Consider the following 936,817-nt stretch of genomic DNA (forward strand, 5'->3'; position numbering starts at 1 on the left):
TGCCAAGAACAGGGGACTATTTTTAATTGGTGTATCTTCACTTACACAGAAACTCTGGAATTTTGCTTGGGCCCCATAGATTTAAAAAATATCTAAAATAAGCATTTGTATTGACAATCCATGCCAGAAATGTAGATGGAAAAAAAAAAAAAGCTGTGGTCCTGACGAATATTAGTTTGCTTTCTGCTATTAAGGATTGGCTGGCTGAACATTTAAAGTACCCCTTACAGGCTAGAATGAAGATAATTGCATCTACCATCTGCAAGAAGATTTCTCCCCATGTAGTGGTGGTCCTGTCATAAATGATGCCTTGGGGAAGCTGCTGGGTCAAGTAATAGAATTAATTATTGAACAAAACAATTGGTCCAATTTATCTCTATCTGTCTGTAAAGGAAAGCTTTTCAGTGTCAAATTATCTAGTTCAGGTTTGAACTGTATTTTAGATTCTGAAAAAAATGCAGTCTAGATCACAAAAATATGTCAGTGTAAGTTTTATTTATATAGCACATTTAAAAGCAGCAGCAGCTGACCAAATTGCTATTTAACAGACCTGGAAGCTGCTTGTCGAATACCAACTTCAGTACTTTCAGCCATTGTAGCCACGTCTTCTTACAGCGCTTACACTATGCACAGCACAGGGTGGGGAACTGCTTACCTCCGACTGGATATGCAAACAAACAATTCAAAACTTTTTCAGGTGCCGGTCTGGGCAGTGAGCCATATGGCCCAGATCAAAGTCTGCCTCCGACCCACATGTAATTGAGAGGGAGACTGGAGTACAATTTCTCACTTTAACGCTTAAAATAAGCTTCAAAGAAAGCATCACTGAAAGCGATCTTATAACAGGGTGTTCTACTGAAACCCTGACCAAGGCATCTACAGTAACACATTTATCAAGACGCAAGAAAATTGTACAGTTATGTGAAAAAACTAGGACATCCTATTAAATATTCAGTTCCTTCGAAAGAAATGTACACATATCTATGTAAGGTGGTTCACTCCCTCTGGGATGGGGGTCAGCCTCTGCCTCAAGTGAAGGAGTTCAATTAGCTTGCTAAGTCATTCACAAGTGATGGTAGGTTGCAGCTGGAATAAACGAATGGGGCAACATAGAAATGCAGGTACTGCTCTGGTCTATTGTAGTGAAGAAATACTTCAGACAAAAGTGAACTTTTGTCTGAAGTATTTCTTTTGATTCTTTAGTATTTCTTTAGATATTTCTGAAGTATTTCTTAACTGGTCCAACTACAGTCTGGGCCCTCATCTATGTTAATGAGCTATGGAGCAGAAGGAGATCCAAACGACTGAAATAGGTTTACTCCATAAGGTGGCTGAGCTCAGCCATAGGATGAGGAGCTCCAGCTTCTACGGGGAGCTTAAATAGCTACTCCTGGAAAGAGTGACAACTATGTAAACCATGTAAATTGCGGGGGCAGCAGACTCAGCAGAGATGCCCAGACCTCCCTCTCCCCAGACACATCCTCCAGCTCCTCTGGGGGGAGCCCAAGACGTTCCCACGCCAGCCGAGAGAGATAGTCCCTCCAGCGTGTCCTGGGTCGTCCCCTGGGCCTCCTCCTGGTGGGACGTGCCTGGAACACCTCCCGAGGAAGGCGTCCAGGAGGCATCCGGTATAGATGCCTGAGCCACCTCAACTGGCTCCTCTCGATGTGGAGGAGTAGCGGCTCTACTCCGAGCCCCTCCTGGATAGCCGAGCTCCTCACCCTATCTCTAAGGGAGTGCCTGGCCACCCTACGGAGGAAGCCCATTTCAGCCGCTTGTATCCGGGATCTCATTCTTTCGGTCATGACCCAAAGTTCATGGCCATAGGTGAGGGTAGGAACGTAGACCGACCAGTAAATCGAGAGCTTCACTTTTCGGCTCAGCTCTCTCTTCACCACAACGAACTGGCACAGTGCCCCCATTACTGCGGCAGCTGCACCAATCCGTCTGTCGATCTCCCCTCCATTCTTCCCTCACTCGTGAACAAGACCCCAAGATCCCAGCCGCTTCACACTCGGCTGCGAACCGCCCCAGCGCATGCTGTAGGTCTTGGCTAGAGGGGGCCAGCAGGAACATATATAACAATATATATATATCACACCTGGGAAGGTCTATTCCAGTTTATACTGCCCACAAATTACAGTGTAATAATATGCTTTACATGTTGCTAGATGATTGAGATACAGCAGACAGTTGCAGTCAGCAGCAATTAATTGGTGGTTTAAGTGTGTTGTTGTCATGGTGACTAAGCTCTGAAATTCTGTTTCATTTAAACGCTGCTGCTTTTGTTAGTTTGCCTGCCTCTGCATCCTTAACCTCCCTCCTCAGGTTACCTGTCTCTTGTGTTATCCCTGCATTAAATCTGTCTGTAAAAACATCAAAAACAGCACCAGTTAACCAGCTTGTCTCTTGCACCACCACCACTCTTTGTGTGTCTCTTTCTGTTTCTCTCCCTGCTGTGCCCTCATCCATGTTACCATGTTAGACAGTTAGGAGACATTGTGGCACAAGATGCAGTGGGGGTGGATGATTTGTGCCACAGGGGTTTTACAGTCTTTCTCCCCCACATTTCTAAAGAAAACACTGTGCTGCATTGTTTATCCTGGTGTTCAGAGACACCAAGGTGAATTGCTTTATTTGTGATCTGCCTAATATGAGAGAGAATGACTGACTAGATATGTGTGGGAGCTTTGGAGTGTTTTGATTTCAGTGACCATCCCTTTTTATACAGTCTGGCTCTGCTGCACGGCTATACAGGTAGTAAGCTAAGACCAACAGGCAGACACAGAGGTAGATTCATGAATGCATCCGTCAGGTCCGTGTTTCAGTATTGCTTTAAGTAGGAATTCCTTTACCAAAATTACAGGTGCATCTCAATAAATCTGAATATCTAAAAGGTATACTTCAGTTATTAACTTTTTGCTGTTTTGCTGTCTCCATGTGTTTTTTGCAAGGACTTTGCTGTCCCTAAACTACTTTGTAACTTTTGGTGGCATGCTGAGGATCACTGTATACTTGCAAGACCTATACTTAATGTTCTTTCTTCATGATAGAATCTATGTTCAGCAGTTCCTCCTGCACCAAAATCCCCCTAAAACATGATGCTGCCATTGTTGTACTTTACTGGTGGGATGCTGTTCTCAGGCTTGCAAGTTTCCCTTTTGTATTTAAATGTAGCAATAAAAATTATGTCCAAATAATCAAATTTTAGCTTCACCAGACCAAAGAAAAAAATATCTTTATCTCGACAAACATTTGGAAACTGTACTGCCCATTTGTATTTGTAACATTATAAAATAAAGTCACAACATTATGAAAATAAAGTAGTATTTTTATGAGAACTCCTAAAAAGAAATCGCGTTAAAATGAGGAATGAGCATATTGTGAAGTTATACTTCGGTATTGGTTTCACAAATGAGGAAATACCTCATCTTTTGACACATAAGCATCAAATTAGTTTCAGTATCAGGACTTTTGATAACTCAGTCAAAGCTTTTTTCATTATAGTGCCCTTTTCTTATAATATTATGACTTTTTTCTTGTAGATCTAATATTATGACTTTATTCTCGTAATTCCCTCCCAAAATAATTCTCTTTGTCTGGCCCTAATACTCCATCATACTTTCCTACATGGGATGATGGCTGGGAATTTTGAAGTTCTTTGAATTGGCATATAATTCTTAAAATTTGGGCCTCCAATTGACTCAAATGTTGTGAATAAAACTATAAGAAGCCAAGCCATGTCAATATAATTCAAGTTTTACCATACATATTAAAGGAATTATCTCAGTATCTACACACTTCTGTTTTTGAAGACAGTTAAAAAATATCTCTTATCATTGAGCACCAAAGAGCCTGGGAGGAAACCAGAAATGTCCAAAACATTACATGCACACCATGGAACAACATGCAAAATTTGACAATTACAGCCATTCTACATACTCTTCTTCCTTATCTTAATCACTCCCTCAATGTGTTTGTCTTTTTAGTTTCCAAAATTTATATAAGATGCTAAACAGTTTTAGAAATTAACTGAATGGCAAAATGCCGACAGCAAAATAGATAGAGAGAAGAGAAAAAAAGTTCAAAAATATAAACAAAGTTGATTTCTGTGTTATGGCTCAGGGGAGGCTCAATGACTCAGGTAGGCAGGTGGCATATTGCCTGGATGTAGACAAGTATAGGCAGGTAGGCAGAAATCAAATCAGCCAAAGAGGAGGAGGATGGAGTTGGAGCAGAGTGAGAAGAAAAGAGAAGAGAGACAGATGACGACTTCACAGTCCTGCTGGGTACTGCTGTTATACAACAAGAGACGAGAAGGTGCAGACTAATTACAATACAAAGCACAATACAAGCAAACGATCCTGAAGTTGCTCTAATTGTGGGAACTGTGTGTGTGTGTGTGTGTGTGTGTGTGTGTGTGTGTGTGTGTGTGTGTGTGCACTGCTGTCTTTGCATGCAGGATTTATTTTTGCCCAGCAGGCAGTGTTATGCCATATGGTCTACTGAGTAGATATTCCTAAGGAAACACACAACAGTCATACTTTGACACAAAGAGATGAAGGCTCACACATGGACTCATACACACAGCCACATTCACATGTAGAAAATGTGACAGTGAGGAAGTTGAGAAAGCCAGACACTGGTAAGTGAGATAGAGCCATCTGTCCATGTTGGATTGCTGAGATCCACTAAAATCACAAATCACATTATAATTACACAACAGGCAGGCTAGCTCTATACTAAGAGCTTCAATAAAATCAGATTAAATGAGCATCTCTGCTCAGTTTTATTCTTAAACATGAAGTTTGAACCAGCTGAGAATTCCCCTCAGACATTAGGCACTCCAAGGGGGTCTGGCCAGGAGTCCACTAAGCCCCCAGAGCCCATATGGTCTGCAGGCTTACACACCCAAAATGACTCAAGAGAACAAGCCCAGAGGCTGAAGTCACAGAGAAGAAACAGGAACAATGAAGACTTAATGAGCATTCAGATATGTGTTCTCATGAAGAGCACAATCTGGCAAAAGAATAATGTTTGTGTGCACACATGATAGCTATAAGACAGCTATTTGCTGCATTCAAGGCTAAAAAGGTTTTTCTGGTCAGACTAGCTTTACAAGATAGGCAACATGATGGAAATTATGTGTCCATATGAGTCAGGAAAAATAAATAAACCCTTGTAATGACTCTGTGCCCTTCTATCTGTTAACATGACTGGTGTTATTATGAATGAGAAACCTTTAGCTGTGCCACTTTCTTTTCTTTGTATTTTTTCCTTCCTCCTTTTCTTCCATTGAAATATTTGGTTACATCTTGTTATGGACTTAAGATACATTTTCAGCTATCCAGCCTCCTTAATCAGGTGGCTTCGGAATAGTTACCAGTCTTTATACTAAGTGATAACCCTTCCAGTTAAACATTCTTAAAGTTTGGAAGGGACTTAGCGAAACACTGAAAGATGTTCAAAAGGGACAATTAACATAATAAAGATGATATGTATGTGTATAATAAGCTGGATGTTCTTCTTCTCACTCGCTCTTGAGGCATTTAGGGCAATGATAGTTGCACTCAATACAGATAGAAATATGAGAGGGTTATGACAAGTGACAAATGTCCAACTTATTTGAAACTGAATCACAGCAGTTGTACATTATGCCATAAATGTCTGAACCATTAAACATCATGCAGAAATTCTTTGGCTTTTTTGTTTTTGGGTCATGAGCCACAAGAGATGGGAACAATTTAGATACTGGGTGTCTGTTATGAACAGTAGTACCACACAATCTTTATTTAAAAGGTACTAACTCCAGCTTTTAGAAGCATTAAAGTGGCCCTGAATCAAAAGAGACTTTACTTGTATTAAGTGACTTGTATGTTGTTATATCTCAAAAGGAATTTTATGTGGGTCTGAAGTGAAAGAGTAGAACTAATTATTAAAATGGTTTAAAATGTGCAGTTTGCAATTGCATCAGTACAGTTAGTTACTATGGCCATGTTTTTTGTCTAATGTATACAAAGACTATAAGTTCATCCAACTGGTCTAATAATTGCAAATTGAATAGATCAGCAAATGGGTCAGACTGCCGTCCAGTAATAGCCACTTGAAGCATTTGGCATGCCAAGGTGAGTGAACCTTCATCAGTGCAAACATTATTTGGTCATTGGTTAGACATTTAAGTTGCTCCTCTGTGAATTACTTAGGAGTGGGGCATATGTATGGTATAGACTGTCTTTAAGTTGCAATGGTATGGTACGTACCTTTTTGACATGTCCAAAAATTGTATGACAGCTTGATTTAACTGAAGAACACATTGCATCTATTACAAAAAAAGGAAAAAGGAAATAAGAAAAAAAATAAAATTTACAGTATCAGATGCGTAGAAAGGTGATGCTTGAATATTACTTACTGAAAGCAACAAATCTTTGTACACAATTGAAACCATATAAGATTCACAGCAGTCTGGTGGTTACAGTCTAATGGTTAAATGTTGTGGTTTGGATATTTCCAAGAGTCTATACCTGTGAAGATGAGTCAAGTGTGCAAGGCTTATGAGTTGGTTTAACACATAATCTGTGGTGAAATGTGTGGCCAAAATGAATAGATTATTTTTTACTTGACTTCCTTTGTTCTCAACATGACATTTGTCGTTTAACTTTATAACATAAAAAAGTAATTACAAAGCAGAAGTCAAAACAGAACAGAAACTAAGCTAAGCATTATCACTTCAGTAAACTTCTCCATATGCAAACATATTGACATAAGCAAGTCAAGAGTTTATCAAAGAAGTAATAATAGCAACAAATGAGAGAACAAAAGTCCAACCTCAAGGTCCCCTTTGGGACCTTGAGAGTTTCCAATTTTGAATCCAATTTTCCACTTCTTTCTGGGTTGCTGTTGATGAAGCAATGGAAAGGCATGTTTGATGATTTATACAGCTGATTGCCAAGCATGAGTAATCCACTTTGAGCATTTTAGTGGGAAATGTCTTTTTTTTAACTGGATCGTATCAGCAACCCCCAATATGATAGCAGCAGCTGCAGTAAAGGAATTTGTTTTGATGGGCTAGATTTTTTTGAATAACTGGTTTGTAGTTTTGCTAAATTGTTTATTTTTTTTTAATCTGATAACTACAGAACTTTGCATGTGCATGTTAATCAGAAGACATTTAACATGTGGTTTCAGCAGGTGTGTAATCATGCACGCAGATAGAAAGTGTATTATTTCTGTGATCACTGGAATATTGTCCATCGGTCACCATCAGAGGAGGAATCAAGAAGAAGCAACAGACAATAAATGTCCACTTTTGAAAAGGATTTAACAGTTCTGCTGAGATCAGATATTATTTTAAGTTTTAAGTATTATTTAAAACAAGTAACATAGTTATGTCCTTTTATGATCAGTAATATTTCATTAGTGCACAACATCCTGGTTTCTCCTTCCCTGTCTGCATGCTCAGCCTACAATAGAAAGCTGGTTTAAATTCCTATCAAACAGATATTAGCTTTTTATTCAATGAGCAATTAGGTCTGTTGCAACGAGTTATCAGGTTTGCTGAAAGGATCTCTGGGGCTGACCTTCCCACCATCCAGGACTTGCACAGGTCTAGGATCAGGAAAAGGGCAGCTATCATCTCTGAAGACTTCACACATCCTGAACACAAACTGTTTAAGGTTTTACCTTCAGGTGGGCATAACAGCACCCTTATCGCAAAAACCAGCCACCACAGAGACAGTTACTTCCCCTAGCCTGTCACTCTGGTGAAAACTTTACAGTGATACTGCCTAGATCGATACCATGCAAATTTGCACTATTTCAGCCTTGGCTTCCTCTTTTGTACATATAAATATTTACAAAAAACATTTTTGTCCAACAATTTTTTATGTACATATTTAAAATGTCTACATGGAGTGCAAAACCTAACCTAAGTCAAATTCCTTGTTCGCGTGCACAAACATGGTGAATGGCTTCTACTGCAGACATGACAAGAAGCCATTCACACCTCAAATCATCCCCTCCACATCTCATTCAGGAACAAATTTGACCCGTAAAACAACCAACCCCCTACCTTCAGATCCTCTGACTGCACTAAAGGTATCAGAGGAAGATGTAAACAGGCTCTTTCAGCGCATAAAAACAAAGAAAGCTGGAGGACCTGATAACGTCTCCCCATCATGCCTGAAGGCCTGTGCAAATCAACTTGCTCTGATCTTCACAAGGATCTTCAACAAGTCACTGGAGAAATGTGAGGTCCCCTCCTGCCTCAAACGATCCACCATCATCCCGGTGCCCAAGAAACCCACCATCATAGGATTAAATGACTACAGGCCTGTAGCCCTGACGTCTGTGGTCATGAAGTCCTTTGAGCGTCTGGTGTTGAAGCACTTGAAAGACATCACAGTCCCCCTGCTGGACCCCCTGCAATTTGCTTACCGAGCAAACAGGTCGGCAGATGATGCTGTTAACTTAGGTCTACACTTCATCCTGCAACACCTCGACCACCCAGGGACATACGCCAGGATCCTGTTTGTAGACTTCAGCTCGGCCTTCAACACCATCATACCAGACATCACCAGACCAGTACTGGTGCCCCCCAGGGGTGTGTTCTATCCCAACTTCTCTTCTCTCCGTACACAAATGACTGCACCTCATCGGACTCGTCCGTGAAACTCCTTAAGTTTGCAGATGACACCACTGTCATTGGACTGATCCAGGACGGTGATGAGTCTGCATACAGACTGCAGGTGGATCGGCTGGTACACTGGTGCGGTCAGAACTACCTTGAACTGAACCCACTCAAGACTGTGAAAATGGTGGTGGACTTTCGGAGAACACCACCCCCATACACCCCCCTCACCATCGTCAACAACACTGTATCAGCCGTGGACCACTTCAGGTTCTTAGGAACCACCATCTCTGAGGACCTGAGATGGTCTTCACACATAGACACTGTTCGAAAGAAGGCCCAGCAGAGACTGTACTTCCTGAGGCAATTCAAGAAGTTCAACCTTCCACAGGAGCTGCTGGTCATCTTCTACACTGGCATCATTCAATCTGTCTTGTCTTCATCCATCTCAGTGTGGTTTGGCTCATCCACAAAACAGGACAGGTCCAGACTGCAACGAATAATCAGGAATGCAGAGAGAATAATCAGGGCTGACCTTCCCTCCATCCAGGACTTATACAGGTCTAGGGTCTCGAAAAGAGCTGCTAAAATCTCTGCAGACCCCACACACCCTGCACATAACTGTTCAGAGCTTTACCTTCAGGCCGCCACTACAGAGCACTGTTCACTAAAACCAGCCGCTACAGAGACAGTTTCTTCCCCCAGGCTGTTTCTCTGATGAACATTCAATAGAGTACAGAACAACAGCATACAGATGTTGCAAATGCACCTTTTTATTATATATGTGTATATTGTACATTGTAAATTTGTATATTCTGTAATACAAAAACAAAACAAAAGAGCAAAGTGTACCGGAGTCAAATTCCTTGTTTGTATGTACGAACTTGGCAATAAAGCTGATTCTGATTCTGAATTAAGCTGATTATGACTCTATTTGGTAAAAACATAACTTGCAAGTATGCTAAGAATGTCCTTGCCTCTTAGTCCTGTTAACCTATAGCAGTTGTTTCATCAAATAAACATAAGTCTCGAAATTACTGAAACTTCGTAATGCAGAAAGATGATTCTTGACAAGAGGCTATTTGATCACAACACAGCCAGATGATCCAAGAATAGCTGATGAAGAAAATTAAGAAAAATGTGAGTGGGAGAAATGAAAGGGGATAGGCTGGGACATGCCCTAGACAGGGGAGGACAGAATGAAGAAAAAGTGAAGGGAAAAGGACAAGAGCAGCACAAGGAGCGACACTGAGTCACACGACAGGACAGGAAGTCTTAGATGGAGACACCCTTCCTTCCTGTCAGCACCCTGATCACAAACACTGGACACCATTCAGTCTCACGTCACATGACACATGTGACAAGTATTATGGTGCATAGTACCATGTGTTGTAGTTGTGGTTGTTCCTGTAATGATACTATGAGGGCTTATGTGGCCAATTTAAGTCAAACTCAAATTCCAAATGTCCAAAAGGCAAAGATAGATTTCTTATGAAAAGAGAGACATCAGTTTTGGAAAATGAAAATTGAATCATTATATTTTATAGTGAATATTATCCCTGTTTGGTTCTTTTGTAACTCACAAATCACCATAAACATATGAAACAACTACACTGATGTCACCCACAAAAAAACTGACTTCTGACTCAAGATCTCCATTAACCATCTTGCTTTTAGATTTTTAATTTGAGCTCCCAGAGATTACATTTGCACTACATGTAGAAAAAATTTATTTGAGGTCAAATAATCTACAATGGAATATTATTTCATCTCCTCAGAACAACCTCAAATGTATGGAGCTGCAAATTCTGTTGTTGGTTTAATATTTAATGAAATTACCAAGAATCTACAATACTAGAACCATTTGAAGCATTGGTGTTGGTTATTTTCAGCTTTTACCATTGACTTTTTATGGTACAAAATAAAGCTGTTTGCCTCAGCATGTGTCTTTTCAGCGATGTCTGTATTTGTACCCACCTTGGATTTGTTTTTTACCTACTTTCACAACAAATGGATTCAAGTATTTATTAGTAAGCTGCAACAAAATGCAGTTATATGACTCCAATAAACTAATTTTGAAAACTATTTGGCCTTCCACTTCAAAATTATCCACTACTTGGAGTTGGCACATCACATAAAATCCTATTAGAGTAAATTGTAGTGTGAGGTTGTATTGTGACAGTTCATGGGTTAAGATCATATTTTTTCCTCATTGTCTGACATTTAGGCAGACTAACCATTCTATCATTTAGGGTCAGTTAGTATAACCAAAATTACTTCTCTTTGCTAAATTCTAAAAATAATAAGAGGAATTTTGAATGTTTTCTTCTTCAACCTCTCACAAGCTTTTTTACAATGGTTTGCTCGAATTTTGGTCCATTCCTCATTACAGATGTGTTGTCACTAAGTCAAGTTTGTCGGTGCCTTGCTCACACATACCTCCTCAGCTCTGCCCCGAACACTTTCAATGGGACTAAGATCAGGGCTTTGTGACGGCCTCTCCAAAAACCTGACATTGTCATAGTAGCTCTTATGTTAATTGGTAATTTGGAACTATGTTTAGGGTCTTTGTCCACTTGGTTGACCAGTTCATGCCCAAGCTTTATCTTCCTGGCTGCTCTCCTGAGATGTTACCATAAGATTTGCACATGTTTTTTCCTTGTGATGCAATTTAATTTGTGAAGTTCAGCAATCCCTCCTTCAAAAAAACACCCACAACATTCCCCCCTTTTCCTCAAAATTTAAGAGTGGTCCTAATTGCCAAACAATTACGTTTTCATTTTTTTAAGCTTTTAGAATAATGGCTAATATATTGCTGATGACCCAGAGTTTTGGAGGACCACAACTCTCTTCCTGATTTCTGTGCTGAGTGTCTTTTAATTTTCACATGTTACACAGTGTATTAAAGCAGTGTGTTTGTGCAGTTTAACTTGAATGTTGGGAATTAACCAATTCGAAGCTTACAAAGCTATGACATCATCATCTGGGCTTTACAAAATTATTTAAAGGCACTGTTATCTTAATGGATGTAAACTTCTGAAATAAAAGAAAAGTAATAGAAATTTCTCTAAAAGGGAATCATTGAAAAGGCAAATGATCCAGAAGTTTAAATATTTTTGCTACCAAAAATTCTTGAATTCAATGGCGCTTAATGTTTTTAACTTAGAGGCTACTTGCATAAGGAAGTAACCCATTGTCTGAAAGACCTCAAGAATAAAAAATTATGTGATTTGTAAAGTAACAATAAAGTAAACAACTGGTGGATGTTTACAAGAAAACTCCATGGGGCACTTTTATATATACAGACACCAACAAACAATGTGTTTCCCACTTTTTGTCATCAAAATTACGACTTCCCGTCATTACACTGCAAGTTGGTGTCCACAATGTGAGTGTAATGTGGGTCAGTAAACTGAAGAATTAGTGTCTCACAGGACACTTCCGCTTCCACCAGCTCCAAGCAGGATATGAGCAATTTTCCCAAAGCCTGGCCTCACAAAATTATGAGAAAACTATACATTTTCAAGGGTCACGTGTGGGTCATCTGGGACATCTTTTTGTTAACACTGTTCTACAAGACAAAAGTACAATCCGTCTTTGACTGTACACATTTTCAAAAAATCTTGTCAGCACAAAAACATACCCCTGGTTTTGGTGAAAATGAAACTTGTTTGACTCATGCAGTCATTCCCCAGAAGTGACAACAGTAATTTGCCAGAAAAGGTGTGCTAGTATGATTCTGATTGCTTTGTCATGCTTACTTCCTGTAAAAGCGTTTTGTTAGTGAGTCAGAAACTGTGGCATTCTGGGTGGGGCTGCTGTGTAATTTTACAGAGTGAACTATGTAACCGATCAGCTGTGCCACATGCTGATGTAGCTGAACAAACTTCCTGTCATCACCAAGTATAGAAAAAGAAAGTGCATTTTGGATTCTAAATGGGAAAATAATACAATTTAAAAAATAAAGTTATGGCAATATTTAAAGCATTTTTTGTGGGGGCAGGTCATGATTTTTTAATGCAGTACCTTCTGAAAACTGAGTAACATCATTTTAGTTTCAGCACAATCAATATTTTTTATTTTTAAAGCACTGAATACTCCTGAAGACTGTATAAACATACTTTACAGGAAAGTATTAGCAATGTTCTTTTTCTGCTCCCTGGTTGCTTTGGATTATAAAAGCAATGTTGTATAAACCTGTCTCAGGAGGGCAGTTTGATGATAAATCTGGAGTCCTAGGGTAAAGGAAAAAGGCTGAGGTATAGAAACAGAAGAAGAGAGTAAACACAAGCATACTGAACTAAATAAAGAATCAAAATAAGAAACTCCTGGAGCAACACCAGAGCAATAAAGCAATAAAGTAAACCAGCAGGTATTCAAGAGAAGATAATGAGTAAAAATGATTATAAATGAGAAGTGAAGGCCATTTATGTCATGACATGTTAGAAAGCTAAGTCACCCGTGATGACAGGAGAGAAATGCAAGGGAAGCAGTTGTGATCCTGCGTGAGGCCCTGGAGAAGGACATGACTAACCCTCTGTCTTAGACCACATTTACACCAGACTGGTTGGGGTGACATGGAAATGAGGCCAGGAGAATGAAACTGAAAGCTGATAAGTTACTTATATGAGAAACATCAAAGTCTCTGTTTGTTTAAAAGCTCTGAAAACTGGAGAACCGGGATTGAATGATAAGTGAAGACAGATTTCTCTCACCAGTGGGAGCAAGGTTCATGGCCTTACTGACATCAGACACCCTGTCCTGGTGAAGCATACAGAGCAAGATACCACTTTTCCTGAAGAAGTCAGTAGCACAAAAACTGGCAAAGATACATTTTAACAAATATTTCATTTGACATGTTGAGGTGGAAATTTAGGTGGCGGAATGGATAATCACAAACACCAAGAAGAACCATCAATATCAGTGCTCTCCAGGGGTGTGTTCTCTCCCAACTCCTTTGTCCTCTGTATGCAAATGACTGAACATCAGCCAGACCTTCTGTGAAACTTCTGAAGTTTGCAGATGACACCACTGTTAGAGGTCTGATCCAGGACAATGACAAGTCTGCATACAGATGGGATGGATCGGCTGGTCCAATGGTGTGATCAGAACCACCTGGAACTTAACCTGCTCAACACTGTGGAGATGATGGTGGTCTTCCAGAAAACACCCCCTCCCCTCACCATCCTCAACAACACTGTGTCTACTGTGGACCACTTCCGGTACCTTGGAACCACCCTTTTCCAGGACCTGAGCTGGTTCTAACACATAAACACTGTTAGGGGAAAAAGCCCAGCAGAGAATGTACTTTTTGCGGCAACTCAAGAAGCACAACCTTCCACAGGAGCTGCTTGTCAGGTTCTACACTACCATCATTCAGTCTGTTTTGTGCTCATCCATCACTGTGTGGTTTGACTCATTCACAAAAACTGCAACAAACAGTCAGGTCTGCAAAGACAATCATTAGGGCTGACGACCCGCCGTCAGGAAAATGGTAGCTACATCTCGCCAGACCCTACACATCTCTGGACACAAACTGTTTAGATCGTTACCTTCAGATTGGCGCTACACAGCGCTATTTGCAAAGCCCAGCTGCCATAGAGACAGTTTCTTCCCCCAGGCTGTCATGCTGATGAGCACAATAAACACCATACAGCCTGAGTAGTCAGTTACTCTGCTGGAAACAAAATATGCTTATTTTTTTCTTATACCTGCCTTTCTTTTTATATTTTCATATATATATATTTATATATAATGGAGTTGTATAAGCTGTCAGTTGTACTTTTGCAATTCTTTTTTCATGTCTTTAGCGGCCTTTATATTTACAAAGGGAATCTTTACATAAAGCATTGGTAAAATGTTCTGAAAAGTTGCTATTTTCACAGACACTGAATGACTTGGTTAAACCTGTCTGCTGTGAAAAGTCATTAATTATTAATAAGCTGAGGCATCGTTTTACTATATGTGTACTCCAGAGATTGAACAGAGCGCTAAACAGCTCAATAATGTAGGAGTTTACTAATTTACTAAAATTAAGTCTAATTTATATGATGTTAATGTTTTAAAAAAAATTTAACTACTATTTTTATTAGCAATTAGCATGGTTAGCATGGTCAAGGTAGTTAGCACTGCTGATTGTAACAGTACTTTCTAGATTAAAAATGGAAATATTTAGAATGTTTCACACATCATTAGCAACTCTGTGTAATTCACTTATCCTTCCTGTTATCCACTGAAACTCCTATTAAAGTAACAACTTTTTCCTCTCTAAATGTTTGCGCAAAACACATTTATGTCGCCTCTCTCCTTTTCAGCACAAAGGTTCATACATGTTTTACAAATAAAGATTGCATGCTTTTTGGGATTAAACCTCTGAGATTCATTTACATTGCATTCATTTCAAAACATGAAGTTAACCTGAAGTTCAACATTGAGGAATATACAAGAGTTTTTCCTTTTGCTTGTGATTTTCTTTTGCTTGTGTGGAAGAAAAACAAGCAGCAGCGCAACATCACTGAGTTTGGATCAGTGTGCCCAGCCATAAATTAGATCAAATTATGACATATTGACAAAAGTATTGATCAAAGACTTTCCTTCCATCACCCTAAGAACATTGTTAAAAGCCAACAATTTTAAAAGAAAATCGAATTTGATTAATTACATAAAGCAAGATGGTGGTGGGACATTAAACACAGAATAAACTGTTAAATCAAAAGAAGAAATGCTGTGTGCCCTACATGGCTTTAAGACTGTGCAGTAAAAGTGGATTACGTAAGTACACAATCTTTCAGCTGTCGTGTCAAATGACACTGTATAAATGAAACAGCAGTGCTATGCTGTAAAAAAAATCAACAACTGATTCACTTACTGTTTAAACCTCCAATACATTATTGCTTCTGATTACAGTCTTAAGTGACTGATATATGATGGTTAACATCTGTAATTTAACACAATAAAAATAAGTTTTTGGGCCTAAACTATGTCCTGACTGAGCTTTTAAAAATCTGTAGCCATACGCTAAGCAAGCTTCTTGTGCTATGTGATTTATAGATCAGAGTTAAGACCTTTAGAAAGCTTGAATCAGTTTTGATCAACATTGCTTTGAAGAATAGGCTGAATGGCTGATTGGAACTTAAGTATTAAATAAATTAGGGATGCCTTCACTTTTGTGAAGTGCTGTGACAGCCTACAGTATGATTGTTATGACAAGCAGTTGTTGGTTAAAAAAATGATCTTCATCTACAGAATCAAACAGCTGCAGCACAACAGCAACATGTGGCCTGAAAATGACTCCTGTGGCTATAAGATTCAAATGTTTCAAATTACTTTCTGCAAAGCCCGTTAGATAAAACGGCAGTGTAGCTTGCACCACAGTGTTATATAAGAACACATGCCTCCAACAGGCAGCTGTAACTTTGTAAGTTCTCGCACACTAGCTCACATTTTCTCACCTTGTATAATGTATTGAATTTCTCCTGTAACCAGTAATGCTACCTTTTTCTTGGCAGAACCCAGATGGAACCGTTACAGATTTAGAACAATGTCTCTTTTTAAAAAATAGTTTAAAAACCTAGTTATTCTGCACAATATTGCAGAAATACTCCTAAACTAATCAGTAAACAAGATATTGATATGGTTTGAGAAACGAGTGTTTGCTGATGACAAACTGAACTTCTGAATGGACCATAGATGGTTATAAGTGAAAATAAAATAAAATCTTAAACCAAATACTAATTGTATGCCCACAAGATTTTGTGCACCAATAAATATGCAAGTTGCTACCTTGAAGACAGGTTGAATTGATTTCTTGTGTTGATCAGCAATAAAAAAATTAAGCTCAAAATCCAAAAACAAACTGCACAGTTTTAACCTATCAATTGTTCCACTATGTTTGCTCTATTTATTTCTATCAACTATTTGGAGCTAGAAACAAAGAACAGAAAAAGAATGAAACAACTTGGAATCACAGCCAAAGGAATATCCAGATGCCAGTAACCTAATGTGTGGGTAAGGATGGCCCAATCAGGACTTTGTTTTTTTTTATCCCTGATACTGATCCGTGTCATCTAAAAATGGGAATTTTACCACTATTAGCAAAGAAAACACACTACATTTCATTGTTTGTACAAAGTCTATGTTAAAACTGTGATTGTTTACAATTTAATTAACCCACTAATGACATTTTGGAGGCTTCAGAATACATTTTTTAAGACAGTGATTGATATTTAGTCCAATTTTGTGAGTTTCTGCAGGCTTGAAAATGCTGCTCCAGCTAGTTAAACTAGATTAAGAAAGGTAATATAATGAAACATGAAATATGCATTGCTGTGGTCTTTAATAAACCCAGCTATAGCTCCTGCAGAGCTCCTGCGGGAGGAGAGGTGAGCTAATTCTTGCAAGTTTTCTGTGTTTTGGTATGACCCAAATGCCAATCCACTTCCAATTAATCATGTGCAAACAAAATTTACATGAAAAGTTGTTCTTCTGCTTATGAGCTTAGTGGTTTGCTTTAAATGTCATAAAATGTAATGACTAGTGTTTCAGCTGTTGAGATGCAGGAGCAGCTTTACCAATGGGCTGACAAGAGCCAAATGGACTGGTTGGACTAAAGGAAGCAGACTAGAAAAGGAAAGGGGACTGAAAAAAATCAGACTGAATCACCAGGAAGAAGAAAGACTTGTCTGGATGACAGGCTGATAAAAATCAAGTCAGGGTTTATCTGATAAAATACATCGTAGTGCGTAACTTTGTGCTGCCGAACACTCCTGTGGTGGGAAATCATTTGGCATGTTGACTAAACCCAACACTGATCTGACTCTTTGTCATCGTTACTTGCCTTCATAGTACGTGACTTCGGAAAGATGATTCTGTGTGTTTATGTAGCAAGTTCAAGATTCTATTGATACAAACATACAGATTAATTATCAGTGAACAGAAGTCAACACATTTAACGACCCTTTTTCCTCCTCCATCGTAATTTAAACACTAATAGTAACAGAGCTCAATTACAAGTGTTGTACTTAAGCATTAGTGGTCATCTCTGACACCGATGAACAAAAGCTATTAAGAATTTATGTTTTAATGCCTTTTAAGGCCTAGTTTCCCATTAGATCCAGCTGTGGTGTAAACCAAGACAACTGTGAGGTGATTATCTAAAGATGGGTATAAAAAGCGTGTTCACTGGAGCCCAGTGGGATCAATCTTGTGAGACAGTGAGACGGTGTCTGGAGGCTGTGTAGACAAACTATGTGCTTTGTATTTAATCCTTTATCACAGCTGCTTATACTTTCTCACTGTTGCAGTTTTATGATGATATACCCTTTTGACATGATGGGAACAATCAAAACAAAGAACAGAAAAGATCATAAGAAAAAGTTAATTCAACACATGAAGGGCAAGTGCAAGGCCAAAGCATGTGGTCATGTACAAACCACTTCAAGCTTAACTTTCTCCATCACTCTCCAATCTCTACTGTAGCAAAGCCTAAAGACATGTCCAGACATTACAGTTGAAGGAATGGTAGGAATGAGAGGAATTCGGGGGCATTCACATCTTGGCACAGTCAGCTCAGAGCGGAAAAGGCACTCCCTGATTTTGACTGCACGGGCTGAAGCAACCAAGCAACTGTCAATCATGATCTCTCACAATGGATTCCTATAATGCATATTAGGTGTAAAAGGCTAGTTCAGGTTTTCTGCAGTAAGGTTCTTTTAAAATATTATAAGCACATATCTTATCTGCCTCTTGGTGTTCTCGTTTTTTGTGTGTCTTAATCCAGATTAGTTGATCAATAAGACGAAAGCTGACGACGAATCAGAGAGGGACCAGGACCAAAGTGAACTTCTATCATTTTTAAACGACTCCAATCTCATGATCACCGTAGCGGTTTTAGCAGATGCTGTTTTTTTGGAACTTTAAAACAGTCATCACATTTGCACTATGCTGTTGTTTACACAGATGCAGGTAATTCCTTATACAGGAAGTGGAGCTAGAAATGGCTTTGATTAAAAATCCATAGGTCAAATACTGAAAAATTGGGAAGTTTTTCCCTATTTATTAGATGGCTCAAAGTGGAAAAAAATCACGCTATTTTTGGATGATAAAAAGATCAAACGACAGCATGTATATTAATAAAAATCTGATCAAATTTAGAGGTATATGATACATGAATAGAAATAATCATGTAATTATTGTCTGTTTATGGTTTATTCATAAGGAAATCAAACAAAATTGGAATTAGCAGGTCAGGTCCTAAAAGAACATCAAGACTTAGCATCGGCTTGGAAAAAAAGTCATATATGTCTAGATTTAGGTGGATGCCATTTTATTGATTTCTACACTGCCTTTTCGTTAGTTACTCTGATCGAAAATGCTTTACGTGTTCTGTTCTCTGAAAGATCATTGCTGTTTAACACATTTCTACCTCTACTTCCTGTGTGAATAATCATGGACACAGAAAAGTAGGCACCCCATGAACGCGTGGACCATACATCTATGCTGACACCAAATTGTGGGTGGCATCTTTGAGAAACACAAATGCAAAAAAGCTACAGGAGACTAAGTTAAATGTATGTAAGTTCAAGTGTATTTCATGTACGTTCTGATCCGTAATTTGCAACTATTGTTCCTATTTGTCTCAGTGATCGCCACATAAACACTGTATATGAAACAAATTATGTAAAATTGCTGAACATAATTTTTATTATTAAATAAAAAATTAAATTAATACATTTTTAATTAATTTACTACTACTTTTAAAATAAAAAAACCATTTCAAAGCATATTTGTGTTGTTTTCTAAGGTGAACTTGCCTCTCACAATACGTTGTACGAGCTGATATTGTTTCAACTTTGCAACCAAGCCAATGCTGTGATGCAGAAGTGTAAAATAGCCACCCAATACAACCATAGCAATGATTCAAAGGTTCAGAAAAGAGCATCCTCATAAACTGCTATGAAGTTTTGAGATTGGAGATGTTCCCTTTTCAGCCAGCCAGTGTCTTCAACTTCTGGAAACATCTAACGCCAAACAATTTACTGCAGGAAAAATATAAACTGCTTATAACCTTTTAAGAGATCGCCTTAAAATCATCCCGTGCTATTGCTTTAAGTCTATACAGAAAAAAAAAACTGTCAGGTCTAGTCCAGCATACTGTTTCTCTAAAGGAACCTAGTTATTAAATACTAATGATGAGTGATGACTTTGCTCCTTGCAACTGGATGTCAGATTGCTGCAGTGACCCAAACTGCACTTGTGTTCAGATGTACACACTGCTGCCTAACTGCAGTGCATCTGTGTGTTCATGTGTGAGAGTAAAAACAAAGCTCAACCAGCCTTAAAGAGTAAGACAAATAAACCTCAAATGGATATTTCTGTGTTGTTTTGGTGAGGCAACAGGAATCAACAGTGGCAGAAGACAATAAAAAAAAACTAACACTGCGGTCTATAAACCAAACCTACAAACCAGCATATGGAGTCTTGGGTAAATTGCTGAGGTAGGTATCTGATGAGGCACTGATTGAAAAGTTAAAGCAAAACCATTAGAATCAAACGAATTTCAAAGATTATGCTCTGTGGGATAAATGCAGCACACGACCAGAACATCTGCCAATAAAAATAAGCAAGGCAAAACCAATCTGTTGAACACAAGAGCTTCAAAAATAGTTCCATGACGCTTGGAGAGAAAGAGAAACCTGTAATTCAACAAGGAGCTTGTGTAGTGATTAGGGCTCATGTAAAAAATTGCAAAGACACACCACCCACTCTCGCTGTCTGTGTTGCTACACTTCCTGTCAGAGCAACGGCAGCACACTAGGTTTGAGGCAACGATAGTCAAACTTAAACCTCAAATTTATTTGCATGGGCCTGACTGGGCATTTTTCTTTAATCCTTCTGTTATAATACTATGACCATATATTCTGAAGTGACTGAGAAATCAGTGATCAAACAAACCAGCCACTGCTCCAGCAGTCTCTGATCCACCATAGGTCATGAGGGCACCATGAACACCCATACCACATCCCAACCCCCACACACCATAGCAACCACTATCACATGACCATCTCCCATGACCCAACAACCACCAACATGCTGGGCCACTTGTGAACCTGAGCCTCACTTATTTCCTGTCATGCATAAATGAAGAAAAAAACCCACCAACAAATGAGTAGAAAAAGTCACACAAGGGTTTGAAAGGGATTAAACATGACCCAGAGAAAACCTTAGTTTACTGTTGTGCAACAAAGACATCAGGAAGTGAAAGCTTTGCCACTTTCCTCTTTACTAAAAGACAGATAAAAAGAATCAGGAACTCAAACAGGCCCCCTTTTTCCAAGGGGCAAATTCTTCTGCTATCAGATGTTTATACCACAGCAAGATACTAAAACTGTGCAACAGAAGCAGAAGAACAAAGAGGGAGACTAACATTTACTATAACTGGGGAATTACTGCAGAAAACTTCCCCTTTTCATCCACTTACCAGTCTGACTGGCTTTATTATTTTTTAAGGCAGACTTTGACTCCATCGCTGTTCTTGCCTGATCACACAATTTCTATCAAGGCCTAGAAGGAAACATGCTAGTAGCATTGGCTTCACAGAGATAAACACAGCTGGAAAGTAGACACTGCTTCCAGTGGATGTTAAAGGGAGGGGAAGGTCTGTGAACCGCTATCAATAGTTGGACAAAAACAACAATCCTCAGTACAGAAACCGAACATTAAGTGGTGAGTCTTTCTTTCTGGCTTAAAGAAGCGAGAGAAAAATCAGGCTGCATGTGTGAACATGTACACACTGTTTCTATTTTCTCTCTGACAGGGTTGGCAAATAATGTACAAGATCCTTGCACACACATTATGGATGTGTAAGAATGTAATACTGCTCCTTTAGCAAAACAGCAGAGAACAGCTTCGCCATTACATTAAACTATTTCTCCAGTTGAATTTTACTGCCAATGACAGCAGCGAGTCTGAACCTTTGAGATGGACAAATACATCAGCTAGACTCACCAGGTGACTGATCAGTTGCAAGTACAAATGTCACGTTTCTGCTCAATAAATGCGCAATAGCACTACCTGGTCATGCTAACAACACCCCTACGTGTGGAAGTTCTTACTGAAGGGAGAAAACTCACACAGCTGCATTATGTTCATTCTCCTGATCAGTGAATGCACCATAAATAAGTGCTGCCAGGCTGGATTGATAACAACTCTGGATGGTGTTATTGAGGGAAGAAGACTCACAGTCAGGTGAAGTTCCATAGGGCGCAGACATAAGGAAACTGTACTTTCTATGACGCGTTGAGACATGTCTGCAGTTTATTTAGGCTGTTAGAAAGCAGGACAGAGTAAGACTTTCTGTAGATAACAGGAACTTAAAGTACAGCAAAGTTGATGTTTTTATATTCTTAGGCTTTCAACCTCTTTATGTTTTGGAACATTCTGGATTTTGAAATGTTGACAGTTTCCTGGAGATCCCAGACTATATTTTCCTTACACGCCAAGAATGCTATTTTAGTCATTCTAACCACAATTGCTAAAAAAGTAAGATGCAAGACCGTTTGAAATGTAAACTCAGCAATGATTTTGTCTGTTACCTCTGCTTCTAAAATTAAATAATGACTGCTCACAGCAAGCAGGCTAGAAAAATATTTTGAACATGGTTCTTATGTTATGGTTCTAAAACAGAAATTGAAATTGGCCAAAACAGGTATGGGCAGGTCAAGGCTTCACAAAAGCCAGAGATCAGACTTTCCCCACAAATTTCTGATGAGTTTATCTCCACCCTATCACAACCCTCACCAAGAGCTGCAGTCACATGATACTGTTGCTTACACTGGCTAACAGACACCCAAAGCATGCAGCCCCACACAATAATCTGAGCCAAGGAAGGACACTGACAGGCAGACACATCTGCTCCCAGAAAGACTGGACTCTATTTCAAGTTAATCTTACGTTTGTTTACTCCGCACCCCTCCAGATATACTGTGGTTGGCCCAGTCAGCCGGGTTTAGGTAGCGCTTGAAACTAAACAGAAGCTGAGTATTAAGCTACTCTGTCCTGCCCACCTCTCTGCATCCCTTTACTGCAGCTGGAAGAAGGTCTGGGTTGTTACTGTGCTACAACCACACAGACAAGAGACATTTACCCCAGAGCTGCAGTGCCTGGCCTTGCCTAGTAATGCATCAGGAGATGCTGGGTAGATAGACACGCTTTGAACTTAAGAACAGCTAAGGGACACAACAGAGGCAATAGAAAACAAGGTTGTTGTGCACTTTCAGTTATCTTTACAAGGTTTTCTAAATCTGAAACCTGTAATGGAGCATCCTCAAAATAACCACATACAAAACTCATGTCATCTAAATTCTGTGAAGGAACAAGGCCAAGCTACTAATCTTGTTTTCAAACTGGTCTGAACACACTGTGCTTTTTTTTCTTCTTCAGATTGACATTTTACGTCACAGTGGTTTCAGCGTTAGCCACAAGGAGGGTTTTGTTGTTGTAAGAGACGACAGTGTGGCTCAGCAACGTGAGAAAGAAAATTGAGAAAATTGGATTTTTAAGTTACCAAAAAATGGCTTTGAGGTTTCTCTTAAAGATAGCAGTTTGTTTGAAGGCTTAAAGTGAATCTATGGACACAAAATGCAGCGTAACAACAACAAAGGTGTGGCACTTTTACCTGATGGCCCATTTCCTGTTAGCATGTAGATTACTACACTAACTAAAAACAAAATTTGCAATGTATGTAATTCTGTGGTTTTGGGTTGAAGTGAGATTACCTGTCCAGGCCAGGATAAGAAAATTAAAGTGAAAGATATTAACAAAAAAAAAGCACAGTCTGGTTTCTTTTTTTAAAAATGCAAATTGTATTAAAAGAATTCTCTTTAAAACAGCCCACTGTTGTGTGGTTGATCTGAAATTAAACTTACAATCAGTTTAGATTCGTCAACGGAACATCATCACATTTCCTGTTTAAAAACAACGAAAACAAACAGAACAAACTGGATTCCTTTGAACAAACTGGTCTGAAAGGTAAGCATCGTGTTTTGTTATCACACCGAGGTTGGTTTCAGTACCTGCGCATTTCAACAGAAAGAGATCTGGCCAGACCAAGCAGACACTGAAGAATGCCATTAGTTAAAAAAAGGATAACATAATACAAACAGAAATCTACTCTTTTCACTAGCAACGAAAATAAACCTGTTGTAGTTAGTCAAGTTTTTAGCCTCAACCATTTTACAAGATTATCCCGGAGAGGAGTTCACAAGCTTGTGAATGGCCATGTTGAAGGGTTCTTTTGGTGATACATATAGTATGGCACAAAATCTGAACAGCTGATTTGTTTCGGAAAGGCACTAGACACAAGGGCGATCAGGTCAGCGTCTCCATATCGCTTCAGCTATGGTGAAGAAAAAAAAGAAAAAGTGGCACTCATCACATATACTCCATCACCAAATATGTGGCTTCCTTCTGACTTTGGAAAGGAAGATAAAATAGGGTTTGGAGTGCTGTGGAGAAATTCTCCAAACTGGTTACAGGTACCAAAATCTTTGTCCTTCCCGACAGTGCAGTTATTTAACAAAATATATTCTATCTCCCTGTCTTCTTCTCATACAGAAATATCCATTTGTGAGTTCCTCTAAGTGTTAATCTCTGTATCTTTTCCATTGGAGTTTAGTTCCGGTTGGAAAGGAGGGTTGGGGTTTCTGAAACTCTTGATCCGACTCTGCGTTGACATCGGTGGTGGACGCTTGATTGTGCATTTACTCCGACCCAACAGAATTCCTGAAGAGTGGAACCCTCCCCTCTGTCTCAGTTGCCCTTCTCCTCCTCCTGTCCCCCTGCAGCATTCCTCCGTTCATTTTCCTCCAAGGCCAGGGTGAGACACGAAGAAGAGCCCAACGGTACAGACTCGCTGCAACACACTGCCACAAAACAGGACACAAAATGAAAAGTCGTGAATTCATAACTTCACATAAAATATTGACAAAGTACTTTGCTTTCTAGGTTTGTTCTGGGATGTTCAATAAAAGAAAAACTTACACAACCCTAAATGAGACCCAAGTCCAAGCCTGTGTTTAACCTCATTCATGAAAATACACTTTAAGTGGTTAGGCAACTCCCTACTCCGTGTTAAACAAATTCAACAAACAGGTTTGTAAACCTAATTAGGTCAGCAAGTTCTTGCCCTTGTAGTTCTGCAAATTAGTCCAAAACTTCTCCAATCTGCTTTGTAAAACAATAGGCTACAGGTAACCCATTGTAGGTTTCCAGTAAGAAGTATCCTGGCATTGTTTTAGCAAGTACTGACAAAAATGTTCTAACCTAATGTTTTAATCCATCAGCCCGCAGTCAGCATACATTTGGTATGGTTCCCTTCAGAAATAGGGATTAGGGGATACAAAGGTTTTAAAAGTTATGGTGCTCCCACTCACCCATCCGTAGCTGCACACCTCCAGCCAGCTGGCTGAACATTCCTATTTTCAATCTATAAACAGCAGACTGGCAGAAAGTTGTATGATTCTGCACAACAGACATGTTAGAAACTTCTGTTTACTCTACATTTATGCTCAAGTCTTCATTTATGCTCAAGTCTGCATCAAAATCCAAAAAATAAATATTAAGGACAACATTACCATAACTGTAATGGAGGAGTTTGGCAGCAGTTTTAAATAAATCAATTAGATCCTGTTATCTAATTTTAATTTCTAATCTCTGGAAAGCAGCTGACTGCAGGCTAGCTACATGAGTCGATAGCTCAAGTGATTATCCAGCTAATATCAACCTATCATACTTTATACCATCAGTCCTCCAATTTTCAAATTTCAATTTTCAAAAATCATTTTTTCCCTTATGTTCATGAAATGCATTAAAACCAAGATCTTTCACCATTTCCAGTCTTTAAGCACATCATCCAACTGCATGTTTTTGATGCAATTTTCTGAGTCAGTAAAGATTTAATAAAGGTTTGAAAAGTATTTGTTTTAAATCAAGATGATATTGTAATTGCTTCCCTTTCTTGTGGATTCATACCTACCAACTCTATTGTGAACTATGCTTGTTTTCCATTACATTAGGAACGAAATCTGAATCAGCAGGTCAGGCGTCAAAAAAACTAAAAACGGGAAATCAGCCTGATGGGTACATCGCCAACGATTATTGCTCCAAGGATCAATACACTAAACTGTATTTGCTACATTTTTGTTTTAAACAGACACAAATTGAACATGCTACACTCATAATTTGAGTGTAAAATGGCATAACACCATTCACACGATCAAAAACATAAAACAAAAAAACACGAAAATCACGACGTGACAGCTGATGATGTTGAGACTTACCATTGCAAACTTAAAACCGAGTAGAGAATAAAACTTTGTGATTGTCTTTTTTCTTAAAGTATCACACAAGAGGAGCAGCATTGGTCGTCGCCATTTGGTGTTGTGGCATAGTTCATCTGTCGGACTATCTCTGCAAACAGTTCGTCCACCGAGGTTTTATTTTTGGCTGAGGTTTCCATGAACGGGCAGTTCCACTCGTCCGACAGCGCTTTCCCCTCACCGGACGAGACCTCCCTCTCGCCCTCCAGGTCCACTTTGTTTCCGACCAGGATCATCGGTACCCGCTCGTACCTTTTGACCCGAATGATCTGGTCCCGCATGGGTTTGATGTCCTGGAAGCTCTGCTGGTTCACCAGACTGTAGACCAGGATGAAGCCCTGTCCGTTTTTGATGTAGAGGTCTCGCATGGAGGCGAACTGCTCTGTCCCTGCCGTGTCCAGGATCTCCAGCACAGACGGAGACGAGTCCACTTCGATCTCCTTTCGGTAGAAATCCTCTATCGTTGGGTCGTATTTTTCTATGAAGGAGCCAGTCACGAACTGGACGGTCAACGCGGATTTCCCGACCCCGCCGGACCCGAGAACCACTACTTTGTACTCTCTCATGGCTCTCTCAAAGCAGCCGACACTCCTGCTTCCTATCTGCTGTTGAACCCGCTAGCTGTCCCTGCTGGCTTTCAAACCGCAGCCGCCAGCGCTTTTCTGCGAGCTCTAAAAGGTTAGAAAACGGAGTGTGGCCGTCAACTATCGCCGCTCGGGAAGTAAATTCAGATATTTCGGCTCCAGACTCAGCATTTATATTGTGGCATGCTGAGATCCCGACCACAGTCCAGCCGGTTCTTGTCCGAGCTTCCCCCGTTTTCCTTCACGCAGCCACTGTGCGTTGGTTGCTCTCTTTGGCAGAATCAATTCACCCTCAGCATTAAGCAATATCCTTGCCGGTGCCTTTCAAAATAAAAGCATTTAACTATTGAATAAGTAATGATATTCAAATATATAATTTCGTTTACGTCACAGTCCCTCGATGAATTAAGTAAGTTAAAACGTATTTCAATTAAACTGTTATTTTTGAGTAACTAGCATGATATCGCCGCAATAACATCCACATACAAAGAGCTAGTTGTCTAAACTTCTGGTTCAATTCTTACTTATTTCCGCTACATTGTCGGCAGTTTGTCTCAGCCCTTCCTGCCCTCACTTTACGCGTCTTGCGTCCTACGTCACCGAACAGAGATTCTGACTGGCTCAGTTAAAGGTGCAGCGCGGTTGTTATCTCGCAGTCAACACAGCAACGCCCCCCCCCCCCCCCCCCCCCCCCCCCCACCCCGCTCGAAGACCTGCCACACCTTAGTTTCGACATCACTGCTTCTTGGACTTACTATTGCTTGAGTCATTATACAGCTTACCCGAAAGTTATGCCTGAAGAGATATCTGGAGTCTGCGTGTTGTAATAATAAAATGGATTTGTTGGGTGGGTTTTTTCTCCCACTTTATACCCTGGGATGATTTGTGGAACAGATCCAATTTTGTCCCTTTCGTCTGGCTGTTTAATGAACTTCACTAAATATGTTTTATGTTATTTCATCTTTCTGTTCTGTTCTGTTTACTTGACCCAACTGCCTTAAATATTTATATTTAAGGCCTGTTTCATGACAGCCACCACAGCATAACTATCATTTCTTAATTTGTCCACACCTGACCCTTTTCACATTCTGCCTTTAACATACCTTAACACACATTGAACTTGCCGCAGATTGTATTTTGTTAGACAATAAAGTAAATAATTTTACATTACTTCTTATTTAATGAAAGTAGCTGTTATAAAGTGGTCATTTAAAAAAATAAGAATGTCATGTCATGAGAAAGTGGTGAGTGGATTTGGATGATTTTCAGTTTCATCTACCCTGTCTGGTGACAAGTAGAAAAATTAAAAATCTGATATTTTTTTCTGATTGGGGAGTCCACCTATATCTAAGTGCTAGTAGGTCATCCTGACAGCAACACTCTTCAGTGTGCATGTTGTTACTGACTTAAGAAGACTCAAAATTAGCTTTCAATAACAATGAGGTGTTTAAGAGTCAGTCAGAGGAAATAATAAAATGTAAAAATCTATGTAAAAGAAAATTGTCTTTTTAATGGCATGTTGAGCCATGTCTGTTCATTTAGGCTATGAGAGAGCAAGTGAGAGCAGGATTTTAGTAATAGGAAGGCTGGATTTATTAAAGTAAATTTTCCGTCTTTTATTATTTTGAGATGTCTTACCTATAGAATTGTGATTGTGTTTCTTCAGTTCTACATTTTTTTGTGGTATTTTATTTTTGTTCTCCACAATTTGTTATTTTACTTTCTAAGATGAGCATTTTCTGGTGTGATCGTAAATTGTTTTTACACTTATTCTTTTGTTATTACTTCTTTTTTGTTACATTAGACTATATCAAAAGTTCTCCACAAATAAAATCTGACAGATTGACTAATAAATCAAGCTGCCTTTCAATAAAAAAGTTACTTTGCATGATGATGTTAGGTACTATTTGCAGAATAATTTCACTTGCGTTTTCTGTGGTATAAAAGGAGAAAATATCAGCAAACTAGAATGAGATTACAAGAACTGATGAGACAAAACAGTGAAGCATGACCATTCCTGTGAATACAATCTCCACATCTAACGCAAACCTTTCATCCAAGTAAATGCTTTGTTTCTGCACTGCAACCCAGAATCAGATTGTTCTTTATTACCTTGCTCATTAACTTTAAGCCTCTTTTTGCGTTGACATGAGGAGCTATATTTGACAGGTTCCATGAATAGAAATGTGTTTCTTTTTCACAGAATTAGATGTTGCTCAAGCTTAGCATGAAAACAAATGCAATGACCTTAGAATATAACTATTTCACATATCATCCAATTTCTTTGTTTGTGATGTGTGCTCATCATTATATAGTCTTTATTAGAAATCAACAACTGTTTCCAATCAGTGCCTGAAAGCAGAGAGCTGTAATGATTAAATAGCAGTCTTGACTTCATCACCTCAAGGGATGTCTGTGGAAACTGTTAATACTGCAATATTGGAAGCTTAATTTAACCAGAAATCATCACCGATGATAAAGTACACACTCATGTAGTGTTGATCAGTCATGTGAATGCAGGCATAATCACTGAGTCACAGTGTGTCATCGTGATTTTCTGAGCTGATCGTCACTCTTGGACACCCACGCACAGGTAGAAAGCATATGGAAATGCCAAGCAGGAATTCAGGGGATTTCTTTCAAAGGTCTTTGGATCGGGAAGGGTAACAGAAGATGAAACATGTGGATTGGGTCATCAGTGGACTTTCCAAGTGCCCTGGAGGAGACCCTCCCCGAATCCCATTAAGAAACAAGTCAAAGCCTATCTGAGGACAATCAGCCGTCTGCCCCCATGGGGAGTGATGGGTAATGTGAGCTAAAGCCTTGTGATGTGGACTGTCACATCTGTGAGAGAGATCATTCTAAATCTACGGACCGGCCTGTCCCGTCAGAAAAGACTAGGGTTTGTTTTCACATACAGCCGATAATTAGATAGACACAGTCACCTTATCAATTACGGGTATGCAACCCCCCCGGGTTAGTACTCAACAACTAACTATCAAAGAGTAGAATAATAGGAATGTGTTCCTTCTCACACAGATACTTTGACCGTGAGGCCCCTGGCTTCACTGTAATGTCAGCATGAACAAAAGAAACATCTGTGGGAGATTTTTTAAAGAATAAAAACAAGTCAACCAGTGTTAGGAAAGACTTTAGCGAGTACAAAAATAAAGCATTTTTTACTTGTTGTTAGTTTTGGAACATAACGATTTATACATGCAGAGCTAAAATTCATACTGCAAAGTAGTCCATACTTGTGAAGAGGAAGGAAAAGGACATGATCAAAAATCTTAAAAGTTTGGCTTCCATTCGTATTCTTTGGTACCCTGAAATAAAATCCTGTACAAACTATTGCCTTTAGAAGTTACTTAATAAGTAAAAAGAGACCACCTATGTGTAATTTAATCTTAGAATAAATATAGCTCTGTGAACAAGTTATAGAACAAACAGCATCATAAAGACCAAGAAGCAACATGGGGACTGATATGCCTTTGTAGTTTATAGAATTCAACGCTCTCGGCCCATGTAAACATTTTGTGAAATCTCAGGGATGTGAGTTTTGTGGGATTCTCATATAATAACTATATTTGGTAAAAACTGAAAACTTTTCTACATATCCACCTATTACTGCAAAGTTTACTTTGACACTTTCTAGACGTGCATGACTTGAATGGTGCTGCAGAAACTGGATTGAAGAACTGAAAATACTCGTTGTTTCTAAACTGTTAAAAGTTTAATTTTTTTCTTTAATTAGCATAAACACTTTCATATCATGTTATTGCAATCATACTTGTTATGTTTGCAGTTAAATGCTGAGTGTGTGATAGCTCTGTGTTTTGTAATACACCTAATTTAACTTTTTCTGGTTGTCCACACGGCAGATCCATTGTTGGCTTGTATGTTGTTATCCAACCTAGTTAACTTGTTCACCCACTAAGGTTATTCAGCATTGCTTGCATGATCTAAACCTTCGCTTTCTTTTCTAAACCAGAGACCAGGTTTGTTACTCTTCATCCTTATTGTGCTTTAATCTCATATCATTCACAGCATGTGCTTTGTATAAAGGTAAAGGGGAATTCATTTAACAAACACAATAAGATATAAAGAGACAGTTCTTGTAATCCTCAGTCCTGTGAAACTTCTAGCAGACTAATTAAAATGTTGGCAATCCCTGAGCTAATTAATGATGGAAAGGTCCTTTCCAATGTTTGTAGCCCACAGATACATTTAGAATGTAACATTAAGGCTATAATTTAAGTGAGGAAAGACTTGGTAAATGTTACTTTTTTTTTTAAATTGTGACATGCTGTTTACATTTTTCCTTACTCTGAATTAATTACTTTACTTTAATAATTTGTTTTGCTGCTCATCTTTTGTGCTAAGAATTCAGCTCCAAGGACAGGCTCATTAATCATTCCAGCAGCATAAGGTGCTAAAGCCAGGAAATACAAAGCCATTTTGACCTCAGACTTCACAGGAACTCTATGGTTACATTCATCCTTTGTCTATACCAGTTTATCCTCGCAGGAGGGAGTTGGTGCTTATCTCCACCAGTCACTGGGCGAGAGGCGAGGTACACCCTGGACAGTTCGCTAGTCCATCAGAGAGGGCAACACAGAGACATACTGGACAAACAACTATGCATGCAGACAAAAACATAGCTAAAGGTAATTTAGAGGGACCAATTAACCTAACAGTCATATTTTTGAACTATGGGAGGAAGTCAGAAAACTCACGCATGCACACGGAGAACATGCCAGGTTTCAAACCTGGGACCTTTTTGCTGAAAGGAAACAATGCAACCAACTGCCCTAACATGCAGCCCTCTACGGATACAACTTTGAGAAAATATTGCAGATGCATATTTTCCAGCTTTTCTCTTTATATTTTAAATTGCCACTGGCAACAAAAAGTGGAGCAGTTACAGTACCTTGCAAAAATATACATACCCCCATAAATTTCTCCACATTTTTTTTCACATTACAGCTGCAGACTTCAATGCATTCTCTCAGGATTCCATAAGATAGACCAACATAAAGTAGTGCATAATAGTGATGTGGAAAGGTAATAATACATGCAAATTCCAAACTGTGTCATGCATTTGTATCAAGGCCCCTTGAATCAATACTATGCACATCTACCTGCATTGACAAATGCAAATTTTTTGGGATATGTCTCAGATTTGTACATAGAGGATGGTAATTTTTATCGTTGGATGATTGGATGGGCAACATCTGTTAACAGTGTTTAAATCTTATTACATATTTTGAGTTGTATTGAGGTATGGACTGCTGTAACACATTGCCCAGTATGTAGCTCCATACATATTTCTAAGAACTTTGATCAGCTTCCATGTCCCTGCTTAAGACAAGCCTCCCCACAGCCTGATGCTGGCACCACCATGGATATTCCAAACACACTCCCATTGTATACCAATAGTTCAATTTTGGTCTCGGTTACCTGTCTGCTGTGGTATTTCCGTCTATATAATGCTGTATGTTGACAAATGTTCTCTAAGAGGCCTCTGAGGCCTTCACAGAACAGCAGTATTTATACTGAGATTGTATTCTCACAGATGGGCTCTGTTTTACTAAGTAGGTGGCTACTGATGACAGTAAGCTGCACAAGATTTTATTTAGCAGTAACAGAATAAAGGAGGCTGAATAGAAATACATACAACACTTTTCAGATTTTTATTAGTAAACAGTTTTGAAACCCATGTATCATTTTCCTCCCACTTCACAACTGTGTACTACTAAGTTTGTGGTTCTAACATGCAAAAATGTGAAAGGCTTTGCACTGTGTATGTAATAACTAAATATGTATGTGCAGCAATGAACTAATAAACTTGAACATGTATTTTTTTGTGTGTGTATGTTCTGTCTTCTCCAATCCCCAGTCATAACCCCCGATCATGGCATATTGGCTGCATAACTGAGCCAGGTTCTATTGGAGGTTTCTTCCTAGTAAAATGGAGTATTCCTTTCTGCTGTCGCTATATGCATGCTCACGAGGAGGGATTGCTGCAAGGTCAACAATAAAACGCAAGCGACTGTCCACTGTTTCTACATGCTCATCCAGGAGGAGTGAATGCTGCAAGTCGGGGATTAAATGCAATTTGCTGGGTATCCTTAGATAAAAAGCTTTTTAACCAAGTTGACTAAGAAACTGAGCTTGACTGCATTGTTTGATGACTAGGATATAACAATATATAACAATTGGAATGCATGTGCTTGACTTGAAATCTGTAAGATTAAATTTAATAAACTTTTTTTCAAATCTATTTACTGTCTATTTACTGTAGTGCCTTCAGATGATATGTGTTGTGAATTGGCGCTATATTAATAAACTGAATTGAATTTGTCTGAGACATGAACATCCCTATCTATGCAATGGTATAACTAAACTTTAACCTCGAAACACCTCAATAAATATTTTGCAGTAAGGCTTTTTGTCCGGTGGGGGGCAGCAGACCTACATCCTACTGATGTTGGCATTTCCTGCATACCTTCAGATGTTGATCATAGGCCACTGGCTCCACAGTGAGGTGCCAGAGTCGTAAAATGTCAAGTGTTTACATAATTGTACTCACACAGAATATAAACTTCTAGAGTATCAAGTATAAACAAGAAGGGCCTTTAGTGTGATTTGTGATAATTTTTTAGGTGTCTTTCCATTTTGACCAAAAATATGGAGTACAAATGAAGCAAATTTAAAGTTTTAATTTATGTATTGCTGGATGAGAAGATAGTATTATTTAGGAGGAGTGAGCACAAATAAAGGCATATGGCTGACAGAGTGTCTGAACCTGGAATATAGAAAGTCAAGACTTAGCTGAAGCAGAAAACATAGAGCAAGAGAAAAAAAACTAATATAAGGCCAAGAGCAGAAAACAGAGAAACAGCAGAACAGCGAGGGAGCAGACACAGGGTCTTTCATCCTCCCCACAAAGCCAGCCTTTCATGTGTGGAATTTGGCAGTCATTAATAATACATACAGCTGTGGACTGCTCAATACAGCTGAGAGCCAGGGGTTAAAGTTTAGGGTTGAGAGTCACAGTGACGAGTCTGACATTCTCACTTCCTCACTAACTTCTTCATATTGAGTAATGCTGCTAGCAAGCATATTAGTTTCATGGTTTGGAGCTCCAAAGTTGCCTTAGGAGGCTGCAGCAGATTTTTTGTGAAGTCCTATGGGCGATAGTGAGTGTTCTTGTCATGAGCAGATGTCATTGTGGGGAATGGGAAATGGATGGCTCACTGTCGTGCCAAGATGGACATGAGTGAATGCCAACAGCATTCAGTCATGTCCATCTGTATGAGCAATGCAATTACTGTTGCTGCTCATACAATTGCAGCAATCCATCAATCAAACGTAAGGCATCAGAATGTGGGTGCACACTTCCTCTCTCTGATGTTATGTTTTTGTTAGCAGTTGGTCCTGGAGGGACTCTTTGAGAAAATAAAGAAAGAAAAAGATGAATTAAATCACTTCTGACCTGCCCAATTCTGCCTACAGCAATTAAAAATGAATCTGCATATACTGAATCTCCATATGTACTTTAATATTGTTATATTTGGTTACATATAACATAGAGTAATTTTTTTTCTCTCTCCTCATTTCCAAATTAAGTTACATACTTTAAATAAATAAAAAAATGAAATCTGGGATTTATTTTAAAAATTAAAAGTTGAAATGAAGGGTTTTTCTAAGTTCATTTTTACATGATTATGATAGAAAGTAATTTTACCACACTTACATTTCACAAACAGCATTATAAAGACCAAGGAGCACAGCAGAAATGTTGTCAAACTAAACTGACAGGTCAGGTAAGCAACCAAGAGGCTCATAGTAACTCTGGAGGAGCTGCAGAGATCAACAGCAGGTTGGAGAATCTGTTGGCTGTACAACTGTGAGTTGTGCCCTCCAAAAATCTGGCATCTATGGAAGAGTGGCAAGCATGTTAAATTGTTGAGAGAAATGATTAGAAGTTCCCTTGCTTTTCACAAGGCCTGTAGGGGAGCAAATGTGGCAAATATGTCGATAAAGAAATTCTGTTCATTTGAGACAAAAATTGAAGAAATGTAATGCAATGCAGAATTATATGAATCATCTCTTATTTATTTATAATTTGCCTCATTATTAGCCTTTGACGTGGTCCTGATCAGAACTACTCTTTGCTTTTAAAGGATTCCTTGCAGGACATTATCACATTTTCTTTCACATATTTTCTGTCCAGTACATCGTCAGTGCAATATTTTGTTTTATTCCGAAAACTTTTGACCTTTGAATCTTAAAGGCATATAATGCTCCTAAACTCAAGAGATGAGTCAGTTTTGAGTTTCACATAACAGACAACATGAAAGATCCAATCTTTAGGCCCTTCGTACCAGCAGCTCATATCAAAGACAATTTGCTCCTACATCTTTGCCTGAATCTGTGAAGAATACTGAAGATAACACGATTTCATAGAGAAAGTCTTTTAGCTCCAACACGGTGACTACCAAAGAGTTGAAAGCTTTAACTTGGTTTACAGAAGATGATACAGCTGATAATTAGATTTTCCAAATACTGCTTATATAATGTAGATAGTTTTATTGCCTGACACTTCTTTGTTTTCCACTCCCTTGTTCAGTAGTTTCACTGTCTGTCATGATCAGATACAAGGACTGCAGTCCAGACAGAAAATGACTGTAAAGGTTTTAAGAAAAACCTTCAGAAAGCATAAAAACTCTTGATCACTTGCACTCTAAAATCAGAAATCCTGAGTCCTTGGTAGCAAAGCATAAAGTTGTAAGGGGCTGTATACAAAATTTGTATCGTACCATATTTGAAATGACAAGTCATCAAACTGTTTTTTTTCAAAATGCTGAGTTTTTCCATTCTAATCAAATTACTTTTTTGAGTTTTTTGCAAATTTATAATAGTTTTGGTCAAACCAAATATGATGACCTTTAATATTAATAAAATCACCATGTTTTAAACAGTGTTACTGATGTGGGATTTTAATGACATTGTTTCTATTCTATTGCAACATTAGAATAGATGTTTCACCTACAAGTTAAATCACAAATGTATTGCATTTCTTTCACAGAGTTACAAAAACTTTTTTGGTGGAAAGAGGAATGGAATGAGAAACATTTTACATGAAAATTCTCTGCAAACATGATGTACGAGATTCCAAAGGCAAGTGAAAGGTTTATTTTACCTCTGTGTCTTCACAGAACAAGTTTCCCTGCAAAGACACAGAGTAGAAACTGAATACATCTGCATTAGTTTTGAAGCGACCTTAAAGCGGACTGTCTGCTCACCGCCCGTGATTTACATTGGAGCCTCCCACTGATGTTTTCAGCTAGATCAATACTCTCTTTATGGGTAAGGTCATATGCTCTCAGATCAGCGGGATAAAGCACCATGTGCTCAGGTTGGCCCAATCTGGAAAAAGAAATGTGAATGAACCTTTGTGATGTCGATTCAGTCATGAGCAGAGAGGCCTGTCCAAGTTTAGAAAGGAATCCAGGACAAGTGGATCAGCTTACACACACCCACAGTCATGGTTGGAAACACACACATGAGGTGTCATAGAGGAAATACAATTTTTTGTTGTTTAAGAATAGATCAGTGGGGAGCTGTGTTGGACCATTTTGTTTGCTGAATGTTGGACCATTTGCACGTTGCTGGACGCCACCACGCCTTCTGGCATCATCGGCCATTTTGTATCCCTGGACAGTCCGCTACTACAAATCCCAGTGGGCACCGTGGCTGATAGGATGGGGTCGCAGCTCTGATGCCACAGTCAACTATGGCCCTGTCCCAATACTCGCACTTCCACCCTTGTGTCCCTGAATTGCACGTTCCCGTTGTTGGGTTCGAGTGCTTAGTGTGTCCCAATTCTCCAGAGTGGTCCTTAGCCCCGGACCCTTTGTGCCTTCAATCCAGCCCTTCGGTGAAGCCCGCATCTAAGCGGACTTCGCCGAAGTATATTACCCACAATTTATTGCTGCATATGACGTTCTGACAAAAACCAATCACAACCGTCAATGTAACCAGCCATCAAATCAGAATAATAAGAACTGCGTAAACTTTAGACAGCAAGCCGACAAATTTTTTTTTACTGGTTTTCCAGGCTCAACATTGTAAGATACCACTGGGTTTAGAGTGAGTCTGGGCAGTCATTAGGCCATAACACTGAAGTTACCTTTCAAATAAACACTGGCACGACGAGAGTCTGGTGTATAAGACTCCTTCGCTTCCTGCACTTTCTTCTCCTCAAAACAATTGTTTGTTGCCATTTTAAATAGTTTTTTTAGCAGCAAGACTGTGAAAACAGCGCTGGTTCCCGCCCTTTTTGATGTTGCAGTTATGGTGCAGAGGTGCAAGTTGATGACGTAACCCCTACTGTCCCAATTCTCCAATTTTGCACGCTTGTAACCAGCGCGCTTCAACCCCTACATGCTCTTGTACAAAGTAAACACTTCATAGAGGGGCATAGGGTGTAGTGTGGGTATTGGGACAGGGCCTATATAACAGAGTATGAGGTGGCCCACCATTGCTTTTCAGCTTGGAACCGAGACGCGGTTACCGGCATCTGAAGCGCATCATTCTGGAGAAGGAAATCCCATGTGGACTTTCATTCATTCTCCCCATTGGCAATGAGAAAACTAAGCGAATTAAGCTTACAGGAATAAGAAGGCTTGTAAGTTTTCAACTTTACCGATCGAAGGCATTGATTTAACACGCAACTGTTGGAATAAATGAATATAGATTTATCTTATATTTTCTCCTATTCTTTAAATTAACTATTTGATTATATAACCTTTCATGATGTATGTGTGAGAAAGGATGTGTGAGTTTGTCTGCAGGCAAAGATCATAAATGGAGCTGAACTAGCAGAGAAGGAAGCAGTCCAGTTGAGGAGGTCATAAAGATGAAGGAGGTCATAAAGATGAAGGCTGATTACACTCGACAAAAAGTCACAGCTGACCCTACCAGTTGGAGGAGACTGTGGGAAACGTGTTGTTAATGTATAAAGCTGTTTATGACCTGTTTACGATGCAGCTGTTGTTTTCCCCCATCCTTTAGAGAACAATGTTTTTGTAAACTAGGGACCCCCGAAAGACAATAAAAAGAGGAAGCGGTCGGATAGGCTTCAGAGCGGTGCGGGATCTGTAACTGAGCAAATCTTGACCGTTTCTCCTCGCAAAGCGAGTAAAAGGAACTAATACTTTGTCTCTCTTTTCTTTTTGTGTTGTTATAAATATTGTTAGGTTGGTTAAACCTGACATTAATTTGGTCCTTCGAGCCGGATTCCAACTACGCCTGATGGTTCCAGCGGGTCGGTAGACTCCAGGAAAAGACCGCGCGCACGGCTGTTTTCAACAGGAAGACACACAGACCCTTTCTGGGACTGGATTTCGGCCCGCCCGCTGGAGTCTGATGGCTGACGGAACTCTGAGAGAGAGAAGAGAGGACAAAGTGGTGAGTTGAATCTGGATTTAAAACAAAAGTGTGACGAATGACTGGGGGTCATTGCGTAAAGTAAACAAACCCTGTGAACTTAGGCACTGACAGGTAACAGCAGTGCGCCGGAGTTCTGCTTAAAGTATTAGTGAAAATACTGAAAATTCCGAGGTTATAGGGGATGACAGAGTCCTCTTAAGTATTAAGAAAGTAATACTAAAATTCCGTGTTTCCAGAACGGCGGAGTCTGCGTTTAAGTATTTTAAACAACAAAAAATACTAAGTAAAATCTGCGTTTAAGTATTTTAAACAACAAAAAATACTAAGTAAAATCTGCGTTTAAGTATTTTAAACAACAAAAAATACTAAGTAAAATCTGCGTTTAAATGTGTGTATGTGAGAAATAAATGGAGGATTTAAACCACTAGGTTTTACCTCATACCAAAAACAGTAGGATTGTTAGTGACTAACTTTTGTGGAAGCAAAGGCAAGAATTCTCCACTCGAAAGAGTTGCAGTGAGAATTACCACAAAAGGAGATTTTTCTGTCACCCTACTGAAGAGAAAAATCCAGTATTTAGAATACCCTAGGTATTTATATGCTGGACCAAATTTAAATCAAAACATGGGAAAAGGGGCTAGTAAAAATAAATTGAAAAACGAACTACAATGCAAAGATTGGAAGTTCATAGAAGCACAAGATCCGAGTAAATTAAAATATTTAGATAAATGGATAACCACATATCATTATGATCGTCGTTTAAACTCTAAAAAAAAAAATTAGGTGATCTATAGGATGCAATAATTAAAAGTACATTAAAAGTAAACGTGATTTAAGAAAAATGGACAAAGCAGTAATGTAGATGAGGATGTAGATTATTGCTTAAAAGTAACTAAAAAGAGAGAGATGTGATGCAGGAGAATGGACGTTTTTGTGGAAAGCAGAAAAGGTCAGAGGGCTAAGAAGTAATTTTTGATAGAGTTGCAAAGTGGAATAGCAGGACAGAAGAAAGGGAGTAAAGAGCAGGTGGAAAGTTTTTGTTTTGTACCAAAGATCTGATGAGGTTTGACAGGATAAGATGAGCTAAAATGAGTCCCTTTGGTGAATAAATCCATACCCACCATGGCTGTACCTCATGTATGTTTTATTTGTGTTTATTTTTTATTATTGTTGTTTTGAGATGCTGAAGGCTGTTGATACAGTTTGTCACGGAGGTTCATGGCATGACATGGGTTTTTTCTGTGTAACCTTAGAAAATATTTTACTCTTTTTAATAGCCAGAGTGAAACAAAAAGAGGAATAACCTTTTGAAGAATATAGGATTAGACTGACAAAAGTGTTTAAAATACATAGTGGTCTACAATAAGCAAGGAGCTTATTAACAGCAGTTAAAAAAATGCACTACATGCTGGTTCCAGGGATGCAATTAATACCTGGGTAAGGAGATATTTTATAGGGTTCCCCACAGCAAATCTAGAAAACTATGTAAATCATGCCCTCCATGCAGAAAAAGTTATGAAGGAAAAAATAAATAAATACATAAATAAATAAATAAATAAATAGGCAACATTTTTTTTTTCAGCAAGAAGAAGAAGAAGAGCAGATTTATTAAAACAACAGAGGTAGAGAAAAAATTTAGAGGCAGAGGACAAAAAAAAACCGCAGGGGTCAGAGAGGAGTGAGCAGAGGAGATTACAGACAATACACATCAGGGCGTTGATGTTAAAAAAGGAGTAGGACCACCTTATTACCACTATTAACTGGATGTTCTGAATAAGCCACCCCTAGACGTAGGGACAGCTTTACTAACAGAAGGAAGAAATGTTATTACTCAACTATAAGATCAGATGACACCAGATGATCTACATATTACCATGTGGTATAAAAATACTCCTGGACAGGATAAAATTTATGAAGAAGTATTAAATAAAGTAACCCCTATAAAAGTCATGGTAACTTATGTTTATACAGACAGGAAGAGTACGTCAGTTGCTGAAGTAGTGTTAGAGGAAGACACTAGGAAGCTCTGCAACATGTGGTCACCTCCACAAATATCTTTATTCAAGGATAAAGAACTCAAGTAGCATGATATGGGGAGAATAGTGCAGAGGGGAAAAGATGTCACAGACTGGTTTGTAACAATAATGAATACAGAAACTAGTGCATCCACAGGATTAATTAGAAAATTGTTATTATGGACAGTGACAGTGCAGGAAGGGATACATTTGCATACAAAACAACAATGAGAAATATTCCTTACTGAACAGGAGGAACAGTTTTTGAATGAAGTCCCTGATAAATTATGGTCAACAGACCCAACTGATGTGGGTTTAGTAAAGGAGCATTACCTGTTCAGATTAGAACAAAAACACAATACAGGCCCAGAATAAATAATACCCTTTGAAATATGATGCTCGTGAAGGAATAAAACCAGTAATAAAGGATTTAATAACTGCAGGGGTGATAATAAAATGTGAGGATTCACCATGTAACACCCCCATTTTTCCAGTTAAAAAACAAGCTCCATCAACAGGAAAGATAGGCAGTTCTGGTTTGCATTTACCTTTGAGGGACAAAGATATACTTATACCAGACTACCTCAAGGTTACTGTGAAAGTCCAACTATATACTTTCAGGAAATGAGTGCAAGTATGGCCAAGTTTGACCCTCCAGGAGGTAGTCAGGGTTGATTATATGTTGATGATGTGCTACTAGCCTCTCCTGATGAGGAGATTGGTAAAAATGATACAATAGCATTATTAAAACATTTAGCAGAAGAAGGACACAAAGTTAGTAAAAAGAAACTTCAGTTGTATAAAAATGAGGTTAAATACTTAGGTCATAATCTTAGCGCAGGGGGACGCACAATTGTAGAAGAAAGAAAGACTGCAATATTACAAGTTCCAAAACCAGTAACAAAAAAGCAAATAATGTCCTTCCTTGGACTAACTAATTATTGTAGAAACTGGGTGCCAAATTATGCAGAAATAGTAACTCCATTAAACAAATTAATGTATGAGGAAGAGCTCAAAATGACGTCTGAACTGAAATGGAGTGTAGAAGCTGAAGACGCATTTACCAACATAAAACAAGTTCTAGTTTCCAGTACTGCTTTAGCATTACCAGATTATAGTAAACCGTTTGTTCAGATGGTAGATTGCAAGGGACATTTTATGACTTCAGTTCTGGTTCAACAACATGGAGATAAAATGAAAATAATAGCCTATTTCTTTTCAAAACTAGATAGTGTTGCGTGTGTGCAACTATATTGTGTGAGAGCTGTAATTGCTGCAATAGTGTTGTTTCACCTTTTAACCTTAAGAGTTTGCCATGCAGTTTCAGCAGTAATACTGCAGAATAAGGAAAAAAAAAAGAAAAAAAAAAAAAAAAAAAGAAAAAAAATTTGAAATGATTTGCAGGATCACGAAATAGTTTATGTGAATGATTTCTCTAAAAAGATGAGAGGGAGAAGACACAAACAGGATATGCATTGGTGACATTGGATATAGTGTTAGAAAAGATGCAACTACAAAGCTCACTACAGGAGATAGAAATGTGGAAAAAACATGGAGCTGAATTAAAAGATAAAAACTATATTTGACCAGATAATAAACCTGTCTTACCAAATAACCTATAAATGGAAGCAATATTTGAGCCATCGTGTTTTCATAATGTCTCAACAGGGGGGAATAGTAGGACAGAAATATTAATATTATATAACATATTGATTCAATTCTAAAACATTCTTATTAAAAAAAAATTTTTGTAAAACATGTTAGCATGTGTAAAACATTATCCACAAGGGAATTTAAGACAACGAAGGGGACAATTTGCAAAACTAAGATACCCTTTTCAAACAATTCATATGGATTTTATTGAGTTAAACCACAGTGAAGGGAAAAAGTTCTGTTTAGTCATTATAGATGCATTTTCTAAACGGATAGAACTATTTCCAATTAAACATTACAACTACCTCAGGGTTAACACCCTATGAAATGTTATGTGGAAGACCATACAGATTACCACAGTTAAAAAATAAGTGGGAGTTAGTTGAAGAAGCTAACCTAGTTGATTATATGAGGAGTATGTTAGAAAGCAACAGAAATAAATTTAAACTAATGAGGAATGTTCTATTTCCCAGCAGGAAAACTAACTAGTGAAACCAGGAGACTGGGTGTTAATAAGGAGTGTAAAGAAGAAGCATTGGTATTTCACCTAAGTGGGAGGATCCATATTAGGTATTATTAACCACTGCAAGGGCAGTAAAATAACTGAGAGATGAACCTGGATTCACCTTACACATTGTAAAAAGATCATTTCGGTTGAAAGCTCCGTCAGGGGAAGTGATTTATAGACTGATAATAGGGTGGACCCAGACATTTAGAGGCTGGAGAGATCCGAAAGTCAGTGAAGACGATTAAGACACTGGAACCATTTAGAGGAGTGAAAATTTCAGCCAAAATGACTTTTAGATGAATGAACAATGTTTTCCGATGCTGGGTGGTTATAAATTTTTATTTTATTATTTTTTTTCTTATATTGATTTTTATTTTTCTGGTACTTCTGGAAACCAGTCAAGATGAATTAGAATGTAACAAACATCTGTTATGAGTTATATGAAACAAGTAGCGCTAAATCAAGGAAGGCAAGATAACCTAACTATGTGTACTAAACAAACTTCTTATACTTATGGTATTCAAGTGTGCGTGAAATATAAAACCATAGCTGTGGTGCTGATCCCACTCATTAGCTTGACTAAACGAGGAAGGAAAGGACAGGATTATAGAAGTTATAAATGGTACTTAACTAATGATAGAAGAGACACCTCATGGTCCATGATGGTAGCTGATGAAGGAAATAATTGGACACCAGAGTGGGGCACCACTGCTTATGCTAGTTATTAAAAGAAGTTGTTTAAGTTCCATAAAGCTGATAATGTAATCCAGGTTACAAAGCGAAGAGAGTGAAAATTATGTTAGAAAAGTTAACCACAGATGACTAAGTTCCAGGTTATTACAGGAGTATCAGGAACAAATAATAACTGATTATTGATGGTAGAGCAAGGGCTAACATGACTAAAAGAGATTGTGTTGTGTGTTTGGGTCCCAGGGGTTTATTACAAATAATTCCAGCTGTGATACCACAACTCTGTGTGATGGAAGTAATGAATCAAACTAATCCTAATGAAATGTGTCAGCACAAGGATTCTGTTTTTCCTGTAATTAGAGCAGATAAGGATAAATCAGTTTTCCATAAGCGAATCACCACTGGACACTCTACCTGTATAAATATGACAGAGAGAGGTAATAAATTGGGAAATCTCATTGCAGCATGGTGTATTACAATTGTAAAAGTAAATAAGTGTTTTAAACTAGTCTCTAGAGGAGATATTTGGTGGTGGTTGTTTGATTGATCACCTTCAAAAGTAACAGGACTCTGTGCTTAATTACTTTATGGTTATATCCTATGTTAGTAGATGAAGTAACAGATGGACTATTTAGTGTTAAATCCACATGATTGGTGTGACAGAAAGTGCAGAGAAGCAGCTTGGCAGATTGAGGGAGACTCTACATACATAGATGCTATAGATGAAGATAAATTAACTGATCAAGTAGCTGCAGGATTTGAATCAAGTATCTGTTGGTGATGTACGTTGAACAAAAACGTAGACAGGATCAACTATATTCACTACAATGTACAAAAACTAGGAAATTGGACACAAAGCAGGTTTGAAACTGTCCATGATCAATTGGCTTCAACTTCCCTGATGGCATTCCAGAATAGAATTGCTTTGCACATGTTGTTAGCTGAAAAAGGAGAAGTTTGTGCTATTTTTGGAGAAAAATGTTGCACATTTACACCTAACAACACTGCTGCTGGCTGATGGCAGCCAAATGAAAGCCATAGAAGGTTTGAGATCTCTAAATGGCAAAATGAAAGAGCATTATGGAGTAGACGCCTCGATGTGGGACTCCTGGCTGGATATGTTTGGGAAGTATAAAATTTTAGTATCATGAGTAATAATTTCCTTTGCAGTGTTTGCTTCAATTTTGACATTGTGTGGATATTGTTGAATGCCCTGCTTTGTACTCTGTTAACCGTCTCATCACCACAGCTATTTCTCCTATGGAAAGCAGAGTTACACAACTCTATCTGTTATTTAAACATCAGGATGATGGAGGTGATGAGGATGCACTTTTCTGATGTATACCCAGATCCATTTCTATATGGATCTGTGATTTAAATGTCAGTAAGTACCTCTGAGTGTAATTATATTTGTGCTCATGAAAAATGATCTTGCAGTTAAAAATCTAAAGAAGTGACTGTTAAGTGATATGAGAATATGAGCAGATATAAGATATACAGGAGGGAAATGTTGGAATAATTGAATATAGATTTATCTTATATTTTCTCCTATTCTTTAACTTAACTATTTGATTATATAACATTTCATGATGTATGTGTGAGAAAGGATGTGTGAGTTTGTCTGCAGGCAAAGATCATAAATGGAGCTGAACTAGCAGAGAAGGAAGCAGTCCAGTTGAGGAGGTCATAAAGATGAAGGAGGTCATAAAGATGAAGGCTGATTACACTCGACAAAAAGTCACAGCTGACCCTACCAGTTGGAGGAGACTGTGGGAAATGTGTTGTTAATGTATAAAGCTGTTTATGACCTGTTTACGATGCAGCTGTTGTTTTCCCCCATCCTTTAGAGAACAATGTTTTTGTAAACTAGGGACCCCCGAAAGACAATAAAAAGAGGAAGCGGTCGGATAGGCTTCAGAGCGGTGCGGGATCTGTAACTGAGCAAATCTTGACCGTTTCTCCTCGTAAAGCGAGTAAAAGGAACTAATACTTTGTCTCTCTTTTCTTTTTGTGTTGTTATAAATATTGTTAGGTTGGTTAAACCTGACAGCAACCAAAAAAACCATGTATTCCACCGTATTCCTCTTGTATTTTTACCATAACTGCTGGTTTGATCTCATACACACCCACTGCTGTTTTGTTTTATTTTATTTTGTTAGATATTTTACCCTTTCATGTAGAACTTTGCATGTTTGATTAGGTGAAGATTATTCAATCGGAAGAGCGAGTTGTATCAGGGCTGTTGATTTAATAAATTTCACATAGATAAAGAGAAGGTTTGTGTTTATTTTGTGCGAGAGTGATTTGTCAGTCAAAATAAGGTTAAAGTTCCCCACGTTTCGGCAGAAACAGTTACATTAAATAGTGACATCTAATAATAGTTATCAACTATTCTTGAGAATTTAATAATTGTAATTATCAAGGGCTTTGGGCCACAATTAGTTATTCATGCCCCACGAACTTCTTTTACATTTGGTCACCTTAAAATGCACATTTTAATGGATTGTATGTGCCAGATCAACACAAAGTTATGCCTATTTGTAAAGTGGTAGGAAAATGATACATGGTTTTTAAATTGATTTGAAAACCTGTTAGAGGATGCAAAAGACTTGAGACTGGGGTAGAGGTTCACCTTCCAACAGGACAAATGCCCTAAACACAAGAGCTTAATACAAGAGGGCTAAATACAAATGCAAGCCACACTTTTCAGATTTATTTTCACAATTATGGATAATTATTGTGTTGCTGTTTTTTTTTTTAATAAAATCCCAACAACATACATTAAAGAAAGTGTTTGTATCAAGAAAAAAATGTAAAAAGGTTGAAAGGTTATGAATGCTTTTTCAAGAAACTGTAGTAGTAGTTTCACATTTAATTCATCTTTATAACAACACACAGCTTCTTTCAAATCACATCACTTCCACTTCTTTTTTGCTGCATCCCCTTTCAGTTCCCCATGTGAAACAATCGGCTGAGTGAGACACAACCTTCCAGACAGACACCCTCCTCCTCCTCCTTATGACAAGACAAATACAGGACTCCTGTATAAGGTGAATGAGTGTGTGTGTATATGTGTGTGTGTGTGTATATGTATGTGTGTGTGTATGTACATAAGAGTTGGCGCACATATCTGTGTGTAGCCAATCTTCACCTTGCCCAGCCCAGCCCATTAATCACCTGAAGCTGTCGTATTTGTTACACACCTGCTTTTATGGACAACTATGAACAATCCGAAACACACACACAGCACTGCTAAGATTCATGGAGGGAGGCAGTGAAGCAGCACAACATAATACAATCTAAACAACAAGGCTAAAGTGGAGGAAAGGAAGGAGAAAAAGGAGGCATCTAGAGACTGAGTGACTAATCAAGGAGGAAATTAGAAAAAACAGGGGGAGAGAATTTGAAATGGAAGAGGAGAAGCCAGATTTGGATTCAGCAAAACAAATGCAGGTGTTGCATCATTGATGTGATATTTGTTGCCGTTTTTGTAACCTTTCTTTGATTAACACTAGCTACTCAAATGTGTGTGTGGGGGTGCTTGTGTGTGCGTTGACAGTGGTCCGGTAGATTTGGAAAAAAAAATGTTGTGTCAGCTTTTTCTTAAAAGGCAAAAGCACTCTGCAGCTAATTGTCTCTTTTGCTAATGGATGGAGGCCAATGTGCATTTGCAGTGTGGGATTCTTAATGTTAGCAATGTATATAAGAAAGTAAAACACTCATAAAAAAAGGACACAGTGCAAGAAGGAAATCTGATAAGACTTTTTTTAAGTTGAGGTTTTATGTAATCCAAACCATTCCCCACCTGACTCCGTTTTGACACCAGGAAGCTGACGAAATAGTATCCTGAAGTGGATTTAATGGAGAACAGAAAGACCTTCCCTTGGTACATTTTATCCTCTAAACACTCCTAAACCAATAATAGAGCAGTGGTAATAAAAGTTCTACACACCAAAGAGTCACTGGGTAAGCATGCAAACTGTATCTGTTGAATGAGTAAACAAAAAAAAGATCTCCCTCAGGAGCCTTAGCTCCAGATAATCAAGTTGTATCTCTGGTGGATCATTAACACTTATAGACCATGATGTAAAAGTACTAAACACTTTGAGCCTGGGTACAAGAATGAGCACTAACTGTGCCTCTGGATCAGAAATATATAGTGATATATACAGCTAAGCAGGATACATATCAAAGAATGCAAATTGTCAAAAATAACTTATATTGATACTGATATAATGACATTTTTGAGTTGATGTGTCAAAACGCAAAAAAAAAAGTGAAAATAAAATGCAATGTTGCTTCAGCTCAGGAGAATCACACATCTCAAAGTTGGGTATATTGATTAGATTGAAAGACCCTGGTAAATCAAAACAGATAAAAATCAAACCAAATACGTAATCTTCTTTTATACAAATTTACCACATGTACTGCACTTATGTTGTAATGCTAGAGAATTCACACAAATGCTCTACAAATTTAACAGCAATGACCCAATAATCTAATCCCATTGTACACTATGCAGATCTCTTTCTGCACTGACGAGGATTCACACACCTCAGCATGCCGAATGCTCAAAGTGGCTCCATCTGTGGGCAGCCCAACCTATTTTCTGATTAATACATTTGACCACTTGGGATGCTCAGTGAATGTGTAAAGGGTTTCAGACTTTCAGTCCAAGAATGTCAGGTCACAATTTAGTATGTAAAAAGAAAAACAAATGAGAAATTAACTTAATTTGAGCTTATGAAGAAGAACACCATACATTTAAGAGTTTTCACAATACAATACATGTTGGGCTGCACGGTGGTGCAGTTGGTAGCACTGTTGCCTTGCAGCAAGATAGTCCTGGGTTCAATTCCCAGCTGGGGGTCTTTCTGCCTGGAGTTCTCACTGGGTACTCTGGTTTATTCCCACAGTCCAAAGACATGCCTGTTAGGTTAATTGGTCTCTCTAAATTGCCCTTAGGTGTATAAGTGTGTGCATGGTTGTTGTCTGGTGTGTTGCCCTGCGATGGACTGGCGACCTGTCCAGGGTGTACCCCGTCTCTTGCCCATAGATTGCTGGAGATTGAGACCAGCTTCCCTGTGACCCACTATGGAATAAGCAGTAGAAAATGACTGACTGACTGTTTTTATAAAAGGCTTTTAAAGTGCTTTTAGAGCATATTCTGTTACTAATTTTTACTACCAGTCAAAAGTTTGGACACAACATCTCATTTAGTGGTTTGTCTTTATTGTTTTAATACCTCTAGGAACTCTTTCATGTCTGTCCAAAAACCATTTCAGATGACTGCCTCATGAAGGTCATCAAGAGAATGGCAAGAGTGTGATTACTGCTTTTCAGTAATCACAGCAAAATACAAAATGTACAAAATGCACAAATGTACAAATAACTGCTTTAGAATATTCATATCAGTATTTATAAACATGAACATTTATGGCATGAACTCTGACTTCCTAAATCAACTTCTTAAGCTGAATGAGGACCTCTGACTGAAACACAGTTTCCTAACAAATTTAAAACAACTATAAGTTTTGTCATGTTACTGATTAACATGTTAATGTTTTTTCTGAAAAATATAAAAAAAAAAATAAGGTTCTTGCTATTTGAATTTGTTTTGGATTGTTTATATTGTTTGGATTTAATTGTGAATGTTCAACTGAGGAATCACTCCTTGGATATGAAGTCAGCTTGTGAAAGCCTAAAACATGATGAGTTTCTGTGACCTTTATGACAATATAATAATTACTCTACAGATCAGTGTCTGTTTTCTTTTTATCCTTTATTTAGCCAATATATATATATATATATATATATTTAAAATGACTGGGGACATCCTTTTCAACTGGGGACATAAAACCGTTTATTGAAGTTCTATCCTGAGTTTTTAATTTCTGCAGAGTTGATATGAAATGCTGGGTATTGCTCGGTCAGACCACTGGAACTGACCAGTAGGAATACTTTCTTTCTGTTTTAACAGGAAACGTTTAAATGTGCAGTTAAATGTGCAATTTATACTTTCCAAAGCATTTCACATGGACATTAATAGACTTTCAAAGTTCAACTACATGAAGTCAACATTCTCATATGATAGGCCATTGTGAATGAGTAACTGATAGTGATGGCTTGAGATGGAGAAGGAAAATTGTAAACTTCTAGTGGTATTCCATTTTTAAATGTCAACAGTGTTGATAACTGTAGAAGTTGATGGGACTCAGTTAGAATTTGATCTAAAAAAATGCAAATCTTTCTGGGAGGACTTAAGATCTATTCTTTCACACAAACAGCAGCTCTCCTCCACATTTTTATGGCAGGTTGTTCACGCAGCTTATCAAAAGTGGTGAAGAGAAGTTAAACTCTTTAGGCATTATGGTACATCCATCTATCTATCCATCTATTTTCTATACCTGCTTCTTCCATACAGGGTCGAAGGGGAGCTGGGGTCTATCTCCAGTGGTCTACAGGCGAGAGGCAGGGTACAGCCTGGACAGGTTGCCAGTCCATTGTAGGGCAACATAGAGAGACACAGGACAAACAACCATGCACACACCCAGTCATACCTGAGGGTAATTTAGAGAGAGTTATTATTTTGAACTGTGGGAGGAAGCCAAAGTACTCGGAGTGAATTCACGCATGCATGGTGAGAACAAGCAAACTCTATGCAGAAAGACCCCAGGGCAGGAGTTGAACCCAGAACCTTCTTGCTGCAAGGCAGCAGTGCTACCAACTGGACATCCATGCAGCCCCACACAGGCCTATTTTCTGGAACAGCACCCAATAACACACTGCAGGGATAAAGAAACAGAGAAACCTGCCAATATACTTCTTTCCTCATAGATATAATCAGCCATCTGGCAAATGGGCAGTAAAAACAACTGTTTTTACCTTTGATATGGCATGCACCAGCCACTGTTTAACTGAAAAACAAACAAACCTATTAGGGGGAACTGTAAATATCAAAAAGGTCCCATAAGCTGTTTGCATAAGTGTACACATCCTTTCAATAATACTTTCTTGAATCATCTTTTGATTCATTTGCATTTACTATTTTACACCCTTTAGGTACAGAAAGTTTACAAATCATATATAGACCTTTTCATGTTCTGCTTTTGTCACTGCAAAGTACTTTTTTCATGTAAAGCACTTTGGATTGCCTTGTTGCTGAAATGTGCTATATAAATAAATTTGCCTTGCCTTGCCTTGCTTTATATTATTGGAGCCGGCTCAATCAGGATATGGACACAAAATGTCCACAGAAAAAATAAACAGTTGGGGCGTGGCGCTGGCACAGCATTAGAGCAGGAAACCATTAGCTTCAGCCCACATTGAGGCTGTCCTTGGGTTGGAGTCCCGGCTATGGCAACCTGTACTGCATGTCTTCCCCCACTCTTCACCCGATATCTTGTCTGCCTACTTGCAAGAAATTACAAAAAAAAGGTCATTAGTGCTGCAAAAACAAATCTTATAAAAAAAGAAAGAAAGAAACGGAAACGGCTGCCAGGAGGTCAACAGCAAAACTGACGGAGCTGTAGGAATGTTTGCTGCTCCTTCTGCAAATGCTGATTATGTTTTACATGTATCAACGGTTTCTTGTATTCTCTATGTCTGGAAAAGGGATTAGGATTGCATGACAGAAGCATTTTCTTCCTAAGAAAATATCCAGGCCTTACAAAAATTTACTTAAACCTTGTCTGATAAGGCCAAAGTAGGGCAATTTTGCCACAAAAACAACCCCCCCCCCCCCCCCCCCCCCCACAAGACAAACAAACAACAGTAAAACTATTAACAAACTCCAACTATGCCAACAGTGACATCATAATGGCATGTTTGGGACTGCTTCTCTTCAGCTTGCATAAAATTAAAAGCAGCTCTAAACAGCAGTAAATTTTGTCCCTGATCCTTCAAATGTCTGCTGGAAAGCTATATATGATGACTTGGTTAGAGTGTTTTTGCATGACATTGACCCTAAGCATACATCAAAATTAACAAAAGAATGGCTTCACCAGAATAAAATAAAGCTTGTTGAATGCGTACACAGAGTTTGGACATAAACTCGACAGAACACCTATGGGGTCACCTAAAGAGGGTTGTTAACAAAAGATGTTGAAATCATCTGAAAGATTTTCAGAATGATTGCAAAGTGGAGCTATAATACACAGATTTATTTGCATGCTGAAAAAACTTCTCAAAGGAGGCGGAATGATGAAATTGAATCAGAAAGTCTTTCAAATAATTTTGTGTATAATTTCTTTTTCTTTCATCTGAAGATTTCGTTGCCTTTCGTTCATTTAATATAATTTTCATTTTCAGCTTCTTCTTGTCACACCTTATCTTTTATCTTTCCTATTTTCCAAAGCAGCAGGAACGTCCCATAATTCTTATCATACAGTCTAGCTCATCTGCGCTTTCATTACAAAACACTACCAAGCTGTTTGTAAAACTGTATCCTTGAAATTCAACTAGTTTTACATTGTTTCGTAAGACTCAATGCAATTTCATAATGAATGTAATGTAGTTTGAAAATTAAAAGAAAAAAAGAATCATGTTTGAGTCCAACACCAAGAAATCCAGTTTGAATGTTGGGGTTAAACAACTGGATTGGATCACTGCCCAGAATCAAAGATTTAGGTTGCTGAAAGTGAGCCAGGAAGCCACTTGCTCAAGCTGATCAATGATGATGTCAGGAAGTCAGACAAGAGCGGCTGCAGGGACATTGATCATAAACTGAGTGACAGCCAAAATATGACAGCCTTTCAGTCTCACACACCCTCTTTCTGTTGCTCTTCCACTTCCATTTTAATTTATGCACATCTTGTACACAACAACGGCCTCCTGGTATTGTTTTTAACATCTGACCTAGATTAAAGGCATAAGCGTGACAGTACAGTAAAACAGAATTCAAAACTAGTTGTCTCGGCACATTACTAGGAAAAAGGGGAGCTGTTTGTGCTTGTTCATGGAAGTGTTAAATCAAGATTCTGACCATGCCTGTCTAACAACATTAAAAAGATAATTTCATGACTTCAGATTACACCACAGGCAAAAGCAAGCATGATAAGCAGGCATATCAAAGTTTGATTTCAAAAGTATTTTAATGTGAAAAGCCTCAAGCCTTTAGAGAATTTAATAAGCTGTTATTCTTTCTATGGAGCTGCACTGGTTATGGAGAGATGTAAGTGTAGATATGTAAACACAATAAAACTGATCGAAGGATAAAACAAAAATGGTAGATTGCCAGCAGACCATCAGTTTTATTTAATAACAACATTTATATATACAGATGCTGCATGTTTTTGTAAGTTTTATGTGGTATTTATGCTTTAATTCTATAAAATTCTCCCTGCTTACATTGTTTTTCTTTAAGACATTATAGTTGAGCGAGCAAAAAATAGTAATTCATCTGATGCATGGCATACAGTGCCTTGCAAAAGTACTTATATTTTTTGAGTTTTCTCAGCATACATCCACATTCAAGAATCCTTCATGAGGACAAAAATATCGAGGCACGTGACGTCGCCCGGTACGGCGGAGCCGGGGTACCACCCTGGAGCCAGGCCTGGGGTCAGGACTCGCCGGAGAATGCCTGGTGGCCAGGTTGCTCCTCGCGGGACCCGGCCGGGCCAAGCCCGAACGAGAGACGCGAGGCCATCTCCCAGTGAGCCCACCACCTGCAGGTGGAACCGTGAGGGACCGGTGCAAAGAGGATTGGGTGGCGGACGAAGGAGGAGACCTCAGATCCAGATGCTTAGGCTGGCTCTAGGGAGCCTGAGCTTGTGCGGGAGGTCGAGAGATATCGACTAGAAATAGTCGGGCTCGCCTCCACGCACAACGAGGGCTCTGGAACCGATCTCCTTGAGAGGGGTTGGACTCTCTTCTACTCTGGAGTGGCCCACGGGGAGAGGCTGTGGCCTGGTGTGGCTTTGCTTGTTGACCCCCAGCTCAGTCGTCTCGTGTTGGGGTTTACCCCAGTGGATGAGAGGGTCGCATCCCTGCGCCTTCGGGTTGTGGATAGGTCTCTGACTGTCGTATCGGCCTACGGGCCAAGCGGTAGTGCGGAATACCCGGCCTTCTTGGTGTCCCTGTCGGGGGTGCTGGATAGTGCCCCTCCCGGGGACTCCATTATTCTGCTGGGGGACTTCAACGCCCACGTGGGAAACGACAGTGACACCTGGAGAGGCGTGATTGGGAAGAATGGCCTCCCTGATCTGAATCCGAGTGGTGTTTTGTTATTGGACTTCTGTGCTAGTCACGGATTGTCCATAATGAACACCATGTTCAAACATAAGGGCGTCCATCAGTGCACTTGGCACATTGACACCCTAGGCAGGAGGTCAATGATCGACTTTGTTGTCGTATCATCAGACCTTCGGCCGCATGTTTTGGACACTCGGGTGAAGAGAGGGGCTAAGCTGTCCACTGATCACCACCTGGTGGTGAGTTGGATCCGCTGGAGGAGGAGAAAGCCAGAAAGACTTGGCAGGCCCAAGCGCATAGTGAGGGTCCGCTGGGAACGCCTGGCGTAGCCCTCTGCCAGGGATATATTCAACTCCCACCTCCGGGAGAGCTTTGACCAGATCCCGGGGGATGTTGGTCCGAGTGGACCATGTTCTCCGCATCTATTGTCGATGCCGTTGCCCGTAGCTGCGGCCGTAAGGTCTGCAGTGCCTGACACGGTGGCAATCCCAGAACCCGGTGGTGGACACCGGCAGTAAGGGATGCTGTCAAGCTGAAGAAGGAGTCCTATCGGCTGTGGTTGGCTGGTGGGACTCCTGAGGTGGCTGACGGGTACCGTGAGGCCAAGCGTGCTGCGGCCCGGGCTGTGGCAGAGGCAAAAACTCGGGCCTGGGAGGAGTTCGGTGAGGCCATGGAGAAGTGATTCTGGCAAACCGTCCGGCGCCTCAGGAGGGGGAAGCAGTGCTTCGCCAACACTGTTTATAGTGGGGATGGGAGGCTGCTGACCTCGACTGAGGACATTATCGGGCGGTGGAAGGAGTACTTCGAGGATCTCCTCAATCCTGCCATCACGCATTCCATGGTGGAACAGAGGCTGGGGAGTCGGGTTTGGACTCCTTCATCACCCAGGCTGAAGTCACCGAGGTGGTTAAAAAGCTCCGCAGTGGCAAGGCTTCGGGGGTGGATGAGATCCGCGCTGAGTACCTCAAATCTCTGGTTGACACGCCTCTTCAACATTGCGTGGCGGTTGGGGACAGTGCCTCTGGACTGGCAGACTGGGGTGGTGGTCCCCCTTCATAAGAAGGGGGATCGGAGGGTGTGTTCCAACTACAGGGGGATCACACTCCTCAGCCTCCCTTGTAAAGCCTACGCCAGGGTATTGGAGAGGAGAGTCCGGCTGATAGTTGAACCTCGGCTTTAGGAGGAGCAGTGTGGTTTTCGTCCTGGCCGTGGAATACTGGACCAGCTCTATACCCACTACAGGGTACTCGAGGGTTCATGAGAGTTTGTCCAACCGGTTCACATGTGTTTTGTGCACCTGGAGAAGGCATTCGACTGTGTCCTTCATGATTCCCTGTAGGGGGTGCTCCAGGAGTATGGAATTGGGGGCCCTTTATTAGGGGCCATCCTGTCCCTGTACGAGCGGAGCAGGAGTTTGGTCCGCATTGCCGGCACCAAGTCAGACCTGTTCCCGGTGCATGTTGGACTCCAGCAGGGCTGCCCTTTGTCACCGGTCCTGTTCATAACTTTTATTGACAGGATTTCTAGACGCAGCTAAGGGCCGGACTGGGTCTGGTTTGGGGACCAGTGGATTTTGCCTCTTCTTTTAGCAGATGACGTGGTCCTGCTGGCCCCCTCTAGCCAAGACCTACAGCATGCGCTGTGGCGGTTCGCAGCCAAGTGTGAAGCGGCTGGGATGAAGATCAGCTCCTCCAGGTCAGAGGCCATGGTACTCGACCGGAAACGGGTGGCTTGTCCTCTTCAGGTTGGAGGGGAGTTCCTGCCTCAAGTGGAGGAGTTTAAGTATCTTGGGGTCTTGTTCACAAGTGAGGGAAGAATGGAGCAGGAGATCGACAGACGGATCGGTGCGGCTGCCACAGTAATGGGGGCACTGTGCCGGTCCGTTGTGGTGAAGAGAGAGCTGAGCCGAAAAGCGAAGCTCTCGATTTACCGGTCGGTCTACGTTCCTACCCTCACCTATGGCCATGAACTTTGGGTCATGACCATAGAGATAGGGTGAGGAGCTCGGCCATCCGGGAGGGGCTCGGAGTAGAGCCGCTTCTCCTCCACGTCAAGACGAGCCAGTTGAGGTGGCTCGGCATCTATACCGGATGCCTCCTGGACGCCTTCCTCGAGAGGTGTTCCAGGCACATCCCACCGGGAGGAGGCCCAGGGGACGGTCCAGGACACGCTGGAGGGACTATGTATCTCGGCTAGTCTGGGAACGCTTTGGGCTCCACCCGGAGGAGCTGGAAGAGGTGTCTGGGGAGAGGGACGTCAGGGTGTCTCTGCTGAATCTGCTACCCCCCGCGACCCGGTCCCGGATAAGCGGAAGACGACGAGTACGAGTACATCCACACTTCAATGTACTTTATGTATGTAGTCAAAAGAAAATAATACATGATTTCAAATATTTTTACAAATGGAAATCTGAAATGTGTGGCATACATTCATATTTAGTCCCCCTGAATCTATAGTTTGTAGAACCACATTTCACTGCAATTTTAACAGCCATTTTCTGGGGGTTTCACATGCAGAGACTGAAAATGTTGCACATTTCTCTAGACAACATAGGTCAACCTCAGTCAAACTGGATGGAGGGTGACTATGAAAAGCAATTTTCAAGTCTTTCCACAGATTCTCAGTTGGATTTAAGTCATTCTATCACATGGACATAATTTAATGTAAACAATATTATTGTAACTTTGGCTGTATGTTACAGGATGTGTCCTGATGGAGTTCAGCCTGTGCCCCAGTTTTAATGGGTTTGCAACCCAATACGTTTTCTTCCAGAACTGCCCAGTATATAGCTGCATTTATCTTTGCATTAACTCATAGCTTCCCAGCCCCTGCAGAAGGTTTCAAACTAGGTATTTTATGTTTAGAGGGATATGCAGCCTTAATTTTTGACCTCAACATTTTATATTTATGACAAAGGCTCAGTTTTCTGTTCCATTTTATCACAGGACCTTATTCCACATGTATGCTGTGTCTCATGGCTTGCAGCACATTTGCAAAAGGTTGTCTTTGTTTTTTTTTTCTTTTTCCTCTTACCACTCTTCCATGAAGGCCAGATTTGTAAAGTGCATGACTGATAATTTTCCTGTCAGTTTTAGGTGGATAACAATGTATTTGTAGGTTTGCAGTTTTGCTACACTCTCACCAGTTTCAGAGAAGGGATTGAACAGAGCACTGTGATATTTTCGAAGCTTGCTATATTGTTTTGTTACCATATCCTGCTTTAAACCTCTCCACAATTGTATCCCTGACCTTCCTGTTCCTTGGTCTTCAAGATGCTGTTTGTTTATTAATGTTCTCTAACAAACCTCTGAGGTCTTCACAGAACAGCTGAAGCTATATTGTGTGAACTCTTTTTACTATTAATGACTTTCAGTAACTGGGCCGTAATACAAATGTATGCCACATTTTTCATATTTTAATTATAAATAATAGATTATAAATAAAAAGCATTTATCATTTCCTTCCACTCTAAAACTATGCACTACCTTTTGTTGGTCTAGAACATAAAACCCTCAAAAGATATATTGATATGTTTGCAGTTCTAACATGATAAAATGTGTAAAGGTTCAAAATGAATACTTTTGCCAAACAATGTATATCTTAAATTAATTTTTCCAGGTGAAATTACGCTGAAACAATGGTTTAAGATTCCACAAGTTTTTCACAGAGGGTCAATTTTATCCACACTCCAATGCTTCCGCGTGGTTTTAAATTAGAATATACTGTTATTTATAAATTCAATACAATTCAAAAATACTTAATGGTAAACACACAATTCTTGATACACACTACCAGTCAAGTTTTAATTTTGAAGAATCTAACTTATAAAAATGTTTAGAGTTTTTTAACTCTTTTTGTTTACTGTATAATTCCATGTGTATTCATTCACAGCGTTGATGCCTTTGGTGAGAATCTACAATGTAAATAGTCATAAAAATAAAGAGACCCAATAAGTGGAAAGTGTCTCTAAAACGTTTGACCGGTAGTGTATGAGCACAGAGAAGACAGATTTAAAGTTAAACGTTCCATTCTTACAGCCGACTCTTTTCTGCTGTTTGCCATTCTTCAGTTTTGACAGCAACCATGGTGCAGTGTTTAACAACTTTTGCCTTCAGAGCTGAGGATCTCAGCTGGCAAGTTGATTAACTTCCTTGCAGAGAATTATCTGTGACGTATTTCCACAGAGATCCGCGCTTACATGGACATACTTCTTTGCATTTTGTCAGTCAATAAGGTGTGGGCCTCACCTACCTGACAGCTAGTATTGGACCTTGTTTTGGAGGCTGAATCCTTTCCCTCGTAAACAAGCTGTTGCAGGTGTTTTATTTGACTTGTCATGTTAAAAAAAGTCCGAAAATTTTCATAATGTGTTGCTTCAGTCCAACATTGCCATATAAGAGCAACAGTTGGAACTCTTACTGATTTCTGCAAATGGCAAGTAAACATATGTTAATATTATCAAAGCAGTGCAACAGTGAATTAATGGAACGAAAAGTTTCTTAACCAAATATTTTTCCAACATGTTTGCTAAGCTGCTGCAACTGGAAACCACAAACCGGTTGTGTGACTTTTCCTAAAAAATATGACTCTGTTGCATACAAAAATACAACACAAAAAGAGCCTATCAGTCTTACTAATGCACTTTGCATCCTCAAACTCCTGAAATTTCATCCAATGATGTAACACTGGTGAAATCTAAATCCTAAATTTGATGTAGCAAAAGTATTTACATCCCATAAACTTTTATCCTTGTAGTCACTTTAAATGGCAAATAGCCTGCTTTATCAAAACTCCAAAGTGCTTTACACTACAATCAGTCATTCGCCCATTCATTCACACATTCATACACTGACAGTGATAGGCTACATTGTAGCAACAGCCACCATGGAACACACTGACAGGAGTGGACAAACTTTATAAGTATGGATTTCATGGTATCCTTTACAAATGGCGAAATAGCTATCTTTGCAATAGTCAACAATTTGTTAGCTTTAAGGGATGCAATTCTAACAGAGCTATGATAGTTTGTGGAATACCTCAATGCTCCATTCTTGGGCCTTTGTTATTTCTGATTTACATACATGACTTATCAAATGTTTCCAATATTTCTTCCCCAATCATGTTTGCTGATGATACAACCCTGCTTCTTTGATTCAAATTGAAGAATGCTAATCATGGCCATTGAGGATCTGTAAAAATATTAAAAAATATATCTACACAGATGGTCTCCATCTTGTCTGACTGAGCAAGAGCTATTTTGCAATAGACAATTTCTTAATTGCCACCCAGCTCAGCCGTCTCGTGTTGGGGTTTAACCCCTGTAGATGAGAGGGTCGCATCCCTGCACCTTTGGGTTGGGGACAGGTCTCTGACTGTCGTTTCGGCCTATGGGCTGAGCGGTAGTGCGGAGTACCTGGCCTTCTTGGCGTCCCTGTCAGGGGTGCTGCATAGTGCCCCTCCCGGGGACTCCATTATTCTGCTGGGGGACTTCAACGCCCACGTGGGAAACAACAGTGACACTTGGAGAGCCATGATCGGGAGGAATGGTCACTCCGATCTGAATTCAAATTTTTGTTATTGGACTTCTGTGCTAGTCACGATTTGTCCATAACGAACATATACAGTACAGACCAAGGTTTGGATACACTTTCTCATTCAAAGAGTTGTCTTTATTTTCATGACTATGAATATTGTAGCTTCACACTGAAGGCATCAAAACTATGAATTAACACATGTGGAATTATATACTGAACAAAAACGTGTGAAACAATTGAAAATATGTCTTATATTCTAGGTTCTTCAAAGTAGCCACCTTTTGCTTTGATTACTGCTCCGCACACTCTTGGCATTCTGTTGATGAGCTTCAAGAGGTAGTCACCTGAAATGCACCCACATAGCATCAAGTTAAATACATTTTTTAGGAAGGATTTCATGCTTTTTATTCATGCATCTAAAATCTCCTTGATCTTATAAATGGATGTAAAATCTATCTATCTATCTATCTATCTATCTATCTATCTATCTATCTATCTATCTATCTATCTATCTATCTATCTATCTATCTATCTATCTATCTATCTATCTATCTATCTATCTATCTATCTATCTATCTATCTATCTATCTATCTATCTATCTATCTATCTATCTATCTATCTATCTATCTATCTATCTATCTATCTATCTATCTGTCTGTCTGTCTGTCTGTCTGTCTGTCTGTCTGTCTGTCTGTCTGTCTGTCTGTCTGTCTGTCTGTCTGTCTGTCTGTCTGTCTGTCTGTCTGTCTGTCTGTCTGTCTATCTATCTATCTATCTATCTATCTATCTATCTATCTATCTATCTATCTATCTATCTATCTATCTATCTATCTATCTATCTATCTATCTATCTATCTATCTATCTATCTATCTATCTATCTATCTATCTATCCTTCCTAAAAAAATTATTTAGCTTGATGCTATGCGGGTGCATTAGTACACTGGCCTAAGTAACCTCCTCATCTGTAAAGAAACCATTATTGCTGAATGATGTATTTAGAGGCTTTTAAACAACATATACTGCAATATAGATAAAGCCATTTTCAGATAAGTGTCTTGCAGTGCAGTACCTAAGTAACTAATTTCAATATAAATCTTCAAAACTGATATGCTATTACAATTCTACATGTGCAAATATTTACCCTGATTTACCCTGTTTTTGTTATACTTTGTTTTACAGCTGAAATGATTATCACACCACAGTATAAAGTCTTTATTTGGTTCCTTGTTGCTTGCGGCTGAATGATGCATTAGAATTTGATTCATCACTATGTCACAGTGGTCTTGTGGTTATTTGGACCAAAGAGAACTTACCCAGACCACATATTAAAGTTTTGATTGCATGGAGTTTTTTAGCTCTAGCAGACAGTTGCTCTGGGATCGATATGGATGTGGTCCAAGGAATCCACTGTATATCTCACAGAACAAAGCAGAGCATTTTAATGTAGCTGTCCTGGCTGCAGTCACCACGAAGGTCCCCCACAACCAAGAGTATACTAACTTTCTCTACAGCTGTAACCACTCTTAATCTTCCCTATTGGTCTCTCTATGTTACTGAACCTTTTTTTCTCCAAAGTACGGTGAACAAAAGCTCATTTTTAAGTTTCATTCAGAATAGTTAGAGGATCATGTCAGAGAAAAGAGGTGAAAGGTGACAGAGAAAGGGGGGAGGAGACACTGGCAAGCATCCCAACTTTCTGCAAGTCAAGACTCAAAAGCACATTTGGTTTCCCTGGATCTCACTTTTTTTTTATGTAATAAATTGTGCAAAGAGCACTGAGCATTGGCATTCCACAAATAAATGCAGTCCTGATGCATATCACAGAGGCTGCTTTTTAATAGAGATAACAGCCACCTTAAAAAATGATGACCACAATGCCTTGAGGAACTCTTAACACAGAGACAAACACATATACACACATTCACTGAAGGAGTCAATGCAGTTTTGCACCCCTAAGACAGGAAATCAAAAGCTGTTTGTAGTCATGGGTTTTCGTTTCTCAAGAGGACAGTTTGTTGGCTTCCTGTGCTCACGACTGTTCAGCCGCGGGCTCCTGGCGACAGCTTCACACCCCTGTCTGTATCAATAGCTCCACACCATTGTGACGGTCACAAAGGCTGTCTAAGTATAAGCCAAAAGCAAAAAGATGCCACTCTTTATTCCGCCCTCATCCCCCTACTTCCTCTTGGCTGACTTGAAAGGGAAAGTCAACAGCAGTGTGGAGGTAGAGTTGGAGGGGGAGCTCACAGGTGGACAAAACTCCACAAATGTGTGCCTGTAACATACAGGGATTTGTTTATTTCATAAAATTACTTTTAAACTATAATATCAGGCTTAAAGTTACAATTTTTAAAATATTGTGCGAGTCCTATCACTGCGGATAGCATGTCTTTAAATGGTCCTAGGTAAACTAACCCCTTCACCAATTCATAGCCCCAATTCATTAACATATATTGCCAATTTGTCCCTTAATACTTCCATGTCATACCTGCTAACAAGTCGTTTCATACTCATAAACCATGTGTTTCAGTTTATTTTATAACAAGGTGTAAACAGCTCACATATAATTTAATTTAATTGCTCATTATTTTTTGGAAACCGCTGTTTTACAGCCTATGTTTTTTATCTACAATCTAATCTCTGTTTGAGCCATTTGACTCTTATGAAACTTGACAAATTAGAACCTATTATCAAAGCAAAATAACTGCAAGCAACTTCCTGCCGGTAGGGATTATTTACCTATGTGTAAAACATAGAAAAATACTTTGTACCTTTACGGGGTATGGTTTAAATTGACATGGTTTATACAAACATCCTGTGATACACAGCAGTATTTTGTAGCTGAAAAAGTCATGCACAAAATGACCAAAAATACCTCATTAAATGCTAAAGTTTCCAAGCACCACCATGCTGATAGACAATGTAATACAGAAATACAAAGCAAATTCTAAGTTTTCAAAAAAAAGGAGTAAAAACACAGTTCTTATCCATGTACGTATGTTCTGCCTAAGGTTACAGTTTAGCTGTGAATTTGATTTTTAGTTTCAAGTTCCAGAAATTCCCCTGAAGATGAAATTCCTACAAGGAAAGTTGGAGTTTCACATCAATTACACCCTTGTTTGCTTCACTTCATAATGGGGATTCTTAAAATATTCTTCTATTTCCCCTTACATTTTTGGATGATTTCTGTTTGGAACAAAGATCTATGTGCTTTAAAAACTCATCCTTTTGACAGTTATTTAGCTTTCATTTACCCTGTAAACGCTTACCAAGGTACACCACGGTTTTAAAAAGTAACAATCTTTAAAAATGCAAAATGTTCCATCATAGCGTTCCTACAGTTTAATGTCCCTTTAATGAGAGTTGAAAAACCATGCCGGAGTTTTCTGTAGCAGCAACTGTAACACCGCTTTGCCGCTGACCCTGTTGCTGCAAACATCTGGTCAGCTGGTTGAAAGAAGGCAATATACTTTTTGCTTGCTTAGAACAAATATGAATTTGAATGTTTGGACGTATTTCGGGTTGTGAACACAGAAAGCTGTGGAAAAAAAATTTAAAGAGTGCTACCAATCGCTCATATTAATGTAACGCTGTTTTCAATCCACAGCTGACAAGCTTTATGCAGCATACTTGTTAAGTAACGAACAGCTGGCACTAGCAGAGCAGACAGTCTGACTAATTAACCAGCTAATAGAAGCTTGTAATACTCTTGTTATGCTTTAAACAAGACTATTGTAGAAAAAGAAGAGTAATCTGACCAGAAAACACTTAAAAACTACAAAATTGAGAAGACGCTTGTAATTATGCTTTAGCTTAGCCAAAGTGAAAATATTAAATTAATTTTACAGATAACATTATTTTAAGTGCAATAACCAATAATACCTAAATTTGGACAGCTATACCAGTGATTGTTAGTGTTACATTTTAAATAATCATAAACAATTATACCATGTAAATATTTGCTTAAACCTTTTGTGTAAATACAATGAAACCATTAAGCTGTGGTATTTTACTCATGGTTCCTATACTGTTACAACCTCATACTGGCAAGCTGATGCCAGACAAAAAAACACTAAAGCCTACAAGTACCATCAGCAGTACGTGTACCTCAGTTTGAGAAGCTTGACCTCAGATAAAGAAAAAGTTAACAAAGATGCAAGTGGCCAAAAATGTCTTGCACAGCAGATTTACTTCCTTTTTTGATACTGAAAACAGGCCACAACACAGGAATTAGTAGGCGTCAAACATCTACACAAAACATGTAACACAATCATTTCTCCAGAATGTATACAACAGATACAAAACAAATAAAAAAAATTATTATCTGCCGAACACAGACACAGTGCACGATTCACTTTGAGGTATCTCATACAAACAGGTCTTCAACATGTCGATAGAGCTGCAAAGCAACTAAAGCATTATGACTAATATTTTTTATGTTGCCATGAATGCAAGGTTAGTTAGAACTTGCTGGTGTGACTCACATTTTCATTGTTATTGGTTTCATACTGGACTCATGCACTTTGAAGCTCCAATTTAGCAAAAAAAAAAACGTTACACAGAATGAAGCAAACTAATCCTAACAGTCACAACATCCTTTACAGTACACATAGAAAAAACAACTGTAGCATCAGATACACAAAAATACTGCAAATATTACCTTTATTTTCTGTGACAAACAGGTTAGAAGTGAAAAATTATTGGAAGAAAGAGCCTTTGTAGACTTTGAGTCAACCGCATTCTACTCTCACAAAGGTAAAAGAGGGCGAACAAATTAAGGTGAACAGGTAGAGCAGATAGATACTGCTTATAGGGTATTACAATGTCTGCTGTGCACATTTTTTCATCAACCATAGGCTCAGTGCATTCACTTTTTCTTCTAAAAGCCATTCAATCCTCCTGCACCTTCTCACGCCTGCTAAATAGGTATTGATTAAGCATCAGCTCGTGGCTTGAGAAGATGCAATCCTCACTACGCCCTATATAGCTGAATAAATTGAAGAACAAAGGATTATTACCTGTTCGACAATCTATTTCCCTCAGCTGGTCTCTTCAGGGTGCTCATTTTGTTTGAAGTGTAAGCAACACAAACTAGTTTATAAAAAAATAAAGTAATAGCTCTAATATACTGAGTACAATATGATACAGAACAGTACAATACGATAGCTTATCAATGTTGACAAGCAATGGTCAACACAGGGAGTAATGGAGTAATTATCCAACATTTCTACAAATCATTATCTAATCAATTTTACATAAAGTCCTCAGTCCACATAGTGCATTTATTTACTCCAAGTCTATCTGTTTCAGGATCTCACAGGTGACCAAGTTAGTTAGACCTCCGGTTCCCGTTCTCCACATACTCAGGCAGGCTGTTGAGAGCCGTCTCATCACTCTTGGACTGAAGGACAGTGTCCCCCTTCTTAGAGGTTTTTTTGGTAGCCCGTGACAGCTTCCTCCTGAAGGTATCTCCAGCCAGAAAATAAAGGACAGGATCCACGCAGCTGTTGAGGCTGGCAAGGCCCCGCGTCACCTGGTACGTGGCATAGACGCGGTTGTTGAACTCGCACATATCGGGGCTTTGGAAGTACAGCCTAGCCCGCATGTTGAGGTTTTTCATGACGTGAAAGGGCAGATAGGAGACAGCGAAGACTGCAAGCACGATGATGACCAGGTGGATGGATTTTTGACGCAGGGGAGCATTGTTCATGTCGTTGTAGATCAACGCCTTGACAATCATGCCATAGCAGCAAAATATGATGATGAACGGGATGCAGAACCCAAACACAGTCATAGTCATGCTATAAATGAAATAACCTGGTAACTCATCCTCAGTAGTTGTGTCATAACAAGTGGTTGCATTACGCTTCAAACCTGTCCTGGAATAATAAAGAATTGGGGACATACTTATGATAACGATCAACCACACCAAGGCACTGGTAATAACAGTGTTTTTCTTCTTCAACCTGCCTAGCGATTTGAGTGGGTGCACCACACCAGTGTACCTGTGAACACTGATGCAAGTGAGAAACAGAATACTTCCATAGAGGTTCACGTGGAATATAAAGCGTTGCAACCGGCACAATATGTCCCCAAAAATCCAGTTGGTTTTGTTGAAGTAGTAGAAGATAAGAAAAGGCAGAGAGAGGACGTAGCAGAAGTCAGCCAGGGCCAGGTTGAACATGTAGACAGAGATGCTGCTCCAGGGTCTCATGTGGCACACGAACATCCAGATTGCCAGACTGTTGCCCACCAGCCCCGTAAGGAAAACCATGATGTAAACAGTGGGCAGGTAATAGAACTGGAAACCTGTCTTGGTGAGGTTGCATCCTCTGTGGGAGGTTTCATTCAGCAGAACGGTCAGGTTCAAGTAAGTGGTCATGGTTTCAGGGGCAGAAGCTGGTCCTATTAAATACATGAGAGGAAACATTTCATGTTTAATCTAATGGGCGGTATTCAGTCTTAAACATTTTAAGGATTCGATTAAAAAATCTTGAACGCTTTACCTTTTACTCCATTCATGATAAGATTTGAGACACAAGAGATTAAATATGAGCAGTGATGGACGCATCAGAGCACTTACCGCTGAGAGAGACTTGGATTCCTCATTCCTATATCTTTCACATGTGCAAAGATTTTAGTCAAAACGCGGACAGAAAGGCTTGACTGCCAAATACTACCATTCAGTCTCCTTAACAATGCAGGAAATTGTTAAACAAGTTACGGAATCCTCTTGGGTTAGACCAGGGAAAAAACAAAGTTTCCCGTTGGTTCCTCCATGCGTTACGAAGCTTTCTCACACTAGCGGCAGTGGGACGCGACCCAGACAGCTGCAGGTTCTGGCATGAAGAGCAGGAATTGCAAACTGCCTCCGTAAAAGAGAGAGAGAGAGAGAGAGAGAGAGAGAGAGAGAGAGAGAGAGAGAGAGCGGAGGCTGTTAATGCCTCAATGACAAGAGAAGAGGAAAGGAAAGGAGAGGGGAGGTGCGCTCACTTTCAAATCCGCTCAGCAGCTTCCCGTATCCAAGCGCGTCGTTTCTGTTCCCCCCCGTGGGTCGAGTCTTATCAGATCTGATCTTGTCACGTAGACTTTGCTTTTATTGTTAAAGACGTATGAACAACTTTGAATCAGGAGGAGCCAGTTCAGTATGTGCGTTCGTTAATAATCGATTGGAGCAGAGGCAGTGTCTACATGAATGCCGCCCCGGGCGAGTCCCTCCTCGTTCGGCACACAAGACAGTAAAATCTATCTATCTATCTATCTATCTATCTATCTATCTATCTATCTATCTATCTATCTATCTATCTATCCTGTGTGTCCTTGGTTGTTGGTGCCATCCCATAATAGGAGGTGCCCTGGGCAGGAAGCAACACTGCCGATATCACACGGGACTGGAGACTTTAAACCTCTATTTTTGCCATTTAACATCTGACTCTCATTCAAATGGGGAGTTAAATGATGTCAGTGGAAAGCAATCGTGGATCCTTCAAACTCCTGTGCATTCAATATCAAGATAGCGCTTGAATGTCTTCTCGAAAGGTGAAACAGAGAGCTTGGACTGTGGCACAGCCAAGGACAAAGTGACCATGCACAAGCAGTCAACAGACAGAGAGTGATGAAGAATAGCAAAGGGGTCCAGATATGCTGCTATGGTCAAACATCTTAAAATAGTAGCTGGCAGAGTGAGCCAAGAGTGTTTCAATACTCTAACCCTAACCCTAATGGGTGACACTAGGCAGCCAGAGGATTTTGCATTGACTTGAGGCTATGTAATGGTCACCCAACATATAATTTGCTCCAATTTTTACTGGCTTTCTGTGAAAAATAAAAATGCTTTTATACACCTAAAAATATATTAGTCATTTAATATAACTAACTCAGATAGCCATAAATGTATAAATATACAAAAAAGCTAAAATGATATACTTACTCTTTACATATTTTTTCTTTGAATGCAGAGCTCTGCAAAAGTACTCATAATCCTTGAACGTTTTCACATTTTGTCAAATTGCAACCACAAACTTCAATATATTTCAATGGAATTCTGTGTGATCAACTAACACGAAATAATGAGTCAACATTTTGGTTGTCCATGTTTTTTACAAAGGAAACTGAGATGTGTTTTATGCATTAGCTTTCAATCCCCTCTAATTCAATACTTTATACAAGCACCTTTTGCAGTAATTACATCAGCGAGTATTTTGGAGAATTTGTTTATCACCCTTGGATATCCAGATACCAACTTCTGCATGAGGTTCTTCGCAAAATAGCTCAAGCATAGTGAATTTGGAGTGATAGTATCTGTAAACATCAGATTTCTGGAGATCTCGCAAACTTTCAAGTGGATTTACCTTTGAATGCTGATTTAGCCATTCTCAGAGATTAACAAATTTTAATCCAAACCGTTTCTTTTAAACTATAGCTGTATGCTTAGTGTCGTTGCCCTGTTTGAAGGTAACTTCCCCTGACCTCAGCCTAAAATTTTCTTTCCAATTACCAATTTGGCATAGTGGATCCACACAATTACTCTACTGGAGCAAACCCAGGATGTCCTGCTCAGTTCTAGATTTGCAACTAGCATACACCCATCTCGACCTAATGGCTAATTAAAAAAATCTATATTCAAAATGAAGTTAAACAATTTGAACAACTTTTTACAATGACTTCGAATGGTGAAACAGAGTCTTGAATAACACTGAGATCTTGAAGTTAACTTGGAATATCAAGCTCTTCTCCTGTTAGAAACCCATTGGAATAAAACATGGCATCTGGTTGATGAAAACAGACACAGGTTTTTAATATTTAACAACAGAAAATATTTTAAAAGCCAATCCTGTACTTGATTTAGAGCAGATGTAAGAATAAAAAACAAAAAAAAGATTTGTGTTTGATTTTTTTTGCATGTGTAGAAATTACTGTCATTTGCATAAATCTGGGAAATAACAATTCTGCAGAAATCTGGTAAATCACTAATATGATATAAAGTAAACAAGAACAGCCCAAGTGCGCTTGGGGGCAATTTTCTCTGCCTATTAGCCTGCTAGGAATATTTGCACAGAAAACTGTTGTCAATGGGCAAACAGAGTGCCAAAGAACAGCCTAATTGACTTTACTTGGTACTTGTGCAGATTTTTTCTCCTGTCCCTTGAGCAACACATATACATGAATGAGTCTAGAAATGGAGAGCAGTATCGGTATCTGCTTTGTAAAACAAAACTTTAGTCACAGCAATTGATGAAGTGTATGTACTCACCTATAGCTTGTTACAATGCCAAACAACATTGAAGAATTAAATTATAAACTCACAGAATTTAATGAATATGTCGGGTTTCAGACTGCTCAATAACTGAGAGGTGATTACTGGTGTTTGTTTGGTGGCATATTTATCTAAAAGATTAATGACACAATAAACTTGGATCAGTTTGACAGATCATCCCTTCCTCCAGGTGATACATCGTTCTACCTACAAATATTGTCTCTTTAATTTCATTGCCATACCCATCCCCCACGGCTTTTCAGCACTTTGCTGGCTGCTTTGGAATTAGGCTATGCCAAATAAGTCACATAGAAGATAATAAGCAAATTAATTATGTGGTTATGTAAAAAAGCTTTGGTAGGAAAGCCTGGGCTACATGTATACGATGTGTTTGGGTTGTTATTGTTGCTGTGCTGCTGCCCGTGGTACCAGGGGCGCTTGGGTTATATGGATTAAGGCAGTAGCTGTCTTTGCTTTATCAACAAATGCATGGATTCTTGCATCACAGTAACCTATTTGGTCCTTGCCCTTTTGTAATTTGAACATGTTAATGAAAGTAGTAACTCATCCAAATAACAAATAGTGGCAGCTTTTCAGTTGGACAGTAGAACCCCAAAAAACCCCTGTATACAGGGTTGTGAAAAAATATGTCTCCCCTGCAGATATCATTGGTGACTTCAGTGTCTTCTAAATGTGATGGAAATTCTTGCAGTAAGTGTTCCAAAGTGTATGACCTTTAGGTTACCTCACTCCTCTGAACATCTGTGTTAGAGGAGGAGGCTGTAAAAGCCATTATCAGAAGTGTAATGGTTAAAACCCATTTGTTAGGGTGATGTCTCGGGAAGAGCAGATGGTTTGTTCCTAGATAACTTTGTCACCTCTGAACCCGAGAAGGGTCTAGGGTCATAAAACACAGACTCTTTCAAGTTGAGATAACACTGTCATGTTCTGGTATAAATACTGTGTGTAAATGGTGTTCGTGGCTCTGTTTCACTGACTAACCTCAGTGTCAGGGTATTCAAATGCTTAATGCCTTTGAATAAAACTTATAAAGACAAAGTCTGGATTTTCTCTTCTTGTGAGTCAACTTCTCTACACTTTGATAAGAAGATTCCACAACATAAACAAGAAGGTCCGAGAAGCGTGTCAATTTAGATAAAAGACCCCAATCAGAAATCTTCTATTTTGAAATGTTTGCCAGAATTAAATGCTTCATATAATTAAAAATGCAATATAAAACAAAGAATAACTTCAGTAAAGAAAAAAAATATTAATTTGAAATATTAATTTTATTTCTTATGGGAAAAAAGCTACAGTGACTGTGAAAAGTAACTGACCTCCTTGTTAAATCATGAACAATTTGTGATTAAATTCATTGTTTAATATATTAACCATGCTTCTTTAGTTTTAGTTCTCTAGCCAGGCCAGATTACTTCCAGACCTGCTGAATCAAGAAACACTTAAAGAGAACCAATCTGACATGAAGAAGGCTAAAAGTCCTTTAAAAGCAACCTATTGTGCACCATTTAAACAAATAAACAAACAGATAGGAAACTAAATCTGGAAAGTGTTACAAAGACATTAGCTATGCCTTTGAGATTTCAGGAAACCACAGTGAGAGCCATAATCCAGAAATGGAGAAAACTTTCCAGGACTTACAAGTCTACCAAAATTACTCCAGGAGTAAATTGGCAACTCATTCAGGAGTTTACAAAATAACCCACAACTACATCTAAAGCCCCACAGGCCTCACTTGTCTTAGTTAAGATTAGTGGTCATGATGCATTGATTTAAAAAGAGAAAGACAAGAAAAAGTGGACAAAATGGCAGGTGTGGGAGTATTACATGGTGAAAAGCACAGCTGACTAAAAAGGAAAGCAATGAATGCCTCATATTTTCCAAAACCATCTTGATGATAACCTAGACTTTTGGGAAAATATTTTGATGAGACAAAAGTAGAACTTTTTAAAGGTTATATTTGATGTGAAACTAACACATAATTTCAGACAAACATGGGTCTTCTTGTGTGATTGTCAGAGACTGCTTTTCTGCTTTCAGACCCTGATGACTTTTTATAATTGATGACTTCTGTTCTCTAAAAGAAAATCCCAAAATTCCAAGTGAGCATGTCTGGCCATCAGTTCATTGCCTTAAACTCAAGCTTGATGGGCAGGGTGAAAGTGAGCCGGTATGGTCCGGTACTGCGTACCACTAAAAGATTCTGCGCCGGTACGCAGTACCGGGAAGAGGGAAGAACGGTTGTCTGCTATGAAGCCGTCATCCAGAACCAGTTACGGCTGCCAAAACCCATGAGCACACAAAGAAGATCAGATCCGCTACCAATAGTCAGTCTAAAACACAACTTAATCTGTTTATAAATAGAGTTATTTTCCCCTCATTCCAAATAGTTTCTGAACTGTTCTGATACTCGAACATTCTCCAGTGTGGCTTAATTACAACAATTCTGCAAAACAGTGGGCCAAAACTCCTCCACCGCACTGTAAGAGACTTTTACTAGCTACTTTGCATTTCCTGCAAATTTGATGCTACATTCCTAAATGGTGTCTGTAATTATTTGGTATTTATTAAAATTGGAAGACCAAAATCTGTCTATTTATGTGCACTAAAATTAATTTGCAACTGTGCAGCTTCGAATTAGAGTACAGGCTTATGTAAGGATCAAATTTGAAATTTACAAAATAGCAAGTCTCAGTTTTCAGTTCAAGAAAACAAACAGGGCACCACACCAAAATGCTGAGAGAAACAGTATGCCACTTGTGATTATCATTTTTGTACATTGCAAACACAGCAAATGTGAAGTCCCTGGCACTCATGCATGATTTTAATCAAAACAGATTTTTGAAGGCATAATGAGCAGGTTTGAAACGCTGCAGAATATTGGTTCTGTCTTCATGTACAATATGTCTTTGCTGAAATGTAGTCGTACGAAGCAGACATTTTCCGGAAAGATTTAAATTAAAAGTTCCAGGCTTTTTCTCTAAGTCCATGTTGTTGTTTTGTTTTTGTTTTTTTCATAGTTCTAACTAGATCATTATTCCTTAGCTGATGGAAATTGCATCATACACATGTCATATCAGCTCAAACTGTTGTTGACCACTAAATGACTTTGTCGATTGGCAGTTCTCATACTTTAAGGGTTTTTCATCCAGTTTCATCTACACCACAGAGAGCATCCCAAAGTCATGTAACAAACAGATCCAGTTCATATCCAGACATCTATATTTTAACCAATCCAAAACAATTCAGTCAGATAGACAGAATTGTATTTAATTATAGTTATAATTCAGAACTGTCAAATTTAGTTAGTAATTCCAATTGGGAAAAGCTATCTAGCTAACCAAACCCACCTGATTGTATCCGGTTATATGCCGCAATCCCTCCTCCTGAGTAAGCATGTGTAGTTAATTATTTGCATTAAGTTGTTAACTTTCTGTCACATTAATATTTGTTGTCGGACCAAAGTGCAGGTAAGAGCTGGGCAGCCGCATGTTGTGTGATCTTCAGCTTTATTCAGAGGTATCCAAACGTAACATAAATCACTGTAGGAACATGAAACACATGGCAGTCAAGGATAGAGACCCAGAGTTGAGAGACGAGGAACCAGCAATCAACACATGAAACAGACTAACTAATATACTAAGGGAATACAAAGGGAGGTTAATCAAAGGAAGAGGGAACAGGTGAGACAAGGAGGCAGGGAGACAGAAGGAACAGGTGAAACTAATGCATAGACTAAACATGGGCGAAAGGATTAATTAATAAAAAGACACAAACCAAAAACGACAAAGAAAGTCCAAAATGTCACACCGTGACACTTTCCAGTTATTCCCCATCCTGAGCAAGTATGTGGTGATAGTGGAAAGGAACAACTTACTGCTATAGTAAACTTGTGGCTGAGAGGACATAAAACATTCATATTATCCAAATGCTTTTCACCTTTTGGCCAAAAGTTTTTTCAAGTTTTCTACAAAACCTTTGGTGATAACTCGTTTGCATGCAGGAGGTAAGTAGGATTTAAAATAAGGCTTTAATTAACAATATAGTCTGAAAATCCACATCAAAATACAAACAGGCCACAGACAAGTAATATAATACGGACTGACCATTAGCATGAAGTGTATAGCAACACCTAGGAGGGATATTGGCAACATTACAGGTGACAAACATAGTAAATATGAGAACCAGACAAAGCATTGTACTCAATGGACAGATCACTAGTTCTTTACAGAGGGAAACCAAAGCAAACAAAACACAAAGAACAAAACTCTTAAGACACAAAATGTAGTTAAATCAAACAGGAATCTATTTAAAACCAATTTGTGCTTTTTCAGTTTTAATGGTTTCCTGCTAAAAGTTTTTTGTATGAAAATGAAACTTCTGCAATTTCTTACTGCCTGTGTGCCAATGTGTACCCTCATCATTTATATTGTATGAAGACAATTAATTTTATTTAAGGAAATGTGGTAGATTTACTAGCAGTAGGTCAATAACAGTTATTTTAGTCGGATTAGCAGTCATAATCTGTCTAATTTCATGAGAGTCGACTGATCTATACAGAGATTAGAACCACAACAAATTTAAACAGGCTGTAATAAAGTCTTCTGAAAATAATTTACAAATAATTAAAATTATACATAAAATTTGAGCATTTGATTAATTGCAATGTATAAGAGGATAAAAAGGTTTGTTTACAGGGGAAAAATGAGCTAGACTCTTACATTATTTTTATAGTAAATTATTTTGTTGTCATTTTTGCTTAATAGGGGGCTTTTTCGAGCAACAGCCTCAGTGTGACAAGTAGCTTAGAGTTGTCAAGAGTCAATGCCAACAAAATTAAAAATGTTTTCTATTGAATCAACTCTCTGCATATGTTGTTGCTACATTGCAGATTTGCTTTTACATCACTGTTTTATTTTAAAATGTCATGTTTTTATGATAAATGTAATTTCAACCTGGAAAGACTCACAAAGGGAAGACAGGGATGCAATTAGAAAAGTTTATTAATGAATGTTCATATCTTTGGTGCTCCGACCCCAGTGGAAGACGTTAATGCTGAGAATGACATGAGCTTGAATGAACATCTTAGGGTTAGATTTAGAGATGTCTTCCCTCCTGGGATCCCATCCTGGTGGTGGAGTGGAGGCCTGAGGAGATTTGGAAGGAGTTTGGAAGCCAAATGGTGGAGATGGGTTGGAGGAGGGTCAAAGTTCAGCTGCAGAACTGAGGGTTCCATGGATGAAGATCTTTTAAAGTGGAGCCTTGAAGGATGATTGGCCGGGGAGAAATGCAGACTTGACGCTGATTGGTGGAGCAGAGCCGCATGGAGGAGTAATTAGACGAAGCTGGAGGTGATGGTGAGTCTTCCATGTCGAATTTTTGTTTAAACTCCATAAGGCAAATATAATACTAAATGTATTAAAAATACAATAAAAAATAACTGCAATAGTGCTACTGCTGCTGGACTTTATTTATGCATGAACCTGGTGCGAGTCTTATTTACTGAGCTCATGCTTTTGCACATTTTGGTGAGTCAGGTGTTCCTATCTGAACTACTCGTACTCGTCGTCCTCCACTTTATCGGGTCGCGGGGTCAGCAGACTCAGCAGACGCCCAGACTTCCCTCTCCCCAGACACCTCCTCCAGCTCCTCCGGGGGGAGCCCTGAGAATGACATGAGCTTGAATGAACATCTTAGGGTTAGATTTAGAGATGTCTTCCCTCCTGGGATCCCATCCTGGTGGTGGAGTGGAGGCCTGAGGAGATTTGGAAGGAGTTTGGAAGCCAAATGGTGGAGATGGGTTGGAGGAGGGTCTAAGTTCAGCTGCAGAACTGAGGGTTCCATGGATGAAGATCTTTTAAAGTGGAGCCTTGAAGGATGATTGGCCGGGGAGAAATGCAGACTTGACGCTGATTGGTGGAGCAGAGCCGCATGGAGGAGTAATTAGACGAAGCTGGAGGTGATGGTGAGTCTTCCATGTCGAATTTTTGTTTAAACTCCATAAGGCAAATATAATACTAAATGTATTAAAAATACAATAAAAAATAACTGCAATAGTGCTACTGCTGCTGGACTTTATTTATGCATGAACCTGGTGCGAGTCTTATTTACTGAGCTCATGCTTTTGCACATTTTGGTGAGTCAGGTGTTCCTATCTGAACTACTCGTACTCGTCGCCCTCCACTTTATCGGGTCGCGGGGTCAGCAGACTCAGCAGACGCCCAGACTTCCCTCTCCCCAGACACCTCCTCCAGCTCCTCCGGGGGGAGCCCAAGGCGTTCCCAGGCCAGCCGAGAGACATAGTCCCTCCAGCGTGTCCTGGGCCGTCCCCTGGGCCTCCTCGTGCCTTTAAGACCTCCCGAGGAAGGCGTCCAGGAGGCATCCGATATAGATCCCCGAGCCACCTCAACTGGTTCCTCTCGATGTGGAGGAGCAGCAGCTGTACTCCGAGCCCCTCCCGGATGGCCGAGCTCCTCACCCTATCTCTAAGGGAGTGCCCGGCAACCCTATGGAGGAAGCTCATTTCAGCCGCTTGTATCCAGGATCTAGTTCTTTTGGTCATGACCCAAAGTTCATGGCCATAGGTGAGGGTAGGAACGTAGACCGACCGGTAAATCGAGAGCTTTGCTTTTCGGCTCAGTTCTCTCTTCACCACGACGGACCGGCACAGTGACCCCATAACTGCGGCAGCCGCACCGACCGGTCTATCTGAACTAATCCATGTCATATGGAGCACCGCCGGCCTGCACATGCTTCCAGGTGTGAACTTAGATAAGAATGAAGTTGAAATTACCTTCTGCAGGTCTCACTGTAACTCATCGATCTCCACTTTCAATTACAAAACATCACAGCGGCTCCGAATTTGATCTGAAGTCATAACATGAGATACAGCTGAGACAGTGGACACATCTTTAGCATTAAGAAATCTGGACTGGAAGTATTTCAGTTGATTTTCAGTGGTTGATTTTTAGTGTCCAATTTGTAATTCATTGCAATTTACTTTATGTTTCTGGCCTCTTTTTAAATCCATTCCCCTTCAGAATTGAGATGCAACATTTCTTCCTTTTTTGGTCATTTTTTCCTTAAGTGTGGAAAAATTGGGCTTCTGAACGATAACACAGATTTTGAGGCATATTAGCATATTAAGATAAAGACTCATATCTCTCAGTGGGAAATCTAATTTGACAAATTAGGGGATTTGTGAGAAAACAATTTTCCACAGCGCTTTCAAGTCACTTTTATCTCCTGAGCTCCAACGCATGTAACCTAATTTATTTTTCTAATTTTGTTCTGCTTGTACCTTTGTCTATCATTCTGCTCATTTAATGAATATCCTTTACTTTATTAAGTTTATAGAAACATAAATTTTTTTAACCAGTTCCAGTCTCATCGCACATCCAGACCACTGAACGTTTCGGATTAGCATTTTCATTGGTTTTGATCTCTCTTATCAGCTTTCCAGCAGACTAGGATGGAAAGTAATGAAGTTTTCTTTTGCTTCCCTTCCCTTCCCTTCCCTTTCCTTCCCTCGAAAATATTGGAGTATCATAGATACTAAGGTTGTAGTTGGGGAACATTTATTACAAATTCCAAAGTAAGTATGTAAGTATGATATTTAAAAGACATGTTTTAACAGGTAAACATAAAAAACTGATATCCCAGGCCTGAAAAAGACATTTTCTTGCATGAGTGTAGGTGTTCATTAGACTACAGTGTATAACTCCATACATTGCTCACTAAGCTGCCAAGTTCACAGAATGATTCGTCAAACCCACATAGTGAAAGTGCAAGGTTGTCTGTCTGCAACATAATAAACATACTCAGACAATATGACAAACACTCTAAAAAACTATTGGCCTGATCTTCAAAGGTCCCAAATAAGGAGTACTAAATTGCTTGTGCAAAACAATCTAATTGCATGTGCAATAACTGTGTGTGCTGCGAGCAACCTACAAAGATTGCTTACGTAATGGATAACAAGTGCAAATGAGGTGCAGGCCGTCCTATTTAAATGAGGAAATTGCATGTATTATTGGCTGCCACTATAGAGAGTGTTGGAGAGCAGAGTGGCTGTAAAAGACAGATGAAGTTTGAAGCCATGGAGTTGAAGGTAACAATAACAATAACAATAAGAAATATAATAATAGTAATAATAATAATAATAATAATAATAATAATAATAATAATAGGTATTTATAGTAGTGCTGAAAGTGCTAAAAAAAAGTAAAACCATTTAAAAACAAAAAAATACTAAAAGCTACAGTTAAACCATGAAATATCAATTACAAAACCTAAAAAAGCTGACAGCGACTGTCAGACTTACATCGAAATACATCTCTAAACAGTTTGTCTACCTCTGCCAGCACATACCACCCACACACTCGCCCGCGCACTTCGACAACTCGGTCAACAACCCGCACGCCCCCCACCTCTGTAATGGTGCGTTCACACCAAACGCGGATTCTGCAAATTTTTTGGGTCATTTGTGTGCTGTTGCTCGCTTGACATTTTGCATGCAATCCGCGTGGCCAAATGTCAACAAACGGCAACGCTTCGCCGCATCATCAAATAGGAGCAGCCTCTATCTGCTGCTTGCTGGTTTCAACGGAACATGGCGGACATGGATTTCACGGATAATAATGGTGTTTTACCTGTGGAGAGCCGAAAAACGCCGCTGATGTCGACGTCCTTGGGTCCACCAGATTCTTCAGGGACGGGAACAGTTCGGAGAGTACCACCACCAACTCGAGGAGCTGCGTCTGGATGACGGTCGATTTCAGCGGTACTGTCGTCTATCCAGGACCCAGTTCGAAGATCTGCTGTCCTGCGTTGGGAGATGAATCGGCCTCCGTGACACCAACTACCGGCGCTGTATCCCCGCTGCTGAATGCCTGTCCATCAGATTTTTCAACTTGTCCATCGCTCTCAATTTGCTCGGTGCGCCTTTCGCACCGCGTCCTTCGTTTCCTTCGCACCGCCTCGCGCCGCTCCGCTCCTGAACGCGCCTCTACATAGGGATAACATGTAAATCGGCCGCTCCTATCGCAGAATCCGCGTTCGGTGTGAATGCACCATTATACCTTTCAGCTTCTTTCCATGAAGTCATTAGAATTGAGGGGTATGCCTTGCTTGACCCAGACATTGTAAACCAAGGAAGGCCCATAATAATTTTATACATGAATGTGCTTCGAACAGAGGTGTAAAGGAACATTGAGAGAGAACAAAAAAAAATAAATGATATGTCTTGCGCACAAGCCAGATTTGTTATTTGTTTTTCCTTCAATGTTCCTTTAGCTCTGCGATGGTGTTTTGGTCTCTGGTGGCTGTTAATGTTCAGTGTTTTGGTTAAATAACATGGCTCGACATTTTGCGCGCATATTAGCACCTGCCTTTCACTCGTGTTAAATCTAGATGCAAAAACAGCATCTGCAATCTGTTTCAAGTTTGAAAAAGCACGTTGTGGGTGGTAAAGGACTACATTTGCATATCTAACTCCCAAAAATGTGTGGGTCAATATCATAAACTTTGCATATTTATGAAAGCAACCACACTAAAAAGATTGCGCCCGCTGTTCCGCTCATTTTACACGTGATTTTATTTGCACCTGGTATGTAAATCAGCTTTGCTCAAGCATACAAGTTTGCACGTGGTTTTGTACATGCACGCCTTTTGAAGATCAGGCCCTTTAGTCCTACACATCTGATCAAAATCTCAATGCTAGAAAAAAAGTTATAGGCATTGACATTTTGATCAGCTGTATAATAACCAGGTTGTAAGTTGAGCCTCAATCCAACAAAAACAAGAGCAAGAGGCAAAGCAGGCAGAGAGTGGAATTTATTTAAATCAACATTCAAACTCACAGAAGCTGTTTATTCCCTCATTAAAAGATTAAAATCAAAGCTCAAAAAACCTTAAGTATCGAAAGAGGCCTCAATAGTGAACAGCCCGACTGCTCTTGTTGATGACTTTGAAAATGTGTTTATGCTTGATGCATTTGCAGCAGGCTGATGGCAAAGCTGCTTCATGTGCTGAAGATGGCTTCCTGAAGGACATCGAAGGTCTAGAACTGAAGTCTGTAAACCTTCCTTGCCATCCACACCTAAACGTCCACCAAATGAGTGAGATTATTCCCATGTCAGACGAGCATTATGAACAGCAGTGTCGTCCTATTGAAATACCCAGTCATCACCACGCAGACAAGGGCCCTGCACATAGCCAGCTACAGTTTGATATCCATTTACAACCTGAAGCTCCACTGCAGCAAATAGCTTCCCAAGTGTTTATGGCCATCCTTTCTGCTATCTAGAAGTAATCTCCAAGTGGATCTCCTTGTCATGCCTGTAATGTTTGAAGCCCTCAGGCCTCTTCAGACTAAACTTTTTCTCAACAGGGAATAAAATAATGTGAGCAAAGTATGCAGATCTGGAGTATTTTTCATTATCTCATTTAAAGGTATTATATGTTTCTTCTGCATGATCAGGGGAGCCATTGTCTACCATATTACATCAGTAATTGTCTTGAAAGACCACAGCAGGACCTCCACTTTGAACAGACAGGAGTGGTGTGGAAAAACAGAGGAAATTGGAGAAGTGTTGGAAGACAGAAAGCCTTTTTTCTTTGTCATCACGGGATCATTCCAGTCTGATATAACTGAAAAACACTTGACAGCCAGATGCACAGTATACGTAAACTTTGACCTTTTAAGACTATGAACCTAAACTTTGGATCACCTGATAAACATTTGAGCCTAAGTGCAGTTTTTATAAATGTCCCTGCTATTTATGCTTTTTTCTCTTGTACCTGTCTCGTCTCTTTTATTTTGAAGCCTGGTCACAATCTAGCACCGTGAAATGTGGTTACCTATTTCTTTCCCACTGAAAAGCCATATTAAAAAAATTAGAATATGTGTTCTGATGAGGCTTGCTTGTCAGATTAAAATACATTTTGATGACAACCTCTAAACTGGTATAAAACTTACCTCCAATAACCCCACATTTCTGTATTAAAAATGTTTCTTTTTTATTTACTCTGATGTCATATTCTAACCTTAAATGTCTGGTACTATTAACTGTAAGCAGAAAATCATCATAATTAACAGAAATAAAGGCTTGAGACCACCAGTATGTGTGTAATTAATCTATATAATAATATGTTTCACTTATGAAATGGAGTTATTGAAATAAATGAACTTTTCAGTCTGACTGATACTTGGCATGTGATAAGGTCAAGCATGTCCCTCCAGACAAGATGCCCTACAAAGCATTTAAGTTAAATGTACATTTCAGCAGATTGGTGGCACTTGAACCTGGCACTCAGGTCAGGGGCAATCTGATGACACTTGGATGGTTATTAAACATAAGTGTGACCATTCTCCAGACTGAGGATGGTTTTATTCATACAAAATGGTATAGGAAACATATTTACATTTGCATTTAGTCTGTTTGCATTCCTTCCAAAGAAACACTAAAGGAAAATCTACTGATCAGCAAGCAGCAGAATTATTACTGGGATGTCTCCCAGTTTATGTATTTTTAACAGTTAGAATATGACAGTACAAATAAGTCAAGGTTGAGATGTACCTCATTTTTCAGGTCAAGAGTAGTGAGGAGGACTTTTAGTGAGCCTAAGAGTGTTTTAAGCAGGGAAAATGGCAGTAAGACCGAGGGAAAGGAGAGATGTTTTCCGTGCAATGAACAACAGTGAATTAATAAAACGCCACCCGCTCGATCAGGCAAAGATCCACCCCTTAAACGGTTAAGTAAATGAGCACATAAACTTCTATAACAATCATACTATTATTAATATAGAGATAGGAGGAAATTAAATAGTTTCAGCAGCAGAACAGGTTAAGGTGCACCTCTAGTTGTCACGGAGTGACATTTTGGACTTTGTTTTATGGTTTCTTGTGATGGTTTATTTTGTCTAGTTGTTTCTATTAAGTTTATTAGTTTGTTTTGCTCCCTCTACTGCCTCCTGGTGTTTTGTTGTTCTCCTCTCTCATTAAGCTATTTTATGATTGTTTTCTTATTACTTTGTATGGTTTATTATTATTGTAATTATTATAGTTCTTGGTCTTCCCTGGATTCTCTAGTTTTATTTCTCCTTAGTATCTTTGTGTTTAATTGTGTTATCATTGGTTCCTTTGCACTCTTCTTGTTTACTAGTTTATTTTCTGTTTCCTTTCCAGTTAATCCAGTCAGTGTGGTTAGGTTTGTTTACTTTTGTATTCAGGTTTTCTTTATGGGTTCTTTGTTTGTTCTTAGGTTGTTATTGTTGTTCCTATGTTCCTTCTAGTTTCTCTGTTTACTTTAGTTCATGATTATTCTAGTTTTCTTATTCCCCATTTGATTATTTATCTTTGTCTATAGGTTTGCTTGGTCTGTGTTTCTGTTTATTGTTTATTAGTTACTTTGCCCATCCTCAGCCTTTGTATTTGTTTCAACTGTTCCTTCTGCTTCTCTGCCTCCTTGTCACACCTGTTCCCTGTTCCGTTGATTATCTGCCTTTGTTATCTCACAGTATATACGTTGGTTTTGTGTCTTTGTTCAGTGCTGGTTCCTTGTGTTCATCACACCTCGTTCTCGTCCATGATTATGCTTTGTTTTTGCCACGTCTTGCCTTGGGAAACCTGCAGTGATTTTGCTAAGTTTTTTGACTTTGTACATAAATCGTTGAATTACAAAGATGATCCTGCCGAGCTCTTGTCTGCACTTTGGTCCGATCCAAAACCACAACATGACACTAGTAAGGTAACATTTAGGCAGGATAAATAGCTAACGCGCTGCATGGTGGTGCAGTTGGTAGGAATGTTACCTTGCTGCAAGAAGATCCTATGTTCGCTTCCCAGCCTGGGGTCTTTTTGCATGGTGTTTCACATTCCAGGCTGGTACGTGAAAGCAGAGGGAACAACACATTGATCTGCTCGGCAATATGTTCCCAAGTCTACCTTTTTGTTACCTCTTTGTGATCCTGGGACCAAAGCCACCTTTCAACACTCCTCTGTCCTCCTCCATGAGATGTGCCAGCAGCAGGCTCTGCTCCTCTGTCCAGTTTCTTTTTTTCCCTACTTTTTTTGTGAATGTTTTGCCAAATCAGTCCTCTTTATACAAAGGTAATCACACTAAATGTCTGACAGCTGTGTGTCCACATTAGTATGAAATAGGTGAAGTAGGAAAATGACCCACACGGTGAGTAAACAAATAACAATAAACAAATCAAAATAATGATGAGTGTAAATAAGGTTCAAGTTCAAGTTCAGTTCACGTGCTTTGGTGTTTTGTTGAGCATCGACACGTGTTTCCACCAGTTTTGGGAATCAAGTATAACTCATCTACAGCAGGCATTACACAGCGTGGTAGTGAGACAGCAGAGCTTGCTGAGCTGCGCGCAATGTTCCATTTACTGCAAAAAGAGAACATCCATGAAGTACAGTTAGTACGGAAAAGGAGACAGCGACTCTGTGCAAGAACAATGGTATGTATAATGTTTTCATTGGCATATGTTTGGCATCTGCAAGTGTACTGAAGGTGCGTGGTTATACTGTACGAGTTTAGTGTGTTTTTGCAAACATATAAATAATATTTATACGGGACGTTCTTCGTCTTGGCCGCCGTACTTGTCTCTTCTATTGACTGCAGCTTCGACCTGCCCATGGGTGACCTTGCAGTTCATGCAGAGGAATTAAACCATTTGATGCAGTTTGTGCAGTGGAACCTTTTTTTGTTGGTGGAAACACACATCACTGGTCAGAAATCACGCTAGTGAACTGGAATGGGCTACACACCATTTTGGTGGAAAACGGGTATGCAAATCTTTGAGAATACGGCCCCTGAGCTTTAAAAATCCTTGGTAGTAATTAGATTATTTTGTTCGGATCATATTGTTCATTGTTAAGGGGCTGTATGTTTTCTCTGTAAAAATAAAAATTGCCAGATTTTTTACCCTTAAAAGAGTCTTACAAATTAAAATCATCACAGATAATTTTATGCTCTTTCTTCTCTGTCATTGCACGTAACAACACATTAAAGCTTATTGATTTTTATTATCTCTGATACCTGGTAAAGATCTCTGTTGCATGTGTATGTAGAGTGAGGAAACAGATCTGACCTCCTAGGACAAATTTTGATGCCAGGTGTGAACATCTGTGCCTAAAACCCTCCATTTGTGAGAGAAGGCCCCTTGATAGTGCCAGCTGTCAATATTTGTTTGGTATGCTTTTACTTAAGGCACATTTACACTCTACCTCACTGGCAATTTGTGGAGAGCAGTAATGTTGTGCTTCATATTTGACTTTTATCCTTTTCCACACAAGATCTTTGGAGCTCAGACTGAGCTTAGCCATCAGATTCTTGTCACTTTATTCAATTTAGCTCATCATAAAATGTCCAAAGGACAGCCAGACTATACACACTATGCATACTAAAGAAATATGAAAGTCACCTTGCTTAAAAATAACTGAATTCTGAGTTGAAATTTGCTTTACTGATAAATGTGTTTTCACAAAGTCTGGACACTAAATTTCCACATTAAACCACAAGATTAGACTTTTTATGGCAGTGTGTTTTTAAAACCTTTACTTTTATTTATATCAGTAAAGAGGTTGTTGTCTTTTCATGCACTCACTGAATAGAGTATTGTGTGTAGTTTCCAGCAGGAAAACAAGAAAAAGATTTTAGTATCTGTAACAGGATACTGACATTTAACAATGAGGTCTGGGTGTTTACTATAAATGGGTTATTACAACAGGTAGAATGGTTTTCTTGGACATCTGTTCTCCCTGGCCCACATTCACATCAGGTTAGAAGGCCTTAAAAGAAAGGTCAGTTAAATCAAATGTACTATTTATTTTTCAGTAAACAGTTTGTTGGACACACACACACTCGATCACACAAAGGTTATCTGCTCCCCAGGGCTCCTCTGACTGCAGCTGTGATCAACTGGCTGAACCTTATGACCAACCCTACATGCGGCCTCCGCCACTTGGTTTCATTCTCCTTTCATCTCATTTTCCAATTACTCTATCTGCAATCTACAGGTCCAGTTGTGTCTTACCTAAATGGCAGGATATAATTTACTTTTGATAGACCACATTGAAAATCTGAATGTTTTCTAACATGATAAAAGCAGGGGAACGCCATATAGATGTTCTTTCCTGCCAGTGAAGTCATTTAAAATGGATACTATTTTGTATGCTTGTACAGAGAACATAATACAACAGTAAAAACATTGAGTTGATTAATAAAACAAAGGTTTTTGCAAAAGTTAATGGAGATCATATTTAATGATGCACTTAGAGTTTCCTATCTGTTTTGCCTGCTTGAAACTTTCCATGTTTTGTCAATGTCTTAGAAAAACTGATCTATGAATCAGAAATTGAGTTTTGCAACAAATAATACTTAAGAACCAGAGTCAGTATGATGTTAGCGTCCAGAGAAATGCTGTTAGGATTTCATTATCTTTTCCCACATAATTCTTAATCTATTACCTCATCCCTAAAACCACAAACAATCTTTCTCGATCCATAACTTCCAGAGCACAAAGCTGATGTTTCTGCTTGCAATTCACCTCAGAGGGTTAGAAGTGCAGACAAAAATATCAAAACAGTTCCTGTATTTATATAAATTCAAATCTAATGAAAAGCTTTCAGATGTCGTGACATAATTAACATATCTTCTTCACATTCTACAGTCCCATATTTTATATTTGAACAATAACAAAAATTTAATAATGTTCACTACATGCTATCACAAAACTAATATAAAGAAAATTCAATAGTTATTGGTGTCTGCAAAATCCTCAATCTTATTCTCATTAGACATTTTTGAATCAAGGAAAGAAACATATTTTTCCAGCTGTGCCTCAAAAATAACCAATTGGCATTTGAACCTGACGGTTGTTACAGAGCCTGGGTGACCTCAAGATGACAACCTTTAGCATCTCTCTGACAGTGAACTTTGAAGTTTTTTCAAATTGCTTTACGATTGTTCTCACTGTGCATGGTGGCAAAATTAATATGGGTCCTCTATGTTACAACCTAATTATTTGCAAGGTAAAGAGGTATGGATTACTTTTAAAAGGTCATTTTGATCAATTTAGAAAAGCCAAGTTTAAATAAAAAATGGTTAGCTTATACAGGTCCTTCTCAAAATATTAGCATATTTTGATTAAGTTAATTATTTTCCATAATGTCATGATGAAAATTTAACATTCATATATTTTAGATTCATTGTACAATAACTGAAAATTTTCAGGTCGTTTATTGTCTTAATACGGATGATTTTGGCATACAGCTCATGAAAACCCAAAATTCATATCTCACAAAATTAGCATATCATTAAAAGGGTCACTTTTGAACCAGAAACAGCGGTAGAAGCGCCTGACCTGGGCTACAGAGAAGCAGCACTGGACTGTTGCTCAGTGCTCCAAAGTACTTTTTTCGGATGAAAGCAAATTCATGTAATCGGAAATCAAGGTGCCAGAGTCTGGAGGAAGACTGGGGAGAAGGAAATGCCAAAATGCCAGAAGTCCAGTGTCAAGTACCCACAGTCAGTGATGGTCTGGGGTGCCTTGTCAGCTGCTGGTGTTGGTCCACTGTGTTTTATCAAGGGCAGGGTCAATGCAGCTAGCTATCAGGAGATTTTGGAGCACTTCATGCTTCCATCTGCTGAAAAGCTTTATGGAGATGAAGATTTCATTTTTCAGCACGACCTGGCACCTGCTCACAGTGCCAAAACCACTGGTAAATGGTTTACTGACCATGGTATCACTGTGCTCAATTGGCCTGCCAACTCTCCTGACCTGAACCCCATAGAGAATCTGTGGGATATTGTGAAGAGAACGTTGAGAGACTCAAGACCCAACACTCTGGATGAGCTAAAGGCCGCTATCGAAGCATCCTGGGCCTCCATAAGACCTCAGCAGTGCCACAGGCTGATTGCCTCCATGCCACGCTGCATTGAAGCAGTCATTTCTGCCAAAGGATTCCCGACCAAGTATTGAGTGCATAACTGTACATGATTATTTGAAGGTTGACGTTTTTTGTATTAAAAACACTTTTCTTTTATCGGTTGGATGAAATATGCTAATTTTGTGAGATAGGAATTTTGGGTTTTCATGAGCTGTATGCCAAAATCATCCGTATTAAGACAATAAAAGACCTGAAATATGTCAGTTAGTGTTCAATGAATCTAAAGAATGTTAAATTTTCATCATGACATTATGGAAAATAATTAACTTCACAATATGCTAATATTTTGAGAAGGACCTGTTTGTATTTTATAGAGGTTTTTTTGTACCATATATATGTACTGTTTATATAGTACATTTCAGCAACAAGACAATTTAAAGTGCCTTATAACTTTGCAGTGACAAACAAAAGAACATAAAAAACACATTGAAGTGGCCTGATAAAGGAAATTAAAGAAAAGCAAAGAAAAGTTGTACTACAGACTAAATTTAACTTATTTTAATATGTTAGGGCTGAATGACCTGACCCCCTGTTGGAAAAATTTAATTCTTTAACTCATTCATTTTTGCACTTTTAGGTCCATAGTTATTTCCGTAAAGTCAAAAATCAGACTCCTAAAACCTTAACAGCCGTACTTACATCATAAGAACTTGCGGAAGTTAATTCAATACTTTCACTTTCTTCCTGAAAAGATCAAATGAAAACCAGATTCCTAAGCTCATCATTACTAGAGGCATCAGTGATGATACGTTTTAACATGTTGTGTTGTGTTGCCATTTGAGATCAAATCTCAGCAACCTGAGCTGGCTCTCAATGCAAGTAGGAGCATCTTGAATTGAAAACTCACTGAAAGTGTCGTGATACGACATCTTTGAACTTTGTTGTGGTTTTATGTTTTGACTTTGGTTTGGTTTTGTAGTCATGGTGGTTTGTTTTATTTCCTGTCTCCTAGTGTTTGTTGTTTTCTCCCCCTTCGCTCCTAGTTCCTTTTGTGGTTGCCTTCCTTTTTTAAATATTATTATTATTATTATTATTAATTTCTTTTTTTTATTGTGGACCTTTATTTCCCTGGATTCTCTTGTCTAGTTTCCCATTTAGTAACTCTGTATTTGATTACGTTAGGTGAGCTTAGCTATTGTTTACATCTTGGTTTACTTTTATTCTAGTCTTTGTTTTCACTGCTTTATCCTCGTTTTGTTCTATCAGTGATGGTTTAGGTTTGTTTACTTTTGTAGTCGGGTTTCCCTTATGGTTTCTATTTTGCTAAGTCCTTAGGTTTTTAGGTTGTTGTCTTTTCCCCAGTTTCTCAGTCTCCTCTAGTTCATGTTTAGTCTTGTTTCTATGCTTTATTTATCTTTGTCTATAGTTCTGCTTAGTTTGGTTCACTGTATTGTTTATTAGTCCCTTTTCCTTGCTTTAGTCTTTGTATTAGTTTCACCTGTCCCTTCAGCCTTCCTGCCTCCTTGTCACACCTGTTCCCTGTTTCTTTCAGAGTGGCTTCCTGTAAGTTTTTGGGCTTAGTCCCTTTGTACACCTGCAGTGATTTTGCTACGTTTTGCTTTGTTTTTGTAAACGTTAAGGATTTAGATGATGCTACATTTTTGCAATGTTTTGTAAAGGACTTTGGAATAAAGAAGAAGTTTTCCTTTGACATGCTGCTGTCCAGCTCTTACCTGCACGTTGGTCCTTCCCTAAACCCCACCGTGACAGAAACAGCAAAATTCACTCACCGGTCACTTTAGTGGGTACACCTTTTCAATTGCTTGTTAACACAAACAACAAAACAGCCAACATCTGGCACGAATCCAATGGATTTAAGCATCTTAACATGCTGACGTTCAAACTGAACTTCAGAATAGAGAACAAAAGTAATTTACAGTTAAGCTCAAAACATTAATTCTCCTTCCATTTCAACATGATTGCTTGCACAGTGCTCCTTGGGATGTTTAAAGCTTGGGAAATCTTTTTGTATCCAAATCCAGCTTTAAACTTCTCCACAACAGAATCTCAGACCAGCCTGTTGAGTTCCTTGGTTTTCATGATGCTCTCTATTCTTTGAACATAACCCTGAGACTATCACAGAGCAGGTGCATTAATACGGAGACTTGATTACACACAGGTGGATTCTATTTATCATCATCAGTCATTTGGGACAACATTGGATCATTCAGAGATCCTCACTGAATTTCTGGAGTGAGTTTGCTGCACTGCAAGTAAAGGGGCCGAATAATATTGCACGCCCCACTTTTCACTTTTTTATTTGTTAAAAATGTTTGACACATCCAATAAATTTCATTCCACTTCACGATTGTGTCCCACTTGTTGATTCTTCACAAAAAATTTGAATTGTATATCTTTATGTGTGAAGGCTGAAATGTGGCAAGAGGTTGACCAGTTCAAAGGGGCCGAGTACTTTCGCAAGGCACTGTATGTCTCACCTTCAGTAAAACTGTATCCTTGTTTAATTAGTTTAGTTTATATAATATTACTTGTGTAGTTCAGAAAAATAAAATAGTTAACTAATTAATGATCCACCTGTGATTAATTGCTATGATTTATTTCTTAATTATCTTTAAAGCCAGAGCTGCATGTTTAGAATCAGCATAGAAGATATGAAAGAGAAGAGAGAGGCTTACTTTTGCTCTTTCTACTACATCTTACTGGCACCAGGAGGTATTTTCCTGGTTTATTAAGCAGCTTATGCATTTTAACCCTTTTACCAACTGTAATTTTAAAAGTGTGTTTTTGAGTCTGGTGCTAAGCTATTAGCCTCCTTTGTTAGCATAACAGCTAACAGCTAAGGACACGTGCTTGCTGCAAAATAATATTTACCCAGAAAGGTTTAGTTTTCAATCCAGTAAATAATGTGTCCCTAACATAATTTTTACTAAATTTGATAACTAAGTAAACACCATTAAGCCCCACTTCTCCAGAAAAATTTGGTTTTCCAAAATATTCTCTTAATAATATTTCTTCAAATATTATTTCAATAAATAAAGGCAGCTAATGAGACACTGTTGAGAATTCATCCAGAAGGTTGGTTTTATTCAGCAGATCATTCTTAAAACATTGTTTTATTAAAATAATGTTTTATCTGATCTTGCATTGTGAATGGTTGTCTAAACGTTTGCTGATTATTGCCTAAGTTGGTTCCAAGACTAACTTAACTTCATTTCCAGATTCTTCAAGATAATCCTTGGTTCTCAAACATAAACATTGCATGGTAATGTTGCATCACTCTTTTTGGTCATGATTTCCAATCATCTTTAATCAACTTGTTGATATTGTACATAGCCCTTTAGTCTAACCATTCTTTAATTCTGCTTGGTAGTTTAGTTGAATTGTTTTAGCATAGTAAAGAGTTTGTTGATTGAAATATGTTTGACTTTGAGTTGACTTATTTTTGTTAATAAATTCTTGTATTTTAAGAAATTGTGTGAATTCATTCCATGTGAGTGCAGAGTTTTGCTGTTCAATAATGTCAGAACTCGTCTCACACCTTTCTATTTTGTCCAAATACCATCGCCTTACTGGGCTGGTATTCACAGGACAACCCTTAACAGACCGAAATATTATTTGATAAAATATTAATATTAAATATTAAATAATATTCTCAGATTCATAATCTCAACACAAGTCACCATTCAGGTTTTACCGCTATCTTCGTCTGGTTTATACCGCTTGGCATCCACCTGTTCCTGAACACACACACCCACCAGATTCCCACTCTTCGGTTGTCCAAGCAGTGTTTTTACTGTGGTTCTTCTGATCATTTTGTGGCAACTTGTCCTGTCTGCCCCGGGCCATTAAAAGACAGGGTCCACCGGCTTTGAAGGGAGGGTCGGTGGACTACGCTCAGATTTGTAAAGCCCCCAGATTTAGCTTACCTCCTACTATCATGGTGAACCAGCATACCATGACCTTATCGGCATTGATAGATTCTGACTGTGAACAGAATTTAATAGATTCAGAGTTGGTTAAGCTGGCAGGTATAGAAGTCGAATTACTTGATTCCCCACATTCTGTTCTAACTCTAGACGGTAAGAAGTTGCAGCAAATAACTCAACAAACCAAACCAGTAGAACGTTTATTGTCAGGCAATCATAGAGAGAATACTTCTTTTTTTGTGTTTCCTGTATCCCAAGGCTCATTAGTCTTAGGTTTCCCCTGGTTGCAAGAACATAATTCGCATTTAGATTGGTCTACGTGTCGTATTGAGTCCTGGTCCACTAATTGTCACTCATCTTGTCTCCAATCTGCATTTTCCCCTAGTCAACCTCAACAGGCCAAGAAAGAGGACAAGGTAATTGATCTTACTCATGTGCTTCTTGAATACCATGATCTTAAGGGAGTCTTTAGTAAAAATAAGGCCGTGTCCCTACCACCTCACAAACCCTATGATTGTGCGATCAACCCAGTACGTCTCTGCCCACTAGCAGACTTTATAACATCTCCCGTCCAGAGCAAAAGTCTATGGAGAACTATATAAACGAATCCTTTTCTGCAGTTATTATTCGGTGTCATCCTCACCACTTGGGGCTGGCTTTTTCTTTGTAGGGAAGAAGGATTGTTCCTTACGTCCTTCCATTGATTATAGGGGTTTAAATAAAATCACCATTAAGAATAAATACCCACTTCCTCTCCTCATGTCAGCTTTCAAACTGGTTTATGGTGCCACTATATTTTCTAAGTTAGATCTTGGTAATGCTTACTATCTGGTCAGGATCCGCCAGGGGGATGAGTGGAAGACGGTTTTCAAGACGCCGTTAGGCCATTTGGAATACTTGGTTATGCCTTTTGGATTATGTAATGCTCCTGCTGTGTTCCAGCCTCTAGACAGCGATGTGCTCAGAGACTTTTTGAACATTTTTGTTTTTGTGTACTTGGACGACATATTGATCTACTCGAAGGACATTCAGGAGCACTGCAGGCACGTTCGCCAAGTACTGCAGCGCCTGTTGGAGAACCGCTTGTTTGTTAAAGCCAAGAAGTGTGAGTTTCATCAGTCCTCCATCACATTTCTGGGCTACATCCTTGAGGGTGGACAGGTACGTTCAGATCCAGAGAAAATTAAGGCAGTACTGGAATGGCCGGTGCCGGACTCGCAAATCATTACAGCGTTTTTTGGGTTTTGCAAATTTTTATAGACGTTTCATTAAGGATTATAGTCTCATTGCTGCACCTCTGATTGCACTAACTTCCTCTAAGTCCTCATTTTCCTGGTCATCTGAAGCCGAAGCAGCTTTCCATACCCTCAAAGAAAGGTTCTCCCAAGACCCCATCTTAGTCCATCCGGATTCATCAAGACAGTTCATCCTGGAGGTCGACGCCTCTGACATTGGAGTCGGAGCGGTGTTGTCTCAGAACTCAGAGGATGGGAGACTTCATCCTTGTGCTTTTTTCTCCCGTAGGTTCAGTAACACAGAAAGGAACTATGACATGGGGGACCGAGAACTGCTGGGCATAAAACTGGCTCTTGAAGAGTGGTGCCACTGGCTTGAGGGAGTGAGCATCCCATTCAAGTCTGGACGGATCATAAGAACTTGGCGTACCCACAGTCAGCTAAAAGACTTAACCCACGTCAGTCTCGGTGGTCTTTATTTTTCTCTCGTTTGACTTATACATCTCTTTCAGACCCGGACCTAAGAATACTAAGCCGGATGCCCTCTCCAGACAGTTTGCTACTGATGATTCCGAGAAGGAATCTGCTCCCATCCTGCCACCCAGTTGGATGATTGGAGCACTCAGTTGGGAGATGGAGGACACTGTTCTTAGGGCCCAACAACAAGAACCTGACCCTGGCAATGGACCGCCAAACCACATCTATGTTCCATCGAAAGTACGCTCCCGACTAATCGATTGGTTGCACACAGCAAAATGTTCTGCCCATCCTGTTGTTAGTAGAACTATTGCTCTAGTTCAAAGGCGGTTTTGGTGACCCTCGCTGCATAAAGATGTGAAAGAGTTTGTGCAGGCTTGTGCAATTTGTGCCAGAAAAAAAGTCCAGTAACCAGTCACCTGCAGGTCTTTTCCAACCCCTCAGCATCCCAAATCGACCTTGGTCTCACAGAGCACTGGATTTTGTAACTGGACTTCCCCTTTCCTCAGGTATGACAACAGTTCTCACAATTGTGGACCGTTTTTCTAAGGCGTCATTCCCCTCAGGAAGCTTCCGTCAGCCCTACAGACAGCCAAACTACTCACTAAACATGTGTTTCGTCTTCATGGTATTCCTCAGGACATCCTATCTGACCGAGGCCCACAGTTCATCTCGCAGGTTTGGAAACAGTTTTGTTTAGCTCTAGGAGCTAAGGTTTCTTTGACCACAGGTTATCACCCTCAGTCTAATGGTCAAACCAAAATATTAAATCAGCAGCTGGAGTCCACCTTACGATGTCTCACATCCACAAACCCCTCAGATTGGTGCTCATACCTACCTTGGGTTGAGTATGCATTAAATTCACACGTTTCTTCAGCTATGGACGTTCACCTTTTGAAGCTTCCCTTGGTTATCAGCCACCCCCGTTTGCTGCTGACGAAAAGGATATCACGGTTTCATCAGTTCACCAACATGTCCGCCGCTGCAGATCCATCTGGAACTCCACTATTCAGACCTTGCACCACACTGCTGACCAAAATAAACGTTTTGCTAATTGGAAACGTAGGCCTGCACCTGAACACCAGCCTGGACAGAAGGTATGGTTGTCAGCACGTGATATACCCCTTAAATCCATGTCTAGGAAGCTTTCGCCTCGTTTCATCAGTCCCTATGACATTGAGACTGTAATTAGTCCCTCTGCTGTTTGCCTTCTAGTTACCTGCTAGTCTTCGCATTCATCCTACATTCCACATTTCTCAGATAGAGCCAGTGGTCTCCAGTGACCTATTTCCACCAGTTCTCTTCCCTTCTTTCCATGATTTGGAGAATCATCCGTTACGTTCACAAATATCTTTGTCACAATAAACATCTTCTATATATTTTGTTCTCCAGAGTGTTCTCTGTATGTGGGTCAGATCTATTGCAAACAAAATGACAGTTGACTTACTTTGTTAATAAATTCTTATTTATTGTGTGAATTTATTCTGTGTGTGTGCAGAGTTTTGCTGTTCAATAATGCCAGAGCTTGGCACATCTCTTTGAATTTTGTCCTGATACCACTGCCTTATTGGGCTGGTATTCACAGGACAACCCTTAACAGAGTGAAATATTATTTAATAAAATATTAAAGTGTTAATATTAAATAATAAATAATATATCAATAATCACAACAACATGTAGGATGGACTGAGTAACAGAGAATCTAAGGGAAGAATCCACTAACAAAAAACCAGGAGCTTAAATAGTGAGGCAGCAGTGGAAAATCACAAATGGACCGGAAGGGTCCACAAAGCTACTACTTAATAAGGGGAAAAGACTAACACTGACAACCTACATATATGCACATAATTCGCAAAAGAGGCATGTAAGAAACAAAGATAACTTACCAAATTAAAGGTTGCTGGTGTCTGAACTGCAACTATAGACATAAGCAGGGAGTCTGCATCTGCAGAAATAACACATTTAAACTCACTGAATACAAGTAGACATGTCCAAAGACAGATTTAGACTGGCAGTCTACAAATGGCCTTGTCTATTTGCTAAGCAGATAAGGGCTTAAAAATCATCTTGAATCAGCTCATCTCCTCAACAGGAAACTGAGGACATATTAAGTCATACTTATAGAAAACGTCACAAAGAGCCCACTGAGTAATGAAGAAGCTGATTCATGTCAGAGAATAGCCTTTCTAAAAAGTGACAGTTACAGAAGCACCAGCAGATTAATTATTTGAAACCAACGAAATGCTGTGCACTACATCAGCATTAATGGAAAAATCAATAAAACAGAAGCAGGAGAAAAGGAGAAGAAAAGTTGTGTATTGCCAAGAAGGTTATTTTCAACAATGTGCCTGTTTCAGCAGTGAGCCAGCTCCCTCTCCTTAAATCACAGAGAATTAAATGCAGCACATTGATTTAGTCAACAACTGTTGCAGTGAAGATGGGCTATGTAGATAGCCTCAGTAAAAGTGTATGAGCTAATAGTGCTTGCTGGACATGAAAGAAGGGAAAATGAGTGATGACAGGCATGAATAATATGTTTTACACAAGCAGAATACTGATTTTAGAGAGCAAATTTGTAGAGCTACAGGTAGTTTGTCTTAGGATTGATTGTGTTATTTTCTTGACCTTTTCCTCTCCTCCCAACTTTTAGCAGCCTCAGCGTCACACTATTGCAAAGCTGACTTAAATTAATTTTATTTATTCCTATTTCTTCATTTCATCCCTCTAGCTCTATACAAAGCCCTGTCACAATGATGAAGTTTTGGTGAGACTGAGGCTGTTAAATTTTGTTCTCCTCTTTCTTTCTTCCTTCTTTTTGATCCTACAGTGAGATCCCTGTTTATTCCTCTCAGGCTAGCTTTCATTCTCTGCCAGGTTCTCTTGACTGCAGCTCCATAAAAGAAAAAGACAGGCCAATTAGCTCACATACAGGAAAATCTTACAGTATGCTAATAACGCTCCTTCTGACCTCTTCTTTCTTTACTTTGGTCCTGCCTTTGTGTACCACGCGTAGCGCCAAGGGACATCCTGTCAGTAACTGAATACTGGTTGTTCATCTCTGAGTACAGCTGTGCCCTCACTACCCTCTCAATATGACCCATATCCTACCAGAAACATGCATGGCAACTAGTCAATGTCCTTAACAAGTGCTCCTTCTTCCATTACCTAAGAATTAAGATATTCAGTACTCCACTTCTGAAAATTGATTGATTCAAACTGGAAATTTAAATTTAAAGCTATTATTCACTTGTCTTGCCTTAAATTGCGTTTTAATACAATTCTAGAAAATAAGTGATTGAAAAACTTTACATACCATAGTGAACCCCTGTGGTCAGAATAAATATTTTTTTTAAATTATGATGTTTACCTACAGCGGCAAGAAAGGCAAATAATCAATGTACAAAACTTACTTTATGGAAAAAAGTTAATAGTTTCAGTTTTTTCACATCAGCCATGAAATGAAAGTCTGTCTGACACATTTTATCAAAGAGTAACAAACCCCAAAGGCTTCAAGGGGCAGATAAAAGTCAAGCAGTTAGAAAAAAAGTTTCAGAGTTGGAAAATGCACCAAGAAAAGACTTCAGTCACTTCAATTCAATTTAGTTTATTTATATAGGGTGTCTTCAAAGCATTTGTCAAGACACACAGTTCGACTTCATATCCAGACATATACAATCAATCATACAGGCAGATTCAAATTCAGTTACAAACTAATTATTTGGTCCCAAGTAATAATTCAGTGTTTTTCAATTCAGTTCATAATACTAATGGGTAAAAGGGTTTCTGTCTAAGAAAACCCAACAGTTTGCATCAATTCATTGGTTTTGGAGTTTTTCCTCTTCCTGAGAAAGCATATGGTGACAGTGGGCAGTTAACTGCTGTTTAAATGCTCAGTATCTTTTTAAGTGAGTTTGTAAGAAGGTATATATTTCTAAAGTCCCTTTTAGGTTCAATGAAACTGTGTTTCACTGTGAGGATAGTGCAGCATGGCCCTCTCTGCAGCTTGTCCAATTAAAGTTGGTTTAGGTAGGTAGCCATGCTCTGGTACGTTTCCAGTTATGCAATACTCGTTCTGTTTGGAACATGGATTGAACAGTACTCCGGGAGTTCGGGATGTAGTTTTAAAAGCTAGTGGTGCTTCAAAGTAGACATACAGTATCATACACAATCCCCTTTTTTATCCCTTAAATACATTTTGTTGTTTACTTGGAGACTGTAGGAGTGCAGAGAAGTTGAATTTTGTCTCTCTGGTGCTACATAGATATCTGTATATTCTGTTTGGGTAATATTTTTTAATTCGTTTAGTTTTCTCTATTACGTTTTTTTTAACTATTACGTCACAGTATTTGCTGGGGAATTGATTAACCAGACATCTGGCTACTAATTTCATGAATTTGCAATTTTTATTTCTCCCTGCAATTTTGTTGTCCGAGTTCAAGTATGCCGAAGCTGCAAGTGGATATGTCTAAATGTTCGGTTGTTGGAATTCAGACCAATGCATTGCAGTTCCACTTTATATAGACCACAACTGAATAATTTATGTGTGAAAAAGAAGGATTTGATATGTTTAAGCTTGTAAACTACAATACATTGCAGCTTGTGGTTTTTAAGATTAAATATTGAAAAGCTAAATAGAAAGCTAGGAAAGGAATGATATGTATATATATATATATGTATATATGTACAGCTTTACAGACCATGTTAGACAGACTTTAGCTGGGATAAACTGCTCTATCAGAAGAGTAGGTCTTAATAGTTGTGGATTGACTTCAGCTATAAGAACCCATTAAAATAAACTGAATCACACCGCCTGTTGTCAGCAGTGCAGCAAACTGCCTGGTGTTAAATTCACCTGCCTGATCAATAATTCTCCTGTTTCAACAGGAAATGCAATCAGTCTAACTTATGCAGCCCTTCCACTTACTGTTCCATTAAATACAGGAAACCACTTACACACATTTACTGTAAACAAACACTTATTGCAATTGCACATACCTAGATGGATGCAGATATAATACACATATATATACACACACACACTAACACACACTTCGACACACAGTCTAAGGAAAACTGGATCTCTGAGCCATGTTTCAAGTATCATTCAAGGAAAGTCAAGTGGTGACTCAGCAACCAGATAACAAGAGAGAAGAAAGCAAGAAGCAGAGTGGTGCATAGGGGTAATAAAATTATAATCTTATAATAAAAATGTCAAAATGACCAATAGAGTAGTGTGTTAGCTAGATCATCATCCCTAAAGTCTGTTTCTCTTTGCACATTTGTAAAAAGCCCATTTGATGCATACTTTTCTATCAACTGTTGTTTACCTCATTCTCAAAGGAAACACATCACCCTTATTATTTATTCACAGATTGTTGTGCCATAGATGATTTAAAGACACCTTACCTATTTTTCTTGTTGTTTCATGCTTTATCACATTTAAGATGAGGTCAGAGCATCATACAGTACCCGCTCCTAATCCTTCCACCTAATGGAACACATTTCAGTCATTTTAGAAATAGAAGCATTTTTCTCCCCCTGAGAGGTAATTCGTTAAATTAGTTTTATTGTATCTTAAGCAACACGTATGGCACTTAAGGGTTACGTTTACAATGCAACTAATAATTTTTCCCTTTTTGCTGCATGAAAACTCAGCTGGGAAGTTTAGTGTTATTATGCCCTCACAGAATAATATTCCCATTCACAAATTATTTAGCTTGTTTCTAATGAAAACAATCTAAGTGAAAAAGTAACCACGCTCAGAGGGCTGGGGAATGGAAAGTTAGATTCATGACGTGTTGCGGACATGAGGTCGTATATCATACTTTGTCAGGCAGGCTACGGGAGCTGACATTATTGGATCAGTACTGCTTCATTAGGCCTCCACAGGAGATATTCTGCCACTAATGCTTGTAGAAGGAGAGATGGAGGAAAAGGAGAGGGATGGCAGTGGGGCAAAAAAAAAAAAAAACCTATGACAGAGTGATGAGGAGGAAATAAAATAAAAATGTAGGATAAAAAGACAGAGAAGTAATGTTTAACGAAGCGGATGTGATCTAGTGAATGGAAGTAGTCTTCAACGATTTTTATGAATGAATGCTAATTTATGTAGCTTATTAGCAGATACAGGTTCATTCCAATAAATTTAGATATCTTTGAAAAGTTTGTTTATTTTGGTAATTCAATTAAAAAAGTGAAACAGTTTATTTGCATAGCTACATTTATTACTCATAGAGGTATATATTTAGGCATTAGTTTGTGCTGATTTGGATGAGTAAGGCCTATAGTTAATGACAACCCCAAATATATATTTCTCTAAAAATTGGAGTGTTAAAGGAGAATGATAGAAATAGCATTTAAAAAACAGAAACATCAGCCTACTGAAAAGTATGACCATGTAATAATACATGGACATACATGATAATGACTTGAAATCTGTATGAATCTATTGAATTGACTTAGTAAAGTGCCTTGAGACGACATGTGTTGTGACTTGGTGTTATATAAATAAAACTGAATTGAATGTACTGCGGAGTATATGCACTAAATGTTTAGTTGGGGCTCCCTTTGCTAAAATTACTGCATCAGTGCAGTGAGACAAGGCAATCACCCTTTGGTACTGGTGAGGAGTTGAGGAAGCACAGGTTGCTTTTTCATCTGCCCCGTAGCTTCTCTAAGGGGTTTAGGTTGGGCAAATTTGCTGGCCAATCAAGCAGAGTGATACCATTGTAATTAAACTGTGTATTGGTGCTTTTGACTGTGTGGACATGTTCCAAGTCCTGATACATCAGCATCTCCATAAAGCTTGTCAGCAGACTTTGAACTCAATAAAAACATAAATGTACCAACAGCAGCAAATGACATGGCTTCTGAAATGATAAGTAATTGTGGAAGCTTCACACCAGAAATTAAGCAAGCTGGATCCTGTGCCTCTCCACCGTTCCCTAAAACTCTCAGACCTTGATTTCCAAATGGGATGTTTTCCTTCCATTCAACTTTCCATTATGCTTGGATACAACACTCTGTAAACTTTGTGACCTTGACCCCCAACTGGAAAACTGTCAAGTCAGCAGTCCTCCCTGTGATTGTTGAATAATTTTGTAATCTTCTAATTTTCAAAGAAAGCAAATTTTGGGTTTTCATGAACTATAAGATACAACATAACATAAATAAACATTTGAATAGTGTTGCCTTGTGTGTAATACATGGGTGTCACCTTTTAAATTGAATTACTGAAACCTTACAATGAGAAGTTTTATAATTAATTACCTTTAAATAGATACTGAATCTGAAGACAGTAAGGAAAAAGAACTTCTTGAACTTCTTGAAAATAGATTCAGTATCATAATTTTCTACATTTCCTACAAACTCCATTTCCATCAATCTGTTCATTAAGGTTCAGGTAGAGGTGTGATCATTTAAAGTTATAATGAAAAATAACCCCAGTCATTCAAAATTATCACTAAATATAAATGTATACAAGCAAAGGTTTTCGGAGGATTACGAGGTCATCATAGTTTATTGCATTTAGCATTGACTGTTGAGCATGCTGCTGGAATTCACAAAGTGATGGTGCCATCTAGTGGCTGTACTTCGAGACTCTTTTTTTTAACCAAGAGGCATGTCTTAACACGAATGCTTTGAACCGACTGAACAAATACATGAAGTTTACGCAAATGTTTTGGATGATATGTTTTATGATTCCTTTGAGCAAAAGCAACACAAAGCATCTCTATGGGAGACTAAGTTGTGCAAACATATTGACATTGAATGCTGTAAAGCTCACCCTGCATAAAATAAAAATATTGATGCATTCTTAGCAACTTAATGTGTTTTCTTAGCACACATTCAGATTCAAAACACTGCCACTCTGCTCAGCTAAATGAGGCATGCATTTCTATCTCAATTAAAATCTTTGCTTCTAATGAGAAGCTAAGCTGGTCAGGACAAAATGATGCATCATTCATGGACTTATCTCAAATAGGATTTTAATGAATACCACAATTAGAATGAGGTCTCTGAGGACCTTGGGAAGATGGGAAGATTAAAAACAAGTGTGAAACATATTAGACTAATAAAATTAGTTGCACTTGTTTTTACAGAAAAAAACTAAACATTGAAATTACCATGTATGGCATCAATCATCATAAAGGTTTTTGAATTAAACGCAGCTTTTAGCATCAGCATTGGTGTGTATTGCTTATACAGAATTAAAGATGATGACTGCCCTTTGAAATGCTTAGTGTTAATTCTAGAAGTCATAAATGTTACTGTCTTGATTTACCACAATTTAATCCACATGTATCATGTAAAACATTTTACACATTTTGTATTTAATCAGTTATGTTTGTCAGATTAAAATTTATTCAATGACCTAAAACATTTAATTGTGACAAAAAAGAAGAAAAAAAAAAAACAAAACAGAAGAAGTCTGTGAGGGGGCAAATACTTTTCCACAATTCTGTATGTTACTTTCCCCCAGCATCCATTTAAAATGTGGCCAAATAAGATAGAAGGAGAAGGGGATGTCAGAATCACTTCTGCTCCAGCAATACCTTGTTTGATTTGTACACCAAATATTTATCATCCCCACAGCATGATGCTGCCACAACCATGTTTCAAGGTAGGGATGGTGTGTAATGATGTGCTGTGCAAGTTCAAAATGTGGGCCAATAAATGTCCTTTTGGCCTTGTCTGACCAGAGCACCTTCTTTTACATGATTGCAGTGTCCTCTAAATTAGGAATGCCCTTAGACTTTACAACATGAGGCATCCAGGGTAGGTGGTACCTATCTGACAGATGCTGTAAAATGCAATGTATAGCTGGCGGTCGGTCGGACAGAGAGATACAGTAATACAAACAGAATAAGAGATATGAAATGAGGACCAAATTGCAGTTGTATCTTCTGTAAGAGATTGTCAATATAGGGTAGGATGTGATATAATTAAAAAATAAGGTTTTTAAAATGTTTGTAAATTTCCAATTTCCAAAATACAATACAAGAATATGCAGTTTTTCTTTAGGAATAATTTATTTGAATCAAACTGTTATTCAGCTTGAATATATTTGTTTAACACGGGATATTTCTGTTGCGTTAGGTGTGAATCAGTCAGCAACTCCCATATTGTTGAAAGGCTTTCAGGAGATACTGTGGAAAAATGTATATGGTATAGGTATGGCAAGTAATGATTAAGTTACTCCATGTTTTTATACACTCTATATTAGGTATGACAAAATAAACCTTAACAACACGAATTGCATGCATAAAAGCATGAATCTCTCTCATTGATGGTGTCATTAATATATTAAAGTTTAAATTCTTCACAAAAAACATTGTTCCTATTAAATGTCAAATAGCTATGAATTTACTGTATATGAAGCAAGTTGATGAAATAACAGAAACAAAATATTCATTATTTCAGTTGTAAATTTTATTACATCTTATAAATTCATAACAGCAAGAATATATAGCAATACAGGCCCCATGAAAAAAAATCATTTTCTCACTCCACACAACCTGTAAAGTTGAAACATCACTCCAAATGTTCTATTAAATACTCTTCATGTCTTAAATTAGTGCATGATGTTGTAGTTAGTAAAACCGAGGCATACATACTTCTTCCAATTCCAAAAATGTCCCACACCCCACCTGTTTGTGAGCTCATTTCTTATTTATTTCTGATGATTGAAGTTTATGGCTTAAGACTGTTGCAATCTATGCAAATCATTCTCTGCGGGCGCTTTCCAACAAGGTGGCCAGCATGTAGACATAACAGATTCTTTCAAGGGGCCTGGAACAGTAAAACAAGCAGAAACAAATTGCAGCAGAGGACAGAATACATCATCTTAGCACTACAAGCAGAAAAATCAAACAACAAATAAAAAAAGAACTACAGTTTACATTATATCATAAATTTAAGAGTGCTTGTGGAAGAAGAAAGATAACTGAAATGTTCAGAACAACATTTAATGTGCATGGTTACTTTTTTGAACTAACCCGGATCAATGTGACTTGATTGGTTTAGTAGACATTTGGCTTTAGCTTTGTAAAAATATTTATATGATAGGAAACAAATTATCTTTTTGAAATCTCTCATTCACTATGGTAAAATTAAAGAGAATTGTACCTGTCCTTTCAAACCCACAATACAATACATTTAAGAACTGTGATTCAGTTTGAGCAGTGATAACAATACTGCAAATGTAGACTAGATTTCAGAAGATGAAACATGTTGGAACAGCACTGTGGAGCAAAGTCTGTAGTTTATGTAAAGCAGATGCAGGAAGGGGCTTTGCCTTCTGTTCTGCTGTTCAAGGTGAATACAGCAAGATGACGAGGGCAGATGCTTAAGCTGATCATAGATTCATATGCTGTGGTTTGCAGAGTCTCAATGGACAGTTAAATCCATCCATTCATCCATCCATTATCTATACCCATTTCTTCAGTACAGGGTCATGGGGGTGCTGGTGCGTATCTGCAGCGGGCTATGGGGTACACCCTGGACAGGTCACTAGTCTATCACAGGTCAACACGGTGACACACAGGACAAAAAACCATAGACACGCCCATGCATACCTAAGGGCAATTTAAAGAGACCAACTAATCTAACAGTCACGATTTTGGACTGTTTTAAAAAGCCAGAGAACCAAGAGAGACCCACACATGCATTTAAAATTTCTGACAAAATCAGACCCATTGGAGGCAGGCTTTTATGAAATATAATGTGCACTTCTTTATATGGAGTAATAATGGAGGGATGACTAGAATGTCTAAAGCACAATCTATTGCTTTACACAGAAAACAGATGGGTACGTCGCCAAAAAAGACCCTTATAATGAAAATATCCGGAAATTATGTGAAGTCACTTTTTGGCAACACAGAAAAGTGAGCATTTGCTAAAATAAATTGGTGAAGGTGTTTCTCTGTTTGAAACACTTCTTTTCACAAGATTATGATAGTTATTTGTGCATAAGACATCAAGGAAAGGAACATCAGACAATCCTGAGAGACAATGCACAGGTCACTTCACTGTTCATCCCACAGAGATACCTAATAATTCAAGTGAACTCAGAAAGCAGACAATTGAGCAGACAAATTCTTAGGTAATAAAATGCATTGTTAAACCAAGGTTTTTTACATTTTTTGGCATCCTTCATCAGTCTGTCCCATATCTTGTTATTAAATACATTGATAACACCTCGCTCTAAACTTAGCCCCAGCATCATCTATTCATTTTCCACACCTGCTAAATCTTTGCAGGTTTGCAAAGGGGTTGGTACCTATCTGCAGCAGTCAGAATTCAGTCAAAGTCACCAGTCTATCACATGGGCCTGCGTTGTTTTACCCATGGTAGTTAGCAGCAGCAGCAGCAACATAAGTATAGGCCCTACGAACTAGAATGTTTTGCTGCAGCTGACATCTTGTTTGTTTATCAGTTATGTTATCTTCCCTGCCAGAAAAACGCATTAGCTTGAAGAAAACATTTAATCGCCAAAAGTATTTTGAGAAATCTAACTGAAGACAGACCTTTGTCGCTTGAATGGCATGACATAGAAAATATCCTCAAAATAATATTTTGTGAACTACATTTCTGAGCATATGTGGAGAGGTGAGACTTTAAGCTCTTTCAGCCACTCCTTCTATGTTTTAGATCAACACTGGACAGCTAAGTAATGACACAAAATAAATCACAAATATAATCACAAAACATTTCTGTAAAATTAACTGAGTTTAACCTGAGTTTAAACATTTTGTGGACTGCTCTGTGTAAGGGAATGCAAAGCAGAAAGTACCATTACATTCTGATAAAACTTGGCACATTTCACATGCATGTGAAGGGATGAACGTGGTTTGGGCTCTGTGACTGAACCAGAAATGCGAAATCCTTGGGTTTTTTATCCAAAAAGTCTTTCAAATATGACAGAATGGGTGGTTACTGAACTATTTGGTGGTGATTTTTTGTTTTCAGATAAAAAGGCCTGTATCCTTCTAAAAACTACATTAATATAGAGAAATAATTGGCCTATCAATTTTGGCAAAGTAAAGCCCGTTGTTTGCATCAGATTTTCTTCTGGCAGATTGTTTCAGCAGGGTTTACTTTTGCAGTTTTTGCAGTGAAGTCTTTCCTCCAGATACTTTCGAAACATACACCTAGCAGTGAAAAAGTTATCATACTTCATTCATTCTTAATCCAAACACATAATGATATTACAATGACTCTATGCCACAATTTTTACATATTTAGAACTAAAAAAATATATAAGGAAAATTTATAAAACATCTTGAGGACCAAAGGCTTTAATTAATTTGGCTTCCTTTAAGCTTCTGCCTGATATGCGTTGACATTTCCATTTGATCGGTTTCCTCTACCACAAGCACAGCTTACACAAACATAAAGAAAATACTTACAGCTATGAGTTTGTGTTGCATGTATTTTATCTCCCCAAGTGGTGAAACATTAGTGAGTATAGTCTCTGGAATCTTTTTTAAATAAACCGCTATTCTATTTTTTGTATTTTATATACATATTTACTCCATTACATTGATAGACTATTGTATAGTGTAAATACATCTTTCTGTGTAAATGATTTCTTATTCAATATTACTGTGTTGTGAAGTTTTTTGTAACTGTATATGTATTTTCTTTGACATGCATTCCACTTTGAGTAAGGTAAACAGACAGGACGTATTGTGATAGGTGGGGCCTGGGAGGGCGTGGTCATGGCGCAGGCCTGTCAGTACAGGCAGGTTAAGGGGACCAGACAAACCCAGTCAGGCTCTTGCGCTGCAGGAGGGCCGTGGATGCCCTTTGTCCAGAAGGTTACCGGGCAAACTACAAGCTGCTGACAAAAAAGAAGAGCAACACTTGGCCTTTTTTTCTGAAAGGGGTAGGAGAGTGAAATTCAACGCCCTTTAAATGCAAGCAACTTTTGTTCGGCCTTTCAAAAGATTGTTTTTTTTTTGTTGTCCTAGCAAAATTCCCTGTCATCATAGACATATTTTTTTATTCAAAATAAGATCTCAATATACATGATTCTCTCTTTTTTGACTATGTACAGAAGTGCAAAAAAGTCAACCTTTATTACCTTTATCGCCACAGTATTCCCCACCCCATCCCCTTGTTGTTTGCATTTGGCAAAGTTAGAGATGAGTGCAGTGGACTCAGTTCCCTCACTTGCCACGTTCACCTTCACCCTGCCAGCAATGCCTGTAAAAGTGATTAAATATGCAGCTTGTTTTCCAACATGGCCCAATTTCCAGGGAGAGTAGAAATATTAAAACAATTGTTACTATTTGAAATGGATACAGTAGAAAATAACATCTTTACTCTAAACATCTATGAACTAGACTTTTTGATAATATTTTTTTTTCCTAACAATATTAGCCAGTTATTGACGGTTGTTGCCACAATGACAACTCAGCCTCTCTGTTTCTACTGTTTCAACACTGTTAGATACTCATATAAAACATCTTTGTTCAAAGAACACAAAAAAGACTAGAGAAATGAACACAATGCATACAGTTCAACAATATGCATAATGTAGAAAATATTGAGCTTACAATCATAATCATACTAAAAGTAACATTACATGGAATTTGAGAAAACTCTGGATGGAGGACACACAAACACACACAATGTACCTAATATATTCATTATTATAAAGATAAATATCATCAGCAAAACTAAAAGTAAGAACTATAATCAAATAATTTTCCAAACCAAATAAACACTCCTTGTCTAAGAAAGAAAGAAAGAAAGAAAGGGTTAAGAAAACGTGCACAAAAGTGAAAATCACATAGTGCTCTGTGTGTTATAATATGGTGTGAATTAGGCAGCTGCATGGTTCAGAATGGCATGTGGCATTGTGCTGACCCGATGGTACATTCTAAGGCTTTGGATGAGTAATACAATCAGTTTTTATTTTCTTGCCACTTTAAATCTGTTCTATCCACCAATTAAATATGCCTGAAGAACACCCAAATCACAAGAAAAACAAACAAACAAACAAGCACTTCCAGAGATCTACTCTAAACACCCGAACATTCTTTGGGCTGTGCTTTCTTAAAAAGTCAGCCGCTCTAGCCTACTCATACCACCTATTAACAGTGACACAAAAAGACTTTGGCTGACTATTTGAAAAACAGTTCTCAGGTATTAAACAAACACTATTAAATATATTGGACTATATATACAAACACACACTACACTGACTTTTCTTCGACAACCTGCCTAAGAATACGCATAACCATATATAAGAAAAACAAATCATATTTTTTTTAAAAACAAATCATCAAACCTCCATCAGCAGTTGGTTTCAGGATTTTCCGTTTGGCCTCACAGCAGTTATTTCATTGTTACATCTTCATCCTAGAGAGAATCTTTGGTCTCTCACTCAGGCCCAAATACAACTTGCACTGCCTTGAAAAAGTACTGATAACCCCTCAACGTTTTTCATATTTTGTCACATAGCAATCACAAACTTCTAAATGTTTTACCGGGCTGTTTTTTTGATAGACTTACGCAAAGTAATGCATGACTGTAAAGTTAAATGAAAATAATCTATTGTTTTAATCATTTTTTGAGCTAAATATCAGAAAAGTGTGGTGTGTATTTTTTATAAGAGATATACATTTTGAAAAGTTTTGTGTCTATAGAGAGTTCCCATCATGTAAAGTCCAGTGCAGCCAATAACCTTTTGAAGTCACCTACAGGCAAAATGTGGTGTATGGCTAAAAGCTAACACTTTCATATTACCCTATATACACCATCCTAATTCCGAAACATGGTGGAGGCAGCATCATGCTTTGGGGGTGCTTTTCTTCAGCAGAACAAGAAAGCTGGTCAGAGTTTATGTGGAAAATGGATGCTGTAGTAGACATAAAACTGGGGTCAAGGTTCACATTTCTGCAGAACAACCCAAAATATACAGCCAAAGATATAATCTTTCAGATTAAAGCATATTCAAGTGTTGAAATACTTTAGACCTAAATAACTAAAAACGTTAGGAAACATTCATTCTCTAGATGCGCAAATCTGCTGGAGACATACAACAAAAGACTTGCAGCTCTAATTGCAGCAAAAGGTGGGTCTACAAAGTGTTTAGTCAGGGGGCTATATGCATATGCTTGCAAAACCTTTTAAATTTTTATTTTTTTTAAATTAAATGATGTACTACTTTGTTATGGTCTCCCGCAAAAAAAGAAAAAAACGCCCAAAAAATACATTTCAGTTTCTGGTTGTAGCGTGACAACATGTGAAAAAGGTATAAATACTTTGGCAAGGCACTGTACACATGTTTGCGCAGACAGACAGATCTCTGTGGGTACAGATCCAACCTTTACATATCTAAGCAACTGACATCAGCAAGACATCAAAGAATAATGTAAAAAAAACTATCTTCAATCAGTAGAATATTTAGGGAACTGGATCTAATAATCGGTGGTGCTTAACAGGAATTACAGGTCATGAGGCTGGACACTACATGCTGTCCTAAAAAAAAAAACCCATATACATATGTATTAAAGGGAACTGTTAAGTTTAAAACTTCATAACACTGCTTGAATACAATTTCTGTATATTTTGAGATGTATGGCACTTTACAGGGATCCCTGTAAGGTTAAAGACATGTGCTTAAGAGATAAAAAGGTAGGCTACAAAGGTTTGAAAGACACCTCACAGACATTCAGTTGCTTTCTTGCCTCCAATTGAGTTTGCTCAGGTAAATTCCCTCAATACGGTTAGAAGAATAAAACCAGAAAAAAAAGAAAATCATTGTGCATGCATATGTGGTTCAGTCAGATTATCTGTTTCTTTACCTTAACTGAAATACAAGGTGCACCGTAGTGTAAACAAATGAACACATTGAAATTCAGAGACCAACAACCAATGAATAAACAGACAACACAAGTTCTGATCCTTGATCAGCGAATGTACCAATTCAGTCCCGGCGACTGCTCCACACATTAACCTTATGTTGACATTCAAAATGTGTCTGGTGAATAAAGGTTAGTGGCCTTTGCAAGAGGAGAGGCAAGTCTTTAAATGCAAATGACGCTCTTTTTTATCTGTTGTTGCATGACAGTGCCTTTCTAACAATTTGTTCCTTCTATGCTAACATGCAGATTTACTCCAAACCAGTTTAGCTCTTGCTGTCACTTGTATGAAGGTTGACCGTTAATCTTGGACTTCACACCAGCACACTTCAGCTCCAGTTCCATCTGGACACATTCACAAAAATACAGCACATTAGTCATGCTTCTTAAAAATCTGCTTTATTATTATTATTATTATTATTATTATTATTATTATTATTATATTTTATGTTTATGTTTTTGTTTTTACTTTATTTTATTTTATTTTTTGAAGTCCTGCAATTTTTGGACATAAACACTCAACTGTCTCCAGTCCTAGTCAGGACAAAGCAAATTCCCAACCACACAGGTAGCATAATCAGGTCCTAAATCAGTGAAAAATATGTGCTCTTATGGGCTAGAATTGCTTAATAGAGTTCCTGTCAATAAATATTATGGTCCTTCTGATATGAATAATTCTAGTTTGCTGTTTTAGAAACTTAGAAAGCTTTGAATTTATAAATTTATTCATGACTAATTGTAGCTGTAAATACTCAGTACTGAATAAAACTTGTTTCAGAATGTGAGTCTGTTTTTTTAATTAGTGGAATAATTACATGTTTGTAATAACTTTGTGAGTTAGACTGCCGTGTGCTCTCCAAGTCTGCAAAAGACTTGTAACTCACTTCCATCTGAGAGAGAATTGTAGAACATGTAGTCCAGCCACTGATGGCTGCTGAAAAAGACTTTCTCACTTGAACCATCAAGTCTGTCATCCCAACTCTGGAGTGGTGTGACTAAAGAGCTCAGGTTTGATTATGTTGAAAAATTGTTTTGTCAGCATGAAACATTCATCTATTGTTGTGTAACATTACAGCACGTATTTCACCAATTTCACTTGAAAGACTCCTTCATTTAAGTTTCTTCTTTCGTTTTTTGTTTTTGTTATAATGGGTGTTAACCCAAAGATGCATCCATCTTAGCATCCAACACCTAGGTCAGACAAAAAAGCAGTGCTCCCGTCTGCTATTTGTAGAGGAAACTTCAACCGTTTCAAACAGCTATTTGCAAAGATCTCCAGCCTGTCCTACTGATACACAGAGTGGGGTTTGGGACGCCCCACCTGGCTGAATCCTGGCGGTTCTGTGAATTGTGGCACAACTTGATTTAAATAAGATAAAGTGCTCAAACAATTTCATTATTGTCTGATGAAGGATATGAAATGAAGGTTAAAATTGGAATAAGGCTTAAAAAAACTTTCCTTCTGGTTTTATTGAGAACCCTATAAGCTTCTGCTAATGTAAATAATAATATTTTGAACTTTCCTCTCCTAGTTTAAATGAATCCTTTTACACAATTTGATGTTTATTCTAATGAGTGCAGACTTTCTTTTTTAGTCATTTCATGCCCTTTTGTTTTTTATGGATTCTAAATAAATCTTAAGTCTTCAGATTTATAAGAAAATCACCTGTTTATTCTTTTTAGGTGATAAAGATGGCTCCCTGGATATTAGAGTATTCACTCTTTCAGAGAGAGTTCTGAGAAGTCATGAGAGTGATTCATTTTTAAAGAAAGAAATTAAATGTAGTTTACCTCTGTAAATTATAACTAATACAGGTATAGAACTACAATGATTAATCTATGACATTATTGGCATGAATTAAACATAAAGTAGTGACCACTGTACACAATTTAAAGTACAGTGCGATGATGTTTTTAATTTCCTTACAAACTCTCAAAACCTTTAGAGAACACGTATTAAAGTTCTTACTTATAGCCCAACTTTGGTCGTTTTGTTTTGTTTGGTTAAAATATGCAAACTTATGTGTGTGAGATAGTGTAACAGGAAGAAGTACATACTGTTCTGACTGAGACTCCTACATCTGGGTCACATACTTGTGACTAGTCAGATGGTCTGCAGATATTATTGGAATCTGACACAGGAGAGAAGAGAAACAGAGGAATAGGCAATGAAAACAGAGAGAAAAACTAATGGATGAAATGAAACAACGACAAATAGCACTTAATAAGAAAGACAAGCTTGATGATTGTGTGTTTAACTAAAGATGGTCAGTATAACTAGCAAAAGATCAGAGAAAAGCCTTGTTTGATGTTCATGCATTTTTTTATAGAGAGGCATATCAGAATTCTATCATTTAAAGGACAACAGAAAAGCCTGAGCTGATAAAACCAAACGTGAAACAGAGTGAGTGGAGCCAGGAGTGGAGCAAACCTGATTGGCTGTTGCTGTTGCAAAGGGAACACTTGTGGCAGATGTGGTGGCTGCAGACACAGTGGCTGGAGAAGCACCGTGCATCATGGGTACTTGAAGGAAAGATCACACAGGCAGTTGAACCAGAGAAGATATAAAGCTACTCAGGCTTTGCACCTCATTTTCATGTCTGTCTGTAGCTTGCTAATAAACATGAGAGAAGTGTCCAGTTCTTTTTATTTAAAGCTTCAAGTTTGAAGTCGTAAATGTATTTTTGGTGACAGACATCTTCTACTGAACTTAGCTTGTTCAAAATCATGGACCGACTGTAGCCTCTTCCAGTTATAAAGGGGTGAAAAGATGTTGTCCAAGTCACTGAATTCAACAAACAGACAATCATGCACACTAAAGCTCACAGTCCGGTTAGAATCATCAATGATTAGGATTTTTTCCTATACAGTAAATTAACCAAATGTAAGCCCTACCAGGCTGAGCTAAAAACAGCTCTTTGGCTCAGAAGTACCAACTTAGGGAGAAAGACAGAGTTTTTAAGGGTAATTGAGGTCTTTAAAAATGAAGTTGGAATAAGCAGATAGTTTTAAAACTTATTGAAAGGAAACAGTTTTCTACTGAGGCAGCTTGGCTGTTCACTCAGTCTGCTACAGCTTTTTATAGTCTTAGGTCATTTTTTAACTGACTTTTTCAGGTATAAAAAAAAAAAATTTGGCATTGACATTTAATTATTACCCACCTTAGGGATTTTTGGTTGAATTGGAAAATGAGCAAATTGTTATGGAACCAACTTCAGCTTTCAACCACTGTAATGGAACGTGCTAGATTTTTTAATCCCAGAAATAAGATAAGAAAATCATGCTATTTGTTAATATACTAAGATACTAAAGATGCTAAAATCTTACATGGCAGGATGTTGCCTCTGTTTCTGTCATAAATAATTAAAGAGCTGTCAGGACAGGAAGATTAGAAGGAGATATTTTGAATGCTGTTTCAATATAGATTTCAAAGGGAAATCAAAATCGGAGAAAATCAGTATCAGCAGGTTAGAGCTCTACAAAAACTAGAAATTGAAAAAAAGTCCACAAATTCAGATTGGTGCATCTCTAGAATTAGGTTCTCCAGGTGACCTGTCCATATGTCTTTTGAACATTGTTAGTTAAGAAATGGCTACAGCTTCCCTATTTGTTGTAGCAAATGTGATTCCCTCTAATATATCATTTACAAATAAAAATTATCTCATGTTTCAATGGCATTCACAAGCTGACAGTAAAATGAAGTGCTTGAATGGTTAGAGTGCTTGAGATGGAGATATAATGTAGCAGGGGAATTTAAACTGCAACAAGCATTAGGTGACTTACAGAGCTAAAAAGAATGGACATTTCATTTCTTAAAGATGTACCGAACAGTACGATAAAACATAAACCTTCCAATTGATATTACAAACCTTAATTTACAATTTGCAATTCATGTTGAATCTGAGATTAAGGTACACTATCTTCATTTAGAGTTTGCAAAGTGAAAAATGTGCTAAAATCAAATGGTGAGTTAAAAGCGACAGGAGAGACCACAATGGACTCAAACAAAATCAGTAAGGAAAGTTGGCACCTACCAACACTTGTTGCAGGTGTCATGCACAATATCGAGCCTGCCCATCATGCATTGCAACAGGGATTGGAGTGAATGGGAAGGGGGGAGAAGACATCAAAAAAAGTGTTTTAGAATCAGACAATACAGGATTTCACCTGGATATGAATACATTATGCTCACAATATGGTTAAAGTGCTGTGCTAAATTTAATTGCTTGATCCGACTATTAAACTAACATTAAACAAATTCATTGAATTAAAATTATATACTAGCACTGGCCTCATTTTGCCATCAGCTGCACAGCAACTGTTTGCACCATGAAACATTTGGATGACCTCCTTTTTGATTTCCCAAAGTGGTTTGTAGTGACCTGACAGGCCAACGGAGTGAGACATATGAGAAACTGCTGGGAATCAATGCCAAGCTATTCTTAGGCTGTCAATTGAGAATACTGGCCACACTGTAAGATGACTCTGCAATGCCTAAAGAAGTACACTTCAAATAAGCTGTCCGTGTGTGTGTGTGTGTGTGTGTGTGTGTGTTTGATCACACTACATATATGGATTCACCAGAGGAGTAATGCTCACTCTGTTGGCAGAGGATGTATCCTTCATCCTGTCAGATGTTTAGATCTGGTTAACTAGGCTAGAAGTCAATTTTATAGCCTAATTAAATGATGGTTGAAGATTGTTGAGGTTGCAGGACCTTTCTTTTAAACAACAAACAATTTTTAGAGAAGATGATATATCTAATGGTTGGTTGTGCAAAAAAACACAAAAACATGTTTGTCATTCTGCCACCAAACCTCAATTCCTGCTGTGCCTACACAGTGCCTTGCGAAGGTATTCATACCCTTTAAGTTATTCCAACTTTGTCATGTAACAACCACAAACTTTAATGTATTTCACTGAGACTTTATTTGGTAAACCAACACAAAGTAGTGCATAACTGTGAAGTGGAAGAAAAATAATCCATGTTTTTCAAACGTTCTTACAAATAAAAATCTAAAAGTGTGCCATCCATTTGCATTCAGCCCTGTTTACTCTTATACCCCCAAATAACACCCAGTACACCCAACCACACCTAATTCACAAATAGAGTCTCTCTGTATTTGATCATAGTAGTGTATAAATACAACTTCTTTATAAAGGCCGTAGATGCTTGTAGGAAAACATTAGTGAACAAACAGCATCACTAAGGAACACACAGGCAGCCATTTGAACATCTCACAGAGCACTGTTCAGTCCATTACCCCACGACAGAATCAGTATGGCAAAACTGCAAACCGATCAAGAGAAAACATGGCTGTCCACTTAAACTGGAGTAAACAGCCAAGACACTCACAATAACTCTGGAGGAGCTGCAGAGATCCACAGCTCAGGTGGAAAAATTTATGACAGGACAGCGATTTGTTAGACAATCCTCAAATCTTACCTTTATGAAAAGGTGTTAAGAAGAAAGCTACTATTGAAAGAAAGCTACCTGCCAGAAGCAATCTTTAAATTCCAAAATTCACATAAACATAAGTATATAAAATACATATAAACTCCCATTTTAACCTATAAGCAAAATTCTACGTGTGATAGAAAACAAACACTGCACATCCCTCTGAACATACCATCCCTCCAGTAAAACATGATGCTCATGGTGGCAGCATCATGCTGTGGGAATGCTTTTCTACAGAGGCAGTGAGAAAGGCCAAAGATGGATGGTGCTAAATTCCTTAAAGAAAGTCCGTTAGAGGCTGCAAAAAAACTTGACTCTATGGTTAAGATTCACCTTCCAACAGGACATTTATGCTAAACAAACAGCCACAGCAACAATTAGAGGGTTTAGATCAACTTTATTGATATGTCAGAATGGTCCAGGCAAAGTCCTGACTGGAATCTGCCACAACTCTCTTTGTTCAACCTGACTGAACTCATGCTGTATTACAAAGAAAAATGGGCAAAAAGCTCAGTCTAGATTTACAAAGCTGAACGAGTCATACCCCAAAAGACTTCCAGCTGTTACTGCAGCAAATGGTAGTATTGTCTCAGTGCAGTGAATGCAAATACACACCACTCATTTCTGTTTTTTTATTGCAAAGTTTTTGTCTGAATTTCATTCCACTTCACAATAATACACTACTTTGTGTTGGTCTATCAGATATGGTGCAATCTCAGAAAAACACATTGAAGTTTCTTATTGTTATAGGACAAAAAGTGAAACAGTTCAATTGGTATGAATATTTGACTGAAGCACTGCATGCAATAAAGACCATGCAAGTTTTTTATCGAGTCATTAATACATAAAAACACACTTTCAGCCATTCTTTGGTGACGCCAAAGCATAAATCCAAGAGTAATTAAGGAGCCAGTATAATGACAACATTTGCATAATAAAAGAGAACCAAGGCCTTACCTGATGGTATGAAGGCAGCCTGCTGCTGAAACTGCATGTTGGCCAGGGCCTGTTGGTACTGGAAAACGCCAGCATTGAACATAGTGTTGGCACCGTTGGCTTTTTCAAGTGCAGGTCTCTTTGGTAAAGGAGGCAAGACAGTAGGGAGCCCCTGATAAGGGGGACAACGGCAAAATAAAAGGGATGGGAGTAAGAGAAAACAAAGAATGGTGGCAGTGACAGTCAGATGACAGAAAAGAAAGAATTCCATTAGAAAGTAAAGTTTCCTTTTACTACAGCTAATATAAATAAAAGAAATTAGCAGATGGCTACAGCTATCAGATCAGCACAGAATGTGGTGCTTTCCAAATAGACCAGAAAAACAATCAATAAACATAACAAAATAAATAATGCTAAAAAATTTAAATAGCCTATTTAAAGGAAATGAAAAAGCAATTTCTGTAAAGAGAATAAATGTATAGTGATATTATAGAGATATTGTTCTAATTGTTGGTCAGGCAAGAGTAATGATATAGTTAGAGCTAGTTTCCATGGGGACTCCATGGTAATCATAATGGACATGTTAATATTGTTTTGACATCTCTTCAACAATTACCCATGCAAAATTAGAAGTAACATCAACATGCAAAGACTAACAAGACACTAATATTCAGTTACTGTTATTTATAATATAACAGTAACTGAAGATACTCCAAAAGGCGGTGAACTGAGGTTTTCCATGTCAATAAAAGATTCTGATATTTTAAACAATTACTCAAATGCAAGAGTTTTCTGGAGACTGAATTAAGGTGCCAAATCAGTTCATCACCCTCGGTGTCCCCATAGTTTCCTTAGTTAATTACCAAGTCTAAATTTATATGTTTAACACCATGGCTACATGCCAAGCTAAAAGGTGAAAGGTCATAGTACCAGGTCAAAAGTTGCATCGAGGGGCCGCTTCAGTGATTTGACAGCCGACTGACTCTTAATTAGCAGGCAGCGAGCACATGACGTGGTAATGGGCCAATGGGATTCAAGCGCAATAATATAAACCAGCAAGCGGAGGTGCATCATGGGGGACAGCAGTGCAGTGTGGGTTGGAAAACAAAACAAAAAATAAATAAATAAACAAATCATTGGAATGCAATATATACCACTTACAAGACTATGGCATGCACATAGGGTTACTGAAATGAACACAGGCCTTTTTACTGTTAGAAGAAAATTCATGCTTAGAAACTGCAGCTAAAAAGGTGTTCTGCTCCAGAGAGGAGGATTAGCTGACCATTTTTTTAGTTAAATGAATGGATAAATGAAATAATTAATCAATATCATTGCAGCTTCATCTACAACATATTCCGATGATAGTATTTGAAGTTCAGTGGCTGAAGCCCATTGACTGGACTTTCAGGAGCAAGAGTCAATAGTTATCTGTTTAAGCCTCAAAATCACTTATCCCTCAAAGCCAAGGCTTCCAGCTCTGATCACAGATCATTGTTTTAGCTAAGATGTTGCAGCATTAGGTTTAGATACCAGTGTGGAAAGTAACTGGCAGTTCATTTAATTTTGTTGAACAATAAACTAAGTATTATGTTTTGCCTTACTGTCTACCAACAGTGTTTCTTTTAATTAACCCGCTAAACAGGTTTAAAGAGTGGTTAAGATGAATAGCTCTCAGTGTTATGTCAAATTGAAGGAACAGAAAGTTATATAATACTTAACTTTTTTGATATTCTGGTCAACCTAAAAACATGAAGTAAAACTTACAAAAATACTTAAGTAACAATTATTTCAATGGAATTCTTAGGAGTGCCAATAATAATGGCACCAGCGAGTTTCTCTTCATCTATGCATTGTCTATACCCGCTTATCCTTGAGGGGTCATGGGGGGGCGCTGGTGCCTATCTCTGCGGGTACAACCAGGACAGGTCTCCAGTCCATCACAGAACACCGGTAAGTTTGTCAAACAACTATTTTTTAATGCAGGATTTTCTGCACTTAAAGGTGGGATTTTTCTAAATGTTTCAGTGTGAGATAGTTTTAGTCTTTTTACACATCTTGTGTAAAGTGTAAATGGATGCAAACTTTGGTCAGCTTTTACAGTCTTGCATTATATCTGCAGATGAGGTGAACATTTCATTTATTGCAATGTATTAAAGCCGATTGTGCCACTATAGCCTATGGATGAGCATGTACAGGCAAATTTAAGAAATCTGTGGATTTTCACATGATTGCTTTACATAAACTGCAACCATATTGGTGTTTTGTTTGTCTGAATTGACTCTCTTGAATTTACTTTTAGCATAAATACTTAATAGGGATATAGAATAAACCTCTTGTTTAAATCTAAGACCTAATTAAAACATTAGGTTGCTGTAATATAGGTTGCTCCTATAATTTTAGGAGGATTTTAGATAATTAATCCAGTAACAATTTAGAATGCAAAGAGACAACAATAAGATATGTAGATCTTCAATATTTTGTATTTCATATACAGGTCCTTCTCAAAATATTAGCATATTGTGATAAAGTTCATTATTTTCCATAATGTCATGATGAAAATTTAACATTCATATATTTTAGATTCATTGCACACTAACTGAAATATTTCAGGTCTTTTATTGTCTTAATACGGATGATTTTGGCATACAGTTCATGAAAACCCAAAATTCCTATCTCACAAAATTAGCATATCATTAAAAGGGTCTCTAAACGAGCTATGAACCTAATCATCTGAATCAACGAGTTAACTCTAAACACCTGCAAAAGATTCCTGAGGCTTTTAAAACTCCCAGCCTGGTTCATCACTCAAAACCCCAATCATGGGTAAGACTGCCGACCTGACTGCTGTCCAGAAGGCCACTATTGACACCCTCAAGTAAGAGGGTAAGACACAGAAAGAAATTTATGAACGAATAGGCTGTTCCCAGAGTGCTGTATCAAGGCACCTCAGTGGGAAGTCTGTGGGAAGGAAAACGTGTGGCAGAAAACGCTGCACAACGAGAAGAGGTGACTGGACCCTGAGGAAGATTGTGGAGAAGGGCCGATTCCAGACCTTGGGGGACCTGCGGAAGCAGTGGACTGAGTCTGGAGTAGAAACATCCAGAGCCACCGTGCACAGGCGTGTGCAGGAAATGGGCTACAGGTGCCGCATTCCCCAGGTCAAGCTACTTTTGAACCAGAAACAGCGGCAGAAGCGCCTGACCTGGGCTACAGAGAAGCAGCACTGGACTGTTGCTCAGTGGTCCAAAGTACTTTTTTCGGATGAAAGCAAATTCTGCATGTCATTTGGAAATCAAGGTGCCAGAGTCTGGAGGAAGACTGGGGAGAAGGAAATGCCAAAATGCCAGAAGTCCAGTGTCAAGTACCCACAGTCAGTGACGGTCTGGGGTGCCGTGTCAGCTGCTGGTGTTGGTCCACTGTGTTTTATCAAGGGCAGGGTCAATGCAGCTATCTATCAGGAGAGTTTGGAGCACTTCATGCTTCCATCTGCTAAAAAGCTTTATGGAGATGAAGATTTCATTTTTCAGCACGACCTGGCACCTGCTCACAGTGCCAAAACCACTGGTAAATGGTTTACTGACCATGGTATCACTGTGCTCAATTGGCCTGCCAACTCTCCTGACCTGAACCCCATAGAGAATCTGTGGGATATTGTGAAGAGAACGTTGAGAGACTCAAGACCCAACACTCTGGATGAGCTAAAGGCCGCTATCGAAGCATCCTGGGCCTCCATAAGACCTCAGCAGTGCCACAGGCTGATTGCCTCCATGCCACGCCGCATTGAAGCAGTCATTTCTGCAAAAGGATTCCCGACCAAGTATTGAGTGCATAACTGTACATGATTATTTGAAGGTTGACGTTTTTTGTATTAAAAACACTTTTCTTGTATTGGTCGGATGAAATATGCTAATTTTGTGAGATAGGAATTTTGGATTTTCATGAGCTGTATGCCAAAATCATCCATATTAAGACAATAAAAGACCTGAAATATTTCAGTTAGTGTGCAATGAATCTAAAATATATGAATGTTAAATTTTCATCATTACATTATGGAAAATAATGAACTTTATCACAATATGCTTATATTTTGAGAAGGACCTGTATATAAATTCATTGCACAAAAATATTTGGCTTACAGATAATGAAAACCCAAAATTCAGTGTTTGAAAAAATCAGAATATAAAGTAGGATCAATAAAAAAGATAGTTTAAACAAAAATATCAGGCTTTTGAAAAGTGTGTTCATTTCTATGTCAATATCAATTTTATTTATATAGCACATCTGAAAACAGCAGCAGTTGACGAAAGTGCTTCACCCTTACACCAATAATCAAAAAATACCAAATAGAATAAAACTGTAATAAAAATAAATAAAACAGAGAAGAGCTAAGATTTTTAAGAACAATTTAGCCTATCATAATCCATCAAAGGCCAGGGAAAAGAGATTGAAATGATTATTTCTTACGAAGAAGGCAACATTTGTAGCCCATGTGTAAGATTCATCTGTGCATAGCACAGTGGAATCTTATCTCTACAAGACTAAGGTGTGCTGACTCCAGCCTCACTCCAAACCTTGTCAAGCTCCCACAAATTGTTAAATGGATTTTGTGTAGCAATCTTCTCAAGGCTGCAGTTTTCACTGATGCTGGGGCACCTTTTCCTACCACACATTTCCTTCCATTCATCTTCCTATGAACATGTTGGGACACAGCACTCTGTGAACAAGCGGCTTCTTTTTGCAATGACATTTTGTGGTTTACTCTCGTTGTGGAGAATGTCATGTCTAGACATCTGTCAAGTCAGCAGTTTTTCCCATGATTGTGTAGGCCATAATATGGCCATTGTATAACATTTAGGCATTCAAAATGTTTTTTTTAAACATGTGCTATTCTAAATTTCTAAGACAATGAATTTTGGTTTTTCATCATATGTAAGCCATAATGATTAAAATTACAAGAAATAAAAGCTTGAAATATTTCACTTTATGTGTAACAATCTATAAAATATGAGTTTTACTTTCTGAAATCAGTGACAGATAATATTGAACTTTTCATGGTATTCTAATTTTTAGATGTACCTGTATTCTTCCTCTATATTTACAGAATACAAGTAGGTAAATATTATCTTTAGTTATAGGGAAACATCTCAGTATGAAAGGCTGATTTAGGTGACGCTAATTCTCCTTTCTGGATTACCTGCACTATATCATCTACAGCACTTAGCTAAGCAAAACCTTTCTGTGTCCCTAGAGAGAGTGATCTCTGCATTGCAGAAACAACATTAAACTGAACAGTGGTCTCTACACAGTTGTCTTCTCAGCAAAAATTTAGCACAAGCTAACTATTGACTGTGAACAGCAAAATACACAACTAACGAAGCAGCAAAACAAGGGTGAGCAAAAAGAGGAGCAGAAGGCTCAGTCACATACTAAAACAGCCATGTAAGCACACATACACTATGTATATTTTGTTGCATTGTGAGTTATAGTTGCATCCAGCAGATGTATTGGAGATTTAAATGAGTAGGATAGAAAAGGCTTCCTTTGCATATAAGTAACTGCATATGTAAAAGATTTTGGAACAATTGAACTGTTTCAAATATTTCTTTGCTTTTTGGAGTCTTAGTGGAGTACTTTTTTGGACAGATACCTACCAAGGCTGCAGCAGCCGCAGCCTGGTTGACTTGATGTTGGGCAGCTTTGATTTTGGCCTGTAGGTGAGCCGGAGGGTGAAAGTATTTGCACTTCTCCCTTGAGCAGCGGCCCTTTATGTAGTCCATGCACACAGTAACTGTGTTGTCATTGGTGTCAATCATAGTGCTATCTGCCGGATGGGCAAAGCGGCAATCGTTCTCCCCTCGCATGCAGTTACCTCGCTGGTATTCCCGGCATACCTGAGTAACAAATAGAACAGTAAGCATGTTACAACCTTGGATCCATAGATGCACATAAAGACATGACAACAGAGAAATTAGGAAGGTGCTGTTCCTTTACAGTACCTTGCCAAATGACTCGTGGACCTTGAGCTTCTTCATATTTTGTTATTTAATAACCACAACCTACAATTTATTTTATTGGAGTTTTATGTGATAGACCAACACAAAGTAGAAAAGAATTGTGAAACGGAAGGAAAAGTGTCTATGGTTTTCAAAAACAAATAAAATAAAATCTAAAAAGCATGACTGGCTTCAGTATTTGCCCCACTTCAGTCAATGCTATGTAGAACCTCCCCTTGCTACAATTAGGGCAGCAAGTCTTCTGTGGTGTGTCTAAGTTTTTTAGAAAGTAAAGTTTTTGTCCATTCAGATTGGATGGAATGTGTGTGTAGTTCAGAGGCGCGGCGGTAGTGCAGGAGTTAAAGCACGCGACCGATGCACGAGGCAACAGCCCTCAACCCAGCTGCCACAGGTTTGAGTCCTGGCCCATTAACCTTTGCTGCTTGTCTTCCCCTCTCTCTCTCCACCCCATTTCCTGTCAGTCAACTTACAAAATAAAGGCCACTAGTGCCACAAAACCTTAAAAAAATTAAGTTCAGCAACAGATTTTTATTTGGATTTATGACTTAATCTTTCTAACATATTCTAAGATATATTCTAACCTAAATATGGTTTGATCTAAACCATTTCATTGTACCTCTGGGTGTTTGTTCAGGGTCTTTTTCCTGCAGGAAGGTGGACCACTCTTCAGTCTCAAGTCTTTTGTACTGTCTGACTTTTGTCTTTTGTAGTATCTTCCAGAATTTTCCTATTTTTAGCTCCAACATTTGTCCACTCAATTTGACCAGCTTACCTGTCCCTGTTGCAGAACAGCATCCCCACAGCATGATTCTACCATCACCACGTTCCACTGTGTGAATGGTGTGTTCAGTGTTATGATTTTTATCACCCTGAATACACAAAATATTTTTGCAATGCATAGAATTCTGCATGTATAGAGCAAAAGTAAAATTTTAAAAGTAAAAGTAAAGTCACCATTGGCTTCTCGTTTGCTTCTTCATTAGATGTATCCTTGCTGACCTCCAAGTTTATCTGGACGGCCATTTCCTGGTGGCTTTGCTGCTGTGCCATACTCTATCCATTTTCAGATAACAGATTAAACTGTGCTCTGCGTGATGTTCAAATCTTGGGTTATTGCTTTTAATCTAACCCTTCTTTAAACATCTTTACAACTTCATCCCTGACTTCTCTGGTGTGTTTTTGCTCTTCATGATGCTGACTGTTCTCTAAAGTTTTCTAGCAAACCTCCAAGGCCTTTATAAACAGCCAGAGTTATACAGAGATTAAATTACATACAGGCAAGGCATTTATTCAGAGATGTCAGAGTAATGGGGGCTGACTGAGAATGCAGGATTTAGATTACATTCATTAAAAAAATAAAAAATAAACATTTTACTTTGCCTATGCAATCCAAATAAAATACTTTGGTTTTTGGTGGTAATAGGACAAAATATGAAAAAGTTCAACTGCTATAAATACTTTGGCCATATACTGTACATTAGATTATGGACTTAATCTTTTCAGTTACTTCAGCATTTGACAACCCAAAGCCACCCAATCTCTGTGAAAAGCTTGATAAGTTGCACATAGTTTGAAGAGCGTTCACAGTTTCACCAGTCACACAACTTTAATTCATTATTCAAATGAGCATTTTTGTTGTTGTTCCCAAGACGGACAGAAGGAGGCAGCATCTCCATCACCTCACAGGAAAGTAAGGAGGGACGTAATTGCTTCAATATGAAATTTACTGGCTTAAGTGAGGCCCATGGGAAATATGAGGCTGGTTACCCTCAGGGGAGGTTTTAACTGACGCAATCACCTGAATATACATAATAAATAACACAGAGACACACACAAGCTGGGTACTCACAAATAAACATTTTTTTGATGACTCAAAACAAATTTTGACCCCAGAAAAGGAGGGAAATAACCTCATATATCTGACTGTTTTTCTGAACTGCATTTTAAACATTTATGCTCACAGAATAAGAAATACTTTTATAGTGGGCTAAACTGACCTGAGGTCCTGTGACGGAACGAGGCATCTTTACAAGTCTGTTATCTAGAAATCAACTCTGACATGACAGCCACTTATTTACCAACACTGACTGAAATTAAAGACTGACATTACATACGTATTATTTCTCCTACCTTTGCTATAGTTTTTTTGGCTTGTTTTTCTTTTAAAGAGAGATTGCCTTGTTGTTGGGCAGATGTTGGTGGAGCAGGTGAGGGAGGGAGAGAGAACAGAAGATATTAGCAGGGCTGATGAATAAAGAGTAAGGGACTGACAGATGGCAAGTGAGGAAACAGAGGTGTTGCTGAAAAAAATCAGAAGGCAAGAGAGGACTGAATGATAACAGATCAGGCATTCAGGGGCAGCAGGTGTGAACTGATGAACTTCTCCTTACAGTCATGCATTACCAGGAGTTAAATCAGAAAAACTAATTCACTTGACAAACACACAAAGGGCCTCTTAATCATATTTTTGCCCCCATGGTAATTGTCCCTCTGGGACATTTGCATCACCAGGGCTGCAGGTAAGGAACAAATGATTTAATGCATATTGAGCTGTTGATGTAGTGAAGCAGATTAGGAAGAGTTTGAGAGTCTGAGAGATGGCAAAGAAATATTTCTTAGCAAAACAGTCTGCAGGATTGTTTTCTAAAATTGGACCTTCTGTCAGCCACAATGATTTAACTACTGATTGGTATGAGTGTCTTTCCACAGAATTCTAGCTGTGTTTATTTTAAATGACATACACTAGAAACTAAAATATGGAAGATAAGTCTCTCTCAGATATTTCTAAGAAATCTTGCTCTAAAGGTACAGAAAGAGGCATTTTTTATTTGAGATAAACATTGTATTATTAACTCATAAATACAGAGCAAACGTTTTAATATCCAATGAAGTCATACATTTTGACACATGACAGCCACAAACTTCAATGCATTTTACTTGGTTTATTGTGATAGTTAACACAAGGAAGTGGAAAAAATAGGATACATTATCTTTTTTCTTTTTACAAACAAATGTATCCCCATAGCCTGATGCCGCCAACACCCTGTTTTATGGTTTTTCAGAATGCCATTTCCTGCCACACATAGATCTAAAAAGTTCAGTTTTGATCTCATCTGACAAAAGCAGCTCTTTCAATTTGTTTGCTGTGTCCACTACATGGCATGCAGCAAAATTTTTATTAGATCTTTTTAAGACTGTCTTTCAATAATGGCTTTCTTCTTTACGTGTTTTCATAAAGCCCAGATTTGTGGAGAACTAAAAAAAATGTTACCCTGTCAACAATTCTCTCATCTGAGTGGTGAATCGCTGCAGCCCCACAAGAATCACCATGGGTCTCTTGGCTCCTTGGGATACTGTTTTATAACTTAATCCTGCTTTGAACTTTTCCACAGCTTTATCCCTGCTGTGTTCCTCGGTCTTCATGATTCTGTATATTCACTAATGTTCTCTAACAAACCCCTGAGTCTGTACTCACAACATTTATACTGAAATTAGACGGCACACAGGTAGACTCTGTGACTTATTGAGGGATTTGGTTGCATTAGATTTTATTTAGAGCTATCAGAGTAAAGGGCATTGAATATGAATGCATGCCACAATTCTGTTTGGAAAAAACAAATAAAATAAAATGCATTATTTTCCTTCTAATTTATGATTATGTTCTACTTTGCACTGGCATTCAAACAAAGGATCCTGATAAAATACATTCATATGTGGCTGCTAGTAAGGGCAAAATTTGAAAAGGTACAAGGGGTATGCATACTTTAGCAAGGTAATGTAGTTGACAATCTTTGCCTGTCTACTTGCTTTAATTGTAACTTCTACAGAAAACAGTTTAAGTCCCCATTTTAAATAAAGACATACATGTACCTCCACTGACAACAACGTTTTGTCTGCAATTAAGCTTAATCACTCCTTGGTCTATGAAATCCAGTCTTTGCCATTTCCTTTGTTCCTTTGTCTATGTTTACCTCCAACCCTCCTCTGATGACCACAACAGGTCTACGAATTGATTTCCAATCGCCCGCTCCATTTGTCTTCCCATCATTGACCCATTCACTCACGCTGCATGTCGTCCGCTCATTCACCACATCCAGTGACTTACTCTGCCTCGCCCCCATTAATTACCCAGCTACCAAGTATTACAACTCAAATGCAAGCTTCCTAGCGTTCTCACACGCCTCCTGCCTGCCTCCAACGATTTCCCCATTATTCTGCTGCAAGTGTTTCCCGAGTGCAGCTACATAATGGATGAGATTGACTTACTGTCCAATTAGTGAGCGAGGGGAGGGGCACTCATCAGGTTTCAAATGACTAATTGTTTTCATAGAAGGGAAGCTTTTAAATATAGAAATACACCTTTTGTGCAAAACTACTCGAGATTTTGCCAAGCAATGCTGTCTGCTGCCTGTTAATAGGATCAACAAGCATCATGTTTATTGAGAGATAATCTCATTAGTGTCTTTTTGCCTTTGCTTTCTTGGCAATGACTGAGTTATGGTAATAATGTGTAGTTACTGTGACAGAAATTGTGAACAAGATACATAATTAAAGTCTATAAAAAAATTGTTGAGGCAAAACTTTCCAACTCATGCCTTTATTATTCAAATAGGCATTAGTCTATGTTTCAAAGCCCAGTTTGTTTGCAGCTTCGAATAGATCCTTGACGTGTGCAACGTGTACTGAAGCTTTGCTAATTTATTTCCTAATCTGTGGCTGATTTGGAGCTGACAAAGTAATAATTCAAATCCCTTTCATCTGTGTAATCAACAGCATGGAATATCTGTTTTTTTATTTTTTATTAAATATTATTTTTTCCTTTTTATCTTTCTTTCACATGCGTGAATTTGTTTCTCACCTCCAGTCTGTCTGTCCTCATGAGCTTCTGTGCAGCAGCAGCAGCAGCAGCGGCAGGTACTGGGACGCTGGGGTTGCTGGTGACCAGCACAGGTGCACTTGGCAAGATATCAGCGGGCATCAAGCCGGGTGACACGGGGCCAAGGTAGGGGTTAAACGCAGCGGCTGCTGCTGCAGCGGCATTGGCATTCGTTGCAAGGCTGGGCGTGACTGAAAACATGGGCTGCAGAGCAGAGGAAGAAGTTTGACAAAATTAAACAAAATCAACCAGAAACAGTCATTTTGTTACATCCACAAAATGTAATGTATTTTATCTGGATTTTATTTAATAGGCAAACACAAAGTAGCACGTTATTGTGAAGTGGATGGAAAAGAAAACATGATTTTCCCCCCAAAAAAGAAAAAAACTCAAAATCTGAAACATGTGGTATGCATTTGCATTTCAGCCTCCTTTCCAAACCCCAATTCTACCACCTGCCTAAGACTCAGCTTCTGCATGAATCTGAGGATAAATCCAGCTGTTCTGTCTAAGTTTGTTAGAGAACATCAGTAAGCAAAGGGACACACCAGGCAGGTCAGAGAAAAAGTAGAAAGAGGTTTGAGTCAGGTTGTAAAACAATATCCCAAGTTTTATCCTGGACCACTGTTCAATCCATCACCGGAAAATGGAAAACCTTTGACATAACTGCAAACGTTCGAAGACATGGCCATCCACTTAAATTGATAGATGGAGTAAGGAGAGCATCAATCAGAGAAGCAAACTAAGAGGGCAGTGGTATGCCTGGAGGAGCTTCAGAGATCCACAGCTCCGGTGGATGAATCTGATGATAGGACAACTATCGTGTATACTCCACAAATTTGGCTTTTTATGGAAAGATGGCAAGAAGAAAGCGATTGAAAAATACTCCCCATCAAATTGCAGACCTGAATCCAAAGGTGATATTGTGACTAGACTCAAATTAACGTGTATAGATTGCTCTCCATCCTATCTAACAAGACTTAAGCTATTTTCCTAAGATTTCAGTCTCTAATAGCACAAAGCACTGAGTCGTCGGGCCTAAAACACATGCACACCAAACATTTCGGACTTTCATTTTTAAAAATGTTTAAAAACCATGTATCATTTTCTTACATTTCACAACTATGCAGTACTTTGTGTTTTGTCTGTGACAAGGTCCCAATAAATTAAATTGACGTTTGTGGTTGCAATGGGTATGAAGACATTTGCACTATATATGACATTGTAAATAATTAATAGCTGCATGCAGCTGACAAATGAAGCCTATGTTGGTAAGTTATGTCTCCAACTGTCTTTGATTATAGACTTCCTATACTAGAGTCACACACATAAAAGCAGTGGTAATGATGGATTTCAAGCTGTGAATCCATGCGAGGTGGGAGAGGTGCTCCTCTGCTCTGGCTGTTTGTGCTGTGCAGGAATGTAATAGAGAAAACATCCTCCTTAGATTTCTTTTTCGCAATATTCTGAGAGGGAGGCTAAGACGTATATAAGCAGACACAGAGCATTGAAAGTTTTCCGTGCACGTTTCTGACCTCAGCACCCAGACTGAGACTGTCAGCTGGGAGGACACAGTGAGTAATAGAGAAGCAGCAGCAGCCAGAACAGGACAGCTACATTCTTCTTAAAACCTCCGTGTTGCTCTGGTTTTTCTCAGAAAGTCAGATATGATGTTTTGAACCATCTAATTCCTCTAGGTCCCCGCTCAGGAATGTCTAAAGAATCCTAATAGGTAGACGTGCTAGGATATCCATTTCAGATATTTGCAACTCAAGGTTGGAGCAGTGGAGAGACATGATGTCACTCAAAAGGCTCACAGTCATGAGATTTTAATAATGCACTGATGTCATGCAGCAAGGAGCTATGACCTCGCTTATGGCCTTTTTTGGAATGCATCTTTTATATGATACTGCAGATTCTTTCTACAGCACGACAAGTTAAAAACCACTAAACTAAGTATGAGGGTGGTACTGATGTAATGAATATCTTTTCACGCAAAATATTTTCTGCTTATCATCTGTGTTGGAACAGTAATGTGGTTAAATATACTAAACAATTTCAAAATTGTAACTGAGTACTGTTTTCTTTCCAAGCTTATTCTGTGTTGGCCCTGAGTAAAGAATTGCTGTTACTCTTTAGCACTGTTTCAATAACTTCAGCCATCCTAATATCTAGGTACTTTTATTTTGCATTATAAAAGGTGGAATAAGCATCAGTGTTACAACAAATACATTTTGCAAAAAACTTTTCCTAAGCAGCTTTGGCCATTTTTAAAAACAAACTAGTGACATGTCTAGCTCCTCACTGACTGTAGGAATAATCACAATGTACCCAATTTAAACAAAAAGTCCAAATACCTCCATTTGACCCAATTTATCTTTTAGAAGAAAACAGTTTTGCTGTTGTCCTCATCCCTGAGGGTTTGTTTCTGATTACTGAATGTGATGTTTGTTTATTTAAATTATTTGTATGCAGCCTGTTCTGCTACCACCTGAAAACTCGGTATGCATAATATTTTGAAATTTAGCTACACATTTGATTGACAGCTGAAAATAAATATCAGTGCAGTTAACTTATTGTCAGTAAAATTTATTCCAGGTTCTGGCAGCTGAAAATTTCAATTTTTGTTATGTTAAAGCTTCTTCTGGCTTAGTTGAAAACACTAAGATTTACTGTATTTTGAAATTTGTTCTAATTTTAAACAACAGTATAACACAGAAATATAAACAGAAATGATTAAAAACATACAGAATGTTCATCACATTTGTTTGAATTTGAGTGCCTTGAAATAGCAGTGATGTCAATATATACCAATTTTTTTGTTTGGGAATAACCACAATATATTTACAATGTATTTTATCGGGATTTTATGAGTCTGACCAAAATAAAGTAGCACACAAATTGCTCCATTCGAAATGCTGTGTCACAGAAAGCAATGAACCTAATATCCCCAAAATGAAACATTCTGGTAGCAGTATTATGCTTTGGGATGCTTTTCTTCACCAGGGTCAAAGAAACTGGTCATAGTTGATGGTAAGATAAATAACTTTATGACCTCAAATATATGGCCAGAATTAAAACAGAACAGTTAAGATCAGGATCAGCCCCTCCTTGAACTGCCACCTTAACGTGATGGAGGGGTTTGAGTGCTCAAATGATCCTAGAGGCTATGTTGTCTGGAGCCTAAATGCGGCTGGTAGGGTCTCCCATGGCAAACAGGCTCTAGGTGATGGGTCAGACCACGAGCGGTTCAAGAATCCCTCATGAGGACAAGAATATTGAGGCACGTGATGTCGCCCGGTACGGCTGAGCAGGGGTCCCACCCTGGAGCCAGGCCTGGGGTTGGGACTCGCTCGAGAACGCCTGGTGGCCGGGTTGCTCCTTGCGGGACCCGACCGGGCCAAGCCCGAACGAGAGACGCGAGGCCATCCCCCAGTGGGCCCACCATCTGCAGGGGGAACCGTGAGGGACCGGTGCAAAGAGGATTGGGTGGCGGACGAAGGTGGAGACCTCAGCGGCCCGATCCCCGGATGCTTAGGCTGGCTCTAGGGACGTGGAATGTCACCTCGCTGAGGGGGAAGGAACCGGAGCTTGTGCGGGAGGTCGAGAGATATCGACTATAAATAGTCGGGCTCGCCTCCACACACAGCGTGGGCTCTGGAACCTATCTCCTTGAGAGGGGTTGGACTCTCTTCTACTCTGGAGTTGTCCGTGGGGAGAGGCGGCGGGCTGGTGTGGGTTTGCTAGTTGCCCCGCAGCTCAGTGTTGGGGTTTACCCCAGTGGATGAGAGGGTCGTATCCCCGCGCCTTCGGGTTGGGGATAGGTCTCTGACTATCGTCTCGGCCTACGGGCCGAGCGGTAGTGCAGAATACCCGGCCTTCTTGGTGTCCCTGTCGGGTGTGCTGGATAGTGCCCCTCCCGGGGACTCCATTATTCTGCTGGGGGACTTCAACGCCCACGTGGGAAACGACAGTGACACTTGGAGAGGCGTGATCGGGAGGAATGACCTCCTTGATCTGAATCCGAGTGATGTTTTGTTATTGGACTTCTGTGCTAGTCACGGTTTGTCCATAACGAACACCATGTTCAAACATAAGGGTGTCCATCAGTGGACTTGGCACCAGGACACCCTAGGCAGGAGGTCGATGATCGACTTTGTTGTCGTATCATCAGATCTTCGGCCGCATGTTTTGGACACTCGGGTGAAGAGAGGGGCTGAGCTGTCCACTGATTACCACCTGGTGGTGAGTTGGATCTGCTGGAGGAGGAGAAAGCCAGACAGATTTGGCAGGCCCAAGCGCATAGTGAGGGTCTGCTGGGAACGCCTGGCGGAGCCCTCGGCCAGGGATGTATTCAACTCCCACCTCCAGGAGAGCTTTGACCAGATCCCGGGGGATGTTGGAGACATAGAGTCCAAGTGGACCATGTTCTCCACATCTATTGTCGATGCTGAGGCCCGTAGCTGCGGCCGTAAGGTCTGCGGTGCCTGTCGTGGCGGCAATCCCAAAACCCGGTGGTGGACACCGGCAGTAAGGGATGCTGTCAAGCTGAAGAAGGAGTCCTATCGGCTGTGGTTGGCTTATGGGACTCCTGAGGCGGCTGACGGGTACCGTGAGGCCAAGCGTGCTGTGGCCCGGGCTGTGGCAAAAACTCGGGCCTGGGAGGACTTTGGTGAGGCCATGGAGAAGGACTACCGGTTGGCCTCGAAGCGATTCTGGCAATCCGTCTGGCGCCTCAGGAGGGGGAAGCAGTGCTTCGCCAACACTGTTTATAGTGGGGGTGGGAGGCTGCTGACCTCAACTGAGGACATTATCGGGCGGTGGAAGGAGTACTTCGAGGATCTCCTCAATCCTGCCATCACGCATTCCATGGTGGAAACAGAGGCTGGGGAGTCGGGGTTGGACTCTTTCATCACCCAGGCTGAAGTCACCGAGGTGGTTAAAAAGCTCCGCGGCGGCAAGGCTTTGGGGGTGGATGAGATCCGCCCTGAGTACCTCAAGTCTCTGGATGTTGTTGGGCTGTCATGGTTGACACGTCTCTTCATCATTGCGTGGCGGACGGGGACAGTGCCTCTGGACTGGCAGACTGGGGTGGTGGTCCCCCTTCATAAGAAGGGGGACCGGAGGGTGTGTTCCAACTACAGGGGGATCACACTCCTCAGCCTCCCTGGTAAGGCCTACGCCAGGGTATTGGAGAGGAGAGTCCGACCGATAGTCGAACCTCGGCTTCAGGAGGAGCAGTGTGGTTTTCGTCCCGGCCGTGGAACACTAGACCAGATCTATACCCTCTACAGGGTGCTCGAGGGTTCATGAGAGTTTGCCCAACCGGTTCACATGTGTTTTGTGGACCTGGAGAAGGCATTCTGTGTCCCATTCTGTGTCCCTCGTGATGCCCTGTGGGGGGTGCTCCAGGAGTATGGAATCGGGGGCCCTTTATTAGGGGCCATCCGGTCCCTGTACGAGTGGAGCAGGAGTTTGGTCCGCATTGCCGGTGTATGTTGGACTCCGGCAGGGCTGCCCTTTGTCACCGGTCCTGGAGGAGTTTAAGTATCTCGGGGTCTTGTTCACGAGTGGGGGGAAAATGGAGCGGGAGATCGACAGACGGATCGGTGCGGCTGCCGCAGTAATGGGGGCACTGTGCCGTTCCATTGTGGTGAAGAGAGAGCTGAGCCGAAAAACAAAGCTCTCAATTTACCAGTCGGTCTATGTTCCTACCCTCACCTATGGCCATGAACTTTGGGTCATGACCAAAAGAAAGAGATCCTGGATACAAGCGGCTGAAATGAGCTTCCTCCGTAGGGTGGCCGGGCACTCCCTTAGAGATAGGGTGAGGAGCATGGCCATCCGGGAGGGGCTCGGAGTAGAGCTGCTGCTCCTCCACATCGAGAGGAGCCAGTTGAGGTGGCTCGGGCATCTATACGCCTTCCTCGGGAGGTGTTCCAGGCACGTCCCACCGGGAGGAGGCCCAGGAGACGGCCCAGGACACACTGGAGGGACTATGTCTCTCGGCTGGCCTGGGAACGCCTTGGGCTCCACCCGGAGGAGCTGGAGGAGATGTCTGGGTTGAGGGACGTCTGGGCGTCTCTGCTGAGTCTGCTGCCCCGCGATCCGGTCCTGGATAAGCGGAACGAGTACGAGTACGAGTACGAGTACGGTTTATATCAGAGGCCTCAAAGACCAGTGCCAAATGACTGGTGTCCTGCCACTTTTTGATGTGAACTGCAAAGCCTTTCCTTTTTGTTTGTCATGTTGAGAAAGCCAAAGTCAAAGCAGGAAAAAGACAGCCTGACAGAGGAGGAAGCAGCAGAAGAAGAAACGCGGTAAGTGAAAGCGGCAGGAAGAGATAAAGGGACAAGGTAAAGGCAGGTAAGCAGGAAAAGCAAAGGCAATAGAATGTCAGCAGACCTTTAGACCTGCCCTACAAAGAGAAGTAAAAAAGAGCTTGTGTGTAAAGAGAACAAACGGTAAAGCTGCGTGGACATCTTTTTCAGACATTAGACGTCCCCTTTCCATCCTCCCTTCCTATGAGTGTGTAATTTCCATCCTCTATCTGTGCATCTTGACTGTTATTTTTGCTGTGCCCCAATAATTGTCCTCATTCCCATATTTTATGTCAAAACAATTGCTTTCATTTTACTCTGGAAACTGTGCAAAGCATGAGGTAATAGGGATCCATTACATCTGGCTGTGAATGATGGTGCTCATAATACTTTTTATTGAATAGTTAGCATGCTGAGGTGAGACATTCTTCATCAGTCCAAACAGATCAGCGGATTATATCATCAATAGGACATTAAGCAATATTTGTATCTGCTGGCAGTGACGTTTGCAAACTATTTGTGTAAAATCTGTTCCAGTGGCACATATGTGTTGTATAGGTGGCATTTCTAAATTGTCAAGGACTTGGTCACGGTCTTAAAGTTTTGATCAGTTGATGAACAGTTTGACAAAATGCACTTTTTAATCATTTTTCTACAAATTTGTTTTGTGTTTTTTCTCTCTTGCCTCTCTAGCTACAACCTGATTATGATCCACCAGAACAAAATTCAAACACTAATTTATTTCTCGGCCTTAAAACAGTTCCTGGTGTGTAAAGAAATTCTAATAGAATTTCTATTTAGGTATTTTGAATGACCCTTTACACAATCGATTAAAGGGAAAATCAGGGGAAAAAGCGCAAAAACACAAAACCAGTGTGATGGCAATTATCTCAATGTTCCATTCTGTTTATTATTATCATTATTTTGCACTATTTTGAAGCATTTTCAGTGAATTTACAAAACATGAGCAGGGTTTGATCCAATTGTTGAGTCCTCTGGTACAAAAACAAAAGACTCTGGTCATTGGTTGATTTAATGATCTCTTAGTTTTGCTCATTAGTTAAATCACTCATTTTTAACTTCAGATGTCTGGGATTGCTTTAATCACATTGTAGAAAATAAACATGAAGAACGCTGACTCTGTTGGCCACATATAAAAACAACTCTTTTAATTTGCAATTATTTTCCCACATATTTCAAATTTTGAAGATATGGAAATATGCTTTTACTCACAATTGGTTGTAGCTGTGCTCCGGGGATCATTGCGTTAGCGAGCTGCATCTGTTGGGCCAACATGGCCATGTTTTTCTGCTGGATTAAATTGTTCCTTCCATTTATCTCCAGCTGTGTCTTTAGGTGGGGAGGAGGGTGCAGGTACTTGCAGTTCTCCCTGGAGCAGCGTCCCTGATGTGGTGGGAGAGAGGAACAAGATAGCATGAAAAGAGAAAGGAGGAAGGATGAAGACACATAAATGGCTGACTACAACACTGTGTCTTCTAATTGCAGCTTAATATCAGTAGGAAGGACCTTGACTCAAGTTGTTGTGCTATTATTTAACTGTCATTTGGACCTAGGTTACCTTTAGGAAACAAATCAGTACTGTCTTTTTTTTTTCTTTTCTGTACTGAGCAATTGGCTATGACATCTAATTTTACAAATTACTGCTAGGAGATAAATTAACTGGCCTAAATTAGTTCTCTGTCTGTTTTAACTATAAGATTTTTTAATGTAAAAACTTTGGATGCTTTTAGGAATCCTTCTTTTTTTTTTTTTTGCTAGGGATTATTTTTGATGCATTAAGAGAATTCAAAGCCACATTAGACATACTTAAGCGTTATGAATCCAGTTATGTCTCAATTATATGTAAAACACTTTGCATCAATAATGACTTCATAGAAAAATAAAGACTAGCTAATTTTAATGTTGATGAACAAAGGCAAACTGAGTTTTTGATACTACAAATGCAGTTAATGCATTAAACCAATATTTTTCCAGCTTCTATCAATCTATCAGGTACTTGCGAGGAAAAGAACATCAAAGGTTCAGAGACTCTAAACTCGAGACTTTAGCTTCATTCACCTTCTTATCAACTCTAAGCAGCTCCTCTGTTCTGTCTGAAGACATCCCCATGACACGATTCTGCTGCCATCATGTTACACCGTAATGATGCTGTGGTCAGGATGATGTTAAATCTTAGTTTTATGCAAGGAAGCACTTTGATGGCCAGAAATAAAAATTTTGGTTTCATTTGTTCAAAGCTTATTCCTCTAGATGTGCAGAAAGCGGTCAGTCCTCGTCTTTTGGCCTTCTTGACGAAAAGGAAAAATATGATCTGACCATCAAAGTCAACTAGGGATGAAACACGTTCGTTTCCTCGAACTCCGTGTTTTTAGTTACGTGTTAAACTCACGTCTTCGATCGGCAAAGGGACATTTCTGGCCTTCCTAGTCCAGAAACCTCAGTTATGAATTCTTCGTTGGCCAACGAGAGAGAATAAATTAAATCCACTCAGGACTCTTCTCCAGGTGATGCTTCAGATGTTGGTGATCGGGTCACAATCTCCAGCTGAAGGCGTATGTTCAAAATGGGCGCCTTCCTATATAGTGTCCTGTGACGTCAGACTTGGGACGCCCAGTCATATCAGTCGCAATGCTCGATGGGATATGTAGGAGCGGGCTGTCCTGGATACAAAATGGCCGATGCCATTGGAGAGGCACAGTGACGTCCAACAACGTGCAGATAGTCCAATACTCAGCAAACAAGTGGTCCAACACTTCACTCAAGTTTTATTTCTTGTCTTCCAGTTGAAATTATGTGCTACTTTGGGTTGGCACCAATAAAATACCAATAAAAAACAATGACATTTTTGTTTGTAAGATTTAATGGGTATAAAGACTTATGCAAGGTACTACGTATCAGATATAATATCAAACAGAATACAAAACAAAGGAAAGACAGTGAACCCCCACTTTGATTCAGATCTGTCTAGTGTGTTTAAATCAAAAGAGAACTATTTTAAGAATGTCAGGTCACAATCCTCATTTACTTTACTACCTTTGAGGCTTTCCAACTTGATGCTGGATGTGTTACAAAGCTCCATAAATGACCATTGATTGCCTCCAGAATTAACCAAATGAGTTATGTGTCAATATTTGAGATCATTGCAGAAAAGAACAGGCCGGAGAACTGATGCAGGATCAATACACTATTGAAGTCTTCAGTGAAAGCGACAAATACAAGCACACATAACAGCAGTCTAATATTATTCCAGTGTCTATAGACAGAGCAGTGTGTGCCTGTGTGTCTGTGTGCTTGCTGCTGTGGGTGATTATATTCATCCAGCAGCCTAAGGGGACAAAGAGAGAGTGTAATTTACACTCTCATAATGCTGGCTCCTTCAAATACTCCCCCAGATAGGTGTAATATCTTAGATGTCTCCTCCTCTTTTTTACCATCCCTCTGATTGTTCCCATCTTTCTGGTTCAATCAGTTCAATACACTGAACCCAATGCTGATATAATGACTACAGAGCAGTGCAGCTGCAGTGCTGCTGAGATCTGTTTAGGCAAATGTGGAGAAGGTGCAGAACAGGTGTGCTACTGCTCTCTTTTCTTCTTTTGGCTACCTCATCAGAATGCACCCACTATCCTTTCCTAGCATTACTGGTTTTTATTTAAAAAAACACTAAAAAAACTGAGAAGTATACCTGAGAAGGATCCAGGGCCAGCCCTGTGTCTACACCACAGTGCCACCTCTCATGAGGAATTAAGGGCCTGGCTGTCATGCTCCTGTTTATCTCGGTGCGATTACCTGGTGCTCACTGCGACCCACTATAACACCTGCTTTCACAACCTTACACATCCACTCCCCAACTCCTCTTTATTTCCTAACACTTCTCCTCTTTCTCGCCCCATTCTGTTTAATCTCACTCTATCTCCATTATCTAGGCCTCAGATTTCCTAGGGCTGCCTGTTCTGCCTGGCTACAGCTGCTGAGACTTTGAATTGGAGAGCGGCGGTGTGTCAAGGGTTCTTCCAACATTTTCATTGGCTGGGAGCTGAGAGGAACTGTATTCCCAGCCTGCCTGAGTCTGGCTCTTCCCTGTGTGGCTGTGACTATTGATCAGAGAAAGTTGGTTAATGTCTTTTGATTTTCAGAGTACATTCCCTTTGGCTGACTACACTTATACATGTCAACTCCTGAATGTTTTTGTCTGTGGATATCATTGTATGGCCCACTGTTACATAACATCCTCCATATGCTCTTCACGTGTATTCTCAGTGTTTAGAGTTTAGCAGGTTTAAAACACATACTGAGTAACATAGCTAACCAATCTATATCCAAAAAATGAATGTCAAAACTGACAAATCTGTTCTTGACAAACCTAGTTATCTTAAGGTGGATCCTGCCAATATAAGAAGCTCAGGATTTATATCTCAATACCATAGGTACGTGTTGGAAATTTGGGCCAATAAACAGAGAACTTCAGTTTACTGTTGAATTTTAAATTGTATTTGTGGATGCCATGGCAAACTCTGTCCACTGTCATTGCTGAATTGAGACAGTAGAGTAATTTTCCGGTGCAAAGAGGATTGGGTGGCGGACGAAGGTGGAGACCTCAGCGGCCCGATCCCCGGATGCTTAGGCTGGCTCTAGGGACGTGGAATGTCACCTCGCTGGGGGGCAAGGAGCCTGAGCTTGTGCGGGAGGTCGAGAGATATCGACTAGAAATAGTCAGGCTTGCCTCCACGCACAGCGTGGGCTCTGGAACCCATCTCCTTGAGAGGGGTTGGACTCTGTTCTACTCTGGAGTGGCCCACGGGGAGAGGCGGCAGGCTGGTGTGGGTTTGCTTGTTGCCCCCCAGCTCAGCCGTCTCGTGTTGGGGTTTACCCCAGTGGATGAGAGGGTCGTATCCCTGCGCCTTCGGGTTGGGGAGAGGTCTCTGACTATCATTTCAGCCTACGGGCCGAGTGGCAGTGCGGAGTACCTTCTTGGCGTCTCTGTCGGGGGTGCTGGATAGTGCCCCTCCCGGGGACTCCATTATTCTGCTGGGGGACTTCAACGCCCACGTGGGGAATGACAGTGACACCTGGAGAGGCGTGATCGGGAGGAATGGCCTCCCCGATCTGAATCCGAGTGGTGTTTTGTTATTGGACTTCTGTGCTAGTCACGGTTTGTCCATAACGAACACTATGTTCAAACATAAGGGTGTCCATCAGTGGACTTGGCACCAGGACACCCTAGGCAGGAGGTCGATGATCGACTTTGTTGTCGTATCATCAGATCTTCGGCCGCATGTTTTGGACACTCGGGTGAAGAGAGGGGCTGAGCTGTCCACTGATCATCACCTGGTGGTGAGTTGGATCCGCTGGAGGAGGAGAAAGCCAGTCAGACTTGGCAGGCCCAAGCGCATAGTGAGGGTCTGCTGGGAACGTCTGGCGGAGCCCTCGGCCAGGGATGTATTCAACTCCCACCTCCGGGAGAGCTTCGACCAGATCCCCGGGGATGTTGGAGACATAGAGTCCGAGTGGACCATGTTCTCCGCATCTATTGTCGATGCTGCTGCCCGTAGCTGTGGCCGTAAGGTCTGCGGTGCCTGTCGCGGCAATCCCAGAACCCGGTGGTGGACACCGGCAGTAAGGGATGCTGTTAAGCTGAAGAAGGAGTCCAATCGGCTGTGGTTGGCTTGTGGGACTCCTGAGGCGTCTGACGGGTACCGTGAGGCCAAGCGTGCTGCGGCCCGGGCTGTGGCAGAGGCAAAAACACGGGCCTGGGAGGAGTTCGGTGAGGCCATGGAGAAGGACTACCGGTTGGCCGTCGCCTCGGGAGGGGAAAGCAGTGCTTCGCCAACACTGTTTATAGTGGGGGCGGGGGACTGCTGACCTTGACTGAGGACATTATCGGGCGGTGGAAGGAGTACTTCGAGGATCTCCTCAAACCTGCCATCACGCATTCCGTGGTGGAAACAGAGGCTGGGGAGTCGGGGTCGGACTCTTTCATCACCCAGGCTGAAGTCACCGAGGTGGTTAAAAAGCTCTGCGGTGGCAGGGCTTCGGGGGTGGATGAGATCCGCCCTGAGTACCTCAAGTCTCTGGATGTTCTAGGGCTGTCATGGTTGACACGTCTCTTCAACATTGCGTGGCGGTCGGGGACAGTGCCTCTGGACTGGCAGACTGGGGTGGAGGGTGTGTTCCAACTACAGGGGGATCACACTCCTCAGCCTCCCTGGTAAGGCCTACGCCAGGGTATTGGAGAGGAGAGTCCGACCGATAGTCGAACCTCGGCTTCAGGAGGAGCAGTGTGGTTTTCGTCCCGGCCGTGGAACACTGGACCAGCTCTATACCCTCTACAGGGTGCTCGAGGGTTCATGGGAGTTTGCCCAACCGGTTCACATGTGTTTTGTGGACCTGGAGAAGGCATTCGACTGTGTCCCTCGTGATGCCCTGTGGGGGGCCATCCGGTCCCTGTACGAGCGGAGCAGGAGTTTGGTCCGCATTGCCGGCACTAAGTCGGACCTGTTCCCGGTGCATGTTGGACTCCGGCAGGGCTGCCCTTCGTCACCGGTCCTGTTCATAACTTTTATGGACAGGATTTCTAGATGCAGCCAAGGGCCGGAGGGGGTCGGGTTTGGGGACCAGTGGATTTCGTCTCTTCTTTTTGCGGATGACGTGGTCCTGCTGGCCCCCTCTAGCCAAGACCTACAGCATGCGCTGTGGCGGTTCGCAGCCGAGTGTGAAGCGGCTGGGATGAGGATCAGCTCCTCCAAGTCCGAGGCCATGGTACTCGACCGGAAAAGGGTGGCTTGTCCTCTTCAGGTTGGAGGGGAGTTCCTGCCTCAAGTGGAGGAGTTTAAGTATCTCGGGGTCTTGTTCACGAGTGAGGGAAGAATGGAGCGGGAGATCGACAGATGGATCGGTGCGGCTGCCACAGTAATGGGGGCGCTGTGCCGGTCCGTTGTGGAGAAGAGAGAGCTGAGCCGAAAAGCAAAGCTCTCAATTTACTGGTCGGTGTACGTTCCTACCCTCACTTATGGCCATGAACTTTGGGTCATGACCGAAAGAACGAGATCCCGGATACAAGCGGCTGAAATGAGCTTCCTCCGTAGGGTGGCCGGGCACTCCCTTAGAGATAGGGTGAGGAGCTCGGCCATCCGGGAGGGGCTCGGAGTAGAGCCGCTGCTCCTCCACATCGAGAGGAGCCAGTTGAGGTGGCTCGGGCATCTATACCGGATGCCTCCTGGACGCCTTCCTTGGGAGGTGTTCCAGGCACGTCCCACCGGGAGGAGGCCCAGGGGACGGCCCAGGACATGCTGGAGGGACTATGTCTCTCGGCTGGCCTGGGAACGCCTTGGGCTCCCCCTGGAGGAACTGGAGGAGGTGTCTGGAGAGAGGGACGTCTGGGCGTCTCTGTTGAGTCTGCTGCCCCCGCGACCCGGTCCCGGATAAAGCGGAAGACGATGAGTACGAGTACGAGTAATTTTCCAAATTCAGCCTGTTTACAATGGAGTGTACCCTGAACATCTGATCGCATTCATTTCATGAAAGTTCTTAGCCTTTTCCCATGCGAGCAGAGAATTATTTATTCATGCCAAGAGTTTTTTTTCCTTTTTTAAGGAACCTTTCCAGCCTGACGGCCCCACAGGAGTGGTAAAGTTGCCCCGGTGGCTGGCATAAAATATTAACATAAAAATATCAGTTATAAAAATAAAACAATTTTCTATTTTTTTTTTTTTTGTGTTGTCTATGTGTTGTTCTTAGAATATCTGACAGTCAGTAGAAATGTATGAAAAGCTGTACTAAACTAAAATTCCTGGTTCTCCTTGGTTCAAAATTTGTCTTGTGCTAGCATTTACTAATTACAATCAGAAAGTTCTGCATCTTCACATGCTCCTTCTAATTTAACTATTATTTGTAGCAGTTCTGCTGTCTGAGCAAGCAGTCACACTTGAGCTTACAATCCCTGACAATCACTGCCAGTGATGGTAATGTCCAGGCATTTTCCTGTCCCTGTTCAGTCATTTTCCCCCACTGTTTTAAACAGTGTCGGTGAAGGTTAATGGGGAAACTGTCAGATCTAAAGCAGCAGATCTTCTAAGACTTAAGTTAACTCTGTTCTGCCTTTAGCTGTCTGCCTCTTCTCTAGTGGCACGTTAATGTGTCAACAGACTACTTGCATCTGTCTTTCTCACATTATCACAATTGCTCTGTCCTCTTGTCCTCTTGTCTTATCAAATTGTCTAGTTTCTGCCAGTTTCCTGCTTCCTCAGACACTGTCCCTGAAGATGGAGGGAAGCTAAAAACGCAGAATCATGATAATTTTCTTATTTTGAAGCTATTGGCTCATTTGTCTTTTATCGTAAAGTGCTATCCTTACAAAGTAAGCAACATACGAGTTCCTGGTCAAACAAATTACTTCATAATTATTTTTAAAAGCATTATTGATATCATGACACTTATATTGTAGTATATAAGATGTATAGAGCATTTGTAAAATATGTCAAATATACCAGGAATAAACATTATCTCCTGTAAATGTTTTGCTGATGTTTTTTTCAGGTGGGACTTTCACATTGGGAGAAGGATGTTTGCATGCATTTTTTTAAGTAATGCTAACGTGTATTGGTATTTTCCTTTTCTATAAAGATATTAAGCATAACAGAAAGCAACAATTTTAGATTATACAATGTACAATGTGAAATAAAATGCTTTTATTGTGACTGGTCATCCTTTTTTTTTTCAACAGCTGGAGAACAAAAGTGGAGTACCCAGGCATGGACAAGGAGGATATGCAAATTTCAAACAAAGATCCAGCCAAGATCTGAACCCAGATCAGACAACTAAAAATGACAATATAGTGCAGCCTTAATATAATCCTTTATACTGTATTATTACCAAAGTAAACAGGATTCTAAACTATTGCATACTGAAGGGAATAATAGTTAACACATCTAATGGTTAGATGTTTTTACTACAATTAACAGAATTTGACCAGAACACAGTAATCCTTTTGGCACTTTATATTTCCCTCCTGGAAGACAAAATGCTTTTAAAACTGAAGCAAATAAAATATCATTATATCAAGACAGAATAACCCGATAATGTAAAGTGAAAGGGGTTACTCCTGTTAACAAACGTTTCTACTCACTGTATGTGGTGTCCCTCCACCCTATAGAGCGTTAAAAACCTGTAAACCGTTAGGGCACTATTTCAAAGTCCTATTAGCCGATAAAATGTCACCCTTGGTCAGTTTGCAATTACATGCAATAATCTGGTAGGTCTGCAAGAGGGAAATGTTGTCATTTGACAGCAGGCTGGAGGCTATGTGCAAGACATCCATGTTCAGGGCATATTATTGTAATAAGAAAGGCTGTTGCTGCTGATGTATGTAATATTCTCCCCTTGTGAACTCTAAACATGTCCATAATTTCACATAGTTATTTAGAGCTAAGATTATTCCGGGAAATATGATAATATCACATGATATTTTCCCAATTTCACAGCAGGAGTTGTCAGCAACGATGTGTTTATGGTCAAAAAATGTCTAACTGCAAGTGTAAGGTTTCAGTTTTACTATTCAAAGAAGTAGGACTACAACATAAAAACTTCAATAAAAAATTGCTGATTATAGAAATCTGAATATGCATGCAAAATAATTGAAGGAATATGCATTAGCAGACTTCATTGTACTCTTCAGTGCACTATACGAAAATTTACACGCAGTACACAGAATACACCAATTTGCATTAAAAGGTATAAATCAGGTTATACTTTGTTTACTTTACAAAAAAAAAAAATAATGTTTAGGAAAGCAGCGTTTTTAATTAAGCACATTGAAATGTACATTTATAAAGCTTAAATGTAATCAAAAGCAAAGCCCTTTAAAAAAAGAGCTTTTCTTTGGTCTTAATCGACAATTCCTCAGGATCTGAAGATATTTCAAAGGTGTTCTCTGGACTTTGGCAGCTATTTCACAGATTTTCCAGTCATTGTACCTCACAACTATAGCACATTCTACTGAGTGCTTAAACACATTAACCAAAGGTACAAGTGGAATACAAACCTGAAGGAGTTCTCCGTTTTTGTCCTTCAATATAATATAAAAAAGGAATGCTGCAGATTTAACAGCTCAATGCAATCTTTCTGAGGTTTCTCAAATAAATACAACCTAACTGGCATTGCAGCTACATTTACCTCTATAGTATTATAATATGTATTTAATTGGACTGCATGTTATTAAATACGAATCTGACTAAATGATTTAACTGTGTTGGAATGAACTGGACAGATGAATTAAATTATGATCAAGATGTATTTAATATAATTGGGAGTTAATTTGACTTTTTTGTTTTGTTATATGCCTCAAAATGACATTTGTTGATAATAGGCTGGATAAATAAACTAAATTGAATTGAACTGAAAGCTACAGGTCCTTCTCAAAATATTAGCATATTGTGATAAAGTTCATTATTTTCCATAATGTCATGATGAAAATTTAACATTCATATATTTTAGATTTATTGCACACTAACTGAAATATTTCAGGTCTTTTATTGTCTTAATATGGATGATTTTGGCATACAGCTCATGAAAACCCAAAATTCCTATCTCACAAAATTAGCATATCATTAAAAGGGTCTCTAAACGAGCTATGAACCTAATCATCTGAATCAACGAGTTAACTCTAAACACCTGCAAAAGATTCCTGAGGCCTTTAAAACTTCCAGCCTGGTTCATCACTCAAAACGCCAATCACGGGTAAGACTGCCGACCTGACTGCTGTCCAGAAGGCCACTATTGACACCCTCAAACAAGAGGGTAAGACACAGAAAGAAATTTCTGAACGAATAGGCTGTTCCCAGAGTGCTGTATCAAGGCACCTCAGTGGGAAGTCTGTGGGAAGGAAAAAGTGTGGCAGAAAACGCTGCACAACGAGAAGAGGTGACCTGGACCCTGAGGAAGATTGTGGAGAAGGGCCGATTCCAGACCTTGGAGGACCTGCGGAAGCAGTGGACTGAGTCTGGAGTAGAAGCATCCAGAGCCACCGTGCACAGGCGTGTGCAGGAAATGGGCTACAGGTGCCGCATTCCCCAGGTCAAGCCACGTTTGAACCAGAAACAGCAGCAGAAGCGCCTGACCTGGGCTACAGAGAAGCAGCACTGGACTGTTGCTCAGTGGTCCAAAGTACTTTTTTCGAATGAAAGCAAATTCTGCATGTCATTCGGAAATCAAGGTGCCAGAGTCTGGAGGAAGACTGGGGAGAAGGAAATGCCAAAATGCCAGAAGTCCAGTGTCAAGTACCCACAGTCAGTGATGGTCAGGGGTGACATGTCAGCTGCTGGTGTTGGTCCACTGTGTTTTATCAAGGGCAGGGTCAATGCAACTAGCTATCAGGAGATTTTGGAGCACTTCATGCTTCCATCTGCTGAAAAGCTTTATGGAGATGAAGATTTCATTTTTCAGCACGACCTGGCACCTGCTCACAGTGCCAAAACCACTGGTAAATGGTTTACTGACCATGGTATCACTGTGCTCAATTGGCCTGCCAACTCTCCTGACCTGAACCCCATAGAGAATCTGTGGGATATTGTGAAGAGAACGTTGAGAGACTCAAGACCCAACACTCTGGATGAGCTAAAGGCCGCTATCGAAGCATCCTGGGCCTCGATAAGACCTCAGCAGTGCCACAGGCTGCTTGCCTCCATGCCACGCCGCATTGAAGCAGTCATTTCTGCCAAAGGATTCCTGACCAAGTATTGAGTGCATAACTGTACATGATTATTTGAAGGTTGACGTTTTTTGTATTAAAAACACTTTTCTTTTATTGGTCGGATGAAATATGCTAATTTTGTGAGTTAGGAATTTTGGGTTTTCATGAGCTGTATGCCAAAATCATCCGTATTAAGACAATAAAAGACCTGAAATATTTCAGTTAGTGTGCAATAAATCTAAAATATATGAATGTTAAATTTTCATCATGACATTATGGAAAATAATGAACTTTATCACAATATGCTAATATTTTGAGAAGGACCTGTATTTCTTTACATATTTTTTACAGCAGATGATCTCTCTCTCTATCTCTCTCTCTCTCTCTCTCTCTCTATCTCTGTATATATATATATATATATATATATATATATATATATATATATATATATATATATATATATACTGCTCAAAAGAATAAAGGGAACACTTAAACAACACAATATAACTCCAAGTAAATCAAACTTCTGTGAAATCAAACTGTCTACTTGGAAGCAGCACTTCACATGATGTTGTGCAAATGGAATAGACAACAGGGGGAAATCTTTGGTGATTAGCAAGACACACTCAATAAAGGAGTGGTTCTGCAGGTGGGGACCACACACCACTTCTCGGTACTGATGCTTTCTGGCTGATGTTTTGGTCACTTTTTAATGTTGGTGGTGCTTTCACACTTGTGGTAGCATGAGACGGACTCTACAACCCACACAAGTGGCTCAGGTAGTGCAGCTCATCCAGGATGGCACATCAATGCGAGCTGTGGCAAGAAGGTTTGCTGTGTCTGTCAGCGTAGTGTCCAGAGCCTGGAGGCGCTACCAGGAGACAGGCCAGTACACCAGGAGACGTGGAGGAGGCCATAGGAGGGCAACAACCCTTGAGCAGGACCGCTACCTCCACCTTTGTGCAAGGAGGAACAGGAGGAGCACTGCCAGAGCCCTGCAAAATGACCTCCATGCATGTGTCTGCACAAACGGTTAGAAACCGACTCCATGAGGATGGTATGAGGGCCCGACGTCCACAAATGGGGGTTGTGCTCACAGCCCAACAACGTGCAGGATGCTTGGCATTTGCCAGAGAACACCAGGATTGGCAAATTTGCCACTGGCGCCCTGAGCTCTTCACAGATGAAAGCAGGTTCACACTGAGCACATGTGACAGACGTGACAGTCTGGACACACCGTGGAGAGCGATCTGCTGCCTGCAACATCCTTCAGCATGACCGGTTTGGCAGTGGGTCAGTAATGGTGTGGGGTGGCATTTCTTTGTAGGGCCGCATGGCCCTCCGTGTGCTCGCCAGAGGAAGCCTGACTGCCATTAGGTACCGAAATGAAATCTTCAGACCCCTTGTGAGACATATGCTGGTGTGGTTGGCCCTGGGTTCCTCCTAATGCAGGACAATGCTAGACCTCATGTGGCTGGAGTGTGTCAGCAGTTCCTGCAAGATGAAGACATTGAAGCTATGGACTGGCCCGCCCGTTCCCCAGACCTAAATCCAAAAGAGCGCATCTAGGACATAATGTCTCGCTCCATCCACCACCATCACGTTGCACCACAGACTGTCCAGGAGTTGGCGGATGCTTTAGTCCAGGTCTGGGAGGAGATCCCTCAGGAGACCATCTGCCATCTCATCAGGAGCATGCCCAGGCGTAGTAGGGAGGTCATACAGGCACGTGGAGGCCACACACAATACTGAGCCTCATTTTGACTTGTTTTAAGGACATTACATCAAAGTTGGATCAGCCTGTAGTGTGTTTTTCCAATTTAATTTTGTGTGTGACTCCAAATCCAGGTCTCCATTGGTTAAAAAATTTGATTTCCATTGATGATTTTTGTGTGATTTTGTTGTCAGCACATTTAACTTTGTACAGAACAAAGTATTCAATGAGAATATTTCATTCATTCAGATTTAGGACGTGTTATTTGAGTGTCCCCTTTATTTTTTTGAGCAGTGTATATTTCAGACGAGCTACTGATAGCAAAGTGTGTAATGATCCAATTTAAAAAAAGTTTAATTGTTAAGGTGCAGCATTGTGCAACAGGGGTTTTTGGGAGCGGACGTTATTGAGTGGCAATAATATCTTGAAAAATCTGAGCTTAACAAGGCTGTTCTTTACCAGAAAAAAAGTTACCTAAATGCAGCTCATTGTGGGGTCATCAAATGCCATTGTTGGACCACTTGTTTGCTGAATATTGGACCATTTGCACGTTGCTGGACGCCACCAGGCCTCCTGGCGTTTTCGGGCCATTTTGTATCCAGGACAGTCCGTTCCTACATATCCCGTCGGACATTGCAACTGATATGACGGGGCACCCCAAGTCTGACGTCACAGGACGCTATATAAGAAGGCACCCATTTTGAACACTCGCCTTCAGCTGGAGACCGTGACACGGTTACCAACATCTGAAGCATCACCTGGAGAAGAGTCCCGAGTGGATTTCATTTATTCTCTCTCGTTGGCCAACGAAGAATTCATAACTGAGGTTTCTGGAATAAGAAGGCCAGAAATTTCACTTTGCCGATCGAAGACGTGAGTTTAACACGTAACAAAAAAAACCACAGAGTTTCAAGGAGACGACTCGCCACCGTGTTTTGTCCTAGTCGACTGTGATGGTCAGATCATATTTTCCCTTTCGCCAAGGAGGCCAGAGGATGAAGATTGACCGCTTTTCCTGAAGTTAACTGTGGACGCACAGTAACTTCCTACTTCCACCCCATTCTCTCTCAACCCCGCTCAGAAGGAAGACGACGACAAGTAAAACCCATCCTTTATTTTTATTTCTTTCTTAGAAAGTCTGGGCAGGGTACAGGAAGTTTTAATGCGATGAGATTTGCTATTTAATCTAATGTGTTCTGAATGATATGTGCATGTAACCTTTTTATTGAAACTTTGATGTGCCGTGTTGGATGCCTGGAAGCCGCTGTGCTACCCAGCTTTGTGTGTGTTTTGCGGGGTTGTTTAACACCTGAGAGCAAGCGCAGAGACTGGACTGTTAAAATAACCTCATGGTGAAATTCCCCATTTTCTTTGTCTTCAATCTTACTGCTTGCTAGCTTGCCGCCAAAAGTTTTATAATCCTTTGTCTGCTCACCTCGCAGAGTTGGGGGAGGTTTTATGACTGAGTATAACTGATTTACAGTTGGAGCTGTGCCCCCACCTCCACTCACCACCACACCTCTTTGTCATATTATCATTTTTGCCATAACTGCTGGTTTGATCCCATAACTGCTGTTTTGCTTTATTTTGTTTAATTAGATATTTACTCCTTTTGTGTAGAACTTTGCATGTTTGAGTAGGTGAAGATTATTAAATCGGAAGAACGAGTGTGTCAGGGCTGTGATTTAATAAATATTCACATAGATAAAGAGAAGGTGTTCTGTGTTTGTTTTGTGCAAGAGTGATTCGTCAGTCAATAAAAGGTTAAAAAGTTCCACACATTTTGGCAGAAACGGTCGATTAAACAGTGACATCTCTGGTAATAGTTATCAATTATTACTGAGTATTTAACGGTTGTAATTATCAGAGGCGTTGAGCCACAATTACAACACCAGAAGACATCTCTGGTCTCGATTCATAAATGAGGATTCTGGTTAAGAAATTAATTTTATCAAATTATGATTTTTAATTATAATTATTGATAAAGATTAATTAATCAATAATCATAATTCCAACACCATTGTACAGCTGCTGTAAACTGAAATAACTTCAAGGACAAACACTTGCTATTTCATACATTAAAGAGTTGCCAATATTTCCCTCAAGTACGACTTCTATCTGTCTTCTATTCACCATGGTCAGGTACTTATGGAAAATATGTTAAAGCCTATCTGTTTTTTGCCACTTCTAATGTTTTCTTTCTGAGTATTGTAAATTTAAATATTTCTGAAATTAAAGTAACGTTGTCTTTTATTTTCACAAGTAGATTTTTTGCCAGATGACCTTGCCCTTAAATGAGATCAGGATTTATTTAAAGTATAAAATCAAGCTTGCCGTGCTTTTAAACTGAAGTGATAAAAAAAAAAAAAAAAAAGAAAAAAAAAAACTATCTTAATCAACCTGGCTTTCAAGCTTTCTTTACTTTCTGACATCAACAGTAGGGATCACATTATTGTGGTCTGGCAATAACATTTATCCAGGTTTTTGTTATTCTTGTTTTCATGAATAAATTCCACCGGCCACCCTTCACATCTTTATGTACTTCCATTCACAGCTAAAACTTACAATTAGAAGCAAGTTTTTTTTTTTTATGTTTCCTGTAAGGTTTAATATTAAAAGGTTTATTGTAGCTCCAGCCAAATAAACATGAAATGTAGCCAAATTAAAATGTAGTGTGTCTGAGACCTGACCAGAGGAGAGACGGAAATAAATATTAATAAGATGGTAAGAGAACAAACTGTAAATGATGTTACTGTATGTAACAGATACAATCCCATGAGTTTGGAAGATGTTTATGCCAGAAAAAGGAAATGTAAATTCCTTTAAAACAGTCAAATGTTGAATTATTAATAAGTGGAATAAAATGAGGGAAAAAAGCAAATAATGTCCAAAGAAAACTGTGAACGTTTCTTTAAAAATCAAGAATAAAGCACTAGAGATTTTGGGAAAAAAATACCAGAATGTCAGGCATTTCCAAGACAAGAATTTAAGAAAAGAGGGATGTCTGAAAATCTTCACACAATGCTACAGGCCTGTTTATGTCCATGACAATCAATGGCATGATCAAATATCTCATGCTGTAACTTTGAGCCGGTAGTACCTTTTATTGTATAAAGCCTGTAAGATCCCAGGAAATATTTCACAACAGAATTTATCTTATGAGCTAAAAGCAGAAGCAAAGTCAAGAGCACCAGTGTTGAAACAAATGCAGCTTGAGAAAGCTTTAAAGAAAGAAAGACAACGAGAGGTAGACAGAGACACAGATGCAGAACATGTTTCTCCTATTGCTATAAATCAAAGCTGTCTGTGCAGGTGGTTTCAGCACTGACACTGAAGGTATACCCTCCAAACAGTTGAACTGCACATTGCTTTTCAGCAGAGACTTCTGTTTGGTCACTGCCATAATCACCCACTGATGCAAAATTAGCTTTTAATCTACCCAACCGTAATTGCTCATTCTGACTAAAACTACATAATCCAAATCTGATCTTTTCCGTGTTCTCTCTCCTTTGGTGCTTGGCGTGTCTGAGCTGGCTGTTGCTGCACCATCAACACCGTGACCAGTGTGACAACTGCCGCTCAAGTCTGGACATCCCAAACCCCTGTGCATTTTTAATTCTCTCTCAACAGCTCTGCCTCTCTGCCCTACTCCCAAAGACGACCTTCAATCAACTAAGAGCTGTCTGGATAAGGGCTGTGATGGGAATATGCAAGCATAGATGCTCACGCTCTCAAACATCTATGCTGAGGACGGTGAGTGCTGCCAGACAGGACAATGACACTTACACACACTCATACACACAGATGAATATAGCTATTTTTATTAAGCAATACACTCCAACCATGATGCTGCAGCTAATCATGCAGTGTGTTAGGGAGTACATCTGGTCATGCTCATGTTTTCTCTTTGGCTTTTCCCTCTTTGTCTCTCCGTGTGTGCTTATACAATATGTCTGTATAAGTCTCATTATCTCTTTCCAATCGTTTATCAAATCTGGAACACCCTTGGTGCAACAGTATAATAGCTTGGATCAGTTAATGACCTTAAAAATCTCATTTAAGTGGGCAGAGAGAAAGGCCGCTGGGATGACAAAGATAGATCCACGGACAGATGAATCACAATGAGCAACCAAGGTAATGCTGCGTACAGAGTAGAAACTATATCAGGGATGAAACAGCAGATAGGTTCACAGACGAATACTGCTCCAGACAGTAAATCTACTACGTGTCACAAATGACACACTGTCTGAGAAAAGCTTTTAGCTATAGTGCTCAATTTGCCAAAAGACCAATTACTGCCCCCAACTGCACCACTTAGACTGGCAGAGTTAGCATGTTTAGGGTGGGTGTGGGTACAAAATCGTTAGCCCAGGAAGCTAATAATGGGGCAAAATCATTAACCATAATGACTAATGACATCACTCTGATACAATGGACTGTTCTAGATTTGTGATCCAGTTTTAGATTGCTGATATTCTTGCTCATTTCTTTCTGTCCTTTCCCTGTTTAACTATTTGTAGCTAAAGCATTTCATGGATGCTTTTGCCAAGATAAGTCTCAAGTCTTTAAAGAGCAACTCCAAATCCAGTGTCCTTATTTGAAAGGTCAAGTCCAAGTCAAGTCTCCACTCTTCAGGGGCAACTCTGTTTCAAGTCTTTTATGGGCAAGTGCAAGCCAAGATCTAAGTCTATAAAGGCAACCATGAGGCAAGTCTAAAACATGTTAAGGGATGAGTCCAGGTTAAGTGTCAACTCTTTAAGGGGCTAAGTTAAATTTCATCCAGAATTCAGTTCAAGGGACATCAGTGTGGTCATAATAAGATGCTCCAACAAACATGAACAGGTTATAAGCAATTAATAGCCCTTTAATGCACCCTTTAAACAGGAGGATGTGTGTTTCTTTCTAAACTGTGGATAACATACCGTAAATGTTGCTTAATGATAACATGAAATAAAAACAAAAAGAACTTGGAAGCTGTCATTAACTTACTGGCTCATTCTACCGAAACAAAGAACCCATATGTTTGTCATGTAAGTATGACAATAAGGATGGGTACCTTTCACATTTGAACCGATACATTACTCAACGGTACCAATTTTTGGTACTTATGTGCATTTATGCGGTAATAAATTTTAATTCGTTATGATAATGATAAAATCTCAAAGGTTTTTAATTTAACATATTTATTTCTCAATTTATAAACTTAAATTAATATATCAAAACAACATCCAGCTGTTTGTATTGTAATATCTCAGTTGTTTCAAACGTTTCCTCTCCCATGTTCCAGGCTGCAGATGACAAGTTGCTAACAAATACAGGTGCTAACGGTGCCGAATGTAGGAGTTGTAGCCTTAGACCTGAGGCTGACAAAAATTGTGCACTCTTCAGCTTTGAGAAAAATCTTGTGCTTAACCAGGTGCTCCTTCATATTAGAAATAATCCTGCCGCTGGTCTTGCACTTCACATCATAAATATTACAGCGACTGTAATCTGCATTGCAGTTTAAAAAGTGGAGCCATACTTTTGAGCGCTTTCTATCAGCCATACTTTGTTGACTGTAGCAGCAGCTTCTGACCTCATTACGCTCTTGTGCGTGCAATGCTGTGATCATGGCCGGCATGAAAAATCGCCCACTCTTTCACTCCCTCAGTGTCACAATGATGCGTTGGGTACCGTTTGATTTTATGTGAATTGGTACTTGGTATTACCAACGGCATTTGGTCAGTACCTATAAAAATACCGAATTCGGTACTCATCCCTACATGACAACCATTCCCTTATATTAACTAAAGTACCTCAAAGTGGTTTATTATTATTTTTTTTTCAAATTATCTACTCTTACTTTCACACCTGAATACTTGGTGAGATAAAATTTGTTCAAGAAAGACTTTAGTTACAGACTGAGACAGGTCTTGAGTCTCTAGAATATGAGTCTAAGCCTAAAGTCTTTGTTTTTTCAACTTAAGTACGGCTTGCATTTCAAATGCAGACTTGAGTCTCCATCTCTACTTTACAATAAACTGCGGTTTCCCTTATGAGAAGTTTGGAACATAAAAGTTTGTCTGGAAAAACTTTTATATACGGTAATATAATTTTATATAATATATTTATATGTTTTTACTTTCTTGGATCTCTACATGATGTTAAATTGGCTAAACATTGGCAAGAAAAATAGATTTTTAGTTGTTGAATATGTAACTCCTCAAGAGACAATCTTCTGGACTGAAATACAGGCTATAAGCTTTTTTTTCTTGTATTTGTATTGCATTATGTGCAACAAGTTTATATTGAGAAATCAACACAAGGAGACCTTCACTTCAGAGGCTTTTAGTAGCCATTGGAACTAGTTTTGTTTGAATAATTAGAATTATTTTCCAAATGTGGAAAACACCTAACCCCAAATTTATACAAGATAAATGGATTTCTGATCTCACAGTAACAATTTTTCCTTCTGCACAGTAATGTGCCGGATGGTCGTGACAAGGCACAAGAGCCAGCCGGCTGTGATCAATGATTTTGTTTCTCCAGTACGCTTTACGTGTTAAAGGAAGCATGTGCAATGTCTGAATAGTGCAGGTTCGTGCAAATCTTCTTCTTTATTTTACCTGATATTGTGATAAAGTTCATTATTTTCCATAATGTCATGATGCAAATTTAACATTCATATATTTTAGATTCATTGCACACTAACTGAAATATTTCAGGTCTTTTATTGTCTTAATACGGATGATTGTGGCATACAGCTCATGAAAACCCAAAATTCCTATCTCACAAAATTAGCATATCATTAAAAGGGTCTCTAAATGAGCTATGAACCTAATCATCTGAATCAACGAGTTAACTCTAAACACCTGCAAAAGATTCCTGAGGCCTTTAAAACTCCCTGCCTGGTTTATCACTCAAAACACCAATCATGGGTAAGACTGCCGACCTGACTGCTGTCCAGAAGGCCACTATTGACACCCTCATGCAAGAGGGTAAGACACAGAAAGAAATTTCTGAACGAATAGGCTATTCCCAGAGTGCTGTATCAAGGCACCTCAGTGGGAAGTCTGTGGGAAGGAAAAAGTGTGGCAGAAAACGCTGCACAACGAGAAGAGGTGACCGGACCCTGAGGAAGATTGTGGAGAAGGGCCGATTCCAGACCTTGGGGGACCTGCGGAAGCAGTGGACTGAGTCTGGAGTAGAAACATCCAGAGCCACCGTGCACAAGCGTGTGCAGGAAATGGGCTACAGGTGCCGCATTCCCCAGACCTGGGCTACAGAGAAGCAGCACTGGACTGTTGCTCAGTGGTCCAAAGTACTTTTTTCGGATGAAAGCAAATTCTGCATGTCATTCGGAAATCAAGGTGCCAGAGTCTGGAGGAAGACTGGGGAGAAGGAAATGCCAAAAAGCCAGAAGTCCAGTGTCAAGTACCCACAGTCAGTGATGGTCTGGGGTGCCGTGTCAGCTGCTGGTGTTGGTCCACTGTGTTTTATCAAGGGCAGGGTCAATGCAGCTAGCTATCAGGAGATTTTGGAGCACTTCATGCTTCCATCTGCTGAAAAGCTTTATGGAGATAAAGATTTCATTTTTCAGCACGAACTGGCACCTGCTCACACTGCCAAAACCACTGGTAAATGGTTTACTGACCATGGTATCACTGTGCTCAATTGGCCTGCCAACTCTCCTGACCTGAACCCCATAGAGAATCTGTGGGATACTGTGAAGAGAACGTTGAGAGACTCAAGACCCAACACTCTGGATGAGCTAAAGGCCGCTATCGAAGCATCCTGGGCCTCCATAAGACCTCAGCAGTGCCATAGGCTGATTGCCTCCATGCCACGCCGCATTGAAGCAGTCATTTCTGCAAAAGGATTCCCGACCAAGTATTGAGTGCATAACTGTACATGATTATTTGAAGGTTGACGTTTTTTGTATTAAAAACACTTTTCTTTTATTGGTCGGATGAAATATGCTAATTTTGTGAGATAGGAATTTTGGGTTTTCATGAGCTGTATGCCAAAATCATCCGTATTAAGACAATAAAAGATCTGAAATATTTCAGTTAGTGTGCAATGAATCTAAAATATATGAATGTTAAATTTTCATCATGACATTATGGAAAATAATGAACTTTATCACAATATGCTAATATTTTGAGAAGGACCTGTATATTCAGTCCAGTGTCCTTTGTTCATTGTCAGACTTCTGTCGAGCTGTAAGTCAATGCTGCTTTTTTTGTAGTTGCGTTTTTACCGTTGACTAATTTAATCATTGACCTAATCTTTCCTGCTGCCTTGTATGGTGCTCTGCAAAACTATTCATACCCCTTGAGCTTTAACCCATTTTTGTGACATTGCAACCAAAAACAATATATTTTATTGGGATTTTTATGTGATAGATTAACACAGATTAGTGCATATTTGTGAGTTGCAAAAGGACAACAGGAACATAAAGGAATATAATCCATAATTTTTAACATCCATCCATCCATCCATCCATCCATCAATGTTCTATACTCGCTTCTTCCACACAGGGTTGCAGGGGAGCTGGTGCCTATCTGCTGGGTCTACGGGCGACAGGGGGGGTTCACCCTGGACAGGTCGCTAGTTTATCGCAGGGCAACATGGAGAGACACACAGGACAAATAACCATGCACACACCCATTCATGCCTAAGGGCAATTAGGAGAGACCAATTAACCTGACAGTCATGTTCTTGAATTGTGGGAGGAAGCCAGGGTACCCAGTACAAACACAGCTGTTCTGTGATGGTCTCAGGTGTTTGTAAGATAACATAAGTGAACAATTAACACCATGAAAACCCAGAACAGACCAGTCACGAAGACGGTTGTAGAGACGTTTAAAGCACGGTTAGATTGTAAAACAACATCCCAAGTTTTAAACATCTTGTGTGATACTGTTTAAATAAGTATCCCAAGATGGAAATAATATGGAACAACTGCATGCATTCTATGATATGGCCTTCCATCTGAACAAGTCTGGTCCTGACAAGCCTTATTCAAATGAAATACATTGAAGCTGGTGGTTGCAGTGTGAAAAACTGTGGAAAATTCAAGTGTTACGCACACAAATTAAAGACACTGTATATTCAGCTTAAAGTGCTTCATTTTGTGTAAGATAATTTTTTGAGTTGCCACATATTTTTGTTCCTGTTTTGTTGCTAGGATTATTACCTTTAACTAATTGGCTACAACAAATGAATCTATTACCCAAATCTTCATCTACTGCTTTGTGTCTACTTATTGTGTGTGTGTGTCCTTTCACCTCATCATGTCTTGTCACTCTTACTTTTGCGAAATGCAAGGAATTCATGTAAAAGGAAAATACTGATTAAATTCATAGATGACTATGTTAGATGTGGGTTGGTAATATCTTGGGTTGAGGATATCTAATGCTATCATCAGATATCCTCCACCTCCCTTTATCTGACTGTGTTTGTATTAGGCATCCTCCATATGAAGACAGAAACACCTGAAGCAGAACACTAGAAGAGATCAGTCTCCTATGCATTCCTATTGGGCATGGTGCAGGACATAGGTTGAACACATTGACAGACAAGTGAAATGGGCCACAATATGTAGGTCTGCATATCATGTGATCTTGTCATTATATGATACCTTTGAGCCTGAACCAATCAGGATGTGTTGCTGACTGCTCTAAATGTTAATATCCTCGTGGTTGGAGAAGGGGAGTGAGGAGAATAGGTGCAACATCAAAGTCCCCATCTCAGCAGGAGGACATCTTTTTCTTCTTTGCTCAATAAACTCCTTCATTGACCTGGCTGAGTTTGCACATCAAATACTTTTTCTTTTTTGTTTTGCTTGAAAAAATGCTTGGTAAATGTGCTTTAAATTAAAGTTCAAGTGAAAAAAGGCTCTGCAGTGAGTATTCCTCTCTAGAGGCTGCAGAATACTTGTAGGTACTATGTGCTGTTGTTGGTCTTCTGAGAATGTCACACCGAGTTGCGCAAGGCAGTCTCTAATTAGCCTTGTCCTCATTAGGTCTACAGCGCTATCTCCCCTCAGATGGAAAAAACCCACACAGGCCTGGTCATACATTCACACACACACATATAAAACTGAGAAAGAGAGAGATGGAGAGAGGCCACCCCACAGCCCCCGAGATCTGGCCCTTCTTCTCTTTTCGCTTTCAATTAACCTTCCTTCTGCAGCCTCTATCCATTCATCTTTTCCCTTCATCTGTTCTTTACTCTCAGCTTCACCATCCTCTATTCACAATCTTCAAAGTTTACTGCAATTCAGTTTTATCTCTCATTCACTGGGCCGAAGAGACAGATAGAGAGGAGATCCATTTAAAGCTGCCTTAGTGGAAGACGAGAAAATACACACAAAGGATTCAACAGCTTTTAGGCCTAATTATTTCTAACACTTTGTTGTAACATTCATACTGAAGTACAGCACTGGTGAGAAGTTTACATATAGTCATCATTGAATGAATGCAAGAATAATTTTGGGCTTTTACTGACACAGTGGAAACTTTTTTTTTTAGGATAGAATAATGATACATCATATAACTGCAGCAATTTCTGAAACTAAGAATTGGGTGCAAAAGTTAAAATGTATTGCTGATCTATGCAATTGTACAAATAGACACACTTATATCTGGATAAATGTCTTATTGCAAGCTGCACCTGGTTTCTTTAGCCATCAACAACCTTCTGGCATGATTCTGGCAGGATAGTGATTGTTGGCAAAAATAATAGTGGTAATTTGAATTGGTTGGTTTTCTACCACTTACCTTAATTTAGGCATAGTCCATAAATTTTCAGTAGGTTGGGGTTGATTTCAGAAACTTAGTGTCAGTCTGCTTTGGCCATTCCTAAGCCAGTTTTGATGCTAGTTCAGGATAATTGTTCAGTTCGAAAAGTCGACAGTGACACAGTGTTACTCATCTTGCTCATCTTAAGGAAATTGATCAGGGTGTCCAGAAAGTGTGAGTTTAATTTTGGCATTGACTGCGAAGGTGTGGACCAAAAAAGATCCAAAATCGACACCTTGAAGAATGACTGGAAGTAGCAACTGCCCACATAGACATCTAATTTAGATGAACTTTGCAAGTTTTGAGAAGTAAAGTGGTAAATCTAGCCAGAATTTTACCAGAAACATGTTGTTGTCTAAAAAAAGAATGTGGTCAATGTGTAACCTGCTACGTGATGATTACCAAATATTGGCGGGAGGGGTGAGCGTATGTTTATCCCCACGTGTATAACTAAGTGTTATAATTCTGGCACGTCTGCTCTACCCTGTCTCCCTGGCTGCAATCAGCAGATTAGATGCACCTGGTGGCTGCTGCAGTGTAGTGCAATCTGTGGAATGCCAAGCACCTGTGTCTTCCCTGATATATACTGACTCTGACAAGCAGACGGTGCCAGATTTTTGAAAGCCATCGTGTGAGTAGATATCCAGCGTTCCTTCCTGCCTGATCATTGTTCTTGACCTTGCCTTGCCTTTTGGATTTATGCCTCTGCCTGCCCCTTGCCTGACGACTCTTGTTCCGATTGTTGACCCTGTTTCTGTCCTTGGATTATTGAGCCAGCCTAGCCCTCGGATTATTCAGCCTGGAATCATTTCTTGCCTGTGCTGTGGAGATCACCGCCTGCCACCCACTGAGGTTTCCCCTCTGGGTTTCAAGTTCCACTCAAGACAAAAGCAGGTTAGTGACTTTTCTGATCCCTGCAAAATCTGGAGAGACTACAAGTCACTAATCCCTCTTTCTGCCTCAGTGATTCCTGCAAGCTGTGAGGAGTGTTACCTGTGTGACGTTTTCCTGTGGCTGAATAAACCTTTTAAACTTTCAGTACTGTGTCTGGCTGAATCTTGGGTCCGCCTTTTTCTGATTCATAGCACTAAGAACCATATGTGTTTCAAAAAAATCCGCAATAAATTAAAATTAGTGCAACAAATTCGCTTTTAAAATTAATTTAAGTTGTTTGTTGCACATTCAAACCTGAATCCTGAAAAGAATAGGTCAAATCTATTCTTAAAAGTTCAAAAGTGATTTAACATTCACATCAATAAAAATGCATGCAAACTTCTGACCAGCACTATTGACTTTACTGCGTGGTGGGGAACCATCAGTTTCATTTATAACTGATAAACTCACCCTTTAATCACAAATGTAAAACTTAAACATACTCTGCAGTCACTATGAAGAAGACTTGGTAGATGGACAACAAGACTTCTAAAACTGTTTGCCTGCATCTCTATTTAAAGAATGAAGATAATCCAAGTGCAGAAATAAAAAGATGGAGTTGTCCTTGTAAATGAACAAAAGCTGAAAGTCTAGCAGCTGCCTTTGATTTATGCTGTGATCTTTCACAGACAAACACACAAGTGTTTCCAAAGTGAAAATAAACACAGTTGGGATGCTACTCTCTGTAAACTGTTTGTGAAGGCAAACAACACACAGCTACTTAGAAATGCAAAAAAAAAATGATTAATGTGGGCTCTTTGACATAATGACCTTTGAAGAGATTTGGTATCAAATGGCATTTTTTCCCAATACCTTCCTGATGAAATGAGTCAGGATCCCATGCCTTTTGTCAGCATGCTGGAATGTATAATTGAGTTCAACTTCTGATGAATCATGCTGGTAAGGCAGATAATCACAAGATTACACCCTGAAGCTTCCAAGAAACAAAGAGGAAAAAAAGAAATGCTAGAGTAGGCTTCTTCTCTTACATGGACACATCAACACAAGCACATGCATTCAAACTCCCCTTCAACAAAGGATGTCATCATATTTGCATCAGCAACTAGTGTCATTGCCTTGAGGATGAAGCTAATAAGAGAGGATTAGCATTTGTTACTTCATAAAGGAGTGGCAGTTCAAGCACATGAGAATTTACTTCTTTCTGTAACAACTCCTAAATACGATAACACATGTAGTTGTTTGTATGACCTGCGATATAAAAATGGACAAGCTGCAATATTGGCTATTTCTGAGTGAAAGACAACATCACACCACTAATTACTATTGCATAACATGGTATATAAGGTAATTTGGGACACAGAATATGATTTTTACAATTTTCTCAACAATTCCTGGTTCCATTTAAAATAAAACTGATGCAAAGACAGACAAAAATAAATACATTGCATTAGGCAGAGGCAAATACAACTGCAAAATAGATTCTCACAATGAGGTCAGCAACAGACAGCCCTCTAATAGCCGTAATTCAGAATATCCTGTCACAGGAGGGGATGAGCCAAGGAAAAAGTCCCACCTGCTGAGCTGCCTGTAGGTGCAGAGTGTCCACTCTGGATGGCTAACCAAGACTGGTGTGCTGTGTGCAGGTATAGGAGATTTACATGGAATAATGGCCTTGAGTTTAAACAAAAATGTATAATTGTTTAAATGTATTAATATAATTAAATGATTCTGCACCAAATATGCCAGATTTGTCTTTCTTCTAAACAAAGGGAAGGTGTGTCAGACAGCCATCTCTGGTTTACAAGGAATGAGAAAATGTCCAGTGAGAAGCAGTTGTATGGACAAAAATGTCTTGTTGATGTCAGAAGTCAGAGGATAATGGGCAGACAAGTTTGACGGGCTTGATATTTTCTTGCCATGTTTTGATTGCCTTAGTACCAATTTAGCATTGTTTAAGCACCACAGCCTACCTGAGTATTGCTACCGACCAAACTACATCCATTGATAACCATGGTTACCGATCTTCTGATGACTACATTTAACAAGTTAATGCACCATATCAGAAATCATCTCAATCTTGTCTCCTTAACACACCAATGACTTTAATGTGTTCCAATGGCCTACATAGTCATCATTTCTCAATTTAATAGAGCACTTTTGGGTTGTGGTGGAAACGTGCATTATTTATGTAACAAATCTGGAGCAACTTTACGATGCTATCATGTCCATATGGAAAAAATCTCTGCTAAAACAAATTCCGATATTAAAGTACTGTGGCTCAAAAGGCCCACAGGGGTACTATAAAGATGTAGCTAATAAAGCGGTCTTTGAGTGTAAGATAATATGGCAAAAAAGGAGACTCATTCCCAACCTCAAGCCCAACTAAAAAAGATGAAAGTGGCTGAAAAGAAAATTTCCATCAGAACCTCATCCTCCTGACAGTGAAAAAAAAATCTAAACAAACAAGCACTGTGTTATGCTTCCAAAACAACACGAGAGGCAAACCGGAGAGGAAAAAACTGATTCTGACTCACTTAAAGGTTATGGATATATGGTATTTTCTTAGCACAATACATCATGTAGAGATGTATGACACGAGAGTGTCTTAATTCCCTCCCACACACACATACAGTGTGCGACAGAGCAGAGGGCCATTACCCCCCTTCGCTACGCAGTGTCTTCCGGCAGCACACTCTTCCACATTGATCCACATCGATCACCCTCGGCTTGTACCACTTCAGCAAAGAGCAGGGGATCAGTGGTCAGGGTTATCACCTTCCCTTAGGCTTCTAACACTATGCCTGTTGTTTAAGTCCCTCCAAAATCCAGTTAAACTGACTTTTAAGACAAGTGAAAATATTTTTAATTTGAATAATTTCCTGCTGAAGAAACAAAGGCCTGTATATCCATTAGATCACACATGCTCAGTTAATATCTTGCACAGTTTACACTCTGATGCTATAAGGAAAGCAAGCTGTCGAACAGTTCCTGTACAACGCAGCTGCAGTTGCCATTTCAGCTGAGCCTGAGACTCCTGTAATCCAGTTAGAGCCTTGTGAGGAATCACAATGACCAACAGCAAGCCCTTCAACAAGCACTATAACAATAAAAGGGATATTACAGACATTATTCAATCCTGAATATTTCCAGCTGACGAGTGACACAATTCCCATTCAATTCCACACCCATCCCCTCATGTTATTACTTCTCTCAATCCATACCCTGTCCATCAGCAATCCCTTCCTCGCCATCTGACCATCACTGTCCGAGATTCACTACTGGGTGTCTATGCACTCATCCATCACTCTTTTAGTGTCAATCACCCCTATTGCTGACCATTTTTGTTCAAATGTGTTCTTAATCCACATGGATGAGGCATCCCTCTTGCCTGTCTTTAAAGGGATTGTAGTCTGTGCCTTATATCATTTGTCATAATCTAATTACAGACAGGCATTTCTGTAAACAGCATCAGATCATATTGTCTTTCCAAAGTCGGACTTGCCTTTGCCGCAGCTTTGCATGCAGGGGCACGTGGATATATAAAGTTGTGTAATTTAGGGTTGGTTTATCAGCTTTTTTTAAATTGACATTGGGGTGAGAAGAATAAAAATGCTGAAACCGGACAAAAACATCCACTTCATAATAGTCACGGAGGATCAATATTGGATGGAAAGAAAGTTCTGCTAAACAGTGTGGTTTTATGTTGATTAGCACTCCTTTAAAGCTCTATCATATTGTCAACGTATCACTTTCCAATGTTTTTTTTCTATTAAAAACCTTTTCTCTTTGGCCTCTACACTTGATCCTTCGTATGTCTACCTGGACCAACTAATGTCCTATCTCTGAGCAGAGTAAATAAAGCTGAAACGAGGTATCCGAGTTCTTTTCATAAGCGTGATAAATATCCCACTTCTTCACTTGCGACTGATGGGTCTCAAGGACAAGATTTAATGAAGCTCTTATCCAACTCTGATTCTTTTCTAATTAAAGGAGTGAGTGATGGGTGCAACGACTACAGTCATGAATGCATGTTTATGCCTGTGGGGGGGTGGAAGACACTAACGGAGAACACAACCCTTGTTGGTTTCCCTCCCTTGAGAACTGAAGTCACGTGGCAGAACACGTTACACATTTAACATAAAATGCTGTCGAATGTAACAAAGTAGGATGCATCTGTTGTAAATAAACTTTTAGGTTCATTAGCCAGGCTGTACCTGGTCAGTTATTAAAGATTGTAGCAAATGCACCAAAGTTTTCAAAACCAACTATATACGTGTTGTAAAGCATTGCAATGTGATCTGATGAAGACATTTTTAAATGATTGGTAACCAGAGTCCAAATCCTAATACCTCCTGTTAGTCTAATTTTATTGTCAGCCACAACCTTAACACAACTATTAAAAAAGAAACTCCAGCTTGGTCCACACACAATTAACAAAAACTGCATTCAAATATGTTACGAGGTGACTACTTATCAACGAAGCTGGCTTTAGTCTAGCACTTCAGCAAACTGATCGACATGGAAGAAAAAATCATCATTAAGGACAAGACATGAGTTTATTGTTTGTTGCTGTATGCGTGGAGCCAGATATTTGCTTAAAAACAAAATGCTAACCTGCTGTTCGAGAAAAAATATAAGTTACTGTCAGGAAGGACGAATACTACAGGAACACTATCAGTGAATGAGGTAAGCAAGACACAATCAACATAGTTATCTAGACCATCTAACACTTATATATTGTTTTATTTTAGGGTACTTTAAAGCTATAAACCTAATGTCTAACACTTTAGCACTGGACAAGACAAAGTAGTAGAATGCTGAATGACCAGTGCTGATTCATAACTTTTCTTTTGACTTCCATGTGCAAATTGATTTGGCCATAAGACTAATTTTATGGAACCTTTAACAAAAAGTTGAACCCCAACAATTAATGAGTGAGTCAAAAAGTTGTAAACTGAGGAAATGCAAGTAAGAACAAAGCAGAACAACTGCAAGGACCGAGGTCAAATAATTCACATTGAAAGAAAATAAGGCAGCATTAGAAAAGGTAGACCACAAATGCAAAGTCAGTGATGAGTTGGGACATGTTGTAAAATGCTTCATGATATGTAATGTGATATATGTCACAAAATCCATAGATACAATTTTATGATTAAGTTTTGAGTTTTACCATGAGGCAACTGCATTGCACTGTGGAATAACATAACTTTACAGGTTTCTATTGAAAATGCTTAAGCTTCTTGCTATTGCCAGAGATCCCTCAATTTGCATAGATAAACACTGATCATACTAGTAGCTTATACAAATTAGTCAAACTCTTTTCTTCTTGTAGTTGGGAAGAAAATTCCTCCAAATTCAGTCAGCTGCACCACAATCACACCAACCTCAAATTAGCCTCTGTCTACAGTGTATAATTCTAATTTTTGAAAAAAAAAACACCTAGGGAAGATATGAAAATGGTTCATTAGATGAGAATACTATTTGGAGTGAGATGCAGAGGCCTTTATGAGACCTGCATTAATAATTTTGTCTCGCACAGGTATGTTTTTTGCAATGGGAGTGGGCACATTTGAAAACCTTTCTGCTTTACAGAGAACATTTTCCAGGAAAATGTCACATTTTGTATTCAATTTTACAGCTGTCTGATATCTATGATGTGAGATACAGGCTGTTCACTGAAAAAAACGTCTTTCTTATTTCAAGATTTCCCTTTAAACTCGTTCCTGAAAAAAACCCTGAAGGAATTTATCTGTGATGTAACCTTACACGTGCATACATAATCAGTTTAAAAAGAATGTGATTAAAAACACAGCTTGCCTGTTGCTTATTTTGCTTCTTGTTTTAGTCTACAAAACCATTACAATAATACCAATTCCCCTTCTAACCTGATCCAAAAAGGAATAATAACCCATGACTCCTTGTGACTTCTTCACTTTGCTGAGCTTTATCTTAGTATCTGCCGTTTACAGAAGAAGGTTTATGTGTTTATTCTGTTCAAAGTTCTTCAGGTTGAAAGTGGATGATTACACACCAGAAAGTTGAATTCACTCTGCCTAAGTTTCAGAATTCAGATAAGAACAATTGTATTGTAAAATTGCACTCTGCCTAACAAAGAAAGGAGGAATGCAGAAGGGGTAGTCAACACTATCCAGGATGAATAATGTTAAGCTGCTCTAAGCTTCTTCATTACTTTTTGCTGAAATCTTTTTACACCTTATGTTGTCCAGAGTCTTATTTAAATGTTTATTTTGCTGTCTTAGATTTTGACGAATTGTGAGCTTTAACATCAATAAGAGGATCATGAAGAGAAAGAAGAGGGTGGAAGGGGAGACAGAAGCTCGGGAAGATATGGAAGCTCATGGAGACCAGAGAAGTTATTTCATAAAATGGGGAATGGTGAGAGAGACAGACAAAAAGGGACCGATCCACCTATCGCTAAATAGATATTCTCCTCAGATCAGCAACAACAGCAGGACTGCAATAGCAATGAGACATCACAACTTCAGCCTGTCTAAACCTCTAAGGTCCTTCAGCTTTGTGAGGAAGAGCAGAGAGATTAGTCATATTGAGCGAAGGTTTTAGATGAACAGAGCAAAGTGAAGGATACTAAAAGGTGGGGAAAGGATGACTGCATATGGCAGCAGGCTACTTCTCAATGCCCTTGTATACTTTTTGGTGCTGGTGTTGTCGTGTCACATCTCTATGCTGATACAGCATATCTAAAGATGGATGTGTGTGAGTCTATGCTGATGCAGCTTATCCACAAATGGATGTAGAAATGATGGCGTCTCTAAGGACACAGAGACATTTAGAGGATATGCCTTAGACAACGTTAATAACTGCTGGTGATGTTTTCACTGGTTACTTCACAGCAACATGCTAATAAATGTCTGTTTACATGAGGTAATGTGCATAATAAAATGGATGAACTATTTGAAATATTATATTCTGTTTTGTTCCTCAAAAAGTATATCCTTTATATGGATTTGTACAAAGCTGTATGATTTTAGCAGAGCAGCCATGTAAAAAGCACATAGTAGAAACTACTTTTCATTATGACTGTTAAGAAAAAAAGATGAAAAGCACAATTGATCAACTTTTGCTTGTAGCTCGGAAACACAACATATACCTAGATTTATTAACTTAATCTTTATTTTGCCCCTCTTAAATATCAAAGCAAGTGTTTGCTTAGAAACTGTTGGGACCCAGCCATGGATTTCAACATTAAACTCCAGTACGGACTCTTCTGGAACTTTCAAAATAAATTGCATTTAACTGACTTCCAGCAAATGAGGAAATGGGGGCTAGCAGCAGACTTCCCATGATGCCACTGTCTGAATAAGAGCACCCCTTCTCCAACAAGCCGACCTCTTTCCACTGCTCCTCTGCGGACCAGGATAGGGGAGGCCCAGCGCGCTAATGTCTCTTTGCTGGCAAAAAGACATAACTCTTCAACTGGATCCAAGAGTATTTTAAGAAATTGTGTGAATTCATTCCATATATGTGCAGAGTTTTGCTGTTCAATGATGTCAGAGCTTGTCTCACACCTTTCTATTTTGTCCTAATATCATCGCTTTACTGGGCTGGTATTCACAGGACAACCCTTAACAGACCGAAATATTATTTGATAAAATATTAAAATATTAATATTAAATAATATTCTCAGATTCATAATCCCAACATTGGTATCCTTGGGTGGACATTATCATGAACAGCTTGCACTGTACATAAATGCGAATGAATAAACCACAACTGCACATTATTGATGTACCAAGCTTAAAACCAGCTGTCACTGGTCTCAGTAGGACTCAAAACATCAGAGTTCTAACATCAGATGTCACTGATTATATTTAAGAGAACATTATAACTTGTGACATCCAGGAGTTAACAAATTTAGACTTGTGTCAAAATTAATAACTCCAGTACCTTTGTGCTAGTAACAATCAACTCTGCTACATAGGCAAAATTTTAGATGTTCTGACTCAGTCTGGTTTCTTCTGTGTAAGCAATAACTTGAGACTTGGTTTAACTTCAGTTAACCTCACTGTCCAGACAGTTGCTGCACATCTGTATCCAGAGGCTGTGTTTTGTGTACGACCACAATCTGAAACTGAATTAACTTTGCAGTTAATTTTAGTATCTGACCTAATATTGATGCATGTATCCATTCAGGAACTTCATAGTTTGTTTTATGTTTTGAAACAACAGGATTTATTGCCAGATTAAAGTCCATATTTAATCTAATCCACCCTGCCATAAAGGGGAGAGGTATCAAAAGTGAAATTGCAATTATTACCCTCAGGAGGTGTAGCAATTTTCTTTTTCCTTTGCATTTTTAAACACAATTCCCTTAAAGGTTAAGAGTAGTGTCTAATCACTAGCTCTTCCCGAGAAAGGTGAAGAATTAATGCTAAAATCACAAATATCCTTAGAGAAAGGAGTAGCATTGTAACACTTAGAGCATAGTATTGTCACAAGTCACAGGTTGAATGATCAACTTCTGCGCCCATTTTATAATCATACAAATGTTTCCAATATATGTATAGTCAAATATACAAATATACTTCATCCCATTCTTCGGAACTAAAAGGGGGATGTTGGGACCCAGCCATGGATTTCAACATTAAACTCCAGTACGGACTCTTCTGGAACTTTCAAAATAAATTGCATTTAACTGACTTCCAGCAACTGAGGAAAGGGGGGTAGCAGCAGACTTCCCATAATGCCACTGTCTGAATAAGAGCACCCCTCTCCAACAAGCCAAACTCTTTCCACTGCTCCTCTGTCCAGAGTCTTATTTAAATGTTTATTTTGCTGTCTTAGATTTTGACGAATTGTGAGCTTTAACATCAATAAGAGGATCATGAAGTGAAAGAAGAGGGTGGAATGACAGTCAGTATTGCAATTTAAAAAAGTTATTTTTATAACTTGATAATTATTATCAATAGAAGAAAAACTACTTTTTACTTCAATCCAGCCTTTATATGGTTGAATAAATCACCTACAAGGATGCCTCAAACATTTTGAATCTGCAAATAGACATTTAATCTGCAAAACATCAACAAATCTTTTTAAGATTTGCTCTTGCAGTTTTGAGAGCCAAAGCTTGCACAAAAAAATCATTTTGAAATTGTTGCATGTTCCTTATGTTACATTTCAGCAGGTGTGTAGATTGAGTGGCATGGACAATTGCAATCTGATGCAAAAACAGACCACATTGAACACACCTGCACCTCACAATGGGTGTATTTGCACCAGCATATATGTACTGCTATTTGCTTTGTGAATTAGACCCACTAATTTTATAGTAACATTTGGAATGTGCTATCAGAACAATAGATAAAGAATAAGATGGAAAATATTTTTCCTAAATGTCAGCCAGGGAAAAAAAGAGACTGAAAAAAACAAAACTTTCCACAAAATCTGATGAAATGCTATAAAAGATCAAAATCACCATGAGTAAAATAAAAATGAAAGTGGCTGATATGCCTGGAAGAGAGGAAAAAAGAAGAGATCATTGGGGTTTTGGATAGGTTGAGTAAAAATAAATTAAGAAAAGTAATGAGAGGAAAAAGGATGAGAGCGGGAGCATGACAGTGGAATACAGATACAGGAGATTAACTCAGTTTGAGTGTTTTCCTTACAAAGAGTTCTTATCCATTATATTGCATCCCTCTGTGCAGAGCATGCACACATTCATACTCACACATACTCCTGCTGGGGCTCTCATTTCAGTAGCATTGCATCGCCTATACATTACATTACCTCTTCTGTTTGCTTTCGCATCTCTCTCTCCATCTCTGTGCACTCACACCTTCCTTATTTCTATGCTGTCTTTGAACATTTAAAGCATACTGTATCTGTAGGCCACCAAACATTCAGAGATAAAACGTTATTTATTGCCGTTGCGACTTACATCATCACTATGACAATACATATGGGTAGAATGCACTAAATTATAAACAAAATTTTTAATGGAAGTAAATTTTGAGTGAGTTTTCATCAAAAACGAAGTAACTTGCGTGCCATGTGATGTGAATTTAGGCCAACAAGAAAAAAAAAAACTGTGGTAAACAATTAACAAGAACCTGTATGGTAAAAGGTGCACAACATTAAAAAATAATTGATTATATACAAAAACCATATTTGGAGAAGTGTAGCAGTGATGCTTCAGAAGGTTTTCTTATGTTTGTTCACAGGGTCTTTTCTTCTAGTTCGCACTCTCTCCTTCGACCCAAATGAATATCTCGAAATAGGAAAAATGCCTGCACTCACATCAAAACACTGTTTCTACACTGCTGTTTGACTGATCTTTCTAAACATAGTATTTATTTATTTATTTAATTATTAATAGACAGCTAGGAATGTACCACTTTTAAAATACTGATGAACAAGATTTGATTGTGCACAACTGCACACATGTACTGTTATATAAATACTTGTTTGGATGGTGCTTGTTTTAGATTACATCAGAGCTAATTATTCATAACAAGAGGTTATTTATCATTCATTTGAACAGCCCAGAGCTAAATAGTACAGGTCCAACGTCTATGTACTTTGATACATAGTTTGTTATGATGTTTGTGTGAAAATGATCTATCTGTCATAGGATATTTTGCATAAATCCTTCTTAAATTCATACCCATCACTGGGTTGTTTCAAACCCGCTTTGACAACTGACAATTTCAAGTAATTTTCTATTTCTAAGGAAATGAAGTTATGTGACTTTATTGAATATTATCTACCAGAAAGAGTTCATGCAAAGGAATTTTGGTTTGATCAGGGGATACGTCTTCCGTCTCTCATAAGAGTCCAACTGGAGATCACATCTACGGAAACATGTAACAAATGTCGCAAGAAAAAAAAAAAAACAGCACCTACAAATAGGAAGAACCTTAAAATCCAGATTAATATATTGTGCACTGTCTGAAAAAGAGTGAACGCTGAAGCTTCAATTTATATATTCAACTAATACAAGCATGTATAAAGTAGAGGTAGGCATGGACTAAATCCTGGATTCATACAGCGTCATTCTCCAGTCCGCACCCGCCCTTCACCGCCATTTGTTCTAAAGGCCCAGGTAAAAATCAGCAATGAGGCAAACTGACCCCTGGGTCAAATCAATGTCTCTCAATAACTGTTGTTAAGAATGTGATGTGCTGCTTTTTCACAAGATCTGATGTGAATTGAGGCAAAAAAAAAAAAAAAAAAAAAAGATCGAACTATGTCAGTTTTATTGATTATATTAATTTAATGTGCAAGTTTCCCTAATGTTCTATGGATGAACAAGAACAAATTAAGGGAAATATGTAATGCAAGCTGATTTTAACATTTCACTTGTAATTTAATTGAATATCATTCTAAAACATTCCGAGCAAACAAAAAAGAAAAGTAATAAACACTCCTCAGTATTAAGGAAATATAAGCAAAACACACAGCACTGTAAGGAAATAAGATTGTCGGAATATTACATTCCCATGTGAATAACAGCACAAACTGAATTAGAGCATAATACAGCAAATAAGTTATCTCATACCTCCAAGCCCCTCCAAAAAGACAAATAGATAAGGTTTACCTTAACATTATACATTCTACAAATCTTTTCCACCTTGCTGCGGAGCTGGTCTGAAGAATTTAGTAAAATGGATTTCAATCCTGTCAGACTCATAAATGAAAACACAAAGAAAGGATATTAGAAGTTTATTTATATAAATTTTTCTTTGGCGCTCAGACCCCAGGAGAGAGTATTTTTATAGGATTAAGTAGGGATGTCTTCCCCCCGGGATCCAACTGGTGGTGGAGTGGAGGCCTGAAGAATCTGGTTGTTGAGAGTCCAGAAGGAGTGGATGGGGAGAAGGTGGGTCAAAGCTCAGCGGAAGAGCGAGAATCTTGCCGATGAGGATCTTTAAAGCGAAGCCTTGGAGATGATTGGCTGAAGAGGAGGTGCGGACCCGACGCTGATTAGATGGGCGGACACGCATGGTGAAGCCATTGGGCCGGCTGAGGTAGGAGGGAGTCTTCCGGATTGAATTTTCGTCAAAACTTCATTTTACATTTAAAAAATGACAAATTTAATAACCTTTTTTTCTTTTTCTAGCCTTGATTTAGAGCTGTAGGACCATGTTGAATTCCTTTAAAATTAACAATTACAAACCATGACATTCATGCGGCAGAAAAAAAAAAAGTCTTATTATTACAAACCCAAAAGAACATAAAAGCCCAGTACAGAATATTTTTGATTCACTTTCAAAGGTTTCTCATCACAGCCTAAAATTGTGGGTTTATTGTATTATGTCAGCCTAAACACTAACAGCTTGATTTTTTCATCATTTCAGTCAAACCAGTTGATGCTCTTGCTGTTTATAACAACGTGGTCAATAGAATATCCAAAACTTAACACAAATTACACATTAATTCTGCACACAAATCCGAATGCTTGTATTTTGAAAAAATATATATATTTTACTTTGAACTTTAAAACTTAGAAATTTAGAATAAAGGTACAGACAAGTCTTACTAAATAAAAAAGTTTAAATAGTTTTAATGGCATTTTTACTTCTCCTGTCATCTGTGATCAGACTGATGACTGAAACATAATAAGTTTTATTAAAGAATGTCTTAAAGAAATATTGGCTCAAGGATTTGAATACAAAGAGATGAAAATAGTAAAAAAGCGTTTCTATTAGCCATTCATTAGTCCTCCCTTCTTTTGTACATTGCATTGGCTATGAAAGGAACGTGGTATGACAAATTCTTAGGAATAGAAAGCCACGTCTACCAGCCTCCACCCCTTTACGCTTTTTTTTCTTTAAACAACCTCCTGGTTGTCCTTTCCTTATCCCCTTCCCCTCTCTTCTAGCCAGATATGCATTATGAATTTATGTACAGATAAAGCATATCTATCATTCTGTCATGAAGGCAAGGAAGGGGGGTAGACTGTGGAATGCCCTGGCACAGAGAGCAGGGAAGGGCTCTGTGCAAAGTGCTATGCTTCCGCGCACATTCCCTGCTGTGTCTGCTCCTGCCCTCTCGGATTCGGCATGCCTGACTGTTTTCATGGACCATATTATGCCCCAGCAACCACACTTATCCATTCCTGTCATACCTTGTACCAGCCATGCCCACCCTTGTCAATGGAGCACCAGCCAAACAGCCAATAACACAGTGCCTAGACTAACAAGAAATCCAGCCGCAGGTATAAACCCAGGTAAGCAACAGCTTGAGCTGCTTGACTGACTGCCAGCACTGGTCTCCTGTTACACTGAATAACACCTACTTGCCAATCAGATAGGAGACACATTACAGAATGTGTGCAGACCGTGGAAGAATGAACTATCAGATACCATCAAAAAACACTGAGCTTACTGAACTAAATCACAGCAATCACTTTAGTGATATTGCTGTGCCAAAAACATATATATAAACGTTAGGAATTATAATAAAAATTACTGAATTTTGAAAACATGCTAGAGAATGGGGAGGAGGTTTACTTTACTTCAGGACGATGAGAATGGTTTACATATTCATTGTTTTAAATCCAGACCTAAATCCAATTGAGAATTTGTGACAAGACCTCAAAATTTGCTGTTCAAAAACGATGTAAATCCAACGTGGCTGGGGTTAATCTATTTTACAAATATTAAACAAATATGTGTTAAATTAGGGGGCAAAAATACTGTACATTTGCAAGCAGAAATTTTAATTGTAAAGAGTTGGAACATATTGTCATCATACATTATATATGGTTGCTCATCACAGTGTACACCTATATGCATATTTACATTTGTTCAAATTCTGAAGGTTTTTCACTTATTTTTTGATAAAAACTAAAGATATTCAATGGTCCTTACTCATCCTCCGAGTCACTCATTTGCAAAAGAAAAAAAGATGATTTTTTTGTCCCAAGTTAAAAATGTATTTCTCAAATGTAGAGAATGGTATGTTGACTGAAGTACTGTGGGACAGAGCCAAGATCTGACTGAGCCCACTGAAAGTAGATGAAACGTAGCTAAACAAGTGATCGAATATAAACTGAGAGTTAGCGTAGATTCACTATTAAATGCAGTGAAATACAACCAGATTTTGAAAAATAAATTTCAAGCTGTTTCTCAAGAAGCTGGATATAAAAGTGTTATTTCTCGGTAGAGCCAATATGAAAGCTATGCCAAGGCTTTAACACTCTACTAAGCTGAACATTGACAAAAAAAATTTGGATAGATGTCAGATCAGCAAAACAGTTCAAAAGTTTCACCCTATGATTTAAGCTTTTTTCTGGAAAAATGGGAATAAATATCACCTCCAAAAGAACCAAAAGGCTCCTATTATTGTGCTTTGCAACATATTCACTCTCATTGGCTTTTTACCTGTTTTGTTACATTCCATTGCTTATTTTATTTGATTAATCTGTACAAATTAGTCTAACCTGAAAACTGACATGTGCATATGTATCCGCCCCCATTGCTATGAAGCTTCTAAAACATTGTGGTACAAACAGTCACATAATTAGTGTAATTAGTGTAATGAATAATGAAAGTAGTCCAACTGTGTTCAATCTAAAACCCTGTTTACACAACTACAATCCACTGAAAACTAGATTTTTGCCCTGTTTCTGTTAACACATTTTTATGCCAACATTTTAATTACAACTGCTGTTCACACGGCAACATTAGAGACGTGAAAATAGTGTAATTTAAAACAGTCAGCAGCACAAGTAAGTACTCTGCAATCCCCCATTGTTATTGTTAATATCGACGTCTTCTTTGGATTTTAAACTTGTTGGCAGCTGTTATGCTGTGTGCATGTGCAATAATATCTACTGATTTCAGTCATACTGCACATTAGCCAGGGCTTCCCCATAAGAAAGATTAGATTTTTCCCCTCTACATGACAACTGAGACTGAGGCATTTCAACCCCTTACACTCTGAAACCGGTTCTCAAATTCTGCTATTTTCAGAATAAATGTGCATCATTGTCATATAGAAGAGCAGTAGAAATGCAACAAAACTTTTTAGTTTTCTCCAGAAGAAGTTGTCATGTAAACAGGGCCTAAGTGTCACATGATATGTCAGCATAAACACCTTTTCTGAAAGGCTCCAAAAGCTGCAACACCACTAAGCAAGAGGCATCACACCATGAAGACCATGGAGCTCTCCAAACAAGTCATGGACAAAGTTGTTGAGAAGTACAAGTCAGGGTGGAGTTAAAAAAATACATCCAAATTTTAGAGCACCATCAAATCCATCATCTTCAAATGGAGAACACATGGAACCACAACAAACCTGCCAAAAGTGGGTCTACCACCAAAACTCACAGACTGGGAAAGAAGGGCATTAATCAAAGAGGCAGCACAGAGACCAAAGGTAACCCTTAAGGAGTTAGTGTTAAAAATAGGACGGAACGTTTTAAGTTTGCCAGAAGGCTTGTGGGCGACTCTCCTAATGTATAGAGGAAGGTCCTCTGGTCAGAGGAGACTAAAATTAAACTTTTTGGCCACCAAGGAAAACTCATTGTCTGGTACAAACCCTATATATCCCTTCACAGCAAGACCATCATCCTCCCAGTGAAACATGGTGGTGGCAGCACCATGCTGTGGGGATGTTTTAAGCAGCAGAGACTGGAAACTGGTCAAGCTGAGGCAAAGATGGAGGATGCTAAAGACAGGGATATTCTTAACAAAACGTATCAGTCTACCTCTGATTTGAGACTGGAATGGAGGTTCGCCTTACAGCAGGACAATGACCCGAAGTATACTGCTAAAGCAACACTTGTGGTTTAAGAGGAAACTGTTAAATGAATGAAATGATGGGGAGTTCCCCCCTATTGGCATGAAAATGCCAGGGGGGTGAATAATTTTGCAAGGCACTGCTAAAAAAAGATGCTTTATTGCCAAAGGGACCTGTACTCACTGCTGTCAGTGTAGGGTCCACAAACATGTACTTTTTTGTAATAATTTGTAATATTAATACAAAAACACATTCTAACAAATTAGTTTAGTTTGGTTTATGTGGTTGAGTGGGGCAAGTTGTAACGCAGACTTAATTGTAGCACAGAGTGGATGAAGAGGAGTATACTACCAGGCATTTTGAGACCTTTTCTAAAGAAGATATCATATTTCCAGACTTGCAGAAATTTGTGGAAAAAAAGTGTCATAGCCAAAATATAATTTTTTTTGCTCTACTGGTTTCTCAGAAGATGTACACAGCTCAGAAAAACATAATGATCATTATATAAGCATTAGCAGAACTTCATCAAAATGTGCCAGTGAGGGATAAGTTGTAAGTGTTAAACAAATATGGTGTATAATTAACTATTCCTTACAGTTATTTCTTTATTGAATTAGAGATCTAAAAGCAAAATGAAACAGTAAAGTGAGGAGGAAGGAAATTAGTAGATGAAGGCACAATTATTAAAATAATAGACATGAATCGAAATGAAGGGAGCTTATTAAAAATTTATAACAATAAATTATTGAAAATGAATGTGTTTCATTGTGTACAGTTTATAGAGATGTGATTACACATATTGAGGAAAAGACAATGAATCAACAGATATGTGCAGTTTTACTCATGTCTTTATTGATAAATAAATTGTTAAAAAGAGACTAAATGAGAAGGTGAATAGAGAGCTTCAAAGAGTGTCCATCTATAGTCTGTATATTGAATTGTATTCTGTGAATTGTAAACTGAAACAATATTTTAGCAAACAATTCTGTCGAATTTCAGCAATGTTAAAAAAAATATTCACTCAGTGAAACACGAGTTACTTGTTCATTTGTAGTGAGTATGTTGATAATATAAAAATAATTGTACTACTTAAATATATTCCTCATTCATATTTAAAAACAGTTAGGTCATGCACCACTCTGACTTAAACACTGTACAATGTAGTATGGGAGTATATACAATATTTCCTGGATTGTCATTATTTTCACTAACTGCAGATGGAGAGCAAAGTGTTATAGGTTTATTGGCTTGTCCCATCACTTGGCTGAATGTGGTAATTCACATTGGTAATGGAATTTGTTCTTTTCATCAATGTTCAGGCAGTTGGGTGCCAAGGTGGGAGTGGTGTCAATAGGCCAACTTTTGTGCGTTTCAGTTTGGCTTAGGGATTGGCATGAAAATTGGCAAACACATGGGCTTTTGTCCGTTGACCCACTAAAACTTTGTGTATGACCAAAATGTTCACCAAATTCATTTGTTCACTATTTAAAAGTAGAGTTTGCATGCAAACACACACTTTAAGCAGAAGTGACATAGGCATTGTTACCAAGGCAAGTCCTTCTCAGTCATCAAAAATGAATAAAATACAGGACCCTCCACATTTATTGGCATGCATGCTAAAGATTTTGAAGAAACATAAAAAATAAATGCATATTTTATTGCAGTAGGATAATCTAACATGGCACATTTAGAAAAATCCAACCTTTAATTTGAAACATTTAATTTAAACGTTGAAAAAAAAAATCTCATGCTGAAAAACAATTGTTGTCAATAATGCCACTCGTGCTACACTTATTGGCATTCTTTAAATGTTTTAACAATCTTTAATTGTATTGGTAGATCGTCAGATCTTCAAAAGGAAAAACATAGGAGAACATGTCATTAAATCAGGACAGATGTGTATGTTGCTTTTCATTAGACAAGCTTCTACCCCTTTACATATCTACAGTCAGAGGAATAAAAAGCTTAACAGCTGAAACTGTAACAAACAAGGTTGGGAAAGGAACAAGAAAGTAAAGGAGGTAAAAATAATCTCCAAAGCTTACTGCTAGAAAGGTAGATTGGCATCAAGCGTCTTGGGGTTGAACATGTTTAGATAGCAACCACTTATTTTGAGGTTTTTCCAGTGGTCCTAATAATTGTGGAGGTGCTGGACATCTTGTAATACAAATGTTTTGGTTGTAAAACCCAATATAAACTTACATCAGTATCTCTTCTGTCAAACCTCTGACCCAACATCTGACAATACACTGCTGTATAACAATTTAACAGCATATAAACTGATTTTATATGAGGCTGCAGTGTTGGCATAAATAAAAGCTAGTATGAAATTCAATTCACTAGGAGTTATTATGAACTCAAACATTCACAGTCTATAATGTTCATAAACATTCTAATCAGACAGGCATTTGCCACACTTCATTGCATTTCTTGTCAAATCCCTTAATGTATTTTTATTTTTATTTTCTCCTTAACAGCTCAGTTCAGTCCACTCTGTTTTCCCCACCTCTCTCCATCTCCAATGCTGTTTGATTTTTTATTTTTCTTCTTCCCCGTCTGTGAGAGGAGCTGCATGGTGGGAGTGTGTTGTCTGAGTGCCAGGGCAAAAAATAGACAGAAAATTACAGAGACTTCTGAGAACGCCCCACCATGCAGCATGACCTCAAAATAACACAGACAAACATATAGTCACATAGAAATGTGAAATACACATTACGCTGTCCTACTTCCGGTTCAGCTCGTTGATGTGACGATCACACATAAGTGCCAACCAACAGTCCTACACTGTGTTTGAATTTATGTGCCTCTGGAGGAAAGTCTGAGTCTGATTCACAGATGTTAGTGCGATTACAGCCTCATCTCAGCTTACTATGACACACAAGCACACACCTAAAAGTAGTTACTGCTATATATTAGTTCCTTTGCCAAGATGTATCTTTGTCATAGCTATTTCCTTCACTGCCATGACTGATTTTCAACAGGAAAAGCTTTAAAAATTCTGCTTCACATGGAGAATTGCAACAAACAGTGCAACACCTCTTGATTGTGTCTACATTTTGTCACACATTACATCCACAAACCCTAAGGTTTTTTAATGATACTTTATTGTGATAGACCCACAGAAAGTAATGCATGATTGTGAAGTGGAAGGTTGAAGTTATATCTTTTTAAGTTTAACAAATTTATATGTCAAAGTGTGCCGTATGTTTGTATACAGCCCTCTTTACTCTGATAAACCTGAAGAAAAAATAATACAATGAACATGCCATCACCATGGTGAAACATGGTGGTGGCAGAATTATGCTGTTGGGATTATTTTTTTCAGATGTGACAGAAAAGGGGAATCTTGGAAGAAAACTTCCATAAACGTTCCCTTTGCAGGACAATGGCCCTATGCATGCAACCAGACCTACAATAGAATGGTTTAGATCAAAGCTAATTCACATGTTAAAACATTCCTGATAAGCCCAGACCAAATTTAATTGAGAATTGAAAATGGCAGAAAGGCAGTTCTGCAAAGCCTTAGCTGAATACAAATGCACTTCACACTTTGCAGATTTTTATTTTTTTTTATATTTTTAAAACCATATATCCTTTACTTTGTACTTCACAGTTATGTGCTTTGTGTTGGTCTATCACTTAATATTAAAATAAAGCACATTGAAGTTTGTGATTGTAATTTAGTGAAATAAAAAAAAAAGCTTACAGTATGAGCACTTTTCCAAGGCACTGTATCTAAACCCCTGACAAAGCTGATTTATAATGCAAACACCAGAAACAGAACCCAGTGGGAGTGATGAATGAGTATCACAGGTGTTTGTCACACTCACCTTGAGTGAGTCAAAACAAGCAATGACTCTGCCATTTTCCACTTGACAACTCTTGGCAGGGTGGGCGAACTTGCATTCGTTGTCCGGCCGCGAACACGTTCCTCTCTGAAATTCTCGACACACCTCCAGCGTCAGCCACTTCGTGTCCCGGATTGGTGTCACATTTACCGCCATTTCAGACCAGGCAAGAGGGGAAATTAGATATCCAGCAAAAGGAGCTGTGTGTAGGTTTGTATGTTTCTAATGAAACTCGTACAAATGATGACAAAGTATAAGGACATGAGAAAAAAACAGCTTTACTGGTTGTGCTCCAAGGTTGTCATCTGAAGGAAGTCTGTTAGGGCTCTGGCACTCCTAACACCTGCAGTCCATCCCAGTAGTCTGTTTGTGGCCTAAACAGGAGTAATTCAGAGCCCATCAACCTGGGCCTGTGTTGCTGATGACCATAGAGCTTTGTCTTGTAACCTCTCTCTTAACGCACACACACACACAACATCAGTTCTCTCAATTTGTCCCGCTTGTCAGCTGAACCGTCAGATGAGATGAACAGCAAAACACATTATCGATCAAGCTTGGCCAATGATGTAAGAACGCAGGGCAAGGTAAAGCAGCAGGAGGAGAGGAGGGCTGGTGGAGAGGACAGCAGTGAAACAATTTTCTTCCGCTCGTGGTAGCCGATAAAAGCTGTTTGCCTTCAATATCTGCTTCCTGAAAAGGGGGAAGTGTTTAGCCTCCACAGAGGAGACTTGAGTGGCATGGATGGTAGAAGGAGCAGGACATATAAAGGAGAGACTGGAGGTGTCAGTTGCACAGAGATGGCCTTAGCTGATGGAGCTGGCAGTCATGACAGCCCTGACGCTCTTGCTGGGGCCCAGCAGCTCCGACGAACGGCTTCAGAAGAGCCAAAAAGCCAGTAGGGTTAGCACATGAAGGCACTTCTCTCTGCGGAGAAGCACAGATGACCATCAGGGCTTAGCACATACTGAATAGATTCATGAATACACTTTCAGGAATGTTTTTAATACAGGTCCTTCTCAAAATATTAGCATATTGTGATAAAGTTCATTATTTTCCATAATGTAATGATGAAAATTTAACATTCATATATTTTAGATTCATAGCACACTAACTGAAATATTTCAGGTCTTTTATTGTCTTAATACGGATGATTTTGGCATACAGCTCATGAAAACCCAAAATTCCTATCTCACAAAATTAGCATATTTCATCCGACCAATAAAAGAAAAGTGTTTTTAATACAAAAAAACGTCAACCTTCAAATAATCATGTACAGTTATGCACTCAATACTTGGTCGGGACTCCTTTGGCAGAAACGACTGCTTCCATGCGGTGTGGCATGGAGGCAATCAGCCTGTGGCACTGCTGAGGTCTTATGGAGGCCCAGGATGCTTCGATAGCGGCCTTTAGCCCATCCAGAGTGTTGGGTCTTGAGTCTCTCAACGTTCTCTTCACAATATCCCACAGATTCTCTATGGGGTTCAGGTCAGGAGAGTTGGCAGGCCAATTGAGCACAGTGATACTATAGTCAGTAAACCATTCACAAGTGGTTTTGGCACTGTGAGCAGGTGCCAGGTTGTGCTGAAAAATGAAATCTTCATCTCCATAAAGCTTTTCAGCAGATGGAAGCAGGAAGTGCTCCAAAATCTCCTGATAGCTAGCTGCATTGTCCCTGCCCTTGATAAAACACAGTGGACCAACACCAGCAGCTGACACGGCACCCCAGACCATCACTGACTGTGGGTACTTGACACTGGACTTCTGGCATTTTGGCATTTCCTTCTCCCCAGTCTTCCTCCAGACTCTGGCACCTTGATTTCCGAATGACATGCAGAATTTGCTTTCATCCGAAAAAAGTACTTTGGACCACTGAGCAAAAGTCCTGTGCTGCTTCTCTGTAGCCCAGGTCTGGGGAATGCGGCACCTGTAGCCCATTTCCTGCACACGCCTGTGCACGGTGGCTCTGGATGTTTCTACTCCAGACTCAGTCCACTGCTTCCGCAGGTCCCCCAAGGTCTGGAATCGGCCCTTCTCCACAATCTTCCTCAGGGTCCGGTCACCTCTTCTCGTTGTGCAGCGTTTTCTGCCACACCTTTTCCATCCCTTCCCGCAGATTTCCCACTGAGGTGCCTTGATACAGCACTCTGGGAACAGCCTATTCGTTCAGAAATTTCTTTCTGTGTCTTACCCTCTTGCTTCAGGGTGTCAATAGTGGCCTTCTGGACAGCAGTCAGGTCGGCAGTCTTACTCATGATTGGGGTTTTGAGTGATGAACCAGGCTGGGAGTTTTAAAGGCCTCAGGAATCTTTTGCAGGTGTTTAGAGTTAACTCGTTGATTCAGATGATTAGGTTCATAGCTCGTTTAGAGACCCTTTTAATGATATGCTAATTTTGTGAGATAGGAATTTTGGGTTTTCATGAGCTGTACGCCAAAATCATCCGTATTAAGACAATAAAAGACCTGAAATATTTCAGTTAGTGTGCAATGAATCTAAAATATATGAATGTTAAATTTTCATCATTACATTATGGAAAATAATGAACTTTATCACAATATGCTAATATTTTGAGAAGGACCTGTAGAAGTTGGGAGGATAAATGTGTGCTAAGTTCTCTTGTCAAGTATAAGGCTCTTTTGCATTACTTTTGGTCTTAATCCTCCTATATAGTTATAGGGACATGCAGTTGTAATGTAATCATCATACACCTCAGTAAACTCTGACAAACCATTTTTAAACTTGACCCAGAAATTAATATATTAGTTCTGGGCAAATAATACTACAGTTCACATATAGCTTGCACCGTATGGGTAGTTTACATTGAGTTTTACTCCTAAACTTCTGATTAAGGGTGCAAGGCCCTACAAGTAATAAACATTGTAGCATAGGCAAACTTTGAATAAATGATCTGTGTTTTCTGTTGGTTCTGGTGTTGATGGCAAACACAAACATTCAACAGCTGCAAAACACCAGAGCGTGGTCTAAGAACTATATTAATCTAAGTATTTATATACATTCGATCATACACTCAGCTTGCAAAGTTTTCACATTGATAGCTATAACACTGTTTTTTGTTTTTTTTTATCTAGACTAAAACAGTGGATTCTGGAAACGTAAGCAACCTAAAGTCTAACCAAAAATGACTCAGGTTCTAAGAATATCCAAAGAAGACTGGAAAGCAGATTGTATTTTAACCTGTATAGCTCATGACCTTTGACCAGCTAAAACTCTTAAATATATCCATATTTTTGCAAAGGGTAATTTTACTAACATAAGATCAGCTTAACTGATTGAGTCATGTACACAGTGGCACACTAAAGCACTTAATCTGGAGGTTCTGTAAATTAAGATAAAAAGACTTATACCTTAATGACTGTATTAATCTAAAATAAATATTCATAGAGATCTCTGAAGCACTAAAATTAATAAGACATTTAAAATGTTTTATCTAAAACTAGTGAAAGTTCAGAAAACGAACGAAGGAGTCCAACAACCCCACAGCAGCTGAACACTTTATCTGACATAAACATAGCACAAACTGTTGGATGTCTATAAATCTAGAACACTAAATTTAAAGATATGTCTTACAAAGATGTTGATAAGTCACTTTTTCCAAGCCAAGCCTTTGAGAGGCAAGTCAAAGTCTCAAGTCTCTAATGACTAAATTTCTCACATGTGATTCATGTTTATGGAAGCAAATCGTTACCATATTTCAAATGAAAAAGCATTTTCAGAAATGTATTTTGTTTTGTCGTCTTGTTCATGTTTTGTCAAGTTTGGTTTTCGGATCTGGTTATGCTTTTGTTTCATGTTTTTCTAGTTATATTTCTGTTAGTTTGTTTCCTTGGATTTGCGTTCTGTTCAAGCCATGTTTTGTTCACGTTGTGTTCTCTGTCAATTAAGTTTATTCGGTTCACCTGTCCAAGTTAATCTGTCTCCTTGCTCCACCTGTACCATGCTCCATTTATACACACCTGTTCAGTTAGTCATCGCGGAAACATCTTTCATTCTCATGCTCATGTCTTGTTCTAAAACCAAGTCTTGTTTTTTTTATCATGCCATGCCTGTCTTGCCTGCCCGTTTGTTTTGTTCCTGCCTCCTGCTAAGTGTGAGTTTTTGTAATTAAACCTTTTTTTTTCACTTAAAATCGCGCTGCCTGCTCGTCTGCATTGTGGGGTCCAATTATCAAGTAAACCGTGACAGAACCGTGACAACCTAACCTGCCTTTCCTGTTCTTACTTACATTTGAACAACTTCTGTTGATTGAACTGATAATGCTCGAATAGTAGTGTTGGTATTTGGGGAATATGAATGCAAATAACAGCAGCAAAACATAAAATGACACATTTCAAACATTTTACTGGCATTTAATCTGAATTCTTGCATAAATGCATAACTTTAATCGATTAAACACCTCAAGCAGTGGCAATAAATGTGTGCACAGCTGCATGCAAAAGCCAGTCAGTCAGTAATTTTCTATACCGCTTCTTCCATAGTGGGTCACAGGGAAGCTGGTGCTCCAGCAGTCTATGGGTGGGAGGCGGGGTACACCCTGAACAGATCGCTAGTGCATCACAGATGCAAAAGCCAAAAAGACCATATTTAGGTAGTTTATAAATATGTCCAAAGAATATATAAAATTTTAAATTAAAGTTAGCCCTTCTGTAAGCAAGTCGGCAAAGTCACCTCAAACTCTAGTAAAGCAGTAGTATAAGGGTAAGTGTATGTTTGTGAAGCAGAAAGAATTGGTGAGTTAACAGTTAAGAAAATGCACCCAAGGCTTACCACAGCCGTGCTATTGCTTTCCCTGAGGTCATGCATTTAAGCAGAGAGGAAATGTGAGATCAGAGCAGAAGCCCACAGACTATCCAGTAGCATTTTCATGCACTAAAGTGAAAGAAAAAACAGCCTGTTTAAAGTAAGTGATTGAATTAAACAACCGGAAAATTTTCACAAATTTGATTACAAAAAAATATCATTGTGTCTGGGGGCAACTGCATGCTAGTTTTCTCAAAGGAGTTTTGTTTTCTTTGGATGTTCAAAGGCTCTTATGCAATGCTGTGCTGAAAACAGCTATGTAAAAATACAGGCAATTCAATAAACTAGACTCCACCTCTAAGTATTATTGGTGGCTGTACAACACAGAGGACCGAATGAGGTTCACCCCAAAATAGAAAATGGGAACAAAGTTGTACTAAATGTGAAAAATGACTTCAACATTGGGAAAATATATATATAAAGGCTTAAGCATCTTAGCATTCGTGAATAATGCATGTGGTCATTTCCTATAGCCAGAGGCAATATATATTATTATACCTGCTAATCATCTACCCAGGTAATATGTAGGGGTGTACAGGGAGCTTAAGGGGGCTGCAGAGAATACCCACCAGTAAAAGCCCTATTGCTCTTAATGTGTGCGTTTAACATGTAAAAGAATACAGTACAAAAACTTTCTCTTTGACATCTTTTTTTCTCAATATACCATACAGTATCACATTACAAGCACTAATTTCAATGTATTGGGATTTTAAAGCTGCAGTAAGGAGTTCTGAGAAAACCATGGACATGGACTGAAAATTTGAACTAACAGGTCCCTCCCCTTTGTTCTCTGTTGTGCTACAGCCCTCCGTCAACAGTGTAGCCTGCCATGAACGCGCAGGCTAGTAAGCAGGGCCTTGAATGACTACAGATAAACAGCTATGGGACATTTACTGGTAGAGACAAAACATCAATGATAAAAAATTCCTCCTGGCTTGGATTGGTTGTTTCTGACTGCGAGCAGTATATTTCTGCAAATGGCATTAGGACCACTGGGAGGTGCAGATTATTATTTTTTTATTATTAAATAAAAGATATTACATAAATGATGGTGCACACACCAAAATCACATGGACCAACGGTGGTAATGTGGTCAGTGTTATTTGCATCATGGCAGCATCATGGTGAAGGGTTCTCTTCTTTATTGGCAACAGGGAACATGGTCAGATAACTGGAGCTAAATACAGGACAATCAAGGAGGACCACTTATTAGAGGCATCAGCCTACTTGAGCCTGGGGTACATGTTTATCTTCCAGCAAGCGAACAACATTAACATACAGCCAGAGCTACAACAGAATGCTTTTGATCACATTATAATTATGCATAAGAAAGGGTCAAAGTCTAGTCCTAGATCCAAATCAAGGATCTGTGGCTTGTCTTAAAATTTGATGTTCACAGATACTCTCCAGCTAATCTAACTGAGCTTGAGCTCTTTTGGAGGAAAGATATTTTATCATCTTGATGTGTAGAGACATACTCCAAAATAACTTGTAACTATAATTTCAGTGAAAGAGGAGCCATTTAGAATTTCAAGCCACATTTTCAGATTTTTATTTGGAAATAATTTGGAGAACAATATTTCCATTTTTTTTACACTTTACAGCTACAGTGCCTTGCGAAAGTATTCGGACCCCTTGAATTGGTCAACCTCTTGCCACATTTCAGGCTTCAAACATAAAGATATAAAATTCAGACTTTTTGTGAAGAATCAACAAGTTGGACACAATCGTGAAGTGGAATGAAATTTATTGGATGTGTCAAACATTTTTAACAAATAAAAAACTGAAAAGTGGGGCATGCAATGTTATTCGGCCCCCTTGCGTTAATACTTTGTAGCACCACCCTTTGCTGCAATTACAGCTGCAAGTCGCTTGGGGTATGTCTCTATCAGTTTTGCACATCGAGAGACTGAAATTCTTGCCCATTCTTCCTTGCAAAAAAACTCAAGCTCAGTGAGGTTGGATGGAGAGCGTTCGTGAACAGCAGTCTTCAGCTCTTTCCACAGATTCTCGATTGGATTCAGGTCGGGACTTTGACTTGGCCATTCCAACACCTGGATACGTTTATTTGTGAACCATTCCATTGTAGATTTGGTTTTATGTTTTGGATCATTGTGTTGTTGGAAGATAAATCTCTGTCCCAGTCTCAATTCTCTTGCAGACTCCAACAGGTTTTCTTCCAGAATGGTCCTGTATTTGGCCCCATCCATCTTCCCAATAATTTTGACCATCTTCCCTGTCCCTGCTGAAGAAAAGCAGGCCCACACCATGATGCTGCCACCACCATGTTTGACAGTGGGGATGGTGTGTTCAGGGTGATGAGCTGTGTTGCTTTTACGCCAAACATATTGTTTGCATTGTGGCCAAACAGTTCGATTTTGGTTTCATCTGACCAGAGCACCTTGTTCTACATGTTTGGTGTGTCTCCCAGATGGCTTGTGGCAAACTTTAAACGAGACTTTTTATGGATATCTTTGAGAAATGGCTTTTTCTTGCCACTCTTCCATAAAGGCCAGATTTGTGCAGTGTACGACTGATTGTTGTCCTATGTACAGACTCTCCCACCTCAGCTGTAGATCTCTGCAGTTCATCCAGAGTGATCATGGGCCTCTTGGCTGCATTGCTGATCAGTCTTCTCCTTGTTCAAGATGAAAGTTTAGAGGGACGGCCAGGTCTTGGTATATTTGCAGTGGTCTGTTTAAAGTGGATGTTTAAAGCTTGGGAAATCTTTTTGTATCCAAATCCGGCTTTAAACTTCTCCACAGCAGTATCTCGGACCTGCCTGTTGAGTTCCTTGGTCTTCATGATGCTCTCTATGCTTTGAACAGAACCCTGAGACTATCACAGAGCAGGTGGATTCTATTTATCATCATCAGTCATTTGGGACAACATTGGATCATTCAGAGATCCTCACTGAACTTCTGGAGTGAGTTTGCTGCACTGAAAGTAAAGGGGCCGAATAATATTGCACGCACCACTTTTCAGTTTTTTATTCGTTAAAAACGTTTGACACATCCAATAAATTTCATTCCACTTCACAATTGTGTCCCACTTGTTGATTCTTCACAAAAAAATTAGAATTTTATATCTTTATGTTTGAAGCCTGAAATGTGGCAAGAGGTTGAAAAGTTCAAGGGGGCCGAGTACTTTCGCAAGGCACTGTATATACATCTTTGTGTCAGATTTTTCACAAACTTCCAACAGAACTGTGTTGTCAATGTAACGTAACAAAATGTGAAAAAGGTCAAATGGCATTAATGTTTTTGCAAGGCGCAATAGCTGTTGCCATATAGTCAGAGTGTAATGCCAAGAATTCCACAAAAGTTCATGTAATCCCTCAGTTGAAGAAAGATCTGATCTTGAGCTTATCTGTCCACACTAACCTATATTGACTGATACAACCCAAATATACATGCAGATGCACAATCTTCAAAAATAACTTAGTATTCAATAGGACAGCAAAATCTATAAGAAAACAAAAAAACTCCCTAAACTAAGCATCTGGTTTAAATCATGTCATCATGTGAGTCACAGCTAAAAAGTCCCAGTCTGAAAAGTGGAGCTTTTAACAAGAAAGATGAGTCATAATACATGGGAAATAAGAGTTCATTACCAGTTCAGATAAAATTTCTTTGAATAGTTATAATCTCTCTAACATATGCGGCCAGTGAAACACCTTCTCTAACATATAACGGATACAAGGAGCTGCTGTCATCTATTTTAATTCCATAAAGAAACAACAAATTGGACTGCACATTTAATCTAGGGAAAAAAATCAAACCTTAATTAAATAATTTTGCTTTTTAAATCTCACTAAGCAGTGACAGGTAAAGGAAAGAAAACCACAAAAGTAAGGCCAAATTACCAAAAATAAATACTTATTATGGGATTTAAAGGATTTTTTAAATTATTTTTCTGTAACATTTTCTCTAAAGTGAATAAACCAGGTAAAAATGTAAAGACATTGATACAGATTCTGCCTCCATGCTTCCTGTTAGTGATCATGACCTTTGCATGTGGATAAGTTTGCACACAGTCAGATCAGATGACATGGCATTAATCACAACAGACATTTCCCAAACCCATCTAATAAACCCTTTGTATTAAGATGCAAGCAAACACTCTCAGTCTAATCACCCTATGCTGTTGTTTTATATTTGTACGAAATCCTAGAAACAGTGCAAAACCAAATACTGATGAATTATTAAAAATGCACAGTTCGGTTCGAAGTTGTAGTGTATAAAGCAAACATGAAAGAAGTTTTTTTTTTTGTTTAGATGAGACCACTGTATTAACTAGATACAAAATGCTATGTGTGAAGGAAAACTAACACACATCACCCTGAACTCATCATCCCCACTAGGGAAAATGGTGGTAGCAGCATCACGGGAAGCTGGATGGAGATGATGAATGGAGCTAAATAAAGAAAGAAAACCTGAGACTGGTTTAGATTAAAATATGATTAAAATGTGGTAGAAATGCCCAGTCAAAGTCCAAACCTAAATCCAATTTAGATTTTGTGGCAAAACTTGAAAATTGAGCTGGTAACCCAAAAGATTTGTGGCTGTAATTGAAGTATAAGATTGTTCTACAAGTATTGAGAAAAGGGGCCTTAATACATAGCCACACCATACTTTTCAGAATTTTGTTTTTCAAAATTTTTTAAATCATGAAGAAATCACAATTATGCAGTGCTTTGTTTAGGTGTGTTCACATAAAGTTCCAATAAAATCCAGCAATGTTTGGAGTTGTAATGTGAAAACATGAATACCTTTGCAAGGCATTATACACTACTGGTAAAAGGTTTTAGAACGCCTTCCTCATTTAATGGTTTTCTTTATGTTTATGACTATTTACATTGTATGTAGATTCTCAATGAAGGCATAAAAACAATGAATGAACACATATGCAATTATTTAACAAAGAAAAACTGTAAAATAACTTTAAATGTTATATTTTAGAATCCTTAAAGTAGCCACCCTTTACTGAAATATTAACCTTTAGCCATCTCTCAATGAACGTCTGGGAAGTTATTTCAAGAGTCTTTGGAAAACCATTTCTGGTGAACACCTCATGAAGCTCTTTGAGAAAATGCCAAGAGAGCAAAGCAGCAAAGGGTGGCTATTTTGAAAAAAATCTAAAATATAAGAATGCTTAGTTATTTTACACTTTTTGTTTACCTGTGTTCATTCACAGGTTTGTTGTCTCTGGTGAGAATCTACAGTTTAAATAGACATGAAAATAGAGAGACCCAACAAGTGAGAAAGGTGTTCTAAAACCTTTGACCGGTAGTGTACATACCACCTTTTAGTACTATGCTTTTAGTACGTTTACGGCACTTTAAGATTGAATATTCTGAACTCTACATCTCTATTTTTATCCTTTCACCTCAGGACCATAGCATCCCTACACCACACACTGATATCATTTCTGCTCTATTTTTAAATGTATTGACATTGTCTGGCCAAGAAAACAATATTGCAAATGAATGATTTATCCATGTTAAAAGTCAGACACAAGTGGGGAGTAACGTGTTCGATCTGCTCAGAAAGAGAACTTTTGGGCATTTGCAAAGCAAAAAAACTAGTGGTCGTTTAATGGACCAATAACATTAGATGTGCTAGCATGTGTTCATCAGAGATATACCGGTACATCAAATATTGACACTGTCAATACAACATATTGCCAAATGATTAGGTCAACTGACAATTTGATCTGCTGGGAACATAATTAAATGAAGAACAGACAACAATTCTAAGGAAGTCAAGTTTGAACAAGTGACTTCAGCAAAAAACAGCTAATGTTAGAGAACTGATTTACAAGTGACTAACAATTATTGCCAGTTCCAAAGTTAAAATAAACAGAAATCATAAAGCAGTTTGGTTTTTAAATTAATACCACACGTTTTGTTGTTTTTGCTTTAAGTAGCTGCAAATCTTGAAATTAATGTGCCCAGTTTGGCACCAATCATGTGGAATTCCACAGTTAACCAAAACCACATTTGGGTCTGCATGCATGTGAGAGCAATGTGCAAAGAACGAATGAGAGAAAAATGGAGCAAACAGAAGCCAGAGATCTAAAGAACGTCTGAAAAAATTTTCTTTATGGAAAACAAAAAGATTTTTGGGAAGAGGTGAAGGAAGTTGCATTCTATGTGTCTGATTTCCTTTGACACATTGATCTTTGACACAAAGAGAGTGAAATAGAGATGTGGCGGGGAATGAGAAGATGCAATTTGATTCAAAACAAGGTTTCCCAAGAGTTACTGTGTCAACTATAGTCTGTTTGAATGTCCTGTGACTGGCTGTCTGGCAAAAGGCATTTGTTTTTTTATTTAAAAATGTGATGTTCCTGATATTCCTTATAGCTGTTGTTACATTGTGTCTTATCTTGCCACATACCAGATGTTGGTGTATCTAAAAAGATTTACATAAGTCTACACATAAAGAGATAAAAGGAATAAAACACATTTTGATAAATGTCCCTTATACTTAATAACCAGACCCCTTTGGGTTGAAAAATGAATACTCTATACATAGTCTGTGTGCCTCCAGACCTCTAATAATTATTAGCTGGCATAACAGGTCAGATTGTCCTGCTGTTGGAGTCACATCAAGCACTTTGCATGATGAGCTGAGTGAATCTTTATCAGTGAAGACAGCCTCTGCCAGGCAAAGAATAATGTCAGTATCAGAGAATACTAGATTTGTGTTGCATTCTGTAAATATTAAATCTATATGTTGCATTGCTCATGCCAAAGAATTGTTCCACATGTCAAAAATGTCTGGACAGCCAGGTTTAGATAGAGGTCAAATTACATATGATACTGTGTCAGATGCATAGAGGTGATGGAAGTCGTCAGGCTGAAGAAGGAGGCCTTTAGGACTTGGTTGTCCCTGGGGACCTCTGAAGCAACTAACGAGTACCGAGTGACCTGAAGGACTGCAGCTTTTGTGGTTATGGAAGCAAAAACTCGACATGTCAGAAATTCAGAGAGGCTGTAGAGGCAGACTTTTGGTTGGCCTGAAGGATGTTCAGAGGACAGTGGAGCAATATTGACTTGAAGCCACATATCGTCATGTGCTATTGGAACACAAGACAGATACACAGAAGTATTACGTGGGTTTAAGCTCAGCATGACTAGGCTCTTTTTCATCAAATGCTGAAAAACATTCAGTGGGGATCACTGAGATCAGAAATTGGCTTAAACATATGCATGGCCAACAATAGATCAAAGGTCAGAGTTTGGGAGATGGACAATTTACACAAAAATGAGAAAACAAGAAATGAAAAAGAGGAAGTAAAAATGGAGCGCAAGAGAAGGATATTCAGTAATGTGAGAGGTTAAAGGACGCTGACTGCAGCAGCTGGACGCTTCGTATTACACTGCATCGCCGGCTGACAAGGGTATCATCTATAAACGACCTGAGTTGCCCTTTGGAAGAGTAAAAGCATTGAGGAAAGTTTAGATGGGGGAGCGGAGCCGGTGCCAATACAGGCTGGACTAAGAGTAATGGGACACAAACAAGAGTAATTAGTACAAGCTGGTGAGAGGCAGAAGTTGGTGTCAGGTGGTGAGATGTAGGAAAGATGAGTACAAACCAATAATAAAGAATGAGAGTGGAAAGTAGGAAGGAGAAGGCTTGATTCCCTACATTTCAAAGGCACAGCTGCTGTGATACCATCTTGACACTTCTCATCGCTGTTTTATCTTTTTTCTGATTTCCACCTGTTCTCCTTTTGTGTTTCTCTGTTTTAGCTTTTTGTCTATACACTGATTTATTACTATCAGAAATCTTCTCCCTGTCTTCTAAGTTGCACTGCCCGTATCAGGTGACATGATACACAAGTCTGTGAAAAATGGCTCTTCTTTAAAAAGTAATTCTCTAATTTTATTTACCTATACTGTCTTGCCCTCCCCTATACTTCTCCTTCACGCTGTCTCTAGACTGTTTCTTGTTCACACAGCACCTTATGCTGCAGTATCACCATAATGTGCTGCAAGGTCATCATCACCACAGCAACGGGATTAACCACGCTCAAAGCAAGGACAGAGTGGTTAATGGTGTCAGGTCCAGCCTTATGTTATACTCATATGTTAAAACTGCACGGAAGACGCAGTCTTAAAATGGTGCTGTGCCATAAATGCAGCCTTTTATGAGCCTACAACACTTAGCTCAGATGTTGCAGTTGTAATGGCCAGTGCTTGTGAGATGCAGTTGTTGAAGTTAGGTTGCAATATTTAACTGTGTTATTTTAAGAATTGGTAGCAAAAGACGCAAAATGAGCCCATATTTTCTAAAATATGAGAAAAAATAGCTTGCTACCCATTGCACAGATATTCACAAAGTTAACAAGATAACCATGTTATACTATTGTGTCCATTTGTCTAGTTCGACCCACATTTTGTTTGAATAGTCAGTCACAATATAATGCAGTCTATTCTTGGTTCAACACAGAAAGATCTAGCTGATCTTGAAATGGCAACTGAAGACTTCTCCATCATCCTTGAAAAATACAATTTAATCTACCCAAGGTCTAAATCAACAATTTAAAACATTTATTTCTAAAATTACTTGTAGTTTAATATAACATAAAAAGTATGATATCTTGAATTGATGTTCTATGAATTAATTATCATTGATAGTTTCCTTACATATAGTAGAAACATGTCGCATCAGTATGAGCTTGTTGGAAATTAAAAAGGTCCTCTTGGTGGTCAATGGCTAACACACTGGTCAGACCTACACCCTTTGTTTTTGTGAACTTTCACTTTTTTTTTAGCAGCTCAAACTGAAAATAGCAATATCAGTGGAATATAATGCTATGAAATCTAATGCTAAGACTGTTGTTACTTTTGGTGCTGTTTTATTCAGCTGAACAACATCCATGTTTCTATATGAAGTTACCTTGGTTGAGCCTGCTAGCTGTATTAATCCACCAGATCAGTTATGACTCAACAGTCTGCTCTGCTAGGAATGGAATAAACCTATAGGTTCTCCATTGAAAATCACCTGTCTATTGAACAATTGACAGCTTGATAAAATAGAAGATAGTATTTCAATTACTCATAGCTGTTAACTTCTTGGCAGACTCACAATCAGAAGATCCACTAAATCAGCTGATCAGATGGGATGATCAAACCTAAGTTTGCCTTCACAACTCATGGATTTTCCAAAAGTCTCATGGTCAAAAGACATCTTTCAATTTCAGGAATGGGGACTACTGATAATAACTTCACAAAACCTTATTTCAGAAAGTAATTCTTCAGGTTTAAAAATGCAGTGTGCTAGATTGTAAGTTTTTTGTTTCAGGGGCTAATAATGATGAACTTATGAACTTTTATGAACAGGATTTCTAAGCACAGCCTAGAAATCTGGTATGGGGACAAGAGGATTTCGTCTCTTGTTTTTGCGTGGTTCTGCTGGCCCCCTCTAGCCAAGACCTACAGCATGCACTGGGACGGTTCGCAGCCAAGTGTGAAGCGGCTGGGATAAAGATCAGCTCCTCCAAGTCTGAGGCCATTGTTCTCGACCGGAAAAGGGTGGCTTGTCCTCTTCAGGTTGAAGGTGAGTTCCTGCCTCAAGTGGAGGAGTTCAAGTATCTTGGGATCTTGTTCACGAGTGAGGGGAGAATGGAGTGGGAGATCGACAGACGGAACGTTACGGCTGCCGCAGTAATGGGGATGCTGTGCCAGTCCTTTGTGGTGAAGAGAGAGCTGAGTCGAAAAGCGAAGCTCTGGATTTACCGGCCGATCTACGTTCCTACCCTCACCTATGGCCATGAACTTTGGGTCATGACCGAAAGAATGAGATCCCGGATACAAGAGGCTGAAATGAGCTTCCTCCGTAGAGTGGCTGGGCACTCCCTTAGAGATAGGGTGAGGAATTCGGCCATCCGGGAGGAGCTCGGAGTAGAGCCGCTGCTCCTTCACATCTAGAGGACCCAGTTGAGGTGGCTCGGGCATCTATACCAGATGCCTCCTGGACGCCTTCCTCAGGAGGTGCTCCGGGCACTTCTTCCCACCGGGAGGAGGCCTGGGAGGATGGCCCAGGACACACTGGAGGGACTATGTCTCTCAGCTGGTCTGGGAATGCCTTGGGCTCCCCCCGGAGGAGCTGGAGGAGGTGTCTGGGGAGAGGGACGTCTGGGTGTCTCTACTGAGTCTGCTGGCCCCGCGACCCAGTCCCGGATGAAGTGGAAGACGACAAGTACGGGTATGAGTATGAGTACGGGCTAATAATATGTTGAGCTATAAACGTAAAACACTCAGAAGAGAACATCAGCCACTTTTTTCATAACAAATAAAGTGATATCTTAGTGCACAATAGGAAATTTGCCATTTTATTGTGTTGTTTGTAATTTTGATTTTCTTCCTGCTACATTGGTAACAACGCATCATCTGGCATGGCTACTTCATCTGAACCTATTTTGATTTCATACCTATGAGAACAACATTTCATGGCAATGTACATTAGCATATCATATATTTTTTTTCTTTAGTAATTTGTGTTTAAAATGCTAAATGTCATGTATTATTTATTTTTTTAATTGATCTGGTAGCAGGGGAGGCTGCCGGGCACACCTGGTAAACCCAAACGGGTGGTAAGGATGAGCTGGGAATATCTGTCAGAGGAACCTGTCCGAGTGATCTTCAATTTACACCTCTTATTCCGTGTCCCCAAACTACCTCCTGAGGTAGGTTGGAAGCCATCAGGCTGAAAAAAGATGCCTTTAGGGCTTGGTTGGGTGGCCTGACGTACTGCAGCTTCTGTGGTTATGGAAGCAAAAACTTGACATGGGATGAATTCAGGGATTCTATTCAGACAGACTTTTGGTTGTCCTGAAGGAAGTTCTGGAAAACCACTTGGCGACTTAGAAAGGGGAAACAGGGTCCATCCCAAGCTGTGTACGCTGAGGTATGGGAACTGCGGACCAGACTACGGACATTGTGAGGCGGTGGAAGACTTTGAAGATCTCCTCAATGCACTCCCCACATACTCTGCAAAGGAGGCAGAGCCTAAAGACTCAGGAGATTGGGATTCCATAACTGTGGCAGAGGTCACCAAGGTAGTTAAGGTATTTAGGCCGAATGGCACCAGGTGTGGATGAGATTCGGGGTGAGATCCTGATGGCTCTGGACATTTGGGGCTGATGGTTGACATGGCTCTTCAATGTCACATGAAGGACCAGGACAACACTGTAGCAGCAGATCGGGAAGGTGGTCCTAATTTTTAGGAAAGGGGACCAGAGAATGTCTTCCAGTTGAACACATGGCCTTGGAACAGTGGACCAATGGCTGAGGGGTCAGTGTAGTATGTTTCTCCAGTCTACATGTGTTTTGTGGATCTGGAGAAGGCCTACAACTTTATTCCCAGATATATTTTGTGGGGGTGCTGCGGGAGTATGGGGTATCTAGGTGGGTTTTTAAGGGCGATCCATGTATGCACAAAACAAGAGCTGTGTCCGCATTCTTTGCACAAGGTAGAGCCTGTTTCCAGTGCACGTTGGATTCTGCTAGGGCTGCCCTTTGTCACCGATCCTGTTTGTGGTGTTTATGGACAGGATCTCAAGATGAATTCATGAAGAGACGACTGTCTGGTTTGGGAACTTCATATGGATCTCATCTTTACTTTCGTAGATGAGGTGGTACTGTAGGCTTCTTCAGGCCATGGCCTCCAGCATGCACTGGAGTGGTTTGCTGCTGAATGTTAAGCAGCTGGGATGAGTCAGCTCCTGTAAGTCTAAAGCCATGGTTCTTGACCGGAAAAAGGACGACTGCCCCCTCTGGGTTGGGGGTAAGCTTTTGCCTGAAGTGGATTAGTTTATGTATCTCGGTGTCTTGTTCATGAGTGATGGTAAAATGGAACAGTAAATGGACAGACAAATTGGGGTTTCATCTGCAGTAATGCTTTTCTGGTCTGTTGTCGCAAAAAAAAAGAGCTGAGCCAAAAACCAAAGTTATGAGTGATGGATTGTGACCGAAAGAACAAGATCCCAGATACAAGCAACTGAAATAAGCTTCCTCTGGAGTGTGGCTGGACTCCACTTTAGAGATACGGTGAGGAGCTCCATCATCCAAGGGGAGCTCAAAGAAAAGCTGCTGCATTTTTGCTTCAAAAGAGTTTAGTTGAGGTGGTTCGGTCATCTGATCAGGTTGCTCCCTGAGTGCATTAGGAGGAGGCCCCAGGGAAGACCAAGAACTCTTGTATTCCATGACTTTTTTAACTACATTTTTCAAAGGACCATGTACCTGCAAAATGTAGAGACAAAAACCAATTTGGAAAGATTTATGAGCAACACCACAGAGCATGGATGGCTGAAGGCACCTTCTTGTTTTTAAGAACCTTTCCATTTAAATACATTTATATAGCAATTTTGAGCATTGCTTTTTAAGCTTCTATTTGAAATTATCTTGTAAAATCTGCATAATATACAGAAGAGACACAACTAAAGCCGTGAATGGAAGGTCAGCTAGGGCGTTGTTATTCAAGACATAACCATGTGAGTAGCATATGTGCAAGCTCAAAGCCGTTTCTCATGTACTCTTGTGACGCATGACACACAGACATGCACACACATAAACAAACTCATTCTATGGCTTTCTCCTTCAGCTATAAGACAAACAGGGGATGACAGATGACAAGTGAAGCCAAGTGGCACGTGTGCAATCTGTTGTCTGCACTGTGATATCAGCATAACTGTTTAAAGAGCCTCATGTGCACACTGAACAGAAAGAGAGGCATTTACTGATGAGGTGGGCAAGAGATGCAAGACCACACAAATATGCTATTGGTGTGTGCTGTATGGAGAGGTAACAAAATGATTAGTGTGTGCATGCATACATATTGATATGCAGGTGCATTCTTCTGTCTTCACTGAGGTATGGCTACCTGGCTGTTGTGATGCCACCATGGCATAATGCGGCGCCAGTGAAGGGTGTCACTGAGTTCATGGACATAAACCAAGCCACCGCCAGACTAGTCTGTTCCTCTCAAGAATAGCAATAGAGTAGGTGGGTGCATGAGTATGTGTGTGTTTTAAAGAGTGTGGGTGGGAAGATTGAAAAATATTGGAAAACAGCTACAAAAAAAGAAGATTTGCAGAGACTGAAAGAGAGATCGATGGATGGACGGACAGACATGCTCTGGAGAACAGAGTGATAGATGTCCGGGGGATATAGAAACATTCCAGGTTACAGAAAGAGCAAAAGCACCCACTTTGGAAAAAAGTTTGATTTCACCACATTGGCATGTGGCATTTCACGCATAGAGGCCATTATTGCCCATGAAAAATTGCAAACAGCTACATACACACTCTTATGCACACAGGCTTGCAGAAAGCCCTTTTAAGGTTAGCTCTGTCACTCCTACCCTGACACTAAACCACACATCAACCTGGACAGACATGCAGCCATGAATAAGGGAATTATGTAAACAATGAGAATAAAGACAGTGACAGGCAGATGGACAGACAGGTAGACTGGTGTGAAGGCACAAGTGGCATGGCCTGTGAAAAACAGAGTGAGGAATAATGAGATTAGAGCAGAGACAGGCAGAAGGAAACACAGAGGTTTTAGACAGAGAGCATATGTCAAGATAGGGATATTTTATAAATGATTGCAGTGATGGACAATCTCTGGCAGGGGATGGATTGTTAATAGTGAGATGTTTGCAGATTAGATGCTAATTGGCTAAAATGCTTTTCAGCCATTAAGCTCAATAAATAAAATATATTCAAGCAGAACATGGAGAGAATTTTTTACATTCCAAAGTCTGGAATTTTAGATCCAATCAGGAAATACCAAAGAAGTGGATTTTCCCCGAAAGAAAACATCTCCATATTTCCAAATCTTTCTTTGTCACACACACAAACACAGGGAGTGCAGAGAATCTCTTACTCATCATCAGAAAAGCATTGGGCACAACGGGGGATAATCTGTTCTCTTCAGTCGTCTATGACAAGTGATTCAGTTTGACACCTCAATCTGTGGAAACTGTACTTACTACAGATTACACCTTCCACTTGTGTGCATGAGTCCAATGACCGCTTTGCAGACCGCAGGGAAAACAAAAATAATATACGACTAACTAACTCCTCTGGATTGTGCCACTTACCCAATGGCCTTGTAGGACTCCCCAAAACCCATCTGTGAGAGCGGCTTTCAATCTGCTGCTTTTAAAAGCTCCAAGGTGAATTTCCAGGTTGAGGACTTTCTCCTACTTTAACCTTGAACTACGAATTCACCCTGTTTTCTTTATCCTTGAGTAAGGTAAGGTAAGGTAAGGTAAGGTAAGGTAAGGTAAGGTAAGGTAAGGTAAGGTAAGGTAAGGTAAGGTAAGGTAAGGTAAGGTAAGGTAAGGTAAGGTAAGGTAAGGTAAGGTAAGGTAAGGTAAAGTAAGTTTATTTATATAGCGCTTTTCAGTAATGAGACACTGTACATAATAAGGAAGTAATGCTCGTTCATTGCCGATTCTAGTTTTTCTCACACAGCACAGGGCTCATCTTGATTTGACAGGTGGCCCTGCAAGGAAATTACATTGCTTTACTTTAATGAGACAGAGAAGTTAGAGAATGAAACAGGAAAGGTGGAATCTAAAAGTATTAGGCCAAAATCAGTGAAAAAGCATAATGGTATATGCAGAGATGCACAGAGAAAGTGGCTGCTAACTGAAAGTGGCCAATTTTTAATTCGACTGACCCTAAATGGTGACCATTTTTTCTAATCAATGAATGCTACCATACCTAAGTAACTAACAGGTCTATCTTTGGAGTAGATGTTGTTGCTGAGAAAAGTAGTCTAAAAGTTAGCTTTATATAATAATGAGGTTTTTTTGTCATTTGTTTGTAATGTTTGTAATGGAATCAGTTACAAGGAAGATCTACTGTACATTATTTATGACAAAAATATACAGTTTTTAAAATTCTAGCTGAACTGATAACATTAATGACTCATAAGATTTTAAAGGCATTTAAAAATGTAAACTCTGTAATCATTTTGTCTTTGCTTTGAAATGACAAACTCTGTTTTACATAGATTGTGCTTTCTCACACACAGTGTGATGTTGCCTCTTCTCCTTCTATAAATAATTAATGACTGCTCACATCAGTGTGGTTATGAAAATTTTAAATGCTGGTCTAAAATCTGCCTATATTATATTTCATTAAATTGACCAGGCTGCATTGTGGCACAGTTAGTACCACTCTTGCCTTGCACCAAGAAAGATCTGGGTTCTAATTCCAGCCTGCGGTCATTCTGTAGTTTGCATGTTCTTACAGGTACTCTGGCTTCCACCTACAGTGACTGTTTGGTTAACTGGTCTCTCTAGATTGCTCTTAGGTGTGTGTATGCATGGCTGTTTGTCCTATGTGTCGCTGTCAAGGACTGGCAATCAGTCCAGGGTGTACCCTGCCACTCAGTCAATTCCAGGAGATTGCTGGTGATTGCTGGCACCAGCTTCTGCGCGGAATAGCGGGTATAGATGGAAGGATAGATTAATTAAATTGGCCACAAAAATCTGATCCCTTGTACACAGCTGTTTAGGCTAAGACACGATGTGAGTTTCAGTGTCTCTTTGCTCTTGCTGTCATATACTCTAATTACCTTGTGCATCTGCATAGCCTGATCTGCGGAGAAGAATATTTCTCTTTTTCGCCAGACAGAAAGAGAGAGAGAGAAAGAGAAAGACACTGAATGAACCATAATGAACCCCTAAGACAAAAAATTGGACGGAAAGCTGCAGAGAGAGGGAGACAAAGGCGAGGATTTGTGAAAATGCAAAACTGTGAAACAGAAAGAGAAGTGTTGAGATTACTGTCTGAGAAGGATGTGTACACAAAAACAACAGACATGACAAAATAAAAAGCAGAGCATAATGCAACAGTTTGATAAGTACCTGCATGGAACTGTACAAATAAATGTTGGGCAAAATGTATCTGGCTAGAAAGAATACTTTTTGTGCCTCTCGCAACATGCATATTAGTGGGTTGACCACCCACACGGCTTCATCAACACTCAAACATGATGTCTTCTTTTATAAAATGTAAGTTCAGTTTTTGGAGCTGCTGTCAATTTCTATAACACTGGAGTTACAGACTTCTACTTCATTTATTCCCTCACAGCATAGGAAGCTATGGCTCTAAGAAGTGAGGCTTTAACCTTTTCAGCATGTTGATTCAGCCAGTTTGAATTACAAAACCAAGCTTAGCAATTGACAAACAGTAGAAATTTAACATTTGGTAAATAACATGAATCATGTCCATGTTACAGTTTGTATGAAAGTAATAAAACTCTCATGCAATAGGGCCATAGTGGTAAAAGTTAATGAAAATATTGATTTAGATCAAGAAATCTCAAAGATTAAATAAAAATTATCTGAGGCACTGGTTTTCCTTTCCTGCATCTAAAGCTTGTTTATCTAATCATATGGTTAAAAACAAACAAGAACAGAATGCTTTAAATAGGTCTGGACCCCCTTTTCCTCTAGAAGTTGTTGCCCTTTACATTTTTAGCTCAATAACACCTTTAAATATCTGGAAGAACAGCACCCTCTACATTTAACAGAAAATCTGTTTTATTTGTTGTTTGTTTGTTCAAAAATGTTTTCCCGCTATTGACAATTATTGGCACCCCTAAGAGTTCTTACAAAATAACATAGCTGAAGCATTTTTGTGCATTTTACATTGTTTATTGAACAAAGTCTCAATTCGTAATATATGACCTCCTGTTTTCCTTGGGCATAAATATGGCATGGCAAAGAGCTCAATTTTTAATTCTAAAGAGACTTTAGAAGGTCCTTCCTGTCCCTGCCAGATTTGGGTTTAAAGTAATCTTTGAAATTTGAAATCTGAAAGGAAGTAATGTTTTGGAGTGGTCTAGCCAGAGTCCTGACCTCAATCAGATGAAGAATCTGTGGTGAGAACCAAAGATTATGGTGATAGAAAGAAGGCCTTCCGACCTCAAAGAACTGAGCCTCTTGCCAAAGATAAATGATCAAATAACAAACATTCAAAGGGTTGGTCAGCAAATGCAAGAAGGGTTTGATTGCTGCAATGCCAGCATGTAAACAGTTTTCAACATCAGATATATCTGTCTTGTTTCCTATCAGAAACAGACTTATCAGTTGAATGAAAATAATTTAAAATCTACATCTGCATGGGGTATGAATGATGTTGGACTTAACTGAAAACTTTCATGTATCTATAAACAGAGCAAGAATTAAGAATTATAAAACAACTGGAATACAGACCTGAGATAACCATGCCACCAAGAGCAATGACAAGGATGGTAAGAGAGTTTAAAAAAATATCTAAAATTCACTGTTAGAGTACACAACTGCTATAAAAGATGCATGCAATTTAAGGTTTTTTACACATCTTTACACAGCTGCCAATTAATCTGAATCGGGCTTTGTTTGTTTTCTTATTCTGATGTCTAACAATATATTGGGACACCTTCTGCCACACCTTCTGAACAGCATCAGTGATGCAAAACAAGGCACACCATTTTTAGGCCCATGATGTTCTTGCCCCACATCCTCTGATTACTTCTTAATAGAGTAGCAACAATTTTATAACAGGTTTAAACGGGCATTGTTATTTTATTACTTTACTTCTCTCATAAGAAGAGTTTTTTTTTTTTTTAGAAATGACTGTGCTTTCTGTGCTACAGAAGCTTACTCAGTTATGTTTGTACACTCAGGTCTTTGCTACATTAAAACTGTCCCAAGTCAAACTAACAATGACTGTAGCTGTAAACTAGCGGAAACACAGATACAAAGACACATTTTACTTATTCAGATACATCACTCAGCATCCAGATTGTGAATAAAGAATGTGAAATGACAGAATTTAAGCAAAAAAAGAAAAAGTAACAGCTTAAGCAGCTTTTTTTCCTAACTAAACACATAACCCCACACATATAAGCAGAGTAAACAGCAAAGACTTACCATATCTCTGCAAGGACTCATCTGACTACTGCTGCGGGCAGAATGGAAAGCGAAAACCTCATGCTTGCTTCGCAGCAGTCCTCTCTTTTACTCCCTCTGTCACTGCTCCCTCTCCTCCTTCTCCTTCTTTCCCTTTGCTTTTACCCTCCCCTGCCTCTCTTCCTTCCTCCTCCTTCTTTTCCGCCTTCACTCCTTTCCACTCCCTCCCTCCCTTTCTTGGCAGAGCCTTACTGTATTCAGCAACACCAACCTCCATATAAGGCAGCCCAGCTAAACATGTCACATATAATTTATCTGCAGCAGGCTGCAAGTTCACCTTTCACAGCTAACATTTGGATCGTATGAAAAAAGGGAGAGAGGAAGGAGGATGAAGTGCTGTAGACTAACTTCAGCCACGCTTCCCATAATTTCACACTGTGTGAAAGCGTGCATGCATCTGTTTGAATGCGAATGTCAACAAATGCTCACAATCAGACCGTGAAAATGCTATTGGAGACCAGAATGTGATTCACCTACACCGTGTCCTGCATCCCTGCCATCTGTGAATTTTTACAGATGCTATTTGTGAAAGCTGTCCACCTGCACGCCCACTTCTCTAGCACTCCCCTTGCCTGCGCGACTTTAAAACCTGACTGACAGAGCCAGGAAAAAAACCTGCAAGAAATATGTTCAGTAAGAGGGAAAAAGAGGAGTATAACTTATTTGTTTTGTGACTGAAACATGGAGATGCTGCAAGTGAAACTGCAAGAGAAAGTGAGATAAAAATAAAAGTGTCAACAAACAATGCTTCCTGGTTGTGCCTGTGAGCAGCAGCGCAACTATCTCTGATGATGTGTCAGTTTCTGCACAACCAATTGCTTTAAAAATACATGCCTGCTGACCTCTCCTCTGCCTCTTTCTTTATAACACACTTGCAGAGAAACAAAAAGTACTATACAGACAGCAGTTGCAAAACCTAAAAAAAACAGAGAGTTGCAGGAAAAGACAGATTGGGAAGAAAAATAATAGCAGCTCTTGAGTAGTAGTTCTGGCTGGTATTTTCCTCACTCCTCCACAGCTTTGGTCCACTCACCGACAGCAAGAGTCACAGTACTGTTGCCATGGCGTCTAACTCCATCAAACACTACGTCAGGTGCGTGTGTATGAGTGTGAGCATCTGTGACTGTGCAGTGTTTTGCTTGTTGAGGTGTATGTAAGCACTGCATGCCGGGTGGGTGTTGCCAAGTGAGTCAGAGCCACATCATGGGTTTCAATATACCAGCTTTGTTTTGGATTTATCACTGCATTGGCTTTGTGTGCATGAGATTGTATGTGAGAGTAAGGTGTTGATTGAACAGCAGCCTGCAGCTTCCCCTCAAAAGCACCTATGATGAATCTCTGTGCTGTTCAACTTGTTAATGTTTAGCTCCAGCTACTATAAATATTTATCAGTTCGCTCATAGAGCCAGAGCAATGCACCATGGAGCCTGCTTATGTGGAACTTTTGATTTTCAGTCTGGCATTGTCTTGTGCCCTAAAAAGGTCCTGCGGTGGCCTTGCAAGAATATGCTGAACTTTTAACAGAATGCAGAATCCCAAATGTGTGCATGTTGTATCGTGATCATCTAGAAACAGACATAGCAAAATGTTTTGAGAGAAGCTACAGATTTTATTACATGAACTATTTACTGTTATTCACCTTGGATTAAACATATTAGCAATTTATGCACATTAGAGAAGGGACTATACCAAAGGCACTATATAGGACCCCCCCAGTCAGCCGGAGACTAACCCCATTTTTAGACCTCAAATATTTTTGAATTGCAACATTTTTTACATCCTTATTAGAAGTTCAAATCAATATCTATCTATCCATTATCCATACCCGCTTTTCTGCACAGGCTTGCGGGGGAGCTGGTGCCTATCTCCTGAGGTCATTGGGCAAGAGGTGGCGTACACCCTAGACAATCGCCAGTCCACCACAGTGCCAAAATGTATATATCAGTTGTTGTTATACTAAAAAAGATCAGAGTAGATAATAATTATCCATAATTTAATGTTGCTAGGGTATTCACTTTTGTTGCTTGTGTCAGTGCTGGAGGCATTTTTAATGCACACTGTTATTGCAAGTAATTAAAATAAAAAACAACAATATAGTTTTATGGCCCCTACCACCTAACTTTACTGAGACTGAAATGCTGTACTATGACAGCCAGACCACATGATGTAGCCAGAAGGAAAACATAGTGCACACACTTCATTTACTACTATTAATTTATTAAATAATGTTGAGTTAATGATTTAATAGTCAAACAAACTAATTCTGTAAAACAAATATAGATAGCATGCTTTGTAAATTAGTGGTGTTAAATGTTAAAACTGCAAAAATCAAGCTTTGACAATTATAAAACCTATTGGTTCAATTTAGGCTTAGGCTCTATAAAACACATCCATCCATCTATCCATTGTCTAACACTTATCCGAGAACGGGTCACGTTCCATGGGAGGACCCAAGACATTAATCTCCCCAGCGCCATCCTCCAGCTCATTCTGGTGAATTCCAAGAGGTTCTCCAGGACAGATGGGTTATATAGTATATTAAACAAATTGCCCATTAGTTTGTACCTTGTCAACAATATTTGAAAACAGTGTTTCTATGATAAGAGTAACAGAAGGAGCTCATTTAATTTCTGAATGATTGTGTATCTTCTGTAAGTATGAGAAAAAAGCAGTGCCTTCTTTCAGCCAGCTGACCAACAATGTGCAGCAACAGGTAGTCAAATGGCAAAGCTCTGTTACTCTATGCTCCCTACAGCCAGAGAAAACTCCAGTCTATCTGACACATTATCTGGCATCTCTAAGGACTTTCAACTGTTGGACAATCTAATGAAAAGTTTTAGAGGTGTGTGAAGCATAACTTTGAAAACCTTGCTGCACTTTGGCCCTGTTCTCACTGCAGTCAAATGTGGCTCGGATCTGATTTTTTGGGGGTCATACTTTTTAGAACAAGTGTGAACGCTCATATCTGGTCAATATCTGACTTTTTCAAATCACATTCAAGCCACATTCATATGTGGTCCTGAATCCGACTCATATCTGATCTTTTGGTATGTGACTCCAGTGGGAACGATCAAGGTGGATTAGATGTGACTTTGACGTCACTTTCCGTCGCATTCGTTAGCAAGAGCTAGAATAGTACTGCACAGTGGAGAGACAGCAGGAAGTTGGAGCTCATTAATAAACAGAGATAAAAACGTTATTCAATCCTCATTGAAAGGCTCATAGGAATCGTCTATGCTGGGACGTAGTTCATATTGTAAAATTTGTCTACAACCCTTCAAACGGAGGACTTTAAAATACTATCGAGGTTACCAATCATGTGATGATCTGCCCCTGCTGCAGTCCGATACACTAGATTGCATCAACTTTTCTGCCTGTGGAGTTGAGAGGAGAGGCACTGACAAACGGAACAATAAAGAGTTTCACTCTCCTTTTATTTATGTGCTTCCCACACAGCACCTGCTGACAATAAATGGCTTCTGCTGTGCACTTAAACCATAACACCTATTTCTCTTTGTTTACTGTTGTGCTGTGCTTGATGACACACTTCTTGTTCTTATGCGCATGCGGGTCAGTTTGGAGCCGCAACATTTTCAAAGTAATGGGAAAGCCCACACAAAAAAATCAGATTCCTGAAAAAATTGGAGTTGAGCATTAAGTCTGGAGTGTGAATGCAGCCTTTATTTTTGGCTTTCACAAATGGAGCAAAGGTTTCACCAACTGTGTTTTGAAGAATGTAAAACCAGTATTGAGTAATCCAGCCCAAGTTTGATTAGTTATTTGTCTAATTCTAACATGCTCTAAAAATCCTCTGATGTTTTTTGACTTCACAAATAGAATAACAGTTTGATAGAACTCAAAAACTGTGTTTTATAAAATAAAAAAAACATCCCTGTTGAGTGTGGTATTATCTTTTGCACTGACAGGAAGCACTGTATTCTCACAGTGTTTAGAAATTATTTGTTACTTCTCCGCTACAGTTTCTTATATGTCCTGAATGCTCAAAATGCTGCATGATAAACTGTATAGGTCATTCAGGCTTCTTCAGGGATTAGTAACTGAGCGCTATTAGGAAGCCCAATGAGAAGTTTTTTTAGTCCACTCTAAAACTACTTCCTTCCTTATTTCAAAATAAATAAAAAAATAAGCATAGATATACCAAAGTGTCAAGCTTGAAGCACACAACTTCATATCCAGAGCCTATGTTAACAGCTTTCACTTACTTCACCAGGCAAAACCCCACTGGCAGAAACTAGAGAGGTCTTTGCAAGACAGACTTCAGAGAAATATTCTTGAGTTTTAATATTAGAAATAATTACACATTCACTAATTACCATTATCTTCCAAATCATATAGCATTTCATCAACCAGAATCTTACATTGTATCTGGAACGCTATATTTGTCAGTCGGTCTTGGATGGGTAAGTCTAGATGTGTTATGATTCTGGCCCGTCTGCCTGCTCTGCTCTCACTCATGCAATCAACTCATCTGCTTCACCTGTCTGCTGCGCAATCACCGTCATGCCACACACCTGTGGAGCTGCAGTTATAAACAGTCATCTGACAGGCAGACGGTGCCAGATTTTCGAAAACATTTGTGAGTAGTTATCCAGCGTTCCTTCCTGAATGATCTTGTTCTCTGCCCTTGCCTTGCCTCACGGATTTTGCCTTCTTTCCTGCCCCTTGTCTGACGGATTGGATTTATGGATTTCGACTCTGTTTTCTGTCCCTGGATTTACGCCTCAACCTAGCCACTGGTTTATTCAGCCTGAGCCCGCCTGGCTCTCTAGTCCGCCTGGAATTATTGTCAAGAGGACAATCACAGCTCTCTGTGTTCCTGTCACAGCTTCAGCTGACTCCTAGGAGGATTTGGATCAGTTGGCAATCTGACTTCAGTCTTTTGGACGCTTCCTCATTAACTGTCTGGATCACTTCCTCCTCTGGATTCTGTGCCTCATCCCCAAACTGAGAAGGTTGGTGGCTTTATCTAACTCCTTGCAAATCCTGAGTTTTATTCAGCCACTAACTAGTCTCTCTGTTCACAGTGGTTCCTGGAAGCTGACTGCTGTTCTCCTGCTCTCTGATCCTGAGTTTCTGAATAAACCTTTTAACTTGGCACCAAAATACATTACAGACTTGTTGTCAGTGTATCAACCACCCAGACCTCTCAGGTCTTCTGGCTCAAATATACTCTATATACCCAAAACCAGAACTAAACATGGAGAAGCAGGTTTTAGTTCTTATGCTCCACTAATCTGGAATAAACTCCCAGAAAACTGCAAAAGTGCCAAAACCCTAAGTTGCTTTAAATCAAGATTTAAAAACTTATTTGTTTAGAGTGGCCTTTGACTCTGCCATTTAGGTATGATTAGTTGCATTTTCAGTCCAATTTTCCTTTCATTTTCTTGTCCATCATTCTATTCTATTTATTTTATTTTACTTTTTAAAATTACTTCTGTTTTTATCATTTGATTTGTTTTTCTGTATCTGTGTTTATTTGCTTTGTGATTGTATTGTAATTGTATGTACAGCGCTTTGAGTGTCTCGTTGCTGAAAAGCGCTATATAAATAAACTTACCTTATCACTTTGTGTTTGGCTGAATGTGGGTTCTCTGTCTCTGGTCGTGATAAGATGATTTCCAAACCTTATACCGATACTGAGACAACCGTAAAATTATGACTAAAAAAACAATCAATGACCGAGCAACAAAGAACAATCTAAATCTTATTGTTTTGTTCCTTCATGTTAAGGAATGCAAAAAGATGCAAAAATATTTTTTTAAGCAACAATAGTTAATGTGTAAAAATAATCGGTCAGGTTTATGTTAATTGGTATTTGTTTTAAAATGTGTAGTTAAAAGTATTCTCCCTGTGACAGGCTTTTAAGTCCAAAGCGAGAGACACAGTAATAAGGTACCAAGACACTGTGAAAGGTTTTGAACTTGTACATAATTGCTGCAATTGCAGATAATTTACTGCACACTTAGGTTCCTGCTCATTGCTCTGCTGTCTGCATACCACGAAAAGAAACCAAGGACCTTCTCTCTTTTACATGAATTGATGTCCCTCATTCTGTTCATATCAAAACAAAGACATGGGCTCTTGAACATATGTCCCTTGTGTTCCACACCATTAAGGCAGGCATGAGGAAAAATGCTTCAAAAAAGAACAAAGGCAGGGCTAGTTAGACAAGAACATCTGGTTCCATATATCACCCCTGATCCATTCTGCTAAGCAAAGCCAAAGCTCAACTGAAGAGCAAAAGAAGTTCCACCAGGAGAGTTTACCAAATCTCACGGCATGGAAAATTCAAACAGGGAATCCTGGTGTGATCCTGACACGTTTTCAACATTCATAGCAGGCCAATGCTCTGTTCCTGAGTTTCTAATAATATACACATGATCGTGTAGACTGCCTGTGTCTGTAATGTGAATCCGACCAGCTCTGTGTGCTGAAATCCAACATATTCAGGAGCTTCAATGTATGAGTGTAAAGGAAAATTACTGCATTGGTCCACATATCCCAAGCTACACACCAGCAGCAAAAGGACTGATGCAATGTTTTTCAAAAACTTACATAATTTAGCTTTAAAACTTACCGCTCAAGATATAGGCATGAATTATATTTAACGGTGGAATGCTGGACTGACTCTCAAGACCGGATTCGCTCAGCTGCATTTGCATTTTCGTTAATCTTTACCTCAGCAGAGAAATGAACATGGTTTTTTCTATCATTGTTTCATTTAAAAACACAGCTTTCCTTTACCCTTTTAGTAACATGTAAGCATGTTTAAAGATGCCTGCATGTATCTTTCATAGTAGCTACATAATCTTTATGTTTTGGAGAGGTTTTAGAAAAATCCAACTATTAAGTTAAGAAATATTTGAAATTTGATAAATGAAAACTAGAAGCTTTTCCATTTTGATTTGTGACAGGTAGATTTCTATGGGGAAACTGTGTAAAAAAGGTATGCTCTGTGCTGACTGGTGAGAGAATCATAATTCAAAAGACATCTTATGTCTGACCTGCACTGGGGATACTTTATTTTGCTTTTTTTTCCAGACACAAAGGCTGTTTGCTCTGTCTATTAATGTGCTCGGTGTAAACAGATTCCCATATCAACATGAATCAATCTGTTAAAACATTCAAGGTACAAAGAAACAACTGTCTCAAAGCTTCTCTGTGATGTTTTTTTTAATTTATGAAGCCCATAACAAACACACTGAATGCAATTCTATTTAAAAGCTGGATGATCTTAGAATACAGGTTTATCACTTTTAAGATAACATTTAGTTGGAATAAATCTTTCTAAATAATATAGAAATCATTTGTTTAATTTTTCACTGAGTGTTGAAGCACAATTTTATGACACTGTTCCAGAGGGGGGAGGCCAGATATTTCTCATTTGGGTTTTAGAGTAATAAAAGTCAAGTGTCCCTGCCCTAAGCTGCTGCAATCACCCATCTGTGTCTCTGGTGCAACTGATATGGTCACGAGCCTCAGTGGCAGTTGAAACCACAAAATGACCCATAAGAGATGGCGCGTTTTGCCGATTAGCTCACACTGGCGTCATATGGATGCCTCTAAATAAAAGGGAACAAGTCTATTTCTGCACATGATTTACTGAGGTGGAACCTTTTGCTTCTGTAACTTGGTCTGAATAAGTCTCTTTATGATTATTTACATGAAAGCATATCTTCAATTATATTGCTGAGTAAGACGTTTTTGTCGGTAAAAAGTTATACATTTCAGTTTCTCATATAACTACTTGTTTTCATTATCAACTATACAAACATTGTTTCCTTCATCACACAAATTCTCCATTTTCCTAAAAGTTATTCTGTGACCTGAACCTGTCCTTATCATTAATACTCATGCAAAACCTACTGTGCACATTCATATTAGAATATATTTAAACAGTATCTGCAGTAAGAAAGAAAAGAAAATTCTGAAAACAGATGAAGTGACAGAAAAAATTTTATATTTCTAATACATGCCAAATATTTTGACTGGTCCTTCTTCCCAGGATTAGTGCTTTTCAATGAGACAGAAAGGAAGCTGTCTCGAGCAACAGGCGAGGAAGTTGTCAGAATCATAACATGTCAAACATTAATAACATTGTGACATCTGTGTAGAGCTGTACAGAGCCACTCTCTGCTCTCCTCCTCTCACTGGGCAGTAACAGACACAAAAAGGATCATCTTGTATAATCGGCAGCCGTCTGCACAGTCAAGGCAATGTCTCCTTACCTGCTCGCTTCTCTGTGTGTGTTTCTTCTGCGCTGGCTCTGGCCATATGGGTGTGTGCACGCTCTCACACATGCACACAACCCCTCCAACAGGAACTGATGAATCTGCACGACTTCAGCCCTGCAGCGTGCAGTGCATTATGGGTTTCGCTCTCTCAGTCTCTTCTCTATCCTCTCTCTCTCTGTTGGCAGTGTTAGAGGGGGATGTCCTCACCTCATGTCTGGAGAGAGGAGGGCAAACTCAAACACGCATATCCACACACACAAATATATACACATACACACGCGCGATCACGCAAGCACGATGCAGAAGAAGAGTCGTGATGACGACTGTCGCGACTTTGGTTACCATGGCAACAGCACCCTACCCCTTCATCTATTGCTCCTCTGATGTAGTTTAGCCTCTCTTAAAGTGTATTATGTTTAATTCAGGAAAATGAGTAAAACAAAACAGATATTTTTTTCAGAAAATCCCACTCCTTGTTATTCTATCTACTTGTTTTTACACTATGTTTAGAGCTAAGCTGAACAGCAGACAGATATGACAAAAGACTCTTGTTGACATGTTGATAACTAACTGTTGCTTCTGCCTTCTGAGATAAGAGAAGGGATTATGGAGTAAGAAGGAATAGAGATAGCTGCATTTGTGGGCATACAGATGCATTTCTGTGCTTGTGAATGCCTGCATCCATTTGTGCAGTGGTTCCAGGAAGTGGGTTACAGTTCCTTTCAATGGTTTCTTTCCTCTTCTTAATTGCTTCTTCCAGTGTTGTAACCTGGAGCCCTTTGATAACACTTAGATAAGTGGTTATGTTACCAAAAAAGGAAGCTAACAAGAATGATCAGCAAAGATCCTGGAAAGGTGATGCTGAATGAAATGGATGATTAAGCTTACATAGATTTACTACCTCATCTATCTTTTTATCATCAGTGATAGTCACAAGAGAAATAGATAGAGATGCCGAATACAAACAATTGGAATTATTTTACTCTATATAGTGACTAGGCTCAGCCTAAGAGATGGGGAACTCTATAACCAGAAAGTTAGCTTGGTGAAAGGAGCATGGTGTTGATCCTTTCCCCTAAGTAAAAGAGTAAGCTGAGGTTGTTCAGGCATTTTAATAGTATACCCCCTGGCCGCTTCACTTTGGAGGATTTTAAGGCAGGTTCGAGGCAAAGGAGACCCAGAAGGGAATGCATATTCCTTTTGGCACAAACAGTGGGTGGAAGGGTTGGAGATGCAAGAAAGGCACAAGAGTGAAATAATTATATATAAGGGAATGAGAGTGACTAAGAAATTATGTTGAGATATCCTATCTAGTGTTTCCCTTGGTGACAGAGTGGGTGGGAGGCTGTGGCTGTCCTTCAGGCCTTGCAAATCAGCAACTCACAGCTGAACCCTGAAGAGCAACTTTAAACATTCAACTCTTAGTCTTTCAGCAAGGTATAAGCCTTCTCCCTTCACAAGTTTCCCTTCCTGTGTCTCACAGCCTCCTAGTTTTCTCTAGATTCAAACAGGCCATGCAACAGTCTAGGCTGGTGCTCATGTTTATTACTGTGAAGATATTTACTGTTTATGAAATGATCACACTGCATTTAGAAGCAAACTGACCAAAAAAAATCATGTTTGCATGGTGTTTTCTATCCTACCAGTTGTTATGGGAACTGCTTGCAGTTTGGATTCACTTAAGATTCATTGCTTAAATGGTTGGGAAGATAATTCAGCCAGAACACTTGGCAAAGGAGACACATAGGAGTATACCTAATATTAGAGGCAAAAATTTGGATGGAGTTTAAGGTTTCTAAATAATTTTAATTCGTGGATACCTACCTCAGAAGAAAAAAATCTCAACATTTGTTCCCAGGTATGTTTAGATTCCAAAAATTCTAAAGATGGATTTTATTTATGTAGTAGATGATGAGACTTTACAAACCATCAAAATGTGCTAATGGTGCTTTTCTGTATAAAATTACTCATATGAAGTAGTTGAGTTACTGAGTTTACTGTTGTGTTTTTGTGACATTGCTGAGAAGATAGCAATGTGATGTGTTTTCAACACTGAAACTCTGTTATGGCCACACAAAGGGCTTTTCATATTAATCTTTGGTGCAACTGTGTCAAGCAATGTCTTTGTAAATAAAATATTTAAAAATGTACCTTTTTCTCCTGCATCATAATGTACCAACGTGAGGAAAAAAGCATGAAGTTTTCACTTCAAACGTAAGACTATTTTTAGTCATCTAAGGGAGACAAACCTGAAACAGGTCAATAAAGCTGACTTTTCCCTTCTTGTTTTGTTTCTGAAGGAAACATATCCACTGGGACTCCTGTGGTCCCTGTAGGGAGTAGAATCAGAATCAGCTGTATTGGCCAGGGAAAATAAAAATAAGGATAATATGAACAGTATGTACATGAAGGTATATGTACGCAATTTTTTCATTCAAAGAAAAAAATGTTTCATAGCAGAGCTGACTATTCAGACTGTATGGTGTTCATTGTGTTTTTCTGAGACAGTCTGGAAGAAGAACATGTCTCTGCAGTGGCTGGTTTTTGCAAAAAGCACTCTGTGGCGCCAATCTAAAGGTAGAGGTTTAAACAGTTTGTGTCCAAGATATGTGGGGTCTCTACGCTACCTGTCCTTATCATGACCCTAGATCTGTACAAGTCCTGGATGGATAGAAGGTCAGTCCTGATGATTCTCTCTGCAGACCTAATTGTTTGGTATAGTTTGGACTTGTCCTGTTTTGTGGATGAGCCAAACCACAGTGATAGATGAACACAAGACAGACTAAATTTTGGCTCTGTAGAAGATGACCAGTAGCTGCTGTGATAGGTTTTACTTCTTGAGCTGCCTCAGGAAATACAGTTTCTGCTGGGCCTTCTTCCGAACAGTGTCTATGTGTGAGGACCACTTCAGATCCCGAGAAAGAGTGGTTCCTAGGAATCGCAGGTGACCCGCAGTAGACACAGTGTTGTTGAGAATGGTGAGGGGGAGGCAGTGTAGGGGGAGTTCTCCACCGTCCACCATCATCTCCACACTCTCGAGTGCGTTGAGGTCCAGGTGGTTCTGACCGCACCAGTGGACCAGTCGATCCACCTCCTGTCTGTGGGCAGACTCGTCATTGTCCTGGATCAGACCAATGACAGCGGTGTCATCTGCAAACCTCAGGAGTTTCACAGAGAGGTCCGCTGAGGTGCAGTCATTTGATAATGAATGGTTCTTTAATTTGAGGGACTCTGAGCAACTGGGTCAGATTTGATAGCCAGTATGATTAGACTGTTAATTGGGACTTATAGTAATAGCAGGTGTCCACATCTACTCATTAGGGATATTAATATTAACTACCTGCACACATACACACATCCAAGAAATACCCTCACTGTTGGAACGATTCATTAATGACATGGCAGTGGCCCTTGAGCACAACGACCATTGATTTGGCTTATGCATAATGATGGTGGTGAAATTGCTGCCTTCTGTTCACATGGATTTAGATTTTCATAACTAACCTATAATACATCTTTCTAAAATGCAGAGTTGCAGTTAACCTTAACTTATTACTGCATATGTCTTAGTTTTAAATAAAGTTTTTACTAAAATTATGTCAGTGCTATCAAGTTTTGTAATAATAATTTTCAGAAGGCCTTTTTTTTTTTAAGTATAGTAGACGATGCTTTTTAAGAAATTACTTAGAAGTAAATACTTATCTGAGAAGCACGACTAGTTATAAAGCATTTTATAGTGCTTTATAACTAGGGTAGTCAGAGGACTTGTTATAACGATCCCGCTGATCACTGATGATGGTCAGAGGGATCGGTGGCGCCTGTGTATGGCAGCCTCACTTCTGTTGGTGTTCACCACTGTCAGTGTGTGAATGTTAGCCAGTCTTCATTGATTGCACATTGCACCAGTAAGAGCAGAGTGCGAAGGTTCAATTAGCAGGGTAAGAGCACAGTTTTGCTCAATATATTGAGTCTTTGTGATGTATCAAGAGCCACGGTATCCAGGGTAATGTCAGCATACCACCAAGAAAGACGAACCACATCCAACAGGATTAACTGTGGACGAAAGAGGAAGCTATCTGAAAGGGATGTTCAGGTGCTAACCCGGATTTTATCCAAAAAACATAAAACCACGGCTGCCTAAATCACGGCAGAATTATGTGCTTGTGTTAGATGGGAGTGTCACTGCCAAGGACAACCGAACCATTCTTGAGGACCATGTGCATCCAATGATTCAAACATTGTATCCTGAAGGCGGTGCCGTGTATCATCCTGTTGGATGTGGTTCGTCCTTGGTGGTATACTGACATTACCATGGATACCGTGGCTCTTGATACATCACAAAGACTTGCTGTCTTGGTCACAGATGCGCCAGCAAGACGTGCACCAACAATGTGTCCTCTTTTGAACTCTGGTATGTCAACAATAATGTGTGCATTTCAAGATTTTGAGCAAAACTGTGCTCTTACCATGCTAATTGAACCTTCACACTCTGCTCTTACTGGTGCAATGTGCAATCAATGAAGACTGGCTACCAGGCTGGTCCAATTTAGCCATAAAACCTCCCACACTAAAATGACAGGTGTTTCAGTTTCATTGTCCAACCCCTGTATATATATATCTATAAATTCTGCATTTGTTCTTGCTACCATCAACAAAGAACAGATTTTTCATTGCATGGAGTCTCTTATTTACATGCAAAAACTTTTTATTTATTTTGTTAGTTTGTAGACTTGTCACAGGAAGCAGATTACCAAATTATATTCATATAGAGCTCTTATTGAATAATGGTTAGATTTCATAGGCTTAGCCAGCTTACTCATTTCGCTTAAGCTCTTTCCAATGGCAATAATAAAAGAGTGTGATGCTTGATTTAATTTCGGCAGGCCTAATATAACTCTATAATGCCATAAGGCCTGTTGATTACTATTAGGGATGTGCTGAGAGCATAGATGGGAGTCTGCATGTTAGGAATTATTAAACAAAAATCTGCGCTGTGCTGCTTGGCCACTGTTAGCTGTGAGTTTCTGCAGGAACAGGCTGATAATAAACCTCTGTACCTTCCCATCTTCTTTCATTTATAGACAAGGGAAGATGTGCTTGCAAATAAAACATATTATGTTTTTGTGAGCGGGGATGTCCAGCAAGACTGGTGAAAAATTGGTTTGATGAACATCAAAGTGAAGTTGAACATTTCCCATGGCCTGCACAGTCACCAGATCTAAATATTATTGAGCCACTTTGGGGTGTTTTGGAGGAGCGAATCAGGAAACGTTTTCCTCCACCAGTATCACGTAGTGACCTGGCCACTATCCTGCAAGAAGAATGGCTTAAAATCCCTCTGACCACTGTGCAGGACTTGTATATGTCATTCCGAAGACAAATTGACGCTGTATTGGCCGCAAAAGGAGGCCCTACACCATACTAATAAATTATTGTGATCTAAAACCAGGTGTTTCAGTTTGATTGTCCAACCCCTGTATATATACATGTGTTTGTGTGTTTGTGTATATACCACTCCTACTTGTAGCAGTTCTCATTACGACTCATCAATAACCTTTTCTTTTTTCGACACTCAGTAGTTCTCTTTAACTGAGCTAATAAAGTTCAAAGCAGTTTTGCTCAAAAATTAGACCAGGACTTTTAAAGTCCATCATGCACTTAAAGAGACCGCCACACAGTCCCAGAAATAGATTTTTATCAGTTTTCTTTGTATTGTCAATGAAGTGAGGCAACGGTTTTCAAATGCTCTAATTTTGAAAGTATCAAAGGCCATAAAGCTCTCCTCACATATGGTAGGTTAAACAATTTAACAATATTGCTGATAGCAATGTGTTTTGTTCAGTGACAAGGTTAAAGCATACACTGTCTTTGTTACCACATGGAAAAGCTGTCACACTCGGAGGTTTAGAGGTAGGACCGGAATGCAGAACATGGCGAGGAGGCCGCATGGTGAGTAGTTAGAAGTTTAATGAATTTTAACTCAGACTTACAGGCAGGCAGGCAGGCAGAGTACAGAGTTAATTCGGGAAATTCAAAACACAAGTTCAGGAGACAAACAGAGCAGCAGGAGGATATCGGAAACAACAACAAGGGTAGTTAACATGAGGAACCAGCGAGGAACAATGAAAACCAGGAAGCTAATATACTGAGGGACATGGAGTATGAACCAATGAGAAAGGGAGGCAGGTAACTGCACTTGGGGACACTATCAAAGTTTTCCCAATTGTTTGGACTGACTGACCTTCATTTCTTAAAGTAATGATGGCCACTCGTTTTTCTTTACTTAGCTGCATTTTTCTTGCCATAATACAAATTCTAACAGTCTATTCAGTAGGATTATCAGCTGCGTACTGTATCCACCTCCTGCACAACACAACTGATGGTCCCAACCCCATTTATAAGGCTTGAAATCCCACTTATTAAACCTGACAGGGCACACCTGTGAAGTAAAAACCATTCCAGGCGACTACCTCTTGAAGCTCATCAACAGAATGCCAAGAGTGTGCGGAGCAGTAATCAAAGCAAAAGGTGGCTACTTTGAAGAACCTAGAATGTAAGACATATTTTCAGTTGTTTCACTCTTTTTTATTCAGTATATAATTCCAAATGTGTTCATTCATAGTTTTGATGTCTTCAGTGTGAAGCTACATTATTCATAGTCATGAAAATAAAGACAACTCTTTGAATGAGAAGGTGTGTCCAAACTTTTGGTCTGTACTGTATATAACAAGTAACTCTAGAAAGAAGCAAGTAACAAAATAAATCTAAGGACATGGAGAAAACCTAACTTGGAAAAGTAAACAAATGCAAAACACAGAGAAAGATCATGACAAAAGCTGCCTAAAATGGTGATTTTTCATGTGCTAAGAAGTGATTTTAGCATCCAGTTTGCAAATGAATGAGTCAATTTGCATTATAATGACTTTAGTTCTTTCCTATTGATTATATTATCAACATGAAAGCACATTGGGTCTTTTGCATGATATGCGGTTACAGGTGTGAGCTTGATCAGTTATGCGCGCATTTTGCCATGATCAGGTTTGTGTGCGTTCAGCAGATGATCACTGACAGCGATGTTACGCTGGAATGATATTGCAAGGAGTTTTACAATAGGAGAAATATCATGGCTTTTGATTGTGATTGGCTCCAAATCAGAGCTTAGATAATCCTACATAGAATCCTCTATTCTCATCTATTTTTTATATTTTTATTGTTGACAATCCAAATCTGTTGGCACATGTACAGACTATTCTCTCTCCCTGTCATCTCTCATTCTATCTATGCCTCCTTCTGGCCAAAGTGACAGCAGACATGTTTCCATCCCAGTTAGCACCTGCATTTCAAAAGTGATAAATCCACACACAAAAACTGCGCTCGCATACCGTTTCAAGCTTTGAAAATCACATTGTGGGTGGTAAGGCATGACATCTACATATCCTCCTCCCATGAATTTTCTTATTGGATCATTATCATATGTTTTGCATATTCATGAAGGCAGACACACTAAAAAGTTTGCGCCCGCTTTTCCGCTGATTTTCCACACGCAATCCGATTACCACCTCATTTGTAGATCACCTTTGCCGACGCAAAAGGTTTGAGTGCGGTTTTGTACACACCAACGTTTTGAAGATCAGGCCCTAAGTGTTTTTAATCCTTCTCAAATATGTTGATGATTTAAGAGTGACTCCTCAGCCTTTTGTCACGTGACTTTCTCTTCATGCTTCAATTGGGTCATATGGCTCAGAAATATCAAGGGCCCTGGGAAAGTATTACATTTTAGGACCCCTAACAATACTACGAGTTTGAGTAAATTTTGTCTGGACATGATTAACTAGAGCCGTATTGAAATATATTTTAAGCCATATTATCAGTGTATCAGCTAGCTGTATTTACTTACTGATTTCTAAAGAAATAATAAAGCTATACAAAATTTAGGTGACAATTGTCAGGACATTAAAGGAGCTTTCTTAACTGAGCTTATCTGCATTGGAGCAGCATATTGAACTGCAGCTGGTAGAAAATATCGCTATCAGGAGAAAATATATGAATAAATCTGCAGCGTCCAGAACATCAGTAGTAAGTGAGATAAATGGTAAACAATCACAACAGTAATGTAAATCTTGTGTTGCTGATTGAACATAGTGTTTTATTTTACTGTATACACAGGACATTGATTTTACTGTAAGTATCAGACTGCGATGCGTTATTGTCTGATGCCTACTCTTAAAAGACTTAGATTTGTATCTAGGGGAAAAAATCCTGACCTGGACATCCCCGCTCACAAAAAAATAGTATGTTGTATTTGCAAGCACATCTTCCCTTGTCTATAAATGAAAGAAGATGGGAAGGTACAGAGGTTTATTATCAGCCTGCTCCTGCAGAAACTCGCAGCTAACAGTGGCCAAGCAGCACAGCGCAGATTTCTGTTTAATAATTCCTAACATGCAGACTTCCATCTATGCTCTCAGCACATCCCTAATAGTAATCAACAGGCCTTATGGCATTATAGTTATATTAGGCCTGCCGAAATTAAATCAAGCATCACATTCCTTTATTATTGCCATTGGAAAGAGCTTAAGCGAAATGAGTAAGCTGGCTAAGCCTATGAAATCTAACCATTATTCAATAAGAGCTCTATATGAATATAATTTGGTAATCTGCTTCCTGTGACAAGTCTACAAACTAACAAAATAAATAAAAAGTTTTTGCATGTAAATAAGAGACTCCATGCAATGAAAAATCTGTTCTTTGTTGATGGTAGCAAGAACAAATGCAGGATTTATAGATATATACAGGTCCTTCTCAAAATATTAGCATATTGTGATAAAGTTCATTATTTTCCATAATGTAATGATGAAATTTTAACATTCATATATTTTAGATTCATTGCACACTAACTGAAATATTGCAGGTCTTTTATTGTCTTAATACGGATGATTGTGGCATACAGCTCATGAAAACCCAAAATTCCTATCTCACAAAATTAGCATATTTCATCCGACCAATAAAAGAAAAGTGTTTTTAATACAAAAAACGTCAACCTTCAAATAATCATGTACAGTTATGCACTCAATACTTGGTCGGGAATCCTTTGGCAGAAATGACTGCTTCAATGCGGCGTGGCATGGAGGCCTGTGGCACTGCTGAGGTCTTATGGAGGCCCAGGATGCTTCGATAGCGGCCTTTAGCTCATCCAGAGTGTTGAGTCTTGAGTCTCTCAATGTTCTCTTCACAATATCCCACAGATTCTCTATGGGGTTCAGGTCAGGAGAGTTGGCAGGCCAATTGAGCACAGTGATACCATGGTCAGTAAACCATTTACCAGTGGTTTTGGCACTGTGAGCAGGTGCCAGGTCGTGCTGAAAAATGAAATCTTCATCTCCATAAAGCTTTTCAGCAGAGGGAAGCATGAAGTGCTCCAAAATCGCCTGATAGCTAGCTGCATTGACCCTGCCCTTGATAAAACACAGTGGACCAACACCAGCAGCTGACACGGCACCCCAGACCATCACTTACTGTGGGTACTTGACACTGGACTTCTGGCATTTTGGCATTTCCTTCTGCCCAGTCTTCCTCCAGACTCTGGCACCTTGATTTCCGAATGACATGCAGAATTTGTTTTCATCCGAAAAAAGTACTTTGGACCACTGAGCAACAGTCCAGTGCTGCTTCTCTGTAGCCCAGGTCAGGCACTTCTGCCGCTGTTTCTGGTTCAAAAGTGGCTTGACCTGGGGAATGCGGCGCCTGTAGCCCATTTCCTGCACATGCCTGTGCACGGTGGCTCTGGATGTTTCTACTCCAGACTCAGTCCACTGCTTCCGCAGGTCCCCCAAGGTCTGGAATCAGCCCTTCTCCACAATCTTCCTCAGGGTCCGGTCACCTCTTCTCGTTGTGCAGCGTTTTCTGCCACACTTTTTCCTTCCCACAAACCTCCCACTGAGGTGCCTTGATACAGCACTCTGGGAACAGCCTATTCGTTCAGAAATTTCTTTCTGTGTCTTACCCTCTTGCTTGAGGGTGTCAATAGTGGCCTTCTGGACAGCAGTCAGGTCGGCAGTCTTACCCGTGATTGGCGTTTTGAGTGATGAACCAGGCTGGAAGTTTTAAAGTCCTCAGGAATCTTTTGCAGGTGTTTAGAGTTACTCCTCCTCCTCGCCCGGTATTTTGAGGAATGCGAAAATTTAAATAATTAGTAGGAGTTGACTCGTTTATAGTAGATCTAAATGATCTAATGAAGTAACTAAATGTAGTTAAAATTTGGAGGCTTCAGCATCCATCCCAGCGTAAATACCCTTTTTTTTTTATCCCGTACATGATAGAATTTATTATTTTTAATTGATTCTAACATCACCCCCACCCCACACACACAACCCCTAACCCCCACAGGTCAGGCAAATTATTTCAGGACTTCTGCCAAGACTTCAGATTTTCTTCTTTTTTTGTTTTGTGGGAATCCTTTAAAGTGGAATTTAGAGGTAACGTTATTTCTTTGCAGTCTTAAATTAAAAAGGCAAGATCGCAGCATCTTGCAGTTATTCAGGTTGAATTGGTGGTGCTGGAGGACAGCTATCATAATACAAAGGATCAAAACACACTCAGTGCCATCTTAAAGTTAAAAACTGACTACAATAATATGCTTGGGGATCAGTTTGGTAATTACATCCACAGACTTAAACAAAAACATTTTGAACTAGGAGACAAGCCTGATAGATTGCTCCCCACACAGCTAAAAGGTGCAGTAGCAGATAGAGCAATTTATAAAATGTGTTCCCCCTCTGGCCAACTGTTAACTGATCTTAAACTTATAAATTACACTTTTTTTCAAATATTACATTAATTTGTACTCTTCTAGTCTAGTCTAGTGTCAGTTCCGATACTGTCGTCTTCCTAAACAATTTAAACATACCTGTCCTGGATGATTTAACTAAGGGAGACTTGGACTATGATTTTACTCTTGAAGAAATCAAATCTGCAATCTGCTTATTTACTTGTGGGAAAGCTTGTGGTCCAGATGGGTTTAGAATAGAATTCTACAAAAGTCATTTAGATGTGATTGCCCCACTTTTCTCACGCATGGTAAACTCTTTAGTGAGGGACGGAATGTTTCCTCAGAGTTTGAATGATGCTAATATCTGCTTTCTCCTGAAAAAAGACAGGGATAGTTCCGATGTTGCTTCATACTGCCCTTTAAGCTAACTAAACAGTGAAAAATAGTTGCCAAAGTATTAGCTAATGGCCTAAATAAATATATAGCTCACTTGATTCATCCTGATCAAACTGGCTTCATCCCTAACCATTTTTTTAACACCCCTCGACTCTTGAATGATATATACCAGACCAATCTTCCTTGCTCTCCACTTGTTTCGTTAGATGCTCAGCAGGCATTCGACCAAATTGAGTGGGAGCACTAGTTCGCAGTTCTCAAACAATTGGACTTCAGTGATAAATTTGGTCGCTATTAAGATGGTCTGTGCTCACCCTAAATCTTCAGTTCTTACTAATCTTTAAAGGTCCACTCCTTTTCTATTGCATCGCAGAACCAGACAGGGACGCTGCCTCTCTCCGTTGTACTTGCACTGGCCTTGGAACCCCTTGCTATTGCCAACAGGGCCCATCCCTTGATCACTGTTATTTTGAACTATGCTATAGACAGTCTTAATGGCCTGTATGCAGATGATGTTATTTTACTCTGTCAGACGTCACAGTGTCTCTTACTTTAATAAAGAAATTTGGTCAGTTTTCTGGTTTCACTATTAATTGGGACAAAAGTTTGTTTATGCCTCTTTCAGATGGTCTGGACACTCTTTTTCTTAGTAACATGCCATTCAAATATTTATTTTTTGAGTATCTTGGGATAAATATTACAAGGGATCCAAAGCTCCTTTTTAAACATAATTTTCTGTATCTGTTCAACAAACTTAAATGTATAGGGCACAGGTGGAAACTCCTTCTTCTTTCCTAGATAGGCCGTGTTAATGTTGTCAAGATGGTTGACCTCTGTAAATTCACTTATCTTTTTTCAGAATAAACCCATTTATCTTTCTGCCTTGTTTTTTAAGATAATAGATTCAATTATCATTCCTTTTGTCTGGGCTGGTAAACATCCCCATGTCTCAAAGACACACCTACATAAACCCATTACTGAGGGTGAACTCAACTCCCTGTTTATTGACATTATTTTTGGGCCTGTAATGCCAGATCCTGTGTCTTTTGGAGTCATGTTCATCCAGGGGAGGAAGAGATGGACTCGCTATTGCCCACTTGGCCATTGAATGAAAACCTCGCCTCCTTAGTACTCACTAGTTCCTCTAAATCTACGGCTCTGTTTTCCAAACTTTCTTTACCTTCCCAACGGCTGAGGATAATTTTGTGCTAAAAAATTCATTTTGGATTCTTAAGCCAATAAAGAATATTCAGAATCTTCCTAGTTTCTCTATCTATTGTCGAGTTCTTAAGAACACAGCATTTAAACCACGCACAATGGATGTAGTCTTTAGGCACTGGTTGAATAAGGGCATTGCTTCTGTTAAGGATTTATACATTACTTCAATCAAAATAGCCATGTTTTCAGATACTTGCAAGTTCTTAATTTTGTCAGACAGCAGTTATCCCACTTTGAAACCTTACCTGAGCAGCACAGACTTTATGAGCTCATAAAAAAGCCCCCTGCCTCTAATCACTTAATTCCTTATTTTGTCGATCTTTTCAGCTCGACCCCCATCCCCTAACCATATAAAAGAGGCCAGGACTACTGACATATTAGGTGAGATTTCAGATGAGTTGTGGGAGAGAATCAAAACATGTCGAGAATCAAAACATGTTCCATCAACTCTAGACTGCAACTTATGCAATTTAAAGTTGTACATCGGTTACACTTTTCTAAAACCAAACTTAACAAATTATTTCCCTGTATCTCCAATTTGTGACAAATGTAAATCAGGTAATGGGACTCTGGGTCATCTGTTTTGCTCCTGCCCTAAACTTGTGGACTTCTGGTACAAGATCTTTCAATTTTATAGTAACATTTATGGCAGACAGCTGACTCTTGATGATCATTTAATAATTCTGGGCTGCTTTCAATTTTTGCTTATTCTTCCCAAATCTTTACAGCAGGCTCTTATGTTTGGTTTGCTTGACGCAAAGCGGATTATTCTGAGGGAATGGAAATCCTCTACCCCTCCATGATTCAAAAAATGGCTTAATGATATGGTTTCTTATTTATCTTGAAGATTTGGTACTCTTTGTCAATCATCATACGTTCCTTGAATACATAGGTACATACAGAGGTACATACATAGTAAAGGGTTAAAATGCCTTTTCTGACTGCTTGGATTTGTTTTTTTCTTTTTTGTCTGTTTGACCTACATTGTTTCCTGAACTGTCTGTTGTTCCTTATGACCCTGTCTAGAGCTTGATTATACACTTTGAACTGATGTGCAAAGTTTTTTCCGCCTGTATCAATACTTTTGCTGGCTGACAGTTTATTTTGACTGTTTTATTTGGTTTGTTGTCTCTATTTTTATATATAGTCATGTGGTTCTGTCTGATTTGGTTGTGAGAAATTGTGAGAAAATATAAGTAAAGTATACATAATGTTTTTGTTACATTTAATATATATATTTATATATATATATATATATATATATATATATATATATATATATATATATATATATATATATATATATATATATATATATATATATATATATATATATATATATATATATATATATATATATTGTTTGCCACCCATAACGAAGATGCAATGGATGCAATTTTTCATTGCATTGCATGTTTTCCTCAGAAGGGTTTTACACCATTGCTTGGTCGATAATTGAATAATAATATTTTCAAAAATGTAATGCATATAGAAAGGTTATTTGTTAGTGCCTTACAAAGTGAGTCGAGCAGTGTGAAGGTAGAACCATTAGCTGCTGTATGTATTTACAAAACACTTGTCTAAAACACTTTGCATATGGATTACTGTGGAATACTGTAAAACGTGGGAGGTCTTGACATTTCTAATAACATAGGTGTTCCTCAGGGGTTTTATCTGAATACCTGAGGCTTCCGTGAAGATCAGTGTGTTGAAAATCAAAACACACACACATAGTCAACTGAAATATGGTTGCACACATTGTAAACATAGTAGGAGTGAACAAATCTCAGCAGATTTCCCTTGGTAACTTGCTATTGGTAAATATTCATAAGTGGGATCTCTAGACTCATCATAGCTAGCAGAAATATGTATAAACGTGTGAGACACTGGAAAAAAAAGACATAAAGAAGTAATGAATATTGAACAGAGTGCTGAACTTGGGAACAGATGCTGCAGGGTCTTGAGACAGCAGGGAGACGTATTACAGTGGAACAAAAAAACTGGTTTTAATGAGTATTACGAAATGTGCAAGACATGATAAAAAGTTTAAGCAAAGATGTGCAACACTGGATGAATAAACTGCTATTTGTTTATGCAAAGATCAATATTTCACAGTCACATGAGCAAAGCTATCAGGAAATATCAAGCTACAGTACAGACCAAAAGTTTGGACACACCTTCTCATTCAAAGAGTTTTCTTTATTTTCATGACTATGAATATTGAAGGCATCAAAACTATGAATTAACACATGTGGAATTATATACTGAACATAAAAGTGTGAAACAACTGAAAATATGTCTTATATTCTAGGTTCTTCAAAGTAGCCAACTTTGGCTTTGATTACTGCTCCGCATACTCTTGGCATTCTGTTGATGAGCTTCAAGAGGTAGTCACCTGAAATGGTTTTCCAACAGTCTTGAAGGAGTTCCCAGAGATGCTTAGCACTTGTTGGCCCTTTTGCCTTCATTCTGCGGTCCAGCTCACCCTAAACCATCTCGATTGGGTTCAGGTCCGGTGACTATGGAGGCCAGGTCATCTGGCGCAATAACCCATCACTCTCCTTCTTGGTCAAATAGCCCTTACACAGCCTGGAGGTGTGTTTGGGGTCATTGTCCTGTTGAAAAATAAATGATGGTCCAACTAAACGCAAACCGGATGGAATAGCATGCCGCTGCAAGATGCTGTGGTAGCCATGCTGGTTCAGTATGCCTTCAATTTTGAATAAATCCTAAACAGTGTCACCAGCAAAGCACCCCTACACCATCACACCTCCTCCTCCATGTTTCACGGTGGGAACCAGGCATGTAGAGTCCATCTGTTCACCTCTTCTGCACCGCACAAAGACACGGTGGTTGGAACCAAAGATCTCAAACTTGGACTCATCAGACTAAAGCACAGATCTCCTCTGGTCTAATGTCCATTTCTTGTGTTCTTTAGCCCAAACAAGTCTCTTCTGCTTGTTGCCTGTCCTCAGCAGTGGTTTCCTAGCAGCTATTTTACCGTGAAGGCCTGATTCTCTCCTCTTAACAGTTGTTCTAGAGATGTGTCTGCTGCTAGAACTCTGTGTGGCATTGACCTGTTCTCTAATCTGAGCTGCTGTTAACCTGCGATTTCTGAGGCTGGTGACTCGGATGAAGTTATCGTCCGCAGCAGAGGTGACTCTTGGTCTTCCTTTCCTGGGGCGGTCCTCATGTGAGCCAGTTTCTGTGTAGCGCTTGATGGTTTTTGCGACTGCACTTGGGGACACTTTCAAAGTTTTCCCAATTGTTTGGACTGACTGACCTTCATTTCTTAAAGTAATGATGGCCACTCGTTTTTCTTTACTTAACTGCTTTTTTCTTGCCATAATACAAATTCCAACAGTCTATTCAGTAGGACTATCAGCTGTGTACTGTATCCACCTCCTGCACAACACAACTGATGGTCCCAACCCCATTTATAAGGCTTGAAATCCCCCTTATTAAACCTGACAGGGCACACCTGTGACGTGAAAACCATTTCAGGTGACTACCTCTTGAAGCTCATCAACAGAATGCCAAGAGTGTGCGTAGCAGTAATCAAAGCAAAAGGTGGCTACTTTGAAGAACCTAGAATGTAAGACATATTTTCAATTGTTTCACACTTTTTTGTTCAGTGTATAATTCCACATGTGCTAATTCATAGTTTTGATGCATTCGGTGTGAAGCTACAATATTCATAGTCATGAAAATAAAGACAACTCTTTGAATGAGAAGGTGTGTCCAAACTTTTGGTCTCTATTGTACCTGATTTGAAATATGACTGTGTTAGCAGGGTATGATTTGTGACATTATATATAAATATATTTTTAAAATAATCTTTGTATGGGCTTGTTTTGTAGGCTGCAAATGTCTCAAGAATTTTTATCACGACACCAAACAGATATGTTTGTGGCAATTAAAAAAAAGAAAATAATCACCTGGAGCACCCCTCTGGCAAAACTGTAAAAATGCTTGATTATGTTAAAAATACATCAAGGTGCTACACTGGAACTGATCAATATGAATCTCAACATCTCAACAAGCACACAGTTTTTTAAAGAGCTATTTAACGCATTTTCATTTTATATTTCACAGACAGAATGCTTCTCTGTGTAGGGACATGCTTATCTTTATTGGGTTTCCATAGAGGCAACAACACAATGATTGGTAAGCAGATCATACCATGCACAATATTAAAATAATAATATTTTTTGTCCTCAAGGTAAATCCTCTAAGAAAAACTTTAGTGGTGTTCCTTGCAAGGAATTAAGCGAGTCCAAAAACCTATGTAACCAATTCAATAAATTCAATAATAAAAAAAGGAATATACTAAATGAAAGTTAAACACTCTCAGGGAAAATAATTCTGACTTTAACCAAACTGTCCTTACAGTGCAAAAACAGAGACTAACAGAGTCCATCAGTTAAACTATTGATGATCAGGTTGTAACAAGTCAGGAAAGGAAATTCAGACCTCTCTCTCCCCAGCAACGCTCTCCAGCTCAATCTGTGGGATCCAAGTTGTTTCCTAGTACCTAGTGGGTTATGGGTCTGTCGTGGGGTCTACTCACAGTAGTACATGGCCAGAAATTCTCCAAGAGGAGGCAACCAGGAAACGTTCTGAGCAGACACCCAAGCAACCATAAGGTGAAAGAGTTGTTGAAGTATCCCCTTTAATATCTTTGCCAAACTTGGCTCACTTAAACCAACCAAGTGCCAGGGGTAACAAGTCTACAAACCAAATCCAGAGCTCTTCATAATACCATTTTCAAGCTCATGTTGTGGGATCGCAATGCCTTCCCAAGTCAAAAAGGATAGGGATACTGGGTTCTGTATCTTCCCAGGATTTTTTCCTAATCGCAAAAGCCTGGAAAATCTCCAGAGGGAGTCACCCAAGCCTACACCACTTCAAAAGAACTCCTCTCAACATGGAGAAGCAGCTGCTCTAATTCAACACCCTCTTGGATGATGGGGCTCTTGACCTTATCTCTAAGGCTGAATCCAGCGACCTTACAGGACAACCCTTAACAGACCAAAATATTATTTGCTAAAATATTAAAATATTAATATTAAATAATATTCTCAGACTAATAATCCCAACACAGAGAATAAAACATTTTTCTTCCTTTCAATCTCCTATACTCCCTAGTCAAGTCTAAGAGGGTTTGCTGAGAGAAGGTCTTTCTCTTGCAGATGCTGCCTTTAAACTGGAGTCAGCATTCGAGTCTGTACTTCGGTTGAGGATTGGCCTGTGTCTTCATGTACAGCCAGCTGATCCTCTGGCTCAGCATAGGTCACTTTCTTGAGGATCTACTTGACTTTTTTCCCATGAACCACAGGATCTTTAAAGAATTTTAGAATGTCTGTCATATTGTGCCCAACCTTGGCAGCATTAAATGCCTTTTTACCTTTGCCATCAGGAGGTCTGGACAAAGTGAATGCCTGACAGAACGCAAAATGAAAGCCAAATTTAGGCATAGATTCTGACTACTTAGGTGGCTCATTTCAGCCAGTTACTGTATATCCGGGATCTCCTTCGTTTTTTCATGATCCATATCATGGTTTAAAGGTGTGGTTCGAAACTTAGATGGGCCGGTAAATTGAAAGTTTCACTTATCAGTTCAGTGCACTCCTCCAACAAGTCAGGGGTCAGACTATCTTGAGTAAAGTTCAAGTATCTTGGTGATTTGTATAAAAGTATAAGATGAAGCAGAAGATAGATAGATAGATAGATAGATAGATAGATAGATAGATAGATAGATAGATAGATAGATAGATAGATAGATAGATAGATAGATAGATAGATAGATAGATAGATAGATAGATAGATAGATAGATAGATAGATAGATAGATAGATAGATAGATAGATAGATAGATAGATAGATAGATAGATAGATAGATAGATAGATAGATAGATAGATAGATAGATAGATAGATAGATAGATAGATAGATAGATAGATAGATAGATAGATAGATAGATAGATAGATAGATAGATAGATAGATAGATAGATAGATAGATAGATAGATAGATAGATAGATAGATAGATAGATGGTGTACAAACATGCAAATCTTTGTCACACCCAAATACCCTCCTGCAATGAAATTTTTCCCCTTTTCCTGTTTTCCGTAGCAGACAGTAATCCCCTGCTGCAGCACTAATAGCATTAGGAGAGCATATCCAATCCCTTTAGTACCCCTACAAGGAGCTCAGAGATCAGACCTACCCAGAGTCACACACTCAAAGGGACTACACTACCCATACTGCCAAGGGAAATCAATGCATTTTCCTTAGCTCATTACTGATTTTAGGGAATAAAACAAGAACTAAATAAGAAATAGAAAATACAAGACTTTATTATTTGCTACATGGCCTTGCTGAAAGTATTCATAGCCCTAAACTTTCAACATTTTGTCATTTTGAAACCATGAACCTCATTGTATTTTATATGTGATAGACCAATGCAAAGTAAGGAAAGTGGTATATGCTTTTTAATTTGCTTTTGTTTTTTTGTTTTTTTAAATAGATATCTAAAAAGTCTTCACCCCCCAAGTCATTAATTTTTAGAACCACCCTCTTCAGTTTAGTGTGTCCTCTGCATGGCTTAAAAATTATTTTATACTGTATAGGTCTTGTGACTTTCTTTCCACAGCAGTCTCCCCAATCTCCCATAAATGCTAAATTTGTAGGGTGCACAACTGATAGCTGGTGTGTCTGCAGATTTCACATCTCAGAGTTACCCTTTAATTCTTGGCTCCTTCTGTAATTAAGACTTGTTCTGCCAGGTCTATCATTTTGGGTTGACAACTATGCCTTGATAGGTTGAGGCTGTTTGTTCACTAATGTTCTCTAACAAACCTCTGATATCTACACAGAACAGCTGGATTAATCCTGAGAATAAATCATACACAGGTGGACCAAGTGTAATTGGTTGCACTGGTTTCCATTTGAGGTATCAAATTATCAAAGAAAAAATACAAAGGTGTAACGCACATTTCAGGTTTTTATTTGTAAAACCATTTCAGTACCATTTCAGTATGTATCCATTTACTTCCACTTCACACATTTGCTCTACTTTGTTGGTATCACAAAAAATCTGAATTAAATTCATTGAAGTTTATGGTTGTGCTATGACAAATGGTGAAAATAATTTAAAGCATCAATTAAGACTGGCTACCGCCATACAACAATTCAAGAATAACTACAGTAGTGTTGTTTTCCATTGCTGGTAATACTCAACAAACATAGCAGTGTTTATGGAAGGCTGTTTTGACAAAAAAAATCACCGCACTTACATTCCAGATATCTCTAATTAGTTTTTGACTAGAGAAAATACCAATTTGAGATGTCTCTAATTACATTCTGACTAAAATAAAGAAATAAATGACATCAGATTTACCATTAAGCTGTACGGAGGCTGCAGTACAAGATAGGTGCAATAAATTACTGACTATCTGAGACGTATATTTCAGATATCAACAATTAAATTTTGACTAGTTATGAAGTAAATTTGAGATTTCTCACTTTTGTTGTGACTAGTCATAATTCCAATTAAAGATATCTTAAATGACCTTATTATTCAAGATATCTTACATGTATTTTTAGATATCTAAAACTAAAATTTGACTAGTGCAAATCAAATCACAGATATCTTGCAAGCCAAGGCAAAACTAAGAGATATAGAGATATCTAGAACTGTATTTTTGACAAGTCAAAATTCCCCTAAAGATATCTCCAAAATATCTTGAATTTTTTTTATCTAGAGGGCCTTTCTATTTCAAATTTCTTAAATTATCATTCTGACTAGTCAGAATGACATTACTGATATCTTGAATACTTATTCTGCATAGTCAAAACGTTCCAGATTTATATGGCGTTTTGGCAGCTAGTTTATAAGGCATTTTAGCCTTACTTGCGTTTGCTAGTCAGTGGTCTGGAATTTCAGGCCAGAGGAACTCAAATTCTCGCGTTTTTAACTATTTGTATTGCTGAAGATGTTTATTTTAATAGAACATGCAAGTTTTAACAGCAAAACATGCTTCAATAAATAGACATTGTGTACATGTGAGTTATCTTGTACAGGTTGAGTTTAAGCTCTTTTAATATTTCAGGGACATTTATGACAAAAACCTGGCACTGAACAGTACTGTCGTGTCTGTCGCTGCCACCTTCTGTGGAGCTAAATTGGGGCCATAAAGTTTGTTCAAACGAAAGAAATTTGAAACTGAAAAATAAAAGTTTGTTCCAAAGAAAAACATTTGAATTAGAAAAATTATTTTGAACCTCCCCCCAAAAAATTTGAAAACTGGAAAAAAAAGTTTTGCAACTGAAAAAAAAAACATGTGAAACTGGAAAAAAAACATGTTCAAAACTACTTTTCAGATTCAAGTTTTTTTTTTTCGAACATGCAGATTTTTTTTTCAGCTTCAAACTTTTGGCCCTGTTTTGGTGTGGGGGGCAGGGCCTCAGATCACGGGGGTGCGGAATCATGACTGACAGCTCAACACCGCGGCTGAACAACATATTCCCAGCTGTTGCATTCAGGGACCGTGGGAACTGGAATTATCTGTAATACATCAACGATATTCTATATAATTATGATTGGTTTTGAAACATTTTGAACATGCTTCACCGATAGAAGCAGCTTACGTGAATACACGACGCGCATCTCAGAGGAAAAAATATGATCTTGACAGATTTGCACAGCATTTTAAGTCCATGTTGGAGATTTCCCATGCTCTTAACATAAAGCAAAATAACCGCCAGACTAAGTGGTGGTATGAAACCCCGGTCCACCGGGGATTTCCCCGGTTGCCCCGTATGCCAGTTTGTCCCTGGCTGTGAGTCACTTCACTAAATGGAGACCAAACACGTTTTAATCAAAAATGCACCAGAAACTGATACCCGAGTCCAGTCCTTTTGAAAACAAGTCCAGGCTTAATTAAGCAAGGATATTCGGAAAATACCAGCTCGTTTTGCATCAGGTTTCATACCGTCACTTAGTCTGGCGGTTCTTTTCCTTTATGTTGAGAGCATTTTAAGTCCAAACATGGACTTAAAATGCATTTTAAGTCCATGTTTGGACTTAAAATGCTGTGCAACTCTGTCAAGATCATATTTTCTCCTCTGAGATGCGCGTCGTGTCGTGTATTCACGTAAGCTGCTTCTATTGGTGAAGCATGTTATCTTTCAAAACCAATCACATATATATATATATATATATAGAATATTGTTGATGTATTACAGATAATTCCAGTTCCCACATTCCCTGAATGCAACAGCTGGGAATATGTTGTTCAGCCACTGTGTTGAGCTGTCAGTCATGATTCCGCACCCCGTGATCTGAGGCCCCGCCCCCCACACCAAAACAGGGCCAAAAGTTGGAAGCTGAAAAAACATCTGCAAGTTCGAAAAAAAAAATAATTTAATCTGAAAAGTAGTTTTGAACATGTTTTTTCCAGTTTCACATCTGTTTTTTTTTTTTTCAGTTTTCACATTTTTTTGGGGGGAGGTTCAAAAGAATTTTTCAGGTTCAAATGTTTTTTGTTTTTTTTTACAAACTTTTTTTTTCAGGTTCAAATTTCTTTCTTTTGAACAAACTTATTTTTCAGGTTAAATTTTTTTTTGTTTGAACTAACTTTATGGCCCCAATTTAGCTCCATAACCTCCTCTACCATATTATAAGCATAACATTTGGCATAACATCTTCTTTAAGGCCAAGTTCTAGTATAAAAAAGCAACAGCATCTCCTTGAGTGACAATATACGGTGGTCACAGAAAGATATAATGTGTTGAGAGAGAGAGTAGGTTTCTTAAGCATTCTTTAAGTATCCTCAAGTTGATGTTCTTCATACTTCCCATATTACTGAGCACTTTCAATATTTTGCCATTTTCTGACATTGTTTTCCAAAACAGCCAGCACAATTGCAACAACCCAAAATTCCACAGGCAACAGATTTGACAGCTCAGTGGCAACACTTGGGGGCCTTATGCACAATTGCTTTAATTCAGATATTTAAAAATGTAATTTTAACTAGTCATAATTAAGTTTAAGATATCTTGTATTGTAACTATGGATGTGTGACCCTTCAAATGTTGAATCCAGTGATGTCATTTGAGATATCTTGAAAGGCATTTTCATCTGTCAAAATGTAATTGAAGATATCTTGAATTGTTTTTCTTACTAGTCAGAATGTAAATGCAGATGGACAAAATGTAGTTGTGACAGGTCAAACCGCATTATTAGATACCCAGAATGTAATTGCAGATGGCCAGACGAAGCTGATTTTATGTTAAAACAGCCTGCCATACTGCGTTACATGTAAAACAACAATAGTTCTGGAGAATATTTTATTTTATGATAACTATTTTCTTGCCTTTAATGCACAGTGTAGACATACAGTAGCCAATCAATGTTGAGGCTCAATTTTCTACCAAAGCTAATAGGTTGAGAAGCCTTCAGAGAAAAGCCTTCCTTGTTCTCACTATTCTTTTCCTATTACTAAAAGAAAAAAAAAAGAACCCTCCGTCGGGTGTGTTTAGAATCAACAAACAGTGTAAAACAAATTCAACACAATATTTCAGAGTGGAATTCATTATACCTCCTCCAAGAGCCCTGTCTGAATTTCCCACATGGTTCTGGGATTAGTCATGTCCAGACAAAGCCTTCATGCATTGTCTGTTTGCCTATTTAAAAACAATGCACATACATGTCTCAGCATACAGCTCGTACTGTTTTTCCCTGTGTTGCACTTAAATGCATTTGAATGGGAAAGAAAATTACCCATTAGTTTTACAAGTCAAACAAATGTCAGACCCTCGAAACGCAGCCTTCTAAGGCAGAGCAGCATCTAGCCAAACCAGCAGAAGACTTGTCTGCCCCTGTTCCATCTGATGTAAGCCAGCCGGCCAAACACTGTGCTTTTTGACTAAAGCTCCATTCCTCAGCCGTTACCAATTGCCTACAGTGAGTCACTGACTTGAAACCGGGATGCAGTCTACCACAGCGCTGGCTTACAAATAATCATTCTATGCAAAGTTAATATTGCTTTTTTTCTCTGTCTCTCTCCTTCTGTGTACAAGGGAAAGAAGGAGAAAATGATGTAGACACAAGAAAGGGGAAAAGGGGAAACCACAAATGAATAAACAGGAAAGGGAGATGTGTCTGTCAGACCTATGAATGAGCTGTGAGCTAATGAGTGTAGATGAAAGCTGTCTGTCTGGGCTAACTCAATTCTTTGCTCTGCTAGTCACAGTTTTAAGCTTAATGATGATTGCTCCAGACTATTGATGCAAGAACCAATGCTGAATTGTCTTTTTTTTGGTTTGGTCATTGGTTCTCTCTGTGCGCTTTTCATGCTTAGTGTTGAACTTTGTTCAAGCAGAATGACATCACCCACGCTGTGCAGCAGACATCTGTTTAAGACATGTTTACAGTGCTCAAACCACTGGCATGCCTCTATTCCCGCTCGTATAAACAGAGCATGGCTGACCATGTGTGTGCACTCCTTCGTGTGCATGCTGTTTACACAGAACAGATAAAGAAATATAACAGGGGCCAGACCGGAAAAAGGCGGAGATGTGTGTGGCTGCTGTCAAATATGCAACAGTAACAGAACAACAACAGGGCAAGGGTGTTTCAGGGAGGTCTCTGATGTAAAGTGCGCATGAGATTCAGAGATTTGTAAAGGGCAAGGTGTTGTGTGTACACAGAGGTGAGTGGGAGGCACGACTCTTGCTCAGGAAGGCTTCAAAGCTGTTTGTACAGTCAGCAGGCCAAAGGAAAGACTTAGATGTTGGATACCTGACAAATATTTGATGCCAGGGAAAATGAGAAAAAGAAAATAGAGTGGGGATTGGAATACATAAAGAAATATCTAATGTGTGGTGTCTGTAGAGGAGAGTGTTACATTAATATTGCATGAATATCTGGTCTCAGGTTAATGGAAATCCTGGAAGACCTCCTTAGAATAAGATTAAGAATCCCACCAGCTGAAAGGCACTGTTTCAACTATTTTTATCCTCTCCTGTTCATGTTTTCTCTCAGGATCAGATCTGTTTCACACATAACTTCAATAAGAACCAAGTGTGTGTGTGCAAGTGTGTGTATGCACTTAGAGAGAGAAGGCCATTATCACAGTCACATTAGTTTAGTATTGAGATGCTCTAATGATCCTAATTCTGTTCCCTCAAGACTCAAGGTTCTCTGATTATAACTTGGATTGAAGGAAGGCTGCCAACATGATGGATTCTTTAAAGGCTTAATATTTTAGCTATAGAAATGCTGTAGGATGTATACAGCCCCCACTGCTATTAATTCAGGTTTTGTCAAAAGTTAAGTAAGGAAATTTGTATTTAAAAGGCATGCTGTTAAAATGGACTAATTTCTTTCATTTTTAACTTAGATTATGTTTTTATTTCCATGTTTTTCATTTTCAATATAAATAAAGTAAATACAAAAACATTAAAAAAGAAAACTCTGAAGCAGAAGTTCAGAAATGTGCTAAGAGACACTGCCTTTGGCAAATATCAGAGCTTGTAGGGTTTTTGCTGGGAGCCTTTCACTTCTTCTTTAGGAAATGTATACTGTTTTTTAGTTAATTTAGAAGTGAACTAAAAACGTCTATTCACATGAGGATTTTTGATGATATGTACAAGACTCTTGCACATTTTTTTAAACAAATCAATTCAATCCTTTCCAGACCAACATTTACAGAGTTTTCAGTCCATTTTTGGTCCATTTGTGAAGTATACACAAACGTTCATCCTTTAGCTGCCGTGACACAGATGTTTTTCAAGAAAACTTTACAGGTGCTTCAACCTAAATGGATGTGCGACTATGGGGAATAAATAAGTTAAAAGAGCTAACATTAAGGTAACCCAGTATATCTTTTGCATCTTAAAATAGTGTTCTTTAGCATCTTTCTTTGCTTGTTTCTTTAAAACAAATCACACGTCTCAATGTTTTCAGTGTTCTCAATGTTCAGCAAATTTGTTACCTTATTTTCAGGCAAGAATGCAAGAAAGCGTTTTTTGATGACAGCTCTATGAAAATCAGATTGGAGCAGATGGCTACACAACAAAACCTTGCATAAACACCGCAGAGTCTGCTTTATCATCAGGGAGGACTTTCTGACTCAAGAAGGGATTTTGATTTTGGTTCTGCTCTCTTACAAGCTGTTCGTTTACTAAGTTGTCTTGGTTACAAGCTTGGGTAACGAGTCAGAGCCCTAGCAAAATGATTAGAACCACACACCTCCCTAAAAAAAATAAAAGTGCTTAGATATGTTACTGATTCAATGTTTTTAAGTTAACAACTATTTGCATTTCAGTTCACCCTCGACCTGTTTTGCAATTCAAAGTACAAAGATATGCATAAAGCTTCAAAGCGTTTATTTCATCCTTATCCTTATTTATTTGCATTACCAATGGTTGCAGAGAGGCAACAAATAAAATATAGGATAATAAAACTGACTGCAAAGATGGACACATGCAGGAGTGAATTAAAATAGACTTATGCCCACTTTAGGGGTCTTAAGTCTATTTTAATCTATTTAATCTTAAGTCTATTTAAGTAATCCAAACATGGATTACTCAAGTATAAGTCAGTCAGTCATTTTCTACCGCTTCTTCCATAGTGGGTCGCGGGGAAGCTGGTGCCTATCTCCAGCAGTCTACGGGCAAGAGGCGGGGTTCACCCTGGACAGGTCGCCAGTCCATCGCAGGGCAACACAGACAACCGTGCACACACTCATTCACCTAATATTCATACTGTGCCTGCTCCTAAAGGTTTCTTCCTATTAAAAGGAAGTGGTTATTTTCCACTGTCGCCACATGCTAGCTGAGGGTCAAAGATTGCTGCAAAAATGATTCATGCAATTAAGTCTTCTTAGAAGGATAGGTATTTGCCTAGGTTGTATTATAATTTAGATGGAATTGAACTGTATTTATTTAGATACGAATCTGACTGGATGAGTGAATTATATTTGACTGAATTCAATTTGGGCTGAATCAGATTCTATATAATAAGATATGAATTTGACTTCATTTTGCAAAGTGCCTTGAGATGATGTTTGCTGTAAGATGATGGTATATAAATCATTTTTTGTAATATTTAATTATTTATTTCACTTACTGTGTCTAATTATCCCTTAATATGTGCTTTAAAAAGATATTTCACTTTACTTCACTCATTAAGCTCACAAGAATAGGATTGGAAAAAGAAAGAATTGACAGAAAAATTTAATGTCATCCTTTAAACCCACTGATTGTATTCAATAGATCCATCTAAGGGTTCCATTTCAGTCTAAGACAAACATACATTTGCTTGCTGACACCAATATTCACAGGGCCACACTGACTGAAGTACAGATGATTCTATCCAAGGTATTGCCTGTTCTATCTTTTCAAACAGACAGAAATGTACATTGAATTACAGAGCAAATGAGGGGCACAGAGAGAACAGACAATCTGTGGAGTTTCATTTTAGGTTGGTTTCTCTACCATATGGACACTGCTTGTTGTGCAGCCTAACCCAAGGACAAAGAGTCAGCCAGGGAATATGAGCCTAATCTAATCCATGGTGCTGAAATTTGAGAGTTGGGATGTCAGGGAGGTTGAGACCATCTACCTGCTGAGTGAGCTGATGCGAGGGAGAACAGAAGACTAAACAGCAGTATGCTCACCTTCTCCAAACAAATATTTTGTATTCCTTGCCTGTGTGCAGCTAGGCGCGAAGTTGACAGGTTTGTATCATGTGACTCCCCCTGAAATGAGAAAAGAGAGGGGGGGTTCAGGAACAAACAAACAAAAATAAAAGTGGAATTTGGGCCAAATGCACAAACAGATGCATTTTACAGTTTCTTTCTAGAAGTATCCATAATCCAACACAAATAAGCGTGTAGTGAAGTGGAAAAAAAAAATCTTATTTTGTAAAATACAAAAAATGTGGCTTTCGATTATATTAAACCCTCTGAGTCATTACTTTTTTGAACACCCTTTCACTGAAATCACAGCTGTAAGTCTTTTTCGATACGTCTCTACCAACTTTGCACATCTGGAGGCTGAAATTTTGCCCAATCCTTCTGATGGAGAGCATCTGTAAACATCAAATTTCAAGTTTTGCCACAGATTCTTAAATCTATTTAGGTCTGGACATTGACTGGGTTGTTCTAGCACATGAATATGCTTTAATCTAAACTGTTCCATTGCAGCTGTAGCTGAAGGTTTATTGTTGTTGTCCTGCTCAATCTCAAATCCTTTCTGTATTTAACTCAATCCATCTTATTGTTAAATCTTACCAGCTCCCCTGTCCTTTCTCAAAGTAAGCATCCCAGCAGCATGATGATTCAAGCACCATGTTTAACAGTTAGGACTATGTGTTCATGGTGTTCAGCATTAATTTTCCACCATACATAGTTTTTGCATACAAGGTAAAAAGTAATATTGGTCTCATCTAATCAGCTTGTACCACATGTCTACATCCCTTAAATAATTTGACAGTCTGCACAAATTACGTCCAACTTGCAATTTTGCATTACTTTGTGTTGTTCTATCACATATAACTTTAATATAACACATGGAAGTTTGTGATCTTATTGTGACAAAATGTAAAAAGGTTCAAGGGGTTTAAATACATTTGCAAGGTACTGTATTTTCAGTGTTCCTTTAGAAGCTATGTTTTTTTTTTTTTTTTTAAATAGGACTCCCATATTTCCTCTCTTTATTTTGTGAAAACCAAGCAGGCTGGAAAAATTCCTGTGGGTGTGCTATTGTGGATGACTGTTGATTGCTTAAACAATTGCTGGTAAGCATTTGCAGTCATTTGGTGTTAGCACATACAAACCAGGAAAAAAGAGATCCCACAGAAATAAATCATCATCTGTTGCAGCAAGATGTTCAAACTTTGAGCTCCTAGGGGTTATTTTTGTTAACACAGCTTATTCTATTTTTGCGTCAACATGTTCTCTTTTTTTATTGATATGTATCAACAAAATTATTAATATAAAATTATCAAATTACTTCTCTGTAAATGTTATCCCTTCTGTATTAGAAAACTATTTTGTTGTGGAGACAAATTCCCCACTCAGCACATGCAGCAATAATAAAGCTGGTGCTACGGTGGGTCATTTGTCCAAATACTGTCAATGACACAAAATACATGCATATTACTGTGACAATCACAGTTAAGTGAAAGGAAGCAAAAAGATGAAACAAATGCAACATTAAGTTATGACAATAATTTACAAAACCAGGAAAAATGTAAATGAATGAGCATCTGGCGGCAAATAGAGGATAATGAGGATGCAAAACGAGCAACTTAGATTTTAAGAAATATCACAAGCTGCATCAATAGACAGCATACATTTAATAATAATGTTCAGAGATATCCATAAATAAATGCAGTGAAGGAAAATTAATGACATAATGAATAACGTGGAGAAGTTGCTACTATGAATAACAATAATAATAATGATAAAATGAAAGAGTGAGATAGTATTATTAATGATAAAATGTATGACAAAAAGAACAAAAATGGTACAGAAAGAAAGAAAAAAAGAAAGAAAGAAAGAAAGAACATCATAGAATGTAATTTTATTAGGAATAAATTATTTAAATTCTAAATGATCAATCAATTATTTAATCATTCAACCAATCAAGCAAATAAAATTTTAGGGAGTGGTTAGGGACAAAGACAAAACAGTTGTTAAAGAAGTAGATATTACCCGCTGCAAATAAAAATTATGACTTCGCTGCTTTAGTGGGTTGTTGTTCAAAACATTGACGAAAGAAACCTATTGTTTGTTTTTTTTGTAACCATTGCCGTTTGGAATGGGTAAACAAATAAGATTGCTGAAGGAAGGAAAACGAATATCGAAAGAGAATTGGGTGAAATAAGAAAGGAAAAAGAATCTACAAGCGACCTGCAGGTAAGGTAATTAGCAGTTATAGAACTTCTGTGAAATCAAGGCCACTTTGACATTTCTTGTGTAGGATGATGTTTAACAATCTCCCCGAAGGTTTATAAGACACAAGTCATCTCCACAAACCCTGCTAAGCCATCACAGTCAGTTTCATATAACGCGACCTGTTTCACAGCTCCCAGGTTCCCCATCAGGAGAAACATGATGTCATCAAGTCAAGACACAGAACAGGAGAGCCATTATTTTCTGCTCACTGCTGTAATGCTCTCCTACGTAAAGACCGGGTGATGGCGTAATGAAACAAGAGAAGACTTTGCAAAGGCCCAGAGGTGTGTGTGTGTGTGTGTGTGTGTGTGTGTGTGTGTGTGTGTGTGTGTGTTGCAGTGACTATGCTTGGAAATCAGCTCCTGCACAGAAAACATACAATGCCAAATGAAGGATAGTAATCCACGTGAAATCTGAACATGAATGGGCAAATGCAACCCAGATGTAGCCGTGTGCTGTACAGTTTGCCAGTGTAACACAGAAAACAGGTTTTGTAGTTAGTGGAAAATCTGCAAAGGTTCACTCAAGTTACCGCTTAGGGAACGCATAAGCAGGCACCAGCCGCTTACTGCATGTCAGAGAGTTCACAGTAGGAGAAAAGTATGAGCAGCCTCCTCACATAGCCTGATCTGAAGATCTGCTTCAGGGCAAAAATATAGCAGGGCAGCATTAGAGCAAAGAGTTTGAGTAAGCCTAACACATAGCATCTGGATCAAGCAACAGCTTGACATTATTTGTGCTTTAATGACCCGAAAAGCTGAAAACATGGACTGAGTTCAATGCTAGCCCTCACTAAGACTGCAAAGTCTTAGCTGTGCAGTGTGTCCAGCTGAAGGTTAGCTGACCTGACAATGGTTTTGAATTCGTTTTTCCTTTCTAGACAGCAGAAGTAATCATACCGATAACATTGAGAAAGCCTGACACAGCATATGCCCCTGGTTTGCATAAAACAAGCCTCTGAAGCAGACATGACTGAAAACGTAAAGATCCACAGAATAGGATAGAATATAAGTTATGTAGGAGGGCTGTTACATTCAAGGGGGGTTGGGTAGTAGATAAAAGGACCTCCATGATGTTTCATACAGAATAACATGGTGGTACTTGGGATATAATTACATTTTGCATCAGAACAACCCGATGTTAGTTCCAATTTGACACATGTGGGTACTTAAATTCCACAGTGTCACATTTCAACCCTCAAGGTACCCTGTTAGCATCCTTTTTCAGTGTGCTTGGTAAGTCCAACATACCTAAATAGAACTCCCATAAATCTGAAATGGAAACCGTGAGATGTTACCTAGACACTAAGGGCCTTGATTTTGATGTTGATCTCTCTTTTCACCTTCTTTCCAACCAGAAAAATGTGGTTAAATAGGGTATCTCTAAAGATGAACCTTTTAGTTCAATAAGTATGTTATACCTTCAAATCTATTCATTGGGCTGAAACCAAATGTTTACTCTAAATAGACAGTATAAAAAGACACATAGCCATCTTTCTCCTCTCTGACAAATCAGACCAAACTGTTCCTGTTTGAGGTCAGTTAGGACTAACAAAATTATTTATATTTCCTAAATAAAAGAATAATAAGGTTTCTGAAATACATTTTCATCAGATTCCTATGCCTTTAAACAATTTGGTAAAGCCCAGATAAGTTTGTCATGGCTTTGTAAGCTTCTGATTGGTCATTTCACAACATGTAAGTCAAAGGGAGGCACCTGTGGATATATTTAATAGAAACACACTGCTTCCTTGTGTGACATAATGGGAAAATCGAAAGAAATCAGCTAAGTTTTTAGGGAGATAATTGTGGACCTCTACAAATATAAACATCATGCAGTGGTCCAGCCATCATACCCTTCAGGAAAGAGACGGAACTTGTTTTGGTGTGAAATGCCCAATGAGACCTAGAAATCCATTCGCTGTCCTGTTCTTATTTAGAGTCTTGTTTAATCATTTGCCTAATCTGGACAATTTTATTATTGATGTCCTTGAATCAGTTTTGGATTTTTCTTCAGTAAAATTGCTCACTCAGTTGCGAAACATATGTCAGTTGTCACTGTTAGAGTTAACATCCTGTTAAGAAACTTTGAAGAAGCTTGTCACACAAGTAGTAAGCATTCTATCTACAAAGAGGTTAATGTTGAAAGATGGTGTATTATGTAAACTGTGGTGTTTTCCTGAGGCTGGACTAACAGTGTAAGTACCTTCATTTCACAGAGTTTCAGCATTTTACTGAAAATAGTGCCTTTAACTGTTTTTCTCATCGAATTCAAACTATAACCTTTTCAGAATTCCCCAAAACCTTTTAAACTGTAAACAAATCAATATTAGCAAAGTTCTGTAATTATTCTTGTTTGCTCTTGAAAGTATAAAAATATTCATGCCAAGCCAATAAAATTCCGCCAGCAAAACATATTATTGTTTTATCTTATAACTATAAGACCGCAGTTTAAATATCTATTCTAAAGTTGCAGTAAAATATTCTTTTGTAAATTGTTTCCATTGACATCCTTTGTCAAACCTCCCCTTTGGTAACCACAGACTTAACCAGGAATATCTTCTGTCCTTTAAAAATGAAATATATGTGGTACAGTATTTGAAAACATAAACAATTGACAAATTTGGGGGGGGGGGGGGTCATGTTTTTTTTTAACCCAGTTAGGGGAAAAGATCAGATAATGCCCTCAATCTCACCTCTATCTGAGAGATGTTTACTTTTGCTAGAAAATTCTTGATGAATATAGAAAAACAGATTAATTCAGGTCTGAAAACATTTCCTTCTGCCTAGTTACCGAACAAACATGAAGATAAAGGAGCAATTAAGAATGTGCACATGATCACGGATCATAGAAGATATGGGCTGATGCCAGAAACATTAAGAAAACAAATCTACAGCAGCAGAAAAGATGAAATAAGGGAGACTTGCTGTAGCTAGAGATTTATCTTACAACAAATCTTGGTATTTTGCAGTGAAACAATCCAATCCAATGTGGTTTCATGGCCATTAAACCATTCTAAGTGATCCAATTAACTCACTGTCAAATGTGAACCATGTTAATAATTAGTGCAGAATTGTGGTGATAAAGCTCTAAGTGTGTCACCTTCCAGAAGTAGGACATCAGTATAAGTTACAGGGGCTAACGGGACTCTCAGTTGCTCACCGAGAGCCAGAAAGTGAAGCACAGACATGCTGCACTGAGGTTTTAAAGGGAAAATACAAGGACTACCTTCATATGGCTGTCAGGTCAGATAAGTTATATATTTCATCAGCCAATAAGGTCTTTTGGTTTCTTTTCGGTCACTCACAGCTTTCTTCTTCACTGGAAATATAAAGGTAAAAAAAAAAAAAAAAAACTAACATACGTTTTTTTTTTATATATATATAAATTTTGGTGATTATGATTTGATAAGTGCAATATTTAATGAACAATTTCTTATTAAGTATCTGATTGACAGCAAAAACACACAACAAATGGTGTAATCCAGGACATGTTACTGTGACATGTCGTCTCCGCAGTCCAGATATTGAACTGTTAACAATAAGTTTTCGTCCATATTATTTACAGAGTTCACCAGGGGTTATTTTGGCAACAGTTTATATTCCACCTTTAGCTGTTATCGGCACTGCATGTGATGCCATTAGCTCCATTGTTGCTACAGACACAACACCCCAATGCGTTTGTGGCAATAACCATGCTTCACTCTCTGCTACACTTCCAACATTTCAACAGATTGTCAGCTCCTCTACCAGAGAAAACATAAACATTGGATTTGTTTTATGCAAATGTCAAAGATTCATACATCTCTAAAGCAAGACCTCCTCTTGGCAAAACAGATCACAGTCTTGTTTTTTTCTGCTTGAAATATAAACCCCTTCTTCATAGGCAACCTGTAATAAAGAGAACTGTGAGAAGATGGTCTCAGGAAGCTGAGAAGCCCTGCGAGGTTGTTTTGAGGCTACAGACTGGGATGCAGCCACATAGGACATCAATGCCATGACTGAGTATGTCACCGACTACATAAACATCTGTGTGGATAACACTACGCTTCCCCAATAACAAACCCTGGATCACCAGTGACCTCAAGAAAAAACAAGATAAGATATGACTGACTGATGACTATATATAGAGTCAAGCAGGAATTATAAACTCTGTATCAAGGTGACTGATGAAAATGTGAGACTATCTGTAAAAAAAAAAACAAAAAAAACAAATTAAAGCTGAAGTAGAACTGGGCCTGCTACATTACAATGAAAAAATAGTCCAGCAAGGACTGGCTGACAATTGAGAAAAGGAAAATTGTGGGCTAAGTCGAAGCCCATATCCTAATCTCATTAAAATGCAGTGGGGTGACTTGAAATTAGTCAGGCAGTGTTGTTCCTTTCCACTGTTGCCACTTGTGTACTCAGAATTGCTGCAAAATCAGTGATTTGAAAGAATTGGATAAGCTTGCCTAGATGGATTATTACTGAATTGTATGATCGACTGCGTTTGACTGCGTTTGACTGCATTGTATCATTATTAAGATCAATTTGACTGTGTGTAACTGTAGGTAAAGCAGACCATAAATGGTTATATTAAAATAGATTGGATTTATTTGAATGGAATTTGGACAGAATTGGATTTTATATAATTGGACATAAATTGGACCTGATTGTTTTGTAAAGTGCTTTGACATCTAAGTTGAGTTGATTTAAAAGAAGAATCCTAATCATTTTGGCAAATTAACAAAACCCAAGCATTTTGGTTGTATCTGAATTATTTTGAACTTCAGAATTTAATTTAGAGATTTTCTTTAAAGTAGTAAAAAAATAAATGTTCCTACCCAAGGACCAATTTTTTACAAAACAAGCTATAGAAGGCTTGTTGGATTTCTCTTTTGTGGCTAGTGACTGTGGCTGGCTTTGACCACACTGCCCTCTGCTGGAAAATATTTGATTCACATAGGTCTTCAGGATGATAAACACATTAGATACAGGTGTTTATCAAAGACACCAGTTAAGTAACACAAGGCAATACACATCCATGCAGAAGATTGGGAGACATCCACTTTTTGTACAGACCTTGTTTTTTTTAATCTATTTCTTTTATTATTAGTAGAAGAATTAGTTCTAGTTCTGCTAGTAGTAAGAGTTTTGCCCCATGAAATTAATTGGATAACTGAGTTTCAGTTTGTTTTTCTAAGTTGTATGTCTTTCCATAACTGTCAATAAAGATCTTTTAAAAGTAAAAATAAACAAAACTGCAGCTTTCTGTACATTCCAAGAGCTCAGTATGATGGATTTTAAAGATGTTTTAGATCTTTTTGCATTGTTTCTAATTTTCCACCAGAGGACACTCTTGCCTTACGTGAAAAGGTAAACCTAATTTAATATTTTCTAGTAATGATCAGACACAAACAAGTGTTTTCTGTCTGTCATTTCCTTAACAGAATTTATACAATTTTAAAAAAATTCCAAAAGTCAGAGAATGAGGAAGCACTGTGAACCAAAGAATGTACACTGTAACAATCAGAAATCAGCATTAAACTAGAATTGCCCCACTGCTGACCTCCATTGGCTCAAATCTCCACACTATGCATGCCAAAGAACGTTGAAAGATTATTTTTGATTACTTAGTAACCAGACCAAACAAACCACTAACAATCCCATATCCCTCGTCTCTCGTCTCTTGTGAGACCTTGTCTCACATGTCTCTCAGCAGCAGATCATGTGTTTTCTAAGACCTTATAGACATTGTTGGCCTTGTTGCCAAAATATACTCAAACTCAGTATCCAGTTCAAAACAGTTAAGATCACAATGTGCTATGCAACCACAAGAAAACAGTCCATGAAGATATACACTATATTTCAAAGTAACAACAATGTTATGTTGTGATGAACAATAGTACACATTTTTAACACTCTCCAAGCAACAAGGAGGATTGTTTTTGCTAAACTTTGCTGAGTTGCAAGTAAAGTTATCCTGGTGTGGTTGCACACCTTTTTTTTTTTAAATCAGAAGTTTTCAAAATGTAAAATTCCAGAATCAGAAGTGGTGTATTTTCAAAAACGCCACTAGGTTGTTGGTAGTTCTCCAAGAGATGTGCATGTATGAATTAATTTCATACATGCACACTCGCTTATTAGAAAGGAACACAAATTCTAAAAAACAAGCAGAGATATTCTAATATTACCAGTTAGATAAAAATCGCATCAAGACTTTATTTGTAGCATATTTATAAAGTTTTTGAATAAAAACTCAATGACCAGCTGCTAAAAAATGCCAAAACAATTAAAAGCCGGTGATTTTAAAAAGAAAAAAAAAAACTTAAATGGATAATGCGCACCACAAACAGTGGGAGACTGCTCCATACTTTTGGGGCTGCAGCAGCTGAACGACATTCTCCCCTACTGACTAAACTAGAACAGGATTCCTTATGAAAGGAACTGTTCAGATGACCTGAGGCTTCTAGCAGTAGAAAAGTGCCTCAGCAGTTCAGAAATATTTTCAGTCCTCAAATCAGGAAAAGCTATTAAAATAAACAAAATGAGTTTTCAAATCAATTATATGTTTAACAGGAACCCAGTGGAATGAAGATAACATAGAAAATGTGTCTGGTCTGGTTCCAGTCAGATGTCTGGCAGCATAATTATGCATCAGCTGCAGAGAAGACAACATAGACATGTGGATGCCAAAATAAAAACAACTACAATAATCTAACTTTGCGGCGATTAAAGACATAACTCTCTTCATGAGAATGAATTGAGAATGAGAATAAAGGGAACCCCGCCTCTCGCCCATAGACTGCTGGAGATAGGCACCAGCTACCCCGTGACCCACTATGGAATAAGCGGTAGAAAATGACTGACTGACTGATTTTGATATTTTCTGAACTGTTAGAACCAACTCTTCCCCAGCTGGCCTGTTTGACAAACTTTAACTGGTCATTAAAAGTGTTACCTAAATTTTGGGATTGGGCCAGAACATTTAATTATAGTGCAGTTAAAAGCCACAGAGGGTAGCTCCCCGTAGCAGTCCTTCGGCAGAACCCGCGCAGCCAGGGCCTCAGACCGGCTGGGTGACGGTACGTAGAAAGCATAGTCCTAGATCCCAGCCCACAGGTCACCACCAACCCATCTGCGTTTCTAACAGATTTTCCCTGCTCAGCGACACTCCCGCTGAAAAGCCAACTCTGGTAATTGGCAGCTCCATAGTCAGAAACGTGGCACTAGAGACACCAGTGACCATAGTCAAATGTCTGCCAGGGGCCAGAACGGGTGACATCAAATCCTACCTGAAACTGCTGGCTAAGGATAAGCGTAAATACAGTATGATTGTTATTCACGCTGGCGGTAATGACACCCGGTTACGTCAATCAGAGGTCAGGGTTCAGACCAGGAAGCAGGGTCGTACTTTAACACTCCTCTCTGCAGCTTTTGTACTGCTACCCACCCATTACCCTATTAAAACAGTGTCTCGCCCACGGCCAAAATTTAATAGATTAAAAAGTAATCTAAAACGAGGAAATCAGGAAAATCCAATAAAAATAAACACAACTCAGACTAAAGAGAAACATAAAACAATTAAATGTGGCTTACTGAACATAAGATCTCTCTCTTCAAAGACTTTGCTAGTTAGTGACCTGATTTGTGACAATCAGATTGATTTACTTTGCCTCACAGAAACCTGGCTGCAGCAAGAGGATTATGTTACTATAAATGAGTCAACTCCTACTAATTATTCTCTTGTTCATAGTGTTACTTTGTCATTGTGTGGTGCATTAGGTAATGCAGCCCCCTTGAAAAAGAAGGTAATAATTCATAGGAGGCATCCTCCTTGGTTTAATTCAGAGCTGCGTACTTTAAAGCACAATGTTAGAAAATTGGAGAGAAAATGGCGCTCTACACACCTAGAGGATTCCTACTTAATCTGGAAAAATAGCCTACTGTTGTATGAAAAGATACTTCACCAAGCTAGAACAGCTTATTTCTCATCATTAATAGATGAGAACTAGAACAATCCTAGGTTTCTCTTTAGTACAGGTGCTAAACCTACACAGAGTCATAGCTCTGTTGAGCCATCCATTCCCTTAGCTCTCAGCAGTCATGACTTTATGGGATTCTTCTTAAATAAAATTTATTCTATTAAAAATAAAATCTTTGACATACTCCCAAAGATGATTACTTCATCCTCAACAAGTGAGACAACATTGGAAGTAACTGTAGAACCTGATCTGTGTTTGGACTGCTTTGGTCCTGTGAAGCTTCCTGAGTTATCAGAAATATTAGCTTCATCTAAACCTTAAACTTATATGCTAGACCCAATCCCAACCAAATTATTTAAGGAAGTGTTCCCTCTGATTACCAGCCCCATTTTAGATATGATTAATTTATCCGAAGAAAATGGATATGTACCACAAGCTTTTAAGGTAGCTGTAATTAAAACTTCGCTTGATCGAGATGACTTGAAAAATTACAGACCTATATCCAATCTTCCATTCTTATCTAAAATTTTTGAGAAAATAGTTGCTAATAAAATGTGTGAGCATTTACACAGCAATGACCTGTTTGAAGAGTTTCAGTCAGGTTTCAGAGCTCATCATAGCACTGAAACAGCTCTGCGGAAAGTCACTAATGATATTCTTATGGCCTCAGATAATGGACTTGTGTCTGTTCTGGTTCTGTTAGATCTCAGTGCTGCATTTGATACAGTCGATCACAATATTCTCTTAGAAAGGCTGGAATATGCTGTAGGGATCAAGGGAACAGCGCTAGGCTGGTTTAAATCTTATTTGTCTGACAGACTCCAGTTTGTTCATGTAAATGATAAATCATCTTTAAACTCCAGGGTTAATTGTAGAGTACCACAGGGTTCAGTACTTGGGCCAATTATCTTTACTATATACAGGGGTTGGACAATGAAACTGAAACACCTGGTTTTAGACCACAATAATTTATTAGTATAGTGTAGGGCTTCCTTTGTGGCCAATACAGCGTCAATTCGTCTTGGGAATGACATACAAGTCCTGCACAGTGGTCAGAGGGATCTTAAGCCATTCTTCTTGCAGGATAGTGGCCAGGTCACTACGTGATACTGGTGGAGGAAAACGTTTCCTGACTCGCTCCTCCAAAACACCCCAAAGTGGCTCAGTAATATTTAGATCTGGTGACTGTGCAGGCCATGGGAGATGTTCAACTTCACTTTCATGTTCATCAAACCAATCTTTCACTAGTCTTGCTGTGTGTATTGGTGCATTGTCATCCTGATACACAGCACCGCCTTCAGGATACAATGTTTGAACCATTGGATGCACATGGTCCTCAAGAATGGTTCGGTAGTCCTTGGCAGTGACGCGCCCATCTAGCACAAGTATTGTGCCAAGGGAATGCCATGATATGACAGCCCAAACCATCACTGATCCACCCCCATGCTTCACTCTGGGCATGCAACAGTCTGGGTGGTACGCTTCTTTGGGGCTTCTCCACACCGTAACTCTCCCGGATGTGGGGAAAACAGTAAAGGTGGACTCATCAGAGAACAATACATGTTTCACATTGTCCACAGCCCAAGATTTGCGCTCCTTGCACCATTGAAACCGACGTTTGGCATTGGCATGAGTGACCAAAGGTTTGGCTATAGCAGCCCGGCCGTGTATATTGACCCTGTGGAGCTCCCGACGGACAGTTCTGGTGGAAACAGGAGAGTTGAGGTGCACATATAATTCTACCGTGATTTGGGCAGCCGTGGTTTTATGTTTTTTGGACACAATCCGGGTTAGCACCTGAACATCCCTTTCAGAGAGCTTCCTCTTGCGTCCACAGTTAATCCTGTTGGATGTGGTTCGTCCTTCTTGGTGGTATGCTGACATTACCCTGGATACCGTGGCTCTTGATGCATCACAAAGACTTGCTATCTTGGTCACAGATGCGCCAGCAAGACGTGCACCAACAATTTGTCCTCTTTTGAACTCTTGTAAGTCACCCATAATGTTGTGTGCATTTCCATATTTTGAGCAAAACTGTGCTCTTACCCTGCTAATTGAACCTTCACACTCTGCTCTTATTGGTGCAATGTGCAATCAATGAAGACTGGATATCAGGCTGGTCCAATTTAGCCATGAAACCTCCCACATTAAATGACAGGTGTTTCAGTTTCATTGTCCAACCCCTGTATATGCTTCCAATAGGTAAAATTATCAGGCAGCATAGAATATATTTTCACTGATACGGTGATGACACTCTGCTTTACTTATTCATGAATCCTGATGAGCCCAACCAGTTAGATAGACTACAAGCATGTCTTGAAGACATAAAAACTTGGATTACTTTAAATTTTCTGCTTCTAAATTCAGACAAGACAGAAGTTGTCGTCTTTGGACCGGAGTCTTTAAAAAAGAAACTGCTTAGTCAATCACTTTACCTGCATGGCATTAAATTGACCTCCTGTAATAAAGTAAAAAACCTTGGTGTTACTTTTGACCAGGACATGTCATTTATATCCCATATTAAACAGGTTTCTAGGATTTCCTTCTTTCATCTCCGGAACATTGCCAAAATTAGAAATATCCTATCCAGGAGTGACGCTGAAAAACTAGTCCATGCATTTGTTACTTCAAGGCTGGACTATTGTAATTTGTTACTATCAGGATGTCCACAAAATGAAGTTAAAAGCCTTCAGCTGATTCAAAATGCTGCAGCAAGAGTTCTGATGAAAATTAAAAAGAGAGATCATATCTCCCCTACTTTATCTTCCCTTCATTGGCTCCCTGTTAAATCCAGAAAATAATTTAAAATTCTCCTCCTCACATATAAAACCCTTATGATTTAGCTCCATCATACATCAGAGATCTGATTGTTCCATATGTTCCTAACAGAGCACTTCGTTCTCAGACTGCAGGTTTACTGGTGGTTCCTAGAGTCTCTAGAAGTAGAATGGGAGGCAGATCCTTTAGTTATCAGGCTCCTCTCCTGTGGAACCAGCTCCCAGTTTTAGTCCGTGAGGCAGACACCCTATCTACTTTTAAGGCTAGGCTTAAAACTTTCCTTTTTGATAAAGCTTATAGTTAGAGTGGCTTAGGTTATCCTGAGCTATCTCTGTAGTTATGCTGCTATAGGCTTAGGCTGCTGGCGGACATAATGACCACTTTCACCCTGTTCGCTACATTATCACACTACTCTCCAATTTTGCATTATTTGCTGTTATTTCAGCTTTTGACTTTGTTCTCTCTCTTTTCTCTTCCTAGAAGCTACACCTGGCCTGACTCTGTGTCTACCTGTGACACCTTTCTGGAGAGGGGCATCGTCCAAGCTTCTGCTGGTAACAACTTAATGCTCACCCTCTACAGATGATCCACATAGCCCTGTCTTTCAGTGTTTAACCATTTTTCTCTCCTAGACATGGCAATTGACTGAGCTTTTACTGTGACTAACTCTATGTGCTCTCTTTCAGACTCTAACCTTGAAAACTGGCTCAAAGTTTATCTGTTCTTTCTTTCTTGGTGAAACGACTAAAGGAGCTACAACCATTAACATTTACTTTTCCTTCCCATAGAAAGTACTCCTGGATCAGTGCTTCTTTGTTCTCTTTGTGTCTCTGCTGTGTTCTCTCAAACCCCCAGTCGGTTGTGGCAGATGGCCGCTCACACTGAGCCTGGTTCTGCTGGAGGTTTCTTCCTGTTAAAAGGGAGTTTTTCCTCTCCGCTGTCGCTACATGCATGCTCAGTATGAGGGATTGCTGCAAAGTCAACGCCAGTGACTGTCCACTGTCTCCACATGCTCATCCGGGAGGAGGGAATGCTGCAAGTCACTGACTGGATGCAATCTGCTGAGTTTCCTTAGATAGAAAAACTTTTTATCCAATTTGAATAAATAACTAACTATGACTGCACTGTTCAATGATTAGGATTAATTGGAATGTATATACCTGACTGTTGTGAAGTGCCTTGAGACGACATGTGCTGTGAATTGGCGCTATATAAATAAACTGAATTGAATTGAATTTAAATGAACTGAATTGAAATGAATTGATCATGTCCTACTTGCTATCATTTAACTGAAATGAAATTAAGAAAGTTATTTGCATTTCAGGATCTGACATCTCAGAATTGACTTTACTGCTGTGTGCTCCCTTGGACTTAAGGATTTTAGAAATCTGCTTGCCATCTGCACAACAATAAAATGTTATACTTTTGGAAGATTTGACTCAGATGAGCCATATAAAGAGAGTAAAGCACAACTGTGCCTGGATGGGTCCTTGAGGAACACCATACCTTTAAAGCACCACTGAAGGACAGTAGCACAAATTCAAGCTAGTCCCAGAGGTAGTTGAAATCTACTGTGCAATCTATCATATCGAATGCAAAGCTTAAACCCATCAAAATCAAACAAACAAATCATCATAAGACAAGGATAATGACTTTCAACAGAGCTAATCATCTGCTGTGATGTGTACTGAAACCAGACTTTTTGATTTTTTTCTGTTATTGTTGGTATTTAAAAACAACAACATGATTTATCTAAATTGGGCTTTTTATGAGCATTTAGATAATAGCATATTTAACTCTTTTGATAAGATTGTTTTTTATTATAAGACTGAAGGTCCAAGATGATCTAAGATTTACATAAAAATAATGCTGATAAAAATAATTACAAAATACATTATGATTTGGTATTTAAAATGCACTGTTGTCACACATCAAGTAATTCATGTAGTCCTTACTCCTCATTTTTCCTTATATTTCAACCACTAAAGACAAAGCGATGTACTACCAACGTTTATTGTAAAAACATGGCCCCAATTCTCAGAAAATTGGGACACCCCCAATCCCACAGGTTTTGATACACAGCTTGAATCTGAGCTCTTTTAATAATCCAGGATTTCTGTTGTTCTATTTCCTGGAATAGTCCAGCAATCCCATTCTTCTTGTCATTGAATACCGTTTAATTTGTTTATTTTGATACAGTGAAAACATGTCAGCTTTCTCAAGTCCCGCTATGAGCAAACTGTTTGCTCTCTTATGAAATTCTTCTTTCATTTACAGTTTCACAGAAATCCATTCAGCACTAGCCATTTCCAAAAATACTATCTGTTCTTGCAACTCACTTTTACATATGAAGGAATCAGTTCTGTGAAGCTCATAAACATAATCCAATGTGTAGGCCATACTCAGATTGTTAAATATTGCTTTAATAGTAACAAAGTAAAACTAAAGGGGTGCTTGCGCAGCAGTTGAAATGTTTAGTAGCATGTGCTCTACCTCTTCTGAGTTTCATTAAAATAATTTTGTTCAATAGCCAAACAACAAAAACTGACCATGTCAGATAATTAGTGAAAAACAAACAAAAAAAAAACAGCACCATTTACAGATTAGTATTATAATCGAACATAATAGAGTAAGGCTGTGTTTTCTCCTATACCATTTTACTCGTATGTTTATGAGCCTTCCCTACACATTTTACCAGTAATTTTGAAAACACACAGTCATTGTAAACAGGAACCATAATTTAAATAAATTATCAGGCTTTATGCATTTGGAGATTCTGAAAGCTCATCTGGTGCTTACCACATTTCAGACTTATTTACATACTACCTTGGGAAAACAATATTTGATGTGACATATTACATGCGAAAAGTTTTAATAGTTTGCTGCGGGTGCAATAGTTTGCTGCCATTTATTGATGGAGGCATTACCACACTGTCAAGTAGGAAAAACACACATTAAATGTTAAATGGATTGAAATAAACAATGGCTGATGCCCATATTTAACACACTGACTGTCTCAGGCAGTGTGTTAACAACTGAGTGGAAAGGGAAAAAGACCAATAAAAAGTTTAGCTTGTTTTAAATTCCCTGTTTAGAAAAGAAAAAAATCCAAAAACATTCTGTAAGACAGTTTCTTGATGTATCATATCCTGTTCTGTTAATTTTGGGTATTTTCTTGGCACCTATCTCCACCTCCATACTTTGTGCTATTTCTGCCATTCAACTTTTAAAATGTTCAGCTCATTTAGGACATTTCAGCTATGAATTTTGGTATTAATGCGTTTTATACTCATTTTATATCCATCTTTTTGTGCCAATTTTTAGCTCATTGAAATAAATGGAAAATCTTAAAAATTCCACAAAATTCAGCAAAAAGTGTACACTCTTTCATTGTGTAACGGCCAGTGGCCTTTTTCTTTTGTTTTGTCTTCCTTTTCTCGCACTTGTATAATTCCAGGTGCAGTTGCAGCGTCCTGCTCGCTGGTTCCGCTGTGGGAACATGGCGCTGTCCTCCACCTGTGTTTTGATGTAGTCACTTCATGTGTCAACTTGTTCTCTCCGGATTGCACGTTCACCTGATTGATTGCCTTACCAATCCTTGGAGAGCACTCCTTATTTAAACCAGCATTCCTTCATAACCAGTGCAGCTGTGTCTTGTCTGAGCAGCTTCCCTCGATGCTGGGTGGTTTATCCTTTTGATGTTTTTGGAGGCTTTGCCTTGCTGTAATACTTTGTAAGAGTGGTAAAAGCTGAATGTTGTACTAGCTTGTAGTGATGTCAAAATGAGGCTTTTTGAAGCATAGAATCATTTTTGAACCAACCATGTTATTCCCCCTGCTCCTCTCCATCCTATACCAGTGGTTGGAAAACCTTTTGAGCATATCATCCTCAACTATGTTGGCCCGCTTCCACGTACCAAGTCTGGTAATCAGTTTTTGCTTATGTTGATGTGTGTGTCAACTCGCAGTCCCTCTATGAAAAGTCATGTCTAACTCAGTAATAAAAGCAATGACAAAGTTTTTCTCTACCTTTGGTTTACCTAAAGTAATCCAAACCGAGCAAGGCACAAACTTTCAGTCAAAACTGTTCAAACAAGTTCTTCAAGAGTTGAATATACAGCATGCTTTCTCCAGCGCATATCATCCAGAATCACAGGGAGCTCTAGAACGGTGGCATCAGACATTAAAAGTCTATGTTAAGAAAATATTGTGCTGAAACTAACAAGGACGGGGATGAAGGCATACCTTTTGTCTTGTTTGCAGCTCGAGAAGAGATCTCTGCATTTGTAACTCCAGACCGATTCTTGCAATATACAGTCATGGCTTTTGGCATGTGTAATGCACCAGCCACCTTTCAACGGTTAATTAATATTGTTCTATCTGGGGTGCCAAACTGCAACGCATATCTTGATGATCTGATTGTATATACTTCCACCTGGAAAGAACATATGGATACCTTGAAGCAAGCGTTCATACAGCTTGCCGAAGCATCTCTTACACTGAATCTAGCCAAATGTGACTTCGGAAAAGCAACTGTTACTTACCTAGGTAGACAAGTTGGTCATGGCCAGATATCCCGTGGATGCCAAAATAGCTGTCATCTCTGACTTTCCAGTCCCTGCCACCAGAAAAGCCATTTGATGTTTTCTTGGCATGACTAGTTATTACAGAAACTTCTGTAGAAGCTTTTCAACCGTAGTTCATCCTCTCACTACCCTGTTGAGTCCAAAAGTAGATTTTGTATGGACTCCTGAGTGTCAACATGCATTTGAGAATGTAAAATTTATTTTGTCTCATGCTCCTGTACTCTCCTCTCCAGATATGTCTAAACCCTTTAAGCTTAAGGTGGATGCTAGTGCTGTGGGAGCTGGAGCTGTTTTGCTACAGGAAGGTGAAGACGGAGCTGATCATCCGGTCTGCTACTTTTCCAGTAAATTCAACAAAAGTCAGTTAAATCACTCCATCATTGAAAAGGAAACCCTGGCTTTACTTCTGGCCCTTCAGCACTTTGAGGTATACTTGGGGTCTGGTCCCGTGCCAATTATAGTATACACTGACCATAATCCACTTGTTTTCCTTTGTCAGATGTACAATCACAATCAAAGACTCATGCGTTGGGCTTTAATGGACCAGGATTACAAACTTGACATCAAACACAAACGAAGAGCAGCCAACTTGTTAGTGGATACTTTGTCCAGACTTAAGTTGGTAAAAGTAAAGGAAAGATATGGATCTAATACCTTAACCTTTTGGTTTAGGGTTTAAGGGAGGAGGTGTTACGGCCAGTGGCCTTTTTCTTTTGTTTTATCTTCCTTTTCTCTAGCTTGTATAATTCCAGGTGCAGTTGCAGCTTTCTGCCCGCTGGCCCTGCTGTGGGAACATGGTGCAGTCCTCCTTCTGTGTTTTGGTGTAGTCACTTCCTGTGTCAACTTGTTCTCTCCGGATTGCACGTTCACCTGATTGATTGCCTTACCAATCCTTGGAGAGCACTCCTTATTTAAGCTAGCATTCCCTCACAACCAGTGCAGCTGTGTCTTGTCTGAGCAGCTTGCCTCTTTGCTGGGTGGTTTATCCTTTTGATGTTTTTGGAGGCTTTGCCTTGCTCATCCAGGAGGAATGAATGCTACAAATCTCTGACTCGATGCGATCTGCTGGGTTTCCTTAGACAGAAAAACGTTTTATCCAATTTGAATAAACAACTGAATCTGACTGCACTGTTCAATGGTTAGGATTAATTGGAATGTATGTACCTGACTTTTGTGAAGTGCCTTGAGACAACATGTGTTGTGAATTGGCACTATATAAATAAACTGAATTTAATTGTAAAACTTTATAAGAGTGGTAGATGCTGAATGTGGTACTAGCTTGTCAGTATCTGGTAGTGGGGTTTAGAAGTGACTTGTTGGTTTGTTTTCTCTCTTTTGGTTAAGTGTTGATGCTGTCTGCAGCAGCTGACGTTTGTGGTCTTAAGTAATTTCAAGTCTTGCGTTGTGTTTTGAGGAACTTTAGGGTACATCTTTTTGTATTGGTCTTTGTTTTGTTTTTTGGAGATATTTATATTTGGAACTTTTGGTTAATTGCTACCCTTGCTTGCAGCACTCTGAAAAAGAAAACCAAACAATAAAAGCCTATCAACATCTGGTTGTAAATGTTATTCCCCCCCCTCTTCCCCTAGCTTGGGCCAGGGGAAACAGAGCTGGCCACTTCCACATACTTTCAGCTACAAACTCCATTCAAAGTTTAAACAAGTTACAAGATATTAAGCTATTTTAAATGATTCAGCTTTTTGATATTTCTTCCGTTTTTTTTTTCTAAAATTGTGATTTAAGTTTTATGTAACTTTTTACAAGGTTTCATTTTTAACAATGTAATCCAATGACAGAATTTTCCAACTGTCACAGTGCACACTCTCAGTTCCCAGTTGTTTAAACTTTACTGAGTTTTCACAAACAGATTTCTCTTGTTCTTACAAATTTCACTCTACAGAAGTTTTGCATTTCAACAATTGATTGAACAAGTAGTTCTGAGGTGACTTCAGCTATTAGGCTGTTCTTAGATGGCTGTCTTCCCATTTAAGCAGATTTCTAATATTTCTGCTGATTCATTACATCTCAGTAGGTTTTTGCAGTTTATTTTTGTTTGTTTCAGTTTTCAGCTGAAGAATTCATCTCAGCATTCACATTGCATTTTTGCAGTAATTGCAACTTTTTCTAGTTATAGGTGGTTGTGTCTCCCTTTTTCTTTTTATGCGGGGTTTTGCCTCTTGCTTTAACATGTTCTACTTCCCTTTTTATATATGGAGCTTCTACTTTATGGACATGGGATATATTTGGATTCCAGAATTTCTGACAAACAGATTGTGAATAAGAAATGAAATAGCAGACCATCCCAGGTTGTGTCCAGTAGGTCTAAATTGCAGACCCAGATTGGAAATAAATAAAGTGTCATTTTCTCGACCTGACAAAACTTTTTAAAAATAAGATTCATTGTGATTAAGTGTGACTTTCTGAGGCAAAACAGGAAGATTTCTTTTTTAAAGATTTTCCAGTGGCCTTTATTTCCATTTAGTAAGTGTACAGGAAAAGGGGTGAAGAGGGGACGACATGCAGCAAACTGTCTGGACCAGGAGTCGAACCAGGTCACAGGCTGCATCAAGGACTGAAGCCTCTATGTATGGGTCGTGCCTTTTTAACCCTACACCACCACCGTACCCAAACTGCCTTTCACAATTTTGCTTCAAGGTTTGCCCATTTCTCTTCACAGAACTGGCGTAACTGTGTCAGATATGTAGGCTGCCTTGCTCACACACACCTTCTCAGCTCTGACCACTAATTTTCTATGGGACTGAAAAATAGGCTTACTGAAAAGGCTCCTTACTGAGTGGCCTTTCAGTCCATGTTGGCACAGTAGGAGACTATTTGGCTCAAGAACATTCGCATGTACTAGACATTACATTTCAACAAAACATGATCAAAACTAGTTTAAGTAAGTTGCCTTGATGGTTGACTGAAAATTTCCACGCAACTAAAAATGAAAGCATACCATTTTAAATAGGAAATACATCACCTCACTGTGCAAAACAGGAAGCAACCAGAGAGAATATATAGTAACCTAAGTTTCAAAGAAGCAGTCAGACGCCAAATTATTCTCCTGAGGAAGCTGCATCAGTCTGAGCTAAAACCTTTTAACCCAAGTGTGAATCGTGGACAAAAGTCTCCTGTTAGACATTGTAAGTAATAATCTGGTTTGATAATTCATATTGTTTGGGTTTTTCAATGCAAAGTCCATGTTTTTATACCTAAATACTTTTGCATTTGCATCTATACATTTTCGGAATAGATGTGCTTCAATAGACAATACAGGTTAGACGCTGAATGAATTAAGCTTTGGTTAAATAAAATTATATGTCAGACCAAATCTAACTTGCAGAACAGCTAAAGTTTGAGCAGCAACAATTTTATAAGCTCAGTGAAGGCAGCTACAAAGTAAAGTAAAAAGAACTGACGCAGAAGTTCTGTTCGGCAGGACAATAAATAAAAATTACTGAAAATTAATGTATTTATATCTAAAAGTAGTATTTAAATCCAATAATTTATGTTGCTGCTGGATTCTTTGTTTGTTTTCTCCAATACTGATGATGTAGGATTTTGTGAACTTAAATCAGTATAATATGCATTTTATTTTTATATAAGGTGAATAAGAATAAAACACAAGACAAATATGCTACATTTCCATATATATCTAACTATTGGTTCAATGTGTGTTGATACCCTTAAATGCAAACTAAAATTCCTTTTAAAATAGTTTATGAGGGCTGCAATAGGAGGCCAGATAATAAAAGACAAACACTCTTCCAGTTAAATGAAAGGAACAATGCAAATTTGTTAATGTGGTAACTATGCTCGAGGAAAGTTTATGTGCTTGAACTGTAAACAACACTCACATTTTTTGTGTGTTATCACCATAAAGTTAATGGCCCTTGTAGTCAGACGCACCTTTCATGATGCATTAGAGGGAGTTCTCTCTGTTTACTGTCTCCAGAGTACAAATAGTGGTGGCACCGGCTCATTTTCTCATACCTGTTCACGCCAGCAGAAACTACAGGAATCACACGATGGTAAGTCTCATCTTCACATATAAAAATATGTTTGTTTAAACGAGAATTATGTGTCCTTAAATTAACTCTGTAAGGCTTCTAGTTTGACTCACCTGTTTCCTTTCTCTCTTCCTTCCATATTTCTTACTTCTTTATGTTTTCTTCTTCTTTCTCATATCTCCTCCCTTTTCCATGGCAGGTGTTCAACTGCACACAGACAAATAAAGAGCTGGAGAAATACTACTTGTTGCCATCCTATGCAGTTGAGTTCTGCATTGGATTCCCCAGCAACCTTGTGGTTGCGCTTGGCTACATATTTTGCTTACAGGAGTGGCAGAGCTGTAATATTTACATCTTTAACCTGGCTATCTCCGACCTTGTTTTCCTCTGCACTCTGCCACATCTCTGCTACCTTTATGCAAATAACGCCATCACAAATTCCTCTGTTTGCATTATCAACCGCTATATCCTGCATGTCAATCTTTATTCCTCCATCCTCTTCATGGTTTGGATTAGCATGGATCGTTACCTGCTTATAAAACATCCGATGAAAAACCACTACCTGCTGAGACCAAGAGTAGCCCTGATTGTTACAGGCTTGACCTGGCTGGTTGTAAATCTGGAAGTTGCTCCGATGATAGCCCTGATGGTTCAGGACTTACAGAGACAGAATTCAAGCCTGTGCAACGATTTTGCCAGCCTCAAAGGATATTTTAGTTTACTGGACTACAGCTTGGCCTTAACTATAACTGGCTACATTCTCCCTCTGCTTGCACTTTGTGTCTTTTCCCAGCAAATTTTCCATCTGCTTCATATGCAGGAAAGAGCTGTACAGCACCGGACATCCTACAAGAGGCCACTCAGGGTTGTTATGTCAGCAGCGGTTATGTTCTTCGTCCTCTACACCCCGTACCACGTGCTGAGAAATGTCAGAATTGCATCTCAGAAGCCCTCGGCTTGGTTTCACAGTTGTACAAAAGTTTACATAGAAGCAATGTACATCTTGGCCCGACCGTTAGCATTTTTGCATAGTGTCATTAACCCAGTCTTCTACTTTTTTATGGGTGACACGTTCAGACAGCTCCTAATCTCTAAAATCAGAAAGATAACCAACAGACAGAACTGAAAAGAGACTTGGCCTGAACATGTTTACAGAAGTCTTGCACATCACACTAACACACACTTTGCCATTACAAACACAAGATGTCAGATAGTGTTTCATAATCTTAAAATGCGAATTATGACAAGCATTATTTTGTTACATACAAAACGTTTGATGATTTTGTCTTAAAACAAAGAAATATATTTACATTTTATCCAAGTTCAGAACCCACCTGTAGGTGTTTCATGAGAACGAATGTTGTTGCTTATGTCTAGTAGCCAATGAAACAGAATAACCCTTGATTTCTGTAAATAGAGGAAGTAAGCTCTATGATCCCCAACAGAAAAAGTTGTACATCTGTAGATATAATATCTATTTTCAAATTAAATTTTACAACTGAAAAATAATTGCAGTTGTCATTTTTATAAACATTGGATTTGTGTAAAACATAAAGGGCTTTGTTCATTTTTAGGATAAAATATCATGTAATTGTTATTACTCAGAAAAATGTTTCAATCCCATTGTCACTGACACGTTTTGAATCGAGAGGAAATGTTGACCTTATTGTCATTATCAAACTAATGGAGTGACACAATGTATGAAAATAAAAAATAATTTTAGTCTGATAAATCAATTTGTCAAGAAAGCAGATATTAATTAGCAAAACACATAACTAAGAAAGGTGACAGCCATTAAAGACAAATCACTACTAAACATACAATATATCTTGACTGCCTTGTAAAAGTCTTCATATGCCATGATGTTTTAAAATGTTAAAGCCACAAACCTCAATGTTTTTCTTACTGGGAATGTATGTGCTAGACCAACACAAAGCGGTTCATAATTGGGAAACAAATGAAATACAAATTGCACGTTGTTTACAAAATGTTATAAATAAAAGTCTAAAAAGTGTCATTCAGCCCTCTTGACCCTAATACCCCCAAATAAAATACAGTGCTACTATTTGACTTTAGAAAACAACAAATTAGTACATAATGCTATGTGAAGGATCTAGACCAGGCGTCTCCCATTCCAGTCCTCAAGAGTCACTGTAGTGCATCTTTGCTCCAACACACCTGAATCAAATGACATGTAATCAAGTTGTGCAAAGACCTGGTAATGAGCAATTCAGTTGATTCACGTGTGTGAAAAATAAGAAAAGACCAAAACTGAACTTTTTGACTGCATATAAACATTATATGTGTTGATGGCAACATGATGTTGTGTTGATGCTTTTCTTCTGTAGGAACAGGAAGTGTGGTTAGAGTTTATTCGAAAGAATTTGCATGGCATAAATGAAGAAAACCTTTTTAGTACAGCAATTCTAAATATACACCCAGGGCTACAATGGAAATAGGTTAGATAGAAGCTTAGTCAGGTGTTCAATATAGTTATGTGGCATCAGTGGCTGCTGCAAGGTACATCACATGTTGCTAAACCAAAGTACAACCCTTAGGTGCCATAAACAAAGCCATATTGCTACAAAATTTAATCAAGGGAAATCTGCGGCACATTTGCACAATTATATGTAGTTTTAAGTGAATTTAATTGTACAATATGTCAATTCATCACAGAGACAAACAACCATACCACCACCCACGCAAACCTAATAGCAATTTAAATTGACCACTTCACCTATCAGTCATGTTTTGTGACTGTGGGAGAAAGCTGGAGTAGCAGGAGCGGAGCTAGAAGGGTGGCAACCTTGGAAGCTGATTCCTCCATTTTTACCAGCACATATGAATAAAAATACAGAGGGATTCATTATTGATAAAAGCCTGATAAACTTGTAAAAACTGCAAAAAAATTACACTTATGAAGCTAATCTTTGTAGTTAAGAGATGTATTAGGAATTAACTTCCTCTTTAGACCCTTCCTCTGCTACCAGTTATTAAATACAGGTAGATTTCATGTGCAGCGCCACCCACTGTTTAACATCGACACTACTGTGGTTAAGCTATGCCTCAAGCGCCAAAAAATAGAGAAGTTCAATGAGAACACATGAATGCCAAGTATGCCTGGGCTGAAAACAAAGGTCTTTTCAGAGTAAAAAACGGTGAATGTTACTCTTTAGAGTGAAATAGAAAAAGTTCAGAAAAACTGAAACATAAAACAAAAATAAATAAAGGAGGTGCTACTTTTAATTGCAACACATAATATTGCATAGAGGGTTCATTGAGAATCTGATAACTGACAATAAGGGTAATTTTTTTTTTTTTTGCCATTTTGGATCAAATTGCAAAGCATGATCCCTGTCACTGAGAGAGCGCTATAGATGCATATGACAATCCCAAGCAGAGAAAGAGAGTTGTTAAGAAGGCATGTTGGCAAGTTAGAGAAACAGAATAATTTCCTTCATTAGTATATGGACCCCCATGATAAACTTTTGCCCACCCTCTGGGCATTCCTTGTATGAGTCTAGTTTCGTAACTGCTGGAGAGAACACACAAACGAATGGTGAGAATATGCAAACTCCAGTTTTTATTGTGTCTGCTACAGCATGTTGGCTGTCCCTCTTAAAAATATGTTGTGATTATTAATCTGATAATATTATTTAATATTTTATCATAATATTTCGGTCTGTTAAGGGTTGTCCTGTGAATACCCGCCCAGTAAGGCGATGGTATTAGAACAAAATAGAAAGGTGTGAGACAAGCTTTGACATTATTGAACAGCATAAACTCTGCACACATGGAATGAATTCACACAATACAATACAGTACAAGAATTTATTGACAAAAATAAGTCAACTCAAAGTCAAACATATTTCAATCAACAAACTCTTTACTATGCTAAAACAATCCAACTAAACTACCAAGCAAAATTAAAGAATAGGGAAGACTAATGGGCAATGTACAATATAAACAAGTTGATTAAAGATGATTGGAAATTATGACCAAAAGAATGATGCAACATTACCATGCAATGTTTATGTCTGAGAACCAAGGATTATCTTAAAGGATCTGGGAATGAAGTTAAATTAGTCTTGGAACTAAATTAGGCAATAATCAACAAACAATTAGACAACCATTCACAATGCAAGATCAGATAAAATATTATTTTAATAAAATAAAGTTTTAAATAATGATCTGCTGAATAAAACCAACCTTCTGGATGACCATTTCTCAACGATGTCTAATTAGCGGCCTTTATTTATTGAAATAATATTTGAAGAAATATTAAAGGAGTATTTTGGAAAAGAGCCAAATCTTTCTGGAGAAATGGGGCTTAATGGTGTTTACTTAGTTATCAAATCTAGTAAATGATGTTTAGGGACTGTTATTCACTAGCTTGAAAACTAACAACCTTTCTGTTAAATACTCTTTAGTAGCAAGCACGTGTTCTTACCGGTTAGCAGTTGAGCTAACCGAAGAAGCTAATAGCTTAATACCAGAAACACATACCTTTAAAATACCAGGATTAATAAAAAGGTTAAAATGCATAAGCACGGATGGCGCGTTGTGATCAACGTTCTGTTTAAAATCACCCTTTAAATAAAGTTTGACTTAACTTAAAAACACACAAACACAGAACACAAACAGGGCACGTGTGCTGCAGACAGCCTGCTAGCACTAAGAGAGCCGTGTTTCACACAAACAAAACTTCATAGAATGAAAACGTTCAGATCATTTCATCCTAACTGTTAATCTGCCCAAACCCTAACCTCTGACCATTGTGAGGAAATGTTGTCCAAGTTTGAAGAAACGTCCACAGTCAACAAGCGGTTAGCTTTCAGCTAACCTCGGTAGCTTTGCGGGGGGGGGGGGGGGGTTGAAGGTGCGTTCGCTCTGTGAACAAGGGTTAGCTCCGGAGCTGTAGCTGGGCGCCCGTCCTGTCTGCTGACCACACGGGTTAGAACGATGATGCGGTCTCTGCTGTCTTCCTTACAAACTGGGAGACCGTGTCTTTGCAGGGGTTTCTCTCGAACACCGTTTGCTTCTGCAGGGCTCGGAGAGAAAGTCAGCAATGCTTATACCTTAATTTCCCCTCTTTATGAATGAAATCACCGGGTACACAAACAGTGCTTCACTCATACTTAACTTGTGCATATGATCGCGTGATCTTATGACACTCTTGGATCCAGTTTGAAGAGTTTATGTCTTTTTGCCAGCATAAGACATTAGCGCGCTGGGCCTCTCCTGACCGGTCTCACTAGAGGTCGTGTGGAAAGAGGGCGGATGTAGCAACAGCTGTGCTTTTATTTGGACAGGAAGTCCGCAGTTATCCCGTTTCCTGGCTATGCCGGAAGAAGGTTAATGCACTTTATTTTTGAAAAGTTCTAGAAGAGTTCGTTCCGGAGTTTAATGTTGAAATCCATGGCTGTGGGTCCCAACAAATAAAACCAGGGCTATCATATTAGTTTGAGGGACAGGTTATGTAACCAATGAATAGAATTTACTCAGGTTCAGATAGCAGTTTACTATCAACCAGCTCTGTTTATTACAAAAGCTCTGGATTGAAACACATCCAACTTCATCATACTTTCATACATATCATATGTTACATACATAACATAAAACTTTTACGGTACAAAAAAAATAATAATGTACTCTAGCACTTTGAAACACTAACCGTGCAGGAAAAATAATATATTGTCTTTAGTAAAAAAAAAAAAAAATAAAACAACGATGGCCAGCAAAAAAAAAAAAAAAAAATCGTTTATATAGAGCTCTATATGTGTGTGTTGCATACGAAACAAATTAAGATGATCGGTTTGTCCTGGCTGGAAACGACCACCAGGAACGATGATGGCAGATGCACTCCTGCACAGATGCAAGAAAAGGCTCAATGTCTCTGTCCTTCGCATCCACAGGTAAACCTCAGCCGTCTTCCCGTCTAGCAAGAAAGCATATTAGCAGGCAAAAAAATCAGGTGCAGTGCAGAATGTGAACAGAAACACACACGTCTCGGCTCCGCAGCAGTTCTGATACTGTAAAGCCCGCGGTTTCCCTTAGGAACAGCAGTCGTAAAAGCTGCCGTAAAGTGACGTCGCGCTTAACCCTTAAAGGGACACTACCTACAAAACTGAAACAATACTAGTACGACAGTAAACCCTCATACCACACAGACACATAAACAAAACAAAACACAAACAAAAGTGCAGCTGGGTTACAGTTACGTTTTTATTTACCCTGAACAATTCTCCTTTTTATTGCGTCCCACCATCAGCTCTCATATTTACTTTATAAATATTATGAATATTCAATCTCACATTCTTCTCAAAACTGCAATTTTTTAACTTGGTGGCCAATCATACCATTCGCTTTCCATATTGACATTAAAACCAAATCCTGTCGTCTAAGTAAATAATTCAGACTTACTTATTGAATTGTTAGGATTTGCTATTTTCACCTTACCTTGTTAAGGTTTTGTCCACTATAAAAGCTAATTTTTGTTACTGCACAGAATGAACGTATAATGACCTCAATGATCACTACAGAACTAAATTTAATTTAACATGTTACATGGCTTTAATAAAGCAACAGGATTTTATACTTTAATTATATTATGCCAGGTCAAACCAAGAGCCATCATTGCATTTAGATAGGAATCTCACATGAAACGAACAATGAAAAGAAGCAAAGATGAAATTTCTGATCTGAAGTTTTTTGTGTGCATAATGAAAAGCACATGGATTGCATTAAGAGAGATCCAAAAGGATAAAAACAGCTAAAAAAATATCTGAGAAGAAATACAAAAGGCAAAATCCTATATTAATTTTCATGTGATGTTAAACTGTCTTGTGAAACTTTAGAAAACCAAGCAAATTGAAGCTTCCAGGGTAAATATGATATGTTGTTAAATGTTAAGTCACCCTTTCATATACCTGACCTATATAATGACAGAATCTTCATTCAGTCTTTGACAGACGTTCTCCACTGAACCTGGTAAAATTGTGTTTTTTACCAAGTGCTTATTTGCATTTTACTCTTACAGCCTTCTACATAGATATAGTGTGTATAATATTTTTGTAGAAGGTTCATGCACAATCCCTAAACGATTATTTCAGTTACAATCATTTTTCTGCAGTCCCTCTTATATTATTATTCCCACGTTGGAGAGTTTGGATTCAAAGCCAGAGCAATGAGGCACATGCAAAAAAGGAAACAAAAATACCCTGATGTTTTATGGGAACAGATCCTCGTTAATAAGAACAAAATGAGCTTATAAATATGTACAGTATGTTTTTGTACTCTGCACCCTGGAGCTGTGGAGTATTTCACTGAATGTCACCAAATGAACAAGGCTGACATATCTGAGCTATCTTGAAGTCTAAATGATATATCTGTAATCATGTATTTTTTTCATGTATTTAACCATTCTGGATAGTTGGATTGTGCTGGTGTGTTCAGTGGTAGATTTATTGGGTATATTTTTAAACACATACTGGTTTTGGACATTAACTGTGCTTACCTCAGCTTTACTGTAAATCTCTTCTGATCCAACTATGTGGGTTTTGTATGCCTACATCAGTCTGTACAGGATATTGCCCAAAACTGTTTTGAATGAAGACTCCTTGCCAGACTTTTATATATATATATATATATGTATATATATGAGCCTGTATGCATATCTCTGTGGGTGATAGGAAATCCCCAATAAATTGAAATGTATGCACTCAATTTTGTTATTTAAACAACATTTAAGTTATGTGTTATATTATCAGTCCAACCCCAAAAAACAATGGTTTAAATAAATAATTCAAAGACATCTATTCCTTCAGTTTCACTGCACCATGTTCTGTTCATGTAATATGTGATTATATAAGACAAAGAACAATTATTCAGCAGTGGAATCTTAATACGTTTTATTGTCATTTTACATTAAACAAATAGTGCCCACAAATTTTTCAACTGCAAAACCAAAAAGAAAAATGACAAAGCAGAAAGATAGACTCATATTTACATCTGAGAATGTAAAAGTTTTGAGGCAAAAAGAACAATGACATAGAGCATGTGTTAAATGTTACACTGTTAATATTATTATTAGTAGTAGTTGCATTGCAATTATGGTCATAAATAATATTAATAACCACCAAATGAAAATAAATTTTTCACACTACCACACAATCAGCTATTCATTATATTAATATACAACTTTTTTTTTCCTAAAATGCAAAACATTTACATCCAGTGAAAGTAATGTCTGGGTTTTAGTCAGCAAATGCATAATTTCTGCGTAATGTTAAATTACAAACCAAAGATGGTCATTAAAAAAAATGATTAGCCATACATTGATCTGACTGAACTTTGATCCGTGGTTCAAATATCATTATTAAACTGGTACTTTTACTTGCACCTTTTTCTGACAGACCCACGTTTTGTGTAAATGCTTAAAGTTCCATTACCTTTGTTTTCAGGATGGGGTGAGTACTAAAATATATATCACTAATGTAAATGCTGAAGCATTCTGCTAAATATGTTATGCATTAGGTTTTGTTTTGTTTTTTATCTGGGATGCTCTGTAAAGATTAAGGCTTCATGATCAGTCTTTATCAAATTCCTTCATTAAATTGATCCCTGTCTTTGCCATATCATTACATCACACTTAGCTATGGTAACTCATAAAAAATGTGTAAACAACTGGTCAGGTGAATATAGCTTTTGCCAATAGTCAGATGGAATATGGATTTTTCAATTTCACTGACTTGACATAAGAGAACCAAGTTTTACATCTGTTCTTTACAGGAGGAAAAAATTGATACAGTGCATATAACCCGAGTTTTTGAAATTCATTGTGACTGATTTCTATTTGTGCAGGCTAAGAAAGCTTTTTCAACTTATTCCCTTTTGCCAATCATCAGAAACTACAATAAGTCAATGAGTTGCAAATAGTTAAACTCATTTACACGTACTTAAGTTAAGGAATGTTGGACACCCTGCGATAAATGTTAACTTTGGCCAAAAAGGCTTGTGCAAAAATCCTTTCCTGCTTTGCAAACACGTATAATGAATTCTTCAAAACCCTGCAGGGATAGTTTTACTTCCAAAGGTATGCATTACTGACTATTAACACTAATATTTATACTATAAACATGAGATCTGATGGAAGATCCTTTGTTGGGAAGCAATAAAAAGAAGCACTTTTCAGGGTGAAGACAAAATAACCTGTCCACTAAACTAATATGATAGCCCCAGTTTTATTTTTGCATTAGTTTAAGGTTTGCAGCTAGCACATTGATATAATAAAGATATATGAATCTTATTTTACTCAAGCCACCTTAAAAGTAAAATATCTTCACTACAGTTTACAAATTAGGCAAATTCAATTAGAGAAAGAAAAATAAATGTGCATTTTTACACAAAAATAGCATGACCAAAGAAGTACATAAAAAAGTTAAAAACCACATGAGAAGATTCAACATTAGTGCATTGTGTGAAAAAGCTAAAAAGCTGGAATAGCCACTCATACAGTGTAGAGTTTTGTTTTAGTTTTTCTTATTTTACAAATTTTCCTTGAGCCATTTAATGTAGTTGTCTGTCATGCGACGTGCAATAAGAAAGTCAGTTGGCCACACCGTGAACATCAGTGCTCCATGAAATCCTGTGTCATAGTGCTGGTGTGTCACCTCAACACCAGCTGCCTCGAGTCGTGTGGCGTACATGATCCCATCATCTCTGAGAACATCATACTCGCACGTCAGAATGTAGGCCTTGGGTAGCGAATGTAAGTCTGCATCCGGGACAAGCAAAGGGGATGCCCTTGGGTCGGTGAATGACTGAGATGATCCATCCATCCCAATTGCCTCCCCACCAAGTCCCTGTGCTACAGCGGGAGCACTGTAGTTGTATTCTTTGTGATATGTTTCTGGGAGAAAAGCGCTCCAGTTCACAAATTTCAGCACCCGGGAGGACTCTGGACTGTTGTGTGCATTGGCCATCATGGCTCTGAAGAGGGCTTTATTGCTAGTGAAATACTCACTCCAGAATCGCACCATGAGAGTGCGTGGCAGAATTGGCATGTCTTGATTCTGCTGATATGAAGGTGTTTTTAGGTCCAAAGCCTGCAGCACGGGGTAAAGGAGTGCCTGAGCCCTCAATTTGATCTGCTGCCCAGGCTCTTTTTGCAGCTGTGAAAGGAGACATAAATAAATTAGAGCCTATCTTGATGAATATGCATATAATGATAACAGGTATTGGCCAACTAGTTACCTATAACAAATAGCACAATCCATCCATCCATTCATCCATCCATCCATCCATTGTGTTAAAGTGAGGTAATATCGCATTCAGAATAATTGATCCCTGAGACCAGAGTTGTGAAATTCTCACCAACCCTGTCTAACCCTAAACTATAATAGGTTGTTTGTTATGATTTGTCACTAGATATTTAAAGCCTAATTTAGAAAAAGATATCACAGCCCTGTTCATTACACATTACAATGCAGTTAAAGCAAATTTTAGTTCTTATTCCATGTGTCATATTACTGTTACAATTTCTAGTTACTTTAAACCAGTAGTTCTCAAACCTTTCAGCTTCCAATCCAGAAAATAACAGCAAAAGTGATCTTGTGACCTCGACTGTGGTTGGAGTGCACAAGGATCACTAGTAACTCTTGTAAACAGGAGGAGAATGACAGAATAAACAGCAACAATGAACAATTTACTGTTTACTGTTGCTTATACCTCTTTGTAAGTGCTCTTTTTTAATCTCCCCTAACATTTATACTATGCAAATGCTTCACTAATATTATATTTTTATTTAATTTGATTTCTAAAGAAGACCTTAATAACCCACACATGTTGATTTGTCATCCCCAGTGGGATCCCAGCCCCAACTTAATGAACCGTTCTTTTAAACAAAACTTGAATGGGTTTTGAGGTACAGTACAGACCAAAAGTTTGGACACACCTTCTCATTCAAAGTGTTTTCTTTATTTTCATGACTATGAATATTGTAGCTTCACACTGAAGGCATCAAAACTATGAATTAACCCATGTGGAATTATATGCTGAACAAAAAAGTGTGAAACAACTGAAAATATGTCTTATATTCTAGGTTCTTCAAAGTAGCCACCTTTTGCTTTGATTACTGCTCCACACACTCTTGGCATTCTGTTGATGAGCTTCAAGAGGTAGTCACCTGAAATGGTTTTCACTTCACAGGTGTGCCCTGTCAGGTTTAATAAGTGGGATTTCAAGCCTTATAAATGGGGTTGGGACCATCAGTTGTGTTGTGCAGGAGGTGGATACAGTACGCAGCTGATAATCCTACTGAATAGACTGTTAGAATTTGTATTATGGCAAGAAAAATGCAGCTAAGTAAAGAAAAACGAGCCATCATTACTTTAAGAAATGAAGGTCAGTCAGTCCGAACAATTGGGAAAACTTTGAAAGTGTCCCCAAGTGCAGTCGCATAAACCATCAAGCGCTACAAAGAAACTGGCTCCTCTCGATGTGGAGGAGCAGCGGCTCTACTCCAATCTCTTCCTGGATGGCCGAGCTCCTCACCTTATCTCGAAAAGAAATCTAAATTTAAAATAAAAATTTCTAGGTAAAAACTATAGATATTGGTCACTGCAACAGTCTGGAAAGCCCCGATCAACACTTCAATAAAGATTTTATCTGAGTTCTAGGAAACTTCAGACTGAAAGGCAAATTTATAGGAAGTAAACAGAAGTGCACACAAGACAGTTCATTGTGGGATCATTAAGCTGCGCGAGGATCCTCCAAAGACACAGCTTTTAAGATGCTTCACTGTGATACACCACCAGATAAAGTTCTGTATAAAGATCACAAGCCTCTTTTCATTTCTTTATATTTTGCTTTACACAAGCCACTCTTTCTTAGTCTTTGAGGATTTTTTTCTTAAGGCGTTCTAAAGCTACAGCTCAGTTTCTTTTTCAATGCATGCCTTTTTTATAATAGGATTTTTTACTTAACATATGTACTACTGTCCTATAAAACAAGTTTTATGTCTGCATGTAACATATATGACCTTGGAAATACTCTGATATCAATTGCACAGTCAGTGTAAAATAAAAATATATCCACTTTAAATTACATGTTTTGTACAAATCTATGGTTTTTGAGCGAGTATTTCAAACTTCTTAAATTATTATATGGGGGAAAAAAATGAATTTCTCTTGATACATATTGACATTTTGCAATCTGTGGTGTGGTGTTTTGCACAGTTTATAGTAGGCTTAAATAAGTTTGGAACCCGCTTGATCATTTACATATTACATCCCTACAAAGGACAAAGAGTGTAGTCTCCTTTTCTCTATCATTAGGCATATATTGTGTTGGACCATGTGGCAGTTACATGTTACTGCAAATAAAACTACGAAATAAAACAGTTTCAAAGGCATAAAGATGGTATTATTGCCCATACAAGGTAATTACAAAATCCAGATATAAAAACTTGCTTTTAACTTTAGCAAAGAACCTTGTTTTGTTACAGTTATGATAGTCCATTACGTATTTCTGAAGCTGTCCAATGTACATATTTTTGCTCCTCAATGCAGATACATTTTTAGCCTGAACGTGACATGAAAGCAGTTGAGATTTTACAGTGTGGTGGTGTGTGGTTTAGCTCAGCTTCAGGGGAAGACAGTAGGCAATGGTTCAAGGAAAACTGCCAGACACACATATTTTATAGCTCAGGGTTTCTACTACGTAGTTTCTTGTCACTCGTCGTATTCCGGTTTATCCGGGACAGGGTCGTGGGGGCAGCAGACTCAGCAGAGACACCCAGACGTCCCTCTCCCCAGACACCTCCACTAGCTCCTCCGAGGGGAGCCCAAGGCGTTCCCAGGCCAGCCGAGAGAGATAGTCCCTCCAGCGTGTCCTGGGCCGTCCCCTGGGCCTCCTCCCGGTGGGACGTGCCTGGAACACCTCCCGAGGAAGGCATTCAGGAGGCATCCGGTATAGATGCCCGAGCCACCTCAACTGGCTCCTCTCGATGTGGAGGAGCAGCGGCTCTACTCCAAGCCCCTCCCGGATGGCCGAGCTCCTCACCCTATCTCTAAGGGAGTGCCTGGCCACCCTAAGGAGGAAGCTCATTTCAGCCGCTTGTATCCGGGATGTCATTCTTTCGGTCATGACCCAAAGTTCATGGCCATAGGTGAGGGTAGGAACGTAGACCGACCGGTAAATTGAGAGCTTTACTTTTTGGCTCAGCTCTCTCTTCACCACAACGGAGTAGTTAGATTCTAAATCTCTAAATGCTAGTTTTTAGTTTCAGCCAAAAATATCTTCTGCAAATGATAATGACCAAATCTAATAGGCTAAAATTCTAAATATTACAATTTGACATTATTATTCAAATATTTAAACTTATCCACAATTAGCCCTGAGTCAGCAACGGAGGTTGGCAACTGCATTACTTTCTGAGCTGAAGTGGCTTCTCTAAGTAAAGTTGTTTTGATCATCCATCCATCCATCCATCCATCCATACATACATCCATACATACATACATACATACTTGTCCTTGTAGGATAGAATTACTTTCATAGCTTACACTTTAACTATATGTACTTACCAGTCAGTTAAAAGTATGTGTTAAAGTGAGACAATATCTCAGTAAATAAATGCAGAGTAACAGATCCCTGAGACTAGAGTTGGAACATTCTCACGAGCCCTGTCTAACCCTAAACTATAGTAGAAGGTTTGTGTTGTGATTTGACACTATATATTTAAAACGTAATTTAGACGAAAAGATACCGCAGCCCTGTTCATTACACATACCTCGTACTCGTACTCGTCTTCCGCTTATCCGGGACCGGGTCGCGGGGGCAGCAGACTCAGCAGAGATGCCCAGACGTCCCTTCTCCAGACACCTCCTCCAGTTCCTCCAGGGGGAGCCCAAGGCGTTCCCAGGCCAGCTGAGAGACATAGTCCCTCCAGCGTGTCCTGGGCCGTCCCCTGGGCCTCCTCCCGGTGGGACGTGCCTGGAACACCTCCCGAGGAAGGCGTCCAGGAGGCTTCCGGTATAGATGCCCGAGCCACCTCAACTGGCTCCTCTCGATGTGGAGGAGCAGCGGCTCTACTCCAAGCCCCTCCCGGATGGCCGAGCTCCTCACCCTATCTCTAAGGGAGTGCTCGGCCACCCTACGGAGGAAGTTCATTTCAGCCGCTTGTATCCGGGATCTTGTTCTTTTGGTCATGACCCAAAGTTCATGGCCATAGGTGAGGGTAGGAACGTAGACCGACCAGTAAATTGAGAGCTTTGCTTTTCGGCTCAGCTCTCTCTTCACCACAATGGACCGGCACAGCGCCCCCATTACTGTGGCAGCCGCACCGATCCGTCTGTCGATCTCCCGCTCCATTCTTCCCTCACTTGTGAACAAGACCCCGAGATACTTAAACTCCTCCACTTGAGGCAGGAACTCCCCTCCAACCTGAAGAGGACAAGCCACCCTTTTCCGGTCGAGTACCATGGCCTCGGACTTGGAGGAGCTGATCCTCATCCCAGCCGCTTCACACTCGGCTGCGAACCGCCACAGCGCATGCTGTAGGTCTTGGCTAGAGGGGGCCAGCAGGACCACGTAATCTGCAAAAAGAAGAGACGAAATCCACTGGTCCCCAAACCAGACCGCCTCCGGCCCTTGGCTGCGTCTAGAAATCTTGTCCATAAAAGTTATGAACAGGACCGGTGACAAAGGGCATCTCTGCCGGAGTCCAACATGCACTGGGAACAGGTCCGACTTAGTGCCGGCAATGCGGACCAAACTCCTGCTCCGCTCGTACAGGGACCGGATGGCCCCTAGTAAAGGGCCCCGAATTCCATACTCCTGGAGCACCCCCCACAGGGCATCACGAGGGACACAGTCGAATGCCTTCTCCAGGTCCACAAAACACATGTGAACCGGTTGGGCAAACTCCCATGAACCCTCGAGCACCCTGTAGAGGGTATAGAGCTGGTCCAGTGTTCCACGGCTGGGACGAAAACCACACTGCTCCTCCTGAAGCCGCGGTTCAACAATCGGTCGGACTCTCCTCTCCAGTACCCTGGCGTAGGCCTTAACCGGGAAGCCGAGGAGTGTGATCCCCGTGTAGTTGGAACACACCCTCCGGTCCCCCTTCTTATGAAGGGGGACCACCACCCCAGTCTGCCAGTCCAGAGGCACTGTCCCCGACCGCCACGCAATGTTGAAGAGGCGTTTCAACCATGAGAGCCCACCGTGGAGCTTTTTAACCACCTTGGTGACTTCAGCCTAGGTGATGAAAGAGTCCAACCCCGAGTCCCCAGCCTCTGTTTCCACCACGGAATGCGTGATGGCAGGATTGAGGAGATCCTCGAAGTACTCCTTCCATCCGCCCGATAATGTCCTCAGTCGAGGTCAGCAGTCTCCTGCCCCCACTATAGACAGTGTTGGTGAAGCACTGCTTCCCCCTCCTGAGGCGCCGGACGGTTTGCCAGAATCGCTTCGAGGCCAACCGGTAGTCCTTCTCCATGGCCTCACCGAACTCTTCCCAGGCCCGGGTTTTTGTCTCTGCCACAGCCCGGGCCGCAGCACGCTTGGCCTCACGGTACCCGTCAGCCGCCTCAGGAGTCCCACAAGCCAATCACAACCGATAGGACTCCTTCTTCAGCTTAAGAGCATCCCTTACTGCCAGTGTCCACCACCGGGTTCTGGGATTGCCGCCACGACAGGCACCGCAGACCTTACGGCCGCAGCTATGGGCAGCAGCATCGACAATAGATGCGGAGAACATGGTCCACTCGGACTCTATGTCTCCAACATCACCCGGGATCTGGTCGAAGCTCTCCCGGAGGTGGGAGTTGAATACATCCCTGGCCGAGGGCTCTGCCAGGCGATCCCAGCAGACCCTCACTATGCGCTTGGGCCTGCCAAGTCTGTCTGGCTTTCTCCTCCTCCAGCGGATCCAACTCACCACCAGGTGATGATCAGTGGACAGCTCAGCCCCTCTCTTCACCCGAGTGTCCAAAACATGTGGCCGAAGGTCTGATGATACGACAACAAAGTCGATCATCGACCTCCTGCCTAGGGTGTCCTGGTGCCAAGTGCACTGATGGACACCCTTATGTTTGAACATGGTGTTTGTTATGGACAATCCGTGACTAGCACAGAAGTCCAATAGCAAAACACCACTCGGATTCAGATCGGGGAGGCCATTCCTCCCGATCACGCCTCTCCAGGTGTCACTGTCATTCCCCACGTGGGCGTTGAAGTCCCCCAGCAGAATAATGGAGTCCCCGGGAGGGGCACTATCCAGCACCCCCGACAGGGACGCCAAGAAGGCCGGGTACTCTGTACTACCACTCGGCCCGTAGGCTGAAATGATAGTCAGAGACCTCTCCCCAACCCGAAGGCGCAGGGATACGACCCTGTCATCCACTGGGGTAAACCCCAACACGAGACGGCTGAGCTGGGGGGCAACAAGCAAACCCACACCAGCCCGCCGCCTCTCCCCGTGGGCCATTCCAGAGTAGAAGAGAGTCCAACCCCTCTCAAGGAGATGGGTTCCAGAGCCCACACTGTGCGTGGAGGCGAGCCCGACTATTTCTAGTCGATATCTCTTGACCTCCCACACAAGCTCAGGCTCCTTCCCCCCAGCGAGGTGACATTCCACGTCCCTAGAGCCAGCCTAAGCATCCGGGGATCGGACCGCTGAGGTCTCCACCTTCGTCCGCCACCCAATACTCTTTGCACCGGTCTTTGCACACATACCAATACAGTTAAAGGAAATTGTTAGTCTTGTACTTGCTATGTGTCAGAAAAAGGCGGACCCAAGATTCAGCCAGACACAGTACTGAAAGTTTAAAAGGTTTATTCAGCCACAAGAAAACGTCACACAGGTAACACTCCTCACAGCTTCCAGGAATCACTGCTTTTGTCTTGCGTGGAACTTGAAACCCAGAGGGGAAACCTCAGTGGGCGGCAGGCGGTGATCTCCACAGCACAGGTAAGAAGTGACTCCAGGCTGAATAATCCGAGGGCTAGGCTGGCTCAATAATCCAAGGACAGAAACAGGGTCAATGATCGGAACAAGAGGCGTCAGGCAAGGGGCAGGCAGAGGCATAAACCAGATGCAGGAAACAAGGTTGACAACCATTATCCAAATAGTCCGACAGGGAGCAGGCAGAGGCATAAATCCAAAAGGCAAGGCAAGGTCAAGAACAATGATCAGACAGGAAGGAACGCTGGATATCTACTCACACGATGGCTTTCAAAAATCTGGCACTGTCTGCTTGTCAGAGTCAGTATATATCAGGGAAGACACAGGTGCTTGGCATTCCACAGATTGCACTACACTGCAGCAGCCACCAGGTGCATCTAATCTGCTGATTGCAGCCAGGGAGACAGGGTAGAGCAGACGTGCCAGAATCATAACAGTACCCCGCCTCTAAGGTCCGGCTCCTGACGGACCACAAGGCTGATAAGGATGGAGATGATGAAACTCACGAATTAGGTCCTTATCAATGATGAACCTCGTAGGAATCCAAATCCGTTCCTCAGGCCCATAGCCCTCCCAGTCAACCGGGTATTGCATTCCACGTCCTCTTCACCTGGACCTGAGAATGCGCCGGACCGAGAACACTGGACCACCATCAATGACCCGGGTGGGTGGAGGGGGCCCGGAGATGGGTCTTAGTCGGGGCTCCACGAAGGTCTTGACCTGAGAAACGTGGAACGTGGGGTGAATCCTCATGGAGTTGGGTAATCTCAGTCGTACAGAGACAGGGTTGATGATCTTGGAGATTGGCAAAGGTCCAACAAATCGGGGTGCCAATTTCCGGGATTCTACCCTTAATGGGAGGTCCTTGACGGAGAGCCAAACTTTCTGCCCCACCTGGTACTTAGGGGCAGGGATCCGTCTCCGGTTGGCCGTTCTTGACTCAACCAGTGACATTCTGATCTTCGATCTCCTGGCCTTTCTCCATATTCTTTGGCACCTTAGGGCAGCCGCTTGGGCGGACGGAACATTAGCTTCTCTCTCCTGAACTGAAAACATGGGTGGCTGGAAACCAAACACAACATGAAAAAGGGACAAACCAGTGGCACTTGATTGCATAGAGTTCATGGCGTATTCAACCCAGGGCAAATTTTGTGACCACTTAGTCGGGTCAGACTCACATAAGATGCGAAGTTTGGTTTCAGCTTCTTGGTTGGCTCTCTCGGTTTGGCCATCAGACTGAGGATGAAACCCTGAGGAAAGACTAACAGAAATTCCCAACAAAGAACAAAACTCCTTCCAGAAACGTGACACAAATTGGGGTCCTCTATCAGAAACAATGTCATTTGGAATTCCATGGAGCCTGAAAACTTCTCGGGTCAATATCTCACCCATCTCCTTAGCAGATGGAAGCTTCTCCAACGTCACCAGATGAACCATCTTTGAAAATCTGTCAATTATGGTTAGTAGTACAGAGTGACCATTAGAAACCGGTAGACCTGTCACAAAATCCATTGCAATATGTGACCATGGGCGGGGGGGAATTGGCAAAAGGTGCAACAACCCGCAGGGGGGCGACAAGAAGGCTTGGCTCGACAACATTGAGTGCATTCAGCAACAAAGTCTTTGACATCCTTGACCAGCGATGGCCACCAAAACTGAGTTCGAACTGTCTGAATGGTTCTGCTGATTCCTGGATGACAAAGTAAACGAGAGCAATGACAAGACTCCAGTACCTGAGGCACAAGATGTTCAGGGACAAAACAGCAGTCAGGTGGATATGATTGTGGGATAGGCAGATCTGTAATGGCTTCCTGGACCTCCATTTCCACCTCCACTCGGGACGCAGACAACCTGACGGTTTCAGGAAGGATAAACTCCTCTTCACCCACAGACGGAGATTCTTCAGGCTCTTGAATCCGGGATAGGGCGTCAGGTTTGCCATTTTTACTCCCTGGTCTGTAAGATAGGGAGAAATTGAAACGACCAAAAAACAAAGCCCACCTAGCCTGTCTGGGGTTTAGCCATTTTGCTGATTTCAGGTACTCCAAGTTCTTATGGTCAGTCCACACCATAAACGGCTCCTTAGTCCCCTCCAGCCAATGTGTCCACTCTGTCAACGCCAACTTGACAGCCAATAACTCTCTGTCTCCCACGTCGTAATTCCGCTCAGCCTGTGACAGAGTCCTTGAAAAGAAGGCACATGGGTGAACACGATCATCCTCACCTCTTTGGCTTAATACAGCTCCGATCCCAGTGCTTGAGGCATCCACCTCCACGATAAACTGTCTCTCTGGGTCAGGAGACCATAACACTGGAGCTGACATGAAGAGTTCCTTTAACCTATTGAAGGCCTTCTCTGCATCCTTATTCCACACAAATTTCACCTTGGAAGAGGTAAGAGCGTTTAGGGGAGTAGCAACCAGGCTGTAATTTCTAATAAACCTCCTATAGAAGTTTGCGAAGCCTAGAAATCTTTGAAGCTGCTTGCGATCAGTTGGAACAGGCCATTCCAATACGGCCTTAACCTTGGAGGGGTCGACAAGCACTTGATCGGGGGAAATGATGAAGCCCAAAAAGGAAGTGGTAGTTATGTGGAACTCACATTTCTCTGCCTTGACGAACAACTGGTTTTGGAGAAGATGCAGGAGAACAGCTCTGACATGTTTTCTGTGGGTTTCCAGATCTTGAGAATAAATCAGTATGTCATCAAGATAAACAAATACGAATTGACCCACCATGTCTCTTAGAACGTCATTGACCAATGACTGAAAAACTGCAGGAGCGTTAGTAAGTCCAAATGGCATGACCTTGTATTCATAATGGCCCGTAGGCGTGTTGAAAGCCGTTTTCCACTCATCTCCTTCTCTGATTCGGACCAGATGATATGCATTCCTTAGATCCAGCTTAGAAAATATCTTGGCTCCCTGGATCTGATCAAAAGCTGTGTTCATGAGTGGTAAGGGATATCTATTTTTAACTGTTATCTCATTAAGGCCTCTATAATCAATGCATGGTCTCAATGAACCATCCTTCTTCCCAACAAAAAAGAAACCAGCACCTGCAGGAGAGGAAGAGGGTTGAATGTGCCCTGCCTTTAATGCCTCATCAACATAACTATTCATGGCCCTGTGCTCTGGACCAGACAATGAATAGGTTCTGCCTTTAGGGGGTGATGTGCCAGGAAGCAAATCAATAGCACAATCATAAGGTATATGGGGTGGCAGAGCTGTGGCCTTGATTTTATTAAAAACCTCCTTTAAATCATGGTATTCTTGCGGTATCTTGGATAAATCTGGATAGGTCTCAACCTCATTCTCCACACTGACCTCAGTAGCAGCAGACAAAAGACAGTCAGCGGAACATGACTCAGACCAACCCAAAACTTCTTTTTTCTTCCAGTCGATGTGAGGGTTGTGTTTCTGCAACCAGGAGGCCCCTAGGACTACAGGGAGTTCAGGTGAATTAATGATCATGAAAGTTACTTTTTCTTGATGATTACCTCCAACTGTTTAGGTAATCTCCTCCGTCCTGAGATGTGAATTGTTCATGCTGTGACCATCCAAAGCTAGCACGTTTCTTGTGTCAGATGACGGAATAAGTTTTATGCCGTTCTTATTTGCAAATGTTTCGTCCATGAATTCAGTATCTGCTCCTGAATCAATAAACACGGCCCCCTGGAGAGACAAAGAAGGGGTTTGAAAATGGGCAGGATACAAGAAGGAGGAGGCAGATAGTTGACTTCGGCTAAGTAGAGACCTCCCTTCCTCTGCTGAGCCTGTCCTTTTAGTGGACACCTGAGTGCTAAATGTCCCTTCTCTCCACAATAAAAACAGAGCTTGAATCTTCTCCGATGATCTTTCTCCTCAGGGGTAATCTTGGTTCTGCCCAATTGCATGGGCTCACAATTATCATTTTCCACAGTGAGAGGTGACCGACTCCTTCTCTCATACCGGTGTGCAGAAAGCTGAGTTAATGATGAGCGACCCTTCTCATGGTGCTTCTCCTTCCATCTCTCTGCCAGCCGAATATCAATGCGAGCAGCCAAATCCTCGAGTTGTTTCAGGGAAGTATAGTCACGGGTCACTAGCTCATCCTTGATGTCTTCGTTTAATCCTTTCATGAATGCATCCATTTGTGCTGCCTCATTCCAACGGCTCTCTGCAGCCAACAAATGAAAGTCAATTATATAGGTCGAGACAGGTTCATCACCCTTTTTGAGGGACAATAATCCTCTTGCGGCCTCACAACTTGGAATGACCGGGTCAAAAACTCGAATGAGTTTCTTGGAAAAAGTTTCATAAAGAACACAAGATGCAGACCTGTTATGCCATTCAGCAGTTCCCCACTGTTTTGCCTTTCCTGCCAGCAGAGATATAACAAATGCCACCTTGGAACGTTCAGTGGGAAAGGATGACGGCTGAAGCTCAAAATGAATTTCACACTGAGTTAGAAAAGCTCGACATTGGTGTGAGTCTCCCCTGAACATCTCAGGTGGAGAGAGGCGTGGCTCCCTTACCTCTGCTGTTGTCCGTGTTACTTGGACGTGGTTTCTTTGTGACGGTGGCGGCTCGGCGACAAGATTGCTAGAAGGTAATGTGGAAATTATTTCCTCCATGCCGGAACCCAACCAGGAAAGGGTCTCATCAACGTGGGTACGCCACTGTTGTGCTGGCGATTGGTCCATTTTTGGCCAGATTTTTCTGCTATGAATCAGAAAAAGGCAGACCCAAGACACAGTACTGAAAGTTTAAAAGGTGTATTCAGCCACAGGAAAACGTCACACGGGTAACACTCCTCACAGCTTCCAGGAATCACTGCTTTTGTCTTGCGTGAAACTTGAAACCCAGAGGGGAAACCTCAGTGGGCGGCAGGCGGTGATCTCCACAGCACAGGTAAGAAGTGACTCCAGGCTGAATAATCCGAGGGCTAGGCTGGCTCAATAATCCAAGGACAGAAACAGGGTCAACGATCGGAACAAGAGGCGTCAGGCAAGGGGCAGGCAGAGGCATAAACCAGATGCAGGAAACAAGGTCGACAACCAGAATCTAAATAGTCCGACAGGGAGCAGGCAGAGGCATAAATCCAAAAGGCAAGGCAAGGTCAAGAACTATGATCAGACAGGAAGGAACGCTGGATATCTACTCACACGATGGCTTTCAAAAATCTGGCACCGTCTGCTTGTCAGAGTCAGTATATATCAGGGAAGACACAGGTGCTTGGCATTCCACAGATTGCACTACACTGCAGCAGCCACCAGGTGCATCTAATCTGCTGATTGCAACCAGGGAGACAGGGTAGAGCAGACGTGCCAGAATCATAACAGTCCTCTATGTGCCCCAGAATTCTTATTATCTTACTTTCTTTGTTATAATTTCTATTTATTGTAACCAGTAATTCCCAAATTTTTCAGCTTCCAACCAACAAAATAACAGTGGACAAGATCTTGTAACCTTGACTGTGATTCGAGCGCACAAGGATAACTGGTGACTCAAGTAAACAGGGGCAGAATGACAGAATAAACAGCAACAATAGCCAATTTACTTTATTGAACGTTGAACTGAACAATGGTGTCTTTGACATGACAAACAAAAAGTGAATGCAGCTCATGCTGATGCCATTTAACTGCACTCTTTTTGGGGTTAATGAAATATAATTTTACTGTTTACAAGTTATAAACAGGCCTGAAGGAACCATCTTTCTGAATTCCACGCGGGCAGGGCAATGTATTTAGTAAAATCCTTAATCAGCTGATTCCACATAAAGTCAGCTGTTCAGTTGCACAATCACTTCCTCCAAAACACACAAACGATATCACCATGAAACAGCGTGTTTGGTTCAGAAAATTTTATTACGTTCTTAGGTGAAACACTGTCTGCAGGAGGAGGGAACAGGCACAGCTGCCCATAATCAGACCGTATAGGAACACCCCACTGAATCCGTGAAGCACAAATGTCTAATTTCCAACCTAAAATTAACTTCACCACGGTCAAAAGTCTGCGGTTTTTTTTGCAGTCCTTCTCCTCATTATTGCCATGGCTGAGACAAAGACTTCTTCATAAACCCGAAAATTTTAAGTTCTTCAGGCAAACTTTGAAGGTTTACCAGATGGCAGCGTCTCTCCTCTCTGCTTCTCCTGCCACATCCCCTCATGTCAAAACCTGTGGCTTATTTCTTGCTGGGCTGCATTCCACATAATTATCCCAGTGGATGATTTTATACATGAAAAAAACATATATAAGACATTCTTGCATATAAAATAGTACAAACATCATTTGTATTTTGTTTATTTATGTTTTTGCTTTCTAGTAATGTTTTTATTTAGGGTTTTTTTATTGTTTCACGCAGATTACTTTAATCTGACAATGTCACACAGTAACATTAACAGCACAGCGCACTACATTGACAGCTGGAGGCGGGGCTTTCAAGCCATAGCTCCAGCCGTCACTGAAGGAATGGAAACAACAGGATCCGTGCCGAGTAGAGAGAGACAGAGCGGAGAGGAGCCACACCGCCTAAAAAGGGCCATTGGTGCAATATATGTCCTTGATGAATGCATATGACTACCAAACTGCACAGAACTGCAAACACATTTCAAAGAACTGCATTCTTATTTATGTGTTATTCATATGATTTTGTATTAGCTTGGGTTTTCAAAGGATTTCAAAGTTATTACTTATTCATTTGTGTCAAGATGGTTTTATCCTACAGCTTCAACACTTTATTACATTATTGTGAATGTATTACACTACTGGCTTTATTACATTTAAAATGACCAAAATTACCACTTTATTGACAGGTATTAAGTTACTGGCCAGTATTACATACATGGTTCTGCATTTACTTTTTTGCTTGCTTTCTCAACAGCTATATAACTTTATCTTCACCATAGCTGTGCAACTGCCGGTGCTGATGAACCATACTGAGCCTAAAAGTCTCAGCTCTTTTGGTAATTTCCTAAAAAGGCTTTGGATCTTAGGGAAATACTGCAATGCTGGTTCATCTGACTTTAATTTACAAATGCAAACACTATTGTTGCATCATGATTACATTTCAAATGTTGTTTTTAGCTGACATTTTATTACACATATTTCAAAGTCTATATGACAAGTCTGTACTAAAGCACAAGGAAATGACTTGAGAATTCACCCAAACCTCAACCCAGATCACTATTACAAAATTAAATTCCAAGGAGATTATCTGCATACTTCCCTGCATGCACAAGGATTACTCTTGAGCCCCTGTACTATCTGTTCATGTGCCTGTTGTGCATCGTGGAGCCTAAAGTTTTCTCTGTGTTGACATACCCCTCTCTCTCTAATGGAAATACAAATGTTTTTATGTTCACTCCTCAGCAACCAAATATTAAATGGAGTCAAGTTTTTATATTTTGTTACGTACTTATATTTCATGTAACCTTTACCCCTAAATAAGACAAAATTGATTTAACTACTGGGCACATGGCTCTCACACGGTTCAAAGCCATAAATGTTACTCCCCTTTATAGTGAGATCATGGTTTGTTTTGTGCAATGAGGTATTGCGCATATCTACTTTTATCTCACTAGAAAACAAAACACTGCCCCTGCAATTAAAGGTGGTATTATCAGTATGAGATGGGTGCCTTATACAAACTCTTCTAGAATGGTGTAAAGTTCAGTAAATTAACTAAATCAACCAATTTAAAACTGGAACTTTTAAAAATTCAATTTTTATCATTGTGTAAAGTCATAGGAAGCTTTCAAACTTTGAATGTGAATGCTTTCCTTTATCTGGTAGATGATGACAAGTGTCACAAAAATACTTAGGATACAACAGCCACTGCCCTAAGATACTTATTATTTCTAAACCCATATCTTGTTGACATTTTGCAAACTTAAAGAAGTCTCTTGGACATCTAAACGTTTTTCAGAAAAAAATTAAGATTCACTTTCTATCTTTGGCTGTATGAGGTGACATAGTTACCCCACAACACCACCTCTCAGTGGTTGATTAGTCCCTTATGACGACTCCTCCTGAAGAGGTGCAGCAGCCACAGTTGAGTTTAGAGACTCAGAAAGAACTTGGGAATCTGTCTATAAGCTTTTGTGCCACCAGTTTAGGAAGAATTGATAAATATTAAGAGATCTGGCTGCATTACCTGCGTTTTTATTTTTTGTTCACATTTAAGTTAAATTAAATTATGTTGAGCTATTCTAGGCTGCTTTAGCTTATTTTTGAATAAAGTTCCAGACTTTGTTGTGTTTTTTTCTCATCTAGAGGAGCTTTCAATTTTACTACAGGTAGTTCCCTTCGGTCATGATCCAAAGGGAACTTCCAGACATCCAAAACCCAGGATCAGAAGAGACCAGTACCACCTGCCAATCTCAGAGCCATCTTTTGGAGCTGAACCTATGTAATAAGATAAAAGAGACAGATGTTACCCGGTCATTTCCCTGAAAACGTTGACCCAACAGCTCTTTTTGGACTACAGAAAGACACTGTTTTTTATTGTGGTGGTTCTGGTGCAGAATGATGACAAATCAAGGCGGGTTCTAAATCTTGGTTTCATTTGTCCTTCTTAATCCCTCCCCTTACAGGTTAATGTCGGTATTAGAACTTTATCATCCGTTTCTTTGTGTTTCTGAGAGACTGACAAACTCTTGTTTAGGTAAAACTCTGAATCTTCCTGTCATGGTCACAAAAATATAATCCTGAACAATATATTGATATATATATATCTATAGATATATCTATAGATATATCTATATATTATATTATATATATAGATATATAGATATCTACTGTATATATGTTGGATTAATTGTATATAGATTTATCTTATATTTTTCCTTTTTTATTAACTTTACTATTTGATCTTTATAACCTTTCTTGTATGTGTGAGTAAGGATGTGATCAGTTGTTTGCAGGCAAGGATCAAAGGTGGAGCTGGGAAGGAAGCCGTCACAGTTGAGGATGTCATAAAGATGGTGGCTGATTGTGCTGAACAGAGGACACACAGATCTTAAGATGGTGGAGACTGTGGAAGTGTGCTGTTATAAGATTATGGTGTATATGACCTGTTTACGTTGCAGCTGTTTATCCCACCCTTCAGAGCAGCAACGTTCATGTAACTAGGGACCAACCTAAAGATAATAAAAAGAGAGGATTGGACAGATGTGTTTTCAGAGCGGTAGGAGATTTGTAACTGAAGAACATCTCTGTCCGTTCTCCTCGCAGCGAGTAAGAAACTAATTCATTGTCTTTCTCTTCTTTATGTGATGTTATAAGTATTTTAGGTTGTTTGAACCTGACATTTTCTTTCCCCTCTCTCTCGGAGTTCCGTCAGCCGTCAGACCCCAGCAGGCGGGCCGAGGTCCAGTCCCGGAAAGGGTCTGAGAATATATATCAACATATACTGAAAATGTTCATCTTTACAGATTGCTCTCTAAAACTAAACTATGATTCATCCTTCAAATTAATATTTGATAGATTATTTAACTGACTGTGTTGTTACCATTAATGCAATTTAATTTAGATTCAAATTCCTTAATCAAACTTGTGATTGGTCAAGGTCATAACAAATTGCTTTCCCGGGCATGAAACATTGTTCAGAATCTTATTCATTTTGTTAACTAAAATTAAAATATATTTTTTGTCACTAATGGCCTTTATTGTACAGTAATTAGACAGGAATGAGGGTGGAAACAGAAGAGGAAGACATGTAGCAAATGACACAACCTCAGCCGCGTCGAGGACCATAGCCTCTGCACATGGTGCGTCCGTTCTACCAACTGAGCCAACAGCTCCCCAAAGACCGACATCGTGTCTATGTGTGAACTTCTACCAATTTCTCTTTACTCCACCTTTTATTATGCCCTCTCATCCTAAAATCACCATGAGGGAACCATATAAATAAAATCTAAGGTGACTCTTCACAGCCTGAATCAATAGAGCAAAAGCAGACTTAGTACCTGCTGGGATACTGCAGCTGCAAGGTTCCCTCCAGCGCTATCTCCTGACACTGCAACACGCTCTGGGTCCACAGAGTACTGGGCTAGCACCCCCTTCTGGAAGAAATGTTTGACCACACGGTACACATCCTCATATGGGACAGGGAAGTGGTGAGCAGGGGCAAGGCGGTACCTGAAACAGATAAGAGTTTGCAGATTAAACCTGTAGCAAAAATAAACAAGCGCTTTGGACGTCAGACAGGCAACACTTTAATCCTGGAAACATAAACATGATAAAAGTTCAGGGTTAAAAATGGCAAACACAAGTAAATAACTCACTATGCAACAGTGTTTTTCCACATTGTAGTCAAGGTTATCTTTAAATGACTGGTATGTTAAATTAAAAAGTCAAACTAGAATGAGCTTTTTTAATGTAACTGTACAGTAGTTATAGTAATAGCACTTAGCGGTGCATATTTGCAGTAATCTCTTCAAACATGCTGTAAATGCTTTGTAAAATTCAGTACACAGATTTCATCCGAGTAAGGTTTCTTTATTAAAGGTATAATACACTATTTAAACCTTATCCTGTCACCAAGAATAATCCCTTAAAAGCATAGTTCAGAATTTTTGCAGCAATGTTCTCTTAAAGGTTATAAGCAGTTAATATCTTATCTGAAGTATATACATCTCTTGGTGTAATGATAAATCCAATTAGTTAGGCTGCATAGTTTAATCTGATGGCTAGTTCCAGAAGGGCAAAGACTTATACTGTCTTAAAACAATTCCACCTCCTATTTGCATGTGCTTGCAGTTTTAATCACCACCTAATGGAAACCTGACTGAATTATTTTAAGTGTCATAAAAATTTTATGACACTTAAAATAATTCAGTCAGCCCTATTTAATAGTGCTTGCCTGAACCATAAAGACAGTTTTAATACTGGAATTGTTTTAAGATGGTAGAAGTCCACTTTGGTCTTGGTCCCTGTCAGACTAGCTGTTAGGCTCACTATCCTGAAGCAAGAAATCTGCCTTTACACTTAAGGATGATGCTATAAACTGTATCTACTACTGTTACTACTAAAATAACCTCACTTCAAAAATCTTAAACTGTCCCTTTAACTTCCTCCGCAAAAGCATTTCTGTAACTACTGTCCCCCTGTTGGTGTCGAACTGTTAAAAATACAAGCCACTAACAACAGAAGTTCTGTTTGGGAGGATAAGATAAAGACCACAAAAAATATACTGAGGAAATCTAAGTTTTTAAAGAAAGCCAGAGAAGTTTGATGAATGAACTTTCTGAATAAATGTATGTTAATACCACAGACAGTGAACTTAGGCAAAAACACAAAAAGTTCCTGTTTGCCATATTCTACTGCTCTGAGTAAAAAATACCTTAAAAAAAGAGCTAAATAACAGCCTTTATGGGCAAATTTTGGATGTTTTGATATTGAGACTTTTTGCTTTTGCTGAATTTACATTTTTAATAAAACAACAACAGAACACTTACTCTACAGAGAGTACAACAGCATCTAGCTCGGTGACAATCTTTCTGGCCAGCAGATCGTATGGACTCATTCCTGTATAAGGTAAAAAAGACACAAGAGAGATCAGATAAGCCTTAATAATGGATCCATGGATTCCTTGAACTACATAGTACCTAACATGAATGTAGAAATCCAAAAACCGTTTCTACCCTACAGACTTTGTTAAATATATATTAACTAATTCAACAGAAAAAGCAGCACGAAGTGTATCACGCAGTGGTGTTTTTTTATATGGATGGTGTGGCTCTTTGCCCAGGATACCATTATTCTAGGGGGCCACCCAAGCTTGAACTCAATTATTTGATGTGCAAACGAGATTTTCTCTAAAACATATTGGAATTAGGAAATCTTTTATTTCTTTGTTAAAATCCAAAAAAGTTGCACTTTGTTGTTTTTAATCATCCACACAACCTAAGTTTGCAGTAAATAGAAAGATCAAAGCTCTACCGAATTATACATGATCAGAAAGAGTAAATGGGACAAGCTTTAGGCAGCAACCATGCAAGAGCTGCCACAGTTGTCACATCATGATTTAGCATTAGGCTAAGCATAAAATACCAACTTTTGAGGCTGCCACAGTTCCAACTGACACAATTATTTTTATATTCTTCTCAGCTTGATCTACTCTGATACCTGCTGTATATTCATCTTTCTACTTCTCCTTAACCCTGTATTTTTAGTTCCCTTAAATAAACGCAAAAATAAGGAAAATCAGCAACCTACGGGAACTCCCCAGACACCATCCTCCCCCGTGCAGGTAAATGACAGCTCTCCTCAGATCAGCATCTTCACCCTGTTGCTTTGGCTGGTAGAGCACCACCTCCACCCCATCGAAATTTTCTTCTGTCACCTTTACGTGCTCATCAGACACAGGTACGATCTTTTCTAATAGAGTAATGACATACATTACATCCATGTAGTCCTTCAGACCCACTGATTCACAAAGGTCTGCCTGGAAAATGGAAAAAGATAACAAAGTTGAAAATAATGATCCTATCATAACCATAATAAGCATAAACATTAAGCTGCAACCATGTTTAATCATGAAAACAGCCGTGTAGAACATGTAAATAGGAGAGGGGAAATAATAGTCACATGAATGCAGCTTTGTGTAATGTCAGCTATTTCTAAACAAAATCTATTTTGAGAAGGCACGACAAAGAGGAAGACACAACTACAGGATAACTTTACGTCAGTCTGAAACAACAACACAGAAGTATTTTCCTTGTTTTAAAGAACAAAGCATATCTGGTTATTAACTTAGGTCAAAATACAAACGGGCTCCGTTTACTGTAAAATTAAATAAAGATGTTAAGAACTTAATGTAAACTGTGTGACTTTAAAGAGAGAACACAACCTGTCAGTCTCAAATTAAGGGGAGCACTTTTTTGTAACAGCACTGTAATTTGTGCCTGCCTGCAAATGATTTAGTCAAATAACCAAACAATGCAATTGTAAATGAGTGTACTTATGTTGTACATTGCTCAAACACATCTTTACTATATATAATTTTAAATTATATTCATACATATCTTTTATGTTTTTTTGTGTTTATTCTATTGATAAAATAAAGTTGTGTCTGAGTTATTGGTCTAACAGACTAAAAATGAGGAAATAAAAAGAATAATAATCTTTTGCATTTATTTTACATTACAGCTATGTTCTCAAAAGTAACTAAAAGGTAGAAAAAGTCCAATTTGCCACTACCGTGTTAGGTATTATGAACGACAGGCGTCTAGCCCTCATAAATGAAGGTGAGTTTCCATAATAGGATCTATTATTAGACCAGGTGAGAAGGACTATGCAACACATGGATTAGTATCTGACATAATCTGGTGCAACCTGCATGTATATCCACATCAGCAAAAACAAAGTTTTACCTGCTGTAAAAGAAAAAGCAAAAACAATTCATTTTAACACATTGTGCTATTTAATACATACCAGAATACAAAAACTGCAAAGTAAAAGCCTTTTATTTACAAAGTCACTAAAAATCATCAGACCCAACAAAAGTTGTCTCTTACCAGGTGGCTGAGCGTTCTGAAAAACGAGTTGGTCAGCATGAGTTTCCATCTCTCCTCTATATTTTCAGGAATTGGTTCATAAACATAATAAGCTGTAAAAGAGCAAAGAGCGACGAATAAAATTATGTTTCCCAGCCTCATCTTACAGCGTGCGTCCACCGGCCACTGAGTGCTGCAAACACGGACGGACAACTGGTTGCACTTGTTAAGGAATCGCTCCGGTGAGCAGGAAAGCGTACGCCCATAAATTAAATTTCAGATCCAGTAGAGTTAACTATTACAGCGCGTGGTTGATGTCATTTGGTGCTTTTCAGCCTGCATATTCGGAGGTTTTCTTCACTGTTGGTGCGCGTTCTGTAGAGCATGTCTGTCTCGTGCAGCAGCGGAATTAATTGAGATGTGTGCGATGTGGAGAGCGCGCGCACGTTGTGCGCTCACGAGGCAGCACCGTCCCATCTTGCCCGTTAGGCAATTCCTCAGGTGCTCTCTAATCGTCCGTAGATTAGAGAGGAAGAACACGGCGTTGTACTAAAATAAACCGGCAACACGGATATGAGAGCTTTTTAGACTAAAATATGTAAAGCTCTAACATATGACGTTTTCTTGGTGATGTATTCACCAGTTACAGTTACCCTTCGGATTCTAGAGTCCAGATAAATATATGTGGTTGCAAGGCAGCCTAAGCTAATTATATGATTGGTGTTAGATTTCCCCATCTAGACTGACAGTCAAAAGCAACATGACTCTGGTGTGGGCTATTCATATTTAAAAAATGCTCCTGGAAGACCCACTAAGGGCTGCAGGAGTTTGTCACAGAAGTAGAAACTTAAATTTGTGTCCAGGTAAAAGGTCGTATTTTTGTGTCGATATAATGACGCTTTTTATGATTTGATTCAAGAATGTAAAAAGCTGATGGTCATAACCTTGATTCCAGAGTTTAAACAACAGCTGTGGGTCTTCAGTCTGAAAGTGTGTAGCAACCAATGTAATAATAGCTAATAATTTAATACAGGCAAATAACATAATAATTTTGACCATTTTAAATGTAATAAAGCCAGTAATGTAATACAGTGTAATGTTAGCTTATTATTTTATTGGCAAAGCAGAAAAAGATATCCTTTGAAAATGGGAAAACTGTAGCAGATGTAGGTGACATGACCACATTCTTTTTTATTGGTTTTATTACATTTAGAAAGGCCAAACCGATAAATGTCACAGGGGCAATGTGGTAAAAAACTGTTGACTTAGCCGTAGACACATTCTTAAAACTTCAAAGGAGTTTCAAAGGACCCAAATTGGGCTATTTTGCTAAACCATCAAATACAGAACGATCCAGGACTAAGTTGATTTATAACAGGTTAGGTGTTTGACCTAGAATACAGAGTTGTGCATTCAATCAAAAATAATTAATCACTAAACAAGTTCTATTTTAGGATAAAATCAATTTTTTTATATATGCATTAAAAATAATAAGATACAGCGAATGCAACAATATTAGAATGTCTAATAAAACCTTCATTGACAAACAGTTCAGTTTAAATACTAAAATTTTATGTTTTCCAACATCAAATTAATCAGATAATTAAATAATTAATTGATTAATTAATTTGTTAATATAGCTAAAACAAACAAAAATATTCAGATACAGGTGCAAGAGGAGTTTCAGTTGATATAATTAAAGATTTTTACCCTGTCTATTATGACTTTTTTCATTATAGTAAAAATTTTGTTTTATATTGTCTCAAAAACGTCATGACAGTATTTGCAAGACGTTTTGTCATGTTTCGGTTTGATGAAGGACTCAAATGCAGAGACAAACTGTGGACTTCAAGAATGAAATAAAGAGAACTTACACAATGGTCTTGAACATGGACGGACATGAAGCTCAAGAAACAGAAAGGGCATAGAACAAGCATTCAAACAGGAGAAACCAGCAGTGAACTATGAAAAACAGTGATCTTAAATACTGAGAGAGGTGTGGGGAATGACATAGGGTGCAGGTGAGTGAATCAGGAGATAATGAGGAACAGCTGAGTAAGAGGGATAGAGACTAATTAACATTGATGAGCTGAACACAGATACACAGAAACTAATGGGAAATATCTAACAGAAATCTAACAGGAAAAAACTCGTAGTTCAAAGACTAACCTAGGAAACTAAACACGAATGAACAAATATGAAAATAAACTAAATGTGGCAAGACATAAAAAACATAACTAGGGAATGATCAAAATACAAACACAAAATTGAGCATGGCCCCAAAAGGGCTTAAGAATGATATTCAATGTTTATGTTGTCATTGGGGGGGCTGCACAGTGGCACAGTTGGTTGCACTGTTACCTAGCACCAAAACAATGGGTTCGATTCCCAGCCGAGGGTCTTTCTGCATTGAGTTTGCATGTTCTCCCCGTGCATGCGGGGGTTCTCACTGGGTACTTCGGTTTTCTCCCACAGTCCAAAGACATGCCTGTTAGGTTAATTGGTCAGTCTAAATTGCCCTTAGGTGTATGAATGAGTGTGTGCATGGTTGTTTGTGTGTTGCCCTGCGATGGACTGGCGAACTGTCCAGGATGTATCCCGCCTCTCGCCCGTAGACTGCTGGAGGTAGGCACCAGCTTCCCCACTACCCACTATGGAATAAGCGGTAGAAAATGACTGACTGACATTGTCAATGAAGGCTCTTGAAACTGTGATCTAATATATATTAGATTACTAACTGACTGCACAAGCAATTTGTTGGTCAAAGTGTGAATACATTCAAAGTGTGAATGTTGAATAAATCTAGCACTAGGTTGCATTAGCTGGTAAAAGTACAGGGGTTGGACAATGAAACTGAAACACCTGGTTTTAGACCACAATAATTTATTAGTATGGTGTAGGGCCTCCTTTTGCGGACAATACAGCTTCAATTCGTCTTGGGAATGACATATACAAGTCCTGCACAGTGGCCAGAGGGATTTTAAGCCATTCTTCTTGCAGGATAGTGGCCAGGTCACTACGTGATACTGGTGGAGGAAAACGCTTCCTGACTCGCTCCTCCAAAACACCCCAAAGTGGCTCAATAATATTTAGATCTGGTGACTGTGCAGGCCATGGGAGATCTTCAACTTCACTTTCATGTTCATTAAACCAATCTTTCACCAGTCTTGCTGTGTGTATTGGTGCATTGTCATCCTGATACACGGCACCACCTTCAGGATAAAATGTTTGTACCATTGGACGCACATGGTCCTCAAGAATGGTTCGGTAGTCCTTGGCAGTGACGCGCCCATCTAACACAAGTATTGGGCCAAGGGAATGCCATGATATGGCAGCCCAAACCATCACTGATCCACCCCCATGCTTCACTCTGGGCATGCAACAGTCTGGGTGGTATGCTTCTTTGGGGCTTCTCCACACCGTAACTCTCCCGAATGTGGGGTAAACAGTAAAGGTGGACTCATCAGAGAACAATACATGTTTCACATTGTCCACAGCCCAAGATTTGCGCTCCTTCCACCATTGAAACCGACGTTTGGCATTGGCATGAGTGACCAAAGGTTTGGCTATAGCAGCCCGGCCGTGTATATTGACCCTGTGGAGCTCCCGACGGACAGTTCTGGTGGAAACAGGAGAGTTGAGGTGCACATTTAATTCTGCTGTGATTTGGGCAGCCGTGGTTTCATGTTTTTTGGATACAATCTGGGTTAGCACCCGAACATCCCTTTCAGACAGCTTCCTCTTGCGTCCACAGTTAATCCTGTTGGATGTGGTTCGTCCTTCTTGGTGGTATGCTGACATTACCCTGGATACCGTGGCTCTTGATACATCACAAAGACATGCTGTCCTGGTCACAGATGCGCCAGCAAGACGTGCACCAACAATTTGTCCTCTTTTGAACTCTGGTATGTCACCCATAATGTTGTGTGCATTTCAATATTTTGAGCCAAACTGTGCTCTTACCCTGCTAATTGAACCTTCACACTCTGCTCGTACTGGTGCAATGTGCAATCAATGAAGACTGGCTACCAGCCTGGTCCAATTTAGCCATGAAACCTCCCACACTAAAATGACAGGTGTTTCAGTTTCATTGTCCAACCCCTGTAGCTGCTAGTGAGCAGGGAAAAGGCTAATTTTATTATGAAGAAACTCATTCTCTACTGTCAGCTAAAGTCATCAACTCAAAACGTCTGATTATTAGCATTATCATACAGCATAATTTCACCATCCTATTCCCCCTGTGGAAACCCAATCAGGTTGTTCAAAATGGAGGTCTGTGAAGAATGATGAGGGTATTTCACGTTTTCTCTAATCCAACAAGCTTAGTAACAATGTGTGATCCAATGTGTGGTTAAAAAATCTCAACTTATATCCTAACAGCCCAGCATGTGAGTTAAAGAAATATCCAGCATCTCTTTCTTTGCCAAGAAAATAGCAATGTCTGTTTAAACAATGTCTCAAAAGGAAGTAGAGAATGATTTCAGTTGTGAGCTACAGTATATCTCTTGATGTTTTAGATGAAGAAATTGTGCCACGTAAAGCTTTGAAGGTAAAATCTCTTTTAGACTAATTTAGTGGAAAGGACATGAGTCAGTGTAAACTGGGTGCTGTTCTGCAGTCAGGTTTTTCTGCATACTTAACCCCAGAAGAGCCACATGTCTGCACGTGACTGGGTGTTAACCTCTGTGTAATGACCTTTTAAAACTTTTTATCCATCAAACTGAAAGTTGTAATTGGTTGGTGGCTTGGAGCAGGCATGTGCCTCCTTCCACCACCCATTAAACTGTATTGAGATGTACTCTGCCAGATTTAGGGCATTACAGAGTGTGAAAGCTTCTGTAAGGCTGATCATTGCTGAGCAGTAGAATACTAAATCTCTTCTATGAATGTATAATTATACTTCAGACACACAGGGATTCTCCCTGGAATTCCCTCATTCCAATTCCACTCCAACAGAGGGCCTTCGCTCTGCCTCAGGGAAACTACCTTGTAAATCTTTCATGGCTCTCTCTCTCCAGTCTTGATATTTAGTTAGTGGGGAAAGCTGGTGTCAGAGCATGAGTGGGTGGGAATGTTGACTTCATCTACGTAAAGACATGCTGTGCTACACCACATGGCAGCAAAACACCCTACTGCATGTCTGGATAACTGAAGCAAACAAGAGGAACAAAGGAAATAATTTGAGCAATGAAGTGGGTGAATATGTATTCCTGTATTTTTGGTGACAAGCAGGATTGTCCAGTGTATATTCAGGTATATATAAATGCAGACAGAATGCAGGCCTTTTGTTTTGCACATTCTTGAGATCTGCTAAAGCACGACAAATTCTTATAATTAGGGAGCTCAGTTCAGACCTCTCCCACTAATAATAAGAGTGAGCAGCAAACTTTTTCACATTTTAATTTGCAGAACCCCTGCTGGAGCAAAGTTAGCTGCATGGTGAGAGGCATCTGAAGGCAATGAATTCATATTGAGGCTGAGACGAGCAAAAACTACAAAGAAAACTCTTTAAAAATTAATGGTATTTCATAATTGTTAAGTGAAAAAAATCAGATAAAGCCCACATATATACCAATAAACTATGCTATTAACTGAAATTAAATGCTAATCTTACATAAAATGTTTGTGTCCTGATAATTCCAATTATTGTACAACAAAACAAGCTTGAAGGAAAGACATTCTTAGTATTTCATCCTGGTCCAAATTTATATAATTAATGTACTTGGTTTATAATTTATAAACTAATTTACAATCCTTGAATTACACTGGCTACTTTATTTGGCACAATTGCTGTCTTATAAAGCTAGCAGATCAGCCATACGAATGAAAGTGGCTTGATGGATTTAGGCATCTAACATGATGAAGACCATTTGCTGAAGTTAAAAGCAAGCATCACAAGAGGGAAGAGAGAATTCCAGTTGCAACACCAGAGGACATCTCTGGTTTCGATTCATAAATGAGGATTTTTTGTTAAGAAATTAATTTTCTCAAATTATGATTTTAAATTATAATTCTTGATAAATATTAATTAATTAATTAATCAATCATCATAATCCCAACAGTTTTGAACATCTGAGCGCAGACTCAGGTGAACTTAAAAGTCGGACTGCTAGAACCTCATGGTGGAACACTCACAGTTCCATTGTCTTCACTCTTAGTGTTTTTCCAGTGGTTGCCGCCTAAAGGTTTTACTACCCTTTGTGTTTCACTGAGCTCCAACTTTAGGTGTTTTTTGACTGCAGCCTGGTGGAGGCCGCTCCCAAACCTTTGCCCGAGTACCATTTTTTACTCCAGCATCCTCCCACAGTCCAAAAACATGTCTGTTAGGTTATTTGTTCTCTCTAAATTGCCCTTAGGTGTGAATAAGTGTGTGCATGGTTGTTTGTCCAGTGCGTTTATCTGTGATGGACTGGCAACCTGTCGGGGTTGTACTCCGCCTCTCACCTGTAGACTGCTGGAGATATGCACCATCTCCCATGCAACCCTGTACAGAAGAAGCGGGTATTGAAAATGGTTGGATGGATGTAAAGCATCAAAGAAAAACATGTAAAGATCATAAAATGGGACACCTTTTGTCTGATTGACACCAAAAGACAGACAATATGTCAAATGTGAAAATAAGAGCTTTAAATCTGATGCCAGTTTGAATAAAAAAATTAATTAAAAAGGCAACCACCTCTGATGGAAATAAATAATGGCACAGGGTGAAACCAACTGCTGCATAAATTGCATTAGGTTAAAACTTCTATGCTAAGAAAGAACATTGAGGTACATGGTCCTTTTCAGGGGTGTCTTCTCTTATTTAGAACAAACTGAGGCAATCTGGGAAAACTGTCCATTGGTCGGACTCTTGTGAAACATTATATGAAATTCTCTTTGGATGTGTTTCTGATGTGACAATAAATTGTTCTTCAGGCAATAGAGGATGAAGACCATCCATCTGATAATCAAAACAATGAACCAGCAGGGAACTGAACTTTATGTGTAAAACCATGGTAGAGCCTTAACAAAACCCAACTGGGAAACTTCAAAACATGTGAAGGAATCATTAAGGCAGTCCTACAATAAAAACAACCATTGGGAAAACAGATGTTGCCTTCTTAATAGCACATTTTGTTTTGGGAAACAGCTTGGAGGCTTGGTAAGATTATTTAGATGCCAACTAAAGTATTGAGTCTGACAAGATGGTTTAAACAGCAGACAAAAATTTGCAGTATTACAGAAATTTCCAAATAACTTCCAAATCCATTTCAGTGGAGGAGGAAGTTAAAGTTGCTTTTGTTGTTGAAAATAAACCCCAAAATACCAATTCCTAGAGAAATTAGTTAATGAACAAACAAGTTTTTCAACAAGAGGTTGTGAGACAACAGTAAACCTAACATTATGGGTAAAGGTAAATATTACCCTAATTCAATGCTGTTGTGAAATATTGAATTAAAGTAAAAATATTTGTCTGGATTAGGGTTTTGTCCACATACATGCAAACAAACAAACATGCCCCTAAAATAAACAGTATAGGCTTCCACAAGTAAAGCAATAGATCAGGATATATCATGTTTGAGCAATATCCTTAAATACCTGTGAATATCTGTATTTAAAGCAAATAGCCATAGGTTCATTTCCTTGTCAGCAACTGTGTAAAAAAAAAAATATATATATATATATATATACATAGAGAGGGAGAAAGAGAGAGAGGCAGATATGGGTTTCACAAAGTATGCATTGATTGACAAAGTATTCATTGATTTGTTTACCTTAGGAAAACAATGTGCTGCCTGAGCAACATTTAACAGATTATATCAATTCTGACCATGTTAATCAAGTCTAACAAGCTTTTCTCATTAGAAATACTACTCAGATAGTGTAAAACAACCCCGGAAATTGAGAGGTTCAACATTATATGTTTGAGTCAGAATGGTAAATGGCCTGCACGTTTATAGTGCTTTATCAAGTCTGAGGACTCCAAAGTGCTTTTACATTACAATCAGTCATACACACATTCACACACTGACAGTGGTAAGCTACATTGCCGCCACAGCTGCCCTGTGGCATACTGACAGTAGTTAGGCTGCCATACACTCGGCTCCACCAGGCCCTCTGACCACCACCAGCAGGCAAGGCAGGTGAAGTATGTTGCCCAAGGACACAATGACTGAGACGAACGGAGCAAGAGGGATTCAAAAGTAAAGCAGATGGTGACAATGTCCCTCGTAAACGTATTCTCCTGGTATTGCCTTAACTAGTTATATGGTAGACCAGTACAAACTATTTACAAATCCAATGTAATGGACATTATGTTCTCTGAATAGTGCATAAACAGAGCAGAGGACCTCATTTTGAAATGTATGCATAACAGGATAATATATGTAATTAATTATGTAATTTGTATCATGTGTAGTGGTTAGACTTTAAAAAACATTTTTTTCTTACTTCCACCAGCTGGTCTTGGCTGTAATGATGGTGATGGTAATGACTGTACTTACATGTGGAGGTGTGATGGAGCTCAACCTAACCTATCTTTGGTCTGTCTCCCTGACAATCCATTCCATATAGCTGAAAATTGAAAATAAAGTTTTTCTAATGGCGGCAAAATGGAGGAAAAATATCTAACATGCAGTTTGACTGATTTTAAAGCAAAGTTTGGCCAGAAAGTTTAGGCTTCATAATTATGAAAACTACATTCCTATAAATACAAAAAGCTGCTTCTTTTTTGCTTTCAGATAAACTCGTAATCACTCAATGTTTTGCATTTTGACCAAATATTAAGTAATTTAATTTGATAGGGTTGAGTAAATAGACTGGCTATGATTTCAAGCTCTAGGCCAGAAACATAGCCTGGTTTCTTTGTTAGTCATTCACATTATATAATCTGCAGGTCATTTTATATTATTTTAAGTTTTCCAGTGCTTGCTGTCCTATTTTTTATTTGTTTTTCATTATGTTCATCTTGGTGAATCAAACCGATGTTGCTGTCAGAAACAAGAAATGTTTTGTAATGACCATTCCCACAGGCACCAATGTTTGAATATGGCCAGCCTTCTGATTGTAACAAATCCTAAAATCTTTATAAAAGCATAGCTACTTTGTGCACTCGTCATGACGTATGCAAGTGTTAACTTACAAAATGTAATATTATCACTCAATTCAAGCATTAAAAAAAAAAACTGTGCTCCTGGAGGTAATGAACAATAAGTTATTGAGAGCAGGAGCCTGCAGCAAGTAATTACACCCATAACTGAACACTGAACTGTTTTTGCAGGGCATGTAATTTATTTCCTCTCTGACAGTAATCTTTTCTGTGATTCATTCTCAGATTGCAAAGATCCAACAGTGAGCAGTGTCAAGTACTTTGCCAAACAGTGTAGCATTAATTTAGATGTTTACGAAGATTTGTTGAAATTAGCATGACTTTTGTGCTGTCAACTGGTGGTTTTGTCTTTATTACTGTTAGAAGAATAGAAGAAGAAGAATAGTGTGTTATTTGACATGTCATGTCATGGAAATGTCATAATATAAATGTTGGTTCTGTATAATATGCACAATAAGGAATGTCACTAGTCTATTAGTAAGGCCTGGGTGTGGCTTGAGAAACTGGCAAAACAAATGTGGTTAATCACAGTTAATTCAGGGTTTAGTTGGTTTGAATAACTTTTTTTCTTCAGGAAGTCAGGATTATACAACTATGTCTTAATTCTACAGATCTGGCAGTAAACTCATAGTTTAACAAGGACCAGGTTGGCTTGGATAAGCTTTTTGTCCCTTAAATAATTAAAGCATCTTTTCAAGACTGCATTTTGGTTTTACTTCTAACTTTGTCTGATATTAAAATTTGCTGAATGATCTGAAACATTTATGTGACAAAAAAAGCAAAAACATAAAATCTGTGAGGGGGATGAATACTTTTTCACAGCACTGTAATGGTTGAAGAAGCTCCTACTGCTTTTAAATTGTTTTTCTGGGAGCATATTGGCTACTTTGTAAAAAAAAAAAGAAAACCAATGACAAAGATAAACGAGATACAAATAATTGTTAATTGCTGTTAAAAATACAACAGCTGGCTATATTTTTCCGCAACTGACTAAAATAAAGTCAGTAACGAAGCTTAGTATCTACTTTGAAGTGACCCTATCTGTGCTAAACTAAATGGTGATTTCAGTTTCAGAATCTGAAATAGTTAAGACTTGTCAAGCCCTAACTGGATAATTCTGCACTGAATATATACAGTGCCTTGTGAAAGGATTCGGCCCCCTTGAACTTTTCAACCTTTTGCCACATTTCAGGCTTCAAACATAAATATATAAAATTCAAATTTTTTGTGAAGAATCAACAAGTGAGACACAATCGTGAAGTGGACTGAAATTTATTGGATGTGTCAAACTTTTGTAACAAATAAAAAACTGAAAAGTGGGGCGTGCAATATTATTTAGCCCCTTTACTTTCATTGCAGCAAATTCACTCCAGAAGTTCAGTGAGGATCTCTGAATGATCCAATGTTGTCCAAAATGACTGATGATGATAAATAGAATCCACCTGTGTGTAATCAAGTCTCCGTATAAATGCACCTGCTCTGTGATAGTCTCAGGGTTCTGTTCAAAGCGCAGAGAGCATCAGGAAGACCAAGGAACACACCAGGCAGGTCCGAGATACTGTTGTGGAGAAGTTTAAAGCCGGATTTGGATACAAAAAGATTTCCCAAGCTTTAAACATCCCAAGGAGCACTGTGCAAACAATCATGTTGAAATGGAAGGAGTATCAGACCACTGCAAATATACCAAGACCCGGCCGTCCCTCTAAACTCTCATCTTGAACAAGGAGAAGACTGATCAGAGATGCAGCCAAGAGGCCCATGATCACTCTGGATGAACTGCAGAGATCTACAGCTGAGGTGGGAGAGTCTGTCCATAGGATAACAATCAGTCATACACTGCACAAATCTGGCCTTTATGGAAGAGTGGCAAGAAGAAAGCCATTTCTCAAAGATATTCATAAAAAGTCTCGTTTAAAGTTTGCCACAAGCCACCTGGGAGACACACCAAACATGTAGAACAAGGTGCTCTGGTCAGATGAAACCAAAATCAAACTGTTTGGCCACAATGCAAAACGATATGTTTGGCGTAAAAGCAACACAGCTCATCACCCTTAACACACCATCCCCACTGTCAAACATGGTGGTGGCAGCATCATGGTGTGGGCCTGCTTTTCATCAGCAGGGACAGGGAAGATGGTCAAAATTGATGGGAAGATGGATGGGGCCAAATACAGGACCATTCTGGAAGAAAACCTGTTGGAGTCTGCAAGAGACCTGAGACTGGGACGGAGATTTATCTTCCAACAAGACAATGATCCAAAACATAAAGCCAAATCTACAATGGAATGGTTCACAAATAAACGTATCCAGGTGTTGGAATGGCCAAGTCAAAGTCCAGACCTGAATCCAATCGAGAATCTGTGGAAAGAGCTGAAGACTGCTGTTCACGAACGCTCTCCATCCAATCTCACTGAGCTCGAGCTGTTTTGCAAGGAAGAATGGGCAAGAATTTCAGTCTCTTGATGTGCAAAACTGATAGAGACATACCCCAAGAGACTTGCAGCTGTAATTGGAGCAAAGGGTGGCGCTACAAAGTATTAACGCAAGGGGGCCGAATAACATTGCATGCCCCACTTTTCAGTTTTTTATTTGTTAAAAATGTTTGACACATCCAATAAATTTCATTGCACTTCACGATTGTGTCCCACTTGTTTTTGATTCTTCACATAAAATTAGAATTTTATATCTTTATGTTTTGAAGCCTGAAATGTGGCAAGAGGTTGAAAAGTTCAAGGGGCCGAATACTTTCGCAAGGCACTGTATATGCATTAAAACCGTTTGAGATTCAACAAACGTTTCTTGATTGTGGAAACACAAAAAGAGAAACATTTTTGGCAACAAGCAGAAATGCTGCAACACATAAACAAATGAAACCTGGACTCAATTATTCTACAATGATGACAGATTCTTAAAAATAAAGCTTTTCGATTCTTTAAACTTTTATTTGTGGAAACAAAAGAAGGGTGATTCTTTGTCAACCAAATACATTGCAAAAACGTTCATCTTGCATAACGGACTAAACAAGATGCACCGAGAAATCGGCAGGTGACCCAAGTTGGAGGATTTCAGCTTGACCCGCCCTGATAGGTAACTGGCAACTCAAAAAGTCAGTAAACGCACCATAACAGGTCATGCAAAACTCTTTGGTGTAGAAGTTGCTACTAAAATAAAAAGTTATCTCTTTTCAGTATCAGTGAGGTATCTAACGTGACCTCAGATAAAGCACAAAAGGTGTAAGAAGCCACTAGACAGGAAAAAAAACGTTCTATAGACTCATGCCAGCCTGTCATTTAGGCTTCTACTTATAAACAGAGAGTGAGATTTTAACAGATAACAGAAAAGTTTAATCTGTTAAAGGAGCGTTACTATGTTTTACCCTTTTGAGCTTTTAACCTCTTAGCAACCTGCTGAAACTCTTCAAGTTAATGTAAGGGTATATGTTTTCAAGGGAATAAACACAGACTGCTGTTCAATGTTACTCATGCTAACCACTTAGCTATGAATAAGAAAAAAGAAACAGTGGCTTGAAACACTATTCTCACTCCTCATATTTTATATCGTTTGAAATACTGTTTATGTTTCATTTTAAAATAGTAATTCTTACACATTTTGGATGCTTCTGATGTCAATTTGAGGTTGAAGGAGGCAAACATTAAAGTTCTTTAATAAAGAACATAAGAAAACGTACACAACTCAAAAACCAGAACAGGGCTAGAAACATGGGCAGTGAATTGGGCAGAATAGTACAAAAATGGACCAGGAGGCAGCACATGGACATGGATACAGGAGCAGTTTCACGGAACAAACCAGCGAAGAGACAGGCAACATATGCAGTGGGAAGAGTAAAGAGAGGGCATAGCAAACAGGTGAGTGTAATCAGGAGGAGATGAGGAACAGATGAGACCAATGAGGGGAGAGAGAGATCTGAGGGAAAGGAAAAAATGAGCAGAAACAGACAGTGAGAAACAGGGACAAAATGTAACTGAACATATCTAAATGTACAGAATAAACTAAGAAATAAGTTTAAAAAAATGGGATAAACTAAAACAGTAACACTAAGATAATGGAAATAATAAGGAAAGAAACTGAAATCCAAAGCTCAAACACCTAAGGGTCATGGCATCTAAAGTTTGTATCCCTTTGACTTTACAGTAGGCTTTCCTGCTCTGCATTGTTCTTGCTTTGCATACTCGGGTCTAAAAAATAATATTGCACCTAGTGCAGGGCAAGTTGATCTCAGAACAAATTTGGGTACATTTATCTGGCTTTTTATGATTTTTTTTGATTGACCTGTTGTTTTAATTTATTCTTCAAAAGTTTCCATGTAATGTCTAAACGCATTTTTTCTTGTGGCAGATTTAAAAATAATCCACATTATTGTTTCTCAGCTTTAAACCCTGAATTCTCTACCTGATCTTTATCAAGCAGTTAGTTGTCACAAAGGCAAGTCTCTCCTGCTAATAATGTATTTCTTTTTTATCCAAGCATTTGTAATGATTTAATTTGTTTTTCTCAGTTGTTAATGAAAGAAAGCCATTTAAATGTTTTCAAAAGTTCAAGAGGTCAAAATGTCGTCACGTTGCCTGCTCTCATGCTCCCTTATGCATCCTATTTGACTGCAGTTCATTGTCACTTCTCATTTACAAGTTGCTCCCCAGATGACAACCTTAAATATTTAAATATTTGTTTCTGACTAGGACATATCTGTAAGCCTCCCAAATGCTGAAGGTGGTATTCCTCCAATATTTCTGTGTGAAATGTTGTGAGCACAGCCGGATGTGAAGCAAAGGCAGGAAGAAGGATTACAAAAAAAACATTTCTTCAAAAATAAGCTAAAGTGCTGGCCATATTTATTTGCACCCCTGTTAAAGATGTGCTAATCATTTTAGAATTGACTGCATTTTTATTCACAAAGCACAATTTTAGAAAAACCCTAACTTTACATTTGTTGCAATTATTGATACCCATTAAGATTTCTTTAACATAAATGTGGCCAGATTATATTTTTATTTATATCTTTCCTTTTTAAGATGATAAGAGTTTCTAAGAACTTAGTCCTCAATAACTTCTCGTATCTCTAAGGCACAAATAAAGCATTGATTCTTTCAACCATTGGCCAGTAGACTAGACAAGGATCCGTATTTATCTTGCCACCATGCATAGTGAACAGTATGGCAAATCTCTGATGCTCACTGTTGGACAACAAGTGACATCATTGGGTAAGAAATTCTCCAAAACAACCTTTAGACAGCATATTAATCAGTAGTTTGGAAGATATGCCAGAAAAAAGCCCTCTCTATCTTACCATTGCAAGTGTAAACATGTGGAGTTTATTAAACTCTACTAGCTCTTTAACCAGCACCTCATGCTCAGTGTTAAGTATTGATGGAGGATATCTGATACCGTGGGCTGGTTTCTATTCTAAAAGCCAAGGGAACCTTGGTAGATTCCATGGCTTCATAAACTCTTTGAAATTCTCTGCTGAGAGGGTTGAGTAGGACAGTTATATGAGCTCCAGAGTGGCTTTTACACATGTCACATTATAGTTGCTGCTGATTTAGTAAAGGGCTTATTCATAAAGTTAACACTGAAATTAAATTCATTGCAAAAATAAACAAATAACAAAAAAGTTGCCTGCGTCAACAAGCATGTGATAAAGGTCTGAAGGTTCTCATAGTTTTGCAAGTCACTGATCTCTCTGCACCAAGCAGATCTCAAACACTTCCACACATTTCTATGGGTCTTGCGTAACGTCAAGCAGTGTGTCTATTGAGAGTAGGAGTAGAGTAGGATATTTGTTCCAACTTTAATTTATTTTTATTTTTTTACTATTTTCTAACATGACATTCACTAGTAACTACAGGAAAAAAAAATGCAAACTGAAGCTTGCATTTTTTTTTTTATTCTGAGCAAAAATATGCCCCTACAAGAAAATGTAATTTATTTATTATTTTAAGGCTATTTTCACATCTTTGTGTACAGGCAAAAACCGCTACAGAAATTTGAGAACCATTGTGTTTCATGGTGTTTAGGTAATTTACTTTACACATTAAGCCATGTTATCTTGATGCTCTTTGCTTGACCCTTAGTCGACGCACTATAGCAGGAGTTTTGAGGTTTATTACTGCGCCCTCTGCCTCATGATCATGAGGTTGTGTGTAGAAAACAGCAAAGGATAGGCTCTTTCTCAGTCAATCCCTATGCAACAAATTTGTCATAAGGAATGCTGGCCTCTCACCCTGCAACCACATGGATTTTTTTTATCACCTGATCCAAAGAGACCCAAGGGTGTTTGCTTAGAATAACATATTAACTAAATGAGAACCAGTAAAAATAAGCCAAATTCAACCATTGCGTGTCATAAACGTTTATGGTGCCCAATGTGAGCTCGGTTAAACTTTGAGCTAAACCTTGTAATACACATTCAAATAAGAGTCTACAGGCATACTAGCTGCTCTGTGATGCCATACTTAAGCACATAAGTATGGCTTAACCCCTGATAAAGTCAGCATACAAGCATGCTAATAATGACAATGACAGCAAGTGGAGGTGCTTGGTTTACAAGATCTCTTGGACACATGTCCTTACAGGTTGCCTGTGTCACCTCTAATATGTCTCTCAGGAACAATGTGGTCAAATGTCTTTGAAAGCTCAGTGGAAAGAGGTTTGAGGAAGGAAGGATGGTAGATATAATGGACTTGGAGAAATAAAATCCTACATGGAAACTTTTTTTAAGTGTTCTTAATTGCATGTTTCAATTTAAGTTTTATTTCCATGTAATATTAAAGAAACAAATCTATTAGGTTTGGTTAAGATCATCTTAGCGTTTGCTGCATGTTGTTAAACCCTATTATCCATGTTCGCCTGAGGGCCAACTTAAACTCTACTTACTGTGCACTTTTCCATATCGCCACTAGAGAGAACTTGTTTCTAAACCACATCTTGTGCAAACGGTCTTGGCACAATTAAATTTAGCATTTTAGCCTTCCACATGTAATTGTGGACATGTAGTAAAAATTACTTCTCATAAACTACAGTTGATTTAGGAAGAGTTGATCTATGTGCATAAAAAAAATGTGGTCATAAATAAAACATTTACCTGTAACTTGAAAATGACCAAGAGCTTGAAAAAGGTATTTAAAAAAATCTAACTATGCACTTGAAAGTAAAACATGTGATGCTGCTACAATGCACTCTGGGGTAACATTGTTTATTTATATACAGTATATATAAAAACAAACATTAGCTATTAAGCTTTTAAGACACACTGAGAGTAAAACTGAGTTGAATCTCGGTTCTGTTATGAAAAGAGTCCAATATTCCTGCTGGATATCATTTATCTGCATCTGCTGGAAGCACTTAGCCAAGGTTATTACTGCCAAAGGAGGCTTCGTCTGTTATTAAATCCAAGTGTAATTGGGATGTTTACCGGGTAAGTTCATACAACAGAATTATCCAACAATATATTGCCTTCATAGTTCAAGCACAGTATCTGTCCCTGACATATTTGATGAAGATAAACTTGTTTTTGCTCTTGCTGTTTTTTTCTGGATTAGGAAACCCAAAAAACAAGCCTGAGGCAGAAAAGTGACAATTTTTACCATTTTACTTAAACCTGAACATTGCTGTTCAACACTATTGAACAATGATTAAAAATTAGCACTTTAAATATCTTCAATCGTATAAAGGTAGTTATTTTTTCCCATGTGGAAAGTCATTGTGTAACTGCTGAGATTTCCTCTCCAGCAGATGGTGCTGTGTCCTAAATCAACATCTTTAAAATTTTAGTTCACGCAATGTCCAGCATGCAGTAGTTATTTGATCAACTTGATGGTGCAGACCTTTTTTTAATAATCAAAGTCTTTAAAAACACAAGAAGATGAATTATTTAAACTAATGAGGGAACTACTTAAACTTGGCAACATTTTCATAATGAGGAGCAACATGTTTAAATACAATGCCAACTGAGATAGAAACACAGTGGATGTTCAGCACAGCAACCATTACTGACTTGCTGGTTTGCAAAAACACTTAAGGCTTCTGAACCTCCAAGCTGTTCTGTTTGGTTAACCCCTGTAAGTGAAAGATCAGATATGTGTAAATCAGTCCCAAATCCAGTTACAACCCTGTCAGTCCAAGTCAACATCTTACTAATGCAAAGATATATTTCATGCAAATTCTAGGATTTTCTCTATCAATAAATCAAACTAATCTGGCCTCTACCAGATTCTAATATAGTTAAGATTGTAAGCTAAATTCTTCAGAAACAACCAGTGAAGCAAAGTTTAAGGACATCAAACTTTTATAGGTTTGCAAAAAGTGCAAAATAGCCAGGATGAACCAAAGAATGTTAAGGTCATCTAGCTCATCCAAGCTATGACTGACAGTATGACTGTTTAACCAAATCACTCTGCTGGGACAAGTTAATCTGCTTTTTAATGACATTCATTAATTCTTTAGATGCCTTTTCCATCTTTTCCATCTCTTCCTAGATTTTGAGCTCAGGATTTCACAATAACCAATTTCTGAAATACAGTTTTCTACCACTGACATGACTTAGATTGCACAAGTTTCGTTGTAAAGTGTGTCATTGTTTTCCCATTTTATTTTCATCCTTTTTTCAGTGTCATATGTAATATTCCCCCTTTTAATGGATCCCAGGTGGGTCATAAAACAATGAGAAGAAAGATGTGTCCTTTGGATGTCTGTCTTTGCTGTTTTTAATGTTTTCTCAATCACGTCATGAATTGAACAATGCGGCATTGTTTCTGATGTCAGTCTGAACAGATACTGGTTCTGGTCATGTATAATGTCATAGAGGACAACAGTCTGACTCATCTCTTCCAACCTAAGACTTTGGTGCCTTGTAAATTTAAAGATTTCTGGATGTACTAGGTGTAATTTGTTACAGATAAAATGGAGAATCCTGTGGGTCTCTGTGAACTCACTAAGCCACATGTTTGGATTAGATGAGCTTTTGGCAACATCTAACACAGCATGGGATCATTGAATGTGGAGAGTTGATTTACTTTACAGTTCACCCATATTCAGATGATGCTTTCAGCAAGGTACTTCTGGGAATTTTGCAAAGGGTCTAGCACTATATAAAATTCTAGCTTAATTTTGTAATACTCTGACCTATTTACAATGAAGAATTCAGTAGGTGTTTATTGACACATATTGTTTTTTGTGTAAAATATTTAATCATCTATGAATTCATCCATTGCTGAGATTGTTTAATGGGGGTAACAGACCCAGGAGGCCCAGAGACCCCTCTTCTTAGAGATACTTACCAGCCTATTGTGGGGGTTCCCAGGTAAGAAGGGAAATTGAGTCCCTCCAGTGGTTTCTGGTTCTTCCCCGGAGTCTCCTCCTAAAAGGGAACATGGCATTAGGATCATCTCAACTGACTCCTTTCAACGCAGAAGAGCTGTGACTCTAAAATTAAGGCCCCTGAATGACAGAGACCCTCCCCCTATCTCCAAGGCTGAGTAAGACCACCCTACAAAAGAAAGTCATTTGCACATAGATCCTGGATATACCTGTATCCAGGATCTCGTTTGTTTTTGTCATGATCCATTTCTCATGACCGAAGGTAAGGGACAGAACTAAGCTGCGTTGGTAAATTAGGAGTTTCGCTTTTTGACTCAACTTCATAACAGACCGGAGCAGTACCCACAAAACTCGGTATCAAGTGAAATCCATCTATCCACCTTCAGCTTCATTGCATCATCTCTTTTGATCAACATGACAAGATATGTGAACTTCGTTAACTGTGACAGAGACCTATCTCCTAGCCGAGGGAGCAATCCACCTTTTCAAGACTTAGAGGAGACAGACTCTCAGTCTGGCCGCTTCAGACTATGCTGTCAGCTGCTCCAGTACAAAGTTCAAGGATTGAAGACGTCAGCTGAACCACATCATCGGAAAAATGCAAAGACGAGAAATTTAAGTCCCCAAATCAGACATCCTTCTTTCCATGACATCACCTGGGTATCCATAAACACCGCACACATGTTAAGTGACAAGGGAAAAAACCTTGGTAGAGTCTAACTCACATTGTGAACAAGCCCAACTTTGTGCCAAGGATTTGGACAGTCCTTAGAAGCAACCAGGTACCCTATGTTTCTGTAACACCTTCCACTTGTGAGCCTTCTCAAGATCCATGTGGATCAAACCCCCATGATTTCTGCAGCAACTTAATGAGAGCAAAGATCTGGTTTGCTGCTCCACAGCCAGGATGAGAGCCACACTGCTCCACCTGAAGTTCGACAAGCTGATGCATGAAAGGAGGAACATTCCTGAATAGCTTAAAACGGTTAGTTTTCCTATATTTGAAGTGAACATCTATTGTTGTGACTAAATGTTTTAAATGCATCTGAGAATGGTTATTTGGAACCTTAGCCATTGAACTCACATGGTAAATCACCTTGCTTTAAAATTACTCAATATTTAATCTGTCAGGCAGACATGAGATTATTGACAGTGACGATTGAATTCAGCCAACAGTTAATTCGCAAAGACAAAGAAGTTGCCCTTACACACATTAATCATGACATATAACATAAGTTGGCAATGCCTTCATATTTCTGACTAAAAACAAGAAGGTTGTCTTAAATGTGTTGATATTTTTTATTTGTTACCTCTGTGATTTGTATAACCCAGAGTGTCTGCAACTCCAGCCCTCGATTACGGCTGCCCTGCAACTTTAGATTATTCCCTGCTCCACACCTGAATCAAATAAATGGTTAATGACAAGGCCTTTGCAAACCTTGCTGACATGCCAAGGAGGTAATTCAGCCTTTGATTTAGGTGTGTAGGAGCAGGGATGCATCCAAATATTGTAGGATAGTGGCAATCGAGGAAAGGAGTTATGACCCCGATTTGGAAAGGTCTCATAAATCTCTTGTGGAAAAGATACCCCATTCTGTTTGCTGTATCACTGTATAGCCTGTTAATTGTGTCATTGTATATTGGACAGATTTAAAACCCATGTTGTTGCACAGAAATGTGCCTATATGGCAAAAGTGTATCAGCATGTGAATTTCACAAGGAGATGAAAGAGAGGTGATTTACATAAAGAAAGAGATGCACATGACTGTCAGTAAAACTTTGAGATCCTGTGAAAGTGCTAATGGCATGCATAGTGTTTACCAGGACCATTAGTACTCAAGAGGCCCAATGGAAATATGATGGGAAATATAAAATGCAGACAGAAACAATTGGTTTTTTCAGAGTTCTGGATCATCTATCCCTTGTTCTTGAACATTATATTAAAAACATGCTGCATGGTGCTGCACTCTGATCATGTTCTGTCAATACTGCCTGTGACTGTAACTCCTGGGGTCAGTGAGGGTTACAGTGGCAACACGTGGCAGGAAGTTGTTGAGAGCACAGCCGAAGGCTTTGTCTGTTGTACATCAGAACTCCTCATCTCTGAGAAAAAATACATTATGTGCTGTTCTTGAAATGTCAGCCAAATCACAAGCTTCTTAAACAATCTGTGTGTTTGTTCCTTTTCTCAAATACTATGACACCCTTTGACCTCAAGTTAACTGCAGATATGAGGTACATACAGTACTTGCAAAACAGATAATTTATTTTGAATTGTTTCACACTTTGTCACATTACAAACACAAACTTCAATGTGTTAGAATGGGAATTAATGGGATAAACCAACAAAAAGTTGTGCAAAATCATAAAGAGAAAATAAATTAATATATGGGCTTTTTTACAATTAAAAACCCAAAAAGTGTGATGTGCATTTACATTCAACTTCCCTTGATACCGCTAAATAAAATCTGGCAGCCATGACTTTAAAAGTCAATTAATTAAGATGCACAAATATCACATTCAGAACAAAAATGTGCAAAAGGCCTTAGTATTTCCATAGCATTATGATTAAACCATTTTTTGTTACATTTTGGATATTCCTCCGATTGTCAAAATGCAGCTTTTGAGGTTTTAAAGATAAACTGTTCATAGTAAAATAATGCTCTTTACAGAGATTTTTGTTTTGCTCGCCCTTTATTTAAACAGGTTAATCACAATGAGATAAAAATCTTTTACAAGAGAGACCTAGCCATGAATGCAGCAGCACACTTACATTACTGAAAAACAATAAAGAAATACAATTTACATTAAATCATTGATCATAGAAAATAAGAGAATGATCTTATTCTGCTCTTAATGCATGATGTTTTCAAGATTAAATCTTACCTTTGGGTCGATATGCAAAACATCATGTTCAGGGACAAGAGAGCTGAACAGAATAGATGTGAAGATGCACAGAGCTAACAGGTCTATTCATTTTCCACCTCTTACTGGATTTCCTGAGAGTGCAGAAGCCATGAGACAGAGGCAAAGGATCTTATACTAGCAGAACAACAACCCTCAACATACAACCAGAGCTACAATTTAATCAGTAAGATTAAAACATATGTATGTTTCAGAATGACTCAGTTAACATTCAGACCTAAATGTAATTAGGAATTTGTAACCAGACGTGGAGACCAATGTTTAAAGACACTCTCTAGTGAATCTGACAAAAAACATAAAAAATGTCCCCACAAAGTGTTGGCTCTGAGTAATTAAATAGAAATGCATGTTTTAACAAAATGTATGTATTCTTTTCATTCCACTTTACAATTATTTGCTACTTTGTGCTGGTTTATCACATAAAATATCCATAAAATAAATAGACATTTCTGGTGGTAATGTGACAAAATGTCAAAACTTTGCAAGGCACTGTGTATCAGTAGATTTGAAACTGTCTTTGTATGTCTACACTAAGGATGTTTTGATCATTTTAATCATTGTGCCAAAGATTTCCAGACTGGCCCTTTACTTTTGGGTTGCTATAATCTACTGACTGTTGCAATCACAGGAATAAACAAAGGAGTAAACACAAGAGTTTACAAGTTGTCTAATTGACCTGTTAGTGTTTTTTCTGGCATGTGTATCGAAATAAGGTCAGACAAATCCACATGCACAAACATGCATGGGTATCCTGCACATCAATCACTGGCTTCATAAACAGCACAAAAATGAATGGCCTTGTTCACAACACTCCAAAATAAATAACCTCAAAATTAATATAAACAGTATAATTAGACAAAATGCTTTACTTTGCAGAAGTAACGGGAGAGTAAATTGTTAAATGGGAAATGTACTAGAAAACTATCAGTTGGTTTTCTTTTCTCTGAAGTAAAAATATGTGGCACAGTATCAGAAACTGAGTCATAGGTTCCAGGAAGCACTAAAGTAGGGTTTTCATGAACGCAGATGGATGCAGAAAAAAAGAAAAACAACTACAAAAACAACAAGCTTCCACTTCTATATTGCATGATAATGAAAGTATTCTGAGGTGGAGAATAAAATCTTACCACAATCTACATAAAACCTACACATGGATGAATAAAAGTCAGTTCTGACGAAAGATTCATCTGTGGATTATCGCAGCTGGTGGAATCAGGGTTGGATTCTGTCTTACTTGGCAAAGACCTGGCCAAACACAGAAAAAGCTAAAAGAAAAGCAGAATTTAAGAAGAATGGATATTATGATGACAGATGATGAACTGAATTGATCTGTTGTCTTTTAAAACTGAGAAGATGACTGTGAGAAAAACTCTGTACACCCCATGATAAACAGCTTTTTAGCAGCAAACTTGTTTTTTTATGTGACTTAACATTTTATGTGACTCAACATTGTTGTTAAATAATTTTGGCCAACTCTTTTTTCCACAATTGCCTTAGTTCATTGAGGTTTGCAGACATTTGTTTCTGCACAGTCCACCTAAAGCTCCACCACAGCATTTCAATCAGGTTAGGGTCTGGACTTTCATTGAAACATTGTATGAGTTTGCTGGACCTGCCAATTTCAACTACAATAAAGACAAACTACAAAACCCTGCTTTTTTAAAGGTGGTCACACTTGTTGCAATTGATTAACAGCATCAGGTTGCTACTGTTCTCTCTCTTTTCTCTTTTGTTTTTTTTACACATGAGGTGAGAATGAAATTATTTTACAACCTGGTAAAAACCACATCATATTTATTACGTCCTCATATGTAAAGCCCTATAAAAAAAGAATGCACTTTTAAAAAGCTGCATTTGCTGGTATCTTTTTGCATCAACTGGTCCTGATGTGTAGACTTTTAAATAATACCATCTCATGAAGTTATTTAGACTGTTTATGTTCTAAAGACTTATTAGAGGAAAGGCAGGGGATATTTTAGGAAACAGAATTGAACATGAGACAAAAAATAAACCAACCAGACCCTTCATTACAACAAAATAATAAAATAGGTAAGCCTGTTTTGATATGCTGACAATTTTGTGGAGGACAAAAAAAAAGTGCTGTATACATGAAGTGACTATATGAAGACCTGTAATTAGATGTTGGCCTATAGCATTTTGAAACTAAGTTAACACATTAACTCTATTATTACAATTACTTAACATAATACTCATAGCATTTCTAAAATAAGTTCCATAAATACCTAAACTCAGATGTTCCTCCATATTTGACTAAATGAACTGTGTTCTAACAGAAAAATACTATGCTGTCTATGTAAGACATCTCCATGAAAAATCGATATGTATTCCCTCCTAAATCTACCCTTCATCACAAGTTAATATTCACAGCTGTTTTCCATCCTCTCCCAACCAGCATTGTTCATTTGAATCCTTATATCTATGAAGAAAAAGCAGAAATGTCAAAAGCCTGGACCTTTTTTAATTTGTATATGTACTTTGAAGCAACTGTCTGAAGAACTCATAAGAACAAAACTTTGACAGCTGAAGCTGAGTTCAGAATCAAGCAAATTTTGCCAAGGTAGAACTGAACATGAAGTGTGTAGAAACTGAGCAGTAATAAATGTATTTTGGCAATGTTTTCCAGGCATGTATAAACACTGTTCTAATTTATGGGGCAAAACCATCTGGTTGCAGTTTGTCGTAGTCTTAAAGACCAAAGATATTCAATACTTACACTCAAACACCCACATTGTAATTATTTCAGTTAGAAAAACCTCCTGATCTCAGAAGTGAAAAACAGAGATCTATCATAAACTCATCATGTTGTGCGCTAAAAATCTCCAGTATTCTGTAATTAGCATCCTTATATAATTATAATAACATCAAACTTAGGTAATGTATGGATGAAAGAGGGTGAGGGATGGTGATGTTAGAACAGGAACTGTTTTACCTATCAGTTTGATTTACAATTTTAAGCTGTAGGTAAAATATGTGTTGTACAGATCTAAACATAAGGAAAGACAGGCAATTTTGAGTAACATCAAAGTCCTGTCATATCTTTGAACTCTGTGTAGCTTTTGATACATGTCACTTCTGAATAGTGCATGTTTATTAGGATCAAAGATGTGTTATTCACAGGGAAATGCTGCTTGAGAACTGGGTACTGTATCTGTTGCTCTGTCATAACCATCTTATTCAATCATATTTATTGTTCAGCTGACCATCTGAAAATCTCAGTGCTCTACAAGCCTTCCCAACTGGTCAGATAATTATTAGCTGAATTGACCAGGAAGTAAATCGAGCTATTAGTTTCACCTTTAGTTTCAAGCATGAATGAAATGGAATGTGATGTCTGCAGTGCAGAGGGTCAGGATCTGGAATGTGTTGTGTTTGTGTTTTGTGCTTGCTACATGTGTTCAGTGTTCTCAGACGGTGCTGGAGTTCTCAGGTGTGCTGGGCGACAGGTGCGACTTATTGTACTAATTACTTTGAGGAGTACTTAAGCAGGAGGCTGCCAGCACTTCGATGCCAGAGTGTTTTGCCCACAGTGGTAACAAGTTCAAGCCAAACACTAAGTCTATGTTTTGTTCTTCTGTAACTCGTTCTCGTGTAACTTTGTTTATGCTCCTTTGCAGGCTAAGTAAACCTGAACCCAGGATTTATGTCACCGAATACTGACTACGTGTCCGGAGTTCTTTCTGGATGATCAAGGCTATCTACGTTCTGAGGATTTCATTTCCTATCTACTGTCTTTGTTTGGATTCGCATCTAGCTGGCAGTTTCCTGCTACCTTCGTCTCCTGGCCCAAGCCGTAAGCGTACCCTGTCCACCCTCCAATGTAAACATCTGCACACCGAACTCATTCCTGTTTTGCTCCGAGCTCACACTGAACAGCACCTAAAGAAACTTCTACAAACCTGGATCCTGAATGCCTCTTCCCCTGGCGACCTGACCACACCTATTTAGTAAGCTGTTCTCTTAATTGCATTAATTCCTTGTTCTTAGTTCGACATCATTCAGTTCCCTGTTTTCACCAGTTCTCTTCCCTTCTTCCCATACAGTTGAAGAAGATTCACAATTGTGTCACAGGGGTTTTAATGACAGATGGCACAATTGGTGGCACGCTTAATCAGCCATAAATTTTTCAAAGTTTCATCTGAATGAACCCTAAATCTCCATAACATTCCCTAAAAATATATAGTGCAATATCTGTTAAAACCAAACACAGCATATAAACACAAAGTGCTTGTACCAGTATTGTAGTAGAGAGATGATGATTTAGGCATAGTTTGCAGTCACAAGACCTGGGCTCCTTGCAGCCATTGACCATGACCTCCTCTGTACAACATAGTACTAGAAAGTCAAATGTGAGGCCATCTTACAGACAGGTGGTTCTAGAAGCTGTTTATTCATGGGGTCTTGCTTTTTATTAGGACTGCACTGAGCTCAATGGAATATTTCTTTATTCCCATGAATATAGTACAGTATATTTGTACTTTTTATATTTACAAACCAACTAATCAACATTAATTATCTTTATTTCTGTAACCTCACCTAATTGTGTAAATTAATTTGATCTCCAAGTGTCCTATAGTGTATTTTCTAAATCATATCAAAGCCGTTGTGTTATAAAATACATCTGAAAGTTTGTAACCATGTTTTAGTAAATCAACTACAACTTCTCGCTTTTGGAATGGTTAACAGAACTGGATTGGTGAAACACACCTGTCAAAGCTGATCCATCAGGTCAGTTTTGTGCGGCACCTTCTTTTAAAGAAAAAACAAAGGGTCTTTTATCTATTTCCCCTCAAGTATATTTGTCCAAATATTTAAATTATTCCTTTTCACAAATTCTAACCATTGGCAGACCTTAAATACACTTGTCATGCATTTTGTAAGTCACAATGATGCTCATTATCTTATTTTGGAAATTGTTAACGAGACACTGGCCTGTCTATTTGCTGCTCTGTGAAACATACAGCTAAAGTTGTACTGTTAATGTTTTGGCAAGTAAAAACATTTTTTATGTTTTAGGGTAGTTTTTTCACTTTAATGTATATAAACAGAATGGGAACCCAAAAAATTGACAAGGACTTTTTAAAATGCTCTGTTTGTTTTAGTTACGTCAGTTGTGGTCAAGAAGAAGGTGTGAGGAACTAAAGCCAGCGGCGCATGTGTCTAAATACTCTTCAGCTAGCTGTGATTTTTAACAGCTAATCAATTTCTGCTGAAACTCAAAGCAACACACTTTTCCTTATAAAAGGTGTATGCAAGCCTGAATAAGAGGTGTATACAAGGGCAAATATTCTCACATATTATGGTCAAAACAATATAGTGTCCACTTTTGCTACAGATATCATCTATGCAGGAAAAATGGGTGAGCTCTCTGGAAGCAAATAGGTGAAGAGTATGGATTCTCATCCAACTAAAACAGTTTCTTTGTTGGAATTTTGCCCTAGGGTTATGCTACAATTGGAATCTGGGATTTAAGGGAATGAACAACGAAAACCTGAGAAAATGGAATCAGCAAATTTTATTCCATGGCTAGGAAAAACTGCTTGAGCAGTGAGTCAACAGTCACGCCTTCAAGGCGTTTGTTGTTTGTGAGCATAATGCTTCCTCATTATGTGTCCTCTGTCTGTACAAAACGTCTTGTTTTCCATCTTGGCTAAATGACTCATTGACTGCAGCTGCAGTAGGATTGTATATTAGTATTTAACAGTCCTTTCATTCACCACGTGTAGCATTACCTAAAAGACTTTTTAGGGTCTAACAACTGTTGATGAAAACTCAGAAAGTGCCTTTGTTTTATGAGCTGATACCCTGTCTGACCTGACAAAAGTATTCACATCACCCCCTGCTCCCTCCTGCTGGTCCTCCTGCTCTATTAATCATGTCAGGGCTTAGGCAAATGGCTCTTCAAACGGCTCTGTTTTAGTTATGCAAATAATTCTGGGTCTGTGAAATACAAGATAAAGGAGGAACTTGATGCAGAGTAGCCAACCCATCTGGGGATGAATTACAACAGTTCTCACCTCGGCCTCTCCCAAGGTGGCCCAGGCCTAATGGGGGGTTTACCTTGGAATGCTGTGATGTAGGAAGGCTTTTCTTTTTGGCTGATCAGAACAGTTGCAGCAGAGCAACTGGGCACATATCTGATGCTGTAAACTTTCTTCCTTGCAAGGTTAAATTAATGAAGCTGATTGAGTGATGATCATCGATCTCTTACGTTGGTAAATACAATTTTTTCCACAACACAACTACTACATAAAAATGTTTACAATATCAATGTTAGGTATCCTTTTTTTGAGGACAGCTCCTCCTATATAATCTTTTTTTTTCTTCACATTGACCTACTTTAGTAACATATTGGCTCATATTGTACTACACACCTCCAACATGCTCTGTTAACTGATTCATAGTTGGCAAATATGTATATTTAAAGGTAAAAATTAAATGAAATAAAAGTATAGCACAACATTTCCCATAACAACCTTTATGCTTATTAGTGTCGCTTTTGCTTTGTCAGCTGCAACTCTTCAAAACAAACTAAATAAACATGCAAAACATGAAACATAGACAATAGAGTGTATTCAGCTCTTTAGAATTAGTACATAACTTTACTCATTCCTGTTCAGATAAATAGGGGGGGCTAAATATTGTGCCATCACTGTATTTATCATTTCCCCTGGCTGACTTCCGGTTACGTTAATATTTGCACCACCTGGTACAGATCGGATCTCTTGCGGTATATTCATAACAAAATAGTTTCAGCTAATTTGACTGACAGATATCAAAAGAAATGCCAGACCTGACCATTTCATCCTATCAAACCTTTACACAAGCATACATACTTTTGGATGGTGTGAGCATACGTTGTGCATCAAAGGGTTAAATTCCCAATGGAGTGCCAGTTTCTCCAAGCAGCTGTTCTCAGACCAACTTTCTCTTGACATCTTCCTCCTTACTGGATATGAGATTAAATTCCAGCTGATATCACCTCTTTGTCTTGAGTTTACAGTGTGCTCTGTATTGTTGCTCTGGCGTTCCAAACATAACATCATCACTCTTTGGCAACAGTTGACTGCTTTCTCGGCTGACTTGTGCTTCCTTTCTTTTCTTCATGCTTTATACATATTTCTCTCGATTTCTGTTCTGACGATGAATACAAAAACCATTACCTACAAGCCTAAAGATGGCTGTTAAGGATTCAAAAGATGCATTCAACACAATTAAATATATTCAAAGCTAATAAAAATGCAAGACCTCAGTTTGAAGCCATAAGACAATAAAATACATCTAGAGCGCATTTAAGTCAATATGAAAACAGTATCATTTGCCAGAAAGCAATTGGACAAGACTTGAATTTTATGATCAGCAGAATCACAAACAAATAAACCACACAGCTTAAACCACTTAAAAATGCACATGCACATAGACACTCTTAAAACCTGGTGGAAGCTATCCTTGTACCACCATCTTCTTTCCTTAACCCCATAATCCTCTTATCACTGCAATTGTCCATCTCAAGAGGCTTAACCCTGCCATACTGATGACTTGGATCAAGACATACTTAACTGTACTATGTGTTGGCCTTAATGAAAAATTCTGCTCTGTTAGCAGATTAAACCTACTCTCATTGGAGTAAGAAAGAAATCCTACATAAATGAGTTAAGAACTGTTTTCATAAGATCAGTTGTAAAAGGTGAGAGTGGCGCCTCAATAACTCCTGTTGGCCCAGACGTTAGAGAGTAAATCAAAGTGTTTTGCCATTGGATTCCTGTGGCTAAGTTTAGTATTCAAAGTTTGCTTTTGGCCCCATGGTATATTTGTCTTTTTCTTCTTACGTGTCTTGGTCCCTTCCATCACAAACTTTATCAAGCTCAGGAATTTTGCAGAGCATTGACACCGCTGGCAAAGAGAAGAAAGTGTCATTGTCAGCATGTGTTGGTGTGGTATCCAGATGTGCAAGTAAACATCAGATGTTAACGTTTTTCAGTCAGCACATACGACAACACAACATTTCAGACCCAGAGGTGACAGCTGCGTATGTCAGCTTTGACCACATGATTGCTAAACATTATAGAGCTGTGTAAATATCAAGGTTAAAATGTCTAAAATGAATAAATAAGGTCAGTGAATCAGCTAAATATTCCAGGCTGTGGTAGTTTCTATTTCTCTATTACACATTTATGTTACCAATGCCTTCCCATCATAAAAAGATCTGTCTTCCATTTCACAGAGAAACAAAAGAAATAAAAATAAGCAAAATAGAAAAAACAAATCCTGCTTCGAAATGTGACTGTGATTTGGGCAGATGTTAACACTGTGCATCAGTCGTGATCTGCTGAACTTGGGTATTGTTTTGTAACACTGGTTCTTCAATTTTTATATTGTTGCTCTTTTTGCCCACTGTTTTTGAGTGTGCATCATTGTTCACCAGTGAGTCAGGGTGTCAACACCTCATCATCATTCCCTGAGAGTCAGTGATCGCAACGTGCAAGCAGGAGTGTGGAGGTTGCATGGTGATTAGAACACCTTTTTAATTATAATTGCAAAAAGCAGGCTTACAGGTAACAACAGGATTCAAAAACGCCAGAAGCGGGTAGAAAAGAGAACAGGCATGACAACAGTAGGAACCAGTAGTGAGCCATGGAAGCTATAGAGTATAAATACTGAGGAAGGATGGAGACTAAACCTTTGAACAAGGGGAGCTTATCAGAGGGAAATCAGAAACAGCCGGTGGGAGAGAATATATGCAGGCAACTGAAGGAAGGAGGCTAATTGACACAGATGAGCAGGGAATCTAGGGGAATAACAAAACATCTAGGTGAACAGACATTAGTGAACAGCAGAACTAACTAAAAAACATTAACAGGGAGGAACCAGATCTACATTGAAATACAAACTAAGAATATCAAACACAGGAAACCAAGAGTAATCTAAACACAAGAATAAATGATGGATCTAATTAACATAAACAAACTGAAATAATAACAACTAATGAACATGAGCAGAGAAAACAGACAAGGAACTCAAACTCAAAACACAGGCATATCATGACACCAAGGGTCACACTGCCTCATTCTTCCCTGAGGGTAAGAATGCCAATGCCTCATCTGAATTTAGCTCCTCTGCACATGCAGTACCACCAGCTGCCAGACCGAAAGGCAATGACATCGTCTCCATCAGCTGCCGTGTCCAGAGCCGAGCCCCAACCAAAGCCATGGTACAAGTCATCAATCTCCAAAGACACCATCATAATCTCGGTGCAAGTGGCCTTCAGCATCATCCTCAGCAGCAGCATCAATAACATTGTCTTCTTCATCTGTTACAACTCCTAAATGAAAGTCTAGGAGTATCAGGAAACAACACAAAACTAATGAACTAAATTCTACTGGGAAAAACTCAGCTCAGTGTAAAAGACAGCTTTATTTCCTCAAATTAGAGTTCAGAGTTCTAATCAAAACAAAAGTACTATACATAAACTGCCTGGCTGGCCATAAAGCAGGAGAAAACTTAGCCCAAAGAAATGGCAGAGAACCCCTATCAAACTTTCCATCTAACACAAGATCTCTAACATCCAACAATTCACCAAAACAAGAAGATTAACCACAGCATTATTGTCAGACAATCAGTATACCAAATTAAGCTTCTCAGTCAACCAACATCAGATGCTTGTCTGGGTGGGGGGGTGTCTGTTAGCCACACTAAGACGGCTTCTCTTGAAATGATCTGTTGGGAATTTACTCTTGTTACTTTGGCTTTGGATTTTTAAGGTTCTTGTGATGTATTTTTGTAAATTCTTGTCTGCCTGGCAGCCTGGTCTTCACCACACTTAAAATCCTGATAGTATGAGATAAACCATGACCTTTTTCTGATGATATACAAGATTTAAAAGAAACAAAACAAACGCAAAGGCATTTAGAGCTTTTACAACAAAAAAGATTTCTTTAAAATAGTATCATAAATGAAAAGCCACAAAAATCACATTAAAGCAGTTGCCCAGCTCTTTTATTAGTTTGTCAGTTCAAACCAATAAAAAGTATCTGTCTTGTACTTTTTAATTATCCTTCTCATTCTTCCTTCTTGCGAAAATGCCAGGGTAGTTATTTAATCTTTTACAAAGATTAAATAATATTAAAAATACTTTTTCAAAGTATTTAGTTTTCATTTTACAAGAAAGAATTTGTAGCTGTTGTGACAAAAAGTCTTCATTGGTCTGACGTTACAGCATCATGCAGAATTTCACAGCTGCATGTGCAAAGGAGGCTTTTAATTTTTTTTAAATAAAGACACAACAAAAAACGGGAGCAAACTAAATTCTATTTTTCATGGAAAGATCAATGTAAACTGATAATAAGATCGTGTGTGCTGTGTGTCACCAAGACCATCTCATCAATGTGGAGTTTTTGATGGTTTGTTATATTTGGTTTAATTTGAATCATGAACAGCTTACTAAAAGAAAAAGGCAGGATCATCTAATGCATAAAAATATTCTGGACCTATCTGATAAAATACATCTAAGCTCTTCAAGAAATCTGTGCTTCTGTTTAGAATAGTTTGTCTGCCTAGTTCTAAGACTTAAAAGAATAAAGAAGACATAAAGAAGATTTTAATGTCTTGGCATCAGTTAATTAGATTTCTGTCTTCAATCAAAAATCAAGAAGGGCATAATTCAATGTTTTTATGGGTCTTTCACGGTCTATCAGATGGAGAGTATTTTGTGCAACCCGACTCCTTGAGTGTTTCATAGCTCCAAGATTCCTTACAGCAGATTACTGGGGGTGGAGGAGACCGAAGTGTGCACTCAGCTGCAGACACGAACACAGAAATGACTGGTACCAGATTTGTTCTTCAACCACAGTAGACTTTAACTGGAGAACTGCTGAAATTGAATGTGGACCTTTTATAAGGATTTCTGCAACTTTACATGTGCAGCAAGTCTGTTTTCATCAGCTGTCTGTAACTGAGGTGAGGAAAATTGAATCTAGAACTGAAAAGGTATCTGTTTTGGATGCTTAAATATTTTTTAAATTGTGTGTAATTTTTACCGTTAATTTAATTAGATTAGATTAATGTTTTGTAAGGCGTAACTAGTTTAAAAAAATTTACTTTTATAACAGATTTAGAGCAAACATTCTTCAGAATTTACTTTTCCCATAGCAAGCTAATTTTACTCCACTACATCCCAAATGGAAAGTGTTAAGGTTAGTAGTAGTGAATTCATTATTTCTACACACAAGGCATATTATAAGCTAAATATAAAAAGATGTGGCACAACACTTGCCAATACTAACAATACAATAAAATGTGTTTCAATGCCAGTATTTGTGTGTTTATTATTTCCTTTTAGTTTTCAGTTCACATTGTGATTATATTATTTTAAATCCTGAACTTTAAAGCATGTTTAATGTAGAAACTTTAACTTTATTTGTGTACTTGATGATGACTTTCTCTCAGGAGTATTGGTCTAAACTTGCAAACTGTCCTTCCTTCAGGTTTATTTCATTAATGGATCAGGTCAAAGGGTTGTATCCCCCTTACTGAAGCCCCATCCACATGACTGGCCAATGCACCATGAGTGTGTGTAATTGCAGTGCTTTCTACCTGCGTGGGTGGTTACTGGGGGCTCTCTCCCTGCTGGCTGCCATGCAGCTGTCGTCTGCTGACTGCCCCAAATCATGTGTGTGTCATATTCCCACTGAAGTGCACTGCACCTTCAGATATCTGACCACAGTACCTGACCATTTCCCACCAGATGTGGAAAGAATTAACCTCGGGTATGTGTTTTTTCCTTACAACTTTCCACAGGTTGTACAGCTGCGTTCCATCAGAAAATACATTATTCAAACTTTAACCACAGACTAGAACTAGTGAAAACGTCTGCATTACAAAGAAACTACTGTTTGCTACTACATTTTCAGTTAACTGCTCTGAACAAAACCAAACGTTGTCTTGCAATTTTTTTACCTAACTACTGGCTTGATGTTCTTTAACCATTGGATAAACAAGTTAATGACTTTAACATGTGTAATAATTTGAACAGCCAACAGCCAACACCAGCTGATGGCTATCAAAACAATCCATCCTAGACAAAACAATGTGTTGAATGATCCTTAAAATAGGTAAGAAAGCATTCAGCTATTCCTGGCTTCCCAGTTCAGTTTTAAAAACAATCTGTTTTGTACATGACTGAGAGCTGTTATAGGAACTTTTTTACGACATGCATTTTCTATTTTTCTTGCAAAGGAAAACAAGTATACAGAGAATGCAAAACCCATCGAGCTGCACTTGTTTTGATACCAATGTAAATTGCCTTTTTGAGTTGTGTCTGGTGTTAAAAACTAACAGTAATCCTTATTGGCACTTACCTTAAAGTCTCTTTAAAGCTTGGCCATGCCACATCTAACTACACATATTCTTGTTGTTTGCTGTTACATCTGAATAATATTTAACTTAAGGACACTCAATTCCGAGGACGTGTCATGTTTTACCAGAGTAAAGCCAGCATCATTACTGTTATTAGGAACATCTGTGTTTTTCCAGTAATGACAAGCTGATACATGTTACAAAAATGTGTTAGGAAGCTTACAAAAAGCTGCTGTCTTCTCTTTAACTATATGAGTTTAAAGCTATTTTTAGTCTGATCGCACCCTCAGGTTGGTGTGGTCCTAATGAGTCCTGCCTGTTGTTGCATGTCAAGGAAAAACCTAGAAAAGTTAACATCTTAACACGATTAATGTTAGAGTCTCTCTCTGAAACTTGTCATACAAAATGTTGCCCTTTGTGTGCCACATATATTCTCTTGATTGAGCATGTGAATGTTGTTCTTAGTTGGAATGTGTTTTGTTATCATTCTTGATTATTATATATATATATATATATATATATATATGCATAAGATGTGCCACTGCTTAGCCATATAATAATCTCCATTAACTGACGCTGAAGTTTCTCATCTATTTCTTTGATATCAGGTACAATGGTATAACTTTCTTGAGAGAAAATGATTTCTTGAGGCTTGAGAAGTTGCAGCTGCTGATGCTGCACAGCAACACTATGCACAGTATTGAGGACAGAGCCTTCAGAGACCTCAGGTCTTTACAGGTACAATTACGTGTATTTTAAAAAAAACTAATTACTATCATTAAATGTTCTAGAAGACCAAAATAACATTGCCTCCTGACAATCTATTACAAATGATATTGTTCCATTTGAGATTAATAATAAGAAATTATATCATCCAAACATATTTTGCAGTTTATAGACATTTTTCTGGGAGTTGTATGACAGGACATTATGGAAATTTTGTAACCTTGCAGGACATTTGTTTTATTATCAGGTTGACATTTATGCATCACAAAGACCCAGAAAAAAGTTTTAGCTCCCCTCAGACACCATGCTAACAAACCTTTATCACAGAAAAATTCAAAGCAATTTCATGTCTGTGTGACTTTTCCAGCAAAGCTGTTTGATATCAGCTTTATTTATTTATTTCATGTAAATCATCTCCAGTAACAAACTATGTGAACTTTTTCAGAATAGATAAACTATTGGAAGGCAAATAACGGTATGTGTGAAATGGGCATTTTTATGTGTTGAAATCATACTCATGAATATTTTTTGTTTAAACTGATTATTTGTTGCAGGTCCTGAAGATGTCACATAATAAAATAAAGGAAATAAATAAAAAGATGTTTAAAGGCCTGACCAATCTACAGAGACTCCACATAGACCACAATCAAATAGAGTTTATCAACCCAGAGGCTTTCTATGGCCTGACAAATTTGCAGCTGGTCCAGCTGGAGGGCAACCAACTACAGCAGCTCCACCCAGACACATTCATCACATTGAGACACAGCCAGCTTTTCAAGGTGTCCTCACTAAGAAGCATCCACTTGTCAGACAATCTTCTTAGCACTCTGCCTGCTGATATTTTCCTAGGCTGCAGTCAGCTAGAGAACCTCTTCCTCCACGGCAACCCATGGAGATGTGATTGTAGGATGAAGTGGTTCTCAGTTTGGACACATAGGAATACTGGTGAGTATTTGGCTGTAAAAGTATGAGGTATTTGGAAAACATATTTTGGGAACTTAGCTTGTAAGGGTTATGTATAATTTTTACTTTGATTTTTTTGACTTGTCCCTCATTATAATTGTATTAATGTCCATGTCACGATACTGAGAAATGTGTAAAGAAAATAGCATGAGAGTAAAAAGTAAGCTCAAGAGAGCCCTGAACGCAGCGTAATTTGATGAGGAGCAATGATTCACACATCCACATAAGAAAGTAGTAAGAGTGAAGTTTTCCAGCTCCAATTTAGGTTAAGGAACTAAACACTTGGTGATTTATCTAGTGAGGAAGGAAGGTGAAATGTTTTTTGAGACCATAAGCTTCGCACTCACACTTTTCCCAATTATTTTGCTACCGCAAAGCTGAAGCTAATTATCATGAGAAATCTTACAGGAAGAATGTTTGAAGAGCACAGTAAGTCAATTATTGTGATCAGAAAAATCTTGTACAAACAGAGAACACATAAAAAGTAAAAAATGCTGGAAAAGAAAGCAATTTTCATCTGACAGATGTCGTCATTTCAGTGGTCTGGCTGTTTACTCCTTGCTCCAGCTTTCTGTCCTAGCCGTGGCACTTTTTTAGCCGTAGACAGTTATATGCTTCAAGGCACAGCAGTAAAAATGCTAAATTAATATCCATATGCATAAGTCAAAAGGCAGTTTTTTGTGTTAGAAAGTCAGTATCAAAATGACTTTTTGTTTTTTTTAAAACTGGCCATTATGTTCCATACCTTTAAAATTTTTAGGTTGTTTGGCTATAAAATATAATGTTTAGGCTTTATGAATGCCTCAATAGTTTTTTAAGGTTTTACTATTTTCTACTTATCTCATCATTTTTGAAGTATTTTCTTCATAGAAATGGTAGTGCATTGAATTGTAGGCATGACCAAAAACAAATCCAAATAAATCATATTTACAAGGGAACATAAATCTTTTTAGAAACATTACTTAATGCAGAATTTATTCATGACTTGGTTTTTGCAAAAGTGAATTCCGAACTCATATGTTTTGTAGCATGATTTAAATTTTTTTCTGGTTCACAAGTGTTACTGTCCAGTTTCAACTTGACTGGCCTATAATGTGGAAACTGTAAATGTTATTTTCTTCTATGTAGCCAGCTAAACACTACACCACTTGATAATTGTTTGCAGGTGTGCTGAAGTGCAAGCGAGACAGGCAAGGCCAGCTATGTCCTGTTTGTGAAACTCCTGCCCCTCACCGCAGTCAACTTCTATTCATTCTCCACCGAGATGCTTTTACTTGTACCAAGCCCTGGATTAATTCACATCTCAAACTGAAAAACATAAGCTTGGAGGAAGGAGACTGTATTCCAGTTTATCCCAAGGACTTTATTGCCCCATTAGGGTCCATACAGATGAACCTGACCGACCAGTTTTACAAAGATGCCAGGTTAATGTGTACAGTCCAGATGCCTACTGCTTTTGAAAACCTGACACAAACTGCAACAGAGGACAAGGAAAAGAATGTGACAGGGCTTTCCACAGGTATCACTACTTATTTGGTGTGTAACGTTGACCATGAAGACATCCAGCAGCTGTGGCAGATCTTGGCCACTTACAGTGACTCTCCTATGAGGCTCGAGAGAGGTATAATGCTGGCCAGAACACCTGAAATGGTCTATAGATACAGTCAGAAAAAAGATGGAGACAAAGAGATTACAACAAACATTAAAGCTGATATTAAAACGACTCCTGCATGGTTAATGCAAGGAGAAGTGAGCCTCCAGCTTGACCGCACTACAACCACCTTTTCTACATTGCATATTAAGTACCAGTCTATAGTCAGCTTACATTTTGAAGCTATACCCTCAAAGAAGGATCCCTTTTCTTGGACCATGATCAAAAGAGACAATCAAACCAAGACGGAGCACACTGTGATTACAGGTCAGCTGATCTCCTATATGAACTTCTTCAAAACTCGTGCGTTGCACATTTTAGGTGTTGTTAATGAAATAGAGCAGTCCAAAGATTGATAATGATAACTGATATTATCCTTGTGTGTAAATGTTCTTGCTTCTATAAAATATTGTACTTTAGGTGGTGTGGCAAAGCTGAGCTGTCAAATCCAAGGTGAGCCAAAGCCTCTGATGGAATGGATTTTACCAGATGGAAGTAAAGTACGAGCTCCTTTTCACAGTGAGGACAGAAGAATCATAATCTCTGCTGATGGGGTACTAACTCTTCGTGGTGCTGATGCCTCTGACACTGGCCTCTACTGGTGCATTGCCACAAACTACTTGGATGCAGATGTCCTCACATTTCGGATCACTGTTCTTTCTGTCAACGTGGAAGAATCTGAGATTAATGGTCTTTGGCTCTCAAAGTCAGTTGGTGAAAATCTTAAACTTGACTGTAGTTCCTCTGGAAGTCCGGAGGGCTCTGTTTCATGGATTCTCCCTGACCACTCAGTACTGGAGAAGTCTCAAGCAAATAGAAAGGTGTATGAGAATGGTACATTGCTGATTCAACACCTCACAGCCAGGGACCGAGGATTTTATAGGTGCTTGGTTGCTAATCCCTTGGGAATTGATTTACTTGTGTCTCAGTTGATGCTTTCCGAAGAAAGGATTGAGGCTGGGACAGCTTTGAATAGCGAAGGATCAAGTAAGTTAATGGACACCAAGATGGATTCCAGCTTGGAAGATCATCAGGTCAACCTCAATGAGAACACTTCTTCTGCTCTTGTGGAAATAATGAGTCAGGAATTCAGGACTGTCACCTCAGCTCATCCCCACCCTAGACTACGATTACAGGGAAGAGGAAATTCTCAAGGTAGAATGGGACAAAGAAGGAGGGGAGCAGGTCACAACAGACACATCTGGAGTAGTAGGATGTTTGGTAAAGCTTCCAGGAGGGTAGACCCACATAAATTTGCTGAATTTATGAAAAAAGCTCATAATGGACCAAAAATAAAGACTAGCACAATAAATGAGATTGCCAAAAATGACATTCGACACCCTGGTTCTTCTGGTGATGAAGAAATCGGTTCTGGTGGGGGCTATGAAGAAGAGCACCTCATTGTTGCCACATTGACAGTGAAACCAACCACAAAAACTGTGGAGCCATTTAAGCAGTCTGATTCCTCACAAATAAAGCCTATGTTCACACATCTACCAAGTCAATTTGAGACAACAGAGTTTTACCCACCGGAAAGAACCAGTAGGCCACCTCCAAATCTGGACCATGTTACCCTGCAGCTTAGCAGGCCTGATAATAAACAAGTAACTCAGCTGAAGTTTTTGGGAGAACAAACTGCAGAGAGAGAAACAGCCACAGATGTAGCAATCCAATCAACTACAGACCCCAATGTTACTCCAATATTGGATGATCTGGATCCAGTGGGCCTTGTCCTACACACAGACACAGAAAGCCAGATGACATTTACAGCAATTACTACCACAGACAAAGGGAAAGACATAATCACCTTTCATACTACCCAAACAATAAAGTCCCCACAGCTGTCTGCAGGCTCCACTATTATCTCCCAACAACAGATCCAGATAATTCCACGCAAGAGCAACCGAGGAAAAGGTGGCAGGAGGACTCCGTATGGCCGGAGGAGGTTAATTAAACCCAACAGGATCAATGACATACAGCATTTTATCAATCGATTTAAACAGCCAACTGTAAAGAAGGAAGAAAACACCACAGGTAAGACAGCTCCTCTAATGTTAGCAGTTTTTACTGCGATATTGACTTTATGTAGGATTCCTAGTCTGGAAAAGTAAGGAAAAGTACGAAATTTGATTTAGGAATTTTTCAGGTATGAAAAAGAATCAAAAAAGAAAATACTGAATGCAAAAATATTTGTTTCCAGACTTCTTATCCTATCTCATTCTCTAAAAGCTATAGCTATCGATCTGTTCCTCCATCAATTCATCTGTTTGTTCATTACATATCATCCACCTGTTCCTTCAATCCCTTTTACCAATATCCGTACATATATACATCACTCCATCATTGTCCATCCATCCATCCATCTATTTTAATCTATTACTGTCCATCTGTCCATCTGTTTATTCATCCAATTTCATAAATACAGTAGCTTGTAAAAGTATTCATACCCCTTGAACCTTTCCAAATATTGTCACACTACAACTATAAACATAAATGTATTTATTGGAATTTTATGTGATAGGCGAACACTAAGTGGTATATAATTGTGAAGTGGAAAGAAAATCATACATTATTTTGTTTTGGTTTTTTTGGTTTTTTTTACAAAGGAAAACCTGAAAAGTGTGCTGTGCAACAGTATTCACCCTCCTTTACTCTGAGTGCAACCAATTGCCTTTAGAGGTTGCCTGATGATTGCTAATGACTAAATACAATCCACCTGTGTGTAATTTAATCTCAGTACAAATACAGCTGCTCTGTGACGGCCTCAGAGTTTGGTTAAGAGAATATTGGGGAGCAATCAGCATCATGAAGTCCAAGGAACACACCAGACAGGTCAGGGATAAAGTTGTGGAGAAGTTTAAAGCAGGCTTAGGCTATAAAAAGATTTACCAAGCTTTGAACAACTCACAGAGCACTGTTCAATCCATCATCCAGAAATGGAAAGAGTTTGGCACAACTGTAAACCTACCAAGACAAGGCCGTCCAGCTAAACTTACAAGCCAAACAAGGAGAGTACTTAACAGAGATGCAGCCAAGAGGCCCATGGCGATTCTGGGCAAATTGCAGAGATCCACAGGTCAGATGGGGGAATCTGTCCACAGCACAACTATTAGTCGTGCACTGCACAAATGTGCTTTTTATGAAAGAATGTAAAGAAGAAAGCCATTGAAGTGAGAAGTTTGCAGGAGGCATGTTGGTGAGGCAGCAAACATGTGGAAGAAGGTGCTTTGGTCAGACGAGACCAAAATTGAACTTTTTGGCCAAAATGCAAAACGCTATGTGTGGCAGAGAACTAACACTGCATTTCACTCTGAATACAACATCCCCACTGTCAAATTTGATGGTGGCAGCTTCATGCCCTGCTGTTGTTTCTCTTCAGCAGGGACAGGGAAAGTGTTAAGAATTAATGGGAAGATGAAGGGAGCCAAATACAGGGCAGTGTTGGAAGAAAACCTGATGAAGTCTGGAAAAGACTTGAGAATTGGGCGGAGGTTCACCTTCCAGCAGGACAACGATCCTAAACATACAAAATGTATTTATTTGTTAGAATAGCCCAGTCAAGACCTAAAACCAATCTAGAATCTGTAGCAAGATCTGAAAAAGGCTGTTCACAAACGCTCTCCATCTAATCTGACTGAGCTTGAGCTGTTTTGCAAAGAACAATGGGCAAAAATTTAAGTCACTAGATGTGCAAAGCTGGTAGACGAATACCCTAAAAGACTTGCAGCTGTAATTGCAGCAAAAGGTGGTTCCACAGAGTATTGACTTAGGGGTGCTGAATACTTTTGTACACCGCACGTTTCAGGCTTTTGTTTGTAAAAAAAAAAAAAAGAAATCATGTATAATTGTCTTTCCACTTCACAACTGTATACCACTTTGTGTTGGTCTTTCACATAAAATTCCAAAAATATATATTTATGTTTGTGGTTGTAATGTGTCAATATGTAGAAAGGTTTAAGGGATATGAGTACTTTTACAAGCCAGTGTCTATACATACATACATACATACATTAATAAATAAATGTCTGTTTTTGCATCATTCATTCATCCATCTGTTGGAATAATTTTTTTTTCAGGTTTCATATCAAAATCTTGACCTCTGCAGAAATACAGGTACATCTAAAAAGGTGAATATCGAGAAAGGGTTTAATATTTTTTGTCACTCATTTCAGAAAGTGAAACATTTAGATTCATTGCACTTAGAGTGCAACATGTCATGTCTTTATTTCTTGTAGTTTTGGTGATTATGGCGTACAGATAATGAAAACCCAAAATTCAGTGTCTCAGAAAATGTGAATATTTTAAAGATAAATAAAAGAAAGGATAGTTTAAACAGACATGTCAAGCTTCTAAAATGTATATTCATTTCTATGTACTCAATACATAGTTGGGGCTTCATTTACTTAAATTTCTGCATCATTGATGCGTGGCCTGGAAGCAATCAGTTTGAAGCTCTGCTGAGGTGTAATGGAAGCCCAGGTTGTTTTGATAACGGCCTTCAGGTCATCTGCATCTGTCTCTCATCTTCCTCTTTACAATACTCCACAGGTTCTCTATGAGGTTCAGGTCAGCCCAGTTTGCTGGACAATCAACCCAGTAACACCATGGTCATCACACTTTTTCCTTCCACTCAACATTCAAGGAATATGATGAGACACAGCACTCTGTCATCAACCAGCTTTTTTAGCAATGTCGTTTTGTGGCTTACCCTCCCTGTGAAGGGTGTCAGTGACAGTCTTCTGGACATCTGTCAAGTCAACATTCTCCCCTATGATAGTGTAGCCTACTGACCTAGAATGAAAGGCCATTTAGAGGCTCAGGAAACCTTTGCAGGCATTTTGAGTTAATTAGCTGATTAGGGTGTGACACCATGAGTTTCTAATATTTTAGTTTTTTGTAATATTCAAATTTTCTGAGACTTTTAGGGGGTGTTTTAGGTTTTCATTATCTGTAAGCCATAATCATCAAAACTACAGAAGAAATACAGGTTTGAAATATTGCACTCCATGTAATAAATCTATATTACATATGAGTTTCACTTTCTGAAATGAGAAACAAAATATCTTGAATTTTTCATGATACTCAAAATTTATCAGATGTACCTATATCTGCTCTAAATTCGTGGTGAACTGTATTTAAACTTAGAAAGTTACAATTAATTTTTATCTAAACATATGTATCAATCCTGTTTATAAAAAAAAACCTTTTACATAAACTGATCTACAATATTTCCATCTTCCCTCAGATTGTGACTGTGATGAAAACAGGAAGGCAGGGATCACTCATGTGCAGCTCAGCGCTCCAACACCTTCTTCCACTTCATTTTTAAGCAAAACAGAAAAGCCTACTTCTACACAAACTGCAACTTCTCTGACAAATCGTTACATCACTGCAAATGCCCCCTTCAGACGCGACCAGTCTAGATCAGAGGCTTCCACTGAGTATATTGCATCAGCTGAGGCCTCAGAAATTGATCCAACAATCGGTCCATTTTTCACCACAAAAAAAGAACAGTTAATTACCACCACAAAGCTTACCCCAACTAAATATAAGATTTTTCATGGAAAGATTCCATGGAACAGGCTATTTGAACGCAGAGAAAGGGGAAAGATCCTGAACAAATTAAAAAAGCCATCCATTTCACCAAAACCAACAGTTCAGACTTCATCTGGAACTACACCACCTGCTGATGTGACCACCACGATGACAATCTTAAAAGGCATTATTTCGACTATGTCACCATCCAAAAGCACAAACAGCAAAGGGAGGTTATTAGTTGACTATGAAGGTTTACCATCTGGAGATTTTGAGTTTACAACACTTGGACTGAACACAGCTGAAACGGCAGCAAAAATACAGACCCTTCCTTCTCCTCCTACTGTCGACCAACATTTAGTTGACAATTCTGATGAAGTGTTAACATCAGGGTCTGGAGGCTTTTCTGATAATCAATATGTAATCAGACAGAGCTCTGGTGGGAGAAGAAGACAACACGGACGAAGAAATAAGCCTTTTGGGGGCAGGCGGGTTTTCAGGAAACCAAAAATTACTAAAGGCATTTCTAAGACATCTGTGGCTTTGACTGCAGATATTACAACTCAGAAAAATGCGATTGATGAAACCACCCAATTTGTATCATTTTACAGTTCCATTTACACATTTCCAAACGCTCACCCTACAACTACTTTGATACCAAGAACCACCAAACAACCACATACAACCGCTCAGACCAGAGTCAGCAATGTCACACCCCCAATGAGGGGAAATAATACTAACACCCCTCGCAAGACACTAGACAGGATAATCAAACCTACAGCGTATAGTAGCAATGCAAGGGGTAATGCAGAGAAAGAACATATGACCATATTTACAGCAGAGGAAAATTATGCCTCCGCTGCAACAGCTCCTCGACTAAAACCCACAACAGAGCCCATGAGGAGCAAACCAAAGATAGTCGGGGGAAATGCAGCAAGCTTTACTGTTTTGTCCAATTCAGATGCTTTCCTCCCCTGTGAGGCTGTTGGAAACCCACATCCAGTGACAACCTGGAAACACTTCACAATTACAGGTACATATGCAGTTTTATATGGATTTATTGTCTTTTGAGAGATGCCTGCCACATTTCCCACCCGAAATACAGCTCTTGGTTGAATAAAAACAATTTAAAATCTAATTCTGCCAGAGATATAATTAACTTTGTCCTTTAATGTAACCGTAGACGTTTACTATAAATTCAATTTGTGACATAGATTTCTTAGAGTAGGGGTCTCCAACTCCAATGCTCAAGGGATTATTCCTGCATATTTTATATATGCCTTTGATCCAACACAGCTTATTCAAACAGCTGGAAAACCTCCAGTAAGGTCATTACTTGACAGCAAGTTCTGCAGAGGACTCACAATGACACATTTACTTGAGCCAGTTGTGCTGAATGAACATCTGAAACAAACAGGACACCGGTCCTTACATTGGAGGACTGATATTGGACACCATATTTGAGCTAGGAACAAAAAAAGATTTTGTGATTTATATAGACATCAAATTTGAATAAATGATAAGGAGTAGACTTTGCCAAATTCTTTTGCTTGAAAGGTTTTGAATAGATTTCTAATTTTTGTTAACTTGAATGTTTCTTTGCTTTTTGTGTCTTAGGAAAGACTATTACCATCAGTGAAAAGATGGGCAAGTTTGTGGTGTTGAACAATGGAACCCTAACCATCAAAAATGCTAATATTAAGGACCAAGGCCAGTACCTTTGTCTAGCTGAGAATGGTCATGGATCGGACAAACTACTTGTCACTCTCTCTGTGGTAGCCTACCCCTCACGCATCCTTGAGCCAAAAATGAGAGAGATGAAATCTCATACGGGTGACAGAGTGGAGATGAAATGTAAAGCTGAAGGCCGGCCTTTGCCTATGATTTCTTGGATCTTGGCAAACAGGACCCAAGTTAGGGGTCAAAACACAGAGAAAGGAAGGGTATTAGTATCTTCTGATGGAACTCTTGTTATAAACCATGTGTCTATTTATGATAGAGGCTATTACAAATGTATTGCCAGTAATCCAGCTGGAGCCGATACAGCTGCTGTACGCCTGCAGGTGGTTGCAGCACCACCGGGAATTGTGGAGCAGAAACGTCAGCAGCTGAAAGCCAGGTTGAGTCAAAACTTGTGGCTATCTTGCACCAGCTACGGCACTCCACATCCCAGCATTCATTGGGTCCTCCATGATGGAACAGTGGTCCGATCTAATAAACATACAAGTGAAAAAAGGATATCAGTGTTTGAGAATGGAACCCTGTTCATTAAAGATGTGAATCCAGAAGATAAAGGAAAATATGAATGTATTGCTACCAGCTCCACTGGTTCAGAGCGAAGAGTAGTTACTCTGTCAGTAGAAAAACAAGAGTATCCGCCTGAGATAGTGAAGACATCTCAAAATATGACAGAGCTATCTTTTGGGGATCAGTTGAGACTTAACTGTTTAGCAACAGGAGACCCTAAACCGAGGATTCTCTGGAGGCTACCTTCTAAATCGGTTGCTGACCATTGGCACAGGTAAGAAAGACCTTGGCAATTAGATAGCCTACATACCCATAAAATAGGCATTTACATTTTTGAACATATTGATTAACCTTTCAAGCCCAATCCCCAGTACTGGGGGCAGAATGTAACATTCTACTACTTTCTTTACTGCACGTTCCATTTGTTAAACATAAACATATGTCGAATCCACAGAAATAGTAGAATCTTGGCTAAAAGCTGATATAAACCCTTTCAACAAACACCAAAAACAGTTAAAACTAAAGGCAGTTGAATCAGAAAACTAACAAACTGCACAAAATGACTTAACTGCAAAACTCGGTCTCAGCTGTTCACCACACGGCTTGTACACACACAACCAGCATGTTTGCTGTAAGCAGAGAGCTCACAGATTCTAAAAAAAATACATTTTTACTCAGGTTTTACTCACGTTTTACTCAGGTTTTACTCGACCAGCAGCAAAGGAAGGCCAGAATCACTCCCATTTGAAAAACATAATTATTAACATAATTATTGTTTAGATAGAGTATGTCAATTCTCACAAAAAATCAGTTAGATTTGCACATGTTATTTTAAGCCCAAACTTCACAAAACCCCTTTGGCCTAAGGAAACAATTAAACCCATATCTACACTATAACTCTGGCTTAATAGTTTTATCTCTGTAATGCAAATCTGGCCTGCATTTCAATGGCATTAGACTATATGCAATATTCAGAAGTGAGCTTTTCAGAAACGCCTTCCGGTGCATTTGACACCATGAGTTGATCACCAGCTATTCACGGTTTCCACACGGTTTCCACACATCACAGTTGAGATGCCATAAATACCACAACTATGCCTCACTCCTGCTAAGTGCGTTAGATGCTAAATGTCACACTAATGACCCACTAATGCCACAACTTAATCCTATGCTACACTATGCAGGCACTCTGTAGTGATGAAGATCCACTCACCTTTATATGATGAACTATTAAATTGGCGGCATACAAAAACCACTTGAGTATTTTATCTCATAACTGTTGAACACTTAGTATGGAGGACCGATCCTGACAAAATTAAAATTAAAGCAGAAATATATATATTTTGTTTTTCCTTTTCCTTACACATGCGTTTTTCATCAAGAAATGTAAATGCTTTGTTTTTCCTTTTCCTTACACATGCGTTTTCATCAAGAAATGTAAATGTTTTCTTTTTTCTTTTCCTTACACATGCCTTTTTTCTTTTGACATTTCCTCGTCTCTCTTTTTCCTTTACCATATGCATTTCTGCTTCATTATGCAAATGAGGAGGGTTGCTTTCTTCTCTCAAGCTCATCTCCTATTGGTCAATATACAGGAAGGAGGAGGATCAATGTGCAGGCCGAGGGTGTGTCCCAATTCAGGGGCTGGATCCTTCCAAGTGCGTACTTGTGAGCTGATTACGTTACAGCGCGGCGCGTAAGGTCTGTCAGATGCTGCCGACAAATGTGTCCTTCTTTTGCCCGATTTGAAGGATGCGTTGTGAGCATCCTTCGCGGTCCATCTTTTCCCATGATTCATTGCGGGTCGAAGCGGTTTGGTCATACAGGGGCAGCCATGGTGGGCCAGTGTGGTCCACCATGGCACTTACACTTTCTGTGGCACAAATTAACTTTTACAATGTTTTTAGTGCGGGAATATAACTGTGTAGACGTGAAAAATCTGCTTGATTTATCAAGACATCGCTTAATGTCAAACGTGCTCCGACGTGTTTGGAGATTTCCGCTCCCACCGTAGTAACTCCCGGTTTGCTTCGCCAGTCCTACCGGCGGTGAGGCGAGCTAGACCCGGTAGAGATCTGACCGGACTATCGGCACTGAGCTCCTGCTGCCAGTCATCACAGTGAACGTTAAACACAAGTGTTAGTATTGTTTTAATGTATTGTGTCATTTGTTCATGGAAGTCGATTTGACATTACAGGTGATATTAAAGTTAACCTGAATAAATGGACAATTTTATGTAATCCTATCGTATCGCTGGAGAGTGTGATTAAGAATAAATAAGCTTTTAAATATTCATATTTGATGAAGAAATGTGCTATACAGGTCCTTCTCAAAATATTAGCATATTGTGATAAAGTTCATTATTTTCCATAATGTCATGATGAAAATTTAACATTCATATATTTTAGATTCATTGCACACTTACTGAAATATTTCAGGTCTTTCGTTGTCTTAATACGAATGATTTTGGCATACAGCTCATGAAAACCCAAAATTCCTATCTCACAAAATTAGCATATTTCATCTGACCAATAAAAGAAAAGTGTTTTTAATACAAAAAACGTCAACCTTAAAATAATCATGTACAGTTATGCACTCAATACTTGGTCGGGAATCCTTTTGCAGAAATGACTGCTTCAATGCGGCATGGCATGGAGGCAATCAGCCTGTGACACTGCTGAGGTCTTATGGAGGCCCAGGATGCTTCAATAGCGGCCTTTAGCTCATCCAGAGTGTTGGGTCTTGAGTCTCTCAATGTTCTCTTCACAATATCCCAGATTCTCTATGGGGTTCAGGTCAGGAGAGTTGGCAGGCCAATTGAGCACAGTGATACCATGGTCAGTAAACCATTTACCAGTGGTTTTGGCACTGTGAGCAGGTGCCAGGTCGTGCTGAAAAATGAAATCTTCATCTCCATAAAGCTTTTCAGCAGATGGAAGCATGAAGTGCTCCGAAATCTCCTGATAGCTAGCTGCATTGACCCTGCCCTTGATAAAACACCAAAACCAAAACCAGCAGCTGACACGGCACCCCAGACCATCACTGACTGTGGGTACTTGACACTGGACTTCTGGCATTTTGGCATTTCCTTCTCCCCAGTCTTCCTCCAGACTCTGGCACCTTGATTTCTGAATGACATGCAGAATTTGCTTTCATCCGAAAAAGGTACTTTGGACCACTGAGCAACAGTCCAGTGCTGCTTCTCTGTAGCCCAGGTCAGGCGCTTCTGCCGCTGTTTCTGGTTCAAAAGTGGCTTGACCTGGGGAATGCGGCACCTGTAGCCCATTTCCTGCACACGCCTGTGCACGGTGGCTCTGGATTTTCTACTCCAGACTCAGTCCACTGCTTCCGCAGGTCCCCCAAGGTCTGGAATCGGCCCTTCTCCACAATCTTCCTCAGGGTCCGGTCACCTCTTCTCGTTGTGCAGCGTTTTCTGCCACACTTTTTCCTTCCCACAGACTTCCCACTGACATGTTTACCAAGCTGCTTGGTAATTGCTCCGTAGCCTTTTCCAGCCTTGTGCAGGTCTACAATTTTGTCTCTGCTGTCTTTGGACAGCTCTTTGGTCTTAGCCATTTTAGTAGTTAGAGTCTTACTGATTGTGTGAGGTGGACAGGTGTCTTTATGCAGCTAACGACCTCAAACAGGTGCTTCTAATTTAGAATTATAAGTGGAGTGGAGGTGGACCTTTAAGAGGTGGACTAACAGGTCTTTGAGGGCCAGAATTTTTGCTGATTGGCAGGTGTTCAAATACTTATTTGCAGCAGTAACACACAAATAAATTATTTTAAAATTCATTGTTTTTTTTTTTTAGATTATGTGTCTCACAGTGGACGTGCACCTAAGATGAAAGTTTCAGAGCCCTCCGTGATTTCTAAGTAGGAGAACTTGCAAAGTTGCAGGGTGTTCAAATACTTATTTTCCTCTCTCTCTCTATATATATATATATATATATATGTATATATTTATACACTGCTCAAAAAAAATAAAGGGAACACTCAAAGAACACATCCTAGATCTGAATGAATGAAATATTCTCATTGAATACTTTGTTCTGTACAAAGTTGAATGAGCTGACAACAAAATCAGACAAAAATCATCAATGGAAATCAAATTTATTAACCAATGGAGGCCTGGATTTGGAGTCACACACAAAATTAAAGTGGAAAAACACACTACAGGCTGATCCAACTTTGATTTGATGTAATGTCCTTAAAACAAGTCAAAATGAGGCTCAGTATTGTGTGTGGCCTCCACGTGTCTGTATGACCTCCCTACAACACCTGGGCATGCTCCTGATGAGACGGCGGATGGTCTCCTGAGGGATCTCCTCCCAGACCTGGACTAAAGCATCCACCAACTCCTGGACAGTCTGTGGTGCAACGTGACGTTGGTGGATGGAGCGAGACATGATGTCCCAGATGTGCTCAATCGGATTCAGGTCTGGGGAACGGGCGGGCCAGTCCATGGCTTCAGTGTCTTCATCTAGCAGGAACTGCTGAGACACTCCAGCCACATGAGGTCTAGCATTGTCCTGCATTAGGAGGAACCCAGGGCCAACTGCACCAGCATATGGTCTCACAAGGGGTCTGAGGATCTCATCTCAGTACCTAATGGCAGTTAGGTTACCTCTGGCGAGCACATGGAGGGCTATGCGGCCCTCCAAAGAAATGCCACCTCACACCATTACTGACCCACTGCCAAACCGGTCATGCTGAAGGATGTTGCAGGCAGCAGATCGCTCTCCACGGTGTCTCCAGACTCTGTCACATCTGTCACATGTGCTCAGTGTGAACCTGCTTTCATCTGTGAAGAGCACAGGGCGCCAGTGGTGAATTTGCCAATCCTGGTGTTCTCTGGCAAATGCCAAGCGTCCTGCACGGTGTTGGGCTGTGAGCACAATCCCCATTTGTGGACGTCGGTCCCTCATACCATCCTCATGTAGTCGGTTTCTAACCGTTTGTGCAGACACATGCACATTTGTGACCTGCTGGAGGTCATTTTGCAGGGCTCTGGCAGTGCTCCTCCTGTTCCTCCTTGCACAAAGGTGGAGGTAGTGGTCCTGCTGCTGGGTTGTTGCCCTCCTACGGCCTCCTGCACGTCTCATGGTGTACTGGCCTGTCTCCTGGTAGCGCCTCCAGGCTCTGGACACTACGCTGACAGACACAGCAAACCTTCTTGCCACAGCTCACATTAATCTGCCATCCTGGATGAGCTGCACTACCTGAGCCACTTGTGTGGGTTGTAGAGTCCGTCTCATGCTACCACGAGTGTGAAAGCACCACCAACATTTAAAAGTGACCAAACCATCAGCCAGAAAGCATAGGTACTGAGAAGTGGTCTGTGGTCCCCACCTGCAGAACCACTCCTTTATTGAGTGTGTCTTGCTAATCACCAAAGATTTCCCCCTGTTGTCTATTCCATTTGTACAACGTGCAATTGATTGTCAATCAGTGTTGCTTCCTAAGTGGTTAATGTTTGAGGGGTATAACTAATTGTCATATTTTGTGAGCACCATCTTCTAATTCTGTATATTCCTGATTACATTCCTGATTAGTGATGTGGTCCAGCCAGCCCTTTAAACTTGATGACGTGGACAGCGGAAAGATGGTATCACAAATATCTGCAGACCACCTGTGTGATGCTTCGCTCACCATCCAGAAAGACAAACCACAGGTCTCAATTGCAGCTTCCCATCCATGTCTCTGACCTTGCGAGAGATTTAGCCACATCACCAGAGACTTTCTGTTCAGAAAGACATCTGCTGGTCACTCAGGTTGATCCTGCTGTCGCCATTATAAATACTTGTACATAGTTTTATTTTATGCCTTTTGTCTTGTAATCTTGAGCTGTTTGAATGTTGTTTTTTTCCACATTCTGTTTAAAATGTTATTTGTAATTTTCAAAATAAACTGTTTAGAAATTTAAATGAAGTTGATGTATTGTTAGATCAAATGGAAATAAAATACATTGGTGACAAAAACAATTTAGAAATTTATTAAAACAGCTTAAAACTTTAAGAAACTATCTGAACAAAACTTAATATTATTTCTTATATAGCACCTTATTTCAGTACCATTCTTTCTAAGATGGAAAACAGTCTTTTCCATTCTCTGCCCTCATGTCCTCCCTGATCAACTCCATCATCTCTGTCCCTCTTTCTTTTCTGACCCCTTCCTGCTGGCTCATTGTCTTCCTTCTCCGTCTGGTTGACCACCGCTCCGCTTGGCCCTGGAGTGTCTTCAGGGATGGAGGCAATTAGGACAGGAGGTGTTGTGGAAGGCCTCTGTCCCACCATGTCATCCATACGGACAAACCAGGGCCAAGTAGCAGCAGTGGGCTTTTCACTGACTCCTTCTCCTGACCCTGGATACTTACAATCCTAAAGTTAGAAGGAAGAAAAGAAGAGTTGACTAAACAGAGAAACCAATAAGACTTTGAGAAATATTTTTTATTTGTGTGTGACATGAGAACTTCTGAACATACTTTATATTTCTTTTTCATATTGTCCCACTTTTTTTTGGCCTGCAAGGGGGTGACCTTCCCCTGTTGGCCCATCTTCTCCAGAATTGTCCTAAACAAGCAAAAAGAAAGAGGGAAAACCAAAAGAAGTATGTTAATCACTGGATGGATATTTATGAAAGTTAGAAAGATAGGAGTTTTTGAAACTGGACAGAAACTGACTGCAAAGAATGTTGTTATTGTACCTCCAAGCCACGGTGGCTGAGTTTTTAGCTCCAGTAAAAAGGTGGTGGTTCTCACCCCTGAGCTTAATAAACTGGCCCGTCTGCTGCTTTGTACCTAAAAAAAAAAATCTTGCTTAATATCAGTGTAAAACAAGTCTTTTTTTTTTATTTTACATTTGTCTTAATTTGCAGAACATATTAAAATATTTATATGCAAATGCCTAGAACAAGCTCTTTCAAACTTTTCACTTCTTTACTGAGATTTGCTTGCATTTGAAAGTGTATTTCTCTTCAGCTGTACCTGGAATCACAAATTATAATGCTAGCTGAATTATAAATATACTTTTAAAAACACACAGCACATTTCTTCATCAAAAATAAATATTTAAAAGCTTATTTATTCTCAATCACACTCTCCAGCGATACGGTAGGATTACATAAAATTGTCCATTTATTCAGGTTAACTTTAATATCACCTGTAATGTCAAATCGACTTACATGAACAAATGACACAATACATTAAAATAATACTAACACAAACTGTTAGAAATCACTTGTGTTTAACGTTCACTGTGATGACTGGCAGCAGGAGCTCAGTGCCGATAGTCCGGTCAGATCTCTACCGGGTCTAGCTCGCCTCACCGCCGGTAGGACTGGCGAAGCAAACCGGGAGTTACTACGGTTGGAGCGGAAATCTCTGAACACGTCAGAGCACGTTTGACATTAAGCGATGTCTTGATAAATCAAGCAGATTTTTCACATCTACACAGTTATATTCTCGCACTAAAAACATTGTAAAAGTTAATTTGTGCCACAGAAAGTGTAATTTTTCACAGTTTACTCACAGCTTTTGCCTGTGTGGTCCGCCGTGGCTGCCCCTGTTTGACCAAACCGCTTCGGCCCGCAATGAATCATGGGAAAAGATGGACCGCGAAGGATACTCACAACGCATCCTTCAAATCGGGCAAAAGAAGGACACATTTGTCGGCAGCATCTGACAGACCTTACGCGCTGCGCTGTAACGTAATCAGCTCACAAGTACGCACTTGGAAGGATCCAGCCCCTGAATTGGGACACACCCTCGGCCTGCACATGGATCCTCCCCTTCCTGTATATTGACCAATAGGAAATGAGCTGGAGAGAAGAAGGCAGCCCTCCTCATTTGCATAATGAAGCAGAAATGCATATGGTAAAGGAAAAAGAGACAAGGAAATGTCAAAAGAAAAAAGGCATGTGTAAGGAAAAGGAAAAAAAACATTTACATTTCTTGATGAAAACGCATGTCTAATGAAAACAAAAAAGAAAACATTTACATTTCTTGATGAAAACGCATGTGTAAGGAAAAGGAAAAACAAAACATTTATATTTCTTGATGAAAACGCATGTCTAATGAAAACAAAAAAGAAAACATTTACATTTCTTGATGAAAACGCATGTGTAAGGAAAAGGAAAAACAAAATATATATATTTCTGGTTTTATTTTTAATTTTGTCAGGATCGGTCCTCCATAACTTAGGGGGACTCGCAGAGAATTCTAATTTAAGTTCCAGATACTCAGTTGATCCTTAAATCTATAAAAAATAAAAATAACAAATTGGCGATATCACTGTAGAAGTAACATACCCCATTCTGATGCAGTTAACACTGTGAGTTTTATCATTTTCATCCTAATACGTATTATAGAAAATGGAATAGATCAAAAATAACAAATAAACTCCAAAGTTGTATTTTGTGTTTCACAAAATGCTGTTCATTTCCTCTCGTTTAAACTTACTGAAAAGGTGATTACTAATGCAGCAACATAAAAGATAGGAAACAGAGTTCCAGCATAATGCCATCTATCATGCTGTATCTCTTGCTTTTTTCTGTTGTGATTATTAAAACAGCACAAATTTTGTCCTTTTTCTCAACACTGTGATAGTACTTTCTTCAATTCATCCAAGTATATTGTTCACACAGTCCAGATGTGGATTTGTTTATTGGTATTTGCTCTTTAGTGAAATTCCCAGTGACAGCTATTGAGCTCAGGTAATATTTCGCACAAAAGAGACAGAGTATGTGAGTGCAAAATTAAAAATAAAAGGCACCTCTTGCATTGGTCTTATTTGTAATATTTTACAATGAATTAAGCCTTCAAAATCACAGTTTTAAGATAATACAATGACAATAGCATATGTGTGATCTGTGATGTGTCTCTTGATATTTATGTATTTTCTCAGGATTGACAGCAGAATTCAGGTCTTGGATAATGGAACTCTTGTTGTCAACACAGTAAGTGACAACGATGCTGGAGATTATCTTTGTGTGGCACAAAATACAATTGGAGATGATCTTCAGCTCATGAGGGTCACAGTATCGATGAAGCCAGCCAAAATTGAGCCTAAGTTTAATAGGAGAAAACAGGTTCACTATGGTAAAGACTTGAAAGTAGACTGTAAAGCCTCAGGAGCACCAAAGCCTGAAATCTCTTGGGGCCTACCAGATGGTACTGTGGTCAACAGTGGTTTGCAGGCTGATGCTGGACATGGAGGAGGACGAACACGTCGCTATACATTGTTTGAAAATGGAACTTTGTATTTGAACCAGGTATACCATTATATCAATGAGTCTGTACAAAAAACTCAAAAACTAATTTTAACATGAATTTTCATATTTCTCTAGGTTAGCCCTTCTGAGGAGGGTGACTATACTTGCTATGCTGAAAACCAGGTGGGAAAGGACGAGATGCATGTTCACATTACTGTGGTGGCAACTGCACCAAGAATACGTCTGCCAAGCCAAACTTATGCTAGGGTGAAGCCTGGAGAAAATATTCGCTTTGACTGTGAAACATTCGGGGAGCCCAAACCAAAGATTTTATGGAGGCTACCTAACAATGATGTAATAGCAGCATCAAATGAACGCTACTTAATACATGTCAATGGTTCACTGGATATAAGAGATGTGAAGCTTATTGATGCAGGGGAGTATGTGTGCATGGCTCGCAATCCTGGTGGAGAAAACCGAAAGGTTTATAAGTTAGACATTGATGGGAATCCCCCAGTCATCAATGGCTACCATCAGAACAGGACAGTTATCAAGGACGTGGCCTTGAAACACTCCAGGAAACTTTTAGACTGCATTGCTGAAGGTGACCCAACACCAACTGTCACTTGGATTATGCCTGATAATATATTTCTTTCAGCACCATACTTTGGCAGCAGGGTTAATGTCCATCTTAATGGGACGCTAGAGATTCGGAATGTGCGACCCACTGATACTGCAGAATTCATTTGCTTGGCGAGGAATGATCGGGGAGAGGCAGTTATGGTAGTGCAACTGGAGGTTACCAACATGCTCCGTAGGCCAATCTTTAAGAACCCTTTCAATGAACGTCTTGTGTCTCGGATTGGAAAAACAGCCATTCTGAATTGTTCCGCAGATGGACAACCAATGCCTGAGATCATTTGGACTTTGCCTAACGGAACACGAATTACTATTGGATCCAGGCACAGCTTTCGTCATCAACCAGGTGATGATGGGACTTTAGTAATTTATAGCTCTCGTGAAGAAGATTCTGGAAAATACCGCTGTGGGGCCAGGAATTTACTGGGTTATATAGAGAAACTAATCATTTTGAATATTGGGGAGAAGCCTTACATTTTTACAAGGCCCAAGGGCATCATACGCAGTATTTCTGGGGAACCCCTGTATCTTCACTGTCTATCTGATGGAAGTCCCCGACCAAGAATCTACTGGACAATTCCTGGTGGTCACACTTTTACTCATCCTCAAATACTTGGTCGCTACCATTTGCTAGAGAATGGTACTCTGGTTGTTCATGACTCTAGTATCCATGACAAAGGAAACTACATCTGCAGGGCTCATAATAATGCTGGGGAGGCACAGATTACCGTTCCTGTTTTTGTCATTGCTTACCCTCCACGGATCACTACAGGACCACCTCCTAGACTGAGGGCATTAAGTGGAACACCTTTAAAGCTCAACTGCGCTGCGACTGGAATCCCAAAGCCAGAGATCACCTGGGAACTTCCAGATAATTCAATTCTTTCAGCAGCAAAGCAAGGACAGCCTATGGGTAGTGAGCTGTTTCACCCTCAGGGCACACTTGTCATCCAGAAACCATCTTCTTCAGACTCTGGCCAATATAAATGCTCAGCCATAAATTACCTAGGTGCAGACTCAAAAGTCACAATTGTTCTTATACTTTGAGGGAAAATGGTACATTTAAATCAACACTAAGAAAAATCAAACCACATATTTTTTCTGTGCTTAATTACGGGTGGATTGTTTGAGTCTTTGAGCCTAGGAAATATTAATAGGGCTCGAAAAATAAAAGAATACAGTTTTTTTTGTATCAATTAAGTTTATAAGTCATGTCTTACACTGGAGACATATCTGCGAGGGCAGACCACGTTTTCAAAACAGAATTGGATTTCTTTAGGTTTTGTGTTTTTTACATATATAAATGACTAATAATGATTGCCGATATTTAAAAATAACACACAAGAGAGCAACAGAAAATTACAGTATTACCTACAATAACAGTATCTTTCAAAAAATCTCAGAACAATAAATTGAAGCATAAACATGGCCAATGTGTTATTTCTTTTTTATGGGTTCCATAATTAACTTCTGAACTTCATAGACTGGGATAATACAAACATTTAATGAAGGTCTTAACCTTTATCTGCTGATTTTACTGTGTTCCTGCAAGCTAAAACAGCCAACAGAAATAGGAAAGAAGGACAAGCCAGAATTGTATAATATAGATATGTTTATAAATTAATAAAAGCTTTTATTTAGGTATCAGGTACCAGGGTCCCAATCAGAGCATTTTTCTGGAGAAATTCAGCTCCAGGTGTCTGTGGTCAGCTGCAACCCTAGGGAAATGCAGTAGTGTTTTGCTTCCATAGTTGGTATAGGCTAGTGCCTCTTCTTAAATTACTTGAATCATTATCATATCACTATAAAACAGTTATATCTACTCTATTGTTTAGGACTTAGACAAAATGTGTTTTTTTAATATTATTCTTTCAATCATTTCTTAAAGTTGTATGTAATATCATGGAAGGTTTCTCTCAGAAATATTGCCCTCCTTTCTACAATCCCTACTAAGCATGTTTCAAAGCTTGAAGGATGCTAAATACTGTTACTATGTTGGAAAAAAAACTAATATACATTGACTTGACCAATGCTCATCAGCTGTATTGAGCAAACATCTGGTCAGCAGTAACTTATCAAATGTGCATTTTCCAATAAATCAGTTTTTGATGGGTCAGGCAAAGCTTTATTTCCAAAGTTTTGTGTCATTCCAGAGCAGTGCCTAATGAGCCAGGCAAATAAAGAGAAAAGGGGAATTGACCTCCATAAACTGTGGAATGCAGAATACGTGCTTCAAGATTGGCAGGAAAAGTCCTTTCATTAGCTGAACAATATTCAGACAAAAATTAAAGTAGTTAACCAGGCATCACATTGTTGCAGATAGTTTATTATTCACAAAATGGGGCCTCTTTGGAGAGCGTTTAGTTTATTTCTTTGGTTCTGTAATTTCATTTCTTAAGGTAGGATGTAGTTTATCTTAGCATGACTTGAATATTTATGAGAATTATTTACTGGTATATTTACTACAACTAAAGAGGCAGATATTTTTAAAAAGCTATACCAAAAGCTGGAATAAGCTTATGTTTTTCAACATCTTACTACCTCTTACTACTTTCTTGACATAAGTTAAGTTAAAGTGCCGTCTCTCCTTGGTATTCTAGCGAAAGCACATGTACAGTTTTTCATTATTGAAGCAGACCTTGAAGACTGTTTAACAAAACTTTAGAGTGTCTGGCAAAAGTATTAAACTGTTTTAATAAACTGTTGAACTGTTTCACATTTTGTGAAGTGAACAGAAATGTGTACATGATTTAAAAACAGTATTTTACAAATAAAAATGTGTTTGTATTCAGCCTAGACCAATGTGGATGAACAGCTGTTTCTGGCACTGTTTTTTAGATTTGTTTGTTAATATTTACATGTAAATAATTCATACTAACATTTCTTTGAAGTACTTCTGAGTACCACTAGTCGTGGTACTTGAGTAGCTACTCAAAGTAGGCATAGTGTGTTCAGGATTTATTTGTGTTCAGGTTTATTTTCTGCTATACATAGCATGTAGGCCAAAAAGTTCAGTTTTAGTCAAATTTGACCAGGGTACCTTCTTTTACATTTTCCATGTCGCCTACATGGATTTTTATGAACCACAGATGAGAATTAATTTGGCTTTCTCTCAAAAATTCAGCAACTCCTTCATAAAGGTCACATTTTTAAAAGTGTGCGACTAACAACTGTCCTGTTGACAGATTATTTGCCTGAGCTGAGGATCTCTGCAGCTCCTCCAGAGTTCTGATGGGCCTACTTCTTGCCTACTTCTCAGATTAATGTTGTCTTTGTTCAGCCTGCAGTCTACAAAGGTTTTACAGTTTTGCAATACTATTTACATTTTCAGATGTTACAATGAACAACACTCTGTGAGATTCCCAAGTTCAGTTTCAAGGATCAAGTCATGCCAAAGATTTCTAATTGGGCCATTCTAACACATCATTGTGCTCCTGGAAGGGGAACCTCTCCACCATGTGTCAAGTCTTTGGCAGAATCTCACAGATTTTGCTCCAGGACTGTCATTTTTTGTCATGGGCCTCTTGGCTGCTTCTTTGATTCCCTTGCCTTACCGGTCAGTTTTAGGTGGAGCGAAGTTTCAGTAGGTTTGCTGACTTGTCATACTTTCTAATTACGGATAAAAAATTAAACAGTGCTCCATGAGATTTTCAAAGTTGTGGTATTGTCATATAAGCCTACTTTAAACACCTCCACAACTTTATCCCTGCCTTGTCTGCTGTTTTTCTTGGGCCTAATGATGCTGTTCATTCACTATTGTTGTCTAACAAACCTCTGAGACCTTCACAGCTGATTCATGCTGACGATAAATTACACACAGGTGAACCCTATTTATTAATTAGGTGACTTTTGAAGGTTGTACTGGATTTTTTTAAGTGGTAAAAAAGAAAAGGGGCTAAATACATACGTATTATAAAATGTGAAAAAGTTCAGGTTTTATGAATATGCTTGCAAGGCCCTGTTTTCACTTTACCACCATGATACAATAGAGCATTAACAGAACTTTAATTCTTAGCTGATATTTCCGGGAAAAGTAGTAGATAACTTACTAATAATTATTTCTAATCAAATCTATTATTTTCAGTCATGGGCGGTTCTAGACAGGGACCTTTGCCCCTGTAGAACTGGTCCTGGCCCCTGCTGGCCCCTGTACTGGAGACATAATACTAAATCAATTTCTTATGATGATAGGCACTGGCACTGAAACCTTGACTGATTGGTACCTTGGACAAATTCAATTTTTCACCTTTACAATTTTACTTTAACAATGTATTAAAAATTAAGGTGTTGCACTTTTAGATTTAGTCGTATTGAGATAGGATCACAGTTTTCATCTGCTAGATCAGGGGTCTCACATATTACACAATAAAATATTGCCCCGTTTGTATTGTTTTATTCTTTTATTCTGTGCCCCCATTAAACAATATTGGCCCCAACCTGCCCCCCTGGTAAATTTGGTTTAGAATCACCAGTCTAATCATATGCTTGCTAGTTAACTAGGGCATTTGGCTGTTGTTAATTTTTTCAAAGTGTACAGCAGCTTCATTTGAGTTTTCAGCAATGGCACTATCTGTCAGATTTGCCGACCTGTAAATTGAGGTCACGTTGTGGTTCATTGTTATTCTCATCTTGCTGACACAGAAACTATGTCTCTTCCTAATGTTCTGCTTTATTTGCATTTCGGTTATACTGTCCTCTGCATTGAGATCTGCTTGTTCCTTTATTTCAGCTTCTCTGGTTTTAAAATCAGGTTTGTGTTTTAACCGCTTCCCTTTTCATTACATTAACAACACAGATTTAAGCTAATAGGCCCACCTACAGTTTCACTCAGTATGGAATATTGTAAACAGGGGAAAATGTTTTAAGAAGAGAAAAGGACCTGCCAACAAACAGAAAAGGAAGAGAAAAGTTGATAGACAGGAGAAACCAGAATAGAGTGAGACATACCTTTGGGTTGTGGCATGAATTCCATATATAAAACGTTTGTTGTGTGAAGATGAAAACCAATACCTTAGGAAGCAGGAAGCTTGCCAGCAGTGGTTTTCAGACAGAACTCCTTTGTTAGCATGGCAGGCTGGCTTTTTTTCTTTAAAGCCCACAAGCCAAAGTCCCCAGCGGAATGTTCATAATATTAAAGGCTCTTTCAGTACTGTCAGCTTTGTAAATACATACATACCCTTATGATACATATTAACCCTGTAAAGGATCTGCATTTCTGTCTGTAACAGAGATCCTGCTGGAATTTCTCACTGACTGTGTAAAATCCACACCTCTGACTTTCAGCCGCAAGTTACACCAATCTATCTTTGCACCTCTCTTCAAGGTCGGAACTGTCAGTCTAGGATTTTGGTTTCAAGTGACTTCATCTTTCAGTTGGAATGACAGTAAACAATATTTACATGCTAGCAAAGGCTCACAGAATATGTTTGCAACCCTAACTGCACATTGAAGATAACAGCTAACGTCCAAGTAAAACTACTCCGTACCACTTTCTCAGATATTAGATGTATATTTTAATAACAAGAGAAAAAGTAGACCTCAATACAATGGTTCTCAGATTAAATGCTTCTATCAATTATTTACAATGTAAAAATTAACAAATTAACTTTGATACAGAGCTAATAAGCATTAAGAACCAGAAACAGGAGTAACTCAGGCATGGTAAAAACGGTAAATGGCCAGTACTTGTATAGGGCTTTATTAGGTCCCCAGAGACACCAAAGCACTTCACACTACATTCAGTCATCCACCCATTCATACACACATTCTTACACTGACAGTGGTGAGCTTCATTGTAGCTACAGCTGCCCTGGGACACACTGACAGAAGTGAGGCTGCCATACACAGGCACCATCGAGCCCTATGACCGCCATCATATTGGTCTTTACTTTAAAGAGAAATGCAATGGAGAGAAGTTTATATGCTCCAAGTAGGACCTGTAGTAGATAGAGACCCAGTGTCTGAGGCCAAAACTTAGTTTTTGGGCAATATTATACCTGGTTTTGCCATGTTCTTCTAACTGGATGGAGGAAAAGGGAAATTTGTTGGATGATGTGCTGATGTGTTTAGTGACCAGGCTTACAATTACAAGTAGAAGTCTTAGCTAATGTCTCTGCTCTTTTACTTTTAAAAACTGTAGCAACATCCATCCATTTTATATACCCACTTATCCTTTGCAGGATCCCAAGGGGGCTGGTGATTATCTCCAGCAGTCATTGGGCGAGAGGCGGGATACACCCTTGAAAGGTCGCCACTCCATCACAGGGTAACACAGACACACACAGTACAAGCAATCATCCACACACAGTTATACTCAAAGGCCATTTAGAGAGACCAATTAACTTTTGACAGTTATGTGTGTGGACTCTGTGAGGAAGCCAAAGTATTTGACCAAAGAGCTTTGTGCTGCAAGGCAACAGTGTTGACAACTGCACCACTGTGCAGCCCCTCTGGAGCAACATGTTACTTAAATTATGTTGCACTGTGCTGTATATAACAGATATGGTGAGATGCAATGTGTGACTGAAATGAAGTGTGTATTTTAAGTTCATATGTGAAGAGTTTTGTTGTTTTTTTTTTTCAGAAAGGACTACTTGGTAACTGTGTAAAAGAAACCTGTGCACTAATTTTTTTGCTAAAAATTTAGATAGCTGACAGATATTCAGGTAGAGTTATAACAGTGTTACAAATTAATTAATTCTAAGAAATACAGTGAATTTTTGTATGCTGCAGTGAATGATATTTGCATTTTAGAGAGGATATTGTATATACTGTACCCTGGTCCCAATTCTGGAGACAGTGGAAGTACTTCGGCAGGGGGCTTTTCAGTTTGATTGGGTGCAGATGTGGTCTTTGGTTCCGAAATATTTTCCAGCTGGACTGGTAGACACCAGTGTTTGTACATCTCATTAAGGTCCCTTCAGTCACATAGGAATTGTACTAAAAACATCAAAGTACTTCTTAATTATTTCAGCTCCAGATTTGTAGAAACCTTGTAAATGAACCAAATGTGTCCAATTAGACTGCATCAACAAATGCAAAAGCTCACATGTCTGCTTGATAGTTCTGCCTGACAGCTTTATCTGTTATAAGAATCTTCTCAGGTGGCCTGCAAGAGGCCAGAAGTAAAATTGTAGTAATCAACACCACACTACAAGAGCAAAATAAGCATTGCACACATTTTAATATTTCCAAGTGTGGTTTAGTTGATAGATTTCCAACAGTCACACCAGCATTTACATGTTGGGAATGTCAATGCACAGAAACCTTATATAACACAAACTGTTGTGAAAATGGATTTGTTGGCTAACTACATTCCTTTAGCCAGGCATGCTTCCAGTCAGTAATTCCTCCATGTTTCTGGAAACAACATCTAATTTAGCACCTTGCTGTAAAACCAACGAGTAATTTAGATGCAACATGAAGGACATGACAGACACAGCTGAGGAAACAGTGAACACCAATAAATAAAAACAAGACAGCAATAGAAGTCTGTTTTTGGAAGGCTCAATGCAAATGCATCCTCCATTTCCTTTAAACTGAGCTTTTAAATATTCAGATCATAGCAGACATCAAAGACATCTCAGCATTTGTACGTTTTGATGCTGACAACCTGTATTTTTATATAAAATAAAGCCTTGCATGTTATGTTATACTTGGATGTAGCCAACAGATGGCATCAAGTGTTCGGTCAAAAACATGCTCTCCTGTAACTGCAAACAAGAGGTTGAAATTATACTAGTTTAATAAGATTGACACATGGAGTTTAAACAAAAATTCAACATGGAAGACTCACCACCCCTGCCACGTCCAATCACTCCTCACTGGCTGCTCCAATCAACGGCAGGTCCGCACTCCTCCTCAGCCAATGAAACTGAAACACCTGGTTTTAGACCACAATAATTTATTAGTATGGTGTAGGGCCTCCTTTTGCGGCCAATACAGCGTCAATTCGTCTTGGGAATGAAATATACAAGTCCTGCACAGTGGTCAAAGGGATTTTAAGCCATTCTTCTTGCAGGATAGTGGCCAGGTCACTACGTGATCCTGGTGGAGGAAAACGTTTCCTGACACGCTCCTCCAAAACACCCCAAAGTGGATCAATACTATTTAGATCTGGTGACTGTGCAGGCCATGGGAGATGTTCAACTTCACTTTCATGTTCATCAAACCAATCTTTCACCAGTCTTGCTGTGTGTATTGGTGCATTGTCATCCTGATACACGGCACCGCCTTCAGGATACAATGTTTGAACCATTGGATGCACATGGTCCTCAAGAATGGCTCGGTAGTCCTTGGCAGTGACGCGCACATCTAGCACAAGTATTGGGCCAAGGGAATGCCATGATATGGCAGCCCAAACCATCACTGATCTACCCCCATGCTTCACTCTGAGCATGCAACAGTCTGGATGGTACGCTTCTTTGGGGCTTCTCCACACCGTAACTCTCCCGGATGTGGGGAAAACAGTAAAGGTGGACTCATCAGAGAACAATACATGTTTCACATTGTCCACAGCCCAAGATTTGCGCTCCTTGCACCATTGAAACCGACGTTTGGCATTGGCATGAGTGACCAAAGGTTTGGCTATAGCAGCCCGGCCGTGTATATTGACCCTGTGGAGCTCCCAATGGACAGTTCTGGTGGAAACAGGAGAGTTGAGGTGCACATTTAATTCTGCCGTGATTTGGGCAGCCGTGGTTTTATGTTTTTTGGATACAATCCGGGTTAGCACCCGAACATCCCTTTCAGACAGCTTCCTCTTGCGTCCACAGTTAATCCTGTTGGATGTGGTTCGTTCTTCTTGGTGGTATGCTGACATTACCATGGATACCGTGGCTCTTAATACATCACAAAGACTTGCTGTCTTGGTCATAGATGCGCCAGCAAAACGTGCACCAACAATTTGTCCTCTTTTGAACTCTGGTATGTCACCCATAAGGTTGTGTGCATTTCAATATTTTGAGCAAAACTGTGCTCTTACCCTGCTAATTGAACCTTCACACTCTGCTCTTACTGGTGCAATGTGCAATCAATGAAGACTGGCTACCAGGCTGGTCCAATTTAGCCATGAAACCTCCCACACTAAAATGACAGGTGTTTCAGTTTCATTGTCCACCCCCTGTAGATGTTAGCATGATGAGATCATAGCTATTGCTACTCAATGGTAAATGATGCATAAGACATTACGTAATGCATTTTTTCCTCTAATGCACGATAAAGCACAAAGGCTCAGGTTAACCAATTAAAAATGTCTCTGGATTCAGAATAATTTTAAGGTCTGCAAACTTTATTCATTGCTTTAAATCCTCACTCCAAATGACTTTTTGTGCAGTGAATTTACTGAATGCATAGTTGTTGAAAGTGACTTCTGCTCAGTCCCCTGGCCTTTCCAATGCTCGCTATGTGCACACAGGTCTCTGCTGAGCACACATTGAGACCCTGTCAGATATGCCTGGTATCTCAAAAACAACTGTGCCTCAAAGAGTGCTGTTATCTTGTTTTCCACTGCTCATGCTACAGATATACTGTTTTCTCAGCCTACCCCTAACCTTTTTAATGTGTTGTGACTATGAATCTGAATATATTGTTTAATATTTATACTTTAATATTTTATCAAATAATATTTTGGTCTGTTAAGGGTTGTCCTGTGATTACCAGCCCAGTAAGGCGGTGGTAATAGGACAAAATCGAAAAGAGTTAGCCAAGCTCTGACATTATTAAACAGCAAAACTCTGCATACACATGGAATGAATTCACACAATTTCTTAAAATACAATAATTTATTAACAAAAATAAGTCAACTCAAAGCCAAACATATTTCAATTAACAAACTCTTTACTATGCTAAAACAATCCAACTAAACTACCAAGCAGAATTAAAGAATAACGAAGACTAATGGGCTATGTACAATACAAACAAGTTGATTAAAGATGGTTGAAAATCATGACTGAAAGAGTGATGCAACATTACCATGCAATGTTTATGTTTGAGAACCACGGATTATATTGAAGAATCTGGAAGTGGAGTTTAGTTAGTCTTGGAACTAACTTGGGCAATAATCAGCATACCTTTAGACAACCATTCATAATGCAAGATCAGATCAAATATTATTTTAATAAAATAATGTTTTAAAGAATGATCTGCTGAATAAAACTAACCTTCTGGATGACTAATTCTCAACGGTGTCTCATTAGCTGCCTTCATTTATTAAAATAATATTAAAAGAAATATTATTGAGGAAATAGTAAAATATTTACGGAGGTATTTTGGAAAAGAACCAAATTTTTCTGGAGAAATGATCTTTAGTAGCAAGTACGTGTTCTTAGCTGTTAGCAGTTAAAGCTAACAAAAGAAGCTGATAGCTTAGCACCAGAATCAAACACACACCTTTAAAATACCAGGGTTAATATAACGGTTAAAATGCATAAGCACGGACGGTACGTTATGATCAATCTTCTGTGTTTAAAATCATCCTTCAAGTAAAGTTTGTCTTAACTTTAAAAACACACAAACAGAACACAAAACTGAGCATGTGTGCTGCAGATAGCCTGCTAGCACTAAGATAGCTGAGTTCAACACAAACAAAAACAAACTTCATAAAATGAAAAACATTTAGATCATTTCATCCTAAATATCTCTCTGTCACTGCCCAAACCTAACCTCATGAACCGTGCTGAGGAAACGTTGTCCGGGTCAACGAAGTTTGAAGAAACATCCACTTTGAATGAAGGTTAGCTTTAGCTAACCTCCGAAACTGGCGGCTCACTGTCGGGCCGACCACGCTGCACATTACCATGGTGATGCGGTCTCTGTTGTCCTCCTTGAGACCGGGAAACTGCTCCACTCGGCATCGTAGAGGCAGCGTCTCTGCAGGGAATTCTCTGGAACACAGTCTGCATCTGCAGGCCTCAGAGAGAAAATCGGGCAATGCTTGTACCTTAATTATTCTCGTTCTTGAACAAATACCGGATACACATACAGCAATTCATCCGTACTTAACTTTATGCATATGATCGATGATCGTATGACACCCTTGGATCCATTCAGCTTCCGGCACTTATCTAACTATGTATCTTAAACCTACTGTGTGCATTTAACAATAGTCAGATTTGTCACTGCATGTCGACTCTATGGGTCAATTTGTATTGGTCCATTCACATGTGAATATTAGTTGACAAGACAGTATAAGTAGCCCAGTATAGTTCTTGTTTAGCTTTTCACTTTTCACACTAAAGGTCCATAGATTTCAGAACAATTAAGAGACCTAAACAATCCCAACAATTCAGAACAGAAAATGAATCAAACTTAGTAGTAATAGCTAAAAAACAAATGCACTCCCATCAGTAGGCCTATTTTGAAACAACACTACAGTCTATAAAGTGCATCATTGTAATAATTTTCAGGTTTGCATTGGTCTCTGAATGCTAGAAATAAGAAGTGGTTGCATTCAAGGATTACATTGTGTTTTTTGGGTCATTCTCTGATGCACATGCCAGACATCAGAAGTGAGTTCTGCTCAAACATAAGCTGTTGCCAAGAAAACATCTTTGTGAGCAGCAATCTGGAGCAGCTATGATGGAATCAACAAGGTTGTTTGCCAAAAGACACCGAGGTCCAGGAGCTAGTTGGATCCTCTGATGGACCTGTGTGCATGCATCATTGTCTGTGCTTATATTGTTTTGAAATAGATAGTCAGCATACCCTTATTGGACACACGAGATTAATAAGAGAGGAAGGAATGTTCTTAGTCAGACGTTACTAATGTTGAACTAACATGAAGGTCACCAGAAATAAAACTAACAGCTGCAGCTGGACAGACAGTGAAATTTGGTGAAGATTAAATCTAAAAAACATAATGATGCTCTACACTAAATGGTGCACAACAGAAAATATCGAAGAAGTAAACACAAGAAACTTTGGAGCTCCCAGTATTTATATTAACCTTCACTCCTTAACCTTCACAGTACGACTATTAATTTGTCAGCATGGATCCATATGGAAGGCAGACCTGCTGAGACATACACTGAACAGAACACCAGCAGCAACAGTAGCTAAAGAAACCTTTCACTGTCAAAACAAAGCTTGGCTAATACATTTTAATGGTGCATGAATAAACAACTTTGAAAGGCTGCCAGAGGAATTGTATAAACATAAACTTGCACACATTGAGAGTCGCAAACAAACCACAACCATGGGCCACCTTATTGTTCTTCCATTTTCTTTATGCCCTTATTTCAATCCCGGACACGATGGGCAAATTAATGGAGGAGCAATCTTGCCATAGCTAAGGATACATACAGAAATGAAAAAAGTAATGAATCGATAATATAATTACTGGACCAAAAAGTAAGACAGGTTTGTACAGTTATTGGTGGGAGATGCAGGTCCATCCTTTGTGAGGTCCAAAGGTCTGGTAATCAAACCTACAGAAGAAATGCTTCAGATCCTCAGCCAGGAGAGTTGTCATCACAGCATGGGGGTAGGGATCCTATTGGTTATAGTCAACAAACTCCTCCCCACTGCTGTTGTTCGCTGATAAGTTGTTGTTTTTTTCTCACTGTAGGATCTTTAGCTAGTTTGATCTCTTTTGTCAGTTTGTTGCTTCTCTGCTTATACAGTACAGGGCCTGGTTTCCACTGTGGTTAGCCTCATCTTTGTTCCGATGCAGCCACCTCAGATGTAAAGAAACCATGGTTTATTGTTGTTGAAAGTGCGAAAGCTCTAGGTCTGCACAAGCATGTCCTCACATAGGCTGGTGTATGAGGTCAAAACATCAGTTAGTTGGTCTAAGTCAGAGGCAGAAGCTTCAAAAACATTCCAATCTATCTACCAAGGCAGTTGTCATCTGTTTTGACTCATATGTCCACTTCCTAACAGTCTGAACCACAGGCTTAGAGGTTTTTATTTTCTGGCTGTAAGTTGCCATGAGATGAAACGGGCAGTGATCAGAGAGTCCTAACCCTGCATGAGGGACAGCACTGTATGCATCTTTTACAGCTGTATAACAGTGGGCTTTTTTTAACATAAGGAGCCAGGATCCCTCCATACCACACCAAGCCAATGGGCTACCCTACCTGCACAGTGTGCAATCCATACAAGGACTTAGTAATTTTTTCTGACCTTCATGACATTAGTAAGGAGAGCTCAGCACTTTGTTATTTTTCCAGCCTTCCTGCAAGACCATGGACAAGGGGCTACAACTGCCTCCTGCCTCCTATCCATAAGAAACATGTCCTTTTACTGAATCCAAAATTGATCATAATGTTAAATTCCAATTTCTAGTTTTGATTCCTACTTTACCGACCAAAAGAAGAAGCCGCCAAACTCAAAGAAGAGGTGTGCACGTAGCCATGGACAGTGTGCACTGACGATCGAAACTGTTGCTTAACTTTAATGAAAGAAATGACCAGTCAGCTCAATGCAACACTTGCAATATGATTTTATTGTGCAAAGGAGGGTGCTTGACCAACATGAATAAACATCTCTGGATTCATGGTGCAGAAGTAACAGTGCCCCGTCATTGACACACTGCACTGGTGTTACACCGGCCATTGCTTACGTTAGCTTGACAGTTGACCAGACTTTGCGATGTGCTACTCCATTACAGGTCCTTCTCAAAATATTAGCATATTGTGATAAAGTTCATTATTTTCCATAATGTCATGATGAAAATTTAACATTCATATATTTTAGATTCATTGCACACTAACTGAAATATTTCAGGTCTTTTATTGTCTTAATACGGATGATTTTGGCATACAGCTCATGAAAACCCAAAATTCCTAGCTCACAAAATTAGCATATTTCATCCGACCAATAAAAGAAAAGTGTTTTTAATACAAAAAACGTCAACCTTCAAATAATCATGTACAGTTATGCACTCAATACTTGGTCGGGAATCCTTTTGCAGAAATGACTGCTTCAATGCGGCGTGGCATGGAGGCAATCAGCCTGTGGCACTGCTGAGGTCTTATGGAGGCCCAGGATGCTTCGATAGCGGCCTTTAGCTCATCCAGAGTGTTGGGTCTTGAGTGTCTCAACGTTCTCTTCACAATATCCCGCAGATTCTCTATGGGGTTCAGGTCAGGAGAGTTGGCAGGCCAATTGAGCACAGTGATACCATGGTCAGTAAACCATTTACCAGTGGTTTTGGCACTGTTAGCAGGTGCCAGGTCATGCTGAAAAATGAAATCTTCATCTCCATAAAGCTTTTCAGCAGATGGAAGCATGAAGTGCTCCAAAATCTCCTGATAGCTGGCTGCATTGACCCTGCCCTTGATAAAACACAGTGGACCAACACCAGCAGCTGACACGGCACCCCAGACCATCACTGACTGTGGGTACTTGACACTGGACTTCTGGCATTTTGGCATTTCCTTCTTCCCAGTCTTCCTCCAGACTCTGGCACCTTGATTTCCGAATGACATGCAGAATTTGCTTTCATCCGAAAAAAGTACTTTGGACCACTGAGCAACAGTCCAGTGCTGCTTCTCTGTAGCCAAGGTCTGGAATCGGCGCTTCTACCGCTGTTTCTGGTTCAAAAGTGGCTTGACCTGGGGAATGCGGCACCTGTAGCCCATTTCCTGCACACGCCTGTGCACGGTGGCTCGGGATGTTTCTACTCCAGACTCAGTCCACTGCTTCCGTGGGTCCCCCAAGGTCTGGAATCGGCCCTTCTCCACAATCTTCCTCAGGGTCCGGTCACCTCTTCTCGTTGTGCAGCGTTTTCTGCCACATTTTTCCTTCCCACAGACTTCCCACTGAGGTGCCTTGATACAGCACTCTGGGAACAGCCTATTCGTTCAGAAATTTCTTTCTGTGTCTTACCCTCTTGCTTGAGGGTGTCAATAGTGGCCTTCTGGACAGCAGTCAGGTCGGCAGTCTTACCCATGATTGGGGTTTTGAGTGATGAACCAGGCTGGGAGTTTTAAAGGCCTCAGGAATCTTTTGCAGGTGTTTAGAGTTAACTCGTTGATTCAGATGATTAGGTTCATAGCTCGTTTAGAGACCCTTTTAATGATATGCTAATTTTGTGAGATAGGAATTTTGGGTTTTCATGAGCTGTATGCCAAAATCATCCGTATTAAGACAATAAAAGACCTGAAATATTTCAGTTAGTGTGCAATGAATCTAAAATATATGAATGTTACATTTTCATCGTTACATTATGGAAAATAATGAACTTTATCACAATATGCTAATATTTCGAGAAGGACCTGTATGTCTAGGGACCCTGTTGCATGATGGTGGAAGTAGCGAAAGAATTATCATTTGCTGACAACTAACTTCTCATATTTATGCGTTCAAGGTTCTATTACACCCAGCAAACATTTATTTTCCACTGCAGGAGACATTATCTGTCCAGAACACTCACACATACTGCCTGAGAAGGCAGATATCATTTTCCTCAACAAGAACCATTGAGGAAAGAAAGTGTGATTGTCAGAAAGTGAGAGAAGAAGGTTAGCACTTAAAGGCCAAGGGTGACACTGGGGCCAAAATAAATAGTGCATTAATAGAGTGAAAGAAAAGCATGCGTGTGTGGGAAGCTTAAAGTGGTTTAAATGATAAATTTAGTCAGAATGGGGCGAGGCACGTGGCATAGCGGAAGAGCGCGCGACCCGTATACGGAAGCTCCAGACCCTGGCGACCTGTGCTGCCTAGCTGAACAGCCTTAGTTTTAGGAGTCCAGCAATTAGCCTTAGCACAAGGTTAGAGCTGGTAAAGGAGCCTTCTCCATAAAATTGGCCTGGCTGCAGTATGGGGATCTTCTCATCACATGTTTGACACTGATCATCGACACTAGATTAAAGGGGTTAAGCCGCAAATTGCACACTATATTTTGCAAATATGGTAAAATTCGGTTATACTCTTCTTCGCCTGGTGGTCCTACAGCATTATGTTAAGGGGTTTCAGTATCAAATAACGTGGCACAGCCAACTGATAAGCTGCTGTCAGTGTGGGTGCTGGGGTGTCTACATGGTATTTAAAGTTTCCAGTGGATGTAGAAATGTCACACGGGGCATAGAGGCTACGGTTCCAGCACCACCATGGTCTCGGTACAAATGGGCTAGAAACTCACCACAAGCTGCTGCTTGCTGCTTAGCCAGTGTTGTAAAAAGGTTTTAGTGCCTTGATGGCGGCGTGACGAGCTGCCATGGCGGGGTGCTCATTGGGTCATATAAGCCAGCATAACCTTGTACAGTTTCTCCTACATCTGTCAAAAAGCAATTTGAACTTACTCTTAGACTTCTTCCCTCTGCGTATGTGTTGATACTGCAGCAGCAGCGTATGTGTGAAATGTAGCCATCTTGGAAGTTTCCAGAGAGTTCTTTCATCTTCCTTCACTGATTCATTGCTCTTTTCTCCATCTTTAGCAGAGTGATCCAGGACAAGCCCCCATTGTTACCTTTTCTTGTGTGGAACGGGTGTCTCTTAACTAATAAGAATTGGCTCGTTTGTTGGCAACAAGCTCGTGTCTGGCCCCACTCCCCCGACAGAGCAATAGCATAGAGGAGGTAGCTGAACTCGTTAGAACATTGTTGTTCTTCAGCAAAGGGGAATCAGGTACAACTTGCTTGGCAACTGGTTAACCCGTGATAGCCACTGCTGTTCCACAAAAAATTGTGAACCACACGCTCTGCTTTTCTACTCTTCTTCTTGTCTTTCCAAACAAAATATATTATCACCTTCTACTGCTATTGGATATGAACATTCCCTTGATTTTAATGCTGATTTTCATATGGCACTACATAAATAAAATGAATTAAATTGAACTAAATTAAGCTGAGCAATTACAAATACAAGCAATAGGACCAAGCATTAGTATGAAATTAGTCCTCTACTGGATAATTTGTGCTTGATTCCCTTCTGGTCTGAAGCAGATGTGCAGGGATCACAGCTGTGAAAAACATGACTGGATGTACAATAAACGTGGGCAGACAGGAAATTGATTCCAGATACAAAATATTAATTATAATAAAATTTTGCTGACATTCAAAATTACAAGTAAAAAAATTATATACACTGAAACATTTAGATAGGCTTTCACTAAGGAATTTAATTCATCTTGGATGTACCAGTCTCTGCATCGGTATTTCACAAGAAGTTAAGGGACACAAAGACACAAGTGTCATGTGAGAAAAAGAAGAAGTGAAAAGCAACAAGTTGAGGAACTGGTCCTTAATTTGTAAATAAATAAAGGCTTGTGCGCATCTGCAATTCATCTAGACTTAAACATTAAATCAATGTAGTTAAAGTAGAATGTAATCTGGTTTTATTTTTGTTTGAGTCTTGATTATTGTAACATTTAAGTTACCTTTGGTCATTTAGAGATAAGAATAAGTTAGAAGGAGCACTGTGCAAGAGTTTCCACATATTTAAATGTACATGAGTACCCTTTCTAATGCTTCCTTTTGAAGCATTAGAAAGGGTACGCATTCCAGATTGCTGCTACTTACATTAAAAACTGATAATACTTCAAGAAATAGAAGCCAAAAAGTCCTAAAATGTAAATGACTAGCTTGGTTTGACATAGCCATTTATGGCTTTTACAACTGAACGGACTTGGAAAGAATCAGAGTAGAGAAACGTTTCACAGGTCACAATGGGGTGTATTAAAAACACGTTCTCTGAATTTTCTGTTTTCCACAGGGATGGGTTTTGTCCTCTCTGTTAATTTCATGTTTTTTCTGAGCTAAACTATTATTCACAAGACTTATTTTAAATAAAAAACAACAATGACAGCATTTTTCTAAGCCTAAATAAAATCAAAGACCTGTGCCTGAGAAGGAGGAGGGAATTACTGCTACGGGATCTGCATTTAACCCAGGAATTATAGAAAACCTAGTGTATCAGAATATTAATCATAATTCCCAAGTATTTAGGGTAAGGAAAATCCTACTTGCAAACCATACTTCTAAACATTTAAGACAATGACTATTTACTGGCATTGTTCTCTCATTTAATATAACATCCTTGTATGGTAATCAAGCAGTAAAACATCAAAAGAAATGGGATCAGGCCAGTAAGATTATTAGCCAACCTCAGCTCTCACAATTATATGAAGGATCCAAACATAGAAAAGCTATCCAGGTCTACAATAACTTCATCCTCTTCATTCATTGTTTCAGTTGCTGCCTTCCTGCAGCAGAACACTCACACATTGTCACACTTGGATGGGTTTTCTCAAGCTTGCAGGCTTCCACCTTTTTCCTCCAAAAGGTAGTGATGGGTATTATGGCAAACCATGTCAGTTTTAGTTTTGTCTGGGCAGGTGTCCAAAAAATAAGGTTCTTGTTCTGACGGTAATTGTAAACTGTAATCTGACTTTTTTTGTAACATCTTCTTCTACACTGAGAGGCCTTTCAGCTTATGTCATTACAGGACTTCATTTCTTATGGATAATGACATTTGCCAGTATCTTCGCCAAAAGATCTTGCTTTTGTTCTGGGTTGATTCGCACATTTGCAACTCCAACTTCTTCCTAAACTGTATGATGCCTGGACATTGTTATGCTGTTTATACCTATGTGTATTTGTTTAAATAGCCAGACTTGCAGGGTTCCACAATTCATTCTGTGAAATTCTGCACAATTTCTTCAGATTTTTCCAATGATGTCACACAAAGGAGTTGTGTGTTTGAAGTGTTGCCTTAAAATACATCCACAGGTGTAATCTTATTTTAACTCACATTTGTGGAAATTTGTGGAAAGTATTAAAAACATTTAAAATCTCTGAAAACAAAATTGTTTCTTCCATTATTCTGGCATTTAGAAGTTTCATAAACCCTAACTTAAAGTCAAAAGTTTGGTTGAAATAGTTGAGAGTTCAGTTGTAAAAGCACTTAATAAATTAACTTTTTTTAAAAGAAAAAGCAACTGAATGAGACAATGGAGGAAAGAAATGCACCACGGCTTTCATAAAACTTCAAGGAGTTTATTTTTGCCCTGAACAACTGGAACCATTGGTTGTGTCTATGTTTAAATAATTTTGTATAAACTTAAAAAAAATAAAATGATTTAAAATGTTTAAATTGAGTTAGTTGTTTATTAAGTGTTGCAGTATTATTGGATCCGGCTTCTAATGTCTAAATCTTAAACAGTGCATCAGGAACTACATTACCTAAACACAGTCATAATGCACAATTGTTAAAAAGGAACACAGTTACAAAAGAAGAAGCACATGTCTGTATAACAGAAGGCAAATGCTTTAAATAAATATTGTAGGAATGTGATTGAAAATATTTTTGTATTTGACAGACACTACAGCTTTCATGTTTTTGAAATTCAATTTTAAGAGATTCCGGGTAACCATACTCTACATTAGAAACTTAGAAAGGTCTTATAATTAGCTGTTTTTGTCATTACAGGAAACAGAAAGGAGAAACGAGAGTGTTTTCCTGTGATGAAACAGACACAAAATCCTGTTTAAAACACTAAGGCAGACATGAACTGACAGAATGCCTACAGAACATGACATCTGGACAGAATTCTGAGGAGAGAGAGCAAGAAATCATACTGATACACATCATCAAAACTATCAGGTCGCTTGCAGAAGCTTACAGAAAATATTTTTCAGAAAGGAACAGATCCTGCAGGATCCTGCAGGTAATTAAGGCATTTCAACTCTTGACATAAATAAAATGCTGCAGGATGCTGTGTTTAATTATTTTCTTTATATACTGTTAAACTGAATTGTGTTAAATAATGATGTAGCTTTAAAAAAAATATGAAATTATATCTGATTTTGTCATGAAAAAATATTGTTTTTTATTTGTTGCGTTATATTTTAGGTGACCCAGATTTATTTGTTTCTATTTTTAGCCCCACATATGGATGGAAATATAACCTCAGCCCTATTCCTCAAAAATCACAGCCACATCAACAGCAGCTGCTCCCGTAATAACTTTTTTAAGATGATTATTTTACCTGTTTTGTACTCCTGTCTTTTTCTGGTGGGACTCGCTCTTAATTCTGTGGCAGTGTGGGTGTTTTTTCGCATCCCATCTCGGTCTCACTTCATTATTTACCTGAAGAATATTGTTGTTGCAGACGTCGTCATGACACTGACGTTCCCCTTCAAGGTGTGTTTTCTTTACATGCCGTAGCTTCTGTAAAACGTCTGTGGATATTATGTATTTTACATGTATTGGCACCCTTGGTAAGGGTGTTAAAAAAACGAACTAATTAAAATATATTCATCTTTGGTTGCAAAAACAAATTATGAGAATTTCAACATTTACTATTTTTAACAAAATCATTGGTGCCACTCTTTAATTTCTAATTAATATGTTTTACATTGATAGGAAAAGAAAATGTAATTAGCAACCAATTCGAAAAAGTAAATTTGCATTAGATTGAATTCAAAAGTGAAGCTTATATATTATCTACACTGATTACATACAAAATCATACATTTCAAGCTTTATTTCCATTAATGTGTAATTATTATGGCTTACAATAATGTAAAACTCAAGATTTAGTTTCTCATTGACAGCCTCCAAAAAGGGTAAATCAGGGTCAATACTAAAAATAAAAAACAGATTGTTCACAGAGTGCTGTATGCAAAGGATATTAATGAAGGTTGAGTGGAAGGAAAAACTGTGGTGAAAAGGTGCATAACCATCTAAATTACCAGAAAAAAGCTTGAAATATGTCAGTCTGCATGTATGGTGCCAATAATTGCGGAAGGACTGAATAAGTATTTATTTTGTCTTTAGGTTTTCAGGATTTATCTCCTGTTAAGTTCCAATTCCAGAAATATCGCCACTCAATGAAAATATTGCTCAACATGTACCAGATTCAGAAAAATCTGTAAATAATAATAATGCCTGGAAAAAGATTTTGTTCAATTTATTACCTAAGACCTAGTAACCCCTAATGAACTCAGATTGTGTAAGTGTAAAATGGAGGTCAAAAAGCAAAACCTAAAGGAATGAACATTTTATTTTTGCAGGTGCTGTCTGACTCCAACATGGCGCCATCTTACATGAGGATTTTTGTATGTCGAGTCTCCTCTGTGTTGTTTTACCTCACAATGTACATCAGCATTCTTTTCTTTGGGCTCATCAGCATCGATCGCTGCAGAAAGACCCTGATGCCGTTCAAGGGCACTAACTCTGCTCGGCTGACCCGCAGGAAACTCCTCTCATGTGCTATCTGGAGCTTTCTGCTGATCCTTTGTCTGCCGAATGTGATTCTTACACAAAAAATTCCAACTTCTTCACATTTCAAGTGCAGTGACCTCAAGACAGAAGCTGGGCTCTTTTGGCATGAGGTGGTAAATCATATCTGTCAAGTAATTTTCTGGGGGAACTTTATTACTGTAATAATATGTTACACTCTAATTTCCAAAGAACTGTACAAATCCTACTCCCGCACTAAATCCCACAGCACGGAAGGAACAATATCATTAGCCACAAGAAGAGAAACAAATCGGAAGTCTCCCCAAGCCAAGAGAAAAATGAATGCAAATGTATTCCTGGTGCTAGCAGTGTTCTTTGTGTGCTTTGTACCATTTCACTTTGCCCGAACTCCTTACACAATAAGCCAGACCAGAGGGGTTCTCTTTGATTGCAAGCTCAGGCTTTTTTTTTTCCAGCTAAAGGAAAGCACACTTTTCCTCTCTTCCCTAAATGCCATACTGGACCCTCTGATCTACTTTTTCCTCTGTCGATCCTTCAGGACCACTTTGTTCAAGACCCTGCGTCTACCTCCTGGTATCTGCAGCTGGTTAACAGAAAGAGGGTCAGATACAGATACAGTCAGAGACTCATCTGCAGCTACATAAAACCACTGCAGTACTGAAAATTTTAACTTTATGTTAACAGACTGCAGGGCCCTTTAAAATGTTCTCTTGCTGAGAAATAGATCACAGTTAACATTGGGACACGAGAAGATGTATGGTTTGTAGAAGAAAAAGAAATATAACCAATTATAATATAACCATACTATATGTAACCAAAGGCATCCAAAAGTATAATAATTTACACTTTCTGGCTTTGGGTTTTTCCTGAAAAAGGATGCATTGGGCATATCAATTTCAGTTCCCTCTTCCTATTTATAACAAACAAGAAGTTTCTCTTCATAAGAAATAAGAAGTGTATCTTTTATTGTGTCATACTAACTAATAATCAATAGAACAAATGTGAAGCTCATTTTAAGGTGTGTGCATATGTGTCTTATATAAGTGCACTCTTGTGAGTCACATATTTCAGATTTGTGTTTATAAATCATATTTTGTGTCTTCTTAAGTTCTAATATTCATATATCATATATATTTTTTGTTTTCTGTGTGAGTTGTGTCACCAAAAGTGAGCCTTTTGTTGATTTTCCAAAATATTTTATTAAACATCGAAGAAATTAAAAGTGGTCAGAATCCAGATATATGTGTGCGTGTTCACCCTAATTGCGACTCAACCAACCATACGGCAGCAACTCAGTTCATTCAGGTATCTGAATGTGGTAAAGACAACTAGCTGAAGTTCAAACTGAGCATCAGAATGGGGAAAATAAGTGTTTAAGTGACTTTGAATGTGGCATGGTTATTGGTGCCAGAAGGGCTGGACTGAATTTCAGAAACTGCTGATCTACTGGGGTTGTTTTGGTCAATAGAGAATTGTCCAAAAAGTATTCAGTATCCAGTGAGGAGCAGTTGGCTGTACAAAAATGCAATGTTGATGTTAGAGGAAAAAGGGCCCGACTGCTGAGAAATGATAGAAAGACAGTTAACAAATCCACTTTTTTAGCCCTTCAATAAATTTTTGTTGTGTACTTGGAGTCTGTAGGAGTGGAGAAAAGTTGAATTTAGTCCTTCCAGGTGCTGCATAGATATCTTTCTTTTCTGTTTGGGTCAAATTTTTCAAGCTGTTCAGTTTTCTCTATTACATTTTTTGAGCTGTTACATCATAGTATTTGCTGCAAAACAACTAAACAAGGTCATGGACTTCCGGCTATCAGTTTTGTGTATCTGCCTTTTTTTTTTCCTCGCTGCGATTTTGTAGTCCTAGATTAAGTATAGTGAAGATGCATGTGGATACGTCTAAATGTTAGCTAATTGGGTGTATTAATTAACACAATTCACACCTTTCACACCTTTCCCCGGCATCACAGCCTCTTCAAAGTGGAGCAGCTTTTCTTCCATATTTAACTCCATGTTGCAGCAGCATATTAGCATATGTCATGCAGAAACTCTGGGTAGGACAAAATATCAAGAGAATGCAGATGTTCTGAGTTTGGGTCGGACCAAAGCGCAGACAAGAGCTTGGCAGCAGCATGTTGTAGAAGTCTTAAGCTTTTATTCCACGGCTTTCCAAAACGTAGCAAAACATAGCAAAATCACTGCAGGTACAAACAAGAGTCGAAAACCAAAACTCACATGAGATCTTATTGCAGGAATGTAGCAAAGCAGAACTTAATCATAGGTAGTGAACGGAACGAACAGAAGGAACCAGCGAGGAACTAAGAACACAGACCAACTAATATACAGAGTGACAAGAGAGGGTAACAAAGGGCAGATAATCCAAGAAAACAGGGAACAGGTGAGACATGGACGCAGGGAGACAGAGGGAGCAGGTGAACTTAATACGAAGACTAAAACATGAGGAAAAGGACTAATTAACAAGACAGTGAGCAGACCTAAACGAAACTATAGACCAAAATAAATAAAGCATAAGAATCAAGAACAAACATGAACTAAAGGAAACTGAGAAACTGGAGGGAACACAACAACCTAAGATCTAAGGACTTAACAAAATAGAAACCATAAAGAAACCCAGACTACAAAAGTAAACAAACCTAAACCAACACTGAAAGAACAAAACGAGGATGAAGCAGAAGAAACGAGGACTAGAATAAAAAGTAAACAATAACTAAAGCTAACCTATAAGGGAGGCTGGAGCTATAGAAACTAAACTAGGAGTGTGAACAAATACCTAACATAAATAAACACAGGGATACTAAATGAGAAACTAAACTAGAGAATCCAAGGAAGACAAAGAACTATAATAATCACAATAACAATAATAATAATAATACCACACAAAGTAATAAGAAAGCAACCACTAAGAAACTAAGAAACTAACGAGAGGAGGGAAAACAACACATACTAGGAGGCGGTAGAGGAAACGAAACTAACAGGGGGCAAAAGGAAATAAACAAACTGCAAAACCCGAACTAGAAGACACCTGGATGAAAAGTAAACAAACACAAAAAGTCCAAAAAAGTCCAAACCCTGACACAGACAGGATACTGCTGTACTAGATTAGGACTCAGTATTGCAAAGGTCTAAACTTAAATTATTACAATCAGTATTAGGGACCATATTTGATTTGATTGGAACATCCCTCAAGAGAAAAAATTGCATTGGTGTGTCTTTTGAGGTTGTGTAGAATTGTTACTTGTGGTGTCTGTATAGAGTGGGAAACTTAGAATAACAATAACAGAATTTCCATTGCTTAGTGTCAGGAGGGGAACTATCAGGTTCAAATTTCAGAATGCATTCAAATGCTCCGGTTTGACACTGCAACAAATGTTTTTTCACCTAATGACAATTGCAAATCAGATATGGCTAGGCAACCTGGAATAAAATGTAAAGCAGAAGTCATTCCCATCCTTAATATATCCAAAACGTGTTCCAGTTAATTTCAGAACCCGGTCCTGACCCTGTCCTCAGTTGACGTAAGTGCAGTCAAACTCCACTTATTTGATTTTAGTTCGGTCAACATTCTTGTTGCAAGGACTAATTAATTGCAAGTTAATCAAAGATGCTCAAGAGATGCAAATCAAATGTCAGGGTTTTGCTATTTTATATATTTCTTAAGCTTGTTGATACTTTAATGGTTTCTAACAGATCCCAAGGATGTACAGCAATGTATCAAACATTTCTGAATGCACCACTTCAAGCTTTGAGACTGTGAATGTTGTTGTCGCCTCTCTTTTCTTCATCATGTTCCCCTTTGCATTATTGCTCAATGGAGTTGCAGTGTGGGTGTCTTTTCATCTTCGATCAATCTCCACCTTTATAGTGTATCTCCAAAACCTTGTGCTGACTGACCTGCTCATGACAGTAACCATGCCTCCACTGGCAGCAAGGCTGCTTCCTGTGGCAAAATTGTAGATTAAAGTCTTTCATTGTCGTTACTTGGCAGTCATTTTCAACACTAGTTTGTACACAATCATTTCCTCAATGGTCTTATCAGCCTGGGCTGCTTCTACAAAATTGTTAGGCCTTGTGGAAAGACACTGGGACAAAATGTAATGTTCAGTAAATTAAGGTCTATCTTTGTTTGGGCTGCGCTATTCGGTGGTACAGCTACTAACTGATGAAACTCCTCATAATGACCCAGAAGATCTCTGCTTGTCCCTGAAGGGTCCAGTTGGGTTGAGTTTTCACAGGTATGTGGTAAGCTCTATAGAGATACTTCCGATTTTCCTGTGTGCTGATTGTGTCTTGCTAAATCTGCATCACAATAAGAGTCCTGCAGTCCTTCAGATACTCTGGGAGAAACAACAGCCAAGGAAAGAAGAAGACCAAACTGTGGGTCTTCCTGGTTCCTGTTGTGTTTGTTGTGTGCTTTGTACCCCTGTACTTACTGTGCATTCCTCTTAATGTGCATCAAATTAATGTCTGCAATCAAAAATGGGTGCTGATATTGCATGAATTAACCCACTAGGTTGTCTTCACAAATGTCTGCCTGGATCCATTTCTCTATGTACTCTTGTGGAAATACTAGAGACTGAAATGATAAAAGGAATGAGTATCTGTATAACGAACAAGTGAAAGAAAGAACATTAGGTACTTGTCAAAAAAGGGACTTCATCAAGTTTAAATATGGTTTATAGAGAGAACAAATCCCAGAAACTGTTGATTTTAAATTTTGTGTTGCACAGCCCTCTTGTGACCTAATGTGGATCAACATCTTTTAAATTTAAAGGCTATTTGCACAGATTAGTGGCTCTAAATCTTTTTTTTAAGTATCACCTAGGTAAAAACCAATGTTTTCCAAAGGCCACCACACTGCATCTTTCTTCATTTTTAGTGTATTGTGTTTTTTAGCAAAAAAAAAAAAAGGCAACAAAAATATATGTTTGGGTGAAGAATAACATTTTTCGTTCATTAATTGAGCTAAAAGCCAAGAAGTGCAACAGAAGTGTGTGGATCGGTTCCACAGGTTTGAGGCAACCTCTGAAAAAGCTTGGGCACCTCTACTTTTGAGCAATCTGTGAGTGTCTACAATGGTTGGTTTGTGGAACTTAAAGCTTTGGATGGAGTATAAAAGTGCAACATTCAGACAGATATGATGGTTCCCTGCCATTAAGACTCTTAATACAACGACTCAAATCTGTAGCTAGGCTAGCATTTAGAGCATTTTGTACAACTTGCCAACATGAAGAGAGTCACAGTAATCCAAGCACAATGTAATAAAAACATGAATTCCTTTTTTAAGGTCCAATGATGGAATGCATGATTTGGCTGACTAAGAAGTTTTAGCTGGAAATTGCTCTTCTTTACCACTGAGCTGATATTATTGTCAAGAATCTAATGAACCGTGGGTTTATTGAAGTAAACTATAACTATTTGTCGCCAGCGAGACCAATTTAAAGAGAACAAGAGGGGACATAGAATGAAGCCTTTAGGTACCCCACAGCTTAAATCAAACAAAGGAGAAGAGTAGTTTTCTAAATGGACTGTAAAACTCCTATAACTCAGGTATGACTAGAACTAGTTCAAGGCTGTAGCTTTAACACTGACAAAGCACTCAAGACCTGAAGTAAGGATACTGTGACCTATCGTATCAAAGGCAGAACACAGGTCCAAGAGCAAAAGGACGACCAGTTTTCGAGAGTAAGCTTCATAAAGGAAATCTCTAAAAACCCTCAAGAGAGCTGTCTCCATGCTGTGATTTAAATACAGACTGGATTTTTCCCTAATACCATTTAATTTCTATGTAAAAAAAAACTTGAATATTTGAACGCAACATATTTTCATTTCTAATGCACCAAATTATTTCCTTAGTTATAGAAATAGATATGCATAGCAGACTGTCATTAATTGTTCTTGAGGAAGGAATTTGTACCTTCGCAAGAAGCAACAGGAAAAATTAGGCCTTTACGAATGGTATGTTAGTACCAAGATTAGGGACTTACCCATGCTAATCACTCACAGGGTGATAAATATGACATGGTTAAAAGTAAGTTCATTATAAACAACAATAAATTACATAAATGTGTCAGAGAACGCTAACCCATAAATGATGACAAATGACGTTCACGTGTGATTAAAGAAAAAAACAGGAGACCTGAATTATATCATTACCCCGCAGCTTGAGGCATAGGTCTCCGTGTCAGCTGAATGCTATGTGTCTGTTTTGTTTTTGGAAAACAGCATTACGTTTTGCCTATTTTTGCATATGTCCTGAAAATTTACCAGTCTTAATGAAGCTGGAAGTTTAATTTGTTTGCTAGGAAAATCTGATGTTGTTCTTAAGCACCTACAATAGCATGTCACTCTCAGACTGATCCAACTTCTACCTGCATGCTTGAGAAGAAAGTGAAGTCAACCTCCGTAAGTTTCTTTTGTTATTATTGTTAGAAATGATTGATGCATATTTATCAGGATGGTCAATGAAGGCTTGTGAGGATGTAATTTGTAACTGCTGATTAAATTTCTTATAGACAATGAAGAAAGAAATTTTACAAGACGTTAAACAAATTGGTTTGCTGAGAAAAATTCAACTTTTAGAGTTAAATAAATGTTTTTCATGCTTTGGAAAGTGATTGTTTAGTTTGATTTACAGTAAAACCCAGTACAGTATATGTTAAATGGTTCAAAATATGTAACAAGGGGTTGAATCTTTTCCTTTTTTTAAATTAACAAAGAGCATTTTATATGAAAGCATATCCAATATTTAATCAAAAGAGGACATGTTCACTATAATTTTCCCTTGTCATTATTAGCAGGGTGATTTTTTTTTTTTGCAGATATATGCTAGTTAAAGTAATTTCCTTAATCTGTAAAGTATCTCACTGTAAAGCCCTTATGTGGTGCTGCCAGATAGCAGAAGTCACCCAATGCATATGAGTACATTACAAGCATAACATGTTTACTGAAAAGACTATACTGAAAAAAATAAGTGTAGATATTCAGAGAGATAATGTCTACATCTATTATGACACACTAAATAAAACTGTGGTCTAGACACAGGCAAATTAACAGCTATTCATTTCGGACCAGTAACATGATGCAGTTACAACTTACAGAACTTACAGTTGATATTTTTCTATTTAAGCAATGTGTTGTTGATATATGGTAATTTAATGTAAATGAATCTCTGTTGCTACCATTTTCATTAGGCTGCCGAAAAATTAAGGCTTAGCTTTCAAAACAAATGACATAAAATCTGGGTGTGACATTTTTGTGACATGTTTGACACATTGAATTATTTCAGATCATCAGACAAATTTAAACATCACACAAAGATAACCAAGGAAATAAAAGATCCAGCTTTTATTGATAATGTCATTTATGAGGGGAAAAAGCTATTCAAACCAATCTGCCCTCAAGCTTTTGTGATATGGGGTACTGAATTATTTATTCTTTTGTGAAGAGTCTTTGGCCAATCTCTTTTTCGCAGAATGATTTTATTTTAGCCAAACTGCAGAGTTTTCAAGCACAAGCAGTCTGATTAAAATGCAGTGATATTTCCTTCATTGGATTGAAGTCCAGACTTTTAGTAGACCACTCCAAAACCTTCAGTTAGGTCTCTTTGAGCCATTTGCAGTGAACTTTCTGACTGTGCTTCAAGTAATTGTCTAGCAGTGTAACCCAAGTACACCTAATATAATGCACATAACCTAAGTGCAACCTAAGGTCACAAACTGAAGGTCAGGCATTCTCCTTCAGCATAGAGAGCAAAATTCCTGGTTCCATCAATTACAGGAAGTTGTCAAGTTCCAGAAGCGGGAAAGCAGCCCCCAACCCTCACACTTATCTTGTTCAATTAGATGTTTTTTAGCAAATGTAAGTTGAGTCTTTGTGTTCTTTTTGGTCAGCAGTGATTTTCACCTTGGAAAACTCCACTGATACCATTTCTTTTCAAGCATCTTTCTTAATGTTGATTCTTGAATACTGACATTAACTGAGCCTAGTGAGGCCTGCAGAGCTTTAGACATTGCTCTGTGTTCTTTTGTGATCACCTGGATAGGTTGTGATGCACTTTTAAGGTAAAGACATTAGGGTGGCAACTCTTGGGAAGGTTCACCAACCTTTCATAATTTTTTTATTTGTGAATATTGGCTCTCACTGTGGTTTGCTGGAGTCACATGGCTTAAAAAAATGTTTTGTAACTCTTTTCAAACCTGAGAGATAACAGTAACTTTGTTTCTCACTGATTTGAATGTCATTAGATGTGCTACTTTTTTAACCCTTTTTGCCAACTTCATTTTGTCAGACAGGTTCTATGTAGACGATCCTTTGATTTTATACATCAGGATTTAATCAGACCTGGGTGTAGCAAGTGAAATAGTATATAAGATGTAGTTAATCACAATTAATCTATGATTTCAGACTGCCATTTACGCAACGGTCCTGGTTGATTTGGATACCTCTTTTCACTTAATAAATTAAATCATCATTTGAAAACTGCTTTTTAAATTTACTCAGGTTAACTTTGACTGATATCAAAATTTGTTTCATGATCTGAAAAATTTAACTACTAGAAATGTGTTAGGGGCAAATGTTACACATCTATCCTGAATAGTAAAAATATGAGCGAACATATTTTGACACAGCTAATGTAAACAAAGTTTTGACAATAGTAAAACATTAAGTAATATTTTTAAAACAGACTCATCTTTCTTAAAATCTATTGTTGCTTGATAAATTCAGTTCCGCTCAGTTTGGAGCCAATTCAGAGCAAATGACATCTCAAGGCAAGTAAAACAGATCCAATTAATATCAAAATATATAAAACTTAGTCAATGGGATATAATCCAGGCATATAGACAAATTCTAATTCATTTGCGTGTATTACAGTTTGATCGTAGTTATAATACAAGCAGTCAAATTCTGTTTATAATGGTAATTGTTAAGAAAATATCTATCTGAGGAAGGCCAGCTGATTACATTGACTTAAATAAACCAATTTAAGCACATTAAAAAAATTATCAAGGCATATAAATTGATTTGTTACCATATAAAACCAAAAAGAAAAACCTTCTGGCAGCCATAAAAAATTTTATAACGACCCAATAAGTAATTCAGGAAATATAGTTTAACTTTCTAAACTTGATATTTGGTATTAAAAAAACTTAAAAAGAACATAAAAAGATTAATTATGTTTGCAAATGTATGAATAAGAAAAGAAATATACAAACACCAATATGGCTAACTGGTGGCTTTAAAAAAACATTTGTTGTTGTTTCTTTTCGTTCAGTGCAAACGTTGCATGGAATAAATAACAGATGATGGCTGATTACTTGGATCTACAAATTTATGCTAATCAACAAGGTGAGTACAGAGTTAAAATGAGCTCCATCTATCCCACTTGATAGATTCTTATTTGTCTTGATTTACCTGCCTATGTTAAAATATGTGTCATTAAATTAATCATTTCTATCTTTGTTTTTATTTTCCTTAGATGCAGTGGACCATTCTCTCTATACATCTCTCAATCAATCAGAGTGTGACAGTTTTACCTACAACGCTTACATAGTTCCAACTCTCTTCTTGTTGATGTTCCCAATAGCCTTGTTGTTGAATGTTGTGGCAGCATGGGTGTCTGTGCATCTGAAGTCTACCTCCACTTTTGTCGTGTACCTGAAAAATCTAGTAGCTGCTGACATAATTATGACCCTGATGATCCCAGTCAAAGCTGTTGGAGACTTTCCTGGCACATGGGAACAACTATATGGACCAACATGTCGTTTTTTCACTGTCATTTTCTACAATGCACAGTACACATGTATCGCACTGTTGGGACTAATCAGTCTGGATCGCTTCTTTAAGATCATGATGCCACAAAGCAGATTGCTTGGGCAAAGTCTGACCATGAGCAAAGTGATATCTGCCACAGTCTGGCTTGTTCTGTTCGGAGGTACAGGTTTGCCAAATATCCTACTGACGAACAAATCAGTAGCCAATATATCATTAATCACCACGTGTGTTGTTCTGAAAGGACCAGCAGGAGTAAAGTTCCATGAAACAACATCTCTCCTCCTGAACATATTCTTTTGGCTGGTTAGTTTGGTCATCATGGTTTGCTACATCTGCATCGCAAACAGAGTCATCCAGTCCTACAGAAACTCTGGTAGCAACAACAGCAATGGAAAGCAGAAAATCAAACTGCGCGTTTTTCTCGTTGTCATTGTGTTTTTCATCTCATTTGGTCCATACCACATGATCAGGATCCCGTACACGTCTCAGCAAGTCAGCTATTCTAAAACAGACTGCTCTCACACCTATGAATATTTAAGGTTTGCCAAGGAACTCAGCCACTGGCTTGCTACAACAAACATCTGCATGGACCCCCTGATCTATGTCTTCCTTTGTCGAGAGTTCAAGGAGAAACTAATGTCAATGATGAAAACCGGCTTTATTTCTTTTAAAGGGAATTCAAAATAAAAACTCAAAGACTATCTGCCCCATTGAAGCTACAGTCAAATATGTGGCCATATCTCTAACATAGATCTTTTTTTGTTTTTGTTTACATTGGTCTAAAAATAAAGAAATGAAGAGAATTATGTGAAACATCAAGTTCTGGCCCATTTATGGAGTTTATATAAATAAATATATATATATATAGATGATGGCCCCCCTTTATATACAGTCTATGTTTAATGGGATGAAGGGTGTTAAATCTACATAAGTGTATTTGATTAAGGATACACTTCTGATAGGCTTCAGTCCTATAATCTGTTCTGTGTCTGCGAATTTCACCAAGAGCCGTCCCGTGTATGCAAAAATTATTTTGGACAAGGAATACGGACTTATGTCCTCATCCCTGACCATGACAACATTGTAAATGTAAAATTTTGATTTTAATTATCTACTAAATTTACTCCGGGTTTGCGTTCTGATTCACCAATTTGTAAATTTGTATTTCAGACCGTGCCAGATTTAGGTCTTGAGTGTGTTAAAGGGGACCTATTATGCAAAATTAAGTCTTCGATTGTTTTTATAGTTCCATTTTGGGTCTCTAATGCTTCTACAAACAGTCCAAACACACACAAAAAAAACTTTCAGCCGTTTTTTGGCTACAAATGAATGTTTTTTTTTTTTTCTGGGGGGCTGCACGGTGGGGGGGCTGCACGGTGGCACAGTTGGTAGCACTGTTGCCTTGCAGCAAGAAGGTCCTGTGTTCGATTCCCGGCCCGGGGTCTTTCTGCATGGAGTTTGCATGTTCTCCCCGTGCATGCGTGGGTTCTCACCGGGTACTCCGGCTTCCTCCCACAGTCCAAAGACATGCCTGTTAGGTTAATTGGTCACTCTAAAATTGACCTTAGGTGTGTGAATGAGTGTGTGCATGGTTGTTTGTGTGTTGCCCTGCAATGGACTGGCGACCTGTCCAGGGTGTACCCCGCCTCTCGCCCATAGACTGCTGGAGATAGGCACCAGCTCCCCCGCGACCCACTATGGAATAAGCGGTAGAAAATGATGATGATGATGAATGTTTTTCTTTTTCTAGAAAACGCGCGGTTTCAAAAGCTGTGTGATTGTGACGTCACAATTACACTGGCACCTAGCAACGAGTCCCGCCCCTGACTAGCAACTGAAGCGGAACTCCACCCACTTGATTTTCAGTAGAGGATCACGTCTCGCCGGCTGGTTTTACCTTACACGTGTTTTACAATACCTACCCACACAGGCAGATGTTCTGTTGTTGGCCGCAAAGACCCACATGTGTCCATGCACATTCTCCCGCTGTCGGATAACAGAGATTTGTTGCTTCATTTTATTTTTAAGGGCAATGTTCCAGTCACATTGACGAAGACAGTACTAGTTTGCACGAATTAATTCGCCACGGACTGCTTTGAGAACTTAGATCAGTACACATCAGGATTTGCAGAAAGACTTAGACTGAAGAAAAATTCAGCCCCTACAGTCCGTGGCAAATCTGCAGATGACAGATTTGCCATGTAAGTAGTTATTGTGCCTTATAAGTTTCGGTTTCATTTCCACATGTATGAAGTGCTGATTGGGGGCGCGGCCATATACGGCTATATACATTAAAGTGACCGAGTCCTAAAACAGCTAATTCTGAAAGGAGCTCAAAAAAGGGGAAACTGAGGAGGTGAAATCTCATTATCTGAGAATGATTTTGTGCAAAAAATGTTAACATGTTTTGTGTAGCCATTAGACCTATCCCAAATGTGTAAAAGGAAGTATAATAGGTCACCTTAAGGTTTTACTTTTCAAAGCAACACTTTTGAAATAACGCTTTTTCACAAAACAGTTTCAACATATAGCTGCAAAGAGAAGACCCTCTTTTACCCACTTTAGTTTTCACAAATAATCCACTTGAGCTGGCTACATAGTGTAGTTAACACTTACATAAATGAAGTATGTCATACTGAGCCACCTTATCACACCTGTTCACCTCAGAGGCATAACAGCAACAATTCAGTTTAAACCAACCACTTGGTCATTAAATAAGTCACACCAGAGTAGAAATAAGCCATCTCAGTGCACTTAGGTGAGTTAAAAGAACCAGTGGAGGCTTTTTTACAGACAAGATACGCTGTGGCACTTGTGAATCACTTTACCCCTAAGTACCTTTTGATGTGACATCACTGCAACATTATTTTTCTTATTTTATTCTTAAAGATTGCCTGACTAGCTTTTGATAACATATTGCCTGTCTATGAATGACCCCAAGTGGTCAAATAATTATTTGCTGAATATGAAAATGTCAGAATGTTAGGGCCACTGTAAGCATTCAGCAGGTTGAGTTGGGTGAATCTTTATTGCTGCTGACAAAGATTCTGCAAAAGGTATGTTGTTTTCATGTCGCTGATGCAACATTTAGCACTGGAATAAATCCCATAGTTATGTGTAGTTGCTACATGCAGTATATATAATGTGCTTAAGTTTCAACACTCACGCAGCCTGGCTTAGCTGGAGATAAATTTGTATATGCTTCAGTAGCAGAACTGTAGAAAGGTGATGTTGGAGCATTGTTTATTTAAAGTAGCATATTTTTGTACAGCATTAAAACACAAGACAGATTTGCAATAGATTCATAAAGAATTAATTTCACATGATGTTAATAAAACCATGATTTGAGCTCAGGTATAAAGGCAGTTTGTAGATCATATCAGGTTGTTTATTATGCTTACATTATTTTATATTAATAACATTCAGCAGTTTTGAAATGGACTCTCATGTTCTGCTAATGTGCAATATCTATCAGCAGCTGTAATCATTTTTGCAAGAATAAAAGGATGTGTGCAGTGTGACTTCAGCTTCAGTTTCGCTGCTTTGATTATTTCTCCTTAAAGCTATATAAATCACATAAGTATATTGGAATGCTCACATTGTACAAATCCAATAAACATCATAAATGTAATAAGTTTCCATTTTATTTTTTAGAACAGTGCGATGGATTTCAAATCATAACTAAGATGTTAAACTCAAAGTCTGTGCACGTTAAAAAAAAAGACAGATATCAGTATCATTAACCAAAGACTGACTATGGAGCAACATTCATTACAGGCCGTGGTCATAGAAACGTGCATACTATCTCTCTCACACGTTCTTTCCATCTGTCATATTTTCTGGCTCAACTCCAAGGAGAATCACACAGGAAGTCATTTGGGAAGTTCTCAGAAAGAACTTTTTGTATTTTCCTCACAGAGGGGAATTCAGCTCTTAAAGCAAAACTTCATTTCAGTGCTGGGAAATATAAGGTATGTATTGCATTTGACAGTAGTTACAGGTCATATTATTGAAAAAACACAAAGTGTACACAAAAAACAAAATTATTTAAAATTCTTTAAATATTTTTGGAAATAGCGTCATGTGTACTGGTGTTTTTAAAGAGGACAAGTAAATGTGTCTGTGATTATCTTAAAATGTCACTCTCCTACCGACCAAAACCAAATTTTTTTGACTGACATGAATATACAGCATGTTGTGGTGGCAAAGGAGGGGCTTTTAGTTTGAGAAAAATGTTCATGGCTTTGGCATTCGACTGTCAACAGCAAGTGAGGCTGACAGAGGCAGAGGGACTGGCACGAACTGGAACAAGCCTCTCAGCAGACAATTGGAACAGGAAGCAAGGAAGGAAAGGGTCTTTCACCCGGAGGAAGACTAGCTAACTCATTGGGATTGAGACAAGACAGCCCCACAATAACTCCAGAGACCACCCATTGTAAGATTATCGCACACATACACACACACACACTTTTAAAAGCAGAAAAACAGCAAGAGGAGAAAGGTTTAGAGAAACAGGCAGGCTCAAACCTAAGATCAGAACTAGTTTGTTTTACTGAGAAGACAGCAAGCATCAGGAGGTATTTTGGATATTTCACTTCTCTATTTTTGTGAATCACATTTCCTTTTTTATTTTTATTGTTCTTGTTATTCTTCCAATGCCAACTGTCACAAAAGAAGGTAAGAGTCAACTTTTGGCTTAAGCTCATTAAGACAAAATATCAAAATGTCAAGAACCTTCAATGCAATTTTTGACCAAAGGATGTTTTTATCATATACTTAAGTTGTCACCGCACCTGCTCTTGGCACATGCTCTTTGAGGTGGGTTAAACACCACAGTCTGTGTACTTTATGTTTGTATCTCTTAACAAAAGCATTTAATAATCTTCCAAAAATATCAAAAGACATTTATGTGACAATTTGGAGACAAAATGACTGCGTGCACTTAAAATGAAAGAACACAAACCAAATGAAAGTGTTGTTTTAAAATGTTAGCTATTTCTGTGAAAGAAACTTATTTTAATTGAAAAAAATGCTGTGTTAGTATTAAATGTCTTCTATATTCAGATTATTAAAATTACTTCTCCACACCTGTTTTTGTTTATTGGTCTGATGGTCTCATATAAGGTAATTTTTTTTTCTTTAGTGTTTGCCATCTTGCATTTGTTCACAGAAGTAAGTATTACGTTTTACACCCAGCAGACACATCAAATACAAATTGTGCATGTAAGAATAAGGAACATACATTTTAGAAAACTGATAAAAAAAGGAACAAAAATTGCATGTAGAGTATGCACTTCCTATAAATGTTTTTCAGTATGTTGGATGTGACAACAAACACGTTAAAGCAACTTTCTGTGTGCTGCACAATGTCTACATCAATAAAATGTGGTAATGTGACACCCACAGATTGTTCCGCAGGTAGTTTAATAATTTTTAATAGAGCGTGACCCAAATAGCGACTGGAACCAAAAAGATATGACTAAAGTGCAAAACAAAGTTTTCAGACACATTAATTAATTAATTAAGTAATTAGGAATGGGTTTGTTTAAAGGTGCAAACTGGAAATAGGACCAGATGAAACCGAAATGCATAGGTGTTAAATAGGGGGACATATTGGAGAAGTGTAGAAGTTTAGGTGGTACATCCTATAATTCCCAGCAATAAGTGTTGTTCACTTCATCTGCAAGGGCATCTGATGTTGAAACTGAAATAGGGTTTCATGCTCACTTCATAACATCTTTAAAAATCTGTTTATGTCATCTTTTCAAGGGTGACCTGAGCATCAGAAGATGAACACCACACTTTTGAACACCTCCATTAGGTGTATAAGAGATACGAGTGTGACATCAGTGATTTTCCCAGGTCTATACAGTATCCTTTGTATAGTTGCCCTTGTGCTGAACGCCTTGGCTGCATTGATCTTCTTCAACATTCCAAGCACCACAACATTTGTGGTATTTTTAAAAAATGTGGTAAGCTCTTAAAAAAGAACATAAGTTACTAATGATGCAGACTGGATGAAAGCAATAACAACAAAATAATTACATGTCACGCTTTACCAACAGGTGGTGGCTGACTTGCTGATGACTCTTACCATTCCTATAAGAATCTTAAGTGATGCAGGGGTGGGTTTCTGGCAGCTACGTGCCTTCCATTGCAGATACTCTGCTGTTCTCTTCTACATCACCATGTACATCAGCATTTTGTTGCTGGGGCTCATCAGCTTGGACCGGTACCTGAAGATCGTAAAGCCCTTCGGAAGGTGTGCCCTGCACAAGGTTCGGGTCGGCCAGATGCTGAGTGCAGCCATATGGGTTGTAATGTTATCTCTGGCACTGCCTAACATCATTCTCAGCAACAAGCCCCCTGAAATCTTGGGAAACAAACTGAAGTGCTCCTCAATGAAGAGCAAAGCTGGCCTATTGTGGCATGAGGGATTCAACTACTTCTGTCAGGTAGTCACTTTACAAACTTGGAAAACAATTTTTATTTTGAATATAACATATTTTAGAGCATTCAACTAAAAACCATGTCTGTACGTTTGCTTCAACTTAGTGTATAGGTGGGGTATTAATCATCTCATCTACTGTAACACTTAACTAGAAGATGCTTTTTTCACAAAAACATTAATCAAGACTGCATAAGCTGGGAACTACTTTCAGTGACAGTTAATCTACCAACAGCTCAGCAAACAAAAAATTTACTTCAGATTTTTAATTTTGCTTCATGACTTGTTTATGTGTATTTTAGGTCATATTTTGGGGTACGCTTGCCTTGATGGTGTTTTGCTACATGTTCATCAGCAAGAAGGTCTATGAGTCATACAAAGCATCAAGAAGCAGATCTCATGCTGCAAACCGCAGAACCAAAGCAAAAGTCTTTGTGGTGGTGGGGGTGTTTTTTATCTGCTTTGCCCCTTTCCATTTTGCACGTGTTCCATATACACTGACTCAAACCCGCAGCACCAGTCCCTGCCGGGCACAGAACGCTCTCTACATCGCCAAGGAAACCACACTTTGGCTGTCAGCAACTAATGTATGTCTTGACCCACTTATTTACATCTTCCTGTGCAGGGTGTTCAGGAAAAGGCTGATGGCCACATTCTGCAAAACAACCAATGAATCTCCTAAAGCAACATCAACGCAACTTGAGATGTCACAAATGGCCCAAACTATCAGACTGTCACACAATGACACGTCCCATATCAAACAATGCACATCAGATTCAAGTTTTGATTGTTAATGTCCATCTAACCTGAAAGAACGTTTGTTGTCCTTGTATGTAGCAGTTTATTTTTTGTGTAAGATTTGCACAAACTCTTAAAATGAGCAGACAATAACTGGACTCAGACAAATAAGATGCCATTAGTTTCAGTGCACATCACGCCTGTTATTTTTTTGTGAACCAAGCTCTTGTGCAAAATGTTTGCTTACTCATTCAACACATTTCCTTAACTTAATTTACTGTCAGTTTTGGCATCCTGTGGTTTAATCTCTCTCAAACTGTACTTTCCCTATTTGTAAGACTTAGTGGAGTGGAAACATGTCAACAGAACAAATTTTGAAATTATACACTGCCGGTGAGAAGTTTTAGATACACTTTCTCACGTAATAAATCTGTTTATTTTAATGACTATTTAAATAGTAGATTCTCACCAAAGGCAACACGACTATGAATGAACACACATGGAATTATATAGTAAACAAAAAGTGTGAAATACCTCTAAACATTTTAATATTTTTTTATTTTTTTAAATAGTCACCCTTTCCTTTAATTACTGCTTTGCACCCTTAGCATTCTCATGAGGAGGTCACCTAAAATGGTTTTCCAAAGAGTCTTGAAAGAACTTCCCAGAGGTGCATTGAGAGACAGGGGTTAATATTTCAATCACAAGAAAGGGCAGCTACTTTAAGGAATCTAAAATATAAAATATATTTAAAGTTATTTTACCATTTTTTGTTTGCTACCTAAATGCAATTGTGTTCATTCACTGTTTTGATACCTTCAGTGATAATCTACATACAATGTAAATGGTCATAAACATAAAGAAAACCATTAAATGAGAAAGGCGTTGTAAAACGTTTGACTAGTAGTGTACAGTATACCAAGTAGGAGAAAAACACGAAGATGTGTTGGGGACCAGAAGCTTTTGAGAGTAATCTGATTACGAACAATATTACCACTGATAGCGTAATTACTAATATTTTTACATAAGTGTTATTTATGCCTTAGTTGCATGGTAGTTATTTTAATGCTAGAATCCTAATGTGAATGTCAGACTTTAACATGTGAACTGAAAATCACATTCCACTTATGTGACATTTACTGTGCATGCAGTTTCCAGATCTGATTTTTTTTTGGACATAAGCAGACGGGTCAGATCACCAGCTGTTTTGAGGTGGCTGCAAGGCTATACAGTATGTCAGAAAAGAATGCATCCACAGGCCTTCTGAAGTTGCGCTTACATAGATATTGGTAAATATGATAACATAGTCTTTCAGCTGGTTTCTGCAGAAAGCACTGATGAGACCATACTTCAGGGTAGATGATCAATAACCTAGTTCTGGTGTCATGCCAGTATGTAGTGCCATTTCAGTGCAAGTGTGGTTTTACCATAGACTGTAAAGATGATGACACAAATCAACAGTGGTATTTCTGTATTGGTACCACTTTTGTTGGGGTAGTTGTTTCCTTCTACCACAGAAATTTTTTGAATGCCGAAAAATGCACTCTCTCAGTAGTAAACTATAGCACTTTTAGATTGACCATACATTCTCACTTATATAATAAATAAAAACTGATTTTTTTAATGTTGTATGTAACAGTTAAAGACTGAGGTGAGTTTTGACCAACTTTAAATAATAAAACTTGCCTTTACTAAATAGCGCAAATACTCAAAAAATTATACCAAAATAACTGTTTGGTTGGTAAACTAATCTTGAAAGATCTTTTATCTTTACAGGAAAGTTTTGTTATTTTCTTATTACATAAGCATCTTTAACATTTGTAAAGAAATTCTGACTTTTTTGAGTAAAAACCCTTATGTTGATTTTCCTGATCATAAGGAACTCAATATGATTCATGACAATTTATACCAAAATTGATTTGTGCATTAGTCTTGTCATTAAAGGTAAATAACATCTTCTTCAAAACTAAGTTCCAACTAATAATAAGTTGAAGCAAAATTTTGGAGAACTAGGTAATCCATTGATCATGGTACTGGATCTTATGCTTCTGCTGTTCCACTCTATATTGGAGTGTTTTTGTGTAAACTTTCTTTCTGATTGTACTGCACATGTGTATTTCATGTTTGTACATTAATATCTTTATACCTATGGATTATTACTTTTTCATAACCTTTTAATTAACACTCTTCACAAAAAGCAATAAGTGGGAATGAAAACCCTAATTTGTATGTCTTTGTCCAATGAAACTTGAAAGGAGGGATGTTTTTATCAGCACAGTTTGATTTACATACTTTGAAAAAACTGTTAGTAAGGAAGGAACTGGTCATGATTTGAGAACTTGTTTGATGCATGAAATATGCGGCTAATTGCATCAGTGGGTGACTTGTATAAAGTATGAAAAAAACACGTACACATACACGTGAAAATTAAGATCTGAGGCTCCTACACTCCAATCAATATACCAATTATTTATACCTTGGATAATTCGACAATCTGTCACAGCAGTTGTTGGTTGATTATGTAGCCATTTTAAAATTGAAGTAACTACATTTGGCAAAGAAGGTAAAGATAGTTATGATGTAAACTAGGGCCTCACAATATACTACAAGTTGACTGCCATCGTAACATAAGTGTGTGCAATATTAATATCGCAGAGGTCTTTGGAAATGCCCACATACAGGGTGTTAGGGGTTATGATTATTGATTGATTAATGTTGATCAATAATTATAATTAAAAATCATAATTTGACAAAATCAATTTCTTAACCAAGATCCTCATTTATGAATCGAGACCAGAGATGTTTCTGGTGTTGTAATTGTGGCTCAACGCCTTTGACAATTACAACTGTCAAATACTCCGTAATAATTAATAACTATTGCCAGAGATGTCACTGTTTAATCGACCGTTTCTGCCAAAACGTGTAGAACGTTTAACCTTATCTTGACTGACGAATCACTTTCGCACACAATGAACACAAAACGCTCTCTCTTTATCTATGTGGATATTTATTAATCTTCACCTACTCAACATGCAAAATTCTACATAACAAGGGTAACACATCTAGTCAGTCAGTCAGTCATTTTCTACCGCTTATTCCATAGTGGGTCGCGGGGGAGCTGGTGCCTATCTCCAGCACTCTATGGGCGAGAGGCAGGGTACACCCTGGACAGGTCGCCAGTCCATTGCAGGGCAACACACATACAACCATGCACACACTCATTCATACACCTAAGGGAAATTTAGAGTTACCAATTAACCTAACAGGCATGTCTTTGGACTGTGGGAGGAAGCCGGAGTACCCGGTGAGAACCCACACATGCACGGGGAGAACATGCAAACTCCATGCAGAAAGACCCCAGGCCGGGAATCAAACCCAGGACCTTCTTGCTGCAAGGCTAGGTAACACATCTAACTAAGCAAAAATAAAGAAAACAGCAGTGTGTGTGTATTGAATCAACCAGCGGTTATGGCAAAATTGAGAATATGACGAAGAGGTGTGGTGGTGAGTGGAGAGTGGGGGGCGCAACTCCAACTGTAACTCAGTTATTCTGACTCATAAAACTTCCCCCAACTCCTGAGCACAAAGGGTTATAAAACTTTTGGCGGCAAGCTAGCGAGCAGTGAGATTGGAGACAAAGGAAAATGGAGAATTTCACCATGAGGTTATTTTAACAGTCCAGTCTTACCACACACTTGCGTTGACTCTCAGGTGGTAAAACACACACAGAGCTAGCACAGCGGCTTCAGACATCAACACAACACATCAAAGTTCCAATAAGCAAGGTTACATGCACATATTGTTCAGAACATATGAGATCCTAACTAGCGATTCTGATCGCTCTACAACCTCTGACCCTGCCCAGGCCTTCTAATAAAGAAATAAAAGATTAAAATAAAAGATGGGTTTTACTTGGTGAAGTTTCCTTCTGGGGCAGCGAGTGAGAGGGAAAGAGGTGGAGGGTTGAAGCGTTGCTGCGCGTCCGCAGTTAAACTCCAAGAAAGCGGTCAGTCCCGTCGTTTGGCCTTCTTGACGAAAAGGAAAAATAGGATCTGACCATCAAAGTCGACTAGGGATGAAACACGTTCGTTTCCTCGAACTCCGTGTTTTTAGTTACGTGTTAAACTCACGTCTTCGATCGTCAAAGTGAAATTTCTGGCCTTCCTAGTCCAGAAACCTCAGTTATGAATTGTTCGTTGGCCAACGAGAGAGAATAAATGAAATCCACTCAGGACTCTTCTCCAGGTGATGCTTCAGATGTTGGTGACCGGGTCACAATCTCCAGCTAAAGGCCTATGTTCAAAATGGGCGCCTTCCTATATAGCATCCTGTGACGTCAGACTTGGGACGCCCAGTCATATCAGTCGCAATGCTCGATGGGATATGTAGGAGCGGGCTGTCCTGGATACAAAATGGCCAATGCCATTGGAGAGGCACAGTGACGTCCAACAATGTGCAGATAGTCCAATACTCAGCAACAAGTGGTCCAACAAGGGGTTGGACAATGAAACTGAAACACCTGGTTTTAGACCACAATAATTTATTAGTATGGTGTAGGGCCTCCTTTTGTGGCCAATACAGCGTCAATTCATCTTGGGAATGACATATACAAGTCCTGCACAGTGGTCAGAGGGATTTTAAGCCATTCTTCTTGCAGGATAGGGGCCAGGTCACTACGTGATACTGGTGGAGGAAAACGTTTCCTGACTCGCTCCTCCAAAACACCCCAAAGTGGCTCAATAATATTTAGATCTGTGCAGGCCATGGGAGTATTGCACAAGTATTGGGCCAAGGGAATGCCATGATATGGCAGCCCAAACCATCACTGATCCATCCCCATGCTTCACTCTGGGCATGCAACAGTCTGGGTGGTACGCTTCTTTGGGGCTTCTCCACACCGTAACTCTCTCGGATGTGGGGAAAACAGTAAAGGTGGACTCATCAGAGAACAATACATGTTTCACATTGTCCACGGCCCAAGATTTGTGCTCCTTGCACCATTGAAACCAACGTTTGGCATTGGCATGAGTGACCAAAGGTTTGGCTATAACAACCCGGCCGTGTATATCGACCCTGTGGAGCTCCTGACGGACAGTTCTGGTGGAAACAGGAGAGTTGAGGTGCACATTTAATTCTGCCGTGATTTGGGCAGCCGTGGTTTTATGTTTTTTGGATACAATCCGGGTTAGCACCCGAACATCCCTTTCAGACAGCCTCCTCTTGCGTCCACAATTAATCCTGTTGGATGTGGTTCATCCTTCTTGGTGGTATGCTGACATTACCCTGGATACCGTGGCTCTTGATACATCACAAAGACTTGCTGTCTTGGTCACAGATGCGCCAGCAAGACGTGCACCAACAATTTGTCCTCTTTTGAACTCTGGTATGTCACCCATAATGTTGTGTGCATTTCAATATTTTGAGCAAAACTGTGCTCTTACCCTGCTAATTGAACCTTCACACTCTGCTCTTACTGGTCCAATGTGCAATCAATGAAGACTGGCTACCAGGCTGGTCCAATTTAGCCATGAAACCCACACTAAAATGACAGGTGTTTCAGTTTCATTGTTCAACCCCTGTATATACTGAAGTGCTTGAGTTCACCTATTTCTTACCTGTTCTGTATAAAGTCAGCTCAGTTTCAAGTATTCCTATGTTTTGGCCCTGTGGTGTTGTCATGACCTGACCCCCACCTCTGACATGATTATTGCTGAAAACGGTTCACTCCCCCCCATGATGGTGAAAATAATAAAGCAAGTTCAGAAAGTGGTTAGATAGATGGACTTTGTATTTTGTGAAATAAGTTGTGTCTTTCAGAATAAGGTAGTATTAGAACCAGAGATGTTTTGGTCACACCTTTAAAGTGTTATTGCATCAAAGGAACTTCCTTATTAGCTTTGCAACTCTGGCTTTTTTAAGCAACTTGAATGCTGAAGAGTTCTTGCACCAATGAGGATCTAATGTCTAAAGGTCTGAAGTTACATTTAGTTCACCAGTCCTTACCATTCCTGCGTGCTTTTCCAAGTATAGCACTTCCCCATTCACGTTACTACATCAGTGTCTGATTAAACTAGGAGGGGAAAAAAATGCAAATGTGAAATAAATTTACTTTCTCCAACTCTGCCACAACCAATAAGATGGGTTTCAAAGACATTCACAAACTAGTTCTGCAGGATTAATGTTACCTGCTCTATGGTTTATAATTGAGTGTGCATGTGAGTTTGATTAATGCAATAATGAAATATAATCTCTCCCCAGCTTTCTCCTCTGTCACTTATGACAGAAGCTGATATTTGGGCAGGAAATTAATGAGCTACAGTGTGGCGAAGGCAGCGACCACAGCTACAGGAAGCACCGTTTGTCACCCTTAGATTAAATTCTCTGACAAATGACCCTGTAGTAGTGAATTACCAGGAATTTTAGGTGACATTCACGGAAATTAAATACACCATGTAGAGAGTCCAGACTGGGTGAATTCAAAGACTCAGGATAGGAAGAACAATTAAAAGAAATATCCACGTAAGCTAGTAAGAAGGACAGACAGAGTTTACTGCAACTGAGTGTGTGGTGAAACAGTTTAAATGTCAAAAAGACCAGCAGTATTTGCGTGCCAGAGAAGCAAATCAGAAATGTTTCTTCATGCTTTGTGCCAGAATGTCCCAGATAGATGGCTGAATGAACGGTAGCTTAAGAGATCTTAATAAACATGCCAAAAGTGACAGTGATTCTGTCATATAATGTAGTTTTTTTTTTTTCAACTTTTCAGAATAACCCCCAAATTATAAATAAATCTTTATAAAAGTTTTTTTAAGTCACAAAACAAATAAATGTGCGGATTTTAAATATGGAGCTCACCTGATGAAGCAGTTCAATCCAATAAAGCACATTTTGGATGTGGTGGAACCGGTAATTTGCACCATGGTTTTGTGATCAATCAATCAATCAATTGATCAATCAAGCAATTATTCATTCAATCAAATAAGCAAGCAACTTTATTTTTTTTTGACTGATTAAAGTATGCATGCTTTGTGCATAAATCAAACTGTGCTGATATGCAATGATCCTCTGCTGATGTTATTCGCCCCCAACTTTTCACCTTCCTCCTTAGCGACAGGCAGAAGCTGCATTTCTCCACTTCCTCAGCCAGTTATTTAATGGCTTTCTGACACGCTGCAAATGTAAATCCTATGACACAGATCAGGCAAACATGTGAGGACCTGACAAAGCCCTACAGTCCGCAACAAAGATCATTTTAATTAAAGTTATGTGCGATGGTGTTTCATAGTGTTTGTCTGTGCATATCTTCTGTATATGTAACCATAGTCATTAATTTGATCTAGTCAAAAAACTGAGGTATTTCGCCTTTTTATAGATCTAAAGAACATTTACTGGCATTAGATTTAAATCATGTTGCAGTCTTCATTCAGTAAATATATTAGGGAACTGCTGTAAATTAGCTAAATCTAAAAACTGCCAGGTCATCTGCATACATTATATGGTTGTTCAGTGTTACATCTTCAAAACATTCTACCACAACTGAGTGATTCTAATACATTTTGAATATCACAAATGGCACAAGAACATTCAATACAAAACATTTACCTGATCTAAGTTGAAATATATCACTTAAATTCAGATTTTATCTGACAACTAGTCACCAAGTTGTGAAACAAATATAATATAATTTTGTTTTGAAATAATCCATGTCAACCACGAGGGGGCAGTGGAACAACGAAAAAGATGATCGATGAATTGACTAAAATTTGCACAGTCGTTTTACTTCATGCATTAAGAAGGATGTGTTTTTGTCTGTTTTGTACTGTGATATCTACTGAACTACCCAATCTGACTTTGTGATATCACTGGATTCTGGTTAGAGCATTACAGTTACATAGGTGAATTTCATATTTTGTTTCATTCACACTCATTAGTCAACTGCATGGAATGGAACAAATTTAGGTTTTAAATACAGTGAAAAGTATTTTTTGTGTTTGTTTGTAAAATGTTAGTATATTATGTTATAATCAAATTAACCTTTGATGGCATTGCCACAAACACTGTAATTGTAACTTAATGGTACATCTACTTTTTTTTTTTTTTTCCCTTAATGATATTCTGCCAGGCAATTAGTTTCTGTGTTTTCTAAATGTGCATATCCTGCCTTAAAATATCAGCCTGCACAAGGGAGTTTTGCTATCCTTTAGTGTGACAGTCTTTTATTACACACAAGATTAAAATTCTCATGGTTTCTCATCAGTTTCCATTTGTATTTGCTCACTGAACCCACTTCTTCCAACAAGTATTGCACTGTAAAAGTTATAATTAGCTTTGCATCTATCTATCTATCTATCTATCTATCTATCTATCTATCTATCTATCTATCTATCTATCTATCTATCTATCTATCTATCTATCTATCTATCTATCTATCTATCTATCTATCTATCTATCTATCTATCTACAGGGGTTGGACAATGAAACTGAAACACCTGGTTTTAGACCACAATAATTTATTAGTATGGTGTAGGGCCTCCTTTTGCAGCCAATGCAGTGTCAATTCGTCTTGGGAATGACATATACAAGTCCTGCACAGTGGTCAGAGGGATTTTAAGCCATTCTTCTTGCAGGATAGTGGCCAGGTCACTACGTGATACTGGTGGAGGACAACGTTTCCTGACTCGCTCCTCCAAAACACCCCAAAGTGGCTCAATAATATTTAGATCTGGTGACTGTGCAGACCATGGGAGTATTGCCCAAGTATTGGGCCAAGGGAATGCCATGATATGGCAGCCCAAACCATCACTGATCCATCCCCATGCTTCACTCTGGGCATGCAACAGTCTGGGTGGTACGCTTCTTTGGGGCTTCTCCACACCGTAACTCTCCCGGATGTGGAGAAAACAGTAAAGGTGGACTCATCAGGGAACAATACATGTTTCACATTGTCCACAGCCCAAGATTTGCACTCCTTGCACCTTTGAAACCGACGTTTAGCATTGGCGTGAGTGACCAAAGGTTTGGCTATAACAGCCCGGCCGTGTATATTAACCCTGTGGAGCTCCCGACGGACAGTTCTGGTGGAAACAGGAGAGTTGAGGTGCACATTTAATTCTGCCGTGATTTGGGCAGCCGTGGTTTTATGTTTTTTGGATACAATCCGGGTTAGAACCCGAACATCCTTTTCAGACAGCTTCCTCTTGCGTCCACAATTAATCCTGTTGGATGTGGTTCGTCCTTCTTGGTGGTATGCTGACATTACCCTGGATACCGTGGCTCTTGATACATCACAAAGACTTGCTGTCTTGGTCACAGATGCGCCAGCAAGACGTGCACCAACAATTTGTCCTCTTTTGAACTCTCGTATGTCACCCATAATGTTGTGTGCATTTCAATATTTTGAGCAAAACTGTGCTCTTATCCTGCTAATTGAACCTTCACACTCTGCTCTTACTGGTGCAATGTGCAATCACTGAAGACTGGCTACCAGGCTGGTCCAATTTAGCCATGAAACCTCCCACACTAAAATGACAGGTGTTTCAGTTTCATTGTTCAACCCCTGTATCTATCAAGTTTAATGTCTTCATATGGACCTTTAGTTTAGAAATGTGCTAAATAAGAATACCTTTGAGTGAGTTTTGTCCCAATTTGCACAAAATTCATGCTGGAAAAAAGGACAGCTTAGTTTTATCAAAAAATATAGTAGATTTAGGTCATATTCCTATGTGTATGAGGCCTTAATTTAGAAATCGTACATGATATATGAACAAAACATTTTTGAGAGACATTTGTAGAAACTGAACTCCTGGTAAGGACAGAAATCATCCTTAAATGAAAAAGATTATTAATATGGTGATTAATATGTGTCACATTTACCAGGCTTTATTTTTGAAAAATGTAGCCTATATTTGAATATCTTTCAGGAAGTATCATTGTAAATGTTTAAAGGCGCAAATTTAACTTTGAAGTTCTTAAAATATGTTTGCACTGGTAGATTGGAAAAAGTCTTTAGAGTCATGCTTTTATCTTGAAAGTGGGTCAGTAAACGTGAATGTAGTACTGTCACTGTTCTCTCAGTCAACAGGATGCAGTAAACTATCCAAACTAACAGCGCTGTCTACTACAAAATCCATAACGCGCCTAACTACTTTAACAACAACATGACAGAAGATAGCCGCAGCTACCTTTTCTTTCTAAAACTAAACAGTCCGGAATCGCCCTGAAATGAGGCTCACCACTTACTTCCTAGAGGTTTAACCACAGCCAATAAGCGAGAACCTCAGGCGGTGACGCTTTTTCAAAGAACGCCTCCTCCCTCTTTGTGCCGCCCCGTTTGTTTTTTTACATTTCAACATATTGTTGTAGAAAATATATCAGTGTTTAAAAATTAAGAGGACAGTAAAATAATTTGAAAAATAAAACAGAAACTAATTTCACTTGTTAATTAATTCGATAACAACAAAGGAAACACATTCAGGAAAAAAGTATGATTAAAAATTTGTGTTTTGAAAACAAAATAAGCATAATAATAATAATATTAATAATCATCACCTTTGTTGGTCATTGCACATGTAGATTACAACGAAATTTGTCCTCTGCATTTAACCCACACAGGGTAATAGCACAGAGATCATTTGCAACACTTAAAGATTAAAGTACAAATACATATTTATATCTGATTTACTGATCGATTATGGAACTAATCACTTTTTAATATTTTTATTCCATTTAATGGCGCACTAATTTATATGCCTTGCTACTTTTTGGCCCAGCAATAAGTTTATTGAGTCATATATTTATTTCTGTATGTTTTCTTAATTATGGCCGGTTTGATCCTCCATATTTAAAACCCAATAAATACAATAGTTTATTTCGACATTAAAAACACATTTTCATTACTTTGTCATCTTTAAAAACCCATAGATATCAATCTAAAATCAAGCTGCTTATGTTTCAATGCGCGCCCCCGCGTTAGCTCTCCACGCGCTAAAAGAGCGCTGTAATGTCACGTGACATGTCTGGTGGGGGTCATATGATCTTCTTCCTGCTTGGGGTCTGCTTTCCTCTAACAGCAGCTGAACATGGCGGATTTTGACGAGCGGCGGTCTCTGTTGGGAGACGGGGATGAAGGTTCGTTCAGCGGCCGACAGGTAGCCAGAGAACCCGGCAGAACAATGCCAGCCATCTGCGACCCAAGCCATCTCCTGCACCGAGTAGTAGTCCTGATTTTTATGTGTTTCCTGGGATTCGGTGAGCAGGATCCCATCCAGTTGTTTTTAGATGACATAAAGTGAAATGATGTCTTAAATATTTTCAGAGGGCTTGGAATGTGATCATGTATTTTCGGAGGTTGAATACAATGTATCCTTATTATCTTTAACGTTTTTGGCGTTTATTCCAGGAAGCTATTTCTGTTATGACAATCCAGCCGCACTTCAAACTCAAGTCACACAGGTAACTCAGTCTGTTAACGTCCAACATTGAACACTGTGAAAAAAAATGTCAGTTTTTGATTCATTCCCTATTAAGGTATATAAGTCTATATTTATCCTGTTTTCTACACTAAAAACACACTAGACTACCTGTAGAGCAGTCCAATCTGATATGTCAATTAACTTCATTTTGCATTCACACACTACACGATTGTACTGCGCGATTTTTACCTGATTCATAGTCGGGCAAAGTCCTTGTTAATCTGCAATTAGTTGTGATGAGTCAGTACAAAAATCTGAGATGGGATTAAGCCTGGAGTCTGCAAGTGTGTAAGGGGAACTGACCCCATCGGACCTGATTCGCAGTCAAACAAACACTTTTAAATTTCAGAAGCGGATCTAGACACAGGCGGGTAGTGTGCAGTGGGATCGGTGCGCTCCTCGTTCTAAATTGTCAGTTTAATAAAGTAAGGAACTCCAGATGAGGGGAAGGATTTGTGCCTGACCTCCAATTGCAAACCCATGTTACCAACAGCCAATGGAAAAGAGAGGCTTGGACACCATATTGGCTGCCTCACACAAACTCAAACCCTCAAATATATGTTCCAAACTCTACATGCATATAACAACAAAAATAGTTTACACCATCCAAATCATTGCATCGCTTTAATTTTATGGGGAGTGGAACAGAAATAAAGACGTCTGAATTCTTCTGTTCCCGCCATCTACCGGTTTTTGTTTCTTCAGACTGTTCCATGAGAGTGTGATGACTCGGGTGACTTTAGTTGGTCTGAAAAGTCCAGTAGTCTGTTATCCCTCAGCGGGAAGAGTTGTTACGCTTGTGATCCTCAGTGTTTCAGTTGTTACACAAAAATCAGTCTTAGTGTGAAAAGCTAGTCTTTTTGAAACCTGACTACTGTGAAAGTCGTGTAGTTTGCTCCCAGATGTACGAAAATGACTTTAAATCTAAGATGGCTTTATTACTAAGAAACTGTTGTTTTTCTTCCCTAATGTTTCCAGGATCTGAACTTGAACACTGCGAAGTTCATGCAGCTGTATGCCTGGTACTCCTGGCCAAATGTGGTCCTCTGCTTCCTGGGGGGATTTCTGATTGATAGGGTGTTCGGCATCAGGTACAAAAGAGGACTAAGTTTCACTGGTCTTGTGCTAAATCCATTCTCAAAATGAAAGAAGTGCAACCTGCCATCTTCACCATTGTTTTGCATTCCTGTTTCTATAGGCTTGGAACCATAATCTTTTCCCTTTTTGTCTGTGTTGGACAGGTTGGTTTGTGTTGAAGTCTAGATGTAAAATAGATAACATTTTCACCAGAAATGCACTTTTTAAGCTGACTTTTTTTTCCACATGTTTACAGGTTATATTTGCTGCTGGGGCATTGTGCAATCGTTTTTGGCTGATGGAAATGGGACGTTTTGTATTTGGGTAAAACATTTAGCTTTTCAAAATCCATTTTACTCTCTATGTATGCACACTCGGTTTTTCACATCTTTGCCACACTCAGCACAAAATCCAACATCCTTTAGATCTATGGAACTGACTGATCACCTCACTTAAATTATCGAGTTCACTCATATCATATCTCATAAATGAAGTGTAGTATGACAAAATACAGTATTTCTTTATGCTAAATGTATGCCTGTCTTCCACTTTCCATGTGTTTTGATTTAACTGTTTTCTTTGGCAGTATTGGGGGAGAGTCCCTAGCTGTGGCCCAAAACACGTATGCTGTGAACTGGTTTAAAGGCAAGGAGCTTAATCTGGTTTTTGGCCTTCAGCTGAGCATGGCCCGACTGGTATGGACGCAAATTATAAAAAATTGCACATGCTTCTACATAGTGACATTTTTGCACATTTTTCTTTGTAACATTCCTGAGATTTAGTCAGTTTGGATGGAGATCATCTGTGGACATAAATTTTCACATCTGGCTACAGATTTTGTTTTTTTATGTGTCTTAATGACCATATTCATAAGCTTTTAAATCAAACCCTTTAGATTAAACCCTTCCATTGTTGCTCTGGCTCTAGGTTTTTAGGTTCATTGCCCTGCCCTTTCTTGCAGCTTCCAACAGTTTTTTTTGTTTCTCCCTCTTTCTATCACCTCTGACCAACTTCTTTGTCCCTGCTGAAGAAAATCATTCCCACAGCATTATGTGCCAATGGTGCATTTACATTGATGTGTGGTTTTAGTTTTCACCACACATTTCTCCTCTCACAAGAGCACCTTCTTCCGCATGTTTCCTGTGTCCTCTATGTGGCTTCTGGCCGCAAACTTCAAATTGGATTTATTATGGCTTTCTTGCTAGGTTTGTGAAGTGCATGAATAATAGTTGTCCTGTCCTTAGATTCTCCCACCTGAGCCATGAAACTCTGCAGGTCCCTCAGAGTTAATATGGGCTTCTTAGTTCCTTAGTTCCTTCCCTAACTTGTGTTCTGTATTTAAACTTTTGATTCGAATGTCATAAAGATTAAGGCGTGTGATTAATTTTGCAAAGTGCTGTTGATGTAAAGGTATGTTGCTGGTGCAGTGAACTTGGGTCTCCTCTCCTTTTCTGTAGGGCAGCACAGTGAACATGAACATCATGGGCTGGGTGTACAGTGAAGTCGCAGTGGCTGTTGGGTCCTCTGGATACACCACGCTCGGCATATCACTCATGATAGGTACGTAATATACACTGGTGCGTAAACCGCTTACTTCGCTCGAGTAGATTAGAGAGTTTAAATGTAGCATCTGGTTACAGATGCTTCATCTTCTGGGATGTTCTCAGATAACACAGCCAAGCAGAAAAGAAGAGAAGTAGGACAGGGAACTAAAAGTGCTACTCAGCATCTCAGATGAATTATGGTCATGTAAATCCCTGCCAGAAGCTTTTTCTTAGTCATGTAAAAGTGGTTTTACTTTTGCTTATCTTGAAGTACTTTAGCTTGTATGTCACTGTTACTTAAATTTTAATCTGATCATTTGACCATCAGTCAGTTGTTGTCACAAAATGTGTTAAAGGAATATTTCATGTTAGGTTGTTTAATTTATAATTCACTTTTTTGTCCTATTAGCTGCTGGAACCTGTGTGTTTTCTCTGTTGTGTGCCTTGGTGCTGGCCTTTTTTGATAAGAGAGCAGAGAGGATCCTCCAGAAGGAGCTGGGGAAAACGGGTAATGTTAAGACATTGCTGTTGTTTGTATAGCTTGGTATAGTTGTGTTTTTAGTCAAGTTTTTGCAGACAAGTTATTGCTATAATAAAATTATTTTCTGTAACCGATATACATAATGCTCTTCTGTTTTAGGGGAAGTTATAAAGCTGACTGATGTGAAAGATTTCTCCACATCCCTGTGGCTCATCTTCATCATTTGTGTGTTTTACTATGTCGCCATTTTCCCATTTATTGGACAGGGCCAGTAAGTATTTGACCTGTTCTCTCATTGAGATACACAAACAACATATTTGATGCCTTGGTATCATCTATAGTCAAAGAACTGTCTCCTTAGTGCTCATTTAATTTCTCAGGAGATAATGAAGAAATCACTCAAACGTCCTTATTTATTAGGTATTTATAATTTGTATTATCTTTAGTTTTCTTCATAAAAAACATGCACTGATAATGATGCTGTTTTCCCTTGTATAGCATAAATTGTTTTTAAGTTTTCTAAACATTTCTAATGTCAACAAATCACTAAGACTAGAGACATTTTTAGTGCTTTGTATCCTAAGTCACAACCCACCTGATTCCAGACAAAACCCCTAATATATATTTTGCTTCTTTACATGGTATATAATATCCCAAAAGTGTATTATTGACAGCTAAAGGTGCCACAATCTAATAAAGACGTTAAACATTTAGAGGATAAAACAAGTATAGAACATCACCAGCTTTCTAAGTAAATATAGTTCTTAAGGTGCAAGTGACATGAAATTATCACCAGATCTCTGTAACAACCCATCCAGTCCACAAATGCTACAAAATGAAACCTATCGATGTCCATAATATATGTGTGATAAAATTTAAAGAAACGGGGAAATAGTGTTGAACACATAAAGAATCTGAAGTGTATAAGGGCATGAGAAGTTATGATGCCAGCCTAAATCTATCAGTAATTGGAAAACAATTCTGCCTCTTAGTGTAGATTAGTATCAGCTGGTTCAGGCCCAACTGATAGAACTATAAAAAGTTGTCTGATTACTAAGGTGTGACACAAGGAAAATATAATATGGAGCAAAACCAACACATTCTCTTAAAACCAACATTATTGTTGAAGAAAACACTGGTGGTGTTTGTAGAATAAATACACATCTACTAAGTATTCCTATGAGCACTGTTGGAGTCATAACCCTTAAGGGGAAAGATCATCAGAACGTGAACCGTCCATGGCCAGGTGCTCCCTACTAAATATCAAAGAAACAAGAGCTATCCGAAGAGTTTTTACAAGAGCCAAGGACTACTTGTAGAGCTTGGATGTGGAGCAGATAGAATTTTTGAAAGAAAACAATTTGGAATGTGCTAAACCACCATGGCTCGTATGCACACTTGCCATTTAAAACTCCAATATTGAATAAAAATCCTGTTCAAGCGTATTTAGGTCGTGGCGACCCATATACAAAGGCTATAGTCCTCAACGCTGCTACAATGACAGAGTCAGTCACCTGACCTGAATCCTATAGAAAATCAATGGAAAGAACAAAAGCTCAGTTTATAGAAGAGGCCCAAAGTACTTGCAGGATCTGATTACTGTTTGTCTGGAAGAAAAGATAATCACTCCTGAGTAATGCATGTGACTAGTTCCTCCATACAGGAGGCATCTTGTAGTTGTCATCCCCAACAAAGGCTTTTGTTATAAGGCAGTAGATACATTCCAGTAAGTGTGCTCAATACATTTCCTCTGTATCATTCGATTTTATTACATATAGCCTAATTTGTGGACATGTAGGGTTTGACTTCTTTGCATGTGTGGACCGGATGGGTTGTTACAAACATCTGGTTTGGATTTTACTTCAATCTCACCTTTTAACAATATATTTACTTAAAAAAATCAGTGACACGTTCAATACTTATTTTACCCACTATAAAAATGTGATAAAATAAATGGAACTGTTGGAAGTCCATTAGATAAAAATATATAGTAATGATCTGAAGGTGTCAGATTAACGTTTCAATTATTTTGTTAAATACACAAATTAAAAATGTGTTTGTTGGTGCTACGGTTCATCATGATAAAACATAAGCTGTCACTATTTCTTCCCCTAACACAAGATTGGTCAAACATGCTCACTAACTTTGATGGGTAAAGCTGAGAGACCAAAAAAAAATTACTGCATGCACATGGTTATCAAATAAAATACATAATGAAGTTATTATATTTGCTTATATCGTATGAGTAAGAAACATATGTATTTCACATTTAATTAATTAATATTTATTTTAGTTATGCATTTAATCATAGAAATATTTACATTTAATCTAATATATTTATTTAACATTTCATTAAATCATCTGATATTTATTTAAGAGCCTATGTAGGTATTGCCTTCTTCTGAAAATGTATTGCCAAAAACACTTATATTTTAATGTCAATTCTTTGTGTATCACATATTTTAAAGTTCAGCTTGGATTATTGCTTTACATGTTTTATTCCAATGCAGATGGTGAGATAAAGAGTTCACATGTCAGTTAACCTTTCATTTTTGTTACAGTTGTTACCAACCAGCAGTGCATACTTCAATTGATTGCCAAATGGTACTGCTTCAGTTAATCAATTGCAGACTGAAAAGAAAAATCAAAATCAGTTCTTCACTTCTGGTGCAGCTGAAAATCTAATAAGCTTCCTACATATCTGTTCCTCCTTTTTTGGATGATTCATTTGATCATTAGCTAACTAGTCTTTTCATAACAAAATGTTGCACCTTTTTATTTGTGTTCTTTGTTTTGTTTCTTATGGGATGAGGTCTAGTTTCAAATTAGATTACAAAAACAATAGTAACAGTTACAAGATAAAGTGTAACTTCTGCTGTGAAACTGCTTCTAAAGCAAAGTAAACACACATTCTTTGGCCACTAAAGCAGTTACTGTCTCTCAATGATTCCCAAAGAACCGTCCCAGTTCCTCATTATTTAAAACCAATTTAAGACCTATAGTTATGTATTTGAGTAGTTTAAATCAGTGTTTTTTTCTTATTTGAAGGAACTAATTCAGCATATGAGACCTACTAATTGCCCACTTGACTGCCTTCCTCTCAAATTAATGAAAGTGGTTTTTACTACTGTTTGTCCTGCACTTGTATTTTTTATGAACTTCTGTCTTAGCTAATTAACTATGCCAATTGCTTTTAAATATGCAGATAGGCATCTTCTTAATAAACCCCACCTGGACCTCTTTAAAATTGTAGAAAATGTTTTTCTACAATTACAACTTTTTTTTTTTTTTTTTATAAACAAATGGCATTTTATGAAAAATTTCAGTCAGGCTTTAGATCACAACATAGCTCTGAGACCACCCTGCAATGTTGTATATTGACATAGCCATGCCTGTTGATGATAAGTGCCTTATTGTTATGGTTGTGTTGGGCCTAACAGCAGCCCTTGACACAGTGGACCATTCTGTCCCTCTGTCTCATTTGAACCACTTTGTTGGTATCTGTGGCACTGCACCGAAGTGGTTTACTTCTTATCTGACAGACACCTAATCTGTCATGACCAATAATCTATCCTCCTCCAGTTCTCCTCTTTTTTTTTTTTTTGGTGTGCTTCAAGGCTCCATTCTAGGTCCCCTTCTCTTTTCTCTCTTTTTGCTGACACTCAGAGAAATTATAACAGCACAACAACTGCCATTCCATTCCACTTTTATGCAGATGACCTAAAAATGAACTTTTCTTTAAAGTCAGGTTGCAGTAATGATCTTCTCTCTTTCTTGGACTGCATTGCTGCTGTCTAACAGTGGCTTTGAAAAAACATTTTAAACTTAAACGAACAAAAGACTGAATGTATTTTATTTGGTGACAATGCCACCATAGATATCTGTGCTTTGTTTTTTAACTTAAACGGTACTGTTAGGAACTTAGGGTAATGTTTGATCAGGGGTTTAAACTTAAACAAATCGACTCTGTTGTCAAATCGTGTTTTTTACCATCTGCGTCTTCTGGCCAAAGTGAAACCTTTTTTAAACCGTTCTGACTTGGAGAAGGCCATTCATGCTTTTATTTGCTCTAGACGTGATTATTGTAATAGACTCTATCGGTGTCTCTCAGTCTTCCCTTTAATGTCTTTAACTTGTCCTGAAGGCGGCTGTTCGTCTTTAAAACCAACATTTCTAGAATTTTGCACATCACACCTGTCTTATCCTCTTTACACCGACTTCCAGTCCTTTTCAAAACTGATTTTAAATTTTTGTTTTTTAAAGCTTTTTAATGGCTTGGCCCCACCTCACTTATATGAACTTCTACATCTTTCTGAACATGGCAGGTTGGAGTGACTGGTCATTTTTAGTGGCAGCACCCTGAATCTGGAACCAACTAACCTTGGACTTTTGATCCACCACTCGCCCAGGCATCTTTAAATCTAAGCTTAAGGCCTGTTTTTTTAGGCAGGGTTTAATATCAAGTAGTATGGTGGTATTTTATCTAGTTTTTAATTTTCTTTAGTGGACTCTACATTCTCTGTGTTCTTTTTTTTTTTTACCTAAGTACAATCTCAAAATACGGTGCAAGTATCTTTTTTTCCTAACTAGAAAAGAACTCTTGCAGCTGTGTCGAAAATGGTATTGCATATTTTTAAGTATTGGAATCAAGTTAGAAATTTTAGGGGGGCATGTTCCAACTGGTCAACTCACCGGTCTACAAACTGCCCTTCTGGTCCCACCCTTTGGAGAAGAAATCAAATCAAAGATACATTCAATTAGTTGGCTTGCCCTAGCTTAAAGTTTAGCAAATAAGGATGTTTGTTAGGATGAACTTTTATAGGTTTTCATAGTGATGTTCATCTACAGACAGTTTTTTTTTCACACCAAAATTGTGTTTTGGGTTTTCAGTGTGCAAACCCTTTGCTGTCTCAAAGCTTCTAAAGCAAAGTAAACACACATTCTTTGGCCACTAAAGCAGTTACTGTCTCTCAATGATTCCCAAAGAACCGTCCCAGTTCCTCATTATTTAAAACCAATTTAAGACCTATAGTTATGTATTTGAGCAGTTTAAACCAGTGCTCCTCTCAGGGACCAGTCTTTTTATTATTTGAAGGAACTACTTCAGCATATGAGACCTACTAACTGCCCACTTGACTGTTTTCCTTTTAAATTAATGAAAAAGGTTTTTACTACTGTCTCTCCTGCACTTGTATTTTTTATTACCTCTTTAGACTACTTGGGTAATTTTAACGTACCCAAGAAATGTTTGTTTTCTATTTTGTTGCTTTATTCTTTATTTTAGTGATGCTCAAAAAGACATCCTCAAAGCAAAATTCTCATGATTTCTGTTTTTTTCCACTACCATCCTTTACTTCTTCCCCTTTATACTGACTTTGTCACTTTTTTTAATACAGTTGCATTTGCCCCAGGCATCAAATGTTGCCACAGCAGGTGCTTTATTGCTGGGATGCTTAAGCCCAATATGTGCATCTCAAAGATGGTCCTAGTTTTAACCAACCTTTTTTTTGCCTTAGGAATGAAAAGCCAGTTCAATCACACCACAAGGAAAGGCAATGGGGCCTAAAAATGGTAATAGGTTTGATGGATGGATTTGTAGTGCAGTAAAAAAAAACTTTGCCCTCAAAGAAAGGCACAAAGAGGATTCGGCAACAGCTGTGGCTTTTCCACAGACTTTCTGTGCTAATGCAAATGGGGAAAGAATGTATGGGAGGCAATTTACTGTTATGGAACTAAAATCACTTTCTTCTCCCTTTGTGTTCATATAAGCATTAAACATGCATGGATGTTTGTACTGCTAGTCTTATCACTGTATCTTTTGCTTTTCAGAGTATTTTTTATTGAAAAATTCAACTTCTCCCCAGCTCAAGCCAGAGCCATCAACAGGTAATTTGGCTTTTATTTGTTTTCCTTATAGAGGAATATATGCATTTTCTTTCTTTTAGTAGAGTAGGTTTTTGTCTTGAAGAGGCCTGTCATATAAATTTATTTATTTTTGTTTCTTAGGATCACTTGTTTAAAGCTACAGTTCAATTTTGAAAAGAGATATGGCTTATCCCCAATTTGTAATCTTCCATCATACGGATTTTATCGTGCAGCACAATATTTGGAACATTTATTGGAATTTCTATGAAATGCCACTTTTCCTTGGGCTCTACATTGGCCAGCTCCAATCCATTGAGCCCGTTTTGCGACCAGTTTCCATTACTGGCTTTTCCAGCCCGCTACTGGCTTTCTTGGTACCTGTTCGTCAGTAGGTCCCATCGGGGTTGCACAGGGTCGAAATGTGACGTGAACAGACTGCTGTTCACTAATTGGCTATGGACGTGGTCTCCCATTTGTCAGTGGCATGAGAAAGTGTTAGCTGAGGTAGCAGAGAGGAATATATTATGACAAGCCACATATTTTACCGCATACCGTAGTGTTGGGAAAGGCTCGAAAAACCCAACAGCAACTACTAAAATATTGTGGCAAGCCATATGGGTGTGACTGAGTGAAGACACACTCTAGCTTAACTTTCACTTGGCTGCTGTTGTACAACTGTAAGAAAGCTGTTTTATTATTTTAAGCACAAAACAAACAGTGGAGGTCACTAAACAGAAATACAAACTTAACTGAGTCGCTGTTTTCCGCTTTATGTGGGACTGGGTGGTAGGGGCAGCAGACTTAGTAAAGACACCCAGACTTCCCTCTTCCTAGACACCACCTCCATTTCCTCTGGGAGGAGCTCAAGGCATTCCCAGGCCAGCAGAGAGACATAGTCCATCCAGCATGTCGTGGGCCATCCCTTGGGCCCCTCCTGGTGGGAGGTCTCTGGAGCACCTCCCGGGGATCCTTAGTCGGGAACTATGGCCTCAGACTGAGGAGCTGATTCTCATCCCAGTCGGGTCACACTCTGCTGTAAACCTCCTCAGGGCATGCTGTAGGTCTTGGCTAGAGGGGGCCAGCAGGGACATGTCATCTGCAAAAATAAGAGACAAAATCCACTGGTCCCCAAACCAGAACCCATCTGGCCCTTGGCTGCGCCTAGAAATCCTGTCCATGAAAATTATGACCAGGACCGTTGAGAAAGGGCAGCCCTCCTGGAGTCCAACATGCTCAGGGAACAGCTCAGACTAAGTGCCGGCAATGTGGACCAAACTACTGCTCCGCTTATACAGAGACCGAATGGCCCCTAATAAAGGGCCCTTGACTCCGTACTCCTGGAGTGCCCCCCCACAGGGCACCACAAGGGACACGGTCGAATGCCTTCTCCAGGTCCACAAACACATGTGGGCAGATTGGGTAAACTCCCATGAACCCTCGAGCACCCTGTAGAGGGTGTAGAGCTGGTCCAGTGTTCCACATCTGGGACAAAAACCACACTGCTCCTCTTGAGACTCAACTATTGGCTGGACTCACCTTTCCAGCACCCTAGGATAGGCTTTACCAGGGAGGCTTAGGAGGGTGATCCCCCTGTAGTTGGAACACACCCTCGGTCCCCCTCCTTGTGGAAGGGGACCACCACCCCAGTCTGCCAGTCCAGAGACACTGTCCCCAACTGCCACGCAATGTTGAAGAGGCATGTCAGCCCCGACAGCCAAACAACACCCAGAGACTTGAGGTACTCGGGGCGGATCCCATCCACCCCTGAAGCCTTGCCAAAGTGGAGCTTTTTGACTACCTCTGTGACTTCAGCCTGGGACAAACAAGTCCAATTCCAAGTCCCCGGTCTCCACTTCCACCAGGGAAGGCATGACAGCAGGATTGAGGAAATCCTCAAAGTATTCCTTCCACGGCCCGATAATGTACCAAACAGTGTTGGCAAAGCACTGCTTCCCTTTCCTGAGGCGCCGGACAGTTTGCCAGAATTGCTTCAAGGCCAACCGGTAGTACTTCTCCATGGCCTCACCAAACTCCTCCCAGGCCCAGGTTTTTGCCTCTGCCACAGTCTGGGCTGCAGCACGCTTGGCATCACGGTACCCATCAGTTGCCTCAACAGTCTCGCAAGCCAACCACAGCCTATAGGACTTCTTCTTCAGAGTCTGGTCTAAGCTCTCCCGGAGGACAAAGTTGAATACATCCCTGGCTGAGGGTTCCATCAGGCGTTCCCAGCAAGTCTTCACTATAGACTTGGCCCTACCAAGTCTGTCAGGGCTTCCTCGAGAGAGGTTGTACTCTCTGGAGTGGCTCGCGTGGAGAGGCAAAGGAATGGGATGGGTTTTCTTGTTGCCCCCCAGTTCAGCTCTCCTGCATTGGGGTTTCCACCTGTGAATGAGAGGGTTGCATCCCTACGCCTTCGGGTTGGGTAGAGGACTTTGACTGTTGTTTGGCCCAAGGGCTGAGCAGTGGTGCGGAGTACCCGCCCTTCTTGGCGTCCCTGTCGGGGGGTGCTGGACTGTGCTCCTCTCGGGGACTCAGTCATTCGGCTGGGGGACTTCAAAGCCCACATGGGAAATGACAGTGACACCTGGAGGGGTGGGATTGGGAGGAATGGCCTCCCCGAGTGGTGTTTCATTATAGGACTTCTGTGCTATTCAGATTGTCTATAATAAACACCATGTCTAAGTGCACTTCATCAGGGCTCCAGGACACCATAGGCAGGACGTTGATAATCAACCTTGTAGTTGTGTCTCCGGACCTGCAGAGCATGTCTTGGACACCTGGGTGAACAGAGAGGCTGATCTTTCCATCGATCACTACCTGGTGGTGAATTGGATCCGCTGGAGGAGGAGGAAGCCAGACAAACTTAACTCATGCTGCAGAATTGTTTCTGTCTTACTTTGCCTCCAGCACCTCTACGCCAATAAAAAGATAGGAAAAGAAAAAGGTGTACACTAACCTATAAAACAGTAATAATTAATAGCGTCACAACGCTGATGGCTGGGGGTGGGGCTTCAAGCCATAACTCGTTGTGTCAATGAAAACGCAACAGGTTGAGTGCAGAGTAAAATGAGAGTGGAGCCTTATGGTGCTGTTACGTGAATGGAAAAGAGGCAAAAGTGATGATTTAAAAGTAGTAAATATTCCTCATTACATACAGAAAGCACAGACATTAAGTTTTGAAGGGGATGGAGTCATTAGTGGCCTTAATTGCCCAAAATGATCTGAAATGAAAATGGCTTCAATGGCAGGCTAGCTGAATAGTTAGTTACTTTTACCTTACTTTTAGACTTGTTACACATTAACAATTACAGTGAGTTCAGCATTGCCTGAATGAAGTGGACACATTAATAACACAGCTACACAAAGGACTAATGATGGCTCATAAAGATCAACAATTCTACATTTTTCTTCTTATTGCAACTCCTTTTTCCATTCCTCAAAGCAACTGTAAATAAATCTGTTTTGCAGTATTGTATACATCATCTCAGCTCCTGCATCTCCAATTCTTGGCTTTATCGTTGATAAGACTGGGAGAAATGTGGGTTGGGTCTTTACTGCCGTCATCGCAACACTTGCCGCTCACATGATGTTGGCCTTCACTTTTTGGACCCCATGGATTGCTATGGTATGCATCTAGTAGTTGTTTTTTTTTTTTTTTATGCAAACTGAAATAGGTTCCTACATACATAAACAGTTGTATATTATCAAATAAAGTGCACATACAAGATGGAGGAACAAACGGGCGCTTTAATAATTTGGGATATTGTCAAAGTTAATTTATTTTAGTAACTTGATTCAAGAAGTGAAACTTGTATATTATATAGATTCTTTACACAGTGATATATATATATATAGTATTTATTAAATGTAATATTAATTTTCATGATTATGACTTCCAAGTAATGAGAATATTATAAGACTAATGAAATGGGTTTTTATTAGTGAAATGTTACCTCTAACTGAAGGAGCTACCTGTTCACACTGCTGTAGCCTAGCATGTTGAGTGTAAGTAAAAGGTGTGGCAAGGATGGTGTGCAAGCACCAGGAAAAACTGCAGCCATGAGATGATTATGAAGCAAGGTCCATTAAAGAGTTTTGGGGAAATGTATCTAGTGTTGATTAGCGCTATATTAAATCAGACTGCTATATAATTAATTAAATTGGTAAATCAGCCAACTATAGGTCTTATACAAACCAAATGGCAACCAAAGTGATGTAAAGGTGAATAAGAAACTCAATGCAATATGCAATAAAATACAAGGTTGACAATATAGGCAATAAAATAAGCAATAAAAGGCATAGAAGAAACAAGGACTGGACTAATGGTCATGCTCTCTGGAATTAAAAGCCAGTGTTTAAAAGAGATTTAAAATCATCTAAAGGTCCAGCAGACCTCACAGAAAGAGGAAGACTGTTCCAGAGCCTAGGAGCTCTCTTTTTCTCCTGGTCATAGACTGTGTCCTGGGAACAACCAAGAGCTTCTGGTCTTGAGATCTTAAGAGATCTACTGGGGATGTTTGAATGTAAAAGTTTATTATGGTAAAGCGATGCCAGATAATGTAGACATTTAAAAATTTCACTTTTAGTTTGTAAAACAATTCTGACACCCAATAATCATCAAAATGAACAAAAATAAAGATTTGATATATCACTGTGTCTTTACGAGTTGCACGTTTTGAATTTATATACTACAAAATAAATTATCCTTTTGATGACCTGTGAAAGCTGTGTCTGCATGACCTTTCCTTACTCTAAAGCACTTAACAGTTGAATGTGCAATCAAAAACAAAGCTTTAATTAAAGTTCTAGATTTACATCTCAATTGTTTTGCTTGAACATTTAACGCTCCATAATTAAATGCTTCATAAACCCCACTAATGTACATCATTAGCCTGCTGTGCTCTTTGACTGATGAAATTAAGCAACTCTCCAACTATCAAACAATTAAGACTAAATCATTTCATGAGTGCAAATAACTATGATGTTATATAGCTTTAATTTACAGTTTTTATGTAAACTGCCAGCCATTAATCTGATATTAAATCATCCCTTGTCTTCCAGTCCCTGCTTGGTGTCTCGTACTCCCTGCTGGCCTGTGCACTGTGGCCCATGGTGGCCTTTGTGGTGCCTGAACATCAACTGGGAACAGCCTATGGCTTGTATGTGCTTTTTCAGTTTAACATATTATGTGTAATATTCTTTTGTTGGATTATTACGGTTGGCTTTGCATTAGTATTGATTTTTGTAAAATTTTGTAAAAAGTATTGACATTGTGCATCCTCTTTGGTTTGCCCACCAGCATGCAGTCCATCCAGAATCTGGGCCTTGCTGTCATTGCGATTGTAGTAGGAGTCATTGTGGATTTAAGAGGATACCTGGTGTTGGAAGTGTTTTTCTGCGCCTGTATTTGCAGTCAGTTGGTTTCAGTCTGTCTTCAATATTTGAGGTTTAAAGTCCTGTTGGACTATTTTTAATGCCATTTTTATTTTTTCTCAACATTAATTTCTCTCCACCTGTCTTGCAGTCGCGCTGATGGCAGTGGTGGCGCTGTACTTTGTGGATTATCTCAAAGGTAGATCAGAGCCTGAAGTTTTTTCCACCTCTTCTCTTCTTTCGCTCCTTGTTTTCTCTTGTTTCCTCCTTGCCTTTCTATTCTCCATAAACTCAAGATATCTCTTTATTTTACTCTGTCAACTTTCATTGAGCTCCACTGCGAATTACCAGACTCACTACTTTTCTATATCTTGCCATCTTGCTCTCTTTTCCTCCAGGTGGAGGTCTGAACTGGTCAGCTGCAGCCAGAGCCAAACTGCAAAAGGAGACCTCTCCAGATGCAGAGTGAGTAGCCTTAGTCCTTCATTTCTCCCATCGACATAACCAGTATTTAAACTGAATGACTTACTCATGACCTTTAGTGACATAAAATGAATCTGAAGACTAATGAGCTTTGTAAGAGCTCTTAGGCGGATTCAGCTGAACCATTTTTTATTATGATGTGAGTGAAATATTTTGTAATTTCTGAGAGTAAAAGAACTGCTTCATCAGTCTTTGCATGATTATCAAGTTTTATCCATTAATCATTGTATCCGGGCTACAAATTCACACCCAAACCACCAAATGCATGAGTCACACGCAGAGCTGCACAGTCATAACAAAAGCCTGAGTTTTAATGAGTGAACACTAAGTTTTACAAGGCTCAGAAGTACACTTCAACACCCCTGAAAATGTTGTATTGAATAGGCTGGATCATTAGACCTTATTGTGCTTTTAGGTGGCCGTTATGGCAAACTTGCTAATAGCCATCCTTTTCATCAACAGAAACATGTTTATTATATATGTTGATGTTTATGGACTAAAAACAAGCAGCAACTAACTAGCAACCTTAAGGTCTGTCAGATTTCCAAAGTGAATAAATTAGTAATAATTTTCCTATTTGGCAGGGTCAATAATCCCCCTGGAGGCATTTTGTTGAAGGTTCAGGATGTAAACAGACAGGGTCCCTGCACACCTTGTGCTTTGTAAAGTTTGAATTTCACCCCGTTGCCTTTGGGTTAAAATTGTAATATTAGTGATGGGTTTTTCAGAACAAACATAACAGTAGCTTAGCACTTCACCAAACTTCTCTGAAGCAGCAAGATGGGATTCCTTTGTTTAACAATAATGCAAAGTTTTGAGGCGACATGTTAACCTGTGTCGGAGCAGCATATTAAGGCTGTCCTGCAGAAACTCAGGTTGAAGATGTCAAACAGAAGAATAAGAGACACTGCAGCGTCCAGAGTATCATGGCTGGGTGAGCTGTCTTACAGATGCAATGTCAAGATGTGATGAGAACTATAAAGGTAGTTTTCAAACACATATATATATATTTCTTATATATATTTCATCGATTTTTGTTAACTTTAATGAAGTTGAACCAGACAGACTTTAACTCTTTACTGGCTGATGTCTATTCCTAAATAACTCAGATGGTATCAGGGACAAAAGTCCTTATCAGGACATCCCTGTTGAAACACTCAGATTATTGGGGAAAAAACAGACTCACTGACGATGCAGTTTTGCAAACAGCGCACATAAAACCCAGTACATAAACAGCAGGTTTCAGAAGTTAGGTTGAGTCAGGCACACAGATGCCAATTTACTGGGTTGCACATCCAATACACGGGGTTAGATTGGAACATCCCTGTTTAATGCCCTTAGACATCATGCAGGAAATGCTTTTTTGTGTGTTTCCTCCTGACTAAGCTACTATTTTGGAGTTTCTTAGATTTCCATTCAGGATGATGCATGCCACTGCTACACTTCCTGTGCATGTGCTCTAAAAGGTTGCCATGACTGCTTTTGTTCATTCATTGCATGAAGATTGTCAGTTACCAGTAATTCAGGTTGCATCCATTTCTGCATTTTCACTCCATCCAGGGTTTTTTATTTAATGTGTCTAACCTGAAATGTTCTGTATGTTGGACATGGGACTTACAGAGACTGACTAATATCTTGTGACTCATGCTGTGACTGATATTTTCCAGATGATGGTGATGAGCGAACACACATGGTCCTGGGTTCTTCAGAACCAGCATGCTGCAATGTCCACCCCAGAGCTTTCAGTCTACGGCCAATGGGGCGGGACTGCGGTTCTGGCTCTGCCCAGTGATGTCATCTGTGGCTCTTCGAACCTGAACTGACTCTCTGGAATTGGCTGCTGCTTAACCCTGTGTTGATATAAGGACACTGACACATGACAAATCTCACTTTGGACATAACTTCTTCTCACCTGACATTAATTCTACCTGCTGTTGCACACAACTAACTCATAGCAGCATGAAGTTTTAAGTGCTAGAATGTTTTTAAAACTGTCAAGAGGAATGGTACCCTTATTCCTTCAAAATCCTTGAATTTTATTATATTCCATTGTAACTCTAAATCTAGGGTTCCTGTTTTAGTTTAGGTAAACTCTGTGGGTATTATTTTGTTTCCAGATTGACTTATTTGAGTTATCACATGTCAGCATTATCAATGACAAGCCAAACTCTTTCATAATGGAAGAAGCACACTTACTTTCCCCGTCAGCTTTAATTAAATGCATCATTGACCTTTTACTTGCTGGATAATCTCCAACAGAGCATAGTTTTTACTGTTTAGGCTTTATTGCTCAATTATTCTATTTCCTAAACTCTTTAACTGCTTTTCAGTGATATAGAGTTCATAAGAGTTCATTTTCTTTTGCATCATCAAATACTATATTAATGTATCAATCTAAAAAAGTAGGCCCACTTATGAATGCATTGAACTGTGTAATGGTACTCAGCTTTAGTTTTTTTTAAACTTAATCCTTAACGTGACCTTTTTAAAAGATTTAAATGTTTTATAGATATTTCTCGTTTATTAAACTCAGGTGATTAACTTGGTCAAAGCCCTTCCCAAAATTGCTGCTTGCTTCATTTGAGCAGACTCTTCATGCACTATGCTTTAACAATTAGCATTTCACTAATGTAGTTGGAGATTAGTATCCATATGCTTATATTCTGGTTTGCAGACTAGGCATGAGCTGTTACGAGTTTCTCACTGTATCACTATATTAACTCACCGTAAGTTTGAAATAAAAAATGTATTCTTTGACAAAATTGTTCAATAAATGCCTGCTAAATTTAATAGTAGGCTTGCAGGTGTGTAATACATAAAATATTACAATTCTTTGCAGTTCTGAGCTTTAGAGTAATGCAAATATCACAAATCATTCAAACTTTCCTCGTACGGCATTTTTCAAAAAGACAAGTGTAACAAAGTGCTTTTTGGAGGCGAACCACTCATGGACGAAGCAACACTCTTGAAATGATCATATTAAGTTGACAAAAAGAAAAACACCTAAAAGAAAATTGAGAAATTATTTAAAAAAAAACATTATAAAAACATATGTGATTAAAATTTTAAAATCAATAAAATAGCAAAGAAAACAAATATATAATTCTAAATTTCATCTAAAACTGAATAAATGTATTCAAAATCAAAAAATATATATCTTAATGAATCAATCAGACATCAAAGTTTTACTGAAGTAAAAAGATAAAAAACAGTAGTAGTAGAACAACTGGATTATTGATGAAACTCAGTCATAAATGAGGAAACTCTAGAGACAGAAAAAATATAACATTCACTTCTTTGTCTAATTAAAACAGACAGACTTAATCATTAGATGAATTTAATTTCCATCAAGAAATAAATCATTTTCAGTCTAAAATAATGCTAAAAACTAGACTGGATATTTGTTTTAAACATTAATCAAATTTGACACTAAAACATGTATTCAAAAAAGACAAAATTTCACAAGTAAAGCCAGGCTAAAAAGAAGAGTTTATCTTTTTTTTTTTTTTTAATATCAGCACTCTTAGCTGTTTAGGGCTAAAAGAATGATATGTGTATATATCTTGTTAAAGGTAACCAACCCATGTCTTTTTTTAGGGTGTAGAAAGTTAACTGACTCAGTAAGGCAAATGTGTCCCAATCAAAGGACGGAAAATATCAGAATTTAAAATTATCCCTGAAATTGCACATTAGAAGGGTGAGTTTGGTGGGGCAGAACCCAAATGATCTTATAGGTTGTACTTATTTCTATTGAGTTATGGTGGCTGTACCATTTGTAACATTTTGTCAAATGTAGCTAAATTTTGATTTGTTTAAATTATGTGATTGAGAGGTACTGATTTATTCAATGATTTAAGCTAATTATATTTGCAACCAAGTGCTATGACATTATGATAAACATAAATTATTTGTATTAAACTTTTGAATTCCTTCCTTGTTACTGCAGCATCTCTCTCCGCTGTCATGTGAGGCGTGCTTCTTTACCTTCTCTGTCCATTGTTTGCATTCGAATGCTCATGTCAGTACGGCAGCAAGCATGTTTATTGTGCGCACGCTATTCCTGCAGGCCTAAAAGGCAGCCCAGTACGGTGACGCAGGGCGAGCATGCTAGACTGGCACCCATGTCTGCTTTTGGCTTGCGTAACAGGTACCTCTCCAGGCTGGGAGCACAGGTATGATCGTGATTAGTGAAAAATCCATTTGATTTCTCTTTATAATCTGTTCTTGCATTTGTTTTTTTACTACAGCAGTGGTGCTGCTTAGCCTGTGGTCTTGCGTCTCTTTGTTCTGCTTGATTTTTTTTTGTTCTCTCTGCTCTCAGCTCCCAGATCACTGTTCTACCCATCTGTCATCACTTGCCCACAGGAGTGTTCTGAAATGACACCCGTCGTTCATCTGTCTGCTCCTGCAGTGCTGTAAACGCTAACTTTGTGGTTTCAGACAAGTATGCACAAAAATAGGACGGTGCTTCAAAAGTGTCACGTTTTGTACAAAATGTTTTTGCACTTTAACCTTTTAAGGTTTTCATGGTGTTAATATTGACGGTTGAATATTTGGTTTTTTTTTTTTACTTTTTGGTTTTCTTTGGTTCATCGTTTATACCACTTGTTTTTATTTCTCACATTCATCTATGTTGGATTTGCTGCACACTCGGTGCCTTCTACTAAAGTCAAACCAAAGTTGTTTTTTTTTTCACCAAGATCTCAGGTGATCACTGAATGTTTTTATCTGTTTTAGATGTACAGCCTTTATAAACAGCAGAGGGCGCCAGTTCACTCCACTCGCCATAGAATTGCTTTGTTTTAATTAAGCAATCAATATTTACGGTTACATTTTCTAAGTTACCACATGTTACTGGGATAAGGGAGAGCTTAAGAAATGTTTTAAAGGATTGTGAAGTTTTTTTTTTGTTTTTTTTTTACATGTTACATTTTTTTAGATTTGAAATAATACAACTTTTAAAGGCAGTTAAAGTTGTTAGTAGAATCTTTACTCACAGAGACCTTCTGAAATAAGTTACTGCTGTCTAAAATGTACAATTGATGCCTTTTTGTGGTTTTGTTTGGAAAAAACAGAAATTCCTATCTTAGTGAGGAGGTGTGGTTTACCTCGTTGCTAAGTGTGACAACGTCTTCTAAGGGCTGTGATTGATTGTTGGAAGAAAAAAAAAACGCACACAAAAAAAGCAAATGCGCTCCTTGTGATCAATGGAGAGAAATTAACCATGATAGAATTTAGACTGGATTCTGAAATGTATAAATCATGATGATGAAACTTAGCAAGGTTAAATTATTTATCACACAGCATCAGCATGTTTATTTACATGCTCATTATTTTGATCTGCTTATGTTTACTCGCCATGCTGGTCATTTTCATACTGAATCTATTTCATATTAATATTAAAATTCAGCATTTCACTGTGATTTTTTTTGTTTTTGTTTTTTTACTGGTGTCTTCTTGGATAATGAGGTGGAGTTTGGTTAAAAAAAATGGTGGAGAAAACCGAACTGGACAGAGGAGCAGAGCCTGCTGTTGGAGGAGAAGAGAGGATTGTTGAAAGGTCGATTTGGTCCTGGGATCACGTTGCCAACAAACAGGCTTTGCTGTGGAATCAGTGTGCCTTTCCCTCTGCTTTCAGCACCAGCCTGGAGTGTGAGCAGCTCTGGTTCCTGCTTGAGTCAGAAGCTGCAGAGGAGATTGTAACACACCAGAGAACTTCTCCACAGATGGAGTGCTGTAGATGACCATTTAGGCTTAGGCTACTGACATCATCATGTACAATACAGCAAATACTTACCTCATTTACATCTTTCTTCTAATCTAAGCACATGCAGTGCTTAGATTATTGTACTTGTCTAAAGTATGAACTTATTTTTTTTTAGTTTTTAAAAAAATGTTTTTTATATTTTTTGAAAACGTTTTGCAATCCGTAAATATTGGAATAATTCTGTACTACATTGTTTGTAATTTTGTTAACTTTTTATTCATGGTTACTCATTATTCCTTTACATATTTATTCTTGCTAATATTACCTAACTAGAGGCGCACCTTTAATCTGTCGTGCTGCTGAAACTATTTAATGTTCCCTTAGGGGAATGATAAGGTTAATTTTATCTCTATATTAATAATTGTACTATTGTTATAGAAGTTTATGTGCTAATTTACATGACTATTAAGGTGCTGGATCCCTGCAGGATCCATTGTTCATTGCATGGAGAATATCTCTTTTTTTCTCGGTCTTTCCATCATCTTCTCTGCTTAAGACATTTTTAAGCTCACAAAGTCCTCCTCACTACACCGAAAATGTATTCACCTTAGGATGGTTACATTAAGGCCAAAGTTGCTTCGTGAATCACTTTTAAAATTCTGAGAAAAATCTTAGAGTTCAAGAATTTCAAAGATTTTTCTTAGAATGACATCGCTAGGAGCTACTTTTAGTCTTAGGATTCTATGCCCAGGTCAGCAAGGAACCAAGAGCATGCTAAAGTTTCTGACTGTTCAATTAGAAAGACTGAACAAGTTTTACATGTCTGGAAGGGTTCTCAAGAGACAACTTAATCACTTTTTTCCAGATTCATTGATCAATACAGCTCAATGTTATCTGCACAAAACAGGTAGGATATGCTATGAAATGTATTAATGATCTGTACAAGTGGGCCAATATATGGCAAAAACAAAGAAATTTGACGTGGTATTGTTTATATGGACACTGAAGCTTCTATTTGAAAGGTACGATCCACCAAACTATAATCTGTTAACTAAGATACTGTGATAGACTGACAAAGGCTGCAGAATGGTCTGAGAAAACTAAAACCTTAAATATTCTTGCGTCTACGGCCATCATGATGTCACTCTACAGTTTAAGCAACAGTTTCTGTTTAATGCATTTTACAAAAAAACGGACTGGTATTTATCAGCACAAATTTGTTATGTAAACTGTTAAATTAGGGTATTGGGTTGGCGATGATTTAGGATTGCCCTGCTGCCCCAGCATCTAGGCACCCTGCAGTGTTTTAGTGATAAGAGTTTCGTTCCACAGTATGCCAAAGTATTCCAGAGTCAAATGCGAGGTAATCTAACTGCTAATGTTTGGATTAACAACCAAATTAATTATTACAACCACAGTAAAAAATCTGCAATGGAAAGACTATGAAATAAATTTAAGTGAGGTGTGGTTGTTGGGCCCAAATTCTTTTAGAACAGGGTTCTATAAGTCATTAACTTATAGTTTACTTACCTGTATTGAACATCATGAAAACTTTATTTTTCTCAAGATTGTGCAAAAGGTATATTTGAATAGGAAGAAAAACACAAGATATGTCTGCAATTTTGTCAAATAGCTTCAACACTTGACAGAGTGAGGCTAAACTGCTCTTAACCTGAATTTAAACTCAGAAACAGGATTTTTTTTTTAAAAGGACAAATTGGTCGTTTAGTAAACGTCTTCAATGTTGGTGAAATTTTGGAATCATCCCTTACACAAACTAAACAGACCCATTGAAACATTATAGAGTCTTTGAAGATTTATACATTTGTTCATGTTACAACCACAACATTTTTAATTTGTTAAAAATGTGTTTAAAAAGCATGACATCTATTTATATCCAGTCTCATATACTCTGATATTCCTAAACAAATTCAACCAACTGCCTTCAGAAGTTGGGTAAATAGTAAAGTATGTCTACCTCAGTGAAATTTAGTATAAATACAGCAGTTCTATAAAGGCATCTTATGTTTGTTAGAGGTCAAGGCAAACCAGGGAACACACCAGATTGGTTAGTGTTAAAGTCGTGTGGCAATAGAAAGGATTATTTTATAGAAAAACATCACAAGCTTTGAACATCTAACAAAGTACTGTTCAAGCTACTTAATCAGCGAAGCAGTCAAGATGCCTGGGCAACTTTGGAGGGGCTACAAGTGAAATTTCAAGATGAACCTAAACTATATCCTTTACAGGCAAACCTAATGTGACTTTCTCTAAACCTTTAAATGCACATGTCCAACTGTTTAATCGGTACTTTTTGCACAACTTGTTGTTCTCTAACAATGAGCTTAACAGCAAAATTCACAACAGGTGTTTGATCCGTGAAACGACTAATAAGTTTCCAGGTCCAAACAGAATCTGTATTTAAACAGTCCTCATCATGCTGTTCACATTTTGACATCATGTTTTCAAATGGAAGTGTCCATTGAGCTTAGAGTGTGACAGTGAGTCATCAGCAGGTTGCAACAGAGATGCAGAGAGACTGGAAGAGTCACAGAATAGCATAGAGGTTAGAAGTCATTTGGGCCACATCCCACACGATAACTGCTTCATTGTGAAAAGCGTTGAACTGGATGATGAATGCCACTCAACTCCAGGCACGTTTGAAGGAGGTGAGACGCACCCAAGTGTCATGTCAGACCATTCCAAACCATTTATGTTAGCGTGCTCTGCGAGCTAGATGACCTGCAAGGATACCTGACCGCAGCCCCATCTTGCCTGGGAGCATTTACGTTGGACAAGGGACCAGTGGACCTCAGTACTGTTCTCTGATGAAAGTCAATTCACGCTGAGCAGAAATGATGGCCGCCAACGACATTGGAGACATCAGACATAGTGTTATGCATCAGCCACTCACTGTTGTGGTGAAGGAGTTACAGTGTGGACAGGTGCGTCAAGTCAATACAGAACTGCCCTGCACTTTGTGAATGGTACAGTGACGAGCCCATACTACCTGAATAACATCAGGCTTAATTTCATCTTCATGGACGACAATGCCCCAGCTCATCTAGGTAGCATCATTAGGGAACGGCTGTTGGAGACTGGGGTACCTTGAATGGAGTGGCCTGCACTTTCTCCAGACCTGAATCCCATAGAAAACCTACGAGATCAGCTTAGTTACCGTCTGGAGGCTCGTAACTGTGGTACCTTAGAAGCTCAATGACCTGAGGGTTGGCCTTCAAGAAGACTGGGGTGCCATGCCTCGGCAGACAATACGTCGACTTGTGAACAGCATAAGATGTTGGTTTCAAGCTGTAATTGATGCTCAAGAGCACATGACACATTATTGAAATGTTGACATTTTTTGTCAACATCTGAATAACAGCGGCTTTTTTTTTGTCAAAAGCCACTGGTGTTGGCTTTTGTTTCAATAAATTGTTTGTGATGTTTGGAAATCATTATTGCATGCTTCTACTTAAATACCCTCCTTTCACGATATGACATCACTGACAGCGTGAACGTTTTACATTTTTCATAAATTTCACCCGAAAGCCAAATATCTCTTACTTTTTGTGAGTAATTTGAAGAAAAACATCCGAACTACCACCATGTTTCACGGTTGGAAGGATGTGCAGATTGTGATGTGCAGATTTTTACAAGTAAGAATTGTAAAAGCATGTATCATTTTTACTCCGTACAAATATGCACCACTTTGCGTTGTTTTATCATAAAATCCCAAATAAATAGGTGTGATGCTTTAACCTTGCCATGTAGTTAATCTGTCTTTTTTGTGTGAGGTTTAGTTGCATGTGTTCCACCATCTCTCCACACATCAGCAATTTAAACAACGACAGAAAACTAGTACCTGCGTTTAAAATAATCTTAGATTAGAATATAACATAGTGTCATTTGCTTTCGTCTACAGACAGCATGCAGAATAATTAAGGCTGCGTTAAAAAATAAAAAGCCAAGTTAAAAGATGTCGTCACACACACGCTGGCAGCTCTGCGCACACGCTCAGTATCCGATTGGCTGCGAGAATCCTCCAAGTCTGGTGTCTCACCGGCTGCTCCTGACCCGAAGTGCTCACTTCATCTCTGTCTAACTGCGAGGAAACAGGTCGTCATGCTGAGGACCGGCGCGAACAGGTCGGTGTCACATCCAGCGACTCGTCTGTAATCACACATTTGTTTATAGGGTGACGATTTTTCCATAAATGACGAGCTCCATGCACAGACCGCTCCGGCATGCACCGATAGAAAAAAAAAAAAAAGAACTCCGTGTAACGTTAGGGACAGCTGGACACAGAGCTCAAAACCAGATGTGTTCATTGGGGAGTTTTAGTGTTTTTAACTTGACTGATGTCTTTCCAGAAACATGCATCAAGGAGAGGAGGTGAGGCTGCGCAGCGGGAGTCTGACTCGGGAGAGGAAGCACCTTGCTTTGTGCATCAGTAACAAGGTAAGAGCCTTAATTGTGTGTTCATGCTAGACGGTTTGTTTTCTTTCACTTTTTGGAGAATATTCTTAGTGAATGATGGCTCAATGAATTTTCTCTCTTTTTTTTTTTTTTTTTTTTGGTGAGAGAACATTGCAGTGATGATTTAATCAGCAGCAGTATACTCCGAATGTAAAACAGAAATGTAATGAATTAAGTATAGAGGTTCAATATATGGATTAAAAAAAAATTTTTTTTGGAAAACATTTGTACCTCAGATCATTTTGCAGTCTATTAGGTTTTATTCCAGGACTGCACCGTGTTTAGCTTCATCCGTCTTCTCATTCACTTATACCTGCTCTCTACCAACGATGTCCCTGTTAAAGAAAAGCATCACCACAGCATGATGGTGACACCACCATGTTCATTTAAACTGAACTTGATTCCATGGTTTGATAACTAGGATCAAGTGGAATGTATTTAATCAACTTTGAATATGTCTCTATGATTAGACTGACTTGACATACATTTCTGTATAAATTGGATAGTGCCTTGAGACGACAGTCGTCATTTAGGAGGTACATAAATAAACTGATTTGAATTTAACCAAATTGACTTCTCATTACATTGGAAAGATGTGCTTAGTGTAATTTTATTTATATTCAATCCTGTAGTCATTATCACTTTGTTCACTTATTCAGTTTGAAATAGGGATTAACACTTATAAAAATACTTTGTTTCCTGCTTTCCTAATGACTTAGTGGTCTAAAACACTGGTTTCAGAGTTTCTTCAGTACAGCATGATCTTTTTGTAAAACTGTGTCCCACTTTTTGCTACCTTATGACCTCTAAGTTTGGACAAGGATATGCAATATTCCTTTTATAAATGTATCGCTATGTAACAGTAGCCTGGAGTGCATAGTTTTTTAGTCATGCATTTAAATAGTGTACTTCCAAACATTCCATCTTTCTTGTAACCTTTTAAAATGGATCATTGGGCACTTTGTTGTATAATAGTTACACAGTTTTGTTCAAGTTTGGAATCAGGAATTTTTCTGCATGTAAATCCGGTCTTGTAGTATATTACCTTCTCTTCATCATGCGACAGTGGTTCAGGTGGTAGGGGTTTGTCCTGTAACTGGTGGGTTGCCAGTTTGAACCGTGGCTTCGCCCATCTCTGTCGTTGTGTCCTTGGTCAAAGACACTTCACCTGCCTTGCCTGCTGCGTGGCAGGTGGCCCCGGTTGTATGGCAGCCCCACTTTGGTCAGTCTTCCCCAGAGCAGCTGTGGCTGCAATGTAGCCTGATCAATTATCAGTGTGTGCATGTGTGTATGAATCTGTGTATGAATGGGTGGATGACTGATTAATCAGTTTCATTTGCAATATTGCTATATTTTTTATAGTTTAAGGCCATTTAAAGATTTTTATCCTGAAACAGCTGAGAAAGTTCTCATTTTATATCATTTATCATAGTTTTACCTTCAGTTGTAAATGATCTTTAGCAGAACTGCTCAGCTATATGGGATGCTACTCATCTCAATGAATTCACAGCTCAATCCCAGGGTTTAATAGCTGTTTAGAAACTCAGACAGCTGTTAAGTAAAGAAAGAACTTCCATGAATCATTTTTAATAGAGATATGTGATTTTTATATTTTTTCTGTCTTGCTAAGTGTAGGTGTGGGACTTCACCTGCCTTGTATTGAGCTTCTGAATATTTAATGCCAGTGATGTAGTGTTGTGCATTATTGGCGGCCGTGGATATTGAGCCTGTTAGGTCTGAGAGCTCTCTTCCATCACAGCTTCCGACTTACTCTGCAATATGTTGCCATGGTGCAACACCTCGTTGCACACAGAAACACAACATGGTCTTATTTGTTGGACTACTCCTCTAAACTTTATTATTTTCAATCCAGATCAGTTTAGATCTGTTTAAGTTGTGGTATTTCTAAACTAATCCAGTCTCATTAGATTCACATCGGCCTGCAGAGAGATGGAGCAAGTACAATCTTGCTGAAACACTAATTAGTGATCGGCACATATGAATAAGGATACAAATGTAGGTTGTTGGTTACGGAGGCAGCTCCGCTTGCTGTGCTTGCATGAGTGATTGAGATTCATTGGCGAGGCGGGAACCCCCCTGAGAAACACATTAATCTATCCAGCTATTACCCCGTAATCAATGGGACAGCTGAATTTGACAGCCATGCCGTGTTGTTAACCATTTTACCAAGAGCTTATTTAAACAGCATGCCAAATCAGCTACATTTAATGTAGTTTGTCATGAAATATATATATATATATTTGTATACACAGATCTTATAATAATATAATTCATGTGTCCAATCCTAATTTTCAAAAGAAATTGTTTCTTTCAAATGAACTCCATTTGCGCTCGACAGGAGCAGGGATCCAACATCGATGGGTGTCACTCAGGCATAGCGTTGTGTATCATATAGAGGGTTGTAGTGGGAGTGTGGTGCCAGGAATGGGTGTGATATTTCACAAGTGCATCATTGTATCTCCCCCAGCGGGATGCAGCGGTGCTGAGTGCTGTTTGGACCGGCTCACTCAAATGCTCCACGATTGAGTCGTAATAACCTGTGCAGGAACAAGATGAACCTGCACGCTGATGGATATGTGTCATCTTGGTACTTCATGAACTTCAGATGCAGATCTACAGATATTATCTGTGTATGCGTGTGTGTGTGTGTGTGTGTGTGTTTGTTGGGATGGGGGTGTGGATGTGTGTGTGTTTGTGCAGATCTGTTCTGTGGTTCAATGTTATAAAAAGTGTCATCAAATTGCACCATAAATCCACCAACTCGTATGCAAAAACACATGGTTGAATGCTCACACCTTTCATGTGTTTCCTTCTTTTTTCTGTGTTGATCGTTCCTCATATTCATTCTTCCCTTGTGCTCATCCTTCCTATCTCCCTTTCCTTCCTCTCTTTTTCCCATTATTCTTTCCTTGTGGTCTTCTTGTCTTCCTTCCTAATGCCCTTCCTTTCTTTTTGCTCCCTTCCTTTCATCCTCATTCTCATGCCCTTCTTTTTTCCTCCCTTTTTTCTTTGTGCCCCTACATCTATCCCTGTTTCCTTCCTTCCTTCCTTCCTGCGTTCTACCTCTTTCTGTATGTCCTGTCCCTAATCATTCCTTGTCTCCTGGCCTTCTTTAAATGTGTCCTTATTTCCATCGTTACTTTTGTCCATGCTTCCTTTCCCTTTTTGTGTCCTACCTGTTAAGTTCTTCCTTTGCTCCTTCCAGTTTCTGTTTAATGCTGGTACCATATTAAAACCCTGCATGTTTTTAAATGAACATGAAGGACTATGAAGTCCAGGAAGCTGACTCTGGAAAAGGATGACATTTTTAGATGAAAACAGGAAGCCTGTAGTTATCAGATGTTGTAGCCAATTGTGGCAAGTTTGTAGAAAATTGAAGAAAACCTCAGACTAATGGAAGGCTAACAGCTAGTAAGACGAACTGCCTGTTTTAGCTTTTTTTCAGCAATCAAAAGCAACTTTAACTAAACATTTTATATCTGTGGTATACAGCATTACACCACTGAATAATATATGTATACACTTTTACTCAGAATCAGAATCAGAATCAGAAAAGCTTTATTGCCAAGTACGTTTTTGGACATACAAGGAATTTGTTTTGGCGTAGTCGGTGCAATACAGTACAAATTAAACAGTATAAACATATCTACAATATAATATAAATATATGTGCACAGTTTTAAGTGAGTGAGAGTAAATATAGAGCAGTATAAGATGCAAGAGCAATACAACAGTGCAGGTGATCATTGTGCAAGAATGGCAGTGCAAGTAAAGCAGGAGTCCAAGCTGAGCGTTAATGTAACGCATAGAGTTACAAGTTACGGGTGTCCTGTAGGCAAAGAAGGGGGGGTGTGGGGGAAAGGGAGAGTGTCAGGGTGGTTTCCGGGCTTTGTTAACCAGGCTGGTGGCAGATGGGAAAAAACTGTTCTTGTGGCGTGAGGTTTTGGTCCGGATGGACCGCAGCCTCCTGCCAGAGGGGAGAGTCTCAAAGAGTCTGTGACCGGGGTGGGAGGGATCAGCCAGAATCTTCCCTGCCCGCTTCAAGGTCCTGGAGGTGTACAGTTCCTGGAGCGACAGTAGACTGCAGCCAATCACCTTCTCAGCAGACCGAATGACACTCTGCAGCCTGCCCTTATCCTTGGCTGTAGCAGCGGCGTACCAGATGGTGATGGAGGAGGTGAGGATGGACTCAATGATGGCTGTGTAGAAGTGCACCATCATAGTCTTTGGCAGGTTGAATTTCTTCAGCTGCCGCAGGAAGAACATCCTCTGCTGGGCTTTCTTGATGAGGGAGCTGATGTTTGGCTCCCACTTGAGATCCTGGGAGATGATGGTTCCCAGGAAGTGGAAAGATTCCACAGTGTCAATTGTGGAGTCACAGAGGGTGATGGGGGCAGGTGGGGCTGGGTTCTGCCTGAAGTCCACAACCATCTCCACTGTCTTTAGAGCGTTGAGCTCAAGGTTGTTCTGGCTGCACCAGTCCAACAGATGGTCCACCTCCCATCTGTACGCGGACTCGTCACCATCAGAGATGAGTCCGATCAGGGTGGTGTCGTCCGCAAACTTCAGAAGCTTGACAGACTGGTGCCTGGAGGTACAGCTGTTGGTGTACAGGGAGAAGAGCAGAGGAGAAAGAACTAGAGACACTTGTAAAGTATGTCTGTTTTTTTAGCTGAACAACACTGTTTTACTTCGCTAAAGTTACACTGACTGAGGCTGAGATTGAGAAACCACCAGCAAAACTAACAAAATAGTGTTCTGTTTCTTGGACATTTTCAGTTTGAGTTATTGCAAGAGGCTGTGGATATAAAATGAACCCTTTTTATATCTATATACATGATGTATGTGCATTGTTGCTTTTTTCTTGTCTGTTGTTCCAGAATGCCTAAACACAGGGAATGCGACAGTTGTAGCCCATGTCCTGGATCTGTACCGGATCCATTTGCTCTTGATGCATGAAATCCAGCCTCTTGTCATGCCTTGTGAATCTCCAAGTCTCTCAAGGCTGCGTTTTTTCCTGTTGCATGTGGACGCCTGCTAAATTAGGGAAAAAATAGTAATAACAATGTTTTTGGTCAAAACTGAATTGCTGATTATTTAAAATGGGGTCTCACTGCGACAAGTGAAGCGCGTACCTTTTTGTTTTGCTAATGTCTGCTGCTGCTGCTTTTGCTACATTTACTGCCAATTTTACCATTTCCTTTGCAGTTTTAATGCCCGACTAATTCCAGGTATGAAATGGTGCAGTCTACTACGGAATGTTTCATACCGAGCTTGAGCCAGTTTATCCATGCCAGGATGACACTGCTGTCAGTCTCCTCTCTAAGCAGCTTCAGCCTCCAAAAGACATGCAGGTGTTCATCAGTCTGGAGACAATACAAATTAAGAGCATACGTGTAAAGTGGAATAGGTCAAAATAAAAAAAGAAAATCTTTTTTTTTTGATTATGTTGTTTCTGTTGTTGTTTGAAGCCAAAATTAAAATTGAATGTTTAATTTAGTTAATTGCACACTTTTTCCTCCCACTGAACTGTCCTTTTATATACTTGAATACAACATTCTGTAAACATCCAGTTACCTTAGCAATGATCTTTTATGGCTTACCCTTATGGATGCAATCATTGACTATCTGCTGGACGCCTGCCACGTCATTTGTCTTCCCCATGATCGTGTAGACCTGAACATGTCCATAACATACCATCTCTGTGACAAAAATCCATTTTTATTGGACTTATGTAAATTTCTAATTGTATGAGAAACTGAATTTTGGATTTCCTTAAGCTGCAAGCTATAATCATCAAAATGAACAGAAATAAAGGGTTGAAATATCATCACTCTGTATGTGAGAAATCTATAGTATATATAATGTATATATATTAAGTTTTACTTTTTGAACCAAATTACCGAAATAAAATTTTGTTTTTGATGATATTCTAATTTATTTAGATTAACCTGTATCCCTTTAAATAGAAAAACACCTTTCCAATTTATTAATATTATTTTATTATTGTTCATTATGAACAGGATAAAGGCCTACACATAGGTGCATACATTTTTACTCCCACTTTATGCATTTAATTCAAAAGACACAAAGGAATGTGGATTTATTTAGATGTAAAAGCCAAGAGTTCAAAGCGTCAGATGACAGTATGACATCCTCTGACTAAAACTACTAAGACTGAGAAACATAAAGAAATGATGTTGCTGTATATAGTCTTAGTTATCTTTTGTGTTTGTAGAATCATTCTTTCACCCTCTGTCTTCTCAACCTGTCAGAAACCCACACACCTTTCGATCTACACAGAACTCTCCTCCAAATCTTTTTCACAATACTTCTTCCATAATGATATGCTCTCCCACTCCTCACAGAATACTTTAGATTCTGTATTTGTTAGTCCTGGGGAAATGTATTACTTCTTTCAAGTCATTAGCTAAACACAAAATTAATTGGCAAACAGTTTTGATAATTGATCAGGCCTCACACTCATTATCAAAGAGGAATTACAAATCATTAACGGTTCTCTGCTTCTTAAATGTGGAGGTTAGTGAAGTGAAATCAGGAAGACAATTAAAACTTTGCACACTTTAAACTTTGTGATGGTATGCATACCCAATGAACCTTTTCACATTAGAGCCACCTACTTAAATATATATGTTTGAGGAATTTATGTGATAGATCAACACAAAATAGCACATAACTGTGAAGTGGAAGGAAAATTATGGCTTTCAAGACTTTTTACAAATAAAAGTCTAAAAAGTGGAGCTTGCATATTTATTCAGCCCCCTTTACTCCTATAACGCTAAGTAAAACCCAGTGCAACCAATTATTCTGAGTAATCTTGAAAAGCATGTATCATTTTCCTTCCACTTCATAATTATCTCAATAAAACACATAGTTAATAATTTTAACATCAAAAAATGTAAAAACCCTAATAGATATGATTGTTTTTGATAGGCACTGAAGATATAAAATGAACCATTTTTATGTCTTTGTGTTTGACGTATGTCCATTGTCGCTTTTCCCTATTTGATCAGTGCTAATTGCCCCATTGAACCAGCCCAAGCTTGCTAGAAACAGTTTTGTAAGTGCAGCTACCTTTGTTTTATGTTAATGTATAGAAATTATTTTACCATCCGGCAATAACAACTCAACCATTTATACACTTTTGCAGAGTCGTGTCCTTCCCTGCTTCCAATCCATAATTGGATTGAAAGGTTTATAAAAAACAACATGGACACATCAGTGTTTACTGTATTGCCCCATAGCCATAAACAGCAAAGGAAAACAGCACTTATGTAGTCACATGAACACACCAGTAAGACCTGCATCCCTCATTGGGCCCTCTTTGAGCTCAGGGACTGAGGCAAAAAAGTAAATGTTGTCTCCTTGTTACTCCTTGCAATGCAGGCCACATGTAAATTGATTTCTGTTGCTCTCAATAATGAGCATCTTCTCCGGCGCAGCCCTTCTGATTGGGTATTTTCTCAGGATGATCGGCAAATATGCAAGTTGCAGCCAGAGAGCCAGTTGTCCGATGCATCAGTACATCCCCACGCTGCAATCAGATCCACTGAAGTCACTCTGATACATGTGTGTGCTCACATATTGATTGACTTTACTCTTTTTTTCCACTAACATCCGCGTCTTTGTGTATATGTGTGAAGGCAATTTTAGTATTGGTGGAAGGGTAAATGAATCTTGAACGTCTCTTAACACAGTCAAGTGAATATATGCGTGTTTGTTTCAGCTAAGCCTGCCATCAATCTCTGTGTTACAACTAGGACTCTGAGAAATTATGATTTTAATAACTCATCAATTAAACGGAACACGCTTTCTGCTGCTGCCTGTTTGCTGTTTTCCTTCCCTTCCTTCCTTTTCCGTCTGTCTTCCATTTTTTAGCAGCTTAATGCTAATAACTGTCTACCTTCACCTCATCTTGCTGTGTCATCTCCTGACTCTCCTTATTTTGATATTGAAATTAATGGGATTAGGATGTTTACATGCCCAGCAGAAGAGCTTCTATTAATATTAGTGTCTCTATGCGACAATGTTTCCAGGTATTGTATTACTAAACTATTCATTGGCTACAATTATCTGACGTGTCATCAGCTTCAGTCATATCTGGGATTTTTTTTATAACCTCGGTAGATTACACTCCTCAGCGTCCCTGGTAAGGCCTATGCCAGGGTATTGGAGAGGAGAGTCTGGCTGATAGTAGAACCTCGGCTTCAGAAGGAGTATTGTGGTTTCCGTCCCGGCCGTGGAACACTGGACCAGCTCTACACCTTCTGCAGGGTACTCGAGGGTTGATGGGAGTTTGCCCAACCAGTCCACATGTGTTTTGTGGACCTGGAGAAGGCATTCGACTGTGTCCCTCGTGGTGCCCTGTGGGGGGTGCTTCAGGAGTACGGAGTCGGGGGCCCTTTATTAGGGCCATCCTATCTCTGTACACGCGGAGCAGGAGTTTGGTCCGCATTGCCGGCACTAAGTTGGACCTGTTCCCGGTGCAGGTCCAACTTAGGGTGGCCGGGCACTCCCTTAGAGATAGGGTGAGGAGCTCGGCCATCCGAGAGGAGCTCAGAGTAGAGCTGCTCCTCCACATTGAGAGGAGCCAGTTGAGGTGGCTCGGGCATCTATACCGGATGCCTCCTGGACGCCTTCCCCGGGAGGTGTTCCAGGCACGTCTCACTGGGAGGAGCCCAGGACACGGCGGGACTATGTCTCTCGGCTGGCCTGGGAAGGCCTTCGTCTCCCCCCCGGAGGAGCTGGAGGAGGTGTCTGGGGAGAGGGAAGTCTGGGAGTCTCTATTGAGTCTGCTGCCCAAAAAACTTCCAAAGACAGGTCCTAAATATACTTCATGAGTAGATGCCTGAACCACCTCAGCTGACCCCTTTTAATGCAGAGGAGCAGTGGCTATACCCCAAGCTAACTCTAGATGATGGATCCACTCATCTTACTGCTAACAGTGAGGCCAGCTCTCCCACGGAGGTAACTCATCTTAGCTGCTTATGTCCAGGAATCTCAATTTATTATTCATGATTGATATCTTATGACCACATGTGAGGGTCAGAACATAGGTAGAATGGTAAAATCAAGAGCTTTGCTTTACACAAAAGTGCAAGAAAGACTGAAATGTTTATACCAACAGGCCCCAATCCCTTGTTGGGAGTTATGATTATTGATTGATTAATCTTGATCAATAATTATAATTAAAAATCATAATTTGACAAAATCTATTTCTTAACCAAAATCCTCATTTATGAATCGAGATCAGAGATGTTTCTGTTGTTGTAATTGCGGCTCAACGCCTTTGACAATTACAACTGTCAAATACTCCGTTATAAGTAATAACTATTACCAGAGATGTCACTGTTTAATCGACCGTTTCTGCTGAAACCTGTGGAATTTTAACCTTATCTTGACTGACAAATCACTTTTGCACACAATGAACACAAAACGTTCATTATCTATGTGAATATTTATTAATCTTCACCTACTCAACATGCAAAAGTCTACATAACAAGGGTAACACATCTAACTAAGCAAAATAAAGCAAATAGCAGTGGGGTGTATTGAATCAACCAGCGGTTATGGCAAAAAGAAGGAATGAGAATATGAAAAAGGGGTGTGGTGGCGAGTGGAGAGTGGGGGCGCAGCTCCACTGTAACTCAGTTATTCTGAGTCATAAAACGTCCCCCAACTCCTGAGCAGACAAAGAGTTATAAAGCTTTTGGTGGCAAGCGAGCAAGCAGTGAGGTTGAAGACAAAGGAAAATGGAGAATTTCACCATGAGGTTATTTTAACAGTCCAGTCTTACCGCACACCTGTGCTGACTCTCAGATGGTAAAACACGCACAAAGCTAGGAGCACAGCGGCTCCAGACATCGTTCAGAACACATGAGATTTTAACTAGCTATTCTGATCGCTCTACAACCTCTGACCCTGCCCATGCCTTCTAATAAAGAAATAAAAGATGGGTTTTACTTTGTTAAGCTCCTTCTGGGGCAGCGAGTGAGAGGGAAAGAGGGGGGGGGGGTTCTCAGTTAAACTCCAAGAAAGCGGTCAGTCCCCGTCCTTTGGCCTTCTTGACGAAAAGGAAAAATAGGATCTGACCATCAGCAGTCGACTAGAACCAAGCAAGGAGGGAAAGTTGCGTCTCCTTGAAACTCCGTGGTTTTGGTTACGTGTTAAACTCACGTCTTCGATCGGCAAAGTGAAATTTCTGGCCTTCTCATTCCAGAAACCTCAGTGAGGAATTGTTCGTTGTCCAACGAGGGAGAATGAATGAACTCTGCAAAGAGCTCTCCTCTTGAAGTGGCGCACTTCAGTCGCTAGTCCGGTCTCTAGCAGAAGGCGGCGTGTTCAAAACAGGTGCCTTCCTATATAGTGTCTTGTGACGTCAGACTTGGGACGCTCGTCATATCCGTCGCAATGCTCGATGGGATATGGAGCAGTGGCTGTCCTGGATACCAAAATGGCCGATGCCATTGGAGAGGCACAGTGACGTCCAACAATGTGCAGATAGTCCAATACTCAGCAAACAAGTGGTCCAACATTCCCCCCTAGGTTCAAAGGGTGAGATGAATCACAGTCTTTGAAGCTACTGGGACCATTCTGTCCTTTGCTGAACAATCAGTGATCCGTGGCGAAGCAGAACAAAACAAAACTGTCTCTGTGTTCCTCAAAACCTACAACTGGGCAGGATAGAGGTTAGCCTGGGCAGGACTAAACTCTGACTAACTCATACCTTTTTACGTTGTTCAATGAGAAAATACAGGACAATACATTCATATCATCATTACATTCCTTGGTCATCAGCTTTGGTAACCCTGAGACAAAATGAAACAACACTAAAAGATACCGTACACATATATGTATATATAAAAACAAAAACAAAATCATGGTTCATAGCTTATTCGTCCAACTTCTATTAGGCACTGGAACCTGGCTGTGTCATTGGCAAAGGCGGTGCTATGAACCGTGAGGGAATGAATGTGAGGGAATCAATCTTGACCTGTAAACGCTTAACCTGCTGGTTTGCGGTGTATAATAATAAAAAAAAAATGAATGTTTGAAACAGGTTTAGGCTTAAACCATTAGCTCTTCCGAATGATGATGGGTTTTAATGACTCCTGTCTCTAAACTATCTAGATGTGAAAAGAGGGAGAAAAAGAATAAATGAATTGCAGTACCTAGGCTATAAGCCAGGTGTGTTTGTAGAGGTTGCAAGGTGTCTGCTGTGGTGGACTTAGGATTTCTCTACTACGTTCAGCAGAACTAGGCCAATGGGTATCTGTGCCTCGGTGGGACTGTCTACAGATGAACCAACCTCCTTTAATAAGATTTTGCATGAAATCTCTGGCAGTATGTGTGTCCATTACATCATTCTTAATCACTTTTGTGAGGTCTGCTGTGCATGCAGAGTGTTATGGAAAATTATTGTGCCAACTTACAGTTTAAGACTGTGTCCTAGAAGGTAGTTATATGTTTAACTGTTTCTGTTGAAGAAAGTTGTTAGAAATTAGTGCATGTTTGTGAGTTCATGAAACATGCACCTATTTAACTAGTCCTACGCACTAGTCTCTCCTTTCCCGGACATGGAGACAAGCTCTGTTCTTGGGGAGGAGAGTTCGATGTAGGACTTCATCTGGTTCAGCAAAAGTGCAGCAGCTGGGATGATGGTGTCAACCTTTTCTGACAAGCATCCAACCCACTTAATGAAGTTGCATGTCACCATTAGGAGGAATTTGTTACCTCCTGTTACTTTTGGATCTGGTTCGACCCAGTTGGTCTGAAGGTGGAACCAAGGTAATGTAACCCCCCTTCGCTGAAGCGGAGGTTGACTGGTTGGCTGGGATGACTGAAACTGGCAGCAGGTTAAACATCCTTTGATGTAGACCTGGGTGTCGTAAGACATTGGAGGCCAGTGCGCCATCTGTTGGAGAGTGAGGAGTGTGGCTTTGTAGCTCCTATGGCACCCTACAGGAGAGTAATGGGCATAGGATAACGTGACCCCCCTTTGGTCTGTTGGAACAATGTCCACAGCATGGGAGAGCTGTTTGATGCCAATCTGCACACTGGCTGTCTTGAGGAGAGGGCAGAGCCCATCTGCTAAAAGGAGCGTGTGGCTGTGTTGTGCCTCAGTTACAAGGGGGTCTTTTTGGCACAAATGGTCATACAGCTCTCTAATGGTTGATGGATGTCCCAGCCAGAATGCTAGTAGCACTTCTGGTATGAACATGGTTTCCAGGTGTACACCTTCCACCACTTTGGGGTTGTAAGTGTCCACACCTGGGTTCTTTAAAGAGCCAAGCAATGCATGACTGCATCTGGCAGGAGTTTCCTGGATGGCTGGGTGCAGCTGTGTCTCAGAGGTGCACATGACCGGCTCTGATGAGGGCCTGAGAGGTTCTTCGGGCTCCTCTAAGCTGGTGATCTGGTGGGCCACAAAGAGTGGTTTGCTGCTTAAACCCAGTGGGTTTTGCACCTCCGCCTGGACCCAGAGTTGGTTCTGGTGGCAGTCAATGAGTGGGGCCAGCCTGTCCAGCAGGTCCTGGCCACCAAGAAAAAGCTCTTTGTTTAATGTGCACATATAGCTGGGGTGCAACAGAGCCATGTCTTCGAGTGTGATGTCCAGCTCCACCCAACTTGTGATGCATGATCGGTTTTGGGTGCGGCTCGTGATGCTTACATCACAAGCGTCGGCCTGAAATGGTTCATTGAAGGAGAGCATGGCTCTACTCACCTCATCAAACATGATTGGGCGCATCAGGTTGATCTCTGATCCTATTTTAAAATAGAAACTCAGTGGGAAACGTCCTCCTATCATGATCAGACAGTGTAGACGACGTGCATGTCCATTTTGGTTCAGTTTACCTGAGAACCTTGGAAAGATGGTTTGTGGTGTTTCTCCTGGGGAGGTCCAAGGGGTACTTGGAGTATCCCAGGTTTGTCTCCCCATCTGATCGGGTAGACTCTGATGGCTGTGGAGACTGGGTCCACGCCTAGTCATGCTGACGGGAAGTTTGGGTCTGGTTTAACTGGACAGTCGGCTTCCTGTTTCAAGGGTTGTGGGGGCGTGGTGGCCTGACGCACCGCTTCTGTCACCATCTTACGTAAGGCCTCCTCCAACTCTTTCCCCATAATCCCTTCTGCATGTCGGTTCCACCCTTTTCCATCAGGTTTACCTTTAGGCTTCATGTGATGGTCAGGTCGTCTGTTCGACCGGAAGTGGTCCGGCAACTTTGACTGTGGTTGGTATTCAGTACCACCCCCCCCGTCCAGCTGACCAAACCTACGTTGTTCCCTGAACCTCTTCTTCACATGGGTTCTGGTTGAAGGCATTTCCTGACCTTCTAACGCAAGGCTGGTTCTTTCAGTCTGGACTTGTAAAACCTTAGCCTCGCTCTCCGATCCCTTGGTCAGGCGAGCACGTGTTTCCCACGCCATCTGAGCATATTTGCGGATCTCTTGCATGCTCATGGCCTTGGTTCTGCAATACATAGTAACATCGTATCGCACACTTTCATGAAGGTTGTGGAGGAACAGGGATTTAAAAGCGTGTTCCTCCTCAATGCTGGGAGCATTGCGTCCTTGGAAGTAAATGGTTCTCAAGCGCCGGTAATACTCCCTGGGTGCTTCGCTTTTCTTCTGCTGGATAGTGAAAGCACCAAGTGTGGCGGAGGCCCGGTCCGTGTACACAGAATATTCTTCCCTTAAAGCTTCGCAAAGGGTTGAATAACGGTCTCGGACTGCAGGTGTCAGGCTCTCCATGAAAACATGGACGCTCCTGGATGTTGTCTTCCAGATGAGCTTCAGTTTTTCCCGTGCTGATGGGCAGTACAAATCTAGAAGACAGCATTCAACTTCCCTAAGATAATCATCAATGTTTGATTCTGCATTATTAGGGTCGAAACGCTCTATGTCTTTGGCCAGAGACTTAAGCTAGGGGGTGCACAATCCACTCTCAGGGATTGGTCCCGGCCCATCTGAGTCATCATCGGAGAGTTCACTCCGGCTGCACTCAGGGGGTATCAGTGCATCACGCCTTATCCTCGGAGGAGGCAGTGGAGGCTGCTCCCAGTACAACGGTGGGCCCTGTGCTTCCCGGACTCGGGTCCTGGGCACCGGTTGAGGGCGGTAGGAACCACCTGAATCCCAGGGGCGGCTCTCTTGTCGCCTTGGCGGAGGTGAGGGATCGTAGAGGACCGTACTGCGAGTCACGTTTGACGGCTGCTCGCATCTGAACCGTGAACTATTTACACAGCTGGGTCCCCAGCTAGGTACCGTTCATGGCTGCTGATTGCAGTGGGGTGGGGCACCGCACCACTGAACCTATTCTGACTACTTACACCTGTTCTTGCCTCGGTGGATGTATGGGGAACTTTATGAGCCTGGAAAGGTAATCTCTGGAGAGCAGCTTCTACATCCTCCAGATCTGACCTGCAGGTTCTCTCAGTGTTTCGCAGGTGTGGCTCACCTCCAAAGGTTTCAACCTGTGAGGTGAGCCTCGGTTCGTCCCCCCATTCTTCCAGGGGGGGAGGGGTGGCATGGCTACCCTCTATTGCTTCCAATCTATTTCCAACCTCTGTTATTTCACCTCTAAGGACATCCACTGTCTGCAAAGTATCATTCAGCTCGAACTGCAGTTTAACGCGCTGGTCAATTTCCAACATTAACCTTCGCTGATATAACAGAGTGAGCTGTCCTAACACATCTGAGACCCGTCTGTCCTTTGGTGGGTTTTTAATTACTTGGAGCAACTCCTGAATCCTGGCTTCACATTGCTCAATGCCATACTCATTGAGGCCTTTACGCTCCTCGGGGGACAACAGAATCAATGACCCAATCACCTCTTGTGCCTGCATTCCTATGGGGTCCTCCACCATACACACATCTCCAGCTGCAGTCTGGGATGTTCCCTCCATCTTTGGCCCATAATGCACAATGCAAACACACAAAACTGTTTATCTATGAACCACCACTAAAAAAAATTAGCAGCAATGCAACAGGCTAGGCTGTTCAGTGATTAAAGGATTGCTAAAATTAATTAGCCGCACACAACAGGCTAAGCTGTTCAGTTAGCTGTCTGATTCATACCTGTATCTTCCAGGTGTATGGGTTTGCTTAACATGGGCACACAGGTTTGACCGTTCAAACTGTGGCTTACCCAAGTCTATGCTTTAATGGGAGTAATCAAGCAAACACACAAAAAGGGGAAGAAAGAGGAAGATAAATAATTTTGAAATAACCCAAAACCAAATTCAAAAATAAAATTTTAAAATTGGGAACCGAAACTAAACATTCAATGCTGTTCTTAGCTTCAAATAAATGTTAGTGTTCTCTAATATGAACCCCCTACCTTCCTGTTAGACAACTAAGTTAGTTTTATGAGTCAGATCAAAACATGCTTCACACAATAAAACCCAGCAAAAATGCTTAAATTTTATCCAAAAGTGGTAATGAATGATCTGTAACTTCAACTTTCAACTTTAAGTTATGCCCTTTTGATCATAGGTGATGGAATTATCTGCCTGTGTTAATGATAATAAAAAATAATAAAAAATAATAAAAAAAATAAAATAAAAGTAGGAAATGCACTTCTCACTAGTGACCACCAGATGGTAGTGAGTGCAGGTCTGCGGTTTGGGAAAATCCAGCTGCAACTGTAATTTATTAACTGGCCACCAGATGTAGGTGTTGTTCTCTACCTTACTGGGAGAATGTTGGCCACAACTGTAATTACGCCCAGCGGACACTGGGGCAGGTCTGCTGCTTATCAGCGCTGGTTTTCTGCCGCTGAATGCAGCAGGGCTGGCCGGCTGGAAATTAACTTTAACTTTCCACAAGTTAAACCAACTTTCACCTTGCATCCACAACAAACACCTCTCAAAGATAATATTATCCTTTGCAGTAGAACTGAGCACAACCTAGTCAAAATATCCCCTAATTCACAAACGTTCTGTGCGAAACTCAAAAATCTCACAATAAAACGTCTAGTTAACGGAGATCCCAACTGTTTATTCTGTGCAACCGTGATTTGATGTCTGTCTTTTTAAGGCCCGTCAAAGGAACGCCGTATGTTGGGAGTTATGATTATTGATTGATTAATCTTGATCAATAATTATAATTAAAAATCATAATTTGACAAAATCAATTTCTTAACCAAAATCCTCATTTATGAATCGAGATCAGAGATGTTTCTGGTGTTGTAATTGCGGCTCAACGCCTTTGACAATTACAACTGTCAAATACTCCGTAATAATTAATAACTATTACCAGAAATGTCACTGTTTAATCGACCGTTTCTGCCAAAACCTGTGGAACTTTAACCTTATCTTGACTGACAAATCACTTTTGCACACAATGAACACAAAATGTTCATTATCTATGTGAATATTTATTAATCTTCACCTACTCAACATGCAAGAGTCTACATAACAAGGGTAACACATCTAACTAAGCAAAAATAAAGAAAATAGCAGTGGGGTGTATTGAATCAACCAGCAGTTATGGCAAAAAGAAGGAATGAGAATATGAAAAAGGGGTGTGGTGGCGAGTGGAGAGTGGGGGCGCAGCTCCACTGTAACTCAGTTATTCTGAGTCATAAAACTTCCCCCAACTCCTGAGCAGACAAAGAGTTATAAAGCTTTTGGTGGCAAGCGAGCAAGCAGTGAGGTTGAAGACAAAGGAAAATGGAGAATTTCACCATGAGGTTATTTTAACAGTCCAGTCTTACTGCACACCTGTGCTGACTCTCAGATGGTAAAACACGCACAAAGCTAAGAGCACAGCGGCTCCAGACATCGTTCAGAACACATGAGATTCTAACTAGCGATTCTGATCGCTCTACAACCTCTGACCCTGCCCAGGCCTTCTAATAAAGAAATAAAAGATTAAAATACAAGATGGGTTTTACTTGGTGAAGCTTCTTTCTGGGGCAGCGAGTGAGAGGGAAAGAGGGGGGGGGGGGGGGGGGGGGGGGGAGGGTTGAAGCGTTGCTGCGCGTCCTCAGTTAAACTCCAAGAAAGCGGTCAGTCCCCGTCCTTTGGCCTTCTTGACGAAAAGGAAAAATAGGATCTGACCATCAGCAGTCGACTAGAACCAAGCAAGGAGGGAAAGTTGCGTCTCCTTGAAACTCCGTGGTTTTGGTTACGTGTTAAACTCACATCTTCGATCGGCAAAGTGAAATTTCTGGCCTTCTCATTCCAGAAACCTCAGTGAGGAATTGTTCGTTGTCCAACGAGGGAGAATGAATGAACTCTGCAAAGAGCTCTCCTCTTGAAGTGGCGCACTTCAGTCGCTAGTCCGGTCTCTAGCAGAAGGCGGCGTGTTCAAAATGGGTGTGTTCCTATATAGTGTCTTGTGACGTCAGACTTGGGACGCTCGTCATATCCGTCGCAATGCTCGATGGGATATGGAGGAGCGGCTGTCCTGGATACAAAAATGGCCGATGCCATTGGAGAGGCACAGTAACGTCCAACAATGTGCAGATAGTCCAATACCCAGCAAACAAGTGGTCCAACACCCTCTATCAATTTTCCTTTCCATCCTCCATCACTTGTGAAGACACTTAGACACTTAAACAGCACCTCATGCAGAGACAGACCCTCGACCCCGTAGGAGCAGTCCAGCTTCACGACTGAGAACCATGGCGTCAGACAAAGGGTAGCTGATTCTTTTGGACATCTGGTAACTGCTCCAGAACATGACAAAGGTCTTTGCTTGAAGATGCCAACAGATCCACATCATCAGTAAAAATCAAAAATGAGACCTTTCGGTTCCAAAACCAGACACCCTCCTCTCGAGGACTACACATCCAGGTCTCATCCAAGAACACCACAAACAGAATTGGCGACAAGAGGCAGGCCTGGTGGAGTTAAACCAGTAGTGGCAACAAACTTGACTTTATGCTGAAACTTTGAACGGAGCTCTTGTTTAGAGTATACAAGGACCGAAGCATCCCTCACAAAATGTGTCAGGGGACATTGTTATAAGCCTTCTCCATACATGTGGAGTGGAAAGTCAAACTCCCATGACCCTCTCAACAGCCCCCCAATGTTAAAGATGTAGTCTGCTGCTCCAAAGCCGTATTATATCAAATCCAAAATACTTTAAAAAGGCAGTTGCATGTAAAATAAAAGTACCAGACATAATCACGTTTTACATTTGTCATTCTTTAAATAAAGCTAATTAGTTGTGGTTTCACTGACCAATTACTCCCTTATATTATCATTTGACCTGTATTTCTCATCTTCCTCCACTATCTGGATGCAGTCTTTCGTTCATGCATCCCTACAATAGTTGATCCATCTAAACTCAAATCTTCATTGGCTTTCTGTACATATGCATCAGCAGCAAATGTCTGCTGGCTGAGTGCAGAAGCAGCAGAACAGTCAAACTAAAGCAGTAGAGACAAGGTGTCTGGACAAGATGCATTGCTACACAAAAATGAAAGAAAGGGTTATTTAATGGATTGTGTCCCAGTGATATGTACTAACATTAAGTACCTAAATTATGCTATTTGTTTTCTAGTTTGTGAATTTACCAAGGCTGCAATTTAAAATCCAAATGATAAATTAGACCTATTAAATGTTGATAAGACCAAGAAAGTGTAATTGTACTTCCTGCAGTAACTTATATGTAATCTTAGGAAAGTATGTCAACATCAGGGTCTGCTGCGTATTTAAATTCTTGGAATTTAAACCTGTTAATTGAGGTATTCTTATGAAAATATTGTGGCATTATGGGTTTGATTTATAATTGTCTTGAAAAATAATTCTTGCTCTACTCTCTTCTGCTGAAGCTGATAGGCCCACAGTTGTTTATTTAGACTCTCAGCCACATCATTTGCGTTTGGCTAGTTTTGCTTGTCTATATAGCTGGCAATTACAAGTATATTCACTCACTTCCAATAGTATTTCAGTTTTCACCAGCTCCTGCAGTTTATTAGCTGCAAACTGCTGCTAGATGTTCTTTAACAGTCAGTGACAGTGTGAGGGTAATAAATAACCCAGTCTACTGTACAGTGGGTTCATCCTTGGAAATGGCAGCCTACACCAGCTGGAAGTGAGTGAGAAGTTTAAGAGGTACAAATGCTTCCACAAGACACTGTAGATTCAGGAACAGTTTTTTTTACTTGCCTTGAGTTTTGTAGTCTCAGACCTGTGATGATCCCACACCTTCAGTCTTTAACTATTATCCTAAAACCACTCATACAGGGGTTGGACAATGAAACTGAAACACCTGTCATTTTAGTGTGGGAGGTTTCATGGATAAATTGGACCAGCCTGGTAGCCAGTCTTCATTGATTGCACATTGCACCAGTAAGAGCAGAGTGTGAAGGTTCAATTAGCAGGGTAAGAGCACAGTTTTGCTCAAAATATTGAAATGCACACAACATTATGGGTGACATACCAGAGTTCAAAAGAGGACAAATTGTTGGTGCACGTCTTGCTGGCGCATCTATGACCAAGACAGCAAGTCTTTGTGATGTATTAAGAGCCACGGTATCCATGGTAATGTCAGCATACCACCAAGAAGGACGAACCACATCCAACAGGATTAACTGTGGACGCAAGAGGGAGCTGTCTGAAAGGGATGTTCGGGTGCTAACCTGGATTGTATCCAAAAAACATAAAACCACGGCTGCCCAAATCACAGCAGAATTAAATGTGTACCTCAATTCTCCTGTTTCCACCAGAACTGTCCGTCAGGAGCTCCACAGGGTCAATATACACGGCCGGGCTGCTATAGCCAAACCTTTGGTCACTCATGCCAATGCCAAACATCGGTTTCAATGGTGCAAGGAGCGCAAATCTTGGGCTGTGGACAATGTGAAACATGTATTGTTCTCTGATGAGTCCACCTTTACTGTTTTCCCCACATCCGGGAGAGTTACGGTGTGGAGAAGACCCAAAGAAGCGTACCATCCAGACTGTTACATGCCCAGAGTGAAGCATGGGGGTGGATCAGTGATGGTTTGGGCTGCCATATCATGGCATTCCCTTGGCCCAATACTTGTGCTAGATGGGCACGTCACTACCAAGGACTACCGAACCATTCTTGAGGACCATGTGCATCCAATGGTTCAAACATTGTATCCTGAAGGCGGTGCCGTGTATCAGGATGACAATGCATCAATACACACAGCAAGACTGATGAAAGATTGGTTTGATGAACATGAAAGTGAAGTTGAACATCTCCCATGGCCTGCACAGTCACCAGATCTAAATATTATTGAGCCACTTTGGGGTGTTTTGGAGGAGCGAGTCAGGAAACGTTTTCCTCCACCAGTATCACGTAGTGACCTGGCCACTATCCTGCAAGAAGAATGGCTTAAAATCCCTCTGAACACTGTGCAGGACTTGAATATGTCATTTCCAAGACGAATTGACGCTGTATTGGCCGCAAAAGGAGGCCCTACACCATACTAATAAATTATTGTGGTCTAAAACCAGGTGTTTCAGTTTCATTGTCCAACCCCTGTACTTCAATTTATCATAAAAAAAAAAAATCTTTACCATGAATATTTATACCTTGGCTGGCTATTCGGGGCATACCGCCTCTTTTAGAGACCATTTATTGTCAAGGTAGCGTTAATAAGATAAGTCAGAATAACTAGTCAGATAGTGATCCATTAAAGAAAGTAAAGGCAAGTTCTAAGTTACTCATTTCTTGTGCTTATTTCTAACTTTTTATTGCAAAGCAAAAAGCAAGTTCAACAGAGCTTTGTTTTCTACTTTTAAGCTACCATGAATGATGGAGCCCAAATCCATGTCAGTCCACAATAAATTTACAAAGGCCAGTACATGACATATTTTTAAAACTGGAGGAATTTGAGTTTGCTATTTTTTATCCGTTCATTTAATTTTGTTCATATCCAGATATATAGTGATGAGGCATAATGATATGACCAGGTGAAACAGAAAAATGATTATATCTTGATCATGGCACCTGTTAATGAGTGAGTCATATTAAGCAGCAAGTGAACATGGTGTCATCAAATCTGATGTTAGAAGCAGGAAAGCTGGGGAAGTGCAAGGATTTGAGTGAGATTGACAAGAGTTCTTATGGGTTTTGCCTGTCTACAGTGATCAGAATATATCGAAATCGGTTCAAGGACAGAACAGTGATGGAGTGGGTTATGTTGCTGTAAGAAGTTGAAAGTGCCACAGTACACAGTGCACTGCATTTTGTCACATAACAGCCTACATAGCTGCAGAGTCATAATGTTTTGCCTGATAAAGGTAAGTTCAAAATAAAATGACAATGTTTCTATTCTTTTTAAATCATAATCAGTTTAAAACTTAAAGAAAGTTTGTTTATTGCAATTCAGTTAAAATTATGCCACACATTTGCCGTTACACATTCACAACGCAATCATAACTATACCGTCACATTAGAGCTCCATGCTTTGCCACAGCATTGGTGTGGAGATCTGAAACTTCACTGTACTTTTGCTGCACAGGACGAAGTGAAGAGCTATCATCGCTGCTGCAGCCACAGTGGAGGCCCAGCACTTCAGAAGATTGAGAGGTAAGATGCTGAAGTGCCTTAATTTTACCTCTGAAACATTGAGTCCATGGAATGAGGATGTAAGACAAATTTCTACCAAACAGAACTTTTATTTTGTTTCAACAGAACTGTCTTTTACACTGAGGAGTAAAATAAAACTCACAAACCTTAAGAAGTACTGTATGTTTTAAAAGCTATAAGCTTGCTTTAAATAGATGAGCATGTGCTGTGTTGACAAATGTCTCGTTTTGTCATTTTGAAACATGTAGAGGCGAAGAGGATAACAAAAGCTTGTTTCACCGAGAACAGCAGCAGCACTTGGAGATAAAGGCTACCATGTGAGTATGACCTGTGACTTAAAATTTTAATTTCACACTATCAGACTCACACCCACATTACTTCTGCCCTTACAAGCTCCATGTATGGCTTTGCACCAGAAATCAAGCTATGTGTGACTTTAATGCAATCTTTGCAGTAATTAGGTTTTTGAATTCCGGGATCATAGTGTAATGTTGAGTGCATGAACCCTTAGACACTTCAAACTAATGTGGTTTTACCTAAACATGGAAAAACAGCATAATAGGTACAACAGCATGGCTCTTGCCTTGGGCTTTCACTTTCTTGAAAGTAAAGGATGGAGACGAAAAACCTTTTTCTGTGTAGAGGTGACAGAAATGGGGTGAAAAAAGGTGAGACACACCGAGGAAAAATAAGCTTGGAGAAACTCTCAGAAAAAAAGGCTGAAGAGGGGGAGAATGAAGGGCAAGAAGGGAGCAACAGCGTAGAAAATGGGGCTGGACGAAGACAGTTGGAAAGGTATTGGTTTTGGAGCTAGGGAGTTATGGCTTAAATTAATTTGTTTCATTCAGTTCAGCTGTCTCTCTGCTCCACTGGAGGTGAAAGTGTTTCTCCATCAGGTAATTGATCCTGCGCTCCATCGTGAACCTCAGCATTAGGGGGACTAAATGGATGAAAGAGACTAGAAAGTGATAGATGGAGCGAGAACCCTTTGTAGAGGTTGCGAACCAAGGCGTGACAGATGGAGAGAGGTCAAGGAAGTGTGTGAGCCAGGTCAAAAAACAAAAGTTTATGAATAACAAAAATACCCAAAAAAATATCGACATAAAGATTTTTTGAGGAAGAGTTAGACAGAAAATGTACATAAGTAAATTAGACATTCACTTTGAGAATTAACTTTAAAAAACATTATTTACCTCAACCTAATTTTTATGTTTATTTTACAATTAGTCGGTTCCTGCGTTTACTCCTGTTGTGTCTTGTAATTATTTGTCTCATCTCTGTTTTCCTGTTCTTATCTTATTCAGTGATTTTCTCCTGTGTTCACTTGTAGTTTATAAGTGTTTCTGTGTCATTTCTGGTCAGTACACCTCAGGGTCTCACTTCATTGTTCGCCACAACTGCAGCTTAGTTGGTTAATTTCACTCACCCAGTATATGGGCTCTTTCTTTCATGCACTCATTGTTTGGTTCTCTTATTAATTCATATATTGGTCCCACTCTTGGTCCATGTTTTGGATGCATTTGCTGTCTTTGATTCTTCTATGTAAGTTTCATGTTCTGTGTTTTAACTAAATCTTTACTCTCCTCAAGGTTTAACTTGCCTCCTGTCTGTGTTTAGCTCGTCCGCCAACACAATTTGTGACAATACTTTGCTTTCAAGGAGCCTGATTTTCTAGTAAGCTTTTAACAGTGCCTTGGGCAATTTCTTTTCCACATATTGTCAATAAAGTCTTTGTACCTAACCACTACAGCATATTCAATTTTATGGAGTATTTTCAATGGGAGAGGGAAAACACAGAGAGCACAGAGTTATTGTCACAAATAGCTCAGTCGAAGTCTTTGCCCGTGAAAGAAGCGTATCTAAACACAGAAGCCCTGGGCTAGGTGTACCTTTTACGAAAAGTAGAAAATAGAGACAACACAACGTTTATAGCTGCAGAGTTTTTATAACTATATTACAAGATGCACTTATTTTATGAGTTATTCTTTTTACATTGTTGGTCTGCAAAATTATTTTTCTCCCATTACCATTCTGATATTTTATAATTTGACCGGTGATGCACCAATGGACTTTTTAGCACTCAGTTTGCGCTAAAATGTTCTGTAGCTTTTTGTTTTATGATGACTTCTTTTTGTTTTATGATGTTTTTCTCAGTAATTCTGTTGGAATGTTATTTATATATGTGCGGATACATATTTTATACACATTTATACATTAAGGTATTCTTGAATATATGATGAGGGCAGATGTTTTGTTTCTTGCAGTCAAACAAATGTCTTTATTGGGTTTTTAGTCATATTTTCTCCACTCAAGATTTTGTACAGGCTTTTATAAACCTTTCTACAGAATTACATGAAGAGCTGATTCAGTGGTTAATCATTTGCTCTGATCATATGATTGACCAGTGCTCTAATATCAGTCCATCTTCCGAAGGGCCTTCAGAAGGTTTTTCCAACCATTTCAAATGTAGGCAGAGTAACAAGACAGAAAGAAACTAGATTAGCAAACAGTTCAAAGCATGTAACTGCACATGTAAAACACATGGAGGCAGTGTGATGGTTTGTGCACAAATAGCTTTCAGTAGCACAGAATCCCATATGTTTATTTATGTAATAGAAGATAAAAACAAAACAAAAAATGAAATCCATGTATTATTTTCCTATCACTTTAAAATCATGCATTGCTTTGTGTCTGTCACATAAAATCCACAATAAACACTTTGAAGAAAGAAGAAAACAGGTTGAAAATGTGTTAAAAATCAGAAAAGACCAAAGGCTATGAAGATATATGCAAAGCACTGTGTTCATAGGCAGTGATGTATCTCAGGAACATGGTACTGTAAATCTGTAGTTTTATTTTAGAATTAAGGTGACCTTAGAGTTTAAATCCCAGATGTCATTAAAACTTTAATTGTATGTTTGTAGCATCCAGCGGGCCTGGCGAGCTAGTATGTCCCGTAAACTGAGCCTAGAGGTCCAAGACAAGAACCCCACCAGACATAAATGGGAAGAGAACAGGACCTCAGAGAGCCTCCACAACCCTGTGATGACTTCAGATATTTTCCCGGTAAGACTGCAAAAAGAGAAACAAACAGGCCAGCATATGTTGTGCGATGAAAGTCAGTCGGCGGTGAGAGACGCAGGCATCTTATCCGCTGTGCTGTTTGAATTATCATCTCTCATCTGCTGTTTCTGTGGAGCATGAAAAAAACAAATGGACAGCATAAGCATGAATAAAAAGACTAATAAGGAAGGGAGAAAACAGGAGGGATTTAGGGAGGGCTGTTTTCCTCCACTGTCATTTGGGGGGCCACAGGGGTTGTACTGGTGAAGGTGGATGGGAGGCCAGCTGGCACTGTGCCCGGATCTGTAATTAGCCGTTAATTAGGTGAATTTTCAAAGCTGATTGATTGATTAATGAAGTGCCTCACCCCGCCACCAGCTCTTTACCCCTTTGTTATCTTAAGGCAGCACGAGGGGTAGAATTAAACAGTGCTCACAGGGCATGGCAGCCAAACAAAAGCCAGAAAACAGAACAACGGTACAATTAGCAGATAGAGAGAGAGAGAGAGAGAGGGGAATGAAGAATAACAAAGAAAGCAGAGCTGGAGAAGCAGGGGCAGAGATAAGGGGATGGATATTGATATGTGAAAAAGATTCCTTTAGATCGCCTCAAGTTCTAAGTGACAAACTCAGACATACACAAAAGCACACACACATAAACTCTGCTGCTTCCCCAGTGTGGGTCTGCTCTCACAGTATAGTAATCACACGGAGACACACAAGCTGCCTGCGCACACCTGCCAACGCTCTTTGCAGATGCTCAGCACAGAAAAATATGATGTCATGTCTCCATGCTCAGCAGCATCTGTGTGGGTTGGATTTTCTTACCCACTTTCTTTTTAAGGTGCGTTGCTGAGTTTATGTCCTGATGAGTCCTGGTGTGTGAATGTCTATGAACATATTCTGCCATCAGGTTATTGTTTTTTTTGTTCTAGTTGTAAGAGGTTTGTTCTGGTGATAATGGATCCCTCAACACCACAAACACAACACTGTACAATAAGAGATTCAAAGATGTTGACCAGCCCTAATAGGCGCTTGCTTGTTCGGAAACTGTGTATCTGCTTTTTATTACAATGGCATTGGAAGACATGAGGCCTTTGATGAATAACACTACCTTGTTGACCTCTTGTGCATTTAACGCTGTTGCAAACCCAATTTAGCACAACACAAACCAGCCTTTAAGGGATTTGTTTGGCGCTTGTGGAATATCTTCTCCACATGACCACCCCAGTTCTCACATGCCCATGAATGCTTTACATGTTGCACCACTGCAACAAACTCAATGCGATTGCAACTCAAATGTTGCAACAATGTCCCATTAAAAATGGTAATTAATTTCATGCTACTTGCAGACATTTTACTCATTTCAGTATGTTAATTGCTTAAAACTGAACATGAAATCAGGCTGCATGGTGGCGCAGTTGGTAGCACTGTTGCCTTGCAGCAAGAAGCTCCTGGGTTTGATTCCCAGCCTGGGGTCTTTCTGCATGGAGTTTGCATGTTCTCCCCGTGCATGCGGGGGTTCTCACCGGGTACTCCGGCTTCCTCCCACAGTCCAAAGACATGCCTGTTAGGTTAATTGGTAACGCTAAATTTCCCTTAGGTGTATGAATGAGTGTGTGCGTAGTTGTTTGTGTGTTGCCCTGCGATGGACTGGCGACCTGTCCAGGGTGTACCCTGCCTCTCGCCCATAGACTGCTGGAGATAGGCTCCCCCGTGACCCACTATGGAATAAGTGGTAGAAAATGACTGACTGACTGACTGAACATGAAATCAGTTGCTTTTTGATTCATCTAGGTTAAAATTTTCTAACCGGTTAGGGATATTTCTAGAGCACTGAAATTTAATTCCCAGATGTTTAGTTGAATCTTTAATATGAAAAACGTATGACGAGATGGTGATGGCACAGAAAAGTTAAGTACCCACTTATGAAGCAGTTAAACATCGATCTCAGTGCAGTATTTAAAAATCATTTGACTGTGCCACTAAAATGAATTAAAAATTTAACATAAAAGTGAGGGTAGAAATATAATTAATTTTCCTTTTAGTCAAGTCAAGTTTATTTATTTAGAGCTTTTCAGCAACAAGGCACTCAAATCGCTGAAGTGAACAAAACAACATGTTTTAGAGTTTCTGCCTTTTTAAAAGAGCTCACAAATAATTCCCTGAACCAGAAGTGTCAAAAGTATAGCTTGGAGGCCATTTGTAGCCTCTGGAAATGATTCGGTGTGGCTTACGATCACAATTGAAGTATGGTACAAACTGGTTTTTCCATTGAATTTTTCATTTGTAAGGTGAAAATTCCACTGATAGGAGGCCTACAAAAAATATGGAAATATATTAAGATCCTATTGAAATGGCAATACAAAACAGTCTTCATCTTGTATTAACTGTGTTTTTTTTCCTTCATTGTACTTTCACTGTAAATAGAACTACATCCACCAACCTTCACCTCATAGCATAAATAAAACAAGTGTTTTCGAAGAGTGACCCATATGCCATTCTTGTTGTTGGGATTTCACAAAAAAATCTAGACCAAGAAGACACAAAATAGCCAATCCAAAAAATTAAGGTCTTTTGTTTAAATAGCGTAAACCTTTAAGACCCTTTTTATGTTTTGGGTGTACAACGATTAAATAATCCATTTTCTACAAAAATCCGACTACAATGTATCCAAGTGGTAGCAATATACAGAAGGGGGCTAAAAGCAAACAAACACAGCATAAAGCAGTTATAATAAATAAATCCGACCCTTGTAAGAGCAACATTTTGGATTGTCTTCTGAAAGCCAGAAGCTTTTTTAGTCAAGTTGAGTTAAAGCAATTCTTGTATTTTGGGATCATATTGGTCCTACTTACTGTACTGGGCTTTATTTGAATTGCTTACCATCCCTTATAGCTTGCCAGGAATTTTAGAGGATTGTTTATGGTTGTACAGTTCAGAATTCATTATACTCTTGTTAAAGTTTGTTATTTTTTATCAGCAATCAAATCATCATTTAGCATCACAGATACCGCATTGTTGGCAGCAGTGAATGTCCACAATGTTTGAGAAATGATGCGTTTACTTTGATTATGGACATATAACATTTATTTTACCTCACAACTCTTCTTGCATTTTCTCTTTTTATGTAATTGCTTATTATAATTGCAGTTGTGCTAGAGTTATGGGTTTTTTGTGATGTTTGACCTGATTATAATCCTTTCATGCAGAAAAAAATATATAAAAGCATGTTTACTTTAACACATACTTTATTATCCTTTGGTGCTTGTAAGTTTCTGTTCATATTTGTTGAGATCAATATTAATCATTCAAGCAACTTTTCACTCAGAAATGTTATGGATTTTAGAAGGAGCAGTAGAAACACATTGCTGGTCTTACAAACAGCGCCTTTACCCTTTCTGGCCCATTGCATCACGCCTTTTACACACACTCTTTACTTTTTCCTTACTTCCGCCCTCTGTCTATCACACGGTAATCCACTGTCTTGTTCACTTCGTCTGTCCTCTTTGATACTTTATCCCCCTCTGCTGTGGCAGTTTAGGCTCTGAAGGACAGACATTAATCAGTGTAAGGCCAGGGTGCCACATTATATCTTTCTGAGTGTTGGTGCTCATGTTAGCTCATGTGGGTTTGAAGGACCTTGCCACTGCCCTGTAGGGGAACGAGAAAGGTTCAAACATACTTCATACATATTTTATGGAGCTCCGATATTGAACACACACACACACACACAGGCACGCACGCATGCACACACATGCTTGGAGATACTGCAGCACACACTCTTCATCTTACATTGGAAAACATTATTTGATTTATACTCAGAAATTCAACTGTTTGCATCAGTGTCAGTCTGACATTGCAGCTGCGTGTCCGGAAATGATTGTCTGCGGCAAAACTACAACCAAATGTAATATTTATGCACTACGGGCCTCGACCCTTCCCTTTCCTTCCCTGGCCATACCCGGGTTGTTGATAGTAAATCAATAGTTTTGATTGTTGCAAAGATACTGCTGCTTTATGTTGGCAGACCTTTGGCTGCTGTGTTGGTAAATTTGTTTTGTTAAAAAGAAATAGTGAGAGGAAGAAAGAATTTGAAAAACGTATTTTTACTGGTAAAATGAACTAACCAACATTCAATTTGATTTTAATATTCTGACACGATATACTAAAATTACTTATCAAACCTAGATTAAAGATTAAAATATGGAACAGATTATTAAAAAGTTATTCCAATCCATAATACAGAATACACTATGATTAAACTTGTAGGGTACTTTTTAAAGACAAGGCAGTATTATGAGGTAAGCCTTTCAGTATTAACAGCATGTTGTCTAACATTGTCTTTCTGGATGGTTGTGATTATTTTTCTGTATTTTTTTAAGTTATGCTGGTCACTTCCATTATTCATTTCCGGTTAAGTTTCCTTGTATTTGTCCACAACTTAAATGTTACTCTCCCAGAATTTACAGGGTATTTTTTGAAACCTTCAATTTAGGTTTCAGAACTTACAGGGTACTTTTAAGAACCATCCTGTATTATAAAGGGACTTGTAACCTTATACTTTCTGAAATGTGCAGGTTACTTTCTACAACTTATAAGGTGACATTCAGAAATGATAAAACAGTTATCAAAAACATACAGTCAATTTCTCCAGAACTTACAAGGTAGTTCCTGGGGCTTACAGGATATTTTCAAGGACTAAGATGTATTATGAGGTGATTTGTAACAATGTACTTCTTGCAAATTACAGGTTATTTTCCACAACCTTCAGCACACTGTTCAGAGTTTACAAGATACTTACCCAGAACTTACAAGTTTTATTTTCAGACATTTCTGTTTACTTTCCGGAACATATAGAGTAGTAGGAGATAAATTGGACCCTGGTACAAAAAACTTTAAGGTTACTGTCTGCAAGGTTAGTTATTCAGAACTTGCACGTTATTCTCTGGAAATTTCAAAACGTACAGGGTATGTTCTGGAGCTTATAGGGTACTTTCAGGAAAAGGCCTGTATTATGAGGAAACTTATTCGTAAACCTTATTAAACATATAAAAAGTAATTTTTATTGTTTTTTTCCCGGATAGTGAGAGTACTTTAGTGGCAGTAAGTCCATAGAAAGTATCCATTATATGCCATGTCAGAATACAGCCTGGTTTCTAAGAAGAACCCTGTAAGCTCAGAAAAAAACTTTTTTCTTTGAAAATTTGTAATTAACATCTCAGAGAGTTACCTAACTGAGACTTCTTTGCTGCAATATTGAATGCAGATGAGGTCTTGAACCTTGCAAGTATCGTAGCCTTTAAACAGATGATGAATAATTGAAGAAGTGGTGCTTGGTGGATTTCACCGTGACTACTTTTTCATGATCACACATGTACATTATTGTTAGGCAGCTTGCCTCCTTTGCTCTTCATTTAGCTTTGAATAGGCTCTTCCGTAGAGTGATTTGAATATTTAGAGGTCTTTAAGCATGCATTTACATAGGAGCATCCATGTAAGTGCTGACGGGTGCTGCTGTGGATCTATGTGATTTACAGCCGAGTGTGGCCCTGTGGGATGTTTTGGTTAGTTTTATTCAGAGCCACAAGCCAAGGATCAAAGCTACCGCGTTGAAAGGAGAATGAGAATGAAATAATTTCTACTAAAAAATTCAAACAGATACATAAAAGTATCTATGCTTAGGTTGCAGGAAGTTTGTGTCCATTGCTGTTTACAAAATGTTTTGTAGACATTGATCTGCTGCTATCTCTACAACTTGTTTGCATTTTTTTCCCTTACTTTCTGAGGCCCGGGCAAGGCGAAAGTGTTAGTGTAAGCGTTTCTGCAGGCTGCGTGGGAGATCATTCTCGCATCTTTCACCACCAAGAATTTCACAAAGCAAAGAGAGGGCTTCATCCATGCTGCCACTGCTACTCCAACTTTAATCCCTTTTTCTCACTCTCACTTCATGTCATTCCCTCCTTTCCCCTCCCACTGCTTCATCCATGGAGAGGCACACAAGCTCACACAAACACACCACGTCTCCCCCCTCCTCCATATTTACAGGCGAACGCTAACAAATGTTTTATTGGTGTCGGTCGGTGTCTAGTTTCAAATGAATTTATACACCTCTGCTGAGGAGTTGACATCGATCGGGCTTAACTCATTTAATAGCCATGACATTTGCCTATTAGCTTGTTTAGTGTCAAAACAGGCCTGAGCACAGCTGGCTTGCTGAGAGACAGTAACACTCACATTTGTATCCATCACATAAGTTAAATTTGACTGCCTGTGCAAAATTTAAACTCTGAAATAATATTCAGCCCTGGTGAGTAAACAGAGATGGAGTTGTGCATAGTAAAGTTACTACCCATCATGTATAAATCAATATCAACTCCATAATATTATCTAAACAGCAAAATTACAAAAGCTGACATCAGACTATCATTTCTCCCCCTGTTCTTTTTCAAGGATTTCTTATCAGCTTCAATTTTATGAATACTTTTGCTGCGTTTTGCCTTTATTGAGAACAATTTCTTGATGGGTTCTTGTTGCCATGATACACTTTATAAAAACATAAGCTTTTAACATAAATTCTAACATTTTTTGTCTGGTCTTTAGTCACCCAAACTAGGGATGCAACAATCAACATTATGGGACCTGATAGCTTTGACCTACCGATATTGATTTTGGCCAATGACATTTTTTAGGCACTATAATAAAAGAAGATATGGAAGCAGCATTTATTTACTCATCCACGAGTATTCCCTGAAGAAGATGCAATATTTTCAAAATCCTGCCACATTTTTCAAATCTAAGTTTTCCACTGTTTAAGGACTCAAAAGGATAAGACAAAGTAACTTTGCTGTATTCTGTTTAGCCTTCCTGTTATCTGTTGAAAGTCTTGCTCTCTCTCTCACTCTTCAGCAGCCAAAATTTACCACTTACATGTCTGGACATATGTGGGTAGATCTGGACAGGTCATAGAAAATACAGTTTGCCTCTAAAGAGCTTCCTACATCTCTTTGCTTCATCTTCGTTTTTGAAAGCGTGCTAATACTGATAATATCCAACTTTGAATCCTCTTCCCTCAATGACATCATCCACACAGAAGAATGTGTTTTCAGCTCGAAGCGGTAAAGCTCACATATGGTCCCTTTAATGATTAATGAACAGAAAAATATTGCATTTATTATTTTGGCCCGACGATCACCAGTAAGGGCTAACTAAATAAAAAATTGGACTATTTAAGTCAAAAGTCGATTTCTCTGTACATTTTGTAGCTTAAACCTTTTTTTATATATATATAAAGCTTCTTTATAATTATTTATAAACATTTTGATCAGTATTTAATTACACATACCTATTTTCTAAAACTCCCCTAAGTGGGAAATAGGCCGGAATGAGATCCTCATGGTATGATAACAACACAATAGCAACACAATATTTTTATAGTAATCCGTATAGTGGATATTTTTAATGGTAAAAATCATAACAGCTCAGAAACGTTTATTGAAAACTGATAAGCAAAAATCTTTCCTACATTTGTCTAATTATGTGTTGGTACACCTATATAGCCTATTGCCCATTTACCTTTTAAACATAGTCTATAATATGAAAAGCCACATGCTTAATATTGTATTAATATATATTAATATTAGGTTGTTTTATGTCTTTTTAGTATATTTGGATGCAGTACTGTCCAAATATGTTATAAATCACACATGCAGAACTTTCTTGCATTATAAAGGCTTTTTTTTGTAAATGTCTTCAAGGTATTCCACTTTATAAATGTAGTTAAGATATAGAGACCTTTATCAATGTTTTTCTAAATGCCAAAGCAATCTTAATCGTGTCTTTTGATGCTGAATAATGTGATATTTTTCTGCTAATCCTCCGCAGTTTGCCGTTATTGTGATGTTATTGATGTGCAACCTTCAGGTAAACGAAATATAGGCTTATATTTGTATGCCTTTAAGCCTTTTAGTGGCTGTAAGCATTGTGTTTTATATATAGAAGCTCAACAAAATACCTGCAGTCAAAAAATTGTTAGAATGAAGATGAGATTTCTGTAGATTGCATTTTTTGCACAAAACAAATTAGTTTAGTTAAAGCTTGCAATATTGCTGTAAGTGGATCATGATACCTAGGAGTTGTAGTAATTCCTTCAGGGCAGCCGACAGCTATTATTTCAAACAAAGACATTATTTTCTATAAGGACTGTATGGGTGCATACACCAGCATGCATGAAAGCTTACATTCCAAAGTAAAGTTCCAAAATAGCCATTGATTTTGAGAGAACCCATTGGGAAGATATCTTAGAGATTTATCTTTGCTATTTGGCAGAAAGGGAAAATGAGGAGAGAGTAAAACTAATGTCTCTAAGAGGCAGAGGGAGGATGATGGATGTTTCAAAAAAACGAAAGTTGGGGGTGATGTAGTTAGATAAGACCTGGTGGGATTTTGATATGATTACGAGAATAATAAATGTCTGTGTGTCTGTGAGTATAAATTTCTGTGGCTACAAAAGTATTCATGCCCCTTTAATTTTTTTAAATGTTATAACAACAAATTACACTGTGTTTTATTGGGATTTTATTTGACAGACCAACACAAAACAGTACATATTAGGAGGAAGAAAAATCATACACGGTTGACAAAATGTTTTACAAAAACAATATGAAAAGTTTGATCTGGTTTGATCTGCCCCTGAGAGAATACTTAAAAAAAAGGTTCACTGCCATCAGCTTCAAGTCTTTTTGGGTATTTTGTTTACCACCATTGCACATCTAGAGACTGAGATTTTTGCCCATTCTTCCTCGCAACATTGCTCAAGCTCACTCAGATTTGATGGAGAGGGTTTGTGAATAGCAAATTTTAATATTGCTTCAGATTCTCCATTTAGCTCTGCACTTTGTCTAGGCCAGTCCAACACTTGAATATGCTTTGGTGTAAACCACCTCCCTCACCTGTTGCTGCAAGTCGATTCTCTCACCTAAAAGGCAGGAAGAATTAAGACTTTTTCTGTTCAAAAAACACTGACAGTCATGTTGTGGAAACTAAATGATCTTCCAGCAGACATTCTTTTTAAGGAACCACTTTAAAATTAAGGAATTATAGTATATTTTGCGGTATTTTTACCTGGGCTATTATACCGTGAAGAGCTCATATTGATCCATGCCTGCTATGCTTTCTGTCCCTCCTAAAGAAAAGCATCAACATAGCATAATGCTGCCACCACCATGCTCCACAAAATTCTATATGAAATACACTGAAATTTGTTGTTGAAACATAATAAAATGTGAAAGGTTTAAGGGTTATGAATACCTTTGGACCGTATGTGTATCAATGATCTGTTTCATGTTTGTATGTTCAGAGTTACACACGTACCTGTGTAATCGACAACCCACTCAAGTATAAACTCACCAGCAGTTTTCTGTGGCACATTAAGAGCATCTGATGACCCCTGTAGAACAAATCAATGAAATCAATATTACAGAACCGCAGAACAACAGATGACAACGGACAGCAAAATAAACGACAACCAAGACAAAATAAAAAGAACAGTATGTCGAAAGGGTGTCGTTTGGTTCATGCTACTGTTTGTAAGCAGAGGGTCTTCAAACACTTTATTGGAAAATTTCCTGCAGTTTGTGTTCAGCATCTTGATAAGAGTAATGTTTTACAACTGCTGCATGGGGATTTGATTGGATGCTGCAAACCCCCCACGTTTCTAATTTATTTATCTAGAAAACATGGCATTTAGCTGACATTACTTAAAGTAAACCAGTATACTACTGTGTGAATGCCTACATATGGCAGAATATAAACATGGATGTACCACCTTTATGCACACAAACCGGCTGTAACCAGGCATAAATCTGCTGGAGGCATCTCCCTACCATCTGCGGGAGTAATAACAATCTGGTACCTTAGGCAATATTGTCTCCTGTTCTATTTCAACACAACTCTCCCTGCACACACATATTCCCAGTTATCTTCTCTACTTCTTTTCGCTGTCCAACAGGCGCTTGTGTTTTTTTTGTCCTTTCTCCCTCTATTTATTTCAGTATACCTTCTCACACCACTTCCTCCCCACAGATATATATGGTTTGTCCTTATGTTCAGCCCATCTCCTAGTCAGATAGGCTGAGTTCTCATGGCCAGTAAGTTTGCCCATAATGAGATCCCTGGAGGAAAGAGGAGTGGCATAAAAAGGTGGTTTAGGGCAGGAATGACGAGAAGAAAAGCTGGGGGTTAATCTCCATTCTGACCCGCTCAAATGGGGGAAAATCTCTGGAATTTCTCCCACTCATCTAACTTTTAATCTCCCAATCACTTCTACTCTTCTCGTTGTCCCCCTCCCATCTGTTCATTACTCATTACATTACTGAGCATGTACCATTCCATTAAGCAGATCAGAGGCATGATAATCCCATTCTGACAGCATTCCTACTGTGCTTACAGAACCCTCTGTGTTGGGGAAAGGCTGAAGGAGAAGTGAGGATACTCAGAGGATAATGACTACTAGTTTGGAAAGGAAAATCAAAAGCATGCATAAGTATGAAGGGAGGGGAATAGCAGTGAAGGTACAAATAATGGCCATGATGGGCTATGCTTTTTTTAAAAATAAAGTGCAGTAGTTACATAAGATATTCATGTGTTAGTTATTGCCTTACTGGCACCGTCCCATCAGGGAGCAAAATTTCTAACAAAATAATAGACACCTTTGTTTTTGTAATTTTCCAGTAACAGTTCATTTAAAGCTTGGCCTGAATTTTTAAAGTTGAATTTTCAGACTTTTTCGTTGTTGGGTCATTTTGACTGGCAGGGTCAAAAAAAAATCCTAGCATAATCTATTTTTACCAAACACATTATTTTTATATGATGATAATAGTTAAACATTCAATAGCATTTATTTTCATTTATTTTTATTAATATTCAGTCCGATCAAGCTGAAAAGAGAACGCACATCAACCAGATTTAACATTAAATTGTTTCTCTGCAGTGACAAAAACACTGACTGTGGTCTCTGTAACTATAGATTAACAATAAAATTAAACAGTTGCATCTAAAAATGAACAGATCACCTGCTGTGCCCTGAATGCACAGTCTCACAACTTCCGGATGGACTTCAAGTGTGCAGCCGTTTGCGCATAATCGTGACTGGAGTGGGATTGCTGCAGAGACTTTTGTCATGAGGTTTTGGACCTTTGCCTCAGACAGACAACTTCTCGTGCCTGTTTTGATGTTGTTGTGGAGGCTGAATCCGTGCTTTGTTGCCACATTAGAAACCAGAATTACAAGCGCCACTTCTGCCAAAGTTTTAAAATCAAGGAACAATTTCTGCAATTGAAGTGTTCAGATGTAAAAAAAAGAGTCTGAACGAGGTGTTTTCTGATCTGGCAAGCACTTTTCAGCAGGATGAAACAGCTAATTAATATGCTAATTTGCCACCAAGTGGTCAGGGGTTTGAATTACAATCTGTCAAAATAACGTCCTTTGGATTTTTATGTAATCGTTTAAAAAAAGGGTCAAAAGCAATAGATATTCAGTTAACGCGACCCCTGGACAGGAGATCCTTTGCATAATACTATAGGTCTAGTCCTGTCCTAATACCACATGTTGCAATATAAAGCTAAAGGATGTTAAACTAAAATAATGTTCACAAATTAGTCTCATATTCTATCCAAATCAACCTAAAGAATCAATTATTCTTTTTTCTGCTCAGCAGTCTAAGTTATGCCAAAATAAAAATCATGAGATTTGTGTATATTTTGTGGAATTAGGATTCATTTCTAATTAATTCAATAATTAATTATTAATTATTAGGAAAAAAAAGGGAAAGGGACACTGACTAAGATTCAGAACAGGTTGATTCAGCATTCAGGTCCAGAATTAACACAACCACACAGAAAACAGTGACATGATTGCCTTAAAATCGAGCTGTTTCAAAACTCACTGAACTGGCTGTATTTTTGCAGGTGTGTAGTTTCAACCCCACTGTCTCTTGACTTAACTAAACAATCAACTGTTGAAGTCATCTGAGAGGTCACTCAGAAGCAAGCAGGCTGTTAGTTCTGGCCCAGGTTGTTGAATAGCTGGATTGTGCCAGTCTCTAAATCCCACTGATTATTAATATTTGACAAGGGGAAATACTAATTTGCTAGTGTGACGTCCCCTGGCTTGGTCTAGGGGATATAAGGGACTAACATAAATTCTAACAGTGAAAAGAGAGTCAAGATGGCATTTAAGTTGTTTATTTTCTGCCATTTTAAGTAGTTGCATTTGAAACTGATAAGAACTTCAGGGAGATCTCAGGCCAACATAAAAAACAAAACAACCCTGAAGGAAAAATAAAAGTAACTTACCTAACTCCCATAAAAGCAAAAATACACAGACCTACAAAATAACCTTCCTAACAAACACATAAACAGGAGAAAACTGGAATAAAACAAACAGGCAGCTCTCCCCTACCAAACAGTCTGACCAGGTTTTACATCTGACCCAATTATACAGAAAGGCATTCAAGCCTATACAGACGAATAGGGTGTATGGCAGACAAATGGGCAAAAGGCACTAAAATGCAGCTTCACAGCTATTAAATAGCATGCAGATTATTGCTGATTGGATGGAGGCCGAGGAAGCAACAACCAATTTTGGAGGAGGTGGAGCCTACAACAGAGCATGACATTACTTGAAATGCATGGAAACAAAAACATCCACATTGGGGGATGTAACACACCCACCCATAAGAACAAACACTAAAGTTTGTTAATCTTACACGCAATCACACTCTTGAGAGGGTGTCTGGCACAATGTTGTCGCATCCTTTTTTTGTGCTTGATTTCAAAATTATAATTTTGAGCAATTAAGGCCCACCTCATCAGTCGTTGATTGCTGTTATACATACATGAGAGGAATACAAGTGGGTTGTGGTCAGTAAAAACCTCCACAGGTTTTAAAGTGGAACCCCCAAACACATCAAAGTGTTGAAGAGCCACAAGCATTGCCAAAGTCTCCTTTTCAATGGTTGAATATCGTCTTTGACGGATGTTAAACTTCTTACTGAAGAAGCAGACAAGATGTCACTCCTTGGCCATCATCTTGAAGAAGAACAGCTCCAGCCCCGACCTCACTGGCATCAATTTCAAGCTTTAAAGGCTTAGAAAAATCTGGAGCAACAAGAACAGGAGCACTTGACAGAAGATCTTTAGCACATTTAAAAGCATGTTGACAATCAGAACTCCAAATGAATGGGAGCTTTTGGCTGCACAGGTTAGTCAGTGGTGTTACCGCTTCAGAAAGGTTCTTACTAAAACACCGGTAATAACCAACCATACCCATGAATCGGTTTAGCTCACGACACGTCGTTGGCACAGGAAAGGCAAGGATGGCATTTACCTTTGCACTTATTGGACGAACATGGTCTTGTCCAACTTCCTTTCCAAGGTAGGTCACTGTGGCCTTGCCGAACTCACATTTAGCCAAGTTGAGAGTCAACGAAGCATCTGCTAGACGCTTAAACATAGTGGCTAAAGTGGCGACATGCTCAGACCAGTTGGAAGAAAAGACAACCACATCATCAAGATAAACCTTACAATTTTCCACATCAAATAATACAGTTGACATCAACCTCTGGAAGGTTGCAAGAGCATTCCTCATCCCAAACGCCATCACTGTATATTGTAGAAAGTGATCAGGTGTAACAAAAGTTGAAATGTCCGATGTTTTATCGGTCAAAGGAACTTGCGAATAACCTTTAAGAAGGTCAAATTTACTCACATAAGCCACAGCTCCAATACTGTCAACACAGTCTTCAATACGGGGCAGTGGGAAGGAATCAGGCACTGTAACCACATTGACTTTACGGAAATCTGTACAAAAGCGAGGCGTTCCATCAGATTTTGGTATAACCAAGCATGGAGAACTCCATGGACTATAGCTTGGTATAGCCAATCCATGCTCCAGAAGATAGTTCACTTCCTTTTTCATCAGTTCTCTTTTGGTCATATTCACACTATAAGCATGTTGCTTAACAGGTGCTGCTTTCCCAACGTTGATATCATGCTCCATCACTGTAGTACGTGACGGGATATCACCAAAGAGTTGTGGATAAGCCTTTATAAGGACTTCAATGTCTAATCTCTGTTCACAGGTCAAGTGAGAGAGATATGTGGATAACTTAGACAGTACCTCAGAATTAAGCATTCTGACACTCTGGTAGCTGTTATCACAGAATTTAAGCCCATGTTCATCTGCACCCACTTTTAGTCCTGAAGAACACAAGGGAGCTTCTGGAGATGGCATTTGTTGTAATGGCAATTCAGCAGGCTCATCTGCAGGGCCACAAAGAGAATCAGGTCGAGAATGAAATGATTTAAGCATGTTCACATGGCACAAGCTTCCTGTCTGGTGTTCTAATCACATAGTCAGATTCATTCACTTTCTTATCCACAAAATATGGACCACAGAATTGGGCAGATAATGCAGACCTAAAGGTTGGTAGAAGAACCAAAACCTTGTCACCTGAATTGAAAGATCAAGGAACGGCTTTCTTATCATACCAACTTTTCATCTTCTCCTGAACAGAGGAGAGGGCTTCTGCTGCTGCTGACCGGGCCTTATGGAGGCACTCTCTGAACTGTGAAACATAATCCAGAACCTTAATTTGAACTGAATCTGTTGACATTAACTGTTCTTTAAGCAGTTTTAAAGGCACCTGAACAGAATGACCAAACTCCGATTCAGTTGGGCTGAACCCAGGTGATTCTTGCTTAGCTTCACGGAAGGCAAACACCATCAGGGGTACTCCGTCATCCCAATCCTTTCCAGTATCCAAGCAGTATTTCTGCAACATCGCCTTAAATGTCTGGTGCCAGCATTCTAATACGCCGTGTGACTCAGGATGGTAAGCACTTGACACAACGTGTTTAATCCCCAGAGTCTGCATGACCTGCTTGAAAAGTTTAGATAGAAAGTTGGTTCCTTGATCGGTCTGAACTACTTTTGGTAAACCGAAAGTAGTGAAAAACTTTTTCAATGCTTTGATAACCAGAGGTGCAGTTATTCTTCTAAGTGGAACTGCTTCTGGGAAACATGTCGAAGTGCACATAGCTGTCAGTAAAAACTGATTACCATTCTTTGTCTTTGTCATTGTGGACCAACACAGTCCACAATGACATGATCAAAAGGCTAACCAAGTACTGGTATAGGATGGAGAGGGGCAACTGAAACAGGCTGCTTTGGCTTCCCCGCAGCCTGACATATTTTACAAGTACAACAAAACTCTACCACATCAGCCTTCAACCCTGGCCAAAAGAAGTGGTTGAGTATTTTATTATACGTTTTTGTAACTCCTAAATGACCAGACAAAGAATGTTCATGTGCTAGGGATAATACATTATTACAATACCCAAGAGGCACAACAATCTGATAAGTAGTGCTCCATTCACTGTCATCAGAACATGTTCCTTGTACCTCTGATTTAATTGTTGGGTGAGCAGTCCACTTGCGCATCAAGACACCATCCTCAAGAAAATAGGAAGCTTTCTTATCTCCTGTTTTCAGAGAAAGAAAAGCATTTCTCCAGAGAAGAATCTGATTTCTGAGCAGCAATGATGCTCTCACATGTGACTGGCAAGTCCAACTGAGGGTAATAAAGATCTTTTGATTTCTGCTCAGCAGCATCCTTTGAGTCCTCTTTGTGTTCCCTCTGGGTTTGCAAGCCATCTTCAGCCAAAGTCTGAGCCAACAGAGAATCCACCAGATCAGTCTCCTCAGCTCTGCGTTGTTGCTGTGCCCTGTTAAAGACACATGCAGGAAAAACAGATGGAAAACATGTTGCCAGGTCATCATTTTTTGGATCATTAATTACTTCCAAAACAGGTTGCACTTTTCCACCAGCAATATAATTATCCATAATAAACTGAACCCCTTTTGTTGGAAGTGAAAGGTGTACTGCCACATGGAAAATGCCACTAACCAACTTTGACTTAATATGCACATAGTGCAAAGGAGCTACAACATAACCCATCTCAACTTCTTGAATCAAAATACTACCGTTACAAGAACAATGGTCACCCACTGGCAATACATTAGCTAAGATCACAGATCTTGACCCTCCTGTATCTCGTAAGATTTTAATGGGTTTTTCATCCTCCAAATTTCCAGTCAAAGACACAACACCATCCAAAATGAAGGGTTTAAAGCAGGGATCAAGCTCCTCATTTTGATTCCCTTTCTCATCATGAATGGTTTTAATTAAACCTACTCCTTTTGACGGCTTAACTTCAGATGACGGATTCTTGCGTTTTAAAGAGGGACACTCCACAGCAACATGACTAAGTTTATATAGAAGCATTCCCTTTCAGTCCTTGGAATAAAACGTTTTCCTGGGCTTGGAGGATCTTTTCTTTGGAGAGGTTCTCAAGTGGAGACTTCACGTGTCTGCAAAAAAACAGTTTTGTGGGTTAGCACAAATTCATCAGCAACCACAGCTGCTTCTTTCAATGTTGAAACCTTCTGTTCATTTACAGAGCCTTGCGAAAGTACTCGGCACCCTTGAACTGGTCAACCTCTTGCCACATTTCAAGCTTCAAACATAAAGATATAAAATTCAAATTTTTTGTGAAGAATCAACAAGTGGGACACATTCGTGAAGTGGAATAAAATTTATTGGATGTGTCAAACTTTTTTAACAAATGAAAAACTGAAAAGTGGGGCGTGCAATATTATTCAGCCCCCTTGCATTAATAGTTTGTAGCGCCACCCTTTGCTGCAATTACAGCTGCAAGTCACTCTATCAGTTTTGCACATCAAGAGACTGAAATTCTTGCCCATTCGTCCTTGCAAAACAGCTTGAGCTCAGTGAGGTTGGATGGAGAGCGTTCGTGAACAGCAGTCTTCAGCTCTTTCCACAGATTCTCAACTGGATTCAGGTCTGGACTTTGACTTGGCCATTCCAACACCTGGATACGTCTATTTGTGAACCATTCCATTGTAGATGTGGCTTTATGTTTTGGATCATTGTCTTGTTGGAAGATAAATCTCTGTCCCAGTATCAGGTCTCTTGCAGACTCCAACAGGTTTTCTTCCAGAATGGTCCTGTATTTGGCCCCATCCATCTTCCCATCAATTTTGACCATCTTCCCTGTCCCTGCTGATGAAAAGCAGGCCCAAACCATGATGCTGCCACCACCATGTTTGACAGTGGGGATGGTGTGTTCAGGGTGATGAGCTGTGTTGCTTTTACGCCAAACATACCGTTTTGCATTGTGGCCAAACAGTTTGATTTTGGTTTCATCTGACCAGGGCACCTTCTTCCACATGTTTGGTGTGTCTCCCAGGTGGCTTGTGGCAAATTTTATACGAGACTTTTTATGGATATCTTTGAGAAATGGCTTTCTTCTTGCCACTCTTTCATAAAGACCAGATTTGTGCAGTGTATGACTGATTGTTGTCCTATGGACAGACTCTCCCACCTCAGCTGTAGATCTCTGCAGTTCATCCAGAGTGATCATGGGCCTCTTGGCTGCATCTCTGATCAGTCTTCTCCTTGTTCGAGATGAAAGGGAGGGACGGCCGGGTCTTGGTAGATTTGCTGTGGGCTGATACTCCTTCCGTTTCAATATGATTGCTTGCACAGTGCTACTTGGGATGTTTAAAGCTTGGGAAATCTTTTTGTATCCAAATCCGGCTTTTAACCTCTCCACAACAGTATCTTGGACCTGCCTGGTGTGTTCCTTGGTCTTCATGATGCTCTCTATGCTTTGAACAGAACCCTGAGACTATCACAGAGCAGGTGCATTTATACGGAGACTTGGTTACACACAGGTGGATTCCATTTATCATCATCAGTCATTTGGGACAACATTGGATCATTCAGAGATCCTCACTGAACTTCTGGAGTGAATTTGCTGCACTGAAAGTAAAGGGGCCGAATAATATTGCACGCCCCACTTTTCAGTTTTTTTGTTGTTAAAAAAGTTTGACACATCCAATAAATTTCATTCCACTTCACAATTGTGTCCCACTTGTTGTTGATTCTTCACAAAAAATTAGAATTTTATATCTTTATGTTTGAAGCCTGAAATGTTTAAAGAGGTTGAAAAGTTCAAGGGGGCCAAATACATTTGCAAGGCACTGTAGATGCGCTCTGGCAAGCCATTTTTAAATTCTTCCAGCAACATTAGTTCACATAAAGAGCTGCAATCAGGAACCTTACTTGCTGAAAGCCATTTATCAAAGAGTGTTGCTTTTTCACAAGCAAACACTACAAAAGTGTTATTTGCTGTTCTTTTATGATTACGATAGCGTTGCCTATACGCTTCTGGAACCAGTTCATAAGCAGCAAGGATAGCAGACTTCACTACATCATATTTTAAACTTTCTTCCAGAGACAAAGCAGAACAGACGTCTTGAGCTTTGCCTACCAACTTACACTGTAGCAGCAAAGGCCAAACCTCCCGTGGCCAGTGCATTGAAGCAGCAACACCTTCAAAAACATTGAAATATGTGTCAACTTCTGATTCCCAAAGTGGAGGTACCAACACAATGTTTCTACTCACATCAAAAGAACCTGGGTTTTTAGGGGAGCCAGTTTCACCAACAACAGGTGGATTTACAGAACAGGACTGAGTAGCAACAGTTTCAGGCTGTCTGGAGCTTCTTAAATTTTGAGCCAGTAACTCCAGCTGGCTCATTTTGACCTCCCTGTCAATGTGCAGCTTTTTCAGCCTTAAAACATTTTCTGTCTCTGTTTCCAACTCCAACCTACGAAGTTCAAACTCCACCTGACGAGCTTGGGCTGGTCCCGGATAAGTCTTCCGCTTATCCGGGACCAGGTCCCGAGGGCAGGAGACTCAGCAGAGACACCCAGACGTCCCTCTCCCCAGACACCTCCTCCAGCTCCTCCGGGGGGAGCCCAAGACGTTCCCAGGCAAGCCAAGAGACATAGTCCCTCCAGCATGTCCTGGGCTGTCCCCTGGGCCTCCTCCCGGTAGGAAAGTTCAAACTCCACCTGACGAGCTTGGGTTTTATCCTGAGGCTCTATTTGTACTTGTACTTGTCGTCTTCTGCTTATCCGGGACCAGGTCCCGGGGGCAGGAGACTCAGCAGAAATACCCTGATGTCCCTCTCCCCAGACATCTCCTCCAGCTCCTCCGGGGGGAGCCCAAGACGTTCCCAGGCAAGCCAAGAGACATAGTCCCTCCAGCATGTCCTGGGCTGTCCCCTGGGCCTCCTTCTGGTGGGACATGCCTGGAACACCTCCCGAGGAAGGCATCCAGGAGGCATCCGGTACAGATGCCCAAGCCACCTCAACTGGCTCCTCTCGATGTGGAGGAGTAGCGGCTGTACTCCAAGCCCCTCCCAGATGGCCGAGCTCCTCATCCTATCTCTAAAGGAGTGCCCAGCCACCCTACGGAGGAAGTTCATTTCAGCTGCTTTTATTCGGGATCTTGTTCTTTCGGTCATGACCCAAAGTTCATGGCCAAAGTTAAGGGTAGGAACGGACCGGCACAGTGCCCACATTACTGCGGCAGCTGCACCGATCCGTCTGTCGTTCTCCCGCTCCATTCTTCCCTCACTCGTGAACAAGACCCCCTCCACTTGAGGCAGGAACTCCCCTCCAACCTGTAGGGGACAAGCCACCCTTTTCCGGTCGAGTACCATGGCCTCTGACTTGGAGGAACTGATCTTCATCCCAGCCGCTTCACACTCGGTTGCGAACCGCCCCAGCGCATGCTGTAGGTCTTGGCTAGAGGGGGCCAGCAGGACCACGTCATCTGCGAAATCCACTGGTCCCCAAACCAGACCCCCTCCGGCCCTTGGCTGCATCTAGAAATCCTGTCTATAAAAGTTATGAATAGGACCAGTGAAAAAGGGCAGCCCTGCCGCAGTCCAACATACACCGGGAACAGGTCCGACTGCTGGTCCAGTGTTCCACGGCCGGGACGAAAACCACACTGGTCCTCCTGAAGCTGAGGTTCGACTATCGGCCGGACTCTCCTCTCCAATACCCTGGCGTAGGCCTTACCAGGAAGGCTGAGGAGTGTGATCCCCCTGTAGTTGGAACACACCCTCCAATCACCCTTCTAATGAAGGGGGACCACCACCCCAGTCTGCCAGTCCAGCGGCACTGTCCCCGACCGCCATGCAATGTTGAAGAGGCGTGTCAACCATGACAGCCCCACAACATCCGGAGATTTGAGGTACTCAGGGCAGATCTCATCCACCCCCGAAGCCCTGCCACCGCGGAGCTTTTTAACCACCTTGATGACTTCAGCCTGGGTGATGAAAGAGTCCAACCCCGAGTCCCCAGCCTCTGTTTCCATCAGGGGATGTGTGACAGGATTGAGGAGATCCTCGAAGTACTCCTTCCACCGCCCGATATTGTCCCCAGTCGAGGTCAGCCGCCTCCCACCCCCACTGTAAACAGTGTTGGTGACACGGTGGTTCCCCCTCCTGAGGCGCCGGACGGTTTGCCAGAATCGCTTCGAGGCCAACCGGTAGTCCTTTTCCATGGCCTCACCAAACTCGTCCCAGGCCTGAGTTTTTGCCTCTGCCACAGCCCGGGCCGCGGCACGCTTGGCCTCACGATACCCGTCAGCTGCCTCAGGAGTCCCACAAGCCAACCACAGCCAGTAGGACTCCTTCTTCAGCTTGACAGCTGCCGGTGTCCACCACCAGATTCTGGGATTGCCGCCGTGACAGGCACCACAGACCTTACGGCCACAGCTACGGGCAGCAGCAACGACAATAGATGCGGAGAACATGGTCCACTCGGACTCTATGTCTCCAACATCCCCCGGAATCTGGTCAAAGCTTTCCCGGAGGTGGGAGTTGAATACATCCCTGGCCGAGGGCTCCACCAGATGTTTCCAGCAGACCCTCGCTATGCGCTTGGGCCTGCCAAGTCGGTCCGGCTTTCTCCTCCTCCAGCGGATCCAACTCACCACCAGGTGGTGATCAATGGACAGCTCAGCCCAGGGAGGTGCACTATCCAGCATCTCTGACAGAGACGCCAAGAAGGTCGGGTACTCCGCACTACCGCTCTGCCCATAGGCTGAAACGACAGTCAGAGACCTGTCACAACCCGAAGGCGCAGAGATGCGACCTTCTCATCCACTGGAGTAAACCCCAACACGAGACGGCTGAGCTGGGGGGCAACAAGAAAACCCACCCCAGCCCGCCGCCTCTCCCCGTGGGCAACTCCAGAGTAGAAGAGAGTCCAGCCCCTCTCGAGCAGATGGGTTCCAGAGCCCACGCTGTGCGTGGAGGCGAGCCCGACTATTTCTAGTTGATATCTCTCGACCTCCCGCACAAGCTCCTTCCCCCCCAACGATTCCACGTCCCTAGAGCCAGCCTAAGCATCCGGGAATCGGGGCGCTGAGGTCTCCACCTTCGTCTGCCGCCCAATCCTCTTTGCACCCCTCCTTGAACCGCCACCTTAACGTGGTGGAGGGGTTTGAGTGCTCGAATGATCCTAGAGGCTATGTTGTCTGGGGCTTAAATGCCCCTGGTAGGGTCTCCCATGGCAAACAGGCTTTAGGTGACGGGTCAGAAAGAGTGGTTCAAGAATGCTTCATGAGGACTAGTACATCGAGGCACATGACGTCGCCAGGTATTGCGGAGCCGGGGTCCCACACTGGAGCCAGGCCTGGGGTTGGGACTCGCCGGAGAGCACCTGGCGGCCGGGTTGCTCCTCGCGGGACCTGGTCAGGCCAAGCCCGAACGAGAGTTGCGAGGCCATCCCCCAGTGGGCCCACCACCTGCAAGGGGAACCGTGAGGGACCTCTATTTGTAATCTTGCCAAACGTACCTTAATTAATGCTTCTTGTTTTGAATGAGAAGAAGGAGTCTAGGTAGCAACAGAAGGTAAAGCATCAGTACTCAAATTTCCACTCCTTAGCTGATCCACAGCTGCAGACCTTTGTCGTTCCTCTGACACAGCAGGCAGCAATCTTTCATTTGGAGTCCTGTCAACATGAACTTGCAAACAAGGTGAGTCAGCAACAGGAAGCAGTCCTTCTTACACAAGATGGTTTTTAAACAACAGATTTCAACTCTCCTTTCATCATTTGTTTTGTTACATTCAACTTAAAGTGTACTGCTATAGAAAATAGATCTTGTTTTCTGAACACATTTAACTCCTCCCAAGAAGGATTATCCAAAAATGCACTTAAGTTAAAAATAAGGGTAGCCATACTAACACCCTCTGCCAAATACACCCAAAAAAAAGAAACTCCCAAAAAGTTCACTGTCTAGAATTTGGGAGGAGAGGATGTAATCCCGGATGAGCCCCCAAGTTATGTTACGTCCCCTGGCTTGGTCTAGGGGATATAAGGGACTAACATAAATTCTGACAGTGAAAAGAGGAGTCAAGATAGCATTTAAGTTATTTATTGTCTGCCATTTTAAGTAGTTGCATTTCAGACTGATAAAAACGTCAAGCCTACACAGACAAATAGGGTGTATGGCAGACAAATGGCGAAAAGGCACTGAAATGCAGCTTCACAGCCATTAAATAGCATGCAGATGATTTCTGATTGGATGGAGGCCGAGGAATCAACAACCAATCTTGGAGGTGGAGCCTACAACAAAGCAAGACATTACTTCAAATGCATGAAAATAAAAGCATCCACACTGGGGGATGTAACAGCTAGGATTAAGATGGATTAACCATGAAGTTTGTGGAGGAAAAATAAAATAAAATCTTCCAGGAACCTTCCGCCAAAAATAGTCATTTTTAATTTGTTAAATTCCGTTACTCAATTCACTAATTAAAACATATTATATAGATTAATTACATACAGACTGATACTTTCAACTTTATCAGAAAGCATATTCTAATTTATTGAATATGACTGTTAATGAACCGGCCTTATCTTAGCATATCTTAGAATACTGAAGGGCACATATGATGCAAACAAAAGCATTAATGATAACTGGATCTCGAAAGAGTAATCAGTCCTCTCATTGATCTGGTTGGGCAAAAACGTCTTGATAAATTCTATGGTTTGGTCTCAGTCAGAACCCAACTCTCTGGGAGCCAGTGCATCTGTGGGAAGAAATGTCATGAGGGACTGATCACCTACTCACAATGGCCTTTGGGGAACGTGAGAGCCATATCAAATTATACAGCCAATGAAAAATGGATTCTATTATTTTTTTCTAAAACACCTTCCTTAGACTCAGATAGACCTCTCCACGTTCCAAAAATGTCGACCGCCTGTCACTGTAGCCTAAATAGCTATCTCATCACTGGGTCAGTTTTCACATATAATGTTGTCAAACCCAAGGAAGACAATATTTACTGCACATGAAATCCTGATTGTACTGGCCTGCTGCTAAATAATCTCGTTAGATAGAAAATAGAAGCATGGTATTCATCATTTCCCCTACAGTGAATTAGCACATTAACCAGCACTCTTTTAGGAAAAGATTAGTCTTCCTATCAACACATTTCTTTTGTCATTCAGTTTTTAATGCTGATCCCTTTTCACCACTTAAATTGATAACAATGTACACCTGAGCACCAGAACTGAACCTGGAAGAAGGTAATATACCGTATTTTCCGCACTATAAGGCGCACTTAAAAACCATTAATTTTCTCAAAAAATGACAGTGCGCCTTGTAATCCGGAGCGCCTTATATATGGATCAATTGGTTAATTGGCTAATCCATACTGGTTGTACACGGCGCTCTGTTAAAATGTTTCAGTACGACTGGTAAACCACAAAGCCGCACCGCTTGCAGCATTATGGCTACCGTAGTCAGGGGTGTCGCCGAAGTAATAGCGGTAAACACCTGTACTGTGCTTACTCCTAGTCCAACACCACTTGTGTGTGTATAACGACCCCAAAATTGCACCTTTCAAGAGACACGCTTACGATGCTGAGTTCAAACTCAAGGCTGTCAGCTACGCAGTCGAACATGGGAATAGAGCAGCAGCGAGAGAATTCAACAGTTAACGCTACTATATTGTGAATGTACTTACGTTTGATTTAGTGCATCAAACTGTTTCTTTTACGTGTTTACTGAATCAGGGAAGAGTTCCCTTTCACGTTTTAACTAACGTTTGATTTCAACTTCAACTTCATAGACTCCAATGCATTCCTAACGTGCGGTTGGCTCTATTCAATAGAATTCTATGTAGAGGAGGCCTTACCATGAGAGTGAATGGAGTTATCAGAACGCTGGTTTGTAGTGTATTAATAAAGTTTGACTGACTGACTTATCTGACTGTTTTGTTGACATTCTCTTTAGCACAGCTCCATCTAGTGGATGCATAACGCAACCCCAGTCAAACGTTTGACCGCAGTAGCTTCTATTCTATGCGCCTTATAATCCGGTGCGCCCTATATATGAAAAAAGTTCTAAAATAGGCCATTCATTGAAGGTGCGCCTTATAATCCGGTGCGCCTTACAGTGTGGAAAATACGGTAGTCTATTCTAGTACGTTGCAAGCCAGCAGAGAAAGTGTGATAGTTTGGGCAATGTTTTGCTGGAAAACTGTGTGGATGTCACTGACTAACACTAAGAACAAACTTTCATGGAAACAATATTCTTTATCTTGCCAGGACAGGTAGCCACAAAGCAAAAATAGTTCCGTATTGGTTTGTAGAGCACGAGAAAGAGTTTAAGGAGTTAACTTGACCTCCAGATTTCCCAGATCTCAATCTCGTCAATCATCTGTGGAATATGCTGGACAAACAAGTTTGATCCAAGGAGACCACACCTCACAACATACAGGACATGATCTGATTTAACATCTTGGTGCCAGATACCACAGCACACACCTTGAGGACTCTGATGGAGTCCATTCTTTAACTGGACAGGGCTGTTTTAGCAGCTAAAGGACCCTTAAAGGGGCTATTGGTCAGAATGGTATACCTGATCATTTGTGTCCTGTTGTTTCTGTCTTTCTCATCTAATTTTCTGGAAATGGTTATATAAAATAACCATTTAAATACGTTTTGTGATGGCCAGTGTGTGTTCTGCCAGCAGGGAGCTGTTCTGTAATCAAAGAAAAAGTAAACACCAAAGTCAGCTTTATTCTGACTGACTAGATTACCAGGAGTGCATAGCAGGACAAAATGCATTTCCCTGAAGTTTGTTTGCTGCAATAGTCAAGCTGATTTAAACAGACATAAATAAACTTAAAATGTGACATCCAATAAAAAAACAAAAAACAACCAAGATTAAAACTGCAGAGACTGAAGAGCTTTTGTTTCAGGAGATATAACAAATTAAAAAATGTGTAATATTTATTGAAGCAGAATTCAAGAAAACCCAAGTCTCTCAGAGAAAGCAAAAAGAGTTCTTGCACATTGTATTATTACTGAGTAACAGCAGGGACAAGAAGAATATGTATTAGGACAGTTTGTGTTCCGGTGCTCAACAAATTTGACAGCCCAGTTAGTGGCTGTATATTTTTTTTAAAGTAATCAAGGAACCCAGCTGTCTTACATCTCATACTGCAATAATGTCTGTGAGAGTACAGACGTGTAAACAGTCCCTGTGCACAGTGGGTAAAATCACTGGCTCTTTCAGTGGCTCTGCTCAGAGAGCTATTCAGATACAGGTGGTAAAGAGGGCGTGATAACTCTCTCAGCTATAGCATGAGACAAGGCTAGTAGGGGGGTTGATCTTCTCATTTTTGGGGAAAGTGATGGTTTTCTCCTTATAAGTTGCATTCAATCACATCGTTAACTATGCTGAAAACCAGTGTTGTCCAAACCTTTATTAGCCACTTTATTAGATACACCCTGTTTGTATGGTTTGTATGAGGTTGATTCCCCTTTTGCCTTTTAGAACTGCCTGAATTTTTTGTGACACATTTAATAAGGTGTCAGAAATGTTTCTCTGAGATTTTAGGCCATATATATCAACACAGTTGATGTAGATTTGTTAGCTGCGCATGCGTGATACAAATCTCCCATTCCACTACATCCCAAACGTTCTCTCTTGGATCTGGTCACTGTGGAGAGCACTGGAGTACAGTGACTTTATTGTTGTGTTTAGGAAACCAGTTTGAGGTGATTAAAGCTTTGCAATATGGTGCATTACCCCACTGAAAGTAGCAATGGTATACTGTAGATTGGTACACTGTAGTCATATGTGGAGGGAGAATATTCCAGTAGGCTGTGGCATTTCAGTGAATGGTACTAATGGGCCCAAAGTGTGCCAAGAAAATATCCCAGACACCACCACCAGGCTGAATTGTTAATACAATGCAGAAGGATCCAAGTTTTCGGTTTGTTTATGTGTAGTTCTTACACTACCATCTTAATTTGGTCAGCCTGTGGGAATTGTAGCTTCAGGTTCATGATTTTAGCAAACAGAAATGACTCCTTGTGTGGTATTCTGCTGCTGTAGCCCATATTGTGCAATCAGGGACCTCCATCCCATTTTGTTTTTCTGATTTAACATATCTGTCACTGGACTGACAGTGGCACAGACACACACTACACACTTGAATGAGGGACAGCTATAAAAAGCTACAAGTAATGAGGCTTTTTCACAGGTTTCAGCACTGCTTTGAAAACAGCACTTGGTTGAAAAGTATTATCTATTCTCAGTTATTATTCTGCAATTACTCCAGGAGCTACTAAAAGAAAACCCCAATTTAGTAAGAGAAAAAACTGGTGGGAGTGGTTAAAATACTTCAGAGACCAAAAACACATATCCTCATCATCTGTTCTCTGAGCCCTGTTTCTTTTGTTTGACACTACCAGTGCTTTCTTCTCCGAAATGCTTCCGATTGCGCTTCCAGTTCTACCATTTGTATTATACTGCATTGTAAAATTATATGTATACATATATAGATATAAATTTCTTAAATTAATAAGGGATTCATGCAGATTGTACGATAACCTATGCTTAGCACCATCGTGTGTACTCACATATATAAGAATATGTGTCATGTACACCTGCCTGTACAGTCCCCTTGAGCAGTATAAACCCCAGCCAAATGTGTCCTTGCAATCATTCACCATTACCATGGAAACGGTGAACATGCACAGGATGTCTCTATTTACTTATGCAAATAACTTCCTGCAGCTCTCCCAGTTGTCAATCATGTCGTTTGGGAACAAATTGATTAAAAAGGTGAATACTGACAGTGTTGCCAAAACTTATAAAACCTATACTCACCACATATTTGTCCACATCTAAGCCAAATGTGATCCATGGGAGTCAGAGCAATGGATACATTTCATAAACTGTAACAGACCTTGCATTTTCAGCAAAGAAAACAATCAATCAGAAGCTGGTGTAAACTAAACTATGAGCACATTTTGGAGCAAGCCTTTCAAAATTGAACTCAGTTATTTTACAACTGAGCCTAAGGTGCAGGAGAAGACTAAAAGTAATGAAGTCGGCACTCAGCTGCCCTTTCTGCCCACAAGCCCATATGTCTGTTCATGTGGCAACAGTGATTGGGGAGAGGGTTGAACTCATCTTGATTACATGTTGCTTAAGCTGCCAACATTTTTTATTTTCATGCCACACATGTTGGTGTATCTGTGGATCTAATTGTGAGGAAATTAATCACCCATCAACTATCTAGTCTTGTTATGTATTTGAAGTTCAGTTTCAGTTTTATTTATTTATATAGCGCCAATTCACAACACATGTCGTCTCAAGGCACTTCACAAAGGGTTTGGAATGGTATTGGGTTGTTTGGGAGGTTAGATTAAACTACTGAATGTTAGAGTTTGGCCATTTTAGAATGGGCTATGTGTAGGGGTACTAAGTAAAATAATACATTGAAAATGTGTGTCCATGTAGAGCCCACTGGTGGCCATTGTTATACTAAAAACCACAAGGATTGGGGGTACCTCTCTCTGTCAGACTGATTATCACTATTGGAAAAGAGAAGGGGTCACACAGGTAGCAGAAATGAAGGGTGTGTTTGCGCCTCAACCATAACTGAGCTGGTTTAGGCTAAACCTGACTCCCCCTTCCTCCATCAAAAAGGGAGGGAGGAAGGCAGAGGTAAAAATAATTGGAGAGTTTTGTTTCCTGTTGCATTGTGTTAAAGGTGGGTAACTTTAAAATGGGTAAGTCAATTCAATCGAATCATATAGATTTCAAGTCAGGCACATGCATTCCAATTAATAACTAATCATTGAACAGTACAGTCAGATTCAGTTATTTATTCAAATTGAACAAAAAGTTTTTCTATCTAAGGAAACCCAGCAGTTTGCATTCAGTCAATGACTTGTAGCAGTCACTCCTTCTGGATGAGCATGTAGAGACAGTGGACAGTCACTAGCGTTGACTTTGCAGCAATCCCTCATACTGAGCATGCATGTAGCGACAGTGGAGAGGATAAACTCCCTTTTAACAGGAAGAAACCTCCAGCAGAACCAGGCTCAGTGTGAGCGGCCATCTCCCACAACCGACTGGGGGTTTGAGAGAACAGAGCAGAGACACAAAGAGAACAAAGAAGCACTAATCCAGGAGTCCTTTCTATAGGAAGGAAAAGTAAATGTTAATGGATGTAGCTCCTTTAGTCGTTTCATCTAGAAAGAAAGAACAGATAAATTCTGAGCCAGTTTTCAAGGTTAGAGTCTGAAAGAGAGCACATACAGTTAGTCACAGTAAAAGCTCAGTCAGTAAGAGAGAGGCAGGGTTAAACACTGAAAGACAGGGCCACGTGTATCATCAGTAGAAGGAGAGCATTAAGTTGTTGCCAGCAGAAGCTTGGACGATGCCCCCCTCCATGAAGGTGTCACAGGTAGACACAGAGTCAGGTCAGGCCAGGTGTAGCTTCTAGGAAGGGAAAAGAGAGAGAACATAAAGTTCAAAGCTGAAATAACAGCAAATAATGCAAAATTGGAGAGTAGTATGTGAATGTAGTGGAGAGAGTGAAAACTGTCATTATAGCAGCATAACTACAGAGATAGCTCAGGATAAACTAAGCCACTCTAACTGTAAGCTTTATCAAAAAGGAAAGTTTTAAGCCTAGCCTTAAAAGTAGACAGGGTGTCTGCCTCACGGACTAAAACTGGGAGCTGGTTCCACAGGAGAGGAGCCTGATAACTAAATGATCTGCCTCCCATTCTACTTCTAGAGACTCTAGGAACCACCAGTAAACCTGCAGTCTGAGAACGAAGTGCTCTGTTAGGAACATATGGAACAATCATATCTCTGATGTATGATGGAGCTAGATCATTAAGGGCTTTATATGTGAGGAGGAGAATTTTAAATTCCATTCTGGATTTAACAGGGAGCCAATGAAGGGAAGCTAAAATAGGAGAAATATGATCTTGCTGCAGCATTTTTAATCAGCTGAAGGCTTTAACTGCATTTTGTGGACATCCTGATAGTAACAAATTACAATAGTCCAGCCTTGAAGTAACAAATGCATGGACTAGTTTTTCAGCGTCACTCCTGGATAGGATATTTCTAATTTTGGCAATGTCCCGGAGGTGAAAGAAGGAGATCCTAGAAACCTGTTTAATATGGGATTTAAATGAAGGTTTTTTACATTATTACCAGAGGTCAATTTAATGCCGTCCAGGTTCAGTGATTGACTAAGCAGTTTCTTTTTTAAAGACTCCTGTCCAAAGACGATAACTTCTGTCTTGTCTGAATTTAGAAACTGAAAATTAAAGTCATCCAAGTTATTATGTCTTCAAGACATGCATGTAGTCTATCTAACTGGTTGGGCTCAACAGGATTTATGGATAAGTAAAGCTGAGTATCATCAGCATAACTGTGAAAATTTATCCTATGCTGCCTGATAATTTTACCTATTGGAAGCATATATATAGTGAAGAGAATTGGCCCACGTACTGAACCCTGTGGTACTCCACAATTAACCCTGGAGTTTAAAGATGATTTATCATTTACATGAACAAACTCGAATCTGTCAGACAAATAAGATTTAAACCAGCCTAGCGCTGTTCCCCTGATCCCTACAGCATATTCCAGCCTTTCTAAGAGAATATTATGATCGACTGAATCAAATTCAGCACTGAGATCTAAGAGGACAAGTACAGACACAAGTCCATTATCTGAGGCCATAAGAATATCATTACTGACTTTCAGCAGAGCTGTTTCAGTGCTATGATGAGCTCGGAAACCTAGAATTACAGACACTGAGGTTGTATTTAACCCTGTTAAATTGATAGTGTGGTACTGCATATTTATTTCAAGCTAAAATATCTCTCATTGAGAGTATTTTACTAGGTGATGCAGTGGAGCCACTTGCTAGTAGCAGCGACTCATTATTACTAATGCCCTACTGACCTTTCAATAGAAAAATCTCCTTATTATTGACATCCAGTGGTAGCAGTAGCCCATTATAACTAGTCTGCTAAACTACGTACTACTGGCCTTACAATAGAAGACTCTCCTTATTCCCATCTTGTGCTAGCAGCAAAGTATTTCATTTGAAGTGTCACATGCATGCTACAGTAAAGATGAAAAAATTGGAGTCCTGGGTGTGCAGGCTGATTTCTTTTTAGTCATATCCTGCACAATACTATTTTCAATGTGCACAGAAATGGTAAATCTGGCATTAACCTTAAGGGACCCCCTAGAGAACTGAAGTGAGTAGCAAGATGGAAGGTTTTTTGTATTTCTTTTCAAAGCCAGCTATGCTGATAATCTTCTGGAAGGATAGATGTTTTATTTCATCTTATTTTCTTTTCCTACATGCAGATGTAAACATACTCAGAGATGAGTTTACTTAACAAATAGCAATTGTCAAAATGTCTGATGAGTAGTAGGAAACAGGAAACATTCAGGCTCCTGTATATGGTTAATGACTGTTTGTGATCTACTCCATCTCCATGATTGTAGTGATGTGTGTGCATGTGTTAGGAAATGGGAGAGAGTGGTTTCCAGTAAAGCATTTGGCTGCTCTGAACAATGATATCATTCACCTACAAACGTTTCTCCCACTCATAGCATTTAGCAGAGGCTGCTTCCTGTCACAGAACAGGCATGCAATCAAACCTAAAATTCCTTGACTGTGTAATGGAAATGGTAGAACAAGAGAGATGAAAACACCACAGTAGTTAAGGGCTGATAGACTGCTCTTGTTGCTGTACAGGAGAGTTGCAGAGGCAAACATGGAATGTTTGTCGTGTTTTTGTTTAATAACTTTAATAACATGTTTGATATAAAGCCTGATATATTTGTATGCTATCCTAGAATATATTAATAACCCTGTATTTCTTTATGAGTACTCTGATTTTTATAGGTTATTTCTTTATGCTCATTAATCCAAGGTTTGTCATTGTTATTTAATGCTTACTTTGACATTTATAGAAGAATCCTAAATCTACACTATTGCATCCATAGACATTTATTTTTACTGCAGAAACACTATTAATATCTGCTGTAAGAGCAGGCTCTCTGATGGATTGGATTTAACAGTTTCTGAAAATACACACTGCTCAAAAAAATAAAGGGAACACTTAAGCAACACAATATAACTCCAAGTAAATCAAACTTCTGTGAAATCAAACTGACCACTTAGGAAGCAACACTGATTGACAATCAATTGCACAGCTGTTGTTCAAATGGAATAGACAACAGGGGGAAATCTTTGGCGATTACCAAGACACACGCAATAAAGGAGTGGTTCTGCAGGTGGGGACCACAGACCACTTCTCAGTACCTATGCTTTCTGGCTGATGTTTTGGTCACTTTTAAATGTTGGTGGTGCTTTCACACTCGTGGTAGCATGAGACGGACTCTACAACCCACACAAGTGGCTCAGGTAGTGCAGCTCATCCAGGATGGCACATCAATGCGAGCTGTGCCAAGAAGGTTTGTTGTGTCTGTCAGCGTAGTGTCCAGAGCCTGGAGGCGCTACCAGGATACAGGCCAGTACACCAGGAGACGTGGAGGAGGCCGTAGGAGGGCAACAACCCAGCAGCAGGACCGCTACCTCCACCTTTGTGCAAGGAGGAACAGGAGGATTACTGACAGAGCCCTGCGAAATGACCTCCAGCAGGCCACAAATGTGCATGTGTCTGCACAAACGGTTAGAAACCGACTCCATGAGGATGGTATGAGGGCCCGACGTCCACAAATGGGGGTTGTGCTCACGGCCCAACACCGTGGCATTTGCCAGAGAACACCAGGATTGGTAAATTCGCCACTGGTGCCCTGTGCTCTTCACACTGAGTACATGTGACAGACGTGACAGAGTCTGGAGACACCGTGGAGAGCGATCTGCTGCCTGCAACATCCTTCAGCATGACCGGTTTGGCAGTGGGTCAGTATTGGTGTGGGGTGGCATTTCTCATGTGCTCGCCAGAGGTAGCCTGATTGCCATTAGGTACTGAGATGAGATCCTCAGACCCCTTGTGAGACCATATGCTGGTGCCATTGGCCCTGGGTTCCTCCTAATGCAGGACAATGCTAGACCTCATGTGGCTGGAGTGTGTCAGCAGTTCCTGCAAGATGAAGACATTGAAGCTATGGACTGGCCCGCCAGTTCCCCAGCCCTGAATCTGATTGAGCACATCTGGGACATCATGTCTCGCTCCATCCACCAACATCATGTTGCACCACAGACTGTCCAGCAGTTGGTGGATGCTTTGGTCCAGGTCTGGGAGGAGATCCCTCAGGAGACCATCTGCCGTCTCACCAGGAGCATGCCCAGGTGTTGTAGGGAGGTCATACAGGCACGTGGAGGCCACACACAATACTGAGCCTCATTTTGACTTGTTTTAAGGACGTTACATCAAAGTTGGATCAGCCTCTAGTGTTTTAAGGACGTTACATCAAAGTTGGATCAGCCTCTAGTGTGTTTTTCCACTTTAATTTTGTGTGTGACTCCAAATCCAGGCCTCCATTGGTTAATAAATTTGATTTCCATTGATGATTTTTGTGTGATTTTGTTTTCAGCACATTCAACTTTGTACAGAACAAAGTATTCAATGAGAATATTTCATTAATTCAGATGTAGGATGTGTTATTTGAGTGTTCCCTTTATATTTTTGAGCAGTGTATAAGTTGTTGGGTAAAGATCTAGTATCTCGGTCCTTAAACTAGATAGCAGGTAGAGCTACAGCATTAAACTCTCTTGCAGGATGGTAACCCCTTCATTACAAATAACTTTTCTTCACTTGCTGATTGATAATAATGGTTAAGATCATCGGTGGTTTTTGACATGTGCAGGATGGCTTTCTGTCCAGGTGATGGCAAGACAAAAAAAGACATAAGTCAGTAACACTGAGCAAGTTTTAGTTATTGTTTACTTGCACGTGATGCTATAGAAAGGGTGCAACCCTATGGTGTGCACAGTAATAACATATTAGTGTATACTTTGACTACATAATAAAGCTTAATTTAGTATCTAATTCTATGCTTATCATTCTCTGCTGAATTAAAGGACAATTAAAGTGCTTTTTAAAGAATCCAAACTGCATCTGACCATCTCTGTGTCATGTTTGAAAAAGACTCTAATGCATAGAAGACGTATTGTGAGGATGAAAACTTTAATAGATAAAATGAAAAGAAATTACAAAATCAGGCTGGAGCAACTAGAAACATGAAGAAATTGGGCCTGGAGCAGAGAAACGGACCGAATGACAGTAAAACAGGAGGAACCAGTGAGGGACAAGGACAATCAGTAAGTATTTATACTAAAGCAGGGGTAGAGAAATGACGGGCAAACCAGAAGAGCCAATCAGTGGGAATGAATTGCAACTGAGCCAAAGACAAGGCAGACCAATCAGAGGATATGTGGAGCATCTGAGACCGAAGAAAAGAGCAGAGAAGAAACGACAAATAAACATGAATGGAACTGAACAAGAAACCCTGGGGAAAATGCCAAAGATCTAACAGAGATCTAACAAGATTCTTTTTTTTGCCATGTAGAAATAGGGGCTCGCCTGTGGCACTATTTGTGCCAGAATTACCAATAACTAAGAGACCCAACTAACTTGAGGTCAGTTCTTCTAACTGAGGAAAGATTTATATAATTTTTTTTACCCTCTGACTAAGGATATAATGCAGTCTGCTGCAACAAAATCTTATGATATTAAAACATTTCAGTTGCAGTCTTTTAAATAAATCAGGATTGAAGAAGTCTGCCCCACATTTAAATAAAATATGTGGCAGCATTTTGAGTAGTTTGGTAACAATGCATCTAGCTCACTAGAATAAGACTAGAGGCATTGTTAGCAGTATTCTTTAAAAAACTAAGAATCCACTTGTTTTGGTTTTCACAAACGATTGACTAGTCTTATTTCTGGGTTTGAAGTAGAGAAGATCATACTGGCATAACAGTTTTCCAATATTGTTTTTTAAATTTTTTTATGCAGCACTAGTGGCCTTTATGTTTTTTAGACAATAAGCTGACAGGAAGGGGGTGGAGAGAGTTGGAAGACATGGAGCAAATGTCGCCTGGGCCAGGTGTCTAACCCACTCATGCTATTCCCTCATCACCTTTTCATATATCGATGGAAAATCCCCCAAATTGTCAATAGGTTCCTAAAGTTCATGCAGTTTTCCAAATAAACTTACTTCAATAGAGAAAGTCACATTCTGACATAAAGTGGATAACGCTTCACAAGACAGTCCCTTCACAACCCTTGTAATAAATGGAATGAAAGAAGACAGGAACACTGAGAAATACCACCATACACCACAGCTATGGCTAATGATGTGGATGTTAGCATGTGATTTGTTTGTAGTTTAAAATCTAAAATACCTTTACTGGTCAAAAATTTTATTGAATTATGTTAGACTTCTGATGTTTAAATCTTTTTAATGTTTGTACAAACACCAAGGCAGAGTCCTAGCTTAAGAGTGATTTAGTTTTCAGTTTCAGAAAGTCTTATCTTATTGAGGATGTGTGGTTGACCTCCTTGCTACATGTGACACTCTTTTCAGAGGTGTGATTGGTTGTTACAAACAAAAAGGAAAAAAAAAAAAAAAATGTGCTCCTAGTAATCAATGTAGAGAAATTAACCAATGATAGAATTTAGACTGGATTCTGAAATGTAGAAATCATTATGGTAAAACTTAGCAAAATTAAATTAATTGTCACACGTGAACATACATGTAGCTTATGCTTACATCGTTTATATGCTCATTATTATTTTTGTCAAGATGGGGTTTTGGGGTGGACCAAAGTGCAGACAAGAGCTTGGCACCAGCACCTTAATAATTCTTCAGTTTATTTACAAAAGGTCAAGAACGTAGCAAAAACACTGCAGGTACGAACCAAAGTCAAGATCCAAAAACTTACATAAACACTGCAGGTACTCGTGGCAAAAACATAGCAGGGTTTTCCAAAGCGAAGCATAGTCATGGTAGGCAACGGGGTTGTGACAAAAGGAACCAGCAACAAACAATGACACAAAACCAACTAATATACTGAGGGGTAAGAAAGGGCAGGTAATCAAAGAAACAGGGAACAGGTGTGACAAGGAGGCAGGGAGGCAGAAGGAACAGGTGAAACAAATACAAAGACTGAGCATGGGCAAAGTAACTAATAAACAATAAATAGAAACACAGACCAAGCAAACCTATAAACAAAGATAAATAATCAAATGGGGAATAAGAAAACTAGAATAATCATGAACTAAAGTAAACAGAGAAACTAGAGGGAACATAGGAACAATAACAATCATAACAATAACAACCATAAAGGAACTTAAGAAGGAAAACACTAGGAGGCGGTAGAGGGAGAAAAAGAACTAATAGACATGATACAAAAACCAAAATAGAAACATCTAAGCAAAAGGTAAACAAACACAAAGCCTTGAAAAATGTCACACCCTGACAATTTTGATTTTCTTATAATTATGTTTACTCGTCATGCTGGTGGTTTTCATACTGCATCTATTTCGTATGAATTTGTTTCATATTAATATTAAAATTCATAATTTTCGGGCGTGGCGCTGATGGAGTAGGGGTGAAAGTGCGCGACCATGTGCAGAGACTATAGTCCTCGAAGCGGCTGTCCCGGGTTCGAGTCCCGGACCTGGCGACATTTGCCGAATGTCTCCCCCTCTCTCTCCCTCTCCCTCTTTCCTGTCTGCCTACTGTCAAAGAAAAATACAAAATAAAGGCCACTAGTGCCGAAAACATATCTTTAATAATAAAAAATTCATAATTTTTACTTCTTGTATAATGAGGTTTAGTTTGGTAAAACAAAACAGAGAAAAAAAGGTGGAGAAAACCGAATTGAACAGAGCAGCAGAGCCTGCTGGTGGAGGAGAAGAGAGGATTGTTGAAAGGTCGATTCGGTCTTGGGATCACGGTGTGAACAAACAGGCACTGTCGAGCAGATCAATGCGTCGTTCACTCTGCTTTCAGCACCAGCCTGGAATGTGAGCAGCGCTGGTATCTGCAGCAATCAGAAGCTAGAGAGGAGATTGCAGCAATCCAGCGAACTTCTCCAAAGACGGGGGAGCGAAGTAGATGACCATTTAGGCTTCAGCTACTGACATCATCATGTACAATACAGCAAATACTTATTCACCTCATTTACATCTTCCTTCTATGTACAGTACAGACCAAAAGTTTGGACACACCTTCTCATTCAAAGAGTTTTCTTTATTTTCATGACTATGAATATTGAAGGCATCAAAACTATGAATTAACACATGTGGAATCATATACTGAACTAAAAAGTGTGAAACAACTGAAAATATGTCTTATATTCTAGGTTCTTCAAAGTAGTCACCTTTTGCTTTGATTACTGCTCCACACACTCTTGGCATTCTGTTGATGAGCTTCAAGAGGTAGTCACCTGAAATGTTTTCACTTCACAGGTGTGCCATGTCAGGTTTAATAAGTGGGATTTCAAGCCTTATAAATGGGACCATCAGTTGTGTTGTGCAGGAGGTGGATACAGTACACAGCTGATAGTCCTACTGAATAGACTGTTAGAATTTGTATTATGGCAAGAAAAAAGCAGCTAAGTAAAGAAAAATGAGTGGCCATCATTACTTTAAGGAATGAAGGTCAGTCAGTCCGAACAATTGGGAAAACTTTGAAAGTGTCCCCAAGTGCAGTCGCAAAAACCATCAAGCGCTACAAAGAAACTGGCTCACATGAGGACCACCCCAGGAAAGGAAGACTAAGAGTCACCTCTGCTGCGGACGATAAGTTCATCCGAGTCACCAGCCTCAGAAATCACAGGTTAACAGCAACTTTGAAAGCATTTTACAGTCTGTAAATATTTAAATAATTCTGTTCCATATTGTTTGTAATTTTGTTCCCTTTATATTCATGGTTGCTCATTATTGTTTCTATTATTTATTTATCCTTCCTAATATTACCTTAGGAGAGGTGCACTTTTAATCTGTCCTGCCATTGAAACTATTTAATTTCCCCCTAGGGGAAATTAAGGTTAATCGTATGTCTATATTAATAATTGTATAATTGTTATAGAAGTTTATGTGCTCAACTGTATTCTGTGCTCAACTGTTTAGGGGGTGGATCCATGCAGGATCAAGCCAGTAGCGTTTTATTAATATAGTGTTGTTCACTGTACTTAGAATATTTCTCCTTTCTCTCTGTCTTTCCACCATCTTCTCTGCTTAAAACACTCTTAGGCTCACCAAAATTCATCCTCACTACTGTTAACATTTGTTCATGTTAGGAGCTCTCTTAAGACCTAAGATGCTTCGTGAATCACTTTTATCTTACCGAGGGAAAATTCAAAGAAAAATCTTAGAGTTCAAGAAATTCAAAGATTTTTCTTAGAATGACCTCACTAGGAGCTACTTTAGGTCTTAGTCTGTGAATATAGGCTCTGGTCTTTATGGTAAATGGCTGCACTTGTATAGCGCTTTATCTATTTCGCGGACCCCAAAGCGCTTTACACGCCAATCAGTCATCCAACTATTCATACACACATTCACACACACAGGTAACAGTGACAGTGGTAAGCTACATTGTAGCCACAGCTGTCCTAGGTCAGACTGACAGAAGCGATGCTGCTATACAATCAGCCCTCTGACCACCATGAGCAGGCAAGACGTGAAGTGTCTTGCCCAGGGACACAACGACTGAGACGGACAGAGCAGGGGTTTTAACCGGCAACCCACCGGTTACAGGACAAATTCCTACCACCTAATTTTAATTTAGTAAGTATAAAAAACAATACACACCACACACAAATTACCCCATATCATTATTTATTTAATAAAGTTGAAGCTAAAATGAAATGGTTTATAAAAAAATATCTACACCTGACAAACCCTAGAATTAAAAGTAAGTGTACATTGAGCTAATGCTGAATAATGGAGTAAAAGGAAGATTTATATGTGGGGAAAAATATAAAAAACAAACAAACACAGGGTTACTCTGTTTTACAAATAACAATGAGCATCATTAATCATTTAACTTGTTCATGGCAAAGTTGAGTCAGAGTCATTAAAGGCTAAGTTGGTAAAAGACTGTGGAAATAAAAAGCTTAGGCTGAGAGTAGGTCTTTTATTCAGCTTTCAGAAAGAAAAAATGATGCATAAAATAATCGCCAAATTTATGGCTGATTTGCTGATAACTTTATTAAACACTGGTGAACAGAATGAATATTAAACTCTCATATCACAAATCATATCACTCCCACAGCATTCTGGAGATCATGTTAAAACCCTTGAGGTGTTTTTACACATTATTCATAATTCTTTTCTACATCTAACATTTCTTTTTACATTCTGTGTTACAGAAATCGTTAATCACATTGAGTCTCATCTAAAATGGTAAAGGATTGCCTTGAGTAACCTGACACAATATTTTAATTCTACTTCAGACATTCTACTTCAAAAAAAATATTTATTCTGTTTAATATTTTACTTCTTATTGTAAAGCTCGTCTACACACAAATATTTACAGTGCATTGCAAAAGTACTCTTACCCCTTTTGTACATTTTGTTGCCTGACACTTTAGTGTGTTTCATTGTGATTTTCTGTGATAGACCAACATAGAGTGGACTGCCAGTCTTAGGTACACCATCTATAGAATAAAAGATTGTTTCAGCTCAGAGTAATGTATTGATGAAAGCCTTTTGCCAAAGTCTAGGTCAGAATTTAAAATGGGAGCAAAAAGGTCAGATTTCTAGGGTGGTCCATACTGCTAATAATGAAACATGATTTTCAAAATGTTTTAACAAGTAGTGATTTGAAAAGTGTGGCATGTCTTTATATTCAGTCCACCCTAGTTGATAGTTTTTAGAACTACTTTATTGTGCAATTACCGTCTTTTTGGGGCATGTCTCTACCAGCTTTGCACACATTTTGTAAAATACCTCAAGCTCAGACTGATTGGATGGAGAGTGTTTGTGAACATCAAACTTCATTTCTTGCTGCAGATTCACAGTTGATTTTGGTCTGGACTTTGGACATGGTGGTGGTACCACTAGCATGTTTCACAGAGGAGGAGATGTTTTCAGGGTGATGTGCAGTGTTATTTTTTAGGGGTGCACCGATTGCAGTTTTCTTGCCGATCACAGATTACAATCTTAAAAAAGCCTGACCTACCGAGTCCAATTGTCTTTATAACTGACACTGTCAGGTGTCATAAGGTCACAAAACACATTCAATGTTCCAATCTTGTCAATGTTGTCAACTATTGTGAACTGCACGTGTGCATATGTGACATGGTGGGCGGGTCATTCAGTCAGCCCTCTCTCACAGCAGAGCTCTACGGGACCGTGAGTGATTTTCAGTCCTTGCAGAGGTAGATAAGATCAGTGGATAAGATTGGGTTCACATGTGAGTATCACCCAAAATTAAGAAAATCAGGACCGATCGATCACCCTCTATTACATAGATAGGGCCAAACTGTAAATAAGACCTTTTATGTATTTCTATGAACAATGGCTTTCTTTTTTCCACTATTAGATAAAGGGCAGATTTGTGGAATGCATGACTACTTGTCCTCATGACAGATTCTACCACCTGAGCAGTGGAACCTCTGCAGCTTTTCTAGAGTTACCATTGGCTTCATACCTGCTCTAATAAATGCTTCCCTTGCCCAACATTTCAGTTTAGGTGGGTGACCATGTCTTGGTACGTTTGCAGTTGTGTTATACTCTTTCCATTTTGCGATGATGGATTGAACAATGCTCTATGAGATGTCCAAAGTTCTCTATTTTTTACAACCTAATCCTGATTCAAACTACTCCACAACTTTATCTCTGAACTGTCTTCTGTGTTCATTGACGCTGCTTGTTGATTAATGTCCTCTAACAATCTCTTAAGGCCTTCACAGAACAGCTGCATGTATACTTAGATTAAATTACACACAATAAAACTATTCATTGTTTAAGTGACTTCTGAAGATAACTGCACTGTATTTTTGTGGGGTATCGGGGGTATAGTAGAGGGGTATATTTTTAACCAGTGATAAATGCTGTACATGTCGGGTTCCTAAAAAACCTTTGCTTATGCCTTTTGGATATAATGAGTAGACTTACTATTGTTACTCCCACTCATTCGAAGAAGGTTACTTCACATTTTCACTCTCTTAAATGAGACTGATGCTCTAGAAAAAAGGGTGCAACAGTCCAAAAGCTTGCTCTATAAATAGGAAGAGACTGTATTTCAAAATCTAGCATCAAATTAATAGTTTAGCAATTAGGGAAATTGTTATTTTTCTCTCAGGAGTGAATAACACTATTGTTTTAATATCATTCCTTCAGGTGTGGTCAACTGTGAAATATGCAAACAGAATATTAAATAAGCAACAAAACCATAACCCAGCTATAGAAGTAGCTTGTCTCTGTGTCGGAGACTGCATGGCTTGTGGCTGCTGGAACATGAAAACTATAGAGTCTATGCAAAGGTTATATTTAGCTCCTTGTCTCCCAGACAGCCCATTGAGCACACAGTATCCTCGCACTGTTGCTATTTAGGTGAGAGGTGTGGAGACTGGGAACAGCTCACGATGTTTTGGCCCTAATGATGATAATCTTTGCTTTAATGAAAGTTTTGTTCAGGTGTTCTTAAACATTCTGAAAAACAATAGGGTTCCTTTAGCTTTAGTATTGTTTTTTTTTTTTCCTTCAACCTTACTTTCAGCGGAAGAAACCCAAATTTCTTATGCTTTTTTTGTTTCACATGTCTTTTTTCCTCATTCGTATTATCTGTTAACCTTCATCTATTGATTCACACAGCTTGTTTCACTCAGTAATCTGTATAGCTGAATGAGAGTTGTCAATTTTTATGTTATGGTGTGTGATGTTTCTTCTTCTCCTCCTCGGTGTTTGAAGTTGCATTACATCATACTTTTCCATCCTGCCTCCACAGCCAGTCTGTCATTGCGTTTCTGTATGGGAGGAGGAAAATGGCTGAACCAAGACATTGATTTTTTTCCCTCATAGATATATGGGTGCAAAACATATACACTTGAGCATGAACAGAATGTTTCTACCAACACATACATGTATTGCATAGTATACAACATGATGGCGTTATACTCTGCTGCAACTGAAACTCTGGGGCTTTCTCTTCTGAATCATAGATGAGGAAGCTGTGAACAGCTTGTTAGCCCTATAAATGAAGTATTTCGCTCCTTTCTTCTTGCATATATCTCACCGAGAGTTATTGCAAGTTGGCTCTTTACACCTCAAGCCAAGCAGAAGCCTCAGCATGCGAGCGTACGTTCCAGTTTTTTTTTTTTACATATTCGCTGAAATTTGTCTACAAGTGTCAGGAAGCTCTCTATTGGTAGTTGGTTTGAGCTGCACTCATCTTTAATGCATGCTGCCCCTGTGTGTTGAAAGTAACACCCTCTAAGCTAGAGGCTTTCCTGCTGGTTAGCCTCCAGTGGATTACAACTGGTTCCTAAGCACATTCTCACACATGTCCACACAGAACATCTCGCTAGAGACAATACAGTGCAAGCTTTGAATATCTATGACTGCAATCTGCTGTTCAGCCTTGCATGCCTTTCTATCAATTTGACATTAAAGATACGTAAAACGTTTGAACATTGTACTGCCGCTATATAAATAAACTTGACTTGACTTGACTGTGATGAGCCAACACATTTTGCTTATGATTCATGGTTGTACTGCATCTTTCAAGATGGGACTCTGCACCTAAAACTGAAGGAATGGACTTGGCACTAGTAGAAACTGATGAAAACATTATTCTGCAGGGAAGTTTCTATTTTTAATACTAAAACATCAGTGTATGTGTGGGGGTTTTGTTAAAAGTAACAACATTGTAGTATAAGCCAGTTTCAAGACCAGCAATGACAACTGCTGATCCATTATCTTCCATTCATGTGAAATTCAGCTCCTGCTGGTTGTGCATTTAAAGTAGGTATGTGCATTTCAACCTTAAACACTTTTTGAAGATTGCATGCTCTTCATTGTTTATTCGATTTGGTAAACACAACCTTTAAATCTTTTTGCTGTTCAAATTGATCAGCCCAATGCTTAATGAATGATTAGTACAAGCTGGTACCGACTGACCGACTGCGCATTTATGCACACAGGCAGACTGGCAATTTGTCCATTCTGGAAAGGTCAAGAACACCAGTTCAGTCCAGGCCTGTCATTGCCCGAAACGTTACACTGAGCACCTTGAAAAGGGCTACAATAGGGGAGATGACTCATTTCAGAGCATTCGCGAAGCCAACCATAGAGTTGGCGTCGTAATTCAGGCAGCAATAAAACCTGAATGCTGAAGTCAAGTCAAGTCAAGTTTATTTATATAGCGCTTTTCAGCAACAAGGCACTCAAAGCGCTGTACACAAGGAAAAACATTACAATGATACAGAAAATCAAACACAGAAAAACAAATCAAATGACATTAATAATCCTTGGGGGTTTACTGGTAAGAGCTGGTTCTAATCCAATCTTTCTAATAGACGTAGTAATTAGCTAATCAAGTCCTCTGTGGTAAGGAATTCATCCTGTACTAGAAGAAAAAATTATAATCCTTGAGGTCACTGGTATGAGGCAGCTGTGGTCCCATCATTCAAATAGTAACTGTCATGGGCACTCACTGAAGTCTAAGTAGAGAAGCTGGGTCCCTGGTAGGTCCAAACTTTTTAAATACTAATAATGTTTGGCTTTCGCTGGTATGAAATTGTAATGCAATCCTTCTAAGAAATCTAAAAATCTATGAATCCTTCTAAGAAATCTAAAAATCCCTGGTCACTGGTGTAAAAACAGCTGTAGTAAAATTTTCAAATACTGATAATAATTGACTTTTGCTGGTCATCCTTCTGAAAAATCTGAAAATCTATAAAAAGTAATGAAATCACACATTTAGGTAAAGTAAGATAGGAGGGGAAAAAAATTAATTCTTAGCAGAATAGAGTCTGAAACAGTACAAAAATGCCTCAGCAGGGGTAAGCAACACACACACAAGTAAAGATTCAGCAAGGATACGGTGGGATCTTGAGGGTGTGAATATATAAGTCTGAGTGTGTTTGCAAGAATTAGACTGTCAACACTGATAGAAGCGCCATTGTCCTTGAGAAGAGAGGTGGAAGTTTTATCAATCGGCCGCATAGTCCTATCAGCACACAGCTGGTAGGGGAGTGCTGGGGAAGAGCGTCATGTTTATATAACATCCAGGAGATATTTTGTCGTTAGCCAGTTGGCAGAAGTTGCCAAGGCCACATTGGGGAGCCAGATTTAGAAAAACAAATGTTGTGGTTCAGGCAGTTGTGAATTTCTAACTACCTTAAGAGTTTTACTGGTATGTCTCAATTGCGAATCAAAATAGCCAAATTTCTGGTATTTTCCACAGATCTGGAGTGTACAACTTCTCCAAGATTATATCCTTTAACCTCTGAGTCCAACCGCTGCCAGGCTGCAATTCTGTTCAAGAATCGTGTCCAGCTTGCGATTCTGCTCTCTTAATATTTCAGTCGCTCTACAGACTCCATCCAACATCGCAGGAAGCTTTGGAACGCTTTGAAAAGTCACCTACGTTTTACGAATCACTCGATAAGCCAGGTAACCACCAACTCCAAAAAGCAGAAATCCTGTTATCAAAAGTCCAAATATGTACACATCTTCTACGTCCACGACCGACATCGTAGTCAGGCACACAATCTTCCACTGCTGCCAAGAATCCATTGTGTATCCAGAGAAGAACGTCCCGCCTGGACAAGAGGGTCTCCTTTACTCAGTCTTCCCGTCAGAAAAAAATTTGATCAATTACGTTGAGAGTCCAGCTGACCAAATCCATAATTTACAAGTTTGGAGGATATGCAAAGCGAGGCTCTGAGAAAAATACAGACAAAAAGCAGAAACAGGGATCAGAAGGGAGGGAGGGCGAGAAAACGCGTGTGTCTTCCGCCGAGAGCAAGAGCTCAGTGAAATGTACATATTTTGGGTCTGGGTTGAAGCCCCCAACATTTCAAGACCCGGTGTGTCATCATACGACAAACTCATTCAAGGAACGCAGAGGACAGGAGTGAGACCGGCTGGGCAGTGGCCAAAGATGTCAGAAACAACTGTAACCAACTTCCTGTTTAGAAGTGGTGCACAACTATCAAAAAAGATGATTAAAAACTATTGCAGAAACATGCAGAGCATTTCACTCAGGTGGCAAAGAACAGTAAAGATCAAGTGATTTCCATTGGAACATGCCACAATTCTGTGTTGGAATGACTATTTAAAGCTTTGACAGTCTGTCCCCATGGCTAATTTAAAGTGGCTACATAGCTATTACAGGCAAATAAAAGTACTCGGTTAGCATTAGGAAGCAGTAATAAGTTTTGATTTGGGAAAGGTTTTCCAACAGTTTTGTAGAAGCCATGAAGCTGTGGTTTACTTGACATTTTTCTCATCCTACTTCCATTTTGTGCCTTTGAACCTACTTCTCAGCATATGTGCATATCTTTGGAATCAGGGACCTGATCAGAGCATTTATAAATAAATTGTATTTAATGTCATGACTAGACTCAACTCTTGATTCCTATTAATGATGTTCTGTTTGTGATTTTATGTCTAGCGAGCCCTGCAGCCGTGTTTTGAGCAGCCAGCAATTAGAGAATATGGTGAATTTTGGTGTGCAAGGTTTGCAAAACTGTAATAAATGCAGTGCAATTTTTTTTAACCTGGGTTGTCCCTGAAAATTGTAGCCAACACCCAGCCAATATGTCACATCTTTGACAAAAATTGAAATATTTTGAGTTACCAAATAGATACTTCCAGTTAGATGGCTTCAACAAAAGAAAACTTTTGGCTTAAGTGTTAAAGCTTTTGTTTGAGAAATACATTAGCTTTTGTAGATTATATGGTGGATAGTGTAATAAAGAGGGCAGTTGTCATGATTAAGTGTCCATGGCTGCCTGGAGCACTGAGGATATCAAGCTTTTGGCATCATCACAATTTTCTTTTACTGAAAACATGTTTTAGTGTGAAAACAGATTGTCTTGCCTAAAACACCTAATGCTTATATTTACAACTGCTTATTTTTTCTGTCTCTGATACTATTCCAGATACTCTCCAATCAAAAGATTTCAGTGACAAAAAGATGTGAGCATTGAACATTGGGTCAATAAGACTGCCAAAGAATTTTGTTGTTTGTTAGAAACAATGATCTGTGACCTGGAGCATATTCTTTTTATGTCCCTGGTTGGTTTTATTTCATAACAGCTAAGCATTCTGAGCAAACGAAATCAGAGCTCAAGCTGCAGAGCCATTTTAGTGATATTTATCAGCAGTAAATCAGATGTAAGATGTAATACTGTTCCGCTGCATTACCTCTGTCTCTGTAAGTGATAGTTTGGCCCAGAATGGGTATCATTTATCCTGCACGCTTACAGTCAAACAAGCACATTCTGCATGGTGAGATTATCTTATCTCAGTGGAGTTACTGAATGTTTAGTAATGGTTCCAGCAAGGGTTTGAGGAATGTAAACAAAAATAAAATTAATCTTTGTTTAGTGACATTCAGATTGTACTGTTTCAGGTCTATCTTTCACCTCTACTTATGTCAAGTTGAAAGCACCTTGGACGATAATGGAATAATAAATTAGATGTCTTATCTGATTTCTTATAGTAATGTGTAAACAGTCAACAGAGTGTCTATATTCTCAGCTATCATGTATTCTATCTCTTTAACTTGTGCTATGTTTGACTGTTTGTTCAGTTTATAGAGAGGTCTTTGTGAAAAGATTAGAAGCACTTCAATTTTGGGGCCCTTCACACCAGATTAAGACCCACAGCTTCCAGGACCTCCATGACCATTAATACATGGCTGGATCTTTGTGAATCAGGAAAACATAATTTAATGTGAAAACAATTATGATGCTACTGCCAATTTAATATTCACCAAATGTTATTTATTTTTTTCCTATTTCATGGCAGCATCACGATGCTACACATATCATATCTAAGATAAAATGTTTATTTGTAATCTAGAGTTTACACTGAAACGTCACTTTACACCTTCTTAGAACCCTAGTTAGATCCCCTTTTTCCTGCAAAAGTGCATCAATTATTTGGGACACATTCAACAAGGTGTATGAAAAATGCCTCAGAGATTTGGGTCCATATTGAAATGATCATCATGCAGCTGGTGCAGATTTGTCAAGTGCACATCCATGATGAGAATCTTCCATTCCACCACATCGCGAAGGTGCTCTGCTTGATTAAGATCTGTTGACTGCGGAGACCATTGGAATTCAGTGAACTCAAGAAACCAGAGTGAGATGAGGGAAAGGGTTGTTGTAACCAGTGATGTTTTGAGCAATTGTTGCCTTTCTTAACCTTAAACCAGTCTGCCCATTCTCCTCTGACCTCCAACATTAACAAGGCACATTTGTCCACACAAGTGCCTCTCATTGGATGTTTTCTCTTTTTCAGGCAGTTCACTGTATATCTCAGTGATAGTTGTGTGTAAATACCCTTGAAATACTCAGACTAGCTCATCTGGCTCCAACAACCATACCACTTTTAAAGCCACTAAAATCAGCTTTTCTCACCATTATGATGCTCAGTTTGAGCTTCAGAAAGACATCTTCACCATGCCTTGATGCCTAAATGTACTCAGCTGCTGCCTGCTGTGGCCATTAAGTGTTGTTGGGTGGACTCCACAGTTTCAGCCTTGCTGTGGTGGAGAAAAGACATCAGTATTTTCATAAGCTTTTCAGGAGCATGAGGATGCAGCACACTGTCGTGTGTGGCATTTCATGCAATAACTTTTTGGACTGCACTTTTGGGTGCATTGTTCTGTGTCCATATTTAAAATGTGATTTTTATGGTTCACTCTGAGCTGATCACACAGGCCCTGAAGCCTAAACTTTTATGAGTTGTGTGGCGACTATCATATAATTGTCTTACAAAACCTAAGACCTGCTTAACTTTTGTTCCGCTCTTCTTTCTTCCTCCTTATCACCAAATTTAATTTTGGGTTTCTCCTAGATCTGACAACCACATTTGATCTGCATTTGATCTGCAGACTGAAAGACGTTCTTTGGTCTTCCAATATTTCTTTGCACAGTTTGGAGGTGTGTGCGGCTTCTCTCTAGTTGGAAGCACTGAACCATGGACAGCACACAATGATCTTTATGGGGAAGAAGCCACAGCATGACACACACTTAGTTTATTTCATGTGAAAATCAGGGATAGTTCTTTTCAGCTGTGTGATTCTTTTGGTTGCAGTCAGACCAGCAATGTGGTGTGACACATAGAGCACCGCCTAACATTAAATTTCTTGGAGTACTGCCAGCATGGTGTAGGTGTAATTAGGTTGTATCTTTGGCATGTACCCAGTATGGGTAGACCTCCTTCAAAATCTCTGCTGACCAAGCTGCACAAGTGCACTTAAGCTACACCTCAAAGATGAGCTGCTACTGCAGCTAAAAAAGCTTCTCCACACAGCCGCCAGGAACCATAAATGTATGCTGTCACCAAAATAATGAATCATGACGATGTCACCACTGAGGTTTTGTGCATATTAAAAGCAGTCTGGAACTCTTAAGCTCCATAACACCTAAAGGTGACTGTTTTGGTCAAGTGTGAAGGAGGTACAATAATACAACCTTTTCTGAAGCTGCCCTTTATTCACTTTTCTTTTCTTTAATTATTTTTGTTAGACTTTAAGAAAAAATCTGCACATTATTGATTCACAGAGCAATAAAATGGGAGGAAAAAAGCTGCTATACCTTTGCTTCTACAGTTTGCACACATCTTATATATAGAGTTAATGTCTGGATGTATAGAAACAATATAAGGGCCTCCAAGCTAAAATAAATTGTGCTGGTTCATGTTTCCGTCATTGATGAGGTGGATCTGTTATCCTGACTTGCATATAAGGCTGTGAGAAAAGCTCCAAACAAACACCTGCATAATATAATTCAGTTAGAATTGTTATGGTCTCTTTTGGTGGACTCTTACCTCCCTTACAGCTTATTGTTGTGTCGGGTTCCCTGCCTACCCTAAATGTCAAGGAGAAGGAAATGATCAGTTTCACATTCATCTCTTTTTCCTCCCTCCTTCATTCTCATTCCTCGCTCTAGTTGTCTGTCAGTGCGAACCCCGGGGGGAGAATCTAGCAGGAGGTCGGACCTTCCTCCTCACCTCTTTTTGTCCTCTACACCTTCCTGTTCACCCTGTCCAGTGGGACAGAGGGTCGTTGCCTGACATTTATTTCTGTGCATATGAAGTACACTTTGAGGAGGAAGATGTGCCCCTGACTACAATGTATGTGGCTTGTTTGCTGTTGGATGTTTCAGCTTTTGAGATTTCCAGCAGCAGATCGTTTTTCAAACATGTTTCCACAAAAGTAGCAGGAGAAAAGCAGATAAAAACATTGGATGGATTAGAGTTTCAAATTTGGCACTTTTAAATTGGAAGTCTGTCCAAATGTTGTGACTTTGTAGTGGCATGGATTTCTAAGGCTGATAGCTCCCCACCTCAGTTTATTCTGTTTGTGTTACAAAATATGTTCATCTTAATGTAGTTTGCTTTCTTTGGATTTAAGCTTGATTTTATCTCAAACTGTCAGTTCACACAAATGTGACATTTAATGAGTTTAGTGGCAGATGTGATTAGTTGATATTTTTTTTGGCAAGAAACAAGCTAAACTGACTGATAACCATCTATGACAGACAGGAACAGAGTTTAAAGACAGAACTTGCATGCTGGATTGTTTTGTTATAATTTGAAAAAACCAACCCTCAATAGTCACATAATGGAAGAACAAAGCAACTTATCTAATTACTTGGAACAAATTGCTCCTGGCACCACAACCCACATCTTGTCACAGGATGCAAGAAATCATCATTTTCTCACATCATTTAGCTTTGAGACTATGGAGCAGGAGACAGAGTAAGTACAAAAAAGTGTCCTTGTGTTGCTGCTGACAAGCTATTTAAGGTTGACTAAAAGTTTTTATGGAATTTTGTAAGGATTTGATTTCCACCTGATGATTGGCTTTGCGCATGCAATTAAGTTTGCACACGTTTTTATACATACAAGCCTTTAGTAGATCTGGCCCTCTATGTTTGCAGATAATGAGCTGCTCTGGTTCTTGACAAAGTAGCTTCGGTGCCTTTAACCAGTCAAAACAGCTAAATCTAACAATATTTTTGAAAGTCTAAAACTGATGCTTAAAATAATGCTACCACAGAGTCAGTGAAAATACATAACAATCAGAACTGTGTTGGATTTTTTTGTCACACTTTAGCATTTCAGATCCTCAGAAACATTTTGAAATCAAACCAACCATCTATCCAAACCAACCTTGTCCTATGTGAAACGTAATTGACCTCTAAAGCTAATAACTGGTTAGACCGCCTTTGATGGCAACATCTGCCAAGCGTCTGTGAAAGCATCTGTGAAAGCATCTGTGATCTCACTACCACCACTATGCTTGACTGTTGTTATGCTATTTTCTTTTTTAAATGCTGTGTTAGTTTTATTTCAGATGTAATGGGGGACACAGTTTCCTGAAAGTTAAACTTTTGTCTCTTCAGACCGCAGAATATTTTGCCAAAAGCCTAGGGATAATCCAGGTGCTTTTTTGCCAAACTCGAAACCTGTGGTTTTTTTTCCTATTTGGTCAGCAGTGGTTTTAACCTTACGACTCTCCTATAGATGCCAGTTTTACTCCAGACTCTTTCTTGTTTTTTACTCATAAACGCTGATCTCAGCTAAGACATGTGAGACCTGCATTGCTTTAGAAATTCTTGATTTCTTTGTTCTGCAGATGTGACAGTAATCAGGCCTTAGTGTGGCTAATTAAATTGAACTTAGCTTTCCAAAAATGTAGTTAATGACCGTTAATTTGTGATTTATCAAGGGGACAATAACATTTGGCAAAGTTTATGAGACATATTTTCTTTCTCAATCAATACAAGATTGCAAGTCAGTATTTTAAAATTGCGTTTTCTTCATTCAGGTTTTCTATATAATATTAAAATTTGTTTGATCAGAAACTGCAATTGCAATGCTATAATAGCAAACTGAACAACACTTATATTTTCAGACAGCCTGTTTAATTTAAATACTTTTTAAGATGATACAAAATTAGGAAGTTTAAAACATGATCAAACTAATAACTCAGAAGCTTCATTTTAACCAAAGATTTCAGATAACAGGAAATTTCTGGAAATTTTACCAGTATTTATGAGCAAGTTAGGTATCTTTTCTTTTTCCCCCCAAGTGTTGCAGAGCCGCTTTAGTACTGCTTTTGCTCATCTTAGACTTACCCTTTCTGCTGTTCTGAAACCAGCAAAGCATAAAGCCATGCATCTCCTAAAGATCTCACATTTACCTTCTACAAGGCACTACCCAAAGACAGCGCTGGTCCCCTTCCTTTTCTTACCCCCAGGGTTGTATTATAAACTGATTGAGATTCTATACTGAGCCCATCTCTGTGCACCTTGCTTTTATCAGCAGACTTTTATCTCATCCCACCTTCATCCTCCATCCTCCCACCTCAACCCAGCAGTCAGATTTCACAGCCTGCCCCAGAGCCCTCTGAGCTGCTGGGGTGGCCAGCTGCTCGCTGTGGCTCTCTCACAGCACCGTCACCACCATGATCCAGAAGCATCACAACTGCTTTAAATGTCAAAAAAAAATTTTAATACATATAGGCTGAATTATTTTATTGGGCAGAACATGCAGTGTACGACGGGACATTAATTACTGGTGCATGTTTGTAGATTATTATATAGTCAAAAAGTACAATTATTTCTGTAATTCTAAATTTATTTCTATTACATTGATAATTGCTTAACAGCTAATGAAACCCCCAAATTCAGCTTCATAGAAAATTTGAATATTACATAAAACCAATAAAGAAAATTATTTTTAATACAAAACCTTTCAGACTTCTGAAAGTATGTGCATGTACTGTGCAGTACACTGCAGGTACTCAGTACTTGGTTAGAGCTCCTTTAGCATGAATTACTGCTTTTGTGTGATGTGGCATGGAGGTGAACAGCCTTTGGTTCTGCTGAGGTGTTGAGGAAGCCTAGGTTGCTTTAGCAGTGGCCTTCAGCCTGTCTGCTCAGATTCTGTATGGCACATTGATGCACCATGGTCACAAAAGCAGTTATTGGTACTTTTGGTAGTGTTGGCAGGGGCCACGTCCTGTTGGAAGTGAAATCAGCATCTCCACAGAGTTTCTTATCTGAGAAAATCTCCTGTTAGATGGCCGCGCTGACTTTGGACTTGATAAAACACAGTGAACATTGAAAATTTCACACTGGACCTCAAACAACTTGGATTCTGTAACAATCTACCATTTCTCCAGAGTCTGGAATCTTGATTTTCAATTGAAATGCTAATTTTTTTTCACTCGAAAAGAGGACCTTGAAATTAACACTTGAATTTAGAAAGCTGTGTGTATAGAGTTTCACTTTTTGAATTGAATTAATGAAATAAATAACGTTTTTTCAGATTCAGATTTTTTGAGGTGCACCTGTATTTCTCTTGCTTACTCAAAATAGAGATACAATTAGATCCCATTTTCAGAGATGCTTGAAATTGTGCAAAGTGTGAGAGCAGAATCAAGTACTGCTCACCTATTAATATGGCAGCATATGCAAAAAGGTCAGTGGTTAAAATGCTGCTTGTTGATTTTAAGTGACTGATATGTAAAATAGGTAATATCAACATCAAGGATGTATGTGTGTGTCTGTGCGTGCACAGATGTGAAAATCTGCTGACAAAGGCCGTGTGCCCCTCCAGCAGCACTCTTTGGTTACCCAACTCTTATTAAAGCAATAAATATGGCCGGGACATAAATCTGACGTCATGATTTAATTTCACTCTCCCAGTCCTTCTCTCCGGGTCTCTTTGCTCACCATTTTTCCACCTTCCATTGGTGTGTGTGTGTGTGCTGATTCTCATTAATGTGGCATAAATGCTGCCTTCTAATTACAAGTAGCCAAGGATTGCTGGGGGGTAAGGTTTGATGCATTCTGTTTCAGAGTGCTCCTTTGAAATATACACACCTTTCCATTTCTCATCAATCTAGTTTAGTGGGGGTGATATATGGTAGCAATGTGAGTTTTTATGAGTGTGTGTAATTGGAGTTTTATGGAGATGCTCGTGGGGTGTTAAAGAGCCAAACATGCTCCAGGTGTTGGTGCAGGATTCTGCTCCAGTCTGAAAGGCATTTGGAAGACTGCAACTCAGCAGGATCCAAAAGTACATGCACAGAACACTACAGTGTGCATACATTTCATATTTTATATCCAGGTACAAAGCTCTTTATTTGTCGGCTTCTTTGGAAAACATAATACCACTGCCAATGAGAAAAAACAGATTTGTTGAAACGTTACTTGATTCCAACTCAAATAGCACTAGAGCTCATGTTGTCTAAAAAAGAGATTTAACTCTTGCAGATAAAAGCCATGCTGTGATTACCTTTCAACACTCTTCCTATTACATAAAACCTTTTACCAGAGCTGCACCAAATAGGATATCAAAATAATCACAATAAAAGTGTAAGCAACATTGTATTTCCAAAAAACTGCTTGGATTCAATATGTGGAAGGTGGTAAATATTAAAACTTCTGTTTTTCAATAATATATTTTGCAATTAAGATGGATTTCGCTGTCTTCTATGCCCACAAATAATATAGATCTTAGAGTGGTGAGGATTTTGTGGAAAAGAGAGCACAGAGGAAAATGTAGGTTAATCATCATTACAATATTCAACAATAATATTCTAATGTCATGTGTTCCTAAAACTGAAGCCATAATCAAATGTTTCGTGCATGCTGTGTGAAAGTCCTTCTTTGTGTTACAGTATTTTGTTGAGTATTATGTGTAGCACAAAGAGTAAAGTAAATCCTCATTCCTAATAAACTGTCAGGGCAAGTGCAGGGCAAGACTCACAGATTAGTGAGATAGATGTGCCTGAATAGCATGCTGCCTAGATTTAAACGTGGTTGAGAACTGCCGGTGGGTAGGAGGAAGTATGCAGTTTGCTTTAGTAAGCACTAAAAGCTTAGTTGCAACAGAGTCTGTGTTTCAAAAACACTGGAGACATAACAGGGATGGCTTAGAGAGAAGAGGGACAGCACTTACAGCAACTGAGGTGATGGCAGGCTGACGATCAGAGGGTATCAGAGCTTGTGACATAAAAGAAAATATGTCTGAGCAGAGAACAGCTGGCTGGATCTTCCTTTTTAAGCCAATGCCTGCGGTCACCTGACCACTACCTAACAATAACAGAGTTGATTGGTTGGCAAAGACTTAAAATAATGCAACTGTTAACAGAAACACCAAATGAGTGTTTGCAAATGTTAAACTGAATCAAGGATCTGCAAAGATGGCAAAACTTTAATAGGGGATTTAGACTTGTGTCCCATGGGTTATTTTAAATGAATTATTCAATTTAGCCGATTTATATAGAAGCAATTTAACAGAAATTTCATCTAAACGTCCGACAGATTTCATTCAGATCCAAATTTACAGAAATTTCAAAGTAACTTCAAATTTCAAAAGTGAAATTTATTGGAGAATTATCCTGAATTTTATGGCAGGCAGTGCATTAGTCAGAAAAAATTAGTCAGCCAGAGAGGGTAATCGGCTGAAAAGTTAGACTGTGAAATCTTAGGACATTTCATTTGCTCTAACCTGTCCTTCAGTAACTGCCTGTTTAGAGCAAAGAAAATAAAAAAAATTAAAACAATTTAACAAGCACATTTAGGCAATTTGGAAATGGCATATAACAATAAGCAACTATTCTGGTTGGATAGAAAGTAGAGCACAATTATAGAAATACAAAAAAAAAACAAATCAGACAGATAAATTCTCCAATTTATGCAATTAACATGTTCAAAATTAAATCAATCCAAATTTAATCTTAAGCCACATTTTGCTGAATTAATCTTACACATAAAATATTTTCCATAAATTTCCTGTTATAAACAGCAGAAAAGAACAATCAGATTTCTGCCTTCTCTCTCTTTGTTCCATTAATGTATGTTATTACTTGTGTGTACTTAAAACTAAAATCACTGTTGAATTGATAGTGAAGCTCAAGCTGTAATATCCTTTCCTGTATATCTTTTTTATGTTCTGTATTATATCATTCTTAATGTACATTGGGTTTTTTTGCTCTTCCTAATAAACATACTTAAAAATAAGGATGATAGGTTCAAGGTAACTTCCTCATAGTTCGACTTGTAACATATTTCAAAGGGACTTTACAGCAAAACGTTGTTGTCTTTGATTCATAAATTTAGCACTTTGCTTTAAACTATATCATTTTTAAGAACAATTGTGCTAAGCTGCACTCTTTGCTTTTCTCACATCATGAGTATACTTAAGTAAAAGTTTGGAAAACCTGTATGCATTAAGCAGCTTCAGAATGTTCAATACATTTTTGTTTTTAATTAGCTCAGGGATAGAGAAAAATGGAACATTTTCTAACTCAGGAGAAACATTCTGAAATAAAATCAATCTGGGATGTCAAAGTTTTAGTCTTAACTCTAAATTATTGACCCGGTGTTTATCTGTTTGGCTGACAAACACAAACACCATTTTTCGGAAGGTCAAGTCTTTAACATGTCACTTGTACTTTTCTCTCTGTCTCACAGACAGAAACAGTTTCACTGGGTCTGAGGTTAGAGTTGACTCACACATTTAAAGGAGATGTACTCTGCCTTTGGTTGATATGACCTTATGACTCCCACAAATGTTCCTAAAGAAACCAGTACATTTACAAATCTTCACTGATTATGCCTTTTTTTCTGAATATCTGTATCTAATGTAGTTTTGACTGCTGGTAAAGAAGACGGGATACATTTTATTCTGTTTTTATAGATAACAGGTCAAAAGACAAAAGTGGAATCTTTGTTGTTGAAAGTTATACATATTGTTATAGCCAGCATAAATTAACTATAAAACTAAGCATTTCTGAAAAGAAACATCCTACCTACAGACAAACACGGTGGTGGTAATGTAAAGATCGAGCCTATTTTGCTGCTATAGGACCTTTAGGATGACTTGCTGTTGTAGAACCATGAGTTCTGCCCTTTACCAGAAAATCCTGAAGGAGAAAGTCCAGCCATGAGTTTTTGAGCTTTGGCTCAAGGGCATTTGGGTTATGCAGCAGGGTGTAGCAAATAAGGAAGACCACCTCTGGATAGTTAAAATAAATAAATAAGTAAATACAGGGGTTGGACAATGAAACTGAAACACCTGGTTTTAGACCACAATAATTTATTAGTATGGTGTAGGTCCTCCTTTTGCGGCCAATACAGCGTCAATTCGTCTTGGGAATGACATATACAAGTCCTGCACAGTGGTCAGAGGGATTTTAAGCCATTCTTCTTGCAGGATAGTGGCCAGGTCACTACATGATACTGGTGGAGGAAAACTTTTCTGACTCGCTCCTCCAAAACACCCCAAAGTGGCTCAATAATATTTAGATCTGGTGACTGTGCAGGCCATGGGAGATGTTCAACTTCACTTTCATGTTCATCAAACCAATCTTTCACCAGTCGTCATCCTGATACACGGAACCGCCTTCAGGATACAATGTTTGAACCATTGGATGCACATGGTCCTAAAGAATGGTTCGGCAGTACTTGGCAGTGACGCTCCCATCTAGCACAAGTATTGGGGTAAGGGAATGCCATGATATGGCAGCCCAAACCATCACTGATCCACCCCCATGCTTCACTCTGGGCATGCAACAGTCTGGGTGGTACGCTTCTTTGGGGCTTCTCCACACCGTAACTCTCCCGGATGTGGGGAAAACAGTAAAGGTGGACTCATCAGAGAACAATACATGTTTCACATTGTCCACAGCCCAAGATTTGCACTCCTTGCACCATTGAAATCGACGTTTGGCATTGGCATGAGTGACCAAAGGTTTGGCTATAGCAGCCTGGCCGTGTATATTGACCTTGTGGTGCTCCCGACCGACAGTCCTGGTGGAAACCGGAGAGTTGAGGTGCACATTTAATTCTGCCGTGATTTGGGCAGCCGTGGTTTTATGTTTTTCGGATACAATCCAGGTTAGCACCCGAACATCCCTTTCAGACAGCTTCCTCTTGCGTCCACAGTTAATCCTGTTGGATGTGGTTCGTCCTTCTTGGTGTTATGCTGACATTACCCTGGATACCGTGGCTCTTGATACATCACAAAGACTTGCTGTCTTGGTCACAGATGCGCCAGCAAGACGTGCACCAGCAATTTGTCCTCTTTTGAACTCTGGTATGTCACCCATAATGTTGTGTGCATTTCAATATTTTGAGCAAAACTTTGCTCTTACCCTGCTAATTGAACCTTCACACTCTGCTCTTACTGGTGCAATGTGCAATCAATGAAGACTGGCTACCAGGCTGGTCCAATTTAGCCATGAAACCTCCCACACTAAAATGACAGGTGTTTCAGTTTCATTGTCCAACCCCTGTACATACATACACAGCAAAATCTGGTTTTTGGGAGTGGCCCAGTCACAGGCACACTAAGATGCTGTGATTTTACAGGTTGTTCATGCTCGAAAGCCCTGTAATGTGGCAAAATTAAAAGAACTCTGCAAAAAAGAATTGAAAATTCCTCTACCTCAACATTAAAGGTTGATATCCAGTTATCACAAACCCTGAAGGCAGTCACACATGTTGGCTTAAATAGCTTTTTTCACTGATTCAATTAAATCATAATTTGAAAACTACTTGTTGTATTTACTCTGGCTGTTTTTGTAAAAATTTAAAAGTTGTTGTTTTTATTATATCAGTATTTAATTTCTGTAGTAATTCCATAATACACTCTAGAAAGTTTTTACAAAGCTCAAAATATAACATAGTTGTTCTTAACACTGGGTAAAAATGATTAGACAGGATTGTCCTTCAATTCCTATATGTTTTTGGTCCTGTTCAGACTGCAAGCAAATGTGTCCTAAATCGGATTTTTTGGTGGTCAAGTGACCAGGTCAGACTTTTTAGAACAAGTGGGAACGCTCATATCAGGCCCATATTTGACTTTTTCAAGTCCCATTTGAGCCACATTCATGTGTGGTCCTGAATCCAACTCGTATCTGATCTTTTGGAATGTGAGTATTGGGAACGACCAAGGCGGATTAGACGTGACTTTGACATCACTTTCTGTCGCATTCATCACAATTTTGCGCCGCCCCGCAGGAAACAGTAGCGGTTAGCAAAACAGACGGGGGGCTAGAATAGTACTGCACAGTGGAGCGACAGCGAGGCATTAGAGCTTGTTAATAAACAGAGATAAAACTTTATTCAAGCCTAATTGAAAGGCTCATAGGAACCATCTGAGGTGGGACATAGTTTGTATTGTAAAATTCATATAAAACCCTTCAAACGGAGGACTTTAAAATACTATCGAGGTTACCAATCGTGATGATCTGCCCCTGCTGCAGTCCGATAAACTGGATTGCATCAAGTTTTCTGCCTGTGGAGTTGAGAGGAGAAGCACTGACATATATGATTAAAAGTTGCTCTCGACATAATAACGTTTTGAATAAACTTGGTCTCTGTAAAGTTGTTAACATCCCTGCCTCACCATTGCTGGCTGTTACTCTGCATCCAACCAGTTTGTTGTGCTGACCTGGCAGTCAGATCTCCCTAAAACGGAACAATAAAGAGTTTCACTCTCCTTTTATTCATGTGCTTCCCACACAACACCTGCTGACAATAAATGGCTTCTGTTGTGCACTTAAACCAAAACACCTATTTCTCCTTGTTTACTGTTGTGCTGTGCTTGATGACGCTCGTATTGTTCTTATGTGCATACGGGCCAGTTTGGAGCCGCAACATTTTCAAAGTAATGGGAAAGACCACACTAAAAAATCTGGTTTCTGAAAAAATCAGATTTGAGCATTAATACCTGCAGTATGAACGTAGCCTTTGACTAAGGTTTGACAAGTTTGTTTCTGATAACACTTCTTTCAGCTCTATTCACAGTTTCTTGAAATTAAGCTGAAGAGGAAACTGTCCTTACATCCTTTAAACGTGACTATGGTAAACAGCCCAGCAGCCTGTCCTCTGATTTACTCATTGGCTCTGCAGCCACACCAGTTGCGTTGGCTCTTATTGAGGTGGGGGCCATGTTTATTGCTGCATTTATGTGCAAGCATGGAAAACAGACTATCACTTGCTGGTTTTATTGAAATCTGGTGCAGTGTGCATGAAATGTTTTCTTGTCTTAAACATGAGCAGCAGAAATTAAATAAATTACCTTCAAATTAGGGCTGCACGGTGGCGCAGTTGGTAGCACTGTTGCCTTGCAGTAAGAAGGTCCTGGGTTTGATTCCCAGCCTGGGGTCTTTCTGCATGGAGTTTGCATGTTCTCCCCGTGCATGTGTGGGTTCTCACCAGGTACTCTGGCTTCCTCCCACAGTCCAAAGACATGCCTGTTAGGTTAATTGGTCAATCTAAATTGCCCTTAGGTATATGAAAGAGTGTGTGCATGGTTCTTTGTGTGTTGCCCTGCGATGGACTGGTGACCTGTCCAGGGTGTACCCCGCCTCTTGCCCATAGACTGCTGGAGATAGGCACCAGCTCCCCCATGACCCACTATGGAATAAGTGGTAGAAAATGACTGACTGACCTTCAAATTATATAATTGTTTAGCTTAGCATTTTTGTAACTGGTGCATTTTGGTGTTCCCAGACCAGCAGTGGGCTCTAACCAGTCCCATAGATTGCATTACTATTTGCAGATATGTGTATAATGTACCTGACATAGGAAAATGCTAGGTGCGATTTGTTACAGCACAGTCAGTTTTTGCAGGTGTTTATGAAACAAATTCGGCTTTTAAAGGAATTCTCCTGTTGACTGAATAAAAAGTAATTTTGTTAATGACAAATATTTACACCAACATTTACAAGCGCATTAAAACCATATCCAGTCACATAACAGCCATGAACAACAGTGTTCATTTAATTCAAGCTTCATTATGGCTTTTTCAAATTGCATATGAGAGAAGAAAAGGAGGAGAAATAAGAAAAATGGTCTGGAGGAAGATGTACAATAGCAGTAAATGATTCACATTGGAAAAGGAAATTAGCGTGATAACTATACATTTTTATTTTAAATCTGATTTTATTTTACAATTATTATTTTATAATAAGGGTAAATGTTGAATAAAAGCTGAACCTTGCTTCTCTGAATATTTTGTGTCTTTTGGTTAATACACTGGTCACACACACTCACACAAAGCTAGTTTCTTTGGTGAATAGCTGTGAAGGAGGTTACTCTTACTTGTGAAGAATCCATTTTGGGCACAGCAGAGAAGAAATGGGATGAAAAAGCACAAAGCAAAGAACAGTTCCCTCTCTATCTTCTTGGAAAGGGCCAGAAGAGAAAGCATGTATCAGAATTTTGGCACTGAGTAAACCAATAGAAGTCAGAGAGCATAAGGCGTCTGACAGAAAAACTGACTTCACTACTGTTTAGGTTGAACTTACTGACTCATTAAACTGTTAAATGTGATAATGGGCCTTTGCTTTACCGAGCGAGTGTACTGCATTTTTATATTGTTGTGATGCCCATCCTGGTTATACTTTTATTTAGGGAAATATAAATTCTTGCTGGGATTTCTGTTATATGTGTTTCGGCTGACATTATAAGGTGATTTGGGGCATCACTTTAAATTCAGCTCATCTGCACAAGCTTAGATTTCCCACAGCATTAAACAAGAGATGATCTTCTAAAGCTTTACATTTTATCAGTGTGCTCAGTGACCCATGACAAAGCAGCGAGCATAGTGAAGCTCCATTAACACACAGATGGAAACTAGCTTGAGGTTGAAAACAGTTTAACAGCGTGATATGTATCTCATTTTCTGTCTCATGTCTGCATTTTTTAAGACATTATTTAATCATAACTGTAATGTCAATGTGTGCTCTTCAGTTTTTAGTAAACATATATGTGTGCGTGTGTGTGTGTAGGTTTAAGTGTATGTAAACCAAAGTTTCAGTCCAATACTTTAAATCAGTACCACGTGTATGCAGTAAAAAAACACTACAACACTAGAATCATAATGACAGTGTGATTCTGTAGGACTGAATGCATTCGCAGTATGTTTCATGAGGCTCTAGTCTCTCATAATCATTTTTCCTGATAGCCGCAGCTATTCTTATAGGTTTCTGTGGAACAGCTGAAATATTCTGCTCCAACATGGGGTTAACTGGAAAGCTATAATATTCTCACAACGCATAGCCAATTATTTGTTTCTAAAGATATATCTGACTCAGCATACAGCTACAGTCTTTAACAAACCAACTTCTTGCTCCAGCTAATGATGTTTTCTGTTGCAGCAGGTTGCTGAAGTGATACGCTAACCTTAACATGTTTACCAGTTGAGCTTGTAACATATGTTATCGTTGTGCTGGTTAACTGTGTGCAGACAACACTAAAGGAAAAGGTTCCCACATGACATAGACAGAAAGGGGGCTGCAGAGGCCAATTCACTTTATCTTTCACTGTCAAAGTCATTGTAAAGAGTGAAAAAAACGTTGCTTTTACTGGAAAATCTCAGAATTACTAGATTACCAAAACAATATGCATGACCTGTAATACAGTTTTGATGATGCAGACTGAATCATAAACATTAGATCAACAGCAGGGATCAGGAATGGTGGTCGGGGACTCTTAAAAAAAGCCTTGACTTGGAAAAAAATCTGGGTTCGACTTCGGAGACCTCTAGTTTAAGGCAAATATGGCCTTTGTTAGACTGTCCTTGGCTATCCTTGGTATATATGTGAGCTTCTGATTATTACCACAAGATAACCCTTTCAGTCTGCTCAATTATTGTCAAAATGATGTGGTATTGTTTGCATTTATGAAATTTTAATGCCACACTCACAGATTAGGATCCTTTCATTAGCAATATTCCTTAATGCTTTACATTGTCCATGAGTACTCATTTAGCTTATTCTCTGCGCACAAGTGCTGAAAACTAAGAAACCTTTATCTAAAAAGACATTTTATGTCATTCCTTTTTTTCATGAGATGCTTGCAGGTCACAGCCAGTTGACATGACACAGTGTGTCTCCATGTTGGCATGCATACCTGACAAGCCCTGTCACCCACTCCCACTGTGGGGTGAAAATGTTTTTTACTGCTCGTTGCCTGTCTTCTCCATGCTCCAGGCATCTCAAGCATCCAGGTGGGACGCACACAGGGAAAACTGAATCCTCCAAGCTTCGACTGGATGAACAGATGTCAGCGTTTTTTGGAGCATTTGTGTGTACACGTGAAGTCTTTTTAGCTGCATGATTTTCTACCAGCGGAGAGTAGAATCTGAGACGTCATTGCAGGAAGGCTCTGTCTGCCTCTTTGTGCCTCACATTTGACAGGTTCTCCCTCCTGCTGCAACCTTGACAGAATTAGAAGTTCCAGCATTAACTATTCTCTTTTTTGTAGCTGTGTTCTTCAGCCTTTAATAGCAGTAAAAACATTTTTCTTTGCAACCCTTTGCAAACATCTGTTGTGTGTCTTTAAGTATGCTTAGGAGCATCACTGAACAGTCATAGTCTATATGTTATTAACTCCAGCTTCAGGTTGCATGACTAATAGACAAATATTACACTTATAGCAATTCTTTCCATGAAGCTAATTGTATGAGGCAATTTCAGCCTCGATTAGTTCACCTTTCCTCCACTGACAAAGAGTTTAAAAATCTTCCAATTTACTGGCTAGAATTAGTCATTAGATCCACATTCGTCCAGTCTAACAGTTTTTACCACAGAATCTCTGAAATATATTAAGTGCAGATTAGATGTCTGGTATCAGGTCGCAGGTCAGGTAAGTGCTGTCATAGGAACAATTTACCAACATTAACTTTGCCGAAGCCAATCATTGATAGCTAGAGCTGGAAACATCCTTGGTGAAGATTTTCTAGCATTTTAATAACCAAATGCCTTTACGTGCACTTACCTCAGTGTTTTGAATGACAATACACCTGTCCTGGTAACATCTGTCTGACTTTGTGTGACAGTGCTCAGTTGAAGAAAAACATCTGCCAGACTCCAGCAAATTAAAAGTGTCGTTCCAATTACCCATAGTGTTATACTTTATAATCCATGCAAACATGCAATCCCAAACTATAACGAACAGGCTTAACTGCAGCCTGGCTCATTGCTGACAACTTGTTCTTGTTGTAGTTTTTTGTTTATTTTATCATTTATTTTTAACTATTTATCCCAACTGTGACTCAGTTGGAAGAGTAGTTGTCTTGCAACAGGAAAGTTGTAGATTCGATTCCAGCTTCCTACTACCACCAGTCGATGTGCCCTGGGCAAGGCACTTGACCTCTAGTTGCCTGCCAAACTGCATATCGGTCTAGGAATGTGTGCACATTTGAATGCAATTGAGTCAATATGTGGTTTGACTGGTTGGTATGACAGTAGGGGCACTATAATAATTTAGTCTATTTACCATTTAACTCTGCAGCACTGGGAGAGAAGTGTAATATCATCTTCATTTTCAGTTTTGGAAATGTAGACCACTTTAACAAGTTATTTTATGACCTGTTTTTCTCTAGATCACAACTGAGTTATTAGGAGTAATTTAAGCACACCATCAGCATGCATCTTTGAGCTTTAGTTTTGATTATTTGCTGTAGCTGATCGACTGATCCACTTCAACAGTATCGATTTCGACCATATGTAGGTTTACCAGCAAAAATTGCTCTTGTGCAGGAAAAGGCTTAGCATAGTGCTGATGTTCAAATATTAATTAATAGGCAAATTTATCAATAAAATTAATGATGCATTATTCAGTTGACCAGTTTCTCATTGATCAAATTTAAATGGTGATTAGCAAGTGAAAAGTAAAATAATGTTTTAAAATTGAGAACTCCTATTTGTTTAGACTTGCAAATATTTAGACAACCAATATGTTCTTTAAAGCACTTTAAGTTTATAAAAAAAAAATCTGAATGGATTAAAATCTACCGTACATGTATAATTACAGTAACAGACAAAAAAAACAGCAATTTGGCTACATTGTCAACCAGCTGCTTGATAAATACGGTTCACCACATCCAAAACAAACCATTTTGCTGCAGCTGCCGCTATTATACCAGAAGTTACTAACATAATCAATTCTTGTGCATTACTACCAGGTAAAAGGATGGAACGTCAGTTTAAAAACTACTTCTTTATGTTGGGCTGAAAGTTTAGTTGAAATATTCTACTCTTTACTTTCTTCTAACTTAACATTTTAAACTTAGCTCAAGCCTTCAAACAGCTCTTTTAAGGTGTGTCAAAGCAGGAGGACTTGCTAGAATGCTTTCACTTTCCTGGGACCCACAATCTAAACCGGCCTGCAAACACATACTCACACGACCTGGACATGAATGCATCTTAGTCACTCAACCAGTAGAGCTTATCAGTGACTAGCACAAGCTTAGAGTTGTTAACCAGGAATCCTCCTTGCTGTATCAGAGGAACAAATAATGATATTTACATTACTTCTAAGTACATAGATGCGCATGCCCTTTATCACAATAACACAGAGTGTGACCAGATAAATCAACTTAATCCAAATAATGACCCATTCACCGGATCCAAGTTAATCTCATGTTGGGGATTTTTCCAAATTAGGTCGTTTCTGTTTTAGTGTTCATACTTACAGATATAGCTGTTATGCTGGGCTACCTACACAATGCAGCTGCTGTTGGCAAACTGCCCGTTATCATAATGAAGAGAGGTTGAAGAGAGGTTGTGTAGGTCAGATGGGCTCCTGTGTCTCAAATTAAAGGCTTATTGTGAGTGTGTGTCCCTCAGTGTCCCAACATTGATTTAGTTCTCTGTATTCTGGAGCACAGCACCTCTAACCATAAATGTTTGCAAATGGCGGCACTCTTAAATATTAAAGTTACTAGGTTTTCACATCTTATCCCACATATGATCCAGCTCCTTTGCAAGAACAGGTAAGTCCTGAAGGGATTTTCTCAACTGCAGGAATAATCATTTATCTCAGAAGTGACAGCATTATATAAAACAAGGAATGCAGTATAGCAAAGCACATAAAGTTTTCCATCCCACCCACACTTTTTTCACATTGGTGGGCCCAAGTGGGACCAGTTTTCCATTGGAGATATTAATGTTCAAGGCAAGCCCATTTCTTTATGATGTAGAAATATGCTGAAACAATTAAACAATAACACTACAGCACATGGTGCGCATATGTCTAAATTAAAAGGATCTGCCTAATCAAAAAACATGCATACATGTTTGTGCACATAGAAGCTTCACTTAAACACGTACAACATGTGGGTGTGCCCCCTCTTCCACCTGAGTTTTTGAGTGAAACAGTGTCCTGCTGGGAGCAAAATGGTCTGTTTAGCAGCTGTGTTTCAGCCCATTGAGCACTCTATCCAGTCAGCCAACTCATCCCATCTCTTTCCAACTGTCTGATTTTGATTCACCTCAGCTTTCCAATCTCATCTGACCAAGCTTGAGCTACTTTGCAAAGAAAAAATGGCAAAGATTTCAGTCTGTACATGTTCAATAATGGTAGGGATATTCCTCAATAGACTTGCAGCTGGAATTGCAGCCAAACATGGTTCAGCAAAGTGTTGATCAGAGGGACTGAATGCAAATGCATGCCACACTTTTCTAGAATTGTATTTGTAAAAACATAAAAAAACATTTTCCACTTGACAACTATGTACTCCTCTCTGTCTGTCATATACATCCCAATAAAACATTAAGATTTGTGGTTTTTCAAGGCACTGTAGATCACATGACTGATCCGTAGATTTCAAAATGTATATTATATTGCACAACTAATAAATCTTTGTTTTCAGCTACATTTGCAAAAACAGATGGTACTTTTAGGAGTGAGATTGTTTTTATGTAGAGCAGGCTTACTCATGTCCCTTACTAATTTGACTTCTGTTTTCATTTAAAACAACTGACAATGTCCCAGTGACCAGGCTGAAAGGATATTAGCCATACAGTTCTCCAGTTTTATTCCTAGTATTTTTGATTACATCAATTGCCAAACAATAGAAACAAATATTATGAGTCTGCAACTTTTAACAAAAAGAAAAAAATACCATAAACAAAATTTAACAAAAGGACTGTTTTCTGTCATGTTGCCCTGAATTGTGTCCCCTGCCTCTGCATTTACTTTATATCCATCTCCCTCCCCACCTTACCCTTTTATTTGTTTACTATATGTTGTCCTTTGTGGCCTCCTGGCTCTGCTTTAATCTCCTTGTGGTCAGAACGTCAGTCAGTCACCTGCAGTTCAGCCTGCCACCTGCCAGCCACTCTACTTTGTAACACTTTCCCCTCAGCCGGTCTTTTATCTCTCCACCCATCTGTGACCTCATCCTGTCTGTGTCTTAAGAGTGGTCTGTCCTATTTCCCAATTCCCCTTTTCTTCTTTGCAGTTATCACATATGTAAAAAAAAAAAAAAAAAAGCCATCGCTCTAAACCTTCTTCCACCTTTAAAATAATGCATGTCTTCTCTTAATGATTTTTGACAGTGTTGTTGGACGCAGGAGGGATCTGCTGCTGTAGCTTATTTGTTTTCAGATAATTTTCTTGACTTTTTCCTAGCCCCTTCATCCCACCTATCTAAATTTGTTAAAAAGATCAACACTTACCTCGGAGGTGCACATTTTGCTCGCTGCCTTATCCATAATGCATTATTAATAGTTAGGATAAGCTGCGGGGTAATAAAATTATCTTGTGATCCTGACCTTGAAGGGAGGCTAATATGATCTGGAGTGTTGGGAGGGATACTGACAGAAAAAACACCATCCATCAGATGGCAGAAGCAAAGCTGTTTTCAACTGAAGGGAATGATGGGTGGAGATGTGAGGAAAGAGAAATGAGGGAAGGCAGGCAGGCAGGCAGACAGACAGGTGAGAAGACAGAGAGGTCTGCTTACAGACAGCAGGGAAGTCTTCAGGAATAAACAAAAAAAAAAAAGCTGAAAGAAATGAGGAGAAAAGAGGCAGACTGCTGCTTTAAGAAGATAAGCTTTCAGATAGATTGGATGAGACAAAGAGAGCTGGATGGGGAGTGATGATCGGAAACTCCGTGCTATAAGGGACCCCAATTGCTTACAGGGTTTATTTCTGCTTGGTCTGATTAACAAGGCTGTTTATTGGCTGTAAAGTGCAGGGTTGAAGAAAGAACGGGCAAATTGAATGTCACCCTTAAAGGAAAATGTTGCATGCTTCCTGAAAAACATTTCTCAGTTTTTAAGGGCCCCCATCACTTCTCCCTATTCAGCTACAGCTGGAAAAACATAATAGAAGTAGCTAGTTCAGTGCTGTAGAAGGTATGTTATTGCAAGATCGCACTGTTTAATAAAATGAATGAAAAGAAAATTCTGCTCAACAGGTGCATCTCAATGAATTAGAATATCAATGAAATTGCACAATATATACATCTTTCAGACACAAAGTTTCAGGCACTTCTTTCTGACGATTGTGGCTCATAGCAAATAACCCAAAATTTAGTTTTTTTTACAAAATTTAAATATTACACGTGGCCAATAAAAATGGTTTTAATGGGCTACACTCCCATGGAGACTGTTGGCTTGACAGTTGTCCAGCAGACAATCAACAACAGTCCCCCAACAAGAAACGTAAGGTCACACAGGCTGGCAGTTCAGATTGCCATTTCCAAGCATATTAATGAAAAGTTAAGTAAAAAGAAAAAGTATGGTGGAAATAACATTGGAAACAGAGAATTGTGAAGAAAAGGCATTTCAAGAGTTTGAAGAAGATTCACAATGAGTGGACTATGGCTGGAGTCATTGTTTTAGTGTTCAAGACATGGATTACAATTATTGTATTCATTGTGTTCAGCCACTCCTGACCAGAGACAATGTCAGAAACATCTAAACTGGGCTATGGAGAAAAAGTAGTGGACTGTTGCTTAGTGGCCAGAACATTCTCTTTACATTTGATTTGGAAATTGAGGTTTCAGCATCTGGAGAAAAAGTGGCAAGGCACACATCGAAGTGGGTTGAGGTCCAATGTGAAACTTCCACACTCAGTGATGATTTGGGCTGCCAAGTCATCTGCTGGTGTTTTTCACTGTGTCATCTCAAATCCAAAGTCACTGTAGTCATCTTCCAGAAATGTTTTGAGAAAATTCATGCTTCCCTCCTCTGACATGGAGATGCGAAATTTCATTTTCCTGACAGGACTTGGTACCTGCCAGCTCTGCCAATACAATCACCTCCTCCGTAATGGCCATGGTGTCACCTGACCTTAACCAAGTAGATCATCTATTCCGACATGTTGGGGTCATCCATTGTGGTCGCACATTTTGACACACGCAGCTCAACAGACGTCGCAGCTCTGATGTCACTGGGAGTATAAACCGGCTGAGATGGAAAGTTTTGTGGCCATATCTCGCGTGTCTCACAGGACAGCGCATTGGAGGCGCATATCTGGAGAGACAAAAGCTCGCAGGCAAACTTTTGCTCCACAAGGCCATTCCCGGAAGGGCTTGAAAGCTGGAAATCCGTCTGATACAAGAAGGTCAGCAGGTTTATTCCTGCCTATCGAAGACCACGCCACTCAGGTGAAACCCACATAGGGTTTAATTCCAAGGAGATGTGTTTCCCCCCTTGTGATTCAGTTGACTAACGGTTTTAATTTACCCTTCCTGGATGGATGAGAAGTTACCGTTTTTTTTTGTTTTTTTTTCTTGATTTGATCACAGACGTGTGGAGGGGTTTGAGTGCTCGAATGCTCCTAGAGGCTATGTGGTCTGGGGCTTAAATGCCCCTGGTAGGGTCTCCCATGGCAAACAGGCTCTAGGTGACGGGTCAGACAAAGAGCGGTTCAAGAACCCCTCATGACGACTACAAAATCGAGGCACGTGACGTCGCCCGGTACGGTGGAGCCGGGGTCCCATCCTGGAGCCAGACCTGGGGTCAGGACTCGTCAGAGAGCGCCTGGTGGCTGGGTTGCTCTTCGCGGGACCCGGCCGGGCCAAGCCCGAACGAGAGATGCGAGGCCATCCCCCAGTGGGCCCACCACCTGCAGGCGGAACCGTGAGGGACCGGTGCAAAGAGGATTGGGCGGCGGACGAAGGTGGAGACCTCGGCGGCTCGATCCCCAGATGCTTACGCTGGCTCTAGGGACGTGGAATGTCACCTCGCTGGGGGGGAAGGAGCCTGAGCTTGTGCGGGAGGTTGAGAGATATCGACTAGAAATAGTCAGGCTCGCTTCCACGCACAGCGTGGGCTCTGGAACCCATCTCCCCGAGAGGGGCTGGACTCTCTTCTACTCTGGAGTGGCCCACGGGGAGAGGCGGCGGGCTGGGGTGGGTTTGCTTGTCGCCCCCCAGCTCAGCCGTCTCGTGTTGGGGTTTACCCCAGTGGATGAGAGGGTCGCATCCCTGCGCCTTCGGGTTGGGGAGAGGTCTCTGACTATCATTTCAGCCTACGGGCCAAGTGGTACTGCGGAGTACCCGGCCTTCTTGGCGTCCCTGTCGGGGGTGCTGGATAGTGCCCCTCCTGGGGACTCCATTATTCTGCTGGGGGACTTCAACGCCCATGTGGGAAACGACAGTGACACCTGGAGAGGCGTGATCGGGAGGAATGGCCTCCCCGATCTGAATCCGAGCGGTGTTTTGTTATTGGACTTCTGTGCTAGTTACGGATTGTCCATAATGAACACCATGATCAAACGTAAGGGTGTCCATCAGTGCACTTGGCACCAGGATACCCTAGGCAGGAGGTCAATGATCGACTTTGTTGTCGTATCATCAGACCTTCGGCCACGTGTTTTGGACACTCTGGTGAAGAGAGGGGCTGAGCTGCCCACTGTTCACCACCTGGTGGTGAATTGGATCCGCTGGGGGAGGAGAAAGCCGGACAGACTTGGCAGGCCCAAGCACATAGTGAGGTGTCTGCTGGGAACGTGGGTGGGCCAAGCGTGCGGTGGCCTGGGCGGTGGCAGAGGCAAAAACTCAGACCTGGGAGGAGTTTGGTGAGACCATGGAGAAGGACTACCGGTTGGCCCCGAAGCGATTCTGGCAATCCGTCTGACGCCTCAGGAGGGGGAAGCAGTGCTTCGCCAACACTGTTTACAGTGAGGGTGGGGAGCTGCTGACCTCGACTGGGGACATTATTGGGCGGTGGAAGGAGTACTTCGAGGATCTCCTCAATCCTGCCATCACGCATTCCCTCGTGGAAACAGAGGCTGGGGACTCAGGATTGGACTCTTTCATCACCCGGGCTGAAGGTGGTTAAAAAGCTCTGCGGTGGCAAGGCTTCGGGGTTGGATGAGACCCGCCCTGAGTGCCTCAAGTCTTTGGATATTGTGAGGCTGTCATGGTTTACACGCCTCTTCAACACTGCGTGGCAGACGGGGACAGTGCCTTTGGATTGGCAGACTGGGGTGGTGGTCCCCCTACATAAGAAGGGTGACTGGAGGTATGTTCCAACTACAGGGGATCACACTCCTCAGCCTCCCTGGTAAGGCCTACTTCAGGGTATTGGAGAGGAGAGTCTGGCCGATAGTCGAACCCCGGCTTCAGGAGGAGCAGTGTGGTTTTCGTCCCGGCCGTGGAACACTGGACCAGCTCTATACCCCCTACAGGGTACTCGAGGGTTCATGGGAGTTTGCCCAACCGGTCCACATGTGTTTTGTGGACCTGGAGAAAGCATTCGACTGTGTCCCTTGTGATGCCCTGTGGGGGGTGCTCCAGGAGTATGGAATCGGGGGCCCTTTACTACGGGCCATCCGGTCTCTGTACAAGCGGAGCAGGAGTTTGGTTCGCATTGCCGGCACTAAGTCGGACCTGTTCCCGGTGCATGTTGGACTCCGGCAGGGCTTCCCTTTGTCACCGGTCCTGTTCATAACTTTTATGGACAGGATTTCTAGGGCCGGAGCGGGTCTGGATTTTGTCTCTTCTTTTTGCAGATGACGTGGTCCTGCTGGCCCCCTCTAGCCAAGACCTACAGCATGCGCTGTGGCGGTTCGCAGCCAAGTGTGAAGCGGCTGGGATGAAGATCAGCTCCTCCAAGTCCGAGGCCATGGATCCCGACCAGAAAAGGGTGGCTTGTCCTCTTCAGGTTGGAGGGGAGTTCCTGCCTCAAGTGGAGGAGTTTAAGTATCTTGGGGTCTTGTTCACGAGTGAGGGAAGAATGGAGCGGGAGATCGACAGACGGATCGGTGCGGCTGCCGCAGTAATGGGGACGCTGTGCCGGTCCGTTGTGGTGAAGAGAGAGCTGAGCCGAAAAGCAAAGCTCTCTATTTACCGGTCGGTCTACGTTCCTACCCTCACCTATGGCCATGAACTTTGGGTCATGACCGAAAGAACGAGATCCTGGATACAAGCGGCTGAAATGAGCTTCCTCCGTAGGGTGGCCGGGCACTCCCTTAGAGATAGGGTGAGGAGCACGGCCATCCGGGAGGGGCTCGGAGTAGAGCCGCTGCTCTTCCACATCGAGAGGAGCTAGTTGAGGTGGCTCGGGCATCTATACCGGATGCCTCCTGGACGCCTTCCTCGGGAGGTGTTCCAGGCACGTCCCACAGGGAGGAGGCCCAGGGGACAGCCCAGGACACGCTGGAGGGACTATGTCTCTCGGCTGGCCTGGGAGCGACTTGGTCTCCCACCGGAGGAGCTGGAGGAGGTGTCTGGGGAGAGGGACGTCTTGGCATCTCTGCTGAGTCTGCTGCCCCCGCGACCCGGTCCCGGATAAAGCGGAGGACGACGACGACGAGTACGAGGAATGTGAAAAAAGGATTCAGGAATCGCTCCGAGTCATTAAGAACCCACCAAAAGACAGACAGGTAGCCGATGCGTTATGACAGCTCACTCTTTTATATCAGCAAAGGGTCAGGTTGGAAGTTGACCAGTGTGTTAATCTGCAGTCAATGCTGAATAATACTTTGCAGACAGCAGAGGCAACTTGGTGCGAACTGTAAGAAATGGAAGAGAAATTGGAAGCAGTTGAGTTGAGAGCCAGAAGGTTGGAGGTAGCTGAGCGTAGCCAGGACACACCCCCATCCCCAGAGGACTGGACGGTGGAGAAAAATCCTGTCTCACAGGTTTAAACCTCTGAAGGTGAGCTACACATGCAACACCCTGAGAGAACCTTCCATGCAGAGCTGGGAAACGTAGAAGCTGCTGTCCAGAGATTTCCTTCCCAAGCTTGTGGTTTTCCCCACACATCCACAGAGTCCAGAACAGGTATGAGTAGGCAGATTAGATTCAGTGGTGTGGTGTCCCACCCCACTGTAGGAGACAGCCATGAACAATACCTGGCGATGGACTCAATAGAAGTAAATGGTTCAAGTTTTAGGGGCGAGCAGCCTTCACACTTGACTTGCAGGACCCTGCTCTACAATCCCTCACCTCCGCCGAGGCGACAGGAGCCGTCTCGGGAACTCAGGTGGTTCATACCGCCCTCAACCACTGCCCAGGACCCAATTCCATGGAGCACAGGGCCCTCCATTGTACAGAGCAGCCTCCAGTGCCTTCCCCAAGGATGAAACGCGATGCCCTGACACACGAGGGATGCAGCAGGAGTGAACCTTCAGATGATGACTCCGATGGGCCAGCACCAATCCCTGAGAGTGGATCATGCACACGCCAACTTAAGTCTCTTGCCCGAGGCATAGAGCGTTTTGACCCTAATAATGAGGAATCAAACATTGATGATTATCTTAGGGAAGTCGAACGCTGCCTTTTAGACCTGTGCTGCCCATCAGCACAGGAAACGTTGAAGCTCATCTGGAAGACAACATCCAGCAGGCTCTCCATGTTTTCATGGAGAGCCTGCCTTCTAGAGTCCGAGACCCTTATTCAACCCTCTGTGAAGCTTTAAGGGAAGAATATTCTGTGTACACGGACCGGGCCCAAACAACACTTGGTGCTGTGGCTATCCAGCAAAAGAAAAGCAAAGCACCCAGAGAGTATTACCAGCGCCTGAGAGCCGCTTACTTCCACGGTGCTCCCAGCATAGAGGAGGAACATGCTTTTAAATCATTATTCCTCCACAACCTTCATATACTGTAGTACTATGTACTGTAGAACAAAAACCCTCACCATGCAGGAGATCCGTAAATACGCTCAGATGGCGTGGGAAACATGTGCACGACCTACTAATGGATCAGAACGTGAGGTTAGAGTTTACAGGTGCACACAGAAAAAGACAGTCTTGTGTTAGAAGGCCGAGAAATGCCTTCAAACAGAACCCATGTTAAGAACAGTTTAAGGGAACAATGCAAGTTTTGTCAGCTGGACCGGGGGGGTGGTACTGAATACCAGCCACAGTCAAAGTTGACAGACCACTTCCGGTCGAACAGACAACCTGACCATCACGTGAGCCCCAAAGGTAAGCCTGATGGTAAAGGTTGGAGTCAACATGCAGGATGGAACCTGAGGAGAGAGATGAAGGATGCCTTCTGCAAGATTCTGACAGAAGCAGTGCACCAGGCATGTGCCCAACCTCCACCATCATTAGAGGCAGCTGACATTCTGGTTAAACCGGATCCAAAACCCCCACCAGCAAGACTAGGCGTGGACCCAATCTCCACAGCCATCAGAGTCTACCTGATCAAATTGGGAAACAAACCTGGGGAAATCCAAGAACCCCTGGGGACCTCTCCAGGAGAAACACCACAAACCATTTCTCCAAGGTTCTTAGGTAAACTGAACCAAAGTAAACATGCACGTCGCCTATACTGTCGCACCAGTGTAGGAGGACATGTCAAACTGAGTTTCCATTTTAAAACCGGATCAGAGATCAACCTGATGGGCTCAGTCTTGTTTGAGGAGGTGAGTAGAGCCATGCTCTCCCTCAGTAAACCATTTGAGGCCGAAGCTTGTGATGTAAGCATCACCAGCCGCAGCCAAGACCGATCGTGCATCACTAGTTGGGTGGAGCTGGAGATCACACTCAAAGACATGACTCTGGTGCACCCCACCTATATGTGCACATTGAACACAGAGCCTTTTCTTGGTGGCCAGGACCTGCTGGACAGGCTGGCCCCAATCATTGACTGCCACCACGACCAACTCTGGGTCTAGGCGGAGGTGCAAACACCATTGGGTGTAAGCAGCAAACCATCCTTGGTGACAAACCAGGCTGCCAGCTTAGAGGAGCCCAAAGAACCTCTCAGGCCCTCGTCAGTGCCAGACATGGGCACCTCTGGGACACAGCTGCACCCAGCAACTGAGAAAACTCCTCCCTGCAGTCATGCATCATTTCTTTGCTCTTTAAAGAACCCAGGTGTGAAAACTTACAACCCCAAAGTGGTGGAAGGTGTACACCTGGAAACCATGTTCATACAAGAAGTGCTTCTAGCTTTCTAGCTAGAGAAATTATCAACTGGTAGAGAGCTGAATGACCGTGTGTGCCAAGAAGATCCCCTTTTAACAGAGGCACAACACAGCCACAGTCTCCTCTTAGCAGACGGGCTCCACCTTCTCCTTAAGAGAGCCAGAGGGTGCACCTCCAGTGTGCAGATTGGCATAAAACAGCTCTCCCATGCTTTCAGCATTGTTCCAACAGACCACAGGGGGCTCACATTAGCCTACGCCCATTACTCTACTGTAGGGGGCCATAGGAGCTACAAAGCCACGCTCCACACCCTCCAATAGATGGCGTACTGGCCTCCAACGTCTCACGACACTCAGGTCTACATCCAAGGATGCTTAACCTGCTGCCAGTTTCAGCCATCCCAGCCAATCGGTCAACCTCCGCTTCAGCGAAGGGGGGTTACATTTACCTTGCTTCCACCTTCAGACCAACTGGGTCGAACCAGCTCCAAAATTAGCAGAAGGTAACAAATTCCTCCTAACTGTGACATGCAGCTTCATTAAGTCAGTACCAAATGACAACGTCATCCCAGCTGCTGCTCTTTTACTGAACCAGATGAAGTTCTACATCGAACTCTCCTCCTCAAGAGCAGAACTTGTCTCCATGTCCGGGAAAGGAGAAACCAGTGTGTAGGACTAGTTTAAATAAGTGTATGTTTCAAAACTCACACTAATGGTTAGTGGTTAGTGCATGACTAACCACTAACAACTTTCTCCAACAGGAACTGTTAAAAATATAACTACCTTCTAGGATAGAGTTAAACTGCAAGTTGCACGCTATTTTTCCATTAACCCTCTGCATGCACTGCGGACCCTCACAGAAGTGATTAAGAATGATTTAATGGACAATTTAATGCCCCATCGAGGCACGGATACCTACTTGCCCAGTTCTGCTGGATTTAGTAGAGAAAATCCTAAAGTCCACCTTGCAACCTCCACAAACACACCTGGCTGATAGCCTAAGTAGTGCAGTTCCATTATAATTATTGTTTTTTTTTTTCTTTCCTCTCCCTTTTCCTATCTAAAAAGTTTAGAGACAGGAGTTATGTTAAATCCCATCATCATTTGAAAGAACTAATTTGTTTAAACCTAAACTCATGTTAAACGGTTTTTGTTAAGATAACACACTGCATAGTTGGTTACAAAGCAGGATTGATTCCTTCATATTTATTGACCCATGGTTCATAGCGCTACCTTTGCCAATGCCACAGACTGATTTATCTGTCAAAACAAGGTCGAAGATCCCCAGCGGTTGAATAAACAGTGACGGTTTGTGGTTTTGGTTAATAATTTGTAATTATTAAGAGCTTTGAGCCTATAATCACAACACCAGAGGACATCTCTGATTTCTATTTTTGGTTAAGAAATTATGATTTTAAATTATAATTCTTGATGAATATTAATTAATCAATAATCATAATCCTTACAGACACCTGAAGGCCACTATTAAAGCAACCTGGGCTCCCTTAAAACCTTAGCAGAGCCTAAGGCTGATCACCTGCATGCCACACTGCACTGATACAGTAATTTATGCAAAAGGAGTCCCAACCAAAGCCTGAATGCATATTGTTTACATTACATAGACATACTTTGTCAATAAATTGGCATTAAAAAAAAATATATATATATTTGTTTTTATAATTTTTTTTTTATTACTCTTCTGTGATATTAAAATTTTCATAACAACTGAATTTTGTTTTTTTTATTATTTTTAAGCCATAATGAAAATGAACAGAACTGTTTTTGTAATGTATCTATATAAAACACAAGTTTCACTTTCTGAACTAAATTACTGAAATGACCTTTTCAGTGATATTCTAATTGAACAAAATTCACCTGTACTTGAATCCAAGCATGTAAGAGTTCTGTTTGGTTCAAATGTGACCTGTTTATGAGGAACCATAAAAAAGATATATATTGGAGATAAACTAAAACCCAGCAGGAATGGCAGATCAGGGCAAAGGAAGGGAAGATGGATTGAGGGATGAAACTATCAACAGAGGAGGGTCAATGCACCACCAAAACCCAAAATGTACGGTTTGTTGTGACTAATATCAATACAGCTGAGTATAAACAAATGTAGATTTTATTCTGCGCCAATTTACGATACACTTACTCTGAGTTAAATGAATATGAGCAGAAAAATCCATTTTACCACCTCTCCCCTTGCAGCCTAATTCCATCAGTGGTGTTTTAGCTGTTCTTGGCAAGGCAGTTGAGTGTGAGACATTGTGTATAAGGCTGTTGACTGCAGTTCACTCACAACCACGCAGGTGATAAGAGGCCAAGTCGTCGGGAAATATGTTACAGCTTAATATTGCATCTTTGTGTAAAATCCATAAGTCTAACTTGGTCTCAAAGTGCAAGGAGCTTTTTATTTTATGTGACTAAAAGCTTTGATCTTCTGGTTCAGTTTCCAGGATAAAGCATTATTAGGAAAAATATTTAGCGAAGATGAAGTAAAAAATGTACCGTGGCACAAAGAACTTAAATTACCACTTAGTTATCACTACTAGAATTATGTTGTGGTACATGCATTGACAGCCCTGGTAAAGATTTCTAAAAAGCCATAAAATAAAGTTCTTTTTTATTGCAGTAGCATAAATGTACAGTAAATATTTTTGAAAAGTCTATCCCTTTATAATAAAACTAAAGCATGAATATGTGTTTAATTAAAAAAATATTTTGTATACAGGATTTTGGTGACATTGCATTTGAGTACAAGTTACCCCCAATCAATAATTTGCCAATAACAAGGTCCAGCTATAAAAACTGTTATTAAATGGTTAGAAAAAGGAAATGTAGACTCAGACCAAATCCTGCAATGTGCAGGATTAAAGCATAAATTGCAGCCAGAGTAATACACTGGAAAAGGTAGTGTGTCATGTCTAATGAGTTATGTGTGTGTGTGGTTTTTTTTGTTGTTTTTTTTTACAAACTCTGTTAAGAGAAACACCTTGATATTTATTAGTGTGGACAGGATTACAAAGCCACTTTTAAGGCTTTGTAATCCTGTTAACCACAGTGAAGGCCATTATGCACAAATGTTGAAAACATGAAGCAGTGGTGAACCTTCCCAGGAGGGGCCATCCAAACAAAATCACCACAGGAGGGTAGTGTCCTTATGTGGGGCTGCTGGTGTTGGGGAGCTGCATTTAATTGATGGCAACTGAACACTTATGGGGAATTCTGAAGGGACAGGATCAGCATCACTCTCCATCCAGCATCTAAAAGAGGTTGTTCTTGAAGAATGTAAAAAGATACAGTACAGACCAAAAGTTTGGACACACCTTCTCATTCAAAGAATTGTCTTTATTTTCATGACTATGAATAGTGTAGCTTCACACTGAAGGCATCAAAACTATGAATTAACACATGTGGAATTATATACTGAACAAAAATGTGTGAAACAACTGAAAATATGTCTTATATTCTAGGTTCTTCAAAGTAGCCACCTTTTGCTTTGGTTACTACTCCGCACACTCTTGGCATTCTGTTGATGAGCTTCAAGAGGTAGTCACCTGAGATGGTTTTCCAACAGTCTTGAAGGAGTTCCCAGAGATGCTTAGCACTTGTTGGCCCTTTTGCCTTCACTCTGCGGTCCAGCTCACCCCAAACCATCTCGATTGGGTTCAGGTCCAGTAACTGTGGAGGCCAGGTCATCTGGCGCAGCATCCCATCACTGTCCTTCTTGGTCAAATAGCCCTTACACAGCCTGGAGGTGTGTTTGGGGTCATTGTCCTGTTGAAAAATAAACAATGGTCCAACTAAACGCAAACTGGATGGAATAGCATGACGCTGCAAGATGCTGTGATAGCCATGCTGGTTCAGTATGCCTTCAATTTTGAATAAATCCCCAACAGTGTAACCAGCAAAGCAGCCCACACCATCACACCTCCTCCTCCATGCTTCACGGTGGGAACCAGGCATGTAGAGTCCATCCGTTTACCTCTTCTGCGCTGCACAAAGACACGGTGGTTGGAACCAAAGATCTCAAACTTGGACTCATCAGACCAAAGCACAGCTTTCCACTGGTCTAATGTCATTCCTTCATCAACAGAATGCCAAGAGTGTGCGGAGTAGTAACCAAAGCAAAAGGTGGCTACTTTGAAGAACCTAGAATATAAGACATATTTTCAGTTGTTTCACACTTTTTTGTTCAGTATATAATTCCACATGTGTTAATTCATAGTTTTGATGCCTTCAGTGTGAAGCTACAATATTCAAAGTCATGAAAATAAAGAAAACTCTTTGAATGAGAAGGTGTGTCCAAACATTTGATCTGTACTATAGATGTTCCTGTATGTCGCCAACTTGTTCATTCCATGTCCAGAAGACTTGGTGCTGTCCTTACAAGTCACGGTGTCATAATCTTTACAGCCGACTTGACCCACATGCAGAGAAACCAGAAGGCAGGGAATGGTTTAGTCTGATTTATTAGTTGCAACCGTGGAATCACACTACAAGCTTGGACAAGGAAAACACGGACCATCTCCGGCAACTACGGCAGAACTTCTAGCGGCCCTGGGACTGAAGGCTCACACAATGCACCAGAGAGAGAGAGCAGGTAACAAACTAGATCTCAGAATACAGTTAAGGCTTTCAGGCAGCTTACTAGTCAGGCAGAGGCAACCCACCAGGTAGGGAGGCATCGAGTCTGGGGGTGGGGTCGATGTCGGAAGGTGGACAGGGATCGCTTTGCGGGGAGTGTCCAGGTGTCTGGGACTGCCAGCTGGGGCTAGGTTCCGGTTCAAGAACAGTTCCAGGTTCTGAGTCAGTGGTTTTGAGTAAGAGCAGAGAAAGGGTCCAAATCCTCACCTAGGAATGAGCAGTACAAGAACAGTTAGCAATCTTCATAAAGAACAGATTCAAAAGCTTCTTTCAAACTTTGAAATGGGCCAGAAAGTGATACCAAAGAAGGCAAAATACTCAGCCGAAGATGTGCTGGCAGTATGCCTTCTTAAGCTCCCCAGCTGATGGAGTAATGAGGCACACCTGTCATACCCTCGGCCTCCTCCTGCTAGGTGGCACCTAGTGGTGGAGAAAGGTTAGCAGCAGGCAGACAACACACCCAGACTTGACACACGGTGGTCATACAAAATACTTGATGTAATAGTTTCTGTTGCGGGTTGCATTCATGTTCGTTCCAACTAATTTAGTAAAACTGCTGATTTTGTGATGATTCAAGTTATAGTATTTAACCTTGATTTCATGTTATTGAGTTAAAACAAGTGTTCTATGATACTCAGCATTGGGAGAATTTTGGACATTGTTTTTGTATTTAGTGAGATAGTGGTAAAATCTTAATTTTTAAAGGGGTTGTACTCATTTATGCTGAGCACTGTACTGCAGGCCTCACCTCAGTTAAAGTCAAAGTTCAATAACAAGAAATAGACTGGGCTAGTTCTACCATGATCCTTAGGTGTTTTGTGGTTTTTGGGGTTTCTTTTGTTTCTCTATTTTAACCATCTCACTGTTTATTATGTTCTAAATGGTTCTTCTCATACTTAAATTCTTTGTGTCCATTACTTTGTGTCTTAGTTCAGCTCCCTCTGTGTTAATTAGTCTCTCTTCCTCAGTCTCTCTGCTTTCCTTCTGCCTCAGCTGTTCTCCATGATGCTCTATTTACATCACCAGCATTCGATGTCATTTTCCACTCTTTCCTCAGTATATAGGTTCACTGGTTTACAATGTTCATCACTGGATCCTCCTTTTTATTATAAGTTTTTTAATTTTTTTGTATTATTAAATCCCTCATCTCCCCATGCTGCTTCCATGTTCCCTCTGGTCCAGGTCCTAACTCACAACTCATGACAGTTTCACATTTACCAAAAACCATCTTTTGGGATGATATTCTGTGGACTGACATAACAAAAGTGCAACTTTTTGCAAGCTTTGTCTACAGCTACATGTGACATAAAATTAACTCAGCTTTGAGAAAAAGAACATCATACTGACAGTAAAAAATGGTGGTAGTGTTTTACTCAAGTGCTGCTTGGATGCTTCATGGCCTGTATGGCTAACTGCAATTGATGGAACCATGAATTCTGCAGAAATTCTGAAGGAGGATGTTCAGTCAATGGTTTGTAATGTGAAGCTCAAACACACTTGGGTTATGCAACAGGATAGTGGAAACACACCATCAGGTCCACCTCTTAGCTGCTCAATAAAAAGCAAAATGAAGGTTTTGGAGAGGGCTAGTCAAAGTTCAGATTAGGATGCAGAGTAATAACTTTAAACAAACCATTAATGTTTGAAAATACTCCAATGTGCCTGAATTAAAACAATTCTGATAAGAAAAGTGGACATGAATTTATCTACAGTGAAGTAAAAGAACCATTGCCAGTTGTCAGGAACGCTTGATGGCAGTTCTTCCTGAAAAGAGTGGATTAACCAATTACGGAGTTTAGGGGCAATTTGAACAATTTTGACATAAAGTCAGGTTGCTATGGATAGCTTGTTTTTCCCATTATAAATGAAACGATATTTTAAAGAATGCATTTTGTATTTACTCAAAAAATCAAAAACAGAAAAATCTTTCTGAATGTCAATAGGTTTTCCTGGCACTGTAAATATGGGACATTTTGCTTTGGACATTTCAGAAAAAAAGTGCAATAAATATAGTGTCCTAAATGTTTTATATAGTTTTAAATTCAGTGAGTAACCATGACAAATTATTGTTATTTTTGCAATTATCAGATGCTGTTTTCTGCAGCTTGTTTCCTTATATGTTCTGAGAAAAACATAACCTGTTGATGTTGATTCCAGACATAGGCATATTCAAATGTCTCCCTTTTACCTTGTTTACCTTGGCTGTTTTTCATTTGCTTTATTATTTTCATCCTCACATGTCACCCTGTCCTTTTTCATGTACACCTCAACTGGCTGTTTGGTTTTCTCAGTCTGCTTATGAGTGTTGCTATAGTTACTGCTCTCGGAGAAAAGAAGTACTGGGGTGAAGCAGCAGGGGGGTTCTGGGACGGGAAATTTTAATGAAAGTCAGGTTAGGATCTGCTGGAGAGATGGCCGAGATACCAAGACTCATTTACGCTGTATATTATTTTCTTAGGACACAACAAAATGGTTAGGAGACCGGCAAAGTGTGGAGGGAATACACCGGCACTGCCTAAAACATGAAGGTTTGTTGACAATTGAAGAAATTGTTCCTCTAAGGAAGTTGTCTTCAGTTTACAGCACAGAGCCTTACTTTTTTTACACACCCATTCATCTATGACCATGAGGATATGGCCGTGAATCTCAGAAATCTTAGTCTGCTGATTCTCTTGTTTATTTGCCTGAATAATTCATTTGGACAGCTAACTATTTTATTCTCTGTTATATTCTCTACCTGCCAATATCTCCTTTTCCTTCTTGTCTCCCTTGCCCTTTTCAGTTCAGCACAGTTTTACAGGATTTTTCCTCCCTTCTGCCCATCTCCTCCAACTTTGTTAAAAACCTTTCTATTCCTATACCTGACAGTTTCGTTTCACTTTCTCTTATTTCATTGTAGGGCTTGTTGTTCCCTGTACATTTAATTCTTTCTTTCTTTAATTTAGGTTCCCATCATCATTTCAATGAAACTTCCTTTCACTTAACTTGCTTCTTTTCACTTTATACCTCAAATTTCATATTCTTGTTTTTGTGTAACCCTGACTATGTCTCTCTGCTATTCCACTGCCTCTTTCTGTCTCCCCCGCTCACCCACTCATGGTTCACTTCTATTAGTATTCCATAAAGGTGGCAAGACTCCAGAGTGTGTTTTGTGTCACCTCGAGAGGCAAACAATGAAAATGTCTGTAGAAACCCGGTGGCTTCTACAGATATAAGATATAAAGAGAGAAAGTCCGTCAAGTGAACAAAAATTAATAATTGAATAAGATAAAGACAGGGCTTTGTATTAAAGGAGAAGAGACAAATTTGGTCATCCATTTGCATGGATGACACGGTGAGACTGGAACAACCTGACTGGATGTAAGGAGTGAATGCTCATTTTCTCTTCATAAAAATCTAAGTGTGCTGCAGGGCTGCTGCATCAATGTGTTTTCACACAAATTAGCTAATTCACTGGTGTGAATGGTGTTTTATCCCCCTAAAAACTGTAAGGTAGGCTACTAATATTTTCTACTAAATACCACCTAAAAAAGTGGAAGCATTTGGGAACAAAAGAAACTAAGTCACAAAGTGGTGGGTCACGTAACATCACAGCGTAGGATCCACGGATAGTGAGGTGCATAATGTGTAGCAGAGCGTGCGCACCATATGAAGAGGATACGATTCCTCAACACAGCCATCTGGGGTTTGAATCCTGACCCTGGGTCATTTGCTGTCTTCCCCATTCTCTCTGCCCATTTCTTGTCTATATAAAGTTAAATAAAGGCCACAAGTGCCACAAATAAAAAAAAATCATATAATATTTGTGTGTGTGTCAGAATACAAAATTTTATAAGATGGGTAAGGTTAAGAGGACAGTATTCCGCTAATTCCACATGCAACACAACCACCTTTAGATCCTTAAAGCAGAGACCATGCATGCATCAAATGATCACTAAAATTGAGCATAACTTAATTTGTCATTTAAGAGACAACCCTGTTTAATTTTGAGGTCCGACAGGCAGATTCACAGCTTTTAACAACTGCACTGCCAGTGGCACAAATAAAAACATGGTTTCACTCAAAAAAGATTGCTCCTCTCTCACATTGTGTCAAAAACACATCTGAATATCCATGTATGCTCCGTCACTGGCCTGAGGCAAACTGAGGAATCTTGGGGTTATCTTTGATAAGGCCATGTCACTGGATCACCATGCTAAGAAGCTGGTGAAGAACTGCTTCTTTAATCTGCGTAACATTGCCAAGTTAAGATCCATGGTGTCCACAGATGAGCTTGAAATAATAACTCATGCATTTGTATCCTCGCGGTTGGACTATTGCAACAGTCTCCTTACTTGTCTTTACAAGACAAAGCTGGCTCATCTGCAGTAAGTTCAAAACTCAGCTGCAAGAATTTTGACCAGAACCAACAGTAGGGCTCACATCGCACCTGTGTTAAAACCTCTCCATTGGCTCCCTGTTATGTGTTGTATTTAGTTTAAAATTTTAGTGCTAACTTTTTGAGCCCTACATAGGCAGGCTCCTACCTACATTTGTGACCTAATTAAGCCTTGCAGCTCGACTCGTAGTCTGAGGTCATCTACACAGAACCTGTTAATGGTTCCACGAACCTTCTTTAAAACAAGGGGTGACGATTCTTTTAAAGCAACTGCTCCTCGACTCTGGAAAGAACTTTCTCTTGAGTTGCGCTCTCTGGACACAGTAGATGTGTTCAAAAAGCTCCTTGAAACCTATTTGTTTAGACGAGCATTCCAGTCTTAACTGACCCAATGTTGCCACTTTGTATTGTTCCATTTTAATGTGTTATATTGTATGTTTTGATCACTGTGTAGCACTTTGTGACTCTGTGTCTGTGAAAAGCACTATAGAAATAAAGTTTACTTACTTACTGACATATTTACCTACTCAGCTGTGCAAAGTTGTCCATATGCAACTCCTGCTTAAACGTTCTCTCAGAAACATGTTTTAAGTCCTAATTTCCCTGGACCAAGACTCATCTTTCCCAAAAACCAGGCTTTCAAGTCTTTCATCTATGTTACCATTAACGAGTTTTTCTTAGTGAACAATTATGGTTAAATTAACTATTTGTTTACTGCTTGTTTGAGTGATCACTCAAGGCTTTAAATTCAAGTTTCAGAGGGTCTGGCCTCATATTCAGGCTTCTCCATGTGTAATCTGTCAAACAGGACAAATAACAGTTAAAATGCATGTACATAAATAAGCAGAATATAGGTTATACACTCACCGGCCATTTTATTAGGTACATCTGTCCAACTGTTCGTTAACACAAATTTTTAGTCAGCCAATCACATGGCAGCAACTCAATGCATTTAGGCATGTAGACATGGTCAAGACGATCTGCTGCAGTTCAAACCGAGCATCAGAATGGGGAAGAAAGGTGATTTAAGTAGAACGTTGCATGGTTGTTGGTGCCAGACAGGAAACAGGAGACAGAAAACTGCTGATCTACTGGGATTTTCACGCACTACCATCTCTAGGGTTTACAGAGAATGGTCCGAAAAAGAGAAAATATCCAGTGAGCGGCAGTTCTGTGGGCGCAAATGCCTTGTTGATGCCAGAGGTCAGAGGAGAATGGCCAGACTGGTTCGAGCTGATAGAAAGGAAACAGTAACTCAAATAACCACTCGTTACAAACAAGGCATGCAGAAGAGCATCTCTGAATGCACAACATGTCGAACCTTGAGGCAGATGGGCTACAGCAGCAGAAGACCACACTGGGTGCCACTCCTGTCAGCTAAGAACAGGAAACTGAGGCTACAATTTGCACAGGCTCACCAAAATCGGACAATAGAAGATTGGAAAAATGTTGCCTGGTCTGATGAGTCTTGATTTCTGCTGCGACATTCGGATTGTAGGGTCAGAATTTGGATCTATCCTGCTTTGTAGGCTTGTGGTGGTGGTGTAATAGTTTGGGGAATATTTTCTTGGCACACGTTTGGGCCCTTAGCACCAATTGAGCATCGTGTCAACGCCACAGCCTACCTGAGTATTGTTGCTGACCATGTCAATCCCTTTATGACCACAGTGTACCCATCTTCTGATGGTTACTTCCAGCAGGGTAACGTGCCATGTCATAAAGCACGAATCATCTAAGACTGGTTTCTTGAACATGACAATGAGTTCACTGTACTCAAATGGCCTCCACAGTCACCAGATCTCAATCCAATAGAGCACCTTTGGGATGTGGTGAAAAAGGAGATTCACATCATGGATGTGCAGCCGACAAATCTGCAGCATCTGTGTGACGCTTTCATGTCAATATGGACCAAACTCTCTGAGGAATGTTTCCAGTACCTTGTTGAATCTATGCTACAAATGATTAAGGCAGTTCTGAAGGCAAAAGGGGGTCCAACCCGGTACTGGGAAGGTGTACCTAATAATGGCTGGTGATTGTATATTCTTACAGATAGAATTTGGAATTTTATAAATTTTATAATTACATCTGGATTTTAATTGTGTGCAGCTAACCTAGCTGCAAGAAGGTGGGGCAGTGTCCCAGCTACCTCTAAGACCCATCACAACTGTTCCAGCTATTCAGCTTTTTATACTACCAGTTTCTGTACAAAGATGGTTTAGGTGTGATACCAAGTCATCAATGGTTGCATCTAAAAAGGGAAGCATACAAACTTGTTTTACTCAAATACAAGTGCATTTCTTCATTCTGAAAGGTCAAGGGATACTTCAGGCTTGTGTTAGTTGAGGTTTTTGCTTTTATCTTTTCTGACACCTGTCAAGAGGAGTGGCTTTTGGAATGGACCCCAGAATACAGGCATCATGCATACAGGTGGTAGTGGATACAGGCATGAGGCATAGGCAGGCTGACCATGAAAGTTGGGTAAGTAAATCAAATGTATCTGCCAGGAGTAAACAGAACAGCAGTGTATATGTAGGGCATTACACAGGTGAAAACAGATAAACTGATTGGCATGAAACAGGTGGACCAGATAAAGTTGATTGCGTTGTCAGAGAGTGAAGCAAAACAAAAGTCCAAGGACACAATCTAAACAAAGGAAAATCTTACAGACCAAACTAAAATCTATTATAAATATAATACAAGAATTAAGGAAGTAAACCTGAGGAATGAACAAAAGCACCACATGGAAAACAATCGTGATCTGAGGAAAACTCCCAAAACAAAAGTCAAACACCCTAAAATCATGACACCATCAAAAATGTTCAGGCAAATCCCATTTGTAAAGGTTATTGTTTCGCTGGAAACTTTCAGTCTTCCTGCTTACTGCCAGGTCACAGGAGTTATAGGGGTTAGTAAACTGCACTAATAACATAGTTAGCCCACCAAGATTCATTGCAGGTTAAAAGGTCTTCAGTAAATGTTCAACCTGCCCTGCTGCAGATCTTTGCTGAGGGGTGAGTTTGCAGAAATGAAAAACTAATGTTGGCTCTAGCCTGCTCTGTGTGGTTATGCCATATAGATAAGTCTGGTCATTACATGTTCTCTGTGCGGTTCGAGTTGATCAACCGTATAAAACGAGTTGTTTGCCTGCTTCATAAAAGTGCTGGCTTTGAACATTGTAATTCTCAATGTGGGTCACATCTCACTGAAAGGTAGAAAGGGTAGCAGCAGCAACACAGGCTTTCTTTAACTGCCCTTTCATTTTGAACCTCACACCAAAAATGCATTTTGTAAGATCAAATGCATAAATTAGCAATATATAATATTCCTAAAGCATTCACTCACTCATCCTTGTCATGAATTCAGGTGTTTCAATAACTGCCATGGCCACATGTGTATACAATCCAGAACCTTGGCATACAGACTGCTTCTACAAACATTTGTAAAAGTATGGCTTGCTCTCAGGAGCTATAAAGACAACACCACTGAATTACTCCAGAGCGGTAGAGATATTTTCTCTGGATCGACGAAACACGCCTCTGTGTGGCTATCCAATAGATAAGTCTGAATTTTGTAGTTACCAGGAGAATAACACTTGGCTTACTGCATTCTGTGTAAAGTTTGGAGCAGAGGGGATGATAGTGTGGGGCAGTTTTTTCAAGCTTTTGGTTTAGTACCAGTAGAAAGAATTCTTAATGCAGATACGTACCTAGAGATGTTGAGGATGGAAAGCTGCTGGCTCTCTGTCAGGCCGGCTCCTTGGTTTGTTTGTTGCTTTTTGTTTCTGTTTTTAATTAGCTGGCATGATGTGTCTGCTCTTCTGGTTTATGATCGCCAAGCCCTCTTACACATTGGACATTACCATGAGTCAGTTTTGACATGGACATCTAAAGACAAAGCTTCAAACTCTTCATTGTTCCTCTCTTATATACCCGATTACCTGCTTTGCTCACTCTTTACCTGTGTGCAAAGAAAGCGTTTGAGGAGATGGGGAAAGCAAGGTGAGAATTGAGGTTCTCCTAAGGTGTTCTGAAGGAAACTTTTGTAGGAGTTGTTTTTCTTCCTTGCGCTGGATCCAGCCTGTTGTTCCTGGAGCAGAGATGAACCTGGTTCACCTGTTGGTGGCATCTCCTCCTCTCCGTCTGTCTTAGCGCCTCAAACGAAGTTTTGATCTCAGCAATCTTCATCTACAACCACCGCTAACGAAACACTTGATCATCTTGAACTTGAGCAGCTCTTTTTAATTGAATGAGTTAATGAGTGGTCCAACACATGAAAAGGGAAACACCCTGGACTTGGTTTTAACTTTTGGTTTACATGAGGATGTTAAGGAGATCTATGATTCCGATATTTTCAAACTTTAATGTTTACGCCAGGCTCCTAGGCCTTCGTGCGCTCCCGTCGCCTAATTAATGCAGAGACGACGTTGCATTTTTCAGCTGTTTTTACGGTCTGTGAGCTTTTATCTCTGGAGTTCCACCAGCATGAAAATGTTGATCAGCTCCTGGATAATTTTAACTTTGTTTGTATAGATATATAGATGTTGTTGCTGCTTTTTAAGACCAAACACTGTAAGCAAGCTACAGAGCCTTGGCTCAAGGAACGCCTAGATGCACCTGATGGTGCTTCAAGAGAAAATGGAAGAAGTACGGGCTTCACATTTCTTTGTAGATGGAAAAAAAAATGTTAAACTGAGTATCAGGCTGCTGTCAAAAATGTTAAGACCCGGTTTATTTCTAATTTTCTGTCCGAGAATATCCGCAAACCTCAAACTCTTTTCAACTCTTTTTTAAATCATTATGATTCCTATTTCCTGTATTCTTTTTGCTTTAACAATATGTGCCTGGCTATGTTTTTCTTCTTGCGACAGGAGGTTTAGATGATATACTAATGTTTTTTGTTTTTTTCTCAGTTATTTTTTTCCACTGCTGTTAGCTAAACAATACCTGACAATTGCAACACAATCGAGAAACATTTCATCTTGCAAGGTGTTCATGCAATGGTAAGGCAGTTATGAACATGAAATAGCTAATGTTATCTGTGATGGTCATGTGGTGTGAATGGAATGTTAGCTGACTTGACTGGTAATCAAATTCCCTTTTTTAATTAGGTAGTGTAGGGCTTCTCTGCTTTTTACTTTGTAATGAACCCAGGCTTTCTATATACAGCAGGCTTAAATAATAATAGTACACAATGAAAAACTGTTGTGGTCAAGGCAAAATCTTTCTATTTTTCATCTTTGTGCGGTCTAAAAAATCAAGCTTGCACCAAAGATTTATTTTTCTTGAACAATCCCGTCTCAACCTTTTCGAGGAAAGTTATAGGGTGATATGATGTGGTGGGAGATTAAAAAAGGAAAGCAAGATAAAGAGACCCTGGCTTGAAGACACAGTATTGTCACACTGTAAAAGGTTACAATATATTTTACTAGGGTTCTTAAAAGATTGTCCCAGCAGATCGTTCAGAGAAACACCCAACAATGCTTCTCCCTAACTCACACCAGTTTTTACAAAAAAAAAAAACACACCCATAGGCTCGAAAACATTTGTCTGCATATATAGGGGCTTTCCTGCCAAGTTACTTGGTTAAATTCTAATAAAACATGAAGAATCTGACAGATATTGCTTCTTTCAGCAGAGATAAGCACCACAGCGAATTTGTTAGACTGGATAGGAGGAATAAAAAACAATATCATTTTTTTTAGTTCTTTGCTCTGTCATACACCCTAGTAGTCTCCTGCACTCACGCAGGTACACACACACACTGACCTTGTGTGTATGTGCACCTTAGTGGGCAGGTGGTAGTGGTGGTGCCATTGCCTGTTGCTAAGCAATTAACAAATCCATTACCCCTGCTAAATGCCCACACCATGTACTTTTCTCCCTGTGTGTGTTTCTTTGTTCCTTCTGTGCGTGTTATTAAGCATATTAACAAGATGGCGCCGACGATCGCAGCCTCAGAGCTTCGCTCTCTCTTTGTTTTTGTATTTTATGTGTTTTTATGTTTTTCGAGCCACAGTTCTGTGGTGTCGGGCCACAATCCTGTGGTCTCATTCAGTAGAGAGGAACTTCTCAACATCAGAGAGTCCTCTCTTGGGATTTTTTCACCATCTTTCATCGATCCGAGATTCACTGAGCTCCTGGCAAGCGGAGCTGCGGCTCTATACGGGATCCTGCGCCGAAAACGTCGAAGGGGAAACCGTGCTGGCGCGCTGGTAAAGCTCCGCAAAAGAGAACTTCTCACACCACTGCCTTCAATCCACCTGGCAAATGTCCGCTCTCTCAACAACAAGATGGACGAGCTGCTTCTTCTCACCGGTAAAAACACGGACCTCCGCGGATCAGCGGTTTTCTGCTTCACCGAGACATGGCTGAGTGAAAACATCCTGGACCACGCACTGCTGTTGCCGGACTTCCAGCTGCTCAGAGCGGATCGCAGCGCGGAGCTATCGGGGAAGAGGCGAGGAGGCGGAATCTGCTTTTATATAAATGAAGGTTGGTGCAGAGACGTAAAAGGGCTGGGAAAAACATGTAGTCCTGATCTGGAGTCATTTTCCATAATCTGTAAACCATTTTATTCACCGAGAGTGTTTTCCTCGTTTATAATAATTGGCTCATATTTTCCACCACATGGCTGCACTTCTGCCGCGGAAAAACATCTTGCTGAGCTGATTACAGACCTGGAGAAAAAATACCCTGACTCTTTCATCATAATACTGGGAGATTTTAACAGAGCAATCCTCTCAAATGAACTCCCCAAATACAGACAGCATATTAAGTGTCCCACCAGAGACAAAAACACACTGGACCATTGTTACACAGCTTTAAAGGACTCATATCATGCTGTTACCAGGGCTGCTCTGGGTTTTTCGGATCATTATCTAATCCACCTCATCCCAACCAACAGACAGACTAAAAGCTTCCAAACCCAAGGTTCACACTGTTAAGAAGTGGTCTGAGGAATCAAAGCAGACGCTACAGGCCTGCTTTGAATGCACAGACTGGACTGTTTTTGAAACCTCAGCCACTGACTTAAACCAACTAACTGATGTGGTGACATCATACATCAGTTTCTGTGAGGACATGTGTGTGCAGACCAAGACCTTCTGCACCTTTGGGAACAATAAGCCATGGTTTACTCCACACCTCAGGAATCTGCGCAGGGAAAAGGAAGAAGCTCACAGCAGTGGAGATTGGGCGCGGTACAGGCAGGCCAGGAACAGACTAACAAAGGAGATCAAAGCAGCTAAGAGAAGCTACAGTGAGAAGCTTAAGAACAGCCTTTCTACTGGTGACACTTCAGCTGTATGGACTGGTCTGAGAAACCTGACTGACTATAGGAGCCCCTCCACCCATCCTGAACAGAGTCGTCTCCTGGCCAACCGTCTGAATGGCTTCTACTGCAGACATGACAAGAAGCCATTCACACCTCAAATCATCCCCTCTACATCCCATTCAGAAACAAATTCCTCCCATAAAGTAACCAACCCCCTACCTTCAGATCCTCAGCCTGCACTAAAGATCTCCGAGGAAGATGTAAACAGGCTCTTTCAGCGCATGAAAACAAAGAAAGCTGGAGGACCTGATAATGTCTCCCCATCATGCCTGGAAGCCTGCGCACATCAACTCGCTCCGATCTTCACAAGGATCTTCAACAAATCACTGGAGAAATGTGAGGTCCCCTCCTGCCTCAAACAATCCACCATCATTCCGGTTCCCAAGAAATCCACCATCGTAGGATTAAATGACTACAGGCCTGTAGCCCTGACGTCTGTGGTCATGAAGTCCTTTGAGCGGCTGGTGTTGAAGCACCTGAAAGACATCACAGGCCCCCTGCTGGACCCCCTGCAATTTGCTTACCGAGCAAACAGGTCGGCAGATGATGCTGTTTACTTAGGTCTACACTTCATCTTGCAACACCTCGACCGTCCACGGACGTACATCCTCCACCAGAAGCTCATCCAGCTCAAGGTCCCAGCCTCCACCTGTCAGTGGATCAACAGCTTCCTGACAGACCGACAGGACCAGGTGAGACTGGGGAGCATCTTCTCCCGAACCAGATCAATAAGTACTGGTGCCCTCCAGGGGTGTGTTCTATCCCCACTCCTCTTCTCTCTGTACACAAATGACTGCACCTCATCGGACTCGTCCGTGAAACTCCTTAAGTTTGCAGATGACACCACTGTCATTGGACTGATCCAGGACGGTGATGAGTCTGCATACAGACAGCAGGTGGATCGGCTGGTACACTGGTGCAGTCAGAACTACCTTGAACTGAACCCACTCACGACTGTGGAAATGGTGGTGGACTTTCGGAGAACACCACCCCCATACACCCCCCTCACCATCCTCAACAACACTGTATCGGCCGTGGACCACTTCAGGTTCTTAGGAACCACCATCTCTGAGGACCTGAGATGGTCTTCACACATAGACACTGTTCGAAAGAAGGCCCAGCAGAGACTGTACTTCCTGAGGCAACTCAAGAAGTTCAACCTTCCACAGGAGCTGTTGGTCATCTTCTACACTGCCATCATTCAGGCTGTCTTGTCTTCATCCATCTCAGTGTGGTTTGGCTCATCCACAAAGCAGGACAGGTCCAGACTGCAACGAATAGAGAGAATAATCAGAGCTGACCTTCCCTCCATCCAGGACTTATACAGGTCTAGGGTCAAGAAAAGAGCTGCCAAAATCTCTGCAGACCCCACACACCCTGCACATAAACTGTTTAGAGTTTTACCTTCAGGCCACCGCTACAGAGCACTGTTTACTAAAACCAGCCGCCACAGAGACAGTTTCTTCCCCCAGGCTGTTTCTCTGATGAACATTCAATAGAGTACAGAACAACAGCATACAGATGTTGCAAATGCACCTTTTTTATTAGATATGTGTATATTGTACATTGTAAATTGTAAATTTGTATATTCTGTAATGCAGAATATTGCATTGTACATTGTATATTGTACATTGTAAGTTGTAAATTGTAAATTTGTATATTCTGTAATGCAAAAACAGAACAAAAGAGCAAAGTGTACCGGAGGCAAATTCCTTGTTTGTATGTACGAACTTGGCAATAAAGCTGATTCTGATTCTGGTTTAGTTAAAACAGTGCTTTATTACTATAAACCCCATCCTTCTGTTGTCTGACCCTTTTTGTTTGTCATCTTTTTAACTGTTGTCATAATGTTGACTGCTGACCTGACCCACATGCAGAGAACAACCAGAGACAGATAAGTTTAGACAAATATTTATTTTTAGCAAATAATCCTGGGAATCGGGAAACAGGAGTGGAATCCTCTGGCTGCGGCAGAAGAACAGAGTTATAAACTGGACCCTAGAAAACGCAACAAAAATGATTGTGCAGCTTACAGGTAAGCACGGGTAAATCCGCCAGGGAGGACAGTCAGAAATCCTGGGGTGTGAGAGAGAGTGGTAAGCTTCACCTGCTGTGGTGGTCGGAATGGGCCGAACAGGAGGTGCTGGGAGGGTGGACAGTGTAAAATCAGTACAGAAGTGAAGCACATCAAACTTAGCTTTCAACAACGAAATCAGATTTCTAGGATGGCCAGCAGCTGTACCGCAAAGGCAAAACGCTCAGGCAACGAAGTGCAGGTGCAACCTCTTCATATACTGCCCAGCTGATGAGCTGCACCTGCCCAGCTCCAGCACCTCCCGAAAACCGCACCTGGTGGTAAAATTGGTTAGCTGCAGGAAGATCACACCACGGATTCTGACAGTTGTATAACACCCAGTCCTGCGTTATGCTATGTAATTCTGTTGGATTTAGCATGTATGTTTTTTGAAATTTAGATTTTAAAAATGCTGAGATTTTTAGCTCACCTTAGCAAAGTCGTAATATGTTGTGCATGTTTCATATCTTAAAATAAATTTATTCAAATTTGTGGAAAATTTCTCTTCATAAGAAGCTGTCACAAATTTGTAGGAAATTTACCAGTAAACCAGAACAAAAACCACAAAATGGAAAACACAAGTGTATAAAATGATGAACTGCATAACAGAAAGGCAGCATTTATTCCTACTCTAACTTGCCGGCATTGTTTTCAAATGTCTAAATAAGGGGGATGGATAGTACTTCTTCAAATTTGTTTTAAGTAGAATTTTGCAGGAACAACTCTCCAGCAGTGCGCAGAAACAGGTAACAAAGGAGCAGTGCTGTGTTCCTATGATATGACTGGAAAACCATATGTAATACAATCAAATATCAAACAAATCAAATAAACAAAAGCCCTTTCATGACACTGTGTGCATATTATTTTTTTCTTCAAACCTTTAAAGCACTGTTGTTCACACTTGTTCACATCCTATTAACACTTCTAAACTGAAATGATTCTATATAACAAAAAGGAAAATGAATCATGTTTATTTGATAATTTGAAGACAATTAAAATATCTCCTCAATGTAAAAGCTTAAAATATAAAATTTTTTAGTAATCATCTAGATTTTATTGTATGATAAAAAAATTGTAATTTTTGTAATTTTTTGTGAGTCCCCTGGCTTGAAAACATAATTCAGCAAACATTAAATTATGAAAATTTTCAAAATTAAGTCATTTGCTTTACCGCTCTACAAATCTACACTATTTGAGTGTTTCAGGATTTAACCTTGATTTTATAACTTACACTTTAATAACTGTAGGTCAGGAGGTAGAGTGTTCTGCCCACTGCATATGTTCACAAAATATTAAAAAAATGTACAAAAATGAAATTTATTTATCTTTTTATTTGTTGTATAATTTTAAATGCTTCTTGTTTTGGACAAAAAAAAAAAGCTTACTGTTTAGGAACAGGGGGCGCTTCCTATTTAGAATTAGAAACTTTTCGATTAGGATTGTTTCTCAAAGTATATCATCAGCATTCAAATAAATGAGTTGAAGCTATTTAAAAACATTAAACAACTTTAAATAACTTGTTATGAATGTCATCAACATTTACAGTTTATTTCTATGTCTAGGTCTTTCTGGGTTTCTTAAGGTAAAATTATTTTTGCTTCAACCTAGTCTTTCACAGCTTCCCACAAGAACAGGTCTAAATTATGCTTTTTATATAACATACAGTACTTAAACACTTTTTGCATAGAGCATTAAATTCAGGTAAAGTTTGAAAGGAAATGTTAAGGTCTTTTTTAGGTCCGTTGTTAATCTTTACAGTCCTAGAATTATACTCTGGTTGTTAAATGTATTGTTTTGTTCATATCTTATGTATAATAATTTTCACTATCTAACCTTTTTTATTTTCAGTGTGAGACTGTTAAACAGTAAAATGAAGTGTTAGTGCCTTCTTTCAAGCCTACCTCCACTTCATTGTGTAGTCCTTTGTCCATACCTGCAGCCTGATATACAACGTACCAGCTAAATGCAGCAGCATGTGTTGGCTATAAATAACCAGAAAGCTATTAGAAAAGGTTAGACATCTGTAGCGGGTAAAACACAGCGCAGACTCAGGCAAGTGAAGAGACACATGAAACACCTTCAGCCCTTACTGTACATTCAGGCCCACAGGTACATGGACAGATGGTCAGATGAGTACACACAAGCTGTTAAACAGTCCCACCCCTTCACTTTTTACTCATCCTGGAGGAAAGTAAGAAGGAGATTTGATTGCTACCATGAGAATGTCAGACTTCCTCCCCCTAACTTTCTGCCTTTTGCAGGTACCTAGAGGCCCTTAATGTAAAGATGATTGGTACTCTGATGCAGCTACGACTCCCCAGTATGCAATTATAATTTCTCCTTTTTCCCCTTTTTTAAATATACCGAGGCAAAAGGCAGTACATCAACATTTCAGACCTAAGTTTATTTCAGCTTTATATATTCAAGATAAAGGAAGGGCAACTAAACTTAAGGCTCACTATACAAAAAACATAAAGTGAAAATTGTATGTAGAAGAATAACCATTCACACTTCAAAGTGTAAGTGGAAAAACAACCTGACAAAGTGCAGTCATTTTTAGTAAACATAAGCTAACTGACAAACAGCTAAATGTTTAGAGACAGGTGTTATAGCGGGATAAATAAGTATTGAACGCATCAATGTTTTTTTGCAGTGAAGATATTTCTATTTTTCTTGTTCACATGGAATTTACCCCAAATGTCAGTTTTAACCCAATTAATCCACACAGACATAGACCACAAAATTAGTAACTCGGTAAATTATGTAATGCATCATAAACTAAAATAGCACAGGAAATGCATTAAATATGCTTGAATTTAATAAATGACAGAAAAATGTTGATAGCTTCATGAAATACGCTGAATGGAGAAACTAAATGCAGTATTAAGGCCTGACTTTTAACCTGATTTCTTACACCCAGACTGTCGTCAATATTTGAGGATTCTGGTGACCTCTTGTATTCACTCAGATCTTCAGCTCTTTCCATAGATTTTCAGTGGGATTTACATTGATTGATTACATGTGATTGACTGGACTACTTTAGTTATTTTATTTTATTTATTTATTTTTTTTTTGGTGTAAATCAACTTCTCATGATGCTAGCCACCTCTGGTAAAATTGTCTAAATCCTCAGTTAAGGAGGTCATGCAATTCAATGCCTGTTGTATGATTGGCCTATGTCAAGAGTTTGACTTAGACAGTTTTAAAGGCTTTTCAAAATGGCAACCGCTTCAGGAAAACCTAAAATCTACTCTGCCACTGAAGCTATTTCCATAATTCAGGGCTCACCCTCTAATGGTAAGTGATACGGATTACCACAATATATGCTGGGCATTAAATATTGCATAGATATTTAGTATTTTCATTCTGTCTTTCTGTCAGCATTTTGTCCACAAAGTAGCTACATTCATGAAGCTAGCATGTAGCAAAGAGTGGAAGAACTCCAGAACCTGTGGCTGTAACAAGTAATCGTTTATTGTCAACTCTTTTCTTTCTTTTTAAGATTACTTTATCAAGAGTTTTTCTTTTAATTTTCCACATTACATGATCTAACTGAGAAAGATATATAGCTTAATAATAAGGATCATAAGAAATGGCTATGTCAACACTCATCTGTCGTCATTACTTTTTTGGGTGAAATTGTTAATAAATATTATATATATATTTTGTGAATTGTTTTTGTGTTTCCTGAAAAACATTGCCTTATGTAGTGAAAGTACATCAGAGCTCTTGTGGATAAGTACAATACTCATTGTTTTAATTCAAAAATTGGGCCTGCTAATTCCAGGTCTTTCAGAAGCTCTCTGTGAGTGATCCGTAGCTCAACAATTCCTCTGATTAGTCTTTTGACTTGTTTTAGAGAAATTGCGAGAAGCACCTGGTTGTGTGTGATAAGCAGTAAAATGATGCAGAGGGTTTGCTGGCTATTCCATCAGCAAGGCCCCCAGAATGCTGGGCAATGTGGACATTCGCTAGCTTTTTTTTAATTTGCCAGCTGACTTTTTACCCTGGACTTAATCTGAGATAAATGGAGAAAATGGATGGATAGATGACGTCCTTTAGTTTGTTTATTCACACTTTTTCGTGCTGTTCCATCATTTACACAATCAAAGAAGTTAACTGGAAGTAAGGTGCAACTTGTGCTGACTGTCTTATTTAAACCTGTTTCATTTGATTGTGATAGAATTTATTTGTTACATGTGATTATGTCATGATACCTCAGCAACATATGAAAAGTAGATTAATCACAGCAGTTATATTGGTTTGGAAGGACTAATTTATGCTCAGCTAAAAGCTGAGCAATAAAGGAAGGATAATAAATGTTTTGTGTGTGTGTGTGTGTGTGTGTGTGTGTGTGTGTGTGTGTGTGTGTGTGTGTGTGTTTGTGTGTGTGTGTTGGAGCCATATGGGATATTTATTCAGAAGTGTGAGGAAGTAACTACATTTTGTTTGGTTTTACCCACCTTTTATATACTGTTACACAAGTGCACACAGCTTAGGTTGGTCTACCATCAAACGACATTTCCTTTCATGCTTAGAGACTTTTGCATAAAACAGTGACAGGCACATAGAGTGAAGTGTGCAAAAACTCCACTGACAAATTTTCTTGTAACTGCAGACTCAAATATTGTTTGTGAATGCGCTCAAAGTCAAGGTCATCCCGGTGGGCTGAATATCTTTCCCTGCTATCAGATCACATGCTGACAGCTACACATATAGAAGCAAGCAACAGTGGAAATGGTTCTGACTGCCACTGTTTCCCGCTTTGTTTCTTATTTATTTATATTTGCATGTGTTGGTTCAGATCAGGTAAAAATGCGAACTCGTGGATATCCTTGTTTTCTTTTGTGCACTGAATGAATAACGGTGTGAATATTCATCAGCTTTGAACTCGTGACAGTTACTCATGTACTTGTCACTCAGAATCCCAGGTGCCTACAATTACACACACTTACACATGTGCACAGCTCAGCTGTGTTTGTTAAATCCTGCCTCTGCATTGGAATAATTTAGCCTTTAATGTTTATTTTCACACTTTGTATTCATGTTTACACAAGCCTGTTTGAGTTTTTATTAATGCAGTGGGTATGGGGGCTGGGGGTTGTGGTTGCTGATTTATTTATTGCATCTGTCCCTAAGAGTCCTCACGTAAGCACGACAGACTCCAGAACAGATCCAAGGTGTGTGTTTATGACTTCCAGAGGCAAAGCACCGAGGTCTTTGCTTTAATTCTGCCATGGCTCTTGCTGGAAAGACAGGTGCACTAAACATGACTTATCCGTCACGTGAGTCCCCCTACAACTGGACACTAATTGAACTTGTGTGTAGGATTGTGTACGTACACCCCTGTGGGGTGGGTGAGCACATCCCTGCAGTTGAACAGCATGTACTTTTTTCTTCACATATATCTCAGAAACTAATTTCAGCTTCATTCTCCTTCTGTGAACCTGAGAGCAAAGACAAGTCATGCGACAGCTCCTCGTGGAGATGTAAACAGCACAGGTGAAATGGTGCTTATAGCACACAGCTCTTTTAGATTCTCAGGAATATTCAGGTAGCTTTTATTTTCTGCTAGAGTGGGTTGAGTAATTTTTAAGATTCGGGGACAAGAAAGCAAGATTTCAGGTGCCACAACAAGGAAGGAATAAGTGTTTCTGTAGAATTTGTAAGAAAAAAGTAAATGATTTACAACAGAAATGAGAATATCTTTGTGTTTACCGTGTTATTGCATGTCTCTCAGCTCATTTTGCCAGTTTGTTCATTACAGTACTATAATGTGCAATAACCAATGTCGGCATGTTTTCATATATTTGAAATGGCACAAACCAGAAATAAACTCAGAGACGAAACAATGGATAAGAATTTCACTTAATGGGTAGAACCACCATAAAGTTAATCGAACAATTTGGTCATCGGTACAAACTGGAGAGCTGTCTCTTTAAACTCTATTTGACCTTTTGTATGAGGAGGAAAATAGTTTAGAGTCCAGGTGTCTTACGCTTTTTGTGTGTTCTCTGTACAGTCCCTTACAAAAATATACCCGCCTCTTGAACTATTTCACATTTTGTCATGTTACACCCACAAACTTGAATGTGTTTCATTAAAATTAAATTATACAGTGGCCAAGAGGCGCAAGAGCATATCCATCGGCTAAACGTGTTCCAAATACATAATCGTCTTGCAAACACATAAATGATGCAAACTCCAAAACATGCAAACACAAAAAACAACACAACAGAAAAACGCTGCAAAGGAAAAATGCTGCAGTCACAGCAAATAGAGTGAAACAACAACCAACAAAACAAATGCAAATATAAATAAAAACAACAGCAAATTAAGAAAATCTGCAAACTCACTCCACAAAACGGAAGTGCACCAGACCACTAAGGGGGATTCGACCACTAATATTACAACATCAATATGCTGCTGTTCTATAATTTTAAATATTAAGACCAAATATGAAGGAAAACTTACCTTTTCTTTCTTCCCTCCAAGCTTCTTCTGGGGATCCAATTAATCTCTGGTCCGATATCACATTGTGGTTGACTTCCCCTAGTGGTCTGGAGGACTTCCGTTTTGTGGAGGGAGCTTGCAGCTTTTCTTAACATGCTGTAGTTTTGCTCTTTGCAGCATTTTCCCTTTGAATTTGTTTTGTTGGTTGTACATTTTTGTTGCTCTCTATTTTCTGTAATTGCTGCAATTTTATTTGCAAAATATTTCTGTTGCTTTTGTGTTTGTGTGTCATTTATTTGGTTGCAGTGCGTTTATGTGTTTGCAGCGCATTTAGCCGTGTGTGCACCTGTCGGCCACCGTAATATTCAGATTGTCAATCAAATCATATGATCAGAGTCAAATTCATACATTACAATCCGATCCTAGTTATAAAACATTGCAAAAATGTTCGGTTCATTATGCCCACTAGTTAAAACGTTTGCTTTCTAAGGAAATCCTGGCAAGTGCATCAAGTCACAGATAAAAATAAAAAGTACTAGCACAGGAGTACTTTCTATGTTAATTAAAAAGTACAAGAGTTGTGTCTTCACCTGGGATAGAAAAGCACCTAAACAGATGAGCTCTGAACCAGGAGTCAAATCTGTGGGATAAGAAACAGAGCACATTGGTTAGTGTTATAAATAGTTTCTTAAATTGCTTTATCTATGGGTGAGCAACAATGTTTGAACACAGAAAGACAGTGCCAAGTTTATCATCTATCAGGAGAAAACTGTTATTTGCAGCAATACCTAAGCCGAAGGCCCCCTACAGAAACGTGTCACAGCCAAACACAGAAACATTGGGCAAAATATAACTTCCATGAAGACAAAAAAATATAAGAGAACACAAAGTTCATTTCAGCAATAATTTCATCAATTGTGCAGATAATACACAATTGAAGAGTAGTAGGAAAAATCAGCAGAGTGAGGAAAGGTGGTCATTATGTCCTCCAGCAGCCTATGCCTAAAGCACCAAAGAGAGATAGCTCAGGAGAACCTAAGCCACTCTAACTATAAGCTTTGTTGAAAAGAAACGTTTAAGTCTAGCCTCTTGGACAAAAACTGGTAGCTGGCTCAACAGAATAGAAGCCTTATGTGACAGCCCCTCAAATCTTGTGCTATTTTGTGGAGGTCTATTGCATGAAATCCTGTAAACACACATTGAGGTTTATGAGTGTAACATGGAAGGGGTGTCCTCTGTTTGTTTCCACTTGTATTCCTGCATTTAAATCCTGATGCTATGCTATATTTCTTTTTTAGGTATAGTGTAGCCATAGGGTTTGAAAATAGCAAGGGATCTCCCATTTTAAAACCAGCAGCATCCTACTATTCTTAGCTCATTCTGCACTCCTATTTCTACTCAATAGGATGGAGGCATGCAAGTCATCATCTCTCATCGTCTGCACAGCCCCAGGCAATGATAGGCACGCTAAGAATGCATACATGTGAACACACATACACACATTTTTCACTCACTGTTTTCCATTCTCATCAGTGGAAACTTATTCAGATATTTTGAAAGACACTTTTATTACTTTGCAAAAATCACACACTGTGGGGGAAATATCTGCAGAATAGTAAAAACCATTTAAATAATTGTCTTATGGTCATAGAAGCATGAAAAAGTCCCATATGAGCAGGGAGAGCCAAGAGAACAAAGGAGCTTTATTTCTTGTTAAAAAGAAATTGTTTTATACTTCTGTGAGGTCTGTATTTGGATTCAGCAACAAAACATGGTTTACAGCTAGGGTGTTTCTAGGTTCTTGAACCACTGGGGACTGTAGCCTAGACCCCTCCTTCCTGCTCTACCCTCTTTAAACAGTGCCCTTTAAAGTCTCTGTTTATGCATTTCTCCACTATCTTTACTTGTCTGAAAACATTTTGCACATGCCCACCTGCAACGTGGGCCCCATCCTGGTCTCAATGAGTATAAATTATGCTGACACTGGACAATCAGCTTCCAAATAGTGTTTTTTCTCCAACCATTTAGGAACCAGAGCGTAAATGGCAGCGCCTATACTCATAGAACCTGGGGTTACAGTATGTACAATACGCCAAATTTCTATTACATATAGACTTCTCCCTTTAAGGATATTGCTAGTGGGTTAAAGGCAAAGCATGATGTAGTCTGTAGCTCACTGGGTCAGTCCGGGCAACAAACATGGAGCATCTTCTGCCACATAACTTCAAACTAAGCCTTTGGCATGCATAACTACAGACTCTGAGGCATCCTTTGCAACTGAACAACAGAGAGGATAAACAATCTCTGGTCAGAGCAGATGCTGAGATGACAGATTTGCTGCTGTGAATAGTGACAGTAAGGGAAATAAACTGTGGCAGTCTAACAATGAGCAGAGCAGGTCAACAACTCCTCTGAAGGAGCTTAGAAACAAAGGAAACAAATCAGCAGCTGAATCATGCTAAATGATTCAACGTAACAACCCCTGCGTGCCTCAAGCACCACAGCAGAAGAGCATCCTCCGGCCACAGGGAGGCTTGATGAAACTCAGACGTAATGACAAATAACAACAGAAAGGTCATGCAGTTAAAAATGAATAAATGAGCACGAAGATGACCAGAAAACTGCTGTGCAAATATCCTGCACTGTCCTCCCTCTATGCAGAACCTTGGAGGATCAAATTCCTCTGGTGGAGTGAGCTCTGAGCTTCTCTGTAGGATCCAAACCAAATCCAGATAAATCTCTCACTCTCTTGCCAATGCCAGAGCTAACAGTAGGGCTGTTTTAAATGACAGAAATTCGAGTGGAGCCTGATCTAAGGGCTCAAATGGAGCTTTAACCAATGCGTGCAGAACCAGGGCTAAATCCCATAGAGGAACCAGTTGCCTGACACCAGTATGTGTCTACGTACACCTTTCAGAATCAGCTTTATTGCCAAGTTTGTACATGCAAACAAAGAATTTGACTCCGGTACACTTTGCTCTTTGGTTTTGTTTTTAAATTACAGAATATAAATATTTACAGTGTACAATATACACATATATAAATAAAAAGGTGCATTTGCAACATTGGTATGCTGTTGTTTTGTACTCTATTGAATGTTCAGCGGAGAAACTGCCTGGGGGAAGAAACTGTCTCTGTGGCGGCTGGTTTTAGTGAACAGTGCTCTGTAGGTAAAGCTCTGAACAGTTTATGTGCAGGGTGTGTGGGGTCTGCAGAGATTTTAGCAGCTCTTTTCCTGACCCTAGACCTGTATAAGTCCTGGATGGAGGGAAGGTCAGCCCTGATTATTCTCTCTGCAGTCCTGATTATTTGTTGCAGTCTGGACCTGTCCTGTTTTGTGGATGAGCCAAACCACGCTGAGATTTCATCAGTGAATGGTAAAAGGCTGTTCTTTCACCAAAACCCTCATGACAGGAGGAAATAGTGGCAGCATACATTTTAATTGTGCTAAATTTCTGACTGCTGTTTTGCTTTTGCAATACTAAGCTCACTAGTAATGTGTTGGTCGTGTAAATGGCTCTTAGAGCCGGCTCTTTGAAGTGAACGACAGGAGTTCTTTCTCGCTTCTCTCTCCCATTATATTCTAGTCAAACTGCATGGGATTGTTCAACATGTGTGTCGTTGTCTCTGTCTAAACTAGCAGGGCGTCGGACGGTCAGGGGTTATGCACATTGGCTAAGTATTTGGCAACTGGTGTTGCCAGCGCTGCAACACCACAAGCGAAGCTGCTGTTGCCGTTAATGGGGTCTGTTCAACGTTGCTGGGCCACTACATTAATATTAGCTTCAATCAGAAAAAAACTGTGGAAAAAGTAAAACCTAAATGTGTCAGGGGTATGAATCATTTTGGGCTTAACTGTATATTTATATAAACTTTATTTATACTGTATGCCATCATTAAACCCCTATTACAGAATGTGCATCTACTTTTTGTTTTTATGGTGTTGGAAGACATGATGTCAAAGAAATACTACTGTTCCACTATGCATTACTATGCATTTAACACTGCAACAAACATATCACCATTTAGGCTGTTCTGAAGTTTGAAAACTTCAGCATGAATGCCACAGCTGTCACATGCGATGTGTGCTGCACATGTGCATCCATCACTCCATACATAATCAACACAATTGCTGCTTAAAAATCTAAATCCATGGTTCGATTTTAGCATAGTGTCTAGTAGTATCTAGTAGTATAATCCAGACACTTAACTCACCTCAACATGCTGGAGGCTTGAAACTAAAAGTGAAACAGATGGCATGACCTATTTTCTGATTAATTCCACTCATAATCATCTGACCACTTGTGGTCACTTATACAGTATTTATATACTTTCCCAGGCAGTTAATCCATTAAAAAAAAAAAAAAAAAACAAACAAGCAAAAAAAAACAAAGCAATACAAGACGGTGACTTCATGGCAACAATAATGTACTTTTTCCTGACTGCCACTGTTGCCAACACACATGTAATCAGGACAGAAACCTTAGACATGACAAAGCTTGATGTTTCACAAAATCCCCTTCATTACCCCCTGTTTATATCCATGTAGAACAAGCTTTTCAGCAAAATCATAGAATCAGTGGGAGCCCTGAGCTTTTTTTCTGCAAGTAGATGGCTCTATGAAGAGATGATAATACATCAAGCAACAAAAGATGTTCCAATAAATGTTATTCGGTCACCAATTTAATTTTCAGTCAATGTTTAACTACATTTTCTGCGAATATAAGTTTTATTTAATTTTTTTCTTACAGCGTGATTATTTGCTAGGAAAACTGCTTGACCAGATTCAGAGTTGTAAAAGCAGGGGCATAACGAAAAACAATAGTTACAAAAATCATTAATACAAAATCATTTACAGATCTGAAAAACTATCTCTGCCAGACTGCTCTAACGCTCTTCTGCTTATCTGCAGCTATGATGATAGGCAACTTTTTACCCATTTTCTGTCCTGGCCTATCGCTACAATTTGGCTTCAGAAGATTTACAGCGTAACACTGTTTTAGATTAAAAAGCATTAAAATCTCTGGATTTATCTGAGTAGTTCAGAGAAACGGAAACAGACCAAGAGAAATAATAAGAAAGACGGGCAGGGAGAAACAGGGGCCATAGCTCCTCTTCTCTTGGCTGCTCCCTGTGTCATCAAAGTGTCTTTGTGGGTGTGTTGGACAGGCGCAATGGCTTGTTTATGGGCAGATTAATTGCTTTTATTGCCTGGTTTCTCCTTGTGAATGGTGCTGGGTGTTTTAATGAACACCCACACGGCCTGCCTGCAGTGCCCAACAGCACTGTTCCTGCTGCTGCTTTTCAGAGCATGGCCGAGCATAGATGGAGCCCATCAGAACTAACTGCCTAATGCTTGCCTCATAGCCCTGCACAGGTGACTGCTTCAATGTGTGCCTGTATGACTGTGTGCTTTAGCCTTCTTAAGAGGCTCAGCACAGGTGGGCGGTTCTACCCGAGGGCGAAAGGGGGACTGGCAGTTGACTGGAGTGTGACTTAAATCATTTCATGCTAAGCTGAAGAAAAGTAAACCAGGCTTTCCACACAAACATGGCCCAATAGATTGTTAAAAAGTCTTAAAGGTCATTAGATGCACTGATAACTTTAAAACGAGGCGTCAATGTCTATTTAATGAAGATGTCGCAGGATTAAAGCATAAGCACTTCACATCAGAATCAGAATCAGAATCAGAAAAGCTTTATTGCCAAGTACGTTTTTGGACATACGAGGAATTTGTTTTGGCGTAGTCGGTGCAATACAATACAAATTAAACAGTATAAACATATCTACAATATAATATAAATATATGTGCACAGTTTTAAGTGAGTGAGAGTAAATATAGAGCAGTATAAGATGCAAGAGCAATACAACAGTGCAGGTGATCATTGTGCAAGTATGGCAGTGCAAGTAAAGCAGGAGTCCATGCTGAGCGTTAATGTAACGCATAGAGTTACAGTTACAGGTGTCCTGTCAGCAAAAAAGGGGGGGTGTGGGGGAAAGAGAGAGTGTCAGGGTGGTTTCCGGGCTTTGTTAACAAGGCTGGTGGCAGATGGGATAAAACTGTTCTTGTGGCGTGAGGTTTTGGTCCGGATGGACCGCAGCCTCCTGCCAGAGGGGAGAGTCTCAAAGAGTCTGTGACCGGGGTGGGAGGGATCAGTCAGAATCTTCCCTGCCCGCTTCAGGGTCCTGGAGGTGTATAGTTCCTGGAGCGACAGTAGACTGCAGCCAATCACCTTCTCAGCAGACCGAATGACATGCTGCAGCCTGCCCTTATCCTTGGCTGTAGCAGCGGCATACCAGATGGTGATGGAGGAGGTGAGGATGGACTCAATGATGGCTGTGTAGAAGTGCACCATCATAGTCTTTGGCAGGTTGAATTTCTTCAGCTGCCACAGGAAGAACATCCTCTGCTGGGCTTTCTTGATGAGGGAGCTGATGTTTGGCTCCCACTTGAGATCCTGGGAGATGATGGTTCCCAGGAAGCGGAAAGATTCCACAGTGTCAATTGTGGAGTCACAGAGGGTGATGGGGGCAGGTGGGGCTGGGTTCTGCCTAAAGTCCACAACCATCTCCACTGTCTTTAGAGCGTTGAGCTCAAGGTTGTTCTGGCTGCACCAGTCCAACAGATGGTCCACTTCCCATCTGTACGCGGACTCGTCACCATCAGAGAAGAGTCCGATCAGGGTGGTGTCGTCCGCAAACTTCAGAAGCTTGACAGACTGGTGACTGGAGGTGCAGCTGTTGGTGTACAGGGAGAAGAGCAGAGGAGAGAGAACACAGCCTTGGGGGGAACCGGTGCTGATGGTCAGGGAGTCAGAGACGTGCTTCCCCAGCCTCACGCGCTGCTTCCTGTCAGACAGGAAGTCAGTGATCCACCTGCAGGTGGAGTCGGGCACACTCAGCTGGGAGAGCTTCTCCTGTAGCAGAGATGGAAGTTTTAAATAGATCAATTCAATCTCAAGTAAAATCTTTGATGTGCTTCTTTTTGACTCCTTCCTTTTTACCTCATCACCTCTAATTGTGCAATACATTTCTCTTTCTTATCGACCCCTTTCTTTCATATTGTCTTCATCCCTATTACCTACTTATTACCTCCATCTACGCCCCTCATTAATCAGACGTGCAGGGTTTTATCTTTTTTCCTTTTTTCCACTTCATTAAGCCTAGAACAGCAACGGACCATCACTAATGGACAACAACAGCTTTAACTCACACCTCAAAGCTGGCTATTATTGTTTTTTGGGGGGGGTATGTGCACCTCGGATAGCTAATGGATGCACAAGTGCTTGATGTGAGCATGAGACATCCAATTTTATCACAAAGGCAGTATTGAAAACAGCTTTTTGAGGTTCTTTTAATTGGTAATATTTTGTGAAGTGTTTGAGCTACAAGAGGCACAAACAAGGCCTCGCAAAGAAATAGCCTTCAAATTGTGTTGGCCTTCTGTGGAATTATTGTGCCTTTACAGCTTCACCACACCTATTATTCATGTTAGAATCAATTTGGTTGCAACTGAAGGCACAGCAGACCCTGTAAAAGAAAAAAGAAAAAAAACGGAAGAAGTGCTCTGTGGATGTGGAAAAGCTTTGTCACACCAGGGAAACAGACTCGTGTGGCATTTCCTGGGTGTCTCAGCTTGGGCCTGAAGATGACACACGATGAGCAGAAAGCTTTCAAATCTCTGGTTCAAACAAAATATATTCTCAAGATGAGTTATTTGAAAGAGTCTACTTTAGTTTTAGAGGCTTTACTCATGTTTAGGACTAAAAGTCATAGTGTAGGTGGGTCTCTGCTGTATTAATATCACTTTTTTATTTAAAGTGTCAGTTGAAAGTTTACTGAACTAACTTTTAAAGCATAATTAAATCACTGGAGGACGTCTTAAAGGTTAACATCTTTCCCAGAAGTGAGTCTGAGTAATTTCTTTGGGATATTGGAAAGATTTATATTTTAAGAGCACTGTCAAAAATATAATTCAGCCTATTTTATAGGCCTCTTATAGAACTAATGTTCTTAATGGTACCATATCACCTTAACTAAAAAATTCCCCCTGGGAACTTATATACTTTCATCTGCATGTCTTTTACAACTCTTTCCCTCGCCGTCTTTACAGTCTTATTAAGCAACAATGCCGATCCCTCCACTGGACCATAATACCCAATAAAAAAAAACTTTATAGCTTCATACATTCACTTTCAGCTTTTTGCATATATATTGCTCGTAAGTCCGCAATGCAGTCGTTTGTACAATGTTGTTCTGCTCAGCTGCCGTGGAAGACATGTAGTATTCAGAGATGTTGTAAAAGGGAGTGCTTTATTGTGTGTTTCTTCTGGCATGTTAACGGTTGGCTTTACAGTGCTGATTATGGCCCACCAGGAAAGGAGGAAGTGCTAACTATACAGGAAAAACATCGTAGGAGTGTAAACAGCAGGAAGAGGTCATAATCTACATTTCCTAGGTTGTACAAGTTTTAACAGTAAAACTGATTGATTTCTGAATCATAGGGGATGCTGTTCTCATCTGCCGTCAAACATTTGGTGCTGAAGAAAATTGTTTTACTAATAATAATAACTTTCAAACAAAGTTCAGAACAGTTACAAGAATATAACGGAAAAAATTAAACAAAGCAGCGCAGTTTTAAACAAATAAAACAAAGGGAAATACCAAACAAAGCAACAGTAAAACATTAGGCATAGAATTAAGATGCAAGTTAAGGTGAACAAGTGTGTCTTTAGCTTAGCTTTAAAAACGTCCAAAGAACATTCAATTCAATTCAATTCAATTCAAAGATACTTTATTGATCCCCGAGGGGAAATTAGAATTCCAGTGCAACCCATCCAAACATACATCATGACACAAGACAAATGGGGGGACGGGTCACCGAGGCTTTGCTGCCCGCTCACAGGCGCTGCCCTTGCTAGATGAGAAAAGAGGCCACATTAGGTAAGTAGAGGGAAAAAAAATCATATTTCACACTTTATCCTTAGCAGGATACAGTTTGAGATTGCAAAAAACCTCAGCACAAAGAAGCAACAAATTTACAAAACAACATCATGCTGGGAACGGTGAAGGTGGTGTGAGGGGTGCATATGTTTATCTTGAGCATGTGTGTGTGCAAGTGAGTGTGTGCAAGTAAGTCCACGAAGCACTGTCACAGAGGCCATTGTCCTTGATGGTTCGTTGGAATGTACATCAACCGGCCAAGTTCTGAGCAGGTCCACAGGTGTCCTCAGGGAAGGGAGGGGGCAGAGGGAGCAGAGCGTCATGTTTACATAACTTCCAGGAGAAGTTGAAGATAGCCAGCCATCAAGGCCGCGCAGGGGAACCAGATTCAGAAAAACAATAATTATTTGGGTTAGGCTGACTCTTAATTTTCCGTCAGCCTTGAGAGTCTCACTGGTGCTTCTCAAAGGCGAATCCAAATAGACAAATTCCTGGTCTTTCTTCCACATCCAAGCGAACAACTTTCTCCAAGATTTATACCATTTCACCCCTGAGTCCAGGAACCGCAACCCGCTTGCGATCCTGTATAAGGATCACATCCAGTCTGCGATTCAGCTCACGTAACATCTCAGTCTGAGTGTTGATCGCTCTGAAGATCCCATCACACATGCCAGGCAGCCTTACAATGGCCAGAACAGCTGCTGACATTCTCCGAATTTCCCGATATGCCAGGTAACCGCTGACTCCAAAAAGCAGAAATCCTGATATCAAACATCCAATTATAGACACATCTTCCACATCCTCGACTGACATTATCGACAGACACACAATCCTCCACTTCTGCCAGGAGTCCATCGTGTATCCGGAGAAAAATGTCCCGTCCGGGCAAGTGGGCTCTCCCGACCCCTGTCTTCTCGTCGAGAAAATTTGATCAATTGCATTGAGAGACCAGCTGACCAAATCCATAATTTGGAAGAATTTGGAAGATGTGCAAAAAGAGGCTCCAAAAAAAAGACAAGACACAGAGCTGAAGCAGGGCAGATATGGGAGGGGTGCGGGAGACAGAGAAAAAGCATCCACCTCCACCGAGAGCAGGAAAAAGAGAACATGCCTGACTAACAAATACATTTAAAAAAGCGCACTCCCCTACAGTTTTTCTTCTAGCTTTAGGAACAATTAGAGGGTCAGTGCTCTGAGACCCCTGAGATTAGAAAGCACGGAGTAGAAGCTACAGATGCAAAACGTCAGAGGTAGGAACGCGCCAGACCATTTAGAGCCTTAAAGGTAAGAAGCAAGACCTTAAAATCTGCTTGAACCTGACAAAGCAACCAATGAAGAGATGACAATACAGAAGTAATGTGCTCATATTTACCAGTTTTGGTTGAAATGAGAGCAGTTGCATTCTAAACCAACTGCAGACGTTTTCCTCTGTAGCCCAGAAAGGATATCATTGCAATAATCAATACATGAAAACATAAATGGATGGATAAGAACCTCTGCTTTTTCAAAACATAAAACTTCATAAAACATCTGATTTTATCCTAAGGTGACGAAAGACAGTCCTAGTTACCAACAGGCCGGGCCAAGCCCGAACGAGAGACGCAAGATGGGCCCACCATCTGCAGGGGGAACCGTGAGGGACCGGTGCAAAGAGGATTGGGTGGCGGACGAAGGTGGAGACCTCAGCGGCCCGATCCCCGGATGCTTAGGCTGGCTCTAGGGACGTGGAATGTCACCTCGCTGAGGGGGAAGGAGCCTGAGCTTGTGCGGGAGGTCGAGAGATATCGACTAGAAATAGTCGGGCTCGCCTCCACGCACAGCGTGGGCTCTGGAACCCATCTCCTTGAGAGGGGTTGGACTCTCTTCTACTCTGGAGTGGCCCACGTGGAGAGGCGGCGGGCTGGTGTGGGTTTGCTTGTTGCCCCCCAGCTCAGCCGTCTCGTGTTGGGGTTTACCCCAGTGGATGAGAGGGTCGTATCCCTGCGCCTTCGGGTTGGGGATAGGTCTCTGACTGTTGTCTCGGCCTACGGGCAGACCGATAGTGCGGAGTACCCGGCCTTCTTGGTGTCCCTGTCGGGGGTGCTGGACAGTGCCCCTCCCGGGGACTCCATTATTCTGCTGGGGGACTTCAACGCCCAGGTGGGAAATGACATTGACACCTGGAGAGGCGTGGTCGGGAGGAATGGCCTCCCCGATCTGAATCCGAGTGGTGTTTTGTTATTGGACTTCTGTGCTAGTCACGGATTGTCCATAATGAACACCATGTTCAAACATAAGGGTGTCCATCAGTGGCAGGAGGTCGATGATCGACTTTGTTGTCGTATCATCAGACCTCTGGCCGCATGTTTTGGACACTGGGGTGAAGAGAGGGGCTGAGCTGTCCACTGATCACCACCTGGTGGTGAGTTGGATCCGCTGGAGGAGAAAGCCGAACAGACTTGGCAGGCCCAAGCGCATAGTGAGGGTCTGCTGGGAACGCCTGGCGGAGCCCTCGGCCAGGGATGTATTTTACTCCCACATCCGGGAGAGCTTTGACCAGATCCTGGGGGATGTTGGAGACATAGAGTCCGAGTGGACCATGTTCTCCGCATCTATTGTCGATGCTGCTGCCCGTAGCTGCGGCCGTAAGGTCTGCGGTGCCTGTCGCGGCGGCAATCCCAGAATCCGGTGGTGGACACCGGCACCGGCAAGGGAGACTGTCAAGCTGAAGAAGGAGTCCTGTCGGCTATGGTTGGCTTGTGGGACTCCTGAGGCGGCTGACGGGTACCCTGAGGCCAAGCGTGCTGCAGCCCGGGCTGTGGCAGAGGCAAAAACTCGGGCCTGGGAGGAGTTTGGTGAGGCCATGGAGAAGGACTACTGGTTGGCCTCGAAGCGATTCTGGCAAACCGTCCAGCGCCTCAGGAGGGGGAAGCAGTGCCAACACTGTTTATAGTCGGGGTGGGAGGCTGCAGACCTCAACTGAGGACATTATCGGGCGGTGGAAGGAGTACTTCGAGGATCTCCTCAATCCTGCCATCACGCATTCCGTGGTGGAAACCGAGGCTGGAGACTCGGGGCCGGACTCTTTCATCACCCAGGTTGAAGTCACTGAGGTGGTTAAAAAGCTCTGCGGTGGCAAGGCTTCGGGGGTGGATGAGATCCGCCCTGAGTACCTCAAGTTTCTGGATGTTGTTGGGCTGTCATGGTTGACACGCCTCTTCAACATTGCGTGGCGGTCGGGGACAGTGCCTCTGGACTGGCAGACTGGGGTGGTGGTGCCCCTTCATAAGAAGGGGGACCGGAGGGTGTGTTGCAACTACAGGGGGATCACACTCCTCAGCCTCCCTGGTAAGGCCTACGCCAGGGTATTGGAGAGGAGAGTCCGGCCGATAGTCGAACCTCAGCTTCAGGAGGAGCAGTGTGGTTTTCGTCCCGGCCGTGGAACACTGGACCAGCTCTATACCCTCTACAGGGTGCTCGAGGGTTCATGGGAGTTTGCCCAACCGGTTCACATGTGTTTTGTGGACCTGGAGAAGGCATTCGACTGTGTCCCTCGTGGTGCCCTGTGGGAGGTGCTGCAGGAGTATGGAATCGGGGGCCCTTTATTAGGGGCCATCCGGTCCCTGTACGAGTGGAGCAGGAGTTTGGTCCGCATTGCCGGCACTAAGTCGGACCTGTTCCCGGTGCATGTTGGACTCTGGCAGGGCTGCCCTTTGTCACCGGTCCTGTTCATAACTTTTATGGACAGGATTTCTAGATGCAGCCAAGGGCCAGAGGGGGTCTGGTTTAGGGACCAGAGGATTTTGTCTCTTCTTTTTGCAGATGACGTGGTCCTACTGGACCCCTCTAGCCAAGACCTACAGCATACGCTGGGGCGGTTCGCAGCCGAGTGTGAAGCGGCTGGGATGAAGATCAGCTCCTCCAAGTCCGAGGCCATGGTACTCGACCGGAAAAGGGTGGCTTGTCCTGTTCAGGTTGGAGGGGAGTTCCTGCCTCAAGTGGAAGAGTTTAAGTATCTCGAGATCTTGTTCACGAGTGGGGGAAAAATGGAGCGGGAGATCGACAGACGGATTGGTGTGGCTGCCGCAGTAATGGGGGCACTGTGCCGGTCCGTTGTGGTGAAGAGAGAGCTGAGCCGAAAAGCAAAGCTCTCAATTTACCGGTCGGTCTACGTTCCTACCCTCACCTATGGCCATGAACTTTGGGTCATGACCAAAAGAACGAGATCCCGGATACAAGCGGCTGAAATGAGCTTCCTCCCTTAGAGATAGGGTGAGGAGCTCGGCCATCCGGGAGGGGCTCGTAGTAGAGCCGCTGCTCCTCCACATCGAGAGGAGCCAGTTGGATACAAATCTTTTTGTATCCAAATCCGGCTTTAAACTTCTCCACAACAGTATCTCGGACCTGCCTGGTGTGTTCTTTGGTCTTCATGATGCTCTCTATGCTTTGAATAGAACACTGAGACTATCACAGAGCAGGTGCATTTATATGGAGACTTGATTACACACAGGTGGATTCTATTTATCATCATCAGTCATTTGGGACAACATTGGATCATTCAGAGATCCTCACTGAACTTCTGGGCGTCTCTGCTGAGTCTGCTGCCCCCGCGACCCGGTCCCGGATAAGCGGAAGACAATGAGTATGAGAATTATAATCAAGATGTCTTTAACCAGATGTTTATCCTCATGACATAAGTGAATATTATAATATATAAGTGAATGGCAACTAAATAAAGTACGACCAACTCTGCTTAACATTTATATTTTCTGAACATAAATCATTTTCTTTTAGTAAAACAATTGCCAAAAATGAGCAAGGTCTTGTATTTCCTGAGAAAACGTTTAACTCGGTTTTCCACAAACTAAGCAATTTACCTTAGGTTTGGCTAAATAAACATGGTGTTAGGACTTACAAAATGGAGGACCCCAGAATGCAGACTAGCAGGCAGCATGACGGTAAGTGAAAAAAAAAAGGATTTAATAACAAAAACTCACTCACAGGAGGAGGCAGGAACCAAAACAATAAACGGGCCGGCACGACAGGCTTGGGATGAAAAACAGGACATGAGCATGATCCAGAAAACTAGACATAAGCACGATTTGAAAATGTTTCCACGAGGAATAAACAGGACAGGTGTGTATATATGGAGTATGACCAGGTGAAACAAGAAGACAGATTAACTAGGTGCAGGTGAACCGCATAACGTTAATTGACAGAAGAACAAAACGTGGCTGGAGCAAAACAGAGACTCTTGAACACAAACTAACAGAAACTAGAAAAACATGAAACAAAAGCAAAACCAGATCCGAAAACCAAACTTGACAAAACATGAACGAGACGACAAAACTAAAGCATGACCAGAAAAACAAACAGAAATATGATTCAAGACTCTAACAAGAATAATAATAATAATAAACAGAAGAACGATTCAAAACCTTAACTGTGAAAAACATAAAGAAAAAACCCGAAACCAAACAAACCCAAATCATAACACTTGTGTTTTTTTTTTTAAATCTCTAAATAAAAACGTTTATCTCTAAATAAACAGTGTTAAAGATGATATAGACTGTTTATACTAACAGTCTGCATCATCCTTTCTTCTATTTAACCTGAGCTTGCATTTCTTAGGGTAACTAATATGTTTGTGTGTTTGCCAGTAGAGAGCCTGCTTACAATGATGCACTGCTGGAGGACTATACAAGGGTGCGACCTAAATCAGGAAATGAAAGGCGTCTGCTTTGAAATGAAAGCTCAGTCAGGTTAGATGCGAGGTATCCATCTATGTAGTTTGGGATATTTTGCCAAGTAGAATGGCCAATATTTCAATCTCTAGCGGTGAAAAGGTGGTAGAGACATACCTTAAGACAAGCAGCTCTATTTGTAGTTAAACATGGTTGTACAAAGCTTTGCCTCATGGGGACTGAATACAAATGCATCCCACAAATTTCAGATTTATATTTGTAAATAATTTAGGAAACATTGTAGCCTTGTTTTTGTTCTACTTCACAATGATGTGCTACTTTGTTTCAGTCCAGCAAATAAAAGTTCCAATAAAACACAGTGAGCTTAATGGTTGTGTTAGGTAAAAGGGGAAAGGGTTCTAGATGTATGAAAAATTTTGCAAGAAACTCTATGTAGGAGTAGCTTCTTTCCTCTCTTCACTCTATGACACTGCAGGTTAAGCCAATTATTTTCTTCCTGTCTCTTTTCTTTGCTATAACCATTATTTCTTCATTTATTGCTAATAGCATGAGTCAGTATTTATGTGTTAATGTGCCTTTTCTCAATAGTGGTGTATTAGCTTTACATGGCTGTATTTAGGTTTTCTCCCTGCTCCATTTCTTTCTATCTTGCAGCGCCTCTTTTCTCTCAGACACCATCAGTCATTAGCAAAACTCCCAGAGCAGAAAGGACAACTCCGTGCATCTGTGTGTGTATAAGAGAGTACTACAGCAAGCGCACCAGCCAGCTCTTATTGCAGGGTCATTCAGGGACAACATTGGCAGTGTCTGGATACTAAATCCTAATGGGCACTGGCAAATCTGCACATACACACATGCAGGTGCCAATTGATACAGAGTCTAGCCAGGTTTGACTGGAGATAACAGCGTGTCTTTAGCTATACTTCTCACACACAAATGCAGGGTAATCGTTAGGTTCTGTGTCCCCCTGGTAGAAGAGAGTGATGAAGATATGAATGTGATGCCAGAGATGGCGCCGGCTGGCTGGCTAGGCTAAAGGACCCGAGGGAGGTTTGACTGATTGAGGCTGCCTCCAAGCCCGCTGCTTATCGTGTGTGTGTGTTTGTAAGTTATAGGGGCCAGTCTGTGCTCCGGGGCAGATGGTATGATTGTGTTTGAACCACTTAGGCGCAGGGTCAGGTCAAGACAGCATTTTGGCTGAAAGGGGACTTAATAGCCTCTTAGAGTCAAGGTTATCCAATTGTTAAGTTGGGAGTAACTGGTTAGCCAGATCTTTTTTCGTTATAGATGAGTAAAATCCATGTTTGATTGGGTGGTTGCCTTATTTTCTTTGATAATGGCCAGAATATAATCTGAATTGATGTTGTTTAAGTAATAGCACCATAAAAAATGTGTAAAATGTATTTCTTCAGTAGATAAAGCTCAATTTATGCTATAATAACTATACTGAAACATTACAAATCAGGCAGAATGGTCTTGGTAAGGTCTAGACAAGGTCTTATTGAAGCACAGTAGCTTATTACACACGTTAAAGACATATTTATTGAGCTCCCCAACTGTTTTAAACATGCACACAGAGCTTTAATATAGATGTTGTGATGGTTCACTATCGTGATGACAGCAAATGAGATTCCTGGATTGGTTCTTATTCAAAATAATATTTCCTTAAATATAATTTTAATAAATAAAGGCAGTTAATTAAATGCCATTGAGAAGTAGTCATCCAGAAGGTTGGTTTTATTCATCAAATCATTCTGTAAAATGTTATTTTATTAAAATAATGTTTTATCTGATCTTGCATTGTGAATGGTTGTTTGAGGGTATACCACTTATTGCCCTAATTTAGTTCCAAGACTAACTTAACTCAATTTCCAGATTCTTCAAGATAATCCTTGGTTCTCAAACATAAACATTGTGTAACCCATGGTTATTTTGCTGTCATATGAATATATTTTTTATTTGCTTGAAAAAGTCACGTTTTGTTGAGTATTGAATTTTCCCATGCACTGTGAATGCACCACAGCCGCACTACTGTCACAGAGCTAATATGTTTTTCTTTAACGGCATCTGTCTACACGGAGTGAGATACACAAGATGTTGTGGGGTTTCAGTCCTGTAACCTGTTGAGCCGAGGAGATTCAATGCATTTTTGTTGAACAATATCCTGGCTGGTTTTTTTCCATAGTTGTAGAATCTGCTGCTACAGCCTGAGCTGTTCCTTCCCTGGAGGGTGGTAGGACAAAAAAAAAAGGATTCCCAATTTGTTCCACAGATTTCTAATTCTTAGTTTTTTTCAGATCTCAGACAATTTTTTGTTGCCACTGTTTGGATCAGATCTGATACCACAAACAAACAAAAAACTGATGCATCAGAATTATTAAAAACTCAACTGAAATACAAACCAAAAAGTGACGAACAGCGCACTCAGCTAAAACAGACAGTATTATTTAGTGTACCTGTGGACACTGAGAGGGACGGTATTACTGAAATGGAATGAGTGTGAAAAGTGAACAAACTGAATTTAAAGTGTTTGTGCCAATGTTCTATTTTATGGCAATTGTTCAAAAAGTTTGGAATACAGATATTTCAATTTAATCAATTTAAATGGTTGTCAGTGTCTCATTTTGGTTGGAATAATCTTTCAGTTAGTGATTTACCTCTTCTTACGAATCTAATTGAACCCAAAGTGAGTTGATTTGTACATTTTTATTTGGATTTTTTTTAAGATAACACCCAGTTAAAAAGGGTGACAATTGTATGGTAATGTTGCATCACTCTTTCTGCCATGGTTTTCAATCATCTTTGTTTCACTTTTTTATATTGTACTTAGCCCAATGGTCTTCCTTATTCTTTTATTTTGCTTAGTAGTTTGGTTGGGTTGTTTTAGCATAATAAAGAGTTTGTTGATTTAAACATGTTTGACCTTGAGTTGACTTATTTTTGTTAATTTTGTTAATAAATTCTTGTAAATTCATTCTCTGTGTGTACAGAGTTTTGATATTCAATAATGCTCATAAATTTTGTCCTAATACCACCGCCTTATTGGGCTGGTATTCACAGGACAACCCTTAACAGACCGAAATATTTGTTATTAAAAAATTAAAGTATTAATGTTAAATATTAAATAATATATTCATAATCACAACATTGTCAAGAATTCAGTATGATTTTTACAGGAATCTATTAAGAATACTGCACAAATGTAATGAATCAGCCAGAGATCAGTTAACAAAAGGCTGGATGCATCTAAAAATCAGGTATGTTTAATTTGTGGGATTTTTCATCAAGCTATAATAAAAAGGTCCTCACCCCTGCTTGGGTATCATTTCAAAAATGGATGTTCAACATGGAGCACCTATATTCCTGGCCCTGAATCTGGAGTACCAACATCAGCTGCTGCTAGCTAGATGAAGACTGCTTCAAAAATGGAGGAGGTCCAACCCCCTCGTGGTGTGTTAGACCGAGGCTGACACAAGCTGAAGGTTAGAATATAGCTACAAAATTGCAAGAACTGGCTTAAAATAAAATAAAAATCTGTTCAGAATTCAGGAACTTATTACGATTCAACTAAGAATCCTACATTGTAGCACTTTATGGCAATTTGTATTATTTATGGTCTGTCTCATAGTAGCATTAGTGAGAGGAGGACACACATGCACATTTTACCTGGGCTTGGTTGTGCTGGTTGCTGGGAAACGCTGGAAAGTTGACAGGCTTTTAGGTTGCAGTTCAAATGGAAACTGGAGGCAGTCATGGTGTCAAAGAAAGATTTGATATTGCATTTTGCAGTGGGGAAAGAGATGAGAAGGAGGAAGTACAGACAGAGCCTTAGGGTGTATGGTGTAATATTTTCATTTTTTTATTTATTTTTGTTTTGTTTTTTTCACAGTTGTAGTTGCAGCGAGGAATATGATGACAGATTCAGCTCATGAAAAAAAAACAATAGATGATATCAGGATCCAAGAATCAGGCAAAATTGTAAACCCATTTTTAATTTACACAAACTGACTGTTTGCAAATTGGAGTAAAAAACTCTAATTTGAGCTAGTCTATGACTGTCCTTAAGCCAAAAAGTAAACTTCTTTAACTCAACATTGCAGTTCAGGTAGATGTTTTTCTTATTATTTTCTCAAGTCCCAAGCATACCTTTAATAACCAGGGCTCATAAGAATAGCTAAAAGTATACTCACAAAGCATTGTACTGGGTTCAAATTTTGCCCAGACTGGCATGCTCAGTGTTACATGGTAATCTGCACAGAAAACTATCTTTAACCTGTCGTGCTTCATGATTCATGTGGATTTAGAAGAAAATTCCAGAGATAATGACAAGTTCCAGGAAACATCCTAGTACATATACATGATTTTCTTACCCTCGAAGGACTCTCTCCTAATTTGATGTGATCAAGCCACCTTCTAATGAGCCATGGAACTTGCAGAGACCACAGTATTGAGTTGCCCTAATCTCTGATGTGGGAGTTGGAGAATAAAATGTAATAAATAAAGGTAAAGGCTTCTCGACTATAGTAACTAATTCAATTTACCACTGAGCCATGGCTATCTACATATTGTCCTATTTTTGTGTGCCTAAAATTAAGTGAATCTGTATGTTTAAAATGTATGTGCTATATCTGTTGCGCTGTAACAGGTTAACAGATCGACCCTGTACCTGTTAGTTGTCATCATATTATGGCTGATCAGTGTAAATATTAATGAGCATGTTCACTGACATTTTAATGTGTGACAGAGTTTGATTGATTTTACCAGGAAAATAAACACAGGTAGGATCTACACTGCTGGACGAGGGAGGAACAGATCTGTTGCCTACAAAAAAAATTAAATCAGCAAACACTGACAGACTTTGGAAAGAAAACGCAAAAGACTGTAGGGTAAATAAGGACTTACTATTTGGAAAAAAACAAGCGAATACATTGCATGTTTCTTTTCATGTAGGAAATCAGAATCAGCTTCATTGGTCAAGATTGTCCATAAACACCTTGTTCAATTTGTTCCTGGCCTGCTTATACAGGCCAGAAACTACTGTAAGCCTCTTCTTTGTCCGATGCAGTTTCATCAGATGGAAAATGAGCCGTGATTTATTGTTGTTGTATGTGTGAAAGGTCTTGGTCTGTGTACACATGTCCTAAGTCACAAGAACTAATTTAAGATGTCACAGTTTCACACACAGTAAGAGGTCACAGTAACAGGAAAATACATTTAACTAAAAAGCATCGCAGTCATAAAACTGATAATTATGCCTTTTTTGAACCACTTTAGATATGTGTCCATTTGTCTCCGTCTATCTTTCACTTGGACTTCTTAACTGAGTTAAAGAATAATTTTCATAACCAGCTGATCCTATTAAATCGTGTGTATTGAATGTAAGGCATGTGTATTGAATGTATGTGTGTGTGGTTCATTTGAAGTAGAGACAGATTTATGTCAATGTACCACGGAGATGAAGGCCAAATCCCCAGAAGGACAGTTCTATTGCTTGTGTGTTTCTCTGGCAGTCTTGGCATAGTTCCAGTTTAATTCTTTCACAGCTCGCAGGCATGTTCTTTCACCTTCTTATTCCCTATTTCATTTCTCAAACAACAAATCTGCTTTCAAATCTTCATAATCCCGTAACCAGCTTTGAATAGCACTCTTTCTATCATCAGTCACTCAGCAGTGAAAGTCTTTTTTTATGAAGCAACATTTCATTTTCACGTCAGACGAGTATCTTTACTGTTACTGATATAACTTTCAATAACCTGCAATGAAATTAGCAAATTTATGTATTTGATTAGTGTCCCCTAAAGACATGATGATAACCAGCTTTACAACCTCACTTTTTATCAACTATTATCATTTTTATGTTTAGGTTCCTGACAGCTTAAGCTGCTCTTAATAGTTCAATTATAGAAAATGTGATGTGAAACTTTCTTTTAAAACCTTGCAAAAGGGACAGCAAACATATTGTGATCCATTGAAATACCAAAAAAACCAACTGAGGCACTTAATCTAAAAACTTAAAAAATCAGTATTAGAAAAATAAAACATAACAAGCAGAGCAACAAACACAAGATTTTTTTTTAGAAATAGTGCACATCAGTAGATCAATAACATATATAAAAGCCTGTTTATTATCCTCAGAAAAAATCATCCGTCAATCCAATTTCTTCTACTTGCTTTGTCACGTCCTGTTGAGTGACTGGTGGTCTGGAGCCTTTCTCAGCAGCCACTGGGCAAGAGGCAAAGAGGACTGTGAAACAGGAAGCAAGCATACACACAAACACAAATGTCTGGGGTTTTTCTTTTTTTTAGCAATTAACCTAACATGGGTTTTGTTGGACATAGAAATACTGAGACCTCAACAATGGAAAAATTTGCAAATCCACACAGAACGTGTTGCACAGTTGAGATTTAAACCTTGCTGTCAGGATGTAATGACCACTAACCAGTACATTAGTGCACAGTTCAAGAAAAACATCTGTGACCCCTTCTATGACCTCTTTAAACTGACGTTTTTTAATAATCAGAACATCAAAACACAATATTACAGATATGCAAATTTTATCTTGAAATTTCAAATTCTATTTGTAACAACTTAAATGTTCAGGTTTACTAAAAATAATAAACATGTAACAAATGTGACCACCTGCCTAATAGTGTGGTGGTTCCCATTTTGCTGCTAAAGCAGCCTTTAACCCATCAGCAAGGACTCCACAGGCTCCCCTGAAGGTGTGCTGTGGTATCTAGCAAAAAGATGTTAGCTGCAGACACTATAGTCCTGTGTACACCTGTCACATGTTTATGTTGTATTGGCTGTAGAATATGATTCTGAAAACACATGATGCACTGGTTTTAAAAGAAAACAATTAAACTGATACAGTATTTTCCAAAAATGGTCAACATTGGGCTGTGTAGCGAGGGGATTTCGGTACCACATCTAAATACAGCAGCACTTGTATAGTGCTTTATCAAGTCCCCAGAGACCCCAAAGCACTTTACACTACAATCAGTCATACACACATTCACACACTGACAGTGATAGGCTGCCTTGTAGCCACGGCTGCCTTGTAGCCACAGCTGCCGTGAGACAGAATGACAGAATCGAGGCTGCCATACAATTGGCGCCACTGAGCCCTCTGACCACCATCAGCAGGCAAGGCAGGTGAAGTGTCTCGCCCAAGGACACAACGATTGAGACAGACAGAGCAGGGGTTTGAATTTATTTTTCTGTGGTGGCTGTATGTTTTGACAAACTTCAATATAATTTTAATAGCTAAATTACGTTAACCAGTGCACGCATATGCAAACAAACTTGCTGGAACCCTTACCCACAGAAGCTTAGAGCACAGAACAGCATTGCTGCGTCCTGCTAATATAGCATAAAGTTCATTCTGAGCAGACCAAGAGGTATGTTTGCAACATGTACATCTTTGTAACATGGATTTATGGTATCTCTGAGCTAAAACTGGAACTAGCATTTAAATCAAAGCAGGCTGCTTTGGCATCAGGAGATGACAGATGCAGGTTGATTATTGTGTACTCTCCAGGAAAACTAAAATATCTGATATAATGTGAAGTTTTTAGGAACAGAGCCAAGCTATGTCTTAATGTAGTCACTGATTTCACATAAGTGAGTCTACATGCTGCTTTCCCCTCTGTTTCATGTTTGCTCAAGTTTCCTCTTGTGCACTCATAACTGTTTTATTTTGCTCTGAGCTTAATATTTTTAAATTAACTTAATGTATCTCAAAGATAAACAGATGAGAGGTGAAATTATCCCATTAATAGTATAAAAGATGCAATAACAGTTTTCAAACAAATAACCTTCAAAATGTAAACCCTTGTTATGGTTTCAGGCTCCTTCAGTTGTTTATTAATCTGCAGATGTTCATCTCCTCTTCCTTTTAAGTGATTGTCTAGAACGATTATTAAACATTTTCTTCTGACCGCCTTTCATCCGCAAAGATAATAGTTCTGCATTATCCTTTCAGTTTCTAATAATGTACGGGACAGTTCTCAACCCAGTTTTAGTAGTTTCTGTTGTTTTTTTAAGAAATGAGATGCTACTAACTGAATCATCTGGGGTTAAATACATTTTTGGCAGCTAAAATATTATCATCCATGTAGTAATTATTCCATGGAAGGCTCTTACCTTTTCTCTTTTCAGGTCGGGACTTTTATTCGACAGGCAGTGTAAATGGTTGACAACTCAGTAGCTTTTAAAGTTCAGTAAAAAGGCATGCTATGTTTCATTAGTTTTACACTTAACTCATTCAATAATGGCATTCAGGACACAATAGTTTGTCTTTCTTGATATTAACAGGTATTTTGTGCCAACTGAAACTTCTGCAGGACAGCTATAATATGCTGCTTCAGCGCAGGATTAAGTCTGCTATAAAGTTCTGACACCAAGTTCACTAATGTATGTATTGCTTTATCATTTGTTTCTAAACTTACATCTCCTTCAACACATAAAGCCACAGTGTACAATAAACTAACAATATTTTAGTAATGATGTTTACATACAGAGGAGTTTGCTCAGATGCTAGGTTAACTCGTATGTTAATGCCGTTTTGAAGTGCCTTGTTGATAATATTAGGTTTAATATTTTTCACAATGGTTTCAGTTAATTGAGTGTAAACAAAAAAAAAAACTTGAGGAGAAGGTCATACTTCCTCAGTTTTATTGATGTTGTAAAATTTAATGTCGAGAACTGGCTGCATATCTTGCTGTTTGTGCGGGGGACAAAATGACAGTAGACGAAGAACTCCGAAGCTGAGTTTTTTCAGGGATTCCTACACTGAAATGCAATGATCAGGATTCAGATCAGGAAACTGGTCAGGCACCTATTATTACATTACAAAAATACAGAATAAACACCGGGTAAAAGCAGTAGTGTTGTTCAACTGCTTTTTGCATAAATATAAACATTCTGCACTTTATAGGCTAACATTGGGAGTCCAACAGATGAAATTACTTGATTAGTTTGTCAGATTGCTTACCAGTTCTTGTCACACAACAATGCTACCTGAATTATGGTAGGTTCTTCTTTAATTTCCAAACTATGACTGTATGTTTTCACAACATAAAATCAGAAAAATTTGTCTTTTTCATAAGAAAAGAAAAAGTGTAGCAGCTTTACTCAGCCAGCTGACCTGCAGTGTGCAGCAACAGGTGTGGGAGGGGCAGCACTCAGCTACTCTTTTCTCCTTACGACCATTAGACTTTAAAGCCTAGGGACACTACAAATTAAAATATTTACATTTTTGAAACCGTAACTTTTTAAAACGCAACCCATTTATGTAGGCCTCAGTCCTTGACGCAGCCATCCCAGGTTCGAGTCCCGACCCTGGAGCCCTGTGCTGCATGTCTTCCTCCTCTCTTCCTATATTTTCAAAAAATAGCAAAGATGAAGGCCACAGGTGCTGGAAAAAGAAAAAAAAAAAAAGAAAAAACTTTGATAAAACCCTGGTCCACACCTAAACTACCCTCCTTCTAATTAAACAGTTCTCTGCTGAGTGCAGTAGTTGACATGCATTTGTCTTCTGTACCTGTTTCCCTTGTTGTTCTGTTCTATCCACTTGGTTCGAGTTCTCTTCTGCATCAGCTCCCCTTCCACTCTGCATCCTGTTCTCTCTGTACCATAAATTTACCAGCACACATATCTGCTCACACAAGACACATATATACACACACAAATCAATACAAGTCTTCTTGGTACTGCCAGAGCCCAAAATGACTATAGATTTCCTGTCTACCCTGCCTCTAAATTATGCAAACCTTTAGTTTATGTTCCAGCACTTTTTTGGCATTCTCTTCCTAAAAATTAGATGATCAGAATTGTATAATAAGACAGCGTTTGATTAATATACATACACTTATGGTGAAGGAAGTAGTTTTGTAGGAGTGAAAATTAAATGACTTTAAAAATATGTTAATCTTTTTTTATTTAATACATGATAAATACAAAATTTTACTCTATAGATTTGAAAGTCCGTGCCATGTATTTGGCTCATAAATGTCCTGCTGAGGTCAGGACTTTGCTTAGGTGTTATATATTGATATACGGATACCAGTGTTAGAGGTTCAGCTTCTCTAGTACAAATACATATCCGATCACTTTAAAAAGAGTGATGAGGAAGTAGAGAAGATATAATTCTGATTCAATACACCTTTTGATAGTTTATACATGCAAATTGAAAATTGTAACCAATAGAGAAATTATAAAACTGCTGTACATGTTTGTTCCTGCAGCAGTCTTCCCCTTCACAGGCACAACACAAGTTTTTTTTTTTTTCATGTTTGGAGTAGTATAGAAAACGTTCTAGGTAATAAAAAGTTCCATTAGATGGTCCCACTCTATAGAAATATAGTGCAAAAACCTTAAGTAGCCTTGGCAGAATATTTTCCAGAAATGGCAATCGCAAGTTTCAATTATTTTTAACCCATGATTCTTTTTAAAGCATGCAATACCTGATCATAGCTAAACACTGCAGAAAAATGAATTTCTTGAATCTACATCAACAAGTATAGAACTGGGTGAATCAACAAGACTCACCCTAAGACGGAATTATATTAGTGATGCTTTTGAGTGTGGAGCATGCCTATTTTTTAACATGTGTGGTACCTTTTATCTGTACTGCAACTAGTCACCGGTAGGGGTATAATGGTACACAAATTTGTACTGAAAATCTGCAATTGCAGACATTTCAGTTAGGTACACACATGTACCGAATTAATACATAATTTAAAATCTGAACACATGCAGAATGTTTATGTGCAGACAAAAGTGCTTAACTATAAAGTCCAACGCAAAACTTTATCAAATGCTACCAAAGCAAATTAGCTATAACCAAACTGCGATTTGGGAATATTAAGGTTACTCGTTCAGCTATACTGACAATGGAGAAAGAAAGGTTGACTGAACCAAAGCATTATAACATTTTTTTCTAACAGCAAAACAGTACATAGGTTGCTCTATACTGAACTTAATTACTTACCTGAAACAACTTCAAGCCAAATGTAAACGTTACTGATACTGGAGAAAAATTAGCTAAATTCGAAATCCAGCTACCTGCAGCATTCAACCAGCCCGAAGTGCCACACACAGCAGCATGCGTTCAGAGGTGTCCCCCAGATGGCAGGAGATTTCCCAACAGCTGCACTTTTATGGTGCATTCAAGCACAATTCAGACATTGGTTTGTGTATATACTATATATATACACACATATATACACTGCTCAAAAAAATAAAGGGAACACTTAACCAACACAATATAGCTCCAAGTAAATCAAACGTCTGTGAAATCAAACTGTCCACTTAGGAAGCAACACTGATTGACAATCAATTTCACATGATATTATTCAAATGGAATAGACAACAGGGGGAAATCTTTGGCGATTAGCAAGACACACTCAATAAAGGAGTGGTTCTGCAGGTGGGGACCACACACCACTTCTCAGTACCTATGCTTTCTGGCTGATGTTTTGGTCACTTTTGAATGTTGGTGGTGCTTTCACACTCGTGGTAGCATGAGACGGACTCTACAACCCACACAAGTGGCTCAGGTAGTGCAGCTCATCCAGGATGGCACATCAATGCAAGCTGTGGCAAGAAGGTCTACTGTGTCTGTCAGCGTAGTGTCCAGAGCCTGGAGGCGCTACCAGGAGACAGGCCAGTACACCAGGAGACGTGGAGGAGGCCGTAGGAGAGCAACAACCCAGCAGCAGGACCGCTACCTCCACCTTTGTGCAAGGAGGAACAGGAGGAGCACTGCCAGAGCTCTGCAAAATGACCTCCAGCAGGTCACAAATGTGCATGTGTCTGCACAAACGGTTAGAAACCGACTCCATGAGGATGGTATGAGGGCCCGACATCCACAAATGGGGGTTGTGCTCACAGCCCAACACCATGCAGGACGCTTGGCATTTGCCAGAGAACACCAGGATTGGCAAATTTGCCACTGGTGCCCTGTGGTCTTCACAGATGAAAGCAGGTTCACACTGAGCACATGTGACAGACGTGACAGAGTCTGGAGACACCGTGGAGAGTGATCTGCTGCCTGCAACATCCTTCAGCATGACCGGTTTGGCAGTGGGTCAGTAATGGTGTGGGGTGGCATTTCTTTGGAGCGCCGCACGGCCCTCCATGTGCTCGCCAGAGGTAACCTGACTGCCATTAGGTACCGAGATGAGATCCTCAGACCCCTTGTGAGACCATATGCTGGTGCGGTTGGCCCTGGGTTCCTCCTAATGCACAACAATGCTAGACCTCATGTAGCTGGAGTGTGTCAGCAGTTCCTGCAAGATGAAGACATTGAAGCTATGGACTGGCCCGCCCGTTCCCCAGACCTGAATCCGATTGAACACATCTGGGACATCATGTCTCGCTCCATCCACCAACATCACGTTGCACCACAGACTGTCCAGGAGTTGGCGGATGCTTTAGTCCAGGTCTGGAAGGAGATCCCTCAGGAAGCCATCCGCCGTCTCATCAGGAGCATGTCCAGGCGTTGTAGGGAGGTCATACAGACACGTGGAGGCCACACACAATACTGAGCCTCATTTTGACTTGTTTTAAGGACATTACATCAAAGTTGGATCAGCCTGAAGTGTGTTTTTCCACTTTAATTTTGTGTGTGACTCCAAATCCAGGCCTCCATTGGTTAATAAATTTGATTTCCATTGTTTGGATACTATTTCTCCCCTAGACACCAGTGGGTAATCTTTTGGGTTTAACTTTCAGTTTGCTTTTGATCCCAATTTCTTCCTGCAGTCTATTTAGAAATATTTAGTATCAATCCAAAAGTGCAATGGGTGCAACTCTCAGTTGAGTTTAGGATGTATAAGTTGAGTTTAAGATGTATAATGATAAGTGTGTGTGGGTGTTTGGGAGTACCTTTAAGGCTGTGTGTCTGGGTGGGCATGTGTGCTTAATTCTGAGGTGGGATAATCGTTTGTCTGGTTAGCACTGTGACGGGACCATCTGTAACTCTAAGAGGAAATTGAAATGATCTGCTCGTTCAGTCTCCTAGGAAGTTGATTACCTAAAACAACACACACACACACACACACACACACACACCTCCTCATTTATTGCTGCTGTTTCACTCAGTCTTTATATGTTGCTTATTTCCAGACTGCTGCCTTATTCTCTTTATCTCTAATCAGTCTGGTGTCTTCGTTGGTCTTCATGATGCTGTTTGTTCACTAATGTTCTTTAACAAGTTGACTTTGCGGTTGTCTTTGTTAAGTAGCATCAAAGTAAATTGGGATGAATTTAAATACATGTACACAACAATCTTAAGGTTTTTATTAGAACAAAACAATGTTTCATTCTTTATCCAAGTGTGCACTATTGTATGTTAGTCTGTCACCTAGAATTCGAGTATAATGCTCTGAAGGTTGGTAAGGCACTGTATATTATTATGTAACAAATAACATTAGAGATCAAATCATAAAGTAAACACTAGAGTAAACATTCATCTTAGTGCAGCACTTCATCTAATAGATGTGATATATTTCTTTTACTGGCCTTCTTTATTACTCAATCTGCCATCTAATAGATGCCATATATTTCTTAATGATTAGGTCATTATGCAGTCATTATTCAGAAAGTCAAATAGTAATGAAGAATTTGACTGGAAACACACATTAGTGCACTGTGTTGAAGCTGGTGGATGATTGGTGCCCTGATGTGACCTTCTTGACTCATCCGGAAGAATTGCTCCACTTAAACTTTGCTGGTCTTCCATAATTGAATTAGTTTGCTCAGTTACATGGAGGCAGGCCTGTCCTCATTATACAGCACTATTAAAACACAAGAACCAAGCAAAGGGGAGGTTAGCAGCTAATGAGGAAAGGAGTGGAGAGCTAAAAGTTATTTTAGTAAACAATAAAATTTTATGGCTTTGTCTTCAAACTGTCTGCCACATCTGTGCAACGGTGCCGTATATAAAGGATGTCTCAATGCATCTTCCATGCGTTGCCTCCCGGCTGATTGATTAGAAAAATATTGAAGCAGCAGTTTTTTCAGTGTTTTTCAAGAACTTCACATGAAAACATGACACCGATCTGAGGGTGCTGGTTGACGTTCGACGTTTAGAAATCAGAAATAAAATGATTGCTTATCTACAGCACGTTTTGCCTCATTCATTCAGGGGAGTAGTTCTGATGTCCAAGATGTCAGCTGGTTTCTGTCTTCTTGACTCATTGTTTTTTCTTTTTGTCTCATTCATGCAGGATCAGCTGAAAAGCCTCCAGAGTGGTTGCAAGCATGTTAATAATGAAGCTCTCCAGTTGCAGAGGTGGGTTTTCTTTCCATACACATACACAAGCACACACCCACACACACATAAACACACATTTATGTCTTTCTATATATACACACACACACACACATTCATAATGTAATTTGCTGAATAAGCATTCTGCTTCTGTTCAAAATACAAAGACACAGACATGTTTTCTGCTCTTGGGACCCAGTCATCGCTGTTTAATTACTTATAACCCGGATTGAACTTGTATGCCTGTGTCCTCTTTTCTCTGGCCTAGAAATCATCTGACAATGGACATGGAAAACAACATCAATATCAACCTGCCACCTATGGAGACCAAGGTGTTGATGTGAGTATACAGTTTAAAAGGTTTGCCAAAGGTTTACGTTATAGCAGAGGGAAAAAATTACACATTTTCATATGCATTTTTGCCATTGCACTGGGTCATTAGGCCCCAACTCAAGGATCAAGAACCTTTTTACATGGTCATAAAAAATAAATTTCACAATAATAACTGTAATTAAGAGCAGTTACAATTTCTGCTTGGGCTTTTTTTCAATTTGGGCTCGAGTTTTCCACCTTTCTTTGTGTGTTTTCAGCAGTATCTCAGACTTCCTGCCAGTGTCTAAAGACAGGCATTTTAGGTTAATAGACTATGTTAAATGGCCATTAGGTATGAGAGTATGTGTATTTGTGTTAATGATTTTTTGTCCTTCGTATCTCTGTGCTGCCTCTTGTTGGATTGCCCATTGACTGTGGGAAATGGGTGCAAGATTAGGCATAGAAAATGAACAGATAGACAGGCTAAGTTACAGGTAATTTCCTCTTAGAGAATGCGTGTGTTTGTGAGTTTTGGGGTGACCTAGTGACCTGGTCAGGCTGGACCCCACCATCTTTTGTTGATGGCGGGGTCCATCCTCCCCTGCCACCCCAAACTGGATTAAGCTGATGTAGAAACTGAGGAGGTAAATGAGTGAGTATAAAGACGAGAAGGAAAGCTTGATAAAACTAATATCTTGCATCCTAAAAATATTGGGAAAATACTAGAATTTCTTTGTGTTATTTTCAGTTCTGGATTATTATGAAAATCTATATGAAAATATTTTTTCAAGACCTTCCTCCCTTTACCTCTTGATACATATCTAAATCTAGAAAGTTGCTCCACTCAGACCACACATCCATCTATTCATCCATCTTCTTATCCATTCATCAATTTGCCTTTTGGCCCAACTGTCCATTGATCAGTCTGTTCATCCATTCCTCTTATCTATATATATTGATTTATTTATACGTTTATGTGTCCATTTGTATCCATCCTTGTACCAGTCGATCAGTTCATCTGTCAATTCATCCATCCATCATTCTATCTATCCCTCCATTTTTCGGTCCATTAATCCATTAGTATGCTAATAAATCACCTATCCATTCATTCATCTATTAATCTGTTCAACAACTTTGTTTAAGCACCTTTCATCAATCCAACTGTCCATTATTTTGTCCATTCATCCATTTATTCAGCAGTTCATCAATGTATCCATCCATTTAAAGATCTGTCTGTTTGTCCATCAGCCCATCCATCCATCCATCCATCCATCCATCCATCCATCCATCCATCCATCCATGATTTTAGCTTAAGAAAGTAATGGTAAGTACCTAAATCTTTAATGGAAAACAACTTCAGCAGGAGATTTCATATTTCGTTGGTTCTGTGTGTATCGGTGAAGGGTCTCAGTCTTCATTTCTGCCCCCTTACAAGGTTTGAAAGTCACTGCTCCAGGTGACTTTAATGCCACATCCACATGAGAAAGTCTGGAATTAGAAGTGTTAGTGTGTATAATCCAGTCATGAGAAAATTTATCCTTTAGCTAAAGTGAAATTATTTTTCAGAAAAGCCTAGATCATCATCCGTTGTTGTGCTTTGTCACATTTTCCCTTCATCCTCCTGCATAGTATCCAGCGGGCTTGGCGAGACTTTCTGCAGAGACAGGAAGTGGAGAAAAGGAGCCCCTCCCCACCTTCGCTCTACTCCTCTGACAAGATGAGCATGTCAATCAGCATGATGACTCTGTCAGATGGCAGCACCCCTGTAAGTCATCCATGTGTCAGACATATTCTCCATTACAAATATCAGGCATGCAGACAACATGCCAAAATGTCACATGAATGACTGTGTTTAAGAAGGCTGGGTCTATGAGCGTGTGTATTTGATTTTTCTCAGATTGTTGCAAAGAAATGACGCCGGCTAGTTGTTGCTGTACTATTTTGTTTATGTTAAAACTTAAATCTGTATTACCATTTTAAAAGGCCCATAAAAGTCTGAAAGATGCTGAAAAATGTTTTCTGCTTTAGTTTTATATTAACTTTGTAGATGTCAAACAACAAATGCCTGCAGGACTGTTACACAAGCAATAACATATCGAGTACAGGTGGAGAAACATGTGGCATGATCAATGTTGCCGTTGACGTTGTGTTTCAGGTAAATAAAGAAACAAATATTTTATGAAGTTTAATCTTCATTTGCAAGTCAAATTGTTTGTGTCAGTTGTAGAATGGCTTTGTTGTTATCCTTCTCCTTTGGCTAAGATTTTGGCCGCCCTGATTGTGGAATTAAATTGAGTTGTTGTTTGCTAAGTTTATGTCAATCTTTGCTCCTCTAAGGTGTAAAACCTGTAGCTTACCTTAATGATGAATGCAATAGGCAGTTCTGTTTTAATTATGATTCATTTGCGAATTGTGCTTTGGATTGATGACATCAAAAAAGACAGTTTATCAACTGGCGGTAGTAAACATTATGGTGGGCAAACAAATTTTGACAAATTTTGTTTGTGAAGCATTGCAGTTAAATTTAAATTACAGTGGTTAAGCCTGACATGTTTAAGCTAGAGTTTGACTCAGATGACTCCAAAGCTATATTCACCCTTGTATAATGAGTAAATCTCATATTCTGCTAATATCACCCTAAATAGCTGCGTGATTTGCCAGTACAGTGGCACTGTATGAAGGCTGGTCTTGTGCTGTTTTAGTTGACTTGAACATCTGTCTTTCTAATGCAGAGCAATGGTATTTTCTTCTTACTTCTTCCCTTTAGTGGAATAACGATAATTGTTTTGGATATACTGCAGATACATGCATGGTAAGGCTAACTAATAGCAACGGGCTCAGTATAGGTCTGTCTGCCTGTTGACTTCAGTGGAAGTAGTTGTTGATGCAGTATTTCTGAGACTAGAAAAGAATTGTAATGAACGTACCCACCAAACCATATGGTTTTCACAATAACTTGGCTCAAAATGATCGATAAAGATCTTTAATAATAAAATATATCTACCCTTATCTTTTTTACAAACTGGATCTATGTATTTTATTGCCAGATTTTCCTGAAATCCGTGTTCTCATTGAAGACTAAAGCAGGCATTTTACTCGAGGCATGCAAAAACAGGACAAAAGCAACAACAAAATGAAAACAGACATACCCAAAAGAAATGTGATGTTAGATGAGACATCTCAGTATAAAAGCATTTTTTGAGGTGGCAAATTTTACCTTGATTAAATAACAATTAACAAGAAACAGTAAAAACTATTATAAAATGCGACAGGCTGCAGAAAAGTCTGGCGAGTAGGTTTAAATTTATCAACTTTCATATAAATGCCTCAACTTATTCCTGTCTGTGTGTATTTAAAATGTGTGTTTGTGTGTGCAAGATGAGGAGCCTTTTTTAACTTTATCTTCATTTTATTACCTTTTTTTTTTCTAAAATCTTAAGATTTGAAACATTGTTAAATCCTGGCTGCACGGTGGCACAGTTGGTAGCACTGTTGCCTTGCAGCAAGAAGGTCCTGGGTTCAATTCCCAGCCAGGGGTCTTTCTGCATGGAGTTTGCATGTTCTCCCTGTGCATGTGTGGGTTCTCACCAGGTACTCCGGCTTCCTCCCACAGTCCAAAGATGTGCTTGTTAGGTTAATTGGTATCTCTAAATCGCCCTTAGGTGTACGAATGAGTGTGTGCATGGTTGTTTGTGTTGCCCTGTGATGGACTGGTGACCTGTCCAGGGTGTACCCTGCCTCTCGCCCATAGACTGCTGGAGATAGGCACCAGCTTCCCCGTGACCCACTATGGAATAAGTGGTAGAAAATGACTGACTGACATTGTTAAATCATATTGTGCCTCCTATGAAAAACTGTTCATGTAGTATCAAGTTTTCCCAGAAGAGGGCAGCAAGTTCAAGTTAAAACTCTTTCTAATGCAAACTCAAATCCAATCTCAGCCAAAGAGTAAATATAAAAGGATTTAGTCAAACACATTCACAAAGGCACACATTTTCACACAGCAAAGGCACACTGACAGTGGAAATTGGTGCAACAGCCATTCTCATTCAGCCCGAATACCACTTAACGAAACCGTAGTAAATCCTCTGGATTTTCTCTACTGCCTCTATTGTGGTCATTATAATTCTACGCTGGCCTTGTCTGCACGCTGCTGGCTGAATAGCAAGTGTCTGTACACTTACCTACTAATCTCTGAGGCTGAACTCAACAGGCAGGTTAAATCCCAGAGATGGCTGGGAGTATAGGATTTAGGTGGTATATGTCTGCTCAATTGCTGCTGGAGGAGACTGTTTGATTTGGATTCTTGTAGATAATGCAGGGGTTAGATTGATTATGACTGAAAACAATTGAGAGTTGCAAGCAGCTGAAAGAAGTATGTACTCCAGAACTGTCAGGTAGCCCTGTTCAGCAGTCATTGACTATACAGGTCATGAAGGTTGTGGATGGAGTCATCCAGGACTGTATAGTGTACACACATTCATACAAAAAAAAAATATATATATATATATATATATATAAAACACTGGTTGTATTGAGAACCTTTGGGATGGCCGGGAATTGCTTAGCTTTGTGACTTAGACCTGCTGACAGGGGCAGATGATCTTCACTGAGGGAAAATCAGAGTGAATTGTGTGAATGCATTTAGACCCTAAGGTCAAGGGGGATGGAGCAGTGGAGAGGAGAGGGAGATGAAAAAAAGACCTTAGTTCACTGGTTGAATGTGCTGATCCTGTAGATCTGCTCTCTCTCGATGTGAATCAAAAAAAAGGCTCATATTGAGTGATACAGTTTTTTTCTATATAGTTGATGGATTACAATAGTCCAGTATAAACTCTGTCTCGCTTCACACACCGTCACTCTCTCTCTCTGTTTCTCCCTTTCTTTTTGTTGAAATATTTCTGTACAGTAATGCTTTTGGAGGGCGCTCCGGCTCCCCTGTGTTTGAATTTTTCTCTGATTCATTTCTGTTGAGGCGGCTATTCATCCTCAACGTGCACATGCACAAACGCAACCACTCACGAGGAATGGGGTCATATTTTACCCTGACTCAAAGATGCATTAACCATCTCTAAAGTGATTGGATTTGTAACCTTTGTGACTTCAACGACAGTCTTTGACCAAAGCAAACTGTATGACAGAGTCTGATACAATTTCTTGGAAAAGTATTCATATCCCTTAAGGTTTTTTCACATTTAGATTTTTCTCACAATGACAAACTTTATGTAATTTCTTGAATACTTTTGTGATAGGCAAACACAAAGTAGTGGATAATTGTGAATTAGAAGGAAAATATACATGACTTTCAAAATTTAACAAAAAGACTCTCTAACATGTGGTGTGCATTTGGATTCAGCCCTTTTTTACTCTGATACCCCCAAATACAATTTGGTGCAAAAAGTAGCTTGAAAAATGATCTAATTGATAAATAGAGTCAACCCTCTGTGTAATATGACCTAAGTATAAACCATAACTATCCCTATGGTGAAATTTGGTGGTGGCAGCATCATGCTGTGGGATGCTTTTCTTCAGCAGTGACAAAGAAATAGGTTAAAGATAGAAAGATCTGAGCTAAATACAGAGCAATGCCGGTACAAACCCAATTCTAATGAAGCTGGGACACATTGTGTACAACAAAAATAAAAATAAAATACAATGATTTGCAAATCCTGTTCAACCTATATGCAATAGATTACATTAAAATGGCAAGATATTAAATAATAAAACTAATAAACGTAATTGTTTTATTGCAAATATTCATTCATTTTGAGATTGATGCTTGCAACACACTCCAAAAAAGCTGGGATAGAGGCAATAAAAGACTGGGAAAGTTGCTCGGAAAACAGCTGTTTGGAACATCCCACCGGTGAACAGGTTAACTTGAAACAGGTGAGTGTCATGATTGGTCATAAGACAAGCATCCTCCAAAAGGTTCTGTCATTCACAAGCAAGGATGGGGCAAGGTTCTCCACGTTGTGAGAAACTGTTTGAGCAAATAGTCCAACAGTTTAAGAACAAATTTTATCGACATTAAATAGCAAAGAAAATAGGGATTTCATCATCTACAGTCCATGATATCATCAAAAGATTCAGAAAATCTGGAGAAATCTCTGCAAGTAAGCAGCTAGGCCAAAAACCAACACAGAATGCCAGTTACTTTATATCCCTCAGGAGGCACTGCATTAAAAACCAACATCATTTTGTTATGGATATTACCATGTGAGCTCAGGAAAATCATTTTCAGTTCACACAGTTTGTCGCTATATCTACAAATAAAAGTTAAAAATTAACCTGCTGCGATCTGACGAGTCCACATTTCAAATTGTCTTTTGGAAATCATGGATGTTGTGTCCTCTTGGCCAAAGGGAAAAAGACTATCCAAATTTTTATCAGCCCAAAGTTCAAATAACAGGATCCGTGATGGTATGGGGGTGTGTTAGTGCCCATGGCATGGGTAACTTGCACATTGGTGAAGGCACCATTAATGCTGAAAGAAACATACAGGTTTTGGAGTAACATATGCTGCCTTCCAAGCATTGTCTTTTTCAGAGACATCCCTGCTTATTTCATCAAAACAATGCCAAGCCACATTCTGCACGTGTTACCACAGCATGGCTTCGTAGTAAAACGGTGCTGGTACTAGACTGGCTGTCTGCAGACCTGTCTCCCATTGAAAATGTGTGCCTCATTAAGAAGTGCAAAATACTTCAATGGAGCTGGACTGTTGAGGAGCTTAAGTTATAAAATCAAGCAAAAATGGAAAAGAATTCCACCTACAAAGTTACAACTAGTTCACAAATGCTTATTGTTAAAAGGAAAGGTGATGCAAAACAGTGGTAAAGATGCTCCTATCCCAGCTTTTTTGGAATGTGTTACAAACATCCATCCATCCATCTATCCATTTTCTAAGCCTGTTTTTTTCATACAGGGTCAGGGGGAAGCTGGTGCCAATCTCCAGGGGTCTAGGCAAGAGGTGGGGTACAGCATGGACAGGTCACCAATGTGCCATCACACTCAAATTCAAATGAGTGAATATTTGCAAAAAACAATAAAGTTTATCACTCTGAATATTGAGTATCTTGTCTTTGTAGTGTATTCAATTGCATACAGGTTAAACAGGATTTGCATGTATTCTGTTTTATATTAATGTTTTGCACAGCTTCCAAACATCATTGGAATTGGGATTGTAGAAAACCTGTTAAAGACTGCAAAAGATGTAAAACTGGGGTGAAAGTTCAATCTCTAGCAGGACAATGACCCTAAATTTTATTTGATCACCCATTCTTCACCATTATCTGCTAATTTGTTTATCACATGAGATCCCCAGAAAATACATCAAGGTTTGTGCTGTTACTAGCCAAAATGCCAAAATGTTCAAGTGGTACGCATACTTTTACAAGGCACTGTAAGTGCACTGATGTATGAAGACATTTGTGTGGGTGTGTTTCTTTGATCGACATGCAACTCTTGTGTGTGAAAATGATCTTTCATGCTGTAAGTTGGATATCTCTCTTTGTGATCGATCCTTGCGCTCTGTAACAGCACCACAGAGGGAGGCAGAATTATGAGTTTCATTAAAGGGGGAACCTAACAAAACTCTGGCCTTTATGCTCAGATATGAATCAGCTGTCTAAATTTTATTGTTTCATAATACCGTGCCACGTCGGCATAGCCAGCCAGGCCACCTACACATACACACACACGGAGGCAAGAGGCATGTGGAGACACAGACCACTGCAGCTTCAATTTTACACTGACTAGAAGACAAATGCCCTTATATTACGAGGCATCAATCAATTCTGTTTGGGGATGGGCTAAATGTTTTTCTAGCAGTATTGCCTCTAAATTACTTGAGAAATTAGAATCCAGAGAGTAAGTTCCAAAGATATTGGGTCTGCACATGAGTTTGAAAATCTCCGGTTGTTTTTAAGATTTCTTTCTACACTTTGCATTGTGAATAGGGGAGCTGTCCATTCCTTTGGTGTTGATTTTACATCTGGGATGTAATAGGCATATTTTGACACTAGAGGGAGGCCCTGTCTCATAAAGGCTGGTTTGTGTTCTGTCAGCAAATTGTTTGGAAAGGAGCATGTAAGGACTATGATTATTGATTAATTAATATTTATCAAAAATCATAATTTAAAATTATAATTTACAAAAATAATTTCTTAATCAAAAATCGTTATTTACGAATAGAAATCAGAGCTGTCCTCTGGTGTTGTAATTGTGGGGTCAAAGCTCTTACTAATTACAATTAGTTATTTATCATTAATAATTGATCAATATTAACCAAAATCACTAAATGTCACTGTTGATTCAATCGCTTCACCGAAGGTGGGGGAACTTTGACCTTATTTTGACAGATAAATCACTCTTGCACTAAATAAACACAAACGCTTCTCTTAAATATTTATGTGAAAATTTATTGAAGCCATATAACCCTGATATACCACCACCTAACTAACAAGCACTATTCTACACAAAGGGGATAAAATTGACTACCTAACAATAATAATAAAAGAAAATATACGTGCATTGCATGTCTATGAAGATCAAACCAGCAGCTTTATGGACAAAGTGTGCAATTCAGGTTAACTTGGAAAGAGAAGCCCTCCTGGTGTGCTGATGTCTCGATTGCGGCGATCAGCTGGTAGACGGTGGGCTGCGCTCTTAGCCACTAGCAGCTGATTGCCCCAAATCTCGAACAAAGGATAATAAAACTCTGAGGCGGAAACTATGTGGAAAATCTCCAGTAATAAAACTGGCCACAAGGCTCAGACCGCTGTCGCTTTGAATGGAAAAACTTTAAAGTCCAACTTCTAACTCCTGGCTGACTTGGGATCAGCCGGACAAAACACACACACCTTGCTGATCATATCCACGCTGCACAATTCAGCACACTTGCACAGCAAATCAAAACAGCTCAGGATTAAACACTCAATCAGTATTGCATGCAACAAGTGGATACCTTGAATTTACTAATGGTGATTCTAAATCAGTCAGCTTCGATGTCCATCACTGCAACGAATCACTGCATGTTCAACTGCGCAGCCCCGTCGGCCCAAATGGATGACCCCAGCAAGCACTACGGTTGATTGTTTCACAAGGCAACTAATTCAAGAGCTGAAAAAGAATAAAGCTCTTTTCTTTTCTTGTGTACTTTATATATTTAAATAGGTAATTCTATTTGCTTTCCTTTTACTGTTTTCTTTCCTGTTGTTTTTTTTTCCATCCTGAACAAAAGCCAGCATTAGTACTATCTTAAAATATTCACTTATTAATCTGCTTATTCGTGAAGGGTCACAAGGAAGTTAGTGCCTATGTCCAGTGATCACTGGACGAGAGACCGTGTACACCTTGTACAGGTCACCTGTCTATCTCAGTGCAACAGACACAAAAGGCTAAACGTGCACACATATTCACTTCAAACGGCAATTTAGAACAACCAATTACCCTGGCTTGCCTACTTCTTAACTATTACAAAGCTGGAGTACGAGGAGCGAATCCACTGGGGAAGTGGCCGGGATTCCAACCCAGGACCGCCTTGTGTAGTGCTAACAACTAAGCCATCATGGTGTCAGCTTAAAACATATTCAGTGATATTACTTTAGATTAACAAAGGTAGTTATGTATTTTGTTGAATTTGAATATGTTCTTCTTTTATGATTTTGCAAACCAGAAATATATTCTGCGTAATCTTTTCTCATTTGTGAATTTCACTGCCTGGCAAAAAAAAAAGGTTGCACACTGTAATTTTTCATTGAACCGCCTTTATCTTTGATTACGGCACACATTCGCTGTGGCATTGTTTCGATAAGCTCACAATATCATGTCACAATATTTATTTCCACCCAGTGTTGCATTAATTTTTCACCAAGATCTTACATTGATGATAGTCGAGTCTGGCTGCTGCGCAAATCCTTCTCCACCACATTCCAAAGATTCTCAATGGGGTTAAGGTCTGGACTCTGTGGTGGCCAATCCATGTGTGAGAATGACGTCTCATGCTCCGTGAACCACTCTTTCACAATTTGAGCCTGATGAATCCTGGCATTGTCATCTTGGAATATGCCCGTGCCGTCAGGGAAGAAAAAATCCATTGATAATAACCTGGTCATTCAGTATGTTCAGGAAGTCAGATGACCTCATTCTTTGAACACATACTGTTGCTGAACCCAGACCTGACCACCTGCAGCAACCCCAGATCATAGCACTGTCCCCACAGGCTTGTAAAGTAGGCACAAGGCATGATGGGTGCATCACTTCACCTGCCTCTCTTCTTACCCTGATGCGCCCATCACTCTGGAACAGGGTAAATCTGGACTCATCAGATCATATGACCTTCTTCTATTGCTCCAGATTCCAATCTTTATGCTCCCTGGCAAATTGAAGCCTTTTTTCCGGTTAGCCTCTGATTAGTGGTTTTCTTAAAGCTACACAGCTGTTCAGTCCCAATCCTTGAGTTCCCTTTGCATTGTGCGTGTGAAAATGCTCTTACTTTCACTATTAAACATACCCGGAAGTTCTACTGTTGTTTTTCTTCTATTTGATTTCACCAAATGTTTAAGCGATCGCCAATCACGATCATTCAGGATGTTTTTTCTTCCTCAAAGGCGATGGGTTCCCATTATCCTTCCAGTTTTTAATAATGCGTTGGACAGCTCTTGACCCAATTTTGGTAGTTTCTGCAATCTCCTTAGATGGTTTCTCTGCTTGATGCATGCCAATAATTTGACCCGTCTGAAACAGACTGACATCTTTCCACGACCACGGGATGTGTTTTTCAACATGGTTGTTTAAGAAATGAGAAGAAATTTATTGCACTAGTTGGGGTTAAATGACTTGTTGCCAGCTGAAACATAATCGCCCACGCAGTAATTATCCAATGGGAGGCTCGTACCTATGTGCTTAGTTAAATCCAGGTGACTTTATTTTTTGGCCAGCAGTGTATGTTCGAATTACCTTTTTTATAGAAGAAAATTTCCCTCCAGGTTCTTCATTTCCCTCCAGGTTTGGATTTTATGAAAGCTAACAATTTCATATACAGGTCCTTCTCAAAAAATTAGCATATTGTGATAAAGTTAATTATTTTCCATAATGTCATGATGAAAATTTAACATTCATATATTTTAGATTCATTGCACACTAACTGAAATATTTCAGGTCTTTTATTGTCTTAATATGGATGATTTTGGCATACAGCTCATGAAAACCCAAAATTCCTATCTCACAAAATTAGCATATCATTAAAGGGTCTCTAAACGAGCTATGAACCTAATCATCTGAATCAACAAGTTAACTCTAAACACCTGCAAAAGATTCCTGAGGCCTTTAAAACTCCCAGCCTGGTTCATCACTCAAAACCCCAATCATGGGTAAGACTGCCGACCTGACTGCTGTCCAGAAGGCCACTATTGACACCCTCAAGCAAGAGGGTAAGACACAGAAATACATTTCTGAACGAATAGGCTGTTCCTAGAGTGCTGTATCAAGGCACCTCAGTGGGAAGTCTGTGGGAAGGAAAAAGTGTGGCAGAAAACGCTGCACAACGAGAAGAGGTGACCGGACCCTGAGGAAGATTGTGGAGAAGGGCCAATTCCAGACCTTGGGGGACCTGCGGAAGCAGTGGACTGAGTCTGGAGTAGAAACATCCAGAGCCACCGTGCACAGGCGTGTGCAGGAAATGGGCTACAGGTGCCGCATTCCCCAGACCTGGGCTACAGAGAAGCAGCACTGGACTGTTGCTCAGTGGTCCAAAGTACTTTTTTTGGATGAAAGCAAATTCTGCATGTCATTCGGAAATCAAGGTGCCAGAGTCTGGAGGAAGACTGGGGAGAAGGAAATGCCAAAATGCCAGAAGTCCAGTGTCAAGTACCCACAGTCAGTGATGGTCTGGGGTGCCGTGTCAGCTGCTGGTGTTGGTCCACTGTGTTTTATCAAGGGCAGGGTCAATGCAGCTAGCTATCAGGAGATTTTGGAGCACTTCATGCTTCCATCTGCTGAAAAGCTTTATGGAGATGAAGATTTCATTTTTCAGCACGACCTGGCACCTGCTCACAGTGCCAAAACCACTGGTAAATGGTTTACTGACCATGGTATCACTGTGCTCAATTGGCCTGCCAACTCTCCTGACCTGAACCCCATAGAGAATCTGTGGGATATTGTGAAGAGAACATTGAGAGACTCAAGACCCAACACTCTGGATGAGCTAAAGGCCACTATCGAAGCATCCTGGGCCTCCATAAGACCTCAGCAGTGCCACAGGCTGATTGCCTCCATGCCACGCCACATTGAAGCAGTCATTTCTGCAAAAGGATTTCCGACCAAGTATTGAGTGCATAACTGTACATGATTATTTGAAGGTTGACGTTTTTTGTATTAAAAACACTTTTCTTTTATTGGTCGGATGCAATATGCTAATTTTGTGAGATAGGAATTTTGGGTTTTCATGAGCTGTATGCCACAATCATCCGGTATAAGACAATAAAAGACCTGAAATATTTCAGTTAGTGTGCAATGAATCTAAAATATATGAATGTTAAATTTTCATCATTACATTATGGAAAATAATGAACTTTATCACAATATGCTAATTTTTTGAGAAGGACCTGTACAGTGAAAATAAAGAGGAAAAATGAAAATATAAAGATGGAATTGGGTGAAGGACTAGAGATGCACAGTGAGGCTTTGTCAGATGTTTGTAGTACTTTGGGAATTTCCTTAATCCCGTCACCATGTTATCCACAGAGGAGGTAGAGGTAGTTAAACACCTACTCTGCGCAAGGCACCAGGGGTGGACAAGAATGTGCCGACTGGAAGGACGATAGTTGCCTTTGGGCCTGTGAAAATTTTGGATTCCCATTAAATGAGCTAGAGAGTATTGATGGAAGAATGTCTAGATTTCCCTCTTGGACCTTCTACCCCATGACGCCGTCTTGGCCAACAAAATATAGCCAACAAAAGATATAGAGTCATCGGTACACACACATAAAAAATTCAGAGGTTTACAGAAAAATTACTGAACTTTAAATTAAATTTGATTTGCTTTTAACTCGTGGTTGAGGGACAACTTTTCAGAAGCAAGAGTTGACATGGTGAAGAGTTGACATTGTGAAAGTTCAGGCAAACTGTTAGCCAGTTAATTCATGGATTTAAAGAAGACATTTTTTACCTGATATTATTTCAGATTAAGGGTTTGATAGCATAATTTAACTTCTAGGAATACTATTTGAACCAGTACTTTGAATCATCCACTGAGAATTCAGCAATGTATGCTCTTCATTTCCCAGAACCCTTTGAAACCCACAGATAGATGATTGATGCACCAATACATACGTGTGTTGACTGGTGAAGGGCACAGAGGTCCAAATTAGCCCATCTGTCCTGCTAAGATGCAGTGAAGCTAAGCTGAGCAGGAGTGGCGCCGTCTTCACCGTCTGCCAGCTGCCGTGCATTTCTTCCCTCCCTTCCATCGGCACTTCTTAAACTCTCCCTCCTTCCTTTTCTGACATGTTAGAAATTATTTTTGGTCTTCCACTTTTTATAGTTAATGTCTCATTTTCCTGTCTTCTTCATAAAGGATATTCCTCTCTCTCTCTCTCTCTCTCTCTGGGCCCGTCACCCACTCGCTGTGTTTCAGTCCGTCTCTTTATCACTCACTCACTCTTCCACTGTTCTCTTGGCTTTATCAGGTCAGGCAGCTGCTGCAGTGGCTGCAGCTGTGGAAGCCTGGCAGGAGAGATAAAATAGGTTATGCAAAGTTTAGGGAATTTTCACAAGGTTACTGTATTCCCTAACACCCCCCACCTACCATCTTGTGTTTGGCACAAAGATATGAGACATTCAGTGGGATTGCTCTACAAATGTAGGTCCTTGAGTTAGCCTCTGGGTCTTCGTGGAGCTGTCCTGAAATAACCCACTGACTTTTCTGTAGCCGACTCTCATTCATCACTATACAATACATTAAGGGTTCAGCAGATTACTGAGCCAGCAGGCTTCACAGCTTGTACCCTCTGCCGAAGCATTTAACCTGTCATGCCGGTTTTACCCCTCTAATCCAGTGTGGGGAACAAATTGTTGCTCCATCAACAAGCACATATATTTCTATTCCTTGCAGCCATTTTAAAAAAGCACCGCACTTTGTTACTGTAAGTGGAAGAAAACAGGAAAGGTTGCGTGTAGTATTCTGTCACTGAAATAGAACAGTGACTTCGCCTCAGGCTCACTGTGCCCCTGTTCTGTTGTATTTACAGTACATTATCCCTAGGGTGAACCCTTCATTGACAAGTAGACAAATAGAATAGTTTAAGCATTCACAATGTTCTCTTAATATTAATCAAATCCAATGCCTTGCAAAATACTCATATCCCTTGAATTTATTTTCACATTTTGTGAATTACAAACTTCAATGTACTTTACTGGGATTTTCTGTGAAACACCAACACAGAAGTGCATAAATGTAAAGTGCAATTGACATAGTTTATTTTTTTTCCTAGTAAAAATCTCAAGTGTCCAGAGCTTTTGAATTCATCAAGATCAACATTTTGCACAACCTTCCTCTGTTGCAACAACTGTTGCAATTCTTTGGGGTATGTCTCACACATCTAGAGGCCTAATTGTGTGACCCCTTCTTTTTTGCAAAATCGCCATGTCAAACTGGAGGATTAGAGGGATAGCAGCTGCAAAGAACAATTTTTAAATCTTAACATAGTTTTCCAATTGGATTTAGGCCTGGATCATTCTAAAACATCAACGTGCTGTCCTGCTAAAAGGTGAACATCCCCCAAATCTCACGTTTTTTTAACAGAGTCTCTTCCAGGATAACCCTCCAACCCAAGAGCATGATGCTGGCGCTACCATTCTTTACAGTGGGCTCCATATGCTCTTAGTGTTCGTTTTCTTCCACACATAGCTTTTGGCAGGTAGGTCTAAAAGTTCAATTTTCATTTCATCTTATCAAAGCACTCTCTTCATCATATGTTGTATATGTGTGGCAAACTACAAACTAGACTTTGTATGTCTTTCTTTCAAAAGTGTCTTTATTCCTCCCACTCCACAACAACCAAACTTGTGCAATCCACGGCTAATGCTGTAGTTGTGGATCTTTACAGGTTCTCCAGTGTTCAAGCTCAACACACATACACACATATGTAATTATATTTTTTCTCTTCTCTAAACTCCTTTTATTCCCCACCAGTTTGGTTCTTGCTCTTTATAATAATTTTAGTTTTCTTGTGTTCATTTAACAAACCTCTGGGGCCTTCACAGAACAACTGTATTTAATTAATACACACAGGTACATTATATTTACAAAAAAAGGGGAGCTCCTGAGGACTGTTTAGGGGCATCAGAGTAAAGGGGACAAGAAATGAATGCATGTCACACTTTGTAGACATTTGTAAAAATAATTTGAAAACCACTTCAATGATTTACAGTAATTATGAAAATGAATCATAAGGCCTTGGAAATTAATGCTAGCCCCCACTGGTCTCTTCATTACTGGAGGATAGCTGTAAGTGGAGCCAATGTTTTTACAATCCAGTGGCTGTAATAGCAGGGACAATGCAAAAGAAACCAAGGTTAGGAGCTTAAGGATTGCGTCAAATTAGTTTTGAGTTTATTTAAGCCTCATAGAGGCAGTCTGCATCCTTAATCCTTTCTTTTCATTAGGTGGGAATTGATTGGAAAGGTCTCCCACACATAGGTTGTAATCTGTTTCTGTTCCTCAAGAGTGATGCTGTGTCTGTAGGCTGCAGATTTCATTGACATCCTCCCTGTTGTCAAATTGTTTTACTGAGATAAAATGCTCGACGGGGTGTTGAAGCAGGTGTGGGTGTTTGGGGTCTTTCGTTTGTCTGAATTGGGCTTGGCACTGTGACAGCCACGACAGGATGTAGGAAGAGTGCTCTAACACACCAGCCGAGTTATTGATTGGCAGATTCATTAGTGATCTCACACCACATTATACAGAGACAGGTTGGGTTTAAATATGGTTGCCAAAGAATGTAAGTCCGAGTTTCCCTGTGAAGGCTTTAGCCGCCCCTGCAGACATGTGAAGGACATTCATATGACTCTTATAATTATGTATAAGGGAGATGGAGTCTTGTGTGTAATAATGTCTGATGGGGGCAGCGAGGTCTGACTGTCTGCTAATCACCTGCCAGCAAAGTGTCAAGTTCAACATGCACTCTTTCACACCTGGGACATGTCATGTCATCCACTATCTGAAGTGTGTAATACAAATTACCTTTGTGTGACATGCCTGATGTGATATGGGTATGATTCTGAACCGGATGGGTGCAGATGTAAACATTCAGTGCTTTTTAAATTGAGTCACGTCACTGTCAATAGCATTTCGCAGATGGAATCTCCTTGAAAGGCCAGGTTGATATGAATTCAAAACATATCCACTGAAATCCACACTATCTTCTTGTTTTTTGTTCTTGTGTGACTTTTTCCCCTTATAGTCACAGTACTTGCTTTATAGTGACGTCACCATGATTTTGCATTGTCTTGCAAACTCCACCGGAGGTCACTGTTCTGCTATGTAGTGACCAAACCAGCAGGGAGGAGTCCAGCTCTGTAAAAAAAAGCCTCTGTCACACTGAATCTGCTCTCTGCTGTGGAGGGTAATCACGATTGGATATCACTTACAGTATAAAGCTGGATTTTAAAGTGCACTGTTGTGAGAAAATGTGATGTAAATTGCAGCAACTTGCCGGCACTCTTTATTCTGCTGCGACACTCAAATTTTGTAAACACGCCTCTTCTCTTTCAGTTTGATAACACCAGTCAAGAGGCTCTTATTTTCAGATAAAATCTCCTCATGTGAACTTTGCAATTACAAACAGATAGGTGGGATGCTGTTTATTTCTACCGTCTCTCTCTTTGTTTCTCTACTCTCACCCTCCTTTGCCTTTTTTCTCTTTGAGCCTTTTAATTTCACGACACTTGAATAAAATATTAAAGAGCTTCAAGATGACGTCAGACTTGCGAACAAGCTGCTGGGTTTTGCCAGTCTGCTTTCTATTTGTAAACTCCCTCCCTGCAATTTTATTCTTCCCCTTTGTTTGGTTTTAGTATCAGCTCCAGTTTTTTTTTTATAAGCGCCTTTTCAGATTATTTGAGAAAACATCTCTGCAGATATATGTTAACAGTGAATGTTTCTGTAGACCTGACACACCCAGATCACAATAACATACTGTTGATCTGAGCTGTTGAAGTGAAACAGTAGAAACAATTTATACTTTTTAGAATTAGCCAGTGCATGGTTTGTTTCTTCCTAATAAGGTCTTATAAAAATTTTGTAATGTAATGTATTTTGGCTTAGCACCAAAATACATTACAGACTTGTTGTCAGTGTTTCAACCACCCAGACCTCTCAGGTCTTCTAGCTCAATCTACTCTGCATACCCAAAACCAGAACTAAACATGGAGAAGCAGCTTTTAGTTCTTATGCTCCACTAATCTGGAATAAACTGCCAGAAAACTGTAAAAGCACCAAAACCCTAAGTTGCTTTAAATCAAAATTAAAAACTTATTTGTTTAGAGTGGCCTTTGACTGTGCCATCTAGGCATGATTAGTTGTGTTTTCAGTCCAATTTTCCTTTCATTTTCTTGTCCATCATTCTATTCTCTTTATTTTATTTTATTTTACTTTTTTAAATTACCTCTGTTGCTTGATTTTATCATTTGATTTGTTTTTCTGTATCGGTATCTGTGTTTATTTGCTTTGTGATTGTATTGTAATTGTATGTACAGCGCTTTGAGTGTGTCGTTGCTGAAAAGCGCTATATAAATAAACTTACCTTACCTTACCTGAAAATCTGTTTTTGTTTGCATCTATGAAGCCATCCTAATTGGATTTACACAAATAAATGCTGAATCTCAAGGAGACCTTAATGATTAACTAAAGAAGAATAAAAATAAGGAAGTCTAAAAGGGTCTCACGCTATAATTCAATAATTTATTGTATTATTGCCTTTCACTGAACAGGGAGTAAATTTGAGTTTTTATGTTGCTTTGTGTTCCACAGAGCAAAATTTGTTAAATAATCTAACAATACCCTTGAGGTGCATAAAGAGCGATAATTATCATGGTCATTCCATATACACTGTTTTAAGCCGGATGTTCAGGTAAGTAGAACTGCATGCAGATTTAGCCTCTGTTCTGTAGATGTTAAAGTGACTTTGATTAAATCACATTGCACATCTCTCTACACTGCCCATCTGTAGTCAATTTACCAAAATGTCAAGCATGTAGCGGTTGCAAGTTACTTACAGTGATGCCTTGAGAAACCATTTCAAAAATAAAACATACAGAGGGCAATGCTAGCCAGATGTTTGTCACATAGAAGAATGCGCATTCAGTGTACTTTTAAGAAATTGACCATTTATTGTTACACAACGCCTTGATCGTACATCAAACAGTATTATTGGAGAACTCAAAAATGCTCTGAGCTGTTCCACATAATCAACCAGACTAAGGGTGATTATTCTGTTTTTTGTAAATAGATGTTTTATTTATGTTCTCTTATTGTGATTTTCAGATTTTATGGCTTTCATGTTTTAATTGTGCTTTGAGCCCTATAATTTTCTTTTGGCTTTTGCTGTGGACTTGAGCTTAAACTGAAGTTTGAATGATTGCTCAATCTGCATTAAATCTTTTCCGCCAAAATTAGCACCACCCCTGGACAATTCCTTCAAAATAAATGTATCGAAAGCATTTGTAATAAATGCTTTACCTTGTTATGCTTAGCAGATATGTAGGAAGGTTTAGTTAGTGACCTATGGCTTGCAGTTTCTCTGGACTATAAATATGATGCCACACAGAGCCACATTTTTATAGCCACTCTTTATAATGGGAATGACCAGAAAAAATGTCATAAGTAAAGCAGATGTTTGCTGAACCTCATGTGAGGAAATGGCTAATGCAATAAACTGCAATGATTAAAAAGTTTAAATCAACTGAAATAGTAACAAACAAGGCTGGAGAAGGTTGGAGGTTAGGGGGGGTTAGAGAATGTTAAAAGCTCACCATTAGAAATCCAGCCTCTTTGGCTAAACAGGTAACAATGTACAGCTTTTATAAACATGTTTATTGGGGTAGTCAATAACTTAGCTTGTACAGGGGTTGGACAATGAAACTGAAACACCTGGTTTTAGACCACAATAATTTATTAGTATGGTGTAGGGCCTCCTTTTGCGGCCAATACAGCATCAATTCGTCTTGGGAATGACATATACAAGTCCTGCACAGTGGTCAGAGATTTTAAGCCATTCTTCTTGCAGGATAGTGGCCAGGTCACTACGTGATACTGGTGGAGGAAAACGTTTCCTGACTCGCTCCTCCAAAACTGTTATGATTTGGGGTTGTTTGGTTTTTGGTTTCTGGTTTTTCTTATGTTTTTCACATTTAAGGTTTTGACTCGTTCTTTTGTTATTATTCTTCTTAGATTTTGAATCGTGCTTCTGTTATTTTCCTGGTCATGCTTTTGTTTTGTTGTCTTGTTCATGTTCTGTCAATTAAGTTTATTCGGTTCACCTGTCCAAGTTAAACTGTCTCCTTGCTCCACCTGGTTTTCACTCCATATATACACTCCTGTTCAGTTGTTCATTGCGGAAACATTTATCATGTCTTTCTCTCATGCTCAAGTCTTGTTTTTTTGATCATGCCATGCCTGTCTTGCCTGCCTGTTTGTTTTGTTCCTGCCTCCTGCTGAGTGAGTTTTTTGTTATTAAATCTGTTGCACTTACCGTCATGCTGCCTTCTGGTCTGCATTCTGGGGACCTATATCTCGCAAGTCGTAACAGAATGTTTCCGCCAACCATGGACACTGCGGACACACAGAAAGCAAATGCCTTGGATCGCTGGGTTGAACGGCAGAAGGAGGAGGCTATGAGGAATCTGCCGACCGACCTGGAGGTTGTGCCCTCTCCACTTCTGCTGGAGGAGATGGAGCTCGCACCTGTTGGTCCTGGGTCTGGCCGCGATGCGTTGGACCTCTTTACCTTCCTGTCTCGGGAGGCGGAGAAGTCACTGTGCCGGTCTGCAGGGCTGTCTGTGCCGCAGTTGGCTTATGGTGGATCCAGGTTGGCGATTCCATGTCCGGGGACAGGTCCCCTTTGCCGCCGTTCTCCGCCTGCTCCCCTGGCTGCGCAGTCTGGTCCGGCAGTGAAATCTTCGGCCTCCTCCTGCCGCAAGAGACGTCGGCGTGGAGCACCTTCCTGTGGTTCGGCTGGTGAGGAGGTGGTTTCCCAGCCAGCCTACGTGAGGGCTGCGGCAAGTAAGCCCGCATCTTCGCCTGCCACAGCACTGTCTGCCAGGCTCGCTGCAGCTCCGCCCATGCCGTCTTCGCTCGCTCCAGCTCGGTGTTCTGAGGCAATACCTGACGAGCTGGAGCAGCAGTTAAGGTTTTTTTCTCACCATATAAAGAGCTTAAGGAAGACCAGCCTCATGTATTCCTCTCCGGAGCTGATGGAGAGAATCAGGCAGGTGGAGAGGGACTATGAGACTGCAGTAAGGCTGGTTTACTGCTGCCCACCTTTGCACACGTCAAGTCTCCAGAGTGCTGCTGCTGCAGAGCAGCCCACGTCAGGTCTCCAGAGCGCTGCTGCAGAGCAGCCCACGTCAGGTCTCCAGAGCGCTGCTGCAGAGCAGCCCACGTCAGGTCTCCAGAGCGCTGCTGTAGAGCAGCCCACGTCAGGTCTCCAGAGCGCTGCTGCAGAGCAGCCCACGTCAGGTCTCCAGAGCGCTGCTGCAGAGCAGCCCACGTCAGGTCTCCAGAGCGCTGCTGCAGAGCAGCCCACGTCAGGTCTCCAGAGCGCTGCTGCAGAGCAGCCCACGTCAGGTCTCCAGAGCGCTGCTGCAGAGCAGCCCACGTCAGGTCTCCAGAGCGCTGCTGCAGAGCAGCCCACGTCAGGTCTCCAGAGCGCTGCTGCAGAGCAGCCCACGTCAGGTCTCCAGAGCGCTGCTGCAGAGCAGCCCACGTCAGGTCTCCAGAGCGCTGCTGCAGAGCAGCCCACGTCAGGACTCCAGGCCAGACACACCACAGCCTGACATGACGCCTGACCCTAAGTCAGCCTCTGCTCACTGAGGGTCTCGGCAACGCCTCAGCTCCTGCTCACATCACTGAGGATCCCGTCGACGCCTCTGCTCACGTCACTGAGGGTCCGGCCGACGCCCCAGTTCCTGCTCACATCACTGAGGATCCCGTCGACGCCTCTGCTCACGCCACTGAGGGTCTCGGCGACGCCTCTGCTCACGTCACTGAGGGTCTCGGCGACGCCTCAGCTCCTGCTCACCTCACTGAGAGTCTCGGCAACGCCTCAGCTCCTGCTCACATCACTGAGGATCCCGTCGACGCCTCTGCTCACGTCACTGAGGGTCCGGCCGACGCCTCAGCTCCTGCTCACGTCACTGAGGATCCCGTCGACGCCTCTGCTCACGCCACTGAGGGTCTCGGCGACGCCTCAGCCTCTGCTCACGCCACTGAGGGTCTCGGCGACGCCTCAGCCTCTGCTCACGCCACTGAGGGTCTCGGCGACGCATCAGCTTCAGCCTGTGAGGGTTCGTCAAGCTCTGCTTCTGCCTCTGAGGGTTCGCCAGGCTCCACGCCTCTGGGATTCCACAGAGTTTTTGGGGGGGGCTCTACTCTCCTCTGTCGGCCTCCTGACCTACCTGCAGGTTCCCGTCGCAGGCCGCCATGGCTTCGCCGCCAACCGCCCGGAACTTTGTGGTGCAGGTCTGGCCGCCCACCGCAACTCTGTGCCTGCTGGGGACGACCCCCTGGTTGCCTGCCTGAACTCTGTGCCTGCTGGGGACGACCCCCTGGTTGCCCGCCTGAACTCTGTGCCTGCTGGGGACGACCCCCTGGTTGCCCGCCTGAACTCTGTGCCTGCTGGGGACGACCCCCTGGTTGCCCGCCTGAACTCTGTGCCTGCTGGGGATGACCTCCTGGTCGCCTGCCTGAACTCTGTTTTTGTTTCTTTTTTTGTTATTAAATCTGTTGCACTTACCGTCATGCTGCCTTCTGGTCTGCATTCTGGGGACCTATATCTCGCAAGTTGTAATAAAAACACCCCAAAGTGGCTCAATAATATTTACCCTAACCTCCCTTTCTGCCAGCTTCCTCTTGCGTCCACAGTTAATCCTGTTTGAATGTGGTTCGTCCTTCTTGGTGGTATGCTGACATTACCCTGGATACTGTGGCTCTTGATACATCACAAAGACTTGCTGTCTTGGTCACAGATGCGCCAGCAAGACGTGCACCAACAATTTGTCCTCTTTTGAACTCTGGTATGTCACCCATAATGTTGAATGCATTTCAATATTTTGAGCAAAACTGTGCTCTTACCCTGCTAATTGAACCTTCACACTCTGCTCTTACTGGTGCAATGTGCAATCAATGAAGACTGGTTACCAGGCTGGTCCAATTTAGCCATTAAACCTCCCACACTAAAATGACAGGTGTTTCAGTTTCATTGTCCAACCCCTGTACATCTTTGTCAAATGGGTGGTACTGGTCTGTTAATCTCAAAATGACCTCAATAGTATCTTATTAGTCTCTCTTTTTAACACAAATGTAGTTGATTAATAAAGACTAATTAGGTATGGTGCTGATACAGTATGAAGCTCTGAAATGTTTAGAATGATTTGATTCAAAAGATAATTTTTATGTAAATCCTCTGAATAGTCCTTACCATAAAAAGTGTCTATCTTATTTTGGAATAAAGCGAGAGGACTTGTTTACAGCAGAAACGTTGCTGTAGTTCATTAACCCCTTTGCCAGTGGGTTTGTGTTTGTGTCACTTATGCAACACTTCAAGTTCAGGTGAGAGTAAAAACTGCTTCACGTTCCCCGCTGCCTTCTTATAACTGGTGCATGCTGGGACAATGCCTAATTAACTGGGAGAACATTGGTATGCATGCTCTCACACATAACACCAAGCACTTACATGGGCACATAGAAAGGAGATAGGTATGGAAAAACGTGCTTGCATTTGTCTGTACATGAGAGGTGTTTTTCACACACACCGTACCTCATAAGCTGTGAGATCAGTGTGTGTGGTGGGGAATGCAAAAGAACAGCCTGCAGCACTGTTCATATCCAGCCTCATTTAACCATATACCACTCCTCCGTCATATCAGGAGGATCATTATCTGCTCTCCTTCCTGCCCCAACTTCGACTGCGACTCAAGGTGGCAAACTGAAATATCACATGCTGCACTCATGCTGACCTAGAATCCCTGTATTATTTTTACACTTGAACCACACAACTAAAAATAGTTACCTTCGAAGTGTGTGCATGTGGAATATTTTTTGGCACAGTTTTTCTGTGGCAACAAAAATGACAAAATGAGGTTAGGGCTGCTGATTTTGTGTCTCTTGGTCCTGATACCACTGGGGTGTAGGGCTCTGCTAAAGAGGTATGGAAGGATCAGGAGAGGAAGATAGTGACCAGAGATTTATTGTCATTTTTTTTCGTCAAGTCATGTAAATAAGCCCAGTTTTAAATCTTTTTATTATTATTATTTTAAAGTCAGATTTCAAGTTGTCTCAAATTATTTATATATGGATTTGTCTTGAGGATAGCTCACGAAACATTAACTATTCCCACACTGTATTTCTCACTGGGATAATAATTACTCATAAAAGATCATCAAACGATGGCAAACTAACCCTCTATGCTACCATTTTTCCTCATAACTTTCTCTGCTCATTTCTCATCAGTGACAGCTTTTTCCTACTCTGCTGCTGTGATTTTCCTCCACCCAGTCTGAAGTCGTATCTCTGAGAAGTTCTCCATGTTGTTATTCAACTTGAACAATCCCACTGCTTATTCAGCCCTGAGAGATCCCACTAATAGTCACAGTGAGTGCTGAGGCATGGAACAGTGAGTTACACTAAACTGACTCTAGCATACGCTACCAATCGTGGATTGGCTGTGTGTGTGTGTGTGTGTGTGTGTGTGTGTTTGTGTTGGAGTGTGTGCATTTACTCTCTCAGATGTGACCATCTTAGCTGTGATTTTTATTAAAATACTGAACATGCAGTCTGTTTGAGAAGAAAAGGAAAGAGTGAGACGGGAGGGGATTTTGTGTCTCAGTTTATTGGCTTGGCGTTTAGAGCCTGGAAAAATCCTGAGAAGAAGCATAGAAGGGAAATGTATTGAACAGAAGGAAGATAAAAGAGGAGAGAAAAAATCCTATTCTTCTTCCTACTCAGTGGTCTTGTCTCTAGAGAAAAAAACAGATTTGTGATTAATAAAAAGACTGCTTCTTTCTCATACTTTTTCCTTTTTTCTGCTGTTCTTTCTCTACCCTCGTAACCTAATTCTCTGACCCAGAAAATCTGTTTCTGTAATGATTACTGCATATGAGGAATGATAAGGGACTAGATAAACGGAAAAATCTTCCAGTAACATAAAGACAAAAACATTTCAGATTGTAATCACACCAATTGTCTGGGACTACAACGAGATGATGTTTTACAAAATAAGCACACACAACAAACGTGTTACTTTCATATTATGTAAACAAATTATATAGGTTTTGCATCTATTAAATTTAAAGTTAGTAAGCAATGTGCACAACCCCTTCCAATGTCACCTAAAAATAAAAGCATTCCAGCTCTGAATTACTGAAATTGGTTTCAGTTATTTTCCTTTTATCAACTGTGTTTTCCTCCATAAACAATCAAATACAAATTATTTAAAGGGTAGATAATAAATGGTATCCCAAATTAAAAGTCCAACACAACTACAGCACTAATACTTGAGAACAAAAACAGCAGTTAGAAAATGTGTGACATCTGTTTAGCGCAGCTACATAAAATGACAGATTTGTTTTGTAGCAAGAGTGCTAAAGAAAAGGTTTTTGGAGTACATTTCTTCCAAGATTTTAACCTATCTATTGACAGGCTCGCTTTTTTAGTCCAACTGTAAATTCACAGAAAACTGAACTTATTTAATATAAAATCTAACTTTAAGCTGAAATACCAATGCCAGAACAGCCAGTGGTGAAAAGGTGAACAAAAACAGCACACAGAAATACAACACAAAAACATTCTGACGAAGATACCAACTATGTTTTTCTTTTACATTGCTTCACCATCAGTACTTGAGCAATTAACGTTCAATCCACACGGCTACATTGTAATGAGATCAGAGTTTGGGTAAATCTTACCAGGTGTGGTAAAAAATTGTGGAAAACCTTCCAAAAAACTGTTGCATGAATGGGGCTGATACCTTATTATTTCTCTCATAATACATGCAGACCCAACAGAATGTTTAGAAATACAGGGGTTGGACAATGAAACTGAAACACCTGTCATTTTAGTGTGGGAGGTTTCATGGATAAATTGGACCAGCCTGGTAGCCAGTCTTCATTGATTGCACATTGCACCAGTAAGAGCAGAGTGTGAAGGTTCAATTAGCATGGTAAGAGCACAGTTTTGCTCAAAATATTGAAATGCACACAACATTATGGGTGACATACCAGAGTTCAAAAGAGGACAAATTGTTGGTGCACATCTTGCTGGCACATCTGTGACCAAGACAGCAAGTCTTTGTGATGTATCAAGAGCCACGGTATCCAGGGTAATGTCAGCATACCACCAAGAAGGATGAACCACATTCAAACAGGATTAACTGTGGACGCAAGAAGAAGCTGGCAGAAAGGGATGTTCGGGTGCTAACCCGGATTGTATCCAAAAAACATAAAACCACGGTTGTCCAAATCACGGCAGAATTAAATGTGCACCTCAACTCCCCTGTTTCCACCAGAACTGTCAGTCGGGAGCTCCACAGGGTCAATACACACGGCCGGGCTGCTATAGCCAAACCTTTGGTCACTCATGCCAATGCCAAACGTCGGTTTCAATGGTGCAAGGAGCGCAAATCTTGGGCTGTGGACAATGTGAAACATGTATTGTTCTCTGATGAGTCCACCTTTACTGTTTTCCCCACATCCGGGAAAGTTACGGTGTGGAGAAGCCCCAAAGAAGCGTACCACCCAGACTGTTGCATGCCCAGAGTGAAGCATGGGGGTGGATCAGTGATGGTTTGGGCTGCCATATCATGGCATTCCCTTGGCCCAATTCTTGTGCTAGATGGGCGCGTCACTGCCTAGGACTACCGAACCATTCTTGAGGACCATGTGCATCTAATGGTTCAAACATTGTATCTTGAAGGCGGTGCCGTGTATCAGGATGACAATGCACCAATACACACAGCAAGACTGGTGAAAGATTGGTTTGATGAACATGAAAGTGAAGTTGAACATCTTCCATGGCCTGCACAGTCACCAGATCTAAATATTATTGAGCCACTTTGGGGTGTTTTGGAGGAGCAAGTCAGGAAACGTTTTCCTCCACCAGTATCACGTAGTGACCTGGCCACTATCCTGCAAGAAGAATGGCTTAAAATCTCTGACCACTGTGCAGGACTTGTATATGTCATTCCCAAGATGAATTGACACTGTATTGGATGCAAAAGGAGGCCCTACACCATACTAATAAATTATTGTGGTCTAAAACCAGGTGTTTCAGTTTCATTGTCCAACCCCTGTATCTATTTTGGAAAACATTTTTGAATTTCTTTTGTTAGACATTAAATCAAAACAATCTTTAAAGTTTTTTGGTCAGTTAAGATTAACAATGTTATTTCTATTTGGTAAACGCAAGAATAGTGTGGGAGATTTTTATTTAACCTTCTTCAAATTCAAAAGTTTAAATGTATTTCCTTAATATTTGGTAAAACTGACTTTTAAACTGTACTTCTCGGGTCGAACATTATGGGTATCCTTCCACAAGCTTGTCTCAATAGAGAGAAGCTTCTGTACTGTAGGCCTATTTCTCCTGACAGAACTGGTGTAATTGAGCCAGGTTTGTAGGCTGCTCACACACACCTTTTCAATTCTGCTCACAATTTTTCCTATAGTCCTAGGATCAGTGGTTCTTGATGACCACTTTAAATCATTGACTTTATTATCCTTAATCCAATTTGGATCTTGGATTAGAATCATCATCCATTTAGAAGACATTTTTGTGCCCAATCCTTAACTTCAAGGTTGATGTCTTGCAATATTGCTTCAATATTTCCAGTGCAATAGTCCCTCCTGCAGCAAAACTCCCACACAACATGAGGCTGCCACCCCCATACTTCATGATGATGTTCTCAGGCTTGCAAGTTTCCTTCTTTTTACTCCAAGAGAAGTCACACCACAGGATGTGGTATCAGCATCTGGGCTTTGCCACACTATTTTAAGGAAAATAATCTTAGTGTATGTAAGAAAAAAAGGTTTTTCTTCTTTGCTTTATGATTTTGAGGTGTCACTACCTCTTTGTCTCCAATGCCCAAAGGGCTCCTTCAATAAAGGTTTTTCATTTGCATATGATGTTTCTTTTGGTTGTGCTTTGCTAAACGCTCCTATTTCACAAAGACCACTAATAACACAAATTGCCAAAATTGCGAAATTTTAGGATTTGTGTGGATTCTTGGAATTTTACAAACATTCGGGTCTGATCTATGATGGGAGAGAGGAAGAGAACTGTCACGGTGTGATTCTTGCTCGACTATGCAACATTTGGTGGTGCAACAAAGAGTTTTCACACTTTATTTTCTTAATGTTTACAGTGAAGTGTTGTCTTTATTGTCATATATAATGGTGCAGTAGGTGATTTTTGTTTCTGCCAAAGCAACTCAAGTGCAATTTATTTTCTACTCGTTTGGCGCATTTTGCATTCTTTACTTTGTTTCTATATTAGAAACAGCATTAAAATGCTATTATTGCACACAACACTAGTAAAGAACTACATGGGTATTTGATATTTATATTTTGATATTTTATACTTAAGTTTATGAAAATATTTACATAAAAAGTATTGCAGATTTTCAAAAACGGCTCTTTTGAAAGGCTCTTTTAAGTGAACAGATCCTGAAGTTGCAGTTGCCTTCAAAGAGCCATGAGTCAAATCACTAATGGGAACTCAGGCTCCTTCTAGAGAACTGGTTCATTTTTGCTTGGCTGGGTATTTCAGCTCCTGAGGTTTTTGCTGCTTGAAATAGTCCATTGCCCACAATGAATTATCAATTTAAACTGCAGCAAAACCAATATGCCAGGAGACGGGAAGTCTCAGGTTCAGTGTGAATACAGTGTTTCATAAAGCATGTATCCACCAGTTCACAATCATCAGTAGATTACATCCTACCATTGCCGTGTCTGTCTGATAGGTTGTGTAGTAGCTGGTGTCCATTTTTAATCTAAGTGTGCTGCTGCATTTTAATTAAACAGTTATTGGCTACTCCCTTTAAAAAAAAAAACGGTGCCCCAGCCACAGGTCATTCATGTCAAAACCTTAGGCCATTTATCACCGTATGTGTGTCGATGTGTATTCTTATCTTTATGGGATGTATGGACGAAATCAACTATGCTTAATATTATTAAAGATTCTCCCTAACATTTCTTTGGATCCTCTTTTGGCGCTCAGCCGTCTCTAGGCATTCAGAGTCGCCAGCTGCATGGTTTCACCCGAGCATAGATAATTCAATACGTTCCGTCCTTCATCGTTGTCCTATTTCTAATTTGGCTGCTCGTTTTTCATCAGTATCTCTAGTCCTTCTCAGCCTTAGCTGCATCCACCCTCGCTCAATCAAGAGCCCGCTTAGACTGCAATGTTCTTTCCACTGACATTTATATTGCAAGCCACCACCTGATTACAGCGGCTTGGTCGACCATGAGAGTGCTTTGCTCCTCTCTTCCTTTTCCCAGAACTTCTGCACAGTCACAAATTGCCGGGCTCTCCGCTCCAGTCTCCTTTCTAACTGGAACGGTATCTTTTTCTCTTCCAGCATCGCCGTTCGATCGGCTGACTCGTCTTAAGTTTTACAGTCTGTAGTGTCCCGATCTAAAAGAAGGTCTCTCAGCGGATGGTTGACAATCCTTTGGTTGAAAGAGCCTCGCATGTGATCACATTGTAATATCTAAGGATATGCAGAATGTAATGCCTTTTAATAACTCAATCTTTATGCTGCTTTTAACCTCTTTGCCTCATTACCTTACCATAAAGACTTATTTATCTTTAATTATTACAACCCTTTCGCCCTTGACAATCTTTCCCTTAGTTTATGATATCGAACCCAATAAACTTTCGTATTGCGATTAAGCGTTGGTATTCGCATGTCAAATAAGCTCAGCACATGACCTTGCTGCACTCCTCTTCTGTTTGTCTTCCATTTAAACACAGGGTTGAAAAGGAAGAGCCTGTGTTTGCTTCTCTTTGACTCAACAAAAAGGAAATCGTGCTTGAGCGACAAATCTTTGTCCTCTACGCAGCTTTTAATATGTAAGCAGACCGTGTTCATCTTCGCTTGTCAGCTGAGCTCATCCCTCCTCCACCCCACCTCCACCATCTTCCTTCACATCTACTCCTGGCTTCCTCGCTCCCTGGCCGCCAATCCACCACCAGTGTCGGAACAGGGGGAAGACATATTTAAATCTAAACCTTATAAATGATCATCTTAGCTCATGTCATTCTCAGCATTCATGTCTTCCTCCCAGGTCCGAGCGCCAAAGAAATAACCATGTAATTTCTCATCATTAAAACTTTTCTAATTGCCATCCCCCTCTTTGTGAGTCTTTTCAGATTGAAATTTTAGATGAATACATTTCTGTTTCAACATAGGTTGCTTACTGTTTAAATTCTCTTAGTGCATTGTCTTTTAAATCTTTTTCTTTTATTGTTGCCCTTTTTAAATTTTGAGCACCTGCCCATTTAAAGGTCTCATCAGTAGCATGTTATAAATTATGTAGACACGTATCTAATATAGCTTTTTACTTAAAGGTTTATTGTGACACAAAATTACAGAAAAGCTGGAGATGTTGAGTTTTAAATAGCTTCCTTATACTTTATTAAGCCAGTAAATTGCTATCAGCCATGGTTCTTATCATCAGCTCATTACACAATGCCATACTGATATCATAGACCAACCCTTTGGCCTTCTTGTACATGCAGTGCATCAGCGCAGACAAGTGTAGAGAGACATGTAGAGGATGTAGGTGGAAGCTTGTCTCAAAACTGAACTAAAAGTTAATAAATAGCAGACTGTGGATGAAAACAGGAGGTTAGAGAAAAAAACAAGATGGAGGAGTAGTAAGATAAGTTGGGGTTGAATAGGGTGAGCAAAAGTATCACAACTTATGACACCTGGAAGATCAGAAATGTGGCAAGTGCCTGTCACAAGGAAGACTTCACAACAACCGAGGTTCAGCTTATCATTCACATTCATGAAATTGCTCTGGGAAAAGCAAACTTTTTTGTGTGTGTCAAGAGTAAGAGCATGAGGTTGGAGGCGTTAAAGAAAATATGGTAATTGGGACGAGAGGCAGCATTTTCTGCTCAAAGACTGGCTGCTGAGAAGGCGTGCTTTGATTTTTAAGCGTGCTGTCATATAGTGTTGGCGGTGAGCAGGTGAAAGTGCCACGGAGAGGTGAGGCACACCATTAAGGGTCAGGCAGATGTCATGTGTAGCAATGGAGTAAATTTAAGAAATTTAAGCAGGGTATTTAAGACATTTGTGGAGGTTTAAAGACATGTAATCATTTTATTTCAGCCACTTAGAGAGAGGAGATTATGCATGGGCTTACTTGCATGGGACAACCTGTCATGATCTGCTGGTGTTAGGATTTGGGTTTGAGTTCTGTTTACCTCTTTGCACTGCCAAGTTCGTCACTTGCTTTATTTTAGTTCATTCAGATTTATTAGATTAATTCTGTTTAGTTTTGCTACTTCCCTGGATTCCTGTGTTGGATGTTTTAGTTTATATTTCCTTATAGATCCAGTTCCTCCCAGTTTATGTTTAGTTAGTGTCATTGTTTATGCTCTGTATTTTGGTCCTACCTCAACATACACCATGACACAACCTAAATGTTCCCCTCAGTCTACCAGCAGCGACTATTAGTTCTGTCCCAGGGGTCTCCTCTCAGTCCTTCATGGCCAGAATACATTAAAGGGTAGAATCCTCAGGACCATACTGGGTGCTGCTTAAATTACTTGAACTGGCTGGGTTTTTAGAGATTTATTTCTATTGTCCTCATTCAGCAGCCCTATCTTATGGACGTAATGTATGATGTAGATTAATTTGGCATAGCAAAATAGGTTTTCAGGGAGCTGTAATTTTGTCTGCATCAAAATAGTTTTTAAATAAAAAATGTGTCCCAATATCGAAATGCCGATATTGAGTGTTTCAGTTAAATATTCACATACCTAAATTAGGTGGTACTAAAATATTTAATTACAAATTGCGACATTAAATTATAATGACCACAGTTTTATTTAATGCTCTTTACCATTTATGTTTAATAAAAAGCAATTGGTTTAGGGTAGACAAAGGTTGAGATGTGTGGTTACAATAACACCAGACATAATTATGAACACAAAACTACAATCGGAACGCTGGCAGCTTATGGCACCAAATGATTGTTCCTATAAAATAGACTCCAACACCAGGCCTAAAATGTGAAGCTAACACGGAAATGCCTTCCAATGCATTTTATCGGCTTCATTTGATCCCCATCAGAAAAGTCACTTAATACCACCAAAAATACAAATTTTGTCAAACTTAAATGCACTGTTTGTTATGACCGTGGTTTATCAGTATGCTTGAGGTCATTTGAAATGTACTAGAAAGGCTGAGGTTAAGTTAATTTTAATTTTGTTGCTATAACCACACCTTTTAATGGACTGGCGAGCTAACCAGGGTTTAACCTCTCTTTTGACCGTTAACTTTAGGGAAGGCCTCCCTCCCCTCAATCCCTCCACACCTGATAAATGATGAAAAAATAAATATGTAGAATTTAAATCTTAAGCAACATTTGAAATTCCATCAAAATCTTCACCGAGGACAATCATCACTACTCGACATAGTTGGCTGCAACCACTGACCAGAGGTTAAAAGCTCTGTTGAGAGAAGATTAGGTATATTTTAGGGTTTAAGAAATAATGAACGACGTAGTTGTGTTTTATGATTGGTAATAACATCCCCATGTTTTCATCACTGACAGCAATCTCAACCTACAACAAATAAATGGGCACTTAAATACACCCAAATGTGCTCTACATAAAATAAAATTATACATTTTACCTCTGTTCCTCTGTAGCATTGGAGTTGATGAGATAGCTAAATATATGAGTGCGTAAACAAAGTACAATTGATTAGGTCTTACAGTCTTTCAAGGGTAAAGGTGGATATAAAAGCTCATTTAAGATGTAGAAGTTAATATTTACAATTCATACAAAGCATCATGGCCTGTAATAATAATAATAATAATTATTATTATTATTATAATTATCATTATAATAATATTGACATTAATAATAATAACAAGCTATGTAAGATGACAGATGATCATATGGTAACTATGTCCACTACTTTGTATTTAAAAGTAACTGTAGCCTGGGGCGTGGCCTCAGACCTCGATGCAGCTGTCTCTGGTTTGAGTCCCAACCCAGAAACCTCTGCTGCATGTCTTCCCTCTTTCTCCAACCTACACCTGTCTGTCTACTTTGAAAAAATAAAAGGCCTCTTGTGCCACAAAAAATATATAAAACAACCTGTTTTCTGATTTTTGAATGTAAAATAGGCCTATGCAGTTGGAGCAATTCACTTTGAACAGGTACCCACTTTACATTTTAATGTGGCACATTTTGTCAATTTAGACCTTTATTTAAATTGTTCATAGTAAAACAATCCTGGCAGTCACTGTGTTTGTCCTCCCAAAAGTAATTTTGAAAGCGACTAATGTAGAGTAATGTAGAGGTGCAATTTTGTGGATTTTTTTGTTTTAGAAAATTCAGAGTTTATGTTAATCAAGATGTTTCAAGCTCACCTCTATCAGAACAATTTGAAATGTGTTTTCAAATGATTGCAACTGATCTCTTAGATTTACCCACTTCCACAGCTTCATCCTCACTCATTTCCGACTGTTGTTTATGGCACTTAATACGTGTGCCAAAATGAGCGAACCGCATGTCATTTAACTTCATAATCCATTCCGTTTAGTCTGGTTTGTGTCTTCTGTGATATTGCCCTTGTTTGCCCATAAACTTACTGTATACTCCCAGTGTATTGTCGCATGACAACACAGGCTGTCCCAGACGACATAAAATGTGTTTATATTTGCATCAGCTATGATGCATCTAAACAAGAACTGCTTGACAGGTTTGATATGAGAGTTCCTCGGTTTCAAAATCCCTCATTCGCTGAGTTCATGAACTCTGAAAAAACTAGGAAGATGGAAAGAGAATAAAGTCGTACAAGAGAGATGCGGTGTGTGTGTGAGCAAGTGCGAGGAATACAACAGGAAAATGTGTTGGAAAAGACATCTCTTTTTGAACTCTTTCATTTGTTAACAGCTCTCAGTGAATCCTTGCCCCTGTGGGGGGAACAGAAGTTTTGCTGAGAAAAGGGATCGCATCACTATTGTGGCAAAGCCATTTTTGACTACTTTATAGAAGACAGATCTCACTTGGGACCAACAGATGTAAAAAGTTCAGCAGGTAGGAGCTAACTAACTTAGAGGCAGGCAAGTTTTCCCATTCCTGTCATGCTTTATTAATCACAATCCTGGAAATGATTATCCTGCTAAAATCACTAGGTTTGTTTCTGTCAGTTTTGTTGTTAATTTATTGTCTTGCTCTCTCTCCGTGTTAGCCCCAGCAGTTCAGCGTTCATAAATAAGCCCCTGGATGATTTCTATTTTCAGCTGGCAGCGGGCTGCTTGAAAATGGAGTCACACTGATACAGTGAATGTATTCAAATTGCACAACATCAATCACAATAAACAGTATATACACTTCTGTACCATAATCTCTTATTACCATATGCTTCAGAGTCTTCAACAAATTCAATGTGGGGCTTTTGCAAGTACTGTTTGAAATGAGCAATGCACTCTGCATACATAATACATGTTTTATTTTATTTATGTAACACAGCTGTGTCGGGTCAGATCCATCTTGTTCAGTGAAGGAAGGTACCAAAATAAGCCCGGTCACCCTGTTTTAGTCAAGCACCTGTAATTACATGACAAACAAGAATTAATTTGATTAATAACAGTTGAATTTACATATTATTGTTAAATTTTTTAACACCTACTATAATTATTTTTCTCTACATGAAAATATGACACATGTAGCCAGCTTTCAAAAATGTGTTTGCTATTATTAAAGTCAGCCTTGACTAAATATGAAGCCATACAAGTGTTATAAAAAAAAATATCTGAAATCTTTTCTCACTGCACAACAGAGTAAAGAATGTTTTGTATGTTGTCGTAAGTCGGCACTTTTTCTGCTGCCTTTCCTTGTGGGGACATATAGCAGGTGCATCTCCCACATGTGTAAGTCTGTAGAGGAAGAAGGTATATCTATAATTCAGGCTCCGGCTACAAATGTCGCATCTGCATTTACACTTTGAAACAGAGTACTTGGTTAATTCAAACAGACACATTTACATATTAAATAATAAATAATATGCAACTTGAAAAAATGAAACTCCTTTTTATCCTCATATTCTCACAAGGTCTAACATAGAGAAAGAAATCTATTAAAATGAAAATACCTACACCAAGGTCAATAGCTGAAAAAGGTTCAAAGCAAATATGTGTCATTTCAACCTGAAAAGACTCACAATAAGAAACACAAAGATGGCGATTAGAGAAGTTTATTGGCAAATGATTATTTCTTTGGCGCTCGGACCCCGGAGGAAGACTTGAATGCTGAGAATATCATGAGCTTGAATGGACATCTTAGGTTTAGGATTAGAGATGTCTTCCCCCTGGGATCCGACTGGTGGTGGGGTGAAGGCCAGAGGGGGTGAGGAGATTGGAAGGAAGATGGTGGAGGTGGGGTGGTAGAGGGTCGAGCTCGGCTGAAGAGCAGGAGGGATTCATGACTGGCGGTCCTTTAAAAGCGAAGCGTCAGAGGGTGATTGGCTGAAGAGGGATGCGGACTTGGCGCTGATTGGACGGAGGGGAGATGCATGGAGGAGTCATTGGATGGAGCAGGTAGTGAGGGTGAATCCTTCAGTCTGAATTTTCGGCAAAACTCCATATTCTGCCTGTTTGGGGTTTTGAGTTTGAGTTCTATTTATTTTCTCTGCACTACCATGCTCTCTCTTGCTTTATTTTAGTTCATTTAGTTCATTCTTGTGTTTATATTACATTTTGGATTGATATTTTAGTTTGTATTTTCATATAGATCTGGTTCATCCCTGTTTGTGTTCTTTATCTCCTTGTTTAGTACTCATATTCCTGTACATTGAGTTATGTTTTATTTCCTGGTCATCTAAGTTAATCAGCCTTTCTCCATCAGTTGCTCTGCTTTCCTTGTCACCATTTGCCTCATATCCTCCTGATTAGTTCCCCTGGTTCATTGGTCCATTCTCCAACCTACCTCAGTATTTATACTCTCAGATTGTTATGGTTTTCGACCGGTTCCTCCTTTAACAACCCTGATGTGTACCTGTTCTGTGCCTTTGTTTCACGCCTGCTTGCTGTGTGTTCAACTTATTTAATTAAAGGAAGATTCTGCTCACCATGTCATATCAATGCTCTTGTGTGCACATTGGTCCTGTAAGAACCATACATTAAATGACAATATCCACATGAAACTGTAGCAAACATAATGTTATGTTCATCTAGGCTGATATGACACAGATTGTTTGGAACATGTTACAACTTGCAATATAAATGCCTATAGGTGTCTATTCATATGTCTGCAAATCTTGAGCAATATATTGCAGCAATTACCTATGAACAATGTAATTTATTTTCTTGCTATGCTCTAAAGATGCACTGTATGCACTGTTATTCACATCGGCATGCCAAATGCTTGGGGTGGCTGACTTGTTACTAGGGCTTGACCCTATTTCCTGGTTAATTCAGCTAATAATTATGTTACCACTTGGGGAACTTATATCATATCACATCATATCATTTAAATGCCTGTAGAATTGCAACCAAAAGATAGAGCTATACTTTTGTTTGCAAATGAAACCGCAGAGTTAGGCCTAAACATTCTACTCACAATGTGTTACATTTGCCTGAAACTTTAGAGAAAATCCAGTAAAAAGCTAAAAAAAAAAACATTATAATCCAGACCGCTGTATGCTTCCTACATCGGAAATTACGTGATGACACTGGAGGATGAACTATCACGTAGTTTTCTTGCACGCCACTGCCAATGCCCACAACAACCAGATTTGATGTCATTTCCTGGGTCTTTTTTCCTAGCAGTGATCTTTTTTCCCGGAAGTTGTTTTTCTGTGAAACCCACACACACACCAGACACTCAACGCACACTTACACACCCGCACACACAATTATGGAGCCGCAAAAAGCAGGACGCGCCAAGTGGTATTTTACCTCGCTTGAAGCTTTGGAGCGTATTAGAATCAGAATCAGAATCAGAATCAGAAAAGCTTTATTGCCAAGTACGTTTTTGGACATACAAGGAATTTGTTTTGGCGTAGTCGGTGCAATACAGTACAAATTAAACAGTACAAACATATCTACAATATAATATAAATATAAGTGCACAGTTTTAAGTGAGTGAGAGTAAATATAGAGCAGTATAAGATGCAAGAGCAATACAACAGTGCAGGTGATCATTGTGCAAGTAAAGCAGTGCAAGTAAGCAGGAGTCCAAGCTGAGCGTTAATGTAACGCATAGAGCCTCATGATAAAACGCATATTTACAGCAGCTTTAATTATCTTAAAAATTGTTTAAAATAACATTCTGCAGGTAACTGAAAAAATCCTACCATAAAAGCTTAAGCGTCAAGTTAGTAGAACCTCATCTAATGATTAGAATATAACTCAGATCTTAATCAGTAGTACGAAATCCCAACATATTGGGAAAGTGTGAAAAAAAAAATTATGTGTATAGCACTAAGCCATATTTCTTTGTTCATAGGCACTGCTTTTTGTGAATGCTTGGCAGCCTGAATACGTTTTACGTAAAACTTACTGGACCGTATACCTCCATATATCTGGCAGCCGTCTCGTGTTGGTGTTTACCCCAGTGGATGAGAGGGTCGTATCCCTGCGCCTTTGGGTTGGGGATAGGTCCCTGACTGTCGTCTCAGCCTATGGGCCGAGCGGTAGTGCGGAGTACCCGGCCTTCTTGGTGTCACTGTCGGGGGTGCTGGATAGTGCCCCTCCCGGGGACTCCATTATTCTGCTGGGGGACTTCAACGCCCACGTGGGAAATGACAGTGACACCTGGAGAGGCATGATCAGGAGGAATGGCCTCCCCGATCTTAATCCGAGTGGTGTTTTGTTATTGGACTTCTGTGCTAGTCACGGATTGTCCATAATGAACACCATGTTCAAACATAAGGGTGTCCATCAGTGCACTTGGCACCAGGACACCCTAGGCAGGAGGTCGATGATCAACTTTGTTGTCGTATCATCAGACCTTCGGCCGCATGTTTTGGACACTCGGGTGAAGAGAGGGGCTTAGCTGTCCACTGATCACCACCTGGTGGTGAGTTGGATCCGCTGGAGGAGGAGAAAGGGTCTGCTGGGAACGCATGGCGGGGCCCTCGGCCAGGGATGTATTCAACTCCCACCTCCGGGAGAGCTTCGACCAGATCCCGGAGGATGTTGGAGACATAGAGTCGGAGTGGACCATGTTCTCCGCATCTATTGTCAATGCTGCTGCCCGTAGCTGCGGCCGTAAGGTCTGCGGTGCTTGTCGCGGCGGCAATCCCAGAACCCGGTGGTGGACACCAGCAGTAAGCTGTCAAGCTGAAGAAGGAGTCCTATCGGCTGTTGGCTTGTGGGACTCCTGAGGCGGCTGACGGGTACCGTGAGGCCAAGCGTGCTGCGGCCCGGGCTGTGACAGAGGCAAAAACCCGGGCCTGGGAGGAGTTTGGTGAGGCCATGGAGAAGGACTACCGGTTGGCCTTGAAGCGATTCTGGCAAACCGTCCGGCGCCTCAAGAGGGGGAAGCAGTGCTTTGCCAACACTGTTTATAGTGGGGGTGGGAGGCTGCTGACCTCAACTGAGGACATTAACGGGCGGTGGAAGGAGTACTTCGAGGATCTCCTCAATCCTGCCATCACGCATTCCGTGGTGGCAGAGGCTGGGGACTCGGGGCTGGACTCTTTCATCACCCAGGCTGAAGTCACCGAGGTGGTTAAAAAGGTCCGCGGTGGCAAGGCTTTGGGGGTGGATGAGATCTGCCCTGAGTACCTCAAGTCTCTGGATGTTGTTGGGCTCTCATGGTTGACACGCCTCTTCAACATTGCGTGGCGGACAGGGACAGTGCCTCTGGACTGGCAGACTGGGGTGGTGGTCCCCCTTCATAAGAAGGGGGACCGGAGGGTGTGTTCCAACTACAGGGGGATCACACTCCTCAGCCTCCCTGGTAAGGCCATCCGGGAGGGACTCGGAGTAGAGCCGCTGCTCCTCCACATCGAGAGGAGCCAGTTGAGGTGGCTCGGGCATCTATACTGGATGCCTCCTGGACGCCTTCCTCGGGAGGTGTTCCAGGCACGTCCCACCGGGAGGAGGCCCAGGGGACAGCCCAGGACACGCTGGAGGGACTATGTCTCTCGGCTGGCCTGGGAACGCCTTGAGCTGGTAGAGGTGTCTGGGGAGAGGGACGTCTGGGCGTCTCTGCTGAGTCTGCTGCCCCTGCGACCCGGTCCCGGACAAGCGGAAGACGACGAGTACGAGTCTGGCCCTGATGCAGCCAGGGTCTTTGAATTATGGAGTAAGATTAGTTAAATCAGTTTTCACTAAAGCTGATCACCCAGCTTGAACACAAGCTTCATTCTGTCTTATTCTTCACCGCCAGAATGAAAAGCATGTCTGCATCTGTGGGCTTCCTTTTTCCACCGGTTCTGTTTCACATAAAAAGGGCCCTAGTATTGAATTTCATGTGAATTATGTGCCCTAAACATAAAAGAAAAAAGGTGTTTGCAGCACTTTGAAATTGCACCTACAAGAGATTTTCCTTAAACTGTAATATCAGTGAACCAGAGTTCAGCTCTGTGTAGCTAGTTATCTTGTTGGAGAGAACACATGGTATGATTGTTCTGTTGCATTTCAACATGTCCTAGACATGGAAACACAGGAAACTCTTGTAACAGGTGTTCAGTGGGATAAGTAGAAGGAAAAGGCTTGTTGTAAACAAGTCATGAGAAAGGTGTTTGTTGGAGATGCATCTATAATAATTTTGTGGCCAGTCTCCAGTCTTTTAAAACTTTCTCATGCCAATGCCAATTTGCACTTTCTTATTTCAAGTTATAATATAAGAAGATAATGGAAGGGCATTCAAAAAACCCTTCTTGCCTTCTGCGGTTATTAGTTATTTATTTTAGGACCAAAGCCGATGTCACATCAAAGGGTTTAGCCATTATTTTAAAACAAAAACGAAGACATGTTTATTTGTACAGCACCATCTATATGCAACATATTTCAATGTGCTTTATATGAATATAAAACAACAGATAAGATAATCACATTAAATCCATGATACATATAGAGCAATGGTAAAAATGAAGACAAAATGATTATAGAGCATTTTAAAATTTATTTAGCATCTAAGCACAGAATGACTAGCAATTAGCACAGCTAATGTACAGTATTAAAAGCAAGTGACTGACGAATGGACCTAAAGATATCAGTATTTAAAATAAAATAGGAATATAAGGCTGTACTGTAAGGTCAAATTAACAATTTACAAATTGGATGAGACAGTCGACTGCACAGCAAAAAAATAAATAGCATACTGGAGTAAGATAACTGAACAAATATGCTAATTGTGCTTTATACATTTGTGCAAAAATAACAGAGTATTTAAAAGAACATGGGAAACTGCAAAAAATAGCAGGGATGCAAACAACTTATTCAGTTTGTTGGGAACAGTGATGGTTACAAAGTCTAACAACTGCTAGGAGGGGGGACCTATGATAACACTTGGTAATATCCTTTATATATTTTCTTGATCCACCATTTAATTGCTTTTGCATCTCAGACACTACAAATAGACAAATAGTGTGCATCAACGACAGTAAGAGAACTGGCAAAGTTTATGATTTCAATGGCCGTTAAAACATGATGTCCAACCAAATAGTTCCAATCAGCCCTTTTTGATTTTGCAAACATTGCTACTGCAATGACAACATGTAGATATGCTGTGCAGAAATTGCTTTTTACTTATATGCACCTCTGACCTGATTTTAACTTAAGCTACACTATATTTTAAACAAGCTGTTATCTGAACTGTCCATAAAAATAAAAATAAAAACAGGGTATTTCATAGCAAACAATAAAATGTATTATGCTTAAATGATTATAATCTGTTAGAGGTAAGTAGTTGACTGATGTGTATTTGTTACCCATTTAAACCATTAATTTTAGTTCCATTTATCAGACAAGAACTAGAATGCTAGTCTTGATAAGTGTTGACATGGTGAACATATTTTTCATGTCATGTCAACCTATTTTAAATTGGAAGGAGAAAAAAGACCACCTATTTTCTACACATCTCCATCTAATCCCCTTTCATTCTGCATAGACATGAAGGCTAAAGAGAAAATGTGAGGGACTGAGTCTTTAATGAACAGTTCCAATGACACCACTCCCTGCCAGATTGCATAGTTAAACTCAATTCATCACTAACTAAAAATCTCCACTCTTGGCCTGGAGCTGAACTAAGAAAATCACGACTGTCCTGTCCCTTTTTCATGCTAAATTCATCAATATCCCCCTATCTTTCCAGAGCCTTAATTACATGGTATCATTTGCACTATCTGACCTAATGCCCAACCCTAATTTTTAATCAGGAGGAGATGAATGAGATGAGCCTTTTAATGAAAAAGAAAAGAAGGTGGGGGTCGCAATGTTTTTGTAATCTAAACTGGGTTGAATATTTCTAATATTTTTGCAGTGATAATACTTATGAACTGACAGAAGATATGAACACAACTTTTACAGAGACTTTTCACTAAACAGTTGTTTAGCTTTCCATAAACCTAACTACTGCAGAGTAATCTCAGGCTTTAAACTGAATAAAGCACAGCAGGCAAACAAATTTCTTATTCAGCTTGTACAATGAGTTTCTCTTAACAATTTGGGTTTAAACTGAGAATAAATATTGCATTTTATGGCTGATTAAACATTTTTACTGACTTATCTCCCATTTATTTGAAGACCTTTTCTGTATCTTATTAGAAAAAGATACTCGATAAATTCAGTTTCTTTCATTCTAAAAGTGAGCATCTAAATAGGGCAACTGATTAAATAAAATGTCGACTGTTATGCATCATTGTGCTACACCAAGGAGGCTAAATTGACAGACTGACTGGAGGTTTTTGCCCAGCCCTCACTGAGAAGGCAGCAGGCCCCTGCAGAGAGAGGAAAGAGCTCACACTTTTTGTTTGACAGTTCCTGGAAGTTTGTGAAACAGCACATTCATTCCTGAAACAGTATGCACCATGTCTCTGTAACATTCATGGAACCCATTTCAATTTCCCTGCTTCAGGAACGTGGCTCTTTGATGATGAGCATTGTCATTGGTCCTTACTATGAGGTCTTTCTGCATGGAGTTTGCATGTTCTCCCTGTGCATGCATGGATTCTCAATTGGTACTCCGGCTTCCTCCCACTGTCCAAAAACATGACTGTTAGGTAAATTGGTTTCTCTAAATTGCCCTTAGGTGTGAATGAGTGTGTGCACGGTTGTTTGTCCTGTGTGTCTCTGTATTGCCCTGTGATGGACTGGCGACCTGTCCAGGGTGTACTCTGCCTCTCGCCCGTAGACTGCTGCTGGCACCAGCTCCCCCCATGACACACTATGGAATAAGTGGTAAAGAAGATGAATGAATGAACAAATCAATGACTTATAATTTAATGAAAATTTTTTTATATGATGAAAATAATGTATTCTTTCAAACAAAAAATTAGCAGATATCGTCGATAATTCTTTTTTTACATAAAAAGATTTTCTCTTTTATTATGGTCTAAATATACCTGTCTGTGTGCACTGACACAAATTCACTCTTTTGAGTAAATTATCCAAATTGATAGAGAAAAGCATCTCTGCACACTGTATTTCAAAAAAAAAAATAGTGTTATTGTTGTTGTTTTTTCTTCTGGCCAAGATCTGACACACCATTTTTCTTTTGTGCTGTGTATTTAGCACCACTCTTTGAATGTGACTGTTACTGTTGTTATTAGCATGGTTACAAAAATTCATTGCACATGAACGTCACAGCAAACCCTAACGGACTGGAACAGTTGATGAAATTTAGACAGACTTTGCAGTCTAGAGTGGACAGGTTATTATGCATCAGGTCTTACTCAAATTTTAATTTACAAAATGTTCATTGGGAAGACAGCTTAAATGCATCCATGTACTTCATTTGTTTCTGCCTTTAATTTATATTTTGATAAACGAAATTCTAACACAAGAAATTGAAAACTAACTAAAATTACATTTTCCTGTCATACAAACCGCTGAAAATGGTTTTACAGCACAAATTACATTGAATCAATCGTCCATACTGTTAAATGTTCACACATCAATAAACAGTGTCTGCAGGCAACATGGGGTCCAAGATTTAAAGCAGGGCTAACCAATAGGCCACAAATGCCATCTGTAAGGTTTATTAATTCTTGTTCTTATTAAACCAAATTGATATCCCTGGATGAAGTTTTCACCCAGGGCAGTTCTTTATACTCAGCATTTGGCCCAACCAGTGTCAGATATTGTATAAATAATACAACATGTTGTAGAACTTGGCTTCCAGGTTTAGGTCAAAAGGTAAATGAGCGAGTCCTTGACTTCAGTTCACATCAGGGTACCATTACTGATTTAACTGATCCTCTTGTGTTGTTTTTGTGCTTATCTTTTTGAGAGAATAAAAAAAAATATTTGTGAATTTTCTTTTCTCCTAGTTATGCCATTTTAAACAAAGTGAGGGAGATGCATCTCAGAAAAACACAAAGCAGGATCAGTTCGGGTTTAACTAGCTTCATTTTATTGGTACTCCCACTATATGGACCCTCTGTCCACTTCTATTTATCAGTTCCTTTTGCTGTTTCCTGGGGTTTGGCCTTTGAGCCGTGTACACAGACAATGATCACAGCCCTGCCATAGACTAATTCACAGCAAAACACTTTCTTGTAACTTTGTGTTTTGGAAATCAACTCAGATAAGAGGATTGTGTGACTGTAAAGGACATTTAATGTTGCTGCTCAAAAACAGCCTGATCAGCAACTTAGGGTTATTTGGCAGCTTTGAGTCGGTGACACTGGTTCAGTCTCCCATACACGTACTGTCCTAGACTTTGCCAACCCCAGCTACTTTCCTGTTTCTTGTCTTTGGGCAGTCATATGCCCGTGAATTGTCTGGCAATTGCAAATACATTTCCCCTCTGCTCTGTGGTGTCTGTAGTTTTACCCATTTTTTACTTAGCTCATTCTTGCTTCTCTGCTGATTCCTTCTTTTTTACTTATTGATGTTCCCAAACCATCCATGTGCCATCAAGGGACAAATAATGCATGTACTGTCCAAATGACTGTCTGGTTGGTATTAATACATGTGTGTGACTGAGTGGAGCTCTTCTTCTTGCAGTTGTAGGGCCAATTTTAAAGCAGAAAATATGAGTGTGGAGAATGGCTGAGTGCTGCAAAAGAGAACCATAAGTGCACCTCATTTGACAGAGTGAGCAAAGTGACGATCCCCAAAGGACCCCCAAACACAGGAAAAGATAGCCTACTTACAGAGTGAAACAGAATGACATAGTCTCTTTATTCTTCTAACACAGTGGATCATTATTTATGCAGCCTGCATAGATTGTCTTGTAAGAACTGCAAAAGAACAGAAACGAATACTGTGAAGAGTCACTTTAGGGCTGTCTCTGATTAGCTTGTGTGATGTGTCTGATAAGTTACAGTTAACCTGATATCCTCCTCTCCCTGTCATCTTTAAATGCCTTTAATACGCTGAAGAGTTTTAAATTAAATCAGCTTGGATATGGTTTTTGTTTAAGTATTTTAAATTTGCACTGCAGCACATATTATTATTTCCCGTCATTTGTTTTTATCACTAGACCTATTCTATTACAGGTTTCCTCAAATAACCTTTTGCTTATCAAGGGAAGAGTAAGCATCAGTGTTCCATCAGTGGTCCTCTTTCTACCTCTGTTACTGAACAAATGACACATACTAAATACAATTAGATCATAATCTCCAGTACAAGTATTTAGTGCGCATTTTCATTATGTATGAGAGATGCAGCATTTCTGAAACTAGGGAAATATCCACCTACAATACTAATGGTTAACATATTGTATGATCAATATGTTCTTCTTTTCCGCATATCTTAGGACAGCATTCTCAGAGACCAAACATTCCAGTTGTTTTTAGATGTTTCCAAATGAAATGCCGCAATTTTTTACACAGATAGATCTCTAAAGGTCTTGTGCTGAAAAGGTTGCTTCATCAAAGTGAAAACTCTGCTGCTAAAATAATGGGATCATTCAGGAGTTTTTTTTAAATGAAGTTCTGTTTAAAGGTTATGGGCATGTATTATCTTACCTGCAGTAATTAACTACCTTGGAGTCTTCATTTAGTATTAATGTACAATTGTTGAACCCAGAGGCTGAATCAAACTCCTGGTCCAAGACTTGTACCATTTTAAAACAACTCCTATCTCAAAAACATCATTGTGGTTTATGTTAAAATTGTGTTTATTTTTTTTAAACAAACTAAAGGAAACTTTAAACTGTTAACGTGCTTGCATTGAATGATTATTTAGAAAGAAGCCAATTAATATTTACATAGGACATGAGGTAGTAGGTGGTGCACATGCAATTCCTGTCCGAAACACATGCTGATTAAAAAGGTTCAGAAAGGGAACTCTGGTTAAGTGATTGCTATTTTGTTGCTTTTTAGTCCTCTTTACCTATATAACGGACAGTCATTACATGTCTTGTTCCCAATACTTGCTTTGCACAGGGAGATCACTGATAGTGCACCACTTCTTAACTATACTTCCCAAGAAGAAAAATCATTAGGTTATTAGTAAGTGACTGTCCAGTGCAACTTTGAGGACAGGTAAAGTTAAGTATGTGCAGAAAACTCAATGAACTTTTTCAGGCTAGAGCTGTTTAAAGAATCTTTTTAAGATAGAAATTTGCTTAAGGGTATATTCACACCTGCCACTTTTGGTCCACTTTAAATTGACCAGAGTTTTCCCCCCTTGGTCTCCACCTTTTGTGCAGGTGTGAATACACTCACGTGAATCCTGGATCAGACCAAACAACCGGACCAAGACCCACCTTTGAGGTGATTTTAGTCCGCTTCCAAACGAACTCTGGTGCGGTTTGCTTCTAGTGCGAATATGAACCACAACCACAGGAAAGCTGCGCCTGTTTGGACGTAACAAGCCACTGTAGGGAATGTTGTGAATAGTGAATGTTGTCCTGAAGTCATACCTGATCTGCTGTCTTTTGCTTAGCAATGCTGCCGCCAGCATGCTGTGGGTCAGGGCATGCAGAACAGATTGTCTAATTCAGCTTGTAGTGCGCATTTGCCGTTCCAAAATTAGAAATAGAAAGTTGCACCTCACAAAGATATTGCAGCTGTAATTATGAAACAAATATGCACAACAGAGGGGCTTCTTGCAGGACTTCCACTGTTGTTTTCCTCCATTTCCTGTTCTGTGTTTTGTCCCACCCATGTCATTTTTGTCCAATGGGACCAATGATAGCCACAGGCATGGCTTTGTTTACAAGTTGTAGTTCACTTTCAAAAAGTACAATGTGAATGCAAACCGCACCAAACAAAAGAATGAAGTCCAGTTTTTGTCCAGGCCAAACAAGTGGACCAAAGGACTTTCCTGGTGTGAATACACCCTAAGTCTTGGCCACTCCAGGGCTAGATGTTAGCTTTAGCCTCCGGGTCAGAACCTCCTGGATTTATACTAAATGAAGACAGCTAATTACACTGCTTAAAATGTTTTAACAGAACCTCAGTTGAAAAGTTCTGAACAAGTTCTTTGAGACAACAGTCTGAAACGTCTGTCTTCAAGGACATCTGTCCTGCAACTTTGAAATGTGTTTTTGCTTCAATGCCCCTGAATCAAATAATTAGGCAGGCTTGATGAACTTGATGACCTGCAAAGTAGGTAATTCAGGCATCCGATTTAGACTTGTTCCAGGTACACATCTAATAGTTGCAGGTACAGGGCCTCAAGGACAGGGGTTTGAGACCACTGTTTTAAGGATCAGTTGTTGTTGTCCCACATTATCAGTTTACCTCCACTGTTGTCATTACAGTGGTGCAGGTACTCTGCAATCCTATTTGTTGGGGTAAGTTTTATTCTTTTCCACCAGCAACCTGTCTAATGCACTGTATGTGTTCAATTGCCATCTGACAAAGAAATCTGCAATAGTCTCCATTTGTTTTTCCAGGATGCAGAGACCAGTTTCTTACAAAAACAACTCATGGGTCTTCACCACACATCATGATGACGGTCCATTACCAGAAATGTGTTTAAGCTGAGATGAATGAAAAGTCAGAGAGGATAAATCACTCTGACAGTAAATAGAGTAAGTTCATGTGTTACGACGAAAGTGGGAAAGACAGATCGGTTAACAACCACAACTAGCTTCTGGCATGTTGAAAGGAGAGAAAAAGAATTTCAGTCACTCAGATCAATAGATGAGCGCATGTCTGCGTTCATCTTTCATATTAATTGTTAACCATAGAAACAAGTACCCTGTTTTGGAGATAAATTGCTTTTCCATGCCCATACACACAAATCTAACCCATCAAGAAACCTTTTATTAGCTAGATGTGATGGTTTTTCTGTGATGCATCTCTTTATACATGTATTGAGAAACACAAACACATAAAGCAGAGCTTTTAAAGTCAAAACCTTGAGCTTTCTTTTCTGTGATGTTCTTTGCATATTTTAAAGCTCAAGTCATTCCTAAGCCCTTCTGTACACTCAGTCAGACCCCAAAAACCCTTTTCTTGCTCTCTAGGAGGGTTAGATATTTATTCTGACTTCCCGTAGTATTTGAAACTCCACTCATCTTTCACCAGTATATTATTTCATGCATATTTCAGACACGGTGTTTCCAACGGATCTGTTTTGTCCAACAGGAAATAAAATCACTGATAATGTTAGCAAAATAGAATCTGTTCAGCTACCATTAGGACAACATGAGCTGAAAACAAAATTGTCCTGAAAAATCAATCTTTAGTACGTTAATTTTTGTTGATAGGCAAAGAGAAAAAAATAATTGAGTCAAGAACAGAGAGGTGAATTCTCACAATAATAGAGAGAGCAGAACACAAAGCAGTTTTTGTTAAACGTGGGTACAGAAACAGAACGAAAATGTGTATGACTATGCAGAGCAACTTTTAACTCATAATTTGACTTTTTTATTCTAAATGGTTTCCTTCACCTGCTCCCAAGTGTGAATTTTAAGTATTTGCTCTGCTGAAAAGAACACAGAACAAGTACCACAAAGTCTGCTCAAATTTCTTAGATCTATGCAAAAAAAAAAGCCGTTATATATGCTGAAACAGTTAATAAAGTGCTTGCCTTCCCTCCAGTGTATACCATCATATTAAGAGATAAATCAATAGTTTTTTATCAACATCATGTACTCTTCAGTTGATATTTGTGAAATCTCAAAAAAAAGTTTGTTATTTTTGTTCTCTTGTACTTTTGGCAACTCAGCATAGGATTTGTCCGGAAATAATATGAATAGGAATATTTCCTGTAGTTCATTACAGCAGCTACAGGTACTCCCACATATTCTTCTGCTCAATGAAAAACAGCCCCAACCTGGCTTCATAATCTAGCACCAAGAAACCATTACACTTAACACTACACACTAGAGCAATGTCTCATTTTACCTTGAGCACTCCATAAGAGTTGTTTTCTTGACTGTTACCCCAATACCAGCTTACACATTGCATACACTTTTTGCACATTTCTTTTACTGCAGCAACAGTTTTAAATTAATAAGCTAAAAATATGTATTTTGTTTCTTGGTTTTAATAAGTTAAACATTAACTTTTGTCAAAAACATAGGTAAAGCTGATACATATTGATTTGATGTTTATGTGTGCAGCAAATTACTGTTTGTTTGTTGTACTTTATAAAATCATAGTGCTATAGCTGAAAAACAGTGATGTTAGCCCTAATACTCACAATTGACAAGCTGTAATTAAGACTGTTTGCATTAAAGTGACTGACACCAATTGTAGAAGTTTAAGGAATAATTAAGGGAAAACAAACATTTTCTTCTAGAAGGGACATTTTAATAATTCAAGGACACTACAAAACTTAACCTATATAGTTTTTTAATGATTCCTACAATTGAATTTACATCCTTTCTCCAAACTAGACACACATAAAACCTAATCAAAAATGATTTCTGAAATTATAGGAAGTATGGGGAGTCTTCCGAATGCTTTGCTCTCTGTAGCTCACACAAGCTATGATCCTAGTTTGTCATTAATATGTGTGGACCTGAATAGTTACCCGGTGCCAGGTCTCGGCTGACTGCAGGGCTGGAGGAAATCAAGCAGAACAACGCCCTGCAGGGGTCTTTCCATTTCATTAGCTAAAGTACAGGTACATCGGCTCTGCTTTCCTGTCACATGACGGGAGCCAAATGCGCCTTTGTTCATGTTTAAAAACACCTAACCACTATTATTCAGTCAGTCGACCCTAGAATTACTTTTTAAAGCTGTTCTCTTGTGTGTTATAAACAGATACAATTCACCAAAAGAAGCCCCTGGCTATGGTCTTTGCAGGTTCTCTTGTATGATTGAAACTTCTATCTGTTATTGTTCTTGCCTTGTCTCTGAGATGAATGCCTAGAGACTTGCAGTGCATTGATTGAAGATGGCACGTGCCAATACTCTGTCTGTAAGTGCATGTATATTTTTTGCATGGTTGTATATGTGTGTTATCATGAAAAGATATTCATGACTGTCGGCTGTATCCCTGACATTAGCATTGTATTAAAGTCATACCAAGCTGAGCCTCTCATCTCTCATTTAGCCTGATGGACACACAGTCGGGGGAAGCACAGAGGAAAGACACATTTTGCTCTCTCAATTTTACTCATATTGTTTGAGCATGCATGACTCTGTGTCTCTGAATGTCTGAAGGACACAGAGAGCATACATTTAGCTTTCCCCCATTATAATGAATACTTTAATATTTACCACAAGTGCACGTCTGGGTCAAATTGACCTGAAAAGTTTTAAACGTTCTGGGTAATTGGTACAATGCAGCATCCTAGTGCTCAGACTGCTGATAATGATGAGCTGATGTTTTATGTCATGACCAAGGCTGTACCTAAAACAATGTATATAGAATCACAGAAATATATGACACACCACAAGACAATATGCCTTACTGTGAATAACACAATGCTGGATGTGTCCACTGTTATGCCAAATAATATACTGTACTTTTCTTTAATGTTGAGTTAAATGAAAATAGAGAAACGTTTCTTGCTAAAAACAGCCTTCCCTCAGGGGAAAGGAAATTTGTTAGGATGTTAACAAATAAGACTCACGCCACTGGAACACCAGTATCACTATCCACTGCTAAGTAACTTTTAGATCAACCTGGATTAAGAGGGTCATGACCAAGAAAGGGCACCTCCCCGGAAATCAGCACCTTTAAGCCTGGCTAATGCCTCTTTTCCATTCATGGTTCCAACAACTCAAGGCTCCACTCTGCTCGATCTCGCTCTACTCCACACCAAAGCTATTGTATTTCCATTGACTCACTGACGTCTGGAGTTATGGCTTGAAGCCCCACCTCCAGCCATTAGCACCGTGTGCTGGGCCGCTATTGACCCTTACTGTCTTATGGTTTGATGTGAGTCTACAAAATATGAGCTAAGTTTTAAATACAAACAAGCAAAGTAAAATTAACACTCACCGTTGTACACCATGTCCTCCAACAGTGATTTTCAGTTTAACCCGCTCTGGCCATTGCAATCAGTTTTGTAGTCGCTCGAGTTTTTGGAGCTTTTCCTCGCACTGCGGTGTGCTATAAAATCCGAGGCTTGTCATTCTCTCCACTAGCTCTGCGAACACTTTCTCATGCCGCTGACATACACCTGACCACGCTAATGGCCAATCAGTGAACAGCAGTCTGTTCACGTCACATTTCGGCACTGGTCAGCCTACTTGCAAGCAGGTACCAAGAAAGCCAGTACTGGGCCAGAAAAGCCAGTAATAGAGGTTTTATGATCAAAGGGGACAGGTATTCAACTATTTAGCCACAGTGACAGTAATTTTGGAGTCAAGGGAAGGCTTTTATATCTTTGAACACTGTACCAACTATCAAGCATGTCAGTGGAAGCACCACGCTGAGTGGCTATATATAATGTTGCACATCAGTATCTTGTAACTCCTTTTGTTACCTCATTTTGTGCTTCTTCATTTTCCTCACTGGTAGACCACAAACCAACATTGGAGGTGAATGTTAGTTGATTCTGGTTTTGCAGTGGGGAAGGAGTTGTAACTCATAAAGATGCACAGCATCTTCTCAAAAAGTCAATTATTAAAGACATAACGATCTCAAATCAATTGCATTCAATTTATTTAAAGGACTACTTGGGGAAATGAAAGCTATTATGCAAAATATTTCCTGTGGTCATCTGCTGTCACCTCTGTGTCCAATATCAGAGATAACACAAAGCAGAACAATAGCTCCAGGCTGATCTGCCATCAGAATAATTCATAAAGCTTTGCAGGCTGATCAGTTTCAGACATTTGCCAATGGTGATTAATTACTAGACAGAGATAACCCACAGGTAATTACTCCTGTTTTATTCATTTAAATTTTTGAGTTTAGTTTGTCACAGCTGCTTAGTGGCTAAGATCAAAGATATTTTCTTTAATAATTTAGTCCTATTTTTGCATGAAAAGGTGTAAAAAGAGTAATGAAAATATCACCGTATTTGATGAAACGTAAGAAAAGGTTTTTCAAATTTAGCTCCAATGTTGCTAGCTGTATGACTTGAGCAATAAAAAGTACATGAAACAACCTTGTTTCTTGGTTTATTATTTATTCATTTTTTATTTTTTTTGGCCTTATGATGCGTCACTTTGCTTTTTTGTAGGCAAACATTTTCTGTGAGCTATTAAACTTGAAAACTGGGAAGCCATTAACTGAGAAAAGTGAAGGAAGAGGAAAGAAGGAAGGTATTACAGAGGAGGGGTGAGCAAGATCATTATGTTTCACCACAGAATGCCTTTGGTGGTCATCATTCTTCCGCTCCCAATTAAACCCTCTAAAAACAGATCCCGGCAGACAGGAGGCAGGCACTAAGCTAAGACCTTGAATGTATCCCACTGGTCTAGTATTCCAGGATGAATAGTGGATCAGTGCAACTGCTGCAGTGCAGTGTCTGAGAGAGCAGGACCTGCTTTGTCAAGCTGAGAAATCTCCAGCTGTTCTGTTACCATTAGGCAGTGAGAATGTATCCTTTTCCTGAATCAAATGAACTCGCCTAAAGAGAATCCAAGTTTGCTGATTGATAGCAAGCACTTAGGCCAGATAATTCAGTGATGTAATTAGTCCCTCCAGTGAAACGAAACTGACTGGGGAACAGGTCAATGCTCATTGTTCTTTCTCTCTTTTTATATCTTTCCAGGTTATTTTAAAAGATTATTTTAAGTTTATAAAGTATTAGTTTGTTTTGCCCAAATAGTTATTTTCTTATGGTTGATATTTTAGGTGGAGGGGGACTAATTCTGATTGGAGCAAGCTGATTGGATACTGTGTCATCCCCCATTCGAGATTGGTGGACTTTTCAGTGATTAGCCGTGCTCTTTTTGGCTTAAGGCTAGTTCCTGTACCTAACATTTCCCATTGTATGAATATTTTAAGTTGTCTCCTGTTTAAAAATAAATAGTCACCATCTGGATCAACCACCTGTGCAGGCGGCCCAATTGCTTGTAGCCAGATCTACATGCAAATGGTTTAGATCAAAGCTTATGCCCGTGTTAGAATGGGATAGTCAAAGTCCAGACTAAATTTGAATTGAAAATCTGTAGCAAGACAGAGAGTTGCTAAAGATGTTCTGTTGTAATTCAGTTGAAGCTGGTTCATCAAAGAGGGACTGGATAACAATGCCTGGAACACTTTTTTGGTTTTTGTTAGTAAAACAAAATAAATAAATATTATACACCTTTCTCCTTCTCCTTCACAAATATGATTTGTTTTGTTTTATATCACCAAAAACCCCAATACAATGCATCCAAGTTTGCAGTTTTAACATGTGGAAATGTGTATCTTTCATCCTAATCCCCGGCTCGAGAGTCGTTCTTCTATTGTCCTGAAATCTGTAAGTGAATGCTAATGCTAATGAATTTTATCAGTGGAGCTACGATTGATTTTATTTTCCTCTATGTGTTGAGCTCCACAAAATGAGCGTGTGGAGGTGTGTGTGAGAGCGTTAGCGAGAGAAAGGTGTTCAAATCAACTAGCTGCGCAGTGAGTGGGTCCTGCAAGATTGTTGCTAGGAAGCACATCTCTCTGTCTCCCTGTAGAAAATGAAATCACCACAGTGGCAATCAATTAATCCTGCTTGATCAAGTTAGTGCAGTCATTCCAGCTCACACACACACACACATACACACACACACACACACTCCCTCTCGAACACACACAGACGTATAGCAGTGAGATGACAACTTTTCATTACACACTGTTTTTGTAATTTGAAGTGAGCATTTAACAGTTTCTGTTCTTACCCACGGTGTGACCTTTAAATACTACTGGAGTGGTTTTTTGGTTTTGCATGATGTGAATATATTAATTTATGTACTAAAGCAATGTTGAGCTAAAACAAACTTCCATCAAACATTGCATGCTACAGCTTATAACTGGCCTTAATAAACCACAAAACTCAATGAAGTGAAATAACCGGACCAGTCTAGTGGTTTATGAATACTGATCTCCCAGGTTGGTTATTTGAAGAGGTGCATTGATTATAATGGTGTGGCCTACTTCCAATCTTTGGCCTTTATAAAGCTTTGAGCAGCCAATACTTATTTTTACTGACCGCAATTTCTGTTAAAGAACTATAATCTAATATGAGAGATCAGTTGGTGTAAAAAATTATTTTATTAATATTTAATAAAGAGAGAGAAAAATAATCATGGAGATGACATTTTAAACTGCCTTTGGCATTTTATATGACCAATTAGCTCTGTTAGTGTGGCTAGCAGTACTAAAACATTAGTCTCTGAATTCCCTGGTGAATGTAGATTCTTATTTTAAGTTTTAGATTTCCAAAATATGGACAATATCTCTAATCCAGCATGTTCCATGATGGACAGAAATGATAAACTCAAAAAAGTAAAAAGAACAACTTTGATGCCATTACGCCTTCTTGTTATCTGTTGAGAGTCTCTCTCTCCCTAGCTTGCCTGTAGACTGAATAAACCACAGAAATGACTCAGCATGTTTTAGAACACAGTTTTCTTTTTGAATTAGCCTCTTGCATCTCTGCGCTTCCTGTGACTTTATTTTTAAACAACTGACTTAAATGGCAGATTTTAAGTTTGTTTTCCTAAGTAACATCTAAGAGATTTGTTAGTGTGATCTGGTAGTGCTCCAGTATGGTGCATTCACACTGGATAACTATTGGATTTTACGTTTTTAGCTGGCCAGTCACTGGTCAGGACCAGTCAAGGTGAAAATCTTCTGAATCCGGTCAATAGCTATATCTGTCTGCATGATGTGATCTGTCTGTTAGTAGTCATCTGTGTGCTGTCTAGTTGACTCGTGTCTTTTTTGCTGGGTCAGTCAGAAAAGAATAAGCCAGTTTTTCCCTGACAAATGTTGACTTAACTTATTTTAAATAAGAACGAAAAAGAAGACCACATTTGTTCTGCATATTTCTCCATCCACCACATAGCTCCACACCAAAGGCTGAGAAGAAAATGAGAGACTGAGTCTCTAATGAACAGTTCCAATGACACCACTTGCTGCCCATTAGCATAGTTTAGTTCAATTCATCACTAACTGAACATTTTCCCCTTAGCCTGAAGCTGAAATATGGAAATCATGGCTGTGCTGTCCATTTTTTATACTAAAGTCATCAATTCATTACCCCCACTATCTTTCCAAAACCATAATTACATGATATAATTTGTGCTATCTGACCTACTAGTCTTTCTGCTCTGAGTAGCCTTTAATTATTTATATTAAAAGCTGAGACGTGGCTGAGATAGAAGTCTGTATGAAAAAAAAGGGGGTAAAAAAAGGCGTTTTTTTGGTTAACACAAAGGCATCTGATTTTGAACTTGATATTTTAATCTATCCCTTGCATTTTATTTTACCAATTAGCACAATTTCCATAATTAGCATGGCCAGCATTACTAAAACAGCAATCTACATGTGTATTACCTAGGTAATCTATATTCTTACCTTAACTCTGAGATTTCTAAAAGGCTGTGCTGCCGAGATTTCCAAATCCAGCGTGTGCCCTACCAGAGAGAGGTTGAAAGTTCAGAAGGGTAAAACAGAACAACTTTGCTATGCTTCCATTCAGCCTTCCTGTTTTCTACTCAAAGTTTTGCTCTCTTCATTCCTCTCTCTCTCTCTCTCTGGCAGCCTAAATAAAACACAGACATGACTTCAGATGTTGTTAAAACACAGTTTAAAAGGAATCTTCATTGCTTCCTGTTAAATAGCTTCTTATATCTCCTCATGTTTAAACACCTCACTATTGAAATGAGTTAACTGTGAGTTTTCTTTCCTCACTAGCAGCATCCACTCTAAAGAACATTTTTATTGGACCAGTTCCTGCTTATAGGGCATTTGCTAAATTAAGGCCAATTAAGCTGAATGTCTGTCGGCCACTGACAAATATTCAGCGCTCTGTGCTCTACTAATTCTTTGTTGTATTACTGCATACTTCCAGAGGTTGTACTTTTTTGTGATTCATTTGATTGAGTTTGAGAGAGCGCAGCACCCCATGCTTTATCTTTACCAACCACATCGCAGTGTTAGTATCAGAGGTTCAAGGAAGCCCCAAATATGTTTCGAAAAGGTGACATAATCTTAGAGGAATGGTTTTGCATAGGAATATCAAAGCAGCGCTAATTGTTTTTTTTTTTTTCCTTGCAGCCGTACATCTTCGTTAGTAGATTGGCAGTTGAACTTATTGCACTTTATCATTGTAAAGCATCAATCTAGCCTGTGAACCAAATCTAGGGCAGAAAAATAGGAGGTGGACTCATAAGTAAGTAAGTTTTAGCATGACTGCATTCTACTTCTCTGTCCAATGTTTAGGGCTTCATAGCAGCTGTAGAAATTTTCTCAAAGAACAGGATGGCAGTAATTCTTCTCATGGGCACAGACAAACACAATACTGCAAAAGCTAAAGGGATTGAATGCCTGTACAATAGATGACTGGAGCCTGTTTAGTGTACGTATTTTTGGTTAAAAACTCCACTGAGGTCTATGTATACATTAGAAAAGAAAATAAGATAAACAGTGAATGGAAGAAGAGCTTATTGTCTCGCGTATCCTCCCAGGAGTATGGATCCCTTTGTACACGACAGAAATATCAAAGGCCTGTTTGATCTCGCTACTGGCTTTTCACTCTTTGAAACAAACCGACACGGCTCAGGTTTTTTTGGTTTTTTTTTTTAATAGCTGCATGTTCGAGTTTTGATGATGAAATGTTGCAGTCTGTTCAGTCCCTCATGCTCTAAAATTCTCAGCTCCTCCCTTTGGTGTTCCTCCTTTTTCCATGTTTTTTTCTCTCTCTCATGTCTGATTTACTTCTTCACAGTTCAGCACCTCACCACATGCGGAGGTGCAGCTGTTTGCGTCTGGATGTGCTTCAAGCTGGAAGTTTGCGTGTGGAGCAAACGCAGAGTTATTGCATGGAAATAAGGAAGAGAGGGGGGCTATGGGAAATTAAAAAGACATATGCTGCCTTAGTTAATTCTAAATGCGGGCCATCACACCTCAATCGAATCTTATTGCAGCGCAGTCAAATTGTTCCAGGCGCTCCACCGTTCTATCTGATCAAAGCTACTCTCACTGAGCTTATGTTCGACCAATTAGGTCCAAGCTCATTTTGGACAGAGCTTGTCTAGTTATTTGTCAACTCTCTCATCATATATGTGTAGTTGGAGTCATAACGGCTACTTAATTGGCTGGAAGACAGAACACAGTGTCTATATGGGTGCTTAACTTGGCTAATGGCGGTCGATGATGGTTAGCCTGGGACTGAGAAAGCCTATCTGTGGGGTAATGGACACTGAATGGATGGTGCTCTGCACATGTATTTTATTTTCTATTTAATCCAGATAGCAGAGTTGCCTGTTAGTGGAGTGCCAAGTACACAGTGCTATCTGTGCTCCTTGATTAAACCTAAGTATAGAAGGTGAAGCACTCTGTGTGAAAATGAAGTCAATATATTTGTGGACCATTTGGACAGAGAGTACTTTACCAAAAGGACAAATGAGCATAAATCTCTTGTAACATGGAACAGAGGAGAATAAAGAGTACAGTTGTGCGCATTTTGCCATTTTAATCTTTTATGGACTGTGTGAGGAAAATCTTTTGGCAAATATCTATAAAGGTGTGCCAGACACCTGAAGAACTGAGGAAAACATTGTTTAACATTTTCATGACAATGTCTTTTGGGTCCAATACATCCTTTGGAATTATGTTTGTATTTTTTTTTTTGTTTTTACAGGTGATGGTTTGTTCTCTTCAAAAATGAGACCAACATGGAAACTTTTGGCTACAATGCATTTACAGTACAAACAACTCACACAAACTATCTAGCAGACACAGAGGATGACTGATATCTGTCAATGATTTACTCTCTTTGCTGAGTATTAAAAAAATCAAGCCTATTGCTTTGTGCACCGCTTCAAAATCTGTACTCTAAGCCATCCATACTATTTGGTTGTGTCATGTTATGCTGTGTATTTGTCGGACCAACGTACAGATCAACATGGAAGCAGCATGGAGAGTTGAAGAGTTTTTCCTTCAATAATAATAATAAACAAGAACAACGTACATGGGTAAGAATAGATAAACAATATAGAATAGATAAACAAAGGAATAAGCTAAAAAACATAAATATCTAAGCACAAGAATAAGTCATAAACCTGGTCTAATATGAATGAACTGAAAACAGTTACTAACGAACATAGCAGGGAAATGTAGAGAAACCAACAAAACAACTTAAACTCAAAACACAGAAGGACCATGACAGCCTTATGCCTACTGCTGTTTATGACCCTAAGCTGCTTTAATTTTGATTGTGAGGGTAATCAGTAAATTCATTTTGTAGGAAATGTTAACTTAAACTTGATCAGCTTAAATACTTTGCATGCTCAATGAAAAAAGAGAATTTCTTTACACTCAAAAATAACAAAACATTCTCATAACTTTAAATGCAACAAGACACTAACATCACAAAAAGGTAAACATTACAGATATAAGAGGTAGTTAGAATACAGTTGTGCTCATAAATTTGCATACTATGGCAGATTTTTGACAATATGTCAGAGAATATGAATGATGATTTAAAAACCTGTCATAACTGGCTGGGTGAGGATGTTTGTTATCAAACTGTGTTTGAATTTCTAAACTGTGATGAAAACTACTCAAAGGTTTAAATAACCTAATTCCTAATAATGTTTATTGCTATGTTTAACATCAATGACACACTGAGTAGTGTTTACTCAGATAGAAAGCTTCTAGTTTCTGTAGATTTTCAATCTGCCTTAAATGACCGACATCTTTGTAATCTCTCCAAAGTGGCTCAGTGGTGATAAGATCTGAAGACTAAGATTGCTGCTTTAGCCTTGACCTTGTTTTACTGTAGCTAGTTACAGGTGTAGACTTTGTCTACTCTGAGCTACTGATGCTGCATGTCACAAGTAATATGTGAAGGTATTTTGCATTTTCATTAAACCTTAATTGTGTCTACATCTCTTGAAGTTACTCTTTTGTGCTGGGTTTGAAAAAGTACTTTAAAATATGATGAGTAAAATTATCTCCTGTTAATGAAGAGCTTTGAACTGTTAGAGGTTTGTATTTCTAGTCACTTCTGGTATTATACATTCATTGATACATGTGCACATGTTTCCCATGGGCTTTTCTTTGTTTGTATAATGTAGGTGATATGAAAACATAGGAAGGGTTTTAAACTAAATTAATTTTGAAGTGTTAAATGTTAAAGTTGTTGTTTTGTAGCTCAGGTTTCTCTGCTCCCTTTTTGTTGTCATCAACTGCTGTGTCCTCATCCTCTGTCTAAGTGCTGAGTGGTGTTATTTTAAGGCCAGATAGACCACTGGCCTGCACACATATTTGTTTAGGAAAAACGCAAACGCAGCTCCAGTTGGACTCACTCTCATCAGAGTTTGCAGGGAGTGGGAGGATGAGGAACTTGCTGAGGGATTTTCTGCCTCTCTGTCTTTAATCACAGCACTAATTTAAGTGTACCAGCTAATTGTGGCTGAGATAGTGTTCCTGTGTGTTACCTTTTTTTCTCTTTTCCTTTGCCTGGCTAATTACAGAGCTAATGGTCTATTGGTTCATTCGGCAGACACAGTCGAAGCATGAACAGGAAAGTGACTGATTATAGTCTATGTTCATTCTTCTTGGTGCTGTCTAAGATTCCCTGCTCAGGCTTTTAATCCTGAGCAGGGATGAAACTGGAACACAGAAACACATCTTGTCACTCACCACTCACTAGTCAATAGTAGCTATTTCATGCCAGCTCATTGGACTCCTTATCAACCAGTGCTGTAACACACTGTGGGTCCACAGGGCCACACGCACATGTTATAGATTTCTTTCATGCTTAGTCACTTCTCTCCAGGCAAGTTATAATATTGAATGCTGTTATTGACAGATTCAGGCTCTCAGGCCGCAATCTTAGTGTGTTTGTTACCATAAGCAGGGTTAATTGGCCACAGTGAGGTTTTAATTTTGCCTTAGGATGACTAGAGCTGGTGGGAGAATCGGATTGAACATTTCCACATTTTGTCAAATTACAGGTACAAACCTTAATATAGTTCATCCAGATGTTTTATAATAGGCCAACACTCAGTAGAGCATTATTGTGAAGAAGAACGAATTTACGACATGCTTTTCAAAAATTCTCAGACGTGTTGAACAAAAACACCCTTAATTAGTTAGATAAGTCCACCTGTGTGTAATCTAATCTCACTATAAATACCAACAAACACATTGGACAGGTCAATGAAAAAGTTGTGGATAGGTTTAAAGTGGAGTTAGGTTATAAAAAAATATTCCAAGCTTAGTACAACATTACCAAACTTACAAGCCGGGAAATGAGTGCAGGGATCAGAAAGGCAGCCAAGAGGCTAATGTTAACTCAGAAGGAGCTGCAGAGGTCCCAGTTTAGGTGGGAGATACAACAACTATTTGCTGTGTACAAATCGTTCCCTTAGAAAAAATAAGCAATTGCACGACTGAGAGGTCCCATGTAGAGATTACAACAAGCCACATAGAGGCCACAGAAATAATGTGGAACATATAACTCAAGCTAGCTGAGACCAAATCTGAACTTTCTAGGTTACATGCAAAACACTGTGAACATCACCCCACACATCAACCTCTATGGAGTGAAACACGGAGGTGGCATCACAAGGCTGTAAAGTTTTCATCATGCGGTAGACGGTCAGAGCTGATGAGAAGATGACTGGAGTTAAAGAAAAGGTGATCGTGGACAAGAGGTGAGGTACACCCTGGCCAGCTCTCCAGTCCAGGCTGAATACAAATGCACATAAAATCCCAAAAAAATACTTTAAAGTGTGTGGTTGTAATGTGACAAAATATAAACTAATCAAGGGGTGTACATTTGTGTGCTGTAATTTGGTTTTATAATTGTCTCTGGTGGTTCTGTGCAGATGGCGATTTTTGTGATAATTTGAAGGATGCGCAAGCATTTATTGAAATGTGAGAGGCCTTGCAGGCTGCTTACTTATAGACACAGTGACGGACCTCCAAATGACATGAAGTACAAAATGCGCATTAGTTTTGTGTTACACTCCAGCCAGCATACAGCAAAATTTTTCTACTTTGCTTTACTTTCTGGGATTTAGAGAGACAAATTTTAAGCTTTCTCCCAGAAAAAACACAGCAAAAGTAAATCTTGCTTTGAAATTCAAAGCTTTTCACTTTTTAGAGAATATGTATCATCTGATGCAGAAGGGGAATTGATTCGAAAGACTTGAGTGATTCCACTTTTTGTTATGCACAGAGACACAGGGACAGCTCTCTCAGAAGGCAAGTCTATTATAAACACAATTTCTTTTAAATGTTCCTTTGTGCGTTTTCTTCCGTGTCTCAGCGTGCTCATGTCCTTTGCCTTTGTAACCGGACCTCTGTTATGTCTTGACTATTTGTCAGATAAGGCAAAACCCTTTGCATGCAAAAAAAGGTAATCGCAAGGGTACAGAGAAGGAAAGAGAGGGACCTATCGGAATTTTCTTTTGAATGCTTTGAAGCCCAGGAGAGGCTTTGTAATCGGATAAAGGATGCGATGAGAAAAGGAATAAAGGAGGGCATGGGAGAGGAGGGAGTCATGATTTGAAATAAGTGGGTTTTCAAAGATTCATTTCACTTCGACACGCTGACAGCAACATTAAGCTCGTCATCATGACATGCGTGCATGTATGACTCTGTTTGAACTTGCTACCTAAGTTTCAATCCAAAGATATCTGACGGTCCAGGAGCGATGGATAGATCCCTCCCACACCCCCTTTCTGAAACTCACCCACACACTCATGCTCACTTCTCTTCTCACAAATAACCTTTGAGTCGTCATCCACCATATCAGATGCTTCATTGAATTAGATCAGCATGTGTTGGCCTTGAGAGGATTTCTCCGCATGCATTTTGTATGAGACTTTAATCGGCGACTTTAATCGGCAATGTTACTATCACTGTTGCAATTCATGAAAGGGGATTATTTGTGTGGATTATAGGCAACTCTTTCAGATAGTATTTGAGAAAAAAAGTTGTATACCACTCACAGAGCCACAGGGAAATAAAATGATAAAACAGCTGCAACAAAGCACAAAAGGGAAGTGGTGTTTTGGAGTGTTTTTTTTTCTTCTTTTTCAATTGAACCATTGAAAATCTCAGCTGCTGTGAGATTTTCTTGCAGTTTTAGCCCCCTTACTCTCTTCAGACTGACCCCAAATCTTTTTCTGTAATTGTCTCCACTTTTAAATCTGCCTTAAACTATGTGTCTGTGCCTGTACTGCAGTGCCCCGCCTCAGCTCGGCTCGGAGTATGACGTATTGATCAGGACATCCTTAAGCTACCAGCTCCCCGCAGCCTATATACTGCAAACAGCTCGGTAAAAAAGGACCCAAACTGAACCCACTGAAAGGACTGGTTCAGGTCTTTAGTTTAAAAGAAGTTTTTTTTTTTTTTTTTTTTCATTATACAAACATTACTGCTCAGGGGTGCAAATGTTTAAAATCATTGTAATTTCTCTTACTTTCCTTTTTCATATTTTTACCTTTGTGTGAATCTGCATTTTTGGATTTGCATGTCATTTTACTGCTAGTATACCTGAATTTTCCCACTGAGGGACAATAAAGGTTATTTCTATTCTATTCTATTCTATTCTATTTTAAGATTAATTAAATGTGCATGTTGTTTAATCATTCCACCCTAGATAAAGAAACTTTTGAATAACGCTTTAAAAGCCTTCATATTACTATGGCATTTGTACCAATGATGAGCGTATGTAAACGTCTGACTGAACCATATGCATGTGCAAAAATAGTCCTACGTACTACCCTTTCTCCGAGCTTTGAACTGTGTTTTTTCTTCTTGTTTTGGTTTGCCTTTATCTTTTATCCCATTCTCTGTCCTTAATTTTCTGGTTGGACTACAAGACCAAAGGTGAATTTATCTTGCTCTCTCTGCCTGATTCCCTTGGCAGGTTTGTGCCTGCTTCCCGTCTCTCTGTGCTTCAGCGCAATTACCTGGAGAGGCACAGAAAATAAAGGGAAGAGCTTTCCTTTAAGTCTCGATCCGCCTGCAGGCCTTAAAAGGCACAGCCCACATGCACAGAGACCCTCATATTATACACCAATCCTGTAAAATAGTGCCAAGAAACAATAATGAGACACATTGTAAGTCGGTCTCCAATGATTTAGCTACACATGCGTATAAACATTGTTGATATTTTCCTGACACAAACTGTACAGTGTTAACAGATCATGTCAGTGAAGGATATGGACACCATCACCAGAGCGACATATGTTAGACCTTAATTACACTTGCCTGCAGACAAACATTATTGATCAAGAAAGCAATTAAATAACATCCCCACCCCTCACCTCCCCATTGTTTGCAGCCCATAAAGCCCATTTTGCTTTTACAGGCTGTTAAAATGATGAAGGGTTAAAAGCGCCTGTAGAAGAATATAAGTGGTGAAATGAGGAAGTACAAAGGCCCATACAGTGAATGTATGGTTGGAAATGTATGGAGATGATTAGCTATTGTTTCCATTACTGTTAGTGAGTCCAGAAAAGTGCAAACATATGCAAAAAATGTGCAGATAACTTGAGGAACTAATTGTCTGCTTCCCATTGCACATAACCCACTTCTTCCTGTGTCCCACTTGTTTTTCTTTTTCAGTTTCAACAACAGACTCTGTTCTGTTCACATGGCACCCATCTGTGTACACAAGAGGGTGCACGGTCACATAGTGAGGCAGGTGGATGAGCGTGTTGACAAATGGAAATTAATGAGGTAGAAAGTTACCCTTTTTTGCTGCAGAAAAAAATAACCTGATTGTTCAAATCAAATTCTGGCTTTGTTGCAGCGAAATTAGCTTGGCCATCATTCACAAATATTAAGTAGTGAGAAAAAAAAAATCCCTTTTCTGTTTCATAAAGATTCGATCAAACCAATGTAACATGTTGACTGGTTTCCCAAAGGAGGATGTTGTGATGATAAGGGGTGATTCCTGTTTGAGTAAAGAGACGGAGGGGATTATCTCCTTATTTCTGTGTATCTTTACTGGGTGCACATTGTAAGCAGCAGACAGCAGAGGAGACCCGAGCAGTGATTTAGCACATGATGGCTGTCTCGCTCCATCAGTGTCACACCTTGGTCCACAACACCCCACAATTCCATTTACTCACTGCTTCACTATTGAACCTGCACTTGTAGAAATATCTACACAGATGTTGAGATCTTTAACCCTCCGGAACAGACAATGATTTTAGACAAAACAGTTAAGTCACACTGATATGTTTTGTATTTATTACTTTGTTTAGAGATGAATCAGTAATTGTAAAAATAGGTCAACATTGCAAGAGTATTCAGTTTATTCAAATACAGTATAGTATTGGGCCAGACTAAGAGTTTTTTTTTTTTTTTTTTGGAAACTACGTGAATAAAGTCCTAACATTATAAGAATAAAGTGATAATTTTACAAAAATAAAGTCGTAATTTTTATGAGAACTCTTACAAAAAGCACAGTCTATTATGGGTTAAAATGAGGAATGTTGAGCTTCTTATGAAAGGTTAGGGTTAGGGTTGCTTTGAGGCTACAGACTGGGACGCACTGTGACAGCCACATGGAGAGGATATCAATGCCATGACTGAGTGTGTAACCGACTATATAAACTTCTGTGTGGACAACATGATCCCCACCAGAACTGTGAGATTCTTCCCCAATAACAAACCTTGGATCACCAGTGACCTGATGGACCTGCTTAACAAGAAAAAAAGAGCCTTCAGAGAGGGAGACAGAGAATTAATGAGGAGTTTACAGAAGCAACTTAAAGTCAAGATAAGAGACAGCAAGGAGGTGTACAAGAAGAAGCTGGAGAGCAAGCTCCAGCAAAACAATATCAGAGATGTGTGGACAGGGATGAAGAAGATCACGGGCTTCAGGCTGAGGGATGATCGGACCGATGAAGGTCTGGACAGAGCCAATGAACTGAACACATTCTTCAATAGGTTCAGTTCAGAAACAAGCTTCGCATCCTGAATCAGAATCAGAATCAGAAAAGCTTTATTGCCAAGTACGTTTTTGGACATACAAGGAATTTGTTTTGGCATAGTCGGTGCAATACAATACAAATTAAACAGTATAAACATATCTACAATATAATATAAATATATGTGCACAGTTTTAAGTGTGTGAGAGTAAATATAGAGCATTATTGGATGTCAGAGCAATACAACCTCCTCTCCTGCTCACAGCCAAACAGACATTCCATCTTCCTTTGACCCACAGGACCCAGAACTGTCCAGTAACACCTCAAATTTTTTATTTTCCACCTCAGCCCTAGACCCTTCTGCTTCTACATGTTTGCCTTCAGCCATATCAGAAGATGCCGATGCTTCCTTTGCCTCCCCCTTCCACTTGTGTGTCTCAAGAAGTTAGGTGAAGAGGCAACTGGAGAGACTGAATAGGAATAAGGCTGCAGGTCCAGATCATGTCAGCCCTAGAGTTCTGAAGGCCTGTGCAGAGCAGCTCTGTGGGATTATGCAGCACCTCTTCAATCTTAGCCTGGCCCAGAAAAAGGTTCCGGTGTTGTGGAAGACCTCCTGTCTTGTTCCGGTACCAAAGAAAACTCACCCATCAGTCCTCAATGACTATAGACCTGTTGCCCTGACATCCCACATCATGAAGGTCCTAGAGAGACTCCTGTTGGCCCACCTGAGTAAGCAAACAATAAACCATCAGGACCCCCTTTAGTTTGCTTATCGCTGTGGAGTTGGAGTTGAAGATGGCATCATACACCTGCTTCAACAAACCCATTGTCATCTGGACAAAACCAGCAGCACTGTGAGCATCATGTTCTTTGATTTCTCCAGTGCATTTAATTCAATCCAACCTGATTTGCTTTGTCAGAAACTCCAGAAGACTCAGGTGGAGGCCTCAACAATCTCCTGGATCAAAGACTACCTGACAAGCAGACCACAGCTTGTGAGACTGAAGGGTTGTGAGTCTAACCAGGTAGTCAGCAGCACAGGAGCACCACGGGGGACTGTACTCTCACCATTCCTTTTCACTCTGTACACCTCAGACTTCCAGTACAAGACAGACTCCTGTCATCTGCAGAAATACTCGGATGATTCTGCAGTCGTGGGGTGGATCAGAGATGGACAAGAAACTGAGTACAGGAAGGTGGTGGACCGCTTTGTGGCATTCAATTCAATTCAATTCAATTCAATTCAAAGATACTTTATTGATCCCCGAGGGGAAATTAGAATTCCATTGCAACCCATCCAAACATACATACATCATGACACAAGACAAGGGGGGGACGGGTCACCGAGGCTTTGCTGCCCACTCACAGGCGCTGCCCTTGCTAGATGAGAAAAGAGGCCACATTAGGTAAGTAGAGGGGAAAAAATCATATTTCACACTTTATCTTTAGCAGGATACAGTTTGAGATTGCAAAAAACCTCAGCACAAAGAAGCAACAAGTTGACAAAACAACATCATGCCGGGAATGGTGAAGGTGGTGTGAGGGGTGCATATGTTTATCTTGAGCATGTGTGTGTGTGCAAGGGAGTCCATGAAGCACTGTCCCAGAGGCCATTGTCCTTGATGGTTCGTTGGAATGTACATCAACCGGCCAAGTTCTGAGCAGGTCCACAGATGTCCTCAGGGAAGGGAGGGGGGCAGAGGGAGCAGAGCGTCATGTTTACATAACTTCCAGGAGAAGTTGAAGATAGCCAGACATAAAGGCCGCGCAGGGGAGCCAGATTCAGAAAAATAATAATTATTTGGGTTAGGCTGACTCTTAATGTTCCGTCAGCCTTGAGAGTCTCGCTGGTGCTTCACAAAGGCGAATCCAAACAGCCAAATTCCTGGTCTTTCTGCCAGATCCGAGCGAACAACTTTCTCCAAGATTTATCCCATTTCACCCCTGAGTCCAGGAACCGCAACCTGCCTGCGATCCTGTGTAAGGATCACATCCAGTCTGCGATTCAGCTCACGTAACATCTCAGTCTGAGCGCTGATCGTCCTGAAGATCCCATCATACATGCCAGGCAGCCTCACAATTGCCAGAACAGCTGCTGACATTCTCCGAATTTCTCGATATGCCAGGTAACCGCTGACTCCAAAAAGCAGAAATCCTGATATCAAACATCCAATTATATACACATCCTCGACTGACATTATCGACAAACACACAATCCTCCACTTCTGCCAGGAGTCCATTGTGTATCCGGAGAAAAATGTCCCGTCTGGGCAAGTGGGCTCTCCCGACCCCTGTCTTCTCGTCGAGAAAATTTGATCAATTGCATTGAGAGACCAGCTGACCAAATCCATATTTTGGAAGAATTTGGAAGATATGCAAAAAGAGGCTCCAAAAAAGACAAGACACAGAGCTGAAGCAGGGCAGATATGGGAGGGGTGCGGGAGACAGAGAAAAAGCGTCCACCTCCACCGAGAGCAGGAAAAGAAACAATCATCTCATTTTGAATGTGACTAAAACAAAGGAGATGATTGTAGATTTTAAGAGAAACAGGAATAAGTCAAAAACTATTTCTATCATGGGAGAAGAAGTGGAGGTGGTGGAGGAGTATAAATACCTCGGTGTTCACCTGGACAACAGACCAGAGTGGAGATGCAACTGTGAAGCCATCTACAAGAAGGGACAGAGCAGACTGTACTTCTTGAGGAAGCTTTGGTCCTTTGGTGTTTGCAGCAAGATGCTGCATATCTTCTATAAGTCTGTTGTGGAGAGTGTGATCTCTTCTACCATCATCTGCTGGGGTAGCAGCATCAGAGCCAGGGACTTAAAAAAGCTCAACAAGCTGATAAAGAAGGCTGGCTCTGTTCTTGGGACTCCTCTGGAACCTTTGGAGATCATTGTGGAAAGACGGATTCTTCATAAAATGAAGAACATTATGGAGAATCCTGAGCATCTTCTTCATGAGACTGTCCTACAACAACAGAGTGTCTTCAGTCAGAGGCTTCTTCAGATCTGCTGTAAGACGGAGCGCTACAGGAGATCCTTCCTGTCCACAGCCATCAGCATCTACAACGGCTCTTTGAGGAAACCTTCATAATGAGCTACAACAACATTTAGTTTCCTTTTGGGATTAATAAAGTATTTTTAAATTGAATTGAATTGAAGTTATGCTTTCGTAAATGAGGACATTCTTAATCTTTTAGAATGATAGCATCAACATCTTACCAGTATCTCAACTTTGAAAGGATTGTGCAAACGACTGCATCTGTTTTAAAAAAAGGAACACACGTACTTGAAAGAAATTGCTTGTTTTGTGGAAGAGGAGCTGTCATTACTTTTTTCTCAAAATGTTACGGCTTTAATCACGTAATATTCTGACTTTATTTTCATAAAGTTACAATTTTATTCTGGTAATATTACGACTTTATTCTTGTAAAGTTATGACTTTGATCACGTAATATTACGTAAGACTTTATTCTCTCAATATCCTGACTATGTTCTCATAATTTCCCAAAACAAATCTCTTAGCCTGGCCCTAATACTCCATTGTATTTAAAGGCAGATGTGATAAGTAACAAGTGGGACCATTTTTTTCTCTGTTTTGCTTGCAGTGACTCATTGGTTTGGTCTGGGCACTAAAGCCAACTGGTCCTCTCACAATATCAAAGTTTCTTTGTTTCATAACTGTTGCCATGGTGATGTTTTCATTCAACAGTCACATAAGTGTATGCACTTATGTGATACACTGTGAAACCTTTCCACCTTTACTATACCACCGTCAGTCATTTTCTATACCGCTTCTTCCATAGTGGGTTGCGGGGAAGCTGGTGCCTCCAGCAGTCTATGGGTGGGAGGCGGGATACACCCTGGACAGGTCGCCAGTCTATCACAGGGTAACACGCAAACAACCATGCACACACTCATTCACACCCCTAAGGGACCAATTAACCTAACAGGCATATCTTTGGACTGTGGGAGGGAACCGGAGTAGTTGGTGAGAACCCACCTTTCTGCAAGGCAACAGTGCTACCAACTGCGCCACCGTGCAGCCATAATATACCAAATATCCTCTTAAATTAAAAAAGAAAACTGATCTAATTTTTTAAAAAAACTTGTATTTCAACTTGTAGTTTATGAGCAGCCCACTTCTTGACCACTTCTTGACCAATTACCTGGCTAGTTTAAGACTTCTTTTACCTGCAGCCCTCTTCACATGGTCCCACAGATTGTCACGTGATCCAAAGCTGCTCTTTGTAGATTTGGATGTATGCTTGGGCTTTCTGTGATTACTGAAACATGTTGAAGACTTTGAGTCAGAATGAAATGGTATTTGGAACTGTCCATTGTGTTATTTAGTTTGATGAAAAACTTAGTTCCATCTAAAGAAAAGGAACGCCAGAGCATGACGCTGCCACCACCATGCTTCAATGTGAGTCTAGAGTTTTCAGTATTGCATGCTGTTTTTTTTATGCGAAGCTTACCTTTTGGTTTGATAAAGCCTATACTCTGGGTTCATCAGACTGTAAAACATTCACCCACAAGGTTTTTGAAGATGTTTCATGTTTTCTTTGGAACCAAAGGCTACCATTCTTCTTCAGATATGTAAAGGCTACAGATATTTCTTTCTAATGGCAGCTTGTGGTGACTTCTACTGAAAGTGTCTTTCTGTTTGAAAGAAGTTATTCTTTTCCTGAAAATGAATGAAATGGCACTTTATTAAAGTCTTAGTTTTCTGGGTGTACAGTTATTTAGCCAGATTGTTACAGCTCTTTTATTTTCCGTACCAGCTGGTGTTTGTTTCTCAATTTATTTGTTCAGAAACATGTCACAAATCAGGTTAAAATGGTTTTAATGATTTATAATTGTGTTATTTTTTTTTACACTACCCAAAATTGGCATTTTAACAGGAGCATGTACACTTTAACATTCAATCATTATTTATTTTCTTAACATTGTAAATATTAACTGTAAAATGTAACAGCGAGAAAAGCAAAAATGGTTTTTAAACTAAGCAATGTATTAAACTACACTATGTCCTGTTGTCCACAAACCTGTATATTTCATGCCATTTGAAGCTGCCATAGCCCAATCATGATTCTCTGGGGGAACATTATTAAAACATTATCCCATTTTAGGTTCTCTTAGAGAAAACCCCCAGGTGCTCCTGAGTTCGCTGCAAAAGCATAACAGCCATCCACGTTCAGCTATAATGGGTGACAAACCCCTTCATAGTGTGCTGCATAAACATTTCAGTCACTGGATACAGAGTCGAAGCTCTGAAAGTGGAGAATAATTATAGCACAACACTGCTAGATGACAAATGACCCATCAATTCACAGTGACTTATTCAAACATAGAACAGGTTGGGGTTAATGTATGGTGGGCTATTTGCACATTTGAGTGCTTTACCCAATAATAAACACAGTGGCTCTGAGATTCACTGTGTTTCCCTTCTGTATTTCTGTAGTGACATTGATTCATAGCAGCCGGTCCCGCTTACATACAGTCAATTTGTTACAGCACTATCCGCAGGCTAAAGAAATATGTCCACCAACATTTGGAGAAGCATATGGATTAGTTAAATGTGGTTGCCAAGGTTGGCTTTGGAAACCTGAAAGCCTTAACTGATCACTGCACAAAGAGTTTGGGAGATTTGTTAAGGTTACAATATGTGAGAACACTGTGGGCAGCACAAGTCGCCCACAAGAGGTGAGCTTTGACAGGTGTGGGTACTGGGCGAGAGCAGTTCCAGCTAAATCTCAGGTGATGTTAACAATGGAGAGGAAAAAGAAGAAAACAGAAGCTGTGCTGCAACATGACAAGTTGACTTGCATGTGAAGATAAAGTTCCTGAGGAAAGAAAAACAGGGGAACAAAGAGACAATAAAACATTTACTTTGAGATAAGTGCTGTGGCTCTAAAAAAAAGAGATGAGCAAGAGGCAAAGAGAAAACAGTAAAGATATTAAAGCCAGATTGAAGCAGATATTACCCTCTGAGATTAATGCTCCATTTAGTCTCCATCAGATCCTCATTGTTAGACAGAGACCGCAACACATTACACATATTGACAAGCAGTAAAGTTCCATTTTATATGATGCCTAAATGATCACAACGTATTGTCCTTTTATTAGCCTGCTTATCAGATAGGAGAGCAAGAAAGTGAGATTATGAGTGCAATCAATCAAAACACACATTCCACTTTAAATTGTGTTTGTTGTTTAGCTGTATACTTTGATGGCAGGTGATGCTGCTCAAATTAAAAGTAAACTCCCAGCTGACTTCTTCCTCTGACACTAATTATACTTCAAAATTAATACAAACAATGTTGCAACCAGTGTTCTGTAATTTGTAAGAGCGTGTTTTGGTCCTTTAGAGGAAGAATATTTCATCCACTCAAGATCACAATATTATCAGGTGTGCATTGATGTGTGCAGAGATAGATGTATGTAGTATGATTTAGGAAGGATTGGGAAATGGAAGGAAAAAAGTCTGATTTTTGCTGTAATTGAGTAAATACAAGTCTCTTCTTCACAGCTGATCCTCCCAGCTTCCTCTTAAGTGTTTGCTCATTTCAGAGTTCAGTGGACACAGAGTTTGGCCCATTCTACAAAACCAAAAAGACCTATTGCACATTTTAACAGTTAACAATAATTCTCCCTCCAAGATGTTTTTTTTTTTTCTTGGATGATGAGCGTCACTCTTCACAATTGTATTTTTTTCAATTTCAGTGGTATATGTTGTGATTAGGTTATTTATTTATTTATTTGTATTAATGGGTGTAGATAATAGGGAAATTCCAATCCACTCACAAGTATTATATTGGCATCCTAATGAAGGCATTTTTAAATATGAGATTCCTCAACTAAGCTCAACTCCTAATACCTGTCTTAGTGTCTATAATTTAGTCAGCAGTCCCCCCCAGTAAACCATTTGTCTGTGATTTGTAGGATACATTTTTGAAATTTTTTTTTCAATTATTTTTATTTATTGTACAGATTAACAATTTTCAGTTTATCTGCCCTGACTGGCTGCTCAGAAACTCAAAAATCCAATCATTTTCTGCTCAGTGAACACACCATATGAGGTCAAGATGATAACACCCTTCAAAGTGGAAGTTGTAACTAAATGACGAAGATATGATAGTGAAAATAACTATCAGTTAGATGTTTAAATATGAAGAGAGGATGACGGGATGAAAACAAATGGTGTGAAAAGCTAATCAAAAGAAAACGGTATTTCTAGGACATGTCGAGGTATGTATATGGTTCATTCAGGCTATTAGAGAGTGACAGAGAGCAAGAATTAAAGCAGATAACAGGAGGGCTGAATTAAGTACATGGCATAGTTATGCTTTAGCTTTCAACCTCAGTCTGTCAAAAAGCATGCTTGATTTGGAACAGCTGGCAGCCTTTATTTTTTAAAGATATTTATTTCGGCACTAGAGGCCTTTATTTTTGATATTAGGTAGACAGGAAAGGGGGGCAAAGAGAGCGGGAGACATTCGGTAAAGGTCGCCAGGTCCGGGACTCAAACATGGGACGGCCGCTTCAAGGACTATAGCCTCTATATGTGGTCGCGCGCTTAACCCCTACACCAGCGTCACGCCAGCTGGCAGCCTTTATTACATGGTGTGATGTTGCTTCTGACTTCAATATGAATAATCCATGACTGCTCAGTCTGAGAAGGCTAGAAAAAGGTATTTTCTTATTTTTTAGTTCTTATATCTTCTCATATGGTAGTTCTTAGCGAATAGTCAGATTTAGGCTAAATTTGCTTCAGTAGGTCAAAGCTGCTTAGATCAAAGTTACAAAAAGTGGTGCTTGTAAATTCATTGATTGCTGCAGAGATTGTTATGTGCTCATCTTACAAAACTGTATCATAGGCCATCAATGCTCTTTTGTTGATCTAAAGAATCTGTGTTTTTCCTCTGTTTATTGACACTGATTTTCTGTCTGTCTGGGTCATGTGACATGCAATTTGCCTTGATAGCTAGTGATGCAGGGTAGAACTGCATAGAGAGTCTAGCTTTTTGATCTACTTTATCTGCTTTATTCAAAACTTTGATCACAGGTGATGCTACTCAGATTAAAAGTAAATTCCCAGCTGACTTCCTCCTCTGACACCAATTATACTTAAAACCTAATACAAACAATATTGGAACCAGTGTTCTGTAATTTGTAAGAGTGTGTTCTGGTCCTTTAGAGGAAGAATATTTCATGCACTAAAGATCATAATATTATCAGGTGTGCACTGATGTGTGCAGAGAAAGATAGAGGGTATGATTTAGGAACAGGAGGGAAAAAAGTCTGATTTTTGCTCTGATTTAAAAAACAATGCAATACGAAGGAGGAGAACAATTGGATCCAGTTAATCATAAGAGGACAGAGAAAATGTACGGAACATTTGTTTGTCTCCCCCAGCCTTCTATTTGTTACCTCTTTTAGGGGGTCCAAGCCGTAATTCAGGGGGGGTTCAATCTCCCCATTTTGTAATTTGCACTTTGGCATCGTGGACTAAAACTCCTGGTTAGGTCACTTTTTCTGTTCACAAGCTAAAAATACTTGAGAAACATTTCTTCTCATTCTTTTCACCATTCTTGTCTTTAACAGCATCTTAAGATTCATTGCGTTACCTGCCTAGTAAACTGATTGAGCTCTTAAACTCAGCATTTATTTAATACCATGTGTGCTTCGGTTAGGTGACATTGTGTTTTTGTAGTTTTCACAAAACCTCTGAGATGACAGCAACATTATATTATTCCTCATAAACCTCCACCTTGATAAACGAAACGTTCACATCCTGCAGGGCTCAGTTAAGTAAATGCTAAATTAAACCCCATTTTCTGTATTTCAATTAAAAACTGATAAAAACAATTGGAAACAACTGTGCAAACAAAGGTTTGTTTTTCTTTCTGTTATTAAAAAGGATGGTAAATTACAAAGTTGAGAGTTATGTAGCTCACATTTAATCATAAGCATTTATGTCAGATGTCTCTCCCCATTAGAGGTTAAAGTTCATGCAAATGTGATGATGTAGCTGCCTCAAAACATGTTGAACTAGCATTTTAAAACCAATCTTGGTATCTACACACAGTCACATGTCAGTAAAAGCACATCCAACATGCACAGCAACACTGTGATATTAAACAGAACCAGCTTTGGTCTAGGAGAGTAGGAAAGCTCCAGAGTCTAGTTGAATCACACAAGGTAATGTATGTATGTATGTAAATGAATTCATTTGCATTACAGCCAGCATTGAAAGGTCATGTGCTCTTTGAAGTTTCCAGAAACACTTACAATGAGTCAAATCTCCACTGCCACCACCTGTTTGGAGACTGTTTAATTCTAAGCAATAAGAGCTGTTAATATTTGGTACAGTAGCCTTTGTTTGCAATTACAGAGGTCAACGTTTCCTGTAGTTTTTCACCAGGTTTGAACAAACTGCAGCACGGATTTTGGCCCATTCTTCCACACAGATCTTCTCCTGATCAGCCAGGTTTCTGAGCTGTCGCTGGAGTTTGAGCTCCCTCCAAAGATTTTCTATAGGGTTTAGGTCTGGCGACTGGCTAGGCCACTCCAGAACCTTGATATGCTTCTTACGGAGCCACTCCTTGGTTTTCCTGGCTGTGTGCTTTGGATCATTGTCATGTTGGAAGACCCAGCCACGACCCATCTTTAGTGCTCTAACTAAGGGAAGGAGGTTGTTCCCCAAAATCTTGCAATACATGGCCCCGGTCATCCTCTCCTTAATACAGTGCAGTCGTCCTGTCCCATGTGCAGAAAAACACCCCCAAAGCATGATGCTTCCACCCCCATGGTTCACAGTAGGGATGGTGTTTTTGGGATGGTACTCATCATTCTTCGTCCTCCAAACTTAGCGAGTGGAATTAAGACCAAAACGTTCTATTTTGGTCTCATCTGACCACAGAACATTCTCCCATGACTCCTCTTGATCATCTAAATGGTCATGGGCAAACTTAAGACGGGCCTGGACGTGTGCTGATTTAAGCAGGGGAACCTTCCATGCCATGCATGACTTTAAACTATGACGTCTTAGTGTATTACCCACAGTAACCTTGGAAACAGTGGTGCCAGCTCTCTTCGGGTCATTGACCAACTCCTCCCATGTAGTTCTGGGCTGTTTCCTCACCTTTCTTAGGGTCACTGACACAACACAAGGTGAGATCTTGCATGGAGCCCCAGTCCAAGGGAGATTGACAGTCATGTTTAGCTTCTTCCATTTTCTAATAATTGCTCCAACAGTTGATCTTTTTTCACCAAGCTGCTTGGTAATTGCTCCGTAGCCTTTTCCAGCCTTGTGCAGGTCTACAATTTTGTCTCTGCTGTCTTTGGACAGCTCTTTGGTCTTAGCCATTTTAGTAGTTAGAGTCTTACTGATTGTGTGGGGTGGACTGGTGTCTTTATGCAGCTAACGACCTCAAACAGGTGCTTCTAATTTAGAATTATAAGTGGAGTGGAGGTGGACTTTTAAGAGGTGGACTAACAGGTCTTTGAGGGCCAGAATCTTTGTTGATTGGCAGGTGTTCGAATACTTATTTGCAGCAGTAACACACAAATAAGTTATTAAAAAAATCATACATTGTGATTTCCGGATTTTTTTTAGATTATGTCTCTCGCAGTGGACATGCACCTAAGATAAAAATGTCAGACCACTTAATGATTACTAAGTGGGAGAACTTGCAAAGTCGCAAGGTGTTCAAATACTTATTTTCCTCACTGTATCTACACATCTTTACATTTTGTCCTCAGTATCAGAGGTATAGATCTAGCTCAGCCTTTGTGTTTATATCTTTGCTTTTTGTGTTGACATGGAGCTTTATGTGCCGGTGTATTGGTTATCATCAGCAGAGTGCAGCGTTTAATGAGGGAAATGGGAGGAAAATAAATATGGTGCCTTTGAAAATGATTTTATCTCATCCCTTTATTGCCTCTCATCTCTATCCATTTATTGCGTGGGAGAGATTGTATAGAATCATGGAGAGGGTGAAGATTTGAATCATTATGCCCTGTCGTCAATGCTACTTTGTTTTCAGCTCTGCTTTATTCATTCCTTTTACCTCAGCTATGTACTGGGAACTCTGCTTCCTGCGGTGAAACTGTAAAACAACTTAGGGAAAATATGTGTCAGACCAGGTGAGAATAAATGAGTAATGTAAAGTTATTTATATTCATCTTGCATGTTCATTATGGTAAAACAGTGTAAATGTTGGTCCAAAGATTTATTTTGTTTAATAAAAACCAGAAACAAACAGGCTTATTAAAGATGGCCTCAGTAAAGCTTAAAAAAAAAAAATGAATACCATCACAAATGTTTTCACATTTTATTGTACTGCTTTTATGTCTGCATGCCTATGAAAATTGGTTTGATCTGATGAGTGAGCTTTTATTTTGGTTTCTTTTTCATTTCCTGCGGAGAACATAATAAGGCTCAGTTCATTGTGTTTCTTGGTCTCACTTTATATTGTGCCCTTGTTTTTAGAAAATGCTGCAGAGTTAGCAGAGTTAGGGGCATGGACACACATTATTTGATTGTGTGAACTTAAACTCTCATCAGTCCAGTTCCTTAATTTGACTGGTTAAAAAAAGGTTTAAAAGTTGTTTTTTTTTTAAGTATAATTATTTTCATATTACTTTCACTAAATAATTGCAAAAACGTAATTATGAATTTTAAAACTAATAAACAAAAGACTTTGCTGTTAAAGTTGTATTATACATGTTTTAGTAATCAGCATGAAAGACATATCAATGTTGGCCTTTGAATTATTAATTTGAAGTGTTCTTTTTTGGGATGAAAAGATAATAAGACATACATCTTAGAGTTCCAAGGTTTGAAAGCCTCAGCTTGACTCTTTCAATTTTTTTCCTCTTGATTGTGGCCCAACATCTCAATCTTTGACTCTTCGCTCTATAAAACTTCCTTTTCAAAAAGCATTGGGCTTTCTCATGTCAATAGCTACAATTCTGGAGCAGGTAGTTACTTTACTTCATGCTTTTGTGGATGTTAAAGTTGGGCCACTGCCAACAGCGATGCTGGAGTTCCAGCAGTGTTCAGTTTATGATTGGCTCAAGTCTTGGTAGCTGCTGGATTGTTCTTGAAACTCTTGAAACTCCTAAACATTTTCTTTTGACAGAGGTTATAAGTCTGGCTTATTGAATAAAATGTTTAAACAACTTCCTGGTCACAAACACATGAAAAACAGACTAGATAAAGCAGGTCGATATACCAGTATACCTCTAGAATCAACCCACTCTCATCTTTGGTGATAATTTATGGACTATTACTAAAAGCAGAGTCCTTGCCAGGAAACCAACTGATTTAAATGAGTCTGATAAGAGGAGTGGTCAAATATATATACAGAATTATACCAGGAGCATGTTGATGACTACAAAACCCATGTGGTTCCCCCACAGCTTATTGAAGGACATTTATTCAAATGTTATGGGAATGTTTGTATATATTAAAGCCATTGATTACAATGTTCGGCTGGTGTGCATAACATAATCTACTTGATTCTTGTTTTTAAAAATAAATTTAATGTTGTGTTTTCAAGACAACCAAAAAAGAAAAGTTCAAATGAAACCCAAAATATTATTACATTCCTTTCAATGCTAAGTGCATTTCAACTTCTGACTGGAAGTGCAATTAGCAGTGCTAGTGCTCCCCTGCCCAGTTTGCAACTGTTCATGACAACATTATCTGGGAACTCAGGCACATCAAGACATTTATTAGTTAATAATAAATAATCTACTTTCTGTGTGTTTCTCTTGGCTGCCGTTAACTTTCGATACCCTGGGTCTATTTCTACTCTGTCTCACAATCACTTCACAAAACAACTATGTACTAAACAGTTTACACACAAGAGCATAAAGGAAAATCTTCATCCAAAACCAGTTTGTATTCTAAACTACAGATTTTAGATAACATTTCAATAGATTAGAAGTTTTAATAAATTGTTGCATCTGATCCTGTGGTTAAAAATGATCGAAACTTTCAATTACTTGAGTGAAGAGGCAGTGTTTTCTTTTCCAAAGGCCGAAGCCACAGACCTAAATCTATAAGTAGAATAGACAACCGTAACTGCGGCAGACAGCTGTAGCAGAGTGGAACAAACAATTCAATACACACATTTAGTGTAAAACTTCATTTCAGAAGCGTTTGATTTTTGCACCTGGAACATGGTTTGAACCTGAGATGTTCTTTACTTGTTTGACAGTTTGTGGAAGTAACTAAAAACCTCACATTGCCTCCAATATGCTGTTCAGTCAGTCTCTTCACAGAAATATAATCTGTATAATAGAAAGAAATACTCTGTAAGGGCATGTAGAGGAGTTACACACAGTTGAAAAGGCAGTGAAACAGAACAGATATCGCTGGTAATATGAAAATGGAAGAAGTGTCTGGAGAGAGACAAATCTATAAAGGTGAGCCCATGATAAGGTCCTTTCTGAGTTGCAGTGAGGTAATGCAAAATTGTGTTAGGTTTTAGGTTATTTTGATTATCTCCCAAAATTTGTAAGCCTCTTAAGCCCCAAACCCAGTACCGGGGGAGGAATTTTACATTTTATTTTCTACGTTCATTGCTCTACGTTTCCTTGATTAAACATAGACGTGTGTGGTACCCTTTAAAACACCAGACTCTTGGCCAAATGCTGATATAAACCATTTCTACAAACACCAAACACAGTTAAAACTACAGGCAGTTGATTCAGAAAGTAAACAAACTCTACAAAATGCCATCACCGCACATCTCTGTCTCAGCTGCCCCTCCCCCCCAGCTTCTACATATATAAACAGCAGAAAACTCACAGATTCCGAAAATATAAGTTTTGTCACAATCCACCCAGGATTTACTAAACCAGCAGCAAAAGAAGACCAGAATTATCACCCACGATTGAAAAACATAATCTAAAAATTTCTTACCTTTGTTATATTCTCCCCCAAGACTATACTCCTATGTTTCGTTTTCATATTTATTAGGTAACTACATACATCTCCCAGGTGGCTTGGGAAGTGGTTCCAGCAAATTCCTGATTCCAGATACATCGTCCTAACTGGACAAAAATAAAAGTCACTCAGTCTGCCTCACCGGTCTTTGTCTTTCTACAGCTGGTGATTGGTGGGACTGATGTTAATGTTTTTAGTATAAGCTGATTCTACTGGTTCTACGGATGAAAGGGAGGGGTCATTTGTGCAATTCGGACCAACCAAACTCGAGTTATTGCTCTGCATAAAGTTACTTGTCAAAATGAAAATTAAATGTGGGTAATTAAAAAAATAAAATAAAATTTAAAACTAACAAATTTAGACATGTAGAAAAAAATGTATTACGTTTTTCGAGTAAAAATACAATTTTTGGGTAACGGTGCCAACATGTGCCACAATGTGCAAATGGGCAAAACGCCTAGGTATGTCTTTACTAAAAGCTCTGTAACTTTGCTTTAGTTTATCTCAGCTACATGAATCTGTGCACAGGTAATGTCCACAAGTGGATATAGGGTTTTCAAACGTTTGTAGCCTTATTCATGATATTTCTAAAAGGACTATGTACTGTACAGTGCAGAAAAACGTCTGGCGAGGGAAAAAAATGTTCCTTTTTGTCTCTGTTCCATCCTCATTATCTCTGAAGCAATAGCAGCTGATATTTACACTTCTGATGGAATCTCTTTTGTACTAGCATTAACTTGATACCAAGATTATTTAAATAGAGTTTGTAATTGTTGAGAAAAACTCAATTAGATTTGGGCATGTTATTTTGAGCACAAACTTCACAAAAACCCCTTGGGGTATTGAGAAATCTATCATTGTTTTCTTATTTAGTACAGTCAAACTAATTTTAGAGTCCCTGCTGTGTGAAACCTATTATATCAGATAGACCACTTTATTAGATACACCTTGCTACTCAGTTGGAACCCGTTTTGCTTTCAAAACTGCCTAAGTTGTCAAGTCATGTAGTTAACAAGTAGTCTAAAACATTCCTAAGAGATTTGTGTCTGCATTGACATGATAGCATCATTGTCAGCTGCACATACTGTCCATGATATGTATCTACTGTCCCACAACATCCCAAAGGTGCCCAAAGTTGTGGAGGCTAATGGAGTAAATTAACTCAATGTAATGTTTAAGAAAGATGTTTGACATGATTTGACCTTTTTGACATGGTGCATTAGTAGCCATCAGAAGATGGGTTCAGGTTAATAAAGGAATGGACATGGTCAACAGTGATACCCATGGAGACTATGGTGTTTAAATTATAATGGTTGGAAAGTGGCTCAAAGTGTGCCAAGAAAATACCCCCCACACCATTATGCCACCATCATCACCCTGAACCACGGTAGGATGGGATGCTGCAGCTGAAATCGAAACTTGGTGGACCAGGCAACATTTTTCCAATCTGTTATCGTCCAAGTTAGTTTAGCCTGTGTGAATCGTAAGCTTAATTTGGTGTTCTTAGCTGACAGAAGTTTTACCCAGTGTGTTATTCTGGTGCTGTAGCCCATCTACATCAACATTCAACATGTTGTGTGTTCCTGAGATGATTGTCTGCATGATTTGTTTTTTGTTCTTTGAGCTAATGTTGCCTTTTATCATCTTGAATCAGTCAGCCCATTTTCCTCTGCCCTATGACATTAGCAAAATAATTTAGTCCACAAAACCACTGCTCACTTGATATTTTCTCTTTTTCAGAGCATTTTTTGTAAACCACAGAGATGATTGAGCATAAAATCTCAGTGGATCAGCTGTTTTTGAAATATTCAGACCAAGCCCTCCAGCACAAAAAACCACATCAGGCTTGAAGTTATCAGAATCAGAATCAGAAAAGCTTTATTGCCAAGTACGTTTTTGGACATACAAGGAATTTGTTTTGGCGTAGTTGGTGCAATACAGTACAAATTAAACAGTATAAACATATCTACAATATAATATAAATATATGTGCACAGTTTTAAGTGAGTGAGAGTAAATATAGAGCAGTATAAGATGCAAGAGCAATACAACAGTCAATACTTCAGTCCCTTTCCTTCCCCATTCTGATGATCAGCTTCAACTTCAGCAAGTCATCTTTACCACATCTTTACCACACTCAGATCCCCAAATGCATTGAGCGGCTGCCCCATGACTGAACATGGCTGCCTCATGAGTCACTTTTGCTGTTGAACAGTTGTGCAGGTGTTATAGAGTGGCCGGTGAGTGTTTACTTTTATTCTGCTGACTTACATTTACTTTCACACCATCCTTTGCCAACCCTTCCATGCTGCGGCAACCAGAGGGAAATTCACTGAAAGTGTGCAACGGTTTTTCTGGGGGTAAATAGATGAGAAAGTCTTTTGGATAAAGGCTATAGTCCCTGAACAGGACAAATAAACAACAGTCTTTGTTACTTTCAAAGTAATTTTCAGTCTTATGACTTTCAGAGGAGCACAGATTAGGAACTGGTTGCAAACATAAGGACCTGTTACAGCTTTATCAGCCTAATTCAGGTACAACACTGCTTCCACCTGCTAATTTTGATCTGACTAATAAAGGTGAATCTCTCAGCTCCTTGTAAATGGTCCTCTTTGTACAATTAAGGCATAGTGAGGATAAAAATTACTTGTGTTCCTTGTAATATTCTTCGTGTACTCCTCTGTTCTGTTTTTAGGAAGTCTTTGTAACCAGTGCTAGACATTAGCACGTGTCATGGACCAGTGTATTAGGCAACAGTGGTGGGCTTGCAATTTGAACAGAACAGCATTTAGTTTCTGCCACTGCATTGCTGCAAATACAATCATCAACATCATCTTATTAGTAATGTGGTGTTACACCCTGGTTCAAAGCAGGTGGCAGAAACCACCAACCTAAGAAAATAACCTAAACCTTCTTCTAATTTATGTTGAAGGAGATGAGAATGAGAACTGACAATGGGGAGTTACACGACTGGCCAGTTTTTGATGAGAGCAACTAAGAAGTGTTTTGTGCCAGATGTTGGTAGCACATGATGGCCATTTTGCCTTTTCGCCATTCATTAATTTTCTGTATTCTACATTTAATACTCGCTTTGGCAACCAGTGATCTAAATAAATTTTCTATTTCTGATTCATGACTGTTGTTTGGGGATTGTGGACATAAATGTATAATATGTCTGCAGGAGGTGACTCAGTTTTTTTGGTTTGAACAGCTTTCACAATCTGCTTTATTTCTCAAGAGTTACTTCAACAACGTTTACAGCTGATCCAAACAGGAATCAGAAATACAATCAACAGAAACATGACATGATATAAACATCTCGAGAATATATTGTTCAAATGAAATAATTTTCAAAATCTTCATATTTTAATAAAAATACTTATCCACCAAAAGAAATTAACTGACACTCGAAAGTTAGGTACATGGCTATCATGAAAGTACATGAAAGTAGGAAGGGACTAAATCGACACATGTGAGAACAAATGAGGGTGCAAATTGGTAAAGGAGCATGGAGCCCTTGGCAGCACATTTCCACTAGCATCAGTGCAAGTACAAGTGGATGCTATACCGGTACAAATCTTTTACAATGCTGTTATTTTTACAGAATTAGAAAGCAATGACTATATGATTTTTTAATAAACAATGTAATACTCATCTCTGTTGCAACTGTTTGCATTGGCTCAATTACAAAATATAACTGCAACAGAAGTAGAAGACACAAAACAGTTGCGCATGATTCACAACAAAAAGCTGGTAAACTACAACACCTTCCACACCCTTTGCTTATATACAGAGAGGTGGAGATTGATGGCTGGTTCCATGCAATTTCATTTTATATTTGTCCCTTTTGATTATGTGATTGATAGTCACACATCCTCACTACGTTATAAATATTATCACTCATGCAGGTGAACTGACAGAGAAAAAGGGCCGCTGGGTCTTGAATCCATACAGAATGATATGGCAATACTGACAGCAATATTTTTCACACATTTAACCGTGCACTCTGGATGCACTGCAGGTATTTGCACACACAAGGTCATGAGGTAGAGTTGCATGCACATATTTTAGACCTGATCCTTATCCTATATTCAACACTGCTTCTGGTTGGAGTCCAGGGACCTTTTACAGCACATTTTTCTTCAATATGGGGGAGAATGGACACTATTCAGGACACAGTTATCCAATCTGACTTTTAAATTGTTTACAAACACTCACCTCTCATTTAGTGACATCTCTGCCTTGCCTGCATGCATCGGGATGTTTTCTTGTTTTTATTTTCCCTGTTTCCTGTCTCTCAAGGGAGGATTCATATAAAAGGTCCACAGCCTGGAGACATGCACTGTTAATAGTGCCCCAAAACAAAGTCATCCATAATATTGCAACCTACAGGTCCTTCTCAAAATATTAGCATATTGTGATAAAGTTCATTATTTTCCATAATGTCATGATGAAAATTTAACATTCATATATTTTAGATTCATTGCACACTAACTGAAATATTTCAGGTCTTTTATTGTCTTAATACGGATGATTTTGGCATACAGCTCATGAAAACCCAAAATTCCTATCTCACAAAATTAGCATATTTCATCCGACCAATAAAAGAAAAGTGTTTTTAATACAAAAAACGTCAACCTTCAAATAATCATGTACAGTTATGCACTCAATACGTGGTCGGGAATCCTTTTGCAGAAATGACTGCTTCAATGCGGCGTGGCATGGAGGCAATCAGCCTGTGGCACTGCTGAGGTCTTATGGAGGCCCAGGATGCTTCGATAGCGGCCTCAGGCTCATCCAGAGTGTTGGGTCTTGAGTCTCTCAACGTTCTCTTCACAATATCCCACAGATTCTCTATGGGGTTCAGGTCAGGAGAGTTGGCAGGCCAATTGAGCACAGTGATACCATGGTCAGTAAACCATTTACCAGTGGTTTTGGCACTGTTAGCAGGTGCCAGGTCGTGCTGAAAAATGAAATCTTCATCTCTATAAAGCTTTTCAGCAGATGGAAGCATGAAGTGCTCCAAAATCTCCTGATAGCTAGCTGCATTGACCCTGCCCTTGATAAAACACAGTGGACCAACACCAGCAGCTGACACGGCAACCCAGACCATCACTGACTGTGGGTACTTGACACTGGACTTCTGGTATTTTGGCATTTCCTTCTCCCCAGTCTTCCTCCAGACTCTGGCACCTTGATTTCCAAATGACATGCAGAATTTGCTTTCATCCGAAAAAAAGTACTTTGGACCACTGAGCAACAGTCCAGTGCTGCTTCTCTGTAGCCCAGGTCAGGCGCTTCTGCCGCTGTTTCTGGTTCAAAAGTGGCTTGACCTGGGGAATGCGGCACCTGTAGCCCATTTCCTGCACACGCCTGTGCACGGTGGCTCTGGATGTTTCTACTCCAGACTCAGTCCACTGCTTCCGCAGGTCGCCCAAGGTCTAGGAATCGGCCCTTCTCCACAATCTTCCTCAGGGTCCGGTCACCTCTTCTTGTTGTGCAGCGTTTTCTGCCACACTTTTGCCTTCCCACAGACTTCCCACTGAGGTGCCTTGATACAGCACTCTGGGAACAGCCTATTCGTTCAGAAATGTCTTTCTGTGTCTTACCCTCTTGCTTGAGGGTGTCAATAGTGGCCTTCTGGACAGCAGTCAGGTCGGCAGTCTTACCCATGATTGGGGTTTTGAGTAATGAACCAGGCTGGGAGTTTTAAAAGCCTCAGGAATCTTTTGCAGGTGTTTAGAGTTAACTCGTAGATTCAGATGATTAGGTTCATAGCTCGTTTAGAGACCCTTTTAATAATATGCTAATTTTGTGAGATAGGAATTTTGGGTTTTCATGAGCTGTATGCCAAAATCATCCGTATTAAGACAATAAAAGACCTGAAATATTTCAGTTAGTGTGCAATGAATCTGAAATATATTAATGTTAAATTTTCATCATGACATTATGGAAAATAATGAACTTTATCACAATATGCTAATATTTTGAGAAGGACCTGTACATGTATGCCCACACATGCACAGAGTACCACCTTCGTCTCTCTTTGCCTGAAGGCATATTGAAAACAGAGTCGTTTGAAATGGGAGCCTTAATGGAAAAATTTGACTGGATGAGAAGAATTGATTAAATGTGTGACCTTGAGATTGTAACTGAGATGAGAGACAGACAGATGGAGTTGCACTGAGAGATTTTGGGGGAGTAAAAGACTTCAAGAGGATTGACCAGTGTGCATGGAGTACACTGGTAAAGAGTAGCTATAGTGCCTTGCAAAAGTATTCATAGCCCTTAAACTTTCTCACATTTTGTCTCATTAAAACCAAAAACCATAATGGTATTTTGCAAGGTATGTCCCTCCCAGCTTTACACATTTAGAAACCATTATTTTGCCAATATAGTCAGTTTAGATTAGAGGTGAGTGATATGGCCTAAAATTCATTTCACGATATAGGTTGTATATATTGTGATACGCTATATATATTGTAATATTATATCAGTTCTCAATAAATAGAATAATGTTAAACTCTAATGCAGCTGAAAACACTTGGACTCTGACTGTTCTTTAAACAGACAGACAAAAGCGACACATTTTACAGCTGTTTTTCCACATGATCCAACAGTAGGTTTGACCTTCAACAAGTTAAGCAGTATGGCTGCTCAGTTGGAAAAAAAAAGTAGATTCAAGTGGCAAACATATATGCAGAAACAAGCCATTATTCTACTAATATAATCCCTCTGAGCAATAATCAGACGTGATTACAACAATTCTTTTAGATTGAAGATACAATACAATCTGACAGGAAACATTGTTAACTGATCCATATTTAGAGTGTTTTACATCATAAAACAACTTTTCCAAATAACCTTTGATAAATACTAGAAGAAAGCAGGGCAAAGCTGAGAATAAAAGTTGTTTAAAGAACTAAATCATGGGTGCCCCATGGCTTAGTGGTAAAGCGGGCGCCCCATATGTAGAGACTACAGTCCTCAACACAGTTGTCCCCAGTTCAATTCCTGGCCCTGGGTAATTTGCTGCATGTCGTCTTCTCTTCTATGCCCTTTTTGTTGTCCAACTAATAATAAATAAAGGCAACTACTGCCACAAAATTAAAAAAACACTAAACTAAATCACTACAGGTGGCAGTGAGACAAGCAAAGCAGCGACATAGAGCATACTGCTCAGAGAGAACCTATTAGAACAGCAGCCTATTAGGACACGTTATCTTTAGTTGCAGAAAGTTTAACGTTTTAGGTTAAAAATAAATACTGTACAATTTGAAAGGGAACTTTGATAAATAATCAGAATAAAAGCAACATATATAACAACTGTTTTAAACAAAGTCACTGATAGGCTAAAAAAAGCTGCCGTACAGAAATGAAATAAAACTCACTGTTTAATGAAAGTCAGTTTATAAGCCAAAAAATGCCATCCATTAAACCCGCGCAGTTTTGATGACAATGACAGGAAATTTGTCCCGTATGTTTAACGTTTCTTTCTGATCACTTCTCCTTAAACCAGAGCTGTTTTCCCTATTAAACAAGTTTTCTGTCCACTAATTCAACATTTCTTGCATATCGATTTCATAACTCTTGAAGGTGTCACCCTCACCACCTGGTAAACAATCTGCACACTCTGCTGAGAGAAGGTGAGCTTCCAGCAAGCTAGATGTAGACGGTCACTGATTGCTATTGAAATTTCATGACTATTTTTATAATATTGTCATTTTAGTCAATTAAATTCAAATTCAATTCAAAAATACTTTATTAATCCCAAAGGGAAATTAAATGTTGTTGTAGCTCATTATGAGGGTTTCTTCAAAGAGCCGTTGTAGATGCTGATGGCTGTGTGCAGGAAGGATCTCCTGTAGCGCTCCGTCTTACAGCAGATCTGAAGAAGCCTCTGACTGAAGACACTGTGTTGTTGTAGGACAGTCTCATGAAGAGGATGCTCAGGGTTCTCCATAATGTTCTTCATTTCATAAAGAATCCGTCTTTCCACAATGATCTCCAGAGGTTCCAGAGGAGTCCCCAGAACAGAGCCAGCCTTCTTTATCAGCTTGTTGAGCTTTTTTAAGTCCCTGGCTCTGATGCTGCTTCCCCAGCAGATGATGGCAGAAGAGATCACACTTTCCACAACAGACTTATAGAAGATATGCAGCATCTTGCTGCAAACATCAAAGTCAATGCACATGGAACAAACTGCAATATATCGAATACATTTTTTATATATATCCCAGCTCTAATTTGGATGGAGCCTCATTTTTTAGGTCTTGACACACTTCTTCAGTTGGATTGAGGTTTGGACTTAAACTAGTCAGTTTGTAACACCTAAAAATGCTTTGATCTAAAACATTCCATTGTTGTCCTGAAATGTATTTAGTGAATTTTGCTATAAATCAGAAAAAGGCGGACCCAAGATTCAGCCAGACACAGTACTGAAAGTTTAAAAGGTTTATTCAGCCACAGGAAAACGTCACACAGGTAACACTCCTCACAGCTTCCAGGAATCACTGCTTTTGTCTTGAGTGGAACTTGAAACCCAGAGGGGAAACCTCAGTGGGCGGCAGGCGGTGATCTCCACAGCACAGGTAAGAAGTGACTCCAGGCTCAATAATCCAAGGACAGAAACAGGGTCAACGATCGGAACAAGAGGCGTCAGGCAAGGAGCAGGCAGAGGCATAAACCAGATGCAGGAAACAAGGTCGACAACCAAAATCCAAATAGTCCGACAGGGAGCAGGCAGAGGCATAAATCCAAAAGGCAAGGCAAGGTCAAAAACAATGATCAGACAGGAAGGAACGCTGGATATCTACTCACACGATGGCTTTCAAAAATCTGGCACCGTCTGCTTGTCAGAGTCAGTATACAGGTCCTTCTCAAACTATTAGCATATTGTGATAAAGTTCATTATTTTCCATAATGTCATGATGAAAATTTAACATTCATATATTTTAGATTCATTGCACACTAACTGAAATATTTCAGGTCTTTTATTGTCTTAATACGGATGATTTTGGCATACAGCTCATGAAAACCCAAAATTCCTATCTCACAAAATTAGCATATTTCATCCGACCAATAAAAGAAAAGTGTTTTTAATACAAAAAACGTCAACCTTCAAATAATCATGTACAGTTATGCACTCAATACTTGGTCGGGAATCCTTTTGCAGAAATGACTGCTTCAATGCGGCGTGGCATGGAGGCAATCAGTCTGTGGCACTGCTGAGGTCTTATGGAGGCCCAGGATGCTTCGATAGCGGCCTTTAGCTCATCCAGAGTGTTGGGTCTTGAGTCTCTCAACGTTCTCTTCACAATATCCCACAGATTCTCTATGGGGTTCTGGTCAGGAGAGTTGGCAGGCCAATTGAGCACAGTGATACCATGGTCAGTAAACCATTTACCAGTGGTTTTGGCACTGTGAGCAGGTGCCAGGTCGTGCTGAAAAATGAAATCTTCATCTCCATAAAGCTTTTCAGCAGATGGAAGCATGAAGTGCTCCAAAATCTCCTGATAGCTAGCTGCATTGACCCTGCCCTTGATAAAACACAGTGGACCAACACCAGCAGCTGACATGGCACCCCAGACCATCACTGACTGTGGGTACTTGACACTGGACTTCTGGTATTTTGGCATTTCCTTCTCCCCAGTCTTCCTCCAGACTCTGGCACCTTGATTTCCAAATGACATGCAGAATTTGCTTTCATCCGAAAAAAGTACTTTGGACCACTGAGCAACAGTCCAGTGCTGCTTCTCTGTAGCCCAGGTCAGGCGCTTCTGCCGCTGTTTCTGGTTCAAAAGTGGCTTGACCTGGGGAATGCGGCACCTGTAGCCCATTTCCTGCACACGCCTGTGCACGGTGGCTCTGGATGTTTCTACTCCAGACTCAGTACAATGCTGCCGCAGGTCCCCCAAGGTCTGGAATCGGCCCTTCTCCACAATCTTCCTCAGGGTCCGGTCACCTCTTCTCGTTGTGCAGCGTTTTCTGCCACACTTTTTCCTTCCCACAGACTTCCCACTGAGGTGCCTTGATACAGCACTCTGGGAACAGCCTATTCGTTCAGAAATGTCTTTCTGTGTCTTAGCCTCTTGCTTGAGGGTGTCAATAGTGGTCTTCTGGACAGCAGTCAGGTCGGCAGTCTTACCCATGATTGGGGTTTTGAGTGATGAACCAGGCTGGGAGTTTTAAAGGCCTTAGGAATCTTTTGCAGGTGTTTAGAGTTAACTCGTTGATTCAGATGATTAGGTTCATAGCTCGTTTAGAGACCCTTTTAATGATATGCTAATTTTGTGAGATAGGAATTTTGGGTTTTCATGAGCTGTATGCCAAAATCATCCGTATTAAGACAATAAAAGACCTGAAATATTTCAGTTAGTGTGCAATAAATCTAAAATATATGAATGTTACATTTTCATCATGACATTATGGAAAATAATGAACTTTATCACAATATGCTAATATTTTGAGAAGGACCTGTATATCAGGGAAGACACAGGTGCTTGGCATTCCACAGATTGCACTACACTGCAGCAGCCACCAGGAGCATCTAATCTGCTGGTTGCAGCCAGGGAGACAGGGTAGAACAGATGTGCCAGAATTATAACAGATTTTCCTAACTCCATTTATCTTCCCTGTCTCTGTTGAGAAAAGTGTTCTTATAACATGATGCTGCATGGTGTTACAATGAGGCAGGTGTGTTTACAGTGATGTTTAGTTTGTTTTTAACCACTCAGTACATTTTGCTGGTTGATAATAGTTCAGTTCCCAACTGATCTGAGCAAAGCACCTTCTTCAATGTGTGGCTTTATGGCTTTCTTTCAACGTTTTTTTTTTTTTTTTTTTTGTGAAATGCACAACTAATTGATGCCCAATGAATAGATTCTGACACCCGAACTGTTGATCTCAGCAACTCCTCTGAAGTTGCCATGAGCCTCTTGGCTGCTTCTCTAATTAATACTCTCCTTGACCTGCTGGCCAGTTTAGGTTGAAGGCCATGTTTTGGTAGGTTTGCAGTTGTGCCATACTATTTCCATTTTGAGATGTTGGATTAAACAGTTCTCTGTGAGATTCCTTAAAGCTTGGCATATTGTTTTGTAGCTTAACTGTGCTATAAACGTCTCCACATATTTACCCTAACCTATCTGCTGTATACATTGGCCTTCACGATACTCTTTTTTCACTGGTGTTCTCTAACAAACCTCTGATGCTTTTACAGAACAGCTGGAATTATACAAAGCTTAAATCAAATACAGTTGGACTAGTATCACTACAATGGTGACTCTGAAGGCATTTGGTTGCACTGACTTTATTTGGAGGTACATTGGGCTGAAGACAAATTAGTATTTTTCTATTTAGAATTTTGTGTTCTCTTTGCAATTGTATGCTTCTTTTTTGTTTATTTTTGACATAGAATCCCATTAAAATAATAAAGTTTTGTTGTAATCTGACAAAATGTAAAAGAAGTTCAAAGGAACAGCTGTTTTGGCAACGTACTGTCTACTTTCTTTTAGAAATTAAACCTTTTTATAAGGTTTTCATGCATACTTCAATTCCTTTTTTGAAACAGTCATTAAGTCGTGATTCATAATTTGCATCATAAATGAGTCAAACATGCTAATGAGGCAAAGAGGCAAACATTGAGGCTATTTCTGGAATTTGGTCCCTAGGAAACTTGTCTCATTGTTTCATAAGTTTGGAGGTAAATATCAAAGTTGGGCATGCATGCAAGATTTTGTGTTTATTCAGCATTGCAGCTGTGTTACGTCACAAAGACTGAATGTTTCCATCCCTGCTCTCTATCTGAATATTTGACATTGCCATTTGCTGTTGAGCTTTCTCACAAAGAAGAGAACTGTAATAAACTGCTCTCTACCAAACCACCCCACTCATCCCTACCCTCTTCCTCAGACTCCTTGGCTACACACACATTTTTCTCTCACTGCTTTACTGTTCTTTCCCAGTCTGTTTCATCTTATTTTCAAACCGCTGGCCTCTTACTTACCGTTGCTCCATTTTCTTACTCTGTGCTGCAACCACCTCCTTTTCTTTCCAGGTCGAAGTGATAATGTCTGAAACATGTATATGTGATGTAATCCAAATGGACTGCAGCTCAGTGTCAGGTGTACTTTTCACTTTGCCTAGTCCTCCTGCTCACCCTCCACACGCAGCCACCTTCATCCTCCAGCTTTATTATGAGACAAGGCAGCATTCCATCAATGTCTGTTTCCATAACCCCTATCTTTTACTGGTTAACAGAAGAACTATTCTTAATTGTCTGAGTCCAGACTTTTGCTCTATACTATAGTATTATGAAAGGTACAGGTCCTTCTCAAAATATTAGCATATTGTGATAAAGTTCATTATTTTCCATAATGTAATGATGAAAATTTAACATTCATATATTTTAGATTCATTGCACACTAACTGAAATATTTCAGGTCTTTTATTGTCTTAATACGGATGATTTTGGCATACAGCTCATGAAAACCCAAAATTCCTATCTCACAAAATTAGCATATTTCATCCGACCAATAAAAGAAAAGTGTTTTTAATACAAAAAACGTCAACCTTCAAATAATCATGTACAGTTATGCACTCAATACTTGGTCGGGAAACCTTTTGCAGAAATGACTGCTTCAATGCGGCGTGGCATGGAGGCAATCAGCCTGTGGCACTGCTGAGGTCTTATGGAGGCCCAGGATGCTTCGATAGCGGCCTCAGGCTCATCCAGAGTGTTGGGTCTTGAGTCTCTCAACGTTCTCTTCACAATATCCCACAGATTCTCTATGGGGTTCAGGTCAGGAGAGTTGGCAGGCCAATTGAGCACAGTGATACCATGGTCAGTAAACCATTTACCAGTGGTTTTGGCACTGTGAGCAGGTGCCAGGTCGTGCTGAAAAATGAAATCTTCATCTCCATAAAGCTTTTCAGCAGATGGAAGCATGAAGTGCTCCAAAATCTCCTGATAGCTAGCTGCATTGACCCTGCCCTTGATAAAACACAGTGGACCAACACCAGCAGCTGACAAGGCACCCCAGACCATCACTGACAGTGGGTACTTGACACTGGACTTCTGGCATTTTGGCATTTCCTTCTCCCCAGTCTTCCTCCAGACTCTGGCACCTTGATTTCCGAATGACATGCAGAATTTGCTTTCATCCGAAAAAAGTACTTTGGACCACTGAGCAACAGTCCAGTGCTGCTTCTCTGTAGCCCAGGTCTGGGGAATGCGGCACCTGTAGCCCATTTCCTGCACACGCCTGTGCATGGTGGCTCTGGATGTTTCTACTCCAGACTCAGTCCACTGCTTCCGCAGGTCCCCCAAGGTCTGGAATCGGCCCTTCTCCAAAATCTTCCTCAGGGTCCGGTCACCTCTTCTCGTTGTGCAGCGTTTTCTGCCACACTTTTTCCTTCCCACAGACTTCCCACTGAGGTGCCTTGATACAGCACTCTGGGAACAGCCTATTCGTTCAGAAATTTCTTTCTGTGTCTTACCCTCTTGCTTGAGGGTGTCAATAGTGGCCTTCTGGACAGCAGTTAGGTTGGCAGTCTTACCCATGATTGGGGTTTTGAGTGATGAACCAGGCTGGGAGTTTTAAAGGCCTTAGGAATCTTTTGCAGGTGTTTAGAGTTAACTCGTTGATTCAGATGATTAGGTTCATAGCTCGTTTAGAGACCATTTTAATGATATGCTAATTTTGTGAGATAGGAATTTTGGGTTTTCATGAGCTGTATGCCAAAATCATCCGTATTAAGACAATAAAAGACCTGAAATATTTCAGTTAGTGTGCAATGAATCTAAAATATATGAATGTTAAATTTTCATCATGACATTATGGAAAATAATGAACTTTATCACAATATGCTAATATTTTGAGAAGGACCAGTATATGCCTACTTATAAGGTAAGGTAAGGTAAGTTTATTTATATAGCGCTTTTCAGCAGCGAGACACTCAACGCAATGTACATACAATTACAATACAATCACAAAGAAAATAAACACAGATACAGACACAGAAAAACAAATCAAATGATAAAATCAAACAACAGAGGTGATTTAAAAAAAATTTAATAAAGAGAATAGAATAGAATGATGGATAAGAAAATGAAAGGAAGATCGGACCGAAGACGTGACTAATTATGCTTAGATGGCACAGTCAAACGCCACTCTAAACAAATAAGTTTTTAATCTTGATTTAAAGCAATTTAGGGTTTCAGCGCTTTTACAGTTCTCTGGGAGTTTATTCCAGATTAGTGGAGCATAAGAACTAAAAGCTGCTTCTCCATGTTTGGTTCTGGTTCTGGGTATGCAGAGTAGATTTAAGCCAGAAGACCTGAGAGGTCTGGGTGGTTGATACACTGACAACAAGTCTGTAATGTATTTTGGTGCTAAGCCATTCAGTGATTTATAGACTAACAGAAGTATTGTAAAGTCTATTCTCTGAGCTTCAGGGAGCCAGTGTATGGACTTTAGAACCGGGGTGATGTGCTCCACTTTCTTAGTTCTAGTGAGGAGGCGGGCAGCAGCGTTCTGGATCAACTGCAGCTGTCTCATCGACTTTTTAGGCAGACCTATGAAGACACCGTTGCAGTAATCAATTCTACTAAATATGAACGCATGAATTAGTTTTTCAAGGTCCTGCTGAGACATTAGTCCTTCAATCCTGGAGATGTTCTTTAGGTGATAGAAGGCCGACCTTGTTACTGTCTTTATGTGCCTCTGAAGGTTCAGGTCTGAGTCCATCACTACACCCAGGTTTCGAGCCTGATTGGTGGTTTCTAGCTGTATTAGCTGAAGCTGTGTGCTAACTTTTAAACGCTCTTCCTTTGGTCAAAAGATTATTACTTCAGTTTTGTTTTGATTCAGCTGAAGAAAATTTTGGCCCATCCAAACATTGATTTATTCTAAGCATTTATCCAGCGCTTGGATGGGTTCATAGTCAGCTGGTGACATCGTAACGTATAGCTGTGTCTCGTCTGCATAGTTATAATAACTTACGTTGTTGTTAATTAAAATCTGAGTTAGGGGGAGCATGTAGATATTGAATAGAAGGGGCCCTAAGATGGACCCTTGGGGAACGCCACATGTGATTTTTGTGGTCTCTGATGTAAAGTTACCTACTGACACAAAAAGTCCCTTCAAGTAGGATTTAAACCAGTTGAGTGCTGTACCAGAAATGCCGACCCAGTTTTCCAGGCGCTCTAATAAAATGGAGAGATCAACAGTGTCGAATGCTGCACTAATGGCCAATAATACCAGCGCTGTGGTTCTTCCACAGTCTGCATTTATACGGATGTCATTGAACAACTTGACAAGAGCAGTCTGTGTACTGTGGTGAGCACGGAAGCCTGACTGGAAGACATCGAAGCGGTTGGTCGTTGTTAGGAAGTTGTTTAACTGCTGAAACACAGCTTTATCAATAATCTTGCTGATGAAGGGGAGGTTTGATATAGGTCTGTAGTTCTGTAGTAGCAGCTTGTCCAAGTTGCTCTTTTTCAATAGAGGTTTGATAATTGCTGTTTTTAGGGACTGGGGGAAAACACCTGACAAAAGGGATGTATTTATTATTTGTGTTAAATCAGATGTTATTATGGGCAAAGCTTTCTTAAGGAAAGCTGTGGGTAAAAGATCGAGACAGCAGGAAGAAGAACTTACTTGGTGTACAATTTCTTCTGAGATTTTGCAGTTTATTTGGTGAAATTGGGAAATTTTGTCAAAATCAGTTCTAGTTGGAGACAACATTGGTACTGGAGTTGATGTGGATGTGCTGACTGCCGCTCTGATCTTTTGGGTTTTTTCAGTAAAGAATTTAGCAAATTCATTGCAGGCCCTAGTAGAGTGGATTTCAGATGCTACAGTTACAGGAGGGTTTGTTAACCTGTCGACCGTGGCAAATAATGCACGAGCATTGTTTATGCTGATTATCTCAGAAAAGAAAGATTCCCTTGCATTTTTCAGTTGTAGGTTATATCTGTATAGTCTCTCTTTATAGATCATATAGTGAACCCGGAGTCCAGTATTTCGACACCTGCGTTCAGCTTTTCGACACTCCTTTTTTTCACTTCTGACTGGTGGAGCACTTCTCCACGGAGACATTTTCTTCCCAGAAACGACTTTTACTTTAATTGGAGGAATTGAATCAATGATGTCCGAGATTTTAGAATGAAAGTTATCTACCAGCTCATCTACAGTGTTACAGGGCAAAGTGGAGGTAGAAGAGTAAATCTGGTTAAAGGTTTCAGCAGCACTGTCCTTAAAGATGCATTTTCTTATAATCTCTTTGGCAAACTGAGTCATTGCAGATGATGCTTTCAAAAATTACAGAAAAGTGGTCAGATAGGGCAACATCAGTTACAGACACCATTGAAATGTTTAGATCGTTAGTGATGATCAAGTCCAAAATATGTCCCTGTTTGTGCGTTTGCTGTTTAACATCAAACCAACAGTCAAATCAAAATTTCTAAGAGTGTCACATAGATCTATTGCACCTCTTTCTTCACGATTGTCCATGTGAATGTTGAAGTCTCCCACAAAAATTAAACAGTCATAATCAACACATATCACAGATAAAAGTTCATTAAAATCACTGAAAAAGTTTGTTTTGGACTTAGGAGGCCTGTAAATATTCAAGAACATGGTTCGGACCGAGCTCTTTACCCGGATAGCCAAATATTCAAAAGAGTCAAATTTTCCCACTTTTTTTTACACTTTAGTAAATCTTTAAGCAAAGTGGCCACCCCTCCACCTTTTCTTTGCTGTCTGCTCTCACAAAGAAAATTGTAGTTCGGAGGCATTGACTCTATCAGAATGGGAGCTTCATTAAATTCATGTAACCATGTTTCTGTTAAAAACATAACATCAAGATCGTGGCCAGTAATGAAGTCATTGATTAAAAGTGATTTTCCTGACAGAGATCTAATGTTCAATAAAGCCAGTTTATATGACTTTGTTGCTGATATTAACTCTTTGTCTGGTTGTACTTGACAGTTTATTACTGTCTCTTATCCTTTTGGCTTTGTTCTTTTTGTCACGTATAAGCACAGAGATTTTACGACTATCTCCTTTTAGGGGCCCAAGTTTTTCCTGGACATGCTCATTTCTGATAGAGTTACTACTGGGGCCCAGACTGTTATAGCCTAATGGTTATAGCAGACCTCTTGCCTTGCCTCTGGGTTCTTGAGCTAGACACTTAGCCCTGAAAAGCACCCTGGGTGCCCTCCACTGGAGTAAACGCAGAGGACCACTTTTGTTGGAATGTACAATTGTAACCACTTCATCCATAGTGGGTCATGGGGAGTTGGTGCCTATCTCCAGCAGTCTATGGGCGAGAGGCAGGGTACACCCTGGACAGGGCAACCAAGCACACACTCAATTAACCTAACAGGCATGTCTTTGGACTGTGGGAGGAAGCCGGAGTACCCGGAGAGAACCCACACATGTACGGGGAGAACATGCAAATTCCATGCAGAAAGACCCCCGGCCAGGAATCGAACCCAGAACCTTCTTGCTGCAAGGCAACAGCGCTACCCACTGCACCACCGTGTAGCCCTAAATATAAAAGTAAAAATTAAAAAAACATTTAAGTGTGACAAAAAAGCATAAACAGAAGAAATCTTTATGGGGACAAAGACTTTTTTATAGCTTTGCATATTTGTTGTTTTGTTTTGTTGGGATGAATAAGAAAAATTACAATAAAATTATTGAATCAGGCAAATATGCTACATAATTATTGCTTTGTTGGTGTTTTGGCTGTCATGTTTTTCTCTTTATGTTCAACCTTTTACTCATAAGGTAAAAGGTAAGCCTCTTCATTTCTTATGAAGGTATTTTTTCACATTGTCAGTATGTGGCAGCAGTTGATCTGCAGAAAACCCTAAAGCTTGTGAGTGACAGCTCAACACAAAGCTGACCTTGTGAACTGGGATGGCCCTCTGGGATGCAGACAGGTGCTCTGCTGATCCAAGGCTGCATACACACAGTGAACTTTTATACTTGCGTATATCATCTTTCTTCTTTTTATCTATGCCCCACTCACTAACTTACTCTCTCCCATCTCTCTGAGGGGAAAAGGCAACAGAGTATGTCCTGTCAGAAAGCAACAACACTTTTATCTGCTCAAAGACAGACTTGTGGAAGAGAGAGGGAGACGAAGTGGATTAAAATGTGTTTGTGCATGGGCCAAAACAATAACTAAAGGTAGATGAGGAAACAAATCAAGGGCCAAGAGAGTAAAGATAAGAAAAGTGAATGGTATTCTGAAGAGCTACATGCTGCTAAATAGCATGTTCACTGTAATAATGACCAACTGGAACATTGGACTAGTCCAATTTATCACAAGGTACTAACTGTTCTGTTTACAATCCCTCTTCATTGTGACACTAATCAAAGCTAGATTAAGACTTTTAGGAGCCTCTGGGCACCTAGACATAAGAGCCTCTATGCACTGATACTTGAGGACCCAGTTTTACTTATATGCTCATGCAAGAAATTCATTACACATTTAATCTACCAATTAAAAAGCACTAATTGTCAGGAGTAGCGTGGTGGAGGACCCCAGAATGCAGACGGACAGGCATCTTAACCATAAGTAAAGATGGTTTATTTTAAGCAAAGCGAAGCTCTCACAAAAGGAGGCAGGAAAAAAACAGGTTCAGGCACAGATGGATGACAGCAAGAAGTAGTGCTGTTTCCGCGATGAGTAAACAGAATGATGGAGTATACAGGTCCTTCTCAAAATATTAGCATATTGTGATAAAGTTCATTATTTTCCATAATGTCATGATGAAAATTTAACATTCATATATTTTAGATTCATTGCACACTAAGTGAAATATTTCAGGTCTTTTATTGTCTTAATACGGATGATTGTGGCATACAGCTCATGAAAACCCAAAATTCCTATCTCACAAAATTAGCATATTTCATCCGACCAATAAAAGAAAAGTGTTTTTAATACAAAAAACGTCAACCTTCAAATAATCATGTACAGTTATGCACTCAATACTTGGTCGGGAATCCTTTTGCAGAAATGACTGCTTCAATGCGGCGTGGCATGGAGGCAATCAGCCTGTGGCACTGCTGAGGTCTTATGGAGGCCCAGGATGCTTCGATAGCGGCCTTTAGCTAATCCAGAGTGTTGGGGCTTGAGTCTCTCAACGTTCTCTTCACAATATCCCACAGATTCTCTATGGGGTTCAGGTCAGGAGAGTTGGCAGGCCAATTGAGCACAGTGATACCATGGTCAGTAAACCATTTACCAGTGGTTTTGGCACTGTGAGCAGGTGCCAGGTCGTGCTGAAAAATGAAATCTTCATCTCCATAAAGCTTTTCAACAGATGGAAGCATGAAGTGCTCCAAAATCTCCTGATAGCTAGCTGCATTGACCCTGCCCTTGATAAAACACAGTGGACCAACACCAGCAGCTGACACGGCACCCCAGACCATCACTGACTGTGGGTACTTGACACTGGACTTCTGGCATTTTGGCATTTCCTTCTCCCCAGTCTTCTTCCAGACTCTGGCACCTTGATTTCCGAATGACATGCAGAATTTGCTTTCATCTGAAAAAAGTACTTTGGACCACTGAGCAACAGTCCAGTGCTGCTTCTCTGTCGCCCAGGTCAGGCGCTTCTGCCGCTGTTTCTGGTTCAAAAGTGGCTTGACCTGGGGAATGCGGCACCTGTAGCCCATTTCCTGCACACGCCTGTGCACGGTGGCTCTGGATGTTTCTACTCCAGACTCAGTCCACTGCTTCCGCAGGTCCCCCAAGGTCTGGAATCGGCCCTTCTCCACAATCTTCCTCAGGGTCCGGTCACCTCTTCTCGTTGTGCAGCGTTTTCTGCCACACTTTTTCCTTCCCACAGACTTCCCACTGAGGTGCCTTGATACAACACTCTGGGAACAGCCTATTCGTTCAGAAATTTATTTCTGTGTCTTACCCTCTTGCTTGAGGGTGTCAATAGTGGCCTTCTGGACAGCAGTCAGGTCGGCAGTCTTACCCATGATTGGGGTTTTGAGTGATGAACCAGGCTGGGAGTTTTAAAGGCCTCAGGAATCTTTTGCAGGTGTTTAGAGTTAACTCGTTGATTCAGATGATTAGGTTCATAGCTCGTTTAGAGATCCTTTTAATGATATGCTAATTTTGTGAGATAGGAATTTTGGGTTTTCATGAGCTGTATGCCAAAATTATCCGTATTAAGACAATAAAAGACCTGAAATATTTCAGTTAGTGTGCAATGAATCTAAAATATATGAATGTTAAATTTTCATCATGACATTATGGAAAATAATGAACTTTATCACAATATGCTAATATTTTGAGAAGGACCTGTATATGGAGCGTGGTGCAGGTGAAATGAGGAGACTGATTGCATGATGCAGGTGGACCGAATGAAGCTGATAACAGGTTGACAGATGCATGGAGTGAAAACGTAACGTGACTGGGACAAAACAGAAATCCAATGATACAAACTATATATAATAAAGAGAAAACAAAACTTGTAAGACATGAACTAGAAAACAATAATAAGAAACTAAAGCACAACCAGTAAAATAATAAACGGAAGCAGGATCCAAACCAAAGACTGGGAATAAGAATAAATAAAACCTAAACAAAAACCCAAAATACTCTCAAATCATGACACTATTATATTTATCAAAAGACCAAATAGCCAGATCAGCTACTATAGATGAGTACAAGAGAACACAATTACAAAGTACTTTCACAATGAATAAACTCCTAAACACCCATCCACTCTAAAAGAGGGAGCATCTTGTCCCTATCTCCAGTGGTCTTTGGGTAAAAGGTGGGGTACACCACGGAAAGGTGACCAGTCCATTCCAACATGCAAGTTGATTTTTGACTTAGGTAATATTTATCACCTTGGTAAAAAACGAAAGGACACCCCATGTGTATTCCAGTTTTATGTGGTTTGATTATATACATTTTGAGGTTTAATTAGTTAATTTCACAAACTTTTCCATTGAAGCTTTATTTTTGTTCATTAAGTTATAATTATTATTCATGAAATAAATGCTCGAATCAGTTGGGTGTGTGTGTGGGCACCTGAGGTTAGATTCAAATACATGTGAAATACAGAATGGAGTATTTATTAAAGCCTGTTGAATTGATACAGTGTACTTTGGTAATGGAAAATATCTTTCCCTCAGAAGAGCCAGTACGTATGACTTCCAAATGGCTCTTTGCATTTTGCATCTCTTTGAGTTTTCTGTTTTAGACTATTTTAGCAAATATGAAGGGTTTGTGTCCTGGTGAGTGTTTTTTTTCTTGTCAGTGTTTTTTTTAAAGCCTTATTTTTAGGCTTTTCGTTTTAGCATTTATATATGACCAGATGCTGCTGCTTTTTCAGATTTTACTTTTTACTTCACTTTCTTCCTAATGCGCTTGTTTTAAATATTTTTTCCCAATCTCTCTTCTGTATGTGTAACTGGTCTGTACCACTAACCTTGCTGCTTTTAGAGCATCTGCCTGCCCTTACTTATTTTCACATTTTATTTACTTTAATTGGCAAATAACCCCTGAAACAGAGAACAAGACTAATACTGCAAGAGATAAGGAAATCATATCTGTATCACTCCAAAGTTCAAATTTTGTTAGTTTGACACCATAGGATAAAAAATGAAAACCTGCTGAACTTACATCAATACTTCACACTGCAGAGGTGCAATTACACTAACCTAAAATTTGTTGCTGTTGTAATGGTCAGTCAGTCAATAATTTTCTACTGCTTCTTCCATGTTGTAATAGTTAAATCTTAAATCATAAAGTGAAAATGACATCACTCTGCCACAAACGGCCATGCTCCCTTTTGGGAGAAAGGGGACATTAGGGTTTGCATGGTAGTCAATGCAAGTTCTAGGGTGTTCAGTGCTATAAAAAGGTTGAAATAATGAAATAGATGTATTTTGTCATTTTAAAGTGCTCAAAAATGCCGGACAAGACGAGCAATTTTTTGATGTGCTAGTCACTGGTTGGCAAAGTTTTATATAAAAACCTTAAAGTAAAGCGACCAACGTCTGTCACTTCGTCTCTACAGAAATGGATATACAACCTATGCAAGAGGACCAAGGTTCATATCTGGACATGAATACTTCACTTAATGTCCAGCTGTTGGTAAATGGTAAATGGCCTGTACTTGTATAGCATTTTATCACCTCCAAGGATCCCAAAGCATTTTACACTACAATCAATCATCCAACCACTCATACATTTACACACTGATAGTGTTAGGTTACATTGTAGTCACATCTACCCTGGCACAGACTGACCGAAGCAGCCCCAAAGTTGCAATTTAGTTTCACTAACGTCTCCGTAAGTCTTACTTTTAAGTATTGTTCTGTCCTTACTGCTTGACAGCTTGGCTCTAGGCTAAATAGTTCTAATTTGACTTCTCTGACTGGTGGTTTCAGAAAACACAGATGGTTGCTGCAAGCTAGCACTCTCATTTCTCATAAAACACAAAGCTACTTTTTCGTTAACATAATTTTAAAGAAAGAATCACCAAAAGCAGCAAAAAGTTTTTTTTAGATGGGGTTGTCTTCTCCTTAACATTTCTGCTGACTCAGAATAATTAATGGAAACATGAGTTATTGTCAGTTCTCGTTAAATGGCTAAAAGCAAATCTATTCTTAAGTGTGTGCAAATAATTCACCATCTCATTGTGACTGCCAGAGTTGGACAGTGAAATATCAAGACAATGTATTTTGACGGATCACTAGTCATCACTTTAGAAGCCAATAAAGATCCAGTTTCAGACATCTTCATTGAAAAAATCCCATGTGAAATTACTTTTATTACTATTGTTGTTTTTTGTCTATCACAAATGGTCCCAGGGGACATGGCCACATTATCACATGATAGATCTTAGAAAGACCCTATAAAAATATTAAATACCTCTCAAAGCAAACAAATGATCTACATCAAGAATGCCTAAGACAAGTTGTAGTCTTTCAGCAAATCTATGAAACTGATTTCATAACCTCAACTTAAGAGTAGATTAAAAGAAGTGCTACTGTTGAGTTTTTAGGTTGATTGCAAGATTAGACATTCAATGGTCAAAGGCATTGAAAAAATATGTTTCATATTATGTTCACTTTAAGTGATCATATTCGTTTTCCTGACCCTGGGCTTCAAAAACCTGGATTCTTGTCTATTTATGCTAAGTAAAGCATTTGAATTAATCACTTTTCTAACAAACTGCATTGCATTGCACTATAGAGTGTTAAATTTATCAACTGTTGTGACCACACTAAATTTAACTGATTATGTTCTTTATTTCTTTTTTGCCTTGATGCTTTGTTTTAGTACTGTAAACATGCTTGCATCTGGGGTTTGCCATATGTCCTGTGATAAAACATCAGTGTTTAGGCTCTCAGCAAATGGAGTAAAATGATGCTCATTGTTCTAAATCTGTTGCAGACCATGAAACCATCACTATGCTCCACGTAGCTCATTGGCTCTTGGTTCTTGCAGAGGTCTGAGTACATCATTGCTGCAAACAGAGCTACAATGCATGGATTTCAATAATAGCTACAGCCTGCACTAACTGGCTTAGCTGTAAATAACAGAACATGCTATTAGTACTTTGGCACATGCAGAATATATTAAGCACAAAATGGCCTTTTATACACATACAAACATGTTCACTGCCTAAAATAAGCACACACATGACACCAACCCATTTGTTTCCCAGAAGAGAAAGCCTCCTCTCTGGCTGTGTAGCAGAACACAACTGGAGGATTTGGGTCAAGTGCTGGATAGTGGCCGTCTGGCTATGGAGGTGAGTTGTGGCTTTTTAACAGATTGGATTTAGCCTCTCTTATGCTCATGGACAGGTACTTACAGTAGTTCACATACTGCTGTGAGTGAGCGGATTGAGAAGAGAGAGGCATGAGTGGAGCCGGAAGAGATGGAACTGGACTTTTCCTTTTTAGGGATGTTTTAATCCAAATACTCCAAAGCCAGCATAATTTTTTTCCCCAAAATATGCTGAGTGTTGTTGATTTACTAAAGAATGTTTAGCTAATATGATCTGGTTTCTGTAACCTTGTTCTGGTTTAAATCAAGCTTTGCTTTCATACCACTATGTTTTAAATATATTGAATGATGCTTTGCTGTCTATCCAGTTTGCTGCTTTCCTCCGAGGAAGAGGCTCCTCAAGGAAGACTTCCTCTCTGTTTCAGTTACATTTGGCTCCATCTGAACTGATAATGTTTCCAGTTACCCAATGAAACAGATAAGTAAAGTTAAAAGATATTTACCCACAGTTGGATCTGCTTAGCGCATGACCATATGCAGAGGCTATAGTCCTCGATGCGGCTGTCCCAGGTTCGAGTCTTGGACCTGGCAACCTTTGCCAAATGTTTCCCCCTCTTATTGCCCTCTTTCCTGTCTGCCTACTGTTGAAAAATGGAAAATAAAGGCCTCTAGTGCTGCAAAAAATCCTTTTTAGCTTTCTCGTATATCCATGTATATAGGATGTATATGCAGGTGTGTTGCCATAAATTAAGATGCCATCAATAAGTTTATTTCTGTAATTCAATTAAAAAATTAACTCATACATGGTATGGATTCATTGCATTCAGTGAAAAACAGTGGTGAAGAGTATTAAAATGTTTTTTTCTATTAAAATTAAGTATTGTTGCTTATAGCTGATGAACAACTATTTTTAAGTTTTACATAATTTGAATATTACATAAGGTCAGTAAATAAGGTTTTGTTTTTACAGAAATGTTATGCTATGGCCTCCTTGTGGAGAATACCCTCCACAAAGAGTGCGAGCTGCAAAAGGTTGTTGCTAAATAAGCTAGCTGTTCAGAGTTCTGTATGCAAGCATATTAATGGAAAGTTGGGTGTAAGGATGATAGAAAACAGTGCACAAACCTTAGGGAAAACTGCACCCTTGAAAGAATTGTAAAGTAAATTTAGAAATCAGAAATAAATGCTTGAAGTGCTTGAAATCTGTTTTTGTGCAATCAAATGAGCTTCACTTTGTGAATTAACTTACTGAAATAAATTATTTGTTTCAGTGTTTTATTGATATGCACTTTTATATTAATGCAGCATTAATAGTATGGGGGAAAGTTTCCTTCATAGAAGCAGAGACTGATTAATGTTGTTCGTCCAAAGATGAAAATATTCTGTCATCTCCTGAAACTGATTTATTGCCTATGAAATTCAGACATGAATTTGCATTTTAAACAATTTTGTCATTGAACTGACAAACGAGGAAACTTGTTGGAAGGTATCCTCTGTTGCATCGAGTTACATCTAGCATTTACATCTAGCATCTAGGCCAATTACTTTTCACCTAAGGACACGTGGGTTCGGATATTATTTGCCCCTTAATGAGTGAAATGATCATTTCAAAACTGTGTTTTGTTTTTACGCAGATCATCTGTCAGATATTAGCATTTCTTTAATGATCACAAACTTTAATATGTGACAACAAAAAAAAGAAATATTTAAGGAGGCAACCACTTTTCCCTGTACTGTATTCAACCACAGAACAACAGAGCCAGCAGCTTTTAATAGGGACAAAGAAGATACATGAATACAGTCTCTTGGCAACTGCTTTTCATTGGTTTTATTTATTTATTTATTCTTCTTTTCTTAGAAATACACACAAAGACACCTATTTTAATCCATTGGCATGATATCACACTGGGGGTAAAACAATAAGTATTGCTTTACATAAAGAAACCATAAGTTCTACATGTATTGGTCCTCTACTGTCAATACTTTGTACACCCTCCTTTTACAGTAGAACAGGACATAGCTGGAGCATAACGAAAGAGGGAACACTGACTGTCCCTCTCTGTACAATCTCTAGATTGTCCAAAGTCTTGGGTCGTATTTTCTCTTGAGCTTACCTTACTTTACACGGGGTTTCTGTAGGATTTCTGTAGGATTTAGTTCTGAACACTGAGGAGAATTGAGCATGGTAAGAAATTTCTGTCTTGAATTATTATCTTCCTAAAGTCAAGTCAATATTTATATAGCGCTTTTCAGCAATAAGGGACTCAAGGCGCTGTACATAAGGAAAAACATAACAATGATACAGAAAATCAAACAACAGAGGTAATTAAAAAAAAGAGAAAATAGAATGATGGATAAGAAAATGAAAGGAAAATTGGACTGAAAACGTAGGGTTTCAGCACTTTTACAGTTTTCTGGCAGTTTATTCCAGATTAGTGGAGCATAAGAACTAAAAGCTGCTTCTCCATGTTTGGCTCTGGTTCTAGGTATGCAGAGTAGATTTGAGCCAGAAGACCTAAGAGGTCTGGGTGGTTGATACACTGACAACAAGTCTGTAATGTATTTTGGTGCTTTTCTCTTGCTCTCGGTGGAAGACACACACGTTTTCTCTCCCTCCCTCCCTTCTGATCCCTGCTTCTGTTTTTTGTCTGTATTTTTCTCCGAGCCTAGCTTTGCATATCCTCCAAAATTTTTAATTATGGATTTGGTCAGCTGGACTCTCAATGTAATTGATCAAATGTTTTTTCAACGGGAAGACAGAGTAAAGGAGACCCTCTTGTCCAGACGGGACTTTCTTCTCTGGATACACAATGGATTCTTGGCAGCAGTGGAAGATTGTGTGCCTGACTACAATGTTGGTCGCGGACGTAGAAAATGTGTACATATTTGGACTTTTGATAACAGTATTTCTGCTTTTTGTAGTTGGTGGTTACCTGGCTTATCGAGTGATTCGCAAAACGTGGGCGGCTGTTCAAAGCTTTCCAAAGCTGCCTGCGATGTTAGATGGAGTCTGTAGAGCGATCAACACTCAGACTGAAATGTTAAGAGAGCAGAATCGCAAGCTGGACACGATTCTTGAACAGAATTGCAGTCTGGCAGCGGTTGGACTCAGAGGTTAAAGGATATAATCTTGGAGAAGTTGTACGCTCCAGATCTGCAGAAAATACCAGAAATTTGGCTATTTGGATTCGCAATTGAGACATACCAGTAAAACTCTTAAGGTAGTTGGAAATTCACAACTGCCTGAACCACAATATTTATTGTTTTCCTAATCTGTCTCCCCAATGTGGCCTTGGCAACTTCTGCTAACTGGCTAACGACAAAATATCTCCTGGATGTTATATAAACACGACGTTCTTCCCCAGCACTCCCCTACCAGCTGTGTGCTGATAGGACTATGCGGCCGATTAATAAAACTTCCACCTCTCTTCTCAAGGACAATCTCCATCAGTGTTGACAGTCTAATTCTTGCAAACACACTCAGACTTATATATTCACACCCTCAAGATTCCACTGTACCCTTGCTAAATCTTTACCTGTGTGTGTGTTGCTTACCCCTGCTGAGGTTTTTTCAGACTCTATTCTGCTAAGAATAGAGTCTGAAATATGATTTTTTTTTTCCTCCTATCTTACTTTACCTAAATGTGTGATTTCATTACTTTTCATAGATTTTCAGATTTCTCAGAAGGATTACCAGCAAAAGCCAATTATTAATAGTATTTCATTACTTTTTCATTGATTTTTAGTTTTATCAGAAGGATTACCAGCGAAAAACAAACATTATTAGTAATTTGGACTTTAGCTGCTCTTACACCAATGACCCAGCTTTCTTAATTAGACTACAATGGACTGTTATTACTTAGTTCAACTTCAGTACCAGTAAAAGCAATATTTTATTAGCATCTGAAAATGTGGATTAAAGCTGTTTTGTACCAGTGATTCAGTTTCACTAGTTAGAATTCAGCGGAATGATGAGACTATCAATATTATCATCTTCTTTTAGCATAAGATGCTTTATTATTAAGAGTGGCTTGGAACCAATTTCTACCAGTAAACTTGGAAGGGTTATTAATTATTATTACTCCCAAAGATTATTAGTGTCATTTGATTTGTTTTTCTATGTCTGCATCTGTGTTTATTTTCTTTGTGATTGTATTGTAATTGTTCTTCCTTATGTACAGCGCTTTGAACGTCTTGTTACTGAAAAGCGCTATATAAATAAACTTACCTTACCTTACCTTACCTTACCTTACCTTACCTTACCTTACCTTACCTTACCTTACCTTACCTTACTTTACCTTACCTTACCTAAGCAATTCGGTGATTTATAGACGATAAGAAGTATTTTAAAGTCTATTCTCTGAGCTACAGGAAGCCAGTGTAGGGACTTTAGAACCAGGGTTATGTGCTCCACTTTCTTAGTTCTAGTGAGGACGTGGGCAGCAGCGTTCTGGATCAACTGCAGCTGTCTGAGCAACTTTTTAGGCAGACCTGTGAAGACACCGCTGCAGTAATCAATTCTACTAAAGATGAATACATAACCTTTTCAAGGTCCTGCTGAGACATTAGTCCTTTAATCCTGGAGATGTTCTTTAGGTGATAGAAGGCCGACCTTGTTACTATCTTTATGTGCCTCTGAAGGTTCAGGTCTGAGTCCATCACTACACCCAGGTTTCGAGCCTGACTGGTGGTTTCTAGCTGTATTAATTTAAGCTGTGTGCTAACTTTTAAACGCTTTTCCTTTGGTCCAAAGATTATTACTTCAGTTTTGTTTTGATTCAGCTGGAGAAAACCTTGGCCCATCCATGCATTGATTTCTTCTAAGTATTTACCCATCGCTTGAATGGGTTCATAGTCACCTGGTGACATTGTAACGTATAGCTGTGTGTCATCTGCATAGTTATGATAACTTACGTTGTTGTTTATTAAAATCTGAGTTAGGGGGAGCATGTAGATATTGAATAGGAGGGGCCCTAAGATCGACCCTTGGGAAACGCCACATGTGATTTTTGTGGTCTCTGATGTAAAGTTATCTACTGACACAAAAAGTCCCTGTCCTTCAAGTAGGATTTAAACCAACTGAGTGCTGTACCAGAAAGGCCCACCCAGTTTTCCAGGCGCTCTAATAAAATGGAGTGATCAACAGTGTCGAATGCTGCACTAAGGTCCAATAATACCAGCACTGTGGTTCTTCCACAGTCTGCATTTATACGGATGTCATTGAACACCTTGACAAGAGCACTCTCTGTTCTGTGGTGAGCAGGAAGCCTGACTGGAAGACATCGAAGTGGTTGGTCGTTGTTAGGAAGTTGTTTAACTGCTGAAACACAGCTTTTTCAATAATCTTGCTGATGAACGGGAGGTTTGATATAGGCCTGCAGTTCTGTAGTAGCAGCTTGTCCAAGTTGCTCTTTTTCAATAGAGGTTTGATAATTGCTGTTTTCAGGGCCTGGGGGAAAACACCTGACAAAAGGGACGTGTTTATTATTTGTGTTAAATCAGATGTTATTATGGGCAAAGCTTTCTTAAGGAAAGCTGTGGGTAAAACATTGAGACAGCAGGAAGAGGAGCTTAGTTGCTGTACAATTTATTCTAAGTTTTTGTAGTTTATTTGGTGAAATTGGGAAATTTTGTCAAAATCAGTTCTAGTTGGAGACAACATTGGAACTGGAGTTGATGTGTATGTGCTGACTGCTCCTCTGATCTTTGGGTTTTTTCAGTGAAGAAGTTAGCAAATTCATTGCAGGCCCTGGTAGAGTGGAGTTCAGATGCTACAGTTACAGGAGGGTTTGTTAGCCTGTCGACCGTGGCAAATAATGCACAAGCATTGTTTATGTTTTTGCTGATGATCTCAGAAAAGAAAGATTCCCTTGCATTTTTCAGTTGTAGGATATATCTGTATAGTCTTTCTTTATAGATAATATAGTGAACCTGGAGTCCAGTCTTTCGCCACCTGCGTTCAGCTTTTTGACACTCCTTTTTTCCACTTCTGACTGGTGGAGCACTTCTCCACAGAGACATTTTCTTCCAAGAAACGACTTTCACTTTAATTGGAGCAATTGAATCAATGATGTCCGAGATTTTAGAATGAAAGTTATCTACCAGCTTATCTACAGTGTTACAGGGCAAAGTGGAGGTAGAAGAGTAAATCTGGTTAAAGGTTTCAGCAGCACCGTCCTTAAAGATGCGTTTTCTGGTGTTCTGGTGAGGCAGGTGTTGTGTCTATGAATCTGAATATATTATTTAATATTAATACTTTAATATTTTATCAAATAATATTTCGGTCAGTTAAGGGTTGTCCTATGAATACCAGCCCAGTAAGGCGGTGGTATTCAGACAAAATCGAAAAGGGTGAGCCAAGCTCTGACATTATTGAACAGCATAAACTCTGCACACACATGGAATGAATTCACACAATTTCTTAAAATACAAGAATTTATTAATAAAACTAAGTCAACTCAAAGTCAAACATATTTCAATCAACGAACTCTTTACTAAATGATCTTTAGTAGCAAGTACGTGTTCTTAGCTGTTAGCAGTTAAAGCTAACAAAAGAAGCTGATAGCTTAGCACCAGAATCAAACACACACCTTTAAAATACCTTTAATAAAAGGGTTAAAATGCATAAGCGCGGACGGCGCGTTATAATCAATCTTCTGTGTTTAAAATCACCCTTCAAGTAAAGTTTGTCTTAAAATTAAAAACAAACAAACACAGAACACAAAACTGAGCATGTGTGCTGCAGATAGCCTGCTAGCACTAAGATAGCATAGTCTCACAAACAAATCCAAACTTCATAAAATGAAAAACATTTAGATCATTTCATCCTAAATCACTTCTCTCTGCCCAAATCTAACCTCGTTTGAACCGTGCTGAGGAAAAGTTGTCCAGGCGACGACGAAGTTTGAAGAAATCTCTGTGAGCAAAAGGGTTAGCTTCAGCTAACCTCCGTAGCTGTTGGGTAGGGGCGGGTCACTCTGTTGGGCCCACCAAACTGCACAGTTGCTATGGTAACCACGGTGATGCGGTCCCTGTTTTTCTCCTTTCAGACCGGGAAACTTCTTCACTCTGCGTCGTAGAAACAGCGTCTCTACTGGGAAACTTTCTGGAAACAAAGTTTGCCTCTGTAGACCTCAGAGAGAAATTCAAACAACTCAGTCAGTCAGTCAGTCAAACAACTCTTGTACCTTAATTATCCCCGTTCTTGAATGAATACCAGATACACATACAGCAGTTTATTCGTACTTAACTTAGTGCATATGATCGGCTGACCGTATGACACTCTTGGATCCAGTTTGAAGAGTTAAAGTTGTCAATGAAGTTCACAGATGTAGTAGCAAATGTTTTTTTCAACCACTTATTAATCATCAGAAGTCTTGAAAAATGTAATCTCCACAGAAAATCGGTGCAAAGGGTCCACTGAGAAACATCTTGATATTGAGACCTCCAACAATATTCAGAAGACGAGTGAAATCCTCCTTCAGTCCTTCTGATATTTTCTTAGCCACGTCATCCATGGCTCCACAGTGTATAGTAAGGTTTTCTAGAGACGGGCGCTTTTCTGTGATTCCAAGAATATTCTCGGAGATATCGGACACCACGTTACTGGTACCAATCGTAACATCCGTCTTTTTCTTGTTGCAGAAGTTTTTAATCCCATCCACAGCTGTGTTGCCCACTATTAGGGTTCTTGGTCCGGTGGGGCGCTTTTTCACTGGCAATTTAGGAGAAGACTGTTCAGAATGAAGGTTGTTCTCAAACCTTTTATTGTCCTCAGAAGATGGATCATTTTCCTGGTTTTCTTTCTGTAGTGGGACAAATCTGTTTTGGAAGGGAATTCCATGATTTCCAGCTGTCTCACTCCTATCAGTTGTTGTGACAGCAGCTCGCTGTCGAAGTCTCCTTTTCCCAGGGGAAACGGGGGCATTTCTCTGTAATTCTGGCCATTCTAATTTATTTAATTGCTGAGATCTTCCAGTGAGTTGCCCACCTTGATTTTTTGGGCATGCGCCTAAAACATGCCAGGGGGGTCTGCCGGTAGGTTTATTCTCAGTGTTCTAAATGCTGGCTGAGTCGTTGAGCTGGATTTCACTGTTTGGGATCACAGGCAGAGTTGAATCATCACTGTACCCCATTTTCACCTCCACATTCACTTCTAGTTGATGGATTTTCATCTCCAAAACAGCCAATTTCTGTAAAAGTTTGTTGAAGTCCTCTGTGGTGAAGGGAGGCATTTTGTGCTGATTAGCTGGCGTCAACTTGCCCTTCTTTCGAGTTCGATTATAAAAACATCAAAATCCTTTAGAAAATAAAAATAATAATAATCCTTGGGAGTTGCTGGTAAAAAGTAGTTTTAGTCCAACATTTCCATAATTTTGGCTGAGAGATAAAAAGTTAGAAGTAAAAGAATGCAAGCAAGCAGGGAGCTTAGGAGAAAAGCATCTGAGCAGGCAGAGAGGCGGAAGTAGTAAAAAGACCCATTGTAGAACCATTTTCAGTTTTCTGGCAGAGCCCTCTGCATTTAAAAAAAAAATACCCTGATATTTTGAAAAGAAAATGTTATGCCATCCATTCTAACAAGGTTCCTAGACCTTTTTATCAGGGAAACTGGCCCATAGCATTACAGATCTGCAGCTGAAAGAGCTTGAGATGTTTATTGTTTTATTTGTTTTTTTTTAGTTTCTTCGTGGCACTAGTGGCCTTTGGTTTTCTTATTTTTGTCAACAGTAAATCAAACCCACGACGGCGGTGTCAAGGACTGAAGCCTCTGAACATGGGTAGCTAGCTTTACCCCTGTGCCACAGCAGTGCCCCAATCATCAAATGTTTGTTTGTGATGGTAGGACAGAAAAGGCTTGTTTACTGGCATACTTCCACAATAAATACTTTGGAGATAGCATCCAATGATTTTTAAGGAAACTTGGTGATCCCAAGATGCCCCTCTGCTGCTTCACTAACAGTGAAGTATTTCCTAATGTGAAATTGATGTACTCCAATTAGTTGGATGTTTAACTTGCTCAAAGACTGAATATTTTCAAAATGTTGAATAAGTTAACGTAAAGCTTTTTATGTACCTTTAGGGTTGGACACACCATTTCAACTTAATTCTGTCAAATTAAATTTGATCAAGGCAGTATTATTCTCTGCAATACACGCATACTTACATACACTTACATAAATGTAGGAAACAATCCCGCCAACAATACGTGCCCTAAATATAAAAACAAAACAGCCCTTGCCAATTTATCACAAATTCACACACCCACCAATCATTTCTTGGACTTTTCCTGTCAGCACATCAAGTTGGTAGACTCTAATGCTATCCTATCTGAGGAACAGATAAATCAGTGTCACACTCACTGTCAGTCAAAAAGTTGCTTCAGCTCCAAACTGATACAGGGAGGGGTCATCTCTACAGTAAATATTAGCTCACTGTTCATTCTGTAAAAGAAAAAAGAAAAGAAAAGAACATTTTATATTTAATCTGTCTCATCTAAACTTTGGCTTCTTATGATTAGAATAGACTGAATAAAGGTCAAGAAATTATAGGAATAAAGGCAGCATTATTTAATCTGGTCATCAATTGCCTTTTTTCACCTCTGCTTCATCTAGTGTAAATTGAATTTATGACATCTGACTCATTCCTTATTTATGTGACACTGCAATAATGAGCTGCACTCATGCCAGAGTTCAAACCAAGTCTTGAGGCTGTTTGGTGGGTAGTAGAACACACAGAGTGAGAAAAAAGGGGCTAAGTCTAAAGAGTGTGGCAGCATAGAAGCAAAATAAAATTCTAATCCTTTTCCCCCCACAACTAAAACAGCATGACTTTACATTCACACACATAAGGAAAAACGCAATTATTATGCAAATATAAAGAAAAAAAACATTATTTTTGCTTTAGAGCATTCAGTGTTTACTTTTGCAGAATATGTTCAATTAAAATAGTCTTTGCAGTAATTGACAAGCTCTTTAATTATAAACTGACATTCCCATGCAACAAAGAAAGGTTAAGTTGGGTGACTCAGCTGTTATGTGCCTGCATTCGTTATGCAGGTCAACAAGTAAAGTGCTCAGTGATGGGCTGCGGTAGCTTCAAGCTATTAAGCAGTTTCCTGAGAAACCATTCTTCTGTTATAGCGTAATAAGTCTTAAAGTGCTGTTTTGTAAAAACAAAATTGTAATTCTTAGATTTAATGCAAGACTTTTATACAGGTCCTTCTCAAAATATTAGCATATTGTGATAAAGTTCATTATTTTCCATAATGTCATGATGAAAATTTAACATTCATATATTTTAGATTAATTGCACACTAACTGAAATATTTCAGGTCTTTTATTGTCTTAATACGGAAGATTTTGGCATACAGCTCATGAAAACCCAAAATTCTCACAAAATCTCACAAAATTAGCATATTTCATCCGACCAATAAAAGAAAGGTGTTTTTAATACAAAAAACGTCAACCTTCAAATAATCATGTACAGTTATGCACTCAATACTTGGTCGGGAATCCTTTTGCAGAAATGACTGCTTCAGTGCGGCGTGGCATGGAGGCAATCAGTCTGTGGCACTGCTGAGGTCTTATGGAGGCCCAGGATGCTTCAATAGCGGCCTTTAGCTCATCTAGAGTGTTGAGTCTTGAGTCTCTCAATGTTCTCTTCACAATATCCCACAGATTCTCTATGGGGTTCAGGTCAGGAGAGTTGGCAGGCCAATTGAGCACAGTGATACCATGGTCAGTAAACCATTTACCAGTGGTTTTGGCACTGTGAGCAGGTGCCAGGTCGTGCTGAAAAATGAAATCTTCATCTCCATAAAGCTTTTCAGCAGAGGGAAGCATGAAGTGCTCCAAAATCTCCTGATAGCTAGCTGCATTGACCCTGCCCTTGATAAAACACAGTGGACCAACACCAGCAGCTGACACGGCACCCCGGACCATCACTGACTGTGGGTACTTGACACTGGACTTCTGGCATTTCCTTCTCCCCAGTCTTCCTCCAGACTCTGGCACCTTGATTTCCGAATGACATGCAGAATTTGCTTTCATCCGAAAAAAGTACTTTGGACCACTGAGCAACAGTCCAGTGCTGCTTCTCTGTAGCCCAGGTCTGGGGAATGCGGCACCTGTAGCCCATTTCCTGCACACGCCTGTGCATGGTGGCTCTGGATGTTTCTACTCCAGACTCAGTCCACTGCTTCCGCAGGTCCCCCAAGGTCTGGAATCGGCCCTTCTCCAAAATCTTCCTCAGGGTCCGGTCACCTCTTCTCGTTGTGCAGCGTTTTCTGCCGCACTTTTTCCTTCCCACAGACTTCCCACTGAGGTGCCTTGATACAGCACTCTGGGAACAGCCTATTTGTTCAGAAATTTCTTTCTGTGTCTTACCCTCTTGCTTGAGGGTGTCAATAGTGGCCTTCTGGACAGCAGTCAGGTCGGCAGTCTTACCCATGATTGGGGTTTTGAGTGATGAACCAGGCTGGGAGTTTTAAAGGCCTTAGGAATCTTTTGCAGGTGTTTAGAGTTAACTCGTTGATTCAGATGATTAGGTTCATAGCTCGTTTAGAGACCCTTTTAATGATATGCTAATTTTGTGAGATAGGAATTTTGGGTTTTCATGAGCTGTATGCCAAAATCATCCGTATTAAGACAATAAAAGACCTGAAATATTTCAGTTAGTGTGCAATGAATCTAAAATATATGAATGTTAAATTTTCATCATGACATTATGGAAAATAATGAATTTTATCACAATATGCTAATATTTTGAGAAGGACCTGTAATCATTGACAGTATTTGCAGCATATGTAAATACAGCTTTTCTACAAAAGCCTCAGAGATGAAAACTTTAGGGTACACACAGCATCATGAATGCCAAATAACATAGCAGAAACATCACGGAGAAATATGTGCAGAAATATAAAGCAGAGTTAACCTGTAAAACAATACAACAAGCCTTGATGTCTCACAGAGCAATGTTCTATCCGTAATCTGAAAACAGAGTATTGTAAACCTTGCAAGACATGGCCATCCACCACACTAACAGGCTGGCAAGGAGAGTATCACTCAAAAAAGCAGCCAAGAGGCCCTTGGTGACTGAAGGAGTTTGGAGATCTTCAGCTCAGGTGTGAACATCTCTTGACAGGACAGCTATTAGCCATGCACTCCTCAAATATGGCTTGTATGGGAGAGAAATGAGAAAAAATCTTCTGATGGAAAAAAGCCATAAGAAGTCCCATTTGCCCTTGGCCACAAGCCATATAGGAGATACAGCAAACACATGGGACCAGAAAGTACATTTTTGGTCAATTTGCAAAATACCATTTGTGGTTAAAACAGACACTGCACTAAATAACACTAAATAAATAAATAAAGTCATTGATAATGTAACTGTTATAAATGTAGAATACTTTTGCATCAGTAGGAAAAATTGCTGCTTTTTCATGTTCACTAAAGAACAATTTTGATCAACACATTGTCCCCACTCAGAAACATAGTTGGGGCAACATCATGCTGCAGGGATGTTTTTCTTCCACAGGGAAGCTGATAAAGATTGTCAGGAAGATGATGAGAGCTAAGAAAATCAATCAGTCTATCTATTTATCTATCTATCTATCTATCTATCTATCTATCTATCTATCTATCTATCTATCTATCTATCTAATTTTAACTATTTTACAAAGAATAATGGGAGCAAACTTTTCAGTCTCTACATGTGCAAAGCTGGGATAGACATATTCCAAAGGACGTGAAGCTGTAATCACAGAGAAGGGTAGATCTTCAAAGTATTGACTCAGTGGGGCTGAGTACAAATGCACGACACACATTTCCACTTTTATTTCTGTAAGTTTTTGAACAAAATCAAAAATTTTCCTTCCACTATGTCCTACTTTGTGTTAGACTATCAAGCAGGATCCCAATAAAAGTTTGTGGTTGCACTGTGACAAAATGTGAAAATGTTAAACTATTATCTATAATAGTTAAGACCTAAACAAAGAAATTAGCAATAAAGACTAAACAGAGGGCTGAACTAAAAAGAAAATACCATCTACTTTTGTTTTGTTTTGACTGACTTATTTTTGTGAACTGTAATGCTTCAACTTTAATTTACTTATGTCCTCATTTTTGGCCATTACTTTGTTTAGACTGTATATGCGTGCAAGTAGGCAGACGTCAATATAGCACTTTTTGGGCATGGTCATTTGACATTAGTTTAAAACTTTACAGTAATTTTATGAAACATGCTGGGGAGGTAGCGTCTTTGAAACAAGAACTCATTTTAATAAAATTTTGGTCCAAATCCAGATCTGTTTACTTGAAGATGCAAGTTGTTTTTTTATTTGCTCTTATCCTTTTTTCATCTGCATGGCATCTACACTCTGTTTTCTAAGTTACAATAAACAGGCATGTTTTCCAGATCAATTTTTCCTATTCTACAGAGAAGCACTTAATATTGGTTTGTTACTCATATTACTTTTGTATTCAGAGCCAAAAGCTGCTGTGACAGAGACAAACTTTGCAATTGATCTGCCGAACACCACTCCTGTTTCTCCTATATCCCAAAGGAAAATTAAAGCAGGACAGAAGTGCTCATTTCTCCCTTCTTCTCTTTCTTTTCTGCGCACTGCTGCCCCAGACTGCCCTACAGTGATTTAGACCTATAGCACACACATCATTGTTGTTTCTCATATATTGTGTGTTTCTGTGTGTTAGCAGCTTTAATGTGCCGGGCGTGAGCCTTTTACAATATGTTCCGTATCGCACCACAGGGCTTCACAAGCTGGACAGCTGTAACAATGCAGAGAGAGGGAGAGAGACTTTGGGATAGAAAGGGGTATGGAACTGAAGCATCAGTGCATAGTAAACCTATTTTTCTTCCTCTTCCCGCATTTGAAACCGCCCTTACAGCATATAAAACCCACCACACATAAAAATAACAACACACTCACAAGGAAATATTATACCATCCATTATATGCATTCCACAGATGCATAATCTGTCTGTACAGATTTTCTCAACTTTTGCCATTCTTCTCATGTAATGTTTCTGTCAGGTTTAAACAACCTAAAATACTTAGAACATCACAAAGAGAGAGACAAAGAATTAGTTATCAACCAAACCAGCAGGGCAGGAAAGTAAAGACTAATCACACAAGAGTTGGATCAAATGTGTTTTAGTGTTTGTGAGTGTGGCAGATCTGTGCGTACAATGTTGGAACTTACCTGAAGAGTCTTGTGAAGCCTTTAGTTTGGCCCAGATAGACTAAACAGATAGTTGTGATCAATGTCTAGGTCGCGAGATCAGTATTATCAATATCAATAATACGATGTAGTGTTTCACAAAGAAAGACACGTAAAACTAAACAGCTGGGGAAACATTCATGCTCTCTAAATATGAGGCGGATATTAAAGTTGTGTTGATGGACAGTTTGTGCATTAAATACTGAGGCCCAAAAGGTTTCGGTGCATGGCATTGCGGGAGAGCGCACTACCTGTATAAGGACACGTCAGTACTTGACGCAGCTGTCCCAGGTTCAAGCGCCAAGCGACCTGTGCTGCATGTCTTCCCCCTTTCTTCACTCCACTTCCTGTCTGCTGACTTTCATATATATATATATCTATATATGTATATACATATATAGATATATATATCTATATAGATATTTATTAAGGCACCCACTAGTTGTCCATTCAGAACACATTAAGCACAAAATGTAACTTTCAAATTATTAGAAAACAAGAAATTAAACTGAACACACAGCACCCTCTAAAAAAAAGCTATAAAATAAATCAATCTTATGTTACCATATTTTAATACTTTTTTAGAAAGATTCAGCCTTTAGGTGGCAGGGGGTGGGGGATGGGGTTGTCTAGAGTAAAGAAATTATTCTTTTTTTAGCACAATTGCTGGTGTTGAGCTGAGCTTCAGGCCCCGACCCTCTCTGGCTGAGTATAGGTCTGGGTGTGTCTCCCAGCCTAGAGGCAGCAGACTGTTTGTTCCAGGTGGAGATGATCTGATAAGTTTGGAGGTATTCACTCACAGGGCAGCAACAAGCAATGTGTGAGAGAAATGCTGGGAAAAAGACACTGCAGGATTAAAAAGCTTGGTTCAAAGAGAAGAAGGAGCTGGTGAGCCACGAACTGTCTAAGACCTACAGGTCCTTCTCAAAATATTAGCATATTGTGATAAAGTTCATTATTTTCCATAATGTCATGATGAAAATTTAACATTCATATATTTTAGATTCTTTGCACACTAACTGAAATATTTCAGGTCTTTTATTGTCTTAATACTGATGATTTTGGCAGACAGCTCATGAAAACCCAAAATTCCTATCTCACAAAATTAGCATATTTCATCCGACCAATAAAAGAAAAGTGTTTTTAATACAAAAAACGTCAACCTTCAAATAATCATGTACAGTTATGCACTCAATACTTGGTCGGGAATCCTTTGGCAGAAATGACTGCTTCAATGCGGCGTGGCATGGAGGCAATCAGCCTGTGGCACTGCTGAGGTCTTATGGAGGCCCAGGATGCTTCGATAGCGGCCTTTAGCTCATCCAGAGTGTTGGGTCTTGAGTCTCTCAACGTTCTCTTCACAATATCCCACAGATTCTCTATGGGGTTCAGGTCAGGAGAGTTGGTAGGCCAATTGAGCACAGTGATACCATGGTCAGTAAACCATTTACCAGTGGTTGTGGCACTGTGAGCAGGTGCCAGGTCGTGCTGAAAAATGAAATCTTCATCTCCATAAAGCTTTTCAGCTGATGGAAGCATGAAGTGCTCCACAATCTCCTGATAGCTAGCTGCATTGACCCTGCCCTTGATAAAACACAGTGGACCAACACCAGCAGCTGACACGGCACCCCGGACCATCACTGACTGTGGGTACTTGACACTGGACTTCTGGCATTTTGGCATTTCCTTCTCCCCAGTCTTCCTCCAGACTCTGGCACCTTGATTTCTGAATGACATGCAGAATTTGCTTTCATCCGAAAAAAGTACTTTGGACCACTAAGCAACAGTCCATTGCTGCTTCTCTGTAGCCCAGGTCTAGGGAATGCGGCACCTGTAGCCCATTTCCTGCACACGCCTGTGCACGGTGGCTCTGGATGTTTCTACTCCAGACTCAGTCCACTGCTTCCGCAGGTCCCCCAAGGTCTGGAATCGGCCCTTCTCCACAATCTTCCTCAGGGTCCGGTCACCTCTTCTCGTTGTGCAGCGTTTTCTGCCGCACTTTTTCCTTCCCACAGACTTCCCACTGAGGTGCCTTGATACAGCACTCTGGGAACAGCCTATTTGTTCAGAAATTTCTTTCTGTGTCTTACCCTCTTGCTTGAGGGTGTCAATAGTGGCCTTCTGGACAGCAGTCAGGTCGGCAGTCTTACCCATGATTGGGGTTTTGAGTGATGAACCAGGCTGGGAGTTTTAAAGGCCTCAGGAATCTTTTGCAGGTGTTTAGAGTTAACTCATTGATTCAGGTGATTAGGTTCATAGCTCGTTTAGAGACCCTTTTAATGATATGCTAATTTTGTGAGATAGGAATTTTTGGTTTTCATGAGCTGTATGCCAAAATCATCCGTATTATGACAATAAAAGACCTGAAATATTTCAGTTAGTGTGCAATGAATCTAAAATATATGAATGTTAAATTTTCATCATTACATTATGGAAAATAATGAACTTTATCACAATATGCTAATATTTTGAGAAGGACCAGTATATGCTTACACTTTGAAAGTTTAATGGGAAAATCAGGGTGTTTAAAATATATGATGCAATTGAGATATTTATTGAAGTTCAGTTAAGATGTGTGTTTTAAAAGATATTGCAGTTTAAAGTAATTTGCTAAATGTGAATTTATGGAATGCTGTTTATGGAAGCTAAAAATGTAAGGTTAAAATTATCACTGGATAATACTTTAAATATATTTGTTTTTTGGGTGCTTAAATCTGGATGTTATACTTTCAAGGATAATTTCTAGTTATTTAAAGGGTGTTTAAATTTGGTAATAGTTAATTTTGGCTTATTGGGTTCTGGTTAACCTTTTTGTGTTTCTTGTTTGTATTTAAAGTTTTTTCACCTATTGTGCCCTTGACAACTTTCAAAATAAAAGAGAAAAAAGAAAGAATTGATTCTTGGTCATTGAGTGAAGTCAAGACATTATTTTATTTATATGTTGTTTTTTAAGTGGGTCCAAAGGTCTTGGAACATGTCATTACCAATGCATGGTAATGTGTTTCCCTAATGCGACACACAGGCTGTTCCTTTCCTTTTAGCCACTCTTCGAAATGGGAAAATCTAGGCAAAATGCCATTCAGGTAAGGTGTGCAAGTTTGTAAGGAAATTGCTACAAGAAAATTGCTATTCACCTTAACTTGCCCATATCTACAGTCAGAGCAATGATTCAAGGCTGGATAGTATGAAAGGTAAAAACTGAATCTCCAAAGCTCACTGTTAGAAACCTGCAGCAAAGTGGCATCTTGGCCTCCTTAACAGCCATTTGATACCATTTACTTGCTGTGCTGATATTTATCTATTAGGCCTCTCTCCCTCCCTCTTAAACTCTTGTGTCTGAGGTCCTTGGGATAGTTTTACTCACAGTTAATGACTGTGTGGTAATAGTAATCAGCAGATAGGTATAGAAATGGATTCATCAGTGTGTAATGTTAGTGCATGAGGCCTGTGTGAAAGTAGAACAACTTGATGGACCTTTCCTGCTTATGATCAAGCCAAGCTCCATTAAATTGTTCCTTAATGAAAGGTTGGTGTCTTGGTGGTCTCTAGGGTCCCTAGTGTATCTGTTTTGAAGATCCTCATTACTTGAATGCAAACACATAAAAAATATTGATTTGCTTTGAATATTACAATAAATAAAAAAATGACACAATGAGAAACATATTGAAGCATTTTATTGTTACTATTTTTGGTTGTGGTATGACAGTTTCTCCTCAGCTGGCACAGCTAGTCACTAAATCATTTACCACACGTTATTTTCACACAATTATTCCCTAATAATTATTAAGACCACAGAAGAACATGCATTTATCACTGTAGGCTTTTCCCTAAACTTTGAATAATATAATTCTAGGTTTTAAATTTGCTGTCATGATCCAGTGAACATTTCCGATTCAAACAAAAATAAATCACAGTGCTAATCAGATTGCTGCTTTTGCACAATGCCTTAGTAATATTATGACAAAACCAAGGGGATAGATGTGGTCATATTTGCTTGATTATCTATTGATCCATGCAGCTCACTATTGGGGATTTTTTAGATTAGGTTTCCTGCCTTGGGGCTCAGTGGAAATCAGTAGGATTCATTCTCACATCTCATCATCTTAACAGATTTCTGTTTGGGGGTGGGGGGTTCATTTGTCTGGCACTAACCAGCATAACAACGACTTTAAAACATTGCAAAGTCGTTTAAGTGCCTGAGTGACTAAAGCTCCCAAATGGTGCTGGTAACTGATCCAATTCAATCATCAGTTACCTATGATAGACTGTGAGTTGTTTACAAAAGCTGCATTCTGAGACCTGTGTGATTGTACTAAATAATGCCTGGGGTGTTCTTTGTGTAAAGTCTCATAAACACTGATCATTTAAAAATCAGGCTTATTACTCTTCACTTAATATTGCTAAAGCAACCCATGGGGTAAATTATCAGGGGACAAATTGTGCCACTTAGTTATTCTTTCATTAGACAGCACTCATATTATCAATGTCAACAAACTCATTCTTATTAGAAGACATTATTTTTTCAGGCTCAGTGACATGGGTCATGATCAACACAGTGTAGGCAAACATGTCCTGCAGGAAAGAAAACGCAACTAAAGCCTGGATGGCAGATTTGTGTGGGAGTGCTGTGGAAAATCCGAACGGACACACCAAACGAATGGTCTTATTCTCGCCCGGTTGTGACTAGGAGTTTTTAATAGTGAATGAGTGTGTTATGTGCCCAGTGTGTGTGTGTGTGTGTGTGCGTGCGCAAGATGTAAAAGCAGGACAGAAGCTAAGTACCTCCCAGCTCCTCACATTCAAATGTGTTCCCCCAGAGATCCACACAGGCCTGTTATAGAAAACAAAAGAAGCAGAGACAACTTTAAAAAATGTGTTTTAACCTTTTGGTTTAAGGTGACCTGTATAAGCAGGAAGATATAGCCTTGTTTGATTTTAGTTTCTTTGCTGACATAATCTGATTATTCCAACTGCATAAGATTCTTCCTTTTCTCATCTTCACTCTCTCCTCCTTCCTCTTCTTAATACCCACCACCCTGCTTTCACTTCTTTATCTGAATACCTACCTGCCAAGTTTGTTGTTCAATTGCCCACCTGAGCCAAACACCTGTGTTAGCACTGAGTTCCAGAAATTAGGGCAGGATATCATCAGAAGAAGCTTGTATCAAGCTCACCCCTGCTGGGAAGCTGTTGTGCACCACTTGCTGGCTGCCTGCCTTTTGGAGGGCCTCATCTATCTCAGCGGCTCCCCTTTCTAAGGTGATCCTCAGCTGCAAGCTCTGTATTCGGGAGGCTGGAGACCGGCTTATCTCTTACCTTCTGTGCTTACTGATTCACATGCAGCTGCACCGAGGTACATTGCAAACCTGTTAAGTGTGGGTTGCTTAGAGGCAGTGAGTCGTGATAACCCTCTTACCGCCAGCAGATGTCCTGCTCTCACTCATCAATGTAATGATCTGGCAGCCAATCAGGGGTTATGTAATATTCATGAATAAGGTGGATGGTTCAGGAAAGTATTTTGCCATATATGCTGAGGCATTGGAAAATGCATGTTACACAGAACTAAATGACAAATATTAAAGAAAGTTTGTCAAAGTCCTGCCACATCTTTGATCTTTGTCTATGTTTTCAATGTTGCCTGTTCTGCATCATGAATGTGTATTGGGATCAAGGGTGTGGAATTCAGTTTTCTGTTAAATCATAACGATGTATGATCCTTTTCTGGTGATGTAACAGGATGATTTTATTATTATTTTTCTGTATTTAGCCGGCCATCTGAGAATGACAATTCAGTGCTCTGGAGGTGCTTCCATTTGGTAAGATAATTATGAGCCGAACTGGTCAGAATGTAGGACAGCTGTTACATACACGCGTAAGGTTTTGCTTTCAATCTCAAGCATCCAGCATGCCGAGGTGAGTGAATATTAATCAGTGCAGGCAGCATAGAGTGATGTAAAGTAATGTTAGTGGTGTAATAATTCCATCACAGTTGCATTGATTCTGTAGCAGTGTCACATAAGTGAGGTTTACATGGTGTGTAAGAGTTGCAGCACTCATACATGGCAGCCAGATTAATCTGGTGATCAAATTATGTATGTTACAATGCCAGAGCATTATTTTCCTATGACATCATGTCTGCTTCTGTCATTGAAATGAAAAACAGATAATATGATGGAGGTACACAAGACAAAGATTGGGTGTGCAACTTTAAAATGTCATTAATGGGGATTGCTACTGATTTTCTCTAATCTTTACATGGTAAGAATTATGGACACAATACAAGGTCACATATATACAAACACCTCAATTAATATTTAGTTATTACCACCTAGGAGAAGTTACACTATTAACACACACACTTAAACCATTAGCAAGTTTCTGATATATAAGTCTATCTGCATATTTGACAACTCTTTTTACCAAAAAGAAGCGCTTATTTAAATTTGATGATTTCCTGGCACCTGACATGCTTTTAAGCATAGTGCATTAATATTTGATGGGGTAGACACCAGGGACATTCCAGAAGCTAATTGCTAACCTGCTTTATTCATTACAAATCAATCTGATGTGTGTTTGGCATCATTGACCTGTTCGAAACCCCAGTTGTGTTTATGTTTCAACAGCTATTGATTTGAGAAGTGTTTTTTAGACCAAATGATTGTAATGTACCTAAAAAAAAAACTAGCAAAAACATAACCTCAGCCTGATGCTGCCACCACCATGCTTAACAGCTGGTAGTATGTTCTTTGGTTTGAAAGCCTTACTTGGAGTCCTGCAAATAGTCCAGGTGTAACTCAGTCTAAAAAACAATCTATCTTTTTCTAATTTGACGAAAAAAAAATTCACCAGACCGCATTTGGCTTGTTCAGGCAATTCAGTCAAATTTTTGTTTAGCTTGAAGGTGTTGATTTTGAAGGTGATTTTGTTCTTCGTCAACACTCTGTCAGTCCATGACTATGTGTCAGACTAAGGTCATTCCAATTTTTTTTGTTTTTTGATTACTAAATGTTAAATTATATGGTGAAAACCATATTTTTCACAATTTAACCCCATTCACATAGATGTTTTCATCATTACAGATGACAAAGGAAAAGATCTTGGGTTTAATTAGAATCCTGTTTCTGTGACACATTCCAGTCAAACGTCACAAGACTGAACTGCTGCATTCAGATTAATGCACACGGTTACAGTAGATTGATTTTGTTTTTCATCAACAATTGACAATACGGCTCAAATGAGTGATCAATCATTATTAATCATTACGTGTTCACTAGCATACTCAGTTCATCTTGATTAATGAGTCATTATTAACAGCAGTTTTTTCTTGGTGATGCTCTCCTCATTTTTCTTTATACTCCACTCTTCCCCATGGCGAAGCAGAGACTTTGTGACTCAAACATGAGTTTCAGTCAACATTTTAAAAATGCATGTGAAATAATATCCATAATGAAGTCATTTTCTGCATTACCAATGGGATTGATACCCAAAAGGAAGTATATACAATAACAAAAGATTTAATTTTCTGGCAACATAACAATTGAAAACTAATCTCATTATAGATGAGGCCGATTTGATCCAATATTGCTGACTATTTGGTGTTTTATGCAAACATTTGGAGCAAAGCTGTGTTTAATTGTTACAGTACAGAGAGAGCTCACTGCAGTGACATTCAAAGCTCTACAGAGGAGAAAGGAGTTTCACCCGCAACAGGACGGCCAACTGGATTACAGAAAAAACTGTTGCTTTATTTGATCATTTTGAGCTTTCAGTCTCTATCTGTCATGAAGCTTAAATGATTTAGAAACATTGGCAGCCTTTTAGATGACTAATACATAGTAGAAAGAAAAAAAAAAGTAAGTAAAATGTACAACTTCAAAATTACATGGAGAGACAGCTGATACAACTGCTATCCTTACAAATTAAGGTAATGAAAGTAGTAAATCAGTTTTTAAAAACAGCACTATCATATGTCCCTAACTTTATTTATCTGAAAAAGTAAAATCTTAGTTTATTGAACTTTGTGGTGACACTTTTCTAAGTCTCTCTTATTTGTTCACAGCAGAAAGGCTCATTAAATTACAGTAAAAGTAAGTTTGCCACTGGTTGTAGTGCCTCTTTAGATTTGTAGATTTTTTTCCCCCCTCAACACCCAATGGATTTTCTTTTATTATGTTCTGAAATACTTTGTCCCCAAATCTCCCCAACCCATCCACCCCATCCCTCCATCTTTGCAGTCTGTATATGATCATTCTGGTGATCATTCTATGAAATCAATCTTGTATGAAAATATACAACTGAAGGAAATGCAGCAGTGTATTAGCTTACTCAAAACAAATAAAAAAAACTGTAGATTTGATTTTCTTGTTGATGAGAACTGTAATGTTGCACTTTTTCACACCAGAACAGACTGGCTCAGAAAGCTACACCTCACTTGGCTCTCACATACTGGCCTAATTACCCAGTAGCCCTCTTTTCTTTTGCTGTCAGGGAAGGACTTATTAAGGTGCAGTTGTGATAGTAGTAGGCTGCTTTTATCACAAAAACAGCCTACTACTACAACCACTTATATGCATTCTGCTAAGACTTGAGAATCCATGCAAGTTGTTTTTAAATTTAGTATCTCTACCTAACCATCAAAGTTTTAAAAATACATTCAGAATCTGAGCCGGCCTGAATGATTTAGATAATATGAAAATTCAATTTCTTAACCTTTAAATTTTGGTTTAATGCCCCTGGAGCCAAATTACATACTATAATATTGTTGTTTTGATGGATGTTAGATTTGTAAACTCTCTTAATGTTGCATATCTTGTCTGCAAAGACTGTGAGATGCTATATTGTTAATAAAATCTAACAGAGTGAAAGTTAAAATTAGAAAAACAGATAAGATGTCTGATGACTGGAATTGGAAGATTTTCTGCTTGATTGGCCATTATTGGTGACCATACTAGTCTGGCAAAAAACTTTATCTTTTTTTGATCGTGAACGCACCATACCAAATATATGCTTCTAGGTTACACTGATAGCAACATTCTTGGTTGCAGAATTTGTCCATGAGAGAAGAAGATTCAAAGTTTTTATTTTATTTTCAATAACAGTGAGGTGTTTAAAAACCAAAGCCAGAGGAATTAGACAGTTGTAAGAAGCTGTTTTAAAGAAAACTATTTTTTCTACAACATATTGAGACATTTCTGTGGCTCGTTCTGGCTGAAAGAGAGCAAGACTTTCAGCAGATAACAGAAAGGCTGATCAATGTCCAGCAACATTGCTCTGTTGGCAATTATTTCTTCCTTTTTTTAATGAAAGTAAAAACTGTTTGCATGTGATGTCACCTCTTCACTTTATCTAAACAATGACTGTTTAAGGAAGGAAGGCTGGTAAACTATTTTAAACACTGTTCCTGTATTACTGTTCTTAAAGAGATCTTGGAATTGGCTAAAATCAGTATTCTGAAGGCCAAAGATTTACACAACTTGATTGAAACTCAAGTACAACATTTTGATTTGTGAACCTCTAGTTAAAGTATCTGGGTATTCAGTGTCAGACTGTGAGAACACTGTTTAAAAATACATCAGCACATCAAATGTATTATTTCCTTGCCAACTCTGTCATCTAGACATTTTCATCTTTTCCGTTATTTGACTTGGGAAGCAAATCGTCCCATGTCATAAACAAAAAGCAGCTAACAACAATTTATTTGCTGACTGACTAATCAGCCAGTGACTAATGAAACGAGTCATTTTAACACAACCCATTTTTTCCAACAATGTATTTATAATCATCATTCTAATTTTGTTTTAATTGTCTTTAATTTCAATCCAACAAAAACCAGCAGAGAGCAAAGTAATAACGTGTCACAGCTTTGTTATCTCTGGAATCCAATTAACTCCATAAACTCTCCCCACACAGTCACACAAACATGGATAAATAAACAAAAACACTAATGAAAAGGCAAACACAAACAGTATAAAGTTGCTGTGTTATTGTACTGGCCTCGCAGAAATGTCTCTTTTGGCTATCCAGCAAGCTAAACACCTCCACAAAATAAATCCAGGACACCCAGTCAAACTTATAATGTGAATGGTGTGAAACTGAAATACAGATACACAGAACTGTAAATACACAGTGGGTTCAGTTCATCAAATATAGGCATGTCCGAACAAGGATTTTTAACATAAGCTGCCAGCATTTTTACACAGAGTAAAAATGTGATCTTCCATCCAATAATACATTTGCAACACAAATATAATCTTCACATACAATTCAAATTAGTAGGATTGATAATTTAGGTACATTTAACTAAATAACTCACACATCACCTGCTTAGTTGAATCCCCTAATGTGCTGCTTAATATATTATTATTACAAACACAAATGCCTCAAAATGCAGAAATAACAAAGATATACTTCTTATGAAACATATTACTTACAGGGAATGCCTTTATGAGGTCTAAAACAACAGGATTGCAAGAGATGGAGAACTTGTGGAAAACTCCATCCTTCTTGCTGGTTTTCCTGGCTTCTCACACTTCTAGTGACATCACTTCCTTGTTCCTTGCCATCTACTGAAAGTCTTAAAGGTACAGCAGCTATTTAGGGTTGAAAGCCCGAAACAGTTATCTTTCATTTATAATGAGGATAATAGATATGGTTGTGCTGAACATAGCAATAATGACTCTACTGTTAATCTATTAGTATGCAAAGGCTGCATGGTTTACTGTGGAGCTTTTCCTTGCATTGTTTATCAGCGTGTGTGTGCTTGTGTGTGTGTACATGTCAGTCTAACCTTGTGTGGATCAATCCCTGATGGGACACGAATATTGTGTGGACATTTGCCATTTCGACACAAGGGGAAATGGGTTAAGTGGGTTAAAGGTTAGATTTAGGACTAAGGTATGAACTGAGTTTAGTTTAGGTTTAGGGTAAGTTATATACTGGTAAGGGTTAGGTTTAGTAGGGGTCAGGGTTAGGTTATAGCAATGAATGGAAAAGTCAATGCAAGATCCCTGGTATGTCTGTGTGTGTGTGTACCTTTTTTCTTACTTCTTATTTTTCTCTTTGAAATAGCTTTTCCTTATATATGTTTCAGTCCAGTTTGTTAATTTTGGTAAAGTTTTTTGTTTCCATGTCTTTTTTATATAAGAAAAATATGTAGTCAGAATTATTTTAATTACCCTGCGTTGAATTGGCGACCTGTCCAGGGTGTACCCTGCCTATCAACCATAGACTGCTGGAGATAGGCACCAGCTCCCCCATGACCCACTATGGAATAAGCGGTATAGAAGATGAATGAATACGTTTTTCTTGGGCTGCCTGCCCATTATGTGATTTATTTCACGGGATTTATTTTTGCAACCTTTAATATAGTTGTGGAATACTTTAATTTTGGAGTCTTTATTATTTTTCTTCACCTGTCTGCTCCCTCACTATCTAAAGTTTAGTGTTTCTTCTAATGATTTGAACTCCAGCCTTTTCAGCTTTGTGCAAAGGGAGGAAAGCATTGACCTAATCTGTGCAGTGGAGCCAGTTAGCATTGTGACGGACAGAATGACAGCTAGAACTGAGAAAGAGGAGGGGATGATTGACATAAATTATAGGTTTTATCATTTTTTTCTGTGGTAGGCTATTGCAAGGCAGCTGATCTTTGTGGATGTTTCAGTTGCAGAAACTGTCCCTGTCAGACCCCTTTCTGGATCAATCTCAGAGGAGAAAAAAAATACTTGATCTGATGGCTTTTAGAAACTGAGCATGAGAGGATGGATGTGGGTTTCTGAGCATAACTCAGTGCACCACCATAGGTAACATTTTGCAGACGAATGCAGACAAGCAGGAAACATAGGTGGTGAGTAAACTGATTTACGAAATGAAACTCACTTAAGCTGGTGGTGGCAGAAACAGGCATGAACAGGCAGGCAAGATAGGCTTGGCATGAGCAGAGTGAAGTGATTCGTAATGTTTCCGCGAGGAATGAACAGAATGAGCATGTATATGTATGGCGAGACACAGGTGAAAAACAAAAGCTGATTGACATGGTGCAGGTGGGCCGAATGAAGCTGATTGCTTAACAGAGACAGAGTGAAAACAAAGCATGGCAGGAACTAAATACTACCTGGACATAATCAAACCTAAGAAACATAGCAATAACAGAACATAATCCAGAAAGCAATATGAACAGAATACAACAATCAGAAGAAACCAAAACATAGCACCACCTCTAAAACAGAAGCAGGTTCCAAAACTCAACTGTGAGAAACATAAGAGGAAAAACCCCCACTGCAACTAATAAAATGATAAATCTTTACCTGGGCTTCTGTTTGACAGCGTAACAAATGCAATTGCAGTCTGAGGAGTTTGCAACTTAGAGGGGTCGGTTCCTTTTCCACAGCTGAAAACCCTATTACACATGTGCAAGACTTTAATCATAATAACATTTTTTAAAGCTTAAAGCAAACATTTCAGCTGCTTGGTGGGAACCTTTTTGTTGTAGCTAAAGTGGTAGGTCCCCATGCACACAGCAACCACAGGGCCAAAGCCTTACAGTGAATTTGGCTACTTGGGTTTCTTCTAACCCTGCACTTAGGTGAGGAAGTAGCCCTGGCACTTCTCTAAATTATCTAATGACTAAGTCACTTTGTGGATGAACCATCACTGCTGCTACAAGGATCCTCCTAAAAGCAACCAGGATCCAAATTTGCTGCCACCAAAATATTGAACCGGCACAATTTTAATACAGAAGTGGGAACAGTCAGGAACTCTTATACTCCATAAAGCACAATTGGGGGATCTTTCAAAACCCTGCCGAGACTAATCCATGTCCTGGCTGATTTTTAAGTTAAAAACTACCACACTTTAAACAACTTTCTCTATTGTAAATTTTCTAAAAAATAAATAAATAAAATTATATATATATATATAAATATATATATTATTTACATCTATTTGCACAACGACAGGAAGAGAAAGAGCCAGAAGAAATGTTGCTCCATTGAAGGGCTTCAAAGAACCGCAGAGCTGTTGAGAAGCACATCTTTTTATTTAACACTCTCACACTCGGACTGACGTACAGATTCATTCTCTGCCTCACTATTCAGTGGGTCATCGAGATGTGCCACAGTTAGATCAATACTGTGTGTCTACCAGCAAAAAAGTGACAAAAACGGTTTGGAGGGTCTGTGAAATTAGGCTATTCAAATGTGTTCTGTCGTGATTTCTAATAATACTATTGACTCATTTCCCTCAGGAAAATCCTTAAATCATAAACAAGTGTTTATTTGAGTATCTGCTGGTTGCTATGGAAAACATATCTTTAAAAATAGTCAGGATACAATGCCAACCAGTGTTTTCAGAGCTTAGTTGTAAGGTGACAAATTGAGTTGAATAGAACTATTAATATAAAGTTTGGAAAGCCCATTAAATATTCAGTTCTGATGTCTTATTTTTCCTTTATCTCTGGAAAAGAGAGTCATTTAACTGCACTCAAACAATTTTGTTTGAAACAAATATATAAGCAAAAATCCGTTTACTCGTGGAATAAAATGTTAAGACATTTCTCGATCTCTGATATCATTCTCAGAAAATTTATCTTACTACTCAACGCAAAATTCTTTCAGATGTGAGATGTTTTGGGGCTTTTTTTGCATGTACAACCATTATACCATTAAGTCACTGTACAACATCTTAAAAAGATAAAGATGTGGGCTTTGACCTAGGGCATTCTATTTCTAAATTCTCAGGCTGTGCTTGGTGCATTTACTGGTATGTTTTGGGTCAGTGCCATGTTGCATATCATGGAGCCAAATATTTTACACATGGTCTGAGAATTTCCTCAAACACCCTTTCATACACCATAGCATCCATTGTAGATTCTATAATTGCGAGCTGGGCAGGTCCTGCTCTCCAAGCATTGACGCTGTCTACTTTATGCTTGACAGTGCTACTTCTGGATTGCTGTATTTGGTCTATTCAAATATGTCCTCTAGTTTGGTGTCCAGATAATTCAGTTTTAGACTCCTCTGTCCAAAGAACATTTTTTCAAAAGTCTTGTTTCCATTCTCTCTGGCAGAATTCAGTCTGGCTTAAAGAGCAAAGGGATTCCACCTCCCACACCTCTCATGCGGTCTCTTTCAACAGTAGCAAGGGCCTGCTCTTGGTCCAATGATGATATTTTAGGGTTTCTGGAGACCTCTTTTAGTATCTTATTGTCTGCTCCCAGGGTGAACGTGGTTGGACAGCCAGACCGGGGAAAATTTTTACATGTTATTTTCTTTTGCGGCCAAAGGATGATGCATTTTATTTTGCAATAAATCTTTTTTTTTTAACCACTTTTTGCAGATTTACAGAAATATCTACTATAAATCCTGCTCTTTGTTTTATATTTTGTTTTATCTTATCTTTTAATAAAGAATAAAATATTTTTTTTACTATTTTGATCGTTAAAAGGGGTTAGAACTCTGTTTTATTCTGTTATAGTTTTAAAAATTCTTAAGCCCTTACCAAATTTGGTAGCAAATACTTGCAGATTAAGATTATATAAGCTAACACTGCAGTGAAAATTTTGAAGATGTAAGGCCTAAACTTTTTCAAATATTTACACGTTGATTAAGCTAAATATTATGACCACTGCAAGGTCAAGAGAATAACCCTGATCATCTGCTCATCTTGGTACCTGTTGGTTGGTGGGATAATTTTGGAGCAGGAGAACCTTTCGTTTTGAAAGTGTGTGTCAGAACCAGAAAGAAATTGGACAAACCTAAAGATTTGGGTGTGTTAAAGAACGACCAAATTGAGATGTCTAGATGCCTGCATTAGAACATCTCCAAAACTGCAGTTTTTGTGGGCTGATCCCAGTCTGCATTAGGCAGCATCTACCTGAAGTGGTCTATGGAAGGAACAGTGGTAAACCAATGATTGGTTCACTGATTCACGAGAGCATCAGAGGCTTGTCCATTTGACCCCATCCAACAGACGAGATACTATATCTCATATTTCTGAAGATGTTTATGGTGGTTCTGATAGAAAAGTACAGAAAAGAGTTTCTTGTGTATGGGGCTACAGAAGACCCATAGAGCAGGAAGGGTGTTCATATTGGTGCTTGTCCACAAACAGTAGGGACTCAAGTATCAGAACTGAACCAAGGATACAATGGAGGAATGTGGCCTGATCTAATAATCCTGCTTTTGTTTTACATCATCCAGGGTGCTAGGTCAATACCCTGAGGAACACTTGGCACCAGGATGCACTATGGGAACAGGACAAGCTGGCAAAGGCAATGTGACACTTTGGTCAATTTGCTGGGAAACCCTGGTCCTGCCATCCATGTGGACGTTACTTTGGCACTACCTGACTACATCAGAGGCCACACTGATGGCTGTGGCCTCTTTCAGCAGTTTACAACTTTTAGTTCAAAAACGTTTGAGAGCACCACAAAAAAATGTAGGTGTTGTCATAGCCTCAAGATTCTTCAGATCTCAATCTAATTGAGCATCTGTAGAATATGCTGGACAAAGTCTAATCCATGTAGCCACCCCCAACCTCTTGCAGCTTACAGGACTTACAGGAGATCTGCAGCTAACATCTTGTTTCCAATTACCAGAGCACACTTTAAGGGATCTGGAGTCCAGCACTGCTGGCAGAAGGCTGTTTTGACAGCATTTATTTGTCTCTCTGCCCATCTAATGCACCTCATTGTCTACCTTAGCAACACTAATCCAGGGTAAGATCAGTTCCTGGAAGAAATGTAGGTCTTCACTTTATCTTTCTGATTGAACACAGTCTTCACCAGCTGAATACACTCATTTGTTTCCACACTGTCTGTATTTGTGGAGTAATGCCCTTGTTGTAACTGAGCATTTCTGATGTGTCTACTTTACTTAGCTCCATTTAAAAAAAACTCCAACCTGAGTAAGTCTCCTCTTCTGAACTTCTAATATGATTCATTCTCTTTATTATATCTGTGGGATATGGATACAATAAATCATCTGTCTTTTTGTTGTAAATTAATATCCCCACCAGGCTAGAAAAGCAATTATTTTCTCCCTATGCTTTCATTGTTAAATAATCTTGGTGCCTTAAAGAATCCTTTTAGTTGAGCAGTGAAAAGGTGCCATGCATATTGATATGACTCTTTTTTCAGTTCGTATGGCTGTAGGGATTAAAAAAAAAAAAAACATTTACTTTTATTTAGGAATTTCTGTTAGCTTTAATTATGTAAACTATGATGATAATCATGGTTTACAGTACCCTGCATAAATGCCTCCCCCTACAAGCTTTTTGTGAATAATAATGCAACTGATACCAGATTATTTTACAAAAAACAGTAAACAATGTCTTTTAATACTTCTAACACTATTCTATAATTTTTTACTGTAACATCTTAAACAAATTTCCCAGTTAATGTGTATTAATAATCAATCTATTCTGTTTTATATAATGCACCCTGGTGTTTGGAACAATCTATTTTCCTTTCATATGGATGGAAATGTATAATTTAACCTTGTCATGTGATTACTGTTCAGTTGTTTTGAAATATGCTAACAAGCACAATGCTCACTGTTTTGTTGTCTACAATTTGAAAAAATATGTTTTGCCTGTACTATTATTTTAGTAAAAGGTTTATGATTGAAGAATTTGGTTCAATGGACACAGAGTTTTTATAGGGATAGCGGGTTAATTACAAAACACTGATCTATTATTTTGATCTCAGAATCAGTTTAAGGAAACATGTCAAAGCTGAAAATAGGAAACGTTTTGTAAATATATATTTTTCTGTGACTCACAGTTGACCTTAATATGGCCTTTAAGTAAGTAAAGGTGCTGGCTAGTAGGATATAATCAGTGCAGCATCTTAAAATAAATACAATTTTATTGGTAAAGTAGCAACACTTTGTCCCCACAAATATTTTCAATAGAAAGCTGAGAAGAAGGTGAACAAGTGATCTCTTGAAGAAAGACATATCATGTTGTCTATTATTTTTTTCAGAGGATGACAGAAAATAAATTTTGCAGCACAGGAGCATTCTTATTATCCTACCAGCTGCTCGCTTTTAAAAGTATTTTTACAAATTGCATCAGCATCCTTATGAAAAATGAAATGATGTGTTCCTTTGTCTCTAAAACGTTGGTTGCTAAAGGACATGTTAGTACACTTAAATATGTCTTTAAATTAACTCCATTTACAGCTTAGAAAAAGTTTTACATATCTTCCAAACTTGCAAATTATGGATTTGGTCAGCTGATCTCTCGCGCAATTGATCACATTTTTTCCACGGGAAGACAGAGTAAAGGAGAACCCTCTTGCCCAGCCGGTACGTTCTTCCCTGGATAAACAATGGATTCCTGGCAGCAGTGGAAGATTGCGTGCTTGACTACAATGTCGGTCCAGGACGCAGAAGACGTTTATATATTTGGATTTTTGATAGCAGGATTTCTGCTTTTTGGAGCCGGCGCTTACCTGATTTATCGGGTGAGTAGCAAAACGTGGGCAGCTGTTCAAAGCATCCCAAAGCTGCCTGCGATGCTGGATGGAATCTGCAGAGCGACCAATGCTCAGACTGAATTGTTAAGAGAGCTAAGCTGCAAGCTGGATACGGTTCTTGAACAGAATCGTAGCCTGGAAGCGGTTTTTGGACTCAGAGGTGAAAGGATTTAATCATGGAGAATGTGGTTCACTCCAGAACTGCAGGAAAGTCCTATAAATTTGGATATTTGGGTTCACAATTGAGAGATAACAGTAAAAACTCTTAAAGTGGTTGGAAACCCACACAACTGCTTGAACCAGAAAATTTATTGTTTTTCTAAATCTGGCTCCCCAACGTGGCCTTGGCAACTTCTGCTAAGTGGCTGTCGACAAAATATCTCCTGGATGTTATGTAAGCATGGCGCTCTTTCCCAGCACACCCGAACAGCTGTGACCCAGATAAGATTTTGCAGCTGATTGAGAAAATTTCCATCTCTCTCCTCAAGGACAATGGCGCTCTATCTGTGTTGACAGTCTAATTCTTGCACACACACTCAGAGTTATTTATTAACACCCCCAGGATTCTACCGCACTCTTGCAAAATCTTTTCTTCTTGTGTGTTGTTTAGCCCTGCACCTAATTACGTGATTTCATTACTTTTTCATAGATTTTTAGTTTTATCAGAAGGATTGCCAGTGAAAAACAAACATTATTAGTAATAGAAAATTTGGACTATAGCAGGTCGTACACCAATGACCCAGCTTTCTTAGTTAGACTACAGTGGACTGTTATTACTTAGTTTGACTTCAGTATCAGTAAAAGCAATATATTATTAGCACCTGAAGATGTGGATTAAAGCTGTTTTGTACCAGTGACTCAGTTTCCCTAGTTAGAATTCAGTGGAATGATGAGACTATCAATATTATCATCTTCTTTTAGCATAAGGTGCTTTATTATTAAGAGTGGCTTGGAACCAATTTCTAGGATTATTAACCATTATTACTCCCAAGGACTATTAGTGTCATTTGATTTGTTTTTCTGTGTTCTGTATCATTGTAATGTTTTTATTTGTTTTTCTGTATCAATGTAAGTTTTTCCTCGTGTACAGCACTTTGGGTGCCTTGTTGCTGAAAAGCACTATATAAATAAACTTGACTTGACTGAAGTTGTACAAACAAACAGGGCTTGACTTCATGCTGATGCTCAGAAATAGAAAGATTTGAAATAGTCATTGCTTTTTAAGCATGCTTTAAGAATTCTTCAAAGAGCAAATATACAGCTGTGTGTATATAACCAGACTTAATATGGGTCCCACCTTCCAAATATAACTCACCAGAGAAAATAAGTGGTGGACTTCGTTTTTCTTTCCAATATCAGACAATGTTTTAGATTAGTTAACCATCTGATGGCTTCATATGTCACATACTGTGATTGTCAAGCAAGTGTGAGCGAGTAGGAGGGAGAACCAGTTATGTGTTTGTTGTATTGCAGGGCATAGTGCAAATGATGTTACTATAGGCCAAATAAGACTGAAATAACATTTTTCATCTATCATTACATCACTTTACGTTGTTTGGGTGGCTGCTTTCGGTGGAAAAGCTAATCACATTCTGTTTTGCACTATGTGTTGCATATATGTTACATATATGCACTTATAAGGTTATTTTTTATAACATTTGACCTGCCTTTGTCTTCTGTGCAAAAAACATTTAAGTTTCAGACAACAATGTGACAGTGGTTAAAAAGTTTACAAAATGCTATTTGGGCTTAAGGCTGTGAAATATTTGATACTGAAGATATTTTAGGACTGTAGAAAGTTGCTTTGTCCTGATCCTGGTTAGACTAGCTCTTAGGTTTAGCTTTAAACCAGCTCCATTATAGTGGAGTGGATAATTGTGAAGTGGAAGGAAAATTGTGAGATTTTAAAATTATTTTTATAATTTAAATTTGAAAGTGTTGTGTGGAGTCCTTAATGAATCCTTTGCTACCATGCTGTAGGAATTCTTTATTTTGACATGGTCAGGCAAGCTAATCAGAGATGATTAATAGAGCTAAATAAAGAGCAATGTTTGAAGAAAACCTTGTAAAGAGCACCAAAGACATGAGTCCGGGGCGGAGGTTCACCAATAGGACAACGGCACTTAATATTGACCCAGACCTGCAATGGAATGGTTGAAATTAAAGCATATTTGAAGTTCGTTGACCTAAATCTAAAATAAAAAACAAAACAAACAAAAAAAAAAAAAAAAATTTTTGTATAGCCTTTGTCAAATATCGCTTTTTAGTTTTATTTGTAATTTGTTTTTTAAAAAGCAGTTTTTTTTTTTTTTTACTTCTTCCTCTTAATAATGCAACAGTTTGTTTTCAAAATTGAAAAGCTGATGTTTTCCTTTTAGATTTTATTTATACTTTTCTCGGCCATTTTTGCTTTTTACACCATGTTCTTTATCTCCAGCTATAGAATTCATTGCGTACGCACACACCTACACAAAGACGTCATGATCAACCACACTTCTCATTTCTGCAGAGCTCGCTGGGCCACAGTCGACGCTTTTGATCTACCTTAATGATCAATGACAAGGCTTGAGGGGTTTTAGTCACTTTATTTTTACCTGTATATTAGCACTTATCTGCATTTCATGGTATATGTGTACATTAGTCTACACACAAACTCATAGTTTTTGTATTTAAAATTTAAGAGAATATGTGTTAAAAAACTGTTTATTTCTCTTTGTAAACACTTCTTAGTTTATAAACTGTTGGTGCAGATCTACGAAGACAATGCAATACGCTAAAAGACACCTTTGTATCCACTCTCTAAATTAAAGTTTGGTAATATCCAAGCTTTTGTCTGGAACAATATATAGAAAACAGTACATAGGAAAAAACTGTGCCTTACTGAGTGTCCCCACTGATCTTCTGCAACCTCTAAGACAAAGCACCCATGTTGCCACATATATGTAACAATAAATCCTAGTAGCTTCATATGAAACTAGTCTCCTCTTTTGCCAGAAATAAAGATCATTTACCAAATTAACTCCTTCTATCACTAAGTAATAAAAGTGGATTTTTCCATTTCATGTTGCATATAGCATGACGTTTAGAGTTTACATTAATTCTATAAATGCACATTTTTATCTTAGTAGCACATATAAATTCTAAAATCAAATCTTATCTGATTTTATTCATATAGACTGCAGCCTCACAGACATGCAACACTAGCTAGAAAGCCATGTTGTATGTCAATATTGACCTTTCCGGCTTTTTTTTAGCTTTTAATCCCTGACTCCAGGCCACCCAGGGCATAGCGCAGATCAACTTATCGAACAACTCCCTGTTGCTTCACCTTTCTCTCCCTCTGCCTTACTCTTTTCATGCCTCCTTTATCTCTCACATCTCAGTGACTGATGTTGGATTCTCGCCACTTCCCTCTATACTGTATCTCCCTCTCTCCCACAGTCTGTTTCCATCTCTCCCTGTTTCTTTCATAAAAACATATCTTTTAAAGTGTAACACCAAAAATTGTCTTTTTATGTTTGTGGCTACATCCTATCTTTTCCCTTCATCTCACCTCTGCTCAGGTTTTATTTATTAGGTCTACCTCAGATATCAAGATGTGTTTCAGGGTCAAATAATGGAGGATAATTCAGTTGTTTAGATTGCATCCCTGATCACTTTTAGTCATGGTGAGAGGTTTACATACCCTCATCCACAGCATGAATATAATATTGATTTATTAAAGACAGATGGAATTGTTCTTTTTCCAGGGCGGAATGATCATGCATTAAACTGCAGTGATTTTTTTTTTAAAACTACAATTGCAGCGAACCCATCAACAAGCTTCTATCATATTTCTGGATGGATATCTAAACATTATTCTTAATGGTTGCAGCAGTTTATTTTTGTTAAGCATAGCCCAACTTGAATGAAATCACTAAAGGAGTCCATCCGCCCACGCTATGATGACCCCCCTGACTGGCTGACGTTGCAGGTTCTTCTGCAGGTTTGAAAATCTGTTCTTGCTGTGTAACTAAACAATTTAAATCAACTGAACCATTTCTGACCGGAAGTGTGGTTAAATCTTCAGCTAGAATTAGGCCGGGACCTTGCTCACTGTGACAAAAAGTGTGCAGTTCCTCTGCAACTTGCTGAAGGACATTTAACAAAATATATTTAGTGTGGTATGAGTAATTTTCAGACTGTGTGGATTAGAGAAAATCAAAAAAAAAACATGGAAGTTGGTTATTGTATGATCATTCCACCCACATAAAAAAAAACTCCACTACTATATGTTGCTTTTTTAGCCTAAAACTATTACAACAGCAATGTTAATATTAGTGTTTGTACGTTTTTCACTTGCAGTGTATATACTTGCAGTGGCAAACTGCAACTTGACGCTTACAGCCACATTCAATTAATCTGAATGTTACTAAAGAGTTCATTGAATTCAGTAACTCAAATCACATGAGCACATGATATAGATAATTACACAAATACTGATGTTTTCCAGCCTTTATTCCTGTTAATTGTGATGATTTTCAGCCAATGAAAACACAACATTTAAGATAAGAATATTACATAGACCAATAAAAAGAAGACAGAAATGTGGGCTTATTGAAAAATATGTATAATAATAAATTGACTGAATTTATATAGGTATTTCCAGCCATACTGACCACTCAGAGCACTAGAGCCACATTCACACACCGATATGTAGATCAGTAGACAACTTGATGTTTAGTGCCGTACACAAGGGTACATCAACATATGGCAGGAGGAAACTGGGATCAAGCCTGCAACTTTTGCATTGCACGACAACTGCTCATCCGACTAAGTCATAGTTGCCTCCTGTCTAACAGCTGGCTTAATATTTTTAAAAGGTACTCTTAATCTGATAAACAAGCCTCATCAGAGCCTCTTCAAATATATAATAATTTGTTGAGCATTACTGAATTGTTTTTATCATTTGTTGTCCCTTTTTTCTTTTACTGTATTTTAGCTTACTCAAAACATTTTCACAGAAAATAAAAAATTGTGTATGCATATTTAGAAACTGGAGCCTTACATATTCATCAGGGGACCATTGAGTGCAAGTTAGGAAAAAAAAGAAAGTTGTAAATAAAACGTAATTTTACTGTTAACATTTTAAAATAAGGGTCTGAGGAGTAAAATAGTTTATTTGTGCTGTACAGGGGTTGGACAATGAAACTGAAACACCTGGTTTTAGACCACAATAATTTATTAGTATGGTGTAGGGCCTCCTTTTGCGGCCAATACAGTGTCAATTCGTCTTGGGAATGAAATATACAAGTCCTGCACAGTGGTCAGAGGGATTTTAAGCCATTCATCTTGCAGGATAGTGGCCAGGTCACTACGTGATACTGGTGGAGGAAAACGTTTCCTGACTCGCTCCTCCAAAACACCCCAAAGTGGCTCAATAATATTTAGATCTGGTGACTGTGCAGGCCATGGGAGATGTTCAACTTCACTTTCATGTTCATCAAACCAATCTTTCACCAGTCTTGCTGTGTGTATTTGTGCATTGTCATCCTGATACACGGCACCGCCTTCAGGATACAATGTTTGAACCATTGGGTGCACATGGTCCTCAAGAATGGTTCGGTAGTCCATGGCAGTGACGCGCCCATCTAGCACAAGTATTGGGCCAAGGGAATGCCATGATATGGCAGCTCAAAACATTACTGATCCACCTCCATGCTTCACTCTGGGCATGCAACAGTCTGGGTGGGACGCTTCTTTGGGGCTTCTCCACACCGTAACTCTCCTGGATGTGGAGAAAACAGAAAACAGTAAAGGTGGACTCATCAGAGAACAATACATGTTTCACATTGTCCACAGCCCAAGATTTGCGCTCCTTGCACCATTGAAACCAACGTGTGGCATTGGCATGAGTGACCAAAGATTTGGCTATAGCAGCCCGGCCGTGTATATTAACCCTGTGGAGTTCCCGACGGACAGTTCTGGTGGAAACAGGAGAGTTGAGGTGCACATTTAATTCTGCCGTGATTTGGGCAGCCGTGGTTTTATGTTTTTTGGATACAATCCAGTTTAGCACCCAAACATCCTTTTCAGACAGCTTCCTCTTGCGTCCACAGTTAATCCTGTTGGATGTGGTTGGTCCTTCTTGGTGGTATGCTGACATTACCCTGGATACCGTGGCTCTTGACACACAAAGACTTGCTGTCTTGGTCACAGATGCGCCAGCAAGACGTGCACCGACAATTAGTCCTCTTTTGAACTCTGGTATGTCACCCATAATGTTGTGTGCGTTTCAATATTTTGAGCAAAACTGTGCTCTTACCCTGCTAATTGAACCTTCACACTCTGCTCTTACTGGTGCAATGTGCAATCAATGAAGACTGGCTACCAGGCTGGTCCAATTTAGCCTTGAAACCTCCCACACTAAAATGACAGGTGTTTCAGTTTCATTGTCCAACCCCTGTATAAAAGTGAGCAATAAAATCATAAAGAACCTAAAAACGCCTTACTCTCTGGTGGCTCTTCTACAGCTTCACCGTTGTCCTAAATGATCTGCCTGGTTATTGCTATATACTCCCTGGCTTGGAGCTTCCCTTACCTCCCTTTCAATTTCCTACTGTCTAATACTGGCATAAATGCAACAAACAGAACTCACGGATATTTTCAACCCTCACATTCACATATGTTTACAATATGTTTTATTTACAGTTATCTATAATAACAGAGCCATACATAAGTTAATAGAATACATTTCCCTGGGAAGTTCTTGACTTTCAATGGAACCCGTTATAACAGGACTACTATTTTAGGGCTCATTTTTTCCATAGTCCCAGTACATCAATGATCGAAGGTACCATAGCCTCACAAAACACATTTTCAGATATACTCCAAGATTTAACTTTCCAGTTATAACACAAAATTAAAATGATGAAGTGATGACATTTTTATGTCAAAACCAAAAAGGTCAGCACCACCATCAAATTAAAATTTTGGTTAAACGTTTTTTCTGATTGCTAACTCAAGGTCAGAGTTTTAGAACAGAAGACGAGGTGGGTTTTAAAAGACACATTTTGAACATTTTAAATAACTTTAATTGTAACTCAAACTCCCTTCTTTCTCAGAGCAGTTTGAAATTGCTGGTGAGAAATTCCTGATATTTCATTTCCAAAAGTACATTTTTGCTTCTCTTTTTCTTTCTGAAAAAAAAATAAGCTAATGCTCCGCCAAGAGTACTTCACCAATTATTTTTTTATTGCTCTGTGAGATAGAAAATCTCAATTATCTATTTGTCACTAAATGCACCATTACTGGAGGTTTAGATAAGTGAAATAAATGGGCAACATCAAGTAATTGTAGCTTAGAAAATATTAAAGGAAGCAAAAAGAAATAAAGTCTATTGTACCAAGATATGGCCTTATTGACTGTTATGTTATGCATTATCTCTATTTAAAATATGGTGGTTTAATGATCTGGGCCATTACAACATGACTCACTATATTAAGTCTAAATTATTCTTTCTTTAGGATGGCCACATCCGTTTTTAACAGGGAAAATTTAAGTAATTATGGATAGAACAATTTGCATATTACTAATCTGAGGTTTACAAGTGTTTTAATGGTACCTGTAACTTTTTTACTGTTATTTTGATTTTGATGCATGAACTCAAGCAGAAATGCAGAACAAAAACCTACTAAATGTAATAGCAGCTTTGAGGTGCTTATTAGCAGACATATATATATATATATATATATATATATATATATCTTACCAAACATGTTGATTGTAGCTGACCATCTGAAGTTTTAAACCAAAGTTACCTGTTGGATGGCCCTTCTTTAGATTCCACACAATTATTGATGTGTTTTTTCTTAAGACCAGAAATACATAATATTGCCAAAATTATTGGGTAACAGCACAAAATCAGTTAATTCTGGTGTTACAACCATGGCTGCAAGTGTGTTAAGTCTGGTGTGGAGAAACTTGACTGGCCTGCAGAGTCCTTACCCCAACCTTCATGAACACCTTTGGGATGAGTTAGAGCAGAGGCTGCAATTCTGATTTTCTCTATGAACTCGCTCCTAAATCATGTGGAAGATGTTTGCAGAATAGTTAAAGTGCTTATTCTGACAACGATGGGTTCATCAACAAACTGGTCATTATAAATTAAGAATAAAATGTCTTCAGAGTTTATGGAAATGTGAAAGTAGTCAGACAAGTACTTTTAGCAAAATAGTGTCTTTTCAAACGGCCAAACAAGTTTTTATTATATACAAGGTAAAAGTGTAGCAACATTCTTTGAGTCAGCTCACCAGATGTGCACAGAAACAGGTGGCGGTTTTTGATATTTGAGATATGGACGATCAGTCAGGGTGCTATTCCATCAAAGGGTGGTACGAGCATTAAAGAAACAAAAATTTCTATTCTTTTTTTTGTTGTTGTTTTGTGTATTGTTACAGTGTAAACACCATATGAAAACATGGCTGTCCTGCTGGAGACTAAGGACGGTGTCTGGGTTTTCTAATTAGCACTGTATTTAGGGGGTATTTAACTCTTTTTGTTGAAGACCTCTGGACAGCATTGATCCTTAGTCCAACACCTAAATATTTAAGTTTAGTAAAACCTTACTAGATTGATTTTCACTGAGATTTATGACACCTTTATTCTTTTTATGGGAACACTATCATTAATGCTTTTTTGGCCACTTTAGATTGACATAAGCATGTAAACCAGACTGTATAGATTTGTTAAACCAGGACAGACATGTCCTACACTGATCACAAATATTTACACCTTTTTGATTTGGGGAAGCTTTAATCTATATATAAAACCCAGAAAATGGGTAGCAGGTGCAGAAGGAAGGGCTCGCCTAGACCAAGAAAAACTGTCATTCAGTTGAGCTGTATTACTCTCCATACAGCCAGAGAAAAAATCTAACCATTTTCTCTACCATTTCATTAAAAATACTTTAACCTGTAGGATTGTTATGTCAGAGAATACTTTTAAAATATTTTTAAAAATGTAACTTTCAAAAATACTACATACAAAAATACTATAAAACTACAAGGAAAATACCCCACATCACAGGCTGTGCAAGGGTTCTGATATTCTGCTGATTTTTAAAAGAAATATTTATGAAATGTTTAAATGAGAACTTAACCAATCTGTGTAGTCATCTGGCAGAACAGCAATTATTCTACATTTCTGATTATCATCTTACGACTCCAGCCAATTATTATCAGTTGGTGTTCATTTCATTGGAGATCATGCTCTTAAGCTTCTCTATCACTAAAACACTGCATGATCAACTCCCCGCTTTTGTCATTCTCTAAAAATAATTTCACCCAATTAGCAGTTTGTAATTACCTAGATAAGCTTGATTTTGATTGGTTCGTCATTAACTTAATGTGTGTATATGTGATGAGGATGGGAAATCTTACACTGATTAGTAAGCTTGTCATTTCTTTCTGGTACAAATTAGTTTACTTTGTGTGTTTTATACTAAAACAGTTTCTTTTTTCAAGCAATGCACCCTAAACCTCTTTGGAGTTAAAGCTTTACTGCAGCCACAGATATCACTGTTTGCTGTAGGTTCGTACACACAGGCCTGCACACATGTGCATATGTTCTTGTCAATTGCTCTTTATCAACTGTTCTTCCCAACAGGTCTTGGTAAAGTAGCCATCTATCGCGGATGTAACAAGCCACCTATATCTGCTGAAGCATCACTAATACACCCACTAAGACACAAAGTGGTGATGCTGTACGTTTGTGTGGGTGTTTGTGTTTGGCTGTGCAGATTCTTCGTCTCCCTTTGCATGCTCTCGTCTCCTCCCCGCATCAATCACTGTCCACCTTCTAATGGTGGTGAAAGAACATACTCATTAAGGCGCCATATTCTGTCATCAATAGAGCCAAGTGAAGCAACAGCTAGAGGGGATAAGAAAAACCTAAAAACTTTGGTAATGAAACACAAAGATTCACTTGTAGAGTGGAAAAGGCTTTTGACAGTTAGAAAATGACAATGAGCTTCAACAGTTTAAGTTAGAGACAGAAGGGAATAAGTGGAGACATGAAGAGCTGAACTGTCAGAAGGAGGGATGAAGGATTTCTGGGAGCTGAGAGCACGGTTTAAACAAGAATGATGGTTTCAGCTAGACTTCCTCTGTAGAGAATGGAGAAACTGGCCAAATTGCTTCACTTTTTGCATATACCAAGTAATCCATCTTTCTGGCCCAAACTCAAAAGATCCACATGTACCCTCAGCCACCATCCCTTCCTTTCTCCCCTGTTGTTTTCTCCTTTCCTTAATTAAAGGATAATGATGTGATATTAATTGATCAAGGTTGATAATATAAAAACATAAAAATTTAAAAACTATTTTTTAGAAAACAAAGTAGACCCTGTTTTTCATATATATAAAGGTACTACAAATCACAAACAGGTTTTAAAAAACATCATGTATGAAATATGTAATCTAAAGTGTTCCTAAGGGCAAAAATTAGATTCAAGGTTTAATAGTTTCAAGTTTCTAATCATGTATAAGGAGTCTCTGTTAGGTGTAAAACAAATCACCATCCAATCTAAATATTGAAGGTTTAAGTCATAATGGTAAAATAACATCCAGAATTCTTAAAAAAAATATATAGCTTAGTTTATCACCGAATAATAAACTGTTAATCTGGTATCAACTTCACTGGGTGGGGCAACTGACAAGACTTTTTGGTCTGTTTTGTTTTTTCATGTGGCGCCCCCTTGTGGTAAACAACCATGGGCGGAAACCTACACCTCCCACGTCAGAAAACACTACTGATAATAATAATCCAAAACACATGGCCAAACCAACACAAAAATAGTTCACCAGACACAAAATCAAACTTCTTTCATGGCCATCTCTCCATATACCTAAATCCTCCAGAAAACCTGTGGGGTGAGCTGAAGAGATGAAAGCTTAAGGCAGAATCCAGGACACTGATCGAAATGAACTGTACAAAAAGAAATGGCCAAAGATACTGTGGGTGCCAATAAATTTGGCTGACATTGCATGTGTTTGGGTAGAAGGTCAATAAACACTGATCTTGAAGGATGGCTTCAGGCGGGGTTTTACCCCTTTGAAGACATAAACACTTTACTGCAGGATTACCCGCTGTTAGAGCCCGTGTGTCGGGGGCCACTGAACTCTGTGCTTGTCTCTGTGGCCATGCAGTCCTGTGCATGTGCATGTGTGCACATTGTATGTTTTGTGGCGTGGCAGTGGGGATGTGCAGCAATGTCTGGTGGTTGCAGATTAGCACAAAGAGTGAAAACAATGGCCAACCTCTGAGACAAGAGAGCAAAAACAGTAGGGAAGAAGGAGAGGGGAGAAAAATGGGCAAAGGATGAAGGCAAGAGAGAAGAGATATTAGGAAGTGACTTGATGAATAAGGGAGGTATTAAATAGGAATGAAATGAAGAGGCTTCTCAGTAAATAAGATTAGGAAAGGTTTGATGAAATTTGTAAATGGGAAAAAGAAAAATTCAAAGAGGAATGGCATTTATGAGAAAAACCAGCAGAGCTTTGGACAGAAATTTGGGGCCCAGATTGTGTATAACAAGGGGAAGGATGGACAAATGAAAGCATAAAAGACTCCAGATTTAGGATCAGTTATCTGTGAGGAAGCAGTTACAGCGCCTGGGGCTTCCCTCCTTCTCCTTTTTCAGTAGCGTACCAAACCAAAGCCGCCTGTTAATTCCTCAGGATCCAACGCGCTCATCGCTGTTCAACATGCATACACAGGCAGAGGTCTGCTTGAACATTCACAATTTCACTGTATGAAACTGTGCATGCGTGATACATTTGTCTTTTACACAAATGTGATGCACAAACACACACAGACCTGGTTGCCACCATTCATCAGGGTTGTCCCCAGTGTTCCCAGTTCTGGTCCATGTTTGGCCAGCAGGTGTCACATCGAAGGCAAACTTGGCTGGTGCCGAGCTGTTGGCAGTGGACCAGGCTGTCCCCGTGTCAAACACACGCACTCACTTCAAACTGTGCAATCAAACACCATGCAAGCACACAAACACACACTTCACTGCACTGTACACACCAGCACATGCATCAGTTTTCTGTCAGTCTGACAGAGCACTGCTGGCTTTACAGCAACGCAATGAAAGCCAGTGGCCTTCATCAATCTCTGGAACACAAAACATAAGCAAACGCTTACAGCCACTGGGATACAGGGTGTGTTGTAATAAGCAAGGTGAAGTAAATGCTTTTCTTAGTGAAAATGCAAATAAATCTACCGTCAGGAGTTTACATACACTCATCAACATGAATATCAGAGTAATTTTGGACCTTTTAGTGAGCCTTTTGATCTGTTCTCTGTCCAAGGTGGAATGATTATCCAACATTAAAAACAAGAATTGGGTGGACTTCTTTGAATGTATTTTTTTCTCTAATCCCCACAGGGTAAAAACTTATACAAAAAGGCTCAGATTAATACATACACACCACTAATATTGATTAAATGTCCCTGCAAAATGTAGAAAACCATGTTATTGTAGTCCTGAGTGTTTCATGATAGACATTTTATCACTCTACATATCAGAAATTTTAAATTTTATTTAAATTAGTTGGTTTCCTGGCATTGGCCTAGCTTTAAGCATAGTTCATAAGTTTTCAATAGGTTTGGGGTCAAGGCCATTCGAGAAGCCTTACATTAGCTAGTGTTATTACCAAAAAAAAACTGCTTGGCCGTGTTGGAACATAAAATCACGTCTAGCTGTTAATTTTAGATTAAGTTGAAGATTTTAAAGGTTGTTCTCTTGTTTTATTATTCCACCCAGTGTTTCAAATGCACCAGTAACACATAACCTTTTACCATTGTTCTTAGGTTTGATAATTAACTAGATACCTCAATTGTCTCCTCTCACTATGAAACGGAAGACATTTGGCTTCTCCATGTGGGCAGTTGATAATTTAAATCGTGCTTGAAAGTGTTGAATTTGGAGCAGAGGTCAAAACCCTTTCAGTCCTTTCAGTGCTGATGTAAAACTCATTTAGCATATTCTAGTTTATGACAAGCTTGAGCCATGGTAATTCCCGTGCTGTTTCTGAACATGCTGACCGATTCCTTATCATCAGAGGTGACAGTTCAATCAGATGGTTGAAACTTGCACACACAGCTGGGTTGTCCATCCAGAAAGTGATCCAAAATACACATGGAATGGATAAGACAGGTTATCATTAAGCTTCTGGAATTGGCCTGACCTCAACGCTGTTAAAATGTAAGGACTATGCTAAAAAGTCAGATTTGTGCCAGGGAAACAATCAGTTTACATAAACTCAACCTTTGTTGCAAAGGAGTGATTAAATATGCTGTCAGACATATGCCAGAAGCTTGCTGATTGCTACAAAAGTATGTAGTTTAATTTGTATGTGTGGACATGAGAAAATCTGCATTCAATTCAAAGTTGTGTACGTGATTCCAGTTTTCAAAAAACTTTAATGTTACATATGGTATTATAAATCCACCCCGGAATGTGAATAGTGCATCATTAAGTGCAAGTATGGTATTCGTGTCGGTAATGGGTGTATAACAGGCACTGAAGATGTATTACAAAATATGGCATCTAGTTATCTGCATATTCTTGTTTCCCTAATATACTGTTTTTTACTCAGTCACAAATCAGATAAACCGTGTAGTTTGATGCTGAATCTTCCTCACTTCTGACTTGCCGCCCACATCTCTCCAGTTTGTGGAAGCAGTTTAATCCCCCGTACTTTTGGTGAAAACCAATCAGCTTTGGTGCGGATAGAAAGACTGTTGGGAAGACTGCTTTAGCTGGCCCTGAGACAAATGAGTAAAACATGGATGAATTTCCTGTGCTGTTGTAAATGGAACAGCAGCTTTTAAATCCAAACACTTCAACTCCTTGAATGTACTATTCTTCTAAAACATCCACATTTGTTTACTCTAATGGTTTTGAAAGTGATTCAACTCGTCTTTTGGATCTTCTTGTATTTTAAAAAAAGACATACAAGGATTGATGTTTTATGGTTGATTTTCTTTTTTATCACTTTAATGGTGGAAAGTCTTAGTGCCTCGGCATAATAGAAGCCCCCCAGTGAGTGAGTAAATGCATAAAGGCAGAAATTAGATTTTGCCAAATAAATCTCAGCTTTATGCCAGAGACTAGATAACCAAAGTCAAGATAGTTGCAGTTAAATGCAACGTACCGTAGATAAACTTTAATCATATTTCCATTACTCTTTGACAGAGGTATTATTATTTGTCGCACTTTTGAAATGAAACTATCTTTGTTTTAAAAAAAATGTAATTCTTCATTCTAACCATCTATGGTTTAAAGTATGAATCCTGGATTTCTGTAAATCTGGCATATGGATGGACTGCCATTGTTGTTCACATTAACCATAGCAAGAACTGTCAATTCAGACAGTGTAGAACTGGCTAAATGAATGTTCATAGTTCACCTCCTAAATTATGGAACTTAATTTACACTCCTGGCCTGGAGGTTGTGCTTCATTCATCATCTTACATAGAATAAAGTATATATATATATATATAGATGTCTTTAAGTAGACGTCATATGCCATTTAGCATATTGATTGTCATTGTGCAGCATTTGCGGCATGGCCTTCATCAGCCTATGTACAGTATGTCTGTATAATTCTCTCCTGTTCTCATTGCCCACATAAAATTAATTTGTAGAATTACCAATAAACCTGTTGTCATTTTCCCATGTTCCTATTTAGTTGACAGAAAGCAAAATGAGGTTTTGATTGAAGGGGGCACTATTAAAAAACTGTCTATAAATTTATATTGAGTTTATAGAGAGGAAGATGGGATTATAGTTATGTTAAATGTGAGCTGAAAGGCATATAATATCAATTTCTGGTCCCCACAAAGACACATATGAGTGTACAAAGTCTCAAACCACACACAACAGTCATCCTCTTCTTTTGGGGGAGAAATGTAACTCCTGTTTTCTGTGCTAAGTTCAAATTTGTCGAGTAAAAAGCAGCGTCACTTATTAACTTGCTCATTTAAACATGTTTTTGCGCCACACCTGTTACTCTATTTACAGTTAAATTCAAGCCAGAGAGGTCACAGGTGGCAGATGCTTACTCTAAGAAAATCCTGATTTGTTTGTTGGAAATTCCAAGCTGGACAAGTTTTTTTCTCATGGTCACTGTTCATTTTTGCTCTGTGGCTTTTGTTTTCTGAGGCTATTGCTAGAGAACAGACAGGGAGGCTCCTCACATAGCTTGCTTGATTGACTGACTGTGCACAGCTGGAAAGTCTGATAGAGAAGAAACAGAAAGCGTCAGCTGATTGTTTCATCTGAAGTTATCTGAATTCAATTCTGTAAATATTTGAGCAAATCAGCATAAAATTAAACCAGAAACTTTAGCATATCAACAATCATCATTCAATCATCATTTCTTTTTCTGCAGTAAAGTGTTTTCTTGTTTTGCTATAAGTATGAAACACAAATGGGCTGTGCAAAACCATAAAAAATACCAAAAACATGAACTGATCAAAACTATTGAGCAATTCATGTCATTTTTGTCACCATTGGCCCTGACAATTCACTTCTAGTCCATGCCTTTGTTGTGGCATGTAGTTTTTCCTGTATTTCCAAATGTCTCATCTGTTTTTGAAAGGAAAACAAAGAAGACATTTGATGATATGCAAAGGAGCCCATTGACCTGAAGTAGAGAACTATCCTTAATTCAAAGTTATTATCATCATTTTTGTCTGATGTATTATTACATTAGGTGCAGCCTGAACCATAAGCAGATTGATAAATTGTAAGCTCTCCTGAAAATATAGAACTTTATAAAAAGAAATGTTACAAACTAAACTGATTAAACCACTGAATACATCTTAACAAAAACCTGCTTGGTGTCTCAGAGCTGGTAGATGTCCTACAGCATTTACATGTATATCTGTATAGAAATGGTAGCAACACAATAGTCCATGGACATGAGTACTATGTAGACAGAGATCCTGTGTAATCTCAAGGGTGAGAACAAATTTGTGGGGACCAGATCAAAGAGAAGCTCTCCTCTTATCCTCCTGCTCGTCCTTTTTTAAGTTCTCACTCCTTGTCATTTCTTATCAACATTTTGCTTTCTCTGTTTCCCAGCACCATCATTTTGATCTCTGTGTTAACTTTTTTTTTTTCATTTCCAACTCTACTTCTCCGTGTCCTTTTTTTTACTTTAAGGGATCTCTGAGCAACCTTTAAGCTTTCCTTTTTCTTTAGATGTACGTGAGGGACCGAGTACCTTCAGTAGCCCAGCTATCTCCCAAAAACCTATAAATCACTGAAGGCTGGCATGGCGGGGAGATGACCAACCAGGGCAGAACTATTAACAGAGCTGAGGCACTCATCATCATTCCTATCTCCGTCTCTCAGCACCACTTTGACATCCCTCTTTTCTTGTCCTAATTCTCTATTGCACATCAGCGGCAATTCTAGTTTTAGAAGAATAAACCAGCGACTCAGCTTTGTGTGCTGAGCATACAGCACATTTGGAGTGTTGATACATTATTTAGCAGCATCAGATATTAAGACTGATTTAATAGTCAGCTTAAAGTAAAAATTATTAAAAGATTACTCACTTTACTTTGTTCAAAAGTGTGTTTTAGTCAGAATGCAATGCTGTGCATCTGTCAGCTGTGTCATTTTCTTTTTACTTTACTTTGATAAAAGATTAATCATAAGTTATGCAATAATAATAACACATGTTCTCTGTTTCCAGCTGAACCATTTAGTTAATTTAAGTCCGCCTGTGATCCAACCCTTTCTTCAGTGTGAATTATGCAATGATTATCAAGGGAAGGAGACACATTTTCCTCTCAGTGTTATGGTTAGAAATAAATCAAACCCACTGCAGCACATAAGAGTTCCAAGGGTTGGCTAGTGGTTTTCTTTGGAATATGTTGGTGTTGTTGTGTCTTCTCTGGCACAGTTGTTGGTGCTGTTGCCTTGTAACAAAAAAGTCAGGTTTTAAGTTTTTAATTGGGATCACATGAGCTTATTAAAAGTTCATCTTGTGAACATGTATATCATTGGGAAGGAAAGTTTGATTGTAAGGATGTAAAATATGAAGCCTGTCAAATATCACATCCAAGTAGTTCTTTGTGTTTGCATTACTGTACACACTGATGTTGCGATGACGATTGCAAATGATATTTTGTGCAACCCTTAAATGAATGCTGACCAAAGCCATTTTATTTAAGATTCATATAAATGTTGTATCTTAGTGTTCTAAAAATATTAGAAGAGAGGCAAAAAAACAGAAATAAAGTACCATTAAAAAGAAATGCTTTAGGGCAAAATTTAAAATGCTCTATAGGTTGGGATTTCCTCAGATTGGCAGGGAGAGTGATTCACAGGCGACGGGCAGCAGCACATGGACACAATGCAAAGATTTGTTCTGTGGGATGGGGTTGATTTGCAAAAGTGGGGGTGGAGTAACGTGTTGAGGTTTGCAAGGTGACAAGTTCATTTAGAAAGTAAGGGGCATTCCCCTGGATGCACTTAACCCCTATATTGAGAAAATAGCCAAAGCAGCTTATTGTCTCCCCCTGTTTTTTTTATCTTCTCATCCTTGTTACTACTTTCAGAGCAACCTTTTTCACCCCTTTCTTCACACATACCATCCTCTCTCATTTTCTCTCTCTCTCTGCTACAATTACAGACCACATACCGGCAAAATGAACAAAGGATTAGCTTAAACTGCTTAAAGCTCAACAGTCAATAAAAAGGCTACTTGATCTAAGTGTTGCTGAGCTCCCATTTGTTTAACACAGCTACAGGTGATTGCTTTCAAATAGAATAACTTTATTGATACCTTAGTTCATCTCGTCTCACATCCTCAGATCTATCATCTGGATGGACATGATAAGGTACCTACTGCTTTCACTGTGTCTCAAACTGGGGCCAGTCTGGTTCATGGAGTCAATGTTTGCTTAAATCGAAATATCACAATGTTGAAGTAGTGCTGTAACATGTTACATCAACCTTGCTGGCATGCTTGACTTCACCAGCAGCATCCCCAGAGCAAATTTCCATTGAATAGACAATATTGCCTTCATATCTAAATAACTTGATTTTGAGGTTAAGTGAAAGGTGAAAAGACATCTAAATGTTGAAGTAAGAAAGTTAAGGTTGATGAAATCGGTTGACTAAGTCTGACATTCACCATCTTTGTTTAGGGTAAATTTAGACAGGATTAAAAGGACACATCTTCAGGTTGTATTTTTGAGCTAAACATGGACTATCCAACCCTGAATAGCCTTCAAATCATTTCAATGGATGTCTATTGTTTAGAAGCTTTATTTCTAAACACTAGACACTGCAGCACACAAGGCAACGCTCAACTTCGGGGGTCACCATAGTAGAGATGACATTTTTTTGTTTCTCCTTAAGGTACTAAAAGGAATAACTGCTACTCCTTGGATTTTGTTACATGTACCTAAAGGTTCTATATGTTATTTGTATTTTTTCTCAATGACATCAATCATAAGTAATAAATGAGCATTGCTTCTCAATATGCCTTTTCAGATAAAACTGATATGGCTACAAAGATGATGGTCACCAACTCAGGCCTTCCGCTTCCCACAAAAATCAGCTTCTAATTTGAATGCAACTATTCTGTTCTGTCATTTTATTCCATTTTTAATAGTTTTGGGGTTTTTTTTTTCACTAATAAATCAAGTTTAGAGATTGCTGTTTTTGCTTTTTGAATCAGTTTGTGTTTATTTTCTATTCAAATAAAATCACTTTGCCCAGAAGTATGGGGGGAAATGAGGTAAGGTCAGCCCAACAGATCATTATTTTCTGCTGCTTTATGAATACATGAATACCAAATGTTTTTTCAGCACCAGTTGTGTAATTTAAACCATTTAAACTGTGAGTCATCTCCAAAGTAGGAGGTAAATTTGATCCAACATATTTACTAGCACTTTTATGTGCCTTTAACACAATGTTATGAATTAATGTTTCTTCCAATTTTGTATGCTGGGTCAGCCTACTAAAATGCAGACAAACAAACTAATATGTAACACCATATGAACCACAGAACTGAATTTATGATCTCTGTTTTCCAACAAATTCTGAAGGAAGTTTACAACCAAACATAAATTCATTAAAAATGTAGACCAAAACTATGTTGTACTAGAATAAAACAAACTGTCAGTGTGACCAATGTTTTTGTGACAAATACGTAACCTATTGTTATGGCATGAAGCTCTTAACAGGCTGAGAAAAAAAACATCAGGGAGCATTATCAACTAAAATGTAACGGAGAAGTCATTTGAATATAAGATGCTAATGAGGAAAAATTAGTGGCAGAAGATAAATATTTCTCCATAATTACTTGAATAAACATAAAGAAATTTGTAAAATATTTTTACAACCTATGTTTTTATTTTAATGCAATTGTATCAGTTGTAAATAGTCTTAGATTGAAAAATACCTTATGTAGGAGTTCATATTCAGGTCAATGTTAAAGTAGAATTTATTTATGGCTACAGTAATTTACAATTAATATCTTAGTCTGCAAAAAGATTTTTGTAAAGTCTAGGCTGAACTAGACTTTCCAAAAAACTTACAGCAAGGAGAAAGAAAGATATATTTACAAACTTCAAGGTATCTGTTTAAGCTAATTTCTTCATAATTGTTTTCCTTTTGCTTTGAAACTGTAAATCCAGTGTCCACTGCACAAGCCTCATGGATGAGTACAGAGCGGCATTTCTTCCAGCTGTGGAATGAACAAGATTTGCATTACGTTCACGTATTTCACAACGACAGAAACCACAGATGTCCCTCCCAGGTGGAATTTAGTCTTTTAATCCAATTTTAATCATTCTCTCCCGTCACTCAGAATATTATTTTACATTTTGTCCACAAAGTCTTTGGCATTATTAGAACGTCTAGCCACAGAAACTCAATAAATGGGGCAATTTTGATTACCCTTACTTGCCTGTGTGTTGGTAAGGAGTTTAACAGTGGAAAGGTTTTAATGGAGTCAAACAGAAAAAGGTACCAATGTAGTCTTTGAATCAGGTATTATATTTAAACAGTATAAAAATTTGTAGGCAAATTTACAAAGCTGGCTTCCTTTCAAACTGTGCAAACTTGAGCTGTCCTGTTCTTCTAATTCTAAAACTAAACTAGACAAAAGCAGATCTGTTCCCACAATGACTCTACCGAGCACATTGCACCTCTCCATGCTGACACACTATTGTAAACTGCATTAGACTAACTTGAATTACATTTAAAATCAGATTGGACTGTGTATTGCTATAAATTAGATTTATTGTGTATTTCTGTAAAATTAGAAATGAACTGGAGTTGTTTTTCTTGTAAAGTGCCTTGAGATGACGTCTGTTGTGAATTGGCACTATATACTGAAATTAATTAAACTGAACTGAGTTGAGTTGACAGTTTGCCCACATTTAAATGAGACTGTATGTATGCATTTAGGGGAAAGTTCATGTAACTTCTAGCCAGAATAATAGCATTACATTTTGAAAGACTGGTGCTTTTTTGGCAATGGAGAAGAAAGCAACATGCTATGCTCTTGCCTTAAGGAAAAACAAGGCAGAAATGTTATAGAAAGTGCAATTTGCCCTATCTTCCAGTTAGGTTTACTTAATATTTTGGGCCATAATTTCTTGAATTGAACACATTTTCCAAACCGGGTTAAATATATATTTTGACAGTATATCACAAATTACTTTTGAAGTTTTGCAGAATGAAAATCCACATCACTTACTAATTTAAAGACAGTGTTCCAAATGTGACTCCTTGGTTTTAAAGGTTTTGAGGAGAACCTGGATCTGGACCTGGAGCTCAATGTAATTTGTATGAAGTCTTTGATCACTTCTACATCTCATGTGTCTGTGGCTGAATTGAGCACACCAGTGCAAAAAGAGGTGCAAATGTAAGCAATCTCCTGGACTTGATGGGTGTTTTTAATCTGCATGTGTTTTGCGCAATTCAAATCATGAATCTGGTGCAACAACAAGACCAAAACATTCTCACTAGATAAAATTCCTACACTTACTTTTGAAGGAAAGAAAAGTATGTTTGCCTATTTTGTAACAAATTACAGCTTTTGTTTTGGTTTTTTTAAAGCATCCCATTCCTCAAACTAAACACTGGAGGTGTTGTGTTTGGATAGAACATAATTTTAGGGCTATTAAGGATGCTTCTTTTTAGAATCATTGCCGATTTTTTTATATTGCTGAGCTGCGTAAATGCCATTCATTGTTTTAAATGGTTCACAGAGAACTGTCTCACTGTGAGGAAGCTGAGATGCATAGCACCAGTCAACTCCAAGATAAATTATACTCCGTCACATTGATGCATGGCCTTCATTTACTAGTTTGCTGAATGTGTTATGTAGTTACTTATTGGTATTCAATGCTCCTAAATCCCTCACTCTATGATAGCTGTTTTATTAAGCGACAATGCAAATGTGGAGTTCTCCACGCCTAACTAATCCTTGTGCAGGTACAGGGCAGAAAACGTTTTAGCCTGTTATAGAGCCATTATACCTTACATCCTTTTTATCCATTTCTTATTTCCAATTCCTTTTCGATGAATTTCCATTTTGTTGAAAAGAGGAAAAACGTAAATTAAGCATAACCTTTTAAGACAATTTCAATCAGTGCACTTTAAAACAGATATTGTGTCCATTGTGCAGCTTGTATTAATAATCTCATCTTTTTGTATGTAATTCTCCACAAATTACATACTTCCATATGTGGCTTTCTTTCCACAATTGCTTTCTTCCTGGCTTTCTTGTATAAAGACCAGATTTGTGGAATGTGTGGCTAACAGTCCTATCAACAGATTCTCCCACATGGCTTGTAGATCTCTGTAGCTCCTTCAAAGTTACCATTGATCTCTCGGGTGCTGCTCTGATTAATGTTGTCCTTTTCCAGGATGCCAGTTTAGGTCAGGGGTCAGCAACCTTTACAACCTAAAGAGACATTTTTGCGCTTGCTTCTGCTAAATAATATTTGTTTAGAGCTGCAGAAATATAGCTTATCAAGTTTTATAAGTACATACTATGTAAAAGTTGTTTTATTTTATAGTTCACTTAACCACAATTGTATTTCTGTTTAATTAGAGAGTTACAAAAAACCTCAAGACTTTAACAACAAGGGAGAGTCATTCTGTTGTGTAAATTCTATAAAACTATTGCCTGAAAACATTTTAAAAAACTTCTAAAACTAGCCTTTTATATGTTCAAAACACTATTTAATTCTTTATCATTTTTAGCAAAGGTTGTTGACAGCCCCTGCGAAGATCCTAAAGTGCTACATAGTGCAAACCTATGATCTGCAGGTTCCAGATCTGGTTTAGGTGGACGTGGTGTGTTTTGAAGGGTTTGGAGTTGGACCATACTCTACACCTTGTTGGGATGTTATTGACTGAACAGTGCTCAGTGAAATGTTTAAAGTTTGGATATTAGGATTTTATTTAGGATCTTTGGAGTAACAATAGGGAACTGCAAGTTACACTTTTCATAGTTTTATTTGCAAATAAATGTTTAAAAACCACGCATCATTTTCATTTCACTTGGCAGCTATGAACCACTTTGTGCTCGTCTATAACTCCAAATACCATTAAAATACATTGGGATTTGTGGTTGTAACGTGATAAAATGTAGAAACGTTCAAGAGGTATCGTTACTTTACCAAGGCAGTGTAAATAAAACAACTGTGACTCAAATACTACATCTTCAATTTCTCAAACAGGTGCTGTGGTTATGAGCTCGAGTCTGACACCCTCATTCAGCCTCATGCTTGGGATGTGTCAGTGAAATGCATTTAATATTCATTTAAATATGTAAATATCCCATGAAATCACTGAGACAGTAGCGAGTCCATCTGTTAGTACAATGCTCATTCTCAGCACACAGGCACCCATATATTTTGTCTTTTTTCTGCCTTCTTCTCTTTCTGCTTTTGTGTCCCTACAGTTATGAATGCACAATGATATTAAAGTTCTTACATAAAGTCATACAAACAAGAAAAGAGATTACCGATATTGTTTAATTTCCCTGGGGTCCAATGTCTCAGAATAGCCCTGAAGCATATGGCTGCCTCCCTCTGCTTTTATGTAGACCAACTTTTAGTTGTTTGTGTTTATATGTGTTGGGAGTGTATGTCCTAAAATTTACTGGTCTGTTTATTGCAGTTATCTGGTTAGAAAATTTATTTTCTACATTCCAATGCTTGAAGCAATTTCTGGCAGTCTCACTTTGTGTATTAAACCTTCCAGCCCTCACCTTTTAGCCACCTGTGTCTTCTTAAGTAGCTCTTGCCCCACGGGACTCAGATGATTGATATCTCAGGCAGTTTTCTGGCCACCTCTTTAGGCCTTTCACCACAGAAGTCCCTTCCCTTTGGTGCAAGCATGACTGATTTGTCAGGCTGTGACTTCCAGCATATTTTATGCTCCCTGCAAAGCAAGACTTTTTAGTAACTTTTAAAAAAAGGATGATGGATGCTGCATGCATTTTCCTTCTCTACATATTCCACAATTGCTTTCTATTTTTTAATCCAGGGAGCAACTAGAAAATGTGTCATTTTTTTTTTTTTTTTGGGAGTCATTTCACAAATGACTTTTGGATCACGTACAAAGGTCAGCTTTACCTGCCAGCAAGCAAAGACTTATTTGTAAGCTGAGGTGGCAGATGGGGTCTAAAACAAGAAAGATCTATGCTCAACCCCAACAAGAACCTGTTTTTCTTTTTTTATTAGTCTAAAGTTCTTACTGAAAACAATTTCATTGATATTAATCCATTTCATGTCAAAATAAACAACATTCCATCCAAACCTGAAAAAGCTCTAACTCAGAGTAAGCAATTAATAAATTAACTGTTGATATTGCCAGTATTATTTGCTTTATGTAATGTGCACACTTTTTTATATGCGTGCTTTTGGCTCCATAGTTGCTTTATTTACTTATTCTAAGCACTTTCTGTTTTTTAGAGACTTGTTGCTTGTTTTCGGTTTGTTGTTATAGATTAGATTGGTTGCTTCTGTCACAGGATGTAGCAACACTATAACTCATGGCACCAACTACTTCAGATAGAAATGAGGCATACTTTTTAAGCAATAGAGAAGTCAAAGTAATTCTATTTTTATGGGTGCATATAACTGTCATAGGATCACTTCTTACATTAGCATAGTTTGCTTATTAAGGTCAGGAATTATTATTCGGATAACACTCGGTAATATTAAAACAGGAGTGTTAGTGGAGTGTCTTATTAGTGCTTCAACTCATGTCAACACCGAGATCCATACAGATGCTCTGATCCAGGTTCTACCACATTATGTCTGAATTTGGATATATGTATTTAAACATAAGCCAATACCAACGTTTTCTGAAGCAGGATGCTTTACTTTAACATTTACCGCTGTTTTTGGTCAAAGTGTTTTATAAGGTAACATACAGTCTTTATTTCTGTTAATTATGATTTTTTGATTACAGAAAAAGAAAACCTTTTGCCTTTCTTTAACATAGAAAGGACACCTGGATCAGTGCTTCTGTGTTTTTTTGTGTGTGTTTGCTCTGTCTTCCCAAACCCCCAGTCAACATGGTGTTGGCATGAATCAACAAGATGCTTGATTGAATGAAAATACTGTCAAGTCTAAATCTCCTGCTAAAGCTGCTGTTGACTGTTCTATTGTGGTCTGAATTTATTTAAATTTCCCTTATGCATGAACATTAATTTGTTTAATTTCAAAAGGTCAGAACATACTGTCTGTTTTTAAAACAAGCTTATACATTAAGTGTAAAGGGTTAATCTGAGAACATTTGATAATTAAGGAAGGTATTTATTGAATAGCAGCCCACTTAGTGGGATTTAAGGCAGATAGTCATTGGGGATGTGTATTAAAAATAACATAATATGTCTTGTCTTAGTTGGGCCTAGAAAGGTAATATGTTACCAAGTTGAAGGGCTGGGAATTTTTAACATCTAAAGAGAATGTTGTGGAAGTTGGTAAAAGTGAGATGACAGGCAATGGTAGAGTCTCAAAGCTTTACTCTCAAACCTCCAACCAGGAACTGAATTTGCAGCCAAAAACACATGTAAAAACAATGCAACTCCTTGCCCCCTAACTCCTCCAACCTAACTTGTCTATGCAAGTGAGAGTTACTCTTCTCCAGTGCCACCACAATGTGATTATTAATATGAAGCATTTGAGCAGATTTACAAATGAATTGATGAAGTGGGAAATAATAGGACCCCATGCCTGTTCAGTGGGTTCAAAGAAATAAATCAGTCATGAGAAGACATACTGAGAGCCGGTCATTATTGTCCTCATTGAAAAGAGACTCACAGATCCTAAATAGTTGAGGACTCTGAAGAAGCTCTGCAGGTGAAATTCTCTTTCTAAAACCTATTTAAACACAGCACTGGTGGTGTGTTTGAATAAAGCACAGTTTCTCTTTTCTTCACATTTCAAGACAATCTGTAGGACTGAAATGCACACAGAGATAGACCTGCTAATTAAACATGCTCATGTGCCTTTCTCCTTTATAACCCTTTATTTTGTTCTCTAATCTACTATTACATGCTGATATAAATTTTCAGTTTTTCACAGCTATGCTACTCCCAGCCTGTGCTCTAACACAGAATTCTGTGCGGTAGGTAATGAGATATTTATGCCTCAGGGAAGAGGAAGACCTTATTTGAGCTTTACTGTTTTTTATGTAGATCATATATACACATAAATGCATATGCAGTCACTGTTTCACCGGCTTTGTTTGATCTATATGCCTCCTATACACAATGAAGATGTATGAGAAAGAAACATTTCTAATTATTTTTGGAGGGTGAAACCAGCTTTTGACACACATAAAAACGGGTAACTGTGAAGTTAACTGAAGCAAAAACAAAAACAAGATGTATCTTTATCTTATAGATATAGATGTCTGATATTAAAATGTGTTTGATCTGAACCAAAAAAGGACAAATCTATCATGGCGCAAATACTTTGTTACAGTACTATGCAGGTTGCAGATTTGTATTTATGTGGGTTTTGGCCTATGTTTGTTTGTGGTTTAAAAGTTTTGTCACCAGGATCTGCCATCAAGCCAGTATTTATAGTACTGTATTTAAACAATTAAGCAATTTAGACCCCTAGGAACCAATCTAACAAAAAGAAACCCAAGTATGTGGTGAAAACTGTTATGCTATACAGAGTTAAAAAGTTAAATGAGAAACAGTGGTGCTGTCTTGGGACCAATGCAGCAGCACTGTTGTTGGTTCCAATATACCACATTTAAGTAATAAATGTATGAATGTGAGGAAATCTTTTAATCTAAAGGATTTAATTTAAAGGAAATCTTTCTACTGGTGACACTTCAGCTGTATGGACTTGTCTGAGAAACCTGACTGCCTATAGGAGCCCCCCCCCCACCTTTCCTGAACAGAGTCGTCTCCTGGCCAACCGTCTGAATGGCTTCTACTTCAGACATGACAAGAAGCCATTCACACCTCAAATCATCCCCTCCACATCTCATTCAGGAACAAATTTGACCCATAAAACAACCAACCCCCTACCTTCAGATCCTCTGCCTGCACTAAAGATCTCCGAGGAAGATGTAAATAGGCTCTTTCAGCGCATGAAAACAAAGAAAGCTGGAGGACCTGATAACGTCTCCCCATTATGCCTGAAAGCCTGCGCACATCAACTTGCTCCGATCTTCACAAGGATCTTCAACAAGTCACTGGAGAAATGTGAGGTCCCCTCCTGCCTCAAACGATCCACCATCATCCCGGTTCCCAAGAAACCCACCATCCTAGGATTAAATAACTACAGGCCTGTAGCCCTGACGTCTGTGATCATGAAATCCTTTGAGCGGCTGGTGCTAAAGCACCGGAAAGACATCACAGGCAGGGGGCCCCCTGCAGTTTGCTTACCGAGCAAACAGATCGGCAGATGATGCTGTTAACTTAGGTCTACACTTCATCCTGCAACACCTCGACCACCCAGGGATGTACGCCAGGATCCTGTTTGTAGACTTCAGCTCGGCCTTCAACACCATCATACCAGACATCCTCCACCAGAAGCTCACACAGCACAACGTCCCAGCCTCCTCCTGTCAGTGGATCAAAGGCTTCCTGACAGACCGACAGCAGCAGGTGAGACTGGGGAGCATCTTCTCCCGATTCAGATCAATAGGTACTGGTGCCCCCCAGGGGTGTGTTCTAACCCCACTCCTCTTCTTCCTGTACACAAATGACTGCACCTCAGCGGACTTGTCCGTGAAACTCCTGAAGTTTGCAGACGACACCACTGTCATTGGACTGATCCAGGACGGTGATGAGTCTGCATACAGACAGCAGGTGGATCGGCTGGTCCACTGGTGCGGTCAGAACTACCTTGAACTGAACCCACTCAAGACTGTGGAAATGGTGGTGGACTTTCGGAGAACACCACCCCCATACACCCCCCTCACCATCGTCAACAACACTGTATCGGCCGTGGACCACTTCAGGTTCTTAGGAGCCACCATCTCTGAGGACCTGAGATGGTCTTCACACATAGATACTGTTCGAAAGAAGGCCCAGCAGAGACTGTACTTCCTGAGGCAACTCAAGAAGTTCAACCTTCCACAAGAGCTGTTAGTCATCTTCTACACTGCCATCATTCAGTCTGTCCTGTCTTCATCCATCTCAGTGTGGTTTGGCTCATCCACAAAACAGGACAGGTCCAGACTGCAACGAATAATCAGGAATGCAGAGAGAATAATCAGGCTGACCTTCCCTCCATCCAGGACTTATACAGGTCTAGGGTCAGGAAAAGAGCTGCTAAAATCTCTGCAGACCCCACACACCCTGCACATAAACTGTTTAGAGTTTTACCTTCAGGCCGCCGCTACAGAGCACTGTTCACTAAAACCAGCCGCCACAGAGACAGTTTCTTCCCCCAGGCTGTTTCTCTGTTGAACATTCAATAGAGTACAGAACAACAGCATACAGATGTTGCAAATGCACTTTTTTATTATATATGTGTATATTGTACATTGTAAATTTGTATATTTTGTAATGCAAAAACAGAACAAAAGAGCAAAGTGTACCGGAGTCAAATTCCTTGTTTGTATGTACGAACTTGGCAATAAAGCTGATTCTGATAATAAAAAAATTACTCTTTGCTGGCCCTATAAATTCTAAATATTATTTAAAGCTTTGAGGTTATCTTTTGCGACAAAACTATCAAACAGGCTATTCCAGATGTTTTCAGTCATGACCAAGAGAAAACATCTGGTGCATTATAAAACAAAAACAATCTTAAACTGCTAAACAGCTTAGATCCAAGGTTCTCATATTCAGTAATCTGTGAATAGATTTTGTTAAATTGCTTTTGATATAATTCTTTTTACTCAAACCTGGAAATCGTATGCATTTTGGATAATACAGCATTTTCCTTATTTTATGTCATAATTTTCCCTATTTTTTACAGATAGAACAGAAAACAACCTCAACATACTAAAACATTAAAGCAGACCGCCTGGGCACTTCTCCGTTATTGGTCCAATGTTTTCCAACATAGCTCCAGGCTAAACTTAAATACATGTTTTTATGTGTGCTTACATACCACAATGCTCAAGCTCAAATTCAACCAGCAGCTGTCTGGTGTATGTCACCCAGCTCTGTCCACAGAAGGTGTGGCAGATCCCCTGTTAACCAGGCCACGCGTCCACACACATGGCAACACAGGCGCAGACCGACTCAAGTATCCTCCAGACAGTCGGTGTTAGCTGGTGGCAGTTTAAGGGAAATTAATGAGCTCCTACAATGAAAGGATCAACCAACCTGTGAGCTGCTGGCTACATGAAGATTACATAAACTAACACACAAAAACAGAGAGAGACACAACCCAGTGGGAAGACTAGATGAACACACAGAGATGGAGACCGCTCAATCACTATGGTTACACAGATGGGTCCCAGAGAGAGGCCGGCCAGCACCGAGGCTGGAGGCAAACGATACACAAAATCATGGACTAAGACAAATAAACTCACGCACTGTATAGTGTTGTATGTTTGGTTAAAAAAAGAGTCTGTGCTGGATGTACTTCCTCTTAAAACTGCCATTTTTGAATGAAAGTTCAGTCTTTTGCATCATAAGTTCTGCTTCTTGATTGGCAGGTTCCTGATCAGAGTATTGAGGTACAGATATTAGGGTGTACCACATCGCATTTTTATATTTATTATATTAGTTTGAAGTGTCAGGGAAAGATGGTTTGCTCAGTGTATTACCTGAAGTGGGTAAACCACATCACAGACTAACTTGTCCCCACCTTTGTGCTCTCCTGTATTCTCTTATTTTATATCTCTGCAATTCTGCTTTTTTGTCTCTCCACTATTTCCTCCATCAATCCCCAAGAGAACATATGTTGTCATCCCTCCCCTCTCAAAGGGCTCTGCAGCCTGACAACCCAGCCGCCTGTTGTCCTCCCTGTGGGCCAGTGACGCTCCCGGAGAAAAAGATGATAAATATCATCTTTATATAAATATATATGAAATAGAAGATGTCTGGCAGTGGCTAAAATAGTCTAAAATTTGGCCTGGGGATTGAGGTACACATGTATCTGATTGTGCAGTTGATGCATAATAAAAAGGGTGCTTTCAAAATGCAGCTGATTTCAAAACTACTTATTTAAACTTTTTCATATTTAACACGTCATATTTTAACCACAATCTCCAATGTGTTTTATAGGAATTTTAAGTGATAGACCAAATCTAGATGATTGTAAAGTGGATGAGCAGGGCATTAATCAGGCAAACATGTGGACGAAGTTGATGTGGACGGATGAGACCAACATTGAAGCGTTTGGCCAGCAAGCGAAACACTGTGTGTTGAGAAACAACATTGCACATCACCATGAACACACCGCCCCCTCAGTGAGTCAGAGTTAATGTCCTTGATTATTATTTTTGTAAATCGACTAAGAAAGTGTAGAGAGACTGAGTTCATAGTCGTATTAGCAGTGTAAAAAATATGTGAAGGCTCTTTTCTAGATCTCAAAAACTACTAACAAAACAATTTTTAGTAACATGGTTTTGTTACAAAAAGAGAATAAAAAGCTGCTACAGCAGATTTGTTTACATTTTTAATAGTGGTAATTTCAGATTTTATATTTTTAAAGTCCTATTTGGTTCTCTAGGTGGCAGGGTTTCATGCAGTGCAGCCAGCATCTTAGTTTCTCTGCACTATATATCAGGAATTGATATCACATCACAAGCAATCACTGGAGGCCCCTGTAAAGAAACAGGTGTTGATGGATGTAGTCACGGCTGTCACTCGCGATCAGATCAACCAAGACAAGGTCTTAGTCATCTTTTTCCTGCCATAAAATATGAATGTGTTAATATAACCCATTTCTTTTTTCTCTTCGTTCAAGTGGCCGATCACCAAGTAAAGTATGAACTATAGCTCAACTGTGGGTTTCAGAAAGGCGCAGTGTCCAAAACTGTAGCAAAGTTTGAGTGCATTTATTCACAGTGTAAAAATGTCTTGCAGAAAAAAATTAAAATAAAAGTGGTAACATTATTGGTACTCCTTAAAATCCCCTTATACAAACATCACATTTTATATTAATCAGACTCTTCTAATAAGTCATCTGTGATTTTCTGTTTCTCTGGGGTATACAAATTATGCGACATAGAGATCAATTTCTTTTGGACACCAGTCTCTATGCTGGAAAGGACCAATATTTATCTTGGAACCACACTCAGAGAGGAGCGACCTCCAAAGCTTACTGTTGCAAAACTGCAGTGAAGTGCGGCATCTGTGAGCCACCAGGTCTCCATAACAACTATTAGACATTATGTAAATGCCAGCTGGTTCTTTGGGAACATGTTAGAAAAAAACTTGTCTCTCCTACTATCACAAATGTAAATATGTGGAGTTTGCCAAACTCTATAGTGGCTGGAACTGGAACCATGTGCCTCAAGTCTGAACTTTTTAGCTACAAAAACAAGGATTTTGTGTGAAACAAACAGTGATCAACAAGACGGAACAGAACAGACTGTGCTCCTTTAGGAATTTTCAGTCCTCCAGTATTTGCAGCAAAATGCCACAGATCTTCTATAATTCTTGAATTTAATTTGAATTGAACATGAGGGAAAGCACCTCGTGTCCACTGGGAACTATGGTAAATGACCCATGATGCTGTGGGCCTGTTTCTCTAAGACCCTGGGAACTTTGTTAGCGTGCATGGCTTTATTATCGCTTTGAAGTAACAGGGCATTTTGAATAAAAAAACAATTCTGGACTCTACCAGAAAACTAATAAAGAGTAATCATTTGGTCTTTCAGTAGGATAATAACTGAACATAAGTATCAGACCAAAATCCTATAGGAAACCTCAAACTGAAGAAAGGTGAGTTCAAGAAAGGACCTAGGACTCTGGATGATCCAGAGATGTGCAATGAGGAATGGTTAGAGATACCTCTCCCTGCATAATGCTACATTAGAATTCAAAGTGCTGTTTTATTTGAATAGGAGTTATTTTCCTACTGGTTATTTTGTTAAAACAGCTATTTTTAACTGTACAAAAGTAGTCAAATCAGAGGTTAGATTTTTCTGAAATGTTGAGTTAAGTAATGATATTGCTGATAATTTTTATACATCTTTACCAGGGATGCTAACAAATGTAACCAGCACTATCTTAACTATAGGATTGAGGAAAATAAGTCGTTTAATGGTCTTACAATGTTAATTCATGTCTGTAAAGAATTACATATCCAGTATTTTACTGCCATACACCTTCATATAATTTCATTTTAGGATTTACCATTCATTTTTTTTCCTCCATAACTGTATTTTTTCTTTATTTAACCATCATAGCCACATTGCCTCCATGACATCCATGTTTCCCTTCATAGAGCCATCTTTTGTCTCCTGTTTGCACTGAGCAGGAAGCAGGAATGATGATGGGCACAGACACACTTCTGCAGAACCAAACTGGTCTGTCTAGCAGCGATCAGACCTGAGGATGCGCTGAACCTGTTGTCAGCATGTCACACGAAGACCGGCTATGGCTGCCAGATGAAACCAGTCAAGTGCAAAACTAATCTACAAATTCATTTTGCCTGAGAGCAGAGGAAGACAGCCAGAGGTGGCATAATTGTGCTCAGTCATAAGGAGTGCTACGCCGTTTTGTTTCTCGCGGTCATGGAGGCCAGATTTAACGGCCCATTTCTACAGAGCTCCATCCATTTCTAAGCTCTTTTTGATTGCGCGGACATGCTGATAATTGCATGAAAAACAAGCCCAGCGTAGGTTGGAGTGTGTGTTTGTGAATGTGTGCGCAGGATTTAAAGCTTCGCTGCATTTTATGAGAAAAAAGCTGCTGTTTGTGATCCTCTGTGGATGCATAGATAATGCACGTCTTAGTCAGCAGACTTGGAGGTGTAATAAATCTCTAATCTGGGTAATAAACTGAGAACAGGTGAGATAAAAGAGAAATAGCTGACAGATAAAACTATATCACATACTGATGATGCAATCAAAATCTGACACATTTTTGTTTAATTTGAATATGAGTTTAGATATTTAAATGGGATAGAGATAGACATGACTAACCCAAATTGGTCCATATTATTTCTGTATTGCATTAGCTTTTTTTTTTCCCTTTGCCCTTCAAACAAGGTAGTTAAAATTTATACGAGAACAAGGTAGTTAAAATTTATATGAGCAGGATAAGTTTAATATTGCCATTGTAGCAGCACTCATCATTCATAGCCTCTGAAACCATAGTCATATCTCCCAAAGAATTATAAGACACCAAGCTTTTAAAAATCATTTGAACATTTCTCTGTGTCCATTGCATCATTCATGTGCTTCCTGGTTTGTTGTATTCATTTCTTCTATTCTTCGCTTCTTTGTTGAATTCTTGTACTACCTTCCTGCCTTTTCTCTTCTGAATGTGTTTCCTCCTTCAGTTTTGTGCTGCAACTTGCTGACGTATCCCCCTTTAACTCTTGTTAAAGGAGGACAAGGCCTCCTGTGAAGACATGTTTTTCAAAACACATATCACACACACACACTAGTAGTAGTGCTGCACTCTCACTCTTTGTTGCTATGACAGTACTGTCATTCCCATCTAGATGTTAGTTTAGATGAGCTGAACAAGATGGCAGAGCATACTACATCTCTCTGGTTCTCTTTGCTGCTGGTTGAGGTGACTGTGTGTGTGTGTGTGTGTGTGTGTGTGTGTTTGTGTGTGTGTGTGTGTTTACTTACTGCGCATGTTGAGGAGACACAAATTTGTTGACAAACATCCTACCTTTTGGAGCTAAAATGCAAGTCATGGTGATGTAAATGGCTATGTTTTAAAATGAGGAGTCATTTAAAGTTAGCACTAGTGTCCTAATTCTCCTTCATAAAGAACTAATTCTGAGCTCAGCTCAGGCAGGTTAACACTTTATATCCTAAACATTTTGCCCTAAAATCCTAGAACCTGCCCACATTCATGCATCAGTTAGTATACTGATTATTTTATCTGTTAACATTCTTAGCTGTTCTCTTTGCCAACATAAACTGTTTTCATTTAGGTGAATTTTAAATAAAGCTATTCTTATTCTAATTCTAATTTGTATCTGCTTTAGCTGCCAGAAACCAAACTGAGTTTGAAATGTTGAATAAAAATTTGGTGTCTTGGAAGTTGTTCCTCTTTAATAAAATCCTGATTTTGTTTCAACACATCAGTTTGTAAAATCATCACTCTCGTACAATGAAGAAAACATTTGTGCAGTTATTTCACCTATAAATAGCTGAGTAATGGATGGAGTGTCAAGTTACAGTGCTGTAAAAATGTTTTGTTCCACTTTAGAGTTATTTTCTCTATCGCAAACAAATTTTAATTTTGGATAAATAACCTGACTAGATACAAAAAACAGTTTTTGCATGATGATTTCTTTCATGAAGGAAAAAATGTTTTTCCAAACTATCCTGGCCCAATGTGGAAAAGCAATTGCCCCCTTTGCGAGATCAAGAATTAACGGTGATATAACAAAATTTTTCTAAAATGTTGACCTTATTTTCACAAGCCAAATCCAACTCTGATTTTCACCTGACCTGCAGATATAATGAATGAATTCAACACAATCTCTCTGATGGCTATAAGATCTCAAAAATCTGTTTGGTCAATCATTTTGTTGTTATAACAATGCTTCTTTGAAATAAATATAGTTCCATTAGAAAGTCCGTTTATTTCCCTGTAATTGTGCCATATTTGTAGGAAATGCATTTGTGCTTTGAGCAGCTGAGTTGAGTATGTCGGTTGCACCTATGAAAAACTTGTCAATGCCAAACTTATTCTGCTTTCTTATGTGGCTTTATGGATTGGATGATTGAAATTTTAAGAAACACAACTGACTGGCAGAGGACCGCGTTTGGTCCCTAAGAGTGGAGATATGGGATTGCCACTGAGTATAGAAACTTTTTTCAATAGCTCTCTTCACTAGGCTTGCTCCAGTGATGATGAGCTTTGTGTTTCCGGAAATGCCATCCCGTAGCATCACACTGCCTTCACTAAAAGCTGTTTGGCATTGACAGAAAGGCTTTTTTAATGGGTACAAACCACATTCTCAGCTCTGCTGCCCAACCAATAAATGCATTTTTCTTAAAAGTGTGGCACCATTTAAGGGGAAATAAACAGGCATTCAAACTGTTTAAGATGTATTGCCAAGGACCATTGTTAATACAAAACACAATCGTCCAAACACAAATTTCTTTAAGTTTAGTTTTAAGCTTAGCGTTGCTTTTCATGTTACAGTCAAAATAGAAATATTTAGCTTGTTTAGATTGGTACTTTATGTACATGCAACCATTTTGGACTTACATTTTGCCAGACTTAATGTTGCCTTACAAGTCAGGAAAACATACAGGTCCTTCTCAAAATATTAGCATATTGTGATAAAGTTCATTATTTTCCATAATGTAATGATGAAAATTTAACATTCATATATTTTAGATTCATTGCACACTAACTGAAATATTTCAGGTCTTTTATTGTCTTAATACGGATGATTGTGGCATACAGCTCATGAAAACCCAAAATTCCTATCTCACAAAATTAGCATATCATTAAAAGGGTCTCTAAATGAGCTATGAACCTAATCATCTGAATCAACGAGTTAACTCTAAACACCTGCAAAAGATTCCTGAGGCCTTTAAAACTCCCAGCCTGGTTCATCACTCAAAACCCCAATCATGGGTAAGACTGCCGACCTGACTGCTGTCCAGAAGGCCACTATTGACACCCTCAAGCAAGAGAGTAAGACACAGAAAGAAATTTCTGAACGAATAGGCTGTTCCCAGAGTGCTGTATCAAGGCACCTCAGTGGGAAGTCTGTGGGAAGGAAAACGTGTGGCAGAAAACGCTGCACAATGAGAAGAGGTGACCGGACCCTGAGGAAAATTGTGGAGAAGGGCCGATTCCAGACCTTGTGGGACATGCGGAAGCAGTGGACTGAGTCTGGAGTAGAAACATCCAGAGCCACCGTGCACAGGCGTGTGCAGGAAATGGGCTACAGGTGCTGCATTCCCCAGGTCAAGCCACTTTTGAACCAGAAACAGCGGCAGAAGCGCCAGACCTGGGCTACAGAGAAGCAGCACTGGACTGTTGCTCAGTGGTCCAAAGTACTTTTTTCAGATGAAAGCAAATTCTGCATGTCATTCGGAAATCAAGGTGCCAGAGTCTGGAGGAAGACTGGGGAGAAGGAAATGCCAAAATGCCAGAAGTCCAGTGTCAAGTACCCACAGTCAGTGATGGTCTGGGGTGCCGTGTCAGCTGCTGGTGTTGGTCCACTGTGTTTTATAAAGGGCAGGGTCAATGCAGCTAGCTATCAGGAGATTTTGGAGCACTTCATGCTTCCATCTGCTGAAAAGCTTTATGGAGATGAAGATTTCATTTTTCAGCACGACCTGGCACCTGCTCACAGTACCAAAACCACTGGTAAATGGTTTACTGACCATGGTATCACTGTGCTCAATTGGCCTGCCAACTCTCCTGACCTGAACCCCATAGAGAATCTGTGGGATATTGTGAAGAGAACGTTGAGAGACTCAAGACCCAACACTCTGGATGAGCTAAAGGCCGCTATCGAAGCATCCTGGGCCTCCATAAGACCTCAGCAGTGCCACAGGCTGATTGCCTCCATGCCACACCGCATTGCAGCAGTCATTTCTGCAAAAGGATTCCCGACCAAGTATTGAGTGCATAACTGTACATGATTATTTGAAGGTTGACCTTTTTTGTATTAAAAACACTTTTATTGGTCAGATGAAATATGCTAATTTTGTGAGATAGGAATTTTGGGTTTTCATGAGCTGTATGCCACAATTATCCGTATTAAGACAATAAAAGACCTGAAATATTTCAGTTAGTGTGCAATGAATCTAAAATATATGAATGTTAAATTTTCATCATTACATTATGGAAAATAATGAACTTTATCGCAATATGTCAATATTTTGAGAAGGACCTGTACTTACATGTGAACTGTTACCATTAAGTAGAAACACAGTTTTGTTTGTAACCTGTAAAATTTCTTCTTAGTAGGTTACAAACAAAACTTTACATTTCTATAATGTTATTTAAATTTCAGTTATACCAAACTGAAATACAGTTGCAAACTGTCACTGCTTGTTCTAAAGAAAAGTTTTCTTCATTGAACCGCAGACAAATGTAGCTGCAATTTCCATCAAGCTGAGGTCAGCAGTTATCTGTTTGGTGAAAACCTTTAGAAGAAAAGATTGTTGTAACATTTAGTTGGTTTCTCGTGGGGACGCAGCTGTTCCAAATAAAAAAAATTGCTGTGCATCCAAATGTTCCGTCTTACTGCTTTTGTTCATCTGTAAAAAAAAAAAATAGGTAATTTTCTTTTTTTGTCCCCGTTTCCTTTCAAGCTGTGCTTGATTCAGCTCAGTTGACACTCCTCACCTGACGTCCTGTCCCAGGAGAGCGTATTTAAGGCAAACAGCCAAGTCACATTAATATCTGCGTGAAAGTGTGTTTAAAAGCAATATGTTTAAACTCCATTGTTAATGTGAGAGCAGTTTTGTCTACATTACTTCTGCACAGCATACTGCGGGCTCCATCCATTCCTAATTAGTGTGTGATCGATAGGTGGTTGTTGTGATGCAGTGCGTGGAGAGCCGTGTCAGAACAGGGGAACAGTGACATTTCGGCAGAAGGGGATTACTTGACCTTATTGCTGTGATTAGAATTCAGCCCCTGGTCCCCCCAGAGATGACCTCACCTTGTTCACACTGCGCCGAGATGCTGGAGGTTGTTAAAAACTCATTCTTCTCCTCCAGCCACCTCCTGCGTTACCCTCAGCCATTCGCCGGCATATTTCTTTTTCTAATGCTTTTTTATTTCCCACTCTGCTGAACTGTTGTCTCAGGATTATGTATTGCAAGATTTGTAATTTCTGTTGCAGCCTTCTATTGGCTTTAGGCATGGGTTTTTGTGTAAGTACTTTGGTGTGGACACATAAAGTATATAAAGTGCCAAAATGCTAGAAAAAAAAAACATAGGATGAACATAGAGCAATTTCTGTAACAACTGAGTGTGACTTTTTTAAACAACCCAATAAATAAAAAATACACACACTTTGGAATACCATATAGCCCCTATGTTTTTTATTCTATTGCCCAACACAAGATTTTTGTATTTCAAGACAGTCCACCGTCTACAAAATATAAGAAGAACAGCACTAATTTTGGCTCTTTACATTTAACTAATGCTGCAGCATGACAATACAAATCAACTAGAACTTGGATGGGCTCTGTAGGGTCTTCAAGTCTTCTGAGGTTCAATAGTATCATAATTTGTTTTCAGTTATGCCTGCTGGAACATGAAAGTTCCCCAACTGTTTTAAGTATGCACACAATAGAGGTGAGATTATTATGGTTTATTAACATAATAGAATATGTGTCCTGGTAGTATCAGTGATAGCTTATCAATTAGGTGAGGCCCTATGGTGGAGGTCTGAATAATGCACCAAATGTTCATTGAAATTTCCTTTGAGTTAAAAGTTGTTGTTTTTTTAACTTGGTAACATGATTTTGTGATACTAAAGCTCAGTCAGATGAGCCAGAGAGCTCTGTGAACTGCAATTTCCAAATTTTACCACAAATTCTCATTTAGATTTATGTCTGGACTTTGACTGGGACAGTCTAACACATATAAATGCTTTAACCTAAACCAGGTGATTGTAGCTGCTCGAATTCTAAGATCTTTGCAGCTTTTAACGACTAGTCCAGGATTGCTCTGTATTTAGCTCCATCCATCTTCCATTCGACTCTGACCAGCTTCGCTGTTCCTGCTAAAGAAAACCATCCCCACAGCATGATGCTGCCACCACCAAGCTTTACCCTGGGAATGGTATGTTAAAGTGGCCATTTAGTGTCATTTTTATGTGTGTAAGCCAAAAGTTTAGACTGTATTTACTAATTAGCTGACTTCTGTAAGCGCTTGTGGTAAACACCATCGTGTTAAACTGCAAACTGGATTTCTTTCTTTACTATACTTTCTTTCTCTATCACATACAAATTGGCAATAAGATGCATATGATACTGCAGTGTGACAAAATGTGAAAAAGTAATAAGTGCCATCAGAATCATTGACAATTAAAATAACAGTAAGCCTCTTTAGCAACCAGCAGGAGTTTAAAATTGATCAATATCAGTCATTTCATTTGGGCAAAACCAGCAATACAGAACAATCTATATTTGTCTGCAGCAATCCACAGTTGTTAGTCATGAAATTCTTTACAGTCTATTTTCTGTTTTAAGATGCCCTCTCACACTAATTTGTGACTGCTTTCCAAAAAGTTTTATAGCTTGAGGATGGCGCCCCAAGGTTTCTCGTCATCAGAGCAGAAACTGTGTGAATGTCACTCAGTGATGGGATATGTCCTCAAGTGGCACTGTTAGTTTTGGGTGTATTATGGATCTCTGGTAGCAGGTGAAGGTTTAGGAGTGAGGATGGCGCTGAGGATGCAGCCATCTGGTTTTCACTGGTGAGAGAGGAGGGGAGTCAGGTGGTGATGGGAGAAACCCAAAACTGTCACACCTGTTTGAAGTCAGCTTCGCTTATCGGAGTTTCTCCAGCTCAGAAAACACCCGCCTATCTGTCAGTGTGCAGGAGAGAAGAGAGAAGAAATCATTCATTACTGCACACACATACTGGATCCTGGAAATGGATAATATCGTAATGGTTGCAACAGAGAGAGAGAGGAGGACAGCTGTTGAGTGATGCCAGTAAAAGTGAGGATGAATCTGCGAAGGGGTTGGGTGCCTCCTGGGGAGTGGGTTTAAGACCTCCTCTGTAGCCTCCTTCTGCTGCCAGCTAAGTGATAACATGCATGAGCAAACCTGGGGTGGAAGTAGATGGAAAGATGAGCCGAGAGGGGAGGATGGGAGAAAGCAGGACAAAATTGACACACTTAAAGGAGCAAAGTGGCCTAAAAGCCTCCCACATTCCCCCACCCCGGTGGGTCCCCTTCTCACATGGGGGGCGCGATAAAGTCTATTAAAATTGCTGCCTGTTCACATAAAAATGACAGGCTTTTGCTGGCTTTACTTCCCACTTCATATCACCCTCCTCCCACATAACACATCACAGAAATATAACTTCCATTTTTCCACAGATTCTTTTAACTGTACATTAAATACATTTAAAACATTTTAGCTCTCAGTATAAGTAAAAGATGTGACTGTCTTCTCAGAATCTCTCAGTGACCTGTATTTTCTTTAAATTGCAACAATCAGAGTCTAACAACTGCACATTACTTCTAGTAATTTTCCAGAGTTTGCTTGTATTGTGTTAAATGTAACACACATTTGCAAAGTCATGCTCTCTGTTCACCTATCAGCTGCTATTTCGGTGCACTTTGCAGTTACTTTCCCTCCAGATTATTGAAGAGACTCCATTGCAAGGTCCATTTGCTTTCTGATTCCTTTTGTCAGGCTGGTTTTCTCGATATCACACTGATGATGCCACCCCCCTCGTCTCTGCCAGGGCACTGCGTGCTGAATGCCCTCGTGTCTATTTACCCTCCCAGCCTCTTCTGTAGCATCTCTGATGGTGCATCGAGCCCAAGTAATGGTGCAGAGTGCCTAGAGGAGAGAGAGAGAGGCGCTGAATACAAAGAAGTGGAGAGGGAGATAGGGACTGGCTGTGGATGATGAAAAAAGAAGCCAGAGTGTTTCACTGAGAGGCTCTGATGAAGGAGGACTGTGATGACTGAAAGGGAGCACACTAGTGGTATTAAAGTGGGGAGCTTGTCCTAATAGAAGTGATGAGGCTCCCTACTGGTGCCAAAATGGATAAGATTGTACCTTTGGTAGTGTAACTGGCAGGGTATGTATCTTTGCTAGAGTGACTGGTTACCCTTATTGCTCCTTCAGTGGTCCAGGTTGGATTGCTCTCTGTAAAAAATTACTTTGAAGAAGAGAACATACTAAAATCTTATGAGTGTGTTTTTCTGCTGGTGCATTTGAAGAAATGGTTTTATTTTAAGAGAAGAAACCCTGTTCACCAATCACATTCAATATAATTATTACCCAAATGCAGGACAGAGTTTTTAACATAACTTTTCTAGCCAGTATAGCCCTGTGTTTAGCTCAATATTTCTGCTCCTCAACTGTATTTAGCTGCCATGTCCCGACTACAAAAAAAGCAGCAAGATGCTACCACCACCATGGTTCACCAGTGAGATGTTTGGTTCAGGGTGATGTGCAGTGTTGATGAGTATGTTTGCCATATGACCGAAGCACCTTTTTCCACATGTGTGTTGTTTCCACTACATTACTTGTGGTAAAATGTGAATAGGACTTTTTATGGCTTTCTAACCCTTTCTACCTGAACTGATGATGAGTTGATCCGATCACTAATGTTGTCTCACAAACCTCTGAGACCTTCATTGCTATATTTATATAAAGATTAAATTAGACAAAGTTGGACTATATTTACTAAACTGCTGACTTTTGAGGCCAATTGATTGCACTAGATTTTATTTAGTGGTATCAAAGTAAAGGGGGTTGAATATACATACACACCAAACTTCTCCCAGATTTCTGTAAACAGTTTAAAACTTATGTTTCATTTTCACTTCACCACATGTGTTATTTTGTGTTGGTCTATCACAGTAAGCCTCTATAAAATACACCAAAGTTTTGTCGTTGCAAGACAACAAAACCTCACCAAATGATAACCAATTATCTATGATTGCTTTCGAGCTCGTACTCGTACTCGTACTCGCACTTGTATTTGTCATCTTCCACTTTATCCAGGACCAGGTCGCGGGGGCAGCAGACCCAGTAGAGACGTCCAGACTTCCCTCTCCCCAGACACCTCCTGCAGCTCCTCCGGGGGGAGACCAAGGCGTTCCCAGGCCAGCCGAGAGATATAGTCCATCTAGCATGTCCTGGGCCTTGCTCTGGGCCTTCTCCTGGTGTGAGGTGCCTGGAACAACTCCTAGGGGAGGCTTCGAGGAGGCATCCAATACAGATGCCAGCGCTACATCAAATGACTCCTCTCAATGTGGAGGAGCAGCTCTACTCCGAGCTCCTCCCGGATGGCCGAACTACTCACCCTTTCTCTTAGGGAGTGCCCGGCCACCCTACGTAGGAAATTCATTTCAGTCACTTGTATCAGTCGCTTCGGTCATGACCCAAAGTTAATGCCCAGGTGAGGGTAGGAACATAGACCGACCCGTAAATCGACCTGTAATTCGCTTTCTGGCTCAGCTCTCTCTTGACCACAACAGACCAGCACAGCATCATCATTACTGCGACAGCCGCACCAATCTGTCTGTCGATCTCCTGCTCCATTCTCCCGTCACTCGTGAACAAGACCACGAGATACTTGAACTCCTCCACTTGAGACAAGAGCTCCCCTACAACCCAAAGATGACAAACCACCCTTTTTCAGTTGAGAACCATGGCCTCGGACTTGGAGGAGCTGCTCTTCATCCCAGCCACTTCACACTCGGCTGCAAACCGCCCCAGTGCAGAGAGACGAAATTATTGATTCCCAAACCACCACGCAATGTTGAATAGGCGTGCTTTTGAGCCCCCTCTCCCAGATTCCACCAAATCTGTATTGAAACGATGTTAGGCGTGGTGTTATCATAGAAATAGAGATCGAGATGTCTCAGGTAATGATAGTGCTGCAGTTTGTGACGTTCACCTCCAGGCGCCATTTTGATGTGCTCATAGATGCGCAAACAACACCCCATTCTACACATTTATCCCTAAAATCTTAACCCTTTAAAAGCCTGATTTCTCAGTAACTTTTAAAGTTATTGTGTTGATCTTTGCACAGTTTTTTTGTAGAAGAATGTGTGCTTTATGAAGAGGCAGACAATAAATAATCTCTGTTTTTATTCTTCAGAGCATTAAAGTTGGACATATTAATAGACGTAAATGTAATACAAACCTATTATCATAATAAAATAAAAAATAATAATACATTCAAAACACTTTATAACTTGGTTTATAGATAGCTTGAATAAACGGGCCCTCGGAGAACCCTTTTTTTTTGTTATTATCTGTCTGAACACGACATTTACCTGAAGTCCAACAGGTGTTGAAGAACCTGCAGTCTGGGGGGTCAGTTCTGAAAACACAGTTTAGTCACCAGCTCGAAGCCACATTAAATCCAACTCTCATGAAGTAAAAAAGTGATTCAGAATAAATGTCTTGCTAGCTAGAGATCTAGCATTACCAAGAGCCAAGTTGATAATCACTTCCTTGGGCGTGGACGATGCCTGACTCAGTGGCCGGAGGTTGGTGAGCTCCATGCTACGCTTGAGCCGCTCACAGAACCACAGGCAGGATCCAGCGTATGGAAGAAAAACAACTTCCAGTAAGTCGGGAATACTCTCCAGATGACCTTCAGAGAGCCTTAATCTGGACCATAACACCACCTCTCCCCATCTCCATGGACACTCCATGGAATGCTGAAAGGTGTGCAACGCAGTACGGCAGGATATCAGTAAAAGCTAGTTGTGGTTAAAGGTGGTGAGTTGTAGGCACTGTCCTTTGATTTCCACCTCAAAAAGAAAACAAACAGACCCTATGCCACATCTTCTGAGCTTGACATTAACATATGTCCTGCTGGTTATTCTAACCATTTTTCACAGAATGTTAAATATAAATAGGAAACTTTCTTATGTGTTCCGATAGTTGACGGTTTATGGCCCAGCGTTGTGTCCCTGATGTCCTCGTCTCTGTTCTCTGTTCTCACATTCTTTGATTTGGCCATTGTTGACAAACCAAACCAACACATCAAAATGGCACCTAATAATACACACAATAAGTCATGCAACCATGGATCTCTGTCTTTATATCTATGGGGTGATGGGCCCCAAATTTAATTCTGCTTAAGACAACCTTGGGCCAGCCCTGTGTGCTATAAAATATAATCCACTGTGATAAAATACTACATTATTCAAATTTTGATGATCTGATTTCATGCCCCCAACTACTTCATCATCACACTAATCCTGTAATGCTCATTTGATGACAAAATATGGATTAAATGTGTTCTTATAGAACACAATTATAGTGCCCTATCTACTTACTGGCTATAGGTAGGTAATAATTACTTTTTCTCAGTTACATTTACCTTAGTAACATGTTGAAAAGAATGTACTTCTAGGAGTAGATTTACTACTCTACACTTTTTACTCCTACCTGAGTATTTTTTGGATGACTGCTATTTACTTGTATTATAGTAAAAATATATTCAAGTAATACTACTCTTACTCAAGTATAATTTTTGGCTATTGTACCCATCTCCCACTGCTATGCCTGGTAAAGCTGAGTGGAAGGTTTTAAAAGAAATATTTTATTCCAGTAGCTAAATCTCACTCAAAAAGAAATTTTGAAGCTTTTTGAAAAATCCCTCCTTTAACTTTCAGTACATTTATTTATACATATAAACAAATCCCACTTAAAGAAATAGTTGTCTATAGTAAAATTACAAGTCCCATAATTATTGGCACCCCTATCAATTTCTATTACGCAAATGTAACTGAAGCATTTTGTAATTTATGGTTTAATTGAGAGCATGGAGGAACGTTTCTGATTGTTGTTCTGTGACTTTGTATTTCCCTGATCCACACCAAAACCCATTACTCTTAATTCCTCTTCAAAATGGGAAAGACGGGAGATTCAATTTAATTTAAGTACATTTGTTTTAAACCTTATAGGTAAGAAAATGGCTTCAAGAAAACAAATATATAACTAAACTTGCCCATATCTGCAGTAAGGGCAAAACTGACAAATTAATAACCATTTGAACTGTGACAGACAAGGCTGGAAAAGGACAGAATATTTTGTTCCCTAGACTTACCGTGAAGAGGATGAAAAGAGAAGTAAACACTAACTTTTCATCATGCAGTTGTTTCATTTTGGATATCAGGTGATTATTTAGGGAAAACAATGTCAAACTGTTGAAATGCAAAAACATGCAATGTGTAAAATATTAACCACTGAGAAAAAAAAATAGTTCTGCAAATTTTGCATTAGAGTGGTTCTTCATAATAACTAACAATATTTCTTATTTTTGATTTTTCAGTTTGCATTTTGCAAAGCCTACAGCAATTTGCAATGGAGACTACATTAAGTTTTACCCAATTATCTTTACAGAATAAGTGAACGCAGTAAAACAGCCATTCACAACATCCGCTTTGGGGAAATTATTATCCATCTGATGGCTTTGGGAGGAAAGAAAAAGGGATTATGTTAAATGAGACATTAAAGCTGTTTTTGCAAACTATTTCGGCAGGGGTAATTTTTTTTATTTGAATACGTTCGGGAGCTTAGAAAATAATTAGACAGCTATACCCTGGCCCTGCAAGTTAAAATAATAAGGAAACAAAAAATACAATATACATGAATTTGAAGTATCTGTTTTAGTTATACAGTCACAGAGCAAGATCCTAACAATGTCCAGTTCAGAATTGTAATGAATTTTAGGAATACCAGTATCTAAATATCAATTTGATCTCATAACAAGAAACTTATAGATAACCTTTAGCAACTCAAAGCATTATACCTCAAAACAGAGTATTACAGGCAAGATGCTTCTGCACCACATGGCTGTAATATGAAACAAATACTGAAAACCTACTTCAGCCTGGAAAATTAACATTTAATTGTATGAGTCACTGTGAAAGGTGTTTATTATGTGTAATTACAGTGGTAAACACAGACTGTAACTTATCTGCTGAGGAGCCTGGTAAAAAACAAAAAGTAAAGACTGAGATTTTACCAGATATAAACTGAGTTAAATTATATACCAACAGACAAAGGAAATTGGTTAATTATTAATAGTTGGAACAGAGATTATTACCTTTGCAATACAATATATTATCTGAAAAAGCTTTCATTCCGGTGATCAGTCGTCACCATTGTCCTTAATTTGTGCAGTTTTAGATATAAGCAATACTGACTTATCTTGTGCTGTAATTTTATACCGATATGAAGTATTAATCCAAAAGTACAATAGCCATAGGCAAATTTTCAGTTAACAAAAAAAAGTCCATGAAGGGTTGCAAGTAGAGTTCTTTTAACAACTATTATTTGTCTGTTGCTGCAGAATTACATATGGCCAGATTTAACATAAAGTAAAGCAGTGTGTTTGTGCATTCGTCCCTTTGTTCTAAGGCTCTTAATTAGTTTCAGGTGCTGCTAATTATTGTTTACTCAAAAAAGCCTTAATTGCTTCAAACACAGTGACTTGCAAAAGCATTAATACCGCTTGCCCTTTTTCACATTTTGTCCCATTACAACCACAAACAAGCATATTTTTGACATTTATGTGAACGATCAATACATAGGAAAGCATGATACTGAATATGTATGTAGCCTCTTAATTAAAAACTTTTATGCAACCACTTTTCACTGTAATTACAGCTGAAAGTCTTTTTGGGTATGTATCTACCAACTTTGCATATGAACATATTGAAATCTTTGCCCATTGCTCTTATCAGAATAACTCAAGGTCAGCCAGATCAGATGGAAAGTGTCTATGAACAATAATGTTCGAATCTTATTGAAAATTCTTAATTAGATGTAGATCTATAACATTATAACACATGTTTATGGTTTGATCTAAACCATTTCATTGTAGTTCTGGCTGTATATTTAGTGTGGTTTTCTTGTTGGAAAGTGAAGCTTCACCCTAGTCTTAAGTCTTTTGCAGCCTCTATTTGGTTTTCCTCCAGGACCAGCTTGTATTCAGTGTAGCTTCATACATATTCCCATAAAATCCATCTAGCTTGCATGTGTAAACAGTAATTAAAGAAACAACCACGTTACGGGCTGCCCGCTCCAAGTCCTCTTCCACAGGACAAGATTGCAAAAGGCAAGAGGCCAGGGAGCACAAACAATATCAATAAAATGAACTTCTATGCATTTGACATACCTGACAAAAACAGTAAAAACAGAAACAACCACATTACAGGCTGGCCGCTCCTAGTCCTAGCAAAGATATACAACAAAACTACAGTCAGTCCCTTTTGCTTTGCAGTCATAAATTCCCTCACATCTTCACTTTACAGTGTGAAAATATATCTTACAATGCCAATAGTAACAAAAATGCACTTAATGAATCTACAGATAAATTGGATGAATTTTGATGAAGAATTAACAGCACCGATCTCTCCACAGGACAAGATTGGAGAGACCAGGGAGCACAAATGATTTAACTAAATAATACCACCAAAGAAGAAATAAAGAGGAGGGGCTCCCAATCTTAAAGTCACACGCCTACAAAAACCACAGTGGTTTCCATAATGTATGCAGGCAGGTATAAGAACTAGCTTAGTAACAGAAAAACATTTTGTGTAATTTTACATAATACAAATACGAACTGGTTACACATGCTGAAAACCCCTTAGCATGATGCTGCCACCACCATTTATCTTGATGGGCATGTTGTGTTTAGGGTATTATCTCAATTTTATATTATCTCTAGGGTGCTATCTCTCTCATGTAGGCCAAAAAAGTTCAGTTTTAGTCTAATCTAATCAGAGCACTGTTAAACTAACTCATCATTTTACCATAGAGGCCAGGTTTGTGGAGTGGATGACCAATAGTTTTGCTGTCATCAGATTCTCCCACCTGAGCAATGCATCACTGCTTCTCCTCTAGAACTACCGTGGGCCTTTTGGCTTCTCTAATTAATATTCTCTTTGCCTAGTTGAATAGCCCAAAAACATTTCTCCTCCAAGTGTGTTTAAGACAGTCTTCTGGTTTCGATGAATCCAGAATTAAACTTATTGAAAACAAATTAAATATAATGTAGCTAAAACCTAGCATCACTTGTCACCCTAAGAACACCATCACTAAGCACAGTGGTAGCAGCATCATGAAATATTTCAAGGGAATTAAATTATTAAGGCCACTAAGTTCAGGAAATTTGTTTCAGTCCTGTGAAAACCTACAGCTTACAGCAAAATGAAAGTTCAATACATTGTTAAGGTGCTATAAAGTTACAGTATTCCCATGTAAATTATTCTGTGAGGCACAAGTCTGCAGGCCACAGTGCGATCAGAGGAAGTGCTGTTTCTTTAAAGCCAAACCTAATGGAATGAAGGTTTCAGATGCTTAACTGTTTAGTTTTCATGTCAAATAGCATAGCGATTTCATCACACTCAAACTGCATTGAGAAAGAAACAACAAACTTCTCAACCAAACCCAGTGTTGATTTTTTTTTCACTGTAACATGATTATTTTTTTCTTTGGTCTGACATGGCGGTAACCTCAGGAAACTCCAAAGTAAAGTTGCCTTGTGAGTGAAGACACAGTTGGACTGATAATATTGGTCCTTCTCCCTTGCCATCTGTACAATGATGAATTATGAGGCCATGTCTAACTCTAGTGCAGCGGTAGCTCACACCTGACAGCTGAGATGAGATCAATATTTGATTTAGAAAGTGTGCCACCACCTGCCAGGGTCTCTCAGGGATCACAGACTCTCAAATCCTTGCCCCAAAACCCCAGTTCTTTTTCTGATATTGTAATGATCTGCTCATAATCAGTTCATCTTTAGGATGAGGTTTTCAGTCCACCACCATCATAGCTGTCACGATGTGGTTTTGGGTTGGACCAAAGCGCAAACAAGAGCTTGGGAGCAGCATTTAAAGCAGTCTTCAGTTTATTTCAAATGCTCAAAAAACATAACAAAAACACACTGCAGGTACTGACCAGAGTCTGAATCCAAAAAAACTTACAAATCTGTGACACTGCAGGATCATGGCATGACGAGGGTAGCGAGTGTGAGCGAACAGGCAGAACAGAGTGTAAACAAACAGAGGAACCAGCAGGGAACAAAGAGCACAGACCAACTAATATACAGAGAGACATGAGAGGGGAACAAGGGCAGATAATCAAAGAAACAGAGAACAGGTGTGACATGGACGCAGGGAGATAGAGGGAGCAGGTGAACCTAATAAGACTAAGACACGAGGAAAGGGACTGATTAACAAAACAGTGAAACAGACCTAAACGAAAACTACAGACCAAGATAAAACAGAATCAAGAATAAACATGAACTAAAGGAAACGGAGAACTGGAGGTAGCACAACAACCTAAGATCTAAGGACTAGCAAAAGAAACCATAAAGAAACCCTGACTACAAAAGTACACTGATAGAACAAACTGAGAATGAAGCAGAGGAAATGAGGACTAGAATAAAAGTAAACAGTAACTAAAGCTAACCTATTAAAGGAGGAACTGGAGAATAAAGATAAATTAGAGGAAACAGAGCTAAGAGGGACAATGAATGTAAAGGGGACAAAAACTGAGTAATTAACAACTAAAAGAGGAAAACTAATGACGAGAGGAGAACACACTGGGAGGCAAAAGGAAACCAGAACTGTCAGAACACAGAAAGCAATAAACATGAATACAAACCCTCAAACAAGAATCATCTAGCAAAACAAAACACAAAACCACAAACAAAGTCCAAAATGTCACATCCTGACAATAGCTAATCATACTTTACTTAATGCTTTGGCTTTCATGTAAACTGGCTGTCTTCAAACTGTAAGAGTGACAGTTATTTGAAGTGAAGGTTACTTGAATATGGACATATTCTCCTCTGCCAAAAGCCGTATGTGCATAAGACAAATCTGTGCATGTACAGGGGTTGGATAATGAAACAGAAACACCTGGTTTTAGACCACAATAATTTATTAGTATGGTGTAGGGCCTCCTTTTGCGGCCAATACAGTGTCAATTCGTCTTGGGAATGACATATACAAGTCCTGCACAGTGGTCAGAGGGATTTTAAGCCATTATTCTTGCAGGATAGTGGCCAGGTCACTACGTGATACTGGTGGAGGAAAACGTTTCCTGACTCGCTCCTCCAAAACACCCCAAAGTGGCTCAATAATATTTAGATCTGGTGACTGTGCAGGCCATGGGAGATGTTCAATTTCACTTTCATGCTCATCAAACCAATCTTTCACCAGTCTTGCTGTGTGTATTGGTGCATTGTCATCCTGATACACGGCACCACCTTCAGGATACAATATTTGAACCATTGGATGCACATGGTCCTCAAGAATGGTTCGGTAGTCCTTGGCAGTGACGCGCCCATCTAGCACAAGTATTGGGCCAAGGGAATGCCGTGATATGGCAGCCCAAACCATCACTGATCCACCCCCTTGCTTCACTCTGGGCATGCAACAGTCTGGGTGGTACTCTTCTTTGGGGCTTCTCCACACCGCAACTCTCCCGGATGTGGGGAAAACAGTAAAGGTGGACTCATCAGAGAACAATACATGTTTCACATTGTCCACAGCCCAAGATTTGCACTCCTTGCACCATTGAAACCGACGTTTGGCATTGGCATGAGTGACCAAAGGTTTGGCTATAGCAGCCCGGCCGTGTATATTGACCCTGTGGAGCTCCCGACGGACAGTTCTGGTGGAAACAGGAGAGTTGAGGTGCACATTTAATTCTGCCGTGATTTGGGCAGCCGTGGTTTTATGCTTTTTGGATACAATCCGGGTTAGCACCCGAACATCCCTTTCAGACAGCTTCCCCTTGCGTCCAGTTAATCCTGTTGGATGTGGTTCATCCTTCTTGGTGGTATGCTGACATTACCCTGGATATCGTGGCTCTTGATACATCACAAAGACTTGCTGTCTTGGTCACAGATGCGCCAGCAAGATGTGCACCAACAATTTGTCCTCTTTTGAACTCTGGTATGTCACCCATAATGTTGTGTGCATTTCAATATTTTGAGCAAAACTGTGCTCTTACCCTGCTAATTGAACCTTCACACTCTGCTCTTACTGGTGCAATGTGCAATCAATGAAGACTGGCTACCAGGCTGGTCCAATTTAGCCATGAAACCTCCCACACTAAAATGACAGGTGTTTCAGTTTCATTGTCCAACCCCTGTATATTGCCTTGCAAAAGTATCCATTACCTTTGAAATTTGGCTGCTTTTTTACCCCAGTATTTAAAGTATTTTATGAGGTCTTTATGTGATAGACCAATAATATAGTTCAGAATTGTAAGGAGGAAGGAAAATGACAGAAAGCTTACAAACCCCTTTACAAATAAAAGTATGAAAGGCACGGCCTGCATATGTATTCAGCCCCCCTTTACTTTCATACCCCTTAACAAGTAAGGTTGCAAAAAACCTTGAGACTGGGGCGGAGGTTGACCTTTCAGCAGCAAAATGACCCAGAACATACAGCCAGAGCTACACTGCAATAGTTTAGACCAGGGTGTCCAAGCGTTTTGCAAAGACGGACAGATTTGGTGAGGTTAAAATGTGTGGGGGCCGACCGCTCAGCCTGGTCTTGAACCATTAGTATTAAAATGCAAATCAACTATTTAATGACATTTTTATTGAAAATGGCAAAAACAAAAAAAAACATTATTTACATATAACATAAATAAATCTTGTTATTTGATTTTGAATCAGTGTTTTTCATTGTTTCAATTTTAGACATGGATCAAAAATACATAATGGATAAACGAGCTGCTGGACTGAATCTGGATTTAATTTGTTGGTTTAGGAGACCCAGTTCAATTGAAAGAGAAAAGAGAAAATGATATACAGATGGAAAAGACTCATTGCAGATTTAAAATTGTGGTTTTGGTTATTACAAAAACAAACAATTAACTGAGAATTTAGAATTTTTTCACCTCAGAAGACTAAACAAATAACTTGCCTGCATTAATGTGAAGGGTGATACTGAGGTCTGGACTACAGTAAATAGGCCAGGCCAGGTTCAAAGTCAGTGGTATTGATGTGCAAGATGTCACACAGGTGACCGTCACTTAGTCTTGTCCTCATGTGCTTCTAGTAAAGGTTCATAACAGAAAATGCCTTCCCACACAGGTATGTTGAGCCAAACAAGCTCAGCATTTGCTTAGCAAATGTTGGAATCTCTTGGATCCTGCCTATATCCAGCTGGTGGTAAAAGTTGATAAGAGGGGACTGTTGGTAACAACTGTGACACTCGGTGTCACACTGCAACTCAATGAGCTTCTGGTGCAGGTGTTCTGAAGCATTATGAGGAACGACAGAGAAAGTATGAAAAAAAAGCTAGATCTCCTTTTCATAGCTGCAAAATCCTGAAAGCGCTTGTTAAAACTCCACATCCAGGCATGAGATGTCTGCTGCATACCTCCTCAATTGTGCACTGATACTGTTCTCTATAAAATTGGACATTATTTTGTGCAGGAATGGAAATGTGTGGTATGAAGCTACGTTTGTGACAGGTGCCCTTGGAAAAGTTGCAGCTTGGTTCCAAAGGCTTTGATGTGTGAATACAGTTAGTTAACCACTGCATTTTACACCTGAAGGCTCATTTTCAGCACGTTCAGATGTTATGTCTACTAAAAATCCCAAATCAGCTAGCCAAACAGGATCAGATAGTTCTGGCATCATCGGTTGTCCTTTTTTTGCCAAAAAAGTGTCTCATTTACTAAGAGAGTAGAAGCGCTGCAGTTTTGACCCCCAACTGAGCCATCTTACGTTGTGTTTAAAGACATCTTCGTTTTCATCCTGGATGTCGAGTAGAAACTGTTCAAACTGCCAGTGGCACAGGGCTCCCTGTCAATTTCCTGTTTTTAGTTGCAGTTGCCCTTTTAGAAATGATCTGGAAAGGTTCACACAAGGGTCACATCGTGAGAATGCCACCACAGGTCTGTTGTGATCTTCAGGTAGAATGTAAAATAGCTTTTTTGTAAGTTTGTATTATAACTGATTTAATCACAAAAGCTACAGGCCAGTGGAAATTTGTACACGGGCCAACTGCGGCCTGGGGGGTCTTTCTGCATGGAGTTTGCATGTTCTCCCCGTGCATGCTAGGCTTTTGTCCAGGTACTCCGGCTTCCTCCCACAGTCCAAAAACATGCCTGTTAGGTTAAATGGTTTCTCTAAGTTGCTCTTAGGTGTGAATGGGTGTGTGCATGGTTGTTTGTCCTGTATGTCTCTGTGTTGCCCTGCAATGGATTGACGACCTGTCCAAGGTGTACCCTGCCTCTCGCTGGACTGCTGGAGATAGGCACCAGCTCCTCCTGTGACGCACTATGGAATAAGCGGTATAGAAGATGAATGAATGAATGGATGTTAGAATGGTCCAGTCAAAGTCCATACATCAATCTGACTGAGAATTTGTGACATGAAAAATTATGGTCACATATTTTATCCATCGATTCTGACTGAGCCTGAGTTGTTTTGCAAAGACCAATTGGTAAAAACAATTTGTTGAAAGAGACATAACCCAAAAGACTTGTAGACATAAGTGCAGCGTAATGTGGTGGTGCAGTAGTGACTTCTTTCCAGTTTTCTGATTTTTATTTGTAAAATCCTTCTATAAAATTCCTTCTTCCTCGCAATTATATTCTGCCTTTTCTTGTTTTATCACATACAATTCCAGGAAATGCTATGAATTTTAGGGCCAACCAACATTTTGACAGGTTTTACAGTGAATACTTTTGGAAGCAGTAATATAAAAAATGGTGCTAAAATCCAGATTTTTTTTTCCTTTCCCTCTCTGCCTTTCCTGGTTTAATTGGCTCCTTAAATCAACTCTAGTTGCCTCTCTTTTTGCATCCTCCCCAATCTCTGGGTGCTTGGTTGTTTATGGAGCCAAGTAGAGAACAGCAGGTGCAAGGCCTGCGAAAAAACACAACAAAAGTGATCCAATTTGGTGCAGGCAGTAAATTTTTTAGACATCTGCGCAGCGCACGGCATGGAGATGAGCACAGGATGGGCCGAATGCATTTCTCTGCCTGACGGCGTTGCTGACAATGCACTGAAACAGCCAACTTAGAGGTCCTGAAACAGACTGAGTCGGACTGCGAGTCTCTAGTTTTGTCTCTGACAGAATTATTATGGATGTTTCTGCAACTTTGCAGGATGCGAGAGGATGCAGGGTATGAATTTTGCCTGGGCCTCACAAGATGCTTCCCAGGCTTAGCTAATTGAACAGATTACAAACCTTTCGTTCTTCCCTTCTAATTAATCTTTCGTGGACTTAATGGGTCTGGAGTAATTCTCAATCCACCACTTTTGCAGGCAATTAAGATCTTCTGCCACGGCGATGACTGTGGTCCCTTTGGGATTAGGCTAACCCACAGCATCACAATCTTTGACATTTTTCTTAAAGCTTTTCTTTGCTCCCCGCTGAAGAAGCTGCAGCTATTTTATTTTGTCCAGTTGGAAGATTAATCTATACTGCATTGGCAGAGTCATAACAATCACATCATGAGATATATACAGGGGTTGGACAATGAAACTGAAACACCTGTCATTTTAGTGTGGGAGGTTTCATGGCTAAATTGGACCAGCCTGGTAGCCAGTCTTCATTGATTGCACATTGCACCAGTAAGAGCAGAGTGTGAAGGTTCAATTAGCAGGGTAAGAGCACAGTTTTGCTCAAAATACTGAAATGCACACAACATTATGGGTGACATACCAGAGTTCAAAAGAGGACAAATTGTTGGTGCACATCTTGCTGGCGCATCTGTGACCAAGACAGCAAGTCTTTGTGATGTATCAAGAGCCACGATATCCAGGGTAATGTCAGCATACCACCAAGAAGGATGAACCACATCCAACAGGATTAACTGTGGATGCAAGAGGAAGCTGTCTGAAAGGGATGTTCGGGTGCTAACCCGGATTGTATCCAAAAAACATAAAACCACGGTTGCCCAAATCACGGCAGAATTAAATATGCACCTCAACTCTCCTGTTTCCACCAGAACTGTCCGTCGGGAGCTCCACAGGGTCAATATACACGGCCGGGCTGCTATAGCCAAACCTTTGGTCACTCATGCCAATGCCAAACGTCGGTTTCAATGGTGCAAGGAGCGCACATCTTGGGCTGTGGACAATGTGAAACATGTATTGTTCTCTGATGAGTCCACCTTTACTGTTTTCCCCACATCCAGGAGAGTTACGGTGTGGAGAAGCCCCAAAGAAGCGTACCACCCAGACTGTTGCATGCCCAGAGTGAAGCATGGGGGTGGATCAGTGATGGTTTGGGCTGCCATATCATGGCATTCCCTTGGCCCAATACTTGTGCTAGATGGGCACTGCCAAGGACTACCGAACCTTTCTTGAGGACCATGTGCATCCAATGGTTCAAACATTGTATCCTGAAGGCAGTGCCGTGTATCAGGATGACAATGCACCAATACACACAGCAAGACTGGTGAAAGATTGGTTTGATGAACATGAAAGTGAAGTTGAACATCTTCCATGGCCTGCACAGTCACCAGATCTAAATATTATTGAGCCACTTTGGGATGTTTTGGAGGAGCGAGTCAGGAAACGTTTTCCTCCACCAGTATCACATAGTGACCTGGCCACTATCCTGCAAGAAGAATGGCTTACAATCCCTGTGACCACTGTGCAGGACTTGTATATGTCATTCCCAAGATGAATTGACGCTGTATTGGCCGCAAAAGGAGGCCCTACACCATACTAATAAATTATTGTGGTCCAAAACCAGGTGTTTCAGTTTCATTGTCCAACCCCTATAGGTGCATCTCAATAAAGTCGAATGCCATTAAAAATTTACCTTATTTTGTTAATTAAATCTCCAAAGTAGAAAGGTAGTTAATTAGGAAATTAGAATATTACGTAAGACTAAGTAGAAATTTGTTTTGATGCCCAAATGGTATGGTTCGGACTTCATGTGTCTGTCTGGTTAGGACCTATACACAAAAGACTACTGAACAGTTTTCCAACAGTCGACTGTCACTGATACCCTCAGTAACAATGGTAAACCGCTAAGGTAGTTTCCAAAGAAACTGCCTGTTCACAGAATGCTGTATCCAAGCATATTAATGGAAGGTTCAGTGGAAGGAAAAGGTGTGGTAGGAAAGGTTGCACAACAACATGGTAACCATCCCTCCATCCTAACATTTGATATACCTGCTTCTTCCAGCTGGGTTGCGGTGGAGCTGGTGCCTATCTCCAGCGGTCTACAGGTGCAAGTCCATTGCAGCGCAACATGGATAACCACAGCCTTGAAAGGACTGTGAAGCAAAGCCCATTCAAGAGTTTGAAGGAGCTTCATAAAGCTTGGACTGGGGCTGAAGTTACAGTTTCAAGAGCCACCACGCAAAGATTTATCCAGAACATGGACCACGATTGCTTTCCTTGTGTTTAATCCACTCCTGAACCAGAAATTTTTAGAAGTGTCTTACCTGGGCTGAGGAAAAAAGGGGCTGGACTGTTGCTCAGTGGTCTAAAGACTTTTTTTAAGATCATAGTAATATTTGCATTTCATTTGGAAATCAAGGTCCCAAAGTCTGGAGTCAGTGATGATTTAGGGAGCCATTTCATCTGCTGGCATTGGTCTACTGTGTTTGATTAAGTCCAAAGTCAATGCAGTGATCACTGATCTCCCCCAAACTTTTCAATGAGCTTAGCTTCGCAATCCTCTAAAAGCTGCCATTATCATTGCTGCTTGAACACCTTTTTCTTTCAGACTTTTTCCTTACACTCAACTTTCCAATAAATATGCTTGGACACAACACTCTGGGAACAGCCAATTTTTTTTACCAGTGGCCTTTTGTTGTTTCCACTCCTTGATTAGGGTGTCAGTGTCAGTCTGCTGGACAGTTGTCAAGTCAACAGTCTTCCTCATTAAATTCCTTTTTATTGGTCTTTAGTCAGATTCAAAATTTCAGAAAAATTTAATTTCTTTTTTTTTTGTACTAGCTGTAAGCCATTATTATCAGAATTTACAGAAATAAATGGTTGGAATATATCACTCTGTGTGGGATGAGTCTCATTTTTGAATAGAATCGCTGAAGTAAATTCACTTTTTCACATGTGGAAGTCTTTTCCTCTTTTTTTGACTAATACTATACCTTCTCATTCACCACACCTGTAGATAATAGGTTTTCTACTTTAACCTCTGTGATGGTTGCAGCCTTGGCTATATTTTGTTCGTTTGGATTTATCGGTTGCACTAATTGGTCAGAAACCATGCCTAACCCTAAATGATCATTTTGGCCCCCATAAGCCTGACTAGGTTTCACATAATTCTGAGTTCGACCTCATTGTGTGACAAGCTTTACACCCAGTTAAACAGAATATACTGCACACTGGACCTCAATGTGCTTTCCATTTCTATAAATCTAATAGCTGTGAGTGTTTGTACATACAATCAGACAAGAAGTCGCTCTCACAATTCATTTCACACTTCATTAGACAGTGAAATTTGTTGGTGGGATATGTAGTATTGAGAGGAAGATCAATACATTACAGCCAGGTATTAGCGGTGCAGCAGGAAACAAGCTTTGGCATTTGACAGATTGTTCAAACAAAATTACAACAGCAAGACACTGAGATGCACGGTGAAGGTTTGAAGCCCTTGAACACATGCAGACATGCATCCACGTGTATGTGATTCTCTGGGAATACTGGGCATGCCACATTTTGTTTCCCCAGACCTTCGTAATCTGAATACAGTAAAACATAATATAGTTTGAGATTCATGGCCATTCTTAATGCTTTGGCCCACCCATTCTATCTAGGACAACAGGTCAGGCAGTCAGCTAAGGATCTAACCTCCTTTGTTGCCATCTGACATCTCTATTCATCATCACATGGTCTGCATCCTGCCATTGCTGTCTCGAAGCAAAACAATTTTGTGCAGCAATTGTCTGAATGTTATACAGAATTTTGGTAAAAGATGCTTCTGAGAAGGACTGATAAAAATGTTTTATATCTGACAGCAATTACCTTTTTAACACAATATTAAATATTTCAAGTTAATCGAACGCAAAAACATGTTAAAGTTATGAATATTTTTTGGGCTTTATGGATATATTTTAAAATATACAGTTTTTCCTTCTTTTGTAGGAAATGTATATTCTTTGCCATGTACCTTCAAAGAACGCTGTCCATTTAGGTGATCTTCAGGCCACTTAAGACATTCTTCATGTGTCTCTCCATTCTCATGTGTAGATTAGTGCTTTCCAACATGTTCTCTTTCCATTAACACTATTAGCAAGCAGGAGATATTTCTGCAGGTGCTTTGATGTTACCCTTGGGTTCTTTTCTGCACTAAATGTTTTATATATCAAACCTTGTAGATCCTTGCACACTCACCCTTTTTTCATGTAAAATCAGTAGCACACAGGTTTTTCCAACCCTCTGTGTATTATAGTACATAAACAACATAAACACTGTTTATAGTCTGTTTGTACAAAAGTTGTCATTTACCATCGTTGGTGCAAAATATTACTGACATGTGTCTAATATCCCTTTCATCAATAAATTCAGGCTGCTGTTTTTGTTACCACACAGCCACCAGTTTTAGTTTTAGGAGCTATCTTCAGTTTGTAAGAACAGTTTTTAAAGTAAAAGAGAATCCACACCAAAGAACATGATAGAATAAAAAAGTGCCTCGAGCAGGATTTTTTTTTTTTATAGATTGGAGCTTCAGAAAAACACTTCTCACTCCACTGATCACCAGAACTGAACTGCTTGTTTTACCTTGTAGTCAAAATCTTTCAAACACAAAAAGAACAATAATGAACCAAAAGAACAAAAAGAACTTTGACATGGCCATTCTAACACATCAATGTGGATTGAACTAAACCTTTTCAGCTCTGGCTGTTTATTCTGGTTTATTATCCTGCTAGAAGGTGAACCTCTGACCCATTCTCAAGTCTTTTACAGCCTTTAAGGTTTTCTTTTTGGAATGCCCTGTTTGACTCCATCCATTTTTGTCCAGCAGTGCCTAACAAAGAAAATCATGCCTACATCATAATGCTGCCAACATCACCTTAAACTAACGTGTGTTTAAGGTGCTATGCATTAGTTTTCTGCTTGACATACTGATTTGCATTTAAGCTAAATTTCCAACTATGGTGTCATCCAATTGGGGCATCTTTTTAAGCATTGCTTAGGGCAAACTTCAAATGAGACTTTTTATGCCTTTCTTCTTACTTCTCTGAAATGCACGACTAATAGCATTTATGTAAAGAGATTGTCCCACCTGAACTATTGATCACTGTTGTTCCACTAAATGTAACATAGACCTCCTGACTGCTTCTCTGTATTACTCTCTCCTCGCCCAGCCTGTTAGTTCAGGTAGATCGCCATGTCTCAACTTTTTATTGTTATACAGCCTAACCTTCCTTTAAACTTCTTTACAACTTTGTCCCTAACCTCGTGTGTTCTTTGGTCTTCATGATGCAGTTTGTTTAATGTTCTCTAACAAACCTCCTAGATCTTCGCAGAACAGCTCTTTTTCAATTCAAAAAAAATAATAATCATACTTTATTAATCCCAAAGGGAAATTAAATGTTGTAACTCATTATGAGGGTTTCCTCAAAGAGCCGTTGTAGATGCTGATGGCTGTGGGCAGGAAGGATCTCCTGTAGCGCTCCGTCTTTCAGCACATCTGAAGAAGCCTCTGACTGAAGACACTCTGTTGTTGTAGGACAGTCTCATGAAGAGGATGCTCAGGGTTCTCCATAATGTTCTTCATTTTATGAAGAATCTGTCTTTGCACAATGATCTCCAGAGGGTCCACAGGAGTCCCCAGAACAGAACCAGACTTTTTTATCAGCTTGTTGAGCCTTTTTAAGTCCCTGGTTCTGATGCTGCTTCCCCAGCAGATAGTGGCAGAAGAGATCACACTCTCCACATCAGACTTATAGAAGATCTGCAGCATCTTGCTGCAAACACCAAAGGACCTAAGCTTCCTTGAGAACGACAGTCTGCTCTGTCCCTTCTTGTAGATGGCTTCATAGTTGCATCACCACTCCAGTCTGTTGTCCAGGTGAACACCGAGGTATTTATACTCCTCCACCACCTCCATTTCTTCTCCCATGATAGAAATAGTTTTTGAGTTATTCTTGTTTCTCTTAAAGTCTACAATCATCTCCTTTGTTTTAGTCACGTTCAAAATGAGATGATTGTTTCCACACCATGCCACAAAGCGGTCCACCACCTTCCTGTACTCAGCTTCTTGTCCATCTCTGATCCACCCCACGACTGCAGAATCATCCGAGTATTTCTGCAGATGACAGGAGTCTGTCTTGTACTGGAAGTCTGAGGTGTACAGAGTGAAAAGGAGTGGTGAGAGTACAGTCCCCTGTGGTGCTCCTGTGCTGCTGACTACCTGGTTAGACTCACAACCCTTCAGTCTCACAAACTGTGGTCTGTTTATCAGGTAGTCTTTGATCCAGGAGATTGTTGAGGCCTCCACCTGAGTCTTCTGGAGTTTCTGACAAAGCAAATCAGGTTGGATTGTGTTAAATGCACTGGAGAAATCAAAGAACATGATCCTCACAATGCTACTGGCTTTGTCCAGATGACAGTGGGTTTGTTGAAGCAGGTGTATGATGGCATCTTCAGTCTCTCCAGTTGCATCTTCACCTGACTTCTTGAGACACACAGGTGAAAGGGGGAGGCAAAGGGAGCATCAGCATCTTCTGATATTGTTGAAGGCAAACATGTAGAAGCAGAAGGGTCTCTGGCTGAGGTGGAAAATAAAACATTTGAGGTGTTACTGGACAGCTGTGGGTCCTGTGGGTCAAAGGAGGGTGGAATGTCTGTTTGGCTGTGAGCAGGAGAGGAGGATGCGAAGCTTGTTTCTGAACTGAACTTATAGAAGAATGTGTTCAGTTCATTGGCTCTATCCAGACCTCCATCGGTCTGATCATTTTTCAGATTAAATGACACAAACATTTGCTTTATTCACAAATTAGGATTTTATATAGGGGCATCAGAGTAAAGGGTCCTGAATACAAACGATTAATATATTTTTTTTTTTGTAAAAGATTTTGAAAATGTTCCATTTTCATTCAAATTCCCAATTATGTACTACTGTAAGTTCAAATGTGTCACTAGTTTTTCAAGGCACATAGAAGTGGTGCAAAGCATCACCGACCCCCTCCTTGACCCCCTGCAGTTTGCCTACAGAGCCAACAGGTCTGTAGATGATGCAGTCAACCTAGCCCTTCACTTCATCCTCCGGCACCTGGACTCCACAGGAACCTACGCCAGGATCCTGTTTGTGGATTTCAGCTCTGCCTTCAACACCATCGTCCCAGTTCTGCTACAGGAGAAGCTCTCCCAGCTGAGTGTGCCCGACTCCACCTGCAGGTGGATCACTGACTTCCTGTCTGACAGGAAGCAGCGCGTGAGGCTGGGGAAGCACGTCTCTGACTCCCTGACCATCAGCACCGGTTCCCCCCAAGGCTGTGTTCTCTCTCCTCTGCTCTTCTCCCTGTACACCAACAGCTGCACCTCCAGTCACCAGTCTGTCAAGCTTCTGAAGTTTGCGGACGACACCACCCTGATCGGACTCTTCTCTGATGGTGACGAGTCCGCGTACAGATGGGAAGTGGACCATCTGTTGGACTGGTGCAGCCAGAACAACCTTGAGCTCAACGCTCTAAAGACAGTGGAGATGGTTGTGGACTTCAGGCAGAACCCAGCCCCACCTGCCCCCATCACCCTCTGTGACTCCACAATTGACACTGTGGAATCTTTCCGCTTCCTGGGAACCATCATCTCCCAGGATCTCAAGTGGGAGCCAAACATCAGCTCCCTCATCAAGAAAGCCCAGCAGAGGATGTTCTTCCTGCGGCAGCTGAAGAAATTCAACCTGCCAAAGACTATGATGGTGCACTTCTACACAGCCATCATTGAGTCCATCCTCACCTCCTCCATCACCATCTGGTATGCCGCTGCTACAGCCAAGGATAAGGGCAGGCTGCAGCATGTCATTCGGTCTGCTGAGAAGGTGATTGGCTGCAGTCTACTGTCGCTCCAGGAACTATACACCTCCAGGACCCTGAAGCGGGCAGGGAAGATTCTGGCTGATCCCTCCCACCCCGGTCACAGACTCTTTGAGACTCTCCCCTCTGGCAGGAGGCTGCGGTCCATCCGGACCAAAACCTCACGCCACAAGAACAGTTTTTTCCCATCTGCCACCAGCCTGGTTAACAAAGTCCGGAAACCACCCTGACACTCTCCCTTTCCCCCACACCCCCCCTTTTTTTGCTGACAGGACACTTGTAACTGTAACTCTATGTGTTACATTAACGCTCAGCATGGACTCCTGCTTTACTTGCACTGCCATACTTGCACAATGATCACCTGCACTGTTGTATTGCTCTTGCATCTTATACTGCTCTATATTTACTCTCACTCACTTAAAACTGTGCACATATATTTATATTATATTGTAGATATGTTTATACTGTTTAATTTGTACTGTATTGCACCGACTACGCCAAAACAAATTCCTTGTATGTCCAAAAACGTACTTGGCAATAAAGCTTTTCTGATTCTGATTCTGATTCTGACGTCTTTTATGACAACATGTCTCCATGAGGGGACTGTTTAGCAGGTCTCCCTGTGGTCCTGCGTGCTCCATAATCAGCAAGGGCATTTCTCTTTTGCGAGTTTGGCATTGTTCCACAGTCATGTTTCTGATGCTTCATGTCTGTCGTCTTGTTGGGCCCTCTTTATTTCAAAGTGAATGTAATGCCTCAGTCCCTGAAAAAAAAAGACACTCAGGGAGTGAAAGAGGGAGTGAGAACCCTCCAAGGTCACTTTTAGTGTCTTTCCAGCTTTTTGGAGCTGCTGAGTTTTTGACAAGCTGGAGACAGGTTCAATTTCTCAGACTGTCGGGAGCTCCCTGTTTTTTTTAAACACCTCTGAGACAGATATAAGCCATAGGAAGATGTTTCCTGACTTTCCCGTATTATCTGAGGGGCATTCTTTTCTCCAGCCTTATCTGCTGTGGATGGACTGTTAGGCCGGGCAGATAGAGCAAAGCTTTCCAAAATACTGTAGATCTGGAATGGTCTGTTTTTCCACATGTCTCTGCCCCTAAGTGATTGGTAATTCCCACTGAATGTCAGCTTGACAGACAATGCTCTTCTGCTTCATAGCAAAGCAGGAGGGGATAAGAAAAAGAGGAGTGATTGATCTGAGCTGCCGGTGGTGTTGCACAAGGAACTTTCTTTGACCACCTCCTCAATCAAAAGTGCAGAAAGAGTCCACTGGTGTCTTCCAGGTGTGATGAAGATTTGAGTAAAAGAGCTTTGATATGACAGATTGTGGATATCTTCATCGGGCCCTCCTGACTCGAAGCTTGGATGCGGCTTTTATTGTTTTGTAGAACAATCCACTGAGGGGAAGGGTACCATGTCAGAACTGTTTTAAAGTTACTGACAGCAAAAAGAGAGAGATGGGAACTTCAAAGAGAGCAACTTCAAGTAATTGACTGACCAAAACAATCTCAGCCTCCTGTTTGCAAATTAATGATGAGCTAATTACCTGGTGAGTTTATTATCTCATAGATAAAAGTCCCAAAACGAGTTAATTCCCCTTGAAGGCATTTAGATAACTCTACAACTCCTCGATTTGTAATGACGGATTAATATTAAGAGGATGCAACAGAGAAAAGAAAACCTGATAAAGAGTTGAAATCAGCAACAAGGAGTTGAGTTGTTGCAACATGCAGGATTCCAGCTGTCCTCTCTTTGGAATGATCTTAGCTAGAGTTGTCCCCACTGAAGTAGAAGAAGAGGCTCAGTTGGGGGCCTTTGATGTACTACTCGGTTATTACATGGATGATCTCCTTTGCGCCGCTATTATACATCCAACACAATATATCTTGAGACAGCTCCCATCCTTCAAACAACTACAAATCTAGACTGCATCCAGTCAGCTGGAAAGAGTGGAGAAACAAGTGAGACACAAAGATAACTGAGGAGTATTTACAACAATGCAACACGACACGTTTGTGTGATTTCTTTAGAGGTTCGATCGTTTTATGCTTGGATTATATGTAAGTCATTCCTTAGAGTACTCTATCTCTGACATTTTACTTGATTTCCATTATTGGAGCATGTAAAACAGCAGCTGCTGTGAGAGTAAACAGAATGTTACAAAGGAAGAGCAAGTCATTTTCATGTTCAACCCTGTTCAGCTCTTACAGTGTAGGAGTTCTGGTGTGTGTGTGTGTGTGTGTGTGTGTGTGTGTGTGTGTGTGTGTGTGTGTGTGCGTGCGTGCGTGCGTGCGTGTGTGTGTGTGTGTGTGTGTGTGTGTGTGTGTGTGTGTGTGTGTGTGGACTCTGTAGGTCATGCCTGCTTAGTTTCCTGAGTCAAAGTAAATACAGTGACTCTTAAAACTCCACACGCCCAGGATAAAAAGCCGGGTTTTCATGACTTCAGAACTTTTCCTAGTTATAATGTGTAATATACAAAGGAAAATTCAAATAAAAAACAAATTTGTTATTGAATTCTATACTGGTAGAAAGCCTGTTTATGTCCCATTTGCTTAAATCCTCTCTGCCAACTCTCTCGTTCAAAATGACTCTTGCTAGGTGTTGTTTATTGGATTGGATGATTGCAGTTTGAAGAAATGAGACAAATTATAAATTCACCTATTTATTAGTTTAACAATCAAAAGCCTCAGTAATGTGTGGGAGAACCGCACACAACCAAAACAACCTGGCACCACCTTTTAATGCTGGTCACCGGCTTGATCACACACTGCTGTGGGGTGGCATCCCAGTCCTCAACTAGCATTTCTAGCAGGTCAGCCAGTTGGTATGTCCAAACATTTCCACAAGTGTTCAGTGGAGTTGAGGTCAGGGCAGCAGGTAGGCCATTATGATGAAAATGTTTTGTGAAAGAAGCTTCCCTTTAAATCCTACTGTATGGAAGGTGAGCATCAACACCTTGGTGGATAGAGTTTTGTCTCAGACTGTGGAGATTTCCACTGGTTGTAGAATCTCAACTTGATATTTATGATGACAAGCTTTGTTTTTCCAATCAAATTCCACCTTACGCAATCACACTGCCTCCACCAAAAGTTGTTTGGTTTTGGCAGAGGATTTGGCAACTTTGTGCAAGCTATACCCTACTTTGCTGCTTAACCCACAAATGGATTTTACATATAAATGTAACACCATTTTACAGCAAAAAACAAGCTTCCCAACAGCATAAGCCTCACTGACAAAAGAATTTCAACAAAGAAATAATTCATCAAACATATTTCAGTACTTGATGTGCTATATAAAAAATGCACAATAACCTGGTCCCATAACTGCCCCCCATAAGTTGATACCTAGGTAAAATACCTTTCAATTTAATTGTAGTATTCCTACCGGTACATAATTAGCAGGTTTGTACTTCCTGGGTACAAACCTGCTAATTACTGTGAATACGATGCATCTGGAACAAAGTTCAGCTGTCATAATAGGATATCATTGGCATTTGTTCATTTGCGTCCTTTGACCAAAGCCACAGACAGGTTACAAAGGATCAAAAAGATTTAAGCGCACAAAGGTACGAGTCAGAAGATGATCACAAGTAAAATCAATGGCATTTAAACCGTGGTACAGTGAAGAATGTCATCAATAATTGAAAAAAATATGGCAAAGCATTGGGAATACAGAAACTGGATGGTTTTCCAAAACTGATGAAAAGACAAGTCAGAAACTAGTCAGGGACTTTGGGAAGAGAACGACAACAATACTAACGAACCTGTAGGCATGTCTGTCAACTTCTGGTTGTGTTCCACATGTGACAACAATCTCTCCTGTATTCTCCACATGTCTGGTCTAAAGAGTAGGGTTGCCAAACAGAATCATTTTCTTCCAAAGATAACACCCAGGCCTGGCTAAAACCTTATCAAAATTTTGTGAAGGAACGTATTATGGTTTAATAACATCCAACTTTAACTTCTGGGCCACAGTTCCAAAAGATGCACCTTGAACAAACAACACTTGTGGCAGCATCATCTTCTGTGGCTACTTTTCTTCTGATGGAACCGGAGTTCTTCTAAAGGATGAAGTGATAGGACAGTACCAAATAGTTCAGTGCTAAAACTTCAGGGGTCTCAAAGAAAATTGAATATAAAGAGGAATTTCATTCTTCAGCATCAAACTAATTTCAAACACACATCCAAAGAAAAAAATTAAGTTTTGAAATGGCCTAACCAAACTCCAGAACAAAATAAATTATAGAAAAGATGTGAAGTCACCTGAAGAGGGCTGTGGATAACAGATGTCCTTATAATCTAATAGAATTGGAGACGTTTTGCAAGGCAGACTGGGCAAATAAAGTTGATCTGAATGCTGACTGACTCCTGCCAAGGTTATTGCAGCGTTTTTTGCCTCACATGTTTCCTTTTCTGTTGAATTGTACAAGATATAAGTCGCATTAAAATGGGGAGAAAAGTTTTGAATTGATTTGTCATGGTCTCATTTTCTTACATTACTTTTTCATAGTTCTGTACATGACAAACATTAGAAAACATTATAAAATATAAAAACTGTGAGCATTTCACAATTGTAAATTTAGCAGACTATATAAATAAATCCCTGTTAACAAATGCTATCAGGCATATATGGGCTGGTTGTTGCTTTATATTTCATCATAGCACAGGTGTAGCCTAATAAGCCAACATGACAGGGTCATCTCGAAGGTTCTCTGTCTGTAACTCTGGAAAATAAAAAATCAGAACACTAAGAAGTTGAATTTGAAAAGTTTTCACTCTGCCCTGGCATGTCCCTCCGTGGCTCTGAGGGGTCAGTGGGTGCAGAAGGCTGGGCTTCATATTTAGTGTTGTGTCTTCGTCATTCCTCGGAGAGGCGGGCTGCGGCGCACAGAGCCGCTGCCACTCACAAACAGCAGAGCTGTGCCAGCTGGGAAACACATGGCTCGGTTTTTGCTGCTCGGCTCTTGTCTATAGGAGGTTCCCCCTCTGCTTATGTGGAATCTCTGAAACTGCGCGGAAACCCACAGTGGAAAAGGGGAGTAGCAGTTTACGCAAGGGGAGGCTATTTTTTCTTCGGCTGACGTGGAGGGAGCGCAGGCTGGACTGCTGGACTGTGGGCACCGCTCCGCTGTGTCGCTGAGCCGGGGAGGAGAGGACACAGGCAGCGCTGACCTTATAAAACCCCTTCTTTTTCTTCTACCAGAGCTCACTCTGGTGGGCTCATCTGTGAAACCAACTACCTCTCACTCAGAGATGACTGCTGTGAATGATCCACCGGCTCTCTGTAATTTCTCCGCCGCCCGCCCTTAGAATAAAAAGAGGCTAGCTGTGAAACAACTCAGCACCGTCAGTGTTGTCTAACAGCTGGGATTTGCACTTTAACATGTCTTGACGTGGAGGGCACGATATAAAGATGATGACAGTGAGTATCTGTTCATTTAGACTACTTTATGTTGTGACTTTTCTGGCCGATAAGGGTAAATAGGTTGGGGTCAGTTCTATCACTGCTATAGTCGGTGATACAGGGCGTTCTAGTCAGCGCTGCTGCCGGGTTCCTCCTGGGACTTTTGGGAAACATTACATCATTTGACTAAAGGATATGCATGATTGTGCATATTTAGGAAACATTTTAGTTTTCTCATTTTTAAATGAAATTAATATTAAAATAAACTGTTAGTTATAGCTGCTAAATAACAGAGGTGCATGTGTCGAATGCCTCTTGGAGTGAGCTCTATGTAAAATCAGCCTGGGCGTATGCGATGGTGCCCCTTTAAAACCATCTAGAGGAGGACTTATTTGTGAGCGTAGTATTCTTTCTCATTGCAAATAAACCCCCCCCCAACCCCCCCCCCCCCCCCCCCCCCCCCCCCCCCCACACCCTACCATTATTAATAAAAAGAAAACACCGACCCGGCTGTAGGGTTCATAACAGTGCAGCTGTCAATTTGCATGTATTTTATTGGCCGACTGTGTACAGTCTGCGTGCGCCTCGGTTAATCCCTCAGCGGATCAAGCTCTGCAGCCCCTTGCAGCCTGGCGTCTCGCAGCGTCTATCTAGGCTCTCTATATATAAACTGCTCACTTTAAATGATTGCATTATTTGAGTCATGTGACCTCGGCGTGTTGACGCGATAGCAGCTGTGTTTGAGAGCGACGACGCTGCGAATATTGGTGGAAATAATGCTTAAAGGAACGTAAAGGATCGGTGACCGAGATTTAAAGCGCGATTATAGAACCGAACAGGGCGAGAAAAGCCAACTATGATAGGCCAGGTCTCACACCACTGGTGCTGGTGACCATACTGCTCCAAGCAGCGCGCCTGATGAGCGCGTCGGTAAGGTTCCACTCTCTACCTTTTTATATACACATACAGGTACTCACTGAGGCTAAATCCCATTTCCTAGGATAATCTCCATGCATGCACCAGGTCAAAAAAAAAAAACCCACTTATTTCAGGAATTGGTTAAAGAGACAGTTCAGATTTGTTGGAGTAAGGTTCTGTATTATTAGTAATAATTCCCTTACCTGCAATATAAATGTGTCTTATGCCAGTGAGCTTGTATAAGATTTTATAAAATATCAGAGTGGTCCAATGCTAACAGCTATTTGGACAGAACCCCTACTTTAGCTCATTTTCAAGATTAAAACGACTTAAACAAACATAATTTATAAACTTGACATGAGACTTGAGGGAAGTACTATATTGGTGGATATTAACTGTCAACATTTTCACAAGAGTTGTGTATAAATTCGTTGCTGTTTTTTCGTAGTTTTTTTGTTGTTTTTTTTTTTGTGACGAACAACAGTGGCATCACTATGGTAAAATTAGGTTGCCTGTTGCAAAATTAAAAAGTTTTCTCCACTCCTAGAGTTGACTGTCGAGTGGCGGCTGATGTAAGCAGACTGATATTTGGGCCTCTTGTGATGTCATCGACCGAAACACACACAAAGCAGAATTAGCAGCTTTTTTATTTAGTGAGCTTTTTTGAAAATACTCTATTTTGTCAAATCTGGCTGCTCTAACAGAGGTCGTTTAGCTAAGACGTTTAATATCTACTATTATATTGTAGCATTTTCAGTTTGAGTCTTTTTAAATATCTAAAATGAGCAGGTTTCTCTGACTGCCACTTATCCTGACATGATGGCCTCTAGTAAAGACTGTGCAACAGCAAGTCAGAATTGGCAGGTCAGACCTAGAAAACCAAAACCGGTAAATGTTTTATCAGTGTATCTCTTTTCTCAAGTCTGGAAAAATATGGGAAAAAAAGAAAATTAACTGTTTTAGATGATTGTCATTATCTAAAAGATACAAATTTGAATTTATGAAAAATATGTTTTAAAATGTACATAGATAATACACATTATTATTGGGGTGCCAAAAGCAGAAATATATATTTTTGTCCAAGTCTACAATTGTATCAGTTATTAAGCTGACAGGCCATTTGTTTTGCCTCTGGACCCTATCTGTTTTTTTCAATGTTTTACAAGAAGATCAATGATAACTTGACAACATACAGTTACATAGGTAACAGTAGCTTGCTGGCACTTTCGTGGTAAATTGTGATTTTTGTGGACATTTGTTAGGCTCATCTCTGCAGCGTCTTCGGTTCTGTTCCCTTTTACTTGTTTCATACAGAAATGCAGGTTCCTCTGAGTGGCTTTATGTTTCCACATCCCATCAGCACTTTTCAGATGGACTCTAAGATCCTGAGTCATATTGCTTTCCCTCAACAGACATATTTCCTGGACTTCCTTTGCCATAAACAGCTGTGTGGGGCTAACTCAATATGAGCTTATTGAGAGTAGTACATTTCTCCTCCTCCATTAGGTCCTGCATGAGAAGCAGAGCAGGTTCCAGTCCTCTTGGTCTACACCAGCATTTAGCAATCTTTATAATTAATTAGTTTGCAGAGCAGCTCATAATGTGCTCACAGAGGAATGTGTTGTTAATTTGTCTTTTCCCCAAGAGAAATTTGGGTGTGCTTTGCTTTTTATTAGGTATTAAATGTGTTGAGACACTCTGATGAAGATGCACTGCCCTGGAAGGGAAAAAAAAGGAATAATGCAACAAGCAATGGCTCGGGTTTGGTAGAGATTTGTAGACGGTTGTAAACAACAGGGACATTTTCATTAGTTGTGCAACAATTAGTCAAGTGGTGCAACACAGACAAGGTCAGAGAACAGTTCTAGACTCACCTGTTCACGCCACAGTTTGCTGCGCATCAACATCTTTTCAACACTCACTCCAACTGCTCATAAGACCCTGTTTAGTTCATGTGCTGCTGTGCAGATGTAGCAGTAGGCAGTGGGGTGTTATTCTGACATGTTAAACCACACAGACCCCTCCCTTGCTTTGCGCATATGTGTCAAATGTTGCACAATGTCTAGGCACACAACTATGTATTTAGAAACACAGAGTTACAGATTAATTACATTATTCAGAAGCAAATGTTAGCGATAGTCAAAATACCATAGTTTCACAGTATTGTTTAAAACAAAGATAAAAAAAAAACAGAAAAGCAACAATTATTTCTACTGGTTCTAAACTAATGTAACATTGTTTTTCATAGTTATAAAAAAAGTATCTAAAAGATTTGTTTATTCCGGTTTGAATTCATAGACTTAAGCAAATATTTTGTATTAACACCTAGTAGTTTTGAAGTGCTTATTGCACAAAACAAAATACAGTCTTTCTGTTGTGGGGAGGGATAGTGTTGCATTCCCCTAAGCCCAATACAGCTAGAGAAAGTTCTGGTAACTTTTAAAAATTTGAAACCATGAGAACAGTATGAAGGGATTATTTTCTTGTGGTTTTGAAACAGCAACTTTTTAAAGTTTTTGGTATACCTTGATACTGAAAACCTTGCCTAATTACTGCCATCACAGATGACTATTCTAGATGAGGACTGAAGAAGTATGAAAACAAAAGGCCTGAGAAGAGACCTTCTGCATCCAACAAAAAAAGCTGTATGAGACACAGTTTTGGCTAAAATAGAAAGGGAAAGGTGGAGGAAATCTTCCTTGAGATAAATACAGGTTTGACTCCCTGACTCATATAGTGTATGGAACAGACTATTTGTGCTAATAACCAGCCTGCACTCAGATGTTTAATACACATGTGACTTGTAGCTTGCAAACTCTAGCTTTAAAACAGTGTTGGCTTAATGAAAGTGATGGGTGGGGCTCTTAGTTTCCTCACCATGACTATCCCTATTTTCATGACCAGGATTTCCCAAATTTCTGAACTTGTATTTATTGTAAGTTGGAAAAGTGAGTAGCGTTTTCTTTACCCAGCCAGTCAGCAATGTGCAGCAACAGGGGCAACCTTGTGTTACTCTAGGCTTCATACAGCCTGAGAAAACAGTTTTGAATAAAAACATAATTAGAAAAGTAAAAATATGAAAATGATGGAAACAACAAATTTACAGAATTTAAGGCAAAACATTAATAAAATTGCATTAAAAAATAAACATGTAAAAAAACTATACTAACTAAAATCCAACTCAATCAATTATCAATAAAAGGCAGAATAAAAGATTTACATATTTCTTTCAGAGCAGTTTTAAGAAGATACCTGAAAATATGAAAAGATGAAGTAGTGTCTGAAGATGGATGATATTTTGAAGCTTTCAAGATATAGCACAAAAACAAAATAAGTTTTAACCCTGGGATCATTTAACACCTTTTGTTCAGTTTGATTTGGTACCATAAATACTAATATGATATGACAAAAGGTTTGAGATATAATTGCGTAAATTACCTGACAAAGCTTCCTGGATTAAACAGCAACATATTTCCAAACGCAGACACTCAGGTCTATTAAGCTGGATATGCCTAAGTAAGAGTGTGTGGCTTCAGTTGTTGGGGTAGAAGGAGACAAGCTTCTGTAAAACTGCAGGAGGAAGGAAGTTCCTACAGGTCAGGAAATGCTTTGTGGTTGCTTGTCTAAAACCACAATACTTTTGTGACTAATCTAAACTTCCCTAAATTCTCCTTTCATGTTCCTCTCCCCTTTGCCTTTCCTTTTCAGGCTAGCTCTACTGTTTATTTTATTATATGTTCGAATGTTTAGGCATTTGCATTTCATTATCATCCTCAGCTTCATTCTTTGTTTCCAATCTTCTTTTTTACTGCAGGATTATCGGGAGGATGGCATGGACCTGGGGAGCGATGCATCTAGTCGCTCCAGCTCAGAGTCCAACTCCAACAAGGTTACACCCTGCTCCCCTTCTATTGACCTGGCCAATCTGGAGGACTACAAATCCTCACCCTCCCCAGATTTGGGCACTCTAGACGACTATGAGGAAGATGAGGACTACCAAGAGTACAAGAAGAAGGTGATAGAGGAGTGGGAGAGCGAGTACGGAGAGGACCAAACCTCCCCACGGCCCCCTGGTCAAGAAGATGGCAGAGGGGACGTTGTGAGCAGCAGCGGCCTCGACGACGGCTACAGGAAGGCGGTGAACGCTCGCAGCCTCGCCGATGAATTCCAGGATGTGAAGACCGTCCCGCCCCTGCCGGCCCCTGGGGGACGCACTGCCAGTTCTGTGGCGTCTGTCCCGGATGAACTGAAACAGAATGGGAATCTGATTCTGCCCCGGAGCAACAAGCTTCACTCCCTTAGCCCGGCTGAGGGAGGATCAGAAACTCCTAAACCTATCCACCGCAGCTCCAATCAGGGCAGAGGGAGCCGCAGCAGTGGCAGGGGTGGTGGTGGTGGAGGAGGAGGAGGAGGAGATGGTGGAGGAGGAGAAAGTGGAGGGACATGTGGTCTGATGCGGGGGTACAGAGAGGAGGAGGAAAGTGTAGAGGAGGAACCCCTTCCCACAATGGATTGGGCAGCCCTGGAAAGACACCTGGCTGGTCTGCAGTGCAGAGAGCAAGAGAACCAAAACCTGAACCAGAACCACAACATAGGCAAGACCAACTACACCTCGGTGAGTCTGCATCAGTTTACATGTCGTTCTTGCAACTTGCTGTGCTGAGCTTCTCTGCTTATGCATGTTAAAGGTCATATCTCTCATAATACACTCATTGGCAGGTTTAATCCAGCAGTCATCCATGTCAGATGGACCCTGGAAACACAGGGTTAGGTCAGCTGGAGTAAAGAAGAGGGATTAGTAGGCTAATGTAGTGCTAAGCTATGTGACCCATGCATCTATTACCATGATGATCAGGACAGTCTAACACAGCTGGAAGGAAGTGGAGGCAGCAAACATAAAGTGGATAGTTAGTTAATTTCATTCGAAAGAATGCTGATTCAGGAAGCTCTTTGAGTTTTGATCTAAGATCTAAGAAATCTTAGATCAAAGTCCTGAATTTATGGCACCCCGACTCATAATTCTGAATAGTCGATAGCTGTCGAAAGTCTTACACTTGAGTTTGGTTGCTGACCTAATACAATTAATGTGTAACCCAGTTTATAGAGTTGTGTATGCTCTTTGTTGTTGCCATGTGATACTTCCACCAGAAGAGGTCAGTGTTGCATCTACATTGTGGAGCTGCAGGCATGCTAATACATCCCGAGAAGCTCCAGCTGGATATTTATTAACATGGCAGCTCAAATTTTAACTCTACCTCACACCCATAGTTTAACTGTTGGTCTGAGATTTCAAAAGGGTGTAGCTTTAAAATGTGCAGAGAGGAGCAGGGGAACATTGTTCACTTCCGAGGAGGTTTGGAAAACCAACAGTGGGTAAATGTTTGCTTGAAAGAAGCCAGAATGATGTTCTCCCCCACCTTCTCCTCCATTGATATGCGAGCACCAAGACCTTTTCCCCATTGCACACACACAATGGCTGTGACCCGGGCTATTGTGGCTGTGTTGTGTGTGTTGTTTGTCTGTCCTGGTGTACCAAAGTCCCCCACTCCTCCTCCCTATGTCTCTATGAGGCACGTCAGGAATGCAACAGGACATGTGGGGGGAAGAAAGAAAAGAAGGGAGGCAAGGAAAGGGCAGGAATGAGGAGCGGGCATGTTCAGAGCCGTTATGGCTCGTGTGTTTGTGTCAGTGCTCATTACCTGCTGTCCATCTTGAACAAGAAGATCACCCCCTGCTGTGCTTTAGATGGGGGAAGTCTGCCCACTCTCACCCACTCCCCTCCCTTCCTTCAGGCAGTGGGATGTGATAAAACTGACCTCAATGGAAAAAAGCTATACCTTTTGGAAGTCCACGCTTATAAGGGAGAATTGTGAACCATGCAATGGTTAAGATTGTTAAAAAATATATAATTTAGGAAGTATTTCCTTTTGAGATACACCTATCAGGCTTTTCATGTCCAATAACAATCAGGACTTTGCTTTAAGGTCTTACATACTTTAAAGACACATTAAAGAGAAAGAAAATGTGCTGCAGTTTTTTTTTATGGAGGTAGTAGTTTTGAATAAAAAAGAAAATGAAAGAATTACAAGATTACTCCTAATTGTGCATCAAAGCACATGTCCTTAACCTTTATCTGATTTTTCCTAAATTAGAAAAAGTTTGTTAAATTACATGATGCTGGTTGTTTTGTTAACTGAGATTTCTATGCCCCAACATGATGATTAAGTTGGCTGTAAATATAAAAGTATGAATCAGGGCAATTTAAGTGCTTTCTTGCATCAATGTTCTTTCTATTTTTCTCTTCCATAATTGCAAAAATCTCCACTGTATTATCATATGTTAAACAGAGATTAATTTAATCACAGTTTGTGATCTGTGATCCTGTTTATTTAAAATAAAAGAAATAGAACTATTGGTGCTTTGTTTTATGTTCTAAACTAGGCCTAGTATTAGAACCACCAGTTTAAAACCCTGATTTAAGAGGTTCCACAGCCCTTTTTGATTTTTTTAATGTATATTTATTTTAACTGATCAATAAATGATGATGATGAGTTATGACTCAGCATGATGAATTTCATGATGAGTTGGGTGTTTTTTTGTTTGTTTGTTTGGGCACCTTCAAGATAAAGGGCAACATCTAAAGTCCCATTTATGCTCCCTTTATGCACGTAAGTAGGTTGACCAGTGTCTTAAGTTGTCACTAACCGCACGCTTTCAGTTACGTTAGCATGGCTGTTAGGCACTATATCCACTAGACGGCTGTTATAAGTTAGCTTCCATATTTAGACGAAGGTTTCAGCCAACATCAAACCTGGTGACAGCGAAGGAAATCTTGATAATGTGAATTCTCAGAAAGAGAACTGAAAATAGGCACCGCAATAGGTAGAGTTGGTGTGCGCTGCCATTTATTACTACATGGAATGTGGAATTTTCGGCCATTTTTGTCATTGTCGTTGCTGCTATTACACTGATTACTGGTCATATTGTTCCAGTTCCTGTGTTCGGATATGCAACCAAAAGGTCACTGATGACAATATGAATCGGGACTGTAACAAATGGCAGCGAAGGGCGGAACAGAGCGGAGACGGATGCTGTGTAAATGTGGGACGCCGAAGTGAACGCAGAAGACGAACAGAAGGCTCCATCCAGATGCGTCCATGTATTTAACGTTGATAATAAGAAGGCCTTGAATATAAATACCTGCATAAATACTTAGATTTATCAAATATTCCGATTTTTGTTTTTTTGATAACGCAAATTTTCCATACTTAATTTAATTCCCCATCTTTTCAAAACCTGGAAAATATAGATCTAGATCTATGATCTGATATCTGGCTGATTGATTGGTGATCTTTAATTCTGACCTTAGCAGAGAGCAGACATTCAGAAAAAAATGAAAAAGACCGAACATATAAAATGTTTCCCTTTAGCTCTACATTCATGGTCTTGGGCTTGCTTCCATGGTACTTAGGAGACATATTACATTACAAGTTGAACTGCCCAGTAATTAAACAGCTGAAACTGCAACAGAGAGCTAATGCTTAGTAAAACAAATAAATTTTTCCAATTTGTGTTTAGTGTTAAGAAGCAGTGATTGTTCTATGACCAGCATGTGGTACAGTGTGCACCCAGTAGTGAATGGCATCATCGTATCATGGAGTTTAGACGAAAATTCAGAATGAAAGACTCACCTTCACCGTCTCCACCTTCCAATGACTCTTCTGTGCGTCTCCTGGCCTTCCAATCAGCATCATGTCCGTCTGATTCTCCATCCAATCACCTTCCGATGCCTTGCTTTTAAAGGACCTTCAGCTGTGTTCATCCTCGCCTGTCAGCTGAGCTCATCCCTCCTCCACCATCTTCCTTCACATCTACTCCTGGCTTCCTCGCCCCCTGGCCACCAATCCACCACCAGTGTCAGATCAGGGGGAAGACATCTCTAAATCTAAGCCTTACAAATGATCACCTTAGCTCATGTCATTCTCAGCATTCATGTCTTCCTAACAGGGCCGAGCGCTAAATAAATAACCATGTAATTTCACATCATTAAAACGTTTCTAATTGCCATCCCTTTCTTTGTGAGTCTTTTCAGATTGAAATGCTTTTACACAACTTTTACTATTTGTCAAAGAAAAAGAGGCCAAACTTTGAAAAATATAAAAGAAAACCCTTATCAGGTCAACCCTGACAAAGGAGAGTAACTGGTTCATTTTATAAAATGTTTGCAAAGTTAGCTCTGTGTTAGTAACTATTTCCTCTTATACAATATTGTGTCTTTACAGCTGACAATGTCTGGTATGTAAAGAAGACAAATTTGCTTTCAGGTTATTTTTTATTTAAAGGAAATTTGCAACTTCTGGACCCATTTCAAATAAAGTTGACACAGAAATGGCAGAAGAAAAGACAAACTCCTGATTAGAGTTACTGAAAACAGTCACTATTTCTATCCACGGATCTGACCACTATTTTTGTTTATGACCAAATATAAATTCAAGCTTGTAAGCTTGAATAACTGCATTTAATAGTTCATTATGTTACCAACAATGACAGAAAAGCAGATATTCCAAAAATGCATTTTCTGGGGTTTTTTTTGTTAGCAGTTATGAGGCTGTCCTAAATTTGCTGGACACAACAGGCAGCCTGCGACAAAATGGGGAGCTTGGGCTTTCAAAACAACGTTAAATATTTTAGATCCACACATGCTGAGCCAACCAGTGAGACACTGTGTGTTCATGCACAGACGGGTGTGTCTGTCTAAGATGTCGCTGGGGTCCACTGGGATAGGAGCAGTCACACATAAGAAGATCTTATGAAGCATCAGTGCTTAGTTCATTATTTTCCATAATGTCATGATGAAAATTTAACAGTCATATATTTTAGATTCATTGCACACTAACTGAAATATTTCAGGTCTTTTATTGTCTTAATACGGATGATTTTGGCATACAGCTCATGAAAACCCAAAATTCCTATCTCACAAAATTAGCATATCATTAAAAGGGTCTCTAAACGAGCTATGAACCTAATCATCTGAATCGACGAGTTAACTCTAAACACCTGCAAAAGATTCCTGAGGCCTTTAAAACTCCCAGAGAAGCTGGGCTACCTAGAAGCAGCACTGGACTGTTGCTCAGTGGTCCAAAGTACTTTTTTCAGATGAAAGCAAATTCTGCATGTCATTCAGAAATCAAGGTGCCAGAGTCTGGAGGAAGACTGGGGAGAAGGAAATGCCAAAATGCCAGAAGTCCAGTGTCAAGTACCCACAGTCAGTGATGGTCTGGGGTGCCGTGTCAGCTGCTGGTGTTGGTCCACTGTGTTTTATTAAGGGCAGGGTCAATGCAGCTAGCTATCAGGAGATTTTGGAGCACTTCATGCTTCCATCTGCTGAAAAGCTTTATGGAGATGAAGATTTCATTTTTCAGCATGACCTGGCACCTGCTCACAGTGCCAAAACCACTGGTAAATGGTTTACTGACCATGGTATCACTGTGCTCAATTGGCCTGCCAACTCTCCTGACCTGAACCCCATAGAGAATCTGTGGGATATTGTGAAGAGAACGTTGAGAGACTCAAGACCCAACACTCTGGATGAGCTAAAGGCCGCTATCGAAGCATCCTGGGCCTCCATAAGACCTCAGCAGTGCCACAGGCTGATTGCCTCCATGCCACGCCGCATTGAAACAGTCATTTCTGCAAAAGGATTCCCGACCAAGTATTGAGTGCATAACTGTACATGATTATTTGAAGGTTGACGTTTTTTGTATTAAAAACACTTTTCTTTTATTGGTCGGATGAAATATGCTAATTTTGTGAGATAGGAATTTTGGGTTTTCATGAGCTGTATGCCACAATCATCCGTATTAAGACAATAAAAGACCTGAAATATTTCAGTTAGTGTGCAATGAATCTAAAATATATGAATGTTAAATTTTCATCATGACATTATGGAAAATAATGAACTTTATCACAATATGCTAATATTTTGAGAAGGACCTGTATGTTCATTCCAGCTGAATCAATACTTTGCAGAACTACCATTTGCCACAGTTACTATTGCAAGCTTGTCTAGTATATGCCTCTACAAGCTTAGCACATCTAGTGCATAAAATCTCTGCCCACTGTTCTTTACAAAATACCTAAAGCTTAGTCAGATTGGATGGAGATCATCTGTGAACACAAATTTCAAGTTTTGCCACAAATTTGCAAGTTTGGTTTACATCTAGCCTTTAACTGAGCCATTCTAACTCATGAACAGGCTTTGATCCAAACCACTCTACTGTAGCTCTGACTGTATGTTTAGTGTTGGAAAGTGAGCCTTCATTCCATTCTCAAGTCTTTTGTAGCCTTGGACTGCCCTGTATTTAGCTGTATTCATCTTCCCATCAACCCTGACCAGCCCCATCCCTGCTGAAGAAAAGCCTCCCCACAGCACAATGCTGCCACCACCATGTTTCACCATGAAAATGGTGTATTAGGGGGGGTTTGTAGTGTTGGTTTTCCTCCACACAGAGCTTTGAATGGTGGCCAAAAAATCAACTTTTGTTTTCTTCTGACCTCCTTCCACATGTTTGCTGTATCACCTACATGGCTTGTGGCTAACTCTAAAAAAGACCTAACAGTAAGCAACAATGGCTTTGTTCAGATCCCTGTCCCCAAGTTATGGATCTCTATAGCTCCTCCAGAGTTACCATGGGTCACTTGGCTACTTCTCTATCTTTTGCTCTTATTGGTCAGTCAATTTGGTCGAACAGCTATGCCTTAGGTTTACAATTGATGGATTGCTCTGTGATTTTTTTTTTTTTAACCTGGGAGAATGTTTTGGACCTAACCCTTTTTTAATCCTTCATAGTAGCAACAGGGGTTTTATTTTCTCATTAAAAAGTTAATTATGAAAGACTTAAGTTATCCTGCATTTTGTTTGAATCCCCATTCAGTTCTGTATGACTGAAGCAGGTGTGTTTAGTCAGGGTGTGTTTCCCTAGGTACTGTACAGTCAGTACATGCAGTTAGTGCGTGTAGAGGCACGGTGACCCGCTCTTAACCAGTTTCTAATGAGCTATGGAGACACATGGACAGAGAGTTCCACAGGGACTTAAAGTACACCCAGGTTAGGATAACCTCTCCCCTTTCAATTAGACCTTCGCTAATGAATAGCAAATAATAATATTTTTCTTCCTGTTCAGCCTTCAGGTAAAGAAAAGAAAACTGACAGAGACAGTCTGCTTGTTCAGTATGGGTGTCAATTCTCAGAAATGTGTTTATTATATATTTTCTAAGCGATATATTGCAGAGGCATCAAAACCTATGCCTACAGGCTGCATCAGAGTTCACACACGCAGACATACACATGCGGTTTGAAAAAAACACCCCTTGGGCAGACTGTGGTTGTAAAGATAGTGTCTCTGCTGAGACCTGTAGCACTAAATCTGCTCAAAATGTGAAGAGAAGAAAACCTCTGTCACTCAGACACTTGTTTACTGAACATGCTGGAACATTTACACCTCATGCCACATGGAGCTCTGAGAAAAATGTGTAGCTTGATACAGACTGAAAACCCATTATTCAGTGATATACATCAGAGGTTTGATTAAACCAATTTCACCATTATTCCAGGGTTCCTAGACACACATAATTTTGTACCTTGGATCCCAGGTCTGAATTCCTTCTGCTGCCCAACACCAACAAAAAAGTTTCATTTAAATGTTGGATTGGATGCTTCTTAAATAGTTACATGAACACAATATAATTTATAACAATAACTAGCACCACCTATTTGAATTAAATGGACTTGAAACTATTTTAATTGTCTCTTTATACCCTTCAAAGTGCTGCATACCATTCTGGATGGATACTTTTCAATAAATTGTTTCTATGTTTTCAAGTAATTCCTTTATTTTTCATATTCAACTGTAAAGGGTGCAGGAAAATAAAAAGTTTTACCAGGTCTTTGAAAATAATTAAGTTTGACGTCATTTTTTTATCTAATGCTTGTGTTAGAAATTTAATTCAAAACTCACACAGATTTAATGAAAAACATCTTTGTCAGGCTGCATTACAAGCAGTAAATGATTCTTATTTTATTTGAGGTTCACCCAAAGAGATTTTTTCCAAACTAGTGTTGACGCAATAAGAACTGCCAAAAGCTAGCGTTAATTATACAGAAGGATGTCGCGATCAGCATGCCAGTCTTATTCTTCATCATAGTTAATCAAACAGTGCCATTTCTATAATTGACAACTCAACAGCTTGAGGTTTCAGACACTGCAGTCTCAGGTTTTCTTGCCAATAACTGATATTTTTTCCAACCGCAGTTTCAGCTGGACAGCCAAAAGCCCCTTTCACAAAACACTTTAGAGGGGGATTAAGAGTGGAGTAAGAAGTTCAGATATTTGCTCTGCCAACAACAGGCTATATTATTCTACTCCAGTAGAGGGTTAACTAGATTAGGAAACCTAGAATAAAGATATAAAAACGCTCCATCTAAAATGCACGTAGCTTCATCCTTTGTTTCTAAAGCTATGTATCAAATCATACAGCTATATTCTTCAATAAACCCATGTAAACCTTTGTTTTCCTTGAACGTCATAATAGGGTTAGGGGTTGTTTAGTGTCAGCCTCACCCACAGCAAGCAGGTCACATGACAAAGACAGATGGGAAGAAACTGCAGCCAATACAGTCTCTTTTTTCACTGTAAAAATGTGTGTAAAGTGACATAGATTATTTAGAAATCAGATCTGTGAGATCACCAAAATAACATGCATGTCCCAAAATAGACTTTTTTAAGCATCGGGTACAAAAACATGCAAAACAGGAGCTTGAGGAGTATGGCTAACAAAATCACAGACGACAAAAGGAATCAATTGCTGAGTTTCGCCAGGCATTTAAAAATGCCTTGGTCAGCGGGTCAATCCTATATTTGGTCTCAGATTAACATCCATACTAATAAAACATGCTTCTTGTAGGAGTATAGACTGCTAAGTTATCTGATAAAAAAAACATTTGCAGTGCATATTTTCCCATTTTCAGCTCTCACTTGAAGGAAAACCGAACTATGTAAAAGCAAAGTGTTTAGGATTACTAAATAAACCATAAAATAAGAGAGAGCCTATCTAAACTGTAGAAGTGTGCAGTGCTATGCCACAGAAAAGCACTCAGGGGCTTTGGAAAATAAAAGCAGAAAAGCTCTTTATGGGCATGTTCAGCTGCTGAACTGTATCGGCAAGCCTCCACTAGCAACGTAACTACTGCTTTCACCCAGGACTTACTGTAGACTGTGCCACGTAAGGAAAAAATACCGCAGTTGGAGACAGAAAAAATTGCAGGGTTGAAAGCCTTGAATACATGTTGTAGGGATATGAATAGGTCCAAGCAGAATGAAGGGGTCATGAAAGAGTTGGACTGTGGGAGCAGGGAAGTTTAAAGCAGCTGTATTAAAGGAGTGAGATGGGATCAGAGCAGTTGTAATGGTCTGTCAGTACAGAGTAATAAACAGTTTAGATGTACACAGCGGATGCTTGAGAGGGTGGAGCTTCAGCCAGGTGCGGCGAGCTCCTTCTGAGGCTTTTCTGTCTAATTCAGACCCATCTCCCCCTGTGTGTGTGTGTGTGTGTGTGTGTGTGTGTGTGTGTGTGTGTGTGTGTGTGTGTGTGTGTGTGTGTGTGACACCAGCTGAAACACGCCCGACTCACTGCACGCCAGAGCTTAAACACATACAAACTCTGCAGCAGACTTAGCTCCTGTGTCTCCTGTTGCTTCAAACACACAAGCTCACTCTCAGCTCTCCACATCAGATGAAAGGATATATTTCTTCTGAGGTATCCTGACTCCCTGCCAGTTTTAGCACAACTTATTTATTTGTTTTCTATTTTTTTTTCTTCTGTGGAATATTTTTTATCTCAGTTTAACCTTGGATTCCTCACAGCAAATTGGGCATTTAACTCAGGTAAAGACCCAGCTTCTTTACTAGAACAAAGATGTCAGAGAGTAAATGTTCAGGCAGAGTTAGGCAAGTCTTTTGGCAAAAAGCTTTATATTTAGTTATAGCTCAGGGCACTACATTCTTCTGCTGTGACATGTGTCTCGAGCTTGTATGTAATTGGAATCATACAATAGTTTTACTTAGAGAGGAACAAGGTTAAGCCAGCTGTACTTATGAATGTCAGTCTTGTTGTTTCACTTCACAGCTATTTTGAATATTCGCGTACCTTAAGGGGTGATAAATTTGTGTGCTGCACTAAGCTGAGCTCAAAGAGGTATCCACAAGGAAGACAGGCTGATTAAAAGCTGTACTTTTTTTCCAGATAAAAATACAAATTTGAACATATAAAAGAATAAATTATCAAAGAGACGACTGGAACCAAAAAGCTGATCGTACAGGTTGGCTTTTTTGTGGAAGAATAATATAAACAGCAGAAGTAAAGCATTACAACATGCTACCTTAAATGGATAAATCTTAACCGCCAATCAAGCAATCTTTGTTTTGCCCCTGTTGACCCAACATACCCAGTAACTCGAATGTGCCAAAGGATTTTCTTAGATCATTAACACATTAGCTGTTGCAGAGTATGTGTTAGTCAGAGGACGTTTCCAATGTCACACTACCTGTAGATGTACACATCCTACTAACAGCATTAACAATGTGACTTACAATTGCACTGAGGTAATGTTAACACATTTTGATTACTGAAGTTATCAGAAAGCAGTGTCTGTCAAGGTCTTTTTAAATTAGCTTATGAGTTGTGGATTTGATTGAGAACTGTGAAACCTTTTTCTGTTACATCATATTCCAACCTTAATGGATTTTTTGCATTTTTTCTTTTTTAGTATAAATTGCATAATATTTTTTAATAAAATGGTAAATAGTAGATCGACAGAACTTATATATTGCTTTTCCAATCATAGCAACCACTCAAAGTACTTTAAACTAGAGCCACATTTACCCAATCGCATTGACAAACGTGCACACATTCGTACACTGATACAAAGATTGGTTGGCAACAAACTTCATTGGATAAGCTTAAAAAGTAAATAATATGACTTCCCTTAAAAGGGACATATTATGCTTTCAAATCCTTCCTTTTCACACTTAAATCATTCAGTTGTGGTCTATATAAAGTGGAACTCCAATGCATTAGTCTGAACTCCTTGTTATTGTAGCTCCACAGACCCCTCTTGTAACCCTGTTCTGACGTGCGTCTGAGAGCAACTGGTTTTGGTGCCGTCTCTTTAAATGCTACTGAGGCGCTTCACACCCTAATCCCCAACAGGTCAAAGAGAGCTTCACTTTGACCTGTTCAGTTAACGACGCCGAAACAAGACAAAAATGGCAAAAATAATGCTACTCCTACCAAAACAATGACCAGGATGTCATATCAATACACAATAAAATCATGTCTAAAATAAAGTTTGTTGTCATTTTAGCGATATTTGCAGCTTACCGCTTTGCTGTGTCCGTTGTTTTCATAGACAGAAGGAACTGACCCCTTAATCAGATGAAGTCCTACAGCAACACCTTCTTGATATTGGTGGAGGTTGCTGAAGAACTTGACCATGAAGTGGGGGAATAGGAATTTCCCCAGTGACGTGGGTAGATTTTCATGAAAAATGTAATTTAACCAGGCACTTTGAAGAGGTTCTGATGCTGGTGATAGTGTAATGAACTGTGTGAATTAATACACCCAACAATGGAACATATCCTCTTTCAGCATAGGCATACTTGAGCTTGGACTACAAAATACCATTGAGAAAGAAATATAGCGGATACTCGAAATTGATGAGCCGAAGGTTCATGACCTTATTTAGCTGTTCCGCAGCAGAAACTGTGATGTAGCAGTTGAAAAAACATAATAGAGGATGGAGAAAACTGAACGGACAGAAAAAATGACACAAACAGAATATAAAGATACCAATGCAGCACTTGGAAAGACTAAATTAAACTTTTCTGTACAGACACCAAGTACACAACAAAATGTATTTAAGGGCTAAAAAAGTGGATTTTGCTATGATATGTCCCCTTTAATGTTACATAGGCCACAGAAAAAACTTTTGTGGTTAGAAATCCCAGCTAATTTACACCTTTTTAAAAATGTATTCACATTATAGCCAAAAAAGTTCTATGTATTTTATTGGGATTTTATGTGGTAGAGCTATACAAAGTAGCAAATAATTATGAATGGAAGAAGAATTATACATGGCTCTTAACATGTGTTTCAAAGAAAAACAAGGTAGACCAAGGAACAAGGGAGACAGGTCAGTGATAAACTTCTAGTGAAGTTCAAACCAAGGTTAGTTTAAGAAGAGCATTAATCAGAGAAGCAGAGGCCTATGGTAATGGAAAAGCTGCAGGTGGAAGAATCTAATGAAAGAACAACTAATAGCCATGCACTCCACAAGTGATGCACAGTCAGTCAGTCATTTTCTACCGCTTTTCCAAAGTGGGTCGCGGGGAAGCTGGTGCATATCTCCAGCAGTCTATGGGCGAGAGGTGTGGTACACCCTGGACAGGTCGCCAGTCCATCACAGGGCAACAAACCATGTACACCCTCTTTCACACCTAAGGCCAATGTAGAGAGACCATTTGACCTAACAGTAATGTTTTTGGACAGTGGGAGGAAGCCGGAGTACCCTGAGAGAACCTACGCATGCACTGGGAGAACATGCAAACTCCATGCAGCCAGGAGTCGAATGCGGGACTTTCTTGCTGCAAGGCAACAGTGCTTCCAACTGTGTCACCGTGCAGCCCGGGATGCACAATATATCTTAAAAGTAATGACATCTCATTATCACTGTGCGCAATATTAATATTGCGAAGCGCTGTCTCGAATGCAGCGATTGTGGGCTAACGTATTTCAAGTGTCATGTTACACTCAGCCAGTTGGATGGGGTCCCACTGCACTAGATGGTCACACCTGACACAGATAAAGTGTCCAAGATCCTTAAGGTCACAGAGAGTGGTGAAAGAACACTTCATGGAGTGTCCATGTTCTCCCCATGCATGTATGGGTTCTCTCTGGGTATTCCACCTTCCTCCCACCATCCAAAAACATGATTTGTAGGTTAATTCATCTCCTAACCATTAATCCTAACCATTGAACAGTGCAGTCAGTCACTCCTCCCTTATGAGCATGTAGAGACAGTGGACAGTCATTGGCGTTGACTTTGCAGCAATCCCTCATACTGAGCATACATGTAGCGACAGCGGAGAGGAAAAACTCCCTTTTAACAGGAAGAAACCTCCAGCAGAACCAGGCTCAGTGTGAGCGGCCATCTGCCACGACCGACTGGGGGTTTGAGAGAACAGAGCAGAGACACAAAAAGGAAAAGTAATCGTTTCATCTAGAACGAAAGAACAGATAAACTCTGAGCCAGATTTCAAGGTCAGAGTCTGAAAGAAAACACATAGTTAGTCGCAGTAAAAGCTCAGTCAATTGCCATGTCTAGGAGAGAGAAAGCGTTAAACACTGAAAGACAGGGCCATGTGGATCATTGGTAGAGAGTGAACATTAAGTTGTTGCCAGCTTGGACGATGCCCCCCTCCAGAAAGGTGTCACAGGTAGACACAGAGTCAAGCCAGGTGTAGCTAGTAGAAAGAGAAAAGAGAGAGAACATAAAGTTAGAAGCTGAAATAACAGCAAATAATGCAAAATTGGAGAGTAGTGTGAGAATGTAGCGAAGAGGGTGAAAGTGGTCATTATGTCCTCCAGCAGCCTAAGCCTATAGCAGCATAACTACAGAGATGGCTCAGGATAACCTAAGCCACTCTAACTAAAAGCTTTATCAAAAAGGAAAGTTTTAAGCCTAGCCTTAAAAGTAGACAGGGTGTCTGCCTCACGGACTAAAACTGGGAGCTGGTTCCACAGGAGAGGAGCCTGATAACTAAATGATTTGCTTCCCATTCTATTTCTAGAGACTCTAGGAACCACCAGTAATGGTGAGGTAAATCATTAAGGGCTTTATATGTGAGGAGGAGAATTTTAATTTCTATTCTGGATTTAACAGGGAGCCAATGAAGGGAATCTAAAATAGGAGAAATACGATCTCTCTTTAATTTTCATCAGAACTCTTGCTGCAGCATTTTGAATCCCCTGAAGGCTTTTGACTGCATTTTGTGGACATCCTGATATTAAAGAATTACAATAGTCCAGCCTTGAAGTAACAAATGCATGGACTAGTTTTTCAGCGTCACTCCTGGATAGGATATTTCTAATTTTGGCAATGTTCCGGAGGTGAAAGAAGGAAATCCTAGAAACCTGTTTTAATATGGGATTTAAATGACATGTCCTGGTCAAAAGTAACACCAAGGTTTTTTACTTTATTACCGGAGGTCAATTTAATGCCATCCAGGTTAAGTGATTGACTAAGCAGTTTCTTTTTTAAGGACTCCGGTCCAAAGAAGACAACTTCTGTCTTGTCTGAATTTAGAAGCAGAAAATTTAAGGTCATCCAAGTTTTTATATCTTCAAGACATGCTTGTAGTCTATCTACAGGTCCTTCTCAAAATATTAGCATATTGTGATAAGGTTCATTATTTTCCATAATGTCATGATGAAAATTTAACATTCATATATTTTAGATTCATTGCACACTAACTGAAATATTTCAGGTCTTTTATTGTCTTAATACGAATGATTTTGGCATACAGCTCATGAAAACCCAAAATTCTTATCCCACAAAATTAGCAGGGTCTCTAAACGAGCTATGAACCTAATCATCTGAATCAACAAGTTAACTCTAAACACCTGCAAAAGATTCCTGAGGCCTTTAAAACTCCCAGCCTGGTTCATCACTCAAAACCCCAATCATGGGTAAGACTGCCGACCTGACTGCTGTCCAGAAGGCCACTATTGACACCCTCAAGCAAGAGGGTAAGACACAGAAAGACATTTCTGAACGAATAGGCTGTTCCCAGAGTGCTGTATCAAGGCACCTCAGTGGGAAGTCTGTGGGAAGGAAAAAGTGTGGCAGAAAACGCTGCACAACGAGAAGAGGTGACCGGACCCTGAGGAAGATTGTGGAGAAGGGCCAATTCCAGACCTTGGGGGACCTGCGGAAGCAGTGGACTGAGTCTGGAGTAGAAACATCCAGAGCCACCGTGCACAGGCGTGTGCAGGAAATGGGCTACAGGTGCCGCATTCCCCAGGTCAAGCCACTTTTGAACCAGAAACAGCGGCAAAAGCGCCTGACCTGGGCTACAGAGAAGCAGCACTGGACTGTTGCTCAGTGGTCCAAAGTACTTTTTTCAGATGAAAGCAAATTCTGCATGTCATTCAGAAATCAAGGTGCCAGAGTCTGGAGGAAGACTGGGGAGAAGGAAATGCTAAAATGCCAGAAGTCCAGTGTCAAGTACCCACAGTCAGTGATGGTCTAGGGTGCCGTGTCAGCTGCTGGTGTTGGTCCACTGTGTTTTATCAAGGGCAGGATCAATGCAGCTAGCTATCAGGGGATTTTGGAGCACTTCATGCTTCCATCTGCTGAAAAGCTTTATGGAGATGAAGATTTCATTTTTCAGCACGACCTGGCACCTGCTCACAGTGCCAAAACCACTGGTAAATGGTTTACTGACCATGGTATCACTGTGCTCAATTGGCCTGCCAACTCTCCTGACCTGAACCCCATAGAGAATCTGTGGGATATTGTGAAGAGAACGTTGAGAGACTCAAGACCCAACACTGTGGATGAGCTAAAGGCTGCTATCGAAGCATCCTGGGCCTCCATAAGACCTCAGCAGTGCCACAGGCTGATTGCCTCCATGCCACACCGCATTGAAGCAGTCATTTCTGCAAAAGGATTCCCGACCAAGTATTGAGTGCATAACTGTACATGATTATTTGAAGGTTGACGTTTTTTGTATTAAAAACACTTTTCTTTTATTGGTTGGATGAAATATGCTAATTGTGTGAGATAGGAATTTGGGGTTTTCATGAGCTGTATGCCAAAATCATCTGTATTAAGACAATAAAAGACCTGAAATATTTCAGTTAGTGTGCAATGAATCTAAAATATATGAATGTTAAATTTTCATCATGACATTATGGAAAATAATGTGTCACAATATGGACCTGTAATTGGTTGGGCTCATCAGGATTTATGGATAAGTAAAGCTGAGTATCATCAGTGTAACAGTGAAAATTTATCCCATGCTGTCTGATAATTTGACCCATTGGAAGCATATATAGTAAAGAGAATTGGCCCAAGTACTGAACCCTGTGGTACTCCACAATTAACCCTGGAGTTTAAAGATGATTTATAATTTACATGAACAAACTGGAATCTGTCAGACAAATAAGATTTAAACCAGCCTACCGCTGTTCCCCTGATCCCTACAGCATATTCCAGCCTTTCTAAGAGCATATTGTTATCGACTATATCAAATGCAGCACTGAGATCTAACAGAACCAGAACAGACACAAGTCCATTATCTGAGGCCATAAGAATATCATTGTGACTTTCAGCAGAGCTGTTTCAGTGCTATGATGAGCTCTGAAACCTGACTGAAACTCTTCAAACAGGTCATTGCTGTGTAAATGCTCACACATTTGATTAGCAACTATTTTCTCAAGAATTTTAGATAAGAATGGAAGATTGGATATAGGTCTGTAATTTTTCAAGTCATCTCGATCAAGCGAAGGTTTCTTAAGTAAAGGTTTAATTACAGCTAACTTAAAAGCCTGTGGTACATATCCATTTACTAAAGATAGATTAATCATATCTAAAATGGGGCTGTTAATCAGAGGGAACACTTCCTTAAATAATTTGGTTGGGATTGGGTCTAACATACACGTTGAAGGTTTAGATTAAGCTAATATTTCTGATAACTCAGGAAGCTCCACAGGTTCTGCAGTTATTTCCAATGTTGTCTCACTTGCTGAGGATGAAGTAATCATCTTCAGGAGTATGTCAAAGATTTTCTTTTTAATAGATTTGATTAGCAACTATTTTCTCAAGAATTTTAGATAAGAATGAAAGATTGGATATAGGTCATATAAATGACCACTTCGGTCAGAAATACATATCCTAAAGGTGTACATTCAACTGCTGGTTGTCATCCTGGAAGATACACAAAAACCCACCCGAACTCACCCTTCCTTTCATTTAGTCACTTATGATTCACCGGTGTCTGGGAATGGTGGTTGAAATGCACAGTCAACCTTCTCTTCAGTATGTATTTTATCTCTTTTAGCATGGAAGTCAGCTTAGAATCAACTTATCTTTGTCTTAGCCTGTGAATCTTCAACCTCTTTATTTTTTCTCACTCTATTCTCCAGTGGTTAGGCATCCTCCGTCCTTCACTGCAATTCCCACTTCTTCTCCCAGCTAATTGTTTTCTTCCTCTAGCTGTCAGAAGGCTTTGTACCCTCATGTTCTCACACAGCCAAAATACAGCAGGAGACCATTTTCCACACTGCGTCTAACTACCCTTTTTTCCACCCTATGAAAACTATCAAAGAGGGGGCGCAGCCTGTGAGTGGCAGAGCGTGCTGTGGAGGAAATGGGGGTTTGTGTAGCAGGCAGCCTCCAATATTACAGTTTCGTGTAAGTCTGCAAACTACACACTTGGGAGCCCGCTCACGCAAACACACAATTGCACAAGGGCTGGCTATGTAAGCAAAAGCACAACTGAAAGAAATTTTGAAAAGTTTATTTATACAGGGCTGCAAAAACAAAGAGCTAGATCATTTCTGTTTACTGAGCAACGAAGGATTTTAAGCCCCATCACCTGTCCCACGTGTTGCTGGTGGAAGGACTGAGCCATGCTCCACACACAAACACAGAGGCTTGTGTTTGTGTGAATAGTGTTCATTTGGGTGGAGCTGAAACGTAAAACACTGCTTGTCTCTGTTCCTAATTATGGAGTGTGTAATTGGTTGTGTGTAGTTTTTAGCTAAATTTTAGACCATGTCTGTTTATATTGTTCTAATGCACAAAGTATGTTTACCTCAGAGGGAGAGTCTTTAAAGAGTAAAAAAAGGGGGTATTTTTGTCACAATGTCTCTGACTTTGTGTTATCTAAGCTCTAAGCCTGTTCATGTGACTGTGCTTGTGTGTGAGGAATTGTGCCAGGTCATGCAGGGAGCTTCATCTGTTGCTGGAGAGAGCTGAGAACAGAACATTTTCATTTTCCTGCAAAGCCGCAATCCAAGAATATTTTGTTTATTTGACTAGAAAAGGTCTGCAACTCATATTGGTGAATTATTTGATATTTTACCATAGATGAGAACTAATTTTAGTTTTTTACATGTCATAAAACAGTAAGGTAAATAGCAATCCATGTGCTGAATTGATATATTTTCTTTTTAACAATATTATCCAAAGCAGAAAATTTTTAACTTTAAAATTTGATTCGGTTTATTTATATAGTGTTAAATCACAACCCCTCATCTCAAGGCACTATGCAAAAATAAGCCAATTTAATCAAATCATACAGACAGATTCCAAGTCAAGTACATATAATGTACAGTGTGTCATCAAACAATGCAGGCAGATTCAGTTTATATTTCAAATTGTTTAAAAAGTGTTTAGGGAAACCCAGCAGATTGCATTACGTCTCTAACTCGCAGCATCCTCTTCTCCTTCTGCAAGCATGTAGCAACAGTGGACAGTCATTTGCATTGAGTTGTTTGCAGCAGTCCCTCATACCGAGCATGCATGTAGTGTTAGAATTATGATTATTGATTGATTAATCTTTATCAATAATTATAATTAAAATCATAATTTGACAAAATTTATTTCTTAACCAAAATCCTCATTTATGAATCGAGACCAGAGATGTCTTCTGGTGTTGTAATTGTGGCTCAACGCCTTTGATAATTACAACCGTTAAATACTCAGTAATAATGAATAACTATTACCGGAGATGTCACTGTTTAATCGACCGTTTCTGCCGAAATGTGTGGAACTTCAACCTTATCTTGACTGACGAATCACTCTTGCACAAAATAAACACAAAACGCCTTCTCTTTATCTATGTGAATATTTATTAAATCACAGCCCTGACACACTCGTTCTTCCGATTTAATAATCTTCACCTACTCAAACATGCAAAGTTCTACACAAAAGGGGTAAAATATCTAATTAAACAAAATAAAGCAAAACAGCAGTTATGGGATCAAACCAGCAGTTATGGCAAAAATGATAATATGACAAAGAGGTGTGGTGGTGAGTGGAGGTTGGGGCACAGCTCCAACTGTAACTCAGTTATACTCAGTCATAAAACCTCCCCCAACTCTGCGCGGCTGAGCACACAAAGAGTTATAAAACTTTTGGCGGCAAGCTAGTAAGCAGTAAGGTTGAAGACAAAGAAAATGGTGAATTTCACCATGAGGTTATTTTAACAGTCCAGTCTCACAGCGCACCTGCGGTTGCTCTCAGGTGTTCAACAACCCCTCAAGACACACACAAAGCTGGGTAGCGTAGCAGCTTCCAGGCATCCAACACGGCACATCAAAGTTTCAATAAAAAGGTTACATGCACATATCATTCAGAACACATTAGATTAAATAGCAAATCTCATCGCACTAAAACCTCCTGTACCCTGCCCAGACTTTCTAAGAAATAAATAAAAATAAAGGATGGGTTTTACTTGTTGTTGTCTTTCTTCTGAGCGGGGTTGAGAGAGAATGGGATGGAAGTTGGAAATTACTGTGCATCCACAGTTAACTTCAGAAAAAGCTGTCAATCTTCGTCCTCTGGCCTCCTTGGCGAAAGGGAAAATATGATCTGACCATCACAGTCGACTAGGACAAAACAAGGTGGTGATTCGTCTCCTTGAAACTCTTTTTTAGTTATGTGTTAAACTCACGTCTTCGATCGGCAAAGTTAAATTTCTGGCCTTCTTATTCCAGAAACCTCAGTTATGAATTCTTCGTTGGCCAACGAGAGAGAATAAATGAAATCCACTCGGGACTCTTCTCCAGGTGATGCTTCAGATGTTGGTAACCGTGTCACGGTCTCCAGCTGAAGGCGAGTGTTCAAAATGGGCGCCTTCCTATATAGCGTCCTGTGACGTCAGACTTGGGGCGCCCCGTCATATCAGTCGCAATGTTCGACGGGATCTGTAGGAACGGACTGTCCGGGATACAAAATGGCCGAAAACGCCAGGAGGCCTGGTGGCGTCCAGCAACGTGCAAATGGTCCAATATTCAGCAAACAAGTGGTCCAACAGTAGCGACAGTGGAAAGGAAAAATTCTGTTTAACAGGAGGAAACCTCCAGCAGAACCAGGCTCAGTGTGAGCGACCATCTGAAGCACTGATCCAGGAGTACATTTATAGGTTAAAGAAGAGTAAAACGTTAATGCCAGTAGTAGCTCCTTTAGTGGCTTCATTTAGGAGAGAAACACAACTAAGCAGATAAGCTCTGAGCTAGTTTTCAAGTCTATAGGATGGAAAGAAAAATATAAAGTTGCAGTAAAAGCTCAGCCAATAGCTACGTCTAGGAGAGCGACAGCGTTAAACACTGAAAGAAAAGGCCAAGTATATTAATAGAAGAGCATTAGTTTATTGCCTGCAACTCAGCTGATGCACTCCAGGAAGTTGTCACAGCTAAATAGAATGTAGCTTCTAACATGAGCTACTATAACTCTAAAATTTAAAGTTTTAAGCGTAGTTTTATAACGGACTAAAACCGGGAGCTGGTTCCACAGGAGAGGAGCCTGATAACTAAAGGATCTGCCTCCCATTCTACTTCTAGAGACTCTAGGAACCACCAGTAAACCTGCAGTCTGAGAACGAGGTGCTCTGTTAGGAATATATGGATCAATCAGATCTCTGATGTATGATGGAGCTAGATCATTAAGGGTGAGGAGGAGAATTTTAAATTCTATTCTGGATTTAACAGGGAGCCAATGAAGGAAAGCATAAATAAGAAAAATATGATCTCTCTTTTTAATTTTCATCAGAACTCTTGCTGCAGCATTTTGGATCAGCTGAAGGCTTTTAACTGCATTTTGTGGACCTGCTGATAGTAAAGAACTATAGACCAGCATTGGATAAATATAGCTGAGTACAATCAGCATAACAGTAGAAATATTTACATGTTGTTTGGTAGTTTTACCTATTTGAAGCATATACATAGTAAAGAGAACTGGCCCAAGCAGTGAACCCTGTGGTATAATACAAGTAACACTGGAGTGTGAAGAAGATGCATAATTTACATAAACAAACTAGAATCTGTTGGACAAACAAGATTTAAACTAGCCTGTTCATGGCCCCTTGATCCCTACAGCATATTCCAGCCTTTCTATAGAATGTTGTGATCAACTGTATCAAATGCAGCACTACGATCTAACAGGACAAGTACAGACACAAGTCCATTATCTGAGGTATTCAGAATATATATTTTGACTTTCACCAGTGCTGTTTCAGTGCTATGATGGGCTCTGAAACCTGACTGAAACTCTTCAAAACAGATCATTACTGTTGAAATGCTCACACTAATTTATATATAGGAAAGAAAGAATATACATTAGTCTGTAATTTATTAAATCGTCTTGATCAAGAGAAGGTTTCTGTGGTACATATGCTAAGGATAGATTAATCATATCTAAAATGGTAATCAAATGGAACACTTCCTTAAATAATTTGCTTGGGATTGGGTCTAAAATACAAGTTGAAGGTTTAGATGAAGCTAATATTGATTACTCAGAGTTCAACTGGATCAAAACAGTCCAAAAACAGACCAGGGTCCACAGTTACCACCAATACTGCCTCACTGAAGATGAAGTGATCATGTTTGGGTAGTTGCCAATGATTTTATGTTTAATGGAATCAATTTTATTAATGAAGAATCCCATAAAGTCATCATTGCTGGGAGGTGATGGAATTGATGGACAGCTCAACAGAGCTATGGCTATGTGAAAGTTTGTTTGTTTTTTACCTTTATTTAATCAGATAAAACTCCATTCAGATCAAGAGGGGACCAGGTGGACCTGGCCAAGAAAGACATCATTGTAGAGAAGACAGATAGACAACAATAACAAAACAAACGTAAAAAAAATATGTAAAGTGCAAGCAATTTGACAAATAAAGTGGAGGTGTTATTGCTACAGTAACAATTTAAAATAAAATAAAAATAACAATTTAAGATTTAAAACACAGGCACTGTTCGAACGATTTCAGTTGTTGGTTTCCCAAGATAGAGCGAAAGGCTTTCAGTGAAACAAGTTCTGACAGTTTCCATTCAGATTGGAGGATATTCTAAGTAGTACAGTTTGGCAACTGTACTAAAACAAAACATAGGATTGTTCTTATTCTACTCTATCAATGATTAAAAAATAAAAATAGGCTTTTCTATCTTGGTGGAGGGCCTGTTAATACAACAGTAGGCTATTCTTCCAGAGTAAGTAGGATTCGTCTAGATTTGTAGAGCACCATTTTCTCTACAATTTCCTAGCATTGTGCTTGAAAGTACGCTGCTCTGAAACCAGGAAGCCAGCCTACTATGAATAAGTACCTTCTTTTTCAAGGGGGCCACATTGTCTAATGCCACACGCAATAACTAATAATAATAATTTGTGAAAGGGTAGAAATTTAATTACTGCGATTTGCTGTGTTTTTCTGATACTTAAGGGGTTTAAAATACAACAGATTTTTTAAAAGTTCTTATAGCATTGTCTGATAAAGATCTACTACAGTGAAAAATTGTTGCTACTTCTCGCCCAATATTTCGAGGAATGTGAAGATTTAAAGAATTATAAGGAGTTGATTCATTTATACTAACATAATCCACATGCTGCAGCCAGGTTTCAAAATAAAATCAGAACTAACTGATTATTGATTTAACAGTGGAGCTGGCTGTAGTTGTGAATGCTTAGGAAGACCTTTTTCTTCATGCACTCAAAAATTATTTTTACAGCCTGCAGACTGTGAAAGAGGCAGGAAACCAACCAGAGCCAGTTATGTTTCACTTAAAGGTGACCTATTATTGAATAACATGTCTTTCTGCTTTTCTGCACTGGAGCTTAACAAGCTCATAATTGCTAGTGTTTTATCCAGGTAGAGCCTGCAATGGTTGCCTAGCAGACATGCATCTTGTAGACTTCCCACTGTACTGTCAGTATTAGACTGACTGCCATCCACCCCCCCCCCCCCCCCCCCCCCCCCCCACTGCTTGGCACTTAACTGAGGAAGTGGTTAAAATATTCCACTGAGAAATGGGACTCTGCTTCAAGAAGCATGATCAATTCTCACTCATTTCTATTACATAAATCTAATACGTTATTAGTCCTGCTGCGCAGAATATTTTTATGTTTGGTAAAGAAGAACTACATTTCAGCACCAAATGTACCCTATTACCAAAGTCGTTTTCTTCTAATCCAATATTTAATTATATAATATTGCCAGTATACTAACAAAAGAAATCACTTGGTATATTGTGGTTCCAGAATAGCAGATTTTTAACTAATCTTAACTAACCTTTAACTAACCTTTAAATACACTTGAAGTATAATGATAACTTGTCTGACTGTAAATATGCATACATCAAAACTTTTTATACTTAATAGAATAATGTTTTGCTACATATGTCAGAACACATTAACTACAAATCACTGTTTTCTGTGTATTTTCTATTTATTTTCTTGCAGTAATATGTCTTCAACAGTAAAATAGTCCTGTGTTTTTTTTGTTTCTTTAGTTGTTGAGAAGAAAACATTGCATGCAATAAACTATACATTCTAATAGTTGTTGGTAAGGTAAGAAATATTTGATCTTTACATCTTTTATGGTGATTAACAACTAATAGTGTCATCAAACATAACAGAACATTACTTCATTACAGTGGTTATTGTGCAATAATAAATCTTACTTGAGAAAATGCTTACATTTACTTGGGGATTTACAAGTGCAGCTTTTACCCTTAGGTGTCCGAATGTGCCCCTGAAAAGTCAATTTCAGATAGTCTTTCTGTAAGCGATGGAAAAGAGTTGTAACGTTCTTTCAGCCACCTGACTGTCAGTGTGTAGCAAATGAGTAAGGCAGGTATTCTCTACTCTATGTTTTAAACAGCTAGAACTCTGGTCACTTTTGACACTTTTTCTGGCAACAAAAACATGTTGTTTCCATTTTAAAACCTTAATTTTTGAAGAGCTCAGTATTCACTGATATCAGGAACTGGCTCATGCTAGCAGAGCAGTCTGGCCCCGTTGTGACATCTGCTTATTGAGAGAAACATTAGCAGAAGGGATAAAAGCCAGTAGACCCATCTAGAAGTGAAATAAACATTTGTGTTGACAAATTGAGGAAAGAAAACTGTTGGTTGTATTTCCAAATAAAACAATTCATGTACCTAGTACAAAACATTTGTCTAAACGTTAATAGCAAAATTGTACTTCAATAATAATGACCTGGGTAACAATAAGAACAATATGCATTGAGTAATTCTTTATTCTTGTGACGCCAGCGTGCTCATTGTTGTAGGCCTGCCTAATATTAAATATTAGTATGTGATAATAATAATATTTAATATTGATTATTTGTTTAATTTCCCCTAAGCAAAGTCCCATCATATGCCTGGTAAACACTAGGGGGTTATCTTAATGTGATTTTAAATAAACACGTAAATTGAGACATTATTGAGAACAAAAACAGGATAGAAACTTGTTTTATTATAGTGTTAAATCAAATGAGATGCAAACGTCTTATAAGACATTCATTTATTTATAAATGAATGTTTCTAAGTATATAACATTCATTTTGTTGACTTTTATTCTCTTTTTGCATCTAGACCAGTTGCATCAGTGTTGACGCTTGTTCATAATGGCTTTGTCACTGCTCAAGTGTAACTGGTGGTCAGTTTATCATTTTCTTAGCTGGTAAACAAATATAATTGTGTTGTGAGGCTTTCGAAAATGTAAACCAAATGTTAATACAGTCTGGTGGTCCCTACATGCTGAGTCCTCCCACCACAAACTGCAGACATGAAGCCCTCATTAGAGCAGCCTCTGGTGGCTGATCATAGAGGAGTTAACACACACATGCACGCACAAAAACACACACATACACCTCCTGGCCTTCCACATTAGTTCCTGCCTGTCAGAGCGAGCTCATTACTGCTAGAATCTGGCCCTCACACTGAGCCAACCTGCTTTGCTATGCAGTGTTTTTATACTGGCACAAAATGTCAACTTGCTAAAAGCATCTGCGCTCCCTCCTTCCCCACTGAGAGGGGTGGGACAGGAGAATAGGAGGGGGAAGATGGAAAAAAGTGGTAAAAAGGAAAGCAAGTGTAGCTACACTAAAAGGCTAAAGAGAAAAAGAAGAGAAGAAAGGAGGAGTGAATGGCACCAAAGATATAAAACAAAGCTTTTTGTCAGAGAAAAAAGGGATTTTCCATAAATATTTGAACGTATTGATTGCCATCTGTAGCATTACTTCCAGCTCTGTGTGCATCCCACTGTTTACAGTGGAATGAATCACCATGTTTTCCACTTGTAATTATGCATTAGTTATTTCTGCTTGACTCTATAAATAAGCCCTCATTTCTGCTGTAAAGAGAACATAAAAATATGAATTACAGACTTTACAATTTGCACGCAGAGTCTTTTTTTTTGCTAGATGCGAATATTTCCGGAGTTCTTTTAGCATTTCACCGACTAGACAGAGAACTCAAAAAAAGGTCAATATGTGGGAGGCTTTGATTGCTGCCATCTTGCTTGTCTGTCTCCCATTAATAATAGTCTTTGTTCTGTCATCTTTGTGCCAATTTGGGCCACTTATATAATCTTATTTTCTGGCCTTCAAAGTGAACTGGGTGATTTAGGAGCAGCCCAGTGCTTTGGCTGCTTTTTAGCCTTGTTTAGTGTAAATTGAATGATGTCGGTTGCGTCAGTGTCCATTTGTCCTTTGACTCAGATTGTAACCTTGGCATCCTTGTGAAGGTCAGATTGGGGGAAGATGAGGTGGGAGATATCTTTGAACTGACTGCTGCTATGGTGAAAGAGAAGCAGAAGGAGGTTGCTGTGAATTTATTTATTCAAGCGCATCAAAGTTTTTCCACTCCTCACCATGTGTTTGTATTCAAAAGAGAGAAGCAGCAGGCTTTTTTGAGCCTACAGCTTTGAACTCATGAGTACTAAAGTAAGAACGTCATATGTTTGATTCATTCCCACTGTGGTAGATTCCATTTTAATGTTCTGCAGCCATGAAAAAGGACATGGCTGTGTTTGCAACAAACAGCTTTGACAATTTCCAAAGAGAATTTTAGATACTGGTATCCCCATATAACCAGTTGCTGCATTAAAGTGGTTGATTTAAATGAGCGTAGCTTGTCTGAGAATATCCAAAACATGCAAACACCCACAGAGAAACCAAATGTTATGTGATAACATTTAGCAGCAAATTCTTATTCTTAGGCTCAAATCTTTATCAAGTGATGCAGCAGTCAGAGTTTTGTGGCAGCTTTTGAGCTTTATTTTTGTAAAGCTTTGTGCTGCAGATTCCAATATCGCGTTCAAGAACTATGTGTCTGAGAACAATATTCAAATATTTTTCTGGTTGTCTTGGTGTGAGAAGTTATTATTTATTCATGTTAGAAGCAGACACAGGTGGCATACCGCTGCATGTGTGACAGAGCAGCCACTTTAAAACAGGTTGTTTTTAGTTAAAAACAAATACAAAATGATTGAGTTGACATTTTAAATTGTTTAGCATCTCATATTAGCTTGGCCAGATTTACTGAAACACCAGTCTTTATATGTGTTCCTTAGATGTTCTCAAACTTCCACCAAGTCAGGTTTTTCAATTTCCAACTAGGAAAAAATAGTCAGGAAGTCCTTTAAAATAGCTTTTTAACATTGGAAAGTTTGATGTTTCTTACTTACCCCTGTATCACAATCCAATATGGCTGCTGTGGGTTCAGAAAATGTGGCGATAGCATTAATTAACCGTTTATTTTCCCTTTTGACAGTTTGTGTTTCAGTAAGTCATTTACTCAAACAGTACTGTAGAAACTGTTAGTAAATGTAATTCTTTAGTATTTTAATAAATAAAAAGGAAGGAAACAAGCTGCTACTTGGCTGTATATCTAATAACAGTAAGCTTGTCGCTGAGCACAGCCATTAGCATGCCCTGCTGGTTTTCCAACTTGCAACTAGAACATGGTTTAGTTTTGACTAAGTTTTGATGACATTCTCGATCCACGTTTTGACTTCAGTGGTAAATAAGTAGTCAGCACCTCTTGATCTTCACTGTTTTGTTGACTTCAGGTTATACTGGAAGTTTTCAAATTATATGGTCATCTACCTGGCTCTGTCTGCATAGCACCTCTATATAACTGTTTAAAAACAAAATGTTTGTAAATACTTTCAAGTCACTTCTCCTAAGCACCACTAAAGGTAACCCAAGTGTCACCAGTGGCACTTGTAACACTGGGAACCATGGCACTAGAAGTATAGGCCCATAACTCGGAAAGTTCCTAAAGGTTTTCCACATTTTCATGCCTTTCAGCATGTTCCTTAGAAGACAGCAATTAAAAGCTCTACATGATAAAAGAGAGCAACTGTGCTGTACTGTGTTCCTTCCAGTTTTCTTGCAGCCAGAGTAAACCACAGACACATCTAAACTTGACGTTTCCTTTAAAAAGGCGGCTTACATCTTCATGCTTCCTCTAACTTCATTTTAAACGCTTCACTAATACAAAAAAATACCTTAACATTTATGCCCTATGCACATGACAATGCATTAAAAATGCTTTGTTTATCTATTTCTGTTAACCCATCCACATATCAATGTTTTAATTGTCTCTATGCTAAACACACTAGTAGAAATGTTAAAAAGCTGTAATTCCACTGTCAAGCTAGTAGTTGATGCTATGTTCTTTGGAAACGCATGAGCGTACATACAAACATTCCCTGCTAAAAAAACAGAAAAAACAGGGTAGAAACTGAGCACTTTGTTAGAGAATCTTCATTATATTCAGAAGAGTCACCAGCGCAAACAGTACTCTGCAATCCGCCGTTGTTATTGTTGAAATTTTCTTCTTCTGTGGGTTTTGAACTGGTCGGCATTCAATATGCTGTGCGCATGCGCATTAATTTTAACTGATTGCAGTCATACTGCAAATGAGCCAAGGCTTCCTCTTACAGGATGATTCTATTTTTACAGAGTAAATAAAACGGAGACCGGAATAATATCAAATCCCTACCATTGTCAGAGAAAACATACAACCTTTGTGGTTTCTCGAACAGTAGACAGGAAACAAAACTTTTCCGTTTTCACTTAGAAAACACAGGGCCTTGGTCTTCATTAAATGTCAGCATCCACACCAGAAAGTATTGTTTTCAGCTCTGATCCAGAAAGGTGTTCAAGAAGTGCTTTAACTATGTTTTTGAAGCTAAGAATTTGCCGATCTTGGAGCATCTCTCTTTGACATTTTTTTATGGCCGAACGTTCAAAGCAAAGTAAGTTTATTACAGCTGCCTATATTTTATTGAGTCAGCCTTGCCTCTTCTAATGTCTTGTGTTTGTATAAACATCTTCACACGCTACCATCTACAGTAAACTAAAAAGAATCTTTTGAATTGCTGTTCCTCCTTTTCTCTACACTTAAATAAGCTTACTTGTAACATTGAATAAGCTTAAGACGGCTTTCATGAGGCCAAGTTGGTATCGTTCAACACAGAAGATTTTATCCTCCAGTGCCAGAAGATAGGCACTGTTCCAGGCTGCCCCAGCTGGCAGCCAAGCTGAAGGCTAAGCCATGGCCAACCATGTGCAGGCCTGAGCTGAGAGAGATCAGAGAGCGAGGCAGCTCATCGATCTACTTCCAGGTCATTAAACCCAAGAGTGGCCTTATTGGGAAAAGCAGCATCACCCATGAGAGATCAATATGGGATAGAGAGGTTTGGCGAGAGAGAGAGAGAGAGAGAGAGAGAGAGAGATGGGTGAAATATCAGAGATTGTGTGCAACTCAGTAAATGACAAATGTGAAAACTGGAAACAGATAATTGCATCAGAATGCAATATTTTTCTAATTTTATTGTATTTAATTAGAGTTTCAATGCGAAACAAAACGAGGACCATGTTAAACACTAATTTGTCTATGTAAATTAGGTCCAGTGTCAGATCTAATGTAAATATATTTTTAGACTTATTTTAGCCCAATTCCAGCACAAATGTATGCCTATCTTTTTTCTACCTTAATACAACCGTATCCCTCATATGTTACAGAGCTGTGACTCATGCTGAAGTAACATTGATCTTGACATCTGAATGCTGTAAAATTCCTGTGGGATGAAGGGTACAAATATGGACTAATTTTTCTTCAGTCGATGCCAGTTTTTAAATCATGACAATGTGTCATCCACATCTTCCAAGAACAGTCTACATTAGTTTGCCCAAGACAATATCATAAGAAAAATTAAATGCTGATTATTTCAGCCTTTCTCAATTTTGTATGTTTGTAGTTTTGGTCTTTTTGTTATCAAAACAGCTGGAAATGAAAAGGAATGTTTTGCACGTCTCATTGTATCCGCCTTGAGGCCATTTTATATCTGCTTTAAGGCTGATAGTTTAGGATTCTTTTCTATAATTTACATACATTTTACTCTAAGGCTATGTGGTAATTTGACTTCAGTAAAAATATCTACCAAGCCAGAGGACATTCAAAACTATTTTAGTTTCATTAGAGTTTATGAGTCAGTTGACCCAAATGGGGATCATAACCACAAACAATAGAATTAGAATCTAAATCTATTTCTTTATATCTATCACTTTATATATTTTAAATATTTATCAAAATACTTAATCACCATAAGAAATAAACTACTATGGTAAAGTTCGTTCGTTCATCGTCTTCCGCTTATCCAGGACCGGGTCGCGGGGGCAGCAGACTCAGCAGAGACGCCCAGACGTCCCTCTCCCCAGGAGGTCTCCAGCTCCTCCAGGGGGAGCCCAAGGCGTTCCCAGGCCAGCCGAGAGACATAGTCCCTCCAGCGTGTCCTGGGCCGTCCCCTGGGCCTCCTCCCGGTGGGACGTGCCTGGAACACCTCCCGAGGAAGGCATCCAGGAGGCATCCGGTATAGATGCCCGAGCCACCTCAACTGGCTCCTCTCGATGTGGAGGAGCAGCGGCTCTACTCCGAGCTCCTCCCGGATGGCCGAGCTCCTCACCCTATCTCTAAGGGAGTGCCCGGCCACCCTACGGAGGAAGCTCATTTCAGCCGCTTGTATCCGTGATCTCGTTCTTTTGGTCATGACCCAAAGTTCATGGCCATAGGTGAAGGTAGGAAACGTAGACCGACCAGTAAATTGAGAGCTTTGCTTTTCGGCTCAGCTCTCTCTTCACCACAATGGACCGGCACAGTGCCCCCATTACTGTGGCAGCCGCACCGATCCGTCTGTCGATCTCCCGCTCCATTCTTCCCTCACTCGTGAACAAGACCCCGAGATACTTAAACTCCTCCACTTGAGGCAGGAACTCTGGTACTATGGTAAAGTACAAAACAAAAATCAACAAAGGAAACTGCAGACACTGTACCAGAGATTTAAAGTCCTGCTTTACTTATAGTTTTATAAGAAAGACAGTGAATTGTTTTTTTAAATCTCAAGAATTCCCTGACTAACAATCACTTTAGATTAAACTCCCAGTAAAAATATATAAGACCTTGAAGTCCGTCCTGACCAAGATTTATCTTCTAATTCTCACTTTAACCATGTCTCTAAACCAGATTCTTTTATCTACACAACATTTAGTATGCCGTCCCTTAGATTATTATTATGTTTATGTGGTTGTTAGGGTAGTTTCCTAAAAACAGCTGGTCTCAAACTCTCCAGCCAGAGTATTGACTGGTGTAACATTAAAGGGTAAAAATCTTCACGTTGGCCTCCCAGCCTTGGCTGCCTGTAAAGTTTAGAGGTACTCCTGCTAATGAAGTCTTCAATGGCCAAGTCGTGTCTGATATTGAGAATTTCATCAATTTGTCCAATTTGTTGATACACAGATGGAGTGTAGCTTGATTTAGAGGATGATATTAAGGTACATGTCAACAGTTTGTGTTTGAGTCATCCTTCAAACCAGGCATAAGAGCTTTCTGGTGTGGCTTAGTCAAAAATTGAATAATGCCACCATACATCAGTGTCATCATAAATACATTTTTAAATTATTAGAGGTTCAAACTGCACTGATTCCCTGTCTCTATAAGGCTTTGACCTGCCAATACTGATTTCTCTTTTAATATAAAAAGATATAATTGTCATGAAGTTTGGTAGAGATGGACCCAAATGCTGAGAAGAGCACGGCAAACTCATGTTGAAGATGAAGATTTATTTCATTAAAAACAACAGCTTTTATTTTTATTATTATTTGTATCCATCCACCCATTGTCATTGCTGTACAAGTTTAGCCTTCTTGTTATCTGCTGAAAGTCTTGCTCTCTCTCCCTCACTCTAAGCCTAAATGAACTGCAGATGTCTCTCAACATACCTAAGAAAATAGAGTTTCCTTTGTTTTCTTCTTACATCTATGTTCTTCCTCCTTTATTGTTAGATATGTCACTCATACTGAGAATGGCTATCTTCTTCCATCAGCAACAACATCCACACTGAACAGTGTTGCTTTTATCATGATCTGGTAGCACTTAGGTTATGGTGCTTTTACTGATTGGAAAAGGGATTTTTGATATTTTTGACTGGCCAGTCAACCTCTCTGGTGTCTCCAGGGCACTCTTTGTATTTCTGTAGAAGTACTGTAGCTTGAAATGTTTATTTGGTACACAAAGAAAAAAACAACAACAACATGGATTTAGCTCACTAATGAAAACATGACAGGAGGGAGTAATGAATAGATGGAGAAGAGAGGAATTATCTGAGTAGGTTGGCTTGTATGTGGATTATAGACCAGCCATCTGCCACCAAGGGATTATAACCTTACAAGGCAAAAACAATGAAGAGCAGCTACACAATCAATGCATTTTCAATCATGATCTGTAATTTCAAAGTGAGATGCAAAGAAAACAGAAATATACATCTGAAATAGGTGAGAGGGGCATCTATGGTTATGAAACATCTGTAGTTTTTAATGTATAAATCAATGAGCAACAGATAAAAAAGCAAAACTTTAGAGATGTCCTATGATTCGACACCTGCTTTGGCATTTTTACAGACTTGCTGATAAAAATGTAAACTTCTGTCCCTACCCCTGTTATAGTTTTACTTTGATGATGATTTGTGCTGGACGTGAGGATAATGGTTAAAGGTTGAGGAATGCCACTTTTCTGCCCTTCATCTCCTCTCTTTCTCTGGCATAACTCCACATGAAACGGCGGAACGATATCCTAGCCCTGACCTAACCCACCCCCACCATTCCCATCTCCACAGTCCCCTCTCCCCACAGGCCAGCTCCGCTTACACTGCTCAACACAACTCCTCCCTCTTTCCAGTCCAAAGCAAAGAGAGAAAAAAGCAGGCTCTCACTTCTATCTCCTCTCTCTCTCTAAGCCTCTCTCCCATTCTCTCACCCCTCCTCCTCCTGTCCCTCGCGCCCCTCCCTTTTTTCAGTGTTGGGGAAGCAGCGATCAGACCCTAGCCTTTTTTTCTGTTCTTTAAATCCAGAACAGAAAACAAGCAGCGATTCAGACTTATGCACAAGACTTGCCTGACTCACAACTGGGCACAAGCCTTGGTCGAGACTTTTTACCCCCCCCTGTCAGTTTGGATCTGAGACTGAGTGGGATCTCTCCCCCTCCCTTTGGAATACCGCTGCAGGGCTGGGAATTTCATCCCAGTCCGGCTCCTGCTCCTTCCAGTTCAGCCAGCCCCGCTCTAGGATGCTGTGAAGGATGGTCCACCAGGAAAACTGTTCTTACCAGGTAGCCCTCAGAAAAATGTTGCTGTAAATTAGATGTTTTCTTAGGATTCAATTTATGCAGACAATTGTTTTAGTTATACTTTTGTGTGAGTAAATATTTGTGCCTCAATACATCTGTAAGCTTTGAATGCAACATTTCAACTGGGTTTTTGTTACACGTGTGTGTGTCTCTGCAGAGACAGTGTGGGAGTATTTCTTTTGCCTTGTGTGGTTACGTGATTGTGCTGTGAATCCTATGTCTGGATGGTTGCTAAGAGAGCACTTGACTCATGGGAATAATGTCTTACCTCCCATTCACATCGTCCTCCATACACCCTCATAAGCTTGGGCACGATGCCGGCATGCCACTCCAACTTTTTTGTGTGTAAAAACTCTGCCTTCTTTTTTTTTTTTTTTTTTTTTAATATTCCCTAATGTGGCCAGTTCACATATTTCAAGGACCAGTAAAGAAAACGTAGGATTTAAATGTGAATGGCTGCTTGGAAGGCTTCGCTGGTGTGTCCAATTCTGTTGGTACATCTTCCATTATTTCTAACAGAAAACTGGGAAAAGTGGAGCATTCTACATCCCAGCTGGTTATTCATAAAGGCAAGAAAAATCTGCATTGCAGTGGAGATAAAAAGTGGGAACGAGCAGAGAGGTGGATGAAAGGCAAGAAAATGAGCTGAATATGCCTGGGGAAGAAGTAACAGAGAAGGAAGATGGAGCTTCTTTGATGTGGGAGAGTTTCAGAGAGACAAATGTGTGTTCAGTGTTTCATCAACATGAAACATGAAACTTCGAGACAAGCAGTCTAAATTATTTAACTTTGAGGTGCACCAATCACGCGTTTTGTAGAGCTGTGGCCTGTAGATACCGATTTTAAGACATACAGATACTTTTGTATATTGTATATACAAGTGGATAATTTTACTTTTTAACAAAATTTAACAATGCGAGTTTGGGCTTTGGACACCCCTCTAAATGTAAAAGTTCACCGTACCACAAAATATGAAACCTTTACACATATTTCTGTTCAGTATAAATTATATCTTTGAGGAACTTAATATTTGTTCATATAAATGCTCTTATTCACCTCTGTTAAATCATTAAACGATGTATTCATTTATTGTAACTACGAAGGAGGCTTAGGAAGCCCTGCTTTGACTGGTCATTAATTATCTGCATTAGGACTACAGGCGACATCACATTGTGCGTATTAGAGAGAGCAGTCACCATTACACAGCTCTGCAGTTAAACTAACAGATTTCACTATTATTAAAAAACAAAAACAACTTGGTGACAGAGTTGACAGTTCGTGCTGCCGTTAGCATCTTTTATTAACATTTAGCACAAAAAGGACATTTAACACAGTTAATGTGGTTAGCATTACTAACCGCTTTCCCTATATGTATTCCCAGTATAGAATATAGACCCTTACCTTAAGAAATCCAAGAAGGCTGCCAAGCTTTCCAAATCCTGCTTGTTTCACAACATCTAGAGCTGGACAGTTAAAAAAGAGTAACTTTTTTGTTATACGTTTAGCTCCTGGTAACTGCCTATAGCTTCCTCTCTGTTTGAAAGCAACCTGTATAGCTTTCATGCTTCTGTAGAATAGTTATTTTTCACAAGCCATTTTTACCTTTTGTGCTTCCTCTAACGTCATTTTTGAAGACCTCAGTAATACTGAATATAGCTAACTCTCCAGCCACAGTCAAAACTCTGACTAAAAATTTTTACTTTCTGCAGTAAGTTCTTCCAAATTAAAGAGAGTTGTTGTCAGTGTCCTGGTAGCACTTATGCATGATACAACCACTAATCAGAAAAAAAATAGATTTTTAGTTTATGGCAGAGCAGAAAATTGGCCAATTGGCAGAATGAAGATTTAGGTTGTTGTAGATTAAGTTACTGTTTTACCAGTTGACAAATAATCACAAAGTCAACACCCAGAAATAGGATATTATAGGATCAGTACTGCAATGATCTCAATGTGCATCCTCTTATCAGAAGTGTGGATTTGAGCTTGTGTGTGTTAGGAAGAAGCTATGTTGCCGGATAATTATTTCCTGCCATGTTCTGTGGTAGATAAAGGCTTGGCAGAGTGATAGAAAAATGGTAGGATTGAAGAGAAAAAGAGCAGCAGATAACCAATGTTCAAAGCGACTGGATAGTGGAGATGGCAGATGAAACGGGCAGATGAAGCAGTTACAGGAAATTCATCCACAAACCCCAAACGAAAAGGGTGCAAAACAAGAAATGTCCAACTCTTTGAGGGATCTACTGTAAAAGATGATAATAAGGATAAAAACATATCATCAAGATCAGTTCAATATGCCAGAAGAAAATGCTTGAAGACGTCAGGAAAAATATATCATTTTGTGCTGAATGCGTGGGTGGGAATGTAAAAGAAAAATGGAGCTAATAAGAGAAGGCATGAGGGCGGTGACAGGAACAGAGGGTTCAGGCTCTGATAACAGCTACTCTCTGGAGACCCCTCAATTAGACTGGTATCCTGGCAACCAGGCCAGACAGCGCCCCTCGCTTATGTATAAAACACATAGCTGCCGAGGGGCTGGAGAGATGCAAAGGGCAATGACAGAATACAGAAGAGGGAATTAGAGTAATGAAGAGCTACAATGGTCAAGACGTAATTAGATAAAGTGGAGAATGAAGGAGGTCGTAGAAGCTGTTCTAGCTGTTTGTATCTCTGAGTGTCTCCTGGGACAGCCCATGTCTGAAAGGAGTCTCTGTTTTAAATCTCTGTATTGTTCCTTTCTGTCCTGGTTTAAATAAGGTGTGGTTCTATATTTGTTTTTCTCTAGGCTTTGATCCTTTGAAGAAAAGAGCAAATAAGATGCAAAAAAGTACACGGAAAATGTCCCTGTTTTAGCGGCCTATGTTTTTTGAAACACTCCGTGTCAAAAAGCATTAGTCAGACCAGCTGGGAAAGGCCAGTAAAGCAATGGTATGACCATTGATTTTGCTGCTTAAGAATAAACTAGAAATTCATCATTGGAACATGATAATAAGAGATCTGCTGGATCTGTTTCACTTAATTAAGCACAGAAGTGGGCAAAAAGTAGGTTGCTAGTGTCTGACATCTCAGTTTTCATCAAACAAAACATAAGATCCTCACAGAGCACTTTTGTTGATGTTGACAAGCTCATGCAGTGTGATGGATAGGGCTGAGGGAGTTTTTCAGTATGACTCTAAGGTCTAGCATGATGAATAATAAACTAAGAGAAGCAGACGATGAAGATCATGTAAGAAAAATAGTGCTTAAGGGCCTATATTTGACGTTTTTTGTTATTTATCTTAATTTTGAGTTACTTTTAACAGAATATTTTGGAGATATTAATGCAGTTGTTGGACTGAGATAGTGTTTCACCTTATTACATTATTATATTTATAATTTCTTACAGACAAGTTTATTGATTTAGAGTTCTTTTCTTTAGTGAATTGCAGAAACAACTGTAGATGTTGCTCTGCTTTGGAAACATATATACTGTCTGTTCTCTGGCAGACAGATAGGCATCAGCCAATGTGGGACTCTCAGGGAATGATAAGCTTAAGTAACAACACCACTTTTGTATTATTGTATGTACCTAAATGTTTCAAACAAAAATGTATAACACTAACTAATAGTTGGTTTTTGTTTTTTTGTTTTTTTGGAAACAAGAATTATTCCAAATGCTGCTAAAATAATATAACAAATTGATTATTATGGGTATGATCATGTTATCTGTAACATTTATGTATTCTTATTTGGATTTAAATAAATTTAAGCAAAATATAGAATAAACAGCTGGGAAATTTAAAGTTTCCCAATCCCCTTTTACCATTCCACTCTTCACTGATGACATTTGGAGTCTTAACAAGGTGATACTAGCCGGTTAATCAGTTGGGCTATCTGCACAGGTATCTAGGCTGGAGTCAGCTGCTTCACCACAATATAGTAATTAACAGCCCTACCTCAATAAGAGTATTACCTTTTCACACTATGAAGACATGTGCTCTGGGTGACCAGATTCACATTCAGCAGCCTTGTTTCAGTCAGTTGGCTGGCGGTGTGCAGCAAGGGTTGGATGAGGGACGGTGCTGCATCAACTTAACAGTTTTTACAGCATTTCAGTAGGAAGACTTTAAACATGGGAGTGATATGTAGAATCGTTTTTGAAGATTCAAAACCGGAACGATTTAAAACCTTGGTATATCTTGATGCCTTAAATTAGACAATGTCTATACTTAGTTCTATACTTAGTTACATCCCACAAAATGGTTTATTCACGAGTAAGATTACTTTGTTACATGGTCGTGCTATTTTTTATGCAGTCGGTTTGCTAAAATAAAAGAGACACACTTTGCGATGTAAGAGCAAAGATACTGCTTCACAAGACATCGAATGGGCTTTAAAATGAGACTATGAAGACAAAAAATGAGACTATGACCATTGGTGGGCTCTGGTTGGCCCAGTCAGTACGAACCTCACCTGAAATGTTTGATATAGTTCTGTTCATTTCCCACTGGCATTAGAAATTGTAGTTGGTATATTCGTGATTATTAGTTCCGAATCTACAGTTCTTAACTCAAAGAATGTGAACAATATATACCCACATTTTGAAAACTACTCATACTGGATTGCATTAATTTCTTGAATGTCCACAGATGGTCCTTCATTCCACTGTGATGTATAACATTTTTTACATTGCTACATATATTCTTTGTCCTAATATTACACAATTTGCTGGAACCGCCTTCAAACGCTGGCCTCTGTGTGAGTTACAGGCCTGTCCACGATGGGCCACCCTGTTCTCCTTTCACAGCCCAATTTGTTTGAAACACAGAGCATCACCATGGAGAGATACTCACCAGACTGCTTGGGCAGCAGCCCCAGTTCTTTCCCCCTTCCTGCTAAAATAAGCTCAGATGAGTGTCTGTGCCTTTTCTTTCATATATTTTAACATATAGATATTCAGAAGCAGCGTGCTGAAAGCTAGCAGCTTGCTTGCAAGAACAGAGTAGGGGTGGGTTTTAATTGTGTTTGGTATGGTTTAACTGATATGCTCACATTGTTACAGCTACATCGACTCCTAACCTTCAACCACCCTTTTGGAGAAAACCAAACTATTCTGATGCTCAAAGTATGAGACATAGGTCAGTTCTCACAAACATACGTAGCTGCAGACGTACACAAAGGCACACTAATAACGCCACAGGCCCTGGATCGGAGGCTTACCGGAGGTGCCAGGAACCCTCTCCCACAGTCACCCTCTGTTCACTTGGAACAATAAACCGTTCTGTGTGTGAAATCAGTTTGATTCTCACTCTCTCTCAGCTGACCAAGCAACCAGGGCATCATTGAGACCACCACACCAAACCTGAGCGTGTTTGTGTCTCAGATATGCAGCTGAAAGCATCCACTGACGTGTTTGCCCTTGATCTGTGATCCTGCTAAGGCTTGTGTGCAAAAATTATGCGCATGAGTGTTTGAAGATTCCCGTAAATTCTCCTTATGCATGTACACGGAGAACTTCTTCCTGCCGGCCGCCTTTGTATCAGTGGTGACTTCATCTCCACCATGAAGTCAGCCTCAGTAATGAAACAGAAAAACGAGTGGGGATGATTCTGCCCCACCCAAGCTTCTCACACTCACAGAAAACACTGGTTTCATGTGTGTGTGTGTGTGTGTGTGTGTGTGTGTGTGTCGGTATTGTCCCCAGCATCCGTTTTCTGTGGTAGAATCAGACAACAGGAAGAGAAGAGAAAAATGTTAAAGTGAGTCATGTTTATGTAGTTCAGTTGCAGCCTTTTTTGTTCTTGTCTCTGTGTTCTTATCCCTCTTTCACCCCTTTGTCGAAGATCTCTACCATCCCATCAGAGCCCCTACTTTTATGTGCGATTCATTATTAATGTGAGCACAATAGTTGGATGCTAAAAATGTTTTTACACTATTTCTAATCTCTTCTCTGTCTAAAACTCTAACCTTCTGATAGCGATTCTAGCTGTTCTGATTTATCATGCTCTAAAATAAACAGGATTCAAAATGTTGTTTTCTAGCCCTCTTCCTGTGAGCAGTCAGGTATTGTATTTATAATTCTGCTGCTTTTAGTTCTTGCTCTTTTTTCTAGTTGTTTTTTTTTTATTGTAGCACTTTGAGGTTGACAAATATATATTGCGGTACAAATTCAAGAAGGCATTGTGATGTGTGAGACAGAGCAGTTGGAAAAAGATAGTGTTTTACTGTTTTTAAAAACAAAGACAGCATTATTTGGTGCTAAAATATTTCTGTCTTTTGCATCTGTAAATTGCAGTTGTCATGTTTTTTCTTGAAATTGTAGACTCTTACTTTAACTGCTAACATTTGCAAATCAGCATGTTCCACAACAGACAGAGGCTGAAAGGTTCACCTTACTGTTATCTGCTGAAAATGGCTCCATGTCAGTTTGCCTCTTCGTTAATTCAACGAAGCATCCCCAAAGCAGGAACAACTTAATATCCTGAGGCAGATATTTCTTTTTCATACCTGTCTTTTGAGTTTTGTACAGGTGCATCAATAGTCAGGGCCGGTCAAGCTAAAAATCGTCTTATCAGCAGGCGATTTCCTGGTGCATCTCCCAAATTAGCCCATTGAAAGTTTGCAGGGACAGTTTTTTGTTTTTTTTCAAATTTTTATTTTTCAAAGAACTATAACATTTGCAAAAAAAATGCACTGGTTCTTTAAATTTAAATGAAGGTTAAGAAATATTAAGAATATCCTAATTTTTTGTTTCATCTATTTTTTATTAAGCTCAAAAAAGTACAGCAACATACATGCTGTTCGTTGATGCATTTATAGACCAAAACTGGTGTGAGTTCTTAGTTTTGATGCATTCAATGAATAGGAACAGATGGGATTTTTCAGGAGCAAAGCTAATGCTCAGTCTAATTATGACACATTAAACATTTACCTGATTTACCCTGATTAACTGCATTTTATTATGACTTTTGCTTTACTTTACCATGTTTATAGTTTTCCAGTTCCTTGTCATACCTGATATTTTTTAGGATAACTTGTTGACATTGTATGGTTTATGAAACTGCAGCCATATGTTATAATTTTCCATCTGGGCAGCTGTGACAAACACTGAAGTCACCGGTCAGTCATATTTCGCAAAGATTAGGGCATGACACACCAAGTAGAGCTCAGATTTAAAGTATAAGTCTCTGATACAGAGCACGAGCAATCCTCTTATGTGACAGAGAGCGAAAGTGTGACTGTGTGTGTGTGTTTGTGTGCCAGACTAATGGTCCATTGTGCTCTGTCAGGGTTTGTTTAGCTGGCTGGAGCTGTGGGCTGTTGGCTTTGGAGACCAGACGAAGCTCTATTTTTACCTTGGCAGGAAGGGAGCACACTATCCTCTCTGTTACATGCTCGCATACACTTTTACAAACATTTTGCTTCAAATATGGAGGCTTATTTGGTCTTACAATAGATACAAGTGTTAGGGGTGGTTGTTGGCACAAAAGAATATGTATAGACAGTAAGATTATGTCTTAGAGAGATTTATAGACACAACAGGAAACATCTAAACACACATTGGCATGCAATCATAAACACACTGTTGCTATCTGGATCCCATCGCTGAGGTGTCTCTTTTTCCAGCTGTCGTCCTCACGTCAGGGAGAGAAAGATAAACCCACCAGTGTGTGAGTTTCTCCTCCTCTCTGTCTCTCCCTGGACTGTGAGAGGCCACCCAAAGCAGAGGGTGGAAGGTAGGGAGGGTCCAGCGGGGCCTTACCTCTGGCCAGGGCGCCTTCCCAGTCCAGCGGGAGAGGCAGGCTCACAGCCTATGCCGAGAGAGAGCAGGCAGAAAGGGCAGAGAAAAGAGTAACAGTGTCACAACACGTTAGAGGAGAAGGCACCAAAAGAGGAGCAGTTTTTGGCTTTAGTCTTTAGATGAATCTTGTGGGATTATAATACACACAAACAGGGCAGAGCCTTTGGAGCAAGTCTGAGGAAATCAAACCTGTGACTGAGGAGGGAAAAGAAAGATGACGGAAGGGATGAGGTGAGGGAGGCGCCGGATAAAATGGACGGTGTAGATGATGTCATCAGGCAGGCAGCCGTCATCTACCTCAGTGATGACTACAAAGAGGTAAAGGAACAGGTCATGTTTGTTTGTGCCGTGTTAAAGGATTATAAATCGGTTAATAATTTACTGAAATCTAACAATTCTAAAAACTGCAACATTATTTAAAACTTTAAACTACTTGAAAATACTTTTAGAAACTACTGTGTACACAAATATAACACAGTTGTTTTTATTTAAGATAATTATTTTGTACACTTAATTCAACTTTGCAGGCACATTTACAACACAGTAGCCCACAAAAAAACTATGAAATAAGCATATATCATCAAACATTATTAACAATGAATGGATCTACGATTGTCTTCACTGAAACACACACTGTCCTCCAAATCTCCTTCTGGTTCAGTGATGTTTATGATTTTCGCTTCTTTTATTTATGCAAAGACAATTAAGTCTTTTAAATATCAATGCCATAGAAGTATAGCAGTGGTTTGAACATAGCCGGGGCATTGCATGTTTATTGGTAACGTGCTAATTAACGTACCTTGAATGTTGCTGTAGTAGCTGGTGTAAACCAACAGAAATCAGGAGTTCAAGTGTCCTCAGGGATATTGATCCACATCAGTCAAAGAAGCAGTTTAATACAATTGAATAAATTTGTACAGTCTTATTAACAACTTTACATTTATTGCAAACCATCAAAAAGTTGGTGCTTCCAGCTAAGAAAAATGTTTTTTTGCTCACACCTGCTCACACTGCATTATGTCATTTTCAGGCTTGAGCTGGCAGATACTTATAGTATGATAATCGTGAGTAAAACTTATATTTTCATTGAATTAATGTAACATTTTAAAACAAAAATTATAAACATGATCAAATTGGTTTTATGGCATATGTTTTAAAGGAATTTAAACCATAGGAAAAGCATTTTTGTTCTGTAAATAAAGGTTGAACTTTGGTATAACTTGATACTGCCTGATCCACGCCTTCATCAATGCTTATGTTATTTAGAAAAGCCAGTTTATTTTTGTAATTATTGAGCTTCCACAAGTTGAATCTGCTGATGGTTTTCTGGCTGGTTTTGTTTTTTCAGTTGGTAAACTTAACTATCCAGCTGTTTTAACCCAGCTTTAAATTGAACGCTTTAATAAAATAGTGTGTTGTGTTCTGTGCAGCGAAATAAAGGTCTGTCCACACTTACACAAATAATTTACCAAATGGAGATTCTGTGCTACATTTGTGCCTCTTGCCCACATGCAAAGAGTGTTTTTTGAGATTTTTAAATTCTCGGTTTGTGGTTTATCTGTGTTGATTGAATATACAGAGATTATTAGAAATGATGAAGTAAACGTTAGCTTCAAACATGCTTTATTGGTTTTTGTGCTGATTTTTCCTACATGATTAGCTTTGTCTTGACTGTGTTTATAAGCTGGAAAGTTCATGGCTGGAAGCAAAAGGGGAAGCTTTACCCCTACCGCTGTTTTAGACTCTGGATCCTCAGGATCTTCTTGTTTTTTAAAATATTGATGTTGTTAGTGACATCATTATCACCATCTACATGCACAGTATTGATATACAACATTTTTTGGTGGAATCTTATAAATTAGATGGTGTTTAAAGTTAAGTCCTGGAGGCCTGTGTCCTGCATGTTTTAGATGTTCCCCTGGTTCAACACCCCTAAAACAAAGGAATGGTTCATCAGCAGGGTCCTTCAGAAGCTAATGATATGCTGGGGAGATAATTCAGCTATCTGAATCAGCTATGTTGGTTCAGAAACACATCAAAAACATGCAGGACACCAACTGCAGAGGACTGGAGTTGTTACCCTGTGAGTAACCGGTCTTCTATTCCTTCATCTCCCTCTGTTTTCTCAAGAAAAAAAAAGCACATTCCTTTGCTGTCTTTCCCCTGAACTATGCAGGCCATTTCACGAATAGAAACGGCATATGTGACTCACAAACCTATTGTCCTGTCTAGACCCCGGTTATGCTTCTTTTCTGCTGAATTCCTGCGCTCTCTTTCTTTTAAAACCCTTCTACCATTCAGAGAGTTGCTCTTTCTGAGCTGAGTGATGGGAGCAGTCTTGCACTGACCTGCAGCTGAACTGGAAGAGGGGCCAAAGGTTAGGTCCCTTATCTGGGATGGAATGCTGCGCTGCCAAGAAAGGCAGGTCTCAGATAACAAGAGGAGGGAGAAACACGCAGACACATGCACCTATGTTTAGCCTCCAGTGTTGGCATCTTGATTTGACTTCAAGTGTATATGCTTTTATGAATTATCATTGGGATTTTTAAACTCTAATGAGGAAAACTAGTGAAAATATTAATTACATTTTCAATGTTCTAAGGTTTAAAAATGCTTGTAATGCACAGCATTTAAGACTGGATGGGAATCTAAACTACACCTGGTGTAGGCTGTTCCTGTTTTTATTAATTTTCCCAGGCATCTCACAGAAGTGAGACATTTCCTCTTTTAATGCGCAAACCTCTGACAATATTTCCACAAATGTGTACAAATGGATCCACTTTTATTTAAATGTGCCCTTGAAAACATCTCTGGGACTTCCTGGATGCTCCCACATAGTCATAACACTTTCAAACCAAAACGAATGTGACCTCCAATCTGTAACACTGAGATCTCTGCAACAGCTCACTGTGGGAGTTGGAAAAATATGTTTTATACTAATTTTATACTCTACTTCATGCTAAGGCATATACATACATACACCCAGAGTGGTGACATTTGCTTTTCTATTTCATTCAGGTTGTTTCATAAAGAGTAAAAAAGACAAACAAAATGCCCTGACATTGTGCATTTGGTAGAAGGGTGCATTTCTTTTTGTGCATTTCATTTTTTTTTATTTCTAATTTCCTTGTTGGAAAAATACACAGGAAGAGCCCTTGAAATAGAAATTCTAAGTCAGAAAGTCAGATATTTCTCCCCAACCTTGATCTCAAATCCAATATGGCCACTTGAATAAAGTGTTCATTTGCACTTCTTAACATTTGTATCCCATTAAATATTTACCATGTGTTTAATATTCTCCATTGTAATTCTCTTCTGAGTACTTTCTGCTTGAAACATCTGTGAATATACTTGATAACCTTATGTGTTTTTGCCTATTACTTCTACATCACAGTTTGTTAGGTTTTATATTTACTTTGTAAATGTTTGATAGAAAGTTTGCACTAAAAGCAGCATAGGTACTTTCACAATAGTTTGAGAACCTTGGGCATATACATTAAAGGAAAGGTCTCATGAAATCCAAATACACTTTCCCATATCCAAAGCATAGCATAATGCTCTTCTTTTTATACTTAAAAAGATATTTGTGTGCTGTGTGCGTGATTGCGTGTTAACAGGGAGTAAGATCTCAGCTGTTGAAAAGACCCCATTGTGTGGGAACCATGAAGAGTATTTTGTCAGGAATGTTGTGCAAAAATATAAAAAAAAGAAGTAAAAAAAATGTCTACTGAAAGAATTTGGAAATTGTAAGAAGGCTGAAATGTAAAAAAAAAAACAAAGGACCGAAATCTGTAGTTGTGCAGATACCATACATCAGTGTTTAGAACCCAATCTTTAGGGCTTGTAGAGCCAGTGGGTTTTGTGTAAAAACTGAAGAGGTGTGCTCTTTGTTTGGCACAGATGTTTCAATTTATCCCACATTTTCAATATAGATTTTGAGAGAATATTTCACGGCCTTAAAACAATCACCGTGTCATCCACTGCCAAGCTTTATTCAACCTCCAGGCCTGCGGCTGAATATCTGATGGAAGGGGAAATTGTCTTTGTGAATGAGGCTTTTTCAGCAAAGGAAATTGCTTTGTGAACTTGAGTAAAAACACAAATTAGCCCACTTGTGTTCCTCCCAATCTAATTTGAATGTCTCTGGTGCCAGAGGCCAAGGAACTAAAGGAGGTGGTTAGTGCTGTCACTCATTCTTTCGAGCATGCTCAGTTCCCACATGCATCTTGGAAATGTAAATAGAATGGATCCCAGTAATTTTCCAAGTAATCAGCAGCTGGAAACACCCTTTAGGATCATTTAAGCTCAAACTAGATTATGATGCTTTTTTTAATGACCCATGTAATCAAAAGTGTTAACTTTTTTCTCACTGTTTACATTTAATTCCAAAGTCACACCTGGAGAAGCTGTGAGTAAACATGGAAACATTATTATAAAAGTGCTTCTTTTATGAGGACCTGAAAATCCAAAAGGTTTGAAAGAAAAACTAAAAGTTTGAAATTAATGTTTATTAATGAAGGAAGTACAGAAAGGTATATATCCCACCTCTTAGTTTCATATTGTTTACACTTTTGTAAATATTTTATAGCTGCCATGATGGTTTTATCACGTTCTTAACACAAACAAGCTGTATGCACTCAAGAAGGAGTTACATCAGACAGGCGGTGGAAGCAGAAAACCCCTGCAGCTGGTTAGCTCAAGTGTTAATCAGTCATTTGGTTTGCTGTTGAGGAGTCTTCCCATTTAATTATAATTAATAACATTAGATCAAGCACAATATATTTTATTGACTCTGAATCTAAACATTTCTGGCACATCTTTACCTATTTCTAGGCTGCATCTAAAGGGGCAAAGATCTCGTTGGTTGAAGACTCAAACAACACTTGAAATTGTGGCCACAAGCCGAAACACGTTAGTCAGCAAATCAAGTTTTTTCTTCAGTGTTTTCATAAAATGACTTTAAATCTGTCTATATGATTGGACTGAATTGATTGTATATTTCTGTGTATAAACTGGATCTGTTGATCTCATAAAGTACCTTCAGAAGACATTTGTTGTGAATCAGGGCTATAGAAACAAACTGAATTCAACTGAATTAACACAGACTTGCTATACATGACTTTGCATAATTGTCTAAAAATGTTATCAGTTAGTGCAATTCTCTTTTTATGTGTTAGTGAACAACTGTAGGATTTGACCTGCTGAATACATTGAATTGCAATCTTCTTGCAGCATCAACTTGTACAATACTGCAACAGCAAAATAGCTGTTGGACTTTATATTTGGCCATTTGGATAGACTGTCTTTGCCCTTTGATCAGTGATATGGGAAATGTGCAAAACTCCTAAATTCCATTGGTGCAGCAGGTTTGTTTTATTGTCATAACAACTCAATTTGATTAGATTTATTTGGATTGTGTCAACTTACAACAAATGTCATCTCAATGTACTTAGCAAGAACCAACAGGTCCAGTTCATATGCAAATATATTGAATTCAGTCTAACAAGAATAATTGGCTTTGTCCTTTTTTATTTGTAATATAAAATGTAAGTTTTAATGCGAAGTTTGAGATCGTTAACATTTGATTAAGACACTAAAGAAAAAATGTTGAAGAAAAAGAATTAGACAGATAAATATAACTATGACTATAACCGGTAACTATGATGCGGAAGTATTGTTACTTTAGTCTTTGATTTTGTTAAAATAGGAGTGCTGTTCTTTGTGACACTGTGCGTTACATTGATACACTTCCCAATTAACAATTTACTGTGAAAATTCTGAATAGTTTGAATTTTTTTATTTGACCATTACTTGTTTTTGAAAAGTGTATATGCAAAATTTTATTCTACTATTAAAACAGTTTTGAGGAATTTCATGTCACACCACTTTTTATTATACATGTACACACAAATACTGCAGTAGAGTGAAGTTCTCCACGTATAAGCTCCTTTATAAAGGGTTGTTTATAAAGTTTTAGCGGCTTAATGATGTCTTCTGCATAGTGTCCCACATGGTTTCTGAATGGGACCAAACTTCATTAGAGCCAACCTTCATTTCTGTCATTTTTTCTGCCCTCATTTATAACCATAACTGAAAGCCATAAAAGACAGGGTGAATTTTTTGCTTCCGGATTTCAGCTTTGCTGGAAACAACTGTTCAGCACAGAAACTATTAGCTTTTCAGTTGTCAGTTTGAGTTATTTATGTGTACAGAAGAGTGTTTGACCTCCGCTTTACCTTGCAGGCCTTTGTTGGGCCTCTAAGGCAATGACTGGTCATTTTCAAGGATGTTCATCTTTATTAGCCAGGCATTCTTTTATACAGATACAGAAAGGAGCAGCAGCAGTCAGGTCCACTCTTTGATTCGCCAGTGTGTATGTGCCAAGAGTGGGTCTTAGACTCTCATGTGGAGTGGGATTATGGTAATTGTGTCCTTGGTGATAGAACCGTCTGACAACGCCTGCGTTCAATTATCAAGAGAGGTAGACAATGAGGGAGGAGAGGATGAAGGGAAAGAACTGAGTAAAGGAGTGGGAGAGAGGGAAAAGGTGTGATAAACAACTTGAGGAGGGATGTGCAGAATAATGGTTTGATAGAAGGAACAGGAGTAGCCTTAGGCTCACTGAGTGAGGTGGGGTAAAGGAAAATTGGGCGTGATGATGAGGCAGAAAGACATCTTACCACGTCATCCATCCTGTGAAGACGCTTTATGCCTTGGTTGAGTTATGGTTGCCGTTGCTATTTTTATGTTGGCTTGATCACTGTTTATGAGTTTTGCACACTGTCTTCTTTTAGTCACTCCTTCTATGCTATCGCTGATCTGCGCTCTCCTTTTTATTGCTTCAGATTTATTTTTATGTTGCCTGCTCAACCCTTTGGTGGTAACGTATGATTTCAGTGTCCACCATAAATTAACTGACTGAAATGATTAATGATTAAATTTTACTTTGGATCAATTCAAGTATATAAGCATATGCATCTATATATACTTTGAATGGTGACATTTAAGGAAAGTGCACCTTAATAAATAGAAACAGACAAAATAAATGAAAAGGTAGCCATTCTTATTATAAACTAAGAACATGTTACAGGCTTGCCTTTCCCGGAGCTCCTTGCCACTTTTTCTGTTTTCTCAGGTAGTTCTTAATTTAAAGTTTGAGATGCTTGAAATAGGAGTTTGTCCATTTGCTCAACCTTATTGCCAGCTTGCTTAGTGATGTTCTTCAGTCCTACTTACGTCTGTTTGAAACTAAAGAACTGCAATGTTAGATGAAACTTGGCCTTCAAGCCCATGGAAAGCATGATGATGCTCATGTAAAAGGACACAGAACGGATTTTTGGCAAGTCAGCGGAATACATGTTTATTATTTTGAAGTTCTGGCATTTCTGCAGCTTTAATAAAGACAAAAGATACTTTTACTCTTATGTGGATCTAATCATGTAGGAGGCCCGTTTCCATTGCAGTTCAGTGAGACAACAGCCCCACCTGGTGATGAACTCAAGAAAAAAATCACATTCACTTTTCTTTAAATTATCAGCTGACCCCACAATTGTATCAGCTTGTTAATCACGCTGTTGTGATTAATGTGCTCACAGCAGTGATTTGTACAAGAAGTGAGTACTCAGGCTAACAGTGTGTACATGCAGAAGATCCTGCAGATTTCTAGAATATGTCTCTTTGGCAAGTGTCTGTTTTTAAAACTAATTTACCAGCCATCAGATTGATGACATTAAAGTATGTGTTTTCTCTTCTTTTAGGCCCAAAAGAATGAGAGGGAGTCAATCAGACAGAAGCTGGCCCTGGGCAGTTTCTTTGACGACGGGCCGGGCATCTACACGAGCTGCAGCAAGAGCGGGAAACCCAGCCTGTCCTCACGGTGAGACCTTTGAGGTTGTACCTACCACAGCTGCCATGTGATTTATTTATGGAAAACACAAGTATTTACTGGTTCTTGCCTGACAAAAATGACTCCCTGGAATAGTAAAATCAGAAAAGATTGAATCTAAAAGTTCAGATTTGTCATAACGGAGGAGTGGACTAAGTTTAGTTAGTGACATAAAGCAGAGAGTGTCAGTGTAAGCGTTTGTGGCTCTCACTTCCTTAAAGACACCTACATGCACACACTCAATACTACCACCTCTGACGCTGAGCCTTACTGGAATCAAAACACTCAAGTACACAAGTTTTTATTGTTCTTTCAATTTCTCGCAAATGTTTGTTAGCTTTGACAATACCAGGAAGTTCCTGACATTAATCTATATGACACATTAGACCGGCCTTTGAATAAATAACTAATATATTTGAGCCAAGAAAACTCTAGATAATTGAAGTTGTCCTTTGAAAAAAAAGTCGACCACTCATGTCCTGTTTTAAGTGAACCTGCATGGATCTTTGCTGTGTAATCAATCACCCCTGTTTGTAATTACTGCAATGAATAAGCAGATTATTGATCAGCACTTGGGCGGATCTGCACCCTACCGATATCCTGCCCTTTCACGACACAAACCCTCACGCCCCTCTGGCCCCACTCTAAATGCTTTATTCAGGCAAAGAACTAGACTGAAGTCATCAAACACGGCTTGTATTTAACAGATTGTTCTTTGTTTGTCTCTCTTCTTGTGTTCCCTTGCAGGCTGCAGAGTGGCATGAACCTGCAGATCTGTTTTGTCAATGACAGCGGCAGCGACAAGGACAGCGATGCAGATGATAGCAAGACAGAGACTAGTCTGGACACACCTTTGTCCCCTATGGTACGCACTGATAAACACAGTGCCTTGCAAAAGTACTTATGGCCCTTTTCACATATTGTGACGGTACAACCCAAAGCCTTGATGTATTTTATCAGGATTTTTGGAATAGACTAACACAAAGTGTTGTATAATTGTCAAGTAGAAGGATCCGAGAAAAACATCTGAGAAGTGTGGCATGCAGTTGTTTGTAGCCCCCCCGAGTCAATACTTTGTAGAACCACCTTGATCTGAATGTGCAATTAGGGTCGTTGTCCTGTCGAATGCTCAGCCCATGACCTAGTCGCAGGTCTTTTGCACCCTCTTAACAGGTCTTTTTCAAGGACTGCCCTGTACTATGTAGCTCCTTCTACATCTCCACCCAACTCTACCCAGTTTCCTCATTCCTGCTGAAAAAAAGCATGTTACCACCACCATGTTTAACAGAGTCGACATTGCTTTTAGGATGATGTACATTATTTTTCCACAACACACCGAATTGTGCATGTAGGCCAAAAAGTAGAAATACAATCTCATCAGAACACAGCACATTCTTCCACATGTTTGCTGTGTCTCCTACATGACATGTGGCAAACAGTTGAGGGACTTCTTCAACATTTCTTCTTGCCACTCTTCAATAAAAGCCAAATTTGTAGAGTGCATAACTAATACAGTAAGACAACAGATTTTCCTGTTGAGATGTGGTTCTCTGTAGCTTCTCCAGAGTCTCCACTTGCCCCTGGGCTGCCTTACGGGTTAATGTTCTCCTTGCCCAGCCTGTCAGGGTAAGTGGACGGCTTTTGGAAGATTTGCCATTGTGTGATACTCTTTACATTTTCAAATGATATTGTTTTATAAACTCATGCTGTTTTAAACTTCTCCATAACTTCCTGACCTATCTGTCGTGTTCACTGGTCCTCATGATTTCGATTTTTCACTAATGTTCTTGATTAAACCTCTGAGGCCTTCACAGAACAGCGGTGTTTATACTGAGATAGAATCATACACAGGTGGACTCTGTTTACTGAGTAGGTGAAAGCCAGTTGCTTATATTGGATTTGTTTTAAGGGGTATCAGAGTAAAGATGATATTTTGTTTTTGCAAATAAAAGCCATATACTTTGTCCTGGTCTATCACATAAAATCCCAATAAAACACATAGACATTTTTGGTGGTAATAAGTTTGAAAAAGTTGACGAGGTATGAATACTTTGTGTTATATCATGATTGTTATTCTTCAGAGTCCAACAACAAGAGGACTGAGATAAGGAAATTGCAATCAAATGTGTCATTGACAGTATGATAGTAGCAAAGTGAGAAAGAACTGCTTGTGTGAAATAGGTTTAGACATAGTGAAAATATAAACAGTGAAATGGGTGAGGTTTTGTTATGAGTCAGAGAGATAACTGCCACTCTAGTTGCTTTATGAGTATACTTACATTTTTTCTTGCTCAATAACCAGAGCAAATAAGAGGTGAGTTGCTGCATGTTTCCAACGACTGTAAAACATAGGTCATCTTGAGTCATGTGTCTTCCTCAGACACACGTAACTGAAGGCGATTGAGAAATTATTATCTTCATGTCCAATTTTAAATCTACACACAAAGAATGATTACATTTTAACCGCTTAGCTTTTTTCTTTCTCTTTTTCTTGTTTTTCACACACTCTTATCTCTGATTTTCATTTTACGTTGACTTTCTCTTTCACTTTTATTTCACCTCCCTGATGGCATCACTGTTGCCCTTCTCTGCAGTCCAAGCAGAGCTCCTCCTACTCGGACAGGGACACCACGGAGGACGACTCGGAGTCCCTGGAGGACATGGACTTTTTGAGTCGACAGAAGAAGCTGCAGGCAGAGGCAAAGTTAGCCCTGGCGATGGCCAAGCCCATGGCCAAGATGCAGGTGGAGGTGGAGAAACAGAACCGCAAAAAGTCGCCAGTGGCTGACCTGGTCAGTAGCAGAAATATGAGTCTTCAGAAAAATATCGGATAAAATGCAAGCAATACACCTTTGCTTGATTCAGATATTTGTTTTGTTAAATTTAGTCTAACTTATTTGTTTATAGAGTTCAAAATACATGATAAATACAATACACTAACATCTCTTCATTCTGGAAGAGATGCATCAGACCAGATTTATCCTCTGGCTAATTTCCATCCGCAGCTCCACAAACACAGAATGTAAATGTTTTAGTGATGAAATAGAAGTGAATATAGAGACACTCAAAAACTTAAGACTACAGCAAATAATTATGGGGTTTATCAAAATAAACCAAACATTTTAAAAATTAAGCATAAAGGTAAAAAATGCTATTAAATAGACAAGTGTCAGTAATTTGTGAAATAAAATGGTTTCACTGGGGCTTAATTTAAAGATCTGGATAGGTCCCATCTCTAATATTCTGGCTACAATGAAAAAAATGCAAATCCTCACATGTGTTTAAGGCATTAGGAATCGCATTACTTTCTTAAATGGTGTTAACTAAAAACAGCAGATGACTAAGAAGCTCAGGTTCTCTGAAGGGCTTTACTCATTTCCTTAGCAGTCGACTGTTACTGAATATTTTACATACATTTTAACGATAAAGGTACCTTTTATAAACTAATTTCTTTAAAAAAGGACAAACACCCAAGTACACAATATTAAAGGTTGCAACTGTTTGCATAAAAGCTATAGATATATACAAATAGATATAGACATATAAATATTGATATATACATTTGTGCCCAGATTTAGTGAGCAAGTCTTGTTTAAAGACTGATCCTTGTGGCCATTAAAGTTTGTTTTAAAAAAGCATGTTTTCTCGACTCTATTGTGTGTGCACTGCCCTGTTTTATCAGTTATACCTAATTAGTTATATTTTATTATTATTTGTATTATTATTATTATTATTATATATAAGACATTTAGACAGAGACCTCTTGATTCTAAGGTGACTTATTTATTTGGACTTTTAATATACTTAATTAGATAAAGTCTAAATTATGTCTTTGAGCATCTTTGCATGGGATTTTAAAATGTTTTGTAGCTCCTCAAAGTTGAACTCATTCGGGCGTGGCGCTGGTGGCGTAGGTGTTAAGCGCGGACCATGTGCAGAGGCTATAGTCCTCAAGGCAGCTGTCCCAGGTTCGAGTCCCGGACCCGGTGACCTTTGCCAAATGTCTCCCCCTCTCTTTGCCCTCTTTCCTGTCTACCTACTGTCAAAAAATTGAAAAATAAAGGCCTCTATTGCCGCAAAAATCAAATATAAAAACAATGTTGTACTCATTCTTATGTTATATGTCAGTCTTAAGACACCACATTTTACTGACACGTTCCTGTCACATTTTACGCTGTTACCCGTGTGCTCAAAATAAGTAAATCATACAGTCAAAGTCATCCTGCAGTTCTTTTATTCCTTCTTTATCCAACACCGTTTGAGAGAGGAAGGTGACTACGACCCTGCTCGTCGTTATTTCCTCCATTTTTATCTGAACCTGGTGCCTCCTCCTCTGGAGCACATCTACAGAGAGACAGCCCACACACACTCCCACACTGTCACACCGGGGCACGTAATATTTCCAGAGTCGATTTACTTATTCAGAGGAGAGCAGGGCAGCTCGACCAGGTCCATCTATAATTCATGTGCCGGAAAGCATTGGTTGGGTGTTCAGGGATGTAGCTGTGCTTCGCAGTCAGAGGACATCACTGTCACATCCAAAGGCATCATGCAGTGAATGTTGAGCTATGTTAAAGCTGCAGCGGCCTGCTCTTTTTTTAACAGCAGTTGAGATCTGTTAAACTGATGCTTTCTGAGGACATTTGCATATGATGGGCTGATCTGAAAAAAATGAGGAAAAAATCCTGTTGGGTGTTTTTAAATGGTTTATGAATCACACTAGCTTATTGTCCTAATTTTCCCAGCTTAATTGGAACAAACCTGGATTATCCTATCTTCTTCTCAGTGACAGAAAATGGGAATGTCTCCAACACATGTAAACCATTGGCTGAGGATTTGTTTTTTTCTAAACATACAAAAACACAGATAGAAAATAAGAGAATATAACAAAAAAAAAAGAGTATCAGAACACTTACTAAAATTTCTGACCCCCAGCTTCATTCAGAAATGAGCAAACTTCCTCAATCTCGTACCTGGTGTTTAATTTTGTAGTATTGACCACTAAAGGGGTAATTTTCAATTTGCAGTATGATTAGCCCACCGCAGAAACTAACACTACAGTCAGCCGCTGAGTCAACACTAACACTGATCTAGCAGGTTTCCCATAACCCACTCACTCGGGGCTCTGACATCACAGTTCCCCTGATGTCACCCTCCTATCAGCCTGTTTCCCGAAACCAAAACTAATATGTGATGGCCTTGAGTTACAGCGGCTTTGCCGAGACTTGTGAAAGTGAAAGAGTTTAGGGAAATGCTTGTGCACAAAGAAACAGGCCTGCATGATTTACCACTTACTGATTGTAGTTGTCAAAACTGCAGGTGAAAGTGGATGAGGAATAGAAAGAGAAATAATTTCAGCCGGTTTGGAGAGAGAGATGACAGCCACAGGATTCACAAAGAAAAATAATTTTCCCAATGCGTTTCTGGGATCAGGCTGTCAGCTTGGTAAATGTTTATTCCATGTGTCCTTTCACTCTGGAAAAACTGCAAACATGAAACAAACTGCTGGACTTTTCATAGAATATTTTTGAGCATAAAGCCAGGAGACTCAAAAGTATGATGAACACCAAAAGAGATTAAAGACATCAAAACAGCATTTAGTTACTTGTTTGATACTTTGTTTCTTTACTTATCCCACTTTTAATTTGTTTGATTGTAATTTGTAACCATGTTTGCATTAGTGCTGGAAATTAATAGGAAAGAGAGCACAGATGGACAGTTTTATTATTTTTTTATTTACTTTTTATTTACTTTTATTTACTTTTTACTTTTATTTGCAATTATTAAAATTATCAAGCCAAATATCTTTTCATGAACTACATAAAAGAGAAAGCACAAAGCCTAACAAGTGTTTTTTTTCTCCCCCATCAGCTTCCACACATGCCTCATATCAGTGAGTGTCTTATGAAAAGAAGTCTGAAACCCACCGACTTGAGAGACATGACGCTGGGGCAGCTTCAGGTTATAGTCAATGACCTGCACTCCCAGATTGAGAGTAAGTCAAACACACATCGTGTCGCTGTCCTCTACTTTCACTTGCAGAAATGAGCAAGAGAGCAAAAGGGGGAAACACATGCACATACATACTGACCCCTTAGTCCTCCTCAGTGGATATGAAAGTACTTGACTAGTCACTTCGGACCTGTACAGTACCAGTCAACAGCTTCCCCTGAGTATTTACTGTTACCACTTTGTACAGCTGATTGATCCTCATACTCATAGATGAATAATCTTGCATTTTAACGTTAAACCGTTTCAAAAATCCCCATGAGTCCTAAATCTTAAACAAGTTTTTGTCTGCAAAAGCAATGTTCCCCTTTTAGGATGTCTTAAATCTTTTCTTTGTGTTTTCTTGGAGAACAGCCAAGACATGTGATAAGAATATGAGCACGTGTCACTGATGTGTCATGAGCTTCTCGGTTTTTGATGGCTCTCGGGTAGTTTTATAAAAAAATTGTTTTTAAGTAAGGCAAATGTCTCAGGGTTTCTGCAAAGCTTTAAAAGTCTTAAAAAGTCTTTAAATTGACTTTCAGGTCTTTATACACCCAAATGTTCAATTTCACCATTCTGAATATCTTATAGTATATTAATTGCTTATTTTTGAGGGGATGTTTTTTCATTGCTTTGAAAGAAAGTAGCTAACAGTAATTTATTTGCTCTGTGATTTGTTGTTCTTACTTAGAAAGAAACACTATAACAAAACTACAAAGCCCATGATGCACAGCAGCAGACAGACCTTTCAAAATGAATTTATATTTGGACATTCAGGCTTCCCTGCGGGCTTTAAAAGCAAGTCTGCTTCTGAAACTGACTTATTGCGCAGATAAGTCCAAAATTATTCAGAACCCACCTTGGCAGATATTGGTTTAAAGTAATCTTTTAGTTTTACTAGCATGTTTCCTTTGTCTCGAAATAATATGAATGTTTTTGGACTGGTCCAGCCAGTCAAGACTTGTATCTGATTGAGAATCTGTGGAGGAAGCTAAAGATTAGGGTGATGTCAAGGAGGCCTTCCAAACCTCCAAGACTTAGAGCTCAACAGAACAGATGAACCATCAAAACACCAGTGGAAACATGCAAAATCTTGGTGAGCATTTATAAGAAGGGCTTCTTGAAATGTAAATAAAAACGTGGTTATTTTATTTTTTTAAGTCCCTACTTGTTTCATTATCTTTTGAGGGATGCCTTTCTAATTTCCTATCAGGGACAAATTTCTTGGTTAGATAAAATATTTTAAATCTAAACCTGCCGGGGGAATGAATAGTTTTGCGCTTTTCTACTATTCCATCATGGAAAATTGTATATTTAAAAATACATGGCTTGAAAACTGAGAGTAGTCAACTGTTACCTGTTATGAAGCTTACAATATACTGTTGAAGGCTTTAAAGGTAGGAAACCTAGGCTCAAAAGCCGTGGGGTCACAGGTCAAGGTCAAAAATCACTAATTTAAGTTGCCAAGTTTATGTATAATTAAGTTGTTAAGTGGGGTAAATTAAAATTATTAAGTGAACAAGTTTTCTCATTGATGAAGGTGAATCTTAAATCATAACGGACCTAAATGTAACTCATTAGTCATTGCAGCAACCTTATATCTACACTATTTCATCCACACTGATAGCTAGTTTAGAAGATTTGTGACTATCTCCAAATCTTATATTATGAAATTACTGCTTTATCACATGTGGGCATCTCCATATATATCACTGCAGGTCTGAATGAGGAGCTTGTACAGTTGCTACTGATCCGAGATGAACTACACATGGAGCAAGATGCCATGCTGGTTGACATTGAGGACCTCACCAGGTGAGCAAATGGGACTTTTTGACTGATAAATAAGATGTCACATCTTATTTACCTGTCACATTTCTTTGTTTCCATTTCACTAACCACACCCATGTCTGATTATTGTCTGAACTTTAGAATTAAGAAATCACTTACATGAAACCTGTCTGACAACATGAAGTAGGTTAAAAAATCTGAAAAATCAACACATCTAAAGAAATTCAATAACCTTTGTAAAAAACAAAGTCAATGAAATCTGTCAGTCAGGAAGGGGTAAAAAAACAAACATTTCTAAGTCTTTGGGGCTCCAGTGATTCAAAGTAACAGTCATTACCCAAATATGGAGAATCATGGGACGGTGGTGAACTCTCCCAGGAGTAGTTATTCTACCAAATTTACTCTAAGAGCACATCGATGATCTATCGAAGAGGTCACAAAAGAACCCAGAACATCTTTAGCACTGCCTGCTTTGCCTCAGTTAAGATCTGTTTTCAACTTTCAGCAATCAGAAAGAGATGCTTCAAAAATGGCATCCATGGGAGAGTTTCTTTGTGATAACACCTGCTGACCAAAAGGAAAACAAAGGTCTGTCATATTTCCTAAAAAACGTGTTGATGATCCCCGAGACTTTTAGGGAAATATTCTCTGAACTGCTGATACAAAAATGGAACTCTCGTCTCACATAAAATTCACACCTTTTCAGAAAATGAACATCGTACCGATAGTCAAACATGGTGGTGGTAGTGTCGTACTAGGGGGCTGCTGTGCTTCTTCTGGACCTGGACACCTTCCCGTAATTAATGGAACCATGAATTTTGCTCTTAAGCAGAAAATCCTGTGGGAGAATGTCCAGCCAGCAGTTTCAGACCTTAAGTGTACTTGGGTTATGCAGCGGGGTAATAATTCAAAGCACACAAGCAGATCCACCTCTGAATGGCAAAAAATGTTTTGGAGTGGCCTATTCAAAGTTTTGGACTTAGAGAGTTTAGATGCTATGGTGTGACCTAACAAGCCATTCTTTCATGCTCAAAAACCCTCCAGTGTGGCTGAATTAAAACAGTTTTGCAAAGAAGAGTAGGCTAAAATTGGTCCACTGTGATGTAAAAGATGCATTGCTATTTAGTGCAATAATTTATTCAAACCATTTGTCATCATTGCTAAAAAAAAACAAAAAAAACAGACAGTTATAAGGAAACACAATGTGCCTTTTACAACATTTCTCACATAAGCAGTAAGACTCTTACAGACTTGTAAACTCTCATTAACTCTGACTTGTAAAGTATGTGAAGTTCCCCTAAATGTAGTCTGTTATCACTGCAACTCTAACCAGTGGATTGCACCAGCCTGCAGCAGGATTATATTTGATCAAAACCAAATCTAGTTTCCACATTCTCTAGGTTGTTTCCAGACTCTGGTGTTTCCCATATTAAACAGCCTAATGTGTTGGTGCAGGGAGTTGGATATGTTTGCTCTAGTCAGGTTTGGTTTCAGATTAAAAACATTCCTGAACACTGTTGAATCTGATGTCAACTGTCTTGGGAAACACCGACAGTCTTACTTTTTTATGTCATTAAACTATTTTTTAATCAAGAACATTTAACAGTTTAACCTTTGTGTCACTTGTTGCTTTATTCTCATAAAACTCTTACATTATCTTGATATACTGATTACTTTAGACAGAGGTTACTTTTAAACGTGAAATTTAATTGAAACAAAATGTTTTTCATGATCCAAGCTAAGACCAAGATTTTGTCAGACTAATTTTTAGTGTTCGATACTGCCCAAAAGTCATCTCAACGTCAATAGGAAATACATTTTCCAGCACATTTATCAATGATCTGGTACTCTAATTCATAATTTCATTTCAGTTTATTTTATTTTATATAGTGCTGCTAAATTACAATTAACAAACGTAAACTCAAGGCACTAAAGAACAAACAGGTCCAATTTAAACCCAGTTACATTATTTTCAGCCAGAGGTCAGTTCATCTTCCATTTAAAAAGTCATTTTGATTCTTTTCTAAAGAATGTGATGCATGAAATGGACAAATGGTGGTGAGGGTTGATCATAAATCAGTAAGTCTTTCAGCTACAAAACAATTCAGACCTTCGCCTTTTTGTTTCAACCTTCTTTATTTAATTGTCCTTTGGGATTAATAAAGTGTTTTTGAACTTAAAATAAATTTGAATTTTATTTCATACCTGTAAACCCTTACTTAACCATTGTGTGTCAGTTTATTTCTTATTTAAACAATTGTATTGAATTTTGGAAATACATGGTAGAAATAATAAAAAATTCTATATTATTTTTTGATCATTTTTTTTTCATTCATTTTGGTTCTTATCTACAATTGGGCCTGTTGACTCTAGTAGAAAATCACTATTAAATAGCCCTGATCAAACCAACATAACTCTGAGCTTGAAACATTGGCCTGAAACATCCCTGCAGATTGTTCCTTTTTCAAACACTACAGGCCAAACGTCTGGAAGCAAGATCAACTTTGTAAAAAACACAGAACATAATAGTTTCATTGGTATATTTTACAATAACAAGCATGCTTATTATAGAAAAAGTGACTTACCAGAAGACATTTCACCATAAAACTTATTCATAGTTACTTCCTCTAGTTTTAACAGTAGCATAGCATTGCTCTGGAATCTTCTCAACCCATAAGCTAAGTTTTTCTTTTCTTTTAAGGTATTTTCAGCAGTCCTTTGATAACATCAATGGACACCCGAAAGTAAATTGTGGAAATGTAGTAAAGACAACCCTACAGTCCACAGAGCGCATACTTGTTTTTTTTTTTTTAAGAAAAAGACTGCAAACATAAGCTGGAATTTGCTTCCAAATGTTTGGCCTAATTAACCTTGCTTCCAAACTTTGGGCTTGAAGGGTACCTAAAAAAGCAGAACTGCAACGGTATGGACGATATGAAACGACCTCTAACTCAGAATCACAAATATGTAATTTTATCACAAATGTGTAATTTTACCATGTGAAGAAAAATTCCTAAAGACAGATGCACTCATTTGGTTTTGTTATTTTACTTGAACAAAAATACCAAAAACTTTTGAACAACTAGATCTCATGCAATTGTAACCCCCTTTGACATATTGCAACAAAATTTACAATCTATTTTGAATTGCAAAAGAATGGACCTTTATCTGTTTTTTAAGAAAACTTTCCCTTGGACATTTCTAATGGGTTTCAAAGATTTTTTGTCATTTTGTAGGATTATTAGTGTATGAAATTAGGTTTACACATCTTTGTCAAACGATTTTGTCACACTGTTCCTGTACACCGGAGAAAATACTTTGTTCACGTTAAAAGCTGTATTGCAGCGTGAAGAAAAGAAAAAAACACCACACACTCCTCAATTTTCAGCTGCTGTTGTAAAATTGTGTCAAACTTTTAATTAAATTAAATTAAATGTTTGCAGTTGGATCAGAATCAGCTTTATTCGCAATTCTTTACACACAAACAAGGAAATCGACTTCAGTTCCGCCTCCCTTTTAATGAAGACATTTAAAATATAAATATATAAAAAGGGGAAAAATAAAATAAAGGTTTTTTCTTTCTCGTAAATATGTATATATATGCAGTATTTTTACAAAGGACGAAGACAAGGTTGAATCAGTGCAAATAATCATGGTATCAATCAGGCCACTCTGACTGTTAAGTGTTCATCAGAGAGACAGTCTGGGGGAAGAACTTGTCTCTATGGCACCATGTTTTTGCAAATGGCGCTCTGTAGCACTGTCCTGAAGGTAAAAGTCTAAAAAGCTTGTTGTGGGATCTGCAGAGATGTTAGTTGCCATTTTCCTGACCTAGACCTGTCCTTGATGGAGCGAAGGTCTTTGTGGTTTGAAGTACTTGCCATCACCCTGATCTATAGCTCTGTCCACAAAGTTTCTGTCAAACTTAAGTTTGGAATTTTTTAATTTATTTTTTTGCTGCTTCAAAATGTCAATATACCTTCCAAACAGAAGGAAAAATAATATGGTCAATTAAAAGAATACTTCCAGTCTAAATCTGCCAGGGTATGAATACGTTTGGCATTAACTGCATAAATATTTAGCTTTTTAGCACGTTTTATGTTCTGTGATATTTATAATGCTATGTCCCAATCTTTTGCAGTGCTTTGTGACTATACCTGCAAAAAGCACTTGATAAAAAAATTCCATTCATTAATTTATTCATTCATTTATTCATTCATTCATTCGTCTGATTGGTTTAGATTTATGGAAGCAAATCGTTACCATATTTCAAATGAAAAAGCATTTCTGAAAATGCTTTTTCATTTTAAGAATATGGCTGCATTGTTTGACTCATAAATGAAATTAGTAATCAATCATCCTATTTGCATTTTAATTTTCTTCTTCAAGACTGCTCATTCTTTCACTTAATTAAAATGAAAAAGCATTTCTGAAAATGCTTTTTCATTTGAAATATGGTAACGATTTGCTTCCATATAGATTGCTGTATGTTTTGCAATTTTCAGATGCTTTTAAGAAAGAGAAGATGATGATACAATTTACTGAAAATCTTTTACTTCTACTTTCTTTTTTCCAGGCATGCCGAGAGCCAGCAGAAACATTTGGCTGAGAGGACCCTATCCAAATAAGATGCCCGCCCGTGCTCTGATCCGTTTCCCCTCTGCCAAGTTTAACCCCAGCTCCAAGACAAACCTTTCCTCTCTGGATCATTTCCTCTGCTCACCGTGTCTATCCAAAACCTCCCCGCTTGTCCCAAGTATTTTTGCTCCTTCCCCACTTCCCCTGTTTCCTGCCGTTTACCTTCCTGCCAACTCACTGACTTCACTGGTAGCAACAGCACAGAAGAAAAGACACTTTCTTTAAACTGCTTTTCCCTGCGGCAAAAGATGGAGCAGCGCTTCCGTCTTCCTGGGAGAAGAGGAAAACTGATTGTGTGTTGTAATAGATTCTGTCCCCCAGGCTTTCTGTGCAGTAATCGGCCTTGCTTTGCTACTGTTTCTTTTCAACTTTCTACATTTGCCACTAAATTATAACTATTCAAATGCAAAAAAATGTGGAAAAAAAATAAAATAATAGTTAAAACTTTAGTAGGAAGTCAGTCATGAGAAGAAAAAAAGGAAAAACACTGTATGAAAAGAAAACGTAAAACTAACTTCTTCAGATCATTTTAAGTTGGACTCAAGGTTGAACCGTTTTTATTCTGCACAAATGGTAGTTTTCAACTGAGAAATGTTTGTCCGAAGGTGCTAAACGAGTGTAAAGGAAACATGCCTGCTTTGTAGTGGAGTTGTAGACTTTGGTAATACGTTCACTCTGAATTGCTCTATCAGCATTTTGTGAATGTTGAATCTTTCTGACACAAGTCATTTCAAATGAATAAGTGTGTTAATATCATTTTCATCCTGCTGTATTCAGATGCTTTATTTGAGGGAAGAAAAGTTTATGTACAGATATGTAAAATAAAAAATAAACTTGGTTTCGTATTAGTTGGCTTGTGCAGTTTGTGCCCCCAGTCAGCCGAGCAAAGCTTGCAGATTCCTCTTTCGAAGAAACGTAGAATGCGTGATGTTATTAACTGTGACTCAGCTGCTGCTATTTTCCTCCTGCCTCATCATGTCACTTATTTAGACAGCTTGTTTTTTTCTTCTCCTTCTTAAGGGGGACTGCAAATTAATTTGGGCAACCCCTTCAAAGTCATAACCAGGACTTTTTCTTTTAACAAAATAACAACCAGTGATCTTAAAACGAATAATAAAGGAAATTTTGTGGTGAGAGACGAAAATATACTGAGACAAATCTATATGACTTGAATGTTTTGAGATGAATACAATAATTTTTTTTCAGGTAAACCATTTTCTCCCGGTGGGACATAAACCTGAACCAAATAGAGATCGTGAGTTTCGATGTTTGACAGCAGCCCTGTGGTCAAGGCGTAAAAAGAGCAGGAAACTCCTGCAGCCACACGCAGCTACTACAGTTTTCAAAGAAATGCACTTCCCTTAAAAGACTGTGTGAAACACAAAGGTATATATATATATATATATGGAAATTTGTATTTCAGTAATTGTGCACTGTTTTAACAGTGAACTAGTTCATGTTACTAATGAACTTCAGTTGCCTGTCTGACTGGGTCAGTTGTATTTTTACAGCAATGTTTGTGTTTGTTGGACTGACTGTATGCAAACAAATGTATTGGCAAAAAACTGGGATGAATTTCCTAATTCTTTTTTTAAATCACTTTTATCTTTTGTCTATTACAAACCACCCTATAAGAGTATCAGTAGCTCCCCTGGCCACCCCTGAAAAAACAGCAGCCTTTATGAACAACCATAGATCTCACACCCATACTAGAAACAGTATATAAGTACAAAAAGAAATATATAAAAATGACTTCACTTTAGGCTGTCATTCAAAATGCCATTGTCACAGTTACAAGTTTGGAAAAATTATACTGTGGGTATAAAAACAGTAATTATGGCGACTGTTTCCCCATTAACGAGCTGTGGAGCACCATCCAGGATGGATGGATGATGCAACATTTGTATCTTGCTGCAAATTGTGAAGTGGAATATTTGTAATTCTCTATTCAATCACCAGGATTTTTTTTTCTCCTCCCAGGAATTTATATGGGACTTTTATTTAGAAATGTTATTTGGGAATCTTTTGAAGAAATTTGTCAATAGTTTATAATGTGAAAGATAGATAGATAGATAGATAGATAGATAGATAGATAGATAGATAGATAGATAGATAGATAGATAGATAGATAGATAGATAGATAGATAGATAGATAGATAGATAGATAGATAGATAGATAGATAGATAGATAGATAGATAGATAGATAGATAGATAGATAGATAGATAGATAGATAGATAGATAGATAGATAGATAGATAGATAGATAGATAGATAGATAGATAGATAGATAGATAGATAGATAGATAGATAGATAGATAGATAGATAGATAGATAGATAGATAGATAGATAGATAGATAGATAGATAGATAGATAGATAGATAGATAGATAGATAGATAGATAGATAGATAGATAGATAGATAGATAGATAGACAGTCGAAACTACACTGTAAATTTGATAGGGGTGAGTTAGGTGACATCTGAGCTGGCTACTAAAAAAGGGCATTTGTGTATTGCTCATCGACTACCGTTCTTGATTTTGACATATTTGCGGGAAAATAAGCATGTTTCCGCCCCCCTGGAAAGAGCAGATAATATTTAATAATTCCTCCTGCGTTTGAGGAGCCCACGCAGACCGCCTGCTGACCCTCAGCTGGCTCTTGACTCTTGGCATGATGCAGTTTAATGTCACTGTGATTCATTTCACCATGAAAGCTATTTAACCTTCTCTTTTCCTGGCATGATTGATTGTCAACCAATGTTCGTTGCATCATTAATAGCGCTGATGGGACTGCATTTAGATAGGTTTTCCAATTACCACGCTGCACAAGAGATGGCGTCATAATTAGAGCACAGTGCACCGATTGACTCTAATTAGAAGTTCTGTGTAACTCCCTCCCTGGTGATTGAGCTCCTTTCCTTTGAGTTTAGAGTGTAGACTTGTGAACTTTGACAGGATGTGGTCAGAGCTATATATAATATCCTATATAATAAATCACCTATCACATCAAGTGGACAGGTGGATTTACAAGGAGGGCGAGAAGGAAATCAATGGAAATTACATAATTACGTCTCAGTTTTATTTTTGCTTGCGCCGGAATTCCCCCTCTTGTTTGTATAAGACGCTGAGATGGAAGCAGACGCGTATTGTTGCTGTTTTACCAAGCTCTATCACAGTTCTTTATCTGATAAGAAATATGAGACACTTTCATCTTTGTAAGTCAGAACCAACTGATCAGATAAGCTTTTATTGTTTCATTGTTAATTTTCGGTTTTATAAATGTCCAAACTGAAGGATATCAGAGGTGTTTTGTAGAAACGTGTTGATATCTGTTATTCTCCTGCAGGCTTATCCAGTTGTGCGACAATGCTGCTGCTCGCCCTGAACTTGCATGCATCCACTGGACTGCCGCTGCCGCTGAGCGCAGAAAATAGCACACAGTGCGCATTGCTCTTCAAGAGCCTCCGGCTGAATATCACGAAGCTTCTCAAAAGTGTGAGTAAACTTTACTTAAAACTACAGCCTATATAATATTTATTAAAATTTCCTTAACGTAAAAAAACAACCCAAAAAAATTATTTTTCTTTCTTTGTATTGCAGGAAGATTTGTGTTATGGCCTGATCCAATCTAATGAAGTGACAGTGAGGGGCGTCGAAACAGTACAGGCCTGCGCACCTTCTGGGACTCAGGTAAAAAAAAAGAAATATTAAGTTATTAACGATTTATTTTATTTTATTGATCAATATTAGAAGGTAACAGTTGCCCTGGACGAAGCCCCTTTAGCCTTTGGCTTGCGAATTTTCTATTTAAAATGACTATAAAATACACTTCTAAGATAATAATAATAGAGACAATACATTAGATTAAATAATAAAACTAAGACATGTAATCCTTTGTTATTTAAGACTATTTAGTAACAAGAAAAATGAAGAAATGCAATTTATTTCAGAATCAATAATTACCAGATCTCTTAAATAATTCTCAACAAAATATGACAAATTATGACAGCAAAATATTGCATGTAAATGAAAACAGGTGTGACGAGCTCTGTTTTCAGCTCTGCTTACAGTTTCATTTAATGAACTGTGGCATCTGTTTTGGCCAGTAATGCAATCTCCACCACAACAACAACAAAAACCTCATGTAAGAAACGTACTTTCCCCACAGAACTCTGGTTGCGTGATGCTGACAAATTCGTCCTTCAATGAGGTATGTTGTTGCTGCAAGTTGTTTTCAAACTGTAATTTTTGGACACAATAAAGAAAAGGTGAAGTCACGTTTTGTGCCTTTATTTTTGTCCTGACAGAGTGAGTGTGTGATCAACATCATGAGGGATTTGGCCTACTATGATGCTGCTATTTCATCGTACCTCGAGTCCCCACTCTACAGGCCTGATAAGGAAGTTCCACTTCTGAGCCCTACTCTGGGACTCATCCAGGACCTGAGGAAGGTGAGTAAGAATGATTGGGCATATAGTGAGAGAAACATGTGATGTTTAAGAAATCTGTTGGGAAATTCAGAATTTGAAAGTTGCATGACAAAATCCTTTTCTTGGTTTGCACAGAACTGTTCCCCGGAGACACAAAGAGGGCACAACTCTTCCGAGGTACTCCTTCTTTTGTTTTTTTTCTCCTATTTAAACCACTGCTTTTGTTCAGTTTTTTTTTCTTCCTCTAATCTCTGTAAAGATCAAGATTTTTAAATATTATTTCTAAGGGAATTTCTGTTCTTAAACCAATCATCATTTTTCTGCTTTTACACTCTGCCTGTTTACTATTGAAGGACACAGACAATCTGTGGAATAATGACTCCTATATAAACCGGCAGAAGATGTGTAAGATTATGAGAGGCTTCCATGCACGTGCCATCACCATTAACCGAGCCATTGGCTACATCTCCTCCGGGGACCACAGGAAGTAAACAAACAGAAGCTTCAACAACATCACCATCAGTCCTGTCAATATTGCAGTATTTCCCCTCCATAAGATTTACCATAACAGTCATTCATATCACAAGCTACTGCATCTGTGGTGCTTCACACCAAACAAAGCTGCTCAGGCATAAGCTAGCTGTGTGGACCCCCTTCTCTTTGTGTGAGCCAAGGGTCCACCAATCTAAGGTTAGTAAAGGTCATGTTGGCCTGTTTCAGTATGAATGTATTCCAGTATTGTGGAAAACTATTTATTTATGTGATATTTATTTAATGAAGGATTTTATTTATTTGATGGCCTGTGATGTTATTTATTTATAATACATTATTTGTTTCTGCAAACCTGAAGTTAAAGCAGTGTTTTGTGAGAATGTTGCTTTATATGTTTATAAATAACATCTAGTAAAAGGATATGTACAAATTGCCCACAAATGTTTAATTCCATACTTTTCCAGACTCAAGTTTTTCACATTCTGTGGCCCATTTTTAATGTCTGCAATGCCATGAAAAAGTATTACCCACTTAGATATTTCTTCTTTTGGCTTCTTTTGCTTTTTTGTCACATTTAAATGTTTGAAGTCATGACATTTTAACATCAGACAAAGATAACCTGAGTAAATGCAAACAGTGTTGAGGTAGTGCTTAGTTACTACACGAAATCTATGTGAAAAGTATGGCCTTTTATACTTAAGCTTTCATGGCATTGTACACTCATTTAGTCGTAGCTTCCATTGCAATGGACATCAAAAAACACAAATAAACACATGAGAATATAAACATTTATTCTCCCCTCTATTTCTATGTTGAAGAGGTGTAAATATCAGCTGAATAAAAGGTTTTTCAGCTGCCATACTGATTACCCCTTCAAATCAGGTCTGAAGGGGTTTAATTTGAATTTAGTCCATGAAGTAGACAAATTTGGGTAAAATACAAATTGCAGACATTTGGCATAACTGGGTGATATTGTAAGGATGAAAAGGGGTTGTTTGTCACATATGTTAAATTTTGCCTATACATACATACTCCACAGGAATGCAGAATAATATTTAATCACATTTCTGGGTGTGAAACTAGACCACAAACCTTCCTTGAAACCTCAAGACATGTAAAAATGAAAATAGCAAAAGGTTTATCAGTTTTGGGAAATCAAGGCAAAATGAACCATGGAGCAATGAACATTCTGTATAATGGACTTGTGCGACCTTTTCTCATTTACTGTATGGCAGTAACTGAGAAATACCTATTCAACAACCCTACACCCACTATACATATAATCAGGTCCGTAAATATTGGGACACTGACTCAATTCTCATCTTTTTGGCTCTATAAACCACCACAACATATTTGAAATGAAACAACCAAGATGTGCTTAAACTGCAGACTTTCAGCTTTAATTTGAGAGTATTTACATCCAAATCAGGTGAACGGTGTAGGAATTACAGCCGTTTGAATGTATGCTTCCTACTTCTCAAGGAACCAAAAGTAATGGGACAATTGGCTGCTCGGCTGTTCCATGGCCAGGTGTGTGCTCTTCCCTCGCTATCCCATTCATAAGGAGCAGATGAAACATCCAGAGTTTATTTCAAGATACTGTTGCTGTTAATTCTCAATATGAGATCTAAAGAGCCGTCACCATCAGCAAAGCAAGCCATCATTTGGTTGAGAAATCAAAACAAACCCATTTGAGAGATAGCAAAAATGTTAGGCATGGCCAAATCAACAGTTTGGAACATCATCAATAAAGAATGATCACATCAGTGAGCTCAACAACACCAAAAGACCTGGAGGACCACTGAAGACCAATGTGGTGGTTGACCAAAGAATTTGTTCCCTGGTGAAGAAAAACCCCTTCACAACAAGGGGGAAGATCAAGAACACTCTCCAGGAGGTAGGTGTATGTGTGTCAATGTCTACAATCAAGGGAAGACTTCACCAGAGAGAATACAGAGGATTTACCTCAAGATGTAAACCATTGGTGAGCCTCAACAACAGGAAGGCCAGATTAGAGTTAGCCAAAAAAACAAAGCTTTTACAGTTCTGGAACAACACTCTATGGACAGATGAGACAAAGATTAACTTGTACCAGAGTGTTGGGAAGAGAAGAGTATGGCGAAAGAAAGGAAAGGAACTGCTCATGAGTAAAAACATACCACCTCATCAGTGAAGCATGGTGGTAACATCATGGCATGGGCTTGTATGGCTGTCAAAGGAACTGGTTACCTTGTATTTATTGATGATGTGAATGAAAACCAGCAAGATAAATTCTGAAGTGTTCTGGGCAATATGAACTGCTCATATTTAGCCAAGTGCCTCCGAATTCATAGGCTGCCGCTTCACTGGGCAGATGGACGACCCAAAGCATACTGCAAAAGCCACCAAAGAGCTTTTTAAGGCAAAGAAGTGGAATGTTATTCAATGGCCAAGTCAATCACCTGACCTGAATCCGATTGAGCATCCACTTGCTGAAAACCAAACTGAAGGGAAAATGCCCCAAGAACAAGCAGGAACTGAAGACATTTGTAATAGAAGCCTGGCAGAGCATCGCCAGAGATGAAACCCAGCATCTGGTGATGTCTCTGACTAGGCTGTGATTGACTCCAAATGATTTGCATCCAAGTATTGAAAATGGAATCACTGAATAATTATTGTTACCTTGTCCCATTACTTTACGTCCCTTGAGAAGTGGGAGACACACATTGAAATGGCTGCAATTCCTACACTGTTCACCTAATTTGGATGTAATGTGATTTGTCTGCAGTTTAAGTATATCTAATAAATCTATTGTGGTGGTTTGGGGGGCAAAAAGATGAGAGCTAAGTCGATGTACCAATATTTATGGGTCTGACTGTATTACACCAAAGCAATCGCGAATGTAAATAACGCAGGAAACAGAGAATACACGTTCTCACTGTTTTTAAAGTCACAAATATTGAAATTGGCCAAATGGACAAAGTTCAATACAACAATTGGTATGTTTAGGGCAAAAAACCATTTACTTCTAGGCAATATCCAAAAATAATCAGGGACACAGACGGGGGTTATAATTTAAGAGGGAAAGTAAATAGAAACAGAGCATGTTCTTAAAGTAAAAAGTAGTTTGCGTTTTTGTGGGTTGTGGGGTGGATCTATGGTAGGTTTGGGTGATGGCTAGAAGCAAAGCAAGTTTTGTTTGTTGTGAGGATTGATCTTTGTACTTGTCTGTCATATGGGATTCAAACATTGGTTGCTGTTGTCACTAATCTCCCATATATTATTGAAACTGAAACAAATGTGATGTTAATGTTTGTGTTTTAAGTTTTTTTTTTTGGGATGTAAATAATTTGGAGAGGTGATATATTTAAAAGGAGGTATGGAATAATTAGTTTTTGTACCAACTACTTTAAGAAAAATATGTTTTTTTATGTCTGATAGGTTTCAACCTTGTTGTTTTTCCTTTAACTAACTAAACCCAATTAACACAAAGTTTGTTAAATGATATCACTCTGTTTTGCAGCTCTGGTTGCGGAGTTCTTGCAGCTTTTCCTTGTGTGGTGTCTGACAACTATTATATACAAATGGTGCAGTGGGGGACCTCTGAGGCCTTCACAAGAGTTTTGTACTTGAGTTATTTTGAAGGATGAAATGTTTTGGCCGGAAAGAACAGAATTGCTGTTCTTGGCACCTTGAGCAATACAGAACAAATTTCTCTGTTCTTGCAAAGTATATATTGGCCTTAAGGGGGCTGGTAATGCACATTGGTGCTAAAGTTTCCAAAGTAGTAGTCAGAGGTTAGCTACATTGTCAGGTCAGCAGTCATTTAGACACTTGACCTTGAGGTAAGAGGACTTTTTGTGTTTTTCACATTAAAATCTAACTTTCTGTTCTTCTGTGCTCCTCTTCTAAGGCTTTTACAGAATATGTTTATAACTACTTATTACTACTCTAACCCTTAAAAGTATAAAAGGAGAGCTATAGATAGGATAATTTTATTCTTTGCTATGCTTCATTACTAACAGAAAAAAGATCCCAGTTGGAGATGTTTGTCTCACATGACAACCAATCCCATTGTTGGCATACACATGCATGATGTAATACATCTAGTCCTTTCTTTCTTTGTGGACTGGAAAATTGGGAGGGTAATTTGTATGTCTACCACTGTATCTATAAGAACTGTGACTCAGAAAGGGAGTGAATGAAATAACAGGGATTTTGCACAGGTTTATTTCTGTTCTGGAGTTTTGTTCTTGATACTGTTATACTACTTGATACTAGTTTCCCATCAGTTTTGTACTGGCCTCTTTGAAATGCTGGAACATATTGATGAAATAAAACAATTGTCAAAAAATGTAAACATTTCTTGATCACTGCTAATAGAGTTCAAATATTTAGTTTGTCTTGACTGAAACGTATTGAGAACATACCGAACAGTGATTTTAAAGCCAAGGTATGTATGAACCATGATTTTTAAATTTTTGGTGTACAATTACATCCCTATATCTTTGGTATGCTTTCTCCCCGTATTTATTAAGATCATCATTTAAAAACTGCTGTTGTATTTACTGAGGTTATGTTTGACTGGTATTAAACTTTGTTTGATGATTTGACACTTAACTGTGATAAGACAGCAAAAACTTAAGACATGTATAAAGGGAGAAATACTTTTTCACAGCAATGTAATTTACATACAAAAGATTCCTTGAAATTAACAGCAGACATTTTTTCTACAGTGATCAAGCTTTTTATGACATATGGTTAAAACTCCACTAAATTTGAATTAAAAATAAAAAAACGGGGAATAACATTCTTTTGAAAATTAACACCTGTTTTCCTAAAGATATTTTTGTTCTGAAAAACATAGGGTTTAAATGTGTGTTATGATCCACAGGTGTTTGTGTGTTTATCATGTCCATCTTTTTATTATGTTCTTTGGGTCTTGCCTTATTCAGTAGTTATTTTTGCCATTAGGATTTTGCCATATTAGTTTATTTCTTTGTGTTTAGTTTTGTAGACTGTTCTTTGTACATTGGGATTTAGTTCTCTTACATCTCCGTTATGCTTTCCCCCTTGGTTTTGTCTTAGTTTAGCCTGATTCCTTTTTGTCTCCCTCCCTTGGTTCCCCTGTCTTTGTTCTGCCACAACTGTCTCACATCTCCTCTGATTAGCTCATTCGTCATCTTCCACGCCTGCTTCAGTATAAGCTCCTGACTTCTTATTGTTCACTGCTGGATTCTTGTTTAACCACCTTATATTCCAGTCCTCCATCATCCTGCCTGTGCTCTATGTTCTAGTCTCCTTGTGCCACACTGCCTGTAAGTTTTCGGTTTTGTTTATTAAAAGGCTCTGTTGCCAGTCGATCTGCACATGATATTGAACAAATACAAATATTTGCTGATTTTACAGCTGGAAGAAAACTGGAATATGTTTTGTTCTGATTCCCATAACCTGCGTATATTGTAATAAATATCTTCATTAGTCTGCAAGATGAGTGTTTGGTGAATTTGTTTTTGGATTTCCTCTATGTGCCTCAATTACAGTAATCATGAAGAGGCTTTGTACATCAATATGTGAGCTGTAACAAGAGAAATGTTAGTGTGTGACTGAGACCAAGTCAAAATACATGCTTTATAAAATGGTGTCAGTTTTTTTTTTTCTGGGGTGTTCTGCAAATTGGGTTTTTGGTTTAGTTGTTTGACTTTTTATCAGCCCTGTTTTTAAAATGGCACCTAAGGAAGGCAAACAAAATATCTGAAAAACAAGAATAATCTGAAAATAAAAAATATGTATTTTGTCTCTTCAGTATCAGGGTTTACATTTGAGAATAGCATTAATTTACCATATTTAACTAAAATAATCCAGCAGCCTTTAAAGGAAAGTTTATTTTTCTAATTAAAAGTCATTTCAAATCTTTGTATATTAAAACATGTCATCAATGTAAACTATCACCATATAAAATACATAAAAAAGGTTTATTTTTCAAACCACATGTGTTTTCTTGTCTGGTCCACATTAAGAAGCATAATTATGCAAAACTTTTAACAACTTTAGGTTTTCCACAGTCATAGAAAAAGAAAACACTAATAGACATACGATTAAAACAGGTGCAGAAAAATCGACAAATTTAAAAAAGATGTTTGTAATAAACAAAAATTATACGTACAGAAAAGACTGTAAATAAATGGTAACTGGAACAAATTTATATAGCATTTTTCTAGTCATACCAACCAGTTAATGTGCTTTACACTAAAGGCACAATCACCCAAAAGCCTGACAAAATCAACACTTTCTCACACTGACAGGTAAGGAACTTGAGGTTAAGTGCCTTGCCCAGAGGTCACGAAGTAAACCAGAAGCAAACCCACAGCATTCAGAATGCAAGATAATTACATTCCCAATGAACGTTACATTACATATATGAGTAAATATTAGCATAACTGAGTACATATGAACACAAATCTGTTTTAATGCCTGTTTTACAAAATATTCCATAGGATTTTCCCTAAAGGGGTTTTCATACATCGCACTTGCAGCCATGCAGTAGCTATATAAAGGCACCTTTATGTAATAGGATACAAAGGCTCATATTTGCACATTTTAAAATATAAGAAATACTCTTCTGTGTGTAGAAAATAAAGAGGATGAGGTGAGGTTTGGTCCAGTGGTTGATGCTGCTTTACTGCACTCCTGAGATCCTTGCTTCATCCCACAGATAATCCACAGTTTGTTGAATTCAAATGTTTTACCTGGCAGTTTATCTGTCCATTAAATCTGAAAGCAGACACAACAGAAGAAATATAATCATTTTGCTAAGTTACTCCATGCTGCACCTCGTCTTTACCTGTCGGGTGCTGCAAGTGTCCAAGGCCTAATCTCACCACTATGCACCTCTTTTCAATGTTTGTGGACATAAAATATGACATAGACATTTATTAAATAGTTAGTACACTGATTTTGGGGAAAATCAAATAAAAATAAGAAAGAGATACAGAAATAGCCAAGGTTACTAAGAGGCAGGGAGGGAGAACATTGGCCCAGCGGTAAACATGACAGCATAATGGCTTCCTCCAGTCAAAATAATGAAGGGTTTTATTATAGCAACTCTAGTATACCACTAGGATTTGTGGGGTGGTGAGGAGAACGTTAATACTGCTGTCAGGACACATGGTTACTGAGGTCCATGTATGAGTCACAATAACAGGAAGATAACCTGCCTGCTCACTGAGAAGCTGAGCCATGCTGAAGGGTCAGCAGGATGACTGAGACGGTTATGTTGTGAGTTGTTTGTTGAAATTTTGGTTGTCATGTTAGATAAGATTACAGTTTTGTTGGTGGTGAGCAGGTAAATGCTCGTTTTTTGGTGGTTTGATGTTTTTTTTTTTTTTACTTTACATTTATTGATTTAGTTCTTGAACCGGTTTGATTTGGGGGCCTTAAAACATTGGTATTTTGTTAAGCACTGAGGCATGTTTCCACCACGTCATCCACAGTGGGTGTTACACAAAGCGAGGGAAAGCATGGTAGTGAGATATTGGAGCTTGCTGAGCTGCGTACAATGTTCCTCCTAATGCAAAAAGAGAGAATTCATAAACTTCCTTTAATAGGGAAAATGGTCTGTAAAATGTTTTCATTTGCATATATTTTTCTACAGTATGTTTTTTGTCGTCACTGCTGTACTTGTTGCTCTATTGACTGCAGCTTCGACCCGGTCAGGGGTGACGTTGCAGAACTCTAAAAGGAGCACCTAAACCTTTTGCTCAAGCAGATTTATTCCTTTTGAAGAATCACATTAGTAAAATGTTAGTCAATTCTCCTCCTATTTTCAATTCAGAAACAATGTCAAGAAATGGCTTTGTGGCCATCAAAACTGCCTGCATTTGATACTTTATTATGTCCTTAACGTTATCAACATATTTAATGTATACATTTAGTTATGATGTACAGTTTGTACATTTTTAACATAAATACCAGCTTAACCCAGCTTTTCACAAAATACCTAGCTGGTCGCTGTATTTGCGAGGACTCACAAGTTTACTTGTTGTTCCACACACACAAATAAAGACCAGGGCCTGTATTTTCACATTCTCAGAGTCCTCTCAGGGAGCTCCTATCTTAGCCAATAAATTCTTGTCAAGGACTCCTAGCTTGAGAGTGATTGACTTTGCTGCTGATATTGACTCTAAGCAAGAAGACAAAACTTTCCCATCTTAGTGAGGAGGTGTGGTTGACCCCGTTGCTAGTCGTGATGTGATGCTGTCTTCTAAGAGCTGTGATTGGTCTGAACAGTCTCATGAAGAGAATGCTCAGGGTTCTCTATAATGCTCTTCATTTTATGATAAACATTATGCAAACCTTCTTTGAACAAATCATCTCCAGAGGTTCCAGAGGAGTCCCTAAAACAGAGCCAGCCTTCTTTTTTAGCTTGTTGAGATTTTTTAAGTCCCTGACTTTTGATGCTGCTACCCCAGCAAATGATGGCAGAAAAATCACACTCTGCACAACAGACTTATAGAAGATATGCAGCATCCTGTTGCAAACACCGAAAGACCTAACCTTCCTCAAGAAGTACAGTCTGCTCTGTCCGTTCTTGTAGACGGCTTCACAGTTGCATCTCCACTCCAGTCTGTTGTCCAGGTGAACACCGAGGTATTTACACTCCTCCATCACCTCCACTTCTTCTCCCATGATGGAAATAGTGTTTGACCTATTCCTGTTTCTTCTAAAATTTACAATCATGTACTTTGTTTTATTCACGTTCAAGAAGAGATGATAACAGACATTCCTGAGCAGATCAAGTGTCGTTCTATGCGCTCTCAGCACCAGCCTGGACTGTGAGCAGCTCTGGTATCTGCTGCGATTAGAAGCTACAGAGGAGATAGCAGCACACCAACGAACTTCTCCACAGATGGGGGAGCGTTGTAGATGACCATTTAGGACTACTGACATCATCATGTACAACATAACAAATACTTATTCACCTCATTTACATCTTCCTTCTGTGTATATAGTGCTTAGATTAATGTACTGTATCTTGGTATCTTGTCTAGAGTTTGTATTTATGTGTGTATATATATATATATAAAATATATAAATAAATAAAAATAATATATATAAATAATATATAAAATAATATATAATATGTTTGGATGGGTTGTACTGGAATTCTAATTTCCCCTCGGGGATCAATAAAGTATCTTTGAATTGAATTGAATTGAATAAAAATATATATATACAGGTCCTTCTCAAAAAATTAGCATATTGTGATAAAGTTCATTATTTTCCATAATGTCATGATGAAAATTTAACATTCATATATTTTAGATTCATTGCACACTAACTGAAATATTTCAGGTCTTTCATTGTCTTAATACGGATGATTTTGGCATACAGCTCATGAAAACCCAAAATTCCAATCTCACAAAATTAGCATATCATTAAAAGGGTCTCTAAACGAGCTATGAACCTCATCATCTGAATCAACGAGTTAACTCTAAACACCTGCAAACGATTCCTGAGGCCTTTAAAACTCCCAGCCTGGTTCATCACTCCAAACCCCAATCATGGGTAAGACTGCCGACCTGACTGCTGTCCAGAAGGCCACTATTGACACCCTCAAGCAAGAGGGTAAGACACAGAAAGAAATTTCTGAACCAATAGGCTGTTCCCAGAGTGCTGTATCAAGGCACCTCAGTGGGAAGTCTGTGGGAAGGAAAAAGTGTGGCAGAAAACGCTGCACAATGAGAAGAGGTGACCGGACCCTGAGGAAGATTGTGGAGAAGGGCCGATTCCAGACCTTGGGGGACCTGCGGAACCAGTGGACTGCGTCTGGAGTAGAAACATCCAGAGCCACCGTGCACAGGCGTGTGCAGGAAATGGGCTACAGGTGCCGCATTCCCCAGTCCTGGGCTACAGAGAAGCAGCACTGGACTGTTGCTCAGTGGTCCAAAGTACTTTTTTCGGATGAAAGCAAATTCTGCATGTCATTCAGAAATCAAGGTGCCAGAGTCTGGAGGAAGACTGGGGAGAAGGAAATGCCAAAATGCCAGAAGTCCAGTGTCAAGTACCCACAGTCAGTGATGGTCTGGGGTACCGTGTCAGCTGCTGGTGTTGGTCCACTGTGTTTTATCAAGGGCAGGGTCAATGCAGCTAGCTATCAGGAGATTTTGGAGCACTTCATGCTTCCATCTGCTGAAAAGCTTTATGGAGATGAAGATTTCATTTTTCCGCACGACCTGGCACCTGCTCACAGTGCCAAAACCACTGGTAAATGGTTTACTGACCATGGTATCACTGTGCTCAATTGGCCTGCCAACTCTCCTGACCTGAACCCCATAGAGAATCTGTGGGATATTGTGAAGAGAATGTTGAGAGACTCAAGACCCAACACTCTGGATGAGCTAAAGGCCGCTATCAAAGCATCCTGGGCCTCCATAAGACCTCAGCAGTGCCACAGGTTGATTGCCTCCATGCCACGCTGCATTGAAGCAGTCATTTCTGCAAAAGGATTCCCAACCAAGTATTGAGTTCATAACTGTACATGATTATTTGAAGGTTGACGTTTTTTTGTATTAAAAACACTTTTCTTTTATTGGTCGGATGAAATATGCTAATTTTGTGAGATAGGAATTTTGGGTTTTCATGAGCTGTATGCCACAATCATCCGTATTAAGACAATAAAAGACCTGAAATATTTCAGTTAGTGTGCAATGAATCTAAAATATATGAATGTTAAATTTTCATCATTACATTATAGAAAATAATTAACTTTATCACAATATGCTAATTTTTTGAGAAGGACCTGTATATATATATATATATATTTATTTTTTTTAGGAGTTTTCCAATTTTTGCCAAATGTTTATTTTTGAAAGCATTTTACAGTCTGTAAAATTTTAAATAATTCTGTATGTGATTTTGATTTACTTTTTATTCATGGTTATTCATTATTGTTTCTATCATTTATTTATTCTTCCTAATATTACCTTACTAGAGGTGCACCTTTAATTTTTCCTGCCGCCCAAACTATTTAATTTCCCCCTAGGGGGATGAAAAAGTTAATCTTATCTCTATATTAATAATTTTATGATTGTTATAGAAGTTTATGTGCTCATTTACTCGACTATTAAGAGGGTGGATCTCTGCACGATGGAGCTGGTAGTGTTTTATTCATTTAGTGTTGTTCATTGTATTGAAAATATCTCTCCTTTCTCTTTCCAAATCTTTGCAAAAAATTACTTTGAGACTTTCAGAAAACTTTAGGAAAAATTGATCAAAAATACAACGACATTTTTCAATAAAGACTACCTATTTGGAAGATAAATGTCAAGGAATTTAGAGTAGATAAAATTTGTGGACCATACCTTGCAGCACCTCCTGAACCTCAGATGGTAAGACATCCAGATCCCTCACACCGTCCCACAGGTCGTTCGCTGTGGCCTCTCCTCGCTTCCTTCCATTCTTCCACTTTACCAGCATCTTAAACTTCTGCATGTTCACATCCCTCTCTGTCTCCTTGATATCTTCCAGATCTTTGTTCATTAAGCCCAAGAAGATGGCCACCTGCATCCACTCTGACCCAAGCATCTTTGAGATCTGCAGGAGTTGCTTCTCCGACAGGTCTCTCCGACCACAGTTCGTTGATTCTTCTCCATCTGGAGAAAGAGACATTGTTACCGTAAACGTTTAGCTTAGTTTAGTTTAATTTAGTAACTCAATGCAGCTGTGCTTAAAAGTCTTCCAATAAGTGGTCAAAAGATGAACAGATTCAAACAGCAACTGCAGTTTTTTTACAGGCATTTTGGTCATCTGAGCTGCTTCTGGTCCTCAGTCCTGTAGGACAGAGATCCTTATGTTAGTTGCAACGCAGAGGCTGAAAATATGATGGAAAATCTGTATCTAACTACAAGGTAAAGAAGACGCTTACGCTTTGCTCTTTGCCTTGGCTTTTGTTTTAAATTGGCCTGGCAGTCATCTGGAAAAAAGCAGCAGATAGACATCAACCGTATTCTAACAAGATGAAACTACAAACATGCATAAAATCCCAGTGAGTTTGTTTGATTCCACTGAATTATTAGCAGTTAAAATGGGAAGATGAGGAGCCACTTTTGTCCATGATGAAATAGGAATAAAAAATAAAAATTCTACAAGACAGTTTCGAAATTGATGAGTTCAGTTTAAATTAATGAAATTATTTGTCAGATGTAAAACGTCGAAGTAAGTTAAAAACAAGAAGGCCTGCAATTCATCTATTGGTCTTCAATTAGAACTTGATGAATTTATGCAACAACACCATCATGAAGGTTTATGTTTGCCATTTCAAGAAATGTTAAAAGGCTTTATTGGTAATATGTTTATGTTTGTTTGCATTTATTTTTATTATTTCTATAGCTTTCAATAAAATGATCAAACAGTTGATCATCACATTGGGAAAAACATTTTGTTTGCTGACAATGGGTCCAGGATACCCCCATATACAGACATGCCTCAAGGACAATCATCAAATAAGAATCAGGGAATATGTGACAAACTGTGTTTTACAGCTTGATATGGGAATTGCTCTGTTTAGGACAGAAAGGTATTGCAGAGGGTGGTGAAATCAGGCCAGCACATCATTGGGCTCCAACTTGCTAGTAAATGGACTTAAATTATATAACGCCTTTTCAATCATACCAACCACTTAAAGCACTTTGCACTAGTGCCACATTCACCCATGAACACATTCAAACACTGATTTGCAGATTGGTAGGCAACTTGAGGTTAAGTATTTTGCCCAGGGGCACATCAAGACGTGCCAGGATGAAGCTGGAACGGAACCGGTTTTTAGAATCTAACCAACAACTTTCGGATTGCAAGACGACTACTCTTCCCACTGAGCCACAGTCACCTCCACCTATTGAGGATGCTTACAGAAAGCGTTGTGTCAGGAAGGCAGTTAAAATCAGGAAAGACTCCTGTCACCCAGCACATAGACTGTTTGTCCTCCTGCCCTCCCCAGTCTACATCTCTTTTAACCTTGTTAATTTTATGTAATTTAGTCTTTTTTTCCAAATTTCATTGGTATTTGAATCAAAATGTACCATTCTAGTCATTATGACTAGACAATTTTTTTTGCCTTTGCTTTTTTAACCCCCTAAAATGTTTCAGATCATCAAACTAATTTGAATATCAGACAGAGTTAACCTCAGTAGATGCAAAACTCAGTTTTCAAATGCAAAGTTTAGTTGTGAGGGGAAAAAGCTGTCCAAAAAAACTGGGCCTATGTGGAAAGGCAATGACATCTTAAATAATAAATTAACTGATTTTAGTTTTTATATTTAAAAGTTAAGTCCAATTTCACTAGCTACACCCAATCTATATTACCGCCATTAATGTAGGATAAAGTTATCATTTAAAAAATGTCTATTTGTCTACATGTTATAAGAAGCATCTTCTTGCTTGTATATGAAGCAATAACAAAACTTGTAACCGTCTAAATTTCAAGCTTTTTTTACAATTAGAAACATGTTCAAACTTTTTATGTTAATTAAATATAATGATAATATGACATTTATATGTAACAAAAATGTCCAAATGCACTAGTACCTTCTCTGATGATCGCAGACCAAATGGTTTCATCTGTGGTCGTGTTTCTTACAGACCATTTAAAAGGAGGCTGCACCTCAAAGACGGCTTCAAAGTAGCCTTTTATCTTGATTAGATCTAGAGTGAATTCCAGCTCCTGCAATGAGGCACACAAACATGGTTTAGCATCAGCCAAAAACGTTTAGCTACAACATGGCAAGCAAAACGATCCAAAAGAAAGCCAGCAGGAATACTGATAAAGATAAAGCTAAAACATTCCAAGTCTAACTGCACAAGACTTCTGCGCAAAACTTGATGCATTAGTCTTACTCTTGGCAGCATGATCCAATCTGAATAATGCTTTATGATCACAATTAATGCTCATGAAAACAAACACACCTCAGGTAGGATCTGTCCCTCCGGCTCGCTCGATAGGTGAAATGTCCCCTCAACCAGTTTACACATAGCAGGCTTTTGGATCCTGATGTATTCATTCTCGTATGTGTGAACTTGTTCGTGTATGTCCTGAATGATACCAGCAAAGCAGGATGACAAGATGGAGCAGGGTGTTAATTCGTTTCCTGGCAGCAACAACAAGGAGGATTCACATTAAAGCATCATGAAAGCTGAGAAACCACATGGAAAAAACTAAGTGCAACATATTTAAAGAACTGGCCTCTCGTACGATTATTAATCAGCTGGATCCTCCCAGGCCCACACGTTCATGCAACCGCATTCACACTTCCTTAATGAATTCGCAGCTGCTTTGTAGCTGTCAAGATGTATGTGGTACACTTTGGCTGTTTTTAAAAATATATACTGACCTATTTACTCCTCATCTCCTGCTCAACTTTATTATCAGGCAGGAAGTAAGATAAACCCAATAATACCAGTGACAACAGTATTACACAAGAATGGAAATGTGAACCATGACAATGTCAAAACCACAAAGGCTGCAAACATGAACAAAAGTGAAAGTTACCTTTAGGTCTAAATCTGTTCTTACTGTTCCCACATGCAGTTTTAAAGGTGAGGTATTTTGCTGGAGTTTCAGGCATGAACAGTTGAGCTGATTAAAAGTCTCGACTGATGATTATCTCATGAGTGGAATATTTCTCTGTGTAAGGAAGAATATTTTTCATGCTCTTGTTTTGTTTTTGCTTGCACACTAATGGAAAAATGTATTAGAAATAACAGGCTAAATTCTTTATTAATACATGAGAAATTATTGTTTTTTTAGACTCAGAATCTGTAAAATATTTGATCTAATTTGAAAACTCTCTTAGAGAACAGTAAATGTTAAATAAATTAGATAATTCTGACATAAATTATCTTGAATCTATCATGAGTTTGGCCTTCAGCCAACAGACAATTTAAAAACAAATTACAAAACCAGTGTCAGTCAAAACTCAAGAAATCCCTCAGTTTCCATACCAGAGATCACTTAACTGCTGTCAAGGTAATACCGCTTACATTAATCGAAGACTGGTCATTTATAGCCAGGTAGACATGGAAGCTGTAGTTATTGGAGTCACAGTAGAGCCTTTTGTAGACCAGAACCACCCCATGATACTCTACTGGCAAGGTAATTGGAATGATGGGACCCACGGGGGACAGGACCGTCACCTTCCACTTAACGTGTCTACGTGAGTACTCTGCAGATGGCTCAATGAAAGCCATATCCTTCATATGCAGGATGCTGAACGGCACGACATTGTCAAGAGATTCTAGAAAATGTCAGACATGGAAAAAAGGTTTTATGGCAGTTCTTTTAAACGGTACTCAGTACTGAAGATATTTTTCACAGGCTACAAAAGAGGTCCATGATGTTCTTACGGGCTAAGCAGATGGAATGTGGGAACTGGATAGAGGTAAGGACAGACGCGTCCTTATCGACTGTGTGGATGTTGAAAATTGGTCCAGCTAATTTCCAGGAGTTCGACAGGAAGGAGCTGAATTTGGACCAAGATAAGACAGAGTACTGCACAAGAACCCGCTCACTTGCTTCAAAAACCAGGCCGGTGACCGAACACTCGTACTGGCCTTCTTCCAGCTGCAACCTATAACACACACACGCAGGAAATGATGGGGCTCATTAATAAGTACAAATCTGCTGCTGCGACTGTTTCACTGGCCCACTCACTGGAAACATCCATTTGAAATCCTCTGAGGAGTAACAATCTCTTGGCCATGGGTCTGTAAAGAGCACACAGAAATTTAGTTGCATAACCCATCATAATAAAAACACTATAATAAAGATGAATAAAAGAGCGAGCAAATTATGCTTCTAAAGTGTATTTGCAAAACAGAGCAAAATGAAGCTCTACAAGCAGATAATATCTGGCTTCAGACCTTACCTGAGTGATGGCTTTGCATTTTTCACAGCAAAACTGGAATCTGGGAGCTGTCAGGATGAACAATGATCAAAAATGTTAAAACAAACCAAGTAGCACTACTTAAAAAAAGTTCCAATATATCTTTACCATTTTCAGATACAACTAGACTTTTATGGCATTTAAGGCTTTTTTACTAAGGTAGAATCATTGTACCCTTCAGGCATATCTGAACATGACCTATTTGAACCACTCTTTCAAGAAAATGCAAGTAAACATCCTGCAGCAATATCTACTGTCTTGCTTGTTGCCTGTAGAAATCACTGATGTCATGATCATAACGCATCTGTTCAGTTTACTTGTCTATGCAGTGAAAAGAAAATGTTAGGGGCTGCCCGATACTGTAAAGGAATTTGGGTTAGTTAGGAAAAGGTTTACATAAGTTCTTGCCTGTTTTTTTTGTTTATGGGTTTCTTTATCAGAAAAACATACAAACAAATGTATCCATTGGAAATATGGTTAGTGACAGTGTAACTGGACAAACTCAATCAAGCATTAATGCAGTGTTTGTGTCAGAAAGACAGTGAATGAAGTACTGCCCCACCCTCAACTGTACAATAGTAGATTTTACTGGTTTAAACAAGTAAAAACTACTACCAGGTTGACAGCTTGTGGTGTGCTGATGTATGACTTTGAAATGCCGACAGTTCGCTTAGTTACCATCAAAGTCCAACTGTAGTCTGGCACAGCTGTTTGCATGTAAACTACAGCTGACAAGGAGCACCTCCTGAGCGTAGCTATTAGTGGGGCAGATACTGCCTCCAATGACAAATCATGTCCATACATGACATAAGTTTGTAGAATATTTGTAGAAATCTGAGGCATGCAGTCTGGAATATCCATCCCCAAGACTTTTCCATGGGATTCATATAAGAAAAATGTTTATTTAGAAATCAATTGACACACTGCAGTAATGTCATCTTAAAAGACCTTGTCATTACTGCACTGATTAAGGCCCTCGGTCAATAGAGACGCCTGCTGAAACATTTCAACCAAGCCAGCTGTATGTTCATATTCCATGTACAACCAGAAGCTCCATTGTCTCTCTAAAGGAAAAGCTCCCCAGATCGGAGCCTCCTCCACCATGGCGCATAGAAAAAAACTCCAGTAGGATCTTCTTGTAAAGCTAGTAATGTTGGAACATAACAGGACATTCAAACAATTTTTTCCTTGTCTTAAGATTTTTTTTATATGTCACTTTCCCATGTTTGGTGCTTAGAAATTCTAAAAGGCCAAGTTTGAGGGGTGGAAGGAGACATGGTCTTTGAAGATCTTTCCTGTTCTCTAAGCTCTTCTCCTGCAGATGTCATCTTGTGGTTATTGGGCTGTAGTCAGTGTCAGTATGGGCTTTAATTAAGGTCATGAACAGACTGACAGGCTGTTGGATCCTCTAGGTCAACATACGAGAATTTTTTGGGGTCTGTAAATTAAGCTTCTCGACCCAGAAATCTCAAGATCTTTTAAGGAATAAAAAAATGACTGTCGTGTTTCATCCAACCTTGCCAATGAAGGTACCATGCAAGAGACCTTGCCAGGGCATCTTAACAACCCTGCTATGCTCTAAGACCAAAAGCCTTAATGCCTTTGCCATAAGGGGGTAAAGACGTACTTGTTATTTCTTTCCGGTTCTTAATATGTTGATCAGGAATGTAAATATTTCTGCAAGCATCAATAGAAATTTAATTTGAATACATTTATCCTAGACAAAAGCCCCACATTTATTCATTCCCTGAGGTTTAGGTTTAAGGTAATCCTTTAATTTAACCAACATGTTTCTTCTACCTGGAAGTAATACCAATGTTTAGATAGACTCAGCCAGAGTCCTGACTTGGACTTGATAGAGAATCTGCGAAGGGAGCAAAAGTTTATCATGATGATAAGGAGGCCCTCCAATATTAAAGATTTGAATCTAATCACAAAAGATAAACTATCAAAATACCAGTGAAAATATGCAAAATAAGGTACTGCTTTGAAACGTTGTTTTAATATGTTTTGATAGATCAGTGTCCTATTTCCTACACACAACAAAACAAAACACTACAACCTAAGTATTTGAGTAATTAACAATATTGGGGTGGACTATTATTTGGGGTGAATATTTTGTTGGCACCTGCCTCTCTGTATTGACCTGCCTGCAGCCAAACAGCAAGTTAAACATCTTGCTTGAACGCACGTTTTGTTGTTTTTAGATTCATTTGAGTCAGCCTCTTCATCATTTGCAAAGAGAAAAAGGAAGAAAAATGTTGGAAAGTAAATTTCAGATTTAATTTTGAATTGGTTATCTGGAGTGAAAGACCTACCTTCTTCTTCTCTACCATCTTCTGCACCGCTTCCTGGTGAATGTTGAAATACATAAAAAGGTGGTCAGGAGCACAAAAATACAGAGGACTGATTTTATTAGGCACATACATTTTTTAGGTGAGGATTTACATTTATTATCCAGATTTTACAGTCTGTATGTAATTATTATTATAAAGCTACAGAAAAGTGTAATTTATTTAATTTTAAACCAGGGCAAACTGCAGTCCGTTAAATGGCCACTTCAGAAAAAACCGATCCACCAGTAGAAAATGTATTTAAAAAAGGTTGTATTTTCTATGATATTAATGACTTGATTGCACTTGAATGAATGAATGAATGAAGGATTGAAAGAATTAAATAATGAATGAATAAATTAATTCATTTATTAACATGTAAACAACAACTGTCAGCAGAAAGAAATGTAATGAAAAATATGAATACATAAATAAACTAAAACCTTCCTATTTATTTTGAAAAGGAGCACGAAGAAGACAATAAATCAATAAATCCTACCAGCATTTGTCTCATCCAGTATACACATTATGCATTTCCAAAAAAAAGCAAAACTTCTGGCTTTCATGTAAAGATTAATTTTCCCTGAAAACATATAGTAAAATATTATCCAGCTAAAATGCCAGATAAATCTTCAAGCATTAGGTGTTTGTCTGCTTTTTTATCCAAAGCACAGTAAGTCTCCCTTGGCAGAGAATTAATTTTTATCCACAAAAACCTGAAACTGATTTTAAAAACTCCCATTAGGATCCCCAAAGGGTAAGGGTGTTTCTTTGAGGTAAAGGGCATAAGTTTAAAGTGAGTTTCTCACCAAAATCTTCATGTTCCTCCTCATCTTCCTCTTCTGAGCTGTCCACCTTGAATGTTTCTGTTTGTTCAATAAAACACGTAACACACAGTTAGTAAAACCTTTATGCCGCCCAAGCATTTAACCTTCAAACTGATGTGATATTTGTGCTTAACGGAGCTGCTGCTCTCACTTTCTGAGAATTTAAAAACTATAAAATAAGATGAAATCATTACGTTTTTAACATTAGGAAACAACAAAACATTTAAAGGTTTGGAAAGAAAATATTTGAACATCCCTGAGCTACAGCAAGTTAAACATCTTGCTTGATCGCACGTTTTGTTGTTTTTAGATTCATTTGAGTCAGCCTCTTCATCATTTGCAAAGAGAAAAAGGAAGAAAAATGTTGGAAAGTAAATCCAACATTGCCAACGTCAGTTTCAGATTTAATTTTTAATTGGTTATTTGGAGTGAAAGACCTACCTTCTTCTTCTCTACCACCTTCTGCACCGCTGATGTGATATTTGTGCTTAACGGAGCTGCTGCTCTCACTTTCTGAGAATTTAAAAACTATAAAAATAAGATGAAATCATTACGTTTTTAACATTAGGAAACAACAAAACATTTAAAGGTTTGGAAAGAAAATATTTAAACATCCGTAAGCTACTAAAGGATTTTCAGTTAAAGGTGTTTAATGCAGTTAGAAAGTATTTTTGCCTATGACATCAGGGGATAAGGAGTGTCCATGTCTGACATAAAAGGCCAAATTTATGCAATAATTTTGACTTGTTATTGTTTTAAACATTTGAGTTTAAATGCACTCCTAGATTTTTATGCCAGCTCTATTTCTTTTGCCTCGTGCTTCTTTTTCTGCTTTTTGCATTTTGAAGCTTTACTTACAAACTGCAGAAAATGCAATTATTTAAAAATCATTCCCTGAGCCTCAGATTTTGATCATGACACAATATCAGCTTAATTGCCATTAAAACCCACCTGAGTGCCACTAACAAAACTCAGTCACCCAGAGATATATAATATTCATATTTACTGCAACCCTAAGACCTGGTTGAAATTCTGGTGCAAAAGAAGTAATTAAGTACAAATGATTTCTATAACAAAATTAGAGGTGGAATGATTGACTATGTAACATTTTCATTTTCTACCAATACTTATCTTGCTTCTTAGTTGTCTGTGCTAATCTGACCAAGTAATAATCAACACCACCGAAGTAAAAGTATGTTGTAATGATTGAGCAAGCATATTCCAGCCATTTCTGCTAAATTATGTAGAAGGAAGTGAAGAAAGAGGCTGACTGACTGGAGGGTATTGAGAAAAAAATTATTTATTATAGGTGTAAGTATGATCAGAAGCATAGATGTAACAATGGATTTGCACTCTGATGAAAAAAGATGAGCAGTTTTCAGCTATAAAGAAAGAGGGACTGAAATGACTACCTTCGTTTCCCATCCCGTAGAAACCTCTAGCTCTGAAAGGTAAAAAGATATAAAGTCAGTCAGTCATTTTCTACCGCTTCTTCCATAGTGGGTCGCGGGGAAGCTGGTGCCTATCTCCAGCAGTCTATGGGTGAGAGGCGGGGTTCACCCTGGACAGGTCGCCAGTCCAGCGCAGGGCAACACACAGACAACCATGCAAAAAAGATATAAACCCAGTGAAAAAAGTGAAGTAGGTAAAATACGTTTTTACATATTTTCGTATACTTTGGGTCAGACTAGTAGTCAGTAAATTCAAGTATGTTTAAGATTTTATATTCTGAATATTGGCTATTTTGAAACAACTTATTTTGTACCACGTGCATTTTAGTCAAAATTAAACTGAAAAACAGTCCAACTTCAAATACACAGTATGTATAAAGAATTTAATAAACTGTATATGGCATCTTAAAATAATTATAAATGGCATTATCATACTAATATGAAAGTAAATAGTATAAAAAATCTTCCTAGAGTTATACTTAAACTTCAACATGATAAAATCTGTCACAAATATACCTTTAATTAGAACCTTTTTAAAAATATATTGACTTCTATTTCACACAAATCCTAAAACAAACACACTTATGTAATTATACATAAATGTCACTTGAAGTATATTTTATTACTATATTGTATTGTATTTTAGTGTCACTATTTTAAAGTATATTAGAACAAAGAAGAAAGTGTCACAGTACTATACATTGTGTTACATGTCTTTTTGTATACATTTTTTATTAGAACATTGGCACTATATTATTGTATATCTAAATATATTTTAAATACAGTAAATTTGAACTTTTTTTTTTGCCAGGGTTGATAAAAATGTTTGTACTCGTCTTCCTCCGCTTATCCGGGACCGGGTCGCGGGGGGCAGCAGACTCAGCAGAGACACCCAGACGTCCCTCTCCCCAGACACCTCCTCCAGGGGGAGCCCAAGGCGTTCCCAGGCCAGCCGAGAGACATAGTCCCTCCAGCGTGTCCTGGGCCGTCCCCTGGGCCTCCTCCCGGTGGGACGTGCCTGGAACACCTCCCGAGGAAGGTGTCCAAGAGGCATCCGGTATAGATGCCCGAGCCACCTCAACTGGCTCTTCTCGATGTGGAGGAGCAGCGCCTCTACTCCGAGCCCCTCCCAGATAAAAATGTTCATATTCATTAAATGATTGTGTGGCCTTAGTGGTATTTATTCAGTAGAGGATTGAAGAGCAGAGTTTAGGGATAGACATGCAGTAAAAAGCCTGGGGTCAGGAGTCGGAACCAGGTCAGCTGTGTTGAGGACTCTAGAGTCCAAACCTGAGCCCCAAAGATTGTTGTTTTACACTTTTAAATGCATCTCAGGGTTAAAAGCCAAACCAGATTTACAAAAACTGAACAAAAAAATCTAAAGAAACCTAAGTTTCTTTAGATTTAGGTTTTAAGCAACAAAAAGGTTGCTTAAAACCTAAATAACTCCAACATTGTTTCTGTTTCGGGTAACTTTAGCAGCTTCACTGGTCACACTGAGAAGGAGGGTTGATGTGCAATAAAAAAAACAAGAATCAACAGATGAAAGTTTAGTTCAAGATCTAGACTTAATTGTATGCTTCACTCAGTTTCTGTGTCTCCCACAGGATTGTACCACTCTCCCACAGCACACATTACAATATTTGCGGATGTCTATAAATACAAATGAGGTGCTTTAATATAAATACACCTAATATTCAAAACAGAGACAAAGCAATCTAATGATAGCTTAGCACATCGGAAAACCTGTGCAAAGATCCTCAGAAGAGTGAGATGCGAGTTTATTGAGGACATTTTGTAGCCTTTAGAAATAAATAATAAACCTATGTGTAAAGGGAAGTGTTAGAGTATTTTAGTAGGTTTCTAAAACCCAGTATACCTCATGGTGGAACAGATAGGATGTTGGTCACTGTTAAAAATAAGAAGAAAAACACTTCATTATTGATCAGTGACTTAGGTAGAACACAATCGTAATACCAGTAATACAAATCATGTAATACTGAAGTACTGGTGGGTGAACTTCAAATTTATATCTGAAGATATTTGAAGAGGTTTTATTTTATAAAAAAATACTATTTTTTTACTTTCCTATAAAACATGTGGTTATTTTGTATTACAAATATATTTACCAACAGATGTATTTCTGCACTTTACAAAACACTTAATTGATCCCACAGAATTTCACTTTTTTTTCTACTTAATAATAAAAACCGCATACATAAACCATATGCTCCGATACATTTTCAGGTTTAGGAATGGGTTTACTCTGTAAAACATGTAATTCTGAAAATAAAAAGATAGCTGTGAAAAAATGAACTACTTTCATAGGGTGTTAGGTCTGAGCAGCTCACTGAAGGTAAATGGTACCATTTTCCATACCATGTTGCCATATATTACGGATATGTCATATGTTATTTTGATGGTACAATGTTGCACTTTAAGGGCAGTTTATTTCATTTTATTATTTGCGTGTAAAGTAATGTGCTTTTATGTTTTGATCTATGGAGACTAATTAAGAAAATATGTTTTCAGTTAAATTTTGTTGAAAATGCTCATTACACTTTACTGTCAAAAATTAAGCGGCTAATTTCTGGCAATTGCAAGCATAAAGTGTCATATTTTGCTTGTAACCATATAGGGCTGTAAAAACATGTTTGCCCTATTACAGTTTTCCTCATTTTTTTCTTTTTTGTCACACTTAAATGTTTGATGATCATCATACACATTTTAATATTGCATAAATATTACCCGAGTAAAAATAAAAGCAGTTTTTGGTAAATGGTGATTTTTAATCATTAAGGGAGGAAAATCTATCATCACCTGCACATATAAAAAAGTGATTGCTCCCTAAACCTAAAAACTAATTGTGCCACCCTTAGTAGCAGCAACTAAGATCAAGAATTTGCGATAACTGGCAATGAGGAATTATGGCCCACTCTTTTAGGCATAAATGTTTTAAAAACAGCCGTGTTGAAGGTTCTGTTGCATGAACAGTGTATTTAAGGTCCTAATACAGTATCTGAATTGGATTGAAGTCCAGATATTGACTAGTACACTCCAAAAATTTAAGTTTTTTTTTTGACATTCAGAGGTGACCTTGCTACTGTGCTTTGGATCATTGTTCGACAGAACCTAAGTATTACTGGTCCTGTATTGATGGCTGGACATTCCCCTGGTAAATTTTCCAGTAGAAAGCTAAATTCACAATTCAATCAATCATGCCAAGTCATCCAGGTCTTTAGCAAGCAAAGCAGCTCGTAACCCTCACACTACCACCACCATGTTTGACTGTCAGTTTGATGGTCTGTTTCTGAAAGGATCTGTTAGGTTTAGGTCAAATGTAACAAGATGCACACCTTCCAGAAAGTTCCCCTGTTGTCTCGTCAGTCTGCAGAACATTATCACAAAGGTCTTGGAAATCATTAGGATGTTTTTGGACAAATGTTAGAGGGGCCTGTGTGTTCTTGTAGGTCAGCAGTAGTTTTGTTCTTAGTACTTTTCCTAGTCTCTTTCTTGCTGTTAAATAATGAACACTAACCCTAACTGAGGCACATGAGGTCTGCAGAGATTTAGTTGCTGTTCTGGGTTGTTTTGTGATCTCCTGGTTGAATCGTTCGAGTTATTTTGGATTGAACAGCCTCTCCTGGGAAGGTTCACCCCTGCTGCATGTTTTCTCCAGTTGTGGATTATGGCTCTCATTTCGGTTCGCTGGCATCCCAAAGTCTTAGCAATGGCTTTGTAACCCATACTGATAGGTGTCAGTAACTTTTTCTACTGTTTTTGATTTTTTTAGATAATGTGTTGTTTTTTCAGATTTTTCAAGCATCAGAAAGGTTTTATTTAAAATAGTTTTTATATCTGCAGGTAAGGTAACAATAGGTTTGTCTGGTTAAATTGGGCTCAGATTTCTGAAGAATGTAGTTTTAAGACAGTTAATTCATTATTTAACAAGGGAGACAATTACTTTTTCCCAGAGGGCCAGGTTGGTTTGAATAGCTTAATAAACAAAGTCGACATTTGAAAACTTATTTTTGTATTTTCTTCAGTCAATCTTTATCTAGTATTAAAATTTGTTTGATGATCTGAAACATTTAAATGTGACAAAGAATCATTACTGGAACTCAGCTCACTTTATTTTTGCAGTTGCTGTATTTTTTATTATATAGTCATTAACGTTTTACATAAAGTGGATGATTATATGATAAACTGTTAAATTTCCAGACCAAACGTAAATCAAATAATCCTTCTAATGTAATTACGTGAAGTTGTTTTTATGTTACATATTTTAAACAAACAGGGAAAAGAACATCTTGCATGATACTGATAGTTATGCTAACTAAAAATATAGTACATCTAACTACTGTAAGGATTCATTTCAGTTTTTCTAGGCAGAGGACTGAGGCGAACTGCTGGTAGAGTCCAAGTTTAAACAAGAGGCAACGTACATTGAGGGGTAAAAGCGCTTTGTCAGTGTGCATCTAATGATTGGCCTCCGTTGTCTCGCAAAAAAATACTTCGGGAATACAAGGATCTGTGGGGTTAAAATAATCAAAAAAGATTACATGAGCAAATCAGCAATCAATAACAAGCTATTTTAATCATCTCAAAACCAATATTTTGAAAGTAAGTTTAAAACATTTTGTACCTACTTGATGCTTACCACACTTATCTTACTGAAAAGCTCAAAAATGTCATCATGATGTGAGCACCATTCGAAAACCTTCGCAATGCGACGGATGAAAAGAGACCCATGATGTCTGAATAGCTCAATGTCTGCAGGAAGATGGGCAGGCTTGAAAAACATTTAAACTTTGCTGCAGATGTTTTAGTTTTTTTGTTATGTTACAATTATCAGAAAATGAAATACTATTTTACTTCAAACCCACCAGGTGTGCAGGAGAGAAGAGAAATGAAGTCTTTTTCTGGATGCACAAAGTGAAGCTTGTCTGCTTCAAAGTCCTCAGTCTGTGGAACATCATCAGCTGTGTTTGGACCTTCGCTGACCAGAACACTTCCTCTTTGTTCTGAAACATAAAAAAGAGCGTGACATACAGGTAAGGCAAGACTCTTAAATTTACTCACACTGTGCTTTGGTATATCTGTAGAAGATCGGAATCACCTCCTCTGCAGGCCTGTATGATGATGACCTTTGGTTTGTTTATTAGCTCTGGACAGCTCTTAGAGCCCAAGTGTTTGAAAATGTTGTTGATTGGAAATTCATCCAGGTTGTCCTCTGTCCAGTTAACCCCAAGGATTTTCCCCAACTTTCCATGAGACATGATAACCACAAACACACTGTCGGTGTGTTTCAGTTTTGGATGTTTAATGAACTTCATTAAAGCCTCATCAATCGCCTGAAGGAAGACAGAAAATCACGTCATTAGTTATTGAATTTCTTCATCATCCAGACAAGAACCTGTTTTATTTGATCTTCCATTTAGAATAAATTACCTTTCCAGTGAGGTCAGTGTATTTCACCACCTCATATCCCAGACTTGAGAGCAGTTTCTCCATGTTCTCCTCATCTATCTCTGCTCCCCTTCTGTTCATTGACTCATTAGAGAACTTTATATTAGTGATCAGCAGGGCTACCCGGTTCCTAAAGGAACTTTGGGTCACGGGGTAGACCTGAAAGGCAAATTAGAAAGATGCAAAGGAAACGAAAAAATTTTAAAAACCAGCTGAACTGGAAACTGATAACATGTTCAACATTAGGAAACATGTGTTTCTCAGGGCCAACAGCACATTGAGAAAAATATTAAGTACTAAATCATCCACACAGTAGAATAAATATTGATTTTATTTAAAAACCCATAGATATTTGGTTATACATCCAACATAACAAAAACCTTTGATACATGTTAATTCATCTCACAGCTTTTCTTTTGTATGGCCATTTATTCATTTATCAAAATAAATATATTTCATAAAACATAAATAAATTACTGACCTCTGGATCATCCTTTTTGGACATCGAGAGCCCTTTCATGGAGAAGACTGGTGGAGCTAAATGATAAACAACAATATTGTTCTTTTGAAAGAAGCATTTAAATTGCATTTGTTAGAGCTTATTTATTACAACATTATTTATGCATAAAAACTTTCTTCAACACCTACTGGCACCCCTAGTAAGGATGTGTTAAAAGCCCTTTTAAACAAAACCATCTTTTAATGCAGTAGCAGAATCTCACAATGTCTTTAATTTGAGTACCGTATTTTCCGCACTATAAGGCGCACTTAAAAACCTTTAATTTTTTCAAAAAATGACAGTGCGCCTTGTAATCCAGAGCGCCTTATATATGGATCAATTGGTTAATTGGTTGATCCATACTGGTTGTACACGGCGCTCTGTCAAAATGTTTCAGTACGACTGGTAAACTACAAAGCCGCACCACTTGCAGCATTACGGCTACCGTAGTCAGGGGTGTCGCCGAAGTAATAGCGGTAAACACCTGTACTGTGCTTACTCCTAGTCCAACACCACTTGTGTGTGTATAAGGTTTGAATGTACTGTTGCAGGAATTGCCTGAACTATATGTGATTAGAAGCACAGTGTGTGGGGTGTATGTTTCGTGTGTGTGTATGGAAGATGTTGACATTACTCCTCCGGACAGAGGTGGCGCTGTGTGCTGCCGTAGCTGAGAATCAAGAGTGAAGGAGTGACGTCGGTATTATTGTGTGTGTGGGGTGGGTAGAGACGGCGACCGGAGCAGCGGTGTATGAGTCTGTAAGCCCTGTGTTTTTACGTGCTGCAAAGTCATTAAAAAGAACCCCGAATCTCTTCAACAACTCAGTGTTTTGATGCTGTTTCTTCATGCTCAACTCAGCAACGTATGAGTGAGGGAGTTAACCCCGAGGAAACTAGTAACTTCGGCCCTGGAGAAAGCGTCTCCCCAGTGTCATCAGACTACGGTCAGGGGACAGAAACAGGAAAGGTTAACAGTACTAACGTTTGATTTAGTGCATCAAACTGTTTCTTTTACGTGTTTACTGAATCAGGGAAAAGTTCCCTTTCACGTTTTAACTAACGTTTGATTTCAACTTCATAGACTCCAATGCATTCCTAACGTGCGGTTGGCTCTATTCAATAGAATTCTATGTAGAGGAGACCTTACCATGAGAGTGAATGGAGTTATCAGAACGCTGGTTTGTAGTGTATTAATAAAGTTTGACAGACTGACTTATCTGTTGACATTCTCTTTAGCACAGCTCCATCTAGTGGATGTATAACGCAACCCCAGTCAAACGTTTGACTGCAGTAGCTTCTATTCTATGCGCCTTATAATCCGGTGCGCCCTATATATGAAAAAAGTTCTAAAATAGGCCATTCATTGAAGGTGCGCCTTATAATCCGGTGCGCCTTATAGTGCGGAAAATACGGTATATTTAATTCATGGGGATGGGGAAATTTTTCTACATTTAGAAATAATTCTTTTTTTAAATAAAATTACTGGTGCAACACCTATTGATACCACCTGCTGGTTCCTGATGCACTCTGACATCGGTCCCAGGGTATAACGGGTCCTCCACCATACTTCAAAGTGGACATGAGGTTATTTTCTACATTTTCAGGCTACGTTTTATGCTGGACCCACATGAAATGGTTGTTGAAACTTCAATCTGAACAAAGCACACAGTTCCTGTTAAATTCTCGGTAGCATTTACCAAACTCCACATGTTAACATTTGTGATGGTGGGACTACTTTTTCCTGGCATGCCTTCCAAACAAACCCTTCATCCTGCTCATTGTGCGTGTTGGCATGATAAACTGTGATCCTTTTCTCATATTGTAGGTCAGAGTTGCAGTTGTGTAAAACATTTTAATTATTCTCTGGCTCTAGATTTGGACAGCTTTAGGGGGTTGCTATGTTCTTGTAGACACTTCCTTACTGTCCCTTATTTGAATCCAGTCTTCTCTTGTATTTCCCATTCTGTAACATAGCTGAGAGAAATTATTCTTGGTATCAAATCCTATTGTATATCCAAGGAAAAAGGAAGGGTTACTCAATAAAAGAATAATTTATAGGAATTATTAGAGGTTTTTCTCCCCACTATAAATACACCAAAGTTAAAGGCTGGATTATTCAGACTTCAGTGTTAGATTATAATACTACAATAAAACTGAAATTATTTCTAAACATTTGTTCAAAATATTTGTACACCTCTTACCTGGCTGAGCAGGCTGATCACTGGACAAACCCAACTCACAGTACAGTGTTGGGTCCAACTTTTGCAGGCGAGCAATCATCCTCCTGCTGGCTTCAGGTCCTTTTCTCTTCACCTTGTCAATGAGAACACGTGCCTTGTGTGCTCTGATAGGACTCGCTTCAAGTACTGAATCCTTCTCTCCATCATTAAACACACCATCAACCAAAAGGCCATCCAGGAGTTGTTTAATTACTTCTATGGACACCTTGTCCACAAAGCCTGGTCTCACTCTGCGAAGTTCCTTATCTGGAATTGCAAAGATATGGGAGAAAAAGTAACTCTTCCTTCAATGCTCCTACTGCTATTTCAAGTCAACAAAGTACACATGTTGCAAAATATAAAACTGCAGTGCTGTTAAAACTGGTTATCTATAAGCTTATTGAGATGTTTAGTAACCCAGTGGTTATTTTATCTACTCAACTGAAGAGAAATGAGAATTGTTTGAATAAATTCCAAGATAAAGGCTGAATAAAAACAGACGAACAAAATATAATAGCTTAAATGAACAAAAGCAACACAAACTGAAAATTATACGGGACTGTGTAAAAGGAGAATTTGATTTTGTAATTTGTAAATAAATTATATAGGAACAAGGAAAAGCTTAAGAATTTTCCACAGTAGTGTTTGTGCAGATATGTATATAAAACACATTGTTGATTTTTATTTAAATACGATCAGCTTTTTTTTTTTTCAATTGTGTTCCATATATTCACCTCTCACTCCACCTAACCTGACAATGAGTTAAAAGGAGAAGACTTAAAAGACTTATTATAGCTAACTACGTGCACATGCAGAGACGGGCCAAAAGTCCAGAACAGCGGTTCACTCCAGGGCCGTCGGCCTGCGTCGTTCATTACCCGAAAAGTTACACTGAGCACCTCGAACAGGGCTCATTTCAGAGCAACTGCGGAGCCAACCGTGCGTGTGTGCGTACAGGAACAGATGGATGCAGAGGGGTATAACCCAGGATGAATATGGCAGTAAAACCTGAATGCTGACTCTGAATGGACTAATTGTAAGTTACATCTAGATCTGTATTTTTTTTTAACCATATCGTATTCAACATCAGTCTCATCTTTAAAATTCAAAGTCAGTTCTCTTACCTGCCATTCTTCATTTCTGAAGTGTTCAAACTGGAAAACTTGCTGGCTTTTATAGGGCAGGCTCATGGAAGTTCGACTTCCTTGTAGGAAACATCACTAGAACGTCCCTCAAAGACGGTTGGAAATGCTCATTGGCTGTAACTGAGTATGGAGGGCCAAAAGGGACAAAATTAAATAAAGCACTATAACATTAAATAAATAAATGTACCATGAAATACATTACTGTACCAATAAATGATTAAATGTACCATTAAAGTATTAAACGCACAATTAAATGTCCCATTAAATAATTAAATATACATTTTAAATTATTAAATTAAATAATTAAATGTCATTTTTTATAAATTTGTTTAAAAATAAATAAAAATGTTCACTACATGTTTATTTTATTTAATTAATACAATGCAGCAGTGTCTTCATGAAATAATTTAAACTGTCATCTTGAGCCATCAAACCCAGTGGGCGGGATTAGGCCAGCTCTGCAACAGATGCTAACGTCTCATTGGCTGCTTCACACAGCAATTTAAGACAGCTTCTTCCAAGATTGCTCTCACTCTGAAGTTAATGTCTTTGCTGGAAAGTGTGGAAATAACTCCAAAAACTAACTCCAGCTCGCCGATTATATGGCAGCCTAACTTCTGTCAGTCTGCCCCAAGGCAACTGTAGCTACAATGTAGCTAGCCACTGATAGCGTTTGAACGGTTGGACGACTGATTGTAGTGTAAAGCGCCTTGGGATCCTCAGACGTGATAAAGTGCTGTACAAGTACAGGCCATTTACCATTTGGTCTAAAATATCTCTAACCAGTTCATTAGAGAGCTTATTGAGGTCCTGCATGGAGGAAGCTGACACAGAATCACAGGATCAGCGTTAGCCATGCCCTCTAAATGTAATGGGTCACGTTGACAGTTTCAGGACAACACACTGCACAGAAGCCAAGAAATAAATAGAGTGAAATAATTATATTGATTTTTAAATGAATTTATTAAAAAATGACATTTAATCCTTTAATGTAATTATTAAAATTGTATATTTATTTAATTGGACATTTAATTATTTAATGATGTATTAAATGAATAAATGGTACATTTGTTTACTTCATGGTACATTTATTTATTTCGTGATTTTATTTTTATTATTTTTGTCCTTATTTGGCACTCCAAACTAACCATGTAGCCTGTTTTTGTTTTTCTCCAACAGTGGCCACCTATGCTTGACTTTATTTTATGGTTGTTGGTTGCAAACATTTTGAAATTGCATGTCCACAAAAGCAGAGGTAGGTAGCAGATATGATGCTCAAATTATAGTCGCATTACCTCCACAATTATGTACTCTGGTATACGTAAAAAATACTCCCCAAAAAAATCATCCAAAGCAAATATTCAAGTAAAGAGTAAAAAACGTATTTGGTAAAACCGTTAATCAAGTACTGAGTAAATGTTTGATTACACATCTGTAAAAATAATAATAATAATAATACAAATTCGTCCCCGGCTTGTCATGCTTAGGCCATACGTGCCACGCCCCGTTGGCTTTGATGCAACGTAGCAACAAAACGTCAGCGCGGCCGTCATATTGTGAATGGCATGTTCTCCCTGAAATCCAATATCATTAAGTATGAAAAGGCCACAATAACCTTCATACGATGTGGCTGTGACTCAGTGAGAAGAGTAGCTGCCTTGCATTCCGAAAGTTGTCCATTCAAATCCAACTTCCTCCTGCCATAGTGTCCTTGGGCATGTCCTCAAGCTGCCTTTCAATGGTTATTGGTAATACGTTTATCAGTGTGTGATTGTGGCTCTAGTGTAAAGTAGAAAGACGTTAGATAAATTATGTCCATCTACCACACATGAAATGTATAAATAAAGCAATAAAACAAACACTATATGTCTTTGTATTAATAATGATGATTGCAAAAATTAACACTACGTCAAACCAAAGAAATAATGAGAAATTAAACACAATCCTACCTGAAACTGCTGCTAAGGATAAGCGTAAATACAGTAAGATTGTTATTCATGGCGGTCCCCTCCCTGATCTGACCAGTGACGACATGTTTAGCTGCATGCTGTCATTCAACCGCTGGCTGTCTAGGTGGTGTCTAGAAAACGATGTGGGCTACATTGATAAGTGGCGAACATTTGGGGGAAATCCTTGTGTGATCCAGAGAGACGACATCCCCCCCTACTTTGGATGGAGCAGCTCTTCTTTCTAGGAATCTGGCCGAATTTATTAGTTCTCTAAAACTCTGACAACTCAGGGTTCAGACCAGGAAGCAGAGTTGTAGTTTAACACTCCTCTCTCCAGCTTCTGTACTGCTACCCACCCATTAAGACAGTTTCTCGCCCACAACCAGGCCCTTACTCTCAATTTTTAGATCGGTTTTCAGACTTTTTATCTGATTTAGTGTTAAATACAGATAAGGTTATTATAGTGGGGGATTTTAACAGTCATGTTGATACTGAAAGTAATAGCCTAAATATAGCCTTTAATGTTATCTTAGACTCAATTGGCTTTGCTCAAAACATTAGTAACCCTACCCACCCTTGTCTTCATTCTCTGGACCTTGTGCTGACATATGGCATTGAGTGTAAAGAAATAACAATATTTCCTTATAACTCTGTCCTGTCTGACCATTTTTTAATAACCTTTGAGTTTAATTTAACTGAGTACTCCACACCTGAAAGAAAATTTCATTATAGTAGATCATTATCAGACAATGCTGTAACAACCTTTAAAGAATCTGTTCTCCTTTTAATTTCCTCAATATCACCGAAAAACACAGTGAAGGGCAATAATCTTGTTTCTTCCCCTTCACAAGTTGATTCTCTTGTTCATAGTGTTACTTCCTCATTGCGTGGTGCAATAGACATGCGGCCCCCTTGAAAAAAAGATTGGTAATTATTTATGATTACTTCATCCTCAGCAAGCGACACAACATTGGAAGTAACTGTGGAACCTGATCTGGGTTTGGACTGTTTTGATCCCGTGGAGCTTCCTGAGTTACCAAAAATATTTGCTTCATCCAAACCTTCAATTTATATGTTAGACCCAATCCCAACCAAATTATTTGAGGAAGTGTTCCCTCTGATTACCAGCCCCATTTTAGTTATGATTAATCTATCCTTAGTAAATGGATATGTACCACAGGCTTTTAAGGTAGCTGTAATTAAACCTTTACTTAAGAAACCTTTGCTTGATCAAGATGATTTAATAAATTATAGGCCTATATCCAATCTTCAGTTCTTATCTAAAATTCTTGAGAAAATAGTTGCTAATCAAATGTGTGAGCATTTACACAGCAATGATCTGTTCGAAGAGTTTCCGTCCGGTTTCAGAGCTCATCATAGCATTGAAACAGCTCTGCTGAAAGTTTGATACAGTTGATCACAATATTCTCTTTGAAGAGGTGGAGCATGCTGTAGGGATCAGAGAAACAGCACTAGGCTGGTTTAAATCTTATTTGTCTGACAGATTCCATTTTGTTCATGTAAATAATAAATCATCTTCCAACTCCAGGTTTAATTGTGGAGGGCCACAGGGTTCAGTACTTGGGCCAACTCTCTTCACTATATACAGGTCCTTCTCAAAAAATTAGCATATTGTGATAAAGTTCATTATTTTCTGTAATGTAATGATGAAAATTTAACATTCATATATTTTAGATTCATTGCACACTAACTGAAATATTTCAGGTCTTTTATTGTCTTAATACGGATGATTTTGGCATACAGCTCATGAAAACCCAAAATTCCTATCTCACAAAATTAGCATATTTCATCCGACCAATAAAAGAAAAGTGTTTTTAATACAAAAAACGTCAACCTTCAAATAATCATGTACAGTTATGCACTCAATACTTGGTCGGGAATCCTTTTGCAGAAATGACTGCTTCAATGCGGCGTGGCATGGAGGCAATCAGCCTGTGGCACTGCTGAGGTATTATGGAGGCCCAGGATGCTTCGATAGCGGCCTTTAGCTCATCCAGAGTGTTGGGTCTTGAGTCTCTCAACATTCTCTTCACAATATCCCACAGATTCTCTATGGGGTTCAGGTCAGGAGAGTTGGCAGGCCAATTGAGCACAGTGATACCATGGTCAGTAAACCATTTACCAGTGGTTTTGGCACTGTGAGCAGGTGCCAGGTCGTGCTGAAAAACGAAATCTTCATCTCCATAAAGCTTTTCAGCAGATGGAAGCATGAAGTGCTCCAAAATCTCCTGATAGCTAGCTGCATTGACCCTGCCCTTGATAAAACACAGTGGACCAACACCAGCAGCTGACACGGCACCCCAGACCATCACTGACTGTGGGTACTTGACACTGGACTTCTGGCATTTTGGCATTTCCTTCTCCCCAGTCTTCCTCCAGACTCTGGCACATTGATTTCTGAATGACATGCAGAATTTGCTTTCATCCGAAAAAAGTACTTTGGACCACTGAGCAACAGTCCAGTGCTGCTTCTCTGTAGCCCAGGTCTGGGGAATGCGGCACCTGTAGCCCATTTCCTGCACACGCCTGTGCACGGTGGCTCTGGATGTTTCTACCCCAGACTCAGTCCACTGCTTCCGCAGGTCCCCCAAGGTCTGGAATCGGCCCTTCTCCACAATCTTCCTCAGGGTCCGGTCACCTCTTCTCGTTGTGCAGCGTTTTCTGCCACACTTTTTCCTTCCCACAGACTTCCCACTGAAGTGCCTTGATACAGCACTCTGGGAACAGCCTATTCGTTCACAAATTTCTTTCTGTGTCTTACCCTCTTGCTTGAGGGTGTCAATAGTGGCCTTCTGGACAGCAGTCAGGTCGGCAGTCTTACCCATGATTGGGGTTTTGAGTGATGAACCAGGCTGGGAGTTTTAAAGGCCTCAGGAATCTTTTGCAGGTGTTTAGAGTTAACTCGTTGATTCAGATGATTAGGTTCATAGCTCGTTTAGAGACCCTTTTAATAATATGCTAATTTTGTGAGATAGGAATTTTGGGTTTTCATGAGCTGTATGCCACAATCATCTGTATTAAGACAATAAAAGACCTGAAATAATTCAGTTAGTGTGCAATGAATCTAAAATATATGAATGTTAAATTTTCATCATGACATTATAGAAAATAATGAACTTTATCACAATATGCTAATTTTTTGAGAAGGACCTGTATATGCTTCCAATAGGTAAAATTACCAGGCAGCATGGGATACGTTTTTACTGTTATGCTGATGATACTCAGCTTTACTTATCCATGAATCCTGATGAGTCCAAACAGTTAGATAGACTACAAGCATATCTTGAAGGCATAAAAACTTGGATGACTTTAAATTTTCTGCTTCTAAATTCAGACAAGACAGTTGTTGTCGTCTTTGGACCGGAGTCTTTGAAAAAGAAACTGCTTAGTCAATCACTTAACCTGGATGGAATTAAATAGACCTCCGGTAATAAAGTAAAAACCTTGGTGTTATTTTTGACTAGGACATGTAATTTAAATGCCATACTAAACAGGCTTCTAGGATTTCCTTCTTTCACCTCCAGAAAATTGCCAAAATTAGAAATATCTTATCCAGGAGTGACGCTGAAAAAACTGGTCCATGCATTATGCATCATACATCAGAGATCTGATTGATCCATCTATTCCTAACAGAGCACTTCATTATCAGACTGCAGGTTTACTGGTGGTTCCCAGTGTCTCTAGAAGTAGAATGGGAGGCAGATCCTTTAGTTATCAGGCTCCTCTCCTGTGGAACCAGCTCCCAGTTTTAGTCCTTGAGGCAGACACCCTGTCTACTTTTAAGGCTAGGCTTAAAACCTTTCTTCTCTAGATTATAGCTAGAGTGGCTGAGGTTATCCTGCACTATCTACAGTGCCTTGCGAAAGTATTCAGCCCCCTTGAACTTTTCAACCTCTTGCCACATTTCAGGCTTCAAACATAAAGATATAAAATTAAAATTTTTTGTGAAGAATCAACAACAAGTTGGACACAATCGTGAAGTGGAATGAAATTTATTGGATGTGTCAAACTTGTTTAACAAATAAAAAACTGAAAAGTGGGGCGTGCAATATTATTCGGCCCCCTTGCGTTAATACTTTGTAGCTCCACCCTTTGCTGCGATCACCGCTGCAAGTCGCTTGGGGTATGTCTCTATCAGTTTTGCACATCGAGAGACTGAAATTCTTGCCCATTCTTCCTTGCAAAACAGCTCGAGCTCAGTGAGGTTGGATGGAGAGCGTTCGTGAACAGCAGTCTTCAGCTATTTCCACAGATTCTCGATTGGATTCAGGTCTGGACTTTGACTTGGCCATTCCAACACCTGGATACGTTTATTTGTGAACCATTCCATTGTAGATTTGGCTTTATGTTTTGGATCATTGTCTTGTTGGAAGATAAATCTCCGTCCCAGTCTCAGGTCTCTTGCAAACTCCAACAGGTTTTCTTCCAGAATGGTCCTGTATTTGGCCCCATCCATCTTCCAATCAATTTTGTCCATCTTCCCTGTCCCTGCTGACAAAAAGCAGGCCCAAACCATGATGCGGCCACCACCATGTTTGACAGTGGGGATGGTGTGTTCAGGGTGATGAGCTGTGTTGTTTTTACGCCAAACATATCGTTTTGCATTGTGGCCAAACAGTTTGATTTTGGTTTCATCTGACCAGAGCACCTTCTTCCACATGTTTGGTGTGTCTCCCAGGTGGCTTGTGGCAAACTTTAAACGAGACTTTTTATGGATATCTTTGAGAAATGGCTTTCTTCTTACCACTCTTCCATAAAGGCCAGATTTGTGCAGTGTACGACTGATTGTTGTCCTATGGACAGACTCTCCCACCTCAGCTGTAGATCTCTACATTTCATCTAGAGTGATCATGGGCCTCTTGGCTGCATCTCTGATCAGTCTTCTCCTTGTTCGAGATGAGAGTTTAGGGGGACTTGGTAGATTTGCTGTGGGCTGATACTCCTTCTGTTTCAATATGATTGCTTGCACAGTGCTCCTTGGGATGTGTAAAGCTTGGGAAATCTTTTTGTATCCAAATCCGGCTTTAAACGTCTACACAACAGTATCTTGGACCTGCCTGGTATGTTCCTTGGTCTTCATGATGCTCTCTGCGCTTTGAACAGAACCCTGAGACTATCACAGAGCTGGTGCATTTATACGGAGACTTGATTACACACAGGTGGATTCTATTTATCATCATCAGTCATTTGGGACAACATTTGATCCTTCAGAGATCCTCACTGAACTTCTGGAGTGAGTTTGCTGCACTGAAAGTAAAGGGTCCAAATAATATTGCACGCCCCACTTTTCAGTTTTTTATTTGTTAAAAACGTTTGACACATCCAATAAATTTCGTTCCTCTTCATGATTGTGTCCCACTTGTTGTTGATTCTTCACAAAACATTAGAATTTTATATCTTTCTGTTTGAAGCCTGAAATGTGGCAAGAGGTTGAAAAGTTCAAGGGGGCTAAATCCTTTCGCAAGGCACTGTAAGTAGTTATGCTTCTATTTCATGATTTCTGGGTGTTTTTGGGTTCTTCTTTTTATTATTATCATTAGTATTGATAGGTTTTGAACCATGCTTCTGTTATTTTCCTTGTCATGCTTTAGTTTTTGTCTTCTAGTTCATTTTTTGTCAAGTTAGGTTTTTTGGAGCCGAAAAGCAAAGCTCTCACTTTACTTTATTTCATATCTTGTCCTTTTGCTCTTGCCAAGCCTGTCTTGCCAGCCTGCCCATATCTGTTTTTGTCATTACCCAGTAAGTTTTGTTCATTAAATCATTTCACCTACCGTCATGCTGCCTGCTCGTCTGCATTCCGGGGTCCTCCGCTGCACACACCCTGACAGCTATAAGCTTAGGCTGCTGGAGGACTTTCACTTTCTCTGCTACATTCTCATACTACGCTCAAATTTTGCATTATTTGCTGTTATTTCAGCTTTTAACTTTTTGTTTTTTCTCTTTTATCCTAGAAGCTACACCTGGCCTGACTCTGTATATACCTGTGACACCTTCCTGGAGGGGGGCATCGTCCAAGCTTCTGCTGCCAACAACTTAATGCTCACCTTCTACTGATGATACACTTGGCCTTGTCTTTCAGTGTTTAACCCTATTTTTCTCCTAGACATAGCTACTAACTGAGCTTTTACTGTGACTAACTGTATACGCTCTCTTTCATATTCTAAACTTGAAAACTGGCTCAGAGTTTATCTGTTTTTTCTTCCTAGATGAAGCCACTAAAGGAGCTACATCCATTAACATTTTTACTTTTCCTTCCATAGAAAGTACTCCTGAAATAGTGCTTCTGTGTTCTTTTTCTTTCTCTGCTCTGTTCTCTCAAACCCCCAGTCGGTCGTGGCAGATGGCCGCTCACACTGAGCCTGGTTCTGCTGGAGGTTTCTTCCTGTTAAAAGGGAGTTTTTCCTCTCCACTGTCGCTACATGCATGCTCAGTATGAGGGATTGCTGTAAAGTCAACGCCAGTGACTGTCCACTGTCTCTACATGCTCATCCAGGAGTGACTGCTACAAGTCACTGACTCGATGCAATCTGCTGGGTTTTCTTAAATGGAAAAGCTTTTAACCAATTTGAATATTGAACTGAATCTAACTGCACTGTTCAATAATTAGGATTAATTGGAATGTATGTAGCTTACTTGAAAAGTGTATGATTTGATTGAACTGACTTTGTGAAGTGCATTGAGACAATATGTGTTGTGAATTGACGCTATATAAATAAAACTGAATGGAATTTAATAGTCAGGGACTTAAAAAAGCTAATAAAGACGGTTGTCTCTGTTCTAGGGACTCCCCTGGAACCTCTGGAGATCATTGTGCAAAGAAGGATTCTTTATAAGATAAAGAACATTATGGAGAACCCTGAGCATCCTCTTCATTAGACTGAGTGTCTTCAGTCAGAGGCTTTTTCAGATCTGCTGTAAGACAGACCGCTACAGGAGATCCTTTCTGCTTACAGCCATCAGCATCTACGTCTCTTTAAAGGAACCTGTATAATATGAGCTACATCAACATTTAATTTCCCTTTGGGATTAATAAAGTACTTTTGAATTTTGGATTATTATTATTAGAAGTAGTAGTAGTATTACATAAACATACAAAAAAAAGAGCAAACGGCGGGTATATAAATGGATGCAATCCAATAATTAGACAGGAAAATGTCTAAAAATAATAAATTTTTTAAATACTTCATTCATCGAGACTTGAAACATACAGGTGTGATCAAAAATCAGCAGTGTGTTTAAAAAAAGGAGTAAAGCTCAAAATCCTCAGAATAGTTTCTATTTCCCTGCATTGGGAACACTGCACATTATATTGTCATTGAAAACAAGAAGAAAAATCACATTACAAATAAGGAAGAAAAATTAACATTAGGCTGTTCAACAAAATAGCAGTGTCTGTATTTTTCTTTACAAACTCAAATATTTGTCTAAAATGATCTATAAGGTTCATCATTCCTGTGAGTCACTAAACTAATGTTTAGTGGGCTGGCCACTCAGGAACTTTGATTTTGTTGGTCTGGAACTAAAATGCTGCTCGCTCACTGGTGTGTTTGTGGTCGTCTTGTTGAAACACTCATTTCAAGGGCATTTCCTCTTCAGCATAAGGAAGAGGATGTCTTCAAGTATTTTTATACAAACTGATCTATGATCCTTTGTATGCAATAAATAGGGCCCAACACCATAAGAGAAACATCCCCATATCATGATGCTTAACCACAATGCATCACTGTCTTCAGAGTGTACTGGGGCTTTAAATCAGTGTTTGGGGGTCGTCTGACAAACTGTCTGTGGCCCATGGACCCAAAAAGTACAATCTTACTTTCATCACTCCACAAAATGTTTCTCCATTTCTCTTTAGGCCAATTGATGTGTTTTTTGGCAAACTGTATCCTTTTTAGCCTGTTTTTTTTTAAGCAGTGGTGTTTTGTGGGGGATTTTTACCAATAGATTTGCTTCACACAAGCGTCTAATTGTCACGCCTCTTTCATTCAATTACACAGGCTCAGGAGCATGCATATAATGAATGTTGGTTCTGTTGGTTTTCTAGGACTCTACTACACCTACTGGTAAATTATTTCTCATGTGGTGATACGATTTCTACAGAAAACAGTAACTGATCTGGTTGGTCTTTTATTATTATGAACATGTCTGTACTTAAACCAATAATTTTTCAGCTCTAGTGGCCTTTATTAATTTTTCAAAGTATTTTCTGAGCGTAGACAGGAAAGGGTGTGGAAAGAGTGGGGTAAGGGAGTGCAGAAAGCATCAACAACAGGCCGGGATCAATCCCATTACCGCCTGCGCCGAGGACCGAGGCCTCCATACACGGGCCAGGCGTTCAAACCCCTACGTCACCAGCACTATGCCCTATTCCCCATATATTTTTTATGAGAACACTGTTTGCAGTGGTAAGAGGACACATTCATATACAGCATATAGTGAGCAGACAGGTTACTAATCTGCAAAGCAACCAATAATGATGAACTAAACCTATTTATTTACTTAAGATTTGAATACTTCATGTAAAAACTGTTACAGGGAAGCTTTCTTGTTTTAGCAGAAGACTGCCCAGGAAGATTTTCTGCATGTATCATAGGTATGCAGTATAAGGCTACCAGTTAACCAGATACCGGTAATCCAGCGATGTCACCCTTGAAAAATAAAAAAGCATTTAAAAGGCTTAATGATATTATATGCTCGAGCAGAAAATAAGTAAATAGAAAATAAGTATCATCAGCACATAACATTTCATTCGTTTTTAATATTTATTGTATGTTTCACATTTCTTTCAAAAGTGCAACAACTTTTTTGATTTCTCTTTTAGTACATTTTCCAATTTTCTTTTGGAAACAGCTTTGTAATTACACAAAAAACATAATAAATTAAAACAAATCAATCTCATGTTGTTTTATTCACTTTAACTCCAATAATTTTTGAGGGTCTCAGACCTGACAAAAACAAGAAGGACAAATGAGAAAATCAGCTGTAAATTATTTAAAGCTGCTTCTCTGAATGTTAACATATCTGGATGGAAGATAACAAAAGATTCAGTGTTAAAAATATGGCTGATTCAGCTATTTTCTAATAGTGTCTACATATTGGAGAACTGTAATATTTCAAGTCATGTAACTGAAAGGTTGTTTACAGTTAAGTTTGTTTATCTGATCTCAGTGGTTCGAAATCTGTGCAACTAATTTCTAAAAGCATATTCAGAAAAATATTTGCAGATTTTCAGCTGCCCTCACACAAGCAGAAAACTCAAATCCAGCTTTAAAATCCAAAAATGTGAAAGAGTTTTTTTTTTTTTTTTTGACAGTGCCCACCTGAAATAGACAAATTAGTTTAAACTTTCCAAACACAATATGTGCGTTCTCATCTGAGGATGACAGGAAATCATTCCTGAACCACATTAAAACATAACATTTTGGACCTGTTGCATTTCTGTATAGTTTCTAACAGTCATAGAAAAATAAAATAAAACATTGATAAACATACAGTCAAAATAGATGGATAAAAATAAATCATACCTCTGAAAAAAAAATGTTAGCTAAAAAAATAAAATGATATGTACAGGACAGGATGTACATGAGTATAAAAGCTTCTAAGACTCAAAATAATTCCATAACTCAGTCTGTAAATCTTAAAACAGACACACAGATCTGTTCTAATGCCTGATTATCCTTAGAAAATATTCCTCAAGGTTTTACATAAACTAAAACATTATACGCACAGAATTTTTCCTGATTTTTGCAGTTGAAGCACCAAGACTTTCACTTGCGACGGGCTACATAATTAGCTACCAAACTTCTCAATGACCCATCTGCCATTCTTAAACAGGGTACCATAAAAACACCTTCATTAGTCTGTACTCCTTACAGAAAACAAAGGCCCATATCTGAATGTATTTACACGCAGACTTAAAAATAAATCTCTATTTCACGTCCAGGAAACAAAAAGGGAAATGTTTATGTTTATTCCACAGGTCGACTCTTCTTCGTCTCAGAACACCTGATATCCTTGTTGCATCCATTTGATGGAGCAACACATTTCCGTTTGTTGGGCACACATCTGCTTTATTTAGCAGCTGGGTTGTCCATCATATCTAAAAACAGAATAAAAAATAACATAAGCATTTGGATCAGTTCAGCAGCCCCCTTTTTGACCAATAGAGCCTTGCATAATATTCATGTCTTCTACACATTTTCATAAAATAGTAGATGCCTATGTGGAAGAAAAAAAAGATACATGATTTAACATTTTTGGGCATGGATTTGTTTCAGCCTCGTCTGCTTCTTAAAAAAAAATCAAGTGCAACCGGTTGCATTCAGAAGTCACCTACATTTTAGTGTGTGCAATTAAATCAAAGTATAGATATTGCTGTTCTGTGAAGTCATGCACTCAGCAAATCCTTTACAGAAGAGCCAGGTTACTGTTGAAAGTCATGTTTGGAATTTGCCACACGCCATGTAGGGGACAAATCAAACACGTGGAGGATGGATGAACCCAAGTTTCTGCCAATCCTAGAAGAACAGTTAAAAAGGCTTAGATCAAATGTGTTAGAATGGCCCAGTTAAAGTCCCGGTTTAAATCAAATTTGTGGCAAAGGATAGGGTTTATTTCTTTATCTTCTTTAAAAGCCACACGTTCTTAAGATTTTTTTAATATAACCATGTTTGATAGTTCTCCAGGCTCTGTTATTCATGCATTTCAGTCTATAACCTAAGCATTTTTAGAAGAATGGTTATTTGTTTATTTTTACACTCTAAATTCAAGTATAAAAAAAGGCAAACCTCAAGGGATGAACCAGCGTTCTGTTTTAATGCAACTAAAAACTTGAACCAGTTTTACAATGGATTTTCAAGGATTTTGTAACTCACATAAGGCACTGTCTTTTTTACAATTGTTTTACTATTCATCTTTTTTCCATTAATCTCTTAATATTTATTTTTTTAAGCACATACTGCACAAAAATACATTCTGACCTTCAGAAAGCTCAAAGAACTACTGATGAGGACCACTTTAGCAGCTTACAAGAAAGACTTTCTATTTGGAGGGACAGAAAAATAAGAGTAGAATCTTTTTTTGACCATACCTTTCAGCATCTGACGAACCTCGTTTGGCAAGAAGTTCAGATCCTTCAAGCTCTCCCACAAATGGTATGCCGTAGCTTTTCCTGAATGACTCGTCTTCCACTTCACCAGCATTTTCAGCTTCTGCATGGTCACGCAGTTTTCTGTTTCCTTAATGTCATCCACATCCTTGGACTCTAAGTCCAGATAGATGGCCACCTGTTTCCACTCCGCCCCAAGTTGCTGGGCGACATTTATGAGCTGCTTCTCTGACAAGTCCTGGCCCTGAGTCCTTCCTGCTTTTACTCCATCTGGAGTAAAAAACAAAAGAAGCACAAACCCTTTGTTTTAACCTTAAATGTGGACATGCTTCTGGATAGAGTTTAATTTCTCAATATTGCTATGCTTGAATTATACAATACGTGGTGTTTTCTGTGTGCATGTTGTACAAGGTGGAATTGCTAAATTTGAAGCTCTGCACTGTTGAAGCCCTTGAAGGTAGCTCCCATAGCAGTTTTCCAATGCAGTCCATGCAGCCTGGACCTCAGGCCGGCAGGGTGATGATACATGATAAGCTTAGTTCTAAATCCTACCCATTTTAAGGTGAACCATCTGTGCTCCATCAGATTTTTCCCACTCAGCCACAGGCACCAAAAGGCCAACTTTGGCAGTTGGCATCTCTATAGTCAGAAATGTGGCATTAGAGACACCAGTGACCATAATCAAGGGACAGAGCAAACAACATCAAATCCCACTTGAAATTACTGACTAAAGAAATGCTTAAATAGAGTAGGACTGTTATTGACCCTGGAGGCAAAAACACTCAGGTATGCCAATCTGAGGTCCCTAAAATTAATAGTGTATTGGTTTGTAAGTCAGACTCTATTTTCACTGGTACCCTCCCTAATTTGACCAGTAATGACAAGTCGAGTCACATACAGTCATTCGACTGCTGGTTTTTTAATGATACCAGAGAAAACAAATGGGCTACACTGATATTTAGCATAGAATTTTGAGGAAAACCTGCTCTAATCATGAGAGATGGCATCCATTCTACTTTGCATGGATCAGCTCTTCGTTTTAGGAATCTGGACTAATCGGTTACTCTTCCAAATAGCTGACAAATCAGAGTACATAGACAGGGATTTTAATATTCATGTTGACAGTGAAAGTGAAAGCTTAAATGTAATTTATAATGCAATCTTAGATTGAAATGGCTTTGCTTAAAACCATTCACAAACCTACTCATTCCTGTCTTCATACTCTGGATCTTGTGCCAACATTTAGCAATGAGTTTGAACAAATAACAGTATTTCATCAAAAGCCTGGCCATTTTTTGATAACCAAGTTTAATTTAACCAGGCACAGAGCATCTGAGAGATATATAGAATGCAGGCATCTCTTAAATACATAAAAATCTGAACAATGATTAATTTTAAACTTTTTGAATTCAGACAAGACAGAAGACAGAACAGAAGCCTCTAAAAACAAACTGCGTATTGAGTCACTTACTCTGGATAGTATTAAATTGCCCAACAGTAATAATGTAAAGGTAAGGTAAGTTTATTTATATAGCGCTTTTCAGCAACGAGACACTCAAAGCGCTGTACATACAATTACAATACAATCACAAAGCAAATAAACACAGATACAGACACAGAAAAACAAATCAAATGATAAAATCAAACAACAGAGGTAATTTTAAAAAATACAATAAAATAAAGGAAATAGAATGATGGACAAGAAAATGAAAGGAAAATTGGACTGAAAATGCAACTAATCATGCCTAAACGGCACAGTCAAAGGCCACTCTAAACAAATAAGTTTTTAATCTTGATTTAAAGCAACTTAGGGTTTCGGCGCTTTTACAGTTTTCTGGCAGTTTATTCTAGATTAGTGGAGCATAAGAACTAAAAGCTGTAAAGAACCCTTGTGTTGCAGGACATGTCATTTAAATCCCATGTTAAACAGGTTTTTAGGACATTGTATTTCACCTCCACAATGTTGCCAAAATGAGGAATATTTTATCCCAGAGTGAAGCAAAGAAACTAGTCCATGCATTTGTTACTTCAAGGTGGAAGTATTGTACATTTTTAGCATCAAGAAGTCCAAAATGTTCAGGTAAAAGCCTTCAGCCTATTCTAGACACTGCAGGGAGAGCAGGGTTTTCACTACATGTTATTGATCGTGGCGCATCGCCACGGCAAAATAAAAAGCCGCCACTCCTTGCCTGCAAAGCTGCAACAGTTTTTTGTAGAGGCATAGACATAAATATGTAGAAGCCCTATCAAACGCTGAATGTCGCCGCCATTTTTGTGGAGTCAAATAGTAGAGCCAAAATGCCTCTTATGTGTTCAGCACGGAATTGTTCAAACCGTTTAGGTGTCCAAACCAAATCACAGAGAGTTGCGCTTTTTTGTAAGTTCTCATAAATATTGACTTTATTCTTGTAATTTAAAAAAAGATTTTTTTCTTAGCCTGTCCCTAATTCTCCGTCGTACCTATGAACATAAGTGTGTGTGTGTGAATAAATAAGGTGTTAAAATGTGCTTTATGAAATAAAGTCCCTTTTTTTGTATTAGTTCACAGCCTTGCCTTGCCTCCAGCAATATGGCGGACACAAGGTTATGGTCTCAGCAGCGGGCCAACCCAGTCAAAGAGGCGTCTACGTGCCCCCTCACTGGCACCCCACTGCCTCGATTTTAAAAAGTCCTAGAGGAAACCCTGCAGAGTTCTGTTTCTCGCCTTGACAAAGCAATTGAAGAAGCAATTGCTGTAACCAATTATATGTACTGTTTTTTCATACCATAGATTTTACCATTGACTCAGAGCTCATCTGCTTAGCTGTTTCTCCACTATATGAAGTCCCTAAAGGATCTAATGCTGCTATTAACTCATTACTTTTCCTTTAACGTAGGAAGTACTCCTAAACCAGTTCTTCTATTTTTTTGTGTGTCTGTTTTCGCTTCTCAAAACCCTAGTCGGTCATGACAGATGGCCACTCACACTGAGCCTGGTTCTGCTGGAGGTTTCTTCCTGTTAAAGGCGAGTTTCCTCTCCAGATACATTCTCAGTATGAGGAATTTCAGCAAAGTTAAAATATCAATTCAATCAACTGTTTCCTTAAATAGAAAGCTTAAAATTTGGCTTAACTACATTATTTTATAATTACGACTGAATTGGAATGTATGTAGCCATCTTGTAAAGTGCCTTAAGGTGACATCTGTTGTGAATTGGAGCCATATAAGTAAACTGAATTGAATGGAAATAAACAGATGAGCAAATTCACCTGACTCGTCCTGCCATTTAGGCCTTTTAGAGGCAGTTTCTTCCTCTGAGGGGCTGCTGCTTCTTTGTCTGCCAGCTACAAGAGAGAGATTTATATGATGTGAGTCACACTGCAGAGGCTGAAAACATGAAGGAAAATCTGTTTCTCACTGAAAACGGGAAGAAGCGTACAGTTCGTCCTTTTCCTTGGCTTTTTTTCTGAAACACAGTCACCTGAAAAGGCAAAAGATCAACCATAAGGTAATAAAAATCTAACATAAATCTAAGCAAACAACTGAAAGCAGCTTTCAACAAAAAGGCACAGGAAGCTATCTGACTCCCACATAATTAAATATTGACAAATAAAGGCAATTAAGTAAATGTGATGCAAAAAATATCTTTTTTTCCATTTCCACCTAAACCATTACAAAGTGCTATGATACAGTTAAGATAAATGTTCAGTGTGCTCCACCTTCTGACAGACTGAATGGAATAACCAATGTAGATTTTTTGCGGTCCTTTGGCACATTCATTTATAACTTTTTATGTTATACAACCACCATTTTAGATTCTCATTAATCTTGAAAAAAAAGGAAAACGTGGAAATAAAATGCGATTCAGACTTTTGATGCAAAATCTGAAGGTACTATTCAAAATGGATAAAAAAATCCTTTTTCAAACTAATGTAGCATCATAAACATGTTGGTGAAGAAATAAACGCACAGGTACCTTCTCTGATGGTGGCAGACCAGACAGTTTCATCCGTGTTAATCTCTATTAGAGACAAGTTAAAAGGAGGTTGCTCCTCAAAGAAGGCTTCAAAGTAGCCTTTCATCTTGGTCACAGCGTTTGTGAACTTTAGCTCCTGAAATGAGACACAAAAATAATTAGTTGCTGCGAGTCACAAAAGCCTAAAGGCTTGTGTTAGGTTGATGATGATGATGAATATTTCCTCTATTTCAAACGAGATGCACAACAAACAGAAAAACCTTCATAAAGTCTGCAGAAATACTGATCATAACCAAGTTAAACATACCAAACATATGCAATTAAAATGCAACGTAAATTATATTTGCGCATTAAAGTTTATCAGTCTCATAAAATATTATTTATCAGTCCCAAACCCATTAAAAATCGGACACTAAAACTACTTATGTATAGAGAATTATATTAGAGGAAATGAAAATACTATCCAAGCTGATTAAAGTATAATTTTATAAAACGTTCTATCGAGGGTTTTGCACATAATTGGAAATATATCCAAGTTTGGGATTCAAAGGAATATAACCATTTGGGTCCATCGGCTTCTCAGGTACAGCCTTATCGCAGAAAAAAAAAAGCCTTACTTTGGCCTTGGTCTTGTGCCACCTCTCAATAAACCAAACTGGGTCTCTGGACCTGCCACTAAACCCTTTCTTTGTCTCAGGAAATCTCTGCAAAACATCTACTTGAATGGGCCTGCAGGTGGTGTTGTGAAAGGGAGCCATCTTATCTAGCTCATGTCACTGGATGCTTTACCACTTTGGATCACTCCAAAGTCAAATTAGACAAATAGGAAAAGAAACACTCTTAAAGAAAGTCACTGGGTGATGTTGATCGACTAAGATACGAGAATCTTAAACGAGGCGATAGGCAAGGTATGATTTGGACTGTGTGGGAGGTTTTTGTTAGTACTGATTAATGTTTTTTGGCTGTTTCAATCTGAGTCAGCAATAGTGCCTTTCAGATCATTGTCCGACATTAAATATGAAGTCGTGAATGGCCAATTACAGATCACTTTTTCCTTTTAAAACATAAAAGTCAATATGTCAAGATTACAGACTCTGTGTCCTTAACTAGCATGAAATGAGATTCCAGAACCAAGGGGTGGGACTAATTCACCTGAGTAATGTCTAAGATCACCGTGGGGTTTCCCAAGGGAAATTCCCTAAAGGACTGGGGTCAACGTCGCATTCCTCATGGAAGCTTTTCATATCCATTCAGTGCTCTAAATACAAGCATAATCCTCTCAAGATCCACAACATGTTATCTGCATCAAGTTCTATTTAGTAATGAATTTCTCAGATCAGCCGGATTCTGAAAGACCATGTGATGCATCTGCTCTGTGCGCACCGTGGACTAATGCAGCCTCTGCAGCTGTCTGTGCTTTGCATCATGGTATCACTATGTCACACTTGTCACACAATCCCATCCTCCCAGTGAGTACCTCATGCCCACAATGCGTGCCTACACCTTACAGCTCATCACGAGGTGCAAAAACCATGTGTAGAAAATGGAAGGTCAATCAGAAAGGGCCTTTAGAGAGCTCAGCTGTTCTCCAGCTTGTAATGAAGAACACGTCAACCACCTGTCCACCGCTCAGATGGAATTTGAATATTGTTTAAACTCAGAGAGATGGACATTTGAAACCAAACATTATCTGTAGATAAAATATCTCTGTGGTTTGAGCAGCTTCTTCTAAATGAAGGTTTCATAGCACAAATAATACAAGTGTGCATTCAGTGTTTAACTTGTTGATTCCCAAATGAAAGTTATAAATAACCATAAATTAATAACAGGCAATTTCAAAAGCGAGTTCTGAACTTGCAGAATAGACTCATTTACTTTAAAAGGGGACAATTAGCATTAATTGACAAGCATTTATAAAGTTTTTTATCATATCCTTTTTGACTCAGAGACAGTGGGATAAAATATAATTTTAGCTCAGTCTACAGTCTTGGTGAAATCTTTCTCAAATGGCTTACAGAGAAGAGCAAACTTGAGAGGTTCATAGGCACTAATTGGATAATATCCAATAGATGTTTTTGAACAACCCCTTCCTGACTAATATAGTTGGCATTTTCTTAAAATACTGCCAAAATGCACCTTGGTAAATGCTGTTTAAGGCATACAGACTCAATCTTTTTGGTTAGGAATCTGATAAAGACTTCAACATAAACCACAAATGTATCACTTATGATACATTTTAGGAACAAAGAAAATGGAAGACAACTCAAGAGTTTTGCAAGAAAACGTGTGTGTTTTTACTATATACAGTATGATCTAGTCTAATGATGCTTTATGAACATGACTCATCCTCAAGCAAAGAGACACACCTCAGGTTTGATGTCTCCCTCTGGCTGGCTCACAAGGCGATACGTCCCCTCCTCCAATTTACACGTGGGAGGTTTATCAATCTTGACGTACCGATTCTTGTAGCCCCGAACTTGTTTGGCAATATCCTGAATGACAGCAGTGTAGCAGGAGAACAAGATGAAGCAGAGACTTAGTTTCTCAGCAACAACAGGCAGGATAAAAATGACCACAAAGAGGGTGTTTGCAAGTAAAGGTCACTCTAAGTTCAGCTAAGTGCAAAAAAAAAAAAAAAATGAAGGGTGAGAAACCACATGGAAAAACTAACAAATCTAAACATATTTAAAGAACTGTCATTTTTTATTTAGTATGATTATTCATCAACTGGATCCTCCCAGGCCCCGCATGTTCGTGTAACTATTTTCACACTTCCGAATGACTTCACAGCTGTTCTGTTTATCATCATGTAGCCGTCAGACGTGTGTAGTGCACTTGGGATTTTCTTTTTATATAAACCAATTTATTCACTCCTCACCTCCTGCTTAATGTTATTATTCAGCAGGTAGTTAGATAAAGCCCATAGTACCAGTGACCACTGTATTACACAAGCCTGGAAATGCAAAGCATGAGAGCATCAAAGACGCAATGGCTGCAAACATGAACAAAAGTGAAAGTTACCTTTAGCTCTAAGTCTATTCTTACTGTTTCCACATGCGGTTTCAAAGGTGAGGTATTTTGCTGGAGTTTCAGCCATAGACAGTTGAGCAGATTAAAAGTCTCAAATGACTTGAACATTTCTCTCTGTAAATAAGGTGTTTTTCCTTCTTTTGTTTTGTTTTTGCTTGCACACCAATGAAAAGATTCCTCTATCGAAACACTAATTTGTCACTCAAGAAAACCTATAAAAAATTCAGCTTGAGTGTGAATAAATGTCTTCAGAGAGAAAAACTGTGTACCCATGCTTTTCAAAACATTCACACCAATTAAGCCTTTCCACTTTTTGTCCCATTACAACCACTAACATCAATGCTTTTTGTGTCTATATGTGATAAACCTAAAAGTGGTGCACAACTATGAAGTGGAAAGAAAGTGACAAATTTTGTTTAAAAAGTGTAGTAAAACCTATTGTGCATTTGTAGACTGAACTTTGCGACCTCAGAAAAATAATAGTCAACCTGTGTGTAATTGAATCTCAGCATAGGGGCAGTTCATCAGCGAAGTCAGTAAACATTAGTGAACGAACTCTGTGTGGCGAAAAACTGATAGCACACATCCCCCTGAATATACCATCCCCACAGTTAAACACGGTGGCAGCAGCGTGATGGTGTGTAAAGCTGGTCATAACTGAGGAAAAGATGGATGGAGATGAAGGGGGCCTTCAGAGAACAGCTTATTTTTACTAAGATTTAATTACACACAGATGAACTCTATTTGACCCCTGTAGGGAATAGCTTGTGGCAGTTTTTATCTAGGGAGTATCAAGGTAAAGGGGATTATATAAAAAAAGCATGGCACACTATTTAGATTTTTATTTGTACAAGATGTTGAAAACCATGTATCATTTCTTTTTCTACTACACAATTTTGTGTCACTTTGCATTCTTCTATGACAAAGTCCCCAAAACAATACGCTGAACTTTGTGGCTGTAAGGTCACAAAACCTGAAAAAGTTCTAGGACTGAATGCTTTTTCAAGGCACTGTATGTATTTAAGTTTAAACAGTAATCTAATCCTGTAACAGAAACACTTAGTTACCATAACCACTGGAATTTTGAGCCTGGTAGACAGACAAGCCAAGTTTTTTTTTTGTTTCTTTTTTAAAATCCCAAGGGGGCTGTTTGTAACATATTCAACTAATCAGGTACTGCACATATAAATAAAGCAGGATCCTGAAACTACAGAATGTTTTTAAAAATCTGACCTAATTTCCAAACCAGTTTTGTTTTACATCTGTAGCTGATAAAAAGTACAGCTTTAGTTTCAGTGAGACAAATTACTCTTTTTCTTGGTATGGATTTCAGACATTGTTCTACCTGTAATTATTTACTTGAACTTATTGTATTTCCAAGGTAGAATTACAATAAAACTATAAATATAAAACAACTTCAGTGAGTTCTAAAAACAAGAATTGGGTCCACATGTTTGAATTTATCATAAGAAATAGAAAGACCCTTCCTAATACTTTGGTAAATGTTTTGGTAAAGCTGGAGCTCAATCACACATGCTTTTACATCATTTTTGCTTCCATTAACACGCAGTCATAATTCTGGATGTTTTACTTGACCACGCTTCTTTGTAAAACTGGTAGAGCAGTGGCGGTTATGTTGTGTGTTTGCGGGGGCATGGTGGGGGCCGTTGGCCCTGGGTGCACAACACCTGCCAGGGACTGGTTGCCGGGTGAGTTGATCCCGTCTTGGTGCTGAGTCGGAGGGTCCGGTGTGGGTACGGAACTCGGTGGTGTCTGTTCTGTTGCGCTCGTATCCGGTGTTGTCGTGCAGGGACTGTGCAGAGGCTGTGAGGCTCGCGCTGTGTGAATGTGTCTTCATCTGCTTTTCAGGGGGTGGAGCTGTCTTGTGGAGGTGTGCCCTGGGGAGGGCATTTGTGTTTTGAGGCATGTGTTCTATATCTGTGTCCTGATTGAAGTTGGCCCTGTGGGGAAATTCATGTTGTGGCTTAGGCGTAGGAGGTTATTGGAGTTGAGATTAGAATTGATGGGGGGGGACTTTCTTTCCTGGGCTGGTTCTGGTTGGCTGGTTTGTTTAGAGTGGGTGGAACCTGTCTCTGGATGGGGGCTGGGGTCGGGGCGAGGGGTTGTTCACGTTCGGGCGGTGGCCAACCCTAGTTGGGAAGGTGACTGCCTCCTGGGTTCGGGGGCTAGTTGCTCCTCTGGGATATCGGTACCTGTACTTGGGAGTATAGAGTGTGTATGGGGAGTGTGAATGAGTGTACTGCGTCCATTCTTGTATGTCTTTAGGTTGGGTGTGAGTGTTTGTATGTGTACATAAGAGTGCACGAATGTGTGATTGTTACTGTGTGTGCCTGTTCTTCTGTTAGGTGGGGTCAGGGCTGTCCCATCTCCAGCAGGGATCCTCGTGCTCTGTGCCCTTGGATGCCTGTGGCTCTGATCTCCTCTGGGTCTGCCTCGGATCCTGGGGGGCAAGTCTGTGGCTCCTTATGCCCGCTATTGAATATTGTTATGGAGAAGCCTTATATACCAATATTTCCTGCCATGGACCAGCTTTTAAACATTCCACAAATTTTAAATGGGGTATAGGTCATTGCTTTAGGAGGACCCCTCTAGAAGCTTATTGTTTCCATATTTGTCCATTCAAAAACCAGTTTTAATGTATGTTTGGGATCATTGCTATGTTGGAACACCTGGTTGTGTTCAAGTTTCAACACTCTGACCCAAACTGTCCCTCTCAGATGAAACATAATTAATAAATAACTACATCTAAAGCCTATTATAAACTAGAACTGCTGGAATGACAAGTGTTATTGCCCACAGTAAAGCAACCTTCAAGCTTGACTGAAGTGTGCCAAATGTCTTCTGGACGTATTGTTGCATGTCTTCCCCTTCTATCTCTGCCCTTTTTCCGGTCTAGCCATAAATGAATAAAGGCCAGTAGTGCCACAAAACTTTCAGAAAAAAAAAAAAGAGTGACTTTGAAATAGACAAAAAGGCTGCAAGCTTCTTGAAAGCCCTGACCTCAACTGTGCTGAAAATTAATGCACTAAAATTTTTATCCGGGTCTGTGCCAGAAGACCCATTTAAAAATACTTTGTTGCATCACATTCCCACTGTGATAACAGAAGGATTTAAATTTATGATTAAAATACCAGAATTGATGAGACTTTCATGCCAATGATGGGTGTAAATAAACTTCTCATTGAAACAGCAAAGCTGCTGTCTGCTCTAACTCCCACAAAATGCCTCAGTTTCCATACTGGAGATGACCAATTGACATTAAGATGCACAGTTCTTACTTTAATGTCGGATGAGCTGTTTGTAGCTAGGTAGACGTGGAAGCTATAGTTGTTGGTGTCGCTGCCAAGCTGCTTGTAGACCAGCACCACCCCGTGGTGCTCCACAGACCCCGTCTTCTGAATGATGGGGCCCACAGGTGACAGGGACGTCACGTTCCACTTCACGTGGCTTCCCGAGTGGTCTGAGGTCGGCTCAATGAGTGGACGATTACCCTTAATGTGCAGGACGCTGAATTTCAGGTCCTCATCTGGATCTTTGGGAACACATCAGCTTTATGTTAGCTTTTTAAAATATGCTTATTAGTAAATATATTAATCATTGACTACAACAAGGCCCTGATGTTCTTACGGGCTAAGCAGATGGAGTGGGGGAATTGGATAGAGGTAAGGACAGACGCATCCTTGTTGTCTGTGTTGACGTTGAATATTGGCCCAGCGAATTTCCAGGAGTCAGGCAGGAATGAGCCGAACTTGGACCAAGATAGGATGGAATACCGCACCAGAACCCGCTCGCTTGCTTCAAAAACCAGACCGGTGACCGAACACTCGTATGTGCCTTCTGCTTCCAACTGCAACCTGAAAAACACATACAGAGTAAGTGATGGCGCTCATTAATGAGCATAAATCTGCCACAGAGACAATGTCTCTCACTCACTGGAAACGTCCCCTTGACATCCTCTGAGGAGTAATGAGCTCTGTGCCGTGGGTCTGTCAAAAGCACACACAACTTATTTTTTTTCACAGTCACTATAGTGATTGTACAGTTTTTATCACACTGTATACAGTGTAATAAAAACTGTACAAAAAATATATATAAAAGAAAACAAATTAGGCTTATCAAATTTCTGCAAAATCCAGTGCTGGTTTAAAGTATTTTCCCCATACAGAGCTGTTCTGTTTTTGCTTTTTTGTCACCCTTAAATGTTTCAGAAAAATAAACTTTAATGTCAGACAAAAATATACAAAAAATGTTTAATTTTAAGGGGGAAAAAGCTATTCAAACTAATGTGACAATTTGTGAAAAGGCAATTTCCCCCCTGTTAAATCATTAATTAATTGTGACTAACCACATTTAAACCCAGGCCCGACCTGTAGAATAAGGAAATCAATCAGAACCTGTCTGACAACATTAACCAGGCTGAAAGATTTAAAAAAGCCACAAATCATGTGTCTATTCTAAGAGGTTTGAAATCATATGAGAAACAGTTACATCTCTTAGCCTGGAAAGAGTTCCAAGGTTTGCAAAGCTATTGGACTCCATCAAACCACAGTAAGCCGTTATGAACAAATGAAACAGTTGTGAAGCTTCCCAGAAGTGGCCAGCCTATTAAAATTACTCCAAGACTGCATACATACAGAGCTCCAAGCTGAGAACCACTGCAAACTAAAAAGAACACAACCCCTCACACATGACCTAAAGTTCATGCCCATAGGTGAGGGTAGGATGCCAAAAAACATCCTGACAATCCCCTGGACTTTTGGAAAAAAATTGCTATATTCTGTTACATCAATACTAACACAGTATTTTAGACATATAACGGGCAGCTTTCTCTCTTAACTTCAGCACGGTTTTAAACAGCTCATTCATTCTCAAAACCACCCCCAATGTGGCTGAAATAAAATAATTCAGCTAAGAATAGAGGGGCTACATTGGTTTGGATAGATTTTTTTCCTTAATACATGAAATCATATTCGTCTTCCGCCTTATCCGGGACCGGGTCGCAGGGGCAGCAGACTCAGAATAGACGCCCAGACTTCCCTCTCCCAAGACACCTCCTCCAGCTCCTCCGGGGGGGAGCCCAAGGCGCTCCCAGGCCAGCCGAGAGACATAGTCCCTCCAGCGTGTCCTGGGTCGTCCCCTGGGCCTTCTCCTGGTGGAACATGCCTGGAACTCCTCCCGAGGAAGGCATCCAGGAGGAATTGGATACAGATGCCCGAGCCACCTTAACTGACTCCTCTTCCAAGCTCCTCCCAGATGGCCGAGCTCCTCACCCTATCTCTAAGGGAGTACCCGGCCACCTTACGGACGAAGCTAATTTCAGCCGCTTGTATCCGGTATCTCGTTCTTTTGGTCATGACCTAAAGTTCATGCCCATAGGTGAGGGTAGGAACGTAGACCGACCAGTAAATCGAGAGCTTCGCTTTGCCAGCACTAAGTTGGACCTGTTCTTGGTGCATCTTGGACTCCAGCAGGGCTGCCCTTTTTCACCGGTCCCGTTTATAACTTTCATAGACAGGTTTTCTAGGCGCTGCCAACGGGCGGAGATGACATGGTCCTGCTGGCCCCCTCTAGCCAAGACCTACATTATGCGCTGAGGCAGAGTGTGAAGCGGCTGGGATGAGGATTAGCTCCTCCAAGTCCGAGGTCATGGTTCTCGACCGGAAAAGGGTGGCTTGCCTGCCTCAAGTGGAGGAGTTCAAGTATCTTGTTCAAGTACATTAAATCATCATTTGAAAACTAAATTTTGTATTTATTCTGCTTCTCTGATATTAAAATCCGTTTGACTATCTGAAACATTTAAGGTGAATAAAAACACTGAAACCAAAGAAATCCGTATGGGGGTAGATACTTTTCACAGAGCTCTACGAGCAAACAAAACATTATATGTAGGACACATCTGGTTTCTGAGCTCACCTGATGGACGGCTTTGCATTTTTCACAGCATAACATAAGTCGTGCATCTGTCAGGAAGAACACCAAAAAACAAATGTGTTCAAACAAAGTTGTTAACAGTAGTTCAAAGGCAGAAACATGTAACATATATGCTCACCTCTACCATTTACAGCTGCTGCCTGAGGTTCAGCACCTGCCCCTTCAAATCCAGAATTTCCTATTTTCCATAAAGTATATATCATGTTATGGTTGTTGCGAAAGAATGGATTCTGTTATGAAAATCTACGTCCCTTAGGATTAAGGTGTTTTTCTTGCAAGTTGGACAGAAAATCTACAACTTTGTGAGATGTCTCAACCAAACTTGAATCTGCAAGTAAAAATCCTGCTGCAACATCTCCTTTGTCTTGTTTTCTAAGGCAGTCTTTTCTCCTCTGTCTCTGCAGCAAAAGTACAAGTAAAGAACTGTTTACAGATGTAATGTGAAGGAAATGTGCACCACTTAATCCCACTCTCCATTTATGCATTATTTTTAACTATTGCTACCAATAACTTAGTATTCTGTTTTTTTTTTTTTTCCCTCTATAGAGGGACATCTAGCTTCATGTTTCTGTGTTTAGCTGCATCTTTTTCTGGAAATAGCCACTGGCTAAGTTGGTTTTCCTCTCCACTGTCAGTCCGTGCTTGCTTAGGATTGGGGGTGGACACAGTGCCAACTCAATGCATTCAGTTGGGCTTTCAGAGATAGATTAACTTTCTACGATATGGCATTAAATGATAAATTTATTTTCACTGTATTTTGTTAGAATTTAGTTAGTTAGTGAATTAGACCTTCTGTAGATGAATGACATGAATGGGCTGTGTTGATAAAAAATGAATTGATGTTAACTGATTTTGGGCCAAATGAGATTTTTTTTTATTATTGTGTATGAATTTGATCTGTTTGTCTTGCAAAGTTCCTCAAGATGCCTAACTCCTGATGATATGAGTTGGTGCAATATGAATAAGCTGAACTAAAATATTGGACTGCTCTGAAGAGATGTTACTGTTTTGGACAGGTAAGACTTTTTAAAAACATAACATAAAACTTCTCATTCTATTTAGTCAGTCCAACAAAATATTAATATGAAGTGGCACTGCTAAGCACTATTAGACAAAAACTTTGCAATATTTTAAAGGATGAAACACAAGACTGAACTCCAAATCAAACTCATCTGGAAACTTTACAAGAGCTGAAAATGTAAGAGTGCCTTTTAAGTCCCAACAGCTCAGCTAGCTGCCACTGAGATCCAATAATAGACTGCCACAGTTATTAGCATCTAAACAACAACCTAGCAGCAGGTTAAACAAACAACCTGGTTTATCACGTATCCTACCATTTTTAGATTCCTCTGTGTTGACCTCTTTACTGTCTGCAGAAAATGCTGGTAAGGCCAACAGAGATCACAACAGTTGCATTGAATTGATTACATGGAGGGAATATCTTACCTCCTTCCTTTCCATCATCTTCAGCACCACCTTCTGATGAAAGTTGACATGAAATTTAAAAAAAAGGTCACACAGGAGCAACAAGATATGAAAAAATGGAATTTGATTTTATGCAGTTGTGTTCAAAATATAGCAGTTCAAATCCCTAACCAGATCAATCAACTGTTAAAATTAGATTTCTACATGGAAAATAACTTACTAGTAGGTGTAGTAGAGTAATAGAAAACCCACAGATCCAGTCACAACATGCAAGCTGCTGATTCTGTGTATCACTAATTTAAAGAGGCGTGTTCAAAATAATAGCAAGGGGTTCAAACACTAAGGTCATTCATTTTGTGAAAAATCCAGCGTAGAACAGGTGGCTCATATTTAAGGATGAAGGCAGCAAAATCTGAGTAAAATGGGTCATTCCAAACATTTTTTTAGAAGATCGGCATACTTTGATAACGGTTGATTGAAGAAGAGAAAACCTAAGGTATAGAAAAAGACTGACCATTAAAAATGATCCCAAATGCTTTAAGATAGAAACCAAAACCAGAACGACGAGGAATACAACACTACACTTCAAATTGTTAACAAAATAGGACAAATGGGATCATTGATCAGATTGAATCCATCACAATGCTTGAAGAGGTAATTTTGGTTTATGCCAAGGTGGAAATGCTTTTGGAATTTCAGCAAAACTAAGACTCCCAACACCACCAGTAAGAAAGCAGCATCTTGGTTCCAACCCAAAAAGATCAACGTTATGGAGTGGTGACCAAGTCCCCACACCTTAATCCAAAGAAGAATTTCATTAGGTCATGTCAAACAAGCAGTTTCTGAGGCAAAACCAAGAAATCCAGAGGATGTTAAATGTGGTCCAACATTTTAACATTTTACATTATATATTTACATTATACTCTTTCTGATGATTAAAATAAATGTCTGAAGTTAAAAAGTGAGATCCATGGTAAACAAGGAAGTATAGTCATTTCAATAGCTACTTAAAAAAAGGCCAAACATCACTTCCCCATTTTGTATCTAGAAAATAGATTTAAAAAATATTCAATTTGTACCTTAGCTGTGAATAACACATTAAAATGACCAGAGTGCTTCAAAGCATCATAGACATGTTGTCTTGGGGTTTCTCAGTCAGTTTTGTGCCAAAGTTCACATTCAGAGTAACCATCTATTTTCTCCTTTTTTGAAGTTTTAAGTGTGAGAAGCTGGTTCACTTTGTATGAAAATAAGAAGCAATGGGGAAAAAAAACTGTCTAGTTTCTTAAGAGCTCAACAAACTCAGCTTCTTGGTATTTGTGACATGTAGAAATGTTTTGCATTTGTTCCTGGAAGTATGACAAATTTTGAGGAAGTTAAAACTCATTGGTTTTGATGCGGTTATTATTTTTTTTAAACCATTTTTCTTTATTTTTACAACATATCGTGCAGTACCTTTAACACTTATCAACACTCTTGGTAAAACTGTTAAAAAAAAAACTTAAAATAAATCGGTCTTTACGCTTAGAAATATCCAGCCTTATGTTCTCTTGTCTTCAGCTCAACCCAGAGTTTTTCTACAGGAGTTTAGGTCAATGAAGGTTGATTTGGTGTCAGGTGAACAGTTTCTGTCCTGCTGAAAAACCCGATAATAATCCATTTTCAGTTTTCTGATAGAGGCTATCTGATGTTTATTTAAAATATTCTGTTATTTTAAAGAGTTTATGATGCAATGCATTTTAGTATGGTTTCCCAAGGCCTTTGGAAGAGATCCAGGCCCACAGCATCAAGATCCACCACTGTGCTTAACAGTGGCCAAGACGTGCTTCTCCTCATATTCATCATCATTTAAAGTTTTGCATAATTTCTTTGCTACACATCAACTACTTTAGTTGTTTAACTACACAATTTTGTTTCCTGTTCAGCAAGTAGCTGGCATCAAAAAAGTTATTATATCTTACCTTGCCTGCAGTGAGATTTTTTTTTACCTCCTCCTCACTGTAAGGTGTTATAAAAACAAATGTGCGTTCCTCAACCAGTTTAATGGTAAGTCGCTAACAGAAATGGACCTCTATGTCATGTCATATGAACACCACCAGGACACTGGAAGTGAATGATTACTAATTACTAAGTACTTTGACCAACCTTAAAAAGCAAAGAATTGACTGAAAAAGGAAATGCTTCAGTTAAATTTATGTTATAGGAATTTTTAGTTGTTGTTCTGGTTAAATATAATAAATAAACAAATCAGTCAATAAATAAATAAAATAAATATTTTGACACATGTCTCCCATTCAAAAATGAGATTTTTCTAAATATTTCAAGTATTTTTACTCATCTTCACCAGGGTTGCTGAAACATATGGTTAAGGCAGTTTAACATCATGTTAATTTATTATGCCCAAATAGAATAGGAGAACAGAGTAGTTTTTTTTTTGCATTTGTCTGTTTTCTAATCCCTAGTAAAGCATATATTTATTTCCTGCGACTTATTCTTCCATGTAAACAGATTCTGGTTTTCAGCTTTGTAATATCACTGTGCCTGCTAATTTGGCAAAGTATTTCTTTAAAGACAGAGTCTCACCAGCATTCTCTTCCACCTCCACTTCTTCTTCTTCATTCTCCTCCTCCTCTGAGCTGTCCTCAGTGGACGTTCCAGTAGTCTCTGTTGGATAACGGCACATAATGGATAGGTCAAACAGAAAAATGTTTACCACCACTGTCAAAGGTTTAAACCTGCAAACTAATACGGGTGCTCACCTGAACTGCTACTGTCGCCCTCCAACAGGTTATCTGCAAACAGCAAACAGAGGGTTAAAACTGTTTATCCTACATAAACTGATGCAATACCCTCAAATTATAAGAAACTATTGAAGTTTAGAGATTATTATGCGTTTATAGCCATACAATTGCAACCAATGTGGAAAGAAAAACAATACTTTAAAGATTTGCCTATTTTTAAACATCACCCAGTTATTTGTGCAATAAGGAAAAGCTTAATTCTGCAGGAGAAACAGATACACAAACATATGTTGAGTGATTTGATTCCTCTTCCACTTTCTCACAAAATAAAGTCTATTTAAAGCTGCATTTGCAGCACATTGCTACAAAACACCTTCCTTACATGAGTACATAAAGCAGGAAAAACTGAAAAAGTACGGAAGTGGAAAAGGTGCAGCCCAGAGAAACGTTGTCATAATTTACTTACAAGTTTTATTTTCTTACTCTTCAAAAAACACTTAGCATAGCTAAATTACATAATCTCCTTTGATTTATGCAGGGTTAACTGAGAATGAACTGTGTGAACAGGGATGTAAAAATTGCCAAGAATTACCATTCTGGTGCATACAGTATTTAATAGGTGGATCAAGAGGAGTCTTTAATGCAACAGTGAATGTCAGCGGACCGGGCCATCTGGCTGAGTGCCTCTCTGCCTAATGGATGGGGCCCATCCTCTTCAACCCACAAAGTTTTATCTTGGACTAACAAGCAGATGCTGCCATCAGTGCTCTACCCACAGCAACACCCTCATCAATCTCCCTCCTTCACTTTGCTGCTTGCACCACCTCCCTCTGCACTCTACCCCACCCTTTTCCTTTCCCCTGTCCTCATATGCCTTATAGGTCCTTTATTCTGCGCCAACACCGCCTCACAGCAGAGCCAACATGAAACCATAACTTTTTTTAACCCAAGACTTTTTCTTCTCTGTTAAACAAACAAACCAAGTGGAGATCATATCACTCTGAAAATACATGCACGCTTGTACAAATGCATAGGCTGTGTACAACCTCGGCAGGCTGGAAATTCACGGTTGTAGTCTGCCATCTGCTGGTCAAAAACATCAGTTCAACACATGACAAAAAGAACACTACAACCTTCAGAGCATTTCATTGAGATTATTTGTGACCAAGACAAAATGTCACATAATTGTGACGTGGAAGGGAAATTATACATGGTTTCTAGGCTTTTGAATAGAAATAAATAAAATAAACAGAAATCTGAAACGTGTGGCATGCATGTTTATTTTATCTCTATTGGTCAATAATTTGTAGAGCAACCTTTCATTGCAGTTGCAGCTGTGAGTCTTTTCCAGGTATGTCTTAACCAGCTTTGTGCATTTAGAGACTGAAATTTTAAATAATTTTGGATAATTCAAATCAGTCAGACAGCTAAAAAGTGTGTGTAAACATTATTTTCCAAGTTTTGAGACAGATTCCCAATTGGATTTGACTGGGCCATTGAAACACACTTATGCGTTTGATCTAAAAGCAGACCTGTCTGCTTTGTTCCTTGGGTTTTCATGATGTTGTTTGTTCACTACTGTTCTCTAGTAAACCTCTGAGGCCTTGTCAGAACAGCTGCATTTATACAAAGATTAAATTACATGCAGGTGGACTCCATTTAAACAGGTGATTTCTCAATGCAATAGTTGCATTAGGTTTAGTTTAGGCGTATCGGATTAAAGAGAAAGAACACAATTACATGCCACACTTTCAGAGTTTTCTTTGTAAGCAAAAAAACCAAATACAAAATTAAAGCTTTCTTCCTTTTCCACCTACATTTGCCCCCTTCTTTCTGTTAGTGGGACAAAATGTAAAAGAGTTAAAGGAACCAGACGTAAGAATGTCTATTTCTGATGCCCTGATCCATGTGAAAAAAAGTGGCAGTGGCTGAAAAAAATTAATACGTAAACATTTTTATTTATAACTAATTGCTTGAACAAGCTTGAGAAACACTGATCCAAGTAGGTTTTCCATCTGTTTCTGTATAAAGAAGTAAAGATGACCGCGTCTGTGAAAGTCAAGTTATAAGAAGTAAAGTTAAAAGTTGTTTGTAGACCTGTGAGACAGGATTTTAGGGAAGCCACGCAGTTGATAAACAACTTTCTAAAACTGGTTGCTCTAATGAATATCCATAGATAAGAGGTCTTTGGCATAAACCACCAAGACAATGGTGAGCCTTGTTTCATAAAGATAGGAAAACACAATTGACAGAAAGAAAACTAATAGCTTACAAAGGTTTATGGTAAAATAATTAAACAGAAGCCATAAAACTAAGGGTCAATGTACAAAAACACAAATGTAATCCTGAGGGAAAACCTTTCGCAGAGCGCCCAGGATCTCAGGCAGGGAGAAAGGTTTCCATGTCAAAAAGTCACAAATTAAAAGTTAATAAAGGGTGTTTTCTCTCGAGAAGATTGTAAATGTCTGAGGTGCAGTTGCATAAAGAATTTGGTATGGATTTACCTGCACGCAAACTGTTGGTAGTTCGTGTCTGGTGTTTTACAAGTTTCAAAGGTCTGTTCTTTGAAACTTTTCTTTTTCCAACGAAAAATCGAAAAATAATTTGGTGTGCATTTAATTTCAGCTGCCCTGAGTCAACACGTTGTTGAAACAATTACAACTGCAGGTCCTTTGGGATATGTCTGTAATAGTTTTGCAAATTGATGTTCTATGCTGGAGATTTTCTGTGAAGATCAACTCCCAAGTCTTGCCACAGATTTTCGGGTGGAAGAGGATCTGTACTTTGACTGGGCCATTATAACACATAATTATGCTTTGATGGCACTCATACGGCTTTCAAACCAACGCAGTTCGGTTCCCTAACGTAATTTCTAATCAGTGACTCGTGTTTCCACCAACAAAAAGAGGTTCCAAACGCAAAGTCTGGTTCAACTCGGGCACCGCAGAATACTTGGTTCTTCTGCACGAACCGTAATGTCACCTGTGGGCGGTTCGAAGCCGCAGACAATAGAAGCAGGAAGTATGGCGGCAAAGACGAAGAACGTACTGCATAAACATCATATTTGTAAAAACACACTAAACATGCATTGTATAACTACTCATTTCTGTTACACTTCCGGATGCTGAACATATGCAAATGAAAGCATTGCACATATCATTGTTCATGCACCAAGTCAGTGTCTCCTTTTCCATATTTAACTGTAGTTAAAAGTTAACAGTAAACCCCCCCTCCTTCTTTTTCCTTACCTAACCTTGGAAGACACCCATGTCATGTTTGTGCCATACTCTTTCCTCTTTCCATACTCAGATCCGGATTGAACAGTGTTCAGTGAGATGTTTAAAGCTTTGAATCTACATTAGACTTCTCCACAACGTTCTCCCTGACCTATCTGCTGTGTTACTTGATCTTCATGATGCTGTTTGTTCCCTAATGTTCTTCTAACAAATCTGAGGCCTTCCCAGAAGGTGGGTTACAAGCCAAGTATTCTACTTTAACACTACAGTGCTGATGTTTTTAACTCTAATATTTTTCTGTAAAGAACTATGTGAAAAAAGTGCAAAAGGTTGGAGGATCTTTTCCAAGATGACTTATGGCTGCTCTTAAGGTCAAATCTGCTTTAAGTACCACATAAATATTTGAAATACAACTGGAATAACAAATATATAATAACTTAAATTTTCTTGCTGGTTTAGTTTTTGCTTGTGGAGAATTCTAGTAAAACCAACCAAGTAATATGTGACACCACTGAAAACAAATATGTTGACATGCAAACAAGCTGCTGCCCTTTCAGGCAAATGATATGAAAAGCATTGATAGAAGAGGCCACTGGGAGGGTGGTAAGAAAATAAGGAAGTGTGACTAATGTAGCACCGCATATGCCCTCTGACAAAGTGAACGTAAACAGAGAAGCTTACAGCAATAAAAAGGAGGGACTGAAAGTGACTCTACCTTTGTTCTCCAGGACAGGGACATCCCCATCTCTGCAAGAAAAGGCATAAAACTAATGAATTATAAATGTAAAAAAAATTAAAACATCTCAAAATGATGAACATAATGATAAGGCCTAATACTGCCCAGATGTTGAAAATGCATGTTCCATCAAAATCTCTAACTGGCAAACTTTCAGTTTGACCTAATAAATATACCGGAAATGAAATCTTTTATAAACTTTAGGAAAGATAGTCTTTCACTTTTCCTAGCAAACTTTAAATTTGACCTTAGTAGATCCTTATTTCAGCTTTTATTTAAAGCTATTCAATGCAAGAGGATTGATTGGGAACCCTGATATCATCTTGTCTGTGAGTGAAACCATTGCATTTTTAAATGAACAAATTATACTTATAAATAAATTCTTTTTTTTTCATTTGTCAGCTTAAAACACACTGCCATCACACCAAAGAGTTCATCAGGCTTATCTCTCCAGATATACGGAGCTGCACTTGAACCCCCTGGGGATGAGACTGAATGACGACACAAGAGACAGAACAACAACCCATTAGTAAGAAATGGGGGTATAAAATGGCCCTGTGCCATTAAAGACCCCCAACAGAAATGCATCATCTGCATAAAATGGAAACTGAAAAGAATGCCTGTCTGGGCAGCACAATGATGGTACAATTGGCCCTATGCTCTTATTTTAATGTGCCACCAAGGAAGAAGGGGTCTTTCACACCAGAGATGCTTTTTTAAACACAACCTCTGCAGACCCCGAAGGAAATTAGCAACATTATTCTGCTAATTTAACTTCACTAAACTATTTGAAAATTCAGATCTATAAGAACTTTATGTATTTAACTGATCAGTAAGAAAATTTTAATTTTACAGGGAAAATCTAAATGACTGGATTCATAGGGAAACTTTGATTTACTGGAGCACAGGTAAGAATATTAACTGAACCTCATTGGGTCATATTTATTTCCCAGTTTATAATATAAATGTATGATTACTAAACTGTTATATTTGAATGAATAAGGCCAAACCAAACAAATGTTCTCGCATGATTATGTTGGGTTTGTATTTTATGTGTAAGTGTAGAAAGTGTAAAAAGAGCATGCTTAGTGTTCTTGACAGGTTATTTAAAAATTAAGTGCCTCAATAAAGTTAATGATTCATGGAGTATTTTTCTGAGGAGAAGACCGGGACAACCTGCTGATACAAAGCGAGCTTCAACAAGAGGCAACACGTCTGATTTCTGTTAAGAGAAAGAGGCAGAGTCCAAAACAAAAAAAAAAACCACACAGGGAGGCGTGGTGAAGCAGCTCATCTGTCCCTTTTCCTGTTTCCCTCCTTCGGCTGTAAAAATGTTAAAACTCCCCAACCATGAGCCAAATAGTGAATTAGGAAATGGGGATATTTCATCTGCCACCTGTTTATCCTGATAAGAAGCTGCTGCTTCCTTTTCTTTTACAACAAATGTCCAGGAAACTGTTTTCTCTCTCTCTGTCTGTCAAGGTCGTCTCACTTGTGCCTCTGCCAAATAGTAACACCACAAATGCTGTGCTGAGCTCATTAGTTGCCTCAGTGATCATCACTTCCTCTGAGAGATCTGGGTTTGGGGTTGCTCAAAACAAACTCCCTGTGTAAGTTCTCAGATTTGTCTATTGTAATTTATTTCAGAAACTTCCCCCAGGGTGCATTATGCATTATTCCACTGATTATAAGACAGCAGACTTGACCCAGATTAGATTCAGGTTGGTTTCTTTTAGTTTGTTGTTGGTTGACGTAGTCCTGGGTTAACTTCTGGGAAAAGACAAACAGGAGCAAATTGCCCAGATGCCACATTTAATTATGAACCAACTGGCGACTGGACCACACAGTGTCAAACTAAAATATTTATAACTCTTGAACATTTCTACAATTGTTGTCACTTTACAACCACAATCTACATTTCATTGCGATTTTATGTCGTGGAGCAACACAAAGCATCATGTAACTGTAAAGTGGAAGAAATATGATATTTTAAATTTGTTGACTAACCTGTATGGTACATGCACAGAATAAAATTTCCGCACATTCTTTTTTCACATAATTTATTGGGACTGAGAGCATCTGTGAACATCTATATGAAGTCTTGACACAGTTTCTCAGTTCTATTTAGGTCTGAACTTTAACTGGACCATTCCAACATATAACTATGCTTTAAACAAAACCACTTCATTGAAGTTAGGGGTGTATATTTAGGGTTGTTGTCCTGGAAGGTGAACTTCTGCCAGAGTCTTGAGTCTTTTGCAGCCTCTAACAGGTTTTCTGCTAGAATACAACAGGAGAGTGAGTTATATTGCCCATTCTTCTTCGCAGAAATTGCTCAAGCTCAGTCTGATTGGATGGAAAGCTCTCTGAATATCAATTTCCAAGTTCTGTCACAAATAATACATTAAAATATTTTATCTAAACCATTCAATAACAGATTTTCCCAGATTGCCCTTTATTTAGCGTCATCCAACTTCTCATTAACTCTAACCAGCTTCCCTGTTCCTGTTGTATCTCTATAGCATGATGATGCCACCACAATCTTTACCATGAAGATGGTGCGTTTGGGCTGATGTGTTAGTTTTCCTCCAGACAGTTTTTTGTATGTAGGAGAAATAGTTCAGTTTTGGGATCATCTGCACAGAGCCCCTTCTTCTTCTTGTTTGCTGTGTCCTCTACATGACTTGTTGCCAGCTTCAAGGTGGACTTCTTATGGCTTCCTTCAGCAATGGCCTTCTTCCTACCACTCTTTCATAAAGGCCAGAACTGTAGCATGCACAACTAATATTTGTACAGTAAACAGACTCTGTTTACTGTGACACTGTTCTCTAATATTCTCCATCAAACCTCTGAGGCCTTCATAGAACAGTTGTATTCATACCAAGTCTAAGTCAAACACAGCTGGACTATTTCATAATTAGGTGAATGTTGAAGGCAGTTGGTGGCAGTGGGTTTTATTTTAACACTTTAGAATTTCTTTATTTTTACAACATGTTGGAAACCATGTATCATTTGTGCTGGTCCAACACATAAAATCCCAATAAAATGCAGTGACGTTTATAGTTATAACAAAACGTTTAAGGGCTATGAATACTTCTGCATTGCAATGTATGTTCCTGACATCAAGGTTTGGATTTGTTTTTATTTTGTTTGAATATTTTTGACAGAAACATCCTTTAGAGGTTCTGTAACTTTGTCTGTTCTCATGTGTTTCAGTCCTCCTCCTCCTCCTGCTCTCAGAGAGGTTTAGTTTCTGCAGACAGATACAAGCCATAACATTTTTTATGCTCCTCCCAACTTCCCATAAACACAGCGCAGATAGGAGACATTTGTGTGTAGATAAACAACCGTCAGTTAGGCTGCATCCATAACAACACGGGAACAAAAAAGAAATGTAAAAATCTTGGCCTAAAATCCTTTAGATTATTAGTTTTGATCTCACCGCTTCTAAACATTTAACACCATTAAACTGAAAATGTGTCGTTGCTGCTGTTAGTAAGTTGGTGAAATTTATACAGTACTTCTCAAGAATCCAAAAGGGTTTCATGGTAAAACTCAGAACAAGGCAAAAAAAAAATTATTAAAAGTATAGATAAACTTTTTAAAAAGGGGATAAAACCAACATGTCAGACCAGAATAAATTGTCGTGAATTGCAGGAAACATTAAAGAAATGGGTTTGACTGAAGGTTGGCTTATATAAAATTGCCTACAGAATTAGTATAGCTAATGTTCACAATATACTGGGGGAGCATCTCCATTAAACGCCTCCAATGTTAGAAATATAAACTTAAAATAAATATTTATGTTAACTGGTAACCATTGCAGAGAAGTTAAAATGGGATAGATGCTGGGCTCTTCTGTTTGTACCTGTTTGTTGCAACTGCATTTTTAAGAAGTTGATTTGAGGCTGTTTTGTTAAAACAGGTAAAACAATGCAAAGAAAGCTGTAACAAAATCATGGATAATTGTGTCCACTTGCCTTTGATACTAGCGGTCTGAGCCCAGAAATGATGAAAGCAATTCTGAAAGACCTGCTTTGAATTATGCTAGAACACAGATGTCTGAACAAAAGCAAGATTTTTTGCAGACTCAAATAAAAAGAGGAGCCTACAATAATAACATGTTACTTCTTGTCAGTGTCTTCTTTTATCAAGGCACTGATCAAAGTCTGTTATCTGTTTTTGGCTAGAAAAAAAAAACAAAATCGCATTGACCTTTAATTAAAGTGGATAATTTATGTATTTCAGAAGAACAGTACAGAGGGATGTCCTTATCAAGAATAGAATGAGACCCAGAACAAAGCCTTGATGAACCCCACAAGAAAGAGCTGCAGTTGCTGACATAGTCTGATTCACAGATATAATTAGACATGCATGATGTGAACCATTTTAAAACACAAGTATCCCAACATATTTCCTTAAGTATATTGATTAATACTCTGTAATCAGCAGCATTGAAAGCAGAGGGTCGACAAAACCCATTGAGACTTTAGGTAAAGCAATTTCTACCGTATCTGAATCAAATTTCAGAAAACTGGCCTGAGACTCTTCCATCATTTGAAATTTCACCAGAAGATATTCAAGTTGCTCTGCTACCTGTAGCTATTGTAATTGTATAGCATAACGTTGTGCGGTTATTATCTAGGGGTTAAATGGGGACTTTTCCATCCAGTTCATCTTGCAAACAAAACCTAGGCAGCATTGTACATCTTTCAAGAGAATGAGTCATCAGTATCAGCTTACCTGCTGGTGGTTCAACAAAAACATAAACTGGGTAACAATGATAGAGGAAGTACTTATGAGGATGCTAAGTTTGATTTTTAAAGATAACACATGTGACATTTAATATATCTGAATTATAGAACAAATAACGATAATCACAAACTGTAAATATGAAGCTGGTGGGTGTTAACAGTCCTAGATTTTTCTTTTTACATTTTATTTTTATTTTACTTTCTCTTCACGCAACGCGATGACACAGTTTTGTAGGTGACTCATTCAAGTTAACAACACAACAGCGTGCTCTACAGAGAGACCAACAAAGAGAGGAAACATCCGCTTTACATCTGAAAATGCTTTCAGTTTTACATAGTTTTTACAACAAGGAAGCACAGCGTGTTTCTGCTCGCTGATCTGTTTTAAATAAACAAACAAAATGAGCCTGGCTGGATAAAAAATAAAAATTAAAAAAAAGACACCACTTCCTGTGCTCGAACCGACACAGACCTCCACATTTCATCTGTTTTACTTCGGTAATTAACTCACCCGTTTTCCAGGTGACACGTTGCTCCATAGGTCGCCATCTCCGCCACCATCCCTCCGGCTGGAAGCCAACCCCGGTCAGGCTGCCGCTGCTGCGCTGCGAGTAAAAACCACCTGAGAGGAGGCAACGCTATCCCCGCATCTACATTAAAGGCGCTTAAATTGACCGTGCGTAAACGGGCTCCCTACATAGCATGAGGTTTTAAATGCAAAATGTCATTTACGTTAAAAAAACGGGGAAAAATGTGTTGTACCTAAACAAAAAAGCGATCGCAGTAGTCTGCATGAGATCTGCGTGAGATCTGCAACAGCAAATACATCAGGGCATTGTCTCCTTTGTCAAAAACAGTGTCCGTGTGCTTCGAGCGGATTAAACCACAGATCTAACACCATATGAACAGCGCCACTTCATAGATCTCAGCCTAGTGCAATGCGTTGAAGATCTGCAGCGTTTGGAGGGGGGGCGAACAACAGATGAGGGCGGAGAGCATCATCCCGCCTTTACTGAAGTGTTAAGAAAGTCGTGTGACGACACATGAATACTGAGGCGGACTAAAAATATAAGACACTTTGTGTACGTGTGATGGGAGCGTGTTGATGAGCAGAAAACAACGAAAGAAATGAGCCTTAAAGCTTTTCAAACGGCGCACCAGTCCGATGGCGATGTTATGATTCACCACCAATCCGTACAATTCAGGCATTCAAATCATAAATCAATTATCTAGAGCTCCAAAACCTACATGATCCACTGAAAAAATATGGCCTCTTCATTATTTTATACATGCAAAAAAGTGTTTAGAAATATTTCATTTCTATGTTTTACATCAAAGAAAAATGCCAAGTTTTAAAAAAAGAGAAATTTTTAATAGAACATTCAATTTTTATAGAAAAAGATGATGTTGATGATGCTGGTTGTTCTTGCCTAGAGAAAGAAATGTGCCTGTACCATTGTGTCATTCTGCTGTAGATTTTCAATGCATACATTGCATGATGATGCGTAGAAATCTTGTTGAATTAGCATTTGTATGATCGATATACTTTTAAAAAAAACATGCAGTTTCTATCAATTTTGGCCAGTGTGGCTCCAGAAACACAGCTTGCAGATGCCTGTTTAGCACCTAACTTTGGGACCGATTAGGGCTCAATGTCAGCCAATGGGCCCCTAAAAGAAAACAAAAGTTGTATGATGAATTCCAGGCTGTGTTAGCCAAGAGGGGATCCCTTGTGGTCAGTGGTACCACCAGGGTTGGAAAGAGGAAAAATGACCACCCCAAAAAATTTTCTCACATTACATTTTTAAAATGTACTTAATCTTCTTTGAGTGAGTGTAATATGCTGAATTAGTTTGATTTATTATTAGTATTACCTCAGAATCAGAATCAGCTTTATTGGCAAGTTCGTACATACAAACAAGGAATTTGCCTCCGGTACACTTTGCTCTTTTGTTCTGTTTTTGCATTACAGAACATACAAATTTACAATTTACAATGTACAATATACACATATCTAATAAAAAAGGTGCATTTGCAACATCTGTATGCTGTTGTTCTGTACTCTATTGAATGTTCATTAGAGAAACTGCCTGGGGGAAGAAACTGTCTCTGTGGCGGCTGGTTTTAGTAAACAGTGCTCTGTAGCGGCGGCCTGAAGGTAAAACTCTAAACAGTTATGTGCAGGGTGTGTGGGGTCGGCAGAGATCTTGGCAGCTCTTTTTCTGACCCTAGACCTGTATAAGTCCTGGATGGAGGGAAGGTCAGCCCTGATTATTCTCTCTGCAGTCCTGATTATTCGTTGCAGTCTGGACCTGTCCTGTTTTGTGGATGAGCCAAACCACACTGAGATGGATGAAGACAGGACAGACTGAATGATGGCAGTGTAGAAGATGACCAACAGCTCCTGTGGAAGGTTGAACTTCTTGAGTTGCCTCAGGAAGTACAGTCTCTGCTGGGCCTTCTTTCGAACAGTGTCTATGTGTGAAGACCATCTCAGGTCCTCAGAGATGGTGGTTCCTAAGAACCTGAAGTGGTCCACGGCCGATACAGTATTGTTGAGGATGGTGAGGGGGGTGTATGGGGGTGGTGTTCTCCAAAAGTCCACCACCATTTCCACAGTCTTGAGTGGGTTCAGTTCAAGGTAGTTCTGACCGCACCAGTGTACCAGCCGATCCACCTGCTGTCTGTAAGCAGACTCATCACCGTCCTGGATCAGTCCAATGACAGTGGTGACAGTGGTACCTAGGTTGGATGCTGATGCAGCCATTGAACAGTATGGACTACCATGTAGAGTATTCTGTTAAGGGTGGGGAAAACGTAAAGGTAGCAGAATTTATGATCATGAACAGAGGAACTAGAAGGAACTCGCATCACAGGCAGAAGTTTTCATAATCAGCGATAAATACAATTCCTATCTGACAAGTTTTCAAATCTTTAAGATATACATAGCATGAATTAACGTCGTCAATGTAATCTTTATAACATGTGGAGAGATGTTTACAAGCATGCCTTGGACCTCTTCTATCAGGTTTTCAATTTGGAAAATCAGGAAACACTTGAGCCAGATAGTGAAGTCCACCTTTATGCTCTACAGCGCAGCTTTTTCCCACAAATCCAGTAAAATCTCGACTCTTTTAAAGATGGTTGAAACTCCAATGGTCTTAGAACTGAAAGGAATCAGTCGCTGTTGCAACTCTGGACTAGATACAGAGCAAGGCACCATGGTGGATCTTGCTGAGGTTAAAGATCCAGTCTTTCAACCATTTTTCACGTGTCTCAGCATTTACTAGTAAAAATTTAGATTTTTAACTTAAGCAGTGGTGTTTAATCAACTTTAATAACATGACCAATTATGACCAATTATTTTTTTCTTTAATGGAGGTTCATGAAGACTGGGATTGACTGGAACGGGCCTCACACTCATCAACAGTGTCAGTCCCAGATATTCAGCTGACCTGTCAGCTCTCAGATGAAGAAGTTGCCATTTTGCCTGTTCCAGAAATTTCAAATTTCAAGGAATTTTTTCAGCAATCTTCAGCAATCAACTCATACTTGGAAATGGTGCAAGTTTTGTCAAGAATCATAAGGGATTAATATCCAAACTAGACTTTTGGTTTAGATTGAAGGTGAAAGTACACTTGAAAGTACACTTTGCTTTTTATTGAAAATAAGGGAATGTGTTTAACTTTGTTCCTTAAATGACACTTGAAGAACAACTAAGCAATTTTGTTAAGTAGAGCAACTTTGTCCAACTGACATTATGCCTCCAAGGGTTGAAATGTGTTTTAAAAAATTAAAACAGGTTTACACAACTGAACTTCAAATTGGCATGGCCTGCTAGACATAGCATCAAATGCATCTGCCACTGAATACTTAAACAAGTCCAAAGTGTGAACTGTGTATGGCAGAAGTAAGTACTCCCTTAAAGCCATCATAGTTTTTATACAAGCTGGGAGTTTCAGTGTAGAGGGTGACACGGGAGTAGATTTTTTCTCCTGTCCCATCCTGCGCCCACAGAAAAATGTCTTGTCCCATCCCAATCCCAGGCCAGCATAAAAAAAAAAATCCTGTCCCATCCCACTCCTGGTAAATTGACTCCCACTCCCATCCTGCTCCCATTTAGAACGACTCCCACTCCTGTGCCACTCCCATTTTTGTTTTCTTCATTTAGTCTTTTGGGAATTTCTTTGTTTGAAGGACCAGTTAGGTCCCTGTTGTTAGCTGTAGTAGAAATAATAAAATATCAAACAAAGAAACAGACCATGCCTATCTTAGTTGAATAAACAAAATGTACATAGTTGTATTTCACTCATTTATTAAGTGATTGTTTCCTTTGAACAATGACATTACTTTTATGTTTCAAGTTGCTGAATCGAAAGAAAAATGCACCTAGCAAGAGAACTGTACTTGTTGAACAAAAGGGCAAAAAGGCATTACCTTCACAATTTAGAAACTGTACCTCAATGGTTCACAGCCCTGGTCCTCGGGGACCCCTTCCCTGCAAGTTTTAGATGTGTGTCTCCTCCAGAACACCTGATTCAAATTCTGACATGACCTCCTATACAGGCATCAAGAAGGGAGGGTCAAACTGGACAAAATTAATACAATAAAATCATCATTAAATAAATAAATGTTGTGAATGTCCCTTAAGTGAAGTAAATGTAATATGAAAGAAATGTAACATTAAATGTGCCATTAAATTAAAGGTACCATTTATTTATTTAATACATCATTAGAAACAATAAATGTACCATTATGTCATTAAATGGACTATTATGCAATTAAATGTGCCACTGAATAATTAAGTATAATTTTAAAGACCACATGACGTAATTAGTGGTACACTTAATATCTAATGATGTATTAAAATAAATTGTACATTTAATGGTACATTCAATTTTTTTCTATTTCACAACATATTTATTTAATATCTTCCCTTGATGAAGCCTTTCTACGGAGCCCGTGAGGGGACATGGCAGAATTGTTTTTCTTTTGCATCCCCACGCAATACTTTTAACGTTCCCACGCAATACTTGTTCGGTAATATTTGCGACTTTCCTGTCAGCTCTATGAGTTTAATAGATAAGTCCTTACTTCTGACATTATGTTGCAAATCCAATTTTACCACGTCCAGTTCACCTGCGTTTTCTCTCTCTATTCTGAACACAGGTGGAAAACGTCGATCAGAAGCACTGTTGGCTTGTGGGTTGTGTAGTTCGTTTGACCCGCATTATAGTATATGATTCTTGGAAAAAAACTACACAATGGCAGGGTCGAGCCAAGATTTTTTTTCTTAAAGTTTATAACAAAGTCTCAGTTTTACATTTCCAAAGACAATTGATCCTAGTTTATTTTCCCTCCTATTGGTTAGCTCCCGTTCCCGTCTGCTCCCGTTCATTTTTTTATCCTGTACCGTCCCAATCACATGATCTTTACTAACGCTGTCTCCCGTGGGATGGGATTCACCGGATGGGATCCAGATTCCAGAAAAATGTCAGGCTCTACTTCAGTGTCTCAAAGCATGTTGATGAAGTAGGAAAAATCCCCCAGAAATCTCCGTCTAAAATTCTGAAGGAAGCACCTCCCAGCCATCCCAGAATCTCAGCAGCTAAACCAGATTATTTGATTAAGCTAAACAGTGACAGAATGAAAAAGGTCAAAATGTAAGGCAAACAAATATCCAGTTTTATTTCAATATCAAATTTATAGTGTAGATTCATTTATTAACGATGCATTATTCAATATGAACACGCCGCACCTGTTTCAATTAATATTCTGGGAAAACCTGTGACACGGTACATGGACTTAGCATCACAGTCCTAATCATCCTCAGTCCGGTATAGATGCCCGAGCCACCTCAACTGGCTCCTCTCAATGTGGAGGAGCAGCGGCTCTACTCCGAGCTCCTCTCGGATGGCCGAGCTCCTCACCCTATCTCTAAGGGAGTGCCCGGCCACCCTACGGAGGAAGCTCATTTCAGCCGCTTGTATCCGTGATCTCGTTCTTTCGGTCATGACCCAAAGTTCATGGCCATAGGTGAGGGTAGGAACGTAGACCGACCAGTAAATTGAGAGCTTTGCTTTTCGGATCAGCTCTCTCTTCACCACAATGGACCGGCACAGCGCCCCCATTACTGTGGCAGCTGCACCGATCCGTCTGTCGATCTCCCGCTCCATTCTTCCCTCACTCGTGAACAAGACCCCGAGATACTTAAACTCCTCCACTTGAGGCAGGAACTCCCCTCCAACCTGAAGAGGACAAGCCACCCTTTTCCGGTCGAGTACCATGGCCTCGGACTTGGAGGAGCTGATCCCCATCCCAGCCGCTTCACACTCGGCTGCGAACCGCCACAGCGCATGCTGTAGGTCTTGGCTAGAGGGGGCCAGCAGGACCACGTCATCCGCAAAAAGAAGAGACGAAATCCACTGGTCCCCAAACCAGACCCCCTCCGGCCCTTGGCTGCATCTAGAAATCCTGTCCATAAAAGTTATGAACAGGACCGGCGACAAAGGGCAGCCCTGCCGGAGTCCAACATGCACTGGGAACAGGTCCGACTTAGTGCCGGCAATGCGGACCAAACTCCTGCTCCGCTCGTACAGGGACCGGATGGCCCCTAATAAAGGGCCCCCGATTCCATACTCCTGGAGCACCCCCCACAGGGCATCACGAGGGACACAGTCGAATGCCTTCTCCAGGTCCACAAAACACATGTGAACCGGTTGGGCAAACTCCCATGAACCCTCGAGCACCCTGTAGAGGGTATAGAGCTGGTCCAGTGTTCCACGGCTGGGACGAAAACCACACTGTTCCTCCTGAAGCCGAGGTTCGACTATCGGTCGGACTCTCCTCTCCAATACCCTGGCGTAGGCCTTACCACGGAGGCTGAGGAGTGTGATCCCCATGTATGTTTTATTGTCATAAATCGATTATGGTTGTTATAAATTGCCACCCCCCATATCAATATGCCCATAGAACTGTGTTTATCTATTATATTCACGTTTGTGCACCATCTATTGTTTGTTTAGAGTTCGTTTCCTCTGCTCTTAGCAGAGTCTAAGGGGCCTTTCAGACAGGAAGCGGTTTTCGCTTCATTTGCATCTAGGTTCAGCGCATTTGTGCCAGTGTTGTTGGATCTTGCAAGGGGAGCTGGGAGATAATCAGGGGGTTTCTATAGGGTAAGAACGGTGTCAAAAACAATTTATATGTAAAGACAGAAATGTGTGCATATATTAGTCGATAGCTGTGCATAAGTAAAATCCAAAAGAGGTATTGTATATTTTCTCTATAAGAATACAAAATAAAATGTTACAGCTTCAAGAAATTACAAACACAAAGTTCAAGTTTACAGTTGTTGTTTACTTTTTATGAATACAATATGCTATAACAGTTTATGAATACGATTTCTTTTCTATGAGAATACAAATTTACATCAGTGACTTGGCGTCACGTGATCTCAGGCTGGTTAGTGGAGCACATAGTTAGTCGATTTGCGTTGCACATGCGCTGTCACACTCCTCCCCGCCATTAAACGTAGTGCCGGGATTGGATGACGGAAAAAGGTAATGGGAGATAATTCAGTCTAAAAGGAATATTAGGAACAGAGGGGAGATGGGGCGGGGGGAAATCAATAGAATTATAAACTAGAAAATTGCTGTTTCTGGGAAACAGCACGTGAGAATGCATTCTGCAGAATGAACGAAGCAGAAGATGCTGAAAAAATGTGAAAAGGTAATAAGTGATAATTAGCTGAAGAACACATGAAATAGAAGGAGGCAGAAAGAAGAGAAAGGATTAAAAAGATGCAGAAAGGAGAAAAAGAGAAACAAGAAAAGGGAGGGACAGAAGCAGAAAGGATCGAAAGAGAGAAGCTAAAATGCTAACATTAGCATATTGGCTAACACTACAATGAAGGCTTACATTGATTTACCCCTGCTACTGTGCAAAAAGCGGTGTAAATGCTGAAATTAGCTAAAATGCTAAGGCTAGCTAAATGTTAATGTAGTAAGACTAGCATGTTGGTTAATATTAACTGAGTCCATCTATAGTGCTTAATACAGCCTATATGCAAAAGTCTATGAAATTGCCCTTTAAAATGATTCGTTCTTGTTCAGGTATTTGAACAGCAGTAGAAGCTGTTTAAACACCTGACATCAAGTGGCTGCTATTTTGTTGCTCCCATGGGACCTATGAAGATGGTCTTACCATCATAAGTCACAGAGTAGTGCTTTCTTACTGGTTCTGATAGATTTGGACATATTTTTCACGTAGTTCTGATAGACTTTGGACCTGGTTCAGGTGGAGGTTTGTACATGGTTCTGATGAAGATTGTAACCAGGTTCTGATGGAGATTTGTTTCTGGTTCTGATAGAGTTTGGGTCTGATTCTAATGGAGATTTTTTTCTAGGTTCTGATGGATTTTGGACGTGGTTCTGATAGAGGTTTCTTCCTGGTTCTGATTGAGTTTGGACCTGGTTCTGATGGTGGGTTCCTAACTGGTTCTGATGGAGATTTGTACCAGGTTCTGATGGAGATTTCCTCTTGGTTCTGATGGAGTTTGGGTCTGGTTCTGATGGAGTTTTCTTTCTGAATCTGATTGAGTTTGGTACTGGTTCTTATGGAGGGTTCATAACTGATTCTGAAGGAGATTTCCCCTTTGTTTAGATGGAGTTTGGGTCTGGTTCTGATAGAGATTTGTTCTAGGTTCTGATGTGCTAACAGCCTATATGCAAAAGTCTATGAAATTGCCTTTTAAATTTAATCACTGTTGTCTAGTTGTTAGAACAGCAGTACATGCTGTTTAAGTACTCGACACAAAATGGCCGCCATGTAGTTGCTTCCTATGAAGATGGTCAAAGGGTTAGGGGTCGGGTCAGGTTTAAGCCATAGAAATGAATGAAAATCAATGAAAGTCAATGCAAAGTCCTCAAAAAGATAGTAATCCATGGATGTGTGTGTGTGTGTGTGTGTGTATGTTCCTGTCTTGGCATTACAGTGAGAACCATTTTCCCAATTTCACCATCAAATTGAGGACCGTTTGTACCAAAGTGAGGACATTTTGCTGGTCCTCACGACCTATTTTGCTAACAGTTAGGTTTAGGACTAAGGTGTGAATTGAGTTTAGGTTAAGGTTAGGGTTAGGCATGCACTGGTAATGGTTAGGTTTAGGGTTATTGTCAGGGTTAGGGCATAGAAAGGGTTGAAAATGACTGAAAATCAATGGAAGTCAATGGGAGTCAACAGATGGTCCTCACTACATATAGCAAAACAAGAGTGTGTGTGTGTGTGTGTGTGTGTGTGTGTGTGTGTGTGTGTGTGTGTGTGTGTGTGTGTGTGTGTGTGTGTGTGTATGTGTGTGTGTGTGTGTGAGAGAGAGACAGATAAAATAGAGGCAGAAAGAAAGACAGAATCACATACATATACAGTAGGAGATACACAGAGCGCCAGCAGAAGAAGAAGAAGAAACAGCAGCACTAGGGCCAAGATGACAGACCAAGAGCATATATTAACAACATTAAGACATATATAAACTTTTTAACATTACCTGGCTTTGTACCTTAGTTTCTTGGTCAGTCATCTTGACTAATATGCACACATTTCTGTCTTTACATACACATTGTTTTTGACAGCGTTCTTACCCCATAGGTTTCACTTGGAAAGAAAGTCAAGACCAAATAAGGAACTTCACATTCAAAAACAAGCCCAAAAAACCGCAACTCATGAAATTTGCAAGCAACTTTAGAAATAATAAGCGGACTTGGCAACACTGATTTGTGCTACGCGCCGCAGTCAAATTGAACCATCTGGAACTTTGACCATGGACCGTTTGACCGTTTGCGCGGGAGGTCGCAAAGCAGTGCGCTGCGCAACGCCTGCTCTTTGCTATGCGCAGCTAAAAACCAGCACAAGCCATTGGTTTGAGTGCAGCGGTGCGCACACCGCATTCTGCGTTGGACCAGAGAGCAGTCTAAAAAATTAAAACTTTGACATTCTCCTCTAAGACTAGCCACCACATTAATGCCACAAATCGCTTTAAGGTAATGTTAAATTACCTTAAACTTATCTCTGAATAATACTCAGACCATTTCTACTACCATGCTAGTAGAAAGCTTGCTAGCTAACTAACAAGTAGCATTACTCCTCTAACCTTCCTCGGGTTCACCGCCACTGATACTGTAAAAAGTATAGTGAAAACAATATACTTGCAGCGTTGTAATTCCTCCAGTCTGTTAACAGCTTTCCTTAATGGTGCGTTCACACCGAACGCGGATTCTGCGATAAGAGTAGCCGATTTACATGTTATCCCTATGTAGAGGCGCATTCAGGAGTGGAGCGGTGTGAGAAGGTGCGAAGGAGATGAAGGACTGTTTTTTTATTGAGCTGAGATTTATTTACTCACCGAAGACAGATGGACAGGCGTTCAACAGTGGGGATACAGCGCCGGTTGATGGTGTCCCGGAGGCCGATTCGTCTCCCAACGCGGGACAGCAGATCTTCGAACTGGGTCCTGGATAGATGGAAGTACCGCTGAAATCGACCATCATCCAGAGGCAACTCCTGGAGTAAGTGGAGGTACTCTCCTAACTGTTCCCGTCCCTGAAGAATCTCGTGAACCCAGGGACGTCGGCGTCGTTTTTCGGCTCTCCACAAGTAAAACACCGTAATTAGGTCCATGAAATCCATGTCCGACGTGTTCAGTTGAAACCCGCAAGCAGCAAATGGAAGCTCCTCCTATTTGATGATGCGGCGAAGCATTGTCGCTTGTTGCCATTTGGCAACACGGAATTCATGCAGAATGTCAAGCGAGCAAAAGCACACAAATGACGCAAAATATTCGCAGAATCCGCATTTGGTGCATAAGAGGTCGAGGACTCCTAGTGTCTGCCTGCCTGTCATACCTGCTTGTGTTTTGAGTTCTTGAGCTTGTGTTTTTGTAAAATTACCTGGTCTGGTCTCTTGTTTTCTGTCTCCCTGCACCCCAAGCCCACACCTGTTCTGTGTTTTCCTGTCTTGTCACGATTGTCATTGGGTTCCTTTGTGTTCAGTTTTTGTATTTAAGCCCGTTTGCTTCCTTTGTTCCCCGCTGGTTCCTTATGTTATGTGTATGTGCTATCTCGTGTGTTGGCTACCCTGTCTGTGTCCTGCCATGGATAATAAAGACTCATCTTACCTGAAAACCTCGAGCTTCAGGACTTCTTCCCTGCATTTCAGTCCATCAAAAACCCACTTTATGACAGAAGGAACCAGCCAATGGGACCAAGCGGGAGGAATGGTGAGGGAATTCAAGAGGGGTGAGATTCTGGCCAAATTATTTTCTCACCTGGTGACCTCTCCCAGCTCACCATGGAGAAGGCTGGAAATAGCTGGCAGCCTCCAAGACTGGCTTGAGGTGAGGAGGGATTTTTTTCCTGACCCTCGGATTCACCACGCCATTGAGGCAGAGCGACACAGGATCCTGGGAGAAATTGCCGCTTCAATGAGGAGGCCTCCTGCCCCCTCCTCCGCTCGCCTTTCCACTGAAGCTGGAGGCGGCTTTCCAGCTCATGGTTTAGCTCCTGATCAGCCATCGCCGCTGCTTCCGACTCCTAATCCTGTTTATGGTCCTGTTCCGGAGGGGTTTATGGATGAACCGCCTCCACACCCCGATCCTGTTCCTGGTTCTGTTCCGGAGGGGTCCCAAGCCGCGCTGCCCTCACACTTTGTTCCTGTCCGTGAGGGGCTCGTGGATGGACTGCCTCCACTGCCTGCTCCTGTTCCCGGTCCTGTCCTGGAGGGCTCCGAGGACGAACTGCCTCCATCCCTGGTTCCTGTCCCAGAGGAGTTCATGGAGGACCTGTCTCCACTTCCTGTTCCTGTCCCTAAGGAGTGCAAGGGAGCACCCTCTCTGCATGCTGTGCCTCGCCGCAGATCTCCACGGCCTCACCAGCCTTAAGCCCGTTTGTTTCCTTTGTTCCCTGCTGGTTCCTTATGTTATGTGTATGTGCTATCTTGTGTGTTGGCTACCCTGTCTGTGTCTTGCCATGGATAATAAAGACTCGTCTTACCTGAAAACCTAGAGCTTCAGGAGTTCTTCCCTGCATTTTGGTCCATCAAAAACCCACTTTATGACACTACCAAGTTCGCCATTAGTTTTTATTGGGGAAAAGTCATGTACATTGGAGCTATACAGGCTAATGCTAACCAACCAATGGACAGAGGTTGACCCCTGAAGACACAGTCCCTTCTCATTTGCATAAAAATAAGAAATAAGAAATAAACAGACAGAAAATATTAAAACATACACATAAATAAAATAAAAAAAGTAATTAATAAATAAAGTTGACAGTTGTAGTGGATAGTAAATAAATAAAGTAATCATAACAAAGATAAATAAATAAAGAAGCTAATTAAAAGAGATATACATTTATGGGTGCGGCGCTGGTGTAGGGGTTAAGCGCGCGACCACATATAGAGGCATATAATCCTCGAAGTGGCTGTCACGGGTCCGAGTCCCGGACCCGCTGACCTTAGCCGAATGTCTTCCTCTCTCTTTGCCCCTCTTTCCTGTCTACCTACTATCAAAAATAAAGGCCTCTACTGCTGGAAAAAATATCTTTAAAAAAAAAGAGATATACATTTATTTATTTACTATATTTTTTGTGCATTTAATTATATCCTTACTTATTTATTGAGTATTTTATTTATTCCTGTATTTATTTTTAAATATGTCAGAATTGGTCCTCCATACTTTCGACATATGTGATTAACGGCCTAAAATATACCCACCTGAGTCACACCTTTCAGAGTTTGATGGAGAAATACCTCTCAAAACCATCAGGAAGTGCAAAGCACTAAAACCTCTTCTGTTTGTTGTTTTGTACCGTCTACCAAGCCCTTACTCTCAATTTTTAGATCAGTTTTCAGACCTTTTATCTGATTTAGTGTTAAATACAGGTAAAGTTATTATAGTGGGGGATTTTAACATTCATGTAGACGCTGAAAGTGATAGCCTAAATATAGCGTTTAATGCTATCTTAGACTCAATTGGCTTTGATCAAAACATTAACAAACCTACCCACCTTTGTCTTCATTCTCTGAACCTTGTGCTGACATATGGCATTGAGTGTAAAGACATAACAATATTCTCTCATAACACTGTCCTGCCTGACCATTTCTTAATAACCTTTGAGTTTAATTTAACCGAGTACTCCACACCTGAAAGAAAATTTCATTATAGTAGATCATTATCAGGCGATGCTGTAACAAACTTTAAATAATCTGTTCCACTTTTAATTTCCTCATTATCACTGAAAAGCACAGTGGAGGGCAATAATTCTGTTTCTGCCCCTTCACAAATTGATTATTTTGTTCATAGTGATTCTTCATCATTGCGTGGTGCATTAGACAATGCAGCCCCCTTGAAAAAGAAGGTAATCATTCATAGGAGGCATCCTCCTTGGTTTAATTCAGAGCTGCGTACTTTAAAGCACAATGTTAGAAAATTGGAGAGAAAATGGCGCTCTACACACCTAGAGGATTCCTATTTAATCTGGAAAAATAGCCTACTGTTGTACAAAAAGACACTTCGCCAAGCTAGAACAGCTTATTTCTCATCATTAATAGAAGAGAACAAGAATAATCCTAGGTTTCTCTTTAGTACAGTTGCTAAACTTACACAGAGTCATAGCTCTGTTGAGCCATCCATTGCCTTAGCTCTTAGCAGCCATGACTTTATGGGATTCTTCTTAAATAAAATTGATTCTATTAAAAAGAAAATCTTTGACATACTCCCGAAGATGATTACTTCATCCTCAGCAAGTGAGACAACATTGGAAATAAATGCAGAACCTGATTTGTGTTTGGACTGTTTTGATCCTGTGAAGCTTCCTGAGTTATCAGAAATATTAGCTTCATCTAAACCTTCAACTTGTATGTTAGACCCAATCCCAACCAAATTATTTAAGGAAGTGTTCCCTCTGATTACCAGCCCCATTTTAGATATGATTAATCTATCTTTAGTAAATGGATATGTACCACAGGCTTTTAAGTTAGTTGTAATTACCCCTTTACTTAAGAAACCTTCGCTTAATCGAGATGACTTGACCTATATCCAATCTACTATTCTTATCTAAAATTCTTGAGAAAATTGTTGCTAATCAAATGTGTGAGCATTTACACAGCAATGACCTGTTTGAAGAGTTTCAGTCAGGTTTCAGAGCTCATCATAGCACTGAAACAGCTCTGCTGAAAGTCACTAATGATATTCTTATGGCCTCAGATAATGGACTTGTGTCTGTTCTGGTTCTGTTAGATCTCAGTGCTGCATTTGATACAGTCGATCACAAAATTCTCTTAGAAAGGCTGGAATATGCTGTAGGGATCAGGGGAACAGCGCTAGCTTGGTTTAAATCTTATCTGTCTGACAGATTCCAGTTTGTTCATGTAAATGATAAATCATCTTTAAACTCCAGGGTTAATTGTGGAGTACCACAGGGCTCAGTACTTGGGCCAATTCTCTTTACTATATATATGCTTCCAATAGGTCAAAATATTAGGCAGCATGGGATAAATCTTCACTGTTACGCTGATGATACTCAGCTTTACTTATCCATAAATCCTGATGAGCCCAACCAGTTAGATAGACTACAAGCATGTTTTGAAGATATAAAAACTTGGATGACGTTAAATTCTTTGCTTCTAAATTCAGACAAGACAGAAGTCGTCCTCTTTGGACCGGAGTCTTTAAAAAAGAAACTGCTTAGTCAATCACTTAACCTGGATGGCATTAAATTGACCTCTGATAATAAAGTAAAAACCCTTGGTGTTATTTTTGACCAGGACATGTCATTTAAATCCCATATTAAACAGGTTTCTAGGATTTCCTTCTTTCATCTCCGGAACATTGCCAAAATTAGAAATATCCTGTCCAGGAGTGACGCTGAAAAACTAGTCCATGCATTTGTTACTTCAAGGCTGGACTATTGTAATTCTTAACTATCAGGATGTCCACAAAATGCAGTTAAAGCCTTCAGCTGATTCAAAATGCTGCAGCAAGAGTTCTGATGAAAATTGAAAAGAGAGATTATATTTCTCCTATTTTAGCTTCCCTTCATTGGCTCCCTGTTAAGTCCAGAATAGAATTTAAAATTCTCCTCATCACATATAAAGCCCTTAATGATTTAGCTCCATCATACATCAAAGATCTGATTGTTCCATATGTTCCTAACAGAGCACTTCGTTCTCAGACTGCAGGTTTACTGGTGGTTCCTAGAGTCTCTAGAAGTAGAATGGGAGGCAGATCCTTTAGTTATCAGGCTCCTCTCCTGTGGAACCAGCTCCCAGTTTTAGTCCGTGAGGCAGACACCCTGTCTACTTTTAAAACTAGGTTTAAAACTTTCCTTTTTGATAAAGCTTATAGTTAGAGTGGCTTAGTTTATCCTGAGCTATCTTCCTTATTTTTTACCTCCGTCTTCTTCCCTCCCTGTTGGATGGAGTAAGGGGGAGACAGGTTTAGCCTAAACTGGCTCAGTTATGGTTGAGGTGCAAACACACCCTCCATTTCTGCTACCTGTAAGTCCCCTTCTCTTTTCCAATGGTTATAATCAGTCTGACAGAGGGAGGTATACCAATCATTGTGGTTTTTAGTATAACAATGACCATCAGTGGGACCCTTTGTGGGGTTCCTTGAGACGACATTGTTGTAAATAAGCGCCGTTTAATTAAATAATCTGAACTGAAACTATCTGTGTAGTTATGCTGCTATAGGCTTAGGCTGCTGGAGGACATAACGACCACTTTCATCCTCTTTGCTACATTCTCACACTACTCTCCAATTTTGCATTGTTTGCTGTTATTTCAGCTTTTAACTTTGTTCTCTCTTTTCTCTTCCTAGAATCTACACCTGGCCTGGCTCTGGAGAGGGGAATCGTCCGAGCTTCTGCTGCCAACAACTTAATGCTCACCCTCTACCGATGATCCACATAACCCTGTCTTTTAGTGTTTAACCCTTTCTCTCTCCTAGACATGGCGATTGACTGACCTTAACTGTAACTAACTCTATGTGCTCTCTTTCAGACTCTAACCTTGAAAACTGGCTCAGAGTTTATCTGTTCTTTCTTTCTAGGTGAAACGACTAAAGGAGCTACATCCATTAACATTTACTTTTCCTTCCCATAGAAAATACTCCTGGATCAGTGCTGCTGTGTTCTTTTTGTGTCTCTGCTCTGTTCTCTCAAACCCCCAGTCGGTCGTAGCAGATGGCCACTCATACTGAGCCTGGTTCTGCTGGAGGTTTCTTCCTGTTAAATTGAGTTTTTCCTCTCCGCTGTCGCTACATGCATGCTCAGTATGAGGGATTGCTGCAAAGTCAACGCCAGTGACTGTCCACTGTCTCTACATGCTCATCCAGGAGGAGGGAATGCTGCAAGTCACTGACTGGATGCAATCTGCTGGGTTTCCTTAGATAGAAAAACTTTTTATCCTATTTGAATAAAAAGCTAACTCTGACCGCACTGTTCAATTGTTAGGATTAATTGGAATGTATGTACCTGACTGTTGTGAAGTGCCTTGAGACAACATGTGTTGTGAATTGGCGCTATATAAATAAAACTGAATTGAATGATAGAAAAGTCAGACGGAAGGGTGAAAAATGTTGCTGAGACATCTCTGCTTGAAAGCAGTTGGGACTCTGAGAGTCAAACTCAGGCCGATGGATCCTGTTGGCAAACGGAACAAGCTGGAAATGACAGACATTTCTCCAATTTCCATCACTCAGATGGTTCTTTTTAAAACAATTGCAGTAATAGACACAACTTTTATCAGGATTTACCCAATGACCAACATTATACCCATTTCAGCCCTCACTACAGCTATGATGGGAAGCAGAGGCCACCCAGCTTGATATGAGGTGGATGTTCACTAATGAGCATCGTCAGGGTCATGATGATGGACTTTCATCTGAGCTACAGGTAAAGTTAAATGGCCTGGCCATGATAGAACACAGTACCAACCTCTATGTGACTTTCTAGCTGGATTTGCATCATGATGTGAAAAAATATCTGATCCTTTACCTTAGTCAAAATCAAAGCACTTAATCCTATAGTTACTAAATACAATAAAGGTTCTTCAGATCACCACTTTATATATCATGGCTGCAGCCGGTCCTATATCCCAGTTCTACATGTAGACAGAAACAGGTGTTGCTTAATAAACCAGGAAAATATCTCCTGGTGCCAGTAGGACATAGTAGAAAGAGCAAAAGTAAGCCTCCCTTTTCTCTTTCATATGTTTTGATCCTAAACATACAGCTCTGGGTTGTTTAAAGGTGCAGAATTAATGAGAAATAATTCATAGCAATTAATCACAGGTGGACCATTAATTAGTTAACTGTTTTATTTTTCTGAATAATACATACGATATGTAATATTATACAAACTAAACTCATTGAACAAGGGTACAGTTTTACTCAATGTAATAATACACACCACTTTATGTATATATTTATTAATAACTGTAATACTAGTACTAATAACAGGACAAAAGGTGAGAGTCCAAGAAAGGTCCAGGATGAGTCTCCTTGTTCTATTTTAAACAGATTTATCTCAACAGAAAGTGTTTAAAAGTAAAGACTGAACTAATGGAATTATTAAAATAAATGTGTTTTTTAGGGTCTTACCATTCCATTAAAATCTAAGAAAATCAATTTTATACCAGTTTTCTTTTTAGAAATATAAGAAATTATGACAATGGAGACTCAGGGGTAGAAGAGAGAGTAAGAAAATAAAATTTTAAAAAGTCAATTACAAGATGAGAAAAGAAGAATTTGTTTGAGCCACAGTAAACATAGTTTCTCTAAGTTTAAGAACAACTTTAGTCCGACGGACTGAGCAGTAAGTTTTTTCTAAATATCACAAATGTGTCATTATCTGCTTCAGCCAAATGTTTTGTTTTCATCAGTTGTAAACTGTTTCTCTTCATCTTTCACGTAAACTACTAACAAAAAATGAAAACCAAGTCAAATTATTGTGAAACTTTTTTGTTTGATTCACAAATATTTACATTCAATGAAAACCTAGCCAAGACAGACAGCTGGTACAGCATGTCTACTAGCTAAGTGACCTATAAAATGGGCCGCTGTCTGATGAAAATTAAACTATTTAGGGCCTGGGCTAAAGACCCCAATGGTTCAGACCCTAAAAACACCCCTGGTGGTGCCTCTATTTTATAAGTTAATTTGTTCCACGATGGACTTCGCCCCTTGGACAACATTTCCTCACAATGGTCAGAGGTTAGGGTTTGGGCAGATTAACAGTTAGGATGAAATGATCTGAACGTTTTCATTCTATGAAGTTTGGTTTTGTTTGTGTGAAACTCGGCTATCTTAGTGCTAGCAGGCTATCTGCAGCCCACTTGTCCTGTTTGTGTTCTGTGTTTGTATTTTTTTAAGTTAAGTCAAACTTTACTTGAAGGGTGATTTTAAACACAGAAGATTGCTCATAATGCGCCGTCCGTGCTTATGCATTTTAACCCTTTTATTAACAGTATTTTTAAGGGTGTGTGTTTGATTCTGGTGCTAAATAATATTTCCCCAGAAAGGTTTAGTCTTCAATCCAGTAAATAATAGTCCCTAAACATCATTTACTAGATTTGATAACTAAGTAAACACCATTAAGCCCCATTTCTCCAGAAAGATTTGGCTCTTTTCCAAAATACTCCCTTAATAATATTTCTTCAAATATTATTTCAATAAATAAAGGCAGCTAATTAGTCATCCAGAAGGTTGGTTTTATTCAGCAGATCATTCTTTAAAACATTATTTTATTAAAATAATATTTTATCTGATCTTGCATTGTGAATGGTTGTCTAATTGTTTGCTGATTATTGCCTAATTTAGTTCCAAGACTAACTTAACTTCATTCCCAGATTCTTCAAGATAATCCGTGGTTCTCAAACATAAACATTGCATGGTAATATTGCATCACTCCATCAGTCATGGTTTTTAACCATCTTTAATCAACTTGTTTATATTGTTCATAGCCCAATAGTCTTCCCTATTCTTTAATTCTGCTTGGTATTTTAGTTGGATTGTTTTAGCATAGTGAAGAGTTTGTTGATTGAAATATGTTTGACTTTGAGTTGACTTATTTTTGTTAATAAATTCTTGTATTTTAAGAAATTGTGTGAATTCATTCCATGTGTGTGCAGAGTTTATGCTGTTCAATAATGTCAGAGCTCATCTCACACCTTTCTATTTTGTGCTAATACCATCGCCTTACTGGGCTGGTATTCACAGGACAACCCTTAACAGACTGAAATATTATTTGATAAAATATTAAAATATTGATATTAAATAATATTCTCAGATTAATAATCACAACAGTCCGTAGAAAAAAGAAGGGTGAAAAAGAGGGCAGGGAGGGTTAGAATATAATGATAAAACAATGAAAAGACCAAACACTCATTTCAAAATGTATATGTAGTTGACGTTTAGGGGGAAAAAAATCCAACAGTGCCTTGCAGGAGAATTTATAACCATCCATCCATTTTCTATACCCCCTTTCTCCATACAGGGTCACAGGGAAGCTGGTGCCTATCTATGGGCAAGAGGCAGTGGACACCCTGGACAGGTGTCCAGTCCATCACAAGGCAACATGAAACACAGGACAAACAACCATTTACACCCACATTCACACATAAGGGCAATTCAGAGAGACCAATTTACCTAACAGTTATGTTTTTGGACTGTGGGAAGAAGCCAGAGTATTCCCACATATTCACGGGAAGAACATGTAAACTCCATGCAGAAAGGCCCCCAGCAAGCCCAAGATTTGCGCTCCTTGCACCATTGAAACTGACGTTTGGCATTGGCATGAGTGACCAAAGGTTTGGCTATAGCAGCCCGGCCGTGTATATTGACCCTGTGGAGCTCCCAACGGACAGTTCTGGTGGAAACAGGAGAGTTGAGGTGCACATTTAATTCTGCCGTGATTTGGGCAGCCGTGGTTTTATGTTTTTTGGATACAATCCGGGTTAGCACCCGAACATCCCTTTCAGACAGCTTCCTCTTGCGTCCACAGTTAATCCTGTTGGATGTGGTTCGTCCTTCTTGGTGGTATGCTGACATTACCCTGGATACCGTGGCTCTTGATACATCACAAAGACTTGCTGTCTTGGTCACAGATACGCCAGCAAGACGTGCACCAACAATTTGTCCTCTTTTGAACTCTGGTATATCACCAATAATGTTGTGTGCATTTCAATATTTTGAGCAAAACTGTGCTCTTACCCTGCTAATTGAACCTTCACACTCTGCTCTTACTGGTGCAATGTGCAATCAATGAAGACTGGCTACCAGGCTGGTCCAATTTAGCCATGAAACCTCCCACACTAAAATGACAGGTGTTTCAGTTTCATCGTCCAACCCCTGTATCTGGGCAATTCATTTGTGACACATGGCAAAACACATAAATCTGCTTTGTTTCAAAACCTTTCATTGATGCTCTGCCTTTATATTTGGATTTGTTGTCCTGCTGAAAGGTGAACCTCTATGGAAGCAAATTGTTACCATATTTCAAGATGAATGTGGAATTTCCAGAAATGCTTTTTCATTTTAAGAATGTGGCTGCATTATTTGACCCATAAATAAAATTAGTAATCAATCATCCTATTTGCATTTGCATTTTCTTCTTCACGACTGCACATTTTATGCCATAATCAAAAAGAAAACAAAGCAGACATTGCCTTTTCGTTTTTGTGGTCTGCCCGCAAAGTACTGCCCAGAACTCGAAAACGAAAAAGCATTCTGAGCGGCGGGCGCAGCAGAGTGACGTCAGCAGCCGCTGTTCCTCAGCTCCCTGCTAACCGAGCTACCCATCTTGTTCGGTAGGGGGCGCTGTGCACGTCTGCATTGCATTACATTGCAAACGTGCCGAAAAATGTATTAAATTGCAGCAGGGCAGAACTCAATTTGTGACAGTGGCAGGCAGAACTGGCAGTTCCGGTGGCAGGCTGTGACATCCTCGTGGCAGCCTTTTGGCCTAGGACATCCAGTGTGTTTTTAAGCATTTATTTATATTTTTCTGTGAGTGACAATTCAGAATAGCCGCTCGTGCTCTATAATAAACCGGCTGTTCGTACAATAAATCTTCGTCATCCTTTCAACACGTCACACATACACAGTGCTATTTATTTTCCATGTCTAGTAAATACAATCACCTTATGTTATGGGTCTAAAGCTGTTTATTAAATAATAATCAATAATGAAATCATTATGTAAAGGTAACAGGCTATAACAACAATGACATCCCATTTGCCAATAATCAGCATCAGCTTCCACAAAAACAGCAGCAACCGCATTGGCAAGCTTTTACGGCCGGTCCGGCACCTTCTGGCATCCTCGCGGAATCCCCTGCCACCACCGGAACTACCAGTTCTGCCTGCCACTGCCACAAATTGAGCTCGACCCTGCTGCAATTCAATACATTTCTCGGCACGTTTGCAATGTAATGCAATGCAGATGTGCACAGCGCCCCCTACCGAACAAGATGGGTAGCTCGGTCAGCAGGGAGCTGAGGAAGAGCGGCTGCTGACGTCACTCTGCTGCGCCCGCCGCTCGGAATGCTTTTTCGTTTTCGAGTTCTGGGCAGTACTTTGCGGGCAGACCACGAAAACGAAAAACAATGTCTGCTTTGTTTTCTTTTTGATTATGGCATAAAATGTGCAGTCGTGAATCAGAAAATGCAAATGCAAATAGGATGATTGATTACTAATTTCATTTATGGGTCAAATAACGCAGCCACATTCTTAAAATGAAAAAGCATTTCTGGAAATGCTTTTTCATTTTCTAATTTTACATTTCAAATTGAATTTTGGTATCTATTTGCTGGGGCATATTTTGAAAAATAAATCTCAAATGTCTTTTTCTTTTTCATTTTAATTTAGTGAAGGAATGAGCAGTCTTGAAGAAGAAAATGCAAATGCAAATAGGATGATTGATTACTAATTTCATTTATGAGTCAAACAATGCAGCCACATTCTTAAAATGAAAAAGCATTTCTGAAAATGCTTTTTCATTTGAAATATGGTAACGATTTGCTCCCATAGAACCTCTGCCCCAGTTTAGTCTTTGCTGTTTCTAACAGGTTATTTTTTCCTGGACTTCCCTGTATTTAGCTCCATCCTTTGTTCCATCTGCTCTGACCAGCTTCCCTTGCCAATTGTCGAACAGCAACCCCGTAGCATAATGCTGCCACTGCCATGTATCACTATGTGGATGGTAGGTTTAGCTTGATGTGCAGTGGGAGTTTTCGTCCCCTGCTTCCCCTACATGGCTTGAAGAAATCTGCAAACAGGTATCCGTATGGCTTTCTTTTAAAAATTATTAATTATTTTATGCTGGTCTACCAAAGTCCCTCAATTACCTTGCAGTTTTAATCTGAAAAAATATGAAAAGGCTTGTAGAGTGTTTTATACACAGCAAATCTGAAATCGCAAATTTAACACCCTCAGAGTTAAAATGAACACTTTCCCAGGGTTTATATGGGAACCACTGGCAAATTGTTAAATTAACACTTATCATTTTGTTAAAATTATTAACACTGTGACAGTGTTGTCTAATAAACTCTTACATTGTTAAATATTAACCCTAACCTTAACACCCTAACCCTAACCCCCTATCCCTAACCCTAACACCCACTACACGACCGAGGACGTTTAGAAAAAACATTTAAAATTAATTGGCTACTTAACCTAAATTGTTCAAAACTATATTTTAGAGAGGAATTTAGTTTAACGTTAACCCACGATGTCTTAACATGACATGAAATAAACGCTAACGTTCGGGCAGGTCTGTTTAAAGTTAGCAAAAAACGGCGATTAAAACTAGTAATAAACGCCAATAAATTTTAATCTGTCCCCAAATTTAGAAACAACGAGTCAGCGTAAACACATTTTAATAAAAGTAGCAATGGCGCGATGACTAATTTGTGAAATTTTACTCACCACTCTCTCCTTCTCATGCGCCATGTGAGTGTGAGAAAATGGCTGCTGACAAATTCCTTCACGGGGGGACCAGTCCAAGTACCCAGATGTTCAAAGTGTCACTCATTAGTGTTAAATACCGTCAACTCCATGATTTGACACCAACACTCTTATGTTTCATTAGTGGAGAGTTGATACTACCAAAATCAACACCAATACATCATTAAAACGCCAAATCATACATTAAAGCAAAACAAGAATAAATGAGTGAATGAATAAATGAAACAATGAAAACAATCTATGTTAAATGCAGTTTATATTTTTATTCTGCACAGCAAATGAAAATAATATAATGCAAGAAATAGGTCAGCAGAGTAATCATCATTTGAAACATGGACATATGCATGTCAAGTTTTAGGCCAAGTCTTGTTGCATGTTTCACAAAAATAAATGGTAACGTTGACTTGGAGGTGGCGCTACACAACCAGACTACCACCTAAATCAGCAAGGTTCATGTGCTGGACAGGTTCCTTAGAAAAAATTACATTTAAATATCCTAAATATATCCTAAAATCCAACTGTTTGGACAAGTCTAATCAATTTAGGTAATAAGTGATAGACCAACTCTGCAAAGTAAGAAACCATCATACAACATGCAGGTATGGTAAAAAGAAAGTATGTCCTCTATTGCTAACTTAAGTTTTGCTCAATACGGTGTAGTAAAATGTTCAAATCAGTATTTAAAAACAGGTCAATACAACTTCAGATAAACGCACCAGCTTGTTCAACAGAAGTTGTCAGACTGCAAATAGCAGGAAGTAATAAAGTATACCCAAATCTTAAGTGGCAATTTTTTCTCTTCTAGATGTTAATTTTTGCATAAGAACTTTTGCTCACTCTTTGCAGCTTAGCCACAACTCATTTACGTACTCAGGCTTTTTTCTTTGCAGCTCTCCTAATGTCGGGCTGTATCTGTCAGATAGATGTCTTCACATCTGACTCTTGAATAAACGAGTTCATGGTCAATTTAATGACTGCAAGGTGGTTGCAAAGTGAGCCCAAAGCATGATTCTTCCACCAACATGCTTTACATTGAATATGTCTTTTTGCTCTCTTGCGGTTTATTTAATCCCAGCTCTGACTTGTGTGTGCAGGTGTGTGTGTGGGTGTGTGTGCGTGTGCGTGTGCGTGTGTGTGTGTGTGTGTGTGTGTGTGTGTGTGTGTTATTGTACTTGCTGTTTGCTTTTTATCGCAAAGTGAGGACATTTTGACAAAGTCAGGACATTTTCCTGGTCCTTGCTTTTCCGAATTCTGTTCTTGGCACAGGGGTTAGGTTTAGGACTAGGGTATGAATTGAGTTATGGTTAGGGTTAGGTATGAACTGGTTAGGGTTAGGTATGAACTGGTTAGGGTTAGGTATGAACTGGTTAGGGTGAGTTTAGTGTCAGGGTTAGGCCCTAGAAATCAATGAAAATGACTGGAAGTCAATGGGAGTAACTGAAAAGTTCTCATAAACGTAAAACATGGATGTGTGTGTGTGTGTGTGTGTGTGTGTGTGTATTCTCACAGCTTTTATTATTTAACATGCTTCCTGAGGCCTACAGACATGCAGTCCTATGGACCCTGACCAGTGAATTTTTGGAGGTGAATTTGCTAGGATGTCCACTTGTGGTCTATTCTTTCACTTTCTTTTCACTGAATACTGATGGACTTAAAACTGTTCATGAATCTCCTATTTTTAATCGTGATGTTTCCACTGACAAAGTTTTAATACATTACTGAATGTTCCTTAAAAAAACATCTGCCCTTATAGAGATGCTCACACTAGATGATGCTCAGATAATCACAGGGCTTTTAACTAAAACAATAGGCTGCCATGATTTGTTTTCCTTAAACTGAACATTAAATGGTTATATATCAACTCCTAAATCATCTGTAAACAAATAAAAAATAGGCAGAAAATTTGATTTCTGTTGTGTTGCATTTAGAGATCAGATCATAACTACATGTAATAGGAGATGAGCCTATGCCTAACCTCCTAGAAATTCATGTTTTTATCCCTATAAATCCACAGGGGATCTTTTTCACTCTGATAAGGAGGAATGCTGTTTCCTGTTAATAACAATGGGCCACTTTGCCATCAGGTGGACTAATCCACAGCGAGACGGCAGCTCAGCACGCATCCTGCAGTGCTAAAGGGGGTGAACAGCTAGAGAAGCAGACTTGAGGTGAGGGACTCTGGAAATTATGAGAAATCCCAAATAATCACATGATGTATGACATGTCAGTTATTTTTAATAAAAAGAAATGTAGTAGGAAAAGAGGTTGAACTTGATTTGATATTTGATCCTGGATTGGGATCAGTTCCTTATGACTCATGACTGAACTTGTGACTTTATTCTCTTTGATGTATTTCCTATAATGTACTTTAGGTCCTGTATTTGATCTTTATATACAGTACTGTGCAAAGGTTTCAGGCATTAAAAAAATGCAGAAAACAAAGAATGCTTTAAAAAATGGAAATGTTAATCATTCATTTTCATTAATCAACAAAATGCAGTGAACGAACAAAAGAGAAATCTAAATCAAAATTTGGTGTGACCACCTTTTGCCTTCAAAACAGCATCAATTCTTCCAGGTACAGGTTGAAGAAACTCAGCTGGTAGGTTGTTCCAAATATCTTGGAGAACTAACCACACATCTTCTGTGGATGGAGGCTTTCTCACATCCTTCTGTCTCTTCATGTCATGCCAGACACACTCAATGATGTTGAGATCAGGGCTCTGTGGGGGCCATACCATCACTTCTGTTAGGGTCTGGGAGTTTGTTTGTTTTGCCTGCTATTAACTCTGTTTGGACACTAGAGGTCGCCGGAGCTGTGATGTGGAGGAGCACAGGTGCAGCGCATTACTTCATCTCCAGTGCAGTATAAAGGCAGCAGGCTGTCAGCACTTCAGCGCCTGAGTGGTTACCTTTGTGGTAACTTATTGGCCAAGCTCTAAGTCTTTTTTCCCGATAACTGTAAGTTACTTACCTTAATGTGAACTCCTTACTTCATGTTGCTCTGCACTTTCAAATTACCTTAGATAAAAACATCTTCTAAAATGAATGTAACGCTTATGCTAAAGACTGCGGCTCTGCTCATAATAATCCACAACAGACAGTGTCTTGCAAAGTAGCCAACCACCCAAAATGACACCAGCTGGCCAAGTATAGCATGCCTTCAGAAGTCTCTGTGTTCAATTCAGACTAGCAATCAAATAAGCAGTCAAGAGTTCCGTGGTAACTTTAGAGGAGCTGCAGATATCCACAGCTCAGGTGTTAGAATCTGTTGACCAACAATGTTAATCATGCACTTGGGAAATTTTGCCTTTATGGATAAGTGGCAACAAAAGATACCTTGAAAGAAAGCCATGAAAAGTCCTGTTGGCAATTTGTTACAAGCCACATGAGGGATGCAGCAAGCATGTAGAAGAATGTACTCTGTTCAGATGAGGTTAAAATTATGCTTTTGGCTTACACACAAATCTCTATTTGTGGAGGGAAACTAAGACTGCACCTGAACACCCTAAACATTCAAACCATCATGTTGAAGCATGGTGCTGGCAGCCTCATGCTATGGGGATGTTTCTCTTCTTGCAAAGGTAGGAAAGCTGATCAAAGTTGATGACAAAATGGATGGAGCTACACACAGGGAAATTCTGGAAAAAAATTTTGCTAGAGGCTGCAAAATATTGTAACATCACATCAGGATAAGGTTCACCTTTGGCAGGACATTGTCCCTAAATATGCGGCTTGACCTATGCTTTAGATCAAATAATATACATTTATTATCTAGGGCACAGCTTGAAAATTGATTTTCACATATTTCTTCTTCCAATTTGACTGAGCTTTTGCAATTTTTGCAAGAAACAGGCAAAATAACTCAGTAACCTGTACAAAGACCCCCCTAAAGACCTGCAGCTGTAATTGCAGCTAAAAGTATGGACTCATTAGGGACAAACGCTAATGTTTTACATTTTTATTTGTCAAAAAAAGAAGTATCCTTATTTTCCCACTTCAAGAGTTATGTGCTACATTTTGTTTTTAAGAAAATATAAAGACGTTTGTGGTTGTAACATGCTAATATGTGAAAAAGTTTATGGGGTGCGAATATTTTTGCAAGGCCCTGTATGAACAGCTTTTCTGTCTCTGAATATCTATAAAACCGGTTGGTTGGACAACACAGGAATAGAAGCTACTGTATAGACAGCAAGATGAAAAATGTGGAAAGCTCGAGGTCAGCACCGCTCCTCTGCTCTCCCATCAGTTCTCCTTAAACAACCTATAAACATATCTCTATATATCATGCTTATTCTGTCAACAGTCTGTATTCTTTCCTGTCATCTGTCCTTCCAACTTCTTTTTCTGTTTTGCTGAGGCATTACTTTCCCAGTCCCCTGATGGAGCATGGTGCTTAGAGTGGCTACACAAGGACAGGCCCTGGGACAGTGTGGGTGTTTGGAGGGACGGAGCTGAAGCTATAGTCTCGTAACCCTCTGAACCCCCCCCCCCCACAGTGTGACTCAATGCATGTAATGCAGAGGCAGGGAGTCAGGAAAAATCCCCCAGTGTTCCACCCCCACTCAGAGTATGTGGGAAAGAGAAAACGTTATCCTATATTTAACCTCCAGGTGTCTGTGTGGTGTGTTCATTTGTGTGTGTGTTAGGAACTGAGTCATCTGCAGCTGGCTGCTAGATCGGTTCATCTATAAGTAAAAAATGAGGGTTGCCTCTCCCTCCTGAGGTTGGTCGGGGGGCCTTTAGTAATGTGTCAGCATCTCCAATACTCTAAAATCTGCATCATGATAAAACATATATGCATTTAAAAACAAAAACAAAAAAACACAGTGCTGTTAAGATATATGACAATGCCTCTCCTAAACGAGCAATTTATAAAAACTGAAGTTATCAACAGAAAATCTGGGGGTGGTTATAGCAGCGTAGAAAGGCAGTGGTTAATTTACAGTAATCTAACGTAAAACTTTCCAAAGACACATGGCGTTCCTATTTAAGCAGAAGCAACAATGCTGAGTCAAATCACTTACTGCTTTTACCCATCAAAGCGCCATAAATTATGGCAGTCTATTAAGGCTGAAGCTCTATAAGAGGGCAATCTTATGTGTATCGGCTCTATGAAGTAAAAAAGCCTGGCTCAGCACAGACCTCCCAGCGATCTGAGCCACTAACAGAGCCCAGAGTGATTTCCATGGGACAGAGGAGGGATTTTACCCCTCTCTCGTCTATTCAGGATGTATTTTGGCCTAAAGAGAGTTTTTTTCCCCAGAAGGAAGTCTGAACTTTGATTTATCTCAATGCTAAAACGCAGTGTTGAGGACTAAGAGATGTTAGGGTAAAACACAAATCCTCTCAACATTTGCTTGCTCAAAAGTATGAATTTCATACTGTGCAGTGTCATTGGTGGAAGCAGATTTTAGATATGAGTGATGTGGCTCACCGCCCAGGGTGCTATTCAGTCAGGGGGGAATCGAAGTAAAAAGGATTTGGACCCAGATGTTTTTTCCATTTTGTTTTTGTCCAGTAAATCATGACTGGGGATTGTATGAAAATTTGGCCATACAACACTAAAGACAATAAAGTTTTTATCCGATACACAGTTTCTATTCAGTGGAAGATTTAAAGGCTGTTTTACTGGTGTTTTTAAGGAGTCTGGACTACATTTGATAATCTCTAGTATAAAGTCTAACATACTGCAAATCTGTACTGGATTGCTCTACATTGAACAGGGGTTCTAGAAAACATAGCTGGAGGTTCATAAAAACTTTTTCAATGTCTAAAAAAAGCACTATTAATGCTTTTTCAGCATCTGGATTGTTTTACATTGAAACCAGCTTGAAGATTGCAACATATAGACTGGTCAAACTCAGACTAACTTATTCCACAGTGATAAAAAATGTCTTTAGAGTAGTTTCGATTTGGAAAAAACCTAATTGTGGAAACAAAAACATAGGGATTAGTTTTGTAAAGAAACAATATGGGCTGTTCAAAAGGACGAGCTTGCCCAGGACGGCATTCATGCAAGAACCAGCAATGGTCATGGGACCTGGGTAAGCGTTGAAACCATACAAAAACACCCACTTGAAGAAACTATAACATTAACATGGTCACTGCTTGCTCTGAGCACGCAGACTGTGCGCTCTGAGGCCCCTGAGCCAGCAGAGTGATAAGATTAGAGGAAGTACGTGGGTGTGAAATAGCTGTGGGACTTTCTTGATTCACACAATCCACAATGACTGCAGGCCATGATTTTTATTAGTTTAAGACGATGGAAATTCAAAAACACTCAATGGCATCTACATACAGTGCCATGAAAGTATTTATACCCCCAGAACCAGAATGAAAATGGTATACGGTTTTGCAATTACAACAGAATATCTGGAAGTGGTGCCTACAGTGGGAATCCCTATATACAAAGGCTGTTAGTCTTCAATTCCCGACCTTAGGACCTTTGCTGCAGTTCCTCCCTCTCTCCCATCTCTCTGCCCATTTCCTGTATGAATAAATGCCACTAAGGCAACAAAATCCAAAAAATGAATACAATTCTGAAAATTGTGGCGTGCATCTGTATTCAGCCCCCTCAATTAGTAAAACCAGTTTCTACCAGTTTTGTACATTTAGAGCCTAAAACTTGTATCCATTCTTCTTTGCAATGTAGTTGTAGCTTAGTCAAACTGGGTCGAGAGTATCTGAGAAAAGCTTTTTTCAAGTCTTGCTACATATTTAGGTCTGGACTTTAAATAGGCCATTCCGACATGTGAGTATGGTAAACCATTTCATTGTAGCTCTGGCTGCATGTTTAGGATTGTGAACCTCCACCTAAATCTAAAGTTTCACGGAGCCTTAATAGGTTTTCTTCCAGAATTCGATTGTGATTAGCTCATCCATATTTCCATCTACTCTAATCAGCTTCCCTTTCCGCCCCGAAGAAAAACAATCCTAAATCATGATGCTGCCACCACCATTGTGCGGGCAGAGAGATGGGTTAGTTCTCCAGTACACAAGGTATTTTGCATGTAGGCCATAGGGCTTGGCTTCAGTCTCATGTGACCTTCAGTTTTCCCGCGTCCTCTACATAACTTCCAACAGGACTTTCTTTGGTTTTCTTTCAACAGTAGCTTTCCAATTACCACCTTTCCATAAAGGTCACTAGAACTTTGAAAGTATAAAAATAGTTTTTCCACAGATTCCTGCGGATGAGCCATGGATCTCCGCAGCTCCTCCAGAGTTATTGTGGGTCTCTTAAATGCTTCTCTGATTGATTCCTAAATTAAAAACAGACTTCTGAAGGCAGCTAGTTGCGCAGGATTTTACTTATGCTATGAATTAGAAAAAGGCGGACCCAAGATTCAGCCAGACACACTACTGAAAGTTTAAAAGGTTTATTCAGCCACAGGAAAACGTCACACAGGTAACACTCCTCACAGCTTCCAGGAATCACTGCTTTTGTCTTGCGTGGAACTTGAATCCCAGAGGGGAAACCTCAGTGGGTGGCAGGCGGTGATCTCCACAGCACAGGTAAGAAGTGACTCCAGGCTGAATAATCCGAGGGCTAGGCTGGCTCAATAATCCAAGGACAGAAACAGGGTCAACGATCGGAACAAGAGGCGTCAGGCAAGGGGCAGGTA

The 936,817-nt window shown here is 39.3% G+C and overlaps 14 protein-coding genes, 2 long non-coding RNA genes and 1 pseudogene across 37 annotated transcripts; 9 read left to right on the forward strand and 8 right to left on the reverse strand.

Moving 5' to 3' along the window:
* Window positions 1–23,463: 23,463 nt before the first annotated feature.
* On the reverse strand, window positions 23,464–27,071 carry LOC124884624 (ras-related protein Rap-2b). Its single transcript, XM_047392649.1, has 2 exons — window positions 25,963–27,071; window positions 23,464–24,546 (listed from the first exon to the last, which is right to left on the reverse strand). Exon 1 carries the CDS (start codon window positions 26,565–26,567, stop codon window positions 26,016–26,018), a length of 552 nt encoding a protein of 183 aa, XP_047248605.1. The 5' UTR covers window positions 26,568–27,071; the 3' UTR covers window positions 23,464–24,546; window positions 25,963–26,015.
* Window positions 27,072–62,813: 35,742 nt separating this feature from the next.
* Window positions 62,814–65,751, reverse strand: p2ry1 (purinergic receptor P2Y1). Its single transcript, XM_047390789.1, has 3 exons — window positions 65,635–65,751; window positions 65,225–65,506; window positions 62,814–65,046 (listed from the first exon to the last, which is right to left on the reverse strand). Exon 3 carries the CDS (start codon window positions 65,021–65,023, stop codon window positions 63,971–63,973), a length of 1,053 nt encoding a protein of 350 aa, XP_047246745.1. The 5' UTR covers window positions 65,024–65,046; window positions 65,225–65,506; window positions 65,635–65,751; the 3' UTR covers window positions 62,814–63,970.
* Window positions 65,752–99,890: 34,139 nt separating this feature from the next.
* On the reverse strand, window positions 99,891–205,792 carry LOC124883754 (muscleblind-like protein 1). Of its 6 annotated transcripts, none has more exons than XM_047391033.1 (11): window positions 205,686–205,792; window positions 174,615–175,556; window positions 131,196–131,366; window positions 123,625–123,846; window positions 118,404–118,643; window positions 113,680–113,733; window positions 112,771–112,921; window positions 110,390–110,425; window positions 108,787–108,878; window positions 108,414–108,487; window positions 99,891–106,700 (listed from the first exon to the last, which is right to left on the reverse strand). In XM_047391033.1, the coding sequence occupies exons 2-10, from the start codon at window positions 174,786–174,788 to the stop codon at window positions 108,431–108,433; spliced, it is 1,197 nt and encodes a 398-aa protein (XP_047246989.1). In that variant the 5' UTR covers window positions 174,789–175,556; window positions 205,686–205,792; the 3' UTR covers window positions 99,891–106,700; window positions 108,414–108,430. The 6 variants fall into 6 exon arrangements, with proteins under 6 accessions (XP_047246989.1, XP_047246988.1, XP_047246992.1 ...); XM_047391032.1 differs by lacking the exon at window positions 205,686–205,792 and adding an exon at window positions 197,398–197,528; XM_047391036.1 differs by lacking the exons at window positions 113,680–113,733; window positions 205,686–205,792 and adding an exon at window positions 197,398–197,528 and having other exon boundaries at window positions 112,771–112,888.
* A 44,813-nt stretch (window positions 205,793–250,605) lies between these two features.
* Window positions 250,606–255,886, forward strand: LOC124884719 (succinate receptor 1-like). Its single transcript, XM_047392768.1, is given in 5 exon segments — window positions 250,606–250,797; window positions 250,870–250,961; window positions 254,326–254,401; window positions 254,580–255,489; window positions 255,492–255,886. Coding segments are annotated over 5 exon segments (1,302 nt in total). The 3' UTR covers window positions 255,524–255,886.
* Window positions 255,887–263,874: 7,988 nt separating this feature from the next.
* On the reverse strand, window positions 263,875–285,318 carry aadac (arylacetamide deacetylase). The gene is made up of 5 exons (XM_047392560.1): window positions 284,851–285,318; window positions 283,550–283,778; window positions 282,790–282,859; window positions 281,299–281,470; window positions 263,875–264,552 (listed from the first exon to the last, which is right to left on the reverse strand). The coding sequence occupies exons 1-5, from the start codon at window positions 284,989–284,991 to the stop codon at window positions 263,926–263,928; spliced, it is 1,239 nt and encodes a 412-aa protein (XP_047248516.1). The 5' UTR covers window positions 284,992–285,318; the 3' UTR covers window positions 263,875–263,925.
* A 31,705-nt stretch (window positions 285,319–317,023) lies between these two features.
* igsf10 (immunoglobulin superfamily, member 10) lies at window positions 317,024–342,238 on the forward strand. Its single transcript, XM_047390686.1, has 10 exons — window positions 317,024–317,149; window positions 317,677–317,958; window positions 319,156–319,285; window positions 319,828–320,218; window positions 321,402–322,154; window positions 322,308–323,921; window positions 327,133–328,455; window positions 329,040–329,943; window positions 338,575–338,941; window positions 339,017–342,238. The coding sequence occupies exons 2-10, from the start codon at window positions 317,738–317,740 to the stop codon at window positions 340,565–340,567; spliced, it is 7,254 nt and encodes a 2,417-aa protein (XP_047246642.1). The 5' UTR covers window positions 317,024–317,149; window positions 317,677–317,737; the 3' UTR covers window positions 340,568–342,238.
* A 16,730-nt stretch (window positions 342,239–358,968) lies between these two features.
* p2ry12 (purinergic receptor P2Y12) lies at window positions 358,969–361,902 on the forward strand. Of its 2 annotated transcripts, XM_047391997.1 has the most exons (3): window positions 358,988–359,129; window positions 359,346–359,605; window positions 360,477–361,902. In XM_047391997.1, exons 2-3 carry the CDS (start codon window positions 359,354–359,356, stop codon window positions 361,308–361,310), a joined length of 1,086 nt encoding a protein of 361 aa, XP_047247953.1. In that variant the 5' UTR covers window positions 358,988–359,129; window positions 359,346–359,353; the 3' UTR covers window positions 361,311–361,902. The 2 variants fall into 2 exon arrangements, with proteins under 2 accessions (XP_047247954.1, XP_047247953.1); XM_047391998.1 differs by lacking the exon at window positions 359,346–359,605 and having other exon boundaries at window positions 358,969–359,129.
* A 2,477-nt stretch (window positions 361,903–364,379) lies between these two features.
* Window positions 364,380–365,253, forward strand: LOC124884720 (annotated as a pseudogene).
* A 4,732-nt stretch (window positions 365,254–369,985) lies between these two features.
* Window positions 369,986–371,232, forward strand: LOC124884722 (P2Y purinoceptor 13-like). Its single transcript, XM_047392769.1, has 2 exons — window positions 369,986–370,028; window positions 370,159–371,232. Exons 1-2 carry the CDS (start codon window positions 369,986–369,988, stop codon window positions 371,139–371,141), a joined length of 1,026 nt encoding a protein of 341 aa, XP_047248725.1. The 3' UTR covers window positions 371,142–371,232.
* Window positions 371,233–374,336: 3,104 nt separating this feature from the next.
* On the forward strand, window positions 374,337–379,915 carry LOC124883643 (P2Y purinoceptor 13-like). 6 transcript variants are annotated; one of them, XM_047390825.1, is made up of 7 exons: window positions 374,337–374,425; window positions 374,720–375,131; window positions 375,236–375,272; window positions 375,598–375,626; window positions 376,224–376,426; window positions 376,520–376,909; window positions 377,205–379,915. In XM_047390825.1, exons 5-7 carry the CDS (start codon window positions 376,244–376,246, stop codon window positions 377,694–377,696), a joined length of 1,065 nt encoding a protein of 354 aa, XP_047246781.1. In that variant the 5' UTR covers window positions 374,337–374,425; window positions 374,720–375,131; window positions 375,236–375,272; window positions 375,598–375,626; window positions 376,224–376,243; the 3' UTR covers window positions 377,697–379,915. The 6 variants fall into 6 exon arrangements, with proteins under 6 accessions (XP_047246781.1, XP_047246779.1, XP_047246783.1 ...); XM_047390823.1 differs by having other exon boundaries at window positions 374,720–375,272; XM_047390827.1 differs by lacking the exon at window positions 375,236–375,272 and having other exon boundaries at window positions 374,720–374,889.
* An 8,751-nt stretch (window positions 379,916–388,666) lies between these two features.
* mfsd1 (major facilitator superfamily domain containing 1) lies at window positions 388,667–409,357 on the forward strand. Of its 2 annotated transcripts, XM_047391731.1 has the most exons (17): window positions 388,667–388,887; window positions 389,039–389,091; window positions 390,090–390,202; window positions 390,310–390,352; window positions 390,445–390,512; window positions 390,775–390,883; window positions 391,646–391,748; window positions 392,142–392,240; window positions 392,373–392,484; window positions 398,043–398,099; window positions 401,547–401,703; window positions 403,140–403,237; window positions 403,378–403,490; window positions 403,603–403,650; window positions 403,850–403,916; window positions 408,001–408,106; window positions 408,256–409,357. In XM_047391731.1, exons 1-17 carry the CDS (start codon window positions 388,719–388,721, stop codon window positions 408,313–408,315), a joined length of 1,575 nt encoding a protein of 524 aa, XP_047247687.1. In that variant the 5' UTR covers window positions 388,667–388,718; the 3' UTR covers window positions 408,316–409,357. The 2 variants fall into 2 exon arrangements, with proteins under 2 accessions (XP_047247687.1, XP_047247688.1); XM_047391732.1 differs by having other exon boundaries at window positions 388,668–388,887; window positions 405,602–409,357.
* A 4,248-nt stretch (window positions 409,358–413,605) lies between these two features.
* On the forward strand, window positions 413,606–833,338 carry schip1 (schwannomin interacting protein 1). 5 transcript variants are annotated; one of them, XM_047391638.1, is made up of 15 exons: window positions 413,606–413,786; window positions 414,012–414,099; window positions 435,607–435,674; window positions 435,923–435,991; window positions 438,599–438,740; window positions 566,104–566,168; window positions 566,416–566,487; window positions 568,089–568,224; window positions 771,410–772,210; window positions 819,946–820,064; window positions 820,821–820,938; window positions 822,668–822,865; window positions 825,945–826,068; window positions 827,783–827,876; window positions 832,429–833,338. In XM_047391638.1, exons 1-15 carry the CDS (start codon window positions 413,764–413,766, stop codon window positions 832,478–832,480), a joined length of 2,169 nt encoding a protein of 722 aa, XP_047247594.1. In that variant the 5' UTR covers window positions 413,606–413,763; the 3' UTR covers window positions 832,481–833,338. The 5 variants fall into 5 exon arrangements, with proteins under 5 accessions (XP_047247594.1, XP_047247596.1, XP_047247595.1 ...); XM_047391640.1 differs by lacking the exons at window positions 413,606–413,786; window positions 414,012–414,099; window positions 435,607–435,674; ... (3 more) ...; window positions 566,416–566,487; window positions 568,089–568,224 and adding an exon at window positions 766,186–766,695; XM_047391639.1 differs by lacking the exons at window positions 413,606–413,786; window positions 414,012–414,099; window positions 435,607–435,674; ... (3 more) ...; window positions 566,416–566,487; window positions 568,089–568,224 and adding an exon at window positions 767,452–767,607.
* LOC124884052 lies at window positions 600,426–692,999 on the reverse strand. Its single transcript, XR_007042377.1, has 3 exons — window positions 692,912–692,999; window positions 620,958–621,016; window positions 600,426–600,528 (listed from the first exon to the last, which is right to left on the reverse strand). It is a non-coding gene; the product is annotated as an uncharacterized LOC124884052 (long non-coding RNA).
* On the reverse strand, window positions 737,629–771,400 carry LOC124884051. 3 transcript variants are annotated; one of them, XR_007042376.1, is made up of 3 exons: window positions 771,034–771,400; window positions 739,874–740,124; window positions 737,629–739,380 (listed from the first exon to the last, which is right to left on the reverse strand). It is a non-coding gene; the product is annotated as an uncharacterized LOC124884051 (long non-coding RNA). The 3 variants fall into 3 exon arrangements; XR_007042374.1 differs by having other exon boundaries at window positions 737,629–740,124; XR_007042375.1 differs by lacking the exon at window positions 771,034–771,400 and adding an exon at window positions 742,581–742,799 and having other exon boundaries at window positions 737,629–740,124.
* Window positions 833,339–833,481: 143 nt separating the features above from the next.
* il12a (interleukin 12a) lies at window positions 833,482–843,034 on the forward strand. Its single transcript, XM_047391643.1, has 7 exons — window positions 833,482–833,876; window positions 835,838–835,986; window positions 836,092–836,181; window positions 836,660–836,701; window positions 836,799–836,942; window positions 837,057–837,098; window positions 837,275–843,034. Exons 2-7 carry the CDS (start codon window positions 835,858–835,860, stop codon window positions 837,410–837,412), a joined length of 585 nt encoding a protein of 194 aa, XP_047247599.1. The 5' UTR covers window positions 833,482–833,876; window positions 835,838–835,857; the 3' UTR covers window positions 837,413–843,034.
* A 224-nt stretch (window positions 843,035–843,258) lies between these two features.
* Window positions 843,259–867,356, reverse strand: LOC124884047. 2 transcript variants are annotated; one of them, XM_047391636.1, is made up of 22 exons: window positions 867,253–867,356; window positions 866,111–866,395; window positions 863,892–863,947; window positions 863,393–863,569; window positions 863,061–863,295; window positions 862,828–862,965; window positions 862,602–862,714; window positions 862,387–862,472; window positions 857,903–857,934; window positions 856,932–857,018; window positions 856,473–856,529; window positions 855,649–855,681; window positions 853,313–853,359; window positions 853,099–853,151; window positions 852,792–853,015; window positions 852,429–852,682; window positions 851,355–851,480; window positions 850,977–851,112; window positions 849,319–849,366; window positions 849,186–849,224; window positions 848,756–849,046; window positions 843,259–844,166 (listed from the first exon to the last, which is right to left on the reverse strand). In XM_047391636.1, exons 1-22 carry the CDS (start codon window positions 867,257–867,259, stop codon window positions 844,150–844,152), a joined length of 2,541 nt encoding a protein of 846 aa, XP_047247592.1. In that variant the 5' UTR covers window positions 867,260–867,356; the 3' UTR covers window positions 843,259–844,149. The 2 variants fall into 2 exon arrangements, with proteins under 2 accessions (XP_047247592.1, XP_047247593.1); XM_047391637.1 differs by lacking the exons at window positions 855,649–855,681; window positions 856,473–856,529.
* A 10,625-nt stretch (window positions 867,357–877,981) lies between these two features.
* Window positions 877,982–907,062, reverse strand: LOC124884763. Of its 3 annotated transcripts, none has more exons than XM_047392809.1 (15): window positions 906,691–907,062; window positions 897,472–897,504; window positions 897,296–897,376; window positions 894,734–894,763; window positions 893,406–893,465; window positions 893,270–893,316; window positions 891,290–891,342; window positions 890,984–891,210; window positions 890,635–890,888; window positions 886,672–886,797; window positions 884,306–884,441; window positions 883,748–883,810; window positions 883,599–883,673; window positions 880,333–880,620; window positions 877,982–879,342 (listed from the first exon to the last, which is right to left on the reverse strand). In XM_047392809.1, the coding sequence occupies exons 1-15, from the start codon at window positions 906,716–906,718 to the stop codon at window positions 879,314–879,316; spliced, it is 1,530 nt and encodes a 509-aa protein (XP_047248765.1). In that variant the 5' UTR covers window positions 906,719–907,062; the 3' UTR covers window positions 877,982–879,313. The 3 variants fall into 3 exon arrangements, with proteins under 3 accessions (XP_047248765.1, XP_047248763.1, XP_047248766.1); XM_047392807.1 differs by having other exon boundaries at window positions 894,734–894,766; window positions 906,691–907,061; XM_047392810.1 differs by having other exon boundaries at window positions 883,769–883,810; window positions 894,734–894,766; window positions 906,691–907,060.
* Window positions 907,063–936,817: the final 29,755 nt, after the last annotated feature.

The sequence above is a fragment of the Girardinichthys multiradiatus genome, chromosome 18 (genome assembly GCF_021462225.1).
Source record: "Girardinichthys multiradiatus isolate DD_20200921_A chromosome 18, DD_fGirMul_XY1, whole genome shotgun sequence".
NCBI lineage: Eukaryota > Metazoa > Chordata > Actinopteri > Cyprinodontiformes > Goodeidae > Girardinichthys > Girardinichthys multiradiatus.

What these genes read in the sequence shown, in the direction of transcription:
- schip1 (XM_047391638.1), top strand. Translation starts at nt 413,764, where the DNA reads ATGCTGAGGACCGGCGCGAACAG. An exon ending in ATGGAGACCAAGGTGTTGAT is followed by an intron (nt 566,488 to 568,088) that starts GTGAGTATACAG and finishes CCTCCTGCATAG; the next exon opens with TATCCAGCGGGCTTGGCGAG. An exon ending in AGTCGCCAGTGGCTGACCTG is followed by an intron (nt 822,866 to 825,944) that starts GTCAGTAGCAGA and finishes CTCCCCCATCAG; the next exon opens with CTTCCACACATGCCTCATAT.
- mfsd1 (XM_047391731.1), top strand. Translation starts at nt 388,719, where the DNA reads ATGGCGGATTTTGACGAGCGGCGGTCTCTGTTGGGAGACGGGGATGAA. An exon ending in CTGGGAACAGCCTATGGCTT is followed by an intron (nt 403,238 to 403,377) that starts GTATGTGCTTTT and finishes TTTGCCCACCAG; the next exon opens with CATGCAGTCCATCCAGAATC. An exon ending in TCTCCAGGCTGGGAGCACAG is followed by an intron (nt 408,107 to 408,255) that starts GTATGATCGTGA and finishes CTCTGCTCTCAG; the next exon opens with CTCCCAGATCACTGTTCTAC.
- aadac (XM_047392560.1), bottom strand. Translation starts at nt 284,991, where the DNA reads ATGAGGCTGGGAAACATAATTTTATTCGTCGCTCTTTGCTCTTTTACA. An exon ending in TCAGAACGCTCAGCCACCTG is followed by an intron (nt 283,779 to 284,850) that starts GTAAGAGACAAC and finishes TCCATTTTCCAG; the next exon opens with GCAGACCTTTGTGAATCAGT. An exon ending in GCTGTTGTACTCTCTGTAGA is followed by an intron (nt 281,471 to 282,789) that starts GTAAGTGTTCTG and finishes TATCTGTTTCAG; the next exon opens with GTACCGCCTTGCCCCTGCTC.
- p2ry12 (XM_047391997.1), top strand. Translation starts at nt 359,354, where the DNA reads ATGGATGGAAATATAACCTCAGCCCTATTCCTCAAAAATCACAGCCAC. An exon ending in CACTGACGTTCCCCTTCAAG is followed by an intron (nt 359,606 to 360,476) that starts GTGTGTTTTCTT and finishes TTATTTTTGCAG; the next exon opens with GTGCTGTCTGACTCCAACAT.
- LOC124884624 (XM_047392649.1), bottom strand. Translation starts at nt 26,567, where the DNA reads ATGAGAGAGTACAAAGTAGTGGTTCTCGGGTCCGGCGGGGTCGGGAAA.
- LOC124884763 (XM_047392807.1), bottom strand. Translation starts at nt 906,718, where the DNA reads ATGGAGCAACGTGTCACCTGGAAAACGG. An exon ending in GTCTGCCACCATCAGAGAAG is followed by an intron (nt 883,811 to 884,305) that starts GTACCTGTGCGT and finishes TTGCCTTTTCAG; the next exon opens with GTGACTGTGTTTCAGAAAAA. An exon ending in TAAATGGCAGGACGAGTCAG is followed by an intron (nt 880,621 to 883,598) that starts GTGAATTTGCTC and finishes TTTTTACTCCAG; the next exon opens with ATGGAGTAAAAGCAGGAAGG.
- LOC124884047 (XM_047391636.1), bottom strand. An exon ending in ACATTCCATCTGCTTAGCCC is followed by an intron (nt 852,683 to 852,791) that starts GTAAGAACATCA and finishes GACATTTTCTAG; the next exon opens with AATCTCTTGACAATGTCGTG. An exon ending in GTCTGCGATCATCAGAGAAG is followed by an intron (nt 849,367 to 850,976) that starts GTACTAGTGCAT and finishes GCTTTTTTCCAG; the next exon opens with ATGACTGCCAGGCCAATTTA.
- LOC124883754 (XM_047391033.1), bottom strand. Translation starts at nt 174,788, where the DNA reads ATGGCGGTAAATGTGACACCAATCCGGGACACGAAGTGGCTGACGCTG. An exon ending in CTTGTTTTGACTCACTCAAG is followed by an intron (nt 131,367 to 174,614) that starts GTGAGTGTGACA and finishes CCACCACATCAG; the next exon opens with GGACGCTGCTCCAGGGAGAA. An exon ending in TCGATGCAACTTTTGACCTG is followed by an intron (nt 112,922 to 113,679) that starts GTACTATGACCT and finishes CCCCCTTATCAG; the next exon opens with GGGCTCCCTACTGTCTTGCC.
- il12a (XM_047391643.1), top strand. Translation starts at nt 835,858, where the DNA reads ATGCTGCTGCTCGCCCTGAACTTGCATGCATCCACTGGACTGCCGCTG. An exon ending in TCATCCAGGACCTGAGGAAG is followed by an intron (nt 836,943 to 837,056) that starts GTGAGTAAGAAT and finishes TGGTTTGCACAG; the next exon opens with AACTGTTCCCCGGAGACACA. An exon ending in GAGGGCACAACTCTTCCGAG is followed by an intron (nt 837,099 to 837,274) that starts GTACTCCTTCTT and finishes TTACTATTGAAG; the next exon opens with GACACAGACAATCTGTGGAA.
- LOC124884722 (XM_047392769.1), top strand. Translation starts at nt 369,986, where the DNA reads ATGGCTGATTACTTGGATCTACAAATTTATGCTAATCAACAAG. An exon ending in AATTTATGCTAATCAACAAG is followed by an intron (nt 370,029 to 370,158) that starts GTGAGTACAGAG and finishes TATTTTCCTTAG; the next exon opens with ATGCAGTGGACCATTCTCTC.
- igsf10 (XM_047390686.1), top strand. Translation starts at nt 317,738, where the DNA reads ATGACTGGCCAATGCACCATGAGTGTGTGTAATTGCAGTGCTTTCTAC. An exon ending in GAAGGAAGAAAACACCACAG is followed by an intron (nt 323,922 to 327,132) that starts GTAAGACAGCTC and finishes ATCTTCCCTCAG; the next exon opens with ATTGTGACTGTGATGAAAAC. An exon ending in GTTGCTGACCATTGGCACAG is followed by an intron (nt 329,944 to 338,574) that starts GTAAGAAAGACC and finishes GTATTTTCTCAG; the next exon opens with GATTGACAGCAGAATTCAGG.
- LOC124883643 (XM_047390823.1), top strand. Translation starts at nt 376,244, where the DNA reads ATGAACACCACACTTTTGAACACCTCCATTAGGTGTATAAGAGATACG. An exon ending in TGGTATTTTTAAAAAATGTG is followed by an intron (nt 376,427 to 376,519) that starts GTAAGCTCTTAA and finishes CTTTACCAACAG; the next exon opens with GTGGTGGCTGACTTGCTGAT. An exon ending in GATTCAACTACTTCTGTCAG is followed by an intron (nt 376,910 to 377,204) that starts GTAGTCACTTTA and finishes TGTGTATTTTAG; the next exon opens with GTCATATTTTGGGGTACGCT.
- p2ry1 (XM_047390789.1), bottom strand. Translation starts at nt 65,023, where the DNA reads ATGACCACTTACTTGAACCTGACCGTTCTGCTGAATGAAACCTCCCAC.